The sequence below is a fragment of the Carettochelys insculpta genome, chromosome 5 (assembly GCF_033958435.1).
Source record: "Carettochelys insculpta isolate YL-2023 chromosome 5, ASM3395843v1, whole genome shotgun sequence".
Classification (NCBI taxonomy): Eukaryota; Metazoa; Chordata; order Testudines; family Carettochelyidae; genus Carettochelys; species Carettochelys insculpta.
The window spans coordinates 60,032,366-61,087,491 of NC_134141.1; the positions used below are offsets into that span (position 1 = coordinate 60,032,366).

Consider the following 1,055,126-nt stretch of genomic DNA (forward strand, 5'->3'; position numbering starts at 1 on the left):
CCTTGTCTGCATGTTGGCTAACCCTTTAAAGTTTTCCTTTTCCTACTGCATTACCAAAATGTTGCTCTTTTCTACACACTCTGAATGGGGTTTTAAAAAATGAAAGCTTTCAGCTATTCAGCTGATAACATCTATGATATTAATATAATTGGTTGAAGTCTGCAGCCAAGACTATGAATGAGTATCAAGAGTAAAGCAAACATTTTCTATTTATCTTAATGACTGTTAGCCATATTTTTGCACAAACTATCAGATTTAGGCTTATCTGTATCTCTGAAGATCAAACTGGAAACTATCCTATAATTTTCTAGCATGAAAGGATGTATCTAGTCTTTTCATTCATTTAGAAATATGCTGTAGGAACAAGACTCCAAGGCTATATCTATTTGGCACCCAAAACTCAAAATAAAAATGGTGTACCTTATTTAGAGTTTATTTCAAAATCGGCTATTTCGGATTTGGCGCTATCTAAACAATGCCAAATGTCAAAATAATGCATTATTTCAAAGCATTCCTTACTCCTCCTGCAATAAGGAGCACAGGGATGCCAAAATAGCACACCTGTTGTTTCAAAAACTATTTCAAAATAATAGGCATGTTTTCAAAGACACAGGCTATGTCTACACTTGTCCCCTTCTTTGATGGGGGCATGGTAATCAGCCTGATCGGAGAATACTAATGAAGTGCTGTGATGAATCTGCAGCACTTCATTAGGCTAATTCTCCCCACAGCAACTTCGAAGTGTCAACTTTCGAAGTGCCAGCATGCTGTGTAGCTGCGGGCACGTCCAAGTGCCCATGCTACTTCAAAGTGCCTTTACTCCCCAAGTGTAGACATAGCCTATGTCTTTGAAACATGCCTGTTACTTTGAAATAATAGACGTGCTATTTCATCGCAGCACTTTATTAGTATTCTCTGATCAAGCTGATCACCATGCCCCCTTTGAAAAAGGGGTCAAGTGTCGACAGAGTAGCTATTTTGGGATACTGAGATCCAGAAATATTTCTGCCATGCAGACATACCCTAAAAGATCTGAGTATTTGTACAGAGAAAAAATGATAGAAGTTATTCTGTTAAAAGAAATAATTTTTGTAAGCACAGATTTTTCCACTGTAAGTGTGAAGTTATTTATTCCAGTTGGTTAGTCTTTGTTTCTCACATTAGACAATAAAAATAAAATAGCCTATTTGACTTTTGATCACAAACCATCACTATTTTCTTAGATTTAAGTGCTACATAAGTATGTGGGTTACAAACCCTCTAGGGTTTGTCCTGATGTATATCTTAATATAGATAACTTCTATATCTCAGAGGAGTTGCCTTCAGTGCCTTATGATGAAAGCAAATAATTCACTCCCCTGATTTCTTCCGGGACTAGATAGTACCTATCTAAACTTAACGGCAGTGACCCTAGTTCTAATGAAAACTTCACTGGAAAAATATAAGAAATAAGTGATTGGCACTCAATTACACCAGTTTGCTATCTGAAAGTTTATTTTTCTCAGCTTCCTGATCAGGAGCAAGGTGGCTTTTGTAAAAAATAAAAATAGATACATGAATATTGTATTAAACCAAATTTATTTGCAATTTTTATCCAAATATTTTCTCAAACAATGGATATTCCATCCCACCTTCCCTCTCTGCCATTAAAAAAATAAAACACAAAATCACTTGATTTTTAAATGGTGTTCAGTTCTTATTTTGCTATGCCTTGAACTACACAGTTCTTGGGACTATTTTCTATCATTCTTCCTCGAACTAGTTATCTAACCGTTTCTTCAGGTGTTCTAGATCTACTGCATCAACATCTTGTAAAATTAGTACTGTTGCTTTAGATTGAAAGGGATCAAATTTGACCGTCATCAAACAGCAAAGATCTATCAGTTCTCTTTGGCATTTCTGTAACCCATCCTTAAGCTTTTGATGTAGAGTGGGATCTTTCCTTAACGCTTTCATTTCAGGTACTGAAAATCCAATCAAGCTTGTCAGAATTTCATCAGCAATGTCCACCTCTAGATAAGCAGTGCCATCAGATATTTTAGCCATGATAGTCCAAAAGCCACTGCTGCTTGTGAGATTTCCCGTAAGGGTTACAATAAAGGCTTTAACTTTCACCGTTGTCATCATTTCTGGGGTATTTGCAAGAAGAACAGAAATATATGTAAAAGGTGGAGAATCTAACTCAAGACTTTTGTACTTCTCCCTTGTTTTGTCAGGAAAGGTTTGTGCACAGTTTTGTTTGCTTATCTCTGTATCAGTTTTTGAAAAATTAACTGGTCTTCTGTTTAACAATCTGCTGTCAGAAAAATTACAAGTTTTTTGACTGCTGTTAACTACATCTATTTTACTACACTTCTGCTGAAGAATATTTTCCCAGGATAAATCACTGGTAAAGTTCTGGGAATGTTGTACATTATGGTTTAGTGAAAAATTACTTGTCCTATTTTCATCACCAACTGACAGTTCTCTCCCACAGGATTTTTCTTTGCTAACTGAATCCAATTGAGCCCTGCCATCTTTTTCAGATGAGCAATTTAGCAAAGATCTAGGGACATGTGAAAATCTTTCTGTAATTATATCAGTGTTTTTGTTTTTGACTGGTGACTGCACTATTTTAATTTCTTTTTGGATCTCTTCTTCTAAAAACAAGTTGTCTTCCAATGAGAAGTCATCTAAATCTCCATCAACACACTCCAGAGCTGGACTACTTTTTTCTTCATTTGCAACTGGCAAAAGGATCCCAGTTTCCTTTTGCAAGTAGTTTCCATTGCTTGAAAAGGGTAAATAGGTATTTGAGTTTTCAGTTCTGCTATAATATCCGTTTTCTAAATGAATCTCATTATTTATGGTAAATTCATCATTTTCATCAAGACTTGCTAGCAGTTCTTCATCTGAAGGCCCTAGAGTTTGTTCTAGTTCATCTACAGCTCCTAAAATACCTTCTTCATGACTATTCTGCTTGGCAGGATTAAGGTTCTCAGTTTCCCCAATTAACTTTGCAAGTACTCTTTCCTGAGCATACACTTCCAGAAGAGCATCTACTTCACCTCCCAACAATTTCACATTTTCTGGTTTTAGCATAAGAACTCCAAGACGATATGCAATGTTGCCCTGTATTGTAATTTTTGTACCAGGAGGAAGATTACTATGGAGGACAGGAACAGGCTGGTATTCCATACCTTGAATTTGATGTACTCCATCAGTTAGCTGAATCATCAACAGTCGTGTAGGTTTTGCTTCCCAAGACTTTTGAAATGCCTGAGTGTTAGCTGTTACTTCTTCATTTACAGTGTTTTTTCCTCTTATCTTCTGCAACTGGGAATATGCAGGTTGGCTAATATCAACCAGTGAATCAATCTGTATGGAATAAAAGCCATTTAATTCTCCTTTTGGGCTGTCTAAGATGCCATCAGGCAACACAGGATAGTCCAAATCTCTCAGATCTGTAAGGAGCCACTGCTCAAACACCTGCTTGTTAATCTGAGCTTGAGTTAAATTTCCACAACCATTTTCTTGTTGGATCCAGTTAATACAAGCTTCTAGCCAAGTCAAAGGAACTTTAACATGCCAAGTAGAAGAAAGCCAGGCTTCCGCTTTTGCTGAAATGCTAGATGAACTCATTTTTTTTTAAATTACAAGAACTGCATGAATCCCCTGAAAAGAAACAAGAAAACATTTATTCAACAGCAGAAATACAGAAATGTAGCTACTTCATATGGAACTAAAGAAAAATATAGCATCGTGACCACCCACAAACAATTTAAGGAAACTTTTGGAATGCATTTCTATATAACTGAAATTCTAGAACAAACACATACTTCCAATATTTAAGTCTGGCCATGATGCAGTCAGAAAATAAAGTGCAACTGGCACACAATGTAAGCATCCAGCCGTTCACCAAAAAGAACATTTAATCCATTTTGGTGATCCATCTTTTGTATGGGCTTCTAAAAAGCATGCAAGTCAAAAACTACTTTTTGCTGGCACAAAGAACTCCTGCTGCTATCATCTCATTTCACCTCACCCAGGCTAAACAGTGGAAGTGAACTGTGACATGCTCCTCAGCCTCAGTTTGCCTTCTTCATCCAGAAATTGGTCTAGGACCTCTCCACTTTTGGCATCCTTGATCCTTATTTTCACTGCTGCTAGGAGATTGTACAAAGGCGGCACAGGACTAATATATTCAATGAGAAACTCAGGGTGTACAATTATGACACAGAGGGGATGTTACAGGTGATGTGACTGGATCAAAGTCTTAGAACTAAAGTACCTGTTGAACCCAGCTGCAGACTAGCTTCAAAGATAAGAACTGACACAACCAGGCCCTTGACTAAACTACAATTCTAGGTAGAGGTGAGACCTTGAGGAATACCCATATTACCAGTGAAGCCTCTATGGTGTTATGTAGTCTTCAAAGCTGATCCTCAACAGAAACTATAATATAGACAGCTGGATTGTAGCCTTTTAAACTTCATTATGTAAACAAGAAAGCTTAAAAAAAGTTTTTTTACTATTTCTGCTTTTTAAAAAGCTAAACAAGAAGCATGATAAGAGTAGAGGCAGACAAGACCTTTCTCCTCTGTGAAATTCTATATATTAGCTCGTGACAAAGCCAACCTAGGTTAATCTTCTGCCTGCATCAGTCATGTAGTAGGATACACAGGAAATGTGCCTTAAGTGAAAAGGAGCATGCTCGCATATTTATAGGCCTGGCCATCTCGCACAAGTAGGAGCTTCTGTCTTCAGTGGGATTAAAATGGGACAGCTTGTTTTGCCGCCGCAGGCTTTACGTTAGCAAATGGAGTTTGTCATTCTTAGTACAGGGGCTCCTGCAGTGAAAGGGGTGTCTTTCAGACAAGGGCAGTCCAGGCCTTCTCCCCGATGCGGTGAATTTAGATGTTTTCCAAATAAGAGGAGCCGATTGGCGCTGCTCAGCCATGTGGCCGAGAGGATTTTGGAAGCGGACACAGGGCAACGTCCGTGGAACACCAGATCACGGCGGACAGTGCGGATGGTTTTGGCGGAAGGGACGGGCTCGGCTCACTCTCGGACGGTTCAGAGGCGTAGGAGGCTGGGACAATGTGCGTAGTAGGGGTGCTGAGAGACACTGACCCGAACTGGAAACCCCCTCAAGCAGGAGGTGTTGCAGCTCCCCAGTCCAGCACCTATGTGCAGCTAGGCGAGCGCCTTGGCCCCAGGCTCGAGGTGCAGCCCCTGTGGACCAGGACCTGCAGGAGGCTGAAACTACCACGGCCCTGGGGCTGGTGGAGCCTGCACGCTAAGCACCAGCCCCAACCAATTGCATCGCGCGGGAAGCGGCCGGCCACTTACCCGCACCCGGACCGGGCAGCTGGGACCTCTCCTCCCGCCACTCATAGCAGGCACACACCAGAAGGGGGCGTGCTCTGTGATCTCAGCACATAGCGACCTCAGAGCCCGACCACTGCCAGGAAAGGTCCCAAACCGCCACCACCCGAAGCAAGCGCGCGACTTTAAGTCTCGCGAGAGCTCCACCCATTTCGGAGCCGTACGAGGGAGGCGGAGTCTTCGCGAACGCCATTTTCTCTCCACACGACGGAGGTCGCGCTTCTTGCTCTCGCGCCGTTCGAGCGTTCTTTGCCGCCGTCGTAGCCTTTCTCGTGACTCCTGCCTGTCAGGTAAAACATGCCCAACATGCTGGTGCGAGTCGGAGCAGTCGGTGCATAAAGCTGGGGACAGTTCTTGCGGTTTTGGGGACCGAGTAGATTTGCGTAGGTACCACGGAGGGCGGGGCTAAGTGGGAACCGCCTCCGAGGCGATGGGCAGCCGTTCGCACCAAGGGCAGTAAGCGGTGTCGTCTTCGATTGTAGGCTGAGCCAATAAGCTGAAAGCGCTGTTGTGTGCGCGCGTTGGCGGCGGGGGGGCTCTTCCCCTCCCCTTTCTCTCTCACACTCGGAGGGGCAGGCGGCTGGTGCGGCGCTGCCGGGGAGCAGAGAGTGCGCAGCGCGGTAAAACGTTAGGAGAGGCCGGCCCTGGTGAGGGGAGGGAGGCAGCGCGGTGGGGTTTTTTTTTCTCTGCTATAAATGGTGTTGGGCCGCGTCTGCGTAGCATGACCCAGCGATGCGAGCGGCCTGGTCGTGTCCGGGCTTGGGCCTATCTGCATCGTCATGGTGCCCCCTTCTCTTGGTACCATGCTGTTCCTTGTCCACGGGACAGGCGTGCCTCCCCCACTCCCAGGGCGGGTTGTGCAGGTCAGCGCTCCGCTGGCTAAGGGATTGCCGGTTCCTGTACACGCTGGGCTCCCTTCACTGCTCCGCAGTGGGACGGGGAGGGGAATCCCGAGGGTTGTTGCGGGCACGGACTGCTGTAGGGTTATGGCGCACAATCGGGGAACGGCGTTTTCTGTGGCGCGGGGCCTGTGCGGGGCCTGTGTCGGTTTCAGCAGAGCGATCGTGTGGAGGGGACGCATTTCTCGCTGGGAGGCTTTGATCCGCCCGTACAGGCTGTGGTTCTTGTGAAGGACTCCCAGGCGCCTCTTTGTGTCTGCCCGGGCAGCCGTGATGTAGGCCTGCCGTGTGACCGCGTGGTAGTGGCTTTTCCGCTCTCCGCCCCGCCTAGCAGCGCGTAGGCGCCATTTCAGTAGCCGCCATTTCTTCTCCCTGGACCTGGCTGCCGTCTGGAAAAAACACACGGAGTCATTTCGGGGGAGAAGAGGATATTATATAACTCGATTATTGGGTCTTTTCCTCTCTGGAGTGAGACGCATCCCGCCGGCGGCACAGGTTGGGTAGTTCAGCCTGTGGGAGTGGAACGGTTATCTCCCAGCCGACCCCGAGGGTTGCCGAGTCATGTGGCGGGGCTGCTCTTTTCAGCGGGTGGCCCGGTTGTTGAGCAGGAGGGTTATGGGGACTGATTTCTTAATTTCTTTCTTTCATTTCTCTCCCCTCGCTCACTTCGTTTAGCGCTGCCCGGTGCCTGGGCTCTCTTCGCCCGAACCTGCCGATACGTAGGGAATTTCGCCCACGCAGGGCCTATTGTAGGCACTCTAATCTCCCCTGTAACGCCCTGTTGCATATAAGCTTTATACAGTGTTTATTCCTTTGTGCTTTAATCGTGTAATACTTTCTACATTGATATTCTCCAACTTCGCACTACAACCAAGCATGAATTAACTGCGGACCACTCCCATTTAATGGAAGCCTTAAGCCGTGGGTAGCTTAATAGATGCAGGGCGTAGGGCCCTTTTTGGTGATGGTAGCTGAAAGTGGAAGTAAGGCTTGAAAGTCTCACGGTTACATGCGGCCAGACATACATTCATAATTTATTTGAATATTCTGAAGTTCATGATTTTTTCTATAATTGTGATAGAAATATGGAATTGAAAATACGGCTGTACTGTACTTTTTTTATTCCTCAGTAAATAGCGAGTTGATTTCAGACACTTGATACATTCACAAAGGCTAACCTGGACACTCCCCAAGCATTTGTTCATGGAATAATGCTTTAATAACATTATTTTGGGTAGTGCCGATGCTGGTCCGAATGAACATGTTAACTACTGTAAATTAATGAACGATACTTAGTTTGAGGTTAAAACAGGTCATATTTTAGTGCTGTTAATAACTGGCCATTCTGTATTAGTCAAACCATATAACCTTTTTCACTAGATAGTTTGAAATTTTGTGAAGAATACTAAAAATTTTAAACTAACAGAGGTTTTAAGTGCAAATCTGTTTTTAGTTAATAGAACTTCAGGCAGTCAAGTTCTGAACGTTCTTATGCAGACTTAAGCAGGCAAATTAATGTTTAGTTTGTGTTTTGCATTCTGTAGCTTTTAATGTGATAATTGTACATGTATTTATCGAAGTAAAATGTGCTTTTCCTAAAGTTTTCGTATCTGACGTAGATCTTAGTCTGAAGGCTTATAGCTGATGTTATGTTTAAAACCATATTAAAACAAGTTGACGTCGCCCAATTTGTTACTAGTATTTGCATTTATTAGGTAGGGTCTCCTAATTACATATTGGATAATAGAAGTTTTTCCATATGAGAGATGCAGAAGTCTGAAGTGCATGTGGTAATGTATAGAAGTAAGGATTGATTTGGCTCATTTAAATTTAGAATTTGAAGTTCCCATTTGGTGAATATTGAAATGTAATAAAATTATGAGTAAAGGCAAAATAATATTTTGGTGACTTCTGCTTCCTAGTTAAAATGTGAAATTCAGTGGTTAGGTTTTTTGTGTTAAGGTCTCCTGTTGTCTACTTTCTAAAGAAAAACTGTTTAATAGCATTTACAGTAAATAGTCAAGCTTTAGCTACCATGTTTAAGAAGATTGTGTTACTCTAGATGAAGAAGACTAAAATTAATGTATGTTGATTTTCATAGGCTGTTGGTTTTGATCCCGCCCAGAACACTTTACTTTTGCTCTGCGAGGATATATAATACTCAGTAAGTTCTGAAATCTGTTGTCTCTTTGTTGCAAGATGCCCAGAGATTATTACTGGTGAGGGATGGTTGAGGGGGGGAGGAAAAGAGTACTTGTGCTAGCCTTTTTATTCTTTGACAGGATCCATTTACCAGTCTAAAAAGTAATAATGGAGACTGAACAGCAAGAAGAGACCTTTACCAACACAGAGACAAATGGTAAGTTCTATAACAGAGTATAGCCTTTTAAATATTTTAGAAGGGTCAGGTTGTTTAATTACTGTTTACATTCAACAATTCAATAGCTTACAGGTGTGCTGAATATTTTCAGGAAAGTAGGTGGTAGCACCTCTTACAAACAGACTGTGATGCTTTCAGATTTCTTTTATGGTCCATTAAAGTTACATTTTGCATTTTGATTCAGTGCTGTGGTTTTGCTATCTTGTTCAGCGTGTCTGTTTAGATCGATGCTAATCAAGTAATCAAATTAAGGACTTCAAAATAGATAACTAAACAATTCTCGTACTTTAGCTGTTATTCAACTAAAACAAGTACTAGTCAGCATCATTATTGTAGTTTTTATTTACTTCATATTTTGTGCAAAAGAACTAATATATATTTCTCACTCAGGAACTTAGATCAGTGGTAAAGTTCAAACAGTAGTAATTCATTTTTCATAGTCATTGATGCCAGCTTGTAAAATTTGCAGTGGAACAAATTTTTCCAGTTGCATGCAGTATTGGGCTAAATAAACTGTTTCGAACCTTTTGGATATGTTAGTGTTTGTTTTGAGATTTTTGTACACTATAAAATATTCCTGTGATGACTAGTTCTATTCTATTTTTATGGAAACAAACCTTCAATATCCTGGTTTAAACTGTACTGCATAGAGTATACATGATTATTAGGTAAGACTGTTACTACAGTTCTTGCATTGGAATTGTGAATTATTTTGTTACAAATGTTCAGTGTATTCAGTTTACAGATTAGACACTAGTGTTCACTTGTGCAGATGGAAAGCTTAATCAGGAACAGTGGTGGGCATATTGGAAATACATATTTGGAATATGATAGTTAAACGAGTGTGTGTGCGTGTGTTCCTCCCCTGTGAAACTGTAGGAAAACGTCCTGCAGAAGATATGGAAGAAGAACAGGCTTTCAAACGATCTCGCAACACTGATGAAATGGTAGAACTGCGCATCCTGCTTCAGAGCAAAGTACGGTTTTGAAAATAAAAACATTACCCCATCAAAATGTGTTGTAGTAATTTATGTAGACAATCCTAGTGAAGTATATAATCTTGGTGTTTGAGGTTTTGTGATTATCATATAAAATCTCACACTGCAGTGTTGTAGCAGAAGTAGTAACGAACCATGGGTTTTTTTTTTAGTTTGTTTTTATAATCACATGAAATTTGACTTGTTTGGGATATTGAATGTGGTAGCAGGGTGTTGCAGTTGAAAACTGTAATTTTTATAAGGATTAGTCCTTAATGATTTTTAGGGGCTTGTATTTTAAGCCAGTAATCAAGTTAAGTAGTAATAGCTGAAGAACAGGCTGTTTCCTAGACAGGGTGTAAAAATTTGCTGTTTGAATCCAGATGTCATTCGTTAACCTCAGATAATAAAGCTGTAAGGGGGTGGAACATTCATTATTGCATGTGGGTTAAGATTGAATACAGGGGAGGAAATTGTGAATTTTGATACCTCTAGGTTTCAACGGTAAAATTGTTAAATTCACTCTCATGGTAAACAAAGAATAGGGTGGAAGATGGTAGCTGTGCCGTGCATGTAAATTTTAATTTATTTAGGATTTGCCCCTACTTATCTGCAGCACTGAGAGAGCAGTATTATTACATTCTAACTACTTGGTGTTCTCAGAAATTATTCATTCATATGCAACTTGATTTTGCATTTTGCCCGAAATACTGTATGTTTTGGGAGTTGTTTCTTTGTACGTGATATTTCTGCAAGATTACATAAATTGGATTGGAGCAGGTTGCTACACTCAGTAGAGTATTTGAGGAACTTGCTGCAGAGTAATCAAGTGATTTTATTACACTACTCGATGTAATAAATTTATTGAATGTGCTTTTGACTAGTGTTGAACATCTACCTACTGTATAGACTACTGCAGTCTTCTGCTAATTAATAACTTGAAATGCAGATTTACTCAGAAAAGTGTCTAAATTTGGCATCACCTTACTCAGCAAACCTATTTATATGTATTCAGTTATATCTACTTTATTTTAGTTCAAGTTTAGAAACCACCATGCTATGTGAAGTTAACTGGATAGACACCGTGGGCAAGGGGCTTTTAAATAAACTGAACAAATCCAGGTTGCAGGGCCACTTCATTTCCATTGTAATCTTATAATGAGAGTTGTACCTTCCAAGAAGTCAGTAGAGCTGCATAAGTGTAATCAGTGGCAACACTTGGATAGTAGCCTCCTGATTATAAGTAGTAGTAGTAAAGAGCATTGTACAGTCTAAAAAAACAAGTTTATAATGCTTTCAATTGAGAGGTTGAACATCTTGTAATTTGAACAGATTTAATCTGGACACCATTGACCTACACAACAAATGTGGAACCTCAAATGTCTCTTCCCCCCCCCCCACCTTCCTCCAGGGCAACTTATCTTAGTTGAACTGCATTTTGATACTGTGGTGATAGGACTGAAACACCGATTTAAAGATTACAAGATTGTGCTTTTTCTTATTTAAACAGTAACAGCTCTGTTAGCCCTTTTTTCAGTTTGTATAACTTGTCACCATCGTTTAAGTTTAACCTGCTTTTCAAATGCCATCTTAAAGGCATCCTAAAGTGAACTTACTGAAAAAATAGATGTCACTTTTTAAAAAAAAATTTCCTTTTTGAAAAATAAAAAAGATAGAACTGGCATTAGGATTTTATTTTATTTTTTTCAGAATGCTGGAGCAGTGATTGGGAAAGGTGGCAAAAATATTAAGGCACTTCGTACAGACGTGAGTATTTGAGAGTTCGAACTAATTTAACAATTCTTTCAGAACACAGCATTTTAACCTCATTACATGTATTTCTAGAAATTGAGAGGATCAGTTTTAGACCACAGTAGTCCAGTTAAGACCTTTGTAATGACTGTTTGACAATCTCAAGGTTTTTAGATTTGTCGTAATGAAAACCTAGATTGAGTTATGTGGGAGGAGGTTTGTATTAAGCCTCTTTGTGTTTTAACAGGATTCCTCTAAATTATACACTTCAAGTGAGTTACATCTTAATTAGAAATATTGACAGAGCTGAAACCCCTTAATTGCAACATTTCCCATATGTGTGAATCAATTATAGTATTACTTGAAAACCATTGCAGGTGTCTGGTTTAACCCAATGATGGCTTTTTTTTAATTTCATCTTATAAAATTGTCCATCTGTTCTTACTTTAACAGCTTGTACATGAAGCACAGAGACATTTAATGTTTAAGAAGATTGCATGATTTAAATATGGGTATAGAACAGCATAGAAACATTTTTATTGTAACTTGAAAAAAGGAGATTTTAAATGATCATGGTTTATCTACTGTTCACATTATACAGTGGGTTGACTCTTGTGATTAGACACATGTTCAATATTACTGCTTCATAAAATATATTTATAAACTTGACAACATTTCTTAAAGAATTTTTATTCATTTACACTCTTTTTCTGTATTTGATGTTGGGTGTGATTTCAGCAGCTTTTCTTGAATGACACTGTGTTAAATACAATATTTAATAGTGTATCATTTCACAGTTGGTATCAGATTTGTCTGTATTTTTCATTAGATGGTCTAAATTTTAAATATGTAAATTGAATGATAGAAATTGAAAGTTCATCAACTTTAGCAGTTAGACTTGAAAATGGTCAGGAACCATATGCATATTTAACTGACTTCTTTAGCAGCTAGTGTTCTTATCTTGAAGGGGAAAAGATTAAATCCAGATGTCATATATAATTGTCTGGAATACTAACTTTCCCAGTTTGCCCAGGATTTCAGTAATCTGAATCTCGACAGGTTTTGTGTCTACCCTCATGAGCCAGCCTGCTACTGAAACATCGTATGCTAAAAGTAAAAAGTAGTATAGTTAGATCAAGTAACTCATTTTAAGAGCCATAAATGTTAAGCCACGGTCAATGTAGCAATCCGTTATTGTGTTAGTCTTCAGAACAACTTAAGCTTGTTTCATTAATTGAGAGTAATGAGTATAGTTTGTATTAAATTAAAATTTATTGCTTTTCCCCCTTTTCCCTCTCCTTGTTTTTTTGGCCATATATCTCCGTTGCCCATGTACTGGATCGACTTGCCCCTGCGTTGCCCATCATGACGTTGGCCCATCCGCCCCTGAACGCCCATGTGAAAACCCTGGTTGGCTATGCCCAAAAATGTGCTCGTTGCCAAACGGGTGCCATACTTGACAACTTCCGATTGAATGCCCATGCCCAATGCCAACATCCACGAACGCCAATGACCAATGCAGTACAATGCCAGTGTTTCAGTCCCAGACAGCAGTGGCCCCGAGCGGTATGTCCCAACAGTTTATGCCTCACTGCCTGATTAGAAAGAGAGAAATGTATTTTATTACCTGCCTTTTATATAATTAAATAGTATCCCCTTATAGACGGTGTATTGTTTTTTCAAGTTTCTGTCTTATTTTTCCCCATTAAGTCTTTTTGTCACTGAACTTTTACGTGAGTTGCCCACCCAAGCAATCCACTAATTTTATTTCAATGGAAGGAGCACAGCTTCAAGTGTTGCATATTCGCTGCATTGTAAATCAAATTGTTTCAAAATAGCCTCTCGCTCTGTCTTTGTGGCCCACCTTGCTCCCCCAACATTGCCTGTTCATAATTTCTTCTGATAAATGCTAACTCTCTGGTTCACTTTCCTTCACTTCTCATTTGTGTTGTGTGGTGTTTTTTTTTTTGTTTTGTTTTTGTTTTTGTTTGTTTGTTTTTGGTGTGTGTATATGTGTGTCCTGCATTTGTATTTTGTTTTCTTGCAGAGCCCCATTAGTAATTTCTAACTGGTTTCATAACCTTACTCCAAATAAAATGTTTACCACTTGCATATCCCCACTTTTCCTGTGAGAAGGTGTGCCAGTTTTACCAATGTAATAGCGAGGGTATCCTAAATTAGTGGTGGTGGGGAACACGAATATTCACTTCAGCTTTCAGTTCTGCGTCAGTTTCTTGACCACTTAATCTGAGCCCTTCCAAAAGCCCATTTTCTCTCTTGCTCTGTCTCTTGTTCTGTCTCTTGCCTCTCTCTGCCTCTGCAAGACTTATTCTTAAATTTATGATGTGTATATATTGGGCATAAACAAAGATGCATGTGTTTTTAAATTCAGTAAACAGGTTTACTTTAAATGGGGAATACTATAAATTCTCTGTAGTATGTTTAAGCTTTATGGTTATGAATGCAAAACTCACTTGTATTTTTTTTCCACCTTCTCTTTATTTGGCCCTTGTGGCCTTTGACAGCATATTGAGTATAAGTGCAGATATTGAAACAATTGGAGAAATTTTGAAGAAAATTATCCCTACCTTGGAAGAGGTATGCCCTTTTCTCCTCCTTGTACCTTTGGAAATGTAAAACAGTTTACCAAATGACAATTCATTCTGTGTTGTTCTTCATGTGTAAATTAAGTTCCTTTTAATGGAAGAATGCGTTTCAAACTTAGTGCCAATTTAAAGGTTCAGTTTTCAGATTCAGGTGAGAAATCATCTGCATTGTGGTACCATGGAAGAAATTACAGTAAGGCTTAATATACAAGTCACCTGTGATGTACAAGCATATAAGAATTTGGTACATTACATTTACTAAAATGCTTCCAATACCAGACAAAAATGAGACATTAAGAGCATTCCTTCTGAAACACTTCATTTTACTTGTATATTTCTGATGATGCACTATTCTGTGTTGACCTGCACCACCACACAGAACCAGGCATCACTATGTGGTCAAAGCATAGGAAATACAGAAACACATAGCATTTTCTGACCAGCTGTAGATCTGTGTAGAAGTTTTAAAGACCCAAAGGAATCAAACGTTATGCTAAATATTTATGCAGGAAGGCTTTGTTGCTATATTTGGCTGATCTTGTGTACAAAATTTCTATGAACTTCTACTATAGTACCAACACTACAAAGGAAGTGACTTTGACTGCGAACTAAGGCTGTTGATTCACCAAAGTCTGGCCGGAGGAATTATTGGCGTCAAGGGTGCTAAAATTAAAGAACTCCGAGAGGTATCATCGTTTTCCCCCTTTGATCAGTTTTGTGTTGTTTTATAAGTGATTTGTGTTTGTGGGTTCCATCATGGTGGCTGCATTCAGAGACTTTCTTCAATGCTAGCAGTGTGATTTGCTCAGAACTGATTTCACATCCGATTTCTACTCTAGTGCAGGTATCTGCTTATTGGAGGATTGGCTGCAGTTGTACAGTAAGCTGGGAATAGGTGATAAGGCCTAGGACTTTTCAGTCTGTTCTGTCTACTAAAATGCACTGCTTGTACATTTAAATCTCACACTCCTTTTTTCTAAAAACTCCATAGAACTCTTTGAAGAGTTCTTCAGTGTTTTTATGTTTATGAATATACAGTATTTATAATCATTATGTTTGGTGTGCCACAAGGCATGGGCACCAATACAACAGTTAGGCTTTTTTTTGTTAAAAATTAAGTACATACCTAGAAAAGAATTGCTCCTTAGCTTTTGGAAGTACCCTGTTAATGACAGAGCTAGTCTTACAGATTTTAAAATTTTGGTACTCTTAATATTTTTCACACTTTGCTTCTTGGTTTAAAAATAAAGAGAAATTGTACAAAGATTATCTAAATCTCCAACTTCTCTTACTGTCGGAATATTTTTATATACCCCACCAAAATTACATTTTTTTTTCTTCTCCACTGCTTTTTTTAAAATTTAAATGCTGATAAAATTTAATATTTAGTCTTTTATTTTAAACATTACATGAGATGCATTAATTCTTTCTAGCAGAATTGTTAAATGTATTTTTGTATTATATAAAATAGTAAAATATAGTTTATTTTTAGTTTAAATATTCAGTCTAAGAAGAGCTTTCTATTCTGTCATTCTATTTGTGTATTCTCTAAGATTGTCCTGCAATAAAATTCTGGAACTATTACCTGTTTTTTGGCGGGATGCTGAAAATTTAAAAATACACATTTTTGGTTATTTTATTCCATTAATCTTGAGGTTTGGCAACTAAAGAATTAGAGGAAGTTGCTCCTTCAGTTTGTGCATTTGACAAAATTGAGTAGAATGGTTTTCACGTGTTTGCAGAGGAGCTCAAGAATCAAATGTAGTACCTGCAACAACTAAAAATTTGAATTAATTAGGTGAAGTTCATTTTATCGTCTCTTCAATCTGTAGGTATATAGTGTTGGTGGCTTTACTTTTTTCTTACAACTGTGCTAAAATATTTCTAGTTCAAATGTTTTGTTTTGTTTTTAACAGAACACTCAGACCACCATTAAACTTTTTCAAGAGTGTTGTCCTCATTCCACTGACAGAGTGGTGCTTATTGGTGGAAAGCCTGATAGAGTCGTGGAATGCATCAAGATCATCCTGGATCTTATATCAGAGGTAACATTTTCAGATTAACTTAAAGATCCTTACTTTGTTTGTCTAGATGTCCGCATGATAGAGGGATTTTAATATTCAGGGAGTCATTTTCAATTATAGCATAGCCGGATAGTAACTTTCGGTTATAATTGACCTACTGATGGCCTGTGTTAAATAAGTTTCAGGCCAGTTTGAGAGAACATTCTCTTGACCAAAAAAAAAAGGAGGGGGGGGAAATGGGGGAAAGAATAATATCAAAGAAGAATGGGCATAGAAACTGAATTACTTACTGATCCTTGAGTGGTGCCTCGAGCAGAGGTGAGATTCGTAAGAAATATAGTAAGGCTGTTGTGTACACCAAAGATTTTTACAGGATTTCAGTGTATAATGTAGGTAGTACCTCTAAAAACAGGGATTCACTAGTCCAACAGGGCCATGGATGTTGCTGGACTACAGTGCCCAGGCTGGAGCTTATGTAGCCAGGGCAAGAGCCTGCGGCTCCTGGCAACAAATGGTGGGGGGCGCATCTTGGGCTGAAATTGAGGCAGTGGAGGCTGGGTCAGTAGCAGGGACTTCCCCTGGTCCAGCAAATCACCTTTGGTTGGGGTGGGTCAGGGCCCAAGAGTGCTAGACTAGGAAGATTCAACCTGGACTGTGGCTGCACTGTACAAGATATCTTACCTACTAGCTGTTACAGCAGTAAAAACCTCTTCCGTTGACATAATTAATCCACTGCCAGTCAGTGAGTGAAACTCTTCAGCGACATGCTGTGCACACTAGTCTTTATGCCAGAGTAATTTTTGTTCAGTGTTGGAATGGAGGTGGAATTCATACCTCTGGATGACGAAAGTTTTGCCCAGGTAAGTCGTGTAGACATAGCCTGATAGGGAAGTTGATTCTCATAGTCAGTGTCTGCAGTTCAGAAATAATTTTGAAGTACAACTTTGAAGTAACAGACTTCAAGGTTGAGCATCTACACGCCCTACTGCAAAGTAGGGCTCTGCTTCCTTCCCAGGAATGGAGTAGAGCCCTATTTGAAGTAGGGTGTGTGTAGATGCTCAACTTTGAAGTCAGTTACGCATTGTGTAGGCTGTCTGCAGGCTACTTTGAAGTTAACTTCAGAGTTAGTTCCTAGTGTAGATGCACCCATAGTGTTTTTGTTTCTATTCTGTGGATAAATTGAGGGCATAATTTTACAGGGCTGTTAAATGTACTCTTCAGAAGCATGGTGCTTAATGAAAGTTGTCAGGGATGATTTTCAAAATCATTTTAAATTGGTGGTTTATTTTATACTCTTGCATATTATCTAGAGGTATGTTAGTTGTGACAGTTAAATTTGAAATTCTTACTTTTTATTAGTCTCCAATCAAAGGACGAGCACAGCCATATGATCCCAATTTCTACGATGAAACATATGATTATGGTGGCTTCACAATGATGTTTGATGATAGACGGGGACGTCCTGTAGGATTTCCAATGCGTGGAAGAGGAGGCTTTGATCGAATGCCTCCTGGTCGTGGTGGGCGTCCTATGCCTCCATCAAGAAGAGATTATGATGACATGAGCCCTCGCAGAGGACCCCCTCCTCCTCCTCCAGGTCGTGGTGGCAGAGGTGGTAGTAGAGCTCGTAATCTTCCTCTTCCTCCTCCTCCGCCTCCTCGTGGCGGGTGAGTTGTTCAAAGACATACAATAACATTCTGAATAGTAGAATTTGTTGATTCCTATTTGTGCTTCCTATTTTTGTTTTAAATTATCAAGTTGACTTGGTAATTTTGAATTAAAATTTGACTTTACATAAATGGAAAATACTTCAGGGTTTTTCTTTTCATTGTAGTGATCTTATGTCCTATGACCGAAGGGGAAGACCTGGAGATCGTTACGATGGAATGGTAAGGATTTTAATTTGTATTGTAACGTAATGTGTGTGTGCACATACGCAACACACACATGAAAAAAGGTTTCCTTTTAAGAGTTCACTCTTCAAATACCTGCTCATGGATGTCTTTTTTTGTTTCTCAAAGCTCTAGAGAGCAGGGTCCCAGGAACTTTTCACAGTTTCCTTACAGAAATGGCCACTGCCTCAGCCACCTCGTTTTCCTGCTATTGTTGGGTGTAGTGATCTTAGTTTGTCTTCACTGACTCCCCATTTCATCTGATTGCCGCATGGGTGCTAATAGACCACATCAACTCAAGTGACGTTAGAATGTGTGCTAACTAGTTATGCAAAACCATGGTAGAGCTTATGTTTAGAAGTGAAGTTTTTCGGTCATGTCTATACTAGCAAATTTACAGCAGCACAGCTGTTGTAAACCACCTAAATGAGTAACAGCTATGTTGGCAGGAAAAGGTCACCCACCTATACCTATCTTGAATGAAAGTTCTCTTCATACGACAAGGTCTAAAGCTATTCAGTGTTTGTGGTTAAATGTATTTTGAAGTTTCTGGGATTTATTTATCACGGTCTCAAAAATAGGATGGAGCGCTCTCCTGATGAAAGATTGGGGCCATCATCTGAGAGAGGTTTTAAGGACAGAAATGATTCTAAGTTAACAGGCAAACCAAATCAGACTTTCTGCTCCTTTCCATTCTAGTATTTTTGGGTCCATGGAGCAGGTACTCACATTTGACATCTCAAACTTGCACTGGGGGCCAGTTTCTACTTTTCTGCAGGTTATCACCTGCCCCAAGTCATATTGACAATTGTTCGTTATTCACTTCATTTCTTTTTCCTTTGGATTGAATTTAGGTAAACCCCAGAAGTACCCACATTTCAACTAGGTCTGTATTCCTGTCAGAATCTGTCCGTTTGAGGTTTCATGATGATTTTTTCTATATGCATTGCCTAAATGTATCCACAAGCATATTGTACTTAAAAGTACCACACAGGATCTTTTTGGGGGGAGAAGGCAGAACACCCTTATTTACTGGTAATACACATATAGCAATCAATGCTTATCTGCATGTGACACACGCAAGCATGCTTTGTCTTGTTATTACCTGTAGTTGCTCCTCCTAACTTCACTGGCCCGGTGAGTTAGATGGAAGAGTTAGGTGGTCCCTCTGCAACCTTCCTTTAGATTTATAGCGTCCTCTCTCTCTCTCTCTCTCTCTCTCTCTCTCTCTCTCTCATGCAGATTGATACCAGTTAGTCATCTCATGCATGTGCATAATCGGAGCCATCATATGCATTTTAGAAATCTGTGGTGCTGCCTTCTCATTCACATTCAAAGGAGGTGGTGCTTCCAAAAGCAGGCACTTGGTGGTAACTCCAAGGCATCCATATATCCAGTTTTCTTTCAGTGGGCCCACTACACAGGTTCTGTTGTTCTTTTGATTAGTCTTGGTTCTGGCTTCCAACCCTTGCAGGTGCCCTGAGGTGCTTCTCTTCTATGCTTTATCTAGTCACACTTTGTCCACTCAACAGTGCAATTCACTGAGTAAAGAAAAAATTGTGGGGTGTAAATAGATGTTTTCTTTATCTTATTTCTTGCCTAGAGAGCGAGGATTGAAAGGATTGAAGTGTTCATTAAGAAGCCTGGGGTATTTTCACTCTATTCCTAAGAACTCTGTGACATTGATTCTTTCCTGTATTAAATAATCTCTTGTATTAAGATTGGAATTAACCTGTTCAAGATGTCTGGCAATCACTGATTGCAAGGCAAAATTGAGCACAAACTGTTAATCTCTGAGGGTTTTTTTCCATGTCTTCAATATTGATTGGTGATGAGTTGTGGTGTTTTTTAAGGTTTCTTGATTTGAATATCAAAAACTATGGAGTAGGGAAGACTTAAATATACTGGCATCCAGAACAGTGGGCAGCCCTGTCTGCTGTGCTTCTGGGTGCCTGCTTTGTTGAGAGAGCGGCCAGACTGCCCAACTGCCCGGTCAACAGAGGGTAGCACTGTTCTGATTGGCTTTTGTGTGTGTGGCTGTGCTGTCTTTCGACAGATCTCTCTAGTGTAACTGTAGCCTAGTTGTTCAGGCTGCCAGTCTTGTTTAAGACAGAAACATTCACAGTAGTCATCCGCTGTCAGCCAGTTTCAGGCTTCCCTTTCTTAATCCTTTTTTTTTTCAAGGATGGGGGAGGTGCAAGCTCCTTTTTAATGTCTGGGAGATGAGTCTCTGAGGTAACATTGATTAGCTCTCTGTTGACTCAGTCTGGAAACTTAAGGCACTAGTTCTGACGAGGCCTGGCTTTTCTCTCTGTCACTCTTCCATATAACGATCTTGAACATACTGTTGAAGAAAGTTATGTGATCTAGTTGCAATTCCATCGTTTATCCAACTCTGATACTTCACAAGTGCCTCTTGTGACGGGAAGTTAATGTTCTTATGTACCATGGCAGTAGAATTTTTAAGACCTTGAGGGGACAAGTTTCGACTTGTAATTGTGAAGAATTTTCTACCCTATCCTGCATCTTCAGAAACTGAGCTCATGAATGCCTACCATTTCCATATTTGATCTGCGCGGGAAGATTTCTGGAGTGAAGTGTTTCTTTGGGTATTCTAAAAGACTGTACTTTGCTGAGTCAAAGTAAAGTCCACTTAATCCCATTCAATTCAAACTAGCTTCTATTGGTGTCCTTTTGATCGTTTGGTCTAGGAAGTTCTCTCGGAACAGATGCCTCAGGTCTGAATACATCTTCCTGTTTTTTTAAAACTGCTGCGGAAATCAGTTAACTTTTTCTGTTTTCCTCATATTCATGTATACAGAGCAAATACATGAAATTCTAAGGTCCTAGCAACCTCAGTTGTGTACATGTGTGTTTGGTAAATATGATTGTATGTGAAATATAAAAGGGGCTGCTCCTGATGCCTGTAGGGTAATAACACAAAAAGCATGATTTCTTCCCAGCTGCCTTCACTATATGAAAGGACAATTCTCTGGTAGAATGTGAGACTCATCAGACCCCATATGACTATAGCTTTTGACATAGAGTACTTCAGTGACTATCTTCAGAAAGTAGGATCATGTTTTATATAAATTTAATTACTTGAAAGACAGCATGTTTGTGTGATAAAAGATGAGGAAATAATCCATCATTCAGATGCCATGAGTCCAGATGGAAGTGAAGCACATGTTTTTACCTGTATTTCTCTGCCCCTTTTTTTTCTCTTGCAACAAGGAGTTATGCCATTCTATTATCCCTAACTTGTATTCAGAATTTGTCAGTGTTTCCTAAGTTAGTTCCAGCTGTCTTGTCTTAAAATTGTTAGTTACCAATTTTTACTATGTCTTTAGATAACCACTCTAGGCATGTGACTTTTTAAATCTAATCCAAACTAGATAGGTGCCTATACAGAAGGGCTTTTCAAACATCATTGCACCAGAGCCCCCTTCTGACAACAGAAATTTTACAAACCCAGGAGGGGGACTGAAGCTTGAACCTAGCCAAGCCCCACTGCCTCTAAAATTCGTTCCTAAAATAGTTTTTAATTATGCAAGATTCCTACTTTTACCACAAAATTTCATAAAATGGATTGTACAGATTTGTGTATAGCTATGACATAAACCTGAGAAGTTAGTGTCCATATTTCAAATGACTGTATTTTCCAGATGTTTTGATAGCAGCTAAATTATACAAAGCTGTCTAATGGCACTCTAAAAGATTATCCCACGAAAGCTCACCACCTAATAAATTGTTTTGTTAGTCTTTTAAAGTGCCATTGGACTGCTTTTTTGTTTTGATAGTACATAGACTAACACGGCTATCTCTCTGTTAATTTAGCTGCTGTTTCTCTTTGCTCCTTCTAAAGCTATTGCGTGCTCGCTGTTTTAGAAAATATTAGTCCTTTATTGACCAGATTTGAAGCTTATACAAAAGAAATCCAAATATGTTACATATAAATATTTCCACACCTTACAAAATATAGACCAGATCAACCCTTTATTCCAGTTTAATGTTTATTTACCATGTGATATTTCTAATCATTTGAAAGTATATCAGGTGGTGGTTTTAAAGCCATATTCGCCCTCATGATTGGTCTGCCTTGAATTAGAGTAGATAAATGCAAACCAGCTTGTATATATTGATCAGATTACCCAACTCCATGTTTCCATGCTTCCTTGTGCAAATCCCCTAATCTTCTCCTTTCTTCATATACGCACACCAGTTACTTCCTCTCTCCGGTACAGCAAATTTTTTTACCTCCATCCCCCCACAAATGCCCACCTGCTTCTGCTTGTCAGTACTTCTGGTACAGGTGCCTGCAATGAAATAGCAAGAGAGCCATTTTTCAAATTCAATTACAAAATCAATACTTCAGGAGTTGCAATGTGTGTGAATGAGACAGTCATTAATAAATAATGCCAAACCGTACTTTCTTGTCACCCCTATTTTGAGAAAAGCGCGTGCACAATGATTTATACCGGTTAGAATGTTTAGCCCCATCTCCAGGCTTTACCCATTTCAGCCACCAAATCTATCCTCCTATCCCCAAGCTCTAACACCACCACCCCCCGCATCCACAGGCTTAACCCCTATCAGCCCCGAGCTGGGCTCTCCATCCCCAGGATTTACCTGCCTGAGGCAATGTCCTCTCCCATTTCTTCACCCACCCCACAGCCTGGGTGTTTGTTTGTTTTAAAGGCTGTTGAAGCAAAGTGACTAATTTCAGCGAGGAGAAGGTTAAAGCCCGGGATAGGGGGCAGACACCCTGCAGTGCCCCAAAGCAAGAGGGAGTCGCTGCCGGGTGCACACCCTGGGCTCAGCACAACTGTGGCAAGCTGCACAGTCCAGCGCTGCTTGCACTGGTTTGAGCAGCCCTGGGCATTAGACAGCAGCTCCTGGGAGGCAGAGCCCTCTTGCCCTTCCTCTCTTGGCTGGCAACTGCCCAGCCTCCTCCTCCTTCCCCATTGCGGCTCTGTCAGGGCAGGCTCGTCAAGTTAAGTGCCCGCTTTCAGAATGAGCTATTGCTCCCAGTGTGGATGAAGTCCGGCTGCTCTAAGTTGAAGGTGGTGAGGGCTCTTAACAGCCGCTGTAGGGTAACAGTATGGACTGGTGGTCATTTTCAAACTAGTTTTGTTGATGGCATTGTCACTTCGTTGTGCTTATCTATACCATATATTTTATAGCACTTGAGTGAGTTAAGTTTAACATGTATGTTTGTTAAAATAATGTAGCTACTCCTTGGATATTAATTCTGTGCTATATGGATGTTTAGTCTTTGCCTTAAAACACTGTGTAAAGAAGAATTTCTTGTGGAAGATTATTAGTTAGGCTCTGCTGAAGGAGGAACTTTTTCAGGTTTATGAAAAATAATGGCAAAAGTCTACTATTCCTTTTTAAAAAAAAAAAAAAGTATACCAGATACGAGACTGTAGTTATTCGTAAATTATTAAAGTCTGTCTGTCTACAGCAGGCGTGTCCAGCATGCGGCCCTGGACAGCTAGTAATGCGGCCCCATAAGATCGTAAACGTTTAACATTATTATGTGATTTATATTCATTAGCTATATTTATATGCGGCCCAAGACAATTCCTTCTCACTCAGTGCGGCCCAGGCAAGCCAAAAGGTTTGGACACCCATGGTCTACAGTAAAGATCACTTGTTACATACATGATGTAACTTTTAGTACATCTCTTCTTAAAGAACCTGTTTTTAATTAACTCAAGCCTATAAGTGGTTTATTTCCAGCCTTTTAGGCAATATATTCTGTGCCCAAAGGGTGCTTGAATTTGGGAAATGATGAGCAACAAGGATGTACTCAGTGGTATCACTTCAAGTACTCAGACTTAAGTGTGGAACTACAGACAGCACTTGCTTGTGAAACACAACTCAGTGATAAAACAGCTGTTGTCACGTAGTTATGTTTTCAAGGTTAGGAAACATGCTCCATAAATGGGGAGAGGTTTGTTGGTGGGGCAGGAGGTGGGGGTTGCACCAACAGCACAAGCGAAACAGTTCTGAGTAAGGATGTCTTCCATTGTTTTCAGTTTTGTTGTTGTAGCCATGTTGGCCCAAGAATAGGGGGAGAGAAGGTAGGTGAGGTGTGACTGTCCTTTGATGGTGAAAACAGGTTCTGAAGGAAAAACTGTTTAATCTTGAAAGCTTTTCTTTCACCAACAGAAGCTGGCCCAATAAAATATCTCACCCTATTTCCTTCCATAAGTAGGGATATAAGGGTAGTGCATTTTTTTTCCAGGAAAAGGGGTGCTGGAACTTGTCGGGTAATTTCTCATAGGGATATGGGTGTCTAAATTTTAATGCCCCCATCCCTGCACTTCTACGGGGGCAGTGTTGAAATTTTTTTTCTGGTGTTCTAACAGGGAAAAATGTGTCCAAAATCCATTCTGGTGCATTCCACCAGAAAAAAGGCCCTGCATAAGGGGCAAGTACATTTCCTCTCCTTCAAAAAAAAAAAAAAAAAAAGTGGGGGGAGCCTTAGCTTCCTTCTCTTCATTATTCTTCAGTTACTATCAAAATGAGGGTCTACCAGGCAGAAGCTACCTCTAAGTGCACTTTCTGTCAGTGGCATCCAGAAAGTTGGAGATGGGGTTGAGGACAAGCCATTCCAAGCTCACCCCTCCAAAAGTGAAAGGAAGAGTGCTGTATTCCTGTTTTTTACATTCCACTTGCCACACTCTAGAGAAAACAATGATTCCTTTTCCGTATTCTACTGGTGCATATGATTGGAAACACTAGTGTGTTCTCTTACAGCTTGAGTAGCTACAGATCTGCTTGAACACAGTGACTCAGATGCTTTTCTCTTGTCTCCATTCTCTCCCCTTTTACCATGTTACTATGCCCTGACCCACAAGATGATGCAGTGTCATGTGGATGCCTGTGATGACATACAACCGCCAGAATTGGTGAGTGAGCTGCCTTTTGTTTGGGTGGTCTGCTTTAATTACTGTTTCTGAGTATCTTTTTTGGCCAGTTAAGAAAGTCCTCAGGGAGAGGTGGGGGTTGAATAATATTTCAATTCAGGTATAGTCTGAATTGCAAAAATTTATAAAAATTAGCCCTTTAGAAGTCTGGATACAGATTTATGACAGTTTATTGTTCAGTTGGCATCTTTCACTTGCCCAATTCTTGAGAGCAAGTGCTGCAATTGTTAAGCTTTCTTCTAGGGTTTGTACTAGCAATTAAAATCGCACAGCTTGTCTGTGGTTGTGGAAGGGTATCCGTCTCTCTCTCTCTCACACTCACACCCCGATGCTATGCAAGGAAGCTTTTCTCTCAGAGAAGTCCAGCTCTGCAAATGACTTTTGTCCATCTGCCTCCTTCTCGCACTCTGGGATCAACAGTGAATGTGTGAGAACAAAGCACATCTATTATTGACTTATGTGAACGCTCCTTTTGCAATACTGCGGCTGTGTGAGTGCAGTTTTTCTACTTTACTCATTTTGGCCTTGGGACATCAAAAAATATTTTTTAAAGAAGATGCAGTGTACATAGGGTCCCATAGAAGAAATGTGCAAAGGCCTTGTCAAAGAATAATATGGCAATGTTTTAATTATATTTGCTTTCAGCATCTTTCTCTTTAAATCCACTCTCCCCTTTTGCCCTTCCTCCTGGCCCTTTTTTTTAGTCTTAAATATTAGATTTGTGAGATGGTATTACTCTATCAACTCGTACAACTTTGCGAAAATTGCCATTATAAACAGCACTGTTTGTGCATGTTTCCAGGTATGGATAGGCATTGTGCTCTAGCCAGTTATTTGTGAGACATTTTCTGTTGGGTTTACCTTATTGATTTAGTTTTTCAAATGTTAAAATTGGTTTATTACACTCATGGCTAAGTATCTTATCAGATTCTCAGGTATTTGTGGTTCAGTGTATAGGACTTAGACTATTTGAGTGTACAGCTAGAACATAAAATCACAGCTTTGAAGCCCTATACAGGAGCTTTCATTCTCTATTTTTGTGCTTCACTATACGTTCTGTTACTGTGTATTGATAACCAATATGGTATAATCAGATTACTTAGCAAGTTATTAGGGAACAGATGAGTGTCTGAACACTTGACTCTAAATAGCTCTCTTTTTGGCATAGTTTCCAAAAGGGACCTAGGGTAGTAGGTAAATTCAAGATTATTTTAAGAAGTTCTGCAAATTAGAAATTTTGCAAACCAATAATAGTTCTGCATGTTACCATATTTCTAACTAATTTGCTGAATTACAATTTTAACTATAGAAATCTAGATAATTTTGTACATTAAAAACATACTAAGAGGTAACGTGGTAACAGATTAGAGGAATTCATTTGTGTGTTTAATCAGGAAGACTGGACAACTAAGTGTATGAAGTGAAACGCTATAGGCATTGTTACAGGCTTCTACACTTATGATCATGTGCTCTGATTCCTTTTAGCACTCTCCTATCATGGATTGGGAGGAGTTATGTTGGGGCTAATCTTGAAGCAGTGCCTTAGATTTGACACTCGCCTTTGCCTAAACCTAAGAGGAGGGCAGATGTGATCTGCATATTCCAGAAAAGAACATTTGTGGGCTCAAAAAATAGTTTTAGTGGATTTCAGATGATGAGCTTATCATCTGAGCCACAAATTTCTGATCTTGGATTAGTAGGGCATCACTGTGTGATGTCCACTTGTTGGCTCATATTAATACATAGACCCCTGAGTTACGTGGGGGTTGCGTTTCTTGTAGCCCCTGCATAACTCAGATGTCACGCAAGTTGGGGGAGACAGGAACCAGGCAGTAGCCTGCCTCTCAAATCCCTTGGGCTTGCAGGAGCCAGGAGACTGACCAGCAGTTTCCTGGCTCCAAGTGGTAGGGAGCAGGAACCAGGCTGCCACCAGTTTCCAGGGTCCCACAAGCTGGAGGGAGGGGGAGCTAGGACCCAAGTGGCAGCCTGGCTCCCAACTCCCTGCTGCTGAGGAGACCCAGGCATGGCTTCTCCCTGGCTCCCCAAGCTGGGGAGAAGCCATGCCACTGTAGCTGTCTATCCCCGTGGCTCCTTCAGCTGGGGGAGCCTTGCAGGCAGAGAGCTGCTGTGGCATGGATTCTCACAGAGGGAAGAAATCATGCTGCAGCAGCTCTTTGCCTACCGGACACCCCAGCTACTCCCTGCTTCCCCAAGCTCATGGGGCTGAAGTGCTTTCAGTTTGCACTTGCATTAATGCGAGTTAAACACAAATCGAAATCACATATCCTGGGGCATTACTGTAGTGCAATTCACAGTTCTTTGTTAATTTACATAGCACAAATGCCAGTGATCTGAATAGTTCGCTCCTAGATGTTTCTTCCAGAGTGGGGCTGATGTGTTGTGGGAAGACTGTGCCAAATGATCAATTTCTTTTTGTGTATCTTCTGTGGTATGTGTGTGTTCCCTCAAAATGGGGTTAATCTTCAGATTGTATGCCTATACAGCAAATGAAAACTCAGCTGACCACCTTTTCTGTCCAAGGGCAAAATAAATTTTGTGCCCTAAGGCAGGGGGGTGTACACCATTGACAGAAATGCATGTTGTTGCCTATCTTGGATGTCTATGGGCTCTCTGGTAATCATCTGGGTGACACCTGAACCTCTTCTGAGTTGTTGCCCAAGCACTTAGCTTACAGAGAACATGGGTTGTATGGCTATTTCATTGTTCTGTGGACTTACAGAAAAGTGAAGCAGCTGCGGAGCATTGAGCGCAAGTAAGCTAGTATGGGCTAGTCACAAGTTTTTCTTTGCTGTACAGATGTATCCAAAATTAAGAGTTCAGCACCTTTAATGTATGCTAAATACATTTGCTACAAAAGTTGGTCTAGCGTGAATGTCTGATTCATTAAATAAGAACACTAAGCCTTTTTTCTTTTTTCTTATAGTTTGAGGGCGGGTCTGGATATGGTAAGTTTATGTTTGTACATTTTACGCACAGCTTAATGTTTAGTACTATAAGGACACGATGCATGCGTTTTAAATCAGATTATTCTTATGCAGGGGGTCGTGGATCATACGGCGATCTCGGTGGACCCATCATCACAACACAAGTAACAATTCCGAAAGATGTAAGTAATTTATTCTGTTTTATCTTCTCCCAGATTGTACAAATAAACCAAAATATTTCAGATGCTCACCGTTTTCCAGACTAATTCCTTATTCAGCATTCATTTTGTGCCTTTTTTGTTTGCCAGAAAATAACGTATAGAAAACTTACTGTTGTACTTGAGACCTGAAAATAGAGTAATCAGCATGTTTTTGATTTGTGTGGAGTGGTTGGTGGAGTGGGTGGTTTTTTGGTTGATTTGATGGTTTCTCACAAATGATGCAGACAAATGCTTTTTTAGCCAAGAAGCAATTTCTGTGGGCACTCTTAAAAATCATATTACTCAAAGTACTACTTTGAATTTTTAATTGCCTTTTGAGAGAAATTACCTTGTAAGTGACTTCTTTCCTCCTCTCTTCCCAATCCCCCCCCCCCCAGTTGGCTGGTTCTATTATTGGGAAAGGAGGCCAGAGGATTAAACAAATACGTCATGAATCAGGGGCTTCGATCAAAATTGATGAACCTTTAGAAGGCTCAGAAGACCGGATAATAACTATTACAGGAACACAAGACCAGATACAGAATGCACAGTATTTACTGCAGAACAGGCAAGTTGAAATGTTAATGTTGCACTCCCACTAAATGATAAAGCTCTTATCTGTTTATCATGTAGCTTTTAGAAAGCAGGGTTTTAAAGATATCTTTTAGTATCTGACTTCTACACTTGGTAGTTTTGTCTCTATTCTCTTTTGTTCTCCATTCTTACTAAAATGAAGACACCCTCATAACTAATCTTGCTGGAAGACGCCTTAACCAAGCAGTCCTCTCATTTCTCTGGTGAAAACTGCTGCAAAAACTGCTTGTAATAAATTATATAGAGCCTGTAGAAAATATAGAAGATTTCATTGGATGTTGGTCTAGTTCTGTGTGGAAGACTAGTGATTTTGTTGTTTTTAGATAACTAAATCGACAACAAATCGCAGTCTGCCATATGGCACAGGCCATGCCTCTACAGGACAAGTTGAAAACGATTGGTGCTGTTAATGCAGCATTTCACACCTTACTGGCATTACTTTGTCTCTCCTGCCAAGTATTAACAGCTGTAGATTTAATTTGCTTAATTTTTCTGTATTAACGTGCTGGCTAACTAGTTTTGTGATATTTCACTTGAATGTTGGACTTTAGAGTAACTAATGCTTAAAATATTGATTTTTTTTTAAATGCTTAGTCATTTTGAGAACTTGTAATTTTTAATTAGTTTAAAAATGTGTGTAAATATTGATGCACTATGTCTGTTCAACAATTCTAATACATGCTTTTTTCTTTTTCTTTTATAGTGTGAAGCAGTATGCAGATGTTGAAGGATTCTAATGCAAGATATTTTTTCTTTTTTATAGTGTGAAGCAGTATTCTGGAAAGTTTTTCTAAGACTAGTGAAGAACTGAAGGAGTCCTGCATCTTTTTTTTTTATCTGCTTCTGTTTAAAAAGCCAACATTCCTCTGCTTCATAGGTGTTCTGCATTTGAGGTGTAGTGAAATCTTTGCTGTCCACCAGATGTAATGTTTTAGTTCCTTACAGATATTTGGGGGGAAGAGGGTGGTGCGTGAGATTAACATTGGAATTTTGAAACAGCAGCAGAGAAAGTGGTTTTTATTTTTGTTAGTTGGTTGTAATCTGTAATGTTTTTTTCTGTAACTTGTGAACACCCTGCTTTATGTACACTGTATTTTGTTTGAAGGGGGGAGAAAATTAGTAGTCCACATGTTCCTGGCATTCATTCAGATGGTGTGCAGAATGTAATGCTCTTTTGTAAGAAATGTTTTATGATTTTTAAAATAAATTTAGTGAATCTATACTTGGTGGTCATTTTTTTAGATATTCATGAAAGTAATATCTAAAATGGATGCTCTCTCTTGCCCCCTGCAAGAAAATTGTCATAATTGAAAATTGCTGTTAAATTAATCTGCTTCTTATACAGACTTGTGTTTGGCAAATTAAAAGTGTTGGTGAATATACCATAATTCAGAGTTTTGCTGCTTGGGAATAAATTGCAGCATATACAAAATTTGTGTTGGGGTTAGGTTTGAGTTTGTTGCAAGTATTCGCCCCTGCTTACCTGTTTGCGGCATATTTTGTCTATATTGCTGACTGTATATGAATAAAATCTTTCAAAACCGTGTGATGAATTAAAATGGTAGATTACACCTGAAGCCTGGTCATTGACAGCCTTACTGATGAAAATAACTTACAGAGATGAAAGTTGGTGTATCGCTAATGAACACATTTTCATTTTTTTCCCCACATCTTTCAATTGTATAAGGTAGACATTTTTAAAGGACTGGCAATTTGATAGTATCTAACTCTGTAACTTGTAAAAATATCCTGGTTTTTTTCATTGTATACAGGCTTATATGAAACACTTGCATTGTTTCCCTGTTGTAAGCTGGACTATGTAGGAAATATTTGTGAGAAATATAAACAACTATAAAGTACCTTTGCGTGTCTCATGTACCTCAGCATTTGTAGTGATAGTTTGAATTTCAAATTCACTTCCTAAAAGATAAATGATGGAAAAAGTGTATAGCTAGATGTTATTAAATCCAGTTTAAGTGTGGATTCTTGTTTTTGAGTCCAATCTACCAGCCTGTTTCGCTCACTGGAGCATTTCTCTTTTTGCCTCAAGTCACCAGCCTGCTCTGCTATTGATAGCCCAAAAAAGGGGTTAGACAGTGGGAAGTTGGATGTGTATAACTGAAGCTAATATTACAACTAAAAAGTTGTCTTTGGAAGCTTAAAAAGCTCCACTCAGACTTGTTCTGAAACAGAGGTTGAGATGCTACACCTGTTACCACTAGCTGCTTTCAATGGGAGTTTGTGTTATGCTCCTGTTAGCCGTGTTATCTTCCACGAGTTGTATGTGAAAATATTTTAAACTACATATGGTATGTGCTGTTTGTCTCTCTCCTATAAACTTGATGGTGAGATTTCCTAATTTTTATGGATGGGTTAAGTGTTTTCATGTGCTCTGGGGAGAAAAGAAATTCAAGCAGTCCATGGTCTGTTTGTCCCAGTTCAGAATTGACTTTTAACCACCTCAGCCCAGCACAAATACATTAAGCCATATGGAATGTGAAGTTCATTAAAAAGTTACATTTGAAATGCGGAAGATTTTCCTATGTAAACCAAATTAAATGGGCACCTGTAAGCAAGGGTCGAGACAAAAGCCATTGGCTGACTTCTCTGTCCAGGGAGAGGAAAGGTGTATATGTTGCTGAGGGGCTTGTAGATGACGTATTATCAGTGTTGGAAACAAGATAAGGGAGTTGCGGGTATTGGTTGTATATAGGAAATGAAAATAATGTCCATATTCCACGACACTGGAAGGAGACAGACCAAGCAGAAACCCTTGCAAACAGTTAACCCCTTTAGGTTTCAAACTGGGAGAGGGCCCCATTTTAACAGTGTTGTCAAGGCTAGTGTGAGTTGCTGGGATGCCAGGCTGAAATTAAGGCTTGAGTTCTAGCTTCCTGACCCAGTTGGTGGGGTGGCCTGCACTGAGGGGCAAAAGGGGCAATTGCATAGGTGGTGCTGCTGTTGCCCATTCTTTTAAATAGCTCTACTATAACAGAGCAGCAGCTGTGGAAAGCCCAGGAACTTAGATATGTGAAGGAACAGAGGGGTGGTGGGGGAAACGGCACTCCTTGCTGCTTTAAACCTGGCAAGTCTGCAGGGGGTGGGAGCTCCTTAAGCTTTGAACCCTTACGTGGGTTTGCGGGGGAAGGAGTGGGGAGGCAGAGCTCTATGGTCTCAGTACTCTGGATCAACCTCCAGGGACTCTTCTAAGTTGGGTGGGTATTTGGAGTCCTGTTAATTATGGGATTTGTTTTTTTGTGGTCCCTTCCCTCTACTCAACCCTTCCACAGGGCTTGCTCCCACTCCAATAAGACAAGTGTGTGTTGGGAGCCTGAGTGACAAATCTATAATGCATGGGTTAGTGTGTTACTGAGTGTGTTCATATGAGTGACAGACAAGTACATTATCTTGCCTGTCACACTCAAGCTCAACATACAGTTGTGTTACTACTTGGTACTTCCTGCAATGCACACATCCTCTAATTGTAGTCTTGCAAATTGTCTTATTTTAGTGTTTTGAAGGGTTTGCATTTCATAATTTTTATTCTTCGAGTGGTCCCTGTGGGTGCTCCACAATAGGTGTCAGGCTCGCCCGGCGCCGCAGATCAGAATTCTTCTAGCAGTTTCTATTGGATCGTGCAAGCGCCGACGTGCGCCGCTCCCTTGCATGCTCTTGGCCATGTGCACGATCCGGTCCCCGCCAGTTCCTTCTCAGCCGCCATCGGCTGCAGACAGAATCCGCTCAGGCTAAAGCCAGAGTCAGATAAGATAGTTGTTTTTAAGTGTAGTTTGTTTGTTTTGTCACTAAAAAAAAAAAGAGACTATCAGCTAGCAGAAAGAAGAGGGATGAAGGAGAGAGGGGCGGATGAGAAGGCTAGTTACGCCGTCCGCTGCCCCACAGGCTGGTGATTGTTGTTTGGGATAAAAAGGCACTGATTACGGGCTAAGTACCCTATTAACAGTAAAGACTCACGGCGATGGCCTCCTCAGGGTTTAAGAAGTGTGAGTCATGGCACGAAGCTATGCCGGCCTCCAATGGGCATAGTGAATGCATTCGCTGCCTGGGGGAATCGCACCTTACCCAGAAGTGTTCTCACTGTGCGAAGCTTACAGGCAGGGCCGGGAAAGACAGAGATGAGGCTCAAAATGCTCGTTTGAAAAGGCTCTCCAGCCGGAACCACCAGAGAAGCCTCACGCAGAAGGGCCCTCTGGGTTGCATAAGAGGAAGGCAGCCTCTTTTGACCCCCTCAGTGCAGAAGAGGAGGCAACTCTCCCCAGCTCGATCCTTGCCGGCGGGCCCAGCGGGCAGGATGAGCGGAACGCAGAGTCCCCAGCCACAAGCTCATGAAAGTGGCAGCGCAGTAGTGCATGTGGCAGAGGCTGAGCCTCCAATTACACAAGACGGCATGCAAGGCGCCGCGAGTGCCAGCGAGGCAAGTGCCAGAATCGGCAGCGCCGGCCCCCGCGGCACCGACAGCGCAGGGGCACCCGGCACAGAGCCTACCGGTGCCGGAGGAAGCTACCCGCGTGGCACCGCAGCTGACTGTGCTGAGCGCGGCGCCAACAACGGGGCCAAGATCCCCGGCACGGGAAGGGGCGGCGCCCACCCCGCGGGGAGGGGCAAGGCAAAAGCAAAAGCTTGGCGCCGCAGTCCATCTCCAGACAGGGCTCTGCTGCCCTTATCACCTAGGCCTCCCACCGAGATACACACGCCACACTGGTGGGCTGTGACTCCACCGGCTTATTTGGGACCTCCCTCTCCGTTCCTCCAACCAATTTCGCTGTAGCTTGGGCCACCTTCACCATTTCTGGGCACGGATCCCCTTGAGTACTATCACAAACCAGCTTCACCATTATCTATGTTGTCACAGAGGTCCCGCTCTCCCAGACATCATGGGTACACTCTCCGATCGTGGTCCAGGTCTCCATCACCGGGCCCTTGCCCATGCTGCTATGGTCGTCCTCATCATGCTGAACACAGACACCGCAGGTCTAGATCCAGGGGCAGGTCCTCCCCTGCTTCTCAATACCCCTGTGTACACTCTCGCTCTGGGATGGGAACACAGTTGTCTCGGGGATTTAGGTCCAGAATCCCAGGACCTTCCTTCACAATCTTCCAGGAAGCAAGTATATCATCGACCGCGGGAACCAGAGGATTTGAGGGAAGTTTACCCCAGTGGTTCCTCCTCATCCTCCCCAGATGGGGCCATGGCCCCCGGGGATGTCTCCCCCCCGGATGACCTTAAACAATTCCAGGAACTGTTCAAAAGAGTAGCTTTCACGCAGGACATTCAAATAGCAGAGGTGCAGGAGAAGCATCATAAACTCCTGAAAAATTTGAGACCCCCGGCTTCATCCAAAATTGCTATCCCGCTGGACGAAGCCATTACGGAGTCAGCCACTAACATGTGGCAGACCCCGGCCTCTATTCCGCCTATGAACAAGAGAGCGGATAAGAAGTACTCCGTCCCAGCCAAGGGCGTGGAGTTCCTCTTTAGTCACCCACAACCAAATTCTTTGGTGGTCGAATCATCCCAGCAGAGGTTGAAGGCGTCTCAGTACAAATCGGGGGGATCGGATAAAGTTGCTAAGAGGCTGAAGCTGTTTGGCAGGAAGGTGTATTCCTCCTCTACCCTATTATTGAGAATGGCAAATTACGCGGCACACCTATCAAACCACAACTTTGACAATTACTCCAGACTTACTCCCCTCATGGATTCACTCCCGGAAGACAAGAAGCCGGTGTTAAAGGCGATTGTTCAAGAGGGCTATGCAGCGTTGCGGATGGGAGTCCAGATTGCCCTGGACGTGGCGGACACAGCGGCACGTTCAACAGCTACAGCAGTGGTCACGCGTAGGGAATCCTGGCTCCAGACGTCTGGTATCCCCAGGGATCTGCAGGCGAAGATCGTGGATCTTCCCTTTGATAAACAAAAGCTGTTTGTGGACTCAACCGACTCAGTCCTCCACTCCAGCAAGGACTCGAGGGCCACACTTAGAACCTTGGGCATTTACACTCCCCCATACAAGAAGAAATTTTATCCTCAGCAAAGACGCTATGCTTACCAACCACAGCGTGCTCAATATCAGCGAGGCTACGACCAAGGGTGCCATCAACAGCAGCAGCAGTACAGAACTCCCAGGCGACGTTCTCAACAAAGCCGTACACCCTCGGGGCAGGCCCAAAGACAACAAGTTTGACGGGTATGTCGGGAGCTGCACTATCAACACCATCCCTCAATGCCACTCTCATCTCATGTTCCATCATCGCCTCAAACCGTTCCACTCCCAATGGCAAAAGATCACCACGGACAGATGGGTGCTAGAGATTATAGCCACGGGTTACACGATCCCCTTCCAGTCACTTCCACCGACAAAGCCTCCCACCAGGCCTCATCTCAGAGACGCTGCCCACGAGGCGAGGCTCAAGCAGGAGGTGGATCACCTTGTGTTCATAGAGGTGGTGGAAAGAGTGCCGGAGCAATTCCAGGGGAAAGGTTTTTATTCACGCTACTTCCTAACAGAAAAGAAAACAGGAGGCTGGAGGCCGATCTTGGATCTACGGGGCCTCAACCATTACTTGCACAAGCAACGCTTTCGGATGATCACAGTTGCCTCCATACTTAACGGCACTGGACGATGGAGACTGGTTTGCAGCCCTCGACTTACAAGATGCTTACTTTCATATAACAATCCACCCAGCACACAGACGCTTCCTACGCTTCACGATCGGCAGGGAACAGTTCCAGTACAGGGTTCTTCCATTCGGCCTATCCTCGGCTCCCAGAGTTTTTACCAAAACCCTGGCAGTGGTATCAGCCTACCTGCACAGACAGGGGGTGTTTATTTTCCCATACCTGGACGACTGCCTGCTGAAAGGGGCCTCAAAGGCAGAGGTCTTACGCATGATACGCATCACCGCAGACACGTTTACTTCGCTGGGCCTAGTTATCAACCTCGCAAAGTCAAAGACCAAACCCACACAAGATATAGAGTTCATAGGGGCATGCATAAACTCTATCACAGCAAGAGTATACCTGCCCGACACCCACTTCCACGCCATCAGCTCACTGGTGCAAGTCATGACGTACAGCCCCACGGTGCCGGTCCTAACGTGCCTACAGCTGTTGGGCCACATGGCGGCAGTGACGTTTGTGGTACAGAATGCCAGGTTACACATGCGAAGCCTGCAGCATTGGCTGGCGAGTGTTTACAAACCGGCATCCCATACTGTCCACAAGGTAGTGTCGCCCATGACAGAGGTGCGCAGATCCCTAGCGTGATGGGAAAATCCCAAGAATCTGCTAGTGGGGGTTCCTTTTCACCAACCACAAATTTCTATTTTTCTTACTACCGACGCCTCCCACATAGGATGGGGAGCGCACACTGGCAGCAAGGTGATGCAAGGGCTATGGTCCCCTGCGGAACAGACACTGCACATAAACATACTGGAGCTCAGAGCAGTGTTCAACGCGTGCAGACATTTTCGAGATTACCTGCATGGCAAAGTAGTTGGGATCAATACCGACAATACCTCCACTATGTTCTACATCAATCGACAAGGAGGGGCACGATCCCGTGCGCTATGTGCAGAAGCAGTCCGATTGTGGAACTGGTGCATCGCCAACAACATAACGTTGAAAGCCTCGTACTTGCCGGGCGCTCACAATGTGAAGGCAGATCAGCTGAGCAGGCGCTTCGCACTCACGCACGAATGGCAGATCCGCTCTGACCTGCTACAGTGCATATTTCGTACATGGGGGATTCCCCAAGTTGATTTGTTTGCCACCCAGTACAAGAAGGGCAGGAATAGGGTGGGGGTCCCTGGGGGACGCATTCATGATTTCATGGAAGGGCCCTCTACTCTACGCGTTTCCCCCCACAACGCTTATCCACAAGGTTCTGCAGAAAGCCAGAAGGGAGAGAGCTCGCATGATACTCATAGTCCCAACTTGGGACCGGCAACAATGGTTTCCCTTGCTTCTGCGCATGTCGGATCGCCCACCACTTCCCCTACCAGTGGCGCTGGACTTACTCATGCAGGCTCGGGTCCATAGTGCACCCGCACCCTCAGGGTCTGCGTCTACAAGCATGGTTAAGCCATGGCTCAGCACCTTAGAGAGCACGTGTACAGAGGGAGTACAACAAGTCCTGGAGTGTAGCCGAAGGACCTCCACCAGGAATACTTATGAACAGAAATGGACTCGATTTACAGCCTGGTCTTCCGCCAAGCAGTTAGCTCCCCTTGACGTTCCTATAACTGTAATACTAGAATACCTATTGGACCTCAAACGAGACAGGCTTTCTCTATCCTCGCTAAAGGTCCACCTCGCTGCTATATCAGCTTTTCGGTATACAGAGGAAGGGCCCACTGTATTCACCCACCCTATCATCACAAGGTTCTTGAAGGGGCTGGTAAACCTGTACCCTCCTCGAAAACCGCTTCCACTGTCGTGGAGTTTGGACTTGGTGCTCAGCACGCTATCGGGACCACCCTTTGAACCATTAGCCACGGTATCCCTCCGACTCCTTACGATGAAAACAGCCTTCCTCCTTGCGATTACGTCAGCCCACAGGGTGAGCGAGCTCGCAGCAGTGATGGCAACGCCACCCTGCACAGTATTCTCAAAGGGGGTGGTAACCTTACGGTTACACCCAGCCTTCGTTCCAAAAGTTTCTTCGGAGTTCCATCTTAACGAACCAATAGTTTTACCCTCATTTTACCCGAAGCCTCACAGATCCAGCAAGGAGGCGCACCTACATCTCCTAGACGTGAGAAGGGCGTTGGCCTTCTACATAGACAGAACTAAGTCCTTCCTGAAAACGGACAGGCTTCTAGTGTCTCTCGCTCCCAGGTCAAAAGGGGAAGGCCTCTCTTCACAGAGAATTTCAAAGCAGATCGTGTCCTGTATAAAAATGTGCTACAAGCTTCGAAAGACCGCTTTGCTGGCCCCACCTAGGGCTCACTCCACCAGGGCGGTGGCGGCGTCAACAGCCTTCTTCAAGGGCATCGCGTTAAAAGACATACGTAGAGCGGCGACCTGGTCATCCTACGACACCTTCGCCAAGCATTATGCCCTACATCGGGTATTCGAGGAGGATACCCGTCTGTCGACAGCAGTCCTCTCGAGCGCAAGCTGCACATGAATCGATTACCCACCTCCTTACTTGGGTTACTGCTGGGTAGTCACCTATTGTGGAGCACCCACGGGGACCACTCGAAGGTGAAAGAGAAGTTACTCACCTGTAGTAACGATGGTTCTTCGAGATGTGTCCCCGTGGGTGCTCCACCACCCGCCTATCCTCCCCGCTTCAAAATCTCTCTCTGATGTTTTTCAGGAGCATCCGAGGTGGTTGGTCAAGGAACTGGCGGGGAACGGATCGCGCACATGGCTGGGGGGCGCGCAAGGGAGCGGCACGCATCGGCACATGCATGATCCAATAGAAACTGCTAGAAGAAATCCGATCTGCGGCGCCGGGCGAGCCCGACACCTATTGTGGCGCACCCACTGGGACACATCTCGAAGAACCATTGTTACTACAGGTGAGTAACTTCTCTTTTCTTACACTTAAATTCTTTGAGTAGTTCTGGAATGTCTCACCTTTCCTGGCTAGAGTCATTAGTATGGTCATTTACTTAAAAAAATAGTTTTTTGGTTTGTTTTACTGGTGGTGCAAATCTACACATACTTTGATGTGTATAACACAATGTATTGCTCCCGTGGATATAAAGTGAGAGTAGCAGTGCATACATAACAGCCCACCTATGAGGTGGTCGGGTGGGCGTGGGGATTTGACCATTCTGTCCCTGTTTGAAATTGCTGTCAGCCGACCTTGTAGGGAGACTTGGGCTCTTTCCTAGCAGGGTCATGTAACTCTTGTCAGAAGAGTAACAAAGAGGAAGCCGTGCTAGTCTCTACACTATCAAAACAAAAAGCAGTCAAGTAGCACTTTAAAGACTAGCAAAATGGTTTATTAGGTGAGCTTTCGTGGGACAGACTCACTTCTTCAGACCATAGGTCATTTAAAAGGCTTTGAGATCTACAGCAGAGTGTACGCCCAGCAGAGGCTAACAAACGTCTTCCACTTTGGAACGTGCAGTGATTCGCTGTTCCCGTTCCTCAAGCCTGCCACAGCTGTGGGACACTTTCAAATCGAGCCTGGCCCTTTCTCTTTTTAACTCTTTCTGCGAGCCACTGAGTACTGCGAGACTAAGTCAAGCAGAAACGCCTTTTCCTGCCCTCTCTGCATTCGCTCCTACCGGTCCCAAACCCGCCCTTGCCACGACATCCGCCGTTGGCCTCTCCGCACTGCACCTGGTGTCACGAGGCGTTTGGCAGGCGCTCCAGAAAGACTCCGTCAGGCGGAGTTAGAAGCGCGCCGTGCCTGAGCCTTCACTCGGCAGCAGGACCTCGAGCCTACCGCACCCCCGCAGGGTCACGCGGCATTTCTACGCCTGCGTCGCCGAGGAACGCCGCCGTTGCGCAAACCGGTCAGGTTCTCATTGGCGGCGGCCGGGATGACGCCTGGCGGAGAGAAGGGAGGGACCAGCGGCTGCAGCCGGAACTGCTCCGGCTCGGGCGCTGGCAGAGCGCCGCCCGCCTCTTCGCGACGAGCCCGCGCGCGTGCCCAGGTAAGTGGGGTCCTGGGGACGCTCGTTCCCGTGGGAGCAGCGCCCGTCCAGGGTGGCGGTCCGGGACCTTCTTCCTCCTTTTCCGGGCGCGGAGAGGCGCTGTGGAGGCCTAGACAAGGCATGTGTCCGGGCGGGGCTAGCAGCGCTGCGGACTGCCACGGGCTGAGGGTGGCCCTCTTCGCATTGGGCCTGGCCGCTCCGCTCGGTCTGTTAGGGTAATACTTCCCTAGGCCTCAGATCGACCTGGTCAGGGTCCGTCCTCCAGGGTTTGCTTACACGCACCTAGCAGGGACGTGAGATCGAACTCTCTGGGCTCCACAGTCAACACCTGTGGGTGGTCGACAGGAGAAGTTCTCCCATCCACCTCACTTATTGAAGACAGCCAGGGAAGTCCACAAGTCAATTCTAGTTATGCATTTGCCGTAGCCAGTATTGCACATCTACAGTTGTCCTTAATGTCTAGTGTACTTACACAGTACTGCTGGCAATATCTGTAGATGCTTCTGTTTTCCCCCTCACCAGACGGAGAGCCATGCAAGCGATCTTGTCCCCCAAAGCCTCTGCCCAGTTCATAGCTGAGAACAGCTGTGATGTGTTTGTGGAAGAAGTGCAAGTCCGGAAAGTTGCAGAAACTCTGTTTGATAAAGTCTCAACAAAAGAGTTCAGTGTGGCTGCATGGAAATCTCTGCATGAGCTGAACCCTCAAGCAGTAAGTGATGATGCAGTGAATTGGGTGTTTCTTGTAGACACCCTTAATTTTTCCTTTTGGTCGGAACATGAAGACCATAAGTGTCTGGTGAAGTACAGAGACAAGATGTACAGCGGTTACTGGTCTCTTTGTGCTGCAATCAACAGAGCACTTGATGATGGTTAGTGTGTCATTTCTCTGAATTTTGGTGGAAGAGCATGGTACCTATATGTCTGAGTTGTTTGTTAAATTTAAAAATTTACATGCCAGTCACATAATGATAAGGAAAGGAGGACAGTCAAGACTGTCTCAAAAATCATTTTCAAATTCACTCCTCAATCCTGCATTTACAGGGTGAGCAGTTCTGTATGCATGAATAGTCCCATTAAGTTTTACAGATGATATACTAGAAGGGCTCTGACAGAAAATAAGCTACTTAATTGTGTATGCGTAAAGCAATGTCTCTTGGATTATATTTTTTCTTGTTAACTATGGTTTTGACAGCTACATAGTTATGTGCATACATGAGGCCTGTTTTTCGTGTACATATTTTTTAAAATTAATTTTATATTTTTGTGATTAACAAATGTTGTCTATGCTGAGACTCTGAAGAATTCTCTCTTGATTATCAAACACCAGTGTAGCTCCAGAAGGTCTAGAAAACACAGGATATGGTGTAGACTCCTGCTTCCACAGTTGCTGTCACTGAAGGAGTGCTACACCAGTGATGAAGGTTTTGCCAGAAATTCTCAATGTGGACGTAGTTAAGTGCCATTAGGAAGAAATCACAATTAGGGCATGTAAAAAGGGGAAAGCTGTAAGGATATTTTATGGAAATAGTGACCATAATATAATAACGTTTAATATTTCTGTGTTGGGAAGATCACCGCAGCAGTCCAACACTCTGGCATTTAATTTCAAAAAGGGGAATTATACAAAAATGAGGAGGTTAGTTAAACAGAAATTAAAAGGTAGAGTAACTAAAGTAAAATCCCTACAGGCTGCGTGGAAACTTTTCAAGGACACCATATTAGAGGTGCAACTTAAATGTATACCCCAAATTAAAAAACACAGTAAGAGACCTAAAAAAGAGCCACCGTGGCTTAACAACCGTGTAAAACAGGCAGTGAGAGATAAAAAGGCATCCTTTAAAAAGTGGAAGTCAAATCCTAGTGAGGAAAATAGAAAGGAACATAAACACTGCCAAATTAAGTGTAAAAATGTAATAAGAAAAGCCAAAAGAGATTTTGAGGAATGGTTAGCCATAAATTCAAAAAACAATAGTAAAATGTTTTTTAAGTACATTAGAAGCAGGAAGCCCACTAAAAAAGCAGTGGGACCCCTGGACAATAGAGATATAAAAGGAGCAATCAAGGAAGATAATGCCATTGCAGAGAAACTAATGATTTCTTTGCTTCAGTCTTCATGGCTGAGGATATTACAGAGGTTCCCAAATCTGAGCCGTCCTTTGTAGGTGACATATCTGAGGAACTGTCCCAGATTGAAGTGTCAGTAGAAGAGGTTTTGGAACTAATTGATAGGCTAAACAGTAACAAGTCTCCAGGACCAGATGGCATTCACCCAAGAGTTCTGAAAGAACTCAGATGTGAAATTGCAGAGCTATTAATGGTGGTTTGTAACCTATCTTTTAAATCAGCTTCGGTACCCAATGAGTGGAAGACAGCTAATATAACGCCAATATTTAAAAAGGGCTCTTGAGGAGACCCTGGCAATTACAGACCGGTAAGTCTAACATCAGTACCAGGCAAATCAGTAGAAACAATAGTAAAGAATAAAATTGTCAGACACATAGAAGAACATGATTTGTTGGGCAAAAGTCAGCATGGTTTCTGTAGAGGGAAGTCCTGTCTTACTACTCTATTAGAGTTCTTTGAAGGGGTTAACAAACATGCAGACAGGGGGGATCCAATGGACATAATATACTTAGATTTCCAGAAAGCCTTTGACCAAGGTCCCTCACCAAAGGCTCTTATGTAAATTAGGTGGTCATGGGATAGGAGCAAAGATCCTTTCATGGATTGGAAACTGGTTAAAAGACAGGAAACAAAGGGTTGGAATAAATGGTAAATTTTCACAATGGAGGGGGGTAACTAGTGGTGTTCCCCAAGGGTCAGTCCTGGGACCAGTCCTGTTCAACTTGTTCGTGAATGATCTAGAGAAAGGGGTAAGCAGTGAGGTGGCAAAGTTTGCAGATGATACCAAGCTGTTCAGGGTAGTCAAAACCAAAGTAGATTGTGAAGAACTTCAAAAAGATCTCAGCAAGCTGAGTGAGTGGGCAGCAAAATGGCAAATGAAATTTAATGTGGGTAAGTGTAAGGTAATGCACATTGGGAAAAATAACCCCAATTATACATACAATGTGATGGGGGCAAATTTAGATACAACAGATCAGGAAAGGGATCTTGGAATTATAGTGGATAGTTCTCTGAAAACATCCACGCAGTGTGCAGCTTCAGTCCAGTAAAGCAAATAGGATGTTAAGAATTATTAAAAAAGGGATAGAGAATAAGACGAAGAATATCATACTTCCCCTATATAAAACTATGGCACACCCACATCTTGAGTACTTCGTGCAGATGTGGTCTCCTCACCTCAAAAAAGATATACTGGCATTAGAAAAAGTTCAGAAAAGGGCAACTAAAATGATTAAGGGTTTGGAAAGGGTCCCATATGAGGAGAGGCTAGAGAGACTGGGACTGTTCAGTCTAGAAAAGAGGAGATTGAGGGGTGACATGACAGAGCTATATAAAATCATGAATGGTGTGGAGAAAGTGAATATTGGAAAGTTATTTACTTGTTCCCATTATATATGAACTAGAAAACCCCAAATGAAATTAATGGGTAGTAGGTTCAAAACTAATAAAAGAAAATTTTTCTTCACACAGCGCACAGTCAACCTGTGGAACTCCTTGCCGGAGGAGGCTGTGAAGGCCAGCACTCTAACAGAATTTAAAAAAGAGCTTGATAAATTTTTGGAGGTTAGGTCCAAAGTATGGTGCTCCTAGCCTTTAGTCAAAGGCTGGAGACAGATGGCAGGAGACAAATTGCTTGATCATTCTTCGGTTCACCTCCTCTGGGTCATCTGGCACTGGCCACTGTCGGCAGACAGGATCCTGGGCTGGATGGACCTTTGGTCTGACCCAGTATGGCCGTTCTTATATTCTTATGTGGATTCACAATCACTGGGAATTATAGTAAAAACAGGAATAAGAATTAGATTATATTTGTGTGGGATATTATTTAAATATCAAGTCAGGCATTGAAAACTAGTAGAAAAGGGGAAAATACAGGAGAGAAAAGAAAGGTACAGGGGTGACCAGGTATTGGGAGCGGTTATCTATAGGAGTCTACAGACTTATAAATCATTGTCTCCATTTAAAACCAAATTTAACAGTTGACTAAACAATTAATCTTAATTTCTGAACATAACTTTCTAGTATACATATGTAATATGACTGATCCAAGCCTAAGTAAGTTATTTTGCAAATGTCTGTTTGATGTGAAGTGGTGAAAGGATTTATTTTTACTTTTTTGAAGGAATACCTATTACCAGTGCTGCATATTATGCCACTATGACACTTGACCAGGTTAGACATGTATTTCGCTCTGACACGAATGTTCCCATGCCTTTGATTGAAGAGCGGCATCGTATTCTGAATGAAACTGGGACAGTTTTGCTTGAGAAGTTTGGAGGCTCGTTCGTCACCTGTGTTAAAATGAGTGAGAAAAGTGCTCAGAAACTATTACGTACAGTAGTGGAGAATTTTCCTTCTTACAGAGATGAGGCTACATTTAAGGCAAGTTAGTTCTGCTGGGGAATTTTGAATTTCAAACGCTTACTTATTATTGAGTGTATCCCAGAACTACTGTTAGGCTGTCTGTGAAAACGCTTTTTTTTTTTTTTTTTTTTTTAAATGACAGTAGATCACATTTTGCCAAGAATTGGGGTCTCGTGAAAACGTGCTTCCATGAAGTCAAAGATGACCTGAAATAATGCTGTGAAAACTTTTTGGCTACGGTTACACTGGAGAGTTTTGTCGACCAAACTTGTGGAGTGTTTATACGCAAAATGGGTTTTGTTGACAGTGTGTCGACAAAACCCAGCACTTTCACCAGCAGTGTTCAGCCTCAAAACTTGGAGGCAGAACACTGCTGTTGACAGATTTCTGTTGACAAAACAGCTGTGTAAACATCCCCATGGGGCTTCTCCTGACAGACAGGGCATCCACAACTATGGGCGGCCTGTCTGCTGTGTTTGTGGGTGCCTGTTTTGTTGAGAGAGCACTCAGGTAGTGTGGCTGCTCTGTCGACAGAGTGGAGCGCTTTCCCGATTTGCTTTTGAGTGTACAGTAAACCCTTGATTTTTATGGGCCCTGATTTAACAGACTTTGGCTACGTCTACACGTGCACCCAACTTCGAAATAGCTTATTTCGATGTTGCGACATCGAAATAGTCTATTTCGATGAATAACGTCTACACGTCCTCCAGGGCTGGCAACGTCGATGTTCAACTTCGACGTTGCTCAGCCCAACATCGAAATAGGCACAGCGAGGGAACGTCTACACGCCAAAGTAGCACACATCGAAATAAGGGAGCCAGGCGCAGCTGCAGACAGGGTCACGGGGCGGACTCAACAGCAAGTCGCTCCCTTAAAGGGCCCCTCCCAGACACACTTTCATTAAACAGTGCAAGATACACAGAGCCAACAACTAGTTGCAGACCCTGTATATGCAGCACAGACCCCCAGCTGCAGCAGCAGCAGCCAGAAGCCCTGGGCTAAGGGCTGCTGCCCACGGTGACCACAGAGCCCCGCAAGGGCTGGAGAGAGAGTATCTCTCAACCCCCCAGCTGATGGCCGCCATGGAGGACCCCGCTATTTCGATGTTGCGGGACGCGGATCGTCTACACGTCCCTACTTCGATGTTGAACGTCGAAGTAGGGCGCTATTCCCATCCGCTCATGGGGTTAGCGACTTCGACGTCTCGCCGCCTAACGTCGATTTCAACTTCGAAATAGCGCCCAACACGTGTAGACGTGACGGGCGCTATTTCGAAGTTACTGCCACTACTTCGAAGTAGCGTGCACGTGTAGACGCAGCTTTTGGGACCAATGGACATCCTCCAGACCCCTGTTGTTCCCAAAGCCCGCTTAATGGGGCCTGTAAAATTCTAAATCGTAAAATGTAAGGGACTTACCCAGGCCGCTGGAGCTGCCACATGCTCCTACCATCAGGGATGGGGTGTGTACATGGGCAGATGGCACTCATGTATGCCCCTCACCCAGGTGAGAGGAGCATGTGGTGGCAGCTCCAGCCATGTGGCATGGGGCCGCTCCAGCCGCAAGATGCTGGTCTGGCTCCAGCAGCGCTGCATAGTGGAGCCCAGCCGTGGTGAGCTGGCTGCAGCTGCAGCGGCGATCTCCAGCTCCTCCAGCAGCGGTGGGCTGATGGGTCCCTGGCTTCTTCTTTGGAGGGGGCGGAGTCGGGGCTGGGGGAGGTGGCAAGCTGCCCTGAAGGAAAGAGAAACTAATCTTAACAAGTAGAAATTTCCTGCAGAACAAAGTACAGCGAGCCCTCAGACCTAATGGACACCCCTTTCCCCTTAGTCTGTTAAATTGAGGTTTTACTATGCAGGCAACCTGTCAACAGAAAGTTTGTTGGGAAAACTCTCCTGACAGTGACTTCTTTCAACAGATAGCTGTAGTGTAACCATAGCCTTTGTTTGAATTTCAGTGGTAACAATTCTTCTGCTTTTGTAAACCAAACTTTTTCATGTGAAACTAGTGCTTGACGTTTCTCTCTGTTAAAAAGCAAACAGCATGTAGTGAAAAGCAAATCTGATATCTTTCCAATTTTGGGGGGGAAGAAGGGTGCTTTTGAAATCAGGGCACCCTTTCAAAGGAACCCTGGCTAGTGGCTTTTTTTAGTTGAAAATCAGCACATTTTGAGGGGCTGGCGGGCTGTCATTATGCAAATGAGGTGCTGAATATTCGTATCAGTGCCTCTGTTGCATTTTCAAATGGGAGTAATTGACATGCCCCTTTTGAAAGCAAGGGGTAATTTAGCCATGGCCGGTATGGCTTATTTTGAAATAGGCTCTATTCCCTGTCCTAACAGCATCTATTTCAAAATAGCTCTTTCAAAATAAGCACTATTCCTCATACAATGAAGTTTACCAATTTTGAAATAAGCCAACCACTACTTTGAAATTACTTTGAAATAGCAGTTGTGTTGTGTAGGCTCTAGCAAAGTTATTTTGAAATAACGGCTGCTATTTTGAAATAACTTTGCTGTGTAGACACATCCAAACTTCAGAACAAAAATCAGTCACAAATGCTGACGCTGCACCATAAACATCTACATGATCAAAGAGTTTATTGCACAAATGTGTAGCCTGTCTTTCTGTTTTTTGCCCGGCAGCTCTGTGTGTTGGAGGTGTATGAAACAGTGCTTCCCAAATGTATACCCTGGTTGTAACAAAATCAGTGCTAGCAGCTGAGTCACACTGGTGCTAGGCAAAAGACTGAGCTGTCACTAGGTAGGACCATAACTATCACAGGATCATGAAGTGAGGTCAGGGTGGAGTCTTAAAATAAATCAAATTTCCCTAATAACACTCAGGAATAAACATGTATTGTGCATTAGTGTTACACAGTTGTATTAAAAAATATAATCAAAATAAGCTGCAGTTCTTCTCAGCCATTATCTGCCTCTTTTGGAAAATTTTTAAAACTAAGATAATTTGTCCCCAGTTCGGTGGGCATAAACTTTTGCAAAATGTACTACACACAAGACAAACTGCTGCTAAAATTACAGAAATAAGTGAATCACAGATTCCCTATTGTCCTTACATTCTTAAAGGCTACAATGAGCCCAAAAATTGTCTTTTTATTTGTCCCCATAGTAATAGCCTGCTCTTCACCACAACCCCCCTGCCAAAAAACCCACAAAAAATAAAATACCAGTTGTTGTTATAGGCCACAGGTAAACAACCGCTTAAGCGCTTTGCTGAACTGGAGGCTGGAGACATTTTTTGTATCTGAGGTTTTTGAGATTCACACTGCTGGAGTTTCATACCTGCCAGTAAAACCATGAAATCCTTTCAAAGGAGTGATCTGTAAATGATACATATACATATCCCTGAACTGTAAAATCCCCACTCCCTAACAATTCACCTTTTCTCTGATTTGGCATTAGCAGCATTGTCCTACCTTTCATGCTCATTAGACTGTTGGTTAGTAGCAACTAGCTTTGGCATTATAGTGCCCAGGCCTCCCTTTGGCTGCGTCTACACTAGCAAGTTCTTTTGAAAGGTTTTTCGAAAGAAGGGGGCTCTTTCAAAAGATCCAATGGAGCGTCTACACAGAGTGTTCTTTCGAAGCAAACAAACTCAATGTACAGTACAAATGGTCTGATCCAGGAAGGTGCCCCCTATGTTTCTTTCCTCCAAAAAACGTCTTGGGTGAACTCTATGCCCGTGAAGGAAACTTTGTAGTAACTGGACTCCAAGTGTATAACTCATGGACAATAAACCAATGTTGTTCAGTAACCTCATATCACAGTATCAGTTTGACTTCCTTTAGTTCTGGTGTATTTCTTATTATTATTTATTATATTTATTTGTTTCCTAAGGGTTTTTTTGCATTTAAGATTTGCAATTGGTTCTATCATGTTTTTATTTGACTATATAATAGGGTACTGTATTCTGTTTAACTTAATTTAGTAAGTATAATAATGGCTGTTTCCTTTAACAATACAGTTTCTGACTACTTATCTCTCAGGTGCCTAAACAACTGTGTTCTTATCTGTCAGGGTAAAAAGGTGTCTTTTTATAAACGGGCACAAATACTAGTGGCTGATACCTGGAGCGTATTGGAAGGGAAAGGAGACGGCTGCTTCAGTGACATTTCTAGTCTGACTATATTTGCTGACTATCGGATTCCTCAAGTCCTTGTTCACCTGGGAGCAATGAGATATTCTGATGAACTGACGAGGAAACTCCAGGAAGGTTTGCAGTTCTTTTTTTTCCATCGTGTGTTTTGTGTTGTCTGTCAGTCATGAATATTAATTTTGTAGTGTAGAGATGATTTGCTTCCGTGAAAGAGGCATGAGAGGAGTTTTTCCTTCTCGTATGCAGAGCTATGATCCAGTGATGGCAAAAGGGTAGGAGTATGTGCTCTAAAGATCTGGGATGAGAGGAATCCCATCATTCTTCTCATTTTATATAAATATTAAACTAAATTTATTTGGATTAAACCCTACTAAGACGGGATTAGAAAGGATGTAAAGCAGTAGAACACTGAGCTGATTGGTACCATTTTCAGTAAGGTTATCACTGCCAGTTTGTCTGCTTGGCAGTTTTCTAACTGGAGCTGGCCTGTATCAGGTGACTCTGACTCACATCACTCCACTTAAGGGGCTGTGCAATGCAGGTGTAGTCCTTCAAGCTCTGGTTGGAGCCCAGTTTGGAGCTCCAGCCCAAGTTTGAAAGTCTATATGTAGTTAAACAGGCCGTTATTGCAAACTCTGAGCCCAAGTCCACTGCATGAACAAGCTGTGCATGTTTTTCATTGTATTATAAACCGTTGCTCCCTGTAAGCTGAGTGCTTAGGCCTCCCAGCTGATTAGCAGAGCACCCACAGTGGGCTGCATGTGTTTCTGTTGGGGGTGAACATCCACCCATGGCTTGGTGCACGTAACAGAATTAAATCTGCCCATAGATGGAAAGAAATTAGAGGGAACACCGATGTAGACATATCCTTGGTAAGTTCCTAATAGCTGTACCTACCTTCTTCCTGAACTTGAAAACAGGAATAGATGGGGAATGGGAACATTTGTTTACTTCAAACTGCTAAACAGCTACTGTGTGTTTGAAAAGAAAGTAGTAAAGACATACAAAGGTCTTTTGTTACTATGTAAACATATCCATGTGAAGTGAAGTTCTGAAGGCCTCATAACTATATTCTCTCTGGATTCATAGTAAAGGCATAATGATTGTAGCCATTAGACTACATGGACTCCTTTACATATGGCAATCCTTTTTTCATGTCCATTGTTAGTTGCCTCTCTTCTTATGTGACATGTTTTGGTCAGTACATAACACGTTTATATCGAACAAATGCAGCCTCTAATACTGTGTTCTTTTATTTGTTGATGTTTCTGTTTCCATCTTTCTGTGCATGTTAACAGAACAATTAATATAAACTAAACCTCTCTAGTCCAGCACATTCTCAGCTGGCAACATCTGTAGTCCTGCATGATTTTGGTTAGCCAGACAACCACTTTTCATGGGTGTTGCCAAGTTTCCCATGGTCCCATAAAACTTGTTTCCAGCCACCAGTCCTGACTCTATGTTTTGTGCTATTATTTAGCTGTAATTATTCCTAAATGACTTGTCACTGTTCACTCTTAGAAGAATTGGTTATGTGCTAGACAACGTTGACCTCCTGTGGTCTGACAAATGCTACTGTTCAGCACTGGTCAGGTCCTGATGGTGCCAGACTAGAGAGGTTCAACCTGAGTAGAAATGGGATTTGTTTCTAGATTTTGTCATTTGTTTGTTTCAATTTTCTCATTAAAACCTGTATCTTAGCTTTACCACTTTTGAGTAATTTTGGCTGTTAGTTCATCTCTCTGATGAAACAATTTTACCTAGCAGTAGGGTAAATTCAGTATAAAGACATTATAAACAATAGATCATGTATTATACACTCATCCCTCATTAAACGAGTACTTTACTAACGAGTACTCGCTTAAACAAGGGACACATTTACTTACCTTTGTTCACTCTACAAGTGAACTCTGCCCGCTAATACAAGCCTTACCGCTGCCCCACGGCTCCAATGCACTGCAGCCTGACCACCCCCCGCCGTCCCCACAACCCCAACCTGTGGCAGCCTGCCCCCCACCCACCTGCCCTGCAGCAGCTTGACCCCTGCTGCCAGCCCCGCGGCCCTGACTGTGGCAGCCTTAACCCCTGTGCGGGCCCCCTGCCGGCCCCCTACAGCAGCCTGACACCCCTCCCCGCCGCCAGCCCCGTGGCAGCCTGACACCCCCCTCCACACACACCTCCACCTCCCCGTGGCAGCCTGACTCCCCCGCTCTCCACTGCCCTGCAGCAGCCTGATCCCACACCTCTGCTAGCCCCGCAGACTGGCCCTGCGGCAGCCTGACCCCCCCCACCTCCTCTCCCTACCAGCCTGGTAGTCCTAGCCTGCTGCAGCCTGACACACCCCCCTCCCCGCCCGACCGTCCACCTTCAGCAGCCTGAACACACACCCCCTGCCAGAACACACACATTCAACCTTCAGTAGCCTGAGCCCCCTACCCACCCCATGGACCCAACTGGCCACCAGGTTTTAACTGCCGCCAGCCTTTAACCTTTTCCAACCTCCCAACCCAAGGTTCACTCACCTTTCAAAAGCAGCGCCACATGCTGCCACTCCTTCGCTGAGCTTTAGGAACCAATCAGACACTTTTACGTGTATTTTAATGGTAATTTAGTGTCCCTCTTAACGAGTTTTTGCCTACGAGCACAGAGTTGGGAACTGATTGTGCTCATATAGCAAGGGATGAGTGTATCTACACTTCTCTGCTTCTTCAATAATACCAATCATTAACATAAAAGAAAGCAGCTTCCAGTCTTCCAACTGTCTGTTTTTCTTCCCTTTGGTAAGTCTTCCAGAGCAAACAAAATTCAAATACAATGCATTGCACTTTGTACATGTACCCAACATTGCTCTCCTGCAGTGACTCTTGTTTCAGCATTCACAAAGCTTTTGCTATTATCTGGCAGCATCAAATACAAACTAGAAGCTATAGTTCCCTGTTGTGGGCACTAAGGGGAGGTAAAGGACATCAAACTAATGGAATGAACTGTAGTGTAGTCCCGCCAAATAATGCTTCGAGACACAAGTTTGGACTTGTTCACTAGCTTTTTGGAAAGCTGATTTTAATTCTGTTGTAGGCCACAAGAACTTAAGAGTCTTATTCTAGTGTTGGGGTGATACAGTGAGATTCTGTTGCCACGTAGGGTGGAGGTTGTCAGAAAAAGGTAAGGGCTGAAGGTCAGAAGGACAAAAGGTCAGAAAAAGGCAAGATCATGAGAGAAGGGAATTTGTAAGTGCATGCAGCTTGCAGCACCACTGCCTGCAGCATTCCAGCCTTTTGGATTGAGCCATAGTGTCTGGATTTGCCTGTATATTAACCCTTCTCTCCTCTGCAGCCCTCTCTTGCTGTATTGTGGAAATAACTAAAACATTTAGGAATTACATGTCTTTGGATGGGAATTGAACAATGTAGCAATTGATAAATATAAACAACAAAACAAAATGAAGACCCTAGAAAGTGTACAGCCTCAGTTTCCTTGATTTATAATGCAGTATATCAAGTCTGAAACTCTGGGTATGTTTAACTATATGTAGCTAAAAGAGAAGGTATTTTCCATTCTGTGATTCATGTTCCACTGAACGTTAATTGGAAAGCTCTCTACTGTCTTCTGTAGGAGTAATGTTTCAGTCTGGAGATGTACACGAAGTGGAGATCCGAGGTTGTTCTATTTGGTGTTGTGGATTGATTTGTGATCACCTTCTGGAACTTTATAAGAAGAAGGGACAAGACATGAGTGACAAAATAAATGCAGTTCTTCTTGATTATTATCTATGGGACTATGCCCGGGATCACAGGGAAGATATGAAAGAAATTCCAATTCATCGTGTGCGTTGCATATACTACTAACAATGCCTAATAAAAACACACAATTTTGTAGATATCCCACTGAATTACCATACAGGCCTGTTGCTTAAGCTGTAGCTTTTTTTTATCTACTGACTTCTGACGTACAGCTGTAAAGTAGATACTTTGTATGTCACTGCAGTTGTGTATTGTACTCCATTGAGTTCACATTCTAGGAAGGTCTATTTTTATATGCAATAAAAAAATTATGCTTGAAATAAAACTGACACCTGGATTTATATAAACTGTTGTTAAAGTTGAATCACAATATCACTGAATTTTCATAGACACGTAAGGCAGGAAGGGACCTTGAGAGGTCATCAGGTCCAGCCCTTTGCACTGAAGCCATACCAGTAAACCTAGACCAGTTCTGTCAGGTGTTTGTTCTAACTCTTCCTTAAAAGCTCCAGTGATGGGGATTTTTCAGCCTACCTTGGAAGTCTATTCTAGCAATTCATCACCCTTATAGATAGCTTTTCCTAAGCGTAACTAAAATATCCCTTGGTTCAGGGTTAGAGCATTACTACTTAACCAGTCTTAATTGATATCGAGGACAGTTGATTACTATCCTCCTTATAATAGCCCTTCTTCTTCAAGTGATTGCTCATGTGCATTCCAAGTTGGGTGTGCACTGGTGCATGCCCAGTTGCTGGAAGCTTTTTTGCCCTCGCCAGTAGCCATAGAGTCGGTATGGTGCCCCCTGGAGTGGCGCCTACATGGCGAAGAATGTATGCACCTCCCAATGCCCCCCCGCTCAGTTCCTTCTCACCGCGCTGTTGGTGCTAGAACTCTCTCTACTCTTCTCTCTTAGTTTTGCTGGTAGCCATTACCTGTAAATTAGTTAGTAATAGTTTTAGATAACTGTTTACCAGATGATAAAGACTATCACTTAGCTGTTAGAGACCCAGGGTGGGACTTTAACCTCCTTGGTGCTTCGATGCCAGGGGAGCTTGGCTTTCCAGGTTTGAAGACCTGTTCAAAATGTGGCAAATGAATCCCCAAGAGTGACCTGCACAGGATTTGCTTAAGTTGCCTCGGTGAGGCACACCTTCATGAACATTGCTCCATCTGTAAGACCTTCAAGACTAGAACTCTGAAAGATAGAGTGCAATGTTTAAAAGTCCTACTAGTGGAGGTGGCCTTGTGCCCAGACGTTTGCCCTGCAGGAGCTCAGAGCAGTGCATCCTCGGTGCAGAGCACTCCGGCACCATTGGTACTGTTGGAAAGCTCCCAGGCACTGGTGCCTAGTGCTACAAGGTGACACACAAGTCAGTCCCCAGTGCCTTGCAAGAAAAACAGGCATAAAAAGGGCCAGTCCCCAGAGAAGGTAAAGCGCCAAGAACCGTCCAAGGCGTTTGCCACATTGCACCATGAATTGGGTCTTGAAGTGCAGGCATCAGTGCTGGCACAAGGCAGGAGCCTGTGCTCTCTGAGGCTGCCCTGAACACTGGAGGCATTCAGCATGGCACAGGGCCTGTTACAGATCACAGTGCTGGGACCAGTGCTGCACTGGGGGTCCACATCTCCACCGGAGGGACCATCCCAGACACAAGCACCAACACAGAGCACCGGGCAAGTGTCATCTTTTATGGCATCATCGCCGTTCCTAGCACTGGACCAGCTTCCACAAGGCAGACCACTGATGTTGACTTATCTTAGCATGCCCTACCACACAGCACAAGGTCAGCAGGAGTCTGCACAAGCCCCGGATCCCATGGCACCACCATGGTCGTTGCCATCAGAGTCCAACTCATATTACCCCATCTCGACTAGGAGCTGGAGTACGAGGATGTCACACTGCAGCGGGTGCAGGCACCAGAGACGTCATTCTGCGGATGAGGGTTAGCAGGAGTCCTCCCAAGGTGCACCCCAATGGCCTTTTTGGACCCCATGGTGTTCCATGAGATGCAGGGTCAGGCTGTGGGACTCCCGCCCAGAGTGCCTGCCACTCCATGGGTGGTGTCGTCAGAGTCACTGGATGTGCCTCCGCCACAACAGTTGCAGGGGCTGACCGTGTTGGAGGCACCTTCGGTGGGGTTGGCACCATCAGACAGCACTGGCCCAACCCGTGCAGGCACCAAGACCTATGACACTGTCGGTAAGAGCGCTGGCTGGCCTGGTGCAGTCCAGGTGCTGAGTTACCAGGACGCGCCACTAAAGCAGCCTGCCTTATTCTCGGGTGCTCTACCCCAGGCGCTGAGCACAGCACCACAGCGCCCAGTGCCAGGGACTCAAACGGGATTTAGGCTTATTGCTCTTGTTGGTAGTCATGGAAGGGGCAGGTGCATTGTCCTCGTCCTCCCCAGATGAGGCCTTGGCTGGGTCCTTGGCATCCCGGTCATAGAGGACGAAAGGGCTTATCAGCAGTTGTTGTGCAGGGTAGCCCAGGGCCTGGGCATACACATGGAGGAGGTCAGGGACAAAACGGACCCAGTGACAGATATCCTCTCTGCATTGGGGCCCACAGTGGTAGCACTGCTCATTATTAAAACAATTGCCAGTATTGCAGAGACAAAGTGTGGCAGACCCCGGCCTCTGCCCTATCCACAGCCAGAAGGACCAAGCACTGGTACTTTGTTCCTGCCGAGAACAATGAGTAATGTTCACCCACCCTCCCCCTGATTCCCTTCTTGTTGCTGTGGCAAGTCGTAGGGCGAGACAGGGGTTTCAGGGCCCATCCCCAAAAACAGGCCAAACGCCTAGACTTGCATGGTAGAAAGGTTTATTCAATGGGAGGCCTACAGTTAAGGATTGCTAACCAGCAGGCTATGGTTAGCAGATACGCATACAACATGGCCAATTCCTTATCCCACTTCTCAGAGCTGGTTCCACTGGAGAGTAAGCCTGATTTTAGGGCGGTGGTGGAGGAACATTTGCTTATATCCAGGGCAGCACTGCAGATAACGCTGGATGCAGCAGATGGCGCCACCAGGGTCATGGCCTTGAGGGTAGCCATGTGTAGGGGGGCATGGTTACAAGTTTTGGGACTCCCCTACAAGGCCCAACAAACTATTCAGGACCTTCCCATCAAGGGACCGTACCTATTCTAGGAAAAGACAGACAAAAGACTTCACAGCCTAAAAGACTCAAGGGCCACCTTACTCTCACTTGGCCTGCATACCCCTGTGACCCAACGTCGACACTTCACTCCTAGCCTCTGTTCAGACAATTCCCTCAACCATAGAGGGATGCTGGTAGGAGAAGGGGTCATATGAACAGAAGGCACCATAACCAGCAGACTCAGGGCCAGGGTAATCAAAATCCCCACCGGGGCCTGAACAACAGTTTTGATGGCATGGTTCGAAGCGACACGCCAGTCACTACCACAGTTCCAGCTCGGCTTTTGCTTTCGTTCTGCCTATCCCCCTTCTGCTGTGCTTTGTGCAACATAACTTTGGACTAGTGGGTCCTATGTACGGTGGAAAGGGGATACACTATCCACTTTTCCTCATACTCCCCTTCCCACCCTCCTTCCCCATCCCTCTTCAGGGACCTCTCTCATGAGACTCTGATCAGGTAGGAGATACAGTCCCTCCTTCAATGTGGGGCTATAGAGGATGTTCCCCATCAGTTTCAGGGATAGGTTCATTCCCATTATTTACTAATTTCAAAGGCAAAAGTGGGGGCTAAGGCTCATTTTGGACCTGCGAAACCTAAACAAATTAAAAAAAAAAGGTTTCATATGACATCCCTGGGCTTAATCATTCCAATGCTGGGGGGATTGGTTTGCTGCTCTTGACTTACAGGACATGTATTTCCGCATAGCAATTTACGTGCCCCACAGGAGGTCCCTGTGTTCTGTGGCGAGAAAGGGCCATTATCAGTTCACAGTCCTTCCATTCGGCCTGTCTTCCGCCCCAAGGGTCTTCACCAAGCGCACGGCAGCGGTGGCAGTCTTCCTACACAGGCACAGGGTACACCTCTTTCCCTACCTGGATGACTGGCTGGTCAGGGGTCGCTCGCAGTGTAGTACAGCATGTACAACTGATACAACAAAGGTTCAACAGTCTTGATCTCATGGTAAAGAGGCAAAGTTGGTGTTGACCCCCCTACAGGTAATGGAGTTCGTAGGGGCCCTCCTTGATGCAGGGCAGGCCAGAGCCTTCCTGCTTCAAAGCAGGTTTCAGGCCATGGCATCTCTTATCCACGAGGTGATCAAGTCCCCCACTACGATGGCCAGAGGCTGCCTAAGGTTGTTGGGTCACATGGCAGGATGCACGTTTGTAGTCCAGCACGCCAGACTGCGAATGCGTCCTTTCCAGCTGTGTGTTGGTGACTGTCCCAGCACAGGTTCTGTTAACCCTGCACTGGTGGCTGGATGCCCAGTGAGTCTGCATGGGAGTGCCCTTCAGCCCCCGAAGACCTTCCCTCTTCCTCGTCATGACGCCTCTGATTGGTGCTGGGGGGGGCGTGCCTCTGGGAGAGCACCAGACTCAGGCCCTCTGGAGCAAGGAGAAGGCCCAACTCTGCATAAATGTTTGAGAACTCAGGGCCATCAGGCTTGCCTGTGAAGTGTTTCAGGATAGTCTAAAAGGTCATCGTGTAGCTGTGAGCATGGACACCACCACAGCAATGAACTATATAAACAAGCAAGTGGGAGCATGCTCCTGCCCTTGTGTCACGAGGCCCTCAGGCTCTGGGAGTTTTGCATTCAGCATCAAATTCCTCTGAAAGCATATTATCTACCAGGGGTCCACAACTCCCTGGCGGACCATCTCAGCAGGTCATTTATGGACCACGAGTAGTTGTTACACCCAGATGTGGTGTATTTAATTTTCCAGAAGTAGGAGCATCCCCAGGTAGACCTGTTCACCTCCCACCTCAATGCAAAGTGCCGGACTTCTTGTTCGTACCAGAATCTGAGCCCAGACTTCTGGGCAGGTGCTTTTAGCATTCACTGGTCAGGCCCTCTGCTTTACACTTTCCCTCCAGTGCCACTCATCCGCCAGACCCTACTCAAAATTCGATCAGACCGGGCATTGGTCATCTTAGTGGTCACAGCGTGGGCTCAGCAGTGCTGGTACTCAACCCTCCTGGAGCTGTCTGTCTGCGACCCAGTGGCACTCCCATTATGTCCGGCCCTGTTGACAGAGGAGGAAGGGAGACTGCAGCACCCCAACCTTCAAGCGCTACACCTCTCAGCATGGAAGCTCCATGGTTGAAAGTGGCGGGGCTCTCATGCTCGGAACCCATGAGAGACATGCTGTTGAACAGTGAGAAGCATTCCACAAGCTCCAAATGGAAAAGATTTTTCTATCTGGGCCGTTCAAAATGACTTATTCCCAGTACAGACGCCGTTACTGGTTATTCTGGATTACTTGATGTTCTTGAGTCAGGAAGGGTTATCACTAGTCTCTAATCAAGGTGCACTCAGCTATCTTGGCTTTTCACCCTGGACTGGGTATGTCATCGTTCTTCTCAGATCCTGTGGTGTAAAAAGGTTTATGAAGGGCCTGGAAAAGGCCAGATCACAGGTGTGACCCCTTCTGCTGTTGTGGGAACCTCAATCTGATATTGTCAAGACTCATGGGGGCCCCTTTTGAACCCCTTACTTCCTGTTTCCTCCTATTTCTTAGTTACAAAACATCATTCTTGGTGGCCATTACTTCGACCAAGAGGGTGTCTGAACTAAGAGCTCTGATGGTGGACCCGCTCTATTCAGTGTTCCAAAAGGACGAGGTCAAGTTAAGACCCCATCCGGCATTCCTGCTGATGTGATGTCCCCCTTTTATGTTAACGAGGACATTTCCCTACTGGTCTTTCATCCGAAACCTCATGCCTCCCCTCGGGAGCAAAGTTTACATACTTTGGATGTTCAGAGGGCACTGACCTTCTATATGGACAGGACCAAACCTTTTAGGAAGTCTCACCAGCTGTTTGTGGCAGTGGCAGACAGGATGAAGGGCCTCCCAGTCTCTTTCCAGCAGATCTCCTCCTGGATAGTGTCCTGCATTAAGGAATGCTATAAGCCCATCCCACTTAGAGCTCAGTCTACCAGAGCGCAAGCTTACTCCGGAACATATTTGGCTCGGGTTCCTATCCAGGACATCTGCAGGGTGGCCACCTTACATGGCCCATTACATGTTGACACAGCACACTACAGATGACACTGCCGTGGGCAGGGCTGTCCTACATTCCATCCAGGGCTGTGACCCTGCCTCCTAGGCTTTGGCTTGTAGTCACCCAACTTGGAATGCACATGAGCAATCACTCAAAGAAGAAAAGACAGTTACCTGTTCTGTGACTGGTGTTCTTCAGGATGTATTTCTTAAGTCCATTCCAAAACCCTCCTGGTCTTCCCCACTGTCGGCGTAGCCAGCAAGAAGGAACTGAGCAGGGAGCAGTGCATATATTGATCGCCATATAGAGGCCACTCAGGGGCATGCTGCACTGACCCTATGGCTACTGGCTAGGGCAAAAAGGTTTATGGCACCTGGATATGCACCAGTGCACACCCAACTTGGAAGGGACATGAGCAACACATCTCGAAGAACACCCGTTACAGAACAGGTAACTATTCTTTTTGCATATTTGAAAACTGTCTGGTTCCCTCTCAGTTCTCCCAAGACAACACAAGTCCAGGGGTTTTGTTTGTTTTTAACTTAAATGTGGTATAAAGCCTCTGCTCGGTCCAGCACAATGCAGATGTAAATACTGTAACTTTCAGTCATTGCTGGTTTTAAGTCCTGTACCTTTCTGTAGGCTTTGTAACAGTAGCTTTGTTTTGTAGATGTAGCATTCTTCTGTATGGTTGTTTTTTTCATCAACATCATTTTGTGGCAGCTGCTGGGTCTATGTTGAGTGTTACAAGCTGGTAAGACAGTTTATAGATACCATAAGTCTAAGAAATCCTGAGCGTTCCTCTGTAAAAAAAAAAAATGCTTTCTCTGAAGTGAGCTTCTCTTTGACAGAGGAAAGTGTGAACGTGAGTGTGTGCGCAATGGAATCAATGATGAAGCCAGTCTGTCAGGACAACCAACTGCCAGCAGCACATAGGTGGCCAGAGTAATAGCAGCTGAGCCTTGCAAACAAACCCACTGGTGACAGAAGCCCCATCAAGTGAAGATCAAAGTCCCTTCTGCTGTTAGTGGACAACTAATATAAATACATAGATACTCATCTCATAGAGCTGGAAGGGACCTCTGGAGGTCATTGAGTCAGCCCCCTGCCCTATTGGCAGGACCAAGCACCACCCCCTGACTTTTTTTTTTCTTCAATCTATTTGCCCCAGATCTTTAAATGGCCCCCTCAAGGATTGAACTCAGAACCCTGGTTTAACAAGAAGTCCTGTGGCACCTTATAGACTAACAGATATTTTGTTGTTCTCAAAGATAGACTAATATGGCTACTTCTCTGCACCCTGGGTTTAGCAGGCCAGGGCTCAAACCACAAAGTTATCCCTCCCCCAATGACAAGAGTCCTGGGGCAGTGGGACTGGATTGAAATGTATAAAAATGGATGCAAAGCTCTGAGAGTCCTTCTTTTTCTGTTCCTTGCCATCACCACTTTGCAGAAATTAGTTTCAGCTGGCTGTAGGGGGCGGGGCAGGAGGCCCAGAGCCCTAGGCCTTTTCTCTTTTCCGACTGCTATGGAGTGCTACAGCTGACAAGAGAGCAGTATGACAAGGGTGTCATACACTCAGTGTGACCGAATACTCCCCTGTATTTCCACAACACAAACTATTCTCGTAGGAGTTGTACAAAGTACAACTTGTAAGGTATCCGTTTGAAAACCTGTCTAATAGTATTTTCTTGGTTAGTGTGGACCTGATATAATCTGTGATTCCCTTATGCAGTGTTATCAACAGTGATGGGGTTCTGGGGTTCCCCAAGCTCTGCACCCTGTCCGCAGGCAGGAGAGTCTCTCACTCAGCAGGAAAACAGCAGGTTTATTAGGCGACAGGACACAGCGTCATTCAAAGAAGTCAGTGCAGCCGGCAAAGACAGCCAGTTCAATCCATGTTGGGAAGAGGAGGCCCCAAGGGGCCCCCAAAGCTGGGGCCTGGCCCCCTCCTTTGTCTCTCTCTCTCTCCCAGCCCAGACTAACTGCTTTCAACTCCCAGTTCCAATTTAAACCCCTCAGGCTCCACCTCCTCCTTTGTCTGCAGTACAAAGGTGTTACCTGGTCGTCAGGGTTACCCTCAGCAGGAGCCCCACGCCCTCTGTGAGCCACACACACACACAGGTATCCCCCACTCCATCACATCTCTCCCCCCTTCCAGACCGAACTGAGCGGGGTCACTCAGCCAGTGACCTGGGGAAGTTTGGGGCCCTCCCCTCGTGATTGGGCATCGGCTGCACCCTCAGTGCTCCCCTCGATGTGCACCACCTCCATGTCATAATCCTGCTGGGGGAGGCTCCAACTCAGGAGCTTGGTATTGGCCCTTTTCATGTGATGCAGCCGGGCAAGTCCCTTTAGTTCCCTCAGGTTGGTCGGTCTCCCTGCTTCTGTCTCTGGTCCATCAGCCACGTTCTCAAGTCGGGCAGGCAGAGCCCATACAGATGCTGCAGCACCAACAGATCAAATAGTTCTTTTCTGGTCTGGGCCCTGCCCTGTCTGCCCACCAGTCCATACAGCTGCTCCAGCCAATGTTTGGAATTCAGTTACAGTCCAGTAAAGGAAGGTACAAATGCTCCCACCCTTGGCATTTAGCCAGACCACCAAAATGGTTGTGTGCCTCAGTTTCCCCTTCCATGCCACACAGTAGGTTTGGAATGTTCCTCCTCATGTGAGAGGTTGCAAGACTAGTTACAGGGAACAATGGTGACATTTCAGAGTTACAGACTCCTTCAACATACAACTCATGCTTCTATATCAATGTCATCATGTCACATGGCTCTTTCCAAACATTCAGTACATGGTACAATTTTACAGCTTTTGGTAGCAGCACCCCTTGGTTACAGCAGTCAGCGTGAGTTACAGAACAAACCCATTGCAACTGTACATTTACGTTGCTCTTTGGTAGACCACAACCTTTGTGCACCATCCTTGAGAATCTGGCATTTTGGGGATAAATGGCTGAGGCCTTTCTTAGCACCATCAAGTTCTAATCTTCTCTCTTGCCCCCTGGGGTGGAAATTTGATCTCTCTGGCTGTGCCCTCCCTTCTAACAAGAGCTGGGCCATTGATGATCTCAGGGAGACGGCCCCCTCCCAGCCAGCCTGGAAATTTGCAAACCAAACTGCTTTCTGAGAGTTGTTTTGTGAGTCCCAGACGCAGAATCCACATGGAGGAATCCCTGTTTATCCCTTACTGGCCCACCAGGACCACAGCTCCTTTGTCCTTCCACCTCCAACTACTGCCTCCCCATGGAATCAGAAGTGGAGTCCAGTATAAGAATATAAGTGTTTCCACCATCTGGAGATGGGGATTTGCTGGCCCTCTCCTGCATCCTACAGAGACTGACTGTGCAGCTGTTTTACTTGGTTCTCACAGGGCTGCTCACACTCCCTGATAGTTTTTACTTTACTTGCATCAACTTCCAATTCCTGAGAAACTTTTACCCTGCCTGCTTTGGACCCTTCCAGAGCACAGCCAGTGGTTTCACACTCAAGCAGGTCCTGGCCATCAGGAGCTGAAACAAACTTCTCCCCAGGCAAAGGTCTGGCTCTGGCTCTTACAGACATGCACCTTTCCTGTTCATTCTCCTTCACCTCACTCCCATTTTCTGCAGTCCCCACAGACGGGTCAGGAAAAGTTTCAGGGAAATTCTCTTCCTCAAGAGCTTCCCCAAACAATAACTCACCCCTGTCTGCCTCCACGGGGGCACTGTTCCCTTGAGCCACAACCAGCTCCTGGGTTTCACCTACGCCCAGGATCACTTCTGGCCCATCAGGCAGATTCCCATGTAATCCCCCTCCAGGCAGACAGCCAGTACCACCGGACAGAAGGTCAGGGTCCCTTTCCTCCCTTCTGCTACCAGCTCCTTTATCTTCATCAGTCAGCGTAACTCCATTGCCCGTCTGTTCTTGTGTCCTGGCGAGAGGATGACTCTGGTAGGACAGAGTCCTCTCACCCCCTCCCAGTAACACCTCAGCATCAGGCAAAGAACAAGTACCAGAATCGTCTGGTCTCTGGGATTCCCTGATGATACTAACTGGATCAGACCGAGTTAAAGCATCATCCCCCCTGAGAGACACAGAGGTAGGCCCACTTCCCATCTGGGCTTCAGCTGCCCTCAGATCCAGCTCTGGGATCTTGGCTCCATCTCGAGCCCTCACAGGCTCAGGCAAAGGATTCACTTCCCCAGAAGCAGAAGCACTTTTCTTGCACCACGGACCAGTGTCCTGAGCAGTGACACCACTGCCCATCCCAGAGCCATTCCCTCTGCTCCAGCCCCCATGGCTGGATTCAGAGTCACACCTGGAATGCTCTTTCCTGGTGGTTCCTTCTCCAGCCACCCCAGGCTGGTGAATCTTCCTCAGACAATGGGCTAGTTTCCTCATTGGCACCTTTTCCAAATGCAGGCTCTGTTCTCTCCCCAGGCTGCTGCTGCTGTTCAACACAGACAGACAATGGGAGACACTTTCTCCTTTGTCCCAGCCCCCCGGCTGGTCTCCACACACACACACAGAAGGTGAAGCAGCTTCTCTCACAGACAACTTGCCATTCCCAGTGGACAAGTTGCTTTCCTGCACAGACACACAGGCACCTTCCTCGGCCCACGCCTGGAAAACTCTTCGCAGGTCTGTCTTGGCCACTAGTAGATGATGGGTTGGAATCGCTCCTTCCCTCCTTGAGCTGTGGCGGGCCACTCGGTTCAGAACTCCAGGCAGTCCAGGGTTCCCTGCCCCGATCCGGGCTCACCTCTGCAGGATTCTCCCCAGCCCTCAGCTCCGCCACTGCACATCCATGCTGCCTTGTCCAGCTTCTTTAATCTCAATTCGGTTTCCAGGTGCTGCCACTTCACAGCGGAGTTGCTGAGCGTGGTTGCAGGCTCTCAGGCTGATGCCCTCTGCACCCCACGATTCCTGGACGAATCCCTTCAGTGTGCCAGGCTTCTTGCGGGTCACAAGCTGCCCAGGGTTAGGCCGTAGGCCCCTCCGCCCTCTGGGACCGACTCCAACAGACTCCCAGCGGAACCCCTTCTTCAGTGTGACACCCGCTCTCAGGGACCATGAGCACACTGTCTTGGGAAGAACTTACTCAGCGTCAGCCTCCTCAGGGGTCACTTGTTGCTGGGGGTTGGGCTCTCGGCCCCTCCACCTTCTGGGACCGACTCCAACAGATTCCCAGGAGTAACCCCTCCTCAGGTGTGACACCCCCTCTCGAGGACCACGACCGCAGTTGCTTGGGTTCGGCTGCAGGCCCCTCCGCCTTGGGGAACTGCACCTCACTGCCCTTCAGCACACCTGGGTCTCGCAGGCCCCACTTCTTCCGGGGCCCCGGTCACTTACTGCTGGATGCTCCATCCTCAGGGTCCAGAACATCCCACTCCTGACACCAGTGATGGGGTTCTGGGGTTCCCCAAGCTCTGCACCCTGTCCGCAGGCAGGAGAGTCTCTCACTCAGCAGGAAAACAGCAGGTTTATTAGGCGACAGGACACAGCGTCGTTCAAAGAAGTCAGTGCAGCCGGCAAAGGCAGCCAGTTCAATCCATGTTGGGAAGAGGAGGCCCCAAGGGGCCCCCAAAGCTGGGGCCTGGCCCCCTCCTTTGTCTCTCTCTCTCTCCCAGCCCAGACTAACTGCTTTCAACTCCCAGTTCCAATTTAAACCCCTCAGGCTCCACCTCCTCCTTTGTCTGCAGTACAAAGGTGTTACCTGGTCGTCAGGGTTACCCTCAGCAGGAGCCCCACGCCCTCTGTGAGCCACACACACACACAGGTATCCCCCACTCCATCACATCAACCCATGTCCCAAACCCCACAACAGTTGACAAACATTCTTGACTCTTTTGGCTGTGGTACACTACAGCCACTTGATTCTTGTCAGCATTACTACTAATAGCAAATTATTTCCCATTTTGTAGTTGTATATTTGATTCGTTTCCCTTCCTAAGAGTACTTTGCACATCACTGAATTATATCTTGTTAATTTCAATTTATTTAATTTGACAAGGATATTTTGAATTCTAGTCCTGTCCTCTAAAGTGCTTGCAACCTCTCCCAGTTTGTCAACTGCAGATTTTTTAAGCTTACTGTTCACTCTATTATCCAAGAGCAACGAAGGGTCCTGTGGCACTTTATAGACTAACAGAAAAGTTTAGAGCATGAGCTTTCGTGAGTAAACTCACTTCTTCAGATGCTGGTCTATTATCCAAGATATTTATGAAAATATTGAATAGTACAGAACCCCTGCAAGATCCTACTATGTGTTCTTTTCTAGCTCAATCATCCCAGTGAACCATTGAACCCATTCTTTGAGTAGAGTCAACTAATTGTGTACCCCTTTACAGTAATTAAATCTAGGTCACATTTCCTTAGTTGCCTGGTTTATGAGAATGTCATGTATGACTGCATCAAAAGTCTCTAAATCAAGATCTAGCAGGTCTACTTTCTCTCCCTCTCTCCTCCACACACTAGGCCAGTAACTATCAATTTTAATTATGGTACTGCAAAGTATAAGAGACTTTCTCATGTGTCATTTAGCTCTTAAATCATTTCTCATGTACAGCGCTCTCCTATAAGTAAGATGTGCTGTGATCACTCCTTACAAGGGGATAAAATACTTTTTTGTGGCATGCTTGTAGCTAATTCACCATAATTTATTTTACAAGCAGAATAATATTTACAATATAATGTTGTCTAAGTGTTACTTATGAGTTGGGAAGCATAGCTTTATCAAGATTGTGTCTAGCTCAATAAACCTATTTGAGGGGGACAAGGTAATTTATTGACCATTTTGGTAAAAAACACGGTTTTGAACTACAGAGTTCACACAGGTCTGGGAAAGGTACTCAATGTCACAGCTAAATAAGAGTTTGAACAGATATTTTAGCACTAGTAGCACACATTCTAAAGAAATATGCAAGACAAAGTAGCCCATTAACAGCTCCGTAGCCACAGAATACAATAGGGAGTAGATGTCTGTAAGTTACAGATTGCTATAAATACCATGTTTGATTAAAGCCACCATTTTTAGTCCCTACCGAATTTATACATTTAAGTTTCCAGGCTTGTCTTTTAAAATGTTCTGCAGGTTTTCTCTGAAGATGACTGTTAGGTCAGATACAGAGTGATTACTTTGTAAAAAGTGTTCACCCACAGATTGCAGAGTATTTTTGTTTTATTTTTCCTGTGACAGTTTGATTGAGAGCACAGTGAGTGTCTGATTTCACCCATTTAGTAGTTGTCCTTGGAGCATTTATTGCACCAGAAGAGGCAGTGGCAACTACTGGGCAGGGATACAAGGGGGACACCAGCCATGTATGCACACCCACTCACCCACCCATCCACATGCCACCTCTAGCCTGGAAGGTGGGGCTGCCTTTTCCTGCTCCCAACTCTAGCCCAGGACCTACCTCACTGCCAGGCAAATATGTAGATGAGTTGATGTACCCCCTAGAAGTCCTCAGTTTACCCCTCAGGGTACAAGTACCGCTGGTTGAGAAACACTGTGCTAGAGCACCATAAGCTTAACAAGGTAAAATAACTGTAGGCTAATGTGATTTGGTGGCAAAATACCAGCTGAGCTGCATGCATGACATGCTTGCCTACCTGATGGGTGACTTTGACAGGGGTGGGGTAGCATGTAATGCATGACATTGTAGCTGGTGGCAGTGTTACACCAGGTTGGTAAAATGGTGCAGGGAAGCTGCATAACCTTTACCAGGTGACCCTGATGAAGGGAGCTGAGGTAATGTGGTAGATGTGATGGTGCCAACTAATGTTCCATCTAATTTTTTTCATCCATGTCACTTCTGGCAGGAGATGTAGCTGGGCTCCAACGGGGAAGGAGCTGGAGGGGATGGGTGCCTTTGTGGTGAACCAGGGAAGAAAATGCTCCCTTGTGGAAACAACGAAGCTCCCTATATGGGAAGGAGCTGCTACTCTACCTCCAAGCAGCATTCCCTACCCTGGGGTGCCTCCAGCCAGGAGCAGCCCACCCACCACTCTGGACCCTCTTTTGGGAAGGGGCAGGCCTGGGCCGTGGCAGATTCCAGCTCCCTGGATAGCCGGCTCACGGGAGGAAATCCGCGGCTTCCCTGCTCCATCCAAGGAAGGGGATGTGAACACACACGGCTCCCACAGCGGATCCCAAGGGCTGCTCTTGCTGGGGCCATGCGCACGTCAGCTGCGCCGTGGAGAACTCGGGCCTTGCAGCAAGACCCTCAGTCTCCAGCAATGGGGCGGGAGAGACACCAGCGCAACCCTCCGCCCGGGCTAGTCCACGCTGGTCACTAGGCCAGCATCTCCTCCGCCCCACCCCCTACCGCACAGAGGCCCCGGCCGTCCGCGGGGGAGAAAGCCCCGCTGCCCTGCCTCGCGGACGGGCAGAATCCCGACGGCGCCACGCAGCGTGACCGCTGGCTCCCGAGACGGGCCGGGGGAGGACGCCCAAGGTGCCTCCAGGAGAGTCGCAAGCAGGGACAGGCCCTGACCCACTCTGCTCCCCCAGAGGGTGACAAGGAGCCCGGCCTCGGGCGACGCTGCAGCCGCTCTAGGAGACTCCTTCTGGGACCGGGGCGTGGCCGGAGTCAGGGGAGCTGATGTACTAGGCCGAGATGTCTGCGGCGGCCCAGCCCCGCGCCCGGAAGAGCCCGTCCGCAGAGCGCGCGGCAGAGGCCGCGCTCCGGAAGCTCTTGCTCCGCTGTTCCCTGGCGACGGCGTGTAAACAAACGGGCGGCGGCCTGGCTCGCTCGGCGCCCCCGGCCCGCAGCAGGTGGGTTTGCGGCGGGCCGGGCAAGGGAGAAAGCGGGTGAGCCGCTGGGAGCCGCGCGGGCCTGGCCTGGCCCCGGAGCGCTGATCTGCAGCGCGGCTCAGGTGAGGAGCGGCGCCTGGGGGGAGCAGCCTGGTCCCCGGGTCCCAGGCCGGGCGCGGCGGGAAGCAGCAGTTACGGACGGTGCTGAGGGGCCGTAGAAGAGCCGGCTCCAGGCCAGTGCCCTGGGCTAGCGCGTAGGTCTCGAGCCTGGGCTTAGGCGGCTCCAGAGGCCTCCCGGCATCGCGCCGGGCAGCGTCTGGTGTGCCGTGAGCGGCGTCGTGGCTCTGTCGTCCACCGAGCCAGGCCAAGCTCCGCGCCGGCAGGGGGTGCTTTGAATAACCCTAGCAACGGAGCGGGGACACGAGCTGCGGCGGCTGCACGTGCAGTGAGGGTGGGTGAAGGCCGCTGGGTGTGTAATGCGTAACAGACTTCTTTGTGGTGTTCTACACGTCCGTGCCTGTGCGGCTCTGGGGGGTGCTGTGCGCCGGGGGGCGAGGGGGAATACACCCACCCCCATCACACACCCATCCCATAGAGCTGGAAGGGACCTCGGCAGGTCATCGAGTCCAGTCCCCTGCACTCTTGGCAGGACCAAGCACCATCCCTGACAGGTTTTTTAAAATTTGTATTACTGTCTTTGCCCCAGACTCCGAAGTGGCCACCTCAAGGATTGAGCTCACAACCCTGGGTTTAGCAGGCGGATGCTCAAACCACTGAGCAATAGATCCCTCCCCTGGACAGTTCAGATAGGAAGTAGCATGTGAGCATAGTGCTTGTGCATAACATTGGCACTATGTGAACGAAGGAAGAGCCATTGGATTTATTCTTGCATCAGCTAGTTCAGGTCCTAGATATTCAGAGCTGGCTTTGTGGGGCCCAAGGTAACATGCTGATAGCAGGGCAGGGACAGTGGGTGGTGGATGCTACAGTCATTGGGAGCGTGGGCCCTTAAGGCACAGGGCCCAAAGCTACTGTCTTGCTATAAGGCTGGGCTTGTAACATGAAAGCATGTGTGAAAGCTAGACAAGTCTGCCAACCATGGGGCAAGGGGAAAAGAGGGGGGGTTGCCCAAGGGGCTGGTCTCTCAAGGGAGCCTAGAGTTCCACCGGCCGCTATGGCTGCTACTTCGGCAGCACTGGTGGCCAGAACTCCAGGCCCTTTTCAAATGCCAGTAGTGCTGCTCCGCATGGTTGTGGGGGACCAGCACCACGATCTTGGCAGTGCTACCCTATGGATGGCTGCCCTTGGCCCTGACCCTTCTGGGGGCACAGAGCTGGCCTCCTGCCACTTTTGCCATGGGGACAGCAGTGGCAGTGAGCCACTCTGAAGCTGTATGAATCCAGAAGTCAGATCTCCTGGCTCCCATTTTAGTGACCAGATAACCTGTTAATTGAAGGCTCTACACTCATTTTGTTTTCCACAGCTTTACAAAATTCTTTGTGATAACAAGCTAATCATCCACGGAGAGGGTTGTTTGGTTGTCATTTAGTAAGGTAAAGGCTAATACACCTGCCATGTGTAAACACTGATTATGTTTCAGCTGGTGGTTTCTAAAGAGCTCCTGATATTTTCATTCAGACTAAAAGCAATTCTTTGTAGAAATAATTTAAAAAAATACTTTGTTGACTGGGGTTTCCTTGTGCTGAGCCCATCAGGCAATAGACTTCTTTCTACTCTTCATACTACAAACAGTTGTACCTATGCTTGCATTGTTCTGTGTATTTGTAAACTACAACCAGGTTTCTTTAAAGACTTCTTTTAACGTAGGCTGAAAATGTTTAGCTAGTTCTTGTAAAAATATTTCATCTAATACCCCTGTTGCCCCTCTCAGGAATTTCTCATGTTTAACTTTTGTGAACTTTTTGTAATTAAAAAGTTCGGTAACCAACAGTGTATATATCCCTATATATGGAAGTCTAGCAAACAGTACAACTCACAAGAAAACTTTCTCTCGCTCTTATGGGACTCTAAGAACAGAAGTAGTTGAGATCATGCAACCTTTCCATAACTTTAACTCTGAGCCTTTAATGTCCTGAGAGAGTGTCCATCCATGTTTGACAAACTCAGCTTCTCTAACTGTTTTTGAAAATAGCTGTGGGAGAGGATTTATCCATCCCATAAGAGTGAATATGCAGGTGGCAGCACAAAGAACCACAAATGCCATACATTTAAAAAAATGTAAACAAAAAACAAAACTGTAATTTTAATTAGGTAGGGACTTATCAGGGATAAAAAGGACTGACTTCTGAATCAGGCTGCTTAAAGTACAGTAATCCAGTATTTAAAATCAAATTTTCTTGTCATATCCCATGTGCGGTCTTATCTTATTTAAGTGGAAGACATTTTTAGTGTGCTTTTATTTCTGTTCCCTCTACAGGGCTAAGATAGCTGTTGAAGAGTGAGTTGGATTAATTGTTGTGAGCAAACGCTTCATGAACAGAATTGATAAGTATGTTCTCATGTTATTACTTAATGGAGAGGTTCTCAATCTTTTTGGAATGATGCCACAACTTTTTTTTTTCCCTTGAAGATCAACTCCCCCTACCCTTGTTACAAAATGGGACTTTCTCATGCAATCTAGATAGGTGTCTATTTGTCCAGGGCCTTCAAGAAGTCAGTTGTTGCTCTAGAAGCTGCTGCTGCTGCTGCTGACTCCTCTTGCAGCTGCCTGCCCTGCCATTGCTGAAATAATGAAACTCAATTTCATTGGTTTAATGGCCAGCAGGGCGGTGGGAGGAATCTGGCCATTAAACTAATTATATTATGTTCCATTATTTCAACCACGGCAGGGCAGGGAGCTGCCCATGCTGCCGGTGGAAGAAGTGCTAAGCCCGCAGGAGAGCTGGGGGGAGAGAGGCAGCCAAGTCTGCCCCTTCTGGAGATGTGCAGCTCCTCTGAGGAGGAGACAGCAGCTGCGGAGGAGCAGTGGCAGTGTGCACAGCTGGAGGAGCTCATTGCCTGAGGTGGGTTAATCCTGGTGAATGGCGGGGGTGGGTCTGGGGCTGAGAGCGGTTAAGCCTGGGGATGTGGGGTGGGTTTGCAGGATGAAGGGTAAAGCTTGGGGTTAGGGGGCAGATTTAGGGGCTGAGACGGGTAAAGCCTGGAAATGGGAAGTAGGTTTTTGGGTCAAGGGTGGGTAGAGCCTTGGAAAATAGGGGGAGAGGCATGGAGGGTTGATGTGAATGTTGCTTCTTCCTGCTTAAAAGTCTATTCTCAGGAGCAGCATTTTCCTTGTCCTCATTTGCTCCAGAGATGAAAGTAACTTAAACTTTCTAATCCATACAAATCATTGTGTGTGCTCTGCTCTTAAAAAAGGGCTCACAAATAGTATCGTTTGACGTTATTTACTAAGGACTATCTCACATTCATGTGCATTGCAGCTCTTGACGTATTGATTTTGTAACAAAATTTGAAACAATGGCTCTTGCTATTTTGGTTGCAGACCCCTGTACTTGTCTAATTGTGCATAAGCTAGGAAACCTGTTAAAAGAACATGCCTTAATATCCACAAAATTTTCAGGGCAATATTCTGCTTCAGCATTGAAGAGTGCTAGTGGACATTGCAGTATGTTGCAACACCACTCGGTGAAATTTGTTCGAGGCATCCTGCTGTTCGAGGCAGTCGTGGATAGGCCAAATTTCACTGAGTGGTATTACCACTCCGTGAGTAACTTGGGAGGCTTGCACTATGCTCATTGAAAGTTTAGTAAGCCTCCCAAGGGGACATACCCCCTGGATTAGAACTGCAGCCTTCATGTAATCATGCAACATGCAAAAAGAGTATCTCCTGACTTTCTGATTCCAAGTTGAATTTGCTGGTCAGGTAATTGAGAGAGAGAAATTGCTAACTGAAGAAATATGGGACTGGACCCTTCTGTGTCATTTTCACAGGACAGAAATTCACTTAATTCATATTCTTTAGTTATCTTTTCCCAGTATGGAAAGTTGAGTAAGTCACTGGGAAATGAACTTGTGTTCAATGTATAATTCAGAAAACTTTGTTTTTAGATTCAGAAGATTGAGAATGTTATGAAGACAAGAACTATAAGCAAAATTTTCAGATTGAGTGTTAAAATTGGAGGCTGTCATGGAAGAGATTCCGGTTAAAGTTGCCGTAAGAATAAGACCGCTGCTTTCCAAAGAAATTCTTCATAACCATCAAGTATGCGTGCGACTGGTCCCAAACACACAGCAAGTTATCATTGGGAAAGACCGTGTCTTCACTTTTGATTTTGTATTTGGCAAAAATTCAACCCAAGATGAAGTTTACAGAACTTGCATTAAACCTTTAGTGGTGTCTTTGATTGAAGGATATAATGCCACAGTTTTTGCTTACGGACAGACAGGGTCTGGGAAGACATACACCATTGGTGGAGGTCACATTGGTATGTTCTGGAAAGTTTAGTTTGTAATTTGTGACTAGTGTACTTGCCTAAGCCAAACATGGTAGGCCATACCATAGTTGTAAAATAACTATATTATGGAGATATATTTTTAAAAACTTAAGGTGAATAGTGGTTCAGACTGCTTGTTGGGATTTTGTTTGTGAGGTCTTTTGGGTTTTTTGCTGCTTGATTGACTTTTCCCATTAGAATGCTGGGCTGGATCGACTTGCAGTAAATCATTCCAACAGCTGTGTAGCATAGAAAGTGCTACAGTCTGTCTGTATCTGAGAACTTTCTATAGTGTTCATAGCCACAGGGCCTAAGCTCTATGCTACTGATAGAAAGGCCATGTCTACACTTAGAGAAAACTTCGAACAGCCATGCTAATGGCCATTTCGAAGAACACTAATGAGGCACTGAAATACATATCCAGGGCCTCATTAGCATGCTGCCGGCCGTGGCACTTCGAAATTGCCGCTTTTCGCTGTTGCGTGGCTTATCCAAACGGGGGTCCTTTTTGAAAGGACCCCACCAACTTCGAAATCCCCTTATTCGTATATGCTTATCTGTTTATTCTTATCTGCTGATAGGAATAGGGGAATTTCGAGGTTGGCGGGGTCCTTTCGAAAAGGACGCCTATCTGGATGAATGAGGTGGTGAATATGCGTTTCAGCGCCTCATTAGTATTCTTTGAAATGGCCATTAGCATGGCTATTTCAAAGTTTTCTCTAAGTGTAGATGTAGCCAAAATGTAATGCAAAACTCTATTATAAACTAATATACTCTTTTCACCAAACATGAGTTAGATGAGCTATCCAGAATAGGGGATTACCTTAAATTAGTGAGGTTGGTTGGAGCTTCTGGATTTGATCCACAGTAGGATTGTTTCAGATGGGTGATTCTTTGCCTTCATCTTCCAAATTTAATTTGTCTGTGCTTGAGCATGAAGTTCTCATTTATATTTTAACTTGTTTACCCCTTATTTCATATTAACTAAAACCAGCAAATTTGGTATTAACTTAAAACAACATGGTGAGGAAATCTGTCTGACTTACCTGAAGCTCCTGGGCTATGTCTACACTAGAAGGATCCGTCAACAGTAATGTCTGTCAACAGTGTTGTTTCGACTCTGTTGACAGAGTGCATCTACACACAAAAGATAATTACCAGAGCACTCTGTTCTGTTGACAGAGAGCAGCCAGACTGCCCTGCTCTCTGTTGATAGAACAGCTGACCCAAAGCTCTGCAGAGAGGGCTGCCTAGTGAACTGGAAGCCCTCTGTTGACAGAAGTGTTATACCTCAAATTTTTGAGGGATAACTCTGTTGAGGCAAAAACAGAGTTCTGTAGAGAGACTGTCGACAGAAGGTTTTATGACTGTAGCTGCTCCCTGAGTTCTGTTGACAGAAGGCCCCTTCTACCGACAGAACTCTGCACTATAGACACAGCCCTGGTGTTTAAATATTGGCTACATCATCAGGTAATAAGAAGGTCATCCTGCAATATGGAAAACAGTCTCCTTTATCTTTCAGACTAACTGGGTCTTGCTATCTTTTTCTGTGTTTTAAAATGAATCATTTGAAGATTAGATATCATCCCTTTGACCATGTTCACTGTTTTCAGCTATTAATAATCTCAAAAGAAAACTCCAAAGGTGGCACTCCTCTTTAAAATTTCAGCTTTCCAACTGGATATGAATAGATTATTCTACATTTTCTCTGTAAAAATTAAAATTCTCCTTATTCTTAATTCTTTTTATTCTTGTCATCCTTTGACTGACTGTGGTTATTTCAGTGTTCTTTAAATCTGTTACCTAAAAGGTTTAAATAGCAGGTGCCACAATACATGGCTGTTCAAAGCTCAGCAACTTTTTTCACTGATTAGATGGGACAACGTCTCATTTTTTTTGGTTTGAAGGCATGAGCTACTCAGAAGTCTGTTATCATCACCCAACCAGTTTCCATACTGTGGAATAATTAATATCTGAGATCCTTGCTGATATTTAAAAGTAGGTGTTTGAGCCATATGTTGATTGAATGAATAAGAATTGTTCCTGAATACTCTCTCCTATGTCCGGCACACGGGAACTTACTGAATTACTGTTATACCTGTATTGGAGCAAGAGGTATCTTCTGAAAATTGAAGTAATCAATAATCACTGAATGTGAATTGTGGCTTGTGAGAATATAGGCTTATAAATAATAGTGATGCATTTGACTACTGAGCCACCAACCATTTTGCCCTCTAGTTTATATTAACAAGTAATTTCTTGGAGCTTGAGTGTGAATCTTGTTTAGGGTTGTCAGCAAATATTCAGCTATTCACTAGTGTATGGCTATACAGTGACTTTATGGCGGGACTAAATTCTTCAGTTTCTTTGGTGGCTTAATGCTGAAGGCCATAGATTTCTGTTCATGTTTCAGAAGCTTAAATGTTATACTAAAGATATGTTCACTGCAATTCTGGTCACATTTCTGTTTTATATTTTAGCGTCTGTTGCAGAGGATGAAAAAGGTATCATTCCACGTGCTATACAGGAACTATTTCAGAACATCTCTGAAAACCATAATATTGACTTCAGTGTGAAAGTATCTTATATAGAGGTCTACAAAGAAGAACTCCGAGATCTGCTGGAGTTGGAGACCTCTATGAAAGATTTACATATCAGAGAAGATGAAAAGGGTAACACAGGTAAAAATGCCTATTTGAACTCAAATTTATTAAATATGCTTCCATGAAAATATTATTTCAGGCATATAATTCTAAGTAAAAGTTTATGAAAGCAAATGTAAAATGTTCTTGTGTTCTCTTAAAAGAAAAAGCATATATTAATTACCAATATTAGGACTCGAGGGGAGGTTTAATGTATTGATAAGTGTAAAGTTAGTCTCATATGGTATGAGTCAGTTTTGTTTTTAAATAGCTGTTAATACCTCAGGAAAACAAATATCGCTAGAGTAGATGGAAATGATAAGAAGTGAATATGGGTCCTGGCTCTGCAGGTCGTGCAGAATAATCTTGATGATTTCAATGGGATTATTCACTTGAGTAATTGGATGTTTTCTTCCTATCCTCCTTACTGTTTAAGTGGAATTAAGTATATAGTTCTACACTATACAGGATGATATGCTATGCCTTCAATAATATTATGTAGCAGCTTTTCAGGTGGGAAGCAGCTAGCCTTTAGCTCAAATAGAAATGAGTAAGAGGACAAAGTTTTATCTGAGGATATTGTTGATCTTGTTTTTGGCTCTGAAATGAATTTGTGCCAGAATGCTTTTCTCCACTTTGGAAAATGTTAGAAAAATGCATTATCGAGGTACTGTCATGCCAAGGCAAAGTGACATTTTCCCCTCTCTTCTAATAGCAAAATAAAAACCATGGGTTTCAAAAAGGCACACATTAGCAAACTCAAGGAGCTGGTAGAAGAGATCCCATAGGAAGCAAGATAAGAGGAAAAACAACTGAAGACAGTTAGCAATTTTTCAAAGAGGCATTATTAAGGGCTCAAGAGTAAATGATTCCACTGCGTAGGAAAGATAGGAAGTATGGCAAGAGACCACCATGGCTTAACCAGGTGATTTTGAATGACCTAAAAATCAGAAAGGAATGTTACAAAAAGTGGAAATTAGGTCAAACTACAGAGGATGACTACAAATGAATAACAAAAATACATAGAGGCAAAATTAGAAAGCCGAGGGCACAAAATTAGCCCAGACTGGCTAGAGACATAAAGGGTAGCAAGAAAACATTCTGCAAATATATAAGAAGCAAGAGGAAGACCAAGAACAGGGTAGGATCATTTACTCAATGAAAGGGGAAAAACAATAACAGGAAATATGGAAACTGCAGAGGTGCTTAATTACTTCTTTGTTTCAGTTTTCTTCAAGAAGGCTGCTAGTAATTGGATGTCTAGTATAGTGAATGCTGGAGAAAATGAGGGAGGTTCAGAAGTTAGAACAGGAACAGAATAAGTTAAAATTACTTAGCCAAGCTAGATGTCTTCAAGTTACCAGGGTCTGATGAAGAACATTCTGGAGTATTCAAAGAGCTGATTGAGGAGATACCTGAGCCATTAGCTATCATCTCTGAAAAGTCATGGAATATGTGAGAGATTCCCAAAGTCTGGAAAAAGGCAAATATAGTGCCTGTCTACAAAAAGAGAAATAAGGACAATTTAGGGAACTACAGACCAATCAGCTTAACTTCTGCACCTGGAAACATAGTGGAGCAAATAAGGAATCCATCTGCAAACATCTGGAAGATAAGGTGGTAAGTAACAGTCAGTATAGATTTGCAAAAAATAAATGTCAAACCAATCTGATAGCTTCCTTTAATAGGATAACAAGCCTTGTGGATAAAGGGAAGCAGTAGATGTGGTATAGGTAGACTTCAGTGAAGCATCTGATACAGTCTTGTATCACCTTCTTATAAATAAACTAGGGAAATACAACTTAGGTGAGGCTGCTATAAGGTGAGTTCATGACTGGTTGGATAACCATTCTCCGAGGATAGTTATCAATGGTTCACAGTCATGTTGGTAGGGCATAACAAGTGGGGTTCTGAAAGGAAGAGTTTTGGGACTGATTCTGTACATCAACAATTTAAATAGTGGCATACAGAGTATACTTGTAAAGTTTGTGGATGATACCAGGATGGGAGGGTTTGCAAGTGTTTTAGAAGATACAATTATAATTGAAAATTGTCTGGAGAAATGGTCTGATATAGGATTGAAATTCAATAAGGACAAATGCAAAGTACTCCACTCAAGAAAGAACAGCCTTTTTTACACATACAAAATGGGAAATGACTGTAGAGGAAGGAAATACTGGAGAAGGAGAGCTAGGGGGTCATAGTGTACCACAAACTAAATATGAATCAACAGTGTGACACTATTGTAAAAAGCTCAAACACCATTCTGGGATATATTAACATCAGTGTTGTAAGCAAGGCAGGAGAAGTAATTTTTCTGCTCTGCTCTTCACTGATTAGGCATCAGTTGAAGTATTGTATATAGTTCTGGGTGCCACATTTCAAGAAAGATGTTAACAAATTGGAGAAATCCAGAGAAGATCAACAAAAAAGAGTAAAGATCCAGAAAGCATGACCTATGAAGGGAGTTTGAAAGAAATGGGTTTGTTTTAATCTTGAAAAGAGAAGACTGGGAGGGGACATGAAAACAGTTTTCAAGTATCTAAAAGTTTGTTGCAAGGCGGAGGGAAAAAAATTATTCTCCTTAACCTCTGATGGTAGGACAAGAAGCAATGAGCTTAAATTGCAGCAAGGGAGGTTTAGGTTAGAAATCAGGAAAAACATCCTGTCGGGGTGGTTAAGCACTGGAATAAATTGTCTATGGAGGCTGTGAAATCTCCATCATTGGAGGTTTTTGAAAGCAATTGAGACAAACATGTCAGATCCTGTCTAGATCAGGGGTGTCCAACATGTGGCCCAGAATCTGGCCTGTGAAGCCTTTTAATCTGGCCCACAGAGCTGGCAGCTGTGCCATTTTTGAAAGGCAGCCACGCAGCTCTCAGGGCTCTCAAGGCTGGGCACGGCTCTTGTGGCTCCAGCAGTGCAGCTCCGGTAACTGCTCCAGTGAGTCACCAGTGGTGGGGTGTAGGGTTCCTGGCTGCAGGGCAGTAGGGGTGTTAAATCTGGGGGTGGCTTGGGGCTGCTGGGGGGGTTAAACCTGGGGGCAGCTTCGGGTTGCTGGAGGGGGTTAAGCCAGGGTTTGGGGGTATTTTGTGTTTGTCCCCCAGAACATGTAAAAAATGGTTGTTTGGCCCCTGATGAGAAAAGGTTGGACCCCTGGTTTAGATGGTGCATTGATCCTGCCATGAGTGCAGGGCACTGGACTTGTTGACCTCTTGAGTTCCCTCCCAGTTCTATTATTTTATGATTCTTCATTACCAACATTTTGTGTTTCTTCTCATGTTAATGTACCACTGTGTTGAACTGGTGTGGCTTTTCTGGACACAGTGTAATCTACAGTGTTGTGCCTGGGTTTGTTAGAAAGATTTTTTCTGCAGAATGTACTACTCTTTCATAATGAGGATGCATTTTGAGAGAGCTCTTTGTGGTGCATAGGTATTTGAACAATGATAATTTTCAAACCATTGTGCAGGGGTCATTCATTCTTCTTTAGGAGAAACACATGTGCATGTACATTTCTAATCATCCTTTGTGGGCCATGAATCCTGTGGTGAGGTCTTTCCATTCATCAATAAAATCCTGGGGAAATATTTATTGAACAGTAATATTCTTTATTATGTCTGTACAGTGGACTGTCCAATTATATATTTTGAGATATGGAAGCTGTCCTTAAGCAACATATTCTGGGATCTTTATCAGAGTTCCAGTTATGGATGAGAAGTAATTTCCCTGACGGGCATCTATTTTTAGTGCTTTATGACTGCAGAGGAGAGGGGTAGAGAGAATTATCCTTTGAGCTGAGATTTCTCTCTTTTTTTTTTTTTTTTTTTTTTTTTTAAGAGCAGATCAAGTTTGTAAAATTCCATTTAGCTGTGCTGCAATGATTTAAGCATGAAACCTTTATCACCAATAAGATACTTTTCCCTGTTTTTGTGTGTTTTTGCTTTGCCCTGATGAATTAAACATGGCTTCTTTTGTAAGTTTAGTCCATTATTCTGAGCTTCATATGACAGCATCCACAAACATAACAAATGCATTGGCGGTAGAAATATACTTTTTTTAAGATGAAGTAAAATTCTGTGGTGTACGTGGGATACACCAGTGGCTCTCAGTGTTGTCAGAGTCTGGTTTGTCTTGCATACCACCAAGTTTCACCTCACTTAAAAACTATGTTCTTTTCAAACCTGGCATAAAAATATAAAAGTGTCACAGCACACGACTACAGCAGCTGATGAAGTGGGTCTTTCCCCATGAAAGCTTATGCTCATACATTTCTGTTAGCCTGTAAGGTGCCACATGACCCCTCGTTGCTTTTGCAGATCCAGACTAACACGGCTACCCCTCTGATATTTAGCACACTACTAGTGAAAAGTTGCCTACTTTCTCATTTTTACCATATAATTATAAAATAAATAAATTTGGCATATGCATTTTTCTACTGCTCAGTATACACTGAGACAAGTGTAAACAAGTTATTGTCTGTATGAAATTTTTGTTTGCTAATGCTTTTTATGTATCAGGTTGTAAAACTAGACAAATATTTAGATGAGTTGATTGTACCCCTTGGAAGCCCTCCGTGTATCCCCGGTGGTATATGTACTCCTGGTTGAGAACTGCTAGGATACATTGTTTGGTTTTTCTTTAACGTCTCAAGTGACAGCATGACACAATGGTCCCTTGATATTTCAGTGGGCAACATCTTGTCCTCCAGTTTCAGTTTTGCGCTCAATACTTCTATATGTAAACAAACTGAGCTTAGTCATTTGAAGAGCTCAGCACTCAGGAAAATCAAGTTTAATTGCTTGTATCAACACCCTCTAGTTCAATTCTGCAAATGAAGAACTGAACAATGGAACTAGTCACATGAGTGGAAGTGTTCACAAATTTAAGTGTTTGTATTATTGCCCGTATAAAATAATAAAAATATTGTATAGGTATAAAATGACAAAGTTAAGACTTCTGAGAACTATAACTTTCAATTTTTTGTCTTTTGTTTAAAGTCTTTCATTTAAATGAAGCTTCAATGACATTTATGCAGTAAAATTCGCTTTTAACCATACATGTGCTACAGGATTAATATGCTGTATGTAGTGCTTACATTAATATAACATTTTCGTGTTAGTATTTGCTGTGAGTAGATTTACTAATATGAGCTTGTATGCATAGCTAATTTTTTTTGCTGGATTTTTACTGTGTTTTATGTGGACTATTTTGGCTTTTCACGTCTTTATCTAAACTGTTTTTCTGTAAACTTTTGCTGAGAATCTAGTCTTAACCCATTATTTGTGCTTTATTGGGCTTTATGTTTGTAGTGATTGTTGGTGCGAAGGATTGCCAAGTGCAAAGTGCGGATGAAGTGATGAGCCTTTTAGAAAGCGGGAATGCAGCTCGCCACACAGGTACGACACAAATGAATGAACACTCCAGCCGATCTCATGCTATTTTTACCATCAGTATTTCTCAGCAACGACCTGCGCAGTCTCTGAAAAGTGTAGATGTTGCACAGGATTCATCTCTGAGATCAGGCCGGATCATTGCTTCTAAGTTCCACTTTGTGGACTTGGCAGGATCAGAAAGAGTGACAAAAACAGGGAACACTGGTGAACGGTTCAAGGAATCGATTCAGATCAATTGTGGCTTGTTGGCTTTGGGAAATGTGATAAGTGCTCTTGGAGACCCAAAGAGAAAAAGTGTACATATCCCATATAGGGATGCTAAAATTACTCGTATTCTGAAAGATTCCTTAGGAGGAAATGCCAAGACTGTCATGATAACATGTATTAATCCATCTTCAGCTGACTTTGATGAATCTCTAAATTCCCTCAAATATGCTAACAGAGCCAAGAATATTAGGAATAAACCTGTTGTAAACTACAACCCTGACCGGGACCGGATTGATGAAATGGAACTTGAGATCAGGTTGCTACGGGAAGCTTTGCAGAATCAGCAGGCTAGTGTAATGAGCCATGCTGCCCAGGGATCGCAGGACTTAAATGAAGATAGGACTCAAATACGTTCTCTTGAAGAGCAGCTTTCCCATCTTCAGGTGGAGTGTTTCAACTACAGAAATTGCATAGAGGAAGTTTTTCCTTTGCTACTTAAACTAAATGACAATACCAGCCTAACAGGAAGTCAACAAGATAAGCTGCAGAACTGGATCAGCATGGCACAGGAGCTAAGGAAGGCAGCTCCTGTCATGCAACAAACTGATAGTGGAATTGGACGTGACCAAGAAGAGCCAAATCATATCACAATTCTTCAGTTGAAGAGAGAACTAAAAAAATGCCAGGTATTAAACTATAACTTGTTAATTTAAATACATGAAAGGGTAAAAATCATATTAGACTTTAAAAGTTTTAAAACCCTGTCACTTGCTTTTTTATCTAGGGTTTGATTTAGTTTAATAACAGCAGCATTGCAAAATTCTGTTGTCCTACTCAGCTGGTGGTGAATTATTAATTTTCATAGGTGATCAAAACATTAATCATCATTGTGGTAGAGGTGGGCAAATGTAGGTTTTTGTGGTTGAGCTGGTAAACTTTCATTCCATCTTTAGAGAGATTGAATTAACAGAGTGATGACATCTCATCTGTTAGTTATTGCCTATGCTGGTGATAATTTAAGCTGTCAAATTAATTGAGAAATTTTGTTTTACATCCCATTGTATAATTCAGTGCATCAGAGCCACAAACAAGTTGACAACATAGGTTTGCTACTTATAGCTAATCTACCAATTTTCTAGGACTAAATCCTATTGTATAAAGTATCAATGTCAAACCTAATACTCATAATTAAGCTAGTCCTTCCCAGGAGTAATAAAAACTATCCTTGAATTATAAAAATACCTAACAAAAAGCTGTTCCTTTTTAATTGTCCGATGCTTAGTTGACTGAGAGCTGTAACACTGAAGGAAACATGAAATGATTTTTTTCAAAACTTCATGTTTTTTGTTTTTTTGTGTTATCCAGTATTCACAGGTTTTCATATCACAGCACTTCTTGAACACTTCTGTGTTACATATCAGCCATGTGGTTTTGGTGCCATAACATTTCTGAAAGTGTCAGCAGCACATTTATATCTTCTGGTAGAAGGAATCTGTGCTCATGTGTTTTAAACAGTGCAACAAAATGCATGTTTGCTTGGGAAACCTGCTTTGAGGTTTGCAAATGATTTCTGTTGCAGTTTATGGACTCTTTCTTGGGACATGCCTATGAAAATGTCTTCCAATTGCTTTCTCATAATTTGTTTAAAAGGATACATGTGCCTTTACTCTTGGTTCCTTTTAACTCTGAATTACCTTTCTCTCTGTTTTAAATCTCCCACGTCTCTGGAGAGTCTAGGCTGCCTGTTTAATTGTTCTCAGGTAAGACTGACAAGCAACCATTCCTCCTTGATGTTGCTGTGTTTCATGCAGGGAGAATTATCCTGTTTTGCCTTGTTAGCAGTGGCCAAACTAAGTTTATACAAAATAAACAAAAATATGGTAGAGAGAGAAAAATATTTTAATGTTTCTAACTCAGTTTGTCAGAATGATTCCTCAGTGAATAGTTCTAACTATATATTCATATTATGCTTTACTGCTCTTCAAAATAATGCAAATTTATAGTATTTTAATTTTGATCTTCATTTTTTAACAATATAACCCTATAATAGAAAAAATTAAGTAAGATATATCAGGTTGGGCTTTTTTTCCTCCCTCTGCACATTAAACAAAATTATTTGGATGTCATAAATGCTGTAGGTAAATAATTGCCCTCTCTTGTTTTTAATACTTAGTATTGCTTATGGTAATATTTTCTTAATGTAGTTGTATGTTCTCTTATGAACTTAAGAGCACAGCTTACTGGCCTTTGAAGGGAAGGTGGAAAACAAACTACTTTCACATCGCACAACGCACACTTATCTTTATTAGCTGTTATTCTCAGTACTAATAATTAAGCCAGGTCAGAAGAGGAAGAGTAAAATTTTCTGTAATCGCCTGGAATCTGAGTGACATTACATTTCCAATATGGGTCAGGAAATGAACTGTCAGCTAAGTTTTGAAATAATAGAGACACTGCAGTGCTTTGGTGCACAGAATCCGAATAAAGATCTATCTTGTAATGGCTCATAAGTCACTTGGATTATCGGTTTATGTAAAGTTAAAACTTGGCCCACCGCAACGTACTTGATAGCAAGTCTTCCCATGGACCACTACTCATTCCTACTTCTCTGCATGTGGGACCAATGGTACTGCCAAGAATGACCTGGAGAGGGTCACTGCACATTACGTGGTGCTGAGAAGGAGGATCAAGGGGTTTGAGGTGCAAGTTGTGTTCTAGTCCATCATTCCTTTTGAAGAAAAAGGCCCAGGTAGAGCTTGATGAATTTTGTACGTAAATGTATGCCTGAGCAGGTGGTGTCAAAGAGAGAACTTCGGATTCTTCGACCACGGGATCATAGAATCCTAGGGGTGGAAGGGACCTTAGGAGGTCATTGAGTCCAGACCCCTGCCCAAAGCAGATCAACCCTAACTAAATCATCCCATCCAAACTTTGTCAAGCTGGGACTTAAAAATCTCTAGGAATGGAGATTTCACAACCTCTCTGGGGCTGTGTCTACACTAGCCCAAAACTTTGAAATGGCCATGCAAATGGCCATTTCGAAGTTTACTAATGAAGTGCTGAAATACTAATATATTCGGCACCTCATTAGAATGCCAGCAGCCGCAGCACTTCAAAATTGACGCGGCTCGCCGCCACACAGCTTGTCCAGACGGGGCTCCTTTTCGAAAGAACCCTGGCAACTTCGAAATCTCCTTATTCCTATCTCAATGGGTTTTTCTCCCTCTATATACTGGAGGTCTGAGCAGTCGTACTGCTCTTTGACATACAGCGCACCTTCTCCTCCTTTTCTCCCCTGCCTGTCTTTCCTGAACCATTTATACCCTTGCATGACTGTCCTCCAGTTGTATGAATCATCCCACCAAGTCTCCGTTATGCCAATCACTTCAAACTTCATCGACTGTGCCAGGGCTTCTAATTCTTCTTCTTTCCCAGGCTTCTTGCATTCATGTACAAACATCTTAGATAATTTGCTGATTGGCCTACCTTTTCCTTTTGAATCAGGGGTCCTCCTTTGTTGTTCTTTGCTTGCTGTGTTTCTTCTTGATACCCCTCTTACCTAAGGGATTAAGTTACCATCCCCTAATGAACCTAGTTTAAAGCCCCCCTCACTAGGTTTGCAAGCCTGCCCACAAAGATGCTCTTTCCTCTTTTCATTCGGTGGATCTCATTTCTTCCTAGCAAAACTTGTGTCCAAAATAGAATTCCATGGTTGAAGAAACCACCTGCGCAACCATGAATTTACTTGCACAATTCGACAATCCTTACCTGGACCCCTTCCTTCAGCTGAGAGGATGGATGAGAACACCACTTGCACTCCATATTCCTTGATCTTCCTTCCCAGTGCTACATAATCTGCAGTGATCTGCTCAAGGTCATTCTTGGCTATATCATCAGCTCCTACATGGAGAAGTAGAAAGGGGTAATAATTTGAAGGTTTGATGAGTTTTGGAAGACTCAGTCATGTCCTGGATGCTGGCATGCTTTCAGAGCAGTTGGATTGATAGGAAGAGATGGGATCCACCTAATGAGGAGAGGGAAGAGCATCTTCACAGACAAGGTTGCTGGGAAGAAATACAAGGGTGAAGGTGCAACAGAGGAGAAGCTCTGAGTAGAACTGAGAAAGCAAGGCAGTTGAGTAGTTATCCTAGGTGTCTGTACACAAATGCAGGAAGCCTAGGAAACAAGCAGGAAGAATTGGAAGTCCTAGCACAAACAAGGAACTATGATGTGATTGGAATAACAGAGATGTGGTGGGACAACGCATATGATTGGTACGCTGTCGTGAAAGACTATACACCATTCAGGAAGGACGGACAGGAAAAAAGGTGGAGGAGTTGAGATCAGTATAAAATAGGAGAGAAGCCTGTTGAGTGTCTTTGTTTTAAAATTAAGGGTGGGAGAAACAAGGGTGTTGTGGTGGTGGAGTTCTACTATAGACTGCCAGATCAGGTTAATGAGGTTTTCTTTGGACAATTAATGGAAGCTGCCAGATCACAGGCCCTGGTTCAGTCTCCCGGACATCTGCTGGAAGACCAATACAGAGGCAATCCAAGAAGTTTTTGGAGGATGTTGAGGACAGCTTCCAGGTTTAAGTGCTGAAGGAACCAACCAGGAGCCGGGCTTAGCTTGACCGGCTGCTCACAAACAGAGAGGAGTTGGTACAGTGAGTAAATATGGGTGGCAACCTGGGAAGCAGTGATCATGAGATGATCAAGACCATGAACTTGACCAAAGTAAGAAAGGAGAGCAGAAGAATATGGACCCTGGACTTGAGAAAAGCAGGCTTGGTCTCCTCCCTCAGGGAACTGATGGGCAGGATCCCCTGGGAAGCCAACATGAGGAAAAAAGGAGTCCAGAAGAGCTGGCTGTATTTTAAAGAAGCCCTGAAGAGGGTGCAGGAACATACCACCCCAATCTGCGGTAAGAAAAGCACATATGGTAGATGAACAGCTTGGCTTAATAGGGCAATCTTTGGTGAGCTGTAACACAAAAAGGAAGTTAACAAGAAATGGAAGGCTGGAGTGTGGGATGGGATGAGGGTGCTCCAGCCAGGAGTGTGAGGTAGAGCCTGGGTTGAAGGGTTTGTGGTGCAACAGGAGGGAGCTCCAGGCTGAGGCGCAGGAGTTTGGAGTATGAGAGGGGGCTCAGCCTGGCTCACTGATGGATGGGGCCAAAGGGGCAAGTGCCCAGGACCCCCAGATAATTTAAATTGGCCTGGGTGTCCCAGACCCTTTTAAATTGCTCAGGTTGGTGTGGCAGGTGGAACACCCCCTTCAGGGAGGCTACCCCCCTGCTCCATTCTTTCTGCCTGTGCCTTCCCTCAAATGCCAGAGCCACATCCCCTATCCTATGAGAGGAGGTGGAAAAAGGTGAGGTGATGGGAGAAATAGGGTGTGGGTAGGGAGTCTGGCTGCTCTGCTTCGCATAGGTGTTAATGGTTTAGAGGGAAAGAATTCTTTTCACTACATAACTCTCAGGAGTTTTGGTCAGTTTCCAATAGCTACAATAATATTTAAAATATATCCTGTGTAACTTTATAAATGGATGCTGGTAAATTAAGAAGTAGAGGAACTTTACCATAGATCCTATTTATTTGACTTTTTAGTCAGAGCTGGATTTCCAGATAAGTGATTTCCATTAAGTTTTAGTATATGTTTGGGAAGGGGTATTTGAACCATTTGTCTACAGCCCTTAATCTGGCCCTTCTCTGGGGAATGGGAGAACTAGCCAGGCCAGGACTGTAAAGCTGGGGGAGGAGGGGATGGCTCACAGGCAGCAACTAGGAAACAAACAGGTATCATGTGGCCTGGTCATCTCTGGGTTGGAGTGGGGCATCTGGGCCCAGTGGTTAGATGGGAGGTTGTCATTGTTTGGGACAGAAAAACCCATGATGGGTGATGTCAGAGGGAGATTGCAGGAGGCAGCATCGGGGAAGGGGTGAGGATTTCCAAACCATTTAGTGCTGTACCTCTTATGGGGACTTGTAAGTTTCAAGCTCTGAAAATCCTGTTTACATAGTAGAGTATTAGAATGTAGGTCTGTTATGTTCAGACTGCTGATGGGTTGGAAGGTTTGGTAATGGGCTTGGCATAGTGTATATGGCTATTAGAAGGCATGCTGTGCTGTATTGAATTCAGTCAAGTATTGAAAGGTATCAGTTATGGAATAATATATTATTTTGCTTTGAAAGCTAGGGGTATAATTTATCTTTTGTGAATCCATTGACTCCAATCAAATTAAAGGGGGGTTGTGGGGTGGGAAACTGGCCTAGTAGGTTTCATTCTCTTTTTATACTGCTGCAAATATAACACATGGCTTACATTGTCCCAGTACCCAGCCCCAGGGTTCCTCACTCCTCCCAGATTCCTGCCCCCATCGCTGATTCCTGCCCTCCTGCGCACAAACACCCAGCCCTGATTTGCAGTCACTCACCCATATACCCCAAGCACCCTGTTCTGGCTCCTGCACTTCTCTTTCTTTCTCTACCAGCCCTTTCTCTACCAGCCCTTGCTGTGGTGGACAGCATGATGAGGACAAGGCAGGCACTTCTACAGAGCAATAACCACTTAGTTGTAGATATATATTTTGAATTTTTACCTAATTTTGTTATAGTAATGGAGTATGTTGTTGAAATGGGGGCTCAGTCAACTTAATGCTATTTTGAATGTTTGTACTGCACAGTTATGATGGATTGCCATTGAACTTGGTCAACTCCAAGCCTTGTTATCAGGTGTCCCATATTTCACATAGGGAAATATGGTCACCCGATTTTGGGGGGGGGGCGGGATTTGATAGCTGCCTTCAACTATCTCAAAGTGAGGGAGGTCCAAAGACGATGGAGAGAGGCTGTTTTCAGTGATGACGGAATGAGGGGCAATGGTGTCATGTTGCTGTGGGAGAGGTCTAGGTTGGATATTTATGAAAAACTATTTCACTAGGAGGGTGGTGAAGCACAGGAATAGTTTAAGAATAGGATGGAATCTTTCCATCCTTACAGGTGTTTGTCCCTGCTTGATAAATCCCTGTCTGAAGATGATTTAGTTGGGATTGGTCTTGCTTTGAGCAGCAGATTGGACTTCATGAGCTTCTGAGGTTTCTTGCAATCCTATGATTCTAAGAGATGGGTAGAACAACTATATCCAGAAGAAGTATGTCCAGCTAACCAGTCCAGGGTAATGGAGATATGGCTCAGGTCCGTTTTGCATGTGAGTGATGGAGAGTTGAATTTTCGAGGTAGAGCTCATGTAAACAAACCTGGCCCCTAACCAACCTCGTATATGTCCTACTGATGTCCTCCTCTTTGCTGTGGTCCTGGGGAGGGTATGGAAGTTTTCATCACCAGTTCAGCGTGCATGCGTACGTGCATGTGTGTGAGTTGCTTTCTGGGATTCATTCACCAATTTTTGGTTGCAATATGTGATAGTTGTGGTGCAGTGACTCTATGTATCTGCTCTGGGAAAAGAATGATTTTTGGGGAGCCTGTTAAGTGTGATAAGATTATCTGAGAGGGTAGGGTTTGTTCTCCTCTGGATCTATCACACATCCATGGCTGCAGAGCTCTAGTGTGCTGCGCAGCTACTGCAGCACTTGCACTCTGGAAGTTGCTTAGACCAGCCTGAGATCTTCTGCCTGTGAAGACATCACAAGAAATTTTCAGGTCTCTTCTGACATTATTAATGTGGTTCTCATCACAGTTATAGAACAAAGAAGGCAGTGGTAAATTCTTGGTTATTTTATGAAAGATTTTCACTCTTTTAAAGTTCATGGACCTTGTGACTAAATTTTACTGAATGCTGAAAGCAGCATTGTATTTGTATACCATTGTGCATACTGTAGTTCTGGTTACTGGCATGTTTTTTGGGAAGTGTAACGGCATATACCTACCACTCCCAAGTATCCCCTTCTGGTTGGGTGTATCTGCAGTCTTTAAATAGTCCTAGTCCTGGTATCAGGATGTACAGCCAGGGCTTCATCTCTGGAGGCAATAGCTTTGCCCTCACTGGTCTCTAAGTAATTCAGATCACCTTCTGGGAGTTTATCACTGTCCAATTCTAGGCCATTTCTCCAATGGCCTATTAGAGGATTGAGGCTCACCCACTACTCAGGGTCTCAGCTGAGGGTCCCTAACAATAGCAGCCATGTACCATGTGTTGCTTGCGTCACTTCTCCACAACTCTAGCCTGCACCAGTCCTTCAGCATTTCCTCAGGGCTCTTCTAAGTTCAGGCCCAGCAGCCAGTCAGGGCTTCCTTTTCATTCCTTCAGTCCCTGCCAGCACTGAGCTGTCTGGGGAGCCATATTTTCTTTTGACCAGCCAGGAGCACCACTGCATTCCTCTAGCTCCAGCTAGGAACTGTCTGCTCTGCACTAGAGCTCCTTTTATAGTGATCAGCTAGCCAGTTGCAGCCTCCCCTGATTGGCCTTCTCCCGTGCAGTCTCTCCCCTGTTTTTTTTTTTTTTTCCTCCTATGATAGGTGTGGCAGGACCCATAAACTTTTATTTTAAAAAGGTCCAGAGATCATCAACAAAATGGAAGAAATAATAAGACATACTGAGTTGTTAAGACATACTAGAATTAACACATCATTTATGAAAAATCTACTAGTGGTATTCCTTGGGAAATTTTTCAGTTCAAGTCTACTTTTCTTAACACCAAATAACAAATCTCTTAATTATTCAATTGTGAGAATAACACTGTTCCTATCCCATGTCTCCTTTCTGTTACATAGCAGGCTTTAGCTACAGATGAAGAAGTATTCAGTCAAAAAGAGCTTGAACTGAAGACACTACAGGATCAAATACTAACATTGATACAGGAAAACCAAGAACATCTAGAATCTCTGAAAGAGGCAAAAGAAACAAATAAATTACTAGTAAGTTTGTTTGTTTGTTTGCACATTTTACTGGGTAAGTTTGGCTCAAATAAGAGACAAATTGGAATGCAGGAATTACTAGAGTTATTAAAATTTGATTGAATTTTGCAGCCCTTGGGCAACAGTTATTTTGTTGGTGGGAATTTTATCTCAGACTGTCTAATTTATGCCTTAGATTCCATAACTGTGACCAACTTTGAGAAAATTATTTTTGCCCAGTTTTATCTAGTGGCTAAAACATAGCACTGAGACTCAAGACCTCTGTGTTCTGGCCTAGCAGACTTACTGCATAACTTTAGGGAAATCACTTACTATATTTGTTCCTTGTCCCATCCGTCAAACAAGTGCAGTAATATTTATCAACATTACTGAGGAGCAGTGGCTCTTTATGAATATTGAAGAATTAAGCCTTTTGAGATCTTTGGCTTGAAGGGGTTAGAAATGTCCATTATCCAGAAAATTTAGAGGTGAAATTCTGATGCCACTGAAGTTATTGGAAGCTTTGTCAATGTGACAAGATTTTAACCTAAATACACAGGAAGATTTGCTAACATGGAAATCAGGGTAGCGTAACAAAGACGCTCCTTATTTCTTCACATGGCATGTGTACTTGATAAAAGAATTACGGTGAGTTTAATTCGTTGCCTAATAGCCAGAGGTCCATCAGGTCACAAATGGAATATTAAGTATATTTTGCCTAAAATTGACTGTCTCATAAGATCCACAAATGTTACTATTCCCTAAAACTAATGAAAATATGTTGCGTATATTTTAAGTATGGGAGAATCAGAGTTTTTCTCTTCACTTTCCTTTTTCACTCTATCTCATCTTACCTCCTCTTCTCTTTATCCTGAGGAGCAAATATGCTGTGCTCCAAGTCCTAAATAAGGGTGGAGGTGAGAGGTGGGTGAAGTGGGGAAAAGGGAGGGCTGCTTCCCAGTGATGGCCCGCTCCACTGAGAGTGATTTGTGCTATTTATTAAGAAACTGACGTAGTTATAGCTGTGGCTTACACCACACTGCTAACAGGAGGAATAGGATTGCACCCAAAAGGAAAAGAAACACCCCTTGGGGTTTTTCTAACTCCCAGTAGTTCTCTAAAATAGCTCACAGGTCGGTGGAATTCATTGTCTGTTATCTATCCTGATTTCTAAGAGCTGTTATCTATCCCCAGGAAGTGTGAGTTTTGAGTTTCAGGGGATAGGGCTTAAGGATTAATAGGAGAAAGTGACGTACAGACGCAAACAACACTCTGTTCTGTAGAACACCAAAGGTTCAGCGGACCACGCTTCCCAGCTGAGGCAGCTTGCTTTCAGAACTTCCCGGTCATTGGCTCAAAGCCCTCTCAGGGGTCCTGGGGCGTCTTTGTCTCAGCCTTACACGTGACCCTTACAGACTCATAAAACTAAAGACATACACACAGCAATACACATAGCTATGGCAGGGTATCAAAAGAAAAGCCAGAGATAAAATGCAACTGCTGACTTTTACTTACGTAGCTGAGCAGGTACAGGAACAAAACATTAAAACACTGCATCTGGCTATCTAAGCTATACTTTTACAAATTTCTTTGTGGTACCAATAGGTTTTCACACACTACTCTATTTAACTCATGAACAGGCGGGAGGAGCGGCAAAGGGTGATCAGTCCTTGTCGCAGACAGCATCCGGTCTCTCCAGGATTTGGGAGTTCCTCCCCCTCCTTACTTTGTTGCCCCCTTTTATGATCTGCCGTTTGCTGGCTCCACCCGAGGCCTGACGCATCACATCCTGGTTGCTTCTGCTTCTCTTCACCTGCAGCCCCTCTCAGCCCCTTCCCCTTTTTTACACAACCATACATCCCATATTTCTTTTTCCCTTTTAAGGTATGCAGCTGGCGCCTCTGGGCTGCTAGGTCAGAGGCCATGGCTCTTTTCCGTATAGGGTTTTTCTGTTTGTCAATTTTAGACCAGGGGTGTGGCTGCAGACAGTGCAGTCTGCAAGCAGTTCAGTAAATTCCATTGCTAACTGAGTTAGACTTCTCCAATTCACTTGGTTCCTCAGTTCTTGGTCTGGAGTTTGTGGTTTAGCCTTTTGTGCTAAGGCATATTTCCCTATCACAATTTAAAAGGGTCTCTGGACCCTGCCTCCACCCCACGTACCTCACCGCGTTGTTCAAGTGCCTATGCAATTCACCCTAACATGCCTGAGCATGGCCATTCACTTGAGGGTCTCCAGGTAATTTTGCACATATCCTTCTCCTGATGACCTATGAGCAGGTCGCTCAGGCTAGGTTTACACTGACATGTTCTCTCAGCAGCTTCATGCTAATGAGCAGTCTCACAATTGCAAGTGGCTGCTGATTAGCCCTGGGATTATGCTAATCATCATAGCCATGAGAGATCTCCCTGCCAGCAGAGGCTGCTGCTGGCATTAAACAGGCTGTAGACCTGCCTCTGCCAGCTAAAAGCCCCTCTGTCACCAGCTCCTTACACCTTCAGGCTTTTAGCAGGTATCCCCCTCCCCAGCATGAGTTTAAGTAACAGTGTAGACAGTGAGACATGATGAAGGCAATGCAAGTACAGACCTGTATGTACGGTGTGGATAGGCCACAGAGTTCTCTAATCACTCAAGCCGGACCTTCCTGTCTACATTATACAGGTAAAAATAGGAATATCCTCTCCACTGCTGGAGCATTTTTCTGCTATAGGAAAAGATTCTGGGGGAGGTGGGAGGAGCAGTTCCCCACTGCTAGATCTCTTCCCCCATTGCGGGAGAAGTCTTGAGCAGCTCCCTGCTGCTGGAGCCTTTCCCCTCTGACGGTGAAGACTCCAACAGTAGGGAAAGTCTCTGGCAACGGACAGGCAGCAGGGAAATGCTCAGGCTCAGATGAGTAAGAAAGATATGATCATTGTAGGTCAATATTACATATATTTTATAATTAAATATCTTCATTTTGACTGTCTTTTATTGACTGTTGTATTAACTTCTCCACTGTTAGATAACCAGTTTTTGTAGGTGCTGTGAAAGATGTGGATTTTGGTGAGGGTTTTGAAGAAAAGTAGGATAATTAAACCCCACTATGAAGCTTATAGGGGTTTCCTGCCAGTCCCAAACCTAGATAAAGGAGGACGGTCAGTCAGATGAGTGGAGATGCACTGACCGTAAAACAGCATGAGTGAAATCTGATGCCAGTACAACTAACTGATAAAAGATGCCTTCTCAGATATTCCCTAGATAAACAAGGTCCGCAGTACCAATCAAGCGATCGGGTTTGGATTGATAAATTGGCTACCAAAAAAAGATGATAACTAACACACATGCTGTCAATTGGAACGTGGAAAGTCTGAATGCTGTGGGTGACTGGAAAGTTAGAGCTGCTTCGAAAGGAGATGGAGCGATACCGATGCGATATACTTGGACTGGCGGAGATATGTTGGACGGCATCAGGAGAGATATGCAGTTGCGAAGTCATTTGGTCAGGGAACAAAGCGAAGCATGAGGCAGGAGTCAGCTTCCTTCTTAGCAAAAGAGCTAGAGGAGCATTGTTAAGATACAAACGGGTGAGTGCAAGAATGATGATAGCAAGATTTGAAGTGAAACTGTTCAACATCTCAGTTGTTCAGGTATATGCACCCATGTTGGATGCACTGAGGAAGAGATTGAGCTACTCCATAAAGATTTGACAAAGATGCTGGAGGAGATACTGAAAAGATATGTGTTGATCATTGGAGGAGATTGGAACGCTAAGGTGAGAACAGATAACGAAGGTTGGGAGAGAGTCATGGGAAGGTTTGGATACAGAGAAAGAAATGAATGAGGCAAGAACTACTAGTTTGCTATGGAGTATGAGATGGTGATCTGCAACATGAGATTCCAACAGAAGAACTGTAGGAGGTTGACATAATGATTGAATGCCAGGAAGGCCAAGAACCATGAGATATGATTTTGATAAGATGATGATGGGCAACATCAGTACAGCAGTTCTGAACTTTCCAAGGAGCAGATATACACTTGGACCACAGTCTAGTGATTCCAAACATCAAGGTGAAACTCAACATAAGAACAGCCATACTGGGTCAGACCAAAGGTACATCCAGCCCAGGATCCTGTCTGCCGACAGTGGCCAGTGCCAGGTGACCCAGAGGAGGTGAACCGAAGAATGATCAAGCGATTTGTCTCCTGCCATCTGTCTCCAGCCTTTGACTAAAGGCTAGGGGCACCATACTTTACCCTTGGCTAATAGCCATTTATGGACCTGACCTCCAAAAATTTATCAAGCTCTTTTTTAAACTCTGTTAGAGTGCTGGCCTTCACAGCCTCCTCCGGCAAGGAGTTCCACAGGTTGACTGTGTGCTGTGTGAAGAAAAATTTTCTTTTATTAGTTTTGAACCTACTACCCATTAATTTCATTTGGGGTTCTCTAGTTCTTATATTATGGGAACAAGTAAATAACTTTCCAATATTCATTTTCTCCACACCATTCATGATTTTATATACCTCTATCATGTCGCCCCTCAATCTCCTCTTTTCTAGACTGAAAAGTCCCAGTCTCTCTAGCCTCTCCTCATATGGGACCCTTTCCAAACCCTTAATCATTTTAGTTGCCCTTTTCTGAACCCTTTCTAATGCCAGTATATCTTTTTTGAGGTGGGGAGACCACATCTGCACGCAGTACTCAAGATGTGGGCGTACCATAGTTTTATATAGGGGAAGTATGATATTCTTCGTCTTATTCTCTGTCCCTTTTTTAATTATTCCTAACATCCTATTTGCTTTACTGACTGCCGCTGCACACTGCGTGGATGTTTTCAGAGAACTATCCACTATAATTCCAAGATCCCTTTCCTGATCTGTTGTATCTAAATTTGCCCCCATCACATTGTATGTATAATTGGGGTTATTTTTCCCAATGTGCATTACCTTACACTTACCCACATTAAATTTCATTTGCCATTTTGCTGCCCAATCACTCAGTTTGTTGAGATCTTTTTGAAGTTCTTCACAATCTACTTTGGTTTTGACTACCCTGAACAGCTTGGTATCATCTGCAAACTTTGCCACCTCACTGCTTACCCCTTTCTCTAGATCATTCACGAACAAGTTGAACAGGACTGGTCCCAGGACTGACCCTTGGGGAACACCACTAGTTACCCCCCCTCCATTGTCAAAATTTACCATTTATTCCAACCCTTTGTCTTTTAACCAGTTTCCAATCCATGAAAGGATCTTTGCTCCTATCCCATGACCACCTAATTTACATAAGAGCCTTTGGTGAGGGACCTTGTCAAAGGCTTTCTGGAAATCTAAGTATATTATGTCCATTGGATCCCCCCTGTCTGCATGTTTGTTAACCCCTTCAAAGAACTCTAATAGAGTAGTAAGACAGGACTTCCCTCTACAGAAACCATGCTGACTTTTGCCCAACAAATCATGTTCTTCTATGTGTCTGACAATTTTATTCTTTACTATTGTTTCTACTGATTTGCCCGGTACTGACATTAGACTTACCGGTCTGTAATTGCCAGGGTCTCCTCAAGAGCCCTTTTTAAATATTGGCGTTATATTAGCTGTCTTCCAGTCATTGGGTACCGAAGCTGATTTAAAAGATAGGTTACAAACCACCATTAATAGCTCTACAATTTCACATTTGAGTTCTTTCAGAACCCTTGGGTGAATGCCATCTGGTCCTGGAGGCTTGTTACTGTTTAGCTTATCGATTAGTTCCAAAACCTCTTCTACTGACACTTCAATCTGGGACAGTTCCTCAGATTTGTCACCTACAAAGGACAGCTCAGATTTGGGAACCTCTATAATATCCTCAGCCATGAAGACTGAAGCGAAGAAATCATTTAGTTTCTCTGCAATAGCTAGAGAAGGTATAAGGCACCGTTTAAGATAAGAAGAGATGTGACGAGGCTAGGCAAGGAAGAAATAGTGAATGCATATAGAGCAGTGCTCAAAGAGAAGATCAGGAATGCTTGCACAGAGAAGGACCAAGATAAGAGTCAAGGGACAGCCACAGTGATAGAGGCAATTGAGCAGACAGTTCCAGAAGAAAAGAAGATCAGTAAGAAGTGGATTGCTCAGGAGACACTGAAGTTGCTCCAAGAGAAGAAAACATTGGCGATCAGAAGGGATGTTTCTAAGAGGGCGGGACAGCAATATAGAGCGAAATGCAATGAGGTAAGAAAAGCTGCCAGAATGGATAAGGCAAAATGATTAGAGGAGTAGTGTGAAGATATAGAGAGGTATTACAGCAACTATAAGACCAGGGAGGTGTATAAGATGATCAAGAATATTAATGGGAAGTGGCAGCCAAAGCAGATGAGCACCTCATCATTCTTGTCTTTGGTTGCCATGAATAAGGAGAAGTTTGTGCAGCAATGGACGTGATAGTGCACTGATCTGTACAAACACAGTTGGACCCGACTGTCTCAGAGGGCTTGTCTACACTAACACCTTCCTTCGAAGGAAGGATGGTAATTAGGGTGTCGGGAGTTACTAATACAGTGCTGCAGTGCATACGTAGCTCTTCATTAAGCAAATTCCCTGCTGCAGCAACCTCGAAGTTTTAAACTTTGAAGTACCAGCACGCATCTAGCCGCAGCTCACCTACCAGTACTTGGAGGTTCTGGGGCAACTTTGAAGTCCCTTTATTTATTCCTCAAAATTTTGAGGAGATGCGTGCCGGTACTTTGCAGTTTTAAACTTTGAAGTTGCTGCGGGGGGAATTCGCTTAATGAAGTGCTACATATGCACTGCAGCACTTTATTAGTAAACTCCCGACACCCTAATGACCATCCTTCCTTCGAAGGAAAGTGGTAGTGTAGACAAGCCCAGAGAGACTGATTGAAGAACTGAAAGAGATACCACCTCCAAGCATCGAGAGTGAGACCAATATTTTGAAGGAGGAAGTAGAAAGAGCAGTAAAATGACTAAAGAACAACAAGAGCCCTGGAAATAAGATCACGGGAGAGATGATCAAATATGGTGGAGAAAGTATGATTCAGGAAATACCCTATGTAATATAACATGGAAAGAGGGGAAGGCATCTAAGGAATGGACAATATCTGTGCTAGTGACAGTCCACAAGAAAGGAAGCGCATTGGAGAGTGAGAACTACAGAATGATTGCCCTAATGAATCATCTAGGCAAGGTGCTGATGATGATACTGATGGAGAGACTGAGATCACAGATAAAAGAACATCTAGAGGATGAGCAAACGGGATTCAGGAGAGAGAGAAATAGCATACAGCCAATAATGATAACGGAGAAAGCTCGACAAAAGAACAAGAACATCTACAATTACTTAATCAGTTTTTCAGAAGGCATTTGACAGTATAAATCAGAATGTGACTTGGGCAGTGTTGGAGTTGTATGGTGTGGATAGCAGACTGATATGGATGTTTGAAGGATATCAACAACGATGCAGAGGTGAGACTGTGCAGAGAGTTGGGAAGTTGGTTTGAACAAGTAGAGGTACGAGACAAGGAGATCTGATATCACTGAGTATCTTCATCAATAATCTAGAGAGAGATGGACAAGATCAAGGAAGAGGTAGAAGGGATATTGGTACGTGGGATGAGAATTAAGATCTCAAGGTTTGCGGGTGATATGGTTAGCAAGTAAAATTAAGAGAAGCTAACGAGAATGGTGCAGGTGCTAAATGAGGAAGGGAGGTGGTATGAACTGGTTACGAACATTGATAAAATTAAGACAACGGTATTTGGAGATAAGAAAATGGGCTTGGACTAGAGAACATGGAGAAGCTCACATATTTGGGGAGCAACATTACCTATTATCTAGAATGTAAGAATGAAATAGTGACTAGAATAGCGAAAGGAAGAGCAAATGTGAAGATGATGGATAAGGTCTGGAAAATCAGAGCGATTAGCTGAGGAACAAAGCTGAGCCTCTTGAAAATATGTGTTCAGCAGCAAGTTGTATGGATGTAAGACATGGGTGATGATAAAAGATTCAATGAGAAGGATATTGACATTTGCGGGGAGCTGTTATAGAAAGATCCTGAGAATAGGATGTATGAGGAAGGTCACCAATGAGGAATTACATAGAATCATAGGGCTGGAAGGGACCTCAGGAGGTCATTTAGTCCAGCCCCCTGCTTCAAGCAGGATCAACACCCATTAAGTCTTCCCAGCCAGGACCTTGTCAAGCTGGGACTTACAAACTTGAGGTTTGGAGAATCTACCACCTCTCTAGGCAAAGGCATTCCAATGCTTCACCACCCTCCTGGTGAAGTAGATTTTCCTAATATCCAACCTACACCTCTCCCTCTTTAACTTCAGACCATTGCTCCTTGTTCTGTCATCTGACACCACTGAGAACAGTTTCTCACCCTCCTCTTTAGAGCTCCCCTTCAGAAAGTTGAAGGCTGCTATTAAATCACCCTGAAGTCTTCTCTTCTGTAAATTAAACGAGCCCAAATCGCTTAGCCTATCCTCATAGGTCTTGTGCTCCAGCCCCTTGATCATTTTTGTTGCCCTCCGCTGAACCTGTACCAGCACATCCACATCCTTTTTGTACTGGGGGGCCCAAAACTGGACACAATATTCCAGATGTGGCCTCACCAGTGCCAAATAGAGGGGAAAAACAACTTCTCTAGATCTGCTCGAAATGCTCCTCCTAATGCACCCTAGTATGCCTTTACCCTTCTTGGCTACAAGGGCACACTGTTTACTCATATCCAGCCTTTCATTCACCATAACCCCTTGGTCCCTTTCCATCGTACTGCTGCTGAGCTGGTTGGTCCCCAGCCTATAGCAGTGCTTGGGATTCTTCCGCCCCAGGTGCAGGACTCTACACTTCTTGTTGAACCACATCAGATTTCTTTTGGCCTAATCCTCCAGTTTTTCCAGGTCACTCTGGATTCTCTCTCTGCCCTCCAACTTATCTACCTCTCCCTGTAGTTTTGTGTCATCCGCAAACTTTCTGAGGGTGCAATCCAGTCCCTCATCCAGGTCATTAATAAAGATGTTGAACAACACCGGCCCCAGAACCGAGCTTTGTGGCACTCCACTTGAAACTGACCACCATCCAGATATTGAGCCATTGACTACTACCCTCTGGGCCTGACCATCAAGCTAGTTTTCTATCCATCTTATAGGCTAAGGATCCAATCCATATTTCCTTAACTTATGGGCAAGAATGTTGTGGGAAACCGTATCAAAAGCTTTGCTGAAGTCAAAGTATATCACATCCACTGACTTCCCCATGTCCACAGAGCCTGTTACCTTGTCATAGAAGCTAATCAAATTGGTCAGGCAGGACTTGCCCCAGTGAATCCATATTGGCTACTTTTGATCACTTCCCCTCTTCCAAGTGCTCCCAAATGGATTCCTTGAGGAACCCCTCCATTATTTTCTCAGGGATCGAGGTAAGACTGACCAGTCTGTAGTTCCCTGGATTGTCCTTCTTTCCTTTTTTAAAGATGGGCACTACATTTGCCTTTTTCCAATCATCCAGGATCTCTCCCGATCTCCAAAACCCTTCAAACATAATGGCCAAAGGTTCAGCAATGACATCTGCCAATTCCCTCAGTACCCTTGGGCGCATTAAATCCCGACTCATGGATTTGTGTGCATCTAGTTTTTCTGGACAGCTCAGAACTTGTTCCTTCGCTACAGATGGCTGCCCTTCACATTTTCATACTGCATTGTCTCAGACCATTGTGTGGGAGTTGTTTGTCTGTGAAGACTGAAGCAAAAAAAGCATTGAGTACTTCAGCTTTTCTTATATCATCTGTCATTAGGTTACCTCTCCCATCCAGTAACAGCCTCACACCTTCTCTGATAACCTGTTAATTGTTCACATGCCTGTAGAAACCGTTCTTGTTACTCTTCACATCCCTTGCCAGCTGCAGTTCCAATTGTGCTTTCGCTTTCCTGATTACTCCCTGGCATTGTCCAGCTGCATGTTTATACTCCTCCTTAGGCAACTGTCCACATTTTCCATTTATGTATGCATCCTTTTTGAGTTTAAGCTGACTAAGGATTGGTTAAGCCAAGCTGGTTGCCTACCATGTTTGCATTTCTAACTATGCGGCGGGATGGTTTGTTCCTGTGCCTTCAGTAAGACTTCTTTAAAATGCTGCCATTTCTCTTGAACTCTCTTCCCCTTTATCTTTTGTTTCCCAAGGGGTCCTGCTCATCAGTTCTCTCAGGGAGTCGAAGTCTGCTCTTTTGAAATCAAGGGTCTATGTGTTACTGCTCGCCTTGCTTCATATTGTCCGGATCTTGAAATCTACAGTCTCATGGTCGCTGCAGCCCAGGTTTCCACCCACTTCTATTTTTCCTACTAGTTCTTCCCTGTTTGTGAGCAGCAATTCAATTTGTGCACGACCCCTGGTAGGTTCCTTCAGCACTTGTATCAAGAAGTCATTTCCAACCTTCTCCAAGAACTTCCTGGATTGTCTGTGTGCTGATGTATTGGTCTCCTAACAAATATCTGGATGATTAAAGTCTCCTATGAGAACCAGGGCTTGTGATTTGGAAGCTTCATTTAGCTGTCCAAAGAAATCCTCATCTCCCTGATCTGGCAGTCTATAGCAGACACCAACTACAACATCACCTCTGTTACTTCCGCTTCTAAGCTTAACCCAGAGACACTGAACTGGATTTTCTCCCTCCTTATACTGGAGCTCTGAGCAATCATGCTGCTCCCTCACATAGAGCGCGACTCCTCCTCCTTTGCTCCCCTGTCTGTTTCTTCCTAAACAGTTTATAACCTTCCATGACCGTGCTCGTGTTATGCGAATCGTCCCACCAAATCTCTGTTGTTCCAGCCACCTCATACTACTTTGACTGTGCCAGGGCTTCTAATTCTTCCTGTTTGTTCCCTAGGCTTCTGGCATTTGTATACAAGCATCTTAGAGAAGTGGCTGATTGGCCCACTTTCTCCTCTGCACCCAGGAAACCTACTTGATTGTTCTCTCCTCCTTCCCCACTTACCTCAGGGCTTGTGTCGCTGTCCCCCGATGAACCTAGTTTAAAGCCCTCCTCACGAGGTTTGCAAACCTGCGTGCAAAGATGCTCTTTCCTCTCTTCTTGAGGTGGATCCCATCTCTTCCCAGCAATCCCTGTTCACCAACGAGAGTCCCATAGTCAAGGAAACCAAATCCTTCTCTGCTACACTACCTACGCAACCACACATTTACCTCTGTGATTCGACGATCCCTACCCAGACCCCTTCCTTCCACAGGGAGGATAGATGAGAACACCACTTGTGTTCTGTATGACTTGATCTTCCTTCCTAGGGTTATATAATCCTCTGTGATGTTGTCAAAGTTGTTTTGAGCTGCATCATTAGTTCCTACATGGAGAAACAGGAAGGGGTAATAGTCTACAGGTTTAACGATTTTTGGCAAGGACTCTGTAATATCCCAGATTCTAGCTTCCGGTAAGCAGCAAACTTGCCGGGGTTCTAGGTCCGAACAGCAGATGGATGACTCCGTCCTTTTAGGAGGGAGTCCCCGACCACCACCATCTGTCTTTTTCTCTTAGGAGTGGTGGTCATAGAACCCGCATCCCTAGGACTGTGCATCCCATGCCTGAGGAGCTGTGGGGACTCCTTCAGATCCAATCCCTGTGAGGTATTAGCCCCAGTTATCTCCACCATAGCACCTGTGGAGAGAGAGTCTGAAAGCGGTTACTTAACTCCACTGGAACTGGAGAGACCTGAACTTGTTTTCTCCTCCTTCCAGTTCTCCTCCTTGTTCTGAGCAGCTTGCTCTTCCTGCAGTATTATGTTTCTTCTATCCAGAAAAGTCTTCACCCTCTCTGATGGACCTGAGGGTTATTTGCGCCTCAAGTTCTTTAACTTTCTCTTCCAAAATGGCTATCAGCTTGCACTTAGTACATAGAAAATCCTTTATATTGTCCGGGAGGAAGACAAACATGGCACATGCTGTGCAGGTCACAACAGCAGACTTCTCACAAGTCATGTCACTGTCCATTTTTTCCTCTTTTCAGAGAGATTCCTTATTTGTTTATAGTACTGCTTTGAAGGGCACAAGAGAAGCAACATATAAAAAAGGGAAAGATAATACAGTCAAAAGGGTAGATGATATAGTAAATTAGCATCAAGCTAGTCTACAGATACTAAGCCACTCCACACTGGGCAGGGAAAGATGGAAGGAAATAGTGAGGGAGGCCTTCGACACCAATGGGCACTGAGACCATGGTTGTTGGAGGATAATTACTTTATGGATGAGTTCAGAGATGATATGATGTCCCTGAATAAGATCAGCTTTGAACAGTGCACAAATTGTTGTAGGAAAGCCAGTTAAATTCTCCAGACTAGCACCAGAAGTAGAATTGTGTGAGGCAGGGACATCTGATGCAACAAATATTATCAAACCAAGTGCTTATCCTGCAAATGTTTATTGCATACTTTTATTTATAAGAGTAGTTTAATTTACTTAAATAGCACTACTTGCTGAGTAAACAAACGTGATTTAGGATCAGGCTCCAGGGTTGTAACTTCTATTTTGAATATCAATTTTGGCTGACTCATATTTTGTTCTTTCCCAATTATTAATTAATAAAGCACTGTTAAGTCATAAGTATCCCCTCCAGCTCTTGCTAATTTTCTTAAACAACATACCAGAGATGGGCCTTTCTGAAAGGGTGAATTACATGGTTTTTAACAAATCTTTTTCAAGCATGTTGGTTATGTGGTCCATATATTTAGATTAATTTAGGTTTTAGAAATGAAAGATATTGCAATCAACTAACTCTATCATTGGATTTTCTCTTTGAAGTTAGCACTGTTATAGTGCATAAACATAAGCCTCGAATAGGAAAATTTAGATTCTGTTTGCTATACCAAACACAGCACCCCTGCTAATAGCTTTGCCATTTAACCTACTGTGTTTGGTTAAAGTAATAGAATGTAAAGCTGGCACCTGACAGATCTTTTATTTATTTTATTTTTTTTTTTGAGAATGAGAAAATGGTGGAACAGCAACTCCTTATCGATCAGCTGAAGGATAAGTTAGAGAATCTAACTGTGACTACAGCCTCAGTATCCAAGGGTGCTTGTGGAGATGGGCCAGCTGCTGTAATATCTGCAAGACGACCATATAGTGTGCCGCTTACTAATAGTTTAGTGCATTCTATTTATATGGCTCCAGAACTGGAGTCACGGAAGGTAATAACTAAACACTTACAAAATTTTTCTTCATTTTGTAATTATTCTGATTTTGGTACAGGAGTTGAAAGGAGATACTAACAATTGCATGTAGATAGTTTTTGTTTGCATCCTATTAAAGAGTATAAAATGCTAATTTCTGATCTGTTGTAGTGTACACGCGGTACTTCTGTATCTAGTGCTAATGTGTTTGTACAATTTACTGTACAAATGGCCTGAATGGGCCTTTAGCTGCTACTAAAATACAAGTAATTACTAATAATGATATAGTTATTCTGCATTCATTCCAAGAAAAGAGTGACATGTAGTGACTTGCCAGTATCCTTTTTTACAAAAGATTTCTCCAAAAAGAAATCCCGGGACACATAGATAAACTCCCTCATTTTTGCATGCAAATGCAGGTTTAGTGGATTTGTGTATGAAATTCTTTTGAAAAATTAGCCCTAAATATTTCTAAATTTCTGCAAGTGACTTTGCCATTGGTTTTAATTTTGGGGTCTCTTGGAAGGTACACACCAGCCCTCCCACTTACTCACTGGCCCGAGTAATGGCTGGATTTCAAACTCGCAGGCAACTGATAGCGGGTCATATAGAAGACCAAGATGAAGTCCTTCACTGCCACTTCTCTGATCACAGTGATGAAGAGGAAAGAAACACAGATAGTGAAAAGAAATCCGCATTTAGGTAATCTTTTTCTTTTATTCATTCTTTAAAGGTTTCACTCAGCGATAGTAATATGCCCATTAAATTCTGGCATACAATGAAGTCAGTTTAGTGTCATCGTATGTAAATTTATACAACTTCTGACATCACCAAGTAAGTGAACACAATAGGCATTGCTAGTGATCTACTCTGTTGCATTTAACATACGTTTAGACTGAATGCCTCTTCACTTGAATAAATATGGCTTGATCAGAGGCTCTGCTTGCAGAACCTTCTTATCTCTGCTACCAGCTGGATCGAGGCAGCCTCAATCCATCCATCAGGGTCAGTTAGTGGGCCTGCTAATTTGACCACTGATTGCTATCCAGTCAACTCCAGTACCTCACCAGAATAAGAAGAGTAAGGGAAATAAATTGGAGAGTTTATCCTTAGACTCAGCACAGTGGTAAGTAGATCTAAGCTACGTAAACTTGAGTTATGCTACTAATGTAACTCAGATTGCATAGCTTAAATTGACTTTTGCCAGTGGTGTAGAACTGCCCTGAGGCAAGAGGGTGAGTATAAAGTGGATTTGAGCCACACACACTGGTCTTTGTAGATTTGCAACCTACTGCATTGTCATTATATAATCTGGCATAAAATGTTGAAATAATTAAAATATGGAATAAAGCTTAGATTTCCATTTTTTCTTAGGCGTTCCGTAAACCGTACATGGACCCGAAAACAGGCTCTTCTTTATTCTCCCTTTCAGCCAAGTGATCTGCAGTTCCAAATGCACAAGTCCAATTTACCAAATGAAACCATACTGAAGACTGACACAGTCATAGGTAAAATTTACAAATGGAAATTGAGATACTGGCATACTTATGTCACACCGTGAAAAAGTAAATTTTTATTTTTACTATAAATTAATCTTTTCTATTTAAAAAACAAACTTTAAAATAAAAATCCTTTTGATATCCTAATTTGGAATTGTTAATAAGTACATTTTTTGTGAAGTAGATTTATGTTCTTACTGATTGGTGCTTTAAAAACAATATGTAGCAGTTGCACATATCCAGAACAGTATATAGACATTTAATTAATCCTCACCGCACCTTTGTAAATGATGTAGATAAGTTGTTATCCCTGTTTCATACATAAATTGAGACAGAAAAGCAGAGCAACTTGTGGAAGGCCACTTGTGGCCACAAGTATATTATTTGCTTCAGTTTGGGTTATGAAGCATCCATGGGCTTGTTAGTCAAGGACCTTTCTTCCCCAGCCTACTGCTCCTGTTTTGTATCCTGTCCTAGTTTGGTGCAGGTGGCGAGGAAAAAACTCCCTGTATCCTGTCTTTTTGATTCCCTTTCCAGTGTATATGCAGAGAATAAGCCAGAATTTTGTCTTCTGGATAGATAGCACGTTCCAGATCTTTGTTCTCAGAATTGTCCCTTTCTTTCAAGGTGAAGAGATTGAATGCCTCCATAAGAGTCACATAATAAACATGAAAAAATTAAAGAATTCAGAGCTGAGACTTACTGATGCCAAGCAAAAGATGAGAGAACTTGCGCTTAATATCAGAATGAAGGAGGAACTCATCAAAGAATTAGTAAAAGCAGGTAACTGGCTTGTGTAAAATATATTTGAATTAAAAACATATACAGTAAAACTTCAGAGTTACAAATATCTTGATAGTGAAGGTTGTTCATAACTCTGAATTAAATGTTCTGGTTCTTCCAAAGGGCTGGTATACAGCTGAACATTGATGTAATACAGCTTTGAAATTGTACTGTGCTGAAGAACAATGCTGCTTTTAAACCATCTTAATTTAAATGAAACATTATAAAACAGTTTCCTTGTCAGATTTTTTATTTAAATTTTCCCTTTTTAGTGGTTTGTTTAAAACAGGACTGTACTGTACAGTATTTTCTTTTTTTTTCATCTTTGCTGCCTGATTCTGTACTTTTGATTCTAAATGAGGCCCCATCAGCTTGTAACTCTGCTGTTTATAACTCCTGAGGTTCTACTGTAGAAAGGAAATTCCGAATTAGCTGTTTAATTACAGGCAACTAAGAAAATTAATCATATTAAGTAGGGGGCTATTATAATCTCTTGTCACTTGTAGACAGTTGTTTATTAATTGTATTATGGTGGCACATGGGCTCCACATAAAAATCATAGGACCAGACGGAACCTTGAGAGGTCATCTAGTCCATTCATCTTGCACCAGGGCAGAACTAAGTATTATTAGACCATTCCTGATAGGTGCTTGTCTAACCGGCTCTTGAAAATCTCCAAAGAGAAGATTCCACAGCCTCCCTAGGCAATTTATTCCAGTGCTTAACCACATATTTTCCTCATGTCCAGTATAAACCTCCCTTGCTGTAACTTAGCCTATTGCTTTTTGTCCTATCTTCAGAAGTTAAGAACAGTTTTTCACCACCTCCTTGGAACTGCCTTTTATGTACTTGAAACCTGTTAACATGTCCCTCTGTCTTCTCTTTTCCAGATTAGATAAACCCAGTTTTTTTCAGTCTTTGTACATAGGACATCATGTTTTCTAGACCTTAATTTTTTTTGCTCTTCTGTGGACTTTGTCCATATCTTGCTTGAAATATGGTGCCCTGAACTGGACACAGTAGTCCCGTTGAGGCCTAATCTGTGGAGAGTGGAATGGAAGAATTGCTACTTATGTTGTATTTACATCACTTATGCTAATAGATCACGGAATGATAATGTTACAGTGTTGACTCACATTCAGCTTGTGGTCCACAATGACCCACCAGATCCCTTTCTGCAGTACTTTTTCCTAGGGTTGGTATTCCACTATACATTCACTAAATATTTTATGTGTTTCCCTAATTATTATTTGTTTAGTTAATATTTCTGTATTTTTCCCATGTCATGCCCTTTGGAGGGAATTTTCTTTTTGAAGTCAAATTTTTCTTGAAGATCTCCTATTTTGATGCTTGCCAGAAACTAGTTGCCAATAAAGGCAAGAATGCTACTGAGACTAGTTTACTTTTTGGTGAATGGGTTATAAATAAGGTTACGTTTTTAGTAAGAACAGTAAACAAAAGTTGATCTTTGGTTTGACCATGGCCTTTCCATTACTTGTACTATATACCCTTGACTAAATCTTGAGGGGGGAAGGTGTGTGAGGGAGTGGTTCAAGTGATTGCACAAGTGCTTGGGTGGGGGTGTGCAGCCAAGTGGGGGCAGGCAACAACATGTGGCCCAAGACCCGCACTGGAGTGGGAGGAAGTTGGTGGGGCTGGAACACTTTCTTCAGCTCCTCTGTAGCAGCAACACATCCCTCCCTCAGCTCCTAGCTCCATGCGCTCCCTCTGTGGTTCTGAACAAAAGAGCTGCATCTACACTAGCAAGGTCTTTTGAAAGTTTTTTCAAAGGCCGGGGCTCTTTCAAAAGATCCTGCGGAGCATCTACATAAAAAATATGCCCTTTCAAAAATAAATCGAAAGAATGTGGTGCTTTTTTCAGAAGCAGTCTTCCAGTCCTGAATCAGGCAGAGTGTCTTCTTTTGAAAGAGTGTTTCAAAAGAGAACACGTGTAGGCTCTCTGGGCCACTTTTTTTGAAGGAACACTGTAGTGCCATTCAGTTGGTGCACAGAGACACCCTGGCAATTGCCAGCAGAGCTCTATGCTCCCTGCAGCTGTCTGCCTTTAAAGACTCAAGGACCCAGAAACCCCTGACAGGAAGCTGAGAGCATGCTGGCAGTAAAGGCATGAACCTCCTGCTTCACACCCTTGCAGCTATGCATGGAGCTGACAGCCTAACCCCTGCATGTCATGGAAAGCAGCTAGTAGCCCCGTGACCTCCAGGGGACCACAGTGAGCCTTCAGGTCACAGGAGCCTTCCCAGGCCACCAAAAACCATGCCACTTCCTGGACTGAGTAGCAGCTTTGGGACCTCCTTGGCCTGTGTTGGGATGAAGAGGTTCTCTGGAAGATGGCTGGAAAGTGGAGGAATGCAGCTACCTTCACCCGGCTGGCCACCAGCTTGACTGCCTGAAGCCAAGTGCAGTCCAAAGTGAAAGAAGTGAGGCAGGGTATACCCAGGCCCAGGATGCAGCCAGTCAGGGGCAGGACCCACCACCTGCCCCTTTTTCCGGCAGCTGGACAGCCTCCTTGGGGCCGAGGAAACTGCCCTGCCCTCTTCCAGAATGCTCGACACCGTGGCGTCCGAGTCCGAGCTGGAGGAGGACCCCAGACCATCCACCTGGACTACCCTCTCGGAGCTGGAGCTGGAGCAGGAGTGGACCTCAGAAGAGGAGGAGGGCTCCAGTGATGGGGCACTGGTGATTGCCATCCCCTCCTCTCGACCATCAAGCTAGGCACCCTTGAGCAGGGCCTCCCTGGTCCTCCCCAAGGGACCCTCTATCCTGGTGCCTCACACACCTGGGGTGTGAGGGTGGTGATGCCTGCCTCCACTACAGCTGGAAATAGGCTGGTCACGTGGCCTCTGGCCCCAGGTTGGGCACACCCCGAATGGGCATGCATCCCAGCACATGGACATGGCTGCTGGTGACACTCGGCACCTGCTCCTGTGAACAGATTGTGAGCCGCATGCCTGGGGGTGGGGGAGAGATCACACCCAGCGTGTGCCACACCCATGCGGGGACCCCTCAGCACCTGGGATTCCCCCAGGGCTGCCAGGCCATCCGATGGTCGGCACCATGGGTAGGCCAACCTTCAGGTGCATCAGGAGGCACCTACACTGGTCCTGCAGGTGCCTGAATACACACTCCACAGGGTAGCGGGCCTAGTTCAGCTGGGTGTGAAAAAGGTCCTGTGTCTGGTCTGGGTCGTTGGTCTAGGGCTGCATGAGCAATGAGTGCAGCGGGTAGATGGCTTCAGCCACCATGCACAGGGGAATGGTGATGTCCCCAACCAGAGCTCCCATGGGGGATGTAGATCTCCATCCTCTGGCCGAGCCCCAAGTTCCAGAACACCTGCGCTTCATGGGCCCGGCCTGACCAGCCCATGCAGATTCCCATAAAGCATCCTTTCATGTACACCAGGGCCTGAAGAACCTGCGAGTAGTAGCTCTTCCTGTTCATAAAATGACTCATGCTGTGGTCCAGGGCACAGATGGCAATATGGGTCCCATCCAGCATACCAAAACAGTTGGGGAACCCTAGCACAGCAAATCCAGTGATGGCCACAGCTAGATCCCCAGTGCAGACGACCCTCTGGAGAAGCACAGCGTTGATTGCCCTGACAACCTGCATGCAGTACAGAGTGCACATGCTTGTGAGTGCATGATGGAGTGCTCCAGGCCCCCCTTTCCCCTCTGCTCCCCCACTTCCCTGTCTCCTCTGGTTCCTGAGGGTCCTCCTTTCCTGGGAGCCCCCCTCCCTGTGGCAGATGTGTGAGCTGAGCATGCTTTACTTCCATGAGGACAGCCCCAACAGTGGCCTTGCGCACCTCAAACTGGTGCCCTGCTCTCCAGGGTGTGGCCAGCTTCCACATGGCAATGGTGACCTGCTTCTCGAGGAGGAGAGTGGGCTGCATGCAGATGTCCTGGTGTTGGAAGGCAGGTGTGAGCCAGTGGCACAGCTCCAAGAATGTCTGCTTGGTCATGCAGAAGTTCTGCAGCTATTGGCTGTCGTCCTACTCGCCTATCACAAGCTAGTTCTACCACCCAGAGCTGATGGGATGGCTCCATAGGCACCAGAGCATCTGGGGGAGGAGGTGTGGACAGGACCCCATGGAGGAGGCCTGCACAACCGTGGCAAGGGTGGGGGCTTGCCCGCTGAAGGAGGTGGAGGGCAGCAATGACCACTGTGACAAGCAAGTGGACCATGGCGTTGAGGATGTCCTCATCAGGGAGCTGCTGGGGATCCATGAGGTTCTACACTGTGCATCTGGTCCCTGCACAGGGTCTGCTATACTTTCTGCAGCAAGGCAGGCCTCAGCATGTGTACAGAAGGGGTTTTGGGGAGGGGCCCTTAAAGGGAGCAGCTGGCTGGGCCCCCAGAAGGGCTTAAAAGCCATGTGACCCCATCCTCAGCATTTCCTGCTCCATTCTTTCAAAAGAGCAGCCAGGGCTGTGTGGCTGCTCTCTTTTGAAAGAGTGGATAGAAAGTTTTGATCTACATTTTGTGTGTGGATGTACTCTTTCCAAAGATGCTCTTCCAGAGGATATGTTCTAGAAGACCTTCTTTTGGAAGAGCACGGTAGTGTAGAAGTAGCCAAGGAGATGTGAAGCTGGCCCTTGGGACAGAAGCAGTGCATGGAGCTACGAGCTGATGAAGGACATGTTGCTGCTTCTGGGTAACCCAGCAAGGTAAGCACTACCCAAACTCTTCCCTTCCTCACATGTCCCAGCTTCTTCAACAGCCAGACTCTTCCTGCTGCTAGAGGAGAAGGATGCAGTGGCCTGAGACTGCCCCAGTCATACCAACAAGCAGAAGTCACAGAAGTTTACAGAATCTGGCTTCTGTGACTTCTGTGAGAAACTTGCAGCCTTAAGCCACACTGTGATAGTACAAGTACTTATTAATGTCAACATCTGTCATTTTTTCTACATAGGGTACTCCTTCCCCACCTTGTTCATTAGCCTGTTCATTAGTCCACATGATTGAGACTTTTGAGAACAAACTGTGCTGTGTTTTTCTGATTGGAATATGTCTGGTATGCTATGGCTGTTACCAGGAGTAAAGGATAAATAATACTAAACTTTTAAGATACGTAATTCAAGGTTAGATTTTCATATGAAATTTGGAAATAGCTTGTTCTGATCAATAATACAGATTTTTCACACACTTGTAATATTTTGTTTTTAAGGCGATGATGCTCAGTCTGTAAGCAGGCAGTATTCTTTGAAAATAACTAAACTGGAACATGAGGTTGAGCAGACCAAAAAGGAATTAGCTGAAACACAAAATCAGCTTCAGGAGCTGGAAAACAAGGAGCTAAGGGATGCTGCTGAGAAAGCCAAGTTACAAAAAGAGTTTCGGAAGAAAATGGATGCAGCTAAGTTAAAAATGCAGGTAGTTTTGATTCTTCTTGTTAGGAGTTATGGATCCGTCAGAAAAATTGGGGCTTAATCATCTGCTCTTTTATCCAAGTTTTATGCCGATATGACTCCCTTGAAGTTAGTGGAGTTGTAGTAGATAATTAAATCATTAATGTACAAATAATAGGTAGTTGCATGTGTCTAGCCACATTTTTATGTGACCAGTGTGTTTTCTTATTAGAAAAATGGACAGAAAAGGGGTTATCGAATAACATGGACACGGTCACATACTATGGTGTTTTGGCACTAGGCAAGAACTTAAGAACGCTTCAAATTGATTTGCAAACCATCTGCTTCATAGCACAAGTCTTCTATCAAAATACCACCCAAAATCCTAAATCTGTACAAATACTGGTGGGCTTGTTTACTAGTATCTGTCCTAAGATGTGCTTTTGTTTGTTTAAATGTTCATGCTGTTAGACTGAGATATGCCATGTGAACTCAGGTCTTACAGAAGAAGCAACAGGACACTAAGAAGCTGGCCTCATTAGCCACCCAAAATGAGAAACGGGTTACAGAACTTCAACATACTGTGAATCATATGAGGTGTCAGGAGGCCAAGCTACAGAAAAGACTGCAAGAGGAGAGTGAAAAAAAGAAAATCCTTGAGGCAGAGATTGCACGGGACCAGCAGCAAATCAAAGTAAGAGGCTTTTCCTTTTGTACAATGGATGGGCATCGATAGCCTATTATAAAAGGAGAGCTGTCTTTCTGTCTGTCCCACGCAAGCCAACTGTGCATGAGCTCAGCGCCACCCCCTCCTTCCCCCTCATGCAGCACAGGAGGGGGCTGTAGGGCAGGTCTGGGGCTGGAGCCTCTCCTGTGAAGGCCCCTGTGGCAGCTCAGAGTTGGGGCTAGAGCCCTCCTGGAGCCTCCACTGTGGTGCGGTGCTGGCGCCGGAGCTGGAGCCCTACCACAGTGGCCCCTGCAGCACAAGCTGTTGCCACAGAACCCCCATCATGGAGCCCTGCAGAACCTGCCCCAGGTTGGTTTCTCTCCCACTTCCCTGTGGACTGGGGGTGGGTGAGTGGGTTCTGGCCAGGAGGGAGGGTGCAGGAGTAAGCTGGGGGTGGGTGTTTGAAATCTGGGTCTGAGGGAGGGTGCAGGAGCAGGCTAAGGGTGGGTGGCCAGGATGGAAAGGAGGGTGCAGGAATGGGTTGGGGTTTGGGGATTTGGGTGGGAGGTAAGGTGCAGCAGTGGGTGGGGAGTTCAGGAGCAGGCTGGAGGTGGGGAGAGCTGGGTAGGAGGGTGCAGGAACAGGCTGAGGGTTGAGGGCCTGGGGAGGAGCAGGGTGGGCAAGGGAGGGTCTGGGCAGGAGGGGATGTAGGAGCAGAATAGGGTGCTTGGGGGCAGGAGCAGGCTGGGTGAAGTGGGGGGTCCTTATCTCCCTGAAGCATTGTTGCTGCTCCCTCCCCTAGCTAGTGGTGGCCCCCTGTCTAGGGCCTGCAGCTTTGCTCCTCTGGCCACTGGGGCTCCCTGCCCAGGACTACAAGCAGCTCCTGTACAAAGGAGTACTTCCGCTGTAGCTGCCACAACAGTGTGGGCACTGCTAATATAGTACAATTTCACCCCATTATTTTCTCATAGATTATGATGCATAACTGTAGGACTTCCCATAAATACAGGGAATGCTTTTCAAGATAGGAGAAATGAAGAAAATACATACAGATATGTTTACTTACAAGTTTTATGATCTATTTTCTTCTTCAGACTTCTTTATTTTACTGTTTGCCTCCTATAACTACAATACAGCTTCGATTAGTGGAAAGACAATCTTATAGTATACCCCTATATGGACTCCAGAAAAAAAACAATAGAATTTGATCACAAAAGACTCAGCAAGGCCAGGAAAACAGTTTTATTTTCTTACTTACAGGAACTTCAGTTAAAGACAGAGCAACAGCAAAAACTTCTCAAACTTAAAAATGAAGAAATTGCAGGTTTTAAAAAGAAGAAAAATTCTGCAGGAACTTCACAGCAGTTACAGGTAGCTGATTTATTCTAAATTTGGTGGGCTTGATAAGCAAGGGGATGGGAGGCAACACTCCTCTTTCCTCACCCCAACCCTAGATTAGTCTTGTGGGTGAGAAGGGAAGAAATGGTTTGTTGAGTGGCATAATTGTACTCAAAATAACTGTTAGATGAAGCAGGAATAAATTGGTCACCCTGGTAAAACAAAATGTAATCCTCCCGCAGGGAGCAGGTAAAACTTCTGCTTGCAGGCCCTTGCTCTCACTAATGGTTATAGTTTGTCTTTACTGTGGTACAGTGAACATAGTTTCTCGTTGGCCCAGTGATAGTGTTTCTGTTGTACTGGCTTTGGGTTGCAGTAGATTTTGCCAGCATCTGGGTGCGTTATTTTACCCTTTCCTCTGGGCATCTACTGGGTGAGATTAGCTGGTGGGTTGGAGGGTGACAAATCCCACCTTGCCCTCCATGCGAATAGTTTCAAGGCTCACAGAATTAACAAAAAAAAAAAAAAAAGGCAGTCTTGTAGCACTTTAAAAATTAACAAAATAATTTATTAGCTTTCAGACAGACCCACTTCTTCAGATCTGGAAAATCCTGATCAGAGTTTCTGTTATTGGAACAATATTAGTGCAGCAACCTCTGTAGCAATGCTGCATAGGTTATTCCAAGCCTGCATACAGGACCAAGAGTGAATGAACAACTCAGTGCAATGAGTGCACTCAGGAAATGGGCAACTGAGTGAAGTGAGTGGAAGGCTGAGGTTCAGAAAGCCTTTCATATGGAGACAAAGTAAGAAAAATAATTCTGTCCCTGTCCAGCTCTTCTCATGAGTACTGTGGTTGTTCAAGGCTGTTTGTATTCTCTTGAATCTCTGTAGTATTGGCTGCTCTGGTACTCCAGTGTTGGGAGTTAATACAGACAGCTTTTTGGCTCCAGATGCTTTTTTGAATACTTTGAAGTTATGAACAGCCCTAATGCGATTCACTTTAAGTTGTGTCTACACATGAGCACCCTTTCGAAAGGGCGAAAATAGACATTCAGCAGTCGAAATAGCGGCTGTCAAAAGGGAGGGACCAGATGCCATTAGCAGATCGGCATTTCAATCCACTCTGTTGAAGTGCCACCGCGGTCTTTCGAAAGAGAGCGGCTACATGGCTCCAAGCCCTCTTTTGAAACAAGGGAGGCAGGAAACCCCGCGGACAGGGTCCCATGGCCAACAAGGCCTTCTGGGGCTGCAGCCAGCAGCTCCCTTTAAAGGACTCCTCCCTCCACTCCTCACGAGCTGAGTGCTGCCCAGCTTGTCCCCAGCCTGGCAGAGCCTGCTCACACTCAAGATGGAGGCACAGCGATAGCTCCTGGAGGAGGACACCCTCATCATGGACACACTGCTGGCAGTGCTGTGCAGCATCGCTGCAGCAGCACCCAATCTCATCGGGTGGCTGGGCAGTCCCCGGGGGGGTCTGCCCACCCATGGCACTGCTGTGCGCCCCCCAGGGTGCCTCAGCACCTCTGGACCCACCCCAGCAGCACTGATGTGGGAGTGCCTGGTGCTAGGGGAGTGGGGCGAGGAAAAGTGGCTGCTGAACTTCCATATGTCAAGGCAGACTTTCGAGGAGATCTGCCACTGGCTCATGCCCGCACTCCAGCACCAGGACACCTGCACGCGGCCAGCCCTCACCCTGGAGAAATGGGTCGCAATTGCCATCTGGAAGCTGGCCACCCTGGACTACTACCACTCTGTGGGACAACAGTTCGGGGCAGGCAAGGCCACCGTTGGGGCCGTACTCATGCAGGTAAGGTAGAGCTGGGTCACGCGTCCCCCACAGGTGGGGGTGCTGGGGCGAGGGGAACCCACTGCTGCAAGGGGCTGGATGGGAGAGGCTAGGGAGTCAGATGGGGCTGGGACCAGATGGGAAGGGGGGCAGCACAGGTCCAAGGTGGCGGGGAAGACGGCCTGCCACACCTGCACTAGAGCACATGTCCCTCTCCCCCCACATGCAGGTCATCAGAGTCATCAACACGATTCTGCTCCATAGGGTCGTCTGCCTGGAGGATCTGGACAACGCTATTGCTGGCTTCAAGGACCTGGGCTTTCCGAACTGCATTGGTGCTTTGGATGGCACACATGTTCCCATCTGTGCCCCGCCACACAGCGCCGGCCAGTACATCAACAGAAAGGGCTACCATGTGGTGGTGCTCCAGGCCCTGGTAGATGCTAGGAGCTGGTTCAGTGACACCTGTGCGGGCTGGGTCAGCCGCATCCACTATGCCTGGGTCTTCCAGAGCTCCGGGCTCTGCCAGCGCATGGTGGCTGGCACATTCATCCCTCAGTGGGAGATCCCAGTGACAGAGGACGTCACCATGCCGCTCTGCATGGTGGCAGATGCGGCACACCCCCTGCAGCTGTGGCTCATGAGGTCATACACGGGACACCTTGATCCCACCCATGAGGCATTCAATCAGCGCCTCAACCATGCCCGCAATGTTGTGGAGTGGGCCTTCGGGAACCTAAAAGGGAGGTGGAAGTGCTGCCACACGCAGCTGGAGGTTGGGGTCCTGAACATACCCCAGGTGGTGGGCACCTGTTGCATCCTCCAAAACATTGTGGAGGGAAATGGGGACGCCTATGTCTCCGGGGGGGCCCTCCGTCCACTCTGTCTACGGGCAGCCGGGCACTGCCCCCATCCACCAGGCCCACCAGGATGGCCACCGCATATGGGAGGCCCTCAGGCAGGCCTTTGCTGACCAGCCACCTCTGACCCACATGCACACCCACACCCCATGCACACCCGCCATACACCGTCCCCAACACCCCCACCAGCACTGCACCCACACATCCACCACCCACCATACCCCTGAGGAGCACAGCATAGGGTGGTGTATAGTGAATAAACATTTATCGAGACCATGCATTGTGAGCTATGTACAGGAGGGGCGGGACTCTAACCTGAAAAGGGGCAGGGGGCTCATTCTGGGGCCAGGATGGTGGGCCATGAGCCCTGCTGGCCGCTGGAACCCCTGCCTCCCCAGGTGCAGGGTCCCCAGCGGGGAGGAGTGGGTGTGGGGAGCACCAGCAGGTAAGGCCAGGGAGTGGGCCTGCTGGGGGCAGTGGGGGCAGGCTCAGCCAAGGGAGCTGCTGGGGAGGGGGCCAAGAGGCGGGTGACATTGGCTGCATGCCCCCAAAGGGTCTGGCCAATGCCCTCCAGGGTGCTAAGAAGCCTCTCCCAGGCCCTCCTCTGCCACTTCATCTCGGCCTTGGCAAGCCGCAGGTGCTGCTCGCCCACCTTGGCCTGGAGCTGGCTGGCTGGGTCCTCCTTGGCCCGGTTGGGGGGCCCTCCAGCCGTGGCCCCGACGGCACGCTGCGTGGGGTGGCATCCGAGCACCTCTGAGGTCTGCGGGAGGGGACTATAGCGGGCGAGGGACAGTGCAGGGCTCTCCTAGCCCACAGATTGTGCGGCTGCATGGAGAGGGGGACAGCATGTGAGTAATGTGCCCCGGACAGAGGGGACCTCGTTGTGGTCCACCTGCGCAAGCCCCTCCCATGGGGCCCCTGCCCCCCCAAGGGGCACCGACCCCCCCACCCCAGGGGCTGGGCCTCCTGGCCAATGGGGGTGCATCCAGGGGTCTCGTGTAGGTCGCCCATCCCGCCCTGCAGTGTACAGGCCCCAAGTGCTGTCCAGCACTGACCAGCCACCACCCCGTGTGCTGCTTGCAGCGCTGCCCACTGAAGACGGGTGCTGGACATTGCTGGTGGGCCACCACGGGGTGCCGCACACCCTGCGGGGCTGGTCTGTGTGCGGCCCGGGACTACCAGTGCTGTGTGCGGCCGACTAGCCATTGTGTCACCCACACCCTGCAAAGAGGGTGTGCGCCCCTCCATGTACGTACTGGAGGGTCACTTGATGATGTCCAGGGATTCCTGGCTCCCAGTGGACGAGCAGGAGGGGATGTATATGGCCCGGTCCCCCTCTTCACTCAACCACTCTGTGGTGCCCTCGCCTTCTGCGGTCTGTGGTCCGGGGTACTCCTCCTTCTTCAGCTGTGGCTCCTCCGCTGAGATGTCCAGGAACGCTGGGGGGTGGAGAGCTCTCCCAGGGCCCCAGGATGCCCCGGAGCTCCCAGTAATAGTGGCCTGTGGCTGGAGCTGCCCTGGAGCGTCTGGCTTGGTCCCTGGCCCGGGCATAGCCCTGCCACAGCTCCTTCACCTTTGAGTGTACCTGCTCCATGGTATGCTCCGGGTGGCCCCTGGTCAGGAGGCCCTGTGCCAGGTGGTCGAAGTCAGCAGCATTCCACCGCTTGATCCCCATCTTGTGTAGGACCTCTTCCTCCTTCCAGAGGCCAAGGAGGTCCCACAGCTCATGTTCCGTCCAGGAGGTGATCCTTTTTTTTTGTCTCCCAGTGGGAGCCCTGCAGGGGCTCGGAGGAGGGGCCATGGGGCTCACTTGGGAGCTGGCTGCTTGCCATGGTTTTGGCGCTGGGAGTGTGGGGCTGGAGCACGTGCAGGGGCTGCTCCTAGCATACTCTCAGGTTCCTGCCATGGGTTTCCTGCATGCGTGCTGCTTTAAGGTGTCTGGATGCAGGGACTATACAGCCCCACTGCTGCTGGCTGGAGCGGCCCCATGCTCCAGCTGACTGGTACCATGGCGGACCTGTTGTTCAAAAGAGCTGAATGTGGAGTGTCTACACGTGTATTCTTTCGATTTAGTTTTTGAAAGGGGACGATCTTCCTGATATGGGATTGGCGTTCGGATTTCACCATTTGTGCCCCTTTCCTTCGATTTTCCTTTTGAAAGACAGTGTTACACATGTGGATAGTCTGCCTGCTCTTTTGAAAGAGGACCAGTTATTTCGAAGTTTTGTGCACATGTAGTAACAGCTTTAGAGAGAAGCTAGATGGATTTTAATCATTTCTTGAAAACTACAATAGAATCCAGTATGTGATCCTGAGTTACAGAACAGAAAGTCAAGTCAACAATCTTAGTTCCTGCTGGTGGTCCAGTAAGATATATCAGTTGCAAGTAGATGAACCTTTCTATTCAATCTGTCAGCTCTTCACCAAATAGAGAAGCTCCCCCATATGTCTTAAGTTATGTATATGCCTTGTGATGGCCACATGCAGGGTATAAATTTGGCCAGAGCAGAATTTAAGTAAATATTTGCAGACTTGCAAGGCTGAAGCCCCGAGTCCTGATGTGCCCCATAGGACTGAATCCTTAAATCCTAGCACCTCCTTATGAGGCTGTTGCCCTGAGCCCTGGTGTGTGCCCCTCATGGGGCGGAAGCCTTGAGACTACCTGACCTGAAGGTGAAGCCCAGAGCCATGCCACCAAAGTGCGGGGCCCTGGCACTGCACAGGTTAGAATCCCTAGTACTGCCACCCCACCTCAGGACAGAACCCCCGAGCTCATCCCCAACCAGTAGCTAACACACAGAGCCCTCAGCCCCCCATCCTCTGCTGGGTTCTGGAGTTTATAATAGCCTGTTGGAGGCAGCATGGGGGCCCAGGAAATTCTGTGAGAATTTAAGATGCAGTAGGTCTAAAAGAAAAAGAAGGAGATATCTTCACACAATGCACAGTCAACCTGTGGATCTCTTTGCTAGAAGATATTGTGAAGGCCAAGATCATAACAGGTAGTTTTTGTTTTTGTTTTTTTAACTAGGTAAGTTCATGGAGGGATAGGTCCATCAGTGGATGGGTCAGGATGCTATCTTTACTCTCCGTTTGCCAGAAGCTTGCAATGAGCAATAGGGGATGGATCACTTGGTGATTGCCTGTTCTGTTGATTCTCTCTGGTGCTCCTGACGTTGGCCTCTATCGAAAAAGAGGATACTAAGGGTGCATCTGCATTTGTGAATAAAATTGTATTTTTAACACTAGATTTTATAAAGTCAAAGCTGAGTGTCCACACCTGCTCACAAAGTTGACTTAGTGTGTCCCCATTAAATTACCTAAGTTTGACTGTGGCAGCAGTGCATTGTGGGCACATATCCTGCAGTTCCTGCAGCCCCATTGCATTTTGGGTTTGTATGTCAATGTCTTGTGGAGAAAAAAGGTGCAGCAAGTGGTTCTGGGTGTGCATCCCAGAGTGCATTTCTCTCACTTCCCACATTTGAAAGAAAATGGCCTGCCACACACCATTACGGAGGGTAACATGGATCCTGAGATGCTTCAACCATTTGTGGAGTGTTTTTATGGTGATGTCCCACACTGTACTGCAGTATATTCTGAACTTAATGCCCCTGGAGAACGAGTGCATTGAGGCAGGGGACATTACCGTATTGAGGTTGGAAGAGGAGTGCAGAACTAGTGGCAGCACTGGATACATTGTACACTGTGGTGTGCAGGTTCTGGTCCTGCGAAACCAGCTCAGACTGGTGGGACCATATCATTTTGTAGGCATGGGATGATCAGCAGTGGCTGCAAAACTTCCACATGTGTAAGGCCACTTTCATGGAACTTTGTGAGTTGCTGTCTTCCACCCTGAAGCACAGTGATACCAGAACCAGACCTGCTTTGACAGTTCACAAGCATGTGGCAATTGCTCTGTGGAAGTTTGCAACTCCAGACAGCTACTGACCAGTGGGAAGTCAATTTGGCGTGGGCAAATCTACTGTGGAGCTTGTTGTCATCCAGGTACCAAGGTGATCACTAACCTTCTCCTGAGGAAAGCAGTGACTCTGGGGAAAGTGCAGGACATAGTGGACAGTTTTGCTGCCATGGGGTTCCCTAACTGCGCTGGGGCCATAAATGGAACACACATCTCCATCCTGCCACTGGACCACCTGGCTATAAACTGCAAGGGGTGCTTCTCCATGGTGTTGCAGGCATTGGTGGATCACAACACCCATTTAACTGACATCAGCATGGGATGGTTGGGAAAGGTGCATGATGCATGTATCTTTAGGAATTCTGGTCTGTTTAGAAGGTTTTAGAGTAGTACTTTCTTCCTAGAACAGAAAATCACCATTGCGGATGTGGAAATGTCCATAGTGATTTTGGGTGACCCTGCTTGCCCCTTGCTCCCTTGGCTCGTGAAGCCATGCACAGGCATCCTGGACCCCACTAAGGAGTTCAACTACAGGCTGAGCAGGTGCAGAATGGTGGTAGAATGTGCTTTTGGCCATTTAAAAGCTAGGTTCAGGTGCCTTCTTACCTGCTTAGACATCAGCAAAGAAAACATTTCCCTTGTCCTAGGTGCCTGCTGTATTCATATTTGTGAGGCGAAGGGGGAAATTTTCATGCCAGCATGGGGGGCAGAGGCAGATATTCTCGACAGGAATTAGCAGCAGCCAGACACAAGGGCAATTATCAGAGCACAGAGGGGTGCATTGCAAATCAGGGATGCCTTGAAAACCAAGTTTATGAATGAATGGGTAGGGACTGAATCTGCGGCTGTTAAGCAGCAACTCCCACCCCTCATGCTGTTTGCTTGCCCTTTATGAAACCACCTCCAACAGCATGACACCCCTCACCACAACACCCAACCCCAAAGCAGGTTAGCTAATAAACAAAAATTTCCTTTTTTTTTTCTTTTTTCTTTTTTTTAAACTTACGTTGTTTTTATTTAGGGGGCCATAATGGCAGAGGGATGGGTATAAGGAAAACAGATAATCATGTCATTTCTGTGTAGTCCAGATGTACCATGAAAATGTTAATTTTGATTAAATTATCGAAAACCGAAAGTGACAGAGTTGTTATTCTAGATGGGAAAAAAACTGTACTTTTAGAATGCTGCACAAAGGCAATATTTGAGTCCTGACTAAATACCATGTCTTTTCATTTTTTTTTAAATGTAGAAAGAGGAAGAGCAAAGGAAATGGTTAGATGACGAACTAGAGAAGGTACTGCATCAACGTCAAGAATTAGAAGAACTGGAAGAAGACTTAAAGAAAAGAGAAGCTATCATAAACAAGAAAGAAGCATTATTACAGGAGAAGCGACATCTGGAAATCAAGAAACTAAGATCTAGCCAGGTACTCTGTGTAACATTGTGTAACTATTATTACAAAACCATTGAGAGTCCAGGAAAAAGCATATTAGGAGCAGAATCTGCAGTATGGGTTTCATTCCCTGATGTTGCAACTGAGTAATCTTAAAGCAAGCCAGTCCTCAATTTCTTTTGACTTCTAAAATTGGGAATAATGTAGAATAATGATATTTCTTTGCCTTTTGTAAAACACTTGCGTTCTGGATACAAAGTGCAAAGGTATTCTACTTGGGCAATTTTGGTTGGTCCCTTTGAAATTTGAGAACAAAATATGTTTTTGGCTATTATTTGGTTTAAAATATAAAAAATAAATATTAACGTAAATACATTTCTTAATAGCCTGTGTCTTTCTAATTGGTGATGACTAAATTGTGATTTAACTTCATGTAGAAAGCTGAGGTTGAGCGTTCCATCACTTGTATAATTAGTAGTAAATATTTACATTATGATAGTGCCAAAATAGTTTTGGGGCTTCATTGTGCTGTGCACTCTACACACATCCCTACCCTGACAGATTTGCAATCTAACCTGTGTAGAGTTTTGTTATATATGGATAGCATTTTTGTACCACTTATGGATTTGAGGTTTTTTTAGGCTTTAAACAAAGATAGCTTGAAATTATCTACCCGCCTGAGTATGCTGGACAAGGAATTGTGTGATAAAAGTGTACAGCTCCAGACTAGTGCCAGTGAAGAGAGGAGACAGATGTTGGAAGAAGTTCAGGTTCTTCAGAAAGAAAGGGACCAGCTGCTCAGAAGAAGAAATAGTGTGGAAGAGAAACTTAAAAATGGTAGAGTGTTGTCCCCTGAAGTAAGTAAATACAGCTATTTGTTATATTAAAATAGGAACTAATAATAGCTTTCTAATCATGGTCTCTGTGTTTCCAAATATCAAAAAAACTAGAATTGTGAAATTTTAACTGTTTTGTGAAAATATTAAAACTGTAATTAGGAACATGACATAAATTACAGTAATTACAATGATAGTAGCCCGGCTTGGTAGCTAATATTTCAGTTTGGAAATCCATTCCAGCTGGTGTCCTGACAATCCGCCCTTGTTCTTTCATAACATAGTGATCTGACATCTGTCGTTGGAAGCAAGAGAAAAAACTGCCTATAAATGTCTGTCACTGCTGGACACAGCCTAGTTAAAACTTCCAAGTCAGCTGTTTCCTTTCCCGCTCTTGGTGGTTACTCAGTAATGAGTAGGATGTCTTCATGTCACCCTCCTATTTGTGAGTCTGTTGATGGGTGATCAGCCTGATCCCAGACCTGCAGATCTTATCACAGAAGGGGCAGGTGTTGGTAGCTGTTGTAGGGGTGTGAGGCAGTTTTTAATTTTTTTTTCTACTTCTCTGCCTCTCCTTATCCGCACTATGCTGGGACCTCTTAGACTGTGCTGCCCCCTCATGGGTTATCGTTGTCCACTGGGGATGGTCTTGGGCAAGGCTCTCCCAAGTGTTAACAATGATGCTGTATACGTGCCTTCAGCATGTCCTTATATTGCTTCCGCTGGTTCCCAATGTTCCTCTGTGCTTCCTCCAATTTGCAAAACACAATTTGTTTTGGGAGGTGCTGATCAGATATACAAACCATGTGAGCAGTACAACAAAGTTGTTGATGAATGATAATGGTTTCAATGCAGGTCATGTTCACCTATTCCAGAACGCTAATGTTTGTGCATCAATCCTCCCAAGAGATATTCAGGATTCTCCTGAGGCAGCATTGATGATATTGTTCAAGTGCCTTCACATGATGCTTGTATGTTGTTCAGGTTTCACATGCATTACAGTAGCATTGGAACAACCACTGCACGGTGTACAAGGAGCTTTGTCTTGAGGTAGATGTCCCGGTTCTCGAAGACACTTTATCTCAGGCAGGCAAAAGCAGGGCTTGAACTGCTCAGACAATGCTCAATTTCTGCATCAATTTAAACTTTAGTGGAAAGGCGATTTCCAAGGTATGGGAAGTACTCCACATTTTCCACCAGTTCTCCATTGACTTCAATAGACGGTACATGAGATTGTCCCATCGGCGAGGGTTGGTGGAACACCTTGGTCTTTTTCATGTTCAGTGTGAGGCCAAGATTTTCGTATGCTTCAGAAAAAGCAGTTAAAATGGTCTGAAGGGCTGTGGGAGAGAGAGCAACAGCCATGTTGTCATCCATGTACTAGCACTCCATAGTCGAGGTCATGAAGGTCTTGCTTTTAGCTTGAAGTCTCCTGAGATTGAAAGCTTCCTGTTCATTCTATAGACAGGCTTCACGCAATCTAGGAGCTTGTCATCAATAAGGTGAAGGATCTTGGTGATGAAGATGCAGAACGGTGATGGGGCAATGATGCAGCCTTCTTTGATTCCCATTTTGACCTCAGAGATCTCTTTGGAATCTGGTGTTACTCAATACTGTGGCAGTCTTGAAGCAGCCTTAAGATGCTAATGAATATTTGGGTAGCCAGTCTTTGAGAGGATGGTCCATAGGGCACTACAAGTGACTGAATTGAATGCTTTGGTCAGTCAGTGACGCTCATGTATAAGGCTTGGTTTTGTTCACGACGTTTCTCTTGGGGTTGCCAGGAGGTGAAGATTGTGTCCGCTCTTCCTTGGAATGGTTGGAAGCCACACTGGGGTTCTGGGAGAATTTCTTCTGAGAGTGGCAAGTGTTGGTTTGCAAGGATTCAAGCTAAGATCTTCCCTGCTGTTGCCATGGCAGATGCCATGTGCGAGATGCCACAATAGTTTCCACAGTTCACCGTGTTCACCTTTGTGAAGAGACTGATGATCAGTGTGTCTCTGAACTGTCACAGCATCTGCTCCCTATCGCAGATCTTGAGAATCAGAATGTGGAGTTATCTGTGGAGCTCTGATCTGCCTTCTTTGAAGACTTCGGGAGGGATTTGATCTAGTCCAGTTGCCTTGTTGCACTCTATCACTTTGATGGCAGCTTGGACCTCACTCAGGAGACGAAGTGTTGCAAAATTTTCTCTAGGTGGTTGCTGAGGGATTTGGTCAAGGGATTCTAGCATCACAGTGGAGAGCGTTTAAGAGCTCACTATAGTGTTCCCTCTAGCAAGAAGCAACGGCGTCATTGTCTTTCTAGAGTTGGGTACGATCCTTTGATCTCGGGATAGATTCCATGGTTTCTCGGTCCATAAACAGGTTTGGTAGCATTGAAGAAACCTCTTGCATTGTTGATGTCTGAGAGATGCTGGAGTTCTCATGCCTTCTCAGTCCATCACTGGTTTTTCCAGAGTCCTTGTTTTAAATTGGACTTCTGCCTTGCCCTTGATATGTGCTCCTCTCTTCGTTGTGCAGTTGATGTCATTTTGCCAGGTCCTAAAGGCTTCCCTTTTTGACTCAATCAAGGGTTTAATTTCCACATTGTTCTCATCATACCAATTCTGATACTTATTGGACTGGTAGCCAATGCTTTCTCCACAATCTCCAATGATGGCATTTGTCAGTTTACACCAGTGTTCTTCCACATCTTCAGGGTGTCCTGTTGGCAGCTTCCTTTGGAGCACTATCTGGAAGTCACTTCATCTGATGGGCTCCTTCAAGCCATGTATGTTGATCTTTAGTCATATCAGTTTCCTGTGACTTCTCCATTTGGTGACAATCCTAATCGCCATTGTGGATTGAATAAGAGGATGATCGGTCCAGCAGTCATCCGCACTGCTCATTGCACGTGTGAGAGGGATATCATGCAGATCCTGAGTGCAGAAGTGACACTGTCTGTGAGGTGCCAGTGCTTTGATAAAGGATGTTGCCATGAAGGCTTAAATTTGTTTTTCTGGCAGAAGAAGGTGTTGGTGATGATAGGCTCCTGTTCTGCACATTTCAGATGGAGGAGCAGTCCATTGGAGTTGCTGTTGCTGAATCCTTCTTTCCCACTGGTAGTCTGCCAGAACCTAGCATTGAAATTCCCCAAGAGAATAATCTTGTATTCTTTGGCAGTGTCTTTCAGTACTGTGTCCAATTTGGTGTAGAACTTCTCCTTTGCATCATCTTCATTGTCTGGAGTTGGTGCATAAGCACTTATGATAGTTGCCTGTTGGTTTTTGGCAAACTTCAAGCAGAGAGTGATGAGATGCTCGTTGATGCTGATAGTGACTTCAGATAGGATCTTTGTCAGTTTTTGATGGCAAATCCTACTCCATGAATTTTTTTTTTTTCTTCCTTTGGGGTTCCTTTCCAGAAAAATGTGTATCCTTCGCCGCCTTCTCTTCTGGCCTATGCATTTCTACCAGGGCAGCTGTATTCATGTTGAATCATTGCAGTTCACAGGTGATAATTCCCATGCAGCTTTCGGGTCTGGATTGTCCATTAAAGTCCAAATATTCCCTGTTCCAAAGTTTACTGTTTGATTTCAACTGCATAGAGGTGAACCCACTGGACGTAGCTATCCAGTCGGGGAGGGGGAGGGTTGAGGTGGGCTATGTTTATGGCACCTTTCCTGGCCTCCTCCCCATGTTGAGTGAGCAAAGCAGATCCTAAGTAGGACTGCTCTGTCATGGACGCAGCAGCCGGACCATTCTACCACCTCACTCCTTGAAACTGAACAACTGATACATACATCCACCATGTCCTGGAACCATGTGCTGGTTCATGACTAAAAGCTTCCATATGTCACAGTGCTGCTCCTTTCACCAGTCGCCATAGGACTTAAGTTTAGGAGAGTAGTACGTTGAGGAAGATGACTTTGCGAGACTTCTTTTAACATGGGGTGACTGTTGCACTGCAGTCACCACATGATTCTTGATGGATAGAAAGCTCAGGTCCAGTGACATGGGATCCATGATGATTGGGAGTCTCCTGTCTGCTGCAACCCTCATCCGCCTTCACAGCCATTGTGGCATTGCCTTTGCTATCCTACGCCTGTTCTGCTGTTGAGGACTCTTAGGATCGTTCTTCATCTGGACCCTCCCCCTTGATCTGGCCACCATGATGACCCTGCTGAGAGTATGAGACCCTTAAGGCATCTCTCTTGGGTTCATTGGAACCCACCAGCACACTCGCCACAACAAGGTGACAATCTGGAGAGTGAGCTTTCCTACTAATCCAATAATTTATATTGGATAATAATTTCCTTATAATCCAAAAATTAATAAAAAGCACTATTCCATCCATTTGTGTTTCATTTGCCTTCTGCTGACATAGATTCATCCTCACTATGAAAGTTACACATTTGTAGACACTCTATTTCAGGATCCTAATAAAGAAGCTTCTAAGTTACTTTCTGTTTTAAACAGTGAACTAAAAGTAAAAAATTGTAGCTGTCATGATGTTCTGTTAAGATTATCTATATAATAAAGTACATTTAATTACTACAACTGTAAATTTACATGTAATTTCAATTTAGAAGATCAAGATCTTTTTCAGTTATTTTCTTGTGTTACTTTTTTAGAATGTCCACATGTTCCAGTTTTCTAAATAACCATATAATTAAAAATTCTTAACGTTTTGAAAAACTTCAGTGAATTACAATCATTTTCCCAGACAGTTCTTGTTATATTAGGTCATTGCATGAGGAATTTTACCCTTTAATAATGACTTCTGTGGACTTTCCCCTAGATTTTGGGAGAAGGAAACCTCACCTGAAATATCCCCCAATTTCCATTGTGATAAATTGTGTAGCTACAGATATTACCAGATACCCAAACAGTGCAAAGTGGAAATCCTGCCAATCAGCATAATTAACTTATATTAAATTAGGGTGAAGTAGGGCCCACTTATAGTGTGCAGACTCTTTTGAGACTCTGTCTTCAGTAGTGTATTTAACTTATAGTGAAAAAGAAGAAACAGTCAGACTTTTATTTTTTAAATGTATTTCTCAATTTGTAGTATGTTACTGCAGTTCCTCTCAGAACAGTGAGAGTCTGTGTAATAGAATGAACATACAAACATTGGGGTGTATACTGACATTTGCATAGTTCTTGGTTGAAATGAAAAATGATACCTCATTTCTGCTCTTATTTGTAGGAAGAACATGCCCTTTTCTATCTAGAAGAAGAGATTGAAGCTTTGGAGGCTGCTATTGACTATAAGAATGAAAATATTCAGAATCGCCAGCACTCGCTTAGAGACTCGTCTCAAATCCTTATGCAGAGCAAGGCCAATGTAATGGGAAAACTTGTCTCCCTGTCTGCTACTGAGATTAGAGCTATTCTCTTCAAATATTTCAGCAAGGTAGGTTTTGGCTGATGAATAATATTAAACTGTATTTAATTGTTCACTGGTTACACAGGTAATAAAATGAAACGGTTCCAATTCTTAGGCCTATCTGCTGGCCCTTCCCCCAACTCCTCCCAGCCACCAAAAGAGAAGAAAATTTCCTTTTAAAAATCATGTTTTCAGTGACGGTTGCTGAAGCTATGCTCTGTCTCTCATGTTCTGAGCCAGATACTGTGCGGTCTTTCTCGCTTCTCTAAACGGTATTCAACTTGTACATGTCAGGTTTGTCAGAATCCTTTCAAATGTTGCCAACCTACAAAGTTTATATTCAGATATGGTGAGTAAGGGTGCTCTCCTTCCATTATTGATCCATGTCCCTATCTTTCTAGCAACAAGGAGCTTAGATGACTTTGGTGTTACGGCACTGGGTGTTGCAGTGCCTAACTTCTTTTAGGTGCCCTGGCACATAATGGAATTTACAACCTCATGTGAGGTGCACAGCCTTCTTATGCAGTGCACAGGCAGAGTTAAGTGCCCAGAAAATGGAATCACAAAAGTATGCGTACAGAGTTGGGAACAGCCTAAGCTCACCAGTGCTGACGGGAGGGGTGTGACCTAAAATCAGCTCCTCAAAGAGACTGTAGGTGTCCTTCTGTACTTTGGGTTCACAGTTGTGAACCCTCCCCTGGAGTTGGGATGATCTGGCTTATACACTTTTCTTAATAAAAATGAGAAGCAAGAGGTAATGACGGTGGTGTACAATACCTTAAAACTTTTAGCCGAATGCCTAGAAGAATCACTAATGATGTGAAAGACCCAGGTTCAGTTTACCACTCTGCCCATCGTGGAGCAGGGCTTTGAGCTTGGGCGTCCTATCTTTCAGGAGAGTTCCTTAACCCCTGAGTTATAGGTTGTTTGGGGATGGCGCTCTCTGTTTTTCTTACTGAAGTAGTTCTTCTGCATGTAAATATTGACCCAGCGACAGAGAGAGAGTGACTCTTTCATGAATGGTTTTCTATTATTTTGCTTGGGGTAGATGTCAGACTAACTGATTCATACTGACCCTAGTCTTCCCATCTGCCATTTTGAATATCGGTTTAATATTAGCACTCTTGAAGCTTTTAGAATAACCTCATATTGTGAAATTTATTAAAAATTAACATCAGCAGGCCAGAGCCTTCTCAATCATTAGAGCTCTGGGCTTCAAATTATCTGAGTTACTGATTCTTCAGATGCTTATCCCTAGCAGATAATATTCAACATGCTTCAGTTGCTAATGGACTTGAGAATACTTAATCATCCTCATATGAGATGAGTACATCCTTCATTTAACCAAATGCAGAACAGAAATATTTATTGAACACTTGTGCCTTTTCTGGATGTAATTTTTCCTTTACTTTTGTCACTGAATCAGGATTTTCTTTTAGCTAAAATTCTCTTTTTTCTTACTGGTGAAATCATGTCTTTTGGCCACCTAATAAGCTCTTCTTAGAAAAGTCCCAATTTTCATTAACTTTTTTCCTAAATTGTTCCTCCCAATCAATTTTCCTCAGCTTTGGGAAATCAACCCTATTTTTGAAGCTGTGTGTACGTTTGCATTTGGTCATGTTTGCTAGTCCTTAAACAACCAACAATTTCCTGTCCAGTAAAACGTAAGGGCCGTGTCTACACTAGCCAAAAACAGATAGGAATAAGGAGACTTCGAAGTAGCTGGGGTCCTTTCAAAAGGAGCCCCGTCTGGGCGAGCCGCGTCAATTTCTAAGTGCCGCAGCCTCCCACATTCTAATGAGGCGCTGAATATGTATATTCAGCACTTCATTAGTAAACTTCGAAATGGCCATTTGCATGGCTGTTTCGAAGTTTTTGGCTAGTGTAGACATAGCCAAGATAACATAAGAATGGCCATGCTGAGTGAGACCAAAAATCCATCGAGCCCAGTATCTTGTCTTCCAGAAGCAGCAAATGCCAGCTGTACCAGAGGAAATGAACAGAACAGGTAAATTATCAGGTGATCCTTTTCCTGTTACTTGTTTCCAGCTTCTAACAAAATGGGTAGTGACACCATTCCTACCCATCCTGGCTAATAGCCATTGATAGACCTAACCTCCATGAATTTATCTGCTTTGAACTCCCTTGAGTCCTGTCTTCACAAAATTCTCTTGCAAGGAGGTCCACAGATTGACTGTGCGCTGCGTGAAGACATACTTCCTTTTGTTCATTTTTTTAAACCTGCTACCTTTTAATTTCATTTGGTGACCCCAGTTATTGTGTTAAGGGAACTAGTAAATAACTTTTTTCCTTAATCACTTTCTTCACACCAGTCATGATTTTATAGATCTCTATGATATCTCCCCGTATCTAGTAATTAATTCATCCTTATATTTCATGAGGTGCAAAACTGTTACTTCATGTTGGCAGAAATTTCTTTTGGCTACATCTACACTACAGCAATCTGCTGACAGAAGTTACTATCTGAAGATATCTTCTGGCAAAATTGCTGTCAAATGATGCATGTACGCTTAAAAGTGGCTCACTCTGTCGACAGAGTCCACACATCCTGACCACCTTGGTGACGCAGAAGTCAGGCTCACATGGATGCCAAGTATCAGAGGGGTAGCCGTGTTAGTCTGCTTTGTATGGGGGTGATAGCACTCGCCTGAGAAAAGTTCTGCATTCTGTTGACAGTTTCTCAGCAGAACGTATTTTAGGTGTAGACGCTCTTCTGGTTTTCTCAAAAAAATCACAGTTTGGTCGAGAAAATTCTGTAGTGTACACACAGCTTTTATGTTAGAAAATTTATTAACTACTCTGTAGTGTTTAGAAATTCTATGAGGATTTATTACTGCCTGCTTGATACCTCCAGCATATACATGTCCTAAATCAAATGCTCCAGAAGAACACAATTTTTCTTTCCATACATGATGGACGAGTATCCAAGACAATGCATCTTGTTCTCTGGTTTGATTTGATATTGCAGCAAGACACATGGATATACAGCATTCGAATGACAGACTGCAAATTCTGTGGCACTTGTTTTTAATTTTTTAAACAAATTAAATATGAAAACATGTAGAGTCATTACATTTAGCACCTATGCTTATTGTATTCAATTTATTTTTAGGCTGGTTGAGTGCTCTGTTTACAGTGCACTTGGATTATTTTACTGACAACATGTAACTGCTCTGCATCATAAGTTTTCATGAAACAAGCTGGAGATTTTGGCAGCTGAGTAGGTGACAACTGGGGCTTTGAGGTGTGGGAAGTAGTTAGGGCCTATGAAATAAATACAATCACTAGATATTTTTGTCAAAATTAACAGCAGTGAAACACCTCATCACACTGACATTTCAAGTTGAGTAAACAATCCACTAAAATGGATTAACAGGTCACATCTCACAGAGCTGTTGTTGCAGGCATTTACAAAATAAGGGTGACAACATAACATTAATTTACACTCGGTTCATATTGTTAATGTTCTTCATAATCATATAGGCTAGATATATATTTTTTAAAAAGTGCTTTTCTGCAGCAATTATCATGATAGTGGAATATACGAAGAGCAGGGAGGAGCCTTCTCTATAGTATGACTTGCTGAGGATGTTCAATTTAGATAATTCTTTTTCCAATCAATTTATAATAATACAGATTTCCCATACACATTCATAATATAATTTTCAGTATGAAAGGAAAACAGTTTTTACATGAGACACAGGAAATTGAATGATTTTGTTTTAAAGCGGAACTTAATGATAAATTTTGAATCATATTTTGTGTGTGTGTGTGTTCATAATTATTCCCTCAGATGTCAGTGGTCAAAATAGGTGCTGATTTTTTGATACACAGCTTGAGGCACTTTGATTTCTTTTTCTGTCAGACATGTTATATGTCATCAATCTCAGTGATAGCATTAAGCTACTACCTTCCAGGCAGTACAATAACGTTTTATTTAAAAAAAAATTACATTCCTTCAATTGTTTCTCCTTTTTATTCACAAAGAGCATAAGTTGAGCCTGTTTCCATTACCCACTACTTGGAATTACTTGTTAATCAAAATAAAAATAAAAATATTTCTTTATTAGGTTGTTAGCCTGCGTGAGACAGAACGTAAATTACAGCTGCAGACTGCAGAGCTGGAAATGAGAGCCGTAGAACAGGAAAACATAATACGTGAATTGGAATCAGCACTCGAACACCTCACACTACAGTGTGACAGGAGACTGACCCTCCAGCAGAAAGAACATGAACAAAAGATACAGTTAATAGTGCATTATTTCAAAGGTAGTTGTTGGGATCTCTTTTGGCAAACACTGTGTACAAAATAAAACAAGTATTTCTGTTGAACCATCAAACATGTAGCCACAACTTACAATTTCATTATACACTAGCCTTGGCCTACACTGCAAACTTTTGTTGGCATATTGCTCAGGGTATGAATTTTCCATGCCTCCTGAGCAATGTGATTATACCGTTCTAACTACTGATGGAAATAGTGACATGTCAATGGGAGAGCTTCTCCAGTCGACAGAGCTATTGCCTATCAGAGAGCAGGGTGTATCTGTGCCTTTGGGAGAAGCTCGCCTCCTGGAGTACAGTGTCTTCAGTAACTGGCACAGCTGTACAGTTGTAGAAAAACCCTAATTTTATGGCATGAGAGAATACTGGCGCATAGTCACAATATAAGTTCAGGTATGAAAGAAACAGTTTAAGTTTTTACATGACAGAAAATTGAATGATTTTTTTAGATAAATGTGGATCTTGATGTAAATTTGAATTAAAAAATCATATTTTGCATGAGTTCTCACAGTTACTCCCTAAAAGTCCAGTGGTCAAACATACCTGCTGATTTTTGGGTCCACAGCTTAGACACCTTGTTTTTTTGTCATCAGGCATGTTACGTATCAGCAGTTCTTGATCAATTACATTTGTGAGTAGTCAAGTTCCAGATGTCTCCTGTTGGACTCACAGAATCACATGTCACTTGTGTGGAACTACTTTGAGTGCATAAGTGGGAAGGCTGTGGGTGAAAATCTTGAAGACATGGGCTTTGAGCCCAATCTTTTAAGATGCTGAGGGTGTCCTGGCTGGTGTTGATTGCCTTTAGCTCCCAGGAGATATTTCTGTTTTTTAATTTTCTGCTGTTGTGCAGGGGAATCCTGTTAAGAACTAAATTATATCTTTCATAATGTTAATTCTAAATTTTGGGAGAAAACCACCATGAGCTGTAGCATGTCATATACATAATTTTGTATTCTGGATTACTTTTTGTATCTGTAAAAAAAGAAACATACTTAAGCTGCAATTAATGTTGTCATCGTAGAACAAGATGGCGAAGGTATTGGAGAAAGTCTTAAACTGTATGAAGCAAAAGTCAAGCAATTGGAAAAAGACTTGTTTTTCTATAAGAAAATCAGCAGAGAACTAAAGAAGAAACTGAAGGAGCTGGTGGGAGAGTCATTTCAGCAGCTGATGGCACCAACTAATGGTAGGTGTAGTCACAATAGAAACAATATGCAGCTTTTAGTAGCAACACTCTAGACACAGTCAATGAGTCTTGAGCTTTGAAATGTCTACATCTGAGCAGACTTAAGCAAATCAGTTTCTTAATTATGATAAAATATGTCCTGGAAGATTTAGTGTATTCCTTCCTTGCATTCAAATGAAAGAAGGCATTTGTTTCTAGTCTCAACAGTTTGCTATATGCTGTACCTTTTAAAATTGCATTGGACTACCATCTTGGTTTTCTGGATTCTAGCATGATTTCCATATTTTTCTCAAACAGTTGAAAATAAAAGATTTTTTAATAGCTGAAAGCTTTCAAATAATTTAGTTGACCTTGCTGCTAGATATCATAAATCTTGAGGTACCACTGGTCGCTGTTTTAGATATGTGGTGGCGTGATTCATACCACTGACTCTGAGGTAAGCGCTGGAGCTGCTTCAGTTTTTAAGCTTACCTCTTAGTTGGTTTTACTGAAGACCCAGAGGCCTTTATTGAGTAAAGAAAGGAATCTCTACTAGGTCTAATAGGCTGCAGATACCTAAGGGATCATGATTTATACAAGTAAAATAAAAAGATTAAATATAATAGTTCCTCACTTGGCTCTAGGGCAAAACCCAGTAGAGAGGGAACCAAAGGCAACTGTGCTATAAGGGAGCTTTTCAGGCCAAGGGCACCAATGTTGCTCTTTCTAGTCCATCCTGCAGTAAGATGGTAATTAGCTACTGGCCTGTACATCCCACTGACCTGTGACCAGCCAATAGCATGCCTAGTTGGGGTACCCTCTTTGTCTTTTCCTTTTGCAGTCCTGTGTAAATGGTTATCTTATATCCAGAGAACCAGATCACTGATTGATTCTAGCCTCCTTCTCACTGGCCCTCTAATTCTCTCTGAGCCTACTTCCAATGTGTCACTTTTTCCAGGCCATTCAGGGTAAGTCAAAAGGTTCCCCCTTTTGACTATATGCTGACCATGGTGCCTCCTCTCAACTGTGAGCATCTTATGGATGAATGTTTTCCCTCCAGCCCATTCAAGGTGGGATAAAGAGCCAACTGTTTCGTCACTATAGAATATTAACTGCAAACAGTAATGTTAAAGATCTAATTCTAACTGAATGTGGGAAAGACTACAGTAAAAGTTTTTAGCTTTTCAGTAAGCCTACGTTTCAGGAATAGTAAATGTCTCAAAAGTAGATCCTAGCCATGAAATTGGAGAAAAATGCATGATCTGTGCAACAACTGAATTGTTCTAAAAATGTTTTGATCAGAATGATACTAATGATACAAAGTCTAATGGTGGTTCAGTTTCATCACAGCAGTTAAATATCTCACCTTGCCTTTCATTTATTCTTGGATATGTTGTATATGTTCATGGAAAAGAATAAAATCTTTTTTTTTCTGCTGATTTTTAAATTTATTGGTCAGATTTTCCAAAAACCAGTCTAAGAAACGAACATGCACATTAGCATTGAACTGGCAGAACTGTGCATTTGTTGGCATAACTACATGTGTAATTTTATTTGTTCCTTTTGAAAATTTGACGCATTATGCATCAGTTCTTTGGATCAGTCTCATTTAGCAATTGAAATAGTGAAGAGACACGTATAAATGCCTAGACAGATGAAAGTAACAGCTCGTTAAATCTGTCATTAAATATGAGGTGATTGTTTAGCAGACTGAGACAAATGCCAACAACGTTGCATGAAAGCTTCTCTCTCTCACCAACAAAAGTTGGTCCATTAAATAATATTACTACACCCACTTTGTCAAGTATCCTGGGACTGACATAGCTTACAGCTATAGTGTAAACACCAATGTTGAATGGCTACTACTGGGGATAGCTTTCATATTTAACCCTGTTAATGCCCTGAGACTATATGTCTCAGTTAATGTTCTGCAAAAACAACTATTCCTTGACTGAGGGAGTTTCATAGGAATTGTGTCCTAACCATTTGCTTTCCGGAAAACCACCTTTTAGATAATGATGATTCTGACAGGATACCGAGTCAAGAAGCAGGAGTTTCTTCAGAATTCAAATCAATGTCCAAACTTGAAAATAGCAAACAATCAGGAAAACTGAGAGAAGCAGACAGCCCAGCAAGTGGCTTAAGGTGGTGGCAGAATGCAATCAAGCTTGAGGAAGGTGTTTCAGAGCTAGCACACAATGGAGCATATTTATCAAGTAGAACAGAAGACCAAGCAAGACTAGATGAAGTACAGCCTTCAAAATCTCATCCTCAACTATTCTCTCGTTCTCACACAAAAGAGATCATAACACAGCTTCAAGAAGCAACTCCAATAAAATTCTCTCGCCGAGAATTACGGCATATTCCTGCATCTGAACTTTCACTGAGGCGCTCCAGCACTGCAGTTAGTGTCAATTCTGTTGCTGCAGATTCCATTGAAATGTCTAGAAAATCTAATGACTTCAAGATATAGTTATTATTTGACACTTTAACAGCATATGCTCCTAAAAATGTCATATTTCCTTTATTCATACACCAGTGCTAGCAGCCACAGATAAATGAATCATTGTTCTGTAATACTGATATTCATAACACCATAGATCCTATGCATCTGTTTTACTTACGCAGTTTCAAAGAATCAGACACTTGTTATATGCACAATCACAGATTGGTGCATAATTAAATCTTTTTATTCACCATGGGGAAAAAAAAAATTCTACTCCTGGGTTTTTCAAACCACTTGAAAAGTTCCTGCATTTTTTAAAAGATAACATTAGTGAAGACTGAAGACTATTGAACCGTACAAGAATATTCTGAGACTAAGGTAATTAAACTTCTATAGTTTAGAAATATATTTAGGTCCATAGTAATTTGAAAAATGTGTAATTTTGAAAGCTTGGCTACTGGACCTTCACCCAATAATTAGCAATGACTGAATTCCCTTCACACACATTAGCAGTCTTACATAAGATATGCTTGATATCAGAATCAAGATCTACAACTGTTCCTTAAAAGGCATATATAAATATTTATATTTGTTCTCAGTATTGAATTGCTTACTTTTATGCAAGTTACATTACATGAGCCAAATGTGCTGTAAAAAACTGTTTTAAAGTATTTTTCTTTACATGAACTTTTTAAACCTCTGTGTGAAATAAGTATTCTGCCTTATTTCTGAAATTGCTGCAATTACTTATTTCACTTTTTGTATTTTTGTCTGTGGGCTTTAATATTCAACATATCTAACTTTGAAGTGTGGTGTGTGTGTGTGTACTAGTGAAATAGTAAAATATGGGACCAAAATCCAGCCTCTTAATGTAAGCCAGTATAGTGTAATACATTGTTGTTTAGTAGCAATGGTTTACACCTTTTCATTTAGAATAGCACGTGAAGCATTCTTTTAAAATCCAAATCTACTTCAGAGCAGACAGTGCACAGATCCATTGGTTTACAGCTAGTTTGTTTCATTCTGGATAATAAGTGGAATAGTGTTTTGTAAAAGCGCAGTGATCATTCCTAAGAAGCTAGCTGACTTGAAGGCAGAGGCCAAAGTTTTTGCATTTGAGTGCGACTGGCTAGGTGCCCACGTTCATATTTAAAATTAAGTAAAAGTGACCTGATTTGCACAGGTGATAAGCACCTCATAGCTCAACACTTTTGAAAATAGGCCATTTTTATGTAGGGACCTACATTTAAGCATCCATATTTTAAAACATTGTTCTGAATTATTTGCTACACTTAGCAACAGTAAATCCTTCCCGTCTGAACTGAGATTATTTACTGATATAGTTTAAAGAGTCTTATATTAAGGCCTCTAGTACACAGTACATGATCACTGAGAAAATGAGAACTTCATTTTCCCATGCTTCAAACCACTGAAGGCCTGTTTACAGAGTAAATTTTACTTTGTCCTGACATTATGAAATGATAATGCTCTCTCTAATAATATAATTTTTGCTCTTTTTCTGTATGGATTGCACAAAACTATTATAACCATATTGATGATGCATTTGGTAGCCCTGTAAATGCCTATATGATGGTATTCTTAAAAACTGGGCTTTTACTTATTGCTCTGTAGAATTGTGATATGGGGATTTGGAGGTTTGGTTTTTTTGTTTTTTGGGTTTTTAATTGGTTGTGCTGTAAGTGTACATAATTGAATATTTAGTCATGTTAAATTTTATATTAACATATTTAATATTCATAACATAATACATGTACCATAAAGTAATACATGGAAATATAATAAATGTATTAAAATGCTTAATTCCAGTTTTCTAAATCACAGTACCGTGTTAAACAGACCTGTTATAAAGACACATACTGACTCTGAGCCTTCATCATGCACCTCAAACTAGCTTGTCTGTTAGCCTGCATTTAACTAGATCTGTGTTGATTTTCCTTTGTATTTTGTAAATGAAAAAAAAATTGTCAATATGGGCTCAAAAAATAGATTAAAATGTAGAAAACAATGATTGCCCCTAGTAAGGATCACTAGATGCTCTCTGAATTTCTGTGGGATTGAATAGGAGGTTTATTTTCTTATCCAAGCATAACACGTGTTTACTTACAATGATTTTTAAAACCTGTTGCAAATCTTAAAGTTCTTCTTTGAGTGCTGTCCCTGTGGGTGCTCCACAGTAGGTGTTGTGCTTGCCTAGCACCACAGGACAGAGAATTTTCTTAGCAGCACTCAAGGGGCCTGAGCACGTGCAGTCCCAGCGCATGCCATTTGTGCCCCTAGGGATAACGCACACAGCCTTGCTCTCTCTGGTGTTCCTTCACAGCTGCCCTCGGCTGCAGTTGGAGCTCCGCTCTCTCCTCTCCCCTCAGACCCATAGATAGGGAATACATAGCCTATAGTTATAAGTTCTTTGTTTCTATACATATAGTTCTTTGTTTATAACATACTTATGTGAGTTACCAAAAAAAAAAAAAGGCAAGAAGAAAAGAACCAGAAAGAAGGAACCTCCTTCTTTCTCTTCAGTTTCCCATTCCTTGTACATAGTTGACTGAGGTGACCTGCTTAAAAAAAGAAAAGAAAAGAGAAAGAAGAGACAAAACTAAGCAGAACAACAACAAAAATGTCTCTAACACTGTTTTTAAAAAATGTTCAAAGTGCTGTGATCTCATGCCCACTGCAGATGGGCATTATGAATGTATTTGCTGCCTCAGAGAGGCTCATATTCCTCAAAAATGCTCTCATTGTAAGAGCGTAACCATAAGAGCCAGAAAGTATAGGGAGCTGAGACTAAAAATGCTCCTCTTTGATAGAGCTGTCAAGTCACTGCCAGATTCACTTTATACGCTGGGAAACATCCCTTCTGTCAGGGATGCTACCCCTTCTTCACCGGGGCCTCAGGCATGTCAGCCTTCCCCTTTATGCTCCCTGCCCAGAGTGAGCATGGGAGATAAACTGGGCACACAAAAGCCCAAGCCCGTCTCTGTTTCTAAAACTAAAAGCTGCACCTCAGTGAAACCTCGTGGTACCAGCATTGCTTGAAATGGAATCCTGGCCCTCACCAACACTGGCAGACCAAGCAGTGGCTGCTGTGCAAGGTGGGCAGCTGGCACTGTCTGATATACAGCCTTTATCAGTGCTGAAGGAGCATGTGGTGCTGTGCTCTCTCAACACTAGGAAAACAACATGATACACCAGCACAGCACAGAGCTCCCTCAGGAAACCACAGCCCTTGTTCTTTAACTAGGTCACCATTGGGGTACTGTTGCATCCCCCCAGTCCACCCTACCACCACGGGGATACTGTGAGTGGCTGCCATCACTATTACAAGACAGCAAGGTATTATCATTCACTTCTCCCCTATTATTCTGCAGATTACAGAGACTGGCCACCTAGAAGTGGTGGTCAATTTTCAAAAGCCCTTGTATCACCACATTCTTCTAGGGATAATGGATATTTTGACCACAGAAGTGCTTGTTATCTCAACATACATCCCCAAGGACAATCCATGCAGCGCATCATAATTCACACCACCATCACCAACCACATAAGCCTTACTAGTCCAGACCTTAACCACGCTGATCGCACCCTCTGCTGTGCCACAGCATCAGTCATCTATCTTGTCGGTTTCTTCTTGTCGGTTTCTTCACAATAGGAAAAACATAGAATTGCATGATACCCACCTGCTGGATGATCTTATGTCACGCTTTTCCCCTGACTCACCACCAGCTCAATCTGCCATGTCCCATGGAGAAGCACTCTCACCCATACACCAGTCTTCTCCTGATGACCCTAAACAATTCCAGGATCTGTTTAAGAGAGTGGCAACCAGCCAGGAGATTATTTTAACAGAAATACTTGAGAAGCAACACAAGCTTCTAAAATACTTACAACCACCTACAACTGCCGGAGTAGCTCTACCACTTGACAAGGCCATAATGGAGACAGCAGATGAGGTCTGGCAAAATCCTGCCATGGCCACGCCAACCAACAAATAGGCCAAGAGTAAAAAATTTGTGCCAGTGAAGAGCATGGAATTTTTGTTCTTGAACCCACAAACAAAGTCTCTGGTGATAGATGCTACCAGCTACAGAGCAAAATCATCAATGTACAAAAATAGCCTTGCAGACAAGGTGTGTAAACGCCTGAAGCTATTTGGTAGAAGGATCTATTCATTTTCTGTGCTCCAAATATGCATAGCTAATTATTTGGCACTGTTAGCCAATTATGACTTTGATAATTATTCTAAACTTTCTCAATCTCTCATCTCCCTGAAGACAAGAAACCTACTCTGAAATCTGTAGTTCAGGAAGGCCACACTGCAGCAAAAACAGCACTGCAGATGGCACTAGACTTGGCTGGTAGAGCAGCCACAGCCCTTACTGTGAGAAGATCCTCGTGGCTACAGGCCACAGGTGTTCCAAAAGAACTCCAGATAGAAGCGGAGGACTTACCATTCCATAAAGTCAAGCTATTTGCAGCAAACACAGATGAAATTTTGCACTCCAGCAAATACACTAACTGCTTTGCACACTTTCAGGATGTACACTCCCCCATTCTGTAAAAGAAGATACACACAATACCATAGATACAGGGACCAGTCATTTGCCAGGCAGTTCTAAAAATCTTATCAATATAATCAGTGCCTTTTTTTTTCCCCAGGAAAAGTGCCAGAACTCTACCCCTCCTCTGGCCCCAACCCACCACCATGCTTAACCCTCCTGCTCCCCCCTCCTTCCAACTTGCTGCAGCCTTCACCCCTCCATGGCCCTAACACGCTGAAGCCTTTAACTCTCCATGCCCCTCCACCCTCCAACCCAGGATTCATTTACATTTCAAAAGGAGCGCCACATGCTGCGGCTCCTTTGCTGGTTGCCATGTTCCCGTCTGCACAGCTCCCCCCAGCCCTCTGGCACATACAGTGCAGCAGGAGCAGGTCCCTGACCTGCCATGCTGAAAGAGCCGTGCTCAATTTAATTGGTTTACCAGCCAGCGCTGGCCATTAACCCAATTAAATTGAATCCTGCTCTTTCATAGGCAGGCAGGGAGCTTGAGGCGGAGCGGTGGCAGCAGCAGGAGCCATAAGTGGCTGCTTAAAGAGCCACATGTGGCTTAGAGCTGTCCAGCCACCTTTTTAAAAATGGCAGCCCCGAAGGAAAAAAGGTGATGCAACACCAAAGTCCTTGAACTAGCAGCTGTGCATATCAGATGGGAAGCCATCACCATGTTCCCTTATGTTGATTATGAGAGTCTCAATATACATTGGGATGACAGGGGCAATCCCGTTGGTATTTCTGCAATGGATAAAAGTAATCCCAGTTTGGTTGCTCTATTTCCTCAACTTCGTCATCTCCTGCACTTTTTACCGATTCCTCCATGCCTTCTGCCGTCAGTTCCTTGCCATGTCCCTTAATCAGCTCCGCTATCTTGCTTTTGATCATGTCTGTGAAACTTTCGCCACCCATGTGTCGAGCAACACTCAGAATCTGTTTCACTTCTGCGTCTATGGAAGAACTTGATATACATCTCTACTTTACAGCGAGTTTCACCCTGCTTGAATAATTTTTAGTCATACTGGGATGACATTTGGTGTACAAATTCTGCTCAAGGCAATTGTGTAGGTTAAAAATTAGCTTAAATCAGTAATTTGATGAGGAAGATTATTTTGTACTGTTTTCAGAGTGTTTCATATAATTCTTATTTCTCAGACACTAGACTCCAGACACTAAATTTCTGAATTAAATAAATAAATAGGCACTTTGTGGTGCCTTTTTGGTATTAATTTTCTTGATTTAATTTAAAAGACCTGTTGTTAAATCTTGACATGGGAATACTGTTCAGGCTTTCCAGACATTTCAAGATTTGATTCCTTTATTGCCAAGTTAAAAATTAGCACAGAATCTCTCACTCAAGAGCGAACCCTAAAGAAAATCTCCCAGCTGAGAACAGTTAAGGAACACAGCTAAGTCCTACATGCACAATATTAACCTTTGTCTATATTTTAAAAACTTGGGTTTGCTGGCATGAACAGCACATCTTGGCGATGTCTACACAGAAATATGTAGCTTATTGCAAAATAACACAGCTATGCACACAAGAATGCATTTCAAAATAGCATGTCTGTACACATACAGGGTGGTCCTCATTATGAGTTGCTTCGCTATAAGTCCGTTCACATATAAGTCATTAATTCAGGAAAGCAGATTCATTAAAAGTCGCACTGATCCACACTTACACCGTTTAGGGGACGGGGGACCAAAAGCCAGGAACATAGCGGAGCTTTGTGGTGGCCAGGGGGCACGCGCTGTAGTGCAGGGGCCCTGGAAGTGAGCCCTGAAGTCATGAGGAAACAGTGGCAACCTAGGAGGAGTCGGGGGGAGCTGCAGGGACAGGCACGGTGCTACAGGGATGTGGCAGGGACAGGTGGGGAGCTGCTGAGAAGCAGTGGGGAGCCACAGGGAGCTGGAGGGGAGCTGCAGGAACAGGTGAGGAGCCTGCAGGGAACTGCTGGGACAGGCAGGGAACTGCAGGGAACTGGGAGAGAACCAGTGGGGACTGGCAAAGAGCTGGCTTATCTTTTTCTATGGATTTATTTATTATGTATATATTTATTCTATTTATTTCTCTTCTATTCCTATTTATGGGTTTTTGTGGGTTATAGATACGGTGTATGTACCACACGTGCAAACTGTAGGTGTTGGGAACATATCTCCAACTGATTACATTATTACTTACGGATATTAATTCCCCTTTATAAGTCGTGTCATTATAAGTTGCATTATTTAGGAACGTAACCTGGACTTATTACGAGGACACCCTGTAGTGCCTATTTCAAAATATTGCCATTTTACGCCATTATGGCTTATTTCAAAATAGCGCTATCCCATGTCTTAACAGTACCCATTTCGAAATAGCTATTTCAAAATAGGTGTTATTCCTCCTGCACTGAATTACCAAATTCAAAATAACGCACTCACTATTTTGAATCTGTTGAAATAGCATGTATGTAGTGTAAATGCTAGCAAAGTTATTTTGAAATAATGCCTGTTATCTCAAAATAACTTTGCTGTATGGCCACAGTCCTCTAGACAAGATACAAGTGCTTGTGACAAAGTTCAACTTTTGCCAAACCATTACAGCTGCACTTACTCCTAGCAAAGTTTAGCCTGGAGCCAGGATCGTAGAGAATCTGCCTCAGCCCCAGGTCCCTGCTGCACCACCAAAGTCTCTTTTTGACTTGTTTTTCCAATCAAAAATTGGATGTCTAGAAACCCTACTAGAACCATGGTTCTGGAGAACCATGATGCTGCCCTAGCTATAAAAGATTAGGAATCACCCCTAGGGCAGAGGCTGAGAAGCCTTGTAACCCTAAGGCTGGGAGGTGTGCAACCATAACTTCCAGGAGATGATGTAGGGTGGCAATGGATGGAGGTTCTCTTTGAGAGGGGTGGAGGCACCCATTTGTCACCCTAACATGACATCCCAGTGTCATGCTGCCTGCCAGGGACCTGTATCTGAGACTTAACAGAAGGATTATCACTCATCATCTGGCCCTCTGACTACTACCCCATGCTACTCAGCCACACAGACACTAGTGGTACTCTGAGGTATCCTGAGCAGATCAAAAGTGACTACAGGGTTCTGGGAGTATATAGAGTATAGATGAGGAAATCTGGAGTGCAGGCAGTGTTCTCCTTCTAGTGAAGGGTAGGCGTCTAGACAGAGACAGGTGCATCTTGGAGGCGAATGTTTGGCTGTGAAGATGATGTTGCCAGGAGAACACGGGCTTTCTTGACCATGGGATGCTGTTCTAGGAGGAAGGGCTGATAAGCAGAGATGGGGTCCATCTATCAAGGAAGGGGAAAAGAGTATTTGGACACAGGCTGGCTAGCCTAGAGAAGAGGGCTTTAAAATATGTTCAACAGAGACAGCAGACCAAAGCCCACAAGTAAGTTATAAGCATGGAAACCTGGGAGATGGTTCAGAAATTCCAAGGAGTGGGGAAGAGAGAATGGGCTATAATACCAGGGATAAACGAGAGACCATACAGAAATGGGGTGGGAGGGAATATTGCGTGCTGCCTCAAGCACTGATTGTTTGCAGGTCGCTTGCAGCTCTGCATGACAAATCTTAGAATATTCAAGGCCAGATTGAGGAGGTATGAAACATTAGTTATTATCTTTGAAAAGTGATGGAAGATAGGGCACAGTCCAGAAGACTTGAAAAGAGCAAATATGGTGCCCATATGTGAAAAGGAAAATAAGGACCAACCAGAGTCAGCTCAACTTCTGTGTCAGGAAAGAGAATGGAGCAAATAATTATGGAATTCATTTGCAACCATCTGGAAGATAAGGTAAAGTAAACAGGTCAGGATGGCTTTGTGAAGAACAATTAATGGCAAACAAACCTGACAGCTTTCTTTCATAGGATGACAAGCCTTCTGGATAAGGGGTAAGCGGCAGATGTGGTATACCTAGACTTTACTAAAGCATATGATACACTCTTTCATTACCTTCCTATGAATAAACTAGGGAAATGCAACCTAGACGGACTACTAAAAGGTGGGTGATAACTGCTCTCAGAGAGTAGTTATCAATGGCTCACAATAATGATGGAAGGGTTTAACAAGAGGAGTTCTGTTCTACAGTGGTCAGTTTGGGGGCTGGTTCTATTCAATATCTTCATCCATGATTTAGAAAGTGGCATACAGAGTAGGCTTATAAAATCTGTGGATGACGCCAAGTTAGGAGGGGTTAAAAGTGCTTTGGAGGTTAGGATTATAATTAAAAATAATTTAAACAATCTGGATAAATAGCCTAAGGTAAATAAAATTACATTTAATCAGGACAAATGCAAAGTACACCACTTAAGAACAATCAGTTTCATGCATACAAAATTGGAAATGACTGTCTAGGAAGGAGTACTACGGAACAGGATCTAGGAATTATAGTGGACCACAAGCTAAATAAAAGTCAACAGTGTGACACTGTTGCAAAAAAACAAAAACACAACAACCAAACATTCTGGGATGTATCAACATCAGCCAGAGTTGTAAGCAAGGCAGGAGAAGTAATTTTCCTTCTCTACTCCTTTGCTGATTAAGCCTCACCTGGAATACTATGTGCAATTCTGGATGCCATGTTTCAGGAAAGATATGAACAAACTGGAGAAGGTCCAAAAAAGGGGAAAAAAACTTCAAGGTCTAGAAGATATCGAAGATCAAAAGTAGCCAAAAGCTCAAAAAGTAACAGTAAAATGTTTATGTACATCAGAAGCAGGAAGCCTGCTAAGCAACCAGTGGGGGCCATTGGATGATCAAGATGCTAAGAGAGCAATTAAAGACAATAAGGCCATTATGGAGAAACTAAATGAATTCTTTGCTTTGGTCTTCACAGCTGAGGATGTTGGAGAGACCCCCAAACCTGAACCGTTCTTTTTAGGTGACACATCTGAGGAATTGTCCGACATTGAGGTGTTGTTATAGGTCGTCTTGGAACAAATTGATAAACTTAATAGAAACAAGTCCCCAGGACCAGATAGCATTCACACAAAAGTTCTGAAAGAACTCGTGTAAAATTGCAGAACTATTAATTGTGGTTCGTAATTTTATCCTTTAAATCAGCTTGTGTACAATGGCTCTCAAGGTGATCCTGGAAATTGCAGACCTGTAAGTCTAATGTCAGTACCAGGCAAATTAATTGAAACTATAGTACCGAATAAAATTGTCAGACATGTAGACTAACATAATTTGTTGTGGCAAAGTCAACATGGTTTCTGTAAAGGGAAATCATGCCTTACTAATTTCTTTGAGGCGGTCAGTAAGTAGGTGGAAAAGGGGGAATCCAGTGGATATACAGTAACAGAGAGTAAGCCGTGCCAGTCTATACACTGACAAAACAAAAAGCAGTCAAGTAGCACTTTAAAGACTAGCAAAATAGTTTATTAGGTGAGCTTTCGTGAGACAGACCCACTTCTTCAGTCTGAAGAAGTGGGTCTGTCCCACGAAAGCTCACCTAATAAACTATTTTGCTAGTCTTTAAAGTGCTACTTGACTACTTTTTGTTTTGACAGTGGATATACAGTGTACTTAGATTTCCAAAAAACCTTTGACAAGGATTGTCTGTAAAGGCTCTTAAGTAAAATAAGCTGCCATGGGATAAAAGGGAAGGTCCTCTCATGGATTTGTAACTGGTTAAAAGACAGGAGACAAAGGATAGGAATAAATGGTAAGTTTTCAGAATGGACAGTGCTAAACATAGACCCCTAGGGTCTCTATTGGAACCGATCCTAATCAACCTATTTATAAATGAATTGGAGAAAAAAGTAAAGAGGTGGCAAAATTTGCCAATGATACTAAGCTGCTCAATATAGTAAGAACAAGACTGTGAAATACTTCAAAAAAATCTCACAAAACTAAGTGACTGGGCAAATGAAATTAAATGTTGATAAATGTAAAGAAATGCACATTGGAAAAAAAATCCAACTATACATACAAAATGATGGGGGGCAAGTTCAGCTATAACCACTCAAAAGAGAGATCATGGAGTCACTGTGAACAGTTCTCTGAAAATATCTACACAATATTCAGCAGCAGTCAAAAAAGCAAGCAGAATGCTAAAAATCATTAAAAAGGGAGAAAGGATAAGATAGGGAATATTTATTGCCTATACATAAATCCATGGCATGCCCACATCTTGAATACTGCAGACAGAGGTGGTTGCATCATCTCAAAAAAGATATATTGGCATTGGCAAAGGTTCAGAAAACAACAAAATGATTCAAAAACAACAAGAAGTCCTGTGGCACCTTTTAGAATAACAAATATTTTGGAGCATAAGCTTTCGTGGGCAAAGACCTGCTTCATCAGATGCATGAGTGGGGAGTTCCAGAGGAGGATTTAAATATATGGGCTTATGAAAAGAAGGGAGTCCAGAGTTGACAAAGTCTGTTCAGTCAGGGAGGATGTGGCCCATTATCAGTAGCTAAAGTGGAGGTGTGAACATCAAGTGTGGAGAAACTGCATTTGTAATTGGCCAGCCACTCCCAGTCTCTGTTCAATCCTTGGTTGATGGTATCAAATTTGCAAATGAATTGCAGCTCTGCAGTTTCTCTTTGGAGTCTGTTTTTGAAGTTTTTTGTTGTTGTAGGATTGCTGCTTTTACATCTGTCACCTAGTGTCCAGGGATTTGGAATGGGTGCCACATGAAGATTAAAAAGACTGGGACTTTTCACCTTAGAAAAGAGAAGACTAAGGGAGGATATAGTAAACGTCTATAAAATCATGACTGGTGTGGATAAAGTGAATAAGGAAAAATTATTTATTTGTTCCTATAATATAAGAACTGGGAGTCACCAAATGAAATTAATGGGTAACATTTAAAACTAACAAAAGGAAGTTTTTTCCTTACACAGTGCCTAATAAGCCTATTGAACTTCTTGCTAGAGGATACTGTGAAGACGAGGACTTCAACAGGGCTCAAAAAAGAATTAGATGAATTCATGGAGGTTAGGTCCATCAGTGGCTATTAGCCAGGATGAACAGGAATGGCGTCACTAGCCTCTGTTTATCAGAGGCTGGAAATGGATGACAGGCTAGGGATGACTTTGGTTACCTATTCTGTTCCCTCCTCCTGTAGTATCTGGCATTGGCCTCTGTTGGAAGACAGGATACTGGGCAAGATGGACCTTTGGTCTGACTCAGTATGGCCATTCTTATATGTTTAGTCTGAAAAAGAGAAGTCTGAGATGGAACAAGGTGACAGCTTTCAAGTAGCTAAAAGGTTATTCCAAGGAGGAGAGTAAAAAATTATGCTATTTACTGACTGATGATGGGACTTCAAGCAATGGCCTTAATCTGCAGCAAGGGAGGCTTAGGTATCAGAGCAGCTGTACAGTGATTTGAAAAATGAAATTGTTCAGAAAATTAGAGATCTGACGTTGTTTGCAAAGATGATGAGCAACAGAACTCTGAAAATGGCTATAGATATCAACAGCCAGCAGATTAAGGACATTAATACAGCCCTTGGCTTCTCTCTTGCTTGTGATGAATCAAGTGATGTAGATGATGTTAAGCAAGTTGCCCTGCTCAGCAGGTATGTGAATTCTGAAGGACTCACAGAGGAGCTTAAGTTACTGCTGCTCAAAGGCCAAACAAGGGGGAGAAGATATTTTTCAGCTGTTGTCGATAGCTTAAAAATGAAAGAAAGAAACACCAGCCACATCATCTCAGTTGCGACTGATGGGGCACCAAGTATGAAAAGAGCACACCAGGAGTTTGTTTCTCTGCTGCAGAGAACACTGGATCACAGAGATGGTGGAATCTCCATTTCTAGAGGTTTGTAAGTCCTGGCTTGACAAAGTCCTGGCTGGAATGATTTAGTTAGGGTTGATCCTGCTGCAGGCAGGGGCCTAGACTCTCTAACCTCCTGAGGTCCCTTCGAGCCCTAGGATTCTATGACGTGATATTGTTTCACTGCATAATTCAACAAGAGTGCACATTTTCACCTGAGATCACAGAAGTGATGCCCTGGTAATGGAGATTGTTTTGTTGGCAATGGCAAAAGGCTTGAATCACTGGTAGTTCTGTGCACTTCTTGAAGAGGTCAAATGTCAATATTCCAACCTTCACCAGTACAACAAGATATGGGCTGTGTCTACACTAGCTCCCAACTTCGAAGGGAACATGGTAAGTAGGGTGTCAGGAGATTACTAATAAAATGCTGCAGTGTGTATGCAGCACTTTATTAAGCTAAGTCTCCCCTGCTGCAACTTTGAAGAAGCCCAGGCACTTCGAAGTACTGGCGGGTTAGCCATGGCTACACATGAGCTGCTACTTTGAAGTTTGCCACTTTGAAGTTGCCGCGGGGGAGAATTAGCTTAATAAAGTGCTGCATATGCAGCGCAGCACTTCATTAGTAATCTCCTGACACTCTATTTACCATGCTCCCTTCAAAGGTGGGGGCTGGTGTAGACACAGTCATGGCTGGTTTCCAAGGGAAACGTGCATGCCCATTTTGCAGCCTGTCTGGAAGAAGTGAAGGTGTTAATGCAGGAAAAGGGCTGTGAATATGCAGAACTGTCAAATCCTATGTAGCCACAGAAATTTCACTTCATGGTGGACATCACCTCACATTTAAATGGTTATAACAGAAAGCAACAAGGGAAACACCGCTCTTTCGCTTTTAGAAGAGATGCTACCATTTGAGCAAAAACTACCATTTTCTGCAAGAGACATTGAGACAGGTTTGGTGTTCATTTCCCATCACTGAAGCAATTCAAAGTGGCAACAAAGTATGAGCTTAACATTGTGAACCTAAAAACTGTGATACTGAAAAAGCAAGAAGCCTTTGTGGCGTAATTTCAGGAATTTAGAAAGGAAAAGGCAACCATGTCATTTGTGTTGAAACCTCTTCAAGCTGATACCTCTGCACTCAACTTTTCAACATTTACAGGAGTGGCTCAAGCAGAACTGCAACTGGAACTGTCAAGGACTTATAGACTTCTAAATTCAGAGGTTTGGTGACAAAATTCAAAGATCTAGAAAAGCAGAAATCTATGCTGGCACTTCAACACAAACAGACTGACATGCTTGATCCTAAAAAACAAGACCAAACTGTGCCTGAAGTTTAGAATTCTTTACCAGATGCCTATAGTAACATGAAGAGAGATACTTTTGGTATCCTGTCCATCTTTGGATATATTTACCTGTGCAAATGTTTTCAAATATGAATTTCATAAAAAGCAAACTGAGAAGCCAGCTGAATGATGAAAAGTATATAGTCCCTACTTGAAAAGGAAAATGACAGCCTACTCTCCAAATATAGAACAACTCTCCAAAGAAACTCAGCAGCAAAAATCACACTTGAATATTGGTAAACTGAAAACTAACAGTATATTTAGGATGCTGAAAATAATTAAATGTCCCATTTTATTGATAAGAACTCACATTAGTAGTGTGCATTTTTTAAAATACTTAGTTGAAAACTTGTTATAAGTATACTTAAGATACTAAAATAATTAAATGCCGTTTCACTGATATGAATTCACATTAACAGTGTATTTGGTTGAAACCATGTAACTGTTGTCTCTATATGCTTATTGTAAAGAGATGATGTCTGGCATCCTTGAGAGAGAGCGGGGGTTCAGGAATGAAAGTTAGGAAGACAGTGGTATAAACACACACATGTAAAGTGTGAGGAGGCAGAGTATGTTGAAAGTTTGAACATCCTGCAGTAAACATGTATCACATTACAAATCATTGCATGTGTGCTGTTCTTAAAATAGGGGTCACAAGAAGTACGGTTTGATGTTACTTATTAAGGACCTTCTCATATTCAGACGCATTGTGGCTCTTAAATTATTGAAGTTTTTACTGATTTTGAACAAATGGCTCCTTGTGCTATTTTGGTTGTTAACCCCTGGGTTAGCCATTCAGAAAGACTTTGTCAGGGTGGTTAAACATAGGAATAAATTGCCCAAGGAGGCTGTAGAATCCCCATCACTGGAGATTTTTAAGAGCATGTTAGACAAACACCTGCCACACTTGGTCTCAGTGGTGCTTGGTCCTGCTATGTGTACAGGGGACTGGACTCGATGACCTCTGGAAGTTCCTTCCTGGTCTCTGATTCAATGGAGCCACTACTGTCATAACAAAAACACAGGGAGCAGGAGGACCTCAAGGTAATAACACATTAGGGCAAATAAAAACTAAAAAGGGAATAAGGGTGAAAACCATAACATCACACAGCAAGTGGGGTGGCTGTGAAAGCCAGGGACAATTTTGCCTTCCCCCAACCAAAGCAGAATCCAAGCTAGGAAACCAGCATGGTGGGCTCTGCAAGAGCTCTGCCCAAGCTGCCTCTATGGAAGGCAAAGTGCCCCTCTCAGCTGCTACCGAGACTCATCACTGGGCTGTAGTGGCCAAGCAGGAATTCCCTCGCTGGCAGCAGGGCTGGCTGGGGAATGAGTCAGGCCCATGGCACAGGCTGGCTGCAATTTCCCACTCAGCCCCCTGCCACTATTGGCTGTGTCTACACTAGCCAAAAACTTCAAAATGGCCATGCAATGGCCATTTCAAAGTTTACTAATGAAGCGCTGAAATACATATTCAGCGCCTCATTAGCCTGCGGTCGGCCACAGCACTTCGAAATTGACTCAGCTCGTCCAGACGGGGCTCCTTTTTGAAAGCACCCCGGCTACTTTGAAGTCTCCCTTATTCCTATGAGCAGATGGGAATAAGGGGACTTCAAAGTAGCCGGGGTCCTTTCGAAAAGGAGCCCCCTCTGGACGAGCGGCGTCAATTTCGAAGTGCCGTGGCTGCCCGCATGCTAATGAGGTGCTGAATATGTATTTCAGCGCTTCATTAGTAAACTTCGAAATGGCCATTTGCATGACCATTTCGAAGTTTTTGGCTAGTGTAGACATAGCCATTGTCTTCTAGCAATGAGTGGGGGTGGGAGGGAGGAGTGGAGTGGGAGTCTGAGCTAGCCTGCCCCAGCCTGTGCATAGCGGGAAGTTATACACCAAAGACAGGTTGCCTTAATCTTTCTTCCTCACCATGTGTTTGCCAAGTGGCTTCAGCCCAGGGGTCAGCAACCTGTGGCTCCAGAGCCACATGCAACTCTTTAAGGAATTATTTGCATCTCCAGACCCTGCTGCCACTGATTCCTCTACAGCTCCTGGCCCTGCTGCTCCTGAAACAGTAGAACTAAACTCAAGTTAGTTTAACAGCTGTTAGTATGACAGTAGGGATACAGCTGTTAAACCAACTTGAGTTTTGTTCTATTATTTCACCAGTGACAGGGGAAAGAGCTGCGGAGGACTCAGGGGTGACAGTTTCAAGAGCTGCACTGACTCCATCCAGGCCACAGGAGTGAGCAGGGTGGGGGAACTAGAAGAGGACAGTTCTATGTCCTCCTTCCCTGGTCCAGCTGCATCTTCCACCTTGTCTAGTTGTGGCCAGCTCCCTCCCTACCTCCAGTTCACGTCAGTGGATCCAGGGCTGAGAGGGGAGGTAAAGTGGGTGTTGGGGTGGGACAGGGGGGGACGGAGAAGTAATTGGCCCCTGTGCCATGGGTGACAAATACTACCGAGACAAGGCCCAGCTGCACAAGTCGCCTCAGAGAGGCTCCCCGCTCCAACGGCAGTGCAAAGGGCAGGGAAGAGGCAGGGCACGCTGCTGCCTGACAGGCGGGCGGGGAGCTGGTGCCCTGTCTCGCCCTGACCAGCAGCTGCATCCATGCACCATCTCCGCCGTTGCTGGGAGCATGGGAACTCAGGCTGCATCGAACCAGTTCCTGGGACACCGAGCGGGACCAGCGCTTCGGCTCCGGCTGAGAGCGGGCGTGACGTTGGTTGCCACCTGCAGGGAAATTGTGGCTCAGCGCCTCGGGCGGATGCCGACGTTGCTCCTTCCCGCCTCCGCCTATCCCCGGGAGCAGCACTTCCTCGCCCTCACGTGCTCTCCAAGCCGGGGGTGAAAGTAACTTAACTTTCCAACCGCTACAAATCGCTGCGTGCGCTGCCCGGCTATTACAACAGGTTCCCGACCGCTCGCTTTGACTCGGGACTGTCTCCGAGTCACGCGCCTTGCGGCTCCTGAAGGAGCGAGCTCGCGACCCCATTTGAAAAACCGGCTCTTCCCGCTACCGGGGCCGCAGCGCCCTGCCTCAGCCCTACGCCGACTCACCAGGCGCTTTGACCCCGCCCGCTCTCCGTACCCGCGCTAGACGGCTACCTTCAGCCAGCGCTCGGACGGACCTGCGTCACCATAGCCTTTCTAAGGCGCACGCGCTGCCGCGGCTGACCCAGCCAATCAGCAGACGGAGTAAATAAACAAGCCCGCGAGCGAGCAAGGCGCTCCCTCCCCTTGCCACAGCGGCGAGAGCCTCTTCCCAACTGGCTGGCCCAGGTCTCCCGAGAGCCGCTGTAACCGCCTAGCAGATAGTAGTGGTACTGCCAGCTCCTCCGCTGCTGGGGACAGAGCCGTCCTGGAGAAGGAGTGAGTGCTGCGGCCCCACACTATGTCCATCCGCCGGCCTCTGCGGGCCCTTGGGGATCTCCAGCCGCCCCTTCCTTCCCCCGCGCCCCACCCCGGGGCCGCTTCTCTACCGTGGAAGATGAGTATCCCGCCGCCCCTTCCTTCCCCCGCGCCCCACCCCGGGGCCGCTTCTCTACCGTGGAAGATGAGTATCCCGCCGCCCCTCACACGTTCCAGCCTGCCGCGGGACGGATCGATGGGACGCTGCCCGAGTGGGGCCTGTTGCATGGAGCGCTGCTGGCGAAGGAGCCGTGGTCGGCGGCCGTGGCGCACGCCGCGCTCCTCTCTCTGGGCCGCGGGAGTGCCCGGCTCGGACGCCGAGTGTTGCTCCTCTCGGGCGGGGCTCGCGGCTTCCAGCCGCTCTAAGTGCGGGCCGGGGGCAGCTGCCGCCGGGAGAGCTCTGGGCGGTCACGACCCGCTTCTTCCCTTCTCCCTCCCCCCAGCCGCTTGAGACGAGCCGGGCCTGGCGCGGGGCGGGGGATGTTGTCTGCTAGCGCAGGCGGCTCTGTGTGGCCATTAACCGTCCCGCGTCCGCGCGGGGGGTCCCCTTGGGACGCGCCCTGGGCTCGGCCTCCGCTGGCCCCTGTCTCTGCTTCCCCCTTCTTGAGAACGGAGACTTTCTTGTCTGCTTTTCGGCGCGCACAGCTCGTTCTGTGCTGCCTGATAGCTGCTTGGCCAAGCTCCGCCTGTAACGCTGGGCCCCAGCATCTGTCAGATGGGCTCCTGGTGCGCACGGCTTGGTAATGTACCCGGTGTGCAGCTCCGCCGTCCCCCGTTTGAGGGCTTTTCCCAGAGCTTGAGCCAAGTCCCTTTAGATTTGCCTGGGACTATTGAAGATAGGGAAGTACTTTCCAATTTTTTTTCCTTTAAACAAATCTACCTTTTTGCACAAGAATATGAGGAAGAATTGGTAATGTTTGGATCTTGAGCTTTTGCTTTGTCGTGACATTCAAAATTAATGCCTCGGCTTGACTGGCTACAATAGCTTAGAATTAGCCCAGATATAAACGTAAAAGAGTTGCTTGTTAAGTTTTTGCTCAAGGAACAGTGCATAAAGGCATGCTAGGTTGAGTGTGACCTTTCAGAATTTCTTTACCTAAACATTTGTAACTTTAAAATTTAACAAACTGACTTTTCTTCCTCTTGGGTTGATTTTAAGTCTCAATGATATATTTCAGAATGAACCCTGTGTTAGGGAAGACTTTTCTGGTGGTTTTTATAGCTGAGTATTTAGGATGTTAATGACAATTTAGTGATCAGAGACCTGAATTAAGGATTTCAAATTGAACTTGTACTACTGTGTCATCTATTGCTCAATTACATTACTTGGCTCTTCTGCCACTTTCTGACCACTTATATGATAGATCCTGGCATTTTTTTCTATTTTAAATCTGAGACCTTAGATCAGTTTAAACTGTTTAAAAAAGAGGCTCTAGTCTAGAGCCAGACTCCTTTGGCCCCAGTTCAGATTTGTGTGGCTGAAGGGATGCGCTTGCGTGGAGCTCATTGCAGCCTTGAGGCCTAGGTTTAATCTGTTTAAGCAGCTCTAAAGATTGAGTGGTGTAAACTACTTAGTGCAGCTTTGAGAACTCTGATAAAACTGCAGATAAAAAAAGGGAGTGAATTTAAAGGGAGATCAACACTGGTCAGGTGGCAGGTGCTGCTTTTCTTTTGCTGCATACATAGTTATATGACTGCACAGGTAAGGGAAAGCATAGTTGACCTGCAGTGACAAGATGCACTACACTTTGACTGTTTGGTGCTTCTTAGTGCAGAGTTTACTCATGAGGATGTGATCAATACCTGTTAATCTTTGACTGGTATATGTTAAGGAACTGAGGACTTTTCTTTGGAAACAAAACAAAAACACCTCAACATACACACATTGTGCAACCATAACAGTATATTAATACAGTTTGTTTACATTTAGTTTTCAAAGTATCTCAGACAGGAGATGTGAAAGTTAGGGTTGTAACCACCATTTTGCACATATGCATTTGTGCCTGTCACACAATTGTAGCTGCTCATGTGTACTTCCAGTAGTAAAAACGGCTACACTATATGTCAGAAATATGTCGAATGGTAAAGAATATTTTGACAGTTAGGAAATGAGTTTGGATTATTTTGCCCTGCACCCTTTAAAATAAACAAATCTATTTTTCACAAGTGACAGTATTATTGAGTGTCTTAATTTTTGGCTGTCCGGATGTGACACCTTAAAGGAACTTGTTGGTCAGAAGTTGCTGTGTGCTATATGAGAATGAGGCTTTTTCAAGGTGTCTTAAGTAAAGCATCCAAAAATCACTATTACTTTTAGAAAATCTTGACCGAAATTGATAGCTTCAGTTTGGTTGGCTCAAAAATAAGCAGTTTTTAAATAGCAGTTTCTAGCAGTCATAAGTTTTTATTTTTACATCAAAAGGCAATAAAACTTCAAAATGTTTTAGGAAGAAATAAGTGAGACTAACCACCAAGGTCAAGTGCCTTAATTTTATAATGTACATTAGTAAATTAAGCAATTTTAATATTAATGGTTTCAAGCTTGCTATCAGCCTGCTTAATATATATTGTACAACAATTTAAAAGGTGACTGCCATGGTAATTTTCAAAAGCAGCTTGAAGGCCAGGGCCATACTAGCCCCTCCTTTCGGAAGGGCTATGGTAATGTGGCGCTTTGGCATATGCAAATGAGGTGCTGCCATGAATATGCATATTCATGGCAGTGCCTTATCAACATAATGACAGCCACACATGCTTCAAAACTGTCGATTTCGAAACGCACACTGCCTATGTAGCCAGGGACCTTTTGAAGCACCCCGATTTCAAAAGCCCCTTCCCAAAACCAGATGAGAAGGGGCATTTGAAATTGGGGGGTCATTTCAAAAGGCCTCTGGCTACACGGGCGGTGCACATTTCGAAATTGCCAGTTTCGAAGCATGCGCAGCTGCTGTTATGCTAACAGTATTCATGATAGTGCCTCATTAGCATATTCCAAAGTGCCACATTACCCTATCCCTTCCGAAAGGAGGGGCTAGTGTGGCCATGGCCGAAATTCTCTGGTACCGTAGACTAACAGATTTTTTGGAGCATAAGCTACCATAGGCAAAGACCCGCTTTGTCAAATGCAATGTAGTGGAGATTTCAGAGACAGCTCTTAAATATACAGGCTCATGAAACGAAGGAAGTACCAACCAAGAGGAAGGCCAGAGCTGACAAGATCAGTTCGGTCAGGGAGGATGTGGCCCTCTTCCAGTAGCTGATGTGAAGGTATGAACACCACGAGAAGAGAAACTGTTTTTGTAGTTGGCCAGCCACTCCCAGTTCTTGTTCAAACTGCTGTTGATGATATAAAATTTGCGAATGCTGCTGGAAGTGAGCCACGTCCACCCTGACCGAATTGACCTCGTCAGCTCACGCCTTCTTCTTGGATGGTACTCCCTTCTTTTCATGAGCCTGTATATTTAAGAGCTGCCTCTGGAATCTCCACTACGTGCATCTAGATGATGAAGTGGGTCTTTGCCCACTAAAGGTTATGCTCCAAAAAAATTCTGTTCGTCTTTAAGGTGCCACAGGACTTCTCATTGTCTTTGTGGATACAGATTAACATGGCTAGCCCTCTGTTACTTTTCATAATTTTTTAAAATGCTTTCTGTTTGTAGCTCCGTGGATGGTTGAAACTTACATCTGTTGCCTTAAAATTTCTGCCAGTTCAGGAGTTTTTAGATTCTGCTACTTTTAATGGAAAGTGTGTTCATGGAAAAAAAGAAATTGATTGACTTGGCAAATGAATAAGAAGGGAATTGGGCTATATCAAGGGTCAGCAACTTTCAGAGCCAGAGTGCCAAAATTTGAAGTTTTGACCCCTGTATACAGTCTGAGTGCTGGTGATGCTTCCAAAAGTCACTGATAGTCCTACTTAGAACAACTTCATTAATAAATGACGATTCAGAGCTTTACTGTTCAGTGCGCTGAGCTGAAGAGAGAGAGGCTAGGGTGCCCCAGGTCCTCATGCCTGTGCATGGGGCAGGACAACCTGCTGCTCCCATGCCTGTACCACAGTGGGCACCCCCTCACCCCAATCTAGGGCTCAGACAGGGCCTTGTGGCAGGGCTCTGGCCACCCCTTGTGCTTTGGCGGTGGTCCTGGCTCCTGCCCTGTGCTGTGGGTTGTAACCCCACTTCTGTGCTGTGTTGGGGGGGGCAATGGCTCTGGCCTCACTCTGTGGCAGGGGCTTCAGTCCCAGCCCCATGCCTCCACAGCCAGGCTCCGGCCCCAGTTCCATGCTGCCACCTGCTATTATGTTGCATGGGGGGAGAAGGGGGTGGGTCAGTCCCCTGACATATGCCAAGAGTGGCACTCATGCCAGATTGTTGCCAACCCCAGGCTGTATGTTGGATCTGTTTAATATTGTCGTTCTTAAACTGATTATAAATGTGGTGCCTTCCTTTTGGCTACGGTGGTGATATTAAACAATATAAAAATACTTCAGTATTACATCATATCCATGATAACTTGAAGGATCTAACATAGGTGCATAGTCCTTTTTTGTGTTGTGCTATGTCATAATCCCTATTCAGGAACCTTTCTAATGCAACAGCGTTAAGGAAAAAAAATGCATTGCCTTCTGGAGGCAGGAACAATGAAGAATAATATGGGGGATGGAGTTCTGCTGGAGCAGAATTCCCGGGGACAAGAGAGCCCTGACGGCTGAGATCAGGGGCTGACTGACTGGAAGTCAAGTGGCAGTGGGGGACAGGCCAGGATGGGCTGCCAAAGCAGAGCCGGTTCAGGGGCCAGCAGCCTAGCCTGGACTTCCAGAGGGCCAGTGGGTAGGCGCAGGGGTAGGTTAGGTGTCAGGCAGCCAGAGCCTAGCTGAGAACAGAGCTGGCCAGCAGCTTAAAGGCCAGAAGAGTGGCATGAATGATAGTGGAGCCCAGTGGCCAGGGCTGGCAATGGGATTGGCAGCCAGGAGAGGTGCCCCTCCATGAGGTTTTTGGCCCCCCCCAAGGGGGCATAGCTGTGTGTGAACCTGCCCCCACCACAGAGGATGGGGAGGGAGCACTTTCTAGCTCTGTTACTAACCCCATTCCTGGCTATCGGTCCCACAGCCAAGTTCGGCCCCTGGACAAAAGTCCACTCCCAAGTTATGTGGAGGGACGTCAGATGAAGAATGTATGGACTAACAGTAGGGAGCGAGGAAATAATTTAGGGACAACTGACCTGGTAAAATAGTGAAGACAGCTGGACATCCAAGTGAAATAATTTCTAAAATGACAGTGGCAGGCTTGATTTTTCAAAAATTGGAACATTCAGAGAAATTTCTCTTCTGACAGATGCAAAAAGCTCTTCAGAGAAGGAATGGGTTATCAGTGACAAGCAGGTGTTCTTTTGGATTGGAGACCATATGTTTTCTGTTAACAGTGCTTTTTTAGTTTAAAAACCAATACTGCTTTTTGCCTCCCCCTCCGGTGGCCTTGGCTGGGGCTGCTGGAGGGGCAGTGGGAGCTCCAGCTCCTGGCCCCTGCTGCTGCAGGGCAAGCAGGGGCTCCTGCTCTGGCCCCACTTTGTTGCAGCTCTGTGGTGGCTTCAGCTCCCAAACCTGCTCTGCGTCCAAGCCCCACGGCAGCCTTCCGACCCCCTGTGCTGCTGCAGGGCTGGTGGGGGCTCTAGCCCTGCTCTGAACAAAGGTGCCAGTACACTGTACCAGTGCATTCTGTTCCAAAAAACCACTGCCCTTAGAGAGCACTTGTCCTATCCTGTGTTTCTGGAATTCTGTCATGACCTGTGACAATCTAAGAAATCACCTATTCTTGGATTAATGAAGATATTTCAGTTATGGAGAAAAAAACAAAAACAATCAACCACAAACTCTTGAGTTGTACTTCCAGTATCTTCAGTCAAAAAGCAATTGATATAATTCAATTTTCTGTAATAGTATATTGTAAGTCCCTTCCTCTTAACTTTCTAGAAAGTTAACTAGTGTGTCTTTTTAGTCATACTTTAGGCAGAGGTTTTAAGAAAGACCAGAACATCTTTTCATTGATTTTTTTTTTAAAAAACATACTTTCCATTTAATTCTCCTGGGATTCATATGCAAAGTGAACAAGTATGTTGATGGCTGTTTGGGATAATTCATGGAGTTGTTTTTAAAATAAGAACCATAAGTGATAAAGAATTGTGACTTCAAAATCATCCCTCAAAACAGAATTAACAGCATATTCTTACGTCTTCTCTTTACTCATGGCAATCTTGGCCTTTACTATTAAGTGTTCTGTAAGTGATTGAAGCAGACTTTGAACCAGGGTTAGACTTCAGTATAACCCTCACTACTTAAAGAACTGATCTGAAATCAATAAGATACATTTTAATAAAGGTAGGTACCACGTGTTTAGGGAGGAAAAAAGATCAAGTGATCAACTACAAAATGAGGAATAACTGGTTAGGTGGTAATACTGATTGAAAGGATCTAGTGGGTTAAAATGGGAGTTATAGGTTTGTATATGGAGGTTCTCCCACACTGAGTTGACCATGTGATGTGGTTGCAAAAAGCTAATATCGTAGGAATACATTAATGGGAGTGTCATATGTAACACAAAGAAATTATTGTTCTCTGCTCAGCAATGGTGTGGCCTCAGCTGGAATACTGTGTCCAATTCTGGGTGCTACATTTTACGAAAGATATGGACAAATTGGAGAGAGTCCAGAGGGAGGGCAACCAACAATTTTTTAGAAAATCTGATTGATTGAGGAAAGGTTTTAAAAAAGGTTATGTTAAGTACTGAGAAAAGAAGCCTTGGAGAGCAGGGAAGGGAGGATTTGAGGGACACTAAGTTTTAAAATATATTGAGGACTATGATCAGTGGACTAAGTTCACTGAAGATAAGTAGAACAAGAATTAATGGGCTTAATTTGCAGCAAGGAAGATTTTGGTTAAATATTAGGGAAAACCTTCTGATTATGAGGGTACAGAAGCAGTGGAACAGGCATCTGAGGGAGAAGACAGTGTGGGAGATACAGCTACATTGTCTTGCACTACATACTTATTTTTTTGGTCTGTTATCAATCTTACTTTGGCCAAATAATCCAGTAAAAACTGGAAGTGTTGCTTTAGGAAGTTAACCAAAATTATAACAGTAGCCCTGCAAGAGCTGCCAGGTTCCTTTGATTTCACTTTTGTGGCGTATACACAGGGAGGCACTAATCACTAGACCCACACAATCGTGGTGCAAGAGCATTCCCCTGAGCAGTAAATCCATTATTACATCCGCTATTGTTTTTGCCCCATCTGTAAACATCTGAATGTTACAATTGCATTTGATCTTGTGGTGGTGGTATTTTTTAATCTGTCATGTAGCAGTCTCAAGAAGTTTCTCAGCAGTAGTTCTTGAGTCAAAAGAACAGCAAAGTAAATATTCCCTTTGATCTCCCATGAGCCTGTATATGGACAGAAGCACTCATTTAGACTGCACTGGCACAGTCTGTACTCATCAATTTGTAGTGTGAATAAAGGATTTTGCCTCACTGCTTCAACTGGTTGGTCTTCAATGTCACCTGCCATATCCACAGTTACATGGCTATCAGTGTTGTCACGTAGTGGGGTGAGACCAAGCTGGTCAGCAGTTTTACTTCCACGTGCTATTGATGCCCTTTCAATTGCTGCTGACAGCAGAGGCCTTTTGTACGCGGTTTTCCACTTTTTGCTATTTTATGTGAGACAGCACTGGATGCTTAAGTGTTTTGGGCAGGCAGCATGGTAGTCTTCGGTTATCTTAATTTGTCACTTCAGGTGAAAGCGCCTTCATTAAAGAAGAGCCCCCCCTCCTGCCCCCCCCCCCTTTTTTCTTTCCTGTGAAGGCATATGTGAAGTGCTGTTTCGGTTTGTGGGAGTTCATGTCCCAAGCAAAAACTTGAGTCAAACCAACACACTGTGGTTTAGGACTTTTATCAGACTGAGTAAATGTGAGTCCCGGGTTCAAGTAAGAACACCTGTATTGCGTCCCTAATCCACTTCACACTTCAGAAATGCTTCATTCATTCACACTTATCAAACATGAAAGCAACTGATTTCTACCACGCTGAAAGACCATTTGACTCAATGTCACATGAACATTGGTTATGTAGCAGTGGAGCTAGCAAGTGCTGATGTGCATAGTTGGTATTATGCACAGATAATCTTGAGATCTGTGGGATAAAACCCATGGGTGATGGCAGCAATATAATTTTTCTGCAGGGGAGTTCTTATTTCGTCAACAATATTTTGAAGAAACTGCAACAAAACAAACACATTAACCTCCTGGCCAGTGAGGCCCTTAACTTTTAAAAAAAAATTTTTTTTTAATTTTGTTTCATTTCGCAGAATATACTGGGTTTTATTCAAACATATAAAAACAGGAGATTGTCATGTTTCATTTGTTTACAGATAGGTGGCGTTGCTCAAATGAAAAGGAATTTGGGGAACTCCCTTGCAGCTGCTCCAGTTCTGACTTGCTCGAAGGCGTGTAGGGGTAGGGGATGATTTGGCCTCACTATTTCCATCTTGGCCAGCAATATGGCTAAGAGCTGCAAGGAGAACAGCAGCAGTAGGTGCCTAGAATGTTTTTGGGAGTGGTCTGTGGAGAGAACAGAAGTCTGCTGGAGTGATCAAAGGTCCCACCACTGGCTTTCCATGTGGCAGGGGAGGGTTCGCCTGACTATGGCAGATCTTGCTGCCTGGACTTGGAGCTTTGTTGGCACATTCCGTGCTTCGTCACTGTCCGGTGCTGGAGAAGCCTCTTCATCCTGGCAAGAAGGAAAAAGCACTGCTTAGTGCCCTGGCCAGTTGCTCTGGAGAGAGAGCTCAGGCCATAACAGCCACAAAACCTCCACTGACAGTCTAGGAATAGAGAAGCAAAAAGATATCGGGGCAGAGTGGAGCTGGCTGGGGACCAGGTGAGTTGGAGGCTGAGGGAAGGTTGAAGATTGAGTTGGAAGGTGGGGATTGGGGTCAAGGTCTAGGGCACCTACAAGGGGGAAAGATTTCCAAGACCAGCATCTGATGAAGTGAGTCTGTGCTCACGAAAGCTCATGCTCAAAACTTTTCTGTTAGTCTGTAAGGTGCCACAGGACCCTTCGTTGCTGTTACAGATCCAGACTAACACGGCTACCCCTCCGATACAATAGGTTCAGTCATCAGGTGGAATCTAGAGAATTATGGAGTAAAAGCCTAGTCCTGCCCCTTGTAGGTTAATGAGCTGGGATCTGTGGTGTGTGGGTTAGTGAGTGGAAGGTAGGGGGACAAAGGAGATGGAGAAGGTATGGTTTGGTGCAGGGAAGTTAGGGAATGTTGGTAGGGTATAGAAATCTGGAAAAAGCAGATTAAAGGCAGAGGCAGTGAGTGGGGCAAAAGGAGAGTTATTGAATGAGAGAAGGTGTTGGGGTAGGATAGGAGAAACAATAGGGGAGGCAGGGGAGTTAAGCAGTAGGGGCAGGAAATGAGAGGATGGGTGAGTAGATGAGTCAGAAAGTGTAGGTTAACAGGTAAGGAAGGAGGGGGCGCTTAAGGGAGGAGGTGTCAGAGCAGAAAGGAGAAGACAGTCCTGCTGCAGCTGGGCTTGGCAGTGCAAACTATATCAGCTCAGGAGCCATGGCACTTCACTCCATCCTGTCTTCAGGACTGTGCATTCTTAGGGACCCATTTCTTTTTTTTCCCTCCCATAACTCAAGAACTGATGAAGGATTGGAGTGTGCATTATGAATAGGGGGAAGGTGATCCCTATGGGACAGCTGAGGAAGCAAGCCTGCTCCCTGCATTAGTCAGTTTTGACTGGGATGCAGCTCTCTTCTCATCCCAGTTCCCCTCTTACAAGGAGAAGGTAATTGGGGCTGTGCTGAAAAGGTGAGGTCAAGAGGATAGAAGACGACTGCAGTGGGGGGGAAGAGACTTGCGCCTCTGCTGGGTGCAGTCTCCTGCTAACCCCAGCTTTGAGGGGATGTAGGGGGGCTCTGTACTACCGAAGGACTTCTTGTTGCCACCTTGTGGGAGATACAAATGGGTACATTAAAAAGGATTTGTGTCCGGTCTTCACCAAAAGCATGTATGTCACTGGTTATAATCAGTGGGGGACTCTTGTTTTTCTGATTGACCATTGTATATTGAGTGTCTTACATCAGAGGTGTGCTAGCATAATGAGACAACAGGGAATTTGTGGAGATTTCAGAAGGGCAGTTAATTGGAAGAGAGAAAGTGTGTGTCCAGTGCTGTGGATTGGGGGTGGGGGATATCTGGTCCGCTTTATATCCTGAGGTGCAGAGAGAGAGACTGGCATCCTCGCCCAATTCCCAAACTTCCTCAGCCCCCAACTTTCCTGGTCCTAAACCAGCTCCACTCTGTCCCAATATCTTTTCCCTTCTCTATTCCCAGTCTGTCAAGGGAGGTTTTGAGGCCATTATGACCCGACCTATCTCTGCAGAGCAACCGGCCCTTTTCCTTCCTGCCAGGATGAAGAGGTTTTCTCCAGCGCTGGACAGTGACAAAGCACCGTGAAGGCAAGCTACCTGCAGACTTGATCTTGTGAAAGGGGGAATCTCAGCCATCCTGGTCAAAAACACTGCAGGAAAAAACATTGGGTAAGCTATTCTGTAGCAGGTACAGGAATATCCTCTGCATTAATTTCATGCTCTAGAAAGCGTGTTTATGTCTCTTACATCTAACAATCTGTTTTCAATAATCTTACTAGTAAGCATTTATTGTCAAAATCCAGAGATTCAAACTTATTCTTTTTTCTCATGATAAATGTGTCTGTGGGCTGTTCATTAAGCAGAAAACTGAGCCTGTCTTGACTCTTGTAAGCTAGTTTCTTTGGGAGCAAAGGATCTGAGGGTAGTGTGAGTGTTCAGTAGAACAGGGATTGAGCACTCTTGCAGGCTCCACGTGGAGGACTGTGAAGTGGAATGTGCCTATCGCTAACCTAGACAGACAGTGAGACCTGCAGAGATCTGGAATGCAGTTACTTGTATGTGCCAAAAGTTGGTGGAGTCAGGGAGCTGATCCACAGCAGAAGTAGACAAAACTCCCTCATTGCGAAGTGCAGATGGTGTAGCAAAGGGCCTCACAAGCCTGTGTATCCCTAGGAAGCATTACACAGTGCTAAGGGTTGGGGTTAAGATTGGGCCCTGTCCTGCAGAAAGGGTGCAACCAGTTGAGGAGTCTGGTTCTCACTGACTGAAACCTCCCTCACAGAGCTTATTTCCTTCATTTGTCTCACAGAGCCCCCTCTGACCTGGGGCATTCCCCACCTGATTACCTTTTGCCCTTCCTCCCCGCCTAGTTATTGGCAAATAACCTCTATTTCTGTTTCAAGGAGCCTATGCACTAATATAAATATGACTCTGATGACGTGACTTAGATGCATTTATGTAGCTGAAATCTGTAGAACTGCAACTAAATACTCATTATGCACCATTAAAACTTTACTTCCTACCTTTTGGTCCAAGATCTGGTGCAAAATTTGGAACAGTATTACAATCTTTCTTTAGCTAGAAGTCTAAACTCAGCTGTGTGGCAGGGAGAATACTGCTTGCTAAATTTCTAAGTAGTAAGAGTGTACCAGCTCCTTGAAGAAGAAATAGTTTATCAAAAACTGGAATTCTTTGAAATGTGCTTACCTCTACAGATTGATACTATTTGCACCCCCCCACCCCCAGTCCTTCCCTGGAATCATGTCTCTGATGGGCTCTTGTCCAGATCAAAAAAGTTGAGGCTGTAAGGGCACCACAGTGGCTCTTATACTCTGGCTCCTAAAACATTAGTATCCGTGAGAGGCAGTCATATATCACAATGGGCACTGCTTGTAGAGATTGTTTTCTTCATCAGTGCTATGTCTCCTAAAAGCATAAATGTGCACAGTGGCTCATCTCAAAGAAATCCAGTTACTGGTAAGCAACCTTCCCTGTTTCTATTCACGTGTTAATACTAAAACATTACATTATAATTATTAAGCTATCAAAATAGTTAAGTCAAAAGTAAAATGAGTCAGTATCTTATCTTGATACTTTTTGCCCCAAAATTACATAAAGTTTTATAATTGGCAGGTCTGAATTGTTGATACAAAAGCATGTTTTATTACAAAAAGATTTTGTGCAGCAGAATAGTGTGATTCCTTTATCCTTTTTTTTTTTTTTCCGCTACATTCCCAGGAAGCATTATCTTTGAATAAGAAGGCATCTTCAAAATAATCTCAAGCCATACAATGGCCTCAGCTGTAATCAGTTCAGTTCCCACCACTGCATCTCGCTTTGCTCTGTTACAAGTGGATAGTGGTAGTGGTTCTGATTCAGAGACTGGAAAGGGAAGAAGTGGTCAAGGTGCTGGGAAGTCTCAAGCTTCAGGGGGAAAATCAACTACAAATGAGAAGAAGAGAGAAAAGAGGAGAAAAAAGAAGGAACAGCAGCAGAGCGAGGCTAATGAGGTAGAGAGGCTGTTATATTTTCAGTAACATGCAAGGTGTGCAGTTATGCCAGATACCCATACACCATGGGTCAATTGTTCATCTGTTAGCTGATTGATGTGACTGTTTTTGTTACTTTCTATCTGTTACTTTTGTAAAAACAAAAGAATTTAAGTTTATAGTAATTAAAAAGTATTTAAACATTAAAATTGTCTGTAAAACTTTGTTAACCTTTTAGTCACAACTACACTTCTTTAAATGTGGGAGGCTCTTGACTAATCAAAGAACTATGCTTATATATTTAAATGAAAATAACTTAATTTTATTAACAACAGAGGGGCAGCCGTGTTAGTCTGTCCTCCAACAAAACAAAACAGCAGAAATGTAGCACTTTAACAAAATGATCATTTCTGCTGTTTTGTTTTGCTAGTTTTATTATGTTTCCCCATTTCTTGATCGCAGACACTACTCTGCTGGAGTTACAGGACAGACAGAGAAACCTTCACTTTAGTAAATAGGTGATGTCATCTTTGTATTCCAGGAGGATTTTGCTTTATGCCCAGAAAGAGATGGAGATCCCAGAATAAGTTGGCAGAATCATATATTATGTGAAAGATTTGCTTTGAGCTTGAATAGTTGTTTTTAAGGCTGACTATGGTGGGTCAGAGGCTATGTAGGATGTAGTTCTAAGCAGGAAGGAACTGGAAGAGGGACTGGAGTCATCTTATTTTAAATGCTGAAGATCAGCAGAACAGGGGGTAGTCAGTCCTCTGACAGTATAGAAGGAGTAGGTATTATTGTGCTCTTCCTTTCTTATTAGTATTTTCATGCTAAAAACATTGATTGCACAGGCATTATGATAAGAGGCCTGTGCTTCATTCCTCTTGGCACTTCCATCCACTTCAAGTTCTTATTTGGTGTGTATTTCCCATTCTCCAAAACGTGGCTGGTAGTCAGGACTTGCCACATCTTATCCCTGGCACCTCTAGGCTTGTCCGTTCATGGCTCCAGCGCCTCTGGACTTGCTGTCTTAGGTATGAAAGTTTAAAATTTTGCTGGGGCGTCGGCACTTAATTGCTTGAGCTCTGGCACCTCGTTCATTACAAAGTAAGCCTACTTTCACTGGTCATTCGAATAGTTGCCCTCAAAAGTGGACCTCCTGTTTCCATTAGTCTTCTGTGGTGTTTGCCACATGTGGAAGGAAATGCAGACTATACAGGAGACTCAGTAAAGTTTCTGCCTCGTGAGATAAATTAGCTGCAAAAAGGCTGTGGTGAGTGCTTATTGGAGAAAGACACCTAAGTGAACACGTTTTTCATACAAAGTCACAAATTATTTAGCAGGACCCTCCCATATTTTAAAGATGAAATTAGGGACATATATACATTTTTTTAAAGGTAAGAAACAAGAACCTAGAAGTATCTTGGCATCTAAATTGTGAAATAAGGCATGGTCCATTCATAATATTCATGTATTTCCTGATCTATCACAGGGAATGAATGCTGATACAGATTGAACCTCTCTAATCCGGAACTCTCGTGTCTGGAAACCTCCATAATCTATCATGATTTTAGTTAGCTGGATGACCACCTATCATAGGTGTGGCCAAGTTTTCCAGGGTCCCATAAAGTTTGTTTACAGCCACCAGTCCTGGCTCTGTGTGCAATGTTGTTACTTAGCTCTAATTTGCCACTGAACATCTTCTAAGAGCTCAGTAAGCAGTGGGATATGTTGGTAATGCCGCTAGACAATATTGACCTCCCATGGTCCATCAAATTCTCTTGTCCACCACAAATCAGGTTGTGAGAGTGCCAGATTAGGGAGGTTCAACCTATAGTATATTTTTAAATGTCCTTTAAAGTAGTTAGTATAACAGTGTCCGTTCTTGTAAAAAGTGAAAAGTATACTTGATATTAATGGTTCTCCAAATCTCTACGTTGCCACTGCAAATCCAGATTGTTAGAGTTGCAACCCAAATGAGAAACGAAACACCTTAAGAATATTTAGGATCTTAAGTTCTAGACTTGGCAGAATAAAACCTCCTACATCCTGACCATCCCTTAATTTTTCTCTCCACTATCTTCAGTGAACTTGGAACCCATCCCTTTCCCAGCATTGTGACAGTTTTCTTAATTAAACTTTTTGGTGGTTAAGTTGTTGAAAATAGTAACTTGGGTAGAAAAAAAATCTAATAAATGAAAATAGTTTCCTCTCCTGTCCCATTCTGCTAAGGCAAATCTGTGAGGAGAGAAAGAAGCTAATGTTAATGGTACACTCTTGTGCAGATGTAATAGAAGGCATGAGCCAAAGCTGTCAGCGTCTAACATACCCCAGAAAAGTCACTTGATGACGAGATGTCCAATTTGTTCTCTTGGCTCCACACCAGCATGTAGACAGAAATGTTGTAGGATTTACAGAACCTTCGCTTTTCAGAGTATATCCCATGATAGGTGTTGTAGTTCCTGGTTGTTTGAATCTCTGAATTATATTCCCTATCTTTTCCCAAACAGAAGTCCTTTTGATAGAGAAGATTCTGGCTTGTTTAGATTCATGAGCTTTACATTTTTCAGCCCTAGCTATTAGAGTGCTTTTTTCCCCAAGTACAGCAGAAGAGTTCCCCAATGGATTTGAGGTCTCCTCACCTCCTCCATCTACCAGGAAAACAACAATCTTTCATTTGTGTCAGCAACTTTGTTCAGGGACTGAATTCTTCTCCTCATCCCTGATGCTGTCCCCTGGTAGCATCCTATGATTGAAGGAGATCTTTTGGAGGGGCTGTGGTAATGAGGCACTGCCATGAATACGCAGTGCCTTATTAGCATAATAGTGGCCGCATGCACTTTGAAACCACTGGTCTCGAAATGCATGCCGCCCGTGTAGCCAGGAGTCTTTTGCAACAACCCTCCTGATTTTGAAAGCCCCTTCTTTCCACAACCAAATGGGAAAAAGGGGCTTTCAAAATCAGGGGGCTTCTGTGAGCCTAAGTTTAAACAGAACCAAACATCTAGGGTGGGGGTAACTCAGTGGTTTAGCATTGGCTTGCTAAACGCCGGGTTGTGAGCTCAGTCCTTGAGGGGGCCATTTAGGGATCTGGGGTAAGTAGTTTTGTGTAGTGTTTTTTTTATAAGGGGTGGGAGAATGGTGCTTTGCCCTGCCAAGAGGGCAGGTGACTGGACTAAATGATCTCCCAAGTTCCCTTCCAGTTCTGAGATATGTATCTCCATATTGTGTGGTGGTTTTTTTTTTGTGTTTTTTTTGGTGGGGGGGAGAGCAGAGGGAGGGAATGGTGTTTGTGTGCGGTGCTTGGCACCATTATTGCTGTTTGAATATCTCCTAAGAATAAAAGGAAAAACAGTTTTGGACAAATGTGTTTCTAAACAGTGGTTTTCAGTGTTTCACATGCAATTTTAACGTGACGATTTTCCGATTTATTTATTTATATAATTATTTCGGTAAGTGTCTAGCCTTGCTGCCATAACATTATCAATACTGTCTTGTGTAATAGTTTACATATACATATGTATACTTTATTAATTTGAGTGAAAAATATCATCTTCTGTTACACCATCTAAGATAAAATTGTAAGGACTCATCTATACATCAGACTCTTAAGCATGTCATCTGGGGTCCAGAAAATCATATTTTTCCATCTCCCAGTGAAAGTTATTCAAAATTAGTTGCATTGTGGGAGTCTTAAGTCTGTCTTTGAACATCTGGGATTTACTTCTGTTTCTGAAAATACATAACTGAGTGGATGGGTAGTCATTTTTTAATAGAATTTCAAGCATCAAGACTTTTTTTTATTACTCTTCTGTTTTTATTTTATAAAAGTAGGGCTGGGAAGACAGCCATGTTAAAGGTGAACTGTGAAATTCCTTCCTTTTTTAGTTGGGGAGGCTTTAATGTTACTTTTCAACATATTGTTTTGTAGTTACCTAAAGGGTATATAAGGTATCTGTCACTGTGGTATTCATATGCCAAAAACAATTATAAACATACATGCTCACAGATGTTTAGCACGTTTTGATTTAAGATGAGCTTTGCCATTTGAAAGCTTGTCTTTTTTCATAATAGGTAATTTTATTACCTCATCCACCTTGTTTTTCAAATATCCTGAGTGTGACAATGCAAAAAATAAACTGTAAATATTGTCATTGTCATCAGGCATTAAAACTATTTTGACTGTATTGGTTTAAGTAACTGGTGAAATGAAAAGTGGACTGAAGGCTGAGGATGAAGCGACAGATCCTAATGTGTCTATATTAGAGACCTTACAGCAACATAGCTGTACCAATGCACCTGTGCTGTTATAAGGTTTCTTGTTCAGCTGCTCTGTACTGAAGGGAGAGAGCTTTCCCATCAACATAACCTCCCCATACAAACTTCAGTAGCTACATCAGCATGAGAAGCTCTCCAGTTACAAGCACTGGTATGCTAACACTTATGCTGGTGAAACATACATTGCTCAGGGTGTGTATTTTTTCCACATTCCTTAGTGACATAAGTTTTTGTCAACATAAATGGTCGTGTAGTTGTGGCTTAAATGTCTAAGATTGCCCAGCCGGCATATTGTTTCTGTATAATCACTGATATTAGCAACAAGATTGATTTATATTCCTGGCTCTTGCTTTGCAGCTCCGAAATCTTGCTTTTAAAAAGATTCCACAGAAATCCTCCCATGGAGGCTGTCTGTCTCAACATGAACAAACTTTGCACAGCCCAGTGCAGAAGGACTGTCAGGAAGAAAATTGGCAAGAGTGGAGACAAAGAGATGAACAGGTACAGTCTGCCATATCAAATTATTTTACCTGTTTGTCTTGCAAAGTAATACGAACTTCAGAGCTGAATGTGAGAGGGAAATAGCTGTGGGTGAGATTTTTTTTCAAAGTAACGTAGATGGGGGATTGTCATTCGTCTTCCACAAATGCTAATGAAAGAAGGTGGGTAAGATAATATCTTTTATAGGAACAGCTCGCCCACCTTGTCTCTTCAATATCCTGGGTCAACATGGCTACAGCAGTGCAAACAAAAAATTATGATACTGAAGACCTGATACTGAAGACCTTGTTCTGCTCATCCTTAACATTGAAATCTGCTATAAAAGTCTGTTGGCTTCACCTTTATCAATAGAGCATTTCACTTGGATTATTCTTCTTTGTCCTCTGTGTTAAGCTCACTCTCATTTCCATATCTGTCAGGGTAGCACACCTAACAAGCTTTGAGGGCAATCACATCTGTCAATATAAGCTGCCTATTAATTGCAATAAATAACCCTAATTTTTCTTGGTTGATATATTTACCCAAACATGAGTATTCTTTCTAGAGCTAGAGGTCTCCAACATTTAAAATGTAGTAAAGCAAAAGCTCCGTTTGGTGAGTGCTACTGAAGTCTTAAACACTAAGGCGTTTTAACCTGGAGGTAAGGCCATTGAACAAACAGAACATTTCTTTAACTGATGTAATAGTTCTTTCAATAGTTTAGTGAAAGAAACATAATACTGTTGTTTCTTTGCAGTAGCATTTACCTCCAGTAACTCTTTAGGCTCTTTTGTGCTTGACACCATACAAACATTTTAAAGAGAGAGTCTATGTCCTGACTTATGTTCAGCATTAACTTCCACATACATGTTAAATGGCTTTTTTATAACTTGTTTTCCCCATACCTTTCTTCTTTTTTCAAAAATTAATTTTTCAGGGCAGTCATGGTGCCTCGCTCTTTTTTATTGGTAGATACTCTGTTTCGGAGTTCAGATTCTGTTGTGCAATTGATACTAAATTGCATCCGTAGAAGAAATTAATTGTTTGGGGATAATAGCACACAGATACCATCATATTGGCAGTTTCACCCATGTCCTTGCCTCCTGGTGAGAGGGTATTGTTTATGGACCTACATGAAAAGGAGAGGCTCTTGCTTCACATAATTTGTTTGGGAAGAGTCAAAATGGCTTTGATAAAGGAAAATTATGTCTGATGAATCTACTGCACTTCTTTGAGAGAGTCAACAAGCATGTGCATGTGGGGATTCCAGTAGACAGAGTGTACTTAGATTTCTGGAAAACTTTTGACAAGGTCCCTCACCAGAAGCTCTTAAGCAAGTATAAGAGGGAAGGTCCTCTCAAGGATTTTATAACTGGTTAAAAGATGGAAAACAAAAGGTAGGGAAAAATGGTCATTTTTCAAAATAGAGAGGTTGTGTCCCCCATGGGTCTGTACCAAGACCAATTCTATTCAATGTATTCATAAAAAATCCAGAGAAAGAGGTAAATAGTGAGGTGGCTAAATTTGCAGATGCTATCAAATGGCTCAGAATAATTAAGTCCAAAGCTGCATGTGAAGAGCTTGAAAAGGCTCTCACAAAAGTAGGTGACCGAGCAATGAAATGGCAGATGAAATTCAGTGTTGATAAATGCAAAGTAATGCGTGTTGGGAACATAATCCCAACTATACATGTAATATGATGGGTACAAAATTAGCTGTTAACATTCAGGAGAGAGATCTTACAGTCACTAGCTCTAGTTCTCTGAAAACATCCAATCAATGGCAGTGGGAGTCAAAAAGCAAGTAGAGTGTTGGAAATCATTAAGAAAAGGACAGAAGAGCTCTTACTGCTGCTATATATATATATCCATGGTACGCACACATCTTGAATAGCGCATGCAGATGTGCTGATCTTCTCTCACTAAAGATATATTGGCATTGGAAAAAGTTCAGAAAAGAGCAACAAAAATGGTTAATGGTAATGGTTATCATATGAGGAGAGATGACTAAGTCTGAGACTTTTCAGCTTGGAAAAGAGACGACTAAAGGGGGATATGATAGCAGACTATAAAATCAGGACTGGTTTGGAGAAAGCAAACAAAGTGTTATTTAATCCTTCCCATAATACAAGAATTAGGAGTCACCAAATGAAATTAATAGGCAGCAGATTTAAAACAAACAAAAAGGAAGTACTTCTTATTGCAACATATAGTCAACCTGTGGAATGCCTTTCCAGAGGATGTTGCAAAGGCCAAGATTATAACTGGGTTCAAAAAAGAGCTAGATAAATTAATGGAACATGGGTCCATCGATGGCTATTAGCCAGGATGGGTATGGACAGTGTTCCTAGCCTTTGTTTGTCAGAAGCTGGGAATGGGCAATGGGGAGTGCGGGGGTAGAGCATTGATGATTACCTTTTCATTACCTCTGAGGCACCTGGCATTATCCATTTTCAGAAGACAGAATACTGGGTTAGTTGACCTTTGGTCTGATCCTGTATGGATGGAGCTCACATAACTCAGAGCTGTGAGCTGTTTGGCCCACAGTGCTAAATAGGATGAGAACCACTGGTCTGGATCTTTGGAGCATTTCAGAAACCACGTATTTTAGGCAATGTGGTCTTACAAAACTAGTGCTTGGAGTGTTGTTCCTTTGGGTGTTCCATGGTAGGTGTTGTGCTTACCCAGCAGCGCAGCATGGAAATTTTTCCTGAGCAGTATTGAGTGGGGCTGTGCATGCACTAACCCAGCAAATGCCATTCATGCCACTAGAGATAACACACACAGCTGCACTCTCTCTCCATAGTTCCTTCATTGCTGCCCTCAGCTGCAGAGGGAACATGGCTCTCTCCTCTCATCTCAGACCAATAGATAGGAAATAGGCTATAGTTAGTTATTGGGGAGGGGGGAATCTTGAAGAATCATTGTTACTGCATGAAGTGAGTAACTTCTTTCTTCAAGAGTGCAGATGGTATAGGCGGAAAAGTCATATGGTATCACTAAAATTTTATAAAAACTAACTGAGCCAATTTTAATTTGATCAGATTGAGCTCAGAATATGCAAACACTCAGACTCTAGGCTGGAAAGGAAAGGACTATAATGATGATTTGTTCTGATCGCCTGTATATTACAGGCCACTGAATCTCATCTGCCCATTCCTGTAATAGACCTATAATCTCTGGTTGAATTTCTTAGGTCCTCAGATAACGAAGTACAGACTGAATGACTGAAAACATCTTAATGTCAGCTCAAAGAACAAACAAATGACATGAAAAAAGAGTAGTAAATTGCATGGACAAAGATGTATGATGATTGCTAGTTCATCACACTTGGGATACAAAATCAGATATTACTCTTTTTAATCTTCGCATATAAAATTCCAATTCTCCTTTTACTGAACCTGCCCCTATCGTGTCCCAAAAAACTCCATCCAAACTAAACCTCCACTTCATCTCTCCCTAATCTCTTAATTCCCTTAGACTTCTCTGAAACAGCTCTTGCACTATGCAGTAAGGTCCCCACATTTGCAAACTTATTGTTCATGAAGTCAGTTATTCATGAGTGGCTGCTTGAGGCAGCCACTGCCCCAGGGTGGGGAGCACCAGCAGCCGTCACTTCCATGGGCGGGGAGCGCCAGCGGCCGCTGCTTTCCCAGGGCTCTGAGCCCCCCACCGTGTTTGTGCAAATCAACATTCGTGAGGGTTTTGAACACGGAACCCTCACAAATGTTGAGACCCTACTCTATATGCTTCTCATGTGGCATCCCAAACCTTTATTCCCTCTCTCAGATGATGTCCTGGAGTTTCTTTTCATCCCTGCCATTGAGCAGAAGTTAATTCTGTATTAAGGGGAGCAGAACTGGCCTGTTCTTCTGTCTGCTTTTGAGAGGCTATTTTCCCTGGTCCTACTTGTTGATACTTTAGACTTAAAAATAAGCAAGCTTCTGCATGCAGAACTTTTAAGATTCCAATCTGACAAGCAAGAATTTTGTGCCCAAAAAAGGAAAAAGCCTTACCTTTCACTGTAGTAACTAAATAGTGCATAGCCTCAAAGGTAGCAGTGTTAGTTTGCATCTTCACAAAACACAAAAGCAGTCCTGTGGCACTTTAAAGGCTAACAGTATTATTTATTAGGTGATGATCTTCCATGGGAAAGACCCACTCCTTCAGATCCTGGCAAATTACACTTATACGGAAGTTCTCCAGGTTTGAAGACATGGGTCTTTCCCATGTAACCTTATCACCTAATAAATGTTAACCTTTAAGGTGCTGCATGACTGCTTTCTTTGTTTTTAAGTAGTGCATAAGTTTCTGCCAATAAGGCATTCTACTAACTGTTGTACAAATCTATTTAGTCATTCTTACGCATTTCTTCATGTTAACGAGCATATTGACAACAGCTGAAACCTGTACACTAAAATTAAGTTGTAAAAGTATGCAATTGACAGCTGTTTCTTCTTCAGGTAGTGTCCCTGTGGGTGCTCAGCTCTGGGTGTTGGTGTGTCCTTGTGCCAGCACTCCAGAGATTCTTATGCAGCCGTGGTTTTCTGCACCGCACATGCATAGCAGCGTTTCCTGTGCTTCTGGTGCATGTGCACTGTGGGACCTCTCAGTTCCTTCTCTACCATCTTCATGCTGGAGACAGACCTTAGTCCTCTCTGGAAAACAACTAAGTTAGATAGTTCTTCTTGGACTGAGCCGTCAATCGATGGATCTTATCTATAATGCCATTGGTGAGCGACTAAACCAGTACTTGTTCAGCAGAGCCGCTAGCAGATGTCACACAAAAAACCACCAACTGCAAGCATATGTTCTTTTTGGATTCTGTGCTTTTTCCTGTACTGCCTGGATACGCTCAGTCTCAAAGCAATTAAGAGCCTGTGCAGTGGTTTGCTGCCGGGGCAGTCTGTCCTGAACTGGAGTTCTCTGATCATTGGGAGATAAGCTGCATGACTTCACGTTGGCCTTTAAGGTGTCTTTACAGGGCTTATACTGACCACTGATAGGGCGCTTTCCATGAGTAAGCTGGCCCTAGAAGACTATCTCTGGTATCCATGTACCAGCCATCCTCATAATGTGACCAGTCTAACGAAACCGCTCCTAAGTATTGCTTCCATGCCCATGACACCACCCAGCTTAAGAACCTCTGTGTTAGGAGTTTTGTCTTGCCAATTCACATGGGCGATCTTCCTCAGTGCATATGGAGCTGACTGAGTTTCAAAATATGGAAGTGATATATTGTCCATGACTCTGAGCCATACAGCAGGATGTTCAGGAAAACTGCCTGATAAACTCTGTGCCATGGTAGCAGTTTAATACCATGGTCATTCCATAAGTGTTTGGTCAGTTTTCAAAAGGCAGCACTGGCTTTGGCTAGTCAAGCAGATACGTCATGATCCACATTTATATTAGAAGGTAGTACACTTCCAAGGTAACAGAACTTGTCAACAGCCTTAAGCACTGTTTCCAGCAGCAGTGATCACTGGGATGCTGGTCTGTTTCCAAGCAGGCTGAGATGTAACTTTTTTTTGAGGCTCACTGCGAGTCCAGTGGTGAGCAGAAGTAATAAAGTGATAGAAAAGCTTCTGTGCATCCTTCATAGAATGAACCAGCAATGCACAGTCATCGGCAAACAGAAGGTTATGGATCGTTGTAGTAACCACTTTACTGTGAGCCTAAAGTCTTCGGAAATTGAAAATACTGCCATCTGTTTGGCACTAACAGCATAAGTGAAAAGTATATGTTAACAGGAGAGGAGCAAGGACACATGCTTGCTTTGTACTGTTTAATATTTCAAAAGGTGCTAGTGTCTCTCCATTGTTTAGGACACGACCAAGCATGCCATCATGAAAAAACTGAACAATGATGGTAAATTTTTGCAGGACAGCCAATTTGTCCAAGTATTTTCCATAGCCCATTTCTGTTGATCATGTCGAATGCCTTGGTCAAGTCGATGAAGATCACATGGAGGACCTGATGATGTTCTCTACATTTCTCTTGTATCTGTGAGGCTGCAAATATCGTATCGGCAGTGCCTTGATCAACACAGAATCCACTCTGGCTTTCAGGAATGATGCCATTTTTGAACACCTGTAGTGAAAGCTGGTTGTAAAGGATGCAGGCTTGGATCTTACCAGCTATAGAGAGCACAGAGATGCCCCAATGGTCATCACCAGCATACCAACACCAGCAGCAGTTCTCAGTGTCTCACGCTCAACCACCTGGACATCAATTTTGAGAGTGTGGCCAAGAATGTGAGAGGTCATTTTGGTCCAACCAACACACAATCTACCAATCACCCATTTCATCGCCATCTTCACCCCTTTTTCCACCACTGCGCTTCTATTACCTCAGACAAGTGGGTCCTGGAGCTAGTGGCCCAGTGGTACTCTATCCAGTTCACCTCTACCCTGCCTACCCGCCCCGCCTACCTTGTCCCTCTTCAGGGAGCCTTCTCACAGTCATTTTCTCAAGCAAGAGGTTCAGCACCTGGCGTTGTACAGAAACTATTGTCTCTTGACCTACAAGATTTCTACTTTTGACACCACCATCCACCCAGTGCACAGGCCCTTCCTTTGACTCCCGGTGAGGCCCTACCATTATCAGTACCGGGTTTTCCCATTCAGGCTCTCCACCACACCCAGGGTATTTTTCCAAGGCTCTGGCAGTTATAGCTGCCCACCTGCACCAAGACAGTTTTGTCATCTTCCCCTATCTGGACAATTGTCTTCTGAAGGGACCATTGTTCACGGAGCCCCGTTCTATGGTGTGAGTCATCACTGACCTCTTGACAAGGTCTCTGCTTTCATATAAACTATGAGATATCCACACGTCAGCCCACTCAATCCCTACAGTTCATCAGAGCCCATATAAACACCACAGCCAGGTCCACACTCCCCCTGCAAAGTTTTCAGGCCCTGCACAATCTCATCCTGGTGGTACGTCTGTCACCTACCATTACAGTGCATGTCTGCCTCAAACTACTGGGGCACAGGACCACTACAATATACATAGTCAAACTGGTCAGACTTCGCATGCGCTGTCTTCAGTCATTGCTGGATATGTGCTATACTCCAACCAGAGACCTGCTATCCAAAACCATGGCTGTCCCGCCACTCATTCTGGCCTGTCTTCACTGGTGGACGTGTCCAGGCAACATTCTTTCTGAAGTGCCATTCCGCCAGCTGCCCCTATCGGTCAGCCTTACTACAGAGGTCTCCTTAAGGGCTCGGGGGCCCATCTGGGCTTTTGCACCATTTCAGGGCAAATGTTCCATCACCAGACAGGCACACCACATCAATCTCATGGAGCTTCAGGTGGTCCATTACACTTGCAAGTGCTTCCCAAGACACCAGCTGAACAGATGGGTCAACATCCTCACAGACAACACTACCTGCATATACTATATCAACCATCAGGGCAGGGTTTGGTCTCCGTCATTGGGCACAGAAGCCATAAAACTGTAGACCTGATGCCTCTGGCATCACACCACCCCTACTGCCACATACCTCCCTTGGGTGCTAAATGTCATGGTGGATGCTCTCAGCTGTTCATTCAACATGGTAGCTTTCAATCATGTGTTTTGACTTTGGGGCGAGCCGAAGTCAACAGGAAATGTCACCACTAGTGCTCCAGAGAGCGGGGTCTGCAGAGATACTCCCTCAGAGATGCCTTCTCCATCAAATGGGATGTGCACCTTCTTTGTGTTTCCTCCCTTTCCTCTGATTCACAAGCTTCTGGGCAGAGTCAGACTGGAGCAGGCCCACTTTGGCTTGATAGCCCTGGCATGGCCGAGACAAAAGTGGTATCCTTACCTGTATTGGATGTCATTAGCAGGTCCTTATCCCTTTCTTCCTCACCATGACCTTCTGTCTCAGGACTTTGGCCATCCTCTTCGTCCCCGTCTCATCAAACTGTGACTCCACATGTGGCTCCTTCGTGGTTCCAGAATGCAGAAATTGCATGCTCTGAAGGGTAAAAAGGGTTCCCGAAAAGAGACAGTCAGTGTGTAAGTCCTATCTTTACAAGTGGAAGCGATTTCTCTCGCTGGCTAGGTGCCAACCATCCTATGCTGCCTCATGCCACGCCTCTCCCTGATCTTCTTGACTACCTGTTGCACCTACGCAATTCAGGCTTGGCCCTCATTACTGTCCAGGTGCGTGGGCATTGGCAGCTTTCCAACAGGTGAGTGATGAGATCTGCTTACTTGTCCATCCTATCACTGATTGGCCTGCAAAAACACCTTCCCATCAGTATGCCCTCCAGTCACTATGTGGGACCTTAACCATGTCCTTAAGTGCCTCACAAAACCACCATTTGAACTCCCTGGCAATGGGTTCCTACCTTCGTCTGTTGATGAAGGTCTTGTTCTTAATCACCATCAAGTCACATAGGAGAGTCAGAGTTTGCCACCCTCATAGCCAAACCTCCTTATACCTTGTTTACCAAGGATAGGGTCACCCTTTGCATTCATCCCAAGTTGCTTCCGAAGGTTCCCTCTCCATTTGACATTAGTGAACCTATTCATTTACCAGCATTTTTACCTGAAACCCCAGTCCAATCCTACCCAGGTGGTGTGGCACACCCTGGACATCTGTTGGACATTGGCTTTTTGCATTGACTGCACAAAACCCTGGCGTAAATCCCCAAGGCTTTTTCTGTCCTTTTGCAGAACAGACCAAAGGCCTGTCCATCTCATCCCACCACCTAAGTGGATCTCCACCTGCATTCATGCTTGTTATCCACTTCATTGATGGGAACTCCCAGATGCCGTCACTGCCCGCTCCACCCAGGCTGTATTGTTCACTACCACCTTTCTCCAGAATGTATGCTAGGCAGCCACTAGCACCTTGTAGACATAGTCTAGGTGGCCATGTGGTCTTCTAGCAATGCATTTGCATAGCATTACACTCTCTTGTGTTCCACTGCTTCCTCCATCCAAGTGGGACAAGCAGTGTTGTCTCCTGTGGTAGATACCAAGCTCCAAACCCATCTCCAAACTGTGACTTCTTCTGCTTTATAGTCACCCAGATTGGGGCACCCATGAGGCTACTACTCAAAGAAGAGGAAGTTACTCACCTTGGCCATGTCTACACTTACAAAAAAAACTTTGAAATGGCCGTGCTAATGGCCAAATGGAAGAATACTAGTGAGGCGCTAAAATGAGTATTCAGCACCTCATTAGTATGCCACTAGCTGTAGCACTTCGAAAATGCCGCGGCTCGCTCGCCCATGGTTCGTCTACGTGGGGGTCCTTTTTGAAAGGATCCTGCCAACATCTTAAATCGCCTTATACCTATATTCGTTTCAGCACCTCATTAGTATTCTTGGCCATTAGCATGACCATTTTGAAGTTTTTTGTAAGTGTAGACGTAGCCCTTGTGCCGTTAGTGTGTGTCCCTCTGGGTGCTGCATTTCCCTCCTTTCTTCCCCTGCTTTGGAGCATCCTGCTGTATTTGTGGAGTAAAGAAGGAATGGAGGGGTTCTGTGCTGTGCACACTGCATAGCACAAGGAGGCATTACTTTGCATGCGTGGGGTGGGAAGCCACAGCTATAGAAGAATCTCCGAGCACTGGTGTGAGGACACACCGACACCCAGTGGAGGTACACATCTCAAAAAACAGTAAAAGGTAAGTAACTTCTTTTGCTTTTTACTAATAAAAACAAAAGTCATGAGTTCTTGTCTTAATTTTGTTTCTTCAGCTGACATCTGAAATGTTTGAAGCAGATCTTGAAAAGGCATTACTGCTAAGCAAACTGGAATATGAAGAGCATAAAAAGGTACTTACTGGCTTTATTTTGATCAACAAGTTTGAAAGTTTTGACCTTTTGTCAAGTTCTGGATGAAGGAAATGAATTAATTTGGTTTCCACAGAATTTCCTGTAAGCTGTTTCCTGTTTCTTAATAGCCAGAGGTTTACTAAGAATTGAGATGCATTAGAAAGTTTAGGAAAACCACAAACATCCATAATACAGTTTAACCCTATTAAAGGTGATCTGCAAAAAGGAAAATGATTTTGTACCCTTTTTGCTTATTTCATACATAGATATTTGTTTTCACTTTAAAAATAGCATAGCTGCACGAGAGTTTGCTGTCAGCAGGGGTGCCAGCAATACAGAGGTCGTGTGGACATGCCTCTGTACTGTTGGCCAAGCCCCCCTCTGTTGCCAGTCCCTTATGCCTGCTTTATTCTTTCCCCTACTTTTTTTTTCTGTATGTCTACTTTTTCTGTTTTAAACCTCTTTAAATCACACGCTATACTTTTTTAGTGCACTGGTACATTTAATAAAAAAGAGCCTTAGGCCTGCCTGAGCTTAGGCTTCTAGGGACCTCACTCTGTAATTTTGGCCAGGACCAAGCCAATGACCCAGTGTATAAGAACATGAGGCAGGAGATAGCTGAGGTGAATGGGGTCCCCTTGGAGGGGAAGACCAAGGGCCTTAGACCATATTACGTGATCAAGGGTAACCTGCTTTACCAAGTACTGTGGGTCCAGGACCAGGAGGTAGAATAAGTCTTGATGCTCCAGACATACCAGAGAGTTGTGCTTGACCTGGTCCACAGCCATTTGTTTGGGGCTTGCCTAGGGATTTATAAGACTCTGGACCATGTCTCTCAAAGGTTCTATTGGCCTGGGGTGTATATGGAAGTACGATGATATTGCACCCCGTGTCAATTGTATAGACCCCCAACTGCACCTGAGAGCCCTGCTAGTACCCTTGCCAATCATAGGAGTTCCTTTGGAACAGATTGCCATGGACCTGGTTGACCCACTGGAGAAATCTGCTCAGGGCCATCAGAGCATATTAGTAGTCTTGGACTATGCCACTCGGTACCCAGAGGCAGTGCCCGTGTGGAATATCCACTGGAAGATGATTGCACAGAAATTAAGTACAGATCTTTTCAAGGGTAGGGATACCCAAGGAGATTTTAACAGGTAAAGGTACTCCCTTTGTCTCTAAATGGATGAAAGATCTGTGTGCCTTGTTCCACATATGGGCCCTGAGGATGTCGGTCTACCATCCACAGACGACGACCTCATTGAGAGGTTCAACCGCACTCTCAAGAGTATGATCTGGAAAGTGGTGACTTGGGATGGGAAGGAGTGGGATACCCTACTCCTGTACCTCACGTTTGCTGTCCAAGAAGCTCCTCGGGTGTCCACCAGGCTTTCCGCATTTGAACTGTTGTACGGGCATAACTCCTAGAGTATCCTGGAATTCGCCAAAGAGGGCGCTGGGAGTAGTAGCCAAACTGGAGGCAAAATGTGATTATGTACTCCAGATGAAGGACAGGATTGCCCGAGTTACCCCCATCATAAGGGAGCACCTGGAAAAGGCTCAAGAAGCCCAGCAGACCCACTGCAACCGTCTGGCGAGAAAGTTTCATGTGGGAGATCGGGTGCTGGTGTTGGTCCCAACAGCAGAGAGCCAACTTCTTGCTAGGTGGTCTGGGCCCTATGAAGTGATTGAAGTCTTAGGTGAGGTAGAGTATAAGGTACGACAACCTGGCTGCCAGAAACCCAAACAAATCTGCCAAATCAACCAGTTGAAATCCTGGTGGGACCAGGAGGCACAACTGATGGCCCTGGGGATAACGACGCCAGAAGAAGGCCCAGAGAAGCAAGTGGGGATCACCCCAGACCAGCAGGCAGAAGTTCTTAATGTGCTGGAGACACGTACTTGTCAAGACCTGGAAGGACCACCATGGTTGAACGCTGTATTATAACATACCCAGGAGGAAGGGTGAATGAGAGGCACTCCCAGATCCCAAAGGCAAAATGTAAGGAAGTTCAGAAGGAAGTGAGGAAGATGCTGGAGCTGGAGGTCATTGAAGAATCTCACAGCCAGTGGTCCAGCCCAGTTGTTCTGGTGCTGAAGCCCATGGTAGCGTCCGATTCTGCAATGATTTCAAGTAATTGAATGTGATATCCGAGTTTGACGCCTACTCTGTGCCCTGCGTATATCAACTGATTGATGGGTTGGGTAAGGCCCAATTTTTATCAACCCTTGATCTGACCAAGGGATACTGACAGACCTCTTGACCGGGAATGCCAGAGAGAAGATGGCCTTCTACATGCAGGAGGGCTTATATCACTATATGCCCCTTCTGTCGGGACTGCATGGAGCCCCTTCAGCATTCCAGCGGCGACTGCAGTTGCACCAGGCATACACAGCAGTTTATCTGGATGATAATGTCATACATAGCCCAGATTGAGAGACACACCTAAAAAAGGTGGAGGCCATATTGGACACTCTCTGAGGTGAGCTGGCCTTACTGCAAACCCCGCAAAATGTGCAATGGGGTTAGCGGAAGCCAAATACCTGGGGTATATTGTGGGACGAAGCGTAGTAAGGCTGAATAAAGTGGTGGCAATACAGAATTGGCCACTGCCCATCTGGAAGAAACAGGTTCAAGCATTCTTGGGATTAGCAGAGTATTACTGGAGGTTTATCCCCCACTTTGCCTCTGAGCATGTCACCTGACAGTCCTAACGAAAGCGTGTCCCCCAAAGGTGGTGAAATGGACTACTGAAGCAGAGGCAGTGTTTACTGACCTGAAAATGACTCTGTGCAGCGATCCAGTGCTCATAGCTCCAGACTCGGAGAGGGATTTTCTGCTCCATACCGATGCCTCAGCACTTAGATTGGGTGCTGTACTGTCTCAAGTGGTCAGGGATAAAGACCACCCCCTTCTGTACTTGAGCTGAAAGCTCCTCCAAAGGAAACTAAGTTATGCAATAGTGGAGAAAGTGTCTTGCAGTAAAGTGGGCTATGGAGAATCTGTGGTATCACCTTCTTGTGCTACCATTCACCCTCATTAGTGGATGCACTGAACAAAGACAGGAATGCAAGAGCAACGTGGTGGTTCTTGTCCGTACAAGCAGTCCACTTCCATGTGCAAAATAGGGCTGTAACTCAACATAGTAATGCACATGGCCTGTCGAGGGTGCACTGCTATCCCAAGTAGCCTAACCCCGTAGTGTTGAGCAGGGGAGCAGCTCACAAGAGGAAAAGCAGCTCAGCGCAGCCCTGGCAATCAGTCTGAGTGGGAGCAGCTCGGGAGCAGGGTGCAGGAGAGCAAGGCCAGAAAGGGCAGGGGTTAAACAGGGCCTGTTTGCCCAATCAGCCCCACCCCGGTTCACTTGCAGCCAGTCTCAGGCCTGGAGAAGTATAAAGGGAGGGAAGCCAGCCCAGTTCAAGGCTGACCAGCCAAGAGGCAGGAGCTGGCTCTGAGGCATCAGGGCCCGAGCCAGAGCTGCCACCTGGTTAACCGCCACAGGGCAGAGCTGGAGGACTCTGCCCCCAGGCACAAAGCAGGGAATCCCTCTCTGCCGGAGGGGAAACTAGATTCTTGGGGCCACGTCCCAAACTTATCCATTAGCCTCTTGGTTGAGGGTTGAAGACCCACACACTGGGCCCCAGGCCCCGACAAGGGGGCCTAGCCACTAGGGCACCTTGCCATCAATGGGAACTGCTCACAGGGTGCCCCAAGTCAATTAGGGTCAGCTGGTACCACTTAAGGCTGCCTTTAAAAAAACTCCCCCCCGTAGGGCTGGGGCAGGAGTGTAGGAGGAGGTGGGTAAGGAGGTTGGAGATTCAAACAAGCAAGCAGGGAATTAGAGAGCGGTCCTGAGACCAGATATTCACCCGAGAGACAATGGAATTGGGGAGCAGCTCCTGCAGGTACCCTGAGGGCTCAGCCAAAGACTGAGGGAACTGAGGACTGAGTCTGCTCTAGCCAGGTGGGACTCTTACCTGCTGCATTTTGGGACTTGGAACCAAAGTGCAAACCCCTGGCAGGAACAGCTGGGCTTCACACAGAAGGACCATGGTCTGAACTGAGGACTCGGGGCCAGGAGTTAGAGGCCCTGCACAGATCCTTTTATATAGGTTTCGGGACAGTAGGTGGACAGGTGACTTTACTGTTAGTAAATAAGTTACTCTGGTTTAAAACACAAACTTGTTTGTTTAGGTTAATCAGAGTACAGACTGAGAAGGATATTTATAAAAAGGCATCAAAAATGTTTCAAACCAAAAGCTTTGTGTGTGAATTGTTCTTTTAAAAAAAATAAAACTCGAGTAGTGGTCCCCAAACTTTTGAAGGTCGGATGTTCCCCTTACTTCTGTCTGTGAGTCCCTAATCTTCACATGGCTAGGGGGTGGGCATGACACACCTGGGTAAGGGGGCCAAAGCTGGGAACTGGCGGCTGAGATGATGGCCAGGGGCAACTCGGCTCCCACCCCTCAGCCCCAGGCAAGGAATGGAGTTATAGCTGGGGGTGGGACTGGGAGTGAAACTGCAGCTGGGCCATGGTTGGCTGTAGACACATGCTGAGGCTGGGGACGGGGCCAGGCGCAAGGCTGGGGCTCGAGGATCATAGCTTGTTATGGAGCTGGGGTGGATGGGGCTGAGTGATCCTCCTACCATGCTTCTTGTGAGGGCTGACCCAGGCCTGCTGCACCCTCCCATATGTTCTTCTATGCCCCCTTAAGGTGGCATGGCCCACAATTTAGGGACGTCAGGATTAGAGCAATTACATTACTAATTGGTTTATTCATTTGAGTAAAACAGTGCAGTCAGTGGTATTTTATTCCTTTCAGGACTATGAAAATGCTGAAAATGCTTCACCGCCATCAAAGTCAGTGAATAAGAAAGAGAAAAGAAAGAACCAACAGGGAAAAGACAAACCTCTCACAGTGTCTTTGAAAGACTTTCAGTCAGATGTTAATATAGGTATGTATTCATAAGTATGTCTTTACAAACCAAGTATTTAATTCTGTGAAATTACTATGGAGTATACTTTTAATAGCAAACGCCCTGTGAACTAAAACTGCATTTCCCAAGTCTCAGTTCAGTAACACTGTATTCAAATGTACTATTCACTAAACAGTGTTAGAAACAAGTAAACTAAAACGCTCTTCTGGTAGCTCTAAATCTAATTTAATTTAATCTAAATGTGTATACCCTGCATTTTTCCCTAATTTTTTAATGTGGACCAATGAGTTTAGCTGAAGAGAGAAACAAATTAGAAATATCCAACTGCTTGGTTTTGAAGAGGTTCTGTATATCTTGCGGTAACCATCTTTTATTTTTACTATGTTGTTAACTAATAGTTATCAATTTGCCCTGAGTTAATTTCCTTGCTGTGAGAATAATATATATATATATAAAATATACCATTTATGGTAAATGAAACAATGAATTCACAATATTGTGGCTCTCTTGAGTATAGCTTATTGTTAATTAGCCTTCTGGACCACTGAGGTCTGAGTATCACTGGTGTAGACGGTCCTTTTTATGTATTAATGCAATTTTGAAAACAGTTGTTGCTGGAGATCCAAAGGGATTTTTCACCCTCTCCTGAATTAACTCGCTTTCATAGTTTTTAGTATGATTAAATCAGACAATGTAATACTTTATAGCAAATATTTTTTTCTTTTTTCAGATCATCTTGCTAAAAAGCATGAGGTAAGACTTAATTTTTTTAAACTAATCAACATAACACTAAAGTCCAGATTAAATAATGAGATTTTGTAAGTATTTAAGCAATGAGGCTTAATCACTTCTATAGTGGCAGACAGGAAGTATTTTTTTTCAAACTGGCTGTGTAACATCTGCACATAAATCTTGCATGAGTAAATGCAAAGATGGAAGTCCCATGAATGAGAATTTCATACATGTTCTTTCCAGTTTTGAGTCACCAGTTACAAACTTGCAAATTTCATTGGTGCAGTTTAGATAGATTTGAAAGCCTGGCCTAAAAAGTTCTCCAGACAAAGTACAAGAAGTTGAGCATGAGAAGCCCAGTGGTTAAAAATATTAATTGCAAATATGGTGCAGTAGAACATTCCTCGTATTATGACCCTTTAAATAGAAGAGGAAATATTTAACATCAAAATTACTTAAGAGTTTAAAAAAAAAAAAACAAAAAACTAGGCAAGCATTGCATAAAAGTGTTAAATCAATGGAAAACATTTTTCTGACCTGCTACCGCTTCTGTGAATGTTCCTATTCTTCCAAAGTTTATAGGTGGCATTAAATATACTGTAGGTAAAATTTAATATTCTTTTATCTCATGATGTGTCTCTGTATATTAAAGAAGAACGTGTTGATACCTGTATTTTGTGCATTTTTGTGACTTTAAACACGTCCTTCTTTAAAACTCCAACTATTTCATTGTTTAGCTGGATATTGACTTTTATTTAAATGGAGATAAATCATGAAGTTAATTCTTGACAGGAACTGAGCTCTTCCCAGACTTTATTGCATGATGGAGGTTTCTTCAATAGACTGGAAGATGATGTTCATAAAATACTTATTAGGGAAAAAAGGAGAGACCAACTCACAGATTACAATGGAGTGGATAACTGTACATCTCATGAACATAGTCAGGCATGTATAATGGCAGCTGTTTACAAGTACACAGTGAATGTTTGCTTGGTGAAAGAAAATGTGAAGCTTTGGGATTGTTTCTTCTTACCAAAATTTCTAGCTGCTTATGCTCTCACAACTTCAGCTATATGCTGGCAACACAATTTATGGATACCCATTTTTACATGAAGTAGTCAAAAAAGTTACAGGCCAGGGTATAGCTTAAGGATAAACAAAATGCAAAGAAGTAAAGCTGGGTTGCCAAATCTCCTCCGATGCAAAAGCCAACAGGACGGAATGACGGATACACTCTTTTTTAGTATGCAAATCTATCCGAAGGAAGGATTACGCAATTGGGTCCCGAGGTGGTAATTCTAACTTCTTCTTCGAGTGTCCCCGTGGGTGCTCCACATTAGGTGTCGGGCTCGCCCGGCGCCGCAGATCGGATCTTCCAAGCAGTTTCTGCCGGACCGCACATGCGCCGGTGCGCGCCGCTCCCCCGCGCGCTCCCGGCCATGTGCGCGATCCGGTCCCCGCCAGTTCCTCTTAACCGCCGTCGGCTGCAGACGGAATCCAACTAGGCTAAGGCCAAGTAGTGTATTCAACGACTTTATCTGTTTTTTCTTAAAGTTTTTTTCAGGCACTTAGGCTACTATAAGCTAGCCGGTTGTTATTTTGTTAAAAAAAAAAAACAAAACAAAAAAAAAAAACAACAACGAACAAGCTAGGAGAGGGACAGCTCAGCCAGTCCCAGTAACAAGCGCCGGAGGCCAGGAGCTAGGGCTATCAGCCCTCCTGCTAAGGCAGGCCATCGGACGGGGAAAACGGCACAAAGAAGGTGCTAAGTACCCACTTAAAAACTCAAAGACTCATCAACAATGTCCTCTTCAGGCTTTAAAAAAAAAAAAAAATGCTGCTTCTTGATAAGGCCCTCCAGCCAGAAGCGCCGGAGCGGCCGCAGCAGGAGGGACCCTCCGGGGCCCTTAAAAGGAAAGCTGCCTCCCTCACTCCATCAGCGCAGAAACGGAGGAAAGTATCTCCAGCCCGATCCCTGCCGGCAGCAACAGCGAGCGGGACGGGAGGAGCAAGCAGCCCCCAGCCGCAGCAACAGCTGATCGGCAGCTGCACGGAGAGCCACGTGGAAGCGGCTCAGCCTCCGATACTCAGCCAGCCACCCCGCACCGCAGGCAGGGCGGCAGCTAAGCAAACGCCGGTACCGGCGGCACCGCAGGCAGCGACACCGACCCCCGGGGAACCGGCGGTGCAGAGCGCGCAGGCACGTAGCCTGCCGGCACCGGAGGACACCGCACATGCGGCATCGCCCTCAAGCGTGCCTAGCACGGTGCGGACGGGGCCGAAATCCCCTGTATGCTCCCCAGCCCGATCCCTGCCGGCAGCAACGGCGAGCGGGACGGGAGGAGGGAGCAGCCCCCAGCCGCAGCAACAGCTGATCGGCGGCGGCACGGAGAGCCACGTGCAAGCGGCTCAGCCTCCGATAATCAGCCAGCCACCCCGCACCGCAGGCAGGGCGGCGGCTAAACAAGCGCCAGTACCGGCGACACCGCGGGCAGCGGCACTGACCCCCGGGGAACCGGCGGTGCAGAGCGCGCAGGCACGTAGCCTGCCGGCACTGGAGGACACCGCACATGCGGCACCGCCCTTGAGCGTGCCGAGCTCGGTGCGGACGCCGGAATGCCCTGTATGCTCCCCAGCCCGATCCCTGCAGGCAGCAACAGTGAGCAGGACGGGAGGAGGGAGCAGCCCCCAGCCGCAGCAACAGCTGATCGGCGGCGGCACGGAGAGCCACGTGCAAGCGGCTCACCCTTCGATAATCAGCCAGCCGCCCTGCACCGCAGGCAGGGCGGCGGCTAAACAAGCGCCGGTACCACCGACCCCCAGAAAACCGGCGGTGCAGAGCGCGCAGGCACGCAGCCTGCCGGCACCGAAGGACACCGCACGTGCAGCACCGACTTCGAGTGTGCCGAGCTTGGTGCGGACGGGGCCGGGATCCCCTGTATGTCAGGGGCGGAGTTACCTCCTCAAGGGAGGGGGAAGACTGCACACGAGGAGGCATTGCAGCCCCTCTCCGCACAGGGCTGTGGAGTTGCTTTCTCACAGCCCTCCGCTATGTTGCAGACTCCAACTAGAAGGCAGGGGGTCCCCCCCCCCTTGGCCTACCCGGAGCCCCCTTCTCCATTTCTGCAACCAGCCTCACCCTGGCTGGGACCACCTCCACCCTTCCTGGGATTTGAACCGCTGGACTATTAGGCAAAGTCGCTCTCTCCGGGGTCTCGACGGTCTCCCTCCCCCAGACGCACAGGGTATGCACCAAGGGAGTGGTCTAGGTCACCTTCCCAAGACCAGTGCTTATACTGCCATGGTTGCCCCTACCACGCAGGGCATAGACACCATCGGCAATCTACTAGGGAAAGATCCCTACGAACGATCTCGTACCCCCGAGGGCAATTGCGACCGGGGACAGAGACTTAAGCATCTCAGGGGGGACTGGTTATGGAACCCCGAGATTTTCCTCACACACCTCTAGTGAGAGGGTGTACCATCATCAGCAGGAACCGGAAGGGTCCAGAGAGACGTACCCCAGCGGTTCCTCGCTTTCCTCCCCAGATGAGGCTACGGCACCGGGGGGCGTCCATCCTCCGGACGATCTCAAACAGTTCCAAGAGCTGTTTTACGAGGGTGGCCTTCACGCAAGGCTTCCAGACAGCAAAGGTGCAAGAGCAACACCATAAGCTCCTCAAAAATCTGAGACCTCCGGCCTCCTCCAAAATAGCAATACCGCTGATGACGCAATCTTGGAGTCTGCCACTATGATATGGCAGACTCCTGCGACTATTCCGCCTGTCCACAAAAGAGCGGAAAAAAAAAAAAAAATACTTCGTGCCCACGAAGGGCATGGAGTTCCTGTTCAGCCACCCACAACCAAATTCTTTGGTGGTGGAGTCGTCGCAACGTGGGGGAATAGACAAACATGCCAAAAAGCTAGAGCTGTTGGGCAGAAAGGTCTACTCCTCCTCCACGCTACTGTTGCCAATGGCAAATTACGCAGCGCATCTAGCGAACCATAATTTCGACAACCACATTAGGTTGACCTCCCTCATGGACTCGCTTCCAGAGGGCACAAAACCAGTGCTCAAGGCCATCATCCGACCATTTTATAACCAGTGGCAAAGGATCACCACAGACAAATGGGTGCTGGAGATCATAGCCACGGGGTACGCCATCCCCTCCCAGTTGCTCCCACCGCCATGACCTCCACCCGGGGCCCCACCTCCAGGAGACCTCCCATGTAGCGAGGCTCAAGCAGGAGGTAGACCATCTCATGCTCGTAGGGGCAGTGGAAAGAGTGCCGGAGCAACTGCAAGGGAGAGGGTTCTACTCCAGGTACTTCCTCACAGGGAGGCCCATCTTAGATTTTCGAGGCCTCACCGGTACCTGCGCAAGCAACGTTTTCGGATGATCACAAACGCCTCCATCCTTACGGCACTAGACGATGGAGATTGGTTCGCAGCCCTCGACTTACAAGGTCCTACCGTTTGGGCTCTCCTCAGCCCCCAGAGTCTTCACCAAGACCTTGGCAGTGGTGTCAGCCTACCTGCACAGACAGGGGGTATTTATATTCCAGTATCTGAATGACTGCCTACTCAAAGGGGCCTCGAAGGAGGAGGTACTACGCATAATATGTGTCACAGCAGGCACGTTCTCTTCGCTCGGCCTGCTTATCAATCTGACAAAATCAAAGACAGACCCCACACAGGACATAGAGTTCGTAGGGGCACGCATAAATTCTATTACAGCGAGGGCGTATCTACCAGAGACTCGCTTTCGGGCCATCGGCTCCCTCGCGCAAGGCTTCACCTTCAGCCCTATGGTGCCGGTTCTGACGTGCTTACAGCCGCTGGGCCACATGGCAGCAGCGACGTTTCGTAGAACAGAACGCCAGGTTACACATGCGCAGCATGCAGCATTGGCTGGCGAGCGTATACAAACCAGCAGCACACAGTTCACAGGATGGCGTCGCCCGCAACGGAGGTGCGCAAATCCCTGCAATGGTGGGTAAACCCCGAGAACCTGCTAACAAGGGTACCCTTCCACCAACCACACGTATGGGTTTTTCTTACTACAGATGCCCCCCTCATAGGGTGGGGAGCACACATGGGCGAAGAGGTGACGCAAGGGCTGTGGTCCTCTATGGAGCAGTCACTGCACACAAATATACTGGCGCTCAAAGCAGTGTTCCACGCCTGCAGACACTTTCGAGACCAACTGAAAGGCAAGGTAGTCGGGATCAGTACAGACGATACCTCCACCATGTTTTATATAAATCGGCAAGGAGGAGCTCGGTCCCGTGCCTTATGTGTAGAAGCAGTCCGGTTGTGGAACTGCTGCATCGCCAACAATGTAACCTTGAAAGCCTCGTACTTACCAGGCGCTCGCAATGTGAAGGCAGACCAGCTGAGCAGGCGTTTCGCACTCACGCACGAGTGGCAGATCCGTCCCGATCTGCTGCAACCGATTTTTCCACGCATGGGGTTTTTCCCCAGATAGACCCTGTTTGCTACTCAGCACAACAAGAAGTGCCCACGATTCTGCTCCAGGGCAGGACTGGGACGGGGGTCCCTGAGGGATGCCTTCGCGATCTCATGGAGGGGCCCCCTGCTTTACGCTTTCCCTCCCACAGTGCTCATCCACAAAGTGTTGCAGAAAGCCAGGAGGGAAGGAACCTGAATGATCCCGATAGTCCCAACGTGGGATCGACAGCAATGGTTCCCCCTATTCCTGCGCATGTCGGACCGGCCACCGATGTCCCCTCCGGTGGCGCGGGATCTGCTCACGCAAGCCCAGGGGTCCATAGTGCATCCGCACCCCCAAAGCCTGCGACTACAAACGTGGTTAATCCATGGCTCAGCTCCCTAGAGAGCACATGTACGGAGGAAGTGCAGCAAGTCCTAGAAAGTAGCAGGAGGACTTCCACCAGGAAGACCTTCAAGCAGAAATGGACTCGCTTTACGGCATGGTGTTCTACCAAACAGCTAGCCCCCTTTCGGTGCCTATGGCTGTGATATTAGAGTATTTACTGGACCTCAAGAGAGGAGGACTCTCGCTATCCTCGTTTCAGGTCCACCTGGCCGCCATTTTGGTGTTCAGACACGAAGAGGAAGGGCACACGGTGTTCGCCCATCCCATGGTTACCAGGTTCTTCAAAGGGCTGGTAAGCCTATACCCCCCTCAGAAACCGCTTCCACCTCTGTGGAACTCGGACCTGGTGCTTAATGCGAAAGGGGACCACCGTTTGAGCCTTTGGCCACGGTTTCCCTCCGCCTCCTTATGATGAAGACGACCTTTCTTCTCGCAATCACGTCAGCTCGCAGGGTGAGCGAGCTTGAGGCAGTTATGGCAACGCCGCCCTGCGCTGTTTTTCCAAGGAGGCGGTAACCATACGGCTGCATCCAGCCTTTGTTCCTAAAGTTTTTTTCTGAGTTTCATACTAACGAACCTATTGTTTACCCTTGTTTATCCAAAGCCTCATAACTCTAACAAAGAGGCGCGCCTACACCTCCTGGACGTGAGCAGGCGCTAGCCTTCTATATGGACAGGACCAAGTCCTTCCGGAGAACGGATAGGCTCCTAGTCTCTATCGCTCCCAAATCAAAAGGAGAATGTCTCTCTTCGCAGAGAATCTCTAAGCACATCGTATCTTGCATAAAAATGTGCTACGAACTCAAAAAGACTCCTTTACTGGCCACGCCCAGGGCTCATTCCACTAGGGCGGTGGCAGCATCAATAGCCTTTTTTTCAAGGGCGTTGCGCTAAAAGACATTTGCAGAGTGGCGACCTGGTCATCCTGTGACACCTTCGCCAAACATTACGCCCTTCACAGGGTATTCCAAGAGGATACCCGTCTCTCGGCAGCGGTCCTCTCGGGGACAAGCTGCACATAATCCGATTACCCACCTCCTATCTTGGGTTACTGCTGGGTAGTCACCTAATGTGGAGCACCCACGGGGACACTCGAAGAAGAAAGAAAGGTTACTCACCGTAGTAACGGTGGTTCTTCGAGATGTGTCCCCGTGGGTGCTCCGCTACCCGCCCATCCTCCCCGCTCCGGATCTCTGTTTAGTGTTTTGCAGGAGCATCCGAGGCGGTTGGTCAAGGAACTGGCGGGGACCGGATCGCGCACATGGCCGGGAGCGCGCGGGGGAGCGGCGCGCACCGGCGCATGCGCGGTCCGGCAGAAACTGCTTGGAAGATCCGATCTGCGGCGCCGGGCGAGCCCGACACCTAATGTGGAGCACCCACGGGGACACATCTCGAAGAACCACCGTTACTACGGTGAGTAACCTTTCTACCTTGACCCGTGCCGTCTGGTTGCAGCTTTCATGGACCAGTCATCAGATCCTTTTCACTACCTGTAGATATTTCTGGGGCTATTATTGTAGTAGGAGCAACCTGACATTATCAAACTTCCTTCCTTTTCTTCTTCTGCTCCTTTTTTTTTTCCTTCTGTTTCTGCTGCTGCTGCTCTACTCCTCCTCCAGAAAATTGTACTACAGCACTCTGTCCCTTGGTGCAATGGTAACTGAATGTACTTGCAGAAAACAATCATGGGAAATTTCCCTTGAATTTCACATTGCTGAGTCAGAAGGGAGAGTAAAAGCTGTTTTTAAAAATATAACTTTAATGTTATAGAACAAGTTTAGTCTTTATCTGACTGTTTAAAAGCTGAAGTAATTGAATTATGACTGAACTTTCAAGATTTAATTGTGTTATTGTTTTGTTATAGATTTTGTTTGAGTTGGTGTGCCTCTTTCTCTCCCTACTCAGCTGAGAGAGAGCTGAGCTGAGGTTACAATCTTGTTGTGACTTCACTGTATGTGATTTCTCAGAAGCCCTGCTATAATCCTTTGTGGGGGGGAGCGGGAATTCTCCTACCTTGTATTCTTTGAAAAGAAACAATCAAAACGTTTTTGTTTTTTGAGAAGATGACTTAATTAGTATTGCTTATGTGTCACCTAAACATTGTGCACAGAATCCAATGATTTTGAGCATGAACTTGAAATAGTATTAGGATTTAATCTGGTTTTTTTTGTACTTTTGCTTCCAGCTCTTTGTAACACCTTTTTTTTTTTTTTTTTTTTTTTTTTTAATTAAAATCTTTTTCCTCATAACTACTTCCATTCCCTCTCTTCCTCCTCAGACATCTAAAGCATCAAAAACTTATGGGGCTCCTAAAATCTTGTAAGAAGAGCAGTTGCCTCATATGCTTGATATGAACAATTTTCTTCTAACAGCTTCTGTATATTGAGGTGGTGGTAAAGTGTGTACACTAATTTGAAGACACAAATAATCTGTCACACTTAACTCTGATTCTCTATCACTATGAACAAAATCCTGTAGTCAGTGGTTAGAGAACTTCCCTAATTTTGCTTGCACTTCTGTAGAATATGCTGCTTCAAGTTGTTTTTTAATGTTGGATAAGTTTTTAAAATACTGCTTGTTTATCCATCCCCAAACGCTTCTAAATTTTTGTAGCATTATATTTTTAAATCAATATTCTACAAAACAGCATGTCTCTGATGAGGACTTCCCGCACCTTAGACTTAGCTTTCAGCCTTGCAAGGTTAAACAGCTTCCCATCAGATCTTCTGTGCAGCAAGATGCCCTCTGAAGATCCAAAGGCATGCTTCAGGAGGAGTGCGAAGAACATCCCGAACAATGTTGGAGCAAGCACGCATCCTTGTTTGACGCCGCTCCTGATTCTGAAAGCATCCGATAATGCGCCATCATATTGGATGGTTCCTCTAATGTCTTCGTGGAACGATTGGATCATCTTGAGTAACCGTGGAGGACAACCTATCTTGTGGAGCAGTTTGAACAGACCGTCCCTGCTGACCAAGTCAAAGGCCTTGGTCAGGTCGATGAAGGCTATGTAGAGTGGCTTCCTCTGCTCCCTGCACTTCTCCTGCAGCTGCCTTAGAGAGAAGACCATGTCAACGGTAGACCTGGTGAGCTAGCCTCTGGCAAAAGACCTCCCAGACACCCCCAGTTGCGCTACAAAGATGTCTGCAAGAGAGACCTCAGAGAGGTAGACATCGAGCTGGACAACTGGGAAGAACTAGCAGACGACCGCAGCAGATGGAGGCAGGGTTACACAAGGGCCTTCAGAAGGGCGAGATGAGGATCAGACAGCTAGCAGAGGAGAAGCGAGTGCACAGAAAGCACACTAAGGACTTGCCAGACACCCACCACATCTGCAAAAGATGCAGCAAGGACTGTCACTCCCATGTGGGTCTTCATAGTCACAGTAGACGCTGTAAATGAAGTCCTCAATTGAAACTATAAAAGGCGCGATCCGTAGTCTATGCAGACTGAAGGATGCCTACTATTCTACAAAAGTTCTGTCACATTTTGATTTTCTGCTAGAGACCCAGCCTTTGAAAGTTTTGTGTTTGTTTTTTTTTATGGTTTGGATCTTCAAAACATACTTGAACCATGCAGTTTGTTAAAACTTAGGAGTGGTCTACACTAGGAGTTCAGGTCAACCTTAGCTACATTAGGTTGATTTTTCTTAATGAGGCCACACAACCACACCCATTCTGTCAACTTTAAGGGCTGTTAAGGTAAACTTTGGTGTTCCTGCTAAATTCAAGCTTGCCTGATTTGACTTTTTAGTGTAGTGCAGATGCAGTGCTGTGAAAATCAGTGTTCTTCTACGAGTGTCCCCGTGGGTGCTCCACAATAGGTGTCGGGCTCACCCGACGCCGCAGATTGGAAACTTTCCAGCAGTTTCTCCTGCATCATGTATGCGCTGGCGCGTGCCGCTCCCTTGCACATTCCCGGCCACGTGCGCGATCCGGTCCCCGCCAGTTCCTTCTCAACTGCCATCAGCTGCAGACGGAATCCGCTCCGGCTCCGGCCAGAGTCAGATTAGATAGAGTTTTTACGTGTAAATTGTTTTTCTTTAAAAAAGAAAAGAAAAGAGAAAGGAAGAGAGTAAAAAAAAAAATATAATAAGGGAGAGAGGAGCGGAGAAGACGCGTGGACGTGAAGGCCAGTAGGCCTCCCGCTGCTGCAGGCTGGTGTCCGCGACGGGTAAACAGACGCGAATTAAGTGCTAAGTGCCCTATTAACAGCAAAAAGACTCACCGCGATGTCCTCTTCAGACTTTAAAAAGTGTGAGTCCTGCCGCGAAGCTATGCCAGCCTCCAATGGGCGTAGCGAATGCATTCGGTGCCTGGGGGAATCACACGTTACCCAGAAGTGTTCCCACTGTGCTAAGCTCACAGCCAGGGCCAGAAAAGACAGAGAAATGCGGCTGAAAATGCTCCTGTTTGATAAGGCTCTCCAGCCTGACTTGCCAGAGAGGCCTCAACCAGAGGGACCCCCTGGGCTCCACAAAAGGAAGGCGGCTTCCCTCACCCCCTCAGTGCAGAAACGGAGGAAGCTCTCTCCAGCCCGATCCCTGCCGGCGGTCTCAGCAAGCGGGACGGGCGGAGCACACAGCCCCCAGCCGCATACTCAAACAAGCGGCAGCGCAGCAGCGCACGTGGCAGAGACTGAGCCTCCGATTACCAAACAGCTGGCACGCTCAGCACTCAGAGCGGCGGCCAGGCAAGCGCCGGAACCGGCGGCACCAGCCCCTGCGGTGCAGGGCCAACAGGCACGGAGCCTGCAGGCACCGGAGGACGTTATCCGCACGGCTCCGCAACTGAGCGGGCCGAGCCCAGCGCCAACAGCAGGGCCGAGATCCCTGGCACGGGAGGGGGTGGTGCCAGCCCCGCAGGGGAGGGGAAAGGTGAGAGCGAAAACCCGGCACCACAGCCCTTCTCCGGACAGGGCTGCAGTGCTGCTATCAACAAGCCCTCCCCTTACGCTGCACACGCCACCCAGAAGATCTGGGTCTCCACCGGCCTATCCAGAGCCTCCTTCTCCGTTCCTCCAACCAACGTCACCATGGCTTGGGCCACCATTTGCCCTTTCTGAGATTGGATCCCTTGGAGTACTATCACAAACCAGCTTCACCGTTATTTGAATCGTCGCGGAGATCTCGCTCTCCCAGACATCGGGGGTACGCACCCCGAGAGTGGTCCAGGTCTCCATCCCTGGACCTGTGCCCGTGCTGCCATGGTCGTTCTTATCATGCTAGACACAGACACCCCAGGCATACACCTAGGGGCAGGTCCCCCCCCGGCCGTCCAATACCCTCGTGGTCACTCCCGGCTGGGGATGGAAACACAGCTGTCTCAAGGGGAGTTAATTGTAGAACCCCAAGACTTTCCTTTGCAAGCCTCCAGTGAGCAGGTGTACCATCGGCCACAAGAACCTGAGAGTTCGAGGGAGGTTTACCCGAGTGGTTCCTCCTCGTCCTCCCCTGACGAGGCCACGGTCCCCGGGGACGTTGGTCCCCCGGATGACCTCAAACAGTTTCAGGAGCTGTTTAAAAGGGTGGCTTTCACACAAGGCATCCAAACGGCAGAGGTACAGGAGAAACATCACAAACTCCTGAAAAATTTGAGACCCCCGGCTTCATCCAAAATCGCTATCCCACTCGACAAAGCCATTATGGAGTCAGCCACTACCATATGGCAGACCACGGCCTCCGCTCCGCCTATGAACAAGAGAGCGGATAAGAAGTACTTCGTCCCGGCGAAGGGCATGGAGTTCCTCTTTAGTCGCCCACAACCAAACTCACTGGTGGTAGAATCGTCTCACAGAGATCAAAGACTTCTCAGTACAAATCAGGGGGTTCAGACAAAGATGCCAAGAAGCTAGAGCTGTTTGGCGGAAGGTATATTCCTCCTCCACCCTGCTATTGAGAATGGCAAACTATGCAGCACATGTAGCGAACCATAATTTTGATAATTACTCCAGGCTTACTTCTCTCATGGATTCGCTTCTGGAAGATAAGAAGCCGGTGCTAAAGGCGATTGTGCAAGAGGGCTATGCGGCTTCGAGGACGGGAGTCCAGATCGCCCTGGATGTGGCAGACACGGCGGCACGCTCAATGGCTACAGCAGTGGTCATGCGTAGAGAATCCTGGCTCCAGACATTGGGTATCCTGAGGGATCTGTAGGCGAAGATTGTGGATCTTCCCTTTGACACGCAGAGGTTGTTTGCAGACTCAACCGACTCGGTCCTCCACTCCAGTAAGGACTCCAGAGCTACACTTAGAACCCTGGGTATCTATACCCCTCCATATAGGAAGAAAAAGTATTACCCTCAGCAAAGACGATACCTGTACCAACCACAGCGTGCTCAGTACCAACGGGGCTATGACCAAGTGCGACATCAACAGCAGCAACAGTATAGAACTCCCAGGCGACGTCCTCAACAAAGCCGCGCATCCTCGGGGCAGGCCCAAAGGCAACAAGTTTGATGGGCAGGTCGAGGGCTGCACTATCACTACCATCGCGCAATGCCATTCCCAGCTAATGTTCCATCATCGCCTCCGACCGTTCCAACCCCAATGGCAAAAGATCACCGCAGACAAATGGGTACTGGAGATCATAGCCACGGGGTATGCGATCCCCTTCCAGTCGCTCCCACCGCCGAAACCTCCACCCAGGCCCCACCTCAGGGACGCTTCCCACGAGGCGAGACTCAAACAGGAGGTGGACCATCTTATGTTTATAGGGGCGGTGGAAAGAGTGCCGGAGCAATTCCAGGGGAAAGGCTTTTATTCACACTACTTCCTTACAGAGAAGAAAACAGGAGGCTGGAGGCCCATCCTAGATCTTCGGGGCCTCAACCGGTACTTGCGCAAACAACGTTTTCGGATGATCACAGTCGCCTCCATACTCACGGCACTGGATGATGGAGATTGGTTTGCAGCCCTCGACTTACAAGATGCTTACTTTCATATAACGATCCACCCGGCACACAGGCGTTTCCTCCGTTTTATGGTCGGCAAGGAGCATTTCCAGTACAAGGTTCTTCCGTTCGGCCTCTCCTCGGCCCCCAGAGTCTTTACCAAAACCCTGGCAGTGGTGTCAGCCGACCTGCACAGACAGGGGGTATTTATATTCCCCTACCTGGACAACTGCCTATTGAAAGGGGCCTCGAAGGCAGAGGTCCTACGCACGATACGCATAGCAGCAGACTTGTTTTCTTCGCTGGGCCTAGTCATCAACCTCGCGAAGTCAAAGACCGACCCCACACAAGACACAGAGTTTATAGGGGCACGTATAGACTCTATTATAGCAAGGGTGTATCTACCCGACCCCCGCTTTCATGCCATCAGTTCACTGGTGCAAGTCATTACATACAGCCCCACGGTGCCGGTCTTAACGTGCTTGCAGCTGGTAGGCCACATGGCGGCGGAGACGTTCGTGGTGCAGAATGCCAGATTGCATATGCGCAGCCTACAACATTGGCTGGCGAGCATCTACAAGCCGGCATCCCAGACTGTCCACAGGGTGGTGTTGCCCACGACACAGGTGCTCAGATCCCTGCAGTGGTGGGTAAACCCCAAGAACCTGCTAACAGGGGTACCCTTTCACCAACCACAAATCTCTCTTTTTCTTACTACTGATGCTTCCCACATAGGATGGGGAGCACACATCGGCGACAAGGTGACGCAAGGACTATGGTCCCCTGCGGAACAGTCACTGCACATAAATATACTGGAGCTCAGAGCAGTGTTCAACTCCTGCAAACACTTTCGAGACCACATACAGGGCAAAGTAGTCGGGATCAATACAGACAATACCTCCACCATGTTTTATATAAATCAACAAGGAGGAGCCCGATCCCATGCCCTATGTGCGGAAGCAGTCCGACTGTGGAACTGGTGCATCGCCAACAATATAATGTTGAAAGCCTCGTATTTGCCGGGCGCTCACAACGTGAAAGCAGACCAGCTGAGCAGGCGCTTCGCACTCACGCACGAATGGTAGATTCGCTCCGATCTGCTACGACTGATCTTTCACACATGGGGGTTTCCCCAGATCAACCTGTTTGCCACTCAGCACAACAAGAAGTGCCCCCAGTACTGCTCCAGGGCAGGATTGGGGCGGGGGTCCCTGGGGGACGCATTCACGATTTCATGGAAGGGCCTCCTACTTTATGCGTTTCCCCCCACAGTGCTCATCCACAAGGTCTTGCAGAAAGCCAGAAGGGAGAGAGCCCGCATGATTCTAGTAGTCCCAACCTGGGATCGACAGCAATGGTTCCACTTGCTTCTGCGCATGTCGGACCACCCACCACTCCCCCTTCCGGTGGCGCCAGACCTACTAACGCAGGCTCAGGGGTCCATAGTGCCCCCACGCCCCCAAGGTCTGCGCCTACAAGCATGGCTAATCCATGGCTCAGCTCCGTAGAAAGCACATGTACGGAGGGAGTACAACAAGTCCTGGAAAGTAGCCGAAGGACCTCCACCAGGAAGACCTACAAGCAGAAATGGACTCGATTCACTGCATGGTGTTCTGCCAAGCAGTTAGCTCCCCTTGACGTTCCTATACCTGTAATACTAGAATACTTATTGGACCTCAAGAGGGGCGGGCTTTCCCTATCCTCGCTAAAAGTCCACCTCGCCGCTATATCTGCTTTTCGGCATGCAGAAGAAGGGCCCACGGTATTTGCCCATCCTATTGTTACCAGGTTCCTGAAGGGGCTGGTAAACCTGTACCCCCCTCGGAAACTGCTTCCACCATCGTGGAGCTTGGACTTGGTGCTCAGCATGCTAACGGGTCCACCTTTTGAACCATTAGCCACAGTTCCCCTACGTCTCCTTACGATAAAAACAACCTTCCTCCTTGCAATTACGTCAGCTCGCAGGGTGAGTGAGCTCACAGCAGTTATGGCAACGCCGCCCTTCTCAGTACTCTCAAAGGAGGCGGTAACTTTACGGCTGCACCCAGCCTTTGTTCCGAAGGTTTCTTCAGAGTTCCACCTTAACGAACCCATAGTTTTACCCTCGTTTTACCCGAAGCCTCACAGCTCCAGCAAGGAGGCACGCCTACATCTCCTGGACGTGAGGAGGGCGTTGGCCTTCTACGTAGACAGAACTAAGTCCTTCCAGAAAACGTCCAGACTTCTAGTCTCTCTCACTCCCAGGTCAAAAGGAGAGGGTCTCTCTTCACAGAGAATCTCGAAGCACATTGTGTCCTGTATAAAAATGTGCTACGAGCTTCAAAAGACTCCTTTGCTGGCCCCACGTAGGGCTCACTCCACCAGGGCGGTGGCGGTGTCAACAGCCTTTTTCAAGGGCATCGCGTTGAGACATCTGTAGAGTGGCGACCTGGTCATCCTATGACACCTTCGCAAACATTATACACTACATTGGGTATACCAAGAGGACACCCGTCTGTCGACAGCAGTCCTTTCGAGGGCAAGCTGCACATAAACCGATTACCCACATCCTTACTTGGGTTACTGCTGGGTAGTCACCTATTGTGGAGCACCCACAGGGACACTCGTAGAAGGAGAAGTTACTCACCGTAGTAACGATGGTTCTTCAAGATGTGTCCCCGTGGGTGCTCCACCACCCGCCTGTCCTTCCCGCTTCGGATCTCTGTTTAGTGTTTTTCAGGAGCATCTGAGGCGGTTGGTCAAGGAACTGGTGGGGACCGGATCGCGCATGTGGCCGGGGACGTGCAAGGGAGCGGTGCGCGCCGGCGCATGCGCGATCCAGGAGAAACTGCTGGAAAGTTTCCGATCTGCGGTGCCGGGCGAGCCCGACACCTATTGTGGAGCACCCACGGGGACACATCTCAAAGAACCATCGTTAACTACGGTAAGTAACTTCTCCTTCTTGGCCTCTTGGAGGTGTCCCGCAGTGCTCCAATGTGACCACTCTGGCCAGCTCTTTCAACCGTGTAGCTCTCCCAGGTACACAGGAAGAGGCCCAGGAAAGTCTGATTTTCATTTGCTGTTTGGCCAATGAAGCAAGTGGAGCAAGCATCACACCTAAGCAATACACCTGACCATGAGTGCTCAGGGCCGCTCACAAGCTCCTGCACAGAGTAGGCACAAGGTCCTGGATCTGACTGCCGTGTTGGGGGATGAATCTGTGCAGGCAGAACTATGAAGGAACAAAACAAATGCAGATATCTATGCCAAGATCACACAGGGTATGGTAGAAAAAGGATCTGCCAGGAACACCCAGCAGTGTTGTGACAATAAAGTATTCTGGCAGGTGTACCAGAAGATAGAGGATGCAAATGGACAGTCTGGGTCATCACAGCAAATATGCTCCGTCTATGAGCAGCTGCATGGGATTCTGGGGGGGGGGGGGATGAACCCAACCACTGTCCAAAAGCTGTCCATGGATACCTCCCAAGGAATTTTTCAGGCAGTTTGGGCAACAGGGGAGAGGATATAGTTGAGGAGGAGGAGGTGGTGGTGGCAAATGGTCAGCAGGTGAACAAAGCAACCAGTCTCACTGATAGCCAGGACCTTTTTTTTCAAACTATGGAGCCAATCCCTTCTTCCCACTACATACTGCTACCAGAGACTGCTGATGATTTCACCTTTTTAATCATGCTGCAAATTGGTTAAGGAAATAGGGTCTGGTCTGTGGCAGCCAATCAACCTACATAGCGGGGGCTACCCGGAACAGTTTAGCGTATTTGGAGACAGAGCAGGAAACTTCACTGTAAATCCACTTGTATTTCCTCATCCCTAATGAAACATGATGTGAACCTCTCACCTGCTGCCACATATGGTTCCCCTTCCTACCCCTCCCCCTGCAGGCTCTTGTGGGAGGGGAAAATTGCACTCTCCCAGCAGTTGGGTGGGGCGGTGGATGCCAAATGCACACTAACCGTGAGCACCCCTGCCCTGCTCTGCCACTACACCCCTGTATCCCCTCTCCCCACAGTTTTCAAATGCAGGAGCTTGCACAGGTGCAGGAGCTACTATTTGCAGCCACTGTCCTGCACAAGATTTCAAAGCAGAAGCAAAATAGCAAGCCCCAATCTGTTCGTCACTATGCCTGCCAGCAAACCAAGTCAAGCTGCTCCCTTAAGACTTTCATGCGTACCAATTGCATAGTGGCTGCATAAACACAACTTTGGTCTTGTACGTAACACATCCCTATTGTGTGAGACAGACACACTTTCATGAGATTACCATGTATGTTTTACAAAGTATCTCCCCTGAAGTCTTCCCTTCACATTTTTGTTACAGCAGGTGCAACAGTGAGTTCTTTGTCCAGTCCCCCAGCTCATTCAGCTTTCAGGTAGCACAGATCTGAAAGTGAAAACAGACTCGAGAATGTGTTCCTTGAGCGCATGCAATCCACGTGCATGAACAGGACACAATTAAATGTGCGGAGCAGAAAGATGCTGCAGGAGAGGAGGATGAAACATGAGGGGAGGAGAGAATTTGGGGAGTGCAAAGCCAACATCCAAGAGGAGATATTAGACTTGTGGGGCATCCTAGAAGAGGAACAGGAAAGGCAGAGAGAGCACAGAGCCCCTGTTCAGTCCATGCTGAACAACATGCTTTCTCACCATGTTCCTGAGGCTGTGTCTACACTTGCATTTCTCTTTTGGAAGGGGTATGCAAATGGAGGAAATCAAATATTTGCATATGACACCTCTTTTACATATTCTTATTTCAAAATAGCTTCTTTCGAAAGAAAACCAGTGTAGACACTGCTCTTTCAAAAGTAAACCGCCTCTTCGAAAGAATCCTTCTTCCCATAAAAAAAAGAAGAGGAGGATTCTTTTGAAGATGGGGTTTACTTCCGAAGAGCAGTGTCTATGCTGGTTTTCTTCTTTTCAAAGAAGCTATTTTGAAATAAGAATATGCAAATGAGGTGCCAGATGTGCAAATCTGCACCTTATTTGCATACCTCTTTCAAAAGAGGTATGCAAGTGTAGACACAGCCATACCTGCCTCTGCCAGGCGCCCTAGAATTCAAAGGGGGAAGGTAAAGGGCAGCCTTTGACTCAACCCCCAGGGATGTGTTCCCAGAACAGAAAGTTGACATTCCCACTCCTGTGACTGCTGAACAGGGGGATTGGAAAAATCTGTTTGCCTTTGCTCACCCCCAATCCTTCCCCTGAAGCTCCTACATGGAATGCCTTTACTGTTTCTGCTTCTTTGTGTTCCCATCATAAAAATGCATTCTTCACACCATCTTCACTGCTTGTGTTGCAGTGGGGGAGGGGGGCAGGGGGAGTTCTTCGAGTGATGTCCCTGTGGGTGCTCCGCTATAGGTGCTGGGCTTGTCCCAGCGCCACAGATCAGAGACTCTTAAAGTTGTATCAAACCAGTCTGTGCATGTGCTGTTGCTGCATCCCCCTTTTCGTGCTCTTTTGCTCACATGCATGGATCAGCTTGAGCCCAGTTCCTCTCAACCGCCCCAGGCTGCAGACACAGCTAACTGCCTCTTCACTTGAAGTCACAAGACTCAGAAACCTTCCTTTCCCCTTATGTATAGTTGCTGTTAGCTTCTCATATTTTTATAGTTCATCTTCATTGTTACGATTCTGAGTTGTTCTCCTGTTGATAAAGACTGTTAAGCCCCCAGTTATCTATAGTTAACGTGTGGATAAGTTTCTGTTAAGCTTTATACTTGGAAGTTATAGTTCAGCATTTGACTTACGTAATCACTAAAACTGGCCTGCGTTAGATTGCCTGACCATGCGTAGCTCACAGGAATTTAAGAAAAGTGAGCAGTGTTACAAAGCCTTGCCTGTCTTCTGTGGTCATGCTGAGTGCATACGATGGCTGGGAGAGGATAATGTCTGCCAAAAGTGCCAGCATTGCTCCAAGCTAATGGCCAAGGAACAGCGCAATCACAGCATGCACCTAAATATTATCTTGTTCAACAAGGCTCTTCAGCCTTCTCCTAACAAGACCATGAGGTAATCGGAGCAGCCTGGACATAAGCAGAGGGCATCCTCTTCAACAGCCATTCACTCTGAGAAACCCAAGGCTGCACTGAGCAGGTCATTGCCTGCTATATTGCAGAGCACGCCTGATTGTTATAGCAAAACCTGGTACCTCTGGCACTGCCTCTTTGAGTTCTAAGGTGATCAGGAGCGGCAAGGCAGCAAAGGCCATGCTGGTGGCACCAAAATATTTGGGCCCAAAACCCACAGAATCAAGAGCACAGACAACTTCTTCGAAGCTCACAGTTCCTAGCTTACCGGCACAAACAGTGTTCTCAGTACTGACTGCTGCTCTGGCTCTGGCTCTGGCTCCAGCACAGTCATTGGCCCCGCCAACAGCCATGGCACCGTCAGTGCTGAACTCGCTGCGCCAATCTCCAGCATCACCTTCATGCATGCCGTCAGCACCGGAAGTCCTGAATGATGCAGCACCAAGGATGGCGCTGACTAAGTCACAGCACCAAAGTGTTGCCCCTTGCTCACCATCACCAATTTTTCTCTCCAGCACTTCATCTCCGTGAGTGCTGGCACTGAAGTCGCCTCCTCCACATGCAAGAAGACAGGAAGGTTGTAGCCCTCAGTATTATGAACTATGTAGGCTACTGTCCCCCTTCCTGCTCTCAATGTATGAGGACAGGGCACACGGTCACCATTGTCCAGAATGTCCTGTAGATTGTACTCTTCCCATCGCAGGGACCTGTCCTGGGAGTGGCATGGATGATCTTGTGACTTGCTGCATTCTTGCCACTCCAGCAGTTCTTGCTATCAAGACCATCATCAATGTTACTCCTCCCACAGGGACTCCCCTAGAAAGGAGTCACCTAGTAGGTATCGATCGTGGGACCATTCTACTGTGGGCTACACCTCTCCCCAATTGTCGCCAGCTCCAGTCCTGTCTCTACCACAGCAATTTCTATGTACCTTAACAGCTCACATTGGGGGTCACACTGGCATTGGATAAAGAGGAACACGAGCCTGCTGCACCTCATATAGGCTGGTTCTTTGCATCATTTGACAAGACCATTATTCTGGGGGATGTTTTGCCCCTAGATGATAAAGCATCTCAACAATCTAATCATGAGAGTGGCTATCGGCTAGGACGTTCTGCTGGCTGAAGTACAAGAAAAGTGACATAGGCATCTAAAGAATCTGCAACTGGCTTATTCTTCCAGAGTAGCTCTTCCCATGGAAGAAGACATGGAGTAGGCCAATGGTATATGGCAGACCCCTGTCTCAGTTCCCCCTACCAACAGGAGGCTAGACAAGAAGTACTTCATTCCTCCTAAAGGGGTGGAATTCTTGTTCATGTATTTATAGCCCAATCCACTAGTGGCAAATGCTGCCTTGCATAGGTTATGCACACCTCAGTTCAGGGGGACAACATCAGATGAGGAAGTTAATACTTAGAAATCTTTGGCAGAAAACTGCACTCCTTGGCTACTTTGCTTCTTTGCATAGCAAACTATGCGGCTCTGATCTCCAATCACAACTTTGACAAGTCAGCTATCCTGTATGTTATGGATATTGCTGTCCTGTCATTTGCAGAGCTGTGTTTTCAAAGCCTCTCTGAGTAGCAATGCTACTTGATGTGCTCTCCTTATTGCTCTAGTTCTGGCTGCTCAAATTTAGTGGCCAGAGGATCTGCCTTAGACCTCCAACCTGGCATGAAAACTTCCTCCCTACTCATAGATATTATGGAGTATGCAGCAGGCTGCCAAAACAGTGGGAATGTTGCTTTCGCTGAGATCTAACCAAGTCAGATTCCAAAAATTTGCCTTTAGTCAGCCAAAAGTACATTCTATCACTATTTTTCACTTGTTCAGCCTGTAGTTAACCTGCTCCTTACTTTGGTCAAAGCTGCCTGAAGTACAGCGTCATGAGCCATGGGAGCAAGAGGTAGGCTGGGTCTCCAGGAATAACTATTGGCATCTCCACATCTGGTAATTTCATAGTCTGGGAAGAAAGTTCCCTCTTGCAGCTTTCTGAAGAAACCAGCATTCCTTAATATGTGCTCATCACGCACTTTTCCCAGTCATCCCACATTGATGTCTGTGAAATGACCCTTGTGATCCAGCAGTTCCTGCAACATCGTTGAGAAGTACCTCTTGTGGTTATGTACTCTGACAAAGGTGGTTTGGTACCAAAACAGGAATGTGCATTCCTTCTTTTGCCCCACTGCAATTAGTGGATGGTTTTGCTGCGATGGAATTCCGTATGTCTTGTACATTTTCCAGCGTCACTGTCCTTCATAGCTTAAGAGTATTGATTGCCTTGGCTACCTAGATCACAGTAACCCCCACTGTAGATTTACCCACTCCAGATTGATTCCCAGCTGACCGGTAGCTGCCCACAGGGCTGTTGCCACCTGCTTCTGGACTATCAGTGCAGCTTTTATGGCTGCATTTTAGGATAGGGGAAAGCAGTTCACAAAGTTCCGTGAAAGTAGTCTTATGCATTCAGAAGATTTGTTGCCACTGCCAATTGTCCCATAACCGCATAATTATGTGGTTCCACCAGTCGTGGTTGTTTCCATAAGACTAGAACTGGCAGGCATTCCACTGTGGGAATAGGATTGACTGCTGTAAGCATCTGCCAGTTGCTCCACTCCAGTGTTTCTTATATATCTATGTCCTCGTCCCGCTCTTCCTCGCATTGGCAGCTCCTGGCTAGGCTTTGCACGTACTAGAGCATAACATGCAAGGTGTTCACAATACTTGCCACAACAGTTTTGCAGCTGAACGGGGTCTATGCGTGCGTTGCTATGGCACTTGCACCAATAACCAGTGGAAAAAAGGGTATGAAAACACTGTTTGCTGTTGCTTTCAAGTGGGAAGGGGAGGAGCTAAGTGCACAATAGGAGGCTAATTACACATCTCCAGAACCACCTGCTGCACTGTTTTTGTCCCATCAGACACTGGGAGCATAACCCAGAATGCAGCGGTGCAGCAGGAACTCTGGAATAGCTATCTACAGTGCATTGTTGTCAGAGTGAAAGCTGTCTTTGCTACTGGGAACACACTCCGTGAATTCACGCACACAGTGGGGACATGCACCTTTGACTTTACAAAATTAGGTGCTAAAAATCAACCTTAATAAATTCAGCCTACTCTCATACTGTAGACATACCCTTAGATACCTTGTACTACTGATATTTACATATATCCTATTTTAATGGTTCAGCAAATTTGGAAAACCAATACTTTTCTCATAAGAGCGACTTTACTGTCCTGAAGCAACCAGGCTAATGTTGTTGGGTTTTCTTTTTTTATTTGAATGCAGTCCAGGGCAACTGATTGGTTTATTGCAGGAATGAAATTCTATTGCAAACTTAGTTGATCCTAAAGCTGCGTGATTGCTTTTTTTTTTTGTAGGAAATGGTTTTGAAAGATGGAAAAACAGAACAATTAAAGCTGGAACTTGAAAAGAAAGATGCAGAAATACAGCAACTGAAAAGCATCATCGCTCAATGGGAGGTACGTATTTGATAACTTTTCCAAGTTTTGACCAAAGTCTGACTTCTTTTTTTCATACACTTTATTAAACTTGCCAAAACATGCCTAATTTGAAAGGGTACTTCTATGCTGGCCACAAGAATCTTACCTTTCCAGATCATCTTTCTACAAAGAGGTTCCTGTAATACAATATGTATTGATGTTTCTTCTTAAGTAAAACTGGTGTCTAAAAATAAACTGAATACCATAAGAAGGTCGCCGCAAAGGAGTAAATATTAATTTTTGCATGCCTAATTATCACTTGTTTCCCAGGTGTTGGCATTTTGTTATCTGTTAGGACTGTAGACCAATGCGAAATGCCTTAAAAAAAGAAACCAGTGCCTACTCCTCCAGATACAAGAGAAACAGTTCAGCTCTGCAGCCTTGAAATGGAGCTTTGCATCTCCTGTTCCCCTTCTCCTAACCTATGAGGAAGATTTCAAAACAATGTTCAGTACAAAGGTTGATCTCTTACTAAATCCTCTGGTGTTGCTGGATACTGAACTAGATAAGAAAAGAGATTTGCTGGCATGGAACATCACTTTAATATCAGTACTGACGTGGGTTGAAAATGATACAACGATGAAACTTTGATGAGCAATTGTCAAAAGGCAATGGTAAATGCACATACAGCGCCCAGGATGAACTTCGTATTGGTTAAAATTTTTGTATATGCTTGGGAGCAGTGAACAGAAGTGCAAGAAGTGTACAGTTTATGTGAATAAAAACTAGTAGTTCTTCCTTGACTCTTCATGTGCATTCTACTCAAGTGTCTGTATTGCATGTGTATGTTAGCTGGAAGATATTTTCCCCCTAGCAGCTAACCATAGGATCAGCCTGGGTGCCCTCTGGAGTTGCATCTCCATGGTGCCCAACATAGCAGCCTGCAGACCCCACACCCTCAGTTACTACTTATTGTCAGTTATGGTTCGCTGGAACTCGGATTCGCTCTTGCTCACGAGTGCAGCAGTATTTTCTCACATGGGTTTAGGTACCTAAAAGCGCAACTGCTCCTTGGTCATCCTTCAAGGATGCCTTGGAGTCAGAGTCCAACTCCAGCAGATCCCATCAGAACAGGAACCAGAGGTCGTCATCCACCCAGGATCAGCCTCACTATACAGCACCATGGCCCACTCAGTGGCAGCCCACAACTCAATGTCCCTTTTTGCTTGGGCTTTTTCATCAGTCATGGTTGAACAAAGGGCATCAATCCAGGACTTCTGTGGCATTTGCCGTGTTTGATTTTTCCCCCCACCACCACCCATTCGTGCTGATCGCCTTGGCAACAAAACAGAGGGTAGAGCTTCAACCCCGCCCCCTTTTCCCCAACCACTATGCCACAGGCCTCCATGTGACACCTAATGTCTTCAGCCTTGGCACCACCAACAGCATTGACTCTGGCACAGAGCCTAACACAAGCACCCACACCATCTTCTGTGCTGATAGTATACTTCAGTACCAAAGTACAAGCATTCCTCTCTGCAGGCTCTGTTCAGTAGGCACAAGCAGGGCATGTGGAGGAGCTTCAGCCAATGGCTGGCATTGCTTCATCTTCCTTCATTGAGGCACTAAGGGCTTGACACCAGACCTGTCCCTGGAAGACAAAACCCTCCAGCAACACCTCTGGAGGGTGGACCAGAGTCTCAACATCCAAGCAGAGAAGATGGTGGAAGATGCTAACCCTGTTACAGGCATTCTACCATCCTGTACCCCAAGCTGTATTGCTATGGCACTAGTCGATCTATTATTGACACCACCAAGACATTGTGGCAAACCCCAGCCTCCTTACCACACGCAGCCAAGCGTTATGAGAGGCCCTATTTTGTCTGGTCAAGAGGGTTTGAGCACCTCTATTCTCATCCTCCCCTGGACTCCTTGGTGGTAAATGCAGCAAACCATCTTGAACGACGAGCGTTCCAGGGCCCATCCCTAAAAAATGAAGCAAAATGGTTAGACCTTTATGGGGGGAAGGTCTAGTCCACTGAGACTCTTCAAATTGGTATCTTTAACCAAAAAGTGTTGGTTAGTAGGTATGGTTTTGATAGGTGCAGCACTTTAGCAAAATTTATTGAGCTGCTCCCTGAAGATTCCTGCATGAAGGAGTCTTCTGCACTTAGAGGGAAATGCATATTCATCCTTAGAGCATTCTTACAGACTTTTGTGGATGCTGTGAATACAGCCATTAGGGATATGACCACTGGCATAGCGATGCAAATGGGAGCTTGGCTACAAGCCTCAATTCTGCCTTATGAGGTTCTGCGGATCATTCAGGACTTCCCCTTCAAAGGTGCACCCCCCCCCCCCACTGAAAAGACAGGCAAGAAACTGCATGTTCTCAAAGACTCAAGAATGACTATTAGAGCTCCACGCCTCTGCCATTCAATGTAGGCATTTCATTTACACCCAGACCCACTGTTAGGGCTGCTTCCCCACATTGATACTCCAAGTGAAGAAGGTGGGGGCCTGCAAAAAAACCTTAAAAATACCTTGCTGCCACCACCAAGTGAGAAAAGCCCTCCTTAAAACCCAGGAAGACATACTTGGATCTCTCCAAGCTTCACCTTTTCCTTAGGAAATAGCTTGGAAACAAAGAACTATAATGTGATAGCTGACCTTGCTTTAGTAGGCATTTACACAGACCCTTCTCTAGAACACAGAATTCAAACCATTACCTGATATATACCTATATCTATAGATAGATATAGATATAAATAAAAAGGTAATTTATTCTCAAAACAAAAGATGGAAAAATAGCAAGAGTAAATGAGCATACTTATTTTCTAGATGTAATTAAAACTACTAAAGATTATCAAATGTTAAAGCACAGAGAATTACTTCTCTGGGATTCAATTTAGAAGTTAAAGTAGAGGTGGAAAAATGATCAACCAGACTGAGAAATTCCATGCCAGATCCAAAATAAAAATAACCCAATGGCATCTAACTAAACATTTTCCTTTCTTTTTAGTCATGCTCTGATTATGATGTGGTCAGGATATTTACTGGATTCATCAGCATTTTTGGTTTCTCCCTGCTCCAGTTGTAGAACCCAGACAATGACCTATTAGTCTGTTCCCATCCAAAAAAGAATTTCTCCCCATTGTCTTACCTGGCTGTCCCCCACAGAGGTGCCTCTATGGGATAACCCTTTATAGGCATTAATTTGTGACACCCACCTCAGGACTGCCAGGAGGGGTGGAGAAGAAGAATTAGGAATGGCAGGAGATGCCAACTGTGGCTGTGGTCTGCCCAAATCCTCATTCAGCTATAAGCAGCAGTTTTGAGCATATGGTCAAGTACAGCATTCTGGTGGTTTTTTGGGATCTACCCCATTTTACTTTCTTATCCTGTTTCCTTTCTACCATGCATGGTCCCAAATTACTTGAACGTTGGGTAGTGTGCGTAGTAGAGTGTGGATATTCCATCCAGTTTTCCTCCCTTCCACCCTCCTAGCCTGTCAGTCTTCAGAAATTATTCTCTTGAGGAACTCCTAATTCAGGATGTGTACACATGCCCTGTCACTGGGGGGACAATAGAGGAGATGCCTCTGGAAAGCAGGGAATAGGGATTTTACTTCCATTATTTCCTTATTCCAAAAGCCAAGAGACTTGAGAGAGCGCAACATGATCCTAGGAAAACTCCATTTTCATGTTGTTTCCTTGGCATCCATAATTCCTTCTCTGGATCTGAAGGACTGGTACACCGCCCTCCACTTGATAGATGCATACTTCTAATGTCTTAATTTATCATCCTCACAGGAAGTACTTGAGAGTCATAACAGACAACAGAAACTACCTGCAGTCTGTGTTTGGACCTCTCCTCACCCCCCAACTTCCTCTGCAGACATGAGGTGCAAGTTTTTTTTACATAGCTGGATGAAGAGCTCATCAATGGCTAGTCCAGGAGCCAAAAATAGGTTGGTTTGACATTTGTCAGAACCACTTTGAACAATCTAGGCCTCCTCAAGCAATCTAAATCCACTCTATTTCCAGCTCAGAGGATAGTGTTCATCAGGGCAACTCTGGATTTGACCCAAGTTGAGGCCTGCCTTCCAGTGGAACAATTTTAAACTGTGGCCACTATCACTCAGTCTCTCAGAAGTTTCTCCACAGCCATGGACAGGGTGGTCTGACTGGTGTGCCAGGCAGTCAGGACTCATCTGTCAGACATTGTGTACTGGTATTAACAGACAATGACAGTGTGTTTCTATCATCAGACAGGAATGGCACGCTCCTCTCCCTATGTCAAAAAGTCCTCAGGTTCTGGGATTTCTGCATGAAGCAGGCAATACATCTGCAGGCCTCATACCTCCCAGGAGCTCAGAGCGACTTAGCAGGCAGCCTCACCTGCTCCTTGCAGTTCTTCAAGTGGGCCTTTCATCCAAGATTGATTGAGCAATCTTCTAGATATGGGGGTCTTCCCAGATGACCTCTTTGCAACATAACAAAAGTGTCACTGGTTTTGTTTGTTCCAGAGCCTCAGCCTGGGCTTTTGTGGGGATGCAGTCCTCCTCAACTTGGAACATTGGATCCTGCAAGCATTCTCACCCATCTCCCTTGTTCACAGATTACTGCTTAAAATCAGATAGGACCAAGCCCAAGTTATCCTCATAGCCCTGACATTGGTGTACCTCATTGTTAGACATGTCAGTGGAGACTCCAAACCAACTGCTGCTTTTCTGAGGCATTCTCACACAAGACCACGGCCATCTACTCCTCACGAACCTCAAGTCTCTCCTCCTCACACTGAGGAGAATCCCTGGCTAAGTTTCTTGAAGTGCTCATGCTCGGACCAGATTAGACAAGTCGTCCAGGGCAGTAGGAAACCCTCTGTGAGAGCTACCCACGTTATTAAGTGTGTGTTCAATTTGGTTCACTCAACATGGCTTGCCCCGAGAGGCCCTGATATCCTTGATCTTTTTTTAAAGACTGTCTCTGCCAACATAAAGGGTTTCAATTTCTTCTATGAACGTTCATTTAGCCACCATATCAGCCTTCCATGCAGGGGCCTAGGGCACCTCATTGTTCAATAGCTCTCTGGTTAACCACTTCTGAAAAGGCCTATACAGACTTTACTTTTAAGTCCATAGGTGAGTCTCTCCCTGTGACTGGAACTTAGTTCTTTCTAAATTGATGGGTCTTCCATTCAGAGCACTTGCTAATTGTTCAGTGCTTTCCCTATCCTTACAGGTAGCATTCCTGATAGCTGTAACTTCTGCCAGGAGGGTGTCCAAGCTCAGCTCTTATATCAGAGCCTCCCTACCGTGTTTTCTGTAATGATAAGTTGTAGCTCTGACCCCATCTGACATTTCTTCTGAAAGTGGTCTCCCCACTCCACATGAACCAGCATGTTTTTCTTTCTGTGTTTTACCCTAACCCTCATGCTAACTCCCATGATCAGAGGTTGCAGTCCCTTGATGTGTGTAGGCCATTGACTTTTTATATTGAACATAAGAACATAAGAATGGCCATACTGGGTCAGACCAAAGGTCCATCCAGCCCAGCATCCCATCTGCCGACGGTGGCCAATGCCAGGTGCCCCAGAGAAGGAGAACAGAAGACAATGATCAAGTGATTTATCTCCTGCCATCCATCTCCTGCCCTTGTTCTGAAGGCTAGGGCACCATACTTTACCCCTGGCTAATAGCCATTTATGGACCTAACCTGCAAAAATTTATCGAGCTCTTTTTTAAACCCTAATAGAGTCCTGGCCTTCACAGCCTCCTCGGGCAAGGAGTTCCACAGGTTGACTGTGCGCTGTGTGAAGAAAAATTTCCTTTTATTAGTTTTGAACCTACTACCCATCAATTTCATTTGGTGTCCCCTAGTTCTTATATTATGGGAAAAGGTAAATAATTTTTCTATATTCACTTTCTCCACACCATTCATGATTTTATATACCTCTATCATATCGCCCCTCAATCGCCTCTTTTCCAAACTGAAAAGTCCCAGTCTCTCTAGCCTCTCCCCATATGGGACCCATTCCAAGCCCCTAATCATCTTAGTCGCCCTTTTCTGAACCTTTTTTAATGCCAATATATCTTTTTTGAGGTGAGGAGACCACATCTGCACGCAGTACTCAAGATGTGGGCGTACCATAGTTTTATATAGGGGAAGTATGATATCTTTTGTCTTATTATCGATCCCTTTTTTAATAATTCCTAACATCCTATTTGCCTTACTAACTGCCGCTGCACACTGCGTGGATGTCTTCAGAGAACTATCCACTATAACTCCAAGATCCCTTTCCTGATCTGTCGTAGCTAAATTTGACCCCATCATGTAGTACGTGTAATTTGGGTTATTTTTTCCAATGTGCATTACCTTACACTTACCCACATTAAATTTCATTTGCCATTTTGCTGCCCAATCACTCAGTTTGCTGAGATCTTTTTGTAGTTCTTCACAATCCCTTTTGGTTTTGACTGTCCTGAGCAACTTGGTGTCATCTGCAAACTTTGCCACCTCACTGCTTACCTCATTTTCTAGATCATTGATGAACAAGTTGAACAGGATCGGTCCCAGGACTGACCCCTGGGGAACACCACTAGTTACCCTCCTCCATTGTGAAAATTTACCATTTATTCCCACCCTTTGTTTTCTGTCTTTTAACCAATTCCCGATCCATGAAAGGATCTTTCCTCCTATCCCATGACCGCCTAATTTACATAAAAGCCTTTGGTGTGGGACCGTGTCAAAGGCTTTCTGGAAATCTAGGTATATTATGTCCACTGGGTGCCCCTTGTCCGCATGTTTATTAACCCCTTCAAAGAATTCTAATAGATTAGTTAGACACGACTTCCCTCTGCAGAAACCATGCTGACTTTTGCCCAACAATTTGTGCTCTTCTACGTGCCTTGCAATTTTATTCTTTACTAGTGTTTCTACTAATTTGCCAGAATTAAACCATTTAGGAAGTCCCCCCCACCCCCCTAACTATTGGTAATGGTGGCCAAGAGAATGAAGGATCACCCTGTATTGTTCCAGAACACTTTGTTGTGGATAGTGGCCTGCATCAAAGAGCACTACAGCCTAGAGGGAATACCTCCACCACTGCTCTCTGCGCACACTCTCAGAACATGCGCTTTATCGGTGTTTTTCCTGTCTCACATTTTCAATCAAGAAATCTGCAGATCAGCAATATGGTCCCCTCTCTACACTTCTGCAGCCTATTATGCAGTTATTCATCAGTCCAGGGATGATGTTACCTTCAGGCAAGCAAAGCTCTGACTCTAACTTCTGAATTTTGGCTTGGGAATCACATGATTGAAATATGCATGAACCAACACTCAAAAAAAGCTAGTCACTTTCTCAAAATTATTGTTCTTCGAGATGTGGTGTTCATGTCCATTCCCACACCTACACTTCTGAGACCCCTCTGTCAGACTAACCAGCAAGAAGAAGCTAAGTGTGCGGAGGGGATCAGTTGAGGCCTTTCTGGGGCCTACGGAGGCGCATTGTGAGGGGACACCCAGGCCACCCAAAAGTTAACTGTTAGGGGGAAAAGAATTCCAGCTAACATGCACATGCATGGACCTGATTAGAATGGCCATGAACAGCACATCTCAAAGGATAAGAATTATAAGGTGAGTAACCATTTTGTATGTAAACTGCATAACTTAACCTTGGGTACCAAACAGCTGAACTCAATATAAATAGCATTAAATTGTTGACAGTAACTTTCTAATCAGAACTTGCAGGAATGTGGAATATGACCAACCTGCTGCAAAATAGGGAACAACCTTTTTTTTTGGTTAACAGCTGCTGCTATGTGTCAAAATTAGGCTTATGGGTGAAATTAATTGAAATGACTACCATTTCTATTTGATATTGCTCCTGGAGTACAGTTGGCAGAATAAGGCTAGGCATAAGAAGTCTCGTTAAGTGATTTCATTTCAAGTGATGTAATCTGTTTAGAGTTTCTACTTGATAATTGCATATGCTTATTTGGTATTCAAGTATGTAGAAAGGTATACCATAACTAGATATAAGTCCTAGAAGAATTCACCAACATGACAATTAAATTCACTTTTATTGGTGTTTGATTCCATAAATAAAAAATATTGCTTTAAAGCATGGCTGCAGTAGGGATGATGTCACATTCCATCATACTTTCTTGGAGAGGTTTAAGGTACTCTGCTGTAGAACTTGTCTACCCATCTCTTTTCAGTAATGGCATTTGCTGTGTTCTTCATGCTGTTACAATCCCATTACCACTGTGTTCCTTCTCTGTTTTTTACAAACCAATTGACTTTGCTTTGTGGAGCAATATGAAGTTAACATGAGGGATAAAACAGTTTAATCCACTGAGGATGCCCAAAGTCAAAGGAGCTCAACCAGGCACTGGCATTACAGCAGCTTCAAAACCACCCATAAACAGTGCAATAAAGAAGGAGAAGCAAGAACTGTAAAACTGAGGAACAGAACTTGCTGGAAGATTTTAGCTCCATGTCTGTCAGAGGTTTTATGGGTTCTCTGGAGGGGGGGGCGGGGCAGGGGGAATTAAGGCCATGTGAAAGAACTGTAATTCCAGAAGAAGTGACATAATTATACTACAATGGTAGACAAAAGGCCGTTAGAATTGAGCCTTCATTGCCATAGGTGGTATACGGGGACACATAGGAAGACAGGGTCTCTGCTCCCAAACACCAAGTCATGGAAATTGTCTTTTGTTGTCTTCCTATTCAGAAAACAGACCTTAGTGTTATCTCCTGTCCATCCGATGCCTGAATTGCCTCTTCTGTGGCTTGGTCTACACTAGACCTTACAGTCAACTGAAGACAAGTTATTCTAGCTACTTCAGTTGCATAGATAGAATCAGTGTATCTGCAGTCAGTGGACTAAGGTTTGTCCTCGCTGACGGAGGTCGACAGGAGTGTTTCTCCTATTCACTTCCCTTAGTCCGTGCAAGAGCAGGATTACAGGGGGTTGACTCCAGAGAGGTCGATTTTGCACATCTTTACCAGACACATGAAATCGAACTCCAGGAGGTCAATGATTCGACCCAGTAAGTGTAGATATACCTTTTAATGTAACATTTCTCATGACCCCTTGTGCCAGTTCTGGCAAGCTAGTTTCTAGGTCTTAATTCTACACCCATATTTTTATATTTTTCCCTCACCTTCCTTTTCATTTCTGTATTCCTATATTGCGCTCTCTTGTCTTCAAGAAGAATTATTGTTATAGATATCTTGAACCTGGTGGCAAGCTACCATGCCTCACTTTAACATCTATTTCTTGTATATTGCTCTCTTGTCCTTTACTTCTCTTGTATATTTTAAATAGATGAGCCTAGTTCCTTTGTGCTTCTTAACTTACCGGTAAAGTCATTGCTTTCAGAGCTGGTGTTTAAAAATAACAAACACCAATTTAAAGAGTGTCCCTTTTGTGGTGATGTCATATACATCTTTTAATATTAGGTGAGATATAAAGAAGTAAAAGCAAGAAATGCACAGCTGTTGAAAATGCTGCAGGAAGGTGAAAGTAAGTAACTTTGTTTATTCTCTAAGATACAACTTCCGAAATGTCGAAAGTTTTCTCTTAAAATTACTTAAATGATGTTGCAAACTTTTTTAATGGTAAATTGATAAGAGTAATGAGTGGCAATTGTAATTGTGGCAATTTAATCTGATGACTTCCTTTACTAGGACCTACTGATAATTCCTTTTCAGTTTGAGTGACTGGTGTTCAATTTCATTAAGTTTTCATTTTCGTCATTTGGAGCACGCAGTAGTTGTTCCAACTTTTCTTTTAAATGTATGGATTGGAGCTTAATTTACAATTACATTTGAAAGATAAATGAGATTTTTTTATCTTGCTAATGACATCAACAATCCTGCTCTAATGGCTGGAAGTTGCTAGAAGTAATTGATTTATAAGGAAGTCATTCAGTCTTTATTTTTTCTGTATTGTACAATCCATTCTTTATTCACTGCTGTGATTGAATGGATTGTGTTTGAGCTGTTGTAAAGATATTCTAGGAACTATGCAGAACTTTGATTTGCCCCAAAATGTGAACATTTGTGACAACGTGAATTCTATGCTTTGTCACAGGTGCTCTGACAGTTTTTGTTTTTCTTTTGTAAAACAGTGTTGACTGTAATACTATAGAAGGCATTGCTTGATTTCTTAAATTTTAATAAGGAGCCTCCTAATACACTACTTTTGATTTTGTGGTGGTTAGACTTTTTAATATTGCTCTATCATGCCTTTTAATTTTGCTCCATCATGCAGGTTCAAAATTGGTTCCATGACATTTGCTTTACGTAAACTATAGCCTAATGTTCTTGTTTCTTTTTTTAAGTGAAAGACAAAGCAGAAATACTATTACAGGTTGATGAATCTCAGAGCATCAAGAATGAGCTGACCTTACAGGTAAGTTATAAATATTAAATCATGTGAATGTTTTTAAAAATAGTATATGAAGGCAAAGAGCAAAGTGAAAGTGGATATAAGCACAGAAAAAGTGCAGAATTCCCTTCTGTATGGTTTCTTTGTGTTAATGGACACAGAGTATGTAAGATCCAGCTACTCTTGAATAAATGGCATTTGTGCATTTGGCATTCCACTGCAGAAAAGTCAGTAGATTTCCAAGTGTTAAATGTAGTTAACATTTAAGAAGGACTACATATGACCAAATCCTAGTTTAGGGAGCACACCATGTTTCTTGTTTCAGTTTTGCAACATTAAATTTGACCCATATGTCCATTTGTGCAATGTTATAAAGTGACACAACCTAATCTAATTCTGTTTCTATTAATTATGAAAGCTGTGATGATCACTTGAGTGAGGTAACTGAATTGTTGCACTATAGTATAATTTACAATACACTGATATAAAATAAAATCTTATGCAGGGTTCTCATACTTCATTGTACTGTGTCCTGCTTCTAAGAACAAGAATTACTCTCCCACCTCTAGATGGAGGGACCAAATCCTTCATCTGCTGAAGCCTCACTGCTGTTGGCGAGGGTCCAAAGCACAAGGACTTGCGGGGGAGGTTATAACCTGAAACCCCACCATTCAAGATTGTAGACATCAGGCTTCAGCTGTGGGTCTCAGCAAGTCTAAAGCCAGTCCTAGCAAACCATGAAAATGGAGACATGACCCACTTCAGGGTCCCAGCCCAGTCTGAGAACCATTGTTCTATAGCAGTGGTTAAAATCTGAAAGAAGCTGTCAATTTTTTCTTATTACATTATGCAGGCAAACATATGAAGGGTCATTACAGAACTAATAGAGACTTAGGGAATACTACTTGTGCTTCATGTGAGATATCAAATTTTGGTCATTTTGAGACTAATTTTTTAGAATAAACTCAGTATTTTTCTCTTTCACGGAACTGTGTGTGTGTGTAACATGCCACTTAAATATTTAGACTGTTGATAAGCATAAATGTGAGTGTATGTGTTGGAAAATTAAAATAATTCTTTAACTTTTAAAAATTGTTGTAGGTGACTACGCTTCATGCTGCATTAGAACAAGAAAGATCTAAAGTGAAGTTATTACAAGCAGAACTCACAAAATATCAGGTACTTTTTAATATTGCTTCTAGAAATAAATTTACCAATGCTGAGTGTAATACTTAGCAGTATATGGAAACATTGATATATGAGAATATTGACTTTTGAATAGTTGCCTTGAAGGTAATGTCTTTGTGTAGTTGGTAAAATTAGTAGTATGTAGGCAATTTTAAAAATATAATGGAATTTTTAGAAAACAGTAACAAAACCAAAGTAGAATTACACATTTACTTGGGTGGCTAACTGAATGTAGTTCTTCCGTTTTGTGCCTGAAAGCACATGTGATTTATACAAGTAAGCAGGATTACACACCTTTGCTGCTTCTGTATACTCTTAACATTCTGACAAATGATTATCTCTGGACTAGTAACTTGAGTTTATCTGGAACAGATAACCTGAAGCCACGTGCAAGTCTTACTCGATTGGTGATTAGCTTTTTCTGCTACCTGTGACAAACCTTTCAAATTAGATTTTCATTTTGCTTTTGATATGTAAAAAAATGCATTTACTGCTCTGTACTTTTAGTGTAGAATTTTCTACTTGGCTAAGCAATAGAGCAACTTTTAGTTCAGTATAAGAGAGGATGCTTCATACTTACTCAGTTCTGAGCACCTTCAAACAAACAAGTGAAATTATTTGCTCTTCTTTGAGGAGCATCCTGGTGGGTGCTCCATCTTGGGCATTTATGTGCTGCAGTGCACCTGTCTGGAAGATTTTTCATAACAGGGGCTGACAGCCAGCTGGCACATGTGCATAGCGCTACTCATGCTAGAGAGGTAATGCCCAAGTGCAAGGTACACGCCCCTCAGTTCTTTCTCTGGTGCTGCCAGTGATGGTCGGAACCTGCTGTGCTCTCTCCAAGTCTCTTCAAAAAGACAGCTAACCATTTTTCTTTGATTCTTTCTACCCTTTTTTGTTTGTTTAAGCCAGTGTGTCGTTATTGTATTCTTTTCTTTTGAAAAGAGAGGAGAGAAGAAGACTGACCAGTGACTGCCTCCCTCAGCCTTGTGTTCCCCCTCAGGGGACCCTTCTCAGCCTCTGCTGACAAGACTCACTCTTCTCAGATTTTACCTCAGCTGCTTTCATACAGCGGAGGCACTCATTTCTCCCTCATAATTTAAAATAATCCTACTCTTTTGAAGAGCTTTTCTTTCAGCATTATGCTTCAAAGCGCTGGGGGTGGAGAGGGTCTCATTTGCTGTTTTTCCTTCAGCCACTGCCAACCACTCCTCAGGCAAGCACTTTCCCTGCCTGAAATGCCCTGCAGTTTAGTGTCTCTTGGCAGCTGACTGTTGGGGCTAGGAGAGCCTGACAGTTTTACCTGTAGTAGTAGGACAGCGCATACCTTAGCGCCAGCTCTGCAGAAGCACCACACTATTGACTGGAGTTCAGCACCTGCTGCACCGGCGTCACTTGTGCCGCCAACAGCACCTGACGTTTTGGTAGCAGCCTCAGCACCAGTGGTGGCCTCTACCCCAGCCTGCACTCCCCAGTCAGCCCTGGCCGTGATGCTCATGGGGGCTTTCCTGGTGCCAAGGGTGTACTTGACCAACCTGAGCCCCAGGGAGGTAATTCCTCCTCTGGCCCCCTGCTGGCACCAACCTCCACAATGTGAACTTACATGTCTCCATGTACCCTGCGCACAGGAGGTACCTAAGATTCACAGCAGGGACACAACGTTTCCAATATACAGTGGTACCTTTTAGTCTGTCCACGGCACCCAGAGTCTCCTCCAAGATCCTGACAGTGGTAGCAGTCCACCTATGGTAAGTGGGAGTGTCAGTTTCTCCATACCTCAACAACTGCCTTTTATACAAGGCAGATCATTCAGAGAAACTCAGGATGCAGTCATGACCACTATGACTCTGTTCGATGCACTCAGTCTCCAACACCTCCAGATGCCAGCTGTAACCAACTCAGATCCTAGAGTTCATAGGAGCTTAGTTTAATTGTGTCAGTGCTATGGTGTCCTTACCCAAACAGAGGTTCTGTACCATACCACGTTTAGCACAGTTCCATAATTCTGCACCACAGCTCCCTGCCAGGGCATGCCTGTGACTCCTAAGCCATATGACAGCAGCCACAAAAGTTGTCCTGCATTCCAGGTTACACCAGGCCCCTACAACACTGGCTGAGCAGTGCACAAGCCTTGGATAAACAGCATGCAAAAGTTAGTTTCTTCAAGTGCTTGCTCATATCTGTTCTGTGTAGGTGCCTGCACACATGTCATCGGAAGTTTTTCCCCTAGCAGTAGCTGTCGAGCCAACAGGGCGTCCCCTGGAGTGGTGCCGGTATATCAGCCCATATATATCCGTGCCAGCTCCACGCCTCTTCTGTTTGTTCTTATCGCCTGTGATGGTCATTGGAACATGCTCTTGCTCTCTGCAAGTGTTCTCTAGCAGTTGTGTATGTGGTTCTTATCTCAGTTGTTTGTTTAAGTGCCTATTAAATACCTGTTAAGTAGCAGTAGTTGTTAGATAAGGACCAGAAGGTACTTGTGCCACTTGTGCTGACATGCCTGGCCCCCAGGGCTTCAAACCCTATGGGAGTTGCCAGAGGCAGATGCCCTACAGTGATCCTCTTAAGTGCCTGGGTAAGGCTTATTTGTCGGAAGCTCTCAAGATCTGCAAGTCCTTCAAGCGGTGGACCAAGTGGGAGTTGCATGTTAAGATTCTCGTTATGGAGTCTGCCCTGCACCTGGCACTGGAGTCAGATCCAGTACCATCAATGCACAGTGCACCAGCTTCAACCTAGGAGGCTTCAGTTCTTCCGTCCTCCTCCCTAGCATTGTGCAGGTCCTGGCACTGCTCTCAATCCCTGGTGCCACAGAAGAAAAGAAGGGCTAATGGGGCAAGTTGTCCCTCCCCCCCATCCTACTGGCATGGGTCCTCCATTCACCCTCAGTCGGGGCATGTGGCACTGTCAGGCACTGAGCCTAGACTGAGTTGGCTGGGTAAAAGTTTGAATACCAGGTGTGGGGTGTCCAGCCCTGCAGGGAGTGTCCCAGCGCCATCCGTTCCTGAGGCCTTTCAGGTGACCAGGGACCTTTATTCTGTCCCCCACCGGCACCAGCCTCAGGAAAAGACGATGGCTGAATGCAGCACTTGTCCCGTAGTAGTAGGACGGTGCATACGTGAAAGCATCACGCTATTGACTGGAGTTCAGCACCTGCTTCACTGGCATCACTCATGGCACCAACAGCACCCGCAGTTTCGATGGCAGCCTCAGCACTGGTGGTGGCCTCTACCTCAGCCTGTGTTCCCGCACCAGCCCTGGACTTGATGCTCAGGGGGGCTTGCCCAGTACTGAGGGTTTACCTGACCAACCTGAGCCCCTGCTGGCACTGGGGAAACTGGAGTCAATGGCTCAGCATGCACCTGTGGCAGCACAGTTGGCCTCCTGTCTGCCATGGTCCACATCGGAGTACTCCTCAGACATTGAGGTGGAGTCTCCCTGGTCCTATTGGTCCAGGTCAGGATCCTTGTACTGGGGCCCTTTGCCAGGATGACATCAGTGGACTCAGCCCAACCCTGCACTGCGACTCCAACAGTCTTGGGCCCCCACGCGCCCTTCCCAGTGGCCTTTCTGGACCCCTGCGCCTACCACCTGGGCATGGGAGCCTCTAGATGAAGCTGTCTTGTCTTAGGGTCCAGGGCACCACTGCTGGTGATTTCCCCCTTCATACGTTCACCTACATCAGGCCACTTGCTTCGCTTAGGCCAGCTTTCTGCTCACCATTTGGAGACTGAGGGCCAGGTGGCCCAGACTCTGGTGGGCCCTTCACTGTCAGCCTCTCGAGCACCTTTGCAGGTCAAGGCTTTAGGGGAACTGGGTCAGAAAAGGTCTTCGTCCTCTTCCCCCAATGAGGCCCTATTTTGAGGGTGCCCTCCAGGACAGTATACCAGTCTCGCCCTTACCTTTTTGGGATCATTTGTTCCCTTTCCACTAGGCTTGGCAAGTTATTACTTCAGGCTGTTGAGTCCTGGATACAGTGGCGAGGGGCTATGTTATTCCCTTCCCCCCATCCCTCTTCAGGGACCTTCTCATGAGTGCCTCCTATGAAAGGAGGTTAGCCAGTCCCAGTGGAGTTGGTCCCCTTGGGGGTTGTTGGAATGAGATTTTATTCCCATTACTTCCTAGTTTCCCAGGCAAAGGGGGGGCGGTAGGTTCTGTCACTCCCTTTATCCCCGGAACCTAAATGCCTTCATAGCCAAGAGGAAGTTCAAGATGGTGATCCTGGTGTCCATCATTCCCTCTCTGGCTTCAGGAGACTGGTATGCTGCCCTCAATCTCAGAGATGCTTAATTTCATATCTCCATTGCACTCCAACACCGGTGGTTCCTGCACTTTACAGTGGACAGGGACCATTACCAATTTACAGCCCTCCCCTCTGGGCTATCAACAACCCCACGGGTGTTCGCAAAGTGCATGGTGGTATATGTACCTTCTGCAAATGTCAGTCATTCACCCACGACATCTCCCACAGCAGCTGCAACTCTGCACGCAGTGTTGTGGCCCTCTTCTTCATCCTCATCTCCACACCCTGAAACTCCAGGCCTGGCTCCTCAGTGGCTCACTACCCTAGAAGCATAATGCACTAATGAAGTCGAACAGATCCTCCTCAACAGTCGGTGAACTTCTACTTGCAAAACTTATCTGTGTAAATGGTGCCGATTCTTCACAACCTCAATCCGTTGTCTTCTCCTTTTACCTTCAATCCTGCAATACATGACCGAACTTAAAAATTCGGAACTCTTGATCAGTTCTCTCACCATAACTGCCTTTCACCAACCAATATACAGCAAATTGGTATTTACACATCCCACTGTTAGCCCCAAACAGCTTAATTTATAGTTTTACTGAAAAGAAAAAGAGCTGCCTGCAGATTTCTACTTTCTCCCACGCCCACCGCTCACATCTGTTCTCAGTTTGGTGTAATCAAAACACAGGTAAGTTGGGTTAAAATAACAGGTTTTATTTAATAACACAAATGAAACTAGGACTCCCTATAATACAACAGTAAAGGCTCAGCTGTTAGCGTAGCCCTGACCCTAATAGTGGGATTAAGATCAGAAGGAGAAAAGCTGTGCCATATTCCCAAGATACTGGGGTGGCAGGGAAGTACACAGGAACATCAGGAACTGGGTACCAGGAACATCAGAAACAGGTATGTGGATCTCTTCTGTCTTCTGCTCTTGACCCACCATCCTGTTTGCAGTGTGTGGACTCGCCACATGTAGGTCATGCATACAGGTAAGATACAGGATCCCTTCTGGTGTTATTTCCCCTCAGCAAGCTGGCAGCCTGAGGGAGGGTCTCTGTGTCACTGGAATAACTTACCAGTGCAGCATCTAGGGACAAACAGCCCCATAGAGTGATAGCCATTCCCCTACATCTGCTCTAATTGCTAGACCTTGACCCAGAAGCTGTTTGAGCGTATGGTTACCTGTTCTATGCGCCATCTAGCCATGAAGTTGGGTTGCAGGTTATTCTGCCACATGGGTAAGAGAACCATCACTTGGTTCCCAGTGGCATAGGTTTGGGGCCCGGGCGTCGTGGTCATAGCAGACTTTTTGCTTTTCTTGGGCCCTGGACAGGTTTTCTCATGCCATGCATATGAGCTCAGCTAACCATTCCCCAAAGGCCAGTATGTACTCCTCCACTTCTCCCCTGGGAGAGGGCTTCCCCTCCCACTCAGTTCTTAGCAAGTCCAAGGACCCCTGCACTCACCTCCTGTACAGTAGCTCAAAAGGGGAGAATCCTGTGGATTCCTGGGGAACCTCCCTCTATGCAAAGAGCAGGTAGGGTAAGTACTTATCCTAGTCTTGTGGTTGCTGCTTCATAAAGGTTTTCAGCATCTGCTTTAGGGTCCCATTGAACTTCTTCACCAGCCTGTTGGTCAGAGGGTGATGGGCTGTGGCCCAGATGTGCTGGACCCTACACTTCTTCCATAAGAATTGCAGCAGAGCTGACATGATACCTGGTCAGTAGTTACCTCCTTGGGGAACCCCACCTTGCTGAAAACAGACAGCAGCACGTCAGTCACATCAGCCTCGATAGAGGTCAGAACCACTGCTTCAGGGTAGTGAGTGTCGAAATGTACCACTATCAGAATGTATTTCTTCCTAGATCAGCTCGCCTTACTGAATGGCCATACTATATCCATGGCAGCTTTCTGGAAAGGCTCCTCTGTGATGAACAGTTTCCACAAGGCCACTTTCCCCTTGTCCCTGGCCTTCCCCACCCTCTGGCAGGGATCACAGGACCAGCAATACCGAAGAACAGCAGCAAAGACTCCCAGCCAAAAAAGAGTTCTGTAACAACCTCTTCCTGATGAGCTGGATCCCCTGGTTTCCTGAGAGTGAAACATCATGGGCCAGGTACAGCAGCTTGTGGTGATATTTTGGGGGAATATTAGCTGACCCCAGACCCCTCCATGGCTCCACTTTCCCAATGGGAACCCTTTCACGGTATAGGAATTTTCCCACAGGAATCTCTCTGCAGCTCTCCCCCCAACCTCTCAGGAATGGAGTTGGGCTGGGGCTGGCCAGGTCTCAGCTTCTGCAGGGAGGAATCTCTCTGCAACTCGGCTTGGAACTCAGTGGGTGGGGAAGGAATGGGAGCCAATTTCACCTTCTCTGACTAGATCCAGGATCATAGGCCTGGCAGGCCCCACTCTTGAGGGGGCCTCCTGCCTCGCAGAGTAGGACCCTGTGGCTCTGGCTCAGTGCTGTCTTCTGAATCAGGGCAGAGTATCCCTTGCTTCCTTTGACTGTGGGGACATTTGCCCAGCTGGTTCTCCAGGTCTCCCCCCATTACTTTATCAGCTGGCAGATGATTGTGCATGCCCACCTCCTTGGGGCCTTCCTTATTCCCTCATTTCAGGTGCAGTGCTGCTATGGGCTCGTTGAAAGGGGTTCCATCCACATCCGTCAGTTGGGGGAAATTGAGCATCACCCACTCTGGTGCTACCGCACTGGACCGGGCCAGCATCACATGTGCACCCAGATCCTCTGACCACCTTCTCTTCCACTTCAAGGGGTATGAGGCACTTGCTCCACAGACACAGCTCTGCCCCCACCGTGTAAATCAAGCCACATGCATCCGGGCACCCAGAGGAGCTGGCCTATGGATCTGCCTCCTCCCAAGCTGAGGGCATACTGCCAGCCCCTTCTGCCTGGGAGGCTGGCCGCTCCAGCAGCTGGGACCTCAGCCAGTTAACACCAAAAGCCCCTGTCTGCTCAACCTGTCTGGAAACTTGGGGCACTGAGCCTGCCTATGATCCTTTTGCCCACAGATAACAGATCAGATCTTGTTGGGTCCCTCGGGTTGGGTGGTCTTCTTCTCTGGTATTGGCTGCCTCCCTTGAGAGGGCAAGGGGTTTACCTGAGTATACCTTTTGGGGAAATCTAGGGCGACTGCCCTTCTGTACCGCTGTGTTCTGGTCCCTCTGCGGTTCCCTTCACCCCCATACCAGCTGTCTGTAAACTCATCAGCCAGCTGCCCTATGCTTTTGCAGGCCCTTCAGCTTCCAGTCCAACAACCATGCTCTGGTCAGACAGGCAGAGTTCATACAGCTGTTCCAGCACCACCACATCAACCACTTCCTCTTTGGTCTGGATCCCTGCCTCGTCTGTCTGCTCGCAGGCGTATTGTATCAACTGCTGTACCAGCTGCTGTTTTGTCTCCCCAGAGGCCTTCTGTGAACTCTGAAATGTGTTGGAATAAGTTCCAAGGATCAGCCTAACTTTGCACAGCAGGGCTCTTTGAAATAGATCATAATCCCCTTCTTGTAAGCCATCTATCTGGCTGACCATCACTATGGCTTTGGGATCCAGTAAGAGAAATGCCATAACCTGTTGCCTGAATCGATCCAGTACCACTCACAGGCCTTCTCAAAGGTGTTAAGGAAAGCATCTATATCACCACACTCCTTTAAACTGGGGCAGGACATTCATATCATAGCTCCCTGCAGTCTGGGGCCTCTTACCCCCATCTTGACTCACCACCACAGGTGTTTCTTTAGCCCTTAGTTCTGCCATTACATGCTCATGCTGCCACTCTCACTTCTGATGGATTTTTCTCCTGTTTTTGTCACTCCTCTTCTCAGTCTCTTTGCTCCTGTGCCTGATCCTCCAGCTCCTTTAGCTCCACAGAGGAAGTGTTGAGCAGGGAGGAGCTGAGACTGGCTGAGTGGTTTCCAGCAGCCCTGGGGTTTATCCAGCTGCCCTCAGCCCCTTCCTGAGCCTCATCTGGGTGGAGGCCTGGAGTGTCCCCCCCAGCCTGTCTGGCAACTCCCTGTGGGGGCTGGCCCCAACTCCAAGGAGCGACCATTCTCTTCCATCTGGGCAGCGGGCTGGGCTTCGGTAGCTTTGTCAGTAGAGCGCCTTTTTGCCTTGCATAACTGGACAATGTCTGTTTTAAAGAGACAGTTATACTCCGTGTCTCTCTGCTCTTCCCAGAAGGAGACTCCTTCAGCGTGCCAGTCTCCTTGTAAGTGACACCTCACAGGGTTAGGCCGTAGGCTCCTCTACCTTCTGGGCTGATGATTCCAATGGATTCCAGGGGTAGCCCCTCCTCAGGTGAGACAACCCCTCTCAAGGACCATGACCGCACACTCTTGGGTTAAGCCACAGGCCCCTCCACCTTTGGAAACTGCACCTTATTGCCCTTGAGCACACCTGGGTCTCACAGGCCCTCTTCTTTCACCTGTGCCCCAGTCCCTTACTACCAGAGGCTCCATCCACGGGTTCAGTTTATCCCACTTCTGCCACCGGAGCTTATGGGGTTTGGTGTTCACCAAGCTCTGCTCCCCATCTGCAATCAGGAGTGCCTCACATTCAGCAGGTGGAACAGAAGGTTTATTGGTTGACAGGGACACAGTGTTGTATAGAGTTGTCAGTAGAGCAACCAGAAACAGTCAGCCCAGTCCATAATGGGGAGAGGAGGCCCAGAGCGGGGGTCCCCAAACCTGGGGTTCTGTCTCTTTTGTTCCTCTCCAGACTAACTGCCCCCAACTGCTTATCATTTAATTTAAAAAACAGCCAAGCTCCACCTATCCCCTTTGTTCTGTTTCCTTGGGAACGAAGATGTCACCTGGTTGCATAAGTTACAAAGATGAGGGACTTAGCTGATGTGCTGTCTGTCACTACAAATGCACACCCCACTAAGTCACAGAGGAGCGCTATGCACATACTCCAGAGAGCTGTCAGCCACTGCTATGAAAAACCTTCTGGCCAGGTGCACTGCAGCGTGAAACACATGAGGTGGAGCATCCGCAGGGACGCCCATCTCAGAGTAATAACCCTCTCGTTCCACAGCAATAGGTTGGGCTTATTTCTTAATTCTGGGCTTTTCCTCTAGGGGGGAAAAAAACTTAACAATACTGAAGGAAAATGTTGCTCAGTTATAGGGAAGGTAAAGATTTTTTGCAGTTACTTTTAGTAAAAATCACAGACAGGTTGCAGTCAATAAATAAAAATTAATGGAAGCCCACAACCTGTGCATGAATTTTACTTAAAAATAACATGGTAGGGAAGGTTTGACCACTGTGAGGACTGAAGCTGAAGGGGTCACAGAGGTTTGCTGAAGTCACAGACTCCATGACTTCCATTAGTAAATTGTATCCTTTCTTATGGGGAAACACAGTCACTTGTAATAGAAGGTTTTCAAGTAGCTGCACTGACTGGTGTAAACACAGTAAGCTCTCTTGTTTCAAGCTGTAAACCCATTGTTGATTTGTGCTGGAGTATTGGCAAGTTCATCCAATGACAATAACTTACTATTGCATTAGAATCTAATGACAGGTTCCACTTCCCTAGTCCATCATCTTTAGAACGTGAGTATTCCTGGACCAGGGATTTTGCCAGACCCGGTTAGTTGAATTTGCTGCTGGCCTCCAGCTCTGGTCCTAGGCTCCCTCCCAGCTGTCAGCCACTTCCTGGCCTTGGCCCCTACTCCCAGGCCCCACTCTGGGCCACCACTCCCCATCCTTGGCCACGGTTCACCACAGATCCCTGGCGCTGCTGCGGTCTGCTGCTTCCTGGCTGCAGCTCTCTGACCTTCGCTCCCTGGCCCCATTGCAGTGGCCTGCAGCGGGGCCTTGGAGCCATGGCTGGACACTACTATTCCCCCATCTCCCAGCGCCCAACTCCTTGCAGCTCTGTGGCTCCTTGTCCAGCAACATCCATAGTTGTGCCAAACCACAGATGTTGCTGGACCAGAGATTCACAGATTTTAGAGGTTTAACCTGTACTCTTACCGACAAAGTTAGCTGATTCAACTTTTCAAAATTTGTAAACCTCATTGCATAGGGAATAGAGCCTATTTCGAAATAGTGGCTGTTTAGAAAGGGAATAGGGCTTTGTAATAAACCATAGTGCGTCCAATGGCTCTATTGTGAAGTAGGCTCTGGGTGTAGACACTGTATTTTGAAATATCTATGGTGTTTCAAAATGCATTTTGTGTGTATCAGTGTGATTTTTGAAATAAGCTATACCAGATTGGGTCTTCGAGATGTCTCCCCAAGGGTGCTCCACTTCCCTCCCTCCCTCCTTCCCCTGCTTTGGAGCATCCTGCTCTATTTGCTTGGGTAGAGAAGGAACAAAGAGGTCCGCATCGTGCGTGGGCAAGGAGGCACTACTGCGTATGCATGGCACAAGAAGCCACAGCTATAGAAGAATCTCTGAGCATCAGTGCAATGACACACCAACCCCCAGAGTGGAGCACCCACGGGGACACACATCTGAAAGAACCATTGTTACTGCACAAGGTGAGTAACAGTCTCTTTAATTTAGGCTGATTCTACACTGAGATAAAATCAAATTGATTAATATCAGTTTTGTAACTCTGGAATTTATAAATTCGATTTTTGACTATCCTCACCTCCCCACATACGCCTCACAGTCAACTTACTGCTGCTGCACTCAATTGGCAGACATTGACTATTGCAGCAGTGCATTGTGGGAACCTAGCCCACAGTTCCCTCATCCCCACAGCATTCTGGGTATGCTTGCTGGTCTTTGACATCATCTTCCCATACTCCATTTTCCTCATTCCCCTCCCGTGTTAAATAAAAAGTCCATTTTTCCTGTCAGAAGGAAGGAAGAGTAGGGCATCCGAAGAGGTGGCAAAGTTAACAGAAATCTTTCTTCTGTAACTGAATTATCAAGGATTTCATAAAAATCAGCGTTTCTTCTCAACTGGTCATCTACTGATTGTACCCCCTCCTGTAATTGCATCCGATCCCTGAAAATAACACAGGGACCCTGAAAAGCTTGAAAGAGTTGCTGAGGGGAGGTTATTTGTCTTTCCAGTGCACTATTCAGCTTCTATAAACAGTCTGTGTTCTTAGCTGGTCATCCACTGACTGTCCCCCCTCCTGTGTTTGCATCCGTATGCTGAAAATCTTGAAGAAAGATGCTAGTAAAGTTTTTGAAAAAAGATAGTTGCTGAAGGGAGAGTATTTGGCTTCCCTGTTCACTGTAAGGCTTCTGTGCACAGGCTCTGTTCTCAACTAGCCATCTACTGATTGTCCCCAATCCCATGATTGCATCCAATCCCTGAAAATAACACAGGAACAGACTGTATTCTCAACTGGCCCTTCACCCACTCTTTCCTGCCTGTAGGGGTGCAAAGCTAGAAGAGAGAGAATATAAATTGCTTGAAAAAAAGATTTTTGTCTTTCCTGTTCACTATGCAGACATTGCCAACAGTGAAATCTCATACACTAAACTTACAACAGAAACAGGAATCTCAGCTGGCCCTCCCTGTTTTTTTTTTTTTTTTCCTTTGGCGGTGGGGAGGGGGTCAAACCATGAAGAAAGATAAGAAATCTTAGGGAAAAGATTTTATAACATATCAAAGATTTTGCAAAAAGCAGGAGTCTTTCAGGGGCTTGCTGCCCATTACAATATTTTGGGCAGGTGGGGTCTGCAGTTGCAAAGCCAGTTGAAATGTTCCACCACCACTGAAAATGTTACCCACCAGAAGAGATTAAGCCCACAGGTCCGTTGCTGGGAGCATGGGGGCGGTGTTTCAGTGGAGTGCCATTTGAAGTAGTCCCCCTAAAAATCTCCATCTTCGGGGGAGACTTCCACCCAGCAGCAGAAAGGCCCCAGATATCTTAGCTGATGTTGGAGACTTTCCCTGGTGGCTACAAGCACCAGAAATTCTTTCCTGCCCTTGGAGCCCTAACCACATGGAAGCTAGGACATGGTTTTGCCTGGCAGCATGGTCAGCACCAAACAGCAGACACATCCTTTTATTGGGTTGGGGGTACCCAAGTGATGTGGCTGAGTGTGGGAAAGCCCCCGACTGCATGGCACCTGTTGGGGAGGAAGCGGGGTGAGCACGCACAAATGTAAACCACTGAGAAGTTTCTCAGCCTCTGCAAGCATGAGCCCCACAAGAGCCTTTTTGCCACATGGTGCAGTGAGGCAGCAGCTGGCTCCAGGCAGTGCAGGAAAAAACTACCAAGTGTAGAGACAGAACCATGAACTCTGTGCTGGGGCTATTTGTAATGGGTAAATGTGCTCACATTTCTCAGGCTCTCATACAAACATGAGCCCAGAGCCACAGGCTTCCTGGTCCCAATTTGAAATTCACTGTCTTCCTGTTACCTAATTCCTGTGCATCTGCAAAGCAGCAGCCAGAGTGGAGCACTGAGGGGCACTGTGGGTTACATATGGGATGCCTCTGGGGGCTAATAAAGTCAATTTTAAGACGTAGCGCTTCCACACTAGCCTTTAATCAAACTTTTGAATTCAAGCTTGATGCTGTACCCATCAGGTACCAATGATATTGTGGCATCAATATTAGTGTATCCTAAATCAAGCTAATGGTATTTACAGTTTTTAAAAAAAAAAAAAAAAAAAAGTCGAGCAAACTGCCTTAATTTTGAATGTCTCATAGTATAGACGCAACCTTAGAAAGTCTCCACCATTTACTCTTTTTTAAACCAGCTGTGACATAAGACCCACACTGAACAACATTTCTTAATTTGAGTATTAGACCACACTTAATCTGTGAAGCCTTTAAATAATTCTACCAAAAATGTTTTAAAATTTTTTGCTTAGATTAGATGTATTCTCTGAATGTTTCTCTTTGTTTGTAAGCTCTCTGAGCAAGACTGATCTTCATCTATTTTGTACAACAAAATTGTTGATGTGCAAAATAAAGTAGTCGCTCAGATAGTAATCCTTCAGTTGTGTATGTAAAATATTATGCAGTTCAAGATTTAAACCAGCCAAGAATAACTGGATTAACTGATGTACATGTCTTTATAGTTTTCTGTTTATCTTCCTAAAAATTCAAATATGTCAAATATATTTTTAGTTTACTATTTCACTTTTCCTTTACAGGGTGGGAGAAAAGGGAAAAGAAACTCAGAATCTGACCAGTACAGGTGATTATACTTGCCATCGAGTTGAAAAGCAAAAAAGTCAACTCTCGTTCTTCAGGGTTTTGCAGAAATGTATATATTTGTACACTGCAAAACTATGCAGTTTTTTTGAAAGAAGCTAACAATTACTAGTTTGATTAACATTCTAAATAGTTAATTTGTTGTACTTGGTTAGCTTAAAGGGGAAAGAGAATTGTTCTAGAGGAGCTAAAATGTTGTTGCTGTTAATGCCATAATTAGTTTTTCATCATTAATAAAATTTACTCTTTCATTTGCATGTCTAAATTCTTGCTCTTTAGAATAGATGGCATCATTACATCTATTTAAAAGTCAACATTTCTAAGGTCTCTAAAATTGACATGCTTAGTTGGATTTCTTTTGACATTAGGTATGCTTTAGAAGGGCACAAAATAAGGTGACAGACCCAAACTTACAGTTGTTCAAACCATAATTTCCAGAAATGTAACCTCCAGAAACTGAAAAAGCATTTTAAAAAGGTTCCTAGTTCAGGTATTTTCCAAAAGCTAGTGGATAAAAATAATCTGTTATCCAAGGTAGTGTTTGGCACTCACCACATTTGTACAGTTTTACACTCTGCATGCGCTGCTACGGAAAGAAGATGAGAGAGGTTTCACTTCTGCCATTTTATATGCTTTAAAGCTCTACTCTTCCCTAAACTTTGAACAGTTAATCCAGCTGCTTTGAAATTTGGTGTGCTTCACAAAAGCAGAGGGGTAGCAATTGTGTGACAAAACTAGGATCATTCAGCTTGGAGCGTCTCAAATTACAGCCACATTTGACAGATACTAGTGATTGTAGGCCTGTCTATACTGCCCCACAGTTCTAACTTCATGGGTATGAAGAGCACCAAAGTGCTCTGCTGTAACTTTCCTATGTGGACACTATCACCATGAACTGAAAGTTTCCTAATTTGTATTAATATAGTTCTGGATTTTCTGGGTTTTTTTTTTTTTTGTGTTCCTTAAGAATGTTACATAGAATCCTGTGGGGAAGCGTGAACAGTGGTAAAAGAAAGTACATTTCAGAAACTGTAGGACTGACAGAGTAAAGTCAGTGTCAGTGGAGCGTATCAGAGCATGCTAAAAGAAGGCAAATTAGAGTATAGGCAATTTTAACTGTCCATTTCTTGGTTTTCACATGTTTTGTCTTGTTCATTTCAGCATTCTGCAAGAGAAATAAGCAACTGTAATCGCTCTTTTTTTTTTAGCCATTGAATTATCAATATAGTGACAGGTATCACGTGGCTAGCAATGTTAGTCTGTATCCACAAAAACAAGAAGTCATGTGGCATGTAGTGGAGATTCCATAGGCAGGTCTAAATGTACAGGCTCATGAAAAGAAGGGAATACCAATCCAAGAGGAAGGCCAGAGCTGATCAGATCAATTCAGTCAGGGAGGATGTGGCATACTTCCAGTAGCTGATGTGGAAGTGTGAACACCACAAAAATCGCCCAGTCTCTGTTCAATCCTTGGTTGATGATGTGAAATTTGCAAAAGAATTGTAGCTCTGCAGTTTCTCTTTGGAATTTGGTTTGTTTTGTTTTTTTGCAGGATGGCTACTTTTAAATCTGCTACTGAGGGTTCAGAGAGAGTGTCCATAGTGACACCGTAACAGGACCTAGCCACACCATCAGGGGCTCATTCACCTGCAGATCTACTAATGTACTATATTCCATCATGTACCAGCCATGCCCCTCTGCCATATGCATTGGCCAAACTGTAAAGTCTCTATGTTTAAAAAAAAAATACAAAAAGACACAAATCAGATATCAGGAATAGTAACATACAAAAATCTGTAGAATACTTTGTTTCCTTGACCAAGGCAGTGGGGAAGACCTCGGGGGCGGAAGTAGAGGACTGGGGAGGCAGCGGAAGCCATGGGGGGGAGAGGATCTGCTGCACCCCCGTCACAAAATGTAACACTCCCCCTCTGGAGGGAATGCCCTTCACTTTGCACACCCCCTGATCTAGATGATGCTTGGCCTTGCTGTGAGTTGAGGGGAACAAAATCAATGATCTCTTGTGGTTCCTTCCAGTTCTAGTATTCTATGATTAACTTATTCTAGTGCCATTAAATACTTCTTTATTTCCGTTCCCCACAATCCTGCAACATGCACAACTACAGTCTGTAGCTGGAAAAGTTTATTGGTTTAAATTCTGTTAATAAACTGACTCATTACATGAAAGATTTTCAAAGATATGAATGACTTGTTCCTAACTCCCCTTGTCTTTTCAATACGAATTGAGAACCTTAAGGTCTGATCCAGGTTCAACTCCCAGCTTCTGTCTTAGATTGTTACTAACCCATGTAGCTCACAGAGGCATTGCAAGGACAAGTTTATTGTTTAGGAATCACTCAGGTACTGCACTAGTGAGGTTTTATTCACATATATATATTTTGCTGTGAGTTTGACTTCAATTTGAAATTCTTTTTGGAAACCAGTGGTTACACAGGACTGATCCTGAAGTAATTAATAAAAAGTTAAGTGCTCTGTTGTGTTGTATCAGGTATGTTCATTAACAGTTCCAGAAGTTATACTTTCTATGGTAATTTAGATCAGTAAGGGAGAAGTGACCTAGATTCATGTGTTTTGCTCCCTATGTGTAGAAATGTCATCCCCCACCCTTCTAATTTTAAAGGTGTTTGTTGAAAATTAGCACATTTTTAAAGCAAATATAGGTATGCAAATACATTACAGCAATGACTATAAAGTACTAACTATTCAGCAGTAAATTGGGAGGATGTAGCATTATAGAAATTGATAAGACGGACCATGTTGTAAGGGCCTTACAGTTTAAAATAGAAGAGATTACAAAAGCTAGGAGTGAAATGAGGAAGGAAGATAAGGTGCTTCTCTTGAGATTATATGATTTAAAATTTCCCTAGTAAACTTCTTATAGTTATTTTTGATTTTGGTTGAATTTGTTTTTGACACAGTAAGGTACAAGAGAAGAAAAAGTGGCAAAATTGAGATGATAGAAAACTAACAAGTTTTGAATTTAAAAGACAAAGGACTCATTTGGCTCAAGGAAGAAAGAATTGTATATTTCATAATGTTGTTATGAAGAAGGTATTAGGTTTGTGAGAAGAGAAAGAAGAGCATGTTAGGGAGAGACCAGAGCATATACCAGGTCAGCACTAGTGGAAAGAGACAGAATGAGATACCTGCTAGGATAAAGTTGCATCTTCATCTATATATTGGACACAATTTCTAATATATTTTGTATATTTTTCCAATATTTTGTATACAGACAAATTAGGACTGGGTTGTGACCAAATTTACTTGAGGGTTATACAGCTGTTTGAGTGTGAGACCCTGGTGGAATGGTGGGTAACAATTTCCAAGGATTCTGTTGCTGAGGTGGGGAGCATAACTAATCATAATCTGAAGAAGTGGGTCTGTCCTGCGAAAGCTAGTAAATTAAACCTACTAAATTATTTTGTTAGTCTTTAAAGTGTTACATGACTGCTGTTTTGTTTAATCATATAACTTGGTAGGTATTTTGAAAAGTACCAGAGGCAAAGAGGATATGGCAGTGAGGCCGTGTCTACACTAGCCAAAAACTTCAAAACAGCCATATAAACGGCTATTTCGAAGTTTACCAATGAAGCGCTGAAATACATATTCAGCGCCTCGTTAGCACACGGGCGGCCCCAGCACTTCGAAATTGACGCGGGTCGCCGCTGCGCCGCTCATTCAGAGGGGGCTCCTTTTCGAAAGGACCCTGGCTACTTCGAAGTCCCCTTATTCCTGGGAGTAAGGGGACTTCGAAGTAGCCAGGGTCCTTTCGAAAAGGAGCCCCCTCTGGACGAGCCACGCGGCAGCGACCTATGTCAATTTCGAAGTGCCGCGGCCGCCCACGTGCTAATGAGGCGCTGAATATGTATTTCAGTGCTTCATTGGTAAACTTCGAAATGGCCATTTCAAAGTTTTTGGCTAGTGTAGACGTAGCCTGAGTGTGCCAGCTTGGAGACATTTGTTCTATGCTACGTAACCCTGCCTGGATCTTTAGCAATTGTTTAGGTAGCGCTAGAGCAATGGATGCCAGCTTGTGGTCCCTGGACATCAGGGGCCAATAACCTCTCACAGATCCATTAAAGAAGCTATCATTACAACAAAGTAGTAGTTTTCTAGTAGTGGTCCAGGGGTGATTTGGGGATGCATAAGCTATGTTTAAAATTTCTACCTGGGTTTATTTCTCCATGAAAAAAGTTAGAGCAGTGATTTGTTAGGGCTGAGCAAACTTTTTACAGGGGGCCCCCCCCTTTTCATTCCTGCAATTAACCAGGGCCCCCAACCTAATATAGTGTGAACCAATGGAAATGTCACTTATGTTCATATGAAAAAAAACTTTTAGCACATATAAGAAAGTATGTAGATTGTAAAAATTTTAATGAGTATATAAATGCAAATATACATACATACATACATACATACATGAAAACAGTAACATTTCAAATTTTTAAGGGAGAGTGCTTTGTATATAATAACTCAAGACCCTATTCCACCCAGTCTCCTGCTTGAGGGGAAAGGGAGGATAGAAAACCAACAGCTCCCTGCTCTTTAAAGAACCCATCCCTCCCTGGGCAAAGTTAAGCAAAAGAACAACATAATTGCCTTTTAAAGAAAAAAAAAGGAGGGGGTGAAAAAGCCTGCACTGTCTCTGAAGCTGACTGTGAAGGGGCTGTCCCTATAGAAGCTTTCCCCTACTCAGCTGCTTCTTCCACGTGCCCCCCACCTTGCTCAAGCTGGGAGCCCAGAAATGATTCCAGCACTCCCAGGGGACAGTGGTCCCCTAGGGGCCAGGAAGGTGGGCAGCCCAGGTCAGCCTAGCCCATGGAAACTGCAGAGGCACCTCTGGCAAAGGAAGATGCTGGAAATGAAGCTAGTCCTCTGCAGGCAGGCGGTGCTGTGCAGGGTGGTGCTGCTGAGCTGAAAGAGGCTATGGGAGGCAGTGGAGGACGTTCATAGGGGTGGGGGGGGAGCTGATTAGGCCATGCACCCTTTTTCAAATTTTGTGTGGGGGGATGAGGAGAGCAGTAGCTGCATTCCTGAAGCTAAGAAGCCTTGGCTGGCATGTGATCTTTTTCTCCCATGCACCCCCACTGACTCCTGGATGATTTACTGGTGGGGGCTGGCGTGAAAGAGATGTGACAAAGCTACCTGCTAAATGAGTGGCAGATAGCTGGTACACCAGGGTGTCAATGTTGTGCCCAAAGGTGCCTCACTTTTTCCATCACTATGGTGGTGGATGTACCTGACACTTAACCTTACAGGGCCTACCTTGTGACTCTATTGCATGCCCTACAAGCTGCAGAGTGAAACCAGGGTGGCTGGTTGCCCAAACACCACCAGTGAACTAGTGCGGATGGGTGTTAGGGCACTGAGCACTAGGCTGGGCGTGCTGTGCTGGGCGGGGGGCGGGGACACGGAGTGCCTTGGATACGTCCCCCGTGCAACAGGAAACAGTGAAGCACTAGGAGAGGAAGATGGATGACACTGTGAGCCTCTACCACGACCACTGGCAGCCACTTACACGCTCAATTTTTTGAAGTACCCCTTTTTAAAAGAATTAAGTATGCCAGTACCTACAATTTTTGCAGCACATTTGTTTGAATGAGGTAATCATAACTGGTTGGTTGGAAGACATTGCCTTTTGGCAATAAAGTTTCCATCATAATTATGTGTGCAAAAATACAAATAAAAATTAGAGGGACATTAAATTCCAGTTGATTTTATTCACAAAAGGGCTGAGAAACACAGGTTATGTATGTGCTGCAGAGCTCTGTATCCTGGGGGTACAGGTGGCTTGAAAAGGCAGGAGGGATAGCTTAGTGGTTTGAGCATTAGGCCCTTAAACACAGGGTTGTGAGTTTAGCCTTCGGGGGGGGCTATTTACGGGAGCGGGGGAAAAAGGATGGTGCTTGGCCCTGTCAAGAGGGTAGGGGACTGAATTCAATGACCTCTGATGGAGTCCCTTCTAATTATATTAGATATGTAACCACTACTGCAAAGGTTGCGCACGCGCACTAGCCAAAGCAAACTCCGCCTCTTGCCCCAGCAGGTGACACGCGTGGGCGTGTTGCTTACACACGCGAACAGAAACGAGTCATTCGGAGGCTAACCTAGCGCCTTTGATAGGTATGATCTATGGGCGCTGAAAGCAACTCAATAAGGCGCATGCGCACTGTTCAATGTTCCTTTAGGGGGCCTCACACCCTATTGCGCGTGCGCGCTACCTTCAGCCGTGGGCCCAATACCGGGCGAGACGACATCCCTTTCTAGAGACTTCCCTCATGCGAGACGTCATCAGTGCGCGCAGCGCCTGCGCTGGGTTGATATCGTTTAACTCCCCGGGAGTGAGAGTGTCGCAAGTCTTTCCTGCTGTCGGCGCGCGAGGCAGCGGCAGCGGCAGTGGCAGTGGGAGTGGGGGCCGGGTTTACGTAGCGTGCCCTGCGCGGCGTGAGCAAGCGAGACTCAGCGTGAGGGCCTCCTCCCCCGCTATGGCCGAGAGTGGAGAGAGCTCCCCCGGGGACCGCAGCCCCCCTGACTCCGCCGCCGCCACCGCCTCCTCCTCGGAGCCGCGGATTATCAAAGTCACGGTGAAAACCCCCAAGGAGAAGGAGGAATTCGCGGTGTCCGAGACCAGCAACGTGCGGCAGGTGAGGCTGAGGGGGGCGGGCCAGGAGGCCGCGCCGCTGCCGGTGGCGGTGGGCAGACGGGGCCGGACTGAGGTAGGTGAGGCTGGGCGGCTTCCTGCCCCTTGCTCAGTCCCCCAGGCAGGAGCCGCAGCCGCTCCGCTCTGGGGAGCGCCGATGTTGGCAGCGCGCTCCCTGCGCCGAGGCTAGTCGCAGTGCTGGGGCCTCCTAGCCAAGCCGAAGCCCGGCCGGGTGACGAAGCAGCGCCTCGCTGAGTTTCACTGCGCTGCCTGCTCAGGCCCTGCCTACCCGTCCGCTGTCGCTCAGTTAGCGCCACGACCAGCCGGCGCCGACTCGCCCACGGCCAGCGACTTCTCGGCAAGAGCAGAGGCAAGGAGCGGGTTTAGTTCTTCCTGTTGCTGCGGGCTGAGCCTAAGCCCTGCTAGTTGAGCGGCGCTAACAGCTCAGCCTGTGCCTCGTATTGCCCGTTGCACGGGTTACCGGTCGGGCGGAGGCTGGTGATGAGAGCGTAACACCAACCTTCCCTTGATCATCTCGTGGCTAAAGAAAATGGTGTAGCGTGTGCTTTGTGCATGTGCCGTTTTTACCCTTAGAGAGTCCTCTAACTTACAATTATATGGCCAAGAATTAGCTGCCAGTGAAATGCAGCCATAGTAGCGTGGGAGTGGAGTGTTGCCATTGCAGGGTGGTGTCTCCGGTTTGGTATTGTCAAATGTTCATCAGGTGTTAGAATCTTTTTTTGAGAATTAGCATGTTTTTTGTTGTTGTTTTTTTGCAACTTGTGTGCAGAGAGAATTAGGGAACAGTGCTACCTGTTGAGTCAACACTATTTCCTGTGATGCTTGCATCTTTATTTGGACGTCTTCCATCCAAATATAGACATTAGGTGAAGCTTGAAGTTATGTGGCTGAAATTCATAAAAACTTAACAGTTAAATTGTACAGAAACTAGCACAGAATGGAATTTTTCTTGCTGTTGAAGGATTCAGACTTTGCCATGTTAACAGAGGTATGAAGAAACACTATTCATGAGAGCTTGTTTCGTACTCTTTTTAAAAAGTGCATAATTTTTAGCATCCCAAGAACATTCAATATGTGTAACTCAGTCACTTTCTAAGGCTTTGCAAGTATATGTTTTGGAACATAACCAATGTGTTGGAAACCTGTGCCAACCACTTATTGGCCAAAGGTCTAGTAAGATAAGGATCTAAAGAACAAGATGTGAGCTCTAGGAGCAAGATTTAGGCTTGACATCCTAGGTAGAAACAAAGCCCTTTGCAGGTAGTGGAAGTGGGGAAATACTGAAATTTTCATCAATGCATTCCCCTTTGTACCCTGCCCAGAAATTTTATTAATGAAAGTGTGTGCATACTTTCTGGCTACTGTGCCAAAAGTTTTATCACGGTCTACCTTGTGGTTGTTGAATGGGGTTGCTTTGTCTACTATGGCTGCTCTAAGCTACAAAGTTAAGTCACTTTAACTTCATCTTTTAGTTACAAAACATTTAATTCCCTGTGGAAGGTAGTTAAGATGACTTAAGCTCTGGTGTAGAAACTGCTACGTTGACAGAATAATAATTCTGTCAACAGGCTACTACCTGTCAGAGAAAAATTTACTACAATGATGGAAGAGCCCAGTGCATTGTTATGCTATGTGTCTACACTAATTCCTTGCTATACGAGCACGATTGGTTCCCAAATTTCTGCTCGTAGGTGAAAACTTGTAAGAGGGACACTAAATTCCCATTAAAATACATGTAAAAGTCTCTGATTCGTTCCAAGCACTCATAACTCAGTGAAGGAGTGGCAGCGGGTGGCACTGCTTTTGAAAGGTAAGTGAACCTTGAGTTTGAGTGGGTTGGGGAGGGTTAAAGGCTGGGGGCAGGTTGGGGCCATGAGTGGCAGGGAGGGAGGGTTAAAAGCTGGTAGCAGGTTAGATCCACGGGGCAGGTGGCGGCACTGTTAAGGCTGTGGTGGATTGGATCCATGGGGTAGGCGGGGCAGAGTATTCAGGCTGCGGAGGGTTGGGTCCATCGGGCAGGTGCGGGGGATGCAGGCTGTGGTGGGTTGGGCCCGTCAGGCAGGTCGGGGGTGGGGGGGGAGGCGCGCAGGCTGTGGCGGGTTGGGGCTGTGAAGCCAGCAGGAGGTTCAGGCTGCTGTGGGTTGGGCACACAGGGAGGGTGGGAGGTGCGGGTTGGGGCCACGGAGCCAGGAGGAGTGGGTTCAGGCTGCTGCGGGTGGGGTCTGCAGGGCCAGTGGGGGGTTCAAGTTGAGGCGGGTTGAGCCGGCGGGGGAGTTTAGGCTGAATCGGGTTTGGTCTGTGGGGCCAGTGGGGTTTTAGGCTGAGGCGGGTTGGGACTCCAGGGTCAGCAGGGTTTCAGGCTGAGGTGAGTTGGGGCCGTGGGGTTTTAGGCTGCGGCAGGTTAGGTGTGTGCGGGGAGTGGGGTAAGGCTTGTACTAGTGCAGGGGGAGTTCACTTGTTTAGTGAACAAAGGGGTAGGTATGTGTCCCTCGTTTTAGCAAGTATTCGTAAGTAAAGTACTAATTTAATGAGGGATGAATGTACATTGCAGCAGTATAGCTTCAGGCATGCTGCTGTAGCGTTTCAGTTTAAATGTACCTGAAATGCTTATCCCTGTTTAGGTTCTATAGTAATGGGTGCATAGTAAGTATTTGTTGGTGATTGCTTACCATGAAGGACAGCAGTATTTTCTTGAACTATGTATTTACAGTAGAAATAGTAATTGACATTTAAATATGTGATATTGGAATGGAGATGCAATCATGTAGTAGATTGCTGTCTTTAAAAGTGGAATTGTTATAAACTAGTAAATGAAGAAATCAAATACTTTCCTAAAAATAAACACAAGTTTTGGACTTCACTTGATTTACAGAATATGTGTACATACTTAAATTGTAAATAATTTTACTGGCCTAACTAAAATCAAGGGCAAAATCTATCATAGGCTACATCTACACTACGATTTAAATTCTGTTTTATTAAAATCAAGTTTATAATGCTAGATTTTATAAATTCAAATTTGATTATTCTTACCTCTCCACCGTCTTCACAAAGTTCCTGTTGCTACACTAAATCACCAAACATTGATTGTTGCAGCAGAGCATTGTGGGAACCTATCCCACAGTTCCCTCAGCTGTGTAGCGTTCTGGGTGTTTTTCCTGGTGCAGTATTCGGGGGGGAGGGGGGAATGCCTCGCAAATGGTTGTGGGCATGTGATGTCACCTTCCCACATTGCATTTCCTTCTTCATTCCCTCCCGTGGAGACCAAACAGCCATTTTTTTCAGAGTGAAGGAAGTAAAAGTAAGGAATTCCAGGTGAAAGAAAAGAAGGTGTAGTGTTCCAGGTTGGGGGTGGTCTGTCATCTCAAATGGCACTCCCTTTCGTCCCCCTGTCCAGAAACCTCATCCCTGAAAATGTTACAGGAACAGAGCACAGCTTGAAGAAAAGGATGGTGAAGTTGAGGGGGGTGGGGGGAAAAGATAATTTGTGATGCTGGATTTTTGGCTTCGCAGATGTATGCAACACAGGAAATGGAGCTCGCCAAATTTCCACATGCATGAATGACTTTGTGCTCTAGGATTGCTCAGGTATCTATGCCATCTCAACTGGTTCTCCAGTCATTTCCCCCCCTTGAAAGCACCCCTTCCTGGGCAGAATGGTATGGTTGCTACCTGATAAACCAACTAGCACTCCAGGCATGGGGTTGCCTTATCTGCTCTCCACCCCCAACGTTCCATTGAGTGGGTGTCAGGTGATGGGGAGGGGTTGTCAACTGGCCCTTCAGCCGACAAGGACCCTTCTGCCACCTGCCTGAGCAACACACTGCCCTAATTTTTTTGGGGGGCCAGCCCCACACTTTCTATTAAGTGGGTGTTTTGGGGTGGGCTAGGGACCAGTTGAAATGCTGCCTTCCCCCCCCCCAGTGATAGCAAGCACCTCCAGAATCTTGCCCACCTTTGAAGCCCTTACCACACGCAAGCCAGAACATAGTGCTGTCTGGCAGTATGGTCTGCACTACACAGCAGGCATGGTGTGTTTATTTTGTTTTGTCTCGGGGGCTAGCCACGTGATGTAGTTGGGCACGGGAAAGACCCCAACTGCATGTCACCTGTTCAGGAGGGTGGGTGGAGGGAAGCGCCCCTGTACAAATGTAAATCGTAGAAAAGTTTTTTGGCCTCTTACCCAAGCATGGCCCCCACAGCCTGGCTGTCCTGTGTGGCAGGAGCTGGTGCCAGCACTGAAAAGAAAATCAAAGTGCTCAGCTTACAATGGGAGAGTCAGAACCATGAACTCCCATGTTGGGACTGTTTTTAAAGAGTAAATGTGCTCACCGCACTGATACAAAAGAGAAGTTTCTCAGCCTCTCATGCAAGCATGACCCCACAGGCTAGCTGCCATGGGTTTCCTGATGCTGAATTCAAATTCATGGGCTCCCTAATTCCTGCGCACCAGGAGAGTAGCAGAGATGGAAGCGGTCAGAGCCGCCAACTATGGGGACATCGTGGGATACATAAGGGACATCTCTGGAGGCCAGTAAAGTTGATTTAAAGACTTGGCGCTTCCACTCTAGCCTTAATTAGAACTTTTAAATTTGAACTTGATGCCACACTGAGTCACTTTCAACGATGTTATAGTATCGACCTTATTGCTCCCTAAATTGAGCTAATGGTGTTTAAACTGAAGATAGTTGCACTGTGTATTCGAGCTAACTGCCTTAAATTTGACTTTATTGTGTAGTGTAGACATAGGCTTAGACTTCATTGAGGCCAGGATTTCATCTCTGCAATAATTGATATCTCTGTTAATGCCTGAGATGTAAGGTCTGTAACTCTTGTAATATTTTAGGTATTAGCAGCCCTTACTTTACAGTCATACTAACTTGTTGATAGTCACTGTCAGCAATAGATGCAGTTGAACCAATGCTGAAAGCAGAAAACTTCAAGCTTAGATAGGACCACGTATTTTTGAGCACAGTTTTAGTTGCATCTGTTGCTGATACACAGTCAGAAATAGGGTTCCTACTAATAAATTACACTAATTTGTTTCCTGGTAGCACAGGAAGGGGATAATGATGTCCTCCATAGCGTCAGGAAGAAGCATAGAAATTTGGTTAAGCGCACTGCACAGTGAGTTCTGGACTAGGACGGTATGACAGTATCTACGGTTGAGAGAGACCTCAACACCGTCTTGTTTGTTTAGGCTTACTGTGGGTCAGTGCCCTGAAATCACCAGCCCCAGCAGCCTAAGCAATAACTTTCAGGCTTCCACTGGCCTTGCTCTTTCTGTACAGATAAGAATAAGTACACACCAATCCTCAGTGCTTTTCCTGCAGTGTGCTGCCCTTTATCACTGAACACCAGGCCTGCTGTTTCCAAAGGAACAATATACACCAGCTTGCAAGTTTTAACTCGATCACCTTTGTGTTTAGCACCCCAGCACTTCTGTTTAGCACTATAGCTGTAGGAAAAAGAGTACATTTTGGATCAAAGAACAGAGATTCAAATTACCACAAGAGTAAAAGGAACAAATGATTACAGAAAAACAAAATGTTTTTTAGTAAATAATCAGGCAAATTCTCCTCCCATTTGAAGCTGCTTACCTCACCCAAAGTTCTCTCCAGTCTTTTCCAACACCCCCGCCCCGACCACGTTGATATCCCATCCCACTTTCATGAAGCATATTGGCTGTCCACTTCTAAGTGATGGATAACAGTTACAGCTGAGGAACTTTTGATATTTCTCTCTTCTCTGCTTGCTGCTGCATGTTACTTTTCTTTCTGAAGTTGTTTTCCATAGTTCTTCATTAGCATGTGTTTCAGACTAATGGGGGAGATCTATTGTGAAACTTAATTTGTATGTAAACAGTCAGCTAGGAAAATGTCTTGTTTGACAGAGAACTTTTTTCATTTTTCCTGGTAAACAGTCTCTGGATAATACATCTTTAAGAACATAATTTTGTGTATATAAATAACTATTCACACAACTTTCATACACGCCCTTCACAATGATAGCAATGACACCACCTTTTAAGACCTCACATGACCCTGTTTGAACTACAACGGACATACAAGATATGGTTTATGGCCATGGTGTCCAACATGTGACCCATGGGCTAGAATCTGGCCTGCGGAGCTGGCAGCAGCACCATTTTGAAAGTCGGCTGGGTAGCTCCGAGCTGCATGCGGCTCTTCAAGGAGCCGTTTGTGGCTGCCGCCGCTGGTTCCTTCTCTGGCTCCCTGCCCTACCCTGCTGCATTGAAAGAGTAGAACTTAATTAAATTGTAACAGAGAGGAAGTCGTGCTAGTCTGTACGCTATCAAAACAAAAAGCAGTCAAGTTGCACTTTAAAGACTAGCAAAATAGTTTATTAGGTGAGCTTTCGTGGGACAGACCCACTTCTTCAGACCATAGCCAGACCAGAACAGAATGGTCTGGCTATGGTCTGAAGAAGTGGGTCTGTCCCAGGAAAGCTCACCTAATAAACTATTTTGCTAGTCTTTAAAGTGCAACTTGACTGCTTTTTGTTTTAATTAAATTGGTTTAACAACCAGCAGGAGAGATCTGGCTGTTAAACCAATTAAAATGAGTTCTGTTATTTCAGCACATCAGGGCAGGAAGTAGGAGGGCTGGTGGGGAGCCATGTAGCTGTGGTGAGGAGATGGCGGCACAGCAGCAAGCAGAGCCCTTGTGGAAGGTAAATTAATCCTGGCTTTAGGGCTGCAAGGAGTTTAAGCCTGGGGGCTGGGGGGACGGCAACAGTTTGGGGCTGCGAGGGGTTTAAGCCAGGGGCAGGGGGATGGTGGTAGCCATTTGCGGCTGCAGAAGTTTTAAGCCTGGGAGAGGCGGTTGGGGGCTGCAAGGGGTTTAAGCTTGCTTGTCGGGGGGCGACAGCACTTTGGAGTTGCGAGGGGTTTAAACTTGGGGGGGGGGGGCGGTGCGGCTGTGGTTTGGAGCCATGAGGGGTTTAAGCCTGGGTGTGGTGGTGGCAGTTTGGGGTTGTGAGGGGTTTAAGCTGTGAGGATCCGGGGTGGCAGCGGTTTGGGGTTATTTTGTGTATGCAATCAAGGAAGGGATCTGGAATTTCTGTGCTCTGGTGGTCCCTTAATGCCTCAGCACCTTCTTGGGCAAGCCTGGATAAAATACGGCCCACAGGTTGAATCCGGCCTCCCAAGCCAGTGGGTCTGTCCCACAAACACAACAGGCAACCTCTGGCAAGCTCCCTGCATACCCCCAGAAAAGTGGTTGCAGGGCCTTGGGTTTTTTTTTGTTTTTTTTTTTTTTTTTTCCCCCCAATATCTTCAAGCCTGGGAGGAAAGGGGAGAGAAGCTTCAAGCACTGCCCCCTCCCCAGCACAATCCCATTGGCTGGTTTCTGGCCAGTGGGAGCTTCTTGTTTGAAACATCCTTCCCGCTCCGCTCAGATTGGCAGATGCCCATGGCCCCTGCCATGGCCCTGTAGGCAGGGATCCTACCTGTGAAATCAGCTGGTCTGCTGGCTGGGAGCTGTCCTGGTAAGTCACTCAGCCATAGCTTGCCTGTGGTACCCCAGCCCCCCCCCCAACTCTGTCTCCTTCCTCTATCCATTCCCCACATAACCCAGACCCTCTGCCCAATCTTCCTGTACCCATGCTCCCTCCCAGACCTTGCACCTCAGTTCCCTGCCCCAGGTCACAACCACCTCCTGCACCCTAAGCTCCCCTCTTTGAGTGATATCGTAAACCTGTCACAGCCCCAAAATGCCCCCCCCCCCCATTCACATGAGCACTGCTGCTGCCGCTTAGTACTCCTTTGCCGGGCTGCTGCCTCCTCCGCGCAGCTCTCCCCAGCCTTACTACTACATTCCCCCACCTGCAGTGTGGGCAGTTCACTGCTCTGCCGCCTTGAAATGGGATTCACTTCAATTAGTTTAATGTGTGGATCCCTCCTGCCAATTAAATTGAGTTCCATTTTCACGTGGCAGGGCAGGAACTGGGAGCTGGAGGAGTGAGCAGTGGTGGGAGCTGCAAATGGTTCCTTAAAGAGCCACATGTGGCTCGGAGCTGCCTAGTCAGCAACTCTTAGAAAATCTAATGGCAACCCGTGTTTGATTCCCAACCCATAGGCTGGGAATCCCTGTAGTAGAGGCTATAAATCAGAGGGTTAAGCAGCAGAACCCCAGATCCACCTCCGGAGATAGAGGAGAGAGAGGCTGGATGACATGGGTGAAAAAAGTTGCACTCATTGGCCAGCCTACAGTTTCACATTGCCAGTTAGGGGACATTGCTTACAAAATGTACACACCATACTGTTGACCAACTTCACGCCTTTATTGAAACAATTTGGGGGAAAAAATATGCTCTTGTGATTCCTTTTTAAATTTCAGCCTTGCAATGTTTCTTGTCTTCAAAGTGTGTTTGAAATGTTTGGTGTAATTTGTAACAGCCTAAAGAGAACACATTTTAAAATGACCTGCACAGGCTACACTGCTGCTTAGTTTTAAAATGCTGAAGTGCCTTTTTACAAGCTTATTGTGGAGTTCTGCATGATAAAAAGATAGGTTTTTGTGCATTCCTTACCTCTTTACCTTTAAAATGCCCAAAGCAAAAAGTTATTAATGGAACACTATAGTTTAATGTTTAAATTTATAAAGCATGTAATTTTAAAATTTATTACTAGTTCCCCCAATTATAGATTAGCCCCAATACCTGTGTTAACGTCTGCTGTTGAGCAGTGTTAATATAATTATAAAATTACATAGATGAAAGGAAGCAGACTATTGACACCATTTTTTTCATATTTCTCGTTCAATTTGGTTTACACAAGTTTTGTACAATCTGTCTCTTCTGCCTCTGGCCCACTTTCACCTCCCATCCAGATCCCCCAGCTCACACCTGCACCCCAGTAACCCCTACCCATGCACTGAACCCCCTCATTTTTGGTCCCATCACAGATCCCCAGAAGAGTTTAAACTGTCCTGGGAAAGCCCTGAACCTTAGTCCCACCTTCTTGACTAAGCATGTAAAATCCCATTTATTGGTTAACCGGTTAACCAACTAAAAGGTGGGGAAGTGTGGCTGGGATGGCTGCTCCAGCCCAGGCTGGAGCAGCTCCCCTGCCACACACACTGGCTGCTCTGGCCAGGCTGTGGTGCCCCTGCCCACAGTGCACTATGGACTTGGGCTGCTCCATACCAGTTGGAGTGGTCCTGCCCTTGGTCTTGGTGCAGGTAGGGGGACGGTCCAGCGCAGGTGGAACAGCCCCTCTCTGCAGCAGAGGACCTATTCCAGCTTCTACTGGTAAGATGAGGCTTACTAGTTAAACATGAACATCCCTGTTCTTGATCTCTCGCTTTTATGTGGCCCCTGACTGATTTTTCTAACACCCCCCCACCCTCCTGGGTCAATTGGTCTCTGACCCAAAAAAGAGTCATGACCCCTGCTGTATAGGTACCTCTCATGCAAGGATTTTTTTGGAAATGGGAAGTGGTCTTCCTGGATATTTTTATTGGTTTTTATTCCTTCTATTAACATTCTTCTTGAGTCAGGCATATGAGTGGATACAAATCCATCCAAAGCTGCTGAGGTTTTTTTATTGCTTACCTTGAGTCAGCAGACATGTTTGTTTTTACCATATGAAGTTGCAGAAAGGCAGCTCAGGTTCTCATTTAAAAAAAAAACTCGAGTGTTTTTCTGATTCTCACCCCCCACCCCCGAAAAAAGTGTTCCCTCTTAGCCTTACTATGACAAGCAACTGTCTAAAACTGATTCTTTTTACTCTGCTGATCTGCTTCTCGTGTATGCGCTCCTCCTTTGGCTAGTGACAAACCAAGTGTTGGAGTAGAGCTAACCACAGGTAAGGGGAAAGGGGCAAGATTTCATTAGTTTGTGAACAAATTTATTTTGGTCAAATTGATACCTTCCTTCAAAGGCCAGTTTTCAGTCAGATTGCACAGTGTAACTTAAAGCCGAACTTGGTCAGCAGAACCTCTTACAAGTGGTAATGTAGAAAGAACCCATCTTGGTTGTTATAGCTGAGAGAGAGAGAGAGAGAGAGAGAGGTTGCAGCCCTGATAAATAGAGATATTTAAATCGTATTAACTGAGCATACTTGATGTGGTTATGATGAAGAAAATAAGAAACCCCATAGCACTGTTTTTAGGGTATCTTTTCAGAATTAAACCATGCTATCAGATTACATCTTCATTAGAGGAAAAAAAAGTGTATTTTTTAATGCAAGTTACTTAGTTTAAGGTAAAACTTTAGGGACGGCAAGGCAGTTTGTGGTTTCCAGGAGTAGTTGTGTGATTGTTTAACTTAACCAGGTGACTTGCTCCCATTACTAAGCTCTGAATATTAAGATTTGGCTTTCATAAATATTAGATATTGTACTTGGCAGAGAACTTGTTCATCATATGTGTGGGAGAGAAAAATCCAGCAAACACCATGGTATACGATTGACTAATATTTCTATTAAATTATTGAAAGTAAATTTTTCATTTTTGCACCATTTAATTGACGTAAACAGTAATGCATATTTTATACTGATACCCATTAATACTGAAGAAAAAGTCACTCAAACCTGCTGTCAGTTAGAAGGAAACTGCACCCCTTTCTAGCGAGATACAAGTACAAATGGAGATATACATATCTCATAGAACTGGAATGGACTTTGGGGCCATCACATCCTGTCCCCTGCCCTCCCAGCAGGGCTGAGCACCATCCCTGACAGATTTCTTCCCCCCCCCCCAATCTATTTGCCCCAGACCCCTAAGTGGCCTCCTCAAGGCTTGAGCTCACAAATCTTGGTTTACAAGGCCAGTGCTCAAACCACTGAGCTCGTGAGACTTCTTGTGACCTCTTTCCTGGACCCCCAAATAAGCTATACAAAATATCTTCTTTGATCTACTGCTCAGTCCCACAAGTTGAATATTCTTACCTTGCCTTTCTTCTCTGGTGACACCCTAAATACATTTACGTGTACTGGCATATTTAAGAGTATTGATTTTTGTCAAGGCACTATACCTCCTTTGTTCACTGTTCTCGGGACCTGAGTGGTGCCATACGAGGGGAGGTCTGTGGTTCTGCCAGGCTCCCCCTCCCCAGAAGGGGTGCTGCTGGGGCTTCCCCCTGGGGGTCCCCTACCCTGGCTGCCACCAGCAGGGCTCCACTGCACCGTGCACAGCTGTAGTTCTCTGGTCCAGGTGCTCTTTCATCCAGCAATATCCATTATCCTGCCAGATGGCCTGTAGCCGGATGAGAGAGTTTCAACCTGTAGAAGAGGCTTGCTCCTGTTCACAGTTATTAAGAAAATCTGGAGCTGGGTACTGTCTGGGTACTAATAGGATTTAAGAACAAGGTGCCTTGCAGCCTGTATTGGTTTTTATAGTATGCTCATTACTGTTACATGAGAGCACTTGATTCCCCCAATAACTTAATGTAAATAGGATTGGGAGGGGGAAAAAAGGAACCTAGTAAAACGCCACAAGTGAGATCTTGGACAATGGATGACAAATGCCTGTTGCGATCTTCTTGGTTCAAACTAAGGAAGGATCAGAATTACCTCCTGTTGCCAGTTTTTCGTGCGTGGTGTCTGAAGTGAACAAACTGTACCTCATCTTATACAGTTTCAAATATTGAGATTCAGAAGAATGAGTAGTTGTCCACTGCACTTAGCCTAAGGTGCAAACACCACCTCTGTGATTATAGCCTACAAATTGCTGTATTGACAGTGGCACTTGAGATTGAGACACTAGCGAAGAACAGTCACTTTGTTAAGGAATAAGAGATTAGCTTCTGGCAAAAGTTTAGAAGTCACCTTTACTGAAAGTGGGTTTCTGAAGTACCCATTATTCAAATTTCTGTGTGCATGTGTTTTAAAGTGTACTGTGAACTGTTGGTCTGTTTCTTGTGGACTCAGGTGTTCTTGGATTTCTTTCACTAGCCAGAAGAAAAATATTAGCTGGGATTTACTTCAGTGTTTATGTTAATAGTTTAAATTCTAAAGAGGGACTGCATTGTGCATAATCATGTAAGTGTGGGAAACAGTGAGCGACTTGCTTGATGCAAATTGGTAGGTTGCCAAAATGGCTCACAGTTAAGAATAGTTTGTGTGAGCTGCTTCCATGATCTAGGTGTGTTTATGTAGGAATTCTGTGCCCTAGATTGGGGTAAGCAAGCTTTTTGTGGGCCCAATTTTTTGTCCCTGCAATTAGCACTTCCCCCCCCAACCTGTTTACTGAAATTTCTGTTGGTTTGGTTTACATTAAAGTTCATATGGGGGAAGAAAAATATCTTTCATAATGTGTAAGAAAATAAGTATATAGAATGTAAAAGCTTCAAGAATCAGTATATAAATGTGAATACCCAGCCATTAAAAACAGTAACATATTTGATCATTTTGAGTGAGATGAATGAGCCAGAGACCTATCACCATGGATCACCCCTAGAGGGCAGAGAGCAAAATTGCTGGCTTGCCTGGACTTTCTCGCCCTTTTGGCTAAGATTGTAAACATTTGCTCCTCGTGCAGTGCTGCTGAAAAGCATGTGTTTAGGCCCAGTAACCCCTTGGCATCGTGTTGACCCATATCCGTGCCCAGATCCAGGGGACTTCTCTTCCTGATGGTGAACACCCAGCCCTGCCTGGATGCTCCATGGTGTTCTTTATAAATAATATCTGGGACAGCCAACAAAAGATGAGTTTGGTGCCATTTGTATTGGTTGGAACAGCTGCCACAGTTCATACAATTATACCTATATTCTTCCCTGCCCCCTGTCATCCACCATGCACACCCGTTCTGGGCTCCCTGCCCCTCATTTGTCATCTCTTTGGCAGAATGTACATCTCTTTTTATCCTAACTGAACTGTTAAGGCTACTCAGCTCCTTACCGACATGAGGATAGTCCCTCCAAGTCAGACTTTCTAAACAGTCCAGAAGCTGTTCTTAGATTCTGGAGAGGAAGCAATTGACAAAGTGATCACTAGGAGTTACAAAATGCCACGTAGCCTTTTCTAAACAAGCACACTTATTTTTAAGGTGAAAGCTTTACAGAGAAGTATATTTAAAAAAAAAAAAAAGTACTCATATGTATCCCAAAAAGTGTATACACATCACATTGAACTGGAAGGGACCTTGGGAGGTCATCAGAGTTTTGTCCCCTGCCATCTTTGCAAGATCAAGCACCATCTTTTTTTCTTCTTCCAATCTGTTTGCCCCATATCCCTAAATGGCCCCCTTAAGGGTTGAATTTACAACCCGGGGTTTAGCAGGCCAACACTTGAAACCATTGAGCTCCAGAGGTTATCCCTAATTCTAGCTTCAGGCTCTGGAAGGTGTGAGTACTTCATTGTATATCTTCTCCGATTCAGAACCAGAACACTGGCTGGACACAGCAGGTGTTTCCTGATGTAGCTGGAGCCTTTAATCTTGGTCTTAGGTAACAGATAATCAATTATCACCTTCTCCACCCCATGTAGCTTCAAAAGGCTGAGGTTTTGCATGACCAGAGGTGGGGAATTAGCATTAACTTCTCTAGGTATGCCCCCAAGAAATCCAGTTTTTGAAATCCCAAGTATTTCGTCTTATCCTGCTCTCCCTCTTCCCTCAGGTTACATTCAGTTCCATCCCACAGCAAAATAAAAACTTTGTCTTTATTATAGTGGACCCCAAAGGTACCTAAATTCCAGGTCTCCCAAGGATATGCAGGAAATTGCTGTATCTGTCTCAGCAGTTGCTTTCCATAACTTTGTTAATACCAGCAGTGTAAAGCTAATGCACAGTACCACATGCAGAAGTTGTTAAATGGTCATGGTGGCATTAGTTAACCTTGCTATGGTTCTCTTGTACCTTCTTTCACCATAGGGACTTGACCTCATTTCAGTTCATGGGGATGATACGACAACAGTGGAAATACTTTCTTTTGTGAGATTGTAGCAAACCTAACATGCTAATACTACATTGTCAAAAATGAGTTTAACTCAATATGAAATAGCTGTTTTCAAGTATTTAGATCTGTTACAGATTGTCACACTTCTTACATATTCACCTGTACAGAATTCTGAGAGAAAATATTACTGAAAAAGATAATTTTCCTCATTCCTTGGTATTTATGCTTTTATTGTAGATATGGCTGATGCATGAAAGGATTTAAATTAATCAGTTTCTAACACTCTTGATTGACGTACTGTTTAATTGTATTGAACGGGCAAATAGCAATGGTCTGACTTGTAGTCATTATCAAAAACAAGAAGGTGATGGACCATGCAATAAAGGGAACATACGTTGTATAAACTTGAAACATAATGGTAAAGATGAACAAAACTTTACCAAATCTCAAAAGTTACTTAAAATAGAATAGTTAAAGCACTGATTTACAATCGCATTAACTTTTTCTTTCTAATATCTAGTTTAAGGAAGAAATCTCTAAGCGTTTCAAGTCCCACACTGATCAACTTGTATTAATATTTGCTGGAAAAATTTTAAAAGATCAAGATACTCTGACCCAACATGGAATTCATGATGGACTTACTGTTCACCTTGTCATCAAAACACAAAACAGGTAACCTTGCTGATAAGCTGTCTTCTGTTCTTTAGCACTAAGAAACCAAATAACCATTCTCATTTAGACAACTTGTGCAGCAGAGCTAGATCTAGCTAAAAAAGATCTTTGAAGTTTTTGTTTCCAAAATGCTGTGATGGTAGGAAGCCGACACTCATAGTATCCCATCCTAGCAGTCGTGTGCCAGCTTCTAAACTTCACTGCTGTGCTTAGAACCTTACAGTCTGCTCTTTGACTTTGCTTAGCGACTGCTTCTGCAAAGCGTTTTCACTCTATAGTCACAGTATTGAAAAAATAAATAAAAATCCTGTTCTTGGGGCACTCAACCCTGGCACTTCAGTGCTGAACACCAGCATTGTTTGTTGCCCTGTACCAGCTTAGGTGTTTCGCTTTTTACCTCTCCAGGGTGAAGTCAATTTGTGCATGAACTTAAAACCATACCCAAGTGGCGGAAAAAAATCTGACAAAGATGAGCACATTAGTTGTGTTGTCTACCTTTAAATCAGTATCTGGGTGTAGAGCTGAAGCCCCATTGGAATTATTTTTATTGATCATACAGGTATCGCCAGGACACCAGTTTAACCTTCAATTCCTTTATTAAATTCAAAAGCCAACTGCTGTTTACAGTTGTTGAATAATCATATACCCATACATTAACATACAGCTGTGAGCATTGATCAGGTATTTACTATAGGATGTGAAGATGGTCAAACCCATGTTGACTGGCTTTGATTGCACATCAGGAACTAGTAATGAACCTTTTGAGTTTACACTTTCATCTTTATAATCGCATACATTCTGATATATAATCGCTGGCTTATTAATTCCTTTTTCGTTAAAGCTATATAGAACTACCCCGGATGATTGGGCTGCCTTCAATGACTTTTCACCTATTTTATTAGTTACCTTCCCAGTCAAGATTTTCTAGTTTAAGCCACATTCCAAGCCCTGGATTTTCAACTAGGTATATCATTGTTCAAGGGCCTCCCATAATGCTAACCATGTAAACTTTATACAAACTGCAAATCATATTTTCTTTAACCAAGATAATGTAATGTTGTCTAGCTGTACAACCATGTGGATGCTTTGACAGCTGTACTGTGCAGTGGCGGGCAGTTCCATTGCAGTTGTCCAGGGTTCATGTGGATGGTGCTCCAGAGATGTTGCTCAGCTGCTACAACAGCCAGTTGCACCAGAGGCAGCAGAGGGGATGTGATTCACAGTTCCCACTCTTGACCGTGCATGGCTAAGTGAAATGTTTCCTGGTGAACTCTCTCTCCTTCTCCAGGGACATTCCCTATATCTTGTACAAGAATTGGGTGAAGTGCTTTGAAGTGTAAAAAATCAAAGCAAAAAACTAATGAATACCAAGACTGTAGGAGCACAAACCCAGTGGGATAGCTTCACCTTTCAAGTGTCCAGAGCCATCACTGTTGCAGTTCCACATTCCATCCGTCAAGAAATGTGTGTGAGGGTATAGGCTGGAATGAAGAGTTAATGTGGATAGCTTTTGATGATGGTGAGGCTCCTGCCAGGGATGATGGACTATGGATCCTGCTGGGAGGCCTATCAAACACCAAGGTGACTTCTCATGTTGGAGAGAACCTCTTGATGAAATAGATGAAGACAACTACAGAGAAGACAAAGGGGAGACAGCCCCTCAGAAGTGGGGTGGGGGAATGGGAAAAGTTTTCCCTTAATATTTTTTCAACTGACTGACTTTGCATGCAATCTGCATGCCCTGTAAGTAGTGCTCTGAGTCAACTGCAACAGAGGCCAGGGCTCCTAAACTCCCTTTGAAGAATTGTCGAAAAACAAGAGTGTAAAGATGTATCGGTGCAAGCAGGCAGTATGCCACTTTCTGTAGATGGGCTGAGTCTCTTGCTGCCTGGTGATAATATCGAGCTTGGGTCCTAAACACAGTTTGGGGCAAACTGATTAGGTTTTCAAAAAAGCCCTCCAAATTAAGGCTACGTCTACACTAGCCCCTTCCTTTCAGATGGGACGTAGTAATGAGCCAGTTGGAAATATGCTAATAAAGAGCTGCAGTGAATATGCAGCACCTCATTAACATAATAGTGGCCACACACCGTTCAAAAGCGCTGCTTTTGAATTGCACGCTACCCATGTAGATGGGGGGCTTTCAAAAGGATCCCCTGGACTTCAAAATCCCCTTCTTCCTATTTGGTTTTAGGAAGAACGGGCTTCCAAAGTCCGGGGGTCCTTTTTAAAGGCCCCCATTTATACCAGCAGCACGCAATTCAAAAGCGATCACATGCTGCTGTCATTATGCTAATGAGTCGCTGCATATTCATGGCAGCTCCTCATTAGTATCTTCCCAACTTGCTCATTACAGTGTCCCTTCTGAAAGAAGGGGGCAGGTGTAGACACAGCCTAAATGTTTGCCCTGGAAAGCCCACAAGCACTGTAGTATCAGGAAGATAGGTTTGAAGAACTAATCTCTTTTGGCTTGTGCCACATAGTGAAAAAAGAATTCCAGGTATTTGAAAAAGGAAGAAGGATTCTGGCCTATGCTAGATCTCAGAACAAAATCAATAATTGGTCAAGAAAGAATTCATTTTAGTCACCTTGTGAACCATTATGCTTCTTGAGCAGGGCAACTATGCTCTGTATCTTAAGAACAAATACATGCAATAGTAGTTCTTCTTCAAGTGGTCCCCGTGGGTGCTCCACAGTAGGTGTAGGGCTCGCCCCAGCACTGCAGATCAGAGATTTCCAGGTTGCATCTGATTGGATTGCACATGTGTAGAAATACACTGGCCCTTCGCATGCTTTTGGTCATGTGTGCAATCCGGTCCGCACCAGTTCCTCTCAACCGCCAGCAGCTGCAGAGGGACTTTGCTTCGGCTCCCACGTCTGAAAAGATAAAACCCTTTATTTGTTTTACTGGTTGCTAGTTTTTAAGAACTGTTCCTTAATCTTTTACTGTATATAGTTTTTAACTTTAAAAAAGAAAAAGTAAGAAGAGATCTGGGGGGGAGCTCTGCCATCAGAATTTTCTTATATTTAGCATAACCCTCTTAACACTTATCTACACACTGTTTTGTTTTTCTTAGTACCTGTTAAGTTCCCTCGTTAAAGTTAAGCTACGTTAAGTTATTCAAAAAAAAGGTCTCCAGCAGGCTTCAAGAAGTGCAAGTCATGCAGTGAGGCCATGCTGCCTCTGACGACCACAGCAAATGTGTTCGTTGTCTGGGCAAGGCCCACGTGCCTCAGAAGTGTCCCCAGTGCTCTAAATTCACTGCTAGAGCGAGGAAGGACAGAGAAATTAGATTTTATTTGATAAAATTCCTTTGATAAGGAAGATTTTATTTGATAAGGCTGTTCAGCCTGAAACAGCCAAGCTGACTCCCTCGGAAGGCCCGTCAGCGCTTCAAAAGCAGAAGGCGGCGACTCTGACTTCCACAGGTTATAAGAGAGAGAAAACATCTCCTACTCGATCCTTGCCTGTACTACTCACGAGCAGGATGAGTGAGAGACAGAGTCAGGACGCATCTATATATTAAGGAGATGCTAGGCCCAGGGAACGAAAGACATTGCCTAGGTCTCAGACTTCCAAAGATGCGGCACTGAAGATCCCACAGGTGTCTAAGCGGTAGGTGCCGGAGACTACAGCACCAAGACAAATAACCCCGAAACTGAGAACATGGGAATCAGAGGCCCCAGAACAGGGACTTGCAGTGCGAAAGACCTCTGGTTGTGCGGAACTGCAGGTCACAGCACCGAGCATGGAACCGGCGGCACTGAAACCTTCAGTACTGGGTATGGTGCCATCCGTATGGGCACCGGGGAAAGCATGTTCTAAGACATGGCACCGAAGCTCCTCCCTGGACCTCTTTGTTATACCATCCCCCCTGTCTCTGAGCTCTCCTCCAGAATCATCCATATCAGAAAGACCCTTGACACCACTATCGCCTTTCCTTAGGCCACCATCTCCATTTTTGCGGACCCCCTCTCCCTGGCTCCGGCACCCTTCACCTGACATGCAACAGTTGCATCAGCTACCAGGATACCCCTACAGGGTATCCCCACCCCTGTTTATATCATCTAGACTGTCTCATTCCTTCTGCCATCATAGATACAGCTAACACTCGCGTTCCAGATCCTCATCACCAGGCTCATGTCCCTGCCACTGTGTACACCCATACTATCGGGAGGACTATCACTGACACCAACGTTACTCAAGGTCCTGGGATAGATCCCCACATCTATGCACCTCATATAGACAGTCCTCACCTCCTCCTCCAAGGAGGCATCATCTGTCCCCTCCAAGAGAGGATCCAGACCCAGGTGTCAGTCCCCCGTTGGAATACTCCTTGGGGAGCTAACACAGGAAGTATCTGAGGAACAGACAAAGGCATATCAAACTGATGCCTTTGCGTCCTCTCCGGATCCGGCAGTCATCCCAGGAGATACATCCCCTCCAGATGACTTTAGACAGTTTCAGGAACTGTTCAAAAGGGTTGCCTGGTCTCAGGATACACAGGTGGTGGAGGTACAAGGGAGGCAGCACAAACTCCTCAAAAATCTGAAACCTACGTCATCAAAGATAGCCATCCCATTGGATGAGGCCATCACAGAGTCTGCTACAAACATCTGGCAAATTCCAGCTTTTATTCTGCCAACCAGTAAGAGGGCGGACAAAAAGTACTTTGTGCCGCCAAAAGGAATGGAGTTTTTATTTTACCACCCACAACCAAATTCCCTTGTCATGGAGTCCTCCCCACAGAGATCAAAGGCACCACAGTACAGATCTACAGTGTCAGATAAGGATGCAAAGAGACTAGATTTATTTGGGTGGAAGGTACATTCATCCTCCACCCTACTGCTAGGTATGACTGACTATGCTGCACACCTCTCTAGCCATAATTTTGATAATTATACAAAACTGATATCACTCACGAACTATCTCCCAGACGATAAGAATCCAATCCTAAAGGCTATAGTCCGTGAAGGGTACGCAGCCTCACGTACAGGAGTCCAAATCACACTGGATGTGGCAGACACAGCAGCATGTTCCACTGCAGGAGTGATGCGACGAGTATCCTGGCTGCAGACATCCAGCGTCCCTAAGGAATTACAAACAAAAGCTGACCTTCGTTTTGATAGATTAAGACTGTTCGCTGAAACCACGAACGCAGTCCTCCACTCCAGCAAGGATTCAAGAACCACATTAAGAAGGCTGGGTATGTACACTTCGTCTTACAGGAGGAAGCGGTATTACCCGTACCAGCGACACTATGCCTTCCAACCTTCAGCGCCCACGGTAACAGTGGGGTTATGACCCAGGGCACCAACAGCATCAAAGACCGTCTAGGCGACGTACTCAGCAAGGCCGTAACTGCACCACAGGCAGCAAGTTTAACTACTACGTCAAAGACTGCAGTACCACACCCATCACTCAGTGCCAACAGTCACCTCATCCCATTTCACCACCGCCTCAAACCGTTCTACTGGCAGTGGGAAAATATCACCACAGACAAATGAGTACTGGAAATTATTGCTGCGGGATACACCATCCCATTCTGCACACTTCCACCAATAAAATCCCCTAGCCAGTCCCTCCTCAGGGACCACTCTCACGGGACCTTGTTAAAACAAGAGGTCGATCGCCTCATCTCCTTAGGAGCGGTGGAGAGAGTTCTGCGCGAGTCCCAGAGGAAGGTTTATATTCATATCGCTTCCTCACAGAAAAGAAGACAGGGTAGAGACCAATACTAGACTTACGGGCGCTCAATCATTACCTCCGCAAGCAGCATTTCAAGATGGCTACTATTACTTGTGTAGTCACAGCACTGGGTGATGGGGATTGGTTCGCAGCCCTCAACTTACAAGATGCATACTTCCACATAACCATTCAGCCTGCACACACGCATTTCTCTGTGGGCACAGAACATTTCCAGTATGAAGTTCTGCCCTTCAGCCTGTCTTCAGCGCCCAGAGTCTTCACAAAGACACTCAGTAGTGTCAGCTTACCTTCATCGTCAAGATGTCTTCATCTTCCCGTACCTGGACGACCGCCTCTTAAAAGGCGCCTTGTGAGTAGATGTCTTACACTTGATAGACATTACTGCAAAGATGTTCTGCTCCGTGGGCCTCATTATCTTCCAGAAGTCGACGGAACCTACACAGGGCATAGAGTTCATAAGAGCATGCCTAGATTCCATCATGGCAAGAGTGTATCTACCTACTGTACGCTTTCACGCTATCCAGTTTCTGATTCAGGTGCTGGTAGGCAGCCCCACAGTACAAGTATTAACTTGCCTGCAGCTTCTGGGACACATGGCCGCCACCACATCTGTGGTACAGAATGCCAGGCTGCACTTTCACTGCCTCCAGCACTGGCTGGTGACCATGTATATACCAGTGAAACATACCACTCACAAGAAGGTGTCGCCCACAAGAGCAGTGCAAAAGTCACTGAAATGGTGGGCGGACCCCAATAATCTAGCGGGGTCCCCTTTTACCAACCGCAAACCACGATTTTTCTTACGACAGATGTTTGCCACATATGATGGGGAGCACATATGGGAAACAGGTCAGTGCAAGGGCGATGGTCCCAGAGAGAGAAGGCAATGCACATAAATATGCTGGAACTAAGGGCAGTGTTCAATGCATCAAGCACTTCCTACGACACAAAGTGGTCGGTGTCAATACCGACAACATTTCCATGATTTATTATATCAATCAATAGGGCAGAGCCAGATCTCGCGCATTGTGTGCGGAGGCTGTATGCCTGTGGAACTGGTGCATTGCAAACAATATAATCCTGAGAACCTCATACTTACCAGGCACCGGCAACGTGCAGGCCAACCACCTGAGCAGGCACTTTGCTCTCAATCATGAATGGGAGATCCGTCCCGATCTGTTTCGATGTATCTTCAACACATGGGGGTTTCCTCAATTAGACCTCTTTGTGACCTCCAACAAGAAATGCCCTCAGGTTTGTTCCAGAGCAGGCATTGATCCAAGCTCATTTTGGGATGCTTTCCTTCTGTCATGGAAGGGCCCCTTACTTTATGCATTCCCTCCTCCAGTACTCATCCACAAGGTCCTGGAAAAGGCAAGGATAGAGAGGGCACGCTTGATACTTATAGCCCCAGCATGGGCCTTTAAACATTCACCATTTATCAAAAATAATCAGGAAGGGTTTTTTTTTTTACATTGCAATTATAGCACTGTGAGCTAGAAAAGTCCTCAAACAGCCTCATGTCGCTCCAGAGCTGTAGGTTCCAGACCCCTGAACCAGAACATCATGAACACTGCCTCTGTTAACTGTGGGACACTGGTCTCTGTCCCACTGACAACTCATGAGGTAGAACAGAAGTCGTTGGGTTTGTAAAGGGCCATGAGTACCTGTGCACTTGCCTGTCTCCTTGCTCCCTGGTGGTGGTCTCTGTAAATGAGTGCACATCAAGGCACCTAAGTCCAAAGATCCCAGGCACCTAGACCTCTTTGGTTGAAAGGCCTATTTGATAGGGGGCCTCATACACCAAGTGGCTAACCAGCTGATTGTCCTTACTTGCTACAATTACAACTCCTCTCTGCTGCCCTTGAGTTTTGGAAGGCCCTCCCCAAAAATCTCAGGGAGGAGTTCTCTGCCTTCGTGCTGGGGTCTCACACCTGCGTGCACCTCCATGTCTGTGATTCTGCAGCTCGCTCCATTCCCTCAGAAATAGCTGTATGCCAGATGGCCTTGCTGGGGCCATCAGGGCTTCCTCCAGAGGTCTAACAGGCCGTCTAGGATCTTCTGTTTAATGGCCAGGGGCTCTTGGCTCAACAGACTGATGCCCATCTCCATAATCTTAAGGACTCTCAAAGTAACAAAGTTGTCAGGATGCACACTCCAGCTACACAGCAGAAGCCCTTTAAGCTGCGTCCCAGCAGCATCAACCACGGTCCCGGTCTTTCTCACCTCATGGGTACTTGGCCTGTTACCCACAGAAGGGCGGTTACTCCCACCACCAGTCTCCCCGCCAACAGTCTGGGGCCAGTTGTGGATGGTCAAAATCTTCCTCAAAGACTCCTTTGGATGGCATGTTCAGGATCAGAGTGCTGGCGCTGATGGATCCTGCCTTACCCGTCCTAAGCCAACTTTGTACGTTCCTTTGGGCCTGGTCAGCTATCACCTCAGACTTCTGGGTCCTCAGGACTATTGCTGCGGGGTATGCTATTCCCGTTCCGTTCTGCTCTACTCTGCCCACCTGTCTTTCAGGCACTCTTCTCACCAGCAACTTATCCTTGCTGAGGTCTAGTCACTCCTCCACTTAAGGGTGGTGGAGGAGGATTTTATAGACCACATATCATTAGCGTTCACTTTTCTAAGCTGAAAAGTCCCAGTCGTCTTATTTTTCTCTTCATATGGCACCTGTTCCAAATCCCTAATTATTCTTCTTAACCATTTCTGAACTTTTTCCAGTGCCAAAGTATCTTTGAGAGAGGCAACCACAGCTGTATGCAGTATTCAAGATGTGGGTGTGCAGTGGATTTATACAGATATTCAGTAAGAGATTCTCTTAGGCTAAGGCTATACTACGGTTTCTATTTTGGGATAAGTTGGTATCCTGAAATAGAAACCGCGTGGCCAAACACTGTGCTTGAAATTGTAGGGGCTGTTTCAAGCACGGTATTTTGTTTCTGCTACCCCTCCTCGTACTAAAATAGGCACTTTTTTCAGACTTCAGTTCAGTGTAGTCATCACTGAGATCGAAATAAGATGCCTCAAAATAACTTAAACAGTTAGTGGTCCACGAATGGTATTAAGCCATTTCAAGATAGATCTACCGTGTAGCTATAGCCTTATTCTCTATCTCTTTCTAGTGATTTCTGAGACTGTTAGTTTTTTTGACTGCTGCTGCACGTTAATTTGATGCTTTCAGAGAACTGTCCACAGGGACTCTAAGATCTCTCGAGAGGCAATAGCTAAATTAGTCCCCATTATTTTGTATGTATATTTGGAATCATTTTTTCCAATGTGCATTACTTTACATTTATCAATGTTCAAACTAATTTGCCATTTTGTTGTCCAGTCAGTTAGTTTTGTGAGATCTTTTTTGAAGCTCTTCAGTCTGCTTATTGGTCTTAATTTATATTCTGGCTATTTCATGCTAAACTGTTTTTGGTCCACTCAAGAAATCTTTTAAATTGTTCTGTTAAAGTGGTTCATAGTTTTGACGTTATTTTTCAGATCACAGGATCATCCAGTTCAACAAACAAACACGACAGGGAGTACTTCTACCACATCAACATCAAGCAGTAGTAGTACCTCCACACCAGCCTCAACAAACAGCAGCCCTTTTGGTTTGGGTATGGCTCTTTATCTGCTAACTGTGGGTTCAGAATGCTCCTCTTCTCTTAATATTTGCAGCTCATGTGCCTGAATCAACTTAAATAAGTTTGAGTAATCTGTAAAACTCTGAAAACCAGACATTTAAAGGAATAGGGTTAATTTGAGGATTCCGTCATAGGAATTTTACTTCCTTGAAATCTTCTGTGGAAAAAAGCGTAGGAAAATTCCACTTATGCCGCTAATTCAAATAGCATGTCAACAACAGTAAAGTGCAGCTGGTAACGAGAAAATTATAGTGCTCCCTGTGAGCTGTGTGTGCTCTACAGTGTATTTGGATTTGTTCAAGGAGTAGAGAGCACCACAGAAATTGAGCTTCTGTCATCCAGATAATGAAGAACAGTAACAAAACTACTGCCACGCTTACAACCATACTTTTCAGATCAAATGGAATCACTGGGCTTAGTAGGTCTATCTTACCTTCTCTTCCCGAGTATACTAAGGATGTTAATGGTTAGCTGGTAAGCCTCATCCCAAATAGACAAGGCTTCCTGGTTGCAATTAATCAGTGAGGGCTGGACCAGCTTACTTTAGGTGGGTGGCACACCAACCTGACCAGAACAGCCTTTATCCACAGCACTGTAGTCCAGCCAGGCTGGAGAGAATCCCCGAGCTTTTCTACTTCCAACCCTCTGTTTAATCGGTTAACCAGTTAAACTTAACATTTAACTAGTTAACTAATTAAACAGGATTTAACATCCCTAGAGTGTGATTATCCCAAGGACAAGTGTTCTGTGGCTGAAAAGTGGTTTTCTCCTGTTTGCACCAGACTTAGCACTAGTGGCCCCCTCTCATTTCATCTTCTGAAAAATGAATAGAATTATATAGTTACCTTTATTAATCATTTGCTGCTTTGGCTGTAATTTTTGTTGCCACAATTTTTGGGGTCAGTTTGAAGTTACATAATTTACTCTGTGAAGAGGGTAGGAAACCTATTTTGCTGTATTTTTAGTACAGGTTAAATGTCTGTAGTCCGGTACTTCCAGGACCTGTCTGACAAACAAGAGAATTTGCTGAACCCAGGAAAGTCTATATTGTATAACAACACTACCAACGCTTCCACTGCATACTGGGCTCTTAAGACACTTAGGAGTAAATTAGAGTTAAGTAACAGCATGGAACACTGAGAACCAGGATTGATGACTGGAAACTAACTTCATGGGATCACAGGAAATTTGGCCACAGAAAATGTGTCAAGTAACAGAGGGGTAGCCGTGTTAGTCTGGATCTGTAACAGCAGCAAAGGGTCCTGTGACACCTTATAGACTAACAGTAAAGTTTTGAGCATCTGTTTAAGTGAGTCTTTGCTCATGAAAGCATAAAATAAGTGGTCATCTGGCTAACTGAAATCATGCTGAACCTCAGATGTTGCCAGACAACAGTGTGCCGGATTAGAGAGGTTCAGCCTGTACCTGGTGCATTAGGAAGTGAAGCGTTCTATTTTGTCACAGTAAGGAAAACACACTGTAGTATAATGCTGTTTCTGACTTAACTTCCAGTTAAATTATAAAAGACTTCTTTGGCAGATTCTTACAGACATGCGTGTATATCCTGTATGACTCGAGAGAGAGCTGCTTTGAAATTGTAAGCTACAGACATAAACCAAGTGTTATATGTATGCTAAAAGTCTTCATTAATAAACAGACATTAGAGAAAGAACTCTTTCTCATCTGGAAGAGTTGAATTCTCACTGTCCTGTATTGTCTGGAAATTTGCAGTAATACATTAGCCTTTTGTATTTAAGGAAAGCTGTCTGGATGCAGTTGATTTAGAAAGGTATCAAAGCTGGAAGTTCAATATTTTTTCCTTCTTTTTAAGGTGGCCTTGGAGGAATTGCCAGTTTGAGTAGCCTGGGCCTGAATACATCTAATTTTTCAGAGTTACAAAGTCAGATGCAGCGACAACTCATGTCCAACCCAGAAATGATGGTTCAGATAATGGAAAATCCCTTTGTTCAGAGTATGCTTTCAAACCCTGATCTGATGAGGCAATTAATTATGGCCAATCCTCAAATGCAGCAATTGATACAGCGAAATCCAGAGATCAGTCACATGCTTAATAATCCAGATATCATGAGACAAGTATGTTGAAAGTTCTTTATACAATAATAAACTTGTAAAGACTTGTATAAAAATTAAATATGCAAACTTCAATGTTTTGGAACATTGCTGATTAAATTTAGGATCATGGGAAAACTTGTAGACTATTACTCTACGCAAATACTATTGATATTTTTTCTCTAGTCACTAATGGCTGCAATAGTTGTGTGTTGTCTCTAATGTTAAATAATCTATAACATTCCCTGAACAGTATTTCAAGATTATATTACTAGATTTTCTGAAATTAAACCAGGACAGAACTTGTGTGTACTTCAGATATCCTATTTTCATTTGAGAAAGGAAGGTGGTTATCCAACCAATAATAGATTTGCCAAAAAAAACAAAACACTAAACAGCTTTAGTTTTTAGTACTTAGTCAGATATTAAATACAGTTGAAAACCTCTAGTGTACATCTATGTTGTAGAGTTTTTAGCTACAAACCAATGGATACTGTGGATTTGAGAAACCAGGTATTAATTTCTAATGGTGCCTATTTGGAAGCAGCATATGCCATAATTCTGAGTTAAGCTTAGATTTAGTAAATTCCCTAAATATGTTTAGATAGAATGTTGCCATAATTTTGTCATCTTTCCTCCCTCCTGTCCAACACCATATATTCATGCTCTGTCTATCAAATGCTACATAACTAAACTTCCAACATTTTTACAATTTTGACACTGTCCAATGAAAATTCAGTTGACTTACTAATGATTTCATCAAGAAAAATTCCTGCTATGTCTCTTAACAGCAATTCAAACTAAACTGCAGTGTGTTAGGTTATATAGAAATGTGATTATAGCTGTTATAATTTGGACACTGCTTTAGATGCTATTTTCACTTTAGAATGGATTTTTTTTACTAATACAGATTAAATGTTCCACTTACTTAGACACTAGAACTAGCAAGAAACCCTGCAATGATGCAGGAAATGATGAGAAACCAAGACCGGGCATTGAGCAACCTTGAGAGTATACCAGGTGGATACAATGCTTTGCGACGCATGTATACAGATATTCAGGAGCCAATGCTGAGCGCAGCTCAAGAGCAGGTGAGAAGTGGGTGCATAAAACTGTAGACAATGATTTTAATTATTTATTGTGTGATGCTTGCTGTAGCATATATATTCATTTTATGTAAGTTGAGTTGATCTGTAATATTATAAAACTATAATAGTTCCTCTGAATACTGACCTATGTGCTAGACATGAATAAGATGAAATGCAAGAACTCAAGTCAAATCCTGCAAGACTTTAGCGTAGCTATTTTAGGCCGTGAAGACAAGAAGTGACACAAGTGACCAGAAAATAACCCGATGTCAAAAGATTATTGGAATAGAGGTAGAAAGTAAAGATGTGCAGAATTACCCATATTAACACTGGATCATAAAAATACCGTAAAGGCACATTTGACTCGGACGTGTATCTTAATTACAGGATACATGTTGTTGTGCATCAGTGCTAATGAGCATAAAGGTAGTTTACTCACCCTGTAAAAAATTGGGGTTCCTTTAAGTGTCCATGCACAGAATGTAGGTGTACTCATTCACCTTATAAAAAGGGGATGACCAGAGTAGGAAAAACTGAGCTCCCTCTGGTAGACTCCAGTAGGAACTATTTCTCTAGTGGTCAAGCCATGATACCTGTCAGATCCAATATTAATGTCAGTGACACAAGAGTAACTATATTTGTATCTTGTGTGTAGCGCTATGTAGAGCATCTCTATGGGTGAGTTATCAGAACCTTAATTATAATTTCAATAAAACTTTTCAAATAGACCTTGTACTGGTAAATGTGTGTGTGGTCACTACCTTTTGGTCACTGAGTGTACCTAGAGTGACTAAACTTGAAGCCAGGCAGTAAGAGAAGAAATAGGCTCTGAGGCTTGAAACTGTACCTATCGGGGCTGAATGCTCAGTGAAGTAACACTTTACAAAATGCATTTTAAATAAAAGGCTAATAGAAAACCAGTTTCTCAGGAGTGAAGGAAATTATGCACTGTTTTAACAGGCAGTCAAGGAAATGTAAGTTGGTCGTTGAAGTCACTGCCCCTTCTGTTAGTTGTGTCCCATTTTAAGGTTAATGGTAGAATAATTAACTGTTTTGAGACATTAAACTGGTTTTAATCGTCAAGTTGAGTACTGCATATATCTCAAAGCCTGTCATTTCTATCAGAGATAAAATTGATGGTTTTAATAGGTATTCCATGTTGTTCTTTCTTTTGTAGTTTGGAGGTAACCCATTTGCTTCCTTAGTAAGCAATGCATCAGGTGGGGACAGTCAGCCATCTCGTACAGAAAACAGAGACCCTTTACCAAATCCTTGGGCTCCTCAGTCCAGTTCTCAGAGTTCCACAACCAGTAGCAGCAACAGTGGTGAAACTGGGGGCAGTAGTAGCATTGGAAGTAGTACCACCAGCAGTACAGGACCAGGCTCAACTATGCCTAATTTGGGACCTGGAGCAGGAGGTATGTTCTTTCTGATAGAATTGTATTTATTTGCACCTGTGCAGGAAACTTGCTGAAATGACATTAATGTACATTAATGTAAGGTTCCTGCATTCATGAACTGCAGGTTGGTGCAATCAGTTATTCGTGAGCTTGGGGCTCCGGCAGGGAGCATCAGTGGCTGCTGCTTTCCTTCTGGGGCTCTAGGACAGAAGCACCCACAGCCAGGGCTCCAGGCACGGAGCGCGAGCAGCTGCAGCTTCCCCATATTCGCAGAAGTCACCATTTGCGAGAGTTCACAACACAGAACCCTTGTGAATGTTGAGACCCTACTGTATTAGAAAATGTTACGTTTAAATTGTTACTAATATTTACTTGTATAGCTCTCTTTACTAGTATCAGAGTCCGATGTTGGCAAACAAAAGTGCAAAATAAATTTATCTTAAGAATACTTGAGCCACTGCTAAAGTAACAATAGAAGTAAAGACCTGCTAGACAAATTAAAAGCATTCTGCTCGCTTGAAGAGCACGTATAGAGGTATTGGGTGAGATGTTGTTAAATACAGGCTTTCAGTCTTTCCCACTCACCTGAAAGGACATATGGAGTTGTATGAGGTCTGAAACAAACTGCGCTTTTACTGTGTAAACAGAGCAACCAAATGTGAATGTGTTAAATAAACCAGTACTGGAATAGTAATGCCCCAGCTTCATTAATTTTATTTGTATTATCATAGCATGTAGCCGTAGGCTGTGTCTACACTACGAGAAATTTGATTTTTAGTAAATTTGATTTAACTGTCATGTTATAAATTCAAATTGTCTACAAAGCTTCTTGAAATTCAGTCCACCTCTTTCCGTGTCGTCTCCACATCCCCATTGCCCCGTGCAAGTTCAACAGCGTGAGCAGTGCATTCTGGGTACCTATCCCACAATGCTTTAGTTCCGGTTGCTTGTGCATGTTTAATCTTTGAATCCTAGAATTACAAGCACTGTCCCAGAATTCACAGCACCAGTAACTGCACGAAAAATTAACGAGATCGCACCATTTCCTGCTGCAGCATTCCAGCCCAACTGGCTGTTGTGCAATTTTTCCTTCAATTACAAAGCTCAGTGATTCTTTGATATCACAATGGTGCTGCTGCTGATGATGACGATGACTATGATGTTTTGAAGGAGCAAATCTCCAAACTGCGGTCCAAGAACTCACAGCTGCTAGATGCCATGAATGCATTGCTGACAGTGGAGTGAGTGAAGGTTTTGTGAGACCAGCACACACTGAGACCACATTGTTTTGGAGTTCTGGGATGACTGGCAGTGGATGCAGAACTTTCACGTTCCTAAGTGCACCTTTATGGAACTTTTTGATGTGCTGGCACCTGCCCTGAAGCACAGCAACAGAAAAATGAGGCCAGCTTTAATGGTTCAGAAGCAAGTAGCAATCACACTGAGGGAGTTTGCAATGCCTGACAGTTCCCAGTCAGTGGCAAATCAGTTCAGAGTGGGCAGATCTACAGTGGGGTCTGTGGTATTAGATGTGGCTCATGCAATCTGGCAGCGTCTCCTTAGGAAGACTGACCCTGGAAGATGTACAGGTCATAGTGGATGGCTTTGCTGCCCAGAGGTTTCCTAACTGCAGTGAGGCAATAGATGGCATGCACATCCTCATCATGGCCCCGTGCCACTTGGCCTCAGAGTATATATACCTAAAGGGGTACTTGTCCGTGGTGTTGCAGGGTTTGGTGGATCACAAAGGTCGTTTCACTGACATCAGCGTTAGCTGGTCAGGGAGGTTTCACAGTGTGCATATATTCCGTAATTCTGGACAGCACATGCATGGGACTTATTTCCCTGATCAGAAAATCAAGATTGGTGATATGAAGACGCCTATTGTTATATTGGGTGACCCTGCTTACCCTCTGCTTTCTTCCCTTGTGAAGCTCTGCACAGGCGCCCTGGACCCCAGCAAGGAAAACTTCAGTCACAGACTCAGCAGGTGCAGAATGCTAGTAGAATGTGGCTTTGGCCGTTTAAAAGCAAGGTTCAGATGTTTGACATGTTTGGACCTTTCTCAGGGTTACGTCCCCACAGTGGTTACAGCATGCGCTATTTTGCACAACATATGCGAATCCAGGCAGGAGACTTTCCTGTCAGTCTGGAATTCTGAAGCTGAGGCCATAGGCAGGGCTTACTTGCAGCCACCTACACAGCCATCCATCAGCAGCTGCGCTGAGGCAGTAGCAATAAGGAACACTTGAAAATATAGTTTCATGAATGATCTGTAACATATATGCTACCCATGTTTTTTCTGTGATATAATGCCAATAAATCATACTGTGACTTAATGAATTAATGCTTTTACTTGGTGGGAGGCAGTTAACTTGTAGTAAATAGAATGCATGTGGAAGGCAACTGTGCCTTCAGCCGCCCCTCATCTTCCCCTGTCTCTTACCCACCTCCCCTGGTTCCCTCAGCTACACATCTGCTGCAGATCAGGGAATATCAGTGATCAGCTGTGCCTTCAGCCGTTCCCCAGCTGCCCGGTTTGATTTGTGTTTCTCTGCCCCCTCACTCCTGCATACCACGAAATCACCCTGATCTCAGAGGAATGATTTTATTTTGCGAGGAGAAGAGGTTTAAGTTGCAGGGTGAAGAAGCCTTCTCAAGGGTGCTCGAATAGCCCTTTGCAGTGGCTGTTGTGGCTGGATCATTAGGCTGTCCTTGTCCTTCCTCCTTGTGTGCGGGGACCGCAATGACGGGGTGAGCGATCTCTCCTCCAGGGACTCTGTCCAGCAGGTATCAGCTGCTGCACTGCTGGGTTGGGAGTCCTTCTGCAGCTGCAGCAGGGAGCACAGGACCTGCATTTGCTCTGTAAATGCTGTTACAGGCTTTGCAGCAGCCTCACCCTGCTTTGCCACTTGCTGCTGTTGGAGGTCAAGCATTCTCTGGTTAAACTCTGCTTGGCTATGACGCCACTCAGCTGTACAGTGATGCCACTGAGCAGCGTCCTTTGTCAGCTTGGTGAGCTCCGCCTCAGTATTTTCCATATGCTGCAGGATAAGATCTTGTTTGCATTCCTTTCATCTACAGTCTTGTCTGCTACGCTGGGCATTGGCTTTGGAAAATGAAGATCAGAATTAAGATACAATTCACATGATGTGCTTTGAAGTGCAATGAATGGGTCTCTGTGTTTACTATCAGCGAAATTTAACTTTTTGAAGGACACTCCTGGCTTTTTAGGGATGGGACAGTAAGCATGCATTTCACAATACATCACTTGCCATCACTTATCCAGCACGTTTCTTTGTGGACATGGTAAGCTACGAGCAACTGTCCGCTTTTGAGGGCGAGGGGAGGGCTGCAAAGCAGAGGAAGCTGTCAGGTACCTGGCCAGGTGTCCTGGGGGGAGGGGTCCTGTGTTGGGGGCGGGGAGAATTTAGCCATTCCTGGAGCAATCCTCCCCAGCGATCAAACCAAGTGTAGGGGATGGTGGGAGAAGGGTTTGAGTGCAGCCGCATGAAAGGCTGCATGGGGGGTTTCGATGTATAGTAAAAGTAATGTAAAGAAAAAAATAAATAATCCAGAGAGAGGTTGGATATAAAGGGACATGGGAGGGGAAACACCCAGCAGAGCCCAGCACCTGTGTGGCACCAGGGAGTCCTGAAAAATCAAAAGAAACGCTGGGGGGGAAGGGGACATGGAAGGGAAGCCCCACTGAGCCTGCAAACCGCCCTGGGGGGTGAGGAATAGAGCACCTGCCAACTGCTGCAGGCAGATGTAAAGGGGCACATGTTTGTGGGGACGTTTAAGATGCGAATTCCCGTGCTTCTGCAGGTTGCCAAAGAAGACATCACCCTCCTAAAACTAACCGATATGGAGAAAACAGCTAGTCTTGCTGTATCAGAGAGGTAGCCATGTTAGTCTGTATCTTCAAAAACAACAAGAAGTTCCGTGGTACCTTATAGACTAACATATTTTGGAGCATAAGCTTTTGTGGGCAAAGACCTGCTTCATCAGTCCTGCTGTGTGACCAAAAGCCTGGAAAATTTGCTAAAATGCTGTGTGGCACCATGACACCAGATTGCTATCTGGTTGCGCTAGCATGGCGAGGTGTTCTACGGTGGAAGCTGCAGCAAGTCGGGCCTGCCCAAGAACCTCGTGGGGAAAAAAAATGCAAGAGTGCCTGGATGAGACCTTCAGGGGTATCTCTGAAAAGGAGAAGCAGTACATCCCAAGAAACATTAACACGCTGTTCCGAAGGGTACAGAAACACAGCTAGCAAACCTGTACCTATGGAAAACCCTGTAGCTGTAACCACCCCCAGCCAGTTTCTAGCATGCAGAATACTCACCCATACTGCTTGTTCCAGGGGCCTCGGGGCCTGCCGTGGAGGGGACCAGTTTCAGGTCTATCAGGAAGAGCTCCAGGCTGTCTGGCAGAACTTCCTCAGTCCCCTGCTTGTTGCCCTCTTCCTTCAGGCCCCCCAGCTCTTCCCAGGCTTATCCCGAACTCCATAGCATGGCATCCACAAGTGTTGTAATTCAGACCGGGCTCTGTGGTAGGGTCACTCCCCATAAGCATGTGCAGCTGTTGATAATAGTGGTAGCTCTATGGAGCCGCCCCTGACAGCTGGTTGGCTTTCCAGACTTTTGGATAGGCCTGTCAGAGTTCTTTCACCTTCACCTGGCACTCCATAGAGTCCTGGGAGTAACCTCGGGCAGTCATCTCATGCGACATCTGCTTATAGATTGCCGCGTTTCTCTTAGCCACTTGAAGTCTCTTTGCCACTGATTGGTCTCTCCAAATAGCAATAAGATCCAGAATCTTCTGGTGGGTCCAAGCTGGGGCTCTCTTGCAAGCCTGAGAAGTGCTAAACACATCGCTACCCTGAGTGCTCATTATTGGAGCAGAGGGCTACCAATAATTGCTACCAATGTGCTGTGATGGGCAAAGGAACTCTTTCATAATGGGCATCCTTTATGTTTGTAGGGCTAGGCTGCTGAATTCCAATTCAAATTCAATCAAAACTTCATGGGCTTCCTTTGACCCTCTTCCTGCATGCCTGAATGGAGAGCACTGCACAGTGAAGCAGCCATACTTGGAGAGTCATAGTGTAGCTTTGTGGGATACATACTGGCCGCTTCTGAAGGCTAACAAATTCAAATAAGGATGTGGCCCTTCCACACTAGCCTTGATTTGAGATTTTAAGTTTGAATTTGCTGCTATACCCATCCCGTAATACCAATATTTTGTAATTGGTATTAGTTCAGTAAATCAAGATAATAGTATTGAATGGGAAGACAGTGACATTTTACTATCAAGCTAACTCCTTGAAATTCGATTTTTATCTTGTAGTGTAGACTCAGCCTTAGTTGTGGACTATAGCTTCATTGTTTTAGGCACTGTGTAACCAAGCAAGAACAATGGTCTGTGCTTCAAAGCGCTTATGGTCCAAGTCATGAAACGTAGATTTGGAGGAATCTAGGATTTGCTGCAATATATAAGAAAAAGCTAAGCCATAGTAAGAGAGGCAAATAAACAAAATTTCTCTTAAGTAAAATTATGTTGTTAATGGTGCTGGTATCAAGGTTTATAATGAAAGTTGTTGAACTTTTCATATTATGAAATGTTGTTTTCAACTGCCTGTAACTTGACTAACAGTTTAGTCTAAAAACTATGTTACTGTGTAACAGGCAATTATTTTAAGTTTTTCAGTAAAATTATTCCTCATTTCTGAAAATAAAACTAGGGAAAACATGGTTAACCTGTGCTAAAAATAAAATAATTTATTCGCTTCCCTGAAGCCCTGGTATTTCTGTGCTTTGGAAGAGAGAAAAGTAAAGGATGTCTTTTGCTGTATCTGTGGAAATATTGGGAAAATTTTCCAAGTTACACAACTTTGCAAATAGCACTTAGCTTGTGCTGATATATCTTTTAGTATCTGGCAGCAGCATTCACTGAAGATTCCATCTTCACTTTGCATGCTCCTGCCCATGTAGCTACTAAACATGCAGTGTCCCTAGGTTGCAGGGCCTGACTGGACATTCTGCTAATTATTTCTGTTCAATAGGTCAAAATATTAAAACTCTGGGTATTGTTTTCATTTGATTATGGGTTAAAAGTGGAGAAGCTTCTTGCAATGAGTGGCAGCTGTCTGTTGTAGGCAATAATTATGTTAAAGGATGGAAATTAAATGTACTCTTATCGCCATGGTTAATTATAACTAAATGGAAATGCATTTTACTATTTTCATGTTTATGAATTGCTAAAATGGCCATTCTCTACTTTTCAAGCTGGTATGTTCAGCACCCCGGGAATGCAGAGTTTGTTGCAGCAGATAACAGAAAATCCACAGCTTATGCAGAACATGTTGTCTGCACCCTATATGAGAAGTATGATGCAGTCTCTAAGCCAGAACCCTGATCTCGCAGCACAGGTGAATGCAATTATGTATTGTATGTATTGAATTAAAAATGTATTGAAGGTTCATGTAATACCTACTGTTACAACAAAGTAACAACTGTAGGTGCTATCTAAACCCAACACACACAGGTTGAACCTCTCTAGTCTGGCACCCTGGGGACCTGACCTCCCGTGGTCTGGCAAATTCTTTCATTTGGCACTGGTCAATATTGTAAAGCAGCATTACCAACAGTTCCACTGCTTACTGGGCTCTAGGAAGACATTTAGGGGTATATTACAGCTAAATAACAGCACAGAACAATGAGAGCTTGGACTGGTGGCTGTAAACAAATGATATGGGACCAAGGGAAACATGGCCACACCCGTGATTGTCTGGCTAACTAACATCATGTCTGGTTACGGATGTTGCTGGAGAAGAGTGGTCTCTGATCCTGCTGCTGGTTCTCAGGTAGCGTGGAGGAGAAGACAGTGCAAAGAGGAGAGAGGCTGAGGCAATCTTCTAGTTAAGCAGGCAGACGCAGGTAAGGGTAGGGAGGAGCGTGTTGAGGGGAATGAACCTGAGAGGTTCAACCTGTACTAGCCAATTAATACATTTGTCCAGTTTGTAGCTGGATATCTTGCCAGTCAGTCTCCTTACTGCAGGATTAGAGCTAACTACTGAGCACTAGCATTGGGCAAGACTGTAAACAGCAAAAAACTTAAGTCGGGGTCAGTAGCCCCCAGCACGGATGCAAAGAGTGGCATGCAATTCAACTTTCATCAGCATGTGAGGTGGCAGCTCAGCCCTTCCCCTCCACCCCCAAGCAGCCGGGAGCTTGCTAAAAGCCATGCTTCCTGTGAATTAACGGAAGACCAACTATTGCTACCAACCATCATGTAAGCAGAAAACTGCTGCATCTTTCTTTATTAATGAAGCTGTTGTAAGTAGGACTGTTAGTGACTTTAAAAACTATTAGTGGTACTCGGCCTGTACGTAGAGGTCAGAAAGGTCAGATTTTGGCATTCTGCATTGGCAAGATTGCTGACCCCTGCCTTAGGTGAACCAAAGGGTCATAAGTAGTACTGGGCTAGATGAACAGAAGAACCACAAGAGCTAAAAGTTTCTGTGCACAGACAGTCCTCTGATTTATAACACAGTTGGTTCCTGAAAAATTCATTGTGAGTCTTCAGTGTTGTAAGTTGGAACCACAATACACTCCATTGTAGGACCAAGCAACGTAAACTTGAAACCAGTGGTCATAAGTCAAGTCAGGAAGTCGGTTCAGAAATACAAATGCTGGAGCTGAGCTAGGACCATGGGGGTTGTGGCTCGACTAGGGGGGAGGGGGGCAGTGTGAACCAGGGCTTTCATGGGGTTGGATCCAGGTCCCGGGCAGCAGGAGCTGGGGCTTGGGGCTGGGGCCAGAGCCACGGGGTTCAGCTGGGCCTTGGAGTGGGAGCAGTAGCTGGAGCCGGGTGGGGGTGAGTCACGGCTGCAGTGGGGTTGGAGCTGGAGCCACCCGGCTTCCCCCAGCTGGGGTAGCCAGGAGCTGGACCTGTGCAGCAGCATGGGCTGCCATCCACAGCTTGGGGAAGCCAGGAGCTTCACTGGCGGGAGTGGCCCACCTGTTCCCGGCACCCCAGATAGCGTGATCATCTGTCCCGTTTTGGTCGGAACAGGAGTCATTCCCCATATTTGGCCAGGGGAGATATGGTTACCCTACATGTAAGAGCCACTTGAAAAGTGAGTCTCAAACGTTTTTGTGGGCAAGGCCACTGGTAAATGTAGCACAAAAGTGATTTTAGGAGTTGCTTTGATTGTTAATGTGATCATGACACTTGTATCTTTGTTCTTCATATGTGGTACAGTTTTAATTTGCTGTGAAGTTCAAATACTTATTACAGCTTAATGAATGGTGGAATAGTCTCTTCCTGTCACCACTTCTTGTGCAGATATGCCTGTGTTAGGTGCAGCTTCTGAAGGCTCAAATAGTATGTGACGTGTAGGGCTGCTAGAGATTTTTAGGCTGCTAAGAGTCTGGTAGCACAAGGGAACTAAGGCAGGCTCCCTGCCTGCGCTCCATTTTTGGAAGCAGCCAGGCATGTCCCTGCACCCCTTGGGGTGTGTTTGTGCGCTGCCTTTGCCCCATGTGCTGACTCTGGAGGTCCCACTGGCCAGGAATCACAGCCAGTGGGAGCTGCAGGAGTGGTATCTGCAGTCAGGGGCAGTATACAGAAACCTGCGCACACACCTGTGAGGAGGCCCCTCGGGGTTGTGTTGGTCACTTCAGGGGGCAGGGCAGGCAGGGAGTCTGGCTGATGTAAGTGCCGCCTGACCAGAGTCCACACCCCTGCCTCAGCCCTGTGGCCCCTCTTGGTGGCTGCAGCCCAAGCCCTGCTGCAGCCCTGAGTCCTTTCCAGCACCCAGATTCCCACCCAGAGCCTGCATCCCCCTCATCCCTCACTCTGAACCCCACAGCCTCGGCCCAGATTCCACCCTCTACTCCCACCCTATCGTCCTGCACAAGCCTGGAGCAAGAGATGGAGAGTGGAATGGAGTGAATGGGGTGTGGCTTCAGAAGGAGCGGAGCAGGACAAGGGTGTTTGGGTTTGTGCAGTTAGCTAATTGATGACTCTGGTGCCATGTGAAGTGAAATGAAAAGTAGCTTGTGTTTAAAAAATTGAGCCAAGGAGCTTTACTGGCTTTTTGCACACTTTCAATGTTTGTCCTCAGCTCTGAAGTATGCAGGCCGTCTTCTTCGAGTGGTCCCCGTGGGTGCTCCACTGTAGGTGTCGGGCTCGCCCCAGCGCTGCAGCTCGGAAAATCTTCAGCAGTCTCCGTCGGGTCGCGCATGTGCCGATGCACGTTGGCTCTTCGCGCGCTTACGATCACGTGTGCGATCCGGTCCCTGCCAGTTCCTCCTTAACCGCCAGTGGCTGCAGACGGAATCCTCTCTGGCTCCAACGCCTGAGACAGATAAACTCTGTTTTTATTCGTTTTTACTAGTTATTGTTAATAGTCACTTAGTTATTATAATATTAGTTCTACTGTGTATATAGTTTTTTTTCTAAAAGCAAAAGACTGTCTTAAGGATCAGAGCAGCCGCCTTCGGGCGGGCCCGCTATTTTTGACAAGCCTTTAACGGTTGCTATTGTCTGGTAAATAGACTGCTAAGTGCGCTGTTGGCACTTAAGGATTCAAGGACTTAAAGTCTAACAATGTCGTCTCCCGGTTTTAAAAAGTGTGAATCCTGCCGGGAGGCCATGCCTGCCTCGGACGGCCACAGTAAATGTATCCGGTGCCTTGGGGAGACCCATGTCCCCCAGAAGTGCTCTCATTGCTCTAAATTAACAACTAGAGCTCGGAAAGAGAGAGATGAGGCTCAAAATGCTTCTCTTTGACAAAGCCCTCCAGTCTGCCACGTCGGAAAAGCCCCATAAGGAGGGCTCTTCAGGTTTGCACAAGAGGAAGGCTGCCTCTTTGACCTCCTCTGTGCAGAAGAAGAGAGAGGCTTCTCCAGCTCGATACCTGCCCGTCACCTCTGGGAGCGGGACGAGCGAAGCAAGGGGCCCGGGCTCGCTTGCCTCTTCTGCTGGGAAGCCCGTGGCGCATGTACCCGCATAGGGGCCTGCAACTCTTAAGGAGACGGCACCGAGGGCCGTGCAGGCACTGGAGAGATTGGCACCGAGTTTTTTGGCTCCGACAGCACCAGAGCGTCAACACCCAGCATGGAGCCCTACGGGGCCGGACGAAACGCCCCGAGCGGCACCGAGGATGACGGCACCGAGCGCGGCACCGGGGGCAGCGGAACTCAGCACGGCACCGATCAGACTTCTGGTGGTACCTGAGCGAGCAAAAGCCAAAGCAAAGACCCGGCACCGCAGTCCCTCCCCCGAGGTAATTGCGCTGCCATTATCACCGCGATCCCCACCCCACCCCCCCGGAGATTCAGCGAGCAGCAATGCCATGAGCCTGCCACAGGCTTCCATCTCCTTTTCTTCAATGACCATCTCCTGGATTTGCACGCTTTTCACCATCTTCCAGCAGAGACCCCTATGAGTATCATCACAGAGGATCTCCCCCTGCGTTGGTGTCATCTCTACGATCACATCATTCCTTGCATCATCCTTACGCTTTCGGGTCATGGTCCAGGTCCCCATCACCAGGACCCTGCCCTTGTTGCTATGGCCGCCACCATTATACAGGACATCAACACAGGAGTTCGACATCTCGTCGTAGATCCCCGTCAACCCCTCATCAACATCACAGTGCACAGCTTCAACCTGGGGGAACACCACAAGTTTCCCAATCAGAGACTGGTTCAAAGGATTTAGAACCTCATTTCAGAATCTCAAAAGGACAACCATATGAATACAGCCAGGATCCCGAGGAACTGGAGGAGAGATACCACAGTGATGCCTCCTCATCCTCCCCAGACGAAGTGGTTGTTCCTGGGGACATCTCTCCCCCAGATGACCTAAAACAATTCCAAGACCTGTTCAAAAGGGTGGCCCAATCTCAGGACAGTCCCTACCAAAGGCATGGAGTTTTCGTTCAGTCATCCACAGCCAAATTCGCTAGTGGTTGAATCCTCTCAACATAGAGCCAAAACGTCCCAGTATAAAGCCAGGGGACTGGACAAGGATATAAAGAAACTGGACCTCCTTGGTAGAAAGGCTTACTCATCATCTACCCTGCTGCTGCGGATGGCTAGCTACGCTGCCCAGTTGTCGAACCACAATTTCGACAATTATTCTAAGCTTACCGCTCTCATGGACTTTCTCCCGGAGGATAAAAAGCCGGTCCTTAAGGCAATCGTACAAGAAGGATGCGCGGCTTCTCGAGCAGGAGTCCAAATTGCCCTAGACGTAGCGGACACAGCGGCTCGTGCCGTAGCCACTGCCGTGGTGATGCGCAGGGAGTCATGGCTCCACATGTCAGGCATTCCCAAGGAGCTGCAAGTAAAAATAGCAGACCTTCCCTTTGACAAAATGAAATTATTCGCTGAATCAGCTGATTCAGTCTTGCACTCTAGTAAAGACTCCAGAGCGACACTTCAGACTTTGGGGATATATACCCCACCATACAGAAGAAGTTTTATCCTCAACAACAGCGTTATAGTTACCAACCACAACGTACCCATTTTCAACGGGGGTATGACCAGGGGCGTCATCAACAGCCACCACAGTACAAGGCCCCTAGACGTCGACCACAACAAGGCCACGCCTCTTCCGGACAGAATATAAGGCAGCAGGTTTGACGGGTATGTTGAGGGTCGCGAAACCAAGACAGTCTCTCAGTGCCAATCTCAACACGTTTCATCATCGGCTCAAGTCATTCTACCACCAATGGAAAAGCATCACCTCGGACAAGTGGGTATTGGAGATTATAGCCACGGGGTACACAGTCCCCTTTCAATCGTTACCACCACCAGATCCTCCCACCGTGCCCCTTCTCACGGAACTAAAACGGGAGGTGGACCACCTCCTGTTCATAGGGGCAGTGGAGAGAGTACCGGAGCAATTTCAGGGCAAAGGTTTCTACTCCCGGTACTTCCTGACAGAGAAGAAGACAGGAGGTTGGAGACCCATTTTGGACCTACGGGCCCTCAACCAATACCTGCGCAGACAATGCATCAAAATGACTACGATGGCTTCCATAATCACGGCACTGGACGATGGAGATTGGTTTGCAGCCGTCGACTTACAGGATGCCTATTTTCATATCACAATTCATCCAGAGCACAGGCACTTCCTCCGGTTCATTGTAGGCACAGATCATTTTCAGTACAGAGTCCTTCCATTCAGTCTCTCTTCGGCACCCAGAGTTTTCACCAAGACCCTAGCGGTCATGTCAGCATACCTGCACAGACAAGGCATCTTCATCTTCCTGTACCTGGACGATTGCCTACTAAAGGAAACTTCCCAGGCAGCGGTATTGCAGATGATACACATCACCACAAACACATTTACCTCACTGGGCCTCATCAACTTCTCAAAGTCAAAGACTGAGCCCACACAAAACATAGAATTTATAGGAGCTCGGATAGACTCTGTTACGTCAAGGGTATATTTGCCCAATTGCCCGTTTTCGTGCCATCGAGTCTCTAGTACAACTAATAACATACAGCCCCATTGTTTCAGTCCTAACGTGCTTACAGTTCCTGGGGCACATGGCGACCACCATGTTTGTGGTACAAAACGCCAGACTACACATGCGAGGATTACAGCATTAGCTGGCGACTGTATACAAACCATCAACTCATACCGTTCACGGGATGGTATCACTCACAACGGAGGCGCAAAGGTCACTAACATGGTGGGCAAACCCCAAGAATCTACTAACAGGGGTGCCTTTCCGCCAACCACAAATTACTGTTTTCATTACAACAGATGCATCCCATACGGGATGGGGGGCACACATGGACAACAAAGCCACTCAAGGTTTATGGTCCCCTGTAGAGAAGACACTGCATATAAACATACTAGAACTCAGAGCAGTGTTTAATGCGTGCAGGCATTTTCAGAATTATCTGCGTGGGAAAGTAGTCGGCGTAAATACCGACAACACCACCACCACCATGTTTTATATAAACCGACAAGGGGGGGTCAGATCTCGTGCACTCTGTGCGGAGGCGGTCTGGTTGTGGAACTGGTGCATTGCCAACAATATAGCCCTAAGAGCTTCATACTTACCAGGTGTCCACAACGTAAAGGCGAACCAACTCAGCAGACAATTTTGCGCCCACGCATGAGTGGCAGATCCATTCAGACCTGCTTCACCAAGTGTTCCGCAGATGGGGGTTTCCCCAAATCGATCTGTTCACCACTCACGACAACAAGAAATGTCACCGATACTGCTCAAGAGCAGGCATAGGACAGGGATCCTTGGGGGATGCCTTCATGATCCCATGGAAGGGCCCTCTACTCTATGCGTTCCCTCCCAAAACACTCATACACAAGGTCTTGGAGAAAGCCAAAAGGGAGAGAGCATGCATGATACTCATAGTCCCGACCTGGGATCGGCAACAATGGTTCCCACTGCTTCTACGCATGGCACAGCACCCGCCGTTTCCCCTACCGACAGTACCGGACCTTCTCACGCAGGCTCGAGGGTCAATACTGCATCCGCACCTGTAGGGACTTCGGCTACAAGCATGGTTAATCCATGGCTCAGCGCCCTAGAGACTACATGTTCAGAGGGAGTGCAGCAAGTCCTGGAGTGTAGTCGGAGGACTTCCACCAGAAGGACTTATGAGCACAAATGGACGCGTTTTTCCGCTTGGTGCTCTTCCAAGCAGTTGACACCTCTGGACGCCCCTATACCCATGATTCTGGACTACCTGCTACAACTCAAACAAAAGGGGCGCTCTCTATCCTCCATAAAGGTTCATCGTGCGGCTATATCAGCTTTTCGACATGAAGAGGAAGGATCAACCATATTCGCCCATCCTGTTGTCACACGCTTCCTAAAGGGGTTGGTAAACCTGTACCCCCCTCAGAAACCGATACCACCGTCATGGAGTTTGGACTTGGTTCTCCACACGCTCTCGGGACCGCCCTTTGAGCCATTGGCTACGGTTCCCCTTCAGCTACTTACCATGAAAACAACTTTCCTCTTGGCAATCACGTCAGCTCACAGAGTGAGCGAGCTCGCAGCCATAATGTCCACACCACCCTGCACGATATTCTCAAAGGAGGCAGTGGTCTTACATTTGCACCCAGCCTTCGTTCCAAAGGTCTCTTCAGATTTCCACATTAATGAACCCATAGTATTGCCCTCGTTTTTATCTTAAGCCTCACAATATGAGTAAAGAGGCACGGTTGCACTTATTAGACGTGAGAAGGGCGCTGGCCTTCTACATCGATAGAACTAAGCCTTTCTGGAAAACGGACAGACTCCTGGTGTCCATTGCATCCAGGTCAAAAGGGGAAGCCCTATCTTCGCAGAGGATTTCAAATCACATTGTGTCATGCGTAAGACTGTGCTACAAGCTTTGCAAGACTCCTCTGCCAGTTCCGCCCAGGGCCCACTCCACTAGGGCGACGGCGGCGTCGACGGCCTTCTTCAAGGGAATCGCGCTGAGAGACATCTGCAGAGCGGCGACGTGGTCTTCCTACGACACTTTCGCCAAGCACTACGCCATGCACAGGATGCTTGATGAGGATACACGCCTGTCGACAGCAGTCCTTTCACGGGCAAGCTGCGCATGAATCGGGTACCCACCTCCTTTTTCGGGGGCGGGGGGGGGGGGGTTACTGCTGCGTAGTCACCTATGGTGGAGCACCCACGGGGACCACTCGAAGAAGAAAGAGAAGTTACTCACCTGTGTAGTAACGATGGTTCTTCGAGATGTGTCCCCGTGGGTGCTCCACTACCCACCCATTCCTCTCCACTTCGGAGCTCTGTTTTGTGTTTTTTCAGAGACATCCGGAGCGGTTGATCAGGGACTGGCGGGGACCAGATCGCGCACGTGACCATAAGTGCGCAAAGAGCCAACACGCATCGGCGCATGAGCGACCCGACGGAGACTGCTGAAGATTTTTCCGAGCTGCGGCGCCAGGGCGAGCCCGACACCTACTGTGGAGCACCCACGGGGACACATCTCGAAGAACCATTGTTACTACACAGGTGAGTAACTTCTCTTTTCCTGTTCATTCTCTTTGGTCTGTCTTCTGCAAGGGAACGTTTATGCAAAGATGTGGTACTTCATGTGTATAAAACTTGAAAAACACAATAAATGAAACCCATCCTATTGTCCAGTGTTTGACTCAATGTCTACCAGAAACTGGTTTTGGAGAGTAAGTAAAGATGACGACAACACAGTCATATAAAAGATTTGTTTTTCAAAGAGGATCTGAATTGTCATGTATATCCAGAACATTCGTAAATAACTGTTTTACAAGGTGCACTAAATCTTTAATTTTTGGTTGGGGTCGGGGGAGGCAGCTTTATTTCTTTATTCAGTATTTGCAACTAAATTTGAACATTTGCCCTATAGATGATGCTGAATAATCCCTTATTTGCTGGAAATCCTCAGCTTCAGGAACAAATGAGACAACAACTCCCAACTTTCCTTCAGCAAGTAAGTAAAAGAGAATCTAACCAATTCCCAGTAAGGTAGTGTTAGCCACATTGCATATGCGTGTTCTGGTTGAAAACATAAAGGTCTGATCTGTGGTTCCTATTGCAGACGCTAGCATCAATTGGGGGATTGGGCTTTTAGAGATTAAATATTCAAATAACTAATTCATCAGATTCAGTTCTCCCTTCTCATTTGGGCCAAAGTTACACACCCATTAAAAGACAGGTATTGCTTCTACTTCTGTTTAGTGTGAATAATGACTTATTTTCAGAGTAATTTTCCTACCTTTTTCTTGTTTGCTTTGCAGATTCTAAACCAAACTAAATTGTCCACCACTCACATGAGCTCTTGGTTTGCCTTTCTCTCTCCAACAAGTGCAAGGTTCTTCCCTCACATGGCTCCCGCCTAGTGTCTCACAAGGGCTAAGACTCTCTGCCTCCTCTGGCCCTGTGCCACTCCTGAAAGCAGCCAACGTGCCCTTGCAGCCCCTCTGGAGGGAAAGTGGCTTCGTATGCTGTCCTCACCTGCAGGCACAGCCCTTGCATCTCCCACTGGCCACAGTTTTTGGGTAATGGGAGCTGTGGGGGGCAGTACCAGCAGGCAAGGTCAGCAGTGTTTACCTGCTGAGTGAGGACGCACAGGTTTAGCCCAGCAGCCAGGAACCAAGGGTCAGAGCTTATGGCCTGCAGCATGGAGAGTTGTCATGGGCTGGATGAAATTAAACCAGGTCTGGGTGTTGCTTGCAGGCCAAAGGTTCCCTGCTCCATATACAGTAAACCCTTGACTTACATGAAGTCAACTTGTGTGTTTCTTCCATTAATGCAAGTCAAATTTGTTGCTTGGAGCTGGCAGCAGCTACACTGTCAGCTCCAACCCTGGAGGATCCTAGCAGCCTTGGCCCTGGGAATTGGCCTGGTGTAGTGCTCTGCAGCTCTAGCCTCAAGGAACTGCTGGCCAGGGGAATCCCCAGCAACAATGGGGCTGTGCTTGTCTGGCTCTCAGCCCCTTTGCTGGCAGGGATTCCCCCAGCCTCAGCAGTTCCCAACCACTCTGCTGCTGGGAATTCCCCCAGCCCCAGCAGCTCCCTGTGGCTGGAGCTGGTGGAGTGCTGTGCTCCAGCCAGCTCCCAGCCCTTTTGGTGCCAGGGTTCCCCAGCTCTGGCAGTTTCCTCTGGCTGGATCTGGCAGAGCTCTACACTCCAGCCAGTTCCCATCCCCACCTCAACTTATGCAAAATTCAAATTACACCTGGTTCCCCAGAAACATAATTCACATGAAAGTCAGGGCTCTATTGTGTACATCATCTAAATTGCGTTCTTCTGGTACATCTGGTATGGCACAGTAGGTAATCCAGAGGAGGAGAGGTGAGTATGCACTCGAATTCATTAGTTGTGTGTTTGAAGATCAGGTATGTCAGATACGTTTTGCTGAGAAACTAGTGAGAACTAGTGCTTACCACAGTTCCTTATTTATCTTCATTCCCCCAGTCCCATTCTGGTCCCCTGATAGTCCACCAAAGTCATTCACTTTAGGCTCCTAACCTCCTCAGTCATCAACTCTTGGGCAGAGATCCACATCTCTCTTCTGAAGTTGGGGCTTATATAACTGTATAATTTTGCACTCTGGTATTCCTGGCATGCCTGACCGCCTAAAAAGTCAGCAATTGTGGGTTGCTTTATCTCCAGAGGTTATGCTTCACTTATTGCCTGTTATAAATTGTTACACAACTCCTTATAAGGAAACATTTATTTTTAGAGTAAAAGCATTAAAGAGAGAATGTTTAAAAACAATAGAAGAACCAATGTGCATGATAAAAAGTTAGGTCACTCAAGCTCCAACTTTGGACCCTGGGAGGTGGGCATCCTTCAAAATCCACAAGTGGGTTTTCTCCTGGTTAAATGTTCATAACTATCTCAGAATCAAGACTTGGGCAGGTCATCTTGTTTCTGTGCAGCTCAGGCTGTTAACCTCTAGTCTCCAGGAACAGGTCAGGAGACAATCATCCTCTCTTCAGGGTGGAACGGCAAAAAGTAGGGTTTTGCATCACCAGAAGAGGGTAATCTGTATTAACTTTTCACTAGGGAGTCCTTAGGTAAATCTTCATTATTGTCCTGGAAAATCCTTCTTTTCTAGCATAATCTCCATATAGTCCTTTGAACTCCCAGGTTTCACATTGCGTTGCTGCAGGAAGTTATGTGCAATCCTAGCTTACAGTAATAATATGTAAGCTTTGCATTTAATATGGTAACATTTTTGAGGCTATTTCCTTATCTGTTGTTCTTCCTTATATTTAAAAGGGCTTGGTGGAATGGCTACTGAAGAAGAGGTAATCGTTACAAGAGGGGTGAAGAGAAGCATTAGAATAAAAAGATGAGCTGTCTAGGCTTTTTTCCCCACTCTGGCACTCCCACTGCAGAATGTTGGGGGCCTGCAAAATCTTCCATAACTTTCCTATACCCAGGCTTTACCTGAAAATTTCTCAAGGTCACAGATTGCCTGGAAGGTAGGCTGCCACCACCCAAGTGAAACAAAAACCCTCTTAACCCAGGAAGATACACCTGGGATTATCTTCCCAGGGTCATTCCAAGCTCTTAACCCTCCCTCTGGATAGAGGTCAGACACAAAACCTGTAATTAGCTGAGCAGCAAACAACAAAACCAAAGTAGTAAGCAAAGACCAGTAGCCAGTGCATCCAAATTCAAAATAATCATAACCTGATCACATCTAACTATACGTTTCCCTTCTACTTACATCTCTACAGCTGATCTTGAAACACTCAGGATATTTATGATGTCTTCCCAAGCAGCTTGAATGAATATCTCTGTCTTTTTCTCTCTGCCATCCTAACAGACAAAAGCTCTGTAAACTGCAGTTGTTCTCAGTTCAAAAAGTCACTCCATTCCCATTGGTTCACCTGGGCTCAAGTTGTATCAGGAAGGGATTAACCCCTTCTCTAGTCATTCATGACATGAGCAATAGGAGGTGTTGGCAGGGGTGTTTACAACAAAAACCAAACCATGGTAAAGATTGTGATAAACATTTCAGTTTTGTAATGAGTTTTTCTTTTTCCTAGATGCAGAACCCTGACACGCTGTCAGCAATGTCCAACCCTAGAGCAATGCAAGCATTGCTACAGATTCAGCAAGGCTTGCAGACACTAGCAACAGAAGCACCAGGGCTTATACCAGGGTAAGAATTGTCCCAACAAACTTGCAAAGTTTACTTACATTAAATTTATTTGATTTGGCAGCTTTTTGTCCTTTGAATTTAGAAGTTTTTTCAATTACACACAGAGAAGAGGGTGCTCTCAGTAGTAATGGATGGCAGAACCAAGAGCACTGGTCTCAAGTTACAGGGAGAGGGGGAGGTTGGATATTAGGAAAATCTATTTCACCAGAAGGGTGGTGAAGCAGTGGAATGTATTACTGAGACAGGTGGTGGAATTTCTATCCCTAGACGTTTTTAAATCCTGACTTGACAAAGTCCTGGCTGAGATGATTTAGTTAGGGTTGATCCTGCATTGTGCAGGGGGCTGGACCTTTCCAGCCCAAAGGTTCTATGATTCTGTCCCACACATAGTCCATCTTCAGTCTACTAAATATCTTTGTTTTAGACACCACCTACTTTTTTCCCTTCTGTGCATGGTAAAATGCTAATTATTTATAAGGGATCTTGCTGCATCCGGGTGCTTTTTTAAATTCACATTTTCCATTTTCGCTGATGTGTGTAATTCCAGCTTGACAGTTGATGGGGAAGAAGTAACAGTATAACAGTCAATTTTAATACAGAAGTGAATGTTAGCATTGCTGTTCCTCATCTCTGCAGATTTAATCCTGGCATAGGAGGATTAGGAAATACTGGAGGTCCCACAGAGACAACCATACCTAGCTCAATCCCCAGTGAGAATACCAGTCCAGCCTCAGGAGTTGCTGATCCTGGTCACCAGCAGTTCGTTCAGCAAATGTTGCAGGCACTTGTTGGTGCAAACGCTCAGGTAAGGTAGCTGATGGCTAAATCCTAGAAGTTTAAGATGTATCTAATCCAGGGTGGACGTTTAATTTTTGGTGGGGAGATACTCCAAGATTTTGGTTAAGTGGTCATGGTCCGCACTTTTATATGGAGGCAATGCAGGATGTGGGGTGGAGATTGAGCTCACTTCTGTACCCGGTGTGGGGGATTGGGATTCAGGAGAGGATGTGGGATCTGAGAGGGAGTTTGGGTTGATGGAGGGGGTTGTGACCTGGTGCAGAGTCCAGGTGAGGCAGTATGGGTACAGGAGAGGATTCGGACCTGGACAAGGGGTGTAGGAGACTGTGCAGGGTCTGAAGGAGTTGTGACTTAGGGCGGGAGGCAGATGATGACTTGGGCAGTTTTGAAGTGCAGCAAGGTATGCAGGGTCAGGGAGGGAGTTGTGACAAAGGGGAACAGGGTTGCAGAGAGTTTGCTGACCTGGGGCAAGTAGTTATGGAGAAGGAGGGGCTGGGGTATCAGAGACAAGCTCTGGTGAGGAGGCATTTACCTAGGCAGCTCCTGGTCAGCTGCCCAGTGTGACGCTGAGGCAGGCTCCCTGCCTGCTGCAGTACCAGAGTACTCAGAACAGCTGGTGGCTCCCTCCAGCACCTCACTGTGCTGCATGTGGATGGGAGCTGCAGTGATTGGGCTGGGGATGGGGGCAGCATGTGAAGTCTCCCCTACCCTCCACTCTCTAAGGGGCTCATGTGGCATGAGCTACTAGCTGTTTTGAGGAGCTGGGATCTAGGCAGGCTGCCAGGCATATCAAAAGTCTTGGCAGGCTGGATTTGGCCACTGGGCTGCATCTTACATGTCCTGATGTAATTTTTATTTATTAATGTAGGCTGCAAAGGGCAGAAGGAGGGAATAGTGGAAAAAACATGTGCTTAATACTGGTAGCCCATGGAGGAGTGAGAGGATCAAGTTAGAAAACTTACTTTTCCAGCTGTGAAAATAAAAGTTAGAAAAAAATGAAATTTTAATACTTCTGTACAGAGGCCCATTAGCTCTTGAGTTGCTCGTGTGCACAGAGAAATAAGGAGCTTCAATGTGGATTTTAAGCCTTTCACTTTTGCCTCTCCCTAGTCAGTCTTTAAAGCTATCTCAGTTCTGTGTCAGTGTCATTTGCACCGTATTGGTCGAAAAGACAGTTTCTCATGATGTACAAAATGTTCTCAGTACAGATTGAAACTCTCATCTTGCTTCTGTGGGACCTGAGTGGTGTCAAAAGAGAATTTGCTGGATCGTGGGTGGTTAATACTGTGTAGCAGCATTACCAACACGTCCACTGCTTACTGGGATCTTAAAAGACGTTTGGGGTAAATTAGAGTTAAATAACAGTACAAAACACTGCGAGCCCAGACTAGTGGCTGTAAAACTTCATGGGACCATGGGAAACTGGGTCACTCCCGTGATGAGCGGTTTCTCAGCTAACTTAAAATCACTCCAGATTACAGCTGTTGCCAGATGAGAACGTGCTGGATTCAAGTGTTTCAACTTGTTGTATAAAGAGTAAGCATAGACTGACAAAACCTATACAGTTTTTAAAGCGGTTACCGCTTCTTTTTGCGAACTAGAAATGCAGAATTCAAGTTAAGTTGTTTCAGGTGCAACACTAGAGGCTGAGATTGAATGACTGCTAATTCTTGTTATAACACTTTATCTTCAAAATATTTGTCAGCCTAGCTGCTGTCAAGGACCTGTGTAGACAAAGGATACTCACAGCAGCAGTGTGTGACATTTTGTAAAGGGGGTGCAGCACAATTGGGCTGCCCCTCTCCCACAGCCTTATGTTCCCTTGCAGCCTCTCTGCTCCTCTTAGGCTGATCTTTGTGGGGAGCTGGTGGGGGGGGGTTCCCCCTTCCCCTGGCAGCAGCGCGCACCTGTTCTGTCTCTTGGGAGGAGGGTGTGGACTTGCTGCTGGACAGCAGCTTGATTAATGACCCTCCTGCAGGGAAGTGAGCGGCAGCTGAGTGTTTACAGGGAACTGGGGGCAAGCTTCCCACTGCACACAGCCTGCCCCCCACATCTTACAAAAGGCTCTGCTTGCAGCAGCCATCAGGAGAGGCTGGGGGACAGTGTAGTTAGGCAGGGTTCATACTTTATGCATACTAGACAGCTCAGCTCCCAGGCCAGAGTGGATCAGCACCTGCCAGCTACTCTCTCCCTGCATTCACCAGGCAGGGCCAGGAGGAAAAGTAAGTCCCCCTTCAGCAGCATGTTCAGATCTCCCAGGCACTGGCTCTGGGCTCAAGCTACCCTGGGGGCTTTGCTTTACAAATGCTAATTCTGTTTCACATGTCGTGTTCAGACTTAATTCCTTGAGGTACCCTGGCCTGGGCTTGCTTCAAAGTTTCTGAGATACAGTATAGAGAGGAACATATTTAATGTGTCATTGCTGCTGAGAATTTCCTTACAGTAAGAAGCAGTGGAAGGCCCCTGGGGCCTCTGCCACCACTGTTGCTGAGGTAGCACAGTGTGTCACTTCCAGGAGACCACTGCTCCTTTCCAGAGGTGTCTGGGGAGGGGTGGGGGGAGTGCAGGATCCCTACTAATTTCAGGGACAAAAAGTGGGGTCTGATATAAAAAGTTGGCTCACTCCTGACTTACAGGTAGCATTCTTCAAATGTTCACAAACCAGAAATCAGAGCAAAATGTTTGTGCTTAATCTGTCACACTGAGGGTACCAAGTAACAAATATTAAATAATATTGGGTAAGAGAAAATTTTTCATCCATATACTTTTCCCTTGTTGTTTTCTGTTCTGTAATACTTGAATTTCCACTTCATAGCTGAAATAAAAACGGAATGGTAGCCTTGAAGAAAAAATTGTATTATGCATTGGTCACTTACTCATGTAACAGCATTCACCTTTTAAAACCAAGTATTTTGAAAAAGTTTCTCCTTTGCGTCTTAGCTTCTGAAAGTGAAGTTAAAGGACTCTTGGGCTACGTCTACACGGGGATGCTACATCGAAGTAGCTTATTTCAATGTAGCGAAATCGAAATAAGCTATTTTGATGAATAGTATCTACACATCCTCCAGTGCTGGTGCTGTCAACGTTCAACGTCGACGTTGGGCAGCACTACATCGAAGTAGGGGCTGCAGGAGGGCGTCCACACACCACAGCGGCCCACATCAAAATAAGGGTGCCAGGAACAGCTGCAGACAGGGTCACAGGGCGGACTAGTACTTCCCGGGCAACAGCAAGCCGCTTCCTTAAAGGGCCCCTCCCAGACACGCACAGCAGGCGGTCTGCAGAGCCACAAGCACGCACACCCCGTGGAAGCAGCATGGACCCCCAGCAGCAGCAGCAGCCAGAGGTCCACACACCTGCCCCTGGAGGAGCAGTGGTTGCCCTGCTTAGTGCCATGCAGGAGGCAGCTGTCCATCTTTTATTTGAGGAAGATGAGCTGCCCCCAGGGGAGGAGGAAGCAGCCCCAGACCTTGCTGCCCTCCCAGCTTCCCCCCCTCCCCGCCGCACACGCTGCCGGCTGTGGAGCTACCCCACGAGCACGGACTGGTGGGAGCGGCTGGTGCTCGGCGAGTGGGACAACGACCGCTGGCTCTGGAGTTTCCGGCTGAGCCAGCAGACATTCCTGGAGCTCTGCCATTGGCTCACCCCTGCCTTATGGCACCAGGACACCTCCATGCGACATGCCCTCACCGTTGAGAAACAGGTCGGTATTGCTGTCTGGAAGCTGGCCACTCCAGACAGCTACCAATCCGTAGGGCAGCAGTTCGGCGTGGGCAAGGCCACTGTCGGGGCTGTCCTCCTGGAGGTAAGAGGACCCGGGGGGGGAGCCCTGGGGTGGAGGGCCAGACGCACCCTGCACACCCCTCACTGGTGGTTTCTCATGTCCTTCCCCTGCAGGTCGTCCGCGCCATCAGTGCCCTGCTCCTACACAGGCTCATGCGGCTTGGGGACCCAGATGCTGCCATCGTGGGGTTTGCCAGCCTGGGCTTCCCAGATTGCTTTGGGGCTCTGGCTGGGGACCCATATCCCCATCCGTGCCCCGGAGCACAGTGGAGGACGCTTCCTCAATAGGAAGGGATACCATTCCGTGGTCCTGCAGGCCTTGGTGGACAGCCAGGGCTGCTTCCTGGACACTTACATTGGCTGGCCTGGCAGCACCCACGATGCCCAGGTCTTCAGAAATTCAGGCCTGTGCCTCCAGCTGGAGGTGGGGACCTACATCCCCCAGCAGGAGATCCCTGTGGGGGACACCACCATGATGCCCCTCTGCGTCGTCACAGACGCGGCGTACCCCCGTCCGGCCCTGGCTCATGCACCCTTACACAGGCCATCTCACAGCCAGCCAGGAGCGCTTCACCACGCGCTTGAACCATGCGCGCCAGGTGGTCGAGCGCACTTTCGGCCGCCTCAAAGGGCGCTGGAGGTGTCTCCTCACCCGCCTGGATGCAGGCCTCACCAACATGCCCCAGGTTGTGGGCGTGTGCAGCGCACTCCACAACCTGGTGGAGGGCAAGGGAGAGGCCTTCTTCCAGGGCTGGGCTGTGGAGGCTGGCAGGGCTGATGTCCACCCACCCACTGCCCCCAGTCGTCAGGTGGACCCTGAGGGGATCCGGGTCCGGGAGGCCCTGTGGGCCCATTTTGACCAGGCTGCGGGGTGAACGCTGGCAGGGCCAGCTGCAGGTGAGCCACCCACTGCACCCCCCCCATCCTCCACAACACTCCCTGCCCCCATGTCCACACCACAGAGAACCCAGGAGCACACACCCCCCCACATACACTTTTCTTTGAAATAAATGGAAATGTTGTTTCAAACTAAACAGTGCAACCTTACTATTAACAGAAGAAAAGGGGGGAACTATTTACATGGGGGGGGCAGCTACTAAAACAGGGGTCCAACAAAAACCATTTACAACAAATGGGGGAATATGTACAAGGGGGGGGGGCCACATCCTCGGCCCCGCACCCTAATGTCCAGTGCCCGGTGTTTGGGGGGGGGCACAACCCACGCCTCGGCCGGAGCCCTGGTTGAGGCCGGGTGGGGGCCGGGAGAACCAGCAAATACGGCCGGCTGGTGTCCGCAGGCCCCAGGCCCCCCTCAGCGGCAGGCCCCAGGGTGGCAGATGGTGGAGGGATGGCAGGTGGAGCAGCAGGCAGCACGGCTGGGGGGGGCCAGGTGCTGCACAATACGGTCAAAAGTGCATATGAAGGCCCCCCCAAGCCTCCTGGCGGCAGGCCAGCACTCACTCCTGGAGCTCTAGCCGCCGCTCCTCCACCCGCAGGCGCTGCTCCGACACCTCCAGCTGACGCCGGAGGATCGTGAGCAGCTGGGGGTCCGTAGCTGTCCGCGGGTGGCTCCTCCGTTGGCCTCGTCCTGGGGCTGGTCGGTGCTCCGCTGAGGGGCTGGCCTGCTGGGATGGCCCCAGTAGGCTCTCTGGGACCATGGACACCTCGCTGGCGCTCTCCGGGCCCTCCGATGGTGCAGCTGCAGAACATGGGGGAGAACAAGAGTGGAGACAGCTGTTAGTGTGGCCCCTGACCCGTGGCCCTTGTCCCCCCACCCCTCTGCTGCTGGTTCCCCATCCCCGTCCCCCGGAGATGCTGATGGTGGGTGTCCCACCCCCACCCCCGGGACCCTAGGTTCCGCTCCCGCCATCCCCAGGGATGGGGCATGGCGCTGTCCTGCTGGGGGGCAGGGGCTGATGCACTCTTCTGAGGGACATGCCACTGCTGTCCTTGGGGCCATGGTCATGTCTCTCTTCACTGCCCCTTAACCCCAGGGGTGTGCACCGGGGGGCGTACATACCTGACGGTCTGCTGCCACATTTGGGGGACACCCATTGGGCAGACGCCCTGTTGGAGCTGCGGGATGGGAGGGCGATGCAGAGCCCCCCCGTCACTGGAGGAACTCCCGTCTTCCTCCTCTGGCGTCCCAGGGGTGGGCTCCTGGGGGGGCCCCTGGGGTGCAGGGCTGGCCTGCTGGGGCTTGTCGGCTGGGGGGGAGGAGGTGTACTGGGGGCCCAGGATGGCCCTGAGCTCCCTGTAAAAGGGGCATGTGGCAGGGGCGGCCCCAGATCGGTTGCCCGCAGCCCGGGCCCGGGCGTAACCCTGCCTCAACTTCTTGACTTTACTCCTGACATGGTCAGGAGTGCGGGCAGGGTGACCCTGGGCAGCCAGGCCCTTGGCCAGCCGAGCGAACGCATCCGCGTTCCGCCTCTTGCTCCCCATTACCTGGAGCACCTCCTCCTCGCTCCAGAGCCCCAGCAGGTCCCGGAGCTTGGCCTCCGTCCAGGAGGGGCCCCACTGCCTCTTCCCCTTCTGGCTGCCAGCCTGAGAGCCCTGGCTCCCCTGGGGGCGCTTGGGGGGCTGGCTGGCTGGCTGGCTGCCATGGGGTGCAGGATGGTGACTTGGGGCTGCTGAGGTCCGTGCAGGCTGGGCATGTGGCAGTGCTGCTGCCTGCATGAGCTCTCAGCTTCCTGCACAGGAAATAAGGCGGCAGGGAGTTTTAAGGGCTGCTGCATGCGGCCACCATAGAGCTCGGGCTGGAGAGAGCGTGTCTCAACCCCTCAGCCTATGGCCGCCATGGAGGAGCCCACTATTTCGATGTTGCAGGACGCGGATCGTCTACATGTGCCCCATCTCCTGATGGGGATAGCGACTTCAACGTCTCGCCACCTTACGTCGATTTCAACTTTGAAATAGCGCTCGCCACGCGTAGACGCAGCGGGTGCTATTTCAAAGTTGGCACGGCTACTTCGAAGTAGCCAGCTTGTGTAGACGCGGCTTTGCAGTGACAACTTCTAGAAACAGCAAGAAGTATTTCTTTGATATTGTTGGTTTAAAATATCTGCTAAGCATTTTGTCACTTTAGAACTAAAATGGTTTCAAAGAATGCATCTAACCATCAGAAGTTTATACAGTCCTGTACCACCAAAGTCTGCAAAAGCTCTGCCACTGCTTCTGTAAGGAGAAGGATCAGACCATAAAAGCACAGTTGTTCAGTTTCCCATTTAGATGTTCTAGTTGATATAAAAGATTTTGTGAATTTTATTTCTTGACCATTTTTAAAGCCATTAGAAATTAAGTGATATGCCACTTTACTGTGTCTCATCACATTCAGTAACACTATTGCCAACAATTAGTTTATCTCAAAATCTCCAAAGTCTAGCACCACTGGATTTAACATTTCATTTCACGTACAAGAACAATCTGTTAATGACACTTAGAAGGAAATTATATTTCCTTACTTAAGGAAGTAATTCTTAAGCGAATAATTTTCTTTTCTCCCTTACATCACATCAAACATGCAACATTCCCTGTAGTCACTTCAAAACCAAGTAACTTCTGGTACATGTCAGAACTCATGTAAGCCAGCAGACTGTCCTGAGAGAAAGATGTTTTGCAGTTGTTCAGGCACTTCAATTTTGCTTCTGATTTGGGAGACTGAAAAGAAACTTCGGTTGCAGGGTCTGTTCTGGTCTGGCTATGGTCTGAAGAAGTGGGTCTGTCCCACGAAAGCTCATCACCTAATAAATTATTTTGTTAGTCTTTAAAGTGCTACTTTACTGCTTTTTTGTTTTGATAGTATATAGACTAGCACGGCTCCCTCTGTGTCACTAGTTGCAGAATAATCTGTGAGAGTTAGCCATCTTAATCTGTATCTTCACAAAATAAAAGGAGTCACTTGAAATACCAAAGGTGGGGAAATTGTCCTTCTAATGTGTAAGATAATTGGTGTTTTTGTACCACCAAGGACTCAACAAAGGCATCCTACTTAATAGACACTTGCAAAGGTTTATTTCTCCTCCTTTCCCCCTCCCTTCTGCCCTATCTCGCTGATTTGTCAGTTTTTCCTTTTTTTTTCCTCTCTTTTTTCAAAATTCTCTGTCAGTTATCAGTAGTCTCCAGATCTGAAGTGGGTCTGTTCCACAAAAGCTCAGCACCTAATAAATAATATTGTTAGTCTTTCACATGCTATAGGATTGTGGTTATTGTTGTTTAGGTGCAGAAGTTAGCCAAGACAAAGTATGGAATAGACTTATGTATTTCAGTCATCTAGTAAAATTTGTTCATAGTATTTGTATTAAACTTGTGTCTCCAGCTTGAAATAAATTGTCCCTTTTTTTTAGCAGTTGCAAAATCCAGAAGTCAGATTTCAGCAACAACTGGAGCAGCTCAGTGCAATGGGTTTTTTGAACCGTGAAGCAAATTTACAAGCTCTAATAGCAACAGGAGGAGATATCAATGCAGCTATTGAAAGGCTACTGGGCTCCCAACCATCATAGCACACTTCTTTAACTTGAAAAATGTAATTTATTTTTGATAACATCTCTGAAATCTTTAAAATACCTGCTTTATTTCATTCTGACTCTTGGGATTGTCTTGTTATAACTAACACCAGTCTGATGCATTTTAAGGTGGGAGTGCAGTAGTTTTCTTTGAACAGTTGGAATCAGTGCTTTTTCACTCAGTTGTTGCATGCATCAAACACTTCTTTGTTCTGCATTTGTGATTTATTTTTAAGAAATCATCTTTCACAGTTGAATGAACAGGTTTGTCTGGCCTACAATGTCCAATTTACTACTTAAACATTAACTTTGGGTCGTAATTTATATAGAATACAAATTATTAAAAACAAAGTTAAATAAAGCTATAATTTGTGGGTACCAATACTGCTTTTTGTGACTTCAGCATGTATTTTTGCTAGCAAAATGCTGTGCGATTTATACCCCTTGATTTATGTACCATTTGCGTTTATTTGTATAAAATATACACATCAGAACAGCTTACATCTTGGAACTTACACATGGCAATAGAACAAATATATATAACCAAAAATGCAAGAACAAATAAAACTGACACATTTCTAGTGCAGAAACCTCACGCATCTTCAGTAAACATCTCAAAGAGGTTAGGCAAGATCATTTAAAATATGCTAGAATTATTGATCTAATTATCTTTAAGTCTGCATCTAACTACAGATACATGCATTGTGACATTGTCTCAATATTCACCAAGGATTGACTGTAAATTATCTAAATCTCTGTGCAGATGGAAGGAGCACTATTGTATGCTCTGAAACTGCTTCTAAGGCTTTTTGGCTTCTCTCATTGAGATTCTAACACGCATTATGATTTGTACTTGGAATAATTACTTTCACTGACAATGTCATGTGATATGCTAATTACTTTTAACCACCATGTAAAAATACTGTATATCTTTTGAGTTTTTATTTGTAGCTACTTCTCTTGTGCACAGGTAATAAATGAATTAAAAATTCTTTGAGCAATTTGTCGAATGTTTTTGCAAAATTGCTGATTCTTTGACTCAGAAAAACAAAACATGTTTAGCATTTGAGTAAGACTTTTGGAGCACCACACACTTACTTTTGACAAGGATTAATGAACAACGTTTGGATTACAAAGGAGAGAGGGAAAGGAAACGAAATCGAAAGTGTGAAGACTACCATTAAGGTAAGTAAAATATAGCAGTTGCTGAGGTAAACATGTCTGACTGCATTCATTCTGCTCAGCAAACTGGCCCAGTTTGGATGGTGCATCCCTTTTGGAGCCTGTGGTCAAATTTTAAATAGTAGTAGCTGAGGATTATTCACTTGCACTATTTATAGTTACAGCACTGTATTTTAGCAGATATTGAGTATAAATGAGTATAATGTTGATGTTGAGTATAAATGTGATTTACTTGAAAAGGTGTTGAGAAACAGGTTAAATTTACCGTTCATGGCACAGGTAGTAGATTCAAATTTGTTCACCAAACTAGCTGAACCAGAATTTTTAAAATAAAAAATATATTTGGTTGTTTAACCACCACCACCACCCTCCCCCCCACAAAAAAAAAAAAAAACCTTCTAATATCTGTTAAAGGTTGTACCTTTCCTTAATGGGAAACATCTGTAGCTGGACTTTGGCACTAATCAGTAAATTGCTCAATTACAGCTGATGCACAATTCTGGGAAAAGCCAAGAAAACCTTCTTACTCTCCTCCTGCTCAATGTGCAGTGGGAATCAAAACTACCAATGCCAAGGAACCATTAGGAAAGGGTGTATAGTTAAACAAATACTATAAATGCATAGTATATCTCTAATACTGTGTGCTGTTCTGGTTGTTCTATCTCTGCGAGAGAAGGAACACAGCAACAACAAAAATAACGGATGTGGAATACCTTCCATGTTGAGAGAGAAGGGAGTGGGACAATGCATTCAGAAAATAGAAACTAAAGGGTTTCTTTCCACTCCCATATATTCAGGTTGGGTAAAAAGATTTATACTGGAAGATACCATATTCTGTGGGAAAGGCATCTCTTTGGGTAAAATTTAGAGACTGGTAGTGAAGGGATCGCAAGTTGCCTGTGTTAACTACCACCCTTAAAACAGTTACTCTTAGCCAAGATTTTCAAGTGACCAGTGATTCTGGACTTTTGTTTCTTGATTTCAGTGGACTTAGGGTAGATGTGTTCAGGAGAAACCAGAGGTGTTAAAATAATCTTGCCTATCTTAACACACATTGGCTTATGTTTGGTTTAAAAAAAAATGCAAATAACAAAGTAGAAGATCGGAAAATGAACTCTGTTCGAAAACCTCATTTTCACTGAAAGTACTACAGGTTGTACTCCCTTGTCCAGCACCTGACTAGTGCCAGATGAGGGGATTTGCCAGAAGAGGGGAGGTCAGGTCTCATGGCTGCCCTGTGAGGGTATTTGGGGGTTGGTCACCAGCCTGTCGACCTGGCTCCTCTCCTGGCTGCTGCAGGTTCCCTGCCCCAAGGCTGCCTGGAAGGGGAGAGGCACTCCTACAGGGCTCCCCCAAAGGGCTGTCAGGTTCATCTGGCTAGGTTTCCTGCAGCTGGGGGACTGCCAGCAGGCCTCTCTGCCCCAGCGGACTCTGCCACGGGGTTGCTAGGCTCCCCCTGGCAAGCCAGGGAACCTGTAGCTGCAGGGCTGCTCGTGGGTGGGGCTCCATGCCCCAGCTAACTCCTGGCTGTGAGGGCTCCCAACACTGGGGCTCCTCAACCTCAGCTGTGCTCTCTGCCCCTGGGGCTCCCCAGAGCAGGCTGCCAGTGGGGGAACACTGCCATCAGCAGGGCTCCACATCAGCCCCACACAGCTTGAGCACTCTGGCAGAGCAACACCCATAGTCCTGCCGGATGAGGGATGTTGCCAGACAAGTGTTTCAACCTTTATAGAGCACTCTGTTCAGATAGCATGAATTCTCCTTGGAGATAATTTAACCTATATAGTGGCGTGTGTAGTGTCTGGCTCATTATTTCTTTATAACCTAACAAAGGAACTCTTGCTGTTTCAGATTCTCTTGGAATTTCTTTAAAATTATGAAGTTGAAGCTGGCAGGCTAAAGGGTGTATCTTGAGAGCTGGGCCAAGCTTATGATACTTGAGACATAACACTTTGTTCATTTATCTAAAACTCAGTCCTAGCAGTCTCTTGCAGACTTCGCTCTCATGCCTGTTACGCATGCCACTGGTTGGGAAACATGGTCCTAAAATAATTGAGGTCTTGAAACAAATGCCGTTCAACCTTTCCAGGTTCCCATACCCTTTTCAGGAGTCAGATTTGTTTTGCATGCCACCAAGTTACACCTCTATGAAAAGCTATTGACAAAAATATGGTAGACGAATACTACTGAAAACTTGCTGACTTTCTGCCATCTTCTCAAATGAATTGCAATAGAACTATTGTACTTACATTTCAGTGTAAGGCATATGAAGCACTAGAAACAAGTCTGAATGAACTTTTAGATTGCACTGACTTTACTAGTGATTTTTTTTTTAAGTAGCGTATTGTAAGACTAGGCAAATATCGAGACGAGTTCATGTATCTCCTGAAAGACCTTGGTGTAACCCCAAGGGTGCACATACCCTTTGTTAAGAAACACTGGACTCAACCTGTTCCATGCCGTTACTAAGGTGAACATGTTGCTTCGGCGTTGCTAGTTCAAATTCAGTACAGGTCAATAGTGTGTGAGTGATTGCTGTTGGCTGGCTGCAGAAGTGACCTGGAGATGTCAGTCCAGTTTCTAGGAAATAAGTACCTATATGATATAACTACTCCCCATTGTTGACTTTTTGGAGGAATCAAGCACTGAAAATTAGAGCTGGGATTATCCTTGTCCTTTGGAAATGTTCCCTGCAAGTTACGGCTGCTTTTTGTAGTTTATATAAAATTGAGGCAGTTAGCGAAACTTGCCCTTTCAACTTCTGCCTGGTCTGCTGGCAAAACCATTAGGCCCAGAGCCACAAAAGTATTTACCTTCCTACCTTCTGGTGTTTTCAATGGAAGTTAGAAGCCTAAACCCCACTGTGAATCTGGGCCTTAGTTTCCAGGGATGAGGTGCATCTTTTGTTTACTGCTTATGAAGGAATTCTCATCTCATGTAATTTATATTATGTACCATTGTATGAAGTAATCCTGGCACATCCCACTAAGGAATGGTGCCTTTCTGTCACAGATGGCAAAACTGTAGTATAGATGGTACAGAGGTGTCCACTGGAGGGCAATGAAAATGATTAGGAGGCTGGAGTACATGACCTATGAGGAGAGGCTGAGGGATTTAGGCTTATTTAGTTTGCAGAAGAGAAGAGTGATGGCAGAATTTGATAACACCCTTCAACTTCCTGAAAGTGGGCTCTAAAGAGGATGAGAGGCTGTTCTCAGTAATGACAGATGGCAGAAAAAGAAGCAATGGCCTCAAATTACAGGGAGAGGTGTAGGTTGGATATTAGGAAAAGCTATTTCTCTAGGAGGATGGTGAAGCTCTGGAATGTGTTACCTAGAGAGGTGGTGGAATCTCCATTCTTAGGGGTTTTAAGTCCCAGCTTGACAGAGTCCTGGCTGGGATGATTTAGATAGGGTTTTGATCCTGCTTTAGGCAGAGAGGCTAGACTTGATGACCTGAAGTCGATTCCAGACCCAGGATTCTGTGATCCTGTGCTCAGTTACAGAAGCCAATGGCAAAGCAGGCAAGAGACTAACTCCAGTTTCTCCCTTATTGGGTACAGGAGGTAGGATCAATGTCCAAAACTTCTTTATAAAGCTTCACAGGCAGCTTATCAGGTACTGAAAATACTTTAAAGAGAAGCTTGAATGCAAATATGCTTCTGACCTTAAAAAATACCAAAAACAAATGAAACAAAATTTTTTTTGTTGGGATTTAGACTCTTCAATATATATGGTTCAGTTCTCACCCACACAAAATGACCTAATGTCAGGGCTCCCTGACAGATTATTGAATATGCCTAATTAACTTGTGGTAGTAAATCTATAATAAAACTAGGGCTTGTAGAATTTTTAAAAAATAGTTTGCTATTATCCATAAATATTTAACTTAAGCAATTTAAAATTTATATTTACTTTTTTATAGTGAGAAACAATGGGAGGATTTTAGACCAAGTTGTTGGAATATATAAAGTTTAAAGCTTTTGTATCAAATTGTCACATCAAGATATGCAAAGTAAACAGACTTTAATTAAATGCTCAAATTCTCAAGAAGTATTTTTATTTACTTTGCCTACCTACAAATTTCCAATGTCTATGGGAGTATTTTCCTTTGCTTTGCTCTGTTCACATGTATACAATGAAATCAATATTTACTAACATTTTCAGTAAAAATTGAATCCTAAATGCAATGTAAATATGTTTAAAAACAAGACTGAATGCAAGCAAACCAATGTTTAAATTTGTTCAGACTGATTACAGATCTGGATATATAGTTAAGTATCCTGGATAATTCAGAAGGTGATCCAGCAAGCGGATACATGCATGGTCCCACTGAACTCAACAGAACTCGCTGAGTTAAGTAACAAAAGCTACAAGGGTAGAACTATAAGTCTGACTTCTAAACTGGAGGGAGTATAAACACGAAGGAAAGGAAAGTCTTTTAACTGTGAGGTAGTGTCTAAGACAGGTAACAGTTAAATAATCTTTTTAATGTGACAGCATTCCTTAAATAGCAGAAAGGGGCTTTTGCATGATGTGTATATATGGCTTCACATGAGTTTTCTCAAGTTCATACAACCAGGCTGCACTGATGGGTTGGAGATTCTTACCTTCTTTTAGGATGATTTTTGGGGTCGGATTCCCTGCATGTACTCCTTTAGACCTCCTGGGCCATCAAGCGTGCTGGATGGCTGCAGAGGATGAACAGGGTCCTCCTGTACAATGATAACCCCTAGCTACTGTGATACAGCCTGTAGCAAGGTACAGTTGGTATCTGAGCACTTTTTTGGAGTGGGAGCTGAGCATGCTAGGAAAAAGTTAGAAAAGCACGGACTTAGAACACAAAATCATGCTTAGTGCTTAAAGCTTGGGTCTGCCACGGGGAAATCAAGTTTTGAACGATAAATGTTTTCTGTGGCTTACATTTATAAACACAAATATGAATGAGTCACTAATGAGAGAGGCCACGTTCACTGCAATTCTAGGGGAGTGCGAAGGATAGCTATAGAAGCTGATGGGGGCCAGCCTTTGTGAGGTTAAAAAGAACATAGCAGGGAAACCCATAAACTAACTTTATTTTTACAGATATTAACCCATCTCCTGGATCAGGTAATTTCCTCCATTATGAGCAGGAGCAGTAGTACCTAAAAACTAGCTTGTCTGGGCTTTAGATAGCAAGAGTCTGAAGATGACTGGAGGAGAGAACTTCTTTCCCAGAAATCTTGTGGATGAAAGCATGGACCCAATCTCCTGACATATAGGAAGCTGTAATGTAGGAGAAATGTAAGGGGAGAACACTCAAAGGAAGATGTGTTGGCTCCCTCCCACTCTTCCTTCAGAGTGACAGCTTGATGTTTATCTCACTATTCTTGCTGCCACTCAGAGCTGTACTGTTGGGGAGGGTAGCCTACTGTCTGCTCTCCAGACCTGTCACCTTGTCTGAGGCAATGGGCCAGATTCTTCCCTTCTCCTCCTGTTGTGATGGACAGATACTGCTGGCTCCTATTCCAGCTGCTGAAGCTACAAACTACCTAAGCATGGTTTTAAAGATCTGACCAAGCCTGGTCCTTTACCGTGAACCTCACTTCTCTCAAGAGTGAGGCTAGTAGACACAACAACCCTACCAGGCAAAGTAATGAGTTGATGTCTGGGGTACATGCTAGATATACCGGGAATCACACTGGTTGTTGTGGGTGTTGATATAATTAAGCCACTGAAGTATCTTGTAATTATTTTAGTGTGTGGCAGGGAATTTACATGATTGTATCAGCTTGTAACAGACCAAGCACAGAGAGCTGCAGTTGCCAGATCTGCATTTGTCAGGTACAATGGTTATTACAGAATTACTCAGTAGCTGGGTTTGAAGATTTTCCTCAATACCTGTTTGAAGTGGAAACAAGTCTTGTTTGCTTTAATCTGAAGTAAAGTGGCCCAGAGAAATCAATGGGGGAGGGGTCAGGCAAGTGAGAAAACTATTAGCCTGTTCACAAAAATGAAGTCCTAAATTGGAAGGGGTTGTTACCTACATCCCCTCCTACCCCAGTCCTAGGGCTCAAGGCACAACCTGGTTGATTTAGGCACCCCCATTCTTACACAGTCTATAAGGTCACAGGGTCACCCATACCCAATTCCTAGGGCTCAGTGCGTAATCAGCTGCAGGTTTTCAGGGTATTTTACTCACAAAATACCTTACACAGTAATATCCTTAACCTCAATTTATTAACTTTCTATTTCAGAAGGTTGAAAAAGCTACCGGGGGGAAGCTGCCTAGATTTGATTTTAAAAAATAAGGAGGAACGGATTGAGAATTTGTAAGTGGAAGGCAACTTGGGTGAAAGTGATCATGAAATCATGGAGTTGACAATTTTAAGGAAGGGTAGAAGGGAGAAAAGCAAAATAGAGACTGGATTTCAGGAAGGCAGATTTTGGTAAACTCAGATGGTAGGTAAGGTCCCATGGGAAGCAAGACTGAGGGGGAAAAACAGCTGAGGAGAGCTGGCAGTTTTTCAAAGGGACGTTATTAAGGGCCCAAAAAGCAAGCTATTCTGCTGCATAGGAAAGATAGAAAACATGGCAAAAGACTGCCTTGGCTTAACCAGGAGATCTTGCACGATCTCAAAATAAAAAAAGAAAAAAAAAAAGGAATCTTATAAAAATAGAAACTAGGACAAATTACAAAGGATGAATATAGGCAAACAACACAGGAATGCAGGGGCAAGATTAGAAAGGCAAAGGCACAAAATGAGCTCAAACTAGCTACAGGCATAAAGGGAAACAAGAAGACTTTTATAAATACATCAGAAGCAAGAGGAAGACCAGGGATAGGGTAGGCTCATTGCTCAGTGAGGAGGGAGAAACAGTAACAGGAAACTTGGAAATGGCAGAGATGTTTAATGACTTCTTTGTTTCAGTCTTCGCTGAAGTCTGAAGAAGGAATGCCTGACATAGTGAATGCTAGTGGGAAAGAGGTAGGATTAGAAGGTAAAATAAAAAAAAGTTAAAAAATCACGTAGAAAAGTTAGATGTCTGCATGTCACTAGGGCCTGATGAAATGCATCCTAGAGTACTCAAGGAGCTGATGGAGGAGGTATCTGAGCCTTTAGCTATCATCTTTGGAAAATTATGGGAGACAGGAGAGATTCTAGAAGACTGGAGAAAGGCAAATATAGTGCCCATCTGTAAAAAGGGGAATAAGAACAATGTAGGAAACTACAGACCAGTCAGTTTAACTTCTGTGCCAGGAAAGATAATGGAGCAAGTAATTTAAGGAAATCATCTGCAAACACTTAAAAGGTGGTAAGGTGATAGGAAACAGCCAGCACGGATTTGCAAAGAACAAATCATGTCAAACCAACCTGACAGCTTTCTCTGACAGGTTAACAAGCCTTGTGGATAAGGGAGAAGCGGTGGATGTGGTATACTGAGACTTTAAGGCATCTGATACGGTCTCACATGATATTCTTGTCAATAATCTAGGCAAATACAACTTTGATGGGGCTACGATAAGATGGGTGCAAAACTGGCTGGATAACCATACTCAGAGTAGTTATTAATGGTTCTCAATCCTGCTGGAAAGGTATAACAAGTGGGGCTCCGCAGGGATCTGTTTTGGGACTGGTTCTGTTCAGTATCTTCATCAACGATTTAGATATTGGCATAGAAAGTACGCTTATTAAGTTTGCAGATGATACCAATCTAGGAGGGGTTGCAACTGTTTTGGAGGATAGGATCAAGATTCAAAATGATCTGGACAAATTGGAGAAATGGTCAGAGGTAAACAGGATGAAGTTCAATAAAGACAAATGGAAAGTGCTCCACTTAGGAAGGAACAATCAGTTTCACACGTACAGAATGGGAAGCGACTGTCTAGGAAAGAGTATGGCAGAAGGGGATCTCAGAGTTATAGCGGACCACAAGCTAAATATGAGTCAACAGTGTGATGCTGTTGCAAAAAAAAAAAAAAAAAAAAAAAAAAAGCAAACATGATTCTGAGATGCATTACAAGGTGTGTTTGTGAGCAAGACATGAGAAGTCATTCTTCTGCTCTACTCTGCACTGGTTAGGCCTCAGTTGGAGTATTGTATCCAGTTCTGGGCAACACATTTCAAGAAAGATGTGGAGAAATTGGAGAGGGTCCAGAGGAGAGTAACGAGAATGATCAAAGGTTTAGAGAACATGACCCATGAAGGAAGGCTGAAAGAAATGTGCTTGTTTAGTTTGGAAAAGAGAAGATTGAGGGGGGACATGACAGCAGTTTTCAGGTATCTAAAAGGGTGTCATAAGGAGGAGAGAGAACTTCTTCGAGTGGTCCCCGTGGGTGCTCCACATTAGGTGTCGGGCTCGTCCCAGCGCCGCAGATCGGAGATTTCCAGCTGTAACTCGTCGGGTCACACATGCGCCGATGCACGTCGGTCCTTCGCGTGCTTTCAGTCATGTGCGCGATCTGGTCCACTCCCGTTCCTCTTAACCGCCAACTGCTGCAGACAGAATCCGCTCTGGCTCCAACGCCTGAGACAGATAAACTCGTTTTATAATATAGTTATGAGTTTCTTTCTCGTTCTATAAGAGTGTTAGTTTTTTCTTGGATATAGTTTAAAGAAAAGAGGGAAAGGAGGAGGCAGCCGCCTCGGGCGATCCACTATCTTAGAGACTGTAAACAATATCTGCTTTGCAAGCTATTAGTAGCTGTTAAGTGCCTTGAAAAGAGATGTCTTCGCCGGGGTTTAAGAAATGTAAATCGTGCTGCGAAGCTATGCCTGCCTCTGATGGCTGTAGTAAATGCATTCATTGCTTGGGAGAGGCCCATGTCCCCCAGAAATGTCCTCACTGATCTAAACTAACAGCCAGAGCAAGGAAGGACCGGGAGATGAGGTTAAAAATGATCTTGTTTGACAAGGCCCTCCAGCCTGAACCGTCGGAGACGCCCCAGAAAGAAGGGCCCTCAGGGCTGCATAAGACGAAGGCAACCTCTTTGACCTCCTCTACACATAAGGTAAAGAAGATATCCCCAACTCGATCCTTGCCAGTGGTATCTGTGAGCAGGACGAGCGAGGCACAGGGCTGTGAACCGCTGGCTGTTCAAATCTGCGAGAAGGCCGCACGAGATAAAGCAGTGCCTGGGGCTCCAACCAGTGAACAGTCGGCACTGAGAACCCTACGGGCACCGATGTGGCAGGCACCAGAGGCTATGGCACCAAGTCTCGCAGCACCGAGAGCACCGGAACCGGAGACCACAGCATGGGGCCCAATGGTGCTGGAGACAGCTATGCTCACGGAACTGCACGCAATGGCACCAGGCGCAGCACTGATGCCCGCACCAAGGTCCCAGGCACTAGAGATGGCGGCACTGACCACACAGCCGCATGGGCTGGGCAAGGCAAGATCTAAGACCCAGCACCGTAGCCCATCCCCAGACATTCTCAGGATGCCACTTTCTCCCAGCTCTCCTCCTGAGATGGGTATGCCAGAATGGGCGGCAACACCACCAGCCTTCCTGAGACCTCCATCTTCATTTCTACGACCACCGTCTCCCTGGCTCAGACATCATTCACCGGTCACCTTAACGGAACCGCATGAGCACTTCTATAAAGCATCTCTACATCATCAAGGGGATCACGCTCGTCTCGGCACTATGCATACAGACACCAATCATGGTCTAGATCTCCATCACTGGTGACCTGCCCCTGCTGCTACAGTCACTCGTATCATGGTGAACATTATCAGCACTGGGGCTCAAGGTCGAGAGACAGATCCCCACCTCAACCTTCTCTGTATGGCCACATCCCCCTCCCTCCCTTCAAAAAAAGCACATGCCTCTCCAGCGGGGAAGGGTCCAGAGTCGTTAGACCTTCCCCTAGAATTCTCAAGGGAACGGACGCAGGAGGTGTCCAAGGAACTGGAGGAGGTTTACCACAGTGACATTTCCTCATCCTCCCCAGATGAGGCAGTTGTTCCTGGGGATATATTTCCCCCAGACAACCTCAAGCAATTTCAAGAGCTTTTTAAGAGGGTGGCGCACACGCAGGACATACAGATTGCGGAAGTGCAGGAGAAACACCATAAACTCTTCAAGAACCTGAGACCCCCCCCGCATCATCTAAAATAGCCATCCCACTGGACGAAGCCATTATGGAAGCTGCCACAAATATATGGCAGACCCCAGCCTCTATTCCACCTACAAACAAAAGGGCAGACAAGAAGTACTTTGTACCATCGAGGAGTATGGAATTTCTCTTCAACCAACCACACCCAACCAAATTCCCTAGTAGTTGAATCTTCGCAGCACATATCAAAGACACCACAATACAAGTCCGCAGGGTCCAACAGGGATGCAAAAAAACTGGACTAATTTGGGGGGAAGGTATACTCCTCCTCCACGTTATTGCTGCGCATGGCCAACTACGCCACCCACCTGTCAAATCATAACTTTGACAATTTTACTCGACTTACCTCTCTCATGGACTTCCTCCCAGTGATAAGAAACCGGTCTTGAAGGAAATAGTCCAGGAGGGCTATGCAGCTTCACGCACAGGTGTCCAGATGCCCTAGATGTTGCGGACACAGCAGCATGCTCCACGGACACAGCAGTGGTTATGCATAGAGAGTCATGGCTCCAAACATCTGGCATCCCCAAGGATCTGTAAACGAAAATCGTAGATCTTCCGTTTGACAAGGAAAAGCTATTTGCTGACTCCACCAGCTCAGTCCTACATTCTAGCGAGGACTCGAGGACCACACTCAGAACACTGGGGATGTACACCCCTCCCTATAGGAGGAAGAGATTCTACCCACAACAAAGACGTTACACGTACCAACCCCAGCTCTCGCAATAGCAATGGGGTTACGATCCAGGACGCCACCAACAACAGTAGAGGACATCCAGGAGACATCCCTAGCAAGGTCGTACACCACCAGGGGCAAACCCCAAGACAGCAAGTTTGACGGTTATGTCAAGGACTGCAATACCAAGAACGTCTCACTGCCAATCACAGCATATGTTCCACCACCGACACAGACCGTTTTTATTGACAATGGGCAAGCATTACAACGGACAAGTGGGTGTTGGAAATTATAGCTGAAGGATATACTATCCCTTTCCGATCCCTGATCCCACCAAAACCCCCTCCCCAGTCCCTCCCCAGCGACTCCTCTCACAAGACAATGTTAAAGCAAGAGGTAGACCACCTCATATTTATAAGGGCAGTGGAGAGAGTCCCGGACAAATTCCAAGGGAAAGGTTTCTACTCCCGATACTTTCTAACAGAGAGTTAAAAAAAAAAAAAGGAGGCTGGAAGCCAATCCTGGACCTATGGGCTTTCAACCAGCATTTACACAAACAGCGCTTCAAGATGACTACAATTGCCTCCATAGTCACTGAACGATGGGGATTGGTTCACAGCCCTCGACTTACAAGATGCGTATTTCCATATAATAATCAATCTGGCACATGGGCACTTTCTTCGCTTCAAAGTGGGCACAGAGCAATTCCAATACAGGGTCCTTCCATTCGGTCTCTCTTCAGCACCCAGAGCCTTTACCAAGATGCTTGCAGTAGTGTCAGCTTACCTGCATCTTCAAGACGTGTTCATTTTTCTGTATCTGGATGACTGCCTTCTGAAAGGCGTCTCAAGGGCAGATGTCCTGCGCATGATAGACATCGCTACAAGGACCTTCCTCTCGCTGGGCCTAGTCATCAATTTCCAGAAACTGATGACAGAGCCCCCACAAAAGATAGAGTTCATAGGGGCACACTTAGACTCTACTACGTTTTCACGCCATCATATCCTTAGTGCAGGTGATGACATACAGCCCCGCAGTGCCAATCCTAACTTGCTTATAGCTCCTGGGGCACATGGCTGCCACCACGTCCATGGTGCAGAATGCCAGACTACATATTCAAGGCCTCCAGGACTGGTTGGTGACTGTGTACAGGCCAATGATTCATACCACTCACAAAAAGGTATCACCCACAATGGGGGTGTGAAAGTCTCTGGCATGGTGGGCAGACCCCAAGAACTTGCTATCAGGGGGTGCCCTTCCATCAAGCACAAATCACGGTCTTTCTCACAACGGACGCATCCCACATAGGATTGGGAGCACACATGGGCAACAAAGTGACACAGGGGCAATGATCCCCCGCAGAGATGGCGATGCACATGAACGTACTAGAACTCAGAGCAGTGTTCAAAGCATGCAGGAGCTTCCGCCAATACCTGTGGGACAAGGCAGTCGGAGTCAACACCGACAACACCTCCACAATGTTCTATATCAATTGCCAAGGCGGAGCCAGATCTCGTGCATTATGCGCAGAGGCGGGCCGACTATGGAATTGGTGCATTGCAAACAACATAACACTGAAAGCCTCATACCTGCCTGGTGTCCACAACGTGAGAGTGGATCAACTAAGCAGGCATTTTGTTCTCACGCACGAGTGGCAGATCTGCTCCAACCTACTCCGCAATGTATTCAACAGATAGGGGTTTCCCCAGATCAACTTGTTTGCCACCTACACCAACAAGAAATGCCCGCAATACTGCTCCAGAGCAGGCATTGGGCAAGGTTCACTGGGGGATGCCTTCATGCTCTCATGGAAGGGCCCATTGCTGTATGCTTTCCCTCCTGCAAGGCTCATTCACAAGGTCCTAGAAAAAGCGAGGAGGGAGAAGGCACGCCTAATACTCATAGCCCTAACATGGGATCGACAGCACTGGTTTCCTCTGCTGCTACTCATGTCGTGCTGCCCACCACTCCCCTTCCCGATAGTACCGGACTTTTGCACACACAGTCAGGGGTCCATAACACACCCTCATCTTCCAAATGCTCCCCCTGAAAGCATGGCTAATCATGGCTCAGCGCCTTAGAGAGAACATGCTCAGAAGGAGTAAAAGAGGTCCCGCAATGCAGTCAACGGGCCTCCACCACGAAGGCTTACGCACACAAATGGAAACGTTTTACATCCTGGTGTTTGTCCAAGCAATTGACTCCTCTGGACATCTCCATTCCCACAATCCTAGAGTACTTACTGGAACTGAAACAAGACGGACTCACTTCATCATCCTTAAAGGTCCATCTTGCAGCTATATCAGCGTTCCGACATATGGAGGATGGGTCAACTGTATTTGCCCATCCCATTACCACACAGTTTCAAAAGGGGCTCGAAAATCTATACCCCCCGCGGAAACCGTTATTGCCTTCATGTAGCTTGGACCTGGTCTTCGACACACTGTCTGGACCACTCTTCAAAACCATTGGCCACTGTACCCCTCTAGCTACTTACCATAAAAGCAACTTTTCTTCTTGCAATTACATTAGCCCGCAGGGGGAGCGAGCTGGCAGCGATAATGGCAATGCCACCCTATACTACAACGTTTTCAAAGGAAGCGGTGGTTTTACGATTACACCCGGCCTTTCTTCCAAAGATTGCCTCAGAGTTCCACATTAATGATCCAATAGTTCTTCTATCATTCTACCCGAGACTGCATACCTTGAGTAAGGAAGTGCAGCTGCATTCGCTCGATTGTGAGGAGGGCATTGACTTTTTACATAGACAGAACTAAACCCTTCCGGCAAACAGACAGGCTCCTGGTGTCTATTGCACCCAGATCAAAACGGGAAGGCCTATCATCACAAAGTATTTCAAATAATATTGTATCCTGCATAAAAATGTGCTACGAGCTCCATAAAACCCCTCTGCTAGTTCCACACAGGGCTCACTCCGCTAGAGCAATGGCGACGTCAACAGCCTTCTTCAAAGGAGTCGCATTAAAGGACATCTGCAGAGTGGCAACATGGTTATCCTACGACACCTTCGCCAGGCACTATGCAATTCACCAGGTGTTGGATGAGGATACGCGTCTATCGACAGCAGTCCTTTCAAGGGCAAGCTGCACATAAATCTTGTACCCACTTCCATTTTGGGGTCACTGCTGGGTAGTCACCTAATGTGGAGCACCCAAAGGGACCACTGGAAGAAGAAAGAGAAGTTACTCACTTGTGTGGTAACGATGGTTCTTTGAGATGTGTCCCTGTGGGTGCTCCACTATCCACCCCTTCCTCCCCGCTTCGGAGTTCTGCTTTGTGTTTTTCAGGAGCATCCAAGGCGGTTGATCAAGGAACTGGCGTGGACTGGATCGCGCACATGACCGAAAGCACACAAAGGACTGACGCGCATCGGCGCATGCGCGACCCGACGAGATACAGCTGGAAATCTCCGATCTGCAGCACTGGGGCGAGCCCAACACCTAATGTGGAGCACCCACGGGGACACATCTCAAAGAACCATTGTTACCACACAAATGAGTAACTTCTCTTTCTTGGCCTCTGGGGTTAGAACAAGAAGCAATGGGATTAAACTGCAGCAAGGGAAGTTTAGGTTAGACATTAGGAGAAAGTTCCTAACGGTCACAGAAGTCAAACACTGGAATAAATTGCCTAGGGAGGCTGTGGAATCTTCATCTCTGGAGATATTTAAGAACAGGTTAGGTAAATGTTTATCCGGGATGGTCTAGACAGTACTTGGTCCTGCCATGAGGGTAGGGGGGCTGGACTCGATGACCTCTCAAGGTCCTTTCCAGTCCTAGCATTCTGTGATTCTGTGAGAAGTCACCAAAAACAGACTGCACACTCTGAGCATGCAATACTCGCCATTCCCAAGAAGGCAGATGGACTTTTCCTGCTGGCCAGTCAGGATTCAGTCATCTGGGGACTCCAGCTTTTGCAAGGTGTGATTAGCAGGGAATTGAGGTTGGGTAATTCTGTTCTTGATGATGTCTCCCAGAACTGTTTCCAGGGAACTGCCTTTTGGACTGCAGTTTATGTGGTGAAACTTCAGTTCGGCTTAGCTATGCTTTAACCAAGCATTTTGCTAAAATATTACTATACAATTTGTTTCATCCTGCTGTGCTGTAAAACAATTGTTTATCTAATCATGCCCCGCTACCTTAATTGATTTAAATATCACAAAATTAGTTATTCAACCAACAACCAAAGAACCAGACAGAAACCAAAAAGCTAAGACAATAGAGAGGTAAGGACCATAAAGACAAAACAAAGGAAGTAGGGCTTTCACATCCAAACTGTCGATAAAGGATTCCTTGCCAGGCAGAATGCCATCAAAGTTTGCCTTGGCCACCTTAAGAGATTCCTGGCTTATCTGGTGGTGTTTGGTACTATTAGGAGGTTTCACCTTTGTAACAGCCCAACGTTAGATTGTTTTGATAAAATTTAGAAGGATTGTGTGGATGATGCAACTTTCTGCTTCTTGGCTCTTTGGTGATGCTCTCCTAATATGGCATCTTCTTCAAGTGCTCCCTGTGGGTGTTCCACATCAGGTGTTGGGCTCAGCCCAGTACCACAGTTTGGAGATTTTCAAGCCATAGTTAGTCGGACCATGCATGCGCAGAGGTGCGCTGGGCCCTTCGCGTGCTTTTAGTCATGTGCACAATCTAGTCCAAGCCAGTTCCTCTCAACTGCCAGCAGCTGCAGACAAACTTCACTTGTGCTCCAACACACACCTGAAAGAAAAGTTGATTTCACCTGCTAATAGTTTTTTAACTTTTTTAACTTTTTTTAAAACTTTTATTGGACGTAGTTTTTAAAAAAAAAAAAAGAAAGGGGGAGAAAGAGAAGGGGAGAAAAGGACACATTACATTACGCGTTTGAGTTATTTAGGAGTTCTTATGGACCGTTAACTACTGTTTACTATATTTAAGTACTGTTAAATACTGTTTGTTGTTCTTTTGAAAAAAGAAAGAAAGAAAAGAAAAAATGTCTGCGGCAGGCTTTGAAAGGTGCGAGTCATGCCACGAAGCCATGCTGGCCTCTGATGGCCACAGCCAATGCATCTGCTGCCTGGGGGAGGCCCATGTGCCTCAGAAATGTCCCCACTACTCTAAGCTCACTGCAAGGGCCAGAAAAGATAGAGATGAGGGTAAAGATGATTCTCTTTGATAAGGCTCTTCAGCTTATGACCTCTGAGCTTACACCCCATGAGGATTTGTCCCTACCTCAGAAGCGCAAAGTGGCTTCATTGGCATCCTCAGGCCATAAGAAAAAGAGAGAATCTCCTACTGGATCCTTGCCGGTTCTATCTACAAGCAGGATGAATGGGACTGAAAGCTGTGATCCCTCTGCATCTAAAGGAAACAAACAGCCTAAAAAGCACAAGTCAGCAGCTATTGCCCAGGCTCACAGATGTGCCTCAGAGCCAAGGAATTCACATGTCTCAAAACAGCCAGTATCAGAAACTGGCACCGAGACAATCATCCCCAGCACAGAGAACAATGTCAGCACTGGGGGTCCTGGAATATAGGCCCATGATACCAAAGACCTCGGTACTTACGGAATCTGCACCAAAAACTTTGGAACCATGGCCAGCACCAACAAATATCAAAACAAATGGTACCAACAGATTCTGCACCGAGGCCTGTGGCACCAAGTCCGATAGCAGCCATATTGGCATGAGTACCGTCAGCACTGTACGTTTCAGCCTCCGACAATCACACTGTTCCACAAGCCAGAAAAGTGCAAACCAACACATGCCGCTGTAGTCCTCGTCCTGCCCTGGTTATCATGGCATCACCTTCACCTCCTAACTCTCCCCCAGAGCCAACTATACCAGAATGGCCTCTGACGCCTCCATCTCCTTTTCTCAGGCCTCCTTCTCCTTGGCTCAGGCCTCCATTGCCAACTTGACAGCAACCACGCCACTCGTGTGAATATCCCCGTCAGATATCTCCATCTCCTCCTCTGTCATCAAGGCAATCTCACTTACCTTACTCTTTCCACCATACCTATAGGCAGCACTCATGATCCTGCTCCTCACCGGGATCAAGCTTTTGCTATTTCTCACAATCATATCATCGTGAAGACTACTTGAACCCATGCAAGACATAGAATTTATAGGGACTCACCTCGATTCCCCCACAGCAAGAGTGTACCAACCTACTCCTCATTTTCTCACCATTCAATCCCTAATACAAATCCTGATACACAGTCCTACAGTACAGGTGATAATTTGCCCCCAGCTTTTGGGCCACATGGCTGCCACCACATCTGTGGTACAAAATGCCAGACTGCACTTTCGCTGTCTCCAACATTGGCTAGCGACAGTATACACACCATTCACAAGAGGGTGTCGCCGACCGCAGAGGTTCTAAAATCCTTGCGGTGGTGGATGAACCCCAAAAACCTAGTATCAGGCATTCCCTTTCACCAACCCCAGACTTCTGTTTTTATAACAGATGCTTCTAGCATAGGCTGGAGGGCACACATGGGAGACAAATCCAGTGCAAGGACAGTGGTCACAACAGGAGATGGCCCTACATACAAACACGCTGGAGCCAAGAGAGGTGTTCAAAGCATGCAAACACTTCCTTCCTCCCTTCCTTCCTTCCTACCATTTCCTTTCTACAGGGCATAGTGGTCAGAATCAGTACTAGCAACATTACCATAATGTACTATATCAACCGACAGGTCAGAGCCAAGTCTCGTATGCTGTGCGTGGAGGTTGTTCGCCTATGGTACTGGTGCACAACATAATCCTGAGAGCCTCCTACTTACCGGGCATCAGCAATGTAGCAGCAGACATGCTGAGCAGACCATTTGCATCAGACCATGAGTGGGAGATCCGTCCCGATACACTTGGCCGCATCTTGCACAGGTAGGGTTTTCCTCCAATAGACCTGTTTGCAACCTGCAACAACAAAAAATGCCTTCGTTTTTGCTCCAGGGTGGGTCTTGGTCCAGACTCGCTCAGAGATACTTTTCTCATACCATGGAAAGGACCCTTACTTTATGCCTTCCCCACCTCCAGCAGTACTTATTCACAAGGTCCCAGAGAAGGCAAGGCAAGGCTACAGCGAGCCAACCTGATACCCATACCCCCCCATGGGACTGTCAACAATGGTTCCCACTTCTGCAATGAATGTCGTTTTGCCCTCCATGCCCCTTCCCTATAGTTCTGCACCTCCTCACACAGAATCAAGGGGCTCTGACTCACCCCCAACCATGAACATTCTGTTTTATGGCATGGTTGATTCTTGGTTCAGCGCCTCAGAGAACCTATGCTCAGAACAGGTAAAAGAAGTACTAATATGTAGCAGACTAACTTTCACATGAAAGACTCACAACTACAAATAGAAGTGTTTTGCCTCTTGGTGTTCCTCGAGACAGCTACACCCTCTAGAGGCACCCATCCTACAATTATAGACTATCTACTGGACCTTAAACAAGGAGGGCTTGTTCTACCATCCTTGAAGCCATATCAGCTTTCAGGCATACTACAGAAGGATCTACAGTTTTCGCGCATCCTATCATGATTCCTAAAAGGCCGCGCAAACTTCTACCTCTCTTGGAAGCCAATTTCACCTCCATGGAGCTTGGACCTGGTGCTGGACACGCTGTCTAGACCAACTTTCGAGCCTCTAGCCACCATTTTGCGTCATTTATTTACCGTAAGGACGGGGCTTCTTCTAGCTATCACATCAGCCCATAGAGTCAGCAAATTGGCTGCAGTAATGGCAATTCCACCTTATATAACTTTCTCTAAGGACAGGGTGATATTACATTTTACATCCTGCATGCCTTCCCAAGGTCGTCTTGGAATTTCATATAAAAATACACCGATAACATTACCATCCTTCTGTCCTAAGCCGTATGCTTCAAATAGGGAGATAAGGCTCCATGCACTTGATGTAAGGAGGGCTTTGGCCTTTTATATAGACAGACCAAAATCCTTACGCAAAATGGACAGAATATTTGTATCCCTTGCACAGAGATTGAAGGATTATCATCACAAAGGATCTCAAATATCATCACATCTTGTATTAAGATGTGCTACTCATTACAGAAAACCCCTTATGAGTTCTGCCCAAAGCTCATTCTACCAGGGCAATGGCGGCTTCAACAGCCTTTTTCAGAGAAGCCTCTCTGAAAGACAGCTGCAGAGCAGCAAAGTGGTTGTCCTATGACATGTTCGCTAAACATTACATGATATGGTGTCATATGGAGACGGACACGCGCCTTCCAGCAGCAGTGCTTTCTGTGGCAAGCAACACCTAACTTCAGCACCTCCTCCATGTTTCGGGGTCACTGCTGTGTAGTCACCTGATGTGGAGCACCCACGGGGACCCACTCAAAGAAGAAAGAAAAGTTACTCACTTGGGTAGTAGTGATGGTTCTGCGAGATGAGACCACGTGAGTGCGCTCCTACACACCCGTTCCTCCCCACTTCAGCGTTCTGCTTTGTTTTTCAGATGGTCCTGGGCCAGTTCTTGAAGAACTGGCTTGGACCAGATTGTGCATGTGACTTTACGCTATACCTACAGCACAATCCTTTACCAGGTATGTGGATGTTGAGGTGGATTTTAATTAAAAATGAAAATTTTGTTTAACAATAAAGACACTAATTCAGACTTTCAAATGTAAATATGTTTAAATAAGGTGCTGCTTTTCAAAGGTGCAGAGCATCCAAGACTTCAGAATTTTTGGGTATTAAGAACTTATGGAAATGAGGTCACTGATATATAGGTACCTATGCACACACTGAGGAACTTATCTCTATGTACTCATTAAAAAAATCCAAGCCAATACAGTTTTTGGATGGGAAGGGCTGAGGGTTAATTCTGACATTTGGCCATATGCTATGTGATTTGATGTAACTATTTGCTAAGCAATATGATGGCTACGTGTCCTGAATATATATAATTGTGGCCCATGCGTGGTTAAACCATGCCCAGCCTCACCACTGTGCAGTAGTTGGCAGTCTTCCTCTGTTTTCCACCCATGTGCAGAATAAATTATGTTCAGAGGCATCTGCAGATGTGTGGCACCAGCAGAAACGTAAGCTGCCAGCTGTGGCCACTTTGCTAATCAGCTGGGTGACATTTAAATCTTTTCTGGTTGGCTGCCTAAGCACTCAGCTTACAGAGAACACTGTGCTGGAGACAGAATATGCCTTACGTCTGTAGAATTGTGTGGGGTACATGTACAGATTCCACCTCCCAAAACTGGCACTCTCTGGTCCGGCAACAACTGTGGGGCAGCATGACCACAGAGGTTACTGGACCAAAGTCCCCACGGTGGGAGGCTATTAGGGGGAGGGCCTGCTAAAGCCCAGTGATAGGGAAGCCTGGCCCTGGGAGCCTGGCAGGGCTTGTGTCCCTGGCCAGAGCTGGCCTCCACAAGGCTGGGGCCATATCCAGCAGCTCAGTTGGGTCTGGAGCCAGTCTCCCCAGCTGGAAGCCCAAGCATGGCTGACTCGTGTCAGCCCAGAAAGGGCTGAGGTCTGAGCAGGAGGTAAGGAGGCCACAGGGCTGGAGATGGTAGGGCAAAAGTGGAACCAGCAACAGGGAAGAGCAGCTGAGTGGATGGCAGGAGGCGAATTCCCTTGTTTGGGACCAGTGAGGTCCTAAGGGTGCCAGATGAGGGAGGTGCAACCTGTATTGGGAGAACTGCAACTTTATTAAATGCAGAGCTAACTTAGTGGAATCCCCACAAGAGGGTGCCAATTAACTGACTTTAGGGTTGACGCTACTAGTTTCTAGATCTGAACAATAACTGAAACTTTGTGTTGGGAATGTTGCATTTGTTCCCCATTTTAATGTGATGCACTGAACCATAATCTTACAACTGACCGTTCTTGTTCCTCTTGTAACAAACAACAAGGATGTGCAAAAAAATCAAACTGATTAGCAGCCCAGGATATTCACACTGAAATAAACAGTTGCAGACAGATTCTGGATTAAGTAGGTTTGTGATCATTTTATACAGAATAATAATACAGAAAGAAATGGATCAATCTCATGCAGTCTGACTTTTGGCTGCGTCACTTCTATATACCCACTAGATCGTTGCTATTTTTTTCTCTCACTGCTATCCGCAATGCTCATGCACAGTATTGTGCCAAGGAGGCACTGCTGGTATTTGGTGTACCCCTAAGAGCAAGTCTAACGTCCACTAAAAGAAGCAACATGCACTTTTAAAACTGATAATCCAGCTAATGGTTAATTGATTTCCCCAAAGATGCCCCTGAATAACACCATTTTTCCCTGCAAAGCTGTGAGCTAGTAGCAATAATCAAGGTCATAAATTGGGATGAGAGTACTAATGAGGGTAATGTGTATGCTGAAATATATCAGAAAGGTTCTTTACAATATTACTTCTCTTGTACAGCATGGCTTACCAACGAAGGGGACTAACTTCAGGAAATATGTGAAGTCCAGGCCAGTATTCACTGATCTATGTTCAAAGGATATTTTAAACATCTTTGGATAAATATATGTGCTCCCCAAAAGTTAAGTATGCAGTTGTATTCTTTGAATTCTGTGAATTGTGCGACTTATGCAAAAATTTCCAAGTATAGAAAGCAGACTGTATCTTTAAATTTCTTATTGTTGTAATGAGGGGTTTTGTTCTCACTTAACTATTTTTAATACGCTGGCCTTGAATAAACTGGATTGTGTGTAATGACTGTATATAGCCCTCCTAGGCCCTTGTTCATGAATATATTATGCAGAATATTCTCTTTACACATGAATAGTCTCAGGGAAGTAGCCATGTATTTGTATCTGTATCTTCACAAAACAAAGAGAGCAGTCTGTAGCGCCTTAAAGACTAACAATATTTATTGGCGATGAGTTTTTGTGGGAAAGATCCACTTCTGCCGTGTACGTTGGACAAACTGGACAATCCCTTCGTCAAAGACTGAATGGACACAAATCAGATACTAGGAATCTGAATACACACAAACTGGTAATTGAGCACTTGAATTTGGCAGGATGCACTATTAGTGACTTAATTATCTGTGTTTTTTACGACAAAGAGATTTTAACACCAGATTACAAAGGGAGACATCTGAATTGAAATTCATTTTCAATTTTGATACCTATCACTGTGGACTCAATAACAATCCTAGTTATCTTACACTTCACAAGCACAATTTCCCCATCTTTGACATTCACAGTGATGGCAGATATCCCACTTAACTGACACATCAGAGGGTTTTTTCCTCTCTCCACTCCTTCTTTCCCCTCTATTTAGTTAATTTCTCAGTTTTCACTCAGTTTTTTCTTTTGCTCTCCAGATCTGAAGAAGTGGGTCTTTCCCATGAAAGCTCATCACCTAATAAATATCAGAGAGGTAGCCATGTTAGTCTGTACCTTCGAGAACAACAAAGTCTATAAGGTGCCACAAGACTAACAGAGATATATACACCTAATAAATAATACTGTTAGTCTTTAAGGCACTATAGGACTGCTTTTTTTCTTTAGACACAAGTAGTCCTTTGCCTTCACTAAGACTACTTAAGGCTGTAGTTGTATAGTCTTAGCTTTAATAAGGATTTCAGCATCTATAAAGCATTACAAGTTGATAAGAAAGTAAACACGTTTTTAAGAACAGTTACACCTGAATTTAAGTACTCTAATTGGGATTGCAGCCTTTGGTATGTACATTTTTAAATGATTGTAGCAAAGGACCCCAATTTGTGGACTCAGTTTGGGAGGGACATTGAAAATAAGATACTAACTGGCTGGTGTGCATCTGTGAAATCCAAATATTGCCTGTGGGGAGCAAAATGCAAACCACCTACCTGATGTAGGATGTTCCTCAAATCAGGTTTGAATTCTTGTTACAGCAAAAAGTCATACTTTGGAATACAGCTTGAGTATAAGAGGCTTGAGTGAAGCTATCACAGTAGCAGGGGGAGGGTGCCAGAAAAATGTCAAATTGAATAGCTGCCTGTCAGACAAGCTGAAGGCAGAGTAGTACACCTCTCAGTTCTGGACTGATGAATCCAATAGCATATAAGCCTTACTACACTGGCTGAGTCATTCTCACTCCTGTTTCATCAGTATGTGTATTTTGCATATGAACGACTAAATCACAGTCAATAAAGTGCTACTTAGTTTACTTTTAAAGATTTAGGTAGAATAATAATTTGCAGTTACATAGCCCTCTCTTTCCCCCAGGAGCTCCAGGTATTTGTCAGAATGAAGTCTCACAACACCCAGGTGAGATAGACAAGTATTTTCACAGATAAGGACATAAACACAGAAGTTATGACTTGCTCCAGATCAGGCCTGGAGCTAATAGTGAAGTCAGGGTCTGAACCCTGCTGTCTAAGTTCATACCCTTCTGCACTATTAGAGAACTCTGCCTCCTCTTAAAAGGATGTTCAACTTTCCAGTGTCCATTCAAAATTTAAAAGTCATGTAGTTATGACTAGGGCCAATTCTGTGTGGAGGCAAGGGAAAAACGTGAAAGCTAAATTAGTTGTGATTTTCATGTTCTCTCTAAACCTCCAGTATGGGATTGTCAGACACATTTAGTGTTTACCTATAATCTATCAAAGCCAATAGGAATTTCATCTGTGATTTAAACAGAAGAAGAGTTAGGCAAATGTCATTCACTTTTGAAAATTTTCTTCAGGTTTTAACAGGTCATAAAGTATCAGTAGTAGTGTTCCCTTTAAAATTTGTCAAGACAGTGCAGTTAACGCTGCAAACCGTGCCAGCTAACTTGAGAAAGTAATTGCTGCCATTGCACAAATACAACATGGTTAAAACAATCTGCATTTAATTTAAAAACTGCTCTAGAAAAGCATTACTTTAAGGGCTTGTCTATAGTAGTCCCCTCCTTAGAACCGGGCACGTAAGCAAGCCCGCTCAGTGAATAGCAATGAGGTCCTACACCGCATATGCAGCACCTCATTAGCATAATTCTCACCATGAGCGCTTTGAAGCGCCAGCAAGTCGTGTAGCCCCAGGCACTTCAAAGTACCTGTGCAACTTTCAAGTTCCCTTACTCTCAATGTTTTGGGAATAAGAAAACTTCAAAATTGCGCATGTACTTCAGAGTGCCCGGGGATAGACTGCTGGCTGGCGCTTCGAAGTTAGCAACTTTGAAGTTCGTGTAATGAGGTGCTACATATGCAGTGCAGCAACTTATTGCTATTCACTGAGAGGGCTCGTTTACATCACCCCTTTGAAGGAGGGGGTTAGTGTAGGCAAGCCCTAAGTGAAGAGATTTCTCAATTTCAGACACTATTTCAGCAACAGACTCTTCCACATTCACAGTAATAAAGTTTTCTGGCACTGCTGGAGGCTCCAGCGTATCAAACTGAGACTGTAGTAGTTCAATTGCCATAAAGTGTCCTTTCCTCTTCTCCAGGCGGCTGGTGATGAGTTCCATAGATCCATCCAAATGGATAAAAAGGATCTTCCGTGTAGCAGAATTTCCTTCTTCCTTTAGCTGATCACTCTTAGAATACAGAGCATCAATTCCACTTACTAATAAGCATCTATGCATTTTCTTCAGAGCTGAACAGGCCAGAATCACACTTTGTTCATCTGATTCTTCTCTATCAAAGGAAGAACATTTCAATAATAATGACTTAAATATTGTACCTGTATTTGGTGTATTACCATGTCTGATTATTTTCAATAGATGATAAAGTGGGCGACCCAACCCAGCCTCACAAAGAAGCAATGTAAGGATTGTTTTTCCTTATTTTAAGGGAACTCTGAAGTAAAATCACTAACACAAGTAAGGGTACTTGCTTTTTAAAAACATGATTTCACGTACTGTCCTTTTAACACCTCGATCTTTTGGAGTCTTCATAACAGCCACCATCTTCCCAAATGTGGAAGTGTAACTGAATTCCAAAGAGAGAGCTATCAGGTGAGAGAGATGGCTGTTGGACAGCATGAATGAGGCACTGTCCTACACCATGTACAAGCTGCCTCTAAGGGTCTACTAGAGTACAGTTCTATCCTGAACACCGCAAATTTTTCTTAACCCACTCCACTTTGTTTTTGAAGATACTGAAATAAATTTTTTGGAAGAGCCATATTACCCCTGTTAACATTGATGAGAACTCTGCATATGACCTTGGCTGTTTTAACAGTTGCTCTGGACGGTTGGGTTTAGTGAGATTAATGCTAACAAGTGAAATTACACTTTGTAATTCTTTCATTTCACTCTGGTAAGAGTTCTTTAAAACAAAGATTAAAAACTTTGGAGAAGCACAGAGTGGCATATGTTACACTAGAAAGCCCACATCCTGCCTTCCACTTAGTTTTGGCTTTAGACACTACAAATGAACATACAGGTTGGGTGACTGGGATACGGGAAAAAAAAAGAAAAACAAACTCATTCTGTAGTCAAATTGTGAACATATTATACATAGTAGTAAACTAACTTTACTGCTGCCTTACACATGGGCAATTCTGTGACTTAAGTTCCACAGGCAAATAGCCTGTCTGACCCTGCTACTTGCAGGCTGCTATAAGAGTCATTTAGTCTTGGTTTAGATAGGACAGGTCCTTTCAAGATTATTGTGTTATTTCTGAATTCCATGTCTTCCCCGACCCTTCTTAAAAGAAACTACATCCTTTACTTAATCCTGGGAGTTCAGCAGCCTCTTGCCACTCTGAGAAACACCACGTATGTAGAATGTGAAATCTCCTTTTCCTGTCTCTATCATGCCAAGATCCATAAATGAATCATCATGATGGAGAATATATTTATTGTACACCTGATAAGCAGAAAAGGGTAAATGCTGCAAAACCCAAATCCAGATTTTGAACACAACAGAAGTCTTGTAAGTTTGGCTCAGAACCATCTTTACTGATGAGGGTTATCATCTTGTTGCTGTAATATATGTAATTGTCTATGGGGTGACTGCCATTGTGAATAAACCCATGCAAATTCAAAATGCAGAAATTTAAAGTTCTAGGTTTGACTCTTCTTTCCCCTAAGCCTCATGTCATTACTTTTACATTATTTTTCTCATTTTTAACAGATCTAAATATTTGAGCTAGGACAACTATTTCAGAAGCCCACATCCTGCAAAGTTCAATGGCAAGTGAGTCAACTAAGGATAAAATGTTCTTAAACACTTGACTTAGGAGACTATATTCCAAGTGACTTAGGTACTTAAAAGCCTAAATCTTATAAAAAGTCAAAGGAACTTAGGCTCCAAAATCACTTGTACAAAATTTTCTAAAATGCCTTATGTGCACACAGTATGCCCTCTAGAACTAACTAGTGTCAACCTTACCACTGAACTGGGTACTTGAAACGTAAATATATTCATACGGACAATGAAGAAAGTACTCTCAACCCCAAAAAGGTCCATCCAGTAGTAGTATTTAGGTGTTTCCTTACTGTTGTTTTAAGTATTAAAACATTTCACAGAATACTGAATACAGGATGGTTTTACTGACTGCAGAATATTTTTATAATACAGGTTGAACGTCTCTAATCCAGAACTCTCTCATCTGACAGCATCCATAATCTGGCATGATTTTAGTTACCCAGACAACCATTTATGTGTGGTGTGACCAAGTTTCCCGTGGTCCCATAAAGTTTGTTTCCAGCCACCAGTCCTGGCTCACCGCGCTCTGTGCTGTAATTTAGCTGCAATTTGCCCCAAATGTCTTCTAAGCACCCAGTAAGCAGTGAAAGTGTCAGCAGTGTGCTACAGAATATTGACCTTGGTCCAGCAAATTCTCTCATCTGGCACTGGCCAGGTCCTGAGGGTGCTGGATGAGAGAGGTTCAACTTGTATTATATACCTAACCCCATTAATGCAACTTTAACCAATAATCATTACAGATGCAATCACTCTGCATGTCTGAGGTTCTCTTACCTCATTAGTATATCATGTAGTTTGCAAAGCCATGGAATTCTGTCCTAGAAACAAAACAAGTTATCTGAAGGTATGTATTTTGGAGTGTCACTTTAAATGTTCTGACATTTATGTAACAGTTAACTTGCAATATAAAAATGGGTGAATCTCTAAATCCTTCTTTGGTGTGTGGAGGCAAATAGACCAGCTATTTTTCCCTCCCCTGCAGTCAGATCAGTACACTGGTCCAATAGCTATTTCTACATTCAAGGCTGATCTATAAAACTTTTCATTTAAATTTACAAAAACAAAAGCATATCGAAATTGTGTAAATCCATTACCTGAAAAATTGAAGTACTGGTGCACAACAGAATAAACACCAACACAGTAAATGAGTATGAATTCTTAATTTTGCTTCCATTAACTGAAAAAATTATAAATTCAGTCTATACTATTCATGTATAGATCCATGCCTTGGTACCTGTGAAAATGTGTATATATACTATATTTTACATATAAACAAACCCTATGCATTTAGGTTGCAAAGTCAAGCAACTAAAAGTTAAGAAATACAAGACAGGTCTTTTGTGCAACCTCAATTCTTACCCTTGTGCCTAGTTATTATGCTCGTATTGTCATGGCCCCCCATGCTTTATGAAAATTAGGTAATGAATATGACCATGCATACCTGAAGATGCTTTATGCAAAATAAGCCATGTAACATTTTTACATTTACAGTCTGCTGAATCTCTATATCCTGTTTTTGTGCACCTAGCATTTGTGTATGTGAAGTTAGAAATACCCACCTTGGGCAAAAGGGATAGAAGTGTATTTTATAATTCTATATGTGCTAATGAGGGCCATCACTGATGCTCGGGAACCTGAATGGCTTGGTGATCAAGTAAAAAAACCCTGAGAATTGCCTTGCTTGTCCTGTGAGCCCAAACTGTGGTAGATCCTAGAAATACAAGTGGTCAGGCCAGCTGATGCTGGAAACCCATTTTGAATCTCGTACTTTTCCACTCAAGGTGACAAAAGCTTGAATTAAGCACAAAGAATACCCGCCTTGGGCAAAAGGGATAGAGGGAGGAAGGGAGATACTGGGAATTGCCAGATGCCAAGAGACCGCCCCCCCCCGCCCCCTTACCACCTAAGATGCCTGCTGGAAAACTCTAAGAGGGAGCAGGGGAAGGATCTGGATGAAGCTAGGACACTGCTTAGCTTGTGAAAGAGATGTTTAAAACAGCTCGTTAGGGTAAGAATGCTGAGCATTGTGGTGACTACAAAAATCACAGGAAGACATTCAATCCACGAAGCCTGAATTAGGAAGTAGGAGAGGGAAATGCCTAACAATGTGATCCACAAAACCCAGCATACTAGATGGGGAGCCACCCCAGCTCGCCAATGGGAGATGCCCATCACAGGGGTGAATGCTAAGTCCCACTCCATCTGAGATTGGTGCCTAAGTGGGGAGACACTCAGTTGTGGAAGAAGGGTTTGTACATGTGAAACTGCTGCCTGACGTCACGTGGCTTAGGCACCGACAACAGTTCCTGAGGGATATGTTTGGTGACTGCCTCATTCCCCATGAAAAGGAAGGCCCCGCAAGCAACTTAGTACTTGGTGAACAGCTGGCTTTGTGAATCACTTTAGGACTTAGGCAGGAGGTAGGTGTCTGGAAGGCTGGAATGAAGCATGGAGTGGACATGCCCAGAGGCAGAAACTTATCCTTTTTTTTTTAACCTTGAAAGCACAGGTACCAAGTGATTGTGTGGATTGCAATGGAACAGAATCTGGCACTTAGGCTATGTCTACACTGCCACTTTATTGTGCTGCAACTTTCTGGTTCAGGAGTGTGAAAAACACCCAGGGCCATGCTTAGGCATACACAGCTGCACAGAGCACCACTAAATTCAAGGCAATATCCCCTCCTCCATGGCTTTGCACTGGGGCTCTGGCAGATTCCAGCCCCATCCCCCAGCTGGCCCCCCACCAGCCTAGGGGTTAGCAGCAGCTCCTGCCATCCCCATCCCCCAGCCAGCTCTCCCCAGGGGCTGCGCCCAGCCCCTGCTCACCAGATGGCAGCAAGTGGCACAAGCGGGGGCTGGAAGATTCAGGAGGCTCAGGGGGCAGCCACGAGCTAGAGAGAAGCATTGGTTTCCCCTTCAAAACACCACTTCTCTCCATCTGGCAGCACAGATGCACTGTGCTCCATGCCGAAGTCACTCGCCTCCTGTGCTTCCCACCTGCTACCCAGAGGCTGCCCTGCCCTGCTCCAGGAGGCCAGTTCTCCCAGACTGGATGTCATTGCAGCAGAGAGCTCCTGATCTGGGAGAGTTGGCAAACCTCAGCTGTTGACCCCCCAGCACCCCCTCTGCAGAGCAGCTGCTCCACCTGTGGGAAGGGCACCAGCTGGGCTGTGTAGGATATTGGCATTGGTAAGGAAAGCCCTGGAGCCCTCCGCTCCCCAAGTGCAGCAAGCTATGGTGCTGTCCTGCACTAGTGTAAACCAGGCAGCAGTTAGTCGCTCCCCTCGTGGAGGTGGTTTACATACAATACCGGGAGAGAGCTCTCCCAGCACTCCCGTCGTGGCCACTCTGCTGTGGTAAAGCGCTGCCACACCAGTGCTTTAAACTTTTAAGTGGAGACAAAGCCTCAGTCAGCTAAACCTGGGGTTTAGGCACCTAACCATTCTTTTGTGGGTCCAGGCCTAAGGCCTAAATTGTACAAGCTGACTCACATGGGCAGACTTTTAATGAACTCTGTAGAACTCTCCACAGGTGCTGGGATCTACACAAGTGTGTCAACTTGCAGAATGGAGCTTAAGAGTCTAAGCATGTAAGTAGGTAACTAATATTTTGTTTGTGTTTATAGGCAAGTAAAGTGAGTTTTTGCTGATTCAGCTTTTCCCTCGGCTGCCTCCCACTGAGGTGTGTGTCTTGTTTATGTAGGCGAGTGCTTGTTTTTCTCTCAGACAAATGCTATAAAATTCTAAAGATCAAAAAAGGGGGGGAACCTGAACCAAATAAACCAGCAAAACCAAGCTTTTTAAACTGGAGATTAGGTTGTAAATGTTTATCGGGTAGGACACGGAGACGAGAAAACATTTAGGAACACTTAACCTCACCCTTCAAAAACGCAGATGTCACCACACACCACTAAAAAGGAAATCTTAAATCTGCATTAGCGGCTGCTAACCTTCCACCTAGTAAACTTCATACACCTAGTGAGAAAGATGCAGCAAGGCTGATGAAGGAGGCTATGCAGGAGTTCCACCGACTGTGGCTAAACCCCCGCTACCAGCTCGCTTGTGGAGCAACCACCAACTCTTTGCTTTGCTTGTGGTGAATGATGCCAGCGCTGATAAACATCTTTTCTTCTCTCACGTTTTCCAAGCCTCCTTTCATGCTGCCTTTTATGCCTGCTGTGCCTTCCCCAGAGGTGAAAGTACGCCGGCGTACCCTGGTGCGCCACGACGGTAAGAAGGAGCCAGCTGGCTGGGACATCTGGCTGCATTAGGCAGTGGTATGTGCTCCCAGCCCAGCTCCTGGGGCTCTCCTCCAGGCTGCTGTGCTAAGCAGCAGGCAGCCAGACAAGGGGGCTGGCTGTGGGCATGCTCCTTCCACCATCCAGGACTGCCCCAGCCTAGGTTTTCCCACCACCAGGCACCATTTAGGGAGGAGGGAGGCTGAAGCCCTTCCACCCCCACAGATTTGTACAGAGGCACTGCTTGCTCTCCCCCTTCGTCAGTGCAAGGGCAAAGTGCATGGTTCGCTGCATTCCTCCCTCTGGCAGGGGAGGACAGAGGCCAGGTGAACTGTGCATTTTGCTCTCATGCCCTGACACAAACAGGCAGGGGAACAGCAAGCAGCCCTGAGCCACTCCTCACCCACCAGCCCGGACTTCTGCACCCCACAACCTTCAGTCCCCAGCCTTGATTCCTGCTCCCCTCCACACACAACCCAACCCCCCCACATCCCAGCCTCTTGCCTCCTCCACACACACACACCCAACCCCTGCCCCGAGCCACTACTCCCCTGACCCCAATTCCTGTGCCCCCAACATCCCCACTCTCTGCTGTAAGCCCCCTATACCCTAGCATTCCCCAAACCCCTGCTTTGAGACCCCCACACTTATATTTCTTACAAGTACTCTCACTGCCTCCCCCACCACACCTCCAGGGTGTGTGATACCACAGTAACTGTAAGAAATATAAGTTACTCTCATCCCTGAACTTCCCCGAGATTGCTATCATATCTTCTGCCCTACTCAAATCCCTCCCACAAGCTCTTGCTATCTCATGAGAGTGGAAAGATTAGGCAAAGGTGGGATTGAACGAAATATCTTGATGGAGGAGAAAAATATGTCTCACCCTGGACCAACGATAGCAATAAACAAATGTGCCTCACCTCACTGAATAATTGATCCGATGGTCACCCTTGTTCTTCTGCTTCCCTTGCTCCTTTTTTCGGTCTGTTTATGACCCTCAATTATCATGTCAAATACCAATTATGTACACTCTGATCTTATGGCCCCTTTAAACGAAAGAGGTCCTGGATCCCAGTGCTGTAACAGTACAACCAATGCGGTTTCTCTAGCCATATTGAGAGGTCTATAGCTTGTCTGCAGCCAGACTAAAGAGCAGCAGCCATTAATTGTGAAGCTACCGGTCACATACTCACATTCCATCTACATTTCAGTACAATAGTGTCACGTCAGGCTGTTAAGAAGAAGACCACATCCTAGTGCCACCCACTGTTAAACAGAACTCAAGATGGGTAAAGAAAACTTAGTTAACAGCATTTCGTCTGGCAGGCAATGACTTATCAATAGCTGAGGTGGAATCACCATTCTGTGATGATTGTCTTCACTTTTCTACTGTTTTCTGTATATTCTCTTTCTGGTTTGTAATTGCTCCCGTCTGCTGTATAATTAATTTTGTTAGGTGTAAATCAGTTAAGGTGGCTGGTTATGATTGGTTAGATAATTATGTTACGATTGGTTATGATTGGTTAGTAAAATTTTACTAAAATAATTGGTCATGGTATAGCTAAGCAGGACTTGAGTTTCACTACTTAAACTGGGGTCCAAGCAGGAAAAAGGAGGAAGAACAGAACATCAAGCAGGAAAGACGGAAGAAGGAACACCTTAAGGAAGACTCACACCCCAAGACCCATAGGTGCACCAACCAGCATCCAGAGAGTGACTTTGTCTGTCCCAACAGGGGAAGTCTGCCTGCCTTATCAGGACTGGTGAGTATGATACTGTGTGCTTAGCATGTATTCTGCTTTCTTGGTAATTGTAAATAAATAGAGAATAAGAATACTACCATGTAAGGCTTTTTCAGTGGCACAGATCCTGCATACTGGCAGGGAATTATGCCCTGAGCCCTAAGAATTGGGTAAGAGTGGGAGTTTAAATTAACAGGGTCATGCCTTGAGCCCTACGGATTGAGTAAAGGTGTGTGTGTCCCTGAGTGTGGAAGGGATGAGAAACTTGTGCAGGTAACAGTGCCAGAACCAGTCTTCCAAGTTTGGTTAGCTAGGAGGGAGGAGCAGCACCAGGGCTATAAACAGTCAGACTTCAGTAAGAAAAGGGATCAGCACAGTAGCAGGAGGAGGGAGGAATTTGTCCATCCCTCTCCACTCCCCCATGAGGCAGTGGAAATCTGTTGGAGGAGGCGGGCCTCCAGGAGAAAGCCCTGAATGGGGGTGACAGCCCAGGAAGGGGCCGAAGAATGGTTTTTTTGGTTTTGTTTTTTGTTTTGTTTTTTTTTTGTTAAACTGCGTTGTTTTTTAATCTGTTTGGAAAATTAAACTACGCCTAGAAAGAAACTGGCTGGGATGGAGGGTCCTTTGGAGGCTGGGGAGAGATCGGCAACTTATAACATTTCTTCTGGTTTTGTGAGGCACCAAAATATTTTGGAGGACTAAATAGTTTTATATAACTAATAGTTTACAAGTAAATATAGTTCTCTTATGTTGGTGCCAGCCCTGCAAACTCAGCCTGGATTTGGACAGAGGGACAAAAAAGCTGTAATGCTAATGTATATGAAGCCCAACTTCTATATAATGACATGTCAATGGTGAAATTAAACAACTTCTTTGCCTGTGGGATTATATACAGAATAACTACCTCATCATTCAGTGGTATTCCTTGTGCCATTTTCTTTCTGTTCTCTGTAGGATGATAGTCATCAGCATCATAGAATTTCCATCCCAACTAAAAATATATATATATAATTTAGCATAAACAAACAAGTTTGCAGTAGCTTAGTAGTTATCAAGGTCACTTGGGCAAGTCCAATTGTGGGAGACTTACAGACTTCTGCACCACAATATGAATCTCACCCTCTGTATAATGACACCACCCAGAAATACAAGGTATAACAAAGAGGAAGAAAAGAGCAAATCAATATACCATGTTTGAAAGTCAAATTCACATTACGTTATACGATGATATTCATCCATGCCTGATTCAGTCAGGGCTTGTTCAACTATTTACAAATGGATAATAGTTACATAAGACAATCATTCATAATTTAACAGTGACTTGCTAAAAGTGAATAAAATCAATTGTAAAATTTCAATAAGCTAGTACCTTAGTAGCCAGATGTGACCCAATGGTGGATCTGCAAGGGAACACAGGGAGAGCACTATATAAATATTGCTTCATAATTACAGCTTCCTCTTAATATGAAGAGTGGTGTTATCTTTCCTCCTTGGAATGTAACTGGTCATAGCGACATAGTAATTCCCATAATACCTCAGACAAATGGTCTGTCTAGTCCTGCATCCTGTCTCTACCTTTAGCAAAAATCATATGCTTCAGATTCTCTGTTCCAGGGAGAGAAGGGAAAAGGAAGGAGAGAGTGCGATTTATTTAAATTCAGTTAGGAGTATTTGATGATAGTATTGTCTGGTAACATTTAAAAGGCTACAGATATGCAAATACGACGTCTACCCACAACACTGTCTGTTTTCAGCAGTTTCCAAGTACTTCCTTTTTTTTAAACTTAGTGAATAAATTAGCCTGAATTTACATCTTGCACACGAATTTTAGCAAAACTAGAGCACAGAAGCAAGCAGTAATAGCATCCAGTTAAGCGTTCTGTGGCTTGAGCCCAAACTGATGAGCGCTTCTCTTTAACACACAAGGGCTGGGTCTACCCTTGCCCCCAGCTTCTAAGGGGGCATGGTAATAAGGGTGATAGGAGATTACTAATGAAAACCTGCGATGAATATGCAGCACTTCATTAGGCTAATTCTCTCCCACGGCAACTTCAAAGTGTCATGATTACCATGCCCCCTTTGAAGTTGGGGCCAAGTGTAGACAAGCCCAAGTACAGCTATCACCACCTAACTCACCCCACACCCACCGCTTTTAAATGATTTTTTGAAGATCTGTAGGTGGTAGTGAATATAAACCACTAAGGGGGGAAAAACATTAAAACGGGAGGTGTGAGGGCAGAGAGAGAGATTTGTTTTTGAGTTGTTTTACAAATTGGAAGTCAGAGGGGAGTAAACTTGTAGTGGTCAGCCAAGCTCCCTAAACTATTCTGCCTTTGTAAGATCAATGGGCAGGCTGCACTGCGGCAGCATGTTCTGCAGCATTCCTATTATTAGGATTATTTTATTTATTATGTGCATTGTCATTCCACATAGAAGCTCCAGTCACAGAGCAAACTCCACTGTGCTAGGTGTTGTCCAAACAGAACAAATGACAGATCATCCAGAAACAAGCAAACACACTATATCCAGTGCTTGACTTCAGTCGTTTGCTATGGCTGCACACAGGCCTGCCAGTGTCCCCTTGGGGCTGAAAAGTGCTACTGAAAGCATCAGTCATGCCCCCTGCCTACTACATAATAGAACATGTGGAGGCTATGGCTACAACATAGATGCTATTTCGGGACACAAATGAATCACAGCGAAACACCATGCTCAAAATAGGATTTTAAGAACAGCAGGGCTCCTGGTAAAACTCTGAAAGTTGCAACTACACTAATTTGAAAAGCAAACGGTTGTCTTCTTTGGTCACGGCAGCTTGGTGGTGACTTCCAGCAGCATTTCACTCATGACAAGACTTGGAAATTCTAGATGAACAGAAGCTGCAGCATGTAAAGACATGTTTATTTTTTGACTGAGATTATGCACTTGAGGGCCTCATTCTAAATGATCAAATGATTGTATCCATGACAGCATTGGATTATTGATGAGCTAAATGCCAACTATATTGTGAAATGCATGCATTCATATTAAATGTAAGAGAAATAAGTCAACAGTATATAATTAGGAGTACTAGGATGAAATGGAGCGTGAAGAAACAGCATGGGAATTGGGAAACACTTGTATCCTAGAGGAAGAAATCAGAGTATGGAATAACCTAAAGAATATGGTGGAACCCTCACTGAAAACTTCAACTGTATGGAACTAAGACAGATAAAACACTTTCAGGAGTATTTTTGCACTTTCAACGGGAATGGACCGAATAAATTCATTACTTGCCCTTGGCCTGGGAAAGTAATTTTGACATATGGATGAAATATTAGTAATTTCCTTACTTCAAAATAGAGAGGGGGCCTGGGCTGGTAAATCTTCATTATAACTTCCAGGCTACGTCTACACTAGCCCCAAACTTCGAAATGGCCACGCAAATGGCCATTTCGAAGTTTACTAATGAAGCGCTGAAATGCATATTCAGAGCTTCATTAGCATGCGGGCGGCCGCGGCACTTCGAAATTGACACGCCTCGCCGCCGCGCGTCTCGTCCCGACGGGGCTCCTTTTCGAAAGGACCCCACCTACTTCGAAGTCCCCTTATTCCCATCAGCTCATGGCTGATGGGCCCATTTGTGTGGCCATTTCGAAGTTTGGGGCTAGTGTAGACACAGCCCCAGAGTAAGATAACCCAATCTCTTTAGTACAACTTGTTATGATTCTAAAAGGTGTTGGATAGAGCGCTGGGAACATCAGACGGTCTAATCCAGGGGCATCCAACTTTTTTTCATCGGGGGCCACAAGGCAACTTTTAACATGTTCTGGGGACCACCACCACCCACTGCCCCCAGACTCAAAATCCTCAGTCCCAAACTGCCCCCTCCCCCACCCTTAGTCCCACCCACAACCCCAACCTGCCCCCAGGCTTAAAACCATGACCACCCCCCCCCACACACAGCCCCAAGCGGCACCCAGTCATAAAAACCCTCTCCAGAGCCCCAGGCCACCTCTACTGCATCAGATATCTATCTAACCTTTGGCTTTACTGAAAATGAATTATTAATAAATGTATATAATGCCATGAATGTGCTCTACAGACTGAGGCTGAGTTCTTCTCCTGGAACAGGGTGAGCCTGTGATAACTGAGCCGGGCACCTGGCACTCCCTGGTGCACACAGAGAGAGGTACTTGAGTTTCCCCGGCCCGTCGCTGGCTCTCACACCTTCTCCCAGGCTTCCCCCGGTCTGCACAGCATGGCAGAGCTGGGATGAGAGAGAACTACCACCTGGTGCTGCCTGGCCACATGCCTCAGGACTGGCGAGAGTATGACTGGCAGGTTGCAGCTGAGACTCCTGCCAGCTGCAGCAAGCTGGGGGAGCACAGCTCAGGACAGCCCAGGTAACTCCAAGGGGAGCGAGGGACACTGTCTGGGGAGGTTCCTGCCTCACAGGAGAGATGTGGCAGCTCTGGGCCCTGAGCCAGAACAGGGGCCAGACTTTGGGCACTCCTATCTCTTGGAGGAAGCCAGCTTCTGTTGGGTGGAGCAGGCCCAGCTGTGGCTTTCAGAGCCCAGAGCAGGGCCGGCCCCAGGTAGCTGCATGCAGCACTTGCAGGCCCTCCTCAGTGCGTGGCCTTGGGGAGATGCTGGGTTACCCGCAGCCCATGTGCCAGGCATGAGCTCCCAGCAGGAGCTGCAGTCTGCCACCGCCAGCTGGCTCTGTCCAGCACTGCCTCACTGGGTAAGGGAGCTGGAGAAGTCAGCAGCAGTAGCATCCTGAGCTGCAAATGGCTCCTTAAAGAGCCACATGCAGCTCAGAACTGCAGGTTGCTGACCCAGTGCCCCAGAGCTGGCTTTCAAAATGGCGCCACTGCTGGCATCGGGGGACAGATGAAAAGGCCAGCCCAAGGGCCACATGTTGGACACCCCGGTCTAATCTTTGGGCACTCCAATATAGCCCAGAGATCCCCAAACATATAGCCTAGAAGTCCCCTTAAAGGGAAGAGGAACATTTGAAGGGGAGAAGGATCATGCCCAGGGACTGGGACGGCCCCCTAGCAGACAGGGAGGGAACACCACCCACTTCCGCTCCTAACTCCATGCCCCACTCCTGCCCCTTGATTGCCAACCAAGCCCCCCAGTTGTGGTCACACACAACCACCCCCAGCCTTGGCCCCTTTACTTCTGTTTGTACCTCCTCCTGAATTCACAGCTCAAGGGTTAAGGGAAATTTGAGGTAAAAAAGTTGTGGGATCAGTAATATAGCACATCATTTTTTAAGTAATGTTTTTGAGCTGTGCTAGAAATAGCTGTTTCTGTTACTGTCTTTACTAGTCCAATCCAAACATTAATTATCCTCATCCAAAAGAGATTTTTTTCTCATGTTTCTTCCTTGCTCTTTCTCTGCTTTGTTTGGTAGTCGTAAATCTGTCCTATACTGGCTTGTAATATTCACCCTCCTTCTTCTTGAATATACACTTAGCTTGTTTCAACTTGTACATAGAATTAAGAAGAATTTATCATGCAAGGTACACTCTTGTCTCTCTTCCAATCCTTCTGACGTTCCTAAGATGCTAGCTAACATGTTCTAAGAATACACATTTTATTCTAATCAAGACAAACCCTGCAGGGGTCTGAAAGGAGTTCTCTGAGTTCTTTTCAAGCTAACAAGCATCAGAGTACTGTGGAATATTGTGTGAGGAAGCCCACCCTTAGAGAGTCTTTTTAAAGCCATTACCAAAAAAAAAGTGAAGGAAGGCATAGCCGTGTATTGTAAGTTATTTGTTCCTTTTTACTTAGTTACAAGTCCAGGGGGAAGCTTGCCAGTTATTGAATCAGAAGCTTTGCGGCCATTTCAGACCTGCTGTCACTCGCCAAACCCTTTAGTGGTGAAACCACAGCAGCAAAGGGGGGGGTGTCTCTGTGCTTCGAGATATATTAAAGAGAATATGTTAATACCCATTCAGCATTATTTTACAGTAGCACTCCTGCAGTGACAAGAGTGGTCAGGTAGGTCCTACTCAACCCTCTGAAGCCGATTTCCCTCATTGTCCCTTGACCTGTGATTCTCTCTTTAGCACAAAGACACTGATGTAATCTATAAAGCAACGTAGATACAAGATGTGTTTAGCAGTCAAAAACCTCAATCAGGGAACTGCAACCTACAGCTCTGGAGATGCACATGGCTCTTTAAGGACTTCTTTGTGGCTCTCAATGCAAAGTTTAAAAAGAGAAGCTTCCTGATTTATATTTGATAAATGGTGAAAGTTTAAAAACCCAATAATGAACAATTCATATCTAAATGGCAAACAACATGTGATCTCAAAAAGTGGGACAACTCCCCCTTTAATAGGCACAGTGCATTCTGGGATGTGATATGTATCTGTGTTTTGATCATGTTGCTAATAAAGTCTTGATTTTGAAAAGGAAAAGGAAGCTTGTGGCGTTCCTGCTGTGAAGGGAAACACAAATTTTAAGAAAGAAAAAGTAAACATGACATAAAATTGACATAATTAAAATGGGGGTTGGAATGGCTTCAAAAAAGAGGAAAATCAAAGCTGAAAACAAAGAATTTCTAACTGACTGGACCCAATCCTTCGCATTTATATTGAGTTTGGCAGAGCTCCCTTTATGTCTCATTTGCAATGAGACATTCACCAACAAAAACAAATCAACCTTGAGAGGCATTTTCTCAAACACACACTACTTTTGCTGCACAATATCCAGCTGGCGATGCCAGAAAAAAAGCCATGGGAGAGATGCTATGCAAAGCAGCGCAAAGTAAGAACACGTTTGCTAAATGGGTGAAATCACCAAATAGCACAACTTTTGCTAGTTTTGTGGCAACTGAAGACATTGTGAAATAAGGAAAGCCACGCACAGGTAGCAAACGTATAAAAGAGTGCTTTATCAAAGTATCAGAGCAGCTATACAGTGAGTTCAAAAACAAAATTTTTCAGAGAATTAGAGTTCTGCCATTGTCTGCGAAGACAACAAGAGAGAGAACTCTAAAAATGGCCATAGACAGCACCAGCCAGCAGATTAAGGACATTAATACAGGCCTGGGCTTTTCTCTTGCTTGTGGTGAGTCAAGTGATGTTGATGGTGTTGCAAAGTTGCCCTGCTGGGCAGGTATGTGAATTCTGAAGGATTGCAAGAGGAGTTTATTCAGTTGCTGCCACTCAAAGGCCAAATAAGGGAGAAGATATTTTTTCAGTTGTCATCGACTCCCTAACATTGAAAGAAATAAAACCCCTCTCAGTTACGACTAACAGGGCACCAAGTATGGAAGGAGCACACCAGGGGTTTGTTTCGCTGTTGAAGAAAACTCTGGATCGTAACATGATATTGTTTCACTGCATTATTAATCAAGAAGCACCCTGTACACAAACGTTTCCACCTGAGATCACAGAAGTGATGACCCTGGTAATGCAGATTGTCAACAAAGTAATGGCAAAAGGCTTGCACCAACAGCAGTTCCGCTCACTTTTTGAAGAGGTGTAATGTCAATATTCCAGCCTTCTCCAGTACAGCAAGATATGGTGGCTTTCAGCGGAAACATGCTTGCATGTTTTGCAGCATGTCTGGAAGAAGTTAAGGTCTCCGTGCTGGAAAAGGGTTGTAAAACACAGAGCTGTCAGATCATATGCCGTTACAGAAATTTCACTTTCATGGTGGACATCACCTCACGTTTAAATGGCCGTAACAGAAAGTTAGGAGGAAAGGGAAAACACAGCTCTCTTACTGTTAGAAGACCTGCTATTATTTGAGTGAAAACTAACATGGTTTGCAAGAGACATTGAGACAGGTTTGCTAGTTCATTTCCTGTCACTGAAGCAACTCAAAGAGGCACCAAAGTATGAGCTTAACACTGCAATATGAATTCACATGAGCAGTGTATTTGTTTGAAACAACATAATTGTTGTCTCTTTATGCTTACTCTATTTGACGGGTGAAAGTAGATGACATCTAGTGTCCTCCAGAAAGAGAGATGGTTGGGGAGTGAAAGTCATGTAAAGTGTGAGAAAACAGAATATGTAAAAAGTTTGTGAATGTCCTGCAGTAAACATTACATTACAAATCATTGTGTGCGCGCAGTTCTTAAAAGATGGGTTACAAAAACTGTGGTTTAATGTTACTTATTAAAGACCATCTCGTATTCACATGCATTGTGGCTCTTGAATTTTCAACTGAAAAAGAAAAAAGAAAGGCTCCTCTAGCTATTTTGGTTGCAGACACCTAGCCTATACTAACCCAACAGGAGCAAATAAATTAAACTGATAAAGCCAAACAATCTCTACGTCCCATAGTACATAACCGATCACTATCTGAACAGCGGCTGATATGTGCTGAAATATCGGGGGGAAAAAAAGGCAACTTTAGCTCTAACTCCTCTCGTGTCCATTTGTGATTTGTGCGTTAGCTTTTAAAAACTGTTTATGCAGCTATCGAACAGAAGACAGTAGATATTGTTCAAACTACAGAAATAAAGTAAAAGTAAAGCCACTCTTATCTCAGCAATAACTTGTACTTAAATTCTACAAAATCCACTATTAGTGAATTTAGAGTATCCCACAACCTGCCACAAGAACAGTTTGAAAATGACATAGTACTAATCAGGTTTAGAGGCTCAATGGGCTCCCAGGAACTCTGTCATGAAGCAATATACTTGGATTGGCAGAAATGCGTTGGACGGCATTCGGAGAGAGGTGTGGTTATGAAGTCATTTGTTCAGAGAACAAAACAAAGCATGAAGACAGGAGCAGCATTATTAGAATACAAACCAGTGAGTGCAAGAACGATGATACCGAGATTTGAAGCAAAACCGTTCAACATCTCAGTCATTCAGGTGTATGCACACACATTGGACAGTACGGAGGAAGAGATTGAGCTATTCTGTAAAGACTTGAGAAAGACGCTGGAGGAGATACCAAAGAGAGATGTGTTGATCATCAGAGGAGATTGGAACATAAAGGTTGGAAAAGATAATGAAGGTTGGGAGAGAGCCATGGGAAAGTTTGGATAAAGAGAAAGTAACGAATGAGATGAGAAACTACTAGAGTTCACTTAGGCACATGAGATGGTTATATACAACACAAGATTCCAACAAAAGGACTGTAGGAAGTGGACATGGTGATCGAATGATGGGAAGTCCAAGAACATGATAGACACGATTTTGATAAGATGATGGATAACATCTTTACAGCATTGCTGAACTTTCTAAGGAGCGGATATAGACTCAGACCACAGTCTACTGATTGCAAACATCAAGATAAAACTCAAGAGAAAGTGTTAGACACAGTTTAAGAAGAAAAGAGACACGGCAAGGCTAGGCAAGGAAGAAATAGGGAGTGCGTACAGAGCAGTGCTCAAAGAGAACATTAGGAATGCGGGCACACAGAAGGACCTAGATAAGAGAGTTGAAGGGATAGCCATAGCTATAGAAAGGCAATTGAGGAGACTGTTCCAGAAGAAGAGATCAGTAAGAAGTGGATTACGCAGGAGACACTGAGGTTGGTCCAAGAGAAGAGAGCGCTGAAGATGAGAAGGGATGTTTCTGAGAGGGAGGAACAGCAATATAAGGTGAAATGCAATGACGTAAGGAAAGCAGCCAGAAATGATGAGGCAAAATGGTTGGAGGAGCAGTTTGAAGACAGAGAGAGGTATTACTGCAAATGTAAGACCAGGGAAGTGTATAAAATGATTAGGAATATTAATTGGAAGTGGCAGATGAAGCAGATGGCAATCAAAGATCAGAACGAAGAGGTGTTCATGAACAAGGAGAAGATTGTGCAGCAATAGACGAGATATTGCACCAACCTATACAAAGTATAATTGCACCTGAGTGTCTCAGAGAGACTGATCGAAGAACTGAAAAGGGTATCTCTGCCAAGTATAGAGAGCGAGACTGATATTTCAAAGGAGGAAGTATGAAGAGCAGTGAAATGACTAAAAAACAACAAGAGCCCTGGACATGATAAGATCATGGGAGAGACGATCAAATCCAACAGCACAGAAAGTGTGGTTCAGGAAACACATGGACTATGTAAACAGCATGGAAAGAAGAGAAGGCACCTAAGAATGGACAAGATCTGTGCCAGTGAAAATACACAAGAAAGGAAATACATTGGAGTGCAAGAACTACTGACTGATTGCAAGGTGCTGATAAAGATACTGACGGAGAGACTAAGATCGCAGATAGAACAACAACTAGCAGACAAGCAAGTGGGGTTCAGGAAAGAGAGAAGTACCATACAGCAGATATCAGCACTTAGATTGATAGTGCAGAAAGCTCACTGAAAGAACAAGAACAAACACACTTGCTTCATTGATTTTCAGAGGCCTTTGGTGGTATGGATTAGAAAGTGACTTCAGCAGTGTTGGAGTCTTACAGAGTGGATAGCAGACTGATACAGTTGTTGAAGGATATCAATGAGAATGCGGTGGGAGCAGTGAGAATGTAGAGAGAGCTGAGAATTTGGTTTAGAATGAGTAGAGGTACAAGACAAGGAGATCCGACGTTGCAGAGTATCTTCGTCACGCATCTAGAGAGAGCGAAGGACAACATCGAGGAAGAGGTAGAAGGGATATCTGTGCATGGGAAAATAACTAACGTGAGGTTCATGGATGAAATAGTTATAACTGAGGAAGGTGAGAAGCTAGCGAAAATGGTGCAGGTGCTAAACAGGAAGGGCAGCTGTACAGACCGATTAGGAATGTCGATAAAACAAAAAATTGTACTTGGAGATAAGGAAATAGGAAGGAAGATCAGTGTAGATGGGATTGACCTAGAGAATGTAGAAAAGTTCATATATGTGGGGAGCAACATGCCGTATGAACTAGACTGTCAGAAGAAAACAGGGACTAGAATAATGAAAGCAAGAACAAGTTTGAAGGTGATGGATAAGATCTGGAAAAGCAAAGTGATTAGCTTAGGAACAAAGCTGAATGTCTTGAAAATGTGTATTCAGCAGTATGTTGTACAGATGTGAGATGTGGGTGATAACAAAAGATTTGAAGAGAAGGATAGTGGCATTCGAGAGGGGTTGTTACAGAAAGATCCTGAGAATAGGATGGGTGCAGAAGGTCACCAACAAGTAATTACACAGGAAGATACAGCCAAAAGAGAACCTACTGCAGCAGGTTATGCAATGGAAGTTACAGCTATTTGGGCACAGTTGCAGAATGAATAATGAACAAAAAGTCAAGACTCTGGTATTTGGCATAATGGATCGTTTGAATAGGAGAGGCTGACCCCACAGCGATTGGGTAGATGATATAGTAGAGTGGTGCAGAGCTAGTCTACTGAAACTAAGCCACTGCACCAGACAGGGAAAGATGGAAGGAAACAGTGAGGGAGGCATCGGACACCACAGGGCACTGAGCCCATGGTTGATGGGCTCCCAGGACTACTAAGAGGAAGTGTTATCTTTGGACTGTCACTGGGCGCCTCAGACACCCTCTGTACATCTGTGGGTGTAAACCACCAAAGGCTCCTCAGGGCCAGGTCTCATTTTTCTGTGAAGATTAATTAACCCCCGGGCTCCTGGAAAGAACCCTTGCAGCCGATCTGCCGCAGCAGGGGCAGGCACTGCCGCCTCAGAGCAGCCTGCGGGGTAAGTTTTCAGCTGCTCCCGCGAAGCCCCGCAGCAGGGCAGGTTTCGGAGGAGCGCTCCCCTCCCCTTCAGGGACCAGCCTCCCCGCTGCAGGTGTTCACCCCGCAGCCTCCGCTCCTGACCCGGGCCCTGCACCTCAAGCCAGGCCTGGACAGCGCGACCGCGGCGCGGGAAAGCTGAGCCCGCCCCCCGCGAGGGAGACGGAAGGAGCCGTGCGGCCCGGCAAGCAGCCGAGCCGGAAGGGGGCCCGGCCGCGAGCGGAGCCCCCGGTGCCCGGGAAACACCTACTTCCCTGCGCCGCTCACGCCCATCACCACCACCAGCAGCGCCATAGGGAGCCCATCCGGCTGCGCGCCCGCTCCGCCTCTGCGCCCAGCCCCTGCTTGCGGCCGCCTCCCCTTCGCTCCGCTCCGCTCCGCCCAGCAAAGGCACCGCGCGCCCGGAGGCTTGTGCCGCTGCGGAGGGCGGGCTGCAGGCGCCGGCCGGCCCCCGAGCGCTCCCGCTGCATTGCTGCCCGCTCTTCGTTTCGCTTTCTGTTTGGGCGTCTGCTCCCAGCCCGCGATATTGCGTGGGTTTGATGCTCGTGAATAGGCCTGGTGAAGTCAACGCTAACGTCATTTATAACCCAAGAGTAATACATAAAGCATTTAAAAATTAATCAATTAAATGTCAGAACAGTGTTAAACAGTCGTGGACGTTGAGATGCATTAAGTTAAAGCTCTGTAGCCATTAAAACACAAACAACCTCGCAAAATGTTTGCTTTAAGGTAGTCACAGGGAGGTAGCCCTGTTTGACTGTGTCTTCACATAGCAAACCAGAAGTCCTGTGGCACTTTTAAATAATAATACGGTGATTTATTGGGTGATGAGCTTTGGAGGGACAGACCCACTTCGTCAGATGTGGGAAATTTCAAGATCTCAGGAAGTGGGTCTGTCCCACCAAAGCTCATCACCTAAGAAATCATTCTGTTAGTCTTCAAAGTGCTACAGGGCTAGTTTTGGTCTTGGGGTTTTTTTAGCTTTAATGTAGTGCAGGAAATGCTGCCAGATAGTAAGAAGCCTTAAAATAGATCCAATCACCTTATTAAATGGACGAGAGCTTTTCCATTTGATCAATTAAAAGGATGTCTCCCCAGCTGAAGCCCCACTTTATTGTATCTTGGACTATTCTCCGTTTTTGAAACAAGGGTTACTGCTTAGTTAAATCCGAGTGCATTTAGCAGCTGTCCACCCTCTTCTAGACAGCCAATTGACTTTTTTCTATCTCTGTGCCCATCAGAGTGCTAAAGACTTTGTTCGAATCATACCCATCGGGTCATAGCCTGAAGCCACATATTCACTCTCTTAAAATTGATGGGTAGCTCTTTGAGCCATTAGTCCCTGGTTCTCTGTCACAACTATCTACGAAACTGTCTGTTACCTTGGCCATGAAAATAGATGAGCTGCAAACTTTAATATCAGCCTCCCTATATTTGTTTTTAGGGACAAGTTTTTCCTTTGACCTCACCCAAGTAGCCTCAGGTGGCTGAATTTCACATTATGTAAGCAATTTATTTTCCAACTTTCTTTCCAAAGCCTCAGTATACAAAGGGAAAACAAGCATCAGAAATGAGACAGAAGAAATTTGCTTTTTACCTGGATCAGGCTAGGCCTTTCAAGTCTTAATCTCAGCTCTCTGTTGTAGTTTGAGGCAGAGGGTATGGCTATACTTATGATCATGCTGCAATCGATCCACCAGAATTCGATTTTGTGACATCAGTGAAGGTGTGGCAAAAATCAGTCTGTCCCGGCTTGGCCATCAACCCTGGTCTGCCATGCTGCTGCCTGGAGTAAGGGACATGAGCATGAGGCTGAAGACCCTTGATCTACACCATGGAACAAAGTCAATCCTGATACATTGATTCTAAGTATGCTAATGGCGTGGCTAAAATTGTGTATCTGGGATTGACTTTGATCCCTAATGTAGACCAGACCAGTGTAAAGGGCTCTCAACAGCCACACAGAGGAGCTCTTTCTGGATTTCTGGCTGTTGTCATTTATGCAAATGATTGGCTGACCCTGCGCCTGACAGGCAATTTCTGCATATACCCAAATCTGTGTATTTGTGAGGCGGTAACCTGGTTATCGCTCCTGTAAGGGCTGTGCTCCCACTCTAACACTCCAAGTGCAGCAAAGTGGGGGCCTACCAAACCCTAAAAATACCTTACCTATAAAGGTTCTGCTTAAAAACCTCCCCAGGTCACAGATTTTCTGACCCTGGGAGGTAGCTGCCACCACCAAAAGTTTAAAAATTTTTAAATCTAGGAAGGCACGCTTGGGATGTTTTCGTGTGGGGAAAACCCCAAGCTTTTAAGAGCTTAGACAAAAAGAGCTGTAATTTGATAGGCAGGGGTGAGCAAACTTTTTACATCAGGCTCCACTTTTCATCTCTGCAATTTGCAGCCCCACCCCCACCACTACCTCTTTAATGTAATCCAAACCAATGGAAATGTTGGTTATGTTCATATTAAAAAAGAAACCCCTTTTGTCATGTGTTAGAAAATAAGTCTATAGAATATGGCCATGTCTACACTAGCCCCAAACTTTGAAATGGCCATGTAAATGACCATTTCGAAGTTTACTAATGAAGCACTGAAATACATACTCAGCGCCTCATTATCATTCGGGCGGCTGCGGCACTTCGAAATTGATGCAGCTCGCCACCGCGTGGGTCGTCCCAACGGGGCTCCTTTTCGAAAGGACTCTGCCTACTTCGAAGTCCCCTTATTCCTGTGAGCAGATGGGCAAAAGGGGACTTCAAAGTAGGCAGGGTCCTTTTGAAAAGGAGCCCTGTTGGGACGAGCCGCGCGGCAGCGAGCCGCATCAATTTCGAAGTGCTGTGGCCGCCCGCACACTACTGAGGCGCTGAATATGTATTTCAGCGCTTCATTAGTAAACTTCGAAATGGCCATTTGCATGGCCATTTCGAAGTTTGGGGCTAGTGTAGACATAGCCTATAAAATCTTTCTTAATTGGCATAAATACATTAAAACAGTAACATATTTCAACATTTTTAATGAGCTAGATGGGACTGAGATCCAGCAGCCAATTGTGCTGGCCCCCCTTACAAAATTTCAGTCCCCCCAAGGGGGCCTGACCCCACAACTTTGCACACCCCTGGTCTCAGGCATGAATATACACAAACTCTTCTCAGGACACGGAGCAAATTTTTGCCTTAAAACATAATTTATTCACAAAACAAGAGAAAATACTCAACTACACCAGTTGCAGCACTGGGATTCATTTTAGACATTACAGAGTACAGTGAAAAGAATTAAATCTTTAACCAGAGCAAGTGAAAAAGTTTACACCAATTTTAAAATAACCATAACCTGACTGTGTTTCTGTTCCCTCTGCAGCAGCCATACAAAGATCCCTCAGACTGCAATTGTCCTTAGTTTAAAAGAGGATTTTTTTTAGTTTAAAAGAGTGTTTACCTGACTGCCCCCTGCTGACAGCCTGCTAACCCTTTACAGGTATTCATTTATGACACACACCCCAAATTACAACAGTGATGGAAGCCCACACTGGCTGAAATTTCCTTCAAGAGGTCCAGGGAAAACAGTTAATAAGATACATACACATTTAAACATGTGTTTGCAAGATCAGGACCCAAGTCTGCGAGACAGTCATGGCTGGAAAATCAGGTCTTTCAGGAATTATCCAAACTTTCAGCTTACATCTTTTTCAGTAAAATTTCACCAATTTCCTCTGGCAAACAGCAGGAGTTCAGCCTGCTCTTCCTCCCTCAATGCAGCTCACCTCCGTGGCTCCCTACAGGGGCTGGTGATGGCTGCATGCTGCATACCTGGGGCCATCTGGGCTGCCCCACCCTGGGCCACAAGGGACTGCAGGGATTGCAATTTTGGCTGGTTTGTGGGAGTGGATGTCCAAGTTATTATCTTGTAAATAAGAGTTGCCAACCAGCTGTCTTGATATTCTTGAGTTTTCAGTTGCGAGGGAGCTGCTTGGTTGAAAATTTAAATGGAGACATGCCATCATCAGCAAACTTAATCATCACCAAACGGCTCTCAGCAATATGTATGTCCAAAGCCATTCTGTCAAATTATATGGATAGGGTTAAAAGGGTCATTGTGTTTTTGTTGCCAACATAATCACATTTGTACAAGTGAAAAGGAATGCAACATTGCTGTTATATAGACAGCAATAAAATATTCATGGCGTATTTGTTGCTAAATGAGGATTAATGGCGGTTTTGTAACGCCATGTTCATCAGTGTTAAAACACAAATCGGTTATTTCTTGATGCAACTAGTGCTAGAGTTTCACTAACAGAACACAATGGAATTAGGCAATCAGTGACAGCAGTAGTCTGACAACTCTCAAGCAAACTTCCAGTTATAGATTAATGGACTTCAGTGTCCTCCAATTGCTAGCACCATAAAAATAAACATTTCAGGAGTTGCCTTACAATAAGAGTGCACTTCTAAATCTGCATTCATTTGCTTTTAAATTGTGTGAAAAGTGGGATTGCTGTTGACAATATGTTTGAGCAATGAAAATATTGTGTAATTTTTTAAGAGAATGACTTCAGACATTAGCCCAGAGAAAGTCGATAATTTTCTGTGATTAACAACTGGCTGAGGGCAAACAGGCTGTTGCTAGACCAGAGAATCTGGGATAAGAGAGGTTCAATGGGTACTAAAATCCTGGATATTTTTAGATATTTAAAAAACTCCAGCTGGATGAAGATTTAAAGACTGAAAATGTGAAGTTCTGCATCTTAATTTATTTATTGATTAAGCTGTTATAACTAGGACTATTAGGCTAGGTCTACACTACAGAGCTTCGTCGACAGAAGTGCCTTCTGTTGACATGACCCAGGGAGCGTCTACACTGGTAACAAAGTCTTGACAGAACTCTGCATTTTCCTCGACAGTATTATCCCTCAAAAATTTGAGGAATAACAATTTCTGGACAGAGTACTGTTGACAAAAGTGCTGTGTAGACACTTTGGTCGACAGAGCGGGCTTCTGGTTGCAAGGCAGGCCTCTTCGCAGAGCTGCCCTTCTGCTTTCTGGCACCACAGGGCAGTGCAGTCTGGCAGTTCTCTGTTGACGGAGCAAGTTGTGTGTAAATGCACTCTGCTGACAGAGGTTCTGTTGAGATTTCCCTATTGACAGTAACTTCTGTCAACAGATGCTTCTTGTGTAGACATAGCCTTAGTGACTCTAAAGAGTATCACTGGCACTCAAATTGGTCAAAAGGTCAAATTTCAGTACTCTACTTCGGAAAGGTTACTGACTCCTGCTTTAGAATGTTAGCCTTTTCCACAACAATACCACATTGGTGACTCATATTCAACCTGAGAGCCACTCTAACCCAAAAATCCTTTGTAGCAGCACTACCACCTACTGACCAATTCCCCATTTTGTAGATGTACCTTTGACTTTTACTTCCCTCACAGAGCGTTTTTGCATGTCATGTTTACTGTATTTCATCTAGTTCATTTCAAGCCAGTTATTTAATTTGTCGAAGTTATTTTAAAGTTTAATCTTGACTTCAAAGGTTTGTGCAACCTCTTTTGTAAGCTAAAAATCTTCAGCTCATAATCTCAACTCCTTTATCCAAGTCATTCATTAAATTATTGAATAGAACCTAAAAACTGACCCCCTGTAGAATCCTCCACTAGATATGCCCTGCCAATTTGAAAGAGAAATCTTAATGGCGCTACTCTTTCAACCAATTGTACCATATAGCAATTTATTCTAGATCCCATTTCCTGAGCTGGTTTATGAGAATGTGTTGTGGCACTCTGTTAAAAGTCTTATTAAGATAGATGACCAACCGTCCCATTTTGGCTGGGACAGCAGTGCTGTAACTAGCTAATTTTGCACCTGAGGCAAAAATATAAAATTGCTCCCCCTCATGTTGATATATTGATAGTAGCTATTTTATACGAAAAGGAAAAATACATAAGTAATAATAAAATAGTAACACAATTATTTATTAGAGTTAATTATTATTTTATTATTATAGTTAATGCTCTGAGCTTCAGTGGGGGAAAGACGTTTAATTGGATTGGTCACTTAAAAAACAGAAATCCCTCATCCACAAGTTTGTTAACTTAGTGACAGGGTTAAAAAGAAAGTCACTTAAGCACATTTGGCCTAAATCTGGGGAATTGCTGGCTAAAATATCACAAGATGAAGTTACGTGCCCTGTCAAACACCATTAAACCTAAATTAACACCTCCCAGCTGCAGTGAAACTGTACTATCCAGCTCCACAACAAACTCATTTGTAGTTCTTATGCCATCCTTCCAGCCAAAAGTGGAAAAAAGTGAGAACAGCTTTTTCTGTACCAATAATCCAATCTAGCTATTACCAGAAAGTATCCATGGCGAGCATATCTGAAACTCTGAGGTCAGAGTTTGGGGTTGTGCATTGCAGTGAAACTGGATGAAAGCAGCAGCACTGACTATAAATGAGAATTGAAAGTACTTTTTGTTTGGAGCTGAAGAGTCTGAACATATTTGGGCAGTAAAATGAGTTTTCTGATGTGGATGAGGTGTTAGGTGCTTTAAATTATAATTTCGCTATTTTTAGTAAGTGTATATTGGGGATGAAATGTTCCTGAGCAATCTTAGCTCAAGCTTACTCAATTCCTAGTGTAAAAGAGAGAGAGCTGTGTTAGTCTGTATTCTAACAAACCAAAGCAGCAGTAATGTAGCACTTTAAAGAGTAATAGGGAATGAGAGCTAAGGAATTGTTGCTCTATGTCATCCATAAAAATGTTAGCATATTGTGGGGCCATGAGAGTGCCCATAGTAGTGCTGCTAATCTGGAGGTATAAGTTGTCCCCAAATTGGAAATAATTGTGGGTGAGAACAAAGTTACATAGGTCAGCCACAGATTTGCTGGGGTAATATCAGGGATGGTATTCCTGATAGCACGTAGTCCATCTTCATGTGGAATATTGGTGTAGAGAGCCTCTACATCCAGGGTGGCAAGGATGGTATTGTCAGGAGAGTTTCCAATGCTTTGTAATTTCCTCAGGAAGTCAGTGGTATCTTGGAGATAGTGAGGAGCGCTGGTGGCTTAGGGTTCGAGGAGGGCGTCTACATAGCTGGATGGTCCAGTAGTAAGGGTGCCAATGTCTGAAATGACAGGGTGCCCTGAGTTTCCAGATTTGTGGATTTTAGGCAGTAAATAGAATAATCTAGGTCAGGGCTTGGACGGTGTGTCTGAGTGAACTTGGTCTCAAGTAGAGAGAGACAGGGAGTTCCTTAAGTAGATGGTGTAGTTTCTTTTGGAATTTTAAAGTGGGATCAGAGAAAAGAGGTCTGTAAAATGTGGCGTTAGAGAGTTGTCTAGCTGCCTTCTGTTCATAGTCTGACTTGTTCATGATGACAACAGCACCCCGTTTGTCAGCCGGCTTGATTATAATGTCCGAGTTATATTTGAGACCCTGGACAGCATAATGTTCAGCACACCTGTGATTGTGTCTCTTTCGGTGTTTTTTGCATATAATTTCAGTCAGTGCGCAGTTGTGGAAGCATTATGTATAGAAATCTACACTGTCATTACGACTACTGGGGGAGTCCACAAAGAATTCTTCTTCTTTTGGTGTTGGTGGCGGGGGCAGGATCCAGCAAGTCACACTGATGTTCATTGGTAACAGAGAGGGAGCCCTGCTAGTCTATATACTATCAAAACAAAAAAGCAGTCAAGTAGCACTTTACAGACTAGCAAAATAATTTATTAGGTGATGAGCTTTCATGGGACAAACCCACTTCTTCAGACCATAGCCAGACCAGAACAATATTTAAGGCCTAGAGAACCAAAAACAGTAATCAAGGTTGACAAATCAGAAAAAAATTATCAAGGTGAGCAAATCAGAGAGCAGAGGGGCAGGGGTTCAGGGGGCGGGGAGTCAAGAATTAGATTAACCCAAGTATGCAAAAGAGCCCTAAAAATGTCCCAGAAAATTTGCATTCCGGTTCAAACCCCGTGTTAATGTGTCGAAAACTGCTGAACTCTCCTTCATATTCAAATTCCACACATTAACACGGGGTTTGAACCAGGATGCAAATTTTCTGGGACATTATAGGGGCTCTTTTGCATACTTGGCTTAATCTAATTCTTGACTCCCCCCTCCCCATGCTCTCTGATTTGCTCTCCTGTTTTTCTGATTGGTTAACCTTGATTACTGCTGTTGGTTCTCTATGCTTTAAATATTGAGTCTGTTCTGGTCTGGCTATGGTCTGAAGAAGTGGGTCCGTCCCACGAAAGCTCATCACCTAATAAATTATTTTGTTAGTCTGTAAAGTGCTACTTGACTGCCTTTTTGTTTTGCTGTTCATTGGTGTGTTAGAAGTATTCCCTTCAGCAGTTCCCAATGTTTTCCAGATGGGGACCCATTTTGAGAATTGAGGAAGAGTTGGTGACCCACAGAAATTCAAAAATGAGGGGGTGAGGGGGACAGCAGAGCCATAACTAGCTAATTTTGTGCCTGAGGCAAGAATTTAAAATTGTGCCACCTCATGTTTATAGATTCACAATAGTTATTTCATAGAAAAGGGGAAATACATTAATAACATAAGAACACTATATTTACTATAGTCAGTGAGAGCTGTGGTGGTGGAAAGACACTCATCCCCAGACTGCTCCCCCTGGCTTAACCCCCACAATCAGGAGCTAGGGGAGTCACAGTCAGGGGCTAGGAGTCACTCAGGGGCTTTAGGGGGCTAGGGTAGTCACTTGAGCTGGAGGAGGCGAGGGGAATCACACTTGGGGGCTGGAGGGGCCTAGAGGGAGCCATGAGAGTCACACTCAGAGGCTGGGAGTCACTTAGGGGCTGAAGGAGGCTAAGGGTGTCTCACTCAGGGGCCAGGGAAATCACATTTAGGGGCTGCTGGGGGCTTAAGGGTGTCACACTTGGGGGCTAGGAGTCACTCACAGGCTGGAGGGGGCTAAGGGAGGCACAGGGACTCCTGCGGCTGGAAGCAGCGTAGGGTGCAGAGCCCAGGCCAGCAACACCAGCTGCAGGAACCCTGCTGGCACTGTGAGGACCCCATCTCCTGCAGAGGCTAAGAAGCCTGGGAGCTGATCAGCTCTATCCTCCCTCCCAACCTCGGACTCAGGCCCCCACCTTACCTGAGCTGGGCACTGCTATTCAGGTATGCAGTTCGCTGCCCTGCAGCTGAAATAGTTCACAATGTAATTTATTGGCTTAACTGCCTGATGGCTGTTAATCCAATTAAGAAGTTGAGAACGACTTCAGAAGTGTAAATTGCTTCTTAATAGCTACCTGTGGAACTGCCCAGCCCAGCTGGTGACCCTTTTGAAATGTAATCGCAACCCATGTTTGGGTCCCAACCCATAGGTTGGGAAACCCTGCCTTAGATGGAGAGGATGAAACAAGGCCTCACGGTCACCACAAAATTGTATTAGGTTCGTGGAAGCGGTGGAGCAGAAAGAAAGTGCCTGGAATAAGACATACTCTTCAGCTGGGTTGGGTTTGTAGCTTGAAAGGTTAACAATATTATCCAGTGTGTTGTAGTTGTTGTAATGGTAGTATCCTGAGGTATGAAGTACTTTAGATATTTTAATAATTTCTAATGTGTTTACTCAAAGCCCGGAATTACATAGCTCTGATGGTTTTCTTTAAATGGCCTGTCTTTTATGATTTGTTTTTGATGAGTTGAAATCAAATTGGGAAATTGAAGAGTAGTTTCACTTATTTTGCACTCCTATTTCTTGTTTTCTTCCATTGTGGCTGTGGCCACACTTGGCCAAAACTTCGAAATGGCCATGCTAATGGCCAAATCAAAGAATACTAATGAGGTGCTGAAAAGAATATTCAGTGCCTCATTAGCATGCTGCTGGCCGCGGCACTTAGAAAGTGCCACTTTCGAACACGCGCAGCTCGGCTACACGGGAGTCTTTTTCAAAAGGACCTCACAAACATCAAAATCCCCTCATTACTATCAGCTGATGTTGGGATTTTGATGTTTGCAGGGTCCTTTTTAAAAGGACCCCCATGCAGCTGAGCCACACACGTTCAAAAGCAACACTTTCAAAGTGCCACGACTGGCAGCATGATAATGAGGCACTGAATATTCATTTCAGCACCTCATTAGCATTCTTCAATTTGGCCATTAGAATGGCCATTTTGAAGTTTTGGCCAAGTGTGGCCACAGCCTGTGCGATTAAGTTTTCCAAAAATATGACACCATTGCTTGGGGTGACCAAAACCAGCCATTGGAACGTTATCAGCACCGCTGCATATTATTGTAGGAAAAGAAGTGTAAGAGTAACATCTCCAATTAATGATCTGAAAAATTAAGGAACCAGATCACAAATTAGCCATAGTGGAAACATGTTAGGATAGAGGCCACTGTACATTTGGGGAATGAAGGAGACTATAACATCAAAACCAGCGTTTACATCTCTTCTGGAAGACTTAACTTTCAGCAGCACGGTGGCATTCTAGTAGACTTTCTCCAGTTGTTCATGACAAATACTAGTCATTATAATGTAGCCTCTTTTGGCAAATCATAAATAATTTGTAAATTGTTCCTCTTTTTTCTGATTGTTCTAATTATCATGTGCTAAACAGGTTTGCATATGAACTATAAACTATGTGTCATTTGCTAATGTTTCCCTTGGACAACATAAACCATATGATTGGTTAGCACAGAATGCATGTATCCTAGGGTATCATAAATGGTATTACGTGAGCTTCCTGATGCTGTTCTCTTTAAACAGGCAAATAAGGGATGAATAATTTGTATTGTACTTTCAATGTAAACAGTGCACGTGATGATAATTTTTGCAAAAAAGGTGCAGTTTGATGAATATTTTCACGAGTACCCACGACTATCAGAATATTTCTGAACAGTGGATAGAAACTGGATTTGCTGCTTGTATTCATTAATTATTCTTAGTATTATTCAGTTGGCTTACTCCTTAGCATAATGCTGAAGCAGTGGATTGTCTCCCAACTCCTCCTGCAAAGGAAAAGTGCCCTCCAATTGAATTATAAGAACAAACTCTTGCAAACTCTCACTTTTTCTGTAGTGTCCCATGCAATTATTGATATTACCTAACCCTGCTTAACTTGTGTACTCTAATGAGATCGCAGCTGGCAGTGGCGTGGCTGACTGCCACATTCCTTTAGTGAGTATTCATTTAATTGTTTTCTGGAGTGGAGCAAAAAGTGGTGTCATAACGAAAATTTGGGGGCTCAGAGTTCAACTTCCTAATCTGTTTTTATTCAGGCAAATCTTTACCAAGAGAATTGAAATTCATTTTTTTACAGAAATTTGGTCCAGGAGGAACCTCCTCCCCTCCATCTTCAGAAGTTCAGGCTGAGTCTACACTAGACCTTAAAGTCGATCATGGATGCGCAGTTCCAGCAACGGCAACCGTGTAACTGGAATCATTTATCTATGATCGACTTACCTGGCCATCCTCGCGGAGGGAGGTCGACAGGAGAAACTCTCCCTTCAACCTCCCTTTCTCTTTGCAGGATTGAGAGGTACAGGAGTTTGATTTTGCGTGCCCCCAATAGGTGTGCGAAATGGAACCCTGGAAGATCAGCCCTGACCAGGTCAATCTACCAGATGATGTAGATTTACCCTCATTAAGATACGTACAGAAGAATCAGCTGTCACAAAGCCCTCTCTGGGAGCTGTGGTGGAGTTATGTAACCCTGAGAATGCAGGAGGAGAGATTGATTTCTTCACCCCCTCAGCTTAAACTCCACACTCAGTCCCAAGCCACTCCCGCCTGCCCCCCCAGCTTAAAGCCCACTATTAGCCCCAAGCCACTTCCTACCTTCCACCGGCTTAAACTCCACACTCAGTCCCAAGCTGCTTCCCCCTGCCCCCGCATATTAAACCCCACTCAGCCCCAGACAAACCACTCCCCACACCCCAGCTGAAACCCCACACTCAGCCCCAGACAAACCACCCCCACCCACTCCCATGGTCCACTCTACCTCACATGAGCAGCTGAGCTCCAGTGCTAGTGATGCCCCCGCTACTCCTTTGCCAGACCGCCATCACTGCCGCTGCCTCTTCCACATACCTCCCCCCCATCCACACCTGCCTTGCAGGCAGTTGCTACCTTGCCATGCTAACTAAGTGAACTAAATTTAATTGCTTTAACAGCTGTTCCATTAGTTAGCACAGCAAGGAAAAGCAGAGCAGGGAGGGAGCGGAGGAGGAGTCAACTGGGAGGCAACAGCATCCCAATTCACAAATGGCTCCTTAAAGAGCCATATGCGGCTTGGACAGAGCCACCCAGTCAGCTTTTAAAAATGGTGCCGTTGGCGTCTTAGCTGTGCCCCTTGAGCTGTGGCACCTGAGGCAATTGCCTCGCTCATTTCATCCTTGTTATGGCCCTGCGGGACAGCCTCATATTTCGGACGCCAGGAAGGCATCCCAATTTATTTAACAAAGGAGCTAATTGCCCTGTATTCAGGCCCCCTGCTGAGTGCAGGTGCAGCTGCTGGCGTCAGCAAGAGGCCTTGCTATGGAAATAGGTTGTAGTGTGGGGGGCATGGCTGCCACCTGGTTCCCAGCTCCCCACAGCCCCGGGGAGCTGCACCTGGCACAGCTGCCATCGATTCCGGGCTCCCCACACCTCAGGAGAGCTGCACTGGCATGGCTGCTGCCCGGTTCCAACCTCCCCACATCTTGGAGAAGCTGGGAAGAACACCAGCATGGTTTTCCAGTGCCCTGAGGGGTGGGGAAGCTGGCAGCTGCAGATGGGGAGCTGCCCTTCCACCCCGGGTCTTGTATTTGGGCTAGGAAGATATGGTCATTCTACATTAAGGTCTCTACATCAGGGGTTCTCAACCGGGGTACATGTCCAGGGGGTATGCAGAGGCCTTCTTGGGGGGTACAACTACTCATCTACATGTTTGCCAGTCTTGCAACAGTGTGTAAAAAGTACTAAAATTTCATACAGATGCTGAATTACTTATTCTGTTCTATATACTGAAATGTAACTACTATATCTATTTCAATTGATTTATATGCTAAAAATTAGAAAGTAAGCAATTTTTTAGTGATAGTGTGATGATTTTGTATTTCTATCTGATTTTGTAAGCAGGTAACTTTTAAGTGAGGTGCAGCTTGGGGGTACACAAGACAAATCAGATTATTGGATGGGGTACAAAAGCCTGGAGAGGTTGAGAATTGCTGCTTTCTATGCCTGTTTTAGTGCTCATGCTACATGCCACACCTACTCTCCAGCTCATCACCCTGTCGTGGTCAGTGGCCTTGCGTATTCCAATGAACCCAAGAGTGAGGCTGCTGGGAGTCTTGTGCTCCCAGCGGGGTCACCAATGCCGGCAAGATCAAGGGGGAGGGTCCAGACAAAGAACAATCTTAAAAGTCCTCAAAGGCAGAACAGGTGGAGGATAGCAAAGGCAATGCTACAACAGCTGTGAAGGTGGATGAAGGCTGCAGCAGACTCCCACTTGTTGTGGATCCCATGTCATTGGACCTGAGTCTTCTATGTGCCAAGAACAGTGTGGTGGCTGCAATGCAACAGTCTCCCCACATGAAATGAAGTCATGCATATGGGTCTTCCTCTGTGTGCTACTCTCCCAAATTTAAGCCCTATAGAACAATAAAAAGTCCTGTGGCACCTTACAGACTAACAGATATTTTGGAGCATAAGCTTTTGTGGGCAAAGACCCACTTAATCAGATGTATGAGTGGGGGGGGTGGTTTCAGAGGGGTATTTAAAGAGTGGGGTCGCAGTAAAGGGGGAGGGCCAGAGCTGACAAGGTCTGTTCAGCAAGGTGAAAATGGCCCAGTATCAACAGCACTTATCAAAAGAGGAAAAAACAAGTCAGATCAGACAGGGGGATGTGAGCCTTTGTCAGAGTCTAATGGGGAGCTATTAGCACCCAAAGCAGAGAAACTGCCTTTGTAAAGGGCGAGCCACTCCCAGTCTCTGTTTAATCCATGGTTAATGGAATCAAATTTGCAAATAAATTGCAGCTCAGAGATTTCTCTCTCCATTTGATTTTTAAAATTTTTTTGTTTCAGAACAAAACAAAAAAACAAAAAACAAAAATAAAAAAAATTAAAAATAAAAAAAATTAAAAATCAAATAGAGAGAGAAATCTCTGAGCTGCAATTTATTTGCAAATTTGATTCCATTAACCATGGATCAAACAGAGACTGGGAGTGGCTCACAGCTTACAAAGGCAGTTTCTCTGCTTTGGGTGCTAATAGCTCCCAATTAGACTCTGACTAAGGCTCACATCCCCCTGTCTGATCTGACTTGTTTTTTCCTCTTTTGATAATGTGAAAGTAGAAAGAATTATATTGTAAGAGAGAGATGAATTATACTGTAATAATAGTATAAGTTCAAGAACAGGAAAGAGAAGATTCTGTTAATGTTGTTTGTAGGTATGCAGGATGGATCAGAGTGAAGCCAGGTGTGTCTGGGATAACAGAAAAAGGAACATTAGGTGTTAGACAGAAAGTAATTGAGATAACCAGGGAGATATGGACAGGAGATTGCTGAGGCTTGATATGGAAATGAAGATACGTGACTAGTCTCATGGAAAGGAAGATACTGTGACTAGTCTCATGGGAAACATGTGAGTCCTGCACCTTTTGTAATCTTGTTAATTTTGCTTTCTTTCATCTGTATAAATCAAGGGGTTTGAGCCCTGTATGGCACTCACATTTTCTGGGTGCATTAGCAGAGCAGCTTTCCTAATAAACAGAGTGGTCTGACAAATTTGTTAGTCCTGAGTCTGACTTTGACAATTTGGAGGTCCCACCGAGATGACAACCGTCTTCACTGAGGCTGTGTGACCCTCTTGCAGGGCGACCGTGGCAGCCGGCACCTGGGTGTTTGGCCCAAGCGGTCCTCCGCAAGAATGGAAAGGTGCATGACCACAGCGTAGTCTACGCCATCGAACCTATTGGTTCCCACTCTGTTCTGGTAGGGATCCTGGGATCTGACATCAGGACTCTGGTCAGGTAGGTATTTCTATGTTTTGTCTGGTCTGAGGACTGTCCTGTCTCTGTGTCTATCCATCCTCCCTGTGGAGTGTTTGAGTCTGGGCGCTGTCTCCATCCACGGATTGGCCGACCAAGGGGTTCTCATCCCCACGGTCTGAATAAGTGAAATCTGCACAATCCCAGCCGCACCACACCTTGGGTACAACCCCTGCTGTGAAAGCAAGGGCAACTGAATCAGTAGCCTGTGGACTCCTTTTGTGTGCTGCACTGAGTACCGCTCTGACAAACCCACATTTTCTTCTTGTGTGATTAGTGTGTGAAAAGTCCTCCTGTATGGGTAACCAGACATCTAAGTCAGAGCAGTTCCCTAAAGGGACGCTGGCTTATTTTATGTATTTTAAGAAGGGTCCGGACTCCTGTAAATTTCTGGAAAAATGGTCTAGATTGACTCTGAGGGATCCCAAATCACAGTGGCCACTGTTAGGTTCTTGGGACAAAGACCGAGTGGACGTCTTAAAAGACAAACTTGGCCTTCCCAAAACTAAATTGGCTAGAGGAGAGGTAGATTGCTTCATGCAGTGGTGGGAAGAGGCAAATCGTAGATGGACCGAATCGAAGCTCACCTGCCTTAAAAATTCTAATGATAAATTAAAGTCCCTATTGGATGCAGCCTCTCCCACCACCAGCCCAAGTGCTCCCCTTTTGCCCAGTTCTGCGTAATGATCCAGATCTAACCCAACCCCCTCCGTACTCCCACCCCAGTGAGGAAAAAGAGGAAGAAAGGCCTTCTGTAATTTCCGATGACGAGGACAAAGAAAATACCCTCATTGGCCTCGCAGCCTTGCAGAGTGTTCAAGGTCCCACAACCCCAAAAAGAACCCCTCCATGTTTTAACCGCAAAGATTCTCCTGATTCCTCTTTCGATACTGCGAATTTAATGATCTCACCATCACCCTGTTGCCCTCTTCCCTCCGCTTCCTGGAGAAGAGCTCCTGATGGAAGGTGGGAAAAGGACTCTGACGAAACTGTTCTGGCACCCTTGTGGGTCCTTAAGACGGAAGTGGGTGGCCCCACTTGGAGACATAAACCCTGGACTCATACAGAACTTTTGTCAGTAATTAAAGGTTTTCCTAAGCCACAGGAAAATCCCATTAAATTTGCTGAGGAATTTTTGCTGGTCTGTGAAGCCTATGAACCCTCTGAGACAGACCTCCTCCAATTGTGTAAACTGTTAGTCTCTACTAGCCAGTATGAAAAGTGGCTGACTGCAGCAAATTGGCCAGCTGTGGCACGCCATTCAACCATGAAAGATACTAGCCCCAACACCGCATATAGAAACTAGCATAGGGTTATTTGGAGACACCTACATGAAGCCATTCCCCAAGTGTGGTCCCCTAAATCGAACTGGCAGCCATACACTGTTGTAAACAAAGGCAAGGGGAGAGTCCGGGAGATTATCGGACCTGGCTAACTGACATTTTCTTACAACATTCAGGAATACAACAACCTGATGAAGATGGACAGGGGGCCCTGGCACACGCGTTTGTGAATGGTCTTCTCCCTGCTACTGGCAGTATGTTAAAGTGAGTAAGTGTTGGGTGGAAGACCGAAACCATGGACAATTTGAAAGCAATGGCAGAGCATTGCCACCGCACTCTAAAAGGGAAAGAGGAACAGTCCTCCCAAAAGTTAATGGCTCTGCAAATACAGCATTATTCAGAGCAGGGCAGACAATACCGGGAATGCGGAGGGTTCCAAGGACGGGGACGTGGTTGCAGGGGAGGCCGTGGAACTGGATTTTTGGGTTTTGGAGGTGTCTGTAATTACTGTAAGCAGCCCAGACACTGGAAGAACGAGTGTCTGCGCTGACCTAATAACCTTGCAGGCAATCAGCTAGACTCTCTGCTGGCCCTGCCAGATGGTCCCCAGCCTTACTTTGCGCCGCAACAATGGCGGGATGCTGGGGAACCTCGGGAAATTTTAGCTCCCTTACTACCTCTCTCCCCTGCTGGGGAATGTGTCCTGACTATCGATGATCTTTCTCGCCCTTTCCTCGTTGATATAGGAGCTTCGCTCTTTACAGTCCATACTACCGACCTGCCTGCGGTTTCCCACTCTGGAAAAACAGTGTCCACTGTGGGCATTACGCGAATCCCAACCTCTTATCCCCTTTCAAAACCTCTACCGGTCCAGGTTGGTCTCCTTTCCGCAGATCATGCATTCCTGCTCTCTGACTCCACTCTGGTAAACCTTTTGGGTCAGGATTTGTTATGTAAACTTGGCTGTACCATCTACTGTTTCCCGGATGGTGTCTACCTACAAATTCCCCAGTCCTCCCTGTGTGATTCTGCAGCCTTCCTGCTGTCCGAAACTTCCCTTTCCACTCCAATTCCCTGTTACCCATTGGTCCTGTCCCTCGAACGTCTAATTTCGCAGGTCCCATCCTCTCTATGGCCATTGCACACATCTGAAATGGGCCATTTAAATACTGACCCTGTTTGCATTACCGTTGACAACTCCAAACCCCTGCCTCGCCTGTCCCAGTACACTCTAAATCTTGAAGCAAAGGCTGGCATTGCTCCAGTCATGACTGCACTGCACGAACAAGGCATTATTGTTCCCTGTTACAGCCCCTGTAACACCCCTATCCTCCCAGTTCAAAAAGCTGATGGTAAATCGTGGCTGTTTGTTCAGGCTCTTCGAGCCATTAACTGCATTGTTATACCCACCTTTCCTATAGTCCCTAACCCAGCTACGATTCTGGCTTCTATCCCGCCAGATGCAACTTGTTTTACTGTTGTGGATTTGTGCTCTGCTTTCTTTTCTGTCCCGGTTCACCCTAAGTCCCAGTATCTTTTTGCCTTTTCTTACAAGGGGCAGCAGTACGCATGGACCACGCTTCCCCAGGGGTATACAGAAAGGCCATCTTACTTTTCCCAAGCATTAGCCAGAGACCTCGCTGACCTGGTTTTCACATAGGTTCCACGCTGGTCCAATATGTGGATGACTTACTCCTCTGTTCCCCTTCATTATCTGCCTCAGAAACTGACTCTTTAGTGCTCCTCACTGCCCTAGCAAACAAAGGCCACAAGGCTTCTCGCTCTAAGCTACAGCTCTGCCAAGCCTCCGTCACATACCTTGGCTTTCTTCTCTCCTAGGGTTCCCGTACACTTTCTCCCACCCGTGTCCAAGCCATCCCCCTGTCTGATCTGACTTTTTTCCTCTTTTGATAATGTGAAAGTAGAAAGAATTATATTGTAAGAGAGAGATGAATTATACTGTAATAATAGTATAAGTTCAAGAACAGGAAAGAGAAGATTATGTTAATGTTGTTTGTAGGTATGCAGAATGGATCAGAGTGGAGCCAGGTGTGTCTGGGATAACAGAAGAAGGAACATTAGGTGTTAGACAGAAAGTAATTGAGATAACCAGGGAGATATGGACAGGAGATTGCTGAGGCTTGATATGGAAATGAAGATACCTGACTAGTCTCATGGGAAACATGAGAGTCCTGCGCCTTTTGTAATCTTGTTAATTTTACTTTCTTTCATCTGCATAAATCAAGGGGTTTGATCCCTGTATGGAACTCACATTTTCTGGGTGCATTAGCAGAGCAGCTTTCCTAATAAACAGAGTGGTCTGACAAATATGTGAATCCTGAGTCTGACTTTGACAATAAGTACTATTGATACTGGGCCATTTCCACCTTGCTGAATAGACCTTGTCGGCTCTGGCCCTCCCTCTTACTGGGACCCCACTCTTTAAATACCTCTCTGAAGCTACCCCCCCACTCATGCATCTGATGAAGCGGGTCTTTGCCCACAAAAGCTTATGCTCCAAATTATCTGTTAATCTATAAGGTGCCACAAGACTTCTTGTTGTTCTCGAAGCTACAGACTAACGTGGCTACCTCTCTGATACTTAAGCCCTATAGTGATTGGCCAATGGTGACAGGAGCAGGACTGTGAAAACTGGAAGCTTTTATTCATGACCCAGCATGTAGGTGGTGGATGTATGTATCAGTCATTCCAATTCAAGGTGGAAGAACGGTCCAGCTGCTGCATCCACACTGAGCAGCCTTATTTAGGATACGATCTGCTCAGTCCATGTGGGGAGGGGGCTAGAAAAGGTGGTAAACGTAGTCCACCTCAACCCCCCTGACTGGATAACTGCAGCCAGCAGGCCCACCTACATGTGGTTGAACTCAAACAGTAAACTTGGGAACACGGAATATTTGGACTCTAATGGACAACCCAGATGGTGAGCAATCCAGAAGATGCACAGTTATTGCCTGTGAGCTGTGACGATTCAACATCAATATCACTGCCCTGGCAGAAACGCATAGATCAGAAGAAGGTCAGCTAAGAGAAAAAGGCAGAGGGCACATATTTTTCTGGAAAGGAACCCCAAAGGAAGAAAAATGAATTTATGAAGTAGGATCTGCCATAAAAAATGAACTGACAAAGATACTATCCGTAGTCCCTATCAGCATCAATAAGCGTTTCATGACTCCCTGCTTGAAGCTTGCCAGAAAACAACTGGCAACTGTCATCAGTGCTTATGCCCCAACTCTGAACACTGAAGATGATGTGAAGGAGAAGTTCTACACACAATAGGACACAGTCCTGAAAGACATATCAAAGAAGACAAGATTATTCTCTTTGGGGATTTCAATGCCAGGGTCGGAAGAGACGTGTATGGAGTCAGCAACAGCAACTCCAATGGAGTGCTCCTCCGGACAAAATGTGTGAAACACGAGCTAGTCATCACAAACACCTTGTTCCACCAGAAAAACAAATTTAAGACCTCATGGCAACATCCTCGACTGAAGAACTGGCACCACATAGACTATGTCATCATCTGTGATCCAGATCAGCCTGATGTCCTTTTCAGACGCGCAGTGACTAGTGCTGAGGATTGTTGGACTGATCACTGCCTTATTCAATCCACAATGGCAATTAGGATCGTCACCAAACAGAGAAGTCAGAGGGAACAGATCCGATGAAAGATCAATGTACAAGGCTTGAAGGACCCCATCAGATGAAGCGACTTCCAGATAGCATTCCAAAGGAACCTGTGGACAGTACACCCTGAAGATATGGAAGAACGCTGGTGTCAGTTGAAAAATGCCATCATTGGAGCTTGTGGAGAAATCATTGGCCACCAGACCAGGAAGCATCAGGACTCGTTTTAGGAGAGTGATGTGGAAATTGAGTGCTTGATTGAGGCAAAAACGAAAGCCTGTGGGGCCTGGCAAAGCAACGTCAATTGCACGATGAAGAGAAAAGTGCATGCCAAGGCCAAGGCAGAAGAGCAACACAAACCAAGGACTCTGAAAAACCAGTGGCGGACTGAGAAGGCATGAGAACTCCAGCATCTCACATCTCGCAGACATCAAAGATACAAGAGGTTTCTTCAATGCTACCAAAGCTGTTTATGGACTGAGAAACCATGGAATCAATCCCCTGAGATCAAAGGATGGTGCCCAACTCTTGAAAGACAATGAAGCCATTGCTTCTTGCTGGAGGGAGCATTATAATGAGCTCTTGAACCACCTCTCCACCATGGTCCTAGAATCCCTTGACCAAATTCCTCAGCAACAGCCTAGAGATGATCTTGCAACACTTCCCACCCTGAGTGAGGACCACGCTTCCATCAAAGTGATGAAGTGCAACAAGACAACCAGACTAGATGGAATCCCCACCAAAGTCTTCAAAGAAGGTGGGCCAGAGCTTCACAAACAGCTCTACCTTCTGATTCTCAAGATCTGGGATAGGGAGCAGATGCCACAAGATTTCAGAGACACACTGATTGTCAGTCTTTTCAAGAAGGGTGATTGGTTGGACTGGGAAAACTATCATGGCATCTCCCTCCTGCCAACAGCAGGGAAAATCTTAGCTCGAATCCTTACAAGCCGACTCCTGGCACTCTTGGAAGAAATTCTCCCAGAATCCCATTGTGGCTTTTGACCATTCCAAGGGACAGCAGACATGATCTTCACTGCCCAGCAACTGCAATAAAAAAGTCATAAACAAAACCAAGCCTTACATGTGAGTTTCATCGACCTGACCAAAGCATTTGACTCAGTCAATCATAGCACCCTGTGAACCATCCTCTCAAATACCGTTTGCCCCAAAACATTCATCATCATTTTAAGGCTGCTTCATGACAACATGACTACCACAGTATTGAGCAACAGTGGATCCCAAAGTGGCCCCTTTGAAGATCAAAATGGGAGTCAAGCAAGGCTGCGTCATTGCCCCATTGCTGTTCTGCATCTTCATTGCCATGACCCTTCACCTCATTGATGGCAAACTTCCACATGGTCTGAAGATTGTTTGTAGAATGAAGGAGAAGCTTTCCAATCTCAGGAGACTGAATGCTAAAAGCAAGACCTCCACAACCGCAATCATGAAGCTTCAGTACGCAAATGATAATATGGTTGTTGCTCTTTCTCCCACAGCCCTTCAGACCATCTTAAATGTCTTTGCAGAAGTGTACAAGAATCTTGGCCTCACACTGAACATCAAAAAGACCAAGGTGCTCCACCAACCTTCAAAGACAGGACAATTTCATGCACCTTTTATTGAAGTCAGTGGAGAATGGCTGGAAAATGTGGAGCATTTCCCACACCTTGGGATCATCTTTCCCTAAAGTCAACACTAATGTGGAAATCCAGCATCATCTGAGCCATGCAAACTCTGCTTTCACTCGCCTGAGAAAAAGGATCTTTGAGAACTGGGACATCTATTCCAAGACAAAGCTCCTTGCATACAGTGGAAAGGTTGTTCCAACGGTACTCTGTGTGTGTGTGTGTGTGTGTGTGTGTGTGTGTGAGAGAGAGAGAGAGAGAGAGAGAGAGAGAGAGAAACCTGGACAACATACAAGCGTCATTTGAAGGCACTTGAACAATATCATCAACACTGCCTCAGGAGAATCCTAAATATCTTTTGCGAGGATAGTGCACAAACAATAGTGTCTTGGAAGAGTCAAACATGACCAGCATCAAAGTCATTATCATTTACCCACAACTGTGCTGCACTGGTCATGTGGTTTGGATGTCTGATCATGGCCTCCCAAAACAGGTTTTGTTTTCTGAATTAGATCAAGAACAGAGGAGAATTGGGGCCCAGCAGAAGCGATATAAGGACATGCTGAAGGCACACGTGAAAAAGTGCTGCATTGGTGTTGACACCAGGGAGAACCCTGCCCAAGACCATCCCCAGTGTAGAATTGTAATCCATGAGGGGATGGTGCAATTTGAGAGGTTCCACCACAGTGCAGAGAAGGACAGGTGGAGAAGAAAAGAGCATCAAAAACTGCCCTGCACTCCTCCAATAGCTACTACCACCAGCCCTTTCTGTGATAAAACCTGTGGTTCCAGAATCAGGCTGATCAGCCACCAACAGACTCACAAATAGGAGGGTGATGTGAAGACATGCTACTCGTTATCGAGTGACTGTCAAGAAGACATGCCACAGCCTTTGTAGCTTTCTGGTATATTGAGTTGCACCCATCCAAGACGCTGCTTCAGCATGATCTGATTTTTCAACATTTTTATCTCCTAAAGACTCACATACAAAGGTAGGGCCAGCCAATGGGATCAGAATGTACTGTGTAACGGGCTAATTCTTTCTGGAGTAATGGTTTCTGGTTCCAGCATGCACGTTCTTAAATGTGATAGTGACTGTATACGCTGCTATTTCCTTACTCCCACTGTAACCACAACTAGCAGCTGTTTTGTTCTAAGCTGGGCCCAACTGGTGCAGGAGCGGTTGAAGCAAGGCATTGTGCTATCAATGCCTTTGGTCAAAGCACTCGTGTTTGCACACAACTGAACAGCCCTTTGCCCCCGAGAGTGGAAAACGCTGCTGCCTTCTCCGGATCTAAAACCGGGGCCCCCTTCCCTCAGGGTGCGGTGACATCAGGCCTCAGCCGAATCCCCCCGGTAGCCCAGTGGGGCGAGAAGCTGGGAGACGGGCAGGGAAGAGAGGAAGTGGACACGAGGCCGCCGGGGGTGGTGGGAGAAGGTGAGAAGGGTGCAGGGGAAAGAGGCGGGGCGCGAAAGGAGCGGGCCGCAGCCGCGGGGCGGGGCCACACCGGGCTGGGGACTGGAGGGGAGGGGAGAGGCGAGGCGAGGCGGGGCTAGCGGAGCCTGACGCAGCCGCAGCGGTTTCAGCCTCTGGCGCAGACGCCGGTTCCCAGGCGCTCCACGCACCAGCGGGGCTCGTGGTTCAGGCGCGGGGCCCTGCTGGGGCTGGCTACGGGCAGCGGCAGCATGGGGTCCGCCCCGCCACAAGAGCCACCGCCCTGAGGCTGAGCGGCCACCCAGCTCCGCTCCAGCGGCACTGCGCGGCCCGGGCTGGGCTGCTCCAGGTGGCCGGGCGCGCTCCCCGCGGGGACTGTGGTGCATGTTCGCCACCTGCGAGTGCATGAGGAGGGGCGGCAGGAGGACCATGAAAATGATCCGGTTCCGGAGCTCGAGCATCAGGTCCCTGAGCCAGGAGATGAAATGCACCATCCGGCTGCTGGACGACTCCGAGCTCTCCTGCCATATCCAGGTGCCTGTGGGGCGTGGGAAGGGTCCCCCTCTCCCCAAACCCAGCGTTCCCATCCTCCGGCCGCGCTCAGGTACCTGGGCGGGATCAGCCTCGCCGTGGACACGTGCCCCTCGTTTACATCCCTGTGCCGTGAACATCCCCCCCCCCGGCCTGGGTCCTTCCCTCGGGGGGTGGGGGTGGCGCGGGGATGGCCCTAGGCACGTCTGTGAGAGCGGGACACCCTGGTTGTAGTCTGTTCCCACGCCCTGCCCGTGCCTTCGTTCCGGGCGTGTGCAGAAGGGGTGCGTGGGGGTGAGTGCATGGAGAGGAGCAGGGCAGGGAGCAAGGGCAAAAACCAGTGAGTGGGGAAAAGCGGCAGAGGGAAATCTGTTAGTGGATACATGTGTAAGGATAGCTCTGTACGGGCCTGCAAATAATCAATCTGCGCTGGAATAGCAGGAGTGTTGGGATAACGGGCGGGTGCTGAGAGCCATGGAAGCACGCTGTAAACCTTGGGTACCATGGAACCGCTTTAAGCCATGGGATGGGCCGGCACCCCCGATCGGACGCTAACTGGCTGTAGTAGTACAGTAGTTCTGGTATAACTCCGTTGACTTTGCTGGAATGGCACCAGAGACAAATTTGGTCCACTGTGTCTAAACGTCTTCCTTGTCGCTTAACACTTGTGTCTCCATGACACACTGGAAGGTGTTCAGTTCCTTGTAAAACATACTAGTGGAAAAAAGAAACAAAATATAACCAGGTTTACAGTGGTTACTGTAATGTTAAATCTGTCTGAGAGGAATGAGCTATTGATTATGATTGGAAAATGCATTTCTGTTTTCTGGTAGTGGTGGATTCTGGAGTTTTTCCTCTGGTGTTCTGTTTCCTTCTTTACACTGAAGGATTGTGGTTTTGTTTTTGTTTTAGTTTTTTTATGATGACAAAACCCATTGAGTTTTGTGTGTGCTTGCTGTTGTGTTGTATGTTGCAGGCTTTTGCAGCTGCAGCAGCAGCAGACCTCGCCCTGCTATTGGGTTGAGCTGCTGCACTGTTGCACAGAAGACAGTGGGAAACAAAGCTCTCTGTGCTCTCATCTGTGTAGGTAGTTCGGGAACAACCAGCCCCTTTCGGCTCCAAAAGGCTCACTTTCTGTTAGGTTCTGCCCCATTTATTAATGTCAAAGTGGTAGGTAGTTTCTGTGGGGTGCCCTTTCCACCTGTCCTTTGTTTTTCCTGTCGAGGACCAGAGAGCACCTTCTACTATGTGAATAGCAAATTACAGCGCCCTCTGGCAGCCCTACTGCTTCTCCTGCTTTTATTATGAACAAGGTATATTCACACTGTGTTTAACAGAAGTGTGGCTACCCTAATATGTGCCTGAAATAATGTATGGACCGAGACACTGCCTTTTTTTTACTTCCACACATTCCGAGCAAAATGACTAACCATGTGAGAATTTATTAACCCTCCCCCATGTATTTTGAAGAGTTTGGAATCTGTTTCTGTTCAGTATTTTCATAAAGTAATCTTGATTTCCTATTATGAGGGTTATATGAGAAGCTTCATGAATTGTAAGGGTTGTTGGATTTATTGGATAAAAATGTTGTTTATATAAAGTGGAAAAGAATTCCTAGAACCTGAAGTTTCATATGATAAAAGGAACTCGGGTATATCAGCATGTATGAATGAATTGTTTGACCTTTCCCTCACTGTGATGGGTGGACCTCATTACTGATGTCTGCAAACACTGTTTTGAAAGTAGGATCTAAAAGTGTTTGTGCTCTATCAACACTGAGCATTGAGGAAGGTCAGTTCACTTTGAACGCCATGGTCTGAAGAAATGAGTTGAACATCTTGATATTTTCCCATGAATTAAGATAAATAGCTCCTCACTTGAGGATTTTAACTGCTCAGTTGTGTTAAGTAAAATTTAAAGTAAGGGTGACTTTATTGTGCTCTTTTCTTTACTGTTATCATACTGAAAACAAGACAAACCCATTTGCGGCAACCACACAATTTAAAGAAGCATGTGAAATTTCTAATGGAGCAGTGATTGTTGTCTGCATGTGATAATATTTTTGATATTTCCTTTAGAGTGTAAAGGAAAGAATCCAAATAAACATAACACAAACTTGGATGTTCTGTAAGCATTTGAGGCCAAATTTTTCCTGTGTAAATATACAGACTTTGCTAAAGTTACACTAGGGATTAATTTGGCCCTCCCTTTCCTTTGCTAGGCCACCACCGGCCTGATTTCCAGAGATATTAGGCACCTACAACTTGAATTTTAGTCATTGGGATTTGTGAGTGTACAGCACCTCTAAAAATCAGGATCCATGAGTTTTGCAACTTCATTTTTGCTTGAACCAAATTCTGTTCTGATTTACTGTAGTCAGCCATATTCACTTTATCATCATGGGATTGTTCAAGAAATAAAACAGTGTAGAACTTGATTTTTGGTTTTGCAAGATGTCTAGAAGCAGCAGGGAATTACTGCCATCATCTATATGCAGTACTGTAGGATAATTCTTTAGTAACTGAACAGTGTAATTACGAGATCATAGCTTTAATGAGTACGTGAACCTGGATGTCCTTCAGAATGGCATTTGTGTGAACTTAATACTGCAAAAAGCTGCGTATGTCTGGTATCAAGTGGAAAAAAGTCTCTGTGTATAACAAAGAACTTGGGTTGATATGCTCAGCTGCTGTAAATCATACTAGTTCCATATCCGGACAATAGCTGCAGTTACACCAGCTGAGAATCTGGCTTCTGATGTCCTGGAAGGCTGAACAAGGTGCAGTCCTCTAGGAATTTTAAATGCCAGGTGATTATCTTATTGTGGTTGTGGAACTAGCTCTGTTGTTCTATAAATATGTTGCTTAGACATTTGTGGTAGGTCAATATTGTGGGTAGGACATTTAGTGGACGTGCAGAACAGGTGTCATGAGAATTGCTTGCGCAGGACTGAAAGATGGGTTTGTAGCAGGAGAGTGGAGTGCAGTTTGCCAAAAACAGGGCATGTGACAAGGAAAATCCAACTTAGCTTGTTCTTCAGTGCTGCACATGTATGCAGTTGTGAACACACTACTAAACTTTCTCACACTTTCACAAGGCCTTTCCAGAATCACAGAAAAAATTTCGTGTAGACAAAATATTGCATTTTAGCTATGTTATCCAAGTGCTGCATATTCATGAGAGTGAGCCGTCCCTGTTGTGTGCTGTGGGGTAACTGCAGTACAGCTAGAGTTGTGGCAGTTGTAAAACCCTGGATAGTAACATTTTGATCATTAACAGAACAGCAGACTCTGACTCCTCAAGTGTTCGGGCTTGCCATGTGAGTGCTGGCAGTACGGACATAGTAAGGAACAGAGAGGGGCTCACATTCTGTGCTTTTGGGGGGGCACATGCGAAATGCAGCAGTGTAGTTTGTAACATTTGTTGTCTCTCAGTGCTGTTATACTGCCCTTTCATGTCTGAATATATATACCCAAATCAGGGGTAAGCAAACTTTTTGTGGTGGGCCCCACTTTTCATTCCTGCAGAAAGCAGCCTGTCTAATGTAATCCAAACCAATGGAAATTTCGGTTATATTCATATGGAGAAAGGAAAAAACCTTTCAGCACATGTAAGAAAATACGTAGACTGTAAAAATGTTTTTAATTGGTATATCAGCGTTGATTACACACGCATTAAAAATGGTAACATTTCAACTATTTTAATAAGATGGATGAACCTGAGACCCAGCAGCCAATTGTGTTGTGCCCCCATTGTGAAATTTCATGCCCTCCCTAAGTGGGTCTGCCCCCCTTTTGCTCACCTCAGTCCTAGCTTCTGCTGCATGACAGGTGTGGAGTTATTTTAGCACTCACAATAGGCACTTCAACAAAAAGTTAATTTGCATCTCTGTTTGTCGCTTCACTGAAGAATTTGTTCCAAGAAAAGCTGCAACCAGAATTAGGCATTCTTCAGCCAAACCATATATGAAAAGTACATTCAGGATTAACTGTATGGAAAATGTGGCTTGATTTTCTTTGTGTAAATTTAATGGGATTCAAGGAAAAAATAATACCAGTGTTTTGGGTTTTAGCATTAAGGTTCTTTGACATACCGCTTTGGCCATTCAAGAAGTTAATAGTGCCTAACGCTGGAAATGATTTTCCTTTGTGAAATATCAAATTCTGGAATGGGTTGGGTAGACACTAATATGAATCCTGCATTTGCAGATGCTAGCCAACTGGTCCTTGGCTGTAGGACTCTCATGCAGGTCATCTAGTTGCTTAGGGCTAGGTTTATAGCTCAAAGGTCAGAACTCAATATGTTGCTTTCTTTAGTGATGATGACTGCAAATTCGTTAACCCTCAGTCTTTAACCATTTCCTTTGTCGCTCATCAGGGCAATCTAATTCTTGCAGTGACATTTATTTCCCACTTTTTTGTTTATGGGTTAAACCTTTCTGGGACCTGTACATTTGACAGTCTTAAAGCAGCACTAGGATAAAACTGTTTGTTGCATATCTGAAAGGGAGGCAGCATGGAAAATAACCTAAAGGTGCTGCGGTCACTGTTTCTATTTGCAAAAGACAGTTGGCCTGCCTGACTGAGCACCATGCTAAAGGGATTTCAGTAAAGGTTTTACAGAGGGTAATGGCAAAATAGGTTTTAGAACCCAGAGAAGAAATATGCAAAGCAGACAGAAATTCTGTTCCTGGGTTTGCATGATATATTATGTTAAAATATCAAAGTATCTTGGTTAAACTTTGTCAAAATAACCTAAATACGTTAATGAGTAATTGGCAGGATGCTTCATGACTCACACACATTCTTGGAGACTATGTATTGTAAATTACTAGTAGGTCTATTTTTCTTCAATATTTGTTGTTATGGTTTTATATTGCAGTGGTGCCCTCTCTTTACTTGTTGCTGTACAAACATAACAGGCAAAAATCAGTAACCTCAATGGGACTAACTCATATGCATAAAATTAAGGGTGGGTTTACACAACCTTGTTGAATTAGAGACTTAATTATTTGAATTAGAGACTTAATTATTCCAGTGCACTTTTAATCCTGATACACCTACTAATTCCAGTATCTGATCTTTCCAGAGTAGAAGGTGTTGATTATTTATGATGGACTATCAAATTGTATAGGGATTTTCTTGTGGACGTACGTCTATCGTGAATCATTATGAACCCATTACATCAGTTTTCATTGATGAATTAAGGCAGAATTGTAACCCTTATCTCCAGAAAGATTAGTAAACGTAACATGTTTCTAATTTACGCTGCAATCTGAAAGCCTTTCACACACAGGTTGGGCAATAATTTTTGAGGAGAGCCACTCCAAGATTTTGGTAAGTGGTCAAGGGCTGCACTTAAGGGGGTACGGGATCTGGGTCAGAGGTTGAGTGTAGAAGAGAACATGAGATAGGAGACTGGGGTGCAGGAGGGGATGTAGGGTCTCAGAGTTAGGGTAAATGAGGAATTGTGATTCAGAGAAAGTATTGGGGTGCAGGGTGATAAATGATGTGTGATTAGAACTATAAACTACGCTAACAGGACCTCTCTCAACAAATAATGTTGCAGTTGAGCTGAGCTTTCCAAAAGGGAATTATTTTGCTATATAAAATGCTTGCTCTCTCTCCTTCTGTCTGTCTCTCCCCTTACTGTTTTCATCATCAGTAACTGTGGGCTCAGTGCCCATTGGTGTCTGATGCCTCTCTCACTATTCCTTTCCATCTTTCCCTGTCCAGGGCGGAGTGGCTTAGTTGCTGTTGACTAGCTATGCACTAATCTACTATATCATCTACCCATTCTCTGTGGGGTCTGTCTCTCCTGTTGAACTGTCCGTTATGCCGAATACCAGGGTCTTGATTTTTCGTTCATTGTTCATTCTGCAAATGTGCCCGAAGAGTTGTAGCTTCCATTTTATAATCTTCTGCAGCAGGTTCTCTTTTGGCTGTATCTTTCTATATAATTCCTCATTGGTGATCACCTGCATCCATCCTATTCTCAGAATCTTTCTATAACAACTCCTTTCGAACACCAATATTCTTCTTTTCGAATCTTTCGTTTATCATCCATTTCTCACATCTGTACAACATGTTGCTGAATACATACATTTTCAAGATGCTCAGTTTCATTCCTAAGCTAACCACTTTGCTTTTCCAGATCTTATCCATTGCCTTCAAACTCGCTTTTGCTTTTGCTATTCTAGTTGCTATTTCCTTCTTACAGTCTAGATCATACCTTATGTTGCTCCCCAGATATGTGAACTTCTCTATATTTTCTAGTTCAATACCATCGACAGTGATCTTCCTTCCTATTTCCTTATCTCTGAATACCATTGTTTTTGTTTTGTTAATGTTCATAATCAGTCCATACTGCTTCCCTTTGCTTAGCACCTGCACCATTTTCACTAGTTTCTCCTCATCTTCCTCAATGACAACTATATCATCTGTGAATCTCAAGTTAAATCTTTTCCCATGCACAGATATCCCTTCTGCCTCTTCCTTGATCTTGTTCATCGCGCTCTCCAGATGCGTGATGAAGATACTTGGTGATATTGGATCCCTTTGTCTCATACCTCTACTTGTTTTAAATGCTGATTTGGCTATCATTAAAGATTTCATTTTTTGATGTGTCCAGCTGTCAAAGGGGAGGGTTACTTGGGGGAAGAAGGATGTTTTGAGTTTTAAAAGGAAAACAAACTTTCTTCTGTTTTGGTCATGATCTACTGATAGGTCTTACATCTCTTAGTGCATTGCTACAAAAAATGAGGAAGACCAGATCTGAGCCGGGTCATTACAATCTGCTGCAAATGCTCCATAGATTTTACATGGACCTTTATATGCAATCTTTCCATAGCCCTTTGCAGAAAATATTCTGACCTATTTTAGATTGTGAAACTTACAATTTATTAATAAACAGCTTTTTTTTTTCTTTCATCTTGAGCACACATTTCCAGTCCTGTCATTTAAGGAATTAATTCACATGTGGTGTTTATTCTTTGTTTTAATGTGACATTCACGGTCTCCTGTATTTTTCCACTAGTACTTGTTGATCTGCCTTGAATAAACTTTCTCTCTGCGCATCCCACAGAATGATACTAATTAAAAAAAAAAGTGAAAAAACAACTCTTCCCCACAAACTTTAACCAATGCAATCTCTTTAAAATTCACATTCTCCGCGGAAGAGTGAAGAACCATAAAATTTGCTTCAGCATACTCTTGCAGTGAAGGGCCAATGTCCATTTGGAGATGAGCCCGACTGTGAAGGCATGTGAGATGTTGACAACTTGAAAAATAACTGGGAATGAGAGGGCAACAATGGAAATGAGGGAACAAAAGCCAGGGATGATGATGAGGAAATGAACCTTAGCTGTGTGGAAAGGGAAAGGTTAATGGATTATGCACACAGCAGCCAGGGGAGACACTGAATTTATATTTATCCTGTGTAAGTCATGTCAGCCTTGAGCTGCTTGATGGTGCTGTAACAAAGGAGGTAGAAGAAGTGGGTAGGGGATGCAAATCAAGATGAGATATTGTGGCCTGAATTCTCAACTGCATGTGTGGGTTGGTTGCTGTGTAAGTAGTAGTAGTGTACTTGACAGGAGTGGCATGTCAAAAGCCAGTTTGATCAGTTTGTGACTGTGCCTATTTGTATAAACTTGGATTTATTTTTTTTCCTCATATAGTTGTCCAGGCTCATGATGATGTATTCTTGTGTATGAAACACTTGTACATGCATGTAACAGCAAGGAAGGGTCCCGTGGCACCTTATAGACTAACAGAAAAGTTTTGAGGATGAGCTTTCGTGAGCACAGACTCACTTCATCAGATGCTGGATCTGATGAAGTGAGTCTGTGCTCGAGAAAGCTCATGCTCAGAACTTTTCTGTTAGTCTATAAGGTGCCACAGGACCCTTCGTTGCTGTTACAGATCCAGACTAACACGGCTACTCCTCTGATATTTGTATATACATGGTGTGCCCTTTAAAGAACTGAAAAATTTCATTACAAAAAAACCCAGCAATTGTTACTAGCCACCTATGTAAGCCAAAAAGCATATATTAGCGTGTCCGGTCTATTAAAATATCTGACTGTCTTTGTGAGTTTTGAACATATTTATTAATATCACAATGCTGCATTGTTATTCAAGACCAGCTGCTCTCATGAAATTTAGAAGTAAATGTGCCTGCATGAATAGGAATTGATCTTTGCTTATGCCATTATACTCGTATAATAACCTCTTGGATCTTTTCTTCTAAGTTGCCTGTCACATGGAAATCAAATTACATACAAAAATTTGACTTATTGTTATGAACAGTGTGAGGCAGGAAAGAGAGAAGAATGCACTTCTCACAACACAAAATTAGCCAGGTAATAATTATTAGAGTGGAAGCTGGAAGTAACTGGTATGATTTAGTATAAAGTATCATATGTATAATGTTTTTATTTCTATCCAGCCTCCATTTGTTACTTGTCTAACAGGAACATAGGCTTTTTGAGGTGCAGATTTGGTAATCGTATATGATTGGACAAAACATAGCACTTTATGGTTACTACTGTAATACAAATAATTTAAAAAACCCTCAAAACCAGTGAAGAAAAAATAACGGTATATAAGATACAATTTAGTACTATTGAAATTAACCCATCTAGTGGTTTTCATGCTGTTGGGTACTGAGTGCCTCCTGTGAAGTGTGGAACAACTTTCACTCCTAATTATTTCATGGATTCTCATGTCTTACAAGAGAACTGAAGGTACTTTGTACCTCACAAAATTGGGGCTTCTGATGTTTTGAGATGTTCAGTTCTGTCTTGATGTGATCAGCCACTTCACGTAACTGAGAGATCATTTAACAGCAATAATGCTCAAGGTTAGGGCTAAAACAAACCCTATTCTGTTTAGGGTTTTTAGTTGCATCCCTAACCCAAGTTTTGACATTGCTCTGAAACAGCGTTTCTGTAACTTACTTGACTTGAAGGAAATTCTTTCACAGAATATGAGATCTGAGTCTTTCCTAAGAAGAGGAAATAACATCTCTGACTTCTCTTCCAGTAGGTTTGGATTGTCACCATCTGCCAGTCTGTACGTCACTGACAGCTCAACCATTCTGGCCAGCTAATGAGCAAAATTGGTATCCAATATATTCTTTTATAAGAGGATTCCTGCTGCTGATGTAGAAATGCACTTACGCTTTTGTAGCATTGCTTTCTCTTGGTTTATTAAGTTAAATATAGTGTAGGTAAGTTTCATCATCTACCTTCTGAGCCCTTTCCTCTCTTGGATGGCAATTACTGTCTGCACTTTCTTGTCACCTAGGTTCATAACCTCAAGGTCATCGTGGATTTCGTTCTTTTTCCTGTCATATTGAAGCTGCCAACAAATGACCTCTCCTGTTCATTTCTCTACTACATAGTGAAGATACATCACTTCCCACTAGTCTCCTTAGCTAACACTGCATATCTATGCTTTGGTTAGCTGGTGACTTAACCATTACAACCATTTTTTTTTTTTTTTTGTGTCCTCATTTTTCCATTGCTCCTCTCCCATTCATTCAGAATTGAGCTGCTAAAATTATTTTCATTGCCCACATCTCAGGCCACATTCTGCTCTAGTCTAATGCTATGGCTATTAACTCAAGTTTGATAGTCTTGTCCTTCCTTTGTCTTTACATGACCTATCTCTCCTACATCATCACTTTTGTTTGTTATATCCTGTCTTGTTCCATTTCCTTTGCTGATAGAAGTCTCTGTTCCCTTAATTTCCTTTTTTGTGGGGTTTTATACTTTATTTTTATTTTCTATACGCACCATCTGATAACAAAACAAAAAGCAGTCAAGCAGCACTTTAAAGACTAGCAAAATAATTTATTAGGTGAGCTTTATTTATTTATTTATTTATTTATTTATGTTATTTATTTATTTATAATTTATTAGGTGAATAGTAACAGAGAAGGAGCCGTGCTAGTCTATACACTATCAAAACAAAAAGCAGTCAAGCAGCACTTTAAAGACTAGCAAAATAATTTATTAGGTGAGCTTTCGTGGGACAGACCCACTTCTTCAGACCATGGCTATGGCTGAAGGTCTATGGCTATGGTCTGAAGAAGTGGGTCTGTCCCACGAAAGCTCACCTAATAAATTATTTTGCTAGTCTTTAAAGTGCTGCTTGACTGCTTTTTGTTTTGATAGTGTATAGACTAGCACGGCTCCTTCTCTGTTACTATTCATGTGATAACAAATCTTGGTGGTTTTTCTGTAATGTTGAACATGGGGTTGTATTCCAGCTCCAGAAGTGGCTGCATTTTGGTAGTGAATCAAATGATCTTTGCAAATGTGCATAATTGTTACTCACCTTTTTGGGTATTGTACATCTTACTAAAGCAAGATTGAGTGAGGAAGGACAAGTGTTGTTGTTACAAGAAAATCCATATTCTGGTAACATTTACTTCAGATGAAACAAATTACACTAAAATTCCTTTAATCTGGCACGTCCAGGACCAGACAGGTGCCAGATTACCAAATTTTCCTGATATTGGACGTCACTATAACCCCCACGCCCTAGCTAACCACCCCGGGCTTCTGCAGCTTCTTCACCAACCCACGCATCTCCAGCTTCACCACCCCTGTGCTCTTGCACCTTTACCTCCCCTGCATGCTCCCACACACCCTAGTCCTCCTGTAGTCCTAACCCACCCCAGGCTTAATCCCACTGCCCCATTCCCATGACCCCAACCCACCACCCAAGCCCCTCTGACTTACACAAATTCTGAGGTATGTGTATCTTGAGGGATTCTGGACCATCAGGATTGCCAGACCGTCAGATGCTGAATTAAAGGAATTTTACTGTATCACCTAATAAATATGTTGGTTCTTAAGTTGCTATAGAATTGCATGTTGTTAGAAATCTAGCTATGCCATTGAAAGTAATACTGGAAATTTGAGGCAGAACACTCTCAAACTCTCTACTCATTTTGGAAACAGTGCAATATGATCATAAAACAAAAATGAATAATTCTTGGAGCAGAAATAGTTTGCTTAAATGCCATACGTCTTCATTTCCCCTTTGCTTGTTTATACATAGATTTCAGAGTGCTGAAAAGCTGTTGGCGTTCCTTTTAAAAGAGACAGCTGTTGCAGGCAGGGTAGTAAAATAAATTAATTCTAGCACTATATACAGTTTATTCAAAATAATCTTCTTAACCAGTTAGGTATTAATCCTTTTACATAATACTGCTGTCAATGTAATAGAAATACTGTGTGTATGTTGTTACATCTGGATAGGTTAGCAGGCTCCAATATAAGATTAGGAGCAGCATGGACTAATATTTCAAGCACAGCACGAGGAAACTGCATTTTGACTTCTTTTGTCAACTGTGCACTGACTTGTGTGAAGGAGCTAAGGGAAAATTGCTTAATCTCACTTAATCTCCATTTCTCCTTCATCATTTAGGGAATTTCTTTGAGATCTTAGAATTTGAAAGTGCTACATAAGCACCAAGTACTAATTATCTTTTTGTTTCTTGAGATTTCCTACACTATGCAAGAGCAGGGCTAGAGCATCATTCACAGAACTGTTAAGTTCTGATTTCATTCTTTCATTGCTAGGGACGTTGAATTACTGGGGTGCTCACTAGTTTGTTTACAAGCAGAAGGACAGAATTTATCACCAATAATACAAAGTGTATTTGTGGAAATCTGAGAGCAGGAATAGATGTTGAACCGCCAGTCAACGTTCCCTCTAATTTTTTCCATACATGTGTGGAATAAAATTTATTTGCACCAAGGCACATGTAGATGTGTACCATAATGCGGGGTGTTGGTGCTCTACCAATCAGCTGGGTTGTGTGTGGGTCTTTCCTGCGTGAATGACCACCCAAGCGCACAGCTTACAGGGAACAATGGCCAGTGTTGTTTAGTGTTGTGGATGTAACAATGTAACTGACAGATGGAAATATTTTCATTTTGGGTTTTTGTATTGCACCTTTAAGCACAGAAGCCTGTCCTCTGGAAGTAGGAATAGCTGTAAAGTGGCTACTGGTTTGAGTTTCACTGAAGATGCAGAATGTTTGAGTAATTTGAGCAATCTTTTTGTTTTTGAGACTTCAATTGTTCCCTCTTTTATTGATTGTATCTAGTTTAAAGTGTGGAAATCTAGTTTGAAAAGTCCTTGTTTGGCTCTCTGTAAGTTGGCAAGCTTAACACTCCATTATACTCCCCCCCCCCCGCCCCAGCTAATCTTCAGAATAAAATTGCATTTTGGAGATAAAAACCATTCTTGTATGCCCTGCTGTAGTAACCATAGGTGTTAAAATGAGAGATTAGAATTCTAGCTCATTTACTTTATGCATTTGATGACATTTTGTACCTCGTTAAACTATTTAATTGATAAAAATCTGTCTGCATGAACACTTGTTTGTGTGGGACTTCCATCTGCCTGTGTGAAAGCCTGTGGGGGGGGCGGAGAATATCAAGGCAACAAACTAATCACCTTCATTTCCATAACACCACTGAAAAATGGTAAAACAAAAATTAGCAAGAGAGCCTACAGGTGAAGTTCAGAACTTACACCCTGACTAGATTGCATGTGTGTGGTTCTTTTAAAAGAAAATTGAAAGTAGTTTCAAATTGGTGATAAATCTTTATGAAAACTACAGGTTGAACCTGTCCAGTCTGGGCGCGCTCTGGTCTGTGATTGCTTTAGCATTGCTCGTTGCCATGTATTGATGGGTAAGTTAACACCACACCTAACACAGATCCTTGCAACAGCCCAAGAAACTGTAATATAATTGGCTGCACTTTTGTGTCTTGTTATCCGTTGTCTTGTGACCCTTATCCAGTTGTCAGTCCTTGGAACAGTACTTGGGTACAGGCTAGTTCTGAAACATTCAAGTCTGACGCTGGTGAAATGATGTTACATTTTTACAAAAATCTACAAATAGTACATGTATTTTATTCTCTTGATCCACTAGTTTTGTGTTTATATAAAAAGTAATGTTTGTGTGTGTAATAAACCTGCAGCAATCATTATTATACTTCTATTTTCTAAATGTTTGTAGAGGTTTTTAAAACTTTACTAAGGCAAAGTTACAATAAAACTTCCTACGTCATACATTAAATATTAACCAAAGCCTGAGTAAGTAAAGAGCCTGGCTAAAGATTCAGACTGGCTGGCTGAACATGCTAGAAGCTTTAACAGATTTTCTATCTATGGGTTAAACCTCTCTAGTCCAGCACTCTCTTGTCCGACGTGACGAAGAGGTGTATGAGGATTTTATTCCCCTGGTTAGGTTGCGTGTGGGTCCTGATGCCCTGTAGTAACACCCGGTGGGGTGCCTCAGTTCCCTAAGTACAGCATCAGTGCATAGCGGTAATGAGTTTGTGTGATGCCTTCTCACATGTAGACAATGGAAGTTCCTGCTCTTTGTAACCTAGACCACCAGGTGCCACCTTCCTTTCTCAGGAAACAGGACAAAAGAGGGAGGAGGGGCCTGGCTGGCTTGAACTGGAACTGGGCAGTTGGGAGGCAGTCACTCAAGTCTGGCTGGAGTGGGACAAAGGACGGCTGGAGGCCCCCTCTCCCCAGTATGGGTTGTACTGACTGCTTCTGGTTGCTGTACTGAGAAGCCTGTACTATACTATGTCCCTGTCACCTAATAAACCACCTGTTCTACCTGCTGAATAAGAGTCACATCTGACTGCAGGTGGGGCGCAGTGCCTAGTGACACTGGACTACGGATGGTGCCGGCATGATTTTAGTAATCTGGACAACCACTTACCATGGGTGTGGCCAAGCTTCCTGGGGTCTCATAAAATTTGTTTACGTCCACCAGTCCGGGCTCAGTGTTGTATGTTGTTGTTTTAGCGCTAGTTTATCCTTAAATGCCTTCTCAGTAAGGAGTGGAAGTGTTGGTAATGCTGCCAAATAATATTGACCTTCTGTGGGTCCTGCAAATTCTCTCATTTGGCACCGTTCAGGTCCTGAGGGTGCTGGACTAGAGAGGTTCAGCCTGTACTTACCACCTTTTTGGTGCCACTTTTGTGTCTATACCTCATGTGAAAGCATTTTCATAACAAGGATAGTCTATATTTTGTGATAGCATGAGTCTATAGGTGCACTTTTCCAGTGGATTTTTCCAGTAATGCACAATACAATGTCTTGCTGCTACCAAAAAACAAATACACACACTCAACAACCCACCACCAAGGAAATGTATTTTTAGAAATATAGATTTACTGGAGCATTCAGTAAGCAGGATGGGGATCAATAGGAATTTAGCATTTTGTCATAAAATGAACTTCTCCCCAAAACTATGTAATTTTTGTACACAGCTACCTCATGCAAATATATGTTTTCCATTTCCTATAGCCTCTCCAGCAGAGGGCCTCCCTACTAGTAAGAATGTGATAGAATTTGATTCCAGTTAAGTTCCTTCTGTATAGTAATTTTCAACATTTTTTAATAAGTTACACAGACTGAAGATATGCAGTAAAAGCTAGATTTCCCAGTACTGTACCAACTGGACAGCTTTGTGAAGTGATGTTTCTGAACTTTATAGAAAGTCTAGTTTATAGTCCTGTTGGCAGAGGGCCTGGAGGCTGTCTACCTGGCTCCTCGTGTCTCCCTGGAAATGGTGACCCAACCCTGCTTCTCCTAAGTGACGGAACAGTCATGATGGGTTCGGAGTGTGGGAGAGCATGTGTGACTGGAGATTGGGGCAGAGGGTCTGGAAGGGAGGTTGGGCGCAGAAGGGAGTTGGGGCATGGGAGAGGTTTTGGGGTGTTTGGGTTGTTTCTGTGGATACCGACTAACATGGTTACTCCTCTGTTATTTGTTACATGGATATCAAAAAATAGTGAATTTTGGATTTCCTTCTCCTCCTCCTTACTCCCCCATCCCCCACCCATGAGTTAACCAGCATGCTGACAATTGAAGTGTTTTGTTCCATGTGATAGCTCTGGAAAGCATTTGAGAGCTCCATATCTGTAGAGAGAACTGTGATCTGTTATAGGATTGTTCTCCCCCACTCCAATCAAGTCTAATATTGGCAATGCAATTGACTTTCTTGCTAGAGGTAAATGAAATGTCTTACTATTTTCTAGAACAACAAGAAGTCCTGTGGCACCTTATAGACTAACAGGTATTTTGAAGCATAAGCTTTCATGGGCAAAGACCCGCTTCCTCAGATGCATGAGTAGGGGGTGGTGGTTTCAGAGGGGTATTTAAAGAGTGGGGTCCCCATAAGAGGGAGGGCCAGAGCTGACAAGGTCTATTCAGCAAGGTGGAAATGGCCCAGTATCCACAGCACTTTTCAAAAGAGGAAAAAACAAGTCAGATGGGGGGTGGGGTGGGTGAGTGGGATGTGAGCTTTGTCAGAGTCTGATGGGATCTGTTAGCACCCAAAGCAGAGAAACTGCCTTTGTAAGCTGCGAGCCACTCCCAGTCTCTGTTTAATCCATGGTGAATGGAGTCAAATTTGCAAATAAATTGCAGCTCAGATTTCTCTCTCCATTTGATTTTTTTTTTTTTTTTTTAAATTTTTTTTTCAGGACAGCCACCCTTAAACCTGCCACTGAGTGTCCAGGGAGGTTGAAGTGTTCACCCACAGGCTTCTGTACATTACCATTCCTGATGTCTGATTTACGTCCATTTATCCTTTTACAGAGAGACTGTCCAGTTTGGCCAGTGTAAATTGCAGTGGGGCATTGCTGGCACGTGATGGTGTAATGGAGTGGGGGGAGTGCATGTGTGAGTCAGGCTGGATGTCTGAGGCAAGCAGCAGCTCCCAGTGGCTAAGGATGACCCTGGGGCTACAACTGGCAGGTGACACCTCTGCCTGAACAAAGGTCAGGGCGGAGCTGAGCTGGGTTTTTGAATGGGGGGGGGGGGGCGGCAGTGAGAGGCTAGAAAAAGGGAGAGCTGGAAGGCAGCCAGCCTGAGGAGGGGGAAGCTACACCCCAGAGGGGCACCCCTCGGGGTCGTCTCCCCAGGACAGGTTGGAAGGACTGTCTCTGGCTGCTATGCTGTTGCTTCTGTGAGAAACTGGACATCTGTTGCCTAATAAACCTGCTGTTGTACCTGCTGAGTGAGAGTCTCTCCTGCCAGCGGACGGGGTGCAGTGCAGGGGGACCCCTGAACCCCATCACAGATGGTATATATTAGAAGATGTGCACCAACTATACCATCAGGGGCTCCTTTACTGCACATATAGTAATATAATATATATGCCATCATGTGCCAGCAATGCCCCATTGCAATTTACACTGGCCAAACTGGACAGTCTCTCTGTAAAAGGATAAATGGACCTAAATCAGACGTCAGGAACGGTAATGTACAGAAGCCTGTGGGTGAACACTTCAATCTCCCTGGACACTCAGTGGCAGGTTTAAGGGTGGCTGTCCTGGAACAAAACAATATTAAAAATCAAATGGAGAGAGAAATCTGAGCTGCAATTTATTTGCAAATTTAACTCCATTCACCATGGATTAAACAGAGACTGGGAGTGGCTCGCCCTTTACAAAGGCAGTTTCTCTGCCCTGGATGCTAATAGCTCCCCATTAGACTCTGACAAAGGCTCACATCCCCCTTTCTGATCTGACTTGCTTTTTCCTGTTTTGATAAGTGCTGTTGATACTGGGCCATTTCCACCTTACTGAATAGACCTTGTCAGCTCTGGCCCTCCTCTTACTGGGACCATACTCTTTAAATACCCCTCTGAAACCACGCCCCCCCCCCCCCCACTCATGCATCTGAGGAAGCGGGTCTTTGCCCGTGAAAGCTTAAGCTCCAAAATATCTGTTAGTCTATAAGGTGCCACAAGACTTCTTGTTCTCGAAGCTACAGACTAACACCGCTACCTCTCTGATACTTACTTTCTATTCACTGAGTAAGAAGTTTATTTTCCTCTTTCCTAGTCTGTTTTCATAATGTGATCATCAGGCCTGGCAGAATGTGAACAATAATTTAAAATGCTAATTTGATGACTTGACACTGCCTTGATAGTGAGAAGAACCTGGATCATCACAACCCTGCAGAACTGGTTTGTGCCTTAAATAATGTTTTTGGCATCTTTCTATGTGTGGTGCAGGATTCCTTCTGTTTGTTCTGTTTCTTAAGGATTCTTAAGTCATGCAGAACATCAACATTTGCAAGGAGAGGATTCTCACAGTGCTTTATCCCCTCAGTGAGGTTATGTATCCAGGGGGAAGGAGAACCTCATGAGTTCCCTTTTCATGCTTTCATACAGATCTTGCATTGCTTCATAATGAAAATTCAATGAGCCTCTACAAAATAATCTTTTCCTTAATTGTAAACAGTGTATCTCCACCACCACCACCTTCTCCTGACCCTATTATTGCCTATTATCCAAACTGACAGAAATTTCAATTATGTTCGTGTGGAAAAAAACCCTTTCAGCACATGTAAGGAAATAAGTATGTAGAATGTAAAAATTTTGTTAGTCAGGGTGTGTGTATGTGTGAATACACATGTAAACACAGTAATATATTTCAATGTTTTTAGTGAGGTGGATGAGCCTGAGACCCAGCAGCTGATCGTGCTGTGCCCCCCTTTCTTACAAAATTTCACGCCTCCCCGGGGCACCCTGCCCCACACTTTGCTTACCCCTGTATTATGATATTGCACTCTGTGCAGTAAGGATAGGCTTTTTAGAAACAATAGCTTGTACAGTGCCTTTCCCTCATGTGAGCAAAAAAAGCATTAAAAAGTACCAAGACATTAATATGTAAGTAAGACAACATCACTTTCGGGGGAGAGACGCTCGAAGATGTCGAACAATTTACTTATCTTGGTAGTATTGTGAATAAAGATGGTGGTACTGACCTAGACATCAAATCCAGGATTGGCAAAGCCACAGAAGCATTTCAAACTCCGTGGCCAGTATGGAGATCACACAACATCTCTGTTGGAACAAAGCTGAGAATCTTCAATTCAAATGTAAAGTCTGTCCTGCTATGTGGCTCTGAATCATGGCACACCACGGCTGCGTCTACACGTGCACGCTACTTCGAAGTAGCGGCACCAACTTCGAAATAGCGCCCGTCGCGTCTACACGCGTCGGGCGCTATTTCGAAGTTAACTTCGACGTTAGGCGGCGAGACGTCGAAGTCGCTAACCCCATGAGGGGATGGGAATAGCGCCCTACTTCGACGTTCAACATCGAAGTAGGGACGTGTAGACGATCCGCGTCCCGCAACATCGAAATAGCGGGGTCCTCCATGGCGGCCATCAGCTGGGGGGTTGAGAGATACTCTCTCTCCAGCCCTTGCGGGGCTCTGTGGTCACCGTGGGCAGCAGCCCTTAGCCCAGGGCTTCTGGCTGCTGCTGCTGCAGCTGGGGGTCCGTGCTGCATATACAGGGTCTGCAACTAGTTGTTGGCTCTGTGTATCTTGCACTGTTTAATGAAAGCGTGTCTGGGAGGGGCCCTTTAAGGGAGCGACTTGCTGTTGAGTCCGCCCCGTGACCCTGTCTGCAGCTGTGCCTGGCTCCCTTATTTCGATGTGTGCTACTTTGGCGTGTAGACGTTCTCTCGCTGTGCCTATTTCGATGTTGGGCTGAGCAACGTCGAAGTTGAACATCGACGTTGCCAGCCCTGGAGGACGTGTAGACGTTATTCATCGAAATAGTCTATTTCGATGTCGCAACATCGAAATAAGCTATTTCGAAGTTGGGTGCACGTGTAGACGTAGCCCACAAAGTCCTTAACACGCAAACTGCAGACGTTTTTGAATAGATGCCTGAGGTACATATTACAAATAAGATGGCAAGACAATGTCACGAATGAACATCTGTAGACACGAACAGGACAAGAGCCAGTGGGGATCCAAATAAAAGGGAGAAAATGGGGATGGCTGGGACATACTTTGAGGAAATCCCCATCCGGCATTGTTTGACATGCCCTAAAATGGAATCCTCAGGGGAAACGCAGCCGAGGAAGACCCCGAATAACATGGAGGAGATCTACAGTCACGGAAGCACAAGAACTGGCATATTCATGGGGCCAGATTGAAGCCATTGCCCAAGATAGAACCAGATGGAGGAGCCTTGTGGATGACCTGTGCCCCACTTGGGGTTCACGGGTTTAACTAATGTCCATATCTTTATTTCTCTATCTAGTTTCAATTTACATTTTGTCCTAAGCTGGTTATGTTCATTTTATACACTTAACTAGTTAGAACAACTGAGATGTTTAATGCAGAAATTAAATTGTGCGCATCAGACTGTGCGGTCTAGAGAAAAAATAATTTTGTCTTCAAACTCAGAAATATAGTGTCCTTTAAAGTAGCAAATCAGGTAAAATAGAAAAGTAGGACAAAGAAAATCAGAGCTGAAACTCCTTGCACTGCATAATGTTGCAGAATTTGCTGTTAAACATGTAAAAACTATGTAGAAAAGAATGGAAATAGACCTGTAAGTATCAACAGTTAAGTGTAAGAAAATGGCTGTAAAGCACATGAGGTTCTGTTTCCACTCCCTGGAAAGATGACGACCGCCAAATCACATCAGCTACGTCTACGTTTTCATGTGTGATTCTGACTGCGACTGGGTTTTCTGTACCCTGCTTCTTTCAAATCTGGTGGTCACTGCACACATCAATCCCGCACTGGATCACGACTGTGATCTTTACCGCATATTAAAATAACCAGTGAGAGTAATAGTGGACGGTACCTAGCAAGTGTAAAATCTTTGGCTGAAACTTCATATCCTGACCTCTTTAACAGTGCTCAGAGTGCGATGTAATAGAATGTCTGTCTGATGTTTGCCACCCCCATTTCTCTTTCTCTTTGGAACAGCTACAGTAGCAGACTGCAGACTGCTCAACAAAATAATGCATCTTATCAGAAGATATTATAACACTTCGTTGTTTTGCCTCTGTGTGAAATGCGTTTCAGAATCTGGTTTACCACATTGCTGCTGAGTTGTTGAACACCCTAATGGACAAATTGGATTGTAAAATATATTTTTCTTAACTGAGAAACATATTACCCGTTAATGTTGATGTTCCCCTACCCATATTTTTATCATCAATTTCTATTTATTTCTGCTCTTGCTACGTAAAGAATATAAGTGATGTATATTAATCTACTGAATTATTTTTAAATGATCGAGTGTAGAGCATATCAGCATTACAGCAGATCTTTCACCAATTAATGAGCGAGAATCTAAGTATCTGGAAGAGTAATCCTTAATGCTTCATGGAGTTCTCCAGAGTGTCACAAATCCAAGATGCCTTCAGCACTGGGATTTGGTTTTGATCTCTAATTAGCTGAAAGATGTGTAAAATCTCCAGCAACCTCCATTAACTAGGCCTCAGGCAGCCCCTATGTTATTTATTTCAGTGGCTGCATGAAATATCTTGCAGATACGTGTCACAGTGGTATCTGTTTTAAACAGGACCGTACAATTCCTTGGTTCACAAAGGCAGAAATCTTTCACTTTGGGCACACCATCTTTTTTTTCTGAGATTTTTGCACAGAAATCCTCAGGTATAAACACAGGTCTCCAGATACACAAGATCTTTTAATCTAAGTACTTCTTGAGCAAATGTTTGGCCACTTTACTTAGGGAGTTTGTGGGGTAAGGAGAAGGTGGTGGTGGAGGAGCTGATTAGGATCGTGGGCTGCTGGCAGAACAGAGGCCGTGTGGATGGGCCTCTGCTGGCTAAATTCTCCCGTCTCCAGTCCTTTATCACTGAATTTTTTCGGGAATAAGGGACTGGCGACAGAGAGGGGTTTAGCCAGCAGAGGCCCATCCACACGGCCTCTTTGCTGCTGGCAGCCTCCCTACCGAGAGTGAAATGTCACACGGCTATGCAAATGGAGAACCATTTTCAATTTCTAGAAACCTCATTTGCATAGCGCTGCCAGCACCAGTGCTTTAGTCCAGGTCTGTGTGGACATGGCCAGGCTCTGCTACTATATTCTCTTGTTTAGTCCTACTTGATGGAAATGTACTCTCCCATGGACAGCCTAAAGTCATGAAGTCCATCTCATATGCTTTGGGAGATGTGGTTCCCGGCTTCCACTTAAGTTCCACTGGACAGACTCATTTTGTTTCTCTCCAAAGTCATGGCATTTGGAACTTTTTATATTCTGTAGTTTGGGTATTTGCAGCATTACAGGTTGGTTATGTCTGTCTACACTACATCGGTGGTACAATTGCAGCACAATGCTAGCTTTAATCTAGATAGCATAGCTAAATCCAGTAGTGAAGGCACACCAACAGAGGCTTCAGTGAGGGCTTAAATTGTGACTAGTATACAGGTGTGTTTGTACAGACTGCACTGCTCAGAAGTCCCTCTGGCCATGATTTTTGCTGCTATTTTCAGCAATTCTAATCGAATTTAAATCTAGGATAGTTACACAGGTTGGTGTTGCAGTGTTGGCAAACTCTCTGGCATATGACAAAATGTTTGTATTTGTCCTTTTTTATGGCATGAAACGTAACACAAATAACTGGTTAAAACTAAAACAAACAAACAAAAACAGACTTGCATGTGGTCTTTTTTACTTTTTGAGATCTAAATGTGCCTGAAGTTAGAAACGTTGAAGCAAAGCCATTTGTAGCTTAGAGGAATTGGGTCAAGCTGGATCCTAGCTATAAAATTTAATAAAGGACCAGTTTTTAGTTCTTTTTAGCTACTTGTATCTTTTCAGAAAGTAGCATAGTGCATGTGAGTGTGTGGTATAACTGAATATAATCAATGGTTTTGCACGCTTAGTAAAGGGATTTTGAAGCCTGCTTTAGTTGAAAAATATAACTAACTATACTGTGCTCTATAAATAATTTTTAACTATCGGAACACTGCTGATGCCTTTGTAAAAATTCTGATTAAACTGTAGGAAGTGGGAGAGTTGAATATCTCATGTAAAGGCCATCACATGATCACATTTATGGATGCTTAGGGCAAAAAGGATTGTTGCGCATAGTTGATTTTGGGGGGCGAATGTGGACCTGATTGGCAGATATGTAGTTTCTTTGGGTTAGTGGTTTGTTTGAACTAGGCCAGGAATCTGTAACCTGTGTGTGACTCTTTAAGGACTTCTTTACGGCTCCCAGTGGTGTAATTGCAAAGTTTAAAAGAACAAACAAACAAAAACTACCTGATTATTTGATAAATCGTGAACATCTAAAAGTCCATCAATGATCGCATATCTAAATTGCAAACAATATGTGATCTCAAAACGTTGGATAACTCCCCCTTTAATATGCACAGTACATTGTGGGATATGATGATGTATCTGTGTTTTGTTCTTGTGGCTACTAAAGTCTTGATTTTGAAAAGGAAGCTTGTGGCATTACTGCTGTGAAGGGCAACGTGCACTTTAAGAAAGAGAACTGAAATTAAATGTGAAGTAAAATTGGTGTAATTAAAATAGTTTTGGGAGTGAAACTCAGGAAGGCAGTGCTACAAACACACATGGAAAGTGTTAGGAAATAGAATATGTAAAAAGTTTGTGAATGGCCTGTATTAAACATATATTGCATTACAAATCGTGTGTGCTGTGCTGTTCTTAAAACAGGTTACAAAATGTATGGTTTGACATTAAGGACTGTCTCATGTAAACATGCATTGTGGCTGCCCAATCACTCAGTTTTCTGAGATCTTTTTGTAGTTCTTCACAATCCCTTTTCGTTTTGACTGTCCTGAACAACTTGGTGTCATCTGCAAACTTTGCCACCTCACTGCTTACCTCATTTTCTAGATCATTGATGAACAAGTTGAACAGGATCGGTCCCAAGACTGACCCCTGGGGAACACCACTATTTACCCCCCTCCATTGTGAAAATTTACCATTTATTCCAACCCTTTGTTTTCTGTCTTTTAACCAATTCCCGATCCATGAAAGGATCTTTCCTCCTATCCCATGACCGCCTAATTTACATAAAAGCCTTTGGTGTGGGACCGTGTCAAAGGCTTTCTGGAAATCTAGGTATATTATGTCCACTGGGTGCCCCTTGTCCGCATGTTTATTAACCCCTTCAAAGAATTCTAATAGATTAGTTAGACACGACTTCCCTCTGCAGAAACCATGCTGACTTTTGCCCAACAATTTGTGCTCTTCTACATGCCTTGCAATTTTATTCTTTACTATTGTTTCTACTAATTTGCCTGGTACTGATGTTAGACTTATCGGTCTATAATTGGCAGGGTCTCCTCTGGAGCCTTTTTTAAATATTGGCGTTATATTGGCCGTCTTCCAGTCATTGGGTACCGAAGCGGATTTAAAGGATAGGTTACAAACCACTGTTGTTAACTCCGCAATTTCACATTTGAGTTTTCAGAACCCTTGGGTGAATACCGTCTGGTCCTGGAGACTTGTTACTATTCAGCTTATCAATTAACTCCAAAACCTCCTCTAATGTCACTTCAATCTGGGAGAGTTCCTCAGATTTGTCACCTAAAAAGGCTGGCTCAGATTTAGGAACCTCTGTAACATCCTCAGCTGTGAAGACTGAAGCAAAGAAATCATTTAATCGCTCCGCAATGGCACTGTCTTCCTTGATTGCTCCTTTATATCTTTATCGTCCAAGGGCCCCACTGCTTTTTTAGCGGGCTTCCTGCTTCTAATGTATTTAAAAAACATTTTACTATCATTTTTCGAATTTTTGGCTAGCTGTTCCTCAAAATCTTTTTTGGCTTTTCTTACTACATTATGACACTTAATTTGGGAGTGTTTGTGTTCCTTTCTATTTTCCTCACTAGGATTTGACTTCCACTTTTTAAAAGCTGCCCTTTTCTCTCTCTTTGCCTTTTTAACATGGCTATTAAGCCATCGTGGTTCTTTGTTAGGTCTCTTACTGTGTTTTTTTTATTTGGGGTGTACATTTAAGTTGGGCCTCTAGTATGGTGTCTTTAAACAGTTTCCATGCAGCTTCCAGGGATTTTAGTTTAGTTACTCTACCTTTTTAGTTTCTGTTTAACTAGCTTCCTCATTTTAGTGTAATTCCCCTTTTTGAAATTAAATGCCAGAGTGTTTGACCGCTGCAGTGTTCTTCCCAACACAGGAATATTAAAAGTTGTTATATTGTGGTCACTATTTCCAGGCGGTCCAGTAACAGTTACCTCTTGGACCAGATCCTGTGTTCCAGTCAGGACTAGATCGAGAATTGACTCTCCCCTTGTGGGTTCCTGTACTAGCTGCTCCAAGAAGCAGTCATTTAAGGCATCAAGAAATTTAATCTCTGAATCCCGTCCTGAGGTGACATGTACCCAATCAATATGGGGATAATTGAAATCTCCTATTATTACTGTGTTTTTTATTGTGATAGCCTCTTTAATCTCCCTTAACATTTCAGCATCACTATCACTGTCCGGGTTAGGTGGTCGGTCATATATTCCTAATGCCATATTCGTATTAGAGGAATGAATTGTTATCCATAATGATTCTATGGAACATTTTGATTCCTTTAGGATTCTTGTTTCATTTGATTCTATATTATCCTTCACATATAGTACCACTCCGCCACCCGCACGACCTGGTCTGTCTTTCCGATATAATTTATATCCCGGTATGATAGTGTCCCACTGATTGTCTTCATTCCACCATGTTTCTGTGATGCCTATTATGTCAACTTCCTCCTTTGATATGAGGTACTCCAGTTCACCCATCTTATTAGACAGACTCCTAGCATTTGTGTAAAAGCACTCTAAAAAACTACCACTATTTATATGTCCGCCTTTCACAGATGCCTTGGATTTTTTTATATGCGATTGTTTCACATCTGATCTTGCCCATATATTATTTCCCACGTTCCCTATCTGACTAACTTCTAGGGAATCCCTATCTATGGAGCCTCGTGTAAGAGAAGTCTCCGTCCAATCCACGTGCTCCCCCTCACCAATCGGCTTTCCCCCACCTCTTAGTTTAAAAACTGCTCTACGACCTTTTTAATGTTTAATGCCAGCAGTCTGGGTCCACCTTGATTTAGGTGTGGAGCCCATCATTCCTGTATAGGCTCCCCCTACCCCAAAAGTGTCCCCAGTTCCTAATAAATCTAAACCCCTCTTCCCTATACCATCGTCTCATCCACGCATTGAGACTCTGAAGTTCTGCGTGTCTATCTGGCCCTGCGCATGGAACTGGAAGCATTTCAGAGAATGCCACCATAGATGTTCTGGATTTCAGTCTCTTTGCTAGTAACCTAAATTTGGCCTCCAGAACATCTCTTCTACCCTTCCCTATGTCATTGGTACCGACATGTACCACGATCACCGGCTCCTCCCCAGCACTGCCCATAAGTCTGTCTAGATGCCTCGAGAGATCCGCAACCTTCGCACCAGGCAGGCAAGTCACCATACGGTTCTCCCGGTCATCACAAACCCACCTATCTATATTTCTAATGATCGAATCCCCCACTACTAAAACCTGCTTCTTCCTAACAGCTGGTGCTCCCTTCCCCGGAGAAGTATCCTCGGCGCGAGAGGATACCATAGCACCCTCTGGAAGGAGGGTCCCAACTATGGTATGGTTTCCCTCTGCTCCCATTGACTGCTCTCCTTCCCTGAGCCTTTCATCCTCCGTAACAGCATCAGGACTGTCAGATTGGAGGTGGGACAGCCCTACTATGTCCCGGAAAGTCTCATCAACAAACACCTCTGCCTTCCTTAGCTCCTCTAGTTCAGCCACCCTGGCCTCCAAAGCATGCACTTGGTCTCTGAGGGCCAGGAGCTCCTTGCATCGAGCGCACACATACGCCACCCGCCCACAGGGTAGGTAGTCAAACATACTGCACTCGACACAATAAACAGGATAGCCCCCACTCTGCTGCTGGGCTTCTGCCTCCATTTCCTACTCTAATTATATATGAGGGTTTAATTAAATGTTTCAGATAGAGGTTGTTATAAAGGATTTAAGTTTAAGGGCAATAGAAGTCACTGGCTCCCTCCAGGCTCCCCCTCTCAAAACTCCCTCCTGTTAGCACTCACCCTGTTCGCAAGCACCCGGTCGCAAAGCTCCCTGGTCACTTACTAGCGGGGTTTAAGTGCTCGGCCTCCCTGATAGCTCCTCCCTCTGCCTACAGCTCAGCCAATCAGCACACGGTGTTTCAATTCAAACCTAATCAAGACTCACAGCTTCCAACTGCCTGCCTGAGCACACGGCCTTTCAAACAAACACTCAGCTCAGCACTCCAAACAAACAAACACACACACTAAGAACGGTCTGTTCCCTTCCCTTCCATTCATGCAGCAATTTGCCTGACATCTCTTTTGGGGGAACTTCTGCAGAAACTTTGCTGGGATGTGCAGCATTGCAGGCATCCTTTTCTGAGGTGTTGGGATGTTTAGGGGTGGCAAAGCAAACACCTGTCAAAACTAATTTAGCGGTTTCTTGTTTATAAGTGGGGTGTATAACAAATCTTTTGCTTTTATAGTCTACAACCTAGATACAATGCTTCGTAAGAAAGATGAGTGGAGTTTTCATAAACATCATTGTCATGGTTGAAGGGAATAATTCTTGAGTTCTTTACCAGTGGTTGAACTGCCTCCTATGTATACTTGGAATCTTTAGTGGCATTTGTTTTCAGAGTAGGGCACTGTGAGGTCTCCTCTTAAATTGTTCATGGAGATGGGCCTAAACTTTGAGGAATGTTTGAGATCTGAATCCAGATCTTAGCTGGGTTCTACATAGATGCCTTTCCTGCTCTCTGGATCATCACCTTGTCATGGTGAGTAGGCTTGTGTGTTCCATTGAACTCGGGAGCAATGCTGCAGGGAGTCTCGTGCTTCCACCAGGGTCACTCATGGCAGCAAGATCAAGGGGGAGGGTCCAGACAAAGAAGAATTCTAAAAGTCCTCTGGCAGAATAGGCAGAAGATAGCAAAAGTAATGCTACGATGGCAGTGAAGGTGGATGAAGTCTGCAGCAGGTAGGAGGCTCCCACTTCTTGTGGATTTCATGCCATTGGACCGGAGTTTTCTATCTGTCAAGAACTGTATGGTGGCTGCAAAGCAGCAGTCCCCCCCATGTTAAAAGATGTCATGCACAGGCATCTTCCTCTGTGTACTACTCTCCTAAACAGACTCACAAATAGAAGAGTGACATGAAGACCTCCTACTTGTTACTGAGTGTGAAGTGAGAGAGAGGCCTTTGCAGAATCAGGGTGTAGTGTAGGCAATTGAACTACAGGTTTGCACCTCCTAAAGTCTGCACACTCTGGTCCAGCAATACTACTTGTCTGGCAGGACTAGGGATGTTGTTGAACCAGAGAGCTGGGCAGGAGGGCAAGTTGCTGCTCATGTACTTTGGCAGCCCTGGGGAGCAACCTTGCCAGAACAGGACAGCCTTGCAGGGATGGGGCTGGTATGCCCAGGAAGCCCCAGCATCAGTGCAGGCTAACATGCCTGGCCAGTACCAGATGAGTGAGCAGCCCAGTGCGGTGGCGGCCTGGAAACCTCCCCTGGTCTGTCACATTCTCTTGTTTGGGACTGGTCAGGTCCTAGTCATGTTGCACAGGGGAGGTGCAACCTGTAGTTGTGGTGTTTTGGGTGATACATTAATGTATCTGAATTCCTTGTCACATGTAGTAAACTTTGAGTTCCTAGTTTTAAAAGCATATTTAGTTACTTCAGCTGTGTTCTGTAATGTTCCACCTCTGAGACTTCTTTTTTTTTTTTGAGTTAATGATCATGATATTTATTTTGGTATCTTGGGGCTGTGCGATTTGACTATCTTGAGTAATAGTCCATTACAAGGTGTTATTCTTTTGACAGTGTTAAAGTTTTTAAATTAAATTTTATAACGATTTCTTAAATGTCATAGTGCTCCCTCCCTCCGTCCCTGCACTGTTTTGAGGAACACCACTCAGGACTTACTCTTAATAACAATTTTATTTATAATGTCAGTCCGTGCAGGAAAGATAAAAACTTGTGATTTTAAAAGAATTGGATTTGAATTTAAATGGGATTTTTTTTAAAATCATCAATACAATACTACATTTCTCATTTAAAAAAGTACAATTAAATCTCATTGCAAACGTGTTACGCATGTATAGTCTCAACAAAAAAAAAAACAATTAAGTGGGTCTAGTCTGTCCAGCCTAACTACCAGCTCTTGCTTCTTGAAAGTTCTGGGCTTTCCGTGTGTTTTCTCAGTGGACTGAAGTGAAACGTGTGAAGAGACACCAGCTGGATAGGACTGGTTTTGTTCTGTGCTAACGTGGACCTGGGCCAAGCATGGCCAGGGAGTTAGTTAAGACATTGTTTTAAAGACAGAGGCAATGGATAAGAGAATGGAGGCAGCATAGACAGGAGGAACAGTGGAAGGTGGGGGAAAGGTTTATGGGAAGACATTATTCAGGGCACGCAGTTTTCTATATTCCCCCAGACTTTTGCCACAGGAAAACTGTCCTGGCTTCTTGGCGTAAGAGACCCAGTCTGGGAATATTTTGAAGAAATTTGTTCCCTGTGTAAAAAAGGAAAACATATTAAGTGTTACTGCCCACAGGCAGACTTAAGCCTGGGATCTTTGGAGCGTAATCCAGGCCGCCTAACAGCTTGAGCTAGAGGCCTGCTTGCTTTCAGCCTAGGCTGTAGTGGGCACTTATTCTTTCTCTGTGAAGTGCTCTAGGTACCACTACATGGGACAGTTAACCACACATAGGTGTGTGGGTGACATAAGCAGTGCAAGAAGGTGATGCAGGGCCTAGGTGCAAGAATGAAACATCATAAGGAAAACTGCTTATTGAGAGAAAATTATGTGGATATGGCTGAGTTCAAGTGATTAGTAACTTAGACTAAATAATTCACTTTGCAACACATCATTCTTCAAGACTGTCTGTGTCTTTTAGTATGTGTGTTTTGACAAGTAAATTCCCAAACTGTGTGCTTTGTTGGATGTTGTCAGAAAAAAAGATTTACCTTTGCTAATCTTTATGGCTTGCTTAATTAATTAACTACATTAGAATCTATCAATTGAGTATACATTGCAAAAAAGCTGCAGAAAGAGAAATCTAGAGTTGCCACTGAGGGTCATTTTCTTACTTTGTTATTGCATTACATAATACATGCTCCGTATTTTGGAACACCATGGCTACAAGCTGTAATGGTGAAGCCACACATCTGTTCCCTATTTTATTTTATTATAACTCAACTTTTTCAAAGGAACCCCATTCCATCCTTGTTTTCTCAAAAAACTGAAGTGCCCGTAAGTTCAGTAGGACTTACTCTAAGCCCAGTCGTTCTTAGCTTCTTTTTTTGGTAACGTGATTGAAATCAATGAACACATGGGCAAACTTTTGAGTGTAATTTAACCGAGACGGTGACTGTTTACACCCATACAGATTTTCTACTAGCAGGTGTAATTCCTCAGCCATGTTGTTCTATTTTCCTGTGGCATTTCGTAATAGAAATGTTTTCATAGAAATTTCTCAGATTTCAGATCTGCGCAGTGTTCTATATGCATATATTCTATATAGTACTATACCCAGTACAAGTCAGAGTTTCACTTACAAGATGTGTGCATGTATAACTGTGCTGTGTGCATGCTTACGTTATTTTTCACGGTGATACCCTGATCCTTGCAGTAGTTATTTTTTCCCCTGACATATTTTCAAGGAAGATACATATGGTCCAGGTTGATCAAAAGCGTTAATCTTTTAAAGAAAACTTCAGTCCTCTAGTAGAAAACAGAGACTTGATCCCAGGGCAGCTCTGTTTGTTCCTGTGGTCTATATTAGCATTTTTGGCTAGATGTACTGTGGTGACAATTCTTGTTCCACATGCCTCACTTTTCCTTTTAGCACACTTCCGTCCATAGTACCTGCTACACAGTACCTATTTTTAAATGTAATTGCTTGAGGTGTTGCAGTATCTGGCTCTGTTTCAGAACTTGATCCGCACCTCACCAGACCCTTCTGACTCTTCCTGCAAAAGCAAATGTTTTCCAGGTTTTTCCCCAGGTTTTCAGTCTGCTGTGTTACTTCTCCTCCAATAGGGCTATTCTCTGTAAAAATCAATGACCAGACAATTTTTTTTCATTTGTCTGTAAGCAATTTCTACTGCTCTGTGTCTTTTTCTGCGTACCTAAAGCTAAGGTCTCATGTCGTCTGATAACTTTTACTTTTTATGATTCTTTGTCATTTGATATCGCCTCCAAAGCATCCATACTCAGTTTGTGAGAGAGTATGTAAAGGTCCCTTTCACAGCGATCACATGCAGAATCAGCTTTTTGACCCTGAATATTAAATACCCGGTGCTCAAACAGATTTTATTAGGAATACAATAATTCCCAGATCCTTTAATCAACATGAGTCAATGTATCCCCTTTTTGAACTGAATCTGCAGTGTATTTCATGAATGCTGCATGTTGGCTTGGCTTGGATATTGGGGTGTGTAGTGAGGTACAGTGCCTTCCCCTGACTTGGAAAGATCTGGACGGGCGGCCCCAGAGCTCCTGTGCCCTGCCCCTGCAGCAAGCGGCATTTGGGACCGGCAGTGCCAGAGGCAGGCCGCAGGGCTCATTAAGAAGGCCGCTGCCAAGCTGAGCAGAGGCTTTAGGCGGGGCTCCTGTGACCAGGAGCTGAAGGCCCCATACCTGACTGACTAGCTGGCCAGCCCTGTGGACAAACCCCCAGAGCCACTACCAGTCCTGCTGCTGGCCCGCTATCTGGAGTTCCTGGGCCCTCAGGTCCACTGTGGTCCCTGCATTCTGGGGATCCAGGGCAGCTTGCACCTGGGAGCCACCCATAGCCAGCTACCCCAAGGACCACAGGACTGGCCTAAGCCTGTGAACCTACACGCTGCCAGCTATTCCGAGACCTCAGACCTGCCTGAACCTATGGTCCTGGCTCCAGTCCACTATCCTAACAACATGGAAATGCCTGACTGGCCTGACCTTCCTGCTGCTCTGTACCCAGAGGATGTTTGCCTATCCAACCTCCCGAAGGATTCCCGGTGGGTACCTGCGCTGATGGAGGTAGGAAGCAGCCTGGGGGACGCTCTGCTAGAGCCCATGTTGGTGTGTTGTGGGCTCGATCCCCCCGACTGGCCCCTAGCATGAGCTGTTGTTAGAGCCTCAGGCCGGGGCATAGTGGAGTTGGGTGGGCCTGAGCCCCCTGCACCTACTCCTGGAGAGTTAGTCCCTCACCTCTCCCGACCTGCACTGCTTTGGTTGTGAGTCGGTTACCCTGTCCTGTCGTAGGCCAAACCTCTGGTGCACTGTTTGGACTGCTCAACCCTGCTAAAAGGGAGCTGGGCCTTGTTTACTGCTGTTCCACCCTGTCCTAGGGCCAAGGCTCCAAAACTGTATTACTCAACACTGCTGCAAGGGCCTGAGCTCATTGACTGTTGCTCTGCCCCACCCTGCCGCAGGGCCAGGGCTTATATACTGTGCAGCTCAGCCTTTTGGAAAATGTTGGGCTTGCTTGCCTGTGGGACTTTAGCGGGGTGGCATGACCATTCCTGCCCCAAAAGGGGCAGACCCCCAGGCACTCACTGCTACAGGATGTTTACTGTAGAAATTTATTAGTTTAACTTAACAAAGGAAAAATAAGTCAGAAAGAAGATGGTTCAAGATAAGCAGCTTCTGAGTAAACACTAGCCAGTTGTTGGGAAATAGTGCCATTAGAGGACAAGACCTATGTAACGACAGATTAAAGGTCTAAGCAGTTTACAAAGGAACGCTAGCTCAGAAAAGGGGTGAGTTCTCAAGGAGGTTGTTTGAGGCAACTGAGCTGAAATGCAGGCATAGGAGGTGTCTGAAAAGGTTAGGCATGCGTAGGTTACCACCAGAAGGTAAGATCTAAGTATGACAGGCATGTATGGAGTGTTGTAAGGTCCTTTTATTTTCCTCTAAATGCTTTGTTCCCGTTATTAAAATAAATACTTTTGGCTTAAGAAGGCTGAATTGTCAGAGTACCATAGGTCACAGGGTCATGAAAGGGAGAACTGCATGGTTGCTGTACAAGATAGCCTAGCCCACTGCCTGGTTTAAAAGAGGAAGCATTGTGGAATTCCACCTCAGGATCGGTACTGAGGAAGTGCCTTCAAAGCCCACAAAGGGGGCAAGGGCACAACTATACCTGTGGCTGTGGCAATGTTGTCCTTTGTCCGTTTTTATGTCGAAATACATTTTAAATCTCCTAGGCCTGTAATACTTACCAGTTTGGCAGAGTTAAATAGGGTTTCCATCAGGAGATTGGCAGGTCAAAATAACTAGATTTTCTTCCAAGCTTTGTCATTGGCTAGTGCTGTAATCCTGGAAATCAGTCAGGGCTTTTGGTTTAATTGCCCAAACAACAAAAACACACACAAACAAAAACAAAAACAACCACCACAAACAAGCCCTGATCTAAGTGCAACAACAACTAATTATTTGAGCTAATTTAACACTAAACCAAAGCAAATCTAGAATTGTTAAGTGCTAAAAGATAGTGATAGTCCTGCAGGAGGGTGCACAAATACTGCAACTTAGCTTTGATTGTGAATTTCCATGGGTTTTTCATTAGCTTCAGTGACGACATTTAAGGTCCCCACTTCACATTGGGTATCCTTTGGATTGTGATGGATGATTTTTATGCTGTTAATGGTCTCCCTGAGAGAAGACCTTATCAGTGAAAACTTCTGTGTGATACCTTGCAATGGAAGGATGCGACTCTTGTGTGTGTCCCTTTTCAAGCAGCTTTCTGTCCTCAAGTCCCTTAACATTAGATTGATTGGGGATCATTACTGTTATGGTAGGGATGGACACAGGAATCTCTTGATGATTAGTTGAAATCCAATTTAAGGACTTTTTGCTGGAATTGATTCTTTTTTTCTTATTTCAGCAAATTTGTTTCTGAGAATTCATAGCGTGGGAGTCAAATGAAGTCTGTCCAGTTAGCGGTGAATTAGTTTGTTCATGTGCATCTATGGATTTTTGTGATCTTTGGACAGGCTCTCAAGCTATACAGGCCAGATCTAAACACCCACAGACCCATTGAAATTGGTATGAGTTACAGGTGTCAGCACCTCTTGGGAGTAGATCCTGTTGGAGCAATATGCTACTATGGTTTTATTCTTTATTCTAAGATGAAATTCGAAAAGAGAGTGGGATGTGGTTGCTGAGTTTTGATGCAAAGGAACAGAATACTCTTGCTAAACATATACCGTAGTCCCTAGAGTTATGCAAGGGTTGTGTTCCCCTGTACCCTCGCATAACTCAAATTTCTCATAAGTTGTGGCGGGGGGCGGGGGGTAAGCTTTTTCCCTAGGTGGAATGCACATTCTGCAGCCAGGGAAGCAGCAGGAGCACCTGGAGCTCCTTTTAAAAGGTAAGTCCAGAAGTTGGGGTGGGGGGAGGCAGTTGGGGAGGGTTAAGCCTGGCAGTGGGTTGGGGCCATGGGGGGCGGGGGGGAGGGTTAAGCCTGGGGTGGCCTAGGGCTTCAGGGGGCGGCGGGGTGGAGTTGAGCTGGAGCTGCATGGGGGGGGGTTTGAGCTAGAGCCACGTGTGGGGTTGGTGCACCAGGGTCACGCATGGGGGTGTTTGAACTGGGGCAGGGGGAAGAGGTTGAGCCAGAGCTGCGTGTGGGGGTTTGAGCCTTGAGCAGGTGGTAAGCAGGGCTGGGAGGGGAGTATTGAGCCAGGGCCAGGTGAAGTGGGATTTTGAGTTGTACTTAACTTGCGTTAATGCAAGTTAAGCACAAAACTTGAAATCGTGTATTTCGAGGGATTTTTATACAGGCATTTTTGCATGAGGACTTATACAGAGAGCTCTACAAATTTAGAGCTAAATTTAAAGTGACCCAATGAAGTGTCTGGGAGTTTTCATCCATTGCAATCTGTAGGTATCATCCCCATTAGGGCCTAAAACTGAAAACAAATCTTCTTTTTGTTTTTATCTAACCCAGTAGGAAATGCTTTCTCAAGGGACTAAGTTAACATTTTTAATGTTCTAAAACTATTCTGATCTTCTTGGGGAACTGGAAAACACAAATATCTCCACATTCCAGAAGTTAATGTTCTAGTATGGTATGAAATGAAATGAATGGAGACCCTTTTCTAACTTGATTTGTCATGAGCATAAGAGACGCCATACTGGGTCAAACCAAAGGTGTGTCTAGCCCAGTATCTGGTTTGCTGACAGCAGCCAATACCAGGTGCCCCAGAGGGAGTGGACAGAACAGGTAACCATCTCAGTCCTGCCATCCATCTCCACCTTCTGAAAAACAGAGGTTAGGGACACTATTCCTTACCCATCCTGGCTAATAGCCATTAATGGACCCATCCTTCATGAATTTATCTAGCTCTTTTTTTAAACCATGTTATAGTCCTAGCCTTCACAGCCATCTCTGGCAAGGAGTTCCACAGATTGTGTGAAAAAGAATTTCCTTTTGTTTTAAACCTGCTGCCCATTCATTTCATTTGGTGTCCCCTAGTTCTTATATTATGGGAACAAGTAACTAATTTTTCCTTGTTCACTTCCTCCATACCACTCATGATTTTATATACCTCTATCATATCCCCACCAAGTCTCCTCTTTTCTAAGCTGAAAAGTCCTGCTGTCTTTAATTTCTCTTCACTTGGAACCCAGTCCAAATCCCTTATCACTTTAGTTGCCCTTTTCTGAACCTTTTGTAATGCCAAAAATCTTTTTTGAGCTGAGGGGACCACATCTGTATGCAGTATTCATGACGTGGGCATGCCATGGTTTTATGTAAGGGCAATAAGATATACTTTGTCTTATTATCTATCCCTTTTTCAATGATTCCTAACATCCTATTTGCTTTTTGAACTGCTGCTGCACACTGCGTGGATGTTTTCAGAGAACTATCCCCTACTCCAAGATCTCTTTCCTGGTTAGCTACACTAGCCCCCATCATAATATATGTACTGTAAACACTCAAATGCACATTTTCGTGTTGCCCTTAACTTGCATTAATGCAAAAATGCAAGTTAAGTGCAACTCAAAATCCCACTCCCCTGTGCAGCCCTGGCTCAGCTTTCTCCTAGCTGTGCTCACCACCCACGAATGGCTCCGGCTCAACTCCCCCAGTGGCTAACCACTTACATGCAGCCCCAGTTCAAATGCTTTCACACAGCCCTGGTTCCATCCCTCAGCCCCACTTCACCCCCCGCCCTGGCTCTGGTTCAAATTGCACCACCGCCTTGTGGGGCTTTGGTTCCACCCTCTGGCCCCGGTTCATACCCCTGTGGCTCAGTTCAGCACCCCCTCGTGTAGCTCTAGCTCAACCCCCCCCCACACCTCTATTCAACCGCGCCCCCTGCCCACGTGGCTCTGGCTCTACGCCACACCCTGCAGCCCTAACCCATCCCAAGCCTTAACCCCCTTGCCTCCCTCTTAGGGCCCCCAACTCACCACCAGGCTTAGCCCTCCCCAGCTGCTCCCCCAACCCAGGGCTTACCTTTCCAAATGAGCTCCAGGTGCTCCTGCTGCTCCCCTGGCTGCAGAATGTGTGTTCCTCTGGGAAAAAATCCACCCCCAATGTACACAAAATTTGGGTTACGCGAGGGTGCATGGGAGCAGAACCCTTGTGTAAACTGAGGGTCTGCTGTATACTTGGGCTTATTTTTTCCAACATGCATTACTTTACATTTATCCATGGTAAATTTCATTTGTTGTTTTGTTGCCTGATCACTCAGTTTTGTGAGATCCTTTTGAAATTCTTCACAGTCTGCTTTGGTCTTAACTATCTTGTTCAGTTTAGTATCGTCTGCAGACTTTGCCACCTCACGGTTTACCTGTTTTTCCAGATCATTTATGAATATGTCGAATGGGATTGGTCCTGGGACTGACCGTTGGGAAATGCCCTCTCCATTCTGAAAATTTACCATTTATTCCTACCTTTTGTTTCCTGTCTTTTAACCAATTCAGTCCGTGAAGGGATCTTCCCTTTTATCCCATGACAACTTAATTTACTTTAGAGATTTTGGTGAGGGATCTTGTCGAAGGCTTTCTGGAAATCTAAGTACCTTGTGCAGAGTGGATCCCCCTTGTCCACATGTATGTAAGAGGTATAATCTAGGTGGAAGGGATTGTATTAGGGGATCTGTTTAGACTTTGCCTGTGACATAATAGCAAGATGGTGGTTCTTTTTGATCAGGTGTGAAATACTTAGAATCACATTTTAAAAATAATTGCTCATGTCGTTGTGCTAAAGCATGTGTACGCTTGCAAATCCAACTGCTCTGCTTACACCATTTAGACACTTGCGTGCTCAGATGCCTTGTTAGACATATACTAATAGAGTTGCTAGATTTGTCGGCAGAGTGGTTACAATGACGCATGCAAATGAAGGTGCATATCTGAACAGATATGCTGTAAATGGATCATAGGCCCCTCTTTGGGGGAGTATGGTTGCTGGATTGTTTTTAATTTTCAGTGGTAAAATAGTTGATATGAATGGGGTCACTAAGTTAATTCATGGAGGACAGGTCCATCAATATGTATTACCCGAGCTGCTGCTGACTGTGTGTGAATTATTTAATTAAAACACAGTTAGGTTCAAATGAGGCTTATTCTTTTAGCTATGTAATGGTTCCAGCAGGTCAAGGAAGAAAGCCTTCAAATGCTAGAAAAATGAATGCAGTACAAATGCAAGTGGCTCACAACCAGTTGTATGTGGCCCGTAACTACTGCATTTCAGTTCTTTGGGCTAGGATGTTTCAAGTTCTGCATGTTTAATGCAAGATTCTTGACTACACCTACATAATTATGTGGCACTTTCATGATGGCTTCTAACCTGAGGCTTAGAGAACTCCCTTGATGCTACAGTAATAATGATTGGAATCAGCGAGACTACTGTTGGCTTCTTTGTGCCACGATGCAGCCTCTGTTTCTAAGAAAACCCATACAATCTTCAGCTGACAGGCTGAACAGTGCAGTGTTTGAACAGTGCAAACAGAGAAGAAACTAGAAAAATAGTAAACAATTGCCCTCACAGTGGTCATGTAAAAAGAACGTAATGAATTCATAATACAGTAGGGTCTCGAGATTCGCGAGTGCCACATTCATGAATTTGATTACCAGCGAGTGGCCTTGCTTCCCTGGGGCTGGAAGTGCCGACGGCTGCTGCTGCTTCCCCGTGGCCCTGGGTGGGAGCGCTGGAGGCTGCTTGCCTCCTGCTTAGAGTGGTTGGGAGACCAAACAGAGACAGCAAGAGAGTCCTGTGGCCTGGAGCCTGCTGTGGCATACTGTCAGGTTGTGAGTACATCATCTCTTTTAAGGAGCACCTCACCTCCATTCACAAAAATCACCATGAACGCAGAATGCTTGCGAATGTTGAGACTCGACTTTACCCTATTTGTTTAAGCCAGGGGCTTCAACGAGGGAGGACTCCATGGATTATAATAATGATTTTCTTGTGTTTTTAACTTCATATTCTTTCCATATTGCATGCTCATTATTTTAAGAATCACTTACTATGCAATACAGTAGGTGTGACAGATTCTTTCTGCCTAGAACTTGATATGTTTATCATATTAAGTTTGTACTAATGGTGGGCACAGGTCATTATGGCTGTGTCTTCATGGACAAGCGATCTCGAAATAACAGCAGTTATTTTGAAATAATAACTTTGACAGCATTCAAATGACGCACGTGCTATTTGGAAACAAATTCGAAATGGTGGGTGCATAATTTCAATTCTGGTAAAACTCATGCAATGAGAAATAGTGCTGCTTTTGAAAAAGATATTTCAACATAAGTGCAGTTTAGATGGGGAACAAGGGCTATTTTGAATTAAGGGTCCTCCAGCCCTCCCCAAGGTACTCTGCTGACTGCTCTGGCCAGCAAGAGGAAAATTCTATTAACCCCCCCCCCCACTTCCTGCACCCCATAGCCCTTAAAAGAGATGTTGTACTCACAACCTGACAGTATGCCGCAGCAGGCTCCAGGCCACAGGACTCTTTTGCGCTCTCTGTTTGGTCTCCCAACCACTCTAATCAGGAGGCAAGCGAGAAGTCCCCCTGAGCTTCCTGGAAGGAGATCCAACCTCTTTCTCCTCCCCCCCCACCCTTACCCAGGCCGGAAAGAGACAGGCGCCTTCCTGGTCAGGTGTGGAGATGCAGGACCTCATTGAGGTTTGCAGGAAGCAGAGGCCAGGCTCCAGGATCCTTGCACCTGGCTCAGGAGGGTGACGGTCTATGGCTGCACGGCAGCCAGTCTGTAGGAAAGGGCCCACATCCACACCCAGGAGCGGGTGTGGATGAAAATTAAAGAACTCAGGCAGGCCTACAGCAGGGCCAGGGAGGGCAGGTCCTGCTCTGGAGCAGCACCCACCAGCTGCCCTTGTTACCAGGAGCTGCATCAGATCCTGCGGGGTGGTCCCATTCCCACCACCCCCCGCCCCAGGTCACAGAGTCAGGGCTGGAAATGCCTGTCATCCTCCTCCAAGGGTGAACAATGATGTTGAGGAGGAGGAGGATGACCAGGACCTGGACAAGGCCAGCCAGGCCACGCAGGGGACCCAAGTCGAGCCATCGGAGCCATCCTGGGTGTCATCTGGTGCAGGTGAGGGACCATTGGGTGAGTGGCAGCACATGCAGAGGGTGGAGGGACTGGTTGGCGGGGGGGAGCAGCTGGGTGCCCCAAGCCCGGCGCTCTCTGACCACAGAGCACACAGCGGTCCGTGCGTGAGAGGTCATGTGCGATGCTGCCCTGGTCACGCAGCCCCAGGAAGCTGCCACCTCCTGGCCATTGGGTACAGGGCAGATTGAGAGGCCTGGTCCCAACCCTGGAGTGGGACGCTCTCCCTCTGAGCCACCCTGGGAGGGAGGGACATAGGGAAGGAACTTCAGGACACAAACACAGCAGTCGGGCACGTGGGCACACCCGGGTTCTCCTGTCAGCCCCCACACATGGGGATGTCGGGGTTCATCGCCCAGAGTGCCCATGGCTTGGCTCCCATCACGTTGGCTGTGACAGAGCCAAGAACCGTGGAACGCAGCATGCAGCTGGGGGTTGGGTTGCAGGCATTGTGTCCCTGAGATGATTGACTGACTGTCCATCCTCGTTCTCCACAACTGGACATGCTGCGAGTGGAGGGTGATTCACGTCTCCCGTCACAGTCTGCTGGTCCCAGGGATACCCCAGGCACACCCATTGTATGGGAGACTACCTGTAGCAGCACCTGGCAGAACTCTGGGCCATGCGTCAGGTCATGCAGACCTGGGCAGAAGAAGACCTGTGGATCCAGACGGATAGCTGGTGGGTGCAGCTGGCCCAGGGCCAGGGCCTTGTTGAAGCCACACAAGCCCTCATGGGATGCATTCTGCCCCCTCCCACTTGAGCCTGTGCCCCTTCACTTCCCCCCCCACTCCTGGCCAGGGATGCCTAGGCTCCTGCACTTGTCCAGTGTGGCATGTTTTCAGAGGGTCGTGGCGACCCACTTCTGCAGGAAGACTCACGTTTGTGGCCCGTTGTTGCAGGGCAGGGGCAAGCCCCTGGCAGAACTCAAGGAAGGTGATCTGAAGTTCTGGAGCCATTGTCGGTCTCCTCAGTTCTCCAGGGCCACGTGGTCCCACCAATCCGCAGTGGTGTCCGGGCACTAGATGCTGCAGGGCACGGAGTCCGATCTGTGGTGGGCGGTCTCCAGCTGCTGGATCTGCTCCCTCAGATACATGCAGAGGGTCTGCCACCAGGACTGGGGGTTGGGTTCCTGAGTTCCTGTGGGGGGGCGGGGGGGGGCAGCCTGCAAAACGTGCTGCATAACTTGCAGCAGGGGCTGAAGATTGCCTGGAGGCAGCTCCAGCTGCATTGGGGCGGGGAGGCGGTAAATGCAGTGGTGTCCTGGATCAGGACAACCAGACTATGCAGTGAGAATGCTTTGCTGTCTCTCACAGAGGTAGGCAAGCAAGCAGGGAAACCTGAGAACTGGCTGTAAGGGGTGGGCGTTCCCTTCAGGTACCAGCCTCCATAGCCTCAAGCAGCAGCCACAGGAAGCAACTGCTGACCTGATGCCCTGTCAGAAGTGGTTCTGGGTGGCTTTAAATGTGAGTCGGTGTCCAGTCTGTTTTGGGTGTTCTGTTTCAAAATAGTAGAGTGCTATTTCAGTGCACGTTTTTCGTGTGTGGAGGCGTTATTGCAAAATAAGATATTTCAGAATAGCCATTTTGGAATCTCTTATTCTGGAATAGCACTGCCGTGTAGACGTAGCCTATGTGCCTGGCTTTTATCAGAAAGAATGCAAGAGCGAGAAACAGTATGATGATTCTATTTTGTGGTAAATTTCTTCATTGAGAATCACAAATGACAAAGACTGACTTCTTTCCAACTTAAATAAGATACTGCACTCCAAGATTTTCATGGAGGGTAAAGTTGTTGCTTTTTCATGACTAGACTCCGTCCAGTCTCCTGGAAGTTTGTCTTTTTAGTGTTGCACAATATGTTCTGCAGTAATAAATATGCCTGCTTCTCTGAGAGTCTCTTAAATATGCTCATCAGGGAACTCTTAAACCACAGTGCTTCTCAGAGGTTTTGGTTTTGCTTTAGGGCTTATATGCATGCAGGCTTCATTTTCATGATTCCCAAGAAATAAATATTAATTACCTTCATGCTTACGCAGAGCTCTGTACATTACACTCATTTGGAACACTTTCTGTGCATATAAGTGAAAACAAGATGATGTCTCTTTGATCTAATTACATTTTGAGCTTCTGTTTTGATGTATTTTTAAACTTATCGGTGGATCTTCAGTTCTAGTTTTGACGTACAGTATATTTCTTCAAAGGTTTTTCCGTAGCGGAGCCCAGTGAAGTTGGGCAGCTTGTTTGCAGTGGGTTTTTCTCTCCCTAGAGATAGTCAAATATATCCTGTACAGCACTGGTATAATGGAGCAACAGAGATATACAGATCAACTGAGGCAAGCACATGCAAACATTTGAGGATAAGGTATTATCTTGTAAAACACATTTCTGTCATCCAGGAATCCAGTAACAGGATTTAATTATTTTTGTTTAATAGAGTTTTTTTGGAAAATCTGGTAAAGAAAGCTGCCAAGGTGGATTCTGCTACTGTCTTGGGGTCGAAGATCTATTGGAAAAACAAACAATATAAATCAAATATTAGATTGAGGGCAACAGCTTATAGCATTAGTGGTAGTTGGTTTCAGATTGGTTAACACAGAAGTGCTTCGTGTACAGGATTTACTGACACTAAAGCTGGAGCTGCAGTCTGTGAAGGATGGAAACCTTTTAAATTTAACGTAATCAGTTTAATGTGTTTGAAAATAGTCTGTCTTTTATGTTTACACTCCCCTGTGTCTTTAAAGATTTGTTACATTGTTTTTCTCAATTAGCTCCATGTTTTGAATGTCATAGGTTTTATTTACTTGTTTGAGAAGTGTGACAGTGTTAAGATGTTCATCCTGAATTGCCATATCCCATTCATTCTGTTGTAAGCATGTGCAAGCTTCGTACGGCCAAAACCGCTTCTTGGACTGGGTTTTGTAACAATGCAGCAGTTTGCAGATGCATTCATCCTTTATTCATAGGTGTCTTTCAGGACAGCAATAATCTGAGCAAACAGACTATATGGATTTCAAAAATATGAGATGACAATACATTCCTTCTTTTGGTGTTCTGTGGACAGGGTGTAAGCATAAATTGACAAAGGTGACCTTTGAAGTTTATGTAATGGTGAGCCATTTGATGTTGAATTGTCTTTGGCCTAATTGTACACCCTATCGAGACTCTTCATGTGGATACAGTAAACTCTTTCTAATTCGGTATTTGTGAAACTGGAATTCTCAAATAACTGGCTCCAGCCCCTGCCGGCTGCACTCCTGGTTCTCCCAGCTGGGGCTGGAGCTGCTGGCTCTCAGCACCTGGGCCGCCAGGGTTCCCTGGTGTGGCCAAGTCTGGGTCTGGAGCTGCCAGTGGGGTCAATCCCCTGACATCTCCCAGGGTTCTCCTGGCCTGGGGCTGCTGGGGTCCTTGTGGCCCTGGGGCTGCCAGGGTTAATCTGTCCTGTCCCAGGGCTGGAGCTGCTGGAGTTCCCCTGGCCCCGGCAGAGTTCTGCTCCTTGGCCCTGGGGCTAGTGGCAGAGCTCCGCTCTCTGGTGGAGTTTCCCCATGTCCTGGGGTCACCATCCTTTCCCCATGCACCGCCATTGTCCCGAGCCTGGGGACTGCCAGCACAGCCCTGTGTACCCGCAGAGTTCTCCCAGTCCTGGGATTGCAGTAGTTCCTTGAACCAGTGCTCTGCTGGCTCCATGTGGCTGGAGATGCCAGCGTAGATCTGTTTCCAGCCCCGGGGCTGGCAGTGTCCCCTGCACCCCTGCCAGGGATCCCCAGGCGCTTCTCCATTTGGTGGCATTTTTGAATATCCAGCAACCTTCCAGTTCTGGGGCTGCTGGATATGAAAAAGTTTACTGTAGTAAGTGACAAATATTCAGCTTTATGACTGGAGACACATAACAATAACTTCTCTGTGTGGGGTTTTTTCTATTTTGTCTGATAGTTTTGTTGAGGGATTTCATTTTAATGAAATGGCAAATGAAATTTAATGTGGGTAAGTGTAAGGTAATGCATGTAGGAAAAAATAACCCAAATTACACGTACTACATGATGGGGTCAAATTTAGCTACGACCGATCAGGAAAGGGATCTTGGAGTTATAGTGGGTAGTTCTCTGAAGACATCCACTCAGTGTGCAGCGGCAGTTAGTCAGGCAAATAGGATGTTAGGAATTATTAAAAAAGGGATCGATAATAAGACAAAAGATATCATACTTCCCCTATATAAAACTATGGTACGCCCACATCTTGAGTACTGCGTGCAGATGTGGTCTCCTCACCTCAAAAAAGATATATTGGCATTAGAAAAGGTTCAGAAAAGGGCGACTAAGATGATTAGGGGCTTGGAACGGGTCCCATATGGGGAGAGGCTAGAGAGACTGGGACTTTTCAGTTTGGAAAAGAGGCGATTGAGGGGTGATATGATAGAGGTATATAAAATCATGAATGGTGTGGAGAAAGTGAACATAGAAAAATTATTTACCTTTTCCCATAATACAAGAACTAGGGGACACCAAATGAAATTGATGGGTAGTAGGTTCAAAACTAATAAAAGGAAATTTTTCTTCACACAGCGCACAGTCAACCTGTGGAACTCCTTGCCCGAGGAGGCTGTGAAGGCCAGGACTCTATTAGGGTTTAAAAAAGAGCTCGATAAATTTTTGCAGGTTAGGTCCATAAATGGCTATTAGCCAGGGATAAAGTATGGTGCCCTAGCCTTCAGTACAAGGGCAGGAGATGGATGGCAGGAGATAAATCACTTGATCATTGTCTTCTGTTCTCCTTCTCTGGGGCACCTGGCATTGGCCACCGTCGGCAGATGGGATGCTGGGCTGGATGTACCTTTGGTCTGACCCAGTATGGCCATTCTTATGTTCTTATGTTCTAATCCTTTGAACCTTAAATTAATTACTATGATGTATGTTAATATGACATGCTTAATTATACGCTGGGTATTTATTGGCCAAGGGTGGCTCCAATCAGTTTGTTTGCTTCTATTTTATAGGTACCTGTACTAATGTCAGTCCATTTCTGTTTTAGGTATGAATCTCAGAATAGGACCTGTTAGAGAACAGGCCATTCATCTGATTTATCACAATTTTCTGATAAGATTTCTACTACTACTGGAGAAGAAGAAATGTAGCCCCATAGATAGAGGGATAATTCTTATGATTATATTGAGCAATATTGCTGTATGAAGCTACAAAAGGAATAATATGCATTGTTTTTATATAAGCATCTTTGAAATTAGGCATTGTGTTAATCTGTTTCTTAAAGATGTAACCCTTTTTCAAGAAGCTGAAATAGTAGACATTGATTAAGGAAAGTTTAATCTGCATCCACAACATTTTCTTGAAGTATTTAAGTGTAATTGCCCTTAAAGGGACTGATTATCTTTCACTAACTCTTGTTTCCTCAAGAAGGCACTAAAGGAGCATATGGTTAAAAAGATGGTGGTCTGGTATTTTCCAAGCATTAGTGAGCAAAGGCCACAGACCAATTACATTCAGCCTGAATACTAGAAAGTAAATGCGTCTTTTTTTCTGTTAGCAAAAATTCCTTGGTATATTTTGCAGCATGGATTGTCTGCCTTGGAATAAAACTGGAGCTGATCCCCAGTAATGTTTTTCATGCTTTCCTATGCTGCAAGGGCAGAATGGGCCATTATGATCATCTGGGCTGCGTCTACACGTGCACGCTACTTCGAAGTAGCGGCAGTAACTTCGAAATAGCGCCCGTCACGTCTACACGTGTTGGGCGCTATTTCGAAGTTGAAATCGACGTTAGGCGGCGAGACGTCGAAGTCGCTAACCCCATGAGCGGATGGGAATAGCGCCCTACTTCGACGTTCAACATCGAAGTAGGGACGTGTAGACGATCCGCGTCCCGCAACATCGAAATAGCGGGGTCCTCCATGGCGGCCATCAGCTGGGGGGTTAAGAGATACTCTCTCTCCAGCCCTTGCGGGGCTCTGTGGTCACCGTGTGCAGCAGCCCTTAGCCCAGGGCTTCTGGCTGCTGCTGCTGCAGCTGGGGGTCCGTGCTGCATATACAGGGTCTGCAACTAGTTGTTGGCTCTGTGTATCTTGCACTGTTTAATGAAAGTGTGTCTGGGAGGGGCCCTTTAAGGGAGCGACTTGCTGTTGAGTCCGCCCCGTGACCCTGTCTGCAGCTGTGCCTGGCTCCCTTATTTCGATGTGTGCTACTTTGCCGTGTAGACGTTCCCTCGCTGTGCCTATTTCGATGTTGGGCTGAGCAACGTCGAAGTTGAACATCGACGTTGCCAGCCCTGGAGGACGTGTAGATGTTATTCATCGAAATAGCCTATTTCGATGTCGCAACATCGAAATAAGCTATTTCGAAGTTGGGTGCACGTGTAGACGTAGCCCTGGTGATACAAGCAGGCCAGTAAATTCACTGTCCCATATTTGCATCAGAGCCTAACATCTGGTTCAGCTAGAGCAGGGGTTGGCGTGCAAGCTGATTTTTATTGGCACATGGGGTGGGAGTGTGTTCTCTGTGGGGGAAGAGGCTGTGTGCAGGGGACCAGCAGCCCTGGACAGGAAGAGGCCATGATGTGAGGGCAGCATTTCTGAAGGATGTGCAGAGCCCACACGTGATGCTTTTCCAGGGCTTCGCCCTCAAGGGGCTGGGGAAGGCAGAAGGTCACTCAGGGGTAGGGCTCTTCAGTCCTCCCCAGCTCGAGCCCCCTCCACAGCCCCCTGTGGAGTGTCAGACACAGGCTGCTGGCTTTGGGGATGCGTGGTGGGAGGAGGTCTCTCTCCAGGGAGCTTTCCCCATGTGTGCTTTGGCAGCATCAGGGAGGTCCCTTGTGACTGTGCTGGGAACTGCAGGTGGCATATTTGCAATAAAGAGAGAGGGAGAGATTAGAGCTGTGTGAATGAAAGAGGGTCAGTCGTGTGCAGAGGGGATGGGGTGGGGGAGGCCTGATGGGCTGGAGGGGGTGAGTTGTGGGGGCTAGGAGCGAGAGTGACGAAACTGTGGGAGAGGGGTGGGAATGGGATGGAGAGATGAGCTGGGGAGGACTGATGGGGCAAGGGTTGAGTTGGGGGAGAGGTGATGGAATTAGGATTTGGTGTTGGACGGCTGATTTGGGCAGTGGATGGGCTGCAGGGTGGGATGAGGGGCCGAGATAGGGGAGGGCGATGGAACTGGGGGAGGTGGTGGGTGATAGAGTTGGGGTAAGGGATGGGCTGAGGGGCACAGGAGGAGGAGGGGTGATGAATTGTGGGAGTGGTACCGGCATGCAGGGCTGGGATGGGGGGAGCTGAAGTCATGGGGGGTGCAAAGTGAGTGGAGATGAATATGACAAATGACCCCTGGCTTCTGCTACCCACATTGTCCCTCAGTCAGCTATGGCCCAGCTCAACATAGGGGGCCCATCGGGGAGGGGGAAGATAGGAGGGAGCCAGGGCAGGGTCATGACACGAACCAGGGCCCAGCGAGGGATGGCTCAGCTCTGCCTGGCCCGTTGGCGGGGACTGAGCTGTGCAGTGGGAGTCTCGGCAAGCAGGGGGGTGTTACCTGCTCCTTGGCGCTAAGGTGCGATTTATTTCCCTCACCTATAGGGAGGTCTGGGAGGACCAGGCAGGGAGAGGTTTAGAGAGGGAGGATTAGGGAAGACAGTGAGCAGGGGCTGGGGAGGGAACGTGGAGGTCAGGACTCTTGGAGTCTGCTCCCAGGGCTGGGGCCAGGCTGCCTCATCCCAGCTTTGCCGCCTGCTGTGCAGGTTTGTCCCAGTCACTACAGGCCAGGCTTTTGTCAATGCTCAGCTCCTTATCACAGGGCCCTAGGCCTGGGAGATGCGCCAGGAATCCCTTATACTCAGCTCAGCTGGGGTAAGCAGCAGGGGACTCCCCTTGATACAGGGCGGGGCAGGAATTCTCAGTGGCTCTGTCTGACTTCCTGTGCTACTCCCTTCCTCTGCCTTGTGCCCTTCCAACCCTGCTAAAATGGGTCTGCAGCTTCTGCAGCTCCTAATCCCAGGTGTGGCTGCTGGCTTTGGAGCCCTGTCCCAGAGTGGCCTTCCACCCTTTGCAGCCTGAGCCCCACCAACCCTGTGGACAAAGCTACGGCGGAACATCAGGCACAGGCCAGGCCCTGCATGTCCATCAGAGAGACATCGATTCCCCGTCATGGCCTCTTCCTGCCGAGGGCCCCAGGTCCCCTTCAAATAGCCCCTCACTCCATGGCACACGCCCTTTGGCCCCATTTTTGCCCTCCCTTCCCTTCCCCGAGGCCAGCCAGTGACGTGTGGGCCAAGGTGAGCAGCTCAGACTCACCCCCCGCCCTCAGGCTCCAGCCAGTGAGAAGCCCCAGTGAGTGGTCTGCCTTCAGGCCGCCTCCCTGAGGCTCCCTGACAGTTGGGGGAGGAGGGGCTGAGTGGCTGGGTCTCCCCCCATGTGCAGCCTGCCCCTTGGGCAAGCAGGCTCCCTTGCACTTGTTTGGGGGTGCCTGGAGTCTGGAAGTGCTCTCTGTGCCTGCAGCAATGCCTTGCCCAACAGGGTGCAACACGGCTCCTTCTGCATCCCGGCCACTCTCTGGCCCCCACCCTTGCCTGGCTGGAAAACGGAGCTCTGTTGTGTTTGCCTGTTCTGGGCATGCGGTTAAGGAAAGACTTCTGTAGGGGGATAAGGGGGGTGCTCTTTAAATCTTGCTGCTTTGGACCAGGAGTCCTGCTAATTTTTTCCATCCTTAAAACAAGCACCTTGTATAAAAGGCTATGTCGATACATGGGGTTTCATTCAAAACAACAAAATGTAATTCTGCCCCCACTCACAGCCACAGCCCAGGAGGCAAGTAGGAAGTGCCCCCCCCTTCAATTATTTTAAGCTAATGTGTTTTGAAGGTGAGCAGAGCTTGACTCTCCTGTTTGAAAGCTGAGGGTCTGCAAAAAATCAGTGCTACATTGTGGCTGACCCCTGGGCTAAATGGTACAGCTTGGCATCTTTATTTAATTTATTAATTAATGAAGCTGTTGTAAGTAGAACTATTAGTGACTTTAAAAAGTATCACTGGCACTTGGACCATACACAGAGGTCAAAAGGTCAAATTTCGGCCCCTGAGAGGTTGAGCATATTTTTGGAAAAGTTCTTGATTTAGGAACTTTAATTGATGGAAGAACTTGATGTCCGTTTCTCAGTTCTTGATCATTTTCACTATGAAAAATATGCACCTTGGTTTCAGTTTGAATCTGTCTAGGTTTAGCTTGCAACCCTAGGATTTGATTTAACTCTTTTCTGCTCGATCAAATAAGTATCTGAGTAAGTGTTTTCCTATTTAGGTACTTGTAAACTGATCAAGTTCTCAACCTTTTCTTGCATTAATCTTCAGATAACATCTTGTTCCCAAGTAGTCTTTTTAGCTGTAGTCCCTATTTAAATGTGTTTCTATACTGTGCATGGCTGTAGAGATTGCAGCACTGAAATATTCAAATGCAAGGTATAGCAATCAGAACGCAGGGCTGGGAAACAAGATGTCAGGTATAATTCTAGCTCTGCCACTAATTTTTGGGTATCTTGTCATACATCTGATTTTTCTCTCCCATCCTCCAGTTGGTAAGGAGGGAGAATAGATTACTTAGTTGCTGCCTAAAGCTCGGAGTTTCCAAAGGAATCTAGAAATAGGTACCCAGTGGGGTTTGGCAGGGAACTCCTTTCATTTCCTTTGAAAGTGAACATGCAGGGGCTATATATTATATGATGATCTTGCTAATCTAGAGTCACACAAGCAGCTACCTCACTCTTCTCCTCTACAATGATTTTAACAGAACAGGCAGCAGTTGCACAAAATTTCTCAGCACTGATGTATCATGCACCTCTAAAACCAAACATGCCATAGAACTGCAGTGTCTAGTATGCTCCCTGTTCACCACATGTGGTGAATGGGGAAGCGTATTGTGGGGAATGTGGCTCTGTGGGCTGGTGCCGTGGCTCGAGTGGTGGTGCAGCGGCTCAGGCCATGGCTTGGGGACTCCAGTAGCAGCTCCTCAGCCGCCTCGGGTACTGTGCTGCATGGCTGTCAGGGCTGCTCGGCTTTGGGCTGGGTGGCTCTGATGGTGTGGCTCTGGTGAGTCACTGGGGGCAGGAGGATAGGGTGCCTGGCTGTGGGGGGAGGGGTAGGGCAGGGGCCTGGCTGGCAGGAGTGGTCCCTGGTGGAGATAGGGTGTCTTGCTTGAGGACATCACTGCCATAGAACATTCACTAGGATATTATTTTGCAAACTGTAAGCTATTCGGTATTCATTAATAGCATTATACTATCCACTATTCATAATGCTAGTTTATAGAGCAGGCAGCATGGCTTAGTAAGTAGGGCACTGAATTGGGAGTCTGGATTCCTGGATACAGGCCTGTGCCACAGGCTTATTATGATGTGGAAGTCACTTTCCGTCTATCACACTGTCTCCATCTAGACTGCAAGCTCCCTGGGGTAGTAACTGTCTGCTGGTATGTGTATGCACAAAGAAGAAAAAGAAATGTCCTGCTTTGGCTTGTGGTGTTTTTCACTAAGGCATTTTTCCATTTAATGAACAAACTCATGTTTTCTGGTCAATTAAAATTTTTTAAAGGTAGAATATGCACTTACTGTTTCCTGTCAGGGCTGTTTTCCCAGATTCTTCAATTCTGTATTTCTCTGCTGGGGTCCATCTCAACAAAGGCTTTTATTCTGTCAAGATTGCTTTCTGCATTAGTGCTGCTCAGCTTGAAGCAGTCAGGTTTCATTTTTAAGTTTTTTCTTTGTAAGGGTTGCGTTCAGATTTGAAAAATACTGAACACATACATTTTAATAACTTTAATTTAAACAGTTTGCTCTTGGCCTTTTTTCTTTCTGAGGTGGAGAAATATAGTCCTGAGCAGTTTGTAAAGATCACCCAAAAGATCTCAAACTCGAGAGCCTCTCTGCTTTCTGTAGCTGTTAAGGATTATTGTGCACTTCTGCTAAGAACAAGCATTTACTCTGGAGTCGGAGGGAAAATTTTCCTGTCCGTCTTCTCTTCCCTGTGATGTGGCTTGCTGTGTACCTGCACCTGAGTGATTGTCTATAAACTACATATATAGAGTATGTGGAATATTTGGGATTGGGAGGTATGACACATTTTTATTTTGTGATTTACAAGGCAGGGGACCTTAATCCTGTCCTTTATTAAGAGTAAAATTATTAATCTAGTCAGGATTTTTTTACAGTGTGCCAAATCTGTAGATTTGGCCCAATAGTTAACTTCAGTGACTTCAGTGGACGTATGCTGGTTTTGTCCAAGTAAATTTTGCTTCAACTTTGGTCAACTGTTTTCCATGTGGTTAAACGTCTAATTATTGGTGAAACTGAGAACAGAGAGAAGGACATACCTCATCAGGAATATTTACAGTAAATAATTAATAGGGTTTCCATTAAGCTTTGCACCTTGTCCATTATTTTAACAATTACGTAGTTCCCTTATGGCATTTTGATCCCTCTTTTTCTTCCAGTTACTCCTTAATGAGTGAAAAATACTACATTGTTTTCCTCTCTCATTCTCCATGAAAATACAGGAAAAGGCTTCCTGTAGTTAAGCCTCTACTTCAGTGTGCTTAGTAGTAATAAATTAGAAGAAATTTTTAAAATGCACTACTGTCACATTAAGCCTCCTACAGAAGTCTGCATATAGCTGCTGAACAGCCAATGTGTAGGAGGCATGATTCAATCTTGAGAATAAACAGAAGTGAAACATCTTTTCAGCAGACATTTCCTGAGACACTACATTACAGGGCTGTGAGACAAGGGAGACTGAGATGATTCTATAGGATGTATTGTACTTTTTACTTCCGCAAAACACATACTTTTATCTCTCTTGGTTGATGAATGCGAAAGTTCTCTCAAGGGAAGGGGTAACTCTGTTTCCACTTCTGTCAAGCCCTTGGCTTTGGAGCTGAAGCTGCCAACAATGATGGCAGTTACGGTGCTGATTTTGGAGGTTTTCCACCTGTTCACTGGGACTTGGACTGAAGCAACCACAGATAATAAACAGCTATCACCATAGGATTTGGCCTGAGTTGTTGTTAAGCTTGGGCTGGGTTTCATAGAATCCTAAGGCAGGAAAGGGCATCAGGAGGTCATAAAGTCCAGCCCCCTGACTAAAGCAGGATTAACCCCAACTAAATCATGCCGGCCAGGACTTTGTCAGGCGAGGACGTAAAAACCTCTAGGGCTGGAGATTCCACCACCTCTCTAGGTAATGTATTCTGGTGCTTCACCACCCTCCTAGTGAAATAGGTTTTCCTAATATCTAACCTCCCCCTCCTGCTCTGTAACTTCAGACCGTTGCTTGTTCTGCCATCCATCACCACTGAGAACAGCCTGTCTCCATCCTCTTTAGAGACCTCCTTCAGGAAGTTGAAGGCTGCGATCAAATGTCCCCTCACTCTTTTCTTCTGCAAACTAAAATTAGTGACCTTTTGTAGTAAAACTTTGCATCACAGTTTTAGTCCTCTGAGTCACTCAGCTCCAAAACACAAAAAGCTCTGAAGGATAAAGATCAGTTGAACTTTGCTCTGTTTCAGTTGTGTGTGCAGGCATTTTTCTTAAATGCTATTCCATGTGTGTGAGGTTCTTGTCTAAAGGCTATTGTAGCCTCTGAGGTGAGGGCTACGCTGTAGTCCTATCTCAAAATAACGTGTGCAATTTGCTTTGTGCAAATTGTGTAAATTATTTCAAGGGAATTTATTTCAAACCTCTTGCCGGCTCCACTGCACTGAAGTTCGAAAGAAGTGCCTATTTCTAACTGCCCACTGGCATAGCAAGAATGAAATACTGCGCCCTGCTGTTGCAAGTGCAGTGTTTGGCCGGGGGGGTTTCTATTTCGGGATACAAATGTAATACAGCTTATCTGGTACTTAGCCATATGTTTTGTGACACTAAGCACTACTTTTTTCGGTGTGGATTTTCACGTAGGACCATTCTGATAGCGTCATTCTAACTGAACCTAGCAGTAAAATGGAGTCTTGCAATACCTACTGTTGGTAAAAGCTTTTGCAAAAATTTGTCAGGTGATGGTGACACCTTGTTGTTGTCAGCGTAGTAGAGAAGCAGAAACAGGCCAATGGGAACTACAAAGGCAGTGTTTGTGGGTGTTGGAACAGCATACCCACTGCTCCCTTCCCACCAAGGATGATGCACATGCACAGAGATGCACATGCTGGCCTCAAGTGCTGGCTGCTTTGTGCAGCCCTGGCAACCGAGAAGCCTGCCTGAGGGTCATGCTGGGCTGTAGTGGGCTGGATTTTGCCCCCACCGGCCTACATGGAAGGCAAGAGGAGAGAGTCTCATAGCCATAAAGAGCAGTTGGTGCCCTAGCTGCTATGGCAAATCGGGGGTGGGGTGGGGTGGGGGTTTACAGGCTTAAGTGTATTTTTCTCTCTAAAGTGTTAGGATAAGGTCACATTCCCTGTGATTTCAGACTGTTTAGTGAAAATTCTAGGATAAAAATTTCTTATGAAATTTTATTTATACAACAATTTTTTCTTTGTGCTGTAGTGCTTAATGAAGTAACTGTAACATTAAAATATAGTCATGAAATACTTGTGATTACAAAGATAAAGGAAAAAGCTTAACAGAAAATGACCTTTCAAGTTGCTTTGGGAAGGAATTGATTGGGTTTTTTTGCATTGAATGGCTTCACTGTACAGCAGAGGCTGCAGGGTTAACTTGTGAGTCACATACATTTGGTATGCAAGTGGGATGTTCAGTAGAATGTGAGGCCTCCACAGATGTTTGGCAAAATTTGTTGACAGGCACATTCTGTTCTTGTCACTTTACGAGGTCATTGTGCTTATGTTGCATTTCCACAGATCCTAACCTCTGCCATATTTGAAACTGGGCATACGCTCTTTTTTCATGCAAGCTCGTGAGGAAAAATGTGACACACAGATGGATAAAGTGTAGCTGACCCTGCACCAGCCCTGTAGGCAGTTATGTAGCCGCCAGGCAAGCCAACTGTGAACGCAGGGAACTCCTCAATTGGACAAAAAGGCTGGCATCCAGATGTCTTTTCTGGGAAGTGTTATTCCAGGGTGGGTGTGGGATCCTGGACTAGCCAGATATGGCCAGTCCAAATCCTAAAACCTGTAGGAGATTCACAAGAAGCATTCCAGTGTATGCACAATGAACACTGTTTTATTATTTTTTTCTTCTAGGCAAAAACGGTGGCGGAACTCAAGCCCCAAATTGGCTCCTCCCCCTGCCCCTGGGCCCAGTGCTCCCTCTGGCAGCTTAACCGCCCGCTGTTCAGGACCCAAGCTGCCCCCCGGCCTCTTAACCACTCGCCATGCGCGGTCCAAGCTGCTCCCTGGGGGGGTCCTAACCAGCTCCTAGGGGGCCAAAAATGTCCCCACCCCTGGGGTCACAACCAGCCCCCAGCTTAAACCCCACCCCCCGCAAGCTGCTCACCTCCTGCCTAGCCTCACCTCCCCCTCGGCTAATCCCCTCACCCCACATGGCCTCCCCCCCAACCTGCCCTGGCTTAAACCCACACTCCCACAAGCTGTTCCTCCTCGCACCCTCAACCCCCTACCTGTAGTGCCTTGCTGCCTCCTCTGCATGGCTGCCAGCATTTCAGGGAGGAGAGGAGTCAGCCAGAGGTGGCTGCATATAACTCTCAAAGGGCCAGTTGTGGCTTGGCTGCAGCACCCCCAGCCAGCTTTTGATATAATGTTGTAGTGCCAGGTCTGCATGCACCTGTGGGCTTTTTTGCAAATTGCTTGAAGTCCGTGAAATTCTGTTGGTTCTCATCTGTGGTGTTAGCGATGAAGGACGGAAAGGAGTGATTCTGGATAAAGGGGGAAACTTGACTGCTGAAGCAAATCTAAACTCAACCCAGGAAAAGTATACAAAAATACAATTTTAGCTTTGTTTTTTTTTTTTTGGTGGAGGGGGGGGAGGTATGCCTACAATATCATTTGGCCCATTAGCAACTGCTAGTAGCAAAAATCTCTGATGGCCAGAAACAGGGTACTAGGTGGGGGAAGCTCTGATGTACCGCAGAGAATTTTTTGCCAGGTATGTGTCTGGTCGGTCTTTCCCGCATGCTCAGGGACTAACTGATTTGCCGTGTTGGCGATTAGGAAGGAATTTTACTCTTGGTCAGACTGGCAGAGACCTGGTGGAAGGAGGTTTCCTCTGCTGCATTTAACCCAAGTCACACACTGGTTTAAACTAGTGTAAATGGTGAATTTTCTGTAACGTGAAGTCTTTAAACCATGACTTCAGGACTTTAGTAACTAGTATAGATTAGGATTTTATTAGAGCTGTGGTGTCTAATAGTAATTTAAGGCTCTCCAAAGGCTCCCCCTCCTGCCCAGCTCAAAATAAATGCCCTCCCCCCGAGCCAGGTGTACCTTTCCCCTCCCCTCCCCCCATGCAGACTTCCAGCGACTCACCACAGCCACCTCTGGGCCATGCCACTGCTGGAGCTGCCAGGCTGTGCCAGGGCTGCCGGAGCCACTTGCCTCCAGGATGGAGCTGCAGGAGGAGTCAATACTACCACATACTTGTCTCACCAAATGGTGGGGTGTGCGCGTGGAGCACGCGGAGGGCGGTGTGCAGCTCTAAGGTGTCCAGTTTGCCACATGTGGTGAATGGCAAATGTATTGGACACCACGGTACTTGTGTGACCTGCGGTCTGCAGGAGGTCAGACAAGATCATCTTGATGGTCCCTTCCAACATTAACATCTGAGTCTGTGAAGTGCTGGGTTGGGGCCCTGTATTTGCATCTATACAGACAGACAGGATTGCAAGCCTATATCTCTGCAAACTTTTTTGCAATGACGGTGTGTACGGCCAATCGGATGACAACTAGTTAGCACCTGTTAACAGTTTGTGTATGCAAAATACTACTTATTAAAATGTAGGGATTCAAATATACATCCATTTTAGTGTGTGACCGTTGGATGCCACTTTTGAAAATCTGGATCTTGAAAGGAAGAGGCGAAGAAACACAAAAAGAAGGGTTAGTAAACGTCTTCTGCTTCCCTTGACTCTCACCAGCATTGTGTGTAGGAAGGGTGGTGATAGCTTCAAACACATGATACTGAGGCACATCATGAATTTTGGAAAACTTCCAGTTTGTCTCTACATTAATGCTATATTTTCTGTTTGTGTTCCTTTTTTTATTATTCCAGAGCTAGGATCATGGAAGACTTGGGAATTCCCTTTATATTCCTGACTCACTTCCCTCTGCAGCTCATTAGCAGTATAACTAGAACTGTCACTGCGCAGTGAGATGAGCAATTCTGTACTTGGCAGGTCTAAATGTGCTCCTTGTGGAGTTGTTCAGCCCTTGTCAGCAAATGTAGACCCCACTTTGGCAAGGGGTTGCGTGTAAGCACCATTCCTTGGGTTTGATCCTGAGAGGCACTTAAACAGGTTGTGTATGCATCAGCACCCAGGCCTGGTGAGTTGAGGGCAGTGAGCCTGTCACAAGTGGGGCTCTGCATGTCAGTGTCAGGCTCTCTCTGCAAGCAAACATCACTTTTCTTTTCTTTTCTTTTTTAGCTTCATTACAGTTTTTTCTTTGAGCCTAAGTAAGTGCTGTAGATTGTAGCCTTGTGTATGGATCAAGTTTTCTTAGGAAGTTCTCGTTGTGATCAATCCAAAAACTGAATACCTGCTCTCATGCTGTTGCCTTTCCTACAGAAAAGGGATGTGGAACAAAATACATTGCTGGTGAAGCAGCCCCTTACTTTTCATACTCAAATGTTATAGAATAGCTATTTTTAATGTTTGTGAATATAAACCATTGCACATTCATTATTATCTAGCTTACCAAGATAAGGATTTCTTTTTATAAATCGCATTCCCCCTTGCCTTTAGAGACGAGCTGATCCAGCAATGGGCAGCAACCATTGTTCAGTCACCCAATGTTATCTGCTTTCATTCATGTGAACACCTGCCTGCAGTAGAGCAGACTTTTAGGGACTTTTCATACTGTAGCATCCCACTAGAAAAATCAGTTGTTGATTTTATTGCAGGAAATAGTGTGCATTCTTACTGTTTTAGATGCAAGTTTAAGGAATTGAATTTTGAAGTAAAAAGTGGGGAAACACGCTTTCTAGTACAGAACTTTTCAAAACAAAAAAGCAGTCCAGTAGCACTTTAAAAGGTAACAAAATAATTTATTAGGTGATGAGCTTTTGTGGGACAGACCCACTTCTTCAGATCCTAGCCATACGAGAACATACTCAATATTTGAGGCACAGAGAACCAAAAATAGTAATCAAGGTTGACAAATCAGAAAAATATTATCAAGGTGAGCAAATCAAAGAGTAGAGGGGCAGAAGAAGCTGGGGTGGGGGTCGGGGTCAAGAATTAGATAAAGCCAAGTATGTAATATGAGCCCCTATAATGAGCTAGGAAATTGCCATCCTGGTTCAAAACACGTGTTAATGTGTCGAATTTGAATATAAAAGAGAGTTCAGCAGCCTCTCTTTCCAAACTGTTGTGAAAATTCCTCTTCAGTAAGATGCAGATTTTCAGGTCATTAACAGAATGGCCCACTCTATTAAAGTGTTGGCTGACAGGTGTGTGAATCAGGAGTGTTTTTGTCTGTTTTATGCCCATTAATTCTTTGTCTAAGAGTTTGAAGTCTGTCCAATATACAAAGCATCTGGACATTGTTGGCACATGATGGCCTATATGATGATAGTTGAGGAACACGAGACTGTGCCCGGGATTCTGTGAATAACCTTGTTAGGTCCAGTGATGGTATATCCAGAATAGATATGTGGGCAAAGTTGGCAACGGGCCTTGTTGCAAGGAAAAGTTCCAGGACTGGTGTTCCTGTGGTATAGACTGTGGTTGTTGGTGAGAATCCTCATAAGGTTGAGAGGTTGTCTGTAGGAGAGACTAGACCTGTCACCTAGGGCCTTCTGGAGTGTGGCATCCTGATTAAGGACAGGTTGTAGGTCTTTAATAATGCATTGCAGTGGTTTGAGTTGTGGGCTGTGGGTAATGACCAGTGGTGTTCTGTTCTGTTGGCTTTTTTGGGCCTATCTTGGAGTAGCGGGTCTCTGGGTATTCGTCTGGCCTTGTCGATTTGTTTTTTTTGATTTCTCCTGGTGGGTAAGTCAGGTTTATGAATATGTGCTAAAGATCTTGTAGTTTTTGGTCTCTGTCAGTAGGATCAGAGCAAATGTGATTTGTACCTAAGGGGCTTGACTGTAAACAATGGATCTAGTTATGTGTGCAGGGTGGAAGCTAGAAGCGTGTGGGTAAGTATAGCAATCAGTGGGTTTCTGGTAGAGTGTGGTACTGATCAGGCCATCCTTGATTTGTACTGTAGTGCCCAGGAAATGTATCTCTCGTATGGAGTAGTTGAGGCATAAGTTGATGGTGGGGTGCAGATTGTTAAAGTCTCTGTGGAATGCTTCTAGAGTTCTAGAGTACCATGGGTTCAAATCACAAAGATGTCATCGATGTATTGTAAGTAGAAGTGGATAATAGGGGACGAGAGCTGAGGAATGGTTGTTCTAGGTCAGCCATAAATATATTAGCATATTGTGGGGCAAAGTGAGTGCCCAGAACGGTTCCACTAATCTGGAGGTATAAATTGTCCCCAAATTGGAAATAATTGTGGGTGAGAACAAAGTTACAGAGGTCAGACACCAGATTGACTGTGGTGACATTGGGGATGGTATTCCTGGTTGCTTGTAATCTGTCTTCATGTGGAATATTAGTGTACAGAGCCTCTACATCCATGGTGGCAAGGATGGTGTTGTCGGGTACTTTTCCGATGTTTTGTAGTTTCCTCAGGAGGTCAGTGGTATCTCGGGGACAGCTGGGAGTGTTGGTGGCATAGGTTTCGAGGAGGGAGTCCATGTAACTGGATTGCCCAAAATGATGTGTCATGTCACTATCTTTAGCAAACCAGCAGGACACTTTGTTTCCTTCTGCGCTGTTCATCTTGTTCCCTTAAGGGAGTAGTCACAGAAGGAGTTTCCCCTTTCCTTTCATTTGTATTGCTTCGAGTTTTTGTTCCATTCCCATGACAACTGGAGCTTTACTGGGCATTGGCCCAGAACGTGCTGAGCCATGCCAGTATTTCCTTCATATTCAGCATCTCAATTTCCCCATTGCTACAGCCATAGTACAATTGATATAGAGATTAATCAAGTCAAGAAGAATTATGTCTGTTCCCAAGAGACTGTTCTTCAACGAGTTGTCTGAAACGCAAACAAAATATGCAATCTGTTTTCCCCTGTTGGATCTAATTTATATGTGAAGTTGAAAATATGCACAATATTTCTTCTCTAAAAAGACAGAGAATAGACTTTGTAAAACTTGGACATGCAGCATGCATTGGTCCATATGTGCAACTCTACAGACAGAAGATGAAACTCATGCTTTTTAATTAACTAGGTTAGCATGAACTCTTTACCTCTGTTGGATACAGTCAGAATGTTCAGTTGCCTGTCACTGACCCTTTGCTTACAGCTAAAGGTGGTTGTCTGTTAGCTCATGTGGCCAGGGCTTTGGCTTTTGGATCAGGAGGATCTGAGTTATAAACATCCCTGCTACTTCTGTTGAGTTTGAATGGCCATTGCATGCTGCATGGTGGCAACTGGAAGCGTGAGACAGTTATCCAGTTGCTGTACTGTTAAGTAACGTCTGTGTTCCATTTTATGAAGCAGGATGAATATAATCACTGTATGAACCCCGCCCTGCTCCAGCTCCCAATGTAAGGCTTCCACATTATGACTATGATGCCTTGTGCAAGAAGGGGAAGAACCCTTTTACTTAGGCTGTGGAGTATCTACAGAGCTGCCTTACAGAACTAAATGCCCAGAATGGACTCCATTCTTTCCCCACAGGGTGGAATACTGGAGGATCTGTGCAGCAGTAGATTCCCTTAGTTCTATGACCCCTCTCCTTTTGCTGTGCAGGAGGTCCCCTTTTAGAGCAGAGCACCACACCCAGACTCTCATGCTTCTTCCTAAACAGCATCTCGTTCCCTGGGCAGAACAACTATCCCAATTCAGCTGCTTGAGGTGCTTTTCTGGCCAGAAAGAAGGGGTCTGAATTTTTCTTTAAGTATAGTCATACATAAAAGTAACCATTCTTAATTATTAATATAGCAAGCTAGTTGAAACGGTCCAGGCTGGACAGAGAGAAAACTGGGTCTGTCTGTCTTTTTTTTTCTTTTTCTTTAAGTGTAACAGTTTTGGTACAGGGGTTAAATTAAAAAAAATAGCAAACTAGGACATTAAATGTAATTGATTAACTTTTTTGGCTAGAGAATGCTAGTAATCCTCTTTTCTGGGCTTGAAATCTCTTATCAACTCCTTTTTGAAGTTGTATTGGGCACTGAAAAAGTATTTCAGATTTGCTGTGTGAACTTCCTAAGTGCATGCAGAGATGGACCAAAGCTACAAAATTTGGACATGAAGCTGAAGCATGTACCAGCTGTGAGCCTGCATGGGATCCACAGGAGCAAATTATCCTGCTGCTTCCAGGATGCAGGTGGACAAGGAGGGGTGAGAGCTTGATAAATTTGAAAATGCTCCCTGCTTAAAGAAGATTGCCCCCTAGCTTGCCTCCTGAGAGGACAAAGAAAAATACCGAATTAAATAAGAAGATCACAATGGGAAAATTAATGCACAGTTTGCAGGGAAGGTATTGATGCCTTCTGTTTTAATACTCTCAAGAGTAGGTTTCATGTTATTTTTGACACTTTGATTAATATCACAACTAGTATTCCAAACCATATTCCTTGAACAGACTTGATTTTAAAAATTCAGACAAATCACCCATGATTCATTTTGATAGTTTTGAGCCATATTCTGCTTTCAGTCTTTATTCCAAAATTCCATTGATGTCTCCTGATGCCTGCATGGCTCACATATTAGCATCAGTGGGAACTGTAAGTATGTATCAAAGGAGTCACAGACCCAGAATTTATCATGCTATGCACCTTCTGTTTTTATAAACATTGGATTCATTAGTCAGTGTCTTTACAAAAATTAAGCACAGAGACATGGAAAGCGGGCAAGCTGTACCTCTGATTACGCTTAAAAATCAACAGAGCAGCAATCTAGAAAACTCAGTGATATAACTTGCTTTTGTTGTTTGGCAAACCCACAAGAAGAACTGATTCAATGATTCAACTGATTCATTTGCTTACTGCCCTTCATTCAACACCACCATAGGATTACATTCATTACTACAGTAAACTCCTTCAGATCCAGCATTCTATTATTTGGAACTCTCCAATAATCAGCATTTTAACCATAAGTAAATTTTAGGTATGTCTTCCATAAATACAGTCTAGTGAAAGTAAATACAAATAAATACTGCAAATACAGTATAAGTTTGCAGTGAACACTACTAGTTTTGGTAAATAAAGTACTCTGTATACATTTTTGTTTCTTAATATTTAATTTTGTTTTTCTTTAGCGTTTATGCATTGCTAGGTACACCTCTCTATTATCCGGAAAATTTGAATATCCAGCAACCTCCTGGTCCTGGGTCTGCCCGATATGAAAGAATTTACTATTGTATGAAAGCAGTTCTGCTAGGGAACTTTGAACAGCAAATTATGGTCAGTAAATACACTAGAAAGTTATAGTGATTAAATTTTCAAGGAGCCTCTTTGCACACTAAGGAACAGATCTTTTCTTTCAAAGCAAAAAATCCTCCAGTGAAAGAACTATAGAAGTGTGGTGCGAAGAGGCAGACTGTAGCAGAACCTGTACAGTGGACTCTCATGGACTTCTGGCCTCAAATTTAAGAACTCATTGCCTGAGGACTTGTTGAAAGAGTTCTCTGCTCGCCTACAGGAAGGTAACGTCATGTCACAGACCTGCCTGCAGGCAGCATTGGAATTGGGGGATGCAGAAGTCCAGCCTATCTCTTCAGGCATTGCCATGTACGAGATGGCCTGGTTGCAGCCCTCTGGTCTCCCCCTAACTATCCAAGAGCTCCCTTTCGATTTGCATCGGGTTGTTTGCAGAGCAAAATGCCTCCTACCTCCATAGCCTCAGGGATTCCGGGAGTACTATAAAGTCCGTAGGCATGCATACCCTGGCTACGCAGTGAAAGCCGTTCAAGCATCAGCCACAGTCCAACCCCTTTCATCCCTTACGGGCACTTGAACATTTTTTGATGCAAGCCTCCCTGTCCGTGTCCTGGGACCAACCACTGCCAGTCCATCTCCTTCTCCAGGGCCAAGCACTCACTTTGATGGTGCACCCAAGACCAGAGTGTGAGTGCCACGGGATCCTTCTCTTCTGTTCCTCAGGTTTCCCACAAGTTCCATATGGTTTTTTTGGGTATGGGGTGTCCAGGGAGGGGTAGCACCTCCGGTGTGGGGACTTGTCGTGTGTCTTTGGGGCAGTTCGTGCACCTTTGGTCCTCACCTGGCACCCAGCTCTCACCTGTGGCTCCAAGAAGCTGTAGCATGCAACGACCACACCCCCCGATAAACCGCTTGGACAGGCAGGCTAAACCAGGTGAGGGTAGCTGGCAGGTCTGAAACCTGCATGAGATAGGGAATTGTGTATCCCAGCATGCAAAGTCGGCCCCGGCAGACTGGGCAGATGAGATCAACAGCAAAATCCAACGACCAGGAAGGTGGTTCTGCAACGCCCTGTGGAGAGCAAAGGGCATGACAAGCACCAAAGAAGGAGTGGCCATCCACTGCAGCCTAGGAAGTCCCATCTGTGATGACATTTTGTACCACTGGAATGAGGTTTCTGAAGTCGAGAGACTGGAACTGCCCCAGTGCAGCAGCTTTTCCACATTAAACATTCTCCCGCACAGGTTCTTTGCACATTCTCGTCATTATTCCCTCTCTGGGTCCAGGGGGCTGGTACACTGCTCTCAACCAGGACACTTTTTCCATATCTCCATCTGAGCTTTCTGCCAGTGCTACCTGCATTTTTATTGTGGGCCACGTTCATCTTCAGTTCATGGTCCTTCCCCTTGGGCCCTCAGAATGTTCACCAAATGTATGGCAGTCATGGTGGCCTTCCCATAATGCAGTGGCATTCATGTCTACCCATACTTTCGTGACTGGCTGCATGCATGGTTGCTCATTCTGCCCAGTTCAGACTCAGGTGGCTTTCACCAGGGAAACTGTGCAGAGGCTGGGTCTCTTGCTCAGTCCACAAAGTCCTCGTTAGTCCCCACTCAAAGCACAGAGTTTATCAGGGTGGTCCTTGATGCTCTCCAGGCCAAAGCTTTTCTTCCTGACCATCATTTTCAGGCTCTCCCCCAACTCCTATGTTCCCTGTCCAAGTTCCCCATTACCACGATCCAGATGTGCCTCTGCCTGCTGGGCCACATGGCAGAGTGCTCATCTGTAGGCTCATTAACCAACCAGCACCTTCGCCCTCTTCAGGAAGGCATGGACATGGTTGTCACAGCGCCGCCACATGTCTCCAGTGCCCTCCACTGGTGTCTTAAGTCCTCAGAATGTTCTCATCAGCTTTCCCTTTCATACCCTCTAACCTACCTTGTCTCTGTTCACAGAAGCATCCTCTTTGTGCTCTCTACATCACCATGCTTGAGCTTTGGGCCATTTGCTGTGCTTGTCAGGCCTTCCTGCCTCAGCTCCACAGTTGATGTGTAGTTGTCCTGAGGGACACCACCACAGCCATATACTGCATCAACCATGGTGGGGGCACACTTCTCCCCACTCTGCTCAGAGGCTGTGTGCCTGTGGGAATTTTGCATAGCCCACTCTATTCATCTGGAGAAGTCCTATGTTCTGGGGTCCAGAACCAGCTGGCAGATGGCCTCAATCCTTACTCACAAGTGGTCAAACTGCATGGATATCCTTTCCTGTCCTCCAGAAGTGGGACTTTCCCTGGCTGGACCTGTTCATGTCCCAGAGCAACTGCAAGTGTCCCTAATTCTGCTACTTCTGGATGCGTTCCTCATTCTATGGAACTTGGGGCTGCTCTATGTCTTCACCTTGCCATGCCCCTCCCCCCCGCCGTTTTCCCTTGTGTACAAGGTGCTTCTCAAGGACTGGGCAGAAATTATCCTGATACCCCCCAGCTTGGGCTCATCAGCATTGGTACCCCATGCTGGTGGAGCTCTCGGTGCTTCTGCCCGTTTGGCTTCCGGGCTAATTTGTGCAGAACCCCAGTTGCCTCCATCATCTGGACCTTCACTCCCTCCATCTCGTGGTGTGGCAGCTTCATGGTTGAGTCCTGTTGAGCAGGCATGCTCAGAGCCAGTAAGGCAAGTGAACATGTTCCTCCTTCCAGTGTTCTCAGCATGACTTCATTCCCATGTCTACCTCTGTTTGCAGGTGGTGGACTGCCTTGTTTCCCTGAAGTAGCTGCTGCTTCTCTCAATGCCCAACTGGGATCCATCTAGGCTTTCCAGCCAGGGAAGGCGAACAATCTTTTTTCACACACTCATGTTGGGATGCTTTTTCTGGCCTGGGACCGTAACTTGGTGCTCCCGGTGCTTATGGGTTCTTCCCTTGCAACCTTTGGCCACGTGTTCCCTTCTCTTCCTCTCCCGGAATGTGACCTTCCTGCTGGCCATCATCTCTGCCAGAAGGGTGTGTCTGCTCCAGGCTGTCATGCCACAGCTCCTTTATATGGTGTTCCTGTTGTATAAAGCCTCTGCTCAGTCCAATACAATGCAGATGTGAGTTCTGTAACTTTCAGTCATTGCTGGTTTTAAGTCATGTAACTTTCTGTAAGCTTTGTAACAGTAGCTTTGTTTTTGTATATGTAGCTTTGTTGTATATAGTTATATTTTGTTTCATAAGCTTTGTTTTGTAGAAGCTGCTAGGTCTATATTAAGTATTATAAGTTATTAGGAAATTTGTGTACAGATACCATAAGGCTTGTAAGAAATCCTGACTGCTTCTCTCTTTAAAAGAAATACTTTCTCTGAAGTGAGCTTTCCTTTGTGTGAGTGAGGAAAGTGTGAATGTGGGGGAGTGAGCAACGGAATCAGTCCATGAAGCCAGTCTGTCAGGACAACCAGCTGCCAGCAGCACCTTGATGGCCAGAGAGTAATAGAAGCTGAGCCCTGCAAAAGAACCTACCCAAGAAAAAGGAAGAGACCTCATCAAGTGAATATCAGAGTCCCGTCTGCTGTTAGCTTGGTGACTCATGGTCATACAGAGTCCTGGGGCAGTGGGACGGGACAATAGTTCTGGCCCTGGGCCCCTTCCTGTCTCCCCAGTATGGATGGTACTGACCGCTACCCATTACTACAACTGACAAAGAGAGCAAGCTGACAAGGGAATCGTATAATCAGCTCGTTGTCCTGGATTCATGACTGCAGACAGACACGGTGGACCCAGTGTACCTTTGCTGCTTCCTTTGCTGTCCGTATGCAACTGTTCATCTGTGTAAGTGTATGAGTGCGTGCTTGCTTGGAAGGTAGTTCACCATTTTGTCTTTAATACAATAGTGGCATTTAATAAAATACATATCAGTATAACCCTGGGGTGATCTGTAGTGTAAAATTAAGGTAACAAAGCCATACTTTTTTCCAGTGCTTTTTTTCTAGGGGAAAAAAGTTACCAGAACTCCGCACAGCTTCCAACCACCTCCTCCCACCAGCCTTTTTACCCCTTCCCTCCCCCCAAAGCCCAACATTGTTCTTCCTCCTGCCCCCAGGCTCAATCTCTTACTGACCCCAAACCATCCCCTCCTCCCCCAGGCTTAGAAATACGAGTTGAAACCTCTCTAGTCTGACAGCCTCAGGACCTGATCGGTGCCAAATGAAAGAACTTGCTGGACCACAGGAGGTCAGTATTGTGTAGCAGCATTACCAACACTTCCACTGCTTACTGGGCTCTTAGAAGACATTTAGGGGTAAATTACAGCTAAATAACAGCGCAGAGAGCTAGGACTTGGGGCTGTAAACCGACTTTATGGGACCACAGGAAGCTTGGCCACACCCAGGGCAAGTGGTCCTTTGGGTAACTGAATTCATGCCGGATTATGTATGTTGCCGCACGAGAGAGCTCCAGATTAGAGAGGCTGAGTCTGTAATATCCGCATATTTATGGGAAAATGACTTGAATGTATGAGACTGAGCAAACGCCTATATGTGAAATTCCTCCAGTGGTGGTGGTGAATTACAGCATCATCAAGCTCCTCACTGATGATGTGAGATTTCGGTGTCTCCAGAATCAAACGCCCTCTGCTTATTAGCCAACATTTTCCAGAGAAATGCTGGAGCAGCATGAATATCTCCTCCCTGCTCTCACCATTTCACATATGAATAACATTTCGGAGCACACAGGGCCTCAAATGCTAGATTCCCGCTTCATGCAGCATAACTGAATTGACATCTAGCAAGTGTTTGATCGTGCTGCGTGTCAGAATCAACTAGAACAGGGGTTGGGAACCCCTGCGTGCATGCCAGCGTGGCGCACAAGCCAGTTTAGTGTGGCACGTGGCTGGGGCTCTGACTCTGCCCCTCTTTCCTCATGCAGCATGGGAAGGGGTGAGAGCATGCGTCTGGGTCTGAAGTCAGGAATTTTCATCAAGTCTTCAATGTTTATTACAACTACCATATTCTGATTCTGATATCCAGTTCGCTATCTTTGTTTAGTGCAGGGGTCAGCAACGCGTGGTACACAGGAGAGGAGAGGTAGGACTGAAGCCCCACCTCCCCCCCCCCATCCCCCCAAGCAGCCGGGAGCTTGCTAATGCTAATGCAGCCTGCTAATGCGTCAAGCACCACCTGAACAGTAAAGCTCTGCATCTTTATTTATTAATGAAGCTGTTTTAAGTTGGACTATTAGTGACTTTAAAAACTATCACCAGTACTCAGACTGTACATAGAAGGTATATTAATCCTGCACCTCCTAAAATTTCGTAATACATGCAGCAAAATAGCACTTGGTGTGAACATTTCACAGACAAATCACAAGCTTATTTGAGAGTGCATTTCAGTTGCCGAGCAACAGCATACAGCTGCTGTTCCATGTCTGAATGGCATGCTAGTGTCCCAGAGCTGCTGCTGATTCCTTACGTTTCAGCACTGTGGTCAGGGTGTTGCTACCATCCCCCATGTTGGCAATTTCTGTGTAGTGAAGAGGGAAGACAAAAATCTTTTTTTTTCCTAGCCTTTTCTGTCCTCTTAGCACCCCTTCACGCAGGGAAGAGTGGGTGGAGGGCCAGTTGGGAATACAGACTGTGCACAGAAGCTGTATAGTGAACTGGGAAACCAAAAACCCTTTCCTCAGGAACTCTTTTTTTTTCCAAATTTTTACTGTCTACTCTTTCTTCACACTTTTCATTGTCCCTGTGTTATTTCCAGGGATCAGATGCAATCACGGGAGTGGGGACAGTCAGGGGATGGCCAGTTGAGAAGAAACACACTTGACGATTTTCATAAAATCCTTGATAATTCAGTTAGATTTCAGTTAACTTTGCCATCTTTGTTGATGCCCTACTTTTCCTTCTTTCCAGCTGGAAAAGTGGATCTTTACTTAGCATGGGAAGGGAATGAGGGCAATGCAATGTGGGAAGTTGATGTCAAATACCAGCGAATATAACCAGAAAGCTCTGGGGATGTGGGAGCTGTGGGACAGGTTCCCACAATGCACTACCGCAACAGTCGATGTTTGCGGGTTGAGTGTGGCAGCAATAAGTCAACTTTGTGAGGCGCATGTGGGGTGGTGAGAATAGTCAAATATGAGTTTATAAAATCTATCATTACAAAATTGATTATTAATAAATTTGAATTTATCTTGTCATGTAGACATAGCCTTAGATTGAGTTACTGTGGTGTCTGCACTGCAGGTGTTTGATGGGAGAAGCTCTCCTGTTGACTTCCCTCCTATGCTTCTCGTTATGGTGGAACACGAGAGTGTGATAAGCATTTGATTTAACACCTCTTTACTAGACTTGTTAAATCCACCCCTGGGGATCTATCCCTGCAGTGCTTATCTTCGGTAAGTGTAGACAAGGCCTTAGCTCAGTGGTATTTCCTGTGATGCTGAATATTATCTCAAGACCAGTCCCTTGCTGAAGTCACAGCAGCACTCCATTAGCAGTGAAAATGTCAGTGTGTGGCATCAGCGCACAGTTTGTTCTGATAGTGATAATGGATGGGTGAAATTCAGTCCTGGTATAAGTAGAAGTAGCTGTAGTTAATGTATATTTTGAGACGCTTGATAGCTTACCAGTCTCAAAGTGGTCTTCTGAGGATAACCTTTTCCTCTGGTTGTAGCCTTCCTATCCATTTATTTTTGGAGAAGTAAAATATGGCTGTTTCAACCTTAATGTTAGAATTACTATATAATTGCTTTTTTTCTTCGTGATATATTTAAATCCTTAAAAAGTAGAAGAAGCAGGAATTAGTCTCCAGAAAAGGATACTCAAAGGGACAGTTTTTCTTGCTCCAGGCATTCCTTGTGCTGCTGCATTAGGGGACAGTGGTAATCTGTAATTTTGCCATGTGAAAGAAACTCTGTTAGCACTGTAGTTATGTTGAGGGGGCACTTAATGAGAACAAAGGTTAAGAATTAATTGTATTACTTTCTTCCAAAAAAAGTTTGCATTTTTTCAGCCCACTGGTAACTTTGTTAAATCGTGTTAGATTTTAATTTGACTCCTTTTCCAGTCATTTCCGTGTGAATACACTGTTTCCCAAGCATCACTATAGTGTCTCAGTACTTTTCAGTAAACAATAGTTTAATTTGAAAACTTTACTTTTGAAAACTTCACTGTAATGCAAAAAAAAAAAAAACTTTTGTCATGCCTGAAAAACTAAGGTCATATGTAGGATTCTGAATATACATTTTGGAGCACTTTGTTTAAATCCAGGAATGTTCTAAGCATGGGGATTCGGACTGGAAAGCATTTTCTTATTTCTTTCTTGAAGCAGATTGTTATTTTTGCTACCTGCCATATCCCGGCACTTTCACATTTACTTAGAAGAAAAGCATGACTTGAAGGTGAGCTTGTGTAGTTCCAAAAATTACCCATGTTTGGGGAAAGAAAAGATGAAAATAAGTTGTCTGAAAGAACCTCTGTCATTTTAAGGGTGTAAGAGAATAATACGCATTTGAAAACTGTATATGTGCTGTACTGTGTGACTTTTACTGTATCTTACAGCATGTCCAATACGAAGATTTGGAGTGTTTGTACAGATATCCAAAACACACGCTAAAATAAATGCAAGACACTCTTTAGCATTTTTGGGTTAGTTCTGTTATATGAGAATAGAAAAAAGTCTCTCACGTATTCCAGTTGTGAAACTGGAGGCCAGAAACTTCAAATTTTGGTTGTCTCAGCAGTGCCAGTTTTTACAAATTAATTGCAAGGCAGATACTCTGGGAATGCACGGGTTCGCATTAACGCGAGTTAAACACAATTCAAAGCCTCTCTGTGGCTGTCTGCCCTCCAGGCTCCCCCAGGTGGGGGGAGCCAGGCAGGGGCAGGCTGCCACTGGGTGAAGCCAGGGGAGAAGCGGTGCCTGGCTCCCACAGTGGCAGGGAGTAGGGAACCAACCCTGGTGGAGTGGTCAGTTTCCTGATTCCCTCAAGCCTAGGAGAGCTGGGAATGTGGCAGCACCCAGCTCCCCCTCCTGCTTCTTCCCAGTTCTCCCATTTGCAGGACCCAGGAAACTGACCACCTTCCACAAATCATAGTGGCTGCCCCTACAGCTCATGAACAGATTGGCATGAGTCCCGTGGAGGAATATGGACAGTGGAGCTAGCTGGGCTTCTTTACTGTCTTCCATTCCATGTAATAACTTGGAGAGTTCAGTCATTTCAAGTACACTTTAGGAAAGGAAGGCCTCCTCTTGGACTGAGCACATGAGGTGCTAGGGGATGAGGTAATATATTTTCTTCTTCGAGTGTCCCCGTGGGTGCTCCACATTAGGTGTTGGGCTCACCCGGCGCCACAGATCGGATCTTACAAGCAGTTTCTGCCGGACCGCGCATGCGCCAGTGCGCGCCGCTCCCTTGCGCGCTCCTGGCCACGTGCGCGATCTGGTCCCCGCCAGTTCCTCTTAACCGCCGTCGGCTGCAGACGGAATCCGACTAGGTTACGGCCAAGTTAGCGTATTCAATGGCTTTTAGCTGTTTTCTTTAAAGTTTTCAAGTTCTTAGTCTATTGGTAAGTTAGCCAGTTGTTATTTTCAAAAAAAAAAAACCAAAAAAACCCCCAAGAAACAACAAGCGGGACGGCATTCAGTCCAGTCCTAGTACCAAGCGGAGCACCGGAGGCCAGGAGCCAAGGGCCATTAGCCCTCCTGCCGCGGCAGGCTATCCAAGAGGGGGAAAACAGCACAGAGAAGGTGCTAAGTACCTATTAACAACTAAAAGACTCACCAACAATGTCCTCTTCAGGATTGAAGAAATGTGAGTCTTGCCGAGAGGCAATGCCAGTGTCTGATGGGCACAGTCACTGTATAAGGTGCCTTGGGGGGTCCCATGTCACGCAGAAATGCTCCTTCTGTGCAAAATTAACAGCCAGAGCAAGGAAGGACAGGGAGATGCGGCTTAAAATGCTGCTATTCGACAAGGCCCTCCAGCCAGACGTGCCGGAGTGGCCGCAGCAGGAGGGACCCTCCGGGGCCCATAAAAGGAAAGCCGCCTCCCTCATCCCATCAGCGCAAAAATGGAGGAAAGTCTCCCCAACCCAATCCCTGCCGGCAGCAACAGCGAGCGGGACGGGAGGAGCACACAGCCCCCAGCCGCAGCAACAGCTGATCGGCGGCGGCACGGAGAGCCACGTGGATGCGGCTCAGCCTCCAATGATCAAACAGCCGCCCCGCACCGCAGGCAGGGCGGCGGCTAAACAAGCGCCGGTACCGGCGGCACCGCAGGCAGCGGCACCGATCCCTGGGGAACCGGCGGTGCAGAGTGCGCAGGCATGCAGCCTGCAGGCACCGGAGGACACCGCCCGCACGGCACCGCCCAAGAGCGGGCCGAGCGCGGCGCGGACGGGGCCGAGATCCCCTGCACGTCAGGGGGCGAAGCCACCCCCTCAAGGGAGGGGAAGGCTGCACAGAAAACAAGGCACCGGAGCCCCTCTCCAGACAGGGCTGTAGAGTTGCTTTCTCTCAGCCCTCCACTCATGCTGCGGACTCCAACTAGAAGGCAGGGGTCCGCCCTAGCCTACCCGGAGCCCCCGTCTCCATTTTGACAACCAGCCTCGCCCTGGCTGGGACCACCCTCACCCTTCTTGGGGTTTGAGCCGCTGGAGTACTATCACAAATCGCTCTCTCCAGTGTCCCATGTCTCTCGACGATCTCGCTCCCCCAGACGCAGGGGGTACGCACCAAGGGAGTGGTTCAGGTCACCTTCCCAAGAACAGTGCCCATGCTGCCATGGTCATCCCTATCACGCGGGGCATAGACACCACTGGCATTCTACCAGGGAAAGATCCCCACAGATGGTCCCGTATCCCCGAGGGCAATCGCGAATGGGGACAGAGACTCAAGTATCTCAGGGGGAACTGGTTATGGAACCCCGAGATTTTCCCTCGCAAGCTTCCAGCGAGCGGAGGTACCATTGCCAACAGGAACCGGAAGGGTCCAGAGGGGCGTATCCTAGTGGTTCCTTGCTCTCCTCCCCGGACGAGGCTATGGCCCCGGGGGACGTCCATCCTCCGGACGATCTCAAACAGTTTCAAGAGCTGTTTAAAAGGGTGGCCTTCACACAAGGCATCCAGACAGCAGAGGTGCAGGAGAAACACCATAAGCTCCTCAAAAATCTGAGACCTCTGGCCTCCTCCAAAATAGCAATACCACTTGACGAAGCAATCTTGGAGTCCGCCACTACGATATGGCAGACCCCTGCGACTATTCCGCCTGTCCACAAGAGAGCAGACAAGAAATACTTCGTGCCGGCGAAGGGCATGGAGTTCCTGTTCAGCCATCCACAACCAAATTCCTTGGTGGTAGAGTCGTCGCAACAAAGATCAAAGACATCTCAATTCAAGATGGGGAACAGACAAAGATGCCAAGAAGCTAGAGCTCTTCGGCAGAAAGGTCTACTCCTCCTCCACACTACTGTTGCGAATGGCAAATTACGCAGCGCATCTAGCAAACCACAATTTCGACAACTACACTAGGTTAACCTCCCTCATGGACTTGCTTCCAGAGGACAAGAAACCAGTGCTCAAGGCCATCGTGCAGGAAGGCTACGCGGCCTCGAGGACGGGAGTTCAGATCGCCCTGGATGTTGCGGACACAGCAGCACGCTCCACAGCTACGGCAGTGGTGATGCGAAGGGAGTCCTGGCTCCATAGTTCGGGTATACCGAGGGATCTGCAGGCAAAGATCGTCGATCTTCCCTTCGACACGCAGAAGCTGTTTGCTGAATCAACTGACTCGGTCCTTCATTCCAGTAAAGATTCAAGAGCCACACTTAGGACCCTGGGGATTTACACTCCTCCATACAGAGAGGAAAAAGTACTACCCTCAACAAAGACGGTACCAGTACCAGCCACAGCGTCCCTAGTACCACAGGGGTTACGAGCAAGGGCGACATCAACAGCACCAGCAGTACAGAACTCCCAGGCGACGTTCCCAACAGAGCCGCGTGTCCTCGGGGCAGGGCCAAAGGCCACAAGTTTGACACACAGATCCAGGGCTGCGCCATCTCTACCATCGCACAAGGTCATCCGAAGCTGTTATTCCACCATCGCCTCCGACCATTCTACGACCAGTGGCAAAGGATCACCACAGAGAAATGGGTGCTGGACATCATAGCCACGGGGTACGCCATCCCCTTCCAGTCACTCCCACCGCCACGACCTCCACCCAGGCCCCACCTCCAGGAGGCCTCCCACATAGCGAGGCTCAAGCAGGAGGTAGACCATCTCATGCTCATAGGGGCAGTGGAAAGAGTGCCGGAGCAACTGCAAGGGAAAGGATTCTACTCGAGGTACTTCCTCACGGAGAAAAAGACAGGAGGCTGGAGGCCCATCTTAGATCTTCGAGGCCTCAACCAGTACCTGCGCAAGCAACGCTTTCCGATGATCACAATCGCCTCCATCCTTACGGCACTGGACGATGGAGATTTGTTCACAGCCCTCGACTTACAAGACGCGTATTTTCACACAACTATCCATCCGGCTCACCGACGATTCCTCCGGTTCATGGTAGGCAAAGAACGTTTTCAATACAAGGTCCTACCGTTTGGCCTCTCCTCGGCCCCCAGAGTCTTCACCAAGACCTTGGCAGTGGTGTCAGCCTACCTGCACAGACAGGGGGTATTTATATTCCCGTATCTGGACTACTGCCTACTCAAAGGGGCCTCGAAGGAAGAGGTACTACGTATGATACGCGTCACAGCAGGCACGTTCTCTTCGCTCGGCCTGGTTATCAATCTGGCAAAATCAAAGATAGACCCCACACAGGACATAGAGTTCATAGGGGCACGCATAAATTCTATTACAGCAAGAGTGTATCTACCAGAGACACGCTTTCGGGCCATCGGCTCCCTTGTGCAAGTCATCACCTTCAGCCCTACGGTGCCGGTTCTGACGTGCTTGCAGCTGCTGGGCCACATGGCAGCAGCGACGTTCGTAGTACAGAACGCCAGGTTACACATGCGCAGCATGCAGCACTGGCTGGCGAGCGTATACAAACCAGCAGCACACACCGTTCACAGGGTGGTGTCGCCCACGACAGAGGTGCGCAAATCCCTACAATGGTGGGTAAACCCCAAGAACATGCTAACAGGGGTACCTTCCACCAACCACAGATATCGGTTTTTCTTACTACAGATGCCTCCCACATAGGGTGGGGAGCACACATGGGCGAAGAGATGACGCAAGGGCTGTGGTCTTCCACGGAGCAGTCACTGCACATAAATATACTGGAGTTCAGAGCAGTGTTCGACGCCTGCAGACACTTTTGAGACCATATACAAGGCAAAGGTGTCAGGATCAGTACAGACAATACCTCCACCATGTTTTATATAAATCGGCAAGGAGGAGCTCGGTCCCGTGCCTTATGTGCGGAAGCAGTCCGGTTGCGGAACTGGTGCATTGCCAACAATATAACCTTGAAAGCCTCATACTTACCAGGCACTCACAATGTGAAGGCAGACCAGCTGAGCAGGCGTTTCGCACTCACGCATGAGTGGCAGATCCGTCCCGATCTGCTACGACCGTTTTTTTGACGCATGGGGCTTTCCCTGGATAGACCTGTTTGCCACTCAACACAACAAGAAGTGCCACGATTCTTCTCCAGGACAGGACTGGGACGGGGGTCCCTGGGGGACGCATTTGCGATCTCCTGGAGGGGCCCCCTGCTTTATTCTTTTCCTCCCACAGTGCTGATCCACAAAGTCTTGCAGAAAGCCAGGAGGGAAGGAGCCCGAATGATCCTGGTAGTCCCAACGTGGGATCGACAGCAATGGTTCCCCCTATTCCTGCGCATGTCGGACCGTCCACCGATGCCCCTTCTGGTGGCGCCGGATCTGCTCACGCAAGCCCAGGGGTCTATAGTGCATCCGCACCTCCAAGGCCTGCGACTACAAGCGTGGTTAATCCATGGTTCAGCTCCATAGAGAGCACATGTACGGAGGAAGTGCAACAAGTCCTAGAAAGTAGCAGGAGGACTTCCACCAGGAAGACCTACAAGCAGAAATGGACTCGCTTCACGGCATGGTGTTCTACCAAACAGCTAGCCCCCCTTTCGGTGCCCATACCTGTAATATTAGAGTATTTACTGGACCTCCAGAGAGGAGGACTCTCACTGTCATCATTAAAGGTCCACCTTGCTGCTATTTCGGCGTTTAGACACGAAGAGGAAGGGCACCCGGTGTTCGCCCATCCCATGGTTACCAGGTTCCTCAAAGGGTTGGTAAACCTATACCCCCCTCGGAAACCGCTTCCACCTTTGTGGAACTTGTACCTGGTGCTTAATGCGCTAACGGGACCACCGTTTGAGCCTTTAGCCACGGTTTCCCTCCGCCTCCTTACGATAAAGACGACCTTCCTTCTCGCAATCACGTCAGCTCGCAGGGTGAGCGAGCTTGTGGCAGTTATGGCAACGCTACCCTGCACTGTTTTTTCCAAGGAGGCGGTGACTCTACGGCTTCATCCAGCCTTTGTTCCTTAGGTTTCTTCAGAGTTTCATATTGACGAACCTATTGTTTTACCCTCGTTTTACCCAAAGCCTCATAACTCTAACAAAGAGGCGCGCCTACACCTCCTGGACGTGAGGAGGGCGCTAGCCTTCTATATAGACAGGACCAAGCCCATCCGGAAAACGGATAGACTCCTGGTCTCTCTCGCTCCCAAATCGAAAGGAGAAGGTCTCTCTTCGCAGAGAATCTCGAAGCACATCGTATCCTGCATAAAAATGTGCTACGAACTCAAGAAGACTCCTTTACTGGCCCCGCCCAGGGCTCACTCCACTAGGGCGGTGGCGTCATCAACAGCCTTTTTCAAGGGCGTTGCGCTAAAGGACATTTGCAGAGCGGCGACCTGGTCATCCTATGACACCTTCGCCAAGCACTACGCCCTTCACAGGGTATTCCAAGAGGATACCCAGCTCTCGACAGTGGTCCTCTCGGGGACAAGCTGCACATAATCCGATTACCCACCTCCTATCTTGGGTTACTGCTGGGTAGTCACCTATTGTGGAGCACCCACGGGGACACTCGAAGAAGAAAGAAAGGTTACTCACCGTAGTAACAGTGGTTCTTCGAGATGTGTCCCTGTGGGTGCTCCACTACCCGCCCATCCTCCCCGCTTCGGATCTCTGTTTAGTGTTTTGCAGGAGCATCCGAGGCGGTTGGTCAAGGAACTGGCGGGGACCGGATTGCGCACGTGGCCAGGAGTGCACAAGGGAGCGGTGCGCACCGGCGCATGCACGGTCCGGCAGAAACTGCTTGGAAGATCCGATCTGCGGCACCGGGCGAGCCCGACACCTAATGTGGAGCACCCACGGGGACACATCTCGAAGAACCACCATTACTACGGTGAGTAACTTTTCTTTCATATTGGACAAGCTTCTCTTGGTGAAAGAGACAAGAGTGGGAGCTGTACAGTTTGTCACTTGCTATCTTGTTAAGAGTTTGTGACTACTTATTGCACTTGGCTGGTACACACTAGTCTTTAAGCTGCCACAGGAGTCTTTGTTGGTTTTTTGCAGAAACAAACTAATGCGGCTATCCCTCTGAGACTCTTAGCCAAGTTACTGGGGGCTGTTGATGTCATCACCACAGCTGAACCTGTTTCCAGCTTCCAGGAAACGGATTCTTTTTCAAACTTGCTATTACCAACACACTGATTACAAGGTTGAGCGTCTGCTTCTGATCTAAACCCACACAGCGCGCAATGATGAATCTCACTGCGTGTCATTTGAAAATGATAGTGTACTATTTACAGTTGATGGTTGTCTACTCAACTACATATACTAAGTTTCTTAGACACAATTGCATTTCATTTAAGTGGAGATGGAAGAAAAACAAAAAGCACCTCTGAGTTCTTCCTGTTGCAATTATTTCTGGTATGTATGGTGTGAGGAGGTAGATTGTTAAATATTTTATTAGCTTATCAGTTTTTCCTGTGCTGCAACTAATGAATGTTGAATTTAAACACCGGATTGGCTGTTTGTCCATTCTTTTCTCTTGTACATGCAAGAATCCTGTTCCTAAGATTAGAGGGTATAGAATTTGTGTGCAGGCAAGATGTGTTGAGTGCTGCATATCTCTTCTTCTGTTGTTTTTGGAACTTTCAGATTTTAATTAGTGTACTGTTTATTAACACTGTTTTGGGGAGAAACAGCGGGATGAGGTGCACAGTATCTGCGTCTACACAGCCCCTCCCTTTTGGAAGGGGCATGCAAGTATGGCTGATTGGAAATGCAAATGAGGAACAGATTTAAATATCTCACACCTAATTTGTATATTCATGCATAAGATGACTTCTGGAGGAGCCATTTCTGGAAGCCAAAGCAGCCGCGTGGATGGGTTTCATTCAAAAGGAAACCCCCCATTTGAAAGCACCCTTCTTCCTGAAAAAAATTTAAGGTTTCGTTTCAAAGGAAACCTGTCCACACAGCTGCTTTGGCTTCCAGAAATGGCTCTTCCGGAAGTCAGGTCAAGCAGGAATATGCAAATGAGGCATGACACACTTAAATGTGCTCCTCATTTGCATTTCCAATTGGCTGTATTTGCATGCCCTTTCTGAAAGGGTGGGTTCATGTAGACACAGCTACTATGAAAATATCAGAATCAGGATTGGATTTTTTTTTTTTTTTTTTTTAAATTTCAAGGTAAGAGAATACACGTACCAGCTTGCTAAAAGTTCCTCTTTTTTAAAAAAAAAGAAAAAAAGGGGGGGGGGGGGCGGGGGGAGGAAAAAAAAAAACACATGCAAAAAAACCCAAAGCTGTAACATACTGGAATCAGGAAAACTTTGTGAGCTTTGAGACTGCTTTCCTCTTAAAGAAAGGATCCATTTTGTGAACAGCCTTGTCACCAGCATTCCCTCTAATTGTTTCCATCCTTGTGCAGATTTTTTCCATTCTTGCGTGAAATAAATTTTTTTTCCTGTGTGCCTAGGCATGTACATGTGCACGACGAGTAGAAACAAAATACCTGCCTGTGGGTGTTCTGCTAATCAGCTGGAAAGTATTTGAATCGCTCCTGAGTGGCTGCCCCGTCACCCAGCTTGCACAAAATACTGGTCATTGCTCTGTCTGATCTTGGGTTGAACCCCCAGAACACTCAGTTAACAAAGAGGCTGATTGAGGGACAGCTGCTAGAGTGGTGAGCTCTCCCAGGGGAACACAAAAATAACAGAAAATCTTAACATTTCTATATGCAGGAATATTTATTTGTCCCTGACAACCTTATTCATACTGGGTCTTCAGAGGGTTTAATTTGTGAAGGAAATTCCATGCAAGGTGGGAGAAGGAAGAAACATTTCTGGTATGTCAAATTGAAAAACTGGAAATTGCTCTTGGAATTGGTATGTTAGAATAAGACTTTGCGGATTGATTTTTTTTTTCAGTCCAGGCGCTTGTATGGTTCTTTTTGCAGCATTGCATGAAGTGTAGGCAAGGTGTTCAATAGTTCATGATAAATGTATATATTTAATTTCTGTGTGTGTATTGTATGTAGATGTTAACTGTACAGTAGAAGCTAGATTATATGGTATCCCGAGGGAACAGCGCTAGGCTGATTCTGGTGTAGGCATGCAGCCTCACTTCTGAGGGAGGAGGGGGTATCACCCCACTGCCACCAGCTCCGTCAGCGCAGCCAGCTCCACTCTGCTGGTCCATGGCCAGGGAAGCTGGGGGATGCCCTGGGGCAGCTGGTCCATCAGTTGATGATTTTCTGCATTAAACTTTTTAAAGTGAATCTTGGAACAGCTATTGATTTTGGGTTTGCAGGGGCTGTACCTCCAGCACTGATGTGTGGATTGGGATGCTAAGTGGGTGGGTTGTAGCTTGCTCAGGCCCACCCGTGGCTCTGCCCATATTTCATACTCACTTTAACTTTGGCTAGATTTCAAACTAGCATATATTTTGGTCTCGCACGCGCGCACAGAGAGCATATATTTTGGTAATATATATATTTTTAAGACCAACCCACTTGCTTGTAACATTGGGGAAAAAAAAGTCATGGAAAAAATAGGGACAATTCATCCCCTAACAGCTGAGGTAAATTATGGACAGACCCAGCCAGCCGACAGCTGGGCTGGGGGAGTGGGGATCCTATCTCTGCAGCAAACCCTATTGCCAGCTCTGTCCACATAGTGACACCATCAGGGGCTCGTACATGTGCATATCCATTAATGTACAAGCTATCATGTGCCAGCAATGCCTGGCTGCCATGTACCTTGAATATACTGGACAGTCTCTGTGCCAAAGGATGAGTTGACATAAATCAGACATCAGGAACTGGAATACAGATAAACCTGTAGGGGAACACTTTAAACTCCCTGAAAGTAACCATTCTCCGACAAAAGGATTTTACCATGGGATTACAGGACACATCTGAACTGGAATTCATTTGCAAATTTGAAACATTTAACCTGGCGCTTAACAGACATCTCAATTGTCTTACACATTACAATTTTCCCCACCTACGATACTCGCAGGAGCGGTACGCATCCCACTTAATTTACTTCCACGGGTCCTATTAATTCTTCCCTCCGCCCCCTCCCCGAGATATAAACCGTGGAGTCATCTTATCTTCTCCAAATTCATCTGCTGTGATAAAGTGGGTCTTACCCACGAAAGCTCACTACCTAGTAAAATTGCTGGTCTTTAAAGGTCCTTGCAGGATTACTCATTCTCTCTTGCATATAAAATTTGCTACCCTGAATAGTTATGCTGAAATCCAAATGTACAATTTGGCACCTCAGATTATGAGCATGTCTGAAGTTATACGCTTCCCCTACCGTATGTGTGTTGTTCCAATTAACGTCTTGTTCTGCTATATAATTTCTGGTGTGTGGATCTATATTGGGGTGCTATGCGTTGTCAGTCTTCTGGAAGTTAGATTCAACTCTGGCAGAGCAGGGAGGGATTGTTTATTTTGGCTATCTTTCCTGAAAGAAGTTGAAAATGGAACAAAATGGCATGAAGATTTGCTGACGGAAGCACTCTGTTCCTTTTAAGAAAATCAATTATACCTTCTGATAGCATCCTGAATACTGCACTAATGGAAGCAACTAGCAGAATCAAGCAATTAGAGCGGGAGGGCATTCTGTAAGGCTAGCCCTTCAGGGCCATTGAAACCTAAAGAGACAAGTACTGGCCATAATGAGAGGATGATGACTTGGTGGTGGTGGTTATGAACCCCTTAATTTGGCTGCTCTCTGCCTTGAGGGCTTTGAAAGCCTAGACTCAGTATGTTTAAAAAAAAAAAATTTGTAATTGATTCTCAGGTCAGGCTAATGTACTGTCTGGCTAGAAGGCAGGTCAATAGCTGATCAATAGAAAACAAATTATCTCAGCAAATCTCTTCACCAACTGTAATAATAATCTTCTCCAGCTATTCCTTTTTGTTGTATATTCAGTAATATACAACCTTCATCTTCCTGTGTAATTGTGGATTGATAATGGTTTGGCAAAGAGAGTGCGAGTTGGCAACATGGAATATTGTTCATGTTATTTTTAGTTGGTAATTGTATCCTTTAGTTTCTCTTCCATAATTTATTATTTGACCAATATTGCCCTATAATTATTCTTATTTGTTAGAGGATGCAAATAGCTCATTGAGTTTGGTTATTTAGACAGTGTTATCAGCTGTTTGCAAACTCAGAGTACGGAAGTAAAAAAAAAAAAAATAGGAAACTCCAACTTTTCTGAGGTGGTAGATGGTACAGATGAAATCGAACCTTTTTTTTTAAAAAAAAAATGTTTCTGAGCTCACTTGAGCATACACTTCATATAGACTAAATATTCAGCACACTAGCATTTAGGTACACAATTCTTTTTTAACAATGCTTGGGGTTGGTCTTAAACAGCTGAATGTATAACTGCCATGAAGCCTCTAGGTGTTCCATACCAGTCCCAAGCCTGGATATAGGAGGAAGGTTGGCCAGATGAGTGATGATGCGCTGATCGTAAAACAATAATAATTAAAACCAGATATCACTATGAGTGACTGACTAAATGGTGCTGGCTCGGATGTCGCTTGTATAATCAAGGTCCGCAATAACAGTTGAGTGATAAGGGTTGGGTTGATAAGGTATCTACTGAAAGACAATTACAGCTAACACATGCGTCAGTTGGAACGTGGAATGTCCGAACACTGTGGGCAACTGGAAGACTTTAAATTTGGAGCTGCTTTGAAAGGAGGTGGAGAGATACAGGTTCAACATATGTGGACTAGCAAATATGTGTTGGACAGCATCAGGAGAGATGTGTGGTTGCAAAGTCATTTGGTCAGGTAACAAAACGAATAATGAGGTAAGAGTCAGATTCCTTAGCAAAAGAGCTAGAGGAGCACTGATAGGCTACAAAGCTGTGCGTGTGTGAGTGTGGGTAGTGAGATTCAAAGTGAAACCATTCAACATCGTGGTCATTCAGTGTATGCACCCACATGCAACAGTATAGAGGAAGAGGGTGAGCTATTCTATAAAGACTTGACAAAGATGCCAGAGGAGGTACTGAAGAGAGAGTGGAATGTGAAGGCTGGAACAGATAACAAAGACTGAGAGAGAGTCTTTGGGAAGGTTTGGATACAGAGAAAGAAACAAACGAAGTAAGTAGCTACTAGAGTTTGCTGCGGAGCATGAGATAATGATCTGCCACATGAGATTCCAACAAAAGGACTTAGGAAGTGGACATGGGAATCAAACAACAGGAAGTCCAAGAACATGTTAGATATGATCTTGATAAGAAGAAGATGGGTACCGTCAGTACAGCAGTGCTGAACTTTCCAAGGAGTGGATATTGGCTTGGACCACAGTCTAGCAACGGTGAACATCAAAGTGAAACTCAAGAGACAGTATAAGACATAGTTTAAGAAAAGAAGAGATGTGTTGAGGCTAGGTGAGGAAGAAATAAGGAATACATACAGAGCAGGACTCGAAGAGAAGATCAGGAATGTGGGCCGAGAGAAGGACCTAGATAAGAGAGTTGAAGGGATAGCCATAGTGATAGAAGAGGCAATTGAGCAGACAGTTCTGGAAGAAAAGATAAGTAAGAAGTGGATTACACAGGAGACGCTGAAGTTAGTCCTAGAGAAGAGAGCGTTGAAGATCAGAAGGGATATTTCCAAGAGAGCAGACCAGCAATATAGAATGAAATGTAACAAGGTAAGGAAAGCAGCCAGGATGGATAAGCAAAATGGTTAGATGAGCAGTGTGAAGATACAGAGAGGTGGTACAGCTAGTGTGAGACCAGGGAGGTGTATACGATGATCATGAATATTAATAGGAAGTGGCAGCTGAAGCAGAGGGTGAACAAGGAGAAGGTTGTGCAGTGATGGACGAAATATTGCACTGGTCTGTACAAAGCATAGTTGGACCCGAGTGTCTCAGAGAGACTGATGGAAGAACTAAAAAATATCTCCAGTGAGCATCAAGAGTGAGACTGATATTTCAAAGGAGGAAGTAAAAAAAGCAGTGAAATTACTAAAGAACAACGAGAGCCCTGGAAGTGATGAAGTCACTGGAGAGAGAATCAAATACGGCAGAGAAAGTATGATTCAGAAAATACACTGATGTATGTAATATAGCATGGAAAGAAGGGAAGGCACCTAAGGAATGGACAAGATCCGTGGTGGGGACAATAAACAAGAAATGGAGCATGTTGGAGTACAGGAACTACAGACTGATTGCCCTAATGAGTCATCTAGGCAAGGTGCTGATGATGATGGAGAGAATGAGACTGCAGATAGAAGAACATCTAGCAGATGAGCAAGGGGCATTCAAGAAAGAGAAGTACCACGAAGCAGATATTGGCACTGAAGATACAGCCGAAAGAGAACCTGCTGCAAAAGGTTGTACAACGGAAGTTATAGCTATTCAGGCATGGACGATGAATGAAAAGTCAAGACCCTGGTATTCAACATAATGGATGGTTTGAAAAGGAGAAGCAGACCCCACAGGGACCGCGTAAATGATTGGTGCAGAGCTAGTCTACAGAAACTAAGACACTCTGTACTGGACAGGGAAAGATGGAAAGAAATAGAGAGGGAGGCATCAGACACAAATGGGAACTGAGCGTGTGGTGGCTTATGATGGTGAACTGAATGTACATACACCACTTTGAAATTTTGCTCTTTAACATGCATGTTTGGGATGGGGGAGGGTTAAGCTTTTTCTTTCATTTCCCATTTGTCTTTGGCTTATGATATCTCCTTCTTACTAGTCCTTGTTCCTGCACAGTTCAAGGGGAATCAAGTGAAGGGATTTTATTCCACTCCAGTAATTATTAATTAATGCTTCAGGCTTGGTAAATAATTAAGGGCTCAGAAACCTGGCCTTCAATACAGCAGTGTCATTCTAAAAATGTTTTCAAATCCATGAGTCAGGTTTCCAAACAGTTCAGGACTCCTGGCCATGTTTAGGCATTTTTTTCAGTCTAGACCTTTCTGTGAAATAAGTCCATCAGCTAATAAATCTTTTTGTGTAAGAAAAATACTCTGGCATATCTTTATAATCTTTCATACAGCTTTTGAATTCATCTTCTGAATTATGGCACTGTTGGCAATTGCGGTGTGTTTGTTTCTTCTAAGCTAATTATTTCCATTGCCTGTAGCTTTATCACACATTCCTGTGGTGGTGGGGGAAATGAGACCTTATCTCTCACTCCTGAGTAGCATTGACGAAGTCAATTCAGATGCTTTTGCACTTTGAATTTTTTGAGAGTACAATTGAAGGTATTTCGGAACGATAGTATTTTTATGCACGCGTGTAGTGAATGGGATTGTGAGTTGTCATCTTCGGTAGTGTCCCCATGGGTGCTCCACTCTGGGTGTCGGTGGGCCCTAGGCTCAAGATTAACCTTTACTAGAATCCCTTCAACCATTGGCCCTAGAATAGCCCTCCGCTGAAAAAACAGCACGGGAGACCGAGGGTATAGACTCTGCCCATCCCTCTACCTTGATTGGTGCCTCAGCCTCCATGGCAGGTCCTTCCCTGGTGCATTCCTGGCCTCTGGCGCCATCTTCATGGGCCATGCCAGTTGAAAAGTCTGCCACGATGTCCCTGGTACAGTCTAAGGAGGCACTGCTCAAGCAGGTGCTCATGGAGCCAAGCTGCAAGCATTCAGCTCTTCACCACTTTCAGCACTGCTAGTTTTGGCTGCTTCTACTCCTGGGCATAAGAGGTTATCAAAAACAAAGACCCTGCCCTTGGTGCCAGAAATGGAACACAAGTGGCACCTCTCTAAGTCTCCACACCATTCACAAGAGGCACCAGACTCAGGACCGCTCAAGTCCAGAGCTGAGGCACTGCCCCACTCTTGCATGGCACTGGATGAGGCATCACAGCAGTATCGGCACTCCGCCTTGCCTAAGCCTCCAGCGCCAGAGCACACCACGGTGTCCAAGGAACATTGCAAAGACTTGCTGCCCAGCTCGCCATACCGTTTGTCCCTGCCGCCAACTCCATCCCCATGTTCATCTAGACGTTTGGGTTCTTACATGGCTCAGGGACAGATGGCCTACCCCAGGAGGGGTGGTTCTGACTGAAGGAGTGTCTTTTCATTACAGCACTCCAGTCCCACATACTCCAACTGGGAAGACATACCACGTGCCACCCACAGCCACCCTCACAATGGCTTGCGCACCACTATCCATATCTGCAAGAGCCCACTCCTCACTGGTTGCCTGGCAGGCAGGGTTGCCCCGATTGCCATACTTTGCCAGCACCGTCCACTCTGTCCAGAGACCACCCTGGGTCGTTGCAGCTCACCACGTCAGCTAGGTAACCCTTGTCACGGCACTCTGAGGCAGAGGACTGCCTGTCAGAGGTTGAAAACAGGTACCCACTGCACCACTCCTCTTCATTACTGGACGACGCACTGATCTCAGTCTCTCCTCCCGCCATGGACAATTCACAGGCTTTTCAGAATCTGTTTTTGTGTGTGGCCCAGGCTCAGGAGAAGGACCTGCAGGCGGTGCAGGTCAAGCAGTCCAGGCTTCTTCGCATCCTGCAGCCCGCACCTCCTCCAGAATTAAGCTGCTTATGGACAAAACAATAAGGGACCCCACGAACGTCATCTGGCAGACATCAATATCCATTCCTCCCACCACCAAGGGGGCCATTAAGAGGTATTTTGTCATCTCCAAGGACACAGAGTTTCTATTCACCCATCTGCAACCAACCTTGCTGGTGGTTGACACTGTCCGTAAAAAGCCCAAGTCCATCTTTTCCACTCCCCAGGATGAGGTGAGCAAAAAGTGGGACACCATGGGATAAAAAGTTTATTCACTGGGCACGTTACTCCTCTGGGTGGCAAACTATGCAGCCATGCTGGATGACTACGACCACACCCTGCTCCTTTTCCCAAGGCCTGACCCACTACTCCTTCCATCTCCCTTAACTGTGGTCACTCTTCCTCTGCTCTCACTCTTTCACTGGGCTGAGGCAGGCTCCAGCAGGGGATGTGGAGTCCAGGATGGGGTCAGAAATGAGGGGTTCAGGGTGCCAGAGGGCCAAGGGCTTCAGTTGGGAGGTGCAGACTCTGGCATGGGGCTAGGGGTGAAGGGTTTGGGATGCACAAGGGAGCTCTGAGCTGGAGCTTGACAGATTCAGTGTGTGGAAGTGAGCTCAGGGGAATGGGAGAAGATGCAGGCTTCAGCTGGAGGTGTGGGCTTGGGGGATGGGTTGGGTCAAGGGGTTTAGGATACAAGAGGTGGTCCAGGCCTGGGGGCTCGTGGTTGGGTTTGGGTGCCAGAAGGGGGTGTGGACCTTGGGAGGGAGTGTGGGTGCAAGGAGGGGGGCGCTGGGTGGGAGTATAGGTGCAGGTGGGTGTTCTGACCTGGGGCAGAAGGTTGGGGTGCAAGAGGAGATTTGGGCTGCAAGCAGCTCCCAGTCCAGGGTGCTAAATCAGGGTTGTTGCCTGCCCTGGCTCTGCATAGTTCCTGGAAGTGACCAGCATGTCTGGCTCCCCCCAGCAGGGTGGCCATGCAGCTCTGCATGCCACCCTTGTTGGCAGGCGCTGCCACCACAGCACCCATTGGCTGTAGTCCCCTGCCACTGGGAGTTATGGAGCAAGGAATGGGAGCAGCACATCCAACTTCCCTTTTTGCCCTTGTGCCTTGGGGCCACACTGATGTGATGGCTGCTTCCATGATGAACACAAAGCTAGGGCAGGTGGGGAATCTGCTATAGCCCTGCTGTGCTGTCAACTGGACTTTTAACACTGACCGAAGGTCGATAGTGTTTTATGTCCCCCTCCTATCACACGCATACCTACACTGATTAAAAAACCACACACAATCTGACTGTTTAAAACAGTAAGGCATTGATTCAAGCTGCCAATGATCCATTGTAATAAGAGCAAAAGCAAAACTGCAGTTGTGGTTGATGCTAACGATTAAATGTACACACTGTGATGTAGCAAATGAATTTATGCGCAGATAGCAGTGACTTTGCATAGTGATGTGCAAGTTTAACAGAAATATGTCAGAATACATAGTGCCATCTAGAATGAAATGCATGGCATTGTCTTGGGACCTGGTAAGTCTAGAGCAGGAGTCAGCAACCAAAATAGCATGAAGAGCCATTTTTTGCAAATTTGGTTTAATTAAAAAAAAAAACAAAAACAGGGCAGGAGCTGCAATGCATGTGAATACGCAATGGTCCTTCATAAATAACATCAAGCCATACTTTTTATAGGCCTTATTTTAAGAACAGCGCATGCACAGTGATTTGTAACGTGATACATGTTTGCTGTAGGATATTCACAAACTTCTTACATGTTCTTTTTCCTCATACTTCACACACGTTTGTACCGCTATCTTCCTGAGTTTCATTCCTGAACCTTCTCTCTCCAAGAAGGATGCTAGTTGTCATCTGCTTCCTCTTGTCAAATACAGTAAGGCTACATCTACACAGCATGCTGCTGTTGGCAGGGTTGTGCAAATGAGGGCACTCAACAATGCAAATGAGGTGCTAATTTACAAATTCCATGCCTCATTTGCATACTCTTGCATGATCACTGTCCCAGCAGAGGCTTCAGTCACCATAAAAAACAAACTGTGTAGATGGGAGGGGTCTGTTGACCAAAACCCCCCTTGTCAACGCTCTTATCCCTCATTTTTGTCAAGGGTAAGGAGCTATCTTCAAGTGGGGTTTGGTCAACAGACCGCCCCCCCCACCATCTACTTGGCTTGTTTTGTGGCAACAGGAGCGTCTGTTGGGACAGTGATCACGTGAGTGCCTGTCTAACACCTTCAGTCAGATGTCCAAACAGGATCAGTGCTCCATCCCTGGGCATATTAACAAGCTGTTCAAAAGGAAAGGGACATAAACCCGCAACCCCTTAATTGCAACATGCTACTAGTAGTAGGAAAAAAAGCCTAATTACAAGAAGTGCCCTCTACGGGATCTGAGTTGTCCTCTGAAGCCACCTCCTGAGTTAAGGGGACTGGATGCCTGGGATCTAGCTCAACTCACAAATGTTCTGAAGACTACAGCAGGCCCCAGTGACAAGGGTAGTGTTTTGTTCATTGAGGTCTGAGTGGGTCAGAAGGCACTTGAACCTGGCTTTAAAATGGCCAAAGGCACATTCTACCACCATTCTGCACCTGCTTAGCCTGTCATTAAAGAGCTCCTTACTGGAGTCCAGGGTGTCTGTGCGCGGCTTCATGAGCCAAGGGAAAAAGGGATAAGCAGGTCACGCAAAATCGTTGAGGGTATTTCCATGCCCTCAGTGTTAATTTTTTCCTGGGGGCCTTCTAAACTCACCAGAATTCTTAAGAGTCATGGGTCCTGCACCCTTTCCAACCACCCCACATTGATGTCAGTGAAACAACCTTTGTAATCCACAAATGCCTACAACACCACAGGAAAGTACCCTGGCGGTTAATGTGCTCTGAGACCTGGTGGTCCTGTGCCAGGATGGGGATGTGCTTTCCATCTATGGCCCCACCACAGTTAGGGAACCCCATGGCAGCAAATCCATCCTTTGTCTCATGCATGTTCCCCAGAGTCGCTGTCTTCCTTTGGAGAAGCATGTTGATCGCCATGGCTACCTGTGTGACAACATTCCTCTACCAATGATTTGCCCGCTCCAAATTAATTACCCACTGACCGGTAGCTGTCTGGCATTGCAAACTTCCCACGAGTAATTGCCATGTGCTACTCAACTGTCAAAGCAGGTCTTAATCTGGTATCACTCCGTTTTAGGATGGGTGACAGCAGTTCACAAAGTTCCTTGAAAGTGGCCTTATGCGTGCAGAAATTTTGCAGCCACTGCTGGTCATCGCAGGACTGCAAAATGGTGCAATTGCCACCAGTCTGTTCTGGTTTCACAGCTCTGAAATCTCTGCTCCACTCTGTACGGTGACTCCAGTGTTGCCAGAAACTCTGCAGTTGTTCTCTCTAGAAGTTCATGTCCATCAGTGCCCTTGGTAGCAATGAGCTTATGCGCATGGGCATTATGTCTGGAAGATACTGCATTGCAGTGCTGGAACTGTGCACAAAACACTGTATCAAACTTTGAAGTGTGTCGGGATCCATGTTATTCTTTGTAATGGCAGGTGGTAGTCAAGGCGAAAACTGTGTGAAAATGACAGCCAGAAAGAGATAAGGAGAATGCATTCTGGGATGATACCAAAACACTAGAACAACTGGTGGCAACTTTTTTCCGCAGAAGACACCAGTACAAAATCCTCAAATGCAATGGGGGCTGCAGGAACTGGGATAGGTGCCCACAGTGCACTGCTACCACAGTTGGATGCAGGCAGCCTTGTTGGGGACACACTAAATAGACTTTCTGAGCTGGTCAGATGCATAGGATCTGTCAGCTCTGCATAGCCATAGCCTTTTTCCTGCATGAACACCTTCACTTCTAGACAGGCTGCAAAACACGCGAGCACATTTTCGCTGGGAAGCTGCTGTACCTTGTGCTGGGGAAGGTTGAAATACTGATATTTGACCTCTTCAAAAATTGTGCACGACTGCTGGGGGTTCAAGCCTTTTGCCATTATTTTGTTTGACAAATCTGCCTTACCAGGGTCATCACTTCTGTGATTTTTGGGTGGAAATGTTTGTGCACAGAATGCTTCTTGATGAATTATGCAGTGAAACGACATCGCATTATGATCCAGCATTTTCTGCAGTAGAGAGACAAGCCCCTGGGGTGCCCCTTTCATACTTGGTTCCCCTTTGGTTGCAACTGAGATGATGTGGCTGGTGTTGATTTCATTTTTAGACCGTCAATGACAACTGAGAAAATAGCTACTCCCCTTGTTTTGCCTATGAGCAGCAGCACCTGCATAAGCTCCTCTTGTGGTCCTTCAAAATTCACATACCTGCCAAGAAGGGCAACTTGTGCAACATCATCAATATCGCTCGACTCATCACAAGCAAGAGCGGAGCTCGAAGCTGTATTACTGTCCTTAATTTGCTGGCTGTAGATATCTGTGGCCATTTTTAGAGTTCTAACCCTCATTGCAAATGAGTCATAAAGGGAGCCCAGCCAAAAACTTGCTATAAATGCAAAGAATTGGGTCCATTAATTTTGAAATTCTCTGTTTTCATCCTCATTTTTTTCCTCTTTTTTTTTTTTTTTTTTTCCCTGAATCCTTTCCAACTCCACTTCAGTTATGCCTGGTTCAGACAGAGGTGTGAGGGGTCAGCACACCACAGTTGGGAATGGTAGTGGGTGAGACCTCGAGAGCAGCACAGCTAAGGTGAGGGGAGTTCAGCAGTAGCCCAGCTTCAGGGGCAGGAGAAGGAACCAGAGAAGAGGCATGTGGGGGAAGACACACCCAAACCACTCCACACCTGTGCGGAGCAGGACCCCACTCCACTGCAGCCTGATGCACCATGTTCTCCTTGGGCCCAGATGGGATCCAGACCCTGCAGGGGGAGTTTTAACCCCAAGCCCACAGGCACAGCAATAGGGGCAGCCCTCTCCCCCACTGCCCTGCTGACCCCTGTCCTGCCCAGATGTGAGAGGAGGAAGAGGAGTAGTCGTCACTGGCCAGTCTTGAGAGAGGAGCTGTTTTTTCAGGTGCTGCAGGGTGGGGTCATTCTAGCATTCGGGGCTGCAAAGGAGTCCTTAAAGAACTGCAGGTTGCCAGCCCTTGGTCTAGAGCTTGTGCTGTACGCAGTGAGTTTTTTTCCTAAAGCTTTTCACACCCCTTCACCCCAGAATACATTTTGTACCTCTCCAGGGAGACCCACATCCAAACTTGAGAAGCTCTGATTTAGTTAAGTTAGGGAGGAAAAATCCATACTTGAAACACTTCACCTTTTTTTCCCTTCAAACAAAGATTTAAACATTTTGAACTAAGATTTAAGTCAGTGCTTCTGGGAAGGGCCAAAATTTTGCAACTTGGAGAGAAAAGTGTGTGTGTGTGTGTGTGTGTGTGTGTGTGTGTGTGTGTGTGTGTAAAAAGGACTTAGTAGGACTGCTTGCAAGCTTAAATCTAAGGATGTGTTAAATCTTTGCAGGCCCATGTCCTCCTAGAGTTGCATCTGAGCGATGGTTGAGTGCATAGAAATGGTTGTGTTTACAAAGATAAATTGATGAGTAGTCTCCTCTACAAAGAGTTTAAGAATACCTGGTGTATGAGAGTCACTGTATAAAACAAAAGTCCATTCTGTTGAATTCAGTTTTAACTTTGTTTTTGGGCCACCAGTTGCTCCTGTAATGGGGAGCACAGCGGCTGGTTTTAGAAAGAGTGCTTTGTTGTTTGAAAAGCAGGACGATGGCTTCAGTCTTTGATCACAACTAATGAGCTCAAATACTCTCCGTAGTGCTTTGGGTGATGCAAGAGACACATTAAAATGGGTGATTTAGAAAATAAGTCTATAAAAGTTAGTGCGTTCCATGACTGTTGGTCCTGCTTCTGTGTATCTTTGTCAGGTGAAAAATTACGTTATTTTATGTCTGTTTTGTTTTAAATTGTTCGGTTAAAAATGGAAGTTCTCATGTATTTTTGTTAGTAATATTAACGTCTTGTTGCTTCTTTTTGTGCCTCACCAAAATGGCTTTTATTCTGAAAATCTAGAGTGTCTTTTTGATTAGTGTGTGTTTATTTTATTACTCAATACATCTTGCATTTCAACCATTGGTGTCTAACTTTTAGATTGCCTGTGTATGAAGACATTACTGTTCAGTCTTGTTTTAATTTCTTTATTTTTTTCTGTAGTATAACTACAAAATGCATATGTAGCAGAGAGATGTTTCTTTTAGATTTTACTGTCACGTCTTGATCTGTAAGTACACCGTCTCTTTTAGAGAAGTGTCTGATAGAGCTTTCCACATTTTATAGTTTTGGGGATTGAGTTCTTCCTTCTGGGGAAATGCTTCCTTTGCCTTCACTAGTGCACCCACAGAGATAAACATACCCAGTTTTAACAAGCCGCAGCAGATGGCATTCCAATAAAGGTTCCAGTAACAATTCTGTAAATGCCTTGAGGCCATACGGAACCAATTACAGCAGCAGACATGGTGCAGCACTCTTAATGGAGAACATGAAGTAGTCCTGTGGCACCTTATAGACTAACAGGTATTTTGGAGCATAAGCTTACATAAGCTTGTGATCCAAAATATCTGTTAGTCTATAAGGTGCCACAGGACTACTTGTTGTTTTCGAAGATACAGACTAAACACAGCTACCTCTCTGATGCTTGTCACTCTTAGTGGGAGGTTGGTGGAGAAGAGAGAATGAGTATATACAAGGAGACAAAAGACAGTCTGGGTTAACATAATTTGGAAGTGCAGAAAGTTGTTAATGACAGGGAAACAAAGGGCAGATCAATGAAAGCAGTATATCCCACAGGCATGAAGAAGCTGGGTTTTGACTGGAAGAGGAAGGGGACGTACAGTGAAGAGTAAATACTTAGGAATGTATTAGAGAGGTAGCCATGTTAGTCTGTCCCATGAAAGCTCATGACCTAATAAATGATTCTGTTAGTCTTTAAAGTGCTACTGGACTGCTTTTGTTTTGATACTACTGATAATGGGCCTTTTCCACCCTGACTGAATAGACGTCAGCTCTGGCCCTCCCTTTTACTGGGCTCCCACTCTTTAAATACTCCTGAAACCATCCCCGCGACTCATGCATATGGTGGAGCAGGTCTTTGCCCACAAAAGCTTGTGCTCCAAAATAGCTGTTAGTCTATAAGGTGCCACAGGACTACTTCTTGTCCTACTTAGGAATGGGTGAGTAGAGAAGAATGAGAGGAAGAGAGAACACAGCAGGAGGAGCCTGTGCTGGTGGGGTGAGTGCGGTAGGGCACAGATGGCAGGTACTCCCACATACAGTGTGTGCGTACACACACAAAAAGAAAAAAAAAATCTAGAGAGGAATGAATAACAGACAAAAAGCTGAATAACTAGAGTATGGGCTCAAGATGGGCTGAGAAGAAGAGAAAAGATTCAGTATGCCATTGTAATGCAGAAGGAAGGAAGACAAGAATCCTGGACGGTGCTGGGTAGTCACACCTCCTTGTAAAAACTTTTCAGCCCCACTCTGCATTAGGGCTCTAGAAATAATCTAGAAATTTGGGATTTTTTTAAACAAGAAAAGCAACTGTATTCATACCAAAACTGTATGTACATACCAATAGTAGCCTGTAAAATGATGATTATACAAATATCTAAGCTATACAATAGTATTGCTTATATAGTTATCTGTGTAACACTGCGTAATCATACAACATTTTCACTTAGGGAAGGTGGCCAGGTGCACCAGCCGATTGAGTCAGGAGATCTGGCCTCTCCAGTGACATACTGTGTAACTTTGGGATAACGTCTCTCTTTGCTTGAGCTTCCCCTATGTAAATGCTGATGGTAATATGGACCCCTGATTTGTAAGGTGGTGTGAGATCTAGCAAGCATGGCATGAGACTGCCTGCCTATACATCTTGCAATTTAAGCATCCATTCAAAAATTAAAATATAGGCTGCTAGTTTTGAGGAATTGGGCTTGGAGGAAAATAGATGATTCAAAGAGAATAAGTTCTCACTGGAGTTTGCTTTTTGTCTATCAGGTTCCATCTATACAGCAAAGTTACTCTGAAATAACAGCCACTACTTCGAAATAACTTTGCAGAATCTACACTGTGCATATGCTATTTCAAAATAAATTCAGAATAGTGGGTGCATTATTTCAAATTTTGTAAATCTTATTGCAGGAGAAATAATTTTCAAATAGCAATTTTGAGATAGGTACTGTTAAGACACAGAACAGCGCTATTTCATGGTGTCCAATGGCACTATTTTGAAATCGGCACAGTGTTTCCAGACATGCTGTTTTGAAATACCTGGGTGTTATTTCAAAATGCATTCTTGTTTTTAGCTCTGTTATGCTGAAATAAACTGTTTCAGAATAGCTATTCCAGAAAGGATTATTTCAAAATGACGCTGCTTTGTCGACATAGCCCCAGTGCGTAAGTAGCTGGGTTTAAAGTCAGAGACTTTGAGAAAGAGAGATGCTCAAAAGAGGGGAAAATAGAAAAGGATACTACTCAAGGGGTGCACCTACACTAGGAACTAACTTCGAAGTTAATTTAGAAGTTAAGCAGTACATCGAAGTAGCCAGCAGAGAGTCTACACGCATTTTACCGTTACTTCAAAGTTACCTTCAAAGTAGGGAGCCCAACTTTGACGTCCGTATTCCATTCTTGAGAATGGAGTAGTGCCCAACTTGGAAGTTTAACTTTGAATTAGCGTTTGTGTAGACACTCTACTTTGAAGTTGCTTATTTCGAAGTACAGCTTATTATTTTCTGTTGTTTTTGTAGTGTAGACACAGCCGAGGAGTGTGACACCCCTCCCCCAAGCATTTATACCAGGGTGTGTTGGGTGGGGGGGGGCATGGAGAGAGAGGGAGACATGATAGTCCAGGAAAAGTGGGTGCTGATACACAATATTGAAGGCTGCTCTGATGCTAAGGACAGCAGGAAGAAGGAAGTAAGTTCATAGATTTTATCAGTTTCAAGGCCAGAAGGGAGCATTGTGATCCTCTATCCCAGTGGTTATCAAACTTTTTTGTACTGGCAACTCCTTTCATCTAGAAAGCCTCTGTGTGCACCACCTTCCCACCCAAATTTAAAATGGGGGAGGTGGATAATTTAATTTAACAGGGTGGGTCTTGGGATGTCAGTTGGAACAACACACTAGCCACAGGGCTGACAGCTCACAACTCCCCCTGGGTCACAAGTCTGACTGAGAACCTCTGTTCCAATGGTTACGTCACCCTCAGTGTTAAAAATTTACACCTTAATTCCACTCCTAATTTGTCTAGCTTCAACTCCTCCTCATTGGATCTCGTTGGTAACTACAGCACATGTAGTGCAGTTTAATTAAAGTGTCTTAAGGACATTGTTGTCTGAGGGTGAAAGGCAGCTGTTTTTATGTGCTTTAATATCTAATTCCAATCTATTTGTTTATTTTATAATTTGTGTTGCAGTAGTCCCTAGGAGCACAGGCATACAAGAAAAAAAACAGCCCCTATCCCAAAGAGCTCATAGTCTAAGTACTGACAAGAGGCATGGGATGAGATGAGCAATATTTCCATACATCCATGTCTGGGTCTGTAGCAGTGTTCCCTGTAAGCTGAACACTTGGGCAGCCACCCAGGAGAGGGTCAGATGCTGCGCAGCTGATTAGCTGGCAGCATGTTTTTCTCTTGGTGGTGTACAGCCACACATGCCTCAGTGTACACAGCAGAACTAGAAGGAACTCTGGTACATAGCACTGCGAATAGAATCCTTGAAATAAGTAATCCTAAATCTCAGTGTTTGGATAGTCACAGAGGGGTGGCCGTGCTAGTCGGTATTTTCACAAAACGAAAAAGCAGTCCTGTAGGCTTGTCCGTTTTTGGTGCACAAGTGAAATTGTCATATGTGACTGCCATGAGACACAGTGTAACAGTAAGTAGGTTAGTAAGGGTGTCCAGCTGTCATGGAAGGATTGCAATGTGTTCTGAGAATAAACTTCTGCAGCCCAAAATATTCTTTGGGTGCAGGGGGAGAATGTTATGCTGTCTTGGTTTGTAAAGGTATTTGACCTGTGCGTTTTGGAGCTGTGAGATCAATAAGGAGAGAGTCTTCCCTGGAAAATAAAGGTTGAACCTTTGAAATCCAAGACACTCTGGTCTGCCACAGATGTTGCAGGATCAGAGAGCCCTGGTGGCTGGGAGGTGGGGCCAGCTGGGCGACCTGAGTCCCGGAGCCCTAGCTGGGACAGCTGCAGCTGGGCTGGCAGTGTAGGGGCCAGCAGTGGCTGGGGAGCTGTGGCCCATGAGCTGTATTTGGTGCCAGGAAGCGGGCAGCCTGTGGCTGGCCCCAGCCATGGCTGGGGTGTGGAAGGGGCAGCTGGGGTTGGGAAGGCAGGGCTGAGACCAGGGATCCAGCAGCCCTTGGCCAGGAATGAGAAGTGGGCGGCCCATAGCTGTGGAGCCAGTGGCCTGGGCATGGAGTGACAGTCTGAGGCTGGGCCAGGAGGCCACAACCAGGGCTAAAAAGGGATGGGGTAGGGGGACAAGAAGCCACAGACGGTGGCTGGAAGGGGAGCCTGGGAGCGGGGGCAGGAAGCCAGCAGGGAGTATTGACCTGTCCTGGTTGGGCAAAATCCCTGGTCTGGGACTACTCAACTCCCAAGGGTGCCAGACCAAGGAGGTCAAACCTCTGCTTGTTCTGATTCCCAAGTCACCTTGTAATTTGATTATCGTTAGACTCATGCTGATAAAAAGAAAACTAAAGAATGACTTACTCAGTGTGATGTGTTCTATACAAATAGGTCTCAGACAGCCACACACAAACCTGCTCCGTTGTGCAAGCTACAGGATTAATTTCAAATAACCAAATGTGTGGCATGTGTGATCAAAGTTTTCCTAGTGAATTGACATTTATTGTGACATTCTCAAACCCTGCTTCATTGTGGGGTTCTTTAAAAAAACATTTAAAACAAAACAAACTCACCCTGATGCAGAATTTGAATTAGGGGTTGATTGTATACTGTCAAGAATTTTGTATTCTAGGTTTTTATGCAACACCTAATTAACTGGTAGAACTTACTGCTAAAAATACTATTGAAGCCAAAGCTCACAGAGGTCCAGAAAGAATTGGTTTACATTGGCTAGATTACTAGTATAGATTGGACCTCCCTGGAACCTGACTGGTCCTGAACAAGGGAATTTTCCAGACCTTGGGAGATCCCCTGCTACTGGCCTCAGCTCCCACCAGATAAGGCTCCAGCTCCCAACTCTGATGGGCTCTGAACTGCTGGCCCTCCTGTTGCCTTTCTCCTGGCCACCAAAGCTCTCTGGCCCAGGAAAATCCATGATTGCTGGACCATAGTCTCAGTTTAGGGAGGTGCAGCATGTATTGGCAATTATCAGGGGGGATTCTGCATTAAATGACCTATACTCTGTGTGGATGTGGCAGGTTACAAGACCTCTACAATCTGTTCACGTAAGCTCCAGAGAAAGAAGAGTGCTATGTTGTGCTACACATTAGCACATGCTCTTATTCCTTGGGTCTCTGATGTTTACTGTTTTCCTTTTTTCTCAGTGTGTCTCTGTGAGAAGCAAGTAAAAGTACAGACTTCTATTTAACTTTCCCTGTCCCCATGTCACTTTATAAAACCCACAAAGCTATCCTAGTGCTCTGTATCTCAATAGAGTTACTTAAAAGGTATATTCATATCTGTTCACAAAAAGGGCCCTTCAATATCTGAAACTTTAAACTTTTGGTGGGTATGGTTTGCAGTAAATGTTACAACAAACACGATTTCTGCCTTTAGTATAAGAGAGACTTCGTACAAATCCATTTTTGGAAGCCTTTCTATCGCCAGAGTAGTCTGACCAGAGGTAAGGTATTTCCCATGTGGCTACGGTTTTGTTTTGTGTGTTGTTTTTTCCCCTCCCAATAAGAAATCCCTAATCAATCTTTAGGACTTCGAAGTTTAGTAAGACATTTCATCTTGTGCCTCAATGTATGTGCACATCTCTACCCTTGATTTATTCACGTCTATGAGCACATATGAGTGGGTGAATAGATTAAATGAACATATCTGTCGTGTTGTACACAGAGAGGCTGTGGATTTGCAGACAGATCTTAGTAGTGAAAAATCAGGTCCAACACTTAAGGATGTAAAAAAAATGGAAAGGTTTGAAATTCTATTAAGGTTTTAAATTAACAGGTGGCCGTACTGCCATGATACAAAACTATGGTCTGCAGAAAAGGATAAGGGGTGGGACTGAAGGCTAAGTATACAAACGTCATAGAGAAACAATGTTTGAGTGTAAGTCTGATTTTCTAAATGTGCAACTTTAGAAGTAATCAGCCGTATGTCCGGGGCGATGCCACCCTTCGTTCTGATGCATCTTTGCAAGGGAAGTAGATATTCATTGTTTTTTGTCCTTATCTGAAATGCCAGTTTTGACTCTGAGACTGGAAGAGTTAATAAATAATGGACTTAGAATGTGCACTAAGTGTACTTAGAGTAATACAATATAAGGTTACAAATTTTCTTTCCTTTTCCAGAAGGAGACCAAGGGCCAGTTTCTCATAGATCATATCTGCAACTATTACAGCTTACTGGAAAAAGACTACTTTGGCATTCGATATGTTGATCCTGAGAAGCAGCGGGTATGTAGATGAGCACTCAAATTTATTTCTAAGTAATATTTAATTGATCTGAGTAACAAGCAGCCAAGCTCTAATGCAGAGCTGTAGTATCGCTGTTGAATTCCGCTCAAACCTTAGTCCATAAATCATTCTAAATTAGCTTATTAAATTCATTTCCCCTCATATATCTGATTCAAATAACCAATAAATATAGGTCTATAGATCTGAGGATAATAGGTGCACTTTAAATTGTGACTGCTTCTAGCTGTCGTCTTTGCAAATCGGGGAAAGATTGTGTCATGAAGAACGATGGCTGTACTAAAGGGTTCTAGCTCTAGTCTCTGACAATGCACTGGATTTCATACTACAGGTTCCACCTCTCTGCTCCAGCCTTCTCAGGTCCTCAGTGGCCCTGAACGAGGGATTTTGCTGGACCAGGGTAGTTAATGTCCCCAGGTCTCTGACCATCCCCACTGGAGGATCTCCTCCCTGACATGGAGCTCCGTGCCGAACAGCCAGGGGGTGCTGGCTACCCATCCGTGGCCCTCCATGGGGTGCTGGGAGGCCGCCTTAGCTTGCCTCCTGCCCCAGCACTCTGGTCCAGGAGCATCCCTCGTCCTGCTGGTCAAGGAATGTTGCCAGACCAGAGTGCCGGTTTTCAAAGTTGCAACCTGTAGTACATTTTATGCAGGGACTGTGTTTCCTTTGGGGTCATTGGCAGAAAGCACATTGACTCTAGCAGCAGAAGTCAGTCAGCTATCCCAGTTTCATTTTTATAGGTGGTATGAGCTTAGAGAGCTGTAATATGGAAAAAGGCTTGTCAGAGGTAATTTTCCAATTAGCGTTCACTGTTAGCATTGTTGCATTATTTCCAGGTAATATACTTGGCCAAGTGTTAGTACCAATGTTGCGTGTGGTCCTTTGCACAGTGATTAGCACGTTCTCCTCTCTGACTGCAATTTTCCTGTATGTCTGAGCATCCTTCTTTTCTCTGTATATGTTCTTGAATCAGCATTGTTGGTTGCAAAAGATAAGGGACGGTCAGCTTTGGAAACGGAACCCTGTGGATGGTGAAGCGAGAACGGTTCTGTACCACACTGTTGCATAGTTAAGGCTGAGCTAGGGGCTTAAGAGGCACAGTGGCAGAGCAAGCAAGTCTCTTCTCTCTGGAGACCTGCAATAGGTCGAAATTGGGTGTTGGTCAAAAGTGAAAACGAGTTTGACAATCTCATTGTAGCTCCTGCTGGATGCTAGTCAGCACCACAACTCAAATAGCCGTTCGGCAAAAATCAGCATGTTTAGCCCCCTCTGATTTGACCTATAGAGTTGGAATAGAAGTGGCAGAGCTGCTAGGACTGGGCTGCTTGCACATCGCCTGCCTTATTAGAACAGCGTCCATTAGCAATAGCTGAGATCGTTATCCCCCATAAGCAGTGAAACTGAAGGTAGTTACTCTGAACTAGAATTGGCGGAAACTATGATATATTTTGGTTTTTAAACACCAGCAGAAACGGAGGGAGATCTGTTTCTAATTAGATACCAGTTCTGGCTTTTTTGCGTGATCCTAAATCTCTCCTGAGTAAATATGTTAATGTTGTGGAATTATGTGGGACAGTCTTGTGAGCTAAACTTAACTGTCCTGAACGACACAGAGAGCAAAACGCTTGTTTATTTAGAAACTCCACCCTGCGTCGGTTCTCCTTTCCATGCTCTGTTTTATTGTATCCTTTCAACTTCAGCCCTATAAGCATTTTACATATTGCTTCTAAAGAGAGATTTCTGCACAGAGGATCCTGCATTAAGGGTTGTCCCCTCCCCTCCATAAGCAGCACCTAGTTTAGGGGTGGCCAACCATGCATATGGCTCTGTGATCAATGAAATGCGGCTTCAGTTCAGAGCCATGCACCTGGAGGACTGCTCACCGCCACTATGGGCATGTGCTCTAGTGCCTGGAGGCAGAAGTGTGTGGTTGTAGCAGTGGCAGCTCTGGTGAGTCCCAGGAATTGGGTTAGAGTGGGGTGGGGTGAGGTGGAGATTGGGTTAGAGTCGGGGGTTGAGAGAGCTTGACACTGGACAAGGTGAAGGGTATTGAGCTATGCATTATCTATTTTTATCTATGTAGCTATATCGATAGATAGATAAAATACTGTTATATGGATATCTATCGACAGTAAGTAAAAATGAATAAAATGTGCACTCTGTCCATAGCTATTCTGGCTCTTTATCCCTAACCGATCTAGTCTTCAACAAGCACATTAAACTATCACCCAGAGATACCCAGTACATGCTTGTTCAATAAGTGAGAAGTTGAAAGGTGCAATCAGCACATCCCTTCAGTCACTCCCTGTCAGGAGTATGTACTTTTATGCTGGTGGTAGATTCTGTTTTGACCTTTATTGGGAGCTGCAGGATTTCTGACTGGAGGCTGAATTCATGGAAACCAGTAGTGCCGAACCTGATGATGTTATCTGAGGGACTACACTGTGTGCCCTTCAAGGCAGAGATGCTTCCTTTTCTGTCTGTGCAGTGAAGCTCCAGCTTGGATTAGGGTCTTTAGACACTATCGTAATATAAATACAGGTTGAACCTCTCTGATCAGGTACCCTCAGGACCTGACCACTGCCTAATGAGAGAATTTGCTGGACCACAGGAGGTCAGTATTGTCTAGCACATTGCCAACGCTTCCACTGCTTACTGGGCTCTTAAAAGACATCTAGGGGTAAATTACTGCTAAATAACAGAACAGAACACTTGAGAACCAGGACTTGTGGGTGTAAACAAACTTTATGGGACCATGGGAAGCTTGTCTATGCCCATGATAAGTGGTCATCGGGCTACTAAAATCATATTGCTGGACTAGAGAGATTGCACATATATTGGGCACTGTTGCTGCTTATAATTTTAAACAAATATTTGAGTCCCTCACTGTCTTGAGCCCAGACAATGCATATAGAGTGGTGAATATGTATAAAAATAAATATCCTTTGTTCCAAGGAAGCAATGTTGTTTATTCTGCATTTGTCTTTCCCTTAATCTTGAGTGAGTTCACTTACCTGAGTTTTACCTGTACATCACAGGCAGAAGTGCCACATGTAGCTGGAGCTTTTGAAAAAAATCTGTTCTGTTTCTCTGCTTGTTGTACATGAGTGAATAGGAAACTGTCCAGACATTGGATCCACATTCTTCCCTATCCATGCCTACGAATGAGAAATGGTCAGCCTTGTCTCACATAACCTGTTGGGGCCCATATTGTCATTAAAAATAATGGATGACATTCAGAAATATGCAGCTTAACTGGAAAAAAAAATAGAGCAGTACATTAGAAGTGGTGATGTGGGAGTCATGGTTTGATGGAGGGGTAGCTTTACACATAGGCTGTGTCTACACGTGCCCCAAACTTCGAAATGGCCATGCAAATGGCCATTTCGAAGTTTACTAATGAAGCGCTGAAATGCATATTCAGCGCTTCATTAGCATGCGGGTGGCAGCGGCGCTTCGAAATTGACGAGCCTTGCCGCCGCGCGGCGCGTCCAGACGGGGCTCCTTTTCTAAAGGACGCCACCTTCTTTGAAGTCCCCTTATTCCCATGAGCTCATGGGAATAAGGGGACTTCGAAGTAGGCGGGGCCCTTTCGAAAAGGAGCCCCGTCTGGACGCGCCGCGCGGCGGCAAGGCTCGTCAATTTCGAAGCGCCGCTGCCACCCACATGCTAATGAAGCGCTGAATGTGCATTTCAGCGCTTCATTAGTAAACTTCGAAATGGCCATTTGCATGGCCATTTCGAAGTTTGGGGCACGTGTAGACACAGCCATAGTTTCCCATATTTTCATTTGTATGATTCAGCTTCCTGAGTTTATTCATTTGTGCTAATAAGAAGTGGGATCCCAGCAGATGTTTTGTATTGTGAGAAGCAAAGATACAGAGAAGTTACTGAAAGCATGAAGTCACAATTAGCCTACAGCACAGCGCGTAGCACCAGTGATATCAGGAGAAGCATGGCTCAGTGACTGCCACCTGCAAGAAGCCTTAGGAGAGGCTTCCGAAGTGTCGCTTTGTTTTCACAGCCTCTGTAAGGAAGAGGAAAGCCCCTATTTTCATAATACCTGCTGACTGATTCATTTGATATGTCTTATAATAAAACAGGGAAAAATGAATTCAAACGAAATCTATAAACAGTACATCAGGCCCATTTTGTGAAACCGATTGTGCTCTTGTATTATTAAAATAAGATGTCCCTCTTTTTAAAGCTGTGGAGTTTGGTTTGTCAAAAATTTCTTCAGAACCTGACTTATGATAAACCACTGCTGTGTATAAATTATTTAGCACCATATGTTTGACAGGATGCTTCATCATCCCATATGCCTACAAAGTGTGGAAATTTTAGACAGTGACTAAAGACCAATTTGCAGAATTTCAGAAGTAAAGCCTTACTCTTTGCGTTTGTTCACCCTTAGCATTGAATTTTATTCTAGTAGCAGAGCCAAAACAAGCACAGATTCCATAAGAAAATAATGCTTTTGAAGTTATTAGCAAATAATGTACAAAACATTATTGAATACTTAATAGCAAAATCTGACACCTAAAAAGTAAAGTTCTTGCTGCTGCAGAATTGTTTATTTGGAGTTGAGCATATGTGAAACACTACCAGCAGAATTCACAACTGCATAGTTACTCTCTCTGTAAATGTGACCATTACTTCAATCTGAATGATTCAGCATACCCAAGAATGAACTATCTTTTAACAATCTTCCTCCAATCTGGAGCTGTGTGCATTTGAGGTCAAAGGTAGGTGTTTTTGTTTACTTTTGACAGAATTGATCTCAGTTACTAGTTCACAACATGTTCCAACACACACCAGTATTTTAACAGGTGTGTAGGGTTCCCCTAAATATCCTTCTGAAATCCCTTAATGGTGAGCATCTGAGCTGGTCGTGAGCATGCGGCTTCTACTTGCTTACCCTTCAGTTGTGCACAGCTTGCCCCATAGTGAATCTTGGTTTGCTGTAAAATCCTGTCTAGCAGCCACAAGATTGGTTTCAATTACATATGGGCACACATGGTTGATTGGGCAGTGCACTTCTAGAGGTTCAGCCAAGGTTTCAATCTAGTTAACTGATAGATACTTGGAAGAAGTGGGAAACCACTGTCCTATCGGGATAAAGACAAGGGAAAAGGAGTCTAGGGAGCCTGCAGACTCCGTAAAGCTAGCAGTGATGCGGTATAATGATTCTTCTAAACAGGGATTGGACAAATTCCAAAAAATCTCAAAGTAGTATGAAAACCAGCAATCATCCCAGATAGAATTCAACAGTGTAGCGCTGCGGGTCAGTGCTATTCAGAATACTCTCACCACTTCCATAGGGGACCCCTTCTACAATAAACTCTCTCACATTTGGTAGCCCTGGGACCAGGAGGTTGCCGGATGTTCTAATATTCTGGATGATAAACAGCTATACCTAGCAATGCATAACACTAAAGGAACACTATATTAGTTATTAAGAAACAAACAAAAATGCATGCAGAGTACTTTCTTTACCAACAGTGGTAGCTGTATGCTGTAAACCTATACTGTATTTGTGTTTACTTTCACTATACCATACTTACCGAAAAGATAACTCAAATTTACTTATGGTTAAATGCCAGTTATTTGAGAGTTCTGGATAATAGTATGCCAGATATGAAAGCGTTTTTACTCTGTGTGTGTGTGTGTGTGTGTGCGCGCGCGCACATACATGTGTACACGCATGGTTTTTATACTGCAGTCATTGCTACAGTATTTGAATAGTATCTGTCATGCATGTTCTCTCATGTCCTTCATAGAGGGAGACATATGCATGGAGGAGTATCTTGTTTTGGTAGGTCTTTTAAAACATACATGTTGTGTGTTTGCTCGGTCACTGTGTGGGAGTGTGAGAGAGAAGCCTTGGACAAAGGGTTGAGGTTTGTGATGATCTTTAATTTCTGGGGGAGTTCGTTACACAGACTGGCCTTTCCCCCGAAGTTTGGAGGACAAGATGTGCTCTCATGGTCGTTGGTGTTGCTGATGAGATGTGCTTCAATGTTCTGTAGCACTTGCATTTCCTAGGCTTTTGTTAAGGCTGATTACACCTCTGAGTGCAGAAGGTTGGGTCTGCAAGTGACCTTAAAAATACCTTCCCTCTATATGATTCTGCTTAAAAGCTTCCCAAGGTTGCAGATTGCCTGACCCTGGAAGGTAGCTGCCATCACCCAAGTGAGAAAACCCCTCTTTAAAATCCAGGAAGACACAGTTGGGATGTCTTCCTGTGGGGTAACCCTAAATTCTTAACCCTCCTTTAGGAGAGAGCTTGAAAACAAAGAGGAAGAAATTACGCTGCAGTCTTATATCCAATCTCTCAGTTTTAGGCATGCATATACACAGACCCTTTTCTAGGACACAGGAATCAAATCATTTCCTTAATTAAAAATGTGATTTAATAACAAAACAAAAGATAAAGTATACAAATAGTGATAAAGCATACTTGGTTGCTAGATGTTACAGAGGGTAGATAAAAGCACGGAGAGTCACTTCCCTGGGATTGAGTTTACAAATTACAGTCTACAGCAGGGCTACTTCAGCCAGCCTGAGAAGTCACACACCAAACCCAAAATAAATAATAACCAGTTTGTGGCTGGCTATACGTTTCCTTTCTGTTTCTGTATCTATATACACTCAGATACCCTTGTGGCCTGGATATTTACTGAATTCCTTAAGTCCTGCTCAGGCTTAAACATCTCTGTCTCTCCCCTCCCAGACACACAATAGAAACAACCCCTCAGCAGGTAACTGCTTTAATTCAAATGATATCCTTTTTCCCCCCTGCATTGGCTCTCGTGGCCTCTTGCCAACAGAGAACCCACTCCCCGTGTTTAACCCTTTGCAGTCATTCATTCATGACATCTTTGTGTCCAGGTATATTGGATTGCACTGCGGTGAAATGAAAAATGCATGAATAACTGAGACTAGGTTATTATCCTTCCAGATGGAATGGAGTCTCCTGGTCAGCTGGAGCTGATGAAAGGAACTACTCGTGGGTATTGCTATTTGATATTTAGCGCAAGCTGGGAATCGAAGAATGCTTCTGAACTACCGACTGACTTGACAGTCGTGTGTGTGTGTGTGTGCGCACGTGCGCGCGCACACAAAAAAAAAAGCTGCACTGTGGCTGCAAACCTTTTTATAATGCGTTTCTCTGCCCCCTGGCTTTTGTCTTGATGGGATTCAGCTTCAGCTGATCTTACTCAAATGTTGTGATTTTTTTTTTGAGCTAAAGGTAATAGAAACTCGTTCTGAGAGTTGATACCACATATGTTGAGAGCCTTTAGCGAGGGCTTAGAATTATTTGTATAACTGGCATGTATATTACAGGACGAAACCCCCCATGCAGTTTCCTGAAGCCATGCAACGTTTAACACAGTATCCAAAAGATAACCCTACGTCATTAAGACCTTTTGGAAGTGTTGGCAAGTGCAGAGTGCAGCTGCTGTCCTCCATAGCCATGCTGGCTGCACTTGTTCTCAAGAATCTGCATTAGATACCAGATGGTGGTGAAGTTCAAAATACAAGGAAGGGAAGAAATTGGACAACTGCTTTCATCTGTTGGCTGTGGTCCTACTGGGAACTGAGAAGTGGGTGGGTGCAAGCCCACCCACAGCTATAATATCCCCCCCTAAAGGCTGGGGGGACCCGCTGGGCTTGGGACAACTGAAAAGAAAGACAGGGACTGGCGTGCAGGTCATAGAGTTAAAATGAGGGAGCTGGAAGTGGCTACCAAGTGGAGAGTCCCAGTCAGTGCCCACTGGTCCCCAAAGGCATTGAGGGAGCTGGTGGATGCTGCCCAGAGGAACTCTGCCCAGATTCGTGAATGGATTAAGGAGCAAAGATAGGCCCTACACTTGCAGCCCCCAACTTCATCCAACTTCCTCTCCATAGTTTTATAAATTGCCATCTTGGCCATAGCTGTGAGGAAGCTGACAAGGAGGTCCTGAGACTTTGTGGGGCCATGGCTGTCATGTGCAAGGATCAGTAGTTATGGGAAAAGTGCAAGAGGTTCTGAAGGAGCTGGAAGAGGAGCTGTAACCTGGTGCACTCAAGGTGGATGTGTGCCAGGGTCTCTCTCATGTCACAAAAGGAACAAATGCCAGGGACAGGGGTAAATCATGCCAAGTGCACACTTGTCCTCACCACACCATGGAGGATCCTCCAACTGCTTTTCCCTGTGGGACCTGGGACCAAGGTGGAATACAGACTGGTCCACTGGGGGTCGGCATCTGTTGGCTGTGGTAGGAGAGTTGTTTACAAGGCCATTGTAAAAGGCACTGGTAAGACTTTTCTTGAAATCCTGTGTAGAGTTCTGGGCACCCATGTTCAAGAAGGACTGAGGTAAACTGGAACAGGTGCAGGAAGGAGCTGCGAGGACGATCAGGGGATGGAGGGCATGTTTTATGAGAGGAGGTGGAGAAGAGGGGATATATTGCTCTCTCTAAATACCTGCTAAGCACCCAGGAGAGTGAGGACTATTCACATTAAATGGCAATGTTGACACAAGAACAAATAGCTGAAGATTAAAAGATGGTCTTCAGTCATCAGAGAGGTGAGGTTCTGAAACAGCCTTCTGGTCATGTTTGTGATGTACCAACAAGGCAGCAGTGGGGGCAGTTGCATAGGGGCCCTGCATTGGAAAGGGTCCTGAAGCTCTCGTCAGCAGAAGTGATGGCCCGAGTTCCATGTCCCTTTGAACTGTTGCAGCTGTGCCGCTCTGCACCTCTTTTGGGGCGGTGGGAAGGGGGTGGTTCTACCAGTGCCTTCCGGGCAGTGCTAAGGGCTAACTGCCATAGACCCTGACCCTCCATTCTCGGTCACACCCCTTCCAGGGGTGTGGAACAAGTCCCACTTTGCCACACGGCCCATGGTGTTGGCTCTGCTACATACCAGAGAAAAATCTTCAACTAATGAGTAGCTGTGGCATCTTTATTGTGCAACCTAGGGCACCATGTGACATCTTGGCAAAAGAGTTCCCACCTGGGCCACTCTCAGACAGCCTTCCACCCTGGTGTGGTGTGTACTGCAGCCTTCTAGACACACTGAGGTTACATTGTGACTTTCACCAGCCTTCATTATGCAGCAGGGTGATCCCAATATGTTTTCGCCATCTTAGATTTTCCCTCAGTAATATACGTCCTGGACTTGCGAGCCTTCTGCTGGATGATACAAATTGTATAAAGCTGCACAATTTGCCACCCCAAATTACATTTCCCTGACACTTCAATTTGAACACATTGGATTACATAAAACAAGTTTATTAACTACATAGATCTTAAGTGAGTATAGGTAATGAGACACAGAAGTCAGAAATGGTTACAAGAAAAACATATTTTCAGCTGGGTACCAGGAGACAAAAAGTCCGTAGGGAAGGATGCCCCCTGCTGCTTTTTACTCTGTTTGAGCTTCCTTTCACTCGTTGCTTAATAACTCTGCTACTAAGTACAGATAAAGTATAGCACACTTTTTCCTTTGCTAAAGACTGACCTGTTTGCCAACCTCCATTTGGAATATGCATTAAAACTACCATATAATGAAATTTTACACCTTCACATGCGATGTTACCCCACACATTTTACCGGGCTGATGGTTATCAGCCAGCAAAGTTTTCAAATATACCTCACAAGGTTTACTTTGTATATTAGTATTACAGTGGTGTATAGGGTGTGAATACAGGGGTACATTCAGCCATAGAGTTATGGAGGCAAACGGTTTTGAGAGAGAAATGGACAAATTTGTGAATGCAACTCTATGACATGGTTGCTTGTGATGTAGGGAGAAGAGATCAGCTGCCTTGCGGCTCACTGCCTGCTTTGGTGTTCTGTTTCTAAGTCTCGTGCTTCAGGGTTTCAGCTTGCTGCCTGCAGCGATCAGAAGGACGTTGTTTTCCTTTCCCAATATAGTCTGGATATTTTTTTTTTTTATTTTTTTAAATCTTCTTCCTCTGAAGCAGACGGCCAGTCAGGAGGTGGGTCACTGGACAGGAAGGACCAATGCTCTGAGGGGAGCACTGAACGTTCTCGGGTGCTTAGGTGGCTGGTTTTTGCTTACTTGCATAGGCCCGACTGATTGTTACATGTGGGGTTTTCTCCCAGAAATTTTCTCTAAGCTCAATTCAGCAGTGACCATGGGGCAGGGGAGTGGGTTGCCTTCCTCTGCAACGTCTTGGTGAGGATCGGGATTGTGTGGGTGTATCGCATTTAATTATTTTCCTGCCATTGCAGGGGCCTCAAGCTCTGATGTATCTCAGTCCCTCCTGTTCCCTGCCTGCAGTATGTAAGTCTAGTCGTCTGTGGAACTCTTCTGGTTTGGTCTCATTTCTGTAGTTGGGTTTAGTGGGAACGTACTGGGTAGTGTTGGTGGCCTGTGATAGACAGAAGATGACAATATGATCCAGTAGTCTTTTCTGGCCTTAATCTTTGAGTGATACCTTTTGAGCTCACTAGCCCAGAGGTCTGGCTGCCTGGCCTCATCTATGTTAATTTGCACCTCGGTCATGGCCCATTGTACACCAATAAGTGAAAAGCTCATCCTCTTTCCATTCATGGATGGTGCTGCTACTTACACTGCCAGGCTGTTATTGCTACTGAGCAAAGCTAATATAGCCAAGGTCACAGCTGCTCTCCTTCTTTGATCTTATGTATGGTAACACAAACAACAACTCTATAATTATAGTAGTACCCAGGTGTGAAGTCAGGATTCATTATTCTATAAGCAGATCAGAAATGCTAGATCATACTCATTGGAAGAGACAGTTCCTTGCCTAAAGAACTTAGTTTAACACAAAGCAGCCAGGGTGGATTTGTCATATGTGGGCTTGCGGGAGGAAGGATGAGGGAAGTAGGAATAAGAACACGATTCCCCAGGCTAACTATGTGCTCAACATGATGGCTGTGGATCATGAACTTTTTTCCTCCTAGAGCAAAATACCAGCTGTTTGCAGTCCTGTGGGGTAGGGGTGCCAGCAGTGTGCAAACCGGGTGAAAGGGAGGAGTGGGAGAGGGGAAGAGAGATTGGCACACAATGTTGCTTTCCTCAGGAAGTGAGTCAGAACACGCGCAGGTATAGAGAAACAGGCAGCTGGGGATTAGGCTTGGTTTGTATAGGCTGCTTCTTTAGCTGCACCAGCTGGTGCTTGGCATGAATTAACTAGGGTTAAGTGGTTTTTGGAGGTGATTCAGCTGCAGTGGCTGTTGGTTTCCCCCATGTCACTTTACCGTATGTACGCTCAGCTTGTGTGAGGTTCGCTGCATGGAGCTAATGTATCTGCCAAGCCCGCATCAACACCACTGTTGGTTTTCAGCCCACAAAAACACAGCTTTGAAGGCCACCAGCACAACTAGGTGGTCTTGTTCTTGTAGCAAGAGCAAGATTAATCTCTCTGCTGGGGAGGAGCCCAGTGGAGGGGATGAAAGAAGTATTGCCTTGTTTCCACCCCTGTTCTGGGGCTTCTGGGTCCTGCCCTAATAATTGTCGCTGTTGGATGTCCCTGTGGGCTGTGATAGCACACTTTCCTCTGCCTACGGCTTGTTCCTGGCCTGCTATGAAAAGCCCCTGATGTGCTTCCTTGGGGGTGCAGAACTAGTGGCTCAGCTCCAGACTTGCTCGATAGCCCCTTGCACTATGGATATTGCCTGTGGGACACTTGGAACTGGTGCTGATGACTTTGTATCACCTATGTCAGCATAAAATGGGGACCCATGTATTCCCTCCTGTCTGTGCTTTGGTGCCCTGTACTAGCTAGAACTCCTGTCACTATTGTTTTGTCCCTCTCTGTCTGCTCTTGGCAATGATCTGATGAAAGGAACTGCGGGGGTGTATGTTGTGAAAAAATCACAACCCTTCATCTTAAAAGTTTAGTGTTGGGTTGAAATATGGATAGAAGGCTATAATTTTGTTCCCTCTTCAGTAGTTTTTTTTTTTAGTAATATTGCATTTGTCTCTCTTATGTGTCCTGGTGCTTTGCATCTGATTGCCCTTTTTGAAACGGAGAAGCATGATTTCTTAGACTCCAAGCAAGATGGAGCTGTGCAGTGAATACTGGCCTCTGTTGTATGACAGACTCAGACTTTTGCAATCTTGACTCAAGTTGAGTTTGAAGTGCAACTCAGGGTCTTACTGTACTCCTCTTTGTCACATCTTTATAACAATCTCACAGTTTCTGCTTCTGTCCCATACTCAATGTGAGGTGATAATTTGTAATGGAGGATTTTTTTTATTTTTATTTTTCACTATTCCTGCTTCAGATAATTTTTGATGTCATGGACACAGAACTGTGTGAGGTAGTGGTGGAAGCTTCAGGAGCTGCAAACATACCTGCCTTTCACAAGGTCTCTGGGAGGAGGGTTGAGCGGCTCCTTGCGTGCTCTTTTTACTCTGCTGTCTTCCTTCACCGATTTCTCAGATGCATAAATAAGTGCTATGCATAGTCTGGTCCTATATATCTGTTAATTACTTTAAATGAAATAATCTGTTAAATCTGCTTATGTGGAAAGGATCTGGTATTTTCTGGGTTAAATATTGTATAACTTTTTTTTTTTTTTTGAGCCCCATGGTGTCCTTTCTAACCGGGAGTTTTTTGCTGTGGATAAACAAGACGACACTGGGTTCTAATTGCTACTGAGCGCCACTTACCTCCTGATCAGAAGTGAATACTTTTAGGCTCAGTCTGTACTAATAAGACTTCACTGGGCACTTGAGAAAGCGTGAAGGGGCAGCTCTGAGTCCCTGGAAGGGATGGGCCTTGGGTAGCAGGGGCGGGCCTGGGGCTGGCTCCCCACACCCAGCCCTTCAGTGCTGACCAGCACATATCACCCAGTGCTCTGGCTGCAATTTAAAGGGCCTGGGCTCTGGCCACTGCCATTGCCACTGTGGTGGTAGCCAGGAGCCCACAGGCCCTTTTGAATCAGTGGGTCATCACCTTCTTTTGCCCCAGTCCGCATGCGTGAGTGTGGACAAGGTCTTCGGGAAGATGAAGATGCCAGCGAGGGAGTGCTCTCTGACATTCTTCAGGGGCACGTGGAGGATGAGGTGGATCCCAAACCCATGGTGGGCCACTCATTAACCCCCACGGGGCACTGAGGGCTGGTTCAGGCTCTGTGGCCAAACCTTTGTCATCCTGCCCCAGCAATGCCAAGTAGCAATGAAGGCATCTGACACATGGAGGAACTGTCTACACAAGAGGCCTTTCAGGCAGCACAGGGCATCTAGGCCTTGCTGTTGCTGGTGGCGTCCATTCAGGTGACAGAACAGTTCAAGAGCAACCTCGTGTTGGGCCCAGTACAGGCACTGCTAACCCAGTGGCCCTGGTTCCCTTTCAAGGCATTGTTCCACCAGTGCTCCCTGACACACAGCTTGCAGGCTTCAGGAGGCGGGGTTCATGAGCACTCTTCTGTTCCCACAATTCTGAGTTCTGGAGGCAGGACTTGGGGTGACAGTCTTTGGAGCCCTGGTGAGCACAGGTAGAAACCCAGGCCTCCTATAGCACATGCCATGGTGGCTCCCTAGTGACCCAGAGACCTTGGTACCACTCCCAAGACCAGTTTAGTTGGTCCACCAGTGCCGCCTTCTTCATCACACCAACATTGATCTCTGTTCTGTTGATGCTCTTGGAGTTCTTCGGGGGATAGGTCCTGCTCCAGATGGCATTCCGGATCCCATTGCCAAGTGAAGGTTGGGCGCTGTTGATCACTAATTTCCTGTCACCCATCTGAAGGCCCACAGCACTCTTCACGGTCCTGAGACTGAAGCTTGTCCTGTTGAGACAGATCCTTTTATGCTCGCACCTTTTAGCAGACGCGAGCGCTGCATCAGGAGATGCTGATGAGTCAGCAGTCTGCCCCACGGGAGGAGGGAATGGATCTTGTGGCACTTGCGTCCACCTTAGCCTCTACACAGGTGGCCATTTTCAGGACCTTGCACTTGGTGCCACAGGAGGATGCCAAAGCACATCAAGAGCTCCTGTAGCAGGTTTCAACTAACCTGGAGCTCCAGGCGGAGAAACTCATGTAGTCAATAGACACTCTGTTTGATACGCTGAACTCCCTAGCAGCTGCTAGGGTGTCCTTACTCTTCCAAGGAGAGGTCTGAAAATCGCCACAGGCTTGTGGGTACTTTCTGCCAGTCTCCAAAAGGGCTGAGAGAAAATATTTTATCCCATCAAGAGACCACGACTTCCTCTACACTCACCCGGCCCCAAACTCCTTCATGGTGGAGACTGTTAAGTAGAAGGAAAGACAGGAACAACTAGCAGCAGACGCTCCATTTGCTGGCCATGGTCTCTTTGCTGAACAGACAGAATCAGAATTATGTGAGCTTTAGGACTGACTCCCTCACTGTGCTTAAGACCCTGGATTTGTGCATCCCTGCCCCTACTCAAAAGTGATTCGAGCCTCCAAAAAGAGCAAGGGCTACATGCACTGGCAGAGTCAGATGTCTGATTCCTCCCACTCTGGCTCAGTCTGGCCCCCCCCCCCCCCGCCCCTCTGGGCAAGGGGCAAAGAAACAAATCCTGAGGATGCACCTGAGGGTGACATACCAGACTTCCCCAGGTATCTAGTCTTCCCTCCCACCTCCCAGCAACCACTTTTCCCATTTCCTTCCAGCCTGGACTGCCACGACATTAGACTATTTGGTCCTGGACATTATCTCCCAGTGAGAGATCCTCCAGTTCCTTTCTCTTCCCTCACACGTGCCCTCCTGTTTCTCTTCAGGGACTCTTCTTGCAACAGCGTATTCTTGCAAGAGGTTCAGGAGCTGTTGTGGTTGTGTGAAGTGGTAGAAGCTCCAACCTAGTATCAGAAGAAGGGGTTCTATTCCAGGTATTTCCTGATCCCAAAGGCCCTGGAGGTGTGAGGCCCATCTTGGACCTGCAAAGCTTCAACAATTACCTGGGGAAGCTCAAGTTTTCCTTGGTCTCCCTAGCCTCAGTTATTCATTCTCTGCATCTGGGAGGCTGGTATGCTGCCCTCATCCTGAAGGATGCATACTTTTATGTCACAGTCTCCCCTGGGCTGCTGATATTTCCCTCACTTTATGGTGTGATCCACCTACTACCAGTTTGCTATTCCCCATTTTCCTGGGCATGTTGTATCTGGATTTATTGTCACCCCAGTGACTGTTTGTCCAGGGCAGTTTCAGGTCCAAATCAGCGTAGTGGTGGTCCGAGCAACCTGCTGGTCCTTAGGGCTCTGAGGCATTGAAAAAGAGTCCACATGCCACATCAATCCAGAAGATACAATTCATTGTGGCAAGGCTCATGGTGACCTGTGAGAGGGTGTTGTTGCCCTAGGCAGAGTCCAAGCCTTGACAAACCTCATAAAAGACTTCTGTAGGCATCCAAGTTCTCCCTAACCATGGCCAGGGTCTGCCTGCAGTTATGGGGGCTGTATGGCAGATGTGGCTCATCTTGTCAAGCTCTACATGCAGCTGTTGCAGCAGTGCCTAGCGTTGGCTTACTCCCATTCCCGGGATCATGTGGACAAAGTGGTCATGATTCCCGCACAAGTACTCACCACCCTGCAGTGGTGAACCATTCCAGACAACATTCTGGAGGGAGTCCTGTTCAGTACCCTTGCTCCCTTCCTCAGGCCTAAGGTTGGCACCTTGGATCTTGGCTGGGGAGCACACCTTGGTAGTTTTGCCAGGGCGGGCACCAGAGTAGTCAGAGTGCAAGAGTCTGCATCCTGCCTGAATCCAGTCCTTGCCAACACTGGAAGAGGTGGGGGATGGGGCGGGGGGGGAGAGCGAGAGAGAGCTTTTCTTATATTCCTACTCTAATGACCCCCTTATTAATCCCTTCCCCTTTATCAAAACTACTGTGATTACCAGTGATCTCCTTTCAGGAGCTGAGGAGAGTATTCATGTGCATCCCACTACAAACTCTTCAGAATACATGTATTTAATTTCCACATTAATCACCTACTTCCCATCAAGAATTTCTCTAAAATGCCCGATTCCATTATCAGGAGAACGGCAGCATTTTATGATAGTAACAGAGAGGTAGTCGTGTTAGTCTGTACTCCAACAAAACAGCAGAAATGTAGCACTTTAAAGACTAACAGAACGATTTATTCGGTGATGAGTTGCAAGATCAAAGGCACATTCTTGTGCACTTTGAGCAACATTATATATGCCATTATGTGCCAAGAATGCCCTGCCACTATGTACATTGGAAAGACTGGGCAAAAACTTCGCCAAAGAATAAATGGACGCAGAGCAGACATCAGGAATCTCAATACACAGGACCTAACCAGATCAGCCACACCATCGTGGGTTCATTCAGCTGCACATCTACCAATATAATTTATGCCATCATGTGCCAGCAATGTCCCTCTGCTATATACATCGGACAAACTGGACAGTCTCTACGTAAAAGAATAAACGCACACAAATCAGATATCAGAAATGGCAATATACAAAAACCCATAGGAGAGCACTTCAATCTCCCGGGCCCCACAGTAGCAGACTTAAAAGTAGCTATCCTACAGCAAAAAAAATTTCAGGACCAGACTCCAAAGAGAAATTTCTGAGCTACAATTCATCTGCAAATTCGACGCCCTCAGCTCAGGCTTAAACAAAGACTGTGAATGGCTGGCTAAATACAGAAGCAGCTTCCCCTCCCTTGGTGTTCACACCTCCAGATCAACTGCTGGTAGAAAGCCCCACCCTTGCTCTGGCCTATTTATACCTGGCCCTGCAGATTTCCAAGACCAACATCTGATGAAGTGAGTCTGTGCTCACGAAAGCTCATGCTCAAAACTTTTCTGTTAGTCTGTAAGGTGCCACAGGACCATTCGTTGCTGTTACAGATCCAGACTAACACGGCTACCGCTCCAATATAAGCCAATCAGTCAACACTTCAATGGAGTGGGCTGTTCTGTTAAAGACCTGTGAACTTGTGTCCTAGAACAAAGAGAATTTAAAAACAGATTACATCAATACATTTGTGAATTGGAATTCATATTCAAATTCAACCCATTAACACAAATTACCTTACACATTACAAGCACTGCTTCCCTTACTTTGATGCTCATAATTATCACAGGCAGGAAACTTAAATGCCCCTCCCCTCACCCTCCTCCTTCAGTCCTATGTACTTGATTTGTCAGTTTTTATTGCAGATTTTTTTTGGTCCTCTGTACTTAATAAATGTCAGTCTGTATTGGAAATGAGATTGATCTGATGAAGTGATTCTGTCCCACGAAAGCTCATTATTGAATAACAGAGGGATAGCCGTGTTAGTCTGGATCTGTAACAGCAACGAAGAGTCCTGTGGCACCTTGTAGACTAACAGCAAAGTTTTGAGCATGAGCTTTCGTGAGCACAGATTCACTTCATCAGATGCACAATTATCTATTATTATTATTATTATTGAATAGGTTATTTTGTTAGTCTTTAAAGTGCTACATTTCTGCTGTTTTGTCTTGTTAGCATTTTATGATGTGCACTTCAGACTGTTGTGTAGACAGGGAGTGTCAGATAAATGCTAGCACGTTTTTATTACAGGTTGAAACTCTATCCAGCACCCTTGGGATCTGACAGATACTGGAGGAGAGACTACGTAAGACCACAGGAGGGCAATATTGTCTAGCACAGAAGTCGGCAACCACAATAGCTAGGAGAGCCATTTTTTCCAAATTTTGATAAACAATAATTCAAGGGCCACAATGCATCTCAATGCAAAATGGTCCTTAATAAATAATGTCAACCCATACTTTTTGTAACCACTGTTTTAACAACAGCACGCACACAATGATTTGTAATGCAGTGCATGTTTACTGCAGGGGATTCACAAACTCTTTTGCATATTATATTTCCACACAACATGTGTGTTCCACTATCTTCCTGACTTTCACTCTCAAACCTTCTCTCTCTCTCTGGAGGAAGCTAGATTCTGAACAATATTGTTTTTGTTTCTGAAATCACTGTACAGCTGCTCTGATACTTTGATAAAGCAATCTTTTATATATTCTCCATCCATGAATGGCTTTCATCATTTCACAATCTCTTGAGTTGCCACAAAATTATCCACAGTTATGCTACTTGGTGATATCACCCATTTAGTGACCATGTTCTTACTTTGCTCTGCTTTGCGTAGCAGTTTCTCCATGGCGCTTTTTCTGGCATATCCAGCTGAATACTGTTCACCAAAAATGGAGTGTTCTTTGAGAAAATGCCTCTCAAGGTTGCACCAGGAACCAGGAGGGTGGTGAAGCATAGGAATGCATTACCAAGAGAGGTGGTAGACTCTCCATCCCTAGAGGTTTTTAAGTCCTGGCTTGACATAGTCATGGCTGGGATGATTTACTTGGGGTTGATTCTGCTTTAGGCAGGGGATTGGACTGGACGACCTCCTGAGGTCCCTTCTAACCCTAGAATTCTATGTTTCTATGGTTCATTTTTTGTTGTTGGCGAATTTCTCATTACAAATGAGACCTAAAGGGAGCCTAGCCAAACTTGATATAAATGTGAAAGTTTGGGTTCTATTGAGATTGAAACTGTTTTCATCTTCGATTTTCCTCTTTTTTTAATCCATTCCAGCTCCACTTTAATTATACCAATTTTACTTCTTGTTGAATATCAGTTTTCTTTCATAAAATGCTTGTTGCCCGTCACAGACGAATGCTGCAACCTTCTTTCTCCTTTTTGAAATCAAGACTTTATTGGCGACACAGTCAAAACACAGATACGGCATCATATCGCGCAGCGCACTGCACATATTAATGGAGTTATCCAGTGTTTTGAAATCATATGTCGTTTGCTCTTTAGATGTGAGTTAATTGTTGGGCTTTTAGGTGTTCGCCGTTTATTGAAAATAATCAGGAAAGGGTTTTTTGTTTTTTTTTTTAACTTTGCGATTATAGTGTCAGGAGCCACAAAAGTCCTTAAAGAGCCGCAAGTTGCAGACCCCTGGTCTAACACATTACCAAAACTTTCGCCGCTTTCTGGGCTCTTAGAAGACATTTGGGGTAAATTACAGCTAAATAACAGCACAGAACACTGAGAGCCAGGACTGGTGGCTTAAATCACGGGAAACTTGGCCAGAGACATAAGTGATTGTGTGGCAAACTTAATTGTGCTGGATTATGGATGTAGCTATACGAGAGAGATCCAGATTAGAGAGGTTCAATGTGTATGTGAGTGGTAGGCGTGCTTTTTAAACAATACAGTTAAAAAGTGCATTTCTGATTTAAAAATAATTATTCCAGGCTTAATATTTTTTCCTCTAGCTTCTTCTACCCTATGTTGAAATGTAGTGTGTGAAATGTCAAGGAGGAAGAATGAGTGAGTTTCTTTTGTGGCAACTAGGGATGATTTCAAAATCAGTTGAACGTAACTGTAGAGCAGAGCCTACTACCCTTAATACTGGCATTGCCAGTAACACTTAACATTTCTATTCTGAGGTGCACACATTGAAACATGGGTTTTTTGAGGCATTTGTGTTTCATTAGCAGTTGTACACGCCACCACTAATTACATCTGAGTTTAACTGCTGCTTTAGGTAATTGCCAGTTTGTTTTTAAATTAAATTACTGTACTGTCCCATTAGCAAGTGCTGAAAATCACCTTGAACTGGTTCTGCATGTTGGTACCATTACAACAGCTGTAATATTCAATACGACAGATACTGCATGAATTGAAAGTTCTTTTCTGCTGGTTTCTCTTTTTATTTTGCATTGTTGAGTGCTCCCATCCAAGTTTTAAAGGTCTGTTTTGAGCTAGCATGGAATGAGTTAAAAAAGAGCCCTGTGGCTCAAGGCTTGACAGAGCTGATTGTGCTTAATAAAGCAGCACAGCACACTTGCTGACCAGCTGGGTGCAGCAGCATAAATTTCATTTTAACGTGGAGACTTTTCATGTACAGCAATCCCTTGATTTACCCAGAGGTTGTGTCCTGGGCAACCGCCAAGTAAATCAAATTTTGCATAAATTCGAGGTTGGGGTTGGGCCGATCCCTGGAATTTCCCTGGCTGGGGGAAATGGGCAACTGGAGCCTCTGCAGGCAGGTGGGGGCTGGGTTAGGGACAGTGTGTGACAGGATGCCTCCTGCTCCAGCTGCCCTCCATCATCAGTGGGGCTGGGCTGCTCCGGCGGGAGCAGCTCAAGCTGCGGTGTGGCTTGGCTGTGGGGGTGCCTCAGCGATACCTCTCCCTTCTGCCCCCAGTGTTGCAGTGCTGGGTTGCTGCAAGCAGGAGCTGCCTCTTAAGGAGCCCCTGAGCTGGCCGGCAGCACGGGGGTAAGCGGAGAGGTGGGGTACAATAGAATCTCCCCGGACTCGACTTGTGTTAATATGAAAACGTGGAAGTGAAGTCTGTGCAAACTGAGGGTCTACTGTATAGGAAAAATCTCAGTGGAAAGGCTGCTGACCTTTGGCAAAAATGGCAATTGAGTATCAACTCATTCACACATGCCTCAAAAGAGCTGCCTCAGGCCGCGTCTACACCAGACCGGAAAGTCAGTCCTAGGTATGCAATTCCAGCTATAATGAACCAACATATCTAACAAGGACTTACGTAGCCATCCTCAGAAAGGGAAGTAGACGAGAGAACCTCTCCTGTTGATCTCGTACGCCTCACGATGATGAGTACCACCAGGGGCGACTGTTGAGCCCTGATACTTCAATTTCATGTGTCTCCACTAAGCATGCAAAGTAGAATCCCGGAAGATCAACCCTGACCAGGGTCAATCTCCTGGCAACTACAGACGTACCCCCAGAGACTCAGTTCAGTGCTATTGCAATTGCTAGTGGAGTCTCCTCCTTCATCTACTGTTTTCAAATGCAGCAAATGCAGGTTTTAGATTCTGAATATTTTCTGCCCTTACTTCATAAGCATGAAAATAGAAACATAAGCATGAAACAGGGAAGGAAAAAATAGTCTTCAGCTACATCTACACTGAAATAAAATCAAATTTAGTAAAGCTGACTTTGTAATACTGGGTTTTGTAAAAATCAAAGTTGAGTATCATCACCTGCCCACAAAGTTGACTTAGTGCATCTTCATAAAATCTACAAAGTTTGACTATTGCGGTAGTGCATTGTGGGAACCTATCCCACAGTTCCCTCAGCCTCATTGCATTCTGTGTTTTTTGCTCTGATGCTCGATGGGGAAAAAATGCCCCACAAGTCATTGCAGGTGTGATGTCATCTGCTTACGCAGCATTGCCCTCATTCCCCTCCCATTGAAAGCAAACCACCATTTTTCAGAAGGAAAAGGAGGGAATCCCAGCGGAAGGAAAACCACAACTGAACCATGACAACAGGTTGTTCAACTATTTTTTCCCCCAGTGAAAGAACGCCAAACACTGGAAGAATCTAGATCTATGTGACTAGGGAAAGACAAACATTATTCATGGAGAAAGAAACCAGGGAATCCCAAGGGAAAGAAAGCCAAACAGGTTGTGGGCTTCAGAAACTGAAGCACTCTTTGAAAATGTATTCTGGAAGCGTGCAACTGACTGTGCCATGCTAACAGTTTTCCTGGTGAAAGAACACCTTTCACAAGGAAGAAAACCTTCAATCACACATGTTTACAATAACTGTGAGTTAAAACCAGATCACATGCAGAAAGGTAGGGTGGGACTCATGTCAACAAGTACCTTAGTTTTCTCCTGGTAAAAATGCGGCAACCAGGCCACTGTTGAGACACTGCCCGCCCCACCCCACCCCACCCCACCCCGCCTTGTGCTTTGGGAAGGGAGGTACTGGAGCGGTGTGCCTAGGTGTGTGTGGGGGGAGCCCTGAAAATAGCTGGGGGCTGGCCCCCCAACTAAGCTGGCATGGGTGAGCTGAGGCATCAGTTAACATGTTCCAGTCAGCTGGTGTCTCCATAAGGTGAGGAGGGCCAGCCCAGAAAATTCATGCTGCCTTCTGTGGGGCCAGGCCCCATAAACTGTTGGCATTCCTCTATCGCTTGTGTGTGTAGGTGGGGGGGCCAGCCCTGTAAATAGGTGTGGTTAGGGACTGTCCTCCCCAAGTAAGCTGGCAGAGGTGAGATGAGGGTTCTGTTGACATGGTATGCTCACCGGGTGTCTTATTAGCCATCCCCTGGCAACAGCTCCCAAAAATATTTCCCACCAGGGGAGCCATCTTCCAGCCCCTGAAAATCTTTGCCATGCAAGGAGCCATCCCCCTGGTGACAGCCCTCCCCCTCCCCCCGGCCAAAAAAAAATTTCCCTCGTAGGGAGCTATTCCCCTGGCATGTGTTGCCTTACAGGGGCTAGCCAGCCCATGGAAATCTTTGCTACAGGGGGAGGCAGCTCCCCAGTGCTTGGTGAGCCCCTGGAAACGTGAGGCATAGAATCCTTCCACCTGCACAGGCCAGCTGTATGGCACTGGAGGGGGAAGGGCTAGTCACATGGTACAGTGGGGGCTAGATCTCTGACTGCATGGTGCCTGGGGGTGCCCCACAGAAATGTGAAGTACAGAAAAGAAGTTTCTCTGCCTCTCTTGCTAGTGCAGGACTTACTGTCTGATGTGCCACTGTCTGGTCCCAACTGCCAACCCACCATATGGTGAGGTGGGGCGGAGGCTAGTCTGCCAGCTGAACTGAGACCCTGGCTCTCCTGATGGCACCATGCTGGGACTCTCTTTCGTAGCTAGATGTGATCGCCACACTGATCATAAAGAAATTAATTTAAAACGCTGGGTTTCTTGTTTCCTGCTTTCTGCACACCTGGAGAGCAGGGGAGGTGAAATGGGTCAGAAGGTGTACCTGTGGGACACCTCTGGAAGCCAATAAAATTGATTTAAAGAAATGCTGTTTCCCCACTAGCATTATTTCGACTTTTTAAATTCGAACTTTGGCACTGCTCTGATTCATTTGGTCGATGTAAGAATGTTGACCTTAGCACTCTCTAAAATTGACGTAATGGTATTTGCAGTGAAGACAGTGACATACAATCGAGCTGAGTGCCTTAAAATTGACCATATGCTGTAGCCTAGACATATCCTAAATCACCGCTGGGGATCTGCTCTGCTTGAATGGATCTCTTTAGAATGTGTGTGTTGTCACGGAAAATACATTAAATGAATAGTAATTTTACTCTATTATTACAGCATTCTTTATGTACATAATTGTGCCATTCTCTTTGTATATACTGTGGTTGTGCTGTAAGGCAACAGTGTTGTTTTCTCTACATTTGAGGTTTCCCCTATAAACTCACTCATACTGGAGTATGAGAATATTACATGTGAGTTTATCATAGCCCTTAATGCTAAGTATGTGCTGTACTGTTCAACATGTTAAGTGCTGACCTCTCCTCTTTCTTTTTAGCACTGGCTTGAGCCCAACAAGTCTATCTCCAAGCAAATGAAATGTAAGTACTACCAGCCCACTTTGTAACTTGGTATCATGGTTTGAAATGCCTGTGGGTTGTGTCGTTTCCCTGCAGTTGTTTCCAGCGTGTTTTGTTTGTTTTCAAGGAGGTCCTTTATTTCCTTGTTGAAATCTTGAGAACTCTCTGATACTGTACAGAGCTTTCCATCAACACCTTTTGCTATGATTACATACAGCCTTTCTGAAACCACATGCATGCTAACATCTGTGGAGTGATTCAGTGCATCCTTTCGTTGTGGAAAGAACTAAGTACTCTATCTCTGTGGTGCATCCAGTTCTTTTCAAGCTATAGAAACAAGACATGGAGTGTGGCAATCCAATTGGAATCTTTTGCTTTGTGGCAATGCAGAATGTGAAGGCTGGTCCCCACTAAAAAGTTACATAAGCATTGTTAGGCCTCTCAGGGGAATGAAAAATCCAATCTCCTCCCCTAACAGATGTACGTTAAATTAAATTTACCCCTTTTGTATTTACAATAATAAGTCAGCTTAAGGATTCTTCCATCAGCTTAGCTACTGTCTCTCAAGGGGGTGGAGTATCTACAGAGATGATGGCTTTTTTGTTTTTGTTTATGCAACTGTTGTGTTGTTTCTTTGTGTTTGGCTTGACTTTTTGGTTTTCATTCACTAGGAATTAATCTAAATTTTCTAAAAAGTTAGATTAAATCTTTTCATATTTGTCTGAGGTGCTTATTTTCCAGAGTGCTACCTGCAAGGTCAACCAACTTGCTTTGGGAAGTGTTATGGCCTTTATTTTATATATATATTTGCTTATTCATAAATGGACCAATGAAAGTTAGCAAAACTACTTTTATTGTCAGTGATTTCCTTCCAGGAGCTGAGGAGAGTTTTTACTTCTTAATCCTTGGAGACTTGAATTCAGGCATTGGGATCTACTGCTTGTTTTACTAAGGAGGGTTGTCAACTTTGTAAGAGTTAGGTGGTGAGACTGAAGACGAAAGATTTAATATTTTCCTTTGTCTGCTATGCAGAATGCCTCTCCTGCCCCCAGTAATTTGTAAACAACAATACTTATTGGAAGATAGCCCTTCAAGAACCTTCAGCTACCAGCCAGCAAGCTGGTAGTCTCTCCATGTCCCAGAGAATGGGATGCAGAGGCTGGTTCTGTGCTTTATATCTAGTAATACCTGGAAGTGGGGAAGAATCTTTGCACATACATATATGTTGCCAAGTAAGAATACATTAACCTGTTTTGGAACAACTCATTATGAGTGCTGCTACAGTGTCCAGTCTCTTTTCCTAGTACTTTACTTATGGTTTTCCACCTTCATTAGTAAGTTAAGTGCATCAGAACACATGGTATACAAGTTTGAAGTACACCCCTTTGCCATTTTTACTGCTCTTAATTCTGTCTGTGAAGAGAAACATGCTGTATTAGGGTCTCAGGGGTCTCTAGCATCTTGAGCAACTGCTGGTTTCATTTTGTACAGGTCAGAAGTCTGTTTGGGACTAAACAGTGGGTTTGTGCTGCACATGTCAGACTTCTTCTCAGTGGGATCAACTTAGGTTAATGTGTTGTTGAAAAATTCGGTAAGTTGCTCCTTTGGTAGGCAGAACTAGAAATGGCTTCTTTTTTTTCTCGTCTCTACGCATCTGTCCTTGGAGTGAATTTGCTATTTGAAGAGTCATAAGAACAAAGCAGTACTCCCTCCCCATGGCTCCTAAAATGTTGATATACTAAGTATCCTTCTTCCGCTACCATTCTGCCAAGATTCTTGAGGTAAATTCTGAATTGTTTGTCTCAGAATAGCTTCTACTGACCTCAACAGCAGTGATAAGCATATTCAAGGGTGCAATTTGCCCAACCTTTTTTGTTTTAAAGTAAATTGTGTGTATACTGCATATTGGCACCATTCTGTAAACTTGACACATTTGTGAGAACGTAGTCCTAGGCAGTCTAATTTCCAAATGGTCTTTCATAATTGCTGTGGAATGAAATGATAAGGTAGAAGGAAGAAAATCTGTGAAAACTGGTTCTGCAGCTTGATTTGTAACACATTACTCTACTGTGCAGGAAATCAGAGTTCAGGTTAGGCTTCTGCAGCCTCCATAAAAGGATGAGCTGGGGTGATATTCTTGGCACGGGACTGCTGCAATCTGTTAATCTCTCACCACCTCCACTCCTAATGATACTACTGTCTGGGAGTTATTTGTTACGCCAGCCAAAAAAAAGGGTTCAGGCTCCAGCTCTCTCAGAACATATGCACTTGATGTTCCCAAGCAGAGCTGATACTAGGTAGTCCAGAATGAGGAGAAGTGCAGAAATTAGAGCTGTTAGAACTTCATAACATAAATTAGAACTTCATAACAAAACTTTACATCTAGCAAGGCTCAGCTGACTCATGGGTCCAGTGAAACCTAAACCATTGCCAGGCTTGTCTAAGGGTATGTTTACGCTGCAGTTAACAACCCATGGCTGGCTTGTGCCAGCTGCTTGGTCTTAGGGTGCAAGGAACTGTTTAATTGTAGAGTAGACATTTGGGCTGAGGCCTGAGGCTGGCCTTTAGGACCCTATGGGGGTGGGGGATTCATGAGCTTGGGCTGGAACCTGAGCCCAAACATGTACACTGCAACCAAACAACTCCTAACCCTATTTTGTTTCAGGAAGAAAGGTGCTTTCAAAAGTGGCGGGGTGGGGGGGAAGAGTGTACCTTTTGAAGGAGCCCTGTCCACGAGGTTGCTTTGTCTTCTGAAAATGCCTCTTGCAGAAGCTAAATAATGCAGGAATATGCTAATGAGGTGCATGGTATTTAAATCTGTGCCTTATTTGCATGCCCTTTCCGAAATGGACGTGCTGTGTACATGCAGCTTAAGAGAAGAAGTCAATGGTGATAACTCCATGCAAATCAACATGGATGGAAAGTATTTGCATGAATCTCTTTTTAAGAAACAAGCTACTTTAAAGTCATGTATTCCTCTCTGTGTCATCTCTTCAAAGACATGTTAAAATACCTTTAATCATGAGGTTTCTCAACAGGCTGTGTTCTCTTCTACCTGTGTTGTACAGTAACAGAGAGTAAGCCGTGCTAGTCTCTACACTATCAAAACAAAAAGCACTCAAGTAGCACTTTAAAGACTAGCAAAATAGTTTATTAGGTGAACTTTCGTGGGACAGACCCACTTCTTCAGACCATAGCCAGACCAGAACAGACTCAATATTTAAGACACAGAGAACCAAAAACAGTAAGCAAGGAGGACAAATCAGAAAAAGATAATCAAGGTGAGCAAATCAGAGAGTGGAGGGGTGGGGGGGAAGATCAAGAATTAGATTAAGCCAAGTATGCAGACAAGCCCCTATAGTGACTCAGAAAGTTCCCATCACGATTTAAACCATGTGTTAATGTGCCGAATTTGAATATAAATGTCAGCTCGTCCACTTCTCTCTCTAAAAAGGAGCGATAATTTCTCTTCAGTAACACACGTATCTTGAGGTCATTGACAGAATGCCCCATTCCATTAAAATGTTGACTAACTGGTTTGTGGATCTGGAGTGTTTTGATGTCTGTTTTGTGCCCGTTGACCCTTTGTCTAAGGGAGTTAGAAGTCTGTCCAATATACAAAGCATCTGGGCATTGTTGGCACATGATGGCATATATGATGTTAGTAGAGGAGCATGAGAAAGTGCCTGTGATTCTGTGAGTAACCTGGTTAGGTCCAGTGATGGTATTTCCAGAGAAGATATGTGGACAAAGCTGGCAGCAGGCTTTGTTGCAGGGAAAGGTTCCAGGACTGGTGTTCCTGGGGTATAGGCTGTGGCTGTTAGTGAGGATCCTCATGAGGTTGTCCGTAGGAGAGAACAGGCATGTCACCCAGGGCCTTCTGGAGTGTAGCATCCTGATTAAGAATAGGTTGTAGGTCTTTAATAATTCGTTGCAGTGGTCTGAGTTGGGGGCTGTAGGTGATGACCAGTGGTGTTCTGTTCTTGGCTTTTTTGGGCCGATCTTGGAGTAGCTGGTCTCTGGGTATGCGTCTGGCCCTGTCAGTTTGTTTTTTTACTTCTCCTGGTGGGTCCAACACCACGTTTTACAGACCTCTCTCTGCTGATCCCACTTTGGAATTCCAAAGGAAATTACAACAGCTACTGAAGGAACTCCCTGCTGCAACTCGGGACCTCATTAACTCAGACACACCATCTGAGCTGCAGCCTGGATTATTCTATTTACTTCCCAAAATCCACAAACCTGGAAACCCTGGACGCCCTATCATTTCAGGTATTGGCACCCTTACCACCAGACTATCCAGTTACGTGGACTCCCTCCTCAAACCCTATGCCACCAACATTCCCAGCTATATCCGAGATACCACCGACTTCCTGAGGAAATTATAAAACATCAGAAAAGTTCCTGGTAACGCCATCCTTGCCACAATGGATGTAGAGGCTCTGTACACTAATATTCCACATAAAGATGGATTACAAGCAATCAGGGACACCATCCCTGATGCCACCACAGCCAATCTGGTGTCTGACCTCTGTAACTTTGTTCTCACACACAATCATTTCTGTTTTGGGGACAATTTATACCTCCAGATTAGTGGAACTGCTATGGGCACCTGCATGGCCCCACAATATGCTAATATATTTATGGCTGACCTGGAACAACGATTCCTCAGCTCTCGTCCCCTATTACCACTCCTCTACTTAAGATACATTGATAACATCTTTATGATTTGGACCCATGGTACAGAGGCTCTAGAAGAATTCCACAGAGACTTTAACAATCTACACCCCACCATCAACTTATGCCTCGATTACAACATGCAAGAGAGACATTTCCTGGACACTACAGTACTAATCAAGGATGGCCTGATCAGTACCACACTGTACCGAAAACCTACTGATCGCTATACTTATCTACACCCTTCTAGTTTCCATCCTGCACACGTGACTAGATCCATTGTTTACAGTCAAGCTCTTCGATACAATCGCATTTGCTGTGCTCCAACTGACAGAGACCTAAAACTACAAGAACTTTACCAAATATTCATAAACCTGAATTACCCACCAGGAGAAGTAAAAAAACAAATCGACAGGGCCAGACGCATACCGAGAGACCAGCTACTCCAGGATCGACCCAAAAAAGCCAAGAACAGAACACCACTGGTCATCACCTACAGCCCCCAACTCAGACCACTGCAACGAATTATTAGACCTACAACCTATCCTTAATCAGGATGCTACACTCCAGAAGGCCCTGGGTGACATGCCTGTTCTCTCCTACAGACAACCTCCCAGCCTCATGAGGATCCTTACTAACAGCCACAGCCTATACCCCAGGAATACCAGTCCTGGAACCTTTCCCTGCAACAAAGCCTGCTGCCAGCTTTGTCCACATATCTTCTCTGGAAATACCAATCACTGGACCTAACCAGGTTACTCACAGAATCACGGGCACTTTCTCATGCTCCTCTACTAACATCATATATGCCATCATGTGCCAACAATGCCCAGATGCTTTGTATATTGGACAGACTTCTAACTCCCTTAGACAAAGGGTCAACGGGCACAAAACAGACATCAAAACACTCCAGATCCACAAACCAGTTAGTCAATATTTTAATGGAATGGGGCATTCTGTCAATGACCTCAAGATATGTGTGTTACTGAACAGAAATTATCGCTCCTTTTTAGAGAGAGAAGTGGATGAGCTGACATTTATATTCAAACTCGGCACATTAACACATGGTTTAAATCGTGATGGGAACTTTCAGTCACTATAGGGGCTCGTCTGCATACTTGGCTCAATCTAATTCTTAATCTTCCCCCCCACCCCTCCACTCTCTGATTTGCTCACCTTGATTATCTTTTTCTGATTTGTCCTTCTTGCTTACTGTTTTTGGTTCTCTGTATCTTAAATATTGAGTCTGTTCTGGTCTGGCTATGGTCTGAAGAAGTGGGTCTGTCCCACGAAAGCTCACCTAATAAACTATTTTGCTAGTCTTTGAAGTGCTACTTGACTGTGTTGTACAGTAATTGAGGAAGAACCTGTGATTTGAAGTTCATGGTGCACATGGTATCCCTCTCCTCTGCCTTCCCCAGAATGAAAGCCAGAAAACCCCCACCATATATAGATTAACATCCTTTCAGGTTCATTTGCATATGTTCAGCAAGTCGATTGCATAAGCAATTGATTTATTTGCCAAGAGTGGAAGCAAAACAGTGACACGTTCAGGATTTTACAGTTTCTTCTGCAGAGTTGATTAAAAATTAATATTTGGATACTAGATTTCTTTTTAAAGTCTGATAGCTTCTGAGAGGTTAACACTGCACAGGCGGACTGGAATTTCACTGAGATATGCATGCCATACTTGCATTCTCAGGAATACAGAAATAACTTAAACATCTGCTTTTGGAATTCAGTGACTGCCCTTCTTCCAGGTTGTCAGTTGAAAGAAATAGTGTTGTGGTGGTGTATGTGTAACTCTCACTCTGTCCTCGTGCAAAGGCAGCTTGTTTAAGAAATCTTTCCATTTGACGTGTTTCTCTGCTTGCCCCCAATCCATGTGATGTGTCTAGATTGTTTTAAACCTGGATTATTTCACTAGTTTTTCTTTTTCAAGAGGGTTTTTCTTATATAAATGGCTATTCTCCAGAATAGGTTTGTTTTGGATTATGAGGACTCTGTAGACAAAATGACAGAAGAAGCAAGTGTAACCCTTCTGTTTACGCCAGATGCCTGCCAGAAGGGCCGGGTTCAACTCTTGTGGGGTTTTCCTATCAAGGATACAATCAACCGGCTCGAGCCCCCACCCAGTGGCCTGGGACAATTTCACCCCCGTGCTGGGTGCCTGTAAGGCGGATTTCCACCCCCCCACCTCGCAAGCACAGAGTCTGAGACAGAAATGGCTTGTTTAATGACCGTAACCTACCCCAGGGTTACAGCGACAGATGCAGTATATCTCAGCACAGAAGAGACAAAACCCCTTTTACCCAGATACCATCCCCATATGCAGTAGAACCCAGTCTCTTGCTGGGGCTCTTGGCCCTTTTCCACACACACACAGTTACAGGGTGTACCCTCTGCGGTGCAGTCCCAAACTCAAAGCCCACAGATACATCACCAGGGCAATACTAGCTGTCCACTTGTCTGTAGCCTCCCCTTGCTGTCACCAGCCGTCTGCCAGTCGCCGTCGTCCGCCGCCGCTCCTACCGACCACCCGCCGGTTGCCGTCGTCTGCCGCCGCTCCTACCGGCCGCCCGCCGTCGTCTACCGCCGCCCCTACCAGCCGCCCACTGGTCCTGCTGTTGTCCGCCGGTCCTAACCCCACTGCTTGGGACTGCCCTAAGGCAGAACACAGTGATTTCAGCTCTGTGTGGCCTCAGCTGCCACTCTTTGATTTCAGCTTTTGGTATCTCTAGTGTGGGGTTTCACAAACACCCTGATATCCAGCTCTATCTTTTAACAGGTGGGGAGGGTTAGTCAAGCCAGGCTTAGAGCTATATGGCCAAGGCATAGGCAGGGCCAAGGCACTCAGTAAGCTGGCTCAACCAGTACCCCTCCCCTTGCTTCTCTCACAATGCTTTAAACCAGGGAGCCCTGTGTAATCAATCTCTTACACAGCTAAGGCGACTGCCCTGTCCCCCACAACAACCCAGAGCATTGGTGAGATCTCACAACTCCCACATTAAGTGTCAGCTTAAATTGTAATTTTACAACTACATGTTTACAATAGACCAAATCTCATGGCTTACTTGCTACCCATTAGGCTTTGCCTGAAAAGGTATCACACATGCACACCTTTTGCATTCTCATGCAGATGACCTCTGGGAGACTCATTCCTCCCAGCCTTCAGCAGCACTGCGTTCCTTCTGCCACATTCCCTACACAAGTGTAAAGTTTTTCTCAGGAACATCATTTTCCTGAACTGTCGACCCTTTGCCTTGGTTTTAAAGAGCACTGCTTTGAAATATATAGGAGATAGATACATGTTCACCATCATGTGTGCTGAAGTGACACAAGGCGCTCGTTAATGTAGAAAACAGGTTTGATGCTTCATTTCAACTATGTCTGACAATTAAGTGTTGCTGAAAATAGCACGTGCAATAGTTTGCAACTGAGTGTAAATACAAACATTACAGTTAATTTCCTGGAAATATGCCATGCATCGTGTGAAGTTCCTTCACGTGGGATTTGTATCTTGATTTACTGCAGCTGACAGTTTCAGTGTATGCTGTCATTTGAGTAGGTTTTATTCTATTTAGTGTCTTCACCTCCTGAGTTGTGATAGTATATAAACTGGTGGATTAATAGCCTCATTGTGAGGAAGCTGCACCCAATGCAGTTCTCTGTCATCAAATTATTTGAAATTATTATAATTATGATTATGTTTAATCAGTATGGTAAAGCGTCAGACGGGACGAAATCATGACAGAGCCTGCGGCATTTTTCCTGCACACCAGCTGGTCCTTACCTGTTTTTGAAAGGGAAACGTCATAGCTATTATCAATCCAATTATCTCTTTTTGGTGGAGAAATTTTCTTTTGAAAATGAATATCTGTTTTTGTCACTGTTTCCATTTTTTCAAGTTTGAGTGATTGGTTGAATGTAATTCTGTTTCAAGAGGGTGATTGGCAAACTTGATAATCATGTTTCCCTTGAAGCAGTGAAGTTTGTTGCTGTTTTTATGGTCCTGCCTTTTGTCATAAAATGTATAGGAATATCAGAAAGAGGTGTTTTGTTTCTGCCTAGTAACTCCAGTGCTGTAAAAAGCAGAAAATGAGGACTCTGTTAGCTGCTCACTTCCAGTCAAAAGACTCGTTAGGCTTCCATTAGGCTTAGGATTAGTTTAAAAATAAAATGGAGGAAACAGAATTTGTAGAACCAGGGCTGCCCTTGAGCATATGCAGAATATGGGGCTGCCTTGGGCACCACTAAATTTGGGGTACCTGGTGCTACATGCTGTGTCTGCCTAGGGCCACCAACAGCAAGGTGCCTCCGGTACCACCTGAACCCCATTTGTGCCAGTTGCCTTTTCATCCGCTTCACCTCAGTGGGGTCAGGAGCAGGGCCGTGTCTCTGGGAGGCAGGGACGACTTGGTGCCTCAGGCAGGTGTAGGGCTGGTGGCGGAATCCCAGGTGGCAGCCAGGGTCCCAAACACAGGTCCACCTGGCCTGTGGGTGGTGGCAGAGCCCCCCTGATACGACAGCCGGAACCCTTGTTATGGGGTTGGCAGCAGCTGGTAAACCATGTAAAATGTGGGGGTGATGCTGCTCTCTCCTACCCCCGGTTCCTTCACCTGTGACTCCTTGCCCTCTTGCAGCCCTGAGAGAGGCCCCACCCCATAGAATGGCCACTTCTCCATCCCTCCCACCTCCACATAACCCACCATAAACCATAAGAATGGCCTAATGCAGGGGTTGGCAACCTGTGGCTCTGGAGCTGCATGTGGCTCTGAAAGGAGTCACTTGCTGCTCTGGATGACTTCTCTTGTGGCTCTCTACACTGGGGCCGCTGAAGTAATGAAACTAACTTGAATTAGTTTAATGGCCAGCAGGGTGGCGGGAGGGATCTGGCCATTAAACCAATTAAATTTAGTTCCATTATTTCAGGGGAGCAGGTCAGGGAGCCACCCAGGCTTCACGTGGGGAAAATGGAGCAGGAGAGCTGGGGGAAGGGTGGCTGCACAGCCCTGATGAGAAGGAGGAAGAGGCAGGGGGAGGCCTCCTGGGAGCCGAGTGCAGCTTCATGGCTCCTTCTCCCTGGCAGCTGGCACCCCCCAAGCTCCTCCTTGCTCTGCAGCCACAGCCCCTTCCTCCTGTTTCCGTTGTCTGCAGTGAAATCTCAGCTCCTCCAGTACCCGGCTCAGCTCTCCCAGGACCCATCCCAGCTCACTCCCTGGTGAGTCCAATGCTGGTGCCACTGGGTGAGGAGCAGATGGGAAAGTTGCAGGCACTTTCTGGCCTGAGAAGTTGGGGGAGGAGGATGTGTGCGTCAGGGAGAGAGCAGTGGGGGGGGGGCGGGGGGCAAGTAAGATCTGGGTTCAGTGGGCAGATTGAGGCAGGTTTATCCTTGGGGTGTTTGGTGGGAAGGTGAGGGGCTGGGCACCACTAAATTTAGGCCTGGGGATGAGGGGCAGGTTTGAGGGTAAGAGGGGTTAAGCCTGGGGATGAGGGGTAGGTTTTGTGGGCCAATGGAGGATAGAGCCTGGGAATGGGGTGGGGGCATGGAGGGTTGATGTGAACATTTCTCCCTCTTGCTAAAGAGCCTGTCCCCAGGAGCAGCATTTTTCTTGTCCTCATTTGTTCTCCATTCCAGGGACGAAAGTAACTTAAACTTTCTACAGATCATTGTGTGTGGGCTGCCCTTAAAACAGGGCTTACAAAAAGTACCGTATTGATGTTGTTTATTAAGGGCTGTCTTGTAGTCACATGTATTGTGGCTCTTGAAGTATTGATTTTGTAACTGAATTTGGGGGAGGAAAAAAAAAGCTGTTCTTGCCATTTGGTTGCAGACTCTTGGCCAAGTATATGAGTCCCTTTCCCCCCAGAAAAGCATATTGATTCTACCTCATTCATGAATATTTAGGGAGAAGAGATTATCGCCTATCCTGTACATCTTTGAATTGAAGTATCGGAGAGGTAGCCATGTTTGTCTGTGTCTTCGAGAAAAACAAGAAGCCCTGTGGCCCCTTACAGACTAACAGATATTTTGGAACAAAAAGCAGTCAAGTAGAACTTTTAAAGGCTAGCAAAATAGTTTATTAGATGAGCTTTCGTGGGACAGACCCGCTTCTTCAGATCATAGCCAGACCAGAACAGACTCAATATTTAAGGCACAGGGAACCAAAAACAGTAAGCAAGGAGGACAAATCAGAAAAAGATAATCAAGGTGAGCAAATCAGAGAGTGGAGGGGTCGGGGTGAGGTCAAGAATTAGATTAAGCCAAGTATGCAGACAAGCCCCTCTAGTGACTCAGAAAGTTCCCATCCCAGTTTAAACCATGTGTGAATGTGCTGAATTTGAATATAAAAGCCAGCTCAGCTGCTTCCCTTTGAAGAACGGTGCGAAAATTCTTTTTCAGTAACACACATACCTTTAGGTCATTAATAGCATGCCCCATTCCACTAAAATGCTGACTAACAGGTTTGTGGATCTGGAGTGTTTTGATGTCTGTTTTGTGCCCATTAACCCTTTGTCTAAGCACACGTGACTAGATCCATTGTTTGCAGTCAAGCTCTTCAATACAGTCGCATTTGCTCTGATCCAACTGACAGAGACCAAAAACTACAAGATCTTTACCAAATATTCATAAACCTGAATTACCCACCAGGAGAAGTAAAAAAAACAAATTGACAGGGCCAGATGAATACCCAGAGACCAGCTACTCCAAGATTGGCCCAAAAAAGTCAAGAACAGAACACCACTGGTCATCACCTACAGCCCCCAACTCAGACCACTGCAACGAATTATTAAAGACCTACAACCTATCCTTAATCAGGATGCCACACTCCAGAAGGCCCTGGGTGACGTGCCTGTTCTCTCCTACAGACAACCTCATGAGGATCCTTACTAACAGCCACAGCCTATACCCCAGGAATATACCTTTCCCTGCAACAAAGCCCGCTGCCAGCTTTGTCCACATATCTTCTCTGGAAATACCATCACTGGACCTAACCAGGTTACTCACAGAATCACGGGCACTTTCTCATGCTCCTCTACTAACATCATACATGCCACCATGTGCCAACAATGCCCAGATGCTTTGTATATTGGACAGACTTAACTCCCTTAGACAAGGGGTTAATGGGCACAAAACAGACATCAAAACACTCCAGATCCACAAACCAGTTAGTCAATATTTTAATGGAATGGGGCATTCTATTAATGACCTAAACGTGTGTGTTACTGAAAGAATTTTTGCACCGTTCTTCAAAGGGAAGCAGCCGAGCTGGCTTTTATGTTCAAATTCGGCACATTAACACATGGTTTAAACTGGGACAGGAACTTTGAGTCACTATAGGGGCTTGTTTGCATACTTGGCTTAATCTAATTCTTGACCTCACCCCGACCCCTCCACTCTCTGATTTACTCACCTTGATTATCTTTTTCTGATTTGTCCTCCTTGCTTACTGTTTTTGGTTCTCTGTGTCTTAAATATTGAATCTGTTCTGGTCTGGCTATGGTCTGAAGAAGTGGGTCTGTCCCATGAAAGCTCACCTAATAAACTATTTTGCTAGTCTTTAAAGTGCTACTTGACTGCTTTTTGTTTTGATAGTGTATAGACTAGCGCGGCTTCCTCTTTGTTACTAGATATTTTGGAGCATAAGCTTTCATGGGCAAAGACCCGCTTCATCAGATGCATGACTCATCTGATGAAGCGGGTCTTTGCCCACGAAAGCTTATGCTCCAAAAGATCTGTTAGCCTGTAAGGTGCCACAGAACTTCTTGTTTTTTCTGAATTGAAGGTTATCTTGTCATTTTGCTGTAGTTGGACAGATAGGCCACTACATCTGTTCTGAACAGCATAGTAACTAAGACCACGGGGCAGAACTTCCCGTCCTCTTTCTCATCAAAATATCCATGAAATGTCAGATGCTAAGGGCAAAAGTATTGAAGATTTTGGATTAGATACATGATCCATGTCTGCATAAGGGCTACTCTATGTTATGGTTGTTCTGGGCTGCAAAGCCTAGCTGCAGTTACTCTCCATCCAAGACCTAGTGCAAGCCAATGCTGTTCTTGGGGAATTTTTCCTGGGTCTGTAACGACTCCTCCATGTGCACCGGACACCGCCAGAACTGCAGCCAGAATTTGACCTTTCTTTATCTCTTACATGCAAGTTTCCCTGTGTGGAAAAACACTGGCCTGAATCAAAGCCCGTACTGAAGCCTGTGGGAGTCTTTTCATTGACTTCAGTGATCTTTGGCTCAGGCCCACTGTGCATTAGGGGACTGCCTGTTCTAGTCTACAACATGGTTGAGTAGCTCTCTAATTTTGTGACTTCATACATGACCAGCTCTGATTCTGACAGCTCTTTTAACTTCTTGTTAATAAAAAGTTGGCTTTTCAATCAAAGAAATCTTGTGAGCAGCAACAGCAGCTTTTCAGAAACTGCAGGGCTTTCCCTTCGCTATACCATCTTCAAAAGGCTGCAAGCAGAGTCAGTTAGTCTTGTTGAAATTTACACTATCTTTTTTGTGTTAGTTCTTTTTTCTAGTTTGCATTCTAGTCCAGTACATTTGGGAGAAATTAGTTTACTATTTGGGAGGTTGAAGTCACTTGACCTCCTGCTTTGTCCCTCACAATGCGCCTGACGAGTTCATAAAAAAAACCTGCAGAATTCCACTCCCTTCTCTATATTACTGCTGGATTGAAGTAGTTTTAGGAGGATGTAGGTATTGTATTTGATAACAGAACCACGTCCAAAGTGTACAGAGGAAGAAGCCACAATGGCTAGGTATACACTGCATTCCTCTTTCGAAAGAGAAATGCAAATAGGGGAAATTGAAAATGCAAATGAGACTTATTTACATATCTCATGCTTCATTTGCATAATCTCTTTTTGGAAGAGATTCTTTTGAAAGAAAAAAAGCAGTGTAGATGGGGTCTCTTTCGATAAATAAACTCCATTTTTGAAAGAACCCTTATTTCTAGACGTAACCTATGAGGCTAAAGAAAGACTTGAGTTGACTGTGGGTCAGGCATATGATCATTTGGCATTAGTATTCACACATTGACCATGGTTCTGTCACTGTGTTATATATCATGGAGCAACAGAAATATACAGAGAAAAAATTAAAAAAATCCATGCCAGTGTGAGTTGAACCACACTCTCTGCTCTGTCTCTATTTATTTATTTCTTCTCTTCTTCATTAATTTACTTATTTCTTCTCTTCTCCAATAGCAGTCTCCTTTTTTGGTCTTTATTTCTGTTGTTTGTATTTTCTGTTCTTTATATTTTTGTGGCCTTTTTTTCCCTCCAATATTTAGTTCTGTCCTGAAGTTAGCCGTGTTATAGAAGCATGAAATATTTAATCTTGCAATATACACTTCTTCCTGAAAACCAGCGTAACCACCACTACCCTGCTGAAAAAGGAAAACCTCAAATCCTAAAAATCCAGCTATCACAAAGAAGGAAACAAATGTTTGTTTTGTCATTCCTGTGCATGATGCAAAAGTGACTTTACAGTTATGGGACAAATTTCCAGAAGCATTATAACTAGCACAAGTTGTTAACTACGGGAAGCTCCTATATAAGTACAGCACAACCCACATTATCTGACACCCAGTTATTCAACATTCTGTTTATCTGACACCATTGTGAGGCACTTGAAGGAGGGGAGAATGATTGGGAATAGTCAGCATGGATTCATGAAGGGCGGGTCATGCCTGACCAATCTGATTAGTTTCTACGATGAGATAACTGGCTGTGTGGATAGGGGAAAAACAATGGATGTGATTTATCTTGACTTTGGCAAAGCTTGTGATATGGTCTCCCACAGCGTTCTTGTCGGCAAGTTAAAGGAATGTGGATTGGATAAATGGATGGTAAGATGGATAGAAAGCTGGCTAGAAGGTTGGGCCCAGAGGATAGTGATCAATGGTTCGATGTCAGGATGGCGGTCAGTTTCTAGTGGAGCGCCCCAAGGTTCAGTTCTGAGTCCTGTTCTGTGTAACTTGTTTATCAATGTCCTGGATGAGGGGTTGGATTGCACCCTCAGCAAGTTTGCGGATGACGCTAAGCTCGGGGGAGAGGTAGATACACTGGAGGGTAAGGACAGGGTCCAGACTGACTCAGACAAATTGGAAGACTGGGCTGCAAGAAATCTGATGAGGTTCAATAAGGACAAGTGCAGAGTCCTTCACTTGGGCTGGAAGAATCCCGAGCATTGTTACAAGCTGGGGTCCGTCTGGCTCAGTATTAGTTTTGCAGAAAAGGACGAGAAGTTGGACATGAGTCAACAGTGTGCCATTGTAGCCAAGAAAGCTAATGGCATATTAGGTTGCATCAAGAGAAGCGTTGCCAGTAGATCCAGAGAAGTGATTATTCCTCTTTATACGGCTATGGTGAGGCCACATCTGGAGTACTGTGTCCAGTTCTGGGCCCCCAATTATAGGAAGGATGGTGGATACGCTGGAGAGGGTCCAGCAGAGGGCGACCAAAATAATTAGGGGGCTGGAGCATATGACTTATGAAGAAAGGTTGAGGGAATTGGGACTGTTTAGTCTGCAGAAGAGAAGACTGACGGGGGACTTGATAACAGCCTTCAGCTTACTGAAGGGAGGCTGTAAAGAGGCTGGAGAGAGGCTGTTCACAGTGGTCATGGATGGCACAACACGGAACAATGGTCTCAAGTTGTGGTTGGAAAGGTCCAGGTTGAACATTAGGAAAAACTTTTTCACTAGGAGGGTGGTGAAGCATTAGAATGGTCTACCCAGGGAAGTAGTGGAGTCTCCATCCCTGCAGGTGTTTGTCTCACCTCGACAAAGCCCTGGCGTAGCTGATCTGATAGGTTTGGTCCTGCTTAGAGTAGGGGGCTGGACTCAATGGCATTTTTAGGTCTCTTCCAGCTCTATTGTTCTATGATTCTGTGATAAATAGGGATTGGATAATTGCTCCTCCAATCCTGTGGGGGGTGGGAGGGGGAACCAGCCCTGGGGAGCCAACAGCGGGTAGCCAGCTCAGGGAGCCAGCCCTGAGCAGCAGGCAGCCAACAGCCAGCCCCATGGCAACCCTACCTGGGCAGCTGACAGCCAACCCTGCAGCAGGCCAGCCTGTGTAGTTGGCAGCAACTTGCGTCATCCTGCCCTGTTATCTGACTTTTCGTGTTATCCAACCATCCATCAGTCCCATTCACGTTGGATAATCAGGGTTTTACTGTATGTCCAGCTAGCTAATAAGTCATTGATGGGATCACATTCCCTCAGTTGTCTCTACATTCATTCCCGCTTCTTTCCTCCCCTCTTCAGTACTTTTTCTTTGTCTTTTTATGCCTTTTTGTCTGTTTGCTTTTTTAAACTCTTCCCCAGGCTGATTAGGTATTCAGAAAAGCAATGTCCCTAGGTTTAGGGAGGTTAAGGTTGATATGTGCCAGCATAAATGTTCATTAAAATTAAAGGCCTCTTTAAATTAATGTCTCAGATAAACAGTTTATTGTGCTGAAATTTCCTGGAGCTCTTTTAATACTACTTCTTAATTTTTTAAATTTTTTTTAAAGGAAAAAAAAATTTAAAAACTGAATACAGGCTGAACCAATAAGGTTTTATAGAAATAAATATATACAGATTAGCAGTTAGATATATATCCCTGCTATAAAATGCCACAGAATCAGTAATTTTGGGGGGGGGGGGGGCAGCGGGGGTGAGAGTTACCAGTCTCTATTCCATGAGGAACTTCAGCTGTCATACTGCTTCTTTCACGATTACTCATTTTTTCCTCTCAACATCTCCTTCATTGTGGCTGCTTAGTGGTATCCATGGGTTGGTGGGGGGGAGGTGTTCATATTGATAAGCAGTATTTTAAAAAACAAAAAAATTAAAAGGAGCTGCTACTCAGCTGGCTCCCTGCCCACCCTCCCAGTTGGTACCGGCACAGAAACAGCACTGTTGGTAAGTACAGTAAACCCTTGACTCAAGGGACCTCAATTTAATGGACTTTGGAAATAACAGACGCTGTCTGACCCCCTCTCCCCCCAAATAAATGGCATCGACTCACCAAAGCGGCCACCGCCAGGGCCGCTGCAGTGGCTGCGGCCATTGGGGCCGGAAGAGCCGCTGGGCTGGAGGAGCTGCAAAGGCCAGAGGAGCCGCCATTGGAAGTGCCACATGCTCTCCCACCAGGTGCCTCCAGTCCTGCAGATTTGGATTTAATGGACTTCTGGCGTTAACAGACACCCATTCCTCCCTATTAGTCCATTTAAATCAAGGGTTTACTGTATGCACAGAATTGAGTGGGTGAGAGGACGGTGCAGTCTCTGTGCTCGTTTCATCACTAGTCTCTCTTCTAGCAGGCATGTCAGTTGCAGTCATATTTTATGCTATTGACATTTGTCTACATCTGTCCATTGGCTTCCCTAATGAACAGTATTTCTTAGTAAATAAGGTTAATATTTATTTAAAACTGAAAAACATATAAATAGCTGTGAGGATTCCTCCAGATTGACTAGATCATTGTTTATTTTCGCATTAGGGCTATGTCTACACTGCAGGCTTTTTCAGTTTTACTTATATCTGTGTTCTAATGTCTAAATAAGTAATGTTGGAAAATTTGCGTTCATGCAGCAACAGGATTGCAAAAGCAGCCTTCACGTGAGCTGCTGATAGCTGTGTTTTTTGTCCACATGTTTCTTTTTGGCCTTAAAAATGTTTGCATGTGAGGGGGGAATAACATGTCCGCAAAAGTCATTTGCAGAGCTGAGGTAGTTACTTTGAGGGGAAAAGCCACCTTATCTTGAATTTTCCTTCTTGGCGGTGCGAACGCTTTGGGAGGTTTTTGGAAAAAAGGTTTCTTTCCCAAAAAAAAAAAATCCCCCAGTGTAGACAATCCCTAGAACTGCTTTGCTTTTCTCTTGTGGTTCTCTCACCCTAGCATGATTATCGGAAGAAGATGCTTATTAGGTCTCTGGAAACTGCATTTTTGGGATAACATCTCCCTGCTGCCATGGTAAGACATGAAATAAGAAAGTGATAAGTAATACAGGATTGTCAACCATTAAAACAACAGCTGAAATATCAGATCAGTGAAATATGCATAGATTGTGTTAGTGTAATTTTTAGTGGTGTAATTAAACACAGCATAGATCATCTTTGGCAGGGTTAAAACATTAATCAAGTGCTATAGCTGATACAGTTCTTCAGTTTGAGATCTGATTATCTCGCAGTGATGGTATGCTGATTACAAAACAGGTGGTTCAGATACAGGTAAGTTGTTTGCAAAATACAACCTTACCTTAAAATACAAAAATGAAATTCAACGAACGCCTTTTTCCATTTTGTAATCCAGGCATTAACGTTATCGGGAAAAGCAGTTATACGTGACCTTTTTGTACATCACTGCAGAAAGATAGGAGACCATTACTTCTAATTTACTGTGTTAATTGACATGGAAAACAATTACACTTTATTCCACTGCATAGGTTGAGCAATAAATACTGTGAGGTGCAAAACCATGTGTAAACTGATTTGCTTAATTTGGTTGGATCCTGCACATGCTTCGGGCTTTCCCGTCATATGTTTCATGGATTTTTTTTTTTTTAAATTTTTGCTTTGCTTTGTTTTTTGGTGCGCTACCTGATGTTGCAGAGCTAATCATCTCACAGGCTATTCAGTATGAGTGTTGAAAGCCTCTCCCGGAGCGTGATTGAGGTGATGTTCTTTGCTGCTGTTCTCATGCTTTTTTATTTTTTTTATAATGTTTCAGCTCATCCACCATATACCATGTGCTTTAGAGTGAAATTCTACCCACATGAACCCTTGAAGATTAAAGAAGAGCTCACCAGGTATTTTTTTCTGTCTGTGCATTTAATGTAAATCTTTACCAAGTTGAGAAATCATGCATTTAATTTGCAGGATTCGTTTCCCTTGGTTCACAGCAAATGGTGATATCACACATGCTGTGTTAAACCTTTACCCTGCTGCTAACATTAATTTAACATAGATCTCTTTCTTTCACTGTTCCAAGCACTCTTTGGGAGCTCAACATAAATGGTAACAGTGTGTGGGTTCCAATGGAATGCACCATAGATTGAGGCAGTGGTTAGAAGAGGGGATTTGGAATTCAGATTTAATCTTGGCTCTGTTGCTGACTAGCAGCATGGACTTGGGTAAATATGCTCTGTGCCTCAAATTCCTCACCTTAAAATGAGGATAGTACTACTGTTCCAGTGATGATTAATTGAGTAATTAGTCTCAGAGGGGTAGCTTTAGTCTGTAGCCTCACAAAAAAAACAAGTAGTTCTGTAGCACCTTAAAGACTGCTTGGGTCTTACCCATGGAAGCTCATTACCTAATAAACAAATTTGTTAGTCTTTAAGGTGCTGCAGAATTGCTTGTTTTAATTCAGTAATGACCTGAATGGTTCAAATTGTAAGTATGAGTAGTCCCACTGAATTTACTCACCTATGCTCATTTTCATGACTGGGGACAATGTTTGTAAAGGACTTGGAGACACTTTCCTCAGAAAGGTACTATAGAATTGTTGCCTACTTCTATTGTTGTTACTGATTTGATTACTCGTCCAGTTGAGAAGCATACGTTCACTCCACAGCTGGTGCAGAGGTGAAGGGCTGTTACTGGTCTGAACGGCAGCAGAACAGTTGTGTTCAGTGGAGGGGTAGTGGTGGGGAATGGAAGAAAGGGTTGCTGTCTGTGGTTTTTAAGTAGTCCTCACTCATTTATTATGTATGTTCTGTTGCTATGGTTATTTTCAAACAATATATTGGAAAAAAATTCAGGCTGCTAATGGCTCTGTTGACTTCTGCACCATTTTTGTTTTCCAGGAGCGCGTCATAGCTGGGAGTGCAATGAAATAAGTCGTGTTGTGGAAAAATCTTAAAGCGCTTTGGTAACAGTGTCCGCAATCCAGCAGAGACTATAGTAGTAGCTTGCATTCTGCTAAATGCTATGTTTTCTAGATATGTATGGTATTTAGAGAACTGACATATTATGTGGTCTTCAAATTACAATTGTTTTCTGCTGGTAAAATATTAGAACAAAGTGGCTTACTGAATAGGGGACAGGCCTGTGAGTTAGGTTATTTGGAATAATCATTAGTATATTTTCTTGGACAAATCTCTGTCTCTGTGTAAACGTGTTGTAACCCTGAGCTACCCAACTAATTGGATTATCTTTGTAAGCTATTCTGAGGCCATAGGATAAAAACTTTTGTATGAGGACAAAGTAGCTGTGTAAATTACTACACAAAATGCATTTGTTTAACATATCTTGTAGATATAAAATATCTATGGTATGTAAGTAATACCACTCAGTTTATTTGGCTATTTATAAAATTTCTGATTTGATCCAAGTCTTATTTCTTCTCTTGATGTTGCTTTTTTTTTTGAAGGGACTATGCACTGTACAGAGCCCAGAAAGACAATCAGGATATCATAGTGGTAGGGATTTTGGATTAATTTAAAAAAAATTGTCATTTTAAACTCGTTTTTCTGTCTAAACTGTTTTTGCTAGCTATAAATTGAAAGAAACTAAAAGCAAGAGAGTGGGTTTTTTTTTGCCCACAAAAGCTTATGCTCCAATAAATGTGTTGGTCTATTAGGTGTCACAGGACTCATTGTTTTTGCAGTTACGGACTAACGGGGACCCTCTCTGATACTGTTCTGTGTGCAAGTTGGGCTCTGCCAAGTTCAGTGGCCCCTAGTGGCAGCTAGCAGAACTGCAGCCCATTTCTTTGCGGGGTAGGGGGAAGGCAATCCTGTGCACACAAAGTCAAGAGTTTGTGTCTTCCTGAAGATCAATTTTCACACTAGTTTGGAAAGAGAGGCTGCTGAACTCTTTTTTTATATTCAAATTTGACACATTAACACGTGGTTTGAATGGGATGCAAATGTTCTGGGTCATTATAGGGGCTCTTTTGCATACTTGGCATAATCTAATTCTTGACTTTCCTCCCTCACGCCCCTCTACTCTGATTTGCTCACCTTGATGATTTTTTTTTCTGATTTGTCAACCTTGATTACTATTTTTGATTCTCTGTGCCTTAAATATTGAGTCTGTTCTGGTCTGGCTATGGTCTGAAGAAGTGGGTTTGTCCCATGAAAGCTCATCACCTAATAAATTATTTTGTTAGTCTTTAAAGTGCTACTTGACTGCTTTTTTGTTTTGATAGTATATAGACTAGCACGGCTTTCTCTCTGTTACTAACCAGTAATTTCTGCGTTGCACGATGGTGCAGAATTCCCCGAGGCAGGGGACTGCTGACAGCTTCCATGGGCTGTCAGGTGAGGGGTGTGTGTGGGTCCAGCTCTTCACCCTTGAAAGGGGAGTGGCTGGGACAGCCAGCCCTCAGCACTGTCCAGGAGTGGGGTCCTAGGCCCCTTCATCCCTCAGAGATGCGCATGGCACTCTGGCAGCAACATAAAGGGCCTGGGGCTCTGGTCGCCACCTCAGTAACAACAGCCGCAGCTAGAAGCCTCAGGCCTCTTTGATTTGCATCCTCAGAGCTGGACTCCTTTGCCACCCCCTGTTAGGGGGCCTTCTCCCAAAAGTAGAATTAGCTGCAGGAGCAAAACCAGGAGGCAGTGTATGAGATTAAATGTAGGAGTTAATACCCCCTCTGTATCTGAACTAAATTAAGTGAATTCATTTTCTTACACCAAAATGCCCATGGATTAAAAAGATGTAAAAGGTGTCTGTATTTAGCACTGTGCAAGCAGCTGTTTCCTCTTGAGCCTGTCTCCCTTTTCATAGAAACTACCCCCCCCCACCCCCCCCGAATCCCTTTCCATGCTGGTGAACTACATATCTTGCTGTGGATGTTTTCAGATACTTTACTGGAAAATAAATGAAGGCCGTTCTGTCACTTTGACCTTTGCACCAGCTGTACTCTACAGGAGTGGGCCTCTCTCCTGAAAAGCAGTGGAATCAGCTGAACCATAATGATAGTACATTGCATTCCTGATAGCATCTGGTGCTCTTTACTTAACTTGTTCTCACACATATCCAGGTGAGGTAAATGCATCTTGCTTTTATATATGCACATGCACAGTTGGCCTCACACTGTTTAAAGATGGAAACAGAGACAAAGCAAAGTGGAATAGCTTACTCAAGAATAAAATTGGGTCTCTCTCAATTGTCTGAGGAAGTGGAGGCCATTCCCAGCCCTCTTACTTGCAGTCCCTCCTCAGCCCTTTGCTTTTGCTAGGTCTGGGGTCAGGCAGAGGGCTTTTCCCACTCCCTGAAAGGAGTTCTGGATAGGGGGAAGCAATGCAAGCCACTCTGCATCCCAACTGCACCCTGACCTTGTTTCCAGGCACAAGTGTCAGACAGGTGGAACAAGCCTACACCCTGAACCAGTGCACTGGTAGGAGCATTAGATAGGAAAGCAGGCCAGGGCATGGGGACATTTGATTTATCTGGGGGCCTCCATTTGGCTAGGGCCTTGGGCATGGGACCCATTGCTAATCTGCAACTGTTGGAGTGCGCAAGCTGCCGTTCTCTCTGAGCATTACTCTTCATACTCAGCTTTGTACACCCTTACACTGTGTATGCAAAGGTATTTACTGGATAACATCTCTTGCATTGTTTGGTACACAAGGCTAAATTTGACACATGCTCCCACTCTTGAAATGTATGCGGTGCCTTACAGTACGTGGCAGTTTTTACAGAGCTTTGTAGAAATAATTTTAATGGAATATTCTTCAGAGGCGGTCTGATCTCCCTTGCTTTTCAGTGCCAATGTTTGCTTAAAAAAAAAAAAAGTCAGATGGCCGACTTTTCTTGCTTATTAAAAAGAGCAAGAGCAGCGATAACGGTTGTAGAATTTAAATAGGAGTTAAAAGGCCTGATGGGTGACACCAACAGTGAAGCTGATGCGTCTCTTGTTAGATGCCCACTTAAATAGTGATCGCATTGATAAAAGATCTACCAATATGTGCTGATGCCCCTGAGTGGACCTCTCCAATAGGCTGACCAAGTCCAGAGTGCTGTGCTCAATAGGTACCTCAATAATAGGCAAGGGTACTAGTGGGGTCCTTAGGTGCGGCCGAGGCTCATTGAGTTGACATTCAGGGCAGGAGGTGCAGTATCGCCAGACCTCCATGTATACGCCTGGCCAGTAGAACATCCATATGACCCAGTCCAGGGTTTTGTCAACCGCCAAGTGCTCCCCAAACAAATGAGTGTGGGATAGGTCTAAAACTGCTCTCCAGTGTCTTTAGGGCACCAGGAATTGCTCCACCAGTGGCATCTGGTCGATGTAAGAGATCCCCCGTAAGCACATAGTAAGGTCTAGGGCCCTTAGGCCTCTCTTCTACCGGGACCTCATTTATCTTGATTGCTTCCATTCGTATGTTGTGATATATTGGTTCATTGGCCTGGTCCTGCCCACAGTTCTCAAGCAAGGTCCTCTTTTGTTCAAGCCCAGATACGTCTTCCCCTGCTTCCATCCCCAGGAGCCCTGAAGCACTGGGCCTGCCTCCTGGGCTGCTCCCCTGTTGGCTCTTTCAGCTCCACATCCTGTCAAGGCTGGCCTTAGATTCTGGGCCAGGATATGAGTTCCTAACTTTTTTGCTGCCCTCCTTTCTTGCCTCTGAGGCTCAGGGGGCTTTCCTCACCCCAAGAACAGGTCCTGGTCAAATGCCCAGGAGGCTGGGAGGGGGCTCTCTCCTTTTGCATTATCCGTGGGGAGCAGGTCACTAAACCCCTGGAAGTCCCTCCCTATGACAAATGGATAGAGGAGTCAAGGGACCAACCCTGCAGTTACCTTCCTGACATTCCCTTGGACCTCTGTCTGTACCAGAACAGCAGGGGGGTAATTGACAACCCTATGCACACAGGTAATCTCTGTGCGCTTAAAAGGGGACAACTGGTCCTGCCCTATCAGAGTCTCAGAGATAAGCATGACTGCACTGCCTGCATCTACCAGGCCCATGGTCTCCTCGTTCTTCATTTTGATTGGTCAGGTCTGTCAGTGCGGAGCTGTTGTAATGGCTATGGGGTTGATCAGGACATAGGGATCTCCGAAATCCTAGAGCTCACATTGCATGGGCTCCTCTAAATTTGGGCACTGAGCTAAAATGTGTCCTAGCTCCCTATACCTGGCTGAGGGTCTCCCCTTGCCCCACGGGCCATTGGCCTTGGCACCCTGTCCTTCCTTCTCTTGGACCCCAACTTCTTGTATGGCCTCCGGCTGTTCTTCCAACTCCTTTCTCCCATACCCAGTCTGGTCCAAGGTTTCGAGTAACCAGCTCCTTGGGGCAGGCCACCTATTCTGTCGTGCCTCATCCCCCGAAGGGCCACAAGAGGCCTTCAGTGTCCAGCTTTCTCTCCATGAGGGCCACTGTATCATTGGAGGAGGAGGGGTCATTTTGGCTGACCTAGCCTCACAGGTCAGATGGTCGTCCCCTCGTATACCTGTCCAAGAAGATGGTCCCCACCATTTCCTGTGGGCTGTGAGTTTTGGGCTGCAGCCACTTTTGGGTCAGAGGTGGGTCAGGTCAAACAGCTGGGACTGTGGGGCTCTGTCTTCTCGGTACCTCCAGTCGTGGAATCTTTGGGCTCAGAGAGCAGCAATCACCCCCTGAACTTGCAACTGTCTTGGCCTTCAGTTGGGAGTAGTCAGTAGCAGCTTCTTCAGACATATCGAAATAGTACTTTCTTGGCCTCTCTGCATAGGAAAGGGGCCAAAATGCTGGCCCACTAAGCTTGGGGCCAGCCTTCTTGTGGAGCTGTCCTTTCAAATGCCAGGAGGTATGCCTTCACATCATCTTCCCCCATTATCTTTTGTAAATACCCACTGGCCTTCAGTGGCCGTGCTCCATCTTGGCCATGCACTGAGTGGTCAGGGCCTTCAGGGTGGCTCGGTCCTGGGCTGCTTGGCTCATCAACAGCTGGTTGGTCACTTGCAGTCGGGCTGATTCTTGCTGGGTCCGGGTAGCCTCCTGCTGGGACATCGTGGCCTGCACCAGTGCCTTCACTACATCATCTTGTCTATGTGGGCTTCAGAAAACCTATTACTCTTCAGAAGGCACTTCAGTAAAAATTACATTTTAAAGACCTTCCTCATGTTAGGGCCAATAACACGTAACTTCAATGAAACAGAAGGAAATAGATACATACCAGCTGTTAACAATACTTATTTTGTGTTTATATATAACTTTTGTCTTTTCAGGAGTTTTCAAACATTTGCTCTGTTTTTGTATAGGATGGGTGTAAGCTAAATTAAGAACACTGGTAACAGAGTGTTAGCTGTGTTTAGTATGGATTCTAACGAAACAAAACAGCAGTCATATAGCACTTTAAAGACTGAAGAGTAACCACGTCTTCCGTGTATTTGATTTGTCAGTTTTTATTGCCTTTTTTGGACCACTCTACTATGTAATTGAGTCTGGACTGGACATGCTATAGATCTGAAGAAGTGAGCTTGTGTCACGGAAGCTTATCACCTAATAAATTATTTTGTTAGTCTTTGAAGTGCTACATGACTGATGTTTTGTCTTCCTACATGGAAAACAAAAAACAAAACAAAAAAAAAAACCAACCACCCAGCCAAACCAAATAAACAAATCAACAAAACAGCAACAAGCAGACAAAAGGCTCCCAGTTTCTCCTGCATCTTCTTATGTTTGAGAATCATGGTAATGGCTTAATTAGATGCCAAAAAGATTTCAGTTAATATTAGTTCTAATATTGCAGTTTGGCTTATAGTAATAAAATAGGGATACACTAGAACCTTGTTTTTATAAACACCAGTTTTTTCAACCAGCCAGTTCTATTAACCACATTTTCTGACTTGAAAGAAAAATCACATAAGCAATCAGAGCAAGTTGACAGCTCTTCATATTTCAGTGCCTTCTATGTGTTGCATTTGCAGTGGTTTAAAGGACATGGAGAAAGTGATGCAGTTCACCATACTGCAACTTGTGCACCATTCCTGTTGTAATTTTGAACTATTCAATTTTATAAGCTCCTTGATACCCATTACTAGTACTACTTAACCCTTGTACTCCGAGTGGAGCGTAGGTCATCTGCAAGTCTCCTCCACTTCACTCTGTCCCAGGACAAAACTTTTAGCTGGCTCCAGGAGTACTCCAGTTGTTGTCCTTCAGTCTCAGTAGACCACTTCCATGTTGTCTGAGGTTTTCCTCTTTTGCGTTTTGCTTGCAGGTTCCATTTGAGAGCTTGATGGACTATGCTGGATGATGGTTTTCTGAGAGTGTGGCCTAGCCATCCCCACCTTCTTCGCTTGGTTTCAATATCATTTGGTTCTTGTCCCACTCTGTTCCAAAGCTCCTCATTTGTGACAAAGTTTTGTGATTTGATGTGAAGGATGTACCTCAGGCATCTGTTTACGAGTGTCTGTGGCTTGTAATTTGAAGACTTTTTAGTACACCAGGTTTCTCATGCATGCAAGAGTACTCTGATCACATTTGTGTTGAAGAGCTGCAGTTATGTCTTTGCAGATATTATTTATGAACTCCATATGGGATGAAGAGTCTTGAATGCCGCTGTTGCTTTCCCTATCCTGGCACTGATATCCTTGTCTCTTCCTCTGTCTCTTCCCATAATACTTGCCAAGTATGTGAACTGCTCCACATCTTCCAGATGATAGTGGTGGTGTTGGGCTGGTTGATCCTCATTGTCTTGGTCTTTCCCTTCTTAATGCCGAGTCCAGTCATTGCAGCAGTTCCACCCCCCCCATGCTTTCATGTCTGTGTGAAAGGAGGGTGACATCATCAGCAAAATCAGTGTTCTCTAGCTGTTTGAAAAGTGTCCACTGAATGCCTTGTGGATGGGCATCTGTTGTCCTGCTCATAATCCAGTCCATTGTGAACGAGAACAGGAAAGGAGACAATAGGCAGCCTTGTCACGCTCCTGAGAGTATGCTGAAAGGAGTCTGTTGTGACACTGTTGTGAACAACTTGGCATTTTGAGAAGTCATACACTGAATGAATCAAGTTAATAATTTTGGATGGGATCCACGGTGTTGCAGCAGTTCCCACAAAGAGTTTTATCAGTGCTGTCGAAGGCTTTTTCAGAATCTGTGAAGGTTATGTACAGGGGGCAGTCTCACTCAAGTGGAGTGTTACGTGATCATTTCACAGTTGCTATTTGGTCAGTACAAGATCTCTCGCTTCAGAAGCCGGCCTGTTTTTCTCTGAGCTGTCTGTCAAGTCCTGTCCTCATTCTCTCCAAGAGAATCCTATTGAACGCTTTTCCTGGAATCCCCTCCAGTTCTTGCATTCCTTCAGGTTGCCTTTCTTTGGAAGCTTGAGAAGATAGCAGTGTTTCCAGTCTTGTGGGATCTCCTCAGTGTCCCAGATTTTCCCAAATAGATTATACATCATGTTGACTGATGTCTCACTACCTGCCTTGATTGCTTTTGCAGGGAAGTTGTCTGGACCAGGTTATTTTCCGCTTTTCTGATTTCTTCTTTTGTAGGTCTGCTGCTGTTAATTTGCAAAGGTGTATTTGCAGGTGGTAACTCTGGAGGTTCCATGTGGGCAGGGCAGTTCAGTAGCTCTTCAAAGTGTTCCTTCCATCTATTGAGCTGCTCACTTGGGTTCATTAGCACACACACCTCTTTATCCTGTACTGGCTGATCCACTGTACTCCATGACCCAGCTTGCTTCTGGGTGTTAGAGAGCTCTTTCAAATTTTTCTGTCCTGCACCTGGTTTAGCTTGTTGTGCAAGGTCTTCCACAAAGAAGTTCTTGTCCTGTTCTACAGCCTTTTAAATTTCTTTGTAGGCTTTTGAATACAGTCTCTGAGCTTCCACTTTGGCTGCTCTTGTTTTGCTGTTGTTGACTGCTGCTTTTGTGTCCTTTCATTCCTTTGCTTTTCTCAGAGTTTCTGCTATGAGCCATTCTTTGTGAGTGTTGTCCTCTTTCCTAATGTTTTAGCGCAGATTTCTTTCCAGGCTGTTTTGGTGTGGTCCCAAATTTTTATTCCATGATAGCATGTTTTGGGATGAAGTTTGCCAGAAGTGCATATCGCATTGTCCATTCCTTGTAATGGTGAGGTGGCTTGTGTGTCTGAAGGACCCGGAGAGCTTTAACCATTGGACCACGAAATAAGGTGGTTTTTCATTGTATAGTTCATTCATTACTTGTCTGATTTTTCTCTAAATATTACTGAAAATATTGGCTATCAAAGATGTTCTGAGGTTCCTCTCCCCTAACCTGAAACAGGATTAGAGACCATTTGAGGCATTCTCATTTGTGGGTTAATGCTGGCTGTACAGCTATAATTTCATAACACAAGTCTTTGAACAGAGTTCATTGGAGTTAGTGACCTCAGTCTTCCACACTTAAGACCTAAATGAATGACATGATTTCAAAGCTGTGTCTGGGAAAGTAGAAAGCGTGCACTTTTTGATTTTGTTTGGCTTGTTATAATTCTTTGTAGACAAACAAGTAAAATAAAGATATTGGTGTTTGTGAGATTAAAATTTCCCAGACTGTTGGCTTAGAAATATCACCTTGACTCGCTATCTCCATTTTCCTCTTTCTAAATCTGTAGGAATGCATATGACAAATAGGGTTAACTTCCCAGCTGCCTTAGAAATGCTGCTTGACCCAACGTGTTCTAGCAATATCTTACCCACTAAGTGCAGAATGTTGTCACTGGTGTGGCACAGTAGTTCTCATCTATAGGTCTATTTTTGAGTGTTAATGAATGTACATGTGTGTTTTTAGTTTTTTCCTGGGTGAGGATGCTAACAACAAAAAGGAACCTAGATCAGTGTTCTACACCACAGAATGAAGCAGTAAAGACAGAATATACTGCATTTTTCTTTCTTTTACAGTGCTGCAAGTCCTTTTCCTCACCCATGTGCATTAAAAGTGATGTAATTAGCAAAAACATTGCAATTTTAATATTTGGTCCCATTAATACAATTTTAAGTCAACATTAAATAATCTGGTGTATGTTAACTTTCTTGAACTTAGCACTTTTACCATTTCCTTGTTGTTTTGCCTAAGAAATGTTATGCCATTAGGTGTGAGTGGTTGGGTAAGAACGTTACGGTTATGAATGATTTCTGTGTATATCACAATAATGCAATTTAATGTGGTCATAGTGTCTCCACTGCAGTTGATACTCCAAGAGAAGATGGCTGTTATAATAGCTTCTATTCCTGTGTTCCATTCTGTAAGTGTTTTTTGTTCTCAGTCTGAATGCCTAGTGTAGGTGAGAATGATTAAATGGTTAATGCTGCCTCTCCAGTATTTGCTGATGTGTTGGTTCCAGTATTATCTCATCTTCAAACTCAGAAATCATCAACCTGCAGTGTTAGAGCAGGTACGTTGGCCTCAGAATTGGCCAGCAAACACTATGCTGTACCCATGAAATGCTTTTTTGTAAGATTGGTTTTGTTACTCACTAAAAAGGGAACACGCATTGCAGTGCTGTAACTAGCTAATTTTGCACCTGAGGGAAGAATATAAAATTGCGCCTCTCATGTATCATAGTAGTTATTTTGTAGAAAAAGGGAAAATACATATTATTATTATTATTATTATTAACACACTGCTTACGCTGTGTGGGGCGGGCTGTGTCTGGTTCCCCCTGGGCTTGCTGGTGGCGGGGGAGGAAGCGGTGTGTGGTGGACTTGATGTGCCCCCATCTCTCCCAACTTAGCAGGGCCCACGGCCGCTTGTGCCGGGCTGTGGCAGGGCTGTGCAGACAGCACTGGTTGCAGAGTCGAGGTGGTAATGTGGGAGGTGGTGGTGCGTGTAGGGCCAAGGGTGTGTGTGGAGGAGCTGGTAGTGCTGTGTCCGAGCAGTGTTTGTGTGTGTATGTGTGGTGGTGGGGTGTGTGCGTGTGTGTGCATGCGTGCACAGATGCTGATGGTATTGTGTGTTGGGAGAGGGTGTGTGGAGATGGTGAAGTGTGTACAGGCAGGGTGTAAATGGTGGTGGTGCTGTGCCAAAAGTGCTGGTGGCCCTGTGTGTGCAGGCACAGGGTGTGCAGGAGTGGGATGATGGGCAGAGGCAGGGTGTGCTGGTGGCAGTGTGTCAGGGCAGGCATGTGCAGTTGTGCTGTGTGTAGGGGCCGTGTGTGCGTGTGAGCACAGCTAATGCTGTGTATCGGGTGTGCTGGTGGCAGTGGCATTGTGTGCGGGGGCAGAGGTGAATGGTGCTGTGCACAGGGGCAGGGAATATGTGACACTGTGCACAGGGGCAGGGTATTTGGAGCTGGTGCTGCGGGTAGGGTCTCTGGCAATGGCACGTGTACCTGATGAGGGAGCGTAAGTGGGGCTGTGCACACGGGTAGGGAGGATGAGTGAGTGCCACTGTTTGCAGGGTGTGGTGCATGTGGTGGCCCTCTTCAGGGGCAGGGTGTGTGGAGGTGGCATTGTGTGGACAGGCAGCGCGGGTGGCACTATGCAAAGGGGCATGTGCATGGCCAGCAGAAACACACGCTGCCAGCTGGGGGTGGTGGTGGGCACTCTGCTAATCTGTTGGGCGGTACCTGAATCTCTCCTAGGTGAGGCCGAAGTGCTCAGCTGACAGGGAATGCTGAGGTGCTGCGAGGAGTTCACAGGTTTGCAGTTTGCTCCGTCCAGCCAAGTGTGGGGAGGTAATGGGCTCCTGTCCCTTCTGACCTTCCCACTGTCATGGTGCTGCTCTACCTGGTCTCCCCTACCCCACATCCCGTGTGGGTGCAAGGGAGCAGACCTGCAGGGCTCCTGGCCTGCTGGCAGCCAGACTGGGTGCATTTATTACCCTGGGGAGAACAGGCTAGTAGCAGCCACTTAAATGAGGCTACCCACAAGGTGCAATGGAGGCTCCCGGCTGTGGCTGCACTGGGCAGCGTCTCGCCCTCTGAGGATCCCTGGCAGCCCCATGGAAGGCCAGGCCACTCTAGGTTGCCAGATTTTCGGAATGCTTGAGGGACAATGCCCTCCCCGCAGAGCCAGGCACCCCATGCCCCTGGTTTAACCCCACCCCCCTTCATTCCCCCATAGCCAGGCACCCCCAGCTGTATATTCCAGCAACTCTGTGGAGCTGCCACTGATGGAGCCGGGGATGAAGGTGCTGAGCTGGGCCTGCTGCGCTGGGCCACAGTCACACAGGCAGCATCGGGCCACAGGGTCTGTGCCCGGGAAATGGTGGTGACAGGGGCACCTCCTTTGCTGCCGCCCCCTGCTTGTCCCACACATCAGGGTTCTGATTTGGGAAGAGGACCTTTGCTGGGTTTTGCTCATACAGCTTGAATAAGCCAGGCACCCCTGACAGCTGGGCCTCGGCACTGTAATTTGTACCAGGTTATTACAAGAGCCACAGTGAAGGTTGCCAAAAGGATCCCCATAAAGTGCGTCACTGAGTGACCCCATCACAGGCTGAGGCTGCGAAACCTTGTACTCAGCAGGGCACAAAGTCAGCAGTCCTGCAGCAGGGAAAGCCAGGAGGGCTGGGCTCCCCAGGCCTGGCTTCAGGTTCGTACAGCCCCAAGCACACCCTGAGCACCACCAGGTCCACCGCAAACAGCTCAGGCACCACCTCCCCAGCCCAGACTGAGAAGCGCTCACACTCTGCCAAAGACAGAGCACTGCATACTAGGTGGTGGGATGGAGGGTGAAGCACTGAGTGCCACTGAACCTGAGCATAAACCCTGCACAGGACAGAAACGGCTTTAAGCTGGGGGTGCAGCAACTCCCCAGTGTCATCACCTCAGGCGGCCACAGGAGTCTCTTCCCCCACAGACCCAGCACCTAAGGCCTCCCCAGCACCCCCCCCCCAGCACCTCAGCCACCCCAGCAGCAGCCAGGCTGCCCCAGAGGGCCCAGCCCTGCACAGCCACCAGGCAATCTAGGGGCAGGGGTGCACGAAAGCCAGCAGCACTGAGCAGGCGGGATTCAGGGGAGCTGGAATATGTTTTAGAGGGGACTTTAACCTTTGAACCCAACTAGAGCCCCTGTATGTATTGGAAACAGCTTCAAGCCAGGGGTTCTGCAGGCCCCTCCCACCTTCCAGTGCACGTGGCGGGACTGGGTGAACTCGCCCTCTGCTGGTGGCAGGTGGAGGAGCGCTGCCCCTCCCCCCCCCCCCTTTGGGAAAGCCCCGCCTGTTGCTGGGCATCTGCCTGGCCTAGGCCCTGCTGAGCTTTGTCACCATGGCAACAACAGCACTACCCTGGGTCCCTCCTGTGGGGCAAGCACCAGGTTGGGCTGTGCAGGGCCCAGCCGGGTAGGGTGAGCACACATGCACAAGTGGCGGGCTGGCGGTCTCTGCCTCCCCCAGCAGCAGGTCAGGCTATGTTGCACGCCCATGGGCAGGGGCTGGTACACAGCTTCGTGGCATGTGGCTTCCTGGCACAGGCTCCAAGCAAGTATGGGGCTCGGGCTGTGCTGTGTCTGCTGTCTGCCCCCAGCCCATCCCCAGTCCCCTATCCCCACTGGGACCATCCTGAGGCAGCGTAACAAGGGTGAGACCAGTTGTTACAGCCCTGAATTACTTTCCCAAGCTGTTGTTTTTCCAGATTCGTGGTCATTCCAACTCTGTACAGGCTGACTACATACTGGTGAGGATAATTTAACAGATACAAGCTTTGAAATTGCATATTTGCCCCAATACAGCTCTAATAGCATGTTTTTATTGCAGATTAAGGGTTTTTTTGTGTCACCAAGGCCTTCAGTTCACTGAAGTGGAAGACATTTTTTCTCGTGGGAACCACCTGTGCTCCAGAAGTGCCAAGTTTAAAACCGATTAGTGAGTTGTGGCTGAATGAAGATTTACATCAGCAAGACAGACAAAAATAGCGTGAGAGTAACTGTAGCTTCTTGGGGACAAGAGTCCTAGGGAAATTTCCAATACTAATGTACCAAAGGGTTAGGGCAGGGGTGGCCAACCCGCAGCTCTCGAGCCACATGTAGCGCTTTGAGCAATGAGCGGTGGGCCTGGACGGCTCACTGCCGCTCTGGGTACATGCCCCAGTGCCTGGAGGAAGAAGCGCATGGTGGCAGTGACAGCCGCTCTGGTGAGTCCCAGACATAGTGGGCATTGGGTTATAGCAGGGGAGGGCCTGGGGGCGACTTGCTCTGGGGGAGGGGTGGTGGATTGGGTTAGAGTGAGGGGTCTGGGAGAGCCTGGCTCTGGGGGGAGGAGAGAGGGGTAGAGTTAGAATGTCTGGGGAGGACTTGGGGTGCCTGGCTCTGAGGAAGGGAGGGAGAAGGAGCTGGGAGTGCCTGGCTCTGGGGCAGGTGGGAGGGCATTGGGTTAGAGTGGGAGGGTTGGGGGTGCCTGGCTCTGGAGGAGGAGAGGGGGATTAGGTTAGAGCAGGCTCTAATAATACATGGCTGTTTGCACTCAGCTTTTTTGGCTCTTAGTCTCTAACTGGTTTTACCACCCCTGGGTTAGGGACTTGAAGCAAGTGAAAAAGGTCACTTTTCAGGAAGAGGAGTATAATGTTTTGTTTATTTAATACTTAACAATAGTCTGTGTTCTGCAGAAGGGAGGAAACAGACTGGCGGAAGAGTTAATCCTTTTGAATCAGACTCTCGTCTAGAATTCATTATTGAATTACAACCAGGTTGCCTGGCAAAAGATGTATGAGGTGAATACACCACCGGATAACCTAGACATGTAAACAGAAATCCCCACCAGCATGTCTGGTGTCAGTGCTGTCATCAGGCCCAGGAAGTCCATTTCCATAAATTTTCCATGCAGGTGAAGATGGGAGCAGACCAAGTGTGGGTCAGTGCAAGTCTTGAAGGATTCTAGTAGCATGTAGACCTTTCAAAAATTCATCCTTTGTGATCAGCTTCCTGGAGCTGTGGTCAAATGGTGTATGTTCTTCCAACTTGGGGTGAAGGAGCTGCGAGGAGCCATTTGGCTCATAAGGGAGGTCAGTACTGGCAGATTAGCGCCAAGAAGACCTGTTCTTGGTGGTGGTATTGAACTTAAGTTCCTGGATTGCTGTCTCTTACAGCAATGTCCCTAATGCCTCTCTTCTTGCTTCTGGTGTTCAGTGCTGCTTAATAGTGCAGCCAACAGGCGGTGACTTCTCATCATTTCTTTTCCAATGTGAGCAGCTAGAAAGGGGTTGGGGAGGGAGTGTGTGAAATCTCTTACAACCCTGTGCCCTGTTACTCACTTCTGCCCCAGAGTGTCTCAGCTGTGCTTGGAAGTTTGTCCCAGATTCTGTGGCGCTAAAGGAGAGAGTTTCAGCAGGAGCCTGTGTGTTCATCAAGGGTGTTGTTTGTACTGTCACATTTTGAGAGGGAGACTCCATAGTACAACCAGTGTTTTAAGGAATGAGTTGATCCGAACAACCTTACAGTTTATTATGGCATTATTGGAATTGATTTCAGAAAACAAGCAGGTAATGTAACCAGCATATAATGTAGTGATGCAACCTTAACAGCACCACAACTTCTAGTTAAAGGTCCACTTCTCAAAGTCCTCTAAAATATCCATGCTTAGTCAGATTCCGTTGATATTTGGTGTGCCTCAGAAGGGTTAGTAGGCCAAACCTGGATGTATTTAAGATAGGGGTTGTGGAGAGAGAAGCTTGGAAAAAAGCCATTTTTCAAAAAGTTTCTAGATGGGGGTATATTGTAGAGGGCTAGAGCTCAACATATTGATGTGATATGGGTCAAAGTGATCTCAGTCTGTCACACATTACTCAAGGGTAGGGCTTGAAAATCACTAAATCCCTGGAGGACCAAAACCGAGAACAATATTTAAGAACATTTTCACTTCTTCACTTGCATAGATGTATGGTGTGCAAGGATTGAAACTGTATTTGCACCCATAAAAAAACAAGTTAGAGGTTCTTTTTAGGTAGCTGCTTTTTAGTTAATTGGATAGTTTTGAGGAAATGTGCCAGTGCCATTTTCCCCTTATGAACAATCCGTGTTTCTAGCAGAAACCTTTGTACTCTGTGCAATAAAGATCTAATTCAGCTTGTAGCAAGCAACATGAATTATCTGTGATACTTATAGTGTTTATTTTTGAGGTGGCTTATTGTGAACACAGCAGAAGAGTCAGCAGGTGATTTAACCAAATTTTTTGCAATATAAGATGTAGAGGAGCTGTAGACGAGCATTGTGTGGGGCGGTGAGGATGAGAGACGGGCAAAAGCAGAGAAAGGAGTTCTAGCTGTGGAAGGAGTAAGAAATGAGGACGGGCAATAGACAAACTTTGTATTGGTTAGTTGGGGAAATCTGTATTTTTACCACTCCTGGGGAGTTGACCCAGATGTCTGCTTCCTGATCTTGGAGCAGGTTAATATGATGTTTCCAAAGATGCACAGTGTGGAGGTCTAGAATTGACAGCACAGTACCTTGAGTGCTGATGTAAAGTAAATATGCATGCAGCCAGGGTTGCTAATGGATGATTCCTGGCTCATGAAACTGCAGTAGTTTGCTGGAGAACAATGAGTAAACCAGGACCTGGGGATTGCTGACTACAGTCAGATCTGTGTAGAGATAGCTGGCGTGCTTTGGCATTTTATTTTGCCCACCTGGCAGAGATTAACTCATGACTTCACTCTGGTGAAGGAGGCATGGGCAACCCCCTCCTCCATCTCTCTATCTTTGAAGCTGTGTTAATCCTGTTGGTGAAAATGGATGGCTTGTAAAAGGAGGCAAAGAGCTTGCACGTTACAGTAACTGTTGAGTTGCCAGAAGAAAAGTATTTTTGTGAACTGGGCATATTGGGGCATGACTGAAAAAGGGCAGCAGTACAGTTGCGTGGGCAGCCTTCACACTGCATTTCCTGGATTTCAGGAGAATGAGCATTCTGAAAGGACATGACATTCCACCAAGCACCCTTATTTCTGAGCTAACATGGGGTTTTGACGTTACATTTACTATAACGTTCACCGGGGTGGCCAACCTTTTTGCATCAGGAACCACATGGCAATTTTTTATTTGTTCCAGGGGCTGAACACAAAATAGCCCCAAACTGTGCTCCCCCATTCCTAGGCTTAACCCCTCTCAGCCCCAAACCTGCCCCCCATCCACTGGATTAACTCCTCTTAGCCCCAAACCCATCCACCCCCATCCCCTGGATTAACCTATCTCAGCCCCAAACCCACCTGTGGGCCCTCCCCCCCCAATCCCCAGGTTTAACCTGCCTCAGACAATGAGCTGCATGTGCTACTGCTGCTTCCCCTGGCCTCTGCCACCTCCTCACCTTCTCCAAAGAGCTGCATGGCTGAAGCAGGGGCAGAGTCGGCTGCCCCTTGCCCCAGCTTTCCCACTCACTTCTCCCACCTGCAGCATGGGCAGCTCCCTGCCCTGCCACTCTGATATAGTGGAACTAAATGTAATTGGTTTAAGGGACGGATCCCTCCTGCCGGCTGTTAAACAATTAAATTTAGTTCCATTATTTCAGCGCAGTAGGGCAGGGGATTGCAAATGGCTCCTTAAAGAGCCGCATGCGGCTCTAGAGATACAGGTTGCTGACCTCTGCCCCAGCTTGACTACACCCTGGCTACGTCTTCACTAGCCCAAACTTTCGAAATAGCCATGCAAATGGCCATTTCAAAGATTACTAATGAGGTGCTGAAATACATATTCAGCACCTCATTAGCATTCCAGCAGCTGCGGCACTTTGAAATTGTCATGGCTCACTGCCACGCAGCTTGTCCAGACAGGGCTCCTTTTGAAAAGGACCCCAGGAACTTCGAAATCCCCTTATTCCTATCAGTAGATAGGTACAAGGGGATTTCGAAGTTCCTGGGGTCCTTTTCAAAAGGAGCCCTGTTTGGACGAGCTGCGCCAATTTCAAAGTGCCGCAGCTGCCAGCACGCTAAGGAGGTGCTGAATATGTATTTCAGCACCTCATTAGTAATCTTTGAAATGGCCATTTGCATGCCCATTTCAAAAGTTTGGGCTAGTGTAGACACGGCCTCTGTGTCCCACACTCACTTTGGCCAGGTTGGGTAAAATGGTGCTTGTGACGTGGGAAAAGGCTGCATGGGCTTAAAAAAAGGCTTTGGTTATGTCTACACTTTACAAAAACTTACTAATGGCCAAATCGAAGAATACTAATGAGGTGCTGAAACGCATATTCAGTGTGTCATTAGCATGCTGCTGGCTGTGACACTTAGAAATTGCTGTGTTTCACTCCTGCACGGCTCGTCTACATGGGGGTCCTTTTTGAAAGGACCCCACCAACATCGAAATCCCCTTATTCCTATGAGCATTTATATCCATTTCAGCACCTCATCAGTATTCTTCGATTTGGCCATTGGCATGGCCATTTTGAAATTTTGGTAAATGTAGTTAGAGCCTTAGTGGGCCAGATTCTGGGCCCTGGGCCATGCATTGCCTATCACTGAGGTTCATAGAATCCTAGGGTTGGAAGGGACCTCAGGAGGTCATCTAGTCCAGCCCCCTGCTTCAGGCAGGATCAACCCCCACTAAGTCATCCCAGCCACCTTCTGTTGTGCTCTTCATCACTTTCTCTGTAAAGTACTATCACTCTTCTTTTTCCAATTACGTTTTTCCAGGGAGAAATCAACACCTCTCTTTTTGTCAATAGTCTAATTTTTTTTACAGGTCATACCTTTCTTCTCATTCTTCTTCATTGCCTTTCGTGCAAGTGGAAAAACTCAGAATATTTGACCACAGTGATGCTGTGGCCTTGGTGATAAAATAAATACAACATGAAAAGCTCTCACAACGGGGCTGCCGTACTCACTCTAAAATGCCTTTTTTCCAAAATATATTGCAGATATCTTCTCTATCTACAAATAAAAAGGGACATTTTCCATGGTCGTTTGCTGTGTTCTTTTTCTGATGCTGCCTACTTGGGTGCCTGTATTGTCCAAGGTAAGTGCAACCCACAATACATTGTGAATTGTCAGCACCTTGAGAGTAGTATTCAAAATAAACAGCAAAGGGTTTAAAAATACTTTTCCGAATCAGGTTTTAAAAAGAGTGAGCCATTCTCTAAACTTTAATGTGCCTCAAAAATTTAGAGGGGTCAAGGGAGATATAAGAAACCTGGAACGTAGTAGAGCACCGGAAAAAAACAAACTTTTCCTGTTAATTTTTAAATGAGAACGTGCAGCATTATGTGTGTGGTACTCATCTCTAACTTTAGAACAAATCCAAGGTTCTATTAGTTTACATTTCTCAGTATAAACATATTCAATTCTACATGAAATAACCAAAAACTCATTGTCACTACATCAATCTGAAGTACTGCATCTTGAGAAGAAATGAATAATAGTGGGACTGCTGGGCAGAGGGAAACAGGTACATTACCATGGTTATGGTGCATGTCTCTGGGGCTGTGACTACACTACAGTTACTTTGAAATAAGTAATAGCTTGTCTAGACACTCGCTCTATTTAAAAATAATTTTGAAATGAGGGGTGTGTTATTTTGAAATTGCTAACCCTCAGTGTGAGGGGGATAGCACTTATTTTGAAATTGTGATTGTGAAATAAGTGATGTTAGACCAGGAATAGGAGCTATTTTGAAATAAGGGGTCTCAAACGCTCCCCAGGGTGCCCTGCTCTGGCCAGCCCGCTGCTCTGGTCACATACAGGATGCCTCAATGGTCCTGCCTCCCCCTTGGAGCCCTTGAAGGCAACAGAGTGCATGAGGCGGTGTGCAGCTACCAAGCACCCAGCCAGCACTCTGGTGCCAGCTTGCATGTGGCCTAACATGAGGTAGAATGATGGTTCCAAGCTGCTACCCACAGCTCCCCAGGAGTCTGCGCCTGTTTCCTAGGACTCAGCCTGAGCACACAGGAGGTGGGTGCCTTCCTGTTCGGCCACGGAGGTCCGAGACTTCATTAGGGTCTGGGGAGATGAGACCATCCTTCAGGACCTCCATGTCCTACACAGGAGTGTGGATGTCTATGGCTGTATGGTCGATGCTCTGGACACCAGGGGCCATATCCGTACCCAGGAACAGGTGCAGATGAAAGTAAAAGAGCTCTCTATGCCTGGGCCAGGGTGGGGCGGTGCAGGTCAGGGGCAGCACCACTATGCAGACCTGGACTGGATCCTGAGGGGGCAGAACGGTCCCCTCCCTGCCCCTGGTTGTCAACCCCAGCCTTGACCCACTCATCAAGTTGGAGGCAGCCAGCAATAATGGAGTGGAGGCGGGGACTGTGGACAATATCCCAGGAGATGGACAAGGCCAGCCAGATGACCTAGGGGACTGGAGGGCTGATGGCAGAGCCATCATTGGCGTCAGCCAGCACAGGCGAGGGACTGTCTGGTAAGTGCCACTACTGTCCCCTGTACAGGGGGTGGGGAGACTGGCTGAGGGGTGGTGCTCCATGCCTGACCCTGGCCAGTCACAGAGCACACAGCAGCCAGTGCACATGGGACTGTGCGCCATGGAGCCCCTGGCTGTGTGGCTCCTGGAGGCTGACAAGGCAGGTCCCTGGCCTATGGGGTACAGGGTGGCTGGAGAGGCCTGCCTTGCTTGGGACCCCAGGGTGGGACAGTGCCCCCCGCCCCACATGCCTCACCCTAGCATGGTGGCAGGGGGAAGTGTGACATGGGCACACCCAGCAGCCCCCCCCCCCCACATGGTACACAGCCAAGTGCATGGTCCTGTGATAGCCCCAACTCCTGGGGACAGAAGAGGCCAGTGGCCCCAGCACACAGGGCCTGGCTCACAGCACAAAGGCTGTGGCAAAGCCTAGACCCAGCACTTTCAGCTCGTGGGTAGGGGCTGGGCTTCGGGCACGGTGTCCCCTGGAATGATTGACCCTCTGTCCTTATTCTCCACAGCCAGACCAGCTGCAAAGTGAGGAGGGCTTCCCAATAGCTCGCAGCACCACTACCCAGGTCCCAGTGCACCCAGAGCCTGGAGTAGCTGCACTGCCTCTGCCTGGAAGAGCTCCAGGTCATGAACCAGATCCTCTGCAAGTGGACACCGGAGGATCCGCGCCTCTGCCTGCAGCATGTCAGGGTGCAGGTGGTGCATGGGGCAGCTCTGCTCTGGGACATTAACGCCTTTTGTCCAGGCCATCGTGTCCCACCCCAGTTCAACCCTTGCCCCTCCCTACCCTCTCCCCTCCACACTCTCCCCACCTCTGCCAGGGACGCCACGGACCCCGCATCCGAGGCTGTGTGACCCGCAGGTGTCAGTGCCATGCAGAGCCTGAGCCCTGATCCTCCCTGCCCCTTGGACCCCTGTTGCAGTTCTCCCCTCCACCATGGCTACCAGCACCCTTCCCCACTCCCCCGGTTGCCTCCACCCCCCCACCCCAGTTATCTTGATTCTCTCCCCTATAAAGACCCCATTGTCAACACACAATGTCTGTTTGTTGTGTAGTCAGTATGGGAGGTTGGGGGAGCAGGACTGTGGGAGGGCAAGGATGGGTATACCTGAAGCTCCCAGTGGGGCCACCCAGGAGACCATGTCACCGCTCTTCTGGGGAAAAGCTGTCCCTCAGGGCCTCCTGGATGGCAGCTATGCGTACCTGCTTGTGGGCACAGGCAGGAAGGCCTTCCCCTCTTCCTCACACAGTTTATGCAGCACGCTGCTGCCACCTGTGGGATGAGGTGCTCCCCGATGTCCAGGTGGGGAAGCTGGGTTGCTATGATGAGGAGGAAAAAGAGATCCAAGCAGGACCTCATCTTGTAACAACTAGAAAAGTCAGACATGGAGTGAGCCAGGCTGCTACTAACCTGAGTTGGACACAGCAGTGGCGAAAGAGCATGCTCCAGTACAGGAGCAAAGACTCAGAAGACTTCTTGACAGTTGTCAGGGAGCAAACAGAGATTGTTTGTTCCATGCTGGAGCTTCAGAGGGACACCCACCAACGCAGGACTAATTATGTGGACTCAGACTCAGCTCCCTGTTGCCCACCCTCCCTTTGGTGAGCCTCACCCTCGTGTCATCGGGGTCCCCAAATGCAGTGGGAGAAGGTTAAGGACAGCATCCCACTCCACCGCCACGACTTCTCCTTGGTGCAAAAGGCTCACCTTCCACCACATGAGCACTTTTGCTTTTCCCTTTCTTTTCCTGAATACCCCTTAGCCTCCGTGCCCCCACGAATAAAAATAAACCTTTTAAAAAGAAAATTAAAGTTTTGTTTATTGGTTCACGTGTTGTGGGGTGCACTTGGAGGTGCTCTCACAATGGTCAAGAACACATAATTGCATGTGGTGTCACAATGATTAGCAGCAGCAGATTCATGTGGCTGTGTGCTCATTCATAAATCTGTTTTTTTAAAGCCTCCCTGATTGCTGTTGCTTCTGCATTGCATTTACAAACGCCCCTGTGTACAGCTGTTCATAAACCCTGCTCTTGGCATCTGCCTCAGCAACCCAGGATAGCATGAAATTTTCCGCCTTTGATTTGCAAATGTTAAGCAAAATACAAGATGCTGGAACCAGGGTGGTGGTGGTGATTTGGGAAAGGTCCATATGGGTCACCCTGACTTTTAAAGGGCCAAAGGCACATTCCTTCATCATTCTGCACTTGCTCAGTCTATAGTTGAAGTGTTACTGTCTGTAGTCCAGGGTGCCAGTATATGGCTTCATGAGCCCAGGGAGCAGAGAATAAGCAGGGTCACCCAGTATCACAACGGGCATCTCCACATCACCAATCTTGATTTTTCTGGTTGGGGAAGAAAGTTCCATCCTGGAGCTTTCTGTACAGACTGGAATTTCTAAAGAGGCGCGTGTCATGCGCCTTTCCTGACTACCCACGTAGATGTCAGTGACATAACCTTTGTGATCTACCACAGCCTGCAATACCATTGAAAAGTACCCCTTGAGGTTTATCTACTCTGAAGCCAGGTGGTCTGGGGACAGAATGGGGGAGTGAGTCCCATCTATTGCCTCACTACAGTTTGGAAACCCCATGGCAGCAAAGCTGTCCGCTACGTGCTACACGTTTCCCAGAGTCACCGTCATCTTCATCAGGTGGTCACAGATTGCACTGGCTATCTGCATCGCTATGGCCCCCACAGTGGATCTGCCCACCCCGAATTGATTTCTCACTAGCTGGTAGCTGTCAGGCACTGCAGACTTCTACAGAGCAATTGCTACTTGCTTGTGAACTGTTAAAGTAGGTCTCATTTTCATATCGCTGTTCTTCAAGGCAGGGACCAGCAAGTCACAAAGTTTCATGGAAGTGCCTTTGTGAATGTGGAAGTTCTACAGCCGCTGCTGGTCATCCCATACTTCTAAAGTAATGTGGTGCCACCAGTGTGTGCTGGTTTCACATCTCCAAAAATGTATCCAGTGCAGCCAGCAACCCTGCATTCCTGTTCTCCAGTTCCTCTGTATCATCATCCAATACATCTGTATCTATATCGTCTCAGTCACTTTTAACAATAAAATCCTGCTCGACAGATCAGGTATTGGACATGACACACTGTGCAATGGCTATAAGCAGTCATGTATCCATGACAGCACTGTGCAATGGAGTGAGCCAGGGAAGGCTTTCTTGAAAAGTGCCCAAAAAGGACGCAAAATTCCTTTGACTGGACCTTTGTTTTCCAGTGGTAGGGGTGGTGGGTACATTACACTCTGTGATGATGATAACTTCAGGCACTCACCCCCCACTGGACCACCACCCCGTGTTCTGCTGTGCTTTGGGGTCCCCCCCCGCTTGCCCTCCAGCACCATGCCGATGGTGGGGTAGGCCACACAACTCCATACCACGTGATGGCAATGCAGTGCAGAAAATGCTTGCAGAAAGCACCTTATCCTGGTCTGTGAAGGGTTCTGTTTGCAAGGGCCCAAACAGGGGCCAAGGGCGGGGTCCCCTGGTGATAGATACTTTCTGGGGCTGGATGGCCCCCTTATAGGCAATATGAGCAAGGGAGCTTGCTCTTTGCTCCCCCTGTGGCAAATAGTGTTGGGGGTTGGCTGGCCCCTCTTCAGTGACATGAGCCAAGGGGCTGATTCCCTGTGAGGGGACCATGTCAGCTGGTCCCTCAGTACTTGCATCCCAAAAGTACAGGTGCTGGGGGAAGCAGAGTCCCCCTGGCAGCAAATATTGTCAGGAGCTGGCTGTCCCCTTACGAGCTGGAGGGTGGGAGGGGGAAAGGGGAGCTGGCATAAGCCAGGTGAAGGGACCATGTCAACTGGTCAATCAGCACTTGCCCCCCGTCCCCCTCCCTGAAACACAAGCCATCGCCTACAGCCAGTGATACTTGGGCTTTCACCACTGCCACCACTTTATTATACCTACAGTGACATTCTCTCTGTTTTATTCCACAACTACCTTAGTAGAGGTTCTTCCAGGGGCATTTTTGACAGAAGAAATGTTTAAATAGTTCTTACCCTCTATATTATTTTCTCTCTTACGTAAACATTTTGCCAGGGGGCCTAATTTGACACTCTCGTCTCCTTTTCAGCTACTTCGGCATTCTGCCCAAGGGCAGTTTCAAGGTTGGGCAAAGTAGCTGAGGGACCAGTTGACATGACACAGTCTCCTGGGTGATCCTAGAGCACATATTCATTGTGGCATGTGGGTCTGACAGTTCCCTGGCGCACTGGTTGGCTGATTAGGCAAAAGTTGAATCTAAACTCAACTTTGCATTAGTTCAAATGGAAGGTGTTCTTTCAGTGGGTGAGAAGAGCTGCTGAGAGACTAGTTTGTATGGTTCAGTCACCTTCTGAAGCCAGCCTATTTGGTTTTCTTTTGCCTGGGATTTCCTACTTTTCCTTCTTTCCTTCTGAAAAAACGTCCATTTGCTTTTCATGGGAGGGGAATAAGGGCAATGCAGTGTGTGGAAGATGACATCACATACCTGCAACCACTTGTGGGACATTTCTTTCCCATACTGCACCAGTAGGGGAAAAACCCAGAATGCTGTGGGGCTAAGGGAATTGGGGGATAGGTTGTGCTGCAAGAGTTGATCTTTGGTGATTTAGTGCGGCAACATTAACTGGACTTCATGGGGAGGTGAGCATATTCAAATTCGAATTTATAAAGCCCAGTGTTACAAATTCAAATTTAACAAATTGAATTTATTTCAGAGTGTAGACATAGCCTTAGTTTAATTATGAATGCAACAAGCTTGCTTTCCTTTGGAAATACAGTTGATCAATCTCTTACTAAATTTGACAACTGTCTGAATGACGCATGGTGGCTGGTCTATGGGAGAACCCTTGTGCATTCACTATCTCTGTTACCCTTCATTAACTGTATAATTTTACTCATTCTGTTCCTCTGTTTGTGTTTTAACTTGTCCAGCTGAGCTTGGTGATTATGATCCTGATGAACACCCAGAGAACTACGTTAGCAACTTCAAGATTTTTCCCAAGCAGTCACAGAAGCTGGAAAGGAAAATTGCTGAAATACATCAAAATGAGTTCAGGTAATTTGGAGTGCTGCTTGTGAAGCAGTTGTAAATTACTGTGTGTCTGTTTCTAGGCAGTATTCGTAAGCCTTTTTGTTTCTGGTTACTTTTTTAAATTCTGAAGAATTTATAGTTTAAAAAAAGATGAAAACTACAGAAAATTAACTTGTTTTCTACTATAAGGTTTAATATGGAGGCTGGCACAGAACATTAATAACAAATAAAGAGCCATGAAGGTTGATTGTATCTGTATCTAATCCCTGCTACAAAAATAAAACTGTTTAATACTAAAAGAGTTTTTTACTGTTGGTGGCTTGTGTAGTTGTTGCACGTGCTACAAGGTTCTTCAGTGTGTGAATTCCAGGAGCCTGAGGGCTCAGGCTTGTGTCAGTTTTTCAGTGTGCCTCTATACTTGTTCACTGTTCCCGTCTTTGAAGCAAGAGGGGACTTCGTGCCCTGGGGTGTCTATCCAAATGATGACAGATCATGGACACAGCTGCTTCTTGCAGTGCCCATCAAGGGGATGGGAGACAGGAGGAAGGGTATGTCTGGTGCATGCTCATGGTGGCAGCACGTATGGGGGGAGTGGATACACCTGGCACTCCTGGGGGCAGGCAGCCAGTGGGAGAGAGGGTATGTCCACTGTGGTAGTAGTGAGTTCGGGGGGAAGAGGTGGAGAAGTAGTGCTGCGGTCAGGAGACGGCCGGTACTTACAGGGTACAGCCCTCCTCTCCCTGAGGCCTAACACTGCAGTGCTTGGTGACCTCAGCAGTCTCTCTACCTCTTTTGCTCCTCTGCTGGGCAGCTGCAGAGGAATCTAAGAGTAGCCACTGCATTGGGTTCAGGAAACTTAAAAAGGTATGAAATCTGAGTTACATGACAGTAACATGAGGCATACAGGTGAAATTTCATAACTTTAAAAAAGACAAAAATACAAAAAAAAACCTGTCCTTTCTACAAACTGCAGAGAGAGGGGAAGTGGTGACGTGAACAGAACAACATAACCCTCATGCTATTTCTGTAATATTCATTGTAACTGTTTATGCAGAGGCAGAAGAATGATAATTATTTAAGGATTTAGGAGTTAAGGCTTCAAGTATCTGCACTTGCTTTTGTCTTGTGTTTCTAATATTAAATAATTCCTGTACACTCCTGCCTCACTCTGCGAGCACATTTTGGTTCCCAACTTTCTGCTCATAGGTGAAAATTCAAAAGAGGGACACTAAATTACCATTAAAATACAGGTAAAAGTCTCTGGTTGGTTCCTAGTGCTCCAAACTCTGGGAAGGAGTGGCAGCAGGTGGTGCTGCTTTTGAAGGTAAGTGACCCTTGAGTTGTGGGGGTGGAAGGGGTTGCAGAGGGTTAAAGGCTGGGGGCAGTTTGGGGCCATGAGCTGGTGAAAGGGTTAAAACCTGGTGGCGGCTGCAGTGGAGCGGGTGGTGGCTCATTCCTCCGGGCTGCAGGAGCGGTACCTGTAGGGGGTGCGGCAGGCTGTGTGCTTCGGGGATCTGGAGTGGGTGTTGGGAGTGGGCTGGGTCAGGCTGTGGGGGTGCATGGGAGCTTCGGGCTGAGGGAGTTTTGGGAGCGGGCGGGATAGGGGGCTTGCGTGAGGAGTTGCCACAGGGGGAGTGTTGGGAGTGGGCTGGGTAGGGCTGCAGGTCTCCCTGCCCCTGGGCCAGGGACCCTGCAGCTGCAGCACAGCCAGCCGTGGGGCTCCAGGTCTCCCTGCTTCCTGGCCAAGGACTCCACAGCTGGCTCATATAAGCGTGGGAAGTTCACTCGTTTTGTGAACTAAGGTAAAGAAAGGTTACTCACCGTAGTAACGGTGATTCTTCGAGATGTGTCCCCGTGGGTGCTCCACATTAGGTGTCGGGCTCGCCCGGCGCCACAGATTGGATCTTCCAAGCAGTTTCTGCCGGACCGTGCATGCGCCGGTGCGCACCGCTCCCTTGCGCGCTCCTGGCCACGTGCGCGATCCGGTCCCCGCCAGTTCCTTGACCAACCACCTCGGATGCTCCTGCAAAACACTAAACAGAGATCCGAAGTGGGGAGGATGGGCGGGTAGTGGAGCACCCACGGGGACACATCTCGAAGAAGCACCGTTACTACGGTGAGTAACCTTTCTTTCTTCTTCGAGTGTCCCCGTGGGTGCTCCACATTACGTGACTACCCAGCAGTAACCCAAGATAGGAGGTGGGTAATCGGATTATGTGCAGCTTGTCCCCGAGAGGACCGCTGTCAAGAGCTGGGTATCCTCTTGGAATACCCTGTGAAGGGCGTAATGTTTGGCGAAGGTGTCATAGGATGACCAGGTCGCCGCTCTGCAAATGTCTTTTAGCGCAACGCCCTTGAAAAAGGCTGTTGATGCCGCCACCGCCCTAGTGGAATGAGCCCTGGGCGTGGCCAGTAAAGGAGTCTTTTTGAGTTCGTAGCACATTTTTATGCAGGATACGATGTGCTTCGAGATTCTCTGTGAAGAGAGACCTTCTCCTTTCGATTTGGGAGCGAGAGAGACTAGGAGTCTATCTGTTTTCCGGAAGGACTTGGTCCTGTCTATATAGAAGGCTAGCGCCCTCCTCACGTCCAGGAGGTGTAGGCACGCCTCTTTGTTAGAGTTATGAGGCTTTGGATAAAATGAGGGTAAAACAATAGGTTCGTTAATGTGAAACTCAGAAGAAACTTTAGGAACAAAGGCTGGATGCAGCCGTATGGTTACCGCCTCCTTGGAAAAAACAGTGCAGGGTGGCGTTGCCATAACTGCCGCAAGCTCGCTCACCCTGCGAGCTGACGTGATTGCGAGAAGAAAGGTCATCTTTATTGTAAGGAGGCGGAGGGAAACCGTGGCCAAAGGCTCGAATGGTGGTTCCCGTTAGCACATTAAGCACCAGGTCCAAGTTCCACGAAGGTGGAAGCGGTTTCCGAGGGGGGTATAGGTTTACCAACCCTTTGAGGAACCTGGTAACCATGGGATGGGCGAACACCGGGTGCCCTTCCTCTTCATGTCTGAACGCCAAAATGGCAGCAAGGTGGACCTTTAACGAGGATAGTGAGAGTCCTCCTCTATGGAGGTCCAGTAAATACTCTAATATCACAGGTATAGGCACCGAAAGGGGGGCTAGCTGTTTGGTAGAACACCATGCCGTGAAGCGAGTCCATTTCTGCTTGTAGGTCTTCCTGGTGGAAGTCCTCCTGCTACTTTCTAGGACTTGTTGCACTTCCTCCGTACATGTGCTCTCTAGGGAGCTGAGCCATGGATTAAGCACGCTTGTAGTCACAGGCCTTGGGGGTGCGGATGCACTATGGACCCCTGGGCTTGCGTGAGCAGATCCGGCGCCACCGGAAGGGGCATCGGTGGATGGTCCGACATGCGCAGGAGTAGGGGGAACCATTGCTATCGATCCCACGTTGGGACTATCAGAATCATTTGGGCCCCTTCCCTCCTGGCTTTCTGCAAGACTTTGTGGATCAGCACTGTGGGAGGAAAAGCGTAGAGCAGGGGGCCCCTCCACGAGATCGCGAATGCGTCCCCCAGGTACCCCCATCCCAGTCCTGCCCTGGAGCAGAATCGTGGGCACTTCTTGTTGTGTTGAGTGGCAAACAGGTCTATTTGGGGAAAACCCCATGCGTGAAAAATCGGTCATAGCAGATCGGGACGGATCTGCCACTCGTGTGTGAGTGCAAAACGCCTGCTCGGCTGGTCTGCCTTCACATTGTGAGCGCCTGGTAAGTACGAGGCTTTCAAAATTACATTGTTGGCGATTGCACCAGTTCCATAACCGGACTGCTTCCGCACATAAGGCACGGGACCGAGCTCCTCCTTGCCGATTTATATAAAACATGGTGGAGGTATTGTCTGTACTGATCCCGACACCTTTGCCTTGTATATGGTCTCGAAAGTGTCTGCAGGCGTTGAACACTGCTCTGAGCTCCAGTATATTTATGTGCAGTGACTGCTCCGTGGAAGACCACAGCCCTTGCGTCACTTCTTCGCCCATGTGTGCTCCCCACCCTATGTGGGAGGCATCTGTAGTAAGAAAAACCGATATCTGTGGTTGGTGGAAGGGTACCCCTGTTAGCATGTTCTTGGGGTTTACCCACCATTGCAGGGATTTGCGCACCTCTGCTGTGGGCAACACCACCCTGTGAACGGTGTGTGCTGCCGGTTTGTATACGCTCGCCAGCCAGTGCTGCATGCTGCGCATGTGTAACCTGGCATTCTGTACTACGAACGTCGCCGCTGCCATGTGGTCCAGCAGCTGTAAGCATGTAAGGACTGGCACCGTAGGGCTGAAGGTGATGACCTGCACGAGGGAGCCGATGGCCCGAAAGCGAGTCTCTGGTAGATACTCTCGCTGTAATAGAATTTATGCGTGCCCCTATGAACTCTATGTCCTGTGTGGGGTCTATCTTTGATTTTGCCAGATTGATAACCAGGCCGAGCGAAGAGAACGTGCCTGCTGTGACGCGTATCATGCGTAGTACCTCCTCCTTCGAGGCCCCTTTGAGTAGGCAGTCATCCAGATAGGGGAATATAAATACCCCCTGTCTGTGCAGGTAGGCTGACACCATTGCCAAGGTCTTGGTAAAGACTCTGGGGGCTGAGGAGAGGCCAAATGGTAGGACCTTGTATTGAAAATGTTCTTTGCCTACCATGAACCGGAGGAATCGCCGGTGAGCCGGATGGATAGTTATGTGAAAATACGCGTCTTGTAAGTCGAGGGCTGCGAACCAATCTCCATCGTCCAGTGCCATAAGGATGGAGGCGATTGTGATCATCCGAAAGCGTTGCTTGCGCAGGTACCGGTTGAGGCCTCGAAGATCTAAGATGGGCCTCCAGCCTCCTGTCTTTTTCTCCGTGAGGAAGTACCTCAAGTAGAACCCTTTTCCTTGCAGTTGCTCCGGCACTCTTTCCAGTGCCCCTATGAGCATGAGATGGTCTACCTCCTGCTTGAGCCTCGCTACGTGGGAGGCCTCCTGGAGGTGGGGCCTGGGTGGAGGTCGTGGCGGTGGGAGCGACTGGAAGGGGATGGCGTACCCCGTGGCTATGATGTCCAGCACCCATTTGTCTGTGGTGATCCTTTGCCACTGGTCATAGAATGGTCGGAGGCGATGGTGGAATAGCCGCTTCGGATGACCTTGTGCGATGGTAGAGATGGCGCAGCCCTGGATCTGTGTGTCAAACTTGTGGCCTTTGGCCCTGCCCCGAGCACGCACAGCTCTGTTGGGAACGTCGCCTGGGAGTTCTGTACTGCTGGTGCTGTTGATGTCGCCCTTGCTCGTAACCCCTGTGGTACTGGGGATGCTGTTGCTGGTACTGGTACCGTCTTTGTTGAGGGTAGTACTTTTTCTTTCCGTATGGAGGGGTGTAAATCCCCAGGGTCCTAAGTGTGGCTCTTGGATCTTTACTGGAATGAAGGACCGAGTCAGTTGATTCAGCAAACAGCTTCTGCAAGTCGAAGGGAAGATCGACTATCTTTGCCTGCAGATCCCTCGGTATACCCGAAGTCTGGAGCCAGGACTCCCTTCGCATCACCAGTGCCGTAGCTGTATGCCCGCCAGGAAAAGAGGCTGAACGTCTTCCACTTGCGCTGCCTCAGGTGCATCCTTGGAATATCATGGAAGGACAGAGTGACCAACACCGCCGTCCTCGAGCAAGCTGGAATCCCAACCATGCACACCCTCCTCAGGCAGCGTCGGCTCCGCTGGCTTGGCCACGTCCACAGGATGAATGATGGAAGGATCCCAAGAGACATCCTGTACGGCGAGCTAGCCTCTGGCAAAAGACCTCCCGGACGCCCCCAGTTGTGCTACAGGGATGTCTGCCAGAGAGACCTCAGAGAGGTAGACATCGAGCTGGACAACTGGGGAGAACTAGCAGACGACCGCAGCAGATGGAGGCAGGGGTTACACAAGGGCCTTCAGAAGGGCGAGATGAGGATCAGACAGCTAGCAGAGGAGAAGTGAGCGCACAGAAAGCACACTAAGGACTTGCCAGACACCCACCACATCTGCAAGAGATGCAGCAAGGACTGTCACTCTCATGTGGGTCTTCATAGTCACAGCAGAAGCTGTAAATGAAACCCTCAATTGAAACTATAAAGGGTGCGATCCATAGTCTATGCAGACTGAAGGATGCCTACTAACTGGTAGTGACTGAGCTCCAAACCCACCTCCATTCTGCAGCTACGGCTCGCTAGTCACCCAGCGTGGAGCACCCCCGGGGACGCTACTCAAAGAGGAAGAGTAAGTTACTTACCTTGTACAGTAAAGGTGGTTCTTTGAGGTGTGTCCCCCTGTGGGTGTTCCACTTCCCTCTCTCGTTCCCTTGCTTTGGAGCATCATGCTCAATTTGTCAGGTAGAGAAGGAATGGAGGAGTTCGCACTGGGTGTGTGCCAGAGACCACAAGGAGGTGCTTCTGCACATGGGTGGTGTGGGAAACTATGGCTATGGAAGAATCTCTGAGCGCCAGCATGAGGACTTACGGAAACCCAGAGTGGAACACCCACTGCGGGGGACACAAGTTGAAGAGCCATCATTGCTGCATAAGGTGAGTAACTTCCTCTTTTGTGATGTCATCACATTCTCAATAACAGCAAAATGAAAGCTTATATATTATGACAATCAGAAAAGCCATTAAACTTTGATATATATTTTTAGCATGTCTTTCTCTTGATAGGTGCCATAAAATTCATAATCCTGATTTTTTTTTTACTCCAATGAGAATAAAAATGAATTTAGTTTGTCTGTTAACCAATGTTTACCAAAACTGTGAAAATGAGTTTCCATAGTGATGTAACAAAAGCACTTGAGTGATTTGTTTGATGATGTAAAGGGCAGGAAAGCTTTTGGCCCTGATTTTGTTTTCACTAATTTCAGTCATGTTCTACTAATTTCAGCCATGTTTTACTAATTTCATAGGAGCATTCTTGATTTCCACTGATGACAGTGAATCAGACTCTTTATTTTCAATGCAAGTCTAAATGAATTAATACAAATCAAGGCTTTTCACTTCTGCAGAATGTTGCATCATCCAGGCTCTGAGAGCTTGGAATAATCTGCTTCCTCATTGAATCCCATCTTATTTTTCTTATGACCCATAAACTGGGCACATCTTTTCTTCTATCCCAGTGCATGATGGAAGTAATTATCTCTTGTTGAGACCACACACACAGTGAAGGAAATGCCTGGAAAGTGGCTGATAGTGCACAGTGACAGCTACAAATGACTTAGTGACTCCTTGCAAAGGCTTGTACAAATTAATTAGAACAGATGTGTGATGGCTGCTTCTGTCTTTATAGGTGATAGTGGAAATACTGTCAGGTTTTTATCACAATGTGACCATTCTTGGAACTTGACTGCACAAATTGAATCTGATAAGAGCAGAGATTATGCCAGGCAGAGACACATGACAGCTTTATTGAGCTGTGATTAATTGTCTTGTGAATTTTAATTAATAATTGCTCACCTCCATGAAATAGGGAGGTGTACTGTAACAATGCAATCACATTTCACCAGGGGTTCAATCAAGGCCTTATAACAGATATTCTGAGTTATTTTTGTCATTGTAAATAATCTTCAGAAACCCAGCATATCTATGGGAAGGAACGGTTTTTGTAGAGGGATACTCTCTGAATTGTCACCTTGTCAGGGTGAGTGGGCTTGTGTGGTCCAGTGAACATGAGTGATGCCATAGGGAGTCTTTTACTCCTGGTAGGGTCACCCATGGTGGCAAGGTCAAGGGGGAGGGTCCAGACAAAGAATTATCTTCAAAGTCCTTAGTGACAGAATAGGCAGAGGGTAGCAAGGGTAATGCAAAAATGGCTGTGAAGGTGGCTGAAGGATGCAACGGACAGGAGACTTCCAATTGTCATGGATTCCATGCCAGTGGACCTGAGCCTTCTGTCCATCAAGGATCATGTGGTGGCTGCAGTGCAACAGTCCCCCCATGTTAAAAGAAGTCATGCACAGGCATTTTCCTATGTAACAGGAGCTGTATTGTGCAATCTGGAAGCTTTTAGTCATGAACCAGTGCATAGGCAGTGGATGTACGTATCAGTCATTCCGTTTCAAGGACTGAGGTGGCAGAACGGTCCAGCTGCTGCGTCCACAACTGAGCAGCCCTATTTAGGATCCACTCCGTTCACCCCACATGGGGAGGGGGCTAAAAAAGGTACCCTAAACATAGTCCACCTCAGTCCACAGACTGGATAACAATGTCCAGTGGGCTCACCTCTGTGAGGTCAAAATCAAATGGTAACCTTTGGAACATGGAACATTCGGACTCTAATGGACGACCTAGACAGTGGGCAACCCAAAAGATGCCTGGCAATTGTAATCCATGAGCTGCAATGATTTGACATTGGTATAGCTGCCCTGGCAGAAACACGTAGGCTAGAAGAAAGACAGCTAAGAGAAGAAGGTGGAGGGTACACCTTTTTCTGGAAAGGAACCCCAAAGGAAGGAAAATTCATGGAGTAGGGTTTGCCATAAAAAATGAACTGACAAAGATGCTATCTGAAGTCTCTCTCAGCATCATTAAGCATCTCATGACTCTCTGCTCGAAGCTTGCGAAAAACCAACAGGCAAGTCATGAGTGCTTATGCACCAACTCTAGATGCCAAAGATGATGTGAAGAAGTTCTAAACCCGGTTGGATACAGACTTGAAAGATATTCCTAGAGAAAAGATTATTGTCTTGGGAGATTTCAATGCCAGGGTCAGAAGAGATGCAGATCTCTGGCAGACTACCATTGCTAAAGAGGAGTTGGCAACAGCACCTCCAGTGGAGTGTTCCTCCTTACAAAATGTGCAGAATGTGAGCTTGTCATCACAAACACACTCTTCTCCAGATAAACAAATTTAAGACCCTCAATCAAAGTACAGGTGTCTCATAGGTTGTCATTCTCTGTGCTTGGGATCAGCATGATGTCCTCCTCACATGCGCAGTGATTAGCGCTGGTGATTGCTGGACTGATCACCACCTTATTCGATGTATGCTGTCAATTAGGATCGTCATCGAACTGAGAAGTCAAAAGAAACTGATGCAATGAAAGATCAACATACAAGGCTTGAAGAAACCCATCAGATGCAGTGACTTCCAGATAGCACTCCAAAGGAAGCTGCCGACAGTACAACTTGAAGATGTGGAAGGACACTGGTGTCAGTTAAAAAATTCCATCATTGGAGTGAGTGGAGAAACCATTGACTACCAGTCCAACAAGCATCAGGACTGGTTTGATGAGCATAATGTGGAAATTGAACACCCGATTGAGGCGAAAAGGAAAGTCTTTACGGCTTCACAAAGTGACATCAACTGCACAGTGAAGGGAGAAGCATATGCCAAGGCCAAGGCAGAAGTCCAGTGTAAAACAAGGACTCTGAAAAACCAGTGATGGACTGAGAAGGTGCAAGAACTCCAACATCTCGCAGACATCAACATTACAAGAGGTTTCTTGAATGCTACCAAAACTATTTATGGACCAAGAAAGCATGGACTCAGTCCCCTGAGATCAAATGATACCCAGCTCTTGAAAGACAATGACACACTTGCTTCTCACTGAAGGAAGCACTGTAATGAGCTCTTGAAGTGCCCTTACACCATGGGCCTAGAATCCCTTGATCAAATTCCTCAGCAGCTGCCAAGGAACGATCTTGCAACACTTCCTACCTTGAGTGAGGTCCAAGTTGCAGTCAAAGCCATGAAGTACAACAAGGCAACTGGAGTAGATGGAATCCCTATCAAAATCTTCAAAAAAAAAAAGAAGGCTGGCTAGAGCTCCACAAACAACTCCACCTCCTACTTTTCAAGATATGGGATGGGGAGCAAATACCACAAGAGTTCAGAGACACACTGTCTTCAAGAAGGGTGACTTTGACTGTGGAAACTGTCATGGCATCTCCGTCCTGGCAACGGGAGGGAAAGTGTTTTAGCTTGAATGCTTACAAACCAACCCAAATATCTCTTTGGAGGATAGGTGCATGAACACTCGTGGCCTGCAAGAGTTGAACGTGACCAGCATTGAAGCCATTATCATTCGCCAGCAGCTTTGTTGGACTGGTCTCGTGGTTCAGATATCTGATCAGCACCTCCTAAAATAGATTCTGTTTTCAGAGTTGAAGGAAGGGCGGAGGAGCATTGTGGTCTGGAGGAAGCACTATAAGGGTGTGCTGAAGGGACACACACAGAAGTGGAGCATTGGTGTCAACACTTGGGAGCACCTTGCCCAGGACTCTCTCCAGTGGAGAGCAATAATCCTTGAGGGGGTGGCACAATTTGAGAGGTGCCACCACAGTGCAGATGACGAGAGGCAGAGAAGAAAAGAGCATCAAAAACTGTCCCACACCCCTCTAACAGTTGCCAACACCTTTCCCTCCTGTGATAAGACTTGTGGCTCCAGAACCAGGCTAATCAATGGACTCAGATAGGAGGTGACATGAAGATGGTCTACTCATTGTCAAGTGATCACCCTTCTTTTTTGAGTGTCCCCATGGGTACTCCACTTAAATATTACGGTACCAATGCACTCTTGGTTGGAGATGCATTATACCAGTTTCCTTGGTGAGCTGTGGGTGCACAGTGACCGACACACACTGAGCATGTGTAGCCAACCAGGCTCGGGTTCCCCAGAGACGAGGCTGCACCCAGAAGGCGAGTGCTATATTTGGTTTATTGAAAGCATGTGACACCTGCGACGGGAGCCCCGGAGATGCCTCAGTCACCAGTGGGGGGGAAAACCCGACGCGTCGGAGCTTCGTTCAGGGAGAGGCTCAGTAACAGGCCTCCTAACACTAGCTGATAAAGCTGAACTCGTTAACATAAGGTTGCCTAAAATTGCCTATGCATTTCTTATCACTATCTCTTGTGGCCTACTGCCAGCGTAGCCTTGAAATCTTGGCAAGCGCAGCTTGTTCTGCAGCTGTTCCCGTGGCAGTTAGTTTGCAGGTTTTTACCTTGCACAGACTGGTCTGTTTAGATTCTCCTGAGGATTCACAGAGGGGTCGATTTGCTCTCATGGGACCGTTACAAACTCTTCTCGCACCTTACAGCATGACAGCTCCTGCACACATACAGCCTGCTAACCCCTCAGTTCTTTCTCTGCCACTGTTGGCACTGGTCAGAACCCATTGATGTTCCCTTGAAATAAGTTTCTCCTAATCATTAGATAGCTTCCTAGTTTCAATAATTACTGTTGTAGTTCACTTAGTGTTATTCTACAGTTTTAAAAAACCTTGATCTTCAGATTGGTGAGCCAGACATGGTGCTAAAAACAGTCTTTAAAAGGTGTATGACATGTAGATGGACATTCTCAGTCTGTGAGGTGGTTGGAGAAGGATGCTGCATCTTCAAGTGTTCCCGCTGTAGAAAGCTCACAGCTAGAACAAGAAAGGCTAGAGAGCTCCAACTGAAGCTTTTCTATATTGAAAAGTTGATGAGGCTTGTGTCAGATCCTGAGCATTCCCCCCCACCTGTAGAGCCTTCTCCTGTGGCTTCATTGGAACCGCTGGTACCACCTGATAAGCCATCATCACCAGGCTCCTCAGAGGCCAAGAAGAGGCTATCTGACTCAAGAAACAAATTGCATTATAAGAAACGATCCCATAAAGATAAATATGCCCCGAGGCGCTACAGCTCATACTAAGGCTCTTTCTAACCATTTGATGCACAAAAAGCCAAAATCAGCACCTCTGGCACCAACAAAATCTTGGACACTGTCAAATGCATATTCAGCACTGATTACAACTGTTTCGGCACTGAGCGTGTGGTTGGCACCAACACTACTAGAAGTTTCTATGCTATCCCTATCAGCGCTGAAACCGCAGAGCAAGTCCTCATCTCGAAAGCTGGACGCAGCATGGACTGAACATAAAAAAGATGGCACCAACAGTACCTTCCACTACACTAATGGATATTCCACAAGTTTTCATGTCATTCTCAACCTCAGATGACGTCTTAATGGCCCCAGTATTGAGCAACCCCTTATTTGGTACAGTTGATGCGCCACTGACTTCACACCCCAGGTCACAACCTCCTTCAGATTCTGACGACGGGGATAATGTCGTGGCCTGTGGCACACCCCACCATTCCTCCCTCTGTGGTAGGTTCCCCATCAATGGGAACCATCCCCTCTGCCACCACCTCCTTCTACATGGCCATAGTGGGACCCCTGGGTACCATATAGGCAATAACAGCCTTGTGCTATTATTCCCATGACCTTCCTCATCTTGTTCCACATCTCCCCATCTTGATGTCAAGGAGGCCTCTGACAGTGCTACAGAAAAGTCTATGCTAGACTCTCCATCACCTCATCACATTTCTTCCCCTTCCATGGATGATACTATCATGCTCCTCCATCATCTTCAGGGAATGACTTCAGATCCTTTCAGGAAATCTTCAGAAGAGTGGTGGATACACTTGAGATCTCATTGCAGAACCTACCTCAGACCCATCGTATCCTAAGGGACATCCTTCACACATCTACTGCGGCTAAGCTTGCCATCCCCATGAACCCTGCCATAATGGACCTAGCAAATACAGTGTGGCAAATGCCAGCTACTCCACCTCTGACTTGCAAGAGATCAGACAGAAAATATTATCTCCCCACAAAAGGCAGACTTTTTATTTACCCATCTGACCCTGAACTCTCTGGTTGTGGATGCGGTTAACCAAAGAGGTTAGCAGCATTCTCCCGAACCTCCCGATATGAGAGTGACCAGAAGAAACTTGACCTCTTCAGCCACAAATCACACTGTTTGGCCTCCCTACAGGTCTGCATAGCCAAATAACATGGTACTCCTGGCAACATACATGTACAATATTTTTGTTGGAGTGATGGCGCTTATTGATCATCTGCCTAATACAAAGACAGAGCAGTTCAAACAATTTCTTACTGAAGGGACTCTGATTTCTTGTACAGCCCTTCAGGCCTTTCTTGGCTCAGCCTATATGGCTGCTGTTCTGTTGCCACTGCTATAATTACATACAGGGCCTCATGGCGACAATTGTCTGGTTTTCCCAAGCCAGTACAAGCAACAGTCGAGGATTTCCCCTTTGAGGGTTCCAAGCTCTTTGCTCAGTCCACTGATGTGGCTGTACACACGTTGAAGGATTCCAGATCCCTCTTAAAACCTTGGGTATATATACACACCTGTAACAAAAAAAAGGCAAAGTAATAATTTCAATCAATTATAGAGTCCTATACGCTTCTCCTTGCCTGAAAAGCAGTTTGAGCAGAAAAGCGAAGAAAACCAGGGCAGGTGACTCCAATAATCTGATCTCTCCTCTACGTCCCTGGAAGGAGAGGGTTACTCACCTTATACAGAAACTGAGGTTTTGAGATGGTTTTCCCCGTGGGTGCTCCACCACCCCACCCTTCCTCCCCTGTGTTTCTGTTGCCATGTTCCCACAGCCTGCCAAGGAAGCTGATAACCTAAATCTCTGACTGCAGTGCATTGGTACCGTAATACTTAAGTGGAGCACCCGCAGGGGCAACCATCTCGAAGAACTTCAGTTTAGTGAACAAGGTGAGTAATCCTCTTTTTCCAGTAATAGAAATACACAAATTGACATTTGGAAGATAAGGTCTCTACCTTTTGGAAGTACCTTATGATTGATAAATCAATAAAATAAAAGAACAACATGTGGACCTGTCTGCCATGCAGAGGGAAGGAATCTACAGAGAGGGAGGGATAGGTCCAATTTTTGATTCAGGAAACCACTTAAATGTGCTTAAATCCACTCCCTGTTCAGTATAACGGGTTAGGAAATGCTTAACTTTGAGCACGTTTGAGGTGTCCTGTATAGGGATGTTCTCTTGAATCAAGGCCTGAAAGAAGAAATATTTAAAGCCCATCAACTCCATGGGTATTTGCATCCACAGCTGATTTTTGCAGGTGTCCAGTTTATATCCATAGGTATCCAGTTCCTTGGAGATCACTGTGGATATCCATTCCTCATTTTTGCAGATAGATGCAGATATAAATTTTGTGTCCACACAGAGCTCTAGAAATATTATCACGTTTATAGATGTAACAGTATTTTAATGAAACATAATTGCAGTGCCCTATTTTCAGCTCGGGATTATTTTTCTTACTCAATTTACAGTAATTTACTGTACCTTTTAAATTTCTGTTACATATTCTGTTGAAGTGGAATAAAAGTAATCATAGGAAGATTGTTTGTTTTTAATTGAACGCTGTACCTGTACAATATGATAAAACTGTCTTCAAGTTTACATCTGAAAAATTTGAATCTGCATATCCTAACTCAAGCAATCGGGCAATGCTTTTCTTGAAGCAAGGGTTACTCATGAGCAATGTTCTTCTGTGCAGATTTTTTCCAACCATGTGTGGAATAAATATGATATGCATCAAGGCATGTGCAAATGGGCAACACAAGTAGAAACAAAAAACGTAGCTCTGTTAACCAGCTGGTCAGTATTTTAATCTCTCTTGAGCATCTGCAAAAGCATACAGCTTACAGAGAATATGGCATGAGGTTTGTAAGATCAAGTCCTTTCTCTCAGTTCAGATATATGTGGGAGCAGTTGAAGCTCACAAATTGCATGTTTAAGATGCACACCGGAGTGTCGTTTAATAATTACGTTCATTGCTTTCATTATTTGTATGTACAAATAGCAAAGTAGTTCATAATTCCAATATTGTCTTCAACAAACAGCCCAAAGATCAGAGTACAATATGCCAGATGTTATAAGGGAGAAACAGATGAATTTCCTTGCTGAAACATAAGACCTCCATGACTAAGGGTACGTTTACACTGATGGGGTCAAAGGGTCGAGCTCCTGGAGTTCGATTTTATGTGTCTGGTAAGACCCACAAAATGATCTCCCTAGGGTCCACAGTCGACTCCCTGCTCTCATGAGGAGTAAGGGAGGTTCATGGGAGAAACACTCCTGTATATGTCCCTCAGTGAGGACAGACCTTACAGTCAACTGCACGTAAGTCGATTCTAGCTATGCAATTTCTGTAGCTAGAATTGCATATCTGCAGTCAATTAAAAGATCTGCTGTAGACCAATCCTTAGTTAATACACATCTCTCTCTTACATGGGGGCTGTAGAGGAGGTGCTTGACAATTCCTGATATAAGATCCTATTTCTACTTGCTCTTTCTTTGCCAGACATTAACCATTTTGACTCAAACTTTTTCATGCTGAGTGTTCCACCTAAGACTGAATTTATTTTGGAGAACTTCAGCCCAACTGGCCCAACCGTTTGAGAGAGTAAGACTAGGAAAAAGGGCATTGGTTCTGCTGTTTAAAAAAAAATTCCTTTTAATTAAAAAGCTGTATCACCTCCATAGTAGGGAGCAGGCACTTGACATTTGGCAATGAGTTGGTCTTCATGTTAAGAGTTTGCCATTTGCCAAAAATGTGAAAATCTGCCTAAATTTAATTGTTTATAAGCCCTTAAAGTCAGTTTGCTCATGCTCAGGACATACTTCTTAGATTTTAGCTTCGAAATCCTCCAAAGTTGAATAGCTCCTTACTGCGGTCCAGGGTGCCTGTGTATGGCTTCATAAGCCAAGAGAGCAAGGGGTGAGCAGGATCGCTAAGAGTCACTATGGGCATTTCCACATCTCCAATGGTGATTTTCTGGTCTGGGAAGAAAGTACCACTCTGGAGCTTTCTGAACAGACCAGAATTCCTAAAGATACATGTCAGGCTTCTTTCCTGACCATCCCACACACGATAGGGAAGTACCCCTTGAGGTTTATGTGCTCTGAGGCCTGCTGGTCCAGTGCCAGGGTGGGGAATGTGCATTCTATCTATGGCCCCACCTCAGTGAGGGAACCCCATGGCAGCAAAACTATCCACTATGTCCTGCACATTCCTCAGAGTCAGTGTATTTTGTAGGAAAATCTTACTGATCACCTTGGCCACTTGGATGACGACAGCCCCCACTGTAGATTTGCACACTCCACTGATCAGTAGATGTCTGGCATTACAGACTTCCACAGATCAGTTACCACATGCTTGTGAACTATCAAAGCAGGTCTCATTCTAGCATCACAGTGCTTCAGGCTGACGGCAAGCCACAAAGTTCCACAAAAGTGACCTTACTCATGGAGAAGTTTTGCAGACATGACTGATTGCCCCATGCCTGCAAAATGATGTGGTCCCACTAGCCTCAGCTGGTTTCTTGAGTCTAGAACCTGAACTCCACAGCGTACAATGCATCCAGTGCTGCCACCAACTCCATGTTCCTCCTCTCCCTCTCTTGATATGCGGAACTGCCCCTCACCTCAAGATAGTCATCCTCCTAGCTTCTTAGATTCAGGATCCACTGCAGTGCACTGTGGGAACTGATCATAAAACACTCTGCAAGAGCTTGAAGTGTCTCTGGATCCATGTTATCCTGGTAACAGTGTGTGGCAGGCAATGTAAAAGTGGTGCAAAAATTCCTTTGGCCGTTTGCTTTCAGCAGGAAGGGAGAGTGAGGGCAATGCATTCTAAGATGATGACATCAAATACCCACAACCACTTGGTGTGAATTTTTTCCCCATAAAAGCCAGAATGCATTGGGGCTGCAGGAACTGTGGGATAGGTACTCCACAATGCACTGCTGACAGTCAAACACAGCAAATTTATTGGGGACACAGTAAGTCGACTTTGTAAGCAAGTGTGGACATTCACCATTGACTTTATAAAAATCTAGTGTTAAAAAGTCAACTTTAATAAAATTGAATTTATTTCCAAGTGAAGACATACCCTCAATGGTGAGTGGTCTTTGTATTTAGTTTGTGTATCATTTTGTACATAAAGCATGTTTGTATCATTGGGGATGAAAAGCACTATATCAATGTAAATATATTTCTCTTAACGAAAATTCTTTCTGCTTGCTGGCATTAGAACAAAGTTGTATAGTTTCTGGCCAGCCTATGTTGCCATAGCAATATCATCAGACCTGTCTGATAGAGATTTACATTTTTATTATCACTGTACTCAGCATGTCCATTTTAGTGTAAACTGCACATGGGGAAACAAGCATCAAACAACTCACTTTGCACTTTCTAGAGGTCAATGAAACCTATATCTTTTTAAGTATTTAATTGAGTTACTGTGAATCTAGATGTTTAAAATAAACCGTAACAGCCAGTTTGGATTAATGGGCTTCTATTTCATTCTTGATTGGCAAAGGCAGGTGATTGTCTGAAGTGTTGCCGTAGCAGTGTTAGTCTCATAATCAGATGCCTTCAGCAGACGAACCTTGGTCTAAGAGCTGTGTCCATGTTTAAAGGAAGCTGTCATTTATCTAGTAATGATGCTCTTTTTTGTCTGCCTTCTTTGAATGAATTCTCTACAGCTAAGGGGCCAATGTAGGTTAACATCAGAGGAGACTCATTGTGCGGAGGGAATAGAGATGTAGGGGAATGAGGACCCAGTCCAGCACAAGATACCCACACCATTCCACTCTTTGTAAACTCTGTCAGAAAACATTTCTTTCCTCCATAAAATAACATGGCAAAATAAATGAATATCGAAATTATCATATATTCCTGCTGTATTTTTATTGAAACTATGAAATGGAATATTTTTCACAACAGAACCTAAAATTTTTTACCCATTTTAGCAAAACGTACAGTTTTTACTGTAAGAAAAAAGCTATAATTGTGGAGTTTTTCGGTGCCAAAAAATGAAGGACCCCCCATCTCTGAAAAATTCAACAAAAATAGAAGCTTTCATAGGGGAAAACAGTCTATTGTTCAGAATATGAAACATTTCAAAAAAAAGTTCGTCTGTAATTGTGTGTGGGTAATGGAAGGTGAACCAGACCAGAACTAACATTTATACAGCAAGTGTGGAAAGAATTTCCGCAGGTGTTGAGTTAAGGAGCAAACTGTATGAACCCAACAGACATTAGCTTTTAGAAACTAGAACAGCAGCAAAACTTCTGGAGAAATTCACTGTTTAAAAAAAGAAATTTCTGTTGTGAATAGCAAGGAACAAAATTTAGACTGGTTTGTACGATTTTACAAGGGGTCCCTTTGATGTTAGGAGTACGTACTGTAGAAGTAGGACTAGCTTGCTCAATGGAAAGAGATGGTCATCTTACATGACATTTGTTAGAGCTGCCCAGAGACTGCTGCTGGGAAAGGTAGTTGGAATGATGCATATTGAAAGCGTTTGTTGTCGTCTCCATGTTTATCCTCCTGTAGCTGATGGAGGCATTTGGGATTGAGTTCTGCTGTTTATCACAAAGCAGAATGAATCCCAATGCCTCTCTGCATACCACTTAAGGGGTTCTCAAACACAGTTTTGTTTTGTTTTTTTCCCCCTGGGTTATCCAATAAAGGGTAAGTGGCCAGCTTTTCCTTTTCCTTCATGCCAAGAGCTTCATCCTAGGAAGGAAGTTTATTAGGGCTGCCCATTTGGCTAGAGTCCAGCTTCACTGCTGTCTGTCTCTTGGGATAAGCTCCTGGAGTCCAAGGAGTTTTTTTAAATCACTGCATTAAGTTATAATGGAGTGTCATGTCTAAAAGAGAGTTTACTAACCACTATCAAAACAAAAAGCAGTCCAGTAGCACTTTAAAGACTAACAAAATAATTAATTAGGTGATGAGCTTTTGTGGGACAGACCCACTTCTTCAGATCAAGGAGTGGGTCTGTCCCATGAAAGCTCATCACCTAAGAAATTATTTTGTAAGTCTTTGAAGTGCTACTGCACTGCTTTTTTTTGCTTGTTTTGATAGTATGTAGACTAGCACGGCTATCTCTCTTTTACTAACCACTGTTTCAGATATTGTGTGACTTCAGGAATTTCTTTTAGTTAAGTGCTTTGAAACCATCTGATATAAGGAACTAAATAAAGTGAAAGTGTTGTTTACTGTTGTTGTGGTATTAAATCATACCATAATTGTGTTGCTTGTTTTAAATGATTGATCTTTGAAACTTTATTATGAATGGGAAATTCATATGAAGAGTTTGATATTTGTTTGTTTTTCCTAGCTTTCAAATTTTCCACTAGAATTTTAGCAATTAGGTTGTCAACTGACTGGTAGTGTTACTTCTGTTCATATACTGAAAAATTTAAAGCTTTTACTCGGTTGTGGTACTGGTTCCTGTAAGAATTCCAAGTGCTGCAGTGCCATTGCTTGAAATTGCAACGTTTTGCTGTGCTATTTTTAATTTAAAAGACTCAGTGACTATGCAATAAGGCAGGAAAAGTAGTTAAAAGGATTTTTTGATCTGTGCTTTTCTATCAAGTTGTCTATATGACAATTTTATTGTAACTACTACAAAGTAACGCATTAAAAACTGTATACTGAGTTTAGCTCAAAAGGAAGAGAAGAACTCTTAGTAATCTTAATATATTTATGGGAATGAGGCACCATTTAAATACAGTTTTAGATGCTTAAATCTCCTGAGTGTCAAAAACTGAAAATGTAATGCCAGGTCCTGAAGTTTTTAATCAGGCGCTATTGTAGCCTGTGATCAGTTAAAATTGTTTTTAAATACTTAGGAAGTTTTGTCTGAATAAGGGCAAAATAAAACAGATGTAAGGACTTGAGCATGTAGCGCACATGGCTTCATAAACTTCTCAACTAACATGTATGAAAAAGATTAAAAACCAACAACCCTATACAATCTGATAGCTGTCCCTGACATGTAAAAAATAAATCACCTAGATAATTCTTTATGGAAATCGGTAACCCCCCCAAACTTAAAAAACAAAAAACCTAAAATGTCTTGCTAAAAGGTTCCACAGATGATCTGGTATATAATGTGGTGGAGAATATTTCAGAGATGGAGGGCCTTTGTATAATATCAGGAGTAGCCATGTTAGTCTGTATCCACAAAAACTATGTGAAGTCTTGGGGCACCTTATTAGACTAACAAATTTATTGCAGTATAAGCTTTTGTGAGTGAAGACCTATTTTGTCAGATCCATCTGATGAAAGTGGGTCTTTGCTCATGAAAACTTATGCTCCAATAAATCTGTTAGTCTATAAGGTGCCTCTGGACTTATTGTTATAATGTCCCTGTGGCTTACCTTGTTGAGATTACAGCACAGAATGTACAGCATCAACAACCCTAAGTAAACTGGAATCTCAAAAGAGCTCCTATGTTGTTTAAAGCTGCATGAGGAGTGCAGTGCTTGCAGCCTCCGTTACCTTCAGTGGAAACAGAAGATGGTTACCGCTTCATTGCATGCACGCTTTGTAAGTCTTTGACTTTTAACCTAGCCACAGTTCAGATCTTAAATGTTGAATAATGGCTGCTGGAAGGAATATGGTACATAAGTGTTCAGCAGCAGCTGTCTGGAAGGGATACAAAAATTATTACGGAACCATAATGACGATGTCTCTCAAAAATGCTTTGCACTGTTAGCTCAAAGGATTTTTGAAATGAGGTAAGTGTCGTTATTCCCTTTTCACAGATAAGGAAACTCAAGTACAGAGAGCGGAAGCAACTTGCCCAACATAATTCAGCAGATCAGCAGCAGGAAATAGATCTGACCAAAGGTTTTTGATTCAATTTTCCATGTTTTCCTAAAAACAAATTCATTATAAACTTTTTCAAGAAATAGGAGGCCAAAACCCTTCAATTCTCTGACTGCCACAAAGGATGCATTCTGCTTCTTATCCGGCCCCAGATGTAGAGAATGAAGGAGAAAAGGATTTTAGAAGTGAATTTGTGGTAGGGGAGCAAGTAGTGTCGGTGACATTTCCCATAATCCTCTATGGCGCACACCTCATTATTTTAAAAGAAAATAACAGATTGCAGGCTGCTCAGTTCTTCAGTTCGAGTATTTCTTCAAAGATTTAGCTGGAGCTTTGAAAGGATAGATTCCTCTTGGATGCTCACATAGTACATACAGGATGAGTCATTAACTCATAGCTTATCCCAGTTGTAGAGCTCTGAATTCAAATCAGAAATGCATTTCTCTTTTTGTAATGCAGGCTGCCAAGTTTTTCTGCACAGAACAGTATCCATCCTTTTTCCTGAGTGCACAGTTTTGGGCTTTCTGATCTGGAAATTGATCAAATTAAAAATGACTTAAATTTCTGCAGATGTGAAATATTTAAGATACTCTTTAATGCTGAATAAATTATCTATGTGTGCACATGTGATGCCTGCAGGAAATACAGTTGCATACTCGGCTTTCCTGATTGAAGTGAAATATGAAACAGAGAGAAATTTGGTTATGTTCCCTATTTTGCAGGTTAAGGGCATTAACTGGAGGGTTTACCCCAGATGAAAGGACTTTCTGTCTGAGGTAGTTTTAAGACAAGTCTAAAGGCTTCTCACATTAATCAACAGTAGTATCTACTATTAAAGCAATAATCAGTTTGCAGTTGCTTTGGATTTGAAATGGATACATTTATTTAGAAAAAAGAAATGATCTCCTTGGCATATATACAGATGAAGAAGGTACATTAGATTATTAAGGTTTGGTTTGGTTCATCCTCATGCTATTGTATGGACAGCATAGAGATCATTGAATGTTATGTGCCTTCAAGATGTTCTGTCCTGAACCAGTTCTGCCATGCTGTGCTGTAGGATGCCTGAGTGACATGTGATGCCATCCATTCATCATGTTTTAGAACTTCTGGAGAGTCTTTCCATCCTGTATGTTTCAGGTTAATGACAAATATCCTTGCAGGGAAGCTCATTCAGAATAGATGACTACCTTAGAGAGTTTTGGGCAACTATTTGAATGAGCGTGATCTGTCTGGTTAGAATGCAGCTCTTTTTCATTCAACTGGAATTCATGCTGTCTTTTTTTCTCATGTGTAGATGCTGCTGCATTTGAGTGGAGTCCAGCCTCTTTATAGTCTAAGCCAGTGGCATCCAAAAGAAATTTAACTGATCACACAGGACCTGCCCATTCCCTCCCGCCCCCCGGCACTGCCCTGCCACCCCAAGCCAGGCACACATCCCCACTGTGAGAGTACTCACTGGAGCTGCGCCAGCCGCCCTGGGCTGAAGCCACACTGTGCTAGTCGCCTTGCAGCTGGAGCCTGCCAGGGCCAGAGGAACCACCTCTGCCTCTAGCACCACGTGTTTGTCCCACCACGTGGTGGGGCACGTGTGTGGAGTGGCCAGAGGGGCACCCCATGTGTGCTGCTCTTCTGAGCCACATTTCACCACATTTTACTGCCCTCTTTGCCACATGTGTATTGGACACTGTGGGTCTAAGCAGTGAGTGGCCATGATTCACATAGTGAACACCAAAGCATTATATATCCTTAGATTCAACTCCCTGCATAGCGGTTTGTTTGATTTTGAAAGGCATTCTTGATGGGGTACATTGTTACTGATGACAGTTTTGCAGAGTCAGCTTCAAATGCTTTCTTGATGTTGACCATCTTATTAACAAGAGACAAGCTAGATGAAATCACTGACATTCTTTACTAGATGACTGCCCACTAAGATGCTATAGCCCATAACACGTTCAAAATTAGCAACCGGAAGCCTTTTGTTTTTTCTCCACTTAATTTTCAGAATGAACTTTCCAGGGCTTTAAATGCCACAGCCAGTTTATCCACTGGTTGGTTAACGCACGCTGTGCCACTGGAAAAATTGATGTTGGTAAGGTTTTTTTTTTTTTCCCAAAGGGTATGCCTAAAATGTATGTATTTAGTGTCTGGTCAAGCATAGTCTTTGACTGCATTGAAGAGTTCTTGGGATGCAAGGTATCCTCCTCAAACACCTGTTGTCATTTGGAAAAAGGCAGTTATTTTCCCATTTGCGAGACTGCAGCTTGAAATAACAAATGCAGTGTGAATAAGCTAGCAAACTAAAGAGTTACTCTGTTGTGGAATGGTTTGAGTGAAGCCAGCCTGCTATGGTCGTCTTTTTCTTAAGATATCAGAAGCCACTAAAACAGAAGCAAACACTTTCCTTGGGACAGATAAAAAAGCAATGCTGCTATACTCACAGTGATCTTATTTGCAGCCTTTGTATTTCTAAAGCAGTAGAATAATGCCTTTTTGTCAGCTGATTGGAACTGACTCTTCTGCAAATTAGATTTGGCAATGCCTGGTACCACAAATAATAGTTGCTTTGGTGCTTTTTAACAGATTCCTACCACCTTATTTCCCATAATATTATTGCTATTGCTAGGTGTTTTGTCCACAGAGAATTCCAGAGGAGCATTTTATGTAGAACACATCATCTCAACAGAGGCCTTAATATCAGGCTCCAAAGAAGATTGGAGGGTGTTTAGTAGCTGACAGAAGTGTTCACTCCAGTTTGCCATGCGGTCTTTTGCTGTGTTGGTTAGGTCACTAGAACTGTAATAGACAGTACTAGGTAAATAACCTCTCACAGTGAGGACGCACAAGTGTTTGTTTAAAAAGGCAACAACATTTCTGGCAGATGTTTACTTGAGTGCAGTAGCTTTAGCTTCCATATAAGCTTTGTAGGCAGTACTTATGAGTTCAATTTAGTTATGATATGTGACCATATTACCTCCAAATGAGCCTTGTTATACTGTTCACTGGTGGTGAAGATATTAATGGAGATTCAGGGGTTCTTGGCTCTCTTATTGGGACCAGAGAAGGTCATAGTATTGCCAGTTATCTGAGATCTGAAGTATATTTAGAATGATTGAGCATCAGTGGACTCTGGCAGGGTCTGAAACCTGTTTTAAGATTTCAGCTGCGTTATGGTCTCAATAATTTGAAATTTGGTGACCCTTTTTTCTCAGTAAGAAGAAATACCAAACCTGGAAGGGACCTCAAGAGGTCATTGAGTCCAGTCCCCTGCCCTCTTGGGCAGGACCAAACACCATCCCTGACAGATGTTTTTTTTAAGTCTATTTGCCGCAGACCACTAAATGGCCTCCTAAAAGATAGACCTCACAACTCTGAGTTTTTATGACCAACGCTTAGGCCACTGTGCTAGCCTTCCGCCACTCAATTTAAGAAGGAAATTAGCAGAGACTAATTCATGGTTGTGTTATCAAGCTCAGCAGACCAGTGAATTCTGCAATTGCTGATGAATGACTTACAACTATGAGAAATTGTGTGGAATTAGTCATAGTCAGTGTTTGGCCATCAGTTATTGACCAATCCAACTGGTGAATACTCTTCCTCGGAAACCAGATGCTCACAATGACAAGCTCATGAGAAACATGCAGTTGTAAAAGACTGCCATCATTGTCATTTGAGGCACACAGTAACAGGTCCAATCACATTCTTAAAATGCTCTGCTCAAATTATCAACAGTGGCATTAAAGTTGCCAAGGAGAGTGGTTGTGATGTGATTTGACATAGTTACAAGAAAAAAGCAGAGATGATTGTGGAACTCCATCTTTATTTCATTAGAAGCTTCACTGGTTTTCATATAGCAAAGAATCATTGTCCATCTTCCATACTAATACTGGAACTGGGCTTATAAGTAGGCAATTGGGAAGTGGTTAAAATGATAAGATTGATTTGCGGATATGACATTTAAAGAGGAGTCCTACTCTTCCCTTTCTACTTTTCCCTTTCTAGTATCCTATGCACCAGAGTACCTGACATAGTAATTGCTTGTTTTTTCCTCATGACTTTCTTTGAAAGCAGGCTTCAGTGAGGCTGATTGACATTTTTAACCTGGACATTTCTCTGATGAGCCTTTTGAGCCTTCCCTATTCTTGGTGACCACTTTCGATGTTACAGTATGTAAAAGACCCTCTGTTTCTGGGATTAATATTTATAGGTGGTGAATCAGGCTGATGTCCGGCAAATGTAGTTGATTAGCATTGGTTGAATATAATTTCTCTGACAGAGAACCTATTTTTTTAATTTGATAATATACTTGACTTTAAAGCCATTTCTAGACTTTCTACTTTTATTTTTTTTTATTTTAATGTTTTGTGCAGAAGCCATTTTGGGTATGTCCATAATTTAATTAAAACCAAATCTCCGACCCTGTTCGGTTTTGAGTTCAGCATGCAATGAAACACACACAGATCATTGAATTTGGAGAGCTCTTGCCTTTAGGTTGGGTAAGAAAGGCATTTCAGTTATGTTTCCTGATTTCCTGGCTTTATGATGGATTATGTATATATTTAAGATAGCTTTTTAATATTAACAAGAAAGGTTAACTTCCAAAATTTCTGCCACTCCATAAAAGTCCATATCTTCCTGATATATTTTGTGAGGTAGATTAGTCCCCACTAAAAGGAGAAGTTGTGAATAAACAACCAAAATCTGTTTTATTAATTTGTGTGATTTAAACAACTAACTGTTAAGTTATTTAAGTCAATGTGTGCTCTGTTATCTACAAATACATGAGGCAAAAATCTTGTAGAATTTATAATGTTAACTTACACTATGGTACAGCTCATTTCTACTTGGTTTACATGTTAGCAGGTTGGAGGTGAGTCTCCTCTTGTGCAAAATTTTCTGAACAAAATAAAAACATTTTTAGTTTGAAATTTTCCATAGAATTTTTTCAATGTGGCTATACAAATGTTCATTTCAGATTGTTTTGTTTTCCTACTTTTGACGGTTTTGTTGTTGTTGTTCTACTGGAAGAAGTTGGAGAAAGGGAGGGAAAGGGAAACTGCCTTTGAAAGAGAGCCTGAGCAAGCTAGTTTAATGCTGCAAGCATCACAATGGCAGATATAGTTCAATGTTTTGTAAATACAAAATCATTATCTTACAGAACCTTACAGGATTCTAAACTGATTGCATCACCTCGAGAAAAGGACCCTTGACATCATTACGGGCAGCTCAATGAAGCCCTTGCTTCCGTGTGCAGCTGTGGCCAGCTCAAACTAAATACTATAAAAGTTGTGTTATCTGTCACCTCACCAATTGGAAAGCTTATAAACTGGCATTTCTGATTTTCTTGGGAAGTCAGATTCATAGTCAGATTGGTGTGGGGCCGCTATGCATACCTGGTTCCTCATGGCTCCCTGGAAGTGGTGAGAAGGAACAGCCACGGGGGCTTTGTGCGCTACCCATGCCATACCCCTAGTGCTGGTTTTGCAGCTTTCATTGGCAGGAAACCACAGCCAATGGGAGCTAATGAACTGTGCTTCCACCTAGAAGCAGCAGGGAGATGTCTTCACTTTTGGTGAGCCACCCAAGGTGAATGCTGTCTGGGTCCAGCACCCTGAAACCCTTCCTGTGCCACGCTCCCCATCCCAGAGCCCTCTTCTTCATCCCCAAACCCTTCACCCATGACCCCATTCTGGAACCCTCGCCCTCATTCTGCACTTACTCCAGTTAATTCTTAGTTAACTGGAAGATTTGACTGACTGCTTGCCCCCCCCCCCCCACCATTCTCCCAGTGCTTGTCAAATGAAGCACAGACAAATATAATTGACAACTAGGATACCCGGACTGTGTGGGGAAAATGGAAAAAGTTATCCTCACCCTGCCACCAACTCTAGGAAACCACACAGAGCTTTGGCTTTCAAATTACCACCCAATACATCTGTTTGAAAATACTGGCATTCTACTGCATCTTAAAAAAATCAACCTGCAGTGGTTTATAATGGAAACTGGCAAGGACTGAGTTGAAAAGTACCAGCAAAACTTGCTTCAGGCTTTAGACTTTGCCTTTCGTGTTTCGGACTTTAGTGAATACTTGTGGTTGATTGTGAACTGAATCCTAAAATTAAGGGCCTGTAATAGAAATGCTGGCAGATGTTTAACTCTGGTGGTGGAAGCAGGTTTTGCTATAATTAGGCCTGTATCTCGGTACTCTTCGTAATATTTTTGTTTAGTATTATGAGCTGGAAGGAATGTTTCTTAATCTGGACAATCCTTTTAAATGAGTTTGGAAAGGTATATGTGGAAAAACATATACTGAGGTTTATTTCATGGTAAGATTTGACTTGGAACGTAAACAAGAACGTCACATTGACTGGATGGATACTTGATGACCTTGACTAATTGTACGGATGACTGGAGACCTGGTGGTATGCAAAAAGTATCAAAACTTAATGTGAAGAGATTAGGCATTAAAACAGAGCAACAGCAGAAGTCTCATGAAAGATCTTGTTCTCTTTTTGTAAATATTATATGGTTGAAATTGTGCATATGTTAATAGGTCTTCTTTTCTTTGTCTAGTTTTGATTATTGTAATTTTCTGAACTGGGCAAAAGTATACCTTTTTCTTGAGTTTTAGTTAAACTGCTATCTTTGCCTTCTGTAATTTCAGAGGACAGAGTCCATCTGTTGCTGAATTTAATTTACTATTGAAAGCACATGCTTTGGAAACCTATGGTGTTGATCCGCATCCTTGCAAGGTAATAGTTTGGGTTTTTTAATAGAGTATTATTTTATAGGTTAATCAGATTATCAGATTCAGTTAATTAGTACCATTTTCATTTAGCCATGTGTACTAAAATATGTCTGAGAGCCTCCCCAGAAATCACGAGAGGGGTTGCAGTCTTGTAAAACGTTGATTGACAAACACCTATGTATTAGTCCTAGATGTACTGCCTTGCATAGGCAGTATTTCAGAGTATGACACTCTTTCATGCTGTGTCAGTATGTGAACATTTTCTTTGAGGTCCTGGCATGCCATAAGTATTTCTATCCCAAGCCTGTGAACAACTTGTACTGCTGTACTCTAGCAATATAGTTATTGCTTATAACTGTTTCTAGTCAACAGAAAATGATGCCTTAGGCAAACATACAAAGTAGAGCATACTAAGTAAGAGTATATTTTTGTTAAATGTACTGAGGCAAAAATTATGGTAATGGCTAATTTAGTGGCCTTTCAAAACTTTTTCTTAATGCAGTATCATGGAAGAGTTTACAAGGTTTCATTCTTTTATAATACATGTAATACTGGGTAAACGGTACATTATAGTTAAACAAATACTCTGGATGGGAAATACTTCACATTTTCCAAGAATTTCAGTAACAATGTGGCCTTTTAGAAGGGATATTTGGTTATAACCACTAGTTGTCTTGTGTACAAATAAAAACACCATACATCTGTATTTTTAAGTGATGGTGTTTTACCTTCTTAATTTGCTTTTAAGGATGTCCATTTTTATGCTGTTTGTAATTGTTATTTTGCATGTTTGTGTTTCAAAAATAATGCATTCCAGCCTGGTTTTGGGGACAAATTAAGTGACCTATTTAAACAGTCATCCCCATCCAAGGTTGTATCTGCATTATTGCATGTATTTATGTTCTTTATTCAGTAGGGGACCTGATCCAAAGTCCATGAAGTAAATGAAAAGACTTCCCTTTATTTCGGCAAGCTTTGGATGAAAACCATACCACATTATTTCAGATGTCATTGTATGGATCTTAGAGTTTTTGTAATAGTATTTACAAGAGAACACCTATATGTTAAACTCTCTGTCTCTGTTTTTGTTTTTACCTCCCACAGAAAGCTTCAAAAAAGCCTAATATTTCTGATTGCATAATGATTTATAATAAATCTTATGGAATAGTGAAGCAGATTATTCCAGTTAAATGAGAGTTTGGAACTAGGCATAGGGAAAACTGATTACTAGAAAACATGAACAGACCTAAACTTTTTGCTCAGAATACTTGAATCCAGCTTTTTCTTTATGGAATTCAAAGTTTGGTTTACTGATTTAATGGAAAACACCACTTATCTTTGCACTTAACGATTTCCACCAACATTGGAACAATCTAAATATAGCAAGAAAGGCTGTCTTGTGACAATATTTCTAGCACAGATGATGATAGAAGGTATTGGAGATCACACGAGAGAGCTTGTGCCTGTGTATTTCAAGGTTGAAGGAAGTAAGATGAAGGACATGTGGGCAAAATTTGTGAATCCTACACTCACATTGGTGAGCATTTTTATATTAAATGGAACTATTTGTGTATGTATACATGTACCAAAACTACATGTGGAGACAGACAAAGCATATGATGGTTTTATCTTGTCAAATAGTAAGAAACAAGTTTCTATTGCTGAGGATTTAGCTTAGATGTTGAGAATAATTTTACAGATAAGACTCTGTCCAAAGAATACAGATACCATGTTGATGACAACAATGGACTGAGAATTTTTACCACATTAACAATTAATACAATGTATTTTATGGGGGGAAAAAGTCAAACAAATAGCTTTAAGCTGTGTTTTTTCTCTTATTTTAAGGATTCAACTGGTACCACTACTTTTTTAGGATTCACAGCAACTGGATTTGTGGTTTTTCAGGGAAATAAAAGAATTCATTTGTTCAGATGGTAAGCATATCACCTATAATTAGAGTATTACATAGGGTTCTTCTAATTGTGTGTTCCCTCCCAATTCTTTTAAGAAAGTTACAGGTAGAATATTGAAATTTCACTTTTTTGGTGTTTTGCATTTTATTTTTCAAGGATTTTAGACTACATATGAAAAAGGAATTGGTGGTCTCGTTCTTCTTACTTGACGTGAGTCCATATGACAACCTTGAACAGTAGTTGATAGAGATGCTCGAAACTCAGTAACCGTCATGCTGGAGGTCACTACTATGATTTAATGGCAAGAGTGCATAAGGAAGCTTGCCCAGTTACTACCATAATGTGCTTGGATCCTGAATGTGTCATTTCCATATTTAAATAAGAAAAGGAAGAATAGGGTTTTGGAAAAAAAAGTAGTTAACGTGGGCAAGGAGGTGGCATTTTCTATGTTTATAAATTATAGTTCCTATACAGATATTTAAATATAGGTAGATTTGGTCCCTGTGCCTTTGCTTTCTTAAGACAACTTGCTTCATGTCTCAAAGATTTCACTGTTGTAGGACACATCTGAAGCTACTACTGTATGGTCAGTGAAGATAGGCTGAATCTCTCTTGCCAGCGTTTCCAGTCTTTTTCATGAAATCACCAGCTTTTTGACAGCTGGTGGAATAACTTAGAATGCGTCATACTCTACTTATTTGCATCTTAAATAGCTCTGATAAAAAATGGATTATGCAGAAGGTCTATGGTCAACTTCTACAGTAGGCCAATTCTTTGTTTGGTATGATTGGCGGTTATGGTAGTTATATTTGGTGTGGTATAGAGCCAGCTCTTTGACCCAGACTAATTTCCCTTTACATCAAACCGTTAGTGCAAGGGAAGAATGTGGCCCCACAAGGGGAGTCTCTTGTTGTAGCCCAATCCTGTACTTTCCAGGGTTCTTGGAGCAAACCTATTAATTTCAGGTGTTAGTAAATTTACATTAATTTGAATAATTCTTTCGGTTCATACCAAGACTAAATCTGTGTCTACACTGCAGGGTTTTTCTGGGCTAACTTATTTCTACATTGCTATGTAGAAATAAGTTATTTCTGAAGAGAGCATCCACACTGCAGCATTTTGAAATTGAGTGTTTACAGTAGAGAGCCCAGTTCTGAAATAAGAGCAATGCATTTTGGGTGCGTAGCCCATCATGCCTGGCCTCACTTAGGCATTGTGGGTTGTCAACAGGAAACACAAGATGTCCTGTCTGTCTGTGAGTCCATTTGTCTGTGCATCTGTGAGTCTGTTGTTCAAGAAGTCCTCCTAAACCATCCACCTTCTTCCCTGCCTCACCTCCAGTCCCTGACTTCAGCCTCCATTTTCGAAAAATACAGTAATTGAAATATAGCGTGTATGTTTTCTATTTAATTTTTAAAAACTTAATTCAGTTAGAGACCAGAGCAAGGTTTTGGGAAGGAAAGAGTTGAATTCAAACCGAGCCATGGGCAAGTATACCTGAGGAAGCAAATGCATAAGGACCAGAACTGAAGTCTTACAATGCTGTGAATAGATGCAGAATATCAAGCACAAACAGGGAGGATAGAAACATACACTGATGCAGGTGGGTGTGGTTGGTCTAGTATAGTTGTGAAAGAATTTGTGAGACAAACTCTCTGATATGTTACATAAACTTTATATTTTGCTTGACAACTCCCGTCACAGTGTTAGCTCAGCTTAGAGTGAATAGGTTCATGAACACAAAAAAAACTGAAACAAAATGTAAATCTAAACAAAATATTCACTTTCATTCCCCCCTCCCTGATCATCTCATTCACCACCACCATCATCATCGTCATCGTCGTCAACAACCATGGGCTCAGTGCTCATTGGTATCTGATGCCTCCCTCACTATTTCTTTCCATCTTTTCCTCTCCAGTAAGGAGTGGCTTAATTTCTGTCAACTAGCTGTGCACCAATCTAGTATATCATCCACCCATTCTCTGTGGGGTCTGCCTCTCCTATTTGAATAGTCCATTATGCACAATACTATCACCTCATGTAGCACAGTTGAAATCCATGGGACATTTAACATTGATTTAAGTAGGAATAGGGTGAGACACTATCTGCCAAGTTCAAAGTCAGGGTCCTATATTCTGCATCACTTTGTTATTAGGGTTTTATTTTGATTGGGTTCACGTAGCAGTCAAATGAAATGCTTCCAAAATCCCATATCTGTTATATTATTAAAGGGTTTGTTTGGCTGCAGGTGTGTGTTTATAATGCTTCTAAAAGTTATGCACCTGTTTAATTTTGCACATGTGAATAGTCCCAGCACAGTTAATGGAATAGTTCCTGTGCATATAATTAAGCATATAGGTAAATCTTTACAGTATTGCGCATGTTTATGGCTAAACTGCACGGCATCTCACTACATTGTACAGTGAATGTGTGTGTAAGATACATAACCCAGTACCCAATATAGTGTGTGCATAGCCTGAGTTAAGACTGGTTGCTTCAAAAATGGGAAATAAATGGTTATCTTTTCTCTCCTTATTGTCTTTCTCCTCCCTCTTCCCCTTTTCTTTTTTTAATTCTTCCCCTCCCTTTTTCCCCATTTTTACAACTGAAAAGGCAGGGGCAAAGTTGAGTGGAAGGGAAGTAAACAAAATGATTTTCTCTTCTTTCCTCCAAAATCAGAACTTTGCAAAAAAGTAATCTTGAAATTTTGGAGGAATAATTTCTAACTGTTTCCCTGAGCCAAACATAGTATTTGTTAAATCTCTAGGGCCAGTTAGAGTCAATGTGATCTGCTTCATGGCTCTTGCTCTGCTGTGTGGCAGCCAAGTCCCACCTGGTTTAACCAGGATCGAGAGACAATGGTCTATTCCTGGTGTTCCATAAAAAGAGTAACCACTTGCTTTCCCACAACAAAGGGGCGGGGGAGGGGGTCACCTGTGGATTCATCTTTGCAGCTCACCTCTTCGCCATGCCTTTCTGAAACTGAGATGTGGTTGGAGCAGAAGCAGCCTGAGCTATGGTAGCAATTGGGCTGGGAACCAGCACTGCATGAGTGAGAATCGTGAACGGGGTGTAGAAGAGGCCAGCAGATTGCAGGGCTGGGATCAAGATTGGGACAGGCTAAGACGTGTGGCATCTGTTACCATTTTCAGTCGAGGGAGAGTTTCAAACCATGTTGTGACAATGGGCTGCCTGAGGTTATCCTGGGAAGCTCATATGTTTGCTCAGAGAGTCACCAAACCAGCTCTGGCCTTGCCGAAGCCTAGTACATGAACAGTTCATCACCTCACTGTTCCTGTCCTCAGCTGGGCTAGTGGTGGCGTGGAGGTGGCTGCATGGGACACCTTCTCCTTAGTGGCAGCAGCAGAAGTTTCTTCTTTCCTCAATACAGCAGTGACAGTGAGAGTGGGGATGGGCTAGTATTTACTCCAACGGCCATGGAATGTCTGCATCACTGCACTCTTCCTTTTACACCACATTCAGTCCTCCCTTACGGTAGCGATTGTGGGGGCCAGTTCTGCTGGAGCACTGGCTCATGGCGTTAACACCCCACTTAGTTGCATGGAGCAGTCTTCCCCTTTCAGAGCTATTGTTTCAGGTTTTTTACAGACTCAGGCAAATGTCATTGAATTTTGTTCAGTTCACTTTGGTGAGCGTTTCTTTGCACACACGGAGGCTAAAAACCTCCTCTTAGTAAAAGTGAAAGTTTAACTTCTGATATAACTGTGGCTCTGGGAGCTGAGAACCCAGGAATGGGCCTAAAATGCCTATGTCTAAGTCAAACTCTAGAGAATGCAACAAAGAGAGAGAGCGAGTGTGTGTACATGCAGACACATGTATCTGTTCTGGCTTCTGCATTGTTAATGGTAGTGAGTATGGAATCACTATCAGTTTAGATTCAGAAAATATTCATGGATCTTGGACAAAGTCGGAACACAACCCAGGATCCTTTCTGATTTCTGGTGGATCTGAACCTCTTTGGAAACTGAACACTCAGCTGACAAAAGACTTTTAAAAGCTGCCTTTCTTTAATGTGAACCAAAACAAAAATCAGACTTATGGAGGAGGAGGAGGAGAAGAAGCTACAGGGCAGCCACGGTTCCTTCCCATGGAATGAACTTGACTACAGATGCAATATGCTGGGTCTAAGTCTTAACTCCTCCCATCTGCATCAGTCAGGAGTAATGCAACTGGGCACAGTGAAGATGCACTGTATGAGCTCATAATCAGGCCTGCTACATCTAATAACAGTGGGCAGAATTATTATCATACAATAGCTCAGTGGTTTGAGCAGAGGCCTGGTAAACCGAGGGTTGTGAATTTGATCCTTGAGGGGGTCATTTAGGGATATGGGGCAAACAGATTTAAAAAAAAAATCAGTCAGGGATGGCGATTGGTCCTGTTGTGAATGCAAGCGACCGGACTCAATGACCTCTCAAGGTCCCTTCTGGCTCTGAGATAGCTATATCTCCATATTTATAGATAGATAGATCTCTTATCCCATGACAACTTAATTTATGTAAGAGCCTTTGGTGAGGGACTTGGTGAAAGGCTTTCTGGAAATCTTAAGTACACTGTATCTACTGGATCCCCCTTGTCCAGATGTTTGTTGACCCCTTCAAGGACTCTAATAGATTAGTGAGACATGATTTCCCTTTACAGGAACCACATTGATTTTCACCCAACAAATTATGTTCTTCTATGTGTCTGACAATTTTATTCTTTATTATGGTTTCAACTAGTTTGCCCCCTAGCAATGTTAGATTTGCTGGTCTGTAATTTTTAGGATCTCCTCTAGAGACCCTTTTTAAATATTGATGTTACATTAGCTATCTTCCAGTCATTAGGTACAGAAGCTGATTTAAAGGGTAGGTTACAAATCACAGTTAAGAGGTCTGCAATTTCATATTTGAGTTCTTTGAGGACTCTTGGGTGAATGCCATCTGGTCCTGGCGACTTGTTACTGTTAGGCTTGTAAGTTTGTTCTGAAACCAATGACACCTCAATCTTGGACAGTTCCTCAGATTTGTCACCTACAAAAGACAGCTCAGGTTTGGGAATCTCCCTAACATCTTCAGCCATGAAGACTGAAGGAAAGAATTTTAGTTTCACCACAACAACTTGATTGTCTTGGAGTGCTCCTATTTTATTTCGATCATCGAGGGTGCGCACTGGTTGCTTAGCAGGCCTCCTGCTTCTGATGTGCTTAAAACATTTTGTTATTGCTTTTTTAATTCTTTTGCTAGCTGTTCTTCAAACTCCTTTTTGGCTTTTCTTTTTACATTTTTACACTTCATTTGGCAGCGTTTATGCTCCTTTCTATTTGCTTTACCGGGATTTGACTTCCACTTTTTAAAAGATGCCTTTTTGTCTCTCACTGCTTCTTTTACATGATTTTTAGGCCAAGGTGGCTCATTTTTGGATCTCTTGCTGTGTTTTTTAATTTGGGGTACACATTTAAGTTGGGCCTCTATCATGGTGTCTTTGAAAAGTTTCCATTCAGCTTGCAGGGATTTCACTCTAGTCACTGTACCTTTTAACTTCTATTTAATTAGCCTCCTCTTTTTTTGTGCAGTTCCCCTTTCTGAAATTAAACGCCACAGTGTTGGACTGCTGAGATGTTCTTCCTGCCATCGGAATGTTAAATGTTGTTATATTATGGTCACTCTTTCCAAGCAGTCCTGTTGCACTTACCTCTTGGACCAGACCCTGCACTCCACTCAGAACTAAATCAAGAATTGCCTCTCCTCTTGTGGATTCCTGAACCAGCTGCTCCAAGAAGCAGTCGTTTAAAAGAAGTTCAGCGTTACCAAGCAAAGTGGTGAAGTGTCTGTCTCTTGAAGTCACAAAATCAAGACTGGATCCTCCTCTTAAGAGAGTTGCTTTAACCAAAGACCAAGTTATTGGGATCGATACCAGGATAACTATATGAGGTTTTATTACCTGATAGGTCAGACTACATGACTGAATGGTCCCTTTTGGCCACTGAAACTCCATGTGTGGGTCTGGCAGGGGATCCCACTATAGCCCCGCAGTGCTCCAGGCCGGGACTGGGCTAGTGGGGAACTCTTCTGCCGTCCCGCAGTGCTCCAAGCCGGGACTGGTGCAGAGGTCCCCACTGGTCTTGCACAAGGAGCTCCAGGCCCAGCCTGGAGCGTTGCAGTGGGGTCCAAGATCGGGCTGGAGCTCTGCATTCAGGGCTTTCGGGGAACCCAGCTACATTCTCACAGTGCCCTGGAGCAGGGCTGGAGCTGTGCGTGTGGAGCTAATGGGGGAACCCAGCTGCTGCCCAGTGGTGGCCAGGGCTGGAGCTCTGCCCACAAGGCCAGTAGGTACCTTGCTGCAGCCTCACAGTACCGCGAGCCGGGGCCGGGGCTGGGGCTCTGCGAGTAAGGTTGGACATTCAGGCTACTGAGCATGATGGGATGCCTCCCAGGAAGCCACTTAAGCTGTAATTAGTGCTGCTTAGCGCACACTGACTCAGTTACAGAATGGAAAGGGCAACAGTGGTTTGTTTTAGTGAAGTTACTGTTCTGATATAAGTGCCCCTATTATTCCAAAGTATCCGCCTCAGCTGTGTGGGTGGAAAGGGTTTTCTTACAGGGAAAAGGAGTTTTCGTGGAAGAAAAGACCCGCTGTAGACAAGCCCCTCAGAGGAAGACAGGCAAAAGAAGGGAGAGATGAAAAAGTCTTCAGCATTTTGTATTCTTCGCCATTTTTCTCCTGGCAGAGCACTTTATTTATTTGTCTCATCCTATTTTTAACATATAATTCTGGTCCCCCAATCATTTGCATTGCAGAGTCGCCCCCTCCCCTAAATGAATGTAATTGCTCATAGAAACATTGCACTCTGAATAACTGCCTTCGTTGCAAAATAAGACCAAACAAAATGCCACTCCAAAAACCAATCTCCATGCCAATTTAACTGTAAAATGTCACCACATGCATACTGAAAGTCTTGGAGGAAGCACTGGGGGAGTTTTCACTGACGCCTCAGCTATCGTCCTCACTGTAACTCCAGAGGTCTGAATGGGCAGTTCAGGTAGTGCGAGCAATTGCTGACGAGATTACAGGAGCAGCTTCTTCCTAGGTGACCCTTCACAGTAATTATTCCAGACCATCACCTCAGAAGGGGCTAGACTAGAGCTGTAATTGATTCCATTCCCCGGAAGTGGGAGGAATGGGGAAAAGCATCTATACAAACGGGGATTTTTCTGTAGACTTTTTTTTTTTTCCTTGCACACACACAGAGACCATCTAAAAATCTACAAAGATAGCCAGTATAGAAATCCCTGTTGGGCTAAAATCAGTCTGTTTCTCCCTAAACTGCAGTCAAGTGAAATTATTCCTGGGCAGCAGCTGAACAGGGGTGCACAAGGTTGGGGGGCAGGACATTTTGTAATGGGGGGACACAACACAATCAGCTGCTAGGTCATAGTCTCCCATCTAACTCAAAAGGCTGAAAGATGTTACTGTTTTTATGTATGTTTGTTCACAATCATGTACCAGTGAATAAAGTTTTTATATTGTACATATTTCTTACACGTGCTAAAAAGGTTTTGTTCATATGAATGTAATGAGAATTTCTGTTGGTTTGGATTATATTAGTCATGCTGTGAGGACCCTGCTGATGGTAGGAGTGAAAAGTGGGGCCTGATATAAAAGGTTTACTCACCCCTGAGCTGGAGCACATGGTCCTTGGGTGGTCTTCAACCTCTGGGCACCTTCCCTTGTGTGCTGGCAAAACATGTTCATCTCAGATAAATGGATCAGCTTCCCCCCACCCCTCAAAAAAAACAAAATACTCTTATCACAGAGCCTCAGTTAAAATATCTGAGTAGTCATCGCTCTGTTTACTGATATGGTACATTTATGATTAAAATGCAGTATCTGTAGGAGAGGAGTGCTTGTTTTTGGTTTTTTTAGTACACTCATCCCTTGTTAAACACTTTATTTTACTAAAGTACTTTATTTAGGAGTACTCGCTTAAACGAGGGACACACATACCTCTCCTAGTTCACTCAATGAGTGAACTCCCCCCGCTAATACTAGACTTACTCCCTCCCAGCATCTCCAACCCTCTTCAGCCTGACCCCTCCGCCAGCCCCGCAGACACCAAACCGCTGAAACCTAAACCCCCCAGCACCCAAACTGCTGAAACTTACACACACACGCCGCCGCTGCCGCCACCGGCCCCACACACTGGAACTGCTGAAGTTTAAACCTGTCCTCACATACCTGGAACCGCCGAAATTTAACCCCCCCCCGCTGGCCCCGCGCACCCAAACTGCTGAAATTTAACCCCCCCCACTTGCCCCCATGCACCCGAACTGCTGAAACTTAAACCTCCCCGCCAGCCCCATGCACCTGAACCACTGCAGCATTACACCCCCCACCAGCCCCACAGAGGCAACCTGCAGCAGCCTAAACCACGCCCCCCACACACACCTGCACCCCGCGGACCCAACCCTGCCACCAGGTTTTAACCCTCTCTCCCACCCCTGTCCCCAAACTGCCCCCAGCCTTTTACCCCCACAACCCCAGGCTTGCTTACCTTTCAAAAGCAGCGCCATCTGCTTCCACTCCGAGCACTCGGAACCAATCAGAGACTTTTACAAGTATTTTAGTAGGAATTTAGTGTCCCTCTTATGAGTTTTCACCTATGAGCAAAAAGTTAGGAACCAATTGTGCTCATACAGCGAGAGATGAGTTTACATTCTTCTTTGCCTATGGATCTCTTCAGTGCCAACCAGCTGCTCACTAAAGTCTTAAAAAGGTTTATGAAAAATTACAGTAATTATAATATAGTTTTATTAAGTTCGTAATTTTTCATGCAGTTAAATGAAAATACCTATACTAGGAGGGGCAGGAGGTTATTGTGCTACTGATGGATCCTTTTTAGATAATATATATTAAATCTTGATTAGGACACATAATAAAATAGATGTCTAATCTCATTGTAGTCAATATTAGCGCTATGAAGCCTCATAAAATCCCGTGCAATTTCTCATATTGTAGTCTATTTGTAAGTGCTCAGATACAGCAATGAGTGATATCAAGGTACAAATAAGCAGATATACAAATAGATGGGATTTTACTGGTAAGAAATTAGATGTATTTGCAGCACTCTGTGTGGGAAACTTTTTAGAGCAGGGACAACAACCTATGGGTCAGGACCCAAACATGGGTGGCCATTAAATTTTCTAAGGGTCACTGGCTGGGTGGCTCAGAGCTGCATGTGGCTGTTTTAAGGATTGCAGATCCCATTGCTCACTCCTTTGGCTCCCAGTCCCTGCCCTGCTATGCTGAAATGGAGCTCAATTTAATTGGTTTAATGGCTGGCAGGAGGGATTCCGCCATTAAACCAATTAAATTGAGTCCCATTTCGGTGCGGCAGGGCGGAGAGCTGCCCATGCTGCAGGTGGGGGAAGGGAGTAGGAGGGCTGGGCAGGGGAGCTGGGTGGAGGAGGTGGTGGCAGTGGCCTGGTGAAGGAGTAGCAGGGGGCAGCAGTGGCACTTATGTGAGGAAGGTGGGGGTGCTTTTTGGGGCTGCAAGGGGTTTAAGCTGGGGGTGGGTGGAGGGGTTTGAGGATGTGAGGGCTGTAAGCCTTGGGCTGGGGAGGTGGTTTAGGGCTGCAAGAGATTTAAGCCTGAGGGTGGGGGGGTTTGAGGATGTGAGGGGTATAAGCCTGGGGGTGGGGAGCTGGTTTGGGGCTGCGAGGGCTTTAAGCCTGGGGATGGGGGCTGGGGCGAATCAAGTTTCTGCAAAAACCTTTTCCCAGGGAGAACCCTCCACCCCACCCCTGCCCTTGGTTTTGAATTGGCTTGAGTCACAAAATCTTACTGAATTGTCAAAATGGTTTGCTGTCTCGAAAAGGTTGGGGACTGCTGTTTTAGCACTTTCTGTGCAGCATCTGGCTCCTAAAAGTGTTCAGTTCCTTATTTTAACTGGGTTCCAAGATTTTAAAGATGAGAAAAATTTTGTAGTATAGATGTGTGTATCTTCACTTTTCATCAACTTCCTTTTCTTTCCTTCTTGGCCCAAATGTAGTCTTTAATGGATTACAAAAATGGCAAGAGCATAATACCCCAAGTCTATGTTCTCTTCTCTGAAGAAAAGTAATATATTATTTCATTTTGACAAATTTATCAAGAGTGCACTGTTGATGAGTTAATATTTTGTTCCATGACTGCCTGGTGTACATTTGTGAATCCATTAAATTTGCTTGAACATGCCCATCACTTTTCTTCACTGCAATTTTTTCCTTTACTTAAAAGATTTTTTTCTTCTTAGGGCTGATGTCTGTAAATTGAAATTTGAAGGGAAGACATTTTATGTGGTTGGAGCTCAGAAAGAGGTTGGCTATTCTTCATATGAAAGGATTTACATTTAGATTTAATTTTAAAAAGCTACTAATATATTTTAATTTTAAAACAGTTTTTATAATGGATGGTTTAATAACTTGTTTCATATGTTATATATTACATGTAAAATAAAAATAAATGTCTTTTTATTGCTTTTGAGAAAAAGGTATCTAATCTGACAAACAGATTAGAACTGACAGTATTTATTTGATTTATTCTAACCCAACCATCCTGCATTGCAGGGTTTTTCCCTAAAATGTGTTCACTAGTATTTTTTCAGTCTAGTTTTAAGTGTAATATTATTTAAATGTGAAATGAACCATCATAAAACATGAAAAACGCACAGGAGTGTCAAGACTTTGACCGCTGATTACATTTTTTGGTTGGGTACTTATGGGGTGTGCTTGAATTTTTAAAAGGGAATTGGTTCAGGCTGCCTGTCTCTCATTGGGAGCCTCACTAGGAGGCCTGACAGAGGGCAACTGCTCTCTAGAAAGGGGAACAGGAAGCAGGGAAAAGAAGATCTGCAGAGTGCAGAAGGCTCTTGTAGTAACTCTTGAGAAACCTGGGGAGCAAAAGAGGGGTTTGCCTGCTGATGTCTACACTGGAATATAAGACCCATGGCCCAACCATGGCTGGCCTGGGTCAGCTGGCTCAGGTGATGGACCTCAGGCTCTGGGCTCCTACCCCCTCATCAGATCTCAGAGCTTGAGCTCCTACCTGAACCCAATATCTGCACAGCAAATTTACAGCCTCACAACCTAAGCCTGTGAGCCCAAGTGAGGTGACAGGGCCAGTGATTGGTATTTCATTGCTGTATGTCCTGAGAGCCAGAAAGCTGGACAAGGCACACACAGGGGAAGACTCAATTTAAAAGGAGCCTTGGAGCGGGTTGGGTCTTTGAGGACAGTTAGAATTATTTTGACTTTTGTGTTAATAAACCAGACCCCCCAAGAAAAGCTGCTTGACTTGTTGAAAGGCTTTTGTGAGCTGTTGCTTCCAGAAAGGATATAGGCTATAGAGTCACTCCAGACTCAAGGGCTCTGTCTACACTACCACCTTCCTTCGAAGGAAGGATGGTAATTAGGTTGTTGGGAGTTTACTAATGAAGTGCTGCTTCATTAGGCAGCGCTTCATTAGGCAGCACTTCATTAAGCAAATCCCCCCGCGGCACTTTGAAGTTTTAAACTTCGAAGTTTTAAGTGGACTTCGAAATTGCCCCAGCGCTTCGAAGTACCGGCAGGTGCGCCATGGCTAGGCGCGTGCCGGTACTTTGAAGTTTAAAACTTTGGAGTTGCCACAGGAGGGAATTTGCTTAATGAAGTGCTGCCTATGCACAGCAGCACTTCATTAGTAAACTCCCAACACCCTACTTACCATCCTGCCTTCGAAGGAAGGCGGTAGTATAGACAAGCCCAAGAAGTACTCAGGAGGCAGTTGATCCTGTTAACTCAGGTCTGGGTTGAGACCAATGTTTCAATTCTCCTGATTTGTTTGGGAGCCGACTGATTTGCCGTGCATCCTGCTCAGGAGAACTGCAGACATGTGGGAGAAGTTCTCTGTCTAGTGTCTCTATAGTTTAGTTTCTTCTAGTATTTGCTCATTCTCCAGTGTTGTGACCAAAAATGTCCTGCCTAGAGCATACTGCTTAAGCTGCCTATGTCCTTAAGGATGGTAGAGTGACGTGGGGTATCACTGTGGCTGTGTTGAGGCCCACAGTGTATACAGAGAAGGGAGAATGGAAGAGAGAAAGGGAAAGGGAAATCAGAAACTGTGTGTGTGTGTGTGTGGGGAGATACAGAGGAAGTAGTGAAAGTTTAATGAGAAAGCTGGAGGAAGTGCAGAAAGCTTGAAATGCTGGACTAAGAAAGCCAAAGATAAGGTTGGATATTGTGGTGGGGAAGAGAACTGGTCATCAGGAAAAAGGAATAGCCGGAGGTAATAAGAGGCACAAGATGGGCTTATGTGAACAATAAAAGTGAGAGGAGAACATGGTGGAAAGTCAGGGGGGAGCTAGGCCGTAGAGGATGGGGGAACTCAAGGAAGGAAGTGATGGCTTTGGGAGAGCGAACTTGTTGTCTTTATATGCAGGAGAAACAAAGAATTCAATAATTTGGCACTGACAAGGGATCTGAGCCAGTGCATATTCATTAAATATGAAAATTAGTACATTGCTTTATTTGCGTAAAGTTTGGCTTTTTCTACCTAAAACTATGAAAGGTATGCCCTCGAGTCATTCTTCTGTTAACAAATCACCCTACCATCTCCTTCTGTTCCCCAACAAGTAACTTCTTAGTTAAAAAATTAATTTTCACAGAGGGAAAATCAAGTACGAACGAGTTGCAATGAAGTGTGGATTGATGTCCTTTGGAAATTTGGTCCTAAATGTCTGCCAGTTTCCTGAGAGATTATTTCATAGCCTTAAAGAATCCAACTTTTATGTTTTTTCTTATTTTTTTTCTTATTCTTAGAAAAAGGCTATGTTGTCTTTTCATACCTCTACACCAGCAGCCTGCAAGCATCTTTGGAAGTGTGGGGTGGAGAACCAGGCTTTTTATAAGTAAGTAAATATACATCAGTTCATCATAGATACTGTGCAATGGAATCATCAAACAGACTCATTAATTTTTGTGATTTCTCCAGTTGACTTAATTAGATCTTTTGCTGGGTATGCTTAAATTTCCCTTTGGACAAGTTTCTTTTATTCCTGCTACTCTGAGTTTGACAGCATCTGGCATACTTCATTATGTAAAAATACTTCAAAAATAACTCTTTTTAGTAATATAAAACACACTCTCCCACCTATACTCCAAGGAGAGGAGTCAAATTCTTTTGCCATTCAGACAGTAGCAGCTGTCAAAGTATGAATGTCCAGTGTGGATTTGTATAAAACACTGTCTTCAATAGTGATAATTCAGATCTCAGGCATCATTGCCCCGTCTACTCTCTTCCTTGCCCCACTTCATGTGGCTTCCATATAATCCCGTGAGGTTGTTGCTTTTAGATTTTTAAAGTATACTCACCTCTTTCATTTCAGCCTCTAGAGCAGGGGTCAGTAACCTTTATGGGGGGAGTTCCAAAATATGGCCATTTGACTTCTACGTATGGTCCGCGTGCTGGTGGTACTTTTTAAAATCACAAGTAATCTAATTTACAACAGCTTCATTAATAAATAAATTAAGACTCAGATCTTTACTGTTTAGGTGGTAGTTGGTTGCGGTAGCTGGTCTGCTGTTAGTCCACAGACAGCACGGCTTTGAGCAGGCTCCCAGCTGCATGGGGGAGGAGCGGCAGGACTGAGCTCACGCGTTGTGTGCTGGTGAAAATCGGCTCACGTGCCACTTTTGGCACCCATGCTGTGGGTTGCTGACCCCTGCTCTAGACAGAATGAATATACCTAATTAATTTAGAGTGAGGACTGAATGTAGCTCTCCGTGGATGGGAGTACATTGGTAGATTAGGCAATATAGAGAGTGCTGTAAATCAAGAATGTGCAGAGTTAAAGTTAAATTATGATAGGACACATATAATAAAACCATAGAATCCTAGGGCTGGAAGAGACCTCAGGAGGTCATCAAGTCCAGCCCCCTGCCTAAAACAGGATCAACCCCAATAAATCATCCTAGCCAGGATTTTCTCAAGCTGGGACTTGGGGTGGAGATTTCGCCACATCTCTAGGCAACACATTCCAGTGCTTCTCCACCCTCCTGGTAAAATAGTTTTTCCTAATATCCAACCAACACCTCCCTCTCTGTAACTTTAAACCGTTGCTCCACGTTCTGCCATCTGTCACTACTGAGAACAGCCTCTCTCCATCCTCTTTAGAGCCCACTTTCAGGAAGTTGATGGCTGCTATCAAATCGCCCCTCACTCTTCTCTTCTGCAAATTAAATAAGCCCAAATCCCTCAGCCTCTCCTCATTAGTCATGTGTTCCAGTCTCCTAATCATTTCTGTTGCCCTCTGCTGGACCTGCTCTAATGTATCCACATCCTTTCTATACTGGGGGGCCCAGAACTGGACGCAGTACTCCAGATGTGGCCTCACCAGTGCCAAAGGAGAATAACCACTTCCCTAGATCTGCTGGAAATGCTGCTCCTAATGCACCCTAAAATGCTATTAGCCTTTTTGGCTACAAGGTTACACTGTTGACTCATAATCCAGGCTCTCATCCACTGTAATCCCAGGGTCCTTTTTTGCTATACTACTTACTTAACCAGTCAGTTCCCAGGCTGCAACAATGCTTGGGATTCTTCCGTCCCAAGTGCAGGACTCTTGTCTGTGTTGAACCTCATCTGATTACTTTTCGCCCAATCCTCCAATTTATCTAGGTCACATATATCTTAATCCTACCTTGTATTAAATTATTTGTGGGATTCTTTGCACACAGCTATAAATAAGAGTTTCTTCAATCATGGGGAAGAATAGCAGGGAGGTGACCTATCTGGGGCCACATGGTTTCTCAGTATTCATAAATCAGATCCCTTCCCTCCACCAGGCTCTGATTAATGTAGCCAGAGGCTGTTGCATGCTGGTTTAAAGTGACTGGATTGGATCACACATTACATGTCTGTGTGAAGACACAGAAAATATGTCTGTTTTCTAAGTGAGGAATTCCTATTCTTTTGCTTTGTTTGTTTTGGTGATTCTGGTATGTTCACTGCAGCGTATGTGTAATGAATCCTTGTGTGACTTGCTGGAGGAAGAAGGGTTCTTGACACTTTAAGGGTCCCTCCCCCCTTATGATGGATAGTAGGAGGCGATGGCAGGGGAAGTTTATCAGCAAGGAGCAGGAAGCAGCTGCAACAGGACAGGAGAAGGCACTGCCCTTCCTTCTGACTGAAAAAGCTGAGGGTTGGGTATTTATATTCCAGGCTGTCCTGAAAAAAAATCTTCTCTTATCTGGACTAGCATTCACACTCGTGACTTTGTAAAGCGCGGGGAGGGGGTTCATGGCTGACTAGGCTAGCTGCCCTTCTGTTTGGGAGCTTGGAAAGAGTTTTTCCTTTGTCACCATATGGCCAAAGTTGGGCAGGGAATTTTGTCTTCCCCACAGCAGGTCTGGGACCTAGTGGGAGGAGTGTGTGTGGTGGAGTTGGAGTATAATGTCACAGTTTAGTATATAAAACTCATGGCAGACGTACAGTGCAGGGACTTATTATGGAAGGGAAACAGTTGTCAGAAAAAATTGTCTGGTAAAAAGATTTGAAGAAAAGTTGAGGGAGGGAAGTTTCAGGGATACTGTGCCTGACAGCAGAGAGCTGATCCCTTTCCCCCATTTTATTAGCCCTCGTTCATTTCAGATGAGGGAGAATGGCAGAATCCCAGTAGTGCAGGGGGTGCGACCAGTTGCGGATAACCTGCACTGTATCATTTGTTGCCGGGCACTTCCACATTTTAGGTAAATAAAGAGGTGACGTAAACAAACCACATCCATTTTGCCTTTTCTCCTTCTGACATGGCTAGACAGTATGGAGATACCTACATCTGTCATAATCCTCTCACATGTAGGCTATTGCTAGTAAGAATGCTTGTAGGGGCTGTTGGGTTCTGTGCTTTTTGTTTCACAAATTACGTACATTTTTCTACAGGCCCTGTTGGACTATATGTTGTATTTCCTTGCTCTGTTATCCAGATAATCACTCATTGGTATGCAGCCTTTTCATACAGGCTACATTTTGAGATACCTGTTAAATTTCACATGCAATTTTATTTTGAAATTACTGCACATACTGACACAAAAGTTTTAAACTTCTAGTTATATGCTATTATGCTATAGTAGAAGACTAACACAGTTTTTTGTCTTGCTCTTTCTGTGTATTAAATTACTTTTGCTCATTTGAAAATGTGATAGCCATGTACTTATTTTTTTCCCCCCTGGAAGGTATGCAAAATCAAGTCAGATCAAGACAATGTCCAGCAGTAAAATATTTTTTAAGGGCAGTAGATTTCGATATAGGTAAGTGCTTTCTGATCCTTGTGGAATTTAAGATTAACTATTCTGGGAGTGGAGGAGAGAGCTCAGAGAATTATTAATGGGGAAATTATATCGAGGAACCTAATCCAGCTCAGCAGAAATTCAAAGCCATTGTAATATGATTGCTCTTTGGTATTTTTTATTAAATGATTTGGTGGTTACATTTAGATCCCAACAGACAGTGTTTCACATGAGGGAAAAAAAAAGCCACAGTATTTGGCAGTTAGTTGCCATCCTTTGTGGCAATCTGAACACAAGACAAAACTTGGATAGTATAGAGAGGGAACTACTCCCGTCAGAATCAGGGCTGACATATATTGGTGAGATAGCAGGGTGAAAATGATGCTGACACAGCTCTTCTGTGCTTGTTCTGTAAATAAATGATGTCCAGTATTTTCAGTGGGAGCACTACATTTATTTCTGATAAAGTAGGGTACCACAATACATTTTAGTTTTTATCTTCCCACAGTGTGTCACTTTTCTATGTTGCTTTTTAATTGTTGGTGGTACACCTACATATCAATATTGACATAAATTTAAAAAAAACACCCAAACTTTGTTTGAATATTCTCTTTCATGTTTTGTTACAGTGGAAAGGTTGCCAAAGAGGTTGTTGAAGCAAGTTCTAAAATCCAGAGAGAGCCTCCCGAAGTGCACAGGTATGTTTTGATATTTTAAATATAAGGAACGAAGGAAATGAGTCTGCTTTACACAGAAGAAGTCATTCTGCTTATTATGGAACTAATGGACCATCATTTTGAGCAGCCATTTGAGACAATCCTAGTGAAAGATGCTAAGTTGGTATAACACAATTCTCTCCATCACTTTTTATCTCCTAGATAAAGGAGTTGAATCGGTATTGACCTGAAATTCCTTTTAATCAATCAGTAAAATAGTTTGTTGACGCTGTATCAGAAGGTAGGAAGTATGAATCACCTGCTTTTCAGCCTCTGTCATAATGCTATTTTTTAACTTTTCAGAAGAAGGGATTCATGTAGCAACTTATCCAATGACTTAATTTAAATAGAGAGGAGAATAGTTCTTACCTCATTTGGGGTTTTCTAGTTTGCTTTTTCTAAAGCTATATTGTCAAATGTTTTAAAATAGGCAGGTATCATCCTGAGACAAGCAACTCATACAGCCAGCAGGAGTTGATCACATCCTAATCAAAACAAATAGAAATGGAAAACTTGCACTAATTCCATGCAGAAGAGAGGAAAGAAATCCCAAGAGGAAAAGGAACGACACTTTAGAAAGCTTGAAAAACATACTATTGTGTTAATGACAGTAGTGATTATTTAGGTTCTTTAATATTTGCAGCTGAAGTCCTTCTACTGTAAAGTTAATTTTTGCATTGTTGTTGTGTGCGGAGTTTGTCTTGGCTTTTTTCCACTGTGTCCTGAAACACCAGCTATCCCTTTGTAAAGTGTGACGTTTAAATGATGCATCAAACTGAGTATCTAAACATTGTGTCTAAAATAGAAGCACAGAAATAAGCGGGTATGTCTTTCATTTTAAATGTGTAAGTGAACATTAGCATAGGAGAGCCCCTTGTGTCCAAGCTGTCTTGTATTCTTCAAGTGCTTACTCATATCTGTTTGAGTTAGGTGTGTGCGCACAGCTGACAGATTTTCCAAGCAACTAGCCAGCTGAGTCAGGTGGGAAGCCCCCTGGAGTGGTGCCTGTGTGAAGCCTATTTGTGACCCAGCCGACCTGCCCTCCCCCACCAGTTTCCTTCCTACCACCCATGGTGGCTGATCGATTGTCTTAATCAAGTACCGGTTGCTATGACACAGATCCCCAGCCTTTTCTAAATGCTTGTAAATAGTTGTTTAGCATAATCCATTTTTTTGGCTCAGTTGGTCTTTTCAGTTAGGACTGTCTTCCTCATTCCCCTATGGTTTCCCCACCAGAGGTTGGGGAGTGTTCTGTTTACTTACAGCCTCTGCAGGTGGGCTGTCCTCACTACCCCTGTGTTTGCTGCCTGGGTAAAGCTTAGTCAGCAGATGTGTGCCAGGCCTGCAGTGCTCTCAATCTCCAGAACCGTTGAGAACCTGATTTTTGGCTCCATCAACTCATCTTGGAGGTGTCCCTTAAATCACTGCAGCGAGACTCCTCACCCCTGTTGTTGGTATGTGACATGCCACCCCAACACCGGGCTTCGTGCCTGGAAAGAGCTCTGGCCTGCCCCTACCAACGTGGCAATGCTCGTGCTCCATGGTGTGCACTCGCTGGAGGCTCCAATTGTTGGCACTGTCTCGGTCAACAACAGTATCTTCAGCACTGAAATTATTGGATGCTCTTGAGGCCAGTGACTCTGCTGCCCCTTCATTCCATGCACTGAGGCCCATCCTCCTGGCTCTACCCAGAGGTGCTTTGGTGCTGGTTGATCCTTCATCATTGCTAGGCAGCCTGGGCCTCATGTGATGGATGAGCTCCCCGGCATCCATTACAGTCCCTTCCCCATGACAAATACTCGTGAGCATGCCGTCGCTCCTGTCTGCACCTATACAGGTATCTCTGCCCATTTCTCCAGGCTCAACCTGAGCACCAGCTTGGCCATCCGAATATTGGCTGTTTTAGCTCATGGTGCAGGACGCCTTCGCGGCCTCCATCTCCACCCCACTCAAGATTAGCCTGCTTCTCGTCCTGGGCCTGTGCGGTGGACTTCCTCACTTCCCTTTTCCTAAAATAAGTTAAAAACAGGATAATGACGGGCTGAAAAGCAGGTGGTGGTTTTTTCTGTGAGGATCATACTTCCTACCTTCTGATATCGAGGTAAAAAAAGCATTTTACTGATTGATTAAAAGAAATTTTGGGTCAATACTGATTCAAGTCCCTTTTTTAGGAGATAGTGATGGAGAGAATTGGGTTATACTAACATAGCATCTTTCACTGGGATTGTCTCAAATGGCTGCTCAAAATGACGGTCCATTAGTCCCATCACAAGCAAAATGACTCTTTCGGTGTAAAGCAGACTCCTTTCCTTTGCTCAGCACAACCTGGCTGCCACCTCAACACTTGGCTCTGTGCCTCATTTACTCTGATGTCATCTTCCTGCTGCTACTTGACCGGCTCTGAACTCCACTTGACATGGACTACATCTCAGCTGAGTTTGCAGCGCTGTCCCAGTCCTCTGCACTGGTCTGGCCCTTTGAGCTAGGATCTTGGGGGCGGGGGGGTTGACACCTCAACGTCTGCCTTCTGTTGTGTCACTTCCCATTCTCCACAGTGTCCGACTCCATTCCAGCCTACATACGGCCACCAGTCCCATGCTTGGTGCTGGTCCCTGACCTGGCATCACTTCCCATGTCGCCAGCTGCCCTGATGCCGACCATGTTCTTGATGTCACTCCACCTCTCAACACTGGTCTCGTTCCCACTGCCGGTTCCGTTCACCATGCCATCATGTTGTCCAGCACCGACATCAGCACCTGTCTCGTTCCTGCACCAGCCTCTACCCCGGCATCAGTTGACCTTTTCATCATCTGTCCCATTGTGGCAACGCTCTGTTCCGCACCCCTTGCCTCAGCCCCAGTCCGGATCTCCATACCCTTTACCCCGCCACCACTCTCCATCTCTCAACCATTCTTTTTTGCCTCATCCACCTCGCAGGAACCCTGGCCAGGGCGGTCCACGTTGCTGTGGTGCCTTCTCAGGGAATGGCTCTCCCGCGGCACTCCTTTGTTCCTGCCCCATCTCAGTGGTGTCCAACCCTTAGGGCCAGCATCAAAACAGGGTGGCTGCCCAATGATTCTGGTTCGGCGCCATGCTCATTCCTCTGGGCAGGCTGCACCATTACTCTATGGGCATGGTACCCTCTGCCCGGTCTCTTACAAGGTCTACCTGTTGTCCCCCAGAGGCTACTGCTACATGCTCACCTTGTGGCTTCCACCACCCTGCTCCTTTTCAGGCATCCTCTTCTTTTCCTCTTCTGTGCAGGGCCAAGCATCAAGGATGCCCCCTTGAGTGTTCTTCAGCCTCCCCCTCATCTCAAATGATGTGGTAGAGGGTTCACTGGTTTCTAAACTTGGCTGACTAACTCCTGGGTGCTCCAGCGTATTCTTCGTTTCATGGCTGCTGGCTTGACCCCTCTGAGTGGAGGCAGTCACTCAGGTGGAGGGCTCAGCCGGTGGTGTCCTGCTTCTGACAGGCCCATTCTGTGTGACCCTTTTTTCAAAAATGAAAATGGAACCGTTGTTCTTGCTACCCTCTTTGCTCGGCAGCCTGTGGCCTCCATTCACCCAGCCACTCGTGGGGCGCAGCACAAGTACTTTGCACCAGTGAAGACTGTGGGTACGTGTGTACCATTCACCACCTTGTTCCCTGGGGCAAAGGCTGTCTGCATAATGATGTGCCATGGCCAGTGGGCCCAGCCCCTAAAGCCAAAAATGCCAGGTGCCTGGACCTCTTGCGACAAAATGTCTTTTGCACTCTGGGCAGTTAACTAACTGGTTGTCCTCAGCAGCTACAACTACGGCTCTTGAGCTGCAGCTTATTAAATAAATAAATATACATATATATTATTAAACTTCAACAAAGTGGGGCTCTCCCTGGGGATCTCGGGCTCAAGTCCTCGACCCCTCTGTAGAGGGGGGCCTAGCAGCAAGTCACACCTGCCTTTAATATCAGATACTCTGAGGTTGCCGCATTTTCCTGGGTGTGGCCATGCGCCAGTATTCTGGCCAGAGCCATTTGAACTCCTCCCAGAGGACCCACTCCAAGACCAGATGGGTTCTCTCCATGTACTGACATCTGCAGCCTCAAGGTCTCTTGCAGTACCATAGAGGCCTTGGGCTTGCCAGTGCCTGCTGCATTAGTGGATGCTTTCCGTAGCAGCCCGGGCAGCATTTGCAGTGATCCTGGCCCTTCCAGCCTTGGGGGCACGCAGTTTTTATCAACAACGGGTCACTCTCCCATCACCAGCACAGGGCTGACTGCAGCTAGTTTTACTCTACCCCACAGCACTCCTGCAGCATGCTCCAGATCCAGGTGTCTGCACCATGGATGCCCTGCCTTTTCCATCAGCCTTTGTCTGTTTTTCTGGTCCCAGTTGCCTTCCCCAGTTGCATCTCTTCCCGTTCCGGAGCTACTGCCAGTGTTCTGCAATTCTCCTCCCAGGGCTTCAGCCCAGGCTCCAAAGTGACCACGTTTCTCATCCCATGGGCCCCAGGACTGATCTACATCTTTCTTCTATTTCCCCTCATGTGCAAGGTGCTCCGCTAGGCTCGCAAGAATAGGGCAGATGTGGTCCTCATAGCACCAGCCTGGGTTCACCAGCATTGATTCCCCTCACTGAGGTGGCTCTCTGGTCTTATACCTATTCAGCTTCCCCTCATGCAGAAATACAGTCGTGTCTGCCACCCAGATCTTTGGTCTTTTCACTTCACGGTGTGGTGGCTTCATGGTTGTCATCCACTGAGCAGGCCTGCTCAGGGCCAGTGCAACAGGTCCTCTTCAGCAGCCACAAAGAGTCTACCTGATGGTCCTGCATGGCCACATGGATGCACTTCTCCTGTTGGTGCACCAAGAGTGATCTTGTGCTTCTGTCTACTTCTGTCCTGCAGGGGTTCCCTTTACCTTGTTTCACTGAAGCAGCAAGGCCTTGCTGCTTCATTTATCAAGGTGCACCTGGCTGACATATCTGGAGTTGTGTCTTTGCACACTTCTTGGTGGGGTACTTTCTCTTGGGTATGGACTGACTTCACCTGCTGGCTTGCTGGCCAGTCCCAGGTTGGGGCCTTAACTTGGTCCTCTGTGTGCTTATGGGCCCTCCCTTCAGACTGCTGGACACTTGCTCATTCCGATATCTCTCTGGTAAAGTGACATTTCTGGTGGCTGTCACTTCTGCCAGAAGGGTATCTGAACTCCAGACCCTTGTGTCTGTTCCATATGAACAAGGTGTCCAACTTCGCCCTGACCCAGCATTCCTCCTTAAAGCGGTCTCCAGATTTCATATTAGTCAGGATATTGTCCTGCCTGTTTTCTGCCTCAAACTTCATAGCTCCCAGTGGGAGCAACAACTGCACTCCTTTGATGTGAGATGGGCACTTGCCTTCTATATTGACCAGACTACACCCTTCCAAATGACCACACAGCTCTTCATGGCCGTCACTGAGCACGTGAAGGGACTCTTGGTGTTGTCGCTGCACATCATGTCCTGTAGCGTGCATTACGACCTCGCAAACGTCTCCCTGCCACCTGTGACGGTGCACTTTATGTGAGCGCAGGCCACCTCATCCACCTTCGTGGAGCATGTGCTTCTCCAGGAGACCTGTCGTGCTGCTATGTGGTCCTATGTGCATTCCTTCACGTCTCACTGTGCAATTGTTCAGCAATCTAGATGAGACGCAGCCTTTGGGACCGGAGTCCTGAAGTCAGCCGTGCACTGATTCTCATGCTCCCCACCCTCCGGGTTTTGCTGCTGTTGTAGCTGTTGTTCTTTGAAATGTGTTGCTTGTATTTATTCAACCATGTTCCTGCCCCACCTTCTGAGTGGTCAGCAAGAAGGAATTGAGGGGGGTGCTGGGTCATTATATAGGTGCCGTTCCATGGGGCTTCCCAGTTGACCCAGCTATCTAGTTACTAAGGAAAACTTTCCCACAGCTGTGCACATGGGCGCATGCACACACCTAACTCAAATAGATATGAGCAGCACATCTCGAAGAACAGCAATTACAATGGTGAGGAACCACTTTTTCTTTGCTGTCCGTTTTCCACCAGTACGTTCAGAGGGATGAGTATTAGTTGATCTTTTTTAAAAAGATTTCTTTTGTACTTGGCTTTTCTGTGTTTTACTGCCTTACAGAATACTAGAAGTGAACTGTAACAGAATATATACTTGCTGCCTATGCTAAGGCACAAAATTGTTCCATGAACTTGAGTGCCGTATCTTTTGATTATTAAATAGTGTGTAATTTTAGGATACTCCAAAATGAAGAAGAATTTTGTGATGGTAGAATGTGTGCAGGTGTCCTTCTCAGCCTATCCTGAAACAAGATCCACATACTATATGGAATCAGAAATTTGCCCTCATTCAAGGGTTAGGCTCTTGTAACAAATACATTTATAGCAAGCTACTACTGGGGTTCCTGCCTTCCATCTGTTGTAGTCTATTGAATAGAGTATGTAGCCTAAAGATATTAGCATAATTGTCCAGTATTAAATAGTGTTAAGAGAGGTTCAGGGTTTGGTACACAGAGGCTTGAGCCTGCTTAGCAGCATGGCAAACACACCATTTATAAAAGTTCTTTTAATCTTTAACCTTTTATTAAAGATGAAGGAAAGAAGGGAAAACACTTGAAACATTTGCAGTGTAAAGTATTAATGGGGCATTTGTTTTAAAAAAGATCCCTTCCGCCTTTCCATCTCCCTATAGGTAGAGTGAGTTTTTAGAAGGAAAAGCCACCTTTTTTGACAGTCTTAGGTAGCGTGGTAGATAAGAGAGTAATAACTGTCTTGACTGAGGTGGACTAGAGCAGCTATTGTTAAGGTCTGATCTCGTTTCATCCCAGATCATGTTTAGGATTCATCTGAAAACATCTGAGATGATGTCATCAGGGTTCATCTCTCTCTGGTCCATCTGGTCAGGATAATTCTCAGGATTAGGACAGATAAAGTTCAGGGTCACATGAGGCAGTGGGTATAGTAGCCAAGGTGGTTGAAACCTCCTCCACCTGTCAGTTCTTTTCTTGGAAGTACTTTTGTTTAAGGACCCACAAAGAGAATGCACAGTGGAACAGCCTCCAGAAGACCTAGTTTTTGACGCACCAATTTTGAGTCACTTATTTCTGATTCCACACTTTTCTTGTGACCAAGGATGATCTGAACACAGTCCTTGATTTATATCACTAAGCCTTTTAGTTCAGACTAATTTGGTCTATCTGACTCCCTTTCATACCCTTTCACATCATTTGTTGTTAAAAGTTACCATGACATCTTATGAACTGTCACTCACTGCTTACAGTAAACTGCAGTAGATACGTGGACCCAATTATCACAACCCAAACAATCCACTTGAAAGAACCACTCAGTTCTTCTTAACAAGTGATTAAGATAGTTAAATGGCCAAGGGAGTAGACAGAACCTTCTTAACCTTCCCAAAAAGATCAACACCTGCTAACAGGGAAGGCTGTACCAAGGGCTACTAATAATAAACTAAAAAGAAAAACCTGAGGACCTTAGGACATGTTGTAGAGGGTGTGCCTAGAGTGAGCACTGTTGTTCATCCATTGATGAAAGGGACAAAAACACTCATAGTTTGTTCTTGAATTTACACTGCCCAAATAACAGAAGATCTTTCTGCCAATCTTAGATGTAGTGGAGCATGGTGCTTCAGCGGAATGATTAGCATTCTCTCTCTAGGGGTCACGTTCTGCTCATAGCTTTGCTGTGTGAAAATGGAGCAATAAATCTGAAGTGCAGTATAAACTGAGGACATGAGGCTAAATGAAGCTGGAAGCCGGCTTACTGCAGAGCCCCTACCAGCCACTCTGCAGCACCTCAGATGCAAAGCCACCATTCAATCAAGGATGTGAGCCACGAGACAGGGAGGCAGGGAATAAAATAATATAATTATGTGGCTTGTTCTCCTTGGGGGTCCATTGTAAGTTGTCCAAAATTATTTTCCAAAAATGGATATTGCAGTTATTTTTATTTGTAATGATTTCTTGTGAACAATTTGATGCAGTTCACCTTTGCTTTTAGAACCAGCATTCCTCAGAGCCGTAGTTCTCATTCCTTGAATAAACAACTCATAATCAATATGGAACCACTGAAACCTCTCCTCCCTTCTCCAAGTGAAGAAGATCTTCCTTTAGATGAAGGTAAGTCACTTATCAAACTGGTTCATACACAAAACAGTAAATGTTATAAACTGTTAAACGTTCCTGTGCACATGGAAAGATTAATTAAAAGACACAGTATCAACTTAGTATGGAAATAGCTGTACAGTTAGCATTCAGAATTACACCATTATCTTTCTGTACATCTTACCGAAAAAATTATTAATTCTGAGAGCTGTGGGGTGTGAAAGCTGTGTTCAAGTAGCATGGCCCAAGAGTAATTGTGTTGGTGAGGATTAATGGGGATAATAGTTGTGTGATTTTTCAGGTGAAAGGCACTCAAAAAACAAGCTAAACCTCACAACATACCTAAAAAATAAGTAAGTAGTATAGGTATCGTTCTACTAAATGATATGCAGTGAATGGAATGGAATGTGTCTTTGGATTATGTCCTAGAAGCTACCATACATGTAATTAAATTTCTGTGACAGATAGTAATAAAACTTAGCACTTGCATAATATTTTTCACCATAGATCTTAGTGTCTTTGCTCTGAGGTTTGGGGTACAATCCAACCCATTGAGGGCCTGTGCCACCACTTTTCCTGCACCAGTGGATGTCTCCCAGTGCTTCGCTCTTGTAGTTCTCAGCCTGGAATACTCACAACCAGTCTGCAAGCATGCAGGTCATACTCTGAAGTGTCTGTGGGCTAGACAGCTCTGGGTCAGTGTCTGTGACCCCAGCAACTAAGTCCATCAGTGGCTAGTAGCTAGCGTGGACAGGGATGGTGTCCCTATCCTCTGTCTGCCAGAAACTGGGAATAGGGAATGTGTGTATCACGTGATGAACATCTATTCTGTTCATTCCCTGCTATTGGCCACTGTTGGAAGGCAAGGTACTGGACTAGATGGACTTTTGGTCTGATATAGTTTGTCTGTTCTTATATTCTCTGGTGGAGGAGGAAGCTCCATGCGTTTTCTTCCTCTTAATAGCTTGTTTGCTTAATATGTAAAAATGTACCACCTTTGTCTGTGCCTGAAGAGTGGGGTGGTCAGATACAGATCAAATACCCATTACTTTGTCGAAGTCAAACTTATTTATCAACTCCCACTGTGTGTGTACTTTAAGCAAACTTCAGGTCATAATTTTAGCATATATTCATAACTCTTAATAACCACAGTGTGCTTATAGCATAATTATCAGTGAGTTATTAGTTTTTAAATGATACCTTACAATGCATATTTTGGACAAAGATTATTACAGTACTGCGTAGGGGAGTGACTACAGAGGTCCTTGTGCCAGTCTTACGTATGTGGGTAAGGATTAATCGTGTCTTTATGCAGATGAGGAAACAGAATCCCAGAGCAGTGAAATGACTTGTCTCAGGTTACATGGTTAACTGGTAGCTCAGCCAGCAATAGAAAACAGATCTTGACTCCCAGACTAGTATCAGCACTGTTAATATTTTACCTGTTTGCCTAGCCCCTCTTGCTTGTCCCTAAATTTCAGTCAACCTTGTATGTGATAGCTGACTGAGTTGCACAGTATTCAGTTGCTTGGAGCTTTTTTGTCTTATCATGGTAGTGCCCTCCTTGAAAATGTCCCTCTGCTTTATAAAACTGCCTGAGAGATTGATTCTCACATTGGCCAAGTCTGTGATAAGTATGAAAATAAATTAGTTACAGAAACTGCCAGGAGACAAGGAAGATTTCATGCCACATATCTGAAAGTTGCTAGGTAACAAGCATATCTGAATGAAATCCAGAGTACCAGTCCATAGGAAATTTTGAACCACTTCAAAGCTGTCTGTTTATGTTGAAGAGAATTGTTTCAGAAGGGAAAACAAACAATGTAGGGGCTAAAGATAAATTGCAATTGTTGTAATGTATCTAATGTCATCTCTAAAAATCTAAGCACGTAGTATAGATTTGCCTGTAAAAATGAAATCCTCTTCCATCAGGCACATGTTGTTGGTACAGTATAGGTAATTCTCTCCAAGCAAAACATGAATTGATACAGAAGGAAACGTGTTCTGACTGGACAAGGGGTCATGGCAGTCCATTGCAGATTGGAAAAAGCCAATAGACTTTGGTGTTGGCATAAAAAATTGCTACTTTATCAGTTATTGAAGTGAATAATAAAAAAAAAATTCTATTTAGAATAATAACAAAGCAGATGCAAACTTTCAAAGTTTGGTACCTTGTTCTTCATGTGGACACTTAAATTTGCAAGTAAGCACTCACATATCGAGTTGAGATGACTGGTTTCCAGACTGAAGCTCCAGAGTTTCAAAATTATGTTTGTATGCATGGATTACCAGACCAGTGCTACAGAGCAACAAGGATACAGATAAGATTCTTCTTTCTTAGTGGCACTAACTAGAATGACTTCAGGAAACATGATAAAACTCTGCCTGTGAGTGACAGAAATGAGATGGAAATGTATTTTTAATACGCCCTTTAATGTTTTTTGTTGGCAAGCAGTTTTCCCTCTAATCTTTTCCATCCGTGTGCAGATTTTTCCCATCCATGTGCAGAGTCAATTTTTGTGTTCTTCTTCGAGTAGTGTACCCAGGGGTGCTCCACGCTGGGTGTCAGCGTGTCCTTGTGCTGGTGCTCGGAAGTTCTTCCACAGCTGTAGTTTGTTATGCTGTGCACATGCAGTAGCACCTCCTCATGCTATCTGGTATGCATGCAGCGTGGGCTCCTCAGTTCCTTCTCCACCGTCCTTGGCTACAGACAGAGTGTTGTGTGTCTCTACAAAGCAAGTCAGAGTGAGTTAGTTTACATTTAGTTTAGCCATTTGCCAGTCCAAGTTTTTTAAAAAAAAAAAAAGTTAGTTTTTTAGCTGCTGTGTCACCACTGTGCCAGGTTCCCTGGGCTGTAAGCAGTGCAAGGACACGATGTTTCTGACAGCCAGGCATCCTGTACTTAGTGTCTGGGCGAGGGCCATCAAACACAATCCTGTGTTGATTGATTGCTTCAGCCTCACACTGAGAGCCCTCAGGGACTGAGCTGATCAGCTCAGCGTGTTTCTGTATAAGAAGTCCCTACACCTGGCAGCCCCTGACAAACCACTCACTAAATAGCCAATGACTAAGTCTAGTGGTCTGGACTCTGTGTCCCCAGACTGCTTTGGGATCTCCTGCCATGGTGTTAAACCTGCCCCCTGCCTGTTCCTGGCCTCCGGCGTGGTCTTTGCAGGCCGTGCCAGAAGGCAAGGCCACCATGAGCTCATCGGCACTGTCTTTACCGGCACCACCCAAACGAGCACTCAGGGAGCCAAGATGCAAACACTCGGCATCAGCTCCATTGAGTCCAACAATGCTAAAGTGGGACATGCTGAGCCCACAAGGATGATGGCTCCACACTCAGCACCCAGTTTGGCTCTCAAGCAGCATTGGTTGTGATCCCTGCATTGATCGGGGTCGCCTCAGAAATCCAGAGTCGAAACACTGCCCCACTCCTGGGTGCAGGCTGCTGCGATACTGCAACGGCACCAGGCTAGTGACCTCCCTGGTACCCTTTGCACCAAAGCATTCGGCATCAGAGAACAATGAGCAAATGCACATACATACACGGTCTGGTGCTGTCCCCTCAGCACCGACCCTCTTTGAGGCCGCCTACTTCCCTGTGCCTCTCCCATCACTTGGCATCCTTGTGTAATCCTGCATGAGGCCCCCAACACCTGGGGGACATGGATCTGAGTTCCCAAGTGTGTTCTCCTTGCAGCATTCCAGCCCAGTCCACCATGCCGTGTCCACTCCCACTGCTGCCATGGTTTGCACATCACTGTTCTCACCCAGAGCAACAGTGGTGTTCGTGGAGTAACCGGTCTCCACACTCATGTGCCCAGTCGGTGCCATCCAGGGCATCAGAACCTTGCCCACCATCACTGTGGCCATCCACCTTGTCACTATACCAACTGTCCTTGGACCCCAAGGGGCTTTTTCTCTGAAGGGGAAAAGGATTCCCTCCGGTACCCTTCTTCCTCCTCACCAGGTGATGCAGTGCTCATCCTGTTGCCCCCTCTTGCAGATGATCTGAGGGCCTTTCAAGACCTCTTCTGCTGGGTGGCACAGAAATGGGACAAGGACATACAGGAGGTGCCTGTTAAGCAGTGTTGGCTCCTCCATAAAATACAACCATCTTCCTCATCCATGGTGGCACTATCTATGGACAAGGCTATAAGGGACGCAGTCACAGCACTCTGGCAAACCCCAGCGTCCGTTGCCCCTACCAACAAATGGGCAAACAAGAAGTACTTTGTGGCATCTAAGGATGCTCAATGCCTGTACATGCACCTGCACCCCAACTCCCTCATTGTGGATACAGTCCATAACAAAACTAGGTTGTTTTGTTTAACCCCAAACCCCGGGACAAAGCCAGCAAAAAACAGGATATCATGGGCCAAAAGATTTACACATCTTGCACTTTACTGCTTTGTGCAACTAATTACATGGCAATGCTGGCTGATTATGATTACCTAAATTACTCTAAATTGCAGGAGCTGTTTCCAGCTCTGCTACACCATCAACACCAAGCCCCACATCAGCATTATCAAGGAAGGGGACACTATTGCCAGCACTGCCTTGCAGTCTATAATGGATATCGTGGATACGGGAGCTGGAGTTACGGCATTGGCCGTGTGTCATACATCCTGGCTCATACCTCATGGGTTCCAGAGGAGCTACAGCAAAAGGTTGAGAACCTCCCATTTGATTGCCAACACTTTTTTGCTGAAAAGACCAATGAGGTTCTTCATTCTGTGAAGGACTCCTGTTCTACCTTGTGCATACTCAGCATGTATGTGTCCCTGGCCAAACGGACCCGCTACTTGCCGTGCCAACAACCTTGGGAGCAGTTTCAGTAACCCCAGCAGCAGTACTGTTTTGAGCCCCGCCAAAAGTACAGGTCTCAGTGCAAACGGCTGGGAGGCAACATGAGTACCAGCAGTTCTCAATGCCTCACCCTCAGCCACATAAATAACAATTTTGAGGGTATGGTTGAGCGTCTGATTCATTGTTCTCAACCAGGCACTACCCAGTTAAAACCATTCCATCACTGCCTCAGGCCATCAGCACAGACAAGTGGGTTCTAGAATGGGTTGCACAAGGAGGTTCCATCCCCTTCACTTCTACACCCCTCCCCACCTGCCTCCCTACCCTGTCCCTCTTCAGGGACTCCTCTCAGGAGAGTATGCTTGACCAAGAGGTCCAGTATCTCCTCTGCTTAGGGTCTGTCGAGCCAGTTCCCATGAAATTTTGGTACAAAAGGTTCTACTCTACTTATTTCTGTACTCTGAAGAAAAGTGGGGGATGGAGACCAATCTTAGATCTCAGGAAGCCCAACAAATATATCCTCTGTACACGTTTCAGGATGGTGACTCTCGCTACCATTATTCTGGCTCTAGACAAGAACAAATTGGCTCTCAGCTCTCGAGCTACAGGATGCATATTGCCACATCATCCATCCATCCAGCTCATAGACGCTTTCTCTGCTTCATGGTGGGAAACTATCATTATCAATATTGGGTCTTCCTGTTCAGTCTCTCCATGGCGCCAAGAGTGTTTTCCAAAACTCTGGCGGTGGTGGCCACTCACATTCAGTGACAACGGGTCATCATCTTCCCCTGCCTGGACAACTGCCTCCTAAAGGACCCATTGTTCCCCGAAGCCCAGCACAGGGCACATACCACGTTGCAGCTCCTGCTCAGTCTGGGTTTCCCTATCAATTACGAGAAGTCTACGCTTCAACCTCCTCAGTCCCTGGAGTTCATAGGGCCGAACATAAACACTTTCACCACCACAGCCAGTCTACCCATCCAGTGGTTTCACACCATGTGCAATCTCATCCAGGTAACATGTCTATCACCCACCACTGTGTGCACCCGTCTAACGCTACGGGGACATATGTCCACTACCATTCAAGTGGTCAGGCTGACCAGGTTCCGTATGCACTGCCTTCAGTCATGGCTGGCCTCTTGCTGTGCCCTGGCCAGGGACCCTCTCTTCAAGGCAGTGGCCATCCCACCATGCGTTCTTGCCTCTCTCCAATGGTAGACGTGCCTGGGCAGTGTTCTCACTGGCATGCCCTTTCGCCAACCACCACTGTCCCTCACTCTCACCATGACACCTCCCTGTAGGGTTGTGGGGCGCATTTAGGTCCCCACGTGGTGCAGGGCAATTGGTCTTTCACAGAACAAACACTACACATCTACCTTCTGGAGCTCCAGGTGGTTCGCTATGCCTGCAAACACTTCCAGCAGTTCCTCACTCACAGGTCGGTCAATATTCTCACTGACAACACCACCTGCATATATTACTTCATTTGCCAAGGAGGCATCTGCTCCCTATCCGTAAACACAGAAGGCAGACAACTGTGGGCGTGGTGCATCCGACATCAGGTCACTCCTGTGGCCACCTACCTCCCTGGAGTCCTAAATGTAATGGCCAACACCCTCAGCCAATTATTCTCCAACCAGCATGAATGGGAAATCAATACAGCTGACCTCAATCAAGTGTTTCACCTTTGGGGCCAGCCACATATTGACCTGTTCACAACCAGGGTCAAAAGAAAATGTCATCAACAGTGTTCCAGGGCAGGGCTCGGGAAGTACTCCCTCGGGGACGCCTTTGCCGTAATGTGGAATGCGCCTCTACTGTATGCATTCCTGCCCATTCTGTTGATCCACCAACTGCTACCCAACAGCAAGCAGAACTGGGCCTGCCTCATCCTGGTGGCCCCTGTGTCACCCAGACAAACCTGCGTTACCCTTACCTCTTTTGGATGTCAGTAGTGGTTCCTTATTCATCTCCTCCTTGCCACAACCTTCCGTGGTGGGACTTTGGCCACACTCTTCACTGCGATTCTCTCAAACTACGTCAAGCAACTACACATGGCTCCAAAATGCTGAAACCACTTGCTCTGAAGGGATAAAACACATTTTCTTCAATAGTAGGCAGGAGTCTACGTGCAAATCCTGTCTCTACAAATGGTGGCTGTTTTCCCATTGAATGGATGCCCATCATTCCACCCCTCCATACACCACGCCCTTGTCTATCCCCCTGAACTGTGTACCTGCACAGGTTAGGCCTCAGCCTTAGTACGGTCCTAGTGCACGCCATGGCTTTGGCGGTGTTTCACTTAACAGTGGGTGCATTATCATTCCTCGCCCATCCTACTACTAAATGATTCCTGACAGGTCTCCAGAACACCTATCTATCAGTTTGGTCCCTGTGCCTTTTTGGGGCCTCAACTTTGTTCTTCAGTGCCTTATGAACCCACTCTTTGAGCCCTTGATGATGTGTTCTTGGCTCCACCTGTCCATGGAAGTCTCATTTCTTGTGGCCATCACGTTGGCCCAGTGAGTCAGGGAGCTCACTGCTCTGATGGCCGAGACCCCCCTACACAGTCTTTACCAATGATAGTTACTCTCCAACCTCATCCCAAGTTCCTCTCTAAGGTTCCCTCTCCAGTCCACGTTAACAAACCTACCCACTTGCCAACATTTTTCCCAAAACCCTACTCTGACGCCACTCACGTGGTGTGGCACTCCCTGGATGTCCAGCAGTTGTTGGCCGTTTACACTGACCATATGAAGCCATGGCAAAAATTCCCCCTGGTTCTTTCTGTCCTTTGCAGTGTGGTCTAAAGGCTTGCCTGTCTCGTCCCAACAATTCTCCAAATGGATTTCTTCCTGCATCCACACTCGTTATGCAACTTATCATATGGAGCTGCAGGGCACAGTCAGTGCTCACTCAACCTTGGCAGTGTTGTCTACTACTGCGTTTCTCAAGAATGTAGCCCTCACGGACATTTGCAAGGTGGCTATGTTGTGTTCCACTAACACACTTGCTCAGCATTACGCTCTCTCGGCTCCCATTGCTGCTTCTATCCAAGTGGGCCAAGCTGTGTTGTCTACTGCAGTAGTAACTGAGCTCCAAATCTCCATTCTGCAACTACTGCTTGCTGATTGCCCAGAGTGGAGCACCCATGGGGACACTACTCAAAGAACAAGAGGAAGTTACTCATCTTGTGCAGTAACGATGGTCCTTTGAGATGTATGTCCCTGTGAGTGCTCCACTTCCGTCCATCCTTCCCCTGCTTTGGAGTGTCCTGCTGTAATTGTCAGGTAGAAAGGGATGGAGGAGGTGCTACTGCATGCGCGGCGCAGGAAACTGTGGCTATGGAAGACTCTGAGCACTGGCTTGAGGACACACCGACACCTGGAGTGGAGCACTCCTACAGCTATGCTCTGGTAATGTCACTTGTGGAACCCTTCTGTTGCCAGTGAAATTTATATCGGTTAGGGGGACGTTTTTCACATGCCTGACTGACAGTTTTACTGACAAAAAAGGTGGTATAGATAAAGACTTAGTGACCAGTGCACTCAAGAATTCATTTTATTAGGAACTTAAAACAAACAAACAAACAAAAGAAAACTGTGCCAGCTTTGGAGTACTTGTCAGGTTCCAGGCTTTCCAAGTCAATCATCATCTGATCCCCACTGACACTACCTAAGGTACTTTTACATTTGTATGGTTCTCAACGTGAATCCAGACTTGCTTTGCTGTATATTTCATTTCTAGAGTGTTGTTCTCCCTGGCTGTGATGCAGGAGGAGGAAGAAAGCGCAATAGATCCAAAAAGCATGAATATAGGTAGAAGATGTCTCGCACAGATGAGTGTGTCCCTCACAGATTTCCCTCACATTGGGAGTGTGGGCATAAGCATTACAGGGGTGGGTGTCAGCAATGCTTGGATGTATCATCCAGAGCCAACAAACTTTGACAAGGTTGCTCAAGGACATTTCTAGAGGCTTTCCTCAGAAACTCCTGTCCAGACAGTAATCTGATATGGAGTATTTCAGACGATTCATCTTTTGAAGCAGAAGCCTGAGTTGAGCCCCTGGTGTGCACTAAGGACAATATGGTGCCACTGGAGCTCTTTAGGTGCCTGTGATGGGGTTTGCACACTGATGCCAAGGGAATTGTGGGAGCACCATTGTAGGCTAAGAAGGCTCTGCCCCTCAGCAGCAGCAGCAGCAGAGCAAGCTCCAAATGGAGGACCTGCTTAAAAGGGGATTCTGAAAAAGTCTGTCGGAATGCAGTCGGGCTGTAGCTTCCGGAATGGAGGGATCAACAAGCGAAGGATCTGGAGTGTGGGTAAGAACCAGCTGGGAGCCCAAGGATCTGGGTCCCCTCTCTATCCCTGTTCTTTCTGGCAACGGAGAAAAACAGGATGGTGAACTAGAAGGCCTGTCTGAATTACTGAAGCTGGGAAGGAAAAGCAAGTGCTGGTACCATTCCCCAAAATGAAAAGAACTGAGGAGACAGAAAGCAGCCAAGTGGGAGTTTGGTCTTTTGTACCATCTTTTCCGCACTGGACCCTGACTTGAGACTTGTGGAAAGGGAGGACCCACTTCCCCATACTAACCTCTACAGACCCCCGCTAATTGGAGATACCCATGAAACACCAGGGGCTGGACTCAGCCACCAGTCCCTCAGATTTTGCCTGGCAGGATCTGTTAACCCAATAAGGGTATTCAACAGGGACCTACTGTAATTAACCATCAATTCCCACCCTACAGATTCGTACTCCTTACCAGGTCTGTCACCAGGCTGATGGTCACAGGAAAGATACTGAGGGAAGCAAGTTATAAAATACAGTGTATCAAATTTATTAAACAGGACTCCCAACTAAATAACTGTTCAACAAGAAGGTAACACAAAACTCTCTGTTGCTAATCTCACCCATTGACCTCCTCAGACCCCAGGGGCCCCACAAAATGTAAGGTAAGTACACAAATAAATCAGGTAAGTCAGTACATCAGTCTTGAAGGCTGTCGCTGACAGGGAGCACACACAGATTCAGGAACATGGCAAGATCATTAACAGTCTAGCAGATGAAGAGACAGGAGCACACAGCACAAGGAATTAGGAACAAAGACACTCCGTATCAGGAATAACAGGAAGATTCTCTCTTCCTTTGTTGACACTAGTCTTGGCTCAGACATCTTAAACTGTGGACTGCCACCAGGATGGACAGCCTCAGGTGCAGGGGGGGACACACACCATGTATGCCTTTCCTGTTGCTGAAGTGAGTCATTCCTATGAAAGCTCATTACCTAAAACATAAAATTGTTAGTCTTTTAAGGTGCTATGAGATGCTTGGATTTTTATTTATTTGTTTTTGTTTGTTTGTTTTTTGCTGGATAGATTACACAGGTCCCATGATGCCATCTTTCCCTCCTTAACCAAAAAGGCATCTACAAAAATGGTGGACAAATCACAAAATAAAGAAAATGATGATTTGAGAAATTCTCTCTACAGGCTGTCCTCACATTGAAAGACTGATGAGCCATGTCTTGCCATCTACATTTGCTAAGACCAAGGGAATCCCAGCAGTGTGTCCCCACAACACCAGCGAAGTAGCTTTCTGTATCTGTAATAAAAGCTATTTCTCTTTGTGTTTATTCACCCATTGTTTTGCTTGACAGGAACTAGCAAACATAGACCAGTATCTCTGGATCCCTTAGTCGCAGTGTTCGAGCAGAGCTTGTCGCATTTGAAATCCTCCATTAAAAAGGCCCCTGAGTCATAGGATATGAACGTGGTTTGCACAAACTCATGAAAATGCCATTTAAGCCACTTGATACATGTGAGCTCAGATTTCGTACAAGGAAGGTTATTCTGCTGGTAGCAGTGACTTTAGCTTGCAGAGTGAGTGAACAACCTTGAGTCATTTTAGTGACTTTCTAGGTTATGCCAAGTTTAATGAAGAAAAGACTGGTGCTTTAGTTTCACCCTAAATTCCTTTGAAAGTTGGTGAGGTATCAGTCTACCACTCTTGAGCATTTACATACTTTAATGCCCATTCCCGTGAGGCCCTTTTCCACAACATCTAAGGTCCTCCATACTTTTTTTTAGAATAAATGAAGACTTAAAACTTTGGTTTTAATTGACACTAATTCAGTAGGCACTGTTATAAAATCCAAGTCTAAATGGTTGAGGGATATTTTAAGACGCTGCATTAATTGACTGCACTGACCAGTGGAGGGCTGTGGATCATATGTCAAAAACAGTCTGAAGCTGAATGTCTTTAACTGTTAGCTTTGGGGCTTTTTCAATTGAAGATTTATGCATGAATCTCTGTGAAGACTTGTACTTAGTGTTAAGTAAGGAGCACTGCAAGTGCAATCAACCAAAATGGCTCTTTCCTTAGTAGTGGGTTAGCTCTGCAGAACCAAGTCCAAAGTCAGCTTCCCTAAGCTATTCCTCCATGTAGACTTCTGTGCTTATTAACTTCTATTTGAAAAGGCCAAATTTTGGACATTTTTTTTCTGAGGATGTATCCTCTGAGAGACTCTTCATGCCTCTTCTCATATTTGGAGATACCATTCCCTCTGTATGTACCTTTAGCTATCTAATTAAACGTGAGTATAGAATTGTATGTAAATTCATATGCAGTAATGTAATTCCTAACAGCAGATAGGAATAAGGGGATTTTGAAGTTGCCAGGGTCTTTTTGAAAAGGACCCGTTTCTACGAGCCACGCGGCAGCGAGCCATGTCAATTTCGAAGTTCTACGGCTGCTGGCATTCTAATGAGGCGCTGAATATGAATTTCAGCACTTCATTAGTAAACTTTGAAATGGCCATTTGCATGGCCACTTCAAAGTTTTGGGCTAGTGTAGACACGGCCTGTGTGTCATAATCATAGAATCACAGGGCTGGAAGGGACCTCAGGAGGTGATCTAGTCCAGCCCCCTGCCTAAATCAGGATCAACCCCAACTAAGTCATCCCAGCCGGGACCTTGTCAAGCCAGGACTTAAAAACCTCTAGGGATGGAGAATCCACCACCTCTTTAGGGAATGCATTCCAGTGCTTCCCCACCCTCCTGGTAAAGTAGTTTTTCCTAATATCCAATCTACAATTGTCCCTCAGTCTTCTCTTCTGTATACTAAACAAGCCCAAATCCCTCAGCTTCTCTTCATAGGTCATGTGCTCCAGCCCCTTAATCATTATTGTTGCCCTCCACTGAAGCTGCTCCAGTACATCCACATCCTTTTTATACCGTGGGGTCCAAAACTGGACACAATATTCCAGATATGGCTTCACCAGTGCCGAATAGAGGGGGATAACCACTTCTCTAGATCTCCTCCTAATGCACCCTAGTATGCCATTAGCCTTCTTGGCTACAAGGGCACACTTTTGACTCATATCCAGCCTTTCATCCACCATAAACCCCTAGGTCCTTTTCCACTGTACTGCTGCTTAGCCTGTTGGTCCCCAGCCCATAACAAAGCTTGGGATTCTTCTGTCCCAAGTGCAGGATTCTACACTTCTCCTTGCTGAACTGCATCAGATTTCTTTTGGCCCAATCCTCCAATTTATTCATGTCACTCTGGATCCTACCTCTACCATCCAACGCATCTACTTCTCCCCCTAGTTTTGTGTCATCCGCAGACTTGCTGAGGGTGCAATGCAGTCCCTCATCCAGGTCATTAATAAAGATGTTGAACAACACTGGCCCCAGAACCGAGCCTTGCGGCACTCCACTTGAAACCGATCGCCATCCAGGTATTGAAACATTGACCACTAACCATTGGGACCAACTGTCAAGCCAGCTTTCTATCCATCTTATAGTCCATGTATCCAATCCATACTTTCTTAACTTATGGGCAAGAATGCTGTGAGACACTATATCAAGAGCTTTACTGAAGTCAAGGTTTATCACATCCCCTGACTTCCCCATGTCCACAGAGCCTGTTACCCCATCATAGAAGCTAATCATATTGGTGAGGCACGACTTGCCCTTGGTGAATCCATGTTGGCTACTTTTGATCACTTTTTCCAAGTGCTTCAAAATGGATTCCTTGAGGATCTCTTCCATTATTTTCCCAGGGATTGAGGTAAGGCTGACCAGTGTATAGTTCCCTGGATTGTCGTCCTTTCCTTTTTTAAAGATGAGCACTGTGTTTGCCTTTTTCCAGTCATCTGGGGTCTCTCCCAATCTCCCAGAGTCTTCAGAGATAATGGCCAAAGGCTCAGCAATGAAGTCAGCGAGTTCCCTTAGTACCCTTGGATGCATTAAATCCAGACCCATGGATTTGTGTACATCTAGTTTTAATAGATAGCTCATAACTCGTTCCTTCCCCACAGATGGCTGCCCTCCACCTTCGCATGCTGCATTGTCTAGCACCTTAGTGTGGGAGCTGTCTTTTGACCTTGAAGATGGAGGCAAAAAAATAATATGAGCTTTGTGTGTGCAGCAGGTACACAGGAAATCTTATGCATACAGCTCTGGCACACAGCTTAAAATATTCGGCCACTTTTGAATAACATTGTGATGTTTTAAACATAAACGATCTGTGGCCTTTAGTATGGGGGTTTAATGTAATCTTTAAAGTTCAGAAAGGCCCTTTGTGTAGGAAGGGTGCTGTACTACTTCTAACCTAGTATGCTTTCCTTTTCTCTGCACACAGAATAGCGCTATCTCAGAATTTTATTTAAAAATGTTGTATTGTTAAATCATTATTACTTCAGGTTAGAAATGCTCTTCATCTATTGAGCATAAGTACAACTATGCATTTGCATTCTTAAAATCATGCTGGTTGCATGTCAAATACACATCAGATTATATCAGATGGCAAGAAAATTTGTAAATATCATGTATTTTAGAAACAAACTACCTTTGATCTTAAAATTAGCAGAAAAAGTACTCTCAGTGCTGATTATATTTGCTGTACAAAACAGCCTCTAGCAGACAGAAGGACATCACAAGGCTCCATGGTTTCCTAAATTAAATGATGATTCTTACAGACTGGAGGCAACTTTTCTAATTTTCTTCCAAACCCCTATAAATGTAATAGCATCTTTTCTTAACTTACCTGTAATTTAATTTAATTTTTTTAATTAATCAATCAATTATTTTTGAATTGAGAGATCTTTATTTCATTTGTGAAGCAAAATCTAGTGTGTGACTTGAAGAGTTTGCCTGTGCTTATCTTGGTACTGAATTTTGAACATATATTTCTGAAGTCCCCTAGTGGAGCTAAGTGTAACAGAATGCATAATATAAATTTTTCATAACTCAGTGTTTCCTAAAGTGTGGTCTGTGGCCCAGTACCAGTCCTTGGGGGGAGGAAAAAATACCAATCCTTAGAAAATATACAATTATTGTGCAAGATCCTATTAATTTGGTACATTTTGTATTTTCCTGCGTAATTAAGCTAATAGTGTTAGGCACTTGATATTTTCTATCAAGATGTATATTATGTACTATTATTATTGTGAATAAATAATAAACAGTGAAAATGTATTCATTTTTCATTTTTTTTATATGCATTTATATTTTTAGGCCACAAAAGTGCTGAAAAAAACTGGGTCCCAACTGTGTAAAGTTTGGGAAATACTGTCATAAACTATTCAAATTTATAGTCTTCCAGCTTTATGATCAAATCAAAAGTTTTAAGCTTAACCACACAACAGAAACATTCATTTCTGCAAGTATAAACTGTTTCGTCAAGGCAAAAATAAATTGTGTTTCCACCAGCCTACAAGAATTAATGCCCATTCAGAGGCAATTAGCAGGTGTGCCAGGATTCCTTCCAAACACAGTTGTGAATTCTGAATGTTTCGGCACAATTTCTTAAACGTACAATCAATGGGCTGATTCTGAGTAACCTGAGATGGGTTATTTTTTGCATAAGTATATTCATTATCTTTGAATATAATTCACAGCCCTAGCCAAGGGACATTTGCTTACTAAGTTTGCCTTCCTTTGAATTAAAACACACTTGTAATTTGTTTAAGAACAGTTTCTACTTGATTTTGTAAATCTAGAAATAGCACAGCTGCTGCACTTCCTGATAGTCAGGATTTGCATTTTATATCCTAGCAATTGCTACAAAGGGGGTGGTGATGGAATTTGATAGGATCTCATAGGAATGTCACTTCTGAACAGATAGTAAAATGGGGCATATCAGAGAAGGGGGCAGTGGGTCCTTTCTCTTACCCACAATGAATTTATTCATGAAAAGGTATGTGGCTGTAGGGAAAGTAACAGTGGCAGCCTTTGTTCCACATAGTTACTTTAGGAAGCAATAAAAGGAATCCTGGCACTGGGCAAATTCTCATGTACACAGAGCCCAAGTGCATGTTTATATATAACAATGCTTGACTAAAAAGCAGATGCTGGAATAACTGGCTGAGTTAAAATAAATGTCTTGCATAAGACAAACTAGGCGGGATGACCCAAACATCTGAAGTGCAATGTGGGTAGAACTTCATTCTCCTATATAGCGTAGGGAGAGTAAGAGCTTCTGATAAGGGGGGGGTCTGGTAGCACCACAAGCTTTTGAACATCCAGAATGAGTGTTATGGGGGTGACACACTTTAATCCTGCCCCAAATGGGTTCATTGGTATCGGCGAGGACTGTCAGTACCACTGACAGGATGACATTATGTATGCTGTTTTATTAAATTCTCCAGTTATAATTAGGTATGCACTGTAAGCACATACGGGTTCAGTTTGTTTAGTGACCCTGCATATCCTTTGCTAACCAGTGAATGCAGGTTGCTTTCTGGAGCAGCTCCTCTTTCTGGTGAATGTGAACATTCTCTGGCTTTGTCCACCATTGAGAACCGGTGCACATCTCTAAAGGGAGATGCACTTTTCTGTTCTCCGACTTATACGAGGTACAGGACCTTAGTTGAGAAATCTAAGTGGCACACCTTGAAATGCAAAGTACTTTTATAACCTTCCTCCCCATGCAAGAAGAATATTCAGCTTCCTAGTGAAAACAGCTTTTAGCCTCACGCACATGGGCTAGGGCTTCGTCCACCCACAGATAACATTTGTTGTGCAACTCTGATGCCTGAATTGATTTTTTAAAAAGGGTCATAGTGTCATTTGGTCTCTCTTTATGATCTGTTTTATCATCTCATTTTGTTTTACTGCATAACGTTTTTATATTTGTGTGTGTGTGTGTGTAATTCAGCTGTTTTATTAGCAACTGCTAAGTGCGAGAGATGCAATTGAAGGTATTGCATTGTACACTATGAGACAGTTGGAAATGTTTAAAAATAACCCCCTTCTGTTCCCTAATAAGTTATTTTTACTGGCCGTGTTAGAGGTCTGTCATTTGATTCATCAGCGCCACTGAACTTCATCCTTTAAAACACGGTGGAAACTTAGTGAAAGGTCAGAGCCAGTATGGATGCCAGTTTTACAAGGCTGTGATAGAAAATATAATAGTCAGAATGGTGAAATGTCTGGTAAAAATCCAAACCAGGAAAAGTATTCATTTGCGTATGGTTAACCATTGTAGCAAAGATGTGTGCATTCGCCTTCTGAAGCATGGGTCAAGGATCACAGCTAGAAGTGCTGGTAAGTTTCATTCTAATACATTCAGTTGCTTTTAGGACTATTGAGGGCAGTCTGATTTCCAGGTTTTCTTTGTAGTTGATCTACTAACAATAAATCTTTTTGAGGGAAGCAAAATATATTGTTAATGCCAAAATACTATTTTTAATGGGGCAGAGAGAAGGAAGAATGACTGAAAGCTTAAAAAAGAAAAGATGAAAAAAAGAATGAGGTCAATGGATAAATTATTTTAATAAGTTATTTAACACTTCAAGTGTGAATTTCTGACAAAAATGAGTATGTGGAGTTTTATTCCTTCAGCCTTTCAGGAAAGACAAAACCAATATAAACTCACGATAAGATTATAGACAACAAAATGGTCTTGAAAAGATCAGTTAGGCACCTTTTGAATGATAACAGTAGTACAGTAATGAACACAGTGGAAACATAGTGAAAGGTCATAGCCAGTATCACTGATACAGTTCACTAATTACATCTGAATGTCATTTTTTTCTTGTAATTGAACCCAATGTGTTTTGAATTTATTCTGCAATAATTGAAGGTTTTATTAAATTTACTAATTAATGAGGTACAGTTGAAGAAAACGAGCTACATTTTAATGTACATCAGGACTGACTTCATGGAAGTCAAAAATTTTAAACATAAAAAAGAGAATCACAATCCAGAATAGTTTTACATAATATCATGTTTTAGTGGTACTGACTGGTTACTTACTGCATTTCAAACAGCAAGGACTGTGTAAATTGACTGGTCATTTTCAGTCAGTTTAATTTTTTGTTTGGTTTGGTTTCACTTAGAACAATGCCTTTTTGTCTAATTTTCTTTTAAACTACACCTCTATTAATATTAAGTTTTAAAAAGCTTTCTCTCTTCCACCAAAACCTAAATTTGCAAGAGAATTCATTGCATCACCTTAAGCCTTGGTGGTACTCTTGTTGATACAAGGGGGTTATAAAGGGATCATATGACCCCGTCACCCATGCAGCAGAACTTTCAGTGTGTCTACATCTTCACCTATCCCACCATGATGTCCCAGCAATGGGGTCATTCCAGGGCAGATGGCTGGGGGAGAGAATGGTCAGGATGGTGCTACACTCCAGAAATTCAATGCCCCTACAGTGGCCATATGCTGCCTCTGAATGTGTGCAAGTCACGTCTTCTGCTGGACCTATGGCCAGTGCAGTGATTAATCTGGATCTTGGGGTATAAACTAGTTTCTGACCATGCAGATTTAAAACAATAATATGGTTTGAACCTCTCTAATCTGCCACTCTCTCATCCAGCAAACTCTGTAATCCGGCATGATGTTACTTAGCCAGACGACAACCAAGTGGCCAAGTTTCCTGTGGTCCCATAAAGTTTATTTACAGCCACCAGTCCTGGCTGTCAGTGTTCTGTGCTGTTATTTAGCTGTAACTCAGTCCTAAATGTCTTCCAAGAGCCCAGTAGGCAGTGGAGGGGTTGGTAATGCTGCTGAACAATAGTGACATCCCCTCGTCCAGCAAATTCCCTTGCCTGGCGCTCGTCGGGTCCTGAGAGTGACAGACGAGAGAGGTTCAACCTGTATTTCTATGGCTTTATTCATTGTTGGTAAAGTTACACAAAATCACTGTCAGTTAAATGTAAAAGTGGGAATGGGGGTGGATGTGGCCTCCTGATGCAATGGATGCACTTTGGTCAACCATCAGGCAGGTGTCAACCACCTTGCAGCAGTGCTGGGGCAGATGGTGCTGCCAGCCTAATGTTGGACTGGTTCCAAGAAGAGTCTCGTGGGGATGGCAAATGAGCCAACCCAGCAGTCAGACTCCAGTGGTGGCTCTTGTGCCGCGGTGCTGGGCCTGCCTCTTCACTTGGGCATTGCAGCCTGGTGCACAGGGTCACAGCAACACTCTGGTTTGGTCTGGCTTCCCTTCTATCATGACAGGACGGGCAGCTGAGCCAAAGGTAAATGAGTGGTGTTGCCACAGCCCCATTCAGGTTTGGAACCGACCAGGGGCCGTGCACAACCTGACTTGCTGCTCACAAACAGGGAAGAACTAGTAGGAGAAATAGAACTGGGTGGAAACCTGGGCTGCAGTGATCACAAGGTGGTTGATTTCAGGATCCTCACAAAAGGAAGAAAGGTGAGCAACAATATACAGTCCCTTGATTTCAAAAGAGCAGACTTCGACTCCCTGAGGGTACTGATGGGCAGAATCCCCTGGGAAATGAAGATGAAGGCGAAAGGAGTTCAGAAGAACCGGCAGTATTTTAAAGATGTCTTGCTGAAGGCACAGAAACAATCCTGCTGCATAGTAAGAAACGCAAATATGGTAGGCAACCAGCTTGGCTTAACAGGGAAATCCTTGGTCAGCTTTAACGCAAAAAGAGTCCAGGTTTGACACAGTCCTGGCTGGGGTGACTTAGCTGGGGTTGATCCTGCTTGGGGCAGAGGGCTGGACTCGACAACCTCTTGAGGTCCCTTCCAGCTCTGTGATTCTATGACTGCTCCATGGAGGAATAAGGGCTGGATCAAAACTGAGCAGTGCTGTGACTTCATGTCAGATCACATCTGGAGTGATGAGCTACGCCCAGTCGAGCAAGGCAGGAGCTGCTGCTCTGAGACCTCCCCTCCAGGCCACAACAAACGTTTGCCTGATTTTGCACACTTTTTCCCATGATTTCTGTGGGTGTAGGTGGACCCATGAAGCTACCTGAAATTTGTCCTTTCTAGCCAACCAAGCAAAATTCTGGGTATAGAGTTGGAACTCCACATGAATCATGAGAAAAATCCCCCAGCATACTTGGATTGACTTAAAACTCATGTTTTGTTTAAACTTAAATTTAACGCTTTAGAGTATGTGTGTTTGAAGTTTTTGAACACTTGGGTGGAAAATGTGTTTGTTTCTGGAATTTCATCCTAAAATGTTCAAAGAATATGCACACACAGTGGGGCCCTTCCTCCCTTTTACTTCTGGTTGATGGTGTGCCCTGTGACACTGATCTCCGCTCCCACCTCTGGGCCCCGCTCTTTACAGCTTCCTGCCTTGCTTCTCCGACTGCTGCAAGGCCAAGGTGCCTGCCCTTTCCAATGCAGTCTGCCCCCTCCTGGGACACTGCCCGTCCCTCTCTTGCCAGCTCTCTCCCACAGCCATGTCCCCCACCCTCCTGAATGCCCAATTCTGGGACAGTGAAGTTAGGTGGGAGCTGGGTCCCTAGACGCTGGAGGGAGGGGAGAAATATGCTCCTAGAATCACTTTTCTACAGCTTCACAAAAAGCAGCAGTCCCGTAGCATCTTGGAGACTAACAATTTTATTTATTAGGTAATGAAGGTGCTGCAGGGCTGCTTATTTCTTGTGGTGCTACAGACTAGCACCGCTACCCTGAGATGATTTTCTACAGCTTGATTGATTTGCTTCCCTCACACACTTAATGCTGGGCAGAGGTGGATGGGGGGTGTGTGTGTGTGTCCACCAGTGGTGTGGCTGGATGCCAAGGTGGAGCCTTACTGCTCCATGCCCCCTCTCCACCCTCCCCTGTGCCGTGAGGACACATGGACCTGATCCTAGCTGCAGGTGCCAGGCCTTCTGTGTTAATTGCCCCGCCCCAGGAAACCCAGAGCCTCCGCACCTTTGCCCTCCCGCCTATGCGATGTGGCGGGGGGCGGGGAGGGTCACATGTCCCCCTTCTTTCACCCCACAAGCATTGCCCTTGTCTTCAGGACACAGAGAGAGCATTGGGCAGCTATCTTGTGGCACTAGCAGGCCAAAACCTGCAGCGGCCTCCAGTGGCTGCAGTGAGAACTGCAGCATCAATTACAATTCAGGCAGGAATCCTGTTCTGTGCGCACATCTGGTGAGAAGCTAGTTCTCATATTGCACAATCACAGCACTCAAAAGTACCGTGAGAGTTGGCACCCTCAGTGGTATTTCAGTTAGCCTTACAGTGCAATTAAAGCACATTGGAATTACCAGTAGCAGATAGGTGGCTATTTATGTGAGGTAGATATGAAAGATTGAGCTCTGAGTGGAATTGATTTCACTTGCATAAAGCCAGAGTACTTGGGTTTATGTGCACAAAATTAATGCAAGTTTAAGATAAAATCCACTCACTTTCAACAGGGGCAGTAGTGGAATTCCTTGCAGCTGCTGTGCTACTTGTACCAATTTTAAGGGAAGTTAGTGTTAAGTGATCCCAGTAATCATGGGTCCTTATTGTGCAGATTACCCATTCTGCCACCCATCATTATTGTCTAAGCAAGCCAGACAACTCTTGTTCTGCATAGGATTGTTAAGGCCCTGTTGCATAATAATTCTATTCACTATCTCAGCACAGCATTGCTCTGAGGCTTAAGTGCTGTGGTGGGTTTCCACTGGTGAATTTCATTCTTAATGACTATAATAGGCAAAAGCATGGTATTTCCAGGTTAGTCAGTATTTGCGCGGATGTTGTCGCCTGTACTAGATACCTCCTTGTGCTTACACTGTTAGTGTAGTGGCTCTCCATTCCCAGCTAAAAACTTGTAGGATGAAGAAAGAAGCTTTATCTCAGCTTTAATTTTTACTTGTCATTTTGAAATTTATCTGAGTGTGTTGTCAGCACTAGCATTCTTCTTCATGCTTTTTTTTTTTTGCAAACAAAACCAGCCTATGCACTCACAAATATTTTTTTCCACTCCGCGTGTAAAGCTGTGCAATATATCCAGTCACCTAAAGCAGAAGTTTCACTAGGGCGATGCCTACACTACATCATAAAGTCAATTTTAAGGCAGTTAGTGACATTGTAAAATGGAGCTGTCTTCATTGTGGACGCCGTACGGTCAACTTTTGGGAGCGCTAAGGTTGATATTATTACACCCACAAAATGAGTTGGTGTAGTGCCAAGTTTGAATTTAAAAGGTTGGATTAATGCTAGTGTGGAAATGGCAATTATGTACATCAACTTTATTGGCCTCCAGAGGCGTCCTGTACATATCCCACAGTGCCTCACGGTTGTCTGCTCTGGCCTTTTGCTTTCCATGGGAGGAGAATGAGGGCAATGCAGTGTGGGAAGGTGACATCACATACCCACAACCACTTGTGGGGCATTTTTTTCCCCATACTGCACCAGCAAAAAAAACCAGAATGCTATGGGGCTAAGAACTGTGGAATGGGTTCCCACGATGCACTGCTGCAACAGTCAATGTTGGGCAATTCAGAGTGGCACCTATAACTCGACTTAGTGGGGAGGTGAGGATAATCATACTTGGATTTATAAAAACTAGCATTATAAAATTGAATTTAATAAAATCGCATTCATATTATAGTGTAGATGTAACCAGAAATATAATTGAGCTTGGTCTCCTCTAGACTCTGCTAATCTTCAGCTGATGGTTTTAGGCCATAATTGGCTGAAAGTTAGGCCAGGGAATCAGCTTGGTCTTGGTGCACAATGTACTACTTGTTGTAGTGTTTGCTTGTTTCTCATGCAACTATTCATATTTTAATCTGGAAAAGAGGTTTAGAGCCATCACAATTTGTTTTGGAGTACGAAGAACATAGGTGAAGAGAAGAAGAGAGTCCTAGCTGGTACAAGAAGATTTTATTCTACAAAATTGGTAGAGTTGCCCAAAATGGTGCAAGCCTTTGCTATACATGTGCAATATAGCAGATAAAAGTCATACCCTTTTGAAGTGATCTGATGCCAGAAATAAGTATAGAAGGATCTTTATCTATGGACTGTCAGTGCTTTTAATGTAGCCAAAGCATGAATATTCAATATTCTTTTATTTAAACCCAAATATAAAGTTAAAACTTTAGTATTGAAAAAGCAGTGAACTGGAAAACCTCCTAGAAAGCTTTATTTAATAATGTTTTATTCCTGACTGAATAGGATTGAAGACAAAATAAAGGTTCATACATCAGTGGAAAAAAAAAATCCCAGACGTGATGGAGAATAAATTAAATAAAAATGCCTCCAAGATTACTTTGGGGTTTTTTCATCTCTTTGACCAGGAATTTTCTTTTAACATGGCCTACCATTTTATCATCATCACCAATTCAAATTCCATGTATTCAAACACTAACAAAGAGACCAGCTTCCAAGACGACGTAAATTCTGCTGGAAAGTTTGTCAGGGCAAGGCAAACATGACATTATGCCACATCTTGACAGTGTGTTCTCATATAATTTCCTAAGATTTCAGCATTTTAAATCATATTCTGCCATAAAAGTATGACATGACTGTCAAACTGTAATAAGCCCCAAAATATATATTGTATTTGTATTCTTTAGTATGACTGGAATTTTAACTTTAAATAAGGGGACATTGCAAGTTTCCAGAATCCTTAATTCCAGATGTGTGTATAGTAAGTGCTAACTGTGAAGGAAGGTAAAAAAAGAAATGTTTTTGTTTTTTCATATGGACCTCACAGTGCTGGCCATTAGAAACACTGGTCTGTATTCTCTATTGCTATACACCTCCTGTATTAATTTACATTTGTCCCAAGCAGGTATAAAACACTACCGTTCCGATCTGATAGGCTTTACCCTGTAAAGGACAATATGATATGCAAAATAATGGAAAATACTGGCAACCTATTGGCACAGAGAAAAAAAGTAGAAAGGTTTTTCTAGCCATAATCCCGTGTTGACAGGTGAGAACTGCAGACGCTTTCATTTATGGTGAGAGCTCAGCAGGGTATATTTACTCATGACACACAATATTGAATTATGCTGTTTCATTCAGAATTCCTGTTTGACATTCCTAAAAATCTGCTGCCCACTGTCAATATGTGAATGCCCTATTTTTCTTTACTTAAATGGACGATAATATAAAATTTCTTAACTACCATATTAGTAAATAAGGTGATGGCTCTAATTGATTTAGCTTTTCCTTGAGTGGTCCTCCAGTTGTCTTGCTCCTAAATAATTAGTTCATACTAAATAGTAGTGCTGTGTAATTGGGACTGGCAATTCCATTTCCACCCCTGCACCCTGCCCTTGACCCCCTGTGCTGCTCCTGCAGCCCCCCTCTTGTTCAGACCCCCCACCCTCAGTCTGTTCCTGTACACTCCCTCCCACACACCCCGTGCCCACCTTGCTTCCCACCCAGACCCTCACCCTCAGCCTGTTCTTGTACCCTCCCTCCCACTCAGAACCTCCCCCAGCCTGCTGCTACACCCTCCCTCCTGCCCAGACCCCTCACCTTCAGCCTGGTCCTGAACCCCCCTATCGCTGCCCACAGCCCACTTATGCACTTTACCTCCCACCTAGATCCCCCCCACTCCTGCACCCTCCCTGCCATCCAGACCCCAAACACCTACCCAAATCCCCTCACTCCCCGAACAGTGAAGGGAGGTGTCATATCAGTGAGGGGTTGTGGGGTAGTGGGTTTTTTATGTGGCTCCTGGTTTTTGTTTTTGTTTTCTTCCTGTGTGTCAGAAGAATGAGAACCAGAAGCTGCCCAAAGTTGCTAAAGAATTACCGTACCAATGGAAGGAAGTCATCTGGGGCGAAATACTCAAAAAATCATTTTACGGCTCATGAGCTAGAATTAATTGAGAGCTGGGAATTTCCCTACACTCTGCTGAGTGTGACGCCATCAGCCATGGTCACTCTGGCTGGCACAACAGTCCTGGTAGACTATACATGTTGGGCAGTGGCTAAATCAGGGATCGGCAATGAAAATAGCAAGAAGAGGTATTTTTTCCAATTGGTTAAAAACTCAGGAGCTGCAATGCATGTGACTATGAGGTGGTCCTTAGTAAATAACATCAAACCACACTTTTCGTAACCCCCGTCTTAAGCGAAGCGCACACACAGTGATTTGTAATGTGATACTTGTTTACTGCAGGACATTCATAAACTTTTTACTTCATTCTGTTTCCTCACACTTTACATGTTTGTACCACTGTTTTCCTGACTTTCACTCCCGAACCCCCTCTCTCCCTGGAAGATGCTGGGGCAGTTAGCCAATGTTTCAAGATCACATATCGTTTCAGCTTTCAGATGTTCACACTTTGTCAAAAATAATCAGGAGGGGTTTTTTGTTTTGTTTTTCTTTGCAATTATAGCCTCAGGCCACAAAGAAGTCCTTAAAGAGCCGCATGCAGCTCCACAGCTAGAGATTGCAGACCCCTGGGCTAAGTCATCATAGATAAATGGAATGACCATGTTCTTCTATTAGGACTCTATTAGGGTTTAAAAAAGAGCGCGATAAATTTTTGCAGGTTAGCTCCATAAATGGCTATTAGCCAGGGATAAAGTAGGGTGCCCTAGCCTTCAGAACAAGGGCAGGAGATGGATGGCAGGAGATAAATCACTTGATCATTGTCTTCTGTTCTCCTTCTCTGGGGCACCTGGCATTGGCCACTGTCGGCAGACAGGATACTGGGCTGGATGGCCCTTTGGTCTGACCCAGTATGGCCATTCTTATGTTCTTTTGGTAGCTTGTCAACTAGAGAAAATGTTTGTGGAAATACAGCTTAACTGCAATGGAACAGAAACACAAATAGTACCTATAAGCTGGTTTAGTAACACTTCACAGTGAGACTGCAAGAAAAAAATGTGTACTGACCTCTTTCACCCTCCCTTCTCCACCAAAAGTGAGTGGAGGCCTGAGTTCAGCAGCAAATCATTTTGAATATTATTGGTTGTTCTACTGAGCAATAATATAGCTATATTTCAAAAGTGAAATAGTGAACTCGTATTCAGAATGATCTCATCTACACAACTTGCTGTACTGTGGTTCTCTCTTTAACTAGCATTACTGTTTTTCAGTTCCTACCCTATTTCATATGGTTACAAAGCAGTCGCACATTTCTTCATTGTAGTGCAAGAAAACCCAGTTTTTCAAATCTTTCCTATATGAGGTTAAGCATGTACTTGTGCTATTCACTTTAAATTAGATGTTGTGTCTATTATCCTTTAATGGAGCTGTGCATTGACACTTTTAACACTGAGTGACTTTGCAGGTCTGATGCAGGTGGCCCTGGAAACACAGCTTTCATTTTATTTCTCATTAGCCAGTATTTAATGTCAATGTATCTGATTAGATCTCACATGTCAAGTAGCTTCTCGCTGTGATGCTACATGATTGTGGTCTCATTTTGCACCTGTTTGTATTAAAACAGTAATGGTGACTCAGGCCCTTTATTTCTGTTGTAACATAGTCTTTTGCTTTAAGCAAGAACTGAGAGTCAGCTGATGTGAGTTCAGCTCTGACATGAGTGTCTGGGGGTTACTTTTGGCAGGTCATTTAATCTCTTTGTGTTGGTTTTCTTCTCCTTAGATGACTCCCAGGGTGGTTTTGAAGCTTTATTAATCTTTTGTAGAACTCTAAGGCAGGGATTAGATTTTCTAAGGGTCACTGACTAGGCTTTTAAGGAGCAATTTGCAGCTCCTGAGCTGCCACTTGACTCCTCGTTGGCTCCCAGTCCCTGCCCTGTGGTGCTGAAATAGAACTCAATTTACTTGGTTTAACAGCCAGCTGAAGGCATCACACCCAGAAACCCATTAAATTGAGTCCCATTTAAGCCTGCAGGGGAGGGAACTGCCCAGCTGCTGCTGGGGGGGTGGGGAGAGAAGCGAGTGAAAGGGCTGGGGGAGCTGGACAGAGCTCAATGAAGGAGCAGGGGGCTGTCAGCAGGGCAGTAGAACTCACCTGTGAGGTAGGATGGGGGGGATCAGGGTGGCTTAAGTTTAAGCCTGCTGGCAAGGCTGAGAGCTAGTCTGGGCTCCCCAGCTTCAAGCTGTGGATCCTCCCACACCCAGATGGGGTCCTGTGGCTGGCGCTGCTGGCCAGGGCTCTGCACACCAGCTGGCTTCCAGCCACAGGACTGCAGGAGTTCCCCTGCTGCTGGCCAGGGCTCCCATTCCCAGCCAGCTTTAAAGCCACAGGACAGCAGGGGATTCATGCCTCCCCTGCACCTGGCCAGGGTCCTGTGGCTGGCGCTGCCATCCAGGCCTCCTAGCCCTAGCTGGCTTCAAGCTGTGGTACAGTGTGGGATGCCCCGCTGCACCTGGCCAGGGTTCCACAGGTGTGGGTGGCACTGCTGGCCAGGACTCCCAGCCCCAGCCAGTGGGGCTGTGAGTTTTTCCCATCCCCCGGCCGTGGTTCTTGCAGCTGGCAGGTGGTTCTGTCTGTCCCATATAAGTTTTCCCAAAATACAGCAACTCTAGCTGAGAGGAGTTTAAGCCTGGGGGTGGTGGGGCTGAGAGGGGTTTAAGCTGTGGGAGTGCATTTTTCCCTGGGGAGACCTCCCGCTCCCCACCTAGTTTTGAATTGCCTTGGGTCACCAAGTCTTCCTGAATTTTCAAAATGGGTCCCCGTCTGGAAACGGTTGGGAACTGCTGCACTATGGCCTGGATGCTCAAAAAAGAGTTATGTGCTTAAATAACTGTTTTAATTTCAGGATCTCTGGTAAACAGAAAATCCCATCTGAACCCCGTTCCCTCCCACCTCAGGGCATGTGTACATTTACTGTTGATTATTAACGTTTTCCTCCCTACACATGGGCAGCTCTGTCGCATGGAAGTATTATGTATTATTACCACACATACTTGTGTATCATAGTTTGCTGGCTGTTCTGTCTTTAAAAATGGATGATGTTGACTGCTGCTAGTAGCTGTTAAACTCAACAGTAATTTCAAATTTATTCCGTCACAACTCTGTCTCCTTAGGATCCTCATTCTTGTACGAGTCACCTCCTTTTGCCTGCCCTTCTGCTACTGACAGCTATAGACTGAAGCGATTTAATAACACTGGGATTTCTGAAGCATTCCTGTAGTAATTATGACTCAGAGCACTTTTCAAACTGGGATTTTTAAATTACTTTTACTTTGCTGCTTTCAGTGCCAACTCAAGAGAATATAGTGGCATAGGGGAGGAATTGTAGTGGTTTAAGAAGAAAGAGAAAGGAGAGACTTCGGAGGATTGGGGAGATGAAAAATTCATGAAAGGTAGAAAAAGGGATGGACTGGTGAAAATAAGGAAGATTTTGTGTTACGGGGGGAGACGGCTGGAAAAGAGAGAAGCATCAAAGACAGGGAGCTAAGACCAAGAATAAGGCGTGACTGTAGATGAGTGAGGGACAAGGAAGAAAGGAGACAGACATTCCTACGAGGACACAGGGTATACATTCATGTGTATCTATTATCTCCTGCTGTATATTGTGTCAAACCTCTTCCTCTTTCACATGGTCTCTCCTTGACAAGATGCCATAAAAGACTGTCATGACATTTGGGCTGTGGCCACAGTAGCCCCCTCCTTTCAGAAGGGGCATGTTAATGAGGGATTTTGGAAGAGGCTAATGAGGTGCTGATATGAATATGCAGCACCTCATTAGCATAATGGTGGCTGCGCACAATTCAAAAGTGCTGCTTTTGGAACATTGCCACCCATGTAGTTGGGGCCCTTTTAAAAGGACCCCCTGGACTTTGAAAGACCCGTCTTCCTAAAATAAATCCTTGTAGTTGAATGGTAACGATTAAATTTCCCGATCACTGGGTGCCACCTTTTCACTTCGTCTCTCTTCAAATCATAGAATCCAAGGGCTGGAAGGGACCTCTGAAGGTCATCAAGTCCAGCCCTCTGCCTAAATCAGGATTAACCCTGTCTAAATCATCCCATCCAGGATTTGTTCAAACTGGGACTTAGAAACCTCTAGGGATGGACATTTCACTCTCTCTCTAGGCAATGCAGTCCAATGCTTCATCAGCCTCCTGGTGAAACAGTTTTTCCTAATAGCCAAACTACATCTCTCTCTCTGCAACTTGAGACCATTCCTCTTTGTTCTGCCATCCGCCATCACGGAGAACAGCCTCTCTCCATCCTCTTTGGAGCACCCCTGCTTCAGGAAGGTGGTGGCTGCTACCAAATCCCCCCTCACTCTTCTCTTCTGCAAACTAAATAAGCCCAAATCCCTCAGGTTCTCCTCAAAAGTCATGTGCTCCAGCCCCCTAATCATTGTGGTTGCCCTCTGCTGGACCCTTCTCCTATGCATCAACACTGAGGGGCAGAGGACTTAACTCAATGACCTCTCAAGGTCCCTTCCAGTTCTGTGATTCTATCCTTTCTGTACTGTGGGGTCCAAAACTGGATGCAATTCTCCAGATGTGGCCTCACCAGTGCTGAATAGAGAGGAATAATAACTTCTCTAGGTCTGCTGGAAATGCTCCTCCTAATCCATCCCAATATGTTGGTAACCTTCTTGGCTACAAGGACACCTTGTTGAGTCTCATCTAGCCTCTCATCCATTGTAATGCCCAGGTCCTTTTCTGCTTCACTGCTACTTAGCCAGTGGGTCCCCAGCCTGTAACAATGCTTAGGAATCTTCCATCCCAAGTGCAGGACTCTGCATTTGTCCTTGTTGTACCTCATCAGATTTCTTTTGGCCCAGTCCTCCAATTTGTCTAGGTTACACGGGACCCTATTCTTATCCTCCCATTTATCTACCTGTCTCCTTAGCTTAGTGTTGTCTGCAAATTTGCTGAGGGTGCAATCCATCCCCTCTTCTAGATCATTAATAAAGATGTTGAACAATACCAGCCCTAGAACTGATCCTTGAGGCACTCCAGTTGAAACCGACCATCACCAAGCCATTGAGCCATTGGTCACTACCCGCTGGGCCCGACCATCTAGCCAGCTGTCTATCCACCTTACGCTCCATTTATCCAATCCATATGCCCTTAACTCATGGGCAAGAATATTGTAGGAGACTGTATTCAAAGCTTTGCTAAAGTTAAGATGTATCACATCCATTGAATTCCCCAGGTCAGCAGAGCCAGTTACCTCATCACAGAAGCTAATCAGACTGGTCAGGTATGACTTGCCCTTGGTGAATCCATGTTGACTACTCTTCATCACTTTCCCCTCTTCCAAGTGCTGCAAAACAGATTCCTTGGGGATCCCCTCCATGATTTTTGGGGGACTTAGGTAAGGCTGATTGGCCTATAGTTTGCTGGATTGTCCTTCTTTCCTTTTTTAAAGATGAGCACTACATTTGCTTTTTTTAAAGTCATCTGAGACCTCTCCTGATCTCCACAAGTTTTCAAAGATACTGGCTAAAGAGAGAGCTTAGTGGTTTGAGCATTGGCCTGCTAAACCCAGGGTTGTGATGTCAATCCTTGAGAAGGCCATTTAGGGATTGGGGCAAATAGATGTCAGGGATGGTGCTTGGTCCTGGAGGGCAGGGGACTGGACTAGATGACCTCCCAAGGTCCTTTTCAAGGTCCAAGATGACCTTCCCAAGCTCCTTTCTAGGAGATGTGTATCTCCAATTATAAATAGATGTCTGTGAAGACAGAGGAAAAACAAATGTTCAAAGCCTTGCTTCCAATCCAATCAGCCTTTGAAGGCCCACCTGGAACAAAGCAGTCCCAATTCACACTTCTCAAACTGCCAAACAAACAGCCAGAACAAATGCTCACAGACAGACAGACACGTGGAGATTCACCCCACCAGCTCACAACGCAGCATCCCAAAAGCCACTTACCAGAACTTCTCTTGGACGTTTGCTAGGCAAACTTCCCTGTTCTCTGTTGCGCTATTGGCTGTTCACAGTATGGCTGCCTTTTTATAAGGCTGCTGGCAAGGCCTGGCTCAAAGCCCTGCCTCCAATCCAATCAGTCCTTGAAGGCCCATCTGGAACAAAGCACTCCCAATTCACACTTTTCAAACTGCCAAACACACAGCCAAAACAAATGCTCAGAGGCAAATGGACTCTTAGATATTCACCCCACCGGCTCACAACACAGACCCCCAAAAGCCATGTTCCAGAACTCCTCTCAAATATTTCCTGACAAACTTTCCTGTTGGCTGATGCCCTGTTTTCTGCAAATGAAGGGTGGAGCTACATTTTTCAAAACACATCCCAGTAACACCTGTTTATGTGGTTTAAAATGGGAGCTGGATTACTAAAAATCTACTTTTCAGTATCAAAAAAGACCACCTGATTTCCATGTGCTGCAGTTAATAACAAATATTAATGGTCTTAATTTATGAGACAAAAGATAATCAGGTCTCACATTTCAGAGTATTGCGTCATCTGAAAGACACTCCTCTTCTGCAGAGTAGGTGGAGTTTTAAGATAAATTTACTATTTAACCAATGCTCGCCACAACTACACCATAGTAAAGTGTTACTGATGTCAGTAATCAAATTATAAGCAAATGTGCGTGAAGTCTTCCTTGCACTACTGTGTTCTGAAAGCACATTGCATTTGTACAACCTCTGATACAAGATCCTAATGAAAGAATGCATTTGTCTTTTACATCAGAAATTGAGTTTTTTTATCTCCCTTCTTTAGGTGTCCAGCTACCAAAGGAAGATGAAATTTCAGTACCCATGGTATCTAATTCCCCTGCTAAGGATGCTGAGGAAAGTGTAGATCTCACCATTGAAGAGGAAGAGGATATCAAAGAGGAGCCTTTAGCCATCTCAGAACTGGTATACAACCCAAGTGCTAGCTTGCTGCCCACCCCAGTTGATGATAATGAGATTGACATGCTTTTTGACACCCCATCAAGAGTGGATAATGATATAGAAGATACCGATTCATTTGAGGAACTGGAAGTGGATGAAAATGTGTTTTTGGTTGCTGAGGAAGAGGAAATGAAAGAAGCCCGTAGAGCACTTAGGTGCAGTTATGACTTTCTAATAGGCAACATGCAGGTAAACGCCTTTGTGAAGAGTTTCTCCAGGCTTCTTTTTGTAGGCCTTGGACTGTTGTTGTTTGTGTTCCCACTCCTTCTTGTCCTCCTGGAGTCGGACCTTGATATCTCCTTTCTTCATGAAATCCGTCAGACGCCAGAGTTTCACCAGTTTCACGTTGAATATTACTGTCCTCTTAGGCAGTGGGTGGCTTGCAAAATAAACTTCATTTGTGACATACTGGGAAACTCTTAAATGTTAAATAAATATGATACAACTAAGGGCTATATTCAAAATTTAAGTTAGCACTAGCTGCTCATAATACCCAGGGGGCCATCAGCATGTAGCTGTCTTCACTTTCAATCCAGACAGTTCAAGATTTATCATTTATTTTTCATACTTAAACAAATGCTTTAGTTACAGGTTTATCTGGTGGCCTTTTAATAACCAAAAAGAGGTCTGTCTTTGATTGCATTGTTGACTTCCTGCTCATCTGCTGGATCAGACAGTGGGTTTATTTGTAACATTACAAGCCGTGACATCCTGATAGTAGAGGCAGAGAAGGAAATGTTTTGAATATACTCCTTAGTGTTGTAACATTTTTGTCTAACCAATGCCTATACAAGCAACATTTATGCTGGGTTTCTGTTTCTTGGTTTGGTTTTTTTGTTTTTTATATTTTGTGTGTTAAAATATTTTGGTAAATTTTTAGCAAAAGATAATTTCTGAAGTTATTTAAATGTACAGATTACTAAAATGCACACAGGTATGTAGGGGATTTTTTTAATGTTTTACCAATGATTTAAAAAAAAAATATTTTGGCTGAGCAATGAGTTTATTGTAATTCTATGGCTGTCTCTACACTAAGCCCCCACCTTTCAAAAGGAGGATGCTAATGAGGTGCTGTCATGAATATGCAGCGCCTCATCAGCATAATGGCAGCCACGGCAATTCAAAAGTGCCGCTTTTGAATCGCGTGCCACCTGTGTAGACGGGGCCTTTTGAAAGGACCCCCCAGTCTTTGAAAGCCCCTTATTCCTACTTGGTTTTAGGAATAAGGGACTTTTGAAGACTCAGGGCTCCTTTTGAAACGCCCTGTCTATATGGGCGGCATGCAATTCAGAAGTGGCACTCTTGAATCACTGTGGCCGCCATTATGCTGATGAGGCAGTGCATATTCATGGCAGCACCTCCATTAGCATATCCCAAAGTATCTCATTAGCATCCCCCTTTCGAAAGGTGGAGACTAGTGTAGAGACAGCCTATGAAAGATATGGTTTGGGAAACAGAGAGAGCGTTTATTTAAGTGTGGGAGATAGGCTGGTGAGGGGAGATGAAATGACAAAGAATCCTGAAGTACATTTTTAATGACACAGTCCTAAATGTAAAGGGAGTGAATATTGAGAAAATGATAATCCACCTTCATCTGTGTCTTGTCATCGTACACTTCACTCAGTGCTAAGCCTTTACAAGACAGTGTAAGTAAGTTTTGCCAGAAGGTGGTGAATCTTGGAGTAAATGTAGATTATTCTACATAACATGGAAAGATGAAGAGACAGTAAGTAGCAGAAATATCCAGCTATATTGATAGATAAGTAACCTATTTTTAAAAAATGGCTAGAGCATAAACAGTACTTTAAAAATCAAGGCTTTAGATTGTATAGTTGACATGCAGATATTCTACTGAATTGCAATAAAAGGAACACATTTTAAGAGAAATACCTTGGTCCTTTATTCCTTTTGTCACTATTCTATGAGAATATACATCTCCAAGAATCATCATTTAATGTCTTTACTTCCTGTGCATGCTGATTGTCTACCATGTATGTGTACGTGTATGTGGCATTGTATTCATACTATTTCTGTATTTATAGGACTCCAGTCATTGAGGTTAATTATAATTTAATGTGGTGAGGATTCGCTCCCAATATTGTTCATAGAATATACATAAAGCAACATGAGCATATAGAAAAATCAGCAGGAGCCTTCTCACCCAATCCAAATGCTACAGAAGAAAATTGTATTTTATGAAGTAGTCCGTCATATAGGATTTTTTTAATCAAAAGCAATGGATTTGATCCTGCACTCTTAACACAGCTAAAATTCCCATTAAAGCCAATGGAAGTTTTTCCTGTGTACTGATTGCAATTTCACCCACAATGTGAAAAAGAGAGAGACACTTGAGTCACTCAGATTGTACCTCCATATCACAACAGTAACTCATTTGTACACCTCAGAATCATTTATGCTTGACAGAAGGAATTCCAACTCTTTGTTTCCTCTAAACCTTAGCAAATGAGCAGTTTCAAGTTTCCCACAGGGAATTGCTCTCTTTTTCTTTTATAAAACACCTCATTGATAGAACAACCATAGCTCTTAGGAACTGCTCTTTTCCACTGTAAACGTTTTGGTTTTTATCCCCATTTCCCAAAAAGCAAAGACTACATAGAATCGTTTAGTCTCCTCTCTCGTCACTCTCTCTCTTTTGGTACTAGCCTGGTCCAAATGATAATCACTATTAATTAGATGTTTTGTATATATTTCATCTTGCGTAATGTCCAGTCAAGCAATCTCTTCACCTTTGCCATAAATCATCGTGCTTAACCGAACTTTTGACAGTGAGCTAAAGCAGACATTTACCCTTAACAGGACATTATTCATGTGAATCATTTCCTAAACAAATATGTAAGCTGACGGGTTCTGTGTGGTGATGGTTATGAAAGCCGCCAGCCTGCTAAAATACAGGAACAGGTTTCCATGCTGGATCCTATTTAAGTCCTTTAATTATAAATTTAGGTGTTGTGTTCTAATGTAGTTTTGCTTATGTAAAGTCATAGAGCTCCAGAAACAGGAGCATTTGTTTTTTTTGTTTGATTTAACTCTGTCAGAAAATGGTAAAGTTGCGTGAAGAGAAGATTACCTCAGAGAACTGATAGTGCAATAAGGAGAAATGCAGAATTACATACATGAGAGAGAGAAAAAAGCCCTGGCCTTGTCCCTACGCCATGGAGGAGATTTAGTGGTCTTTAAGATGAATGCCACTGAGAAACATGGAGGTCCTGTAACATACCATTTTACAACATAAGACTTGGGAGTTTAAAGGGCTGGAGCTTTTGTGTAATACACATACATGTGTGTATTACACAGTCATACCTATAGTATTGCATATACATTCCCACACATGTAGAAACAATTTTGTGTTTAGTGCTGAAGATGACAAAGTTGGGCTATGAAGAATGTGTAGGTACAGTATTGTGTATTTGTTTGTGCTTGGATATATTGTAAAATGTTATGTACTTGAGATCTTTTTGTGGTTTGTCTAATATTTATAAAAGCTACTCTGGGAAGAATTCAGCTGAGTTTTTCATTGAAATACAAAATACCTGGAAGAGGGGAAATGTACCTGCAACTCAAGCCTTATCTTTGTACAGTGAACTTCACATTTCTCTGTCAACATTCTGATTGTTTTGTATATTGATATGGCAGGAATAGCTAATAAATACACACTGGGGAAAAAAGCACTCTGCAATGATGACATTTTATGGTAAAAGTATTGCTTAGTACTGGATGTCAACCTAAAGTTGCATTAATCCTATACAAACAAAATACGTATTTTTACAATATACCTTTTTTGGAACTGTTATCCTATGAAATGATAGAGTCTGTGGGACTGTTACAAATGGATGTTTTCTATAGCTGTTTTATTAATTGTTGCATACAGTGTGTGTTAGTCTTTAAAAGAAGATTTTGATGTAAAATATTTTGTTTGGACTCTGTATTTCTGTACATTTTAAAGAATATTCTAAAGTCACACAGTTTAATAAGGTCAGATACCAAATCATCTAGTTTGAGCTCCTCTAGATCACAGGCCATATACAACACGCAGCATTCTCGCTTTACGCTTGACAATATTTGGTTAATTTATCCTGCATTTGTCCATATATATGTTTGCATTCTATAGAGAAGGCCATTATATACCCTGTTATGGAGACAAGAAGTTGTAACTTTGTAGCTAAGGTAGTGTTGAGTTATGCACTTGAAATAAAGAACTCAGCTTTTTTATAGTAAGAATACAGTGTACACATCCCAAAATTATTGATTTTACTTAATGTATTTTCTAGAAGTTAAATGTTTTTGTTTCAGTTAATATTAAGTTTGCAGAAAGTCAGAAACAATAGTTCTGAGACGTGACTTGCCCCATTGCTTGTAGTAGATCCTAAGTCAGATACCACTGAGAAAATTTTAAATTGTGAAATTGTTTCTCTCCTTCATACTTCTGTGAGTAGTAAAGTATCTTATTATGAAGTTGTGCATTACCATTTCCAAAAATGAAGGTGTGCAAAGGAATAGTGGGTGGAGGGGTCAGATACGTAGCACAAAATATGTATAAAAAAAGTTGACACACAGAATCCTAGGGCTCTAAGAAACCACAGGTCGTCATCAAATCCAACCCCCTGCCCGCAGCAGGACCAACCCCACCTTATCAGCCCAGCCAGAACTTTGTCAAGCCAGGACGTAAAAATCTCAAGGGATGGAGATTCCACCACCTCTCTAGGTAAAGCATTCCCATGCTTCACCATTCTTCTAGTAAAACACTTTTTCTTCATATCCAACCTACCCTCTCCCACTGTAAGTTGAGAGCCTTGTTCCTTGTTCTGCCATCCTCTTCAGAATCCCCTTCAGGCAGTTGAAGGCTTATATCTAATACCCCCTCATGCTTCTCCGCTGCAAACTAAATAACCCCAAATCCTTCAGGCTCTCCTCATGGGTCATATGCTCCACCCCAACTGCCCTCCACTGGACCCTCTCTAATGCAGCCACACCCTTTCTATGCCATGGGCCCCAGAACTATACGCAATACTCCAGGGCTACATCTCCACTATAGAGGTTTGTTGGAATTCTGTTGCCAAAACCTGGCACGTCTGCCAACAGCATTCTGCCTCTCTGTGACAAGGAATAACGCCTTTGTCAATAGTTTGTTTAAAAAAAAAAACAAAAAAAACCCAGGATGGAATCTGGTTCACTGAGTGGCCCTGTTTGCTGAGCTTCCAGTTGGCTGTTCTCTCAAGAGTGGCTGGGCAGTCTGGACACACTCTGTCAACAGAGCAGATTGCTCTTTTATGTGCGAATGGGATGTGTCAGCACAAGTTACTGTTGGAAAATATCTTCCAGCAAAACTTTTATCAAGAGATCACTGTGGTGCTGACATACTCCAGATGTGCCCTCAGTGCCAGATACAGGAGAATAATGTTTCTAGCTCCTCCTAATGCACCCCAATATGCTGTTAGCCTTCTTGGCTAAAAGGGCACACTGTTGATTCAATCCAGCTTCTCATCCACTGTAATCCCCAAGTCCTTTTCTGCTGCACTGCTACTTAGCCCCTAGGCTGTAACAATGCTTGGGATGCTTCTGTTCCAAGTTGTCCTTGTTGAACTCACCAGATTTCAGAGACAGCAAAAAATGTTCAGAAGCAGGCAGTAAGCTTCAGAGGCAGCGAGCAAGATTCAGCAGAGGTGAGAGACGCCAGAGGCAGAGAGGGAGTTTCAGACACAAAGGCAGAGGTAGCAAGGCAGCTTCAGAAGTAGTTAAGGGGCTTCAGAGGCAGGCCAGGGACCTACAGCAAAAGTGAGACAGCTTCAGCGGCAGCAACGGAGCTTAAGAAGCAGCACTGCAACTTCAGAGGCAGAGAGAGCTTCAGCAGCAGTGAAATTCTGAAGGTTGGAAGGAGCTTCAGCGGCACTGAGAGAATATCAGTGGCAGCAGGACTTCAGAGCCAGTGAGCAGGCTTTAGAAGTGGTTAGGGAGCCCCAGAGAAAGTGAGGGATTTGCAGTTTCAAAGGGAGCAAGATACCGTTAAAGAGAGGTAGAGGTACTCAGTCAGTGAGGGAGCTTCAGAGGCAGCTAAGGAGCTTTGCAGCTCTCGCTCTGTAGTTTCTAATTATGGCCAGTTGGCTCACAATAGCTCTTGGCCTGCATTTGCAGCTAGTTCTCTCCCAAAATCTGCAACTGATTCACTGGCAAGCATTTAAGTTAGGTCTCCCTAGCTGGCGGTCTGTATTTGCAGCCAGTCTTCTCACTAACTTTTAATTTAGATAAGTTCTAGCCCTAACTCCCTACCTATATTTGCAGCTTGTTCACTTTGCAGCTACTTCTCTCACTAGCTTTTAATATAGGGCTGTTATCTTGCTAGCTCTCTACCTATATTCACAGGTAGGTCTCTTAATAGTGTTACAGCTCATTCTCTGGTTAGCTTTGCAAATAGTTCTTGCACCAGCTCTGTGCCTACATCCAGCATCCTTCCATCCAGTTTTCTCACTAACTTTGCAGCTAGTTCTCTCCCTCTTTTAATTTAGGTCATTTCTCTCTAGCTCCCTGCCTACATTTGCAGCTAATTCGCTCACTAGCTCTTAATTGGGTCAGTTCACTTACTAGCTCTCTGTCTCCATTTTTGTCTATTTCTCTCCCCAGCTTTGCAGCTAGTTCTCCTGCTGCCTTTTTAGGTCACTTTGCTGGCTAGCTAGCTACATTTGTAGCTTGTTCTCACATTAGCTTTGCAGATTGCCGGTTCTCTGTCTAGCTTTTAATTTGTCAGTGCTCTTGCTCGCTCTCTGCCTACATTTGCATCCCTTTCTCTTGCTAGCTTTGCAGTACTCCCTCTCGCTGCCTTTTAATTTAGGTCACTTGGCCTGCTAGCTCTCTGCCTACATTTGCAGTTCTCTCACTATTTTTTCAGCTAGTTCTCTGGCAGGCTTTTAATTTAGCTCAGTCTTTTGCTAGCTCTGTGTCTACATTTGCAGCCAATTCTCTCCCCAGGTTTGCAGCTGTTTCACTCGATGGCTGGGCAGGCAGTTGTCTTGCTAGACTTGCAACTAATACTCTTGTTAGATCAGTTCTTTCTCTAGCTCTCTGCCTAATTTGCAGCTAGTTCTGTCTAGCTTAGCAGTTACTCCTCTCACTACCTTTTAATTTAGGTCACTTTTTTCACTACCTCTGCCTCCATTTTGCATCTCTCTCTCTCTCTCACTAACTTTGCAGTTAGTTCTCTTGCTAACTTTTAATTTAGGTCTGTTGTTTTGCTATCTCTCTATCTACATTTGCAGGTAGTTCTCTCACTAGCTATGCAGATGTTTCTTTCACTAGGTTTGCAGCAAGTTCTCCAGCTTGTTCTTAATTTAGGTCACTTTTCTTGCTATCTCTCTGCTTATATTTGTAGTTAGTTCTTTATCTAGCTTTGCAATTAGTTCTCGTGCTAGCTTTTAATTTAGGTAAGTTGTCTGGCTAGCTCACTGCCTACATTTGCAGCTTGATATCTATTTGGCTTTACAGCTAACTCTTTCCCTAGCTTTGCATCTAGTTCTCTCTCTATTGCTTGAGAATGCAGGGGAGTAATCAGGGAAGAGAAAGCACAACTGGAACTGCAGCTAGCTGGAAGCATGAAGGATCACAAGACAGTTCTGCAGGCATGTTAATGATGATCACAGAAGGTGTGGGCCCCTACTGGATGGGGAAGGTTACCTTGTGACATGATGTGGGAAAAGGTGAAGTACTCAATGCTCTCTTTGCCTCTGTCTTCACAGACACAGTCAGCTCCCAGACTACTGCACTAGTTAATGCTGTATGGGAAGGAGGTGGACAGACCTCAGTGGGGAAAGAACAGGTTAAGAGCTATTTAGCAAAGCCAGATGCACACAAATCCATCGGTCCAGATTTAATACACCTACAGGTACTGAAGGAAGCTGGTGAATGCCATTCCAGAGCCTTTGGCCATTACCTGGGGAAACTCGTGGCGATTGGGAGAGGTCCCGATGACTGGAAAAAGGCAAATATAGCGCCCATCTTTAAAAAAGGTAAGAAGGCCAATCCAGGGAACTATAGGCTGCTCAGCCTTACCTCAGTGGCCTGAAAAATCACGGCAGGATCCTCAAGGAATCCATTTTGAAGCACTTGGAAAGTGATCAGGAATAGTCAATGTGGATTCACCAAGGGCAGAGATTAGCAACCTGTGGTTCCAGAGCTGCATGCAGCTCTTAAGGAGCGATTCCGGCTCCAGAGGCTGCGGCCACTTAAATCAAGATCTAAATTCAGTTGCCTGCAGTTAAGCCAACTGAATTTTGTTCTGTTGTTTAAGTGGCGGCAGCTGGAGCCGCTCAGCAGTTAGCTGTGGCAGGGAGCCTGGAAGATAAAGCCAGCTGGGCAGGGAGCCGCCCCATGTGGGCGGAAGTCTCAAGCTGGCAGGAGAGCAGCTGAGCTTGCCTCTGCCGGAGCACCAAAGCTACACTGAGAGGGAGCAGTGGCCACTGCTGCTGCAGAACTGTGCACACTGAGACAAGTTAAGCCTACAGGTGGGGGTGGGGGAAAAGGTTGGCGCTCATAGGTGCTAAGTCTGGGGATGGGGGGGCAGAGGCGGGTAAAGCCTGGAGATGGGGGTAACAACTTTCTAACTGGTACAAAGCGTGTGCGAGCTGTTCTTAAAACACTCTCTCTCTCTCTCTCTGTGCTTTTGTAAAGTTTCCTTTAGCAACTACACGCTGGTTGGCTGGGGAGCCCCTAGCAGGGGCACCTGTGTGAAACCTATTTATGACCCAGCCAACTCAGCACCTCACGTTTCTCTTTTGACCACTCATCTGGCTGTTCCAGTGTGTGGAGAAGTACTTCTTGCTACAGCTCTTTTCATGCAAACAGCTGTGGCGTAACCACTTGTTTTTTGTTCAGTTAGTCTCTGCTTTTTGTCAGGTAAGGAAGGTTTCTCCCTTTCTCCTCTTATTTTTCCCCTCTGGGAGTTAAGAAAATGAAAAACTCCCAGGGCTTTAAGCAAAGCTGTAAAGTCTATACCAACAAATGACCCTCACAACTCCTGTTTTAGTGTCTGGGTGAAGCTCAAAGGCTGTAGGGGCAAGGGTTTCAAGTCCCAGATGTGTAATGAGCATGTCTTTCAGCATGGGCACCTCCTCATGAAGTTGGCACTCCAACCACCATGGCAAGACTCCACACCTCCATCCTCAGCGCGTAGTACGCCGTTCTCAGCTGTGGGCGCAGCCTTCAGAATGGGCTCCACTCACCCAATGCTGCTGGTGCAGCACTGTTCCCACCTCACCACTGCGTGCCTCCAAGACACCCAAGTTGTCTGCACCATCTCTGTTGACAGCAGCATCCTTGGTGGTGGAGGAACCAGACACTCCCAGAGACCAAGATCCTTATGCCCCTGCCTCTGTCATGCACATTAAGCCCCATCCTCTTGGACAGTGCAGGTAGATCCTTCATCAACACCTGATACAGACCAGGCAGCCCAGAAACTCAGAAATGCTTAGCTCCCTGGCATGTACTGAGACCCTGCCCCCTCAACAGGTATTCAGGCATAAAGCCTGCACTTCTGACCATGCTAGTCCATCTCCCAATTTCCTCACTCCTCCAGCCTGCCAGGGATCCGAAGCATTGCTGTTTTAACTTGCAGTGTCAAACACCTTCCAGCCTTCTGATCCAGCTTGACATCAGCTTGTTCTCGGTCCAAGGCCTCAGCTGCAGGTGCATCTAATTTCAGCTCTTCAGAATGCTCTGCCTGCCACTCAGGCACTTGGCACCATGCCTCGCCAGTCCCAATGCTGTCTGACACTTGTCCTCTACACTGGAATCCGTCTAGTGCAGGTTGTGTCCTGACAATGTTCCCACTCAGGAACTCAGTCCTGTTTCCCTCCGCAGGACCCTTGCATGTCGGACTCTTGACATCTGCCTTTTGTGGCACCTAAGGCCTCGTTTCCTGGGCACTCTTGCTTCTTGTGCAGATCTCGATCTTGACGCAGGTCTCTGTCCCAGCACCCGTCCAGTTCCTGGCACCAGTTTCATTCCACATCGCTCCCTGTCTTAACACTGGTCTTGTTCTCCACCTCAATCTGATCCTGACATTGGCCTTATTCTCAATGCTATTATCCTTGACACCAGTCCCATCCTTCATGCCATGATACTTCTCAGCACGGATCTGGGGGGTCTGATGTCGCTCCCAGTGCTGGTCTCTGTACTTGCACCAGTTAAATTTTCCTCTTCCTGTCTCACTGCAGTGACCCTCTGCTCAATGTTGTTCTTTAAAGCACCGGTCCTGCTCTCCTCACTGCTTTCTCTCACCTCGTCAGTCTTGTCAGACCTCACGCACCAAGCCAGATGTTGGCTGTGCTCCTGCAGTAGCTCCTCCTTGGCTTCCTTGTTCACATTCTTCTGCCTCATTCCATGGCTTTGCAGTGTTGGACCCTCAAGGCCTGGAACAGGACTCTGATGCTGCACAGTGGCCTTCTGCCCGGTACCCTTTCTGGATGCCGTGGGCATATCAGGAATCACAGGCACAGCACTGTCTGGTTGGTCACATACAACATTGCCCTCAAAAGCCCAAGGCTACTGTTAGCTGCCCACCTCAGGACTATTGCCACCCTACTCTTCCTCAGGTGACATCTCCTGTACCTCCTTTCACAGTTCACCCTGCGCTGGTGGCAGCCCCCTTGGCATCTGACAGCTCCTCCCCAGACGAGGACAGGGCAGGTGCACTGGCTTTCAGAGAGTATAGGGTGCTCCAGGAGCTTCTCTGCCACATGGCCACCAGCCTTAATCTTCCATTGGAGGAAGTCGCTGAGTCGGTTGACCCCCACCAGTGACATTGTGGTCTCAAAGGTCCCTCCCATGTTGCACTTCCCTTCAACAAGACTATCATTACAGCTGCCTCTACTATTTGGCAGCTGCCGACCAACTGGTCGTGGGGTACAACACAAGTGTTTTGTGCCAGTGAAAGGTGGAGTACTTGTATGCTCACCCTCCACCCAGCTTCTTCGTGGTAGATGCTGTGAATGAGTGTCAAAGTAAACAGGCTCCATCCCCAAAGTCCAAATATACCAGAAACTTACACCTCTTCATATGAAAAGTCGATTTGAGTGGGCGGGGCTTATGCCTTGGGTGGCTAATCATCCTCAGCTGCTACAACTATGGCTCCTGGGCTGTGGCCCTCAAAAAGGATCTAAGGAAGAAGTACTCAGCCCTTACACAGGGGTGCATGGTGGCATCTTGCACCTGTTTGCAGGTGGCTCTTGTGGGCAACTCTGCAGCCTGCTATATTGCTTTGGGATAGCCATGCAGCAGGTGGCCTGGCTTTTACCATCAGGGTCCTTCGGCATGCACACACCAGCTATGCAGTGGAAACCATTTAAACCACAACTCAGCAATCAGTGCTCTTTTAACTTTGTGGTTGCTTGAACTTTTAGCAATACAAGGGCCATGACTGGCTCCTCTGGGGCTGGTCTGCAAAGTAGGTGCAGGAGCAGGTGGCATTCACCAGATGGACTCTGGCCAGGTTGGGACTGCTGCTCAAAGTCCTTGCTGATCCCCACTCAGCACATATTATTCATCAATGCCACACAAGCCTTCCCCACTCTGCCCTGCCGGGCTCTCTTCCAAGTTCCCCATCCCCATAGTCCACACATGCCTGTGGCTGCTGCATTGCTCCGTCTCCGCCCTCTCCAGGCATGGTTCTGCCCTCTGGCCCAGTCATATAAAGTTCAAACCTTTGCTGAGGTAAATAAAGTGTTCAAATGAAAATCCAAACAAGCCTGACTAATTTTTTTCTGCCCTCTTGAGGTACTTAAGTCATGTACTTCCACTTAAAATCCCTATCTCGCGGCTCCTGGACACAGCACTCTACTCTCCAGGAAATCTTTTTTGACTAATACCCTACTTTTTCAGATTAACCTTTTCTATAGAGGCAACCCCAAAGAGAGACAAGCTGTTGAGGCAGGAAACATTTAATAGGTCTGGGGGCAAAAAAGGTAGGGAGAGTTGGTTTAAAAAAAAAACAAAAAAAAAAAAAAACTATAAACTCACAAACAAATGTGCACAGTCACTGTCCTGAGAAGTGGCTAGCAGTGATGTTCAGTCACCTGTCACTGTTGACATGTTCATGTCTGCTAGCTATGATGCTTGATTGCACAACAATTCAGGATTTGAGTCCTACTGTAAAGTTAGTCAGATTTTACTGCATGATTTTTACTAATTTTTGACGTTGTTTTGTGGTATGGTTCCCAGCACCAAGGCTACAGGACGCTGCACAGGTGAACCACTCTCAGTTCCTTTTCACCCACCTTTGGCTTGAAGCAATGTCTCCTTTGTGCCTGTTCTCTGATATTGAGCTTTCTTTTCTCAGATAGGTAGTTACCTGATTAAGCTTTTACTGAGCCCTCTAAGATGGTGTGGCAAACTCCAGCTACCACACTGCCTACCTGCTAGTGGGAAGATTAAAAAGAATTACGTTCCAGCTAAGGGAAGTAGAGTATCAATTTCTCAGCAAGGGTCATATTCCTTAGTTGTGGAGGCCATCCCGTTAATAAACAAGGCACACTCTAGCACAAAGTCCACCCTGTATACAAAGAAGCACAAAAAAGATGATGATCATTTTGGTTATCAACCTCATGCGTCAGCCACATTTCAGTTCAAAAGACCAAACCAGCTGGTATTCATGGCCAAACATGACAGTTCTTTTATTGAGCATCTACCAGAAGCCATTGGGAGCAGTTTAGATCTATTGTAAAAGAGGGTCAGCTTTTGGCAAAGAGATTTCTTCAGCCTCCCTTGCACCATGGTCTGTTTCTACTGCCGTGGTCAGGAGAAGAGCATCTTGGCAACAGCTGTCCAGTTTTCTGAGAGAGTGTCCAAGTACGGTCAAAGATCTCCCTTTTGATAGTTGGAAGCACTTTGCAGACTTGATGGATAGAGCTCTCCACCCTAGGGCTAGGCAAAGTGTGCACTCTCCCTATAAGCTTCCCTCAGGGAAGCGGTTGAGCCTGCAATCCTTCGGGGTTCCTGGGAGGAGGGGTGCTGTCCAAACTCCCACCCATAGGTGCAGTGCCCCTTGGTTGAGTCAACACAGGGAAGACACTACTGGGAAGCACAGCACAGGGGCTGCCCATTCACCAAACTGTCAGGGGAGGCTAGTCCCTGGCCCCTCGCTTTCTGCCCTCCTCCTTTGCACGCAGCCACAGTTCATCCAGCACCTGGGAGGCACACCTGCCTCCTGCGCCAGCCCTGATGCTGGTTTTGGGGCTGGAAGCAGGAAGGATTTCATGGGTGGTGGTCAGGGAACAGAGGAGGTTAAAGGGGACAGGGATCAGATTGGATAAGGGACGGGGTCCCTTGAGGTCAGGGTGGGGGCTGGACTACGCCTGGATATTTAGAGAGGCACTGCCTCCCCCAACCTTTCTACCTTGCCCTCCATACAATTTCTGTGCCTGATGTGGCCCTCAGGTCAAAAAGTTTGCCTGCACCTGCACTAACACTGCTCCAGCACTCATCCAGTGGCTGTGAAGGCATCGCAGGGAGTGCACCTCCTCCCTGCTGCCTGGCCCCTTTTTCTGCACTCCTTGTCCGGCAGGGCTCGAGCCCAAGCACATGTGGTCTATGCCCCCATTGACTGCACCCAGGAGTTTGAGGTAGGGGTATTGCCATCTCTGTGTGCTGAGATGTGGATGGATGCAGTGACAGGTATGGGGGGGTGGGGAGGAACACAATGAGCAGGATGGTGGAAGAGTACAGGATGGGGACAAGGATGCTGAGTGCTCAAGTGATGCTAGTTCAGGAGTGGCCACATTTTTTGGCTCACATAACACTGAGTACAGAAACTGTAGGGAAGGCTGGGAGAGGCTGTGCCTCCTCAAACTGTCAGGTGTGGGGCTTGGCCTCCTACCTCCTGACCTCTGCGGACCCCTATCCCCCATAAAACCCCCATGGCTCCCCGCACTCTGATCAGCCCCAGGACGTCACTGCCCCCTCCTGCACACTGAACCCCTAATCTTTATCTGGGCCCCATAAAATCTAACTGCCCTGGCCCACCATGAAGAGTTAATAAGGCCCTGCTGTCCATTACCAGCCCCAGGCCTTTAAAACATTACTGCTTTCCAACTATCTAATGCCAATGGAATATGTTTTTCATTATTATATACCAGTTATATAAGCTTGCATTTTTGTATCTGAAGCTCTGTTTCATCTCCTAGTCATGTTTCTAACTTAGATCTAAACCAGAAGGATCAAGTTATCTAATTCACCCCTTTTCTCCCAACATAAAACCTGCAGATTTAGTTAGTTAGCATATTTCTCTGCTTCCAAACTACTCCAGGTGTTACATTTAAAGCTCTTAGAATTTCACAACTGAAGAACACACTGCACTAGAAACATTTCATCTGGCCTTGGCAGACAGTAATGCAGAATGGAATTTGAAATTTCAAAGACACAAGCTTTTGATAGCAAATATGGGCAAATAAATATGTAATAAGTGAGTAAATAAAAGCTGTTGCCAGGTAGAGCTGAATTTAGTTCAGACAGTGAACATAACATTTTAAGTGCTAACTTCACTTCTAAAGTACTATAATCTGTTGAATTTCCACAACCGCTCTATTTTCAAACAAGGGAGATGTTGAATTGCTGATACACTTTACATTTTAACTCATGGAAATCTGACTCATTTGAAACCATGGACCTTTCAAAAATTTGACATGAGGCTACCTCATTATTTCTTGACTCTAACAAATAGTCTTTGTACTGGATATTTTCCCTCTCCCTGTTGTCCTTAAAGAATTTATCCCAGCTGTCAGGTCTTTTTAGCAGGCTTCCTCCCACCCCACACCTCAAACTTCTAAGTGAAAGGTACACCAAAATGAGAACCCCTTTTGGCTGCCAAGTTTATCTCTAGTTCTTCATTTTTCTCTTTAAAGAGCAACCCCTTCCTAAATCCTGTATTCTTAGTTGTACACCTCTCCGCAGACTGTTCTCTGTGTCCTCTTGTGCAACCTACCCCCTCCTGTATTATCAGCATAGGCAGTCAATATGGAAAAGATTTTCCAAACTTAGAATATACGCTCCACTTCTAAAAAACATCTTCCTGTAATACAAGTCTACATATTGCTCCACTTTTTTAATGGAGGCAAGTTTCTTCTTCAGAACAATCTCCAATAACCTTTGCATGAAGTTCAAAGTTCCAGAATAGTCACACCATATTTTAGAACACTGGTGATCAAAATAATACATTAATATTGTTTAACACATTTTTTTAATACACAGACTTCACTGAAATAGGAAACAAGTGATCTATTGCTAAAATAGGATTTCAGACAAACATCTGTTTAGAAGTCCCGTTAATTATAGTTTTACTCAAACAAAAACAAGAGAGACAGTTTAATAATTTTCATGCAACATATGCAGTTGGATCTTAATCATGACACAGCAGAAACAGTAAAGGAATGTTGCACTAATCATAGACATTAGATTATATATAAAAATCCACCACATTTTACGTTATATAAAGTAAAGAATATCTTAAATACTTTTCCAAAATACTGCAGTAGCCAAGATAGTAATATGCCTGAGAAAGGCATAGGAATGTAATTTAGGAACCAAATATTTCCTTTAAAATCGTTGCACAAGACACAAGCAATATTCAACTTCACACACAGATTTTACAGAGTTTCTATGCAGTACCTTTACTTTTTTATCAAAGTAGCAAAAGTTAGAAATTTCTTTGTTTGGTAAACCTCTATTACATTTTCCTTGATTTTTACCTGTAGTAGCCATTTTATTTAAAAGAGGGAAGGTTTGGCACTTTTATACTGATGTCACCAATATTAATATTTCTTGGGATCTCTGGAAGATTCATATTCTTTACAGCTGACACAGCCCGGGCTGGGGCTCCTGCTAAACCAGCCTGTATACAGAAGTAAAGAAAAAATACAGCACAGGTGAAGCCTACTACAACAAGTGGTCCAGACAGATAACGCAAACATTTAAATTGTTCCCATGATTACAAGATCAGAAGAACCAGATGGGCGTTTGGGTTGAGATGAAATGGGTTTTCTGGAAATACTAAACCAGAAAGGAAAACAGTTCACACAAATTCTAAAATAAGGAAACATGCTATGTCAATCTGATAAAAAGTATACCAGAGCAGGGAAGGGACAGAGAAAACAAACCTAACTAAAATGCAGGTTGTAAACCCACCACACACAGATGATATATGCTGATGCTAACCTACTGTGATTAATTTGTGCTGATTCTAGGTATAGCCACTTACAGGACACATAACCATCTGAAACACCTGCAATGCCGGAGAGTACTGAGACATGAACAGTCAGTTTAATTTTATTAGCTTGGGTCAAGTCAACCATTAATATATTTTTAATTTTTGTTAATTTCCTCTGTTCTAGTCTTTAATCAGTTAAAGCCACCCATTTACTTTACAAATATATTAAACAACATTTTATAACTGATTTTAATCTAGTATAGCCATGTAGACAAAGTAGCCGCTACATCTACATACCAAAGGTTAGACCCCCAACTGCTGCAAACTGACATTGCTCTGTAAATTTTTAAAGCTACAACCAATTTATAGCAAACTAATGATCTGAACCCAGGTCTGTATGAGGAGAAAAAAATCCATACAACTTTTCATTTTAAATGCCTTTCAACTGCTACTTGTTTTCTTATGTTTTATATTCTAACATTTCTTTTATAAAAGTCATGACTTGAAGAAGATAACTTGGGAGCAAAGGCCCATATTTTTAGGACTGCACCAGCCACATCGAAAATTTATACAATCCAGTATTTCAACTGCACACAGTCACAGCAATAATTACATGTATAAATTACACGCATGAAATTCTGAAAAGCTGGGCCTAACATTTTCTGTGGCATGCAGAACAAAGGATGACTCATTTGAATTTCTTTTGCCCATTTACCAAAAATGCTAATTATCTCTTTTAATATTTAAGGAAGAAAAATGTTCACAGGTTGAGTCTTTTTATGCCAAATATTACTACTCTAAAGATATTTTCTATGTTCCAATGACAAGCTATCCCCCACTAAAAACAAGGATTTTAGCAGAAATGCTGACTAAATAATTTCCAACTCAGAGCCTTATAAGAAACAGAGAGCCTATCTCTATTATTATTTCTAAATACAAATTTCCTAATTGAAAAGCATAAAAAGCCATTTAAATATATAAACTAGGATCAAAGCACCATTGTATTTAATAGTGTACAAAAAACTAAGACATGTTAAATGCTAGTAAAATAACTCATTACACACAGACATGGTCAGATGCAGAACTTAAAAACAAGATTGAGACCATTACCAGAGAAAGTTGAACTGAATACGTAACTCCAGCTACGGGAATAGTGTTGTTGGAGTTATGTAACCCTAACGTACCTTACATCAAAGTTCTGCAGCAGCCCCACAGCAGGAAATCAATGGGAGAAATTCTCCCATCAACTTCCCTAACTTCTTCCCCAGTGGAGCACTGGGGGCTATGTTGGCACTATCAGTGGCTGATTTAGCAGGTCCTTACTAGACCTATTAAATCAGACCCCAGCAGATCACTCTCCAGGTAACTGAAGACAAACCCTTACTCTTGCTGAAACATAAGCAGAATTTCCAGTTAACAGCACACGAGACAGACCCAAAAGCAGCTAAAGAGTTCAACAGGCTGCTGCCTATTCTCACTGATACTTATTTTTAAAAAGTCTGCAAAACAGTTTTGAAAGCAAAAGGTATTTGGAAAGATACAGTTTTAAATTTAATATTCCCTATATTAAGAACATTAAAAAACTAACCTACTGAGGCTTAACTGCATTAGCTTTTTTTTCTTTTTACAGTTTACATGGAAATTTTCAAAATTAATGATCTTAGCAGTATTCTTGTACACCTACAATATATAGACTTGGGGGACTTAATGTAACTAACAAACTGCAAGAAAAACAAAGGATTAAGCCTTCAGAAATGGAAGGTATCTTAATATCTTATAAAATTAGTAAACACTGAATTCTGAGTAGGCAACATGGCTAAAAAAGAATGGCAGTCTTCTGGAGATAGCTGACTCATTCTTGCACATAATATTTTCTGTAATTAATTACTGCTCAAAGTACAGTCTCTGCATGTAATGCATGAAGTTAAAAGTTTCTAGTATTTACAATAATTGGGCTAAGGTGCACATGACATTAGTGGTATCAACTTACAGAGATGCACAACCCACCCCCGCGCCCAATATAACCATTCATTAGATATTGCTGAGCAGCTTTCCAGACAGGCTACTAAGTAAAACAGTATTTTCTCTCACTACTGCTCCTTTACAAGGTATAAAGTTGATCTAACATCACACAGAGCAGCCAAGCCATAGTACCATGACTTAAATGGTGCCCCACCACCACCCGGTGGTCTAAACTGTGCTAAGGTGCATGAAGTATCCCAGAACAGAGAAGGCACACAGCCATCTTGACGCTACTTCATGGGCTGAGGCACCATAGAGAGCCTCACATAAAAAGAATATCAGAAGTGCTGGGTCCTGACTTCCCTCTTTTAGCTGAAAGCTGCAATCACTGTTCTCAACTCCATGGGAGAGGAAGTCAAGACCTGGTATTACTAACATAAAACTCACAAGTGGAAATTAAAAAAACAAAAAACTGAGGCTCAGTTTATACAACATAAAAGTACTGTCAAGCACAGCACTTTTTAGTGGTTCCACCTTTAAAAACACAGTGCAATATAAAGTAATGAAAAACTGATTTTAGCGTCTCGAAACTGTTACTAGATACACAAATAATTGTTCAGAAAATGTTGGTATCTTGTAAACAATAAGAATTTCCTCCTCTAACCTGATTTCTCTCACTTTTAAAACAAGTAGTCGGCCACAGCAGAAAAATCATTCGAAAAATTCCAAGAATTGGACAATGTAAACTGTTTTCCATGTAGAAGATGCAAATGCTATTAAAGCAGCAACAAAAGCAATTGATTATATAATTCAAAACTTAAGCAATACAAAACCAGCAAAATAATATAAATGATGTGCATGGTCCATATAGACGGAAATGGGTGGCAATTTAAAACAGAAATGTCTTTCCACGACTAAAGATGAAGATCCTGTAGCCTAAATTAAGGTAGATTAGGATTTGGGCTGAAATGTACTTTAATTTAATGACGGATTTTTGTTGTTGTTCTTTTTTGAACAGACAAATAAAATAACTAGTCATTATTTTTACCTACCTGTAGCTATCGTCTTTGCGCAGCCCCTGACTCTTACACAATTGGGAATTATTTAAAATAACCATGAGTGACACCCCCCCCCTCAAAAAAAAATTAAAAATAAAAACCCACCTCTGACTAAACTTTATCTATAACAATTATGGTTTAGAATCAAAGAATATCCTTGGCAGGAGGACTAAGGCATTTCAGCTTGCCCCTTTTCTGCCTACTCATGAGGCTACGTCTACACTACATAATAAAGTCCAATTTATTAAAGTTGACTTTGTGACATTGGGTTTTATAAAATTGAAGTTGAGCATCCGCACCTCCTCACAAAGTCAACTTAGCGTGTCCCCACGAAATCACCAAAGTTCAACTATTGCAGCAGTGCATTGTGGGAACCTACCCCACAGTTCCCTCAGCCCCATTGCAGTCAGTTTTTTTTTTCCCACTGGTGCTTCATGGGAAAAAAATGCCCTGCAAGTGGTTGTGTGACATCCTCCCACACTGCTTTACTCTTATTCTCCTCCCTTTGTAAACAACCAACCATTTTTCAGAAGTCTCTTTCCCTGATGAAAGAAATTGTTTGTCTGCGTTACAGACCTTTTAACCAAACGCATGCTGACAGCACTCACTGTCATCTTCCCAGACTGCATTGTTCTCATCCTGCCCCCCGTTGAAAGCAAACGGCCTATTTACTGAAGAAAAAAAGGAAATGTAGTAAATCCAAGGGGAAAGAAAACTATGACTGAACCATGACAACAGGCTGCTCAGCTACTTTTCCTCTTGTGAAAGAATGCCAAACACTGGAAGAATCTGGATCCGTGTGAACAGGGAAAAACATAATATTATTCACAGAGAAGGAAAGTAGGGAATCCCAGGGGAAAGAAAGCCAAACAGGTTGTGGGCTTCAGAATCTGAAGCCCTCTTCACACGTGCTCTGGGAGCACACAGGTGATTGTGCCATGTCAACAGGTACCACGGTTTTCTGCTGGTGAAAGAACAACTTCCAGAAGGGAACCTTCAATCCCACTTTTTTAATCTATAAGCGTGGATTAAAACCAGACCACATGCAGAAAGGTAGGGATGGAATCAAGTCAACAGGTACCTCAGTGCTCCCCCTGGTAAAAAAAAAAAAAAAAAAATATGCAGCAAACAGGCCGCTGCTGAGACTCTGGCTCCCCTGAGCCACATGCTCTGGGACAGGAGAGTACTGGAAAAATGTCCATAGGCAGGGGGGTGGCAGCCCAAAAAATGTACGCTGCCCTCTGTGGGACAAACTCCCCCCATATTGTGTGCCTAGGTGGGATGGTGGGGAGACAGGCCCAAAAATTTACACTGCACTCTGTGGGGCAAACGCCCCCATTTTCTGTGCCTAGGCGGAGGGACCAGCCTCAAAAATAGGAGGCACTGGGGATCACCCCCCCAACATAAACAGGGGCCAGCTGAGGTGCCTGTTGACATGGTGCAGCCACCTGGTTTCTTATTAGCCATCCCCCTGGTTCATGTTGCCTTACATGGACCAACCAGCCCCTGACTATCTTTGATGCAAGGAGAACCCATCCCCTCAGTGACAGCCCCCAGAAATATTGCCCACTGTGGGAGCCATTCATCTGGCACCTGTTGCCTTACGGGGCTGGCCAGGGGAGAGCCATTCCCCCTGGTACTCAGCAAGCCCTGGAAAATGTGAAGTGCAGAAGCCTTCACCCCGCAGAGGCCAGCACATGCTGCTGTCTGGAAGCATGGTTCGCAGTGCACAGTCAGCATGTCTGTGGTGGGGCAGGGGGCTCGCTTGCCAGCTGCCTGGCGCCTGTGGGGGAGGGGAGCTACCCTGTACAAATGTGCAGTGCAGAAGTTTCTCAGTCTCTCCTGCAAGCATGACTCCAAGCCCAGCCGCTAAGTGGTGTGGTGGGGCGGGGAGCTAGCCTGCCAGCCAAACTGAGATCCTCACTCTCCTGATGGCTCCATGCTCAGGCTCTCTAAAGCGACTAGATGTGACTGCCATGCTGATCATAAAGAAATGAATTCAGAATGCCAGACTTCTTGTTTCTTACTACCTGCACACCTGGAGAGCAGGGGAGGTGAAAGTGGACAGAATGTACACCTATGGCGCATTGTGGGATACCTGTGGGACATCTCTAGAGGCCAATAAAATCTATTTAAAGTAGTGCTGTTTCCTCACTAGCATGAATTCAAACACCAACTTGCACGGTCAATGCAAGAATGTCGACCTTTAGTACCCCCTAAAATTGACCTAATGGCATTTGCAGCAAAGACAGCAACATAGTAAAAATTGAGTTTACTCCCTCAAAATTGACTTTATGCTGTAGTGTAGACATAGCCTGAGACAATTTCCAGAGTGAAAGATGAGACTCATCAACATACACAGAAGCAGAGTCATTCTCCAACCACCTCACCCTTTTCTCCTAGAGTCCTCCTCTTTATGAAATGGTTTTGTGGCATGACATTTACAAACCACAATGCCCTTTTAGCACAATCACTCACACAATTTTATAAACACAAGACAAAACCATACAGTACTTCTAAAAACAGGCCTCTTCATATTAAAATCCGTTCAGTGTAATAAAAATATCAGAATAAAGGTATTACAGTAACAAAAGTGTAATTCACAGTAACAGTAGTTCTCTTTTAGTGTTTGTATTAAGCTCTTATATATTGAATGGATTGGCAGACTTAACAATATTTAACTGGTTAATTCTGCTATTTCTCGGTAATTCCTGCTACCAAGGATAAATTAAATTTCAAAAAGAAAATAGGAGTCACAAGAAGTACAAATTCAACTTGTTCATACAAAGTTTGCTGCATATCCCTAACGAGGAAGTAGTTACTGTAACACTGCACAGTCTAGCTTTCAACTACTTATATTATTCAATGCTTTAGCAGAAAATCTAGGATGGTGAAGAGAAAATTATAACACTTAAAAAACTAAGTAGCAAGCCTTGATCATGCAGTGAATTATGAAGGATCATAGCAAAGCGAAATGACCTAAGCAAGTGAAAATGAAATTTCTCAAGAATGTTCATGATATTTTAGAAGTACAGTATGACCTTGCATACAGCTGTTATTACAGTGAACCAAACATTGCATTCCCCCCCGCTGCTTTGTATTCTCCATTTCATGTTAAAAATGCTACACACTAGTCCTGAAATACCTGACATGCTATTTCTTTACTCACAGCCACAACAAGACTGAAAACCTGATTGTGTATAGTTAAAGCCTTGTGGCTTCAACATGAATTATCAATGCCCCATAAGAAATTTGATTGTTTTGCTTGAGATCAAAGCTAGCACACTCCATTGATTAACACTAAACAGAAAATATTCTTCTATTTATTTAATAGGAAATCTCAGTTTGCTTAAATATTAAATATGTTTGTTATAATTTAGGGTAATTGTCTCTTTCATTGGTAGCTGTATGTCGCAATAGTCTTTCCTGGTAATCCTGATATAATGTGTTAAATGAATATAAACCTAGAAATGCTGAATCACATTGTTTTTAGAAGCTCTCAAGTACACCTGAACATATTGCTGATGCTTTTGCAAGTGTAGATAGATATTTATGAATGCTTCTTACTAGACAAATGGATACTTCAGGAGGCCCTCCTAACACTTCCACAAGAAGCTCTTCGTAAAAAGGAGGCACAAACACATGCAGCTGACTTGAAAATGAATTAACAAAGGCTGAAACTCTACTAGAGAAACTGGACATTTCCATGTGTATTGGAACACACTTAGAGATCACTGCTGCTGGTGCTTTATACCAACTCCTCTTCCCAGAAGTACGATTTCAAAGCAGCAGGGTTATGAATAGGATGAAAGGATGCAATACAGAATATAAAGGAATGATCATGTTCTCTGCTCATGAGATTAGATAAATGAATAGAATTAGAGAAAAAACAAAATGAAGTCTGCAGGTATATCAAAATGAGGCCAAACAGATAGAAGACTTAGACATACTCTTAGATATTTCAAGCACTTGAATCACAAAGATAGTAATGGATGGGAATGATTTTTGTTTGATTGGGTTTCTTTCTTTAAATTGCCAGACCCAAAAATAAAAAACAGAACGTGCGAGCAGAACAGAAACACAAAAAGTAGCAATATGCAAAAAACGACTGAAAAATTAGCTCCTTTTTCTAACATAGTGAAATAAGTCTTAATTTCAGTAACTTGAGGAGGCCAAAACGAGGATGGTAATTTGTTTGGAGTATGTTCTTCATATAATACAAGAAGTTTCAAATTCAAGTAAAAGGTGTTCTTGCCATATAAAATATTTTTACACTTAGGCTATGTCTACACTGGCACCCCCATTCGAAAGGTAGTGAGACACTTTGGGATACGCTAATGAGGCACTCTGATGAATATGCAGTGCCTCATTAGCATAATGGCAGCTGTGGCACTTCGAAAATGCCGCCTTCAATCGCGTGCGGCTCATCAACACGGGGTCCTTTTCAAAAGGACTCTACGCACATTTGGTTCTAGGAATAAGGAAATTTTGACATCTACAGGGTCCTTTCAAAAAGGACCCTGTGTAGATGAGCCACGCACGATCGATAGTGGCACTTACATTGCAGTGCCTCATTAGCATATCCCGAAGCGTCTCATTCGCATCCCCCTTTCGAAAGGGAGGTGCTAGTGTAGACATAGCCTTGGTCTTTAAAATGCAGAATTGTAAAACCTGAGTTTGGATAATTTCTACTTATTAAATCTGCTTTTTAAAATCGGAAGGTATCTGTTAAAAAGCAGTCTATGCTTCATCCGTAAAGAATTTCTTAAAAGTGAGTAGCAAAGATATTCATAACCCAGTTGGTTAGCAGACTATCTGTGGTTTTAAAATTCCAATTACAAAAAAAAATGGAACTGATTTTTAAGAATATTTCATATCAAAGGTAATCTATAACTAATGCACATTGACCGTCAAATTATTTTACTGTACTTAACGTTTCAGATAACCAGGGTCACAGCGGCAGTCAGCAGACACTGAACTTCAAATGTAAGTTTACTCTTCCTTATTATTTTGTTCATATCACATTTGTCTTGGATCACTGGATGCTTCTCCATAAAACTGACTGTGAACAGATTGGCTCCTTTTGAAGAACCAATGATTCACAACGGCTCTAGACATCAGGACTTGCAAAAGGAGGAGCAAAACACACATGTGAAGCTGATTACATGCCAGCTGCCCTCTCACCCTATTCATTAGTGCAAGTACAACAACATCAATCTTAAAAAGCCAATTGTAACATCTGTAGGTAAACTTTACATTCCACCTTTATAATTTTAAAATCTATGGGTTGTTCAGTTATTTGGGATCAAACTTTTAAAACACAAATACTTTTGTTGTTTTTTGGCAACTTGTTCAAAATGTCACTCCAACACAAGGGCATAGAGGTTCTGATTTTTAATATGAAATACGAAGTTTGGAAGCTGCACCGTTAGAGCCAACACTAAGCTAAGGCTCTTGTGGGCACAATGTTCCTGGCCACACCCATCGAGTTCTAAGGTTTGTCTACCATGCAACACTGCACTAGTCATGCCAGCTATTCGTGTGCTCAATTATTATTCATATTATTTTTTTTTATTCCAAAAGAGCCAAGATTTTTGTTATTTAAATGCTGACATAAAAAAACCCAAAGTTAAAATTCTACAATGTAGGAAAAAATTAAAATAAAGAACATATGAAGTCAATGACAAGTTAGTAAAATACACTATGGCCAATAAAAGATGAGGGAACTACAAGAAGAAACTAACACAAAAGTAGGCTACAAGGACTGGCATGGGCATATTAACACATAATTTTTGAGTCTGGCCTAAATAATTTATTGCCTTTGACATCATTTTGCTTTCCCTTTTTGTTAAATATACATTTTTTCTGAAAGTCAGCAATACCTGTGTCTACCTGTCCTGTCTGGGAGACTGAAAGATAAAGGTCTGTAAGAGAGAAGAATGGAAAGAGCTAGAAAAGATCAGGAGGTTTGGAAAAATGAGGTCCAACTTAAAAACAACACTAAATGCACACCCCACTAAACACACCAAATAGAATACAAGTTACCCAGTTTTAGCTGTGGTCCTGATAGCATGCCCATGATCCTCTCCCGAGCTTCCCTCCCTTATCCCAAATCACAGTAATATTTTTGGTTCAGAGGGACTGACCAGGAGTCCATACAGGGACCAACAATACTTAGTCACAAATGTTAGCGATGAAGTACATGGGACAAGCTTCCCCTCACCAGACAAAGGGGCATATTGCCTCAGTACCATGCTCATACTCTCAATAGTGCAGGTGACAAGAACCACAAATGTAACCTGGACACCATCACAACATTGCAAAGTGCTACTATTCTTCCAAGGGCCCTAGCTAAGCAGTCTCTGGTTCGATAAAGGAGTTTGTTACTCACATTTGTGAATGCAGTAAATATATATTTAATTCCTCATGTTAAATTTCTACTCAAGTCCAGTGAAAAACTGGAACAGCTTAACTGTTCAGTGAGGTGGATGGAGTCTACATATAATCATCTTGCATTTTATCCTACTGAAACCGAATCCAAAATATTTCACATCTAGCCACTCCACTTTGGATTAAAATTTAAGTGAAATGTAGGTTAAGTTCTGACGATGTAAGTTAAATATATTTAATGAAATTTGCCATTTTAGTTGCAGAAGGAGAAAATACTTTATTCTTGATACAATTGCTTTCTGGATCCAAGCATTTCTAATAGATGGGAAACATACTGAAGTCAGGAGCCATAAAGCCATGGTAATCTTATGAATCTGAAGTAAGACTCTACGGAAAACAGCCACTGGAGAGCTCTTGTTCATTTATTTCTAATACTCCATCAACAAAAAGCAGTTAAAAAGACAAGATTCACAGGTTTTTATTTCTGAAAAGTCTCCAGCTCAAAAAGAACTTTGGTATACACCACAGAGACATAAGTTTCAGTTTAAGGTTTGCATCTTGTCAGTTGTTACTTGGGAAATACTGCAATAACTTTAGTCAAAAAGGACAAAGGAGAAGAAATAGTGATTTGGAAATAAGTGAAGATTAGGTATATATATATATATAAAACAAATGACTAATGAATTAACTGAATAAACCTTCACCCCAGACTCTAGAGTACTGTAATATTACAGGAGCTGTACTAAAATCTGTATTAATGAAGAACAGATTGTTAAACTATCCACTCCATTCCAGTCATCAAGTATTTCAGATCATCATTACTGTAACTTTACCTTCCATAATTCATTGCTCTACAGAACAGGCAAACTGCCTATGTGCCAAATTAACCGCTTTCTGTTTTTGTCTATCAATTAGTTTTGTATTGCAAACATCATATTAAGAAAAAGGTAGAGAAGTAGTGGAAAATCAATCAGAGGGGTCACTGCATTTGTCTGACAGATTTGAGATCAGCAATCAAATGGCTATTCTGTAGCTAATGTAGCAGCAAAACTAATTAGTAAATGAGTACCTTGACTAGTGTTTTTAAGGCAGAGCTCACACAAAGTTTTGCAAACACCATGATATATAGTAATCTGAAAAAGTTACGTTTCTTGAACGTTAGGTTACTGTCTTGCTGTATCCATCCCAGAAAAACAAGTACAACAAGTTATTCAGAAAAATCTTACCTTATTTTATAAGGGGAAAAAACCAAACAACATTTACTTCCAAAATCCATACTTTGTCATAAAGTTAAATAGGCAATTTGGGCATCTTATTAAATTATAACATTTATTCTAGGTATACATTGGCATAAACAGTATCATATTGTTCTCAACTTGTATGTTCCTCACACTCAGTGCTGTGCTGCTTCCAGAAGTAGTGTAGAAGAGGTGCAAACAGAAAGCGTTGCCATGTCATCTCACAAAATAGGAGGAACAGTATAAATGGCTGGACATTAAACCACTTCAGAGTTCATTTCTCACTAACGTGATAGATGTAATAATATTTGTTTCAATGGAAACTTAAGTTTTCAGTGTTTTCCTCAATATACAATAGAAGCTAATTTGTTTATTTAACATAGTACCAATATATGTTCAGCTTGCCTCTGTTTTAGAGACAGCTCTGAATCTGGACAATTTGCTTAGAAATCGGAATGATGGCAGTATGCTTCCAGAAACTGATAAATTGAGCAGATGCAGGATTATCACCTTTCACACAGAAGAATCAGTCAAGGAGGTTTAGCTAACATATTGCTGGTTTACTGGTCTACACTGCAACTGACACACTACACAAAGATTGTAACGTTCAATGCCACAGTTATATTACTTCTAGCATTCTCCCCTCTGCAAATTAAATTCAGCTGTACTAAACTAAGCCAAGTTCTGCAGAAACCAACACTTAGTATTGAACTTATTTCATCTACAGACATATCTTGTCAGTAAATTGGTGATATCCAATAAGTCAAAATCTGAGCACATGCTACTCAAATTTATCTGGCCATTGTACAAACAGAATGCAATCACTCTATTTGAGGGTACATTTAAGACTGATTCTTAGTGTTTGTCTACATGAACAGGTGAGACTATGGCAAACTGGGGACTGAATCTACCCCACACTTGCCTGCAAGGGAGGTTTAGGATGGACAGTTAGGAAGCATTTCCAAATGTCAGGGTGATTAAGCGCTGTCCATGTGCAGCCTGCCGGCATGCCTGAACAGTTCATTACTACACCTTAACCACATCCTCTTCCAAATAGGACTAGCTCAAAATGTTCTGACAAACTGTCAGTGCACATCGGCCGAGAGCACACAGTGAGACCATGGTAGGCTTGTGTGGAGTAGCTTCTGACCCCAGGTTCTACAATCTAATTCAGGTATATAAGCCCATTATCACTGCAAATAGTAGCAAAAAGCAATAATATCACTGCAAGTAATAGCAAAACTCCCATCTATTATAGTGGGATCAGAACAGGGCTTTAAATCCATACATCACTACCCTTCCACTTCCACCCCAACTTACCATTTTTGTGTTGCAGTGTTACTATGACACTACCACTTATTTAACACTTTATACGTTTCTTTGTAAAGAGCTATATATTTTTCCCCTCTATTGTTCGACAGCCAGGATTGGGTCCCATCATGAAAAAACAAGACAAAAGCCACAGATCTTGAGTGAAAGGAATTTAAAGGATAATTATTGCACACTGACACCAATGGCAGGTGTGGCTTTGTTCGATAGAAGTAACAAAAGAATAATTAGCTACCATTCTATGCGGTTATCACAGAAGACGAAATGTACCAAAGACTGAATATGCATTGTCAATTTTTGGGACTATAACCAAGCAGCTGTATATCTGATGGTATTGTAGGACAAACAGCAAAAGTTGCATATCATGAAGATATTATGGTCATGCTTTAAGTTCAGCTCATTATAGTCTCTCAGCCTTACCTCAGATTTCTCCAGTTTATTTTGTGCATCAATCTGAGTGACAATTTCATTCATGTTGGTCTCCAAAACCATTCCACCCATGACCATTTCAGCCAGAATATTATGGACCTAAGGAAGATCACAAAACAAAATACATTTTAGTCATCAAAATACTATCTGAGTGGCAAGGTGCTGACCACACCACTTATAGAACATTTATAATTTCTGGGTAATACCTGAATCAGCCTTTTAAAAATTGTAAAGTCCAGAAAAAATTGACAGCAGGAGCCAAAATCCTCTTTGTTCATAACACAAAGAGACCATCAGAACTGCCTGTTTGATGACTAACACCTGCATGCACATAAGTATACAGTAAAAGCCAGGTTAACTGGTGGCTGGGCCCAGTTAATTGAGCATACGATCGTGGGGTTGGTGGTTGCAGGGCCAGCAACAGTGGCAGCAGAGCCGAGGACAGCAGCAGTGAAGCAGGGATCAGCTGCCCAAACAACTGGCTGGCTGCCATGAGGCTGCTGCGCAGTGGCACCCACAACTAGGCTGGGGGCTGGCTGACATGCTGTAGCCTGAGGTAGCAGGATTGGAGACCAGTGGCAACGGAGGTAAGAGCTGACTGCCTTGCCAGGGCCAGCTGCAGTGGGGTTGGGGGAGGCCAGCTGTCCAGCTCATGGCAACAGCAGCATGAGTGGTGCCCACTCCACTATCTGACATTTGATTATACAGTAGCCCTAGTTTCCCAGGGGGTTCCGGATACTTCAGCTTTTACTGTATGCTGTTCTATTGATAATTGTCATGCGTAAAGATGAAATTGATAAGTTTGGCAATTGGGGGGTATAGAGGATCCTCAGTGCCTTGTAAATATTTGATTCAGACTGCTATGCCCTCACTGTCAGAGATGCGGTGTATAGGGAAATGATACCTATGGTGGCAAAGGATGGTGTTCTTACAGACATTAATATTATAGAATTTGAGGATGAAGCCACTTGTGTCATGGAGGAAGCTGGTTTTATGTAGTGATTGGCCTAAAGACAGTTTCTATGTCCCTGCACTTCATTAGTAATAGTGCTATGGCCAGATATGATAGGTCTGTCCAGGGTTATTTGGGTATCTTGGGAAGCATACAGGACGACCTTAGAATGGGTTCATGTTCATAGACTTTCACTTGTTGTTTGGAGAAAGATTTAATATTAGCCTTAAGCTGCATAAATTGTGGTGTGGGGTCTTCTTTGAGTTCTTCGTAGAAGGGTGTGACAAAGTTGTCAGTTGGCCTTGTTAATGTAACCAGGGTTGAGGACTACAGAGGCACTCCATTTGTCTTGCCAGTTTGATCATTAGCCGGTGGTTAGATTTCAGGGACTACATGGCATCTACACAACACTAGGAAAACTGCAGCACTTGTACTGTGGGTATAGCCCAAGGTTCATAAATTACAAATGGCTGCACAGATTTTATGCTTAACTAGACAAAAGGTCTGGGTGTCATGTTACAATGTAAAATGGGTCTCTCTGACTGACTTGAGGGTTGGAAGGGAGCATCATGATCATCTAGCTCTTGTCTGACTTCCTGCTACTTCTGGGGTCATTCTCTGCTAAAAAAGTTAAAATTCTACATATGGTATTTTAAAATTCTGCAAAATTTGTCAAAATAGCCTTGCATAATCCCTCCAGGTTCAATTACTTTGAAAATTTATTTTAAAATAATTGTCAGCAAGTATCTCTGTAACAATACAGACAGACAAAAAATCCCCCAGGAGTAGCAAGTTAAAGAACCCCTGTGACAACTCAGGGCCTGTTTTTGTCTTCCTGCTCCCTTCTATCTCCCAGTGTCCAGTTGGGGGGAGGGGCAAACACCCCCAACTCCGCCACTTTACCCCAGGGCCCAGCCATAATGTCCCCAGCCAGGACTCCTCCTCCTCTGCCCCAGAGCCCAGGCGCGTTCCCCTCCCCTAACCCAGGCACCTGCCCTCTTCCATCCCAGAGCACAGGGATCCAGAGGAAGAAAAAGCCTGATGCTCAGTCTTTTGTTTGGGTGAAGTTTCCTGCACACTGCCATCACCTTTCCTAAGGGTGTGCTGGGAATTGCAGCCATCAGTAATGCTTTAGCTCCCTCCACTGCCAGGCAGAGTGACTTATCTGTGCAAGCTGGGGTCTAATGGTCCAGTGGCACTTATTGGCAGCCATCATCACTGCAACCTTCTTTGGTGTAGGAAAGGGAATTCTGCACACATAGCATTAATTTCTGCAAAATTCTGCATTGCGCGGTGACACAGAACTCCTCCAGGAGTACCCTGCACATTGCAGGCCACAGAACCTCACCCCTCAACTCCTGTAATAGACCCCTAACCTCTGGCTACATTAATGAAATCTTCATATCATGGTTTAAAGACTTCAAGTTACAGAGAAGTCACCATTTACACTAGCTTAAACTTGCATGTGAAGAAAAAGGCAAAGCTGCCCAGGGCCTCTGCCAGTTTGGCCTGGGAGAAAATCCCTTCTTGACAACAAATATAGCAATCAGACCGTGAGCATGGGGGCAAAACTCACGAGGCAGATACCTGGGAAAGAATGCTCTGTAGTCCCATCTCAAGCCATTAGGAATTTTTGGTACTGGAATATTTCAATTGCCACATGTCATTGAAGGCAGTCCCTGCATACAATCCACACCACATATCAAGTTCAGTCTTGAAGCCTGTTAAGTTTTTTTGCTCCCATTGCTCCTCTTGAAGTTCCAGAACTTCACTCCTCTAATGGCTACAAACCTTCACTTAATTTCAAGCCTAAACTTACTGATGGTAAATTTATTTCCATTTGTTCTTTTGTCCACACTGGTTCTTAATTTAATTAACTTCTCTTCCTCCCTGATATTTATTTCTCGGAAATATTTACAGAGAGCAATCATAGCTCCACTCAGCTTTCTTTTTGTTAAGCTAAACAAGCCTAACTGCTTTAAAAGTCCTCTCAAAGTTTTCCATTCCTCAAAGTTCTGGTAGCCCTTACCTGCACCTATCTCAGTTTGAATTCATCTTTCTTAAACACAGAAGACAAAAACGGCACACAGTATTCCAGGTGGTGTCTTAGCAGTGCCTGGTATAACGGTAGTAACACCTTCATGCATTTTCTGGAAAAACCTTAACAGAGCCTATGAGTATATTCGTGTTTCTCACAGCCACATCACATTGGTGGCTCAGTCATCCTGTGTTCAGCCAATACACCCATACAACCAATACACCAATACTTCCAGCTGATAAGTCTTTGGTTTATAGCAAAAATTCGTGTTAGACCCTAAACGAGTGACTTGGCACTGTTAAATTTCTTTCCATTTCTAGTCCTCCAATTTACAAGGTCGGTCAGAGCTGATAAGATTTTCTTTTCCTCCTCTCTATTGGCAATATTGCCAGACTTTGTCTCATTTGCAAATGCTATTAGAACATTCCCACTTTTTGTGCCAAGGTCAGTAATAAAAATGTTAAATAAGACCGGTTCCAAAACCCGTCTCTGAAGCCCTCCACTGAAGTCAGCTATCAGAAAAGATCTTTCCACAGGACCCAGCGTAGTCTCCCCTTTAAACTATTATAGAATCATAGAATCCCAGGGTGAGAAGAGACCTCAGGAGGTCACTGAGTCCAGGCCCCTTACCCACAGCAGGATCAACCCTAACTAAATCATTCCAGCCAGGACTTTGTCGAGCTGGGACTTAAAAACTTCTAGGTACGCAGATTCCACCCGCTCTCTAGGTAACACATTCCAGTGCTTCACCATCCTCCTGGTGAAGAAGTTCTTCCTAATATCTAGTTTTTCCTCTGTGGTCCCAAAGCTGTCCTGCTCCTCTCCTTCTGTAGCTTGAGACCACTGCTGCTTGGTCTGCCATCCGTCACTACTGAAACAGCCTCTCTCCATCCTGTTTAGAACTCCCCTTCAGGAAGTTGAAGGCTGCTATAAAAATCACTGCTCACTCTTCTCTTCTGCAAACTAAATATCCCTCAGCTTCTCCTCATTGGTCACGTACTCCTGCCCTGCAGTAATTTTGGTTCCTCTCTGCTGTATCCTTTCCAATGTATGCACATCCTTTCTATACTGGAAGGCCCAGGACTGGACACAGTACTACAGATGTGGCCTCACCAGTGCCAAACAGAGGGGAATAACACCTTCTCTAGACCCGCTGGAAATGCTCCTCCTAATGCACTCGATGAGGTGTACCAATCCTGTGCTAGCCAGTTGGGGGGGGGGCGGTGGGGGGGGCAGGCTTGCTGGGTGTAAAAGGCCCCTTCCCTGTGGCCCTGCTCCAACTGCAGCCCAAGTATGAAGGCCAGGGAGGCTAGTCAGTTGGGGCTGGCCACCAGGGGAGAAGGAACTCCTGCTAGAAGTTGAGAACAGCACCCGCAGCCTGAGCAGCGGCAGCAGCCAGAGTCAGGATGGTGCATCTTGTCTGGAACGGAGTAGGAAGAAGCCCAGGGCAGGGAGCCAGGAGGTATCTGGAGAGTTCAGCATGTTGCGGTGGGAATCCCCACTGAGATGGTGACTGGGGAGACATGCCCACCACTGACAGGACCCTGGGCTAGAGCCCAGTGGAGGCGGGGGAGGGGGGGGGGGGGTCTGGGCTCCCCTACCCCCACCCATGACCCCTAGGAAGGGGGAGCACTGACCTGCCAATACTGACTAGGCCGCTGAGGCCTGACTAGGCTGTGGTGCCTGATTCAGAGGATATGAACTAGGCTTCTGGGCCTGTGATAACTGACTAGGCTGCTGAGGCCTGACTAGGTGATATTGACTAAGCCAACAAGGCCTGATAAAGGGATGTAGGCCCTTAGAAAAGGCACAGGGCTAGAGGCTCTGCCACAACTGGTGGAGAATGTGGGCATTTTTGAACTGATCCCCCCGCCCCCCCCCGCCGCCTGCCCCCAGCACTAGGGGAAAGTTAGGAACCTGAGAGGAAGGCCCTAAAAAAATAATGTTTTCTTTTCTTCTTTTTCTGTTTTTTTTAGTTTTCCCCACGTACAGACTGAGAGGGCAGGTAGACAAATCATGAGGCCACAATGGACCCTATCAAACTTCGAGTGGCTGATGGACCACCAGTAAAAACAGGTGGTCTAACAACAGCTGCAAAGCCAATTGCTCCAGCAATTGGCAAACCAGCAACCAGCAACAGATGCAGGCTGCCCGAAGCAGGAGCAACAGCAGCAGCCACTGAAGGAAATCGCCAGCCAGCAACAAGCCTGGCAACAGCATCTGGTGCAGCATATAGTTCACTGTGGAAGGCGCCCCCGATCCCATCACCGCTGGACACAGGTGAAGGAGGAGCTGAAGGGGGACTGGCAGGGTTACCCCTGAAGTTCACAAAGATGGGACCCCCATCATGAGCCTGAGGTGTACCTGGTAATGCTCAAGATGGTTGCAGCTACCACAAGGTAGCACCCTGAACTTGGGCCACCTCACTGGCCCCTACCTGACTGGGCCAGCCCACTCGGCTTACTGCAGTATGGACCCCTAGGAGGCAAGGGAGGACTCATGGGTGAAGGCCCAGCAGGGATCTGTGCCAAGACTTATCACCAGCGTATGCAGCAGGAGCTAGACCCCTGGCCGTAGCCCAGTGAGTTTGGGACCAGTGTTGGTGGTGGTTGGAGCCAGACTGCTGCCCAGGTAGCTAAACAAGTGGCCCTGGAAAAGCTGGTGTGAATCCTCCCCTCGAGGGAAGGAGTGGGTACAACAGCACCGATCTGAGACCCTGGCCCATGCTGCTGCCCTCATGGAGAGCTATATGTCAGTGAAGGAGTTCCCAAAGGCCAAACTGCGACCACCACCCAACCCAGGCCTCCCAAGTAAGTGGCTGAGTGGGAGGGTGCCATGGTGCTGCAAGAGGGGAAACACCACCATCCCCAGTAGCTGCGCAGTTAATTAAGAACAGTCCACCACAAGAGTCCCACTGGGAAGCTCCAGTGAGGAAGGAGACAGACCCACCTTGGGCGTGATGGATTCCTCCCGAGGAGCCCCTGCTGACAGGTCTGAGCGGGGGCCACTGTTACGAGTGGGGCCAAGAGGGCCATTTCAAGTGTGAATTCCCGTTTATGGACTGCAGTTACGGGCAGGTGCTGGTGGCAGGGTCCCAGAATAGGGACAAGTTCAAGATAATGATTCTGGTCAGCGTGAATGGAATTCAGACTGCAGCCCTAGTGGACTCAGGGTGAAGCCAAACCTTGATCCGGGAGGGACTGACCGCCGGACCCGCCCAAAGGGGCATGATGGCGCAGCTACACTGCAGCCATGGGGAGGTGAGGCTGTACCCCAGACTGGGGTGTTGCTGATGGTGGGGACCCACAAGCAACACCATATGGTGGTTGTGGTCACGAAGCTGTCCTAGCCGGTGGTGTTAGGCCAGGACTAGCTCCACTTCATGGATCTCCTACAAGGTGAACCCCCTGGAATCTGCCGGAAGAGGGAGCTCGGCCCCAGACACATTGCTGGCTGGGCAGGAGCCAGTAGAGGATCCAGGGGAGGGAATCTTGGGGGCCTCTACAGGCGAAGGACCCTGGATGCTGGAGGCAGTGATGCCCATTGACTTCCAGCAGACGGGCTTTGACTTAGAAGGCAATTTCCTGGAGGACTAGAGGAGTGATGTGACCCTTAGCTGGGCTTGGGAGCAGTCATCAGAACCCCATCCGGAGGGCATCCCCTTGCAGTGCATGGTTCAGGGACCCCGGTTCGAGATTTGGCACAACCTGTTATATCAACTGGCACCAGATCCTCAAACCAGGGTCGAGATTTGCCAGCTGCTGGTGCCCCAGTGAATCTGGCAGGCATTACTTCAGGTGGCCCACGCTGCATGCATCAGGTTCTTTAATATATCTTTATGGATCAGTTACCAACCTACTGAAAAAAGCCAGAGTAGCTCAAATGACACTGCCTTAATCTTGGTAACCATGTTCATTGCACTCCCTTGAAAATGGTCATAATACAATCAAAGAACTATAGAGATTAAAGCCCATATTTTCAGAATTCTAGGCTGTGGGTATCAGTTAAATTAGACACCTCCCAAGTAAATTTACTAATGAATTTCATTTTGATTCCTGAAGGTGTTTTCTAGCATACTTTCTGAACTTTAAAAATAACTTAGTGAAACCTTGTCCGTTTGTATTAACATCCAGGCTAGGATTGTTATCCACTCTGTCAGTTTCAAGAACAAAATGTTTCTTTTCAAACAAATGTTTGATTCAACTGATAGGACAGTAGCACGCCACAGTACCTTGTCTACGTGGAAAATTAAATCCAGTTCACAGACATTTTCAAAACATTTGTCTAGTGTTTCCACAAATACCTGTGGAAGAAAAAAAACAAAGCAAAAGGTCAAGATTTAAGAGCAATTCAGTCATTCCATTATTTATGAACTTAACGATCTCTGTCTTCCATATGTACCATGTTTGAAGATTTTAGAAAGCCTAGTGCAGGGGTCAGCAACCTTTCTGAGGCAGACTGCCAAAATCTGACCTTTTGACTTCTATGTATGGTCTGAGTGCTGGTGATACTTTTAAAAGTCACTAATGGTCCTACTTACAACAGCTTCATTAGTTTAAAAAAAAAAATAAATAAAAAAATTAAGAGGCAGAGCTTTACTGTTTAGGTGGTGGTTGGTAGCATTAGCTGGTCTTTTGTTAATCCACAAATGACATGGCTTTGATCAAGTTCCCAGCTACATGGGGGAGGATGGGTGGGGCTGAGCTCCTGCCTCATGTGCCCATGTTGCTGCCCACTGGCCTAACGTATTTGAAAAATTGTATGGTTAACAATATTACTGGGATCCTGTGCTGCTGGCAGGCCCCAAGCAAAACAGTATGTGAAGAAAGACAGCTTTTAGTGTAACTCTGAAACATGGCCAAGGGATTACATACATACAAAACAAATTAAAAAAATGCATACATTCCTAGAACATCTATACTGAAATTTTATGATGTTCTGATGTGAATCTTTTCTTCTAAATTCATGGTGATGCCAACTATCAACTGAAAGTGAATTTCAGCTGTTTATTTTTACAGATTAATTCATTATTACATTCACGTAGTGGTTGAGGGTCCTTGTCTGCTTCCACTTCTCCCCTCAAAGAATCTTGTCAGCTTCTGCCAAGAGTGAATTGCTAAAATGCAGCATGATCCTCCCACCTCCCTTGGGTTGCCCTCTCTTCCCCTGCTACAATTCTCTCTTTCCTATCACACAGGTAGAAGTATTTCACTTACTTTCCTGCTTTAGTCCCTCCCCATTGACTCCGTCCCATCATCTCATCCTTTTCCTTTTTCTTCTCTATAACCTCTCATGCTCCTCTGGGTCTTCCCCACCCCTCCTTCCACCTATACCACCATGACTAAATCTCTCCATCCTAAATAAAACCCACCCGTGAGCCCACTTACCTTTTCATCTACTTTCCACGTCCTTTCTCTTTTTCACCTCTAAGATCGTTGAACATGCGGTCTACAACTACTGTCTCCAGTGCCTCTACTCTTAAATCCAGACTCATTTTAGCACCAGCACGCCACTGAAATCATTCTTGCCAAATTGTCTAACGACTTTGTCTTAGCCAAAGCTAAATAATTTGTTCTCCACCCTCATCCTCTAGCTGGTGACCCCGTTTCTGCACAGTCAACCATGCTCTTGAAATGCTGTCCTCCTTTGGCTTATGTCACTCTTCCCTCCCCTTGTTCTCCTAATTGTTCCTTGAACAGATCTTCGTTGCCCCCTTCCATCTTTCTGAGAGTTTCCACAAGGCTCTGTCAGTGTTCCCCTTCTCTTCTCCCTCTGCATCTTATCTCTGGATAATTTCAAATGCAAACACATTCAATTACTGCATCTCTGCTGAGGACTCCAACTCACGTCTTTGCTCCACACTTCAATCCTTCTGTATAAACTAAAATCTCATCCTGTCTCTGTGATATCTCTCTTTGTGGATGACTAGCTGTGCTGAGCTTGAACTGACAGCTAAAGCAGATCTTAATCTTCTTTCTCCCCCTGTAGAGGAGTCAGGGCAACCCCAACTGGATCACATTAATAACATCTGCTGTGTTTTCCCTGTTCAGCGTAAAGATCTGTGACTGAATCAAACTCTGGCCTGCCTGGAGTCTGATGCTTCACATGCAGGCAAGGCCAGGGAGGAAAAGGGGTGGGGTGGGATAAGAAGATACTAAAAGGGAGGAATATTTTGTGCCATCATCTATCTCCTTTAGAACAGCATGACCTCGCTAGGGCTTGATGCAGCTTAGTGCTAAGCGCATTCCATTTCTGAGAAGTAGAGGAAGTCCAGGTACAGCCACAGAGCTGTTAATTAAGCACACAGTTTTGCAACATTTTCAGCAACAGATTAAATCATATGTAAAGCTGAAATAGGTACTTTACATAATTAGTAGCTGATTGGTAGATATTATTAGACCAACCAAGTGGAGTATAAATGTAGTTAGAAAGAAACAACCAATCGGAAGGGATTAGATAAGGTATTCCCACTGCCTTATTCGCTGCAACCAGAAGCCCGTAACCTGTTTTCCCGGCAATTGCTTTGTGGATGCCTCTGCGTGTGGGAAAGGAAAAAGGCCACAACCTTCTGTCTGACAACTGTAAGTTTGCTAATGGTAGAACTGTGTATAATTTCTAAAACAAAGTTCATGTATGCTTACTAGAGTAGAGTATTTTGTGTATTGTTTTGTATGTAGATATCATTATATCTTACTGTTATATACTTCCCAAACTGATATAGAGGGTTTATAGCTTTGCATTATTTGTCTGCATTATTTTCTCTGCATCAATAAAGCAGAAGCGTAAGTCATCCCTGGTGTCTCCTGACTCCTCTTGAAGCTAAAGTCTCAAACACGACACCCCTGTTATCTTCTTTCTCGGTATCTATGGAAAACGCTGATGGCACCCAGATTACGGGCTTGAGTGACTGTCTTCAACTCAAATATCTATGTCTAACTCTTGCAGAATATTTCTGCATAACATCTCAAGATACAGACTTTCCTCTCCATCCACTCAAATAAAATTCTCATGTGGCCTCCCATCATACTATGTCACAATGACTGCAAGACCCTTTCTTCTAGCCTTGAGAAAGGAGGAGTTACTCATCTGTGTAGTAACGATGGTTCTTTGAGATGTGTCCCCGTGGGTGCCCCACAGTAGGTGTCGGGCTCGCCCCGGCGCCGCAGCTCGGAAATTCTTCAGCAGTCTCCGTCGGGTCGCGTACGCACCGATGCGCATTGGCTCTTCGCGCGCTTACGGTCACGTGCGCGATCCGGTCCCCGCCAGTTCCTGATCAACCGCTCCGGACGTCTCTGAAAAACACACAAACAGAGCTCTGAAGTGGGGAGGAACGGGTGGGTAGTGGAGCACCCACGGGGACACATCTTGAAGAACCATCGTTACTACACAGGTGAGTAACTCCTCCTTCTTCTTCAAGTGGTCCGCGTGGGTGCTCCATAGTAGGTGACTACCCAGCAGTAACCCCCCCCCCCCCCGAAAAAGGAGGTGGGTACCCGATTTATGCGCAGCTTGCCCATGAAAGGACTGCTGTCGACACGCGTGTATCCTCATCAAGCATCCTGTGCATGGTGTAGTGCTTGGCGAAGGTGTCATAGGAAGACCACGTCGCCGCTCTGCAGATATCTCTCAGCGCGATTCCTTTGAAGAAGGCCATTGACACCGCCATTGCCCTAGTAGAGTGGGCCCTTGGAGGAACTGGCAGAGGAGTCTTGCGAAGCTCGTAACACAGTCTTATGCATGACACAATGTGATTTGAAATCCTCTGCGAGGATAGCGCTTTCCCTTTTGACCTGGATGCAATGGACACCAGGAGTCTGTCCGTTTTCCAGAAAGGTTTAGTTCTATCAATGTAGAAGGCCAGTGCCCTTCTTACGTCAAGTAAGTGCAACCGTGCCTCTTCGTTCGAGTTGTGAGGCTTAGGATAGAATGAGGGCAACACTATTGGTTCGTTAATATGAAAATCTGAAGAGACCTTCGGGACGAAGGCTGGGTGCAAACGTAAGACCACCGCTTCTTTTGAGAATATCGTGCAGGGTGGTGTGGACATTATGGCCGCAAGCTCGCTCACTCTGCGAGCTGACGTGATTGCCAGGAAGCAAGTCATTTTAATGGTAAGTAGTCGAAGGGGGACCGTAGCCAATGGTTCAAAGGGCGGTCCCGAGAGGGTGTGTAAAACGAAGTCTAAACTCCATGATGGGGGTATTGGTTTCCGAGGGGGGTACAGATTTACCAATCCCTTTAGGAAACGTGAGACAACAGGATGGGCAAATATGGTTGATCCATCCTCTTCGTGCCGAAACGCTGATATAGCCGCCAGATGAACCTTTATAGAGGATAGAGAAAGTCCCTTTTGTTTGAGTTGCAGCAGATAGTCCAGAATCGTAGGTATGGTGGCGTCCTGGGGTGTTAGCTGCCTGGAGGAGCACCAATCGGAAAAACGCAACCATTTGTGTTGATAAGTCTTTCTGGTAGAAGTCCTCCGACTACATTCAAGGACTTGTTGTACTCCCTCTAAGCATGTAGTCTCTAAGGCGCTGAGACATGGATTAACCATGCTCGTAGCCGAAGTCTCTTCGGGTGCGGGTGCAGTATTGACCCCCGAGCCTGTGTGAGAATGTCCGGTACTGTTGGTAGGGGAAACGGCCAATGCTGTGCCATGCGTAGAAGCAATGGGAACCACTGTTGCTGGTTCCAGGTTGGGACTATGAGTATCATGAGTGCTCTCTCCCTTTTGGCCTTCTCCAAGACCTTGTGTATAAGTGTTGTGGGAGGGAACGCATAAAGTAGAGGGCCCTTCCATGGGATCATGAAGGCGTCCCCCAAAGACCCCTGTCCCATGCCTGCTCTGGAGCAGTACTGGGGACATTTCTTGTTGTCTCGGGTGGCGAACAAGTCGATGTGGGGAAAACCCCATCTGCGGAACACTTGGTGAAGTAGGTCTGAATGGATCTGCCACTCGTGAGTGGGCGCAAAGTGTCTGCTGAGCTGGTCCGCCTTGACGTTGTGGACACCCGGTAAGTATGAAGCCTTTATGGTTATATTGTTGGCAATGCACCAGTTCCACAGTCAGACCGCCTCCACACAAAGTGTACGAGACCTGGCTCCCCCCTGCCGGTTTATATAAAACATGGTGGTGGTGTTGTCGGTATTCACGCCGACTATTTTTCCGCGCAGATAATTCTGAAAATGCCTGCACGCATTGAACGCTGCTCTGAGCTCTAATATGTTTATGTGCAGTGTCTTCTCCACGGGGGACCATAACCCTTGAGTGGTTTTGTTGTCCATGTGTGCCCCCCATCCCGTATGGGAGGCATCTGTTGTAATGAACACAGTAATTTGTGGTTGGCAGAAGGGCACCCCTGTTAGTAGATTCTTGGGGTTTACCCACCACGTTAGTGACCTTCGTGCCTTTGTTGTAAGTGACACCCTTTTGTGAACGGTATGGATTGATGGTTTGTATATGGTTGCCAACCAATGCTGCAATCCTCGCATGTGCAGCCTGGCGTTTTGCACCACAAACGTGGTGGTCGCCATATGCCCCAGTAGTTATAAGCACATCAGAACTGAGACAGTGGGACTGTACATTTATTTGTACGAGAGACTCGATGGCGTGAAAACGGGCATCGGGTAAATATACCCTTGACATGACTGAGTCTATTCGAGCCCCTATAAACTCTATATTTTGCGTGGGTTCGGTCTTTGACTTTGAGAAGTTGATGATGAGGCCCAGTGACGTAAATGTGTTTGTGGTGATGTGTATCATCCGTAATACCTCTGCCTGGGAAGTTCCCTTTAGCAGGCAATCATCCAGGTACAGGAAGATGAAAACGCCCTGTCTGTGTAGGTATGCTGACACCACCGCTAAGGTCTTGGTGAAGACTCTGGGCGCTGAAGAGAGGCCGAATGGAAGGACCCTGTACTGAAAATGATCTGTGCCGACAATAAACCGGAGGAAGCGCCTGTGTGCTGGATGAATTGCGATATGAAAATACGCATCCTGTAAGTCGAGGGCTGCAAACCAATCTCCGTCATCTAGTGCCGTGATTATTGAAGCCATCGTAGTCATCTTGAAGCACTGTTTGCGTAGATACTGGTTGAGTGCCCGTAGATCCAAAATGGGCCTCCACCCTCCTGTCTTCTTCTCTGTCAGGAAGTACCTGGAGTAGAAACCCTTGCCTTGAAATTGCTCCGGTACTCTCTCCGCCGCCCCTATGAATAGGAGGTGGTCCACCTCCCGCCTTAATTCTGGTAGGTGAGAGGGGTCTCTGAGAAGGGGTGCGGTGGGAGGATTTGGTGGAGGTAATGACTGGAAGGGGATCGTGTATCCCGTGTTTACAATCTCCAATACCCTCTTGTCCGAAGTGATGCTTTTCCATTGTGGGTAGAACGGCTTGAGTCGATGATGGAACACGTACTGAGATTGGCACTGAGATACGGTCTTGGCTTCGCGACCCTCGACATACCCATCAAACCTGCTGTCTTGTACTTTGCCCTGAGGAGGCGTTGCCCTGTTGAGGTCGACGTCTAGGGCCCTTGTAATGTGGTTGTTGATGACGTCCCTGATCATACCCCCGCTGAAATTGGGTACGTTGCTGTTGGTAACCATAACGGCGTTGTTGAGGATAAAACTTCCTCCTTCTGAACGGTGGGGTATATATTCCCAAAGTCTGAAGCGTCGCTCTGGAGTCTTTGCTCGAGTGTAGGACTGAGTTGGTTGATTCGGCAACAATTTTATTTTGTCAAAGGGAAGGTCTGTGATTTTGACTTGTAGCTCCTTGGGAATGCCGGAGGTGTGAAGCCATGACTCCCTCCGCATTACAACCGCAGTGGCTACAGCGCGGGCCGCTATGTCCGCCACATCCAATGCAATCTGGACGTCCGCTCGAGAAGCCGCATAGCCTTCTTGTACAATTGCCTGAAGGATCGGCCTTTTATCCTCCGGAAGGAATTCCATGAGGACGGTAAGTTTGGAGTAGTTGTCAAAATTGTGGTTCGACAAACGAGCAGCATAGTTAGCCATGCGGAGCAACAGGGTAGATGAGGAGTAGGCTTTTCTACCCAGGAGATCCAGCTTCTTTATATCCTTGTCCAGTCCCACAGATTTATACTGGGACGATTTGGACCTATGCTGAGACGATTCGACCACTAGCGAATTTGGCTGTGGATGACTAAACAGAAATTCCATACCTTTAGCAGGGATGAAGTACTTTTTGTCTGCCCTTTTGTTGGTAGGAGGAGCGGAGGCCGGAGTTTGCCATATGTTAGTGGCTGCCTCCATGATTGCATCGTCCAATGGTATAGCTATTTTAGAAGAGGACGGGGGCCTGAGATTTTTAAGAAGCTTGTGGTGCTTCTTCTGCACTTCCGCCACCTGAATGTCTTGAGATTGAGCTACCCTTTTGAACAGCTCCTGGAATTGTTTCAGGTCATCTGGGGGAGAAATGTCTCCAGGAACCACCACCTCGTCTGGCGAGGATGAGGAGGCATCACTGTGGTATCTCTCCTCCAATTCCTCTGGATCCTGGCTGTATTGATATGATTGTCCTTTTGAAGCTTCGAGGTGGGGTTCAAAATCTTTCAATCCAGCCTCTGACTGGGAGACTTGCGGTGTTCCCCCAGGTGGAAGCTGTGCACTGTGGCTTTGAGGAGGAGTTGACAGAGATCCATGGTGAGACGCCAACCTCCTATGCTGACGCCCTGTATAATGATGGCGGTCATAGCAACAGGGACAGGGGCCCGGTGATGGGGACCTGGACCAAGACCCAAAGATGTAAGGGAGATGCAGGGAATGCCGTGACCATCAAGATGACACCGATGTATGGGGAGAGCCTCTGTGAGAATACTCATAGGGGTCTCTGCTGGATGATGAAGAGAAGCGTGCAGCTCCATGAGATGGACTCTGAAGAAAAGGAGATGGACGTCTGTGGCAGGCTGAAGGTGTTGCTGCCTGTCGAATCTCCGGTGGTGATCGCGGTGATAAAGGCAGCACAATTACCTCAGGAGAGGGGCTGCGGTGCCTGGTCTTTGTTTTAGCTTTTGCTCTTTCAGGTGGTCTTATTGGTGCCGGTGGGCTCAGTACCGTAGCAGGTGCCGTGCTAGTTTCCGCTGCTCCCAGTGCCGACGTTGCCGTCGTCCTCGGTGCCGCTGGGAGAGCTTCGCTCGGTGCCGCAGTAGCCGGTGCCGGTCTGTCCAGGGCCTGCACGGCTCTCAGTGCCGTCTCCTTAGTAGCTGTAGGCCCTTGGGCGGGTACTCACGCCGCAGCTTTACCAGTGGAGGAAGCCAGCATGCGCGGGCCTTTCGTTTCACTCGTCCCGCTCCCAGAGGTAATGGGCAGGGATCGAGCAGGAGAAGGTCTTCTTTTCTTCTGCACAGAGGAGGTCAAAGAGGCAGCCTTCCTCTTGTGCGATCCTGAAGAGCCCTCCGTATGCGGCGTCTCTGATGAGGCAGGTTGAAGTGCTTTGTCAAATAGCACCATTTTCAGCCTCATTTCCCTATCTTTCCTAGCCCTATTCGTCAACTTTGAACAATGGGAGCACTTCTGGGGAACGTGTGTCTCCCCGAGGCACCGGATACATCTGCTATGGCTATCCGAAGCAGGCATGACCTCCCGGCAAGATTCACACTTCTTAAAGCCGGGGGATGACATTGTTAAAGCTTAACTCTGAGAGTCCTTAGATGCTAACAGCACACTTAACAGTCTATTTGTTAAACAATAGCAACCGTTGGCCTTTGGAGGCTTGACAAAAACTAGCGGGCCTGCCCGGAGGCGGCCGCTGCAGTCCTTAAGACAGTCTTTACTTTTAAAACGAACTGTAACAAGGTAAACTAAACTATAATAACTATATAACTGCTAACTATATAATATTATAACTATTAACACGAGAAAAAACAGGATTTATCTGTCTCGGGCGTTGGAGCCGGAGAGGATTCCGTCTGCAGCTGTTGGCGGTTGAGAAGGAACTAGCGGGGACCGGATCGTGCACGTGACCGTAAGCACACAAAGAGCCGACGGAGACTGCTGAAGAATTTCTGAGCTGCGGCGCCGGGGCGAGCCCGACACCTACTGTGGAGCACCCACGGGGACCACTCGAAGAAGAACGCAATCTTTTCCTGCTCAGATCCATTTAGTATGCTGCTGGATGGATCACGTTTCTACCACATTCCTTTGACCACTATGCACCTCATTTTATATCCGTCTAATGCAGGGATTCCCAACCTATGGGTCAGGTCCCAAACATGGGTTGCCAGCAGATTTGGCAAGGGTCGTTGGCTGGGCAGCTCCAAGCCACATGTGGCTCTTTAAGAAGCCATTTGCAGATCTGGATGCTGATGCCTGACTCCTCCTCCGGCTCCCAGTCCCTGCTCTGCCACACTGAAATGGAACTCAATGTAATTGGTTTAAGGACAGGATCCCTCCTAACCAATTAAACCAAGTCCTATTTCAGCATGGCAGGGAAGAGAAGGCAATAGGAGTGCTGGGAAAAGACGTGCAGAGGATGACCAGCTGGGGGTGGTGGTGCAGCAGCAGAGCTTGCGCGAGGTAAGTGGGGGTGCTGTCTGGGGCTGTGAGAGGCTTAAGCTGTGGGGCAGAGGGGGAGGTTTGGGGCTGAAAGAACACACACACACACCCCGGTTTTGAACTGCCTTGGGTCACAAAGTCTTACTGAATTGTCAAAATGGACTGCCATCTCAAAAAGGTTGGGAATCGCTGATCTAATGGCTCATCCTTTATCAATTAAACATATGCTGCTTGTATTTACTTTCAATGCCTTTCACAGGCTCTCTCCTCTCATTTACTACTGTGATATTGACACTTGTATCTGTACCACAGGCCCATGCCACTGCCCACTTTTGAAATTTTCAAACATGTGCTTTCTCTCATGCTACTCTCACACTTGGGAAGGGCTTTCTAAGACCTTCTTCAAGGCTGCTTCTTTGCCGCCTTACCCCCTTCTCTGTGATACCTACAAAAAACTTGACAACAGTTAGGTTTCTAATGTGCTGAGACCACTCTCCATTAGGCTGACTAACACTGTTTCCACCCGTGTACCCATCTGTTGCCTCTGTCTTAGGCTTAGCATGTAAGTTCCATGGGCCAGAGATGTCTTTTTGTTGTGTGTGTATTATGGGAAGAGTTATCCCAGTGCTATTTATGTTTAGAAGTTGTGGGGGAGGAAGCACAAAGTCTTCCAAAGCCAAGATAAACACAGATTTGTGCAAAGAGATTTATAAATTCTGACTTTAAGACACTAATTTAATGCCTTGAAAAATGTTCTTTAATACAAAATGACATTTTAAAACAAGGCATAGTAAGAGAAGTGTTCTCAGGAGCAATTTTTATGTTCACAGACTGGTTTCGCAAGGGAATAGGACAGGAGCAACTGAACTGTTCTTCACTCTTAAGTTGTTCCAACAACTAGGGCCTCCCTTCACAACTGCTTTAAATCCATAACTTCAATGGCTGGCCTTCAAAAAAAAGTGCAAGTATCCATGTAGGATGATTAGTTATCTAAGACAATACATGGAAGTTTGGAGGATAACCACTGAAGCTTAAAGACCTCTATTTGTATAGCATGATTAACCACTAAATAATAGGGATGCCAAGTGATTAAAAAAATTAAATGCAATCGATCACACAATTAAAAAAATTAATTACAATTAATCATGCTGTTAAACAATTATAAGAATACCATCTATTTAAATATTTCTGGAATAATTCAATAAATTCTTCTATATATATATATATATATAAAATCAACATATTTGTGCCCTATTCAAACCAGTCCGCTTATCTCAGTCTGAGCTGCAGGTGGCACAGGGCCAGAGAAGGATAGATTCTGCTGTTGGCAGTGTGACGTTCAAGTTGTCTCAGTTCCCAACCACAGGTGCCACAGGGCTCAGGGATGGGGGTCATCCCCAACCTTGAGGGAAGGGTCAGACTCGGACTGGGAGGGTAGACCCCACAATCGGCAGTGCAGAGTTTGGGAAGGGGCACTCAGCCCCAGAACCACATGTGGGGGGAGGGTCAGTCCCAGCCCCAAGAGGCAAAGAGAGGGGATTGGCTGAGCCCCTGCAAGGTGGGGCAACAGCTTGGGCAAGTCCGCCAGCCTGTTTTATTTTTAAAAATATGATCATCTGTGAGGGGAGAGGGATGGTTGTCAGGGTCTTTACTTGTTTCTTCCCCATTGGAGCTGGGACTTTCTTTCCCGTGCACCCTCTGGTGGCAGTTTGTATTGCTGCACTTTACCAGAAACGGTCTCCAGAGCAGCTCATGCTGGTTTCCTGTTAACTGCAGGAATTAGCACATGTTAACTGACAGTCCTACTAAACACACAGAAATTTAAGAAAAAACTGTTAGTTTTGTAGAGTCAGACAAACAGAATTTTCACAAGATAAAGATTTCTATTAATATTTGAAATGCCCCTGTCTTCTAGTGGTGATAGCTCGGATTATTTGTAATACTGGTAGGGTAAAAGCCCAAGATCATACTGCAAACAAGTTTAGTTTTATGTCATACTGATTTTATAAATTATTACTCTAGACTGCAAACTATTATAAAGGAAAGTTAATTAAAATTAAGATTTTTTTTAAAAAATAAGTCTCAGAATAACTGCAGAGGACAAAACAACAGACAAAATGGCTAGAATGCAAAACATATTTTAGAATTAAACAACTGCACCAAGAAACAAGATCAAAGAGAGATACCAAATACAGAAGTAAGTGCTTCAGACATGGTAGCACTCATGAGTCCCGAGAATCAAGGACATCCTTCTCCAAAGAAGAAAATCTAGGTCAAAAGATACCCTGACGATACCATGACTAAATGCAAAACAATAAATTAATCATGAAACTGACAACCAAGAAATTTCTGACTATCTACCAGCTTTCACAAAGAAACTACACTGAGCAGCAATCTAGGAACAATGTGAGTCACAGAACTGAGAATTAAAAATGAATTCTGAAAGCAATAAATTTTAAGCCAGGACCCGGTGACTAGAGATGTAAAAATAAGTATGTTTTCCATAACTAATTATGATCTAAAGTTAGTTTCTAGCAACCTCTTGTGTTTTACTTTTAGAATTACATGAACTACAAACAACAAAACTGTACTTTAGTTTTGCTTTAATTTTACCCAAATACAATGAACCCTCTATTTATGCTGAGGTTGAGTCCTGGACGACCTCCCTGTAAATCAAATTTCGCGTAAATTCGGGGGGGGGGGGAAGGGGGTTGGGGAGATCCCTGGAATTTCCCTGGCTGGGGAAAGCAGGTGGCTGGAGCTTCTGCTCCAGCCGGTGGCTCCGGCTCCCCCTGCAGATGGGCGGGGGCCGGGTTAGGCACGGGACACCTCCTGCTTCAGCTGCTGGCTACGCGGAGCAGCCATGGCACACCTGCTGCCCGCCAGTCATGGTGCAGCTTGGCCCTTGGGCTGCTCTGGTGGCAGCAGCTCCAGCCATGGTGAGGCTTCGCCCTAGTGCTACTCCGGTGGCAGCAGCTCCAGCCACAGTGCGGCCTGGCCCTGGGCAGCTCCAACCATGCCTGTCCCCCTCTACCCCCGGCGTTGCAGTGCTAGGCAGCCTCAAGGCAGAAGCCGCCTTCTAAGGAGCCTGAGCCAGCTGGCAGTACGAGGGTAAGCAGAGAGGTGGGGTACAATAAAGTAGGGTCCCCCTGGACTTGACTCCCGTTAATATGAAAACACTTAACTTGAGTCTGCACAGGGTGTCTACTGTATTAATAAATCCAGCTACTCACAATACTAAGTAAAGCAAACAATCAAAACATCAGCTAGTTAGTTCTTTATTTAGCTTACCAGAAGACTCAGAGACCATTAAGAGAATCAGGGGCCACTGTGCTCAGCAACATACCAACAGAGTCCTCGCCCTCAAGAGCTCCCAAGGTACACAGACGACATGTGGGAGAAACCAGATGCAACACACCAGCAGAAGATTAGACGCTGAGGGACCTAATGATTAATTACTTGTTCAAATGACTTCAGACAAAATCTGTGACAGAGAAGGGAACTGGATCCAGATCTCTAAAGTCCATTGTTTTAGCCATAAGACTATTAATAGACCATCCTTTTTCCTCTTGTATTAAATACTCACATTCTATTACCGCATTAACAGCTGAAAAAACACACCCCATAACTAATCAAATGTAGCTAAAACACTGACACTATCAAATGAGAAATCTGGGTAAGAAATACTATGAAATGTCTACTTGAGATCTAGAGAATTCTGTTTGTATGAGGTGTCAATAGACGCCCTAGGTTTTCTTAGGCTATGTTTACAGCGTAAGGTTAATTTTAAGGCACTTAGCTCGATTTTACTATCTGACTGTCTTCACTGCAAATATCCGTGGGTTAATTTTAAGGGGGCACTAAGGTCGACTTTCACCCCGACCCTGCCCCTCCAGTGCAGTGTAACACCCAGGTCGTATTTAAAAGGTCTAATTAATGCTAGTATGGAAACAGAGATACAGAGTTACTTTAAATTGATTTTACTGCCCTGCAGAGGAAGCCCAGAACTTATTTGTTCTGGCTGGTTTCACCTCTGCTGCTCTCCAAGTGCACAGGAAGTAGTTAACAAGAAGCCCGGGATTTGAATTAATTTTCTTTCTCACCAGCACAGATAGCATACCTCAGTAGCCATCATAAGCTCTCAAGGTCGTAGTTCTGATCTGAGTTCTCAGGGTCACAAAAGAGCTCCAGCACGGAGTCATAACATTCTAGATCTGATTTCTGTGTGGGATGAAGAATCTGTGCTGGGCAGACTGCAGACAAGCAAAAGAAATGCAGACATTTATGAGAAGATTTCGCAGGGCATGATGGAGAAAGAGTAGACCAGAGATGATCAGCAAAGTTGGGTCAAAACCAAGCGTTCAGGCAGAATTATTACCAAGTGAAAGAAGCCAATGGGTGACCTGTGATATCTCCCATGACGTGCCACTATTATGAGCAAGGGTCAATGCCATTCTTGGCAGAGACCCAACCACACTCCCCAACGGTAGCACAGACTCTTCAGGAGACTGGCCTCTGGTCTCCAGTGAGAGACGAGAGGGTGAGGAGGAGCCTGAGACCAAAGATGAGGAGGACGCTGTCACTCAGCAGATGTCTAAGGAAGCTGATCCTGCCGGCCCAGAGCTCTCAATCACCCTGGAGGCAGTATCCTTCTCAGCAACTGATGTTCCAGGGTTCAGCAATGCTGGAGAGGGCTCTTTTGGTGAGTATAATTTTTAAACTGGTAAAAGTAGGTTGCACCTGGGTTAGGGTATAGGTTTACTTCTCTTGAGCATAATTTTTTAAACTGCTACAAGTGTGCTGAAGGTTAGATATGTTGGATCTATGCCCCTTAGAATCACTTGTTAATACTTCTGGGGATGGAGTGCTTATCCTTTTGGAGATCTCTGTAAAAGTGTCAGCCAGGTACTTTTCACACAAAGTTTTTGGAGAGGCCTCATTTATTCTGACTTCCATGCTGGCACACCTTGCCCTGCCAGGCAGCCAGTAAGTCATCTATTATCATGGCATCACACAACATTCTGGCAAGTTTTCCAGCCCTGTGCTAAAACAGTATGAGCATATTTTCTTTTTCACTGTTATCCTTATGAGGCTAGTTTCTCTTTTGTCAATGCAGAAGTAGCATGGGAAATTTCAGTAAAGTTTGTCCCCTTAACATTATCGCATTTCTTACTGGTCATTTAAATTTCCCAGGACTGCCCTGATGCACCACATGACTGGTGGGCTCTCTGTCTCCCCACTCCATGCAGCCGGCAGGCTCTCCTGGCCTTCTCCCTTCCCACCATGTTGCTGGAGGGCTCCCCAGCGTCCCCCTGCAACCACATGGCTGTGAAAGATTTGTAAGGAGCTGCTGAGAAAGTTTATTTTCTGCACTTTACAGGGCTAACACACCCTCCCCCCATGCGGTCAGCAGGCTCGCACCCTCCACCCCACCATGTGGCTGCCAGGCTGTACATACCCTAGTCCTGGACATTGGCATGTCCAGCATGGGCTTTACCTGCTTTAATTTGCGTTTTGTCTGCACAGAACTGATGAGGAGCTGCCAAGAAAGTTTTTTTCTGCACTTTACAATTTACAGGGCTTTGTTTTAAACCCCTCCCCCATCCCACACACACCATCCTTAAGCCCCCAAAATCTTACCATGTCAGCAATAAAATGGACTGGAGAACTAATAAGTTCTGTTCTGCAGAGTTTTAGTTACTGTCATCCGTAAGAAGCCAAAAGCGGCTTTGGAAAGCAAAAGTTGCAGTGATTGCCACTCAGAGACCCATTCATTGTATGGGTCAGTGCATGTGTCACATTCAAAAAGTGCACCTAACTGTCGACCACGACTCTCTTCAGTGCGAGTGAGGGAGACAAGGTTGCCGCAATGTGCTGCAGGGAAAGATCCAAGCAGGACTTCACCCTGTAGCAGCTTGAAAAAAGCAGACAGGGAGCAAGACAAAACCACTGCTGACAAAAAGTGGACTCAGCATTAGACAAAACATGCTGCAGTGTGGAAAAAGCATGCTCATGAGAGTGCCTGACCGCTGTCAAGGAACAAACTGACATCTTGCGCTCCATGCTGGAACTGCAGAGGGACAAACCACAGGACTCATTATGGGGCTTCCTCACTCTGTTGCCCAGCCTCCCAGCAATATTGCCCAACTTCCACTTGTTGTGGGCCTGAACAGTGGGTGGGAGGGCAAGGTCACAGTCTCCTGGTCCACCTCCAGGAACTTTCCATGCTGCAAAAGTCTCACATTCCACCACACGTAATGCCAGGATTCCCCTTTTTCCTACTCCTTAACCCTCACCTCACTAAATAAAAAGAATATTCTTGTGAAAACCAATGTGTTTATTGGTTCACATGGGGTGGGGTGCAGTTGAAGGTGCTTTTATAAAGGTCAAGCACACATCACTGGGGGGGGAAGGGCTGTCAAGTACACATCAGCTATTTGTCAAAGCCTCTCTGGTCTTCATTGCTTCTGCATGTGTGCTGCTGAATACCCTCGTGTCCAGCTGGGCATAAGCACTGCCCAGGGCATCTGTCTCTGCAACCCAGATGGCATGAAGTTTTCCCCTTTGATTTGAAAATGTTAGGGAGAATACACCACGCTATAATTACTGGGGAGCTGGAATGGGGTGCAAGAGCAGTTGGCTTGAAAAGGTCCAAATGGGTCAAAAGACACCTGAATCTGGCTTTTAGACAGGCAAAAGCACATTCCACTGACATTCTGCATTTGTTCTGCCTGTAGCTGAAGAGCCCCTTGATGTGGTCCACGGTTCCTGTGTATGGGTTCATGAGCCAAGGGAGGAGAGGGGAAGCAGGGTTGCCTAGTATTACTACAGGCATCTCCATGTTGCCAATCTTGATTTTCTGGTCTCAGAAGAAAGCTCCATTGGGGACCTTTCTGTACAGACCTGAATTTCTAAGTGTGTGTGTGTGTTGTGCACCTCCCCCAACCATCCCACACAGAGGTCAGTGAAATGACTTTTTTGATCCACCATTGCCTGAAACACCATAGAGAAGTACCCCTTATGGTTTATGTATTCTGAGCCCAGGTGGACAGGGCCAGGATGAAAATGTGCATTCCTTCTATTGCCCCACCACAGTTAGGAAACCCCATGGCAGCAAAGCCGTCTATGTCCTGCACATTTCCCAGAGTATTGGTCTTCCGCATCAGATGAGCACATACTGCATTGGCTATCTGGATCACCGCGGCCTCCACTGTAGCTCTGCCTACCCCTAACTGATTCCCCACTGAGCGGTCGGTGTTGGGCACTGCAAACTTCCACAGAGCAATCACCACTTGCTTGTGAAGTGTTACAATAGGCCTCATTCTGGTATCACTGAGCTCCAGGGCGGGGTACAGCAAATCACAAAGTTCCATGAAAGCAGCCCTGCACATGTGGAAGTTCTGCAGCCACTGATGCTTATCCCACACCTCCAAAATGATGCGGTCCCACCAGCGTGTGCTGGTTTCACGTCTCCAGAACTGGCTGTGACACTACTGCATTTTTAAATTAAATGTGATCACTGTACTAGGTTTGCACCAAATCTTGTGCCAAGTGAGGTGTCCAATGAAAGCTGGTAATGCCCTGAAACTGTTTATATTACTCTTATATCTATATGATCTTTGTATGTAAAGTTATAGGTATTGCTTTTATGCCTGCATTAGAAATGTTTTAGCACTGAGATTCACAATAGAAGATGTGACCACCTCCCCAGTCAGATGACATTGGCTGAACAAAAGAGCAAAGACCAGATACCCAGATGTCAATTCTACATTTTATGGAAATGGACTGGAATGTGCTGCCTAACATAGCAACCAATGGCAAAGTGCCACATCAGGCCACCTGGTAGGTGACCCACCATGGCCTATGGAAGAAAAGAATTTTTCCTTCCACATGGCAAGCTGTAAGATGACCCTGGCAGTGACCATCTTTGCCTTCAGTCTTCATGAACTAAGCCTATGTGAACTGGGGTCCCATCCCTCACGAGGTGTATTTTGAGAGACTTTCAAGTTATCAGCATTTAACACCGCTGGCCTGCATTAATAGTTTTAACTGATGTATTTAATGTACCACTAACAATTTCTCCCTCACACCCTATTCTCTCTTTCTTTGTTAATAAACTTTTAGATTTTAGACTCTAAACAGCATGCTGTTTTGGGTAAGATCTATGTATATATTGACCTGGGGATGTGGCTGGTCACTTTGGGGGTTGAAAGATTCTGTGTGGATTTGGTGAAATAGGCTTTCATAGCCCCTCACCTCAGTAAGGAGGGTTACTGGTTTGGGCATTTGGAGCAGCTGGAGAATCTGGGGGTTTGCTTGTGTAGCTTCTAGCTGGCCAGTGCAGCTGGCAGAGCTATTTTTGTGGCTGGCTTGATTTGCCTTAGTGAGGAAGAAATCACAGCCTGGGCTATAAGTGGCCCAGTTTTCAGCAATTTGCCCAGGATTGGTTCTCTCAGCTGTGCCCCAGAACCCCTGGTAATATTACACTAGTGCTCCACTGCACGCAATACAGCCAGCAGCTCTGAATACCTGGTCTCCAATTCTTCATTATCATCTGAATCATCTTCCTCCACCTCGTCAATCTCATCCTCCCACTGGCTTTGTCTCATAAAATACTGCATGACAGTTCGGGAAGTGGCCATAACACACTGTGCGATGGTTTAAGCTGTTCAGGATCCATAATAGCACCATGAGCGGGGGCAGGATTTAAGTAAACAGCAAGAATTTACTTTGCTTCCCAAAGGCAGGGGGTGGGGTGAGAGCACTGCACCCTGGAAAAATGACAGCAGACACCCACAAGCACTTGTGGAGCATTTTTCCCCCTATAACACATTGGCACAAAACCCCAGAATTCAACAGGGCTGCAGGCACTGTGGGATAGGTACCTGCAATACATTGCTGATGCAGCTGAACCTGACTAATGCAACAGAGACACACTATGTCGACTTTCATGACATTTGCAGACATTCATCTTCGACTTTATAAAATCTAGCGATAAAAAGTTGACTTCAATAAATTTGACTTTATTTTGTAGAGTAGATGTAGCCTTAGTCAGGTTTTGGTGTGTCACCAAATCTAGGGAGTGCTAGCAAACTTCAAGAGATATACATCCATCTGACTGTGAAAGCGTTTTCACTGCAGTGAAAGCTGTGATGTCAAAATTCAAAGATCAGAGGGGTAGCAGAGTTAGTCTGTATCTTCAAAAACAAGAAGTTCTGTGGCACCTTAGACTCTCTCAGATATTTTGGAGCGTAAGCTTTCGTGGGCAAAGACCTGCTTCGTCAGAAGCATGATCAGATGCATTATGCATCTGATGAAGTGGGTCTTTGCCCACGAAAGCTTACACTCCAAAATATCTGAGAGAGTCTAAGGTGCCACAGGACTTCTTGTTTTTGAATATTCAAAGCATGCCTCAAGGTGACCTCTGATACGTGGAAGGGACAGTCATCCACACATTTAATACATATATAGTTGGACATTAGTAGTTATAATAGTAAATAAATGCAGCACCACCAAACATGGGGCTGACGTTGAATGAAACAAAAAGCTCTAACAGTGTTGAGCAGGGCCACCAACAGAGAAGGGGCTGTGGGGAGGGGCAGCTGTCTTGGGCCCAGTTATTTAAAAGGGCACAGGGCTCCCAGCTGCAACATCTGTTTTACTCTGTAAAGCAGGGGTTCTCAAACTGGGGATCATGCCTCTTCGGGTGTGGCGGGGGGGGTCACAAGCTTATTACATGGGGGAATGGAGAACTCTCAGATTCCCCCAACCCTCTTTTGCCTCCGGCATTTACAATAGTGTTAACTATTTTTTAAAGAAGTATTTTTAATTTATAAAGGGGGAGTCACACTCAAAGGCTTGCCATGAGAAAGGAGTCATAAAAAGTTTGAGAACCACTGGTACATTTTAGGAGATGGATGCTGCAGGAACCATGTAACTCCATACGTACTTTTATAAACTTCACAAGTCAGCTGAGCTGACTTGTCTTTTTGTCTTTTTGATCACAAGCTCTTTGGAACAGGAGCCATCTCGTCTTAAGTTTTGTGACAGGTGCTGCACAACCAGACTGCACTCTGACATCTGGGCAACACTGCACTAGAAATACTACAAAAATTGTTGACACGACATAGAATTTCCAGCCTTCACTATGTAAAAGGAGGTCAGATGGTGGAAATCACTCCCTCTCGTGGTCAGCCACAGCACAAAACTGTCCGTTCTCAAGCAATCTGTCAAATGGGCATTAACAAAAATCTCAAGCAACTGGGATGACACTGAACACTTAATCAGAAGAAAGTTTTATATAGTTCTCCTGCCTCAGTTTCTGCACAACTCTAATCTGAACTAAAAGGGTTCATCTCAGAAAATTTTCAACCAACCATTTTCACTGGAAAATGATTATTTGTAGAAATCAAATCTGTCTGTGGGATAGGATTGTTTATGATGAACATCCTGTGTGGAAAAAAAAAAAAAAAATCAGAAAAATTTTGAAATTGCTGATGGGTCTCCTGAATATCAAATAAAAATTTAAGTTATCATTATTAACTCTGCTGAGAGGGAAAAATCCTGAACCAAGGCCTTGACTTCCTCTTGCAATACTTTAAGGGATAGTCAAGCATAACTCACATTTAACCCTGTAAACCTGATATACCTAGTTATAATGATGCTGACACACAGACCTCTGCCTTTTCTAAGTACCCAAACACTGGTAACAAAGAGCCTTTAAACAATTTGTAGAGAACCTTAAAAATGATTGTATACAAGAAATGTTATATTCATAACAACAAAATGTCTGCAATACTAAGGTGAAAGATTCTACCAGTCTGTCTTGACACAAAAATCATTTGAGATGGAGACTGGAACTTCAATAAATATCTGAGTCAAAGTCAAAGATCAATATCCATGGTACACCCCTAACTGCTAAAGGTGACCTAAAAGCCTCTGTAAATGTACTCTTTCCTTCACACAGTCCTAAGTTTTTTTTATTGCTAAGCATAACAGCTTCCACAAGGAAGATGCGAAATTGGTAATGGAAGATAAAAGCACCTCTAACATAAGAAATAATTCAACCTACAAAAAAATTTGAGAACAAAGATTTAGGTTTGATGCTTTTATAATAGTGGTCTAAGTACTTAGAGGCTTCAATATACATAAAGCTGTGTCCTAAAGCTATGAGGAGACACAGGCTAGACAATGCCATGGGACAGTGGAGTAAGTGGTAGGTCACTGAATCATCATCATCGTAATCATACATATTAGAGCACAACAAGAAAAATATCAGAATTGCATAAGTAGTTCCACAAAATGCAAGGGATCAGACAGATAACTCACATGGGTCTTTTCCAAGCCTACTATTTCTAATTGAGAATGAAAATGTATGTTTCATTTATACATTTATGCACATTCAAAAAGTGAATATTCAGAAATACTGAAATTACACTCAATATTAATTTGCTGCTCTTCTCACTTTGAAAATATTTAAACACATTTTGACTAAGAAGATATACTAGAAAACAAATCATCTCTACTCTGTAGAGCAAATAGCTGTGAAAAGATCATCCACTGTATGCAGTATCCAATCACTTTCACTGTTTAGACAGTGTAACTATGCCAAAGTGAGCAAAGAGAAAAACAAAACCCAAACAGGAAAGCAGTCATTTGAACTGAATGACTGTTACCAAAACTAGATTCCAGTTCTCTGAAAAACTGCAACAAAATAGGGCAGATTGTAATTTAATTCATAACATGTCCAATGAATTATCTTCTTACCTAAATATTAATTTGGTGGGAAAGAGCTTTCTCTAAAGAAAACCGTATAATGTTTAACAGAAGTATGTTGTACTTTACACTATAATGGAAGTGATCTTTATTTTCAAACAGTTCAGAAAAAGGTAGGCTTTAAGTAGAAACACCAAGAAATATGGAATTTCCTTTATAAATAACACTTACCTGTATTAGGTCTAAAATGCCAAGTTCACTTTCTGAAGAATCCACACAGAACACAAAGTACAATGTAGCATAGTGTCGGTAGATTAGTTTGTTGTCTGATCCACCTATTAGTCTAAATGAAGAGATAAGCTAGGTCAGTGTCAAGACAAAATTTGCTGTTAATGCGTTTTTTCTTATTATAAACTTGTGACAACACAGTTTAAATTATGGAGGTTCTCTACTAATGGGTCAAGTGTTATCAACATTTGATGATGTAGTCTAAATTTAATGTAAAGGTATTTCTAAAACGAAAAAAGCCAAAAAAGACAAATGAGCATTACTAGTAAGAGGTCATTACTGCATATATACAATCAGTAAATAGCCTCGGAGACAGTAGTAAGCTCTCCAATGTATGCACGTACACATCAGAATTATGGTAAACAGTTCAACAAGGACACTTTCACTAAGATGCATGCTATTGTCACTCTGTGACATTCTAGCATGCATTGTGCAGATGATAAAGAATGTTACTCTGGTGGTCACACAGAATCACAGAATAGCAGCACTGGAAATGACCTAGAGAGGTCGTCAAGTCCAGTCTCCTGCACTCATGGCGGGACCAAGCATTATCTAGAGTCTCTAGACCAGGTTTTCCCAGACTTTATGTAGCTGGAACCCGTTTTTTTTTTTTCCAGTACCCGTTTTTGTGGTCCAAAAACATAAAATGCATGTAAAAAAACCAATGAATGAAAACTTAATATATTTCACTGTTTATTATTTATTCAGAACAACAACAACATCATAAATCTTGATATAAAATACTCAAGTGTCTAACTTATTGTTATTACCTTAACTAGGTGGGAAAATATGAAACGTACCAAATTAATAGGATTGTGCATGATAATTTGTATATTTTCTAAGGACTGGTATCGGGCTGTGGACCACGCTTTGGAAAACGCTGCTCTAGACCATCCTTGATTGGTGTTTATCTAACCTGCTCTTAAATAGCTCCAGTGATGGAGATTCCACAACCTCCCTAGGCAATTTAGTCCAGTGTTTAATCGCACAGTTCAGAAGCTTTTCCTAATGTCCAACCTAAACTCACTTGCTGCAAATTAAGCCCACTGCTTCCGTTCCTATCCTCAAAGGCAAAGGATACAAATTTTTCTCCCTTCTTCTTAGAACACTCTTAAGCACTTGAAAACTGCTATCATGTCCCATCTTCTCTTCCCTAAACAAGCCCAGTTCTTTCAGCCTTCCCTCATAGCTCATGTTCCCTAGACCTTTAATCATTCTTGTTGCTCATCTTGACTTTTCTCCAGTTTCTCTAGATCTTTCTTGAAATGTGGCGCCCAGAACTGGACACAATACTCCAACTGAGACCTAACCACTACAGAGTAGAGCAGAAGAATGACTTCTCATGTCTTACTCACCACACTCCTGTTAATGCATCCCAGAATCATGTTTGCTTTTTTAACTTTTTGGAATAGCATCACATTGTTGGCTCATATTTAGCTTGTGATCTACTATGATCCTAGATCCCTTTCTGCAGTACTCCTTCCTAGACAATCATTTTCCATTCTATATGCATGAAACTGATTGTTCCTTCCTAAGTGGAGTACTTGGCATTTGTCGTCCTTAAACTTCATCCTATTTACCTCAGATCATTTCCCCAGTTTGTGCAGATCATTTAGAATTCTGAACCTATCCTCCAAAGCAGTTACAACCCCTCCCAGCTTGGTATCATCTGCAAACTTAATAGGCATACTCTCTATGCCAATACCTAAGTTGTTGATGAAGATATTGAACAGAACTTGTCCCAAAACAGACCTTTGTGGAACTCCATTTGTTACACCCTTCCAGCATGATTGCAAACCATGAATAACTATTCTCAGAGAATGATTATACAGCCAGTTATGCACCAACATTATAGTAGCTGCACTTGTTATATTTGCCAAGTTTATTGATAATATGATCATGTGAAATCGTATCAAATGCCTTTCTAAAGTCTATGTATACCACATGCACCGCTTCTCCACTATCCACAAGACTTGTTATCCTATCAAAGAAAGCTATCAGATTGGTTAGACCTGATTTGTTCTGTACAAATCCATGATGGCCACTACCTATCACCTTGTATTCTTCCAGATATTTGCAGACGAATTCCTTAATTACTTGCTCCATTATCTTTCTTGGTGCAGAAATTAAACTGACTGGTCTGTAGTTCCCTGGGTTGTTCTAATTTCCCTTTCTATAGATGGGCTCTATATTTGCTTTTTCCAGTCTTCTGGAATCTCTCCTGACTTCCAGGACTTTTCAAAGATGCCAGCTAAAGGCTCTGATACCTCCTTTATCAGGTCCTTGAGTATTCTAAGATGCATTTCAGTGGGACCTGGTGACCTGCTGACATCTAACTTTTCTAAATAATTTTTAACTTGTTCTTTTTTTTAAATTTTACCTTCTAAACCTACCCCCTTCCCACTAGCATTCACTGTGTTAGGCATTCCTTCATTGTCAGATTTTGTGGTGAAGACTGAAACAAAGAAGTTATTAAGGACCTCTGCCATTTCCAAGTTTCCCAATATTGTTTCTCCCTCCTCATGGAGCAGTGGGCATACCTCGTACTTGGTCTTCCTCTTGCTTCTAATATATTTATAGAAAGTCTTCATGTTCTCCTTTATATCTCAAGATAGGCAAAGACACAAAATGACCTCAGACTTCCTCCTTGAGCCCCTGCATACCTGAATTGTTTGTTTAGATTCATCCTTTGTAATTTGTCCTAATTTCTACTTTTTAATCTGATTCCTTTTTTGATTTTGAGATAGTGCAACATCTCCCGGCTAAGCCATGTGGGTCTTTCATCTTACTTTCAATCTTTCCTATACAGCGGTATAGCTTGCTTCTGAGCCTTTAATAATGTCCCTTGAAAAACTGCCAATTCTCTTCAGTTGCTTTTCCTCTTAGTCTTGCTTCCCCTGCGACTTTACCTCCCAGCTTTCAGAGTTTACCAAAATCTGCCTTCCTGAAATCCATTGTCTCTATTTTGCTGGCCTCCCTTCTACCATTCCTTAGAATCATGAACTCAATGATTTCATGATCACTTTCTTCCAAGCTTCCTTCTACTTTCAAATTCTCAACCAGTTCCTCCCTATTTGTTAAAAATCAAATCTAGAATGACCTCCCCCTGGTAGCTTTTCCCACCTTCTGAAATAAAAAATTATCTTCAGTGCAGTCCAAGAACCTACAGAATAGTCTATTCCTCTCTGCGTTAGTTTCTCAATATATATCTGGATAGTTGAAATCCCCCATCACCAAAATATCCTGCCCTCAGGATGATTTTGTAAGTTGTTTAGAAAAAGCCTCATCCACCCTTTGGGAAGGTGGTCTGTAGTAGACCCCTAGCATGACATCACCCTTGGTTTTTTACCCATTTCAACCTAACCCAGAGACTCTCAATGCATCCATCTCCCGCATCCATCTACCCCCCAGTACAGGTGTGCACCTTTTTAATATCTAAGACAACTCCTCCTCCCCCTCTACCCCTTACTATCCTTCCTGCATCTTTCCTACATCCTTCTTGCCAAAGCATCTTTCTCAAGCCACAATGGGGAACCACTGAGAACAGTGGAAAAAATTTAAGTACACATGTATTGAAACTAGTGATTAGTACACATGCTCCACGGATATTCACTTACATCAAATTTATGGTTTAAGCGATAAACTAAATTAGAACATTTGTGCTACAGGATATCTTATAGTACAAGTAGTATGAGTGGACTGCAGCCAACAAGCTCGATTTCAATTTTAGAAGAGTTGCAGAAATTTCAGTTCATTATGTTTCTCCTTCCTTAAGTTAGTGAACTACAAAAGGAAGAGATATATTAAGTGACTTAATAGTGATATGCTTCAGCCTATCCTCTGTCCTCTCCCTGTAAAAGAAACTTAACTGCAAATAGCACAAGGCATGTATCTCTTCTCTGTAGGTTGTTAAAAACTTTATCTTAAGCAACAACATAGCTTAAGTATAAAAAGAAAACATTTTATGGCACACAGGTATATAGGAGGACTGTCAAGTGATTAAAAAAGTTAATCACGAGTAATCGAGCAATTAAAAAATTAATTGCAATTAATGGCAGTGTGGTTGTAAAACCCCATACAGATACACACACCAACTATACCTGCCTGCAACTACATCACTTACATCCTCATATAGAGACACACATCCCTTATACTCACAAGCCCTCCAATTACACCACAAACAGATAACTGTATCCTACTTACACACACACACACACACACACACACACACACCACCCAGACAGACATCCCCAACTAGACCTAGAGGTGCTGGAATTAGCAGTACTGGGGTGGGGTCTTGAAGTGGTTTCATTGTGTAAAGGATTTACAGATTGGTTCAATGACTCTCAGTACCTCCACTATGCAAGTTGTCACAGAACCCTCACTTACAGCTCCACACAGAGGCACGTACTCCCCACCTATGCCCCAACAGAGACACACCCCTGCTACTAAAGCCACACTTAGAGACTCATCCCCCCAACCTACAGCCCAATGCAGAGACACCCCCAATGCAGAGACATGAGCAAACACAGCCCCATGCAGAGACATGCACACACACACACACACAGAGACACAGCCCCATGCAGAGAAACCCACACACCCTACCTACAGCCCCACACAGAGACATGCGCACAGATACACATACCCCACACAGACAGACATAAACACACCCATACACTCAGTGCCTGCCACCCCCCATCCTTTGTCCAGCATGTTAATTGACAGCCCTTGTATATAGGTATTAAGCTGATGATTCTGCACATTGTGGAAAAAGCCATTAAAACCCCTCCTCACCTGGATTTACAGAAGAACTAACCAGATTCTAATGGAACATAAGTGTGTACAAAGAATTTTCTGTTCTTTATCTATCCATCAGAACTCTTAAGCCCCATTAGAACTTCTGTACTTTTCACACAACATCACACTAATAACTGAATATAGAAGTCCTCTGTTCCCAACGAGCTAAATTTAAGGAAAATACACACTTTTCTATGCAATGTGATTTCCAAGCAAATTAAAAAAAAAATTTTGCAATGTGAAGGTTGAAATTGAGTGCTTAATTTATCACAATTATCAAGGTATTGCAGTGCATTTCAAGTTATTTCACACTTTGCCAGAATTTCCACGTGCAGTACCTTAAAGTTATTGTTACTGTGGAAAGATATCTGCTGGTCAGAGTGCACCACAAACTAAGTAACAGTCACTAGAGTAACACTGCTGCAAAAACACATCATTCTGGGATGTATTAGCAGGGGTGTCATAAGGCAGACAAGTAGTAATTTGTCCACTTCACTGCTTACTCATTAGATCTAAACTGCAATATTATGTCCTGTTCTGGATGCCATATTTCAGGAAAGATAGATAAAGATAAATTGGAGTCCAGAGAAGAACATCAAAAATAATTAAAGCTTCCAGAAAATATGACCAGTGAAGAAAGACTGAAAAAATTGGGGTTTGGTCTGGAAGAGAGAAGACTCAGAGGGAACATAACAGCTTTCAAGTACCTAAAAGGTTGTTACAAGGAGGAGCAATCAAAGTTATTCTCCTTAACCTCTGACACGACAAGGAGCAATGTTGGATGTTAGGAGAAATTTCTTAACGGTCACAGAGGTTTGGCACCGAAATAAATTCCTAGGGAGGCTGTGGAATCTCTATTGCAGGAGATTTTTAAGAGCAAATTAAACATCTGTCAGGGATGGTCTAGATGATGTTGGTCCTGCCATGAGCGCAGGGGAGACTAGACTACATGACCACTTGAGGTCCCTTCCAGTACTATGATTATATTACAATTATGCCCAAAATGTGAAAATTGCTCCTCAGAGATATAGGAAGACAGACCCCAGGCTCTCCACCCCAAGAGCAGTGCAGCTAGTTAACTTGCGTTAAGTGTCTTAAGCAACCTAAAAGGTGACCAAAATCATGGCAGCTAGAACTACGTTAGTCATGATCTCTTTTCCTAGAAATTGTGTTTTTGTTAATACCTACATAATTTTAGTTTCAGCACTTCAAATCTTCTGTTAAGAAATGAGAACTCAACAAATATGCTCTAAAGATCACAAGGGGGAAAAATAAACCCTGAAAATTTTTACCTTTAAAAATATCAAAGTACCATATCAGGAATAACCCCTACAATCAAAACTATCAGCCACCTCAATGCACCAGAGGAAAACAGTCCACAGTTTTAAACAAAGGTCAAACAACTAATCTTTGTTTAAACATCAGGCTTAGAGGACACAACCACCCTAGGAAAAACAGCCATGTTCTTAAGCATCTTAGCTAAGCACACTTTACGTACAAAATCTTGTTTAGTGTAGACAGACCACGTTGTGCTGAGATACCTGCTAGATGGGCAAATCCTAGGGTTGACCATGGCCAGCAAACACATCTAGCTGTCTATAATGTGCAAAAAAGCCACTTTTAAAAATGTGTTTGCTAACTGTTCTTAAAACAACCATTTTTCTCAGTCCAGGCTTGCTCTACTTGGACTCTGGCAGAAAGGCAGTGGTATCACTAGGCCAGGAACCCTCTACTGACAGCCCACAGCAACCAAATATTAGGAGCTCAGGCCTAAGTACCCAGTAGAAGAGCTGATCCTGATTTCAACTTTTGCAATGATGTAGTGAAATAGTCGCTTATGCTGACCTCCAGGCTTTCGCTAGGCTATGAGAATACAGTTAGATGCCATTTACACTTCTATTTCTTTTTTCTGTATTGTATCTGAACTACGGACAGCTGTGTTACAACCACAGCCCCCAGTTCAGTTACAGGTGTAGATTAGACAAGAAAGAAGAAATATTTGGTTAAAGTTGGATTATGCCTTTGTAACATAAAATAGTTACAGCTACTTAACTGTAACAGTGTATTTAGAACAAAGATAAATGGAGACGGATGTTTGGTGCATTAGAAATACCTATATAGAAATAGTAACTAAATTCCTGCTCTAAAATACGGTATTCTTGAAGGTTCTCATAACATCCTTTGCTATTCATTAATATTCAAAATATTTCTGCTAAACTTTATACTTACAATCCTCCTTCTAGGAAATTACAAACATTTTCATCACGTTTGGATACCAAATGGAAAGTTTCTCTGATGATTTGTTGTTGTGTATCTTCACTCTATGAAAAAATGCATTTACTATCAGATGAAAGTGGATTAACAGTAGTAAATTACATTTATAGATTATAGTTTGCCCTGATAGCACTCTCCAGATAGCTTTGATGCCTTCTAATCAGTCACTCAAAGTCCAGACCCTCAATTTCTTGTAACACTACTTCGATCATCTTTATAAGTCTGTTATTAAGCTACATGTAATTGTTCTAAACTAGACTGAACAGAGAAAGCTGTTAAACAAGCAATGTTTTACTGCCCTCAAAAAACGACGCTTATTTCAAATTTCAGCCAAATTATTTTAAGACAAACCATCCCAGCTAACATTATTATAGGCTGAAAATTTATACCTGCATACTTTGGAAATTGATTTCCCATTACCAAGTGGATACCAGGGCTTAAAATATGACACATCTAAAGCTAGTCGTGCCCTGAGCCAAAACAATCATCCTCTCCTCATTTGGTCTCTCACTTGTCCAACTCCATCTTGCATGAGCCTGAAAGCTCTGGTTTTCTTATGACTGGACATGTTACCCACTTATTTTAACCCATTCTTCCCAAACAAATCAATCTATGCCATGCACTTCTTCCCTACAATAACACTGAGCCAACTTCAATTCATACAGTCCCCAGTAAGCTAATGCTGGTCAGCCAGCCACACAGTGACACCCTCCCCATAAGAGCCTTTTTTGTGGTAACTGGGGCCTCCGAAACACATCCACACATTTCTCCCACTGCAGACATACCTGCTCTGTGATGAATCTTCATCTACAATTAACTCTTGAGAACCATTACTTAGCTGATTGTTTTATCCAATTAACATGTGCCATTTAATTATATATTCAGCTTCATTAATCAAAAGATCACGTGGTACCAAGTCAAATGCCTTGCAGAAGTCTGAATATATTATGTCCACATAGTGCCTTTAGTAACAATTATAACATCATCAAAAATAAAACAAACCAGCAGTTTGTTTTGTTAGAATACAGACTAACATGGCTACCTCTCTGTTACTGATTATCAAAAATGTTAGTTTTACAGAATCTGTTTTCCAAAACCTATATTTATTTACACTAATTGCACTATCCTCTTAATTCTTATATCACATGCTCCATTATCTTGGCTGGGATTGATGTCAGGCTGATAGACCTATAATTACTTCAGTCATCATATTTACCCATTTTGGAAAATTGCCACAACATTAGCTTCCTTCCAATTTTCTGGAGATTTCTGGAATTCCTTGCTTTGGTGAGAGGAAAATTTGACAGATTCCCCTCTATAAATAAATTGAGCTCTAATTTGGTAGAGGATGGGGAGAGTCTGTACTGACTAACTTGGGTGATTTTTTTTTATTGGAAAATTGTACTCAAGTGGTTGCAGAAGGTAGGCCTATTATCAAAATTCTGAAGTGTGGAATAGATTCCTGAACAACTCTTAGATAAAGTCCCATTTACCCAGGCTTGCACTGGTAAACTAAAGATACTTCAAAAAAAATCATTTTATGTCACTCTCCACAAATCCCCCCAGTGGGGTATCTTACATGGGTTTTGAAATGGTACATCTTAGCATGAATCAATTATAAACTAAATCAATACACAGTTTTAAAACTGGTTTAACAGCATCTATTCAGGGGGTTACACTGCTTTAACTGAAAGCATGTGCCTTAAATTTCAAGTAGGTTCATGAAATATTAGAAGTTCCCTCTGAAATTGGATCATATTACAAGTTTTCAAACATGGATTTCAGGAAACAGAAAGCATCACCATGTAGGCAGAACACATTCTAACATTTCATTCAAATAAAGTCTCAATTACACAATGTAAAGTTTCCCTTCTCCTGCCAGGGAATGTTAAAAGAGCTGACAAAAACCTGCATTTGGCACATGATAGCCAACTTGGGCTCATGTGGCTCTTTCACTGATGTGGAGACTTTGGGGATCTGGTTGGAGGCTGGGCTCTAGACCCCTACATGAGGCAGGAGAGTCCCAGAATCTGAGTTCTGGAACAAAGCTGAAAATTTACACAAGAATGAAAGAGTCTCACAGCCTGAGCCCAAATCAGCTGCCACAGGCCAGGTGCAGGGTTTTCTTTGCTGTGCAGACAATCCTAAAGTCTTATGGAGGCTGAGAGTAAAGGCAGTCTTGCAGCATAATTCAGAAGCATCCAGTTTTCAACACTGTAGAGCAGCATTTCTTAAACTTTTTGAGACGAATATGTGGAACACCGATGAAAATCATCTTTCCAAAAAAAAAAACCAGCAACATACACAGCCAAAATAAAATGAAGCAATTTAATCAAGTATCACAGCAATTAAGTAACATACCCAGGCTTAACCCCTCTCAGACCCAAACCGACCCTGCACACCCAGGATTACCCTGTCTCACTCCACAAACCAGCCCCCAGGACTAACCCATCCATGGGGTTGTATGATAAGCCTATGCCAGGCGGCCATGTGTGCCCAGTAGAAGGAAAGCTAGTGGTGGTGCGCTGAGCCATGCTCACCGGAGGAGTGTGCCCACTCAGGCAGCATGACAAGTGAGGGGCTCGCTGCGGTTCCTTGCCCTGCCGCTGCTGAAATAATGGAACTAAATTCAGTTGGTTTAATGGCCAGATCCCTCCCACCGCCCTGCTGGCCTTTAAACCAATTAAATTTTTTCCTCCTGTTTCAGTGATGGCATGGCAGCAAGCTGCAGAGGAGAATTTTCTCATGGAACCCTTATTTTCACTTTGGGGAACCCCAGGGTTCCGCAGAACACCATTTGGGAAACACCATTATATCGGGTTTTAATAACAGAAAATATATACAGTCAGTGTAGGCTATCAAAAAAGTGTCAAATGCATACAGCACACCACTGGGTAGTTCACAGAATACCGGTATTCTGCAGAACATAGTTTAAGAAACACTGCTGTAGAGGACTTGTAATTTGGAAATCCTTTTCATTTAAATTGCTTACTTTCATTCATACATCTGTTGTTTGAATAAACTGTGGATTTTTGTCTTAATTCCAGTGCAATTCCTGTTGCTGTTATGTTGCACAGTACTACTGAAGACATGGAAAGCTAGATTTGCTTAGTGCACCTAGCTCCAGTTTCAAGTTTAGGATGAACTGCACTGGAGGCAGAGTGTGGCTTTCTTTACCTATATTAACAGTGTGCACCTACGCAGATACTTTGGTGTCTGGCATCACATGAAATCACATGTGTAGACAGACCTATACTTTCTGCGGAAATTAAATTGCACCTGTGGACAGCGCATTTTTTGTAAAAAAGAGGAGCCTGTACACAGCTATCCCCCACTCTCAGCGTTCCCGCACAGGGATGCCAGGGACCCCTACCCCCAGCCACATCCCTGGGGTTGGTGTTACCTGCGGAACTCCGTGCCCCAGCTAATTCCCAGTCCCAGAGCTGATGGGGTTCCCCCAGCCCAGGCCGGGTCCCTGAGGCTGTAGGTGCTAGTGGAGCTCCACAACCCAGCCAACTCCCAGCCTCGGGGCTGCGCCAGCGTTCCCGTGGCCCCGTGCGGGTCTCTGGGCTGGAGCTGCAGGCGGAGCCCTGCTCCCCAGCCAGCTCCCAGCCCTGACTGGGCCCCCAGGGCTGGAGCTGCTGCAGTTCCCTTGCCACTCAGCTGGCGATCCTGGCTTGAAGGTGCTGGTACAGCGTACCACACCATACCATGTTGTGGACCTGTTGTTACATAAATTAAAACTAAAACACCTAGACTTATTACAGTTCCTCAGGCATGCTAAACAATAGAAAGAAATGGTGACCTGGGGGTAGGGAACCTTTTTTGGACTGGAGGCCAACAGGCCACAGATAAATCAGACAGGGGCCACACAATGGGATGCAAATCACAAAACACCACATTTAGATGGTCCCTGGCTTAAAAAAGAAAAAAGAAAAATTGAACAAAACAGACCCTGCGCTCATTCCCCTCAGGCAAAAAATCCTACTTAACAGGATGGGACAAGTTATGCCAAGTGGGAACAATTCCACTATCCTTCAGTTCTTTGGACAAAGGCAGCTCTGGAAAAGGCAAGCAACCACAAAGACACCACTTTTCCCAGAGCTACTCTGGGAACAACAGGGACGGACAATAGTTAAGAGACATATTTAAAATAAAAGTGATGAAATAGATCTTAAGATGGGAAAGAGAAAATGAAACAATTCACATCTAAGCAATTACAATCCCAGTAGTAATCAGCAGAAAAGTGGCAAAGGAAAGTAAGAAAAATCTCTTTCCTAAAAGTTCTGAAATCCCCCATTTGAAATTGGGAAGATGAAAGGGACACACATACACACAATGAAATTAAAGTCTTGCAGACATGGCCAGCCTGAAACCCTTTGCATGAATTTTACTTTGAAATAGTAAATCAAGATAATTGGCTTTCTGGCTCACAGATGTTAACAAAGAAGAGTAGGCTTCTTGACTCAAGTTATTGTTTCTCCAACTTCTCTTTCCAGGAGAGAGGATGAAATTCTGTCAGAGAGAGTGTTTTGTGCCAGCCATGTTTTCATTTATTAAACACTGGCTCATTGGTATGCACTACCACAGTGGTGAATTTTGCAGATAGATCCAAAATAAAACATTTTTACCAGTAAATGAATTAGTCATGCAAACCTGAAAAATGCAATCTTTTTGTATTTGACTGATTAGCCATAAACATGAAAACTAAAATTCTTCCCATTGGTACTATGTTTAATATCTATATTTATGTAATTTTTGATGAAGACAAGAGTTCTTGTGTATTTTTCTACATCCAATGGTAACTCCACAGGATTTACTGGGAAATACAGCACACAGCTGAAAAATTATCCGTTAATGATTAGTTTTATCCTGTGTTACTTCTTTTGTTTTGCTGACTAATTCCAGATCATGCCTACAGTGATACTTCCTGACTTGAAAGCACATATTTACATACAATTTTACACACAAGTCACTTTCAGCTGGTATGAATTTCACTTTCTCCCAGATTGAAAAAAACTAATAAAATAAAAAAACAAACATACTTAAAACCATCCTGGTTTAATCATGTACTCAGAATGAATTGGCATTGCTGAGAATCTCAGTATTGGTAACACATGACTTTGGCTATTTTAAACTGGAGGTGCCATTGTCTACTGTGTTGTAGATGCAGCTCTAAGGTCAGGACCACATTCTGGATATGTCAGATGTGAAATGATTTTTGCCATTATATTTATAACATTTTATGTCTGCTACACAGGGGTAGTACGTGGGAGTTCACAAGGAATCGCATGCACCTCCCCAGGATCCGACACCAGGAATGCTGTGCCACTCGTAGGGGGCATGGGGATGTTCCCACCTCTGCCCTGGAGCCATGCAGGCTGAGAACAGTGCAAGCTAAAGCAACTCCAGATGCCTTCAAGCCACAGCACTCTGGGGGAAGGATGGGACCACACACACACACTCAGAAGAAGCATGGAGCAGGTGTGACCAGAACATGGGTGTGAAAGGGGAAGGCTTGGTGCAGAGCACGTGGTTGATTCACCCCAGATGTCCTCTCACCCATCACCACTGCCACTATGGCTCTATTTATACCAGCATGAAAATGCCTTATCCTGGTATAATTTCCCTTCCAAATTAGAATAAACCAAACCCTTTTAAACACCGTAATACCCATTTAAGTCAAGCAAGAAGACTTCCTAGTACACACAAGCCCTCAAATCAGACATGAGACCCCAACCCACAGCCCTAGAGCACACCAACTGCCTAAGCACACCGCACGCTCTCCCCCACAGCTAACCACCTAACAAGGAGAAGTCACCGCCCATCCTGCAAGGAGACTGCACCAGCCACTCGCACTCGTGGCTCAGACCAGGTAGCCCAGTCTTACAGGGAACAGATAAGCTCATCACATCAGTAAGCGCTGCGAAGGGGGCGGAGCGACATACAGCCACCTCTCAGCTCGGCTCCCCCAGGCCTGCAAGGGAAAACTGCACTGTCCCCCAGCACAGGGGCTGCCCCCAACGTCCCGGCCCGCTGTCCTGCCCTCGCCTCGCTCCTGCCCCTCCCCACTCGCCTCGCAACAGCCTACTGAGGCCAAGGGCTGCCCCGCTCTACCCGCCTGGCTAACCTCAGCGACCCCGTCTCCTCCGTCCCCCGCCCCGGCCCGCTCCCGTCTCCTCCCCATCTCCCGTACATAGCGCTGGTAGAACTTGGAGAGCCGGGGTTTGCCGTGGTTGTTGAAGATGAGGATCGCTTTGATCATGGTGAGGCGGCGGGCGTAGGCCGCTGAGCCGGCCGGGTCGCTGCGAACTCTGCCCCTCCCACCTCACACTGGCCACGGCCCGCCGCACTATTCCTGCCCGGAGCGGAAACGGAACCGTCCCGTTACCCACGCGACGCCGAATAACCTGACAAGGAGACGGAGCGGCTCATTCGCCACAGGGCAGAAAGGCCGTCGGTCACGTGCTCTCCTCGCCGCGCACCCTCCCCCCCCGCGTTAATATGGGGTCTTAGTCAACGTCACTTCCGCCCGTAGTTGCTTGTCGGCAGCATGGCGGAAGTAGGGGAGCGGCTATCATTCTCTCCAGAGGATGGTGGCGGAGGCGAGTGCGTCGAAGAGCCCGCGGCCGGGGGCGCTGCGGTGGGGGCTGCCGAGCCAGCTCCCGCTTCAGCCGGCTCCCCGGTGACCGAGGAACCCGCCGAGGACACCAAGAAGAAAAGTAAAAGGAATTCTTGTCTTGGGGGCGGGGCGAGAACGGGCGTTCGCGCTGAGTGCCGGGCGCGTGGGCCAATGGGCCGCCTCCTTCAGTTAGCTCACCCAATTGGGAAAAGGCAGGGGACAGATCGTGTGCCGGGGCGGGCGCGTTGGTATCTCCCGGCTGCGGGGGCCCCGGGATAACGGCAACCTCGGGTCCGGTGTGGAGGTTGTGCTAGGGGCGCAGCCGCGTTCCTCGAGGCGAGCCCCACCCCCCGGGCCTGCGGCTCACGGCCAACGCGAGCAGCGTATTCCTCGGGCCGGTTCCCGCTCGGCTCCGTAGGCTCTGGTTCCCTTGGCTGCCCCGCTCAGACGGCTTCTACCCTCGCCCCCTCCCGTCGGAGGTGGCATGGTAATGGGGCAATTCGTAGCAGCTTAATGAGGTGTTAATGTGCATATTCAGCGCCTCATTAGCATAATAGTGGTCACGTGAGTTTCAAAGTACAGGCTTGGAATTGCAGGTTGACACTGTAGGTGGGGGCAGCTTGGAAATAAGTGCCCTACTTCGACATTGCCTTTATTCCACAAAAATAGCTCAGAGTCTAGCTTCAGTCTTTGCTCTTCTCCAGTTGACATCCTGCTGAAGGCTGTGGGGGACACGCCCATCATGAAGACCAAGAAGTGGGCTGTGGAAAGGACCCGCACCATCCAGGGGCTCATTGACTTCATCAAGAAGTTCCTCAAGCTGATGGCCTCAGAGCAGCTGGTATGTGCCTCCCTGGGTCAGTCACTGAACCAGCCCAGCAAAGGTGTGGCGGGCATGAGGTTGCTTGGTATCATGGAGATGTGCTAGGGTAACCCACAGGGTAGCATGTAGGTGGGGGAAGTGCAGGAGATGAGCTGGTGAGGCTGTAGTCAGTACTGGCATCCTGTTGCTTGCTTCTTAATTGCTTAAGCTTCTGCTTGGTGTGGTGATACTCTAATGCTCCAAGGGGAACCTGAGAACAACAGGGACTTGTGCATCCCGACTGTGGGGCTTATACATACCTGGCATTGCTGATTAGTAACGGAGAGAAAGCCGTGCAAGTCTACCTACTATCAAAACAAAAAAAAGCAGTAAAGTAGCGCTTTAAGGACCAACAAAATAATTCATTAGGCGATGAGCTTTTGTGGGATAGACCCACTTCTTCAGATCATAGCCATACCAAAGCAGACTCCATATTTAAGGCACAGAGAACCAAAAATAGTAATCAGGGTTGACAAATCAGAAAACAAATTATCACAGTGAGCAAATCCCGGGATGCAAATTTTCTGGGACCCTATAGGGGCTCTTTTGCATACTTGGCTTAATCTAATTCTTGACTTCCTTCCCCCCCAGCCCCTCTGCTCTCTGATTTGCTCACTTTGATAATTTTTTTTCTGATTTGTCAACCTTGATTACTATTTTTGGTTCTCTATGGCTATGTCTACACTAGCCAAAAACTTCAAAATGGCCATGCAAATGGCCATTTTGAAGTTTATTAATGAAGCGCTGAAATACATATTCAGATGTATGAGCAGATGGGAATAAGGGGACTTCAAAGTACCCGGGGTCCTTTCAAAAACGAGCCCCGTCTGGACGAGCATCAATTTTGAAGTGCCGCGGCCGCCCGCATGCTAATGAGGCGCTGAATATGTATTTCAGTGCTTCATTAATAAACTTCGAAATGGCCATTTGCATGGCCATTTTGAAGTTTTTGGCTAGTGTAGACACGGCCTATGGGTTAAATATTGAGTCTGTTCTGGTGTGGCTATGGTCTGAAGAAGTGGGTCTGTCCCACGAAAGCTCACCTAATAAATTATTTTGTTCATCTTTAAAGTGCTGCTTTACTGCTTTTTTTGTTTTTCTGGCATTGCTGGGTTAGCATTACCCCACAGGGCAGATGCAGCTTGCATTGAGGCAAGGGGTTTCTCCTCAGTATAGCAAGACTAGTTCTAAAAACTGTTAACTATTTTCCATTGTCAATGACTACATCTACATTGGGGTTAGGTTAGCTTTGCACAAACTCAGCTGTCTAACAGGGGTTGAAATATGTATGTAATAAAACAGAAAAAACAATGCATCATTTGTAGTACATGCAGGGGAAAAATCTCAAATCTTATTTTTAAATAAAAGCTATTGCATTTTCTGTATGCACTTGTATAATACCTAGTAGAGTGGTTACCAAGCTCTTCAGTAACACAGCATGCTACAATGAGACAAACGAATCCATGGCACAACCACTTTTTACTTGTAGGGGAGGGATGAGCATTTAAACTGTGTCTCAAATCCAACATGATCCTGCCCTCCACCCCCCTTGCCACATTAAGGAGTTGTCTCCCTGTGTGAAAAGAGCTGCTGTGAGGAGAAGCTGACAGTCCCCACACTGACTGGTACTGAGGCAGCCTTGCTGCTTGAATCCCAGTTGGCCCAGGGCTGTCAATCTGTCCCTCCACCCCGCCCCCCCATCACTCTCTCCCCAGTGGCTCTGCAAAGAGCAGTGGTAAGGAGAAAGTGACAGAATTTCATGGCACGCTTGGCTAGTTCTCACAGCACACCAGTATGTCGGGGCACACCAGTTGAAAATCACTGAACTAGTACCCTAAGGTCTATGAGTAGGGCTCCTAGACTCTATGGGTGTGTCTACACAGCAAAATTATTTTGGAATAATGGCTGCTATTCCGAAATTACTGTGCGAATATCTACACAACAAAACCGGTAATTTGAAATAGTGGATGGCTTATTCAGAAATAACATTGCTGTGTAGACATTGCATGTTTCAGATTAGAGTGCTTCCAGGGTCTCTAATCCGAAAGAAGGCTCAATTGTGTATAGATACGCAATTTTGGAATACATTTTGCTTATTTTGGGGTTTCCCTGTAGTGTGGAGCTGTTATTCCAGAATAGTTTATTTTGGAATAACTCTGGAATATGTTGTTCTGGGGTAAATCTATAGTGTAGACATACCCTTTGGTAATACAACTGTTGAATAATAACATAGATACAAATATAAAAATACTAGCGGTATCAGACATTCCTCTTCCCCTGAATGTCAGTTCCTGGTTTTCTTTTAAAACACTTAGAAGTTGTCAGCATTTAATGTCTTAGAGAATAGCTAACTACGATTTTCACTGTTGGATTACTACAGGGGTTCTCAAACTTTATTGTATTGTGACCCCTTTTGACAACAAAAGTTGCTAGACAATGGCAGGATGGGAACAGAAGCCTGAGCCCACAAGTTGGTGGGAAAGGGGCACAAAGCCAAAGAGCTTCAGCCTTGGGTGGCAGGCTTGTAACCTGTCTCACCCTTCAGGGATGAAGCCCTCCATCTTTGACTTTAGCCTTGGGAGGTGGAGCTTGGACTTCAACTTCACACCCAAGAAATTGGGCTTCAGCAAGTCTAACACCAGCCCTGGTGACTCCTGTTAAATGGGGTAGTGAGTCCCAACCCATATATAAGAACCATGAGATTAGGATATTAAAGACCTCCTCACTTTTCCATTTATTTCTTTCCTTTCCTACCCTAGTCAGCAGATCCTCCTCATGTGTTTTCCAGCTCCATACTGACCCTTAGAAAGAGATTCTGATCATAAGATTTCTAGAGTTCCTTTGGGACTGTTGTGTGGCTATCTCAAACTTCTATAGCAACTGGCTGAACTTTTGCCTCAGGTTCTGAGGCTTTCTTTTGCTAGTATTTAATTATGCTAATTTATTATCCTATTTTAATAAATGTGAGCAATGTGTTTGAAAAATAGGGTAAGTGTCTATAGGTATAATTTTATGCAAGAAATTTTGCAGTAGACAGAAAGTCTTGGTATTGGATATTCAAAGAGCAAAGACCAGGCAGTTAGTTTGATGGCAGCGGGGGAGATAAGTCCTTGATTGCAATCAAGCACTTATCTTCCATGCTGCTTTTGGGCTAATGATCTGGTCTTAGAGTTCAGATGCTGTGGAAGTGGCGGGTGTCTAGCATTCCAACAAAGATCCCTGTTGGTCAGTTGAGGAATAGAATTAATAGGTTGCACCTCCTGGTCTGGCTCCCTCGGGACTTGAGCTGCCCTGGATGAGGGATTTTGACAGACCAGAGGAGGTAAATGCCTTGGGGCTCCCCTCTTGGTCACCAGCCCAAGCCACGTTTCTGATAGCACTTGCAGCAACCTCGGACCAGGGATGCTGGCTTCCAGGTCTGTGGGTGCCATCTTCTTGGTCCCAGCTGAGGTTTCCTAGCCCTAGCAGGCACAGCTCTGCTGGTCCCCAGCCCCACTACGCTCCAGCCATCTCCCAGCCACATGGCCACTGCTTCCCAGCCAGCTTCCTGATGGCTATCTGGCCAGCCGACACTCCACGGCCAGCTACCTGACGCTGTGTTTCCACAGCTGGCTTCCCACTGGCTTCCCAGCCTTGTGGGTTCTGGGCTGGGTCCCTTGCAATGCCACTCCCCAGCAGCAGAGCTCCGGTGATCACCACGGGATCCCCAGTCACCGGCCTGCCAGCTTCTGCTCCACAGCATATCAAGCAGTGGCTTGGAGGGAGTGCTGGCAGGTAGTATGTTAACAAGTCAGAGCCCTGTGCTCCAGAGGGGGCTCTGCACCCCCCTCCCCTCACCTGCTACAGCAGGGCTGGCGGTGGCTCCAGCTCTGGCCCCAGCCCCTGCCCCACTGATGCAGGTCCAGCCTCAGCCCTAGACTCTCTGGTCCTATAAGATCGTTGGTCCTGCCAGACCACAGATGTCGGTGGATGAGTGTACTGGATTTAAGAGGTTGAACTTCTACCTCTCTACTTAAAGAATGGTGGCTCTAATGCAGAACTCTGAATGTGTAAAGTGAGGTAAACATGGGGAACAGAAGGTAGCCTTCACCCTGTAACTGGCAGGCATCGGGTCAAAGAAGTGCTGCTCATGAAAAGGAAGATAACTCAGCACATGGATTTTTTTCTTCTTGTTTTCTTCCCTTACAGTTTATATATGTGAATCAGTCTTTTGCTCCTTCTCCAGATCAAGAAGTTGGGACGCTCTATGAGGTAACTTTAGTTTTGAATATTGTTCTTTCTTAATATTCGTGTAGTAAAAACCGTTTTATATCCTTGTCTGCCTCTTTAAATCTGCTCTATGCTTGCTGTGCCCAGGATGATGACATCATTAATTTGTCATAAAATTGTGCATATTACATAAACATATAGCTGGCCCCAGCAGGGCATGCTGGTTAACCAAGTGTGCCAGTTAGCCTAAGTGCCTGATAACACGGCATTTACTGTATTAATAACAGTTGATACTTTTTTCCCATGATGCACTTGTCTAATAGTGATAGTTTAATTTTGCAAATGGACTGCTTCATTGTTAAACTAACCCCTTGTTGCTTCTCTCTATCTCTACTCCCTTTTTCCCCCTCTTATAGTGTTTTGGAAGTGATGGCAAACTTGTACTACATTACTGCAAATCTCAAGCATGGGGATGAATGGTAAGCAGCCACTGATGCATAGCACTGGCCTTCAGAAAGGGAAAGGAATCTGATGATCTTCAGAAATAATGTCCGTGGACAAGATGAAAAGAATTTTGCATTACTGCCAATTAATTTATTTTGTTCTGTGCATTATCTACAAAATAATGCAGATGACTTGCATAAAAGAAGAGCTGCACACTTATGTGACTGAGTAGCCTTTCTTCCATGTGTCATTGTGGTATGGAAACGATTTTATATGTGCCATCTGGGATTCAGCTTACTTCTGACATTATGTTCATATCTACTAGGTGCATTGTGTAATCTCTTACCTGTTGTGAAGTCTTTACTGTGAACATGTTCAATCTCATGTATACCTCACTTCAGGCAAGCATTTTATAGCATTTGTCTCAGAAGTAACATGTATAAACCATTGCAGGCAAGGTAAAAAGTGTGTTGTCATATCCTGTTCTGTCCCATACCTTGAGCTATATGAGTGTCTGATGCAACTGCATTTCCTGAACTACATTTTAATAAAATGTCTTTATATTTTCTTTTAGCAGTGGCAGTAGCTTTTTCCTAGTTGTTTGGTATTTTCAGTTACAATATGCTTGAAAAATGCCTCTCACCCACCAGTAACAGCAGAAAGAGTGACCCAGCTCTTGACTTCTTCAGTTCCATGGAAACAGATTTTGGATGGCTAACCCCAACCATAAGTGTTTTCGCTTGCACTCCTGGTCTCCTGCTTCAACTGCTGTATAGTCACTTCCATCAAGAGACATGGAACACCACTTTGGGACATTTTAACAACTGTCGAAGTAATCGCAGGAAGTGGTGCTCCTGATGAGGACTTGCTACTACCTTAATGAAAGAAGGATACTGAGTCTTTCTCATGCATGGGCTGACACCTCTTGTGTGTAGGAAAGGAGGCATGTTTTGGGAAGGGCAAAGGTTTAATGAGGTTCATCTAGCAAATCACTTCATCTTTTAACATGAAGTACTAAAGAATTGTCACCAGCCTGCTTAATCTATTCATATGTACTTTGTATGTGGGTGCATTCAAATAATATGCTATCTAGAAGTGTGGCTACTTTGTGTGTACACATAATTTTTCTGTTAAGGGATGTTTTCATAAGCTGTGTTTGGGTGGCTTTTATGTTGAAAACTAAGAGCTAAAATTAAAGAATTTTGATAAGTTTCAACCGACTGTAATTCATGCAAATTTGTTGTGTTTAAGTGCCTGTATTTAGAAATCTGAATTATGAATAAATGTGATCTGAATCTGTTTCCAAATGAATTGATGATTGCCATATTTTTAGAAAAGTGATTCACACATGGTTATAATTCACTATTTGTGAAGTGGGAAGAAGGAAATAGCTCAGTGGTTAGAGAATTGGCCTTGTAAACCCAGGTTGTGAGCTCAACCCTTGAGGGTGCCCTTCAAGGGTCTGGAGCATGTTAGATGGGGGGAAACCTTTCAGGGATAGTAACAGGTCCTCACAGCAGGACCTATCACAAGGGGTTGCCTCCGACGGTGGGAGAGATCGTCGCATCTCACTGGACAGTCACCACCCACCTCAAGCTGGGCAGCCCCCAGCCAATAGGGTACTGTCCCGCCACAGTTCACCTGCCTCACTGGGTGCGTGAGGCTTAAGGTTCCCAAACCTGACAAGCGACCTGAAAGCTGAGCACCAGGCAAACCAATAAGAAAAGCAACAAGAAAAGGAAACCATCGAAGTTTTAAGCTTGCTTGCTGGAATGTGCGGACCATGCTGACAGGTCTGACTGAAGATCTTCAGGACATCAGCGACACCCGAAAGACTGCTGTCATCAATGAGGAACTGAAGAGGCTCCAAGTTGACATTGCTGCTCTGCAAGAGACATGTCTCACAGATTCGGGATCTCTAAAGGAAAAGGACTACACCTTTTTCTGGCAGGGTAAAGCCCGAGAAGAATCCAGGGAGCGTGGTGTTGGCTTTGCCATCAGAAACACCCTTCTATAAATGGTGGAATTAGTCATGGGCGGTTCAGAAAGACTCCTTCAGGTCATACTTCAAACTCGCGCTGGTCCTGTCCACCTGATCAGCGCTTACGCCCCAACCCTGTACGCCGCACCAGAAGTAAAAGACAAGTTCTATGACATGCTTAGTGCTGCCATAGCGCAAATACCTGCTTGCAAACAACTGTACATTCTGGGTGACTTCAATGCGAGAGTTGGAGCCAATCGTGACTTGTGGCCTTCCTGCTTAGGCCACTTCGGTGTGGGGAAAAATGAACGAAAATGGTCAGCGTCTTCTCAAACTTTGCACATACTGCAATCTGCATCACAAACACATTTTTCCAAACCAAGCCACAGCACAGAGTGTCATGGAGACACCCACACTCAAAACACTGGCATCAACTAGACGTGGTCATCGCTAGACGTGATAACCTCAAAAACATCTTTCCGACACGCAGCTATCATAGTGCTGACTGTGATACAGATCACTCGCTAGTTTGCTCCAAACTCAAGGTGATGCCCAAGAAGCTGCACCTCTCTAAACCAACTGGAAGGCCCTGCATCGATGCCAGAAAGACGGCTAACTCAGAGAGCTGAAAAGTTGAGAGCGACCCTCGAGGAGAATCTGCGCAGCAACCCTGGGGGTGCCGATGTGACATCCAGATGGCAGCATCTGAGGGATACAATTTACAACACGGCCTTGTTGGTGTTTGGAAGAAGAGCTAGAAACACAAATGACTGGTTCGAAGCTAACTCCGATGAGATGATTCCAGCCATCGAAAAAAACACACTGCGTTCCTAGAGTACAAACGTTCGCCGAGCCAGAATACCCTGCAAGTGCTCAGAGCAGCCAGAAAAACAGTACAGCAGACGGCCAGGCACTGTGCCAACGAATACTGGCTCAAGCTACGCAGCAGCATCCAGACCAGTGCTGACTCTGGTAACCTCAGGGGAATGTACGAGAGCATCAAGAAGGTATTAGGACCCACCCAGAACAAGATGGCACCTCTGAAATCCAAATCTGGTGAAGTCATCACTGACAAAGCCAAACAGATGAAGCGCTGGGTCGAGCACTACTCCGAGCTGTACTCACACGAGAACATTGTGGTCGACTCAGCCCTCGATGCTGTCAAACTCCTACCAGTAATGGACGAACTGGACCAGGAACCAACTGTGGATGAACTGAAGAAAGCCATTGACAACATTGCAGTAGGAAAGGCCCCAGGCCAGGATGGTATACCACCAGACGTAATCAAGTGTGCCAGAGACACTCTTCTGGAACCCCTACATGAGCTACTGTGCCTGTGCTGGAGAGAGGGAGAGGTTCCACAGGATATACGCGATGCTAACATTGTAACCTTGTATAAGAACAAAGGAGACAGAAGCGACTGCAACAATTACCGTGGAATCTCCCTCCTAAGCATCACTGGTAAACTGTTCACTCGTGTCATCCTCGGCAGACGCCAGAAGATTGCTGAGAGGGTGTATCCTGAATCACAGTGCAGATTCCGCGCAGAGAGATCTACCGTCGACATGGTCTTCTCTCTGAGGCAGCTGCAGGAGAAATGCAGGGAGCAGAGGAAGCCACTCTATATTGCCTTCATCGACCTAACCAATGCCTTTGACTTGGTCAGCGGGGTGGACTGTTCAAACTGCTCCACAAGATAGGTTGTCCACCACGGTTACTCAAGATGATCCAGTCTGTCCACGAAGACATGAGAAGAACCGTCCAATACGATGGCATATTATCGGATGCTTTCAGCATCGGGAGCGGCATCAAACAAGGCTGCGTCCTTGCTCCGACATTGTTTGGGATCTTCTTCGCACTCCTTCTTAAACACACCTTTGGATCTTCAACAGAGGGTGTCTTTTGCACACAAGATCTGACGGGAAACTGTTTAATCTTGCAAGGCTGAAAGCTAAATCTAAGGTGCAGGAAGTCCTCATCAGAGACATGCTGTTTGCAGATGATGCTGCTGTCATGTCACACACAGAAGACCAGCTTCAGAAGCTGCTGGATCGGTTCTCCAAAGCATGCAAGGACTTTGGGCTCTCCATCAGCCTAAAGAAGACAAACGTACTTGCTCAGGATGTTGCTGATTCTCCATCAATCAGCATTGACAACTATATGTTAGAGGTCGTCCACGAGTTCGTTTACCTCGGGTCCCACCATCACTGACACCCTGTCCTTGGAGACTGAGCTAAATAGGAGGATTGGTAAAGCAGCCACAACTCTGTCCAGACTCAGCGAGAGAGTGTGGAATAACAACAAGCTGTACACTCACACCAAAAGGCAAGTCTACAGAGCCTGCATCCTCAGCACCCTCCTTTACGGCAGTGAGTCTTGGACCCTGTACGCCCGCCAGGAAAAGAGGCTGAACGTCTTCCACTTGCGCTGCCTCAGGCGCATCCTTGGAATATCGTGGAAGGACAGAGTGTCCAACACTACCGTCCTTGAGCAAGCTGGAATCCCAACTTTGCACACTCTCCTCAGGCAGCGGCGGCTCCGCTAGCTTGGCCACGTCCGCAGGATGAATGATGGAAGGATCCCAAAAGACATTCCGTATGGTGAGCTAGCCTCTGGCAAAAGACCTCCCGGACACCCCCGGCTGCGCTACAAAGATGTTTGCAAGAGAGACCTCAGGGAAGTAGACATCAAGCCAGACAGCTGGGAGGAGCTGGCAAACAATCGCAGCAGATGGAGGCAGGAACTGTACAAGGGCCTTCAGAAGGGTGAGTTGAGGATCAGACAGCTAGCAAAGGAGAAGCGAACCCACAGAAAGCACAGCAAGGACCTGCCAGACACCCATTACATATGCAACAGATGCAGCAAGGACTGTCACTCTCGTGTGGGTCTTCACAGTTACAGCCGACACGGCAAATGAGGATGCTAAACGGAACTACGAAGGGCATGTTCCATAGTCTACGTAGACTGAAGGATGCTACTATGTACTATGATAGGTCCTGCTGTGGGGACAGGGGACTGCACTCAACCTCTCCAGGTCCCTTCCAGTTAAAAAATGGTGTTTTCCAGTACACTACAAAAAAAAATTATCTAAAGCAACTAAAGTGTCACTTCCATTAAAATCTAAAACCAGAAACATAAATACATGTTATTTCAAAACCAGTTATGGGATTACTCTGAAGCAATTATAACCTTGAACAGCCACTAGAGGGTACTTGAAGACAAAAAGATGTGTAGACTTTTGAAGTGATTTTAATGCCATTTTTGCCTGTTTAAACACATGTGACTTAGGTTGTTCTTAAACTTGTGGCTCCTACAGGGTGATGTGTTTGGCTAAGCAATAAACCACTACTGTTACTGTCTTAATATTATTTTTAGACTGACCGTCCATTAATTAAACTACTGGTGTGTGGTGGATGAGGACATTTGGAATGACTACAAGAAGCACAACAGAAGAGTACAGAAACGAGGTGAAAAAGCCAAAAGACCTCTTATCCGTTCCCCTGCCGTTTCAGGATGGTTCCTTTTGCTACACTTTGGCTGTGTCTACATGCGCACAAATCTTCAAAATAGCCGTATGTCAAAGATTACTAATGAGGTGCTGAACTGAATAGTCAGCGCCTCATTAACATTAGGACACTTCTGGCTGTGGCGCTTCGAAAGCGCAGAGCTCAGTGCGACTACACGGGGGTCCTTTTCGAAAGGACCCGCCCCTTTTGAAATCGCCTTATTCCGATCAGTGATCGGGATAAGGGAATTTTGAAAGGTGCGGGGTCCTTTCAAAAAGGACCCCCGTGTAGCCACGTGGAGCTGTGCTCTTCCCAAAGCAGCACTTTCGAAGTGCTGCAGCCAGAAGCGTCCTAATGCTAATGAGGCCCTGAATATTCAATTAAGCCCCTCATTAGTAATCTTCGAAATGGCCATTAGCATGGCTATTTCGAAGATTTGTGCCCATGTAGACACGCCCTTTGAGTGCATCTACACTAGGAACTGACTTTGAAGTTAAGGGCTACTTCAAAGCAACCTGAAGAGAGTCTACACGTTTTCCCTTACCTCGAAGTTTAACTTTTGAAGTAAGGGAGCTGAACTTCGAAGTCCTTCCTCCATTCCTGGGAATGGAGTAGTGCTGTACTTCAAAGTTGCTTACTTTGAAGTTGAGGGTCTATGCCCACCCTACTTTGAAGTTAAGCTTCGAAGTTATTTTTGTAGTGTAGACACACCATTCAGTTTTATCCTTTTGAGTTTTAAATGAAGTGGTGCTTCTTCTCTTGCTATCTGGAGAAAGAGAAAGGTGGGGGCTATGGCTATTTTATAGTGGTAGTAAATCTCGTTAGGTGTCTTTTTCCTTGCATTCAACATGCATATTAATTTTGCTTAGTTTTGACCTATTTCAAACTTAGAAGCATAAGGTTAGGAAGGACTTCAGGGAATCATCTGGTCTACCCCCAGTAAAGATGCAGCCACCTACATTTTATTTAGTTAGATTTAAAAAACGTGCTGTTCCTCAGGACTTTCATCCACACTAAATCATTCCCTATTGTTCTTGTATTTGCACTTTTATAGATACATTTTTTTTTTCTTTTCTTCCTTCACTTGTTAGCTAAGAAATGTTTAGTTCTTTCAGTATCTTAACTGCAAGAGTCTAGGGAGAGTCCTTAGTATACTGTGGTTCCTCTCTTTTGAAGTCATTTTTATTCTGTATTTCTGGTTCTGTGAGAGACTGCTAGTCCTTAGACTCCTTTAAAGGCTGTGCTTCATACATATTGCAATTATGTTTCAAGGGTGACAAAATACTTTCAAAATAATTATCAGCTGATTTTTACAGGCACCAGTGAGGCACACTTCACCTGACAAAACAAAAAAGCAGTCCAGTAGCACTTTAAAGACTAACAAAATAATTTATTAGGTGATATGCTTTTGTGGGACAGGCCCACTTCTTCAGACCATAGCCATACCAAAAATATTATCAAGGTGAGCACAATTTCCAGCATGAATCACATATATACAATACTAACCACACTTCCAGGTGAGACAGGGATTCTGTTCACAATTCTTATGGCAATAGCTGCGGTTGTTACCAGGAAAAACTAAAACTAGGCTGCATACATATTTGTAACCTGCTATAAATATTTTCTTGTGGGATGATATGTACTTTTGTGTTTTATATTTCCTCTCTTTTTTTTTTATTCTCTGCCTGTGAATGCTCTTCTACCTCTTGGTTCTCTGTTTCCAAGAAAATAATATCCAGTCACCTAGTCCTCTTCTCTCTTTGGCCCGTGGACATAAAATCTGGATTCCTTTTGTTCCCTTTGGTTCTTAACTTTCCTCAACTGCTAGTGGCTGGCAGTGCTAATCCACCATGGCGGGCAGGAGAATGCTTGTGGTTTGTTTATGAAGCAGTAGACTCAATTACAGTTGGAGAGGCCGGCTTCCTGTTTCCAGCTGCTTCTAGCAGTGACCAGATGATGAGCTTTCCAATGTCCACAATAAAGCACTCTGAAGACCACAAATGATCCATATGCCATCATTCAGGAGCCACTGTGGTGGCAATTCATCCCTAAAAGTGGACATTCTTTATCCGTGTCCGAAACAATTGGATAATTGTATACACTTCTGAAAGGTGAGTCACAAAAGGTGAGTGAATTAATGACTAGTAGGTAGAAAAATTCAAGTCAAAAGTGTGTAGTCTGTGGAATCTGGCAAGGGATGAAGCCCTACAGAAAATATATTTTAATTGATTTAGTCATAGTGGTGATGTGCATCTCAACTTGCAGATGAGCCCAAAATGAAGGAAGTGGTTAAGAAATAGGGGAGGTAGCCTTATGGCAGGATAATTTTGATTGATAAAGCATCTAGTCAACAAGTGAAATACCAAGTGTAAAGTAATGCACGTATAAAATAATCTTCCAGCTATGTATACTTTTAAAGGACACTGAGTTAATGCAGTACAACTGAAGAAACACATAGCTAAATTGAACAGAGTACAGTATAGGGCAGGGAGAGCAAACTTTTAACATCAGGCCCCACTTTTTGTCCCTGTAATTAGCAGGGCTGGCTTTCTCCCCGCCCCCCTTCCCCCCACCTGGTGAATGTAATCCAAAGTGATGGAAATTTCAGTTATGTTCATATGAAAAGAAAAAGCCCTCTTTGGCATGTATAAGAAGGTATGTCGAATATAAAACTTTATTAATCAGTTCAGGTTGAACCTCTCTAATCCAGCATTCTCAGTACATGACGGGTACCAGACAAGAGAATTTGACAGACCACAGTAGGTCAATATTGTCTTCCATCATTACCAACACTTCCACTGCTTACTGATTAGAGATGTTCAACCTGTATATAAATGAACATACCTACATAAAAACAGTAACATGTTTCAACGTTTTTAATGAGACAGATGAGCCTGAGACCCAGCAGCTGATTGTGCTGTACCCCGTTATGAAATCTCAGGCCCTGCTCCAAAGGGGTCCGCCCCCCACTGATGCACCCCAGTTGTAGGGCAAAAGGTGGTAAGGTGAATAAGAATAGAGAGAACATTTCTTATTGAATGTGATTCTTGAAAGGTGACCAACTGAAATATTTTAAACTAGTTAGGGTTTTTATTATAATATTAAATCAAGAAGATGGATGACTGGAACCATTGACATCATACTAAGAAAGAGTGACAGACCTAATTGGTGAGGGGAATTAAGGAAAGTCTTACACATTAGGGGCCAGTTCAAAAGCTCTTGATATCCTGCTTGATTATGCACTTTTTCTTGCTGTGGGTAATCAGCACTTGTGGGAGTATTCACCAGCATGGGTTAATTAAACTTGGGAATCCATTTGGGTTGTTGAATGGGCACAAAAAGATAAATATGATCAATATCTGAATATACATCAGTAAATCATTTGACTTCTAGAAATCTATGTATCTTCTGTCAATATAGTTACTATATCAATAGTTAACCTCCATCAATTAAACTCATAAAATAGTTTAACAAGACCTACTTTACATAACACCTTGATTGTACCAATTTTGCTAAGATTCATTTTTTTCCAACTGCGTACTGTATCAACTGTTATCTGTGGTGATACAGCCTCTCAAAATACAAGTTTATTTAATGCGTGGAAGGAAATACATAGTCGTGTGACTGCTAGAGTAATTTTTGGGCATTATGGCATTTCTGTGCTGTTCAATGTACATGGATCAAAAAGTTCTAAGAGGTATATAGGAATTACTTTTCAAATTTTGGCTAAAAAAATCAGAAAAACCAACAATTTGGAAACTGATGTGAGTTTACTGTGTTGAGCTGAACATTTTTAAATCTACAGAACTGTATAAACTGCATTCAAGCATTAGAATTGGCTGAAAAGCTGTCAGAGTAATCAACACTAATTCTTGACAAGATCTTACAAAATGGGAAGTTCTGGAGACGGGGAAAAAAGGTAATATTTTTTCAATATTTAGAAAGGCTAATTATGAGCTAAGTAGCTTGACATCAATCCAAGGCAAAATCATACAAAGGCTGATATGGGATTCAGATGATAAAAAAAAGGAATTGTAGTGACTAATACAATAGATGTATTTTTATGTGAAGTAGGTCTTGCGTAACTCTTATGAGATGAGAAGTTTAATTGATGGAGGTTAACTATTCATATAGTAACTAAACTAACATAGTGTACATAGATTTCCGTATGTCAACTGACTTAGTACCTCATGTATATTCTCTTAGTAATAAATACTACTATACAAAATCCATGTATCATATTAATGGATTAAAAACTTGATATTTGCTAGATATCAAAAAGTAACTGTAAATTGGCTTCATCCAAGGAGGTGTTTCTAGCGAGGTGCTCCAGGAATGCATTCTTAGCCTAATGCTATCAGTTATCAGTAAGAATATAATACTGAATTGCTGGTATAATTTTGAGGTCTTGCAAACTGGTGAATTGGTAAATAATTACTGCTCAGTTCTACAGAGCAATCAGGATTGTTTGGTAAACTAGGTTCACTTGAACCTTGTACAACAGCGTGTATTTGTTTGCAGTTTTTATGCAGATAAAAGGGAGCCAAAGGTCTATAAGGCCATTCATACCATTAAAAACAAAGGATGAAGGTCTCACAGAATGGGCAACTGTAATTTGGAAAGCAATAATTCAGAAAAAATGTAAGATACTTGGACACAGTAAGCAATCAACTAATCATAACCTGTCAATGAAATGTGGTGACTAATAGATACCCTTGGATGTATAAGCAGAGGAATATAGGGGAGACATAAAGAAGAGATGGTATTATCATTGTGTGCAACATTACTGAGACAGTTACTGGAATACTGTTTTCAGTTGTGACATCAATATTTCAAAAATACAAATTTGAACAGAATTCAGAAAAGAGCTCTACATGATCTGGAAAACCTGCCTCCCAGTAAGAAGAAATTTTATTTAGTTTATTCAAGAGAAGGAGAAGCAGTGGCTTGATTGTTGTCCACCTGGTGAAAAATATGATAAAAGAAGGTTCTTCAATCTTGTCTGGCAGGCTAAAATGGCTATAAAGTGAAATGAGACAAATTCATACTAAAAATAAGCCATGAGGGTAATTAGTCATTGGAACAAATTGTCTAGGCAAGTGAATGTCTTTCTAAAAGGTGCTTCAACTCAACTAGAAGTTAAGGACTTGATGTAGAATTACGGGGTGAATTACAGATGAAATGTATTATGCAGGAAGACAAGATTATCATAATAGTTCCTTTTGATCTTAAAAACTATGAAAAGTTTAAAAGATTAAGTGTCAATAGTGTCAAATCAAATTTGACTTTTTGTTTCCTAGTCAACTTGCTTGTTGCTTTAAATTATAATTCTGACTATGGAAGTTTTACAGCAGCAGGATAATCATGTTCATGCTCTATTGTGACAGTCTCTGTACTATTTCCCTTCCCCTGCTTGTCACTTCTTACCAAATAGTATTTGATAAAGCCGTCTGTGCGGGCCGTGTCAGAAGGGAAAACCATTCTGGGCTCCCTGGCACCATCCCTGCTGGCACCAACCAAGCAGGCGCATTCTGTGCCGAAGCAAAAGGACAAGGCGTCGGCAGCATTGGCACCAGCAGCACCGTTGAGCTTACCAACAGCTAAGGCATGACTGACTACTCCAGCATCTACGCCTCCGTCTGTGCCCACACAGAAGCAGCACCATTCGCGTTTCTCACAACTAGGGACTTTGCAAAAGACCAGGGCTGATAACCCCTCCACTCTCGGGCACCTGGGGACTGGGCACAGCATTGCCACAAACCTGATGCATCTACCACACCTTCTGCACCACAGAAATCAGTAGCGAGGAGCCGAATGCCGACATTGGCACTGACTGAACAACAGCCCGGCATGGCACCATCTCGTCGGCACAGTCGTTGCCAAGGTCCAGCTTCACCATGTCTCTCAGGTTGTTCAGCATTGTCCTTCACCTCTCACGCTAGGTCTCTAACACCGAGTGCCTGATCTGACAGTGCCAGCGTGTTCTCCCAATATTCCAGCCCAGTACACCCTTCGTAGAATGCCCCACCTGTACTGGCTGCTATGCAATACCATCCACCACCACCTCTGTGGTTTGCCTACCAGCAACCAGAGCAGCAGTGGTCTTCTTGGCACGAAGCATCATGGCACCGACATACCCAGTTGACCTTGTCAACCATATCTGAACCATGCCCACCCTCATCACAGCTGTCCATGGCACTGTTCCCACTGTTGGAGAATCCCAGCACCAAGGAATCTCTATCTGAAGGGGAAGAAGGCTCCCTCCTGCATTCATCGTCTTCCTTGCCAGATGATGCTCGATTGATCCAGGACATTTTTCACCAAATGGCACAGTCACTGGAAAAGGACACGCAGAAAGTTCTGGTGAAACAATACAGGTTCCTGCACATGGTACAGTGTCAGTCATCCTCTAGGGTGGCATTGCCCATGGATGAGGCTATCATGGACCCAACCACAGCCCTGTGGCACACCCTGGTGTCTATTGCCTCTACTAGTAAGTGGGCCGATAAATACCTCATAGCATCCAAGGACAGTGTATTTCTGTTCACCCATCCACGCCCCTACTTGCTAGTGATAGGTGAGATCCACAACAAGACCTGGTCTTTCCATTCCACACCACAAGACAAAAACAGCAAAAAATGGGATCTCAAGGGTCAAAAGGTTTATTCCTCTGGCACCCGTCTCCTTCATGCCACTAACTACACAGCCATGTTGATGGATTATGATTTTCAGAACTATTCCAAGCTTCAGGAGCTGGTTCCAGCATTACCTGAACATCATCAGACAACATCCAGTATTATCAAAGAGGGCCACTCCAATGCTAGCACAGCTGTGCAGTTGGCCATGGGTATAGCGGACACAGTGGCACGTGTCACTACATCAGCGGTTGTTATGCGCTGTGCTTCATGGCTCATCCCCTGAGGGGTGCCTAAGGAGCTACAAAGGAAGGTCAAAGGTCTACCATTTGACTGCCAACATCATTTTGCAGAAAGTACACATGACATCCTCCACTTGATGAAAGACTTCAGAATGACTTTATGCACCCTTGGGATGCATACACCCTCAGTTAAGCACGCTCACTATTCCCCATACCAGTGCCCCTCAGGACCAGTTCCAGAAGTCCCACCAGCAACCCCAATTCGATCAGCATCAAAGGCACAAACTGCAGCACCGATGCTCTGGCAGGCCGCGTCAAAGCCAACAACCCTCGGCACCTCACCCTCAATCTTCCAAACAGCAGCTTTGAGGGTGTGGTCCAGAATCTGATCCAATGTTCCCAACAGGGCATCACACAGCTATTTTTGTCACCATCTTCACCCTTTGCTGCATCAGTGGGAGGCCATCACTACAGAATTGTGCTGGAACTGGTGGCACAAGGATACTCCATCCCCTTCACTTCTATGCCCCCTACACGCCCCCCTAACCCCTTCCTCTTCAGGGACTCCTCTCATGAGAATCTCTTCAACCAGGAGGTCCAGCACCTCCTCTGTTTGGGGGCGGTTGAGTCTGTCCCTGAGGAATTCTGGGGCAGTGGGCATTACTCCACTTACTTTCTCACCCAGAAGAAGAGCTGTGGACGAAAACCCATTTTAGACTTCAAACACCTCAACAAGTATGTTCTTTACAGATGTTTCAGGATGGTGACCCTTGCTACTATTATTCTGGCTCTGGAAAAGAATGACTGGCTCTCAGCTGTCAGCCTACAGGATGCACACTTCCATATTGTCATCCATCTGGCTCATAGATGCTTCTTTTGCTTTGTGGTTGGAAGTTCTCACTACCAATATCAGGTCCTCCCATTTTGGTCTTTCCATGCCACCATGAGGGTTTTCCAAAACCCTGGTGGTGGTGGCTGCTCATCTTTGTTGTCAGGGCGGGTCATTATTTTCCCATACCTAGATGACTGCCTCATAAAGGCACTGTCGCTCCTCAAGGTGGCAACACATGGTGCATGTCACCATGCATCTCCTGGTCAGCCTGGGCTTCCTTAACAACTATGCAAAATCTACGATCCATCCTACTCAGGCTCTGGAGTCCAGAGAAACACATGTAGACACTGCCACCAGGATGGCTACCCTGCCTCTCTAAAGGTTTCACACCCTGTGCAATCTCATTGAGGCAGTGCATCTGTTGTCCAACGCTTAAGTGTACACCTGCTTAGCACTGCTGGGCCATATGACCACCACCACTCAGGTGGTCAAGGTAACCAGGCTCCACATGCACTGTCTCCAGTCCTGGCTGGCCTCCTGTTATGCTCTGGCCAGAGATCCACTCTCCAAGACAGTAGCCACCCCTCCATGGGTCCTCGCTTCTCTTCAATAGTGGACGTGCCTGGGCAACATTCTCACCACCATGCCTTTTCATCAACTGCCACCGTTGGTCACTCTCACCACAGATGCGTCTCTCCTTGGTTGGTGAGCGCACCTTGGTCATCACACGGTGCAGGGCAGGTGGTGGTTCACCAAACAAACCCTTCACATCAGCCTGTTGGAACTCTGAGTGGTCCTCTACAGCTGCAAACATTTTCAGTGGCTCCTGACCAGCAGGTCATGCGGTATCCTTAACAACAACACCACTTGCATGTATTACATCAACCACCAAAGGGAGTTCATTCACTGTCTCTCACTGCAGTAGCCATAAGGCTGTGGACATGGTGCTTTCAACATTGGGTCAATCCTGTAGCTATGTATTTTCCCGGGGTTCCCAACGTGATGGCTGATACTCTCAGTCACTTGTGCACTGACCATTACAAATGGGAAATCAACACGGTTGCCCTCAACTAGGTGTCCCAACTGTGGGGCTACCCTCACAGATCTGCTTGCCACCATGGCCAACAGAAAATGTCCCTCCATTGGGGATGCCCCTGCTGTACACCTTCCCTCCCATTCCACTAATTCACAAGATGCTACTTAAGGTCAGACAAGACAGAGTGCTCGTCATCCTAGTAGCCCCGGCCTAGTCCAGAGAAACTTGATATCCTTACCTCATTCAGATGTCAATAGCAGATTATCTGTTTCTTCCTCACTGCGACCTTCTGTCTCAGGACTTCGGCCGCACTCTGCATCCCGGTCCCCACAAACTGCATCTCCACACTTGGCTTCTTCATGGCTCCACAATGCCGAAACGACATGGTCTGAGGAAGTAAAGAGAATCCTCATCAACAGCTGGCAGGAGTCTACACGCAAGTCTTACCTTCTATAAATGGCAGCAGTTTTCTCACTGGATGGATTCCCATCTTTCCACCCTCCTCATACTGAGCCTCTGCCTATCTTTCTGGATTACCTACTTCACCTGCGTGAGTCGGACCGTAGTCTCAGCACAGTCCAGGTACATCCCCGGCAATAGTGGCATTTCACCAACCCAAAGAGGGGTTTCATTCTTAACCCTGTCACCAAACGATTTTTAACAGGCCTTCAAAATATCTTTCCATCAGTCCATCCCCCATTCCCTATTTGGGACCTTAACCACCTCATGAAGCCACGCTTTGAGCCCTTGGCAACATGCTCCTGGCTTCACCTGTCTATGAAGGTCTTGTTCCTCATGGAGATCATGTCAGCCAGGCACGTCAGAGAGCCAGCCACCCTAAAGGCTGAGCCTCCCTACACAATTTTTTTTTTTTTTTTTTTTTACCAAAGATAGAATTACCTTGCAACCTCATCGCAAGTGTCTACCCAAGGTTCCCTCGCCATTTCACATTAATGAACCGATTCAATTACCTACTTTTTTTCCCAAAGCCACGCTACAACCCAGTGCAAGCAGCGTGGTGCATGTTAGATGTCCTCCAGGCGCTGGCCTTCTACATAGACCATACAAAGCCATGGTTCAAGTTTCCCCAGCTTTTCCTATCATTCACGGAGTGGTCCAAAAGCTTGCCTGTCTCACTCCATGACTTTCCAAGTGGGTTTCCTTCTTTCTCCCCACCATTAGGCACTTCATCATAGGGAGCTGCCAGGTGCCATCACAGCCCACTCAAGTTTGGCTGTGTCTTCCACTAGTGTTTTCCTCAAGAATGTACCCCTTATGGACATTTGTAAGGCAGCCTCATGGTCTTCCAGTAACAAGTTTGCTCAGCACTATGCTTTTTTGTCTACCATCACATCTCCTATCCAAGTGGGCCAAGGTGTATTGTCTACTGTGGTAGTGACCAAGCTCCAAACCCACCTCCATTCTGCACTACTGCTTTATAGTGACCCAGAGTGGAGCATCCGTGGGGACACTACTCTAAGAAGAAGAGGAAGGTACTCACCTTGTACAGTAACGATGGTTCTTCGAGATGTGTTCCCCGTGGTTGCTCAACTTCCCCCGCTCCTTCCTCTGCTTTGGAGCATCCTGCTGTACTTGTCAGGTGGAGAAGGAATGGAAGAGCCTGCACTGTGCACACTCCAGAGAGCATGAGGAGGTGCTTCTGTGCGTACACAGTGTGGGAAACCATGGCTATGGATGAACCTCTGAGCGCCTGTACAAGGACGCACCAACAAGCAGAGTGGAACACCTATGGGGACATACCCATCAAAGAACCATGGTTACTGGACAAGGTGAGTAATTTTCTTTTCCATAACTATTTTTTTACATAAAAAAATAACTTGTACATTCAGATTTTTAGCTTAAATTTAAACTAGTATTTGAATTGAATTGCAAGCCAGGTAATTGTGACACTGTAATTGAATGAAACTGGAGTTGCTTCAATCTTCTTAATAGGGAGATGTAGAATAAACTGGTGTTAAGTGTTAATGTCAGCTCATTTACAATTTAAGCAAAGACATTCTCAGCCCTATTTAAAGTGTGATTCTAGTCTGAAAAATGACCCCAAACATTGGCTTAAAAAGATCCTCCCTGTACCGTCACTTCTCAGTTTTTCCTACCTGCCCAATTTTTTTTTTAATTAAATCTATTTGTTTCAGATCCCTAAATGGCCCCCTGAAGGTTTGAGGCCGCAGGCTTGGGTTTAGGAGGCCAATGCACAAACCACTGAGCTATCCCTTGCTGCAGGCTCTCTGTATGGACCTTCAGAAACCCAACCCCATGCCCATGTGGCAGACCCTACTTGAGTATCTGGGGGAGTGGATCCTGCAACTGGAGGCCACCTGCCATGGACTGGACACTGTTGCTACATAGCATCTGGACACCAGTGCAGACACATTGGACCACATCATCCTGGAGCACTGGAGGGATTAGCAATGGGTCTACAACTTCAGGGTGAAGAACGCCACCTTCCTTGAGCTCTGTGAATGTTGGTGGGGGGAGTGTCTTTCTCTTCTGCTAGATTAATTTTTAGGTATTACTCAAGAATAAACTGAAGGAAGAAAGGATGAGGGAGAAATTGAGGGAAGTGTGAATGGTGTATGGCTGGAGCTATTCTGTTTTTGTCTGATGAAATGACTAGTTATACCCAATGGAACAACTTCAACAAGAGAGGCAGTGAGACCTGCACCAGAACACCCAACAGCCAGGCTCCACTCTGTGTTCAAGTCCTTGCTCCCCACAGAGCAGAGTGGGGATTCAATCCCCCACCCTGTATCCCACATTAATACAAGAGGAACATGCTTACTAGATTGGGCCCTGAGGCAGGGGGAGCACATGATTTGTGAATCTCACCGAGGTTTGGGTGTGAGCTAGGTGCTGTGCTGCTGGACATCATCAAGTTAGGTGATTATGTATTGCCTAGCCACTGAAATTTTGGCACTTCTGGTATTTTAAGGGGAAAACATAACTGACACCTAAACATGCAGGCTCCTAAAGTCCCTTGGGGCCTGAGGGTTGGTTGTGTGAATGCCAAGGTTGGACTTAATAGGCTTTTGAAGCACTTATGCCTTGGGGTGCTGGAACAGTTTTTATAGATGAAAGCCATTGAACCAAACATCTACACAAAGATAGGTGTAGAACTACAAAAGGAGAAAGATTGGTTTAGGGAACCATCCTTAGTAATTCTGTGACAGAACCAGGAATAGAACCAAGTTTTTTTGACTAATGTGTGACATCAGATGTCATGGAATAGAATCACAGAATCCTAGGGCTGGAAGGGACCTCCAGAAGTCATCAAGTCCAGCGCCTTGCTAAAAGCAGGATCAACCTATCTAAATCATCCCAGCCAGGACTTTGTCAAGCCAGGACTTAAAAACCTCTAGGGATGGAGATTCCACCACCTTTCCTCCAGGTAATGCATTCCAGTGCTTCACCACCCTCCTAGTGAAATAGCTTTTTCTAATATCCAACCTACACCTCTCCCTCTATAACTTGAGACTATTGCTCTTTGTTCTCCTGTCCATCACCACTGAGAACGGTCTTTCTCATCCTCTTTACAGCACCACTTCAGGAAATTGAAGGCTGTTATTAAGTTGCCCCTCTCTCTTCTGCAAACTAAGAAGCCCAAATTCTTCAGTAGGTCATATGCTCCAGCCCCCTAATCATTTTCATTGCCCTCCACTGAACCCTCTCCAATGTATCCATGTCCTTGATATTTTGGGAGCCCCAGAACTGGACAAAAGACTCCAGATATGGCCTCACCAGTGTTGAAAAGAGGGAAATAACTTCTCTAGATCTGTTGGAAATGTTCCTCCTAACACACCCCAATATGCCATTAGACTTCTTAGCTACAAGGGTGCACTGTTGACTCATATCCAGCCTCTCATCCACTGTCATCCCCAGGTCTTTTTCTGCTGCACTGCTGTTTAGCTAGGCAGCACCAAGCCTGCTACAATGCTTGGAATTCTTCCATCCCAAGTGCAGGACTCTGCACTTGTCCTTGTTGAACCTCATCAGATTTCTTTTGGTCCCATTCTCCAATTTATCTAGGTCACTCTGGACCATATCCCTACCCTCCACCATATGTACCTGTCCCCCTAGCTTAGTGTCATCCACAAATTTGCTGTGTGCAATCCATTCCCTCATGTAGGTGATTAATAAAGATTTTGAACAATTCCAGCCCTAGAACTGATCCTTGGGACACTCCACTCCACTTGAAACTGCCAACCAGACATCGAGCCATTAACCACCACCCGTTGGGCCCAACCATTTAACCAGCTTTCTATCCACCTTACAATCCTGTTTTGACACAGCTAAACTAGTGCTTAAGGTTTGAGAACTAGAAGAAAATGTTATCGGGAACCAAATTGACTACAGTCCTTTTTTGTTAAAACCTAGTAAATGATAAGATAGGGATGAAAGAAAAATGCATTTAATGGACTTCCAAATATAAAAAAATAAAAAATTGAACAGACAAATTTTAACAATCCCTTTTTAAAGAAATCCAAAATAAATATTAACTTCATAAAAATAATGCTCTATTTTTTTTAAAAAATACAATCATTTAAATAAAATAACTACATTTTCCTTATTTTTCAAACAAAACAAAACAAAAACCGTTAATTGAGTTAAGAATCTAAGCAATGTCAGGTAAAGCTGCTAGTTATGTCATAAACTAGGTGTTCCTTCACAAGGAGATAAATGGAGTTGACGCTTTTCCACCTCCAGCTGCCTAGGAAAGTTTAACCCAGCCACTCCTCTGGGACAAAGGCAGGACACAGTGAGCCAAGTTCTTCAAAGCTGATGTGATGCATCACAGGTAGAGCTAAGTAATTGCTTGCTCATCTTGGGAAGAGCAATCCCATACTGAGAAGCTGGGTGTGGGGGGAAAGGGGCTCATTGTGATGCTGTGTTGCGTGAGAAGGAGGGATACTTCCTTACAACTGCATGGCTCTGGCTACACTATCATTCCTCTTTCAAAAGAGGCATGCAAATGATGGAAATCAAAAATGCAAATGAGGTGCACATTTACATATCTGTCACCTAGTTTCCATATGCTTCTTTCGAAAGAAAAGCAGTGTAGGCTTGGCTCTTTTGAAAGTAATCCCCATCTTCAAAAGAACCTTCTTCCTATTTTTTTTAGGAACTTCTGGAAAAGAAATGCCTACACTGCTTTTCTCCTTTTGAAAGAATACGCAAATGAGGGGCCAGATATGTAAATCTGCACCTCATTTGCATTTTCGATTTCCCTCATTTACATACCTGTTTTGAAAGAGGAATGCTACTGTAGACCCAGCCCATAAGGGGGAAGCAGCAGTGCACTCCTCTGAGGCTACCTCTGCAGTACAGTTATTTCAAGCTAACAGGTGGTATTTTGAAATAACTTTATTAGTGTCTACACTATGCACATGCAATGTGAATTAGCAAGTGTGTTATTTCGAAATCAGTAACCCTCATTTCAGGAGGAATAATGCCTGTTTCTAAATTGGCGTTATTAAGACCCTGAATAGAGCTATTTTGAAAGAAGCCATAATGGCATCCAATGGCACGACTTTGAAATAGCGTTATATGTCTGGAAATGCTGTTTCAAAACAGCTGGGTGCTATTTCAAAACGCATTTCAGGTGTAGGTGTGTTGTTTTGAAATATTCCAGTAGCGTAGCCCTAGCCTGAGAGAGTCACTGTGGTGATGGACACTTTACTCGACTAAGCGGAGAGGTCAGCTGGATCAGAGTGGGAGTCAAGCATGACTCTTTTTTTAACGTCCCGGTCTGCTCCCTCCAGCATCCAAGCCTGGGGCTTTCTAATCGCTACGGAGCCTGGCACCTAAAAGAGACTCAAATGGACCGCAGGAACTGGCCGGGAGCAGGGCAGAACCTTGCGCTGAAGAAGTGCCACCTTCCCATACAAAAGGAGGGGGCTGAGAAGCCACACCTGACCTCTTCGCCGGGCGTGGGGCGAGGGGCTGGCTCTGTCTGTTACCACAACCCAGGGTCCCGTAGCGAACTAACTAGCTGTGTGAACGTCCCTCCCACCCTCCTTGGATAGTTGGTACATTCCCACTGTAACGCAGGAGGATAAATAGAGCCCGCAGCAGCAGCAAGCTGCAGGGAAATTCGTTGTCTGCTAGCGAGGGCAGGTGACTGTCCGTCCAAGCAGGAGCAGTTTTGCTGCTTGCTGCAGGTTGTGAGAGGTGCATCATGGAGCAGCTGGCGCAAACTGAAGTGTGGAAAGCGCAGACTTTACAGGAACTGATCCAGATCCTGCATCGCTTATTTGCCAGTGATGAAGTCAGTGTCGAAGAAGTGCAAGCCGTAATGGAATCGTACGAGAGCAACCCCGGGGAGTGGATGAGATACGCCCAATTTGACCAGTTCAGGTAACGCCAAGTCTTCTTAGCTCAGTGCAACTGGCGGGGGGGGGGGAGGTTAACTCAAAAAGGGGCCGCCTGTCTCTAGAGTAAGTGACAGCGCACTGAGCAAGCCATATAAACGTGCCTAATAGAAATGGCAGCAGTATTTGGAAGCTGTGTGTGACAGAGAGGGAGCAGCACCTGGAAGCTCTGTGTGTGTGTGTGTGTGTGTGTGAGAGAGAGAGAGACTACAGTGAAATCAGCAGAGCTCAGAGGAGTGGAGCCTAGACTGTAAGTAGGACCGCTATGCGAGCAGCCTGCATTAAACCGAAGCGGCTTGTGCGCCTTCCGTGCCGCTGTGGCAGTATTTTCTTCACAAGTCTTTCAGCATCGGCTTGAGGAATTGGAGGAGGCGGTGTCTTTGCGATCAGCGCACATTCGGCGGGTTGGGAGCTGGGCGAGGGGACCGCTGGCGGCGGCAACCAGCACTGCGGTGTGAACTCATTTGCCGTCGGTTGCAAAGCGGGGAACATGGCTGGAACTGAGGCAGAGCCGCTTCAGGCCCGGGGACGAGGTTTGCCCCCTAGCGGCTGCTCAGCTGTGGCGACGGCTTTCGGCTCGCGTGTTAGCAGCCGGACCTACGGTGCCCGGGACTTGCATTGTCTACTTGCTTGGCCGCTCGCGCTTGCCAGCCCCTGCCCCAGCCAGCCCGCTCCCTCCTGGCCGGGCTCTGAGATGGCCGCCCGCCCCCTAGCGGCGAAGATGTGCAGGAGGCGCCGCCGGGGAGCGGGAGGCTGCGCGGAGCCAGGCTGAAGCCGGGCGGCTGGAAACTTACGAACCCGGGGACTGTTTTGGCGCTGAGCCGCGGGAGGCTAAGGCAGCGCAGCTCCGCAGCGGCGGGCTGTGCAGAGCCGCCTTCCCGCCTGGGCCGGGCCGCCCCCGGGGGAGGGAAGCAGCGTAGGCGACACCAGGAGAGCTCGGGGTGTCCCTTCCCCAAGGAGTGCGGCGCCCAGGCCGACTCAGCACCGCCCCCCTCCAGGGGCGGGATGGGAAGGGTGGCGTGTGCGCCCCGCGGAGCGCCCCCGGCTCTTGTCCCGCGGCGGCGCGTCTTGCCCTGCTCCGCCAACGGTTCCCTACAAGGACCCTCGCCCCCTGCCGCTTCCCACCCACTCCCCTTCGCTGGGCCGGGCCGGGGGGGGCCGTTGCGATGCGCTTTCCCTGCGCCCCCGTCTCCCTGTGCTGCTTGGGGCGGCACCGCCGTTGCACCCCCAGCCTCGCTGGGCTCCAGGGCCTGCCGCTGCCCCGCCTCCCGCTCTGCTCGTGGGGCTCCTAGTGCAAACACACCCCCCTCTGCAGCGGGCAGGGCGGCGCGACTCGGCGCCCCGCCCCGCAGGTTTCCTAGCTGCCGGGCAAAAGGCTGTGCGGAGGTAGGTCCGGGGCGGGGCTCCGGCAGCCAATCAGAGCTGTCCTAGAGCTACGCCCAGAGGCGCGGCTCAGTTGGAGTCGGCCGAAGTTCACCGCCGTGCTGCGCAGAGCTCGGGGACCAGCGTGGGCGAGGGGCGCTCCTGGAGCTGGCGGGGGAAGGTCAGGGCTCAGTGGCAGCCTGTGGTCTCCTGGAGAGGGCGGGTCTGCGCTCAGCCGGCGGACCTGAGTGCCGGATTGATTTCGTCTCCCCTTCCCCCTAGACGGCTAATCCCCAGGCCAGTCAAAAACAACAAGCAGTCCGGTGGCACCTTAAAGACTAACGCATTTGTGTTAGCGCATGAGCACTCCTGGGGTAAAGGCCCACATCTGAAAGCCCTAGAGCTGAGCTTAGGCGTGAGCCTCTCCTTGGAGGGTTTTCTCTGGGGCTCATTATCTCCCGCCATTCAGGAGTTGTCCTCATCTCTCTCCCCCTCCTGCCCCATGAAAAGTAGGGCAAGTGTTATCCACCACTTGAAGACGAGGCGTTGAGCTGCAGACTCAGCTATACTAGGTCTCAATCCAGTTTGGGTGTAACTCTACTAAGGGAAGAGCTGGTGGCATGTATGCATAACTAACACACCTATGTGTGGTTCCCTGCCCCATGTAGTAGCACCTAGACCGCTCCCCAGAGAAAGAATGAGTGTTCTCTACAGCCTAGGCTGAGAGCCCCTCCCCCCACAGGTTTTAGTTAAAACTGTAGCGGCACCAGCTCTAGAGGTCCCAGGTTTGATTCTGCCTGTGTGCGGTTACATGTGGACAGGGTACAGTTTTTACTACTTTGTCTGCCTGGCTCTGGTACATTGTTTACACTTAAGACTGTGACCATTGGAAATGTATTAGTGATAGATCAGTGGTGAGGAAAAGTAATGACATTCTAAAACTAAACCTGCAGAGTGATTTCTTGGGTTCACATAGGCACTCTTTGTCAGAACCTGGAATAGATATTCCATCTGTATCCCAGTCTTGCATCTTAACCTCATTAACATCCTTCCCTTTAATATGATGACCAGAGAGTAAGGGAACCTGATTAAGAAGACACATTTGAACTTGGGTCTCCCATATCCTAAGCAAGTTGCCTAATCATCAGACATTTTGCTGCTTTGGAGTGGGTATGTCTCTCATTCTTACTTCTTGTGGAAAAATATTGAAAGGTCAGTTTCATCTTGATATGGACTGGAAAACTTTTGCATTCTTGAAAATATTTGCTTGACTGGAAACCCATTTCCTGCCCAGCGCTACTTCTAAGTGTGTTGGTTGGGCGGCATTCCTAAATCTTGGATGGAGGGAAGGCACATCGCCTTGAAGTGTGAGCCCTAGTTTTGTTGAGCACTTGGGGATGTGTGTGCATATATGAGAAGTAACCTATTTATTCGATTCCTACCCCTCAGCCCCTTCTGATATCACTAGACTTTGTTTGTTTGTTTAATCATAGTCTAGGCTGGTTAAGCATAGAAGAAAGTAGAATATCAGTTGGGGCTTAACAGTGATTGTTACTTTTCCAAATACTGGTTTCTCCCTTTGTATCTGGTGTATTTTCATTGTAACTCAAACATACATTATTTCTGCACATTAAAACATTCTTAATTTTTTCTTTGCCATGGATGCATTATACTGAATTTAAAAAAAATAAATTCCTTTCTTCTTAATACAGTAAAGTCTTTCATATCTGGCAGCCCTGGCACTGGGCGGTTTTCAGATATTCAAATATTCTGGGTAGTAGAGAGGTATACTAGCAATGTATAACACTAAAGAAAAACAATATTTAAATATTAAGAAACAAACAAAAATATGCGCAGAGTACTTTATTTACCAACAACAGTAGTATTGTACACTGTAAACATACTGTATTTGCTCTATTTATTTGTATTAACTTTCACTTATCTACTGTACTTGGGGAAAACATAACTCAAATTTGCTTATGGTTACAATGCCAGTTATTTGAGAGTTCTGGATGATAGAATGCTAGATATGAAAGAGTTTACTGCGTGACTTTTTCCCACTGAGAACAAACCCTGAAGCTTTTATTCTGATATGAGCATGGTTATGGTGCAATTATGTGTAGTATCTTTCTGCTTAGCCAGCCACACCTGCTGTGCAGAAATGATACACTGTGTCATGTTTGATCAGACAAAGCTTCCTACATTGTGAACTCACATAGAAGAGAACTTTTATATCAAAGTTAAAAATAGTCAAGAACCTGAGTTGGAATGAAGAAACTAACCTGAGGGTACAATGAAATTAAAAGAAATGTGACAAAATGAAAATAATTTGCTGTTACCATGCTATTTTGACAGAATAAAACTGTGGGATATCTTGTGGAGGGAAATAGCAAATTAAGCAAACAAAGAGCCAATTAACATAAATAGAAAAACTTCTGCATGCCAAGTGAAAATCTCCCACGGGTTATTGGTGGCTGCGGCAGAGGTACACTTTTTGTTAGAAACTCTCGTAATACTTAGGGCCCCAGGCATGCAAAGTACGGTTTCCCAGCATCTGGTTTTTGATCAGAACATTGACTTAAAAAGGGACCCTGGCAGCTCTGTTCAGCAGAGCTCACTGAGGCAATAAAAGTCTGGTTCATTGTAGGGGTGGGGGTCGGGGGGATGGCGTGGCTGTGTGTGACTCCTGGAAAGAGGCAGCATGTCCCTCTGACTTGCAGATGCAGGAGTCGCCAGAGGAGGTCCACACACTGCCCTGGTCTTCAGGCACTGGCCTGAGTATTGGCTCTTTGGATCCCACTGGTGGGTGTGCTGGGAAGGGTGGTGGTGGGACTGGCACTGTGGGGTCCACCGTGGCCAGTATCCAGTTGGCGAAGCCCTGTAAGGCTGCAGGGCGGAGGTCGGGCGGGAACAGGGCAGCAAGGGCAGCAGGGGGTGATAAGCTGTGCTGGTCAGCTGACTGGCTGGTCAGTGAGCTCATGCCTCCTGCCACCAGGCCAGGTCAGGTCAGCCCGATTCAGCAGCAGCTGCTCCACCGCCCGTTCATTTGGGAGGAGAGGGCAGCCATGTAGACAGCAGCCTCGTTGTTCCACCTGCGGCCACCTGCCCTCTGGCTGCAGGCCCACCTGGACGCTGGTGGTGGGGGTATCCTGGCCCTCTGCCCCACCTCTCCTGGTCTTCATGGCCTGACTTCAGGGATGGGGTTAACCGGCCCCAGCGGTGAGATGTGCCTCTCCTGGCCCTCGGATGGCTCAGTGCGAAGGATGGAAGGGGAGAGAGAGACAGGACATCAGTTCCGCAGCCCAGCCTCAAGTATTGGGCCCCTCATTCCCCATGCTTGGCCAAAGGACAGTGATGTCCTGGGAGAGGTGACATGTATGCCCTGCATGTCAGGCCCTGCCACACATGGACTCTGCTATGCCTTGGGCATGGGCTGACTGTTGTGGGCCACCCTGCCCCCCCGGAAACAGACTAGTGGGCAAGGGGGGTGTCTAGGCACAGGGGATCACTGCATGGGTGGCAGGTGAGCTGGGCACAGCCTGGCCCTTCCCGGGCAACCCCACATGCATACAGTCCTTGGCACTGTCCACAAGGGCATGTGCCAAATGTCACCTGTGGGCATGATTGCATGCTAGGGGCCAGCTTATCAGTGGGGCATCTAGGGTCAGGCAGTCTCCTGTGTATCTGTCCACTGACTGGAGGGTCCCTTGACGATGTCCAGGGACATCCAGCATGAGGTGGTACGGCTCAACAAGCCAGAGGGCACCATGATCACGAGGGTCCAGTCCATGGAGTTGCCCTTGGACTCTGGATCCAGCATGCTGGCCTGGTTGGAGGGTCCAGGCTGGTCCCCGTCCGGTCCTGGCTCCCCTGCTGGTGGAGCAGGCATCTCCTCAGCTGCCTTGTCGAGGATGGAATGGGGTGAGGAGCTGTTCTTACCAGGAAGGAGGCCATGGAGCTCCCTACAGAAGCTTTGGTGGCGTCCCTGGCCCAGACGTAGCCTTGGCATAGTTCTTGAACCTTGGAGTGCACCTGCTCCAAAGTCCAGCCAGGGTGGTCTCAGGTGGGAAGGCCGGTGGCCAGCTGGGCACACCTGGGGGCTTTGTACTTCTTGCCCGTGGTGGTCCTGAGGACGTCCTCCTCATGCCAGAGGCCCAGCAAGTCCCTCAGCTCTGGCTCCATCCATGAGGGTGCCCTCCTTTTTGTGGCTGGGGTGGGTTCCTGGAAATCCTTGGCTGGCTCCGTGGGGAGTCCCTGGAGGTCACGGGTCACCTGGGTGCAGAACGTGCTGGCTCCGGTCTCTACAGGGAGGGCTGGGAGGGCTGACGTCCTCGCTTCTACCACACTCTCCGCTTCCTCTAAAGCAGCCAAAGCCAGGTTCCGCTAGCGCTGGCCAGGGTGTCTCCACACTCCAGCTGGCCGGCATCATGGATTCCTCCTCTTTCGAAAGAAGGGCTCACTGAGCATGTACACCATCTTTTTTTTTCGTTGTTGTTGTTGTGGGTTTTTTTTTTTTTTTTTTTTTTTGAAAGATTCTTTTGAAAAAAGGCACTCTTCCTAATCCGGGAGTGGAAGAGATCCTCCAGAAAAGATGCGCTCTTTTGATTTCAGATCGAAAGAGAGCAGTTTGTGTTTAGATGCGCCGCAGGTTCTTTCGAAAAAGGCCCAGCTTTTTCAAAAGAACTTACTAGTTTAGACACAGCCCACATGAATAGCATGCTTGTAAAAAGAAAGCCTTTTTTGCTTTTCTTTTGGTGTATTTGATTTAATACGGGAAACGTTTTAACATCTTCTGCTCTTCAGAGATTTGTTTTGGGTATAGCTCTTGGACAGAAATTATTCTGTTGGTACTGAGTTTTAGATGTACAAAGAAATTATAAGTCCAAAATTAAAAAAAAGTCCAGGAAAGAAACAGTATATAGTGAGCCTCACATTATAAAAAGTCTTTGCTGAATGCAAAAGAATGCAGTCACAGAAAGGAAAGCCAAGAATATGTGAAACTGAGTTGGAGACAAATGCATACATTTCTTTTCCTTTCTTCCTTGCAGTGTTCTGTTTCTAATTATAAAGCCTGCTGTTGAAGTGATCTCATTCGGCAACTATTTTGATTAGATTCTCTCTTCTACTTCAGTGTCAGATACATACTTCCAAACTTCAGAACTGGCTTTAATTTAACAGTTTCACTGATGCTCTCAGGTGTTCCTGTGTGTCTGTTTTTTCCAACCTGAAAAGGTGGAGTGGCAAAAACTTTTTAAAAGTTTCATTTCACTTTTTCTGCATGTCATTTTGATTTCCAAAGTGAAGAGATCTTGTAATGTAAGCTGCCCTGCACCATCTGTATAGTTCTCATTGTTTTCTTTGCATGTCTACATATGCATTTTTAAAAATCAGATGTTTTCCATTTCAGGTACACGAGAAATCTTGTGGATAAAGGAAATGGAAAGTTCAACTTGATGATCTTATGCTGGGGTGAAGGACATGGCAGGTTTGTGTAGAAAGATTTGCAAATAGAAATAAAGAAAGTACTATTTTTGGTCTGTACAATACTCTGGGTCCTATAAAAAGACAAACTGTCTATGTCACAAGCATTAATGGGTGGTTCATTGCTGATTACAAACAAAAGAAGTAGCAATGATGAGTGCACCAAGAGTGTAATTTTCAAAATTACACATCTCATGATTCTAGGGCATTTCTGCAGTTTTTAGTCTTCCACCAAGTCTAAACTGCTGTTTTATGCACTGAGCTTCTTTTAACCCTACAGTTACAGAGATAGATCTTTTCATCTTTAAGTAAAACTCCAGTTGCTTCATGTGAATTCTGCCTGAGCAAGGCTGCAGGTTCAGGTTCATATATTAAAAGCTATAAAACTGTTGGTTCAATTACACCTATATATATTTTAACTCCTCATCTGTGTGCTTGGCTGTGGGAAGGAATGAGATTTTCTCATCCCTCCCTTCCCCTCTGCTACTGCATAAGAAGGCCACTTTGTGGCTGCAATCTTAGCTATTAAATAGCAATAGACTTTGCAGCTGGTGTGACCGATATATGTGGGATGTATGGGAGCGTTGGCTGAGGGATCTGCATAGTGATAGTGACACAGAAGTCCCTGCAGAGTTTTCTTCTGTGGTATGCAGCAGTTTCAGACTTCTTGTGTGTATTTTGTATGCCCTGCCTCTTCTGCAGACTTCAACATGCCAGTACTGTTGCTTATTGTGTGATATGCATGTGTCAGCAGAAGTGGGGGTGGATCTGCCTTTCCCAAGTTCTTTTGCAACTTTGTTGGCTAATCAAATCATTTTTGTTTTGTTTTGTAGACTGTAGACTTTTGTCCAATAGTTACTGACTCTGCCCTTAAGCAGAAAAACTAGAATTGTTTGCTTTAGATGTGAAAATGAATTAACATTGTCAGGTCTAGTTTTGAATGGTGGCGTGATTCCACAAGCAGATGTAAGAAAACGGTCTAGATCTGCAGCCCACCTTCTCGTTACTATCTGGTCTTTTCTAAGCAGAGACTGAGTTATCAAACAACATCCTGGTTTATGACTTGGAGAAGCATCCCCAGGTGTCTAGAATGATACCAAAGGTGGTTTTCATTCTCTGTATAAGCTAAGCTGGGTAAATAGTTAACATGAGAAAATCTTGGGGGAGTGACTATGTGGCATTCATGAACTTGCCTTTTTAAAAAAAAAAAGAGGAAAAGAGAGAAATTTCCTGCATCTTAGAAGTGAAGAGCAATACAACTTCTGTTTGGATTGAAGCATTTTTTTTGTGTATAAACACTTAAATCCTTCATATTCTAGATGGAAGCTTGTTTAGTCTAGTATATTAGGGTCAAGAAATCCACTTGTCATAGTGAGACAGTTTTCCCTTGGGAGTCTTGGGTTCTAAATTAGCAATGTCTGCACCAGTGAACCTTTAATTTATATTAAGTTAATTATATTTCTAACCCTTGGTTGAAAATATAGCAACCCAAATTTGTTGGTGAGTAGGTAGCCAACCTGCTCCAGTGCAGCTGCTGCTGCTGCTTACAGCTTTGCCAAACAGCAGAGTGAAATGAACAACTCTGTCTGGTCAGTTTAGCTGTTGCTATTAAATTCAGTTGAAACATCCTTTCTCCTACCTCATGTCCATCTCAGCAGCAAAGAAGCCCTGAAGATCGAGAAGTAGGACACTCCCGCTCCTAGATAGTGGGGTGGAGTTTCAAGTTTATTCTTAATCTCTATCCGATAGGAAAGATAAAATCCTTGCCCCAAGCGGAATCCATGGAAAGTGTTTTCTTGTTTCTCAACAGCCAGGATTTCTTACCTGGGCTTTTCTTTTCAGTCTGTTTCTAGCTGATACAGTTAATCATTCAGCTAATAGTTACCTGTTAAAGTTTCCAACACCTATATTTGCTAAGTTATTGTAACAGCTTTTTAATACATCAGGCTTTAGTGAGTGTATTTCAAGCCCAGTGAACGTTCCTTTGAGATTTGCTGGTGTTCTGATAATGTGATAAGTGTATGATAACATTAATGTCCTGCACATACTGTTATAACTGTACAATACACTATAGTATCTGTTTCTCGTAGAGGAATTCTCTGCCACTGCACAGGCACAGAATTCATGTCCCCTGCAGATTTTTTTTTCTCTGCAGAAAATACATTCTTTGGGAGAGGCAGTGCAATTTTGTGTTTTACCCACCAGGGTTGCTGTGGCACCACAACTGAGAACAACCAGCTTGCAGCCAGCTGAGGATTGGGAAGAGGAGAGGCTGCTTTCCTCACAGTGCCCTGCACATGGGGCCACATGAGGAAGTCCAGGATATGGGGATGGATGGACAGAGAAGCACCAAAGGGGCTTCAGGGAGATATATAGACTAGAATTCAGAAGGAGTAGTGGGGCAGACAGATTAGGGTGGGGTTTCAATAGAAGTGGGGGTGGGTTACATGATGATGGGGGGACATGGGTGGCTGAATGGGGGTTCAGGGACACATGGGGAGGGCAAGCTGGTGTAGGCACACTCGGGAACAGGAAAAGATGTGCCTGGCCTAATGAGGAAGGCTAGGGCAAGGGGGAGGCGTCTCAGCTCCCAAGCAGTTTCCCCTCCCAAGAAAAAACATTTTCCATACTTTTTTGACCCCCACACAGCAACCCTTCAGCAATTACTTCCCTGTCCCTCAGCTTCTCTGTTACTCCTGATTCCCCCAAGGCTTTGCAATGTTTGAGGAGTGCAGGAGTGCATTTCTCTTAGAGTCATAATTAATTTACACCAAAAAAAATTGTATTAATGCGCCTAAGAAGGAATCTATTTGTCAAAAGACATTTCTCGAAGCTTTTTTTGTTGTCTTTACTGCTACAGATATATTTGGCAGGCATTTTGAAACAAATTATCAAAACAATTGAAATTAGAATGATTACTGTGTTTATTGACAAATAAAAGATGCAGAATTTAAAAGTATCGTGTGGAGAATCTTCAAATTGTTGGCACAAAATTTTCCAGGAGTAGTCTGTTGTGTGTTCTAGTAGGTGGTATTAAATGTGTACCTCACACTGAGTTCAGCTCTTCTATGTTTCTCTAGCAGTATTCATGATCACACAGACTCACACTGCTTTATGAAGATCCTTCAGGGGAATCTAAAAGAGACCCTGTTTGAGTGGCCAGGGAAAAGAGGGACTGGAGCAATGATTAAGAAATCAGAACGAGTTTTGGGGGAAAATCAGTGTGCCTATATCAATGGTAAGATTGTTTTAATCTCGTATATGACCATTCCATTTCTGCCCATCAGTGATGAAAACTCTTAACTGAAAAGTTCACTCTTTAATGAACTGATGTTACTGATACTGATTCTTGTATGACATCTAACCCTGTCGTATCATAGAATCATAGGGCTGGAAGAGACCTCAGGAGGTCACCAAGTCCAACCCCCTTCTGCATGCAGGACCAATCCCAGCTAAATCATATCAGTCAGGACTGTGTCAAGCCACACTATATCAATGCCTGTGCAGACTCACTTTCTCCTCAAACTTGTATTTAAACTTAAACCATGGACAAAATCACCCACTCCTCTAAATTCATTATTAAAATATTGCATTAAAGGCTAAGATCCTGCAACAGCTCCTGAATGGTCATAGTCGTGCAGGATTGAGTTCCAGATCATTAAATGAAAATGTGTGTGGCTGTGAAGTTAAAAATATAAAACAATAGGCAAATCATATGCATGAAAATCCAGAATTCATATAGGCCTCTCTGTTTGGATTTGTGAATATCTCTTAGGTGTGAAAGGTCCTTTTGAGCTACAGTGGAAAGCCTAAGAACAAAACTATGGCTGCATCTACACTAGCAAGTTCTTTCAAAAGATTTTTCAAAAGAAGGGGGCTCTTTCGAAGGATCCTGTGGAGCATCTGCACACAAAGTGATCTTTCAAAAGTAAATTGAAACAATGCAATGCTCCTTTTGAAATCGCTCTTCCTTTCCCGTTTGAGGAACAGTGCCCTCTTTTGAAAGCTACTTTCAAAAGAAAACATGCGTAGCTGCTCCGCAGGACTATTTTTTTTGAAAGAGCAGTCCTCACGGGGCCTGATTTTTCAGTCCCTGGCCTGATCTTTCGAAAGAGCGGGGGCTGTGTGGATGCTCTCTTTCGAAAGAGCAGTTTGCTCTTTTGATTCACTTTTTTGTGTTTGGACTTACTCTTTTGAAAGAAGTTCTTTCTGAAGAGATCTTCCGGAAGGGCATCTTTTGAAAGATCTCTGTAGTGTAGACGTGGCCTAATAGAATAGTAGGTGTCCACATGATCAGTAAGGCTAACAGCCAGATAAAATGGATAATGATTGAAATGTACATTGCTGTGATCTTTTAGAATCCTCTCTCCATACTCTTTGGGGTGTACAGCAGCTCTTACCTACCTTGACTTGGGGGTAGGACGTGAGGTTAGGGCCTTTTTATTGAATAATGTTGATTACTATGTACAAGTGCACCCAACAGATTAAACCTTGAGTGGTCCGCATAACTCCCCATGTGAAGTAATGCACAATACTATATGAAATTGGGGAGCATCTTGGCTACCTCGAGCTGATCACAATTTGTGTAACAGCTTCTATACAACTTTTTGTATGAACTCTCTGCTGTTATCCAGGTATACTTCTCCCACGTTAAGAGAAGTTTGCAAGTAAAACAAATATCTTGAAAAATTTATTTTCATCTTCTGAGAGAACTGTATGCTTAGTTCCTCCTTTGTGTTTCCTGACTGGCTGTTTTGGCTTAAAAGTAATAGAAAACAAAATGCTGTGCCTGCGTAACTCTTTAACAGTGCCTTAAGTACAGTGCTTGTGTTTCTGTCTAGATAGCTGTACATCCAAATAAATGGCGTTAGTGCAGAAAGAATATCCCATGTAGCATGGCAGTTCCTTTTTGTGATGGCACCTGTTGCTTGGGGTTTGTACTTGTAAGACTGCCCACAGAGTGAGTTGATTTTAATTTCTCAGTACGTGAATATAAACTTTGGGATTTTTCCCCTCATTGCATGAAATTAGTGTAAGTGAATCTTAGAGGCATATATTTTAAATGTACCAAAGTTGGAGAACACCAGTGGTTCCCACAATAATGGTGTCTAGGCTACATTGTGCAATTAAGGGCTGAGTGTTATGTAAGATATTACATAAGCCTAGAGGGCTGAGTTGCATTTGCTCTGGGAATTATAAACTTGGGCTCTTGAGTAGTTTTAAAAATTGCCCTTTAATGTTTACTCAGAATGAGTTTTGTAAGATTCAGTTTTAACTTTAGGAATTTTATAATAACTCTGTTTCTGCCCCCTGGTTCTTGGAAAGTGCCCTTAATTTATTAATAGTGCCTTTGTGGACAGTGATTTCTTTTATTACCTGTTCAGTTGTGTTTGTTGTTTTAGTGAAGATTGGATGTTTGGCCCCCATACCCCACTGCTAATTTGTCACTTTGAAAAAAGCCCAGGCAAATGGGGAAAGGTGATTGGAAGAAGAACAGCTGTGAAAGAAAGCAACTGTCTTCTTCCTGTGAATTTACATTTGAAATTCAAGTAGTTCCATTTGAACACAATTAATGTCCTTGTTATCAGGCTGAAAACTAGCTCCAATGCAAAAACCTGTTTTCCTCTGAAACGTTCTGTTGTTTTCTCTTTAAAGAAAAACAAATCTTCCATCCAAGATCATCAGAACACCAGTGTCTTCTCCTGGCACCTGATAATAAATTACCAATGGTGTCCTCTTCCTAACACAGGCAAGACCTGTAAACAGAAACTTTAGGGAGCAAGAACTTCTGAAGTCTCAAAAAGTTTTGTTCTAAAGAGTAAAACCCAAATTCTCTTTTCTGAGTGAAGATTGTGTTCTGAAAGCGTGCACTGCCTTTTTGGTTGTGATGGTGCTTCTGCGCTTGCCAGATTTTATTTGAGCTGTCTGTTAATATAGCCTTTTCTCTCTTGTCCTGCTTGTCTAGACTCCATTGGCCTGCACCGTGTGGAGAACACAAGCCACACAGAGTCTGCTGTTAGTTTACACTTGTACAGCCCACCTTTTGACAGCTGTAACACCTTTGACCAAAGAACGGGACACAAGCATAAAGTCAAAATGACATTCTATAGTGAGTTTGGAGAGAGGACTCCTGGTGTAAGTACAAACTCATGATTACACTTTGTAGTCACAGAGAGGTAGCCGTGTTGGTCTGTATCTGAAGATGTGGGTCTGTCCCATGGAAACTCATCCCGTAATAAATTATTTTGTTAGTCTTTACAGTGCTACAGGACTGAATTTCTGTTTGTGATTACCTTTTGTGTTCAGCTACCCTGCATCCTCACACCAACAGAGCAGAGAGCGAGCTTGCTGGGCTGCTGTCCATCTTTCCAAACCAGCCGTAGGCTCTGTTGGTGGGTTCCCAGCACATTCACAGTTCTAGGTATGGGCCACCAGCTCATTTTAGACTAGACTGAAAAAAAAATCATCAAAAGGAAGCTCAGTTTTGGTGTCAACTTCAAGTTTTCCATACTGCACAGTTTTAAATGTTACTTTGCACTTAAACTGCAGTGCTTCCTTTATTTCTTCAAAGCCTCGTACAAATATTATGCTCATGGCATCCCTTGGAGGGAAGTAAAGATTATCTCCATTTTGCAGATGGGACAGTGTCATTTGTCAGAACTACAACTGGATTTAGGTATCACTGGCTCTGTTCATCCATCTTCCTCCGGGCATCCCTGTAAAAAAAAAAAAATGAAATACAGACAAGCCTTCAGCTCCCTTTGTTAGCAAAAGGAGTTGAGGGTGTTGTTGGGCTAAGCTGTTTCGGATTTCAAGTCCAAATTGTTTTCTCCCTGTAACTTGCTGGCAACAAAAACTAATACAGCATCCCGACATTTTAAAGACACACTTGGGAATTCAGAGACTTCCTGAGCAAGGCTGGTCTGGTTAATGGCACAGCACCAATGCTGTGTTGATCTCTGGCTGGAGCTGTCAGTACCAGGTTGGGAGTAGTGCTTGATGGGCTTCCCTTTGGAATGCTTTAGTTTGTCTAACCCTATCCACAATGTAGAACTTTATAGGAAGAAGGCTGCTTAATAGTTGAGTTGCCAACTCTCCCAACTGGATGGGCCAGACACCACTGTCGCAAATGATGTCTGGTTTGCCTGGTTGGGAAAGCTGGCAACCCTACAATGGTGAAGAAATGAGGCAGATCTTCAGAACCTTGTTTGGGATTGCCCATGGCTTGGCTGGCTGCTCACAGAAGGCTTGATGATGAGAAGTGCCAAGCACTCTGCAGTCTTGCTGAAGGACTAGTAGGTAATGAGTTACTGAGCTATTACCTGGTGAGTTTCAGCTAAGGCTTTGTGTAAATGCAACATCCCACCAGTCCAACAAGCACAATGCAAATAGCTGTGTTTCTTTGCAGCTTCTCATGTTGAAGTGGTAGAAAATTGATTTAACCAGCTGAAGCACCCAAACTTCAAACTGTGCACAATTAAAAGTCTTCCAGACAACACCTTATAGTCCTCATCATCCAGAAGTAAGATAGATTGAAAAAAATGTTGAAGAGTACAGTCACATGAGAATAAGAGTTCAAGAATTTTGCTGCTTGTGTTTTCTCTTTCTTTAATGCACTTTACTTGACAGGATGTCTTTGTTGGTCTGGTTGTGTAATAACAAGTAGAACATTTGGAATATAGCTATTTGAACTTTTGGTCATTTTGTTGTTTTTGTTCTGTAGCAACTGGCAATATTTCTACCTATGATAGGATGTTGTAGCTGATTTTTTTGTGTGGGGAACATCTTAGTCATTGGGTGTCTCCACTTAGTTCCAGCAATTGCAACTAGCTAATGGGGGCCGAATGGAACCTGGCTTTGGCCGTACAGCTGCTTCAAATGACTGCATGCTGCAAAAACTTTTAGCTTCAGAGAGGATTTCTGGAAAGCTCATTGAAAACACATTTTTTTTTTTTTTTTTGCTATTTACCAAGTGTCAAAAGAACATGGGGAAGCAATAAAGTGCAATATGAGAGGGGAGTTTAAAATTACAAAGGAGACTGACTAGTGCTAACTGTGTTTATGTTTTCTTAGAAACAAGGAAAGATACCTGAAAATTTAAATATTGTAAATATAGCACACTTTCTGTTGGCTTTTCTTCTTCAGTCAAGCTAAGCAAAAGTTGCAAGTAAACTCCTGGTGTCCTTTTCAATAAGATGTCATTAAATGTTTGGCTAGGGTTTAATTGAGCACCTTTGCTGCGTTACGAGGTTTTTAAAGTTAATTGACCCATTATTCAGTAATTGCGTGCATACGTGCACCTGGTTGTACACGCCAAGCAGTGAACTTACCAGTGACTTTCCCCAGAAATTAGCCTGCCAGGTGTTTAAAAAGAGAACTGTGTGGCTCTAGAGTGCACTTTGTGAGTGCTGCTGTACATTTATACCAGCGCTCGGCAACCTTTATCGCCTTGTGGCACACTTCAGCACCCATTACAATTTCAAGGCATGCCCAATATATATATAACCCAGTCCCCTTCCCCTCCCCCAAAGCAAGGCATCCCCAGCTCCCCACTCTAACCCAGACTCACACCCCTCCTCCAGAACCAGTCACCTCTAGCCCCTGCTTTATCCCAACCCTCACCTCTCCCCGCAGAGCCAGCTACCCCCACCCCCACTCCCTGCTCTAACTTGATGCCAGTGACTTACCAGAGGCACTGCTGCTGCCTCCTCAGAGCTGTCCCCACTGCCACTGCTGCCGCCCCAGAGCCGCTGCTGCTGCCACCACCGCCACGTTTCTCCCACCAAGAGGTGGGGGGTGTGCAGAGCGGGAGACAGCACTCCCAGCACATGGCTCTGGGGCACACTAAGCGCTGCTTTTCAGCACACCAGTGTGCCATGGCACACTGGTTGCACAGCACTGATTTATACTGTATTATTGATATAGAGAGCTTGCATGCCAAAAAACTCTTAATCTGGATCATGCCCTCTGATAGGCAGAGTACATCATCATGTGTTTTGCTGGTAGGCATTCATGTTCAAGTCCAGTGAGGTGAGTCTCACCCCTGTCCCACCAGACTGGGGGTTAATTTTGCTGACAGGTTTAAGCTTAATTCAATAGGTACGAGAGGAAGGATAGTGTGGTGTGGATAGGGCACAAGTCAGAGGTTTGGGAGACAAAAGTTAAATTCCCTGTTCTGCAATGGACTTGCCTGAGATCACACAGAATCTTTTGGCGTTTCTCTGCCTCCCTTCTCTAGGTGTATATTAGGGATAATGGTATTTCTCAGAACACCTCTGTAGAGCAGGGAATAAAAACATTGACAATGGAGGTCCCGGGCTGCTATGATAATGAAGGCCATACAAGTACCTTAAGTAGATGGGGCATCAAAATCTACTTTTAAATCTTTAAAAGACTCTCCTCTTTTTTCAGGCAACAGCAGCATCACAAGAGAACAACTGGGAAGCACCAGAATTAATGTTAAGGTCTGCGGAATGTTTGCCCAGGGACTGAAGAATTGTATAGCTGATGCCAGCTGTAGTTGAATAACCTGTGCATAGAAACACAGCAGGGAAGCTTCCTGGCAATATGTATTTGTCCTGAATGAATACCACTTATGGGAGTCTAAGGTGACTAGTGCTGTGAGCTGCTAGCGGGGTTAGATGCCTTTACATAGGCTGTTGTAAAGTCATAATCAAGTATCTTGTTTTTCTGATCCTAGCCTCTGTTAAATTCCATTTTTGAGATTGTACTGGGAATAGCTGTAATAGGCTTTTTAAATACCATTTCACACGTTGTATAGGTCTTTTTATCTGGTATGTATATTCAATGTATTTGGAGCATCAAGTCACCATTAACAATATGTGCCATTAATGTATTAGATACTGTTAGCAGCAGTTGTCTTGTTTTTTAAATTAAGTCTTTTATGGTTTGATGCTCTGGAACATTTTGGTAATTGTGCATTTTTTATTTTTTTAACCTCATTTGCCAGATCTGTTTTTAAAAAGGAGCAATAATGCACTTCATGTACAATGACATTTGAAAAGCTAACTGATTTGGGCAAGTGTCTGGCTTTTTATCCAGACTAACTATGTTTAATATGGCTAACATCCAGTTTCCAGAGTCCAGCCGTGTAGCTACTGAAGGCCTTAGAGAAACTAAATAAAACTGGATTTGAGCACAAATTTCAAAACCTTGCAGCCTCTTTTCTGATAACTAAAATACATACATAATACTCATTACTCCTGATTAATTCTGTCCTCAGTAGATGTCTCATGAATCCGTCTTAAATCTTACCTAGGCAATACCATTATTAGAAGATACGTTAAAAAGACAAAAGCATTTGAAATGTGCTATGAATTCTGGTTCTCACTGAAGTTAGTGAGATTTTTTTGTGCCTCCAAGATTTCATCCTTAACCCTGGCTATGTCCACACTAGAGGCTTTTCCCAGCAAAACCAGGCTTTTCTCAAGGAAAAACCCCTGGAGTGTCTACATGCCAAATGCACTTTGTCAACAGGTTGTCGACAGAACCCAGCACATCTGTTGGCAATGTTATACCTCTCCCCGTTCAGCTATAACACCTCTCTCGACAGTGTTTGGTTGACAAAACAGCCGTGTAAATGCCCTGGGGCCCTTTTGTTGACCAACAGGGCTTCCAGTTCACCAAGCAGCCATTTTTGAAGAGCTTGCAGTCAACCATTATGTCAAGAGAGGGCTGGGCAGTCTGGCTGCTCTCTGTCCACAGAGCAGATTGCTCTTTTGATCTGCTTTTATGTGTAGACTCAATCTGTTGACAGAAGTTTTGCCAGGAAATCCCTTCCAAAAATTACTTCGGTCGACAGAGGCTTCTCACATAGACGTAGCCCATGAGGTACAATACACAGGAGTTTTTCACAACATAATCACAATAAATACTGAAATCCATCAAAAATTAGGGAGACTTCTTTTTGTTTTTTTAACTTCCTTCACAAAAGAAACTCTTTATTGATCCAACGTGCAGGAGACCATGTGATATGCTAAGGCTATGTCTGCACTACAGAGATCTTTCGAAAGAAGCCCTTCTGGAAGATCTCTTCAGAACGCACTCTTTCAAAAGAAGTTCTTTCACACACACACAAGCGGATCAAGAGAGTGATCTGCTCTTTTGAAAGAGAGCGTCCCCACAGCCCCACACTTTTTTGAAAGTACAGGCCAGGGATTGAAAAATCAGGCCCCCGTCAGGACTGCTCTCTGGGGAAAAAAAGGGCCTGTGAAGCATCTACATGTTTTCTTTCAAGCTTTTGAAAGAGGGCCCTCTTCCTGAAACAGGAAAGGAAGAATGATTTAGAAGGGTGCACCTCATTCTTTTGATTTACTTTTGAAAGAATGCTTTTTGTGTGTAGATACTCCAGGGGATCTTCTGAAAGAGTCCCCTTCTTTTGAAAAGTTTTTCGAAAGAACTTGCTAGAGTAGATGCAGCCTAAGTGAAAATGGCTGTGGCCACACTAGTCCCTCTTTTCGGAAGGCGCATGGTAAGGAGCCACCGTGGCAGATGCTAATGATATGCAGCACCTCATTAGCATAATGGCAGCTGCGCATGCTTCGAAAGTGTTGCTTTTGGAACACACGCTACCCATGTAGACAGGGGCCTTTCAGAACGACCCCCTGATTTTGAAAGCTCCTTTTTCCCATTTGGTTTTGGGAAGAAGGGACTTTCAAAGTCCAGGGGGTCCTTTCGAAAGGCCCCCGTCTACAAGGGCAGTGCGCGTTCTGAAAGCAGCCCTTTTGAATAGCGTTTGGTTGCTATTATGCTAATGAGGCACTGCATATTCACGTCATCACCCCATTAACATCTTCCAAGATCCCTCATTAACATGCCCCTTCTGAAATTAGGGGCTAGTGTGTTTATAGCCAGTATGTTTTTCCTTAGTTTCCTTGCAAAAACAAAAGTAGAAAATTAGGATGTGTAAAGATTCCACTGCACCCATCTTAAGGGACAAAGTTCCACTGAGCAGTGATACAGAATTTTAACCATACCTTTTTCTAATGAATTGCATATTTTTTTCTTATTTGCAGTAATCCCTACAGAGGTTTTTAGAATCTCAGAAGCAGCCATTTGCCATGTGCTGTGATTAGGCCTAAAAACTACTTTCTGTCTTTTTTTTCAAGTTTCTATGAATTTAAAAATATTTGATTGGAGAGGTTTTGGGAAGGAGTTTCAAAAGCAGTTAAGAGTTAGGCAACAGTTCCATTCAGAAACCAATGGGAAAATAGTGCCTCATTTCCACAGGTGCTTATGAAAGTCCTAACCAAATATTACACCAGGTACATTTAACACAAATGTATGTCCTCTCTCAGAAGTGTGAGGAGTCAATCTTAGGTATTCAGTGGAATAAAGAAACTAGAGGTAATTGCAAGATGTTAGGAAGGGGGACCTGGAGTCCCTGGAGAATGTTTACATAGGGAATCCTCTTTTAGAACCCCATTAGGAAGTTAAAGGAACATGTTGGTTCCAAAATTGGAAGGAAAAGGAACATCAGATCTTTTGTGTCAAAAAACATTACAAATGCTGTGTTTTATTGATGATTTTCTGGGCTCCAAATTGTATACTGTCCTGACACATTACTGCTGAAATTCTCAAAAGCCTCTGCAAAGTGAAGGATATCCTATGGTGGTTGTACTTTCTGCCTGTTTAGGAGGAAATGAGCCATGCCACTGCACACCTCAGCCAAGACTGGTTTACATGCCATCTCCAGAAACCCAGAAAAGTCTTAGGCATAGGTGCGAATAGTGGGGCTTCACCTTTGTAGCCATACTTTCTCTCCCACAGAAGGAGGATTGCAGTCCTGGAAAGGAATGCCGCTCAAAAGACACAGATATAAGGAGGATTTGTTTGTGTGGAGTGTAACTGGAGGTCAAAGATTCTTTTCATCCTGACCCATTGGAGTAACCTCTGCAGAGTCAGCTCAGTTTTGCTTTTTAAATCGACTGACTTCTACACCTCTCATAGGTGTCTTTTCCTTTTGTCCTTTTGCCGTCTTCTTTTCTTTCCATCTTTCATATACCTTGTCTATTATATGGGAGAAGTTGCACTGGTTTAACTACATTTAAAAAAAAAAATCAATCTATGCATACCTACAAGGTAAATAGATCTAAATCCATTAAACCCTTGCCTAAATCAATTTAGCTTAATTTGCCAGTTTACTAATGCATGCAAGACCTACCTGAGCAAGGTTTAAACTGGTTTCAGTGCATTTAGTGAGGGGTGCAAATTCTCCACTACATATAACACATAGGCTACGTCTACACGTGAACCCTACATCGAAATAGCTTATTTCAATGTAGCGACATCGAAATAGGCTATTTCGATGAATAACGTCTACACGTCCTCCAGGGCTGGCAATGTCGATGTTCAACTTCGACGTTGCGCAGCCCAACATCGAAATAGGTGCAGCGAGGGAACGTCTACACGCCAAAGTAGCACACATCGAAATAGGGATGCCAGGCACAGCTGCAGACAGGGTCACAGGGCGGACTAGCACTTCCGGGGCAACAGCTAGCCGCTCCCTTAAAGGGCCCCTCCCAGACACACTCAGCCTGCACAGCACGTGGTCTGAGGAGCCATAGGCACACAGACCCCGGGCGACGCAGTCATGGACCCCCAGCAGCAGCAGCAGCAGCAGCAGCAGCAGCAGCAGCAGCAGCAGCAGCAGCAGCCAGAGGTCCACCCAGCCCTCCCGGCAGGAGCAGGGCTTGCCCTGCTCCATGCCATGCGGGAGGCAGCTGAGCACCTCCTTGCTACACCGGAGGAGGAGCTGCCCCCAGGGCAGCAGGGCTCAACCCCCAACCCTGCAGCACCCCGCCCCCGCCCCCGGCTCACATGCCGGTGGCTGTGGAGCTACCCCACCAGCACCAACTGGTGGGAGCGGCTGGTGCTTGGGGAGTGGGACGACGACCGCTGGCTCAGGAACTTCAGGATGAGCCGGCAGACATTTATGGAGCTGTGCCAGTGGCTCACCCCCGCACTCAGGCACCAGGACACCGCCATGCGGCGTGCCCTCACAGTGGAGAAACGGGTCGGCATCGCTGTCTGGAAGCTGGCCACTCCCGACAGCTACCGATCCGTGGGACAGCAGTTTGGTGTCAGCAGGGCCACCGTCGGGGCTGTCCTCATGGAGGTAAGAGAACCCACAGGGGGAGGGCAGGGCAGGGGAGGGGGGCCCGGGCAGAGGAGGGCAGGGGAGGGCAGAGGAGGGCAGGGCAGGCCAGGGCAGGCCAGGGCAGAGGAGGGGAGGGCAGGGCAGGGCCACGCACACCCTGCTCACCCCTCATTGGTGCTGTCCCATGTGCTTTCCCTGCAGGTTGTGCGTGCCATCAATGCCATGCTCCTGCACAGGCTCGTGAGGCTGGGGGACCCAGATGCCACCATCGTGGCCTTTGCCACCCTGGGCTTCCCCAACTGCTTCGGGGCTCTGGATGGGACTCACATCCCCATCCGCGCCCCACATCACAGTGTAGGACGATACCTGAATCGCAAGGGCTACCATTCTGTGGTCCTCCAGGCCTTGGTGGACAGCCGGGGACGTTTCCAGGACATTTATGTGGGCTGGCCTGGCAGCACCCACGACGCCCGGGTTTTCCGGAACTCGGGCCTGTGCCGCCGGCTGGAGGCAGGGACCTACATCCCCCAGCGGGAGATCCCTCTGGGGGACACCACCATGCCCCTCTGCGTCATCGCAGATGCGGCATACCCCCTCTGGCCCTGGCTCATGCACCCGTACACGGGCCATCTCTCCACTAGCCAGGAGCACTTCAACCAGCGCCTGAACCACGCGCGCCAGGTGGTGGAGCGCTCATTTGGCCGCCTGAAAGGACGCTGGAGATGTCTCCTGACCCGCCTGGACGTGGGCCCCAACAACATCCCCCTGATTGTGGGTGCCTGCTGCGCCCTGCACAATTTGGTGGAGAGCAAGGGGGAGGCCTTTTTCCAGGGCTGGGCTGTGGAGGCTGGCAGGGCCGATGTGCAGCCACCCGCTGCCCCCAGTCGGCAGGTGGACCCCGAAGGGACCTGGGTCCGGGAGGCCCTGCGGGCCCACTTCAATGATGAGGCCGCAGGGTGAACTCTGCCAGGCCCCCCACTGCCCGCCCCTTCCTCCACCACACTCTTGCCCCAACGCCCACACCATGGAGCACCCAACCGCACCCCCCTCCCACTTTTCCTGGACAAATGACAGCACGCACTTGTGGCTGAACTTAAACTGCTTTTTCTTTGAGAACTTTTTTTTTTAACTATAAATATATAAAACAAGAACAAACTATATACAACGTGTGGAACCAAAGTAATATGTACAAATAAAACAATAGTAAGAAAAAAGTGTGCTCAGTAATAAAAAGAAAACCAGGGAGGATAAAGGGGAGAACTATTTACATGGGGGGGACGGGGCAAACGGGGGGCACAAAATAATAAGTTCCAACTATATACAAGGGGGGGGGCCACGTCCCGGGCCCCTCACCCCTAAAGTCCGGCACTGGGCGTGGGCGGCCAGGAGCCCCGCTGTGGCCGCAGCCCTGTCCGGGGCTGGCTGGGGGGCGGGCCGGACCGGAAGATATGCCCGGCGAGTCTCAGCTGGCTCCAGGGGTCCCTCGGCGCTCCGGCCCTTGGCGGTGGGTGGCGGGGCGACGGTGGACGGGACGGAGACAGGCGGAGCAGCTGGTGGTGCGGCGGGTGGAGCAGGCAGGGTGGACGCTGCGGCAGCTGGCGCGGCATGGGGGTCCAGGTAGTCCACCAGGCGGTTGAAAGTCTCCATGTAGGCCCCCCCATGCCTCTTGGCGCCAGGCCAGCGCCCGCTCCTGCAGCTGCAGGTGCTGCTCCGCGACCTCCAGCTGCCGACGGTGGATGGCCAGCAGCTGGGGGTCCATCGCCATCGGCTGGTGGTGGCGCGGGGTCCGCCGTCTAGCCCGCCGTGGGGCCGGTCGGTCCTCGGCCGAGGGGCTTGCCTGGAGCGATGGCCCCGGAGGGCTCTCCGGGACCACTGATGCCTCGCCGGCGCTCTCTTCCGGTCCTTCTGATGGTGCAGGTGCGGGACACGGGAGAGGAGGAGGGGAAGAAGAATGGAGACAGGTGTTAGTGTGGGCCCCGAGCCGTGGCCTTTGTCCCCCCAGCCCTGTGCTGCAGGTTCCCCATCCCCGTCCCCGGGAGATGCTGCTGTGATGGATGGGGTTCAGGGGTCCCCCTGCACTGCACCCCGTCCCCTGGTGGGAGCGACTCTCACTTCACTCCGCAGGGTCTGACAGGAGAGGTTTCTTAGGCCACAGGTGCTCAGTTTCTCCCAGGAGTGACAGCACCAGCTGTCGGAAGAGACAGTCCTTCCAACCCGTCCTGGGGAGAAGACCCCAAGGGGTGCCCCTCTGGGATGCAGCTTTCCCCCTCCTCAGGCTGTCTGCCTTCCAGCTCTCCCTTCCCCTAGCCTCTACCTGTGGCCCCCGCCCTCCCCCCCAATTCCAAGCCAGCTCGGCTCCTCCCTCCTCTTTGCTCAGGGCGGAGGTGTCACCTGCCAGCTGTAGCCCCAGGATCCTCCTTTGCCCCTGAGAGCTATTCGGCTCTTGTTGCTCATATCTAGCCTGAGTCTCCCTTTGGCACTCCCCCGACTCCATCACATGCTGCTGCTGTTGCTGTTGCTGCTGCTGCGGGTTGTCCCACCCCCTCCTCCAGGGGGCCCCTCGAGGTTCCGCTCCCCCCTGCCCCGGGGATGGGGCATGGCACTGTCGTGCGGGGTGGGAGGGGGCAGGGGCTGATGCACTGCTGTGAGGGACATGGCCCTGCTGTCCTTGGGGCCATGGCCATGTGAGCATGTGGGGGGCCCTGGACACATATCTATTACCCCCCGCCCCTCAAGCCCAGGGGTGTACACCAGAGGGGGGGTACATACCTGTCGGTCCACTCCCACAGGCTGGAGATCCCCGGGGGGCGGAGGCCCGGCTGCTGCTCTGGGATGGCAGGAGGAGGATCTGCAGGCTGGATTCCGCGGAGGAGGAGCCCCCCCCCCTCCTCCTGCCGCGATGTCCTGGGGGTGGACTCCGGGGGGGGGCCCCCAGGGTGCGGGGCTTACCTCCGGGGCGGGCTCTGGCTGCAGGGCCTGCTGGGGCTCGTTGGCCGAAGTATCAAGGGTGGCCGGAGGGGAGGAGGTGTGCCGGGGGCCCAGGATGTCCCTGAGCTCCCTGTAAAAGGGGCAAGTGACGGGGGCAGCCCCAGATCGGCCGGCCGCATCCTGGGCCCGGGAGTAACCCTGCCGCAGCTCCTTCACCTTACTCCTGACATGATCAGGAGTGCGGGCAGGGTGACCCCGGGCAGCCAGGCCGTCGGCCAGCCGAGCGAACGCATCCGCGTTCCGCCTCTTGCTCCCCATTACCTGGAGCACCTCCTCCTCGCTCCAGAGCCCCAGCAGGTCCCGCAGCTCAGCCTCCGTCCAGGAGGGGCTCTGCTGCCGCTTGCCAGCCTGGCTGCCCACCTGGCTGGGCTGGCTGCCCTGGCTCCCCTTGGGGGGGTCCCCTGGGGGTGCTGGGAGGGCTGCCGGGCAGCCATCGCAGGTGGGGTGGCTGGTTTGGATGGCTGAGGGACGTGCAGGCTGGCCGCGTGTCTGGGCTGCCGCCTGCACGTTCCCTCAGGTTTCTGCACAGGAAGGGAGGGGGAGGGGACCTTTAAGGGGCCGCTCCATGCGGCCACCATTGAGCTGAGGGGCTGGAGAGAGCGTCTCTCAACCCCTCAGCTGATGGCCGCCATGGAGGACCCTGCAATTTCGACGTTGCGGGACTCACAACGACTACACGGTCCCTACTTCGACGTTGAACATCGAAGTAGGGCGCTATTCCTATCCCCTCATGGGGTTAGCGACTTCGACGTCTGGCCGCCTAACGTCGAAGTTAACTTCGAAATAGCGCCCGACGCGTGTAGCCGTGACGGGCGCTATTTCGAAGTTAGTGCCGCTACTTCGAAGTAGAGTGCACGTGTAGACACGGCTATAATGATACATAGGACAGTGGCCTGGAAGTCCAGAGAACAGAATTCTGTCATTGACTCTTTGTGGAATCTTGAGAAAGTGACTTAATCACTTGGTAACTCAGTTTCCCCAGCTGTATAATGAAGTTAGTATTCACCTTGTGAAGCACAGGGCAACCCACACAGTGCAAAGCATCACAATATCCCGCTGTCATCAATCACTTGCCACCTCACTGTATGTTTTCTTTTCAGTAGCTTTGCGCCTTCCTTTTTATATTTGCTGAAGACCAGTAGAACACTGAATCTCAAAAAATGAAAAACAGTGTGATTTTTGTGGACATAGGCCTTCATGGGAAGCAGAAATGTCAACATTATAACTTTCCAACAATTGACTGTACTCTCTTCAATGTTTATCTTGTTTGCTTGCTTTTCAGTTACCTATTTTCAATTTCTAAAAAGCAAAATGGAGCAGACGAAATTCTGCCCTCCACCAACAGGACTTGAGATGTTTTTAGGCATGGTCTATACTAAGGGATAAAATAAAATTTCAGGGACTTGGGTTGATTTTATAAAGCATCGGTCTTCACCACAGGGCTCATTACGTTGATTTTAAGAGGTTCTAAGGTCAACTTTTGTAAACATGTTTTCACAAGGAGTAACACCAAAAATGATTTTTTGATGTTGACCTTATGCTAGGGTGGAAGCAACTGTATTAAAACTGATATCATTAAACTCTGAAAATATCCCACGATGCCCTAAGTGTCCTTTCTGGTTGTCACTTTAACATGTGCTACTCTCCAGCTGAGCAGAAAGTAGGTGACAGGAAGCAGAGATCATCAGCTGGGGAAATTTGAATTAATTTCCTTTCCTTTCTGGCCAGTGTGGCTAGCAGAGCTCAGGAGCACAGCTCAACAGCACACCTACTAACCATGAGTTCAGAGGGTTGCAAAAGAGCTCCAGCATGTAGCGAACAGGAGATCCAGGACCTCATCACCGTGTGCGTGTGTTGGGGGGAATGAATCTGTCCGCATGCAGCTTAAAACCAGCAAAACAACACACATTTTTGCCAAGATATCACAGGGCATGCTTCAGAAAGAGCACACTAGGAATGCTCAGCACTACCGTGTTAAAATCAAGGAACTCAGGCAGGCATACCGAAAGACCAAAGAAGCCAATGGTTGGCCTGGATCATCTCCCCGAGCGTGCCACTTTTATGAGCAGCTGGAACTTATTCTGAGGAAAGACCCAACCACTTCCCTCCAAAAATGCCTGGATGCCTCAGTGCAGACCTCTGGCAGCAGCGAGGAGCATAAAGTGGTGTCTGAGGTGGTGGATGAGGAAGAGGTGGATGACAGCACTCTGCAGTCCAGTGGAGAAGCTGATCCTGCAAGTCAGGAGATTTTTATAGCTTTGGAGCCAGTCCTCTCCTCCCAGGAGGTTTCAGAGGCAAGCTGTGATGCTGGAGAGGGCACTTCTGGTGAGTATGCTTCTTTTATACTGAGAATAATATGGTGCAAGCATGGTAGGGTGGATCTATGCCCATTTCCCCTAGAGCAGCTTGTTAATATTTCTGGTGATGGAGCACCGATCTTGTTTGGACATCTCACTAAAGGTCTCGGGCAGGCACTTTTTGATTCTTCTCCTAAGAGTTTTGGGGAGACCTGCTTATTCCTGCTTCCATGGTAAGACATCTTTCCACACCAGACCACCAGCAAATAATCTGGAATCATGGCCCTGCAAAGCATTTTTGCAGATTTTCCAGACTTGTACCCACAGAGCATAAGCATTCTTTCCTTATCCCTTTTTCTTATTCTGAGGAGGAGGACGTCTCCTTTGGCAATCTAGAACCAGCATGGAAAGTTTCATGAGTCACTGCGGTGACTTTTAATGATTTCTTTCCCTGTGACCTAGTGCAGAGCAAACTCATGCAGCCTGACTATGGCTTTTAAATCATGGCACTGCTTAAAGAATGGCATGCAGTGCATGCCACCTACCTCCTGCATGGGCTGGTGTGGGTCACGGCCAGGGTCAAAGTGCTGCCCAGTGCTCAGTGGCATGCTCCATCCACACAAGGGCTGTGGTGCTTTCACATTTCTTCCCATTAGCTGAAAATATCTTACCATTCTCTGCAAGGTAAACATCAGCTGCAGAAGATCTTGAATCCTTCCGGTTAGATTTGTGCATTCTCAGCCTTAAGAATCCAGAGAATGACCTTGTCATGGACATATGTTCCTCCATAGAGACAGACAGCCAGTCATTCTGTCACTAAGCTCATTGTTCCCAGTAAAGATAAAAATGTTGCTGATGACAATGAGCTTTACATTTCAATGTGACTTTTTTCCACAGGAACTAGCCTTGGAAGTGGGAGTGCAAAGACTGGTGCCTCCACCTCCCCACCCACTGAAGTGAGATTAGCACAGATACAGAGGAGGAAAAAGGCAAAAAAGGCGCTCATGACTGAGCACTTGGAAGAGGCATGCAAAGAACATGTGCAAGCTGCCCTGGACAGACAGGATGTTCAAAAATGAAGGAAACAAGTATTGGAAAATTATATAAAAGTGCTGTCCCTAATAATGAAGCAGACAGAGCTCATGCAGTCAAGTAACTCTAGATCCCCTTTTGGTATCCATGTTCCATTTCAGAGCTCCCTCTCCAAATTCAGTGTTCTCCCCTTGTTTGGGCCCCAGAATGAGAAGGGAGAGGTCACAGACATTGCAGTCTACTTCCAGGGAATCACTGCACAGCAGAAAGCAGACTTTCTACCAAATATGAGATCATCATTCTCTTACTTTCCCTATACCCACCCCTCTGCCATTAGGGACACCTGAATAAAAACAATGTAGGTCGATAAAAGAAAGTTTTATTTATTAGTTAACATACTTTGAGGTCCATGCTTTGGGGTCAGGTGTGATGGTATGGGGTGGCATGCAGTTGGAAGTGGTTTCATAAAGAGCAAGCACACATCATGGTGGTGGGCATGCTATTTAATAGCAGCAGATTCAGGTATCTGCCCACTCATTCATAAATATGGTTTTCAAGACATCCCTGATTTGCACTGCACCTCTATGCATCCTCCTGATTGCCCTTGTGTTTGGCAGCTCATAATTACTGGCCAGGAGATTTATCTATGCCCTCCATGCTAGCATGAAATTCTCCCCCTTCAACTCACAGATGTTATCAAGAATACAGCAGGACCCTATGACAAGGGAAATGTTTTCTTCATAGAGGTCTAAATGGGTCAGAAGGCACCTGCACCTGGCTTTTAAATGGCCAAAGGCACATTCTACCACCATTCTGGACTTGCTACACCTGTAGTTGATGTGCTCCTTACCACAGTCCAGGCTGCCTGTGTATGGCTTCATTGGCCAAGGTAGCAAAGGGTAAGCAGAGACACTCAGTATCACAATAGGCATTTCCACAGCCCCAATGTTGATATTCTGGTCTGGAAAGAAAGTACCACTCTGGAACTTTCTAAACAGACCAGCATTCCTAAAGATATGCTTGTCATGCACATTTCCCAACCATCCCATGTTGATGTAGATGAAATGACCTTTGTGATCTACCTATGCCTGCAAAAGCATAGAGAAGTACCCCTTGTGGTTTAGGTACTCTGAGGCCAGGTGGTCCAGTGGCAGGCTGGGGATATACATTCCATCTATGGCCCCACCACAGTTAGGGAACCCTGTGGCAACAAAACCATGTGCTATGTCCTGCATATGTGCTGTCCTGCATGCTATGTCTTTTGCAGGAGAAGTTTACTGATCTCCTTGGCTACCTGGATGCCAACAGCCCCCACTGTAGATTTGCCCGCTCCAAATTGATCTCCCACTGACCGGTAGCTGTCTGACATTGCAAACTTCAACAGAGCAATTGCCACACACTTCTGAACTGTCAAAGCATTCTGTTGCTGCAGTACTTCAGGACGGGAGACAGCAATTCACAAAGTTTCACGAAAGTGGCCTTATGCATGTGGAAGTTTTGCAGCCACTGCCCATCATCCCATGCCTGCAAAATGTTGTGGTCCCACCAGTCTGATCTGGTTTCGCTGGCCCAAAACCTCTGCACCATGGTGTACAATGCATCCAGTGCTGCCACCAAATCTGCGTTCCTCCTTTCCCACTGTTGACGTGAAAATGTTCCACTGTCTCATGGTACTCATCATCCAGGTTCATTACATTTAGAAGTAACAGAGAGGAAGCCATGCTAGTCTCTACACTATCAAAACAAAAAGCAGTCAAGTAGCACTTTCAAGACTAGCAAAATAGTTTATTAGGTGAGCTTTTGTGGGACAGACCCACTTTGGTCTGAAGAAGTGGGTCTGTCCCACGAAAGCTCACCTAATAAACTATTTTGCTAGTCTTTAAAGTGCTACTTGACTGCTTTTTGTTTTGATACATTTAGAAGATACTGCAGTACAGTGTGGGAAGTCATCATCAAAGAGTTCACTAAAGATTGATGCTTCTCTGAATCCCTGTTGTCCTTGTAATGGCATGTGACAGGCAATGTAAAAGCAGCATGAAAATTTCCTGGGCCATTTTTTTTTCAGCAGGAAGAGGGAAGTGAGGGAAATGCACTTTGGAGTGATGACATTAAACTCCCAGAGCCACTTGTGGTCGCTTTTTTTCCCACAAGACACTGGCACAGAAACCCAAAATGCAATGGGGTGGCAGGAACTGTGGGATAGGTACCCACAATGCACTGCTGCCACAGTTGAACTTAGGCAATTTAATGGGGACATACTAAGTCGACTTTGTGAACAGGTGTGGACACTCAACTTCAACTTTATAAAATTTAGTGTTAAAAAGGCGACTTTAATAAATTTGACTTTATTCCCAAGTGTAGACATACCCTTAGTGTACTTGGTAGAGAAACGATGGAACTGCAATGCTAAGGTCTGTATTATTGCAATTTTTTTTTGTTATTTAAAAAGCCTGTTCCAAAGCTAAAGGACACAAAGGTACATAGTGTTCATGGGCTTATTTGTAAATTGTTTTCTTCAGATCCCTCCCAAGCCTTGGAGAAAGTTATTTTTACTGCCAGGGTATGGCCTTCCCAATCATAAAGCAGGCACATCTGCCTATAGCTACTCTGATACTTCCGTTGTTTCAAAGCATTTGTTTTCTACTATTCTGCTCCTTAGGTCATTGCTGTTTTTTTTCCCCTCACTTGTGAAATCCTTGCAGTCCTTGCCTGGCACATAGCCTATAATTCCCCCTGTTCTTCAATGGATCTGTATATGAGAGAGGTCCAGACTTACTTACCTGGAGACTGATAACCTCTTTAGTCACGGAACAAGTTACAGCTAGAGGAGCAGATTCCCCACTCTTGTGTGCAAATATTTCATCCATGATGACCACCTCCATGGTCAGTCCCCATGCCTGTTCCACACTTGGGCTTTCTGCTGAGATAGCAAATAAAGGTGAGACTAAGTATGGATACTACTCATTGGGTGCATCTACACTAGGAGCTAACTTCAAAGTTAGGCACTACTTCAAAGTAGCCTGCAGAGTCTACACACATTTTCCCTTACTTTGAAGTTAGCTTGGAAGTAAGGGAACCCAACTTTGAAGTCCTTACTCCATTCCCAGTTATCAGTCTCCAGGTAAGTAAGTCTGGACCTCTGTCACATAGAGATCAATTGCAGAACAGGGGTAATTATAGGCTGTATGCTCATTGAACTTTGAAGCAGAATGCATGTAGATGCTCAACTTCGAAGTCTGTTACTTGGAAGTTGTACTTCAAAGTAAGCAACTTCAAAGTTATTTTTGTAGTGTAGACACGGCCATTAAGAATTTGGCTGAGTCCATCAATTTAGCTGGCAATAATTTTTGTCACTACCAGTTCAAAACCAGATGTGAACCAGTGCCCTGATCACTGTTTCCTGTTATTGCTAATCTTATTCTTCTGAACCCTGTGTGGTCCTCGGTCTGCCTTTGCTCTTGTTTATTTACTGTTCTTACCTCTTCCTAGTGGTAGACCCTGGAAAAAACAAGGTGTATTCGGAAACATTTTTATTCATACATTTTATTTAACATGTTGGTAAGCACCTACTGTAGAAAAAGACATGTTTAAAAAGCTAGCTGGTTAACCCGAGGGTTAGGTTTATGTGTTAATAATGTGATAATTAAAATGTAAGTTAATACAGCATTTGCTAACCAGAATAATTTTTACCATTGACACTTCTCAGACACACAGCTATCCCAACCTACTTCCTGCAGGATTACAAAACTGTAACCCTTAGAAGTAACATCAGAAAGAAAATTCGTATGGCATTTTATTTTCCTCCTTTGATTCTCCCCATATTTCAGTACGAGTACATGAAATTACTGTGAAAGTAACATATTCTCTGGGGCTACATCTATACTAGAGTTTCGTGAACAAAACTCACTGAGTGTCTACATACAAAATGCGTTTTGTTGACAGTCTGGCGACAAAACTAGGCTTTTCTGCTGACAGCATTCTGCCGCTCTGCGATGAGGAACAATGCTTTGAACTGTCGATGAAAAAGCCGCATAGATGCTCTGGGGAGCCCTTTTGTCGACAGAGGTGCTCCACAGAGCTGGCCAGCTGGACCCGGGAGGCATCCCCTCCACCGTAATCACAGCTCTATGCTCTATGCCTCTGGCCACTTTTAAAGGTTCAGGGAGCCCCAGAAACCCTGTGGGGGGAAGCTGAGAATGTGCAAGCAGCAGACCCACCACGCTGCTTGCCAGCATGACCTCACAGCTGCTCCCAGACACTGCAGGCATGTTGGAGGCCAGCTGAGACCCCCCCTGGACTCTCGCAGGATGTGGAAGTGGGCCCCCTCCTGGACCATACCTGAGCTCCAGGATCTCCTGGGCCTCTGAGGTGAGGAGGCCATCCTGCTGGACCCCACAGCCAAGCGCTGGAATGCCCCAGGGGACACCTACCTTGCTGTAGCCCTGGGGGAGTGCCGACACCCTGCCTACACCCTGGAGCAGGTGTGGGCCAAAGTAAAGGAGCTGTGCCAGGCTATGTGTGGGCCCAGGACATGTGGTGACCCCTTCTATGAGCAACTGCATAAGCTCCTGGGGAACGAGGACAGTACCCCCAGCACAGTGGCTGTCAAAATGGCTGAGGAGCCCCTCCCCACCAAAGCAGCTGGAGCTGAAGCAGCTGGAAACCCTGCCAGAGCCCCAGCTAGGATCACTGTCAGACTGCAAGTCCAGCCAGGGGACCCTCACCATCGCCCTGGACTCAGGCCCCTCTCATGAGGCAATGTCCAGACCATCTGTGGACCTCTTCTGGGGACTGGCTGGTGAGTACCCCATCGGTTACACACTCCAGAGCACGGGGTGGGGGCACAGATGGGCTGTGCCACAGACGTCACCAGGCCAGCCTGGGCAGAACCCATGCTGCAGGCCCAGCCCATGCACCCATGTGCACAGAAGTGCATCCCACCTAGCCCCAGCAGACAGCACCTAGGCATGGGTGCCAGCCCACTGCCAGCCCCACGGGGGGCCACATGAGTCCCAGGACCCTGGGGGGGAGAAACCTGCCCCTGCCATGGCTGTGGGCCAGCCACATTGCCCTGATGGTGGACCTCCCAACACCGAATTTGTTGCCGATGGAGCGGTCACTGTTGGGGGTGGCCAGCTTCTCAAGGAGGAGGGTGGACTGCATGCAGGTGTCCTGTCGTTGGAAGGTGAGGCCAAGCCAGGTGCAGAACTCCATGCAGGTCTCCTTGCACATACAGAAATTCAGGGGCCACTGCTAGTTGTCCCATTGCCCCACGACCCACCACTTGGAGCTGGTGGCGTACCTCCAGAACCGCCTGAGCACCTATGGTGGCAAGGGTGGGTCAGGCACTGGGGCACCATGGGCATACTCTGCAGGCTAGAGGGCAGTCTCACCCCTCCAACTGTGGTGGAAGATGGCCATAAGGATCACTGGCAGTGCCTGCAGTATCTGCTCATCAGCCCAGGGGTTGCTCTGACAAGCTTGTGGTCAGGAAAGCACTGGCTCTCTCACAGATGGCTGGGGAGCCCTGCAGCAGCTTTGCTCTCCCTCAGGGAGATCGGCAAGCCTCGGCATGGGCAGGGAATGTGAGTCGGGGTGGGGGGCCTTTAAGGGTGAGCCTGGCTGGAGGTCCTGGAAGGCTTGATGGCCATGTGACCCTATCTGGTGGGCTACCAGGACCTGTTCTGTCAACAAAGCAGCAAGAGCTGTGTGGCCACTTTATGACGACAGAGCGAATTGAAAGGTCAATCCACTTTTTCATGTAGACACGATCTGTCAACAAAGGTTTTGTCAGAAAATCTCTTCTGACAGATACTTCTGTCAACAGATGCTTCTAGTGTAGAAGAAGGTTTTCTGTTGCTGTGAATACAAGCCATCCTGCTCCTACTCAGCTTTCAGGTTCAGCCCAGGAGTAAAGCAAATCTTTAATTTTACTTCGAGTGCCACGTATTGGTCTTCTACCGCATGTGTTTTTAGGAAGCCCTCAGACTTGAAGCCAGAAAATTATATCCTCCCCTCCCTTCAGTCCCCAAATATGTGCCCCAACACAAACCACATACTTGCAGTCAGTAATCCAACCAATTAAATGTGCCAAGAAACTGGGTTTCTGTGACTGTGTCTTTCTGTAGCCAAGGACATTACTTATACTTACCGAAGGTTTGTCAGCACTGGAATGTTAACTTAGTTTGCCTTAAATGTCACTTGAGTCTATTACACACACTCTCTACACACTCTCTTGTTAGGGTAAATTTGTTTAATATGGAATTTTAAAATGGGTGCCAGTAAGGATTCCATTTTGTTTAAGATGACTCAGCAATTTACCTCAGAAGAAAAGGTAGGGAAAATCAGGGTCAGGTGACCTAGGGTCCCCCCCCAACCCCCGGGTAACCATTGGTTATATAAGGAGGTAGCACCATCCATCTTGGTCTCTCACTCTCCCCTGACATGTTGTGACTGGATTGTTGTGATATCAGAGGACAGTGAGATTCGAGACTAAATATACACATGCACTCTACTTGCCATTGAGGGGTGTATATTGGTCCATTCTTTGAATACGTTCAGTTTTGTTATACAAGAAGTTATAGATTTACCTGCACACAGGAGTCATTTCTTACAGGCATACACCATGCAAGACGACGTGTCAAATATTGAAGAACTGAAGAAAGAAGCGAAGCAGACAGAAGAAAGAAGAAAGGAGAAGGAAGACATCATGCGCTCGTCCATAGATCAGCCTGGCATCCCACTTAAAACCTACCTGATCTGAATCGTGGTATGAGAGCCTTTGGGTGGGGTCAGTCTGTGTAAATTCTTGTATACAGATATGTTTATTTCATTATTTTTTGACAACCAGATTGATAGTTAAGTTTACAGTATTGTTATGTTAGTGAGGTTAACTGAATTAAATAAATAGTTATATATTTGTACCTTAGCCAGTGTTCAGTAAGCGTTGATAGATGCGCCGGGGTTTCGAGTTTTAAAATCAATTAATTATCAGTTCACTGTTTCCTACGAACACTCTTCGGCTACGTCTACACGTGAAGCCTACATCGAAATAGCTTATTTCGATGTAGCAACATCGAAATAGGCTATTTCGATGAATAACGTCTACATGTCCTCCAGGGCTGGCAACGTCGATGTTCAACTTCGACGTTGCGCGGCACCACATCGAAATAGGCGCTGTGAGGGAACGTCTACACGCCAAAGTAGCACACATCGAAATAAGGGTGCCAGGCACAGCTGCAGACAGGGTCACAGGGCGGACTCAACAGCCAGCCGCTCCCTTAAAGGGCCCCTCCCAGACACAGTTGCACTAAACAACACAAGATACACAGAGCCGACAACTGGTTGCAGACCCTGTGCCTGCAGCATGGATCCCCAGCTGCCGCAGCAGCAGCCAGAAGCCCTGGGCTAAGGGCTGCTGCCCACGGTGACCATAGAGCCCCTCAGGGGCTGGAGAGAGAGCATCTCTCAACCCCCCAGCTGATGGCCGCCATGGAGGACCCGGCAATTTCGACGTTGTGGGACGCGGATCGTCTACACGGTCCCTACTTCGACGTTGAACGTCGAAGTAGGGCGCTATTCCGATCCCCTCATGAGGTTAAGGACTTCGACGTCTTGCCGCCTAACATCGAAGTTAACTTCGAAATAGCGCCCGACGCGTGTAGCCGCGACAGGCGCTATTTCGAAGTTAGTGCCGCTACTTCGAAGTAGCATGCACGTGTAGACACAGCTTTCTTCTTTTTTTTTTTAAGTGAACTATTTGGTGTCCTGGATCTGAGAGTGTGAGGTCAGTGAGGTGTGCAGAGGTCTCCCAGGGGCTACTCAGCTCATCTAATTGATTATTTCTCAGCCTGGAGGATGAAGCTCCCAGAAAGGTCCTGTGACTGATTTAGTGCAGGGTCAACATTGGAAGTGACAAGCAAGGCAATTGCCTGGGGCCTCACACCACTGGGAGCTCTGCAAAGCTGTTACGTGCTTCAGCACTGTCACATGGGGCTTGCACGTCAAAGAAAGCCCAAAGCCAAAACACAGGCTCAAGTAGCATGCTGAAATGTAAGTAAAATATTGATATTTCACCTGACATTTTACAATTACGCTGTAAGAAATGAGAAAGTAAGCAATTTCTCAGTAACGGCATGCTGTGACACGTTAGGTGTTTTCATATCTGATTTTGTACGCAAGTAGTTTGTAAATAAAGTGAAACATTGGGTCTGCAAGACAGATCGGACTACTGAAAGAGATACAATAGTCTGGAAAGATGGGGAATAACTGTCTTAGCTCACAGAAATCCTCCTCAGGACAGAAGCAACTGCGCATCACAGTGAGTTTGTTCCATTAGAGTTTGTGTAGACAACTCCTAACTACTTTGCTGCTGACAGCAACTATCCCACGCTATGTTGCTTCACATCTTCATTTAGCTGAAGCCTGGTCTACACTAGAGTGTAAGGACTTAGGTTGATTTTATTATTCTCATGAGGTTTTTGGAGAGGCCTGACTTATTCCAGCCTGTGTGGTAGCACTCCTTGCCATGACAAGCCACCAGTAAGTAAACTGGAAACACGGCACCACACAGCATTCTTGCAAATTGCCCAGCCCTGTGCCCACACAGAATGAGCATATATATATTCTTTATTGCTTTCTGTTCTTATAAGAAGGCTGGTGTCTCTTTTTGCAACCTAAAAGAAGCCTGGGAAGTTTCATGAAAGTTTGTCCCTTCAACAACAAGAAGTCCCGTGGCACCTTATAGACTAATAGATATTTTGGAACACAAGCTTTCATGGGCAAAGACCTGCTTTGTCAGGACTTCTTGTTGTTTTTGAAGATACAGACTAACTCAGCTACTTCTCTGATACTTGTCCCTTTAACATTCTCACACTGCTCTCCGTGTTTAAAGTCCACTTAAATTTCCCGGGGCTGCCCCACTGTACCATCTGGCTGGCAGGCTTTCTAGCTTCACCCCTACTTCACGCAGCTCGCAGGCTCTCCAGCTTCCCCTCCTCCCATGGGGCTGGTGGGCTCTCTGGACCCTACCTCTGGACACCAGCATGTCAGCACAGGGTTACAGTATTTTAAAAGGCCTTTTCCCTAGACAGGATTTGGGAGGAAACGCAGAGAAAGTTTCTTTCTGCGTTTCATATTTCTCAGGACTGCCCCTCTCAACCCTCCATGTGGCTTCTGTGCTCTCTGCCCCTCCCACTCACGTGGCTGCTGGACACTCTGGACCCTGTCTCCAGATACTAGCATGTCCAGCATGGGTTACAGTGTATTAATGAGTGCCATGCAGTGCCTCCCCAGGCCTCACTCCCCAGGATCTTACCAAGTCTTGAAATATGAAGAATGCTCGGAAGAAGATGAAGCTTCTTTTCTGCACGGCTTACTCTTCTGTTTCTTTTCTGCAGAGATTGATTCATTCTCAGCCTTAAGAGGCCAGGAGTGGCCTGATAAAAGAAAAGACACAGTGATTGTGAAACAGACAGACATTCATTGTATGGTTCTGTGCATTGTTTCAGATTTAAAAACTGTATTAAATATTTGACCTTGAATGTATTCTCCAGGCAGCACAAGGGGGAGAGTGAGTGCTGTCCCATCCTGGCCTGCAGACAGACTCTGCCAGATGCGCCACAAGAAAAGAACCAAGCTGAACCTCATTCTTGAACAATTGCAAGAATCGTGTGGCAGGGCCAGAGTGGAGGGCCTCCTCAGAGGGAGCCCAAACAAGCAGAAGGGCCTGAGGAGCACCAGCTGGGCGGGAGATGGCTCAGCCTAATTTGGGCCATCTGACTCCATGACTGGTCTAATAAGAGGCCTTTAAAAGCCCTTCACAGTGAGAAGGGTGGGGAGAGAGTGTGATCGGATCGGGATTGGGAACGGGATTGGGAACGGGATTGGGAACGGGAACGGGAACGGGAACGGGAACAGGAACAACAGAAACCACAGAGGGAGAAGCTTCAGCAGATCAAGAGCAGGAAGTTGCTACTGCTGCAGCCTAGAGAAGGTACCAGGGGGAATTGTCTGGGGCAAGTAGCCGAGGGAGAAGAGCTGATGCACCAAGGGTTAAGGGAGTCAGCCCTTCCCACCAGCAGCTGCTTAAGGTCCCTGGGTTGGAACCCAGCATGAGTGGGTGGGGGCCAAGCTCTTCCCCCCGCCCCAGACCAGCCCTCAGCCCAGTGAGGGCAACTGGGCCCTCAAGTGGGAACTGTGGACTGAATAGAGGCCAGAAGCTCAGGAACAAGTCTGACTTTGTCACACATGAAAAGAGCATTTGCAAGCGGCTATTGACAGAAAGTGGACACAGCAGTGGTAGCAAAGCATGCTTCAACAAAGGATCAGGCATAGTAAAAATCGGGAACAGATTCTGTCAGTCAGGGAACAGACAGACATCCTGTGGTCCCTAATGGAACTGCATAGGGCCCCCCCTGCACACCATGAACAATTCCCAACCTCCTCACTGTGTTCCCTGACTTCTCTTGTCAGGGACCCAGAATATGGAGGGAAAGTTAAGAACAGCCTTGCAGTCCGCCCTAGGGACACTCCACACAGCAGAAGGCTCACATTCCCCAACATGTGATGGCAGGATTCTCTTGCTTTTCTACCCCTTAACCCTATGCCCTCAGATAAAAATGATGTAGGTCAGAAAAACACAGTGTTGTTTATTGGTTAATCTGTATAGGGTCTAGGTGAGGTGGAGTGGGGTGGTGTTGGAGGTGGTTTCATAAAGGGCAAGCACACATCACTGATTGAGGGATACACTACTTAAAAGCAGCAGATTCATGTTGCTATTTGCTCATTCATAAAGTTGTTTTTCAAAGCATCCCTGAGTTCCAGAGCACTTATCTTTGCTCTCCTGGTTGCCCTTGTGTCCAGCTGTTCATAAGTACTGGCTATGGCATCCGCTTCTGCTCTCCAGCCTGGCATAAAACTTCCCCTTTTGCTCATAAAATTTATGAAGCACAGAGCAAGTCCCCACCACCATGGGAATGTTCGCTTTGCTGAGGTCCAAATAGATCAGAAGGCACCTGAATCTGGCTTTTAAAGGGCCAAAGGCACATTCAACCACCATTCTACACTTGCTAAGCCTGTAGTTGAAATGCTCCTTGCTATGGTTCAGGGTGCCTGTGTATGGAGTCATGAGCCAGTGAGCAAAGTGTAAGCAGGGTCACCCAGTATCACTATGGGCATCTTCACATTTCCAGTGGTCATATTCTGGTCTGAGAAGAAAGTCCCATTCTGGACCTTTCTGAGCAGACCAGTATTTTTAAAGATGCACCCATCGTGCACCTTTCCTGACCCTCTCCCACTGATGTCAGTGAAATGACCTTTGTGATCCTGCAACACTATAAGTACCTCTTGTGGTTTATGTACTCTGAGGCCAGGTGCTCCAGTGCCAGGATGGAGATGTGTGTTCCATCTATCTCACTTAGGAAACCCTATGGCCTTAAAGCCATCCACTATGTTCTGCACATTTCCCAAGGTCACTGTCTTTCACAGCAGAAGGGCATTTATTGCCTGGGCCACCTGAATCACAACAGCCCCCACTGCAAATCTCCAAATTGATTTCCCTCTCTCTGGTATCTGTCTAGCATTGCAAACTTCCACAGAGCAATTGTCACATGCTTGTAAACTGTCAAAGCAGGTCTCATTTTGTTTCATAGCGCTTCAGGGAGGGAGACAGCAATTCACAAAAGTTCCATGAAAGTGGCCTTATGCATGTGGATGTTTTGCAGCCACTGTTGATCATCCCATACCTGCAGAATGATGCAGTCCCACCAGTGTGAGCTGATTTCATGCCTCCAGAACCTGTGCTCCACTGTGTGCAGTACATCCAGGGCAATCAGCACCTCTGCATTTCTGCTTGCCAATGCTTTATTGTGTTCTGAATCAGTGTCCTCCTCCTTCTACTCGCAGGTGCTTAAGCTTATATGATACTGCAATACACTTCCTGAAGTGATCATAACACACTGCAACATCTTTAATTGCCTCTGGCGCTATGCTAGCCTTGAAACAGAATGTACTGCAAACATGCCTTTGTCAGCTTATTTTCAGAGGGAGTGGGGGTGAGGGCAATGCACTCTGGGATGATGACCTCAGATACCCACAAACACTTGTGGTACATTTTTTTTGGCATAAGGCACTGGCACAGAAACACAGAATGCAATGGGGTGGCCAGAACTGTGGGATAGGTACTCACACTGCACTGCTGACACAGTCAAACTTAGCGAAGGTAATGGGACACACTGTTGACTTTCTAAATGTGTGCACACTCACCATCAACTTTATAAAATCTAGTGTTAAAAAGTTGCCTTTAATAAAGTCAACTTTACTCCCTAATGTAGAGGGGGGAGAGAGCTCAGGGGTTTGAGCATTGGCCTGCTAAACCCAGGGTTGTGAGCTCAACCTTTGAGTGGACTATTTAAGGATCTGGGGCAAATAAATTTAAAAAAAAAACCTGTCAGGGATGGTGCTTATTCCTGCCATGAGAGCAGGGGACTGGACGCAGTGACCTCCCAAGGTCCCTTCCAGTTCTATGTGAATGCGTATCTCCATGTATTATGTTTTGTGCCCTTAATGAAGATGAGCTCCTTTCCTAGGAGTTCTGTGACAACAGCAAAAAGGAAGCAAGAAATGATGTGTGAGTAAGACAGAAGTGTCATAGAAAAGATAATGGGGACATCCAGACAAGATTATGAAACAACACTTCAGTGTGAACCAACATAAATTTGGCCATGAAGGGATCCAGGATTTGGATTCTGACTAACAGAACTGACTCAGTAATTGTGGGCCACAGCAATAAAGAATAGTCACAGAGAAGTAGCCGTATTAGTCTATATCTTCACAAAGGGAAAAATGCAGTCATGTAGCACTTTAAAGACTAACAAAATAATTAATTAGGTGATGAGCTTCTGGGGGATAGACCCACTTCTTCAGATCTGGAATTCTGAGCTTTATGAGTTAATAGCCAGTGTTTTTATGGTAGTGTCATCCACTGCTGAAAGTTTGGAGTTCTGGGTTCTATTCCCATCTCTGTCTACGAATTGCTTGATGACCTTGTTTGAGCAAGCTTCTTAACCTCTCTCCGTTTTTCATATATATAAAATCAAGATTAAGGCTGCAGCAGCTACTTTGCTGACTGGCAGTGTTAACCCACAGTCTGCTTACGGCAGAAAATACACAATAATCCTGTTTGTGAGGATTCCAAAAGGGAGAGAAACTATATCTGAAGGGATAATCTGAGACCTAGACTCTTGCCTAGGAACTGAGGACATTTTGTAAGATTATTTGACATCTCTCAAGAAGTTTGGACATTTATAATTGCCATCAAATCTGATCCTGTTCCTATTTTAATTGCTGTGAATTTTGCCATTGACATCAAAGGGAGTAGGACTGGATACAGTGAAAATGGATATGCTTCTGTCCCATGACAATTAAGCAACTTGTACAATATCCCTTGCACCTGTGTAGCACCCTTCGGGCTGGCAGGGATGCAATAAACTCTTCTCCATTTAGTTTTCATTCATTGTTATTCATTAACTTTCATGTGCAGCATAGGAGACAAAATGTTCTTCCAGAAGCTGAACAGGTCAGTGACATCTGTCCTATCAAATGGATGATTCTGTTGTACTCCTGACTGGAAATGAACAAGATCCATCTCCACAGGATGGGCATTGCTTCATGGCTACTTTTTCTTCCCAGGGCAAAAGTTTTAATCATCATGCAGGAAGCTTCCCCGCTTCCCACAGACTCAAGCCTCTGTTCTGGCAAAAGTTCAACTTGGGATGCTACTTTCTACCTATTATGTGCAATCTCCATGCAGCTTCAATTGGATGTAATGCTCTCCATTTCACTTTACTGTCTAAAATTGCTTTCATTGATAAGTAACTCTTGTGTTTTGCTCCAGAGGTGACAGTTTCAGGTGTGGGTGGAGTGATCCCTGATATCAAAACTATTGCAGTAGCAGAAACATAAAAGTTTTCAGGCTTTGGGGTGAAACTGGTTCTTATTTGGAGTTAGAAGTGTCTCAGACAGTGCAAACATGAACTATTTAAAAGAGCCATCCTGATAATTTTTGCATCTTACTTGCCACTGCCTTGTGTCTGTGGCATTAGCTCACCCTTCTCCTCCTCCTCCTTTCTGTCTTGTTCTCTCCACTCTTCCACCTCCCAATTTCTCTTCCTTTCCTTCTTCATCCACCTCTCTCCTTGCTTTGGGTTTGTGCCCTCCTTAGGCTGCAACCTAAGGGGAGGAGAACCTGACTGCAAAAACTGGAGCATCTCTGATGATTCTTCATGCAGCGGAGGATGGATAGAGGCATTCTTTCTGTAATGGTATACGATTGGTTTATGTCTTTCTCTCCAGCTTCTAACTGTACCTAATCTGTTTTTCAGTGTTAGTAACAGATAAGCAAATGAACTGAGTCCCCAGTGTCCTCTGTCCTGTATCTTCCCCTGACAGTGGGGAAGGGCCTTCCAAGCCCTTTTTACAGGTTTATGTCGCACTTCAGTTTGATTTTTATTTATCTGTCTGAAATATTGGAGTGTATGTCCAACTAAAATACATTTCAATGGAGTTTATCGTATGCTTGTTTTTATAGCTTTCAGATGCTGGCAGGTAGAGGAAGGTTAGCACACTGCTATGGGTGATGCAAGGTGCTTGGGTGAAAGAGTAACCAGCATTTCAAAATCATTTTGTAGTACAGACTGGGAACACCAGAGAGGGAAACTCTTGGTTTCTGAAGCCAGGGGAAGCTCCCGTATCCCTAGAACCGGTTTATAGTTCTCTTCACGTACGTCCACACTAGAGACTTGTCAGCAAAACTGGTGTTTTGACAATAAAACTTGCAGAGTGTCCCCATTACAAATGCATCCTGTTGACAGTAAATTAACAGAAAGCGGCACTTCCATCAGCAGAATTCTGCCCTTACCCCATGAGGCAGAACACGTCCCTTGACAGGTTCTGTTGAAAGAAAGCCAGTGTGGATGCTCTGGGCCGGGGGGGGCGTGCTTCTGTCAGCAGAAAAGTCCTCCCTGGCACCAGCCAGCTTCCCCGGGGAGGTGGGGTGGCCTTTCCACTGCAAGCACAGCTCTGTGCTCCCTGCCTCTGGCCATTCTTAAAGCAACCCAATGGCAGGACGCTGAGAGGGGGAGAGCAGCCCAGCGGCGCACGCTCTGCTCCATGCCTCAGACATTCCATCCAGCTGATCTGAGTGACATGACAGTGAGACAACACACAACCTTCTGGGTCCCTCTAGGGAGCAGCCAGGGGGTCCCAGGAGCCCTCCAGGGCACAAAACACCTGGTCCCCTCCTAGACCAGGTCCAAGATACAGGACTTTGTGGCCAGGTGCGGCAAGAAACACACCCACCTGGACCCCTCAGCCAAGAGGAGGAATGCCCCTGCATATGCCCAGCTGGCTGCCGCCCTGGTGGCACACAGCCACCCCGTCTGCACCACGAAGCAAGTGTGGGCAAAGGGGAAGGAGCTGTGCCAGGGTACGTGTGGGCTGGTGACACGGCACAGGTCGGGGTCAGGACCAGCCACCTGTCCATACTACACAGAGCTGAAACCAGCTGCTGGGGGGAGGGTGACAACACCTCCCCCCAGCTGCTGCCATGGACACAGCTGAGGAGGCCCACCTCTGCAGCCAGAGGCTGAGCAGGAGGAGGAAGACCTGGAGCACCCCGGACTCAACCCCTGCCAGAGCTGGAGGTGGACATGGGGTCCAAGGCCAGTGGCAGCATGGTGGCCATCACCCTGGACTGGGGCTCCTCCACCTAGGACTCCTCCAGAGCATCCCCGGGCCTGTTCAAAGGACCTTCCAGTAAGTACCCCACACATCCCACACCCCAGAGTGTGGGGGGAGGGCACACACAGGGCATGTGGTAAGCCTCACAAGGCCAGCTTTGACAGGACTGCAAGCTGTGGGCCTGGCATGTGCAACCATGTGCAACGCAGCATGTCCCACCTAGACCCAGCAGGCAGCCCCCCAGGCATGGGCACCAGCCCACTGCCAGCTGGACTGGAGGCCAGATGAGTACCAGGCTGGTGGTGGGGGAGGGTGGCCCACCAGCCCTTGCTGTGGCTGGAAGTGGGCCAGCTACATGGACGACAGCCTGACCCCAGACACACCAGGGCGTGCGTCTCCCAGAACGCAAACATGCCCACAGGCAGGAGTCAGCACCCGCTCCCATGGACAGTGCTGCAAGCTGCATGCATGTGGGGGGCACTGGGAATGGCCAGGTTGTGCCTGCATGACCCAAAACCTGTGAGGGGACCCCTCTGTAGCTGGACGGCCCCCTCGGCTGCTAGCCTATTGAGTGGGGGTGCATGGGAGAGCTACAGCAGTCAGCCCAGTCCCGGAGGCACCACCCAGGCCCACTGTACAGGCCACACATGCCAGTGCTCCCAGGACATCCCCATCCCATGGCCTGGCAGAATGTTGCTTGCTGGTCACAGTGATGGGCAGGGCCTTAGGGGCTGCATTGTGTGAATGTCTCATCATCTCTTCTTGTCTTCCTTACAGCTGGACCCAAACCAACTGAGGGCTGAGCCAGTCCCACCTCCCAGCCAGGGCCAGCCAGCCCCAAGTTGGCACCAGAGTATCTGGCACCTCCCACCAAGAGGGCAGGCCCACAGCTGGAGGGCACATCAGCAGGCTGAAGAGGACCTCCAGATGGCCCACACTGCTACCCTCTGGTGAAAGACCATCCTCCTTAAGCAGCAGCTGCAGGATGACCAGGAGTGGTGGGCACAGAAGCAGGAGTAGTGGTAGTGGGCATTGGAACAACTAATGTTCCACTTTAATGCCACCACCAGTGTCTGGTGGGACATGTTGGCCCAGCCACACACATCTCCCTCCCCTGCTGCCCCCACTCTCCCTGCTGCCATTGCTCTCCCCAGCCCCTGCTGCCTCTATCCCCACTGCCATGACCCCACCAGCCATCCTGCAAGCCATTCTGGACCTGCTCCAGTGGGCAATGGCCTGAGCCACCCCCAGCTCCGCAGGCCCCTCCTGCTCTCCAGGCCTTTCTTACTCCCTCTGCCAATCCAGACCCCACGACCTCCATATGCTCTTGGTCCCAACCGTGCCCAAGAGGGATCTCAAGGCCAATGTTGCTCAGGATCCTGCTCCCCTATGGAGTCACAGCTCCCCATTCCCGCCCTGGATGGATGCCCCCACCCCCTGTCCCAATCCCCCCTGTATATTGTTAAACCTTATTGCACTCTGGACATAGTGGGGTTTTCTTTTTTTTTTTTTAAATGACAACATTTATTTTGCACGCATTTTTCTACGTGTGGCAGAGTCTCCTGCCTCACCTTGCTCCCGAGGGCTTGTACCTTGCCCTTTGGGCTCCACAGTCCAGTCAGGCCTCAGCATCCTGTCCCCACTATAAGGGCCTCACAGCACAGTCAGGCCTCAGTGGCTTCGGTTCCCCCTGCCTCAGACTCATGGGGAGGTGGGGGTAGGGGAGCTTGGGCCCTCCTGGTCCACCAAGCCCCAGCCCAGAGCCATGTTGACGGTGGGTAGGGGAACCCCATCCACTAGCTCAGTGGGGATCCTCACCACAACTCGCTGAGCCCACTCGTAACCTTCCCAGTCCCCCCACCCTGGGCTCTTTCCTACCCTGTTCCTGGTGTGGTCGGCCACCTCTGCTCTGGTTGAGCTTCTTCCAGCCACTCCCACTGGTGACTATGGTGGTGGTGGTGGCTGCTGTGGCTACCAGGCTCCAGCGGGAGCTCCTTCTCCTTTGCTGGCCAGCCTCAACTTCCAGGCTTCCCCAGCCTTTATACCTGGCCTACAGCTGGAGCATGCCCTGCCAGGTCCCGGGGGGGTGGAGTCTTTTCTACCCACTAGCCTGGCCCTCACCCCCCTGCACAGTGTGGGGTTGGTACGCCCTGCCACCCCCCCTGCACAGTGTGGGGTTGGTACGCCCTGTCACACCCCCCCTGCACAGTGTGGGGTTGGTACGCCCTGCCACCCCCTCTGCACAGTGTGGGGTTGGTACGCCCTGTCACACCCCCCCTGCACAGTGTGGGGTTGGTACGCCCTGTCACACACCCCCTGCACAGTGTGGGGTTGGTACGCCCTGTCACACCCCCCCTGCACAGTGTGGGGTTGGTACGCCCTGTCACCCCCCCCTGGACAGTGTGGGGTTGGTACGCCCTGTCACACTGTGGTTCACTGAAAAAATGGTTTGTTCTCCACCCTCATGTCCCTTTTTATTGGGGAGGGGCTAGGGAGGGATGAGGGAGTGAGTGGGGGGGTCAGGGTGGAGATGGGGTAGGGCTGTGGGCCCAAGGCCTCTGCCGGGGTGCCCTGGGGAAGGTCTCCCTTAGGGCCTCCAGGATCTGCAGACTATCCCTGTTGATTTGGCGGACCAGAGCTGGGCGTGGCTGTTCACAGGTGCGGGCAGCATCCAGCCCCTGGAAGACGGTCTCCTCCTTCCCCTCCTCAGTACTGGGGAGGGCACAGCACACTGCCACAGCTTGGGAAGTGTTCTGCTCTCCTGAAGCGCGCCTACAGGCGGTCAAAAGCGCACTCGGCCTGCATCTGTGCCCAGCTGAGCCAGGCATTAAACAGTTTCTCACTTGGATCCAGCTGCCTGTATATGGTTTCATAAGCCAGGGCAGGAGAGATTGGTGGCGTCTCTCATAAGGCTCAATGGCATGTGCTCCTCCCTGACTGCCAGCTCCCAGTGAGGGCAAAGGTGTCTGCGTCCATCCTGTGGCCTGTCCATCCTCTGCCAGCCTGACCACCCATATCAGGAAACTGTCCATGGCGGTCAACCAGGGCCTGCAGCATGCTGCAGTAATATCCTTTTCTGTTGATGAGCCTGACCACACTGTGGTCTGGGGCACAGATGGAGATGTGGGTCCCATCGATCACCCCAAAGTAGTTGGGGAACCCCAGAGCAGCAAATCTGGCCATGACCATGTCCATGTCTGCAAGCTGGGTGACCCTCTCTAGCAGGAGTGTGTTGATGGCCATCATGTTCTGCAAGGAGAGGAGACCAAACACACACACCAGGGACTGAGGCAGGGAGCCCCTGGGCCACAGGGGCTCCCCTGTCTCCTCCTGCCCTCTCCCCCCCAAGCTCTCTGGGTGTCTCCCCATGAGGCCACCGCCCCAGCAGCAGGCTGTGTGAGGGTGGAACAGCATGGTACCCCAGGGACAGGGGGCTTTTCCCCCCACCATCCCCAACCCTTACACCCCTAACTCTACTTCCCAAGGGTCCCCCTTGGGCAGGACAACACCCCGCTCCCTCTCTGCAGGGCCAGCAGCTAAGAGTGCCTTACCTGCATGAGGATGGCACTGACAGTGGACTTCCCCACACCAAAATGGTTCCCAAAGGAGTGGAGAGGCGAACGTGACCTGCTTCTCCAGCCACATGTCATGTATCTAGAGGACTGGGGCAAGCCAGGTGCCGAGCTCCAGAAAGGTGCCCTGCATTCAGAAGCTCTAGATCCACAGCCCACGTGCCACTTCCCCATGATGAGCTGGTCTCACCAGTCAGCACTGGTGCTCTGCCTCCAGACCCAGCTGGTCACCCAGGGGGGTGAGTGCAGGTGGGCCTGTGTGGCAGCTAGGGCATGCTCCTCAATGGTGGAGTCTGGGTCACCGTCCCTGGGGAGCAGGAAGACGATGGCTATAAGGAGGTTCAGCAGGAGCTGAAGCACCTCTGAGTCGGGCCAGTGAAAGCCCAGGGGCTGCTCTGGTACCATGGCTAGCTGGAAAGCACAAAGTCTTTCTCAGCAAGCGTGTGAGCCCTGCTGTAGCAGCTGTGCTGTCCTACAAGGTAGGCAAACCTCAGCGTAGGCAGCGAACAGGTGTTGGTGGAGGGGGCTCCTGGCCAGGGCTCCTGGAAGGGCTTGCTGGCCGTCTGCCTCTGTCTGATGGTGTTCTGGGGGCTGTTCAGTCAAGAGAGTGGCTGGGCAGTCTGGCCGCTCTCTGTTGACAGAATGTATCGAAAAATGATCCGCTTTCATGTCTGGCTGCAGTCTGTTGACAGAAGTTTTGTTGGAAAATTCTTCTGACAGTAATTTGTGTCAGCTGATTGCTCTGGTGCAGCCATAGCCTTCATGTGGAAACTATGCCTTCCTGCCCTCAGCCAGTCTGGTTACTGTGATTCAGCTATGGCTTGTACTGTATGGAGAAGAACTGAGACGAAAAAGGGTAAGAAATTGCATTGGTGAATGAAGGGTTAATGAGAGCTACAAGTCTGACTAATTCTGAAGGACAGCTCCCCTACTTTAGGCTCCTCAAGAGGCACACAGAAGTGAGCAGAGCAAGTGCAGGGAAAGCCAAGAGGGATTATACATTATTCTTTGACATGTGATGTGCAACTCCAGCTATTATATAAATAAGCATTTCCAGATTCGGTTCGTTAAGTGAGAAAAAAATCCTCACTTCCTTCACAGGGATTTGTTCCTAAGAAATGAGGGTCAACCTCATCATTGTAAATTGAAGCTTATCTGCTATTTACCATGCCAAGTAAATTGCATCTCCAGTGCTATGCCAGGTGACTAACACATCACATCAAGCAAGGCGATCCTGAGCGAACACAAGGGGAATGGAATCTTCCCATACAAACATCAACAGGAAGTCCTCATAAATTCCACCATGTGTCTGAGAAGGGTTGGCTTGCTGTGAGTGGTAACCAAGGCTGAATGAAATTTGTAATGCATCTACCTCATGCATTGAGTCTTCCTGGTGCCCGGTCTGAAACCTCTTTTTTAGTAGTAGAGTATTTGTATATGTAATATAAAAATAGTGCACATGTTAAATACAAATAATGTATTTCACCTTGAAGGGCAGAAACATTTAAAGACTGTATATCCACTCTAAATTTCAATAGACGTTTCACAAAAATAAATAAAATATTTATTCAGAATGTTAAGCTAATTTTCTTTGACTGTCTCCATTTTCCATTTTTCCAACAGATTCGCTTAAGAGCAGAAATATTCTCTGAAAAGCATATTAAAGTCACTACAGGTTGATCCTCTCTGGTACAGGACTCTCTGATCTGGCAACATCCAACCAGGAACACAGATATTGCTGGGCCAGACAGCATGTCACCCAGGGCCTTCTGGAGTGTGGCATCCATGAGAAGTAAAAAACCAAATCGACAGGGCTAGACAAATACCCAGAGACCAGCTACTCCAGGATCGACCCAAAAAAGCCAAGAACAGAACACCACTGGTCATCACCTACAGCCCCCAACTCAGACCACTGCAACGAATTATTAAAGACTTACAACCTATCCTTAATCAGGATGCCACACTGCAAAAGGCCCTGGGTGACAGGCCTGTTCTCTCCTGCAGACAACCTCCCAACCTCATGAGGATCCTCACTAACAGCCACAGTCTATACCCCAGGAATACCAGTCCTGGAACCTTTCCCTGCAACAAAGCCCGCTGCCAGCTTTGTCCACGTATCTTCTCTGGAAATACCATCACTGGACCTAACCAGGTTATTCACAGAATCACGGGCACTTTCTCATGCTCCTCTACTAACATCATATATGCCATCATGTGCCAACAATGCCCAGATGCTTTGTATATTGGACTGACTTCTAACTCCCTTAGACAAAGGGTCAATGGGCACAAAACAGACATCAAAACACTCCAGATCCACAAACCAGTTAGTCAACATTTTAATGGAATGGGGCATTCTATTAATGACCTAAAGGTATCTGTGTTACTGAAAAAGGATTTTCGCACTGTTCTTCAAAGGGAAGCAGCCGAGCTGGCTTTTATATTCAAATTCGGCACATTAACACATGGTTTAAACTGGGATGGGAACTTTCTGAGTCACTATAGGGGCTCGTCTGCATATTTGGCTTAATCTAATTCTTGATCTTCCCCCCCACCCCTCCACTCTCTGATTTGCTCACCTTGATTATCTTTTTCTGATTTGTCCTCCTTGCTTACTGTTTTTGGGGTTCTGTGCCTTAAATATTGAGTCTGTTCTGGTCTGGCTATGGTCTGAAGAAGTGGGTCTGTCCCATGAAAGCTCACCTAATAAACTATTTTGCTAGTCTTTAAAGTGCTACTTGACTGCTTTTTGTTTTGATAGTGTATAGACTAGCATGGCTTCCTCTCTTTTGCATTGAATTAGGTTTAATATCTCTGCAGTTCACTATGTAGCAAATGAAGTAGTGTGTGTGTTACTGTGGGATTGTAAGTATCTCCATGGGATACTTCAGATTGGATTCTCCAGGAACCAACAGACAAAGAAAGGCTTCCTCTCTGTTACTATTCAACATAGATTTCCTTAGACTCACTTCAGATTTTGGCCCTAAATCTAAATATGAGGCCCATGAATCAAAACACTGCCCAAACTCTGCCCTAACATATACTGACTCTTCCAATCATACAGTTATAAGTGAGGACAGATTTGTGCATCAAGTTTAAATTCTGTCCTTGAATGTATGAACATGTGACTCCTGCTGATTACAATGGGAACTAAACATGTGAAGGCAAGGTTCAGAATTCGGCCTGTGGCCAGCCTATCTTCAATTCTTTGCTTTGCTAAGCCGACTAGAAGTTTATGTCTAACATATTGTCCTTTTAAATATCTAGAGCCAGTTCCTTCAAGAAGGGATTTTGCCCTATGCGTTGTGGTGCTTTTTAAAACACAACTGAAGAAAATGATGGGAAAATGAAGCAAATTAGCAGCTAAATTAGTGCTGGGCTCCTGCTTAGGCCAACCATCTGACCCAGCACAGTCCCAAAGCTAACTCCCAGCTTTGGCAGCTGGACAGGTCAGTAAATTTACCAGAACTTTTGTATCACAGGATGAGGCCAGGTCACATTCCTCTGTTGACACAGAAAGATTTGCTTGTATACCAAGATCGATGAGTGACTCCTCTTTTTATTACACAAACATAGATGATCCAGTCAGTATTTCTGTAAATGCCCTGTGATAAGGCACCATGTGAAAAAATTGGCTTATGGTTGTTAGTTTTTGTTTGTCTCTCCTCCAACCCCATAGATGTGATTAAGCAATTGGTGACCTGTGCAAATCCATTCCTTGTTTTATTCCTTATCAATTAAACTCATTCAGGTTATGAGACAAAATAACAGCCCAAACAAATGGTAATTTAAAAAGACTTACGTATTAGCGCTATTATTAGAATTATGGTGGTTCTTAGAGGCTCCAGCTGAGCGAGTTCTCATTGTGCTAGGCATTGTGCAGACACATATTGAGAGATCATTCCTGACCCCAAAGTGCTTACTGCCTACACAGATAAGACAGGCACCTAATAGAAGAAAGAGCAGATCACCATCCTGGTGTGCAGATGAGGAAGTGAGGCAAAGACAGCTTAAGTGACTTAACTTAAAGCTACATCAGGAGACTGAGGTAGACCAAGAAACTGAACACAGATCTGAGTTCCAGTCCAGCGCCGGAACTGTAAGGACATCCTGCCCCTCCATTTTGGTACTATGGGAAAAAAATGTCATAAGTTGTGGGCGGGTGGTGAGATGTAAATATGGCTGATTGACAATTTCTTGCCTTATGTTTAATAAAATTTACTGAATTAAGTTAAACTGTATTGAATTAGAACAAAAAAGCAGTCAAGTAGCATGTTAAAGACTAACAAAATAATTTATTAGGTGGTGCGCTTTCGTGGGACATACCCACTTCTTCAGGCCATAGCCAGAATAGAACAGACTCAATATTTAAGGCATAGAGAACCTAAAGGTTATTATTTATTACTATAAATTATTTTGTTAGTCTTTAACTTGCTACTTGACTGCTTTTTTGTTTTGCTAGTATATAGACTAGCACAGCTCCCTCTCTTTTGCATTGAATTAGGTTTAATATCTCTGCAGTTCACTATGTAGCAAATGAAGTAGCGTGTGTGTTACTGGGGGATTGTAAGTATCTCCATGGGATATTTCAGATTAGATTCTCCAGGAACCAACAGACAAAGAAAGGTATTTTTGTTAAGTAGCCTGGTTTTAAACTGGTTCAGGGCCTTCTTCCCGGTCTAGCAACAGCCAGGGCACCTTATCCTAAGGTAGGGTCGGAAGGACTGGATGTGCTAACCCCATGTAAGACTGTGTGCTTGTTCTGAGTGGAATCTGGGATAAACTTGTACCCACAGGGAATCGTCCTTGGGTGGGGTTAGAAAGACTGCTTCTGCCAGTTGGAGGGAAATCTGGCAAGCTTCCTAGCAGGCATGTGGGTTCCTTTATGGTTTTTAATTTGTTTTCTCTGTAAAGTTTGTACCTTAAGAATAAAGTAAGCTTGTGCAGAAGGGCTGTGGTAATTTGTCATGCAGCAATTACTTTTGACTGTCTCTGAAGAAAAAGCAAGCAAGGGTTCCTGGGCAACCTGTCTGTGCGGGGCCATAACACAGTGAAAGCAGGCAACTGTGCAGCCTGGACATATGCTAGTAAGAAGGGAGACAGACCCCCCCAATTGCTCCCCTTTAATTAGCTAAAGGTGAATGTGTAGGAGTAATAATTTTGTAATAGTAGGTATATAAATGGTTCTGTGTCAGAGCTTAGCTAGTCAGGAGGCTCCGAAATGGACCCTGTATGCAGGGTGTGAAAGTCCAGCCCAGTGAAGTCAGTGGCAAAGCTCCCATGGAGAACAGAAAGTTTGATGCTTTGTTGAAGTACAGGCCTAGAGATCTTGGTAGGGTGACTGGATGTCCTGTTTTAAAGGAACAATCCTGTATTTAAAACTCTCCTGCAGGTGTCCCTGCTTTTTATGTAAATGGAAAAATTACCCGATGTTTTCTGTCTCTCCCCTTCCCATGAATACTGGTGTGTCCTCCTGCTGGCCCGGTCCTTTCTTAATAGTTACCCACCCACAAGCAGTGAGCTGGGGGAGGGCTGTCCAGTGGCTGACGAAGGGTAAGGTGACCATATTTTTGTGTGGGGAATATGGGACACCGGATAGCATTGCTTGAATTCAAGTGAGTTGAATGGCAATTGACCAGAACTCTCTGGCAGCCTCTCCCTAACATGTTATAAAAACTCCCAGATCCAGTGGCGGCGGGGAGAGATGGGGCCGCCATGGGTGTCTGAATGTCTTGCTCCCTCAGGTGTAGAATAACTTCTCTGCTGGGGTCAGAGGCCAGCAGGACTCAACCCAACCCCACATGGCAGGGCCAGGGAGGGAGTGCCACCTCCACCCCAATTCTCCTCAGCAGGCCACCCAGCCTGACTTGGTCAGTGGGTGGGCTGCAACCAAAAATTATATCTCAAAGGCTACGTCTACACGTGCCCCAAACTTCGAAATGGCCATGCAAATGGCCATTTCGAAGTTTACTAATGAAGCGCTGAAACGCATATTCAGCGCTTCATTAGCATGCGGGCGGCCGCGGCGCTTCGAAATTGACGCTCCTTGCCGCCGCGCGGCGCGTCCAGACGGGGCTCCTTTTCGAAAGGGCCCCGCCTATTTCGAAGTCCCCTTATTCCCATGAGCTCATGGCTGTGTGTGGCCAGGGATAGCTCAGGTTGCATGGACAGGGTAGTCAGGAGCTGTGTGCTGGGAGGGCTCCCGTGAGGCTCCTGCTTGCTGAGGGCTGCCACCCATGGAGCTGGGCACTCCACCCAGTGGTGTTCACTGGCTGCTTGAGAAAAAGGGGCTGGGAGCCGAGGGGCAGTTCAGCCCACTGCCGCAACAGCATGGGAGGCACCATGGCTGCCTAGGCCATGGCACCAGCCAGAGGAACAGCTGCCCTGCACTGCCTGGCTCTGGCTTCCTGCCTCCAACTGGCCAGGGCCTGGGGAGAGAAGGAGGGATGGGTCTGTCCCGGCGACTGCCCTGCCCTGCCACTGAAGTCTGGGGGAACAACATTCCCAGTACCCTCCACACTCTGCCAATGGGCTCATGGGGCTTCTGCTGCATGGGAGCACCAGGGATCCAGGATTCAGCACTTCTGTGCCCAGCTTTGTGGGGGCGGGTGAGGCAGCGATCATGAATTCACCCCTTGGCTCCTGCCTTCATCCCTGTAGGGGCTTCCAAGGCTTGAGCATTCAGCCACCCAGGGTGCCTGGCTTCACTGATGGAAGGGATCACTGAGCAGAGGTGGGGGAAGAGGTGCGCTGGGATTGGGGCTTCAGCCCTGTGGCTCCTATCTTCAGCCCTGGGGGGTGAAGGGGTCCCAAGGGTTTGGGCATTCAGCTTCCAGCATCAGCGGCGGCACTGACTCCTGATTGATCACAGGACCTTTCATTAAACAATTCATTTCCTTCACTTCATTTGGTTTGCATAGTGTCTTTGTGCTCTCTGTGTGCGTGAAGGCATCAGCTTACATGTGATGGAAAACTTGGAAATCAATCCACTATTCAAACAGATATAAAATTTCTAAAAAATTTGTATTGCACAGTGTCAGAATATACACAGAGATAGGAAATCGAGTATCTGTGGCAGTGGACTGTCTACCTTTATTATATGAACCAGGAGGTAAAAGAAGCAAGCCATCTGCTATGGTTACATGTGATTGGCATTACTCTGTTGAAGTCAATGAAGCAATGACAATCTACATCAGCTGAAGATCTGACTTCTCTATTGGTAGACAGGCTGTGAGCTTTGATTCTTATCTCCTCCCACAAAGGTCTTACGGCTGTGGAGGCAATGAAATAGGCTCCTCAGCAGTCAGGAGAACAAAACAAAAGAGCTTTAACTCTCCCATGCTCTTAGGGGCTGACAAAGCCCAGTACCTCAGGCTATGTTGGACACCATGGAGTCCCAAATCTGTTTGGAGTGACAAACTCCACAGACTTCTAAAATGCTTCGTATTTTTTTCTTTATAAATTGCTCAAAACTTACAAAACCTGACATTCAAGTTGAAAACCCAACAGATGGCAAACGTAGGCCAAGAGCACAGGCTCACCAATTCATCAGACCAAACAGGCTCAGGCAGTAATTCAATCATTCTCACTATCAGCGATCAGGCAGATGAGCAGAAGCATATGTTACAGCCGTGCATACACCTTTGAAGTGGTCTGGAAGGTTCTTCCCTGCTTTAGAGTCTTAGCTTATTATGTCTCATCCTTGCCTTCCAAGGGGACATTTGTAATGTAAAGTAACAAGCATATCATCTGCCAGCTACTGCCGTTACACGCATTCCGTGCTTGCTAGTGTGTAGTCGTTGCTTCTTATTTTTTTTAAGTATAAAATAAAAATAAAGGGCCCAAGCCTCCTTTGGAACAAATAGTAGTAGGCATCCTTCGATCCCGAGGGATCATGGGTCTGCGCCCCGTTGGACTGATTCGAGCAGCATCTTCTGTGGCTGTGCAATCCAATCCGGGAGTGGCAGTCCTTTCCGCACTGTGAGCGGCAGTAGGCAGATGTCGCTCTGGTATCACGGGCACAGATCTTCCTGAGGGCTCTCCTGTCTTCCGCTTCCTTCACCAAGGTGGTTTCATACATAACAAGAGCTTCCTTCACTCCCTGTTTCCAGGCATGCCTGTCTGAGGCGAGCGAATGCCAGGTGTTCACACTGATAGAGAGAGCGCTGAGGTCGTGCTTGCACGTGTCCTTGCAGCGCAATTTAGGTCGCCCTTTCGGCCTCTTTCCAGACGCCAGTTCGCCGAAGAGGAGGTCCTTCGGTATTCGGCCATCCGTCATGCGTGAGACATGGCCCAGCCAGCGCATACGCCTCTGTTTGAGAAGGGTGAACATGGAGGTGGTGCTTGCCCTCTCAAGCACTGCGCTATTGGGGACCTTGTCCTGCCATGAGATACCGAGTATGCGCCTAAGGCAGCGCATGTGGAATGTGTTGAGCCACTGCTCTTGTTTTGAGCGCAAAGTCCATGTTTCACTGGCGTACAGCAGTGTGCTCAAAACACAGGCCTGTTTGGAACAAAATGGCTCCATTAACTCAATGGTGCGTTCTTGATTTAAACCAGTGGAGGATCTGTCCACGAAAAGCTTATTGGGCTAGGACCCCGTAATTTTCAACAAGTAATGCCTACTGCTTTGCCTGAAAGCCCCTTAGATCACAAACCTCTCGGCTTTGTTCTCTAAACTACCAGGACAATTGAACAAATTCCATAGGTTACAGATATGGAATTGCTCATGTGACAGCTAACACAGTTCAGTGGTTAGGCTTGTGTGAGGCCAACACGTTCTGGAGTAGCAAGGCAGCTACGGAACTTTTTCCCTCAAATAGTGCAGAAGATTATAGGATTTCTCCAAGAGTGGTCCGAGGTGGCCCTAGCAGGACAGAATAATAATCTGAATTATATTGCACATTCCATGGTTTAAACAGTAATTTATTTCACAATACACGGAACGTAGGTTTAGAGGTGTTTGCCTTGAACATTTAATTTTTAAAGAGGTCACTATTTGAAGAGATTTGTGACAGCAAATAAAACCTCCAGGAGGGTTACTTGAAAGTTAATATGTCACACTATCCATGTCTGTTAAGACAAGAAATTAGAGTGGGGTTTAGTGCCTTCAATGAGAAAATATTTTAAATCATCTGAGGAAACTACTGTCTTATAATCAAAGTTCAGCAGAACTTACAGAAATATCTCTAATTGTCAAATCCTAAATGATCCCATCTAAGCCGTAACGGAGGAACCAAATGGTACAACTAGGACAAAACCACATGGGCTATGTTTTAACATCACCAATGTGCAGTGACAAATGCAGTCTGTGTTCAGCTACATTCTGAATGGCAGGATGGAAGAATTAGGTATTTGTGTCAGAAGACGTGGGGCTATGGAATGTGCAACTGTCCTAGGGCTCCTGTAGGACTCAGCATAAAGACTGGCCTGCACTAATGCTACTTCGAAGCGGCAACATTCCTGATGCTATGGTAACACCACTGAAAAGTTCACATGGCAACTGGTAGTGGTGGGACAGTCAGCTGCAGCGCGGCAGCTCTGCCAAGTCTGTCGCCTGGATCTGGGAACAGGAGGGGAATGGAGCAAAGTTTTGATCTCATTTACACTGACAAAAATCCAGTGGAGTTGTTCTAAGTGTGTATCAGTATAGTGGATTTGAAAGGAGCTACAGAATCCTTTGCGTGCAGATGGCCCAAGAATTGCAGGTTTGTCCTCTGCTAATCCAGAAGATTTAAAGCAGCCAGCCCTGTCCCAGACAATGCCTCTGCTAGATCCTCACTTCTTCAGACTCTGACTCCCACGGTGCTCAACACCAGGGTGTGCCCCACAACAGCACACCTTTTGAAGGGGTGTGTGTGTACCTTCTATGCACATTTATGACTGACAGGGAGGCTGTAACTCTAAATTGTTAATGGACAAATAAAAGATGTTTGAGGAATTCCCATGATTTTCTGAGTCTTGAAGACACTTTGCTTTTATAGCCCCCTTTTTATAAAGGAAGTTTATCAGATTAGATAGAGTACTTCTGGTTTTGTGTCATATTTGCAGCGAACTTGGGTCACCCCAGTTCTGAAAATACAATGGGAGCCAGCCTGGTGAATTAGAAAAGCAGTTCTGGAGTCTTAAAAAATAGGAGTTGTGGTCCCTGGCATTCCCAGTGGCATCTCCACGACACCATCACACAGCAGATTCCAGAATTTCTCAATACAAACCTTAACGACAAATTCTTGAAATCAAAGATGGATCCATTTGGTTTTAAACTTCAAGTGCCTCTGACCATGAGGAATGACTGCAGTAAACGTGAGATGTTCCTTTTCTTAAAAAAATTAATACATAAAAAATCCTAAACAAAATATGAGAATTCGTTGAAGGTAGCACATTCTCCTGATGCTCTCATAAAGCTTCTTGAGTTTGCCTCCCTTTCAGCCATTTCACACAGGCGTGTTGATTCTTTTGTAAAAACCATGTTTTTGTGGATAATAAATGTGTTGATAAGAATTCCACTGCACAGAGAGGCCTAGCTGTAACTTTCTAGAATATCATGATGGTGCTATTGCAAACACTTACTGTGCCACTTAAATCTTTTTACTGGACTGTTCTGGCATAGAGTATTGTGATAGCCATAGGCAGAGATCTGGCACGTAAACAACCATCTATAACTCTCCTAATATCTTAATGCCTTAATGCCAACAGCAATTTGTGGTTTTCAACCTCTACCAAGTCACCTTCCCAACTGGGGCGTCACTTCAGGCTTTGGTAGGTGGGAGCAATGAGGCTGACTGCCATGCTAGGCCCCAGGACAAGGTGTGAGGAGGCCCAGCTACACACTCCCAGAAGAGGTGGTGCTGAGGCTGGAATGGGTGGGACTGAGGGCAAGTTGGCAGAGTGCCAGGGAGGCACAAAGCTGCTCCAGACCCTGTGAACTGCTCTGTGCTGCAGTTCAAAGGGGCCAGGAGATCCCAGTTGTCCTTGAAGGGCTGGCCTGGTAGCAATTTCCTCTCCTGATCCCTGATGTTGTGTATGTGTGTCTGGGCTCCCCACTTCCTTCTGGGGTGTGTGTGTGTGTGTGTGTGGCTGGGCTGCTCCCTTTCTTCTGGTGTGCGTGTGTGTAGTGGGGCTCCCCCCTTCTTTCTGGGGTGTGTATGGGGCTGGGCTGCTCCCTTCCAGGGCTGTAACAAGGGCAATGCGATGGAGGCAGTTGCCTCAGGCACCACAGCTGCAGGGGTGCACTTCAAAGCAGGCGGTGTCATTTTTAAAAGCTGGCTGTGTGTGGCTCTGTGTGAGCTATATGTGGCTCTTTAAGAGCTATCTGCAGTTTCTTAAGATGAGCCCTCCACCCACATTCCTCTGTGCTCACTCTTTGCCCTGTGTTGCTAGGCAACCAATGGCACTCAATTTAATTGGTTTAAGGGCCAGCTGTTAAACCAATTCAGTTGGGAACCATTAGTAGCAGAAAGAGGGCAGCAAAGAATACTCCCCATTGCTTGGCTGGGCTGCTCCTGTGAGGTGGCTTGGGGGTGGGGGGGACAAGATGGTGTCTGGGATCACAGAGGGGGTTTGGGAGTCCCAGGGAGGCCGAGAGGTTGGATGGGGATCTGCAGTCATGTGGGGTGGTGGGGGGCCAAGGGATTGCAGGGGGGCTGGGATCACAGAGAGGGTTGGGGGCCTCCCACCCCAGAATCAGGCAAGGGGTCCAGCACCCCAGAGCCAGCTGCATCTCAGTGCCAGGCTAGGGATCCCAGGTAACTGGTCCCTGCGTCCCACCCCAGAGCCAGCTGCATATTAGTGCCAAGTGAGGGGTCCCTGTGTAACCAGCCATAGCCCCACCCCAGAACCAGACACCTCTCCATGCCATGTGAGGGGTCTCAGTACAATGAGCCCTCACATGTTACCCCGGAGCCAGATGCATCTCAGTGCTGGATCCCTATATAACCACTCCCTGTGTTCCACCCCAGAGCCAGCTGCATCTCAGCAATGTATGAGGGGTCCTTGCCGGAGAGAAACTCCCTAGAAGTCGGGGGTTGCCCTCCAAACTCACATAACTTATGTTAACAACATAAGGAGACTTAATATGTAGAATTTGCAGAAGACAGTGGCAAAAATTGTTAAAATATATGCACGCAAAATAGATTGAGAGGAGAAAGATGCAGTGGGTGTTAAAATTGAAGTTTGCTTCAATCTCCCATTCTTAATTCAATACAAACTTGCAGTTTTCTTGACTCTGTGGTTCTTGCAGTCAGCAGTCTGTTGGCAAGTGAGCCAAAGTGAGTTAGATAAGTGAGTTCAGGTAGTACAGCCTACCCCTTACCTAGTGACTTTGAGTTTCACTGGATTACTTTCAGAGTCAACTGCTTTAGGGAGGTTTAGCTGTGAAATATAGAGGAGTATCTTCTTCCCAGTTCCCCATTTATGAAGACTTCCTGTAGATTGCAGCCCTGTTCCTTGTGAGTTATGTCTGTTTGTATGATAAATATAATCCTTATAATTGAACTAGATGAAGAACAGGCAGGCATGTTGAGTTTTTAAACTTTAAATCTGTGAAAATTTACATCAGACTATTAACCTTACTGTCTGGGATGCAGTGCTGTCTTAATGTAACCAAATTACTGTGCTGGCTGGGTCTCTGTACGTGTGGCTCATCCACAAACAGCCTTTAAAAGTTATGGCTTCTCCCAGAAGGGAGGATTACTGGACCAAGGAAGTAACTCTGAAAAGGTGGTCAGGAGAGTGGGTGCTTCTTTCCTTGATGAGAACACAAAAGTTTCAGGAATCAGCAGCACCAAAAGGAAATTCTCTCTTTCCTCTTACAGTAGTACTAACAGTAGAACACATGTGATCTTTTGCCAGGTAGTCTATCAGCTGGTGTTAACCTAGGAGAAGGAAACCAGGAGGTCTCACAATAGTATTATAGCTATAGCGATTCCCTCTCAACTTATTTACACTCTATTTCAGGTCATCCAAATTATCTAATGTTGAAATTGTCTGACACGACCAGCTCCTCTCCTCTGGTGATCATAGTGCAACAAGGCTTTGGTTGACACTGGATTTATTATTGTTTTAAACTAGCATTTGCTCTAATCAGAATTGTACACAACAGTTACTAAATGCTGATGACAGGACGTCTGTCTGCTACTGTTACTAGGGCACTACCAAATGCATGGTTTATTTTGAAATCTTTTTCCTAACCTTTTCTATCCTTGTCTTTCTTCAAGCTTTGAATTGTTCCTGAAATATTTCCGGAATCAAGGGAGGGGGGACCAGTGGCTGGAGGCCCAGTTGAGGAAGACACAGACACTCACTGTTTTTTTTGTAAAATCTTTGATAAATCAGTTATGAAAGCAAGATATTTCAGTTAATTTGACAATCTTTATTGATGCTTTCTTTCCAATCGTGGTTTCTTTTGGCAAATTCCTTATCAAATGGCTTCCTTAAGACAGGTTATACCATACTGTGGTTTCAAGGGGGGAAAAGTATCTGAGGGACCAGTTGACATGGCGTAGTCATCTGGGTGATCCCAGAGCACTATATGTGATGTGTACCATTGTAATTCCCTTCTCTTCCTCCTTTCCTTCTGGAAAAATGGCCGTTGGCTTTCCAGAGGAGGGGAATGAGGGCAATGCAATGTGGGAAGATGACATCACACACCCACATACATTTGTAGAGCATTTTTGCCTGTACTGCACCAGCAAAAATACCCAGAATGCTAAGGGGCTGAGGGAACTGAGAGGTAGGTTCCCACAATGCACTGTGGCAACAGTTGATGTTTGGCAATTTAGCATGGCAGCAATAAGTTGACTTTGTGGTAATTTGTGGGGAGGTGAGGATAGTCAAATTCAAATTTCTAAAACTCAATGTCATAAAATTGATTTTAATAAATTTGAATTTATCCCATGGTGTAGACATAGACTAAGTAGAAATACTTTGTTATACTACCCAAGTAATTTTTGTACATTACTCAGGTAATTTATTTTCATGAAATCTGTACTTTTACGTAAGCATTTTTTAAAAAATACTGCACTTTTAACTCACCTAGCATTTCCGAATGTGCTTAAAAATTGACTACTTTCATCATCCCCCTAGTTGTTGTGCAAGCCAGTATTCCAATTTGCGAAAGCACAGCTGCATGTACATACTGTCCAATCACCATGCAGTGACAATTAAAAAAACTCAAAAAACCTAACAAGGACAATGACCCCGCCAAAGAAGAACATTTTAATAACCTTTTAATTGTTGCATCAATACCTTTCTGTTCAAAACCAGTATCTATGCAGATGGCCTACCAGCCCAAGGCCTGAGAAACCAGGGTTGCTGCCCAGGGTGATGTGCTGAGGCGGGGGAGGCATATGAGGAGTTTCATGTAACTTTACCTGCAGCCAGCCAGCTAGGTAAGAGGGGAAATCCAGCATTTCAGCCAAGGGCAGAGAGGACAGTGGCACTTACTCTGTCTCAGGTAATTCCTTGGCTGTGGTGGGAGAAGCAGCAAGGTGGTGCCCATGGCAGGGGCTCCCCATTCTCCCGGGGACAGAGCCCCCCCACCCCATAGAAGGCCGATGGCAAGAGGGTGAAGCAGGCTGTGCTGGAAGAGACTCAGGGCAGGCGGGTGAGGTTGCTGGGGTTTGAAGAAGTGTGTGCGTATTCTCTCTGTTCTGGCTGGCTGAAGTTTGGAGTATGTGGGGGTGGGTGTTGGCGTGTGTGTGTGTGTATGTGGTTTCCCTCTCTGTGCTGGCTGGATGGGATGTGGAGCAACCCTGCTATCTGGGTGTGTGTTAGCATGGACCACGTCTGGGTCCACCTCCACCCTCATCCCTCTTTCCTCCTAAAGACCACAGGGGGACTGAGGAGGAAGACTGGGCTACAAACCGGGAGTGGGGTATGACACTTTAATTATGAAGGTTGGAACCTTTTAATTGTGTCCCTCCCCTACCAGCAGTTGGTTTTGTCTTTCTGCTTTCCTGGCTGGCTTAGGAGTTTTGCTTACTTGCTTGGGGTGGGTGGGGAGCTGCTTCTGCTTCTGCTTCCCCAATGTGAGGCAGGTGGGTGAGTGCAGAGGAGATAACTGTCACTGAAATCAGCTTTCCCATAAATCTCCTAGGCTGGGTCTATGCTCGAGAGTTTTGTTGACCAAAAAAAAGTGGGGGGGCCCTCTTTTGACATAGCTCAGGGAGCATCTACACACTTCAAGCATTCCATCAACAAAACCTCGACAGAAATCTGCATTTGCCTCGACAGTATTATCCCTCAAAAATTTGAGGCATAACAATCTCTGGACAGAGTACTTTCGACAAATGTGCAGTGTAGACACTTCCGTCGACAGAGAGGGCTTCCGTTTGCAAGGCAGGCCTCTCCGCAGAGCTGCCATTCCACTTTCTGGCACCAGAGAGCAGTGCAGTCTGGCAGTTCTCTGTCAACAGAACAAGTTGTGTGTAGATGCAATCTGTTGAGAGAGGTTCTGTCGAGATTTCCCTGTCAACAGTAACTTCTGTTGACAGATGCTTCTAGTACAGACATAGCCCTAGGGAAATGAGTTACAGTGGGTGGTGTCTGGCTGGCGGAAACACATTTACCCGTCATTCATTTCTTGGTGATCTAGCCACACACTCAAGTTTTGTTTTATGTTCTCACTACAAATTGTACTTATCAGTAAGCTGAAATCTCTCAGGTCAGGGGGCCTTGTCAAACCCCCACTGACCCGAGAAATTTTTGAGCACGATGTTGTTCTTGCATCAGATTAAGAATAAGGAATTTTTCTTTGCTCCCATCTTAACCTGCAAACCTTCTTCATACTCTGGAAGTCATTGGGGTTCCTAGCATGAGAATCTGAAGGTGAAGCATGATTGTTTTTGACCTGCAGTTTCAATGGGGCACTTAGATTCAGAGGATCGCAGGGGGAATATAGGTTCTGCCCCATCCCCCCAGCCCCTCTGCTGTTTTTCACCCCTGCTGTTCTAGCTTAACAAAAGGCTTGGCAGAATGCACTTTTTATTTTTTATAACTTTGCGCAATATGTTTTAAGCTTTTTGTCTTTTTTATAATTTTCAAAGTTGTGGGACGTTACGGAGAGAGGTCTGAAAATTTTTAATGACAGATGACACCGAGATGCAGAGAGTTCAAGCTTTAAAGCTGTTAAAACACAGAGACACAAGGTGGGTGAGGTAATATCTTTTTTATTTTGAAACAGCTTTGGCTGGTGAGAGATTAGCCCTTTTGAGCTTCACAAACCTGGAGAAGAGTTCTGAGGAGTTTCAAAGGTTGTCTCTCTCACCAACCATATTTGGCCCAATTAAAGATACTACTGAGCTCACTTTGTGGTTCTCATCCAGTCACCAATATGACTACAACAAAACAGCAAAAACTACTGTCACATGTCAAGATATATAAATTAAATACCCTAATAATACCAGACATGATTTGTTGATTTAACTATTCATTCAGTCCATTTGTAATAACCTTAGTTCAGAAGTTTATATAATTTAATTTCCATATGTATTAGATCCCAAAGAATATAAGCTTTGTCTTAACACAGCAGTTTAACAGCCTCCTTTTAAACTCAGACCTTAGCAGAAAAATATTCACTGGCTTGTTTGCATCATATATGTGAAGAATAGGAAGAAACTTTTGCTTTTCAGAGCCTATTGAAACAGAAAAAGATCGAGTGCTCTCTTGGACTATGCCTAGGCTAGAGAGAGTTTTCAGCAAAACGGCCATTTTGTCGACATAACCCACAAAGCATACAGATTTCCAAGCACGTTATGTCAACCGTAAGTTAACAGAATGCAGTGCTTTTGTCAACAGCTGTATCACGTTCACCATGAGGAAGAGCACCACTGTTGACAGAGATCTGTCGACAAAAGGCTGGTCTGGACGTTCTGGAGGACCTTCCACTGACAGAAGAGACCTCCGGGACACTGAGCAACCCTGTCTGCTCTGCTTCCATGTGACCATTTTGCTGACAGAGTGGCTGGGCAGTCTGGCCACTCTCTGTCGACAGGGCAGATCGCTCTTTTGACCCACTTGGCAGTCTGGCTGCGATCTGTCGACAGCAGTGTTGTCACAAGATATCTTCCAACACAAACTTCTGCTGACAAATCCCTGTAGTCTAGACATTGTCTTACTACAGGCCCTCAACTGATTTCATAGTCTACAAAAAATAACTTTTACCCTTAATGATATCTTTACAAAGGAGAAGAGAACTTAATTTCAGAGCCACAAGAGATCATTTCACAATTCTCTGAAAGATGCAGTTTTCAAATGAGCGAGACTTTATAGTCACCAGATACATTCCGTGTGACAGCTCCAAACACCTGCTGCAGCATAAGTAGCGATGTTAAGCATGTTCAGACTGTTTAAAAATTTATTTTTTGTAGTATGTAATCATGAAATAAGACTGTATTATGAGGCAGAGCCACTAGGGAATAGAGTAAAGTCAGCTTTAACTTTGGTATTTCTGGACTTTAATGCTTTACTTTGCCATCTTATTTTTAATGTGATTTTCTTCCACAGAACATATACTGGAGACATGAAAGAAAACCATACAGGGACAGCTCCTCAACTAATGTGAATGAGCACAGCACCATCAATTGATTTCCCTGGAGTTACACACTTCTTTACACCAACTGAGCTCCTAGCTTATGACAATTTACTCTTTGTAAGTTCCTCAGCGCATTTTGAACATAACAAACTTAGACGACAACAAGCAGAGCTATGAAAAGGTGGAAATGTGAGAGAGGAGAGGGAAAGAGCTAACAAGAGAAAGGGAATGATACCAAATGGCTTTGAATCCTACCCTGTGAAAGACAGGGGCTAGACATATTCAGATTTAATTTAGAGGTAGGTATTAAACATTCTAAGCAAAAATGTACTTTCCGTTCCAATAAGATCACAGAAATATAAGGTTGTGACTGGAGGCAGAATTTGGCTGCCCTGGTATTGATCAAAAGAAAAAGAGAGAAAAGTAGAGAATATAAGTTTATATCATACTTTAAAGAATATATGGATGCATAATATAGTTTGGATAAACAGACACTCAGCTAGATGATGTCTTGGTCAACAGGAAGTGTTCCAAATGTCCATAACAAAGAAATTAATAATTATTTCTTGAAGGTAAAACTGAATGTTTATTCTGCTATTAATGTTGCTTATCTGCTCACTGTATGCTGTAAATAAAACAAGTACAGTATACTTTGAGCACAGTCTTATCAAGCTTCTTCCCTCTCCACTTGATTGCTCCACAGTCCTATGAATAAGTCACAAGAAAACGAAAATGAAACTAGTATCTTATTTTTAAAGCTTAAATACAAAATGCTAAGAAAAACAACAAAACAAAAAAGCAGTCCAGCAGCCCATTAACAAAATAATGTATTAGGTGATGAGCTTTTGTGGGAGACACCTTCTTCTTCAGACCTGATCTGAAGAAGTGGGTCTGTCCCACTAAATCTCATCACCTAATAAATTATTTTTTTAGCCTTTAAAGTGCTACTGAACTGCTTTTTTGTTTTGATAGTATATAGACTAGCACGGCTATTTCTCTGTTACCATTCGAGAAAAACAACAGCAGGAGATAAACAGCAGTAGACATAACTCTTTTACATAGAAGAACTTGTTTATATACAGGAAAATTTATTTTTTAACTTATTTTATAAAGATATTTCCTCCTCCAAAGGTAAACTTACTTTCATAAGAAGTATCTTCAGCAGACTCAGAGCATGATCAGAATTATTCATGCAAAACCTAAAGCTGCGTCAGGAATGCTGAATGAAATCATGTTCTCAGTGTCCAGTAAAGATGAAGACTATTTGTGTCTCCTGCAGTAGTCCCACTATTTGGGGCCTCTAGCATATGCAGAATACATGGATGTGTCAGTAAATGTGTGAAGTCATGTCCTTGTGTTGTAATGAGAACCACTCAGCTAGATGCTCCAAACAGATTGCTGAATTATTGGTGAATGTCCTTTTTGCTATTGTGCCTCTACACGCAATGGCTACGTGTACACAAGAGGCTTTTCCCAGCAAAACTGGTTTTTTGTCAGAAAAAACCAGAGAGAGTCTACAAGCAAAATTCGCTTTGTCAACAGTTTGTTGACAAACCTCAGCATATCCGAGGGCAGCATTATACCTCTCCCCGTTCAGACACAACACCTCTCTCAACAGTGTTCTGTTGACAAAACCACCATATAGATGCTCCAGGGCCCTTTTGTCGATACACAGGGCTTCCGGTTCATTGGGCAGCCCTGTTTGCAGAGCTTCTGGTCAGCCGTTTTGTTGAAAGAGGATTGGCAGTCTGGCTGTTCTGTGTCGACAGCATGGATTGCTCTTTCAATCTGCTTTTATGTGCAGATACAATCTGTCTACAGAAGTTTTGCCAAGAAATCCCTTCCGACAGTGACTTCTGTTGACAGAGGTGTCTCGTGTAGACGTAGCCAACTCGTATAAATTGGAAAAACCCAACTAGTTTTACTACTGACCACATCTTAGATAGCAGCTCCTATAGAAGATATATCAGATGCTCACTTTGATTGTGTGACTGAACTCCAGAAGAGCATCTGTCTGTTGTTTTGGATAGATATCGTCCACCAGCGCAGACAGCATTCAGCTTTCACCAGTCCAAGACACAAGGAGATTTGTTTGCAGAGTTCCCTGTAAGCTGAGCACATGGGAGCCACCCAGGTGAGATTCATATGCCGCCCAGCTGATCAGCAGAGGGACCACAGTTGTCAGTATGTGTTTCTATTTGTCGTGCACATCTGCACATGCCTTGGTGCATGTAACAAAATATATTCGGCACAGGGATGAAAAAAATTCAAGGGAACACTGCTGGTTTGATTTCATTATTAAAGCAGGTGAAAGCCCTGGGCTTTCTGAAGACCTAATGACACCCGGCTATTTAAATATGCTGTTGCACATTTGTTGCCCATTGATGGGGTCCAAAGATATTACCGTGTGCCTTACAAATGACAGCTTAACAACAGCAGACTTATACAAGTTTTCCCTGGAGGGACCCATGAAAGTGGATGTTCCAGGAACAGCGATTGCCTAGGGAAGGCTGTGCCCTGGATCTGAGCCTGTGGGTCTGGATAAGACCGACTGAGCACGAGGATATTTATTATGACTGGCTGATCCTGTGACTTTTGTGGAGTTGTTGATTTGCTTCACTAAAGTAAGTGGTTGGATATCCTTACTCATCCTTGTGTCTTCTCTAATAATAGGGTTTCTAATAGGGTTCCTAACACATTCAGCTAGAGGTACTCTGCACTTTGCACAGAATAAAGCAGTTGCTGGTTGCAGTGCCACAATTTACAGCTGAGATTTGTGTATCTCTATTAAACACTGTGATTGTTGAAACACATTCAAAGAGAATATAAGTACAAAGGCAACTTTCCTCTTGACATCTATCCTCCCTGCTGCCAAGCCTCACACAGCCAGTACAACTGTGGGATAAATGTTAGGCAAACAATCTTTTGTTCTTTTTAATCACTGGATTCCAGATAAATGCCATGGGTGGTTTGCAGTAAGAGTTCTGTATTACTGCCAGCTAAGCCCTCCATCTTCCAGTTTTCCCAGAATACCTATGACTTACCAGAGGATCTTTACCAGCCTCATAACTCATAAATTCCAAGATATTTCAGAAAATATTAGTGTTTAGAGCAGCAGTTCCCAACCTTTTCAGTAATGTGGCCCACTTCCATGTGACAAACAATTCCGTCACACACCCACTTTTTTCAACTGGATCCATTGCTCATAAACGTCACATTTACTTACATTTACTATGGTTACAGTCTTACCAGAGAGGCTTGCAACATAGTAGTGCATACAACAAGCTAAACAAGGATCAAATGCATTAATGTTTCAAATCCACCACAGAATACACCAATTTAGACAGCGAGCTCAGCACCATGCTAGGGATGTTGAGGAAACAAGTAACCACTGCAAGCAGCCTTCCCTCCCCGCCCGGCTGTTGGAGCCAGGATGCAGCATTTAAACCACATCCCAGTTCCAACAGGTTTCCATCCTCTTTCCCTCCCTCTTGCCATCACAGGGAGTAGGGGCAGCTTCCCTGCCAGCTCCATCAGACTGTGAAGCAGCATTTCACTTGCCTCCCAGAGCGAACGGGTCCTGCAGGATGGGCATTTCCCCTCACAGTGACTCTGCAAAAAGCTACCATGGGGGGAAATTGATAAACCCTGTGCCATCTGGGACTCAGGCAGTCTTGCTGCTTGAGCCCCAGTTAGCATGGGGTTGTCGATTCCCGCCCCCGCACCCCATGCACACACGGTAGCTCTCCAAAGAGCCACAGCAAGGAGAAAATGACAAAATTTCCCAGCACACTTGAACAATTCTCACAGTACGCCAGTGTGCCATTGCGCACTGGTTGAAAACCAGTGGTGTAGAGTCTCCTTAAACTCCTCTTTGGATTTGGTGACATCGTTAACTATCCTCCCATCTCTAGTTTTGTCCCAGTAGTTCTAAAATGTTCTTCCTTCACTGGACTCTATTCTGTACACACGGATGTGTGCCATCTGAAGAGCATGCAAGAGCACTGATACTGTATCAGTCTACTCACATCTACTCTTTACTCTGATTCTGGGTAATAACATAGGCAATCTTTTTGTTTTATTTAACACATATTGTGTTAGTGTCCAGAACAACCAAACAAGTTCGGGGACACATTGTTCAAAGCACTGTACAAACACATACCAAGAGACAGTCTCATTTCCAAAGATGTTGTAGTCTAAAATTCCTCATTTCCTTCCGTTAGCTCATGTCCCATTACTGTAAATTCAGCATATCCACTTCACGTTCCCCCTTAACTATCTGCCCAGCTCAGTAATGTCCAAATACAGAGATTCTGCATGTGCTAGAGGTTAGGTTAATCCTGTAGTTGGAACAATTTAACGTGATAGCTTTTGCTTTGACTGGATGAAGTTACTGCATACGATAGTTTGTTTAACGTCTGTGTTCAGAACTCGCTACCTCTCTGATACGTGTGATCTGTAGTCCGTATGTAACCCCACAGTGAACATGGCACACCATCCTCCTCTGACTGGATCTTGTAGAGAGGTTTAGTTACTTAGAACTGCTTGACCTTTGTTGCTAAGGTTAAAAGACATCCTTTAGCTCAAGTAATAGAATCATAGGGCTGGAAGCAAACTCAGGAGGTCATCTAGTCCAGCCCCCTGCTTCAAGCAGGATCTACCCCAACTAAGTCATTCCAGCCAGGACCCCGTCAAGCCGGGACTTAGAAACCTGTAGGGATGAAGAATCCACCACCTCTCCAGGAAACACATTCCAGTGCTTCACCACCCTCCTGGTGAAGTTGTTTTCCCTAATATCCAACCTACTCCTCTCCTTCTGTAACTTCAGACCATTACTCCTTATTCTGCTATGTGGCACCACTGAGAACAGTTTCTCACCCTCTTCTTTAGAGCTCCCCTTCAGGAATCTGAAGGCTGCTATTAAATCATCCCTTAGTCTCCTCTTCTGCAAACTAAACAAGCCCAAATCCCTCAGCCTCTCCTCATAGGTCATGTGCTCCTTACATATTTACATGTGGCTTTACAGTACAAAGGTTATGTCTACACCAGCCAAAAACTTCGAAATGGTCATGCAAATGGCCATTTCGAAGTTTACTAATGAAGCGCTGAAATACATATTCAGCGCCTCATTAGCATGCAGGCGGCCCTGGCACTTCGAAATTGACACGGCTTGCCACCGCACGGCTCATCCAGATGGGGCAGATGGGAATAAGGGGACTTTGAAGTAGCCAGGGTCCTTTCGAAAAGGAGGCCCGTCTGGATGAGCCGCGCAGCGGCGAGGCGCATCAATTTTGAAGTGCCGCAGCTGCCTGCATGCTAATGTTACTTCATTAGTAAACTTCGAAATGGCCATGCAAATGGCCATTTCGAAGTTTTTGGCTAGTGTAGACACGGCCTTGCTAACTGAAGAGGTTTCTTTTTCATGAATAGATGATCTCCACATACATGGCAATAACATGCTAGCTTGCCACATCTGGCAGGGTCTCAGGCTTGGCTTTGCTCTTTTGCTTTCCGAATGAGGAAATTAAATGTTCATATGACCAACTGTCCAGCACAACAATTTTTTGGAAGATCTCTTTTGATTTTAAGTGTAGATTCTGTAATTAGCATGAGCTCTAACCCCTCACATATTGCTCACCTTATATTGTATCCGCTCTTTTAATTTTGTGGTCTTTCTTTCCCACACCCTTCCTTTCATCACACACCAAAGGGTCAGATTATACTGACTCTGCCAGCTCAGGAGTTTTACAGCAGTCTTATGGGACTTTTCAAACAGATAATACCACTCTAAAACTTTTGGGGTACACTGTTGGAAGTGGCATTCGCATCTTATTTTCTGTGGCACTGCCATGCACTCTTTCAATCCAATGTGTTAAAATTCTTAATCAGCTTTCACCCAAATTCAGAGTCACTTTGTTCAGACTCTTCCTTGGCCTACTAGGGACTTCAGTGACTGATTTGATTCATTTCTGAAGCTTGCCTTTCACTTCAACACAACCTTGGAGGTCCTCTCATTTAGGGTTTGGAAGGAAAAAGCTTCTACCATGTTGAGAGATAGGGGACTACTGAAGGGGCCCATATGTGATCCTATAATCGATACCATAAAGTTCCTAAAATTCAAATATGCGGTATGTGAATTTATATCACGCTCTCCAGAGCTGTAAAATAATTTTACATGATGCTGCTCCATACACATCTGTTCCAACTCTCCTCAGTAATTAGCCTCTGTCCAGCCGATAGTGACTTATTTTGATTTACCACTCCCCTGGTTCTAGGTTTTCTACATTTTAAACATCCTCTTCTATAACCGCACACATCACTGTTCCAGTTGCATGCATGTTTTCTCACATGAGCTGTCCTGGATAGATTTGTGTTAATCCATCAGTTATGCACAGCAAAAACCTGGTAATTGTGCTTTTTATTGCATCCGAAGCTATCCTCCAATCTGTGGTTTTAAGCACTGAAAATTCCATTCTGATAACTTCTGTGTAGATCCAATTTTTTGCCACATCTTTATTTTTTAACTCAATTCCTGCTGCTCCTTCACCAAATATTGGTATAGTTGATATTTTGGACCCCAAAGTTGACTGCAAATGGGTAAGTAGAGAGTAAACTAAACTTGTTCATGCTCCTGATTTACCTGTGTGAAGTTCTATATTGCTTCCTTCATCTCTCTGGAAATATAGTGGGAGCATATTTATTTGAGAGTTGGTCATATTAACGTTCTTCCTTCCCTATTTTACTGTTCCTTATAACTTTATACAGCAGTCATAAGGTGAGGGAAAACAACTGCCTAATGCAGAGTACCTTTCTCCAATTTCTGAAGTGCTGGTCAATGTGAATGGCAGGATGTTAGACTGGATGGACTACTGGTCTGATCCAATATGGTGTTTCTTATGAGGCAGCTACCTAGAAAGGGAATATGTAGTGCAAATTACATTCTTAGTCTTAAAGATGTGCTCATTGTATATTCTGTAGCACTCAGCAGAATCCCTCTTACACCATAGGACAGGTAGTCTTGCCTCATCTCCACATAACCCCTTAGAAGCCTGAAAGCTGGGGGTCTTATTCTTAGAGTTTTAAGAAATAGGTCTATATATTGGGAATGTGGGTGTTCCTGGTATTGTTTTAATACTACACTATATTACTATAACATTACATTATAGTTCAATAGAAAAAAAACACATCTGAGCATGAAAAGAGTTTAAACACAAGGTACTTTGAACATAAAAAGGAAAATGGATCTTGAAAAACTGTTTAAGTCACCTAGCAGCTTAGAGACTAACAAATTTATTAGATTATGAGCAGCTTTCATGGGTAAGACCTGCTTCTTCAGAAGTAGAAAAAAGAATCTAGGGTTTATATAGCAGAAAACGAAAGGATAAAAGAGAAGGGAAGTGGGTGGGGGGGAAAGGTTACCTGTCACTGGTAGGACCAATTGATGAAGCAAATAAGTAGGATGTGTCCCATTTCCGTGAATATCAAAGCTGGGGAAATTGCCCTTGTAACGCAGAAAAGAGTTGAGATCTCTGTTAAGGCCCAATTAAAATGTGTTGAATTGGCAAATGCATTCCAATTCAGATGGCTTCCTCCTTAATCTTGTGGTAAAATTTTAAATCCAGAGAGGTTAAAGTGTTCCCTTACATATTTGTGTATGTTCCTGTTTCTGATGTTGGATTTGTGTCCATTCATCCTTTGGCACAGAGCCTGTCCAGTTTGTCCAATATGCATGGCACAGGGGCATTGCTGGCACATGATGCCATATATCACATGGATTAGGTCCTGTGGTGCTGTCACTTGTATAGATATGTGGACAGAGTTGGCAATGGGTTTTGTTGCAGGGAATAGGTTCCTCAGTTAGTGTTTCTGTGGTATGGTGTGTGGCTGCTGGTGAATATTTTCTTGAGGTTGGGTAGCTCTCTGTAGGAGAGGACTGGCCTATCACCCAAGGTAAGAGTGAGTGATAGTGTTCCAGTATAGGCTGGAGGTTGTCAGTGATGCACTGGACTGGTTTAAGCTCGGGACTATAGCTGATCAAAATTTGTGTTCTGTTATTTTCTTTACTGGGCCTGTCATGAAGTAGGTGACTTCTGGGTACTTGTCTATCTCTGTCAATCTGTTTCTTTACTTCCCCAAGTGGGTGATTAAGTTTTAAGAAAGCTTGATAAAGATCTTGTAGGTTTTAGTCTCTGTCAGTGGGGTGGGAGCAAATACAGTTGTATCTTAGGACTTGGCTGTAGACAATGGATCATGTGATGTGTCTTGGATGGAAATTGGAGGTATGTAGGTAAGAATAGCAGTCAGTGGGTCTCTGGTATAGAGGGGTGTTTATGTGACCATCATTCATTTGAACTGTAGTGTCCAGGAAATGGGTCCAGGCTGAGGATGATGGTAGGGTGAAAACTGTTGAAATCCTTGTGGAATTCTTCAAGGGTCTCCTTATCATGGATCCATACGATCAATATGTCATCAATGTAGCATAAGTAGCAAAGGGGTGCTAGGTTATGGGAGCTGAGAAAATGTTGTTCTAGATCAGCCATAAGAATGTTGGCATGTTGTAGGGCCATGCAGATGCCCATAGCTGTGCCACAAATTTGAAGGTGTAATTTGTCCCCAAATCGGAAATAGTTGTGGGTGAGGACAAAGTCACATAGCTAAGCCACTAGATGTGCCATGGCATTATCCGGAATGGTGTTCCTGACAGCTTGTAGTCCATCCTTATGTGGAATTGTCTAATTAAATAGCTCCCCCTAGTGTGTTTAAGGAATCATGGTAGGAAGCAAAACAAGCACCAGCAACAAAATCCAATGAGCAGTGGGTTTCTACACGTCCCTATGGGCAGTTACAGGCATACATATTTGGCAGGATTTGTTCTGGGTTTAACACACTGAATCCCACAGCTTGGTTGGTGGGTACTGGAAGAGAATCAGATCCTTCTTACTCAAAACTCTAAAGCTTCCCTTTGCCTCAAGTATTGAACGCTTGGATTGCCACATCATTCCCAGAGTAGTTATCAGTGTTTCACAGTCACACTAAAAGGGGACAACAAATGGGGTTCTGCAGGGATCAGTTTTGGGATTGGTTCTGTTCAATATCTTTATCAACAATTGGGATAATGCTATACAGAATATGTTTGTAAATTTGATACCAAATATCTTTATGAAGACGACGACAAACTGGGAGGGGTTGCAACTGCATTGGAGGCTAGGGTTATAATTCAAAATAATCTGGGCACACTGGAGAAATGATGCAAGGTAAAATATGATGAACTTCATTAAGGACAAATGCAAAGTACATTCCTTAGGATGCAGCAGTCAGTTTCACACATATAAAATGGGAAATGACTTCCTGGGAAGGAGTACTGCAGAAAAGGATCTTGGCGTCATAATGGACCACAAGCTAAATGTGAGTCAATGATGGGATGTGTTACCAGGAGTGTTGTAAGCAAGGCACAAAAAGTAATTCTTCTGCTTTATGCTGGGCTGATTAGGCCTCAACTGGAGTATTGTGGCCAGTTCTGGGTACCACATTTCAGGAAAGATTTGGACAAACTGGAGCAGGTCCAGCGAAGAGCAGCTAAAATGATTAAAGGTTTAGCAAATATGACTTAGGAGGGAAGATTGAAAGAACTAGGTATGTGTTGTCTGGAAAAGACTGAAGAGACACGATAACAGCTTTCAAGCACAGGCAGCTGATGAGGGAGAACCTAGGCAGTCACAGCCTTGTGCATTCCTTGCCACCCAGCCCTGGGATGGGTTGGGACAACCCCCCTCCAACCTCAGGACCCACTTCTCCTCAGCCCTGCCATTACGCCGTCCTCTCCCCACCTCTCCCCTGCCCTTGGTCCATCTGTACCCCAGCTCTTCCCAGAGCTGAGGTGGCTCAGGGTAATAGTGGGACCAGGGGACTGGTGCTGGCAATGGGGGTCTGCCACCTCTCTGCACTCACTTACAGGGGCAAGGAAAGCGAGGCAAGACAGTTCCAGCTTGCTTTGCTCCCCTGTCTGCATAGCTTTGCTTCCTGCTGGGGAGAGCAGGGGAGGTCTCACTTCATGAGCTGGGGCTGCCGTGCTCCACTTTCTCTGTTGCTGTGGCTGAGTGTGGGGTGGGGTAGACCCCTGCTGCTAGCACTGACCCTCTGGCCCCACTTGTCCACCACTCCCAGCCTGTCCACAGTATTTGGGGGACACGTAACCTGTCATGACACTCCCCCACACACCTGGCTCGCAATGCATCACCCCTGCTTTGAAGTACCTAAAAAGTTGTTATAAGGAGGAAGGAGAACAATTATTCTCCTTAATCTAAGATGATAGGACAACAGATAATGGGCTTAAATTGCAGTAAGGGAGGTTTAGAGTGGACATGTGGAAAAACTATGTAACTATCAGGGTGGTTACATACTCCAGTAAATTGCCTCGGGAGGTTGTGGAATCTCCATCATTAGAGATTTTTAAGAGCAGATTAGAAAAAACATCTGTCAGGGATGGTTTAAATCAGGGGTGAGCAAACTTTTTAGGTCACCCCCCCCCCCCCGCTTTTTGGCCCTGCAATTAGCCTGCCCCCCGCCAACCTGCAGGAGGACCACAGAAAGAAATGTGGGGGACAGGGGGAATGCTCGGGGAGGGGATGCTGGAAGGCTTCCGCAGGTGCCCTGAAGGGCAAGGAGTGCCTGTGGTGAGGAACTCAGGAGGGACCCCTCCCCCCAGCCAGCCCAGCCCCCGCTGCTGGGAACCAGCCACCTCAGCCTGGCAGGCACAGAGGTCAGGCGATACAGCGGCAGCTGTGGGGGGGATGGGACCAATGGCACTGTGCTCTCACCTTACACAATGATCTAGATAAGTGGTTCTCAAACTTTTTGGCCCATGACCCAACCTGTTCAATGCAAACCTTTCCATGGATCACCAACCAACCACCTATGATGACAAAATGCATTCACTTCTCTCTAAATACCTTATACACTAAAATATTCATATTGGGCTATTGGAGCATAGAAACATCCATATGTATAACATAAGGGGGGGCATATATTTAAATCTTACTGCATATATCAGTTAGTTTATCAAACTTCATTATATTAATTTATGTCCAAAACAAAAGGTTTAATCATTGTCTTTATTTATGGCGGGGCCAGGGAACCTTTTTTGGTTTGGGGTCCGTAGAAAAATAAGAAGCAAAAAACCCCCAAAAGCCCCAACCCATACCGATCTGGCCCATGACTGAGACATTTCACTCTCCTTGTGCTACAGCCCCATTGGCTAGTGTGTGTGTGTGTGAAACCAAGACCAGATTAACTCTTCTGGGGTCCTCAACCTAGTAGATCTCTGGGGTTGGGCCAAAAATGAGGGGTTCTCTGTGCTGGTGGGAGCTGCTGGGGAGCAGGATGAGGGTGCAGGGGCAAGGCAGGAGGTGGTGAGTGTGATGGGGATGGGCTGCAGCATCTGGGAAGGAGCAGGGGTGCAGGAGGGGGTAAGGGACAGGATCTGGGAGGGAAGATGTAGGAGCAGGCTGAGGGTGCAAGATCTGGGAGAATGGGAGGGTACTGAAGTGAGCTGAGATGGTGTTGCAGGGTCTGGGCAGGAGATACAGTGCGGTGGGTGGAAGGGTAAAGGAAGGGTAGCAGTGCAAGGCCTGGGAGGGAAGGAAGAAGGATGCAGAAGCAGGTTTGGGGGCGCAAGGTCTGGGAGGGAGTGAGAGTAGGTACAGGAGCAAGGTGGGGAAGCTGGGGCTGGGAATGAAGGGATGAGTGGTTCCTACCTGGCTCCCTGCTCCCCACTGCTCCCCCTCTGCTATGATTGGCTGTGATTCTAGCCAATTGGAGCAGCAGGGAAATGCTCCAGGCAAGTGACTTCCTGCACTGCAGTTCCCATCTGTGGGGCTGGGGAGTAGCAGCACATACAGCCACTTGTCCCCGTGAGCCGGTTCTTGCCCATAAGGCTCAGGGCATCCTTTATCTTCTCCCACAGAGCTGAGAGTGGTGCTCCAACCTCACGGGAGGGAGGGAGGGAGGAGCCCTAGCCCCCAACCCCTGGCAAGACGATGGTCCATGGACCGCTTAGAGAACCACTGGGACTATATGGTGCTTAAGCCTGCCCTGACGATAGGGGCCTGGACTTGACCTCTGGAGGCTCCTTCCAGTTCTAGCAGTCTGTGAGCCTGTGGCTGGTCGTGCCGTGTGCTGGGGCGGATTTCAAAACCAGGCTTATTTAGGCCCCACCTGTGCGGGCCGATCCCTGGTGCCGTATAGAACAGAACCCCAGCGCGGCCCCAGCAAACACCCTTCTCTCTCCGAACGCCTCCTTCCTTCCGCGCGCTTGTCAGCCCCGCACCCCGCTGGTCGCCCAGGCGACAAGGGCCCAGTTTGAATGACAGATGCAGCAGCAAATGAGAAGGCCTGGTTAGCAAGCGCTCACACCCTGCAGCCTCAGCGCCGGACTACGCGCGAAGCAGGCCCCGAGGGAGAGGAGGCGAGGCCTGTGGCGCCTCACGGACGCCTTTTGGGCGCAATCACCCTCCCCCAGGCCTGGTCAGATGCAAGGAGCCGCGGAGGGGGGGCGCCAGAGCCAGAGCCAGAGCCAGGCCCCAGCACGCTACTGCCCGCGGCTGGGGCTGGGCACAGCGGGAACTGCGGTTGACGGGTCCTAGAAAACCCGACCCGCTCTCTCGTCCCTAACGAACACGTCAGCAAAAGCGAAGGGAGGGTGCTAAGTTGGGAGTACTTCCGGTTCAGAGGCACGCCACCAGCACAGCTCCTTCCGGGTCTCCACTTCGTTCGCTCCTTTCGCCACGCTGCACAGACGCCGGTTGCCGCCTCCTCCTCCTCCTCCTCCTCCTCCTCCATCCGGGACTCTCGCAGTGAGTTCCCCCGCGTTCCAGCCCCGCTCGCGGGCCCCCGCCGCCGGGTCGTGCGCGAGGCCTGTTCGGTGCGGCCGCCGGTGCTCCCCCCGCCCAGCCTCCGCCTGGCCAGAGGCGCTCCCGGAACTGCTCCGACGCCTTCTCTTTTATCCCCTAGCCGCCGCCCGGTGCTGAGACCCGTCCCCGCCCCACCGGGGAGATGCTGCTGCGGGGCTTGCCGGGCAATGGGGCCGCGGCCTGGTGCGCCACCTCCGGGCTGCGTGGGCTGCTGCTGCTGTTGCTGCTGTGCCTGGGGAGCGCCGTCCGGGCCTCCGAGATCACGTTCGAGCTGCCCGACAACGCCAAGCAGTGCTTCTACGAGGAGATCGCGCAGGGCACCAAGTGCACCCTGGAGTTCCAGGTAATTACCCACCCAGGGGCAGCCGGCTTCTCTGCCTGACAGGGACTCCCTGGGCCGCGCCCCAGCAGTGCCAAGCGGGCCTTCCATGGGGGAATCCTGCAGGGAACCCGGAGTGCCACATACCTGCTCTGTTGTGTCCCTAGCCAGACACCGTGTTTGGGTCAAGCTCATGTCTCCTGTTAGGCCCGAGGCATTGACACACCACCACACTAGGGGTACGTCTGTACGTCTGTCCATCTGCCGGAGTTCGGTTTTGCTGTGTGTGAAGACTGGGCAAAATTGATCTCCCTGGGCTCGGCTATTGCCCCTGGTACTCAATGCTATTGCATGCAGTGAGGGACGTGGCGTGAACTTACAGCGCCCCGACCTGTACTGGGCCAGAAAGTGGATTTTGACAGCTAGTCACTTCTAGCTATGCTAGTGGCGTACCTAGAAATGCATATTTGGGATCAGCTTTGTTTCCTAGTGTAGACCGGGCCAAAAGGTAATCTACAGTTCTCTGGGAAGATCGACACACTGGTGATAAATCTTCCAGAGTTAGATTTAGTACGCCTAATGGGGATGTGCTGACTTGAACTGTCATGGCACCACTGTCTACCCCAGTACTGCTGGCAGTTGCAAGGAGTAGGAAGTGGAAGGGAGAGTTTCTCCTGTTGACCTTCTGCTGTGTGGATGATGGCAAAAATCAATTTTACACAATTTTCATAGCTGGATTTGCATACCTAAAATAGATTTTTACCTCCTAGTGTAGACCTAGCCTTAGTAATAGGTACCCCCAGCTTGACAGTGCCAAGTAATATTTCCCTGTACAAATTTCACAGGGGATCAGGCGCTCCATGGACTCGGTGGTCACTGTTCTGTTTTCTTTAGCCAGTTGGAGACACTTAAAACAGTCACCCCATATCTTCTTCTCTAGCCAGCATCACTTCATAATTCTGTTTCTGTAATAAGTAATGCTCTTATGAAGTGATTATGTAGGACACCAACTGCCTCTCATTATTCCAGTTAACACAATCTTTAAATCAGCTTAATATTTGCCTGTTTGCCAACATTACAATGATCCACCTAGTAACCTATTTCCCTGTAAAGCCAACTGTTCATCTGAGTTAAGCCACACACCCACTGGGTTTGCCCTCATTTTCCCTGCTTCCCCTTACACTGTGTGACTGTTTGGTTTGCTGCTGATTGATATTTCCCACCCCTGTGAAATAAGCATGCTATGCCCTGTGAGTGTTGGCTGTCCCTGAATTTCATGTGATTCTGAGCTCTGATCCTAAATCCTACTTCAACATTAGCTATTAGCCATTTGTGATCCTGGAATATTATTGCCCAGTAACATGTACACAAGTCTGCACAACTCTTAGGTGGGAAGCAAAGATATAAAAGTGCTATACTCCCTGATCTATAATGAAAACGTGTGAGTTAGTTGTAAGCTTTTATGTATTTATTGTGTACCTTTCACAAGTGTGCATCTGTGAAATGTGCATCAACCTTGTAAAATGGGCACTTTGCCAAAAATGGCATAGCTATAAAAATATATATTCCTTGAGTTTCTTAAGGATTGTACTACTTAGAGGTTAATTTAATTTCATTGTTGTGACCATTTGCCAGCCTAATAGAAGTAAATCCCTGTTAAAGACAATGCTTCTGCTGTGAAAAGCACCTAATTTTTAGTAATATCTTGTGCTTCGAGGCTTGTTGGAGAAGGTATATTGTGAAATTAGATTTCTAATGTCAAGTATATTATCTTTTTTTCAGTAAATTTGTATTTTCACTGTGCACATTCAAACTGAAAAATATTTCTATTGATAATAGAAACATAAGAAAAATGCTGCTTCAGAATATGGGTCCCACCTCAGTGTGTATAAAACATGTTATAATAAATGTTGCATAAAGTATGTAGTTACAGCTCTGACAAACAACCAGCCCTGGTGTTTACAAAATTGAAGGTGCACGTATCTAGCATTTATAAGGCTTCAACTGTTTTAACCTGAGTTTACTGTCGTCCATAAGGTTTCAATTTTATTATACTCAGTGTCTGCGGTCATCCAGATACTTTTTCATAACCATGGAGGTTTCAATTTAAAAAAAATTGAAAAAACCTGATAAAGATAAACATTGATAATGTTCATTGAAATTACATATAGAAAGTGAATTCTGTCAAGCCTCAACAGACTACCTCATAAATCAGCATTTCATAAAGTGTGGTCTGTGACCCAGTACCGATCCTTGGGGTAAAAAAATACCGGTCCTTAGAAAGTATACAGATTATCACTATGTACCATTGTTATTTTTGGGCCACTAAAAAGTTATTGGAAAAAAACTCAGGTCCCAACTATATAAAGTTAGGGAAACCCTGTCATAAATAATTATGAATTAATGTTGCTTTTGGAGTTAACATATGCCCATCCTTGCTGAGGGATTTGTGGATTAGTGAATTCTGCCCCAAATGTCTTTAAGTTTGTTCTGGACCCATAGAAAAATCACTCTGCTGGTCTTGTATTTCTATGTTTTTTTCTTTCAAATCTAGCATTAAAACAAGCCCTAATCATCTTATACTCCAGGAAGTTAGTTGAAGCTCTTTGGAAGTAATTGAATCTCCCACTTATAGTTAAGGATTGGCAATCTCATGTGCAATTTGTGAGGTAGCTTGCAGCAAAAGGAACTGAAAGATTTCTTTGACACAAACACCCAACTATTTCAGTGGCCAGGAATTGAAAATATAATTTGTTTTGTTCAGAAGAATTTTTCTTAAAATTGGGCTTCTTTTTTCTGCTCTCTGAGTTGTTTTAATTTGTATGGTTAGATGTCTGTCCTAAAACGTTTATCTTTAAAAGTACAGGTTCAGCCTACCTTGTCAGGACTTAACTGGTCCTGGCCGAGGGATTTTGCTGGACCAGGGGTGGTCAGTTCTGCCCCAGCCTCAACCCTGCTCCTGGGCTCTCTCCTGCCACTGTCCCTGCAGTTTCTCAACCCTCTCCTTCTGCTAACCGCCCCAGCTACCCCTCTCTGGGCCTCAGCTTCCTGCCCAGGCCACTGCTCCCTGCTGCGGGCCCTGGGTCCTTGGCTGCTGCAGCCCTCCCCTGCCACAGTCCCGCTTGCTGTCAGACCAGCTGTGGTTGCCCTGTTCTGGGGTCCTGCCGCTGGTCTGGCTGGCCCCTCCTCTCAGCCCCAGACTCTCTGGTCCTGCAAGATCTGTGGCGCTGCTGGATGACAAATGCAGCTGGATGAGAGAATGCTGGATTTGGGAGTTTTAACCTGTAATATCTTTGAGACATACCTTTCAAACTGATTCGTATCTGACCATTGGAAGTTGGAGTAAAACCTGTTGTGGCTAATCTGTCCTCTGCAGGATTATTTTACAATGTTTTGTCTCATCTGTTTTAATATGTAAGAAGTAATATTTCTGTCTTTTCCAAAAGTAGACTTCAAACAGTCTTTCTAGTCAGATGAGCTTGTTTATATTTCCACCAGAATGTCTGTAGATGCACTCAAAATGTTCATATTAAAAGGCGGGGAAATGCAGGCTCACATTTAAATTTGTACCTCATTATTTATCCAGATGAAATCACTAATGTCTTAAGTATGCCAAAAGCTTTTTCTTTTTTCATTTTATATAGGAGTGTCAGTGTGATTTCAGATGCTGTGAAAATATTTACTTACATAGTTTTTTACTTTGAGTTGTACTGAGCCATGAGGGGCACTTAAAAGCATTGGCTAAATTTGTTCAGTATTAGAGGAAGATATAAGCTCTGCTCTAGGGAGGCAACAGAATTCCTGAGTCTGCAGCAGAATACCCCAAATGCAACAACAACAAAGTTTTCTGTAAAGTGAAACTGAAATCAAACCTAACTGACTTGTTTACACTGAAATTAAAAACTAGGTTTTTGTGTGGACTCTGTATAAAACCCTAGAGCATTTTTAAATGTTTAGTGTCTGTATCATAGGGAGACAGGTTTTTTATTTTTTTAGTTAAACCTCATTGATTTTCTCCTACTTTCAAGACTGTCAATAAAGGTTTGTGAAAACTGGGGGCCAGATCCAAGTCCCCATTCTTATGCCGTTCTGGCAGTACAAAGCAGGAAGAAAGCCTGGAGAGGGGTGTCGCAGCCTTCTAACAATTGTGGAAACGTGTAGCTCCAGCCTACTCTATTGGTCTTTCAGGGCTTGAAAAGTGGACCTAAAATACAGTAACTTTTAGGGCTTGTCTACACTAGCTCCCTACTTCGAAGGGAACGCGGTAAGTAGGGTGTTGGGAGTTTATTAATGAAGTGCTGCGGTGCATATGCAGCACTTCATTAAGCAAATCCCCCCCTCCCCCCCGTGACAATTTCGAAGTGTTAAAATTCAAAGTGCCGGCTCGCATCTAGCCACGGCTCACCTGCTGGTACTTTGAAGTGCCCGGGGTACTTCAGAGTCCATTTACTCCTTCAAAATATTGAAGTACCAGTGGGTGAGCCCCGGCTAGACGCGAGCTGGCACTTTGAAGTTTAACACTTGAAAGTTGCCATGGGGGGAATTTGCTTAATGAAGTGCTCTATATGCACTCCAGCACTTCATTAATAAACTCCCAACACCCTACTTACCATGCTCCCTTCCTAGTAGGGAGCTAGTGTAGACGAGCCTTTGCTGTTCTCACGCAGTATTACTTCAGTTTCTTGTCTCCTCCTTGTCAGGTTCTTGTATTGTACCAGTCACTGAAGAATCTGAGAATCTTAAGTAAGATAACTTAATTGAAATACGATTTTCTCTCGTGTATTTGTATAAATTATTATGTTTGAAAAAACATATCTTTAAAACTCTGTGGATATGCAGTATTTTATTCTGAAGTATTCTATTATTGTGTTAGTGTGTAAAAACCCAAGTCCAGTGCTGTAGGACAATATAACCTGATATTTTTGAGTTGAACTTCACTGTGAACTTGATATGTTACTGAGTGTCTTCTCTATTCATGGTACAGTGAATTTAGTTTAACATGTCTGATTCAATGAGCTCTAGCAGTACTTAGCAAAGGGGAGTAATGAGAATAACTTCTACTGTTTTAAAATGCCAATAATCTCTCACACTCCACAGGTGATCACTGGAGGGCATTATGATGTTGATTGTCGGCTGGAAGATCCTGTTGGCATTGTGTTGTACAAGGAGATGAAAAAACAATATGATAGCTTTACCTTCACTGCATCTAGGAATGGAACATACAAATTCTGCTTCAGCAATGAATTTTCTACTTTCACCCACAAAACAGTGTACTTCGACTTCCAGGTTGGAGAAGATCCACCTCTTTTTCCTAGTGAGAATAGAGTCACTGCACTGACCCAGGTAAAGGAATGGTTTAAAGTGACATGATAGCCAAATAAAAGGTGGAGCAGATAAGATTTGAGTTTTTAAAGGAGTCTTGAAAGTCAGTAAGGCTGGGCATCTTACTTCTCCAGGCTTCTTTGAAAATCCCAGCCTGAATTATCTAGAAAGCTTTCCTCCAGTGTGTATTGCAATTATTTGCTGTTGGCAGATGAATGTTAGGGACTTGGGTACTCCTGAGTTCAATGCCAGATTTTGTATGGGAGTTCTAGCAATTAAAGAGCTGTCTGTCTCTGCCACTTTTCAGTTCCTGTCCTCCATCCTTCCTTTCTGGCTCCTGCTATGACCTCTTCTCCTGACCCATCTCATGCTGCTACATATACACTGTTGCTTTTCTCAACCCTGTGCATTCTAGTGTAGTTGCTGCTTAGGCACCAGCAGCATTGAGAACACAGAGGAGAGTTTTCCTGCTCTTCATTCTTGTCCTATGCTATAGTGACCCTTTGCTGCCAGCAAGAGCAACTGAACAGGAAGTCCAGTGCTAACTCTTCTGAGAATTTATAGATCTGAGCATGTATGAAATGTAACTTTTCTAAGATTAGTGCAAGACAGTCCCTTCTTCACCGGCTTGAGGGTTTCTCAACAAACCACAGAAGCAACATTTTGAAGTATGAGCAAAACAACGTATGTTTTTCTAACCTCATTTTCTGACATGGCTGACCCATTTTAGCTGAAACAAAACGAAAACCTGAGGCAGAGACTTGGCACAGAATATTTCAGCCTGAATGGTTAGTTTGGCTAAGTTCTAGGTAGCTGAAAATGGGCTTATGTAATGGGAAATAGGGGACGTCTTTAATGATATATTTACATGGTTGAAGAGGGAAACCATGTAGCAAACTGGTTGATGTAAGTTAGATGTGACAGATCTTAAAAGCTTATTCGTTGAAAGAATAAACATATTCACTTGTATAATTACAGAAGTCCTGGCTGTACATGCTTGCATACAACACGCACAATTTTTTCAAGTACTTTTCTAATTCAGAATTTTGTTTTTATCTAGATGGAGTCTGCTTGTGTTTCAATTCATGAAGCTTTGAAGTCTGTTATTGATTATCAAACTCATTTCCGTTTGAGAGAAGCACAAGGTCGGAGCAGAGCAGAAGATCTAAACACTAGAGTAGCTTATTGGTCAATAGGAGAAGCCATCATTCTCCTAGTAGTTAGTATTGGGCAGGTATTTCTCCTCAAAAGCTTCTTCTCTGATAAAAGAACAACAACAACCCGTGTTGGATCATAACCAGTAGAGAAATGATGCTTCAAATCCACTGTACACTGTTCATCTGTAAACTTGCTGTTCTCCAATTAATTGTAGATAGAAAAGAACTAAATATGGGCAACATTTTTAATACCTTTTTACCCTTCTCATTCATTATAAATTACAAAATACAGTCAGGGTTGTGAAAGGGACACCTTTTTATTTGAAGTATTTTGAAAAGTTGAGAACTTGCTGTATTTTTGATATGTTCAGCATCCAGCAGTGGTCCGTTTTTCTTTTATTTGTAGTCAATGATTAATCTGTGGTATGTTTTGGAAAATACAGAATGAAACAAATGGTATAGAAGATAGTACATGTGAAAATTGATATTTTAGCTTTACAGGCTGAAGGTGCCGTATTGAAAACAAAAGCAAATATGATAAACTTTAATCACAAAGCATTGAACTGCATTGTTTTGATTTGCTGTGAAAAATCCAATCCATGTATCTTTCTTTCTGTTGCAAGTTAACACTACATCTTGGCACAAATACCATTCTTCTGTAGAATGGTAAGTCTCCATCATTCACATTTGCTGAGGTATATATTTAAACAGGTTTATTTTAAGAGACAGATCTTCTTCCAACATTAAAATATAATGATTTTCCTGTTTTACAATATGTTTTATTGAACAAATTGTGAACTGAGATTACTCAGGAAACCAATTTTCAATATCCTATTAGACTCAAAATTTTGTGGGTTTTTATTTTTAAAAATTGCAATAAGATAGGGAGAACCTGCAGTTTTGTCACTGACATTGTGCAGTTTCTCTAGTCACACATGCTGCTGTGGCTCTTGAAAATTTGGAAAACTGAGGTAAACTGGCTTAAGCAACACAGCATTGACACTGGACATCTGTGTGAGGCACATAGGTTTCATGATGAGGCTTCATGATTATGATGTATTGTTGCCTTGTGCACCTAACTGCCACTTCTTTGCTAGTGGTCATGCAATGTTTCAGAAGTTTCAGGGTGTCTTTTTTGATATCATTGCTCATGTCTTTAATAGATGCTGTATTGGTTCTCTGAAAAGCCTTCTTTTATTAGGATGTGGAAGTTTGCAAACATGTACATAAATTGTTTGAACAATGGTTTTCAAAATAAGGTTAAAAACATCTTTCAATTAGTCTGGAAGTACTAAAGAAATCTTACAGTTCTCAAGTGCACAGGAAAAACTACATTTAGCCTAAAACAAGAAAATGTAGGGGGTTCTCACTGCTTTTTCACCTCTTAATTTAAAAGTAGTCTCTAACTTAAAGTTGTTAAGCAGTGCATCATAATGAGAACTTTTGCATTAATGTGTCACAAAAGTTCTTTTCAGCCTGTCAGCTTTCCCTCCCCTTTCCCAAATAAATTGCTCTTGAATTCACTTTTTCCTTCTCAGAGGTATCCTTATCATTTAGAAGAAAACTCTGTTATCTAAACGCTGGAAACGATGCTCAAGTTAATTTTTCTCTTATTAATGAAATAGTGTTGGCTATATTAAGGTGTTGAAACTTTTAGGCTAGCATGCAATATAAGAACTGTAATTCTTTCATGTTGCCAGTGTTTCTCGTACATTTCCAACTCTGGAGAAACAAAATGTTTATTTATAATGCCATACTTAGGCACATGGCAAAAACTCAGGGCCATCAATTTAAAACAATTTAAAATGGAGTGGTTGTAGTAAAAAAAAAAAAAAAAAAAAAAGAAGTACTAAATTCATCCTTATGAGTAGATCAATTAACTTGCAATCTGAGACTTGCAAGAAAAAATGAGCTAATCCCTATTTTAGGGATTGTGAGGTCGACAGGTGAAAAATAGACTTTTTTCTAATTTTAAGAATTCCTTTGGTGGTACCACCTTGTATTGATTTTTTTTTTTAAAGCACTACAACCTTTTTTTTTTTTTTGAGAGGTAGAAACAATGCCAGTGCTAGTTACTACAACTAAAATAAACTTGGGCATGGACTCTTTTCTTGAATGCCACAAGCCTCTGCCTGCATGTGATGTTCTTTCCAGATTGCGCCTAGCTGCTTTATTCTTATGTGTGGCAGCAAGCTGATGATCTACAGGATTCTTAAAAACTTAATTACATGCAATAATGAAGCAAAAGGAGGCAGTTAGTTCACTGTTGCATATTTGCCAGTACAATAATTTGAAACAAATATGATCTAATTTTGGCAGTGTCCTGTAGTAATCATCTGAAGCTTGAACTTGTAAGTAGATCAGTTAACGTGTAGCTTTAATTGCAATGAAAAATTTATTTTAAAGATGTGAAATATGTTTGGTTTTTTTTTCCCTATATCAGTTGTTTCATGTTACTGTCAAAATTTGTATATGGTGTAATTCAAATATTGGCTTATACCTATTACAGAGAGATAGAGACAAAGTTTCTTTCCTGACTTTTTATTTTTTCCTAGTATTTGAATGTGTAAAGTAGAACTGTTAGCTTAGTATACCTCCCACTTCAGAGGTTTTCGTGGAATTGACTGTTAAATTTAAGTTGGGTATTCAACCAATTCTCCTGTATCTTGTTGCATAACATGCTCCATGTTATGTAGCAGTAGCTTAAAAAGCCTTTAATTTTCTCTGTTGTAAAAACATGGCACAAAACCACAAGTTTAAACATAGCTGTATATATTTGAGTAAATGATTGAATAAAATTAATAGAATATAATAGACACATTCTCACAAACGAAGAGTGGGTGGCAAAAACATTTTAAGGTGTGTGACAATTAAAGCTTCATCTTTGTATGTTAAGGACATTGTTCAAATAAGAGGTGTGTGGCACACAACTGAATCACCCAATATTTGATACACCTTTATCAATTACGCACTGCATAAGACACCAATTTTTGACTATTCTTTGGATGTTTATAGAACCTTTTCTTGTGGCCTGAAATGTCAGTTCCGGTTTTAGTTTGAAAACATTTGTTAGTTTGAATAAGACAGACCCTGTGAATATTATATGGGAAAATAAAAATAATATATGAACATGATGTGAATGGATTTTTATTTTGAGACTGAAAGGGGAATGTACATTCTCAGACTACAGCAAGTAGGATTGAGACAGTTAATTTATATTTAAGAAAGAACATTTTTAGAAATACTTATCCATTCATTAATTTAGGTTCCACTTGAGTGCTCATTAGTCACATATCTTTGTATTTGTGATAGAATTACTGCAGGGCCCTCCATATGAAGCTATAAAGCCATTTAGAAACTTGAGGTAGTGCACTATGACTATGTCTAGATTAGGGTGATCAGTCGACAGAACTGTTCGTTGGAAGATATCTTCTGACAAGCACTTCTGTTGACAGATTATGGCCACACAACAGAGCAGATTGCTCTTTCGATCTGCTCTGTTGAAAGAGAGCAGCTGGACTTGCCCAGCTGTCATCTCAACAAAATGGCCAACAGGAAGCACAGCAGACAAGGCTACCCAGTATCCTGGAAGCTCTGTCTGTTGTCAGAAGGTCCACCCCAGAATGTTCAGACCTGCTTTCTGTCCACAGATCTCTGTCAACATAGGTGTTGTTCCTTATGGGGAGCAGCATACAGCTGTCAACGGAAGTGCTGTGTTCTGTTGACTTTCTGTCGACAGAACGCCTTGGAAATCTGGAGAATCCCCATATTTTGTTGGCAAAAAGGCCCTTTTGTCAGCAAAACCTCTAGTGTAGACAGCCTATGGTTGCCTGTTTGTTAAGCAGTGCACTATAGTGAGAACTTTCACATTAGTGTGTCACAGTAGGTCTTTTCGGCCTATCTGCTTTCCCTCGTCCCAGATAAATTTCTTTGTAATTCACTTTTTCCTTTGCAAAGATGAATATTCTTATCACTCAAAAGAAAACCCTGTCATCTAAAAGCTAGATGATGGTACCTGAAATAATTTCTGTTTTACACTAGAATAAACAATACATCATTGGCCACATTAAGATATAATAAAAAGCACTGCATAACCTTCTTACTGATAACTTTCAGAATGTACCTGCTTTAATAGTAATGGATGTCCATAATCTAGTTTTTATTAAAGGCTTTGGAGACTGTTTTTCAGGTAGTAATGGAACACTACTTCTCTCTGACTTCCAAGAGCGCTTTTCTGCCTCATAGTATTCTTCACAGTGTAACCTGAACATTAGAATAGGTATGTGGGCTCAGGCCAATGGTTCATCTAGCACAGCATCCTCTCTTTCAACAGTGACTGGTGCCGCATGCTTCAGAGGGGGTAAGCAGAACAGGGCAATTGGAGTGATTCATTCTGTCATTGAGTCCCACTATTTGAGAGTCAGAGGTTTAGTGTGCTCAGAGCATGACGTTCCAGTCCTGACCATCTTGGCTAATAGCCATTGATGGACCTGTTCTCTGAACGTGTCTAGTTCTTTTTTGCCTTCACAACATTCCCTGGTAACGAGTTATACATACTGACTGTGCATTGTGTGAAGAAATACTTACCTTTGTTTAAAAACCTGCTGCCTAGTAATTTCATTGGGTGACCCCAGGTTTGTGTGTTATGTGAAGGTGTAAATAATACATAGTTATTTTCTCCGTGCCATGTGTGGTTTTATAGCTCTGTCATCTCCCCTGCTTAATTATCTCTTTTTCCATGTTTAACAGGTGAAATCTTTATAATCTCTCCTTATATAGAAACTATTCCATTGTTCTTTCTCTATACTTTCTCCAGTTCTAGGTGTTTTTGTTTTTTTTTTTTAAATTGGGGCAGCCAGAACTGAGGTACATATACCATGGATTTACACAATGGCATTATCATACATTGATTTATTTATCCGTTTCCTACTGATTCCTATAATTCTGCTACTGGTTTCAACTCGAACTGCGCATTGAGCAGATGGTTTTCAGAGAACTATCCACAATTACTCCATAATCGTTACTGTGTGGTAACAGATAATTTACATCTTGTGGCTTTATATGGGGTGTTGGGATTATGTTTTTCCAATGTGTATTACTTTGTGTTTATTAACACTGAATTTCGTTTGCCATTTTGGTCCCCATTCACCCAGTTTTATGTGGCTCCTATGCAACTCTTTGTAGTGAGCTTTGGACTTAAATATTTTCTATAATTTTGTATCATCTGGAAACTTAGCCATCATACTGTTGTGTTCTTTTTTTCAAATAATTTGCAAAGATGTTGAGAAATCGTGAACTGGGGGATACTATCTCCGTTCTGAAAACTAATAATTTTTTCCTGTCTTTTTAGCCAATTACTGATGCATGAGAATACTTTCCTTACCCCACCACTGCTTACTTGCTGAAGTGTCTTTGGTGAGGGATCTTGCTAAAAACTTTCTGGAAATCCAAATACACTGGATCACCCTTGGCCACATAGTTGTTTACCTCCTAAGAGGAATGCTAGTAGATTGGCAAGGCATGATTTCCCTTTATAAAACATGTGTTGACTCTTCCCCAACAGATCATATTTATCTACATATATAAGAATTCTGTTCTCTACCACATTTTCAACAAATTTGCTGGTACTAAAGTTAGGTATACTGGCCTGTATTTGCTGGGAGCATTTTTGGAGCCATTTAAAAATTGGCAACACAATGGCAGTCCCTGGTCATCTAGTATAGAGGCTGATTTAAGTGATAAATTACATATCAGAGTCTATTTTTACAATTTGAGTCTAATGACATTACTGTTTAAATTGTCAATTTGTTTCTAATCTTTTCCATTCACATCTCAGTCTGGGACAGTTCCTCAGAAGTGTTCCTTAAAAAGAATGGGTCAGGTGTGGGAATCTCCGTCATATCCTCTGCAGCGAAGACAGATGCAAAGAGTTAATTTAGCTTCTCCTCAATGCCTTTGTCTTTTGAGTGCTTTTTTTTTTTTGCGCACATCACAGTCATCCAGTGGGACCCCACTGATTGAGTGACATGTTTCCTGCTTCTGACGCACTTTAAAAATTGCTTTTAGTTTGTGTCTTTTATTAGTTGCTCTTCAAATTCTTTTTTGGCCTTCGAAATCATACTTTTTCATTTGATTTGTCAGTGTTTGTTCCTTTCTGTTTTCTTCAGTCAGATTTGTCTTCTCTGTTTATAAAGATGCCTTTTGTCTCTAATCACCGCTTTTATCTTGATATTTAGGTATGGTGACATTTTTTCCTTTTAAAAAAAAAATATACGTATAGTTTGAGCGTACATTATGGTATTTTAAAAAGTTTCCATGCAGTATGTAGACATTTCACTTTTGTGACTTTTCCTTTTAATTTCCATTTAACTAGCTTGCTTATTTTTGTGTAGTTCCCTTTCTGAAGTTAAATGGTACTGTAGTAGGTTTGGTATTTTCTCCACTCCAAGAAAGTTAAATTTAATTGCATTATGGTCGCTATTACCAAGCATTTCAGCTGTATTCATCTCTTGAACCCGATCCTGTGCTCCCCTTCTGACTAAATCAATTGAGTCTTCCCTTGTGAGTTCCAAGACTACCTGCTGTAGCCGAGGCCTGCCCTGATGTATAATTAACACCTGGAAGGTGGCCTCGTTTCTTGGTGAATAGAATTAGGGAGCTAAATGGATGATTAGGCTGAAAACAGAACATATGGACTAAATAAGAAAAGTAAAGACTTACAAAAGGGAAAAAGCAGTCCAGTAGCACTTTAAAGACTAACAAAATTATTTATTAGTTGATGAGCTTTCGTGGGACAGACCCACTTCTTGAGACCATAGCCATATCAGAACAGACTCGATATTTAAGGCACGGAGAAGCAAATATAGTAATCAAGGTTGACAAATCAGAAAAATATTATCAAGGTGAGAAAATCGGGGGGGGGGGGGGGAGTCAAGAATTAGATTAAGCCTAGTATGCAAAAGAGCCCCTATAATGACCTAAAAAAATTCCTGTCCCAGTTCATACGACGTGTTAATGTGTTGAATTTGAATATAAGAGAGAGTTCAGCAGCCTCTCTTTCCAAACTGTTGTTCCAAACTAATTCCTCTTCAGTAATACGCAAACTTTCAGGTCATTAACAGAATGGCCCACTCCATTAAAGTGGTCACTGACAGGTTTGTGAATCAGGAGTATTTTTATGTCTGTTTTATGCCCATTAATTCTTTGTCTAAGAGCGTTTGAAGTCTGTCCAATATACAAAGCATCTGGCCATTGTTGGCACATGATGGCATATATGATGTTAGTTGAGGAACATGAGAATGTGCCCGTGATTCTGTGAATACCCTGTTTAGGTCCAGTGATGGTATCTCCAGAACAGATATGTGGACAAAGTTGGCAACAGGCTTTGTTGCAAGGAAAAGCTCCCCGACTGGTGTTCCTGCGGTATAGGCTGTGGTTGTTGGTGAGAATCCTCATAAGGTTGGGAGGTTGTCTGTAGGAGAGAACAGGCCTGTCACCTAGGGCCTTTTGCATGCTTGCCTTAATCTAATTCTTGACTGTCCCTGGCTCCTCTACTCTGATTTGCTCACCTTGATAATATTTTTCTGATTTGTCAACCTTGATTACTATTTTTGGTTCTCTGTGCCTTAAATATTGTCTGCTCTGGTATGGCTATGGTCTGAAGAAGTGGGTCTGTCCCACGAGAGCTCATCACTTAATAAATTATTTTGTTAGTCTTTCAAGTACTACTGGACTGCTTTTTTTGTTTTGATAGTATATAGACTAGCATGGCTTTCTCTCTGTTACCTTACAAAAGGGAGAACACCTAGTTCACAGTTGACTTCTGATCTGCATTCCTTATTTTGTCCATTGTGAGTAAAGACTAAGTTGAGCATGAACAGAGCGTGCTGCCCACGGATTGGTTCCTGCAAAGTAACCATGTCAGTCCAAAAATGCATGGTGCAATATGTAGCAAATGCAATGTTATGTGTAAATATATGTAAAGGAAGAGGCTTGTGTAACTTTGGATGTGTGGTAGGCTGTATACCCATGCCCTATGCTTGAGTCTGCTTTACTCAGCATAGCTTTGTTCTATGCCAAATAAAGGAATCTGAGTGACTAAATATGGAGTCAAGCTGAGTTTTATTTGGATTTTTTAATCACAGAACTGGACAGGGTGTTCTGCATAAGATAAGTGGAAAATGTTGCAGAGGGAATCTCTACAACTGCTCCAAGTAGCAGTTATTCACGGTGTCTAGGAATTTTCTCTCTACATCCCCTCCTGAAATCAGTATGAGGAATAGTTGGTTTGGGTGGGTTTTTTTGTAGCCTCTAATCTCCCTTAGCATTTCCATCGCTGTCACCATCCTGGGCAGGAGGGCTATTATATTCTTACCTCTAGACTCTTATTCAAGCATAGGATTTCTAGCCTTAGAGAGAAATGTTTTGATTCACATAAGATTTTTGCTGTATTTTTTTTCTATTCTTTCCTTCCCATATAATGCCACTCTCCCACCAGTGCAACCTGCACCATTATTTGTATATATTTCATATCCTGGTATTCTCATGTCCTATTGATTATCCCCTTGTCAAGATAGCCTCAAGGGATGAAGGACCAAAGCATTACAGACTAGAGCAACCTTAGGAAGCTCTCAGCCTTGCCTACCAAGCTCAGTACATGGCCCTTCAAAAACACCATGCTAAACAAACACATGACAGCAGTCAAACAAATGTCTTGTCTACACTTATCTCGGCTGTCAATCTATTATGGCTATGAAAATAGAGTGGCTGAAGTAGACATAGTTACCATGGCATCTTGTGCACAGTAAGGCTGGTGGTTGCCCTTTCATTCCAGCTGCTCTTCTCATTTTGGTAGAGTACCAGCATCAACGGGAGATCATTTATTTTGTCTACATCAGATGTGATAAATCTGTGGCTGATGGATCAATCGTGGCAGTGTCTAAGACAAGGCCTAAGATCACAAACTCAACAGGGTCATGTAGTCTTCTCCATCTGGAGAACTCCACTGCAGAACTTCCCTGCTTACTAGCTCCCTTGTATTTTTTCTACAATGAAGATCAATTTTTATACAGTAGACCCCCGAGTTATGCATAGGTTACGTTCCTGGGCAACCACACGTAACTCAACTATCTTGCACGCTGGGAGGAGCTGGGAACCATGTGGCACCATGGCTCCCAGCTCCCCTCTTCTTGCAGAGCCGGGAAACTGACCAGCGCAGCTGATTCCCATCTCCCCGCCACTCCTTGGAGCTTAGGAGCTTAGGTTTTGCAGTTTTGAGTATATGACGGCTTTAACATTTATGTATTTTAAATCACAGGACTAATACCGCAATCCACAAAGTTTGGGTTAGTCAGGGCTTCTATATAATGAAGTGGAAGAAACAGTCATCAAGAATATAATCCTTAAAGACGATATGTTAGGAGGAGAGCTGCATAAATTAGCCAAGGGGAGGCACAAATGATACAGGTGTGTTCTAAGCCCGATTCCTCTCAGATAGATGCTTAGGTCGCCTACAGATACATCAGCTGACAGAGAAGGTATTTGAACAGGTCTTTACCCCATGGGTGAGTACCCCAAACGCTAAGCTATACAGTTGCTATATACTTGAGCTGAGAGGGGGCAGATCTCTATTCAAATCCTTTATCAGGCAAAAGGGGTCTCAAACTAGGGGACTCCCATATCTTTGGTGAGTACACGAATCATAAAGCAAAAAGGCAGGCCTCCCCCGTCCCCCACACTCCTGGCTGTTTCATAATGAAACTTGCTGGAGGGGTCCATTTTGTCAGTATTCCCAGAGGTGGCGTACTAGATTCTCTCCACACCGTGATTTAGCTGCCAACTGCCTCTCTCTCCCACTTTGTGAGTTTTTCTAGGGCAGGGGTGATCATACACTAGCCCACAGATCAGATCTGGTTCCCCAGGGTTAGCCTAGAGGGACACTGCTGCTATATTTACCTGTGCCTCTACAGCTATGGGCAAGTGCAGTTCCCTTTGGCTGTGGATGGGGGCTGCAGGAAGCAGTGTCCTGGTCTGTACTGCTTCCTGCAGCTCCCGTTGGTCAGGAATGGCGATCCATGACAAAGGGGAGCTTCAATCGCCTGTACCTGCAGAGGCACAGGTAAATATAGTAGCGGTGGCTTGCCAAGAGCTAACTCTGGTAACCACTACTGTTTTATTGCCCTTCTCTGTTCTAGGGCTTTGCTGGAGCTGAGCATCTGAACACCTCAAGTGATGTGGTAGTGTGTATGCCCAGGAAGGAGATGTCTCAAGTGAGTCTGCAGACTACAGGCCCAGAGGCAAAACATAGGAGCTGAGTGACTTTAGTGGTCCACAGAGGCTGTGTCTACATGAAAAAAACAATGAGGAGTCCCGTGGCACTTGATAGACTAAAGCTGGATCCACACTACAGAGATCTGTCGACAGAAAAGGCCTTCTGTTGACAAAACTAGGTAGCATCCACACTACAAATGCATTCTGTTGAGAATCTGTTGACAGAATGTAGCAGTTTTCCTGGCAGAGCTCTTTCGTGACTGTACGAGGCATAGCACCTCTGTCAACGGATTCTGTCAACAAAAAAAATAGTGTAGATGCTCCGGGGAGCCCTCTGTTGACAGAAAGGGCTTCTGTTTCACTGGGCTGCCCTGTTTGCAGAGCTTCTGGTTGGCTGTTCTGTTGACAAAGGGCCGGGCAGTCTGGCCGCTCTGTTGACAGAGGACGTTGATGGGAGAACCTGTATTAAGTGTGGACACGTTCTGTAGACAGAGGTTCTGTTGGGAAATATTTGTCAACAGAACGCTGTAGTGTAGACAAAACAGATATATTGGAGCATAAGCTTTCATGGGCAAAGACCCACTGTTAGATGCATGCACCTGATGAAGTGGGTCTTTGCCCACAAAAGCTTATGCTTCAATATATATTAGTCTGTAAGGTGCCACAGGACTTTTCATTGTTTTTGCAGATACCAACTAACATGGCTACCCCACTGCTACTGTGTCTACAAGGTGGGAGTTATTTTGGGATACAGTAGTATCCCAAAACAGCTGCCCGTGTTGAAGGGTATGTCTATACTTGGGTATATATTCAAATTTATTGAAGTCAGTTTAGTGTGTCCTTGTTAAATTGCCAAAGTTTGACTGTGGCAGAAGTTCGTTGTCGGTACCTACCCCGCAGTTCTTGCGCAACCCTGTTGCATTTTAGGATTCTGTGCCAATGTCTTCTGGGAAACAAAATTTCCCCAAGTCGTTGTGGGTGTGTGATGTCATCATCTGAGTGCATTTTCTTCACAGCCTGCTTCTTGCTGAAAATAAACGGCCAAAAGAATTTTCATGCTGCTTTTAGGGGCGGCGCTTTAACTCCCATCATTATCTAAAAGACAGAGACAGGCTGCAGAGTTTTGCTCAGTGCTGGGTTACACAGAAAAAAAATCATTAAAAGTCAGTGCAGGCTGGTGTGTGAGCTAGAGCAGGGTCCTATTGCCTGCCAGCCCACGCAGGAGTAGGGGGGGAAGTGTGCCTTGGGGCCCTCTTTAATCTGCACCATTACTGAAAAACCACAGGCATGCTGCGGGAACGTTCCTTAGCGCTGAGTTATATGGAAAAAAGCATAAATATGTGGAGATACACACATCTCACAGAACTGGAAGGGACCTTGCAGGTTCATCGAGTCCAGCCCCCTGCACTCTCGGCAGGACCAAGCACCATCCCTGACAGATTTTTTTTTTTTTTTAAATCTACTTGCCCCCGATCCCAGAGCGGCTGCTCAAGGGTTGAGCTCACAACCCGGGGTTTAGTAGGCCAGACTCGGGAAGCTTCCCCCGCTTGCTCTGGTGCTTCTCCGAGCCGCTAGGCGTGGGGAGCTGGGCGGCAGCCCCGGGAGTGAGCTCCCTGCGCCTCAGGGAGCCGGGAAGGTGCAGCAGCGGCGGGGGGTGGGCTCCCTACTCCCCACGCCCTGGGGAGCCGGGAAGGAGGAGTCAGCCACCCTCCCCGCACCCCAATATACCGCTCCCTCTGCAGCGCCCCCTGCTGGCTCCCTGCGGTGCGGCCGGAGGGCAGGTGAGTGCGCGCGCTCCGGCCAGCAGGGGCCCGCAGAGGGGCAATTAGCCCCTTTGTTAGCAGAAGCGGGGGGGGGGGGGGGGCTTCTGGCGCCCGAAATACGGGGCGTCCCGCCCGCCACGGCACGGGCGGGCACCTTGCGGGAGGCGGCCGGCGCCTTTCCCAGCTGCCCCCGGCTCTCGGCAGGGTCACTGTCCCAGCGCCGGGCCGGGGCGAACTGTTCCTGTGTTACAGCCCGCGGGGGGCGCTGCCAGGCACTCACGCGGCTCCTTTCCCGGAGCTGATGGGGAGAGCGGAGCCGGGCCCCGCCCCGCCGCTCGCCAGTCCGCGCTTCCGCCCCCGGGGAAGGACGAGCGGCCTCGGCCCGGTAAGCGCCCGCGGTCCCATCCTGCCCCCGCGCTGCTGCCCTTGCCGGGGTAACACCGCCGGGAGGCTGAGCTCCCGCCCTGCGGCGCCGCAGCACCCGCCGCCCCGCTCCTTTCGCGGCTCTTCCGGTCGGGGCCCTGCCCGGGAGCGGCGCGGCGGGTCCTCGGCAGTGTATCGCGCGAGCAGGGGGCGTGGGGCGGCAGGAGAGGGGGTTTTCCTCCCGCTATCAGGTGGCGGGAGCGGCTGGCTGAGAGGTGTGGGTGGTCCCCGGGGGCAGAGCTGCAGGTGGTTGCACATTGTCGTCGATCCCTCGTACTGTGGGAGGGGCCGTGCGGGTCTCCACTCGTGTTCTCCGAGTGCTCAGCGGGCTGGAAGGGACCCCAAGGGGGTATCAAGTCTAGTCCCCAGCGCTCCTGGTGGGCCCAAGCGCCATTTCCATCGCCACTGGCAGGTAGGTGTCTAAACCGCTCTTCAGTAGAGCTGTTTAAGATGCCTCCCGAGGCGATTTATTCCGGTGCTTCACTGCCCTGGTACAGCAAACTCCCTCTCAGCCAGGATCTGATCAGCTGGAACTCTCAAATAACCTGCACCATCCCCTGCTGGCTCTGCCCCGGGCTCTCCCCGGACGGGGCTGTCCCTGGCTGGAGCTGCGGGTTCTCATCCCAGGGCCGCCAGGGTTCCTGACCCAGCCAGGGCCCCTGGGCTGAAGCTGCCAGTAGGACTGCACCGCTTGCCAACTCCCAGGGTTCTCCTGGGTCTAGGCTGCCAGGGTTAACCCATCTGGGTTTCCAGGGCTGGAGGTGCCAGGTCTCAGCCCTGAGGCTGCTGCAGTTCCCCTGGCCCAGGCAGAGCCCTGCACCCTGAGGCTGCCAGAGTTCACTGGCACACCAGCTGGCTTTCAGCCCATGGATCCTGGCGTTCCCCCTCCCCACACTCTGGCAGAGTTCCCTCAAATCCTGTTGGGGATCCCGCAGCCACCTCTTGCCTCCTGGTCCCAGGGTTGCCGCATATGAAAGAGTTTACTGTAGTTTAGGATGTTTTTTACTAAAATCCAACCTAAGCCTCCCATACTGCAATTTAAGCCCATGGCCTCTTGTCCCTTCTCTTTGTAATACCCTTTTAGGTACTTGAAAGCTGTTACCATGTCCCCTCTAGTTTTCTTTGTTCCCAACTAAGGAGAGAATTATTTCAGTCTACCCTCATAGGTCATGTTTTCTAGACATTTAATAATTTTGTTGCTCTTCCCTGGACTTTCTCCAAATCTTTCTTGAAATGCAGGCCCCCGAACTGGACACAGTACTCTAGTTGAGGCCTAATCAGAGCAGAATAGAGTGTAAGAATTTCTTCCTGTGTCTTGCTTGTGACACTCCTTTTAATGCAGCCTAGGATCACGTTTGCTTCTTTTTTTTTTTTTGGTTGACTCATGTTTAGCTTGTGATCTGTTAGGATCCCTTTCTGCAGTACTTCTTCCTAAACAGTCACTTCCCCTTTTGTAAATGTGAAACAGATTGTTCTTTCCTGAGTGGAGCACTCTGCATTTGTCCTTACTAAACTTCTTCCTATTTACCTCAGACCATTTTTTCAGTTTGTCCAGATCACTTTGAATTATAATCCTATCCTTCAAAGCACTTGCAACCTCTCCCAGGTTGGTATCATCCACAAACTGTATAACTGTACTCTCTACACCGTTATTTAAAGCATGTGTTGGCAAGCCCTGGCATGCCACCCATTTTTTATTGGTATGCCAGGCGGGGGCGCACGGTGGCCTGAGAACTGCTGCCTGTGCCGGGTGGGGTGGGGTGCCTGTCGCTGGCAGGCAGTGCCAGCTTCCTGCTGTGTGGAGTGCTCCCCTGGCTTGGCGCTGGCTCCCTGGTGGCCGTCAGTGCAGCAGCACCGGCGGTTGCAAGGCCCTCTCTGTCAAAGGGACCTGCACTGCAGGGAGCATTCTGCGGGTACAGCCTCAGCCTTGCTCCCTGCACTCTGGGTGCAGTGCCTTTGCCTTGCTCAGGTGGCCTCCCCGTCCGCTGCCTGGTTCCTGCTTAGCTCCTCAGGAAATTGACTCAGCCCACCGCAGCCACCAAGAGCATCTTTGTCCCCTCTCCACTGCCGAGCCACTGCTGTGCTCCCCAGCTCCGTGTCCTGCTGCAGTGGGAAACATTCCAGGCAAGTTTCTAGCAAACTTTCTTCCCTCCCTTCGGCCCTGAGGAGCCGCTCCATCTCACCCAGAGACAGGGACTGACCTCCCCCAACCTCTGCCATCTGCCCCTACCTCCCCCAGGGACAGGGGCTGAGTCCGTCTGCCCCCTCATGCCTTCCCTTTTCCCCCACCAGATGCAGGGATTGAGCCCTTCTGCCTCCACCTTCCCCCCCACCACTCCTTGCCATCTGCCCCAGGTCAGTGATTTTTTTTAGTCGATCTGCTTCTGCCCACTGTCTGGGATGGGGGCCGAGCCCTCTTGCTTTCCATTTCTTCCCTGTCTTGTACCTCACCAATTGATGCCACCATCCTTCAGGCAGGCGGATAATTCCAGTGGGGTGTTTGCAGGTCATGCTTCCCCAGGGCTGACCCGTTCCTCTCCCTTGGCTTGCTTGACCCCAGTACATGCCAGCCCTACTTCTGCACGCCTGGGCTCTCCCTCCTGCCACCAGCCACAGCTAATGGTAAAACTCTGCATCTTAATTTATTTATTAACAAGGGTGCTGTAAGAAGAACTATTAGTAACCATACATAGAGGTCACAAGGTCAGATTTCAGCACTCCACTTCAGAAAGGTTGCTGGCCCCGATTTAAAGCTTTGGAAAAAATTATTCCCAAACTGGTGTCTGTGGAACCCTACTTGTTAACCCCTTCTATCATGACTGTGAGCCATTGAGAATTACTCTTTTGAGAACGGTTATCCAACCAGTTATGCACCCACCTTATGGTAGCTCCATCTACATTGCATTTACCTAGTTTATTCATAGGAAGGTCATGTAAGACTTACCAATGCTTTACTAAAGTTTACATATACCACATCTATTGCTTCTGCCTTATCCACAAGGCTTGTTATATTAGCCAAGAATGCATAAGCATTAGCTAGCAGGACATTAATGTAAAATATTGCTTAAAAACAAGATCGAATCTCTGCTTTGACAATCTTTAGCTTTTGAAAAAATAAGAACTTGTTACTTCTTACATAATGTTGTTTTAAAACTTAAAGGGAAACCGTCAGCTTGAAATATAGTCAGTTCCAAAAAGTAATTTCAAATCACTCACTTATCTTTGCCAGGTTTGAATAATTTACAATTGAATTTTTTATTTAAATCTCTTCCTCTCCTTCACTGATGTGTGAAAGAGTCACAGAAACTAAAATGAGAAATTGACTACATAGGAGAAACATTGGGGCCCACAGTTACTTTGAGCATGTGATGGACTGTTATTAAACTCAAGTATTTTTCTCTCCAAAAATCTATCAAGTATGGCTGTTTTTGGCATTATTTGTAACAATACTAGGTACAAATTTTCAGATCAAAGAGTGATTTTTAAGTTCATTTTGAGGAATATCGGGCACTCAAGAGTGGAGGCAGCACTAGTCTGTAGAATCTAGCTAGAAGTTAGAGCAGGGGTGGGGAACCTTTTTTGGGTCAGGGCCATTGACCCACAGAAAACCCCAACCCTCACTGGTGTGGGGCCTAACTGAGACACCTCACTCCTCTCGTTCCAGGCCCCCCCCCCAGAGGGAGTTGAGGGGAGGATGGAGGTTCAGGGTTTTGCCCAGGACAGATTAACTCTTTGGGGAGCTAAGGCCAGTAGGTTGTGTAGGCCACAGGCTCTGGAGTGGGGCCAAAAATGAGGGGATCTATGTGTAAGAGAGGGCTGCTGGGGTGTGGGATGGGGTGCTAGGTCTGAGTGGGAGGTAGGGTGCAGGAGGGATTTGGTGGTGGGAGTGTGAGGTCTGAAAGGGGGAGAGTGCAGGAAGGGGCTTGGGTGGGGGACTGGCAGGAGGTAGGGTGCAGGATGGGTTGGGGATTGCAGGGTCTGGATGGGAGAAGGGAGGGTGCGGGAGCAGGGTGGGGTGTCGAGGTTGGGTGTCTGGGCAGTAGGTACAGTGCAGGGGGGATCTGGGTGGGAGGATGTGCGTGTGAGGGTAATGGCAGGGTCTCTTACCTGAGGCTGGAGCAGCTCCCCCAGGACACACATGGCTCTGTGATTCTGTCCAATGGGATGGTGGGGGGAAAAGCCTCCAGGTGAGTGGTTCCCTGCTTTGCCATTCCTCCAGGTGCTGCAGCAGGCTGAGCTGATTCCATCTACCCCCATTCCCTCCCGCCAGGCAGAGGCTGCAAGCTAGATCCGGCTTTTGCAGCTCAGGGCTAAGCCTCACTCCTCCCTCGGAATGAGGAGCCAGTGCTCATGTTTCAGCCATGTGGGGGGAGTGCAGGGCTGGACCAGCATCATGGCCTCCTGGATTCTGGGGGGAGGGACGAGCCCCAAGCCTCACAGGCCAGACTTAGGTGAGCTGCAGGCCGGATCTGGCCCCTGGGCTGTAAGTTCCCCCCAACTCCCGAATTAAGGTCTAGTCTCCTTAGCTCCAGTCTACAGCATAAAAAAACGCTCTTCTGGGAGAGGAGGGACTTTGGGTGAAAAGGGAAATCTTGGGGAGAAAACAACTAGAAGTAAGTTTCTCAGAAGGGGGCTCAGAGTATAGTGAGGCTTGGAAGCGTTAGATTCTTATTTCACAAATGTCAGTAAACACTGAGCAGACCAAACATTCACAGACAGATGAAAATATATGTCCATTGATAACTGAAAATTTCAGATAGAAATCCAGTGATTACAACTTTTGAACTGGGGTTGTTACAAATGGATTAGCGAATGAATTCAAACATGTATGAAGTAAAAAGGGATGTGATTTATTTGTATATTTTAAGGTGATGCTGATAGATTTTGTTATAACATTTTATAAAGCCTTAACTCTGACTCTCCTCTATTGTCATTAAATATCTGATCCCCGTAAAGTTAAAATTATTTAACTTTTCCCACAACTGTGAAAAGTTAAATAATTTTAAAACGACACTAATACAGTCAATTGAAATGATGAAATATTAGGTTCTGTCAACCATAGCTATAGCTCCTTTTTATTGAAACTAACAGAAACCCTTAAAGGGGTTTGTTCTACATGATCAAGCGTGTGTAAATGGTGGTCATAGTGAAAATAATTATTTTAATAGATTAACAACTTAACTTTATTAAGCAGCATTAAAAACTAAATATTTAATAACATGTGGAGAAAGTCAGAGATGACATACACAAATCTTTCTGAGCCTAGAGTTATTATATAATATGTTGTTTGCATTTTTCCTGTCCAAATAATGACCACAAATAAAAAGTGTGTAGAGAGTGACAATGGGGTTAACTGTGCTAGGTGCTTACTGTATTAAAAAAACCTGTTAGGCACAAAACACTTTGTTTGGAGGTTAAATACCACAAAAGACATGTTAAAAAGATTTCAGATAACAAAGACAAATTCAGCTTTACACTGAGATGGTTTCAACATGTTGTCTGTTATTAAGAAACCTAATGTATAGTTAGCATGGGAACGGGAACTTTGCAAATCCTGGTTTACTGTCAGTTTTGTGATGGTCCTTGTTGCAACAAAAATCAGTTAGTGTGTCTCAATTTACCTCAGTAGAAGTCTATGACAATCCAAGTGTTATATGTGCACCAGCAACTGTGTTGTCTATCATATTCAATCTCAGTTGCTTTAAAATTAAATTTGAAGATCTTAATGTGAAATTCTCACTGTTGTGTCAGGTTCAAAACTGACATCTTACAAACTGGGCTGTGGAATGTTCAGGATTCCCTTGTCAATCGAAATAAAACAATAACTACCCCTTTATATTTAGCAAACACGGATGAATCACATCCCCATTCAGGACTTCACAATTTCAAATAATTCCAATAATCTCTGTCCTTGAAATGCATAACATTGAATTAGATAACATTGTGAGGCATCACTGGTGGGTACTGAGGCTCAGTAATGTTGCTGCATAGATGCTCACAAAAGTAGAAAAGTGAGCAGTAAAATACAGACCCTTGATTTCAGAAGAGCAGACTTTGACTCCTTCAGAGACCTGATAAGCAGGATCCCATGGGAAGCTAATATGAAGGGGAAGGGAGTCCAGGAGAACTTGCAGTATTTTAAAAAAGCCTTATTGTAGGGACAGGAACAAACCATCCCAATGAACAGGAAGAAAAGCAAATATGGTAGGTAACCGGCTTGGTGAGCTTGGTTCTTGGTGAGCTTAAACTCAAAAAAGATGCATATAAAAAGTGAAAACTTGCACAGATGACTAAGGAGGAGTACAAATACATTGCTCAAGAATGCAGGGGAGTCTTGGTGGTCACTCGATAACGAGTAGGATGTCTTCATGTTACCCTAGTATGTGTGAGTCCGTTGACGGCTGATCAGCCCAATTCTGGAGCTGCAGATCTTATCACAGAACGGCAAGTATTGGTAGCTGTTGGAGGGGCAGTTTTTGCTGCTCTTTCTCCTTTTCCACCTCTCCTCATCTGCACTGCAGCAGGACCAGGGTCATGGAAGTCTTGCTTTTAGTCTTCTGAGATTGTCTACAGAACAAACTGGAAGATTTTCAATCTTCACACCATCTGGAAGCTTGCCATCAATAAGCTGGAGAGTCATGGTGATGAAGATGCGGAACAGTGACGGGGCAATGATGCAGCCTTGTTTCACTCTCCTTTTGACCTATAAGGGATCACTTTGGGAATCTGTTGTTTCTCATTATTGTGACAGTCATATTGTCATGAAGCAGCCTCAAGATGCTAATGAAATTTTTGGAGCGGCCGATCTTTGAGAGGATGGTGCACAGGGCACTACGATTGATTGACTTGAGTGCTTTAATCAGATCAATGAAACTCATGTGTAAGACTTGATTTTGTTTGACATTTTTCATGTAGTTGCCGGGTGGTGAAGATCATGTTCACTGTCCCTCAGAATGGTTGGAAGCCACACTGGGATCCTGGGATAATTTCCTCAGAGTGGCAGGAGTCAGTTTGCAATGATTCGAGCTAAGATTTTTCCTGCCATTGCCAGAATGGAGATGTGACAATAGTTTCTACAGTCTGACTTGTCGCGCTTCTGGAAGAGACTGACGATCAATGTGTCTCTGAACCCTTGTGGCATCTGCTCCCTATCCCAGATCTTGAGACTCAGTAGGTGGAGTTGTTTGTGACGCTCTGTCCAGTTGTCTTGTTGTATTCCATCACTTTGATGGTACTCTCATTCCCTGGATCATCACCTTGAACCTGAGAGTGATGTCATAAGGAGTCTCATACTCCAGGCAGGGTCACCCATGGTAGCAATGTCTAGGGGGAGGTTCCAGATAAAGAACAATCCTAAAAGTTCACAACAGTGGAACAGGCGGAAGATAGCAAGGGTAATGCTACAATGGCTGGGAAGGCGGATGACTGATGCAGTGGATAGGGGATTCCCAATCATCACGGATCCCATGCCATTGGACCTGGGTCTTCTAGCCATCAAGGATCGTGCGGTGGCTGCAGTGCAACAGTCCCCCCGCATTAAAAGAAGTCACACATAGGTGTCATTGTCTGGGTACTACTCTCCTAAACTTAAGCCCTATGGTGACCGGTGACCGGAGAAGGATGGTGCAGTTTGGAAGCTTTCAGTCATGCCCTAGCACGTAGGCAGTGGATGTATGTATCATTTGTTCCGTTTCAAGCACTGAGGTGGTAGAACAGTCTGTCTGCTGCATCCACAACTGAGTCGTCCTATTTAGGATCCGCTCTGCTCAGCCCACATGGGGGAGGGGGCTAGAAAAGATTTCCTAAGCATAGTCCACCTCAGCCTCACTGACTGGATAACTGTAGCCAGTGGGTTCACCTCTCTGTGGTCAAAATTGAATGGTAAACTTTGAAACACAGAATATTTGGACTCTAATGGACAAGCCAGATGGTGGGCGACATGAACAATGCATGGCAGTGATTGCCAGCAAGCTGCTACAATTCAACACCAATATAGCTGCGCTGGTGGAAATGCATAGAGCGGAAGAAGGACAGCTAGGAGAAGAAGGTGGAGGATATGCATTTTTCTGGAAAGGAACCCCAAAAGAAGAAAAATGAATTCATGGAGTAGGATTTACCATCAAGAATGAACTGACAAAGATCCTGTCTGTAGTCCCTGTCACGATCAATGAGCGTCTCATGACTCTCCGCTTGAATCTTGCTAAAAACCAGCAGGCAACCTTCATGAGTGCTTCTGCACCAACTCTACATGCTGAAGATGATGAGAAGAAGAAGTTTTACACCAAATTGGACACAGTCCTGAAAGATGTTTCCAAAGGAGACAAGATTATTCTCCTGGGGAATTTCAATGCCAGGGTCCCTCTGGCAGACTGTCACTGGGGAAAAAAAGTAGTTGGCAACAGCAACTCCGGTATGTGCTGCTCTTATGAAATGTGTGGAACACAAGCTTGTCATCACACACACCCACTTCCACCAGAAAAACAAATTTAAGACCTCATGTCAACATCCTTGATCGAAGCACTGGACACCTCATAGACTATATCATTGCCCACACTAGGGATCATCATGGTGTCCTTCTCACAGATGCAGTGACTAGTGCTGATGTCTGCTGGACTGATCACCTCTTTATTTGATCCATGATGGCAATTAGGATTGTCACCAAATGGAGAACTCAAAGGAAACTGATCTGATGAAAAATCAACATACATGGCTTAAATGAGTTCCAGATAATGCGCTAAAGGAAGCTGCCAACAGCACACTCTGAAGATATGGAAGAACACTGGTGCCATGTGAAAAATGCCATCACTGGAACTTGTGGAGAAACCATTGGCTACAAGCCCAGGAAGCATCAGGAGTAGTTTGATGAGAACCATATGGAAATTGAACACCTGGTTGAAGCAACAGGGAAAACCTTTAATGCCTGGCAAAGCAACATCAGTTGTATGACAAAGAGGGAAGTACATGCCAAGGCCTAGGCAGAAGTCCAACGTAAAACAAGGACTCTGAAAAACCAGTGGTGGACTGAGGAGGTGTGAGAATTCCAGCATGTTGTAGACTCCAATGATTCCAGAGGCTTCTTCAATGCTACCAAATCTGTTTATGGACCAAGAAACCATAGGATCAGTCACCTGAGATCTAAGGATGGTACCTAGCTCTTGAAGGACAATGAAGCAATTGCTTCTCTCTGGAGGGAGCACTATAATGAGCTCTTGAACCATGTCTTCACCCTGGTTCTAGAATCCCTTGACCAAATCTCTCAGCAGCTGCCAAGGGATGATCTTGCAACACCTCTTACCCTGAGGCCCAAGCAGGGGAGTAATCAGGAAGGCGAAAGCACAATTGGAACTGCAGCTAGCAAAGGGTAACAAAGGGTTCTACAGGCATATCACTAATAAGAGGGTGATCAGGGAGGATGTGGGCTCCTTACTGGATGAGGGAAGTAAACTTGTGATAGACAATATGGGAGAAGTTGAAGTATTCAGTGCCTTTTTTGCCTCTCTCTTTGTGGACAAGGTCAGCTCCCAGACTACTGCACTAGGGAATGCAATATGGAAAGAAGATGGGCAGCCCTTCATGGCGAAAGAACAGGTTAAGGGCTATTTAGAAGAGTTAGACATACACAAATCCATGGGTCTGGATTTAATGCATCCAAGATTACTGAGGGAAGTGGCAAATGTCATTGCAGAGCCTTTGGCCATTACCTTTGAAAACTCATGGAGATCAGGAGAGGTCCCTGATGGGGGCTGGGGGGAGGCAAATATGTTGCCCATCTTTAAAAAAGGAAAGAAGGACCATACATGGAACTATAGACTGGTTAGTCTTGTGTCAGTTCCTGGAAAAATTATGGAGGGGATCCTCAGGTTATCCATTTTGAAGCACCTGAAGGGGGGAAAGTGATCAGGAATAGTCAATATGGATTCACCAAGGGCAAGTCATGCCTGACCAATCTGATTAGCTTCCATGATGAGGTAACTTTTGCTTGAATAACATTTTATCTGTTTAACTAGAGAATGGAGAAGCATTTGGGGAAGGTTCACACAACAGTGTCATTTATTTTTTCAGTAACATGTCCATGTCCAATGATGCCTGTAAATGCATCACTTGTGATGGGTTGGTTGGGTTGGTTATTGGGGGCAGCACCAGAAAGAAAGTAATAATTCCTAAATTACTGGAACCCAAAACTGATAGTGTTCTAATGAAGATGGGGTATACACCACTTTGACAATGTCTTCATGCAGATAAATACATAAAACACTGCTAACAAAAATACAAGCTAAAGGAACTTACAGAAGAAAACTCCTTTTCATTATGGGCTTTTTGCACTCATATTTGGTGCAGCATTTAAACAGAATAATGCTACATGCTTCATAAAAACCTTACATAAACAGAACATATATATTGCACTGGGGCCAACACACTGAATTGAGCCTAGAAATAATTAGAAAAAAAGTGCAGCATTCAGAGGATAAGCATAACTTCTTCTTCGAGTGGTCCCCGTGGGTGCTCCACATTAGGTGTTGGGCTCACCCCGGCGCTGCAGATCGGAAATTTCCAGCAGTATCTCGTCAGGTCGTGCATGTGCCGATGCGCATCGATCCTTCGCGTGGTTTCGGTCACGTGCGCAATCCAGTCCACGCCAATTCCTTCTCAACCGCCAACGGCTGCAGGCGGAATCCGCTCCGGCTCCAAAGCCTGAGACAGATAAAATCATTTTAATCTTGTTAATAGTTACTTGTTTGTTTACTAAGACTGTTAAAGTTGGTTTCTTTCTTGTGTATAGTTTTTAGAAGAAGAAAAGAAGGGGGAGGAAAGAAAGACGAGGGAAGGAGGCGGCCGCCTCAGGTGGTCCGCTGTCTTAACGGCCGTAAACATTATCCCCTTTGTGACTGTTAATAGCTGCTAACTACCTTATTTAACACTGAAAGGAGTTGAACACCTTGGCAGAGATGTCTTCGCCAGGGTTTAAAAAATGTGAATCATGCCGCGAGGCCATGCCTGCCTCTGATGGTCACAGTAAATGTATTTGTTGTCTTGGAGAGGCCCATGTTCCCCAGAAATGTCCTCACTGCTCTAAACTAACAGCCAGAGCAAGAAAGGACAGGGAAATGAGATTAAAGATGATCCTATTTGACAAGGCCCTCCAGCCTGAGCCGTCGGAGAAGACCCAAAGGGAAGGGCCCTCAGGGCTGCATAAGAGGAAGGCTGCCTCCTTAACCTCCTCTTTACAAAAGAAAAAGAAGCTTTCCCTAGCTCGATCCTTGCCAGTGGTATCTGTGAGCAGGACGAGTGAGGCACAAGGCCGTGAACCGCTGACTGCTCAAAGCAGCAGAAAGGCCATACAGCAGACAGCAGTGCCTGGGGCTCCGACCACTAAACAGTCAGCACCGAGAGCACCACAGGCGCCGACACGGCAGGCACCGGAGGCTACAGCACTGAGCCTTGCAGCACCAATGGCACCACACCTTGCGGCACTGACGGCACCAGAACAGGGGTACCCGGCACGGGACCTAACAGTGCCGGAGGAAGCTACCTGCACAGAACCGCATGCAGCAGCACCGGGCACGGCACCGACAACTGTGCCGAGGTCCCCAGCATCGGAGATGGTGGCACCAACTTTTCTAAAGCATGGGCTGGGCAAAGCAAAATCCAAAGCCTGGCACCGTAGCCCATCCCCAGACATCATTGAAATGCCGCTGTTTCCTAGCTCTCCTCCCAAGATGGATATACCACAATGGGCAGAGACACCAACAGCTTATCTAAGACCCCCATCTCCCTTTCTTCAGCCGCCGTCTCCCTGGCTCAGGCATCCTTCACTGGTCTCCGGTACGGAACCGTACGAATACTACTACAGAGCATCCCCACCGATGTCAACATCATCACGGTGGTCACGCTCCTCTAGGCACCATATGTACAGACACCGGTCTCGGTCCAGATCCCCATCACTGGGACCCTGCCCCTGCTGTTACGGCTGCCCGTATCATGGTGAACACCGACACAGGGGCTCAAGATCCAGGGGCAGGTCCCCACCTCAACCTCCAGTACATTCCTACATCCATCCTCCTCCTTCAAAAAGAACCCAGCCCTCTCCAGCGGGGATGGGTCCAGAGTCCTTGGACCTCCCCCTAGAACCCTTAAGGGAGCAAACACATGAGGGGGCTCAGGAACCAGAGGAATCAGAGGAGGTTTATCATAGTGACACCTCTTCGTCCTCTCCCGATGAGGCGGTTGTCCCCGGGGACATCTCTCCCCCGGATGACCTTAAACAATTCCAAGAACTTTTTAAGAGAGTGGCGCACACTCAAGACATACAAATTGCAGAAGTAGAGGAGAAACATCACAAACTCCTTAAGAATCTGAGACCCCCAGCATCATCTAAAGTAGCCATCCCACTAGATGAAGCCATTATGGAAGCAGCCACCAATATGTGGCAGACCCCTGCCTCCATTCCACCTACAAATAAAAGGGCAGATAAGAAGTACTTTGTTCCATCCAAAGGTATGGAATTCCTGTTTAACCACCCTCAGCTAAATTCCTTAGTGGTCGAATCCTCACAACACAGGTCTAAGACACCTCAATACAAATTGGGCGGGGTGGGGGGGCGGCGTCTGACAAAGACGTGAGGAAACTGGACTTATTTGGAAGAAAGGTTTACTCCTCCTCCACGTTATTATTGAGGATGGCTAATTATGCTGCCCACTTATCAAATGACAATTTTGATAACTATTCTAGACTTACCTCTCTTATGGATTTCTTCCCGGATGACAAGAAACCGGTCTTGAAGGCGATTGTCCAGGAGGGTTATGTGGCCTCACGAACAGGAGTCCAGATCTCCCTAGATGTAGCGGACACAGCAGCACGCTCCACGGAAACAGCGGTGGTAATGAGCAGTGGCTCCAGATGTCCGGTATCCCCAAAGATCTGCAAACAAAAATTGTGGATCTCCCATTCGATAAACAAAAATTATTTGCTGATTCAACTGATTCGGTCCTACATTCCAGCAAGGATTTGAGGGCCACACTTAGAACACTGGGCATGTACACCCCTCTGTACAGGAGAAAGAAATTTTACTCCCAGCAAAGGCGCTATGCATACCAACCCCAGCGCTCACAGTACCAGCAGGGTTACGATCAAGGGTGCCATCAACAGCAACAACAGTATAGGGCTCCCAGACGGCGTCCCCAGCAAGGGCGTACACCCTCAGGGCAAACTCCAAGATAGCAAGTTTGATGGCTATGTCTAGGACTGCAATACCAAGACCATCACTCAATGCCAATCACAGCATATATTCTACCACCGACTCAAACCGTTTTATCCTCAATGGCAAAGCATCACGACAGACAAATGAGTGCTCGAAATTATAGCCAAGGGATATGCCATCCCTTTCCCATCACTACCACCACCAAAACCCCCTACCCAGTCCCTCCCCAGGAACCCCTCCCACGAGGCAAGGTTGAAGCAAGAGGTGGACCACCTCACGTTTATAGGGGTGGTGGAGAGAGTCCCGGAAGAATTTCGAGGGAAAGGCTTCTACTCCCGATACTTTCTAACAGAGAAATAAACAGGAGGCTGGAGGCCAATCCTGGACCTACGGGCTCTCAACCGGTACTTGCGCAAACAGCGCTTCAAGATGACTACAATTGCCTCCATAGTCATGGCACTGGACGATGGAGATTGGTTCTCAGCCCTCAACTTACAAGACACTTATTTCCACATAACGATCCACCCGGCACACAGACATTTTCTTCCCTTCAAAGTGGGCAGGGAGCACTTCCAATACAGAGTCCTCCCATTTGGTCTTTCTTCGGCGCCCAGAGTCTTTACCAAAATGCTTGCGGTAGTATCAGCTTGTCTACACTGGCAGGGCGTGTTCATTTTTCCAGATCTGGACGACTGCCTACTGAAAGGGGTCTCAAGGGCATGATAAATGTTACTACAAAGACCTTCACCTCACTGGGCCTAGTCATCAATTTCCTGAAATCAAAGACCGAGCCCACACAAAACATAGAGTTCATAGGGGCACGCATAGACTCTGCTACGTCAAAAGTATATCTGCCCGATGCCCGTTTCCGCACCATTAAATCCCTGGTGCAGGTAATGACGTACAGCCCCACAGTGCCAATCCTAACATGCCTACAGCTTCTGGGGCACATGGCAGCCACCACGTTTGTGGTACAGAATGCCAGGCTACCCATGCGAGGCCTACAGCACTGGCTGGTGAGCGTTTACAAGCCAATGATTCACACCATCTACAAAACGGTATCGCCCACAACGGAGGTGCGAAAGTCGCTGGCATGGTGGGTACACCCCGAGAACTTACTAGTAGGAGTGCCTTTCCACCATCCGCAAATTGCGGTTTTTCTCACAACGGACGCATCCCACGTAGGATGGGGAGCGCACATTGGCAACAGTGTGACACAGGACAGTGGTCCCCAGCAGAGATGGCAATGTACATAAACAAACTGGAACTCAGAGTAGTGTTCAATGCATGCAGGAGCTTTCGAAAATACCTAAAGGGCAAAGTGGTCGGAGTCACTACTGACAACACCTCCACAATGTTCTGTATCAGTCGTCAAGGAGGGGCCAGATCTCGTGCACTATGTGCAGAGGCAGTCTGATTGTGGAACTGGTGCATTGCCAACAACATAACGCTCAAAGCCTCATACTTGCCGGGTGTCCACAACGTGAAAGCAGACCAACTAAGCAGACACTTTGCTCTCACGCACAAGTGGCAAATCCGCTCCGATCTGCTCCATGAAGTATTTCACAGACGCGGGTTTTCCCGAATCGATTTGTTTGCCACCTACACCAACAAGAAATGTCCACACTACTGCTCCAGAGCAGGCATCTGGCAGGGTTCTTTGGGGGACACCTTCATGGTCCCATGGAAGGGTCCCCTGCTGTATGCATTTCCTCCCACAACACTCATTCACAGGGTTCTAGAGAAAGCCAGAAGGGAGAAGGCACGCAAGACGCTTATAGTCCCAGTGTGGGACTGACAGCAATAGTTTCTCTTGCTCCTATGCATGTCATGCTGCCCGCCACTCCCCTTCCCGATAGTACCGGACCTTCTCACGCAGAGTCAGGGGTCCATAGTACACCCACATCCTCAAATGCTCCGCCTACAGGCGTGGCTAATCCATGGCTCAGCGCCTTAGAGAGCACATGCTCAGAAGGAGTAAAAGAAGTGCTGGACTGCAGTCGGCAGGGCTCCACCAGGAGGACTTAAGCACACAAATGGAAACGATTTATATCCTGGTGCTCGTCCAAGCAATTGGCTCCTCTAGACGTCTCTATTCCTGTAATTCTAGAGTACCTGCTGGAGCTGAAACAAGACGGACTTTCTCTATCCTCATTAAAGGTCCATCTCGCAGCTATACCAGTGTTCCAACATAGAGAGGAAGGGCCAGCCATATTCGCTCATCCCATTACCACACGGTTCCTAAAGGGGCTTGCAAACCTATACCCCCCTCGGAAGCTGTTATCACCTTGATGGAGTTTGGACTTGGTCCTCGACACGCTGTCTAGACCATCCTTTGAACCTTGGCCACAGTACCCCTCTGGTTGCCTACCATAAAAACAATCTTTCTTCTCACAATTACATCAGCCCGCAGGATGAGCGTACTCGCAGCAATAATGGCAATGCCGCCCTACACAATATTTTCAAAGGAAGCGGTGATCTTACGATTACACCCGGCCTTCATTCCAAAGATTGCCTCAGAGTTCCACACTAATGAATCAATAGTTTTACCTTTGTTTTATCCTAAACCGCACACCTCCAGCAAGGAAGCGCGGCTGCACTTGCCCGATGTGAGGAGGGCATTGGCCTTTTACATAGACAGAACTAAGCCCTTCCGGAAAACGGACAGACTTCTGGTGTCTCTCGCACCCAGATCAAAAGGGGAAGGTCTATCCTCACAAAGAATTTCGAACAACATTGTATCCTGCATAAAACTGTGTTACAAACTGCGTAAGACCCCTCTGCTAGCTCTCCCCAGGGCTCACTCCACTAGAGCGATGGTGACATCGACAGCCTTCTTCAAAGGAATCGCATTAAAAGACATCTGCAGAGCGGCGACTTGGTCATCCTATGACACCTTCGCCAAGCACTATGTGATGCACCGGGGGCTCTATGAGGATACGCGTCTATCGACAGCAGTCCTTTCAAGGGCAAGCTGCACATAAATCGGGTACCCACCTCCATATTTGGGGTCACTGCTGGGTAGTCACCTAATGTGGAGCGCCCACGGGGACCACTCGAAGAAGAAAGAGAAGTTACTCACTTGTGTAGTAAAGATGGTTCTTCGAGATGTGTCCCCGTGGGTGCTCCACTACCCACCCATTCCTTCCCGCTTCGGAGTTCTGCTTGGTGTCTTTCAGGAGCATCCGGGGCGGTTGATAGAGGAACTGGCGTGGACTGGATCGCGCACGTGACCGAAAGCACGCGAAGGATCGACGCGCATCGGCACATGCGCGACCTGACGAGATACTTCTGGAAATTTCCAATCTGCGGTGCCGGGGCGAGCCCGACACCTAATGTGGAGTACCCATGGGGACACATCTCGAAGAACCATCATTACTACACAAGTGAGTAACTTCTCTATTCTCCTTGCCCAGTGCTGCCATGAAGAAGGCAGACGGTGATACTCCACACCAGTCAGTTTCTGATTCATACTGGGATGGGGCTGGGTTTGGGGGCAGGTGAGGGAGAGAAACGAGATTTAAATTGGAGTACATCATCCTCTGTTACAAAGGTAGCTTTACATCAGAAATTCCCTATGAGCTCTCATCATTTGCTAGGTTTGAACAAAAAAGGACTATAGTCAAGTTGGTTTCCAATAACATTTTTTTCTAGTTTTCAAACCTTAAGCATTGGTTTAGCTGTGCCAAAACAGAGCATGACTCCAAATTTCTCCATTTTCTCTGTTTATTTGTAAGGCTTATTGAGAAGCAATTCTGTTCCAGTTTCATCCGATTTTTCTGGTTCATCTTGCTTCAGTCTATTTCAACATTTTGCTCAGATGGGTCAGTTTTGAAGACTGTACTTGATTTGGTCTCTGCTCTGTTTGGTGTTATGAGAAGCGACTGCATTCCAGGCACTTCATAAGAGGAAGCTGTATACCAAATTTGGTGGGCCTAGCTCTTATGGCTTAGGAGGAGCTCTTAAACAGATAAACGAACAAACTCTCTAAAATATATAGTAGATCAGTGAGTCTCAAAACATGGTCTGTGACCATCCTTCAGGACTTGTTTCCCCCACCTTGCAGTGGGGAGCCTGTGCTGGCACGCAAGCCCCACAGCCCTGCTGCATGGTTGCCAGTGCTGCTGTTTCCCCTCTGCAAGCTGGGGAAACGGCAGTGTAGGAAATCACTGGCCGGGAGGCTTTCCCCGCTGTTCCCATTGGTTGCAACTGCGGCCAATGGGAGCATTAGGAGGGGGTGGAGTCACATGTGGTCCCAGAGAGCTGTGCAGGTAAGTGCATCAGACCCTGCATCCTCATCCCCCTCATGCATCCCTGTCTTACCAAGAACCTGCACCTCCACCCTGCTTTTGCACCCCACCTCCTTCCAAAAACCTGCACCCTGCCTCCCACCCAGGCCCCCACCATCAGCCCGCTCCAGCATCCAACCTGCCACCCAGACCCCACTCTCCCATCACCATCCCTCTCCCCATCAGGTCTCTCCCACCCACTGAACCCCTCATTTTTGGTCACATCCCAGAACCTAGAGGGCCCCATAAAATCTGCTAGCCCTGGGGTCCCAGAAGACTTAATCTTGCCTGTGGGAAGAGCTGAACCTTGGTCTTAACCTCTGCTCTTCCCACCATGGAGCTGTAGTGCAAGAGGAGTATGGTGTCTCAACTGGGAGACACATCAATGAAGGCTGGGGCTTGTTTTGTTTGTGTTTTGTTGTTTTGGTTATCACTTTTGTGTGGCCCGCCCCAAACTGTTTTTTTTTTGTAGGTCAGTAGCCCCCAACCCACAAAGATTTCACATCCCTGTCATAAGTAAAGACAACATTGAAACCTTTTGATTTAAACATAAATCAATATTTTACATTATGTAAAACGAAGTTTGGTAAACTAACCTGCTATATGATGTAAGATTTAAATATATGCCCCCTTTTGTTTTTGCTGCCTATTTATGTCTTTATGCTCCAGTAGCCTAATATATATAATTTAGTATTTAATGTGTTTAGAGATAAGTGAATGCATGTTGTCATCATGGGTGGTTGGCATGTTATCTGAAGAAAGGGTTTACACTGAGCAGAATGGGCCATGGCCCAAAGTGTTGGAGAACCACTGTGCTAGATCAGTGTTTCCCAACCTAATTTGGCCATGGAACACTTTTGGGCTTCAAATGTATTGACGGAACCCACAAGAGGGGTAGATGGAGGGGTTTCATACCAAAAAATTGACGCATGCAATGCCCAAAAGTTGATTTAAAATAGTTTTTCTAAATGTATTTTATTTTGCAAAGAACAAAAAGTAACAAGAGAAAATCATCTGAATGAACAACTGATGTCCTTCTGATAAGAAGACCATTAGTCACCTTACAAGTGTAAAAAATAAGTACAAACTGTCCAAAAAAACATAACAGCCAAAAGGATGGTTAGAGTTGTTTGTTTGTACAGAAATAGAAAGGACAGCATTGTTTAAAAAAAAAAAAGACTGTCCTCCTTTAAAGCTTAAAAAACATTTTTATGAAAAAGGAACACAAATTAAGTATGGAAAAATATGTTTAAATGTGTTTTTGAAAATTTGTAATTTTTGCAGAAAACTACTGGAAAATAAAAATAATTCATATTTGGCAGGTTTTTTTTTTAATGGGAAGAGTGGTTTTGCATCTCTGTTTCAGCATGAGTCAGATAATAACTACACTATTATGAAAGTGTTATAAATATTAATATATCTACAATCTAAATACTATTTAAATACTTTAGTATTTTTGATACACATGATTTCTTATTTAATATTTTAGAAGGAAAAATATTGCTAGCATGGAAAGTTTTTCATGGAACACCTATTCACATTGCATGGAACACGGTTTGGGAAATGCTGTACAACATGATGCATATGCTGATGCTGTGTTGTAAGTATATGTGCCACAAGATGGTGCTGTTCCAGCTTAAAAAATGGTCCCAATATTGCAAAGAGAAGAAACTGAATATAATTTTAAAAAAAAAAAGCCACAGCAGCTATGGGCAATGCAAGAGCAAACTGGTTTTCATTGAGGTATTTTCATGGTGGATCAGCCAAAACATTGATTTAGCTTTTTTTTAAAAAAAAAGTATACTGGATCTATTTGCATAATGTGTGCAATTTTCATGCAAACCCTTTTCAAAATAACTGTTTTACTCAGCAGTGAGCAACATTAACAAGGCTGTATGTTCACTGTGAAGGACCAATAACTTGTTAAGGCATAAAAGCTAGGTTAAAACATCTAGAGCATGTTGATCAACAGGAATAAATACCCCTTTAAATGTCAGTTTTTAAAGACTATTTTTCATTAATTTGAAGGCAGTGTAGCTATTCACATGGGTAAACATTTATAGGCTTGGAACCCTCTGTTCCTGGATGAACTGACTTATTTCACAATTATGCTTTCTAAAAAGCAAACAAATAAAATGACAGTATAGCTAATCTATACAAAGGAGTGTTGTATTATTGCAGAAATGTGTGTTCTTAAGATGCTTTTGTTGGTGTGAGTGTTCACTTATCAAAATAAGTAGGGAAGCATTCTCATCAATCGATATACAAACTATCAGTCCACCTTGAACAAAATTAATTTTATTAAAATTCCAGAAAAGTTATGAAGGTTTTAGGTATTGTTATACATGTAAAGAGAAGTGTTTCAGAACAATTCAAAAATTGCCATGTAGCCCTTAATTATCATTAGTACTATATTCTTAACAGAGAACAATTAAAGTAGAAGAAAGGCTTAGATTATGTCTTTGACATTTTTAATAACTGAATTGTGGTTACATGATAAAGCAGACAAAGTGATGCCATCATGGGTCAGTGTTTTTAATGGCAAGGAAATCATCTTGGACGATGCACTGAAATAGAAATTTAGCAGCATTTTCTTTGGGAGAACTACATGTGCATGTCTCTTAAGTGAGTATTTTATGAGGAATTATAAAATCATTCAACTATTGACGGCGGTGTATATGCAGATTTTTTGATCCCCTTCAGTGTCATTCTTCTAGGGCTCTGTCAAAGCAGTCACTCTGTCATTAGCAGATCATGACTTGTGTCACTAAAGTAAAGTATGTCCCTTTATTGGAGCTCTCAGAAATTGAATCACACTCCTTGTCATGTTCCAAATGAACAGCTAACCCTTTGTGCAATACTTCAGCTAAAAATGCTCTGCATAAATTTATGTTTTTAAATTATTTACTTGCAGCAATGATAACTTGATCTTTTTGAAAAGTACAGAAGATTTGCTTTTATTGTGCCATTTTGTAGACATTACAGACGGGCAACATTCTATGATTCTCTGAATATCTTTTAAATTAAATAGTAAAATCTAACCAATACAGGATTCATCCCAAACAATTTGTAGTGATTTATCTAATTCAGGTTTTTACAGCTGGAAGGTGTTTTTTTTCTGACATCCAACCTAAATTGTTCTATTCTTAATTTCATTTAATCACAGGGCGTCATACCATTTTTGTACGTTTTAAACAATTCCCTTCCCTCCTTGTTTTTGGCATGCAACATCTTATGTTTGTCAATTATGTTATGTCTCCCTTAATTCTTGCTTCACCAGTGCATGCATACTTAATGTTTCCTTCCAGTTCACTTGTTCTAGTTCTTTAAGCATTTTTGTAGCTCTTCTAAAACAGCGCTCACCAACCTTTGCGCCTCGTGGCACACATCAGCACTCATTATAATTTCACAGCACAGCCAATATATATCACCAGTCCCCCACAGCCAGGCACCTCCCGCTCCTTCCCCGTCCCCACTCTAACCCAATCCTCCACCTCTCCCCAAAAGCCAGCCCCCCCCCCCCCCCCCCCCCCCAGTGCCAGTGACTACCAGAGCTGCTGCCGCTGCCCCAGAGCCACCACGTGCTTCTTCCACCAAGCAGTGGGGCACGTGCGCAGAGTGGCAGATGGAACTTCTGAGGTACACTGAGTGTCACTTGGCGGCACACCAGTTGAGGAACATTGTTCTAGAAGACCATATGTGTTATATGATTATGTGGGTGTATTTCAGTTTCCATTCAAGTTAATTGAGTTCAGTGGGAAGGAAATCAGACCCTAAATTTCCATTTTCATTGTTTGGCTACTGAAATAGGATTTTGTGGTGTTAATTTATGAAATTTCAATCAAATTGAAAGTTATCAAGTGTTTTTTTTGTTGTTGTTGTTTTTTTAAATAATCAACCAACCATTGTCATGTATAATTCCTGGTTTGATACAGAATTCAGTGCGTGGCGGGTGGGGCAAACTTATTCTGTAATTTAGATACAACATCCTGTCTAATACATGGGCTCTTGCTTTTCTATGAATTTATTCTCTGAATCTTTCTGGTGCACATCTTTTAGGTGAACATAGAATTCAAGGTATAACCTTTCCAGAAATCTATATGGATTGTTAACACCCTGTTTTATGACATGATGTTGCTGTGTGGATAGGCTATTATCACTTTTTGTTGTGCTGAAATATCTTATCGGATAACTTATTATCCACTTCTTCCACCAGGTCCCTTTCAACATTTTTGCTATCTTTCATTAGGGTGTGTAACAGCCCACTTTGGACCGTTCAGATTATTTCTAAATTGCTATGAATTCAACAGCTTTTTACTTCTGATTTTTTTTTTTAGAATGAAATGAGTTTATATTAACCACGTGAACACCTCTTCTGACGTGTGCGTTAATCATAATGGGCCACACTAACTCCAAACAAAATCCTCCACCAAATAATATGGAAGAAGCTACTGGTGTGAGCGCAGATCAGAGAGACATCAAGCAAAATCACAAATTACACAGCCTGTCTTCTGATATAGAAGGGATCTCTACAAATCTTGCGGACGTTCACAGCAGCGATGAGGATCCTAAGGATGTGTTTTACAAGTTTGTGATTCTGCATGGGGGGAATGATACAGATGAAGCCAATCGACTCCTGCATCTATTAGAAAATAAATTTTGTATTAAACCTGGAATCATTTTTGCTGAGATGCCTAGTGGTAGACATGTCTTGCAAAACTTAAATGATGCTATCAATCAGTCAGCATGGACGATCATTTTGTTGACAGAACATTTCTTAAGTGAGGCGTGGTGTGAGTTCCAGTCTTATACCTCCCTGATGAATGCTCTTAACAAACAGCATAAATACAACTCTGTCATACCACTGAGGCCACTGAATAATCCACTTCCAAGGGAGAAGACTCCTTGTGTCCTGCAAACTATTAATGCACTAGAAGAAGATAGTCCTGGCTTTGGTCAGCAAGTAGAGAAGATTTTCCAGGAATCTAAATATAGGCAACAGAAAGCAATATGGAAGAAAGAAAGAATAAAGGAGAGACCCATGAGCTGTTGGAATGATGAAAGACAGTTAAATAGGTAATTAAACGAAAGGTATATTTGTTGTTTTACTGATGTCAACTAAGAGAAACTCATCTTCCTTTGAGAAACTAAGTTGCAGAAAGATGGTGGTAAGTTTCCCATAAAGACATTACTTAATATCAATATGTTTTCAGCAGTATTATCAAGATGTGGCCAGTCATCACTTTGACTATTTTGTTGTTATGATATGCCACTTTCCTCGACCCGGATCTGTCTGGCTAGCTTCTTTTTATATTGTAAGCTTTACTGGGCAAATACTGTATCTTCCTTTAAGTTTATACTGTTCCCTCGTATGTTGTAGCTGCTACTGGAAATAAATAGGGTAATACTAGTCACTAATGAAAGCCCACAGAGGCAGCATAGTGTAATATCCTACAAGGAAATCTCCTCTGTTAATACCAATCTTTATATCGGAAATATAAACATAGGAGAGATGCTTGTTACTAAACCACAAAAATTCTCTGTCATTCAAAATATATGCCGCTATTTTGAGAAATAAGAATCTCAAAGTATGTGTGCAGTTGTTAAAAAGTATATATTTTAATGATGCTGCTTGACTGCAGAAGTAGGTGCATTTTAAAAATTAAAATAAACATTCTTTCCTTTATTTCTTCTGACTGAACTTGTTTTTGTTTATCTCTTTGAAGAAAAAACAGCAAAATGAAGACAGCTGAGAACAGAGTATATAAAGACTGGGTTTAGGGTTCAAAAATAAAACTGGCATCTGCGTGATCTGAACCCCGTTCTGTTACCTTAAAGTGCAGGTGTGAGGCGTGTCTATTTTCCCAGTCGTTTCTTAAAGTGATGCGTGGGTGGAAGGAGGAGGATTTTAATTGTGGCTGGTTGGTAGAGTTCTTGTGTGTACAGTAAGCCACTTGATTTAATTACTCTCAGGTTTTGTCATTTTCTGGGCTTTTTTCTAAATTTAAAGTTACCATCTGTAATGTACAGCGTACCCGTAATATGCATACATAACAATCTTAATATTAAACTGTGAAATCAAATACTGTAACTTTTTGGAGAACACAAACAAGGCAAGAAGGAGTGTATGAAAGCAGAGGTAAAAGAAGGCAGAGAAAAGGTTAAGAGGGGTGCAGGAATGGAAATGGGGTGTGGGCCTTCGACTTCCTTAGTCAAATGTTTCTAAAAATGGTGCTCAGTTGTCTTTAAATTGAGGTAGTTGGGCCTTGTGGAGGAGGTGACTGTTTGGCTGCCAGGTCAAAGAACTCTGAACACAGTAGTCCTACTTTGAACCATTCTTTATTTTCATCTGTAAAATCATTTGCTTTGCTGCTACGACAAACCATGAACAGGATGCTGGAGAGAGGCCCAAATTCAAGGGTAAATATCCTAAGACGTACTTCATGGCTGATGTTTAATTGCTAAAGATTAAAATTATTTTAATTCTAATGTCAACTTCTTTCTACATCTTTAAACAGAAGGCATGCCCACAGCATGTGGGACTGTCTGTGTTTTAAAAGAATGTAAAGAAAACCAGATAAAAATGACCCCCTCGCTACCGCTACAAGCTTCCAGGGACAATTTGTACCCTGCAGTTCCAAGCCCTATCAAATTTATGGAGACTTGTAAATCCTGCAGTTTCTTTGTAGCCTAAAGGGAGTGTTGTAGATTATCACAATTTGCCATCTTACCAGGTACTATTCAGGCCTTATCTGTGGTACACAGTTTTGTCAACCAATCTCACCTTTCTTCAACAAAACTGTGGAAGTTCACACACTGAAATGCTGCTCACGATGAAATAAAACTGCCATGAGGAGAGGCGTAGATATTTTTGCAATATCTTGAGCTACCCAGCTTCAGTGCAGACATTGCATTATCTCATGTCACCCTAATTGGGCTCCAGGAGGTTTCCCACAATCCCCATCATCACCACTCTGGCCAGCAGCGTGAACTCTGCTGCCCTGCAGATACCCAGGCATGCACATCTACCTGTTTAAAAGCCAGAGAAGTTTTGATATTGTTCACATGTCGTCAAAGCTAATCCTGCCAGCTTTCTGATGCAGGCATGCTCTCGCTTGGAGTATGCCAGAGCTGTCGAATCTGCTAGGTGAGTGGGGAGAGGAGGCTCTTCTGCCATAGTTTTGCTCAAACCATAGGAACTTTGGTTTCTAAGGGCAAATTGCTCAAGGAGTTCAGGAGAAGGGACATGAAAGAGACACACAGCAGTGCCATGCTAAGATGAAGGAAGTGATGCAAATGTATAAAAAGGCAAGAGAGGCCAACCATTGTTCTGGTGCAGCAGTGCCAAAGCCATACCACTTCTGTGAGGAACAGCACACCATCCTCAGTAGCAACCCTTTTGCCACCACCAGGAGCCCCATAGCTACTTGAGGGGGACTGGCAGCAGCTAGTGCAGTCAACCCCGGGGATGAGCTGGTGGAGGAGGATGTGGGACATGCAACAAGGTTAGCCAGGGGCTGGTTTGCCATGTCAGCAGTTTTTGATGCCAGAGAGTTCTGGCCAATCCTGCACTCCAGCTCTGCCACAAGTGGAGCAGGAGAGGCAAGCTCTTGTAAGCACGGGTTTTGCTTTGATACTGCATGGTGAGCAAATGGAGGCCTCATTTACTTTGTTGTGTGGTAAAGGGGAGAGAAAGCGAGCCCATGCAGCTACTCAGTGGGGGGTTCAGCAGAAAAGTTTAACATACACTAGGATGTCCCAGGAATCAATAGAGATCTTTAGGAAACTTTCATGTAACTATTCTGCAATCCTCTGCCATAGAGTCCTTTGCAAAGCTGCCTAGTTTCTTCTCCTGCTACAGGAAACTTTGCCACACAAACTGGCAATTATTCCTTCAGGGACCAAAGAAGCACAAAGGCAAGTAATGTATGGCCCTAGTCTGAAGCAACATGCATGCAGGAGATGTGCCCTTACTTCCTGGAGTACCCTCGGAAGAGAGATGTTGGGTTTGGTTATCCCAATGTGTGGGAAATGGTGCAAATCAGTGTTCCAGCTAATTTTTGTTTTTATGCAGAATGAATTTTGTTATGTGCACCAATGTGTATACAAAAGGTACTCGAGCATCACAGCCAGAGTGTTTTAGCATAAGTCTGGGATGGGGAGCCAGGAATGTGCACCAAACCAAATGATGCGCAACACATAACCTCCATATTAGTGCACTTAACACAATTCATTCTGCACATGGATGATCTGTGGCAGGGATGGTACTGAGGGGGTCTGGGTTGTGGGGAGGGGCTCAGGACTGGGGATGAAGGCTTTGGCTGAGGATGTGAGCTGTGGGATGGGGCTGGGTATGAGGTGTTTGGATTGCAGGAAGGGGGCTCCTGGCTGGGGCTAAGAAGTGGGGAGTGTGAGAGCAGCCTCGGGGCAGGAGACTGGCGTGTGGGTGTGGAGTCTGAGCAGGATTCAGGGGCAGGAGGGGGCTTAGGTTGGGGTGTGAGGTTGGGAGCGTAGTAGCGCTGAGTCAGGGTATTGGGATGCAGAGTGTTTAGCAGAGGTGGCTCCTGGCTGGTGTGAGGGGGAACAAGTGGCTCCGTGCTGCCCCCCGCAGCTCCCATTGGCCAGAATCACAGGCAATGGGAGCCGCAGGAACAGTGCCTGGAGCTCCCTCCCCAGCGAGGAAGGGCTGGCCCAAGACACTTGGTCTTTATGGGCAGCAGCCCTGGGCTAACACCCCCCACCCCGCCACCCCAAGAACCCAAAGCCCCTCTCTTAATCCAAGCAGCTGCTGTGGCGAGAAGAACGCATCTCTCCTCTGGCCACAGCAGCTTGTTTCCCCCTGGGCATGGCAGCTCGCTGCTGTAAGGGCCAGCGAGGGCCCAGTAGGGAGCAGTCAGGGGAGAGATGTGCTATTCTGGCCCCAGCAGCAGGGAGCTGCCATAGCTGGCAGATGTGGGGCCTCTTCCCAGGCTGCAGCGGCTCCATGCACGACAGCCCTGTGCCGCTGTACGGGGCTGATTAGGCATGTGTGCAGCTTAGAGGGAACATTGGAACCCGTACGCAGAATATTCTCCCTTGACCTGTGGTAACAACTCAGACTCTTTTGTCCCTTCTTGATCATTCCCCTTCTCAACTCTCCACCCTCCCCCACCAGACTCACTATGTCTGGGCCTTTTGACTCGCACCCAGCTCAGCCATGGACAGTGAGAAAGAGGTGTGTGGGACATTTTTGATTTGTGGCTTTGCGCGCATTCAGTGCGGCCTTTGTTGATTGTTTCTTTGCCTTATGCAGATCTACTTACTACTTATTGCCAGAGGGGGTGAACCGTTTTTGAATTGTGAGCCACTGACAGAAAAAAAAAATCACTAAAATCAGTCAACAGCTACACCCCAGTGAGAAGGGAAAAAAAGAAGTCATGAGTAAAAGCCAATGGGAGCGACAGAGGGTGGAGTCTGTAGGCTAGTACAGGGAATTTCCATGCATTACTGTTCTTCCAGATGGGATGGGAGGGGGAAATGACATCATGCAGAGACACTTTCTCCCTCCCGTCATGCAGAGTTGGCCACACAGGAGCTTTAGTGCTGGCTTCTTCCTTGCTTCCCTCTGTAGCAGGGATCTGATGCTTGTGCTCCAGCCATGCAGCGGGGTGCCAAAGCTTGGAGACCTGTTCCGGAGTTGGAGTGCCAGCTTTATCTTGACCTGTCTGTGTTGGCAGGGGGGAGGAGCCAGAGCCTGATCAAGGCAAGCCAGAAGCCATAGGTTCCCCATCCCTGACTTATGCTAAACAGACAGTATCTTTCCCAGATCTGCAGCTCAAAAGCTTGTTTCCCATTAACAGAAGTTGGTCCAATAAAAGATACTGCCTCACATATCTTGTCACTGACAATCAAGTGACTGTCCAGCTGAGAATTAACAGGAACTTGATTTGGCCTCGGACTTTTACCAAATCAAACTTCTGTTGTCTGTTCAAAGCTGAAACTCTGTCATGATACCTGCTCAGCACAACTTTTGGGTTGGTCACACACTGTTGCTGGTACAATGCACAATGCTATAAGATGCTCAGACACCCTAGTGAGGAGGATGGTATTAAAAAGGTGCGTGGATATGTTATGGTAGGGACATGAAAGTAGTATTTGAAGACAAGTCCGACAAAGACTCCTATTATCCAACTGTAATTATACTGTATGCATAATTATGTATTTTAATTGACTATCCAATAGATTAAAGGTGATGCATTTACATTTTCCAAAGGGTCTAACAAAAAAGTAAGGGTATAGTTAACATGCTTCCTTCCTTATGTAAAATCGTCGTGACAATATATGTCAGTTAACATGACAAAGCTGTTTAACTGATTTTCTTTTCTAAAAATGCACCCATTGCAGAGCCTCTGGGAGCATGTAGAAAATACCTCTCAACCAAGCCAACAAATGTCATAACATCAGCCGTCCTTGCTACTGTCTGACTCCTGGCCCCATTCATCATTAAGACAAAGTAAATACATAAACCTTCCGTCCCTCCCTTGATGTCAACAGACTCTAGGTCTTTGTGTGAGTCCAATAAAGAAAACAGGTTCCAGAGCCAAGGCCCCTCCCTCCACAGAGAATGTATTGTCAGCACTGCCATTAGTCTCGCAGAACGCAGCTCAGAGCCTGTTAATAGAATTGCCTCATCTGACATATATTGTCAGGATGATGATACATAAGGAAAGAGGCAATCTCTGAACAGCCAGAACCCAAAGGATTTATAGATACAAAACAAGAACCCATACAATCTATGGAACTTATAAGCACTACAAAGCAAATGAACAGCTGCAATCTGCTGTTAACTGAAGTTTCTGAGGAGTCCTTGTGAATAGTCCTGTGTGGGAGTGCAGGTCAGTGATCCAATTTGGGGAGTGCAGGTTAGTGATCCAATTTGGAGAGCACAGAGTAGGCATTCACCTGCTACATGAACTGGGGTGGTAACTTAGATAAATAAGAGAGAGGACTTGACTAAATACATAACTACTGCGATGCCAAAATAAAAGTTGCAGTTTAGTCAAATGCAGACAGCAAAAGGTGTTTATGGACACTCCTGCCTACGAAGAATCCCAGAGGAGATAGCGATCCAGGAATATTCCAAGATTACAGCACTTTGACAAAGGACAGGCACAACTCCCCAACAGGTAAGTCAGAATGAGAATGACGTCTGCGTCTCTGACTGTTGTTTCTGCTGCTGCAGAAGAAACTGGGCCACCCTGTCCTACACACCCAGATAGGTGAGTCAGAGGGAAGGGACAGAGACTGGGAAAGAGAGGAAAGGTACAAACAAAGATGTTGCAAGTCCTCTTTACTCTCTGTTCCTTTGCTCATTCCAGATGACCTGCTGCATTTTTTTTACAAACTGATGCCAGTGCAACTTCTTTAATGGGGAGATCCAACTTCCAGTCTGTCTGCTCAACAGCAGCATAGTCAGCCTCCGTGGAGTAATCAAAGCAGCAGTATCTGTTCTTCCTGACAACTGCAAACAGGGACTGCTGATGCTTCTGAGCATGGGTATTCTACCTGTCCATACTCTCCATTTCTCTAGAGTTGAGGTTCTCAACTCTTTTGGGTTGGACGCCTGTGACAATATTTTAGGCCTTGATGATCCCACCTCCCAAAAAATGAGATACCATGCCACCCTTACTTCTGAACTGCCACTAGCAACACAAAAGTAGAGGTAACAACACCACATTATTGCGTGATTCCCCCCGCCCCCCCAATAGCTTTGCAAGCCTGTTTTGGGTCAGTAGGGCCAGTTTAAGAAATACTGCTCTCGTGACTGGTTTAAGTTGTCATGCAATCAGAGCAGATTGATACGCATGTTATTATTAGTAATTTAACAGGAAGCTCCTTCCAGACAGTTCCATGAGCTAACTGGTCACATGCTGCTTCCAGCGAGCTACTTGTCGATGATTCAAAACAGGAAATACAAGCAAAAAACAAAACAGCACACAGAAATGAGACAAAACAGCCAATTGCACATGAGCTCTGAACACACACTGCAATTCCATATATACTATTACTCCCCTGGGTTGTGCCCACATATTCAGGAGTAGCACAAACAAAATGCAAAACCAGAATGCTATGACTTTTGATTTTTGCTAGGAATATGAACGTCTAGTGCAGGGGTTCTTAACCGTTGCTGCAGCGTGCACCCCTTTGGTTCTCAAAATATGTTCTCGCATCCCTTATCAAAAACGGAGATGGGGGGGCCTTGCCACTTTTAAATGCATATTAAATATATGAAAAATAGTTTTATTATTGACCACAATACTAGTATTTTGTAGTTGTATATTACAGTCATTGTTAAAAAAGCATGTTAATAAATATGTAGGTGTGATGAAACAAAATAGCTGTTCTTACATACCTGTGCTTTATTTGTGTTTTTGATGATTTACCTTCTAAAAAAATCTGGCATGTTTCACACTCCCAGACAGTGTGTCACATACCCCAGGGGGTACTGCACCCCAGGTTAAGAACCGCTGGTCTAGTGAGTATGGCGGTTTGAGGGGTCGTGACTATTATAAATTACTCCGCACTTGTGTTTTTGCAATCCCCCAGTGACAGTTACAGCTGCAGATGGCTGAATTATAAAGATACAGCAATCTGCATTTGAAGCCAAGGACTGAAATACTATGACAATGTTCTCAGTCAGTTGTTAGCTTCCCCAGGAACTGCAGTGTTGCAATCCAGATTGTTGCCTAGCACTTGTTTTGTTTGTTCACTGTGTTCATATTACGCTAAATGGAACATTTCTTTGATATTGCCCTCTTCTTTTTTTTTCCCTTCAACCGATATTTATTTCAGGAAAATTAAACTAAAACAGAATAATACTACATGTGTGCTGTCTTCGACCATGCTGCAAAGAACCTTAAAGCTCTGTATCAGCTTATTGTGCTCCCTGAATAAACAGCTATGTAATTATTCTCCCTGGTGAAACTAAGGGGTTCGTACCAATGCACAGGGAGTTATGTGTATATATTTGCATGCAGCATGACTAGTCTGGTAGGTTCTGTTGTAAGTGAAATGTTTTTTCTGTATTTAGGAAGTAGGAGGGGTTGGGCATGGTTTGTTACCCAGGATGAAAATCTTCTATTTAATTTCAAGATTTAATGCCTAGAGCTTTGCGTAGCCATATTTGTATTATGGGGTATATTCCTTCATTGTGCTGGAGAGCAAGGAGGGGAGAAGGTGTGGGAGGGTGTTGCATATGAATTCAGGGGTGGGAAGCAGAAGGAATCTGATACAATATTCAAGTCTGCTCAAACAGCTGCATTTCTGTAAGTCACCAAGGACCATAGCGTAGTCAGTAGAGGATCATTAGGAAGGTAAAAGAGCGTGGCTAGTAGGATGCAAACGCTGCAGAAAATTACTCAAGCCACCAGGGGCACTGGAACAATTTGTATAGTGGACAGGCCAGAAACCACTGAACCAAACCATTAGTCCTGTTTGTGATTGAAACCAGGAGGTGCCCCATTTCAGGAGGCCGGGGGAAGCAGCAACTGTGCACATTAGGAGGCTGCTTGTGCTTTCTCCTGTTCCCCTCTCAGGGAAGGAGGGAAAGTACAGGGCTTGTGAGGATTTCTCCGCTGTCCCCTCCTTGCCTCAGCCAGAACTGAGAGGTGTGCACGCAAGCTGTGTACTGTCCTCTCGCTCCCTGATAGGGGATCAGGAAGAAGAGCAAGCAGGGTCTCAATACACACAGCTGCTCACCTGCCCCCACTCTTCCAAAATGGCCTCCTCGAGGGTACAGCAGCCGCTGGAGTTCCAGTGCCTTTGCAAACAATTGATGCGGTTCCATCTTAGAGACGAGGCAGTTTGGTAGTCCGCCATAAACAGTCCTGCCCTCTATGCTTGATGTGGTTAGCAACATGAAAACATCACCTTGTGCTGGTGGCCTGTATTAGAGGCACAATTTAGACTTTTGTGGCCAATTTCCTTACTCACACATACCCCTCTTTATACACTATTGAATTAAAACTACTTTGATGGATTTGAGTGGTTTCATGAGCAGTGTGTTGAGCACAATTTTACTTTAAAATATTTTTCAGTATTAAAATTTGCTGCATTAAAACTGCAAGTTGAGTTGTTAGGCACATACTGTAGTTGAACAGCAGCCTAGAGCAACATTTTCCAAGAAATGGTACTGCAAAGGAGTAAATGAGAGGGCACAGAAAATGGATAAAATAAGATGAAAAGGCCTTTGACATCACATTTAGGGTTAGTAGGTGGGGTGTGGAGAGTGGAGAATTGCTTTGATTTTCTTATAGCAGGGACCCAACTTTCAAAAGACTGACAAATTGTGATCTACAGAAGTTAGACACAAATGTGCCATTAATTTTACTCTAAAAAAAATCTTAATATATGTTAATAAACCTTAACGGGTCTTGAAAAAAAACCCCACTGATCTTACACAGTTTGACTACAAAGTATCAGAATAATAAGACAAAATGCAGATTTATTAGACAATTTCAACACCCTGGAGTTTCCCTTTCATAGTATCAATGAACCTGCCCTATTTAGGTGTTCAGAGAAACATCCATCTCATGTGGAGCAGCATTAGTACCACACAGTGTATTCAAAACAACCTTACAATGTGCATTGCAAGTCTTCTGTTATTAACAAGCATATGCTTTTTTGTAGAAGTTAATCATACTTATCTGTAAAAATAATGCACTGTGTCAATTTGTTGCATTAAACAGACTGTTTTCTCCCAACCTCCCCGCTGCCCTCATCTTTTTAAATACAAAGTCCAACAACGTGAAATCAAATAGCAAAATATTGTTAAAAATTTCAAGCATGCCGGAAGAATTTGGGCAGAAAGTGGTCAAGCAGAGCCAGTAAAGAAGTTCCCTCATGCAGGAACTTTCAAGTGGTATAAAACTAGAAAAGTGGACTTCACTCTCTCCCGTCCTATTTGTGCCCTCACCCCTCTGGGAATTACTTAATAATATAGGATACATAAAAGCATACAGAGCCTTTTACATTTCCAATGCATCAAAACCTCCCTGTAGTGTTTACATTTTGTGCATTTGTGTTGAAAATTACATCAAGGACAAAAATATAAGAGAATAAAGGATTCTGCTTCCTGTAGCTAGGATGTCATTGAGCTCAGGTGGTGGTGACACAAAATATGTAGTCTGTGATTTACCCTTGTTTTTCACAGGTCAGTGCGTTAATTGGTGAATCTATAGTAACTAGATGCAGAATTAGCTTTTAGTCATCTGGAACAAACAGGATTGTTTCACCCAGGTGGGATCTGACTAGTAGCCATTAGGACTGGAGAAATGGAAACAAATAAGAAAGGGCATTAACATAGTTTCTGCCTCTCTGCCATTATAGTCTCTCTCCCAAAAAGGTATCAAAGAGCACTCTTGAATACCTCTCCATTGATTCATGCACTTCAAAGCCTGGCACCTCAACAGTTGTGCTATAGCCTAAGTTTTTGTTTTTACATTATTATTATTACTATTATCTCTGAGAAAACAATTAAAAAAACCTTCTTTAAGCTGGAATTAAGGCAACAGGTACAAACTATCAGCTGCTAACTCACATTAAAAGAAGCTAAAAATACTTTAAGTATTTTTCTGATATTGCTTTTCATGTAACAGATTGCTGTAGCTGCTGCAGGGATGATACACAATCAAATGGGAGATGAGATGTCTGGCAATTGAAAACAGAACAGTAAGTATCTGTGAGGCACATTCTCTATTAATATGTGGTACACGTTATCAGGGACCCCCTGCTTTAAATAATGAATTAATGTGAGACCAAAAATAACTCAGGGTGAGAAGTAATCCAGTGGTAGTGATGAAAATTATCACTTCACATGTTGCTGATACCTATCAACAGCCAGAATACTGAGTGCATGTCAGAGAAAGTACACAGTGTGCCAAGTAAACTTTAAGGCTACGTCTACACTGAGATGCTACAGCGAAATAGTTATTTTGACATAGTGAAATCCAAATAAGCTATTTCACACGTAGTGCCCACACATCCTTCAGCGCTGGTGCTGTCGACGTTCAACGTTGATGTAGGAAAGCTCTATGTTGAAATGGGCCCCACAGGGGAGCATCTACACACAAAAGCAGCCCCCATGGGAATAAGGGGGCTAGGAAAGCCTGCGGTCAGGGTCACAGGGCAGAGTAGCCCTTCTGGGGCAACAGCAAGCCGCTCCCTTAAATGGCCCCTCCCAGACACACTCGGCCTGCACAGCACGAGGTCTGCAGAACTGACAACTGGTTGCAGACCCCATGCACGCAGCATGGACCCCCAGCAGCAGCAGCAGCAGCAGCAGCAGCAACCAGAAGCCCTGGGCTAAGGGTTGCTGCACACAGTGACCATAGAGCCCCGCAGGGGCTGCACAGAGAGTCTCTCAACCTCTCAGCTGATGGCCACCATGGAGCACCCCACTACTTTGATGTAGCGGGACGCAGATCACCTACACATGCCCTACTTTGACGTTGAATGTTGACGTAGGGCGCTATTCCCATCTTTGGATAGGAATAGCAATTTCGACGTCTCACCGCCTAACATCAATTTCAACGTCGAAATAGCGCATGGCATAGGTAGACGTGATGCGTGCTATTTCGACGTGCCGTTTACTTCGAAGTAGCCGGCTAGTGTAGACGCACCCTAAATGATGTAATATGAGGTCTTGAAGGGTGAAGTGGTAAGCCCTCTGTTTTTAAGAGGCCTTGAGGTACAATAGGTTAATTCATTAGTCTGGGGAACAGCAAAACACATTAGAAACATCACAATGGTTTTGAGGACCCATTCTACATTGTAGTGGGTCCAGATAACAATAAATTGAATATAATTTGACATGCTTGACAGTCTCTGTTTTCCAGAACTAGAAGGCCAGGCTCTGCAAGTCTGGTACCATCTCACCAGACTAATATGGAAGCTCAGGAATGAAATATTAGATATGATCAGATCAGGATTTAGCAGGATAGTTAGAAATATATCTATAGCCCTATAACTTCTTCACTTTTCTAAGTACTATAGTAATAAAAATATTTAATGAATTTTAAAAAGATACATGGATTCCTAAGTATGGAAAGGAACTATGCATGGGAGAAAAGGATAGCAAGAAGGGCTTCACATAGGAATATGTTGCCACTTCATTTCATACAGGCCTACGCTCAGGATTTTTTGGTTACTTTTCTAAAACATCAAGATAAATCTATTATTTCCCTCAGAAATTTGCCACAACATACCCCCAGTCTTATGTAGATAAGGACAGTTCTGTGGCTATAACTTCTACAATCCATTGACCACTCTTGAAGGGTTGCTGAATGGGGTACTTAACTATCATTAATATTCCCTGGTACATCAATGGGACTATTCACAGTAGTCTACAATGGCCCAGTCTTAATGAGTTTCATGCGAACACAGAGGTTTTCCCAAGTAGAGCTCATTTCTAGATCAGGATGTCGGAGGATGAGGAGGAATTCTGTCCTACATTTTCTCCAAGTAATCGTACGAAATACTCTAAGAATTAGAAAGAGAGGACCTCTTAGGTTATCTTATCTGTCTGTGCCAGAACAGAACTGTTCCATAGTGTATAATGTTAATATATACAATCTAGACTGTACAGTGTAAGTTCTAATTTTAAATGATTAAAACTGTGGGCTTACACAACCTCTTAGGTAATTATTCCAATTAACAGACCCTCATCACCAAAAGAACATTGTTGATATCAAGCATACATTTTCTTTTGCTCAGTTACATCCTGTTAGTGCTCATCAAAACCGCAGAACCACCTTAAATATTCTTTCCCTCCCTTTCAATACCTGTGGGCAGCTCAATATTTCCCCAACTCTCACTTATTCCTAATTTAGCATTTAGCTATTTAATCTTTCTTCATGCATTAATACAACCAGCCTCTTGATCATTTTAACTGCTTTTCTCTGAATTCCCTTCAATTTGTTCTGCTCTTTCTGGGGTTCACAGAAATGTAATTAGTATTCTGCATCTGGTTTCTAAACAGTGCTGAATACAAAGGCACTAACATCAGCCGGGTCTGTGATTTTCTTCTTTTACATATACAATTCAAACCTGTGGATTTGATTGTATTGGGGGTTTGCCAAAATATTGCACTACAAATTGAGAGCCACATTACTGTCTGTTGTCTCCCACAGTTTTTTTTTTTTTTTTTTGTCACTACTGTGTATGTATCCCCATCCCTTTTGTATCTTACAGGTAAGGAGATCCCTGGTTATTATGTGGGTTGCCCCATTCCCATGATCAAATGCAAATTCATATCTTAAATAAGCCCAATTCTATTGCCACTAAAGCTAATGGAAGCAGCATTAGTCCTGTACCTGCTCCTGGCCTTCTGTTTCTTCACCTCTGCCCTGACCCCACTTTCTTCTCAGATTCTTAAAGGGGTTCTACCTGCCACACTAATCCTACCTTTCTCAATGCCCTCAAAAGAAAGTACGCCCACACCTTCAGAGAGTGTCTTGTTCCCTGCCCACTCTAACTCGCCCAATGGCAGGACAACCTGCATGAAGCCACTGTGGCCTCCTTCCCATTTCTGATCCACTCAATAGCTTGACACAATCCCCTGCTGTTTCTTGGTGTGAGAAGATGCAGCAGAGTGAAATTGGCAGAAGGGAAGGCTCTGGATCTATTCCCAAGAGAGTTTACTATCTCTTTCCTAGCACAGCATTTTTCAGAAGTCCTGGGTTACCTGGGCAGTCATGATGGAGGAAACAACTGAGGCAAGCCATTTTCTTAAGGGTTGACAAGCATCTCTGAATTCTGACCATCCAAGATGGTGAAATTTATTCTGTTGGACAAATTCTACTTTATCGTGGCATTACCTCATGATGGTTCTCTCATCCTTGGTGATTCCATATCCATAAGAAATTCAGAACTTGTAAATATCCTTTAAGTTCCTCTTTAAAGATATGAAACAGATCTGCACAATTCAGGATACAACACACAATATTGACAGAGCTGTGAAAATGACAATGCTTCTCCATCCACCAGAGTTGTACAGTGAAAATCTGACAAAGCAAGCTGTGGCAATTTCAAATGGGATGGGGACACCACTGGGTTCACCATTGAAGCTACAGGTTGCTGAGTGCACTCTTAACTGCCCTCTGTCAACCCTGCTGGATTATTTTAACATGCTTTCGGTACCTAGCTCATGTCAGCAAGAAGGCAAGTTAGAGGGGTCTGAGAAGGAGAGAGAGGATGTAATAGGCAAACAGAATCATCCCAAGGAGGAAGTTCTAGCGTATGACTGGTCAAGGTAATTATGCACCCTAGGCAGCATAGGAAATCAACATTCCAAAAGCTAACAAATTCATGTACTCCAGCCCAGGAAAGCTTATACCTACATAAGTGTGTTACTCTTTAGGACTCCTCATTGTTTTTTACTGAAATAGACTAACGCAGCTACCCCTCTGAAACTTTTCTAAGGTCTGATTCTCCCTATTTGGGGTCAGAGGCACAACAGGGCAGCTGTGAAGGAGCCAAGCCCCGCTTGGCCATAGACTGGGATGGAGGGATGTCCTGGTTTCTGGGGACACAGGAGTTAGGAGAGGTGGGAGAGGTCCAAACAACCTCATTCCTCCCTTTTTTCATAAACACCCCCAAGTCTCAGAGCAAGACTGGAATTGCAGCATCCACTCAAAATCACAAGAGACTTTCCCCTTTTAAAGTGTAGCTTAATTCTGAGAAAGAAACAAAACTGAGAAGCCTAGAAGATGTAGGACTAGGACCAGCATCAGGGCCATATGTGAGGTGGGGTATGAACACGCCCTGTCTCATGTCCAGTTTCTCTCTCTTACTCCCTGCTGTTCCTCACTGGGAGGAGCTTGCAGGGCATGATAGGGGAACCCTAGGCACTTTGGGAGCTGTAGTTCCTTGGCCAGCTCCCTGCCTAAAGATTTGGCCCTGGAATAGGAAGGAGACTCCATTTCCCAGCATGCCCTTGGCTGCTAGCAATGGGAAAGGGAGAAGAACAAATGTTTTTGGAATATTGCTTTTCACTAACAATATTGCAGTAAGATCCCACAGGGTAATTTCTATGACAATAAATTTCTAGGATGTTATGACAAAATCATTTTACCAATCACATTTCCACTCAGAGAACAAGAAGTCCTGTGGTACCTTATAGACCAACAGGTATTGTGGAGCATAAGCAACATGCATTTGGAGATGCATTCATCTGATGAAGTGGGTCTTTGCTCAGGAAAGCTTATGCTCCAAAATATCTGTTAGTCTATAAAGGCCCACAGGATTTCTTGTTCTCAAAGATACAGACTAACACGGCTACCTCTCTGATACTTGTTTCCATTCAATTTTTTCATTAGCTGTGTGTGTTGCATGACTATTTTTAAAACCTTTATTTTTTTTAAAAAAATGTGGTCTACATTTACCAAAAAGCTGTCCCCCACAGAGATTTCTGCACAGAGGCCTGAATACGGATAGCAACAGTGCAAACTTCACCACGTCGCCCCCAACACGCCGATTAGAAGGTGAAAAGACCCTTTCCAGCACTCTAAGAAGACAGTTTAGTTTTTATGTTTTCAGTTCCAGCCTCCTGCTAGCAAAGGTGCCAGGCACAATATCGCCAAGTCCCCTGAGCCACTCAGTCCCCTCACCCATGCGGGCCTGAGTGCAATCCCGGGTTCCCATGGTCGCTAAACACCCGGATACCACCCCCGCCCCCAAACTGGAGGGGGGCAGCCCAACACGCTGCTCAGCTCCCGTGTGCCTTTGGTCTCTGTCGCACGTTACAAAGATGGGGAATCGTCGTTTTCCAGGGCGGGAAAAATGAGGCGTGGGGGTGCAGGAGGGGCTGCCCGGACCCACGCTGTCCTCAGGCACAAGTCGGCTCTGTTTGCAGGGAAGAGGCAACACGCGGCTCTGCAGAGGGCCGGCTCAGGGCGGCTGCTGGGAAACTTGAGTCTCCACCCCGCCCCGCCCCTTTCTGCGCGCTCTCAGCGTAGCTTGAGCCCGGGGAAGCCCCGCCCCCCCAACGGGCTCTTCGCTGCTCTGAGTGGCTGGCTGGGCGGCGGCCCATTCCCCATTGCGGCTCCCGGGGGAGGACACGACGCAGCAGGTTGCGTTGCGCCTGGGCGCTCGCCGAGGCTGGCCGCTAGGCGGTACGCGCCTGTCATGGAGGGGCTGGATGGGGCGCGGCGCGCGGCGGAGGCTTCCCGGTGAAGGCGGCGCCGGGCGGAGGGCCTGGGTGCGCCGCGCCTGGGGAAGGTAACTCGGAGCTCGCTGTGGGCTGGCGTCGGGGCTCGGGTCCCACCGCCAGGGAGGCAGCTGGGCGGGGCGGGTCTGACCCGGGGTCGGTCTCGTTCCCCTGGCCCGGCCTTGGGCGGAGGGGCTCGGCGCTCCCGGCCCGCGCTGGCCCCGGCACAAGTTGGCGCAGCTGTGGCGGCTGCTGCAGCCGGTGCAGGGGGTTTTCTGCGAGCCGAGCGTAGAGGCGGAGGAGGTTCAGCGCTCGCTCCCCGCCAGTCTCCCGGGAGGGGGCGCTCCCCGAGGCCCGGGGAAGCCCCCACTTCCTTCCCTCGCCGGAGACTTGGGGCCGCGCACAGCCCGAGCAGTGGGCGGGCAGCTCGGGCAGAGGCGGAGGAAAGTGTCGTTGCGTTTAGGGCAGCGGTTTGTCAGCTTCTTTCGGCTGCGGATTGCTAAAAAATGCCGACTTGGACGCATGCACCCGTTTGGGCATCCGAGACAACAGTGATTTCCAATAACTCCTCAGACTGCCTGGTAATGACCGCCTTGTTCCAGGCTCCTTGGAAATAGTCCCCTGAAACGCTCTCCTCGCCTTGGGTTGAAATGAAAAAAAAAAAAGCAAAATAAAAGATATCTGCATTTTCTTTTCTCTTGCAGGTTGCTGAACACGGTGTGTGGTCTGAACTGTTAGGACCCAACTCAGTTCATCAGAGTCTTCATGTTTGTTCGCAGAGAGAACTCAGATAAAAGAAAAGGGCACAGGGTGTCTGTTTGGAGTCTGTAATTCCAGTAGTGTCATTATCCTGGACACTGAAGAAAGGTGGGTGTGTATCCCTGAAGAATAAGAAAGGTGCAGACTAAATGGATCTAAAGACAGCAGTGTTCAATGCAGCTCGAGATGGCAAACTGCGGCTCCTTTCAAAGTTACTGGCAAACAAAACTAAAGAAGAGGTGGCCTTACTAATGTCTGAAAAAACTAGTGGTGCCACACCGCTTTTGATGGCAGCTCGTTATGGGCACCTTGATATGGTGGAATACTTGCTGGAGCATTGCTGTGCTTCTATAGAAGTTGGTGGCTCGGTGAATTTTGATGGTGAGACCATTGAGGGGGCTCCTCCTTTATGGGCTGCTTCTGCTGCTGGTCACTTGAAGGTAGTCCAGTGTCTGTTAGATCATGGCGCATCTGTCAACAACACAACACTGACAAATTCAACCCCACTTAGGGCAGCCTGTTTCGATGGGCACCTGGAAATAGTAAAATACCTTGTGGAGCATAAAGCTGACTTGGAAGTATCAAACCGACATGGGCATACGTGCCTGATGATTTCATGTTACAAAGGACACAAAGAAATTGCTCAGTATTTGCTTGAAAAAGGTGCTGATGTTAACAGAAAAAGTGTTAAAGGTAAGGTCAAAATCGTATTTTGATTGTAGCAAAGTTCCTGGTGCTATCTAGTTAACTTACTTGTTTTGTAGGAGACCCTATTTAAAAATTCCAATTCACTATATAATATAGTGCCAGCAAGAAGTTGAAGTTACAGTGTTACGTTTATGTCGTGTTATAAGTTTTTTCAGTTGATGTTCCAGTACGCATGCTGGTTCATTACTTAGAAGAAACTATTACTAAACTTCATTCTGAATTCTCAAGTTTAGTTTATAAACCACAGTTCTTAAAAGATTTTGCTGCATAGATGCATTCTTCTGCTAACAGGCTTTTTACTGACAATGATTGGGTCATTTATTGGGTCATTTCTTCAAATGGCTAAATTTAACAAATGAGATAAATTTACATGAGTTATCATGTAATGGTTGTTCATTGACAAAAGAAATATATTGTGGAGTATATAAATTCTTTAGCCTGCACTGTTATGATCAGAATGGGGAAGTCTTCTCTGTATTTTAAAATATGCATCTTGAATTCTGCTGTTCATCTATTAACTATTGTCAGTTGATTCCAGTAGCTAATGTACATTAGGGTAAAAACTAAGGACCAATGTGAGTGTGATAATGCCAGAAAAGAGTTTTGCTAAACAGTGGTGCTGTTATCACAACAGATGCCTTTTTGCTTCTGTTTACAATGATCCTGGCACCATTGTTCAGAGTGAAGCCTTCAGTCTTGTGTCTCCTCCCTCCCCCCTCAATTGGAGTTGCATGGACCTTTTGTTATAAGTGTGGGCATGTTGCTTTTGTAAATAGCATCAGTAGTGCACATACTAATGCATTGCCTCAGAAGATGTGTTGGTTGTTGCAGACAGCTACACATTTTAGCCTTGGAAAGGTGGTTTGTCTTTTGATAGTTGATTTCTGATATCTGTGAGGAGTATTTCCCCTTACACTGAAGCCCATGATATAATACTTCTAATTGCTTTCTCTGGCTAGTTTTATTGTTAATAGTTTCCAAAAGTGAAATATAATTTGACAAGAGACTTAGTATGTATATTTATGTGATATTTTTAGTACTTGTTTAAATGAAGGTTTGTTAGCAGAAAAAAATTCACACCCAAATGACACTTTCCCTGACTGACGCATGGTGAGTGAGAGAATACCTTTTATTGAAATTGTGTTGTTGAGGGACAGAACTTGTTAAGCTTCAGAGCTCTCCTTCAGATCTGGAATCGGTAGCCATGAGTATGGCACAGGTAAATGCAAGTGGGACAGATTGTTGAGCGTAAGGGCTTAATATGCTGCAATAAATCACTACAAATGAAATGGGGGCAGAACACCTCTGTTTGTTCTGCCAGCAGAACTTAGTCCACTGAAAGAGAGCTCATTATCTGTGTTTCTCATAACTTGGGACCAACATGGATACAGCAGAGTAACCCGCACACTTACGTGTGGTTCACTGTCCTGTGTAGTGACACCTAGATCACAGAGAGAGGATGAGTGTCCTCTGCAGCCTAAATAGAGAGGCTGCTGGCTTTTAGCTCAAACTGCAGAGCTACGTGAACTAAGCTCTAGAGTTCCCAAGTCCAGCCCTGACTGAGGGCAGTTACAGATGGGGGCTTGCCTGGGATATCATCTGTGTCTTTGAAGCTTGGGTCGTGCTTCCTCAGCTAGGCGAAGTACATAACCCACACGCCTGTGTGTGGTGTAGTAGCACCTACACCACTTCACAGAGAGAGAATGCGTGTCCTCTACTGCCAAAGCTGAGAGCCACCTGGCTTTTAGTTCAAACTGTAGCAGCACCTGCATTGAGCTCCGGAGGTCCCAGGTTCAAGTCTGCCTGTGGGCAGTTACAACAGCATTGCAAATGTCATTGACGTAAAAACATACTGGGCAAGTGGAAAATATGTGGGGAGTAATGTAAAAAAGCTGAATGGTAACTGGTGGTAGAAATGAGATGCACACAGTGGGCAAAATGTCATAACTTATTTCTCCTTGTAAGAAGAATTACTTCTGAGCCCTAAAACCACTCATGAGTCACTGTGGACTTGTGTAAAAATAAAAATGTGAATGATCTAGAACCAGGTTTTTTGGGATCTATTTTACATTTGTTTTCGTGGTCTTAGAGGTGCCTTTGTTCCAACTGTATTTATTATAGACTATACAGTTATGCTTTGTAGTGTGATGATGGAGGTGATGTATAACGCAGCTGTGTAAAGGTCTGATGTATCACAAAAGCACTCTGCCAGTGCACTGTTGATGGTCTAAAACTTACTGATCCTTTAATATCCTGTTTTACTAGTGTGCAGACCTTTGTCGTTAGCTCTACTTAAACACCCGTCTTTTAGACACTTATGTTTAAGCAGTGCTTTTTTAGTATGTAAAAAATAGAAAGGAGCCAGAACTCAGCTGGCTCCCTCCTTTGGTTCCCCCCGCCCCCAGCATCCCCAGGGTTGCTGGCAGAACAGTGGGGGCTCCAGTTCCCAGGCCACTCTGGCACAGGGACTCTGGTTCCTGGTCCCGGTGCTGCAGGGCAAGCAGAGAGAGGCTCCAGCTCCCAGCCCAATGGCAGCCTCAAAACCCCACGCTGCTGGCGGGGGGGACAGGAGGGTACCCTGCAGCCCCAAGGTTGGGAGCCAGCTGGGGCATGGAGCCCCACCAGCAGCTACAGCCCCAGGATCCCCAGCCAGGAGCTACGCTGCAGAGGTGCTGGTACCATACTGGTGCGTAGCACCACAAAAAAAGCCCTGCCTGTAAGCATTTTTTATCTCAGGTCTCAGCTCCTCTATTTTCATTTCTTTCTCTCTTTTAAACCATGAGTCATGCAAAATTGAATATGCAAAACAGCACAAGTCTCACTTATTCAGCAACACCTAAGAGACACAGTATTTTGGGACCAGCAGAAGCACGTGGCTGGCAAAGGCATTTTGTATCAGAATGATACATCTCTCTATTATGTCAAACATTCACTTTTCCTATAGTATTGTCATAGCCCTTGTCTACACTGGCACAAATCTTCAAAATGGCCATGCTCATGGCCATTTTGAAGACGATTAATGAGGCGCTGAATTGAATATTCAGAGCCTCATTAGCATTAGGACGCTTTCGGCCATGGCGCTTCAAAAGCGCTGCTTTTTCATGCCCGCGGCTTGGTGCAGCTACAAGGGGGTCTTTTTCGAAAGGACCCCGCACATTTCGAAATCACGTTATTCCCCTCAGCTGAGAGGAGTAAGGGGATTTTGAAACGTGCGGGATCCTTTCAAAAAGGCCCCCTGTATAGACACGCCGAGCTGTGGGCATTTGAAAGCAGCACTTTTGAAGCGCCGCGGGCAGAAGCGTCCTAATGCTAATGAGGATCTGAATATTCAATTAAGCACCTCATTAGTAATCTTCGAAGTGGCCATTAGCATGGATATTTGGAAGATTTGTGCCAGTGTAGACCCAGGCTCTCAGTCATAAACTAAAGATGAAAGCTTTTTACGATCAGATTTTTTTAAAGTTCTACCGTGTAGAGGGTTTGTGTGCACGCACTCACACACACACATGCACAGTCCTTGCATTATGACAAAAGAGAGTGTCAGTGGACGTATTATAGTTCAATAATGGTCTTTTTTTGTTGTGTGTATACATGCATAGTATATATTTATGGCGTCCAAGTTCCTGCTCTTTGGAAATAGACTCCACCCATTGCTGATGATATCAGATGGAGAAACTCCTCTCTCATGTGCTGTAGAAAGCAGCCTGATTTCTGAAGTTCCCGAGTGAGCAGTTACAAGGCAAGGGGGAGGCAAGCACCAGGGACATCCCTTTTTTTGTCAGCAGTGGGTGGGCAGCAGAACTGAGCAAAACTGCTTTCCTTGGAGAACTACAGCAGTCTGTGAATTTCCGGGAAGTCTGCAGTTGGCTTTATGCAGCTGGAAATGTCCTCCTTAGCTTTGGTCTTTAGGCTTATTGCTCTTTGCTATGATTGCTCTTTCTACTAGAATTGGTGAGGAATCTGGGCTTATCTACGCTGTTCATTGTGTTTGCTGTTGTAGTAGTATTACATTAACATCCATAAGAGAACTTTTGGTGTACAACAGAAAGATCTATACACGGGCCAGCTTTTGACTAAACTCTTCCTGAGCTTTTGAATTCACCCACCACCCCTTGCCCAAGTGCTCATTTCCATGCTGTGTAGACAAGTCCACCGTTTTCTTGCTGGTCACTGCTTGCACCCAGCCTTGACACAGAGCAGAATGGGTTTGCCACAAAAACACTTCAGGGCCCTGCCCTACCTTGCCAGGTGCATCAGGCATGAGCAGGCAGGCTCAGCAAGGCAGGAGCCAAGTGTGGAGGGCTTAATGTGGGGACATTCTGGTGTGGTTCAATTTGGAGGCAGCAGGGCAGTGGGGATCTGGGTCTGGGGATCTGTTGCACAAGGGGTTATTGGAGGGTTCTAGGTGCAGTTTTTAATGGGACTCTATAGGTGGGTCCATGTGGAAGTGGTTGGAGCTCTGTGGGAGGATCTGGGTGTTTAGGGCTTAGTAGGGGGGATCCAGATGCTGGGGAAGTGGGATTTAGTGGGATGGGGTTCCAGGTGCAGGTGGCTGGGGCTCATTGGTGGGGATCTGAGTGGGATGGTCCAAGTTCAGTGGGAGTGGGGCTCATCAGAGGTATTGTGAGTGCTAGAGGTGAGCCCTGGTGGAGGAGTCTGAATATGAGGGGTGTTCATGCACAGGAGTTGGATGGATGGTGTAAAAGCTCCCTGTGCAGGGATCCCTCCCCCTGCAATGCAGGAGTGATGGATGCTAGAAGTGGAATGGTGGTGAGAAAGTTTGCAGAGTTTCTTGCGGGTGGAGTAGAAGTCTGGAAGTGGGTCTGACCCAATCCTGGTTGCTGTGTAATGGAAGAGGAGGTCCCATTATCACCAGGACTAGCAGCTGAGCCTGGCACCGAACTGGCATTGCCAGTTGTCTGTCCAGTCTCGCCTCCTGCTCTGCAACACATTACTTGCTTGCCAGCTGTGCTAGGCCTCCAGAATGTACTGCTGGGGATGATTACATGACTGCTTTTGTCGCTTCCCTGTTAGTCATTTTTCTGCAGGGAAACAAAGCTGCAAGGAAAGTAAGTTCTGCACATGTGCAGTGATGCAGAATTACCCCAGGAGTACTTCCTGCAATTCCTTGTTCTGACTCAGAGCTGGAGAAAAGAGAGAATCTGGCTAGGGATATTTCAGTTCCTTTTTTTCCCATTACGTAAGAGGGAAGGCAGGCAAGAAAGTCCAGGTGGTTGTGCCCTTTTTTTTGGGACAGAGAAGCCAGTTAATGTAGTTGTTTCTGTTGCTCTTCCTAACACCTACTACATTCTTTGTTAAGATAGACTTGTTCCTGCTCATATGGGATGTATCTTGAAGGAAGTGTACCTTGTGAGTATCTGAAGCATAGGTTTTCCCAAGATCTCCTTTACTACTGGCTTATATGTGTCAAATCCTGTTGTGGAAGTCTTCTAGTGTTTGTCTCTACCTCTTAGCTGGTGAAGCTTTTTCTATTCAGTTATTTATGCTGTACTTTGAAAATGTGAAGCTGTGTTCTAAGACTGCCAAATATTGTATTGTCATGAAACGGGGTCCCTCTAGAAAGCTGCTACCATGAGGTGCTCCAGAGGCTGACTTTCAGATGCTTTCTTGAAAAGAGGAAGGGGATGGGCATAAACCTCCAACCAGTTTAAATATATAAATGTTATAATATACCATACATGACTGTTCATTTTCTAGAAGCAAGGGCCTGGGAGTAAAACGAGTACTCACTGGATAGAGAAGAGGATTTTAGGGCTGGGAAAGATGGGAGAGCGCTGGCAGCCACCTCTTCCCCTGGGGCCCCGGGCAGGAGCGGCTGCCATACAATATTCATGAAATTCAACATTCGTGAAGGTTCTCAGCATGGAACCATCACAGATGTTGCGACCCTACTGTACGGTTTACTGCTGCTACAAAGAACTTGTGGGCAGCAGAAGAATTGTCAAGTATCATGGTGCTTGCATCCTGTTGCTTGCATATGTTATGAGGTAGTAGTACTGGCGTGTTTTATGGTGAGGGCCACAAAACCAGATCTTACAAGAATGACAGATCACTCAAGTGAGCTGGATGAATCAGCTGACGTCTTCCACTGCAAAGCTGTGGACACTAGGCACCAATCTCTTCCCAGAGTCAGAAATAGGGATCAAGAATCTTCACACCCTTCCTTTCTAGTGGCTGCTTAGCTACAGGAATGAACATTTTGTTGGTTGAAATGATAGTGGTCTGTGCTAGTCTCTAAAAGCTGAGCATTCAAACCCTGTGGAGTATCCATGTGGATTCTTCTGGAAACGCTGGTTTAATCTTCACAATAAGAGAACCTGTAAAATCAATTTTAAGTGTAAAACTGTTACAATTAGTCAATTATAACACGTCGCTCAACAAAAACAGATGTTCTGTTTTGGTTATTTGCCATGTTAGCGATTGACAGCAGGTGAAGGATTGAAGGGCAGAGCAGTAGAAATTCCACCATCCTTCTCATTGATCAGCATATTGGGTAACAGTTGATTACCTTAACAGCCAGGAGGCTCCCTATGTGGTTGGATTGGGAAGTACAGGTTGCTGCTTTTTTCAAAGGATAGGAAAGGTAGTCTGAGCAGAGTCCAGCAACAGTACACTTACCTTTCTCAGCAGTCTTGGAGTCTCTCTAACTAAGGCATTGCTTCTGGACCGGATAGTTTAACTTCTTTTCCCCCATCTCTTCTCCGTCACACCATTTAATCTGTGATGGTGAAGTGTTTGGCAAAGGGGGTGTAGAAGAGAGATGCAGTGGGCCTGCTAGCATCGGGGATTTTGTGGGGTGATCATGTTTCACAAGCGGTAAATTCTGTTACAGCTAGCTTGTAGGTAAGAGGTGTTGTATATCCACAAGCTGACTTTGTAAAATCCTACATAGCAATTCTCCAAATACACATAGTTGCAGATTTTGCTCAATTTGATTTCTCTTATGGATATGTATAAAGACTTTGGCCAAGTATGAAGTATTAAGACTTCAGTTTAGGTGGATACAGAAATGTGTTTAACGTGCCCTAAAATGGGGTGAAGAGCAAAATCTCTGTATTCTGTATACCTGTTAGCTACAGAAATGAGAAACTAGGTTAGAGCAACTCTGGTCTCTTCAAAATCAGCATGTGGTGTACTATGTATTAAAAATAACTAACCTAATAGTAAACATCAAGGAGGCTGACAGGTTTACTTTCTCTTCCGGGTTTTCTGTGTTGTCTGTTTGCTTAGCTTCACTTTGTAGGAGAGAGGGGGAGAGAAAGAAACAAGGCTCTGCTTCCTGGGAATAAAGGCCTTGTTCTATGTGTTCTGTTTCTTTTTCTTGGTTGTATTACATGACACATAGCCTTCATGCTCAAAATATCCTCACAAATGTAATGCAACGTGAAACTGAACCATGGAAAAAATACATATTACCTAGCCCAATAAGTAGTGAAAGAAGATGCAGTTAAAAGAAGGAAAATGTTTAATTTGCATAGTGGAAGAAATAATGTTGAAACTAAGTGATTTAAATACTTTTCATATTTTATTAGTGTCTAAGTATTTATGAATAACCTTGAAAATACCAGCATCTGTGAACAAGGAGATCCTTGATGCATAGCATTTATTTTCCTGGTATGAGAAATTAGATTGAAACATAATTGTGAAATTGATGTTATTAACTTGTCTATTTCGTTACCCGATTTGATTTCTTTTTTAAACTTGCTCATGTGAGCACAGCTTTAGTTTTGTTTCTTACGATAAAAATTCTTAGTCTTGATTTCTAGTGTTTTAGTCTAGGGTCTTCCAGACAAACCCATCATAATCAATAGTGAATGGGGACAACAATTTCTTAGATGGTTGCATTCTTTTTTATATGTATATAAGGCAGTAAACATAGCAACATAAATCCACATTAATAAAACTGAGGTGTAGGTCGACAAAGGGATTTAGACATTATGGTATCTAATTTGTGGTCCAGAGCTACACTAAGAAGAGATGCTGTGCTCAGGGCTGTGAAAAATCCACAACCCTGAATGCTGTAGCTAAAATGGGCAAACACCACAGTCTAAACATGCATGGAAGGAATTCTTTCACCAACTTAGTTGCCACCTCTTGGGAAGGTGGGTTCACTGTAGTGATGGGAGAACCCTGCCTGTGATTGTAGTACAGTAAAAACGGTGTTATTGAGAACTTCAATAACTAGAACATTCTATTAATTGGCACTTGGGATGGCTGTCCTGCTGGGACTAGCTGTTGCAGAGCTGCCTCCCCCTCACCAAGCTGGGGCCTGCTGCCGCAGAGCTGGAGCTGGCTCCCCCAGCCCTTGGGAGTGGTGTGCACGCCACCCCTCCCCAGTCAGCAGAGCTGGGCCCATGGCCCCATTTGACTAACCAGCAAATCTGATTATCCAGCAATCCCTGTTCCCTAGGGATGCCGGATAATCAAGCTTTTACTGTAAGATCAATGCTGAAGTACTAAGAGCCCCACAACACTGCAGCTGCACGCACGTTAAGTGTTTTAAGTATAGATAGAGCCACGAGTGGCTAGCCTCATAATGTAATCAACAGACCATGGGCAGGGGTTCAGGTTGAAAATGCAGTGCTGAGGGAGAGTTAGGTCTATGAGACTGGACTTCCTGAGAGCCAGGAACCTGAGTGTGTTCATGCCTGCAGTTTTTCCTCAATTTCCTAAAAATGGCTGTAGAAGGTCACACCCAAGGTCCATCTAGCCCAGCATTCTGTCTTCTGACAGTGGCCAATGCCAGATGCCCAAGAGGGAGTGAACAAAACAGGTTATCATCAAGTAATCCCTCTCATGCCATCCATTTCCAGCCTCAGAGGGCTTGTCTACACTAGCTCCCTCCGTCAAAGGAGACGTGGTAATCAGCCTGATTGGAGGAGGCTAATGAGATGCTGCGATGCACATGCAGCACCTCGTTAACATAGCGGCTGCTGTGGGAACTTCAAAGTTGCTAACTTCAAAGTGATGAAAGGCAGTGTAGCTGCGGGCGCTTTGAAGTACGTGCTGAACTTCGAAGTTTCCTTACTCTCAAAATGGGCTAATTACCATGCCCACTTCAAAGAAGGTGGCTATTGCCCTTAGCCCTGTCAGGGCTTGTCTACATCATTCCTGTCCATCCTGGTTAATAGCCATTGGTGGACCTACCCTCCATGAACTTATCTAGCTCTTTTTTTTTAACCCTGTTTAAAGTCCTGGTCTTCATAACATCCCCTGGCAAGAAGTTCCACAGTCCTGCCTTGCACAGCTTGAAGGAAAACTTCCTTTTGTTAGTTTTACACCTGCAACCCATTAATTTTATTTGATAACCCCATGTTCTTACATTATGGAGAAAAGTAAAAACCTTTCTTTATTCACTTTTTTTCATACCTGTCATGATTTTATAGACCTCCTATCATCCATTTTATGAACCTGTATCATTTTCTACCCCGTTACTCTCCTTTTTTTCTAAGCTGAAAAGTCCAAGTCTTTTTAATTTCTCTTCATATGGCACCTATTCCAAATGCTTAATCATTTTTGTTGCCCTTTTCTGAACGTTTTCTGATGTCAATATATCTCTTTTTTGAGATGAGGTGACCATATCTGTATGCAGTATTCAAGATGTGGGTGTACCATAGATTTGTATAGAGGCAATAAGATATTGTCTATTATTCTCTACCCCCTTTTTAATGATTCCTAACATTTTTTTTTTGTTCCTATTGACTGATACTGCACATTAAGTGGATGTTTTCGGAGCATTATCCACAATGACTCCAAGATCTGTCTCTTGAATTTGAGCAGTTACAGCTAAATTAGTCCCCATCATTTTGTATGTATAGTTAATAGAGTGGAGGAGTCTAATTCTGGGCTGCAGTTTATCCTAACAGTTGGGATTCACAGCTGTGAACCCTATTCTGTGTCAGGGGACTAAGATGGGTCAGTCCTCTCCTGAAAAATGGAGATAGTGGTTTTCTCTTTACAGACCATAACCTTGAGGTTAGGGCATTCACCTCGTGTGTGGTAGACCCATGTTTGAGTCCTGTTGTTTGAATTAATATTTACTTTTACAGTTGGAAGAGTTTCAATAGGAGAAATTGAGACCAGTGTTCCCTGTAAGCTGAGAGCTTGGGCCGCCACCCAGGAGAGATTCAGGTGCCACCCAGCTGAATAGTAGAGCACCCTCAGCAACTCAGAGTGGGCAGCATAGATTTCAATTCGAAGTCCACATCCACACATCTCCATGCACTGTGTCTCAGCACGTGGTATGCCTACCATTGGGGGGTATGCGAGAGAAATGTGGGGGATACGTGGCTCTCCTGGCCACACACAGCTCTTTGAGCAATGAAATGCAGCTCTTGCTTGGAGCCATGCATCAGGAGTGCTTACTGCCGCTCCGTGCATGTGTTCTAGCACCCGGAGGGAGAAGTGTGTGTCAGCAGTGGTAGCAGCTCCAGTGAGTCGCAGGCATTGGGTTGCAGGGGGGGTGGGGAGAAAGGGGTGCCTGGCTCTGGAGAAGAAGGGGTGGGGGATTGGGTTAGAGTCAGGGTCTGGGGGTGACTGGTCTGGAGGAGGGAAGGGGGTTGGGATAGAGTTGGGGCTGTGGCTGCCTGACTCTAGGGGTGGGGGAGGGCATTGAGGCACATGTTGTTTATTTCTCTCTTGTCAGTTTGTATAGTCAGTCCTTAATTACTAGATAACTTTATTTCCTTTATGAGCTTTGCTAAAGTTAGTGCAATGTAAACACTCATTAAATCAAGAAGATCATCTTTAATTTTATTGGGTCCTGAGCCCGTGATGATTTGTTTCAAATTGTACACATCTGAATAATTCTGTTAAATTCACTGTGACTACAAGGCTGTGGCTGCGCTGCATTGTGCTTTTGGAAGCAGAATGCAAATGAGCAAGATTGACATGCAAGTGAAGCATATTTACGTATCTTGCACCTCATTTGCATATTCACATGTGATTGTGCTTCCAGAAGAGGCTTTTCTGGAAGCAAAAAGAGCTGTGTAGATGGGGTTCCTTCAAAAAATAACTCTGCTTTCAAAATAACCCATCTTCTTGTTTTGTTACAGGAAGAAGGGTTCTTTTGAAAACAGGGTTTGTTTTTGAAGGAACCCTCTCTACACGGTGGTTTTTGCTTCCAGAAAAGCTTCTGGAAGCACGATCGTGCAAGAATATGCAAATGAGGCATGATAGATGTAAATCTGTGCTTCATTTGCATTTTGATATTGCTTATTTGCATTCTGCTTCTGAAAGTGGAATGCAGTGTAGCCGCCGCCCAGGTGTGAGAAGTTAAGCATCTGAAACTAGTATTTTTAAGAGTGGGGCCTTGGAGTGGGCACGGTAAGAATGATTTTTGTAATTGTTTTACAAATCCAGAAAAGAGATTAAGCTTTAACTAATTCTATGTAATACATTTACAAAATATACATTCAAGTCCAGCCAAATTGCTGTGTGTCACTGCTTCTTTTCCCTTCTCTGTCACAGGCAAACTATTTTGGAATGATTTACTTCTGGTAGTGACCCAGATGGGAGAGAGAAATTTGTTTCATTATAAAATTGAATCCCTAGACATACTTTGGTAGCACTGGAGCGTTAAAGAACTAGTTGTACTGAAATACGTAGAATTTGTGTAGTGTTTTGTCAGTTTGTTTGTTATTTTAAACAACAGCTCTGATATAACTGTAAAAAATAAAGGCACAAAGCCAAGTGAAATCTGCTCTTCTATTAATTGTTTTCATCGGAATTTTGGAGGACCTGGGGAGAGGAGAAATTCACGTTTTTTTTATTGTAAAGAAAGTTGCTGGCTTCTTAAGGGTGAAACAGTGGTGTGCAAATAACAAAAACAGGCAGCAGCTTTTTAAAATTCTTCCAGATTACCATTTACAGTGAACAGTCCCCACTCCAGGACTGAGCAGGGTTTTTCCTGAAATTGCTCCTGGCCACTGGCATTGTAAGCATTGTTTCTCTCTTACCTCTGGTCTGAGTTCTTCTCCCATTGGTTAACAAACAGCTTGGAAGCAGCAGCAACATGGTGAAATGCAGAGGGGGTTGGAACAGGTTGAAGCAAAAGCAGAGATTAAAGAGGTGGTGGGCTCCAGAGATGAAGGCAGCAAGGACTATAACTCCTAGACATGCTTCCCTTCAGAACCAGATATAGAACTTGAGATATCTGAGCACCTGTGTCCTCTGGTAACAAACAGTGTAAACCCCATAGGCTAAAGGTGTCCCATCTTTCTAGTGACTGGTCCGCACAGAGTATACCAGCCTAGTACTTCTGTTTGTTACTACATTAGCTAAATTGATAGAGGTCTGTGCTTTGTCCCTCGGAGCTGGGATACGGGACTGACACTGCTTCAAGGGATAAATATTTCTAACTTTGTTGTGACCCATATGGACAATGAGAGGTTCTATCTGATAATTTCTTTTCTTTTTCTTCTCTTTTCTTTTCAGTTTTCTTTTTAAAAGCCCTGTGGAATTATAATAAAAGAAGAAAATTATAATCAACTGATGTTAATACTACAAAATCAAGCACTCAAAAGTTAGGAAATACCAAAATTAGAGTTACTTGTGGCACCTTAAGCTGGTCTCCTTATGCATATGCATTAGAGTGCAGTCTTTAATTGTATGCTGTTTTTCCTACAGGCTCCCTGCTTCAATCAATGCCTAAGTTGAATGGTGGTCACTGAATAGGTAGTTATTAGGTACTTTTTTTATCCTTATTCATGCCTTTTAAGAATAGGTACTAAATGAAGAGCAACTGGAGGGAGCCTTCAAGGGACGGACGGGCAAGGGTCCCCTCCTCACTCAGCCACTTAGGAAAGAGCTGGGAGATGCTGCCTTAGTACATCATAACAAGGTAGACACCAGAGAAAGATGGGCCTGCTGACTCCAGAGCCTGAAGGCTAATTAGGGAGAAAACAGCAGCTGGGGGAGAAGTGGCTAAGGCCCTCCAGGTCCAGGAGAAAAGCTGGAAATCTCTTGTTTAAAGAGAACGACAATGAGACTGAATTCCCCTTCCTCACAAAGAGGGCTGAGGCTCCTGCTGCAAAGAGAGAGACAAGGAGGCTAAGTCTGTGCTATAGTGATCTTTTGAAAGAAGACGTTCCAGAAGAAATCTTCTGGAACGTCTTCTTATGAAAGATTGCGTCCACACACCAAAAGTGGATCAGAAGATCGATCCGCTCTTTTGAAAGAGCGGCCGCAGAGCCCCGGCTGCTCTCTTGAAAGAACGGGCCAGGAAACCCTGTGGACAAGGTTGCATGGCCAGCAAGCCCTTCCAGGAGCTCCAGCGATACACTCCCTTACAGAGACCCTTCTGAATACCATCTCCCTGCACACACTGAGGCCTGCCTCACTGTACACAGCTTTGTAGGCCTGTGCACAGTCCTGAAGCTCAGTCCTCAGGGCCCTGGACCGGCATGCGTGCCCTGACTGGTCTGCTGGCTGCCCTTCTTGTGGCTACCATCCACCTCCAGTGGCCAAGCCCTGTCTTCGGGGCCCTCAACCCACCATGACATTGGCTGCATCCCCACCCCTCGGGGCCAGCTGGCGCCTCCGGAGCCACCTGACCAGCTCCAGCTGGTGGAACCAATTGGTCCTGGGTGAGTGGGACGACACACGTTGGCTGCAGAACTTCCGGGTCAAGAAAGAAATCTCCAGGGAGCTCAGGGGTAGAGGGGGGCTGCAAGCCGCAGTGCCTGCGGGAACCCCTCCTGCCCCAAACGCAGGGTCCCCATTGCGGCTGGGATGGGGCCGGGATCATGGGGAGGTAGAGGCATTGTGGCGGTGGGGGGCGTTGTGCAACAGTCTCTGGCGTCGCAGGGATAAGGGAGAGCAAGGCACAGTCTGGCCAGGATCCAATCGGCAAGGCTCCATAAGGCAGTAGTGGGGAGATTGGGTGGGAGCAGGGCTGGGGGACGGCAGGCTGGGCCAGCTGGTCAGTGAGGACCCTGCGTATGATCCACAGCGTGACCACCCCGTCTCCCCAGGCCTCCTGCTGCCAGGCCAGTTTGGCCTGGTCCCGTGCCAACCATTCCACCAACAGTGCATTCCATTGGCAGAGAATGGCCGTGTACATGGCGGCCTCCGCATCCCAGCCATGGCAACAGTCCCTGTGGCTGCAGGCCCACCCGGGCACCGGTGGTGGGGGTGCCCCATCCTTCCCCACTGCTGGTCCTGGGCTTCCTGACCTGGTGCCAGGGATGGGGCTGGCTGACCCCAGAGTTGAGGTGGGGCTCAGCCAGCCCTTAGACAGCACCCCTGTGAAGATGGAAAGGGAGAGAGAGACAGTATGTCAGTCCCGCATCCCAGTTCCAAGGGACATGCCCTGCGCCCCTTGTGGGCAGCAGCCCCCACCCCTGGGCTGTGGGTTGGGGGTGTTCTGCGTGACAGGCTCTGCCACACATGGACTCCATGGTGCCTTGGGGACGGGGCTGACCATTGGGCCCCCTACCTTTCCTGCCAATGGGCTGGGCTTGTGGCCAAGGAGGGGGTGTCTGGCCACAGAGGGTCCCTGCACTGGTGGCAGATAAGCAGGACACCGCCTGGCCCTTCCCAGGCCCCTCTCGTGCGTATAGCTTGCAGGTGCTGAGTGTCACCAGTGGGCATGCCCACATGCCAGGGGTGCACTCCTTGGTGGGTCATCTGGGGTCAGGCTGTCGCCCATGTGTTTGGCCCATTTCCAGCCAAGGGTCCCAGAAGGGTATCTGGGGACACCCAGCTGGAGGTTGCCTGGCTGGACAACCCCAAAGGGATGGTGAAGAACAGGGTCCCATTGGTCAATTCATCTGATGGGCCCTTGGTCTCCATTTCCAGATGGCGGGTGTCTCTTGAGTGTCCTGGCTGGTCTGTGGGTGGCCCTGGCTCCTCCTCTGACACCGCAGGGTGCTCCTCAGCTGCCGTGTTGAGGACGGGGCAGGGTAGGGAGCTGCTCTTTCTTCGAAGGAGCCTGTGCAGCTCTCTATAGAAGGGGCAGGTGGCCAGCCCTGCCCTTGAGCACCTGGTAGCATTCCTGGCTTGTACGTAGCTCTGGCACAGCTCTTTAGCCTTGGAGTGCACCTGCTCCAAGGTCTGGGTGTGGGGGGGGTGTCCTCAGGCTGCTAGTTCTGTGGCCAGCTGGCCATAAACCAGGGCGTTGCATCTCTTCCCAGTGGTCTGCCTCAGAACCACCTCTTCCTTCTGCAGGCCCAGGAGGTCCCGGAGCTTCGGCTCAGTCCACGAGGAGGCCCTCTGCTTTGTGGCCAGGGTGGGCTTCTGGGACCCCTCAGCTGACTCCTGCGGGTTGTGCGGCATCTGGCTCTCTACTGTGGTTGCTCTGGTCACTGCAAGCAGTGGCTGAGAGGGTTTGGGTGTCAGCAGCTCATGGGCTTGTTGCCTCTGTGCTCTCAGCTTCCTGCCCAACAGGGTCTCTGGGGCTCCCTGAACTTCTAAGGTGGCTGGACGCAGGGAACATAGAGCTCTGGCCAGGATGTCTACTTGCTCCAGCTGGCTGGCACCATGGAGGAGGATGCCTCTTTCAAAAGAGAGGCCCACGTAGCATCTAGGCATGCTTTTTTCTCTTTTTTTCAAAAGCTCCTTTTGTAAAAAGGGGCTCTTACTGATCTGGGACTGAAGAGGGCCTCTGAAAGAAGCACTGGGTTCTTTCGATTTCAGAATGAAGGAGTGCATTTTGTGTGTAGAAGCTCCGTGGGTTCTTTTGGAAAAGGGATGGCTTTTTCGAAAGAACTTGCTAGTGTAGACATGGCCAGACTGAAAGGAAACTGAGAATATTGGGAACAGCACTCAGAGAATTGGCTTTGGAGAAAAACCCAAAAGCACCTTTTGCTCATTTGGGAAGTTTTTGGGGACTCTTTGTCATAAGGTTTTGTGATACACCAGCCCAAGGAGGCTATTAGTAAATCAAGAGACCTTCTGGTTGAGTTAGAAGAAGGAAAACTGAGGCAGAGGGAGCACCTGAAATGACACCCTTTTCCAGAAGGGACATTGCAGAACATTTTAGGGTTAGTCTTCAGTGGTAGTAAATATTTTGTAATTCTGAAAGGCTAAAACTAGGGGGAGGGCAGGAAATGAACAAATTTTGTAAGGTAAAACAAATGTCTTTAGACTGGTAAGATATAGAGTTACAGGTAATATCCTTTTTCCTGAAATCATATAGAGATTGTAAAACTCATTTTGATTACAGTCCTATTTTGGAAAAGTTAGTTTGTTTGAAAAAGTATGACAGAGCTCCCAGCAGAAGGCATAGCTGAGAACCTGCCAGAAGGGAAAATGGGGATGTGTGGAACAGCAGGAAAAGAACACTTCTTTACAAAACTACATGAGTAAGATGAGATTAAAATGCTTAGCACGCACGTGCACATACACACACGTGCGCATGCACACACTCCTCTCTCTCTCTCTCGGTATATGGATATTTGGTTAGCAATGCCACCAAAATAAGTATTTAAAATTTGCTTAATCTGTTTTTGAAGGACAACTTACTGAACTGTGTGTTTGCATTTAAAGGTTTTCTCATAGTTTGTCATTAATATTTTATAAATTATAGACCAGAAACTGAAAACATTGTCAAGCACAATACTTTCTGCTGCTGCAAATGAATAGTGCCACTTTTGGTAACTAGTACTAAGCTAAGAAATAAGCGTTGACACAGCCAATATCTGGGTTGATTTTTGTTTGTGAAAAGATTCACATTTTGATAGCTTTATGATCATTTCCATAAAAATATTCTACTAGAAACTGGCAGAATTGTCTGTCTTTTAGGACTAAACTATTTTTTAATATGATTCATAGTAACAGAGCATTTTCTATCAGTTGTTTTACAAACCATTTTGTATGAGAGTTCTATTGTTTATATTCTCCACCCAATGTGCTAATACCTCCTCCACTCTGTTGCTTGGTTTTCAAAATATTTTGTGCACAACCAAGAAAAAATCTGAAGATTGCAAGTAGTTTGTGGAACATTTCATTATTCATGAAGTGATATCTTATGCTCAACTATAAATGTTACCAGTTATTTCAGTCCCACTCTCATATAATCCCTTCTAATTACTAATGAAGTCTGAGGACACCCATCAAGGGGGAATTCTGTGGGCTGTAGATGGTTGCAAAAAGTAGAAGAGTTACTGGAATTTACCTGAGCAAAGAAGAACTTGGAGCAGGATGTGTTGAAGTGGCGGGAGGAAATAATAATTGAAGCTGCAGCAGCTGTAATAGCAGGTTCCAGTGGAAAGCTATCGCTTCTGTTGAAAAATGACTAACAATAAGATCACATAGCTGAAATTTTCCTGCTAAATGGCAGTTGTTCACCAAAAATGTTGATCAGCTGGCAAGGCAATAATAATTCTAATAAGTTACGTGATCCTCAGTCGACTTCCACTTAATTCTGACCCTGTAAGAAATTTACAGTTTAATAGACTTTTCACTGCAATGTAGCTGTATTTTTGTGCGTGAAGTTTGATACAGTACTTATCTAATTAGTGTTCGGTTAAAGTAGTAACTGTTCTGTGTTAACTTAGAACATGCTTGCACCCAATGAAGATCTAAAGAACAGCTTGTGTTTAAATTGTGGACATTTGAAAGAAATTGGACGCTGGCTTTTTTTTTTTTCCCCAGTTGGTTTTTGGCTCGTGAAATTTGCATATTTAAACCAAGACTTTCAGCTACAGTACTTCTGAGGTGTATGAAAGATTTGGTGGACTGTGCTTCTAGTGTTTCCTTTCAAGTTTGCTGCAAGCATGGCTTTCAGTAAATTGTCATCAATGGTTGCTGTCATTTTTCTGGATTCTTCCCACACAGTGTTAGAAGGCTTAGCGTGTTTTACGAGGTACACTTGCAGTGTGGTACTGATGGGAAGTAACCCGTAGCTAAAATACATTTTCCCAGTTTTTACAGTCTCATATAGACACCCATGATATTTTTTAAGAAACGATATACTAATTTTAATGCTGTTAACATAGTCTTGGCTTTGGGAATCATAACCGTAATAGCAGAGGGACAGGGACTTGGGGATAAAGGCCAGGCTTGATGAAATAAGCTATATGAATTTTACTTTGTCTAGTGTCATTTGACTGATTTAATGTTGGAATTGGATTTATGGAGATAAGATAAATAGCCATATCATTTAAGTGTTGGGATAGCATCAAAAAGCCCCTTTTTAGGGTTGGAGCTATGTTACATTAGTGTTATACAATGCAGGAAGAAATAAATTTCTGCCCTGAAAGGCTTCTTACCTAAAGCCCCAAATGAAAGGTGGGGGTTGAGAGCATAGTGTGGTCATAAATGAACCTGTTGAAGAGTTGGTACAAATTATATGTATTGTGTGTGTTTTTAATTAGAGGATGGGAGGAATGAGACATGAAAAGGGTAGATGGACAGAGGTAGCATATTTAGAACTAATGTTTTATCCTTAAAAGCAAATAGTGAATTACAGGAGAATGGAGGATTCAGGGTGTGTTTTGTCTTTGGAGTAATGAGACAAAAGTTTACCTAAAACATCCTTAATTTTATCAAGTGACATGCTATTTGTATAGCTGATTGACAGCTTTGATATTTTAATCTAGTTTAGCATATTGAGCTATTAGCTTCCAGCTTGTTTGTTTTGACATGTATGCGCTAAATATTTCTCCTTCAGCTACTAGTTGTGCTCTAAAAATTTACCAAAAATTATGATTTTCTTTTCTTGTCAGGAAATACTGCATTACACGACTGTGCTGAATCTGGAAGCTTGGACATCATGAAGATGCTTCTTAAATACTGTGCGAAGATGGAAAAAGATGGCTATGGAATGACTCCCCTTCTGTCAGCCAGTGTGACAGGTCATACAAACATTGTGGATTTCCTGACCCAGCACGTACAGACCAGTAAAGCAGAACGCATCAATGCTTTGGAGCTTTTAGGAGCAACATTTGTTGACAAAAAAAGAGATCTGCTTGGTGCTTTGAAATACTGGAAAAGAGCTATGGATATGAGGTACAGTGACAGGACTAATATCCTCAGCAAACCTGTGCCACAAACACTAATAATGGCTTATGACTATGCCAAGGAGGTGAATAGTGCAGAAGAGCTAGAAAATCTGATTGCAGACCCTGATGAGATGAGAATGCAAGCACTGTTAATTAGAGAACGTATTCTTGGTCCTTCTCACCCAGATACATCTTATTATATTAGGTACAGAGGAGCTGTTTATGCAGACTCTGGAAACTTCAAACGATGCATCAACCTGTGGAAATACGCTCTGGACATGCAGCAAAGCAACTTAGACCCCCTGAGCCCTATGACAGCCAGCAGCTTACTGTCATTTGCTGAACTCTTTTCCTTCATGCTACAGGATAGGGCAAAAGGCCTGCTAGGCACCACTGTTACATTTGATGATCTTATGGGAATACTGTGCAAAAGTGTCCTCGAAATAGATAGGGCTATCAAACAAACTCAAGGTGCACCTGATCAAATACAGTTGAACAAAGCTCTTTCTATTATTTTGCATTTAGTTTGTTTGCTGGAAAAAGTTCCTTGCAGTCCTGAACAGGAGCACTTTAAAAAGCAGACTATTTACAGGTTTCTTAAACTTCAGCCTAGAGGGAAGAATAACTTCAGCCCACTTCATCTTGCTGTTGATAAGAATACTACATGTGTGGGTCGTTACCCTGTTTGCAAATTCCCCTCCCTACAAGTTACTGCTATACTGATAGAATGTGGTGCTGATGTAAATGTCAGAGACTCTGATGATAACAGCCCCTTGCACATTGCTGCGCTGAACAACCATCCAGACATCATGAATCTTCTTATCAAGTCAGGTTCGCACTTTGACACCACAAATGCGCATAAACAAACTGCTAGTGACTTGCTGGATGAGAAGGAAATGGCAAAAAACTTGATACAGCCCATAAATCATACTACATTGCAATGCCTGGCTGCTCGTGTTATAGTGAATCATAGCATATGTTATAAAGGACACATCCCTGAGAAGCTAGAGAACTTTGTGTTGCTCCATAGATGATAGTGTGACATTCGTGCAGTGCTGGTGAAGCAAGAGTTGGTGACGTTGTTGCTTTCCCAAGGACTGTTGTGATACACCAGCGTTCATTTGGCTTGACTTACCATGTTCTCATTGGCTAAAGCATCATTAGCACCAGATCTGCAGAATTGGCTACCCAGTATTTAATATGAATATGCCATATCTAATATATTTTGTGGATTACTTAGAAATGTAATGCCATATTTAGACTTTCTTAAAATTGTCTGCCAAAGGCTTGTCTACTCTAGTTTTATTTGCCTGTTGGGTGTTGGGGACTGAGTTGAGTATTTTTTCACTGGTGTCTTTTTACTATTACTGGTATGTGGATTTTATACAGCTGGATGGTCGTCATTTTTGGTTTTGCTTGCTCATTTCTACTCAAATTCTGTTTTTTTTTTTCTATGAACTCATTGCTAAACCGAACAAGTTGTATGGACTTGTTAACATTTGCAATTACCATAAGTGCTTTATCTTCTCTATGCACTGGCTTAAACATGACTGTTGTGTGTTAGCATATTTCTATGCAGCAGTTGGCCAACTTCAGCTCAAACAGCATTTTTTGCAGTTTTACAGAGCTTTTTCTGAGAATATTTCTTTCACAGCATGACAATGTTTGGAGCTACTTGTCAGTTGTCTGAACTCTTTTTGGTTTGATTTATTCTGAGGCTGCTTCATCTTAGTCCTCTGGAAATGTGTGCTAAATTTGGGAGAAAAATCTATTCTTGTTCTCTTGGTAACCCAGTTGAAATTTAATCTAAGTCATTCTAATGCATCATGCAGCAAGGGAAAGAGTTCTTATCATGTGCAACTGACACTTTCCCTCTGCACTAATGTCTTGTTTGTGCTGATTGTGTGACTAGATGTAGAGAGTTTGCTCAAATTTTTAACCTCAAACTTAATGCTACACTTGAATAAGAAATAAATTGAATGTATGCAGTAGCCTGAAATTGCAAATCAACTTCCTTACCTACAAAAGGAATTAAAGCATGTTGGTGGCATGAAGCTTGTCAGTCCAGGTTTAGACATCTGGTGTAATTATATTACGTTATAGTGAGCGGCTCTCTGCCAACTTATCAAAAATTCCATAGCGGTGTCCCTTTCCTTCATATTAAATATAATCTTTTAGATAATTTGCATGCATTTTTTCACTTCTCATACTGTCAGCCATACTTAAACACCAGAGGTTGTATTGTGTACATAGCTTTTATTGAAAGTTACCTATTTTTGTAATATTTGCACAACAGCTTAGCTATTCAGCGGAAAGGGCTCTTTCAACTTGACTAGAAATCCGTAAGTGAAGACTATAAATGAGTAAGATTCAGGTAATTTAATATAATTCAGCACTTTATTGTTGATTCAAAGTAAAACTTATTCTGGCACACTAGTCCAACAAATGTCTTAAAATTGTTCTCTAGAGAAAAAGATTTTTTGGTTTGCGTAGAGTACAATTTACTGCCAATTCAGTGGTCAAGCACAGTAGATGTAATTTGACTTGTTTCTTTACAATGATAGTCCATAACCATACCTAATGGTTTTTAAATCCCAAATTAAGTGGTTTTATTTGGACTTTCATCAGATTATGCAATAGATAACAGCAGAGCAATTTCAAAAGCCAAATTAGTGTTACAAAGGTGACTTGAATATAGTAGTTTTAGTTTTCTATTTTACAATATTTTTGTCTTTGTGAATTGCATTGGTGATTAGAACATCCCTGACAGTGTGAAAGGACAGTGCTTTCTGTATATTTTGGCTGTTGAAGTATTCTCACTTGCTCTCCTTCTTTTAGCTTGTGAAGTGGAGTGCCTGTGACACCTGCAGATCTCAATGAGATGAGCTTTAAACAGCAAGCAGAAGCTGTCAGAAGCACTGTAATTTATACATATTTCAAAGTTTGAAACTGCTTCAAGTGTATTGAAACAACTTTCTACTTTTTCTCATAACATGTTTGCATTGTTAGTATGAAAAGCAAAGTTTGAGTTGATTGAATCTCACAAAGATACAATATTAAAATTCTGTTTGGCTGAATTTCTTTGATTTATAATTATTAAAACATATGCTGCACCAGTTGTTGATTATAAGAAAAAATAGTTTCATTTTCTCAGTTTCTTATTTTGAGCATTCTTCCACTTTCAATCACTATTCTGATTTAGATGTAGTAGATTTAATTAGTAATCAACACAACACTGTTGGAATGAGCCATACTGGCTGGGGTGCTAATATGGATAATAGAAAAAGGGATTCTACAATGTTCTTTTGTATTCTAGTATTTGTGCTGCTCTTTATTGTTAGTAGTGTAAGTGGGGTAATGGATATTTATAGTTTGTTTGGACAGTTTTCTGCAAGAGTTTTACTTTTGAGAGTTCAGAGCTAAGATTTAGAAATTATAAGAACACTGTGCTGCTATTCTGGTGCTAGCAAAACTTCTGAATTAGAATACATACCCATGAGTTTTCTGGCCACAAAAGCCTTATGGAACACACAGTTTTCTTTATATAGTGATCTGATGAAAGTTGCCAAGTCTTAGTATGAAAGTTAATTTTACTGTTGTTTTTAAAGAAATATATGCAAATATCATAAAGTATGGAAGGGACTAATCTACCAGTGTAACCCCATCCTGACTATAGTACCTCTGTTATTTTGAATTTTATGTCTATGATAGGAGGAGGCCCCATAATGAACTTGTATGGTCTTCAGGTATTTAAAACTAGGTTACCAGAGGGCACACTTAAATCTGTCTGGCACATTATTTTTCTTAATTTTTGTTTCACAGCCTGGACCCCATGGACTGTAATAAGTTAAGATGCTGTGGTATTCCCTGAGTTTGTAAATAGGGCTCTAAATTTATCTGTCCACCTCTTGAAATAAGGTTCTAATTACTTTTGTTTTCAATGGTATTACTCCTTTAATATTGGGAATAGAATTATCTTAGCAAAGTGATGCAAAAATGTAGTAGCATTGTTAGCTGGAACAGAGGTATGCTAAGGAAGTAAAGGGCCTTCAGTACACAATGAATGATTTTTTTTTCTCTTCTTTTGTCATTATTTACTTAATACCCTCCTTTCCCTTCCATCTGTTATCTTCCTGTTTATATATTTCTGTATCTGGAATATACTGTTACAAAGGTACCAACCTAGTGCCACACCTGTTAAGGACATTGCATATAACCATATGTAGTTTGGGAGTACACCACCTTTTAAAATATTTGAGCAATTTACTGCATGTTCCTAAGAAGATGGTATGCCAATATTCCTAAGAGGCCTGCTCATTGAGAAATGAGAAGGTGGATTTTTTATACATATGCATGCGCACACTCAAAAGATTGTTTTGTTTTGTTTGTCAGCCCATTCAGAGCTTTCATGGAACACTTCAGCCAGGGAGATGAAAATTATAGTAGTATAAAATGAAACTTTCTTCTTCCCCTTCAGAAATGCTGTGGTGAAATCTGTATTTCTCTCGTTGTTACCATGCAAATAGCAAATACTCTGTATGTTTGTGCAAGCTTTGAAGGCTGTAACTGCCGTAGTTCAGCAAGTAAAGATACTTTTACAGCATTGTTTTTGACTGTTTCAGAAAATGCAAAAGGTAGGCTTTCTGACATACCAGTTCTAATTTTAAGTGAGTTTAGTGCCTGTGAAATGGGTTGAATTGTGAAACATCTGTTTATCTGCAGATTAAATACAGTAGTACCAGCCTTAAACATCCTGCCTGAATTGAAGGACCAAAATTTTTGAGGGAGAGGGTCATTCTTGAGTCTTGTTCCTTACTCAGTCCTTAATTCCCCAGATGAGATTAGCATTTTAAGTTTGTTTTGATAGAGACATCTATATTCTCTAGCCACGTAAATGAGACTGTTGGCTCACTTGATGTAGGTCATCAAATAACTGATGGATGCTAAATTCCAACCTGATTTTGCTAAACCAATCCCAATCTCTCAACCAACCAGTCTCATTCCAAACCCATTTCTGTAACTCTTGATAGAAGATAGAGGTAAATGTTTCCTAGCTGCCAAAACAATCTTCTGTTGAACGGCTTTTGTAACTGGATGAACGTAAATTATTCACTTTTTAAAAAAAAAAAAAGCTACTTTTAAAAAGGAACGGCAGACTTTTTATGCAGAAAGGAAAAATCCTTATAAGGGAGAACATCTGTATCGCTTCAGTTTTCATATCAATTGCAAAGTAGTGATTGTGTATGTGACTACTTTATGCTACAAATTTCATTGAATATTTTTCAGATATAAGGAGTAGAATGCTGACTGGATTCTCTAATTTTGGACTATGAAGACATTGTGCTAATGTTGATTGTCTTTACTGCAAAGTCAAATGATGGTGTGGCAATTGGTATTCCAAAGTAATTTTGTGGGAGAAGAGTTGATAGCAGTACATTGTAAAGGAAGGGAAGAGAGAATAAGTAGTAATTTGAAGGGCACTGTTTTATACTGTACAAATCCCTTGGCTTCTGTAAGTGTGTGAAAATAATAGTTGTGTGGACTTGGATCCATGTCTCATTGCAAAGTGGAAAATTGGCTGTTTACCTGATTTTTAACTCATTTTGTATAAATGTTCCATCATGTCACAGACTTCCTATGCAGGGCTAGCTCAGTGTATTGAAATACTGCAATTTCTTTTTTACATGAAGTAATTAAGCTTTAATAGTAATGTAAAAAAGGAATAACAAACTTTGCTTTTCATCTCTTTAGGCTCCAAATGCAAATTAAATTAAAATTGTTTTGGAGAACCACAGGCTGAGTCTGTTTCTGTTTTCTTTAAGGGCTCTTGTAGCATCCCCTAAGAGAGACAGCATTTTCTATTAAGGTAAGAATGAGTAAACACCCATGCCATGAGTAAACACCCATGCTACAGCTTTACACATTTCCTCCTGCTAATGATTATATCCAAAAGGGAACTAAACGACCGCTGAATGGGAACTATACACGATCGCTGTCTGTAACAAAGCGGTTTAAGTTCTAGATACTGGCGAATGGGGGGTGGAGGGGGGAATTAATTTCAGTTTTTGGAAAGACATTACAGCTGACAGCACAAAAAATTAACAGCTAGTTAATGGTGCCACTTTAAATGTTAAATATTACAGCTGCTTATATTTACAACATAACCAAACCTAATTAACAGTTTTAAGGACAAACTTTAGGAAATCTTATAACATGTCATCGAAAAGTTTGCAAAAAGGTGTGGGCTCTGGCGTCTTTCCCCTCAAGTTTACAGAAGGAGAAATGTAGGAGACTGGATTCTAGGAGGGGAAGTTAGTTGAGCCATGAGGTGATTTTCTATCTGCAGAATGCAAATCTTTGAAACATATTTTCATCGTCGTTGGGGTCTTTTGTGTTTTGTTTTTTGGCCTCTGGCTGTAGTTAGGTAATTTTTGTAGTGCCCCAAAGAGTGGTAGGCGCCAGTGTTTTCTCTCATCTTTTCCAACCATGTGAGAAATTTTCTATGTGCATGCAGACATGTGCAATGTGCACCACTTACAGAAACAAAAAGTCCATTGTCCTGCTCGTTAGCTGGGTGAGATTTGAATTTCTCCTCGGCAGCTGCACAATTACACAGCTTACAGGGAACACTGGTGGGCACTTACCAGTACTAGAGTTTGCTCATTTAGATTTAGTCATGACACAGTGAGTCACAGTATCAAGCAATATGGAGAGGAAGAGAGAGACGAAGGAATTTTAGTGAGAAAGTGGAGTTACTCAGATAAAAGTGGCACATTTTAATGGCTCAAATATGTTGCATGTATATTTGACTCACTTTTTATGGTATCATAGAATAAATGAGTTTTGTTTGTTTGAGGGGAAGTTGCCTAAATTCCCCAGGTCTGATGAAGCAATACGTGGCTTATTTTCAGCCAAATCTCTTCTCTATCTTTTGGAGGAAATAGAGAGGGGAATCCATAGGGACCAGCAATATTGTAGTTCTGCCTGATCTTGCATCCTAATCATAAGCTGGCATACAAACATAGATATGTTCTTCAGTGTGAATAGTTACCATTTCTTGCCATTGGCATGACAGTCTTCATTATGCTTTCAGCCATGTTTCGTGCATCATCTAACTGAATGCAACCTCCTCTGATGGTTTTTTCATTTAACAACGCCCCCCTCCCAAAAAAACCCAAAAACAAATAAAAAGCAAAATAAAGCCTGGTTTTAACATGAGCCAAACGTCGAAACGGGCAATAAAACAGGTGTGTATGTAAATTGGACTCTTAGCTAAATTGACTATTAGCCTTATGGTCTCATGGATAATGAGAAAAAAACATTATGTTGGTAAGAATCTGGAACTGCGTCCTTGCTGCTGCACATTTAGGGGTTAAGTAGTTTATGAGCAACTTGGCACTTGCAGTCTTACTACAGCAGACTTCTAGATGGCTGCGCTCCTTTGTACAAATCAACGTTAGAGTAGAGAAATTAGAATTGGATCATGCTGTCAGTTTCTTCTGACACACACTGAATGTGTCAGTCCTGTGACTTCACTGACTGGCTTCCTCAATGTGTACATTTATTTTATGAATTTCATGTGTATAGTCTCTTTAGGGTGGGGGGGAAGGAACAAGTGGGTTTTTTTTTTGTTGTTGTCTAGTTCTTACGCTGTACAGTAAACTTCTCTAGTTACACATTACTTGAATTTTTGTGCAAGTCGAGGGGAGGCTGCTGCTTGGTTCCTGGATTCCCTGGGCTTGCAGGAGCTGGGAAACTGATCCGCCCAGCAGGGCTGGTCAGTGTCCTGGCTCCCACAGTGGCAGGGAGCGGGAACCAGGCAGCAGGGCTGATCAGTTTCCTGGGTCCTGTAGGTGGCAGGGACCTGGGAACCAGGCAACAGCCTGGCTCCCAGCTCTCCTCTGCTTGCGGAGAGGGGAAACGGAGCAGGGCAGCAACCTTGGTCAGTTTTCCTGGCTCCAGCCAGTGGAGGGGAGCTGGGAACCAAGGGCAGCGTGGTTCCTGGCTTCCCTCCACTCCTTGGAGCCAGGAAACAAACCAGTGCTGCTGCCCTGCTCAGTTTCCTGGCTCTGCAAACAGAGGGCAGCTCGGTGTCAGACTGGGAAACTGCTCCTGTCTCGGAAGGCAGCCTCTTCCTGTCGGGGCGGCAGCCACAAGTCAGGCTGCAGTCCCCGACAGGAGTGGTTTCTCACTCTTGGCGGGTGGCAGTCGTGTTTGTGCGTATCTCAAGGGTTTTCTCCAACCATCATGACAGTATCTGAGCACTGGAACAGCAGCATTTTTATAAATTATTTTTTTTTCTCAAGCTGTTGACTCCCTAGTTACTGTTTAGTCTTCTGTTTATGCCATGGACTGTAATCAGACATGTGAAATCTGCAGCAACACAAGCTTTCCTGAATCACACAATGATTCTGCCCGTTTTCCTGAGTAAGAACTATATTTGTCAGGTTTGTCTAGAATTAATAGGTGCAGAAAAGTTACAAATGCCTGCTAATCAGGAAGGGGAAAAACATGAATTCAAACTTAACTCTGTGTGCTCTGACACTGTTGATCCTCAGGTGAATGACAACCTCAGTGGGATTTATGTTCAGAGAAGCACTATGTGATCAGATTTGCATGGAGTGATGCAAATAAAATGTCTCACCTACTCAAGAAGGGCAACCTTTTTTTGCTTTGGCTGCCTTAAAGTTGTTATGCAATGGGGCTTGGGAGAGGTAACTCATCAGTGGCTGACAAAGGTTAGGACTTTCAAGGGTTATGTGACTGGAGAAAGCATATCTAGAACTTACCACTCTGAAAACTAATTGTATTAGCCAGTGCGGAAAAGTCCGTGTCTCATCAAACTCCATCTCAATCTTTGGTCCAGAATGTTTTCTTACCCCTTTAGAGAGCACTACCTCTCTCTCTGCCAAGGTTTCAGCCCACTTGTGGTTTCCAAGAACTGCAACTTCTGTTCTCTCTTAATTAATTTTTCTGTGTTTGGAATGAATAGATCCCACAATGGACATTTAAAATTGGTAAGCCCAGTTTTCCTATACTTGATTCCTCTGTCTCTGATCATTCCTCTCTCTTCCCTCCCTTTTTTTTTTCTGTTGCTTATTTCCCACTCTCCTCATTCTCTTCCTCTTGGCTTTAGTACTCTCCCCCTTCCACATTCTCTCTCTCTCTCTCTTCTGTCACTACACTTTTTCACAGCTGCTGCCTGCTCTGGTTGACACTGACATGGGGATTGGGAAATCAGAAGCGTTGGGCCCTTGCTAAATCTTAAACGTCTTGGGCTTTTGTGCCTCGCAATTGTATAGTGTGTTATTAATTTGAACAAAACCGTATTGGGAAATGAGTATGTCAGACATGGACTTCAACGCAATTCTTGTGACCCTAAGGAATAAGTTAGCTACAGCTTATCTCTTAAGCCATTCTTTAACTACTGAGCAGAAAAATAATGGCAGCCATTTAGAATTACTCGAATTAATATAAAATTGGATTTGCCTAACTAGCTGTGCTCTTCATCACTGTTTACCTTGTGCAAAACTTTGGTTTGGGTGCTGGGCAACACCATGCCCGTAACTGAATTCTTATAAATTCATAAACAAAGTACCGGTAGTGGATTCCTGCACTTGAATGGAGGAAGGTACTTAGAAGTTCTGCCCTCTGTTTAAGTTCGTGGTGGTTCTAATGCACTGCACAGTTTGAGCCATTGGAGAAATGGCCCTAAATGTGTCTAGTTTACAGCGTACTTTTAAAGAGTCACTAGTGTTGTGTATGCAGGAAGTTCCCCTTCTGGTTCCTCTGTGTTCTGACCTTTTGTACTGCAGAAGCATGTGATAATATTAACAAGGTACCTTTCATCTGCTTCTTTTAAAGTTGGGCATGTGCTGTGTCCAAGGGGGAACCTCGTTATAACCAACCTTTGCAGTGTATCCTGCTGGATTTTTGCCTTACTGTTGATAGGGCAAGTTCCACCTGGTTCAGAAGTGGTTTCCAGAATAATACAAAAGAATCTAGCAGATAGCAGAATTTCCAGCAAAGGTGGTCTGAAAAAGCAATGTGAGGCTTAACTAAACATTTATTTATTCCAGGGAAGAATGCTCTATTTCTAAAAAAGGGAAAGCTTCTTACAAAGTGTGACACCAATCTGGGTAGCTGGGCACACTGCTCTAACCATAAGGAGAAAGAAGTAATCCAACATTCCAATGCCATTTCCTACCACTCCTTCAGGTGAGTTGTGCGTCTTGCTTCTGTGTCAGACCATGAACAGTGTCAGTATTACAGTGACTGTAACAGTAAATATCACAGAGGTAGCCATGTTAGTTTGTAGCTTCGAGAACTACAAGAAGTCTTGTGGCACCTTATAGACTAACAGATATTTGGGAGCATAAGCTTTCGTGGCCAAAGATCGGCTTCATCAGATGCATGAGTGGGGAGATGGTTTCAGAGGGGTATTTAAAAGAGTGAAGTCCAGTAAAAGGGAGGGCCAGAACTGACAGAGCTGGACCTCCCTTTTCCTGGGACCCCACTCTTTAAATACCCCTCCGTAACAGTAAAGGGTAAACACTCAGGAAGAAAGTCTTTGTGCGATGAGAGAGGATATTGCCCTTGAAAATATCAGGTTGCCTTTTTGGCAAAAGAGTCATTTTATGTGTAAAAGAGCCTCTTCACTAGAAGTGTCCCTACTGTTGCAGCAGCAAGCAATGGTGCAAAGCTGTGGTGTGTTTACAGAAAATGATTGCCTCGGCTGGAAAAGAACACGAGAAACACTGCATTTTTAATGCTAGGACGTGTTTCTACACTATAAAGGGAAAGTGAAAACAAGAATCCTTCTACCCTAGTGTTTTATCATGGGTGTTTAGCCAGTAGCAACTGTTCATGAGATGGTGCTAAAAACTCTTGACTCCTCTGCACTAGTATTCAGTAACATCGTGGACCGTCACTGTAATAGTGATATTAGATGTCCTTATATGGACTTCTCTGGACAAGGCTGTGGTGTACAAATTCTCTACCTCAGTTTGTCTGCAGTTATTCTAGGCTCTAGGCTGCAACTTACTGAGTAAAGCCAAAGAGCCCTGAATAATGAATTAACTCGTGGTTAAAAGAGAATTTGTAAGAATTCAGCAGGAACCTCCCTCCAGCTGTATGGGGTGTGTGTAACCTGCATAAGGGAGTGAGCCTCCCTCTGGAGCTCCCAAGCCATGCTCTAGTGGCACAGTGTCCAGTATGTTTGCTGCTTGCCACATGGGGTGAACAGGGCACTTCATTGTGGCAAATGCATGCACACTGAACTCATAAGATGGGGGTGGCCGGCCCTCTAAATATGGCTCCTCCTGAGAGGTGAATGCAGGGAGTGCCGTTTGGCTGCTCCATGTATGCACCCCACCGCTTGGGGGGCAGAAGTGTTTGGCGGCGTCTCCAGCAGCAGTTGCGATGGCTCTGGTGAGTCTCTGGCGTTGAATTAGAATGCGAAGGCTGGGTGTGCCTGGCTCTGGGGGAGGGCATACAGTCAGAACAGGGAGCAGGGGCCTGCGGTGCCTGGCTCTGGGAAGGGAGAGGGCATTTATTCAGTGCTGGGATGCCTGGATCATTTGAAATTTTGTTGTTTGTATTATGTAGTATGAAATACCTATCGATATTATATTATTTAATAAAGTTTTGTATAGTGTAATGTGGCGAATATGGAACGACAGCAACCACGAACATGGTGAGCTTTGAATTCCTATTGGACACCGCTGCTCTAGTGGGGCTCATGCTAGCACTCTAAAAGTAACTGAGTAGGTATGTGGTTGGTTTCTAGTTGTGAGCTGGGCTCTTGAACAAGGCTTCAGAGCCAGAGCTGCAGCCTTTTGGCAGCTGTTTTTGAGAACAAGTCTGAGCCCTGCTAGCCTGAGTTTAGGGGGCTGGGATGGGAGGCTCATTTCTGTCTACAGCTTAGACCTATCCTACATTCAGGTATCAGGGACCATTTCCTTTTACTGTTTGTGCAAAAAACAAAAACAAAACCTGATCCCTACAGAGCATAAGAAAAATAGCACTTTCTTAAAGTCTATTTTCAGGGAGGGAACTATTTCTCTGTAGAAGGACCTCAATCTGTCTCAAGGGAGACTGCCCAGCCAGCACTGAATAATCAGGTGACTGAGGTTTGGGAGTGTTCCTGTGTAATCCTGATCTAGGGAAGTGCCTGATTCTGAAAAGGGGAAAATCAGAAGTTAGTCTTTATAGGTGAGCTTTATGAGACTTTCAAAAACTCTTAGGAATCTCCAATCTCTACCCATTCTCTGCTTCATTCCTTACACACATTTTAAACTGCTGAAAGGTTCTCTAAAATTCTTTGGTGTTGGCACCTGAGGGTTGACCCGGCCTTAACGAGTCTGTACCAAGCCATCTTTAATACAATTAGCAATTATTTCTTATGTTTCATTTTTACTTCTCCTCTGGGGGGAGACCAGCATCTACATCTTGTTGTATAAGCCATCAAGAAAATGGGTTGATTTATATGGGTTATAAAGTATTTAGAGTAGTCTAATGTTCACTTTTCAATGCATTTTAGTCCAATAGTGGCATGACTGAAAGCCACAATGGTATCTTTTTTAAAAAAAAAAAAAAAAAAAAAGCCTATCACTCTGAACAGAAAGACCAAATGCAGCCAAGAAACAATGGCATCAAAACTCTGTGGCCTACTAGCTCGCCTGTTGTTGGCTGCATACAGAGCCCAGATGTTCAGACAGAGATAAGTAGAAATGGTTTATAAAAATTAATATTTTCACTATCCTGCCACTTAAAACTACGCATTTAGGTAACGTAGTCACTTTTGTCTGGTGGTATTGGATCGTCTTAGTTACAAAGAAAGATGCTTAGGCCTACAGGGCTGCAGAAATGAACTTTAACCTTTGCTAGATGGTTTTAATGAACTTACCCACTGAAGGGTTCTAGAACAATCCACAAACTGATCCGCAAATCTCCTGCCTCTAGTCTGGCCACCAAAGCTGCGTAGGCTTGGCTGATGTAAAGCACAGCAGTGGTTGTACAGAGAATAGCTAAGCCTCAGTGACCGTTTACCATACACAACAGAACAGCTTCAACGGGTGACATTTGGGAAGCCTGCCTCAAATATCTAATAGCTGGATTCAGGAGTGCTGGAATAATTGGGATAGTGGGGGTGCTGAGAAGCACAGCACCAAACTGTAAACTATGTAATGGTGGGAAACTACTTTAAGCCAGTGGTGTAGTAGCACCTCCAGCCTATGGCAGGTTAGAACTCCTTTCTGACAGGACACTCACATTCACATTGCTACATCAGGCAAAGCAACCATTAAAGCTGGGTCTCCCCCACTGCTGCCCCAGTATTCCACCCTCTGGGATAAAAGTTGCTTAGGAGAGGAGAAGCGCCACCACTTTTTCTTCTCGTGTTCTGTGTGGGAAAAACCGCTCCAATACCTAACTCCAAGAGAGGGTGCAAGGCTGAGTGTCCCAAGAAATGGTAGGTGCCTCCCTCCAGCCCAAATTAGTGTGAGTTCTCTGAGGGGCATGCCTTCAAGAGCTCCCTTCTCCATCTCAGTGCTTCTACAGGCTGTTTCAAGTGGCTTGCTGGCTTTTGTGAATTTCTACAATCTCCATGCATTGTACAAGGAGCATAGACACCTCCCTTCCTCCACTGTCCAGGAAACATAGGTGTAGATTCCCCTGGATTGCAAGACACCTAAAAGTTAGGCACTCGGGGGGGGGGCCTGAGTCCCTTTGTGGATTTATCCATTTATACCTTTCCCCATGAGGCGTAATTGTATATAAGAGGAAGTAGTCCCATGTGACCTTGTCTTTACATCATAATGGTCACACTTGTTGAAAAATGGAAGTGTGGTTTGCTTAGTAAAATAGCTCACTTGTGAAACACCATAACCATTGCAGTATTTGCTTCATTTTCCATAGAAAGTGAGATCAGCAATTCTTCTGTTTATCTCCACTGTTGAGAAAATTCAATACTTGTAAAATCTCGTGGCAGGCTGTGGAAAGCATAAGTAGAAGAGATTGCTACTGCCTTAGGTTTTTAAATGTTTGATTACCACGGTGAAAGGTAGCAGTGGAGATATTTTAGGCTGCAGAAAATAAGGTGGTGAGAGGTGGTTCTCAAATGAGAATTCAACAGTGAAAATGCATTTGTAGGAACGAACAGTGGAGAGAGCAACTTACAGAACTGGTACTTTTTTCTCTCCTGCTTGTACCTTTTTATTTAAAAGGACATTAAAGGTAACTTTCAAAAGTGGATTGGTGGTGAATCAATGCTGTTCTGGTGCTGGAGCACATGAAACAATTTCCCCGAGAGATGGGCTGCCTTCCTGTCCCCTTCAGTGAGAAGTTAACACTAACAACCAGTCATGACTATGTAAACGCAAATAATTATTTTGCTGCTGGTCAAAGTGTTCAAGTGAGGAGAGGGGAGATTGGAATGTGCATGTAAACAGGGCCATTCTTAGGCATGGAGAATATGCAGCTGCATAGGGCACCACTAAATTTGGGGCATCTCAGTGTTCCCCCTAATTTTTTCCTTCCATGATCATGCAAAACCCCAGAGGCACTGAGACCACTGACAAGGGCGAGTGAGGTCTGGTGACGCCAGTCTCCCTTGTCGGTGGTCTCAGTGCCTTCGGGGTTACAGGCAGAATAAATGTCACGGGCATCAAGGCATGGGGGGGATGTGCACCTCCAGTGGAAACATGCTGCCAGCTGTGGGCACTCTCCTAACCAGCTGGGTGGCACCTGTATCTCTCCTGTGTGGCTGTGCAAGTGCTCGGCTTATAGGGAATGCTGGTTGTGCCCCATATTTAGTGCCCTATGTTGAGTATGCCTAGCACTGGCGGTTGACACGACCAGACTCCCCTGCCTTCCAGCCCCTGCTCTACCTTTTGACCCTGGCAGCCGAATCCCCTGGCCCTCAATCCAACTCGTGGCCCAGTCCCTCAGCGCTCTGGCCCCTGCCCTACCTCCAAGCCACAGCAGCCAAATCTCCTGGCCCCCTGCCCTGGTGGCCCCAAGCCCCCAGGCCAGTTCTGGCAGGCTGTGCTGCTCCCCCTGCCAACTTCCTTGCTCTGCTCCTATCCCCACAGCCCTGAGCATGCATCCCCCCCACCTTGCAGACTTGCTTCCTCACTCCCACATGGAGGGTACAGGTGCTTGGGCTGCATAGGGCACCAGAATTCATGAGGATGGCCCTGCATGTAAACGACTGAATAGTTGTCCATAGTGATGTCATTCGCCTGTGCTCCACCCATTTATGACATCCCTTTTTCTCCCTTTCTTGGCGTCTAACAATAGCATCTGCAGAAAGAATACTTCTCTTGTGGATAATCCCAAATTCCTAGGTGCTATTGCATTATAAATTTAGTTCTTAAATATTCCCTCTTCCAACTTTCTATGAGCCTTTTTATAACTCACTTATTATGGATGAGCTGAGGGGCGAGCTCCTCTTCTAATAAGTACTCCTGCTCCTGTCTGCTGTGCTGTTCCAGAAATCGTTGCTTCGCTCGTAATGATATAGGCCTGGTTTAAAGTAGGGACTTACATTGGGATAGCTTCAGGGGTGTGAAAAATCCACACCACCTGAGGAAAAGCTATACCGATCCAAACTCCAGAGTAGACTGCTTGGTCAGCAGAAGAATTCTTCCACCTAACAGACTCTTTACTGGGCTTAGGTTGACTTAATTAGATCTGAGTGACGTTGCTAGGTTTACCTAAGTTTTAGGTGTAGACCAGGTCAAAGTCTAATGGCTACTTCCAAGGAGTTGTCACTATAATAAGAGACTTTAACATAATTATAACACAAGACGCTCTCTTGCCTAACCTCAAGCCCACTTGAGGACCCACTGTAGCTGCTTCCTTAGTGCAAAACAAGGAGCAAATAAAATGTTAAAATGTATTTGGCCTGATTCTTCTGGGCTTTGCTCCATTCTAGTAATTTGTACTTACGCAAGAAGCTGTGATACAGTGCCAGGTCAGTCATAGTGGTTTACAGCAACTTTATGCAGATGAGTACAGAAGCAATATCGCCAACCCTAATCAGTCAGCAATCACAAGTCAGGCTTAAAATTATAAAATGTTTTTAAATTAATAAATGTTAAGATCAATTAGCTTTCTGGTTTCTGAAGCATTAGGGTCACGTTTCAAGCTTTTCCATGCAATGTGAGATTTAGAAGCTTGCTCATACACACGTGTGCCGCACGCGCACGCGCACACACACACACACACACACACACACACACACACACACACACACACACACAGAGCATCTCACCTATTTGCTAGGCTTCAGCCATTCAAGAAAGCCCCTAAATATGAAAATGTAGGTGATGGAATGCATCCCTGTACGCACGCCCTATACATTGCCGTGATAATCTTTGCATGAAATATGCCTTATAAAGTATAATTTGTAAACTCATAACTTGCTTGACAACGTCATGGTGAAATGGAGCAACATTGTCTATAAAGTTATGAACATAAGCTGAAATCATGAGGGAAGTGTGTTTTCTAGTCTGTGGAGTGCATAAACCTTTCCCCAAAGATGAAGGAGAGGCTGGCACATCTGGTCAGGTGTCATAAAAGCAGAGGGGCCGTCACCTATCACGTAACCATTTTTTGGCAAGGAAGAGGGAAAGAGCAACCAGACCTGCATGTTAGCAAACAGCAGGGAACCTCTTTCACCAGAAACTTCTTGATTCCATCCACACAGTGGGAATAAACTTTATCTAGAGAGAACCTCAAGAAACTGTAAAAACAAGAGTCAAAAATGTCCAAGTTTTGGTCAGCTGTGTTGCTGGGAGCATGTGGAAAGAATTGTGTCTTGAATTAAGTCATGTTTCAGAGGGGTTGCCATGTTAGTCTGTAACTTAAAAATAACAAGCAGTCCTTTGGTACCTTAGAGACTAACACATTTATTAGGTCCTAAGCTTTCCTGGGTAAATTTCCTGAGTGGAAATTACAGAATTCAGAGTCTTTATATATAGCAGTCCAGAGACAGTGTATATATAGCCGCAAAATACAATTCATTACATTCGTTTGTAATTCATTATCCAGTTCAGATTTTTATTCAAGTGGGTTTCACCCACAAAAGCTCAGGACCTAATTTGTCTAGCTTGTTAAATTTTGTTACATTCTAGTCCGAGGAAATATTTTATTTTTATTTTTATTTAACCCATATCTGACTATAAGTCCTGGTTGTCAAATAATATTCTTTAATTGTATTCTTTAATTAAAACTAATTCCATGTTATGAATAGTCTGAGTAACTCCATTTAAGGTCACAGACTGTTATATAGTGATCTCCTTAGCACTGGAAATTGATCTAATGTACTAGACTGTCCAGGCCAGAGCTAGACAGTACTGAGCAGGCATTTTGAAAGGAAAATTCAGGGAATGTATTGACGTCACCCTGCAAGTAGTAGCCGAGGCTGATGGAAGTCAGAATGTGGATGGTATTTGCTGACAAGCTGCTGGGGTCAGAGTTGCTGGGCAAGGGTTGTGGTTTAATACGGACAGTCAGGGTGCGAACTGCATGCTGTTTGTTTGCAAGTGGTCTAGGTGGGAGCTATGGCAATAAAACACTGGGAGGCACCCAAATTTGCAGGGCTGGGATGACACAGCTCCTCATTGATGGGGATTGCATCTCAGAATGTCATAGCTGCTTATGCGGTAGAAGGTGCAAAATTGGAGAATCAGATTCTTTAGGTGTAAATAGGAGTAAAGCTGAACACGTTGTCAGAGTAGCCTCCTGAAATATCCTGTCTGGCAGCTTGCCTCACAGACTACTTAAAACACATCCTGTTTTAAGATATGCTCTTTTTTTCCTTCCTATTTTTGAATGACAGAGTCATACCTACACACTGAAAGAGAGAGGAAAGCTGCTTTCCGGCTGTGTCCTTAAATAATTTACAGCCTCCTAGATCATTACAATTCATCTTGCTGCATATGACAGTAAGTAAAGGCTATAAGGGAGCTTCAGTGATCCTCCAAGTTCTTTTCACTACACCCTCAGGGCTGTGCGCATTTCTCCATCTATCTGGGAAAAAGCTAGTGGAATCAATGAGTGGGCTAAGGTAGAGAGGGGAAGAAACAGTTCTGGCCATAATTTGCTTCCTTCTGAGCTTGCAAATGTACTTTGCCTCAGATCAGTGGGAACAACAAGGAGTCCTGTAGCATCTTAAAGAACAGCAGATGTATTAGGACATAAGATACTCTGGGTAAAACCCACTTCATCAGATGGACTGCAGTGGAAATACAAAGGCAGGTACATATGTAAGCAAATGACTCCGGAAAAATGTTACAATTAAGGTGATCTGCCAGGAGGATTGTGATCATTCAGGGAAGGGTTGCCTGGGACAACAGAGAGCATGTCAACAAATCAGCTGAAGTTCAGAGCATGCTCCACTTCTGAGCTGACAGATATTTACACAGGCATTAATGAGGCTGGAGGAAGCATCAGGTTTGCTCTGCACCTGCTCGAGCACATCCAGCTCAGCTTGCAAAGGAAGAGCCATGCAGGTGAGCTGGGGAAAAACAGTGTTACTGCCAGGCATGGGGCAAGGCAAGGCAAGGCAAGCCTTCACCACAGACAGGCAAATTGCTGAAGAGAGCTGTCTGCGTTTTCTGCAGATCTTGTTCAGCCTCGTGGCCTACCCTTCCCAAGCCCTATCTGACATACCTATGGAGTTCTCTGAGCCCCTACCCTCATGTCTGTGTGGCTTTTGTTATAGGAAGGTAGGACATAGTCCCAGATTTTTTACGTGTTCCATCTGTGTCAAACCAAACGATGTTAAAACAAAGCTTAACTCGCTCTTAGAATGAGAATAAAGTACAATGTTCCTGTGCAAATTGGAATCTTACCAGCTACGGGTATGTGAAGTGATTTATTAGTGCAAAGACAGTATTTGTAGCGTTGCTATTGTCAGGCAAATTGGCAGCATCTGATTTCTCTTCAAAATGGGTTTTGTGGACATTATGTTGACAGCCTTCTGCCTCTCCCCGATGAGGCAGAATGCTTCTGTCATCAGAATCTGTCAACAAAAAAGTTATGCGGATGCCCTGGGGACCCTTTTTCACCAGAAAGGTCCTCCATGGTGCCGGCCAGCTGGAGCCGGGAGGTACTCTCTCCACTGCCATCACAGCTCTATGCTCTTTGCCTCTGGCCACTTTTAAAGGTGCAGGGAGCCCTGTGGCAGGAATCTGAGAGCGTGGAAGCAGCAGGCGCAGAGGCTGCTGACATCCACAGTCTCGTACCCGCCCGCCACAGCTGGATTGAAGTGATAGTCAACAGTCAGCAGCTTGCAACCCCCAGGGGCCGTCCGGGGAGCTGGTGGAGGGGACCCAGGAACCTCCCAGGCTGCCAAACGCAGGGCCACATCCTGGATGGAGCCCAAGCTGTGGGATCTCCTGGGGCTCTAGGGAGAGGAGTCCCTGCCCTGGACCCCTTTGCCAAAAAGGCAGAATGCACCCACCTACATCTGGCTCGCCACTGCCCTGGCAGCACAGGGTCACCCTGCCTGGACCATGGAGCAGGTCTAGGTGAAAGTAAAGGATCTGCGGCAGAGGTACACCTTGGCCCAGGATGCAGTGATGAGGTCAGGGGCACCTGCCGCTGCCCCTAGTACCAAGAACTATATGACCTGCTCTGGAGCTGATGATAGCACCCCCCAACCTTTCTGGACATGGCTGTGAAGGCCACCCCCCACCCCACCGCCAACTGAGCAGGATCCAGAGCCAGATGACGACCAACCAGGGGTCCTGCTGCACCCAGAGCTGGAGATGCCCTCATACCCCAAGTCTGGGGGGGGACCCTTGTGATTGCCATAGCCTTGGGATCCTCAAGCGGGGCCACATGTCACAGGGCATCCCCTGATCTCTTCAAGGAACCCTCTGGTAAGTGCCTGGTGCATTGCACGCCCTAGGGTGTGCGTGGGGAGCCTGCCTTGCCACAGCTGGAAGCAGGCCAGCCACACGGACACCAGCCCAACCCCAGACACACCACAGAAAGCTTCAGCTCCCAGCTCATGGGCACGTCTGCTGGCGACAGTCAGCACCTGTTCTCCCCTGCTCCCTCCTGGCCTCTTCCCACCAGGCTGTCTGGGCACCCCCCTGCCACAGGGCTGCCCCCACCCAGCAGCAGGACTGTGCGGGGTGGGCCAGCATGGTCCCCTGGGACAAGGCTATCCCCCAATTCCCCCTTGCACCCCTGCCCCTGCTCCCAAAGGGGTGGCCCTTGGGTGGGACTTTCCTTCCCCCTCTCCCCGCCCAGGTGCAGGGCCTGCAGCCCCAGTGTACCTTACCTACATGAGGACGGCGCTGATCGTGGACTTCCCCACACTGAACTATTTTCCTACTGATCGGTAGCTGTGGGGGATGGCGAGCGTCCAGTAGGGCAATGGCCGTCCACTTCTCCGGGCGGGGGGTTGGGCAGCATCCGGGTGTCCTGTCTGTGGAGGGCAGGGGTGAGCCACGTGCAGAGCTCCAGGAAGGTGGTCTTCCTCACGCGGAAGTTCTGGAGCCACTGCTGGTCGTCCTACCGCCCGGGACCAGGCGGCCCCACCAGTCGGCACTGGTGATGTACGTCCAGACCCCCCTGGTCACATGGTTGGGGCCCCGGGGCATTGAGGGCCCCTTCCTTGATCCCAGGGGAAGGTCTGTCCCATGGGAGGAGGTGGAGGTTGGCGGCAGTCAGGGTGATCAGCAGCTCAAGCACGTGGAAATGGGTTTAGCATGAGCCCGGGGGCTCATCTGCACTATGGCTAACTGGAAAGGTCAAACTCTCACAGCAAGCTTGGGAAACCTGCGGTAGCTTTGCTGTCCCTCAAGGAGGCAGGGAAGCCTCAGCACAGGCAGGGAATGTGAGTGGGGGCAGTCCCTGTAAGGATGCGCCTGGCCAGTACCGCCATCCATGTGACTCTGTCTTCCAGGGTTTTGGGGCTGGTTCTGTGGAGAAAGCGGCCGGGGCATCTGGCTGCCTTCTGTCGACAGAGCAGGTCACTCTTTCAATCCACTTGTGTGTGGACGCAATCCGTTGACAGAAGTTTGGTCAGAAGGTATCTTCCGACAGTGACTTCTGTCGACAGGTTGCTGTGGTGTAGAAATAGCCACATTCTCACTTATGTTGTCTGGAATGGTTTGTACACCGCTTTAAGGGATCAGCTCCACCTTCTTTCCATGCTCCTTCGTGTACGTCTTTTGAATCAGGCAGACTTGTCCACATTGGTTACTTCACCGAAGTCAGCTCTGGTTCTGTACGGAACAGCAATCTTCAGTAGGAATAGGAGACAGAGAGTCATTACAAATCCTGTAGTGGAGAGAGACAAAATAAATTCATAGGCATGGAAATATGCAGGACACTTAACATCGCCCACCCCTCATCCCCCCTCCTTCAGTTTTATGTATTTATTTTCAGTTCTCATTGCAGTGTTTTGGACCTCTGTGCTATAGACCTGAGCCTGGCCTGGAAATTCTATAGATCTGAAGAAGTGGGTCAGTCCCATGAAAGCTCATCACCTAATAAATTACTGTTAGTCTTTAGAGTGCTACAAGGCTGCTGTTTTGTTTTGTTAGAATACAGACCAATGCAGCTGCCTCGCTGTAGCTACACTAAGACCCAGAAGAAAGCTGTCATTTTATTAACTGTTCCAGGAGTGAGCTGCAGGGCCACCGATGGAGGGCCGGAGCAATTGTCCAGATGGCAGACAATTTAAAGGGACCCAGAGCTGCCGCTGCTGATGGCGGAATAGCAGAACTAAGGTAGGGTTCCTGTCTGCTTTCACTCAGTGCCATGCTGAGAAGTGGTTGGCACCATCCCCAAATCCCCTGAGGGGTGGGGGGGTCTCCGCATGGCCCCCATCTTGAGTGTTGACTCTGCAGTTCCTGTTGGCCGGGAGCTGTGGCCAATGGGAGTTATGGGGCAGTGCGTGTGGTCAGCAGCATGTGGGGACATCCTGACATTCCTCCTCGGAGCTGCCCCCAGAGGGGTGTTCTGCTCATTTTTGGGAGCTGCCTGAGGTAAGCACCCCCCCCTTCACCCTTGCAGCATCCAAACTCCCTCCCAGAGCCTGCACCCCACACTCCCTCCTGCGTCCCAGATCCCTGCCCCAGCCTGGTGAGAGTGAGTGAGGGCAAAGGACAGCAAGTAACTGAGGGAGGAGGACTGGAGTGAGCAGGCTGGAGCCTCAGAGAAGAGGCAGGACAAGGGCGTGTCCCCAGGGAAGGGGTGGATTGGGAAAGTGGATGGTTGGCTGCCTTACTAGGTGGGCATGTGGGAATACCTGGCTTAGGTGGAACCAGCCAGTGCAGGTGCAGTGGTTTGTGCGTGCAGGGGGGCCCATCGACTGCTCTGCTGTGGGGCTCGGAACAGCTAGCAGCAGGCCTGGTGATCTGTAAGGACATAGTGTAGGCTAGAAAACTAGTCCATCTGGCAACGCGTGTATTGAAATATGATTTGAGTAACCATAATGTGCTGTGAGTCAGAGCTGACTGTACACATGCTGCACGACAACCTCGTGCATGTTAAGTGACAACTTACTGGAGCATAATGCCGAGCCTGTCACTTCACAACAAAAATGTTAAACATTCAAGCAACAGGTGCCACAGAAAAAACTAGATCCTTTTGGGTAGAGAATACACTTTAAATAATCAAGTGACCACATTTGTTATGATTACTGGTTGCTGAGAGACGTACATTCTAGCTCTGCTATGAGAATTTATAATCACAAAAGCAGCTTGAGGTGTAGACAGAAACTTTTGCAATAAATCAAGCTTATTCTTGTAAACTGACCGCAGGTTCAACAACCTAGTTGACAAGAAAACATTGTGTGGTGGTGGTCTATGACATTTCAGCCTCATAAGTGATTCAAAGTTACTACTTCTCCTGTTGGCTTCATTGATAAGGTTGAAAACTTCCTTGCCTTTATTTTTCCTTTGATGTATAGAACTCGGTTCAAATTTTACTGGATGTTATAGTAGTGTCTGGTATGCTGCTCTGAGTGTAAGCTGAGTAAATGATGATGATGTGAGATGTACATTCAGAGGAGTATGATTTGTCCACAAAGCAATTCTGAGTTGTAACTCTGGTAGATAGCTGTGCCGTTCTGTGCAAAAACTGGCAATAAAATTAAATGGGTTAGAGTAACAGGAGTGCCCAAATAGGAATATTCGTTTCAAAAGGGGGTGTATGTTGTGGTGGGGTGTATGTCGTGCATCTGTAATTAACTCCACCTCACGTCCTGCGTATTTTGTTCTCGACCTTCCCCATCCAGCCAATCAGTCACATAGAATTTGGTTTGAAGGTACTTTATGATTAATAATAATTTTTTCTCCACTTTATTTAGTTTTGTCTGGGGACGTCTCCTCTGGGATCCTGAGAAGGATTTTAAATTACTGACTAGAGTCATTGCCTTGACTCCCAAGGAATGTTCCCATATATTAGTGAGCTCAGTTCATGCTAATAAGGTAACGTGCCCATGAGCTTGGTCATATGGATGGTCATAGCGTACTCATGTGCACTTACATATATCACTGTTGAATGTCGGTTCTGCTTGAGATACAAGAGCTCAATCTTAGGCTGTGTCAACACTGCAAGATGAAATCTAATTTATTAATATCAATTTTGTAACTCTGGAATTTATAAATTCAATTTTGACAGTCCTCACCTCCCCACGCGCTCCTCACAAAGTCAACTTATTGCTGCCACTGGGGATGGCAGTGAAATCGCATACATGGACCTTACAATGGAAATAGGAATCTCAGCTGGCCTTCCACCCTGTGTTTTTGGGGGTTAAAGCATGAAGAAAGATAGGAAATGTTAGGGAAAAGATTTTATAACAAATATCAAAGATTTTGATATCAAAGACTTTCCCCACCCGGTGGCAGCAAGCCCCAGGGGCCCATTGCTAGGGGCGTGGGAGGTTTCGGGGGGGGCTAGTTGAAGTAGCCCTCCTGAATATCTTACCCACTGGGGGAGACTCCCTCCAGCAGCAGAATGGCCCCAAAATATTTTTGGTGGGGAGCCAGTTGATGTGTTCCCACCAGAATATCTTACCCTTGGGGGCAGAGTTCCCCTGCCAGCTGCAAGCCCCTGAAAATCTTTCTTGCCCTTGGAGGCCCTAATCATGTGCAAGCAAGAATATGGTGCTGCCCGGCAGCATGGGCAGCACCGAACGGCAGGCATGTCCTTTTATTGGGTCGGGGGCTGCCCCCGTGATGTGGCTGAACACTGGAAAGACCCCATCTGCATGGCACCTGTGGGGAAGGGAGGGAGGGTGCACACAATGTAAACCACTGAGGAGAAGTTTCTCAGCTTCTTCTACAAGCATGACCCCCGCAACAGCCTTGCTGCCATGAGGCAGCACATAAAAAATTCTAAGTGTACAGACAGAACCACAACTCCCTGCAGGGGATGTTTGTAACAGGTAGACGTGCTCACAGTGCGAACAACAGAGAAAGAAAAACCTTTCTCAGGCTCTCATACAGACATGACACTGCAGCCACAGGCTTCCTTGTCCTGATTTGAAATTCAGTCTTCCTGTTACCTAACTCCCTGACACCTGGAGAGCAGGGGCCAGAGCGGAGCACTGGGGGGCATTGTGGGTTACCTACGGGGACACCTTGGGAGGCTAATAAATTCGATTTTAAGATGTGGTGCTTCCACACTGGCCTTTAATCGAACTTCAGATTTCAAGCTTGATGCTACACCCAGCAGGCACTGACGATATATCATCAATATTAGTGCTTCCTAAAATGAGCCAATGGTATTTACAGTGAAGACAGTCTTAACTGAGCTAACTGCCTTAAATTCGAATTTCTCTCATAGTGTAGATGCAGCTTCAGTCTGTATTTCTAGCGTGGACATCAACAGTATGAAGCTTGTGAAACCAGCTAGTGTATCTTTACATCTCACTCTACACATAGTGTGCGGTGCTGCTGACGTGCTTCTGTGTGTATAGAGTAGCACTAAGCATTCCCACTTTGTTTTATTAACAGTCATGGGAACTTTCAACAGAGGGATTGAGTGAGGAAATGTGAGACGTAGGTGGAAACTGTGAACTAGATCTGCTCAGTCATCTGCCAAGTCAGAAAGTTTTGCATTAGGATCACATCAAATCCCATGCGCTTTTTAAAACTTCAGAATAATAATCTAACTGTCCTGTCGCAACAGGTTATGATTTTTTTTAATACAGCAGACCCCCAACTTATGTGGGGGTTGTAAAAACGCACCCCCCACGTAAGTCAAATTTTGCACACAACTCGGGGGAACCAGGAAACTGACAAGGGAAGCTGCCCTGGTCAGTTTCCTGGCTTCAGTAAGTGGAGGGGAGCTAGGTACCAGGTGGCAGCCTGGCTCCCAGCTCCTCTCTGCTTACAGAGTCAGGACACTGACCAGGGCAGCTGCCCTCATCAGTTTCCATGCTCCTGTCAGTGGCAGCAGCTGAGAGCCTGACTCTGGGCTGCTGCCACTGACAGTAGCAGCTGCTTACCTCTGTCAGGATCCGGGAAACTGACCAGCACAGCAGCGCTGGTCAGTTTCCCTGCTCCTCTTAGTGGCGTTAACCTGAGATACACGCATCTTGAGCGCGTGTATCTTGGGAGGGGGTTCTATTGTAATACTAGCAGTATAATAATGTGTCTCATCTTTTACAGTTTCTAAGGGCAATCAAGCTAAAGACTGGACTAAAAATCATTTCAGATGAGATATGTACAAGACTGGACTAAAAATCATTTCAGATGAGATAAGTACAAGACCAGCTCTACAAGGCTATGTCTACATGACAGTCTAACCTCGAAATAGGCTATTTTCTCATGTGGCACTGTCTAAACGGTGCCACATGCCAAAATAAAGTACTATTTTGAAGCATCCCTGCACTCTTCCTGTGATGAGGTGTACACGGATATCGGACTAGCATGCCCATTATCTCAAACTTTCCAGACAATGTGCGTGTTTCTCAGACATGGGAAGCTATTTCAGAACACTGCTGTATCCTGAGATAGCACCTGCCATGTACACATAGCCCAAGGGTTCAGACCTTTTGTTTTAGAATTAGTGTTAAGAGTGAAGAGTTAATCAAAAAAATTGAAAACAGTCCCAGGAAATACATTGGGAATCTTTGATAGTATGTCTGAAAGTGCTAATGGTGTGAAATGAACTGACACAAGCAGTAGGACTGAGTGCCAGATTGATAGCGTGGTGATTCTGGATAGTATGCATTTTCTTTTCACTTCTGACAAGGGTAGCCAGTAGTCTGCAATCCTTCACCATAAATGTTCTGCTTCATTTGGCTGCTGTCCTAACTCTAATGCTGCCTAAACATATTTTATATGTCTGTGTATGATAAAATGTGGATATTTTAACATAGACAATGGAAAAGAAGTTCAGTCAGGCCCATTCCTTCCTATAGCGATGGGACATGGTCCCCCAGTAAAAGTGTTTGATGCGTAGTTGAATGACCTGAGCACTTGGCCCAAAGGACATGAAGAAACAGTAACTCCAAGGGAAGAAGACTCATAACCTTTAAGGTCAGACATCCCGTTGTGATCATCTAGCCTAAGCTTCTGCACATTGCCTGCCATAGAAGGTCACCCACTCTCTCCTGTAATACATGCGTAACTTCTGGCTGACTTACCGATTGTTCTCAAATCATGCTGTAAAGAATTCAAGATACAGAGAATTCATTATTTACATGAATTTAAACCTGCAAGTGTCCTGTGCCCCGTGGTGCAGAAGAAGGCAAAACCTCTCAGCTCTCTTCCAGTCTGACCCAAGAGAAAGTTGCTTCCCCACCACATATATTACAGTAAGTTAGAACATGCGCATGTGGGCGAGACTCACCAGCCAGACAACTGAGGCTATGTCTATGTGAGAGCATAATGTTGAATTTAAGGGACTTAGCGCAATTTTGTAACATCTGTCTTCGCTGAAAATATTGATTTTAAGGGGTGCTAAAGTAGACTTCTGTGCCCTGCCCTTCTCAGGAGGAATAACGCCAAGTTCGAATTTAAAAGGTTGAACTAATGCTAGTGTGGAAACAACGTTGTTTTAAACTGATGTTATTGGCCTCTAGAGGTATCCCGCAATGCTCCCAATGGGATTGTTTTGGCTGCTTTTACCTCCATTGCTCTCCAGGTGTGCAGGAAGTAGTTAACAGGAAGCCTGGGCGTTTGAATTCCATTTTCTTTCTGGCCAGTGTGACTAGCAGACCTCAGGAGTGACCACAGCTGGCCATGAGTTCTCAGGGTTCTGAGTTTATTAAAAGGAGTGTTGTGAGCAAGACATGAGACATCATTCTTTTGCTCGACTCAGTGCTCATTAGGCCTCCGTTGGAGTGTTGTGTCCAGTTCTGTGCACCACATTTCAAGAAAGATATGGAGAAATTGGAGAAGGTCCAGAGAAGAGCAACAAGAAAGATTAAAGATCTAGAGAACGTGAGCTGTGAGGGAAGACTGAAAGAACTGGGGTTGTTTAGTTTAGATGAGAAGATTTAGAAGGGATGTGATAGCAGTTTTCAAGTACCTCAAAGAGGGTTATAAGGAGGAGGGAGAAAAATTGTTCTCCTTGGAAGCAAGGGAGGTTTAAGTTAGACATTCCGAACTGTCAGGGTGGTTAAACAGTGGAATAAATTGTTTAGGGAGGTTGCGGAATCTCCATCACTGGAGATATTTAAGATCAGGTTAGACGGACATCTATCAGAGGTGGTCTAGACAGTGCTTGGACCTGCCATGAGGGCAGAGGACTGGACTTGATGACCTCTTGAGGTCCCTTCCAGTCCAGTGTTCTGTGATTCTCAGGATCACAAAAGAGCCCCAGCATGGAGCGTACAGGAGATGCAGGATCTCATATCTGGGTGGAAGGAAGAATCTGGGCTGAATTAACTGTGAACCAGCAAAAGAAATGCAGCCATTATTGGAAGATTTCCTGGGGCATGCAGGAGAAAGGTTACACCAGGGACAATCAGCAGCACTGGGTGAAAATCAAGGAGCTCAGGCAGGTGTATCAGAAGGTGAAAGAAGCCAATAGCTGATCTGAGTCATCTCCCAAAACACGCCACTCTTTTGAGCAGCTTGATGAGATTCTGGGGAAGGGCTGAACCACAGTTGCAAAGAGCTGCCTGGACTGCTCAGGAGATACTGCTTGGCTGTCCTGTGAGAGCAGCCAGGATGAGGAGATGAGGGCTGAGGAAGAGGAGGAAGATGCTGAGTAAGCCATTCAACAACTGGCTGAAAAACTTATCCTGCCAGCAGCCAGGAACTCTTCATCACCCTGGCGGCAGTCCCCTCATTGCAGGATGTTCCATAGTCAAGCGATGCCGGAGTGGGCACTTCTGGTGAGTATATTTTTTTAAACTGCTACCAGCGAATCATAGCTGGGTTGGGGTAGAGGGTTATTTATGCTACAAGCAGGTTGTGGCTGGGATGGGGAGGATCTATACATCTGCAGCCCAGGGCCCTTAGAACAGCTTGTTAATATTTCTGGGGAGGGAGCGTGTATCCTTTTTGGAGATCTCAGACCACCTGGCCTCAGAGCACATAAACCACCAGGGGTACTTCTCCATGGTGTTGCACACATTGGTGGATCACAAAGGTTGTTTCACCAACATCTATGTGGGATGGTCAGGAAAGGTGCGTGACACACGCATCTTTAGAAATTCAGGTCCGCAGAGGCCCATACTGGAGCTCGGAGTGTGGAGGATGCTGCAGCAACCCCAACTTAGTGGTTTCCATTATACACAGGGTTTACAGTTTGGTACAGTGGCACTCAACACCCCCACAATAAAAATTGTTTCTGCATCTCTGTAAGGGCATAGACACAAGTAAGGTGGGGGAGGTGCAAGGTAAAACATTTAGGGACCACTGATCTAGCCTGACCTCCACTGTAACAGAGATCATAGAACTTCCTCCAAATGACTGCTAAGAGGAATCTTTTATTAAAAACAAACAAACAAACAAACAAAAATTCTCTACCCAATTTAAAAATTGCCAGTGATGGAGATTCCACCATGATCCTTGGTAAATTATTCCAGCATTTAATTACACTCATGATTAAAAATGTACGCCTTAGTTCCTGTTTGCATTTGTCTAGCTTCAACTTCCAGCCATCAGATCTTGTTATATCTTTCTCTGCCTCATTGCAGAGCCTGTTAAATATTTGTTCGCCATGTAGAGACTTCTAGATAGTAATCAAGTCACCCCTTAACTTCTCTGTGTTAAACTAAATAGATTGAGCTCCTTGGTTCTGTCCAGAAGGCATGTCTTCTAATCCTTTAATCATTGTTGTCTTGCTATCAGCAGGTCCGATAGCCTGGTCTGAACCCTTGCCAGTGTGTGCGTATCCTCCTTGAATTGTGGGCTGAAATTTTTGGATACAAATGCTCCAGCAGCAGTGCCCAATACATGTGTCAGATAACCTACTTGAGATTCCCTGTCTATGCATTACAGAATCACATTAGCTCTTTTGGCCATAGATTCCTACAGGAAGGAGCAATAAGGATTGGAACTAGTGGTAAGGGGTTGGGGGGACTACTACTGTACCCTGGGTTCTGCTCGTGGCCCCACACCCAGTTGCTCCATTCCTCCAGGCCCCGCCACATTGAGCCCCTGGGCTGTGCTCACAGCCCCTTGCTAGGGGCCTCCAGCTGCCACTGGCCCCACTCCTGGCAGCTCTCAATTCCTCTTGGCCCTGTGCATGAGGCTTCACGTGTAATGTTCCAGCTGTTGCCAGCAGCCAGCCACAACTCCAAGCCCAGGGCTCTGCACCTAGACTCAGGTCTCAGTCTTTTTCCTATTACCCCGTCTGCCTCCCTCTTCCCCAAGCCACGGCTCCACTCCTGCTCTGGAGCGGGGAGGAGCATCACGTGGGCAGGAGTAAGGGGGGGCAAGACAAAAAGTTGGGAGTGGGGCAGAGGCTTGGCTTTCATCAGCACTCCCACTTCAAAAAAGTCTTCTGGCACTCCTGGGAGGAGTTCAGGTTCAGCTGGTTATCCACAGCTGTTTCAAGTCTTTTTCAGTGTCACTGTTTCCCAGGACAGAGTCCCCCATCATGTAAGTATGTCCTCATACTTTGTTCCTAGGTAGATACATCGATAGTTAGACATATTAATATGCTCGTAGTTTACCAAGTAGTTCAGCTTGCCTTCTATTCACAACCTGTTCTCTTTGTTATCTACCATTCCTCCATTTTTGGTATTATCTTCAAACTTCCTGTGGTGATTTTATGTTTTCTTCTAGGTCACTGATAAAAATGTTAAATAGCATAGGGCTAAGAATGGGAACTCCACTGGAAATGCACCAGCTTGATGATTTCCATTTTATTATTGTATTTTGAGATTGATCAGTGGACCAGTTTTAATCCATTTAATGGGTGCGCCATATTAATTTTATGTCACTTTCATTTTTTAAGCAAAATGCCATGCAGTACCAAATCAAGTGCCTTAGGGATATCTAAGTATATCACACCAACACTCTTTCCCTTATCAACCAAACATGTAATCTCATAAAAAAGAGATCAAATTAGAATGGCAGGATCTATTTTCTTTAGCCCAATGTTGAGTAGCAATAATTACATTACCTTAGTGTGATTTAATATCAGATATACTCAAGCAGATTGTGGTATAAATATGGGGGCAGGGGATGCATTTTGCCTAGACATTAAAAGACAAACAAGCATTAAAGGTCTGTGCTGTCTGAGTCAGAAAATTATTTTTAAAAGAGCTGGCTGCAGAGGTTTTCATGAGGTTCAGGCTCTATTAATAGAATTGTTGTTTGGTCATGTAGCTCAGCCAGTAAATCATGGTGGTGCCTTAGAAAAGGAACATGCTGTTTAAAATAAACCCTTTCTTTTGAAACAATGTCATGGTAGTGGGTGATTGTTTACCTCAAATACACATTTTCTTCACAGAACTCTGTGCAAAACTCTATGGGAGTTTAGCGAAAAACAGACATTCGTTTCCCAAGTCTATTTTTAGGGCAAGGTTGGAATTTGTTTTAGTCAGAGAATTTTTATGTCCAACAAGGGACAGCTTCTTTCAAGCTCTGCTTTTCATGGTAAATGTACAGCACGATCTGTGTTGTGAACAGAATCTCCTAACCCCCAGAGGGAATTCATACTATCTTGCCTTCTTGTTTTCTGTGGGAGGGGAGTTGCTAAGAAACTGGATTTCTAATACACTCTGCAGAAAGTAGCTTATCATTTTAATGACAAACTGAGAAAACAACTGAATACCACAAGAGCAATTTTGCTTTCCCAAGGTAAAGATGCCAGTTCCTTACCTCCTGCTGTGCCATGCTTCCTGCTGTTTCAAATGAAATCACTTCCTTATATGGAGTGCGTTCTCCCAATGTACGAATGGAACCTACTTCCAGCATAGCTTCCTCAGGAGCCAATCTGGGGCATGAGCGACTGCTCACTAAGCCACACTCTGACCAGTGATCAGACCTTCTTCAGTTTCTTGCTGGCCCTCTGCACAGCGTGTTGGAAATAGCTGGCTTTGGCTAATGATTAGGGAAACAAAGACTTCACTCAGAACTCTGCGAGTTAGTTGTATGAATGGAACTGGACGGAAATGGTACCTTCCTTCAAAAAGATGTCCTGACATTAGGACTTGTCTTAGACATATGCAACATACCCACCTCTCCATGTACTGCCTGGTCACCCTACTTCCTTGCCAAACGGAGGTGTGGTAACTCCATTGAAAGAGCATTGCTGAGTCTTGAGTGGAGACATCTACACAGAACAGGAAACCATATTTAACAACTGGAAACAGAGAGCCAGAATGAGCCACTTCTCGATGCGTCACAGTTTGAGAACAGCCGGTTTAACTAGGGCCCTACCAAATACATGGTCCATTTTGGTCAATTTCAGTCATAGGCTTTTTAAAATGATACCTTTCATGCTTTCAGCTATTTCAGTTTGAAACGTTGTGCAATTGTAATGGTAGCAGTCCTGACGCAAGACGTGGCTGTTTCGTGTTGCAAGGTTATTATAGGGGAGGACTGTGGTACTGCTACCCTTACTTCCGTCCTGCTGCTGGTTGGGTCACCTTGAGACCCCGCCCCCTGCAACTTACTTTTGGACCCCGATCCCCAGTTGGAGAAACACTGTTCTCAACCCTGAAATCTGTATAGTTTAGGCTAAAAGCACACAAAAGATTAGTTTTCTTGGTCCGGGCTGGGTATTTTTATGGCCGTGAATGTGGTAGGACTTGAAATATGCCACTAAATGTTGCTGTTTGTAAAATGTAACCACACGTTTATTGAGAGCATCAGCATTCAGCTCTGTATTTATATTGAGAGGACAGCACAGTCTGGCCGACTAGCACCAGATAGAAGCCAGGAGTTCTAATCCGTGGTCTGACAACGGCTTACTCTGGGGCTTCAAGCTAGTCCTTTAGGTCAGCTCTTTCAAACCTGCCTGCTGATTGAGTGAGTGCCCAGCTTGACATCTTAGGGTTCACCCTGAGAAGTGCTGAGTGCTCATAACTTCAGCTGAAGTCAATTGGTGTTTGGAGCGTGGCATCCAACAACTGATTGGGCATCCAATAACTGACATCGCCCAAATTAGTGGCCGGTTATGAACATTTTGGCCCGAGTTAATATTTGCAAAATTGTTTGGACAATATAAATTCTGAAATAACTGCTAGCACTATTAATAGCCGCTCTGTTTACTCCTGCTGTATTTCATATTTGCTTGTGTGTTAATGCTGAGGGGATAATATTCCTTATAGTTACATGCTTTCTACATAAATGCCTGGACGATTGCCTGAGATTAGTATTACTTAAAATTGTCAAAGTTAGCTGCTTAGGGAAGCGTAAAATAGTATCATTTTGATATGGTTCTGATGTTAAACATGAGAAAGAAGGCCTCCTATCGCTGTCATAAGTGTCTATGCCAAAGTGCTACAGCTTCAGTCGCATTTTAAGTGTTCATGTAGCCAAAGCATAGAAATTGGCTTGCTCGTGAAAATACTGTGGCATGCTACCACGCTAGTGCAGGCAACAACTGTAATGCAGTCATCCTAATGGGAAGCGGATTGAGCAGCCGAATTCACAAAGCTAACAATATATATAGTGTTTTCGTTGTTGATGTTTTAAAAATGAACCCATTCATATTTCAGTAAAGAAGGCATTTACCCTAGGCAGAAGAGTTCCTATATTTAAAAATCTGCTTGGTTTACAATCCGTGTACCTCAAATTTAAATTACCCAATTCTGTGTTTACAGCTGGTTCATTCCTTAATCAGAAAGATCTTCCAGGCCCCTGTTATTCAGAGAATTGTGTATAACCGTATCAGCTCCATCAAAAAAAAATGCAGTTGATTCGAGAGCTGAGATTTTCCAGTACAGCAAATGTATGTGCTGTACAGAGTGTTGAAGAGCTGGGGTGTTGGGGTTTTTTGGTTGCTTTCAAGAGGACTATTAGTAACTGGGAGAGGGCAAAATGCTGAAAACGTATCAAGTGCTACATAACAGAGTTTGTATCAGTGAACCAATTAAAGAATAATGGTGTCAGCATCGGTGGTGTGCCATGTGTTAACACAGGCTGTGCTGTCTTGGCTGTGAGTTGTCCCACTTCCCTACTTGTGCAGCATTCTGCTGCAGACTGTGCATTACCTTCTTTGTACCTGTCCATGTCCCAAAACAACTGAGTGGCTTCTGGGAGATTTTCTAAAGGCTTCTTGACAGCACAGCAGAATTGTGGCAGAAGTCCAACTCCCATAATTCCATTCTTGTTTGTAGGGTTGTTGTAGCTCTGTCGGTCCCAGAATTTTAGCAAGATAAGATAAGTGAAGTAATATCTTTTATTGGATCAACTTCTGTTTGTGAAGCTTGCAAGCTTTCGCAAAGCTCTTCTTCAGATCTGCAAAAATTACTTGGAGTGTTACAGGTTAGTGCAAGGTAGAATAAATAGTTTAGCATCGAGAACTAACATGTTATAAGACACCATTCAAGGTGAAAAGGGCAGTTCACACCTTAGAAGCTCTAGGAGAAAGGTGGGATAATGGGTTATAAATTGTTGCAATAAAGCCTAAATCCAAAGTCTTCTCTTATGTTTGATTTTTCTATGCCTAACAAAGTTCTGAATTTATGTTCCCAAGCTTCTCTTGTTCTTTAATTCCATAGGAAACTTGCATACCATTCCAGGAACTGGCACCATATCCAAGTTCTTTTCTCAGAATGGAGGCCAGGCTGTACACTCTGTTCCTGCTCTTTGCTCAGTAAAGAAGTTTTCTGGTGGAGCTTGCAAAAAGTTGTCCCAAGGAGCTCAAATGTCTGAGGAGAACCAGAGGCTAAGCACAGCAGCTGATGGAGTTCTTGTTTCAGTGGTCATGAGCCTTTCACTCCTGGAATATCCATGCAGTACGTGAACAGAACGTTCACTCTGTGGAATGCTGCTTTTGTTCTCCTCTTACTTTCACTACAGTGTTGCTTGAAGCTGTTTTATCCGGCAGCTCATTGAGCTACATGGAAGGTTGGTGTCTGAGAATTCAGTCCAGCTCTTCAAAGAACAAATTAACTTTGGTTTCAGAACCAGACCAGCTGCTGTTATTTCAGGCCTACTTCTACTGGCCATGAAGAATACCAATGTTTTTACAACACTGCTTGCCGCTCCAAATAAGGCCCATTTCAGTCAGTTATTCAGATAACTGGTCATATCAAAACTTACTCCTTCCGACTGACTTCAACTGGCCCTGGGTCTCTCCAGATAGTTATTTGTGCTCACATGCTGCCCCCAGTTCAGGTAGCAGGACATTTAGAGGAAGTTGGGCTGGCTCTAAGTGTTTTTAATGGGACATTAAGGTTTTGACTGAACGAAATTTTCCACAAAAAGTGTCTGCTTGCTGCAAAATTTTGCCTTTTTGTCAAAAACCAAAAATAGGCCAAAACAAACAAACAAAAACCCCCTCAATGCCTGAAATATTTTGATTTAGAAATTCTGGGGTGGTGCATCATGGGGATCATAGTTCAAAAGCCTCATATTGTCATTCTCCTCTATGGGCTGGGTTCTCCACCTGGACTACATCTTCCTTCACGAATAAGCTCAGCAAAATGGAGAGCCTGTGGGAAATGCACAGAGTCCTGTGCAGATACAAAAATGTGAATCTACATCTACCAGGATCAACTCCTCACCCAACCTGCAAATCCATGAGCCAGATTTTATTTGCATCTGCACAACAAGTCCTCCAGAGGGGAAGAGGAAAAGAGCCTGGATGAGCAAGAAGGGGGCAGGGTCACATAGGCAAGAGGCAAACAACATGAAACCAGGGGCAGGGAGTAAGGGGCAGCAGGGGGACAGGGCTGCGTGGGTCCATGCTCAGCAGGCAGGAGGAGGGCACTCGGGCAGGGCCGGCACTCAGCCCCTCGTGCAGGAGACTTAGGATGGAGCTCCTCGCTCCTTTCCCGGCTGGAGCGCAGGGGCCTGCCCTGGTACCTCTGCCTGGCGGGGGTGGAAGGAGAGCCCTGCATGGGTATCCTCTCCACTGTCTGTGGATATCCACCTCTGCAAACGAAGCAGGTATACGTTGGTCTGCAGAGCTCTAGACATGTAGTGTAGCCAAGGAGTGTTGGCTGTAGAAGAGAAGTTGCTCATGCAGCACTGTAATGGCCTGTATGGGTTTAACCCAAACATTGTCAGAGGAGAGTTTTCAGCTTTCAGTATTTTTCCTGAAAGGTCATAGGTGGAAAGGTGGAAAAAGTTCTGTTCTTCTAGGCAGCTGTACCAGAGGCCACTCCAGAACAGGCCTTCAATCAAAGCACAATGAAGTCTGTCTCTGATGTAGTTTATCACAGTGAAATAAGTGCACAAATGCCCACTGTGCACAGAGCCATAGGATGAGGTGGGGCGGCCTCCCCAGGCTCCCTGCTTTTGGGTGCCCCATGGTGGCTGCCCCACCCATCCTACAGCTGGGAAGTGGGGATTATTGGGGCTGGTGGGGGCAGGCAGTGTGGTGGAAGGCCTTCATCTGCCTGTGGAGAAGTGAGGCTCAGCAGTCTGGGAGGGTGCAGAGGAGCGCTGCGTAGTGAGTGGGGGACGGAGGCCAGGAGGGAGATGATCCCCTGCAGCTGCCGCTGCTGTCTGCCACCCTGCCCTGGTCCCCGGTTATCCCCAGCCAGACAGATCAGGGAGGGAGCCAGGAGCAAGGGGGTGGGCGAGCAGGAAAGAGGCGGGGCCTGTGGCATGGTGGAAGGTGTTGCCTGGGACACAGGGTGGCCCTGACTGTGAACAATATAGTTGCAGTATGATATTCAAGTGCATTGTGGCACATTTTGTACTTGCACAGCGCAGAGAGAGACTAGAAAGACTGTTTGCCCCCTTAGGGCTATTGGACCGTTGATTCTCATTCATTCTGGATTGAGCCAGTGGAGACCATTAGAATGAGGTCTGCATCATACGCAATGTACAAATGGTAGTGCCACCCCCGGTATGTTGTTGGAAGAATTTGTGTCTGTGGACAGGTGGTGTGTTATCAAATCTCTCTAGTTCTGAGAGTACCAAAGAGACTAAATGTAAAGATACAGCAATGATATATACTATACAAAAAGGGCAAAAATATGACTGGGAAATCAAAAACAATAATAAAGAGGAACTGACATTCTTTATAGTAGAGCTGGGCCACAGAAAATCTGGGTTTAATTTCTGGCCCTGGCATGAACTTCCAATGTGATTTTTGGGCAGATCATCTAATCCTTATGTCTTATCTATAAAGTGGGAGTGACAATTCTCAGTGCTTAGTTTATAATGAAATAGCTTCCTGGGGTCAAGCTATTATTTTACATTCATAACTCATGCAGAAAGCCCAGAGGTGCTGAGGCTCTGAATTGTCAAGCTGAGAAGTGCTGGAACTCAGCCTTGGCCCAAATCAAGCACTGCTTCTTTTTGTCTGTCTTACCTGTTCAGAGGTGGACTGCTTCAGGACAGGCACTGTCTCTTCTTATGTATTTGTACCGAGCTTAGCGTGTTGAATCCAGATCCCAGTAGGAGTTGCAAGGTGCTATCATAATAAAATAAATAGTAGTAAACTAGTTCAGCTAAGTGATAGCTGTAGAAATGTAAAGGTGCAGAAACGTAACGGGAGGTTGGCTCTGTACAAAAGTAGGACAGTAACTAAATTCAGAACGCCCTACTTAGAGCACAATTATGGGAAAAGTCATTACTTACAAAATCCAGTGTATGGTAGAGAGAAGAGATTTGAAAATTCTGTATACTGCTAGAGGGTCACCTTCAGCGGACATGTTCTGCAGAGTACTGTGCAGTGGGGAATCAGAGTGGATGAAATTATGCATAAAACATATGTACAATTTTTAGAATGAGACGGTCATGTGCAAGACTCTTAGGAAATGATTCGTTCCTCCCAATGTGCTCTGGGGTTCTCTGAGTTATTAGCCCTATAGGTGTTCCGCATCAGGATGGGTGCTTGCCTATCACACCTGTTGAGAGATTTATTTACGTCCACAGCTCTGTGCCTGCGTCCTATGAAACCCTGTGCCCTGGCATGAGGAGATAAAGGGACACGTGGACCTGCTGCTGCTCCAGTTCTTTTTCAACAGCTTTCTGTTTGAGACGGAGCTTTGAGGTGTCTGCTTGTTAGAGTTGTCGCTTTCTTCAGTGTATTTCTTTTCTTTAAGTTTTTTTTTTCTGTCAGATGTGGTTTGTTTGAAGTCTCTTCTGAGTGAGTTATGCCAAAGACCCCTGGTTTCAAACCATTCCAGGTCTCCCACGTGTCTTTTTCCTCTCAGTGAGGGGCGCTGCAGCTGCCTCATAGAGTTCCACATCTGATCAAAGTACAGGACCTGAGCTGTTTTTAAGAACAAATAGGCTGTGGGATCCAAATCTCCCTTCTGTACATTTGCACTCCAGTGGCTTCTGTGGCCTAGTTAAGCAGAGAGCCTCAAGTCGCTTTGAACACTGTGAAGTATTCAAAAACCAGAAACAAAAAAAAAAAAACCCACAACGAAACAAAAAACCCATTCCCCTGACAGAAGACTCAAGAAAATGGGCAGGTCTCCTTCAAGGCTAGGAACCAAGGAGACCTTTTGTCCTTGTATGAGTATTGCTGAGGCTTCTACCAGGCCTGGTACAGAGATACTGGGACCTTCTCTAAAAGGACTCTCACCTCAACCCTGCCTGGTACTGTTGGTACCAGGATCAGAGCCCTCGAAGGACAAGAACTCGTCCAGGAGCAAATGAGAGAGAGGCTTTTGAAAGGGCTGAACTTAACCAAACAAACAAACAAAAAAAAAAACAAACCACAACCTAGAGCTTCTCGTGTCATTACAAGATGAGCTCCAGCCACTTTTGAAATCATTCATCAGGCTAATTTCCCCAAACTGCACTGCCACAGGCCCAGCCTGGAGGAAATTTGGTTCTGCACCAGTCACCACAAGTATCAACTTCCTTATGAATAACAACATCATGGCTTTAAAGGAATCTCTTCTCCCTAGGGAAGTGTAACACCTTTAGGATGGGTTATTCCCAAATCTCAGTGAGACTTAGTGCTTACCGCCAACCATAGACTGCATAATTCTGATATTTTGTGGCTACAAAAGCTATTTTAGGCTGCTGGTATTGGTCCTTAAGGCTTGCTCCTGGTGACTAAGGCTATGTCTGCACTAGAGGTTAAAGTCAATTTTAAGGGATTTAGCTCGATTTTTATAATATCACTGTCTTCACTGCAAATATCATTAGCTTGATTTTATGGGGCACTGAAGTCAACCTTTTGCCCTGCCCCTCTCACAAGGAGAGTTTAAAAGCTTGAATTTAAAAGGACAAATTAATGGACAGTGTTGTTATAAATACATTTTATTGGCCCGAGGTGTCCCACAATGCTCCCAATGTATCTGTTTTGGCCACTGTCACCGTCGCAGCTCTCCAGATATGCAGGTAGCAGGAAGCCCAGTAATCTGAATTCATTTTCTTTCTGGCCAGTGTAGCTAGCAGACTCAGAGGCGACCTAAATAATTAGGGGGCTGGAGCATATGACTTATGAAGAAGGGCTGAGGGAATTGGGACTGTTTAGTCTGCAGAAGAGAAGACTGAGGCGGGACTTGATAACAGCCTTCAACTCACTGAAGGGAGGCTGCAAGGAGGCTAGAGAGAGGCTGTTCACAGTGGTCATGGATGGCAGAACACAGAACAATGGTCTCAAGTTGCAGTTGGAAAGGTCCAGGTTGAACATTCGGAGAAACTTTTTCACTAGGAGGGTGGTGAAGCATTGGAATGGTCTACCCAGGGAAGTAGTGGAGTCTCCATCCTCGACAAAGGTGTTTAAGTCTCGCCTCGACAAAGCCCTGGCGGGGCTTATCTGATGGGTTTGGTCCTGCTTAGAGCAGGGGGCTGGACTCAATGGGTTTTTTAGGTCTCTTCCAGCTCTATTGTTCTATGATTCTATGAGATCTTGTCTGGCCAGGAATTTTCAGGGTTGCAAAAGAGCCCCAGTATGGAGCCATCAGGAGATGCAGGATCTCATTTCTGTGTGGGTGGATGAATCTGTACTGAATAAACTGAACCAGCAAAAGAAATGTGGATATTTATGGGAAGATTTCCCAGGGTGTGCTGGAGAAAAGTTGTGTCAGGGATTTATTTCAGCTTTCACAAGAGCACACCTTGCCACACCTAGCCACCAGTAAGTAATCTGGCATCATGGCACCACACAGCATTCTTGCAAAGTTTCCAGCCCTGTGCTTACAGAGTGTGAACATATTTTGGTTTTCTCATTCTGTTATTCGTGGGAGGCTGATGTCTCTTTCTGCAACCTAGAAGCAGCACGGGAAGTTTCATGAAAGTTTGTCCCTTTAACATTATCACACTGCTACCTGTCCATTTAAATTTCCCAGGACTGCCCTATTACACTACATGGCTGTTGAGTTCTCCATATCTTCCCTCCTCTGTGAGGCTGGCGTACTCTCCTGGCCTCCATCCTTCCCACCACACTGCTGTTGGGCTCTACAGGTACCCCCCCGCAACCCTGCAGCTGCAAAGGATTTAGTAGGAGATGCCGGGAAAGTTGTTTTCTGTGCTTTCTATTTTACAGGGTTGCCCACCTGCAGCCCACCATATAGATGCCAGGCTTGTCCCCTCCCCACACCATGCAGCTGCCAGGCTGTCTCCAAAACACACACCATGGCTGCCAGGATCTTACCATGTCCACAAAGAAATGTTCTAGAGAATTGGTAGCTTTTGTTTTGCAGACATTGATTAAGTTAAGCCTTAAGAAGCCTTAAGCCTTAAGAAGTCAAAAGAGGCCTTGTAAAACAAAAGTTGCAATTATTGTCAAAGAGACACCCATTTGTTGTATGGCTCTGTGCATTGTGTCACATTTAAAAATTGTATCTAAATTTTGACCTTGACTGTCTTTGTGTTGGACAGTATGGAGGAAGAGATGGAGCTATTCTATAAAGACTTGACAAAGACACTGGAGGAGATACCAAAGAGAGAGGTGTTGATCATTGGAGGACATTGGAACATGAAGGTCAGAACAGATAATGAAGGCTGGGAGAGAGTCATGGAAAGGTTTGGATATGGAGAAAGAAACGAATGAGGTGAGAAACTACTAGAGTTTGCTATGGAGCACAAGATGGTGATCTGCAACATGAGATTCCGACAAAAGAACTGTAGGAAGTGGACATGGCGATTGAATGATGGGAAATCCAAGAACATGATAGATGTGATTTTGATAAGAAGATGATGTCTATCATCTGTACAGCAGTGCCGAACTTTCCAAGGAGCAGGTATAGACTTGGACCACAGTCTAGTGATCACAAACATCAAGATGAAATTCAAGAGAAAGTATAAGACACAGTTTAAGAAAAAAAAGAGACATGGCAAGGCTAGGTGAGGAAGAAATAGGGAATGCGTATAGAGCAACACTTGAAGAGAAAATTAGGAATGCGGGCACGGAGAAAGACCTAGATATGAGAGTCGAAGGGATAGCCATAGCTATAGAAGAGACAATTGAGCAGACTGTTCTGGAAGAAGAGATGAATAAGAAATGGATTGAACAGGAGACACTGAAGTTGGTCCAAGAGAAGAGAGCACTGACGAGCAGAAGAGATGTTTCCAAGAGGGTGGAACAGCAATATAGAATGAAATGCAGTGAGGTCAGGAAAGTAGCCAGAAAGGAGAACATGAAATGGTTAGAGGAGTAGTGTGAAGATATAAAGAGGTATTATGGTGAGTTTAAGACTGGGAAGTGTATAAGCTGATTAGGAATATTAATAGAAGTGGCAGCTGAAGCAGATGGCGATCAATGCAAGAATGACGAGGTGCTCATGACTAACGAGAAGGTTGTGCAGTGATGGACAAGATATTGCACCAATCTGTACAAAGCACAGTTGGACTCAAGTGTCTGAGTGACTGATGGAGGAACTGAAAGAGAGATCTCCACCGAGCATCAAGAACGAGACTGATATTTTGAAGGAGGAAGTAGAGCAGTGAAACGACTAAAGAAAAACAAAAGTCCTGGATATAAGATCATGGGAGAGATGATCACATACGGCGGAGAAAGTATGATTCAGGAAATATACTGACTGTGTCATATAGCATGGAAATAAGGGAAGGCGCCTAAGGAATGGACAAGATCTGTGCTAGTGACAATACCCAAGAAAGGAAGTATATTGGAGTGCAAGAACTACAGAACGATTGCCCTAACCAGTCATCTAGGCAAGGTACTGCTGACAATACTGACAGAGAGACTGAGGTCACAGATAGAAGAACATCTCGTGGATGAACAAATCACATTCAGGAAAGAGAGAAGTACCATGCAGCTAATATTGGAACTAAGATTAATAATGGAGAAAGCTTGGTGAAGGAACAAGAACATCTACAAATGTTCATTGATTTTCAGAAGGCATTTATCAGTAGAGAACAGAAAGTGATTTGGGCAGCGTTGGAGTCATATGGAGCAGATAGCAGACTGATAACGGTTGTTTAAGGATAACAACAACAATGTGGAGGCAGCAATGAGAAGATGCAGAGAGTTGGAAAGTTGATTTAGAACAAGTAGAGGTCTGAGACAAGGCGATCCAATATCACCGGGTATCTTCATCACACATCTAAGCCGTGTCTACACGTGCACGCTACTTCGAAGTAGCGGCACTAACTTCAAAATAGCACCCGTCACGGCTACACATGTTGGGCGCTATTTCGATGTTAACATCGACGTTAGGCGGCAAGACGTCGAAGCCGCTAACCCCATGAGGGGATGGGAATAGCGCCCTACTTCGAAGTTGAACGTCGAAGTAGGGCACGTGTAGATGATCCGTGTCCTGCAACATTGAAATAGAGGGGTCCGCCATGGTGGCCATCAGCTGAGGGGTTGAGAGACGCTCTCTCTCCAGCCCCTGTGGGGCTCTGTGGTCACCGCGTGCAGCAGCCCTTAGCCCAGGGCTTCTGGCTGCTGCTGCTGCAGCTGGGGATCCATGCTGCATGCACAGGGTCTGCAACCAGTTGTCAGCTCTGTGGATCTTGTGTTGTTTAGTGCAACTGTGTCTGGGAGAGGCCCTTTAAGGGAGCGGCTTGCTGTTGAGTCCGCCCTGTGACCCTGTCTGCAGCTGTGCCTGGCACCCTTATTTCGATGTGTGCTACTTTGGCGTGTAGACGTTGCCTCGCAGCGCCTATTTCGATGTGGTGCTCCGCAACGTCGATGTTGAACGTCGATGTTGCCAGCCCTGTAGGACGTGTAGATGTTATTTCGATGTCTCCACATCAAAATAGGCTACTTCGAAGTAGGCTTCACGTGTAGACGTAGCTCTAGAGAGTGATGGTCAAGATCAAGGAAGAGGTAGAAGGGATATCTGTGCACTGGGGGAGAGTTAACAATGTGAGGCAGCCAGACAACTCTCCAACACCACATTTTACAGACCTCTCTCCGCTGATCCCACTTCGGAATTCCAAAGGAAATTACAACTACTGAAGGAACTCCCTGCTGCTACTCGGGACCTCATTAACTCAGACAAACCATCTGAGCTGCAGCCTGGATTATTCTATTTACTTCCCAAAATCCACAAACCTGGAAACCCTGGACGCCCTATCATTTCAGGTATTGGCACCCTTACCACCGGACTATCCAGTTACGTGGACTCCCTCCTCAAACCCTATGCCACCAATGCTCCCAGCTATATCCGAGATACCACCGACTTCCTGAGGAAATTACAAAACATTGGAAAAGTTCCTGATAACGCCATCCTTGCCACAATGGATGTAGAGGCTCTGTACACTAATATTCCACATAAAGACGGATTACAAGCAATCAGGAACACCATCCCTGATGCCACCACAGCCAATCTGGTGTCTGACCTCTGTAACTTTGTTCTCACACACAATCATTTCCAGTTTGGGGACAATTTATACCTCCAGATTAGTGGAACTGCTATGGGCACCCATGGGCACTTGCATGGCCCCACAATATGCTAATATGTTTATGGCTGACCTGGAACAACCATTCTTCAGCTCTCGTCCCCTATTACCCCTCCTCTACTTAAGATACATTGATGACATCTTTATGATTTGGACCCATGGTACAGAGGCTCTAGAAGAATTCCGCAGAGACTTTAACAATCTATACCCCACCATCAACTTATGCCTCGATTACAACATGCAAGAGAGACATTTCCTGGACACTACAGTACTAATCAAGGATGGCCTGATCAGTACCACACTATACCGAAAACCTACTGATCGCTATACTTATCTACACCCTTCTAGTTTCCATCCTGCACACGTGACTAGATCCATTGTTTACAGTCAAGCTCTTAGGTACAATCGCCTTTGCTCTGATCCAACTGACAGAGACCAAGAACTTTACCAAATATTCATAAACCTGAACTACCCACCAGGAGAAGTAAAAAAACAAATCGACAGGGCCAGACGCATACCCAGAGACCAGCTACTCCAGGATCGACCCAAAAAAGCCAAGAACAGAACACCACTGGTCATCACCTACAGCCCCCAACTCAGACCACTGCAACGAATTATTAAAGACCTACAACCTATCCTTAATCAGGATGCCACACTCCAGAAGGCCCTGGGTGACATGCCTGTTCTCTTCTACAGACAACCTCCCAGCCTCATGAGGATCCTCACTAACAGCCACAGTCTATACCCCAGGAACACCAGTCCTGGAACCTTTCCCTGCAACAAAGCCCGCTGCCAGCTTTGTCCGCATATCTCCTCTGGAAATACCATCACTGGACCTAACCAGGTTACTCACAGAATCACGGGCACTTTCTCATGCTCCTCTACTAACATCATATATGCCATCATGTGCCAACAATGCCCTGATGCTTTGTATATTGGACAGACTTCTAACTCCCTTAGACAAAGGGTCAACGGGCACAAAACAGACATCAAAACACTCCAGATCCACAAACCAGTTAGTCAACATTTTAATGGAATGGGGCATTCTGTCAATGACCTCAAGGTATGTGTGTTACTGAAGAGAAATTATTGCACCATTTTAGAGAGAGAAGTGAACGAGCTGACTTTTATATTCAAATTCGGCACATTAACACATGGTTTAAATCGTGATGGGAAATTTCTGAGTCACTATAGGGACTCGTCTGCATACTTGGCTTAATCTAATTCTTGATCTTCCCCCACCCCCACCCCTCCACTCTCTGATTTGCTCACCTTGATTATCTTTTTCTGATTTGTCCTCCTTGCTTACTGTTTTTGGTTCTCTGTGTCTTAAATATTGAGTCTGTTCTGGTCTGGCTATGGTCTGAAGAAGTGGGTCTGTCCCACGAAAGCTCACCTAATAAACTATTTTGCTAGTCTTTAAAGTGCTACTTGAGTGCTTTTTGTTTTGAATGTGAGGTTCGTGGATGATATACTTATCATTGGGGAAAAAATGAAGAGAAGCTAGCGAAAACAGTGCAAGTGCTAAACAAGGAAGGGAGGCGGTATAGACTGGTTATGAACACTGATAAAACAAAGACGTTGGTATTTGGAGATAAGGAAATAGGAAGGAAGATCAGTGTAGATGGGATTGACCTCGAGTGCGTAGAGAAGTTCATGTATCTGGGAAGCAACACAACGTGATCTAGACTGTAAGAAGGAAATAGCAACTAGAAACCACTTGTTCAGATTGATCTGATAAAGTGGGTCTGTCCCATGAAAGCTCATCATTGAAAAAATCATTTTGTTTTAAAGTCTTTAAAGTGCTACTTTTCTGCTGTTTAGTTCATAAGTGAGTGGCAGTTGCTCTGTGGAAGTTTGCAACGCTTGACAGCTACCAGTCAGTGGGAAATCAATTCAGGGTGGGCAGAACTACAGTGTGTGGGGGTGGGGGGGCTGCGGTGATCCAGGTAGACAAGGCAATCAATACCCTACTGCTGGAAAGACCGTGAACTCTGGAAAATGTGCAGGACATAGTGGATGGCATTGCTGCCATGGAGTTTCCTAACTGTGGTGCAGCAATATATCATCATCATCAATCACGGGCTCAGCACCCATTGCTGTCTGATGTCTCTCCCTCATTATTTCCTTTCATCTTTCCTTGTCTAGTGTGGAGTGGTTTGGTTCCCATAGACTAGCTCCACACCAATCTACAATATCATCTACTCCTTCTTTGTGGGTCTGTCTCTCCTATTCAAACTGTCCATTACGCCAGATACTAGGGCCTTGATTTTTCATTCATCATTTATTCTGCAAATATGCCTGAATAGCTGTAACTTCAATTGTATAACCTTCTGCAGTAGGTTCTCTTTGCCTATATCTTCCAATGTAATTCCTCACTGGGGACCTTCTGCATTTTGTTAGTCTTTAAAGTGCTACATTTCTGCTGTTCTGTTTTGTTTCAGTACAGACTAACGCGGCAACCTCTGTTACTATTCACTTGTGAACTGTCAAAACAGGTCTCAGTTTGGTGTACCAGCGCTTGTAGGATGGGGAGACATCAAATCACAAAGTTCTGTGAAAGTGAAGCTGTGCATGCAGAAGTTCTGTAGCCACTGCTGTTCATCCCAGACCTCCAAAATGATGTGATCCCACTACTGTGTGCTAGTTTCATGGCTTCAGAACCGGCACACCAATGAATGCAATGCATCCAGTGCAGCCAGCAGCTGTACATTCTTGATCTCCAGTTCTTCAATGCTCTCCGAATCAACATGCTTATCCTCCCACTGGCTTTAACTAATAAAATACTGCGTGACACATCTGGAAGTGGCCATAACACACTGTATAATAGCTCTACGCTGCTCAAGATCCATGTAGTGGCGTGAGGCAGGGGTAGGCTTTGGAAAAATGGCATGAAAATTCCTTGGGCTGTTTGTTTTCAACAGCAGGGTGAAGTGGGGTGAGGGCAATGCACTCTGGGATGATGACATCAGACACTCACAACCACTTGCAGTTCATTTTTTCCCCATAGAAACCCATTTGGATCAGTACCCACAATGCACTGCTGACATAGTCAAACTAGCAAGGCAGTGGAGAAACACCACGCTGACCTTCTGAACTTGTGTGGACACTCACCACCGACTTTATGAAATTGCGTAGTAAGAATCAACTTTAATAAATTTGACTTTATTTCGTAGTGTAGATACAGCAAATGACTTTGTAAATGAAGAGATTGAAGAAACTGTATGTCATGGGATACACTCACCTCTTTTGAGTGCCCTTTGGCTGAGCGCGTGCATGCCTGCAGTTTTTCCTCAGTTTCCCAAGAACGGGCATACTGGGTCAGACCAAAAGTCCATCTAGCCCAGTGGCCTTCCGACAGAGGCCCATGCCTGATGCCCCTGAGGGAGTGAACAGAACAGGTAATCATCAAAGTGATCCTTCTCCTGACATCCATTTCCAACCTCTGACAAACAGAGGCCAGGGACACCATTCCTACCCATCCTGGATAACATCCATTAATGGACCTAACCTCCGCGAATGTATCTAGTTCTTTTCTGAATCCTGTTAAAGACTTGATCTTCACAACCTCTGCTGACAAGGAGTTCCAGAGGCCAACTGTGTGCTGCATGAAAAATAACTTATTTGTGTATGTTTTAAGCCTGCTACCCATTAATTTCATTTGGTGACCCCTGTTCTTTTGTTATGTGAACAAGTAAATAACTTCTCCTCATTCACCTTTTTTCCATATCAGTCAGATCTCCCTTAGTCTCCTTTTTTCTAAGCTTAAAAAGTCCCAGTCTTTTTAATCTTTCTTCATAGGGCTCCTGTTCCAAATGCCTTATCATTTTTGTTGTCCTTTTCTGGACCTTTACCAAATGCCAATAGATATATTTTTGCGATGCGGTGACCACATCTGTATGTAGTATTCAAGATGTGGGTGCACCATGGATTTATACAGAGGCACTAAGATATTCTCTGTTTTATTCGCTATCCTGTTTTTAATGATTTTGAGCATTCTGTTTGCCTTTTTGACTGACACAGCGCATTGAGTGGATGTTTTCAGGGAACTATCCACAATGACTTCAAGATCTCTCCTGAGTGGTTATAGCTCAATTATAAATTAGAATTCCCCTTCTGTAGGGCTGGGGTGCACGAAGTGAGGGCGGGCCCCCTGGGGGCTGTGAATTTTAGAAGTGGGTGGAGCACAATCAGCTGCTGGGTCTCAGGCTCATCCATCACATTAAAAATGTTACTGTTTTTATGTGTGTGTATTCACTTGTATATACCCATTTATGAAGTTTTTACATTCTACGTATTTGTTTTCTTACATGCTGAAAGGATATTTTTTTTCATATGAACATAATCAAAATTTTCATCATTTTGGATTACATTAGACAGGTTGAGGGGCCCCTGTTAACTGCAGGGATGAATTGTTGGGACCAACATAAGAAGTTTGCATATGCCTGGGGCAGGATGTAGACACTTCCCTCCACTGGCCCAGGGAGGGGCAGTCCCACCCACATCTCTGGGTTCCACCCCAGGGTTAGGCAGCCTTGCGCTCCACCCCTTTTTACTAACTGCTGCTCTACGGATCTACATAGGAGCCTCTTTCCCATAACCCCAGCAACCAGCCAGAAGCTGTTCTCACTCCCTGCCTTCCACTACTTGCTTCAGCCCCAGTAACCAGTCAGGAGCAAATCCTGCCTGCAAAATGAACTCATGCTGGCTCTGCAACTCCTTTTATAGGAGACTGTTGGGTCCTGGCTGGCTGTTTTCTTAAGCTCATTTCCTGGTTGGATGCATCTCACACAGCTTGGAGGACCTTTCTATTGTTTTTTTTTTCTAGGGAGGGGGGTACATCTGGGCCATGAGGCCTCAGGGCTTACTGTTCCCCATCCTACTGTGTTTAAAAGACTAAAACATTCCCAGAGTAGTTTTCTGTGACCTATGTGGCACAAAGAGATTACATCATGGGGTGTGTAGGGGGGGTTGTTTTACATTTGAGATGGCCTGATTTTGCCACGTGTGAGTAATGTGACCTTCCCAAATGTATCCACCTATACACCACACTAACCCATAATGTATTATTTGTGAAAATACGTGTGTACCTGATGCTGGTTTCAAAGACAGACAGAAACAAATGTCTAGTGTTGCGAGACAAAGAGATTACTAACATGGTGAAGGATCTGCATGGTCAAAGTCTTAGTTCTGACCTGAGATATGGTGCCAGACTATTGTTTTGGCTATTGGCAAGTCAGATTATACATAATTTTCTAAAATCTTTTCTAATCTCTGCTTTGCAGCTTCTGGGACCATTGGAATGACACGATGCAGACCACTTTCTCAAGATGTGGAATTCTACATTGCTTATAGCAACTACATTGGCTGTGTCATAGGTTGAACAAAACCTTCATTTCCAGAAAATGTTTGCACTAGTGTTCAACTGTTACTTCAGATGCAGTGCACTGTGTAATTGGTTGGTTTCCTACCCGGTGTTGCACAGGTTGCTGTGGCGATAACACGAAAGAAATAATGCGGGGGGGCATAATTTGTTCTATAGTTCCCAATAATATCGGGTTGCTTCATGATGCAACAATAAAATATTTTCAAAGAAAAGAACTGGTATGAATAACTTACGGAACCAAAAAAGCCAGGTTATTGTTCATCATGAAAGTTAAATCCTCCCAATGTAAGGAACTCTGTATTTGTATGTGTAAGGAAAGCTAATTTCTGGTACATGCTCCTGATAGGCTATTGTTGTTAATGTGCTTTTAAGTGCATTAGTTAAACAAAGCACATACATCTGTGTGTCATTAGTCAGATGATGTGTGTGCAAGCATGCCTGCACTTGCCGGAAATAAAAGACATCATGAAATAATACAAAGACAGAGAAAATGACTTGATCTGCACTCCCAAAAAGCAGGATTAATAGTAATTTTTCGTTTTCTTTTAATGAGCAGTTTTAATGTACAGTTTGTGCCAAATAAAAACCTGTATACAACTAGGAGACAAAACCAAGCACTGCTCCATAATAGAATTCCTTGTTCGAAACGATCTAGTGACACTGGTGCATTCTTGGGCTTGCTTAACATACCAATATTAATCCAATACAACTATTAAAGAGCAATACCATACCCCTTGACCGACTGATTCTGAAATAAGAGAGGGGATGTGGAAATTTTGGAAATTGGGTATGAAACTTTCACTGCTATATCACCAGCTCCAATCTGCCAAGGTCAATAGTGATCGATGCTCTTTACTATTTGAAGGCTGTCTGGCGCTTGTGAGAGGCATCTAATCCCTCGTGAATTATTATGATTGACTGATTTTTGTTTTTTAAAGTTCCAGCAGTGTGCAAGGCCATCACATCAGAAGTTACCACCACATTTGGCACTTTGACACTGAGGTGCTGAATAGGCGCATGTTTGGAATTGCACTTTCTCTCTGAGGTAGTCTCTGTACCTCAGGCCTGAGGTACTGGGGGGATGGTGGGGAGGGGGGAAGCTCATCATTGTGCTGCCCATCTTGTCTCTCTTCCATGGAAGAGCAAAGGAAGGCTGCTGGGTTGTCAATCTGGCAGCTTTCATCTTTATATTTTCTGTGAATCTGCGAATATTCATGGAGCAATGACTCTTCATCAGTGGTTAGCCAGGAAGCAAATTCTTCCAGGTAAGGAAGAAACTGGGCGCATACAACAGCCAGAATGTGCTAGAATCCACCAACGTTCTGTGAAGAAGACAGTGTTCGTTCTGTTCCCTTCCTGGGAGGTTGCCATGTTCTGCTCTGAGCTCTGTCACCAACAGCTGACTGGAAACAAGCGTTGTGCTCGGAGAAAGAGCGATAATGTGTTCAGTTCCTTTTTTATTTCTATTTTGAAGCGGAGCTCCAGTACCTCCAGGCTTGGCAGTTCATAGCCCTGTCCCTGCTGGGCTAGCCACGTCAGTTATGAATGTGGAAAAATTGCTTGAGCCCTATGCCGGCCTTTCGGAGGAAAAGAAATGTGTCCAGCCATTGATTATCACAAGGTGCAGTGACATGCAACATCCTTGTACATATTCACATGCAGAAAAATACAGAAAGATGGATCTAGTGCTTGAGAGCACATGACTATTGTCTGCAGTCGAAAGGCGGCGAATTGGGAATTTTTCCTGAATCCTTGTCCACAGTCAGGCAGTTTTTTTAGTATAGATTTAGCACGTGTTCTGCATGACACCCTTGTCCTAATGGTCTCTCAAACCATCACTACAGTTGCACTAACTGCCCCTTTGACTACTAAACCTGGGGACCGAACAACGCTATCCTGGGAGGTGGTCCTTTCACGTCACTAGTGAGGCACTTCGACAGGCCTGCCAATTTCCTTGCTTTTCTGAATACATAGAGAGCTCCAAGCTGTAGGGATCAGAATCTCACACCTTTTTCAGTTGCTGCAGTAATTTGAAATTAAAAATACTCCTGAGGCCAGCAAAAATAACCCCCAGCTTTTCTTCTGTCCCATCTGTTTGTTTAAGCCAGCAGAAAACAGGGTAGCACTGGTTATTCCAATAAGCGGCGAAACCATCTGTAAGAGGGCACTTATTTAGTGTCCAATAAAATTGCCAGTCAAAGATAAGACAAGTTGTTCTCTATCCTTGCACTACGAATGATTGTATGCTTAAGGTTTCCACCTGGAGATGACGGCAACTTGCTTTTCACCTGCCCCGCAGTGAATGACTAGCAAAGGTTTTTGTCTGTGAGAAATGGATGAAGACACAACGGCAGTGGCTGGTATGTTCGTTGGCATATAATCATGCAGATCTTGGTCTTTGCATTCTCTTGGTCAGAAATCTGTTAATTCAGATTCGCACAAGGCCCATGTTGGCTTCTGCAAACCCAGAGCTTAGTGCAGTGCTAGGGAGTAGAAAGCCTCTCTACATTGGACTTAGATGCATGCCAAATGCTTGTAACCTCCCCATGTGGTACGCATGGCTCTGGTAATGTAAGGTAGCACAGCATGAGAGATGAAGATATGCTTTTTAGCACATCTGTGCTGCTATCTCCAGTGATGGGACTCCTGTGAAGCTCCTGGCACAAATTAATGCTGTTCTCTTCCCTTACTGGAGGACAGCAGCGGCCTTCCCGCTCCTGTTGCAGCGGGGCTGAATCCTGTCTTGGGGATAGTTTTATGTCCTTTTTTGATGTGATGCAGGAACATCTTTGCTATGAGCTAAGCCTGAGTGGACAGGAGACCTGTGCAACAGAGGATGTATTTCCGGAGACTTTTAAGATAGTAGCCTGACTGCCTGCATCAAGAGATTTGATTGCTGTATGCAAGTTAACCACTTTAACAATTATTCTATCTCACCTTATTCTTTCTTTATTAATAAACTTTTAGATCCTAAAGGATTGGCACAATGTGCTTTTTTCGGGTAAGATCTAAGTATATATTTACCTGGGAATGTGGCTGGTCCTTTTGGGTACTGGAAGGCCCCATGTGGATTAGGTGAGATTGGTTCTCATAACCTTTCATCTGTATTAGAAGGGACCCTGGCTGTAGCACAAGGAAAGCAGCAGTGCTTAAGGGTTTGGCTTGTGTAATTTATGGCTAGCCAGAGAAGCAGCAGAGGTGCTCCTGCTGAATGGTTTGGTGTCCCTTGTATAGAAGGACCCTCAGCGTTTGTCTGCGAGTGGACTGTTTTTAAATAATTTGTCCCTGATTTGGTTGTCTCAGCCAAATTTGCAGCCCCCCCAGCAGCTCAAGTCACAGCAAACCCTCACATCTGTAATGCTCTCCATCTTCGTCATCATTTAACCTTGAACTGAGTACGTCCAGATGTAAAAACACCTCCCTTTCTCCAGCTTGAGCTAAAGAGTGAGTATCTGGAACTGTAGCAAATTTTCATCCTCCAAAGATGGATCTCAGAGGGGACACAAAACACACAGACCAATAGGTTACACTGACCCTGAACATCACTGGAGGAGGTCAGGCACTGGTAAAGGTGCTATCCTTCAGATGACACGGGAAACTAAGATTTCTAGTATTACTCTGTGTCAGTTGTAAAGATTTAGTGCTACATTTTGAAGTGTAGGGGAAGAGCTCAGTGGCTCTTAAATAAACCAAGTTCTAGTGTCCAAGGTGATGCATGAGCAACCGCTGAGCATGTGACTGCGGCGTTTGCTTATGGAGTCTGTGCCACCAATACCCACATCCCTTTGCCAACCACTTTGAAATTAGGACTTTCTAAGAGTTTATCTGTCACTATATGAAACAGAACCATTTTCTTCTCTCATACTGTAGAGGTGATTCTGGACATAATAGAAAACTGTTTTCTGGATAAAACCACTTAGGTTCTATGAAAACATAATAGGTGTCTATATAAATTACTCTAAATCCTATATTGTTTGGGGGTGGGGGTAACCAACCTATAGAATTCTGTAGCAGGGATATAATTTTCTATACTCTAAGCCTTTTAGTATCCAATATGATGACTCCTTTGTAATTTTTTTTAAAAAGTTCATTGTATCCAGAGTTCTGGACAAAAGTCCATTTAGCATCAGAGTAATTAGAGATTAAAATACCTAAATTGACAGGCTATAGTCCCAGTCACTAGCATGGATATAATGGAATTTAAGGCTGCAAAATTCAGCTCTTGTACAAAAGGGTCAAGTGCTCCAAATGGATTTTCATTCAAAGCTGTGAAAGTGAAAGCTGTGTTGTGGCTTGAATTGTTACACCTTGAATTATGACTTCTTTGCCCTGCATCTTTCTATTTCTAGGAGTCTGCTGTTTGCAGCTTCAGTCAGACATTTTGACAAGGCTGAGTTTTGTGCTGACAGTTTCAGAGGAGGTAAGTGCAACATGCTTTTCCCTCGAGACTTTACTTTTGTTCTTTCTTTTTTGTTTCCACTCCTAACCTAGACACCTAATTTCTAGCTGCTTTGGGTTTGAAAACACTCTGTTAATTAATCTCACAAGCTGTGCCTACATACTACTCTTGTGGAAATGGTAATACCAGTTTTTGTGGAACCCTTTAAAGGTCATTTTGTTTAAAATACAGTGATGTCAAATGGAAAACAATGGACACTTGACTGGACATGACATTGTTCCAACATCTTGAAATAATTTACATAATAGCTTATGGGAATAAGATCCAACCTTTTTCTCCTCCCCACCGCTGCACACAGGCTGTTATGCCTAGACCTCTTTTGTATAAACAATAAATACTATGATTTCTCCACAGATCTTTCACATCAGGAACTTAGGTGTGTACTGCATGATTTCATGTAAAGATGCAATGAGCAAGTATCAAAACAGAGCAAGTTCAGATCAAGAATAAGCATTTGTCCCACTTTTGGTCTTGATAGTTGTTCTGCCAACACAATTCTGCTCCCCTGTGGGATTGGCTGAAAAACTACTTTCACCTTTGTTATCTCCAAAAGTAGCATCTCCTTCCATTTAATTCAACATGACTGGCAAACAGGAATCAGCAGAAGAGAATGACAAGAGAGACGTCATAACTTGACAGGAACTGAGCGGCTAAAATTCACCCTTTGGCGTAAGAGGCCTGAAGGTGTGTAGAGAAAAGGCATGTGATAGTGGAAGTCAAGAAAGAGAAACAGGAAGTTAGAGGAAGATAAATTTAAAGGAGGTTGTGGGGTAGTCGGGAAGATAGGAACAGCTCTTTTCAGTAGTTTAAACTTTAGATTGGGATGCATCAATTCTCACCCCTTTGAGAGAAATTTTTCTTTATAGGGGCATGTGTGTAACTAACAATGGCCAACTGGGTGTGGGTTTCCCTACCTGCTGTCTCATCACAACCAAGAAGGATTCTGCCCCCGCCACCCCCTGCAGGGAGGTAGTGACTCAGCATATATTAATGACTAATACTGTAAGTAACTATTTTATAATTCCATGTCCTGCATGAATGTTCCTTCTCTCAGCACCTTTATTACAGAGGTAAATATCATTATTAGTTTTTTTACCACCACCAGAACTGAAGCAGAGAGACCCACACAAGGCAGTCATAAATCCATACCAAAGCAGTTTCTAACTCCTGCAGCCTGTTTACGCAGCTGGAGTGGTCCATTGCACAGAATGAGGTGCCAGGTTTGGGCCCAGACCATTAATGAGTGCACCTGACAGCTCTACTAAATGGCCTCATCCATCACACAGTGGTGTGAGCACCAACAGCTGGGATCTCATCATCCTCGCCTATTCGCTCCCTTCCCTCGGCAAAGGACTCTGAATGCATGTGGATGTCTGAAATTGAGTGTAGCATGGTTGCCTTGACCAGCTGAAGAGGTTAAAGTAAATACAAGATTAGGGAGAGAAGAAAGGTGGAGGTGGAGGAGAACCAAAATGAGAGCTGATGTGAAGGAGGTACATCAGTGTACATGGTGGGTGAGGGAGGATGCATGCGGTAAGGGAACGTCTTAATACCAATACACTCATCCCTCGTCTAATGAGTACTTTTCTTATGAGTACTCACTAAAATGAGGAACATAGATACCTACCTTTATTCACTATATGAGTGAACTTCCCCGGCTTATATGAGCAGGATCCCTGGCCGGGGGGTGGGGAGACTCACAGCCCTGCAGCTAGCTCAGCTCCAGCCATGGGATCCCTGGCTGGGGGTGGGGAGACCCACAGCTGGAGCCTTCTCTCTCCCTTCCCTCAGACATGCAGTTGTCTAACAGCCCTTCGACTGGGGCAAAAGAGGGAGAAGGTTCTTAGCCTGGTTCCCTCCCCTGCAATGGCGGGAAAGTGAAACTGACCGGCCATGAGCTGATCCGTTTTCCGGCCCCACCAGCCATGGGGACACTGGAACCAGCCTGCCCCTGGTTCCCAGCTCCTGCCACTCTGGGAGCCAGGAAACTGACCACCCCGGTGGTTCCTGGCTCCCCTCCCCTTGCAGGAAAATTCTAGTTATGCAGGTGTTGCCGGAACAGCCTCTGGGTAGCTCCAGGGTTTACTGTATTAGACCTCACGCCCGCCCCTCAGACCAAACCCTTGGCCAGGTTTTAGCTGCCCCCCATGGTTCCAAACTGCCTCCAGCCTTAAATGCCCCTAGCAGCCCCAAATCTCCTCCAGCCTTACCCCCCCCCCCAGTAGCCACAAACCACCCCCAGCCTTAGAGCCCCCCAGCAGCTCCAAGCTGCCCCAAGTCTTACACCCCCGCAGCAGCCCCAAACCGCCCCAGCATTAGACTATCCCTGCAGCCCCAAACTTCCCCCAGTCTTAGACCCCCACCCTGCATCCCTCAACAGCCCCAGCCTTAGACACTCCTCCTCCTCCCATAACCTCTTCACTGGGGCTGCTAGATTGGGTGGCTCCCCCTGCCCTCCTGCTCCCAGCAATTAACTCTAGTGTTAAGGTTTCAGCACCTAGGCATAAGGTAATTGCTATCCCTAGTGACAGAGATAGCTGCCGTCTCCATCAGCCCTCTCTATGGATAGCTATCTGCCTGAGGCAGCAGTAGTAAGAAACTGCAAGTGGCTTCTTTAACAGCCACATGAAGCTGGGAACTGCCCAGCTGGTGACCTTTAACAAATCTAATGGGACCCATAGGTTGGGAATCCCTGCTCTACATCCATACACTACATCCTATTTCTGGTGCCAGACTATTCAAGTACATCAGGAAAGTACCTAAACTCAACTGGTTCATGTCCAATTACAAGCCCTTGGAACAAACTGGAGACTTTTACATGTATTTTAATGGGAATTTAGTGTCACTCTTACAAGTTTTCGCCTATGAGCAGAAATCTGGAAACCAATTGTGCTTGTATAGCGAGGGATGAGTGTTAGTGCATAGTAAGTAAATGGTTTTTTTTAATGTCAGAGATTAGTGAGTACGAAAAAAAACTCAGATGAATGCCAGTAGAAAGTTATTCAGCATTATGTAGTCTTGTGTATTTAATACCTTGATCAAATACTCCAAGGGGAGTAAATGGAAGGGAAGACAAACCCTGGACAGTCACACAGGGAGGCAGTCCTTGAACAGTTTAGTCCAACAGCTTTAACCCAGTACTCAATATTCCTCAGATATCCTTCCATGCGTGCTTTTCTGCCAGTAAGCTATATCACCTGCAAGCAGAGTGCCCACAGCTGGCCACATGTGTTTCTACTGGTAGTACACATCCACACATCTCAGCACACATAACAGCATTTATTCTGCACATGGGTAAAAACCATTCATCTTACTCTGGATAATTTCAATGAGTTTCCTATGTTTCCTCCTTTCATTGACCACAATTCCAAGGCAACTATTTTTCAGCATTTCCAAAATAGTATTTACTATTTCAGATATTAAAAATGTCAAGGGAACACTCTGACACTCAAATCTATGAGTATGTCCTTTGACTCTGCAGACATCAATTATCTAACACAAAATGTCTTCGTTAAAAAAAAATGAGATAATTCTGATTTTGCTGTGCAAAGACCATTCTTCACAAGAAGCCCATTTACCACTGCACTTCTGTGGGCTGCCCACCTACTACAAGATATAATTCTTTTCAAGTATTTTTAAGATTCACTAACTCTTCAGGTCACAGGTAGGAAACAACTGGAGCTTTGAGTATTCAAAAATACTATTAGCATTAATAAATGTATTCTCCCTTAGCGTAGAAGTGGACAGCTACCAGTGACAACCCTCTCAATGAGATTGGCATTGTATCTTATATCTATTCAAAAGAAGCTTGCAATTTAAACACTGGATGCCATGACAAAAATCTTAAACCTGAAGTGTTTCCATCTATTGTGGAGGTTCACCATTTGATGTAGTGACTATTCAAAATTTATAGGATGGTACCAAGAGAAAGCTATAACATGCAAAATAGGGGGACCTTTTCAAAGAGCCCCATAGAAACAGAGACTTTTACATTCATCTTCCATGCAATACCATTTAGTAGTTGATGTCTGAAAAGCATTTCAAAATTTCACCTCTAGTTGTATTTTGGAAGAGTGTATGTGTGTAGGAGAAAAGTACTGGAAATTAAGGCAGGTTGTATGTGAAGATAAAAACATGAGCTGGTCCTACTGGCTCTTGTCTGCATGGGACTGAGCCCTCTGGCTAGCTCGGTAGAGCAGTTTGGAGTAGAACTGTATGAAGGACAGAACGCCCGTTTTGCAAAGGATTTATAGATTGTGAATTTTGATTTTATTCCAAAACAGACCCAAAACTTAATAATTCACAACAAAGAACAGCTTAGAGGGTGGTGAGGGGAGAGAATCATTTCAGGAGTACTGAATTGTTTTGCTTCTAAAAATCAAAATGTTTTGTTTTAATTGCTTTTCATTGTAAAAATGTGAGATAACAATTCACTTCAAAAAGGAAAAATCAACATATTTCATTGCTAAAGTGTCAAAATATGTAATGCATCATGGTTAGGTTTTGTTGCTGCTGTTCAGGATTTTTTCTGAAACAAAATTCCAGCTTAATTGACCTGATTGTGTGACACCTTTCCATTTTGACATAACCTCCAACTCCAACAGAATATGAGCACAAGAACATAAGACCGGCCATACTGGGTCAGACCAAAGGTCCATGCAGCCCAGTATCCTGTCTGCTGACAGTGGCCAGTGCCAGGTGACCCAGAGGAGGTGAACTGAAGACAATGATCAAGCTATTTGTCTCCTGCCATCTGTCGTCCAGCCGTTGACTAAAGGCTAGGGGCACCATACTTTACCCTTGGCTAATAGCCATTTATGGACCTAACCTCCAAAAATTTATCAAGCTCTATTTTAAACTCTGTTAGAGTGCTGGCCTTCACAGCCTCCTCCGGCAAGGAGTTCCACAGGTTGACCGTGTGCTGTGTGAAGAATGCTTTTCTTGTATTAGTTTTGAACCTACTATCCATTAATTTCATTTGGTGTCCTCTAGTTCTTATATTATGGGAGCAAGTAAATAACTTTTCAATATTCATTTTCTCCACACCATTCATGATTTTATATACCTCTATCATGTTGCCCCTCAATCTCCTCTTTTCTAGACTGAAAAGTCCCAGTCTCTCTAGCCTCTCCTCATATGGGACCCTTTCCAAACCCTTAATCATTTTAGTTGCCCTTTTCTGAACTTTTTCTAATGCCAGTATATCTTTTTTGAGGTGAGGAGCCCACATCTGCACGCAGTACTCAAGATGTGGGCATACCATAGTTTTATATAGGAGAAGTATGATATTCTTTGTCTTATTTTCTATCCCTTTTTTAATAATTCCTAACATCCTATTTGCTTTACTGGACTGCCGCTGCACACTGCGTGGATGTTTTCAGAGAACTATCCACTATAATTCGAGGATCCCTTTCCTGATCTGGTGTATCTAAATTTGCCCCCATCACATTGTATGTATTATTGGGGTTATTTTTCCCAATGTGCATTACCTTACACTTACCCACATTAAATTTCATTTGCCATTTTGCTGCCCAATCACTCAGTTTGCTGAGATCTTTTTGAAGTTCTTCACAATCTACTTTGGTTTTGACTATCCTGAACAGCTTGGTATCATATGCAAACTTTGCCACCTCACTGCTTACCCCTTTCTCTAGATCACTGATGAACAAGTTGAACAGGACTGGTCCCAGGACTGACCCTTGGGGAACACCACTAGTTACCCCTCTCCATTGTGAAAATTTGCCATTTATTCCAACCCTTTGTTTCCTGTCTTTTAACCAGTTTCCAATCCATGAAAGGATCTTTCTTCCTATCCCGTGACCACCTAATTTACATAAGAGCCTTTGGTGAGGGACCTTGTCAAAGGCTTTCTGGAAATCTATGTATATTATGTCCACTGGATCCCCCCTCCCTGCATGTTTGTTAACCCCTTCAAAGAACTCTAATAGAGTAGTAAGACTAGACTTCCCTTCACAGAAACCATGCTGACTTTTGCCCAACAAATCATGTTCTTCTACGTGTCTGACAATTTTTTTCTTTACTATTGTTTCTACTAATTTGCCCCGGTACTGATGTTAGACTTACCGGGCTGTAGTTGCCAGGGTTTCCTCTAGAGCCCTTTTTAGATATTGGTGTTATATTAGCTGTCTTCCAGTCATTGGGTACCGAAGCTGATTTAAAAGATAGGTTACAAACCACCATTAAAGCTCTGCAATTTCACATTTGAGTTCTTTCAGAACCCTTGGGTGAATGCCATCTGGTCCTGGAGACTTGTTACTGTTTAGCTTATCGATTAGTTCCAAAACCTCTTCTACTGACACTTCAATCTGGGACAGTTCCTCAGATTTGTCACCTACAAAGGACGGCTCAGATTTGGGAACCTCTGTAATATCCTCAGACGTGAAGACTGAAGCAAAGAAATCATTAGTTTCTCTGCAAAGGCATTATCTTCCTTGATTGCTCCTTTTATATCTCTATCGTCCAGGGGTCCCACTGCTTTCTTAGTGAGCTTCCTGCTTCTAGTGTACTTAAAAAACATTTTACTATTGTTTTTTGAATTTATGGCTAACCATTCCTCAGAATCTTTTTGGCTTTTCTTATTACACTTTTACACTTAATTTGGCAGTGTTTATGTTCCTTTCTATTTTCCTCACTAGGATCTGACTTCCACTTTTTAAAGGATGCCTTTTTATCTCTCACTGTCTCTTTTACATGGTTGTTAAGCTACGGTGGCTCTTTTTTTAGGTCTCTTACTGTGTTTTTTAATTTGGGGTATACATTTAAGTTGGGCCTCTAATATGGTGTCCTTGAAAAGTTTCCATGCAGCCTGCAGGGATTTTACTTGTTACTCTACCTTTTAATTTCTGTTTAACTAACCTCTTCATGGCTTTTGTTGAAGTTTCTAAAACCAGCCCTCGTTTAAACCTGGGGTCGCGGGGTGCGCACACGTTATCTTTTATGTTATTCTGCAGTTACATGGCTTTTGTGAGCTGATAAGTCATCCCTGAACAAGTGCCGTATGCACTGATGAGCCATTCCTGTGCTAGGCTGCAGCCAGTTGAGGTGGTTGGGTAACTCCCAAAACATATATATAAGCCTCACCAGAGAAACCAAAGCTTAGTCTTCCCAACTTCACTTCACTTGGTGTGGCACACCGCTATGGGTGACAGACACCACAGGGCCTTAGCACTCTTCAGCCTTGTTCCCAGTCCTGCCCTTGTTTCAGTCTTGCTCCGGCTTTATTTTGAACTCACTCTTGACTCTTGACTCCTGACTCTGCCTCTGTCCTTTGGCTGCAGTTCCTGGTCTGGCTATCGCTGCACCAATGATTAAGCCTGACTGCCACCATTCTAACCAGTATTCTAGGACCAGTATTAACAGGTGTGCTGTGAACAAGACATGAGAAGTCATTCTTCCACTCTACTCTGCGCTGGTTAGGCCTCAGCTGGAGTATTGTGTCCAGTTCTGGGCACCACAGTTCAAGAAAGATGTGGAGAAATTAGAGAGGGTCCAGAAAAGAGCGACAAGAATGATTAACGGGCTAGAGAAGGTGACCTCTGAAGAAAGGCTGCAAGAATTGGGCTTGTTTAGTTTGGAAAAGAGAAGATTGAGGGGCAACATGATAGTGGTTGTCAGGTATCGAAAAGGGTGTCATAAGGAGGAAGGAGAACACTTGTTCTTTTTGGCCTCTGAGGATAGAACAAGAGGCAGTGGACTTAAACTGTAGCAAGGGAGGTTTAGGTTGGACATTAGGAAAAAGTTCCTAACTGTCAGGGTGGTCAAACAGTGGAATAAATTGCCTAGGGAGATTGTGGAATCTCCATTGCTGGAGATATTTAAGAACAGGTTAGGTAGATGTCTATCAGGGATGGTTCAGACAGTACTTAGTCCTGCCATTGGGGCAGGGGGCTGGACTCGATGGCCTCTTGAGGTCCCTTCCAGTCCTAGTATTCTATGATTCTAGCTGCCATTCTAATCCTTCTTGTCTTGGTTTCTGACACTTTTGCAGGGGATCTGATTTTATTTAAACTGGCCCTGAAGATCTTCCCTCTTTCATAGATGTTTTGACCCTGTCACTATACTCTTTAGACTATTTAGAAATGTGCTCTTAAAAGCAAGGGATGTCATGGCAACAATCTCTGCAATAATACAGTAGCAAGCGTTCGTTCTTCTTTTAACTCAGAACTCCAAAATACCTCCTGCACATCCCACACTACCTGGTTTCACCCACCCTCTTCAGAACAATGAAAGCAGCCCCCTTTCCATTTATTTTTCTGGTTCCGTATGAGGAAAAGCTGTCGAAAGCCAATTTAGAAAACAATATTCTGAAATATACTTGCTCCCAGCTGTCATAAACTATGTTCCAAACTGTTTCTCTTCCCAGTTGTTCACATGATCTTTCTTTTTTGCTTGTCACTGAAGGAATAGTACTTTGGTTTGTGTTTCGGACAAAGCTTCAGTCACAATCGCTTTTACATACTGTCGTTTCTTCTCTGTAGGTTTTATCATATGCAAGTTGCCAATCTGATATTTAAACACGCTATTGAATAGGCATTTTTCATTTAATACATTAAGCACTTCTGATAGACTTACTTATGCTCTCTTGAAACAAGCTTTGGCAAGATAGCTTAATGTCTGTTACAAGAGTATCACAATAGCTAGAGGCCCAAGCTGAGTCTGGGGCCCTATGCTGTATAAACACAGTGTAAGAGGCAGTCTGTACCTAGAGGAATTTGTTACCTAACTGGATTATTAGCTCACTAACAGAAAATGTGTGAGAGAGAGAGAGAGAGCGCGAGAGCATTTTCCTCCGCTTTCCACTGTGACATTATTGGATTTTAAAGTGAACATAAGAACCGTTATGGTAACCACTTTCCTAGGTTTGCACCAAATCTTGTGCCAAGTGGGCCAACTGAGGTGTCTAATGAAATCTAGTGATGCACTGAATCTGTTTTTGCTGCTTATGCGTTTGTATCATTTTTGTATGTGGAGTTTTAAGTATTGTCTCTGAGCTTAGAGTTGGAATTTGGGTATCCAGCAAACCACAGTAGGAGGCCTGGCAACCTAGTGTAAAGGGATTCCTAGTTAGGTAAAGCAGCACTTGCCACCAATCTACATCTCAGGAATTTATCTGTGGATGTGAAGCCTGGAAGACTGCTAATGGCAGAATGCCCCAAAAAAGATACGGACAGATGACCTGCTCATGAGATTCTCCATTTTGAACACGTGCCCAAACAGGGAACAACAGTGAATTTCCCTCCACCCGGGCAAAGGTACAAAGGACCCTAAGGCTCCTCCATTTTGTCTTCAATCTCCAGTCTGCAGCCTTCAGTCTTCAAGCCCCGCTCATCACTTCAGGAACATCTCTGCTGTGAATTAAGCCTGGAAGGATTGCTGACCTAGCCTAACAATGGATGAACTCCCGAGACGTTTAAGATAGCAGCGTATTCCAACTACTGCAGCCTGCATCAAGAACTTTGTGATTGATATATGTAATTTGACTGCTTTAACAATTATTAATTTCACCGTATGCTTTCTTTCGTAATGCTGACAGACCCGGGTTGCTGGCCCCAGGGATAGAACCTGCAAGCATAAGGGCTAAAGCCCTGCACTCTACCACATGAGCTAAAGACCAGCTTGCTCTCAGCCAAGCCTGTAGAGCAGAGACTTTGGTCACCCTAGATGAGGTCTCACTACCTCTGGGTACTACACTTTCTTCCTTTCTTTCTTAATAAACCTTTAGATTTTAGGTTCTAAAGGATTGGCACAGCATGCTGTTTTGGGTAAGATCTGAAGTATATATCGACCTGGGAATGTGGCTAGTCCTTTGGGACTAGGAGAATCTGTGTGGATTTGGTGAGACTGGTTTTCATAACCTCTCATATCTGTAAGGAGGGATGCTGGTTGTGGCCCAAGCAAAGCTGACGTGTCTAAGTGAATTGCTTGTGTGGCTTCTTACTGGCCAGAATGTCAATGGAACTGCTCTTTGCAACTGGTTTGGTATGCCTTATGTGGAGGACCCACAGTCTTGGTTGTAAGTAGCTCTGTTTTAGGCAATTTTCTCTGGTTTGCCTCTCTCAGCTCTGCCCAGAGAAACCTATATTACACCTACTTTACAGGTGTGGAAGCAATTAAGCAATTTGTCCAATGTCGTACTGGAAATCTGTGGCAGAGCTGAAACTAAAGCAAGATGTCTTTAGTCCCGATCCATTGTGATACTCACAAGAATCTCTAATGCCCTGATATTGCAAACAAACATGTGCATGAAGATTTGCTGAATTTGGGACTAAAAAGTTTTCATGGAGGACTGAAAACCTATGAAAAACAGCTTGCCACTGCAATCTATGAATTCCTAAAGGACACTTTGGGTTTGCATCTTGTTTGCAATCATGCGTGAGCCAAAAGCACGCTTTGCTTGAGCGCTAAGACACCTACAAGCTTCACAGCATCTGGTAAGTAAATAGAGAATTTGTACGTTCACTAGTTCCCATATGCTATGAAGTTTTGCAAGTGGCAATTAAGTGATAGAAACAAAAGGATTACAAGAGTGACAAATATTGGTCAAACTAACCTCTTATGTAATGTCACTGACTTTACTATAATTATACCACAGATTAATTTGGCGCAGTGTTTATGGAAAGTGTATAAGGGTCTGTGAAAGAAGCTAGCTGCATATTCTGAGGTGATCTAAATTACGATGCAAGTGATGCATTGATTGTTCAGTGCAAGCAAAAGGAAGCTGAATGCATAAGGAAAGCAGTGATAGGGCTGTAGAAGAAAAAGCAGCAAAGAGCAGCTTGTAAAATCCAGCACGTCTCCCTTCTACTTCTGGTGAATAGCTTTTTCTGCTGCTGTCCCGTCCTTCATGCCTTTGGTGTGTAAGTTACACTCATATACTAACAACAAGCAGTCCTGGGGCACCTTAGAGACTTAACAATATCTTAGGTTATGAGCTTTCATGAGTAAAATAAAGTGGGGTTTACCCAGGAAAACTCATGACCTAATAAATTTGTTAGTCTCTGGCTGCATCTGCACTATGAGATAAATTTGAATTTAAGGCAATTAGCTTGATATTACAACGTGACTCTCTTCCCTGTAAATACCATTAGCTCGATTTAGGGAGCACTAATATCGATATAACATCGCTGAAACCAGCTGGCTGTAGTTTGAATCTCAACATTTGAATGAAAGCTAGTGTGGAAGTGCCATATCTTTAAATCAAATTTATGAGCCTCCTGAGGTGTCAAGTATGTACCCCTCAGTGCCTTGCTCCGGCCCCTGCTTTCCAGGGGTGCAGGAATTAGGTAACAGGAAGACCATGAATTTCAGTTCAGGACCAGCAAGCTTGTGACTGTGGGGTCGTGCTTGTATGAGAGCCTGAGAAATGTCCCTTTCTTTCTTTGTTACTAGCACTGTGAGTGCATCTCCCATTACAAATAGCCCCTGCGCAGAGTTCGTGGGTCTGTCCCTACCTCTGCTAGCTGAACACTTGGTATTTTTTTCTGTGCTGCCTCGCCGCACCACACGGCAGCAAGGCTGTTGATGCTGGGGGGTGGGTGTCATGCCTTTAAGAGAGGCCAAGAAACTTCTTCTCAGCGGTTTACATTTGTGCAGGCCTCATGCCACCACCGCAGGTGCCGCACAGTCGGGGTCTTTCCTATGTCCAGCCACATCACATGGCTAGCCCCTGACCCAATAAAAGGACATGCCTGTAGTTCAGTGCTGACCATGCTGCCAGGCAGCATCCTTTCCTGGCTTACGTGTGGTGAGGGCTCCAAGGGTGGGACAGATTTTCAGCAGCTTGCAGCCACCTGGGGAAATTCTCTCCCAGTGGCTAATACTTGTGGGGCCTGGCTGCAGCCCAGTGGAATGCCTCAATTGGCCTTCTACTCAACCCCCCCAAGCCCTGCCACAGCAAGGAATCTGGGGGCTAGCTGTCACTGGGGGGGAACTCTCCCTGGGCAGCTATGAATTGTGGGGCCTGGCTGCCACCCAGAGTAATGGTTCAAGTGGCCTTCAAGCCATGGAACCCACACCTCACCACCCAAAAAGATTTTTGGGGACCATGTCAACTGGCCATCCAGCCTCCGAAATACCAACCCCTGACAATGGCAATAAAATTTGAAGAGCCCCATCCCCTGTGTCGGCCATGTCTACGTAGTGAAGAGGGAAGCCAACATTTGTTTTTTTTCCCTAGCTTTTTCGATCGTCTTTCTTCTAACTTCGGACACCTTCATGCAGGGAAGAGTCGGTGGAGGACCAGCTGAGAAGACACAGACTGCTAGGTGATCCCAGGACACAGAAGCTGCATAATGAACTGGGAAGCCAAAAGCCCTGCCTCACAAAATCTTTTTTTCCAAAACCTTTATTATCTACGCTTTCTTCAAGCTTTGTGTTGACCCTGTATTATTTTCAGGGATCCAGGGAGGCGGGGACAGTGGGTGGAGGGCCAGTTGAGAAGACACACACCCACACCTGCTGCTTTTTGTAAAATGTTTGATAATTCAGCTACAGCTACAGTTAAAAAAAAAAAAAAGAAGAAGTTCAGTTATAGAAGCAAGAGACTTCTGTTAATCTGGTGATCTTTGCTGATGCCCTCCTTTTCCTTCCTTCCTCCTGGAAACAATGGGTGTTTGCTTTCCACAGGATGGGAATAAGGGCAATGCAATGTGGGAAGAGGATGTCAAATACCCACAACCACTTGCATGGCATTTTAATCCCATGCTGCATCAGTGGAAATACCCAGAATGCCACAGGGATGAGAGTACTGTGGAATAAGTTCCCACAATGCACTACTGCAACAGTCGATGTTTGCCGATTGAGTGTGGCAGCAATAAGTCAACCTTGTGGGGAGCATGTGGGGAGGTGAGGATACTCAAATTCGAATTTATAAAACCCAGCATTAGAAAATTGGTTTTAATACATTTGAATTTTATCTCATAGTGTAGCGGCAGCTTCTAAGGTGCCAGAGGGCTGCTTGTTTCTTGTGAAGGTACAGACATAACACAATTACCCCTCTGACACTATACTCATTTACTAAGGCAGAGTTTATAGTATCGCAACACCTGTCTGTTTAAGCCAATAAATGAATATAAAGTAGTGTTTTTTCAAAATGCTGAACTTAATATTTTCTATAAAAACTTGACATTAATTTTTGTAGATGAAAAATAACGTATTAGAAGCTTAGAATTGTAGGGTTGGGAGGGCCTATGAAAGGTCATTTTCAGACACCTGTACTCATAGCAAGCGTGAATATTATCAAAACCATCCCTGACAGACTTGTGTAACTTGCTTTTTAAAATCTGCAATGATGGCAATTCCACAGCCTCTCTTGGACATTTATTCCAAAGCTTAACCACCCTGACAGGAAGATTTTTCTAATTCCAATTTAAACTGCTCTTGCTGCAATTTAAGCCCATTGTGTCTTGTCCTGGGCAATTAAAAGCAGAGGCCCAGCAGGGTTAGTCCCTGGTGGGCTGCTGCTGCTATATTTACCTGCACAGGTGTTGGGAGAGTGCAGCTCTCGTTGGTTGTGGCTCACCCTTCACAGCCAATGGAAGCAGTGGAAAGTGGCTTCCTGCTGCTCCCATTGGCTGTGAAGGGTGATTCATGGCAAATGAGAACTGCAATCACACAATGCTTGTGGAGGCACAGGTGGGGCTAAGCCCGGTAGAACCAATCCAGCCCACAGGCCACTATTTGCTCACCCCTGCATTAAAGAGAATATTTTTCTCCCTCTTCCTTTTAAGAACCTTTTATGTATTTCAGAACTGCTCTAGATCCTTTCAGTCTGCTCTTCTGCTGACTGAAGGAACCCGTTCTTTTCATTCTTTCCTCATAGGTCCTGTACTCTAAACTTTCATTCATTTTTGTTGCTCTTCTCTGGACTTTCTTCAGGTGGTCCACATCTTTTGCTCAGAACTGGGCACAATTCTCCCAAGGAGGCTTCGTTGGGGCAGAGTAGAGTGCAAGGACTATTTCTCACCTCTTGCTTGCAAAATTCCCGCTAATATGGCTCAGAATGATGGTTGCTTTTGTGTAACAGAGTTACACTGTTGACTCATATTAGATCCCTTTCTTCAGTACTCCTTCCTAGGCAGCCATTTCCCATTTTGAATGTGTGCGCAGCTGATTTGTTCCTTCCTGCGTGGAACACTCTGTCTTTGTCATTCGTGAATTTCAATCCTATTTATTTCACACCATTCCTCCAGTTTGTCCAGATCATTTTGTGATTTAATCTAGCCTCCAAAGCAGTTGCAGGTTTCTGTTGCACTGCTGTTTAGCCAGTTGGTCCCCAGCCTGTAACAATGCTTGGAATTCTTCCATCCCAAGCGCAGGACTCTGCCCTTGTCCTTGTTGAACCTCATCAGATTACTTTTGGCCCAATCCTCCAATTCATCTAGGTCAATTTGGACCTTATCGCTACCCTCCAATGTAGCTATCTGTCCCCCCTAAATTAGTGTAATCTGCAGATTTGCTGAGGGTGCAATCCATCCCCTCATCCAGGTCATTAATAAAAACGTTGAACAGGACAGGCCTTAAAATTGATCCTTGAGGCACTCCACTTGAAACCTACCACCAAACAGACATTGAGCATTGATCGCTACCTGTTGGGCCCGACCATGTAGCCAGCTTTCTATTCATCTTACCGTCAGCAGACTCTTTATGCCATTATGTAACTCATCAAAGAAGATCTTTACACAACCAAACCATGCAGGATCCTACTTAAAAGGGTCCATTTTCATCTGAAGAAGTGGGTTTTACCCAGGTTAGCTCGTGACCTAGTAAGTTTGTTAGTCTCTAAGACAGGAGTGGCCAACCTGCAACTTTCGAGCCACATTTGACTCTGTGCTCAATGAAGTGCAGCTCCTGCTTGGAGCCATGTGGCCGGACTCCTCGCCACCACTCTGCACAGGCACCCCAGCGCCTGGAGGGAGAAGTGCATGCTGTTGGGAGCTCCGGTGAGTCTCGAGGATTGAGTTAGAGTAGGGAAGAGGAGGCCCTGGGGGAGGAAAGGGGGATTAGGTTAGAGCAGGGGATGGGGAGTGCCTGGCTCTGGGGGAAGGGGAGAGCACAGAGCCACATGTTTATCCATCCATCCACCCATCAGTGATGGATGGGTGGATGGATAAAAATATATATTACGTAGCCCTGCACAGCTATTGTACTCCATCCACAGCTATTTTGTCTCTTGGCTTCTAACTGGTTGACCACCCCGCTCTAAGGTGTCACAGGACTGCTTCTTGTTTGTGAAGCTAAAAAATAACACCACTACCCCTCTGAGACTATCTCAGGCCATATCCACATTACCTGGATACCTGGAAGATTGACCCTGCGTGGGTCGCTCTTCCAGGGTTTGATTTTTGCGCAGGTGGTAGGGATGTGCAAAATCGACCTGTCAGGCAGTGGCAGTCGACCCCTGTATGCCTCACTGTTGTGCTTCTCCCATTGACCTTCCTCAGTGAGTATGGCCAGGTAAATCAATTGCAGATAAGTTGATTCTACCTACGCAATTGCCGTAGCTAGAATTGCCTATCTGCAGTCGACTCACCTACCTAGTGTAGCCCAAGCCTTACTTTTGTGAGTTACGTTTTACTCCGGGTTTTGGTATCCTGTATATTCAGTAGTGTTATAAAAAGTATATATTTTAATGTCATTTTAGAATGCTTTGTGCCAGGTTCTGCAAAGAGAACGGCCTAGGCGGAACTTGTGTCTGTGAAGAGCCTTGGTGACTTCAGTGGGTTTCTTGGTGGTGCAGGGGTCTAGTCGGTGCAAGATGGGAACTTCTGCTTTACAGGAAATTCCGTTCACATACAGTAAGTTGGTATGTGCTGCCTGTCGTTTAATACCTGTATGAAAAACACTGACACAAACAGTACTACTGTGTATGTTCTCAATCTCGAGGTGGGGGGCAGGTTCTGATAAATGTGGGAAACGTAATGGCCTGTTAAATTTGCTAGGATTAATACTTTGTGGCATTCCGTGTTCGTGTATTTCTTCCTTTTTCTGTCCCCCATGATTTCTTAAGATCTTTATTTCTCTCTCATTATTAATATCCCCAAAAAGAGGTGGGCCAGTCTAGGGTGTGCCATGACTATGTCAGCTAGAACAAACGAACAAAAAGTCAGTCTTGTATCTCTTTAAAGACTAACAACAAAATTTATTAGGCGATGAGCTTTCGTGGGGCAGACCCACTTCTTCAGAGCTGGAATTGACTGGTTACTTCCAGATCTGAAGAAGTGGGTCTGCCCCACAGAAGCTCATCGCCTAATAAATTATTTTGTTAGTCTTTAAAGTGCTACAGGGCTGCTTTTTTGTTTTGTGAAGATACAGAGTAACCCGGCTACCTCTCTGTGGCTGTTGCAGCTTAGTGACAGAATGGTGACATTCTACCGTTTCCAGACAAAATCTTGGGGAGGAACTAAAATTTGCTGGTTCTGTAGTGTAAACTGTAGTAGCTGTTGTTTGTGTGGCATATGTCTGTGGTAGCTGATCACTGTATATCAGGTGCCATCACTTATACCGGTTTCAAACCCAGCATTCCTGGTTAACATGAGACAATACAAGCTACTCCAATGATTTTCTTTAATGGCTTTGGCTCTTTTTCAGATATATTCTTATAGTTCTGCAGCAATTATCTGTTTTAAGCATCACTGTTTGTATGATTACGTATACCACAGGACGTGGTTAATTTCCGATGCCAAACACAAATGTTTTAAAACAAAAAAGCAGTCCAGTAGCACTTTAAATACTAACAAAATAATTTATTAGGTGATGAGCTTTCGTGGGACAGACCCACTTCTTCAGAGCTGGAATTGACTGGTTACTTCCAGATCTGAAGAAGTGGGTCTGCCCCACAGAAGCTCATCGCCTAATAAATTATTTTGTTAGTCTTTAAAGTGCTACTGGACTGCTTTTTTGTTTTGACAGTATATAGACTAGCACGGCTTTCTCTCTGTTACAAATGTTTTAACAAGCTGATAGTGGTGATCTTGTTTTCCTGCTTTGTTTATTAAGGCTGAAGAGGCAGGGATAAAGGAGTCATGGTTCTTCACCCTGGCACCCAGGGGTTACTGACCATATACCGCATACTGACTATGTCCACACATGCCCCTCCCTTTTGGAAGGGGCAAGTAAATGAAGCGGGTCAAAATGCTAATGAGGTGCTGGTATGAATATTCAGTGCCTCTTTTGCATAATGGTGGCCACTTGGTGTATCGAAAATGCTGCTTTCGAATTGCAAACTAGCCCTGTAGACGGGGTTGGGGGGGTGGTTTCTAAAGGAAACCCCGATTTCAAAAGCATCCTTCTCCCCAATGTTTTTTAAGTCATGTTTCTGTCTGAGATTCTTTTCAGTTATTATTAATTTGAGAGTACCAGTGAAGGCTTTAGCAGAAAAGCCCATACTTTTCAGTTTTTGTTATAAGCCAGAGTTACTATATATCTCTCATGTAGTTCATCTTTGATGCAAAATATTCACAATGTTCAATGAAGAATCAATGAACAGAACAAAGAAAAGATCATAGCAGAGTACCGAGTAAGATCTCTGCTCCTAAGAACCCAAATATTCACTCTTCTTCTGACAGCTTTAAATAGCATCAGTGCCGAGCATGTAGGAATTTCTTATTTCAAAATAGGTGACTAATTTAATGAACGGAATATCAGAATCGCAACTTCATGATTCATTGTTATCACTGCCTGGCCTGTTTAATAAAATACAGCAGAAAGAGTAATTCTCTGTCTTTCATTGGTTTGAAAGATTTTTCTTAATATGAGTTCTGGGTCCGAGAAAGAGAGAGAGATTCTAATGGCACAAAGTTGAAAACTGCAGTATCAAAAGCCATTTTCCCTTCAAGACTACTCAGATTCAACAATCTCTAAAAGTCTGTTTTGATTTGCTTGTTTTCACAGGTAGTGCTTTCTATTTGCCAAATGGAATACCAAGCTGCTAACTATAAAGAAGTCAGAGTTTCTGCTTCTGGGGTTAGCAGTTGGGACATCCCCGTTTCGGGGCTGAGGAATTATCTCCTAAATTGTGGTTCATGTTTTGCTCATGTTTCCAAGGCACCCTCATGACAACCATTGGGTGCCGACATGAAATTGCCAGCATGTACCGTATTGGGAATAGTGTCCCATGGAAAAAACTTGACTCCCAATTCTCGGCCTCAGCAAGAGGTTAGTGCTTCTTTGCTGTTTAGCTAGGTGTACAAAAAGCTGGATTGGCTACAGCAGGGCACATCGCTTTGCTGAGGGATTATTATTCTAGAAAACACATGCTTACGTTGTGTTTTTCTGTGCACTCCACTTTGGTGCCTTTTTATAACGGCAAAGGAGATGGAATATGGGGGCCTTTGGCTTTTACTTGTTTCCTTTCTGAATTTTAGAGCTCACTGAAGATACCCAGTTGATAGAGCTAGTAATGAAATCCTTCATTTCAGGAACAGCATGATTAACAGCACTATAATTTTCTCAACACGGGCCTGCCAGTGAGCCCAATCAATGCAGGTATGGGAGTTTTCTAGGCAGGCCTCCAAAATTGCCACATAATTACACATTGTATTTCAATTGCCAACTAACTCTTGAATTTAAATTTTCCCTTGGAAACAAATGGCAGCCTTGCCTGGATTAGAATGAAATGAGTATTGAAATGTGCATTAAAATGAAATGCACTAAATAGGTTTGGAAAGTCCAGCGTAGACAAGGCCACCCTGCCTTAACACATGCTAAATTTGGTAATGTTAATAAGGGTGCTTGGACTGGACCACAGCCAGCTAACAAGGCTTCAAACATGCTAGCTTGCTTTTTGACAAGTGTTAAGAGGGCCTCTCACTAGCTACATTGAGCTGACATAATTGGGGGAAAAAAAACCCATCCTTTTTGCTTCTCAAGACAAGCCCTACGATAGAGCTGAAGGTTCACTGGGACTAGCTAACACTTTCTGAAAACATTACAAGCCTAACCCTGCTTATACATAGAGTACATCTGTACCACAGCTGTGGGGTGTATTCCCCATCTTGGGCCATGTCTTCACCACAGGAAGATTAACCCTGCCTTGGCTGATTTTCTGGAATTCAATTAACTGTGCCTACTCGGGACATGCTAAATCAACCTCACAGGGTGCCTGCGCCTGCTCCGACACTCCTGTCCCTTGTTAGGAATAAGGTAAGTTGATAGGCGTGTTTTCTGCATTAACCTCCTGCTGTGTGGATGGTGGCAAAAATCAATAGCTCGACTCCAACTGTGCAAGTCTTGTAGCTGGATTTTTGTACCTAAAATTGAGTTTACCTCCTAGTGTAGACCCGGCCTTGGGTAAATATACACAGTACAGTCCTGTCTGCTTCTAGGTACTCAGGTGACTAGCCCCAGCTGCCTCTCTTGTTGCTGTGACTGCAGTGCTGTTTTTAAACCTGTGAGCTAAGGTGTATGTGGACTGAAGTTGGGTTACTCCTCCCGGCTGCAGTGTGCACATGCCCTAAGTGCTAACACATTTTTAAACAGCTCCTAATTAAAATATGTTACTTACCCCCATTTAGAAAACACTTTTAGTTCTAGGTTTGTAACGTGTCCGAGAGGACACTCTGGCTGTGGCTACACTGCCCCTCCCTTTTGGAAGGGGCATGCAAATGCGACCGACTGGAAATATGTTGTGCCTCATTTGCATACTCCTGTGGGATCTCGGTTCTGGAAGAGCTGATTTTGAAAGCCAAAACAGCCATGTAGACAGGGTTCATTCGAAAGGAAACCCTGCTTTTGGAAGCACCCTTCTTCCTGGAAAAAATCAGGATGAAGGGTGCTTTCAAAAGTGGGGCTGTTTTGGCTTTCGAAATCAGCTCTTCTGGAATCGAGATCTCATGAGAGTATGCAACTGACGTGTGAGCTATTTAAATCCATAACTAATTTGCATTTCCAAGCTGATGCATTTGCATGCTTCTTCCAGAAGGGAGGGGCAGTGTAGCCACAGTCACAAGGTTTGTGTATGCTGGAGTTTTTAAACTTCATTTCATTGATTGCCAATTAACTTGAATTACCTAACATGTCTTCATCTGCCAGAGTAGAATTGCACAAAGGCTTGTTCCAGGTACATAGGTTCATAAATGTTATAGCCAGTCATCTCTTCTATCATGCGGGTCAGAGAATGTCACTCAATTACTCCTCTACTGAGCCTAACAATTTGTGTTTAGTTAAAGCATATCTAATACAAATATTTGTGTGTTTAGCCTAGGCTAGACCACAAACATTTGTAGTGTGCAAACTATCACGTACCAGCATGTTTTCTGACTTGATTTAATTAGCAATTAACTTGAATGGGCTAATGTAGACATATCTGGGGTCTTTACTTGTGTTTGGAGATGGTTGGGGCTGGCGAGTTTTGATTTTCAGGTGCTCTGATTGGCATTACAATCAGAAGGCCCTTGAACTGGCAGTTGGAAGACAGCAAAGAAGGGGCTTGAGTTATTGTGGCTTTCTGGTCATTTTTGGCTGCTTCATGACTGAGCATTTGGTGACACACCGAGTATAAGCTAGAGCAGGCCCACAGCCGAGAGAGGGGGCAAAGGGGGCAGTCACATCGGGACCAGGTGATTCAAAGAGGCCTGGGGTTCCCAGCCACTGCTGCTGTTGCAGCTGCCATGGCTCCAGGCCCTCTGAATAGCCACCAGTGCCATGCTCCATGCAGCTCTGAGGAATGGGGGTGGCCTCGTGGTGCACTCCAAGTGGTTGCTGCCTCTTCCGGGTGTGAAGAGCTGCCCCCTCCCACACACACACCTTACCTGTGGGCCTGTGAAGCTGTTGCCCCCCCCCCGAACTAGAGAGAGGAATGCAACTCATCTCTGATGCAATAAAGAAAGCAGGTTCTTCCAGCTTCAATGATTTAATAGTGAATTTCCTCGAAGGCAGGTGGAAAGATCACAAAGATTTCATTGCGACAAGCTGAGGTCATTATACGTCTTGCAACTGTAAGACAAACTATGGGAAAACTCAGGCTACAGTTACACTACAGCAATCTGTCTTCACAAGTCGCTGTTGGAAGAGACGTTCTGACAAAACTTCTGTTGACAGATCATGTCTACACATAAAAGTGGATCCATCTTTTGATCCACTCTGGTGACAAAAGGGCCCCCAGAGCATCTACATTTTTAACAGTTTCTGTTGGCAAAATGCATTTTGCGTGTAGATGCTCCATGAGTTTTGTCTACAAAACCCCAGTTTTGTCTACAAAACTTGCCAGTGTAGCTGTAGCCCAAAAGGGCAAGGAAAAATAAATGCCCCGGCTGTGAGCATCCAGAAAATGGATAGTACTGTGTGAGTGTCTCCTTAACTCCCCCATCTGTCTCACAGATAAATCTCTGAGTAGCTGTTAGCTGATGGTCAGGTGAGATGCCACTGTGCCCTTGTATTAATATGAGATTTCAACTGCTAGTGCAGAGCTCACTAGTGACCAGGCTGAAAGCTGCTGAAAAGCAGCTGGGTTCTTTGTTTTGTGTTCAGTCTGCACAGTAACAGGAGGAGTCAGGTTACCACTTAATCAATTACTTTGTTTATTTATCTAACAAGTTAAGCTCTTAGTGTTACAATGTTGCTTCATTTGTTTAGCTAGCGAGTTAAGCTCTTGTGGTTACAATTGTTACAAGGTTTATACTTGGATTACAAATACCTAGCATACACTCTAATTCATAGATCTATACTTGTTAAATGCGTGCAAAAGAAATAAAAAGTAAAATACCTAGCAGGTCTTATCCTCACCCCTGCATTACCAACGTGGCTTGGCCAGTTTTCCTCTCAATCCGTTGGGAAGAAGTCCTTTGTCCCTTTTTTCCAGGAGTCGGGTATCCCCGGGGACCTGGGGAGACCCCCACCCTCCTGTCCAGCAGGAAAGATGATTGGAGCTCAAATAGGGGGTCTGCCGGACCCCTCTTTTATACCCTTTGGGTCACGTAGGCTTCTTCCTTGGTTTAATTGAATTAAACTGTCTGATGCTGGTTCTCACAGGGAGTTCAAGGGCGTAGTTCGCACCTGTGAGGTAGACAATTGAGGGCATTTGTGTCTTAATGGGCTGGAGATTTTTCCTCCTGTCTGGGACAAGTGTCCTGGCGAATCAACTGACGGTAATTAGCCACGGGCAGTCCGAGACCCGGCTGTTAATTAGCCCATTGTTCGTAGCTTTGCTCCGGAGCTTCAGGATAAGCCCGTCTGTGCTCTCGGGTATTCCAGGGCTGGGCTATTCCTTTTAACCCTTTCATGCTCTGAAGCACCTAGGGAAGGCAAGATGGAGTAGAGCAAAAGGGGGGGGTGCGTTCTGCCTGGCTACATTAGCTTTGAAATTTCAACTCCTGACAACACGAAGTTCTGGACAGAAGGATTACAGCTCTTGTTTGACCAGATTGCACTGCAGCAAATTGCTTTGAGACATCAGTTTTAAGGGAGGAAACCCCACTTTTGCTGCGTGTTCAGTCTCCCACCCTTATCTGGCATGTGGTGCAAGAAACTGCTGTGGTTTAAAGCCATCCACTAAAGTGCAAGAAAGTACTTGAAAATTCCATCCTGCCATTTACTTTATATAATATTGGGTAACACTAGAAAGAGGTGGTAAAATCAGACTGGGTGTCCTTTGGAGACTTGTTTACATTTTTGATCCAAGTGTAAAGTCTATTTCTTTGGTGGGTAGGTCAGGAAAAGAATTCAGACACTTCTTCAAGGTGAATGAACTGTTCTGAACTTCCATGTTCTGATTCTGCCATGCATGTTTCACATATAGCATGTATTGTATTTAGTCACCAAAACAGATTGGTTGTATTATAAAGTGCTGACATTGTACTCAGTGTGACAAGACCCTGAGTCCCTGCCCTGAAGAACTGACAATCTGTAGGGAGGCATTCACAGCGTACCACTGTCTCTAGGTATTCTGACAATAGTGAAGGGAAGCTTGCAGTCAGTGAGCAGTCTGTTCTCCGAGAGGTCAAAGCTTCCAGCCATTCCAGCCACTCTGTCAGCATGATCAGTGTAGAAGCCAGGCCTGCTTTCCGATTTGCTTCTGCAGCCCTTCAGACCTCTGTTGCTGAGGAACAGCCTTGTACAACTCCTAAACTCTGCAACTGCACAGCCTCTGTTGAGCAGGCATGAGAAGGCTCTGCAGGTTGTCTGATTTCGTGAACAAGACTTTTCCTCCAGACATGCAAGACCGAACAAGACACACGTTACTAAAGAAAGCTCATACCTCCTGCTACCCCTTCTGCACTGAGAACCTGAGAAGTTTCAATGCTAGGAGAATCATGGCCCTCTTACGTAAGCTGGTTACAGTGATGTGGAGGATGAGGCCCACTTGGTGTGATCAACTGCTAGGAGTCTAATGAGCAGCCAGAAGGGGAGAACTAGTAAGTCCTCATGTAACACACCGCCCTTAAACACGCTAACGTGCCCAACACTCATAACAGTCCTCTAGTTGATTCCGTGCACCGTGGTTGGGCAGAAGGATGGTTCAGTGGTCAGGACCAGGTTAAGTTCTTGCCCTACTACAAACTTCTGGTGTGACCCTAGGCCAATGACTTTGCTTCTGTGAGCCTCAGCCCCCAGTTTGTGAAACGGAGACGACAGCACTTCCTTATCTCACAGGAGTGTTGTGATGCTAAATCCATTAAAGATTGTGAGGTGCTCAGAGTCTACTGAGGTGGGGGTTGTGACATTACAGCCCAGCTTTGTCACAGTGCCACAGTTACGATATGACTATGGCGTACCTCTAATGAATTTGGTACAAGCTATGTCTTATTCATCTCTGGGCAAAAGTTGTGATTTGCTGAATAGGATCATCCTATTTGTGTTGCATGAATCATTTTTGTATCTGAAATTACAAATAATGACTATGGGTCTGTTTTTCAGATGTGCTTATTCTGTGAACACCCACTGCTAGCCTTTCAGCACAACTATAATGAAGCTAAACAGTGCTGATGGCTTGTCAGCAAAGACAATGAACTATTGAGGAGCTTTACGTTCCTGTAACAGGTCGGCCATCCTGTAAGTAATGGCTGCTGTGACTCAGCAAGGGCATGTGACCAGACCACATGACACTGAGCACCATTTAGGATAGCTGTATTTTTCCTTGAAGGGGGCTGGGAACCTGAGGTTAAAACAAAGGGGTCTCCTCCTATGGTAGAGCTATGTGATGTGGGGTGTGATATCATCTAGGAGTCTCACTCCCCACACAAGAACACACCTGAAAGCACCAGAGGGGAGAAGACTGAACTGGGGATACGATGGTCCCAGGCTGAAAGGATTTCTAGCCCGTCTGTGGAAACCTGGCAAATTACTTGTCTCATCCATCAAGGTGAGAACTTGCTAATTTATGTCTAATCTGTCTGTTTTGTATGGTAGGCTTAGGCTTTGTCTGCACTGCCAGTCAAGGAGAACATTTCTGCCTTTCACAAGTGCTTTACTGCCCCTCCCAAAAGAGAGAAGTGGCAGTGTAAATGGCTTGTTGTCCAGAGGAGCACTGTCCTGTCTGTAAGGTGAACCCTCCTCTTAGGGGGTGGAATTATTTCATTGGCAAAAGTGCCAAAAAACAGCCTGTGCACTTCCCATTGTAGACAAAGCCTTAGTTTTAGTTTCTGTTTGGGTGATCAGCTTGGATCTGTTTGCTGCCACTCATTACATATCATCCGTCTTTTGACTTGGCGTTTCACTTGATCAAAACCAGCGTGCTGCTGAGTGAAGCGAAGAGGGAAAGAGCTCAGCTTGGTTAACACAGGCTTGTTGAATATTTTCCTCGAGATTGAGGGAGGGGCAAAATGAGTAATAACTTCATACTGGCTGGGGTTTTTACCAGTCCAGAACAGTACTAACTCCTCCATGAAGCCTCTGGGGGGTCCATGCCAATCGCAAGCCTGGGTGGAGGAGGAGGGTTGGTTACAAGAGTGACAATGCGCCAAATGTGAAACAACAATATAGTAAAACCTCGACTTTATGGACCCCGATTTAGTGGACTTTGGCTACAACGGATGTCCCCAATTGTTCCTGAAGCCCACTAAATAGGGGTCAGTAAAATCTTAAAAGTCCCTCCTGCCATGCAGGGCCAGGTGGCTCTTGTCTTGAGGCCAGGCACTGCAGGGCCAGGCAGCTCCTGCCATGTGAGGCCAGCTGGCTTCAGGTGTGTGGCCAGGTGCCCATAGCAAGACAGCTCCAGTCATGTGGAACCAGGAGGCTCTTGCTGGGAGGCCAGGCACCCGGTGGCCAGGCGGCTCCAGCTCTGCAGGGCTAGGTGCCCATGGGCAGGTGCCTGCAGCCACCTGTGACCAATCACCTCCAGCCAGTGGCCTCCAGCAGCTCCTCCACCAGAGCCAGTGAGTGGCAGGGGTTGGGGTTTTTTTGGAGGTTTTTTTTTTTTTTGGGGGGGGGGAGGTTTTTTGTGGAGGTTGTTTTGCGGAGGTTCTTTTTTTGTGGGGAAGTTGGGGTGGGACTGGGGCTGGCAGATCCTGCGGGGAAGGGGGAGTAAATCCTCACATTTAATGGACTATCGGGAAGAATGGACAGCCCTTCCCGCCCCCCATTACTCCATTAACTAGAGGGTTTACTGTCTGAATGAAATCTGATGCCATTATGACTAAATGATAAAAGATGCCAGCTCGGACATCGCCTGCATGAACAAGGTCCACAACATCAATCAAGCAATCAGGACTGGGTCAATAAGTTGGCTACCAAAAGAAGATTACAACTAGCACATATAATATCAATAGGAACTTGGAACATCTGAACGCTGTAGGCGATTGGAAAATTAGAGCAGCTTCGGAAGAAGATGGAGAGGTACTGATGCGATATACTTGGACTGGCAGACATGTGCTGGATGGCTTGGAAGAGTTGTGCAGTTGCAAAACCTTTTGGGCAGGGAATGAGACGAAGCACGAGGCAGGAGTCAGATTCCTTCTTGGCAAAAGAGCTAGAGGAGCTTTGTTAGGATACAAACTGGTGGCTGCAAGAATGATGGTAGTGAGATTCAAAGCAAAACCATTCAACGTCTTGGTCATTCGGGTGTAGGCACCCACGTCAGACAGTGTGAAGGCAAAGACTGAGCTATTCTATAAAGACTGGACAAACACTCTGGAAGAGATACTGAAGAGAGATGTGTTGATCATTGGAGGAGAGTGGAACGTGAAGGTTTGAACGGACAACGAAGGTTGGGAGAGAGTCATGGGAAGGTTTGGATATGAGAGAAAGAAACGAATGAGGCAAGAACTCATTGGCGTTTGCTATGGAGCCACGAGATGGTGATTTGCAACAGGAAATTCCAACAAAAGGACTGTTGGAAGTGGACATGGTGATCAAATGATGGGAAGTCCAAGAACATGATAGATATGATTTTGATGATAAGATGGGTAACACCAGTACAGCAGTGCTGACGTTTCCAAGGAGTGGATATAGACTTAAATCATAGTCTAGTGATCACAAACATCAAGATGAAACTCAAGCGGAAGTATAAGACACAGTGTAAGAAAAGAAGAGACGTGGTGAGGCTAGGCAAGGAAGAAACAGGAAATGCATACAGAGCAGTGCTCGAAGAGATTAGGAATGCAGCTACAGAGAAAGACCTAGATAAGAGAACAACAAAAAGTCTTGTGTCACCTTACAGACTAACAGATATTTTGGAGCATAAGCTTTCATGGGCAAAGACCCACTTCATCAGATGCATGAGTGGGGAGGAAGTTTCAGAGGGGTATTTAAAGAGTGGGGTCCCAGTAAGAGGGAGGGCCAGAGCTGACAAGGTCTATTCAGCAAGGTGGAAATGGCCCAGTATCAACAACACTTAACCAAAAGAGGAAAAAACAAGTCAGATCAGACAGGGGGATGTGAGACTTTGTCAGAGTCTAATGGGGAGCTATTAGCATCCAGGGCAGAGAAGCTAGTTTTGTAAGCTGTGAGGCACTCCCAGTCTCTGTTTAATCCTTGGTTAATGGAGTGAAATTTGCAAATAAATTGCAGCTCAGAGATTTCTCTCTCCATTTGATTTTTGAAATTTTTTTGTTTCAGGACTGTCACCCTTAAATCTGCCACTGAGTGTCCAGGAAGATTGACGTGTTCGCCCACAGGCTTCTGTACGTTACCGTTCCAGATGTCTGATTTATGTCCATTTATTCTTTTACAGAGAGACTGTCCAGTTTGGCCAATGTAAATTGCAGTGGGGCAGAAGCCTCAAAGCTTTCCTTATTTCTGTTCAATATCTTCATTAACGATTTACATACTGACATAGAAAGTGCACTTATTAAGTTTGCAGATGATACCAAGCTGGGAGGGGTTGCAACTTCTTTGGAGGATAGAGTCATAATTCAAAAGGATCTGGATAAACTGGAGAAATGGGCTGAGGTAAACAGGATGAAGTTTAATAAGGACAAATGCAAAGTGCTCCACTTGGGAAGGAACAATCAGTGTCACACATACAGAATGGGAAAGGACTGCCTAGGAATGAGTACAGGAGAAAGGGATCTAGGGGTTATAGTGGACCACAAGCTAAATATGAGTCAACAGTGTGATGCTGTTGCAAAAAAAGCAAACATGATTCTAGGCTGCATTAACAGGTGTGTTGTGAACAAGACACGAGAAGTCATTCTCCCGCTCTACTCTGCGCTGGTTAGGCCTCAGCTGGAGCATTGTGTCCAGTTCTGGGCACCGCAGTTCAGGAAGGATGTGGAGAAATTGGCGAGGGTCCAGAGGAGAGCAACGAGAATGATCAAAGGTCTAGAGAACATGACCTATGAAGAAAGGCTGCAAGAATTGGGCTTGTTTAGTTTGGAAAAGAGAAGATTGAGGGGGGACATGATAGCAGTTTTCAGGTATCTAAAAGGGTGTCATAAGACAGAGGGAGAGAACTTGTTCTTCCTTGCCTCTGAGGATAGAACAAGAGGCAATGGACTTAAATTGCAGCAGGGGAGGTTCAGGTTGGACATTAGGAAAAAGTTCCTAACTGTCAGGGTGGTCAAACACTGGAACGAATTGCCAAGGGAGGTGGTAGAATCTCCATCACTGGAGATATTTAAGAAGAGGTTAGCTAGATGGCTTTCAGGGATGGTCTAGAAAGTGCTTGGTCCTGCCATGAGGGCAGGGGGCTGGACTCAATGGCCTCTCGAGGTCCCTTCCAGTCCTACTCTTCTATGATTCTATGATTGCTGGCACATGATGGCATATATTATATTACTACATGTGCAGGTAAAGGAGCCCCTGATGGCATAGTTGATGTTAGGTGCTGTGATGATGTCACTGGTACAGATATGTGAGCAGCGTTGGCAGTGAGGACTGTTGCAGGGGCTGGTTCCAGGCCTAGAGTCACTGCTTTGTGATTTGCAGTGGCTGGTGAGGATTTGTTTAAGGCTGGCAGGCTGTCTGTAGGCGAGGACAGGCCTGCCTCACCAGGTCTGTGAGAGTGAAAGATCATTGTTCGGGATTGGTTGTAGATCACTCATGATGCGTTAGAGAGGCCTTAGGTGGGGGCTGTATGTGGTGGTCAGTGATGCTCTCTTGTTTTCCTTGCGAGGCCTGTCTTATATCAGGTGGCTTCTGGGTACCCGTCTGGCTCTGTCAGTCTGTTTCCTCACTTTCGTAGGTGGGTATTGTAGTTAGAGGAAAGCTTGGTAAAGGTCTTGTAGATGTTTGTCTCTGTCTGAAGGATCAGAGCAAATATGGTTGTACCTTAGTGCCTGGCTGTAAACAATGGATCATGTAGTATGCCTTGGATGGAAGCTGGAGGCGTGTAGATAAATATAGCGGTCCGTGTTTTTTCGGTATGGAGTGGTATTTATGTGACCTTCACTTATCTGCACAGTTGTGTCCAGGAAGTTTCCACGCCACCATCAACCTTAGCCTGGACCAGTCCACACAAAAAATTCACTTGATCTGAGGAAGTGGGTCTGTCCCACAGAAGCTCATCACCAAATAAATCATTTTGTTAGTCTTTAAATTGCTACATTTCTGCTGCTTTGTGTTGTGGGAGTACCGACTAACACGGCGACCTCTCTGTTGCTAAAAAATCCCAGGTCTATCTTACTACTTTTAATATAAATCTCTCAGTGCAGTTTCTAAAAGACCCTATGAGCACACACAGAATTCCCTCCTTATCGGTGCTGAAGTATTGAAGTTATTATGGATCAGTGCCTTCTTTTAAAAAAAAAAAAGAGGAGCTGGTACTCAGCAAGCTCCCTGTCCCCCATCCCCAGCCAGTCCCATGGCTGGGGCTGCCGAGGTTCCGGTACTCATTACCAGCAAGTACCTGCACAAAAAACCCACTGTTATTGACTATGTATTTCTCACAGTTGCTCCAACATATTGGTCCTGATCAAGCCACCTGGAACTGAGAGGAATGTAGAAACTAGGACTATGTCTACACTACATGATAAAGTCAATTTTAAGGCAATTGGTGACATTGTAAAATCAAGTTATCATCACTGTGAATAACACTAGGTTGATTTTAGAGAGCGCAATATTATTATACTGACCATGGGAGTTGTCATAGCATCAAGCTTGAATTTAAATAGTCAGATTAATGCTAGTGTGGAAAAGGCATTTATTTACATCATCTTTATCTGCCTCCAGCGGTGTCCTGTAAGTATCCCACAATGCCCCACGGTTGACCACTCTGGCCTCTTCCATCTCTGCTGCTCTTCATGTGCGCAGGAAGTAGGTAACAGGAAGCCCATGAATTTGAATTCAGCACCAGGAAGGCTGGGAAATTGAAGCGGGTACCTGGGCCCATTTTGAATTCATTTCTTTATGATCAGCACGGGCAATCACATCTAGCCATGAAAAAAATAGCCCCAGCAGGGTGATGGCTTCTTCCCTGCAGGGGATACAGCACGAGAGGCCGAGACTGTTTTCAGCACTGATGCCAGCCCCTAGCACACCCCACCCCATGGCGGGTAGGCTGTGGGGGTCATGCTTATATGAGAGGCTGAGAAACTTCTGCAATTCACATTTGTACAGGGGCAGCAATACCTCCCCCACAGACACCACAGAGTCAGGGTCTATTTCACCGCCCTACCACATCATGTGGCTAGCGCCCGACCCAATAAAAGCACATGCCTGCGGTGCAGTGCAGTGTATGCCCCCAGACAGCACTGTGTCCTGGCCTGTGGGCAGTGAAGGCTCCAAAGGTGGGGAAGATTTTTCAGGGGCTGGCTGTCACGGGGGGAAATCTCCCCTGTGGCAAAGGCTTTTGGGGGCGGGCTGTCATGGGGAGTGGAGAAGTCTGGTGCCTACACCACGCTAACAGGAGCCTTTCTGTGGCTGGATGGCCCCTCATAGGTAACACGAGACAGGGAGCTTGGTCTTTGCTATATTTTCAGTGGGGCAGCATGTGCCATGGGGCTGGAACAAAGCCCCTGGAGGGACCACGTCAACACGTCCCTAAGCTATAACCCCCACCCATCTATGTATGTGGGGACCTGGCCCCCGCAGTCAATGATATTCGGGGCTGTCCCCCCTCAACAGCGAAAGGCCCTGAAGAGACTTGTCCCCTGACGGGACCATGTCAACTGGTATCTCAGCTTCCACCCCCCACCCTATAGAGAGAACTATTGTACCAAAGCAAGCTTGGGAAAGTCGGCTCCCTTTCAAGAAAACACTTTTTTGTTTTAAATGAACTGAATTGTTTCCATTTTTATTTTTGGTTCAACCAGGGAATCTACATCATGTGACTTTCAGCTGGATGTACAGTTAGTCCGTAGCTCTCTTTCAACCAGTAACTCTAGGGAAACCAAGAAGTGTTTAAATGAGCACCCTTGCTTTTTCCTCAAAAGCTTTAATAAATTACGGAAGAAGCCTATCACAGGCTGTAATCTGTTCCTGTAATATTGTCAGAGATGATATTTCATCTGCTTTTTGTATAATCTTTGATAAGTCAGTTATAAAAGCAAGAGATTTTGGTTAATTTGACAATCTTTGTTGATGCTTTTTTTCTTTGCCATCTCCAGCAGTTATCTCTATCACTAGGGATAACAATTACCTTATGCCTACAGAGGTCTTTACCCACGCAAGCTTATGCTCCAACATATCTGTTAGTCTGTAAGGAGCCACAGGACGTCTTGTTCTCGAAGATACAGACTAACACAGCTGCCTCTCTCATACCTTATGCCTAGGTGCTGAAAGTTTATCACTCGAGTTAATTGGTTTTAATGACTGTTACCTGGTGAGATGAGGATGGCCGGGGGAGCCGCCCAGCCTTGCAGCCCCAGTAAAGAGGCTGCAGGAGGGGGATGAGTGCGTAAGGCTGGGGCCATTTAGGGCTGTGGCGGGGGGAGGATTTAAGGCTGGGGGCAGTTTGGGACTGCTGGGGGGTGTCTAAGGCTGGGAGTGGGGGTGGGGTGGTGGTGGAGTCTTGGGGCTATTTTGTGTTCAGTCCCCCCCAGCCAGGGACCTCATGGCTGGCTCATATTAGTGGGGGAAGTTTGCTCGTAAAGTACTCATGTAATGAGGGATGAGTGTACCGCCCAGCTGATTAGCAGAGTGGCCAAACCTGGCAGCGTATGTTTCTGTTGGAGGTGCACATCAACACATTCCTCAGGGGTATAACAAAATTTATTCCGAACCTGGATGGAAAAAACTAGAGAGAACATTGTGTTGCACCCATGGAAAAATGCTAATAGGTGTTCAGCGCCCACTGGAAGCCCTTGAAGCCAGCATCTCTCTTTCCCCACCAGAACTTCCCACCCACTGCAATCAGCTGTTCTGTGGGTTGCAGGAGGCTCTGGGGGTGGGGAGGAACAGGGACAGGGAGAGGCAGGGTAGGGTGGATACTTGGAGGAAGGGATGGAATGAGATGCAAGGCCTGTGATAGAGCAGGGGTGGAGCCCCCCAGGAATCTGAGTAAGTTGGTGCCTCTGGTGAAATTGACTTGAAAGAAGCGGAATGTATGTGGGCAGAGGGGTGGGCATGGTGGGATCTTACATTAATGAGGATTTCTTCTCAAGCTGTTGGGGCTCTGGTGCTGATGTAGCCCAGATCTAATGCTGGCTATTTGTCGAGTAGCCTCTGAGAGTTGATGTTCCATCTTGGCATAGTCTTTCTCTCCTGTGTGCTGACACATTTCATACACAAAGTGGGCTGGTTTCTAGATGCTCAGTAGATTAGAGAACTGCTGAATTTAAACATTGACCTTTAGCTTTCCCACCGCCTCCACTGATGCACAATTTAGTTTCACTCATAGTGAAAATTGCAAAATAGACTGGGTAAAAACTAAAAGCATTTCCATTCAGTCACGAACCTGGCAAAGAGGCTGATTTGATAAGTTTCACTTGAAATGCTTTGATAGGAATGAGACAGAATACAGTCAATTTAGAAGAAAAACTTGTACGTTTCCCTTGTTTATTACAAAGTTTCCCAGATTTGTAACATTTTCAAGGCTTTGGAAAATTACAGAATACATCCAAAAGTTTAGTGAACTTTCTTCATCTTTTTCTAGAAAATATAAAGAAAATAAAAAGTTACCCTGAGTATTTCAATTTATTTAATTTTGGCTCACAGGAAAAAAGGAGGTGTTCAGCCCCTAGCGAGAGTTGTATTTAAGATTAAATTGCAGGTGAGATGAATCCAAATTAGAATAATAGTCAAGAGATTAAATGGTACATTGATTTTAATTCTGCGACATTTCCGCTTTAAAAACTTGGAGGTAATGATAACTTCAGATCTTAGCTCTGCTTCTCCTCCTCATTGAACCACTATGCATTTCTCCAACGTGAGCCATAGCTGACTTAGTACATGCAAAGTGATTTGCAAATGTTTTTGTGAATAAGCATAGTGAGTTCTGTCTGGTTTTGGTAAGGCCATATTATTTGTTTGTTTCTAAGTATTCAAATAACGGTTTATTTCTGAAAATGCATGTGGATCATGAAAGCTTCATGAATTTAAGCATGAAGAATCATTATCTAAAATGTCACGCTAGAAGTGTTTTTGTCTCGTTTGTCATATATTCGTCTGTTTAAAAAGTTTCACCTGGTAGTAGTAGTAGGCATCCATCAGTCTACGTAGATTATGGATCGCGCCCTTCGTAGTTCCATTTGGAATCATCATTTGCAGCTCTGACTGTGACTGTGAAGGCCCGCACGAGAGTGACAGTCCTTGCTGCATCTGTTGCATGTGTAATGGGTGTCTGGCAGGTCCTTACTGTGCTTTCTGGGGGCTCGCTTCTCCTCTGCTAGCTGTCTAATCCTCACCTCACCCTTCTGAAGGCCCTTGTATAGTTTCTGCCTCCGTCTGCTGTGATCGTCTGCCAGCTCCTTCCAGCTGTCTGGCTCGATGTCTACCTCCCTGAGGTCCCTCTTGCAAACATCTTTGTAGTGCAACTGGGGGCGTCCGGGCGGTCTTTTGCCAGAGGCTAGCTCGCCATACAGGATGTTTTTTGGGATCCTTCCATCATTCATCCTGTGGACGTGGCCAAGCCAGCGGAGCCGCCACTGCCTGAGGAGGGTGTGCATGGATGGGATTCCAGCTTGCTCGAGGACGGCGGTGTTGGACACTCTGTCCTTCCATGATATTCCAAGGATGTGCCTGAGGCAGCGCAAGTGGTAGACATTCAGCCTCTTTTCCTGGTGGGCGTACAGGGTCCAAGACTCACTGCCGTAAAGGAGGGTGCTGAGGATGCAGGCTCTGTAGACTTGCATTTTGGTGTGGTTGTACAACTTGATGTTATTCCACACTCTCTTGCTAGTCTGGACACAGTTGTGGCTGCTTTTCCGATCTTCCTGTTTAGCTCAGTCTCCAATGACAGGGTGTCAGTGATAGTGGACCCGAGGTAAACGGACTCATGGACGACCTCTAACGTATAGTTGTCAATGCTGATTGATGGAGGTTCAGCAACGTCCTGACCAAGTACGTTTGTCTTGTTTAGGCTGGTGGAAAGCCTGAAGTCCTTGCATGCTTTGGAGAACTGATCCAGCAGCTTCTGAAGCTGGTCTTCTGTGTGTGACACTACAGCAGCGTCATCTGTGAACAGCATATCTCTGATGAGGACTGCCCACACCTTAGATTTAGCTTTCAGCCTTGCAAGATTAAACAGTTTCCCATCAGATCTTGTGTGCAAAAAGATGCCCTCTGTTGAAGATCCAAAGGCATGCTTCAGGAGGAGTGCGAAGAAGATCCTGAACAATGTCGGAGCAAGGACGCATCCTTGTTTGACGCCACTCCTGATGCTGAAAACATCCGATCATGTGCCATCATATTGGATGGTTCCTCTCATGTCTTCGTGGAAAGACTGGATCATCTTGGGTAACCGTGGCAGACAGCCTATCTTGTGGAGCAGTTTGAACAGTCCATCCCTGCTGACCAAGTCGAAGGCCTTGGTCAGGTCGATGAAGGCTATGTAGAGTGGCTTCCTCTGATTCCTGCAGTTCTCCTGCAGCTGCCTCAGAGAGAAGATCATGTCAATGGTAGATCTCTCTGCGCGGAATCCGCACTGTGATTCGGGATACACCCTCTCATCAATCTTCTGGAGTCTGCTGAGGATGACGCGAGCGAACAGTTTACCAGTGACGCTTAGGAGGGAGATTCCACGGTAATTGTTGCAGTCGCTTCTGTCTCCTTTGTTCTTATACAAGGTTACAATGTTAGCGTCGCGCATATCCTGTGGAACCTCTCCCTCTCTCCAGCACAAGCACAATAGCTCATGTAGGGGTTCCAGGAGGGTGTCCGTGGCACACTTAATTACCTCTGGTGGTATACCATCTCGGCCTGGGGCCTTTCCTACTGCAATGCTGTCGATGGCTTTCTTCAGTTCGTCCACAGTTGGTTCCTGATCCAGTTCGCCCATTACTGGTAGGAGCCCGACAGCATCGAGGGCTGTATCAACCACAATGTTCTCGTGTGAGTACAGCTTGGAGTAGTGCTTGACCCAGCGCTCCATCTGTTTGGCTTTGTCAGTGATGACTTCACCAGATTTGGATTTCAGAGGTGCCATCTTGTTCTGGGTGGGTCCTAATGCCTTCTTAATGCCCTCGTACATTCCCCTGAAATTACCAGAGTCAGCACTGGTCTGGATGCTGCTGCATAGCTCGAGCCAGTAGTTGTTGGCACGGTGCCTGGGTGTCTGATATACTGTTTTTTGGGCTGCTCTGAGTGCTTGCAAGGTACTCTGGCTTGGTGAGTGTTTGTACTCCAGGAGTGCAGCATGCTTCTTTTCAATGACTGGAATCATCTCATCGGAGTTAGCTTCAAACCAGTCATTTGTGTTTCTAGCTCTTCTTCCAAACACTGACAAGGCCGTGTTGTAAATTGTATCCCTCAGATACTGCCATCTGGATGTCACATCAGCACCCCCAGGGCTGCTGCGCAGATTCTCCTCGATGGTCACTCTGAACTTTTCAGCTCTCTCTGAGTTTGCTGTCTTTCTGGCATCAATGTGGGGCCTTCCAGTTGGTTTAGAATGGTACAGCTTCTTGGGTCTCATCTTGAGTTTGGAGCAAACTAGCGAGTGATCTGTATCGCAGTCGGCACTATGATAGCTGCGTGTCAGAAGGACGTTTTTGAGGTTATCATGTCTAGTGGTGACCACGTCTAGTTGATGCCAGTGTTTCAAGCGTGGGTGTCTCCATGACACTCTGTGCATGGCTTGGTTTGGAAAAATGTATTTGTGATGCACAGATTGTGGCATGTGCAAAGCTCGAGAAGACGCTGTCTGTTTTCATTCATTTTTCCCACACCGAAGTGGCCTAAGCAGGAAGGCCATGAGTCACGATCGGCTCCAACTCTTGCATTGAAGTCACCCAGAATGTACAGTTGTTCGCGATCAGGTATTTGCGCTATGGCAGCACTAAGCACGTCATAGAACTTGTCTTTTACTTCTGGTGTGGAGTACAGGGTTGGGGTGTAAGCGCTGATCAGGTAGACAGGACCGGTGCAAGTTTGAAGTATGACCTGAAGGAGTCTTTCTGAACCGCCCATGACTAATTCCACCATTTGTAGAAGGGTGTTTCTGACAGCAAAGCCAACACCATGCTCCCTGAGTTCATCTTGGGCTTTACCCTGCCAGAAAAAGGTGTAGTCCTTTTCCTTTAGAGATCCCAAACCTGCGAGTCACGTCTCTTGCAGAGCAGCAATGTCAACTTGGAGCCTCTTCAGTTCCTCATTGATGACAGCAGTCTTTCAGGTGTCGCTGATGTCCTGAAGATCTTCAGTCAAACCGGTCAGCATGGTCCGCACATTCCAGCAAGCAAGCTTAAAACTTTGATGGTTTCCTTTTCTTGTTGATTTTCTTATTGGTTTGCCTGGTGCTCAAATTTCAGTCACTTGTCAGGTTTGGGAACCTTAAGCCTCACGCACCCAGTGAGGCAGGTGAACTATGGCGGGACAGTACCCTACTGGCTGGGGGCTGCCCAGCTTGAGGTGGGTGGTGACTGTCCAGTGAGATGTGGTGATCTCTCCCACCATCGAATGCAACCCCTGGCGCTCGTTCTCTACACCAGTCGAGCAAGAGCTTATAACCGGTATCTGTTACCTCCCGTGTTGGTTCAACACTGTTAAGCGATGCTTGAGTACCTCTCCAGGTGTGAGCCTGGGCAATTTTTTTGGGATCCTGGGCTGCTCAGATGCCAGTGTCCCCCTCTCGTCTTTACTGATATTGTCCAAAGGAGAGGATAACTTCTACGTGTGGTACCAGCTCAGCTGCAGGAATTGCCGGGTCAATGCCAGAAGTTGGCACGGAACTGCCTTAGGACTCCCCTCCAGATTTTCTGTCATGGTTTACTCCCTTAGCCTTGCTCCTTCCCAGGATAACCCACAAGGCAGTGGGGCATGGAGAATGTGGGTAACGACCCCACTACCTCTTGCACCTCCCTGGCACCATGTGTCCCCATAGCACCCCGTGGCCTGATGACCTCCTCCCCACCCCTCTGCCTCCCATCAGCTACCATCACCCCCAGATCCCCCCTCCCTCCCCCCTTGCCCCCATCCACTCCCACGTCCCCCCACCTCACCACCCTGCCCCCCATCAGCTCTCATCGCCCCCAGATCCCCCCCTCCCCCGGCGTCTCCACACCTGGCCGTGTGCTGCTGCAGCCCCACGTCCTCTAGGAAGGTGCCGATCTCACGGCCCAGCCATGCCCTGGGTCCCCACCAAAGCTTCCAACTCTTCTTCTGGCTGTGGCTGCCCACAGAGCCCCACAAAGCTGCTGCGGGACGCACGTGCAGGGATCACAGGACTGGGCCTGAAAGCCCAGGCAATCTGAGCTGGGTGCACCGCCATCCGCACCACATGCCCCCAAACCACATGCCTACCACCAACACCCCTTGCTCACGCCTCCTGCCCCCCACACTCTCCTAAGCCCACCTGCTTCCCACTGCCTGCGCTGCACCCTGGGGGCGGTGGGTCCCTCAGCTCCAGCCAGCAGTTGGGAACGCTGCTGCCATCGCCATCTTGCTGCCCCTTACCCCTGTAGAAGTAACTAGCTCCCTCTAAACTCCCCTCTCAAAACTCCCTCCTGTTCGCAAGCTCCCTGGTCGCTTGCCAGCAGGGTTTAAAAAGCTCTGGCCTTCCTGAGAGCCCCTCCCTCTGTTTACCACTGGCAAGCAACTAGGGAGCTTGCGACTGGGGCACTTGCAAACAGGGCGGTTGCTAACAGGAGGGAGTTTTGAGAGGGGCTCTCCTGGGGAAGGAGGGGGCAAACTATAGCACCTTCGGGTAAGTGGTTCTCTGGAGTGTCTGGGTGTCTGGGTTTGGGGGTTCTGGGCCTCGGTTTGTCTGTCTGTTTGGCATTTGGAGTGCTGAGCAGTCTGTTTGTTTGAAAGGCTGTATGTTCAGGCTGGCAGTTGGAAGCTGTTAGCCTTGATTAGGTTTGAAATCTAAACTCTGCGTGCTGATTGGCTGAGTGGTAGGCACAGGGAGGGGCTCTCAGGAAGGCCAGAGCTTTTTAAAAAGGTTCACCTATTCAGTCAATAAGCAGAAACCATATGACTTAGGGTATTATTTATTAGTATAATCTTGTCAACCTTAGCCCTCTCTAAAATCATGTGCTCTAATCATTGAGCTAAAATTTATGAACTCCTTAAGCCTCCAGGATTTTGACTGTGACCCTTCTGTAACCTTGGGAAACAACTTTAATTTGCTCAGTTTATTTCAGGTATCTCAGGAATAAGAACCATTGCGTCATTTCATTTATTTTGTGGAACTGACAAACTTGATGCTCTTGAGATACAAAATAATAACAATTAATAAATAAAAATACAGCTTTTGCCTCTGGGTCATATCCTGAAGTCTTCTTTGGCTTTCACTCAGTCCTACCTTGGGCAAAGCTCCAGCTGACATCAAAGTATGTCCTCCTGTATTCCTTAGTGATACCTGATACACAAACAGCAACAGCTGCAAAAAAACCTTCTGCTCTATGGTTGGCCAGGAGACTGGACCCCTCCTGACAGGGATGTGACTCGGGTATACTTTTGTGGCCTCCGGGCTTCCCTGTTTGTACGGCTGATGGCCCTGGGTTTTCGGCAGGCGGGAACAAACCTGCAACCTCATGGGCTAAAGCCATGTGCTCTACTGCATGAACTAAAAGCCAGCGGGCTCTCAGCAAAGGCTGTCGAGCAGCAATTTCACACTCCCTTCTCAGTGGTCTCAGTGCCTCTGAGGTCACATGGTGCAAAGCATTGCCCCTGAATTGCAGTGCATCAAAAACCATGCAGGTGCATCATGCAGTGTCTGCCCAGCTCATCTATGCAAGATAATGGAAACATCCCCCAGTGTTGCACTAGCTTAGCACTGAGTGGAGCTCTACGATGCAGGTCCTAACTTACATTTTCAAAGTCCTGCGTAGTTTGGCTCTGGGTGTGTGAAGGACTGCAATGACCTAAGCTGACAGTTTTGTTCCTTGGGAGCAATAGCACTGTTAATTATAAGAGTGAAATTACTGGATTTAGTGGCTGCTCAGCATCTGGCCTGCAGCTGTTGGACTCTGTTGCCCCCTTCCCTCTCCATTCTTTAAGAATGACCTTAAACAAAATCCTTCTGGACATAGCTGAGATCGTTCTCTCAGACCTAGCTCTTCAACCTTGAATATATTTATAACAAAAAAAAAAAAAAATTGAAAAGACTCCACCTGTATAAGGTTGGGTGGGGGAAAAAAACTGATGGAGCGAACCTATGTTTAGAATTAGTTAAGTGCTTCCAGATTTTTATTAGATCATCTAAGCTGGTCACTTGTCTAACAAAGAGCATACAGCCATCACAGGCATAGCCTAAGTGCTTGAATGGGCCATTCTTTGAAAAGAGAACTGCAAATGAAAAATTAAAATGGAATTAAAGCCCTAACTCTGTGAGGAGTATCTCCCTGCCTAGCCATCATGGTGACAGGTACATGGAAACCTTTGCAGATAGGTAAACATTATGTGCGGAGCTGGGTGTTGTATGTGGTGCTTGGTGGCTTGTGATATATAGGTCAGACTAGGTGACCTGGTGGTCCTTTCTGGCTTTAGCCTCTGCCTGTGACTCTCTATGACATGGAAAGCTTTTGTCACTTTTCACAATTTTTTTTCCTCTGTGTAATCCTCATGCGGCTTTCTGGTTTGATCAATTTGGAGAACAGAATCTCTTGTAGCTTCACAAATATAGTTCTAGGGAAACTCCTGGTGTTTGACATCCAGTTCTGAAATACAATCAGTGAACTACGAAGTACTAAAAAACCAAAAAGGCGGGGGAAGGTAGGAAAAACTGGAAGAATTAATATAAAACTTATTTCTGTACTGAATATGTTCTACAGCCTGCCTAACAGGAACAGGAAGTACAGAAGTGCAGGTTCAGCTGTCTTTTCCTTTTTCCTTTGCAGTGAATATTTAAACTTTGGTCTGCTCAGACATCAGAAATTACCTCTGTTTAATATCTGACCGCAATCAACAAATGTGCATTAAAAAAAGGGTACCTCCTGTTGCTACACTCTGCACTACCCTGTAACAGAACAGTACAGAATCTTTGGCGACGTCAACACTAAAGCAATCTTTCAAAAGGAGAGTTTCCAAAAGATCTGTTCGGGAAAAGTCGTCTTTGAAAAGATCACATCCACATACAATAAGCAGATCAAAAGATCGATCCGCTCTTTCGAATGAGAGTTGCCACATAGCCCCAGCCACTCTCTCAAAAGAACTAGCCAGGAAATTCCGCAGAGGGGGTTGCATGGCTGGCAAGTCCTTCTGGGAGCGCCGGCCAGCTGCTCTCTTAAAGGACCCCTCCCAAACACCTTCTCCCTGCACGTGCTGAGCCCTGCCGAGCTGACCAAAGTGAAGGCACTTACTGGAAGGTCCCTTGATGATGTCTGGGGATGTACGGCAGGAGGTGACACAGCTTGATGAGCCCAAATGCACTGTGATCGCAAGGGTCCCGTCCTTATAATCCTCCTCAGATGGTGCCTCTGATGCTGGCTCCAGTGTACTGGCCTGGCTGGAGGGTCCAGTCTGCTTTCCCTCTGGACCTTGCTCCCCCTCTAGTGTAGCTGAGGGCTTCTTGGCTGCTGTGTTGAGGAAAGGGCTGTGGTCTTTCAATGGCGGATCGAAAGAGCACATTTTGTGTGTAGACGCTCCATGGGTTCTTTTGAAAAGAACTTGCTAGTGTAGACTCAGCCTTTGAGAGCCCTTGTAGCACTTTCTGAAAACATACAGAAGCAATCCAGTTTGTAAAATGTCCATCTGTATTTTACCATGCTAATGACACCTAGCACTTACCTGGTACCATCCTACTTGTTCTGGGTACGTAATTTTTTCTGATGGGCACTTAAAATAGTCCTGGCATTCTGGTTCTCGGCAATCATTATGGTAAGGCTGGAGGGAGTAGATTTTTGTGCCTAGGATGGTAAATTTTCATCTCAGTTTTGCACTGGATTCTAACCAGATGAAATGTTCACCTGAGGACCTCAGAAAACTCTGTTCCATTTCTAAAGGTTACTTGTTTATGTCAGAGTGTGTGTGTGTGTGTGTAGGAGTTCCTCTGCTCCCCAGCAATGAGGGCCTCACACCAGCCCTGCATGAGGAGATTTTTTCCTGACATGTGCAAAGGGGCTACCGAGGTTATTCTCACCCTGCTTCCCATATGTGTGATTTAGGAGCCAGAAATGAGTAGGGAAGGTTGGAAGGAGGCAAGGACCTGGCTTCAAACCTTTCACACACCAGTCAGGAGAGCTGTCTGGCTGTATGGCAGGGAATAAGCCTCATTCCGTCCTGGAGGGTGGCCTGGGGGCAGCAGTGCGTGGGGTGCTTGTGCATTCCTGGGACATGCAGCACCTGTTCAGGTGGAATGCCAACTGGTGTTCCTTTCTGGATGGTGTAGGTTCTCGCACAACACTTTACTCTGGATCAGTGTTTCCCACATGGTGTTGCACGGAACCCGGGGGTTCTGCGACGTGACAATAAGGGGTTTGTGAGAGAATTCTGTTACAGTGGCTGAGTCTCTGTGGCTCCCTGCCCAGCTGCCACTGAAACAGTAGAATTAAAATGAATTGGTTTAACAGCTGGCAGGGTGGCGGGCAGAATCCAGCCCACAAACCAACTGAATTTAGTTCCATAATTTCAGCAGCAGCCAGGCAGGGAGCCACAGAGAGCCCCTCACTTGCCCCGCTACCAGAGCAGCCACACCCCTCTGGTGGGCGGGGCTTGGCTCACCCCTGCCAGAGGAACACTTCCATGCCAGCCTTCCTTCCACTGGGCACACACATGGCCACCCAGCGTAGGCTCCCCAGCCAGCGCCATGGATTGGTTAGTCCTGGAGGCTGCTTTGGGGTTGAGGCAGGTTAATTCTGGGGATGTGGGGGGGGCAAGTTTGGGGCTGAGAGAGGTCAAGCCTAGGGGTCGGGGGGCAGGCTTGGGGCTGAGATGGGGTTAAGCCTGGGGATTAAGGGGTGGGTTTGTGGGATGGCGGGTAAAGCTTGGGAATGCGGGGTGGGGCGTGGATTTGGTGGTGAGCTGGTTAAAGCCTGGAGATGGGGGAGTGGGTTTGGAGGCTGAGGGTGGTAGAGCCTGGGAATGGGGTTCCACAAAATTCTTTCAAGTTTAAAAGCATACCATGGCCAAATAAAATTGGGAAACTCTGCTCTGGATTCTGCTGGCAAGGCACAATCAAGCTTTTAGGTGTGACTGTAGGTTATATGAGTTCTAGAAACCAAGTGAGACGTACAAGGCATATTAGTGACCTTTTCATTTAATTACCCAAAAGGTGCATAGCCTGCATTCTGTATTGCAGAGAGATTGTCTCCAGTTCGGGGAACTTGAGATGGGGCTGTGTCACAAATTTTGGATCCAAATTTAACCCGCTCTCCCTGAAGTTTGAAATCTGGGGGTGGAGTGGTTCGGGCCATTACAGAGGTACGGGCTAGCCACTAAATTCCAATCCAAAGGTTGGTTTTGATTCTAACTGTCCCTGACAAATGGGATATGTAGAGGGGGCCAGAGCTGGGATTTTGTTGCCAGGCCATACATAGTGGGCATAGGCTGAAAAGTTCCCAGCATGCCTTTCTATAATGTTTATTGTCAGGCTTGCACAAAGCAAAAAATATTCTCTGTGATTGTATTTGTTGTGCTGTGCTTTAAACACCAACTACATTTTCTGACAACATTGTGGGAAAGTAAAAATGTACAATTAACTGTCTGACTTGAACTTTGAGAATGTATGTGAAACATAAGAATAAAGTAATGTTTATTCTTGCTGCTTAAAAGAGCACTGGAACCTGCCTGAGCCTCAGCAAAGCATGAACAAGCAAAACAATGAAGATAAAAAGCAAATCATTGTACGTAGGCAGTAAAATAGAAATAAACATATGATTATGTGACAGAGGGCATGGATATGAACCACAAAAGATGCTGCTATGTTTAAAAGAGGGAGCTGCAGTGAAATAGACCAAGCTATCATTTTAAATGACATAAATGGAATTTAACCATGTTTCATTATATCACAGTTGATTGCTTATAAGTTGTTGAAGAAACAGTTAATTGTTATGAATTTGTTTTGCCTTGTATTTTACTGATGGAATAGAGGATGACTCATCTAATTGAACAAGGATGCGTGTTATTATGTAAGGAGAAAAATAAGATTAAAAATACCACCATTTGCCAGTGCATATTCTTTTTGTGCTTACTCTAAATATGCCTTGGAATGCTGTATCTCACTAGGACAAAGTTTAAAGGAATTGAAGATTGGATGGGGTGAGTAAACTAAGAACTCTAGACAATTGAAATATAACCTTGACTGAAGCTTGTAGCCCTTGGAAGTTTTCAGTGCCAATTGGATCCTTGTTGTCAATGAAAAGGTCTCTTTTTCCCCTACAGCAACGGAGGAACTCCACATTCCTCTATTAGACATTGTGCAGCAGTACTCTTTAGCTATGTCTAGACTAGAGGGATTTATCAGCAAAGCATCCCTTTTGTCGACAAAACCCACAGAGAATCCAGATTTCCAAGTGCATTCTGTCGACAGTAAGACGACAGAACACAGCACTGTTGTCAACAGCTGTACCAAGCTCGCCATGAGGAAGAACACCTCTGTCAACAGAGATCTGTCAACACAATGCTAGTCTGGACACTTTTGTGGCGGGGGGGGGGCCTTCTGTCAACAGACGAGGCCTCTGGGACACCGTGCAACCCTGTCTGCTGTGCTTCCGGGTAGTTGTTTTGCCAATAGAGTGGCTGGGCAGTCTGGCCACTCTCTGTCAAAACAGCAGATAGCTCCTTTGGTCTGCTTGGCAGTCTGGCCGTGATCTGTTGACAGAACTTTTGTAGCAGGATATCTTCCAACACAACTTCTGCCGACAAATCCCTGTAGTTTAGACATAGCCTTGGAAAGCAAGGGAGATTTCTAGTATCCAGATCCTGAAGAGAATGGGGCTTTCAAAATGTGTTCTAACACATCAGTAATGAAGGTGGTAACAAGAACATTAAAGATCCACTAATGTCTTGAGAAGAATTTTGGGCATAAACTGATTGCTTAAGTGGTATTTTCCGAGGGAGTAGAAGGGAAGGAGTTGATTTTCCTCAGTTTGAATTACATAATTAATTACTGGGAAAAGAATTGACATCAGAGGATTGTGACTTTTCCAGGTCTTTTCTCCTGCAAAACCATCAGTGAAAGAAACAAAGTCTGACACCATTAAGTCACTTCCAATAAAGGTCATATCACACCATATAGCGGAGATGAACCTTTACGCAGAATTTGACTGACAATCTGTTTTAGTTATACCCAATGAATGTCAGAAGATGTGGTCAAGTGCAGACCAGGGCAGACTATGGACAGATTTGTTGCTTGCCAGGTGCAATCACTTACCTGGACCAAAGCCTGGGCTTCTTGTTGCTTTTTGTCATACTTGCTTTGGGAAATTTCCATTAACTTTAATGGCATTTTCCTGAAGTAAATATCTCTGGGTGGACTTCAGGATTTGACCCACATTAAATCTCTCTCTTGGCTGTCACTCAATAACCTGTAGGACATTTTCCTGTCACCCTCCTGTTTGTGAGTCTGTTGATGGCTGACCAGCCTAATTCTGCAGCCGGAAGTCTTATCACAGAAGGGGAAGGTGTTAGTAGCTGTTGTAGGGGTGCGGGGCAGTTACTGTCACTCTTCTCTGCTTCTCCTTGTCTGCACTGCATTGGGACCTCTTAAATTGTGCCACCCCCTCACAGATTACTACTCTCCACTGGGGATGGTCCTGGGCAAGGTTCTCCAAAGTGTCAACACCAATGCGGCACTTTTTCACGTGTGCCTTCAGTATGTCCTTATATCACTTCCTCTGGCCCCCCAGTATTCCTCTGTCCTTGGTCTCATCCAGAAAACGCAATCTGTTTAGGGAGGTGCTGGTCAGACATCTGAACCACATGACTAGTCCAACAAAGTTGTGGGTGAATGATAATGGCTCCAATGCTGGTCATGTTCGCCTCTTCTAGGACACTAGTGTTTGTGCACCTATCCTCCCTAGAGATATTTAGGATTCGCCTGAAGCAGCATTGACAGTATTGTTCAAGTGCCTTCAGATGATGCTTGTATGTTGTCCAGGTTTCACACACATATAGCAGTGTTGGAACAACCACTGCACGGTATACAAGGAGCTTTGTGTTGGCAGAGATGGCCTGGTTCTCAAAGACCCTTTGCCTCAGGCAGGTGAAAGCAGAGCTTGTACAGCTCAGCCAATGCTGGATTTCTGTGTCAGAGTTGACTTTAGTGAAAAGATGACTTCCAAGGTATAAGAAATGCTCCACATTTTCCAGATGTTCTCCATTGACTTCAACAGAAGGTACATGAGATAGTCCAAATGGCAAGGGTTGGTGGGGCACCTTGTTCTTTGTCATGTTCAGTGTGAGGCCAAGATTCTGGTGTGCTTTGCTGAAGGTACTTAAGAGGGTCTGAAGGGAGAAAGAGTAGCAACCATATCATCATCCGTGTACTGAAGCTCCATGATCAAGGCAGGGGAGGTCTTGCCTTTAGCCTTCAGTCTCCTGAGACTGAAAAGCTTCCCGTTCATTCTATGGAAAATCACATCAGCTGGAAGCTTGCCATCCATGAGGTGAAAAGTCATGGTGATGAAGATGCAGAAGAGTGCTGGGGCAATGATGCAGCTTGTTTGACTTCCATTTTGACCTCAAACGAGTCACTTTGGGATCCGTTATTGCTCAATACTGTGCCAGTCATGTTGTTGTGAAGCAGCCTCAAGATGCTAATGAATTTTTCTGGGTGGCTGATCTTTGAGATGATGGTACACAAGGTGCCACCATTGATTGAATTGAATGCTTTGGTCAGGTCCGTGAAACTCGTGCATAAGGCTTGGATTTGGTCATGACATTTTTCTTGCAGTTGCTGGGTGGTGAAGATTATGTCCTCTGTTCCTTGGAATGGTCAGATGCTACACCAGGATTCTGGGGGAATTTCTTCTGAGAGTGGCAGGAGTCAGTTTGCAAGGATTTGAAATATGCTCTTCCTGGCCATTGCCAGGAGTATCTGCTCCCTATCCCAGATCTTGAGAATCAGGAGGTAGAGTTGTGTGTGGAACTCTCTCCCACCCCTTTCAAGACTTCCTTGTGGAGTCCATCTCGTCCAGTTGCCTTGTTGCTCTTTGCTTTGGTGGCAGCTTGGACCTCATTCAGGGTAAGAATTGTTGCAAGATCATCCTCAGGCACTTACTGAGGGATTTGGTCAAGAGATTCTAGGAAGACAGCAGAGGGGTGGTTCAAGAGCTCATTATGGTGTTCCCTCCAGCCAGAAGCAATAGTTTCATTGTCTTTCAAGAGCTAGGTACCATCCTTCAATCCCAGGGGATTGATTCCATGGTTTCTCAGTCCATAATCACCCTTGGTGGCATTGAAGAAACCTCATGTACTGTTGATGTCTGCAAGATGCTGGAGTTCTCGTACCTCCTTAGTCCACTATTGGTTTTTCAGAGTCCTTGTTTTACACTGGACTTCTGCCTTGGCCTTGGCATATGCGTCTCTCTTCATTGTACAGTTGATGTCATTTTGCCAAGCCCTAAAGGCTTCCCTTTTTACCTCAATCAGTCATTCTGTTTCCACATCATTTTCATCAAACCACTCCTGATGCTTCCTGGACTGGTAGCCGATGGTTTCTCCACAAAATCCAATGATGGGGCATTTTCAATTGACACCACTGTTCTGTTGGCAGCTTCCTTTGGAGAGCAATCCGGAAGTCACTTCTTCTGATGGGGTCCTTCAAGCTTTGTACATGGATCTTTCATCGGATCAGTTTCCTCTGAGTTTGTGTTTGGTGACGATCTAATCGCCATTATGGATCCAGCAGTCATCCATGCTAGTCATTGCAGCTGTGAGAAGCACATTATGAAGATCCCGAGCATGGACAATGACACAGTCTACGAGGTGCCGGTGCTCTGATTGAGGATGTTGCCAGAAGGTCTTAAATTTGTACTTCTGGTGGAAGAGGGTGTTCATGATGACAAGCTCGTGTTCCACACAATTTGTAAGGAGGAACACTCCATTGGAGTTGTTTGTTGCCAACTCCTTCTTTCCCAATGATAGTCTGCCAGAGATGTGCGTCTCGTCCAGCCCTGATATTGAAATACCCCAAGAGAATAATCTTGTCGTCTTTGGGGATGTCTTTCAGGACTCTCAGATTGGGCGAGGAACTTCTCTTTCACGTTATCTTTGGCATCTAGAGTTCATGCATAAGTACTGATGAAAGTTGCCTGTTGGTTTTTGGCAAGCTTCAAGCAGACCCACATTAAATAAGCTACCTGTGAATTCCAGCACCAAAAGGTGACCACGCTAACTACTGCCATCTTTGTTGTTGGCTATTTTGATTATTTCTGCTACTTATACTATTGTAATGCCTGGAAATACCATCAGGGATCAAAGCCCCCTGTGCACAACCCTGGACAGGCAACAACAAAAAAAAAAAAAAGGAAACCGTCCCTGCCACAGAGGGAGTCTGTCTGTGTGGTACCAAACCTACTCACCTGTCCCCCCAAGCAAGCAGGGTGTTCTACTGGGCTCAGAGATCATAGATGCATTGTTTCCCTGCAGCCACCTGTGGGAGCCTTCTTACATTACATATGAGAGATATGGAAGGGGCAGAGGAGAAGACCTAGCGATGGACCTCAAGTACTTTTTCACTGGGGGAAAGGAGATATTGCCCTACCCCTTAGTCTCCACCACTCCATGTATAAAGCTGACAGAGATTTCTCCCGTCTTAGCTCCCTAATGTGGATTTTCCGATGGGAGTATCCTTTGGTTTGGGTCACTTCATGTATGAAAAGCAACTTGGTAATCTGTAGGCTATCAGCAGAAGAAAAGACATGACAGTCTAATACCAAGTGGACTCCTGAAAACTATTTTTGTATCTCTATAGCGTCAGTTGCTATGGGTTTTATAGCCTCAAGTACTTGTCAGGAAGTGGTACTTACATGGTACTTGTATGAAGTGGTAGGTTTGCAGAAAGGAACAGCTGTATAAAGAAAGCTTGTTGGGATTTAGTGATTTAAATCAACCAAACACTTCAGTCTGTTTAAATCAGACAGTACTTGTAGGAGATTATATTTCCCCTGTATTGCTATGAAAACAAGCTTATATAAACCCTGCTTTTAAAATGTGGGTAAGGAAAAAGGTTACACTTTTGTAGCGAACGAGATGGCTTGATTTAATACTGGATATGACGTAAATGTATGGGCTAAACTTTCAGAAAGAGAAACCTGAGAGCCATACCTAAACATACTGGTGAAATCAGATAGCTCTGCAGATACATTGCTAGCTGTGCATTTAAATAGCCATTTGCAGGTGCTAGTAGCAGGCTTGCATACAATAAATTTGTTCACCTATGTTGATATGTAATCTCATTAATGCAACACATTTTATTTACAAACACAGGTGCACAAACTTTTCTGTGCTCTGGTCTTAGGTCTCACTTTCTGAAAACTTGTCTCTGCAAATGGGTCTCAGTAACAAACTTCTTTACTTTTGTGTTTGCAAAATCTCAGGGGACAAATTTGCAGGTGCTGATTTTTGAAGGCGCAAAGGGCAACTTGGCACTTGGTTTCTACTGAAAGTCACTTATGCCTCTCACTGAGAAGAGCATTGCCTCAGCTACACAAACACTTCCAGAGAAAGAAAACAAAAAGCACTCAAGTAGCACTTTAAAGACTAGCAAAATAATTTATTAGGTGAGCTTTCGTGGGACAGACCCACTTCTTCAGACCATAGCCAGACCAGACCAGACTCAATATTTAAGGCACAGAGAACCAAAAACAGTGATCAAAGAGGACAATCAGAAAAAAATTATTGAGGTGAGCAAATCAGAGAGTGGAGGGGTGTGGGGGAAGGTCAAGAATTAAATTAAGCCAAGTATGCAAACGAGCCCCTATAGTGACTCAGAACATTCCCATCCCGGTTCAAACCATGTCGTTTGCATACTTGGCTTAATCTAATTCTTGACCTCCCCGCACCACCCCTCCGCTATCTGATTTGCTCACCTTGATCATTTTTTTCTGATTGTCCTCCTTGATTACTGTGTTTCGTTCTCTGTGCCTTAAATATTGAGTCTGTTCTGGTCTGGCTATGGTCTGAAGAAGTGGGTCTGTCCCACGAAAGCTCACCTAATAAACTATTTTGCTAGTCTTTAAAGTGCTACTTGACTGCTTTTTGTTTTGATAGTATATAGACTAGCACGGCTCCCTCTCTGTTACTATTCCAGAGAATGAGTGTTTGAATACAGCGGTTTGTGGCACATGCTCTGAGTGACTATTCCCAAACAGTGGAACTAAAGAAACTCTGGCACAAGGTAGATCTTACGCACTAGAACTGTCACGGATGAAATTTGGCACAAGTTAATCACTCTGCTGTAGTTTTTACTTTGTAGTTACGTTGGCAAACTGCCATTGTTTGCCTGCGTAAGGACTTCAGAATTTGATCTTTTAATAAAGTTGCAGTGATAAGACTTGTCAAAGTTAGACTCAGACTCACAATTTGTCAGACCACTCTGTTTTATTAGCAAAGCCGCTCTGCTAATACATTTAGAAGTGAGCCCCCCGAGTGGGGCTTGTGTCTCTTAATTTATACAGTTTTTTGGAGAACAAGTTACAGACAAGTTACAGACAAAAGAAGAAAAAGAGTTTAGTCACCACCCTTTGAGATGCCTGAGACCAGTCACGTATCTTCAATTACCTGCCACCCTTAACAATCTCCTTTTAACAGCTTCCGGTTAACTTAACTAATTGCCCTTCACACCTTCCATTCTGATGCCTGCTTCTTAGATGCGCTGGCTCCATCTTAATTGCTTCTCCATTCAAAAGCTAACTGTCCCTACGTGTGCTCCCTCAGATACTTTGTAACATGTTTTGGCATGCCCTCTCATATACAATGTATCCAGCATGTCCCCTTATACAACGTTATACTTATACGATGTTATACTTCCACAATCCCCCCTTTTGGTCAAGGCTACGCCCATGACCAACGACTTACTGGATTCCATACATCAATCGTTCTTTTTCATTACTTTCACTGGTGACATTTAACAACATTACATTAGTACTCTGGTTAGGGGTAACCTGATGGATGGTGTGTCTTGTGCAGTTTTGAATACAACAAGAAATCAATTGAAAACACACAAAGATTATTAGAATTCCAAATAGGATAGTCAGGATTCCTTGAAACACCCAGGTTCCCAGACTAGAGAAATTGAATAAGTTACTTATCCATTTCCACAAGGAACTTGGTTCTTTGTGGGGAAGGTATGCAATTTGCTCCAGATGGCTAGCATGATTTATTACCTCATTAGTATTATCAGGTATGTATACACAGCATTCTGTTCCAGTTAGAGCACAGGTCCCTCCTTTGGCTGCCAGTATTATATCTAATGCCCGACGGTTTTGGAGGGCCACTTGTCGGACCGTTCCTGCTTCTTTGGCCAGACCTTTTAAGCTCTCTCCTGTTTCATTGGCCATGATCTCAACCACCGCTTGTAACCTTAAAAGCCTTTTTTGCATGGTGAATTACCCCCCCTACTGGGATTAAAGAAATGCCAACAGCTTCTTCCCAAATTAGGGGGCTTACGTTATCTACATACCATTTAGCATCTGGCAAGTCCCTCCTTTTTCGCCTGAAATTACGGAGGCGATTTCGTGGGAGGGATTGAAGCACCCGGAATTGTGGGAAAAGCTGAGCAGGATAACAGATACCTGACCAATTTGCTGGTAACAGAGGGTAAGCATTTTCCCCACAAACCCAATGATGTCCCATTAAAGCTGGGAAGGGTTGACTGCAACCCTTTGACATGTAAGAATTTACGAAGGAGGAATAGTATCCCCCAAAGGGCACAGGATGATTTTCACTGGGAGAAGAGGTAGCATTTACATGACATTTGTAGATGGTGCTGTTTTTCTCAGGGAGGCTGTAGGGGGAGCAAGAGATTGAATCTCTGGTTTGATCCCAGGTTGAGAGGAAGTTTATCTTTCCACACCCAGTTCGCCATTCTCCAACCTTGTTTGAATAGTCCCATACACCATGGGACACGATGTATTGGAGACAGCTGCTCCTCCCTAGATTCAGCCCTGTCCCATTACACACCCAGCACCAGTGGCCCTTTCCTTTCACCACACTTGTAAGTTTAGGAACATATGTTTTTCCCAGCCCCCAAGTGTCATTTTCCTTCCATGTCCTTTTAAGTGGATAGGGTTCTCCAGCAAGCTCTGAGGAATTCAAAGGGATTGCCATGGTGGGGATACTAGCTTGTGAGTGAGCTGGGATGTGGCTGCAGACCCAGCAACTAGAAATATTCAGGATCTGGGCTATCTGCACCTGTTGTTGGATGAAAGAATTGTCACTGTCACTCTGGATTCCCCAGACCCTCAGGACACAGTAGCTGAGGATTAAGCTTCTCAAAGGACACATGTTGGAAGCAGGACCCTTTCTGGTTCTGACAACCCATTTTGAGGGAACCGCAGTCACGGTTTTACGTCCACCAGGCAGCAGGCGCTAGGCTCACTACTGCTTCTTGTTTGTTGGGTCCTGCTGTCTGCTTACCCTCTGCTTCTGGCAACCCTTACGAGAGCGCAGATTGTAAGGTATTGCAGGCTGTTCCTCTTTGTCTTCTGGCGTTGAAGCTGGTTCTGCGTCGTCTTGCAGAGGTGCTTGGTCCCCTGGAGGTGGCGCTGGCTTACACTGTGAGGCGTGGATCCATGCAGCGATGCCGGATAATTTCACTGATGTCTGGGTGGTGAGCAGTACCTGGTATGGACCCTTCCACCGGGGTTCCAAGGCGTGCTTCCGAAGGTGGTGCCGCAGGTAGACCCAATTACCAGGCTCAAGAGCGTGACAGGCAGCAGAGGTGGGTTCCGTCGGCCAAGCTGCTCGCACCTGCGAATGGAAGGAGCTCACAGCTTGCATTAACCCTTTGCAGTACTGGAGGAACATGCTGTGAGTTAGGTTTAGGTCTGGGACTGCGGTAATAGTAGCCATTGTTCGCATAGGGCGTCCCATGATGATTTCAAATGGACTCAATTTGTGTCTCTGGGATGGGGATGACCGAATTTCCATAAGGGCCAGTGGTAAAGCAGCTGGCCAGTTTAACCCTGTGGAATTACAGATTTTTGCCAGCTTATTTTTAAGCACACCATTTCGCCTTTCAACTGCCCCTGCACTCTGTGGATGGTAGGGGCAGTGCAACAGGTGGGTGACATGTAATACCTGGTTTAGATGTTGAACAATTTTTCCAGTAAAATGTGTTCCCCGGTCACTAGACAAAGTGGCAGGAATTCCCTTGGTAGGGATAATGTGGTTTAACAGACATTTTGCAACAGACAATGAATCAGCTTTGTGACAGGGAAGGGCTTCAATCCAACCCGAAAATAGACATATTATAACTAAAATGAATTCATATTTCTGACACTTTGGCATTTGTACAGAATCAAGTTGCCAGTGCAGGAAAGGTGCTTGAGGCAAACCTCGGAACCCTTGTGTTACTTTTACAGATTTGCCTACATTGTGGCTTTGACAAGTAACACAAGCGGCACAGTGGCGGGTTGCAAAGGAGCTGAAATGGGGAGCCCACCACCCCTCCTTACTCATAGCAGAGACCATCCCCTCCTTGCCGACATGCGAAACACCATGTAGCAGGGCGGCTAGAGACGGGTAGAGTGAGAGGGGGGCTACAAAGGTACCGGTGGGCGATCGCCAAAGGGAATCAGAATGCAAAGAGCAACCCAAAGCACTCCAGGAGTCTTTCTCTGTTTCTGGGGCAGAATCCTGGAGCTGAGCGAGATGAGACAGAGATGGTGGCATTACAGAGACAGAGAGGGGACCAAGAAACGCTTCTGGTGAAGGTTTTATAGTGGCGGCATGTTTTGCAGCAGCAGCAGCAAGTGCATCACCTTTTGCCACCTCGGTGTCTGCCGCTGAGTGGCCAGTACACTTAACAATTGCCAAGGCAAACGGTAGTAAAACTGCATACAGGAGGGAGGCAATGTAGGGGCCATTCTTGATAGGGGTACCAGTAGAGGTAAGAAAACCTCGAGCCTGCCAGAGGGTGCCAAAGTCGTGCATAACCCCAAAGGCATACCGAGAATCAGTAAAAATAGTGGCAGAGAGCCCCTCGGCTAGAAAGCAGGCACGGGTTAGGGCGATCAGTTCAGCCACCTGGGCAGAGGTCACAGAGGGTAAAGGCGCAGCTTCTATGGTTTCAGAGAGAGAGACCACAGCGTACCCTGCAAGAAGGTGGCCTTGGTCATTTCTATAACAGGACCCATCAGTGAATAATACCAAGTCAGAGTTAGGAAGAGGTACATCTGAAAGGTCGGGGCGCAGGACAGTGATAGCAGAGACAGTTGCAAGGCAGTCATGGGGTTCACCATCACTAGGTAAAGGAAGGAGGGTAGCAGGGTTTAACCGGGAGCAGCGCTTAATAGTGATACGTGAGGCTGAAAGCAGCAAAAGTTCATACCTAGTGAGGCGAGCAGAGGAGAGGTGAGCGGTGTTGCGTTGCAGAAGGAGAGTTTCCACAGAATGGGGAACCGTGAGAGTGAGAGGAGAGCGGAGGACAAGGGACTCAGACATCTCGACCAGGCGCGCTGCAGCAGCTACAGCGCGTAGGCAAGGGGGTAAACCCTGGGCTACAGGGTCCAAGGTTGCAGAGAAATAAGCCAGCGGGCGATTTCTGTCACCGTGCTCCTGAGTAAGAACCCCAAGGGCACAAGCAGATTGTTCGTGACAGAAAAGGGTAAAAGGCTTGTCATAGTTAGGTAACCCTAAGGCAGGGGCAGAGGCTAAATTCTGCTTAAGGGAGATGAAAGCAGCATTTGCTTCACGTGGCCATGGCATGGGGTTAGGTACAGAGGATCGAGTGAGTTCTTGGAGTGGTTTAGCCAGAGAAGCATATTGGGGAATCCGTTGCCTACAGAACCCTGTCATGCCTAAGAATTTTCTGACCTGGCGTGGAGAGCAAGGCTGGGGAAAGCTAAGGATGGCTTGTACCCGGGCTGGAGAGAGTGTACGGGAGCCCTGGGAGAGAAGGAAGCCTAGGTATGTGACAGAGGTTTGGCAGAGCTGCAATTTTGTGCGAGAAGCCTTATGACCCTTGTTCGCTAAAGCTGTGAGAAGTGTTAGTGAATCAGTTTCTGAGGCAGATAGAGAGGGGAAGCACAGGAGTAAGTCGTCCACATATTGGATCAGTGTGGATCCTGATGGGAAAACCAGATCAGCGAGATCCCTGGCTAGGGCTTGAGAAAAAATAGGATGGACTCTCTGTATACCCCTGGGGAAGGGTAGTCCATGTATATTGCTGACCCTTGTAGGAGAAGGCAAAGAGATACTGGGATTCAGAGTGAACTGAGACAGAGAAGAGAGCGGAGCACAAATCTACAACAGTAAAGTGGGTTGCATTTGGAGGAATAGACGCTAGTATTGTAGCGGGGTTAGGGACCACTGGAAAAGAAGGTATGACAATACGGTTAATAGCTCGAAGGTCTTGAACAAATCGCCACGATTTGCCATCAGCCTTTTGAACTGGGAGGATAGGGGTGTTTCAGGGGCTGGAACAAGGGACAATAATTCCTCGTTCTTTTAATGCGGATATAACTGGAGCAATCCCAGCCTCTGCCTCAGGATTCAAAGGATACTGAGACAGGCGAGGCAGAGGTTTGGAATTGTCTACAGTAATCCGAACTGGGTCAGTATTTAATCAGCCCACTTCAGATGGGTGAGATGGCCATAGGGAGGAAGGAACCTGAGAGATTAGGTGCTCTAGGGATGGAGTTAAGGGACAGCAAGGGACCGGAGTGGAGAGGGAAGTTTCAGACAGCAGGGAGGCTACAGAATCACATAAGGAAGACTGAGGGATTTGCAGATAGACACCATCTGGGGAGCAGTAAATAGAACAGCCAAGTTTGCATAGCAAGTCCCGTCCCAGAAGGTTTGCAGGGGTGGAATCAGAGAGGAGGAATGCGTGTTCCTCAGAGAGGGGACCGACCTGAATAGACAAGGGTTTTGAGAGAAGAAAAGTGGTAGGGATCCCTGTAATGCCAACAGCAGACACAGATTTTCCAGATCGGGGAACCACAGGCAAGTCAGTGGTGCGGATTGTAGAAAGAGAAGCTCCAGTATCAACAAGGAAAGGGAGAGAGAGATCATTTACAGTCAGGACACATTCTCCAGTAGGGGACAGAGGTAATAAGGGAGCTAAAACTTTCTGAGGTTCCCCAGCATCCCGTCATTGTTGGGGTGAAAAATAGGGTTGGGGATCAGCTGGAGGAACCAGCGGGGGGTTCACTTGATTTCCCATACGATTATTAGGTCGTCTTGGACACTCTCTTTTCCAGTGTCCAGGCTGTTTACTGTAGTTACAAACCCCAGTTAATCCAGCCCCCTTCCGCGACCCCGTCCCTGTCCCCGGTGTGGTCTGCTTAGCCCTGAATAATGCTGTATCTGCAGAGCCATTAGCTTTTGGGAGGACTGTTCCTCCTTTCCTTTTAAAGTGCGGTGGCAATGCTCTGCTACTGCCAGCAATTTGTCCATGGTTTCAGGCTCCCATCCCACACTTATTCATTTTAACATGCTGCCTGTGGCAGGGAGAAGACCATCAACAAATGCATGTGCCAAGGCCCCCTGCCCATTTACATCGGGCTCTTGTATTCCTGAATGTTGTAGGAAAATATCAGTTAGCCGGGACCTATAGTCGCCTGGGCTTTCTCCTTGCCCTTGCTTACAGCAACGTATTGCTGTCCAGTTTGTTTTAGGAGACCACACTTTGAGAATGGCTTGATGCAGGCGCTTCCAAAGAGCCATACACCGGTCTCTGTACGCCGAATCTGGGCCAGTACTTTTTATGGTTGAGTGGCGTGCCTCAGCTGGCCAGTCTGCGGAGCCAACCATTTTTCATAATAACTGGCAGGAGCTAACAATTTACACAGTTGGAGGAGATCTGTCTCAGAGGGTTCATAGGTTTCACAGATTAACAGAAACTCCTCAGCAAATTTGATAGAGTTTTCCTGTGGTTTGGGAAAACCTTTAACTATAGATAAAAGTTCCGTACGAGTCCAGAGCTTATAATCCCATATGGACTCACTTTCTCCCATCTTAAGGACTCGTAAGGGTGCCACAACAGTTTGATCAGAGTCTCTCATTAACCTCCCATCAAGTTCTCTTTTCCAAGAAGAGATGTCAAGAGAATCTTTGCAGTCTGCTTTGGATTTCTTTTTCATAATATTTTGCAGAGCTGCGAGGCCAATGAGGGTATCTTCTTCACTTTCATTATCTGTAGTCACTGAAGATTTTTCTTTTTCTGATTTCTTATTTGGGCAGGAGTATGGTGGGGGTCGGGTTTGATCCGGATCATTGCACAGGACTGGGCAAAGGGGAGTGCTCGGACTAGTGGTGGGAGAGACTGCATCCAACTGAACTTTTAGTTTTTCGCTAGAATTTTTAAGAGAGGTGAGTTTTGACTCAGTCCATCTACGATTTGCCTCTTCCCACCACTGCATGAAGCAGTCTACTTCTCCCGTCTCCAATTTGGTTTCTGGGAGGACGAGTTTGCTTTTTAAAGCGTCCACTCGATCCTTGTCCCAAGAACCTAACAGTGGCCACTGTAATTTGGGGTTCTCTAGAGCTAATTTGGACCATTTTTCAAGAAACCTACAAGAGTCCGGTCCCTTTCTGAAATACATAAAATGAGCCGGAGTTCCCTTAGGGAACTGTTCTATCTTAGACTTTCAATTACCCATTTTAAGAGGACTTCACACAGCACTCACACAAGAAGGAAATTCGGGCTCGGCAGAGCGGTACCCGGTGCAACACACAGAAAGGAGCCCACAGGCTACTGCCTCAACTGCCCTTGCTTTCACACCAGGGGTTATACCCAAGGTGTGGTGCGGCTGCAGCTGTGCAGATTCCACTTATTCAGACCGTGGGGATGGGGACCCCTTGGTCAGCCAGTCTCCGGACAGAGATGGCTCCCAGATTCACACACACACACCACAGGGAAGACGGATAGACACAAAGACAAGACAGTCCTCAAACCGGTTAAAGCACAAAAATAATAATTACCTGAGACGTCTGATTCCAGAAGCTGGATCCAAAGACCCCTACCCGAACAGAGTGGGAACCAACAAGTTCGATGGCGTAGACTGCGCTGCTGCTGTGTACCTTTCTGTCTTGTGGAGGATCGCTTGGACTAAGCGTCCAGGCGCCGGCTGCCACGATCGTCCTGCAAGGCAGTCAGGGATCACACAGCCTCAGCGAAGCCGCTTGCCATCTCAGTGGGACCTCCAAATTGTCAAAGTTAGACTCAGACTCACAATTTGTCAGACCACTCTGTTTTATTAGCAAAGCCGCTCTGCTAATACATTTAGAAGTGAGCCCCCCGAGTGGGGCTTGTGTCTCTTAATTTATACAGTTTTTTGGAGAACAAGTTACAGACAAGTTACAGACAAAAGAAGAAAAAGAGTTTAGTCACCACCCTTCGAGATCCCTGAGACCAGTCACGTATCTTCAATTACCTGCCACCCTTAACAATCTCCTTTTAACAGCTTCCGGTTAACTTAACTAATTGCCCTTCACACCTTCCATTCTGATGCCTACTTCTTAGATGCGCTGGCTCCATCTTAATTGCTTCTCCATTCAAAAGCTAACTGTCCTTACGTGTGCTCCCTCAGATACTTTGTAACATGTTTTGGCATGCCCTCTCATATACAATGTATCCAGCATGTCCCCTTATAGAACATTATACTTATATAATGTTATACTTCCACAGACTGCAAAAAGCTACCTTCTTCATTATCATTCAGTATTGCTTATGAAAATAAAATTACCGTCACTAAGTCTGTCCCTTGCAAATTTAGTGTAAAGTAGTGTATAATGTTCTATGGGGGGGAGGGCCTATTTTAATCAGCTTCTTTAAAAAGAAATAATCTGACACCTGCCACGTAGAAAATAAGTCACATGTTGAAGGTCCACCTCAGGACATGAAAGTTGCAAGGTCAGCCTGAGGAGTCTGGCTTTTCTCCAGTGTAGGGCCGTATCACTGCACAAACAATGACTCCTGATAACCGATGGACTGTTTCTCTCTCCCGATGGACTGTTTCTCTCTCTGAGCACTAGTAGGCCTGCAATCTCAAAAGCAATGACATCCCTGGGCTTCTGCTTGACCTTGATCTTGACATCCTTATTCTTGACCTGCTGCTAATAAACTGGGAGGAACTAGTAGAAGATCTGGGTTGCAACCAGGGCAGCAGTGATCATGAGATGTTAGATTTCAGAATCCTGACAAAAGGAAGAAAGGAGATCAGCAAAATACACACCCTAGACTTCAGAAAAAGCAGATTTTAACTCCCTCAGAGAGCTGCTGGGTGGGATCCCCTGGGAAGCTAATATGAAGGGGAAAGGCATGCAGGAGAACTGGTGGTATTTCAAAGAAGCCTTATTGAAGGCACAGGAACAAGCCATCCTGATGCTCAGTAAGAAAAGGAAATATGGTAGGCAACAAGCTTGGCTTATCAGGGAGCTTAAACACGAAAAACAAACTTATATGAAATGGAAATTTGGACCGATGATGGAGAGGTGTAAATATATTGCTTGAGACTGCAGGGGAGTAATCAGGATGGTGAAAGCACAATTAGAATTGCAGCTAGCAAGAAAAGTGAAAGGTAACGAGAAAGGTTTCTACAGGCATGTTAGCAAAGGGTGAACGGGAGGGTGTGGGGCCATTACTGAAGGAGGGTGGTAACCTAGTTACAGATGATGGGAGAAAAGCTCAAATACTCAATGTTTCTTTTGCCTCTGTCTTCACAAATACAGTCACCTCCCAGACTACTGCATAAGGCAACATAATATGAGAAGGAGGTGGGCAGCCCACAGTGGGGAAAAGCAGAGTAAGAGCTATTTAGAAAAGCTAGACATACACAAATCCATGGGTCCAGACTTAATGCATCCAAGGGTATGGAGGGAATTAGCAAGTATCACTGCAATGTCTTTCACATTGTCTTTGAAAACTCGTGGAGATTGGGAGAGGTCCCTGATGACAGGAAAAGTGCAAATAGACAGTCAATCTTTAAAAAAGGAAAGGAGGACAATCCAGGGAACTATAGACCAGTCAGTCCCCAAAAAAATCAAGGAATCCATTTTGAAGCATGGAAGAGGGGAAAGTGATCAGGAATAGTCAACATGGAGTCAGTTCTTAATGGTTTTTGAAACCATCCGCTCAATGTGCAGTGTTGGTCAAAAAAGCAAAGAGAATGCTGGGAATTATTAGGAAAGGGATGACAAGACAAGATATATTACCTCTGTATAAATCCATGGTATGCCCCCATCTTGAATACTACATTACAGATGCGGTCACCTTATCTCAAAAAAAAAATAGACTGGAATTGGAAAAGGTTCAGGGGTATGGAACGGCTGCCATATGAGGAGAGATTAATAAGACTGGAACTTTCCGGCTTGAAAAAGAATAGTAACAGAGAGGTAGCTATCAAAACAAAAAAGCAATCAAGTAGCACTTTGAAGACTAACAAAATAATTTATTAGGTGAGCTTTCATGGGACAGACCCACTTCTCCAGACCATAGCCAGACCAGAACAGAACGGAGAGGTAGCTGTGTTAGTCTGTACTCCAACAAAACAAAGCAGCAGAAATGTAGCACTTTAAAGATTAATGAAATTATGTATTCGGTGATGATCTTTCATGGGACAGACCCACTTCTTCTGATCATCACTGAATAAATCAGTTTGTTAGTCTTTAAAGTGCTACATTTCTGCTGTTTAGCTTGAAGAATAGAAAACTAAGGGAGGGTATAATAGAGGTCTATTAAATCATGACTGGTGTGGAGAAAGTAAATAAAGAAGAGTTATTTACGCCTTCCCAGAACACATGATTTAGGAGTCATCAAACGAAATTAATAGGTGGCAGGTTTAAACAAAAAAAAAAAAAAAAGCCTTCTTCACAATGCACATTCAGCTTGTGGAACTCCTTGACAGAGGATGTTGTGAAGGCCAAAACTAGATAAATTCATGAATAGGTTTATCAATGGCTATTAGCCAGGGTGGGCAGGGATGGTGTCAGAAGCTGGAAAATGGGGACCTCACTTGACAATTACTTGTTTTGTTCATTCCTTCTAGGACACCTAGCATTGGCCACTGCTAGATGGACCTTTGGTCTGACTGAGTATGGTCATTCTTATGCTCCAATGTAGTTTTTATTTAATTGGGATCTACTACACTCAGTTAAATTGCAACTATTCCACACTCTGGCCACCCTTGTCAATAAACTAAAATAGCATTTTACACAATTTAATGAATAAAAAAAAGCTACCACTTACCTCCCCAACATCAATCTTATCCGGCTCCCATAAGTGGAGACATAACTAACATTCATGGGGACGGGATTAAATTGAAAAGTATGTCTGATGGTAGGTGGATGTTCACAGACAGGAGCAGGACAGTTTTGGGTCAGTATTATCTTAAATAGCTTCAGGTTTATTCCCTAGTTAACAATGAAGCTAGCATCGTGAAGAGCCAAGATGCCATACAAGGAACTATCCTTTAGCAGCTGTAAGGTCCAAATGCCAAGGACTGCTTGGACTTGGCCACAGATGACAGGTGTTAATTATAATACCGAGAACACTAGGGCAAAAGATATAGTGTGCAAGGCCACAGAAAAGGGAAGGCTTTGTGATGCTAGGGCTGAAATTATTTTAGGTTTATTAGATCATAGTGGGATATAACACAGCCCTCCTCTTCAGAACTCAGATGGTCAAGGTATGATGCATCACTTTTAAATTCCCCAACTCTCCCTCTCTTATCAGAAATGGGGAGGGGAAGATCTACCCATATAAACCCATGAATGTTTCATAGGTACAAGTCACTATGTGTGCATTACGTATATGTATTTTGAGTACTTGTACAGAACTTCTGGGGGTTTTTGTCCTATAGGATCCCAACTTGCTTTACAATTTGCTGATATACAAATTCAACAGAGGAATCACTTTGAATTCTACTCAACTGTAACCACCTTTGGTGTGAAACTCAGCAGCTGTTTAACAGAGTACAGCAATGCTGCATAATTGCTTGGAACAGAAGAATATCGTGGCTAATTGAAGTGCCAGTGGAATGCAGGGAGGTAGAATGTAATCCATCAGTTTGGAATTTTGCTAGGACCTCAAGGCTAACACCATTGTGTTCATGCAAATTTCTGTGGGATAACTCCATTAACTCAGGATCTCGGTGTTATCTCTGATTTGAAAGACAAGAATTTCTAATCCCACAGAATCTCCTAAAATGGTGTAGGAAAATGGAGTCCATGCTGTTTGGGCAGGAAGTGTGTAATACGCCATTTCCTTTACAGCCCCTCGGTTTTCCTGGGAGTTCCCCCTTCTAAGTATTCATCTGGTCCATATGAGACGTACCAAGTGAGGTGTAAATGCTACGTCAATAAAAGGTGGACTTTCTCTCTTTAGTGGGGACTGCAGTTCTATGTTAAAAGTGTGTTTAACAAAACGTAGAACATATTTTATTTACATGTAAGAAAGTAAAATCATGGCCGTGATTATATTCAACACTGTTCCATTTTCAGAAGTCATGGCCTGATTTTCAAATCCCATTGAAAATCAGTGGGAGTCTCTTCTTAGCATTGCGTGGTCTAAAACCAACAGATACGTTGTTCCAAAGACATAAGTAAGTTCACAGCCCAGTCTTACTCTCACATTCTGCCCTTTGCCAGTCACGTGCTTAATGGGCCAAAGAGGGACACCTATGTAACTTAGAGCAGAATTAGCCAAGTTTGCTCTTAGCAAATAAAAAGATCCGACAGGGCACTGAAGGCAGGGAGGGGAGGGCAGAGGATCCATACCATAGTAATACTGTAAAAGAGGAAAAAATCCCAGAGTGTATGCCAAATTAACTCACTGTAAATCAGAACCTGTCCAACATTAGGTTTCTTTGAGGGATTGCAAAAACTGATGTTTTACTCATATATTTGATCATACATGTAAGGGAATGTTTTGTTTCCAAGTTGTCACCCAGCACAGACACCTGTTTACTAGGAAAACAAAACAGCCATCCTGTAGCACTCTACAGACTGATTTATTAGGCGATTAGCTTTTGTGGGACAGACCCACTTCTTCAGATCTTATAGAATTTCCAGTCCAGACTCAGTTATATAGCAGAGGTCTAAAAAAATTTAAATAGAAACAGCTATATAAGTGAGTCTAGCCTGGAAATTGTATAGATCTGAAGAAGTGGGTCTGTCTCATGAAAGCTCATCACTTAATAAATCATTTTGTTACGCTGTAGAGTGCTACAGGACTGCTGTTTTGTTTTGTTAGAATACAGACAGACATGGCCACCTCTCCGTTACTGTTTACTAGGAGACAGCCTGCTTTTATGGCCTTCATTCAGCAGGTCTGCTCTTTCATTCCCTGGGAAAACAGAGAAGAACAAGCATTACAAATAACAAGAGATCAAATTACCATCTAGTCAAGCCAAAAGCTACACTGGTGAATTAATGATAGGGAGCAGAGATAACAGCTCCATGACAGGTGCGGCTTCATGCTAGCCTGCCACATTTCTCTCTGATGTGCGCTGCTCTTAATGTTGATAGGCACAGTTTGTATAAGAGCTGCTTGCTACACGCACACGCCTCTTTTGCTGTGTCCATTAAGAATATTATGTTGCATCTGTTCAAGATGAGCGGTTTGTCCTTGGCATGATAAATGTTCAACTGGTTATATCCATCCTAGCGATGTGGTGGGTGTTATAGCCACAGGGAGAAAAATATTCTTAGTTTTTGGAAAGTATCAGAGAGGTAGCCAGGTTAGTCTGAATCTTCAAAAACAACAAGAAGTCCTGGAGCACCTTGTAGACTAACCGGTGTTTTGGAGCATAAGCTTTCATGGGCAAAGACCAAATGAAAATATTTAAAGTGGGGGCATTTACAGAACATAAATGAGTGATTTCTTTTTAGGAAAAGCGCAGGGAGGGAAGTGATGTATCTCCCACTCTCCCTGTTTCCAGTTCTATACTTTGGCACAGCACTTTAATCTCCTTGGATAGAACGTGTTCAGTTGTAAGCTCCCGTACCTTTTGCAGCCGACTTGCTAGTGTTGCGAGAGCTTTGGAAAGTGGCCGCTGCCTGTATTGTGCAGGGGACACATCGCAAGGAATGAAAAGGGACAGTATTTACGTGTTTGGTTGGTTCCTTTAATTTGGGTCTATAGCAGAGTGGCTCGCCTCACCTGGCAGAAGTCAGGATGATGGCCCTGTAAAGAGAAGCTGGGGGATAGGCATTAGAGACCGCCTGGGGTGAGTAGCTTTAGCAGAGTTTTCTGAGACTCCAGCCAGGACAGGCCTGGGAGTGGCCTGCCAGTGCAGGAAAGACCGCAGTCAGGAGAGGGAAAACTTTGGTTGTGTGGATTTGTGAGTGGACTTGAAAATGACACTAAATGGTTATTAGTTTAAAGAAAGCACACGTGTATTGTGGCATGGTGGGGCCAGGAGAGGGGAGACAGGAGTAAAAACAGAGCTGGCAACCAAAGTAGGAACAGCTGAGGAGCAGGCGGCCCTAAATCAATTAGGGCCAGCTGATCCTACTCAGGGCTACCGCTATAAGCTCTTCTCCATGCAGGGCAAGGAGAGGGTGGTGAAGGAGAGTTTGGGAGATGAGTGAGGACAAGGAAGGAGACTGAGAGAAACATCTGGGGCCATGAGAGAGAAGAGGAGCCTCAGTAACCCAGGGGGCTATGCTGCCCCAACCAAGGGGGGGCCTGGAGCCCCACTGGAGACTTGGAGGAACTGGTCAGCTGAACGAGCCAAAGTAAGGAGGGGACTTGCTGCCATGACTACCACTTGAGGAAGGGGATACCAGGGAGAAATGGCCTGGGGAGTGGAGCTGCAGGGGTCAGGGTGAAGTGAGTCAGCCCTCAAGGATAGTGGCTGTACAGGGTCCCTGCTCCAGATCCTGGAGCAAGTGGGTGGTAAGAGGGTTTCCTCCCCCTGCCCCCCTCAGACTTCCCCCTACCCCAACAAGGGTAATGTGCTTCATATGGTGGGGCCAGGGGACTAAACAGAGGACCTGGGGCGCAGGAACAAGACTGACTCTGCCACAGTATCCAGAAATTCCCTATCCACTTACAGGCTATACACCCAGTGCAGGGAACTCGGCAATCTACATTTAATCAGGAAGGCTGAGTTAGGCCAGTGTTCATTGGAAGCCTCATCTTTTGGAAGAACTGTATGAACTGACTGGTATGACAGGTAGACAAGGGAATATATTGGTTTATAACGAATGTATTTGGCTTAATAGTAATAACATAACCCTAGTAATGCTACTGAGTGAGACTAACTGAATATGTAAAAATAGCATTTCTCTTCTCTGGAATAGACTGAGACCCCCTTAAATACTTGCTCCTGTATGTAAGATATTAAATTTTAGTGCTGAATACCTGAAGCAGAATGTTGCGGAAGGTGGGTGGGTAGGGGGAGTTAAAGTTTTTTTTGCACATATGCACCTATAAGAGGAAGGTATTTTGCAACTTGGGTCTCTTCTTTTATTATTCTTGTTGAATAATGTCCTTTATTATTTGCCTGTACGTTGCCAACAGCAACGAGGCCCCACCTGTCTATGACCCAAAGTGCTACTGTGGCAAGGAGTTGTGACCCCCCCCCCCCCCCACTTCCACCCCCTCAGCTGTAGATGCTGGGAAGATGCTCCAAGCTGCCTGAGGCATGTGTAGTTACAGCTTTGTTTTAACTCTTTTTTTTCTCATTGGGGATTTTAAATATTGTATCAAGTCATTTTATGTGTCATTGTATTAAGCCCTGTTATGTAGAAATTTAGTACCCTTTTCACTTAGAATGTAGACACTTTGTAGTGTCTGTTCACATGGGAATTTTATCTTTTCATATAGAATGTAAAACCTTGGTATCAGTTTTTTTACATAGAAATCTTTTATATTTTGTAGAATAGCTTCTAGAAGTAGGTGAGAGAAAGGAAAAACCTCTTTGTACCCTTTCTTTTTGGATTGCTTAATTGATTGCCCTGTTGAGTGAATGAGGTGTGAATAGGTAAGATGTGGAAGACGGGCACCTCCAGGTATTGCAAGGGTTGGAGAAGGGATAGAAGCTAGATCCAACACCAATGAGAAGAACAGGACCTGTGAAGTGGGCCCATTTAAAGAAGACTGGACATATGGATGCCTTGGGAGTCACCAGCAAGTGCCTGCTTTTGGAAGCACCACCCAGAAGGTGCCACAGATGTCTAAATGCATATTCATAAGCTTGATCTTCCAGATCATGCATATGCATGACATGGCTAACTCATCTCAACCTGTGTGAGAGAGAGAGAGAGAGGGGGACACTATAAATGGAAGGCATCTTGCACAGAGACCCAGGTTTTGTCTTGTCAGCACTGGAGCACCGATTCAGATCAACAGAAGCCTGGCTCCATCCCTCCCACGTCTAACTCACCTGGCCAGCGTGGTGGGGGGGATTAACTGTTGGTAACAGCATCAAGACAGGAGTGTGTGTGTGTGTGTGTGTGTGTGTGTGTGTGATATATCATGCATATGGTAACTCTTGATTGCTATATGTGTGTTACAAATAAATGTGGCGTTTTCTTTCCCCCGAAAAGATGCCATGTGGTACTCTTCAGTACAACACATGGAGGCAGGAGGGCCATGCCTTGCCTGCCAGAAGCAGAGGAGCAGGACAGGAAGAGGAAGCATAGAAAGCCAGCCTTGCTGCTCAGCTGAGGAGAAGGAGCCAGAGGCAAAAGCCCTTTCTGCAGCATGGCTGATGGTGAGCACCAGCGAGAGCTGCCATTGTCCCAGGGATCATCCTGACCTTTCAGAAAGCACTGATGCTGGGGAGGTGTTGCTGCTGGCCTTGGCAGTGTACCTGGAGGTGCTGGAAGACTATGCATGCATGCAGGTGGGTTGGAGTGGGAGTGGTGGAAGTAACCCAGGGAGACAGGCAGGAGGGTTGGGAGTGGATCCCAGCTGACACAGTGGGAGACTGCCCCTTCACAGATGGGACTTTGGCTTGGGATGCAGTGGAGTTGGGCAGGCCTGCGTCCTCCTATCCTCCCCATCTGTGGGGCGGCAGTACTCGGCCTCCATAGGCTGGGAGGCCTGTGCCACCTCTCACAACCCCTTACCTGGGCCGATAGACTGCGGTGGTATTCATCCCTGGCCTGCTGAGAGGCCAGGGAAGCCAGGCATTTTACTGAACTGGCTCTGTCTGACTGTGAGAATAGAGCCTAAATTGCTAACGGCCCGACCCTGCTGGAAGGCCAGGGAACCTTGACTGTTATCGGAACTGGTTCAGGCTCGCTGAAAGGCCAGAGCCCTGGGTGCAAATCTCATGCCCGCGGGCCCCCCCCCCCCCCACTTGGGGCTAGAGAAACTGACTCTTGCTGACAATTGAAGTGTCAGGGTTCAGGTTGTTGAATGCCCAGCCCATAGCAGCCTGGAGCTCAGGGAGACAGACTTTCTTGTCCCCACCTGGTAGAAGGGCTGACTCTCTTGGGGGACTGACTGCCCTGCCCCTTGGGGAAGGGGAAGAGCAAACACCAACTTTTGTATAGATTACTTCTTCCTCCACTGGAAGACAGATCCAAGAACAGTGTAATGAAAAGGCGTGGCCCCCTCAGCCATGGATGCAGAAGGGGGACAACTAGCTTTACAGCTACTATAATGTAAATGTTTAAAACTACCTTATTTAGTACCTACAGCCCAATCTCTGAGCCCCATTGTGTAAGGTGCTGTAAATAATGCTCACAAAGAGATTACAATCTACAAATTTGCTCTTACATATGTTTCTAGAGTCTAATGGAGAAGACCTGAAAGGTTCTGGTTTGTTCCTACTTACCTATTGTACAGGAGAGCTTTCTGGATAAGTTAAATGAGAGCATCAGAGATGCTCAGTGGGTATAAACTGAAGCCGGACGATTGATTTCAAGAAAGCTGCTCCAGTCTGCACCACCTGATAACCTGGTTCATTGTCTCCTTTGGCATGGCAGTCATTATTAGAGAGAGAGGTCTGAAAGTTGAAATGCAGTTTGTGCAAAGAAAGTACTTGGGTGCTCAAAAAAAAAAAAAAAAGCTTTGAAGTTACTTTGCTGTCTTTCACTGGCATTTAGTAACAATTTGCTTTTGGTGACTTTGTTTTAAGTGGCAACTCAGCATGTCACCCTAAAGTAATTGGTGTGCACTGGAAAAGGTGGAAGTGGTGAGTGACGACAATTACAGTATGAAGCATAATTGTAGAATATAACAGAGCACGTTTTCCTGGCCTCGTGATAGATGAGGGAACAGTTTGCTCCTTCCCTTTCAACCCCCCCCTTGTGTCACCTGTGATGCTAGGGGTTCTTCAGAGTCCTTTCACACTACTTTCAGACACTTGCTCATTATGCAGCCTTCATCTCATTCACTCCAAATAAAAAGCTTTGGTCAAATGTGTGAGATGAGAGGCTGTGTGGTTGTGTGTGTTTTTTTTTTTTTTTTTTTTCAGTGGTACCTGTTGCTAATTGTTAATAACCTAATTTAACTCAGCACTTTTGAGTAGAGAAAATGATTTCTCTGCCTCTCTCCTGACTGCAGAGAGTGAGCTAATAAATTCAGCAGAGTGCATCACATGCTGCAGAATAGTGAAAAATCAATGAAGTGGTCTTTCTGTTTTGGCTTGCGTTTTAAACTGCAGATGAAACCAATCCCCTGCCCACCCACTTTGTTGCCACTGGCTATAGGTTCTCTGGGACTGTTGGAGGCTGTGGACAAGCTTGCTACTATTTTAATTTGATTTTTTGTTTTAATTTGATTTCACTATTTGATTGTGTCAGGGGGAGGGGGGGATGTCAAGTCCAAGGCAGCCTTTTCACCTATATTCTAGGAAACTTAAATACAACTTCTTGTCCCAAAACAAAAGGATGTTCTACTTAAAGAATTTCTCAGTTACAATCTGATCTGCCATTCTGATCCTGCTTATGGTCTGCTCATATAAGGAATCCAATTCACTTCAGTACAGTTACACTCATGCCAAAAGATTGCTCAATTCAGTAAGGCTCTACAGAACTGAGTCATAGGTTGCTATGTCCTCAGCTGTTAGTTGCCCTTCCCTCCTCCATCGCCCAGCACGCAGAGCTTCTGAATGTTTGAATCACAAGTTCTAGCGCTAACAGCTAATCATTTACTGTTTCTGAGCACATACATCATCCCCCTTTTCTTTTGTCTCTGTGCACCATCGTGTAGGTTGCTGGTGGGTGGCTTTTTCGCTGGTGTGCTGTAGAAATGGACGGTGGCATGCTTTGAAAAGGTGGGCCTTTTCAGGGCTGACATGGGGACCACCATGGAATAAATAGCTTTGGGCTTTATGTGATTCTTTTCTCTTGCGTTTTAAGGCACTTGACAATGTGATAATGAGTGAAGAAAGTTTAGTGCAAGGCTTACAAAGGCAAACCCCATGAAGCCCACAGCAATTGAATGTGTGCTGTGCTGAATGGGAAGAATTGCAGCTGCAAGGTTATAGCCTATTTTGATAGAATCAGTAACTATTGCTCATCTTCAATCTGGCCTCTGCCTCTTGTCACGTGTGAGCTTGTTCACCTAAAGCAGCTGGGCTTTGGGGGAGGGATATCTTGGTGGTTAGTGAAGTGACCTTGTAAACCCAGGGTTGTGAGCTCAGCCCTTGAGGGGGTCTGTCAAGGGCCTGTGCCAGACTTCTTACAGGGAGGGATAGCTCAGTGGCTTGAGCATTGGCCTGAGAAACCCAGGGTTGGGCATTCAATCCTTGAGGGGCCATTTGGGGATCTGGGGCAAATAGATTAAAAAAAATCTGCCAGGGACGGTGCTTGGTCCTACCAAGAAGACTGGACTCAGTGACCTCCCAGGGTTCCTTCCAGCTCTGTGAAATCAGGATCTCTCTATAGTGTATATATTATAACCTTTTTTAGGGAAGCCATGCCTGTTGGGACAACATGGGTCACCTCGCTGTTTACAGCCTAGTTTATAAAGGGCTAAGTAGCCCCCAGCACCTTCAGTTCCTTCCCGCTCATAGGTCCTCGTTGACAAAAAGCACCTGTTAACCTGTAGCAGCCTTGTGGCTTTATCAGGAATAGATTATTTACACAGGCTTTTGGTCACTTTAGGTCCTTTCTGTGCCCTTACACCTTGATCACCTCAAGGCTTTCCCAAAGATGGAATCTTTGTGTCAGACCCACCCTTGGGTAGGACCCCGTTGCCATGCTAGAAAAGAACAGGCCTTTGTCTTGTTTCAAATCCCCTAAAAGCAGGGCAGTGGACAGCTTTGGTGGCAGGACTGGCATGGCCAGCAGAACATACTCTCTGCTTCTGGGGCTTCCCTGGAAGAATCTATTGCTTAAATCCATTGCCTGAATCTCTTAGTGCTGGTATCCTCTGTGCCCAGGCCTCGAAAATACCTCTTCTCAGGCTGGAGCTGGCTAGTGCATTTCCCCCTGTGCCAGAGGCCATCTAAGGACTGGGAACCTCTGGCTTAGTGTGCTTTTGTCAGTGCTGAGCCTCCCTCAGATCCAAGGCTTCAGTGATGCCCAATGTTCGCTGAGGCCTCTGCTCTACTTTCCTTGTCCTGCAAGAGCCTCAGCCCCTCCGGATATGGTGCCGTTACAGGGGAGGGGGTAGAACCACCACCATCAAGCTGGGGCACGCATGTGGATTACAGATCTCAGTTGCTGCTTCCTGGATTCTAAAAATGTCTCTGGCTGTTTTCAGTAGTGGCAACTCATAGAGGGTCCTCAACACCCCCTCCTTTTGGGAGCAGTGCAGCCCTTCGGTGCCAATGCACCTCCCCTGGCACCTGTTCTCAACTGGAGAAATTGATCAGTGGTACCTCAATCTCCAGATGAAGATCCTTCTGTTCTGTAGATTTTTTTGGAAGAATTCTACTGAGGGGTAAGATGTCCTACTAAACTCTACAGAAGGGCTGTTGTTGAATACTCTCCTGTAAGGGTAATGCTCAGAGCACCTGAAATGTTAGTTCACTCTCCCTGCCAACTGGGTGAGTGTTAGAATGATACATAATACAGTAGACTATATCAGCAGCTTTATTTTTGGTGGTTGTGATCAATTGCTGCTGCTTTAAATATATCAAGCAACCTATCGATGTGCTTAGGTTACATTATAAACAAGTACTGACCTCTTAGTGCTGGGATACTTTTACCTCATTACATACCCTTGCTTGGTGTGTTTAATTACAGTGACTCTTCCCTGACAAAGGTCAGGAAATAACTGCCTAGCTCCAGATGTTTACATGCTAGAATTCTCCTTCAGTCTCTCCTGACCAACTTGTACCATGTACTGCTCAGCTCTGGATAAGGTGGTCTAATTCTCCCTTGTCTTCTCCTTTCTGTCCTTCTCAAACCAGGAGTAAACCTTCTCCCTGTTCTGTGGCTGAGTTTGGCTCCTTTGCTGCTGAATTTAAGCCTCTGCTGCAAAGCATGGGAGTGTTAGGCCCTCTCAAGAATAGGGATGTAATAATTTCTTTTTAATATAAGTAAAGAAATGTGTGTTGTGCTAATCTCATCCTTGGAAAATGCAGGGCTCTTTGTGCTGCAGCTGAAAAGAAAATAAGCCTGAGATGGAAACCTGGGGCTGAAAAGTTCAGCCTTATCAGTGGAAGTCTGGCAAAGGTGTAAATAATTGAAAACAGGGTCTTATAATAGGAAGCAACAGGAAACCTTAATTATAGGCATCACATCCCCCTCTGCCTAGAGGATATCCAGTGGATCGGTGGAGAACTGCCTGCATGGAATTGAAACTGCAGACTTGGTAATGAATGTCCAATTAATTTGAATTTTAAATGTAGCTTTCCTAACTTTGATGTCTTGTCATGCTATCTTCCTTAATGAACCTGCTGATTTCCTCAGAACTGAGTAGCGTTTTGTTCTCAAGAGTAAAGAAAAATGATCTGTTATGAAAAGTTTGTCTCCTAGTCTTCATGGTTACGTTGTGACTTACAAGAGCATTAAGCAGTTGCTGGAAAACGGAGGCATCTCTTCTCAAAAAGAGAAGGCATTTTATTGAAACTCAGCCCCTGTGTCTGAGTCAGTGTTTTCCACATTTAAAAAAAAAATAGACTTACAATCTGGGTTCCCTGTAAACTGAGCACATGTGCAGCTACTCAGAAGAGATGCAAATAAAGCCCAGCTGATTAACAGACTGCCCACAGCTAGGTTTTGCATTCCTATTGGTGGTGCACATGTTGTGGTGGACAAAAAAGAATTTATTCTGCACACCAGTGGGGGGGAAAAAATCCACAAGTGGATTAGAAGGAGCATTGCTTACAATGTATCCTGAACAAAACTCTGAAATCATCCTGTCGGGTAAGTGTTCATCAGCCCTTCCACACTGAGAAAACACTGGAGTTGGCAAAAGCAGCCTTCAAGTACAGTTATTTTACAGGCTGCTCTTGACTATTGTGAAAGGGTGTGTATGGTGGTTGTTTGTTGGTTTTTTTTTTTTTTTTTTTTTTTTTTAAAAAAAACAAAACAAAACACCCATAAACCTCATCCTGGCTGACCTAAAACAAACTAATTCCACAGGATTGTCATTACTTGTCCTAACCAATTTTAGGTCAAATTCTGCAACTCCTATCTTGAGTGAGTATTGTTTGTTTAGGGGTGTAGGCCCACTGACATCAGTTTAACTACTTGTGGCACTAAATAGCACTCGAAAGAACTAATTGTTACAGAAACTTTGTGTTTCAGCCTTCCGCAGTGTTGCTAATCCCAAACGTTCCAATGTCACCATTTGAACCCTCCCCCAAGAGGAGATTAGCTGGTTATAAAAGCACCATGCTAGGTTCTTTTTACTGCCTTCTAACTTTTTTTGAGTCCTAGGCCTGGTCTATACTAGGAGATAAAGTTGAATTTAAGGCTGTATGGTCAATCTTATAAACTCTGACACCCTAATGCTCAGTAAGTCAACTCTAAGCAGCTGTAACGCTGACTTCCATACTGCTGACTTCCCAATGAAGTTACTAGACAAACTAAATTTGCAATACTGAGCTAAAACAGTGTCGCTAAACCAGGCTTAAATTGGTGTGTGTGTGTGTGTGGTTTTTAATAAGGCCCAGAAACTGTCCCACAATGCTTCTCGAGGTCTCCTTTCTGGTCACTGTACCTGCCCCTCCCCCAATGTTTTCTAGGTGGACTGGAAGTAGGTGCCCAGGAAGCAGTGTTCGTCAGCCCAGGAATTTTGATTAGATTTCCTTTCCTCTCTGGCTAGCATGGCAAGCAGACATGTGGATCACATCTCTGCAGCACACCTATCACGCTTTGTAGCCATGAATTCCCAGGACTGCAAAAAGGCCCCAGCATGGAGCCATCAGGAGATTGTGGACCTCTTTTCAGTGAGGGGGGTGAAGAAGCTATTGTGAACCAGCTCAAATCCAGCAAAATGAATGCCGATATTTATGGCAAAATATCGTGAGGCATAATCGAGAGGCTACAACAAGACCACTGAGCAGTGCCATGAGAAGATCAAGGACTTGCATCAGAATTACCAGAAATGCAAGACAGCCAATGGTCGGCCTGGGGCATCTCCCCAGAAATGCTGATATTACGATGAGCTGCATTCTATTCTGGTGGCATAAGCAACCTCTTCCCCAAAAGTGGTATCAACAGCTCTGATCATGGGCAGAGTGCTGAAGCATGTGCTGCTGAGGAACTGGTGTCTGACAGTGGGGTGCAGTCCAGCTTAGGCTTATGCCCTGAAAGTCAGGAGCTTTTCCTCCAGCTGGAGCTGGCAGAACCCATCCCTATCCCCTTAACTCAAGAGGTGGCTTCAGAGGCCAACCTGGATCCAGGAGAGGGCACTTCTGGTAAGTAGGCGTTTTTTCTACTGGTGGTGGTGGTAGTAGTAGTAGTCGTGTTGTGGAAGGTCTATACCCCTTTCCCTTAGAATGGCTTGTTAATGGGCTGGGAGACAGAGCACAGATCCTACTTGCTTTGGGGGGGGGCGGGTGGAGCTGAAGCTCTTAGACAGGAACTTGTGGGTTTCCATCACAAGAGTCTTGAGAAGACAGGACCTATTGCTGCTTCCACAGTAAGACACCTTTCCACACTCAAACCATGAGTAAGTGATCTGGAATCATGGCACCAGAGAGCATTCTTGCAAATTTTCCAACATGATAGCAGGCTAGAATGAGCAATCTTTCCTTATTGTAATCAGGCTGATGTCACGTTTGGCCATGTAACATGTAATGGAAGTTTCATGATTCACTAATGGTTTTTTCCTTGGCATCCTACCCAGTGCAGAGCAGACTTATGCAGCTCCTGGCGCAGCTGCTTTAAAATCCAGGGCGTGTGTGCAATTGCACATGAGGAACACCCCTCCCCCTTTGGGGCTGGCAGGCAATCAGACCCTGCCCTTGTTCATGTGTGTGCCCCCAGTGACTTTTTTTAATGGTTTTCTAACTCGTGCAGCAGCAGCCACTTGGCAATTTAAATTATGGGTGCTGCTTTAAGCAGCAAGCTATCCCCATGCAGGTCTCCCCATGCGGCATGCAATGGTGCATGCCGCAGCCCCCTCCCCACATCAGGGCTGGCAAGTGATTGGACCCTCCCTTGGTTCATGTGCACACCCTCTGACTTCTAATGGCTTTCTAACTCATTCAGCAGTCGCTGCTTGGGAATTCAAAATAGGGGCGCTGCTTGAAGCAGCAAGCTGTCCCCATGCAGCTCTCCCCCCTCCCCCAGTGCGACATGTGACTGCATGCATGGCAGCCCCCTGCCCCTTTGGGGCCAGCAGGTGATTGGACCATCTCTGGGGTCACATGCACGCCCCCCAGTGACTGTTCAGTATAACATCAGAACTGCCATACTATGTCAGACCATAGGTCCATCAAGCCCAGTATGCTGTCTTCTGACAGGGGCCGGTGCCAGGCGCCCCAGAGGGCGCAAACAGACTAGGTAATCCCCTGGGGCGGGGAGGGATAGCTCAGTGGTTTGAGCATGGTGTTTGGTCCTGCCAAGAGGGCAGGGGACTGGACTAGATGACCTCCCAAGGTCCTTTCCAGTTCTAGGAGATGATCACTTAGTTGTTTAATTGGAGAGACACAATTCCCTGTTGCCCATTTCCAGCCTCTTGCAAACAGAGGCTAGGGACACCATCCACACCTATTCTGGCTAATAGCCACTGGTGGACCTATTTCCCCCATGAAAGTCCCTAGTTCTTTTTTAAAGGTTACACTGTCTCAGCTCTTTTTCTTTTTTTTTAAATGCCTAGTTAAACAAACAAATATTTGTTTTGATATCTGTGCCATGCCTTCTCCAAACAGGCCTCAGACCTTCAGAGCTGCTTTGTTTGGGAGTACCTTGCAGACCCTGGACAAAGATTGTGGTCAGAATCTTGTGTGGTAGATTAAGATCTTGGCCCTTCAGTGGGAGATGAATGTACCCAAAGGCACTGCTGGACTCCTGGGGCTCTTCTGACCTTGGACAACCCAACCATGAATGAGGTGCAGAGAAGAGGAAAGGGAGTGTCTGTTAATTTGTCCATTGGCCTTCTACAAGCCAGGTGGATGGGATGGGCTGAATCCCCAACACCTGCCAGATAAGGGACGGAAATAATTACAGATGTGTTCCTTCTGTGAGATGATTCACTGACTGCCTCCTTGCCAGAGCTAGGGGGGAGTAAAACAAAGGGCTGCTGCCTAAAATAATGTGTGTGGGGGACAGTGGCTTCCATACCTTTGAATCATTGAGGAGTTGGGTCTGATGAAAGTGGGTGATTTTAGTGCTGGGATTCACAGTAGAAGGTGTGGTCACCTGCCAGTGGGGTGACATGGGCCAAATGACGGAACAGCCCCATCAGACTCCAAGCTACATCTCAGGAATTTGGCTGCAAGGTGTCATGTGGAGTCTGCCAATGGCAGAATGCCCCACCAAGGGAAGGACAGGTGACCGAACCATGTGATTCTCATTACAGATATAACCAGGAGCAGGAGTCTATACAAGGAACCCTGGCAGTCAACCTCTTGTCCTCTGTTCTCAGCTTCCATCTTGTCAGTGGCTTGCAGGGACATCTCTGCTGTGACCTAAGCCTGCATGGGTTGGGGGACCCATTCACAAAGGATGCATTTCCAGAGACTTCTAAAATAGCAGCCTTTACCACATGCTGCAGCTGCATCAAGAGGTTTGATTGATGTTTGTAATGTAACCACTTTAATTTTCTTTCTCACCCTATTCCTTCCTTCCTTCTCTCCCACTCACCCTTTGGATTTTAGACTCCAAAGCAGGGGTCAGCTACCCCCAGCACATGTGCAAGGAGTGGCGTGCGAGTTGACTCACTCTCTCACAGAGTGGGAGCTCAGTCCTGCCCCTCCTTCCCCCATGCGGACTGCACAGAAGGGGGCTGGAGCCCCTGATGCAGGGCCCCTGTTGGGGGCTGGAAGCCGAGGCTGGTGCCCCAGATGCAGGGCCTCTGGCACAGCCGTGGGGCCCTTGCTGGAGTGCTGTGTTCCAGGTATGGAGCAGATCCAATGCCCACCCCTCCCATTCACCTGGTGCAGTACCTCCCTCCCTGCCCGCCCGCCCACCCACTCCACTGCCCCTCCTCCCTTCCATCCACTGCTCCCTTCCCTTGTCTGTCTTCTACTCATTGCCTGCCCTGCCTCCTCAGTTCCCCCCACCCCCATTGCAGCCCCTCCCTTCATGGTGTTCTACATTCCTGGTACACCACAATGCCCCTACTCATCGCACGGGGCAGGGGGAGCGGCCACAGCCCCTCATGTCCCATCCCTCAGGTACCACACGTCACCATGTTGCTGGCAGCGGTGCCCAATGGTTTGACCTGACCTGAGGGTTTGTAGCTGCTCTTGCTATGTTGCACCCAAAGAGGAGAATTAAGTGGAAGGGTTTGGAAACCCCCATCTCCTCCACTGCAGCTGGCCCAGCAGGCTGGGGGTGAGCCAAACCTGAGAGCAGTTTAGTGTTGCCATTGGTCAGCTTTTAACAGGAATCTGTTGTGAGCAATGCATCATTATCTGATCGGAGCTCCTTAATGTGGCAAATTTTCCAGTATGGTAAACTCACATTTGTGTGGATAAAGCAAGACGTGCACAGGGGCCCCCGTTTAACAGTCCTGTGTGGGTTTAAGCTAATGTGTCCTGAAGGTGAGCAGAGCCTCTCTCTCTTTTGAAAGCTGAGAGTTTGCAAAAATCAGTGCTACACTGCGACTGACCCCTCTGCTGAACAACAAAGCTCTGCATCTCAATTTGCTTGTTAATGAAATTGCTGTATGTAAGCCTATCAGTCACTTTAAAAAATATCACCAGGCACTCCAACCGTACTAAGAGGTCTAAAGGTCAAACTTTGGCACTCTGCCTCAGAAATTTTGCTGATCGCTGTTCTAAAGGATTGGCGCAGCATGCTGTCTCGGGTACGATCTAAATGTATATTGCGCTGGGGATGTGGATAGTCCCTTTACATGCTGGGAAGACGTGTGGATTTGGTGAGATTGGTTTTCATAACCTCTCATCTGTATAAGGAGGGTTGCTGGTTTGGGGCATTGGAACTGCTGGAGACCCTGTGGGATTTGCTTGTGTAACTTCTCACTGGCCAGAGAGGCAGCAGAGGTGCTCTATGTAACTGGCTTGATTTGCCTAATGTGTGAGAACCCCAGTCTGGGCAGCGAGTGGCCTAGTTCTAAGAAATGTCCTCAGGTTTGGCTGTCTTTGCAGTGCCCTGGAAACCTTCTGTATTTTATACCTCTCCTCTTAATTGTTTTGTTAAACACAGACTTGACACTTGTATCTTGGCTTGGAGATGCTCAGGGTGGGGGTTCATTTTCCAAGTTTTCCGAGGTGGGGCTCAAATGGATTGTTTTGTAATATGAAGAGTTCTGTAGATATTGAACCTAGACCTGGCTCCTGTTGCCCCCACTGGCAGGGTTAAGCTGTGTCTACACGTGCACGCTACTTCAAAGTAGCAGCGCCAACTTCGAAATAGCGCCTGTCATGGCTACATGTGTTGGGCGCTATTTCCAAGTTGACTTAGGCGGCGAGATGTCGATGTTGCTAACCCCATGAGGGGATGGGAATAGCGCCCTATTCGACGTTCAACGTCGAAGTAGGGAACGTGTAGTTGTTACGCGTCCTGCAACATCGAAATTGCGGGGTCCTCCATGGTGGCCATCAGCTGAGGGGTTGAGAGATGCTCTCTCCAGCCCCTGAGCTCGATGGTGGCCGCGTGGAGCAGCCCCTTAAAGCTCCACGCCCCCTCCCTTTCTGTGCAGGAAGCTGAGAACGTACAGGCGGCAGCCCAGACACGCAGCCAGCCTGCACGTCCCTCAGCCGTGACAGACACCACCCCCCACCCACAGCTGCGATGGCCGCACGCCAGCCCCCTAAGTGCCCCCAGGGGACCCCCCCCCCAAGGGGACCCAGGGCTCCCAGCCCAGCAGCCAGGCGGGGAAGCAGCAGCAGGGCCCCTCCTGGACGGAGGCTGAGCTTCGGGACCTGCTGGGGCTCTGGAGCGAGGAGGAGGTGCTCCAGGTAATGGGGAGCAAGAGGCGGAATGCGGATGCATTCGCTTGGCTGGCCGAGGGCCTGGCCACCCGGCGTCACCCTGCCCACACTCCGGATCATGTTTGGAGTAAAGCGAAGGAGCTGCGGCAGGGTTATGCCTGGGCCTGGGATGTGGCCGGCCAATCTGGGGCCGCCCCCGTCACTTGCCCCTTTTTTACAGGGAGCTCAGGGCCATCCTGGGCCCCCGGCACACCACCTCCCCTCCGGCCACTCTTGATACCTCAGCCGAGGAGCACCAGCAGGCCCCAGAGGCAGAGTCTGCCCCGGAGGCAAGCCCCGCACCCCAGGGGCCCCCCCAGGAGCCCAGCCCTGGGGCACCGGAGGAGGAGGAGTTCTCCTCCAGCGACACTGGCCTCCAGATCATCCTCCCATCCAGGAGCTCCAGCTGGGCATCCGCCCCCACCCCTCCGGGTGTCCCCCGACTGTGGGAGTAGACCGTCAGGTATGTACCCCCGCCCCGTGCACACCCCTGGGGTTGAGCGGCAGGGGTAATAGATATGACCAGGATCCTCCACATGCCCAGATGACCATGGCCCCAAGGACAGCAGTGGCATGTCCCACAGAAGTGCATCAGCCCCTGCCCCCCCACCCCCAGCATGACAGTGCCATGCCCCATCCCCAGGGCTGGGGGGAGTGGAACCTCTAGGGTCCCCTGGGGGGAGGGGGTGGGACACCCAGCAGCAGCATGTGATGGAGGGCGGGGGGTGGGGGGGGCGGCGAGTGCAAATGTGAGACTCAGGCTACATATGAGAAACAAGCTGAATAGCTCCCAGTGGCTAAGGATGACCCTGGGGCTACAACTGGCAGGCTACACCTCTGCCCTGAACAAAGAGGAGGGAGGAGCCGAGCTGGGTTTGAATCGGGGGCGGCAGTTAGAGGCTAGGGGAAGGGAGAGCTAGAAGGCAGCCAGCCTGAGGAGGGGGAAAGCTACACCCCAGAGGGGCACCCCTTGGTCTTCTCCCCAGGATGGGTTGGAAGGACTGTCTGACTGCTGTACTGTCGCTTCTGGGAGAAACTGGGCATCTGTTGCCTAATAAACCTCCTGTTTTACCTGCTGAGTGAAAGTCCATCCTGCCAGAGGATGGGGTGCAGTGCAGGGGGACCCCTGAACCCCATCACAGCAGCATCTCCCAGGGATGGGGAACCTGCAGCAGAGGGGTGGGGGGACAAGGGCCACAGCTCGGGGCCCACACTAACGCCTGTCTCCACTCTTCTTCCTCCCCCTCCTGTGTTCCGCAGCTGCACCATCGGAAGGACCAGAGAGCACTGGCGAGGCGTCAGTGGTTCCGGACAGCCCTCCGGGGCCATCACTCCAGGCCAGGCCCTCGGTGGAGGACCGACCAGCCCCACGGCAGGGAAGACGGCAGACTTGGCACCACCAGCTGACGGCGACGGACCCCCAGCTGCTGGCCCTCCACCGTTGGCAGCTGGAGGTTGCCGAGCAGGAGCTGCGGGTGGAGGAACGCGCCTCCAGCTGCAGGAGCATGCGCTGGCCTGGCGCCAGGAGGCATGGGGGGCCTTCATGCGGACCTTCAACCGTATCGCAGACTACCTGGCTCCCCATGCCGCGCCGGCTGCTGCAGCACCTGCCCTGCCTGCTCCACCTTCTGCTCCACCCGCTGCTGCACTGTCGCACTGCCACAGAGGGCCCTTCCGCCGAGGGGGACCTGGGGCCAGCTGACACTCGCTGGCCTTATCTCCCGGTCCACCTGGCCCCCAACCAGCCCTGGCCAGGGCTGAGGCCAAGGCGGGGATCCTGGCCGCCCACTCCCAGCACTGGACTTCAGGGGCATGGGGCCCAGGACGTGGCCCCCCCTTTGTATATATTCCCCCCCCAGTTTTAAGTTAGCTTGCTGTAAATAGTTTGTATATTTGACCCGTTACAATGCTGATCCTTACCCCCCCCATGTAAATAGTTCTCCCCTTCCTTGTCTTCCCCTTTCATGTTATCACTATTTTTATAATATATATAATTTTTTTTCCCCCCTGTAAATAGTCTTGTTGATGATGATGATAAGAGTTCTAAAGATATTTGAGTTGACTAACTGTCTGCTTTTATTTTTACAAGAAAAGTGGGTGGGTGGGGTGGTGCTCTTGGGTGCTCTGTGATGTGGGCATAGGGGCAGGGAGTGTTGTGGAGGATGCAGGGGGGGCCTGCCAGCATTCACCCCACAGCCTCATCGAACTGGGCCTACAGGGCCTCCCGGACCCGGGTCCCTTCCAGGTCCACCTGGCGACTGGGGGCAGCGGGTGGCTGCACATCGGCCCTGCCAGCCTCCACAGTCCAGCCCTGAAAGATGGCCTCTCCCTTGCTCTCCACGAGGTTGTGTAGGGTGCTGCAAGCACCCACAATCTGGGGGATGTTGGTGGGGCCTGCATCAAGGCGGGTGAGGAGACACCTCCAGCGCCCTTTGAGGCACCCAACTGTGCACTCCACCACCTGGCATGCGTGGTTCAGGTGCTGCTTGAAGCGCTCCTGACTGGCAGACAGATGGCCTGTGTACGGGTGCATGAGCCAGGGCCGGAGGGGGTATGCCACATCTGCGATGACTCAGAGGGGCATGGTGGTGTCCCCCCACAGGGATCTACCGCTGGGGGATGTAGGTCCCCACCTCCAGCTGGCGGCACAGGCCTGAGTTCCAGAATACCTGGGCGTCGTGGGTGCTGCCAGGCCAGCCCACATAAATGTCCAGGAAACGGCCCTGGCTCTCCACCAAGGCCTGGAGGACCACTGAGTGGTAGCTTTTCCTGTTTAAGTAGCGTCCTCCACTGTGTTCCGGGCCGTGGATGGGGATGTGAGTCCCATCCAGAGCCCCGAAGTAATTGGGGAAGCCCAGGGTGGCAAAGCCCGCGATTGCAGCATCCAGGTCCCCAAGCCTCACGAGCCTGTGGAGGAGCATGGCGTTGATGGCATGGACGACCTGCAGGGAGAGCACCAATGAGGGGCGTGCAGGGTGTGTGTGGCCCTCCCCTGCCAGGGCTGCCTCCCCCCCCCCCCCCCCCCCCGTGGGTCCTCTGTCCTCCATGAGGACAGTCCCAATGGTGGCCTTGCCGATGCCAAACTGCTGCCCCACGGATCGGTAGCTGTCTGGAGTGGCCAGCTTCCAGACAGCGATGCCGACTCGTTTCTCCACACTGAGGGCATGCTGCATGGCGGTGTCCTGGTGCCTCAGTGCGGGGGTGAGCCACTGGCATAGCTCCAGAAATGTCTGCCGGCTCATATGAAAGTTCTGGAGCCAGCAGTTGTCATCCCACTCTCCAAGCACCAGCCGCTCCCACCAGTCGGTGCTCGTGGGGTAGCTCCACAGCTGGCGGCGGGCGGGGTGCTGCAGGGTTGGGGGTTGCGTCCTCCTCCCCTGCGGGCAGCTCCTTCTCTATGGCAAGGAGGTGCTCAGCTGCATGGCATGGAGCAGGGCGAGCACTGCTTCTGCAGGGGCAGCTGTGTGGACCTCTGGCTGCTGCTGGGGGTCCATGACTGCATCGCTTGAGGTGTGCATGCCTATGGCTCTGCAGACTGCGTGCTGTGCAGGCTGCTTGTGTCTGGGAGGGGCCCTTTAAGGGAGCGGCTAGCTGTTGCCCCGCAAGCGCTAGTCTGCCCTGTGACCCTGTCTGCAGCTGTTCCTGGCACCCTTACTTCAATGTGCGCTACTTTGGCATGTAGATGCTCACCTGCAGCGCCTATTTCAATTGGTGCTGCGCAACGTCAACATTGCCAGCCCTCGAGGAAGTGTAGATGTTGTTCATCGAAATAGGCTTTTTCGATGTCGCGACATCGAAATAAGCTACTTCGAGGTAGCGTTCACGTGTAGACGTAGCCTTACAGAGCTTTTTTCTTGTTACTTATTCATTCATTTGAAATAGATCACGTAGACTGACAGATCCTGAGCCCTCGTTTGACCCATTTACATCATGCCAAAGGGCTTGTCTGCACATGGAAACTGAATTCTTCCTGTGCACACTTCCAGAATAAGTGTGTCCACACGGGTTACACTGACGCAATTATTTTGGAGTAGTTACTATTTCCTAATGTAGACAAACCTTAAATGAGCAGCTCAGGAATCCTCTACCATCAGGCAGGGTGTTTAAAATATATGCAGACTTTGTGGGTGCTTTGAATCCAAATATAGTCGTTAGCCTGAGAGGACATGGGCTCTTGCTAGGCTCATCCCTAAAGTTTGCAATTTGTCGCTGTCTATAATGGATCAAATAAAACCCCCAAATCAATCTCCTTCCTCCTGCAAATTTTAGGAGGTTGAAAGTGGGTTCTGAGTTTTTCACCTTGCGTCTTCCTTGACTTTTGATTTGTGTTTGTGTATTTTTAGACCTGTTCACTTTAACAGACTAGGCACTTTGGGTAGGTAAAATGATAGAGAATAATTGGTTTAGTTTTATTACACCACAAATTCTTTGTTCTCTGTTGCCTTGGATACTGGAGATTTTTTTTGTATCGTAGTTCAGCCATACATGTACTATCTGTTTCATTAGTGTAACTGGTACACAAATGAAAAATTTCCAGACATGGAACAGCATTTTGCTTTAATAGTCTGGGAACCAGTGGCAGGGCAGGAAAGTGGGGAAAAGGAGGGGGCCAGGCTGTGACTGGATCTGGCAGCCAGGGCGGGCCAACAGCCAGGAGGGGAGCCAGCAGTCAGGAGGGGAGCATTAACCTTTCCTGGCCCGGCATAATCCCTCATTCAGGACCACTCTGGTTCCAAGGGTGCTGGACCAGAGAGGTGCAACCTGTAATACAAAAGGTCTGGTCCCAGTGGACAAACTCCCTACCAGACTGTTTTTTTTTTTTCCACTGATTGAACTTACTATAATAGCATACGATGGCAGGGCCCCCTGATGGCAGGGGGTGGAGGGGACAGTGGGGGTGGAGAGGAGGGGAAAGGGGACAAGTGTCCTGGGGCCCAGAAATGCAACAGCAGCCAGAACTCTGGGCCCTTTAAATAGCCACTAGAGCCCTGTGTGACGTGCCCTGGGCAGTACCAAGGGCTGGTGGTGGGAGGCTAGGTTTGAGCATTGGCCTGCTAAAGCCAGGGTTGTGAGCTCAGTCATTGAGGGGGCTGTTAGGGATCTGGGGCAAATGGGGAGGGCAGGGGAAGGATAGTGCTTGGTCCTGCTGTGAGGGCAGGGGACTGGACTCAATGATCTCCTAAGGTCCCTTCCAGTTCTATGAGATGTGTGTGTCTCCATATACTAGGCTCTGCCTCTTCTGGGAGCACGGAGCACAGTGCCCCAGTGGCTTGCCCAGGGACCCAGCAAAGCTGTTGGGCCCCTCTGGAATGCCGACCCCTCACTGAAGCAGATAATATCAAATGCTGGTGCAGAGAAGATCACGCCAATTTGTATGCCTCCTCTGCAGAGCCTTTCACAGTACAGGAAGACACAAAAGCATGGAGCCGGAGCCATGGAATCTGCCAGGGGAACTGATGCAGGCTTGTAGGAAAACAAAGCCGAGGAAAGTACCAGGTAATGTTCCAGTAAATAGCTGAAAGTGAGTGACTGTGGTACTGATCTCACGTGTAAAATGTGCAGCAATGTAGGAGTGACTAGAAACTGGCCAGATGACTGGCTGACAGGAAACTGTTCTTACTAAAGAAGGGAAACGTAAGACTGTAACCAATTGTAAGACCTCCCTGATGTCACATGTCAGTGAAGCGCTGCTCTACATAATCCACATACAGTGATTGATAGAAGTGGAACTACCACAACATGCTGGCTTCAGGGAGGGCCGAGGCATATATAATCAAATCACGAAAATCTGTCATATTGGAAGATGCAGGGAGGATAAATTCCCATTGATCATGTGTTTCATTATTTGCTCCAAATCATTCAATGCTATCTGTTGTGACTGTCTTTTGCGGACGCTGGCAAACACGGGATTCCGGAGCATCTGACTGAATACATTGCAAGTCTGTTATCCACAACAGAGCATAGTGTAAACATCCATGGAAAACCACCTCATTATTGCCTGCTGGAAAGGGTGTGAGACAAAAGTGTATTTTCAATAGGAACGTGAATTTTTTGAGACAAGCCCTGAATGGTTCTGATAAAGTGGCAGGGGCTGAGGTTTTCATTGGCAGACAACTCTTAACTGACCTTAGGTTCACTGACACCACGCTCTTCACTACAACCTTTCACATGCAGCAAATACTAGCCTGCGAAAGCCATCCCTGAATGTGGTGAAAACAAAATGCATGCACATTGAGCATAAGAACAGTCATGCTGGGTCAGACCAAAGGCCCATCTAGCTTGGTATCCTGTCTTCTAACCACCGCCAGAATAGAATTATTAATTAGCATTGTTCTCTATCATTTTATCTATGCAAATGAACAGACAAGGTAATAATTAAGACTACGTCTACACAACACCCTGACCTTGAACTATGCAATTTGCCCTGCCCAAATTGCATAGCTCATTTCGAGTAGGTTTTGAGAGGTTGTTTGGTATGTGCTGTTGCCTAGATAAATAAAGCACTGTTGCGAGGCATCCTGCAATAAGGTGTACAGGAATGCTGGAATAGTGCTCCCATTATCCCACAAACTGCGTAAGTTATTTTGAGATAGAACAGCTGTACCGACTTCAGTCGGATACCTCCTCTCCCTTCTGAAAACCTACCGTTTAGTCCAACCCTCTGTTTCCTATTTTTTTTAACCAGTTATCAATCCATGAGAGGACCTTCCTCCTTATGCCATAATAGCTTATTTTGCTTAAGAGCTTGTGGTAAGGGACCTTGTCAAAAGTTTTCTGGAAGTCTATGTACACTGTATCCACTGGATCTCCTTTGTCCACATACTTTTTGACCCTCAAAGAATTCTAATAGATGAATGAGGCATAACTTCCCTTTACAGAAACCATGTTGACTTTTCCCCAACAAATGATGTTCATCAACCTGTCTGACAATTCTGTTCTTTACTACAGTTTCAACCAATTGGCCTGGTACTGAAGTTAGATTTAGCAGTCTGTAATTGCCAGGATCCCCTATAGAGACCCTTTTTAAAAATTGGCATCACATTAGCTATCTTCCTGACATTCCATACAGAAGATGATTTAAAGGACAGGTTACAAACCATAGTTATTGGTTCCACAATTTCACATGTGAGTTTTTTTTTTTGGAGCTCTAGTGTGAATGCCATCTGGTCCTCGTGACTTGTTACTTTTGGTTCCAAAACCACCTCTGACACCTTAATTTGGGACAATTCCTCAAATTTGTCTCCTAAAAAGAATTGTTCAGGCTGGGGAACCTCCCTAACATTTGAAAAAAGACCTTTGGGGGGGAAAAAAATCATTTAGCTTTTCTGCAATGACTTTATCATCCTTAAACACTCCGTTAGCATCTTGATTGTCTAGATGCTGTTTTTCTCATTAGGATTTAACTACCACTTTTTAAAGGATGCCTTTTTTAACTTTCATGATTTCTTTTCCTTGGTTAGTAAGCCATGGTGACACTTTTTGGTTCTCTTATTATGTCTTTCTAATTTGTGGGCATATATTTAAGTTGAGCCTTTAATATCATGGTGTCTTTGAAAAGTTTCCATGCAGCTTGCAGAAATTTCACTTTTGTCACAATACGTTTTAATTTCTACTTAACTAACTGTCTCATTTTTGTGTAGTTCCCCTTTCTGAAATTAAATGGCACAGTGATGGGTTGATGTGGTGGGTTTTTTCCCACCAAAGGGACGCTGAACTTTAATAATATTATGGCTACTATTACCAAGAGGTCCAGCTATAATCTTGGACCAGATGCTGAGCTTCAATTAGGACTAAATCAAGAATTGCTTCTCCTCTTGTGGGTTCCAGAACCAAATGTTTGAAGCAGCAGTCATCTAAGGTGTCCAGAAACTTTCTGTGAATTCCATCCTCAAGTGAGGTGTACCCAGTCAATATGGGTTATTGAGGTTTTTATTTTTATAGCTTCTCTAATCTCCCTTAGCATTTCACAGTCACGAACACCATCGTGGTCAGTTGGTCAGTAATATACGTGCTGTTGTATTTATATTATTAGAACATGGAATTACTAATCATAGAGATTCTATGGAGCAGTTTGATTCAATTAAGTTTTTTACTTCATTGGATTCTAGGCTTCTTTCACATAGTGCTATTCCCCCACCAACACAACCTGTTCGTTCGTTCTCTTTTTTTCTCTAGTTTGCCCATCTTATTATTTAGACTGCTGTTTGTGTAGTGTAGTATAGGGTCGTGTTGATATATAAGCATTGTAAAAACTTGTTCTTAGCTGTCTGCCATGACCTGATGTATTTGAATGTGGCTTTTTCTTTCATTTGACTGTTCCTCATCTGATCTTATCCAGATTTTACCATTTTCCATCTTCTCCTTTTTATTAGGCCATTGAGAATCTCTGTTAGTAGACCCTCCTCTAAGGGATGTCTCTGTCCAGTTCATGTGCTCTTCTGCAAGTGTTGGCTTGATGTGATTAACAAACCGGATGAAGACAGACATCATTATTATCACTCAAGCTATAGAAGCAGTATAGTAGAAGTATGGGTCTATCTGGGGTCATCCATATCCAATGAAGGATAAGAAGTTGGAAGACTATGGATGGCTTGCTCAGCCATAGCTTTCTTAATGACTGTTCATGGCTGTTTGGAAAAACTGAAGGTTTTGAACTGTCCGACACTTCAGCTTGTGAAGGTTAATTTTTTTCTGTACCTTGTTATGGATGTGAAGCATAGGTCATTAACTCAGAAAATTCCAAAGATTTCAGTGTGGTGCTGGTGAAGATTCTTCTGATCTCGTGAATGGAAAAGAAAAGATGAACACTTATGTTAGAAATATTACTGCCAAGAAGCAGAACCTGCTGCCAGAAGTCATTGGGCACAGTGATGGATATAACCTTGAGAAAGTCACCAGAGAAGGAACAGTAACAGAGAGAAAGCCGTGCTAGTCTAGATACTATCAAAACAAAAGAGCAGTCAAGTAGCACTTTAGTAAAGTCTAACAAAATAATTTATTTGGTGAGAAGCTTTTGTGGGACAGACAGAAATTTTTTATTTGTCAACCTTGATTACTGTTTTTGGTTCTCTGTGCCTTAAATATTGAGTCTGTTCTGGTCTGGCTATGGTCTGAAGAAGTGGGTCTGTCCCACAAAAGCTCGTCGCCTAATACATTATTTTGTTAGTCTTTTAAAGTGCTGCTTGACTGCTTTTTCCCTCCCCCCCCCCGCCCCCAGAGAAGGAACAGTGATGGTTCATTGTAGCCAGGGACACCCAGTGAGGAGATGGGTAGATGGCGTCCGGCAGATCACTGGATGGTCAACTACTGTTCCTTCCTGGAGCCATAGTCGTACTCCCTACTGCAGCTGTAGGGGGCAAAGAGTCACATGGTCAGTGGCTAGAGGGGAGCAGCTCAGCACCCTCATTCCAAAGGCTGCTCCTTTGCTACTGAACAAGAAGTTTGCTTAAAGAAGATGTTTGCTAATCAGAGAATAGATCCAGTGAAATTCTTTGAAGGGTTTATTTCATAATTAAATTTAAGTGGCACACCTGGTGCTTTCTGCAAAGTATTCCATCTTGTTAGGAGCTAAGTGGTGTTTGCCAAAAAGTTCTCCACTATGTGGGCCTTTGTTCACTTCAGACCACTTCTTTGTGCTATTTCAGGTTTTTAAGCTAGTCAATTTCTCTGTATTTTAAAATGTTTTAATGCTTCCTGCTATTTATATTATCTGTTAATGAAACAGAAGTGATGGTTTCCCCACACAGAGTATTCTATGAGTTCCTCTAATTGGGCTGCTTGCTAAAATGACATGCTTCTCTTTCCACTCTGGAAAGAGTGTTACTAATCTGGCAATTCTGCACTGCTTATGAGCTTTTTCAGTTCCAGGCTGAAACAGGACTTTGCTACACTGTGCATGTTTCATATGAGCTGTGATTTCTTTGTGTAAAACAACTGAGGCCTTGATATTGTGCCAGAACAGAAACTCGCTACTTTTTTTTCTACTGCTTGGCACATCCCACTCAGAATGATGACATTTTCACTTGTAGAAGTAGCTTTTATATAAATAAGCTTGGTCCAGAGGCGTTTGCACAGGCACGTGTATGCATGCACACATGCAGAGAAATATAGCTCAGCCATGCCTTGACTTATTTGCAAGACCAAACACTGTATTTATTCGTGAGCGCCCCAGGGTCACAAGTCGGAAAAAGTCACAGAAATATTTCAGGCCAGAAACTAACAAATCCAGGTTGCAGGAACAGACTAAAGAAACCATTGCAATGCTTTTTGTGCAAAGGCAGTGTTTAAATTTACTCAACAATTAAATGAAATACATCAATAAGGATTCTGTCTATGATTTCAGTATTAAAACTCTATTGGCATGTAGCAGCAGACCAGAGAAGTCTGAGAAGCAGTATGTGGCATGAATTTAGCCTGCTGAAAATGGAAATGATCATCTGTCAGACTTCCCAAATACCTCAGATGGTGACCAGAGTGTATTATCAGGTATTATTACCCAACCCATTTGCTTTGATCATATCTAAATTCATTTAGGAATCTTATCTTGTGACTGTAGCAAATAGTTTCTATAAATATTGCGTGACTAGAAAACAGACTTTGATCGAATATCAGAGGACAAGAACTGAATTGCTGAGCTGGTTCACATCAACTTAAAATGCAATGAACAGTAAAATTTCAATTGTGATTGAAAGTTACTTGCACAGTTTGCATCAAATTGTACAACTCAGGAATTAGCAATTATTTTAAAAAATTACTCCCAACAGCATTGCAAACAGATACAAAAGCCACGAAGAACCCAGAGAATGCAGGAACATGGACTGCCATAAACAGAGTTGAAAGCGTATAGCATATTTTCATCTTATGCAAGCAAACAATAATTTGAAATGAGGTCAACCATGTGAGTTAGACTGGCACATACTTTTGTAGAAGATTCAATGCTTTTTAATTTGAGTCAGCATTGCACCAACATATGGTATCACATGCTATTGTATTTGTTTCATTTTAAGCTCCTCCTGTTTTCCCTTGTGCATGGAAAAGGGACTGAATAATTCTAATAGTCAGGGTGCTGTTTGAACTATTACACTACGCCACTCTGTAGCATAGAATTAATGTGAGCTGTACACTTTTGTTTGCATTACTATGTGGTGATTAAATTCTTAAAAAAAAAAAAAAAAAAAAAAAAAAAAGAACTTAAAAAATCCTTTTGTAATTAATCATTGAGGGACAGATGGACACCTGTGGCTCACATATGCTTAAAGAGGTGGGGCAGGGGCAAAAGTAGTTCTATGCCAGCTCTGTGACCTGTTTATTCTGGGGTTGGCAAGGACACACGCTGATCCACACTAGAGCAGCCTGAGGGTTGCTCTAAATCAGCGTTTCTTAAGCTTTTTGAGACCATGGAACACCAAACAATATTTTTTAATGTAAAATGCCTATGAAAATGTTCTTTTAAAAAAAACTTGCTGTCAGACCAGAACAAACAGCAATATATACAGCCCAAAAAAAAACCACACCCCACACACACAAAAGAAAGAAGAAATAATTTTATCAGGAATTGTGGCAATGAAGAAGTAACATTGTATCTGGTTTTAATAACAAAGTATACCCCAGGAACACCACTCCTGGAACTTTTCCTTGCAACAAAGCCCGCTGCCAGCTTTGTCCACATATCCATTCTGGAAATACCATCACTGGACCTAACCAGGTTATTCACAGAATCACGGGCACATTCTCGTGTTCCTCAACTAACGTTATACGTGCCAACAATGCCCAGATGCTTTGTATATTGGACAGACTTCAAACTCTCTTAGACAAAGAGTTAATGGGTACAAAACAGACATAAAAACAGTCCTGATCCACAAACCTATCAGCCAGCATTTTAATGGAGTGGGCCGTTCTGTTAATGACTTAAACATCTGCATCTTACTGAAGAGGAATTTTCCCAAACACTCTTGAAAGAGGCTGCTGAACTCTTTTATATTCAAATTCAACACATCGACTGGTTGTTTGCAGCCCTGTCATGCACCAGGGCCTGGGCACGCTTTGTGTATTGACTGGTTGTTCGCTGCCCCATCCTGCACCAGGGCATGGGCCATTTGACTGTGGGGCTAGACTAATTGTGGTGCCTGCCCAAGGAGCTAGGTTTTGGCCCATTGAGGCCTGAACACAAGACCAAGCCGCAGAACTAGATTGTGTAGGGAGCAGGTGTGGCCTCTCCCTGAGGCAACTCACCTAGAGACCCTATAAAGCTTTGATTCCATAACAATGAGGATTTTGAAGATTTTTCTGAGGATGGGATTTCTTTTTGGGAAGGAATCTAACCCTTTAACTTTTCTCTGTGTTCCACTTCGATCCAGTAATAATAAAATCTTTGTCACTGGCCACAAGGGAGAATAAGCCATGTTAAGCAAACTACCGATGTGCTCCACAGCATTGTGCCCTTTGTCTCATCTCTCCATGAGATGACATGCATTTTGTCTGTGGACTCGGTCTGTTTGGCTGCTATTTTCCATTCCAGAGGTGGCTTATTTCTGTGGATATGGTTACAGAGGAAGCTGCTGCTGGGGGTGGGGGAGGGAGATGAAATTAGTGCATGCCCAGCTATTCTGGCCCCGCTCCCTTCCGAAATAGCGCAATCCAAATTTTGGCCTGCACCAGGTAGGGGAGGTCGTGGCCATCTGAAGTCTTCCCCTGCCCTGTAGCTGTTTCATCCTCTGAGCCCTTCACTTGTTTGTTCTAGCATAAAGGTGAATTAGATTACTTTGTTTTTTCTGCTGAATTAACATAGCTACATTTCACCCCTTGTATATCTTGTAAACTGTGCGCCAGATTCACTCATGTGATTAACGTATAAATTGTAATGAGTAATTATTTAGATTTTAAATGCAAACTCACTGATTCACAAAGAGGTTTTGCATTAGAAGGATGCAGCTGAGCTGTCAGGGTGTGTGTGAAGAAAAGGTATAGGCATTTATGAGAGTAAGAATAGCTTGAAGTCAAGTAGGAGTGATTATTAAATTTGCAAGGAAAATCTCATATGTAAGCTTTAAAGCTGAGCACCTGAACTGAGCACTGTCAGAAATCCCCCCCTTGGTATAGTAGTATTGCACATTTTGTGACTTATGTGTATATTTTCCACCCACCTCTGAAGTGTCCAGCAATGACTACTTCTGGAGAGAAGATACTGGACTAAATGAGTTGTCCTTCTTCTGTTCCGCTATGGCTGCTCCTACACTGCGTTCCTCTGAAACCCAAATATTGACATTTGGGCTCTGAAAACAGTCTCAAGTTCAGTACTAATTATGCCTCAGTTGGACTACTGTGTGCGGTTCTGGGAACCACATTTTAGGAAAGATGTGGAGACATTGGAGTGGGTCCAGAGAAGAGCAGCTAAACTGATTAAAGGACTAGAAAATAGGACCTGTGAGAGAAGATTAAAAATTGGGATTGTTTAGTTTGGAAAAGAGAAGTCTGAGAGGGGACAGGATAGAAGCAAGTACCTAAATGGGTGTTAAAAGGAGGTGGGAGACAAATTGTTCTGCTTGGCCGCTGAGCCTAGGACAAGGAGCAATGGGATTAAACTGCAGCAAGGGAGTTTTAGGTTAGATATTAGGAATTTTTTCCTAGCTGTCAGGGTGGTTGAACACTGTAATAAATTGCCTTGGGGGTTGTAATATCTCCATCATTGGAGATATTTAAGAACAGGTTGGATAAATATCTGACAGCGATGATATAGGTCAGTGGTGTCCAAAAGAAATTTAACAATTGCTGCACTGCTTCCCGAGCCAGGCACCCACCTTGCATCCCTCCCTCACGCAAACTGCCAGTGACTCACTGGAGCTGTGCCACGTGAGCCGCCTCCACATGCTTGAACCACCAAGAGCTGGGGTGAGTGCGTGGAGGGGCAGAGGGCCTGCCATGTGTGCTGCTCTAATGAGCTGCTTTGCCCCACACCGTGATCTGTAGTTCGCCCCATTTGGTGAATGGACAGCATATTGGACATTGCGGATATAGATGATGCTTGGTCCTGCCGTGAGGACAGGGGACTGGACTTGATGATCCCTTGAGGTCCCTTCCAGTTCTAGTCTTCTATGTCTGTATATCCTTGCACGTAATAATTGAAGATAGGAAGTAGTATGATCCTTTCGGTGCAGCCAGCTTTATTGTATATGAGCTGAAAAGTACATCATGCTAAATGCTTTTGTGCTGAGATTTCAGGATTGAACCCTTGGAATTGCCTTCAAGACTCCAGTCCCAGTGGGGTTACCCTCATCATAATTGCAAATTACTTGGCAGATACTTATACAATATCTCCCCTGTAGGAACAAAAGGGTAGAACGGTGTGTGTTGTGTTTAAGCTCAGCTAGTGATGGGAAAACCTCATTTATTTATTTATTTATTTTTTCTTCTGGAATCTAATAAATGGGGTTTCTGCTGATTTTGTGAAAAAGGAAAGCAGCCTCTTCTGAATGAATAGTAGAAATATAAAACCAAGAAAGGCATTATCATAACAATAATCCTTTAACTTTATGAAGGGACCTTCCAGTCTACATTGGTTTGCAAACACAGGACCCAGTTCTGAGACCTTTGTTCTTGCTGAGTTAGGGTTCAGTGCATACTCCCATTGAGGTGAATGGGACTCCTTGCATGAGAAAGTATGATCCAACTTGCACAGTGGCAGCAGAATTGTGCCCACAGGAACCTCTTCAATCCCCCTCTGCCCACAAATACAGCCATTTCTGAGCAAGTTTAAAAAACTGGCAAAATATTTCACAAATTTTTCCAACTAACTGATCCAGCTGGCATTAAAGTCAGTGGAAAGACTACCACTGACCCAGGTCCTATTAACATTCAGCAACACAATAGAACAGTTTGAGGCCTGAAATGAATGATTGTGGGTTTGATTCCAATCTCACTGACACACACGTATAAATTAGGACATGCTCCTTTTGAAGTCAGTGCAGTTACACCAATGTAAAATTGGTCTAAGCGAGTTCAGAATTATCCCCTTTGTCTAGTTGATGACCCACAGGAAACTTAGGCAGAGAGAATGGCATGTGATTGTTACAATACTGATGTAGAAACATATCCAAAAATTAATGTGATAGATGCAAAGCAATCTATTCAATGGAATTGTACCAATATATGCTGGACAGTTGACTGACCTGCATTCTTTCACATCCTATCTTCCCAGTTTTTAATAACAATCTGCATTAATCTAACCTCCCCTGTACTTTAAGATCGGCAAGTCATAAATTTAATTTTGTTAGAAACGTTTTTTGGCTTGTCCTAAGGACAGACTCAGGGTGTGTGTCCTCCGCTGTAATAATTCAGATACTCAGACTTGCAGAGACAGCTTGAGCTGCCCCAGTTTAAAAGTGAACTAGAACAGCTTCTGTTCCCTTTGATGCAGAAAAATAGCTTTCCCTGCCCCTTTCGCTCCTGTAAATGGGTTGCTTCCTTGATTAAATAGCTTTTTCCTCATTCTGAAAAGTTAGCACCTCCTGCCCTTTCTTCCAGCTGTGTGAAAGAGCTCAGAAGTTGTTCATTTCAGGTTCCTTTTAGAATACTGAAAATTGTGTTGGAGCAAGCGAAATGAGGATCTGAGTTGCTTCCAACAGAACTGTTTCTGAAATGCCACCATTCTTTTATTCTCAGAAAAGATAAACACATTATTTTGTTACAGAACATAAGAACATAAGAATGGCCATACTGGGTCAGACCAAAGGTCCATCCAGCCCAGCATCCCATCTGCCGACGGTGGCCAATGCCAGGTGCCCCAGAGAAGGAGAACAGAAGACAATGATCAAGTGATTTATCTCCTGCCATCCATCTCCTGCCCTTGTTCTGAAGGCTAGGGCACCATACTTTATCCCTGGCTAATAGCCATTTATGGACCTAACCTGCAAAAATTTATCAAGCTCTTTTTTAAACCCTAATAGAGTCCTGGCCTTCACAGCCTCCTCGGGCAAGGAGTTCCACAGGTTGACTGTGCGCTGTGTGAAGAAAAATTTCCTTTTATTAGTTTTGAACCTGCTACCCATCAATTTCATTTGGTGTCCCCTAGTTCTTGTATTATGGGAAAAGGTAAATAATTTTTCTATATTCACTTTCTCCACACCATTCATGATTTTATATACCTCTATCATATCGCCCCTCAATCGCCTCTTTTCCAAACTGAAAAGTCCCAGTCTCTCTAGCCTCTCCCCATATGGGACCCATTCCAAGCCCCTAATCATCTTAGTCGCCCTTTTCTGAACCTTTTCTAATGCCAATATATCTTTTTTGAGGTGAGGAGACCACATCTGCATGCAGTACTCCAGATGTGGGCGTACCATAGTTTTATATAGGGGAAGTATGATATCTTTTGTCTTATTATCGATCCCTTTTTTAATAATTCTAACATCCTATTTGCCTTACTAACTGCCGCTGCACACTGCGTGGATGTCTTCAGAGAACTATCCACTATAACTCCAAGATCCCTTTCCTGATCTGTCGTAGCTAAATTTGACCCCATCATGTAGTACGTGTAATTTGGGTTATTTTTTCCAATGTGCATTACCTTACACTTACCCACATTAAATTTCATTTGCCATTTTGCTGCCCAATCACTCAGTTTGCTGAGATCTTTTTGTAGTTCTTCACAATCTGTTTTGGTTTTGACTGTCCTGAACAACTTGGTGTCATCTGCAAACTTTGCCACCTCACTGCTTACCTCATTTTCTAGATCATTGATGAACAAGTTGAACAGGATCGGTCCCAGGACTGACCCCTGGGGAACACCACTAGTTACCCTCCTCCATTGTGAAAATTTACCATTTATTCCCACCCTTTGTTTTCTGTCTTTTAACCAATTCCCGATCCATGAAAGGATCTTTCCTCCTATCCCATGACCACCTAATTTACATAAAAGCCTTTGGTGTGGGACCGTGTCAAAGGCTTTCTGGAAATCTAGGTATATTATGTCCACTGGGTGCCCCTTGTCCGCATGTTTATTAACCCCTTCAAAGAATTCTAATAGATTAGTTAGACACGACTTCCCTCTGCAGAAACCATGCTGACTTTTGCCCAACAATTCGTGCTCTTCTACGTGCCTTGCAATTTTATTCTTTACTAGTGTTTCTACTAATTTGCCTGCTACTGATGTTAAACTTATCGGTCTATAATTGCCAGGGTCTCCTCTAGAGCCTTTTTTAAATATTGGCGTTATATTGGCCGTCTTCCAGTCATTTGGTACCAAAGTGGATATAAAGGATAGGTTACAAACCACTGTTAATAACTCCACAATTTCACATTTGAGTTCTTTCAGAACCCTTGGGTGAATACCGTCTGGTCCTGGAGACTTGTTACTATTCAGCTTATCAATTAACTCCAAAACCTCCTCTAATGTCACTTCAATCTGAGTGAGTTCCTCAGATTTGTCACCTAAAAAGGCTGGCTCAGATTTAGGAACCTCTGTAACATCCTCAGCCGTGAAGACTGAAGCAAAGAAATCATTTAATCGCTCCGCAATGGCACTGTCTTCCTTGATCGCTCCTTTTATATCTTTATTGTCCAAGGGCCCCACTGCTTTTTTAGCGGGCTCCCTGCTTCTAATGTATTTAAAAAACATTTTACTATCGTTTTTTGAATTTTTGGCTAGCTGTTCCTCATAATCTTTTTTGGCTTTTCTTAGTACATTATGACACTTAATTTGGGAGTGTTTATGTTCCTTTCTATTTTCCTCACTAGGATTTGTCTTCCACTTTTTAAAAGCTGCCCTTTTCTCTCTCACTGCCTTTTTAACATGGCTGTTTAGCCATGGTGGTTCTTTGTTAGGTCTCTTACTGTGTTTTTTTATTTGGGGTATACATTTAAGTTGGGCCTCTAGTATGGTGTCTTTAAACAGTTTCCATGCAGCTTCCAGGGATTTTAATTTAATTACTCTACCTTTTAGTTTCTGTTTAACTAGCTTCCTCATTTTAGTGTAATTCCCCTTTTTGAAATTAAATGCCAGAGTGTTTGACCGCTGCGGTGTTCTTCCCAACACAGGAATATTAAAAGTTATTATATTGTGGTCACTATTTCCAAGCGGTCCAGTAACAGTTACCTCTTGGACCAGATCCTGCGTTCCAGTCAAGACTAGATCGAGAATTGACTCTCCCCTTGTGGGTTCCTGTACTAGCTGCTCCAAGAAGTAGTCATTTAAGGCATCAAGAAATTTAATCTCTGAATCCCGTCCTGAGGTGACATGCACCCAATCAATATGGGGATAATTGAAATCTCCTATTATTACTGTGTTTTTTATTTTGATAGCCTCTCTAATCTCCCTTAACATTTCAGCATCACTATCACTGTCCTGGTTAGGTGGTCGGTCATATATTCCTAATGCCATATTCGTATTAGAGGAATGAATTGTTATCCATAATGATTCTATGGAACATTTTGATTCCTTTAGGATATTTGCTTCATTTGATTCTATATTATCCTTCACATATAGTACCACTCCGCCACCCGCACGACCTGTTCTGTCTTTCCAATATAATTTATATCCCGGTATGATAGTGTCCCACTGATTGTCCTCATTCCACCATGTTTCTGAGATGCCTATTACGTCAACTTCCTCCTTTGATATGAGGTACTCCAGTTCACCCATCTTATTAGACAGACTCCTAGCATTAGTGTAAAAGCACGTTAAAAAAACTACCACTATTTATATGTCCGCCTTTCACAGACGCGTTGGATTTTTTTATATGCGGTTGTTTCACATCTGATCTTGCCCATATATTATTTCCCACGTTCCCTATCTGATTACTGACTTTTTTTCTTATTTCCCCTGCAGTACTTAATCCTTGTTCAGGCCCCATCCCCACTGCTCTTCCCACCCTCTTCTCTAAGCATGCCCTCCCTTCCTTCTATCCTTTCCCCAGTGCTTTCTGCATCCCCTGAACAGAAGATCTGCAGTGCATGGGACGTGCTGGGACAGAAGGGGAGGAGCTGATGGTTCCAAAAGCAGGAGAGATTTCAGGGGACTGGCCCTCCCCCCGTGGCAAAGATTTCATGGGCTGACTGTCAATGGAGGGAAGTCTCCCCTCCCACAGCAAAGATTTAGGGGGCTGGCTGTTGCCAGGTGGAAGACTTTTCAAAGATGACAGCTCGTGTCTCAGATCCCTCAATCTATGAAAGCCCCTGAAGGGACTATCTCAGGTGGCCTTTCAACCTCCTCCCCCAGCACAGCCCTCACAGAATGTGGGGTGGGGGGGCCAGCCCCCACAGTCATTGGCATTCGGGGCTCTCCTACTGGAGAAAGCCCCTGAAGGGGCTCTGTCAACTGGCTCTTCAACCACATCCCCTCATAGAATGTCAGGAGGTCAGCTATCACAAGCTGTAATCTGTTCTCCTAATGTTTACACCCAGGCTGAGAGGCCAGTTGAGATGGCACGGTCACCTGGGTGATCCCAGGGCAATATGACAGGCCCCTGCCTGGTGTGCTGATTGGCTTATCACAAAAAAAGTCATACCATTCTGCCCAGATAGGGGTGGTTTCAAGTGTGGGGTAGTGGCTGGGGGGCCAGATGAGATGGCACAGTCACCTGGGCGATCTCAGAGCACAGAGTCATTCTGGCATGTGGGTGTGACAGCCCACTGCCTGGCACACTCATTGGCTGATAGGCAAAAGTCATACCTAAAGGTGTTCTTTCTACAAGGGTAAAGCAGCTGAGCAACCAGTTTACGTGGTTTGCTCACCTTCTGACGCCAGCCTATTTGGTTTTCTTTTGCTTGGGATTCCCTACTTTCCTTTCTTTCCTTTGGAAAAAATGGCCATTTGCTTTCCACCGGAGGGGCATGAGGGCAATGCAATGTGGGAAGATGACATCACATATCCACAACAACTTCTGGGGCATTTTTTTCCCCATCCTGCACCAGTGAAAAAACCCAGAATGCTACAAGGTTGAGAGAACTGTGGGATAGCTTCCCACAATGCACTGCTGCAGCGTTTGATCTTTGGCAGTTTAGTGTGGCAGCATTTACTCGAATTTGTGGGGAGGTGAGGATTCTCAGATTCAAATTTATAAAACCCAGTGTTATGAATTTGAATTTCATAAATCTGAATTTATCTCATAATGTAGACGTAGCTTTAGATTGTAAATTCCTAAGGGCAGGGATTGGGTCTCTCTTTGAATGATACCTAACACAATGGGACCCAGAGCCTGATTAGGGGCTGTCTGTAGTTACTATTGCAATGCAGATTATCACAATAACAAGAGAGCCAGGGGGTCTATTGCCCCATGAGTATGAAGAACAAAGTGTTGCCATTCACCTGTGCTTCAGTATAATTTAGATTATTTCATTCCAAGAAGTATTGTGGCTACTTAATAAGGAAAAAGGTTCTGAATAATCCAGGGTGATTTTAATAAGGGTAATTTAAAGAATATCTATTAAAAGTATAAATAGGACCATATTATTTTGTGCCACAAGCTGAAAGCTGATTGGAACTATAATGAGGCAGCTGTGTATCAAGAATGGAATAAACCTGATAAAATTTACTGGGCTACAGATGGTAAAATAGAAACTGAATCTTCTTCTGTTTAAGACATTTCTGTGTTTAAAAACAATTCACAACACACATTACTGGACAATGGAGGAGCCCTCTTTCATCAACATCTGTTAAAAGAATAAACCTGTAAGAAAATAGCTGTTGAATTTATGTTCTTAGCACATTTCCACTCTGTTAATCCATCTTGACAAATATTTCAGGCCATTTGTCTGCCAGAGCCATGTGTCTCTGGCCTGTCCTTGTATTAGTTAAGAGTCCAACAGCAACCCAGAAGTTTTTGCTCTCGAATTGCTTGGCTTATATAGTCCAATTTTCAATTCTTTTCTTCCCTTGGCAGTTGAAAATAACAAGATGGCTTTACCTGGCTTTGTTCCTACCTTTACTGGTCTTTGTGACCAGTATAAGAACCTGATTTTGAAAATCTTCCCTCCTATAAATTCTCCATTTGAAATCAACGTAACTACTCGTGCACGTTTACAGGCTTTGATCCCGTCACTTGCCGACAACAGTGCCTCTACAGTGTGATATCTTATCATTTTTCATGGGGGCTGGTTCTTACACCAGCTTTTGCTTTTCTTTTCTCACTTTAAAATCCCTTCAGAAAGCCCATGTATGACTGTTAATGAGTTTTCCACATAGTATCCAGAGGTGCTCAGATTTTCATCATAGTCTGAGCCCTTACCTTGTCTGTCCCATAAACTGTCTCTTATGACCTTAATAGTGGGGATGAACTAAGGGTTTAGTTTAGCCAAAAATTAACATTTAAAAAAAACCCCGTAACTGGAATAATGATGAAATAGAAGTTAATGCAATAATTTGTGCTTTCTGGTACTCCTGTAGTTCATAAGTAGTCCTTCCTTGGTGTACTTTTATAACAAATGGTATATCGTTACGCTGAATTTTGCTTGAAATCATGGTATAATGGGTAAGCTGTGATCTTATTAGACTTCAGCAAAAGTTTCTATTAATATATGGAAAAAGCTAAGAAAATTAAAACAGGACTAACAAAACAGGCAAGGTGGACAACAACACTGAACTTGCGGTCATAATACATTGACTATTCATCAAAATGTAATCTATCTAGTCCCAGATGCAGAGTGTATGATATCCTCAGGGATATGTGTATAATTCCTATACAATAATAGGATGTTAATACAGTAAATAAACTCCTCTTATTTGCTATTGGAAATCTGTGATGGAGGCGAGAGAGACAGATGGTAGAATAGTAGCCTCTCTTTACATACATGCCAGACCTAAGAAACCGTCCTACTAACCCACCCTGCGCCCTGCCAAAAAAAAAAAAAAAGGAATTGAGTAGCTCTAATAGGCGCTGTTATTCCAGCTCAATCACACTGGAAGAACCACTTTAACAGTCCTTGGGATGGTTATCTCAGGTCCACCTCTGCATGCTTTAAGGGTGGAAAGCATGCTCAGCCCAGACGAGGATGTTACACATTTAGGACAATTTTACAGCTTCTTTTCCATGATTGTTAAGCCATGGTGGCACTTTTTTGCTTTGCTTACTGTGTTTTCTTTTAATTCGAGGTATATATTTAAGTTAAGCCTCTATTACTTTGAAAAGGTCTCATGCAACTGGTAAGGATTTCACTTTTGACACTGTATGTTTTTATTTCTCTTTAACCTCATTTTTGCGTAGTTCCCCTTTCTGAAATAAATGCCACAGTGTTGGGCTACTGCAGTGTTTTTCCTGCCACAAGGTCGTTAAATTTAATTGCATTATGGCCACTATTTCTGAGCGGTCCATCTATAGTCCCCTCTTGGGACCAGATCCTGCGCTTCTAACTAAATCAAGAATTGCTTCTCCTCTTGTGGGTTCCAGAACCAGCTGTTTGAAGAAGCAGTCATGTAAAGTGTTAAGAAACTTTCTCTGCATCTCATCTGAGGTGATGTGTACCCAGCCAATATGTGGAGAGTTGAAATCCTGCATTATTATTGAGGTTTTTCATTTTTATAGCCTTTCTAATCTCCCTTAGCATTTCACAGTCATGAACATCATCCTGATCAGGTGGTCATACATCCCTGCTGTTGTATTTATATTATTAGATCATGGAATTACGAACCATAGAGATTCTATGGCATAGTTTGGTTCAGTTAAGATTTTTTAAGATTTTTACTTCTTTTGATCCATGCTTTCTTTCACATAGCACTAATTCCCATACCAGCATGACCTGTTCTTTCTTTCTTTCTTATATATTTTGTACCCTGATATTACTGTGTCTCATTGATTATCCTCATTCTACCAAGTTGCTGTGATGCTTATTATAGCTATATCCTCATTCACTATGTTAGCCCATCTTATTATTTAGACTTCTAGTGTTTGTATATAAGCACTATAAAAACTTGTCCTTAGCTGTCTGCTATTACCTGAGGTACTTAAATGTGGCTTTTTTTTATTTAACTGTTCCTCATCAGATCTAACCCAGATCTTATCACCTTCCATCCTCTCCTTTTTATTAGAACATTGAGAATCTTTATTAATAGACCTTCCCCTAAGGGATGTCTCTGTCTAATTCACGTACTCCTCTGCACAACAGCTTTCTCACATCATCATCATTGACAACAACCATGGGCTCAGCGCCCATTGGCATCTGATGTGTCTGTGAATATTTCCTTCCATCTTTCCACATCCAGTGTGAAGTGGCTTAGTTTCTATACAGTAGCTCCACACCAATCTATTATATTACCTACCCAGTCGCTGTGGGATCTGCCTCTCTTATCTGAACTGTCCATTAAGCCAAATACCAGGGTCTTGATTTTCCGTTTGTCGCTCAGTCTGCAAATATTCCTGAATAGCTGTAACTTTCGTTGTATAAGCTTCTGCAGTAAGTTCTCTTTTGGCTGCATCTTCCTATAGAATTTCTCATTGGTGACCTTCTGTATCCATCCTATTCTCAGGAACTTTCTATAACAATTTCTCTCGAATGTCAATATTCTTCTCTTTGAATCTTTTGTTATCACCCATGTCTCAAATCCATACAACATGCTGCTGAATACACACGTTTTCAAGACGCTCATCTTCATTGCTAAGCTAATCGCTTTGCTTTTTCAGACCTTATCCATTGCCTTCAAACTCACTCTTGCTTTTGCTCATCTAGTCATTATTTCCTTCTTACAGTCTAGAATAGGGTTTCCCAACCTATGGGTCGGGACCCAAACATGGGTCAGGATTACATTTCAAAAGGGTACCCAGCAGCTCCAGAAGTGGCTATTAAGAAGCCATTCACACTCCTCAAGTGGTTCTCAACTATGGGGTGTCCAGGGAGGGGTAGCACCTCTGGTGTGAGGACTTGTCGTGTCTCTTTGGAGCAGTTCGTGTACCTTTGATCCCCACCTGGCACCCAGTTCTCACCTGTGGCTCCAAGAAGCTGTAGCATGCAGTGGCCACACCCCAATAAATCGCTTTGACAGATGGGCTAAACCAGGTGAGGGTAGCCAGCAGGTCTGAAACCTGCAGTGAGATAGGGAATTGCCTATCCCAGAAGGCAAAGTCGGCCCCGGCGGACTGGGCGGATGAGATCAACAGCAAGATCCAGTGACCAGGAAGGTGGTTCTGCAATGCTCTGTGGAGAGCGAAGGGCATGGCGAGGCACCAAAGATGGTATGGCCATCCACTGCAGCCTAGGAAGTCCCAGCCGTGATGACTTTTTGTACCACTGGAACCAGGCTTCTGAGGCTGAGAGAGTGGAACTGCCCCCGTGCAACAGCTTTTCCGCTTTAAACATTCTCCCACACAGGTTCTTTGCACACTCTCATCACTTCTGTCTACCTCAAAGTCCTATGGAGATGGCGGAGGAGTGAAGTGACAGGTGGAGGTGATCAATGGGAGTCGTAGCTCCAAACATGCACGTAGGTGGCCTGTGGACTTTGGTTGCTCGACTCTGACCCCGGGATGACAGAGGAATTTGGCAGCATCCCAGGCGACTGAGCAGGCCTTTTTAGGAACAGCACTGCTCACCCTCAAAATGAGGGAGGGGACTAGAAAAGGTGTCCCAAAAATTGATTGTCCCAACCAAAATGGCCAGCACGCTGCATCTGGCAGTTTTACCCTCACAGCAGTCAAAAAACAGCGAAAAGAAAGATGATATTTGCAGCATGGAACGTTTGCACCCTCTTGGACAGGGAGAATGCTATGGGGCCTGAGAGAAGAAAGGCCCTCATAGCAAGAGAACTGGCACATTATAACATTGACATAGCCACCCTGAGCAAGACTAGATTGGCAGAGGAAGGATCCATCTGTGAACCAAAAGGAGGTTACACCTTCTTCTGGAAAGGCAGGCCAGAAAATGAAGACAGAATCCACGGCGTGGGACTTGCCATCAAGACATCACTTCTGCACCAGCTTCCTGCCCTACCAACTTGCATGAGTGAGCATCTGATCAAGCTCCGCTTCCCCCTCAACACCTCTCACCATATTTCAGTCTTCAGCACTTATGCCCCCACACTGACTAGCAGCGATGAAGCAAAATAAAGTTTCTGTGAGGATCTTGACCATCTTGTGAAAGCAACTCCTCCTAGTGACAAGATTCTCCTGTTGGGTGACTTCAATGCCAGGGTCAGCAAGGACTGTAGGACCTGGAAAGGGGTGCTGGGGCATCATGGTGTTGGTAACATGAATGCCAATGTCCGCCTTCTGCTGAGATTATGTGCAGAAAATGATCTGACGATTACCGACACTCTCTTCAGGCAAGCCAATAAATACAAGGCCACACGGATGCACCCGAGATCAAAACAGTGGCACCTGATTGACTATGTCATCAGTTGCAGGCAGGACATTCAAGATGTTAAGATCACCAGGGCCGTGTGGGGAGCTGAGTGCTGGACTGATCATAGACTCGTCAGATCAGTCCTTATGCTGCACATCACACCACTGCACCTCAAGAAGCTCAAGGTTGTCAGACCCTCCTTCAACATCGGGAAGCTGAAACATACTGGTCATTGTAGCTACGTCTCACGTGTATGCGACATCGAAGTAAGCCATTTCAATGAATAGCGTCTACACGTCTTCCAGGGCTGGTGCCATCGACGTTGAACGTCAACGTTGGGCAGCACTACATCGAAGTAGGCGCTGCAGGGGAGCATCTACACGCCAAAGCGGCACACATCGAAATAAGGGTGCCAGGAACAGCTGCAGACAGGGTCACAGGGCGGACTAGCACTTCCGGGGCAACAGCTTAAAGGGCCTCTCCCAGACACACTCCGCCTGCACAGCACGCGGTCTGGAGAGCCACAGGCACGCACACCCATCGAAGCAGTATGGATCCCCAGCAGCAGCAGCAGCAGCAGCAGCAGCCAGAGGTCCACACAGCCACCCCTGCAGGAGCAGTGCTTGTCCTGCTCAATGCTATGCAAGAGGCAGCTGACCACCTTTTATTCACAGAAGAGGAGCTGCCCCCAGAGGAAGGAGGAAGCAGCCCCTTACCCTGCTGTCCTCCGCCCCGCCCCCCACTGCACACGCCGCCGGCAGTGGAGCTACCCCACGAGCACTGACTGGTGGGAGCGGCTGGTGCTTGGCGAGTGGGACAACGAGCGCTGGCTCCAGAACTTTCGCATGAGCCGGCAGACATTCCTGGAGCTCTGCCAGGGGCTCACCCCGCACTGAGGCACCAGGACACCTTCATGCGGTGTGCCCTCAGCGTCGAGAAATGGGTCGGCATCGCTGTCTGGAAGCTGGCCACTCCAGACAGCTACCGATCTGTGGGGCAGCAGTTTGGCGTCAGCAAGGCCACCGTCGGGGCTGTCCTCATGGAGGTAAAAAGACCCACGGGGGGGGCAGCCCTGGGTGGGAGGGAGCCTTGCGGGGGAGGGAGCCCTGGGCTGGGGGAGGGCCAGACACACCCTGCACACCCCTCACTGGTGCTCTCCCATGTCCTTCCCCTGCAGGTCGTCCGCACCATCAATGCGCTGCTCCTCCACAGGCTCGTGCGGCTTGGAGACCCGGATGCCGCCATCGCGGGGTTTGCCAGCCTGGGCTTCCCAAATTGCTTTGGGGCTCTGGATGGGACCCATATCCCAATCCGTGCTCTGGAGCACAGTGGAGGATGCTTCCTGAACAGGAAGGGCTACCATTCTGTGGTCCTCCAGGCCTTGGTGGACAGCCGGGGCCGTTTCCTGGACATTTATGTTGGGTGGTCTGGCAGCACCCACGACGTCCGGGTGTTCAGGAATTCAGGCCTGTGCCGCCGGCTGGAGGCGGGGACCTACATCCCCCAGGAGGAGATCCCTGTGGGGGACACCACCATGCCCCTCTGCATCGTCGCAGACGTGGCATACCCCCTCCGGCCCTGGCTCATGCACCCTTACATGGGCCATCTGTCAGCCAGCCAGGAGCGCTTCAACACGCGCTTGAACCATGCGCGCCAGGTGGTTGAGCGCACTTTTGGCCGCCTCAAAGGGCGCTGGAGGTGTCTCCTCACCCGCCTTGATGCAGGCCCCACCAACATCCCCCAGGTTGTGGGTGTGTGCAGCGCACTCCACAACCTGGTCGAGAGCAAGGGGGAGGCATTCTTTCAGGGCTGGGCTGTGGAGGCTGGCAGGGCTGACGTGCAGACACCCACTGCCCCCAGTTGCCAGGTGGACCCTGAGGGGATCTGGGTCCGGGAGGCCCTGCGGGCCCATTTCGACCAGGCCGTGGGGTGAACGCTGGCAGGCCCCCTACTGAACCCCCCCATCCTCCACAACACTCCCTGCCCCCACGCCCACACCACAGAGCACCCAAGAGCACACTCCCCCCCCCACTTTTCTTGCAAATAAAAATAGACCTGTTGTTTTTGAAACCAAAACCGGTGATTTTTCTTATTATTAATAGTACAAATAAATATATATAGAGAGAGAGCAGAACAAAAGGGGGGAACTATTTACATGGGGGGGCAGGTACCATATAAAACAGAGCAGGGGTGTAACACAAACTATATACAAAAAAGGCTGTCTCTACACGTGCCCCAAACTTCGAAATGGCCATGCAAATGGCCATGCCACTGCGCGGCTCGTCCAGACGGGGCTCCTTTTCGAAAGGACGCTGTCTACTTTGAAGTCCCCTTATTCCCATGAGCTCATGGGAATAAGGGGACTTCGAAGTAGGCGGCATCCTTTCGAAAAGGAGCCCCGTCTGGACGCAGCGCGCACAGCGAGGTGTGTCAGTTTCGAAGCGCTGCTGCCGCCCGCATGCTAATGAAGCGCTGAATATGCATTTCAGCGCTTCATTAGTAAACTTCGAAATGGCCATTTGCGTGGCCATTTCGAAGTTTGGGGCACGTGTAGACGTAGCCAAATAGGTATGATGGGGGATATGTACAAAGGGGGGGGCACGTCCTGGGCCCCACACCCCTCTACTGTCCAGCGCCCAGGGTTGGCGGGCGCAACCCTCGCCTCGGCCTCAGCCCTGGCTGAGGCTGGCTGGGGGCCGGGCGAACTGGCAGGTGTGGCCGGAGGGAGGCAGCAGGTCCCAGGTCCCCCTCGGCGGGAGGCCCCAGGGTGGCAGACGGCAGTGGGACAGTGGTCGGAGCGGCGGGTGGAACGGGCAGAGCGGCGGGCGGCGCAGCATGGGGGGCCAGGTAGTCTGCTATGCAGTCGAGAGTGCGCATGAAGGCCCCCCCATGCCTCCTGGTGCCAGGCCAGCGCACGCTCCTGGAGCTCCAGCCGCCGCTCCTCCACCCGCAAGCGCCGCTCCAACACCTCCAGGTGACGCTGGAGGGTCGCGAGCAGCTGGGGGTCCATCGCCTTCCTCTGGTGGTGGCTCCTCCTCTGGCGGCCCTGTCCTGGGGCTGGTTGGTGTTCCGCCGTGGGGCTGGCCTGTTGGGATGGCCCCGGTGGGCTCTCCGGGACCACTGACACCTCGCCGGCACTCTCCGGGCCCTCCAATGGTGCAGCTGAGGAACACAGGGGGGAAGAAGAGTGGAGACAGCCGTTAGTGTGGGCCCTGAGCCGTGGCCCTTGTCCCCCCACCCCTCTGCTGCTGGTTCCCCATCCCCGGGAGATGCTGCTGCTGCTGATGGGTGTCCCCCCCACCCCCGGGGGACCCTAGGTTCCGCTCCCCCCATCCCTAGGGATGGGGCATGGGGCTGTCCTGCTGGGGGGCAGGGGCTGATGCACTCTTCTGAGGGACATGCCACTGCTGTCCTTGGGGCCACGGTCATCTGGGCATGTGGAGGGCCCTGGTCATGTCTATTGTCCCCGACCCTTAACCCTGGGGGTGTGCACTGGGGGGGGGTACATACCTGTCGGTCCGCTCCCACGGTCGGGAGACACCCTCTGGGTGGACGCCCTGCTGGAGCTCCAGGACAGCACCGTGATGTGGAGCCCCCCATTGCTGGAGGAGGATTCCCCCTCCTCCTCCTCTGGCATCCCAGGGATGGGCTTCTGGGGGGGTGGGGCCTGGGGTGCGGGGCTTGCCTCCGGGGCGGACTCCACCTCCAGGGCCCGCTGTGGCTCGTCGGCCGAGGTATCAAGAGTGGCCGGTGGGGAGGAGGTGTGCCGGGGGCCAGGATGGACCTGAACTCCCTGTAAAAGGGGCAAGTGGTGGGGGCAGCCCCAGATTGGCTGGCCGCATCCCAGGCCTGGGCATAACCCTGCCGCAGCTCCTTCACCTTACTCCTGATGTGGTCAGGAGTGCAGGCAGGTTGACCCCCCTGGCCGCCAGGCCCTCAGCCAGCCAAGCGAACGCATCCGCGTTCCACCTCTTGCTCCCCATTACCTGGAGCACCTCCTCCTCACTCCAGAGCCCCAGCAGGTCCCGCAGCTCAGCCTTCATCCAGGAGGGGCCCCGCTGCCTTTTCCCGGGCTGGCTGCCAGGCTGGGTGCCCTGGCTCCCCTTGGGGGGGGAGTGCCTTGGGGGCGCTTGGGGGGCTGGCGGGCAGCCATTGCTGCAGGGGTGGTGGGTTGGGGCTGCTGCGAGGTGTGCAGGCTGGCCGTGTGGCAGTGCTGCCGCCTGCACGCACTTTCAGCTTCCTGCACAGGAATGCAGGGGGCGGAGAGCTTTAAGGGGCCGCTGCACACGGCGACCATAGAGCTCAGGGGCTGGAGAGAGCGTCTCTCAACCCCCTCAGCTGATGGCTGCCATGGCAGACCCCACTCTTTCGATGTTGTGGGACGTGGATCGGCTACACGTGCCCTCCTTCGACGTTCAGCGTCGAAGTAGGGTGCTATTCCCATCCCCTGATGGGGATAGCGACTTTAACGTCTTGCCGCCTTATGTCAATTTCAACTTCAAAATAGCGCCTGCCACGTGTAGACGTGGCGGGCACTATTTCAAAGTTGGCGTGGCTACTTTGAAGTAGCTGGCACTTGTCGACACGGCTTGTGAGAAATTCGCGGCCTGCCTTGACGAAGTGCTGATGTCCCATGGACCTCTGACTAGAGACCCAACACAAAAGGGGAACAGTTCAAAACCCTGGTGATGGAGTCAGTCAAGTCAACACTAGGACTGAAAAAGAGAGTTCACCAAGACTGGTTTGATGAAAATGATGAAGCCATCATGAAGATCTTAGAGGAAAAACAGAACGCATTTCTGCTATGGCAAAACGATCAGTCCTCAATCTCCAAATGTGATCATTTTAAACACCTTCAGAGCCAGGCACAAACGGCACTTCACAAAATGCAAGATGAGTGGTGGGAGAGTAAAGCTGATGAAGTCCAATACTATGCTGACACCAAGAACGCCAAGATGTTCTTCAGTGCTATCAAAGCTATATATGGACCTTCAAAGCCAAATACTGCACCTCTCTTGTCTGCAGATGGCATGAACCTTCTGAGGGAGAAGAACAGCATGAACAATAGGCAGACAGAGTATTCAGCAACCTTCTCAACATACCCTCCATTGTTGATCCTGTGGCCCTAGACCAGATCCCTCAGAAACTCACAATAGACAGTCTTGACCTGCCCCCTAGAACGGATGAGGTCAAAAAGGCAATCAGCCAGACCAGCTCTGGCAAACCCTGGGTATGGACGGTATCCCTGCTGAAATTTTCAAAGCAGCAGGACCAGTGTCACTTGAGGCCTTTCACAATACCTCGATCAGCATCTGGGAAGAAGAAGACATGCCCAAAGACTTTAAGGATGCCACAATTATCTCGCTCTTCAAGAATATGGGCAACAAAGCTGACTGTGGAAATTACCGGGCATCTCCCTTCTCTGTACTGCTGGAAAGATCTTGGCTTGAGTCATCCTCAACAGTCTGATTACCAGAATTTCAGAGGAGAACCTACCAGAGGCACAGTGTGGTTTTCACCTAGGCTGCAGCACCATTGACATGATCTTTGCTGTTCATCAGGTCCAGGAAAAGTACATAGAGTGGAACTTGGATCAATACGTTGTCTTTATAGATCTGACCAGGGCGTTTGACACCGTCAACAGAGAAGCCCTGTGGATTATCCTGTCAAAACTCAGCTGCCCGAGAAGATTCGTTATCCTCATACGCCTGTTCCACAATGACATGACTGGTTTTGTTCTTTCAAATGGCAAGTCCTCAGATCCATTTGAGATTTCCAATGGTATGAAGCAAGGGTGTGTGCTGGCCCCGGTGTTATTCAACCTCTTTTTCACATGCATCCTCAGCCATGCAGTTAGGGACCTGGACCATGGAGTGTACATAAAATACAGACTTGATGGGCCACTTTTCTACCGTCGCCATCTGAATGCTAAAACCAAGATGCTTGAGAGGCTCATCCTTGAAGCCCTTTTTGCTGATGACTGTGCACTTATGGCACACAAGGAATCTGATCCCCAGCTCATTGTCAACAAGTTTGCTGATGTCACTCACCTCTTTTTCGTTTGACCATCAGCCTAGGAAAGACAGAGGTACTGTTTCAACCGGCTCCACGATCTGCCGTTCTCTCTGCTTCAATCTTTATTGAAGGAACAGAGTTATAAACAATAGAGGAGTTCAAGTACCTTGGCAGTGTGTTAGCCAATGATGGCTCCCTTGACAAAGAAATCAGTGCCAGAATCTGCCAGGCCAGCCGGGCACTAGGATGTCTGAGAGCGCGAGTGTCGAATCAGCACAATATCTGACAGTCCACTAAACTGAAAGTGTACAAGTCTGTAGTCCTGTATGGCTGTGAAACCTGGACCTTGTACAGGAAACATATAAAACTGCTGGAGCGCTTCCACACACACAGCCTGAGGTCAATACTGCACATTGGATGGCAGGACAGAGTTACAAACCTGGGAGTCCTGGACAGAGCAGGAACTATAAGCATCGAAGCCATGATTCTGAAAGCCCATCTTCGCTGGACAGGGCATGTCATACGAATGGAGGAGTCAAGAATCCCTAAGCAACTCCTCTACCATGAACTCTCCCAGGGCAAAAGGAATCAAGGTAGGCCTCACAAGAGGTATAGAGACTGTGTGAAGGCCAACATTGCTCATGCTGGCTTAAAACCAGATCAGCTAGAGCAGCATGCAAAAGACCGAACAGGCTGGTGTGCTCTCATACAACACGTGTTTGACAACTTTGAAGAGCAGTGACGCGTATGCCTCATTGATGCTTGTGAGAGGAAGAAAGCAACAGCAGCAGCTGCACCAACAGAGCCAGGACAATTCCCTTGCCTCCATGTGAACGCCCATGCCATTCAAAGCTTGGACTCCTCAGCCACATGTGAGCCCACAACCGATGAGCCTGTGCAAGCTCAAGACGTCATCGTCGGACACGACAGACTACCTGCACGTGGATTAACAGCTGTCAGGCAGTTAAGCTGATCAATAACATTGAGACCCATTTCAGCTGCAGGGCAGAGAACTGCATACTTGAGGAGCAGTGCCCAGCTTAGGTAAATTAGGGGCCTGAGTCTGAGGTTGGGAAGGAGGGAGGGCTGAACTGATCAGCTCCCTGGCTTCCAACCGCTTCAGGAGATGAAGTCCCTACAGACCCCAGCAGGGCTCCCACAGCTGGCACTGCTGGATGGGGCTCTGTGCCCCAGCCCACCTTTCAGCCGTGAGGGTCGCTGTGCCTCCCCTAGCTCCCTCCAGCCTGTGAGTGACTCCTAGCCTCTGTGTGTGACACCCCTCACCCCCTGCAGCCTCTGAGTGTGACTCCAAAAGCCCCCTCTAGCTCCCTGCAGCCTGAGTGACTCCTAGCGCCTGAGTGTGACTCCCCTCACCCCTGCAGTGTGACTCCCCTAGCCCTCTCTAGCCCTCTCCACTCCATGTGACACTCCTAGCCCCTGCATGTGTCTTTTTTAGCCCTCTTCTGCCCATGAATGACCCCTACCCTCTGAGTGTGACTCCTCTAGACCGCTCCAGCCTCTGAATGCGACTACCCTATCCCCCTGCAGCCAGAGTGACTCCTACCTCCTGAGTGTGACTCCCCAGCCCCCTGAAGCCCCTGAGTGACTTCCCAAGCCCCTGAGTGTGACTTCCCAAGCCCCTGATTGTTGGGTTTAAGCCGGGGGAGCAGTCTGGGGATGAGTGTCTTTCCACCACCACAACTCTGACTAACTATAGTAAATGTAGTGTTCTTATTTTGTTAATGTATTTTCCCTTTTCTATGAAATAACTATTATGAATCTATAAACATGAGGGGGCACAATTTTATATTCTTGCCTCAGGCACAAAATTAGCTAGTTATGGCTCTGCTCTCCCCCTCATTCCCCTGTTTTTGAATTGCCTTGGTTACCAAATCTTCTGAATTGTCAAAATGGGTTCCTATCGGGAAAAGGTGGGGAACCGCTGGTCTAGATCATACATTATGTTGCTCCCCTGATATGTGAGCTTCTCTACATTCTCTAGTTCAATCCCATCTACTGATCTTCCTTCCTATTTCCTTATCTCCAAATACCATTGTTTGTATTGATGTTCATTATCAGTCTGTACCGCTTCCCTTCCTTGTTTAGCACATGTACTGTTTTTGCTAGTTTCTCCTCATCTTCCTCAATGATAATTATATCATCCACGAATCTCAAGTTGTTAATTCTCGTCCTGTGCACAGATATCCCTTCTGCCTCTTCCCTGATCTTGTCCATCGCTCTTTCTTGGTGCGTGATGAAGCTACTCATTGATATTGGATCTTCTTGTCTCGTATCAGTCTGCTATCCACTCCATATGACTCCAACACCGCCCACGTTGCTTTCTGATTTCTACTGTCAAATGCCCTCTGAAAATCAACAAAGCAAGTATATATCCCTTATTTTAAAAAATGCTCTATGTTTTAATGTTGAGTGCCAGAAATCTGGTTCCATTTTGGTTTATGTGTAGCCTATGCTTCCTGCATAGCCTTCTTTATTAGGAAGACTACCCCTCTGTTGTTCAAGGATTGTTTTCTTTCTCTGTATGGTTGCTTAAGATGGATTTTCTGTAGTAAAAATTATAGCCTGGATTGATCTGATTAGAGAACACATTCTGACCAAAACCTAGCTGTTCCTGGTCTTCCGCAGTGTCAGCTAGGCAAGTGATAAAGTTCGATGTTTGTGTATTATGAGTGGCAATAATTCATCTGTATTAATTCTCAGAGGCTACATCTAGGAGAAACAGACAAGCAGTGATTTCTTCTGATTTTTCCTAATTGCTGATCACGACCCTAGTGGCTGGCTTTGTTTTTCTTTGGGACATTTATACAGATCTTTGTTATTTTTCTGGGGATAGTAAAACTCGGGTTGAAATAAGATAAAATACTTTTCTCAGATTTTGTGTGTGTGTGTGTGTGTGTGTTTTTCTTGCTCTTCAAAAATATAGCTGAAATCTACCCTCTCACAATACAGAGTTTTAAGAAATTAAACTGCCTCCCCCAACTGGGTTTGTACAGTAACACTGATTAGATGGATGAGCATAAGGGTGTGGGCAGACAGAAGTGTACCTGGATTTTAATAAGAAGACACATTTCTACAGAGGAAGCTCATTTGGACATAACCTTATTGCCTAGCATCCAGTTAAGAAAATAAGGGGATGATAGATAAGCTGTTTATGGGTGGTGGTCAATCAGGCAGGTCTGATATGCCCAAGAGTGGTCCCATAAGAATCTTCAGCAGGATTGGTGTTATGCATCATAATTAAAGCTTGGGAAACAACCTTGCAAATATTTATTTTATATACCTAACCTTAGTTAGTAATGGAACTATTCAAGCGAGTAAAGCTACCTATCTTTGTAAGTGGTGGCAGAATTCAGCCGTAGACATTGTGGTAGGGCCAGAGTGGAGTGCCCCTCAGAGGGAGCCCAAACAAGCAGAAGGGCCTGTGGAGCACCTGCCGGGCAATCACAGGCAGCTGGGCAGGAGATGGCTCAGCCTAACTGGGGCCAGCTGACTCCATGACTGGGCTAGTAAGAGGCCTTTAAAAACCCTTCACAGGGGGAAGGGCAGGGGAGAGTGTGAGTGGAGAGACACAAGGAGACCAGAGCAGAGCAGAGCAGAGCAGAGCAGAGGATTGGGAACACCAGAAACCGCAAAGGGAGAGTGGGGACCTGCAGCAGATCGAGAGGGGGACTCGCTACAGCTGCAGCATGCAGAAGGTACCAGGGGGAATTGTCTGGGGAAGTGGCCCAGGGAGAAGAGCTGCTGCACCAAGGACTCAGGGAGTCGGCCCTTCCCACTAGCAGTCACATAGGGTCTCTGGTCCAGAACCTGGCATGAGTGGGCACTGGCCAGATTCCCCCCAGACAACCCCTCACCTCAGTGCAGGCAACTGGCCCCTTAAGGGGGACCAGGGGACTGAATATAGGCCAGAGGCCCAAGAATAAGGCTGATTTTGTCACAACATAAACTCTGAATTTGGCAACAGTTAAGTTTGTAGATATACAATGTAGTAGCATAGGGAAAAAATAATGGTGTTGCACAGTTTGGAAATTTGTCAGACTAATATATGAAAAGGTATTTGGGGTGTGCTGTTTTTAGACACACAACTCCACACAGTTTTGCTCATGCAGTGATGTGTGAATGCAACTGGTGAGAAGGAAGTTGGAGGGTGAGGAGTAATCCGGCAGTTAGATTTCTACAGTATGCTCATGATGCTCTCAAAGAGGATAGATTGAGAGTAGGGAGGAGAGAAGCTCCCAGGAGCTGAGCTGTGCTGTTCCTGAGGATGCCCAGCCAGCAGGCTGATCAACTTTAGGACCGTTCTATTTTGCACCAACTTCCTATAACCCTAAGGTAACACTTTGGCCATCACTGCACATGGTCCTCTAGACAAGATGGCTTGTCCACAGTTATGTCCCCTGTATCATCAGCCAAGAAAGGAGGAGCTCATGGGAGCCACTGATGCCATTATATTGCCCAACACAGGGTAAATCCTCCAGGACCTGTTCAGCTGGCTTTAGGGTGCAACACCATACAGGAAGATCTGACTTCAGGGCTTTTAGAGTAAAGATGTGTAATGAAATGGGACAGATTCACTACCACACTATCCAGTGTGCTAACATAGCAGTGAAGGCATGGTGGTGGCACAGACTCTAGACCAGGGATTCCCAGCCTATGGGTTGGGATTCAAGCATGGGTCGTGATTAGATTTGTAACGAGTTACCAGCAGCTTGGAGCTGCATGTGGCTCTTAAAGAAGCCATTTGCAGCTCCTTAATGCTGCCACATCTAGCAGCTATCTCTATCAATAGAGACGCAATTACACATTAGAAAGACAGCATCTCCACCTTTTGATATTCATGGCCATCCCAGGCAAGCCAATTAATAGACTCTTGCAGTAAGTACAGTAGGGTCTGAATCATCGCAAATCTAAGGTTCATGAATTCAATTATTCATGAACGGCTGCAAGTGGCCACTTCCTCTGGGGCATGGAGCACCGGCAGCTGCCACTTCCCCCGGGGCCCCAGGTAAGTTGTGTCAGTAGCCAGGGGCTGCCATATTCATGAAATTCAACATTTGCAAGAGTTCTGGACACAAAACCCTCGCAGATGTTGAGACCTGACTGTAAATTTCACCCCTTCCTCTTCCCTTCTTTTGCCCCTTTTCTGTTCTATGTAGCTGATTTCTCAGTTTTCGTTTTTTGTTTGCATCTCCCTCCAGCCTCTGAGTGACTCCTCCCAACTCTGGGCTCATCTACACTGACCCCCTCCTTTGAAGAGGGCATGTAGATGAGACTGATTGCATACCCAGCACCTCATTAGCATAATTCCCTTTGCAGGAATTTCAAAGTTGCTAACTTTGAAGCGCTGACAAGCAGCGTAGCCTCGGGCGCTTCGAAGTACCCGCATAACTTCAAAGGTCCCTTACTTTGGCACCTCATTGCTATTCTCTGATGGGTCTTGTTTACATACTCCCTTCAAAGCAGGGGGCTTTTGTAGAAGAACTCCCTGAGTATGACTCCCTCCAGCCTCTGAGTGTGGGGCTTAAACTGGGGGACCAGTTGGGAGATGAGGGTCCTTTCACCACCACCACAATTCAGATCAACTATAATAATAAAATAATGAGCTATAATAAATGCAGTGTCATTATTTCCTTATTATTAATGTATTTTCCCTTTTTCTATGAAATAACTACTATGAATAATATAAACATGAGGGGCACAGTTGTATATTCTTGCCTCACGTGCAAATGAGAGAATTACGGCATGGTTCCCCACCCCACCCCGGTTTTTTGAATTGCCTTGGGTCACCAAGTCTTCCTGAATGAGCCAAAAATGGGGCCTCGTCTGGAAAAGGCCGGGAACTGCTGCTCTAGGCCAAGCTAGCAAAGCAAGTGTGTACCTAGGATGCTGGGTGGACTTTTACAGCCTGTACTGCTGCATCGTCTTCAAGGTTTTTAGACGGTGTAGCCAGATGAAAGCTAGCATGCGTTTGCCTGCCCAAGGTGCAATAACACCTCTGATGGCAGTGTAGATAAAACTACACAGAGACATTGCTAGTGTTTCACGTATGTCCACTATCCTCCTCCAGGTGTCCTCATTTTTGGTGCTGTTGTGGGCAGGAATCGGGGGCAGTAGTACTGGTCCATTTGGTTGTTCCGCTACAACCCCATAGTGCTGTTGGCCACCTTGCAATCACGACAACAGACAAGAATGTCATCACTTTGTATGCATGTGGGGACATTTATATAGGTAAAGGAATTCCCATAAATATCATCAACCTACATTATTGCAAATAATATACTGCCATAGTCTTTTGCAGGTTCTCCGCCCTGAATCCCTAATTTAGGAAGCTGGACAGGGTACTGTGGATAATCAAAAGACATATACAGTAAACCCTCAACACACATGGCTTCAAGTTGTGTGTAACTTGCTTTAACACAGGTTAGGCACAACTTGACACTGCTCGGCACCTCCTTCTCTCTGCCTTCTCCCACCCACACAGTTGTCAGCCTGACAGTCACGCTGCTGGGGGAAGGCATGGAGAAGGGGCTTTGAGCTTGCCTAGCTTCCTACAGCTGAGGTCAGCTAGGCCAGCTAAAAGCCTTTCACCTGCTTTCCCACAGCTGTGTGGCTGTCAGGCTGACAGCTGTGCCCCTGGAGGAAGGCAGGGAGAAGCAGCCAGGAAACTGACTGGTCAGTTTGCTGGGTCCACAAGTGGCACGGAGCTGGGAACCTAGTGGCAGCCTGGTTCTCATCTCCCCTCTCCGACTTGTGCAAAAGTTTGAGCTACTCGGGTTGCAGGAATATACTGCCCACGTAACTTGAAGATTTACTGTATGGCCACGGTGACAGAGAGAGAGAGAGAGACGTGTTAGTCTGTGTTCTAACAAAACACAAAAGCAGTCCTGTAGCACTTTAAAGACCAACAAAATCATATATTAGGTGATGAGCTTTCATGGGACAGACCCACTTCTTCAGATCCTAGTCTGACCAGGACAGACTCAATATATAGAGCACAGGGGTCCAAAAATTGTTATCAAGGTTGACAAATCAGAAGAGCAGAGGGACTGCAGGTGTGTGTGTGTGTGTGTGAGAGAGAGAGAGAGAGAGAGAGAGAGAGGAAGGTAAGAGTTAGATAAAACTTGTGTGTAAAAGAGTCCTTAAAATGGATCAGGTAATGGCTGTCCCTGTTCAAGCCACATGTTACTGTGTCGAATTTCAATATGAATGTTAGTTCTGAGCATGCCCTCTGTAGATGGTTGTTAAAGTCCCCTTTCAGTAGAACACAAACTTTCAGGTCTTTAACAGAATGGCTCATTAAAGTGCTGGCTGACAGGTTTGTGAGTTAGGGGTTTTTTGATGGCCGTTCATTCTTTGTCGAAGAGTGTTTGCAGTCTGTCCTATATACATGGTATGTGGGCATTGTTGGCACATGATGGCAATGGTTAGAAATCATGTTGTTTGGGGAGCTCCATGTCTCTCGACAATGGGAAACTGAAAAGCTTGAGAAGTTCCTCTTGCTTGACCTGTTCTTCTTGTATCTTTCTCCTGTTTTCTCTTCCCCCTCTCCCCCACGTATTTATAAATTAAGACAATGATGGAGCTCAATAATTCTGCAGCCTTCCTTCACTGTTTTCTGCATGGTCTGTTAATCATTGACTGTGTGGTCTGCTCCTGTGGCACTTCTTGCGAGGTAGCCCCAAAAATCCTGAGGGCTGGAGACAATGCTATGGGCTAGCAAAATTGTTCTGTTAATCTCTCTGAAGCAGCTAGGAAACTCCAGGTTGGTGAAGCCAGCCACAACTGCATCCAGCTCTGCAAGGCGTAAAACCTCCTCGAGTAGGATAGTGTTGATGGCCATCACTACCTGTATGGAACAGAGACTGACCACACATGTGAGGGGGGTGTCCCTGGGCCTTGATGGGCTCCTCTTCCCCCTCCTATCCATCTGCCCCTCAGGCTCTCCAGGTGTTCCTCCCTGCGGGGTTGCCCCCCAGCAGCAGGTCTGTGTGAAGGTGGGATGGCACAGTCCTCCAGGGATGGGCCTTCCCCCACTTCCCCCTGCTCCCTGAGAGTGACTTTGGGTGGGAACCCCCTCCTCCTCCCTCCTGTGCATGAGGATGGACTTCCCCACACTGAACTGGTTGCCCACCAAGCGGTAGCCATCAGGGATGCCGACCTTCCAGAGGGTGATGGTGACCCACTTCTCCAGGGGGGTGGTGGGCCACATCCAGGTGTCCTGTCTGTGGAGGGCAGGGGCGAGCCAGGTGCAGAGCTCCAGGAAGGTGTTCTTCCTCATGAGGAAGTTCTGGAGCCACTGCTGGTCATCCCACCACCCGTGACCAGCAGCTCCCACCAGTTGGAACTGATGGTGTAGCTCCAGACTCACTTAGTCACCTGGGGGAGGTGGCTGTGGGAGGAGCCCTGGGGAATGAGGGCCCACACCTCAATCTCGGTGGCAGTTCTGTGCCACCATAGGAGGTGGAGGGCAGCCATGGTCAGGATGATCAGCAGCTCGAGTGTGTGGGAGTGGGTCCAGCGTGAGCCCGGGGGGCTGCTCTGGCACCATGGCTATCTTGTAAGACTACATTCTCTCAGAAAGCTGGGAGCCCTCAAGGACGCAGGCAAGCCTCTGCATGGGCAGGGAACCTGGGTGTGGGGGAGCCCCTTTAAGGGTAGACCTGGTCAGAGCTCCTGGAAGGGCTTGCCCCCCATGCAACCCTGTCTTCCAGCGTTCCAGGGCCAGTTCTCTCGACAAAGCAGCCGGGGGGTCTGGCCGCTTTCTGTTGATAGAGCAAATTGTTTTTTCAAGCTGTTTTTGTGTGTAGCCACAATCTGTCAAAGGAGGTTTGTTGGAAGATCTCTTCCGACAGCAACTTCTGTCGACAGAGTGCTGTAGTGCAGACATAGCCATGGAGAAGAAGAGCTGAAGGAAACAGATGCTAAGGAAGGTGTTGAAGGTCAGTAACAGGGTCTAAGATGTGATCTATCAAATGTGCCTGTTTAGCTACTCCCAGCAGATCACATTGCTGATTGCAAGAGTAAATAAAAATAAAAGTATGTGAGGGAGAACCTCTGTTTATTGAGATTTGGCTAGGCCTAAAGCTTTCTGTTTTGCTTCAGCGCTGTTTTATCCTTGGTTGCCATGCTGTTGTTAGGTCTGACATGAATCACTGCTGTTATTCAGCTCTCCTTGTGCAGTGGACTTTGAAGCATGGCATTGCTTTTGGCACATTACAAATAATTTGTGTACAACTTAGATCTAATTTATGCTAGTTACTAAGCACTTATGGGCCGTGTCTACACTAGCCCCAAACTTCGAAATGGCCACGCAAATGGCCATTTCAAAACTTACTAATGAAGCGCTGAAATGCATATTCAGCACTTCATTAGCATGCGGACGGCTGCGACGGTTTGAAATTGACGTGGCTCGCTGCTGCACAGATCGTCCTAACGGGGCTCCTCTTCGAAACGACACCGCCTACTTCGAAGTCCCCTTATTCCCATCTGCTCATAGGAATAAGGGGACTTCGAAGCAGGTGGGGTCCTTTCGAGAAGGAGCACCATCGGGATGATCCGCGCGGCGGTGAGCCGCGTCAATTTAGAAGCGCTGCGGCCGCCCGAATGCTAATGAGGCACTGAATATGTATTTCAGCACTTCATTAGTAAACTTTGAAATGGCCATTTGCGTGGCCATTTCGAAGTTTGGGGCTAGTGTAGACATAGCCATGTTTTATCAGATATGCAATACTCCATTGCTTTTCTCCTTCAGGTGTAGTTATAATAATTTTTTTTCTGGAGGGAGGAAGGAAGAGGAGTGAGGCAGGAGAGAGGAGTTAGAACAGTAGTGGCCTTGCTTGCAAGGGAGGAGATGCAAGGAAATCTTTGAAAATAGAAAAGGGCCAAAGGGAGCCAGGGTAAAAGGGAAGGCTCAGGAGGAACTAATGAAAGTCCTGATTCTGGTGTTAGTTACATGGCTGTAAATCAAGAGGCACTAACAATCAGCATTCCTTATTCATTTGAAACACTGCAGAAGTTATCTATTTATTCTGTATTTCTCTTCATTTTTGATTTTTCCATTTCACTGTTACTGTGAAATCTATCTATCTATTTCTTTTTTCTTTGGTAAGCATAAAGCACTTTTTCCTGATACAAAAAGCAGGGATTTATTCTATTTAAAATCAATAATTTAGGGGAAAAAAAGAACAAATAGGGTAGCAAAGGTCTGAAAATGGTGAGCTAATTTAGGGGATATTGCCAAGAGTAGTAGATGTCAGGTTTATCTTATCTACGGTCTGATTTCTCCAAGAACATGTGCTATAACTAGGCCATCGTTTCCAGGCCCCTAGTCATTTTCTCAGCTCTTATAATACACTCATCCCCCGCTATATGAGCACAATTGGTTCCCAAATTTCTGCTCGTAGGCGAAAACTCACAAGAGCAACACTAAATTCCCATTAAAATACATGTAAAATCCTCCAATTCATTCCAAGTGCTTGTAACCTGATATAAACGAGTTGAGTTTAGGTACTTTTCTGGTGTATTTGAATAGTTCGGCATCAGAAATAGGATGCAGTGTATGTATGTAGAACAGGGATTCCCAACCTATGGGTCGGGACCCAAACAGGGGTCCCATTAGATTTGTTAAAGGTCACCAGCTGGTTAGTTTCCAGCTGCATGTGGCTGTTGAAGCCATTTGCAGCTTAACACCGCTGCCTCAGGCAGATATCTATCAATAGTGATAGCTGCTGTCTCCAGCAGCTATCTCTATCACTAGGGATAGCAATTACCTTATGCCTAGGTGCTGAAACCCTAACACTTGAGTTAATTGCTGGGGGCAGGAGGGCTGGGGGGACCCACCCAATCTAGCAACCCTGGTGAAGAGGCTGCGGGAGGAGGAGGAGTGTCTAAGGCTGGGGCTGTTGAGGGATGCAGGGTGGGGTGTCTAAGACTGGGGAAGTTTGGGGCAGCTGGTGGGATGTAAGCCTGGGGGTGGTTTGAGGCTGCTGGGGAGAGGGGTTAAGGCTGGGGGCAGTTTGGGATCTTGGTGTGTGTGGGGGGGGTGTTAAAACCTAGCCGAGGGTGAGGTCTGAGGGGTGGGCGGTGATCTAATACAGTAAATCCTTAAGTTACCCAGGGGTTGTTCTGGCAACCCCTGCATAACTTGAATTTTCATGCAAGGGGAGAGGAGCCAGGAACCACCAGGGCGGGTCAGTTTCCTGGCTCCCAGAGTGGCAGGAGTTGGGAACTAGGGGCAGGCTGGTTCAAGTCTCCCCATGGCTTATGGAACCAGTAAACTGATCAGCTCATGGCCGGTCAGTTTCATATTCCTACCACTGCAGCAGAGGGAAAGGGGCTAAGATCCTTCTCCCTCTCCTCTCATAGCTGCAGGGCTGTCAGACAGCTGCATGTCCGAGAGAAGGGAGGGAGAAGGCTCCAGCTGCAGGGCTGTGGGTCTCCCTGCCCTCGGCCAGGGACCTTGCTCACATAAGCGGGGGAAGTTCACTCATACAGTGAATAAAGGTAGGTATATAGGTTCCTCATTTTAGTGAGTACTCATTAGTAAAGTACTTGTTAAATAAAGGATGAGTGTGGTTGGGGCTCTTTGCAGGACTTCTTAGCAAACTTATACAAAAATGTTTCATACAAAAAGCCAATGCTGTGAAGTTTGCCGTTCGAGAATTAGCTAAACAAAATCTCGTTTTACTAGGAACCACTTCACTCACTTGGCTTTATGGAAAGCCAAGTCTCACTGGCTGGACAGGGCCCACTGTGTCATGACACTGAGATGAAAGTACAATGCAGAGAAGGCCTCCTTTCTGTCTATGGTAGTGATTGCCAACCTTTTCAGTAAAACAGCACACTTCAACAAGACAAACAATTCCACAGCACAGCCACTTTTTTCAGACGAATTGATGTCTCATGAACGTCACCTTTACTATGGTTACAGTCTTATTAGTGAGGTTTGCAACATAGTAGTGCATACAGCAAGCTAAACAAAGATGAAATGCAATAATATTTCAAATCCACCACAGAATATGCTTAGACAGGGAGCACAGATGCATTTTCAAAATCTGCTCGATGCCAGGCTGCTCAATGTTGAGTGAACAAGTTACCATGGAAAGCAGGCTCCCCTCCCCACCAGCCTGTAGGAGCTAGGATGCATTATTTAAACCACACCCCAGCTCCAATAGGCTCCTGGCCTCCCTCGCTCTCCCCTGCCACAGCAGGGGATGGGAGTGGGCTCCCTGCCAGCTCATTTGGGCTGGGAAGCAGCATTTCAGCTGCCTTCCTGTGCAAATGGGGTCCCGTGGGTTTGGCATGTCCCCTTGCAGTGGCCACAGGGGGGAAATCACTGTATCTTGTGCCAGCTAGGACTCAGGCAGCCTTGCCACTTGAGCCCCAGGTAGCGAGGGGTTGTCGGTTCCCTCCCAACCCCCACGGTGGCTCTGCAAAGAGCCATAGCAAGTGGAAATTGATGAAATTCACGGAACGCTTTGACAGTTTTCATGGTATACCAGTGTGCTGCGGCATACTGGTTGAAACCCACTGATCTATGGTAGTAGGAGACAGTCGGGTCTGCCTGAAGTAAGTAGGCCATTAGAAGGAGCAGGCTAAGGCTCAATCTCACAAGGTACTGAGTAACCATTAAATTACTGAGCATCCTCTGCTCCCCTGGGTTTCAGTCGTGCTGTATGGTAGAGTTTGTATAGTGTATGTGTATAATATATATATACAAGGATATGAAACAATATATATAAAGGATATGAAACAAATAAGTACGGTGATGGAGCACACTATTATCCAGGCCTTAGAGCTATATGTGTTGTGTGATCTAGCTCTGTCAGGGCAGGATCTGTGGTCTAATGATGATGGTTAATCCTTTGGGCTCCTAGTGGAGCATAGGGCCTCCACAGTCTTTTTCCATCTCTTGCAGTCCTTGGCTGTCGTCTTGATTTGATTTGATCCCACGTTAAGCTAGCTGCTTTTACTCTGTCCAGGAAACTTCATCGCTGTGTTTGTTTGGAATGTTCCCTTTTCCTCGTTCCCTTTTGGATTCAATTCTAATACTTGTCTCGTGACACATTCCTCGCAGTGCTTACAGAGGACATGGCCTACCCATGGCCATTTTCTATTCTTGATCTGGACCTCCATTGGCTTCTGGTTTGTTTTGGTTCACAAGGTTTCATTTGGCATTCTTTCGTACCACTTTAGCTGGAAAATGTGTCTAAAGCATTTATTGACAAACGTCTGAATTTTCTTAATGTTGTTCTCAACAATGCACCATGTTTCCGAGCCATACAGTGGCACTGATTTCACATTGGAAGTGAAAATACATTATTTGTTTTTTCTTGAAATGGCTCTTGTGTGCCAGGCTGCTTGTAATATGGCAAAGGCTTGTTGTGCCTTTTATATTCTTGCACTGATGTCCTCTTCTGTGCCCCCATTCTTGTTGATTGATATCACTCCCCAAGTATATAAACTGGTCTACATCTTGCACTGCTTTTGCTTTGATTGTAATTTCACTTTCCTGTCTATTAATGTGTACCAACATGGTCTTCTCTTGACTGATCTTGAGGCCCACTCGCTCAGCTGTTTCCTGTAGGACACCCATCGTCTCTTGCATAGGCTTTAGTTTGTCTTCAAGCAGGTCTAACTCATCTGCAGACTCTAGATCTTGAAGTTTCCTGGTTTGGTTCCATCGGGGTCCTCTTCCTGAGTCAGTATATGTGGTTTTTCGTGACCCATTTTGAATTGGTTCCACCGTGTGAAAGTGTCGTATGTTAACAACACCTTAGCCTCAGTGCTCCTGTATAAAAAGGAGAATTTATTAGTGGACTGATGCACTTTTTATCCAGTCTGCTGCTGGACAGTTGACTGGCTACTGGGCAAAACAAGCAAATAATAAGTAATCAGTGTGACACAGTCCACTTCTTCTGCCCCCACCCCCACCCCCAACAATCATTTTGGAAATATGTCAAGGCCCTTCATCATGTACAATCAACTGGCTATTTCTGTTACCACCAAAGTACCTCATGTTGATTTTCTCTGGCATTGTGCCTTGCAGCAATGTTCCAGTGCTCAGTTTGCAGTTTATTACAAAAAAGCAGTTTGCAACTTTTTTCCATAGGTTCCAGCAGACCCCACAAAACCATTGCTTTGATTCCTACATCATTTCTATGATGAAGTGCTGAGAAAACAGAGTTTCCTTTGAAATACCATAGCAATCTGTTCAAAGACTTTCTAGGGTGCATTTGAATGGTTGCACACAGTACCAAATTACCCAGGGTTAATTGTCTTATAAACACTTAAAATGGACAAAAGTCTGAATGTAAGTGTGCATCTGGTGAGGGCTGGTGCATTCTGTGGTGAGATGAGAGGGAGAAGAAAGGGTAGAAGGCTAGAGACAAGGTTTAAAACTTCTTTGCGTATTGCATATCAAGGAAACTTTAAATGTCCTCCTAGTGAACTTCCACTGAGAAATTTCCTGTCCTATTTGGTTTTACACATCATTATTTTATTAAGAATACAAGAGATAGTAAAATGTGCTGGGTTTTTTTCTATAAAGAAAAAATATAAAGAAATTGCAAGCAATCAGGTGTTTTTCAGATGACATCTGGTGGACAAACCAAGGAAAGAGTTGGTAGAGACATTCCATGAAATGTAAGTCTTTTCTTCCCTTAACTCAATGTGACAATCCCTGGCTCTTAAGCCTCACCTACAGTAAAGAATTGTACCTTTATCAGCGTTAAGTTAACAGTACAGTACTTGATGCTCTGTATACATGCACAGAGTTCCTTACTAGTTTTAAATGGCCTGTGAATTGTTGCCATAGGCACTCTCAGGGCTTGTCCAGGGGTTTTATACCTAAGTGGGTGCTGGTGCAACAAGTTGAGATAAATAAATTTGCTTAGGAATGTGGTGGATGGGAGCGTAGCATTACTATGGAATCCCTTTTACCGGTTCTGGCTTTAGAAGCTCAAGCTTCAGCAGCATTTATCTTGTGACAGCTCTGGCATCCCTTCCCACCAAGTAGACCGTGGGGTAACTGATTCCAAATCTTTGTGTTTTGTATTTCCATCTTAATTTTTTCAGCATGTGTTGTATCTTTATATGTGGATAAGTTTTGTGCTTCTATGTCCTCCTTTACTACACGGAGGTTTGCTCTGGAGGATGGGAGGGGCAAAACTACAACCAGTTCAACCTCATATCAGTTGTGCACAGGCGCACATGCAGCCAATAGCTGAGTGGGTTGACAACTGAGAGCACTATTAACGTCAGATCTGCCACTGAAAGGAGAACTAATTGCACAGCTGCAGCTGCAAAGTTTGCGCTTCTTGCCCACAAAAGCACTTGAACAGAGGAACCCAGTAATTGTGGGAGAGAATGGAGTTTGGATTTGCTCAGAGCAAAATGTACATAAGTGGCTTCCATTACTATAGTGTCTGATCACCTTGCAGCCTTGTGTAATACATGTACACCCTCACAAGACCCCTCCTTGCATTCAAAAAATCTTTTGACGGAGAGAAATAAGTGATCCACAGTTTAGAGATGGGGAAACTGATTCCTCTACCTGACTTGCCTATGGAATCTTGGGTTCCAGAATCCTAGGCTAGCATCTTAGGGCTAGTCTATATTAGGGAAATAAGTCACTTTCAGATACACAATTCTAGCTATGATAATTGTGTAGCTAGGATCAATGTATCAGAAATTGACTTACCTGTCTGTCCAACTAAAGAAGGTTCACAGGAACATTTCTCCTGTCAACCTCCCTTACTCCATGCAATAACTTGGAGAATAGGGGTCAGCTGCCAAACCCAGAGAGACTGATTATTGCTTCTTTACCAGATGCACAGAATCAAACTCTGGAAGATCAGCTTTGACCAGATCAATCTTCCTGAAAGTATAGACATGCTCTTGCCCACAACCACCCTTCCTCTTCACTGCGTACACACCACTATCATCTTTTTAGTATGATGATATAAGATGTGTTACAGGCATTTGAGTGGAGTCAGATTTGTAGCAGCAATGCCAAACCTTACTTAATTTTCCATAGGAGTTTGCCTAGTAAGGACTGAGCAAATGAACCTTAGGATCTGTCCACTCTGCAGAAATTTGAACTATTCTATGGCTGTCCGGATTTCGTCATTCATTATCAGACCTTTCCTGAGCACAACATTAAAAAACAAATCAGTGTTAAAAGTGCTGACAACTTGTCTACACTAGAATATCCTCTATTGTTACCACTTCTGGTACTTCGAAGTAGCCGGTACAAGGTCAAAATAGCACCCATCGCGTCTACACACACTGTGTGCTATTTTGACGTTGAAATCGACATTCGGCGGTGAGACATTGAAATCGCTATTCCCATCCGAAGATGGGAATAGCGCCCTACTTCAATATTCAACGTTGAAGTAGGGTGTGTGTGTAGATGATCGACGTCCCGCTGCTTCAAAATAGCAGGGTCCTCCATGGTGGCCATCAGCTGAGGGGTTGAGATGCTCTGTCCGGAGTAAGGTGAAGGAGTTGTGGCATGGGTACGCCCAGGCCTGGGACTCGGACAGCTGGTCTGGGACCGCCCTCACTGCTTGCCCCTATTACAGGAAGCTCGGGGACATCCTGGGCCCCCGGGACACCTCCCCGCCCCAGCCACCCTTGACACCATGGCTGACGAGCGCCAGCAGGCCTTGGAGCCGGAGTCCAGCCTGGAAGCCAGCCCTGCACCCTGGGGCCCACCCAAGGGGCCCACCCAAGGAGCCCCCCTCAGGATGGTGGAGGAGGGGTCCAGCAGCGAGATGGGGGGCTGCTCATCGACCTCCCCTCCCGGAGCACTAGCTGGGTGTCTGCCCACCAGGCTTCCACCGACCACAGCAATGGATGGTCAGGTATGTATCCCACATGGCACACACCCACGGGGCGGGAACACCAGACACGACCGGGAGCCTCACACACCCCCAGCAGACCCCAACCCACAACCGCCCAGGCACAGCACGGTCCCAGGATGGTGGCATGGCCATCAGCGCCCGTCAGCACCCAAACCCATGGACAGCACTGTGCCCTAACCCCGGGGGCGGGGGGACAATGCTATGGGGACAGCCAACAGAGACATCACACCCACTGATGGGGATGGAGACCCAGCACCCAAGGCAGGTCCGGGGGAATGAGCCACGGGCCAGGGCACGGTACTAACAGCCTTCCCCTCCCTCTCTGCAGCTGCACCATCCGACACCCCAGGCAGCCAGGCACCCTCCGTCGACCCCGACAGCCCGCTGGAGGTCAGCCACCGCCAGTGCCTGGAGACACCCCCAAGGCCAGCGGGATGGTCCCGCCACCGCCAGACCCTGGGGATGGCCCCTGTGGACCCCCCAGCTCCTGGCGGCTCTCCAGCGGCAGATGGAGATGATGGAGGAGAGACTTCGCTTTGACAGGGAGGAGTCCACCTGGTGGTGGGCGGTGTGGGAGGATTTCATGGGGGTGTTCTGGAACATAGCCAGGTTGATCCGGGAGGCCGTCACCCAGCTCCCGCCCCCACTGCCCCCCCAGGCCGCCCTCCCCGCTGCTCCACCCAATGCCCCCCCACCTTGCCGCCCCACCCGCCTCTCCCCCTGCTGCCCCACCTGCCATGCTGCCTGCCAGCTTCCCAGGACCAGAGCCCACTGGGGCTGAAGACCAGCCAGTGGAGGCATCCCAGCCGTACTTGCTGGTCCTCCCAGCCAGCTGCACCGGGGACTGCGGACACGGGAGGCGGGGCGAGGTTCGCGAGCCGTAACCACCGGGGGTCGCGCCTCTCTACCCCCACCCCGGACTGATAGGCCAACGGCCGAGCCATCCGCTGGGTCCCCATTTGCACTAGCTGTCCCCTATGTTTATAGTTGTCCCCCTTTCTGTTGTGCACAAAACAAAGTTATCAGTTTTTAAAAAGTTTTATTTTCCAAAGAACGGGAGGCGTGTGCTTGTTGGGGGTGGTGGTGTGAGGGTGTTGGGGGCAGTCTGCAGGCAGTGAGGGTTGTGTGTGTGGGGGTCCTCCGGGGAAGGCCAGGGAGGTGCTCAGGGGTCTCCCTGATCAAAGTGGGCCCGCAGGGCCTCGCAGACCCATACCCCCTCACGGTGGGCCTGGCAGCTGGGTGTGGTGGCTGGCTGGGGGAAGCCTGTGCTGGCATCAACTGCCCGACCCTGGACGAAAGCCTCCCCCTTGCTCTCCACAATGTTGTGGAGCATGCAGCATGCACCCACAACCTGGGGGGATGTTCTGGAGGCTGACGTCCATGTGCGCAAGGAAGCACCGCCAGCGGCCCTTCAGATGGCTGAAGGTCCTCTCCACCACCTGGTGGGTGTGGTTCAGGTGGGAGTTGAACCGCTCCTGGCTGGCGTTGAGGTGGCCGGTGTATGGACACATGAGCCAGGGCTGGAGGGGGTAGGCTGCATCTGCCACGAGGCAGAGAGGCACGGTGGTGTCCCCCAGAGGGATCTCCCTCTGGGAGATGTAGGTCCCCACCTCCAGCCGGCGGCACAGGCCCGAGTTCTTAAAAACATGGGCGCCACGTGCAGCCAGGCCAGCCCACGTACACGTCCTGGAAGTGGCCCCGACTGTCCACTATGGCCTGCAGGACCACGGAGTGGTAGCCCCTGCGGTTTATGTATCTTCCTCCGCTGTGGTCTGGGGCGTGGATGGGGATGTGGGTCCCATCCAGGGCCCCGAAGCCATTCGGGAACCCCATGGTGGCAAATCTGGTGACGGCTGCATCCAGGTGCCTGAGTCGGACGACCCTCTGGAGCAGCATGGCATTGCGTGCACGGACCACCTGTGGAGAGGGAACACAGGTGCCCATGAGGGTGTGCAGGGTGTCCCAGGGCCCTCCCCCCATGCTCCCCTCCTGGGCACCTCCCCAGGTACCCCCCTACCCAGCCCCTCACTCCCCGGTGCCCCTCCCTCCCTAGCCACACACCTGGCGCCCCCACCCCCCCAGTGGGTGCATGCCCGGGTCTCCTTACCTCCATGATGGCAGCCCCAACCATGGCCTTTCCCACTCCAAACTGGTGTCCCATGGAGCAGTAGCTGTCTGGAGTGGCCAGCTTCCGGATGGTTATTGCAACCCTCCTCTCAATGGGGAGGGCGCGCCGCATCCGGCTGTTGTGGTGCCCCAATGCGGGCGTGAGCCACTGGCAGAGCTCCAGGAAGGTCTGCCAGCGCATGCGGAAGTTCCGCAGCCATTGGTCATCGTCCCACTCCCGCATGACCAGCTGCTCCCACCACTCTGGTAGCTCCACAGGTAGCTGCTGGGGTAGCTCCACAGGTGGGGGAGCACCCGGTGGGGAAGGAGGGGGGGCCCGGTGGTCAGGGGCGTCCCCATCTGCCCCCTGGGGAGGGCTTCTCTGGTGGAAACCACTGGGCAGCCTCCCGGGCAGCACTTAGGAGGGCGCTTGCCCCTTGGATGACTACCTGGAGAGCCTCCTTTTCCTGCTGGTGCTGCTGGGGGTCCATAGCTGCTATGACTTGGTCTGTGAGAGTGTGGAGAGTATTCTGCAGACGGCGTGCACTGCAGACCTGGTGTGTCTGGGAGGGGCCCTTTAAAGGAACGGCTTGCTGTTGACCCGGAAGGGCTAGTCCAGCCTGTGACCTGGTCCAGGGGCTTTCCTGGCCCCTTATTTTGACAGGGAGTGCTTGTGTGTGTGGACGCTCCACGTTTCCTTCCAGGGAGGCTCCTTTCGATGTTCCCCATCGCTACTGCGATGTTGAACATCGACAGCACCAGCCCTGGAGGACGTGTAGACGATACGCGTCGAAGTAGCCTATTTCGATGTCCTTACTTCGAAATAGGCTACTTCGACATAGTGTGCTAGTGTAGACGTAGCCCTGGAGATGCATCAATGCTAGCAATAATATGGGTGTTTTGTCACACCCCTGAAAAATACAAAGCCTCACGAAAAGGGATTAAGAGTCCTTTTGTTTGTTTTCTTGATTGTATAATGTATGTCAGGGCAAACTGCATATTGTGAGTCACAGAAAGCAAGCAAGCCTGTTTTGATCAGACTTGGTAAGTGTTACAATAGAAATTATGCTAACAACTATTAAATACAGTTGTTGCTAGCACGATTTCCATGAGTATTGTAAACTAGGGCCCTTTCCAGTTCCTGAGTAATAAAACTATGCTAATAGTTGGGTCCCCAGCTTGGCAAACACTTATCTACTGATGAGAAGTTATTTTAAAACAGTGGCTTTGGTACAGGTTTCTGCTACTGCAGTTCTATGGGTGGTGTGTTTGAAGAACAGATTTGTTAAAACTGCTTTTAAAACCAGTCTCTAGACTAGGTTGCTACTTTGTTACAAACATTTTTTTTAATAAAATTCTGTCCTGGTGATTACTGATGAGCCCAGCTGTATTAGCAGAAGTCATTACTCCTCTGGACCAAATCCTGATGTCTGACTGAATTGCACACAGCAATTTTGGATTTTTTTTTTTTTTTTAAAAAAAGGAGTCCTGTAGCATTTCAAAGACTAACAAAATAATATATTAGGTGATAAGCTTTCATGAGACAGACCCACTTCTTCAGACCTGGAAAATTCTGAACAGCTCTGAAGCAGTGGGTCTGTCTCTTCAACTCCGAAAACAGAATCTGTTTTGGGAGGCGCTGATCAGACATCCGAACCATGTGACCAGTTCAATGAAGTTGCTAATGAATACTGATGGCTTCAATGCTGGTCACATTCAACTCTTCCAGGATGCTAGTGTTCGTGTGGCTATCCACCCAAGAGATATTTAGGATTCTCCTGGGGTAGCCTTGATGATATTGTTCAAGTGCCTTCATATGATGCTTGTGTTGTCCAGATTTCACTTGTGTACAGTAGCGTTGGAACAACCACCGCACGGTATACAAGGAGCTGTCTTGGGATTGATGGCTCAGTTCTTGAAGACCCTTTGTAGCAAGCTGGCAAAAGCAGAGCTTGCACAGCTCAGACAATGCTGGATTTCTGCATCAATGTTGACTTTAGTGGAAAGATGACTTCCAAGGTATGCGAAGTGATCCACATTTTTCAGCAGTTCTCCATTGACTTCAGTAGAAGGTGCATGAGATTGTCCCATTGGTGAGGGCTGGTGGAGCACCTTGGACTTTTTAATGTTAAGTGTGAGGCCGAGATTCTCGTATACTTCAGCAAAGGCACTTAAGATGTCCTGAAGGGCTGTGGGAGAAAGAGCAGCAACCACGTTGCTATCTTTGTACTGGAGCTCCAAGATTGAGGTTGTGGAGGTCTTGCTTTTAGCCTTCAGTCTCCTGAGATTGAAAAGCTTCCTGTTAATTTTATGGACAATCTTCACACCATCTGGAAACTTGCCATCTATGAGGTGAAGGGTCATGGTGATGAAGATGCAGAACAGTACTGGAGCAATGACGCAGCCTCATTTGACTCCCATTTTGACCTCAAAGGGGTCTCTTTGGGATGCACTGTTGCTTAATACTGTGGCAGTCATGTTGTCGTGAAGCAGCCTCAATATGCAAATGCATTTTTGGAGCAGCCATTCTTTGAGAGGATAGTTCACAGGGCAGTATGATTGACTGAGTCCAATACTTTGGTCAGGTCCGTGAAACTCATGTATAAGGCTTGGGTTTGTTCACAACACTTTTCACATTTGCCAGGCAGTGAAGATGATTTCTGCTGTTCCTCAGAATGGTCTGTTTCCACGCCAGGATTCTGGGAGAATTTCTTCTGAGAGTGGCAAGAGTCAGTCTGCAAGGATTCATGTTAAGATGTTCTCTGCCATTGCCAGGAGGGAGATGCCACAATAGTTTCCAGAATCTGATTTGTCACTCTTCTTGAAGAGACTGACAATCAGGGTGTCTCTGAAGTATTGACGCATCTGCTCCCTATCCCAGATCTTGAGAATCAGGAGGTGGAGTTTTTTGTAGAGTTGTCTGGCTCATCTTCTTGGAAGACTTCAGCAGGGATTCCATCTAGTCTGGTTGCCTTGTAGCACTTTGTCGCTTTGATGGCAGCTCAGACCCCATTCAGGACAGGAAGTGTTGCAAGGTCATCCCTGGTTGGTTTCTGAGGGATTTGGTCAAGAGATTCTGGAACCACAGTGGAGGGGCAGCTCAAGAGCTCATTATAGTGCTCCCTCCAATTAAAAGCACTGGATTTATTATCTTTCAAGAGTTGGGCACCATCCTTTGATCTCATGGGATTGATTCCATGGTCTCTCAGTCCATAAACAGCTTTGGTAGCATTAAAGAAACCTCTTGTCTGGTTGATGTCTGCCTGATGCTGGAGTTCTTGTGCCCTCTCAGTCCACCGTTGGTTTTTCAGAGTCCTTGTTTTATGTTGGACTTCTGCCTTGGCCTTGGCATGTGCTTCTCTCTTCATTGTGCAGCTGATGTCATGTTGCCAAGCTCTAAACCCTTTCCTTTTTGCCTTAATCAGGTGTTCAATTTCCACACGGTTCTCATCAAACCAGTCCTGATGCTTCCTGGACTAGTAGCCGATGGTTTCTCCACAAGCTCCAGTGATGGGGCATTTTCAATTGACACTAGTGTTCTTCCACATCTTCAAGGTGTACTGTTGGCAGCTTCCATTAGATTGTTATCTGGAAGTCGCTTCATCTGATGGGGTCCTTTGAGCCTTGTACATTGATCTTTCATCAGATCTGTTTTCTTTCGCTTCTCCATTTGGTGACAATCCTAATCGCCGTCATGAATTGAATAAGGTAGTGATCAGTACAGCAGTCATCAGAACTAGCCATTGCACATATGAGAAGGACATCATGCCAATCCCGAGCATGGGTGATGACATAGTCTATGAGGTGCCAGTGCTTCGACTGAGGATATTGCCATGAGGTCTTAAACTTGTTTTCTGGCAGACGAGTGTGTTTGTGATGACAATTTGTAATGAGGAGCACTCCTCTGGAGTTGCTGTTGCCAACTCCTTCTTTCCCAATGGTAGTCTGCCAGAGGTCCACGTCTCTTCCTACCCTGGAACTGAAATTCCCCAAGAGAATAATCGTGTCATCTTTGGTGATGTCTTTTAGGACTGTGTCCAATTTGGTGCAGAACTTCTCCTTCTCATCATCTTCAGAACCCAGCATTGGTGCATAAGCACTGATGAAGGTTGCCTGTTGGTTTTTGGCAACCTTCAAGCGGAGAGTCATGAGATGCTCACTGATGCTGACAGAGGCTTCAGATACCATCTTTGTCAGTTCATTTGTGATGGTAAATCCTATTCCATTCATTCATTTTTCTTTGTGCGGGGTTCCTTTCCAGAAAAATGTGTACCCTCTGCCTTCTTCTCTTAGCTGTCCTCCTTCTGGTCTATGTGTTTCTGCCAAAGCAGCTACATCAATGTTGAATCGTCGCAACTTGCAGGTGGTAAGTACTGAGCATCTTTTGGATCACTCATTGTCTGGGTTGTCCATTAGAGTCTGAATATTCCATGTTCCAAAATCTACTGTTCAATTTCAACCACATACAGGTGAACCTACCAAATGCAGTTATCCAGTCAGGGGGACTGTGGTGGACTATGTTTAAGGCAAGAAGTCCTGTGGCACCTTATAGACTAACAGATATTTTGGAGCATAAGCTTTCATGGGCAAAGACCCATTTCATCAGATGCGTGAGTAGGGGGTGGTTTCAGAGGGGTATTTAAAGATTGGGGGTCCCAGTAAAAAGGGAGGACCAGAGCTGACACATTCTATTCAGTCAGGGTGGAAAAGGCCCATTATCAGTAGTATGCATCAAAAGAGGAAAAAAAAACAAGTCAAATAAGACAGGGGGGATATGGCCCAGAGTCTAATGGGGAGATGTTAACACCTAGGGCAGAGAAGCTGCTTTTGTAAGGGGTGAGCCACTCCCAGCCTGTTTAATCCTCAGTAACAGATTTAAAAGTAGCAGTCCTAAAACAAAGAAATTTCAAAACTCAAACAGAGAGAAATCTCTGAGCTGCAATTTATTTGCAAATTTGACTCCATTAACCAAGGATTAAACAGAGGTCCTCTTAAAGATAGATGCCTCCCCTGTCCTGCTTTTTTCTTTTCTTTTTTCTTTCTCTCTCTCCCCCACCCCAAATTCCCTGCTTCATATTTCCCTGATTCCTCACCCACGAAAGTTCATTACCTAATAAATAAAATGGTTAGTCTTTAAGGTGCTACATGATTCTTGCTTTGATATGTGAGAACAGTCACAAACCTGAATTTCAGAGGTGTGGCGCATCCATATTTCCTTTTGACTTAAACTGGTGATACAAATACTCAATGCTTCTGGAAGTTAGGAAGCAGGTATCTCCAGCTGGACATGCAAAAATAGAGGCACTCCAAATCAGCAGTTAGTTCTGAAAATTTTCACCTAAATATCCTGTAAGTGGCAAATCTGTTTCTTCCCTGGAAATTGCCTACTGTTTACAAAGAATGTGAACTAGCTGCATGTCATGAATGCCATATGTACAGTGAATGATATAAAGCAAATGGAAGGATCGCAAATAGGACATTACCATGTTCTCAGCAAGTACATATCTTTCATTACCCTCTGAAGGCCAAATCTGAGAGTTTTGCTTGAAGTCACTGTGAGTTTACCTTGGTGAGATTTTAACTAAGAGTTTAATCTGACATCTTTAATCTTTTCTATGTGATTAGCTGGATAGTACTACCAGTTAATTAGTATCCCGTACTGCAAACAAAGTAAATGATGCAAATTAGAACTGTAAATCACCTCCAATGACTTATCTATAGGACTGATGATTAATCATAGTAAATTCTTGTGATTTAATTTAAAAAAATCATATTTAATTGCAGTTTCAATCACATTGTTAAACAATAATATTGGTTGACATTTAATAAATATTTTGGATGTTTTTCTACATTTTCAAGTGTACTGATTTCAAATACAATAGATTATGAAGTCCACAATGTTCACATTATATTATTAGAGCTATTTGCACAGAAATAATTGTATTTTTCAATGTACCTCATACACATACTGTAGTGCAATCTCTTTATCTTGAAAGTGCAACTTACAAATATAGATTTGTTACATAACTGTACTCAGAAACAAAACAATGTAAAACTTCAGAGCTCCCCAGTCCACTCAGTCCTGCTTCTCCTTAAACCAGTTGTTCTGACAAATTTGTTTACATTTCCAGGTGATAATGTCACACACTTCTTGTTTACTATGCCACCTGAAAGTGAGAAAAGGTATTTGCATGGCACTGTTGTAGCCAGCATTTGCAAGGTATTTATATGCCAGCTTCATTAAAGATTCATATGTCCCTTCATGCTTCAGTCATGTCCATGCTGTTGGGTTTCTCTCAAAAATGATTCAAAGCAGTGTGGCCTAACATGTGTTCCTTTTATCACCTGAGTGGGATGCCACCAGCAAAATGTTAATTTTATTTTTTAGTGGTTGAGGTTCTGTAGTTTCTGCATTAGAGTGTTGGTCTTTTAAGATTCCTGAAAGCACGTTGCAGACCCCACCCCTCTCAGATTTTTGAATGCATGTGAAAATCTAAACTTTGGGTCAAGTGTTTTAACTATCTTTAGACATCTCACGTTGGTACCTTTTTAAATTTCACAAAAGTTTTGTCAAATCTGCAGTGAAAGTGTTAAAATGAATAATACGTGCTGGGTCATCATATAAGACTATTATAACATAAAATATGTCAGAATGTGGGTGAAACCGACCTGGAGACATACAGCTCTCCACCTAGGTGTTCAGTAATAAATTTATTTAGTGCATTTTTTAACTAGCATGGAAGCATGTTCTCTGGAATGATGAACAAAGCATAAAGGGACATGTAAATCTTTAGTACATCTGCATATAAATATCTTGCAACACTGGTTGCAACATTGCTGTGCAAACACCTCTTCTCATTAGGTGACATTGTAAACAAGAATCAGGCACTATTATCTCCTGCAACTATGAACTAACCTATTTGTCTGAGCAACTGGTTGAACAAGAAGTATGATTAAGTGGATTTGTAGGCACTAAAGTTTTAGGTGGTTTTGTTTTCGAGCACAGTTTAAAAAATTGTAAGTTACATTTTCATAGTAAAGAAATTGCACTACAAAACTTGTCTGAGGTGAATTAACATACTATTTTTTTTGGAGTGCAAATATGTATAAGAAAAATGTGAGCATTGTACATCTTGCATTGTAACTGAAATCAAAACATTTGAAAATGTAGAAAAACATCCAAAAATATTTAAATAGTTCGTATACTATTATTCAACAGCGATTAATCACAATTAATTTTTTAATCACTTGACAGCCCTGCTTCTCAACGTTGTGATCTCCATTGGAACTAAATTAGTTGTTCTCAGCTTGTGCATAGTGCCCACCGAAGAAGACATTGGCAGATGTCTCGGGGAGTATGGGAAGTATCTAAGGACCACAGCATGATTACCATGGTACCTCCAACTAAGTGCAGTCATAAATGATGCACAGGATTCTGGCACAGATGGGGGAGCATATTTTGAACTGTTTTATAGGGATTTGGCATTTGCAAATAGATGAGACATCACAGTATGGTTGAGATACTCCAATCAATTTTGCTTGCTGAAGTAAACCTCAGAATGCTTCATAAACCAGATGCAACAAACCAAATATGAGCATGTTCTGGTACATCTTGTATCTCTGATAGCTGAATAATGCAGGAAACAGACAAAGAAAATTAGCAAACACTGTAATGGAAATAAAGATATTTTTCAGTTAAGTAGCAATCTGTAAGCACAATCCTCCATAATTTACAGTGATGACTGTGCTCAGGTTTTGAAACATTTCCCATTCCTTGTTAATTTCTATTCAGAGGCTGATACATAACAATCAACAGCACAAAGAAATCATATGTAATTGCAGCCATAAAAGGAAAAATACAGCAGGAAATACTCTTAAAAACATCAATTAGGCAATAAAATGTCTTCAGCATTGCCCATTTAGTTAGCAGCTGTGAATGCTTTTGTGTTATGCAGATGTGAACAGCACAAGTTCCTGAAACCTCTTTAGCTAGCAAAGTCACAATATGAACAGATTATTTCCCATATGCAGAAAAATTCAGTTGACAGCTATCTAAAAGTTGAACTTGAATAAAGAATAGGAATGAAGAAACAAGATCATTAGTTTCAGGAAATTTACTGAGTACATTTAAAACCTTTGCTTCATCTTTGCACCATAAAAAAGGATACACTCTAGTCTAGATGGACCAATAACCAATATGAAAATTTTGAATCCAGAAATACATAGGGCTTGAGCTAGTAAAAAATATCTCCTTGATCCTTCAGTCATGCGGAAGAGAGAATATCTATCATATCTAATGTCTACAGCATATTAAATAACTGGCCATTTCTCTCTGCATCCCCATCTAAATTCCTGCCAGGGCTTGCCCGTGGTAACCTAAAACACAGACATGTCTTGAGGGATTGAGATTATGCGGAGAAGAAAGCAGTAGCATAATTTGCTGTTCATACATTTTAGGATTTTCTACTTACTGCAGATTACATGGCTTTGTACTATTGAAAGGCGATTTTGTATGTAATAGCTGTAATGGTGCAAGTCCTGTAAACTACATTACAACCAAGTTTTCTGAAGTTTATAGGGTAAAAAAAATGAGGCTTTCATAAATTCCACTGATTTTTTTTTTTTCCCCCTGGTTTCATAGTTCATTAGAGAAATTTATCACCCATGGAGTCTTTCATAGACTTTCAATCAGGTTTTAAGTATCGGAGGGGTAGCCGTGTTAGTCTGGATCTGTAACAGCAACGAAGGGTCCTGTGGCACCTTATAGACTAACAGAAACGTTTTGAGCATGAGCTTTCGTGAGCACAGACTCACTTCATCAGATGCTGGTCTTGGAAATCTGCAGGGCCAGGTATAAATAATTTTATTTATTTATTTATAAAATTATTTATACCCGGCCCTGCAGATTTCCAAGACCAGCATCTGATGAAGTGAGTCTGTGCTCACGAAAGCTCATGCTCAAAACTTTTCTGTTAGTCTATAAGGTGCCACAGGACCCTTCGTTGCAATTAGGTTTTAAGCTGCTAGTGTCACTCAGAAAGTTATCTGAGTGCAGCCACCTGATCTTCCTCTTTCCTTATGTTGTCTGATTTCCTCCCCACCCCTTGTTTTAAGTACCAGGACTGTGATGTACCCAAGGTCCACTACTACAACAGCTGAGTACTTTACGTCCTGACTGGTACCTAGTCAACTCCTGGTAACTTCAGTAGAGCTATGTCTACACTACAGCACAAATTTGATTTTAAGGCACTTAGCTCAGTTTTAAATCGTGACTGTTCACACAGCAAACAATATTGGGTCGCTATTAGGAGTTGCTCCAGCCAATAATCTTACTCCAACAACCCAAGTAGGATTAATGGGAAATTTGAATTTAAGCAGTCAGATTAATGGTAACGTGGAAACAGCTTGGCTGTGTCTACACTAGCACTTATATTAGAAATACATTTAGAAAGGAGAGGCTATTTTGAGAGACTCTATGGAGCATCTACATACAAAACGCATCATTTTGAAATAACGTGACGCTCATTTTGAAAACCCTCCCCCACTTCCCGTTTCAGGAAAAGGGCCTCATTTCGAAAAGCTATTTCGAAAGACAACACATGTGGCCGCTTCATGGGTTGCTCTTTCGAAAGAAGAGGTCCTTCATGGCGCTGGCCAGCTGGTGCATGGAGATGCCTCTGTCAGCACAAATGGGGCTCTGTGCTCCACTGTCCGGCCATGTTTAGGTGCAGGGACCCAGAAACCCCTAGGCAGGAAGCCTGAGAGTGTGCTGGCAGCAGACACAGCATGAGCTCCCAGCAGCACGCCCTCCACACCAGCTGTTGGGTCCCTGACCCCCTGCAGAGCATTCATGGCCAGCAGCCAGGAGCCCTGCAGCCCCCAGAAACCCCTTCTATCCCATCTGAGGGGGTCCCAGCAGAGCTGCTGGGGGCAGAAAAAGAGAGCCCCCTTGTGGAGTGAGGCCGAGATCCAAGACCTCCTGGCACTCTGGGGAGATGAAGAGCTGCTGTTCCACAGAACCGGGCGGCACCGCATTGCAGCAGCCTTTGACTGCCCCTCCACTGAGCTGCTGTCCCAAGGCCACCCTGCCTGCACTGGAGACCAGGTGCGGAGCAAGGTTAAAGAGCTGTGGCAGGCCTGTTCCCAGGCTCCTGATGCAGCCAGCTGCTCAGAAGCAGGGGCCACCACCTGCCCCCACTACCAGGAGCTCATCTGCCTCCTGGGGCCCAAGAAAACATCTCCGCCCACGCATCCGCTGGACACTGCACCTTCAGACCCAGAGCTCGAGAGCAAGCCCCAGGAGGTGCCAGGAACCGCTGCAGAGAACAGAACCCTCCCCCACCCCCGACAGGCACAGAAACTGAGGCCCAGAGTGATGACAGGTTCTTGAGTGATGGGCACCTCCTTATCACACCCCCCTCTGAGCTGTCCAGCTGGGTCCCCTCTACCTGGGCCTCCCCTGAGTTCCTGGAGGGACATGCAGGTGGGACCCGTGTGTTGTACAGATGTGAGACATGGGTGATAATGAAAGATTTGAAAAGAAGAATATTGGTGTTCGAAAGGAGTTGTTATAGAAAGATTCTGAGAATAGGATGGATGCAGAAGGTCACCAATGAGGAATTATAGAGGAAGATACAGCCGAAAGAGAACCTGCCGCAGAAGGTTATAAAATGGAAGCTACAACTATTTGGACATATTTGCAGAATGAATGACGAATGAAAAATCAAGACCCTAGTATTCGGCATAATGGATGGTTTGAATAGGAGAGGCTGACCCCACAGAGAATGGATAGATGATGATGTAGATTGGTGTGGAGCTAGTCTACAGAAACTAAGTCACTCCGCACTGGATAGGGAAAGATGGAAGGAAATAGTGAGAGAGGCATCAGCCACCAATGGGCGCTGAGCCCACGGTTATTGATTATGATCATCATCATTCAGTTTCAATAATAAAATGCTGCACGACAGATTGGGTAGTGGACGTTATACACTGTGCCATGGCTATAAGTTGTGCTGTATCTGTGATAACACTGTGCAGCAGCATGAGCCAGGGGAAGGCTTTCTTGAAAAGTGCCCAAAAAATGGCATGAAATTTGTTTTCCAGTGGTGGGGGTGAGAGGCACATTGCACTCTGAGCTCATGACATCAGACACTAGACCACCTGGCTAACCCCCCCTCCCCCGCCCCTTGGTGTCATTCGGCTGCCAGGCCAGACCCTAGTCCACCACACCACATGGAGGCTGGGCTGTGGGCGTTATACAGGACATGTAGCAGGAAAGGCCAAGAAACTTTTTTTCTGCAACTCACATCTCTACAGAGCAGCCCTCCTACCCCACGGACGCCATGTGGATGGTGGGCTAGACCCTGCAACTCCTTACCGTGTGTCTAGCCCCATCCCCACCATACCAAGTGATGGAGTGCAGTGCAGACCATGCTTGCAGACAGCAGCATGTCCTGGCTTGTGTCGGTGAAGAGTTCTGTTTGCAGGGGCTCAGCAAGCCCCAGGGGGCTGGCTTCCCCAGTGGCAAATAGAGTTGGAGGAGGTTGGCTGGCCCCTCAGAGGCAACATGTGGGGTTGCGGGGGAGCTGCTCCCCTTGTGGCAAAAGTTTTTGTTGGAGTGGCATGTGCTGGTGGGGCTGGCAGAAACCAGCTGCAGGGTCCATGTCAACTGGTCCCTAAGCTTGCCCTGCATCAATTTCTCTGGTGGGGCCTGGCCTCCACAGGCAATGATTTTCAGGGCTGGCTCCCCCACGTGAGAAAGCAGATGAAGGGCCCATGTCAACTGGTCCCTCAGCTTGTCCCCCATCAATTTCTGGGAGGAGGGAGGGGAGACGCCCTCAGCCAATGATTCTTGGGGCTGCTTCCCGTTGAGAAAACCTGGGCCCTGTTCCAGTACTCTCACTTCCCAAAGCATGGGGCTTACAGGACCCAGAGGCTCTGCCATGTATTTATTTTCAATGAGGGAAAAGTAGCTGATGGACCAGTTGACGTGGCACAGTCAGTTGAGTGCTCCCAGAGCTCATACACATTGTGGTATATGGGTTTGACAGTTCCTTGATATGCTAGTTGGCTTACTAGGTAAAAATCCTCACCTACCTAAAGGGAATACTGCCCAGGTATTCTTTCTATGGGGGGACAGTAGCTGAGGAACCAGTTGACGTGGTACAGTCTCCTGGGTGCTCCCAGAGCACATACACCATGTGGTATGTGGGTCTGACAGTTCCCTAATGTGCTAGTTGGGTGATTAGGTAAAAGTTGTACCTAAAGGAAATACTGCCTATTAGTTCAAATGGAAGGTAATCTTTCAATGGGGGAAAAGTAGCTGAGTGACCAGTTTAATGGTTGTCACCTTCTGAAGCCAGCCTATTTTGTTTTCTTTTGCTTTGGATTCCCTACTTTTCCTTCTGAAAAAAAATGGCCATTTCCTTTCCATCAGAGGGGAATGAGGGCAGTGCAATGTGGGAAAATGACATCGCATACCCACAACCACTTGCACATTTTTTCCTATAATGCACCAGCGAAAAAACCCAGAATGCTACAGGGCTGAGGGAACTGTGGGATAGGTTCCCACAATGTACTGCTGCAACAGTCAATCATTGCCAATTTAGTGGGGAAGCACTAAGTCAACTTTGTGGGGCGGTGTGGGGAGGAGAGGATACTCAACTTCAAATTTATAAAACCCAGTGTTACAAAGTCTAATTTAATAAATTCATATTTATCTCATAGTGTAGACATAGCCTAGGGATCAAGAGGGCTCTCAACACCAAGTCAGTGTCCAGGAGAAGGCTTTGTCTAAAAGAAACTTTTTAAAATCTGCTGGATAATACTCTGTATCGCTTACATTTTTTCTCCTTTGAAATCACACTGTCATCTAATGACTATCCTCCCCATTCATGCTGCCCTGAAGTTTATCAGAAAACTTCTATGCCTCAATGAGCTGGAGTGGGTAGTGCTGTATGAGATAATCTTTTATCACAGGGTGCTATATTTTTCTGGCTACTGGAGAAATACACTGGATAGCTGACCACTATGGGGACATACT

General features: G+C 45.2%; 15 protein-coding genes and 4 long non-coding RNA genes across 47 annotated transcripts; 13 read left to right on the top strand and 6 right to left on the bottom strand.

Annotated features, from left to right (window-relative positions):
* Positions 1 to 1,500: 1,500 nt before the first annotated feature.
* Positions 1,501 to 5,470, bottom strand: RMI1 (RecQ mediated genome instability 1). Its single transcript, XM_074995171.1, has 2 exons — positions 5,332 to 5,470; positions 1,501 to 3,654 (listed from the first exon to the last, which is right to left on the bottom strand). The coding sequence occupies exon 2, from the start codon at positions 3,619 to 3,621 to the stop codon at positions 1,759 to 1,761; it is 1,863 nt and encodes a 620-aa protein (XP_074851272.1). The 5' UTR covers positions 3,622 to 3,654; positions 5,332 to 5,470; the 3' UTR covers positions 1,501 to 1,758.
* A 49-nt stretch (positions 5,471 to 5,519) lies between these two features.
* HNRNPK (heterogeneous nuclear ribonucleoprotein K) lies at positions 5,520 to 30,138 on the top strand. 4 transcript variants are annotated; one of them, XM_074995172.1, is made up of 16 exons: positions 5,520 to 5,657; positions 8,368 to 8,430; positions 8,549 to 8,625; positions 9,526 to 9,623; positions 11,334 to 11,390; positions 12,898 to 12,941; positions 13,901 to 13,973; positions 14,554 to 14,667; positions 15,898 to 16,026; positions 17,365 to 17,672; positions 17,840 to 17,894; positions 24,767 to 24,817; positions 27,780 to 27,801; positions 27,880 to 27,962; positions 28,379 to 28,548; positions 29,278 to 30,138. In XM_074995172.1, exons 3-16 carry the CDS (start codon positions 8,577 to 8,579, stop codon positions 29,309 to 29,311), a joined length of 1,287 nt encoding a protein of 428 aa, XP_074851273.1. In that variant the 5' UTR covers positions 5,520 to 5,657; positions 8,368 to 8,430; positions 8,549 to 8,576; the 3' UTR covers positions 29,312 to 30,138. The 4 variants fall into 4 exon arrangements, with proteins under 4 accessions (XP_074851273.1, XP_074851276.1, XP_074851274.1 ...); XM_074995175.1 differs by having other exon boundaries at positions 29,338 to 30,138; XM_074995173.1 differs by lacking the exon at positions 5,520 to 5,657 and adding an exon at positions 5,908 to 5,987.
* A 5,378-nt stretch (positions 30,139 to 35,516) lies between these two features.
* LOC142013107 (uncharacterized) lies at positions 35,517 to 38,231 on the top strand. Its single transcript, XM_074994171.1, has 2 exons — positions 35,517 to 37,797; positions 37,913 to 38,231. The coding sequence occupies exon 1, from the start codon at positions 36,413 to 36,415 to the stop codon at positions 37,718 to 37,720; it is 1,308 nt and encodes a 435-aa protein (XP_074850272.1). The 5' UTR covers positions 35,517 to 36,412; the 3' UTR covers positions 37,721 to 37,797; positions 37,913 to 38,231.
* A 536-nt stretch (positions 38,232 to 38,767) lies between these two features.
* Positions 38,768 to 51,864, top strand: QNG1 (Q-nucleotide N-glycosylase 1). Of its 2 annotated transcripts, XM_074994172.1 has the most exons (5): positions 38,768 to 39,206; positions 39,729 to 40,075; positions 43,453 to 43,712; positions 47,727 to 47,922; positions 51,418 to 51,864. In XM_074994172.1, the coding sequence occupies exons 2-5, from the start codon at positions 39,739 to 39,741 to the stop codon at positions 51,648 to 51,650; spliced, it is 1,026 nt and encodes a 341-aa protein (XP_074850273.1). In that variant the 5' UTR covers positions 38,768 to 39,206; positions 39,729 to 39,738; the 3' UTR covers positions 51,651 to 51,864. The 2 variants fall into 2 exon arrangements, with proteins under 2 accessions (XP_074850273.1, XP_074850274.1); XM_074994173.1 differs by lacking the exon at positions 38,768 to 39,206 and having other exon boundaries at positions 39,781 to 39,915.
* A 14,566-nt stretch (positions 51,865 to 66,430) lies between these two features.
* On the top strand, positions 66,431 to 132,935 carry KIF27 (kinesin family member 27). Of its 2 annotated transcripts, XM_074995176.1 has the most exons (19): positions 66,431 to 66,568; positions 68,884 to 68,955; positions 70,515 to 70,891; positions 73,381 to 73,581; positions 78,855 to 79,831; positions 87,877 to 88,020; positions 100,961 to 101,167; positions 101,676 to 101,851; positions 102,524 to 102,657; positions 103,276 to 103,431; positions 108,623 to 108,828; positions 109,300 to 109,497; positions 110,731 to 110,841; positions 118,623 to 118,799; positions 119,408 to 119,623; positions 124,792 to 124,998; positions 129,063 to 129,261; positions 130,301 to 130,465; positions 132,457 to 132,935. In XM_074995176.1, exons 3-19 carry the CDS (start codon positions 70,594 to 70,596, stop codon positions 132,915 to 132,917), a joined length of 4,233 nt encoding a protein of 1,410 aa, XP_074851277.1. In that variant the 5' UTR covers positions 66,431 to 66,568; positions 68,884 to 68,955; positions 70,515 to 70,593; the 3' UTR covers positions 132,918 to 132,935. The 2 variants fall into 2 exon arrangements, with proteins under 2 accessions (XP_074851277.1, XP_074851278.1); XM_074995177.1 differs by lacking the exons at positions 66,431 to 66,568; positions 68,884 to 68,955 and adding an exon at positions 69,263 to 69,469.
* Positions 129,314 to 150,033, bottom strand: LOC142013591 (uncharacterized). 3 transcript variants are annotated; one of them, XR_012645722.1, is made up of 5 exons: positions 149,641 to 149,711; positions 137,360 to 137,463; positions 136,589 to 136,714; positions 135,016 to 135,466; positions 129,314 to 130,251 (listed from the first exon to the last, which is right to left on the bottom strand). It is a non-coding gene; the product is annotated as an uncharacterized LOC142013591 (long non-coding RNA). The 3 variants fall into 3 exon arrangements; XR_012645721.1 differs by lacking the exons at positions 129,314 to 130,251; positions 149,641 to 149,711 and adding an exon at positions 150,015 to 150,033 and having other exon boundaries at positions 135,336 to 135,466; XR_012645720.1 differs by lacking the exon at positions 129,314 to 130,251 and having other exon boundaries at positions 135,336 to 135,466; positions 149,593 to 149,657.
* Positions 149,757 to 231,977, top strand: GKAP1 (G kinase anchoring protein 1). Of its 6 annotated transcripts, XM_074995179.1 has the most exons (14): positions 149,766 to 149,904; positions 160,420 to 160,548; positions 162,118 to 162,389; positions 167,004 to 167,147; positions 176,828 to 176,905; positions 181,730 to 181,862; positions 182,575 to 182,597; positions 183,369 to 183,521; positions 204,733 to 204,834; positions 214,268 to 214,331; positions 215,152 to 215,222; positions 216,300 to 216,377; positions 229,730 to 229,773; positions 231,343 to 231,977. In XM_074995179.1, the coding sequence occupies exons 3-14, from the start codon at positions 162,171 to 162,173 to the stop codon at positions 231,401 to 231,403; spliced, it is 1,170 nt and encodes a 389-aa protein (XP_074851280.1). In that variant the 5' UTR covers positions 149,766 to 149,904; positions 160,420 to 160,548; positions 162,118 to 162,170; the 3' UTR covers positions 231,404 to 231,977. The 6 variants fall into 6 exon arrangements, with proteins under 6 accessions (XP_074851282.1, XP_074851285.1, XP_074851280.1 ...); XM_074995181.1 differs by lacking the exon at positions 160,420 to 160,548 and having other exon boundaries at positions 149,757 to 149,904; XM_074995182.1 differs by lacking the exons at positions 149,766 to 149,904; positions 160,420 to 160,548 and adding an exon at positions 149,912 to 150,197.
* Positions 231,978 to 236,124: 4,147 nt separating this feature from the next.
* UBQLN1 (ubiquilin 1) lies at positions 236,125 to 293,660 on the top strand. 2 transcript variants are annotated; one of them, XM_074995185.1, is made up of 11 exons: positions 236,125 to 236,455; positions 250,853 to 251,004; positions 260,213 to 260,331; positions 262,190 to 262,452; positions 263,361 to 263,519; positions 264,694 to 264,934; positions 271,204 to 271,346; positions 280,315 to 280,398; positions 283,471 to 283,586; positions 284,223 to 284,391; positions 292,511 to 293,660. In XM_074995185.1, exons 1-11 carry the CDS (start codon positions 236,297 to 236,299, stop codon positions 292,664 to 292,666), a joined length of 1,761 nt encoding a protein of 586 aa, XP_074851286.1. In that variant the 5' UTR covers positions 236,125 to 236,296; the 3' UTR covers positions 292,667 to 293,660. The 2 variants fall into 2 exon arrangements, with proteins under 2 accessions (XP_074851286.1, XP_074851287.1); XM_074995186.1 differs by having other exon boundaries at positions 292,514 to 293,660.
* Positions 293,661 to 317,802: 24,142 nt separating this feature from the next.
* On the bottom strand, positions 317,803 to 337,707 carry IDNK (IDNK gluconokinase). The gene is made up of 5 exons (XM_074994999.1): positions 337,599 to 337,707; positions 327,080 to 327,110; positions 326,615 to 326,701; positions 320,501 to 320,544; positions 317,803 to 318,208 (listed from the first exon to the last, which is right to left on the bottom strand). Exons 1-5 carry the CDS (start codon positions 337,640 to 337,642, stop codon positions 317,803 to 317,805), a joined length of 612 nt encoding a protein of 203 aa, XP_074851100.1. The 5' UTR covers positions 337,643 to 337,707.
* A 22,794-nt stretch (positions 337,708 to 360,501) lies between these two features.
* On the top strand, positions 360,502 to 609,963 carry FRMD3 (FERM domain containing 3). 7 transcript variants are annotated; one of them, XM_074995192.1, is made up of 14 exons: positions 360,502 to 360,871; positions 456,423 to 456,527; positions 479,840 to 479,882; positions 498,280 to 498,358; positions 517,223 to 517,320; positions 523,675 to 523,798; positions 550,904 to 550,991; positions 552,836 to 552,924; positions 563,198 to 563,261; positions 565,740 to 565,828; positions 569,151 to 569,225; positions 569,834 to 569,902; positions 577,949 to 578,067; positions 608,682 to 609,963. In XM_074995192.1, the coding sequence occupies exons 1-14, from the start codon at positions 360,722 to 360,724 to the stop codon at positions 609,278 to 609,280; spliced, it is 1,791 nt and encodes a 596-aa protein (XP_074851293.1). In that variant the 5' UTR covers positions 360,502 to 360,721; the 3' UTR covers positions 609,281 to 609,963. The 7 variants fall into 7 exon arrangements, with proteins under 7 accessions (XP_074851293.1, XP_074851294.1, XP_074851298.1 ...); XM_074995193.1 differs by having other exon boundaries at positions 456,426 to 456,527; XM_074995197.1 differs by lacking the exon at positions 608,682 to 609,963 and adding an exon at positions 588,357 to 588,520.
* On the top strand, positions 487,085 to 791,473 carry TMED7 (transmembrane p24 trafficking protein 7). The gene is made up of 5 exons (XM_074995200.1): positions 487,085 to 487,090; positions 782,737 to 782,772; positions 782,930 to 783,172; positions 788,246 to 788,491; positions 789,531 to 791,473. Exons 3-5 carry the CDS (start codon positions 782,972 to 782,974, stop codon positions 789,765 to 789,767), a joined length of 684 nt encoding a protein of 227 aa, XP_074851301.1. The 5' UTR covers positions 487,085 to 487,090; positions 782,737 to 782,772; positions 782,930 to 782,971; the 3' UTR covers positions 789,768 to 791,473.
* On the bottom strand, positions 622,794 to 679,537 carry AP3S1 (adaptor related protein complex 3 subunit sigma 1). 2 transcript variants are annotated; one of them, XM_074995187.1, is made up of 6 exons: positions 679,244 to 679,535; positions 673,003 to 673,094; positions 665,920 to 666,031; positions 644,686 to 644,757; positions 637,456 to 637,563; positions 622,794 to 624,743 (listed from the first exon to the last, which is right to left on the bottom strand). In XM_074995187.1, the coding sequence occupies exons 1-6, from the start codon at positions 679,310 to 679,312 to the stop codon at positions 624,615 to 624,617; spliced, it is 582 nt and encodes a 193-aa protein (XP_074851288.1). In that variant the 5' UTR covers positions 679,313 to 679,535; the 3' UTR covers positions 622,794 to 624,614. The 2 variants fall into 2 exon arrangements, with proteins under 2 accessions (XP_074851288.1, XP_074851290.1); XM_074995189.1 differs by lacking the exon at positions 622,794 to 624,743 and adding an exon at positions 633,960 to 634,002 and having other exon boundaries at positions 679,244 to 679,537.
* ATG12 (autophagy related 12) lies at positions 679,573 to 686,524 on the top strand. 2 transcript variants are annotated; one of them, XM_074995191.1, is made up of 5 exons: positions 679,573 to 679,769; positions 680,374 to 680,510; positions 684,720 to 684,782; positions 685,157 to 685,219; positions 685,759 to 686,524. In XM_074995191.1, the coding sequence occupies exons 1-4, from the start codon at positions 679,601 to 679,603 to the stop codon at positions 685,214 to 685,216; spliced, it is 429 nt and encodes a 142-aa protein (XP_074851292.1). In that variant the 5' UTR covers positions 679,573 to 679,600; the 3' UTR covers positions 685,217 to 685,219; positions 685,759 to 686,524. The 2 variants fall into 2 exon arrangements, with proteins under 2 accessions (XP_074851292.1, XP_074851291.1); XM_074995190.1 differs by having other exon boundaries at positions 685,157 to 686,522.
* CDO1 (cysteine dioxygenase type 1) lies at positions 705,552 to 722,811 on the top strand. 3 transcript variants are annotated; one of them, XM_074994174.1, is made up of 5 exons: positions 705,552 to 705,791; positions 712,575 to 712,652; positions 715,729 to 715,886; positions 718,614 to 718,783; positions 722,060 to 722,811. In XM_074994174.1, exons 1-5 carry the CDS (start codon positions 705,613 to 705,615, stop codon positions 722,138 to 722,140), a joined length of 666 nt encoding a protein of 221 aa, XP_074850275.1. In that variant the 5' UTR covers positions 705,552 to 705,612; the 3' UTR covers positions 722,141 to 722,811. The 3 variants fall into 3 exon arrangements, with proteins under 3 accessions (XP_074850275.1, XP_074850278.1, XP_074850277.1); XM_074994177.1 differs by lacking the exon at positions 705,552 to 705,791 and adding an exon at positions 712,285 to 712,399; XM_074994176.1 differs by lacking the exon at positions 705,552 to 705,791 and adding an exon at positions 712,304 to 712,483.
* LOC142013598 (uncharacterized) lies at positions 791,442 to 802,074 on the bottom strand. 2 transcript variants are annotated; one of them, XR_012645724.1, is made up of 3 exons: positions 801,940 to 802,074; positions 800,790 to 800,923; positions 791,442 to 795,881 (listed from the first exon to the last, which is right to left on the bottom strand). It is a non-coding gene; the product is annotated as an uncharacterized LOC142013598 (long non-coding RNA). The 2 variants fall into 2 exon arrangements; XR_012645723.1 differs by having other exon boundaries at positions 800,790 to 800,991; positions 801,940 to 802,004.
* Positions 801,826 to 825,255, top strand: TICAM2 (TIR domain containing adaptor molecule 2). 2 transcript variants are annotated; one of them, XM_074995201.1, is made up of 2 exons: positions 801,826 to 802,044; positions 823,907 to 825,255. In XM_074995201.1, exon 2 carries the CDS (start codon positions 823,966 to 823,968, stop codon positions 824,647 to 824,649), a length of 684 nt encoding a protein of 227 aa, XP_074851302.1. In that variant the 5' UTR covers positions 801,826 to 802,044; positions 823,907 to 823,965; the 3' UTR covers positions 824,650 to 825,255. The 2 variants fall into 2 exon arrangements, with proteins under 2 accessions (XP_074851302.1, XP_074851303.1); XM_074995202.1 differs by lacking the exon at positions 801,826 to 802,044 and adding an exon at positions 804,042 to 804,206.
* Positions 825,256 to 840,643: 15,388 nt separating this feature from the next.
* Positions 840,644 to 866,977, top strand: FEM1C (fem-1 homolog C). 2 transcript variants are annotated; one of them, XM_074995203.1, is made up of 3 exons: positions 840,644 to 840,824; positions 841,458 to 842,205; positions 860,910 to 866,977. In XM_074995203.1, the coding sequence occupies exons 2-3, from the start codon at positions 841,662 to 841,664 to the stop codon at positions 862,217 to 862,219; spliced, it is 1,854 nt and encodes a 617-aa protein (XP_074851304.1). In that variant the 5' UTR covers positions 840,644 to 840,824; positions 841,458 to 841,661; the 3' UTR covers positions 862,220 to 866,977. The 2 variants fall into 2 exon arrangements, with proteins under 2 accessions (XP_074851304.1, XP_074851305.1); XM_074995204.1 differs by lacking the exon at positions 840,644 to 840,824 and adding an exon at positions 840,914 to 841,334.
* A 13,132-nt stretch (positions 866,978 to 880,109) lies between these two features.
* On the bottom strand, positions 880,110 to 893,188 carry LOC142013604 (uncharacterized). Of its 2 annotated transcripts, none has more exons than XR_012645728.1 (3): positions 892,451 to 893,188; positions 881,489 to 882,488; positions 880,110 to 880,215 (listed from the first exon to the last, which is right to left on the bottom strand). It is a non-coding gene; the product is annotated as an uncharacterized LOC142013604 (long non-coding RNA). The 2 variants fall into 2 exon arrangements; XR_012645729.1 differs by lacking the exon at positions 892,451 to 893,188 and adding an exon at positions 884,845 to 885,246.
* Positions 893,189 to 965,815: 72,627 nt separating this feature from the next.
* On the top strand, positions 965,816 to 1,000,746 carry LOC142013602 (uncharacterized). Of its 2 annotated transcripts, XR_012645725.1 has the most exons (7): positions 965,816 to 966,130; positions 979,909 to 980,075; positions 986,537 to 987,131; positions 988,590 to 988,769; positions 989,240 to 989,446; positions 997,207 to 997,313; positions 1,000,190 to 1,000,746. It is a non-coding gene; the product is annotated as an uncharacterized LOC142013602 (long non-coding RNA). The 2 variants fall into 2 exon arrangements; XR_012645726.1 differs by lacking the exons at positions 965,816 to 966,130; positions 979,909 to 980,075 and adding an exon at positions 984,590 to 985,078 and having other exon boundaries at positions 986,457 to 987,131.
* Positions 1,000,747 to 1,055,126: the final 54,380 nt, after the last annotated feature.

Excerpts from the sequence above, each read along its gene's own strand:
- RMI1 (XM_074995171.1), bottom strand. The coding sequence starts at position 3,621 with ATGAGTTCATCTAGCATTTCAGCAAAAGCGGAAGCCTGGCTTTCTTCT.
- HNRNPK (XM_074995172.1), top strand. The coding sequence starts at position 8,577 with ATGGAGACTGAACAGCAAGAAGAGACCTTTACCAACACAGAGACAAAT. Across the intron at positions 24,818-27,779 it reads ACATACAACCGCCAGAATTG|TTTGAGGGCGGGTCTGGATA; the intron begins GTGAGTGAGCTG and ends TTTTTCTTATAG. Across the intron at positions 28,549-29,277 it reads CAGTATTTACTGCAGAACAG|TGTGAAGCAGTATGCAGATG; the intron begins GCAAGTTGAAAT and ends TTTCTTTTATAG.
- LOC142013107 (XM_074994171.1), top strand. The coding sequence starts at position 36,413 with ATGATTTCATGGAAGGGCCCTCTACTCTACGCGTTTCCCCCCACAACG.
- QNG1 (XM_074994172.1), top strand. The coding sequence starts at position 39,739 with ATGCAAGCGATCTTGTCCCCCAAAGCCTCTGCCCAGTTCATAGCTGAG. Across the intron at positions 40,076-43,452 it reads CAACAGAGCACTTGATGATG|GAATACCTATTACCAGTGCT; the intron begins GTTAGTGTGTCA and ends ACTTTTTTGAAG. Across the intron at positions 47,923-51,417 it reads GACGAGGAAACTCCAGGAAG|GAGTAATGTTTCAGTCTGGA; the intron begins GTTTGCAGTTCT and ends TGTCTTCTGTAG.
- KIF27 (XM_074995176.1), top strand. The coding sequence starts at position 70,594 with ATGGAAGAGATTCCGGTTAAAGTTGCCGTAAGAATAAGACCGCTGCTT. Across the intron at positions 73,582-78,854 it reads AGATGAAAAGGGTAACACAG|TGATTGTTGGTGCGAAGGAT; the intron begins GTAAAAATGCCT and ends TTATGTTTGTAG. Across the intron at positions 119,624-124,791 it reads GTAGAGTGTTGTCCCCTGAA|GAAGAACATGCCCTTTTCTA; the intron begins GTAAGTAAATAC and ends TCTTATTTGTAG.
- GKAP1 (XM_074995181.1), top strand. The coding sequence starts at position 162,171 with ATGGCCTCAGCTGTAATCAGTTCAGTTCCCACCACTGCATCTCGCTTT. Across the intron at positions 182,598-183,368 it reads ATCTTGCTAAAAAGCATGAG|GAACTGAGCTCTTCCCAGAC; the intron begins GTAAGACTTAAT and ends AATTCTTGACAG. Across the intron at positions 214,332-215,151 it reads AATGCTGCAGGAAGGTGAAA|TGAAAGACAAAGCAGAAATA; the intron begins GTAAGTAACTTT and ends TCTTTTTTTAAG.
- UBQLN1 (XM_074995185.1), top strand. The coding sequence starts at position 236,297 with ATGGCCGAGAGTGGAGAGAGCTCCCCCGGGGACCGCAGCCCCCCTGAC. Across the intron at positions 236,456-250,852 it reads AGACCAGCAACGTGCGGCAG|TTTAAGGAAGAAATCTCTAA; the intron begins GTGAGGCTGAGG and ends TCTAATATCTAG. Across the intron at positions 271,347-280,314 it reads ACCCTGATCTCGCAGCACAG|ATGATGCTGAATAATCCCTT; the intron begins GTGAATGCAATT and ends TTTGCCCTATAG.
- IDNK (XM_074994999.1), bottom strand. The coding sequence starts at position 337,642 with ATGGCGCTGCTGGTGGTGGTGATGGGCGTGAGCGGCGCAGGGAA. Across the intron at positions 320,545-326,614 it reads GAATACCACTGAATGATGAG|GACAGAATTCCATGGCTTTG; the intron begins GTAGTTATTCTG and ends TTTTGTTTCTAG. Across the intron at positions 318,209-320,500 it reads CTACATGATATACTAATGAG|AGAAGAATCAGATGAACAAA; the intron begins GTAAGAGAACCT and ends TTCCTTTGATAG.
- FRMD3 (XM_074995192.1), top strand. The coding sequence starts at position 360,722 with ATGTTCGCCACCTGCGAGTGCATGAGGAGGGGCGGCAGGAGGACCATG. Across the intron at positions 479,883-498,279 it reads TATCTCCAAGCAAATGAAAT|CTCATCCACCATATACCATG; the intron begins GTAAGTACTACC and ends ATAATGTTTCAG. Across the intron at positions 578,068-608,681 it reads AGATCTTCCTTTAGATGAAG|GTGTCCAGCTACCAAAGGAA; the intron begins GTAAGTCACTTA and ends TCCCTTCTTTAG.
- AP3S1 (XM_074995187.1), bottom strand. The coding sequence starts at position 679,312 with ATGATCAAAGCGATCCTCATCTTCAACAACCACGGCAAACCCCGGCTC. Across the intron at positions 637,564-644,685 it reads TAATTTTCCACGTAGACAAG|GTCCATAATATTCTGGCTGA; the intron begins GTACTGTGGCGT and ends GATCTTCCTTAG. Across the intron at positions 624,744-637,455 it reads ATAAACTGGAGAAATCTGAG|GCTGGTTTAGCAGGAGCCCC; the intron begins GTAAGGCTGAGA and ends TTCTGTATACAG.
- ATG12 (XM_074995191.1), top strand. The coding sequence starts at position 679,601 with ATGGCGGAAGTAGGGGAGCGGCTATCATTCTCTCCAGAGGATGGTGGC. Across the intron at positions 680,511-684,719 it reads TGATGGCCTCAGAGCAGCTG|TTTATATATGTGAATCAGTC; the intron begins GTATGTGCCTCC and ends CTTCCCTTACAG. Across the intron at positions 684,783-685,156 it reads AAGTTGGGACGCTCTATGAG|TGTTTTGGAAGTGATGGCAA; the intron begins GTAACTTTAGTT and ends CCCCTCTTATAG.
- CDO1 (XM_074994174.1), top strand. The coding sequence starts at position 705,613 with ATGGAGCAGCTGGCGCAAACTGAAGTGTGGAAAGCGCAGACTTTACAG. Across the intron at positions 712,653-715,728 it reads TGGGGTGAAGGACATGGCAG|CAGTATTCATGATCACACAG; the intron begins GTTTGTGTAGAA and ends ATGTTTCTCTAG. Across the intron at positions 718,784-722,059 it reads TTGGAGAGAGGACTCCTGGT|GCAACAGCAGCATCACAAGA; the intron begins GTAAGTACAAAC and ends CTCTTTTTTCAG.
- TMED7 (XM_074995200.1), top strand. The coding sequence starts at position 782,972 with ATGCTGCTGCGGGGCTTGCCGGGCAATGGGGCCGCGGCCTGGTGCGCC. Across the intron at positions 783,173-788,245 it reads AGTGCACCCTGGAGTTCCAG|GTGATCACTGGAGGGCATTA; the intron begins GTAATTACCCAC and ends CACACTCCACAG. Across the intron at positions 788,492-789,530 it reads GAGTCACTGCACTGACCCAG|ATGGAGTCTGCTTGTGTTTC; the intron begins GTAAAGGAATGG and ends GTTTTTATCTAG.
- TICAM2 (XM_074995201.1), top strand. The coding sequence starts at position 823,966 with ATGGGCCACACTAACTCCAAACAAAATCCTCCACCAAATAATATGGAA.
- FEM1C (XM_074995203.1), top strand. The coding sequence starts at position 841,662 with ATGGATCTAAAGACAGCAGTGTTCAATGCAGCTCGAGATGGCAAACTG. Across the intron at positions 842,206-860,909 it reads TAACAGAAAAAGTGTTAAAG|GAAATACTGCATTACACGAC; the intron begins GTAAGGTCAAAA and ends TTTTCTTGTCAG.